Raw genomic sequence first — 1153433 nt, 5'->3', positions numbered from 1 at the left:
CTTCCTCCTCACATAAGAATACCAAAGGTCCATCAAGCCCAGCATCCTGTCTCTAACAATGACCAATCCAAATCACAAGTATCCAACAATATCCCAAAGAATAGAGCCAGTCCTTTTATCTTATAACTAGGGATAAGCAATAGCTTTCCCAAGTCTATATGGCTAATTATGGTTTATGGACTTTTCCTCCAGGAGCTTATCTAAACCTTTTTTAAACCCAGCTACACTAACTGCTTTCATCACCTCCTGTGGCAACACATTCCAGAGTTTAATTGTGCACTGAATGCAAAAATAATTTTTCTGATTTGTTTTAAATGTTCTATCTATTAACTTAATTTGTCTCCCAATTTCCGCTTCATCTGTCTCTCCCTTCATCTCTTCCTCCATGTTTTCCCTTTTTCTCTCCTCTCTGCCTCTCATCCCCCCAGCTCTCCCCATTGACACCATTTCCTACCATCATCTGTCTCTCTGTCTTTCCCCAGCTTCCCCCTAAGTGTTTCTGTTTCCCAAAGCTACCTCTCCCTCTCTTCCCACCCCCAGGTTCCTCTTCTCCCTAACATCTCCTGCACATATATCTCTTCCTTATTAGCTTCCCTTCCATCTGTCTCACCCTTATTCACCCTTTGTTGATCTCCCTTTGCAACTCCTTCCATCTCCATTACTTACTAAACTGCAGAGGCAGTAAGAGGTGCAGGCGTGTACAGGAGGAGCAGATCTCACTGTGCCTATGGAAAGAGAAGCAAACCCCACTCTGCTGACAGGAGGAAGGACAGAGCTAGTGTTACTGGCTGCAGAAGAGCAGGCTCCATGCTTCAAGCAGTGGGTGGAGCAGGCCTTGCTCTGCCAGCAGCTTGAGGAATAAACTACACATGCAGGCACTGTAAGGAGAGGGCAGGTGAGCTTAGGATCTTGGAAGGCTGCTGCTCTTACTCATCTTTCCATGCATTTCTGGTTTAGAAGAAGCATAGGTAGTAGAGAAGCAGGAGGGAAGATGGCTCAGGGACTTGCTGTCTGAACTCATTCTCCCTGTGGTGCCACAGCCTGAAATTGGAAAGAGACGAGAAAGGGAACGGCAGCAAAACTGTGGAGGGCAAAGCTGCCTGATCTGTGCAAAAAAAGAGTCTAGCTCTATCTGCACTGAAAAGCTTTTAAGGTTTCACAGCAGAGGATTCAGCATGCTAGACCTGCCCGTTGATTCCCTTAGAGTTGAGCTGCATAAGCGTTTTTAATCATAATTAAATGAAGCAGACTGAAGCATTTGACAAGTGTCTCTAGTTTCTTACCCATGGTGATAGTATGCTTAGAGCCCTTTTTCTATACAGTTCCAGATGTTGGTGATGTCAAGAGAATGTATATTAGGATAAGGATAATGGGGTTCATAAGTAAGATGATGCATTACACTACTCAGAGCAGGGTCCAATCTAAAAGACCATGCAAAGGGTGGTTTACATAATGTTTATGCACCTATATTGGGTATTTTGGTGTTTTTTTTAATATAGAATCCAATTATTTTTTCTTTCCATAGTCAAGTAAAAATCCCCCCCCCCCCCTAAATATTTCTAAAGTCCTGACTGTGGGTGAATCTAGCGCTTATAGAGAATTAATCAGCAAGCTATATACAGTAGCATTTCTTATTAGGGATAATGAGGTCAATATTGCATTCATTTGCTGAAAGGGCTAGATGATATTGTATAAAATTTCATATGTATGGATCAGTGAATTTCTGCACAAAAGTCTGGCACTTAGTGTTTTTGGATCCCAAATAGTTGTAAATATCTTCAAAAGATTTCTGCCTTGGGCAAAAATCCATAGCAAATACAGGCTCAGGTTTGTAGTGGAATTCTCTGATCTTTTTTCGCACCAACTATGCAACTATTGTTCATAGTTATTAAAGTATCTGGAGCAAAAATTGCACTGGGGTTTTCTCAGATGAAAATGATGGGATGTTTTTGTTGAGAAATTTAGTGCAGTTTTTTTACAGCACAGCAAAAGTGGGGCCAAACTTTAATAAATGAGCCCCCATGTCTTGTGTTTCTTGCATATAATGTTTCGTTCTGTGTTTTCACTACATCATACCTGAAACTTATTTGGTGACTCAATGCAATCAGATTTTAATATTTATTTTACCCATTAAGGGCTAAATAAATCAATTTTTCCCATGGATGAACATGTACTAAACTTCTTAGTACCTCTATCCCTAAGCTTGGACATTTAGATAATGCTTACAAAAAGAGTACATATATTTGTGGCTCTTCAGAACTCTCTGTAAATTTTAATCTCCCTTTGATTGCTACTTGGTTCTCTGTCCCTTCTTCTTTCCACTTTCCTATCTTCTATCTAGTGCAGGCCTGGATTTTTCAACAGGCACAGTAGGCCTGCACCTAGGGTGGCAGGTATCTGGGATGGGGAGCAGAAGGTAGATCAAACAATGTTCTGCCTCTTTTTGGGAAAAAAAAAAGGCTCTGTTGCCCCTTTGATGTTTGCGTGGCATAACTGAGAAAGAACCTCTGCCCTCCCAGCAGATGTGGGGGGAGGGACTGAAGGAGATCTTCAGCTGCCCACCACTTGCCTGATAGGGTCCACAGTAAAATAAGAACAGCCCTTGCCACCCTGTGCTCCCTATCCAATCCTCAAGCAGGGCCAAACAGAGCAGTTGGAGCGACAGTCAATACTGCTGTCCTCTCTTCTCTTCTTCCCTTCCCTCTCATCGCCTGGTGTAGTCCACAGTAGGTTCAGACAAAACTACTGGTTCCACCACCATCCACTCTGTCCACCTACCACTGTCTACTCCATTGCCCCTGTACCCCCCCCCCCCCCCCCATCATTTTGGGTGGGGAGGGGGTTAAACAAGGGAGATGGTTCTGCACCTACATTCAACCCCCTCCTCCCTGTGTGACCCAGTACAAAATTAAAATTTACTGCTGGTGCCTCTTTCCCTTCTCAGCCTGTCTGATTGGGTCCACAGCACTGCTGCTGCTGCTGCTTCTGTTGTACGCAGTCTGCTGGAGCCACCAGAGTGAGAGGCAGAATCACAGAGGAGATTTGGGGCTGATGATTAGGTCTTCTAGCTGGCTTCTGCCGTCATGGGCTTCTTTTCCTCCTGCCGCCAGTCAAACAGCCCGATCTTACCAGCATGAGAGGGAGAGGAGCCGGCAGCTTGCAGGAACGGCTAACATTCACCTGACCGCTGGCCCTGCTCTCCTCCTGTAGCTAGGGAAATGGGTGGGGGAGATGGGAGAGAAGCGCCCGGAAGGCTGGAGGAGCCGTCTTCAAGCTGAGGACGCAGGGGTGAGGGGAGGGGAAGGAGGAACCCAAGAGATTGAAGTGTTTTTGGTAGAGAGAGTGGGAACTGACAGAGGAGTGGGGACCGAGAAATAGGTTTGCGCCACCCTTAAGTGGTGGGTAATGGCGGGTATAGAAAATGCCACCAACAATGCCTAGGGGCGACAGAACCTAAATCCTTGCCCAGTCCACTGGCTAGGCTAGCTCTCTGGCTTGGGCCTGGCTCCACTTTCAGTCAGACATTCACAACCAAGAAAATAAACCTCCAGCACTAGAATAAAAGAGTACCCCCGGTGCCAGAGTGTGACATCAAGCTTATTATCTGGTATATTCGAGTCTTTGTTATGGGCATGGGGGTTGTAAAACTGAAATTGAGTATCTTTATGGCTTTCTGTATTTGTGAATGTATTTTCTTATTGTTCTGACTTGGAAGGTGGACCCTTGGTCCGGCGAGGAGTGAAGTCCTCTTGTCGAAAGGCGAGACCAATCACGAAATTCGTTGAAGGTAATTGATGACAATCTGGATGCAGGCGCCTCCTGCAGGTCGTTTAATCCAGATAGCTGGCGCCTCCAGCAGGTCGTGGAAACAGAAGAGGAAACGAAAGCCAGTCCTGGTAACAAGAGCCAGCACACTCCGCAGACAGTCCAAGGGTCGAGAGCCAGAATCCTCCGCAGCCAGTCCAGGGGTCGAGAGCCAGAATCCTCTGCAGCCAGTCCAGGGGTCGAGAGCCAGAATACTTCCGTAGCCAGTTCAAGAGCCAAGCAGGAACGACAGCCAATCCAGGGATCACACCACGGAGGAACAAGATCAGGAACCAATAGCAGGAAATCACCAGAGCCACGAAGCCAAGGCAAGGTCTGAAGGCTCAGACCTTGCCTTAAATAGATGATTGAAGATGGAGTCAAGCAGGAAGGAACACCCTACTTCCTGTAGGGGTTCCTTTAAGGCCAGGTTCTAGCTGCCCGCGCGGCCCTAGTAAAATTCAGGGGGCGTGGCTAACCAAGCCGAGGGAACGCCGCAGCCATCTTGAAGGCAGCAGCACCGCCGCTGAGGCGGGCTGCTGATGCCGACCCCGAAGTCGAGCCTGGCCCTGCCGCGCGGGTGAGTGTCCGGCAGCCGGCGGTCATAACACTTATGGTGTTAATAAAACTATTTCATATAAAAGAGACTGTCCTAAGGTCCCAGGTGGAAAGTTGAGGGACTGTCTTAAGCCTTTTCTTTGTATCCATGATGCTACAGGATTCAGCTTTCTTCTCCTGCCCAAGATTCTTCCCTGACCTCTTTTCTGTCCCTCTTCCTGGAGTGTGGTTCCTACAGGGAGGACTGGACCTCCCTTCTACTTCCTTCCTGGGCTCCTTTCTAGGAACATCTTATTTTTCTACTCTTTTTTTTTTTTTTTTTATAATTTTGTCACCTTTGTCTCTAGAGTTCTCTGTTTTAATGAGCGACTTCTTCCCCCTTCTTTTTCCATTTTGTCCATGCGATACCTAGACCCAGCAACAGAATTACTTTCGTCTATTCTGTCATATTTTGTTTTGGAAACACCCCCCCCCCCCCCAATTTGTGCTCTTTTTCTCTTCTAGGTGCACAAAATATTCTGGGTGGAGGAGAGCCCAGGACTTTGATTGGTTGCAGTTGCTCTAAAATGTTCTCTTCTTGTAGGTATGCAGTGTTCTTCATGGTGTGAGTGAGGGTGGTGTGTTGGTCCCCTTAAGGATATGGGTTCATATGATTGGTGGAAGAGGGTTTAGCAGGAGGCATGAGATGGAGTGGGTGTGAGAAGTACTTTCAGGACGTAGTGGCCTAGAGTAGTCAGCCTGTAGGCTGGTGGACCTAAAGAACACCCAAGGGTGGAGTGGGGCCCAGCAAGGGAAGAGGCCCAAGTCTATGGAGTGGAAAAGAATTTCCTCCCCTTGAGGAAAAACTAGGAGTTGAAGGCAGAGAATAGGGGATTCCTCCCCTAAGGAAATAACCTAGAGGAAGGGATAGGGGGGTTGTTCTGAGACGAGGAGGAGTGAAGAGCCCAGGAGTCTTGCACATTGCTGGCAAGAGGAAGAGTGAAGAAATAAGAGGGGGGAAATATCAAGCAAGAGGGAGTTCAGTGCATAAATCCTAAGGGCTGAACCTCATTTCCCACAAAGTTTCAGACAGTTGATTAAAATGAAGAGGGATCTGGGAGCGTGGTCCACGCCTTTAGTGGTTTTGAGTGGATTTGAGATATGAAAAAAGTACTTAATGATGTGATAATGGGAGAACTATAAAGTGGGGAATGTAATTGATATATTCCGAGGAAATGTTGGGAGTGTGGATGTCCATATTCAGTCATAGTCTGGATAGCAAAATTAGCCAGTTAAAGTTATCCGGCTAACTTTAGAGGCATATTCAAGAGTGCAGCTGAACCATTGATTGTAGCTGGCTATCTTAAAGTTAGCCAGCTAACCTTGACCAGTTAAGTGTAGGGCAGGTCCATAGGCCTACTAGACTTAGCCAGCTAAGTTATTCAGCTGACTCTGAATATCGAAATTAGCTGTTTAACTTAGCTGGCTAACTGAGCTCCTCCTAGTTACACCTCTGGAATGCCCCTAATATAGCTGGCTAAATTATAGAATTTAGCTGGATAAGTGCCCAAATATTAATTTAGCTGACTAACTTCTGAGTTATAAAAAATCAAAGCCACCTAACAGTGATATATAATTTATACTCTATCACAAAATGAACACACTGTTCAATCACTGTACGAAAGAGATTTCTTAAAAAAACTCCACTGTAATATATTTGCTATTAATACTAAATATGTGGTTTTTTTAAAAATATACTACTTTTTGGAACCTACACAACTGTGGTACAAAATGTAATTGTGAGTAGTGATATGATCATTAAATATATTTTTGAAATATTTATAGGACTTGGTTGAAGGTTTCATTTATTGTGTAGGCATCCCTGCACCATATATGCATGTTATAAGTCATTAACCTCCAACCTCCTCCTTATGTGAGCTTTTTATAAACAATCTTTTGTGCTTATATTTTAAAATGTTATTATATATGTGACATCCAATAAAGTTATTCTTGAAGGACTCCAAAACTTCTTATTCTTGAAGGACTCCAAAACTTTCAATATATTTTCCCACGGCGATGTATCACTCTAATAATGTAATGTGTGTTCAAATACATCTGCTATAAATCATAGATGCTTGAAAGTTCCGACACGTAATGTTTCAGATGCCATTGTCTTTCTTCAGGGGAATATACTATACAGCAGAAAATGCAAACAGATGATCATTACCACACAGTCCTTCTCAAACTCACTGTAACTTAACTTAAAAGTCTTCACCGCTTCCCTTAGATTCCACAAAGGTTCATTATTTCTAACCGATGTACTGATGTTGAGTCTCTCCCGCTTTCACTGCTTTCCTTAGATTCCACAAAGGTTCATTGTTTCTACGGATGTCCAGATCTTGAGTCTCTCCCGGTCTGGATGTCAACTGAACCAATAACCAGAGCATACTCCTTATAAACCCACACCTCGGCATGGAAGTTTAAACCAATCCAACGATTTTTAAGATCCAAAGAGCCAATGGAAATCCGCCATGTTAGGAATTTCTACTCTGCAAAGGGTTTTAACCATAAGGGCTTTTAAAATTAACCACGCCTCCTTGTTTACATAGCTATCAGATCCAACAGACCTAGATGGTAACACAGTCATTTATTTGTTTATAATGTCAGTCTCAGTGAGAACAAACTGCTCAGCTTCAAATGCAAACACTTGTATCCGAACGGACCTGATAGGAATGATATGGACCAGCTTGCGCTAAAGGTATTACAAACCAGCGGGAAATGCTGATGTTACAGAACTGTAGACAAGTTTAACTCTTCATTCATCCCCGCTGGATGTGATGACTGTAGTGTGTAAATCCAAAATGATTCACGATAGTTCAGTCGTATACTTAGGTCCCCACCACATGGGGAAACTTTAACTTGTTCCAATATGGTCCATTTTAAATCTGCTATACCATGTCCTGCTTCCTTCAAATGTTGCACCATAGGAGCCGTCATTTTAGCTGCAGTGTACCGTGACTTGTGTTAGCCAGCTAAATGCTTCTGAGTATGGACCTCATGATGTTTGGAAGTCTATTTGATGTCCAAGTGAAGGCTGAGTGACTGGTACACTTATTCTACTGAATACTATATGAAGTACTGTTCGTATTCCATGATCTCTAAGTAGTCAGTATTTACGCCTACCAACTATATTCCTGTATGTAGTGGCTTAAAAAAAAAAAACAGAAATAAAGTTAAGGGTTGTGTTATCTAAAATTGGTGTAACTTATTTAATGTCTTATGAGTGCTGGCACTATGGAATAGCTTTGGGGTTAGGGTTCATGGACGGGAGAATGGTGGTGGTCTCCCTATCCAGTCCAGAGAATTGTAAGCTGTCTCTGCTGTCTCCATCTGGGTGCATCTGCATGACCATAAATCAGAACCCACTAAATAAATGTGAGAGACAGACCCTTCTCTCAATAAGGGAAAAAACTCCTATCATTTTATGTACCCTAGGGTAGGACTACACATGTATTTACTATTTAAGTATTATTTGGTATTTATTAAGTAGTTATCTTTACAGTGTAGTACTATCAGGAAATAGGAGCCAAAACATACAGCTCTACTGAACAACAGGGAACATGTTTTACTGTAAAAAAAAAAAAAAAAAAAAAAGGGTTGTTCACTGGTCTCTTCTTCTTCCAACTAATCTTCTCATCTCTGCCAAATCCATTAGCATTTGGGGAGGTTGAGCTGCCTTCTAATTACACCTTCCTAGAAGAGGTGGGATCAAAATAGAAGTAGAAGAAGTGAAGAAATACAAGCCCCAGAGAAAGATGCATTTGGACTTTCTATAATGTTTCTTAGACTAGAAATGTATTAAATGCAAGTGCTGTAGGCAGAGCTGGATAGCACTCTGCCCAACAGAAATTGGTTAGAATAGACTTGTTTTACAAGTGCTGTTTCCAAGCGACAAGGTTGTAAATCACATTTTTGTCAAAAACAGGCATTTTGTTTTGTTTTGATAGAACTTTAGCTTTTTTATGCAAATTCAACTCAAATTGAACAGATGGGAGAAGGTGCTGAGAACTTGGGTACTGAGGCTAGCAGAAATATACAGAGTGGTAGAAGCAGGAAGTTGTGATGCCCCCACTGTCAAGTGCAGGAGGACCTGCTGTAGACTGTCTTCATACCTAAAATAAAATAACAGATGGTTAATGCACATAAATGTAAATCGTGAATTTTGGGATAGCAGCAACTGGAATTAAATAGGAAACATCTGCTGAATGCAAGTTATTTAGGACAAATTCCCCAAACTTGAGGAAGCATTCAGATATTAGGGATGTGTAGAGCAAACGTTTATGTTCATAAGTCCATAAGTTGAAAGGGGGGGGTCATTTGCGGTCAATATGGACATATGGAGAATTCCATAAGTTGAGTCTATGTCCATACGTGCAAATAAAAATTTAAACCCCTCACCCTCCTTAATCCCCCCCCCCCCCCAAAGACTTACCAAAACTCCCTGGTGGTCCAGCGGGGTCAGGACGCCATTTCTGAACTCCTTTGCAAGGAGCACGTGACGTCAGCGTCACGTCGGAGTGACGTGGCGTCACGTGATTCCCCACGGGTTCGCTCCGGGACCCTCGTTGGGCCCAAAAGGAACTTTTGGCCAGCTTGGGGGGGGCCTCCTGACCCCCCAAGCTGATTCCCGCGGGTTCGCTCCGGGACCCTCGTTGGGCCCAAAAGGAACTTTTGGCCAGCTTGGGGGGTCCTCCTGACCCCCCAAGCTTTTGGCCAGCTTGGGGGGTCAGGAGGCCCCCCCAAGCTGGCCAAAAGTTCCTTTTGGGGTGCAACGAGGGTCCCCCGGAGCGATCGCACGGGGGAATCACGTGACGCCGCGTCACTCCGACGTGGCACCGACGTCACGTGATTCCCCGCGGGTTCGCTCCGGGACCCTCGTTCGACCCAAAAGGAACTTTTGGCCAGCTTGGGGTGTCAGGAGGCCCCCCCAAGCTGGCCAAAAGTTCCTTTTGGGCCGAACGAGGGTCCCGGAGCGGACCCGCGGGGAATCACGTGACGCCGCGTCACTCCGACGTGGCGCCGACGTCACGTGCTCCTCGCAAAGGAGTTCAGAAATGGCGTCCTGACTCCTCGCTGGATCACCAGGGAGTTGTGGTAAGTCTTTGGGGGGGGATTAAGGAAGGTGAGGGGTTTAAATTTTTATTTTGGATCAACAATCGCGATTTCCAACGTATTCAACATAGCTATGTTGAATAAGTTGGAAATCCGATCGTTTTCGCCTCATCACTTTTTTAAGTTAAAAAAAAAAAGTAGCGTTTTACATTTAAGTTCAAAACGAATGCACACCCCTATCAGATATGTTAAAGCTAACAAATAATGTGATGGTTAAAAAACAAAACAAAACAAAGAGTAGCATTTATATATAGGCATAATCAATGTTAGATGTATGTTTGAGCTAAAACTCTGCCAAAACAGGAAAAAATAAATATTAGTAAATTTTTGGTGCTATAACTAAGAACTATTGCAGCTTTCCATAACATTTCTGAAACTGTTCAACAAAGCAAAATGTGCCTGATTCTGAAATGGTAAATGTGTATTATTTACACATATACTGCCAAACTGGTTTACATTTCACTGGCCTTTGTTTTTTGCTCGGCCATTTCACAGAAGCATAGTAGGCACATCTTCCTTTGCCCTAGGGGATAACTTTCATAGGCACATTTACAGCAACAGCAGGATGCAGTTGATAAGGATCCAGAAACTGCTACCTCCTAGCTGTGCTGGAATCTCACTTAGCAGAGAGCAATTCTCTGCTTCTGACTCCAGCCTCCCCTTCCAGGCAGCAAGCAGAGAAGTGTAGGAGAAGGGGATGAGGCTGGAGCAGAAAGCACAGAGCAAGGAAGCCACCCTGCTCCCTAATCCAGCTCCTCCCCTCCTGACCTATCACTTCAGTTTCTCTTCTTCTCTTGTAGTTCATACATAGTGACAGAGTATCAGCTGGGGATAGGAGGGGATCCTTGTGGGAGAAGGGAAGTGGAGAAACGAGTAGATTATTGTGGTAGGGAGGAGGTGTTCAAACAGAGATCATTGGTGGGGAATGTGAGAAGGAGAATCAGCTAGGGTGAGGAGGGACTGGGAGAGCAAAGGGGATTATTTTGGTGAGTTTAGGAAGCGCTAAGAGAGGAACAGTTGGGCGTTAGGACAGGGACTGGGTGGTGAGTAGAGATTAGCTGAGAGAGTGTGTCTGAGAGTGAGGGGATTGAGTGGAGTCAATGAGTGTATGCGTGAGAAAGAAAGAATCAATGCTGGGGGTGTGTGTGTGTGTGTCTGTGCGCCAGGCTGGATGGGGAATTTGAGAAGGGTTGGAGTTGTGGCTGCAAGGTGAGCAGGATGGGAGCAGGGTAGGAACACCTCCTTCCTCCCTCTATCCTCACTTGCAATTCATATCTTTTCTCCCTTCATTTCAGATTCTGTCCCCCAGACCTTGGAACCTCCCTGCCTTCTGACTGCTCCATTCACCCCAGATCCTGGAACCGCACCCCCAAAACCTTTTATCCCAGATCCTCTCTTCTCTGATCTGTCGCCAACATCCTCCTCCCCTTTCTCAATCCTAGATCTTCCTTCTCTCTCCCTCCTTTTCCCCATTCCAGATTCCTTATCCTCCCCCTCATCCCATGCTCAATTCAGCCTTCCCATGCTCAGTGAAGTTGGGTTTAACCATAGTCCCTTCAATTTGGTTCCCCAGCCTTCTTGGAGGCCCGGTGCAATTATACCACTGCTGTTTAGGATTGTAACTGCCACTTCATGTAGAATTTTTTTTTGTTGTTTGTTAGTTTGTTTCACTTGCCTCCATAGTTTATTTCAGTCGTTTCAAATTTAAAAAAGTTTTTTGTTTATTCATGTCATTTGTTACCCATTAAAGTCAATGAGGGAAGCAATGTATCCTATTTTGGGCTGCAAAATAGGGGTTTCCTATAGAAATTTAGAGCAACACGCAGGCAGACATCAGCAGCAGAGGGAAGAGCACTCCAAGACATCGAGACTGTGTCAAAGTGGCACCAAGAGCGACAAGACTCGCCCAAGGCATCATGATAGGGCAAAGTATCCCAAACAGAGGCATCAGCACCCCAAGGTTCCATGAGAGGAACAAAGCAGCACAAATAGTGTCAACGAATATCCCAAGGTTCCATGAGAGGAACAAGCAGCACAAATAGTGTCAATGAATATCCCAAGGTTCCATGAGGGGAACAAAGCAGCACAAATAGTGTCAAAGAATACCCCAAGGTTCCATGAGGGGAACAAAGCAGCACAAATAGTGTCAACGAATACCCCAAGGTTCCATGAGAGGAACAAAGCAGCACAAATAGTGTCAAAGAATACCCCAAGGTTCCATGAGAGGAACAAACAAATAGTGTCAATGAATACCCCAAGGTTCCATGAGAGGAACAAACAAATAGTGTCAACGAATACCCCAAGGTTCCATGAGAGGAACAAAGCAGCACAAATAGTGTCAACGAATACCCCAAGGTTCCATGAGAGGAACAAAGCAGCACAAATAGTGTCAACGAATACCCCAAGGTTCCATGAGAGGAACAAAGCAGCACAAATAGTGTCAAAGAATACCCCAAGGTTCCATGAGAGGAACAAAGCAGCACAAATAGTGTCAAAGAGTACCCCAAGGTTCCATGAGAGGAACAAAGCAGCACAAATAGTGTCAAAGAATACCCCAAGGTTCCATGAGAGGAACAAAGCAGCACAAATAGTGTCAAAGAATACCCCAAGGTTCCATGAGGGGAACAAAGCAGCACAAATAGTGTCAACGAATACCCCAAGGTTCCAGAGGAGGAGGAAAGGTGCCAACAACAGTGGTATGAAGACCTCAGTGCATCAAAAAAGGTGCAAAGAACAAATCAGCAGTAACGGTGGCATGAACAGCTAAAGGTCCCATGAAAGAGGGAAAGAAACTGCAAATACTTAAGACCTTTTTGTTCGGCCAAGCTTTCCCATAACCACTCCTTTCTGCCATGGTTTTAGTCCATATCATCAGTTTACTGTCTCCCTTATGAGAGGTTAGCATAGTCCTCCCATATGTAATTTCCCTGCTTTCGCCCAAGTTATTTCTACCCATGTTTCTATACCTGCTTTCACCCTAGTTATGTTATCCAGGTTTCTCTACCTCGTTCAATGTAAGACAAGACTTTGTCACTGTTGTTTTTTTGCTGGTTGTAATGTAATCCGAAGTGATAATTAATCCTGTTAATTGAACCTCGGTATATAAAAGTTATACATAAATAAATATGGTAGGAAATTCCCCAAGATCAAAGCAGCACAAGCAGTGGAATGAACATCCCAAAGCACCATGAAAGGGGCAAAGCAGCCATCCAGAGTGGCCAGAACACCTAATGGCATTGTGAGTGAGGCAAAGCATCCTGAACAGTTTCAACTATAGGTTGTGTCCTTTCAGTCTGTGTAGGTGCTGCGGCGCCAGGGGAGTATGGGTGTAGGAAATTACATCGCAGCCAAGTATACACAGGCCACTCATGTTCAGTGAACATTACTGCAGATAATGCTGAGGTAGCCATGTTTTATGATCTCATAGGAAATGATGTCTTTGGACATGCTCAGTCAATCGCTATGTTTTGTTTTCGGAGAAAGCATTATCTTGGAGCTGTTAGGGAAGATGGAGACCTTGAGCATGGGAAAGCTCAGAGGCCTTTGCAATCTGTTAGGGAGCGCTAGGAGGACGATCCCATTTCCAGGGAGATTGTGTGCCCTTGACCTCAGCACAACCCCAGAGGACTCCAAGGCAGAGGCTGGTGAGACATGTCCAAGCCTGGGCTGAGACCAAGCCCAGGCCCCTGCCAATCTGCACAGCCTGAGTGAGACCAACCATGCAAGGTTGGTCTCTGAGTGGTCCTCAGACTACTCCAAGCCCTTCAGACCTGCCACTGGGAACGGCAAAGGCAGCAGGCCGGACAGGAGACAAGGGCAGATGAAGGCTCTAGGACATGAAGACTCAAGACAAGGAACTTGGAGACGTGAAGACACCGACGAGGAGCTTGGGACGTGAAGGGTCAGACGAGAGGCTTGAGCATGAATACTGAGGATCAAGGTTCAGGAACAAAGTTAAGTACTGGGTTGAGGCTGCGACGCAGTGCACCCTACACAGCCCATCACAAGGCGGACCCACGGGACTGGTCGCAGACTATGCTTGAGTACGAAACAGACTCCAGACGAATACGTGGAAGTTGAAGCCGGAACATGGTGAAGATTCAGTAGAAGCCTGCACCGAGATGTGCCCTACACAGCTGCCCATGGTTGGTCATGGACCACGCTGGAATGGAGCGGGTTCAGTCAGAGACTTAGGCATGGACGGAGCAGCCACAAGAACATCCGAGGGCCGAGACGAGATTCAGGATAGGGGACCAAAACAAGACTTGGTTTCAAACATGAGACAGGGGAACAAGACGAGACTTGGCTTCAGCCATGAGACACGGGACCAAGGCGAGACTTGGCTTCAGCCATGAGACACGGGACCAAGGTGAGACTTGGCTTCAGGTGAAGATAACCCTCCAGAGGCTTGCGCTGCAGACGAGAAGACAGGCTCATGCCACGAGGTGACGAGACATGACATGGCATGCCAGAAGAAGTAGCAGAAGCGGAGATGAGGCATCAGGAAGGAACATCAGGAAGACCACGGAACATCAGGAGAAGACAAGGGATATCCAGAAGAGACCAGGAACATGAAGAACAATTAGGGATCCCACGAAGAACAGGAAATACCAGCAGAAGTGAAGACGAGAAGAGCTGGAGAAGGAACTAACTCCTTTCAAAGGCAACTAAGGACTGGAAACTGGGCCCTATATAGTAAACATGTGCATTTGTTTATAATGAATTAGGCAATTTCGTTGAAATTTTGTTGAAATTGCCTAATTTGTTGTGGTTCGGGGGGACCTGAACCACGAAATGGATTTTCCCTGAGCTTCGGGGAAAATTCGTTTTTCGGGTTAGTGCGGGGGGAGGGGCACATTTATTAAAAAAAAACAAACAAACAAACCCACCCCAACCCTTCAATTTTACTTTCTTACACCCCCCCCCCCCCCCCACCATCCCGATCCCTCCCCAAGACTTACTAAAAGTCCCTGGTGGTCCAGCGGGGTCCCACGAGCGATCTCTCCTTCCATGCCGTTGGGCTGTCAGGCCTGCTATGACTCAAAATGGCGCCGATGGCCTTGCCCTTACAATGTCACAGGGGCTACTGGTGCCATTGGTCAGCCCCTGTCACATGGTAGGAGCATTGTCACAGGGGCTGACCAATGGCACCGGTAGCCCCTGTGACATCGTAAGAGCAAGGCTATCGGTGCCATTTTGAATACTGGCAACCGATGACCCGAGTGCAGGAGATCGCTCTGGACCCCCTCTGGACCATCAGGGACATTAGGCAAGTCTTGGGGAGGTCAGGAGTCCCCCCAAGACTTGCCAAAAGTCCCTGGTGGTCCAGCAGTGTCCTGCAAATCTTTGGCTCCCATGTAGGGAAGAAGGGAGTGGTTTACACCCTCAGCCGTCACCAGCAGCAATGTCTTTTTATCTTTCTTTCTCCCATGCAACACCATATGTAAAACAGCATGAGCCATCTTTGGCTGCCGGATGTCAGACTAGATTGGACTTCAAATATTCTTCTCAGACTTTTACTATTTATAGGCAAAAATCAAACGAACAAGACCATGTTTTGTTTACCAAAGCAGTGCTGGAAACAAAAATGTAGTAGCCTTCAGATAATTTCCTTTAACAAAGCTCCTGCCTCCTTATCCTCATATCTAGGTCCTCCCTTTCCCTCTGGGCCCTGGAGTCTTATCCCTCTCCCCAGGGGAAGCACCCTACAGCCAGGATTCCCTCGTAGCTGTCTTAAGGTGGACTTTTATGGAGGGTCCCATGTACACTCCTATACAGTGTGGTTGAAGAAAGCATCCAAGAAAAAGAGTTGCCTCTAAGTCACAGAATAGCTGTTATCACACTATTGCCTAAGAAAAGAGATCTTATCAACTTTAACAACCGAATGCTTTTTTTTCAAAAGCTCTGGTAAACAGACTAACTTTGCTTTTGTACTAAAATAAATGTATTTTAAAAGTAAAAAATCCTTCTCTTCAGCTTTCCTGCCAACTTAAAATACCACACAACTTTCAGCCACTTTGATCCACACGGTGCCTGTACTCCCATGCTTCTTGGCAGTCATCTTGAGAACAGTGTGGGTACCATGCGGCTGAAACCTCATGAGAGCACGTTTGATTGGCACTTACTTCTATGTATAAGTACATGACTTTTAAATTGGATCAAGGCATGTCAGTGACAAGGGTCTTGGTTCAGTTCCCGCTACTGTGTACTTTCTGGAGACACAGTTGTGCTGCAGTCCCCGCTCCCTTTCCCACTCAGCTCCAGCAACAGCCCTGGTCCTCCCCCATGCCCCATGCTGAAAAACCCCAGTGTTGCCAAATTTAAAAAATCCAAGTCTCCCTTAGGCCTGCTCGCACCCCCATCTCTTCCCCTTCTCCCAGAAGCATCTTACTCCATTTGTTCGGGGGGGTCACCATGCCAATCAATCAAAGTTTTATTCACCACAGGGTAAATAATGGAATCATTTTTTGCTGACTTTCAAATCTTTAATGGCATTTGTCTATTGAGGGCATGAGCCAAAATTTTAGTTTTCTTTAACCTGAAAATCTACATAGCTTGCATTTTAGTAAGAACCCATATCTAGGTGTTTGCAGCTTTGTTTATTTTATGGTAATGCTGGACACTTTTCAATTTGTTTTTGGACTTTTTAAAAACCAGCTTTTGCAATGGACCAGAAAAAAAATATCAAATTCAAGATTGTGACATTAAAATATAACAAGTTTTTCTTTAAATATTTCTTATCTCAGGTAGCTAATTATTTTGTGCCAGAAAAAATCTACTTAATTCCTTCACTTATCAAGAACTCAGGCTCCTGTGCAAGATAAGACTGGAGACTCACAGAGAGTAGCAGACTGTAATGTCGGGTATAGAATGTCATTAATCAAAACAAAGATGATACCTATCTATTAATCAGTATAAAGTTCAGATTATGTAGGATTCACTAGTAAATTACTCTTGATTTTGAAAATGCTGCAAAATGCTATACTCACTCCAGGTAGTACAGCTATAGTGTTTTGCAGCTTTCAAGTCCCTTATGCCAGTTATTTAAAAAGATACAGAATTTTACTGTCTCATTGCATGATAACCTAAAAATCATGAGCAATGTACTATGTTAATAACATGGTATCACTTATGTAACTGTGTTCTTGTAAGAATAGGTATAAACTTCCAAAATTGCTTGCATGATGGCGAACCAACTGATTATCAAGGGATTGCTGGAAAATATGCTCAGAACATGCCATCCTCTCCTTCAATCATCCTTTGTCCAGCAGGACCCTGTCACGTGGCTCAGGTGGATATCTTCAGGGAAGTGAATGGGATTTAATTTCACCAAATTTTTCATCTAATCCTTTAGATCTTTATAAGAGATAAAATAATCATTTTGGCCTGAATTGTAGGGTAGTGTTTCTAGGGTCACAGTCTGACAAGATTTCTATTTAAAGCTTTGCCTTTAACTGGAATTTGGCTTCCGGTTGGCAGCCCCCATAGCGAGAGCCAGCATATACACAATTCAGGACAACCTGCATGCAGGTGGGAGGCTGGAGAAATGTAGGGCAAAAAGGAAGCAAGATTCAGACATATGGAAGCCAACGGCACCTGTCACTTGCTTAAAGTCTCAACCTAATGACTGGAAGTCCCGTACAGATAGCTATACAGTTTAGAGCCTGCTTACACGACATGCACAGTAAAAGCTGCTGTTCAGCTCCATTAGCAAAATAGACAAGCAGACAAAGAGATTAAGTGGCTCGAGCATGATATTTGATATCTAATCATAGATTGATGTCAAAGGAGTCAAACAATGAAGGGTTTGACAATTTAGCTTGTATGCTGTCTTTTATGGATGAGTCACACAATAGAAAATTGTGTTCTGTGGTTTTTACCTTTAAAAGTTAAAATATTAATGCCAGCAAAATAACATCTTTCTACTATGCTTTCCCCCTCCCCACTTCTATTTAGTATTGCTTGTTAATTAGTGTATTTTATACAGTTAGCATCTGGAAGAAGTTAGTCTTCTGGAGGTAACCATTATATTTATGTGAAGAAAGGGATACTTAATACCTGGCTGCTTAACCTCTACATACCTGTATTCAGATTATTCCAAACAGATTAACAATTGCCAATCATGCTCTTTCCTTGACTGATTTAAGGTGCCATAGAACAAAGATGTACAGATTAAGAATATGAACTTCAGATATATAAGATAACTCTACTATATCAATGTTGTTCTAATGGTTATGAGAAAGACCATTTTGTAGATTGCCAACTCAGGGGGGTCATTTTCTATTGCTTATCACATGCGATAGCTTGCTAGGGATGGAGAGGGGAGGAGTCGGGGCGTCATCAGGGTGGACTCCGTGATGTCTTCGCTGGCGGTGATAAGGTAAGACACGTTATCGTCACCAGTAGCACGCCGAATAACTACACCTTTTATGGTGTCGCTATTCAGTGCGAAAGCCGGCAGTTGGCGCACCGCAGTGGTGCGATGGCTGCCGGCTTTTGCAGGCCCGCCCCCGTTTTCGCTGGATTCACCATTCTGCATTTCCAAGAAAGTGTAACAAGAGCATTGCATGAAGGTTGCCATCTTGCTTATGGCCATTCTTCTTGCAATCACATCAGATGCCAGAACTTGGTTCCAAATTGTTGTACAATAATAATAAGCTATAATACATTAAACATTTAGTAACAATCAATGGCAACCTTCTATAGCGCATGCAGACCTTACCAGTTCATTATGTGTGACTATAAATGAATGCATTGTTAGCTCATTTGGCACCAAAATGACTGGTTGATATCTGTTCCTCTTTCTATTCTCTGGTGCTATTTTTTTTTCTTCTTTTTTCTTCTATAATTATTTTTTATTTGACAAGAATATCACTTCTAGTCATTCAGACATGAGAGATTATATGGGCTAATAATCGATTGAAGGAAATAATGCTAATAATGGTGTGAGGGAATTATTCATGAAGACACCATCTTGTGATCCTTGATATTTACTATTGAATATGAATAACTGAAAACAAATTGATATTCTTTCACTGACATATTCATGTCTATATACGTTCTTGTACTATTTGTAAAGGAAAATATTTTAACAAAGTATAAAGTGGACTTAAAAGCATTTTTTGTTTCTATCACATTTGAGGTAGTTTTACAAAAAAACAAAACTCAATGGCTTGTTTCTTAGATGGGATGCCTCATACATGGATTACTAATAATTACTCATTCTAGTTAAATCAGTGTCTATTAATCTGAGGACATTGTCACTTTACCTCCACATTTTAGTACTGAGTAGCTAACGATTAAATATTCAGTAGTGCACTCAGTGGATGAAAGCTCTCCCAGCAAAAGAGTTATCTCATAAAATAGTACTGTGGATTGTGCAGCAGAATGATTGAACAAATCATCATGTTACTACAGGGATGGGGCCACCCTACCTGACAGTTGGAAGACATCTAGAACTGTCTGTTTCCACCAGCAAATTCAGGTATTGACCCAAAACTGCGTGAGCGAGAGAAGTCTAAATGACAGTATAGAAAGAGAGATGATTTTGGAGGCTATGAATACATATTGTCATGTAGCTGGGTTCAGCAGCTTGACTTGTATCTCATTAGAGCCAGTGACTTGCCAGATGACTTTAGAATGTTCAAAAGATGACATGTAAAACATGGAGGGGGGTCCCTTCCATTTATAACACAGGGAATCCAGTAAAAATAGCAATGATTTGTTGGAAACAAAGGCATACATGAGTAAGAAATCATTTCAAAATTTTTTTGTGATGCATTTTAGGGATGTGCAATCGTTTTTCCCGAATTAGGCAATATCAATGAAATTGCCTAATTGGAATGGTTCAGGAGAACCGAAAAACGATTGAATTTTTCCAAAATTTCTGGAAAAATTCATTTTTGAGTTAGTGTGCACTAACCCGAAAATCGGGACCCCTGAAAAAAAAACCCCAAACCAATGGGAAAAACAAAATTCCCACAGGGGGGGCCCCGAAACAAAGCCTGACATGAAATTTTTACCTGAAGCACATCTCTAGTGCATATGGATTATTATTGCTAAAACTGTAAATATGTGAAATTTTTATTCTTCATAGTGGAATGGGAGGAATAGCTTAGTGGTTAGAGAAAGAAACTACACACCACAACAAGCAGTGTTCAAATCCTATTGGCATTCCCTCAGACTTTGAGCAAATCACTTTGCTCTCCATTGTTTTAGGCATAAAGACAGATTATAAACTCTTTGGGAATAGGAAAATCATACAATACTTGAATATAATCCACTTTGAAGTGTTCCAAAAGTTGGAATATATAACAAAAGTTAGAAATCTGTTTTTTGTCACTAAGGATATGATAAGATCTTTATTGGATTCAGTATAAAAAGATATAATTCATGTGGAACCTATAGAGCAGATATTTTTAACCTCAATTCAATTGCTGATTGGCTGTAATTAAAGAATTAAACTTAGGAATGCCATATGCTTTATCAATATGGCATATATGATGAAACAGAATCCAAGATTTTTGATAGTAAAGCAGATATTTTCTCATGCATAGAACCAGTGTGATCATCTTTAAACTTCTCTAGCAGATCAAGCAGCCTAATGTTTTTCCAATGAAGTTTTATCGCGTATTACTTAATTTTGATGCTATAAAATTGCTGTTTTTTAACTTAAAGATCCAATCATTGTCTTACTGGATTCAGACCATTGTATTCTGCTGCAGAAATTTCACATCATCTTGAAGACACTAAGGGGTCATTTATCAAAGTGCTATATGGTGTTTTTGCATGTGAAAGCACCATAATGTTTGGTGTGATGCAAATGAGAATGAGATATAAGAAAGAGAGAGAGGCTGAGGCTGCCTACCCAGCCAGCCGTAATGGTCTCACGCTTAGATAGGTATTTATATCTCTATGGGAAGCCCACCTAGTAACTCGAGGTGAGGTTTAGGTATTAGTGTAGGGGTTAGGAGCCACTTTGACATTCAAAGTGAGACGTACGAACAGAACAGTGCTCTCTTGTGAAGATTTGATGACCTTCGGAGTGAGGAAACTCACCCAAAGATGAGATTTGTGCAATGTTCTCTCAACCTAACTTGATGGACTCTCTACCTGGGTAACATCATATAGTTAAGAATCAAGACTCCAATAGTTCAAACTCAGAGTCACAGCTGCTTTACGTACCATCACAAGACCAATCCCTGACTGTCAAAAGTCAATGCTGATGTTCCCAACCCAGTCCAATTCTCAGTAACAGAATTTTCTGAGCAACTAAAAAAACTTCCAGAGGAAAACGTACATCTGCCAGGCTAGAAAAAGCAATTCTGGTAACCAACCATAGGGAGCTGATCTGGCATGTCAGTCTCAGCAGTAATGGATCTTCATAGTTCTGTTCTTTTTTAAGATCCCATGAGTTAAGAGGGAGATGTGGTAAAATAGAGATATCTAAATCATATAGAAATTTCCTTGTAAGTATCATATTTATTTCTCCTGCTTTCTAAAAGTAAAGGTTTATGAGATCAGTTCAGTATGCCTATGTGCTTGTGTGTCTGTCTGCCCCGCCCCCATCCTATGTTTGAGAGTCTATCCACATGAAATTTTTAGGACACATCAGGAGGGTCCCAAGGACACTGACAGGGGTAGGGTTTTTTGGAAACACTAATGTGTACAGATTGCAGATGCACGCATCCTGGAAAGTAAGTTCCTTTAGTTCTGGATGGAATATCTTGTTTCTTTCTTTCATTTCTTCAAGGCTACCAAATATGCTAATTCCTTGATTTATTCCAACAATCCTTTGTTGATTAAATTCCTCTACATATTAAAAGGATTATCAGACCAGGGGGCGATAAGCCTCATTTTATGATGGGTTACCACAGCAGTGCAATTAGCTCATTTGACTAAGCCACTTATAAAACTTGGAAAATGGGAGACATGCTGAAACTAAATGTATCAGACAGAGTACATAGGTAAGAGATAAATACACACAGGAAAGAGGGATAATTGATCAGTTGTTTTAATTTAATCAGAGAGCCCATGTAAATTGCTGGCAGGATGCCTTTCATCAGATTCAGTATGTAATAGATGTAGAATTATTATCAAAGAATCATAGATCTGTTGTACTGGCTGTGTACAGTATAACTTGCTTGAAAATCTGTCTTGATTCCCTGCTCGACCAACTTCCGGTTGGGCCCACTCAACTATTTGAAATCTGGCATGTTCCGGAATATCAGTCTTGCAGAAATTGTCTGTTTTGGACATGTAATCATTTCCATTTATACTGAAAATTCTGTTCCAACCTGTGTCCATGACATGCCTTGGATGTTGTGTGGCTGCGCTGTCTCCCTCTGTTGCTTGCTTTCACAGGATTTACAGGTATCACTTTACTCCAGAAATTTTTGAATTTTACTTTTCATCTTTGCTCAGTGTACGTGCTCTGGCCCTTCTGAGATACCTTTCCACTTTTAGAAGAGTAAGTTCTTTCCCCGGTATCTGTTTTCATGTGCTCACCTATCACAGATCTTTCTTTCTACAATTGTTCTACCTTTAGAGACGTGCTTACCATATGCTGGTAATTATTCGATTGACAAAATGCAAGAAACTCGTTTCTTGAGAGATTATGAACTACTCTAATCCCCCTTTTGAATGCATAAGTGAATGTAAACTGATGTCGGTATATGTAAACCGATGTGATATCTCAGATCGAATGTCGGTATATAAAAATAGTAAATAAATAAATAAGTGTTGATAAAAGCCTGAAGATCCAGACTGTCAGGCCAGGACAAATAATCTTAGCTGATACAAAAAGTAGTAAATGCTGTATGCTAATCTAAAAATTGCTGCTCTATCTTCCTATCTTAACATTTGTGACATAGTTACATATTGATTCTCCTGATTCCTACTGTCTTGTAAGAAAAAAAAGTTACTTTTCTACAGTTTCTTTTTCTCCTTGGCTCACAGTAGTGCTCAGAAAGCCACACTGTTTCTTTTTCTGGAATGGGATCCACATTTGCATCTTCCCTTTCGAATGTGGTCAGCATGTTTCCTCCTTTGTACCCTATCAGCTAATGAAAGAGTTCTGCTTACATGGCTCGTCCATGTCTGCCATATGAAACAGAACTCTTCTTTGCACAAGCTGCCATGCTTTGCAGGGTTCTAGGCATTCAAGCCAGCATTCCTGATGGTGTCAGATCTATTGTTTCTCCTTTGATTTCTTTTTCTCTTCCAGAGCACCGTGTTTTGTATTCTCTTTTCCCAAAAATGTTTTTCTTAATACCGGTGAAAGAGCGAGGAAAAGAGACCTTCATAGAAGCATAGCAGAGAAATCACATCAAAGCATCGCAACTTCAGCTTAGAAGTCACTTTTGCTCTGACATATTTAATCATCAGTCTCAACAATCTATTCTCCACTTTTTTGAAGACAATTTTTTGGTGCACGTGTTAAGCACGCAAACTAAGTGCAATAAATATAATAGCAGGTGGCAAACTTATCTTTAATGAAAATCTCACTTAGCAAATGTCACCCAACGTTCCTTTCATGTTCAGCCCGATGTAATTAGCATTTTGTTAGCCTTTTTCAGGGACAAAATACATCTTATGTTGTAGCAGTTTCTGGAATTACTGAAGTAGGTGAACAAAACGCAGATTGCATCGGGCTGAACATGACATTAATGTTGGTTGAAATTTTAGAGCCTCTTTAGCTTAATAATTTGGCTGTATGTTTTCATACTGTAAAGTTGCTTCCCTCTGATACTAATAGTCCTTATTGTGTTGGATCTATATCCATGGCACATTGCAAATAATTTGTAAAATGTTTTGCTTTAAAAATGTCCACAGTCTGTACTAATTTTCCAGCTGACTTAAGTCCTGCTCTCATTGATTTACCGATCAACCAACTTGGAATTTGTTCAAACCAGTTTCCACTGACACAGTTATTAACACCATTTCCAAAATGAATTCATCCTCATGACCTCTCAATTACTGTGCAACCTTCCTCTTGAAACTGGTCAAGTAAAACATTGCTACACCTATTGCAAACACAATCAATTTTCATTGTCCTTTGGGATGCTCCCAGCATCCCTGAAGCAAGCATCAGTGTTGTGAATCCTTAAGAAGAACAATAGTGATCTGGCCAAATTAGCAAATTATCATCCTATTTCATCTCTTCCTTTTCTAACAAGAGTGATTGACTCAATTGTTCTATCCTCCTTAATGACCTTCTGGACGAAAGTATCCTTATTCACCAGTTTCAATTTGGGTTTAGGAAAACTTTAGCAGTGTGACTTTGGTTATATTTATTTATTTAATCAAATTTTTAGCCTTGACAATGCAATGTATTTGGCAGGTTACATCAAGAACATACACAGTCATAATATTATAAATAAATATAATCCTAAAACAGATCAATACACTATCTAATACATAAAATAAAAACATAAAATAATACTATAACATAAAAAGATAAAAAATATAAAATCATTGTCACTCAGCATCTAAATCTTCAGGAGCCTTAGGCTACTGCTCCTTGATACATGTGAATGCCTAGTTAATATAGAAAGCTTTAACTTGCTTCCTAAGTATGGCATAACACTTTATTACACAAATCTCATCAAGCAAATTATTCCAACAATTTGGTCCAGCTTTGACACTATCTTCAGTCTTTTGATACTAGGACAGATTTTGTTATAATTCTTTGGATATGACTTCTATATTCAATTCACTGAAACAAACTATTTTTTTATGTTACCTTTGGTCTTTGAATATTTCTGGCACTATACTGAATTTGTTCTCCTCTTATCTAACCGTTTATTCCAACCAGATCTGAACATAAGAACATGCCATACTGGGTCAGACCAAGGGTCCATCAAGCCCAGCATCCTGTTTCCAACAGTGGCCAATCCAAGCCTTAAGAACCTGGCAAGTACCCAAAAACTAAGTCTATTTCATGTTACCATTGCTAGTAATAGCAGTGGCTATTTTCTAAGTCAACTTAATTAATAGTAGGTAATGGACTTCTCCTCCAAGAACTTATCCAATCCCTTTTTAAACACAGCTATACTAACTGAACTATCCACGTCCTCTGGCAACAAATTCCAGAGTTTAATTGTGCGTTGAGTGAAGAAGAACTTTCTCCGATTAGTTTTAAATGTGCCATATGCTAACTTCATGGAGTGCTCCCTAGTCTTTCTATTATGTAAAAGACTAAATTACCGATTCACATCTACCCGTTCTAGACCTCTCATGATTTTAAACACCTCTATCATATCCCCCCTCAGCCATCTCTTCTCCAAGCTGAACAGTCCTAACCTCTTCAGCCTTTCTTCATAGGGGAGCTGTTCCGTCCCCTTTATCATTTTGGTTGCCCTTCTCTGTACCTTCTCCATTGCAATTATATCTTTTTTGAGATGCGGCGATGCTGGCTTGGCAATCTTGTTTCAAACTGGAAAGTTGTAACCACCGGGGTACCACAAGGGTCTTTCCTTTTGGCAGCTTTATTCAACAACATATATCTTATTCCATTATGTAAAGTATTGGCAGGTCTCGGCATAAACTACTGAGTTTGCGCTGATGATATTCAATTTTTCATCCCATATCCATTCTCATGGTCACATACTTTCAAACAAATTGTGCTATATTCTGGCTATTTCACAATAAATTACTACTAAATGTGGAGAAGACTAAAATCATTATTCTTACTACCATGAAAACCCTTCCGTCTGATGCTTCCTCATCATTCCATTTTTGTGGTCACAGTATTCCAATAAGACAACATATAAAAATGCATGTGTGTTCATTAATACCAATCTATCAATGAAGAAGCATATCAATACCATAGCCAAAAATTCCTACCATAAGTTGTGCCTTCTCAGTCATTTAAAACCTTTTCTTGATCCTCAAGACTTTCGCTCGGTACTCCAAGCACTCTTCCTAGCAGGTCTTGATGATTTCAGTGCTCTGTTTGTTGGTATCTCTGCTAATACCATCTGTGTTCTTCAAATTGTTCAAAATGCTGTGGCTCAGCTGTTAATCGGTGCAAACATGCATGAACATATTACTCCGGTATTATCAGCCTTGCATTAGTTACCATTATACTGGAGAATTCAATACAAGATACTTTCATTAATACATAGATTATTGAATAAAGAATTTATACCATGCTTCAACTCTGTTCTATGTATTTATAAACCTGTCCATGCGTTAAAGTCTGCTATTAAGAACCTGTTGGAGATTCCTTCCCTTAAGACTAATCAAGTTAACAAGGAAGAGGTTCTTTTCAGTGGTTGGGCCTAAACTGTGGAACTGTCCTCCAGACCAACTTTATTTCATTACATGCGCCAGGAAGTTTAAGAAGATGCTAAAAACATACTTATTCTTGAAAGCTTTCAGTGATGCAGGACTTTGCTAATTTAATGTTAGACCATTTTTAGCAGGTATCTTTCATCAGATTAATTAGTAGTCACCATATGTTTTAATGAAGGCTTTATCCTGTTTTGGATTTTTATGTATTGCTTTTGTATGTGAGCCTGTAATCTGCCTTGAACATTGTTTGATGAAATCTTTTAAATGAATAAATACATAAAATAAATACAGGATCTGTTGTAGCTTCAGCTCTCCTGCTCCAGTGAGTTGTATATAATTTGCAGAAAATGTTTTTTAATTTCCTTCCACTTACTTTCTTCTGTATCCACTTATTATCTGCTTGTTTCATCGCATTAAGCAGACATGTTACTTTTGGCTAAATGGAGGATTAAAAGAGCTCTTTTGAATATATGCTGCATAAGCACCCTGTATTTACATACTTGCTATTTAATAAACATCAAACATTTGTGTGCTTTTTTGGTCTTGAATGCACATATAGCGTGCAGTCTAGGGGTGTTCTGGGACAGGGTAAACAGGTACATGCAGAAATTGTTATTTTATAAGAGATATTTATGTATAAATTATCTTAACGTATTTGTGAAATTTTAGACCTGCTAATTAACCAGCACAGTTTATATCAGAGTTATCTATGGTCTGCAGTTTTTGGGTGGGAGGTCTGGGTGACCTTGTAGGGGTTCATAATGAAGCACTAGAGGATCTAGGTGAACTGGAAATGGACTGGGTGAACTGGCAGAGGTATCAGCGAACTGGTGATGTCAAATACACGTGCAAAAAAGTATTTATATGCGCATATGTTATAAAATACCAGGTTTTAAAGTACATGCTCTATTTTATTATACACACCTAAAATATACACATGAATGTTTATAAACTAGGTAGGAAAAGTAAGTGTTTTTATTGCAGTAAAAATGCATGTGCTCTGAAACATATGTCATAATACCTCTGTATTGCTCCATGGTGAGACCGCAACTTCAGTTATGTGTTCAGTTCTGGTCACTGCATGTCAAAAAATATATGGTTGTACTACAAAAGGTACAGAGAAGAGTGACCAAAATGATAAAAGTGATGGAACAGCTCCTCTACGAGAAAAGGTTAAAGAGTTTAGGGCTGTTTAACTTGGAGAAGAGAATGAATGAGGGAGGATATGATAGAGGTCTGTAAAATCATGAGAGGACTAGAATGGGTAAATGTGAATCAGTTATTTACTCTTTCCTATAATACAAGGACCAGGAGACATGCCATGAAGTTAACAAATAGCACATTTAAAACAAATCAAAGCACATTCTTTTTCACTCAATGCACAATTAAGCTCTGGAATTCATTACCAGAGAATGTGGTAAAGGCAGTTAGCGTAGCTGGGTTTTAAAAAAAGTTTGGACAAGTTCCTGGAGGAGATGTTCATAAACTTCTATTAATCATGTTGACTTAGGGCCAGATCTTAAAAAATATGTGCAGACGTAGATCTGTTCGCGCAACCCGGCGCGAACAAACCTATGCCCGATTTTATAACATGCGAGCGCAGCCGCACGCATGTTATAAAATCCAGGGTCGGCGCGCGCAAGGGGGTGCACACTTGTGCACCGTGCGCGTGCCGAGCCCTAGGGTAGCCCTGATGTCTTTCCCCATTCCATCCGAGGTCACTCCGAAATCGGAGCGGCCTCGGAGGGAACTTTCCTTCTACTCCCCCCACCTCCCCCTCCCTTCCCCTATCTAACCCACCCCCCAGCCCTACGTATACCCCCTACTTTTGTTGCATTAGTTACACTTGCCCGAGGCAGGCGTAACTTGCACGCACCGGCTAGTTGCCGGCGTGCCATGCCCTAGCACAGGCCACTGTGCAGGAACACTCGGCCTCACCCCTGGACCGCCCCCGCACCACCACCATGCCCCCGGCCCCGCCCCCTGCCTCACCCCGGACCGCCCCTTTTTGAAGCCCCAGGACATACTCGCATCCCGGGGCTTGCGTGAGCCACCGAGCCTATGCAAAATAGGCTCGGCACATGCAGGGGCAGATTTTCTCAGGTTATGCGCATAGCCTTTGAAAATCTGCCCCTTAGGGAATAGTCACTGCTTTTACTAGCATTAGTAGCATAGGATTTATTTAATGTTTGGGTTGTTGCGGTCCTGGCCGCGAGCAATGCGGCCAGGCCCTTACCTCTTGATTCCCGGACCTGCTCCCACCTCCGGAGTCCTGGCTTGCGGCCTGATTGGTGGCATCCCCGCTGGGGCAGCACCGCCGTGAAGGTTCCGGTGGACACCCTGTCCCTAGGCGCGCGTTTCCCGCCAGTACTGACTCTGCCCAATTCCTGACGTCAGACGCCATGGCCTTGATAAGACGGTCGCGGCCATCCAGCCTTTGCCTTGCAATGGGTTAGCATTCTGGTTTCCTGTTGTGTTGCGCCCCAGAGTGACCTGCGTGGCTACGTCGCTCCGTTCCTGCTACAGTACCTGCTTGGTTCCTGCCTGCCTGCTACAGTACCTGCTTGGTTCCTGCCTGCTTGCTACAGTACCTGCTTGGTTTCTGCCTGGTTCCAGTACTCGAGCTTGCTACAGTTTCTGCCCGGTTCCAGTACCCGAGTCTTGCTACAGTTCCTGCCTGGTTCCAGTACCTGAGTCCTGCTACAGTTCCTGCCCGGTTCCAGAACCCGTTCCCAGTTACAGTATCACTACTGTCCTAGTCTGGTTCCAGTTACCTGTCCTGATCCACTACCCACCTAAGTCCCAGCGGCTGGGCCCCTATGGGCTCCTCCCGGGGAGGCTTCGGCTTCCAAGTGTGAAGCCACCTAAGTCTCAGCAGTTGGGCTCCTACGGGCTCCTCCCGGGGGAGCACCAGCTTCCAGGGTGAAGAGCATCTACGTCCCACCTGAACATCTGCCTCCCGGCCCGCTGTTCATCAGAGACATTGTCCATCTTTTTCTAGTCTCCAGCAGGTCGGCCCAAGGGTCCACTAAACTGAGACTCCCACAACAGATTGCAAGGCCATGGACTCGGCGGATGCACCCGCTCCCTCGGATATGTCCAGGGTGGCCCGGCAGATGCTACAGCACCAGAGCTGCATTGATAATTTGGCAGCCACGGTGGAACAGCTATCCTCGTGCCTGGAGTGCTTGCCTTCCTCTGGCAGGGCCCCCGAGGGTCACGGCTCTTCTGTGACTCAGTTACCAGCACCCTCCCACTACACTGGTGATTTAAGGACCTGCCGCGGCTTCCTGAACCAATGTTTTGTACGGTTCTCCTTGTGCCTCGGCAGTTTCCCTCGGATGCGGTGAAAGTGGCATACATCCTGTCCTTGCTAGATGGGAAAGCCTTGATATGGGCTTCTCCCCTTTGGGAAAACAGTGATTCTTCACTAACGGATTTACAATTGTTCATCACGAACTTTCGCCAGGCCTTTGATGAGGCCGCCGAGTAGCTACGGCTACGTCTGATCTGCTGCAACTTCGTCAGGGGGCTTGCTCCTTGGCAGACTATGCAATGGAGTTTCGGACTTTAGCCCAGGAAGTAGGTTGGCAGGATGGTAGTCTTAAGGCCATCTTCCTGGAAGGCCTTTCCGGACGCATTAAGGATGAGATTGCGGCTCGAGATTTGCCAGAAGACCTCAACGCCTTGATCGAGATGGCTGCTCGCATAGACCGCCGTCTACAACAATGGGCCAAGGAGCAGCGCTCTTCTCGCCATAGTCCGGCTCGTGGGCCAAGACCTGCGCCCTCTCCTAAGAGCTCTCATCCACACGTCCCCACCAGCGAATCCATGCAGCTGGGATGGGCCTCGCTTTCTCTTGAAGAAAGACAACATCGCCGTTCGTTGAAGTTGTGTTTATATTGTGGCCAGAAGGGCCACTTTTGGCACGCTGCTAGGAGCATGCGGAAAACGCCAAAGCCTAGGAGGTTGGGAGGAGCTCCTCCTAGGCTGTGCTACAGCTCCTCAATGCACTGTTCCTGTTACTCTGGAATACCCCGGAGGTTCCTTTGAGACGATGGCGTTCCTGGACTCTGGAGCCGGAGGTAAGTTCATCCTGCATGACTTAGTCTCCCAGTTGCGAATCCCTACACATAGAAGGGAGGTCCCATTACGAATTACCTCGATCCAGGGGACGCTGCTTCCTGGTCCCATCCAGCTGTCCATGGCGCCCATTACGGTCCACACCGGGGCGATCCATTCAGAGGAGATAGCCTTCCTAGTACTGGATAAGGCTGTCTACCCTGTGGTGCTAGGGTTGCCGTGGTTACAGAAACACTCGCCCACGATTCAGTGGGATACGCTACAGATTGTTAAATGGAGTCCCTTCTGGCTAGTTAATTGTATGAAGGTGCCTAGGACCCCCGCACTTCCATTGATGCACTCTGCTGTGGGTCCCCCTGCAACTTATGAGGACTTCACCGATGTATTCTCCAAGACCAAGGCGGAGATCCTTCCGCAGCACCGTCTGTATGACTGTGCTATTGACTTGCTACCTGGTACCATGCCCCCTCGAGGAAGGGTTTATCCCTTATCCATACCTTAGACCCGGGCCATGTGCGAGTACATTGCAGAGAATTTGGCCAACGGGTTTATCCGCCCATTCAAGTCACCTGCAGGGGCGGGCTTCTTTTTTGTCAGCAAGAAATACGGCTCACTGAGGCCGTGTATAGACTATCAAGGCCTAAATTCGATTACCAAGAGAGACCGCTACCCGCTCCCGTTAATCCCGGAGCTCCTTGATCGGCTTCAAGGAGCGAAGATTTTCACAAAGTTGGACTTACGAGGAGCCTATAATTTGGTCAGAATCCGTCCCGGAGATGAGTGGGAAATCGCGTTTAATACCCGAGACAGGCATTACGAGTACCTCGTGATGCCTTTCGGCTTATGTAATGCCCTGGCGGTGTTCCAGCACCTGATGAATGAGGTGTTGCGGGACCTTCTGAACACCTGTGTAATTGTTTACCTCGATGACATTAGTCTACTCCCAGGACATGCCGTCACATCGTCAACATGTCCGCCAAGTGCTCCAGATACTAAGGGAGCATGGTCTATACGCGAAACTGGAAAAGTGCAGTTTTGAGAAGACCTCCCTGCCGTTCCTAGGCTACATAGTCTCTGCAGCAGGCTTTCTAATGGATCCTGAGAAAGTGGCAGCTATTAAGAATTGGCCCCAGCCCAGGGGTCTTAAAGCATTGCAACGCTTCCTCGGCTTTTCTAATTTCTACCGTCACTTTATCCCCAACTACTCCCGTATTGTGGCTCCGTTAACTGCCCTTATCCGAAAGGGGGCTAACGCGGTGGATTGGCCTCCTTCTGCCTGCCAAGCTTTTGAGGCCCTCAAGGAAGCCTTCTTATTAGATACCTGCCTTCGTCACCCGGATCCCAGCTGGCCCTTCGTGGTGGAGGTTGATGCCTCCAATGTGGCCGTGGGGGCCGTACTGAGCCAGTACTCTGATTCTGGACAGCTGTTGCCCTGTTCTAATTTCTCAAAGAAATTCTGTCTGGCTGAGAGCAACTACTGTGTAGGTGGCAAAGAGTTGCAGGCCGTGAAACTTGCCCTGGAAGAATGGAGACAGTGGTTGGAGGGAGCCAACCACCCGGTCACGATTTACACCGATCACAAAAACCTACCATTCTTGAAGCAAGCCCAATGCCTGAATCCAAGACAAGCTTGATGGTTGCTGTTTTTTGATCGGTTTGACTTTACCTTACGCTACCGACCCGGCTCTAAGAATGTTCAAGCTGACGCACTCTCACACTCTTCTGAGGTCAAAGAGACCCCTGATACACCTCAGTATATCTTGAACCCTGAAAAAGTCAGCCTTGCTGCAACCTTGGTGTCCTCCCAAGGGAAGACCGTCGTTCCACGTCGCTCCAGGAGAGCAGTCCTCGCTTGGGCCCATGACTCCCTCACTGGGGCCATGCTGGTTGGAAAGGGACGTTAGATATGTTAAACCGTTTCTACTGGTGGCCAACGGTGAGACAAGATGTCCAAGCTTTTGTGGGCTCATGCCCTACTTGTGCGGTTCAAAAACCGCTCCTCGGGAAGCCCAGGGGCTTTTTGCAACCATTGCCCATCCCGGTGGAGCCTTGGACACATATCTCCACTGATTTCGTTGTGGATCTTCCTGTCTCAGGAGGTAATTCGGTCATCTGGGTAACTGTGGACCGATTTTCCAAGATGGCGCACTTCGTTCCCTTGCCAAAACTTCCTTCTGCCCCTGACCTAGCTGGTCTGTTCACTCAGCACATCTTTAGACTTCACGATCTTCCGCAGGATATCGTCTCCGATCGAGGACCACAGTTTACAGCCCGCTATTGGAAAGCCCTATGTAAGAGCTTTAATGTGCAACTTAGTCTTTCATCTGCATTCCATCCTCAGAGCAATGGGCAAATGGAACGAACCAATCGAACCCTGAAGACGTTTCTCCGTGATAATTGGGCCAAGCTACTCCCTTGGGTGAAGTTCTCGTATAACAATCACACGCATGCTGCTATGGGAAGTTCCCCGTTCCTCATTGTTTATGGGAAGCAACTTCGTCCGCCTCTACCTTCACCTGAACTTAGTGCACTTCCGGCAGTGCAACTCTCAGCTCGCCAGCTCCGTGCCTTGTGGAACTCTACCCAGGAAAAGATCCGTAAAGCCGCCCTGTCCGCCAAGAAGTGGGTGGATAGGCATCGTCAACCAGCACCTATCTTCCTCCCAGGAGACAGTGTCTGGTTTAGCACCAGAAATCTACAGATACGAATTCCCTCTCGAAGACTAGCCCCGAAATTCTGTGGGCCTTTCCGAATCGCCGAACGAGTGGGAGCGGTCTCATACTGTCTACGCCTACCCGCCTCCATGCGCATACATGATGTGTTCCACGTGTCATTGTTGAAGCCTCTTGTGTTGTCCAGATACCATTCCAGGGCTCCTGAACCCTCGGACCCTTCAGTACCGGACGAGGTTACGTATCAAGTACGTGAAGTTTTGGATGTCCGGTTCCATCAACGCTGATGGGAATACTTGCTTGCATGGGAGGGTTGCGGACCCGAGGACAACTCTTGGGAGCCGGCCTGTAATATCCTTGACAAGGACTTATTACGGCAGTTTCATTTGAACCACCCCAGTAAACCCAGACCGGCTAAGAGGGGGCGTAAGAGGGGAGGTACTGTTGCGGTCCTGGCCGCAAGCACCGCGGCCAGGCCCTTACCTCTTGATTCCCGGACCTGCTCCCGCCTCCAGAGTCCTGGCTTGCGGCCTGTTTGGCGGCGTCCCCGCTGGGGCAGCGCCGCCGTGAAGGTTCCGGTGGACGCCCTGTCTCTAGGCGTGTGCGCACGCCACTTGGGCACCTTTGTAGCCCGTTTGCTGCCAGTACTGACTCCGCCCAATTCCTGATGTCAGATGCCGCGGCCTTGATAAGCCAGCCGCAGCCATCCAGCCTTTGCCTTGCAACGGGTTAGCATTCTGGTTTCCTGTTGCGTTGCGCCCCGGAGTGACCTGCATGGCTATGTCGCTCCGTTCCTGCTACAGTACCTGCTTGGTTCCTGCCTGGTTCCAGTACCCGAGTCTTGCTACAGTTCCTACCTGGTTCCAGTACCCGAGTCCTGCTACAGTTCCTGCCCGTTTCCAGAACCCGTACCCAGTTACAGTATCTCTACTGTCCTAGTCTGGTTCCAGTTACCTGTCCTGATCCACTACCCGCCTAAGTCCCAGTGGCCGGGCCCCTACGGGCTCCTCCCGGGGGGGCTTCGGCTTCCAAGGGTGAAGCCACCTAAGTCCCAGTGGTTGGGCTCCTACGGGCTCCTCCCGGGGGAGCACCAGCTTCCAGGATGAAGAGCATCTACGTCCCGCCTGAACATCTGCCTCCCGGCCCGCTTTTCATCAGAGGCATTGTCCATCTTTTCCTAGTCTCCAGCAGGTCGGCCCAAGGGTCCACTAAACTGAGACTCCCACAACATGGGTACTTGCCAGGTACTTGTAACCTGAATTGGCCACTATTGGAAACAGGATGCTGGGCTTGATGGGCCCTTGGTCTGACCCAGTATGGTAACTTGTTATGTTCTTATGTTTTTACATGCCTGCTTTCAGAGCATAAATACCTAGTATTTTATAAAGTGCGCAGCTTCCAATACGCAGTTTATAAAATACTAGAATAAATCTCTGTGTGTCCACTTACATGCATACATGCAGTAACACAAATAGCTTTGAAAGTTATCTTCTTTGTTTGTTGTTTTTCAGTTTATTTTGTTCCTTATAACTTTGGCAATAAATTGTGAAGTAGTATTTTCTGGACCATTTTCTTTCTTCCAGTTTTAAGATGTTAGAAGGAAACAGGACCTGTCACAAATTAAATGACTTCACAATCCAAATTAAAATGGCCCCTTTTTCACAAATTTTATGCTATTTTTGCTAGGTAAATATGATGCTGTAGCCTTAAAACATACAAACAGTGTTTTGCCTTTCTTGTCTTTTTATCTTGGTTTGTCCTGATTGCACTAATGTGATGATATCGTCATGATCTCCAGCCATGAACTTCCTTTATAAGCATTCAGAGCCTCACTCTGGACAATGATCTTCTCCAGTAGGTGTGATGTGAGCTGTCATGAGTAATTTTTAATATGACTTATAATAAGTAGAATTTATATATGTCTTATGCCAATATTGTACACTGGCTGAGAAATTGATTGAGCAATGAAAATCAGATTGTGTAGTTAATAGTGTCCACTCTGGGGAAGGGAAAGTAACCAACAGTGTGCCAGAAAGAATTTTTTTTTTTTGTTTGCTTTGGTGCCATTGGTTTTTGTGTGTTTTGTTCTAGGATCTTTATGGAATCAGAATACATTTTAAAATGAATGGTGGAGCAAATCCAAAAGCAGCAGGAGATCACCCATACTATTATTCAACAGATGCTATCATAATAAACCCAGCAACAACAATCCCTGATAAGTCTTATTGAGGAACAAGCCATGGAAACTGGGGCATTGATAGCCCAGCAGAAGCAGCAGTGGCTTCATGGAGAAACTGAAACTTGGGGTCTAGTAATGACAGATGAGGGGGGTGGTAATGGAATTTTCAGGGTTAAACGATGACTAAGATGACAGAAGTGTTTGACCCAAAGCCGTCCTTACCACCTTTGAGTGAGTGGCAGAGGAGGTAGGTTGGCCCCAAGAATAATTGGTGCAGTAGGATTGGCTCCTTACTTATCCAGAGATGCTCATGTGGCATACTGAGCCTTAGGTAGAGAGGAAGCCCTGGACTGTGATATTTTAAAAGCCGCTTTTCAAGATCAGTTAGGCCTATCAGCTGAGTCCTATAGGCTAGTGTTTCTCAAACATCAGTCCATGGACTGACAGTGGTTCCAGCAGCCTTTCTGTAGTGGTGATTTCAGGAGGAGGAAAAGGACGCAAGACCTGCTCTGCAGCTGCACACTCTGCAGTACTACTCCCTGCACCATAGCCAGCAGAAACATTTCCTAACAGTCCCTTCCCTATACCGCCCTGCAGGTCTTTTTTTTTTCCCCAGTTGAGGCTAGTCCTGAGGCCCCATCCTGGGAGGGGGGGGGGGGGGCAGCTGAATGTTAATGAGCCAGCATGACAATGAGTCAGCATCTGTTCAGCTCTCAGGCCCCACCTCCCGAACAGAAGTCAGAAGGGGATGAGGCCCCTGAGAGTGGAGCAAACGCTGACTCAGTCTCACGCTGGCGCATTAACATAGAGCTGCAGGTGCTCTCCTCCTAGAGATCAGGCCTCGGGGCTGGACCCAACTGGGGGAAAAGTTCCACAGGGCATTGATATTAATTGTAGTAATGTTATTGGTTGGCAAGGGGAGAGAGAGGAGTTTCTTACCTTTTTTTTTTTTCATGATGAGCTGGTGGCTGACTGGATGGGGGAGGAAAAGAGAGAAGTGATCAACTGGTGGCTAACTAGAAGGGAGAGGGAAGTGTGTATTTTTTCTTTTCTGAGGAAGATATTGTTGTCTAACTGGGAGAGGAAAGGTGGGAGAGAGAGAGAGGGCTCTTTTGAATAAGCAACTTTACTTAAAAAAAAACTTCTTTTTTTTTTAAACTGGCTAGTTACTTTCTTAAAATGATGCAGACCAGCTGCAGGACTGACCCATGAGATTAGAGACCAGGTGGAGGAGGAAGTATAGCCTCCCTCCTCAATATCTTTATGAGCGATAGTGCAGATGACACTAAGATCTGCAACGAAGTAGACAAACCTGAAGGAGTAGAGAAAAGGAGAAATGATCTACGAAAACTCGAGGAATGGTCGAAGGTTTGGCAGCTCTGATTCAAGAAGTGCAGAGTCATGCATTTAGGAAACAGTAATCCAAAGGAGATGTACAAGATAGGGGGTGAAAGACTGATGTTCATGGACCAGGAGAGAGACCACAGGGGGATAGTGTCTGACAATCTGAAGGTAGCAATGCAATGTGACAAGGGGTGGAAGGGAAATAGAATAAAAAAAAGTTACTAAGAGCCAAGAGTAACAGATAGTATGAGAGAAAAAAAATGCGAAAGTTTGCTGGGCAGACTGGATGGGCCATTTGGTCTTCTTCTGCCGTCATTTCTATGTTTCTATGTAAGAGCTGAGGGATGCTGGAATGCACAGAGAGGAAAATAGAAGCGATAAGACCACTGAGCAGGTCATTAGTTTTGAAAGAGACAATATTGATGTGGTCCAGAGAAGGGAAACCAAAATGGTGTGGAAGACTTATGAGAGGAGACAGAAGGACCTAAATATGTATACCCTGGAGAAAAGGACAGACAGGGGAGTTATGATGCAGATTTTCAAATACCTGAAAGGAATTAATGATGTACAAAAATCAAACTTTTTCTGATGGAAAACTAGGAATTATGATATGCAATACCAAGTGGAAAGACTTAGAAACTATGGCCTAGAGGCACTAAGCTGCAATGTTTTATTGCAGGAAGGGTCCCATTATCATGGGAGAGGGGTATTGCTGTGATAGTAGGGCCCCTCCCCCCAAAAAGCATTGCTGCTGGATGGTGCGTTCTTTTGTCTCACAGCCAAATACCACAGGACAAAAGAATGCGTTGCTTGGCCCTTTAAAGTGATGGTGGCCCCAACCTCACAGGACTGCAATTGTCTTAAATGGCCACTGGCCCCCCCAAAAAATAAATTGTGACAAAAGGGGAGATTGAGCGGAAGTCAGTGCTGAACCCCCTTTTCAACCCCGAGCCACCAGTCAAGCCAGCCCCGACACCCTTCAAAACGTAAAAAAAAATATTAATGCATCTGTGCAGCAATGGTCCTCTCTCCTTCACCCCAGGTGATAAGCAAAGTCCCCCCACTCCCCTTCAAGTAAAAGATAAGTTCCCAGGCCCCCCCTTCCCACCACACATACTACCCTCACCCCCAGAAGCCAGAACATTTAAAAATAAGGGTGCAGGTCCCCACCTCCATTCTCTGACCCTACACCCCTCTCCCCCCCCCCCCCCCCCACACACTCCCAAACCTTCCAATGGATGCCACATCAGGGGCTGGGTGTACCCACGCATCCAGCCCGGTTGGCACCATTTTTCAAAATGGCACCAACCTGACTTTGCCCTAGCCATGTGACTGGGGTAAGGTCCAGGGATTGGACATTGCTGAGGTCTGATCTCTGGACCTTACCCCAGTCACATGGCCTGGGGTAGGGTCAGGTCAGCATGATTTTGAAAAATGGTTTTGACCCCCCTGAATGTGAGGGTACACATAGCCCCAATGTGGGATCCATTGGAAGGTTCAAAGGGGGGGGTGCATCAAGGGGATTGGGGGGGAAGTGTGGGGTCCTGAACCCTTATTTTTAAATGTTTATTTTATTTATTTTATTTATTTATTTTGTTTTATATACCGGCAACCGTTTGCACATCCTCCATGTTGTGGCTTCTGGGGGGAGAAAGTTGAGTACGGGCAGGTGAGACCAGAAATCTGTCTTTTATTGGTGGAGGGACTTTACCTATAACTTGGTGAGGTGGGGATGGCTGGACTTTGCCTATCACTTGTGAGAGTGGGTGAGCCGGGGCCTTTACCACACAGGTGAATTAATTTAATTTTTTACATTTTGAGAGGAGACAGGGCCTCCTTGACTGATGGCACTGGGTTGAGATGGGGGTTAGCACTGACCCCCCATTCAAGTTCCCTGTTTGCTGTGACTTTTTAAAAAAATTTTAGCTGGCTTTTTAAATATGAGGCAGGAGCCTCAGGACCCATGTTAGGGTCTCGCGCCTCCTGCCTAACATTTACTGCTTTTCAAAAAGATGTAACTATTTTATCGTGCTTCAGTCAGGAAGGAAGGGCAGTCAGAACTTCCTCCTGGATCTTGAAAAGCAAATCTTCCAAAAACTGTAAATAACACCGGAGTGTATCCTTACAGCAGGTCACTGGCACCTCCATCCTCATGGAGGGTACAGAGGGCAGGTCTTCCCTAACCTGCATAGCCCCAAACACAGGTTCCCCATTCCCTGGGCCCAGGAGCTGAACAGGCTCCAGTAATGCTCCTACCACTTAAAAGGCTAAATTCAATAAATGTACCCAGAGGAAAAAAATCCAAATCAGCCAGAGGGTGGACTAGAAAGAAAAAACCCTTTCCGACCCTGGTCAAGACCAGACCCAGTGCCACCAGGTGCGCAAAATGTGCAATTGCACGGGGCAGCATCAGCAGCAGGGACAGACCCTCGAGGCTGCCGGTGGACCCCATCTCACCAGCAGCCCGAAAAAGGAATCGGCCCTCGAGGCCGCTGGTGGACCCCATCTCGCCTGTGACGGCCGAAGAAATAAGAAGGAGCCCATTCTCCTACTTCTTCTTGGTGCCGGTGTTCACTGTCCAAAACATGTGCAGCTAGCATGTTTTCTTTGCTGATCTCACGATCATAGAGGAAGTGCTAGGCTTGTGCACACGGGCCAGCACATGAGGAGGAGCAGCAGAATGGCTCCCGTTGGTATGTGTGTGTGTGCGCGCGCGCGAATGAATGAATGAGAATCTTACTGGGATCTGGGGGTGTGGTGTATATGAATGAGAATCTTATTGTGGTGTGGGAATGTATTGTGTGTGAATGAGTCTTATTGGGGTGTGGGGATGTGGTGTGTGTGAATGGGAGCCTGATTGGGGGGTTGTGTGTGTGTATGAATAGAAGCCTGTCTGGGGTGTGTGTGTGTGTGAGTGAGTGAGTGAATGGGAACCTGTCTGGGGTGTGTGTGAATGAATGGGAACATGTCTGTGGGGGGGTATGGGAACCTGTCTGGGGTGTTTGTGTGTGTGTGTGAATGAATGGGAACATGTCTGGGGTGTGTGTGTGTGTATAGTAGCATGTTTGGGGTGTGTTTATGTGTATAATAGCATGTCTGGGGGGGGGGGGGGTGGGTGTGTGAATGGGAACCTGTCTGGAGTTGTTTGTGTGTGTGAATGGGAGCCTGCTTAGGGGGAGTGTGTGTGTGTGTAGAAAATTTGTGCTGCCTCACTAATCCATGTCTTACTCAGATGACTAGAAATAAAAAGTTTTCAGGTATGAAGAGCGGTAAATTTTCCATCCTTATTAGTTTTACTTATTGGATGTCTGTGATTGCCATTTTGAAATAATTTATTGTTTGGGAAACTTTTTAAATTTTGTATGAGCTCTTAATTATTGGATGTTATTTTATTCCTTAGATCATTATAAAAATAATATTTCCAAGTATAGTTTTACTAATATGATTGGTTTATATTCCTTGATTTTATTGTTTGATGAATGATTTACGAGGACTGGTGATGTTTCTGTTTCTCCAATTCTGCATTGCATACATAGTCTGGCTCATTACGGTTTGCGGTTTCTGGTTCAGTTTCTGTTTATAACCTCTTTATTCTGAATTTGGTGAGAGTGAGTTTGTGTTCTGCATGTTTAATTGAGGTGGGGTATTCTGTGTTAAAAAAATGAGGAGGGGGCAGCACAGTATTGTTCACACAGGGCAGCAAAAATGCTAGCACTGGCCCTGGTCTGGACCACCAAACAGGGCTTGCTTGGCTTCTCTGATCTGGACTGTAAAACAACAAAAGATAAGCTTCTATCTTCCTCTGAACTCTTGGTCAACCTAAAAGAACTGCCTCCCAATTTGTAGCAAGGGAGCAGCTATATATCCTACCCAGGGGGACAGCCATTCCAAACACCCCAGAAGGCGGGGCTACATCTAAAGGAAACCTTCCCATGAACCACCATTCACTAACTAGCTGACACTTAACACTCGGTACTTACTGGTAGCATGACAGATAGTATCCACTATATATCTAACAAAGCACCTCCTATAGGAACAGTGACAGGCCCATCTTCCAGATCGGGTGAGAATTCAGGAATCCCCACAAATGGGCCTTCTTATCCAATGAGGGCAGGTGTAGGTCCTGGAGCTTAACTGCTAAAAGTTCAACATCAACAGGATAAGACTTGACTAGGGTAGATTCAGGATCCAGCATGGAGTCTGGACAAGGAGCAGACCAAGTCAGGCTGGGTTATCTCAAGCAGAAAATCTGGTGCAGCTTCAGGTAGGCTACCACCGTTGGGCAGAGATTGCAGTGCAGCCTTGCGGAGAGCATCTTCCATGGAGTCAGGCATGATATCCTGAATAGCAGCTGAGATTACCTCTGGAGCTAAAAACCCAGACAGAAGAGCACCTCCTACAGGCACAAGTTCATCATAAGCATTGCTTCAGGTATTCAGCCATATGTTCATCTTTATTAAAGTCACAGTAACCTATTTGCTTAGGTACAGGCTGCAGACAACTATCTTTGGTGATTGAAGGTACCATAGGACTAGCTGCAGCAGGATTGGAAGTATAGATTCTGCCCAGGACAATCTGGACCTTTTGCATATTCTGTTTCACTTATGCAATAACCCCAGCAAGGTCGGAAGTGTCCCATTCTGGCACAGGGTTACAGATGGACTCCAAAATATCAGAAACAGGGTCCTGCTTATTCTCAAACAAGGAGCTTATCCTTTTTTTTTCTTTAATGGATGAATTTAACCAAACTGAAATTTTTTTTTTTTTTTTTTTAAGAATGAGTCGTGTTGCTAAGCATACAATTTAAGGACATGGGCTATAAAATCTACAATGACTTTTTTGGTTATGTTTAGGAAGCTGAGCTCTTCTATTTTGATTACATATTGATGGTTGAGAAAACACCAATGGTCTTGGGGTAGGAAAATGCCTCCTTGCCATGTTCCAAACGAATTGTTTCTGCAGTTAATTTACATTTATAGTCCAAACACCAACTCTGCAAGCTTTTTGCTAACCCAAAACTTTTCCCTGTTTTTAACTTTCTGTTGTGGCAATTTTCCCCTTTTTGTTGCTTGTTTAAACAAACCAAGGAACTGGGCATGTTTTCGTCACTGCAAACACATTTTTTTGTGTCCCTCCAATGGATGGCAGGGAGAGACAGACCATAGAGAATGGTCTGTCGGAGTCTGACAAACTGAACTGATTATGTGGCACTTGGAGGTGAACCCTTGTCCTGGAGCAGTGTAGAACGGCTCTCTGGTAGGGACCAGGAAGCACCTGCCCCCAGGGGGCGGAGCACAGGAGGAGACAGAGGCTAGGATGAGCTTCACCACTGGAAGCCCACAGCCCCCCGGGTGGAGCCCATAGGGACCCGGGCCGCTTGGACTTAGGTGGACTTCCCAGGGTCTCCTGGAGAGGTAGTAGAGAGGCGTGCCCACGAGCAGGCAAGGGAGCGAGGTCGGACTCTAGGCTGTAGGTCTAGAGGAGCGAGGAAGGCCATACAGCATAGGCGATGACAAGGCAAGGGACAAGCCAGAATCAGGAGACGTGGTCAATGGCAGCCGGCGTCAGAATCCGAGGATCGGTCCGAGGAGTAGTCAACGAAGCAGGGATCAGGCAGAGGTCAGGATCCAGGCAGTGAACAGAATGGTCAAGGAGCAGGCTGAGGATACTACCTGGGGAGACAGGACAGACAGATGCTGGAACAAAAGGATGCTGGAACAAGGCTGGAACAGTAGGACGCTGGAACAAAACTGTGAACACAGAGGCAAACTAGAACACTTACAGTGCCGACCCGATTGCCAAGGCAAGGAAGTGCAGGCAGGGACTTCCTTATATCGTACGTTCAATCAGGGCGCGCCTTGGAGCTTGGACCCACCATTGGCCCTACAAGAGGCCAGGCAGTCTTCTCACGCTCGTAGGGGCGTGGCCAACACCACTGGGGATGCCAAACTCCGGTGTGAGGCCTGGTGCGCAGTGGAAGGCCCAGTGACCGCCACCGCGGGACACCGAGGCCTGGAGGAGCTTGCGGCTGCCGCTGGGGAGGCCAACCCGTGACCTGCAGAGGAGCTAGCGAGGTAAGCAGGCCCGTGTGCGGGCCAGGCGTGGATGGGGCGCACAACAGATTATAGAGAATAAGTGATTTATGACTCACAATTTAGTCAGTTTAGGTAGATGTGAAGATTGTTGCGTTTAGCATCATTGAAATGAGAGCAATGAAATCCTTTGGAGGTCATAGAAAGTTAGGGGAGAGGTGAAAGGATCAATTGAAAGTCCTTGTTACAGTATGTATGTTTTGTCTGTTTTTCTTTTTTTTCAAGGTCCAATTTCCCTTCCTTCTATCATATCCTAACTCTGTGGTTAGCAAGATAAAAGCTCGAAATTATAGACATAACTCATAGATAGCCCTCCCCCCCCCCCCCCCACACACACACACAAAAAGTAAACCGGCAGACATTTTCAATAAGTTTATAAATCCGATTATTCCCTATTTGTATGCACTTCCTTCTCAGGTATTTGTGGTTTTATTGTTTGCTGCTATTACATTACTGGAATGTTTTGGGGTTTTTTTTTTTTTGCTGCATCCGCTCCCTATCAGTACATGTACATAGCATCCTGTGATAAGGAAGAAATCATTTATAGTATGAGGAGAGAGAGAATGTCACGAAAGATGATTTCAGCAGTTCTCAGACACAAAACCATTTTCAGAAGAAGATTTTTGTTGAAAGCATTATGCGAGGTGCTGGTATCCATTGACATGGAGTTTCCTGTGATATGACTCCTTTGTCAAGTCTTGATGTGAAATGGAGCTGAATTTTAATATAAGTAATACAGTATTCAAGATATTGACTCAAGCTTTGGGGACTGTGGGAAAATTCTAGCATTTTCAAGAGAATGTGACTTTTTGTTAGGTAATAGCATGACTGTTTTTCATTATAGATTTGATTAATGTAGTTAAATACATAAATTTTTATGCTTAAATATGTGTAAAACGTAACCACAGATGAGATGAAAAACTTAAAACATCCAAGGAATTAAGATTTGTACTTTGAGTGATAGATACTTCCTTCTGAAAGTTCCTCTATGGTATTTGGAGAAAATCTAGGATCAATTTGCACATTAAGTACTGTATTGTAGTTTTAGAATCAGGACAGTTTAGATGGTTAATTGAAAATTCTAATGTGTCATACTTTTTGTACTTTAATTCATATAATAAACTGATTTTTTTTTAATTTTTATTAAATGTACATGATTTCCAAAAATAAAATTTGTACAATTCAAATACATTACCCAAGGAATTCAATCAAAGGGAAAACAACATACCAAAATCCACCATAAACTGGGTGGAAGAGTACAAATAACATCAAGAATCACTTCAAAGGACATCATCAGACCTCTCTTCTAATTCAAAAGACTTAAAAAATGTGAAGATTTATCCCTAAAACTCAAGGTCCAGATAAAACAGAACCTGGAGACCCACACACTGGAGACTTGGTACTAAAAAAAAAAGTGAGTTGATTACGTTCAAAGAAAACCTGTTTACTATTCTCATACCTTATCAAACATTTAGCAGGATAGGTAAAGAAAACATAGCTCCCAAGTAAGTAAAAGTTGCTTCCTTCTCTTTTGAGTCATAGTCTCAACATCAGGATAAATCCTAATTTTACAATCATAAAACAACTCTGCAATGTTTAAAGAAAAGTCTCATAATAAGGTCACAATCAGTGTTATGTGTTTGGTATGTTGTGGGCCCTTGGTTGCTATATTGATGACTCCTCCCACGGGGAAAATATAGCAATAGGCTGACTCTTCAGTAACGACCACAGAGAGAATAGAAGCTTTATTATACAGCAGTTGGCAAGTCCCGAGGAGCGAGTTGCGTTCCTCAGTCAGTGAAGTAGGTCCTTGATGATGAAGCTTAGTCTAGGCACAGAGTTGTATCAAGTGCAGAGAAGGTCTCACCAGAAGCTGAAAGTGAGGGGTCCGGTAGTGGTGAGCGGGGTAGGCCGAGAACCCAGTCACTGATGATATAGACAGCTATGGTAGATCTGGTAGTGGTCCGTGAAGCGGGGTACGCCGAGAATCTATTCTGTGGTGAGATAAGACAGAGAGACTGAGAGAGAAGGTACTTACAAAGGCTGGTAGCTGTTAAAGAGATGGACTCCGTGGAATGGAGGTAGAGATGATGCAAGGCCCGGAACATCGGAGCTAAGGTATCCTCTGTAGATGCAGGTTCACCCAGGAAAAAGGCAGGCGAGTGCAAGGCCCCGGGGAGCGTGTACCTAGGATCCTGGTGAGCTGGGAACCAGGAGAGTAGATAGGAGCGAAGCAAGACCCCCGAGGAGAGGGTACCTTGAGCGTGCTTGCTGGAATCAGCGAAACCCCGGAGGGTAGGTAGGAGCAAATAAGGCCCCCAAGGAGCGGGTACCTAGAATGCCCAGGTGTAGCCAGCGTAACCCCGGAAGGTTAGTAGGAGCGAGTGTTCAGAGCAGAGTCTCTGAAGGAGTCGAAATTAGCTGGAGCGGAATCCTTGCTAATTCGTAGCTGGATCAGAGATCGGAGGCTAAGTACCTGGAGGTAGTGACGTCATGCAGTGGGGACGCCCCCGAGGTTCCCGCCATGACGTATTCAAAAGAGAGGGTGGAGCACGCACGCGCATTCCCTAAGTGACCTCAGTGAAAGAATGGGAAATGCAATCGGTCCGGGGATGCTGGAGAGGTCAGCGGAGAGAGGCAGAGGCAGCCATCTTGCCCAGAGGAGAGGAAAGAGAAAGAAAAGAGGTGAGATAGAGAGGGCGCAGCTGTCTGCAACCGACGGGCGCAACAGTCAGGCTCCAAAACTAACTGAGTACATGACAATTTCCACGTGCACTTCTCGAGAAGTCTCCAGAAAAGTTGTCAAATCAATACTATCAGAAGATATTGTTTATATTCCATCTTTGTCATCTTTTCTTGTAGCTTCTCTAGGCAATCTATATAAATAAAAATGTTAAATAGTTTGTACAAAATCGCTAATCTCAGAAACCACTGCACCGATTGCTTTCAAATTTGGACACAACCTTCCTTTCGCTTACGGGAAGGTTCTTCTGTACTTACATTACATATATGTCACACCTGTGACAGGTAAAAAAGGTTTAAAAATTGGTTCCACAAAACAGCGACATCTGGTGGATATCGGACGTCAGCACATCCTCTTACACCTTTCACAAACACTCACACACCCCACACACATGACAAATGTATTTAATTCACACACCCTCCGAACACACAGAAATCCACACTCCTCACACACACCCCTCCCCCCCCCCCCCCCCCACACACACACACATGCCAATTGGGCTTACTTCACATACCCTGCCAAAACACACCAAATTCCAGGCTGCTACACCGGGGGGCCACGCACATGTCACATGTTGGCAATTCCCACACCCTCCGAACTCACACTAAAACACCCTCCTCACACCCCCCACGCACATGCCTGTTCTACTTACTGCCCACACCCTCCGAACACACACAAAAGCGGAAACAGGTCCGCGCTGCTCCAGTGGGGGGGCCAAGAACGATCCGGGACACATCGCGTACACTACGGCCGTCGGCTGCCAACAATCAAAATGGCGCCGACAGCCCTTTCCCTTACTATGCCACTCGGAGACAACAATGGCGGCAGTAGCCCATGTGACATAGTAAGGGCGAGGGCCCGTGGACACCATTTTCAGGGCTGGCAGCCAGCGGACCTTTACCCTTACTATGTCAGGGAACCTAGCGCTCCCATTACTCCTCCACGGTGACATAGTCAGGTCAAAGGGCCGTCTGAGCCATTTTCATTGCTAGCAGCCGACGGCCCAAACCCAAGACTTCGATCCCGAACCGAACACCCGCTCCACCGACTGACTGTTTGCACAGGTATCCGGGGGGCTGCACGGTGGAGGGCCGTAGTTATTTTCTTGCGTGCGTGTTCAGGGGGGGGGAGGGGGTGTTTTGGTCATTATGCAACTCTCGCGGGGGGTGGGAGGGTGGGTTACTGTATTTCACCGGGGTGGGGGGTGCGTATTTAAACACTGCATTTATGGTGGGGTTCTTTTGGGGTGGAAAGACGGAGGGCATACACAATCACAAACACAAAACGTCCCTGATCTCGGAAAGGCACCTAATTAGCCCTCTACAAAACAATTAACTAAACAGAGAATGCTAACTTGGTTAGCCACTCCCCTATTTTGATACAGAACACGCACAACCTCCCACTGTCGGACCACGTTTACCACCACCAATTTCTATTTCAGTGTTTTTTTCTAAATCGGCATCCTAGCTGCTTCTTACAGACTGAAAGCATACATTTCAGGGGAGGGAGAGGTGAGTGTGAGGGGAGAGAGTTGGAATGGGGACAGGGGAGGGAAGGGGGGGTGAGTGACCAAGGGGGAGGAGGATTAGTGACTGAGGTAGATGAGCAAGGGGAAGGGGGAGGGAGGGAAAAGAACCTGACTCTGCCACTGCAACGCGTGGCTGGGTACTGCTAGTGGTAAATATTATGCCTTAGCTGTAGGGATAGGAGTCTCCATCAATACTTTGAGTACTTCCTACATATATTTCATGAACATTTCCTTAGGATATATCAATTCAATTGTTAAATTCTTGACAGCTGGTGGCGAGTGGAAAATTTGAGCAGAAAGATCTTCTCTAAATCTTTTATATAGATAGCCATATAGTTTCTAAAGAGAAGTCTTGAAGCTTATCCAAAGAAAACAGTACTTCATGTCACCAACTCCTTTTCCCACCAAGTCACCATGAGTGTCTCCAGTTGTTGCAGCCAGCACCCTCTAGGACTGTGCCACAGCTGAGCTCACTTCGGCTGCCAGCACAGATATTCTATTGCAGGGATCCTACCTGCAACTCAGGCTCTCCTGCTATCACACTGACTTCAACAGATGGGCACCACTCTAGCCAAAGCTCTTCTTTGCTTCCAGTTCATAGCTCCGCAAGGGTCCTTCTCATCTCCAAACTCAGCAAAACATCCAGGGCCATGGAGGCCATCAACGGAACTTCTCTCTCTATGCCTTATACAGTCCAGATCTGGAGTAAACAAACTGTCCACTGGCACAGCTCACAAATCAATCAATAGTTTCCAAGGAGCCAGCCACTGACGACTTAGAAGATAGAACCTTTTCGTTTCACTGAGGTGGATATTCAAACACTAGGCAGCAAACTTAGATTATTCAGCAGTGCAGTTGTGCTGCTGAATATACTCGGATAACTTTTAGTTAGCCAGATAAGTTTATCTAACTAACTTTAGACCTGATCAATATCAAATCTAACTTATGTGGCCAACTTAGCCAGATAGCCCTAAATATTGCTAAATTAGCCAAATAAGTATTTCCTCCCAGTTATACCCCCATTCCGCCCATCACTTAACTGACTAACTACTTAGCTGGGTAAGCAGCAGATGTATATTCAGATGATGCCACTTAGCTGGATAAGTCATAATTATTCTGTATAAGTGGCTCTGAATATCGACCTCACCATTACCACAAATAAAGACAGGAAAAGGTAATAAAAGAAACCAACCATGGGACTGATCAGCCCTACTTGACTAGGAGACATCTGCCATCTTGCTTCTCCCCTAAAAAACTGATTCGATTTTGTGAGAGTTGAAAATGAGGTCTCAAACATAAGAGACATTTTCAGCCTTCTTAAAAGGGAGGGCCTGCTCTGGCCTTTAGGAAAGAGCTTTTCTGTCATTTTCAGTTTCTTTAATCTGTTTTGACACTTTGTTTTGCCTTGTTCTTTCATAGTTTATTGAAAGAATTCAAAAAATGTAAAAGGGCATGGGATAAACATTGTGGATCTCTAAAGGCTAGAAGACAGAAATGAGATAAGCGTGCGGGGAGGGGGGGGGGGTAACTTTCTGGTACGACGGTTGCTACCCTTAGCAGAAGGCATAAGAACATAAGATATGCCATATTGGGTCAAACTAAGGGTCCACCAAGACCAGCATTCTATTTCGAAGTCACAAGTACCTGGCAAGTACCCAAATATTAAATAGATCTCAAGCTACTATTGCTTATTAATTAATAGCAGTTTATGGATTTTTCCTCTAGGAACGAATATCCAACACTTTTTAAACCCAGTTACACTAATTGCTGTAACTACATTCTCTGGCAATGAATTCCAGAGCTTAACTATGCGCTGAGTGAAAAATAATGTTCTTTGATTTGTTTTAAATAAGTTATTTGCTAACTTCATAGAGTACCCCCTAGTCCTTCTATTATCTGAGAGAGTAAATAACCAATTTACATTAACCTGTTAAGTCCTTTCATGATTTTGCAGACTTCTATCATATCCCCCCTCAGTCGTCTCTTCTCCAAACTGAAAAGCCCTAACTTCTTTAGCCTTTCCTCATAGAGGAGCCATTCCATGCTCCTTATCATTCTGGTCTCCCTTCTCTGACTTTCTCCACTTTTTTTGAGATGGGCAACCAGAATTGCACACAGTACTCAAGGTGCGGTCTCACCATGGAGCGATACAGAGGCATTATGACATCCACCATTTTATTTACCATTCCCTTCCTAATAATTCCTAACGTTCTGTTTGATTTTTTTGACCGCCACTGCATGCTGAGCCAATGATTTCAATGTATGATCCACTATGATGCCTAGATCTCTTTCCTGGGTGTAACTCCTTAGATAGAACCTAACACTGTGTAACTACAGCAAGGGGTTTTTTTTCCCTATATGCATCACCTTGCACTTGTCCACATTCAATTTCATCTGCCATTTGGAAGCTCAGTCTTCCAGTTTCACAAGGTCCTCCTGCAATTTATCACAATCCACTTGAGATTTAACTTCTCTGCATAATTTTGTGTCATGCACAAATTTGATCACCTCACTCATCGTAAATCATTTCAGATCATTTATAAATATATTAAAAAGCACCGGTCCTAGTACAGATCCCTGAGGCACCCCACTGTTTACCTTTCCACTGTGAAAACAGACCATTTAATCCTACTCTCTGTTTCCTGTCTTTTAACCAGTTTGCAATCCACAAAAGGACACCATCTCCTATTCCATGACTTTTTGGTTTTCTTAGAAGCTTCTCATGAGGAACTTTGTCAAACAGCTTCTGAAAATCCAAATACATCATATCTACCAATTCACCTTTCTCCACATATTTATGAACCCCTTCAAAAAAATGTAGGTTTGTGAGGCAAGTCTTCCCTTGGGTAAAACCATGCTGGCTGTGTCCCATTAAACCATGTCTATCTAAATGTTTTGTGATTTTATTCTTTCTAATAGTTTCCACAATTTTTCCCAGCACTGAAGACAGACTCACTAGTCTATAGTTTCCTGGATCATCCCTGAAGCCCTTTTTAAATATTGGGGTTACATTGGCCACCTTCCAGTCTTCAGGAATAATGGATGGTTTTAACGATAGGTTTCAAATTAATTGAAATAGGTCAGAACTTTGGGGTGTATACCATCTGGTCCAGGTAATTTAATACTCCTCAGCTGTCAATCTGGCCTACTACATCTTCCAGGTTCACCATGATTTGGTTCAGTTCATCTGAATCATCACCCTTGAAAACCATCTCTGGTATGGGTATCTCCCCAACTTCTTGTTCAGTAAAATCCGAAGCAAAGAATTTGTTTAGTTTTTCCGTGATGGTCTTATTTTCCCTAAGTCAAGCATCCTCATATAATAGAAAAATGGAGGAGAAATAAGAGAAAAAGAAGCGAATATATAGCACCATGAAATTTTTAAAAAAGCATAATGAGAAGACATACACCAGTATCACTTTATATGCCGATCTAAAGGAGTGGCTATTAAGCATGCAAATCTAAGAACGAACGGAACTGAGAAGGTTCAAAGAAAATATAATTAACATTAAGATGTCTAATAAGACACTTACAAGGATATCACAAGATATATTGACCTCCCTTGGATAAGACCTCAGAATGCATAGAAAAAATTTTTTTCCTGCGAAGTTGAGTAACTCTAGTGACGTCAGGGTATACCCATAATTTTTGCCCATAATACAACAGAGAAAGATTACGAAAGAAAAATCTGAGAACATTTTTTCAAATTCTCTCTTAGCCTGTCTTATCATTGTCTTACATTTAACATGCAACTGTTTATGCTTTATCCTATTTTCTTCTGATGGATCCTTCTTCCAATTTTTGAATGAAGATCTTTTGGCTAAAATAGCTTCTTTCACTCCCCTTTTAACCATGCCGGTAATCGTTTTGCCTGCTTCCCACCTTTCTTAATGTGTGGAATACATCTGGATTGTGCTTCTAGGATGGTATTTTTTAACAATGACCACACCTCTTGCACACTTTTTACTTTTGTAGCTGCTCCTTTCAGTTTTTTTCTAACTATTTTTCTCATTTTATCAAAGTTTCCCTTTTGAAAGTTTAGCACGAGAGCCGTGGATTTGCTTACTGTCCCCCTTCCAGTCATTAATTCAAATTTGATCATATTATGATCACTATTGCTAAGCGGCCCCACCACCGTTACCTCTCTCACCAAATCCTGTGCTCCACTCAGAATTAGGTCTAAAATTGCTCCCTCTCTCGTCGGTTCCTGAACTAATTGCTCCATAAAGCTATCATTTATTCCATCCAGGAACTTTATCTCTGTAGCGTGTCCCGATGATACATTTACCCAGTCAATATTGGGGTAATTGAAGTCTCCCATTATTACCGCACTACCAATTTGGTTACCTTCCCTAATTTCTCTTAGCATTTCACTGTCCGTCTCACCATCTTGACCAGGTTGACGGTAGTATACTCCTATCACTATAGTCCTCCCCGACACACAAGGGATTTCTACCCATAAAGATTCAATTGTGCATTCAGTCTCATGCAGGATGTTTATCCTGTTGGACTCTATGCCAACCCGGACATAAAGCGCCACACCACCTCCCGGGTGCTCCTCTCTATCATTGCGATATAATTTGTACCCCGGTATAGCACTGTCCCATTGGTTGTCCTCCTTCCACCATGTCTCTGAGATGCCAATTAAATCTATGTCATCATTCACTGCTATACACTCTAATTCTCCCATTTTACTTCTTAGACTTCTGGCATTAGCATATAAACATTTCAAAGTATGTTTTTTTGTTTGTATTTTCATTCTGCTTTTTAATTGATAGGGATAAGTTAGAATTTTTTTTGCTCAGGTGGGTTTTTAGTTACAGGCACTTGGACTACTTTTCTTATTATTGGAACCTCACTGTTGGGATGCCCTAATTCTAATGCATCATTAGTATCCTTTGAAGATACCTCTCTCTGAACCATGCGCTGCTGAGTGACTGTCGGCTTTCCCCTTTGTTCTTGTTTAAAAGCTGCTCTATCTCCTTTCTAAAGGTTAGCGCCAGCAGTCTGGTTCCACCCTGGTTAAGGTGGAGCCCATCCCTTCGGAAGAGACTCCCCCTTCCCCAAAAGGTTCTCCAGTTCCTAACAAAACTGAATCCCTCTTCCTTGCACCATCGTCTCATCCACGCATTGAGACTCCGGAGCTCTGCCTGCCTCTGATGACCTGCGTGTGGAACAGGGAGCATTTCAGAGAATGCTACCCTGGAGGTTCTGGATTTAAGTTTTCTACCTAAGAGTCTAAATTTGGCTTCCAGAACCTCCCTCCCACATTTTCCTATGTCGTTGGTGCCCACATGTACCACGACAGCCGGCTCCTCCCCAGCATTGTCTAAAATCCTATCTAGGTGATGCGTGAGGTCTGCCACCTTCGTACCAGGTAGGCATGTTACCAGGCGATCCTCACGCCCACCCAGCTGTCTACATTCCTAATAATTGAATCACCAACTATGACGGCCGACCTAACCCTTCCCTCCTGGGCAGTAGGCCTTGGGGAGATATCCCCGGTACGAAAGGATAGTGCATCACCTGAAGACCAGGTTCTTGCTACAGGATCCTTTCCTGCTGCACCAGGTTGATGCTCTCCAATCATGAGACCTTCTTCCTCCAAAGCAGCACCAGGGCTGCCAGTCTGAAGTTGGGACTTAGCTACTATGTCCCTGAAGGTCTCATCTATATACCTCTCTGTCTGCCTCAGCTCCTCCAGGTCTGCCACTCTAACCTCCAGAGATTGGACTCGTTCTATGAGAGCCAGGAGCTCTTTGCATCGCATGCACATGTACAACTTCTCACCGGTGGGTAAAAATTCATACATGTGACACTCGATGCAAAAGACTGGGAAGCCCCCCTCTTGCTGCTGGACTGCTGCCTTCATCTCAGTTTTAATCAGTTCCTAGTTAACTTTTAGGTTGCTATAGAAGTAGGAATGTGTCTAATTAACGTCCTTCAAATGTATTAGTGAATTCACTATATGTCTGGTAGTGGCCTTCAGGGGTCTGATCAAATTCTCAATAAAGTTTTTGTTGTTGTTGTTGGGTTGTTTTTTTTATGAAAGTGGCCCCTGCCTATAAATTAAAGGATGAGCTAGGGGTGGGTGGGTTGAGAAATACAAACAGTCTAACTTCAGTTAGTCAGCCAGAGTGACTCACTGCTCTCTTGATTAACAAATGTTAGTACCTATTCAAACCAAATCACACTACCTCAACATCTTTCAAAGGTGAGTAACTGGACTGAACTTTTCAACCTTTTTACTTAGGTATACACTGCTCCTGGCTACTTTTTTTTTTTTGGTTTTTTTTAAATACAAACACTCAGTTCTGCTTACTAGCTGCCTTACAGACTTTTAAAAATAAACACACTACCTACTGCTTTCTAGCTGCCTTATTGACTGACTATTTAAAAATACAAACAGTCTGACTTGTTTATTCACTGTCTTACTGACTATTAAAAGCACAAACTCACACACACACACACACACACACACACACTAAATAATATTCCCAAATAGTTAACTTTGCCCCAATACTATTAAGAAAGACAATGTCCCAAGCAAAAACTTACTGATTTCTTTCAGCCACCAGCTAGGTGATCCTCTCCTCTCAGTGTTCCCACTACAACATTGCTCTCTGCTTTGAAGGAAGGGGTAAGGGTAGAAAGGAAAAAGAAATTTGGATTCAGGGACAACCAACATGAGCCATGACGTTTTTACAGTCTGATGTAATGATGCTCAGACATTAAGAAAAAAAAAGCACAAAACTGCTTCTATGGAAAAAATCAATACGCAAAGCACTGACATGGGGGTAATGTGCACAGCATGGCGAACACTACCATGGGAAGCAGGGGTGGTTCTATAATGAGGCAGGGTGAGGCAGCTGCTTCATGCGGCAAAATTTGGAAGCTGCAAACCCCCCCCCCCCCCCCAAATTCCAAATTCCTCTAGCGGCCTCTTCACCCTGATGCCAAAACACTAAGGGACCCGCGCAGAAAATGGCATGATGTAGGAGACCCTGGCGTGCTGTGAGTGGTGTATGTCCCGCTCATGGTGAAAATGAAGGCTCCGGCACATCCCTCTTGCGGCGAAGATGAAGGCCTCGGTGAGAGTGAGTGTGTGTTGAGGGGTGTATTTGTGTGTGTAAGAGATTGCGAGCCTGGGGGGCAGGTGAGAAAGCATGTGTGAGGGTGCTTGGGGGGGGGGGGGGTGAGAGAGAGCATGTGTGAGGATGCTTGGGGGTGAGAGAGCATGTGTGAGGGCCCTTGAGTGTGGGTGCCAGAGAGAGGGAGCCTATGTGAGGAGATTGTCTATGTGCATGAGAGATTGGAAGCTGGTGTGTGTGAAAAAGGGATTGTGGGTATGAGAGAGTGCTTGTTTGTTTGTGAGAGAGGGAGCCTGTTTACACAGGCATGGCCGCCCCTGCCACGCCTGCCTCACACTCATACCTGGGAACTCTCCGGATTTGGCCCGGAGACTCCAAAATTCTGAACGAATTGCCGGGTCTCCGGGCCAACACCCGCAAACTCTGGGTGCCCTACAGCAGAAGGCTGGAAGAGAAAGGGCCTGGAGCAGTGTGCGCTCGAAGAAGGAGGAGCATCAGCACCCATGCCCCCGGAAGAAAACATGAAGCCCGATGCTCTGCGGCAAGAAAGAAGAGCAGGAGCATTGCCCTCCTCTGCGGGAAACAAGAAACTGAAGACACAGCAGGAGGAGCAACAGTGTTGGGCCACGTGCCGAAAATAAAACAAGGACAGAGCAGGCTGACACTTCTGGAGGAGGAGGAAGAAGTGGAGCACATGTCCCGCGAGCCTGGGGAAAGAGGAGGTTCCTGTGGTTAATGAGAATCGAGGTGAGAAGAGACAATGAGCGTGCATACGTGTATGGAAGAGGGAGAGAAGTGAATGAGTGTATGTGTGTGTGTGCATATATGGGTGTGTGTGGAAAAGGGAGGGGGGAGGGGCAGAGGGTTGGCACCATCTCATCCCTTGCCTCAGGCAGCAGATTGCCTTTGCCTCCCCTGATGGGAAGGTTGCTGGATAGACTGGATGGACCATCGGTCCTTTTCCGCTGTCAAGTCTGTGTTTCTGTTTTTCTTTGTTGCACCTTTTTTCAGTGACTGCCATTTATTAGTGGTCACTGAGGTTTTAGTAGCCACACCTTCAATTCCATTTTCACAGTTTTGTTTTTATATAGCTGTAGTTTTGCATTATTAATGGGCCTGTGTCCTTCACATTTTTTCCATTAAACATAAAATGCATCTTATCTGTGCCCTTCTCCTTCATCCCATTTCCCAACTCTGAGATTTCCACTTTGCTGTGTCATATGCCTGGAATAAACACTGAGTCAGTGCATCATCCTTTCTGGCCACATTCAAATCCAGTCTAAAAGCTCATCTTCTTGAGGCTGCTTTTAACATACAATCACTTCTCTACAATAAAGGCAGCTTCCTATTGACTTATGTTTGCCATGTAAGTTAGTCTTGACTAGATTGTTAGCTGCATAGAGCAGGGACTATATCTTATGTGTGTCTGTACAGCGTTATGTATATCTAGTAGAGTTTTAAAAATGATAAATAGTAGTTATAGAAGTAGCAGCATTGTGGAACACCTCCTATAGGTGCACTGGCATCATGCAAGCATAGAAACATAGTATTGATGGCAGAAAAGGACCAAACGATCCATCCAGTCTGCCCAGCAAGCTTATGCAGTAACTGCCACACCGTACAGATCACCCCCATTCTTATTTGTTTCCCAGACCATAAAAGTCAGGGCACTTGTTGGTTGCTGTCTGAGTCCATTTCCCCGTTACCTCTTGCCATTGAAGCAGAGAGCAATGTTGAAGTTGCATCAAAAGTATCAGGCTTATTTGTTAAGGGTATTAACAGCAGCATCAGCAAGTTACCACCATTTTTATTTGTTTTCCCAGACTGTAAAAGTCAGTTGGTTGCTGTCTGAATCTAATTCCCCTTTTCCCCCTGCCCTTGAAGCAGAGAGCAATGATGGAGTTCATGAAGGCTTATTGGTTAAGGGTAGTAACTGCCCCACCAGCAAGTTACCCCCATGCACTCATTTCTTCATTTCCATCCTCTAACCTTTAGGGATCCACAGTGTTTATCCCATGCCCCTTTGAATTCTTTCACTGTTTTTGTCTTCACCGCCTCCTCTGGAAGGGCATTCCAGGCATCCACCACCCTCTCCGTGAAGAAATATTTCCTAACATTTGTTCTGAGTCGTCCTCTCTGGAGTTTCATGTCATGACCCCTAGTTCTACTGATTTCCTTCCAATGGAAAAGGTTTATCGATTGTGCATCATTAAAGCCTTTCAAGTTTCTGAAGGTCTGTATGATATCTCCCCTGCACCTCCTTTCCTCACGGTACACATATTTAGATCCTTCAGCCTCTCCTCTTAAGTCATTTGATGGAGACTCCCCCCATTTTGGTTGCCCTTTTCTGGATTGCATCCATCCTATCTCTGACCCTTTTGAGAGACGGTCTCCAGAACTGAACACAGTACTCCAGGTGAGGCCTCACTAAGGACCTGTTCAAGGTGATTATCGCCTCCTTTTTCTTTCTGGTTATTCCTCTCTCTATGCAGCCCAGCATTGTTCTGGCTTTAGCTATTGCCTTGTCATTTTGCTTTGCCGTCTTCAGATCGCTAGAGACTATCACCCCGAGGTCCCTTTCTTGATCTGTGCACAACAGTCTTTCACCTCCCATTACATTCATTTCTTTTGGATTATCGCAACCCACATGCATGACTCTGCACTTCTTGGCATTGAATCCCAACTGCCATATCTTCAACCACTCTTCAAGCTTCCTTAAATCAGCTGTGGAATTGGCTGGAAAGATGGTGATCCCTAAGACAAAAGATTTAGGGACAGAACTAGAGGCACTTTTATCAGGCAGCGATTCTCCTGAAGTGGAGGCTGAGTCTGATGAGGGTTTAAGATCTCCAAATCTCTGCCCGAGGGCAGTCAAGAAAGATTTAGAATCCTTTTGGGATGTGGCCTGAAATCCTTCCTGAGCCCAAAATCTGCTGCTCCTATGATCTTCTTACGGATCATTTCCAATTTCAGTTCATCAGGACAAAGGAAATGGCAGTCTCCCTTCAAAATCCAGAAGTGGCATACATCAACAAACTCTTGCAGTTTCTCTCATGTGCATCAAACTCCTCAGGGTACTGGGGGAATCCCATGCTTGCAATTCAGGGTACAGTGTTTAAGCACAAAAAAAGTCTTTATACAGTCAGGTTATCAATGCATAAAGTTCCTTTAAGATAAGTTGTGTATATTCAATCTCTATGCAAAGTTCCCTTGCAAATACACATTCAGACTTCTGCTAATTAAAAAGAAAAAATATTAAGATAACTGTTAATTTTTGTATTTAAAAGCATATTTACTGCTGTATAGCTAAAAGATAGAAATTATGCATTTCAACACACTTGACTAAGCTGAAATGCCCACATTAAAAATGGCTTTCTAGACAAGGAAAAAATGCCTTGAAAATAGTGATAGATGAAGCTTGGCAGTCTGTAAACAGTGTAAACTGGGGGGATCAGTCAGAATGTGATCATTGTGCTCTTATTGTTGGATGTTTGGGTCTAAATGTCTAGGGCCAGAAAATTGTTTCATTCATAGTCCTGAAATGTGTCAGTCATACCTTGATTGGGTGAAACTGAAAAACTGCTAAAAATATATCAACACATTTGTGGTCTGTCCTTAACTTTAAATAATAGTAATTTAAAATAAACTAGGTTAGAAGAGATTTGTTTTCAAAAGTCACATTTTTGGAAAAACCGTGTTACCTTCAGAGGCTGACCTGATCACTCAGTATTGCACATTAGCTTGCAGAACACCTGGGTTCAGGTGCTGAACCAGATTTCTACTCCCTGGATCAGCCGGGTACTGGGGGATGCTGCAGAGGCAGCATTAACAGCCTCTGGGGTGGCAAAAGCAGAGGGAGTTTCGGCAATCACGCACCATCACCACTCAACAGCAACACCTCGGGGCCAGACTCAGGATGCAGGTTTACCAGGTTTCAGAAGGAACCACTGCTTGTGGCCCCTGGGCTGAGAACTGTTACTGCAATGCCTGGGATAAGCTGAGGAGGAGTCTAAAAATGAATAGGAGAAAGAAGCCCTGGTGGTTGCAAATGTTGGTATAACCTTGCCTTCTAAAAATTAATTGCAATTTCTACTCTAAATCAGAGATGGGACAGTCTATTCTTCTTCTATGCATTCCTCTTTCAGAGTGCATTATTGGTGCGTGCCATGCAGGGAGTATTGAGGGTGGATGTGTAGTTCGCCTCTGAGCAGGAGAGGAGCAAGGAATGTTTCCCAGGAGCTGCCTGGTGAAACCGAGACAAGGAAGAGTTAAATAAGTTTTTCTTAGCGAGAAATCTGGTTAATTAAGGACAAACTTAGTAACTTGGAATTATCTATACATCAAAGAGCAGATTCAGTGTTTCCCCTGGTGAAACTGAGGCGGCAAAGAGCTAAATCAACATGTCTCTTGAGAGGTTTGGATTCAATATTTCAAGGCTGCTCTGGAGTGTAAGTGTGCTGAACATGTAAAATAAGATATCCTGCCAAATACAAAAAGTGCATGGAAATGTATTTCATTCTTGGTGTTGTGATTTGCATGCAAAGCTGGAAGTGCAATGTGTCCATCGGTTGGGTCTCTGGACCTGCAGCTCCCTCCCTTTGGAAAGAACCCCCCAAAGAGCCCATCTCACGCCCCCATGGGAGCTACTGAACTGCTTGGGGTGCGGTTTCAGCTGTTGTGTGGCTCGGATCGTTAGCTGGATAAACATAGCTGGCTAACTAGCAGGGGGTGCGATCCGGCGGTACAGTCACACCACTGAATATAACCGTCTATCTTTTTTTTTTAATACTTTATTTTTCAAATACAATTTTTTTATATACATTGTATTAGGAAATACATAGTTTGGGATCAAGAATATTTTATACATAATTCTTTTAAGTAAACCAAAATAAAAACAAAAAATTCCAAACTATTCAGTGTCATTACAAAAGGGGAGATGCTTAATCTCCATCTATAACAAACGGGAGAAAAGAAGAAATTACTAATTTAATCCAAGACATACGTGGTAATAAACTATCTCTAATTTATATATTACCCTATTTGGTCTATAGGGGAAGATGCTGCAGGTTGTTGTCCCAACTTCTGATCAAGAAATAGTTTTAAATGTTCAGGGGTAAAAAAAATATATGACTCTTCCTCTTTACTAATATAACATTTACAGGGAAACCGCAATTTATATGAGTAAGCTAGTGACAACACATCTTGGCGAAAGACAAAAAAGTCTTTCGCCTTTGTTGTGTTGCGACTGCCAAGTCGGGAAAAATTTTAACTGGTTTCTCCATAAATGAAATGGGAAACTTATTAAAATACTTTTTCATGATCTTATTCAGATCATTTACAGTGAAAAAAGTAACTAGAAGAGTACCCCAGTCAATTACTCTTGCACTTGAGTCTTCAAGAAATCCAGTAAGATCTCCCTGAAACATTTCCTGGGAAATATTCCTATTCATAGTGGGCTTTGGAAGAAAATAACAATTGTTAACAACTGGTACTTCCCCAGGAACAATACCAAGCGCTTCTTGGAAAAAGTTTGTGAGAGTGATTAGGGGGGTTTCCCCTGTCACTCTGGGAAAATTTATAATACGCAAATTAAAGCGTTTGGTAGTGTTCTCAAGGGCCTCTAATCTCACTGCAATTTGTTCTCTATCCTTTGCCACGGCAATGTTGAATTCTTGATATTTCAAGCCATTATTTTCCAATTGGACAATCCTTTCATCAGATCTTTTTAAATGTTCTTGAGTTTGAGCCAAATCCTGGGTATATCTAGAGTTATACATGTCCATTTTCCCCTCTAGCACTTTAATATTGAGGGACATTGCTGCAACCATTTCCCAAATAGTATCCAAAGTCACCAGTTCAGGACGTTTAAGCAAGACAACTTCTTTGCTGCTTGATATCAAAGCAGCATCAGGAGTGGACCCTGAAACCTCCTGTACTGCAGCAGGAATTAAAGTATTTCCAGCTGTGTCCAGGGGGTCCCTGATTTCATTTGGGACCAAATCATTGCTTGTTTCAGATCTTCTTTGAACTGGAGGAAGTCCAACATTAGGACTTAAAGATGCCTCCTCTGTGGAATTGGGCAATCCTCCCACACTACCCAGCTCACCAGGTTCCTCGGCCTTCTGGGATTGAGAGATAGGTGAGACTAGGAAGTTAGTGATTGCCTGTTGGATGGGCGACGTTAAGGGGGCAGGTAGGGCGGGAAAAACCCTAACCCTGCCCTTTCTCTTAGCCGGCATGATTTATACTCATAGGCAGTCACTGTGTCTCAATATTACCACTCGATATAAAGATGGAGACAAGCGGGAGGGGGAGAGACAAGTCCATCAACTATTAATTCAATTCAAAGTAAAATACCTGGAGAGATGGCTGTGGCTGTATCCGGCGGAGTCCGGCAGAGTCCGATGAAGCGCGTGCCCCTTGAGCGCGTGCGGCTTCAGCGGCGCGCCGGCTCTGCTGCGCGCCGCTTGTTAGTTGGTCTTATAGGCAGCTGCTTCCTCCTTCCGGTCCGGGGCTCCGCCCACTGCCCTCGATGGTTACTCACTGCACCGTCAAGGTTTTTCAGACCCTCGGAAGCAGGGCTTACAGGCAAGCAGTTTTTATTTTCAGAGCGTGGTCTCCTCTCACCCTTCTCTCCCGCTTCTGAACGCTTGTTAGCTGGTCTTATAGGCAGCTGCTTCCTCCTTCCGGTCCGGGGCTCCGCCCACTGCCCTCGATGGTTACTCACTGCACCGTCAAGGTTTTTCAGACCCTCGGAAGCAGGGCTTACAGGCAAGCAGTTTTTATTTCAGAGCGTGGTCTCCTCTCACCCTTCTCTCCCGCTTCTGAACGCTTGTTAGCTGGTCTTATAGGCAGCTGCTTCCTCCTTCCGGTCCGGGGCTCCGCCCACTGCCCTCGATGGTTACTCACTGCACCGTCAAGGTTTTTCAGACCCTCGGAAGCAGGGCTTACAGGCAAGCAGTTTTTATTTTCAGAGCGTGGTCTCCTCTCACCCTTCTCTCCCGCTTCTGAACGCTTGTTAGCTGGTCTTATAGGCAGCTGCTTCCTCCTTCCGGTCCGGGGCTCCGCCCACTGCCCTCGATGGTTACTCACTGCACCGTCAAGGTTTTTCAGACCCTCGGAAGCAGGGCTTACAGGCAAGCAGTTTTTATTTTCAGAGCGTGGTCTCCTCTCACCCTTCTCTCCCCTCCGTCTATCTTAAAATTAGCCGATTATGTCTAACCAGCTAACGTTAGGACAGCCTTACGGCCCGACCAGAGTTAGCCGCATAAGTTATCTGGCAAGATACACGTTTTGTTTTTTTTTTTTACTTATAACCAGAGTTTTGAAAATCCATTTGCCTGGGGTGAATCAATTCCCATGACAGCTTTGGGAGCAGCAAGCCAGTGGCATCTTCTGGGCTGATTATTGAGGCTTTGGAACCATCGACATCATCTCTGGACCTTGATCAGGGCCTCGGTGGGGAAGGGGAAAGAAGGAAGCCTTTTTAACCTCGATCTTGTGCTTAGGAGGCAGAGGGGAGGGGAGGGAGGGCTGCAGCAGGAATGGGAGAAGGAGAAGGAGGGAAGGAGGCAGAGAAACAGGTTTGAGGGGAAGAGGCAGTGTATGGAGAAATAAAGTGGAAGGAAAGTGGGAAGGGGAAGGAGAAGAAAACATGAGGAGGTGAAAGGGCTGCACCTGGATAAGGGTGAGGGAGGAAAGTGAGAAGGCCAGACTGAGGCGGGGAAGAGATTGTGCACTTGCTAGGGAAGAAATGCACCCCCCCCCCCCCCCCCACTGCATCAAGACTAAGGGAAGGAGGAGAAGGACATAGTGAGAAGATTTTGTCCCCTGAGAGTAAATGAAAGAATTTTCAAATCCCTGATTATAGGAATAGTCATAAATTATGTGTGCTTTCAATGCATGTCAGGTTCCTTATCTGCTTCCCTAGCAGTTTGTTCCAGTGGAAATGAGGTTTACCAGCACTGAGATAAAGGATTGCTGAGCTCAGTTATGGGGAATAAGGAATGGGCATCACTGGGAAATTTAGGAAAAGGATTGCCTTGCCGATGTAAACTGGGTTTGGGGAGGCTGCCCAAATGTTCTGAAAATGCATTCTTCCCCTGTCATACAGAGGCAAAAGGGCAAAGGATTTAGCCATGAGGTGAACATGTGATCTCATGCTCTTGCCCTCTTATCAGTTGTGAGGTCTGAGACAATTCCTTTCACGTACCCCCTTCTAAATCCCAGGCATTGTAAAGCAGGGCGGCAGTACACAGCTCACAATGTTTAAAGGACTTCTCACCAGCAAGGGCCAGCTTGCACTTTAGAACAAAAATCTTTTCATACCTGAAGCTAGCTCTGTGGACCATTAAGTGAGCTGCGTCCCCCTCGCTGAGCTCGCCGTCAGTACAAAACGAGAATGCAAGAAGAACCAAGAGCCCCAAAAGCGTTAAACTGTGCACCAGGTTCCTTTTATTTTGAAAAGGGAAAGCACATCCTTTATTTTCTATTGTAAAAATACCTAAAATGAGATGTGTTGTACGAGGGGAAACAGACACAGAATACATCCATGCAACAGCAGGCTTGGGGTTAGAATGCATTTTTCTTTATGTATTGAGCAGCTATGAAATTAAATAATTTAATACATATAAGCTCCCCATTTTCCTCCGAGGTGTGATTGGTTCATCTGGACACTGTTCCTTACCTAGCAAGGGTCCGCATGAAAAATGAGTGCTGTCATTTCCTGTCTTGGTTGTACAAAATGCCAAGCCACAGTTCAGGATGCCAGACATACAGGTCCGGTGCTTCCGTCAGACAAAACTAGGCGGGGGCCTAGACTGCCAAAGTTTTGGGGGCAGCAAAATCCTGCAAGTGCAAGGCCCAGAGGTGAGCTGAACCAGAAGGGAGCGTTGCACTGGAGCCACTGTGACTGGTAGGAGGGTGCACTGTGCTGGAACTGCCACCAACAGGTAAATTGGGGGAGATGGGATACAAAACTGAAGGTTTTGCCTAGGCTCCAAATACCCTTGCACCAGCCTTGCAGACATAGGCATGTCGCGCATCATATTCGCTCCTTTCAAATTACAGTTTCTTCAAGGCTATTTGTTTTTTGCTGCCTTGCTTTTGGTAGGAAGGTAACTCTGTGAAAAATGTTATGAATTTCAGTGCATTAGAAAAAGTGTCTTTAGTCAGAGCAAAACTGGAAATATTGTCTAATATGTATGCAAATATTTCTCGATGTATGTAATATGCAAGTTTTTTCAGCTATAGCAGGCTGCAGTTTTGAGAAAAGATCTTACATATTTTGGAGACATAATGCTGTTTATCCAAGAGCAGCTGGCAATAATCAACTATTCCCGCTGCATATCAACAGTCAGGCCTCAGAAGGGCAATACACTTGTGTTCGTGTTTATTAGCTCGGATCTTCTTCTTCCTTTTTTTTTATAAGACCGACATATAATCCTGTATAGACACAGGCTTAGCAAAGATTCATTTCCTCAGAAACTCCCACTTCTTCTTTCCTGTGAGGAGAACCAACTGGCATTAAAAAGAGAGGAGGTTTGGACACTCCCTGAATACATGGGAACTGTGGGCAAATAAATGTATGACTCAGGCCTGACTGAAAATAACTGCACCACAGATCGAGCTCTGGTTTGGATTGATTTAACAATAATCAAAGGCATTATACAACCCTGCAAGGGTACAGCTATGCTTCTTCACTTATTTTGACAAGCATTGCTGTGATTGACTACTGGCTCCATTTTTAAGAGCTTTTCTTTTTCTTCTGGATTATCTATCACACTGTAATGTCCAGGGTTTAATGCACAGTGTAAAGCGGTGCTTCTCAGCTCCATCATCGAGAAACAACCAGGCAGTCTGGTTTTCAGGATGTGCACAATGCAGGAGAAAGAGTTCTATGCAATAGAGGCACTGCATGCAAATCTATCTCATCCATATTCATTATGAATATCCTGAAAACGTGACTGGCTAGGTCAATAAAACTGCAGAAAGACTGAAATATCCTAAGTGAACTGCATAGAAATACTAAGCAGGACGATATTCAACCACTGTGTGGCTCAGCTAATTAGCTGAATAAACTGATCTGGCTAACAGGGTCATTTATCAAATAGCGTGCAATGGCGTTTTCGCATGCGTTAAGCACATTTAATGCATTGAAAAAATGCCTTTAACGCATGCAATAGCACCATAACGTATGGTGTGATGCAAAACAGAAAAAGGGGAGGAGTTAGCATCTACTGTTTTGTGGAACCCTATTGCATGGTTTTAATGTAGATTTTCAGAGCATGAACCTAACCATAATGCCCTCACACTAGATAGGTATTTATATCTCTATGGGAGGCCCACCTAGTAACTCGAGGTGAGGTTTAAGTATTAGTGTAGGGGTTAGGGGCCACTTTGACATTCAAAGTGAGACGTACGAACAGAACAGTGCTCTCTGGTGAAGATTTGATGACCCTCGGAGTGAGGAAACTCACTCAAAGATGAGATTTGTGGAATGTTCCCTCAACCTAGCTTGATATTACCCAGGTAGAGAGTCCATCAGGCTAGGTTGAGAGAACACTGCACAAATCTCATCTTTGAGTGAGTTTCCTCACTCCGAGGGTCATCAAATCTTCACAAGAGAGCACTGTTCTGTTCGTACATCTCACTTTGAATGTCAAAGTGGCCCCTAACCCCTACACTAATACCTAAACCAAGTTACTAGTGGGCCTCCCATAGAGATATTAATACCTATCTAGTGTGAGGACATTATGGCTAGGTGCTCTCTCTCTCTCTCCGTGGTTGTAGTGTAAATTGCAATAAACTGTCTACCATAAAACACACCCCTTTTTCTATCACATGCAATATTTAGAGCATTTTGATAAATCCAGGCTTAAGTCGGCTCCTCCCCAGAATGCCCTTGCCCCATCCCACTGCTACTTAGCCCACTATTTAGCTGGATAACTATATCCAGCTAAGTGGTGGCCATTCAGCATGGCTGGATATTCAGCAACCTTTAGTTGTTTTTTTTTTATAATTTATATTTTATTAAATTTTATTTCAAAAATGCATAGCACAAAAATTAAGGAATATGAGGAAAAAACAAACAAAAAAAACCTGCCCCCTCTTCATATACAATCCTTTCAAATAATCTTAACAAGTCCACATTACATGTGTAAGCAAACGTTTTACAAGAAAAATCGAACCATAACAACCTCCCTGATAATTATATCTCTGAGACTTATCAGTAATAAAAGTTTGCCAATGTGTTGGATCTAAAAAGGCAAATGTATTTCCCTGAAATGTTATCAAACATTTACAGGGAAATTTTAGGGGAAAAGTTGCCCCTGAAGGAAGCACTTGTTATTTCAGTTGCAAAAAGACTTCCTTTCTCCTGTGTCTCCCTAGAAACATCAGGGAAGATAAGAACTTTTTGACCACAAAAAGATACTTTTCTGTATTTGAAATGCTGCTGAAATACAAGTTCTCTCCCTATTTCCTGGGAAAAAGAAACCACCAGAGTGGCCCTAGAAGTAATAGAATCATCCTGCAGAAACTGGGAAAAATCAGGGCTAGATAGGGGAGCAAATACCTCAGAAGCTCCCTCACTATCCCCAAGAACTCTCTCAAAATCAAAATTAGGTAAATAATAGCAGTTTGATAAAAGAAAAACTTTATCGGGCAAAAATTGAAGTACGTCAACAACATGATGTTTAAAGAGCTCATTCTCAGAACACAAGCTAGATTTATGAAAATTCAAAATTCTCAAATTTGTAAATCTCATTCAATTTTCCAACAGCTCAAGATGATAATGTAACTTCAAATTATCTTTAACTATAGCTGGGCATGCATTTTGCAATAAAGATATTGAGGACTGACTAGATGTTATAGTCCCTTGATTAAGAGATGATTGAGTTTCAAGATTTTCCATTCTGACAGCTAAATTAGATAACTTAGCAGCTGTTCCCTCTGAAAAAGTACAGAGATCGTTCACAGATTTTACTAAAGAGTTATCACTTCCCTTGACAGTCCTCCAAATATCCTTTAGGGTGATATCATCTGGTTCTCCAGCCAATGGATTACCAAACTCTAGATGTCCAGAAGAGTAAGGAGCTACAGAGCAGGGACAGCTATCACTAAATTTTGTGAATTAGTTAAAGAAGATTTATTAATATCATTTGTTGACAAAGAAGCTTCCAACAGTGGAGTACTCACTTTTTCAGGCGCAGTAATTGGTACAGCTGGTTCAAGTACACATGATGATGGTATAGATGGTCCGAGGCATCCTCTATTATTATGCCATCGTAATGCTGATTTATAGATGGCATCGATGATGGTGGTGATGGGGGATGTTGAGGTACCAGACTAAAGGAGGTATCCTCGCTCACGTTACACAAATTTGTTTGTAGTTGTGGGTGAGGGCTTCTAAAGTGAAAGTTTATGGGTCCTCTTGCCAGTGCTAATGTCACAGGAGTTGAAGAAAGGGGTTTCCCTTTCTTTTTTTTTCCCCCATTATGGTATAAAATCAAAACGTCTACAAGGGGCGTACCTCGGTGGCAGCTGCACATTGCCACACACTGGCTCTTATCCTTCTGGAGGGGGGACCTTGCAGCTGCACCCTCTGGGAGCGGGCTGTCCTCCACAATGCCTGCAGCATGCCTCCTTGCAGAGTCTCCAATTACCTGGTGGATGTTAGATGGTAAACCTCCCTGTCTAAGTCCTCACTTATCTTGCTCAGTAGTGATGAATATCATCCTCCATGAGTATACTGTTTATTAGTATAGACAAGAGTAATTTAAAAAAATACAGAATTTTTTAAAAATAATGGACTGTCTCTCAAAACAGCGAGAGGATATTTAGTGCTTATTTAACTTTCTTTTAATAGACTATGACTTTGTTTAACAAAGTGATTTAGAAGTAGGATGACTGAAGCAGAAAGTAAACTGGCGGCTTTCCATTTCCAGTAGCAGTATGAGCAACAGGCTGAGAGCAATGAAGCGGTTACAAAAGAGAGCTAGCTCCAGATTAGGTCAAATGGATAACAGATGAAGCATTAAAAACTTTTACTGGTATAAATGTCCTTGAAAGATGTTGTGCAAGACATGAATAGTTACTTTAAACACTAATAAGTATCTTTGCTGGGTGCGTGTGTTTTTCTAAATATGGCAGACCTTAAAGTTACAAGGCATTTCATGCTCATGGGATGAACTGAAAATCAAATTACATTCTTTTACCCTGCACAAATTCATTGTCTTTCTTCTTCAATGAAAAGATAGTGCTCTAACAAAGGTTCCATGTTATCAATGGCAATGTACTGCTTACTTATTTAATTTTTTATTTATTTTCTATCTTTTCTAACTGGTCAGCAACTTCAAAGTGGATTATGTTCAGGTACTGTAGATATTTCCTTGTCCCTATAGGGTTTACAATCTACATTTGTACCTGAAGCAATGGAGTGTGATGTGACTTGCCCAAGGTCAGAAAGAGTATCAGCTCTAACCAATTGGCACTACTCCACTCCTAATAACCTAAGTTGACAATTCTTTGAAAACAATAGCTTATGATGCAGAAAGTAAAGAAGATTAATTATGTTGTGTACTTGATGTGATCTGCCTTGAACTACTGGACATGAGTGGAATATAAATCTCATAAATAAATAAATAAATACATAAATACATAAATACATAAATAAATAAGAGGGTCCTGTCTTTGCCTTAGTTATTGAATTTTACAATGTCCTGAGCTCACGGGTGAGGCTTCTGCAATTACCTTTTATTTTAGGTTCTAATTTAACAGTGGAGTAGGGCATGTATCAAGGTGTGGTTACACCAAGAAAAAGTCAAAGTTGGCAGCTGACCATGTTTAATCTTTAGGATTAGCACAGATTTTGTTAAATCTTTCTTGCAACCATTCAGGGAAGTTTCAGTAGATGAGAAACTTTAATGGAATGCTGGGAAAATACAAAGCTCTTAAAAATAGGAGGAGACAGAAGGACTAGTGAGACAACTCAGGAAGAACCAAGGAATAAGTTCCATCTCGTCTGACTGAGCACCTGCTCTGAAACTACATGGGTAGCATTACCTAAGAACAGCAAATACAGAGAACTGAGAAATTTAGTGGATAAACTGTGATACAGCGATTAGCCCAGTGAGTTTTAAGTAATTTCAAACCAAATCTTCTGAAATTCTGCTCTCCCCAAGTCTCTGTATGATCTTAGGCAAATCACATTTTTCCCTGACAATATGATAATAATTAGATGAGAATGCTATTAGGCATTCTCCTCTCTTCCATTTGAAAATTGTAATGTATATCTGGCACCAGCACTGGTGGTCAAATTTGATCTGCTCGGGGTGAGCAAACCTCCACTAGTTCAATTCAGATCCAGGCTCATATCTTTGAATATCTGACATGAATTTACTCTGATAAGTTTGAGTACAACTCTACTTTTTTAAAATTTGGATTTATTTGTATCAGGTCACACTTATGGAAATAGTCTCAGAATGGAAGCATTAAAAATATTCAAAGGTGGTGTGAGTCTTTGACTAATATGATTATGTATAGCTATGAATATTCATATCTCAACTAGGTTAGCCAGTTTGCAATCCACGAAAGGACATCGCCACCTATCCCCTCCCCATCCCCCAGGCATGCACACATTCATTCTCACACACAGACCCCCAGACAGGCACCTATGCATTCACACACATACACCCCCAGGCAGAGTCCCATTCATACACATGCACACACTAAAGGCAGACCCCCTTCTCTTTCTTTTGCCAACAACCTCTCATTCCTCTGCTGCCACTGTCACTGCTGCCGCATGGCTATTGGGGAGGTGCCGATTGCTGCTACTGACACTGAAGCCCATTGTGCTGCCTCCTCTGTGCAGGCCCCGTGGGCTTCCACTTTCTCCATGCTGATCTCGTACATTTAGAGATCCGCATAGAAAGAGTGCTATTCTAGCACATCTCCAAAGATTACACGTGCCAATCACTAAAAAGTAATTTTTTTTTTTTACCTTTGCTGGCTGATCTTAGTTTTCTAATCAGTTGGTCACAGGCTTTTTTTTTTTCCACCTTCCCTTTCTTATTTTTTGCCAATTCCTTTTATATTGTCTTTTTTTCTATTTCTTTTCTCTCCATCTTCTTCCCTCAAACACACACTCAGGTTCTCATTCTCACATGATTTCTCTCTCTCTCTCTCTCACACACACACACACACACCCTCTCACTGTCACATGCTGTGTCTCATACAATCATTCATACACACAGGCTCTCACTGTCACATGCTGTGTCTCATACAATCATTCATACACACAGGCTCTCACTGTCACATGCTGTGTCTCATACAATCATTCATACACACAGGCTCTCACTCTCACATACTGTCTCTCATACAATCATTCATACACACAGGCTCTCACTCTCACATACTGTCTCTCATGCAATCATTCATACACACAGGCTCTCACTCTCACATGCTCTCTCTCATACAATCATTCATACACACAGGCTCTCACTGTCACATGCTCTCTCTCATACATACACTGGCACATGCTCTCTCTCATACAATCATTCATACACACAGGCTCTCACTCTCACATGCTGTCTCTGCAAACATTCAGATCCTCACTCACACACACAATTTCTCAACTCATCTCATACACGCACAGACACACACACTCTACAGACCCTCAGCCTCTCTCTCACCTCTGTGCCTCCTCTTCATGGGTCGCCGCAGGATGGGCTCTGCAGCGGCCCTAATCTTCTTGGGTCGCGGCGGCCCTGCTACCGGGCCTCTTCCTCTTCTCGGGCTGCGGGGGCCCTGTTACCGGGCCTCTTCCTCTTCTCGGGCTGCTGCTCCTCTTCTGCAGGTGCTGATGCTCCTCCTCCTTCCTGCCTATGCGGCTCCGGCAACGCTTACTTCCGGGGCCGCACAGGCAGGAAGGAGGAGGAGCATCGGCGCATTTAAACATGATCTTTTTCTTCGGGCTGTGGTGATGTGAGCCTCACCACGGCCCTGCCCATCTGTCTGTCGCTGCTCAGCGGCTGCATGAGCCTCCTTGCGCCCGGGGGCATTGGCTCCCCTCGAGATACCACTGCTCGCGGCGCCCCCTAATACTTTGGTTGGAAACTTTATAATACAAAAAAAAAAAATCACGTGACAGGAGTGACCAGCCCATCGGGGGAAGCCCGATCCCCCGATAGGTCAGTCCGCCCCTGGATACGGAGAAGTTCCATGAAGACCTACATTTTGAACTGCAAAAATATAGACTTTGTTGAAATGGGGAAGTACCTGGAGGTAGAACTAGAAGATTTGGGGAAAACGAGAGAGGTGGAACAACAGTGGGCGAAACTAAAAGGAGCAATTATGAAAGCAACTAATCTATATGCTAGAAAAGTAAACAAAAGCAAGAGAAATAAGAAACCTATAAAGTTCTCAAATGAGGTGGCTGATAAAATAAAAGCAAAAAGAACAGCGTTCAAGAAATATAAAGATCCCAAAAAGAGGAACACAAGGAAGAATATCTGGTGAAACTGAAGGAGATGAAGAAAGTAATCAAGAAAGCAAAAAGTCAAGCAGAAGAAAGGATTGCCAACGAGATGAAGAGAGGTGACAAAACATTTTTCAGATACATTAGAGAAAGAATAAAGGTTCAAAGTAGTATTCTGAAATTGAAAGGAGAAAAAGATCAATAAGTGGAGAGAGACGAAGAAAAAGCAGAAATATTAAACAAATACTTCAGTTCAGTATTCACTAAAGAAGGCCCTGGAGAAGTACCGTCACTGGTTAACAAGACACTGGTGAGGGTGGAGTAGACAAAACTTAGTTTACAGAAGAGAATATATGGGAAGAGCTAGGAAAACTGAAAGTGGATAAAGCCATGGGGCCTGATGTGGTTCATCCCAGAATACTGAGGGAGTTAGAGATATGCTGTGGGTCCATTGCACAACCTCTTCAATAGATCCCTGGAAAGAGGAGTGGTGCCGAGTGATTGGAGAAGAGTGGTGTTGGTCCCGCTTCACAAGAGTGGGAGGAGAGCGGAGGCTGAAAAACTACAGGCCGGTTAGCCTCACCTCGGTGGTGGGAAAAGTAATGGCGACTCTGCTGAAGGAAATGATAGTGAACTATCTAAAGTCAGGAGGATTGCTAGACCTGAGGCAGCATGGATTCACCAGGAGAAGGTCCTGTCAGACAAATCTGATTGATTTTTTTGATCGGGTGACTAAAGAATTGGATCAAGGAGGAGCGCTCTATGTGATCTACTTGGATTTCAGCAAAGCTTTTGATACGGTCCCGCAAAGGAGGCTTGTGAATAAAATGAGAAATGTGGGAGTGAGCATGGATTACAAACTGGTTGATGGATAGAAGACAGCATGTGGTGATAAATGGAACCTACTCTGAAGAGAGAACAATGTTAAGTGGAGTGCTGCAAGGATCGGTGTTGGAACCGATCCTGTTCAACATCTTTGTGAGCGACATTGCGGAAGGAATAGAAGGTAAAGTCTGTCTTTTTGCAGATGATACTAAGATCTGCAACAGAGTGGACACACCGGAATGAGTAGAGAGAATGAGACATGATTTAAGGAAGTTTGAATGGTTGTTGAAGATATGGCAGCTGGGATTCAATGCTAAGAAGTGTAGAGTCGTTCATCTGGGGTGTGGTAATCCAAAAGAGCTATATGTGTTGGGGGGTGAAGGGCTGTTGTGCATGGAGAAAGAGAGGGACCTTGGGGTGATAATGACTAGCGATCTGAAGATGACAAAGTATGTGACAAGGCGATAGCTAAAGCCAGAAGAATGCTGGGCTGCATAGAGAGAGGAATGACCAGTAAGAACAAGGAGGTGATAATCCCCTTGTACAGTTCTGGAGACTGTATCTCAAAAAGGACAAAGACAGGATGGAGGTGGTGCAGAAAAGGACAACAAAATGGTGGAGCGTCTCCATCAAATGACTTATGAGGAGAGGTTGAAGGATCTAAATATGTGTACCCTGGAGGAGAGGAGGTGCAGGGGAGATATGATACAGACCTTCAGATTTCTGAAACTTTTTAATGATGCACAATCGACAAACCTTTTCCATTGGAAAGAAAACAGTAGAACTAGGGGTCACGTAATGAAACTCCATGAAGGATAACTCAGAACCAACATCATGAAATATTTCTTCACGGAGAGGGCAGTGGATGCCTGGAATGCCCTTCCAGAGAAGATGGTGAAGACAAAAATGGTAAGAGATTGCAAAGGAACATGAGATAAACATTGTGGATCCCTAAAGGCTAGTGGATAGAAATGAGGAAAAGAGCACATGGGGGTAACTTGCTGGTGTGGCGGTTACTACTCTTAACCAACAAGTCTTCATACTGTTGATGCAACTCATTATTACTCTCTGCTTTAATGGCAGGGGGAAAAGAGGAAAAGGGAAATTCGTTTTGGACAACAAACAGCAAGGATATGAATTTTGCAGTCTGGGAAAACAACTAAGCATAGGGGTAATTTGCTGATGCAGCTGTTTCTACCCTTAACCAATAAGCCTTATACTTGTGATGTAACTCCAACATTACGCTCTGCTTCAACGGCAAGAGATAATGGGGAACTGGACTCAGACAGCAACCAACAAGGGCCCTGACCTTTACAGTTTGGTAAACTAAGAATGAGGATAACTTGTATGGCATGACAGTTGCCACCTGCTGGTGATGTCATTATGAGGGAGACCTGTATGGTGTGGTTGGTAATACCATAAGTTTCCTGGGCAGACAGGATGGACCATTTGGTCCTTTTCTGCTGTCATTTTTATATTTCTGTGTTCCTATGAATTTTATTGGTGTTCTAGAGCCTGGTGTAATATGTGCAGTGTTGCCTTTTCATAAATAAGTTTGTTAGGGTTGTTTTGGTAAGGGAGGTTTACTATATTGTAATGGTAATTCTATTTGTTCATTGCTTTCTGTGGGCCAAGCTCACACCCAATACACATTACAAAAGTCTAATTCCATAGGAGCTCCAAGTGTCTTTTTTGCAGAGTTTTCTGGTTGGCACCACAGGAGTGCATGTAAATATAATATGCATGTTGTAAGTGTTATTTAGCCCTAGCAAACTGTACTTTTGAATGTTCTTTTTCATGTAAAATTAATTATAAAAGCATAACTTAATTTTGCGTGTCTGTAAAGGATGTGGGGGTGTTTGGGATGGCATGTGTGCAAGGCTGTAAGGTTTGCCTAGGGTACATAATACCCTTCCCTATCCGTTGGTTCTGGGGTGTGTGGGAGTGTCTGTTTTTAAAAATATAGATTGTAGGATGGAGCTGTGCTTTATTTGATAGGCCTGGGACAGACACTGAATGAATGGGGAGGGCAGCACTGTTATTTTTTGCACAGGACAGCAAAAAAGCTAGCACTGGCCCTACTCACCACTGATGGCAGTGCTGGGTTTCTCATCCTTACCTTGTCAATATACCTCAGCCCAGCTCTGAGGAGACACTGTCTACTAGAGAAAGGGTAATTCAGAATCTATGTAAATTTTACAAAGGTCACAGTGTGACTTTTAGATGGAAGTAACTTTCTTTCATTACCAGTTTGAGCCTGACCCAAACCTGTGACCTGGAGGTAAATGTTTTTACTTAGAAACCTGTAGAAATCTACTGAGCCAACCAGCCTTCCTCTAATACTGTCTATAGTAGGGATGTGCATTTGTTTTGAACGAATGCGCAATCCGCAACGTATAGGTCCCTATTCGTTGCATTCGTGGGGTTCCAAAATGTGTGGCGAACCCCCACGAATTCAACGTATCATTAACGAATAAACCCCCCACCCTCCTGACCCCTTCAAGACTTGCCAAAAGTCCCTAGTGGTCCAGCGGGGGTCCTGGAGCGATCTCCTGCACTCAGGCTATCGGCGCCATTGTGAATACCGGCAGCCGACGGCCCGAGTGCAGGAGAATGCTCCAGGACCCCTGCTGGATCACCAGGGACTTTTGGCAAGTCTTGGGGGGGTCAGGAGGGTGGGCGGTTGTAGTTAATTAAGTTTAAAGGGTTGGGATGGGGTTTTTTTTTAACTTTAATGGGAAACGAATCCCATATGTAACTAATGGACGAATCTGGGTCCCCTGAAAACAGATGTAACTGATTTGGGTCCCAACAAATACAAATACCGAATCGCACGTATCCCTCCCTGCTGCACATCCCTAGTCTATAGTACTATTCAATGACCAGTTACGTCTGTTTTCCTAAAGTCTAACAAAAGAGTGTGATTTATGTCTGGAAGTTCAATTCTGTGTAACTAACATTGTGCATGTTGTCAGTTGTGATACCTTCCATTGGAACAAACTAAGAATTATCCAAAGATTTTGACATATAGGAACTTTGAAAATGGCATTGGTAAAACTGTTTTTTATTTTGTAGTAATTCTGGGTAATGGATAATGAAGAGAGCAGCGTACCAGCAATGGAATTTAAAAGTTCTTTATTATGAATTGACTGTGGCCACAAGAGGTTTGACTAGCAGACCAAGAGGTTTTATACCTCCCTATCTGTTGGCAGAAGCTTCATGGCTATATTAGAATAAAGATAGGGTTACTAGATGGCTCTTGGATATCAGGGACAGGCAGTGAGTGTATCTTGATTTTACCCCCATTACATGCTACTGTGATGTCTGTGTCTGACAGTTTTATCAGAAAAATATAAAATGAAGTCCTGTAATTCCTTTGCACGAAACATTTTAGGGGATTTCTTGTGAAATGTAATTGGCATGTGGAAAACATATTGTAGGAATCCACATATATGTGGAAAACTTGCAGATTTATGTTGATACTTATTTAACTTTAAGAGGATCATTTTCAATAGCATGCATAATCAGCACATACAAGCATAAGTAGGTGAACCTAAAGTTAAGCCTGGATTTTATAAACTGTGCAGTGTGAGCTGCACAGAATATAAAATACCACTTCTTATTGCCTCACTAGAATGCATGTACTTTTCAGTAAGTGCATGTTTTTGGAATCCAGGGATTCACATAGTTTATACTAGGGGTGGGAAGATGAAAAAATAGTTTCGCTTTTTATTTTGGTTTTGGGGGTTTGGTTTTCCACAAATTTTGTTTTCTCTAATGTTTATTTTGTTAAAAAAAACAAAATAAACATTAAAAAATGGGGCTTTCCAAGGCCTCCCATGCCCCCTACCCATCTATCCCACCCAAAAAAATGCCGGAGCCAGGATCTTCCCTGGCCCCCATTTACCTTGTCTGGGTGGGATCCGATGCTGAGGCCTAGGCCCTGGCTGAAGCCTGGGTATTGTGTACGGCCTTGGCCGAGATCACGGTGACCTATAGCGGCCTAGGCCTATGCAAGGTCGAGACATCAGCCTGGGACTAGGTATTGGGACCAAACTTCAAGGCCTGGTCCTGATGCCTAGGCCTAGACCGAAGACTCGGCCTTGCATAGGCATAAGCCGCAGTATGTTGCCAGGACTTCAGCTTAGGTCCTAAGCAAGGCCCAAGCTTTGAGGCCTGGGCCCGACACCTGGGCCCGACACCTAGGTCTCTGCCTAGCCCAGTGCCAGGGCTAGGTCCAGAAACTGGGTCCTGTTGCTGTGGCCTGGTTTGGAGACTGGGACCCAATGCTGGGACTTAGGCCTGGACCCAGGCCTGAAGCCAGGGTTTGGTCCGGAGGCTGGGTACCAACACTGGGACTGGCCCAGGTTTAGGCCCAGGCATAGGCCTCAGAGATCTTATGTCTTCTTTCTTCTTCGACGAAGTGATGCCATCCATTGGGGAAGGTGCCATTTTGATGTATGGCAGCTGAATTGTCCTGGCGTCGTGCTTGGGTCCAGGCTGAGGCCCCAGTGTCAGGAACCAGTCTCTGGACCAGGCTGCAGCATCAGACCTAGGCCCTAGCCTACGCCGAGGCCCAGGCATCAGGACCCAGCCTCCAGGTTAGGTCTTTGCATCGGGCCTGGGTCTGGGCCAAGGCTCTGGTGTCGGGACCTGGTCTCTGGACTGGGTCGCAGCATCAGGCCTGGGATTGGGCCCTGGCTTAGGTCAAGGCCCAGAAGTTGGGACTTGACCTCCCTGTTGGGTCCGGGCTAAAGCCCTGGCATCGGCATCTGACTCTGGACTGGGATGTGGCATCGGGCCTGGGCCCGGGTCTAGACTGCGATGCTGGATCCCCGATGGAATAGGTAAGATTTTAAATTTTTAGGGTCTTGGCCAAGGCCCCAGCGTTGGGCCTGGGGCTCAGCCAAGACCCCAGCATCGCACTCGGGCCTAAGCCATGTGGCGTATGCCTAGGCGAGGCTCCGGCCTAAGCTCAGACCCCGGTGTCGCACTCAGGCGAAGGCTGAAATCCCTCCTTTGGGACTCGACCTATTCCCTAGGCAAGGCTCCAGCTCCTGCCCTGGGCCTAGGCCCAATGGATCAAATTTTTGTTTTCAAAACGAAACATGATAACCAACAACATTTCTGCGGAATTTCAATGATTTTGCTTTGAGAAGGAAATGAAACAAAGTAGGAAATTTCATCTCATTTCCTATTTCGTTTCTCCCAAATGTCCATCCCTTGTTTATATACCTACTGTATAAAAATATATACTTATATGTTATGAGTTAATTGTACTATGTGCACATAATAACCCTCAGTTTATGTGCTGTTGCAGGTATTTTATAAAATTAGCTGATGTATGTCTGTATCTTGCTTATGAAAATGTATGTGAAATCCCCCTCCCGGGAGGAGGGGAAAGAAATTAACTGCAACTGGAAGAGGCAACGTAACATGAGCTACCAGCCTTGAAGTCAGAGAAAAACTGAAAACGTTATCAGACTCATACTGTGAAGGTAATTTAAATGACTACTGAAGAGCTGAGTCAGAGTATCAGATTAGCGGATTTGCATATGATAGTCTTCCTGTCTACTGGTGCTGATTTACAGTGAAATATCACTTCACAAAGAATAATGACAAACTCCTAAATTGTAAAACTTTGAGTTAAAAAGGGATTTGTATTAGCACTGTCTTTCAGTACATTTCCATCAAATGAAAGATCCTTACTCTGAGTACAAGGGGTTCAGAACCCTTGGGTACCTGATTTTCAGAGCAGTGGAGGAATAAAGGTCAGGCAGGACAGAAGAACTTGTAATTGTTCTTTTCCTATAATCCTCCCTGGATCTTGGCCTTGTAGCTGAGAGGTTGGGTAAAAGCTAATAACTGGTCATGGGCTTATCTGAACTACAATTACTAAGAGCTGTAATCAAAGCTGTTTCCTGTGGTAGATATTTCAAAATTATATGACCAATTTGCATAATTTTTCATATATTTACACTAAAATGAAATTTTGATTTACTTTATAAAAATAAAGTCTGGGGAGCACTTACAGCTGAGGAGGTGAGACTCTGTGGAGAGGACATCCTGATTTCCTGTTACTGCTGTCCCTTGCTCCTTCCTCGAGGCGCAGCTGACGTCATCGCTGTGAGAGAGACGTGCACTATTTTAATCCTGGGTCCACGGCATGCAACCAAGGCTGCACATCAAAGGGATGTGCCTATTAGAGGAGATTTTGTGGGATGTGAATATTTATGAAGCAGATTGGGAAGAAGAGGAATGGTAAGATATTTGTTTTGTTTCCCCGCCTATTGCTAATGGACTCTAATGTTCATCGGCCATTGGATCAAGCCTCTTTGGGCCAGATAAAGCTTTTTTTGTTCAAGGCACTAGTTTACCACATCTACAGCCCATGGCTTATTTATTTGAAGGGAATGTGACAAGTCCTATTCTATTAGGAACTGTTAGAGATACCCAATCAACGAGTTGGGAGGAACATTAGGGGAAACAATCTGGAACTCCCAAATGTAAAAGTGCCAGTGACGTGCCTTGGTGAAGCCCGTTATGGGAGTAGGTGCTTTGGAGAACCCTATAGTAAATGAAAGATTCTTTTGGACAGTGTGTGGTAGCTGCCCATTCTCCCAAGGCAATAACAATAACAAGATAGATGAGAGATATTAATTGAAGCATGAGGAAGAATGAAAGATCATAAGAATCTTTTTTTTTTTTTTTTAATATTTATGCATTTTACAAATTTGATAGCGAAAAGCATATCATTTCATGGGTCAGAAAAAGAAAAACAAATAAACTAAATACATCATGTATATATAGACAAATAAGAAATATAAACCAATCATCAACTTCAAAAGAAGAAAAAATCCTCAATAAATGAAAAAGAGTCATCTAATCTATACAATATATGTATTTAAGAATAATTTCAGTAATATCTTGACCTTTAAAAGAAAATCAGAAAGGAACCAAAAACTCATATAGGAGCTTAAGAGAGGCAATTTTCCAAAAGCACTTAAGGGTATCAACTTTTACCTATAGTGCCTATGATATATTGATAACATTCCTATTTACCTGGGGTAAATGTGAGTTCAAAAAGGATCATAATTGCATTGCTTCTAAGAACACATATCTCACATTTGCTAGCATTAATACACATTTACTAGGGTATCTGATAACAATTGATGCACCTAGTGCTCTAGCCTCTTGGCACATAGTTAGAAATTCTTTCCTACGCTGTTGAGTTATTCTTGCTATGTCTGGATAGATCCAGATCTTTTGAGCCATATATAACTTTTCTCTATTTCTAAGAAATAACCTCAAAATAGTATCTCTATCTGAGGAAAAAACAAATGTTACTGACAATGTTCCACGTGACTCTATCTGTTCTTCTATTGAATGTTCTATCAAATTTGTTAAATTCCCAATCTCTATATTTTTTCGTTGTTCGTTTTCTAATTCTTTTCTACTTTTATTCAAGAAATATATTTTGGCGATAGGTGGTAGCGCCTCTTTTGGAATATTAAGTATTTCCAACATATACTTCTTGAATTGTTCATGAGGTGAAATTAGTTTTATATATGGGAAATTTAAAACTCGAAGATTTTTATACCTTAGTTCATTTTCAATAAACTCTGTTTTCTTCAAACTAATTGATTCTCCCTGGAAAAGACTCACTTGCCCTTTCTGGATTTGTGTTACCTGATTTTCCAATTTATTTATTTTATCTGTATGAGTTACTAATATAGGATCTATTTGTTTAACATGTACTTGTGTTTCTGTCATTATATTAGATAGAGTCACAATAGTTGATTGTAAAGATGTAATTGCTTCCCAGACAGTCTCTAAAGTTATAGTCGGTAGTTTTTCCAGCAATATGACTGGAACATTACTGCTTATCAAATTACCCTGATGTTGATCTTTCCCCACTTCCACGTTCATAGTCATGTCATCTTGCCCACCAGATGTTATAGGACTCAGAGTGGAGTTTAGATGTTCTCCAACCCTCACTCCTCTTTGCTGTGGTGGAGTTAACATCGACACTCTGATATCTAAGTCATTTTCAGCTACACTCTGAGGTTTCACCTCAAAAGGGTCAATAACCAGTTGCGATATACGTCTCTTGTTTTGACCCGATACCAAGGGTTGCTCATGACATGGAGGGGAGGGTGTCAAAGGCGCCCCGGGGCTTAAGGATGTTATTAAGTCCGACGATACAGGTCTTTGCTCCTCACCTGTAATCGTAATGGACTGCTCAACCGGGGAATTTGTGTTGATTTGGCGCACGTGGCTTTGGCACGAGCCGGTGGCAGCCACTCGCCGCAAGGAGGGCGATTTTATGGCCATCTTCCTTCTCACCATGGTGATGTGTAAAGAAAGCAGCTGTAGCACACCGTCAGGGCCGGGTAATCACCTCACCCCCGGAAGTCCAAGAAAATAGCAGAGATCATCTCCCCTCGATCCTCCTCGGAGAGTTCAGGTAAGGAGGATGATTTTATGGCCATCTTCTGTCTCACCATGGTGACGTGTAAAGAAAGCAGCTGTAGCACACCGCCAGGGCCGGGTAATCACCTCACCCACGGAAGTCCAAGAAAATAGCAGAGATCCTCTCCCCTCAATCCTCCTCCAATCATAAGAATCTTAAAACAATATGCGGACTATTATGTGATATATGTTGTATTATTTTCCTGTATTAATTGCCTTAAATCTTAGATCTTTAGTAAGCAATTTAGTATGTATTAGATCATCTCATTTCACTTGAGATATGTTAGCTCTGCTTATGAATATTACCTATGTAAACCGTCAAGATTTGTTGATTAATAATTATGAATGCTACTTATGTAAACCGTTGTGATCATTACATGGAACAACAGTATACAAAATATCTAAATAATAAATAAATCACCTAAGGCAAGGATTCCTTTGGCATTTCCCATTAACTACTTGAATGCAGCATCTGGTGTAATTGAAGAGTCTGAGAATATATCTTTCGTGGATGTCTGGCAGGTGGCTACTAAAATGGGAAAAAAAAGTCTAATTTTTTTCTTCAAATATATAAATTCACAGAAGATACCAAGTTAAAATTGCAAGAGCATGAATTAACGTTGAATGATGTGGAGAGTGTGGTGTCCATAGTGAGATCCCAGGTGGCTTCATAGCAAGTCTCTGAAGCTGCTCATATTAAAGATAGCTTAATTCTTCATAGTCATTTAGAAGTCATGGACAATTTATAGCAAGTTAGGAACTTATGTTTTTTAAATTTCCTCATGAATAGACTTCTGTCGACTCATGAAATGTTTAAAAAATACCCTTGTGATATTTTGCACATACTGCTATATCTAAGGTTTATTATGTCCCAAAGCTAAGAAAGTGGCTAATGTGGAGTGAGGGATGTATTTATTGACTCCTAGTAGCTCTGATTTATCTGCTTTCTTGGAAGCCTCATTAAATAATATTCCAGTTAGGGCAACTCTTCTAAGTTTCTTTTTATACAGAACAAGATAAAGACATGGTATTTCTGAAGTATTTTTACAATAAAGACTTTTTATTTTGAGGGCAGAAAGTACAGATATTTCCTTATGCGACACAATGTTGAAGGAAACTATTTCTTGATTTGAAAATGAAACAGAGAGTTTTGTTCTTAGTTGCTATTTGTTTTCTTAAGTTTCCTTGCAAATGTTTCATTTCCTATCAGAATAGTAAATTTGTATATACTGACCCTTACATCTTGAAGTTTTTCTAACAGATAAATCTGTAGAATAATAAAGAGTTACCATGTAACCACTACCTTAGATGTTGTAATCTGGTGGATGGTTAATTGGATTTGAATTATCTGCCTCTGTATAGTATTTTCCTTAGTATATTTATTTTTCTTTTCTCTTTTGCTCCATCTTATTTTTGATGAGGACTAGATTGTGAATGTGTTTATCTGTGTTATTGTATTGTCCTTTTAATTTACCTGGTGTGTTCATAATTTTCTGTATTTATTTTATTTTAATTGTTTTAAATGTTTTAAATTAAGTAAAATATATTTAATAAAAAGTAAAGTCCTTTGCTGACATTTCTATATCCAGTTAATTTATTTGGTTCTTTATTTGAAGAAAAGGAATCTTAGTGATTGAAGCTGGGGAGGGAGATGTGGAAAGGATCTAAAAATGGGAAGAAAGGAGATCACAGAGGAAGGAAAGAAAGAAGGAGTCTTGGGCAATAGGGGAAATGGCTAAGGGATCGAGGAGGACAGAGAGGGGAGGGCGGGGGATTCATGGAGGATACGAAAAGGGAATGAGAGGTGAAGGGGAGGGAAGGGAATAGGAATCAGAAGAGGGGAGGTGGAAAGAAATAGAGTATTGGAGATGGAGTTGGAGTTGGAAGAGACAGAGGGAAGACTGAGATGACATGGAGGAGGAAAGAGAAAGGACTAGGGACAAGAGTGGAGGAAAAGAAGGAAGGAAGCCTCATGCCTCCCCCAAATCACACCCCATCCCCTTTTTCCTTTATCCCACCTTCCAAAATCTTTTGATCCCCTCACATTCCCTCTTTCACTTCCCTTCCTCACAATACCCTAATTCACTTTTTGCCCCTCCCTCTTCACCCCTCAAAACCTTGCCTTTCTCCCTCTACCCCATAAACCCCTCAACCCCTCACAAAACTTGGTTCACTCCATCCCACTGAGATCCCTTACAATCTCTGGTTCTCTCCCCACTCTCTCCCCATCTAACAAACCTTTCACTCATCCTGGTCTACTCCTTTCCTCAACCCTCAACCCCTGGTTCATTCACTCACTCCCCCATACCATGTAAGCCCGAGTTCATTCATTCACTCCCTCCCTTCCCCCCAAACAATGATCCTTAGTTCATTTACTCCTTCCTACCCCCCACTCCCAGTGATCCCTGGTTAATTCACTTCTCCCTCCCTACCTTCCCTCTGCCCCAGTGATCCCCAGTTCATTCACTCACTCCCCTCTGCCTCCCCAAAATCTCCTCACTCACCTGCTCCATTGGGAAAACAGGAAGAGGATGATGCCAGCAGCCTTGCACCTCATCTAATGTGCTTCCCTCCTTCCCTGCTGGGGTCCAGGTGTTATGCTTTGACCCACATGATTCAAAACACACCAGTCAGACCCCCTAGGGGAGGAAAGAGTACATGCCTGAGAAGGTGCAAGGCCACCATCTTATTCCTCCTCCTTCTGTTTTACCATTGGAAAAGGTGAGTGAATGGATCCATTGGGGATACAGAGGGGAAAGATTACACCATCCCATGCCAACAATGTTTTACTTCTGGGAAGGACCATTAGCCGAGACATGATGTACCATCTCACCACCACCAATGCTTCTCTTCCAAGAGAGTCCCCAGTTTCCTACAGCAATTTGGCCAAGATTGGCCAATTCCACAGCTAGGTCTAAATTTTGTGGCCTTTACAATGGCCACAAAGTTGTAGGAAACTCAAGGTCCCGGCTATAATCATTGAACAATGAGCAAGCCAGGAAACCAAGGAAAGGAAATCCCTTCTACCATGGAAGAAAGCTTCAGGGCATTGGCTGTGCAGAGGCGACATTGGGTCCCCCAGGAGGACATGTACTCCAGCAACTGATTGGGAGGAAATGTTGGGTCCCTCAGGAGGACGCAGACCTCAGTGGCAGATCTGAAGATGGCATCAGGTCCCCCAGGAGGACGCAGACTTTAGCAGTTAATCAGAAGGTATCATCAGCTCCCTCAGGAGGGCATGGACCTCAATGGCAGATCTTGAGTCAGTGCTTGGTCCACCAGACAGAGGGGGATCCCGGTGGATAATCAAGAGTGGCATTGGGTCTGCCAGGAGGGCACGAATCTGTCAGTAGAAGGAAGTGGAGCACAGGAGATGGCAGCAGCAGTAATCTGGACACTGCGGTCCTTCCCAGCTTATGACCAGCAGTACCCACTAGCCTAGTTACATTTCTTCACATGGGTGATATTTGGAGTATAGTAGGAAGGAAAAAAGGAGAAGGGTAACTATATCAGTTGAAGGGGAATGCAAGAGGTCCTTTCTTTTCTATATGGTGGTATTTCATGGGACTAACATCCTCAAATAGCTAAATGTGGCAGCTGATATTCTGTAGAAATGAATACAGTATATTTAGTCTGAGACTAATACCCATAAGTAGATAAATATGCTATTTGATATTAGAAATTTATTTAGTTGTTTATATGTTCAGTCATTTTGTTCTTTAGAATACTTTTATCCATTTTTTCAGCACTGATGTCAGGCCCACCAGTAGGGTCGGATTGGCCTATCGGGGTTTTGGGCATGCCCCAGTGGACTGATAATGTTGGCCATGTGGCCTCTGCTTGCACTGCAGTGTCCCACATTCTCCAGTGTGCATAGAAGGAAAGGGCCCAGAGGAGCCGCCAACAGAGCTCATCCCATTGGGGACCGAGAAAAGAGGAGAGGCTGCAGGCCACCAGCGCCAAAAAAAGAGAAGAGGGATTGCGGGCCACGGACTTGGTGTACTGTTTGTAGTTTTGCCTTTTCATCAGTAGTGTTATTGTTTGAATGTTGACAGTTAATGCTATTTTGGATGTAAGGTTTACTATATTATAATTGTAATTAAGTTTATTTATGGCTTTCTGAGGGCCAAGCCCACACCCGACGCATATTACAATAGCCATAATACTATATAAGGTCCAATCATTTTTACTGTTTTGCAGGGTTTTCTAGTTGGACCACAGCAGTGTATGTAAAGATAATATACATGTTGTGTTTATATTTACTTCATAAGCCTGAATGCCCTTTTTTCATGCAAAATCGTATTACAAATGCATAATTTTTAATTGGGGGGAGGTTCGGGGGTGCAAGGCTGTAAAGTTTGAATGCCTAATAGCCTTGCACCGGACCTGGCTGCACTGGTGCCAAGTAGGAAAGCAGAATTCCATCTGGAGCTATGCTATTATGGGCCAGGCTCTCCCCACTCTCGGCTGCAGCAATAATGCACATAGGCTTGGCCATGGCTTAATTTTCTTTTTCTTAAACCCTGGAGGAATCAGGCAGTAGGGATCACTTCTGGTTGCCCTTCCTCAGGAGTAGCGTAAGCAGAGCATAAAAGCAGCAGACTGTGTAGTACACAAGTCAATGAGGAAGTGCACTTAGAGAATAGCCACTGCCATTAGCAATGGTAACATGGAGTTGACTTAGGTTTTGGGTACTTGCCAGGTTCTTATGGCCTGGATTGGCCACTGTTGGAAACAGGATGCTGGGCTTGATGGACCCTTGGTCTAACCCAGTATGGCATTTTCTTATGTTCTTATGCTGGAGTGGAGGAGGCCTTGAGAAGTGGAGGCAAACTACTGTCATGGAAAGGGAGGGAGTAAGGCTTCTGTCTGACATGGCTGGGTTGAGATCTGAGAGGGGCATATTGAGCACCTGTTTTCCCATTCGTGCCCCATCACATCTCCTGTGCGCCTGATGCAATACTTAAATGGGAGAGAAAGAGGAGTGGCATACAAAAAGGGCACATGAAGGAGAAATGTGAATTCCTGGCACTCAAAAGTTTATTGCGTCGAGCAGCACACGGACATCTCAATTGTATGTTCCTAACAAAAGTGCATAGTTTAAATGAAATTGCAGAAATGAAATTGCAGAAATCCACAATGCGTGTTGTTTACCAAAAGGAAAGCAATCACCCATGATTTTTTTAAGATGTACTTTAGCTAATCATCATGCTCCACTCCACTACTCCCAGAATAACTAACTCTTATACTAAACTCTCTAAACAATCCTATCCTACAAGGGGCATATTTATCACAACACAGATGATCACATTTTTTATATTTCTAATGAGTTCTTGATTATGAGTAAACTTAACTCGACCTCCAGAGCTGGAGTTAATTTTCCAGCCTAAACAAATGTGCATTGTCGCCCAGCCGTTGGTCGCACTTTCCTGCATCGGGCAGTAATCGCTAATGTCTTCATTTACATGGAATTTAAATGCCATGGGCGCTATCTGATACGCTTTGGTTGGGGCATGCGTTTTAGATGCGCTAATCTCCTTTTTGCATTGCGCCCTCTACACATGGCCCAACAGTGCGCTAAGCTGGGCGCACCTTATTGCATCAACCTGTCAGTTTGTTAGGAAAAATATGAAATTTTATGTGGGAGATTTCCTTCTCAATTCTGCCTCACACCAGGTCACATATTGTACCTTTCAGTGATTAGCTCAGTTAAAGTACGTGCCACATAGAGCACAAGTAAGTCACAGATACCCTGTGGGGCCGGCTTTGGGAAAAATCCCCCAGGCTGATATTTGCCCGGAATCCGCTCCTGCTCATCAGTCTGTAGTTTCTCAAGTCACCCCTGGAACTCTATAAAAATCAATGTTATATTGGGCACCTTCCAATCTTCAGGTATCATATCTGATTTTACAGAATACCAGCAATAGGTCTATAATTTCATTTTTCAGTTCTATCAGCACTCTTTGATGTATACCATCTGGTCCAGGTGATTTGCTACTCTTCAGTTTGTCAATCTGCGCTAGTACTTCTTCCAGATTCACTGAGATTAGTTTCATTGCCTCTGAATCATCACATTTAAACATCACATCTGACATGGGTATCTAATTTACATCTTCCTCAATAAAGACTGAAGCAAAGAATGAATTCAGTCTCTCTACTATGGCGTTGTCCTCCCTTAGCACCCCTTTTATTCCCTCGATCCTCTAATGCAGTGGTTCTCAACCTTTTTTTGGCCGGGACACACCTGACAGATGGTTCTCACATGCATGACACACTGAACATGTGACTGTCATGGGGCTAAATGTAAATATACATTCTGCATCCTCAGGAACCTCCTCGACCCCCAAAAATGGGTACAGAGCAGAACTAGGGTATTATCCATACAACTCACCGTATAAAAAATAATATTCTAGTTCTGATGACATCTCAGTAAAAGCAAAACAAACTCCCTTTAATTGCAGGCACCATACCCCTCCTTATGAAAAGACAGTAATTTACCACTAATGCATGTCCTATTGAGAAAACACAACAAATAAGATTGATACAAATGCCTACATGCTAGTAAAATACCTCACCTTGGTCACACACCCAGAACTGACCTTCACCACAAATTATAAATATGGAGACAAACTGGAATGGAAAACCAAAACAACCACTCTGCATGCAGTGTAAACCTGGAGAAATGGAAAGAGAAATATAGCACCTAACATAGTCCCAGGATCTGCCATAATGCACAAAAACCCACCCGCACAAAGTTATACCTGTATTCTGGAATACACTCAGACAGTAACAAACCTACCTATGAAAAGGCAACACTACAAATATTTAACCAGGCCCTAAACACTAATACATCTCCTATTAGGAAAACAGAACAAGCCAAGCTGCTATAGATCCCCACACAGAAATAATTGTAAAACTATACTAATAAATGTTACAAAACAGCTGATGAACAGAATACCATCCACCAATTAAAAAGTCGTAAAAAGTATTAAAAATTGTCCAAATATCAATAAAATATTTTAAAAAAGCAGACACATCACACAATACCCAATAATTAAAATGGCAGTCAATCAAGAAAAATAAACTTAAAAAGCCACCTTTACTTACCCTCTCCAGCAACTCTCCTACTCTTTCCTTTGCAGGCCAATAGCACACACCAGAAGCAGCAGTGGCTGCTGAAGCTCTGTCCTCAAGGTCCTCTTCCTTAGGGCCCACAACCAGTCACTCATTCACAGTAACCTCCCTAACTAGTCTCTGTCTCACCCACACACACCAGTCACCCTCCCTGACCAGTCTCTGTCTCTCACACACAGACACCAGTCAACTTCCTGACCAGTCTCTGTCTCACATACGAGTCACCTCGCTGACCAGTCTGTCTCTCACACACAGACCCAATCATTTCCCTGACCGGTCTCTGTCTCAGAGACACACACCAGTCATCTTCCTGACCAGTCGCTGTCTCACACACTAGTCACCTCGCTGACCAGTCTGTCCCACACACAGACACGTCATCTTCCTGACCAGTCGCTGTCTCACACACACACACCACACATCACCTCCGACCATGGTCTCTCTCAATCACACACATGCTCTCTCACTTACATACAAGCTCTTAATCACACACAAATGATCTTACTCCCATTCTACCACACACACAAAACTGCCACTCACTACCACACACACACAAAGCTGCCACTCACGCACCCATTCTACCACACACACACAAAGCTGCCACTCACGCACCCATTCTACCACACACACACAAAGCTGCCACTCATGCACCTATCCTACCACACACACACAAAGCTGCCACTCACACACCTATTCTACCACACACACACACAAGCTCTCACGCACGCACCCAGGCACCCATTCTACAACAGGCACACAAAGCTGACACACACACACACACACACATACGCTCACGTGGAGCCTCTTCTCAATGCTTGGCCCAATAAGCCTGGCCTCTGCTCTTCAGCCGCCGCCGGCCCAGCCTCTAGCGGTGGCTCGCAGTATCTCTCCGCACTTTAGCTGCCTCCGGCCTGTCCTCCAATGGCAGCGCTCAGCGTATCTCCGCTTTTCAACCCGCCGGCCCGAACTCTGGTGGCAGCGCGCAGGGTCTCTCCGCTCTTCCGCCCAGCCTCCGGTGGTGGCACTCCCATATCAACTGCATTGCCAGTCCACCACTGGGGAGAAGGGAAGCACAAGTGGGGCAGTGGGACACCGGGAACCGCGACACACCTGCCGGTGCTTGGCAACACACCAGTTGAGAATCGCTGGCCCTTCCGCTGCCGAACTCAGTTCCTGTCAGGGAGTTCCCTAGCACGCATGCCTCTTCCTGAGATTTAAAGGGGCCGCGACGCACTAGGGATGCCGAGTCCCCTCTGCTGACGTCATTTCCAACGGGCTATTTAAGGTAAGCTCTGACAATCAGAGTTTACCTTTGCAACTGGTTCCCTCCCTAGTTGTCTTGGCTCCGTGGTAATTGTGTTCTATTTCCAGTTTGTTGACCGCTGCCGGAACCTGACCATTGCCTGTTCCTGACTCGTCTGCCTGCCTGCCGCCTGCCTTCGACCTCAGCTTGTTCCTGATTCGTCTGCCTGTCTGTCTGCTGCCTGCCTTCGACCTCAGCCCGTTCTTGACCTTGCCTGACCTTTGGATCTTGACCCTTGCTTCGTTGACCACTCCTCGGACTGATTCCTGGATTTTGACCTTGCCCGTCTGACCTTGCTTGATTCTGGCTCTGTCCCTAGCCTTGTCATCACCAACGGTCTTCTGGTTCACCTATCTCCAACCTGTTTCTAGCCTTGAACCGATAGCGCTCTTCCTGCCTGTGTGGGCATGCCGGACTCTGACACTCCCAGGAGACCCTGCGAGGCCCACCTAAGTCCCAGCGGCCCGGGTCCATACGGACTCCTCCCGGGGGGACTGCAGGCTTCCAGTGGTGAAGATCAACACTGCCTCTGTCTCCTCTTGTGCTCCTCCCCCTGTGGTTGGTTCCCGCACTGCCACAGGCCAGGGGTCCACCCCCGAGCGCAACAGTATGTTTTTATGTAACGCGCCCCAACCCTTGGAGGGTGCAGGACACGAGCACCTTTCTAAATATATAAATATAAATATTATTTGCTTGTTCACCTTTATTTCAACAGATCCAACATAACAGTTGTATTACTTAGACTATATAAAAGAAAGCAGTTACAGTTTCAATAAGACAGCTTCCAGATGAAAGAGCAAGTATAATCCATAGCCACTGAGGTAGTTTGAAAACATTTTCCCCTATTTATTATTTTCATATGTTACTTACTATAAATTACACACAGATGCCTGCACTCCAGAGACAGCACACATAGCTAAAAGATTTAAAAAAAAAAAAAAAATCAGCCAAAGACTCTCAAACCGCCTAACACCCCCAATAGCATTTCACACAAATGGTACCTTTTTAAGGGTCCACCGTTTCATCAGCCAATTTTTAGTGTCTATACCGCCTCTTGTGTATAGTTGTTTATGTAGTATTTCATCTTTGTAGTCTCTTTGTGTCAAATTTTGACCTCAGCAGTAGGGATGTGAATCAGGCTTCGGACGATTGAAAATATCGGATGATATTTTCAAAATCATCAGAAATCGGGGGCTCCCCCAAAACGATAGGAAAACCCCACGATATTGATCGTGGGGGTTCTCTTATCATTTGGGGGGAGGGCGGGAAAATCGGCACACAAAAATAAGCCCTAAACCCACCCCGACCCTTTAAAACTGTGCTCCTACCATGTGACAGGGGCTGACCAATGGCACCGGTAGCCCCTGTGACATAGTAAGGGGAAAGGCTATCGGCACCATTTTGAATACTGGCAGCCGATGGTCCGAGTGCAGGAGGTCGCTCCTGGACCCCTGCTGGACTTTTGGCAAGTCTTGTGGGGGTCAGGAGGGTCCCCCAAGATTTGCCAAAAGCCCCTGGTGGTCCAGCGGGGGTCCGGGACCGATCTCCTGCACTCGGGCCATCGGCTGCCAGTAATCAAAATGGCGCCGATAGCCTTTGCCCTTACTATGTCACAGGGGCTACCGGTGCCATTGGTCAGCCCCTGTCACATGGTAGGAGCACAAGATGGCACCAGCCATTCAGTGCTCCTACCATGTGACAGGGTCCGGCCAATGGCACGGATACCCTGTCACATGGTAAGGGCAAAGGGCCATCGGCGCCATTTTGATTAGTGGCAGCCGACGGCCCGGGAGCGGGAGATCACTCCAGGGACCCCCCACTGGACCACCAGGTACCTGTAAAATGTTTTTGGGGGGGTTGGGAGGGTGGGGGAAGCTAAGGTATTAGTTTTAAAGGGTCGGGGTGGGTTTTTTGTTTATCGGCTCAGGCACAGCCGATAAACAAAACCGCGATCGGGCCCGATGAAAAAAAACCCCACATGTGAATCCGAACCGGAATCCGAACCGATTCCGGTTCCGATTCACATCTCTACTCAGCAGTAGTATCATTTCAGTGCCTCTTGGTGCAGGTGTGTTTTTCTGGACATTTAATACTATAAAAATGGGATAACAAAAAAACCCCCCAAAAACTATAAATTTATGAATGAAATAAAGATAAAAGGTTAACATTACTTTATATGTCACCCACGTAAGGTTTTTTCTACTTTTGTTCACCTTATTTTCTTTGCTTCAAATATATCCTTGATAATTCATTTTTAAAATCAAAAGAGAATAAGAATAGGATTTTAATACTGCTAGATGTTTACCTTAGCTTGTAGTTTATGATCCCAGGACAGAGCATTTGATTAGTTATAATTTATTCTGTAATCTATATAAATAAAAATGTAAATGTTCGTTTGTTCAAAATCTTAAATCTCCAAAAGTTCTTCACCGATTGCTTTGAAATTTTAACACAACGTTGCATTCGAACACGCGCGTGTTTTTATATACCTATGTTATATAGATGTCACACCTGTGACAGGTAAAAACATGCTTTTTTGGGAAAAACAGCACCATCTGTTGGATGTAAAAGCAACACAAGCTATCTACAATATAAATGGGCTCTGACCGACGGACCGCAAATGCGCAGTAGAGAGCAGCTCTACCACGCATGTGCGGACCATAGAGCTCTGCGCTACGTGCTGGGTGTCACAGAGGGGAGGAGGAAAAGGCAGACGAGTCGCCGCTCCGAGAAACGGCTCAGCCCGTTCCTCCGCTGCTGGGGAAGGGGGGAGGGAGTAGGGACTGCCGGACAGTTACACACAGGAGGAGGAAAGGGTAAAAGAGTCGCCGAGCCAGTCCGTCTACCACCAGGGAAGGGGGAGGAGGGAGTTGGGAAGGCCAGAGCAGAGCTAATGCCCATTGTGAAATTAAACCAGACTGAGCCACGGCAATGTGTGGCCAGGTACAGCTAGTATTGTATAAACATTTTACATACAATTTCCTGTTACTGAATACTTCTTTCAACGTTTTCTTAGTGCACACCACTGATGTAAGGCTTACAACAACTCAGAAAACCATATGAGCAGATTGGTGACCAGTGCACAAAATGTGTCTCCATGTACATTTGCAGAGTGTAGTTTGAAGGGGTAGAGGAGCTTGGAAAAATAACCAATAAAATGGAACTCATTCCAGTGAGTTTAGCCCATGTATCATTCCTTCCACTGTGTTTTAACAAGCAGCTTATAACTTGATTCTTAGCATTGAAACAAGGTTTTGCCAGGGGAATTACACCAGTCCTAGACCTGGAACATTTGGGGACAGATCATTTACTTTAAACAATGTTGTCTTGTATGTCATAAGCAAGGTATTTTCCCACAGTTAATTAAGGGCTCTGTGCCATAAATAATTTCTTTTATATCTATGATAATAAAGAAAAACCCTGCAGCAAAGGAAAAATCTGGCACAGCTACCATGAATCAACATCCTAAACAGGTTTTTTGGTTTTAAATTATTTAGCTAAAAAAACTGGTAGAGCATTAACTTATTAATCAATGCAATAGAAACAAAGAGCATGACTGCAGATAAAGAGTATATAGTCCATCTAGTTTGCCCAACCACATCTCCTGCTCAGCTGTATAGTCCCCTCCTCTCCTTCAGAGATCCTCGGTTCTTGTTCCATGCTCTCTTGAATTTCAGTTCTCACCTTGTCTCCACCACCTCCCCATCAAGCCTGTTCCATGCATCTACCACCCTTTCTGTAAGATATATTTCCTCAGATTAGTCCTGAGTCTTCCTCCTTTCACCTTTATCCATGTTCCAGCACCTGCCTTCCATTAAAAGAGACCCACTTCTTTTGCATTTATTCCTTAGAGGTATTCAAATATTTTTATCATATCTCCCCTTTTCTGTATTTCCTTCAGAGTTTGCAGGTTTAGTTCTTTAAATCGGTCCACATATGCTTTATGATGACCGTTCGCCATTTTAGTACCCTTCCTCTGGACCGACTCTATTCGGTTTATATCTTTTTGAAGGTGCAGTCTCTAGAATTGTACACGGTACTCTAGATGGATTTTCACCAAAGACTTATACAGAGGCAGTAGCACCTCTCCATTCCTACTGCTTTTGTTTTGTGCACAGAATAACCTCATCCCCTATACTGTACTGCACCCTTGAGTTTCTGCAACCCAAATGTGTGTCCCCTTCATTTTTTAACATTTAATCTTAGCTGCCAGACTCTAGTCCATTCCTCAAGTTTCCTTAGATCCTTCTGTATATTTTTCACACCTTCCAGGTTGGCTAGCCTGTTTCAGATTTTGACATCATCCTCAAAAACGCAAACCTTTTGCGATAGCCCTTCTGCAATATTGAAAAATGTTAAAAAGAACTGGACCAAGGACCAATCCCTGCAGCACACCACTAATAAACTCCCTTTCCTTAGAGTGAACTCCATTTACTACTACCCTTTGTTGCTTCCCATTCAACCAGTTTTGAACCCAATCAGTTATTTTAGGGGCCATGCTTAGGGTACTCTGTTTATAAGTTGCCTATGTAGAACTGTCCCAAAGGCCCTGCTAAAATCTATGTATACTGTATCTAATGCTTACCTGATCTTACTTTCTGGTCACTTAGTCAAAGAAATAGATTTGATTCATCTGACAAGACCTACCTCTAGTAAAACCAAGCTGCCTCGGATCCTGTAATTCATTGGATTCCAGAAACTTCACTAACCTGTATTTTAGCAGTGGTTCCATTAATTTACTCATCACAAAGGTCAGATTAACCAGCCTGTAGTTTTCAGACTCATCCTTCCACATATGTGAAGAGGTCGCACCTCTTCCTGTCTCCACTTCTTTGGAACCATACCTGACATTGAAATGGTTGCTGCCTGAATTTCACTAAGATATCCTTAATATTCTCAGATGTATCCTGTCTGGTGCTATTGCTTTCTGTACTTTAAATTTTATGAGCTCTTTGCAAACACAATCTTCTGCAAATTGTCTGAGGACTTCCTTTCTTGCATTCCTGTTTATGATAACTTTTGTGGTAATTCTCCAAGTCCTTCCTCGGTGAACACTGAACAGAAATATTGAAGTCATTCTGCTTTCTCCTTGTCAGCCTCTTCACAGTTCTCCCCTTCATCTTTGAATTTGACAAATCCAGTTTTGCACTTCCTCCTGTCACTAACGTCTTAAAAAAAGTCTTGGCTCAACGGCCGGTGCAAGAGTCTTTGGCTCACCAGGCGAACATTTGGGCCATGCAACCCCCACCTTCAGCTTAGCTCTTGGCGAATGTTCTAGCACAGTGCTCCCTTGTTGGTAGTATTGGCTCTTCGCCTCTGAGCCTCATGCTGACAGGATTTTGCGGCCTCTAAACGTTTGGCATTCTAGGCGACCGCCCATTTCACCTAATGGAAGCCTCGTCCCTGCTTATCTCCCCGTATTACCGTACGAGTTATTTTTCCTTGCATATCCACCTTTGCTCTCTTGATTACTTTCCCAGCTTCTATTAGCTTTTCCAGATATATTTCCCTGTAATCCTCTTCCTGCAATCTCTTGTAGTTTATGAATGTTGACTCTTATTCCCCTAGCTTGTCAGTCACTTCTAAAGAAAAACTCAGTGGTCTCTGTTTCCTAACTTTTTTTTTTACTTTTCTAACGAAAAGGTTATTGTCATTACTATATCTTCTTTTAGTTTTGCTCTCTACTCTTCTACTTCATCTAGCTTATCTCTTACTGTTAATGCTTCCTTGAGATACTCCCCATTTTAACAAAGTGAATTTTTCTGATTTCTAGGGTCTTGAATTGAACACATCTGCCTGGGCTTTAATATTGAACCACACCATTCAGTGATTACTGGATCTCAAGTGATCCCTCACTATAACATCAGAAACATTCACATTTGTAAGCAGCATGTCCAGTATTGCTCCCTCCTGTGTTTTTTCTGTTACCAGTTGTTATTGTTATTGTATTTATATGTTAGCTATTTATTTATAAGTGTTTGATATATAGATATCAGGTAGATTGCAAGTAAATTGATAAGAAGTGAGGTACATTAGGTAGAAATACAAAAGTGGGTGCCTGGTGAAACCCTGTGCAGTACCCGGGCTCAGGGCATGGGGAACCCTGTGATTGGGGCTGCCCAGGTTAGAGAAGACCCTGCCCCATACACCCTCAACGAGCACAGAGGAAGTGGTGACTCGATGCCAAGACTTTCTGGTATTTATCTCAGATTTGGGGGAAAGAAAAGCTTTTGTAAGAAGATCTGGGAGGACGTTTTGGGTGCTCCTCTTCCTGCCCATCAGAAGGAACATCCCGAGCTGTTTGCTCCAGCCTGGATCCCTCCCATCAGGGACTCACCTAAAGCGAGAGAATGCTGACACCCTGCTAACTGTGGGTAAAGAAATAACTGAGAACACCAAGGGCACCCGTCTGGAATCCTACCCTGGGGAGAGGGAAGTTGGGAATCTCTCTGCAGAGACAGCATTTTTTTTTCCAGCTTTACCAATTTGGAAAGGAGTTGTACGTCCAGCTAAAGGATATCCTGCCTGCCTGAGTTTTCCCCTTAGCCAAACCCTGGAGGTGGCCGTTTCCCTTTCCCTGGTTTAAAGATTCCTGCACAGATTGAGGAAAGAGACTGTAACAGACAAAGAAATCCTGCGGCAGTGTGGATTGAGTTAAATTGTGTCATTCTCATTTGACTTTTTGCAGCAATAAAGACTTTTATTTTTGGACACTAACCAAGTCACTTCAGTGTGTTGATGGGCACATACAGTATCCACAGTGAGGAAAAGCGCCCCTCTCCCAGGGACCAGAATAACAGTGCAGAGGGTCACCCCTAGCACTCCGGGCCTTGAAGGTTTATCTTTCCCCCCGCTAAACAAAGTATCCTGAGCCTAGGAGAAAGAAACAACGTTAAAGTTAGCCAGGAGTGGTTCCAGCCCCATAGAGACTGTTAAGTCTTTTATGGCCCCACCGGAGTGTAGTAAGCTCCCAGAGGTGTGAGTTATACTTACATTACTCCTGAGTCTACCACTTTCACCCTCATCTCATGACCCCTCGTTTTAGAGCCTCCTTTCCATTCAAATAGGTCAGCCTCCTGTGCTTGGGAAACCTTTGAGACATTTAAATGTGTCTATCATATCTCGCCTTTCCTCTAGGATATACATGTCTAGATCTTTAAATCTATCCCCATATGCTTTAGAATAAAACCATTGACTATTGTAGTAGCCACCCTTTAGATTGACTCCAACTGGATTAAATCTTTTTGAAAGTGCAGTGTCCAGAATTTTAGACAGTATTCCAAATGAGATCTCACCAGGGACCTATACAGGGGCAATATCACCTCCCTTTTTCTGCTGAGTATTCCTCTCTCTATGCAGCCAAGCACCTTCCTGGCTTTTGCTGTTACTTTATCCACCTGCTTGCCCACCTTAAATCATCATATATGATACTGCTCATCTTTTGTGCTTAGAAGAATTTTCCTTCCAACATTGGACCTCTCCTTTGGGTTTTTGCATCCTAAATGCATTACTCTGCATTATCATTAAATCTTAGCTGCCAGATCCTAGACCATTCCTTGAGCTTTGCTAGATCCCTTCTCCTATTTTCCACACCTTTCAGGTTGTCTCACCTGTTGCAGATTTTGGTATCATTGGCAAAAGGACAAACCTTTCCTGACAATCCTTCTGCTAAGTCGCTCACAAAAATGTTGAAAAGAACCGGTTCAAAGACCAAAACCCTTAGGCACAATGCTTGTAACACCCACTCCTCAGAGTAAATTCCATTTACCACTACCCTTTGTCTCCTCCCACCACAGCCAGTTTCTAATCCAGGCAGTCACTCTAGGATGCATACCAAAGTAGCTGAATTTATTTATAAGTCGCCCATAGAATTGTGGCAAAGGAGATGTGAACTGGGTGCCAGAATCGGTTCTGGTTTCGGGATCGTGGACCTGCAGGAAATTCCATTTCCCGCGGTCCAGACAGTTTTTTTCTGGCTATCCAAAGCTGGAAAAAAAACAAACCACCCGACCCTTTAAATCTAATTATTTACAATCCCCCACTCTCCCATCTTAAAAAAATGGCGCGGGCCATCCATTGCTCCTACCATGTGATAGGGGCCGGCCAATGGCACCAATAGCCCCTGTCACATGGTAAGGGCAAAGGGCCATCAGCACCATTTTGATTAGTGGCAGCCGACGGCTCGAGAGCGGGAGATCGCTCCCTGGACCCCCGCTGGACCACCAGGATATAGGGATATCTGAGTCCTTCGTTCAATCCTGATCCTGAAGTACCATTAGTTCCTAGCTCCAGGTTCAGCTTTGCCTCGTGCCGGATAAAGTCTCCCGCTGACAAGGTCTGGCATGACCTTTCCTGGGAGTAAATCCGTATCGATCCGATGTCCATCTTTTGTGGCTGGAGCCCTCTTCCGGTTGGATTTGTCTTCAACCCTGCCCAGATTCCTCCTTCGTCCTGAGCCTCAGTCCTGTGTTTGTCCCACTCTCCGCGTGGTCCGCAACCAGCCTCTTTAGGTTGTATAGGGTGCGCAGTGGGACAGGGTGGTCCGCAACCAGCCCATGTCGGCTGTAAAGGGCGCCCTGAGGGTCAATGCCTGTTTAAGTCTCTGAGAATCCTGAGTCCTTGTCCAAGTTCCAAGTCTTCGTGTGAGCCTTTCCAAGTTCCAAGTCTTCATGTGAGCCATTCCAAGTTCCAAGTCCTTAGTCTTCATGTGAGCCATTCCAAGTTCCAAGTCCTCGTCCGAGTCCTTCCAAGTTCCAAGTCCTCGTCCGCGTCCTTCCAAGAGTTCTTGTCTGAGTAACCAGAATCCTCTCCTCAGTCTACGTCTGATTTCCTTCCATGTCTGAGCATCTTGCATCTGAGTTCCAAGTTCCAAGCGACCTTGTCTTGCATCTGAGTTCCAAGTTCCCAGCATCCTCATCTCTGAGTTCCAAGTTCCAAATATCCTCACCTTGTTCAGTTCTTCAAGCCTAGTCCAAGTCTAGGTCCCGTCTTGTTCCTAGTTCCAGTACCATCGTCTGTCCTCGACCTCTGTCCATCCTGCCGCATCTGCCGCTCCCTAGTGGCAGGTCCGAAAGGGCTATCGAGTGGCCGGAGGGCTATCCTAGAGACCAGCATTGCATTGCTAGGACTCTACCGGTGCGTGCAGGTTCGGTAGAGGTTAGGGCGGTGGTCAGTCTGCTCCTCCTATGCTTGGACACTTCTTGCCTGCCGTGGCGCTTCCATGGAGCTCCTCTCTGCAGTCCGTCATGGTCCAAGGGCACACATCTCCCCGGAATTGTGAGCAATCCCTAGCGCTCCCCCAACAGGGATGACCAAACCCCTCTGAAAACTAGGGAACTCTATTCTGATTTTATTTTTTATTTTATTTATTTTGGATTTAACTCATGCCTTTTTCTTTGGTATCTCAAGGCAAGTTACATATAGGTAAAGTAGGTATTTTTCTTCGTCCTAGAAGGCTCACAATCTAAAGGGGCCATTTATCAAGCTGCATTAGATCTTTATCACATGATAATTAGTGCTTAACACATGATATTTTGCCCTCAATAACACAAAAATGGTAATGCTGTTTTGCAGGCAAATGCTTTCCAGATGAATGTAGAGCAGCTCTTTTTCAGTCAATTTCATGAAAATAAAATAATGCACGTTGTCGTAAAAATCGTAAGCTGTGTTATTTTCTTGAAAGTTAGCTACAGCTCTGAGGTTGAGGCTAACTTTCCTCGGGAGCATCAGGACACTAACGCACATCCCAATGCTTCCAAGCTGCTAGTTAAAGAGCCTGAGCCTGAATGTCCCCTCCTAAGAAGTAGAAACCCCCCTAATGTCTTGTAAAACCTTATCCCAGCCACCCACCCCCACCTGCTGCCTCTAGAAGAAGCCCCCAGGCACTAAAATTTTAAAAAATACATATTAGAACTTGTGTGGCAAAGAACCGTCTTCCTTCCCAACCCTGCACCTTTGAAACAATAGAAGCCCACCCCTGACCTCCAGATCCTCCCCTTAGGTACCTGGACCCTCTTCTCCCTCTCTTAGTCATAACTTTAGCACGTCTGGTGGCCTAGTGAGTCCGGAGCACCCCTAGGCTCCAGGCCCTGTTCCATTTGACTTCAAATAACACCTCATGCCGCGATTCTTCTTATGCACCTAATATGTGATAGGGCATAAGTACATATGCAGCCTGCTGACACCATTTCAAGTCAGGTGGCACAAGGCCTAGAGGTTAGGGGCCACTTCAGACCCCATTAGGCCACCAGGAATATTAAATGTATGACAGGGAGAGCTGGAGAAGGTCGGGGTGATTAAAGGGGGATCGGAGGTGGGGGTGTCTCTTGTTTCAAAGGGGGCAGAACTGGAAAGGAGAGAGAGGCCTTTGCCACGTGAGTTGTAATATGTACCTTTTTAATTTTCATGCCTTGGGTCTGCCTCCAGAGACAAGGGGGGGGGGGGGAAGGGGGGGAACAAGAGCTTCAGTGCATTAGTGTGGATTCATTCAGGTCGCTAGGGCCCTTTAACCAGATGGCAGCACTAGGCAAAGGGGGCTTTATTAACCTGTCTTATTTTTCCCCACAGTATTTTTTCTGTGGGGAAAAATTCTGTGTGGTTTCCTAAACCGTGGTACTGAGTATAGTAGCTTAACAAACCCTATGGTATTTTCCCAGGGGGGGAAATATCCCCAGGGGGAAAATATCACAGCTTAATAATTGATCCCCTAAATTAATACCTGAAGCAATGAAGACTGAAGTAACTTGCCCAAGCTCACAAGGAGTGTTAGCAATGTTTGTTCCCTGGTTCCCCTAGGACGTAGCCTGCTGTTCTAACCACTAGGCTACTCCTCCATTCCAGAAGGAACAGATCAGGGCTTCCCAAACCTGACCAGGGGACTCCACAGCCCTCAGGATATCCACAATGAATATGCATGAGATAAATCTGCATACATTGAATCTCCATGATATGAAAATTTATCTCATGCATATTCATTATGGATATCCTGAAAACCCAACTGGCTGGGGGTCCCCAGGACAGGTTTCAGAAGCCCTGGAATAGCTACTACTTAAGAATAGTATTAGTATCGCATCAGGGAGCAGAGGATTGGTACAATGAACTCAGACATTCCAGGGCTTGGGGTTCTAACATCAAGTCAATTTATTTACAGGAAAGAGAATTATGTACAACAGTCCACTCACAGGCAGATATAGGTATTTCTTGAGCTATAGCATAAAGAGCAGCACTTTACCACAATGAAACTCTCCTTTCTGGGAATGCTGTATCCATTTAACTTTACAGTCTTCCAAGCACTTACCGAGCTACTATAGCTGGCTGCTGAGTCCCTGCTTACCTGAGCTGACTGGTAGCACCAAACATAGACAAAATCCAAGAAATGGCCAGGAAATTCCCATCTATAAGGTCCCGCCCCTTCAGACCCAAGGTTGGAAAAATAAGTTACTCTCAGTCACCAGATGCATGAAGAAAGAAAATATGCCAGCGGAAAGGGCATGCTTAAAAGGTTGATCTGCAGCTTCCGTCCAGAGACCATAGCACAGGGCAGCTGGAAACTTCCATGGTGTTACATGAGCAAATCACTGCAAACACATGTTGCTACCAAATCACTACACATTGCCAAAGGCTTCGCTGAAAAGAGCTTAAAGTCTTAAAAAGACCCAGATACATTTTCTCAAGACAGGTTTCCAGATTATTTAGGTGCACACAGAAATATTGCACCAATGCTACATTCTTATCAGGAATATCCCTCCTCCCATATACACTTCACTGGGAATTTACAGAGACATAAGTGCAATGACCTTGGCGACATTAAAAGCTTGAGACAAATTTGTTCAGGGTTATTACTTTACTCATACAGTACACTATTGCTTTTTATTGCTTAAAAATGACTTCAGTTATACTTTATAGTTAATAAAGTGCAGTAGCTTTATTGCTTTTACAATTTTCTTACTTGCTGGAGTTGCTCATTGGACAAGCAGAGTAAAATCAACTTTGTTTTCTATCATGTTTGAGGATTCAATTCACCCAAATTTGCAACTTAGAAAAATATATTTTAACAGCCCCTTGACCGCTTACCTCACAGGGCATTCCTGGGTCCAGGACCAACCTGGCAGGAGCCCCCTTAAGGCAGACTCTGTCTGTCCTCACGTTCTTGGTGTCTGGTACCTCCACCCAGGGCCGGTGCAAGGGGATTTGGCGCCCTAGGCGAGCCTTCTTCCTTGCGCCCCCCCCCGGTCTCGGCCCCGACTCCTACCTCATTCTCAATCACGCCCGCTGACTGGGGTTTTCTGGGTCGCGAGCAGATTGGGCACTGCTTGCGGCCCGCCAAATCTCCACTCCTCTTTGCCACCACTTGCGGCCCCATATGGCTCGCACCCAGTGGCGCACCAAGGGTCTCCGGCGCCCAGGAGCCAATGCATTTGTGTGCCACAGAAAATCAGTGGCATCTCTAGACAGAAGAATTTGTTTTGGGTGGGGGGGAGCCAAAATGACATTTCTTCATCACACCCACCTCTATAGCATGGATCCTGCTTTAAAATTGGTTATAAAAAAAAGTGTTCTTAAAAAAAGTCCAAAGGGTCCTCTGCATTATTTTAAAAAGCTGGCCAGTTTCACACTTCTAGTAAAACTACTATAAAATTATTTGATAGCCTCATTCAACTAATTCTATATGGATTATGAGAGTGAAGTCTGGAATATATAGGAAGGGACAGAATGTCAATACAAATCCTGCACCTCCAGTTCTGTATCTCTGTGCATCCACTGAAATTCCCCCAAACAATGGAGCTTGGATGTTTCCCTTACAGCTCATCATACTAAAAGATATTTTCAAATTCTGGTGTCACCTCACAGTAACAGCAGCACAAACACCTTCCACTGCCAGACACATTGTGAACTAACACAAAGCACCGCAAAAAAGACACCCAAAATCTATACTGCAATCCCATCATAACATAACAGTAATAACACCAAGACTCAAACAACAATAATCCTACCTTTGAAAAAACAAGGGTAAATATTACACTGGGTCCTAGAATACCAATACACCACCTACTGAGGAAACAAAACAAACCCAATTGCTATAGATCTCTATACAGACACTATATGATAGCAGAATCTCTCATCATGGTCACACACCCTCACCAAATACAGAATACAAAATAAAGGAGCACAAATTAGAAAAAACTGAAATGGAAACCCCAAGAAGCCAGACTCTGTGTATTAGCAATGGAAAAACAGAACAACCATTCCTCATAAAACAAATAAAATCAAGAAACAAAGCATCAGTTATAATAGTAAAACCATACTAATAAAATATTTTAAAACTACTGATAAATAGAATTTCTATTAATTAAAATCATATACATTTTTTACAATTTCCCAAACACCAATAAAATATTTCAAAACAGTACATATATCAAATAACACACAATAATTAAAATTAATAAGGATTTTAAAAAGCCCCTGCTGTCCATACATGGGAGCTCTTGATTTCCAGTCACCCTGATATTGTCGAGGATTAGGAGGTTATCCTCTCTCTCTCACACATACTCACATATCCATTCTCTCTCACACATACACTGTCACATACATACACATTCATGCTCTTATACCCAACCATAACCTCTCGCTCTCACAGACACTGACACACTCAGGCTCTAAGGCACTCTCTCCCCCTCCACACACACCTCCACACAAACTCTTACTCCCCTGGATTTTCTCATACACACTCATGCTCTCACTCTCACTGGCTCCCTCACATACACACAAACACACACTCCCAGGCAAGCTCCCACTCGTTCTCACACAGACACAGACACACACAGACAAGCTCCTAGTCATTCTCACACTGAACCCCAGGCAGGCTCCCATTCATTTTCACACCACTCCCTCCCCATCCCCCAGGCATGCACACATTCATTCTCACACACACAGACCCCCAGGCAGGCACCAATTTATTCTCACACACACCCATACACCACAAACAGGCAGGCACCTATTCTCACACATACAAACCCCAGGAAGACACCCATACATTCTCATTCACAGACACACCCTCAGGCAGGCACCCATGCATTCACACACATACACCCCCAGGCAGACTCCCATTCATACACATGCACACACTAAAGGCAGAGACCCCCTCTCTTTCTTTTGCCAGCAACCTCAGAGCCTCTCTCATTCTTCTGCTGCCACTGTCACTGCCGCTGTATGGCTATTGCGGAGGTGCTGGTTGCTGCTATTGGCACTGAAGCCCATTCTGCTGCCTCCTCTGTGCAGGCCCCATGGGCTTCCAGTTCCTCTATGCTGATCTCGTACATTGTGAGATCCGCATAGAGAAAGTGCTACTCTTGCACATTCCCAAAGATTACATGTTCCAATCAGTAAAAAGTAATTTATTTCTTTTTACATTTGCTGTCTGATCTTAGTTTTCTAATCGGTTGGTCACAGGCTTTTTTTTTTTCCACCTTCCCTTTCTTATTTTTTTGCCAATTCCTTTTATAACATATTTATTTTCTCTCCATCTGTCTGCTTCCCTCAAACACATGGTCAGGTTCTCATTCTCACATGCTTTCTCTCTCTCACATACACAGGCACTCATTCTCACATGCTGTCCCTCATACAATCATTTATACACAGTCTCTCTCTTGCACATGCTGTCTAACTCTCACTCCCACATGCTGTCTTGCTCAAGCACAGGTTCTCATTGTCACATGCTCTCTCTCATACAATCATTCCTACACACAGGCTCTCACTGTCACATGCTGACTCACACACACAGGCTCTCTCTCACTCCCACATGCTGTCCTGCTCAAGCACAGGCTCTCACTGTCACATGCTCTCTCTCATACAATCATTCCTACACACAGGCTCTCACTGTCACATGCTGACTCACACACACATACACACACACACAGGCTCTCTCTCACTCCCACATGCTGTCTTGCTCAAGCACAGGCTCTCACTACCACATGCTGTCTCTCACACACACAAAGGCTCTCCCATGCTGTCTCTGCAAACATTCAGGTCTTCACTCCCACACACACAGTCTCTCAACTCATCTCATACACGCACACATACACACTGTACAAACCCTTAGTCTCTCTCTCTCACCTCTGGGCCTCCTCTTCACGGGCCACTGCAGGATGGGCTCTGCAGCGGCCCTGGTCTTCTCGAGCCGCGCTGATCCTCTTCTGAACGTGGCAGATGCTCCTCCTCCTTCCGGCACGCGGCTGATGCTCCTCCTCTTTCCTGCCCGCGCGGCTCCGGCAACATTTTTCTTCCGGGGCCGCGCGGGCAGGAAGGAGGAGAAGTTCCTGCATTGGCTGATGCTCCTCCTCCTTCCTGCCCGCGCGGCTCCGGCAACATTTTTCTTCCGGGGTCGCGCGGGCAGGAAGGAGGAGAAGTTCCTGCATTGGCTGATGCTCCTCCTCCTTGCTTCTCCTCCTCCTGCCCGCGCGGCTCCGGCAACATTTTTCTTCTGGGGCCGCGCGGGCACCAGCATGTTTAGACGCGACTGTACCACGGCCCTGCGATCTTCTTGCTGTGTGTATCTGCCATTGGGATGACGTCCACCGGTGGCCATTGGCCGTCAGCGGCTCGGCGCCCCCTAATGCTCAGCGCCCTAGGCGATCGCCTAGTTCGCCTAGTGCAGGGGTCGGGAACCCATGGCTCGCGAGCCAGATATGGCTCTTTTGAGGGCTGCATCTGGCTCGCAGACAAGTGTCGCCATACTTCGCGGTTCCCCGCTGACCCAGCTGCTCCCCGGTCCTCCGCCGCCCGGGCTTAAAATGCTGTCAGCCCGGGCGGAACGCGGCAGGACAGCTGGAGTCAGCGGCACCGGCGTGCTCTCTTCTCCTCCCCCCCCCCCCCCCCGCGGCCCGGAAGAGGAAGTGGAGAGCATCGGGTGCCTGCGCGGGAAGAAGAGACCACACTAGCGTGGTCTCTTCTTCCGCGCAGGCACCCGATGCTCACCACTTCCTCTTCCGGGCTGCGGGGGGGAGGAGAAGAGAGCACGCCGACTGGAGTCATCCGGGTGCCTGCGCGGGAGTCATCGGGTGTCAGCCGGGTGCCAGCGCTGGAGTCATCGGGTGCCTGCGCGGGTCTTCCCGCACAGGCACCCGATGCTCTCCACTTCCTCTTCCGGGCCGTGGGAAGAAGAGAGCACGCCGGTGCTCTCTTCTTCCCGCGGCCCGGAAGAGGAAGTGGAGAGCATCGGGTGCCTGCGCGGGAAGACCCGCGCAGGCACGCTAGTGTCCGACGGGAAGAAGACTGCAGCGCGGCTCGGAGGAAAATGAAAATCTTCAACCGCGGCCGATGGGACTCCGCCTTCGCCTCCGCGAGGGCTGAAAATGAAGGTTAGCGTTGGGAGGTGGCTGCTGCTGCCGCGAGTTCCCGGGGGGGGGGGGGGGAGAGAGAGAGTGAATGAGCGAGCAAGCATGTGTGTTTGAGATCCTGTGTGTGTGAGTGAGAGATTGCATGTATGTGAATGATTGAGAGCCTGTATATGTGAAAGAGAGTATGTCTGTGATTGAGATCCTGCCTGTGAGAGAGAGAGCATGAATGTAAGTTTACCATTGGGAACCTGTATGTGTAAGTTTGTAATTGAAAACCTGTTTGTTTGAAAGAGTATGTGTGTATGATTGAGATCCTTTGTGTGTGAGAGAGATCATGTGTGTCTGTGTGTGATTGAGAGCTGATTTAGGTGAGGGAGCATGTGAGTATGTGATTGAGAGCCTGTGTGTAAATGAGAGAAAGAGAGGACATGTTTGTAAGCATGTGAATGAGAGTCTGTGTGTGAGAGAAAAAGACAGCATGTATTTATGTGATTGAAAGCCTGTGTGTGTGTAAGCGTGAAAAGATATACAGCATGTGTGTAAATGTGTAATTAAGAGCCTATATAAGTGAGAGAGAAAAAACATTTGTATATGTGAGTGACTGAGAGCATGTGTGTATAGGTGTGTCATTGAGAGCCAGTGTGAGAGAGAGCGCTGGTATGTGACTGAGAGAGGAGAAAGTTCCAAGCAAACCACTCCACCTCCTGCTAATTCAGAACAATCTCAGGACACCTGGATATCAAACGTTCCCAGGTATGGAGAGCAAAAAAATTTTTGTATCCTTATTATTTTTCATTACTGGATCTTTGTGTCTGCTATTTTGAAATATTTTGTTGGTATCTGGAAATGTTTTATATGAGTTTTTAATTATTGGATATTCCACTCATCAGCTGTTTCGAAATATGTTCTTTTTGTTAGTACAGTTTTACTGCTGATGATTTTATATTTCTTGATTTGTTTTATAAGGATGTGTGATGTTTCTTTTTTCCTTTGTTACACTGCATACAGAGACTCTGGCTTGTTGCAGTTTCCAATTCAGTTTTTGTCTGCATGCTTCTTGTTATGCGTTTTGGTCTCTTTATTCTATGTTAGGTGAGGGACAGCACGTGATTCAGGTGAGGTTTTCTGCTGGCGTGTAGTTTCTGTGTAGGACTCTATAGCAGCCTGACTTGGTCCGTTTTCCTAATAGGAGATGTATTGGTGTCTTAAGGCCTGGTGTAATATTTTCAGAGACTTATTGTACTTTAAAAGTGTGATCTTACATAAAATGCACACATTTACTTGTATTTAGTTTTAAACATATTGTATGGCTCTCATGGAATTATATTTTAAAATATGTGGCGTTTATGGCTCTCTCAGCCAAAAAGGTTCCTGACCCCTGGCCTAGTGCTTCCGCCGGCCCTGCCTCCACCTGGGGAAGAAGGTATTAGTGGGTGAGATTTCCCTCCTTTCACCCAGGAAAACAAATGGGACTGTGAACAAGGCTGGCAGTATGTACAAATATATACAGGATTATTAGACTATACAAGTATATCGATTTCTACATGACTATGTACATTGCTAATAGGATGTCAAGCAGCACACTTATCTACTCATGGTTAGTAGTCTCAGTCTACACAATTATACACATTTCTACAAGGTAGCAAGACATTTAATATTTGGCAATTTGAGATTGTTGGCCCCCACAGTACACCACCCTGTAGAATAGAAGGGACCTCTTATGTTCCCACTTACTCAAGTATTATTATCCTTCCCCCTTTATCCCAAGTTTCACCCATGTAAAAAGATGCAACTGGAATGTTGGGCAGTGTTGGCCTTGGGGGAGGTCCATTGTATCTAAACCATCTCCTGCTCCGCTGAGAGACCTGACTCTGCCTCCTGGTCGGTCACTGGGGTCCACGTACTTCTGGGGACACAACTTTCCCTCCTGGACTGCCACTAGGGTCCATTCGCTCCTGGGGGAGCCAACTCTGCCTCCTGGTCTGCTGCTGGGGTCCATGCCCTCCTGGGAGAACCAAATGTGCCTCCTGATCTGCCTGCTGTGGTCCTCGTCCTTCTGGGGGACCCAACTCCACCTCCCAATCTGCCACTGGGATAAACACCCTCCTAGGGGACCTGACTCTGCCTCCCATTCTGCCACTGGGGTCCACCCCCTCCTGGGGGACCTGACTCTGCCTCCAAGACTGCTGCTCGGGCCCATGCCCTCCTGGGGGACCCAACTCCACCTCCTTGACTGCTGCTGGGTTCCCCTTACTCAAGGGGGGGACGGGACCATGCCACCTCCAGACCTGTTGTTATCCTTTAGTTCTCCTCCCTCAGTAGGAATGTTTTCTGGCTTGGGTTTACAGCTCCACTAGGCTCATGGCTGTTTTAGTGTTCAGTGGTTCTGGCCCTCCGAAGTCTCAGCTTTCAGTGATTTTAGCTCTTTGAAGATCATGGCCAGTTATTTGCTGTTATCCAGCCTGGCTTTTGCTTTATCTGCCCTGTATGGGTCAGCTATTTGCTAAAAGGTGAAGAACTAGGCAGGACCACAGAAAAGAAACATGTGCACTCCCCTTTATCCTGCCTGGCATCCCCTTGTTGTTTGGGATCTCGGTACCCACGTGTCTGACTACCCTTGTTAGTCAGGGTGAAAATCTGTTTGCTTCCTAGGACTGTTTTCCAGTACATTTCTCTCCTAAATACCTTTCCCAGTCATAGTTCTGTAATTTAGGAGATTGAATCCCCTGATTTGTTAGTGATATTTCCTACAAAATTACCAGCAGAAGTCCAGGGGGCTGTGACATGCAAATCACCTACCTGAATATCTGACTAATCTGTTCAATGGTCAGTTAAGTACCTTCACACTAAGGGGTCTGACAAGCTTTTCAATTTCATTCTGTGTTTCCTGGGCTGGCAGCTCATGTCCTCCCCTTTTTTTCTCCTATAGTTCACTTAAATGGTAGCATGCTCAAACCTCCATCTCTTGTGTGTGTGTGGGCGGGGTGGGGGGAGTTCATTATAAAGAAAAGATACTCAGTGAATTTGGTGTAGAAACTTAATCACATTGTATAAGAATATAAGATATGCCAGGCTGGACCAGACCAAGGTCCATCAAACCTAATATCCTGTCTCCGATAGTAGCCAGACCAGTCACAAGTACTTGCCAGATCCCAAGGAACAAATCTAGTTGTTATTATTTCTTCCCAGGATTAGCAATGGCTTTCCTTAGTCTACATGTTTACTACATTTTTATGGACTTTTCCTCCAGGAACTTGGTCCAGACCTCTTTTAAGCCCTACCATGTTTATTGTCTTGACCACATCCTCTGGCAACAGATTCACAGCCTTATTGTGCATTAAGTGAAAAAGTACTTTCTATAATTTATGGTTGATAGTTTTGCTATTATTTGAAAAGGTAATTAAGCATCCTTTATTCAACCATTCCACTCCACTCATGATTTTGTCAGCCTCTATAATGTCCCCTCACAACCATCTCTTTTCCAAGCTAAAGAGAACTAATCTGTGCAACCTCTCTTCATAAGGATGCTTCACCTTCCTCAATAAAATTCTTATTGCCTTTCTCTGCACCTTTTCTAGTTCCTCTGTCTTTTTTAAAATGAGATGACTAAAACGGCACACAATGCTCAAGGTGTGGCCGAACCATGATTCAATACTGAGATACATATGATATTCTGTGCTTTATTATTACAAAATCTAAATGTTACACACTTTGAAGTATTGAAAAGTGGAATATAAAATAAATAATAATAATTCCTTTTCAGATCATTCCTAACATTCTATTTCCTTTTTTGTCTGCTGTCCCACATTGAATTGAGGATTTCAATGTATTGTTCACAAGAACTACAAGATGCTTTTCCTGGGTGGTGACTCCTAAAACTGAATCCAGCATCGTGTACCTGTAGTTCAGATTATTTTTTCCTATGGGCATCACTTTGCACCTTTCCACATTAAATTGTATCTGCTGTTTAGATGACCAGTATCTTAGTCTTACAAGGTCCTTCTGCAATTCCTCACAATCTGTTGCTGTTTTAACAAATTGGAATAATTTTAGATCATCTGCAGATTTGATAACCTCACTCGTTCCCTTTTTCAGATCATTTATGAATATGTTAAAAAACACAGTTCCTGCTCACATCCTTGGGACATTCCACTATTGACCTTTCTGTATTTGGAAAACTGACCATTTAGTCCTTTTAACCAGTTACCAATCCCCAATAGACATTGAGGATTTTGAAAGATTTTCTGCTCCATGGGGTCTTTAATATTTTCTAGAATTTATGACCATGACAAATTTTTATACCTTTTTGTTAGGTATGATTTAGGATTTATCTTTGTCTGATTACATTTGTATTATGTGTTTACATAATATTGTTGAGATTGTGGTTTCTATGAAACTTGATGATTTGTGTTTTTGATACGTTTGTCATGTTGTTGTTTTAATGATATTATGTATCTATGTTGTAAATCGCCTAGACCTTTTTGTGTTAGGCATTTAATAAGTTTTAAGAAATGGAAAATGGAAATTGCCTTCTGTCCCATGACTTCTTTTATTTCCTGAGTAGTCTCTCATGGGAGACTTTGTCAAATGCCTTCTGAAAATCCAAATATACTATATCAACTGGATGACCTTTATCCACATATCTGTTTACACCTTTGAAAAAAATCTAATAGATTGGTGAAGCAAGATTGCACCCAACAATGTCCTGAATTCAGACTGCAACCTCCCAGGACTTCCCACTTTCATCCCGCTAGAGCCTCTCCTCTCTACCCAATGGGGCAGATTTTCAAAGGGTACACGCGTAACATACGTGCGTAACCTGAGAAATCTGCCCCTGCGCGCGCCGAGCCTATTTTGCATAGGCTTGGTGGCGCGCACAAGCCCCGGGACGCGCATATGTCCCGGGGCTATGAAAAGGGGGCGGGTCCAGGGCGGGTCTGAGGGCGGTTTGGGGTGGGTCCGGGGGCAGGGCCGAATCCCCCAGCACAGCGGCCTGTCCTGGGGAATGGCGAGCCGGTGTGCTCAAGTTACACCTGCCTCGGGCAGGCATAACTTTTGAAATAAAGGTAGGGGGGATGATTTAGTTAGGGCTGGGGGGTGGGTTAGATAGGGGAAGGGAGGGGAAGGTGGGTGGGTGGCCGAAAAAAAGTTCCCTCTGAGGCTGCTCCGATTTCGGAGCGGCCTTGGAGGGAATGGGGAAAGCCATCTGGGCTCCCCTCGGGCTCGGCGCGCGCAAGGTGCCCGTGTGCACCCCCAAGGTGCCCGTGTGCACCCCCTTGTGTGCGCCGAGCCCAGATTTTATAACATGCGCATGGCAGCGCGCGCATGTTATAAAATCGGGCGTAGATTTTAAGATCTGGCCCAATATGCTCTGCCCTCCTCCAGATCCCAATGCATCTCTCCTCTTGTCCCTGATGTTCAGCCCTATCCCTCACCCCCAACCTCTGCAGCTGGCAGGAACAATTGTGCTTAATACCACATGAGCTTCCCTTGCCACATGGGATTAATCTTGCAGTTTGAGCCACGAGATCTACAGGGATCTGGGTGTGGTGCCTGGTCCCATGTGGCACAGGAAGCTTACACAATATTAAGTTCCCCTCCTACTGCGGGCAGAGGGGAGCACAGTGGTGAGGGAGGGAGGGAGGGAGGCAAGCCATAAAGAGGATTGGAGGAGGGTGAGGCAGAGCTCGGCATCTCAGTGGCAATTTTCAAATGTCTGCAGGTAGTTGCCGCATCTTTGGGTATTTTTACCCATGGACTTTGCACCAGTTCGCAAAGGGAAAGTATGCGTGTACTTTCCCTTTTAAATTATCTAGGGAGAAAATATCCCAGAGATTTGCACCTGTTTTTTCTATGGGTATCTTTTCCATCACCTCATCCCTGCCCTCCTTCTCCAGTCTCTCCTGCCCAGTATGTGTTTCTCTTTTCTCCGTCGTCCCCCCCCCCCCCCCCCACAGCTGGCTGTCAGCCCTTTTCCCAGCCTTTCGTCTCTGCCTGCGTTGCGCCACCTGTCCCCTGCCCCCTCCTTCTCTAACCTCTCCCTCCTCTGTGCCCCCTTCCTGTGCTGCCATCTTGTCTCTAGTCCCCTCCATCTTTACCCATGCCCTCATCTTCATTCCCCTCCCTGTGCCCTCCTTTCTCTGTCTCTCTTTTTTCCCTTTTGCCCTCTTCTTTTTCTCTCTCCTCTCTTCTTCCTCCCTTGTACCTCTTCTTTTCATCCACATGCCCTCTTTTTTTCTCTCCCTCTTGGTGCCCTCCTGTCTCTGTCTCCCTTTCCTCCAAGGTGCTCACCACTTTCTCTCCCCTTTCTCCCTCCTGTGTGCCCTCCCCTACTCTCTTCTCCCTCCTTTGTGCCTCTTTTGTCTCTCTCTTCCTTTCCCTGTTCTTCCTATCTCTCCCATCCTTACTTCCGTGTCACCTTGGTGTCTCTCTCTCATCCTGTTCCCCCATTCCCTCCTCCTTTCCCCTTTTGTCTATGTCGCCTCTATGTCTCTCTCCCCTCTCCCCACCCTGTTCCCCCTCTCTCTCTGTTTTCCCCCCTCCACTTCTTTGTGCCTGTGTGTCTCTCTCTCGCTCTCTCTCTCCCCCCAGGCTCACTGAAGCCGCTCTCTTGGGTCTTGGCCCAGGACACAGTGAGGGAAGGGGGCAGGATCCAGAGGGCTGTTACTGCAGAGATATGTGAAGCCACTGGGAGCTGAGGGCTGTGATGTGCCCTACCTTCTCTCCCCATGGCACCCAATTGTAGCATGGGAAAAGACATGGAGGCAGGGGCATAGTACAGTTCTTTGCTGAGAGGTGCTGGCTCTATCTCCGGCCCTGTAAACAAGAAACCCTACTGGGGAGAGAAGAAGCTGCCTGTACTAACTGTATTTTCAGTTTCTGGTCCAAAACTGGACAAGTGGCAATTCAACTTTTAGGCACTGTCCCAGGGAATCATATTTCACTCCATCTAAACTAATTCATACTGCAGCTCCAACTTGCCTCTACATCTTGGACACTGGGTCTTCTTTCTGGGTTCTGGTTGATACTAGGAAGGAACCACACTGATGATCCCATGCAGTGAATGTCCCACAGTGGTGATCATTAATCTTCTTTACAGCTCTCACAGGATCACATACAGCTCCAAACTACTCAAACTTGCCCATGCACAGCAGTAATTTAACTACGGATGGACAAGTTATCAGTCACCTGGAACTTTAGAAGAAGCTAGTCCTGTACTATATAATAAGCCTTCCAGTTACAGAAATGTAAATAGTGCTACTACAGGCTTTGGTCCAGATAGGCACCAAGATGCACATGAGGCCCAAATTGCTGCTAATTTGTCACCTCAGTCCAGGGCTGGTGCTAGTTTTTTTGCTGCCCTGTGCAAAAAATTACTGTGCTGCTCCCGCCCCCCGATTCAATCAGTGCCTGTCCCGGGCCTATCAAATAAAGCCCAGCTCTCCTGCAATCTAGATTTTTAAAAACTGACAAGCCCCCCTGCCCAGAACCCAAGGATAAGGAATTGTAATAGGTACCCTAGGCAAACCTTACAGCTGTGCACACACGCCCCCCCCCCCCCCGACACACACACACACTCCCACACCCTTTACAGAAACACACAATTAAGTTATGCATTTATAACAAATTTTACATGAAAAAGATCATTCAAGAGTACAGTCTTCTGAGGCAAAAATCTCACTTACAACATGCATATTAAATTTATATGCACTTCTGTGGTGCCAGCCAGAAATCTCTGCAAAAAAGACACTTTGAGCTCCTATGGAATTAAACCTTTTGTAATGCTGGGTGTGGGCTTGGCCCTCAGAAAGCTATGAACTAACAGAATTACCATTACAATATAGTAAACCTCCCATACCAAAACAACCCTAACAACCTTATCTAGGAAAAGACAACACCTCAAATATTACACCAGGCCCCAGAACACCAATAAAAGCTCTTATTAGGAAACCAGGCTGCTACACAGAAATTACATGCTAGCAAAATACCTCACCTCGGTCACATATGCAGAACACAGAGAGACCTTGACCAATTACAGAATAAAGAGATCAGAAAATATAAACAGAAATGTGCTGAGAAGAACTGAATTGGAACCCACAACAAGCTCTATGCAGAGCAACAAAGGAAAAACAGAAACATTACCATTCTTCATAAAACATTCAATAATAAAATCAAGAAATATAAAACATTAATCATAATAGTAAAGTCATATTCATAAAAAGAATATTTCAAACCAGTTAATGAGCAGAATATCGAAAATTTCCCAAACACAAAAAAAATTTCAAAAATCTGATGAATAAAAAATCCAATTAAAAAATGTTCTGTTCCTCCCCCCACCAAAAAAAATAATATTTCAAAAGAGCAAAATCATCAATTTAAATCCAATAATTAAAATTAATAAGAATTTAAAAATCTGCTCTCCATACCTAGGATCTGATTTCCAGTCACCCTGAGATTTTTGTGGATTGGGTGAGATAGGGCTGCACAAATTTTATCTTCCCTCTCACACACATGCACAATAACACATTCATTCTCTCACACTCCCTCTCTCTAACAATTACAGGCTGCCTCTCCCTCACCCTCACAGATAATTATGTATGTGTGAGCGCGAGCTTGCCTGTGAGAGCCTATATGTGACTCATAGGCTCTCACAGGCACAAAACATACACAAACACACAAGCTCTCACACAGACTCATTCACAGGAACACAGGTTCTCACACATACACACACTCACACACACACATAGGATCTGACACTAACACACACATATGGACACACAAACAGGCTGTCATATACAACACGGGGTCTCTGTCATTCACACATACAAACAAGCTCACACACATGGTCTCCTGATATTGGGCCATGGTGGGATGAGCTCCACCACGTTCCTGTGGGCTTCCTGCTGTCTTCGGGTTGTGGTGCGATGAGCTCCACCATGGCGCCACGGGCTTCCTGCTATCTTCGGGCTGTACGGCCCACCGATCTTCCTGCTTGGTGGGGGGAGGGAGTGGAAGCTGTGCGCAGGCATGCATGCATCCATGCTCAGGCACAGAAGACAGGCCTCTCCTTCTGTCACTGGCACTGTATCCTTCTTCGGCTGCCGGCTAGTTAGGCTCCGCTGGCGGCCCACTGCCTCTTCTGCTGCCGCCGGCCCGCCACCTCTCCGGGTATGTCACTCCGTGCAAATGCATGGTAAGCACACCCGGTGGCTCCGGGCCTGCCTTAATCTCCAGTATTAAACTAGTATAAGTAGGTCAGAGGGTATTGTGTCTATGTCTTGTCAGCTCACCATCTCCAACAAAAGACCAGAAAATAATCTTTTCTTTCTCTACCAGTCAACCTAGCTTTTCTAGTGGCTGGTCTGCCTCTGTCAATCACAGCCCATATTTATTTAACTCTTTGTACCAAGGAGCTAGTTATTTTAATATGTTGTGCCATTTACTTCTTTCACTGTAAAGTAGTTATCATATTCTTGCAGGGAGATATGTACAATTAACATTATCTAACAGGTATATAATAACTGTTTAACAATAAGTTATCATCTCAACTAGTTAGTAACAATTTCATGGGATATGTTCATCTCATCAGAGTTACTATACCGCAGATTCACTTACTTTCTGTGCAGCCATCTCCTTGCTCATCCTATAAGCACAGGAATGACAGATATACCAGCAAGTCTATTAGACCAAGCAATCCTCCAGGGGAGGTATCATCAAATTTGAGAAAAGAAATTGGTGATTTCATCTAACAAAGGAAAGGGGGACAAGTCAAGTGTACAGAAGGCTCAGGGCATGACACTAAATCAATGAAGAAAAATCTCCCAGGTAATTAACTTCCAGTATTGACACAAGCAAACGAAAAGGGATCCTTGTAGCCCACTGACTTCCTGTCAGTACTGCAAGTTGTTACCCGGGCTATTTTCATCATTGATTTCAACTAACCCAACATTATTTATCAAATAATTATCTACCTGTAAACATCAACAGTCAACAGGATTTTGAGGAAGCATGACAGCTATAGTGATCTATGAATTGAAGCATTTATAGGTCTGCTCCACTCAAATGTCTTGAACGGTGAGAACCTGAGAATCAGACAATCAAGCTCTGTTTGCCCAGCCCTAGTGCAGTATAAGATGGGTCAAGAATGGCAAAGTGACTTGAATTTGGACTAACTTAATACATTTCTCACTAGCTTTCAAGAGCTACGCTCTCCCCTTATAAGATGAAAGCACAAAAATGGGCAGGTTAATACAAAGTAGAGTGTAGTCCAAGTATAGAAGTCAATCCTAATTTTCATTAGATTGATAATATAAAATAGAAGAGGGAGGGGGAAGCAGCAGAAAGAGGAAGCAGAGCTGATGTTTTAGCAGTATGTTGAGAAAACTGCCTCCCGCTTCCCCTTACCACCACTCTCACACATATATGCCTACACATTTTGAATTCACAGCACTATTGTGATAGAGTGGATTCCATGGAATCCTTTTAAAGTTTTGCAAATCAGATTCCCTCTTCAGGAGATATACCTGCTGAGGGCCAGATTCCAAACCCAGTCCGTGGGTAGAATATCATTCACCAGTGGAAACTGGGGCGTTGACAATTATTTTTAACCGCAGTTTAAAAGGTGGTCCCAGGGGCAGGGAATTGAAACACCATGTAGTTTTGATTATACAAAGCCATGCATGTTATTTTGTACTGAAAAATCAAAAGCAGGTACAAATCTCTGGCGGTAACTTTTCTTTGGGCAATAATCAAAGCAGAAATACCCGTGCACTCTTGCTTTGATTATGGTGCAAGCCCGGTGGGTAAAAAGGACCCACAGAGTTTGCACATAGGCACCCAATTGTGATTATTTACTCCAAAATTAGAGGAGGAGATTTCAATCAACTACTAGAAGGGGGTGTTTAAATCTAAATGTAAAGGTAAACTAAACTTATTTAATCTTCAAGGTGATTATATCATGGAGGTGGGAAGAAAGGCATATACACTTACAAAGTATTTTTTTCTGTGCCCAGAAATCCACCTCTCTTTAGTATTTGATGTTTTAAAAAATCAATTTGCTTGCTCATTTTTTTAAAAACAAGATAGCCACTCTGTTTTTCTTCCCCAGCACTGGCAAAAAGGCATATTCCTTGGCCTATCCTCTTTCAGCTTTAAAGGTTGTTTATAAGAGAAATGCATTTCTTGTGATAATAGGCCGCATCATTAGACAATCAAACTTTATCTATCAATTCAATGCACATAACATACAAATTCACTGTACTTGAGGCCCTTCTCGTATAGAATACCTAGACAAACTGACCTCAATCCTATGAACAATTCAAAGTTCAATGTCAGAAAGGAAGCTATGCCTTAACCCAACCAAACAGCTGATCTGCAGATTCCCCTCCCTAAACTGTTGATGACAAGATACTACATAGCGCTAAAGAGGCCAGAATCCTAGGGGTGACTGCAGATTCCCATCTGACCATGTATGCACTAATATCCATAGTGGTCAAAGCTTTTCAGCATCTGAAACCTGAGACACCACCTACTGAGAAAAGAACTGGTAACAGTAGTACATTCCCTGGTCATCACTAGATTGGACTACTATAATTTGCTATACATAGACTTATTATATGCACAAATCCACTGCCTTCAACTTATTCAAAGCACTGCAACACTCTTGTTGTTGGGTTTGAAGCTATCAAACACATCATCCCCAATATAAACAGTCTACACTGGCTACCCATTACCAGGAGGGTCGGATTCAGTATCCTCTTAATAGTCTTCAAGGCACTCGATGACAAGAACCTATCATTAGGGGTGTGCATTTGTTTTCGCCGTATCGGCAATCCGCAACATATATGTCCCTATTCATTGTATTCATCGGGAGGCGAAACGTATTGCGCCTCCCCACGGATGTAACTTATCATCCGTTGCATTAGTTGGCCACCATTTTGAAGGGGCCGATTTTAATTTTAATTCCTATAGAAACATAGAAACATAGAAACATAGAAATGACGGCAGAAGAAGACCAACCGGTCCATCCAGTCTGCCCAGCAAGCTTCACACATTTGTTCTCATACTTAACTGTTTCTCTTGGCTCTTAGTAACCTTATGTTCTAATTCCCTTTTCACCCCCACCATTAATGTAGAGAGCAGTGCTGGAGCTGCTTCCAAGTGAAATATTAAGTTTGATTAGTTGGGTAAGCGGCAGCATAGCTCTCTGCCATGAAGAGAAAATAAAATCCGGGGTCTCTCTCTCTCTCTAGCTTAAACATGATCCCCCCAGTGGTTGTATGAAGGAAATACATCGTCTGGCACTTATTGCAAAAATATTATTGCAATTTGCACTAAGATAGTACTTCACATAGGTATTAGCACAAATTGCAATTAAACTGCCTATTACCATAAAACACACCCCTTTTCCTATCACATGCAATATTTAGTGCATTTTGATAAATCCAGACCTAAGTGCCTCAGTTATTAAGCATTTTTCCCATAGACATAGAATGGGAGAAAAGTCTTAGTAAATCAGGCCCTAACTCAGATAGCCAGAAATTTCTAAAAGTTGTACTTATCTAGCTATCGGAACTTATCCAGATAAGTGCTTCTACTTATCCAGATAAGTCTGAACTTGCACGGATTACAGTGTTTAAATATACAAGCAAGTTTGCAGGCATATGTATTTGTATTGTATTTTATTTATTTATTTATTTATTTTTAATTTTTATATACCGAAGTTCTAGTAGGGACTACAAATCACTCCGGTTTACATAAAACGAAGAACTGCTCAACAGATAGCGGAGCTTTACATGGAACCGTATAACATATGGAACTGTATAACTGGTTGACAATTTAACATAGTGCTAAATAAAGTGATAATATTTTAACTGGTAATAAATAAATAAATATAATATTTTATATAAGAAGTATAACTATTTAACGTAGCAATAAATATAAATATAAGCAATGCCTAATATATATATGAAATAAAGTGAATTTTTGAGCTCAAAGATAATTGTCCAGTTGCAGATTATTAAAAGTAGTACTTTATACAGTGTCCATAGTTAAGGGATGGAAGTCTGTCAGTCATAGTAAGATTAAGCGTCTGGGATAGCTTGATGGAAGAGAAAAGTTTTCAGTCTTTTTTTGAATTCTTGATAACTGGGTTCTAGTCTAAGATCTGGGGGAAGCGTGTTCCACTGGTGTGGGCCTGCTGAAGATAGCGCTCGTTTGCTCAATGATGATTTTATTTGCGGAGCATGCAGTGTTCCTCTGTATGCGCTTCTGATTGGTCTGGAGGAAGTGTGCGGTTGGAGTTGAGAGCTTAATGTGATGGGGGCTAGATTGTTTGTCACTTTGTGGATGATAGTGAGTACCTTATAGAGTATCCTTTGTTTAATGGGGAGCCAATGTAAGCTCCGAAGGATTGGGGTGATATGGTCTTTTTTGTTAGTGCTAGTTAGAATTCTAGCCGCTGAATTCTGAACCATCTGTAATGGCTTGATAGTGTTGGCGGGAATACCTAGTAGCAGGGAGTTGCAGTAGTCGAGCTTGGAAAGAATGATGGATTGCAGTACTAGCCTGAAGTCGGAGAAGTGAAGGAGGGGTTTAAGTTTTTTAAGGACTTGCAGTTTGTAAAAGCAGTCCTTTGTAGTATTGTTTACGAACTTTTTTAGGTTTAGATGATTATCTAGCCATGCTCCAAGGTCTCTGACGTCAGATGAGAACGAGTTGTTTGTGTTGGGTAGAGAAAGGCTGGAAGAGATTGTGCGTGGATCCTGGGAGACAATGAGCATTTCGGTTTTATTAGCATTTAATACTAAGTTAATACTAAGTTAACTTGCACATATCATTTGGGCATCAGTTATAAAATACTGTAGCAATTTTGCTCGCCCCTATGTTCATATGTATATGGGTCCACGCAAATAGCTTTAAAGTTATCCTTAAAAGTGATTTGTAGATATTTCCTGATTTTGTTTTATTTCAAGCTAGAATAGTTGTTTACTCACTATGCGTATCAGGATAATTTAGTTTCAGGGAATTTTTTTTTTAGAATAGAGACAGAATATTTCTTTTTGTGAGAATTTCTCCATGAGGCAAGTTGATTGCTGGATTGACTGGAATGTTGGAAACAGGTTTCCCCATGCATCAGCCACTGCTTCATCATCCATCTGGACTGCAATTTGTCTAAAGGATTCAAAAATCATGTGAGTTTTAACTAGAGCTTATACTAATATTCTGGCCAGAATTTAGGTGGGAATTTTGACATTTTTCTTGAACTAAACTGAGATATAGGGTGGGGTAGTGCTTTGCTGTTATAACTTACAAAAAGCAACTTTTTAAAAATTTTTCAATAGTAATACATTTTTCTTTTACTATAATACCATATTTTTCTGTGTCCAATATTATTTGACGGAGTGGCCAACTCTAGTCCTTGAGAGCCACAAATAGGCCAGGTTTTTAGGATATCCATAATGAATATGCATGAGATAGATTTGCATACAGTGGAGGCACTGCATGCAAATCTAATTATATTCATTGTGGATATCCTGAAAACCTGGCCTGTTTGTGGCTCTCAAAGACTGGAGTTGTCCACCCCAGGTGTATGAGAATCTAAATGTGTTATTTAAATGTGCATGCACTGATTTCTGCTATATTACTTGAAATAGTAATATTGTGCGTTTATTTTACTTTATGTTGTTTCTACTTTCTGCTAGAGCCTCTCCTCCACACCCTAGGGAAAATCTTTAGTTGTGTGAGCATGCTGCACATGCTCATTCTAAATCACAGAGTTGAGAGGTGGAGTTATTTTTATGTGGCCCCTCCCATTGTGGGGGTTTACACAATTATTTCTTGGACTGAATATTTGGAAGAAAGAGCAAGTTTGCTTGCAAGGTTTAGTGTGTTTTAGCTTGTTCCTCAGAAAGGAAATCTCTCACATGTCTATGCAGCACCAAACTGGCTAGATCCTCTCCAAGACATATTGTAGTATTGACTAATTTATGTACTGTATATCATGAGGCTGATATTCAAAACACGTTTAGCGCTAGATAGCCAGATAAGTAGGACTTATCCAGTTATATTCAGCGGCCGCTAGATAGCCAGATTAGTTGTGGGCAAGCAGGGGTGGATTGGGGCAGCGCTACATAGTCAGATAAATTATCTAGCTGAATAGTGATATTCAGCAGAAAACTTATCTGGGTAAGTTAGACCTGCTTAATAGAGCTTACTATGGGGATATTCAGCAGCATAGCCAAGTACTGAATATTCTGTATATGTTAGCTGGATATGTCTATCTGCCTAACTTAGAAATCCATCTAAATTTTGAATATCTACCTCCATATGTACAATTTATTTAAAACTTTTAAAAAATTATGCCTGTAACAACTGACAAGTGGCACTGCTCCCTCTTGCATTTTAAGAATCTATTTACTAAATTGCTTCAGAACCAGCTCGATATCACAGATTACCAGTCAGTTCTAAAGTATGTAGTAGATCAGACTTTAATGCCAGATCTACTAAGATAATGAGATATATAATGTGGTTATGTTACCATGGCCACATTAAAGACAAAACAGCAGGGTAAAGCTGCTATATTTGGCAACTCGGGTTTTTCTTTGCTAACCAGCACTCCTAAAACATAACAACCCCGCTGACTCTGTCTGCCCCCCTGCAGAATGCTAAATAGCTCTCTCCTCAGCAGACAGCTCCCCCAAGGCAGAGGAGCCACAGAGGCATTCACGGAGCAGGATGCCAGTGGCCAGTGGTTGGTGTTCCCCCTTCACGGAGCGGAAGGATGGAGGGCTGCCATCTCCAAATTATAAAAAACAAAACAAAAAAAAAAAAAAAACAGGGGTGGGTAAGAGTATGTAAAATTAACGGTGAGTTCATAGTCTATAGGTATTACCAATTATTAGGCTTGTTCAATATTTGTTGATAGTTAATGTGGCTTTCAATGCATAATTCATTTTCAATGCATATCCAGCATAGCTCTCTGCTTCAACGGCAGGGGAGAAGTAAAACTGATACTTCACGCATATCCAGCATAGCTCTCTGCTTCAACGGCAGGGGAGAAGAAAAACTGATACTTCACGCATATCCAGCATAGCTCTCTGCTTCAACGGCAGGGGAGAAGAAAAACTGATACTTCACGCATATCCAGCATAGCTCTCTGCTTCAACGGCAGGGGAGAAGAAAAACTGATATTTCACGCATATCCAGCATAGCTCTCTGCTTCAGCGGCAGAGGAGAAGAAAAACTAATACGCCATGCATATCCAGCATAGCTCTCTGCTTCAACGGCAGGGGAGAAGAAAAATAACCAATAAGGGCTGAATAACATAGTCTGGGTAAACATATAAGTATGGGTGTAGCTTGCTTATTGCAGCGGTTACTACCCCCTTAACTAATCAAGCTTGATAGTTCACTTGGATGCAGCTCCATCACTGCTCTCTACATTAATGGTGGGGGTAGAAGGGAAATAGAACCAAAGGTTACTAAAAGCCAAGAGAAACAGATAAGTATGAGAAAAAAAAGAAGTGTGAAGCTTTTGCTGGGCAGACTGGATGGGCCGTTTGGTCTTCTTCTGCCGTCATTTCTATGTTTCTATGAGTCCCACTCACCATGGCTCAAGACCTCCGCCCCTTTGAAGGACTCCTTAACCATCTCCAGAGGAATCTTTATCCTGCTGAATATATGGGGCATCTTAAAACCTACCATAATAGGCTACTTTAAACCCTGCCTCAAATGTCGATACAATCACCGTTTATTCATGACATAGGAAGTTTTTATGAAGTCAGTCTGTGTGCATGAACTTCTTTCTCCCTTGGACTTGTGAGGATGGATTTATCCTTGATGTGCTCATCTCTAGGTCTGAAAGTGACTTTCCTCACTGAAAGCTTGAGAATGCCTGTGCTCTCCTAGCCAGGCATACGGCAATTTCCCCAGTCCCCCCCCCCCTCAAACCCCAGTAATAGTTTATTCAGAATCCTCTTCTTAGGGATGCCAGCAATTTCTGTCATAGGAAGGGTGAATGAAGAATGGTTTCTGAAATAGGTAATGAAGACATGTGATGGTTGTGAATGAAGCTGTCATGTTTGATGAGCTTTCCCCTTCAGAAGTAAATCTGAAAGAGGCAAACTATAAGATGAACCAAAAACAATACATTTCTTATTTCCAGTAATATTTCTAATTCTCTGTCTTGAATTTCAGAATGGATTTGTGGTATGCAGAATAAAAGATCTCTGGTTTTCATTTTTAAAGACTTTTATTTCTCACCGGTTCCTATAGCTTTACATCGTCCAAACTGCATTAAAAAGGTAAATAAAGAGTGTGCTTAGGAGTTTGAGTAAGCATTTGACTTCATGCTCTTCTTTCTCCCTGGTATCTGCGAGGGAGCAAGAGCAGGGTGGTCCCTCCATCTCTAATCCAGATGTGCACCATGTCATTGCGATGGCACACATATCAGGGAAGGGGTTCCTGGGGCTCATGTGTAGTGAGATGAGGCTTCTGCCTATTAAAAAGAGGCTGGTAATATAGTGCACTGTTCAGAGTGGAGAGCAGCATAAACTGATGCATAAAGGGGGTTTATGCAACATTTCCAGGGTTTAAGATGAATTGCTTGTTGGAAAGCTAGAGACATAAGCAGCATATTTTGCTATTAAATTACTGAATTTTATTTTTCAAAATAGGAATTGTTCGCAAGGAAAATTTGTTTACTAGAACCATAACATTAGTTTATGAGAGCAATATTTAGTAAATATTCTTATGTATATATGGTCTTTCTGCTGAAAGTAAGCACCAAGAAGTAATCATATTTCTAATTTGCTATTTTTTTCTCCTAAATCCTTTCCATTCATATTCTACCATAGATAATCTGCAAACTTGCAGGAATGGTATAGAAATAATATATTGTTCCATGAATATTTCTTCATTGGATGTGACCCTCTCTCAATTCCTGTGCATAGAAGCGAGTCCAAATAATTTTCTCTTTGTTAATTTATAACTATAAAGCAGGTTTCCTACAGATTGGTAAGGATGATAAAGATAGCAGGACATGTGTGTGTTGCCATTTTCAAGGTCAACTTAATGGTTCCTGTGCAAAGTAATGCGCTCTATTGATTTTAAGCCAAAAGCACCTAGAAAATCCTGTTCTGTCTATAATTTTATGATGGCAGTGAAGTGATCTTGACACAGCCTTGTCAAGATCACTTTAATTGGTAGGGTTTTAATGTGCATTAAGGTTCTTTCTCATACCTGAGAAATAACTTGGATACAGATTGGGAATTTTGCATTTGTACAGAAAATGTATCTGAAATATGTGAATATAATTACAGACTTATGAATATCAGTTTGAAGTTTCAGTGCCAAATAAGGATTCTTCAGCATTAGGTTGTGAGTGAATGCAAATATGAAATGTAAAGCTCCCGCCTCCAAAATAAAGGCCATGCTGCAGAACAAGTCTTGAAAATGCGCTAGAACACAATTTATTTTCTTAGCTATTATACTATTTTGTGGGTCCTATGCAGTAAAAGTCATACTAAAAACATTTTCATATGCATATTGCTAATAATATTGGAGTTCCATATTTATTAAGCCGGCAAGTTAGCTGTCAACTTATTTCAAATATTTCGCATGATAAACATCCTTCTGAATATACTCACCTAAGGTTATCTGGTTACATGTAGCTGAATAACTTAATAACCTAACCGGCTATGTATGATTATGTATGAATATAATCAACTAGGATTTTTTTTTATGTTCAAAAATTTTTATTACCATATAAAGGTCAATACACTAAAAAATGAACAAAAGAAAACTGTGTACAATGTAAGCTATAACATAATTTAGAACATTCATCATATTAGAAAAATTTAAGGGAACGGAGAAGAGAAAATCCAAAAGTATCACAAGCATCAAAGGAAGAAAAAAGAAAAGGAAATAATAAAAATCATAAAAACCAAAGGAAAATTATGAGAAACACTGACATCTAATTGGTATTACCCGCATTGACAATTATTATGCACAGGTTTTTGTACAACTCAGGGGGTAGTATTACAAAATAAAGAATCTGAAGAGACAAAATACTCAGGCTTGAGACCACAAGACAAAATACTAAGGCTTGAGACCACAAGGCAAGTCTGATTAACACCAGAGACAGTAGGAGATATTTCAGAACAATATAACTCATGATAAAAGTTACGAGATTCTTGTATGATATCATTGTCAGATACTAACAGAGCTCCTGATGAGGATTTAAGGGTGAGAATATGCTTTTTCTTCCTCTTTTTTTTTTAAAAGATAATTTGCTAAATGGTGGCCACATTTATTATTTTCTGCATAATATTGCACTTTTTGTATATAGAGGGACTTCCCAGCTTGCAAACTTAATAACTTATTGTGCGCATAGCGTGCTAACAAAGTGGCAGGGGATGGTCAAGATATATGTGAATGCTCCAATTGGTCAACTTCTGTTTGCAATTTGGAGAGAGTGGCTTGCTGTTTCTTATGAGAGCTAATATTATAACTAATGATTTCCCCTCTAATAGTAGCTTTTAAAGCGGCCCAGAGCATGGGTGAGGTAACATCTGGAGTATCATTGAGAGAGAAGTATTCCTCAATTTTGGTGTGAAGAAATGTGGAAAAATTGGGATCTTCCAGCAAGGCTGGATTAAACTTCCAGGTATAATCATCCTGTGAGGGGAAGGTAAGGGAGATTTTAACAGAAATGGCTGCACGATTAGACACTAAGATGGGATAAATGCAAGCTTCTAGAATCTGAGGGATCAACCTGTTGGAGATCAAAAAACAATCGATTCGGGAGTATGTAGTGTGTGTGGGAGAAATAAAAGTGAAATCTTTGTCCGTGGGATGTAATAGCCACCAAGAGTCAATAAGGCCAGAAGCATCTATTAGGTTAAGTAATAGCTTATGAGCCCTATTATAAGATATCTGTCCAGGACTAAATCCAAAGACCGATTGAAGTCTCCTCCAAGTATCAAAGGGAATGAGGCAGCCTCTAATGATTGTGAGAGAATGTTTTGGAAAAACACCAGATCATCTGTATTGGGAGTTTATAGGTTAGAAAAAGTAAAGCTCTCAGATTTGACCCCTACCTGAGCATAGACCCAGTGCCCATCCAAATCAGAGGATTGACGATATATTTGAACATCAAATTTTTTATAGAATAATAGGGCCACCCCTCTTTTTTATGTACTGCTGGGCTAAAGATAACTTCCCCCACCCAAGCTTGCTTTATTTTAAGGAACTCTGAAGCCGATAAATGGGTCTCTTGGAGCACAGCAACATCAGCCTTCAGTGAATGAAGATAGGAGAGAATCTTTTTCCATTTAATGGGATGGGGAGACCATTAACATTTAAGGAAACCACCTGCAATGCCATTTTAGTTGTCATAATGATACAGAAATAGACCCAAAGAAATGTCCCGTCCCCTCCTGTAATTTGTGAAAAGCATCAACCTGTGAAAAAGAAAATAAAGAAGCAGCTTACTCAATATTGATAAAAAGACAAAAAATAAACGAAATACACAAAGAGAGTGAGAGCAATAATACAGAGACAAGGCCAAAAAACCTGGCAACACAAACCTAATGGGCCTCAGAAGTAGAGACCAATGGCTGAACAAGATCCAACAGTGAAATAGTGAGGAAAACTCGCTCCAAATTGTCTGAATTAAACGAAGTCAACACACCGGAAAAATAAAAATATCCGGTGCGTAGAGGGAGTCTGTCATCCAAAAGAGAGACAGAAAAAAAAAGAAATATACCAAACCTTTAAGTGAGAGTCCCACATCAATTTCAAGTGTTGTGGGAAAATCGTTGGGTGACATACTGAAAATGAGAGATATCACCGCAAGCAATTACCCATTGTCAGATACCAAAAAGGTCAGAAGTCTTCCAAGCTAGTAGCATAAGGAAACAAGAATTCAGGTCGCCATTTCCTGCGACTCTTCCAAAGATGAGAGAAAAGAGTCTAAATTCTCCAGTGTATCATAAGTCTTTGTTTGGTTATGGCATGTCACACGCATTCGAGCCGGGTATAGGAGGCCATAGCATACTCCTAAAGCTTGTTAGCGAGGGTGCAAGGCCAGGAAAACCTTCCTTTTAGCCACAGTTGTTTTGGCTAGGTCTGGAACAAAAAGAACTGTTGACCCTGATACATGATGGGTGACTTAGCTCGGGCAGCAGAGAGTATTTACAAAACCTGGGAGTAGTGAAACAGCTTAAAAATTATAGGCCGTGGAAATTTCAAATTTTTCAGAGCCCGGGAAGGAGTCCGATCTGCCCATTCGATCTCAAGCAGATATTGAAATTTCAACTGGAGGCATTTGGAGATCAATTTGGTTAAACATTTGAGTATGTCGGGGCCTTCCATGCCTTCAGGTAGGCCTAGAATGCATATATTACTGTGGCAATTGCAATTCGCTAAATTCTCCAAATCTTTTTGCAAACGGTCCAGTTTCTGGGCCATTTGCAGGAGCGGAGCAGTAGACAAAAGATGTGATTCCATTTGAGATTCACAAGCTTCCAGCCATATCTTGAAGGCAGAAAGTTGTTGAGTTATTCCGGAGATCTCAGAATGAATTGCCGACGTGTTCTCCACATTACCTTGCAGCATGTCCTTGAGTTGTTTCAACTCTGCCAGCACTAAGTTGGCCAATGCCATATTTTTAGCATGCGATTCCGTCTCTGGGGAAGGTGGATTTTGTTTCAGCTTTTTAGTACCGGTGCCTGCCACAAAGGCAGCCTCTAACCTACTTGGTTTCACACTAGACATTCCGGAGGTTGTTGTTGCGTTCGTGCCTGTTCTCGCCCTGGCTCCACCCTCTCTACCTTTGTGGTGACTCCCTTCAGCTCTGACGGACAGATGCTGCCGCGGTTTCTCCTCGCTGCTTCTCCCCGGAATCCCCGGGTTGGCCTGACGCTGCAGATCCGCCATGTTTCTGATGATTTAAGGGCGCGCGCTCCAGAATTTGTACCGGCAAGGGCGCGAACCTTGGGGTGTCCCCCCCATAGTGACGTCATCCACTTCCAATTAAAAGGTCTTCATTTGCTATTTCGAATCGAGTTAGCAAGGAGGAAACTTCTCTGCTGCTCTGCCTCCACAAACTCACCAAGGGGTACCCGCTCCTTGGGGGCCCCGCGCTCTCTTCTTGATTTCAGACTGCTAAGACGGGATCCGGTACTTGCACCTCGAGGGCCTACGTCCCTGAAAGCTCAGAAGACTCCTTACTGCCTGGAAGCGATCGCAGACGTGAACACTGTGAGTTCTATTACAGATAGGAATCGATACTCACTCCACGAGGGCCTATGTTCCTAATCTCTGAAGACTCCCTTCTGTCTAAGACGTTATCGCAGGTACAGAGATCGTGCGTTACTATTGCAGATTGCAGATAGGAACAGGTACTCGCTCCACGAGGGCTCAAGTTCCTAAAACCCTTCACAGACTCTCTTCTATCTCAGAAGCTATCACATACCTATTTCTGGTACATTACTATTTCATATTTCAGATAGGAACTGGTACTCGCTTCACGAGGGTCCATGTTCCTAAAACCCTTCACAGACTCTCTTCTATCTCAGAAGCTATCGCATACCTATATCTGGTACATTACTATTATAGATTACAGATAGGAACCTGTACTCGGTCCACAAGGGCCTATGTTCCTAAAACTCTCCAAAGACTTTCTTCTATTTCAGAAGCCATCTCATACACAGATATTGTGAGTTCTTATTCCAGACTGCATATAGGAACCAGTACTCACCTACGGCTCCTGTTCCTGAATATACTGAAGACTCTCTGTTGCATAGAAGCCATTACAGATATCTACAATTATGAGTGTATCATCTACTACTGGTTATGTATCCAGCATACCCTGTCTACTCACTACCTACAGTCTCTCTCTACAGCTCAGCAACCCAGAGATCGCAGTTCCAGTATCTGAGGGACTTCAGCTCTGCCGGGCATATCAACTCACTACTGCCACCTCTGGTGGTTCTACTTCCTATCTAATAAAGAACTATCTGTGTTTGTCTCCATACTCCAGCCTAGCCGGTGGTCCCTCTCAGGATATCCTCCTGGGGGCGCTGTCATCTGCCATCGGCCCAAGGATTCACCGATTTCCACTAAGTGTTTATTCCTTTCACTACTAGAGCGGTATCATACAGACTGCCACACTGTGGGAGCCAACCCACAACAGATCATTGACCCCGCCTATGGAGTATTACAGATTGCTAGCTCCTCCCCTTGAGGGAGCAGCCTTGATCAGATTACTCACTCCTCCCGTCTGGAGGAGGTGATCCATAACAGATTGCTAACTCCGCCCCCCTGGCGGTGTGATCAATAACAGATTGCTAACTCCGCCCCCCTGGCAGCATGATCATTAACAGTTGTAGCAATAAAATACCAAAAGCAGACTCACTGCAAGGGCGAGGAAATAGTGAGTAAACAGAGTGGATCCTGAAGAGCAGTTGAATCAGGCAACCATCTTGGTCACTGCTTAAGAGCACCCCTCTTCAACTAGGATTTTTAGCTATCCTACTTTATGTGGCCAAATAACTTGCTACTTAACTGAATATCTTTTGAAGATATTTGTTTAAGTAGCACTGAAAAAAAAAGAATTAAAGGGATGTTATGACCGCCAGCCTTGGCAGCCCGCGACCGGGGTCGACCAGCATGGCCGCCGGACGCAGCAGTCCGCGGCCGGGTCATATTGGTCACCGGTGGCGTCGCGTCCGGACTGAGGCTCCTGCTGGTACAGGCAGCCTTCCCCGGCGTTCTTCTCGCAGCCATGGCCACTGCTGAGGCCGGCCGCATGGTCCTGCACAGCCTGATGACTCGGCCCCCCCTGGGTTAGCTAGGGCCGTGAGCGCGGCTGAAGAAAATATTTAAAGGGGCCACGACAGGAAGTTGTTGTTGCTCCCTCCCAGGACTCCTCCCTCACCTTAGTATTTAAGGCAAGGTCTGACCCTGAGACCTTGCCTTGGTATTGAGGCTCTTGTGGGAGTTTGCCTGTACTCCATGTTCCTGGTTTCGGTCTCCGTTCTCTTCCTGCTTCCGATTAGACTGCTTCATTGGCTTTTGACCTTCGGACTGGCTGCGGTGATTTCTTGGTTTGACCCTAGACTGGCTTTGGACCTCTCTCTTGATTTGCTCTTAGACTGGCTTTGGACCTTTCTCCTGATTCACTCCTGGACTGGCTTCGGACCATTCTCCTGTCTTGCTTCTGGACCAGCTTACGACCCTTCTTTGGACTTCGACCCTGGAACCAGTTCTTGACTATTCTTCGACTCACGCTCCTGGATTGTCTACGACCTGCTGGAGGCACCAGCCATCCAGAATCCATGACCTGCAGGAGGCGCCTGTGTCCAGACCTATCTTCAGTCTGCAGTGAGTCTCCTAAGTCCCAGGGGCTGGGTTCCTACGGGCTCCTCCTGGGGGAACCACAAGCTTCCAGGGCGAAGTCGTCCGTCTACTACCGTATCTTCAAGCCTTGCCCTCTGATGGTAGGGACCAGAGAGGGTTGATTCTCTCTTTGGTAGCATTAACCTTACCTCGGATTAAGGGTCCACCTCCTGGTTCGTAACAGAATACCAAAGCCATGGCAGAGGCTTCAACTCGTCAGGCCATTCCTGGATTGGCCCAGAAAGTCATGGAGCAGTAACGGATATTGGAATCCCTGGAACGACTCAACGCCCGTCTAGATTCTCTGGCTGTGGTTCAAACAATGCCTCCACCAGTACCACTACCATCCAGGATGCAGAGTAACACCCATGCATTGATTCCGTTGCCTATTCCTTCACGTTACACTGGCGAACCCTGCTTATGTGAGGGATTTCTCGACCAATGCAGCATGCACTTTCATCTTCAAGCCTCACTCTTTCCGGATGATCTTACAAAAACTACATATATCCTGTCTCTGTTAGAGGGTAAAGTCCTGGCCTGGGCTTCTCCCTTCTGGCGATGGTCAGATCCAGTTCTACAAAATCTTCTCAAATTCTTGGAGTTGTTTCAAGCGGTGTTTAACGATCCAGGGAAACAGGTGGTTGCTGGTTCCAGGCTTCTACAGCTTCGGCAAGGAGGTTGGCTGACTACACCATTGAATTTAGGACCCTGGCATCGGAACTCCATTGGGAGGAGAACTGTCTCTGGTCCATATTCCTGGAGGGTCTATCACCCAGAATAAAGGATGAAATGGCAGCCTGGGAGTTGCCTCAATCATTGGACTCCATCGTGGACTTGGTAATCCGGATCGCCCGTCGGCTACAGGAAAGAGCTCGTGAGGGATCAAGCATGAGAAGGCACATGGCAGGTACTACTCCTTCCTGCTCAGTTCCCGGCTCATGAACTACATCTACCCCAAAAGGGACTATGGAAGAACCTATGCAATTGGTTCGGGGCCCTCTTTCTCCTGAAGAATGGCAAAGACGCTGCAAGACAGGTCTCTGCCTCTATTGAGGAGGAGCGGGTCATCGCATTGCTTGTTGCCCAACGCATCCGAGAAACTCCCAAAGCCTAGGCTCCATTGGGGGAGTAATCCTAGGCATCTCTTCTCCGGCTCCCCCACTAACTCTGCATGTCACCCTGTGTTTTGGAGATCATCAGTACTCTACTTTGGCCTTAGTAGACTCGGGAGCCAGGGGAAATTTTATTCTTCAAGATGTGGTTGAACAACTACATATTCCTACTTCCTTGTGTTCTAAACCGTTAATCATATCTTCCATTCATGGGGATCCCCTGCTGGGGAGGATAACTCATCATACTGTTCCGATGGAGTGCCATATTGCCCCGAACCACACCGAAAGTATTTCCTTCTATATCATCCAGAAAGCCATCCATCCTATAGTTCTTGGTATTCCATGGTTGCAACAGCACAACCTCCAGTTTGACTGGGCATCTTTAAAACTTATCCACTGGGGTCCAGCATGCCAAGAGACCTGCACTAATGGATCAAGCTCCTCCTGTAGTTTCATCTGCACTTCCCGTCTTGAGAGTCTACCGTCACAGTATAATCAGTTTTCGGACGTTTTTTCCAAAAAGTCTGCTGACATTTTGCCTCCATATCGAGAATTCGATTGTAGCATCAATCTGATTCCTGGCTCTACCCCGCCTCATGGTACAGTCTATCCGTTATCTGCCTTGGAGACCCGTGCTATGTTAGAATATATCCAAGACAACTTACAGAAAGGATTCATTAGGCGCTCTAAATCCCCAGCCGGGGCTTCTTCTTTGTTGGGAAAAAAGATAGGATCCGGCGTCCATGTATAGACTTCTGTGGGCTTAATGCCATTACTATCAAAGACCAGTACCCATTACCACTTATAGCTGAACTTTTCGACCGTCTACAGGGGGCCCAGGTATTCTCGAAGTTGGATCTTCGAGGAGCATATAATCTCATCAGGATTCGAGAGGGTGACGAGTGGAAGATGGCTTTCAACACCAGGGATGGACATTATGAATATGGGGCACAAACATATAATTGTCTCCATTTAAATAAAGGCTCAAATCTGGACTATCCTTGGTGTCTAATCTGCATATTTGCCATTATGAATATCTTGTCATGCCTTTTGGATTAACTAACACTCCGGCAGTATTTCAGCATTTCATTAATGAGAAATTCCGAGAACTGCTCTATGTCTGTGTTGTAGTCTATCTAGCTGACATTTTGATTTTTTTCTCTAATTTACAGACACATTGACAACACGTTTTTCTGGTATTACAACGTCTAAGAGAAAATCATCTCTATGCTAAGATTGAAAAGTGCATTTTCGAGCAAGAATCACTATCATTTTTGGGGTATATTATTTCTAAACAAGGCTTTCAGATGGATCCATCCAAATTAAAATATATCCAAGAATGGCCTCAACCTAACAGATTACGTGCAGTCCAACGCTTCCTTGGTTTTGCTAACTACTATCATAGTTTTATTCTGAATTTCTCCAAATTAGCGGCACCTCTCACGGCTCTTACTCGCAAAGGGGCTAATATTAAGGCTTGGCCGTTAGAGGCTAAAGAAGCGTTCCGGGCGCTCAAGAACTCGTTCCTCAAAAAACTTACTACCGTATCTTCAAGCCTTGCCCTCTGACGGTAGGGACCAGAGAGGGTTGATTCTCTCTTTGGTAGCATTAACCTTACCTCGGATTAAGGGTCCACCTCCTGGTTCATAACAAGGGACCTGGGTCTCAAATCATTCTTTCCTTCCCCCTCTCTCATCCCCCCCTAGATTTCATACATGGTCCTATCGGGTTGAGCACCCCCCACCCCATATCCCCTCCTAAATATAATAGAGATGTTCCAGGTGCATAGGTCCGGTAATCCCCAGCCCATTCATGCTGCCACTGGATCCTGCTGCCCACCTGCAGTCCAAATGTCCTGCGCCACGCCCCTCATCCAGAATCATAAAAATTCCTGTCAGGTGCATACTATGAACTTATTCAGTCCCCACACTCCATCACTCTTTCTGTCACAAGCAGCAGTGGAAATGTACATGATGTAATGAACGCTTCCAGTGCTTCTTGTGACAGAATCAGTGCTGAAGCGCCGGGAACAGGAAAGTGCATACCTCACTCCTGGCAGAGATTTTTATGACTCGGGGGAGGGGGATGAGGAGATGTGGGGAATGTCCATGGGACATTTGAACGATGGGTGGTTGGAAGGACCAGGCGGCATTGCAATTTAATTTTATTAATAGAACTAGAGAAGGGGCTGGAAAGGACCCGACCGGCGGACCCAAAACATCTTTGTTACATTTAGGAAGGGTTTAATGATTGGGGGGGTGGGCAGGGAAAGAATCGGACTAAGGATCCTATACTTTTTTTTTTTGTTTACATTGATACCAGATATGCTTTGAACATATCTGATTAGGTAGCTAATTATCCAGCCACAACAAGGCTGGATAACTTTAGATCTGGCTAAGACTGATATTTATCATTTTGCTATAAATTTCGCAAGAATAGCCCTCTTGATTTAAAAAAGGGGCGTGGTTTTGCAAATTTTTGAGATACCACAGCTATCAAGCTAGAGCGAGAGTACATTGTACAAATCTCATCTTTGTGCACCTTTCCTCACTCCAAATCACATCAAATCTTCCCTGATGAGTACTGTGCTGTTTGTACCTCTGACTCTGCATGTAAAACTGCCCTAAGACACTAGTTACTAATTGACCCTCCTACATTGGTATAAATAGTAGACTAGTACAGGTATTATCCCAGAGGTGCTTTCTCACTCCCTCTCCCTAAAATATGGTGTAGTTATTTATTTCAGCTTTATAACATCACACACAACATTAAACACCACTCATTTTCATAAACTCCTCCCTTTTGACTAAAATTTAAAAATTTGCATACACATCTCGCAATGTGTTTTTTAGCGCGAGTGTTATGGCGTTATTACGGGCATTAGGCCCCCAACACCCACGATGTCGCCCTAATGCGATTTGATGAATGACTCTATAATTTGTCCAGATAGAACTGATATTTGGCTAAGTTAGCCAGATAACTTAACTCCTCCCCGAAATGCCCCCAGCATGTCTCTTTTTTTAATTGGCTAGAATATAGCTGGATAATGACACAGTATACAAAAATTAGCCATTTAGATGGATGACTTGAGAGTTATCAGATATATGAATTAATTGGCTAAATGCTGACTTTTGAAGATCTAGGGAAAATCTGTTTAAATTTTAGCCAGATAAGGACTCCAGGAGTGATCTGAGAAACTATAGAGCCCTGAGTCTGAAATCAGTGCCAGGCAAAATAGTAGAAGCTATTCTTGAAAACAAAATAACTGACCATATAGATAGACATGGTTTAATGGAGGAGAATCAATATGCTTTTTGCAAAGGGAAGTCTTGAATTACAAATTTACTAGATTTTATGAAGGTGTAAGTAAACATCCAGATAAAAGTAAGATGGTTGATATAATGTATTTGGATTTTTAGAAGGCATTTGATAAAGGCCCCCAGGAGAGACTCCTCAGGAAATTGGGAGGTCATGGCATCAGAGGCAGTGTTCTATTATGGATTGGTAACTGGATAAAAGATAGGAAATAGAAGGTAAGATTAAATGATCCTTTTTCCAAATGGAGAAAGTTGGTTAGTGGAGTACCTCAGGAGTCTGTATTGGCACCTGTGCTTTTAAGTATATTCATAAATGATTTGGCGAAAGGAACAATGAGTGAGATGGGCAAATATGCATATGACACAAAATTATTTCAAGTAGTTAAAACAGCAGTGGATCATGAGCAATTGCAGAAAGTACCTTCTGTGTCTAGGAGCCTGGGCATTTAAATGGCAGAAGCAATTTAATGTAGACAAGGGCATAGTAATGAACTAAAGGGAAAATATAATCCCAACTACACAATATTGGATTCTGTATTAAGAGTTAGCACCCAGAAAAAGGACCCTCAGAGTCCTCGTGGACACTGAATAATACCTTGAAATCGTCTGCTCAGTGTGTGGCAGCAGTCAAAAAGGCAAATAGAATGTTGGGAATTATTTGGGAAGGACTAGAGAAGAAAACTGAGAATATCATAATGCCTTTGTGTAGATCCCTGGTGTGACTGTACCTTCAGTATTGTGTGCAGCTCTGGTCACCCCCATCTTAAAAAAGTCATAACAAATATAGAAAAGCTATAGAGAGGGGAGACAAAAATGATAAGGGGTTGGAAAAGCTCTCTTATGGAGAAAGGCTAAACAGGTTAGGGCTCTTTTGTTGCATCGGAGGTGGACCTTTGGGCCAAGGTGGGGTTGATGCAACCCGTAGGTGAGGACCTACGGGTCCCCACTGTCGGCAGGTGGAATGGGCTGAAGTTGGAGGCTGCTGGAGCTTCACCTATACCAGCCCTCGTTCTCCGCAGGTTGAGCCTTTGGGTGCCGGGGCCGGCAGGACCTAGGTGGGCCTCGAAGTTAGATAACAAGATAGGTTGGTTCAGCCCAGAGCCAGCAGCCGGTAGATGGCGTAGTCCATCCTGGACTGGGTGCGGTACTGGAACTCGAGCACCAATGGAATGGAGTTTAGCTGGGGGTGCTCGAGCAAAGATAGGCCGGAGCCTAATAAGTCCACGTCCAGGGAGTAGGCTAGAGGAGGCGTCAGTAACAGGCTTGGATCAGGGCCAGCGGCAAAGCGTAGCTCGTGGCAAGCAATGCTGAGTTCAGATCTCAGAGAAAGTCAATAGCATTAGTCAATCAAGGCAATGGTCTGATCATGGAGAAGTCAATTGCAAAAGTCAGTCAAGGCAATGGTCTGATTTCGGAGAAGTCAATAGCGAAAGTCAATCAAGGATATGGTCTGATCACGGAGAAGTCAATAGCAGTAGTCAGTTGTAGCAAAGGTCTGGGTCTGTTGAAACATAGTCAAACAAAGCAAGGTCGATATCCATAGAGTCAATCCAACACACAGACAAGGCAGGAACGAAGACAACAGGAACCGGGAACAACGGAGGTCAGGAACGAAGACAGAGAGGATTCTTTAGTAGCAACGAGTACTCGGATAGCGAGGAGTCCTGTTACAAAGGCAACGCTATGGAGCGATGCCTGAGCTTAAATACACTGAAGAAGTTAACGTCATTATCTGGGGTTGCGGCCAGGTTCCCGCCGCGGGCCCTTCATAAGGATCAGGGATGCACACGAGCTTAGGGAGAGGTGCAGCGCAGGTAGTGGCGTCTCTCTGCGGGCCATGCGGAGAGGCCCGACAAACAATGGCATCTTGAGCTGCAGTACTGGGGATCAAGGCAGAGCCACAGGCACTGGGGGCGGCCCGAAGTCGGAGTCGGCGGCCCTCTGCCGCTAGCGAGGAGGAACCAGGAGCTGGAGTCTGTGTGAGAAGGTGAGGGGGCCGCGCCATGGGTCTGCCGCAGACAGCATGCGGAATATCTTTAGCTTAGAGAAGAGGTAACTGAAAGGAAAGATGATAGTGGTTTATAAAATCATGAGTGGGATGGAATGGTAAATAGGGAACAGTTGTTTACCCTTCCAAATCACAATAGCACTAGGGGACACTCCTTGAAAGAAATTGAAGGAATTATTTTTTCACTCAGCACACAATCAAGCTATGGACTTTTCCTTCAGAAACTTGTCCAACTCTTTTTTGAATCTTACTATGTTAGCCGCCAGATGATATGGTCAAAGCAACTAAGTAAGGGGCTGATGCAATGTTTATGCGCAGAAAGCAGGCACTGAACAGTCAGCGCCCGCTTTCCTAACGCACTCCTAGGCGCCCCTCCTGGGGGGAGCGTCATGCAATATTTAAATTAGGGGTCATGTTATCAAGGAGGCGCTAGGGTCACTTGCGCACCCCTAGTGCCTCCTTGATAACGGGAGCCCGAGAATGTTGGCCATCCCCCTGTTAGGAAAACTGACGCCGAATCTATCGGCGTATGTTTTCCTAAACGGCATACAGCCAGGGGTTCAGGAAACAGACGCTTGTCAATTGAACATCCGTTTCCTGCACCCGACTGCTGGCGTTTTTTAAAAATCTTTTTTTAAAATTATATTATTAAAGATTTTTCCTCCTACTTAATATCGCAACAATATTAAGTAGGAGGCAGTACAGAGGTCTTTTTTATTTTTTTAAATGGCGCAAATACAAAAATACCTGAAAAGTTTTGGGTATTTTAGTAGGAGGATATTTTTGGTTCATTCCATTCAGAACGAACCAAAAATGGCCTAATTCATTGCATTTTTAGTATTCATTCAAAATGTATGCACATCCCTATTAAAAATCATGCTATTAGCATCACTGATAATCTATAAAACTGCAACTTCTATGAGCAAAACGGTCCTCTATTCCTCATCGCTCAGCCACCTTGCTGCAAACCTGTACAGAAGTAAATCTAGCAAATGGTGCTGATTGCTAATGCTGGGGGCAGAAGTGGGAGAGCATCTGGACGCCAGGAGAGAAGGTGAATGCAGAGAAGAGACTTCCGGGAGAGGAAACATCAGTCCCAAATCGCGTGCCTCAAATGTTCTGCCAAGGAGGAGAAGAACGGGCCCTAGAAGGTGTCTCATTCAGCCAGGTCTGGAGCATTCATCCCATTGACACCAGGAAAGAAAATGTCTTGGAATTCTTGCACTTATCAAATTTAAAATGTTTCTACTAAAATCTGTCTGTGCTTGTACTGAAATCTATTAAATACTCCACTAACTAGAAGCCTTTAAAATTGCAAATAACTTGAGTTTGAAGGGTCTATTTACTAAAGTAAATTAACGCACATTAAATACTTGTTTTAGCGCCAACGGCCCTAATACAACAAATATTTTAATGAACTGCCTGGCACGTAAATGCATTGAAGGTGGCTTATTAATATTAACATAGCATACTGGAACTCATGTTAAGCAACGCAATTTATGATAAGTCGAAAATGTTAACTAGGCCTTGAGGATATGGAGAGGAGGGACCCACAGTATGGCTCAGAGCAGCTGCTCGCATGGGGGGAGGAGGGAGATGTGTGCAAAATATGGCATTCGTAGAGAAAGCTTCTCTTGTGCATATATGCATGCACTGTATATCCCTTAGGCAAAGGTGTAGTACACAAGTGCAGATGGCATGGAGTGGCAAATAAGTAGAGCTAGAAATAAAAAAAAACATGGCAAAACAGCAGGAAAACAAAATTATCATTAGGTAATTAAATGCTGATTTCCACCAACAGATGTCTTTCTGGTTGCTATGCAACTATACAACCTAACTGTACTTGAGCCACAGTCCTGGGCTGCTTAATTGCTATAATTGCTTAAAAGCAATGAGATAAAAGCAAAAAGAAGATGTGGTCTGTTTTGATGAAGTTATTTATTTAGTGAATGCAGTTCCACGAAGCCAAGCAATAGCTTTCTTGTTAACTAAATTCCAAGTCATTTGCATTAATCTAACTCTTAGTTGGTAGAGGGGATACTCTTCTATAATGTACAGCAAGGCCTGATGTACAGATGCAAAGCAGGAAAAACCATTTAGCACATCCAGCCCATAATTTGCATCTCTCCACCGCGAGGGTCTGTAGACAGTTTTTGTCTATCTGCAGATGTCCTCAGTGGACCTTGGGGACTATCTGGTAGTTCTCCAGAACTGTGGCCTGCTGTTTCGACATTCTAGGTCCTCTAAGCTCTATACCTTGTTCATCCTGCTGGTGGCCATGTTTGTACTATTCTGTTTTTTGGGGGTTTTTATTTATGCGATTTACAAAACAAAACATGTTAACAACTTTTTTATGGAAATAAGAGGATGACATACATAAAAAAGAAGAAGAAGAAGCAAATCTCCATATCCAAGTACAGAGATATTTTACATTACAACCAAAATTACATATCTTTAATAATTAAGAATAATGTTATCCAGATGCTACTGAAGAAAAAAGAAATGAAAAGGGGGGGGGGGGGGGGTGAAATTTAAAGGGAGAAGATAAAAGAAAACAAATAACATAGAAAAAGCTATAGCAGGTAGAGGACCCCGAATAACTTTTACACTGTACTTATTGTAAATACTATTTATTTATTTATTTGTTGAGTCTATGTGTCCGTGGGGACTGGAGAGGACGTAATTAACTTTCTAGCATTCAAAAAAGATTGTAACTGCTCTGGAACAAAAAAGTCAAATGTCTCAGATCAAAATTTCACCAGGCATTTACAGGGATAATAACGTAATAAAAAAGTTGCACCTAATTCAAGAGTGTCCTTTCTAAGAGCTAAGAAGTCTTTATGCTGTTGCTGAGTTGACCTTGAAATATCTGGGAAAATTCTAAGAATCTGCCCATAAAATGGAGAATTCAAATTTAGGAAATATAAAGACATCATTTTAGATAAACCTGTATCGGAAGCAAAAGAAATTAACAAAGTGACTCAGTAAGATTCAAAGGTGGAAACTGTGTAGAAGAAGCACCATCAGATATTTGAGAAGATGAAGATAAGGTAATAATTTTACTAATCAGATGAAGTTCACCAGGGGGTATCCCAATAACTTGCAAGAAATAATTTTTTAAGGTAACCTCAGGGAGTTCACCCATAATTTTAGAAATATTAAGAATCCAAAGATTCAAGCAGCAAGAAAGGTTCTCCAAAGATTCAAGCCATTGAGAAAGCACTCCGCAGTCTTGTGCAAGCATGGGTTGAACCCCCCCTGAATTTTAACAATATCCTGGTGAACAGCAGATAACTGTCTAGAATGATCAGTTAAGGTATTTTCATGTTGATCCACAAGAGGATTCAAGTTTGAAACCACAGTATCCACTTTAGAAATAGAGAGGGACAAGTCTTAGAAAAATTTTACATAAGTTCCCACAGTGTTATAATCACTGGTTTCTTAGGCATCTGAAGGGACTCCAGCGAAGTGAAAGTAGCCAAAAAAAGAGTAGCTCAGTTTAAAGTCCCCATCCCCCCTTGCGATGTACCTCTGTCAGGGGGGAGAGGACCCTCAGATGCTGTCAAAGATGGAAGGAGAGATGCTCAATCCTCAGCAATTCCCGCCAGCAAGGACGCTAGAACCAACAATTCAGTCGGTGTCCCTGCTACTCCACTATAGGGAGGACACCTTTCCTGCGGCGAAGTGGTAGGCTCTCGGGGGCTGAGGGTGAACTAGCTTCTGAGAGAAACGGAGTCCACAGAAGCTGCAAAGACCAGGTAACAATGGGGGTTTGGCAGGAAATACCCTCATTTTCCCTTTCCTTTTCGGTGCCATAGCGGTGAAGGAGAAACAGAATAGGGAAAGTATCGGAGCTCAGCAGAAAGCGGCTATTGACCAGCAGCCATCTTGTCCCCGGCCCCTTTATTGTTCTGTTTTACATATAAGCCAGCCTCTCACTATGTACATTTGCCACAGCTTGCCTCCTAATGGCCTCACGTTGCTCTTCTTCTTGTTCTTAGACTTGACTCTAGTTCTTGTTCTTTGTCCTAGTTTTTGTCCTTGTTTCTAGTCTTTTGGTTCTTGTGTTTGTGTTCTGGCCCTAAATTGAGGCCTTACAAGGTCCTTTCTCTTGGGCTATGTATTCTACATTGCCTTATCCTGTTTCTGTTTCTGTGTCCTAGTCTGTTTTATCTTGTGGGAATTCTTCTGATCCTGTTCCTGCAGCAGGTTTATCCTGCTCCTGTGGGTTTTACAAGTGTAAATGCACTTTACGCATGTAAGTGGGCTTTTGAAAATTACTACAATATATTCTATTGAATTGTCAATATGTTTTATGCTCGAAAGTGCATTTTAATTGCATAAATGGGCTTTTGAAAATTCCTACGATAGTATGTACCATTCACACATGTAACTGCTTTCAAAAATTACCTCCATTGTGAGGAGAGGTGGTAATGTAAGTAAAGCGCATCACAAATGATTTCAGTCGGCTCAGGGGTCATCCTCAGCCAATGAATGTGTGAGGGAGTGATAATTGCAAAAACAGGAAGCCAAAGGAGGGAGGTTGAGTGGAGGGTTCCAGTTATGCACATTGTTGTGGTCAGCTGGATGTCAACAAGATATGTATGAGACCATCTTTGCCAGAAAGGTACACAGTACTCTTGTGCTGAACATGATAGTGCAAGAGCTAAGGTTCAAAGTATTAATTTCACATGATAATGCTTCCTTGTTAACATTTGTGCATTTTAGCCAGCTATTGATCTATATGTTCATAGGTAATGCGCTGATTTACATAATTATTTAGCTCATTACCTATTTTTACATTGATGTGCCAGTGTTAGCAATAACGTACTAGTTTACGCTAATACAGCAAAAAAGTGCAGATACTCTCAAATGGAATAGTGTTCCTTATTTGCCATTTTAGTGCTCATTAATGTGTTTCTGAAAGCTGGCACAGCATTGTAGACCAGTCTTCTAATCTGAATTTACACTTCTGCCTTAGCACAGGGAAAGAGGTGTGAGAAGAGATAAAGACAAGACTCCCTCTTAGCACCTTGAGGCTTACCCTCATCTTTTCTTTCTAGTTTTACATATTAGAAATTACAAACTAAGGGGCTGATGCAATACAGTGCGCTCAGCCTCGCGCACAACTTGACACGTGTTTGGATGCGCGTTTTGCATGCACTAGAATTGCTCCCAATGCAATAATGAGATTAGCACATACAAAATGCGTGTCCAAACCAGCGCGTAGCTAATAGTGCTCATCATGTGTAAATGCCATGTAGAAGAGGCTATTTTATTCCTGATGCAAAAACTCACCGTACACCCAATGGACACATTTTAAGTCTTCATGCACTCCAAGCCTCCACAAAAAAGCAAAAAATACTGCTTTTGTGCTGTTCCTCCTATTTAATATCGTCACAATACCAAGTAGGAGGAACCACAGAAGGCAGCATCAGGGGAAAAAAAGTCTTAACTTTGGTCAGGTTAGAAAAAAAAGGATGCTCAATTTACAAGCGTCCATTTTCCTAACCAGTGGTTGTGTGCAGGTTAGGAAAACTGATGCTCGTAAATTGAGCATCTGTTTTCCTAACCTGCACACAGCCACATCTCCTGGGTGCCCATTGCAGGAACGCACTAGGGACGCCCAATTGATCGCTAGCACGTCCTTTTTAGCGTGGCAGCTCTTTTACATATTAAATCGGGCGCCCAGGAGATGTGGCTGTACGCATGTTAAAAATTAAACACCCAGTTTGGATTCACGTTTTTATGTGCATTTTATTGCATCGGTCCCTAAGGTCTTCAGGAAATGGCTACCGTCAGAATCTATCCACTGCCATCATTGAACTTATACATTTTTCTGAGCTCCTGATCTTCATATATCCTATAGAACTGGTCAATTGGTATTCCTAATCAAAAAATTCTTGAGGATAACTGCAAAATAGCAGATTTCTGTGTTTATGAATCTTTACTTAAATTGTTCAAAAAACGCTTACTGGAGATGACCATTTAATCCTACTCTCTGTTTCCTGTCTTTTAACCAGTTTGTAATCCATGAAAGGACATCGCCTCCTATACCATGACTTTTTAGTTTTCTTAGAAGCCTCTCATGAGGGTTTTGTCAAACGCCTTCTGAAAATTCAAAAAACTACATCTACTGATTCACCTTTATCCACATGTTTATTAACCCCTTCAAAAAAATGAAACAGATTTGTTAGGCAAGACTTCCCTTGGGTAAATCCATGTTGAATGTTCCATTAAACCATGTCTTTCTATATGCTCTACAATTTTGATCTTGAGAATAGTTTCCACTATTTTTCCTGGCACTGAAGTCAGGCTCACTGGTCTATAGTTACCCGGTGTTGCTTTCGTGCCTGTTCTCGCTCTCGCTCCACCCTCTCTACCTTGGTGGCGACTCCCTTCGGGTCTAACGGACAGATGCTGCCGCGGCTTCTCCTCGCCGCTTCTCCCTGGAATCCACTGGCTGGCCTGACGCTGTGGATCCGCCATGTTCCTGATGATGTAAGGGTGCGCGCGTGCGCCAGAGTTTGTACCGGCAAGGGCGCGAACCTCGGGGCGTCCCCCATAGTGACGTCATCCACTTCCAACTTAAAAGGTCTTTGCTTGCAACTACGAATCGAGTTAACAAGGGGGGGAATCTTCTCTCTGCTACTCTGCCTCCACAAACTTACCTAGGGGTATCCGCTCCTCGGGGGCCCTGCTCTCTCTTCTTGATTTCAGATTGCTAAGACGGGATCCGGTACTCGCTTCTCGAGGGCCTACGTCCCTGAATGCTCAGAAGACTCCTTACTGCCTGGAAGCGATCACAGACGTGAACATTGTGAGTTCTGTTACAGATAGGAATCTGTACTCGCTCCACGAGGGCCTATGTTCCTAATCTCTGAAGACTCTCTTCTGTCTAAGACATTATCGCAGGTACGGAGATCGTGAGTTATTATTGCAGATTGCAGATAGGAACCGGTACTCGCTCCACGAGGGCCCATGTTCCTAAAACCCTTCAAAAACTCTCTTCTATCTCAGAAGCTATCACATACCTATATCTGGTGCATTACTATTTCATATTGCAGATAGGAAACGGTACTCGTTCCACGAGGGCCCATGTTCCTAAAACCCTTCACCGACTCTCTTCTATCTCAGAAGCTATTGCATACCTATATCTTGTGAATTATTATTAGAGATTGCAGATAGGAACTGGTACTCGCTCCATGAGGGCCTATGTTCCTAAAACCCTCCAAAGACTCTCTTCTATTCCAGAAGCCATCTCATACACAGATATTGTGAGTTCTTATTCCAGACTGCATATAGGAACCAGTGCTCGCCTACGGCTCCTGTTCCTGAATATACTGAAGACTCTCTGTTGCATAGAAGCCATTACAGATATCTACAATTGTGAGTGTATCATCTACTACTGGTTATGTATCCAGCATACCCTGTCTACTCACTACCTATAGTCTCTCTCTACAGCTCAGCAACCCAGAGATTGCAATTCCAGTTTCTGAGGGACTTCAGCCCTGCTGTGCACATCAGTTCACTACTGCCACCTCTGGTGGTTCTACTTCCTGTCTAATAAAGAACTATCTGTGTTTGTCTCCATACTCCAGTCTAGCCGGTGGTCCCTCTCATGATATTCTCCTGGGGGCGCTGCCATCGGCCCAAGGATTCACCAATTTACATTAAAGTGTTCATTCCTTACACTACTAAAGCGGTATCATAACAGACTGCCACTCTGTGGGGAGCCAACCCACAACACATCACTAACTCCATCTATGGAGTATAATGAACTGCTAGCTACTCTACTCGGGGGAGCAGATTCCATAACAGATTGCTACTCCTCCTCTCTGGAGGAACAGATCTACATCACATTGCTAACTCCTCTCCTCTGGAGGAGCTGATTACTAACAGTCTGCTAACTCCTCCCCTCTGGGGAAGCAGATCCATAACAGGTTGCTACTCCTCCCCTCTTTTTTAAATATTGGGGTTACATTGGCCACCCTCCAGTCTTCAGGTACAATGGATGATTTTAATGATAGATTACAAATTTTAACTAGTAGATCAGAAATTTCATTTTTGAGTTCCTTCTGTACCCTAGGATGCATACCATCTGGTCCAGGTGATTTGCTACTCTTTAGTTTGTCAATCTGGCCTACTACATCAAAGTACTCAAAGTAAAACCCATATTAAAGCAGCCACTGGGAAATCCTATAAGAAACACAATCAAGTCTGTTATACATGCAAAATTGAAAAGAAAAAACTTAAGAGAAATATTAAGCAGCTGGGAAAGAACATCTTTATTTGATAATTGTGATATAAGCCAGGGGTGCTCAAACCGGTCCTACAGGCCCTCCATCCTAGCTAGTCAGGTTTTCAGGATATCCCTAATGAATATGCATGAGGAATATTTTGCATAAACAGGAGGTAGTGCATGCAAATAAATCTCTTGCATACTAATTAGGATATCCTGAAAACCTGACTGGCTGGGGGACCTGTAGAACCGGTTTGAGCATCCCTGATATAAGCCTTAAAAACAATTCATGCATGTTTCAAAAACCAGTCAATGGTAGTACGAAAAGGAGATGTAAAATAGTATGCAGCACATTTGCAGCCATCTTCTATATAATCATTAATCAAGTGCACACCTTCACTGACTTACTATGATGCCTCCAAAATATACGAGATACAGTACTTGCGTATATCTAAAGCAGATTCTTGTTCCTTTGAGGGGTTCATGCTTCTCTCTCTCTGTCTCATCTCTTAATCAGGTCTCTCGGTGCTTATTCCTGGGCTCAGCACAAAAAGGTAGTGGGATTAGTAGAATAACGATAAAAGGCAATTGTTCATGCAGTGGACTTTCTCAGAATGAACTAGCACCAGGATTACCTTCTTGGTAGCATAGAAAAGGAGGAAAAGAGTCTCTCTCCATATATTTATAGTCATTTGCAAAGGAATGGTTTACTAACTGGGGCCAATGTTCTTATCTGCAACTTTCAATAGATGTTCCTTGAGGGAGCAATACTCAAAACCATACTGTTAGTTGAAAAGTCCATGGGTACTTTTTCCCGTAGACTTTGCACTAGTTCTGAAAGGAAAAGTATGCTTGTACTTTCTCTTTGAAAATTGCCAGAGAAAAAATACCCACAGACATTTGCACCTGCTTCTTCTGTAGTTACCTTTTTTCCTCTCCAAAGCTACACATGTGATTTTGAAAATGCAGCAATGCACACACACTGTTGCCTCCCCCGACCTGACCCCGCCTCTGAGCCCGCCTTCTTTTCCTGCAGGTAAAAGTTCATTTAATGTTGGTCCTTATGCATACTTTTACTCATATGCAGAGCGGATAATCTTCAGACCGTTTGGTTGTTATGCAGGTCAACAAGGGTTGAGACCTGGTTTCTGTGTCCCAGAAAGTGGAGAGACGAAACTTTACTGGAAGAAAAAGAAGAGGGATACCTTTAAAAGACTGTAAGGAAAACAAAGTTAGGAATCAGTGGTTCCCCTCTCTCTCTTTGCTTCCTTAACACAGAAGCTTCCTTCACATGGAGCTCAGACTCCAGAAGAATGTAAAGAGATGAGCACAGTTTGCATTCTGTTTGAATCTATGGTTCCTACTTTTTAATGTTATTTGATGTCATGTAAGCTCCTATTTGTAAGCCCCAATTCGGGAGCAACTGGGAGAGACTGATGATCCCATACAAAGAGAGCATAATATTCTTCAAATTTTGATTAATTTATATTGCACTTTACCAATTCACCCAATATGCATAAAATATACACTTTGATCAACCAAGATGAGAAACCTCATCCATCTTATAACTGTGGAAGTGTCATATTTATATCACATAATATCATACTATAATATTCCCCAGACATCTCACATCCCTATGCCTTTAATATCCCATGTCCACATTCACCTCTAAGAGGTTTAAATACGGGTGAACAGTGTTGGAATCGTGGGGATGGAATAGAGTAACATATGAAATGTTCAAAATAATGAGTGAATACTGAAATACTAATTGGATTTTATGGGTCGGTTTAGATGTTGTGGAGCGGATTTTCAGAGCCCTGCTCGCCTAAATCCGCCCAAAACCGGGCGGATTTAGGCGAGCAGGGCCCTGCGCACCGGTGAGCCTATTTTACATAGGCCTACCGGCGCGCGCAGAGCCCCGGGACTCGCGTAAGTCCCGGGGTTCTCCGAGGGGGACAGGTCGGGGGCGGGCCCGGTCGTCGCGGCGTTTAGGGGGCGGGTACGGGGCGTGTCTACGGTCCGGGGCGGTCCGGGGGGGTGGCCGCGCCCTCCGTACCTGCCCCCAGGTCGCGTCCCGGCGCGCAACAGGCCCGCTGGCGCGCGGGGATTTACTTCTCCCTCCGGGAGGCGTAAATCCCCGGAGAAAGGTAAGGGGGGGGTGTAGACAGGGCCGGGCGGGTGGGTTAGGTAGACGAAGAGAGGGGAAGGTGAGGGGAGGGCGTTAGAGGATTCCCTCCGAGGCCGCTCCGATTTCGGAGCGGCCTCGGAGGGAACGGGGGTAGGCTGCGCGGCTTGGCGCGCGCCGGCTATACAAAATCGATAGCCTTGCGCGCGCCGATCCCGGATTTTAGCAGATATGCGCGGCTCCACGCGTATCTACTAAAATCCAGCGTACTTTTGTTTGCGCCTGGAGCGCCAACAAAAGTACGCCTATTCACGGTATTTGAAAATCTACCCCTAAGTGTATGAATGAGTGTGAATGTGGACATGGGATATTAAAGGCATAGGGATATGAGATGTCTGGGGAATATTATAGTATGATATTATGTGATGTAAATATGACACTTCCACAGTTATAAAATGGATGAGGTTTCTCATCTTGGGTGATCAAAGTGTATATTTTATGCATATTGTGTGAATTGGTAAAGTGCAATATAAATTAATAAAAATTTGAAGAATATTATGCTCTCTTTGTATGGGATCATATACATGTTGTAATATATAATGAATTGTAGCATTATGTAAATGTATGATATTAATTATTGATCATTCTCCAAGTCCACATTATGGAGCAAAAGGCAAATATATATATATATATATATATATAAAAGAAAATAATACATATCACTGTCAGTTACAAAATCTATTAACAACCCCAATATCACATATACTACCTATTCAACAGAAAAGGATTACAGGTGAGAGGGATCGGTGAAGATGTATCTATTTCCCTGGTAGGTAATATGGCATTTACAAGGAAATTTTAAATAAAACAAACCCTCCATAGAATGACCCTTGTATTTCAGTGCCAAAAAGGATCTTCTCAACTGTGTCTCTTTAGAACATCTGGAAAGATCTGAACAGTATCTCCACAAAATGTCTCTATCATATACTTCAAGTACTGATGGAGAATCACATCTCTATCTATTTCAGCCACAAAGATTCAATCAGAATACTATTGTTGTAATAGTGTCCTGAGGACCCATAATAAAATCCAAAACATTTGAGCTATTGAATATTGTAAGAACATCTACCTCCTCTTCTTCATCCATCTGCTTCTTAACCTCTGGGTCATAAAAACATCTTGAGAGAGGAATTTCCCTGCACTGCTCTATCTGTAGGACATTTCTAGTAAATATTCCTAAATAATTCTAAAGATGACATAAATCTAGAATTTAGAATCTGAAGATTTTTAGCTCTCAAAATATTTTCAAAGGATTCAATCTTAAAATGAATATAAAGACAATCTTTCATATTAGCAGACATCAATTGATGTATATTAGAAATCGAGCCAGAAATAGATACATATAGGGCCGGATTTTAAAAAGGTTACGCACGTCGCCGGGCCTATTTTCAAAAGGCCCGGCGACGTGCGTAAAGCCCTGGGACGCGTGTAAGTCCCGGGACTTTACTACAGGGGTGGAAAGGGGGCAGGGTAGGGGCGGGGTGGGGTCAGAGGCTCCAGGCACAGCAGCCATTTGCCACTGTGCTTGGGATCGCGCATCGGCAGTCGGCCAGCTCCACGCAACTTACACCTGTCCAGAGGCAGGCGCAAAACGTAAATTAAAAATTTTGGGGGGGGGGGGGGGGGTTAGAGTAGGGCTAGGGGGAGGAAAGGTTAGGGGAAGGGGTGGGAAGGTCAGGTTAGGGGGAAGGGAAGTTCCCTTCCAGGCAACTCTGATTTTGGAGCGGCCTGGGAGGGAAGGAGGAATAGAAAAGATAGAAAAGATGGGGGGAAAATTCAGAAGATAGAAAAGATGGGGGGAAAATTCAGAAGGTCAGTTTCTATCCCACGGAAATAGAAGTCTTGGTGCATGATGTGGTCTCACATTTCCAGAAACTCTATAGGTAGCACTTCAGAAGTACTGACTGTGCTTCAAGGCAACATATTTAGTATCAAATCCAGACTGCTGTCAGTAACATAGAAGTGGTACACAGGGAGATGGAGTTGCTCACAATTGCAGAGATGTGAGATCACAGGTGGTCTGCAAGTTAACCAGAATAAAGCAGCAAGCCAAAGGCACTGGACAGGACAGGATCCCTTCTTGGAACAACTCTCACATCTGGAGAAGATTATTGCAGAGAGTTGTCAAGGATTAGTGCACTGCTCTATTACTTGTAAGGGTCTATGCAGTAGAAGCAAGCATGCACACACTAAGGCCATTTAGTTGCAAGTGGAATAACATGCCAGGTCACTAAAAGGTGAAATTTCAAATAGGGTTCCATGTGTAAAAATAACATATATGTGTGTATGTAGCAATGTTTAGGGGAAAAAGGGGGCAGTCTAGAGACCCATCAGGGCCAGGTTCAGCTCCTGTTTTGTAAGAGATACACTTTTACACCTGCTAATTTATTTGTGCAAGTCAAATTGGACTTCTCAGTTTGCTGCAGTTTTTGGGTGGGAGCTCCGGGTGAACAGTGGGGGTTCAGGTGGAGGTGCTAGAGGGTCTAGGTGAGCTGGTGGAGGTATCGGTGAACTGGTGATTCCAAATATGCACGCAAATATTTTCAAAACTGTATACTCATGTAATTTATAAGATATCTGCCTCTGCATGTAATTCTGAGTGTTTTTTTCATGCAGTGTCACAATTATTTCGGACATAAAATATGCGTGCATATGCTTATGAAATGGGTAGAGAAAGCAAGTGTTTTCTAGCATTGGAAATAGATGTGCATACTTTTAGAGCACAGATATGCAGTATTTTAGAAACTGTGCAGCTCCCATAGCCATTTACTTGTGCAAATGCTGTACTGTGGATAGGTTTGAAAGTTGGGCTCCTTGGCTCTCCAATATATGCTAAACCTATGTTGGAAGATTTTAATATGTTATGCACTAAAATTTGAGTATACACTCATGTAAATTAGGTCATGGCAGATACAAAGTATGCTTTAGTGGGTATGCATGAAAAAGCATGGCAGAACTTAACACCTGGCTTGGACCGGGTGCTAAATGTTAACATGTCTGCAGGACCGGCATGCTAACATTTAACACTGGGGGAAAGCCATGCCCTTGAGGCCTTGCCCCCTACCTTTCCTGAATGGCTGAACAAGAATCTCTCAGGGACATTCTATTCCAATTTCTCATTTCCTGCATGTGTGTGTGGCCGGGGCGGGGGGAGGGGGAGACTGAGAAATCGGCCGGGTTCAGTGGGACAGGAGACAGTCATGATTTTCCCTGCTGCCCCCCCCCCCCCCATATGCTCTTTCAGGACTATGGATGAGAAAGTTATAGTGGGGGGAGGGGATGCCTGTCAGAAGGAAGATGAGGGGGGTCCAGTAGTGTGAGAATTGAGGCACATCGGCCCTTCAGTCTTGTTCTTTGGGGGGAGTAGAAAAATAATGGGAATCTCCATAAGGTGATGTGCCCATATCACAAGCTTCTCTTGTTGAATATCCTGAGTAAATTCAAAAGGCAAGTGTAGGGCAGGAGAAGGTTGCAAAAAAGAGGCAACCCTTTTGTGTAATCTTCAGCAGCTATTTGTTGTTTTGGAACATTTCTAAGGTCACCAAGTTGAACTAGATCATGCTTGTTTGCCTGCTGAACAGTATCTACTGCCTCAGACAGCAGAGGCATATTCTAATTATTATTTGAATGTGTGAATGTTTGAGTGGCATGAGAGAAATGTGCCCAGAAATCCTGGCCTGCAAGTAACAGCAACAGGCTGCCTTTCTGCAGCTTGTTAGTTGAGCATTTGCATCCAATCAGCATTAGTGGAGTAGTACTATGGCCATGAAGTCCCTGTTTCCTACGAGGCGGATGCTTTAGGATTTGGGTGAAGCATTGTGGGTCATCATGAGATATCTGATTGTCGGATCACTCCTTCCACCCCATGGGTCCCATACTGCTGACCTGCCAGCTCCAGAAGCCAGGGGGTTCAGGCAGACCTCAGTGACATCGTGACTGGGCGGAGGAACAGTCTCTAGGGCATTCACTTCCCCTGTAGGCCCTTTTGACTCTTCACATTCTAGGTCCTCCATTCTTTTCTCTCTCTGTTGTTCCAGTACAAGTTCTTATCCTCTTTTTATGTGTCCATTTGAGACTAATTTGATTTTTAACCTTTGTAAGTAGTTGTGCATCACTAAAGAAGACCCAAGAATATAGAAGGTGGCAAGTGCAGTGTTTGGTGCTGAAGTGGTTTTAGTGGAGCATCTGTGCTAGTGGATCTCGTCTCCTCTGCATAACTTCTAGACTTTCTTGAGTAGGAAATTTTCTTGGGAGTTATTGTCAGATATTAATTATAGGTTCATGCAATGAGTAGGATGCTTTCTACAGCTGTTTGATATACTGCTTGGACATAAGTACTAGAAAAATTGATCATGTGGTGCTATTCTGACAGGATCAATGTACCAAATTGACAGCAACATGATTATGTATTTAAAAAAAATTCTGGCAAGTGTCAAAAATCAATATACTTCTGTTTTGTGTACAGTAAGAAAGTACTGAAATGGAGCATTGGTTTGTTGTATGAGAAAGAGGAATAGAGATTTGCAAATGTTTAAAAAATTCCTCATATATTATAATGGGAGATATGCAGGTATGGTTGCACTCCTGAAGAAATTACACTAGCCTCATGTTATCAATCTGCTGCCTGATGGGAGGAGCAATCAGATAGGAGTTAGCAATCTGTTCAGAATCTGCTAGGGAGTTAGCAATCTCTGTTATAGTTGTGGGTGGATCCTTGGGCCGGTGGCAGATGACCACGCCCCCGGGGGAAGATCCCAAGAGGGATCACCGGTCAGGCTCAGAGTTTGGAGACAGACACACACTAGTTCTTTTATGAAACAATATATTGAACTACCAGAGATGGCAGAGATGGCTGGAAAGCCCGGCTGGGCTGTAGTCCCTCAGATACTGGAACAGCAATCCCTGGAGGCTGAGCTGTAGATCAACTGAGATATAGTGAGTAGGCAGGGTATGCTGATGGTAACACTCACACAATGTCCCAATAGAAGCCCAGGAGCTGGAATGTATAGGCCCTCGAGGAGCGAGTACCTGGTTCCAGGGAAAGCTCAGAGAGAATGATGGTAACTCACTGATGTAGCTAATATAGTTGGTAGTGATGACTTTCAGGCAGAAGAGTATATGAAGCAAGTCTGGGAACAAGGGCCCTCGAGGAGCGAGTACCAGTTCCAGACTGTTACCTGAAAAACAAAGGAGAGAGCGAGGCCCCTGAAGAGCGGGTACCTCTGCTAAATCCGAGGAGGCAGAGTTGCTTAGAAAGACAAAGTGAGTCCGTTGTCAATCCTTGCTAACTCGATGTGTTAGCAAATACTGAGACCTTAAATATCCGTCGCGGGTGACGTCATCTTCGGGGGACGCCCCCGAGGTTCGCACCATTGCCAATACTTCAGTCGGGGCCGCGCGTGTGCCCCTAGGCCTCCAGGAACATGGCAGATAGCAGCGTCGAGCCAGTCCGGGAACGCCCGAAGACTTGCGGCATTAAAACGCTGCGGCAGCCAATCTTCCCGCGGTCAAAGAGGGAGGCGCCAGAGAGGTAAGGAGGGCAGAGAGAGGGCGTTGGGCACCGACGGACACAACACCTCAAATAAGAGGAAATATATTTGGGTCTGAGTCACAGTTAATTGAGGGGCATACTTGTTAGCAGGGCTCAGTCCCAACTTAGTCCTGCAAACTGGCATGGATGCTCCAAAAAGGGAGTGTGGATTAACCACTAGGTTTAAGAGACTTAGATGGTGTGACACAGAGATATGGTGTTCCAAAAAGAAAGTCTTTACTGGAAAATAGTGCAGATTGAAGCAAGTAGCAATGGCATGAGAAATCCATATATAGGCTCTCAGATATCAAGGGGGATACTGATCATTCTGGTGCACATTCTTGGGATCCCCTCGTTCTTTTCCCTCTGGGTTTAAGGACTCCCTTGGACAGATGTTGGGCTCACTGACTCTTCATGAGCCTGGTGTACTGAATCTCCAATGCTTGAAACTTTCCTGTGCACTTTTCTTCTGGACTCCTGGATCACTGGAACTGAGCACCAAATAGGCAGCTTCCTCCATCTCTCCTTCCATGCTGATGCTCACCTTCAAGTAGGTACCTGACACTCATTTCTTCCTGTCCCTGTATAGATATTTGTCCAGCATGAACTTGGATTAAGGTTTTCTTTCCCCCATAGAAAGACAGACCCAGGGTGAGAGGTTTACTTCGTCAGAGTAAGGATACTCTCCACTCCACTGCTGGATTGCCTCGGAACACTTACTTATAGTGCAGTATCAGAAATGCCTCTACCAGAACTGTCTGTGTGGCTCAAAAACGCCAAAGGCGGTTTTAACTCCTTCCCAAACTCCACACCTTCAAGGGAGATGAAAGACTGGACTGTTTTCCTCTCAACTCCTTCTTTCTGAAAAGAAACAGTTCTTGGGCAGCTCTAACCCAACCCAGGACTGAACCACTGTGGCCATTCCTAGTGGGAAGTGCAATAGCAAATGGTTTAATCCAAGAGGGTATTCTGCCACTTGGAGGAGCATAGGCCTATCAAGGAGACCATATGACACTTTACACACAGATTAGTAGATTATAAGTATCAGAGAGGATTTGCAACACTCCACTGAAGTGGTTTAAATTATTTTTGGAGCAAAGAAGTTACCGAGTAAATTGTCATTCGTCAATCTCTCTGTTTCATTAAATAAGTTGTGGCATACCACAAGGCTCAGCTTTTTATCCAATACTTTTTAATTTGTATCTTTTCCCATTTGCAGCCTTCATTCAGAGCCTAGGTTGCAGTACATATCTTTATGCAGATGATATTCAAATTCTAGCTAGCTAGTGATGTGAAGAATAGTTTTTCCTTCAACTAATCTTTCCAGTTCACTTATCAACTTCAATCATTGCTTAACTGAGGTGGCCACATGACTAAACTCTTCAAGTCTGAAAGTTAATCTTGCAAAGTCTGAAGTTATGTAGTTTACCAGGTGCATCAATATTTCAGATTTTCCTCCGCCTATACTGCTTGACCCTGCTTTAGACTTCACACAGCATGTTTCAAGTCTTGTTAAGCTTTTTTTATTTCATGTGGTTTATTAGGAGGCTATATCCTTTTTTACACTTTTGTGATCTCAAAACCTTGACTCATTCCCTCATTCTCAGTCGATTAGACTACTGCAATATCATTCTTCATAGCATTACCTAGATTGGTTGTTTGATATTCAAAGCTCTCTGGTGGGGCCTTGTACCCTATCTTTCTAATTTTATTATTCTTTATTCACCAGGATGGAATTTACATTCTTCACAGCAGGAACTTTTTGACTGTCCCTTCACCCAGGAAAATAAAGTTGGCACACACATGGGAAATTTGTTTTTCTTATCTTACCCCTAGTCTCTGAATTCTTTACCCTTGACTCTACGATTACAAAAGGATTATGGGAAATTTAAGAAATCTTTCAGAACACATTTGTTTACATTAGCTTTTCCTGAAGTTCCTTAGACCAGTTGAAGACTATGATGGTTGTTTGTTCTTTACTATTGTATCCTGTATTGTTTTTATCTATTTTAAATTTAGGTTATTGTCATTAGATTTTCTTATGTTACTTGATATATATTTTTATTATTTTGGTTATTAACCTTATGAATTTTCAAACCTTTAGATTTGTAGATAGTATCATAGTTAGCTTCTGTTTATTTACTACATTTTTAGTTCATTTATAATTTGAGCCAGTTCTGTTCTTAATTTATACTGTCAGTTTTATGTGTTTCCTTATTTAGCAATCATTTTTTATGTTTTATGTATTGTGTCACTTATTTGATGTGTTATATGATTTTTGCCTAGTGTATAGAAGATTTTTTGTAATTTAATAATTTTATGTAATCATAATGTACATTCCATTGATTTACATTGGTAAGAATTTTCCATTAATTAAGACAAACTAAACTAAACTAAGAAACATGTACATGCAGATTGTCTTGAAACTGTTTTTTTATTTTTGTTGAATAATCTTTAATTCTTCAAGTTTTGTGATAGACAATTAGAGTAAGCTGAGGCCTGTCATTCTTCCCAAATGTTTTGTGTCAACCAGCTCTTTCTTTCCATTTCTCTCATTGAGGTTGATGTATTAAGCTGCATTGCACTTCACAAAAGTGTTATTTTGCAGAAGGTGCCAAATCCTTGCAATTCCGCTTGCAATATTTTATGCACTCTAGTTGCCGGTTTTTTCCTAAGCATAATTTAACATTTACAAAGTGCAACAAAAAATCTATGCAAAATTGGTAATAAGCTGCATAATTATGAAAAGCAGCTCATTAGTTCTGTTTGTATAGCTACATTTCATGCTAAAAATGCACAAAACCAGAGTTTTGTGTGAAATGTAACTACCATGGGGAAGTATAGTAAAGCTTTTTTATGATAAAGTCTGTGATTTTGCACAGACTTTACTGCAAAAAACCCACAGTGAATTGCTTCTGAATAATATTTAAATGAGCCGGTACTGAAGAACAATTGTATGAGGTTCCAGCTCATTCCCATGAACCCACCTGCAGTTTGGTCCATTGGCTCCATTGTCTTTAAACTATTGTCGTCGCACTCTCGTCATCTCCTTTGTTTCCATCTCTCTTAGTTCTTATTCTTCCATATTTCAGTCTCTTTATTTAAAAATGTGTTTACTTTATTACATGAACATATGGAGAGAAAAAGAGATTTACTAGCTATTTTCTTGGGTAGATTCCCCTCAAAGCCGCTGAACGTTAGCACAGGCTTTCCCAGTGTACACAATTTTTGTTAGGTTAAAAAGAAGCAATCTGGAAGAGAGGGGAATAAGTCAGGAAAATAAACAGCACACATGTAGATTTTTAAATATATGTGCACTATTTTTTACTCCTATCTGCTGCCTATAGAAATAGCAGGATAGTTTCTAGAGGTGTGCATTTGTTTGCAACATATTGGCAATCCGCAACGTATATGCCATATTCGTTGTATTCATGGGGGTCACGAAACGTATGGCGAACCCCCACGAATTCAACATATCACTAACAAATAAACCCCCACCCTCCTGACCCCCCCAAGACTTGCCAAAAGTCCCTGGTGGTCCAGCGTGGGTCCTGGAGTGATCTCCTGCACTCGGGGTGTCGGCTGCCGGTATTCAAAATGGCGCCAATAGCCTTTGCCCTTACTATGTCACAGGGGCTACCGGTGCCATTGGTCGGCCCCTGTCACATGGTAGGAGCACAAGATAGCGCCGGCCGTCCATTGCTCCTACCATGTGACAGGGGCCGACCAATGGCACCGGTAGCCCCTGTGACATAGTAAGGGCAAAGGCTATAGGCGCCATTTTGAATACCGGCAGCCAATGGCCTGAATGCAGGAGATCGCTCCAGGACCCATGCTGGACCACCAGGGACTTTTGGCAAGTCTTGCGGGGGTCAGGAGGGTGTGGGGTTGTAGTAAATTAAATTTAAATGGTTGGGATGGGGTTTTTGGGGGGAAACGAATACATATGTAACTAATGAACGGATCGGGGTCCCCCGAGAACAGATGCAACGGATTTGAGTCCTGACGAATACGAATACCAAATGGGACGAATCTGTCCCTGCTGCACATCCCTAATAGTTTCCTTTTTGAAAATTAGCTTATAAGCATACCTTTGGGAGCAATTAGAGGAGTTAATTATTTGGGGGTACAGAGTGGGTTTATGATTATTAAAGGGTCATTTTTTGTTAATGTTTGAATGACTGAAGAAGCAGCTCTGTCTTGCCTCAATGAGAGTAAGGTAGGTTTGAGCTATGGCTCTCATTATTAATGTTTATTGTACTTTTTAATGCAATCTGAAAAATGTGCAAGACAAAATCACACCAAAGGATCACTTGATAACCAAGTGAAAAAATGTATCCCTTGAAAAATAAATAAACCAACTCTATGCCATTATTATATCACAAAAAAATACAAAATCTTTTATAATAACCATCATACTAGGTATCATCAGTAATCACAAATTCATTAAATGTCCATCTGCCTTATATATAATCTTAGATGACCTATATAAGACAGATGGACAGAGGAACAGTAACTTTAAAGCAAGCATATGGGCGCACAAGTGGACATACGCTGTAATTTTAAATCATGTGCAGACTTGCACACATATGATTTAAAATACACCTACCATGCATAGTATGCTCCTAATTTTAAGCCATTACTTGAGCTAAAGTACTTTGTATATCTTCCTTAGGACTTTTCTGGCATTAACGCGTATAGGTAAGCGGTTTTTAAAACATGCTTGCGCAAAGGACATTCCTAGTTTTTCCATTTAGTCCACCAGTTTGCCCAGTCAATCTCGAGGTCACCCAGACCCCTCTGACTCTTCATCCTGCACTCCCCACCTCTCCCTCCTGTTGATCCAGTCCTCTCACCCTGTCATGTTAGGCCTAGAACGTGATTTCTGCAAACTCACACCTCATCAGGAGCGGCATTAAATATACACAGCTAAGAAGCCACCGTGAGCTGCGGCCTCTCGTATTAAAATATGGATTTATGCATGTGTTGGCCCTGCCCTGGAATGCCCATATTCCCTTTTCAGCCACATGCTTTTTTAGCCCGCGCATGCGCATATACACACATAATTAACGGCTTTTAAAATCCACGTTGCTCATGCATGGCCCACATACTTACATATATGGCCTCTTGGCGTGAGCAATGCTTTTCAAATTTGACCCTTAATGCATTGGCAATTACTGATGATGCCTACTGTGATGGTCATTATAAAAGATTTCTAATTTTTTCTGTGATAGAGTAGCATAGAGCAGTTTTATTTATGTTTTCGACAGATATATATTTTTTCTTTTGGTTATTGTTTTTATGATGCATTTGTACTTTTGATGTAGTATTTTATTATATATATTGGCATTGAATGTATTTTGATATATAATATATTGCTTTTTATTATATTATTATTATGTTTTGTGAACTATTTTTGTTGGACTATGTTTAAGGAAGAAGTTATACTAGTATAACATGACATAACATAACCTTGCACAAGGGCAGGGTATATATAATTGCTCCCATTGTATTCGGCAATCCTGAATTTAAATACCTAATTCATATAAAATATACCAATGTGCAAGCTGCAAGTGTTCCATTGTTACTAAGTTTACTAGTAGAACTGTTGCATTAGGATTTTAAAATCGTGCTGGCTGACAGGATAAATCAGAATCTGTTTTTCAGCCAGTGTGTAGCATCTTCTGGAAGATATTGTATGCTCAGCAAAGTCTCTGGTTTCATGTAGAGAAGACTTAGAACAAAGGTAGTAGCAGGCTTATCAAAGAACAGAGTAAATGATCTTTCTGGATCATTTTAAACAGAAGGTTGCTGAATTTTCCAGAAGTTTATTTGCTGTGAATGGAGCTATAATATTTTCTTAGATGGAACACTTTCTTAAGTAGCTGAGGATGGGTACCTTTATGAACAAGCAGTCAGAGCAGAAGTGAAATATAGCTGCAAATTAATATTCAATATGCTATTTAATTGTCAGTATGTTTTAGCAAATTTAAAAGTGAAAGCTGCAGTCTGGATTCTGCCCTCTTCCCCAAGAGAACTAGCAGGGTACAGAAATTAACACTTATTTTACCTTTCTTATGAAATCCAGTCAGCCTAGGAACTCACACTCATTTGTCTCAGTATAAATTTATTATAAGGCATTAGGTAACCAGAACAAACACTAACAACTTAGCAATCTTACAGGATCATTCATCAAATTGCGTTATTGCGGGTGTTAAGCCCCAACTCCCACGATAATGCCATAATGCATGCAATAAAGATGCATATGCAAATTCTAAAAATTTAGTCAAAAGGGCGGAGTGTATGAAAATGAGGGGGGTTTAACATTGCATGCGATAACATAACACATGCTATAACTATCCCTTTTTTCCTGGCGATATGCTTAAAATGGGAATTGTAATATTTATTAGGGATGTGCATTTGTTTTGAACGAATGCGCAATCCGCAACGTATAGGTCCCTATTCCTTGCATTCTTGGGGTTCCGAAACGTATGGCAAACCCCCATGAATGCAACGTATAATTAACGAATAAAACCCCCACTCTCCTGACCCCCCCAAGACTTGCCAAAAGTCCCTGGTGGTCCAGCATGAGTCCTGGAGCGATCTCCTGCACTCGGGCTGTCGGCTGCCAGAATTCAAAATGGTGCCGATATGAGCTCCTACCATGTGACAGGGGCCAACCAATGGCAGCAGTAGCCCCTGTGACATAGTAAGGGCAAAGGCTATCAGCGCCATTTTGAATACCGGCAGCCGACAGCCCGAGTGCAGGAGAATGCGCCAGGACCCCCGCTGGACCACCAGGGACTTTTGGCAAGTCTTGGGGGGGTCAGGAGGGTGGGGGGTTGTAGTTAATTAAATTTAAAGGGTTGGGATGGGGTTTTTTTAACCTTAATGGGAAATGAATACCATATGTAACTAATGGATGAATCGGGGTTCCCCGAAAACGGATGTAACGGATTTGGTCCCGATGAATACGAATACTGAATCAAACGTATCCATCCCTGCTGCACATCCCTAATATTTATCACAAATCCCATTTCAAGGAGAGAGAGAGACTTTAGGGAGGCACGCATATTAGTCAACGTTTTATATCACTGTAAGAGGGGCCATTCCAGATTCGGGGTGATGTTTTGGTGGTGGCGTAGGTTTTGGGGGGCAGTTTTACATGCACAGTCAGAGGTACGAACAGCACAGTAGACATTAGTGAAGATTTTATGTGATTTGCAGTTATGAAAGGTACACAAAGATGAAATTTGTACAATGTAATCTCAACCTAGCTTGATGCACTCTCTACCTAGTTGCCCCTCTTAAAGAGTCTCTCTCTCTCTTTCTCTTTCTAGTAGCCCAAAATGCGGTCCTGTTGCTCCCGGGCCTCCCAGCATGGTTGGGGACAGTCCGCCGCTGTCTCCTGAAGTCTCCTGTCCTCAGGCGGCCATTGCCGTATGGAATACACCGCAGCCATCTTCCTTGGCCCCTGCCCCAAGGTGCGTGCGCACGCCTCCGTTAGGGATTTAAAGGGCCATGGCTAGAAAAGCTCCCACGGTTCCTACTGATGATGTCTGCGGCCCTGAGTATATAAGGCAAGCTCTGGCAGTCAGAGCTTGCCTTGACAACATGTCTCCTCGCTGTCTTCTGCCAGTATTCCTGAGTTGCTCTTCCTGATCCTGTTCCTGCGTTCCTGTACCAGTTTTCAGTTCTCGCTCCTGCTTCGGTATCCCAGCTCCAGTTCCTGTGTTCCAGTTCCTGTTCCCTGCTTCTCGCCCCTCAGACAAACCTTGGCTCTGGACCTGGATTGTTCCTGACCACATCTTCTGCCACCTGCCTCTGACCTCTAGACCAGACCTGACCACGTCTTCTGCCGCCTGCCTCAAACTCCTGGACTGGACCTGACTTTGAGACTCACTGCCAGCCTTGAACCTCCGGCAACTCTTTGCTGCTCTTCTCATCTGCCCATGCTACACAGGATCATCCATGCAGAGGCTTACCTAAGACCAGCTGGTCCCGGCACCCAAGGGCTCAACCTGTGGGGAACGAGGGCTGGTAGTGGCGAAGCTTCTGCTGGCCTCTGCTTCCCGTCTGGCCTCACCTCCCAATGGTTGGAACCTGTGGGGGTCTCTCATACAGGTATCGCCAACACCACCTCGAGCCAAGGGTCCACACTCGCAACAATCATGGTTACAATAAATTTAGCATGCATTGCAATAAAATAGCACATGGTGTGGCATCTGGAAAATTACCTTAATCATAGGTGCTACTCTCACAAAATGATGAATCTAGGTCTTAGAAACATGAGTATTTAGCAAAAAATGCACTTATGGTGAAGAGCTCAACAAATATGAATAAGTTAGCAGATGTATCCTCTTAGCTGGAACTTGCTTATTATTTATAAACAATTCTAATTGATTAGACCCCAAACATGAACAGGAACTAAACCACAGTCTCACCACTTTGAAGATTCATGTCACTTGAGGTGTGTGAAAAGCTGGCTGTGGGTCTCTGTACATGGATAAAGGGCAGAGAGCTTCCCTAGTTCCTTGAGGGGAACCAGGAAAATTCAACTCTGGCTAAAGTCGCAGGGCTTGAGATGCTCTTCCCAGCAATGTTACAGCACACTGAATCTTCTCTGGCAACTTGGTTGCAGGGCAGGGTGAGTAGTAATGACTTGGATGGCTTCTTCCTGGTTTCAATGAAATCTTCTTAGCCGATGGTTGAACCTCTCTTCCCAGCTGCTTTTAAGAGCATCATGCATATGAAAAACAGGGACATTCTGTCATTCTGTCATTCTGATTGGTTCTTCTTTACACTTCAACTACTTGACTGCCCTCCCCTCCCAGCCTGGTTTTCACCCCCTCCACACCAGGAGGATGGAAACCTTCTGCCATGTGGCAGCTGAGCTGGGAGTTGCCTTGGATCTGAAGATGTCTCCTCTCAGACCTGGATGCTGGGTTGTCAAGTACTTCTGAGTCTTGCTGAAGCTTTAGGTCTGTCACTTCTCAATACACACAGCAGGCCAGCATTGTCTTTTCTCTTCTCTGTTTGCTGAGAAAAGATTTCTTTCTTTAACAGAGGCATAGGCAAACAATGGCTTGGCATAAGAGATAAGTCAGTCACCTATTGCAGTTTTATCTAAAGTTCAGTATCTCTTTATTTCTGAAATATAGACCAGGGTCCAAATGTGAAGTAAAAGTTCATTTTGCTGTGTGGCACTGGTGAAACTTGTGGGTCAAACTCCTACAAAGTACTTGCTAGCCTTACATCTCTCTAGCAGAGACTTGCATGTGTACTGGCCAATGCTGTAAGGTGTGCTCGGCCGAGCACACTGTTTAACAGATGCTTGGATGCGTGTTTTTGAAGCGTGTCCACTACCCCATATACTGTAAGGGGTTTATTGCATCAAAAACACAAGGCAGGCATTAATTTCTGAGCAGCCCAAAAACGATTACAGAAAAGCAGAGAAAAACTGCTTTTCTGTACACCCTCCAACTTACTATCCTATCAATATTAAGTCAGAGGAACCAAAAATGTTAAAAAAAAAAAAAAAAAAATTAAATGTGCCAGCCAGTCAGGTTAGGAGAATGGATGCTCAATTTTACTGGTGACCATTTTCCTAATCTATGGCTGTCAGTGGGTTCAGGAAACCGATGCTTGTGCGTCAGTTTTCCAAACCCGCTGACAGCCACCTCTCTTGGGTTGCAGCTAATAAGGAGGTGCTAGGGATCCACATTCGTCCCTAGTGTCTCCTTATTGGGTGACCCCTCATTTAAATACAGGATTTCACGCCCAGGAGAGGTGACTGGCTGCGCCTTGGGAGAGCAGGTGCTCAACAGGGAGCTCCCATTCTCCCGCGCTTCTTATTGAATCACCCTGATAGAGTGCTAATGAGCTCTAACTTTCTCACTCACAGAATGGGAAATGGAGCCCAGATTTTTACCATATGGGTTTGCAGCAGCTCATGCTCTTTGGGGCTGGTCTGGAGGTCTCTCCCTTCACAAATCTTTGGCATGGAGACAGAGAGGACAATCACTGTCACCGAAACAACAGGACAGTTCAACTCTCCAGGATCTGCAAGTTGCTTCAGCTCAGGATGCAGGGAGGCAATGCAACACTCAGACAGGTTGTCTCTTCTTGGGATAGGCAACGAACTAGCAACAACAACCCTGTGAGCTTGTACCCTTGCCCTTTGAAGGGCTCACCTATGCATAATTCAGCAGCTTTATGCATAGTCAGGTGAATGCATAATTAGCAGATTTTCCTGCTCTTTTGCCAGTCCGTTATCTCTTCTCCAGGTTGATCAACCAGTCAGTGCTGATGACTGCCAGCTGTTCATCTCTGACAGGGCACTAATAAACTCTGATCTCAGATTGGGGATTAGGGCCATAAAGAGAGGCCCCAAATATTATTGTAGTACCAATTCAAACAGTAACATCTGTCATCTTGTTTCTTTTGGCCTTTTTTGGGTGCTGCTTAAGCTAGAAGAGGCTAATAAATCCATCGGGCTTAGTCATATACACAGCAATGCAGAGTCTCTTTTTTTTTTTCTGCATTTAGCAGTACATAGCCCACATAGGTCAATGTCCATTTTTACTGATGTCAGAGAGTCCATCTTAGCTGTTTGTCCTTGTTAGCATTAAATGGCATATTCCCTACATTTCCCCCCCTTTTTAAACAGCAAGCGACTGGCAAGGGAGAACTTCACTATTTAAAACCTAACTGCCAGGTTAACTGCGCAAGTCTCGACTGCATGAGATGAGCAAACAAGCCATAGCCTTGATGATAAGGCAATAATAAATGGAAAACAATAATGAATTAATAATGGTAAATAATAATAATGAAATGAGAACAATAATGACAATCTTAATCATAATAATAACAATAATAACAATGACAATAATAAAAGGAAGAGAGAAGAAAGGATAGTAATAGCAATGAGGAAGGAAAAGAAGAAAGGAAGTTAATAAGTCACACCATGTGTGTAAGGCCATGAGGTATTGAGGGTCTGCATAGATCTGGGGTATAGGTGTGCAAATAATATACTCACGTCAATCTAAGTGTGATGAAATAATCTAATGATTGTACATGGCTCATTCCTGAGTAACCCACATGACATGCACATGTGCCAAGCTAAACTACATTTCCAGGGACTCAGGTAGGAAGAGGTCATGCAAACATCTGATCTCAGTGGGGGAATCCCCTGCTTGGACCCTGACATTTGCAAAATATCCTCATATTGGGAATCATACTTGTAGTCTGCAATTTCTGCAGAGTCCTGGTCCACAGACAGCTCAACAGTGTGAGATTCTTTATAGCCTAGAAGATATGCGGTTTTCATCAAAGTTGATTTCATGTCCCTGAAATACATCTAGGATCTCTATCTCTGTGGGGATAGGTTCAGGTTCAAGGTAATATAATGACATCCCCCTACAGTGGCTATTGAGTTCTTTGGCATGGACATTAGGGGAACAATGCTGGGTAAGGGAACCTTGCTGGTAACATCATGTTTGTTAGAAATACTGATGTCCCGCAGTGGGGTGCTAACCAACCAAGCATTATCTACTACTGCACCCTTGGTCTCAGAGAATTCATCATACTTTGTCATGGTCATCTTACACTTCTCTCAGACATTGTCAAGGGACTAACCATATAGAACTTCAATTGTATCTTTCAGGTAAGCCTTACCAGGACATAGCCAGTATATGTCCTTTGTTTGCTGGCACAGGCCTAAGTTAGGGACTAGATACTGCTGGGGGTTATCACTTTGATAGGCTAAAAGGGCAGAGTGTCTACACACAGGTAGACTGTATACATTAACCATTCATTTCAACTGGTACACATTTTCAGGCAAAATGAAAGGTAAATTTAGTACATAGGCAACCTCCAAATTCTCTAAGTACACTTACAGAGGAATAGCAGTAATAAAAAATCTGCATCTGGATAGGTTCAATGCTATTTTGAGTAATATTCACAAAAGCCTATGTAATGACATCTGTGGAAATCAAATAGGAAGGGATCGGTCTGTTCATTAGATTGCTATTACTGTTGTCTGGTTCTCTAAACAAGTCATTGGTGTGTGTCTGGATGGGCTCTATAATGGACTGGATCTCCCCCTGCAGTGCTTTGGTGAGGGTGATTTCTTCTTGCTGCTTCTCAGTCTTTTGAGAATGTAAATTAACCAACATGAGTCTGTTGCTTAGGGTTCTATCCTGCGCATTTAATTGTTCTTGTTGCAGCTGTATCTGTTTAGAGATATTTTTCATGTCACCCTGCAACTCTGCTACAGTATTTCTCAAGTTCTTTGCAGAAACTGCATTGGTGATGGACATGGAGAAACCAAAGAGAAAACCCAGAGCTGAGAAGATAATGGGCCCAGCAATTAGTTCAATAAACCTTTTGGGTCTGTCAGGGTCCTTGGTAATGGGCTGGATCATTATGTTAGCTAATTGGCTCAGAATATTCCGAACATTTGGGGTGGCGTACTTTAAGTTGTTCTTCACCCACGTTCTGGTGGAAGGCATCTGGATGCTTATTAGGTTAATGTGTTTCCAGATCACTTGCTGGGGGTTGAGTGACACAAAGACCTTCTGGGTGACTATCTGCAGCTGGGTAATGAGGAAGCCGGGTGTATCTTGCATCACAATCTTGGAGGAAGGGCCTGGCTCGACCAGCTTGGCAGCTTCCATTTCAGTCAGCAGCAGCACTAGGAAAACCCCTCTCAGGGCTCAACTCTCCATCTGAAAAACAGGGCTACATAAAGAGAGGCCTCAAATGTTTTTGCAGTGCCAATTCACACAGAAACATCTATCCTCCTATTTCTTTTGGCCTCTTCTGGACACTCAAACAGAGTGTCCAGAAGAGGCGCCACTTAGACTAGAAGGGACCAATAAATCCATCGGGCTTAGTCATGTGCACAGCATTGCAGAGTCTCCTTTTTATTCTTTCTGTATTTAGCTGAACATAGCCCACATAGGACAATGTCCATTTTTACTGACGTCAGAGAGTTCATCTTAGCTGCTTGTCCTTGTTAACAAGAATTGAGATATTGGCTACACTGCACCTTGAGATGATTAGATATGGCCACCCTGAGATATCTCTTCTGTTTGGTGTACATCGGTATCTCAACCCCCAATCATATACTACACCCTTGGATTTCTGCTTCCCAAAAATATTATGTAACCCTGCTTATGGTGGCTACTATATACTACAGGGGCCATAAATGAATTTGTAAAATTCATGGAGCTAGATCTGCTCCGCACTAGCTCATTCACAAGTCTCTTTCCCCAGGGTCTGAGCTCTTTTTTTGATGGGGGGGAAGGAATTCTCTTTCTAGGCCCAGAGAGACAGGGGTGGTTTAGTAGTTCTGTTCCCTGGGAGAGGTACAACTCTTTCACTCTCTGCTGTGACTGATGTCAGTGCCAATAACATACAGAGACTCTGTTTGAGTGTCCAAAAGCAATAATTTACTGAGAATGAATCAAATATAGTAATGGCACAGTTCAAAACAGTTCTTAATCCCACAGCAGATCTCTTCCCAGTTACAGTCCTTCCTCTGTCTGTGCAAGGGTCTCTTAATACCAGGACATGGGAAACACTCACCCTCCAGGACATTGAAAAAAAATGAGGTTCCCAAGTGGGCAGGGTTTCCTTTTTTGGGTAGGAAGACCCCACGAAAATTGGCAAAAAAGGGTAACACATTCTCCACACAGAGTCCAAAATTCCTCTCTCCCAAGGGGTGAAGATTCAAATTGATCTTATTCACAGTTCTCCAATGCCTCTCAATCTCTCTCACTGTCTGGACTCCCATTATGGAAGGGATCCACACTGGAAGACGCAGCTCTCAATGTTCCTTTTTGGGCAAGAAGGGCACAGCAAACTCCTCCTCCCAGTTCTTCTAACAAAAACATCTCTTTCCCAAACCTAGTTCAGAAATCACCAGGTTGCCACAACTCCTCTGTCCTCCAGGTGCTTGCAAAGGGTCAGGTCTTTCCTATCCTTGGCCCCTCGGGGAAAGGATTCCCCATTACCTCTCTCCAGGCAACACCCAGGGGTCTCGCAGCTTCTTACAAAGAAAAATAGCAAAAGCCCAAAACAACCCTGGATACAAACCCCACCAGCCAGTGAGAAGACTGGAAGAGCAGATCCTCTACTCTCAGGAACACCAGGCAGGGTTTGCCCAATTCCTCCAAGAAGGCCCAAAAATCCAACACAGGAAAAAAACTCCCGCACCTCCTTTAACTTCAAAACCAAAACTGCACTGCCTCCACTTTATCAGTAGAGATCTGCTTTTATAATCTAACAAGGGGACGGCCATTCCAGCTCCCCGAAAGGGTGGGGCTGTGCCAAATGATGCCTTCCCACATTTACCAGCCTGTCTGTCCCTATCTAACAGGTCAATACAGTAAAGTGCAGCCACGGTTACCCCGCTCCTAACCCGCTTTCTACTCACTTTCCGGCCGCGTTAGCCCTTCCTGCGATACACAATCCCCTTTAACCTACTCTTATCGCCTCTTTAAATCACCGGGTAACCCCTTCCGCCCGCGGCATGTATATTACATATAAACGATCGAATTAGCTATTTCCCTCCCATACAGTAACGTGCGCCCCGACTATCGCTTTTTTACCCTGCCGTTTTCCGCGCGTTTAACCTGCTAACTTACCGCCTACCCTTACCCCTGCGTTAGAGGCAGGGGTAAGGGTAGGCGGTAAGGGTAGGCTCGGGATTGCCAGTCCTCTCTCCCCTCCTCCCGAAGCAAGGCTGCTTTTCGCGCCTTGCTTTGGGAGGAGGGGAGAGAGGACTGGCAATCTCGAGCGTAGGAGAACCGTCCACTTCCTGGTATCTGTCATTTCAAATGACATTTGAAATGACAGATACCAGCGTGTCCGTGAAGTGTTAGGCCAACGCACCCAGGATACTGTATAGCGCTCTATACAGTAAAATGGGTTGTGCAGGCCTAACGCTTCACGGACGCTTCTTGGACACGGCTTGCATTTGCAAGCAATTTAAATACAGTATCAAGCGGTAGGTGAGCTGCACTGTGCGTGCGGCAACCGCGGGTGCGCCCGGCACTAATGCAGCTCTTCCTATCGCTCCTTACTGTATCGGCCTGTAAAGGAGGTAAACTAAGGGCACTGTTAGTAATGAATCCCACTGGGTCATTACAGTTATCTGACATTTTATTGCATTGAATCATAGCCAGCACTTAATCACTCCTCAGGCTTTTTTAAAATCATGCTGCATTTTGTTTCCTCCATTAGGAATGTTCACCCTGTTTCAGATCTTAGTCTCATCTGTGTAGCTTCTCGAATCTGAGGGCGCCCTCTAAATGATGACAATAACAGAGAAGCACCCTCATCAGCCCAGAGGCTCTCCCAGACCTCACTGTTTCCTCTAAAGTATCAGAAGACCACCCTACTGGGTCTGCCTGACTCTTCCCACTTCATACATTTAGGGGTTCTAGGCCATAATAGTTTTCTAGCTTATAGAAGAATAAGGGCGCAGTTTAGGGATCCTGCCATTTATGTGAATATTGCAGTTAAATATAAGAGATAATGGACTGGAGCAGGGGGGTCCCCAACCTTTTCAATTTACCAAGCATTGAGCTACTTTCTGATAATCAAGCAAGTAGTAAGGACCGCTGTACATTTACAAAAATTAGGAATGATCAAACCAATGTCAGTTATTTCAAATGGGTTTTAATACTATGATGAGTAGATCGCAGTAGGCAACTGAAATATTTCTAGTATCAGATAACATAACAATATGTTAAATAAAAACTACTGAAATATTAGATTCCTTTTATTATACAATTCCAACTAATTTTTTTATAAAACTTGTGCATTTATTACATATCAATTTGTTTTCACAAATAATTTACGAGCAAAACATCACAATACTTCTATAAATCTAAAGCGTCCTTTTATCTAATTTTATTTAATTATATTCTGTCAGAGCCCTGGCTCTGACTTGCATTAGCCAGTTTATCCAACTTCATCTTTTCATTGTTTGCTAAATGTATTTATTTATTTTTAATTTTTTTATGAGAGAAAAAAATGCTTCCTCATACACATGTGGTTCCAAACAAACATAACCCTTCCGGGGCATGGATGACAAGAAATTTCATTATTTCAGAATTTCTTTCAGAAACGTTCACAACTTGATTTTGCCCAGAGAAGCTTTAGCTATGTGGATGACTGGATTTCGTACAGTTCCATTTCAGCAGCTGGAAGGTGTTGCTCGGAGAATATGTTCTTTAAATTCCTTTGATGGACATACATAGGAATGGCGCAAGCTGAAATTTGCCTATAATCTGGGCATGTAGCCTAGTGATATTCTTTAGTGTTTTCTCAAGTTCAGGAAAATGATGAAACAAGCCCTTGGCCAGCTCATAAATTTTATGCTCAGAAACATAATTTTGCCTCATGCAGATCTGTTATTGAGAGATCTCTTCCTTGTGTTTTCAAACTAAATAAAGTTAACAAGTCCCTAGCATGGGAAAATGTGATCTTGAATTCAAAAGGTTTTATTTCGTGAAGTTTCTCTGAAAGAAAGGCTTCTATTTCTTCAGATAGTTTTCTGGTTCAGGAAAGGACTTTTCCTTCGCTCACCCAGCAGGCATCAATATGCATTGCCAGCTCATTGTGAGGAGCTTACACTTCTTCAAGAAATATTCAGGGGTTTTGAAATTAGAAAGTTAATGAGTTTCACAGTAACTGGGAAAAAAAACAAAAAAAAACAAAACATTGACTTCTTTGACTTGAACTCAGCTGCAATGAACCTCACCATGAATAAAGCAGTGGTAATGAATATCAGGCACCTCTTTTGAAAGAAAAGAAATTAAACTTTTATGCATGCTGATCATAGCTGGGGGCTCCATCTGTAAGGACTGGTTTTAATTTCTTTAAACCCAATGCCTTTTCTTTGAAGAATTTTCTTCGATTCATTAAAAATGTCTTCACCAGTTGTGGTCCCGGGAAGAGGTAAAATACACAAGCTCCTCACTGACACTTCCACTATCATGAATAAGCTTAACATAACGGAGAAGTTGCACTGCAACCCTCAATATCAGTTGATTCATCAATTGCAAGTGACATCAAACAGCATACAGCCATTGCTTTTAGCAGGTTTGACTTTATTGTCTTGGCACTGTCTTCAACATGCCTAGTTACAGTATTAAAGCTGAGGGGAATGTTATTAGCAGCGGATGTGGACGTGTTCTTAAGTTTGTCAGGCAGGGTCTCGGAGAGGTCACGTTTACAGCAGAGACTACACGCTTTTTCATGATTACTGCATCAGAAAGTGGTTGTGAATGCTTTACTAAAATATGAGATATTTCAAAAGAAATTCTGGTTATAATTACATTTTCCTTAAGCTGCTTATTTGTGATGAATGCCCAGGTTTCTTCAAATTTGGCATCAAATCACATAGTTCAACTGAAGGAGCATCAGATCCTGGAGGCACTGTTCGTTGAATGATGCATGGTTAGTTTTGCAAAGCTCGTTTACTTCACCAGAAACCTGCCAAGTGGCTGACATGCAGTTAGCATGTAACACCAGTTTTGTTAGAATTTTCTACATTAAAATATGTAGCTTCCCACTCATTTTGGAAAGAATACAGCTCGTCTCTACTTGAAATTGGTACAGTCTATGATGTAGAAGGCCCATTGTCCTCACTTTGCGCTCTTCTTTGTTTTATAACAAAATGATGCGTATTACTAGAGGATTTGAAGGCAGGAAAAAGCTGTAGCTCCTCCACCCCTTCCTCTCCTCCAAGCTATTGATAGGTTTGTCAGAGACAGTGGGCATGACCGGCATCTTGACAGGGCACAAGGCCGGAGGGTGGGGGTGGGAGAGGCCACTCTGCCACTATCAATACAGCAACAGAAGTAAGTTCTCACGGTTGCTCTTGGTCATCTTCCCAATCAGCTGACCATGATATTGGAAGGGGACCACCCCTTCTCTGACTGTCCAAGCACCATTTAGTCCAGCGATGCTCCTATATATTGTACAGTTTTAGCCTTACCAGTTCCTATGGCTAGAATAAGTGAAAAGTGCATTTATTCAGGCTGCATAAGTTTAGACCCCGGCAGAGGGCACTTAGTTACCGATGGTGACACCATCAGCATCCAGGTAACTCCAGAACTTTTGATCTAATTGGAAGTGAGCTTTCATGTGAAGACTGAGAAGCGCATATTCAAAGGGCTTCCTCCCGCTATTCAGCTATTCATGTGGAGCGCAAACCTAAAGTTAGCCAGATAACTTTATCTTGGTATATTCAGTACAGCACTTAATCAACAGTGCTCTGGTGAATATCCTGGAAAGGTTATCTGGGTGCCAGCTTATTAAATATGAACCTCTGAGACACTGCTTCCTAAGCCAAACAGGAGAGATGGAACTAAAGGTTAACAAATAAAAACATATATATTATATATACATAGAAGGTGAAACCTTCTTATTGGACTACATTGATACATTTCTTGACTAGCTTTCAAAAGCTAAAACTCTCTTCCTCAGGTCAGAATAGAATGAACCAAAGATGATATTATCAGGAAATCTAAGAGAATCATAAAAGTGTGATGGGGAACAAGGGATGGTGGCTATTGGGGCTTGATAGGTGATCAGAAAGTGACAAGCAGTACAGTTTTATAGTTCATAATGCTCATAAAGCCCACACTATTTTATCCAAGAGAGATAGACTCAGAGGAGCCAGGGAGAGAACAGTAGCAAAACTGTACTGAGGAAGTAGAAGCTGGATTCTGCAAACAGATAAATCTAAAGTGAACTATTGGGAACTTGCCAGACGGGTAATCCTCTGTTTCTATTAGGCTATAGGCTGGGGAGCTATTATGGGCTTCCAGAGCATGTGTCAAACAGATGCCTCTGTTCTGTCCCTTGACACCTTGGGTTAAGCTAGAACTAGTGCTCACAAGCAGTTTTAAGCATTGCATATGAGTGCCGGCAGTCTGCCAGACAGGATAGCGGTGCTCATGAGTAACAGGTTGGGGACACCTGTAGTAGATCATGTGATTTTTTTTTTTTTTAAATCAAATTGATAAAGGGATACTATAAGGACAGCTGTCTGAAGAATAAAACACTTCATGGAATATTCCTTTTAAATGTGATTTACTTGAAGAGTTTTTAATATTTTATCTAGTTTGCTAACAAAGGAAAGAAAAGTTGGACTTTAAAATCCCTAGTAGGTAAGTTACTTTGAAAGCAACCTATAGGACATTAGATTATTGCAACTCAATGCAAAGGTCAATCTTGCCAGTATGTGTTATGACCGTCGGTAACAGATGGCTGCGACTGCATCTACTCAAGTCCTGCACCGTACTGCTTCCCTCTCCAGGCCTGCTTGCGGCGCAGGCTAGTCTCTGTCGCCGAGTACCCCATGGTTCCTCATGGCAATCGAGATGCCGCCGCCACCCAAGCCAACTCTGGGCCTTCCTGGGCGTGCGTACACGCCACCGGGCCCTCTTTTGAAGCCTCTACGATGGGAACCTCGGGGGCGTCCCTGATTGATGATGTCATTGGATCAGGGTTCTTAAGCTCCAACTTCGCCCCCAGCTAGCCGAATTGGCAATGAGTTCCTTCACTACTCTATGAGCTCCTGTCTCCATTGGACCTGTGGTGACGCTACCGGACCCTACTTGGACTCTGGACCCTGCCTGTTACCCGCTCCTCAGGGGCCAGCATACGCACTCTATGGGACTTTGTCTCCTGGCTTCCCCCGCTCCTTGGGCTGGCCCTGTGCCTTCCAGAAGTCCTATTTTACTGGCTTACCGCTCCTCGGGGCTGCCTCTGGGAACGCCTTCACCACTTGGGAGTTCTATCTCAGTGCTTCCCTGCTCCTCGGGGCAGTGCCTACGTTCTATACAGAGACTGTCAGTGCTTCCCTGCTCCTCGGGGTAGTGCCTACGTTCGATACCAGGGATCATTGTTCTTCCCCGCTCCTCAGGGCAGTACCCTTGATTCAACCACTGGTCTCGGCCGGCACCTCTCGCTCCTCGGGCTGGTCTATGTCATCATCTGGAGACCTGACTCGGGCTTCTTCGCTCCGCGGGTTGGCCTATGTCATCGCATCAGTACCTACTTCGCTGCACAGCTCCGCCCCTCGGGGTTGCCTCTCTGGAATACCTCCTACACGTCCTGACTCGCACTTCCCACTCCACGGGCCTGCCTAGCGCCATCCCCTTCAGAGGTCTCTGCTCAGGTACTGATCTCCAGCCTGCCTATTTACTGTGGGGATCCCTCCTTGCTGTGTCTCTTACCCCACTCCTCGGGACCTCTCCACAGTTTCACCCAGAGCTCCTCCCTGTGCCTGACCTCACCTCACCTCACCTCCCGACAGTTTGAACCTGTGGGGATCCTCCCCACAGCTGGTAACAACTCTCACCTCGGGCCAAGGGTCCACAAGCCATTACAGTATGGTAACATGATACTCTTTTTTTCCTCTTTATTAGAGCTTCCAATGTAGCATGTGGGACAATGTTTGAAGAATGGACACTGCAGATATTATGTATCGTCGTAGAATATTGTTGATATGATTGGTTGAAATTGATCATGAGGACAGTGTTATAGGAATGAATTTAAGCCCAGATGTCTGAATTGTTGTTGCAGGAACTTGTGATTGGTTATTATTATTATTATTATTTTTAATAACCTCTGGGTTGCTGAGGTAAATCATGGGGCTGGTACAGTGTAAATGAATCTGATCCTGTTTTTAATTGTTTAACCTCATCCCACCTACCATGTCCTCTTTACAGATTGGTAGTGAGGGGTGAAGTGGGTTACATCTATTGAATGAGAGCTATCTTCCCAAGGAAAAATGAAAGCCTTTCCACTCTTAATCAGGTCAAAGCTTCAAAATCAAAAGCCTTTCCACTCTTAATCAGATCAAAGCTTCAAAATCAAAAGCCTTTTCCTCTTAGGTAAGAGGTTTCCCAGAACTCCCCAGATAAACACACTGCTGATGCCTTTTCTTTTAGCACACTTCAAGAGGTGCGAGGGAGAAAAGCAGAGAGCACCTTCCTGCCTCTCTGACTCCTACTGATCACTCACCACACTTCCTGCTAGAACTCTCAGGTCTATCCAGTACCGAGCGGTAGGAAGAGCTGCGTTAGTGCCTACGGCACCCACGGTTGCCGCACGCACAGTGCAGCTCACCTACCGCTCGATCCTGAACACTAATTTTATTTAAATGTAAACCGCGTCCGAAAAGCCTTAGGCCCGCGCAACCCATTTTACTGGATAGAGCGCCTATACAGTATCCTGGGTGCGCGGGCCTAAGGCTTCACGCCACGCTGGTATCTGTCATTTCAAATGTCATTTGAAATGACAGATACCAGGAAGCGAAAAAACCAAAAGCAAAAAGTAAGTCGCTTCGCCGCTTCACTCTTCCCTCCTCCCGGAGCAGGGCGCGAAAAGCAGCCTTGCTCCGGGAGGAGGGAAGCGGTGAAGCGACTTACTTCTTGCTTTTGGTTTTTTTGCTTCGCCGCTGTCAGTGTCTTCCCTTCCTCTTGGAGCAGGGCGCAAAAAGCAGCCTTGCTCCGGGAGGAGGGGAGAATAGACACGGACAGCGGCGAAGCGAAAAAAAACCAAAAGCAATTTTGGTTTTTTTTCAAAAAGCTAAAGTAAGTTGCTTCGTGCTTTTCGCGCCCTGCTCCAGGAGGAGGGGAGAAGAGATGACAGCGGCGAAGCGAAAAAACCAAAAGGGGACCCGACCCAACCTGACCCGACTTACTTTTGCAGCCGTCCGGCATCGTTGCTCCCCTGCCTCGTCCGGGAAGATGGCTGCCAGCACAGGGGAAAGCGGCCCCTGTGCATTCAATTGGCTGCCGTGACGCCAAACGTCGTGACGTCACGTCTTGAGCAGCCAATTGAATGCACAGGGGCCGCTTTCCCCCATGCTGGCAGCCATCTTCCCGGACGAGGCAGGGGAGCAACGATGCCGGACGAGGCGGGGGAGCAACGACGCCGGACGGCTGCAAAAGTAAGTCGGGTCGGGTCCCCTTTTGGTTTTTTCGCTTCGCCGCTGTCATCTCTTCTCCCCTCCTCCTGGAGCAGGGCGCGAAAAGCAGCCTTGCTCCGGGAGGAGGGAGGACACTGACAGCGGCGAAGCAACTTACTTTTAGCTTTTTGAAAAAAAACCAAAATTGCTTTTGGTTTTTTTTTTTTCGCTTCGCCGCTGTCAGTGTCTATTCTCCCCTCCTCCCGGAGCAAGGCTGAAAAAGCAGCTCCGGGAGGAGGGAAGAACTGAAGCGGCGAAGCAACTTACTTGCACGGGGGAAAGCGGTCTCCGTGGCAGCCCCAGTCCTCTCCCCTCCTCCCGAAGCCAGGGAGCAGGGGAGAGGACTGGGGCTGCCACGGAGACCGGCACCCACGATCGCGGCTGGGGCAGGTGAGCGGGGGCTGGGGGAAAGCTTGCCATCTACCCTTACCCCTGCCTCTAACGCAGGGGTCAGGGTAGGCGGTAAGTTTGCAGGTTAAACGCGCGACAAAACGGCAGGGAAAACTAGCGATAGTCGAGGCGCGGGTTACGGGATGCTAGGGAATAGCTAATTCGCTCGTTTGCATGCAATATACATGCCGCGGGCGGAAGGGGTTGCCCGGGGAATTTAGGACGCGGTAGGAGTAGGTTAAAGGGGATTCGGGATCGCAGGAAGGGCTAACGCGGCCGGAACGTGAGTAAAAAGCGGCTTAGGAGCAGGGTAAACGCGGCCGCACTTAACAGGATAGGCCTGTAAGGCAGTAGTTCTTGACCCGGTTCTTAGGACACACCCAGTCTGGTTTTCAGGATATTCATGTTGAGTATGCATGAGATAGACTTGCTCTGCCTCCATTGTAGGCAAATCTCCTCAAGCATATTTAATATGGGTTTCTTGAAAACAAAAGTGGCTGGGTGTGTCCTAAGGACTGAGCTGAGAACCACTGCTCTAAGTGTCACTATATTAAACACCAGAATGAATTGGTATGGCACCTCCCATGGGTGCTTTATCACAATTCAGTCCACCTACCTACTCTCACTAACATGTCCTCTCTTTAAGAGATATATTTTCTAGCAAGGATCCTATGGTTCTTTGAAACTGGTTATTGAGGAATATGTGCTCTATATGTATCTAATGGGTGATCTATTTTTTATTCTTAGACTATTATGCTGTAAATAGTTTTGCAATTTTTAGAGACCAGGAGAAGACTTTTCAAAGTTATTTACTCAGGCAAACGGGCATTCCTAAAAGTGCACATTTACTTTTTGCTGGGTTATAAAGAGGAGTTACTAGGGCAGAGGTGGTGTTTTGGTTGGAGGAAATGAATAACGCCCCAACGTGGGATTTTCAAATATCCATGCACTTATTCCTCCTCCTCCCCAGGCTGCCCACACAAAGAGCACATGTTTAATGCCGGTGGTTAGTTTCAAAAAGAAGTTTCTAGGCTAGTGTCCCTTTGAAAGCAGCTACAAAGTGCACACGGTAAAAATACCCACTTAGAGGTAGATTTTAAAAGGGCCGCACATATGCCCATAAACACGCATATCTTGCTGCACACAAAAATATATGCTATTTTATAACCTCCACGCGTAGGTTATAACATACTCTTCACACATGTCTACAGCTCCCTGTTAGGCATCTGGTGAGAGAGAGAGAGAGATGAGTGATGAAAAGGAGTTGCTAGCAGAGATTGCAGTTTACAAATCAACTCCTCTTTTTAGAATTTTCATCACTGATATGGTCAAAAAAATCTTTAATGATGTGAATTTTATAATAGATACCTCCTGAATGTGTCTGCAACACCATCCCCTAACCCCCAGCCCACCTCCCGAAAACTCACTCCAAATGAAAGTGCCCCCTTACAATGGTGCGTATATTGAGTGTCAGGCTGAGCCCTATAAAGAGTCTCTCTCTCTCGTGCTCTTTCTCCAAAATGCCATGTGTAACATACGTGCGCCAGCTGAGATAAATTTGGAGTTACATATGTCAGTCCTGGCCCTGCTTATTTATTCTGGGCATGTACCTCATTGTATGCACGCCCTTCCCGGCTATTTAAAATTTGCGTAGCTCCAACTTGGGCCACTGACTTGCGTAAGTGCTATTTTTGCATGCACAAGGCTTTTAAAATCTACCTTCTACTTTGTAGTTTTGTAGGTTACTTGGACATTTCTTCTATTGGCTGCTGTATGAGAAAATGCATTAAATATTCACATGCCAAACTGTATATTATGTATCGCAGGCCCCATTACTTTCAATGGGGCCTATTCATTAATCACATTTAAAACAGCATTGTGAATAGGGGCCATAGTGTTTACACAAAAAGCGGTCAGAATGTGCCCTTGTTGGATAGGCAGTTAATGCGTTTGATAAAATAATAAATAAATGTTGAAAGAGAGTGTGACACGTGTGCTTCAGTGTATATCTGACATATACTTTATGGAGTAGAAGAAGCTAAATGGAAGTTAATTATAAGGTCTGTGAAATTTTATTGTTTAATGATAGTTGAATACTCATAGCATCATCGTGGTTAATATGTTTAAATCCTCTGCTCAGTGTTGAAGAAAGCAAATAGAATGTTAGGAGTTATTAGGAAAGGAATGGAGAATAAATCAGAGAATAACATAATACCTCTGTATCGCTCTGTGGTGTGACCGCACCTTGTGCAATTCTGGCCGCTGCATCTCAAAAAAGACATAGCAGAATTAGAAAAGATACAAAGAAAGGTGACCAAAATGAAAAGTGGATGGAACTAGTCCCCTATGAGGAAAGGCTAAAGTGGTTACAGTTGGAGAAGAGATGGCTGAGGGAAGATATGATAGAGGTCTATAAAATAATGTGAGGTAATCAAATTTGCAGATGATACAAAATTATTCAGAGTAGTTAAATCACAAGCGGATTGCGATAAATTGCAGGAGGACCTTGTGAGACTGGAAAATTGGGCAGCCAAATGGCAGATGAACTTTAATGTGGATAAGTGCAAGGTGTTGCATATAGGGAAAAGTAACCCATGTTGTAGTTACACGATGTTAGGTTCCATATTAGGAGCTACCACCCAGGAAAGAGATCTAGGCGTCATAGTGGATAATACATTGAAATCGTCGGCTCAGTGTGCTGTGGCAGTCAAAAAAGCAAACAGAATGTTAGAAATTAAGAAGGGAATGTGAATAAAACAGAAAATGTCATGATGCGTCTGTATCGCTCCATGGTGAGACCGCACCTTGAATACTATGTACAATTCTGGTCGCCGCATCTCAAAAAAGATATAGTTGCGATGGAGAAGGTACAGAGAAGGGCAACCAAAATGATAAAGTGGATGGAACAGCTCCCCTATGAGGAAAGACTAAAGAGGTTAGGACTGTTCAGCTTCGAGAAGAGACGGCTGAGGTGGGATATGATAGAGGTGTTTAAAATCATGAGAGGTCTAGAATGGGTAAATGTGAATCGGTTATTTACTCTTTCGGATAATAGAAGGACTAGGGGGCACTCCATGAAGTTAGCATGTAGCACATTTAAACATCTGAGAAAGATCTTTTTCACTCAACGCACAATTAAACACTAGAATTTGTTGCCAGGGAATGTGGTTAGTGCAGTTAGTTAGCTGGGTTTAAAAAAGGTTTGGATAAGTTCTTGGAGGAGAAGTCCATTACCTGCTATTAATCAAGTTGACTTAGAAAATAGCCACTGCTATTACTAGGATGCTGGGCTTGATGGACCCTTGGTCTGACCCAGTATGGCATGTTCTTATGTTTTTATGAGTGGAACAGGTAAATATGAATCGATTGTTTACTCTTTCAAAGAGTGCAAAGACTAAGGGACATGGAATTAAGTTATTAGTAATTCATTTAAGACAAATAGGAGAATTTTTTTTTTTTTTTTTACTAAACATATAATTAAACTCTGGAATTCGTTTCCAGAGGATGTGGTAAAATTTGTTAGTGTAGCTGGGTTTAAAAAAGGTTTGGACAAGTTCCTGGAAGTCCATAAACCTTTATTAAGTTGGACTTGGGGAAATCCACTGTGTATCCCTGGAATAAGCAGCATGTAATCTATCAACCAGATACTTGTGACCTGGATTTGCCGCCTTTGGAGACGAAATGTTGGGCTTGATGGAATTTCGTCTGACCCAATAATGTAAATCTTATGTTCTATTAATAAGTATGAAAACATGTAATAAATGTATTTAATTTATTAGGTATTAATCTAGTAGGTTAGAGATCTGTAGTAGAAGGAGTTGATTAGAAGGTCCATTTGAGCAAGCATTTCAAAGCAAGTGTAAGTTGTAAATTCTTAAATTCTTTTGGACAAGATACTTTGCAGCCCCTGCTTCAGGAGGGGAGAAAGAGTACTGGCATTGACAGAATATTGGGAAGGCTGACATATGCAACTATTCTACAGTAAAAGATGCATTCTGCTGCTGGATGCAGATTTTCTGGTGGCTATTGAGGTCACAGAATTAGAATAAACTGAGTGCCCTGATCTTAAATTACCCCTATGTAGTTTACATGTAGGGCTTTCTTCCCCATATTTCCACTTTTATAGCACCCCTCCAATGCACAAGAACATAAGAAGTGCCATGTGTAGAATGGTTAATCAAGCCTAGCATCCTGTCACCAGCAGTGGCCAATTTGGGTCACCTAGTAGCACCCAGCAGATCCATATGATAAGATTCCCTGATCCTCATACCTGCCTGGCTATTAATTTTTAAATAAATCATTTCTCCCGAAACCCGGCCAAACTTTTTATAAACCAAGCTATACTGTTAAGTACATAAGAAATAATATTGTCATACTGGGTCAGACCAAAGGTCAATCAATCCCAGTATCCTGTTTCCAACAGTGGCCAATCATAGGTACCTGGTAGTTCCTGCAGTGGCCCAACCCATAGGAAGCCCTATATGAGGAGGGATCTGGTCTACAGGAGAGCCTGTGAGCTTGCACTGATTCACAGGCCCCATGCTAACGTCCACTGCTAATGCTGCTGCTTGCAAATCACCATCAGGCTGGGGACCAAACAATGAGTGGAGGGGGAGGGCTGACTGTTCACATGCCAGTGAAGATTCCCACTGCTCCTCTCTCCTCACCCATCACTGAACCTACCCAAGAGACAAATGTTGCCTCTGTTATCAACTTATCCTCTCCTCCCATTAGTTGTCATCTACTTTTTATTTATTTTATTTAAACTTTTTTTTATACCGACCTTCATGAAAAATATCATATCAAATCGGTTTACAATGAACAGTGTGATAAGAAACTTTAACTTTAACCTTAACATAAATAAGCATAAACAAGTTGTAGGAAAGTTACAATAAAACAGGGGTAATGGGTAGAGGAGAAGAATGCGCTAGAGGCGGAAAATATAACTCCATAACAATAGCTGTACAGTAATAGTGACTTTGCTAAGGATTGTCTAGTTACATGACTGTTACCTTTGACCCAGGGCCCAAAGGAAAATGCTGTTGACCTTGGACAGGGAATGTTTGGAGAAATGGCTGTTTGAAGAGAGAGAGCAGATATAGGAGGGGCCTGAGGACTAGATCAGCTGGAGATACATTGGCTCTGGAGGATGAGAGAAGAGTATGACAGAAGATCGACTGGTAGATGTAAAAAAATAAAGCTGGGGGTGAAAGGAAATCAGCTGGAGTGTGTGAGGGAAGCACTGAAGGGGAGGGAGAAGGGGTGTGGGATAATCAGTTGAGGCTAAGAAGAAGTACTTGGGTGAAAGATGATCAGCTGGGGGTTGCAAAAAAGATAGAGGAGGTGAGGGAGAGATGATAGATTCAGGAAGTAAGAGTTGCTGTGGGATGTAAGATGGGAAAAGCTGGAGGGGCAGAGGTTGAGAGAATGGTGTCTTCTGGATGGAAGGAAGTTTAGAGAAGGTCCTCTAGAGAGTAGGAATATGCAGAAGGAAAAAATTTGTTTCCATTCTTATTCATTTTGCCAGGACCCAAATTCATTGCATTCATTTCATGGGGGAAAAACCAATTTGTTTAATTCGTTTTCCGTTTTCCCATTAAAATCAATGGGATAATTATTTGCAGCCTATTTTTGGCTGCAGAATTGGGGTTTTCTTATCAATTCTGAGGAAACTTCTGGGGAGCAATCATTAGAACGAGAAAAGAGCTCCAAGGTACTTAGACTGTGGCAAAGTGGCATGAATAGCCTAAGGCACTTTAAAGGGCAAAGGGGTACCAGGAGTAGCAAGAGTGCTTTAACAGAGGTGCAAAGCAGCAGCAAGAGTGTCAAAAACACACCACAGCTTCAAAAGAGAGCACCAATAACAGATGCATGAACCCTCGAAGGCAGCATGACAGGCAAAGTGGCAAGACAAGTGGCATCAACATCCTACAGCATATTGAAGGGAGAACATAGCAAGCAGAAAGACTAGCACCAACACACTGAGGAACCATGATAGTGGCAAGAACACCACAAGGAGTTGAGTGAGTCATCTGGTGTATGGCAGCAAGGCAGAGTGGCAGAAAGTTGATAAGGGCAACACAGTCTGGCAGAGCAGAGGTAGTCAGGTCGCTGGGATGTTGATAGGGGAAAGACAAGGAGGAAAGACAAGACGAGGCTCAGCATGCGGCACGGCTGTCAACCGGGGCGTACTGTCCACCCGACCCGTCTTGAAACCCATCTTGAAACACGGACCAAGGAGTCTAATACGCATGCTAGGACCTGAAACATGATGAACTATGCCTGGGTGGGGTGGAGCTTTGCTGCTGTGCACAGGGCCAGTGCAAGGGTATTAGGCACCCTAGACAAACCTTACAGCCTGGCGCGCTACCCCCCACCTCCCCATACACAATTTTAAATTATGCATTTAACACATATTTTACATGAAAAGTGACATTCTGAGGCAAAATTAATATATACGTTATTGTGATAATTTCATGCACTTTTGTGATGCCAACAAGAAACTTTGCATCTTGGAATTCATATGGCATCATACCTATTGTGATATATTTCGGCATGGTCCTCCCGTATCAACGCAGTACTATCTGCCAACCTCAAAGAATAACAACCCTACCTATGAAAAAGAATACCACAAATATTATACCAGAATCTAAGATATCAATACACCTCCTATCAGGAAAATAGAACAGGCCAAGCTAAAGCTATTACAGATCCCTACAGAGAAACCACAAATTAAAAGAATGCTTCATCTCAGTCTTTGCATGCAGAACACAAACCCTCACCAAATACAGAATAAAGCAATATAAAGTATAAATAGAAATGTGCAGACAACAACTGAACTGTAAAACGCATCACGCCAGACTCTAAACAGTGCTACAATGGAAAAACAAAAATGTCACCATTCCTCAATCAATAAAATCAAGATATATAAATCATTAATCATAATAGTAAAATCATACTAATAAAATAATTTCAAAACAGCTGATGAATAGCATATCTAATAATTAAAGACTCATGCAAATTTTGAAAGCTTTACCAAACACCAATAAAATATTTCAAACAGCAGACACATCACATACTACCCAATAATTAAAATGGTACTCAATCAAGAAAAATGAACTTAAAAAGCCACCTTTACTTACCGTATCCAGCAGTTCTCCTACTCCTTTCCCTTGCAGGCCACACCAGAAGCAGCAGTAGCTGCTGAAGCTGTCCTCACTGTCCTCTTCCTTAGGGACCACAACCAGTCTCTTCTGTCTCTCACGCACACACACCAGACATACCCTCAAGACCAGTTTCTGTCTCTCAAACACCAATCATCTCCCCAACTAGTCTCTCTCTCTCTCACACACACACACACCAGTCATCTCCCTGATCAATCTTTCTCACACATACACATGTCACCTCTCTGGCCAGACTCTCTGTTACGGATCTTGCTAAGGAGTTAGCAATCTGTTACGCTCTCCTCCACCAGGGGGGAAGATCTAGCAATCTGTTATCGCTCACCCCACCAGGAGGGGGGAGTTAGCAATCTGTTCTGCTTTCCTCTTGAAAGGAGGAGTAGTTAACAATTGGTCATGATCTGCTCCTCCAGAGGGGAGGAGTTAGCTATCTGTAGTGCTTAACCTCGCCAGGAGGGCGGAGTTAGTAATCTGTTAGCGAACTGCTGTTAGATGCTCCTGTAAGGAAGGAGGTAGCAATCTATTATGGATCAACTCCCCAGGAATAGGAGTTGGCAAACTGTTCAATGATACTCTTCTGAGGAGAGGAGCTAACAATAGGTATATTGTACTTCACTACTGAGATAGCAATCTATCATGCCTCCGCTACAGAGTAGCAATCTGTTATATATAGGCTGCTGGCAAGTCCCATAGAAAGAGAAGGTAGCTATCTATATAATACTTCCGTAAGTGGTATTAGTGGTCATTAGAGGTTGGCTCCCATAGAGTGATAGTAGTGTAAGGAATGACCACTTGAAGGAAATGCTGAATCCCTAGGCTGATGGCAGATGACAGCGCCCCCAGGAGGAGATCCTGAGAGGAACCACCGGCTAGGCTAGAATATGAAATAAACACAAATAGTTCTTTATTAGACTGGAAGCTGAACCATCAGAGGTGGAAATAGTGAGTCGATATGTCCGGCAGGGCTGAAGTCCTTCTGATACTGGAATATAATCTCTGGGTTGCTATAGAGAGAGACTAGAAGTAGTGAGTAGACAGGGTATACTGGATACAAGATGGTACACTCACAACAGTAGATGTCTGCAATGGTCTCTATGCCACAGAGAGTATATTCAGGAACAGGAGTCATAGGCGAGCACTGGTTCCTATAACCAGTCTGTAATAAGAACTCACAATAGCTGTATATGAAATGGCTTCTAGAGTATAAGAGTGTCTGTAAAGGATTCTAGGAACATGGGCCCTCGTGGAGCGAGTACCGGTTCCTATCTGCAATCTTGCCAATATAACTCTCGATCTCCATACCTGCGATAACGTCTTGGATGGAAGGGAGTCTTCAGAGCTATAGGAATGTAGGCCCTCATGGAGCGAGTACTGATTCCTAACTACAATAGAACTCACTGTGTTCATGTCTGCGATCACTTCCAGGCAATGAGGAGTCTTCCGAGTATTCAGGGACGTAGGCCCTCGAGGAGCGAGTACCGGATCCCGTCTTGGCAATCTGAATTCAAGAAGAGAGAGCGGAGACCCTGTGGAGCAGGTACTCCTGGTAAGTTGAAAAGGCCGAGCAGTGGAGAAGGATTCCCCTCGCTGACTCGGATCGTTGTTGCAAGTATTGTGGACTGCCGAAGCAAGTCCTGTTGGAGTTCCTTGCTAACTCGTTAGAGGTTAGCAAACAAAGACCTTTTAAGTGGAAATGGATGACGTCACTACGGGGGGACGCCCCCGAGGTTCGCGCCCTTGCTGATATAAGTCTGGAGCGCGCGTGCCCTTACATCATCAGGAACATGGCGGATCCGTAGCATCAAGCCAATCCAGGGACACCGGGACCAAGAGGCAGGGAGAAGCCGTGACTGCAACTGTCCGTCAGAGCCGAAGGGAGTTGCTCCCAAGGTCGAGAGGGTGGGGCGAGGGGCGAGAAGAGGCATGAACGCAACACTCTCTCAATCACACAATGCTCTCACTCTCTCTTACTTACACACAGGCTTAATCACACACATGCCCTCTCTCACAGCCGCAAGCCAGCCAAAAACATGCTTCATCTCTCTCTCGCACACACACATTGACACACACAAGCACCCTCCCTGACTCACATATACACCACACACATACAGAAGCACCCTCCCTATCTCACATACATGAAGCACCTTCCCTGTCTCACACACAGAAGCACCATTCCTTTCTCACATACACACCACATACAAACACACACAGAAGCACCATTCCTTTCTCACATATACACACACACAGAAGCACCATTTCTTTCTCACATACACACACACAGAAGCACCCTCCCTATCTCACATACATGAAGCACCTTCCCTGTCTCACACAGAAGCACAATTCCTTTCTCACATACACATACACAGAAGCACCCTTCCGATCTCAAATACATATACAAACAAAGGCCCCCAGCTGAACAGCTTATCTCCATTGCTGGCTGGCTGTGCCGGTCTTCATTTCTCCGGCGGCAGCTGGCAGCAGCCATCTTCATTTCATCGGCCTAGTCTCGGGCTGAGCCGGTCTTCATTTCTCCAGCGGCGGCTGGCAACGGCAATCTTATTTTCTTCGGCCTAGTCTCGGGCTGCCTATTTAACCCTGCCACAAGATCTGTGGCAAGGTTAAATAGGCAACTCCAGTCCTCAAGTGCCACAAACAGGTCTGGTTTTCAGGATTGACACAATGAAAATGTATGAGATAATATTGCATATGTAGCCCCTGTTCCAGTCAACTCTTGAGTACAGGGACACATGGGGAGGGTCACAGACCATGCAAGGCCCTATGACCTCCCAGGGTTCCTGCACGGGGAGGGGGGGGAATTACACTATTTTCAAGGCCCTTAGGGTTTTGTTCTCTCTCTGGGATTCCTCTGCACACCAGCCCAGTCACACCAAGAATCACTGTACATTCCAGTTCTGTTTTTCAAAACAAAAAATTTATACTGAACTGATGGCAAGAAAAATAAAGTCCAAACACAATACACCAATTGGTAGTGCAATCCAGTAAATAAAGTCCAAAAAACAAAACAAAAAAAAGATCAGTCTCTTTCACTTCTTCTTTACACACACTCCAAATAGATGAGCTGTTTAGGCAGGTACCCTTCCTCCCTTGGCCCTTTCAATGCCTTTTGGGTCTGTTGATCCTCTCAGTTCCTTTCTTTTCTCATGAGTGAACTTCTGGAAGATTCGCTTGATCAGCCAACACTGTTTTCCCTCTGGGCTCCTAGTAACCTCATCCAGCAGACTCTGTGGAATCATTTCCTTTAAGGGCCTCCTCAGACTCTGAATCTGCTCAGGAGCACTTCTTCCAAATTATCTCCAAATTCTCAGGAATTCCCCCTCCTAGAATCCTGAAATTCTTCTGCCTTTCTTCTCCAAAAACTTTCCCTGTGGTGGGATAAGACCTACCACACGTCTTCTGCAAGGAGAGACACCTGCACACCTTCAGCCCTGAGGTAAGGCTGACTATGACCCTTTAACTACATCACACAGGTGTAGACTTTTACACTAACACACCTCACTACACTGACCTCACACATAGGGGCAAGGTCTGTTGAGATCTGTGACACAGAAATCTCTGACAGAAAACTGGCAGAATGACCTGTTAAGGCCACAATTGCCATACCAATTGGAGCAAATATTGCTGGTAAGGGGCAGATTTTGGGGTCCCCTCACACATACAGTGGAGTCAGTACATGCAAATATTGTTAGGATTAGTGGGTGTGTGGGCCCTGGGCCGAGGTGAGAGATGGTACTGCCCATGGGGAGGAACCCCGTGAGCCTCACCATCAGGAGGCGAGGTCTCAGCTGATGTCAGATACAGTTCAAGTCTAGAATCTTTATTAAAGAGAGAGAGCAGCACTACCCGTGGAGCAGGGGATGCCAGAGAAAGTCTCACAGACACTGTAGCACTGGTCAGTGGAATGGGGGATACCCAAGGAGGGTACCTCAGGACAGATGGTAATGGTCCGCAGAGCAGGGTACACCGATGAAGTCCTCTGTAGTGGTGGTAATGGTCCGCCAAGCGGGGTACACCGATGAAGTCCTCTGTGGAGATGGTAATGGTCCGCAGAGCAGGGTACACCGGAGAGGATCCTCGGTAGAGATGGTAATGGTCCGCAGAGCGGGGTACACCGGAGAGATCCTCAGTAGATATGGTAATGGCCCACAGAGCTGGGTACACCGGAGAGGATCCTCGGTAGAGATGGTAATGGTCCGCATTATGGGGTACACTGGAGAGGTCCTCAGTAGAGAAGGTAATGGTCCACAGAGCAGAGTACTCACGGCTGGAATAGCAATGGTTCCAGGGAATCCCTGGGGAACGGGGCAGGCAGACGTCCAAGGCGTTAGGCCCTCCGAGGAGCAGATATGCAGAGACAAAGGAGAGGCCCCCAAGGAGCGGGTACCCTGGACACCTCATGCCACAGAAGTAGAAGCTGGAACAAAGGGTCCTTCAATGAGCGAAGCAGAATCTGCAAGAGGGAACTCGTTGCCAAGTCATAGGTAGGCAGGGCCAGCCTGCTTAAATGTGCAGGAGGATTGATGTCATCCGGAGGGGGCGCCCCCAAGGTTCCCGCCATGATGTGCTTAAAACTGGCCCATGCGCGCACACGCCCCTAAGGGATTCCAAAAGCAAGATGGCAGTCAGCGGCGTCTGTGCCACCCTGGGAGGCCTGGGAGCGGTAGGCAGGCCGGCAATGGCTGGCTGAGGCCGCAAGTCTTCCCAATGGAGTCAGGAATGTGAAGAAAGAGGTGATCAACAGCGGTCGCAGCCATCTGCGACTGAAGGGCATAACAAATATATCATATGCATATTCATTGTGGTTATCTTGTTTGCAGCATTTGAGAACCAGAGTTGCCTATCCCTGATCTATGGGATCCATATAGTTCATACCATAAGCCTGGACCCAAACAGCAGAGAAAGTTGATAACATTAAGCACTGCTCTTTCTGCCAAGCAAGCAGGAGGGAGGGTTGTGGATTCGGGAAGAGGCCAGGTTTCACTGGAGATCACAGGGTAGCAAGCACTGTTCCCTCTAAGTTGTGCACATATGCATGCGTACACAGTTTCAAAAATCCCCACACATAGCAAAACATATTGCGCACAAGAAATCCCAATATTATATATAACAAGCTACTGGCCCCCATAGGCTTATCATGTGTTGGAGCCTTACAATGTGGACCAAGCTGTGTCTAGATCTGAGTGATGGGTTTTGGACCTGTCAAAAAGGGGTTTTCAACCCTGCAGATACTGCAAGCCACTGCAGCCAAGGTGAAGGAATACAAAAATATATCAAAACTCTCTGTGTGCCCTCCTGTGAATGACAAACGTTCTGCAAGATCCAACATCCAGCACTCACAGTATTAACAAGTTGGGAAAATGGCTATACTGATTAGCCTATCCAGAGAACAGCACTACATAGCCAGCAGAGGGGGAAGCCAAAAGAATGCTTGGAGATCATTTAAGGTAGAAAAAGCACAATTTGGCTGGCTCTGTCTGTGTGTGCGGGGTGGGGATGGCCAGCAGTTAGAGCCAGGAGCCAGGAAGAGAGGAGTGCTTCTGGCAACCCTGCAATCAGTTCTTCTCCTGAAGAGCTAATTATTAAGAGGGAAAGACAGAAGTCTGTGCTCTGTGGAAACAGCAAGACAGACAGCTGTTCTTGCTTCATAGCCAAGCTACATATAAAATCCCAACAAGGAAGAGAGGCGCCAGGAGCTGAGATAATTCCTTTGCAGAGATATTCAGGACCAGGAGCTCATGGCTGGATCATCCTCTTAGGAAACTGAGTTAAATAATCTAAGCTTTGCACAGAGAGTATCTTAGCAGAGAAGGGAGAAGGTTTATTTGCTTGCCTTTTGTAACAAATTCAGTATCTCATCTTAACTGCTTCAGCCTTTCAGCCAAAGTCAAGCATAAACCCTTGTTGCAGGTACAGTCATGAGATAGCACTGGAAAAGAGAAGCTGTGGTCTTTCTATAAAAGATTGAAATCAGGCCAGCATTTTGTTTAGTACCAAGTAAACTATTTGGGCAAGCTCCCTAGGAGAGACAGAGAGACATTTCACACACTGCAGTGCTCATCTATTTGGTTTGTCATCTAGCCAGCTCCACCATCAAGAGGGACTTCTTCATTTTCTTGCTTTTTTTCAAACTGGTACATTGGGGTGGATCTGTTTCCCCTCTCCTTTTTTTGTGAATACTCAGGGGTAAAGACAATTTTTGAAAGCTGTGTACTTCACTGCTTTTCCCCCAAACCTTTCTTTTTTAACATTCCTTTTTTTTTTTTTTTACTATCCATATGAGTATGTTGGTTGTCCTGGCTAACTGGCCATATCCAGTGTTATGTTTGCATTGTTTAATTTAAAATAAGAAAATTGCAAGTTTATATTATACTTCACTCACTACTGTACTTTTCCCATGTAATGTTCTGGTTGGATTTACTGTCTACTTACACAATACTAGTAAAAGAGTTAATTAATGTTTTATTCTGGTGTGATGATTTTATCTGGTCTGTGGTGCCACAAGGTTGTTTGGGAAAGGGACAGAATTGTGGTATTGGGGTGACCAGGACCCTGTCTCATCCCCCATTCAGGATACAAATCCAAAGATAAATCATATTAGTAAATATAATTTCTCATGTGGTACTCCCCACCCCAAGCATAGGGGTAATTCATAGACCGGGGGGGGGAGAGGCACATTTATTTGCATTATAGTGGCTCATAGCTCACACACTTGAACTCAGCTTTATTTAAAAAAAACTGCACAAAAGAAAACGTTTGCCTATGTAGCCTTTCAAAAATTAGAGGTAGCATTGGCTACAAGGATCGGAGGAACTGGAGAAAGGATGTGTGAGAACTTTTGGGTGGGGATTAATGCAGGGAAAACTTTCAGGGGAAGGAAGTGAATGCAGGGAGAGCCTTCTAGGGGTAAATGGAGTCTTGAGGAAAGCTTTCCAGGGGTAGGAGGATGATGTGGGGAAACCTTTCCAGGGGTAGGGGAAGGATGTAAGGAGAGTTTTCCAAGGTTGGTAGGGAAGATGTGGGAAGAACTTTCTGGGAGTAAAGGTGAGAGAATGTGGGGAGAATATTCTGGGAATTGAGAGGAAGGAAGATTGAAAATGGGATGAGAGACAGAGAGATTGGGGGGGGGGGGGCATGGGGAGTAAGGTGAAGGAAAAAGGACCTAGGATTTGAACAGGAAAAAAAATCTATATAAATAAAAATATAAATGTTCGTTTGTTCAAAATCTTACATCTCCGAAAGTTCTTCAACGATTGCTTTGAAATTTTGACACAACATTGCATTCGAAATCGCGCGTTTTTATATACCTATATTATATAGATGTCACACCTGTGACAGGTAAAAACATGCTTTTTTGGAAAAACAGCGCCATCTGTTGGACATAAAAGCAACACATGCTATCTACAATATAAATGGGCTCTGACCGACGGACCGCAAATGCGCAGTAGAGAGCAGCTCTACTGCGCATGTGCGGACCATAGAGCTCTGCGCTATGTGCTGGGTGTCACAGAAGGGAGGAGGAAAGGGCAGACGAGTCGCCACTCCGAGAAACGGCTCAGCCCGTTCCTCCGCTGCTGGGGAAGGGGGGAGGGAGTAGGGACTGCCGGGCAGTTATACACAGGAGGAGGAAAGGGTAAAAGAGTCGCCGAGCCAGTCCATCCACCGCCGGGGAAGGGGCAGAGAGAGTTGGGACGGCCGGAGCAGAGGTAATGCGCATTGTAAAATTAAACCAGACTGAGCCACGGCAACACGCTCCGAGTAACGGCTCAGCCCGTTCCTCCGCTGCTGGGGAAGGTGGGAGGGAGTAGGGACTGCCGGGCAGTTACACACAGGAGGAGGAAAGGGTAAAAGAGTCGCCGAGCCAGTCCGTCCACCACCGGGGAAGGAGGGGAGGGAGTTGGGATGGCCGGAGCAGAGCTAATGCACATTGTGAAATTAAACCAGACTGAGCCACGGTAACGTGTGGCCGGGTACAGCTAGTTTTAAATAAAATTTACCTGTGCTGCAGAAAGCAGTGCTGGGCAGGGCTTGGCAGAAACAGCATGTTGCTCTTTTGGCAGTGCCTCTCCCTCAGTATCAGCTGTTTAAAGCCGAGAGATCAAACAGAGCTGCTGGTTAGTGTCTCCTTAGCAGCCCAACAATGATCATGCCATAGCCTGGACTCTTAAAGGTGCCAAATTATTTCAGCACCACAGGGACAGGTACAAAAGTAAAATAAGAGATATCAAAGTAAAACAAAATTAAGACAAAGTAAAATAAAGGCAAGGGGAAAGGACAAGCAGCAGAGGGCACTTACCAAGATCCTGAAGCATTGACAAGCTACCACAGCCCCTCCATGACAAGCTACTACAGCCCCCCTCCCTGGGAGTGATAGAGGCACATCGGAGCACATAGCACACCAGGGACAACAGCAAGGGATGCTGGAATAGCCTCTGCTGTTCGACTGTAGGAGAGAAGGTCCTGGAGGAAAGATGAATCCTAGTAAGTAATTCCATGTAGCTCCTGGGAAAAATAGGTTAAAAATAAATGTTTGGACCAAATTGAGTATTAGGCTGACCAGTGCTAGCCCCCATCACTTGTACAAGTCTGGTTTGGTGTGTTTATGTGGCCAGGGAAAGCCCCTGTGCTGGGACTCCAGTCTAAGCATAAATCCAGTTCAAATTTTCCTGCAGGCTCCTTGTATGTCTGTTGTACAGCTCAAAATCACAGGAGCTATTTCATGGCTTTTGTCAATAATTTGCCTAGCACAGGAGCACTAAAAAGTAAGGTGACTAGCCCCTAGAACCTTGTTTTGGGACAATGCAACTATTTTTAAAATATAAGGAAAATTAAATAGAAGTGGCTAACACCTCTACCCTGTCACCAGGAAGGCTGAGAGTGGCAGTTCCAAGGAAAGTAAAGATTTTTAAAAGTGGCAAAACTTTATAGTAACATCAGTGGAGCAAGGATTTGCTCTGAAAGAAAGAGATTTTCAATGTGGGGAATTAAGCAGAAGGCAGAAGAATTTAGCAGAGGGCGGGACTGCTGGTGGTCAGCTTCACCAAGCACAAAAAAAGTATTTGTGGTGAAGCTAGCCTGCACCCTAAGGGGAACAGCCGGAAATCAGTAACCCTGCTGTGGGAGATTTGAAAGACAGAGAAAAAGAAAGAAAAAGAAGATCTGATTCCAGATCCCAGAGAGATTCCTGTGCCCTGAAGTAAAAAAAGAAGGGACAGAGTAGTTAATAGTAGTAGCAATTTAACAAGAACACAGTAATTGTTTTTTGCCTGTTCTAATTAGAGGGGAGTGGGATTTAGTTTTGTGTGTACAGTAGTTGCTGTTCCCCTGAAATTAAAGAGAAGGACTTTCTGATTATCATTTACTTTCTTTAGCTAAATAAAACAGTTTCAACAAGCTGCTGGACACCTGCAGCAGAAATACTTTTAGCTTGTGGAAGATAACTCATAGCCAGGGAGGTGGTCCTTGTTTTTGATTTGGTATAGACAGGTAGTAGGTACCCCTTCTGGAGGTGGGCACCAATGGAGGACCAGATGCCAGTGATCTCAGGACCCATCACCTGGAGGAGACAGTTGCTGTGCCAGAGACCATCTCATCAGAGATTGCATCACAACTGACTGAGCTTGGATCCCAGATAAGTGTGTGCATACACCTACAAAAGGAAATCACACCTTAAGTCTGGCCAGACTAGCAAGCTAGCAGAATCTAATTGAGCTCAATAGGAAAGTAACACAAAGGGACAGACAACACTGAAAGTGGACTGTAAAGACAAAAGAGAAAATAAGGACTCTTGGTTTTTAGAAGAGCCTGGGAAAAGAGAAAAAGTACCCTCAAAGATTTAATTTCTTATGATACAGATCTGAATGTTAAACTAAGAAAATTGAAGACCAATATACAAAAAAATAAAAGTAATACTTATCTGACTTGGAGTTGAATCCAGCAGAAGGTTCCTGGAAACAAGAGAATACAATTGTTAATATTGTTTTTGCATTACTACTAGAAAAGAAAAATTTGGAAAGTATTTACAATTTCTAATTGTTGTTTACTTGTCTGTGGTTGACAAAAGGTTTATTTGAAGTATTATTCCAATGATACATGCTACAGAACTTGAATACTTTCATTGTTTACTACAAGATTGCTTCTAATCATTTTCTTTTTGTTAAAAATAAGCTTGTCAAACTTGTTTATCAGCAATTGTTTCTTTCCAAGGTTCTTCAGGTAACATCCTCCCTCAGGACAGTTATCCTAAATTTCTCCCTGTTTCCCCTCTTTTCCCTGGGAGACTTTGCTGGGTGGGTTCTGGACCCCATTCCTGGGCAGAATACCCAGTAGGGAAGAGGGCATCAAACAGCCAACAATGTGAAGTTCGATCTAGAGGCCTTGCAACGCAGCAACTTTTAGTATCCTTCCAGCCTCAGCCATGACAGTGGGAGAAGGTCTCTGCCACAGAGGGGAGAAAAAAAGAGAGAGGGGACTGAGTACTGGGGATGGGGGGGCAGGAGCCAGGGAGAACTGAGGACTAAGGAAGAAATTACCCTGGCTAGGGGGGAATGAGGGACAAAGGAATGAGGATGGAGGAAAGAGAAGGGGATTAGTTATTGGGTGGAAGGAGAGACATAGGGAGAAAGCACTCATGATAAGGGGAGGAGGGAAGGAGAGAAGACTGGGGATGGGTCTAATAGAGGAAGGACTCTAGATTGGATGCATGTGTGTTGGGGGAGGGGCTGTGGATCCAGGAAGAAAATGAGGGGAGAGGAATGGAGGAGACAGCATATGAAAATCAGGAGAAAGGAAAAGAGGAGAAATCGGAAGAGAAGAAAGGAGAGAGCAGAAAGAGAAGGAAAGGAAAGTATTAAAGTATCTACTTTAAAAGGAAAAGACAAATAAGACAAAGAACTTAGAAAAGAGGACACCAGAGAAAGAGAAGAAAGAAAGGGACTGATAGAGAATATTAATAGCATCAGTTTACATTATCCTGGGACTCAATTCAAATTCTTTAAATTGGATATGTCTCCCATACAGAATTTGGATTTTGTTGCCCGATTTTGATTTTCTGGTGCATAATTATTTCTCTTGTATACAGGACATACCCACCCGTCATTCAGTTTTTGTACTGGCTCTGAAATATTGTTAACAAAATTTAAAGTGTGCTTTTATGTATATTTTGAGAGTAGATTATTACAGTTTTTCATAGGGGAGGCCACAGACAACAATCCCCTCGTCCCCTACCCCCAAATGCTTGATCACTACTGGCACTTCAGAGAGCAAGTGTCCCAGATTCACCCACCAGAGATCTGGTAAGCTTACTTGAAGCCCAGTGCAACTATAAACGGTAAACTTTAGACCCTGATAAAGTTATTGCTGGAGAAAAACCCGAGAAGACCATGAATGGCTCCAGTAGACTTCACGGGGCTTTGGTGGATGGGAGGGGGGGGGCAGCATGGTAATTGCACAGGGGCAACAAACAGATGGCCCTGGGGCCTAGGGGAATGGGAAGAATGAGCTTGCTGGGGTTTAAGAAAGACAGGAGGGGGCTGTTAGGTGGGGAGGGGGAGAGAGAGGAAGGCTAATGGGGCTTTAGCCTGGGAGAGGAGGGGGGGGGGGGAATTGCTGTGTGACTCAGCTCCTCCAAGTCTGGCAGCACACTCGCTTCCAGAGACTGTACTCATTCCCTGAGAGGCAGGAGCTCTTTGTACCCCCTGCACACGCACACATAGGATTTCTCCCTGTCTTACTGCCAGCTGCATCTTTTTTTTTTTTAAGAGGATTGAAGTTTTGAAGTAATCAACCCAAAATGGTTAGTAGTGTTCTCTCTAAAATTCAGCAAACGCAGGAGATCTAACCAATTTCCAGAGAGGAAAAGCAAAATTATACACATGCACCACACTTTATTCAAAGAGAAATCACTTTGGACAGGAAAGTCCATCCTACACAAAATTGGGGGAATGTATATAAGAGAAAATGGAAGTGGAGCAGCTGGGAAAATAAACTAAAGGTTACATTTGAAAACAGCAGACTCTACAGAACCAAAAAAAAAAAAAAAAGGGAGCGTAAAAATGGATACAAGAAAGTAACACAAATAAATAAATAAATAAAAAAAAGGGCTAAGCAGGCTTTCCAGCAAGGGACTTTCGAAGGTATAATCAGAACACTCAGCAGACTGCAAGGCTTCATCGGGTCCCTCCGTAAGAGGCAGCTGACATGGGACCACGCGGCCTGCACCAGGCCTGCAAGGGCTGTCTTCTCTGAGACGAATCCTCGGTGCTGCTCTTGTGCCAGCAGGGGTCGCCTCCATAGCCGCAGCCACTTTGCCTCCTTCCCTGGAACCTGCCTGCGTCCCCTCCAAAGTGCGCCCAAGCTCAAACCCGGACACTGTGCGCTGCAGCACTGCATGTGAGCCACGCAGCCAGCCTGGTGCAGGTTTTAGCTTAATGCATTCTCTTGTGTTTATGTTATTAGTCCAAAAACAATATTGTCAGACTTACTGGGTAGTTTACGCTTCAGCGGGTAACTGCATATGCTAAATCAATCGAATTTCATTTTGACAGATAGAATTCTTTGTGTGCCTTCAGGCTTCATTCTTACCTCCTTTCCAATCTCCTGCTGCATATGCACTAATAATAATTATAACCACTCTATTAGTTTGTGTATAGGAATAGATTACGGCTGTCCAGGAGTAAGAAATTATTCATACTGACCTTTCTTTTCTTTGATGAAGTAGCAGGCATAGTGCACCATGAAAGCAGATACGAAATAAAGAACACATTCTAAATCTCACCACTATTACCATATCCGTCATGCTTAATTGCAGGATAAATAAATATTCTTGACATCAAAAGAATACCTAAACCCTGCCAAACTGATTGTTTGTAATTGTCTTCCTTTAAGGGAATGTGCTGAAACAGAGAGGGGTTTGTTGTTTTTTTTTTCTCTTCAAATGACATCTGGAAAGAGAATCTGAGAACAAACTTGTGCAAAAATGTGAACCTTGCATCTGGATTACTTTTTCTTTGCTTTACCTGAGTAGGTGGGGCACACAGGAATTCTTGCTCCCCCTTCTGTGTTGCCCACTGTCTAGTCTGTGCATGCCAACTGCTCTTGACGCTGCATCTGGTTTGTCAGTAGCAGTTTCAGAATTCCCACCCTGCAGAGCTGTCCCCTGCCTTACCCTGCCGCAGTCCACAGGTCTGATTCAACCTGGTGTCTGGTCACCCTAGCACTTCCAGAAAGTGAATCCAAACTGGTAGTGCAGGCTTCTCTGAGGCAGCCACACACCCGACAACAGCCTGCCTGCTGAGCCAGAACGCCGAGAAGAAATTTTAGGATTTGTTCTGGGCACAGAAAAATATTCCTGCTGAATCGAAATGTCCAAGCCGTCACGTCTGGCCAGACCTTTAGCAGTTAGCGCTGGGTCAAAACTACCTTCATCCAGGAAAGAGGATTGCAACAGCAGATCGAGAAAAGTCAAATCTGGGGAGAAGGTTCTGAGAGCTGGAAGTGAGGGGACCTTGGTGAAGAAGAAGCAGCAGGTGCAAAGAGTTTCTGATGCACACAAAGGTAACAGAGAAGTCTTCTGATTTTTCCAGAAATATAAACTCATCAGCTTTTTAGCTTGTAGTACTGTTTCTTGTGCAACATTTTGCCAGTGTTAAATTGGTATAGGATGCTTCTTCCAGATTCCTTTTTAAGAGAAAATAATTTCTCTATCTCTTACTAAGTAAAACAATGCTGTAATTGTGTTAAGACACATTCTATGGAATGAGAAGTTAGCCAGCAAGCTGCTTCATGAAGTAAGATAAAACAGTTTTGACTAGCTTTCAAGAGGTGCGCTCACGTCGTCAGGTCTATGGAGACCTGTATCTGGGGAAGCATACTATAGTACTGGCAGCGTTCAGGCTGAAAAAGAAAAAGAAAACATAGCTGCAGCTTAACAACGTGAGGAGAGAAATAAAATCCCCCCCCCCCCCCCCCAACCAAGGTACTACTCTGAATTTCTGTTGAGATGAAAGTCTCTTCAAACAGTAACAGGATTTTTTCCCGAATCCATCCTTAGCTGTACATTCCTGGAAAATGGATAACAAATAGTTAATTCTATATTTAAAAAAAAAAAAAAAAGGGAATAGCCTATAAGGAGCTTTAAAAGATACTTTATAATTTCTAAGACTCTCAAATGGATAGATAAATAAACAAGTAATTGTTTAAACAATGTTTATTTGTGAATTATAGTATTCACCTGGATAGACAGGAGTCGCATGCTGATGATTCTCATTTGTCCATTGAAAGTTAGGACAGAGATGCACGTCACTGCCTCTGGGAGAGTTTGAATAGTTTATTTTTATTTATATCAACACACTACTTTATTCCTATCATAAAAGAGTTTATTTAACTGGAAGTTCCATTATTCAAATATCAGTGTTCTTAATAAGAATATTAATTGCAGAGTCCTGTATAACAAAATCTGCTGTCCCCTGTCTTTCACAAACATGCAGTTAGAACAACAAAAAGTCCACCACAAGTTAGTAACTTGAAACTGCAGATTTTCACATCACACTTAGGCCTCCAGAGGTTAACATTCCTGTGCCCCTAGCCAAATACAGGTTTTTAAAGAATGCTCTCTGCCATGACTAATTGCACAAGGCAGAGGGAGAGGTGATAACATTTTATCTGATCTAATTTTATGGCGAGTGTTCTTTGTTCAGGGAAAGAAAACTTGGAATGAAGCTTGTAAGGCAGAAGTTGTCAGGTCTGAAAAACTCTCCTTGGGCAGGTTCAGCAGGCATTCCTCTGGGTCGGACATCTCCTGTTCAGGTTTCCTCATGAAGGAGCTTTCCTTTTACCTAAAGTCGTACACTAGTTGTTGAAAGCTGTGTCAGTGATATCATTTAGAATATTTTTCCTATTAGAAGTGAAGGGATAGTGTTTTGCTTTTTTTTAATATTGATGATTTATGAAGTTTAACAGCAAGAATGTACAAAGCTTCCGAGGCCCCTCACTTTCTCCTTGCTTTCGAGAGCAGTTTGGGGGTGTCAGATGTCCTCTTGTGCTGGGAACTTTGTGGCATTTGGCTCTGCATGCAGGACCCTGAAGGATCCCTTGGGAGGGGGCTTCTTGACTGCTGGCCATGTATCCATTGACCTCCAGCAGCCCTTACAGTTAGCTGAATCTGGAAGGATGTGTTCAGGAGCTCTTAGGACTGGGATTATGTACTTTGGTTGAAAGTAGGGATTAGTCCATCACGTTCAACCTTCTGTCGGAGAAGTGGGGCTGAGAGAGAGAATTGAGGAGGAGAGGAGAAAGTGGACTGCCTGAGCTGGGGAGGGTTGTCAGAGAGGATCAGGGCAGGAGGTCCTGGGAAGGATCGTGTGAGAGGGGCGGTGCACCCCGTAATAACTGAAAGTGCCCCCTTCATGTTGCAGCCAGCCCTGATCCAGAGACCTCGTGTCAAAAAAATGATTTTTTTTAGTGAAACCAGGAAGGATTATTTCTTATCAAACAGAACATCAAGAAGTCTGATTAAAAAGCATTGATGCCGCATATGAGACCTGTCATTCATTGTTTACTAAAATAGCTGGAAAACCTCACTCAGCATCCTATTCTGTCATGTAAACATTTGGGGGAGGGGGCAATTTTAAGACTGTCTGCATAAGTGCACGCGCTTCCACTGATTTTCAAAGCGAGTGTGTGCACATACTTTACCTAAAAAGTATCCCAGGCACTTTTCTGCACACGCACCTGCTAATGTGTGCCGGTGCTTCCCATGGCAAAAACTACAGGCGTACGTTTGAAAATGGAAAAGTATGAGCATAGTTCCACCCTGCTCCCCAGGGGAGCACCTTCCCTGACTGGGGGTAACGGTGTGGGCCTATAGGGCAGACAGTAAAAGCTCATTTCCATGGGTAAAGCACTGTTTTTTTACCCCCAAAAATGGCTTTTAAAATCACCTTCTTGCTTTGTAAGGTGCCCTTTGCAACTGAATGAGTGTAAAGTACATTTAATTTGCTGTTAATGAGTGACCGCTTGTTGTATTTGTAGTTCTGCTCCTGCTAAGGCCTTTTGATGTACTTAAATGGGGCGATCAGCTTTACCATCAGTCGTCAGGCTGTCCAGGGAGAGTAGTCCTCAAGGAAGGCAGCTTCTCCTCATAGGTTGATCCCACTGTCAGTTTTCTTACTTTGATTATTTTCTTTGTATATTTCCCAAACCTTTGATTTTTGTCTTTCCTCCTTGAATATGGGATCCAAATTTGTAAACGTTATTTTGAATGTGGCCTTATACGGTAGTAATGTGACTAGTGCCTCATGGCCTGTTCACTGCTCATCAGTGGATATCAGTTATTCATGGCAGAATGACATCTAACAAATCAGAAAAATGCATTTTTCTCAGTGTTGTAATGTACCTTTAACCTCATCTCACCCACTGATTAAAAACTTAAGAAGTGCCATGCTGGGTCAGACCAAAGGCCCACCGAGCTCAGCATCCTATCTCCAACAGAGGCCAACCCGGATCTCCTGGAAGTATCCGGCAGGTCTCAGAGTGGCTCCATTTCTGGTTTCTCACTCCCAGGGATAATTTGTGGTGGATTTCCCTAAGTCTACATGGATAGTAATTGTTTATGGACTTTTCTTTCAGGAACATGTCCAAACCCTTTTTAAACTCAGCTTTGCTAGATGCCTTGACCACATCCTTTGGGGGGAAAAAAAATTCCACAGTTTAATCGTGCAATGAGTGAAAGAATTACTTTCTCCAATTTGTTTTAAATCTGCTAGCTGTTAGTTTCATGGAGCGTCCTCTAATCCTTGCATTATCTGAAAGAGTAAAATAACCATCCCTACACACTTATTCCACCCCACTCACGATTTTGTAAATCTCTATCATATTTCCTCTCGGTCATCTCTTCTCCAGCCTGAAGACTCTGAACCTGTTTAGCCTTTCTTCTTCATAAGGGAGCCATTCCATCCTCTTTATCATTTCTCCAGCCCTTCTCTGACCTTTTTATAGTTACACTGTATCTTTATTGAAATGGGGCAACCAGAACTGAATGCAATGGGCAATAGAAACTATTACAAGTACAAGTTGATGCTCTGCTGGGTTCACTATCGCATTCAAGTTTGTATTGGCAACAAAACCAGAACCATTATTTTCTAGGCCTGCCTCCAAATCGTTCATTTTAGAGGTGAAATAATGGATCAAGTAGTGCAGCCTTAACGCCTGATTATTTTAGGCACAGGAATCTGTTAGTGCCATTGATTATTAAAAGCTGGAACTCGTCTTTAAACCACATCTTTCTGAAGGCATCAGTCCAACATTTTTCTATTGGTAAACATGCGTGTACCTGCGTAAAAATGATGTCTGATTATTGCTGTCTCCCTATGTGTGGGTAAAAGTAATGCTCGCTGTTTGCAGCATACATACTTTTAGTTGTGGGGTAAGGGCAGCGGAGGCAAAGTGCAGAGGGGGAGTGGCTATTTTTAAATCCCACTATGCGTATTGTGCACCTGTTTCAGTGTATCCTTATTCTATGCATTGGCAGGATATTCAAAAAGGAAACTCCGTAAGGAGTTTTCCTGTGAAAATGAGCTTGCAGTCCAGTTTGGGCGGTCCACATGGCCCCCTTCTCACCCCCCACCTCATGTTTTAATATTTTATTCCTCAGTTCTGTTTTCTTTTATTTATAAGCCTCTCTCTGTCTGCACATGTATTTGTTTTATCCAAGGCCACACTAGCCTTTTTGGGGTGAAACGAGAAGACTGTCAAGTGCTATAAAAGTTCGGGACTTCCTTATTTTCAAGCAGTACAACATTTAGGGCTCAGGGAACTAAGTGCATGGAATTTGGATTAACACTGTCATTAAATTTTTATTTTTTTTTACTTGTAGGAAAGGAATGTCGTGCACTTTCTTGATCCTGTGCTGTGTAGGAAAGTTAATCTAGCACTCACATGAATACAGTAACTGTTTCCTTACTAAGCTATGTTCGCAGGCATAAATGGGGATCATATGGCCTTAGGGGAAGAGGAGACCTCATTGCTGGGAGTCATCTCTTTAGTTCTGCAAAATCCCAAGGGCACACATGGAGAAGGAACGTTTGGCTTGCAAATTCGGCATCCTGGCAGATTTTCTGTTGAATCAGCAGATGCCCTGCAGAGCCCATACGTGCACTTTTATGTGACACTGATGCCGGGTGGTAGCTCACTGAATGTGCCCCACTGTGATTACTGTAAATGTTAAACAATGCACTCATTGTGTTTCTCCGGTGGGGATTACTGAGCTTGTTGCCCTTTTTAACCTGTGTTAAACAGTAACAAAATAAAACCAATGTTTTCTGAGCAGTAGTGCATATCTGCTTTTAGTTCCTGACTTCATTCTATTGATGCTTGCAGAGCGGAAGTTATGCAGACTTTTTTTTTTTTTTTTAAGAGGCTTTTAAATACTGTGACTCTCATGACAAGTATTTACTTGTTTTTTTGTTTTTTTTTAATATTTGCTAAGCTACATAATGCCCAATTATTCATAACAATGGTTGCATACATAACTTGGTATTTTAGGTGAGACGTTTAATACGTTCATAATGGAGAAAAAAACTGTTACTAAGAAGAAGTAATCTTAAATTGCTCAACGCACATACTGGTATTCTGATTTTTTTGTTATAGCAAGTTACAGTCGTGATTATTCTGTCCAATGACTGTGGCTTAGTGCATTATAAAAAATAAAAAAGGAATGCAGCGTGAGCTCGGTGTCTCAGCGGTGTCGCCCTGGGGGAGGCCTGGACCTGAGCCTTTAGCCCAGCTCCTGCTACTTGGGTCGGCAATGGAGCCTTGTGGAGAGAAAGTGTTGCCCGAGAGCTGGAACTGTGAAACTCTGCTGGCTGGTTCAAAAACGTACTTGTGCTTTATTCCAGAGAGCCGCAGTAGCCTTGGCTCACCCCGAGAGTTCACTACCTGTGTTCCTGCACCCGCTCTGCTGAACGACTCTGGCTAAAATCCCTTGCCCGTGCAGATTTCATGAATTTCAAATTTATGCTGGCAACCTTGTAGACAGCTATTGCACATGCAAAACAAGAGGACTACGTCCATCTGACAAACTCTTGCATCCACCACCACGCTCTCTTTGCCACACTCAGTTCCCTCCTCAAACTTCCTCACCTCCCCCCCCCCCCCCCCACCCACTTCAATCTCTGCCCAAACTATGGCTGACTGCCTCTATAACAAGATTCACAAAATTAGTCTTGAGTTCTCAATCAGGTCACTTTTACCTCCCTTTCCCCCACTTCTTTCCTCTACCCTTCTGTGGCAATGTGAGCAGTCTGAGATGGCCAGAGAATAGACTCAGGCTAGATTCTGGTAGATCTTTCATATATTTCTTTATAGTAAAAAAAAAAACAAAACCCAAAAAAACAAAATCAGCTCTGCTATTCTTCACAGTTCAGAAAACAAAGGCAGAAATACAAGTTACAGTTTGGTTTCTGGGCCTAAAGAAAGAGAATACTAGGCCTACTGTTCCCTCTTGGGCCGGGCTAATTGTACTCCTCTCCTAAGGAACTCTGCCCAGCTCTAGGATTCCCTGCTGTAGTAGGTTTAAGGTGGATTGGGCCAGTTCTCTGGAGCCAGTCTTTTAAAATGTTCTGGGATTTTCTCCTGTATACACCTTCACACCTTCCCCTGGCCTCCACCACTCTCTCCTCCTTTCCTGACGTCATAGTGAAGGAAACTTCCCCTCTTTTCTCTCTTCCTTCAGACTCACAACTTGTTCCTCTGATCCTATTCCCCCACCCAGTTCCTCAGTTCTATCTCCATCCACTGCAGTTATTCCTCCTATCTGTCACATCCATAATCTATCACTCTCCACTGCTACTGTTCCTTCTTCCTTCAAACATGCTATGGTTATGCCACGCCTTAAAAAGGCCTCACTGGATCCTACCTGTCCTGCCAACTATCATCCTATCTTCCTCTCCTTTTTGCTTCCAAACTACTTGAACATGCTGTTCACCGCCACTGTCTTGACTTTCTTGCATCTCAACCATACTTGATCTTCTCCAGTCTGGTTTTCGCCCTCTACATTCAAGTGAAACAGGCATTGCAAAAGCCTCAAATGACCTTTTTATGGCTAAAGCTAAAGGCCTTTACTCGGTCCTTATCCTCCTTGAATATCTGTGGCTTTAGACACTATTGATCACCACCTAATCCTTGAGACTCTTTCCTCACTTGGATTTCGGGATTATGTCCTGTCTTGGTTCTCTTCTTACCTCTCCCAACACGTTTTTTAGCAAACAGAATGTTCGAAATTATTAGGAAGGAAATGGTTAATAAAACAGAAAATGTCATAATGCCTCTATATCACTCTATGGTGAGACTACACCTTGAATACTGTGTACAATTCTGGTTGCCACATCTCAAAAAAGATATAGTTGCGATGGAGAAGGTACAGAGAAGAGCAACCAAAATAGTAAAGGGGATGGAACAGCTCCCCTATGAGGAAAAGCTGAAGAGGTTAGGGCTGTTCTGCTTGGAGAAGAGATGGCTGAGGGGGGATATGATAGAGGTCTTTAAAATCAAGAGAGGTCTTGAATGAGTAGATGTAAATCGGTTATTTACACTTTTGGATAATAGAAGGACGAGGGGGCACTCCATGAAGTTAGCAAGTAGCAGATTTAATATTAATTGGAGAACATTCTTTTTCTCTCAACGCACAATAAAGCTCTGGAATTTGTTGCCAGAGGATGTGGTTAGTGTAGTTAGCGTAGCTGGGTTCAAAAAAGGTTTGGATAAGTTCTTGGAGGAGAAGTCCATTAACTGCTATTAATCAAGCTGACTTAGGGAATAGCCACTGCTATTAATTGCATCAGTAGCATAGGATCTTCTTGGTGTTTGGGTAATTGCCAGGTTCTTGTGGCCTGGTTTGACCTATGCTGGAAACAGGATGCTGGGCTTGATGGAACCTTGGTCTATAGAGATGTGAATCGTGTGATCGATCGTCTTAACGATCGATTTCGGCTGGGGGTCGTGGTTTTGTTTTTGTAAATATCGTGTAAATCGTAAATCGTGGGAGGGCGGGAAAACCGGCACACTAAAAATCCCTAAAACCCACCCCGACCCTTTATAATAAATTCCCCACCCTCCCAAACCCTCCCAAAATGCCTTAAATTACATGGGGTCCAGAGCGGGGGTCCCGGTGTGATCTTTTACTCTCGGGCCTGCGGTGCATTGTAGAAATGGCGCCATTTTGCACAAAATGGCGCCGGCCGTACGGCAAAACGATTCGACTGCAGGAGGTCGTTCCCGGACCCCTGCTGGACTTTTGGCAAGTCTTGTGGGGGTCAGGAGGCCCCCCCAAGCTGGCCAAAAGTCCCTGGGGGTCCAGCGGGGGTCCGGGAGCGATCTCCTATGTTCCTGTCATCGGGGGACAAAAAACAAAATGGCGCCGGCGCTACCTTTGACCTGTCATATGACATATGTCATATGACATATGTCATATGACAGGGCAAAGGTAGCGCCGGCGCCATTTCTACAATGCACCGCAGGCCCGAGAGTAAAAGATCACACCGGGACCCCCGCTCTGGACCCCAGGTAATTTAAGGCATTTTGGGGGGGTTCGGGAGGGTGGAGGATTTATTTTAAAGGGTCGGGGTGGGTTTTAGGGTTGTTTTAGTGTGCCGGTTTTTCCGCCCTCCCCCTTCCCCTCCCCCTTCCCCCGATTTACGATTTTTGACGATAAATCAGGGGAATTCCTATTGTATTGCGCTTCTAACGATTTTTGACGATTTAAAATATATCGGACGATATTTTAAATCAAAAAATGATTCACATCCCTATTGGTCTGACAATTTCTTATGTTGTTATGATCCTCCTCTACTCCATACCACTATCAATTGATGTGCTTCAGGGTTCTGTCCCTAGCCCTCTTCTCCTTTCCCTGTATACTAATTCCCTTGGTATTCTGATTTCCTCTCATGGCTTTCAATATAATTTATATGCTGATAACTCTCAGATCTACCTCTCTACAACAAAAATCTCATCAGAAATCCAGTCCCAGATCTCAGTCTGCTTGTTTGACATTGTTGTTTGGATGTCCCACTTTCATCTTAATCTCAACATGGCTTAGACTGACTTATATTTTCCCCAAATCCACCACCCCTCCTTTCTCTATTACTGTGGATAATACAGTCATCCTCCCAATCCCCTCAACCCATAACCTAGGATTCATGTTTGACTCTCTCTCTCTCTCCTTCTCTTCACATATCCAAAACTCTACTAAAACATGCCATTTCTTTCTCTATAACTTCACCAAAATCTATCCCTTTCTTTTTTTCTGAACAGTTCTTATCCACGCTCTCATCTCTTCCTGCTTAGACTATTGCAATCTGCTCCTCACAGGTCTCCTGGTGAGCCATCTCTCTCCAATACAATCCATCCTAAATTTAGCTGTGTGACTTATCTTTTGTCAAAGTCACTACACCAATATAACCCTTCTACTGAAGTCACTGACTTGGCTCCCTATCCATTCCAGCATACAATTCAAGCTCCTCTTACTCACCTAAAAGTGCCTTCACTCTGCAGCTCCTCACTACCTCTCCTCTCTTATCTCTGTCTACAGCCCTCCTCATGCTGTTGCGATTCCGGGTCACCCCCAGAATCGCCACCCACCTTATCGGGAGTCCGCGCAGGTCCCGCGCTCCCCGGGCCTCCAGGGACCTCGGCTGCCGCAGGCCCGGCGTCTCCCCACCTTGCCCGGGCCTGCAGCTACTTCTCCTCCTGCCTCTTCGCCGCGCCGGAACAGCCGGCGCCTCGCGGCATTAGGCCCCGCCCCCTAGACGCGCGCGCGCGCGTGTGTCTCAGCCCAGAATTTAAAGGCGCCAGCGCGGGAACCTTCGGGGACGCCTCCTGATGACATCAGACGCTGCAGGGTACTTAAGCCCTGCAGCTGGACTAGGACTTTGCCTTGCAACGAGGTTCCCAGGTTTTCCTGTATCCAGTTGCTGCGTTCCTGCTTCCTTGTCTTCTACTTGGCTCCTGACCCCGGATTGGCTTACGGTAATTCTCTGGCTTCTGACCCCGGACCGGCTTACGTTGATTCTCTGGCTTCTGACCTTGGACTGGCTTACGGTGATTCATTGGTTCCCGACTCTGGACTGGCGAGCAACGACTCTTCGGCACTCAACTTTGGACTTCTTCCGACCAGGCCCCCGCGGGCCCTCCTATGTCCCAGCAGCCGGGTTCCTACGGGCTCCTCCTGGGGGGACTCCGGCTTCCAGGGTGAATCTCCTAAGTCCCAGCGGCCGAACTCCTACGAGCTCCTCTCGGGGGAGGATCGGCTTCCAGGGCGAAGATCTTCTCACCACAGTGCCAGTGCCACCATCTCCTGCTTCCTCGCCAAAGCCCTTGGTCGCATAGGGCTCCCAGGGTTCCACCTTCGGCCAGCCACCAGTCTGTCCTTGCCGCCTCCCGGCCGGGGCCACTGCTGCAACCATCTTCAGCAATCCATCCTCTGGCTCCGACTGGCCGAGGGTCCACGAATCCAACACATGCACTCTACTGACCAGATAAATCACTTCTATCTATGCCCTTCTCCTCTACCGCCATTTCCCAACTCCATTCTTCCCACTTGTCTGCACCATGTGCTTGGAATAGACTTCCTGAGCTGGTGCGTCATGCTCCCTCTCTTGTCTTCTTTAAATCCTAATCTAAACCCCACCTTTTTGAGGCTCTTGGTTTGCTCTCAGCCTCATTAACTAATTTTAACAATTGTCTGTTGACCTGTATGTTTGTCTTGATTAGATTGTAAGCTTTACTGAGCAGGGAATGTCTCTTGTGTGTTGTTGTTTGTGCAGTGCTGTGTAAGTCAGAGTAACACTATAGAAATGTTAAGTAGTAGCAGTAATCCAAGCTTTGCAGTCAGGGGGTTGTTACTGCAATAGCTGGGCTAGAAGGGAGGTTCAAAGAAAGCATACAAATTGATCCCCTCCCTCTCAGTTATCATGCAAGAAAGCTCATACCATTGTACTTTTAATGGGAACTGATTCCAGGTGAGCTGGAAGATCAAAAGAGCCATGCCAGCAATGCAAGGAATATGTAAGGAGAAAAGCATCAGAGCTTATTTGCTTTTATAATATTTTAATATTCAAGAATATTGATTATTATTTCAGAAGCTCTCATGGAATGGCAATTTCCAGTTCCAATACGTTCTGTATTTTTCTCAGGAAAATGCTACAATAGGCATGTAATCCCACATTTAAATTATGACTCAATTTCTACAGGCTGTAATAGCAGTAGATGGAAATTACTAGCAGCATAATGCATTTTGATATGTAATATGCACATATATGTTTTTACTGCCTGTAGGAGTATTAAAACTCCTAATAGTTCTAAAATATTGGATTCAAACTAATTAGAGTCAAAATCAGAGTGATGTGCTGTGAGGCACCAATCTGAAACCAGGGCTTTAAATTATAATTCCAACTGTTTGCTTTTTGACTGGCCATTTTCAATGAATGTCTTTCATTACTACTGATTGATCATAGCAATGCTGGTGTTAGATTTATGACTATCATACCTTAATACAGCAACTAAGAAAGCTGAGGATGTCCTTAAGGATTTAAAAGCTGCCAGTGTATTGACAGTTTAGATCATATATATTTGTCAGTCTTGTGAAGGCTAGGGGCATGGATTACAGATGCTGAGGAAAAACAATTATTGGGGAATACTGCAAGGAATAACTTGTGATTTTGTGGAATTCAGTGTCACCACGAGGGCCACATTTGACACATACTTTCAAACTGAGAGGGTCATTGTTCACATTGCGTTAGGGCCTTATCATGGGTGTTAGGGCCCTAATTCCCGCAATAATGCCATAATGCATGCGATAAATAACGCATTGCGAAATGCGTATGCAAATTTTTTACATTTTGTCAAATGGGAGGCATTTATGAAAATGAGGGACACTTAGTGTTGCATGTGATAGTATAATGCCTGCTATTGTGTGATTTAATGCTGAAAATAACCAGCTTTTTTCCCAGTGTTATGCTGAATGTTATGCCTGAAATGGGATTTGTGATAAATATGGTAAATGCTATTTTGGGTGGGGGGGAGAGGAGGAGAGAGAGAGAGGCTCTAGGGAGATGTACATATTAAGCAACCTTTTACACTACTGTAAGAGGGGCCATTCTGAACTCAGGGTGAGGTTTTGATAGTGAGCTAGGTTTTAGGCGGCAGTTTTACATGCACAGTCCAGAGGTACGAACAGCACAGTAGACCTCCATGAAGATTTTATGTGATTTGGAGTGATGAAAGGTATAAAATGATAAGATTTGTACATTGTACTCTCAACCTAGCTTGATGCTCTGTCTACCTAGTTGCTGTCAAGCTAGGTTGAGAGTACATTGTCAAATCTCATCTTTGTGTACCTTTAATCACTCCAAATGTGATAAAATTTTCACTGATGTCTACAGTGCTATTCATACCTCTGACTGTGCATGTAAAACTGTCCCCCAAAACCTAGGCCACCACCAAAACCTCATCCCAAGTTACTGGTTGCCCCTCTTATAATGGTATAAATAATTAACTTATATGAGACTCTTATAAAGAATCTCTCTCTCTCTCATAAAAGTTTCTCAGATTGTGATTTTTATAGCAAAATGATAAATCTAGGGGTGAGTTAGTTAGGCTGTCTGCACACTGGGATTCCAATAGGGTTCAGCCATGCATATTTTTCTGTCCTCACATCACAAAAGATAATTTTCAGCTAGCCCATGGTGCGTGCAGACCTGCTGCACTTTGTACCTACAGGCATTCTAGCCAATTTCCAAAGGGAAACTCCCATAGTGGCTGATGTTGCTGGGATTTTTTTTTTTTAACCCACCCACTTTGCAAGTGCAAAATATGCAAGTAAACAGTGTGCAGGGATTTTAAAATGAAATCCCTGCACGGAGCTCAGCTGGCCTGCTGCACTGAGCCAAGAACCTACTCCCTCCTTTTTCCCCTGCAGGGAAAGGTACATGCTTTGTTGACAATGTGCATACTTTTCCTTGCAGATGTAGGAAAGCAGTTTTCAAAGGGGCCTTCTCTTGGATAAACCATTGTTTACCTACAAAGAATCCTTTTAAAAATTGCTGTCATAAAAAGGGGGTCCCTAGATTGCAATAACGTCCTTGCCAATATTCTACACAGAAGACTGATGAAAAAGCTAGCCAGTCTGGAACTGGAAGGCAAATTATAAACTGGGTGAAAAGTTGGGTGAGCAACAGGGATTGGATTGTGGGGGTCCACTCTGGTGAAGGGAAAATAAATGATAGGAATATGCAAGGAGTTTTTATTATTATTTTGGTTCATTTTTATTTATTTTTGGCTCATTTTTTATTTTTTTGTTTTGTGGCCTTTTTTTTTTGCTTTTATTCATTTTGAAAAATAGCATGCACTATCTGCAAACAGTGTACACTATTTTCCAAAACTAATGAAGCCAAAGATTTTCAGGATTTTTTTGGTAGGAGGGAAGATTGCATATTTCCTTTATTATAAAATGAACCAGGGAGATTATGGGCCTCATTTTCTAAGAGGCTCGCACGCGATACCAGGATGGGGGCAGAGTCGGGGCGGAGTCAGCCCCGGAAGAGGAGGAGTCGGGGCATCACCGGGGCGGACTCTGCGCCGACACCGCAGACAGCGAAAAGGTAAGGCCCTTTTTGCGTCCTATTTCGCTCCCAATAGCTACACCTCCTATGGTGGCGCTATTGGGTGCGAAACCGGCAGCGATCGCACCGCGATGGTGCGATCGCTGCCAGCTAGCGCAGGCCCGCCCCCCATTTCAGCCCCCCCGCCCCTCATTTCCTAAAGTATCGCAGGCCTGCGATACTTTAGAAAATGAGGCCCTATTTGATGTGGTGAGCTGGACAAGATGTGAATTGAGTGAGCTCCGAGTGCCATCACCTCTTTTCTTTTGTTTTTCCTCATTTTTCAGTGCTGGGATCCCTTTTTTTGTCTCCGTGTGCTATATTGACCAATGAGCAACAACATTGTGCGATTACCCCAGGGAATGATTACGCAGATCAGACGGAAAGAGAAAGATAAATATAAGACTAAAAGTAACAAAATGGTAGACAAGGTTGCAAATATCTCACCACCAACTCAGGTGCATTTGATGATGAACATTACCAAGGCAGTAGTTACAGCCTTAGAAACTTAACTTACTACAATCAGTGAGGACATTAGTGATCCTAAAGCTTCTAGACTTGAAATTGGAAACCGTATTACTGCTACAGAAGACCAGATTACTCTGTTAGAGAATGACACTATGACTATTTGGCCAAGTTGGAGAAGCTGGTAATGGATTATGACAAAAAGATAGATGATCTTGAAAATAAATCCTGCAGAAATAATCTGCACTTTGTGGGCATTAGTGAATTGGTGGCAGACTCTAACTTATCAGTATTAATAGGAACTTGGCTTCCTCAAGAAATGGGCCTTCCCAACCTGATAAATACAATTATCATTGAACGAGCCCACAGAGTTATTGTTAGGCAAAATGGTGCGACATGGCCTTGAGTGGTCCTAGCTAAGTTTTTTAATTATACCCACAAGCAACAAATATTGCCTATAATAAAAGAAAGAAATCTTTCTCATCGGAAACAAAAGTTTTATATTTTCCAGGATTTCTCTACAATGGTGGTGGCTAAGCAGAGAGAATTTAATGCAGTGTGCACGGAACTGGTAAAGAAAAATATTTGGTCCATACTTCAATACCCAGCAAGACTGAGAATGTGGAATGCGGGGATGATGAATTTGTATGAGTCTGCTGTGGATACTAGGTGCAGTGTGGAGGCCTTACCACCCTCAAATCTGGAAACTGGAAATGGCTGATACAGGCACAGAGGTGTTTTTGTGAATTATAGTTCATGAGAGGAAATGTGCTTGGATACAGAGCTGCCTATGTATTTCTTGAATTTAAATGTTGGTCTGGTTGCTTATATACTTACACTTTTCCTTTCTTTTAGATCTGTTTTTTTTCCTTTTTTTTCTTATGTTCTGACTGCACCAGAGAGAGATGTGATGCAGAGAGAATTTGCTTTTCTTTATGGTTACTGCATATGACGGAAAGACTTTGAGCACCTTTGGACGTCTGTGGCTTTTTATTTTAAATATTTATGCTATAATAATTCCTTACGAAGTTATGCTTTGAAACTCAGCGGTTATGTTTGATGGAGCACAGGGGACCATTTTGTGATGCAGGAGTAATTACTGTGGCCAGATATTTCGAGAGGGAACTTTCTACTATTTAATTGGAAGAAGGATCCAACAGAAGAAAATAGGATAATGCATAGACGTTGGCAAGTTAAGTGTAAGACATTGATAAGTAGGGATGTGAATCGTTTTAGGACGATTAAAATTATCGTCCGATAATTTTAATATCGTCTTAAACCGTTATGGAACACAATACAATACAGATTCTAACGATTTATCATTATAAATCGTTAGAATCGTGAGCCGGCACACTAAAACCCCCTAAAACCCACCCCCGACCCTTTAAATTAAATCCCCCACCCTCCCGAACCCCCCCCCAATAACTTAAATAACCTGCGGGTCCAGCGGCGGTCCGGAACGGCAGCGGTCCGGAACGGGCTCCTGCTCCTGAATCTTGTCGTCTTCAGCCGGCGCCATTTTCCAAAATGGCGCCGAAAAATGGCGGCGGCCATAGACGAAAAAGATTGGACGGCAGGAGGTCCTTCCGGACCCCCGCTGGACTTTTGGCAAGTCTCGTGGGGGTCAGGAGGCCCCCCACAAGCTGGCCAAAAGTTCCTGGAGGTCCAGCGGGGGTCAGGGAGCGATTTCCCGCCGCGAATCGTTTTCGTACGGAAAATGGCGCCGGCCATACGCGTATGGCCGGTGCCATTTTCCGTACGGAAAATGGCACCGGCAGGAGATCGACTGCAGGAGGTCGTTCAGCGAGGCGCCGGAACCCTCGCTGAACGACCTCCTGCAGTCGATCTCCTGCCGGCGCCATTTTCCGTACGAAAATGATTCGCGGCGGGAAATCGCTCCCTGACCCCCGCTGGACCTCCAGGAACTTTTGGCCAGCTTGTGGGGGGCCTCCTGACCCCCACGAGACTTGCCAAAAGTCCAGCGGGGGTCCGGAAGGACCTCCTGCCGTCCAATGTTTTTCGTCTATGGCCGCCGCCATTTTTCGGCGCCATTTTGGAAAATGGCGCCGGCTGAAGACGACAAAATTCAGGAGCAGAAGCCCGTTCCGGACCGCTGCCGTTCCGGACCGCCGCTGGACCCGCAGGTTATTTAAGTTATTTGGGGGGGGGGTTCGGGAGGGTGGGGGATTTAATTTAAAGGGTCGGGGGTGGGTTTTAGGGGGTTTTAATGTGCCGGTTTTTCGATTTTTCGATTTTTCGATTTTTAATGATTTTTAACGATTTTTCAGATATTTTACCCCCCAAACGGCAACAATACGATTCCCTCCCCCTCCCAGCCGAAATCGATCGTTAAGACGATCGAGGACACGATTCACATCCCTATTGATAAGACAGGCTAAGAGAGAATTTGAAAAGAAGTTGGCTGTAGAGGCAAAAACTCACAGTAAAAACTTTTTAAAATATATCCGAAGCAGAAAGCCTGTGAGGGAGTCAGTTGGACCGTTAGATGATCGAGGGGCAAGTAGAGAAGATAAGGCCATCGCGGAAAGATTAAATGATTTTTTTGCTTCAGTGTTTACTGAAGAGGATGTTGGGGAGATACCCGTATCAGAGAAGATTTTCATGGGTAATGATTCAGATGGACTCAACCAAATCACGGTGAACCTATAAGATGTGGTAGGCCTGATTGACAAACTGAAGAGTAGTAAATCACCTGGACCAGATGGTATACACCCCAGGGTTCTGAAGGAACTAAAAAATGAAATTTTAGACCTATTAATAATTTGTAACCTATCATTAAAATTATCCATTGTACCTGAAGACTGGAGGGTGGCTAATGTAACTCCAATATTTAAAAAGGGCTCCAGGGGCGATCCGGGAAACTACAGACCAGTTAGCCTGACTTCAGTGCCAGGAAAAATAGTGGAAAGTGTTCTAAATATCAAAATCACAGAACATATAGAAAGATATGGTTTAATGGAACAAAGTCAGCATGGCTTTACCCAAGGCAAGTCTTGCCTCACAAATCTGCTTCACTTTTTTGAAGGAGTTAATAAACATGAAGATAAAGGTGAACTGGTAGATGTAGTATATTTGGATTTTCAGAAAGCGTTTGACAAAGTTCCTCATGAGAGGCTTCTAGGAAAAGAAAAAAGTCATGGGATAGGTGGCGATGTCTTTTCGTGGATTACAAACTGGCTAAAAGACAGGAATCAGAGCGTAGGATTAAATGGATATTTTCTTAGTGGAAGGGCGTGGGCAGTGGAGTGTCTCAGGGATCTGTATCGGGACCCGTACTTTTCAATATATTTATAAATGATCTGGAAAGAAATATGACAAGTGAGGTAATCAAATTTGCAGATGATACAAAATTGTTCAGAGTAGTTAAACCACAAGCAGATTGTGATAAATTGCAGGAAATCCTTCTGAGACTGGAGAATTGGGCATCCAAATGGCAGATGAAATTTAATGTGTATAAGTGCTAGGTGATGCATATAGGGAAAATAACCCATGCTATAGTTACACAATCAGGCCGATACTGTCATTGGACGCGTGTTTTCCCTTACCCCTTATTCAGTAAGGGGCGGAAATTGCGCGTCCAACCCGCCGAACCTAATAGCGCCCTCAACATGCAAATGCATGTCGATGGTCCTATTAGGTATGCTCACGCGATTCAGTAAGTAAAATGTGCAGCCAAGCCGCACATTTTACTTTCAGAAATTAGCGCCTACCCAAAGGTAGGCGCTAATTTCTTCGGGCACCGGGAAAGTGCACAGAAAAGCAGTAAAAACTGCTTTTCTGTGCACCCTCCGACTTAATATCATGGCGATATTAAGTCAGAGGTCCCGAAGGGTAAAAAAAGAAAAAAGAAAAAAAAATGTGAAGTCGGCCGGCGGCTGTCGGATCAAAAACCCATGACAAAGAGATCTGATTTGTGGAAGATGCCTCTCTTTTTATATCATGATAATACATTTCTGCATTTTCTGGTGGATAAATGGAAATTGTATTCTGAATATAATGTGGAACATAGATTAAATCCTCTTTTATTCTGTGAAACGGGCAAGGTGGTCTTATGAGGGCAAATTATAGGAAAGGAGGTTCTTAAAAAAAGATTTTGAATCACAATATTTTGAGACTAAGGAAAGAGTTAAAGGAACTCAAGAGAACCTGTTTACTTACTAAATCTCCAGCTGATCAAGATCAATTTAAACAAGTGCAAAGAACACTGAATGAGCCGTTACATGCTAGAGCTCATTGCACTATCCATGTTTTTAAGCATAATCTTTACTTATATGGAATAAAGCAGGGAAAATGTTAGCAAATTTACTTCATGGTCAAAGGACTTCAAACTTCATTCCCTCCTCAAATGATAGCAATGGGCAACTTTGGACACAGCCTCAGGATATTAGTAAAGTATTTAGTGAGTTTTATACCTCTTTGTCCTCTGGCTCTGCTCAGAGTAGAGAAAAATGTGAGGACTTTCTGAAGAATATCCATTTGCCTACACTATCTGACCAGATCAAATGACCCTGTTATGGAGTTTGAAGTCAATAGGGCAATAACAGATCTGGCGAATTTCAAAGCACTTGGGCCAGATGGCCTTGATTTTTGATTTTTCAAGACTTTAAAAGAGCACGTAGGGAAAGATCTGTGTGCATTGTTCAATATGTTACCTACATTACTATGTCTTCCTTCTACTTTAGGTGAAGCCATTATTACGCTGATTCACAAAAGTGGATCAGCTATCGACCTATCTCATTGATGAATTTGGATGTTAAGTTGAACGACAAAGTTATAGCTAACACGTTAAAATATATTGTTTCATCTCTGATTTCCAAAGATCAAGTGGGATTTGGGGGAGAAGGTCTATTATGAATATTAGGAAAGTCTTCTTAGCACTGGAGGCCTGTCATCACATAGCAGTCTTAGATCCTTTATTGATCAGATATGTTGTTAAAAAAGGCATTTGACAGGGTGTCCTGGGAGTTCTTGAAATCGGTTTTGCCTCAATTTGTTTTTCAAAGATGAATATTGGATGCTATTTCCATTTTGTATACTAACTCTACTGCAGGAGTCTTAACCAGTGGATATCTGTTGAGTGTTTTTCCCTTATTGCGAGGTACCAGACAGGGTTGCCTGTTGTCACCCCTTCTTTTCATTTTATCTCTGAAACCCTTGCTGTACCTGTTAAATGTTAATATAGGAGTTCAAGGCATCCGTATTGGGAAGGAGTGGTGAAGACTTTACTATTTGCTGATGACCTCTTATTATTACTCTCACATGCTCATACTTGTCTCCCATTGACCCTACATATTATAATCATATACAGATAGGTGTTGGGCTTTAAATTTAATTTAGGTAAGATTGAGGCCTGGATTCTCTAAGGTCGCAGACCTTAGAGAATCCGGTGGTAACGGGGGTGGGGGGGTGAAACGGGGGCAGTCCTGCAATAGCTGGCAACGATCGCACCTCTACGGTGCGATCGTTGCCTGGCGTCAATAAGGAATCGTACCTTTCGCCGTCAGCGATGTGTCCACAGAGTCGGCCCCAGTGCCGCCCCGACTCCTCCTCTTCCAGGGCCGACTCTGCCCCGAGCTAGTTATCGCACGCGAAAAGAGACTTTTTGCGTGCAATAGCATTAGAGAATGACTCCTGAGGCAATGGACATATTGGGCAAAAGGGAATTGGCTTTCCTGTACAAAGATAATTGGATACTCTTTGGTATTTGGGGATACAGATTCACAAACACCCTACCCAGTGGTATTCTTGCAATATATAATATGAGGGTGTCAGCATTGTTTAGAGAGCAGGATGACATTCCCGGTGTCTTTACAAGGTCGAGCAGCACTCATTAAAATGATAATATTGCCCAGACTACTTTATTTTATGCAGTTGCTTCCTTTTCATTGGCTAAAGGTGAATGTTAGGAAGACAGAAATATTTGCACGCATCTCCTTTGGCGAAACAGGAAAGCTAGGGTATCATTGTCAAGATTGATGATACCTAAAGAAGAGGGTGGGTTAGGGTTTCCCACTTTTAGGTACTATAATTGGGTGAGTAACATGAGGGTGCTGGGTGATTGGTTATTAGGAAATAGTGATTATGTGGATTTTTCACTTGAATATAAATACTTTCAACCATTTCATCTGAAGTTTCTGTTAGATGCCGAGAAGAAAGAGATTCCTTTATGTTTAGTGAGCCAGGATCTGTTGTACTCGATGCGCAAAATGTGGAAACTACTTAGGGGTAAACTTGGATTATCTACAACAGCATCTTTATTATTGCCTTTACATGGTAACCTCAATTTTGCCCTAGGTTTCAACAAACACCTTTTTTTCGGGAGGGGAAGGATATTCCCAGTGTATTGGGTGACTATATTGACAAAGAGTCACACAAAATGCACACACTTTTACATATGGTCAACAGACATTGGCTTTTATAGGGAAAGATTATTTTCTTTATTTGCAGATCCATAGCTATATCACAACTGTGATAAGTAAACAGAATTTTCCATTGTTGTCTCCTGCTTTTAATGCATATATGAGATTATGTTGTAAACATAGAAATTTATTATCAATTTTATACACATTTTTATGTAATCTAGACACATACACTACCTTAAGCACATTAGCAGCACCATGGAATGCTGATTTAAATACAGACCTCCATGATGGACACATGGGAGTTTGTGTTAACCTTATGTATAGATCGACTGAAACAGTGATTTCATCTGAATTGCAGTTTCGTATCATACATAGAATGATAATTTCCCCTGACCGAGCTAAACGTTTGAATATCATAGAGTCTGATCATTGTAAGAAGAGGTTTTCCCCAGCTGCTGCATTAGTTCATTGTCCCTGGGGATGCTGCAGATATAGTGTTTTTGGAATACATTTATTCATGAATTAGCTATGACCCGGAAACCGATCCCCATAGATGGAGGATTTGCTATTTTGCATCATATTATTCAGGGTGAGAGAATCAAGAAAACTCACAAATATTTGCTTATAAATGATTTCATGTTGGCAAAGAGATGTATTTTAATTCGTTGGCAGGACTCATTTCCACCCGATATACGGGCCAATACAGTACAGTGCGCTCCAACGGAACGCACTGTTAACCCACCATTGGACGCGTGTTTTCCCTTACCCCTTATTCAGTAAGGGGCCGAAAACGCGTATCCAACCTGCCGAACCTAATAGCGCCCTCAACATGCAAATGCATGTTGATGGCCCTATTAGGTATTCCCAAAGGTAGGCGCTAATTTCTTCGGGCACCGGGAAAGTGCACAGAAAAGCAGTAGAAACTTTCTTTGCACCCTCCGACTTAATATCATGGCGATATTAAGTCGGAGGTCCCGAAACTTTCCAAAAGTAAAAAAAAAAATTTGAAGACAGCCTGTGGCTGTCGGGTCAAAAACTGGACGCTCAATTTTGCCAGCGTCCGGTTTTCGAGTCCGTGGCTGTCAGCGGGCTCAAGACCCGACGCCGGCAAAATTGAGCATTGGCTGTCAAACCTGCTGACAGCCGCTGCTCCGGGCCAAAAGGAGGTGCTAGGGACGTGCTAGTGTCCCTAGCGCCTCCTTTTGCCCGTTTCTACCGCCGGGCCTCATTTAAATACAGAACCGTGCGCACAGGAGAGTGGCCTGTGCGCGGACTTTACTGAATCGGCCCGATAGTGATATGGAGAGCTCATTTGTTTGACTTGATGACTATGGAATAATGAACTGCAGACCTGAAAACAGAAAAAGCACAGAATTTTTATTTTTCTGTTTGGAAACCTTTTTTGCAGACTTTAGATCTATCTATGAGGGAACTGAATAGTTTCTCTTAAATCTTTTGAGTTTATCAGGAGTTATAGTACGGGGTTTCTCCTTTTATTATTTAATCCTGATTTGAGATTGTGTTTCTGTTAGCAATGTTTGTTTGGATGGTGGGTATTGGAGAGGAGGGGAAAAACAACAAAGGTGAAAATATTGTATATTTACTTGTTCATGATGTAATGGCATGCTCTATTGTTAATAAACGGTATATTAAAAAAATGAACCAAAATGAAGATATTATATTTTGGCTCACCCCTTTTCATTCAGCTTCCATAGGTATTTCCCTGTCCCTGTAAGGGATGAATTTTCAAGGCATTTACATGGGTAGCTTGTATTCGCATGCACGCTATTTTACAAACATCAAAAGTACGTGTGTATTTTTTATCTTGTCTGCACATTTACACATGCAAAACAAAAAGACAGTCTAGGGGCATACCAGGGAAGGGCCAAGATGCATGTCCACAGGTTTCTGTTTTATAAGAGATTTATGCATGTACATTTTGCAACTTATTAGCATAATTTTACGCCTGCTAATTATCGTGTGCAGTTTCTATCAGACTCATTTGTAGTCTGCTATTGGTTTGGTGGGAGGTGTGGACGAACTGCAGGGAATTCAGAGTGAAGAACCAGGAGAGTCTCGAAGACCCGGAGAAGGACTGGGTGAACTGACAGAAGTTTCCGCAAACTGGTGATTTCAGTTACACTTGCATGTTTTTAAAAACATTCCACACATAAACAGGGTTGTACATGAGGAAGTCACTATTTTTTTCACACATAAAATATGCGTGCATATGTTTTCTAAATGGGTAGGAAAATTACTTGCTTTTACTGCATTGCAGATATTCGCTAGTAAAGACATATATGCGTAAATGTTAGGAAGTAGACAAACGCGTATTTTATAATCTGCGCATACCTGATACTCACAGGTAATAAAATACTGTAGTAGATCTCTACACACAGCCATATACACATGTATGTGGGGTCATGTGGAGATGTCTGAAAGTTATCCTCTTGGTTTGTAACCTGAGGCAACAGAGGGTGAAGTCACTTGCTCAAAGTCATAAGGACCCCTGGCTTCCCTGGTTCTCTGCCTGCTGCTCCCTTGACCAGGCTACTTTTGATTCAGTTTGGATTACCCTTTGTTTTAAAATAATAATAAGTGGAGCGGAACAGAAGACTAATGCTAAGCTCAGGCCTCTTCACTTTCTTTTAAGTGACATTGGGGAAGGGCTAGAAGGGAAACCTCTTTTCAGATCATATGAAAATATACAATAGTGTATACATGGCAGGGGGAATGGAGAAGAAGAAAGATGACTTTAAAAAACTGAATTAATGGTCAATAATTTGTCAACTAGGTTTAGAAAAAAAGCAGCAAAATTATGCATTTGGGGTGCAGAAACCAAGTGTCTAATACTATTTTGGAGTGGCAGTAATAGCAGTAACCAAACAGGAAAAGGTCGGGGAAGGGGAGGTCATCTTTTCTGATTACCTCATTGTATCAGTATGACTATACCTAGGAACTCTCCGGATTTGACCCAGAGACTCCAGAATTCTGGAGGAATTGCCAGGTCTCTGGGCCTACATGCAAAACCTCTAGGTGCTCCTTCCTGCCCTCATGGCCCTTGAAGACTGCAGGAGCTGTGTGGGCAGGAAGGAGGCAGAGAATCAGACCTGCACTGAAAGGAAAGGCAGCTTCTGTGTAGCCACTCATGGCTTACCCAATTAGCAACCTTGTAGCAGGGCTGTCATGGATCCCATGACATGGTAGCCCGAAGTGATCAGAGCTGCCATGGACTCCATCCCATAATAGACCAAGTAGAGGAGGCCTAGCAGCAGGGCTGCCTTGGCAGCCCAAGGAGGAGGCCTAGAGACAAGGGGGAGTCCGGGGCCATGAGACCCTCTATAAGTGTGTAAGATGGAGACAGTGTGTTAGAAGGAGAGCATGTGTGTGTGTGTGTGGGGGGGGGGGGGGTGGAGACAGCATGTGAGAGTGAGAGCCTGTGTGTATGTTTTAGGGAGGGAGGAAGGGAAGAAGAGGACAGGAGGAGAGAGAAGAAATAGAAAGAAAAAAAAGAGACCCTAAAAAAGGAATTAGGAAAAGAATGAGAAGGGGAACATGGAAAAAAAGAGTCCAGGATCAAGCAATTAGAAAAAAAGATCAGACAACAAAGGTTAAAAAAAATATGCAATTTGATTTTTTAGTGATTGGCATACTTGTCTTTGGTAATGTTTTCAGTATTTCAGTGTTCAATATCTGTTTTTTTCGGGCTTTCAATTTCATTTTTGTTTGCATGTTTTCACTTCTAATTTGTAGTCCCTTATTCTGTATTAGGTAAGAATCTGTCTGTGTTCTGTATATGTAATTGAGGTGCAATATTTCTGCTAGCATGTAGTTTCTGTGCAGGGATTTGTAGCAGTACAGCTTGCACTGTTTTCCCAGCAGGTGGTATATTAGTGTTCTAGGGCCTGGTATAATATTGTATTGCTGCCTTTTCATAGAAAAGGTTGTTGCTTTTGTTATTTCTGAAATTTGTTGCTGTTTATGATATGGTTCGGCAAGGTTCTAGTTGTGTTTTTTTATTTGTTTGTTACTTCAGAAAGTGTTTGGCAGTGGAGGGTGTTTGGTTTGCTGTTACTGAGGTTAGTATGTGTGTGGAAGAGGAGGAGATTGAGTGAGTGTGCATGTGCGTGAGAGGAATGAGAGTGAGTCTGTGTTGTCAGAACGAGCATGTATGCATGTGGAAGAGAGTATGAGAGTGAACATGCAAGTTTGTTAGTGTGTGTGTATGTGAGAGAGTTCATGTGCACACTGCTACTGGTGCACACATGTCTCCCGCCACCCCCACTAATCCACAACAATCTCAGGGTGACTGGAAAGCAAACTTTCCCAAGTATGAGTGTGACACAGCAGTAGGGAATGCTGGTAATATAGTTGTGTGCATAAAGAGAGGTATCGCTAGTAGAAAAAAGAAAGTAGTATTACCCCTGTAAAAGTCTCAGATGAGGCTCCCACTTTCAGTGCTATGCGTGGTTCTGAAAACCACAGATAAATATATAAAAAATTAGAGGCAGTTTGGACTGGTGTACGGCCTGTACAATAAGCCATATAAAGAGACCGAAAGAGCTAAAGAAGTACTTTCTAGAAGAAAGACAGGAAAAGAGAAGAATGACACTAAGTTCTGAATATCTTGCAAGCTTTCGTATAGTACTAGAAAGCAGTATTTTCTATTGAAGGTGAAGCTGAAGGACAAGGAAGTCATCTTATGAAACTGAGGTAGGGATGCTCAAAAAGGAACACAGGAATATACTCTTTCAAAAGGGTGGTGAGTACCTGGAATGGACTTCCAGCGGAAAAGATAGGAGCCAAAAGAGGGGAGAACCCTAGCATGCTTGAGACAAAAAAAACCCAAAAGGATCTTAGTGGTGAAGGAGAATGTGGAGAAAGGGAAGGAGAAGATACAGATCAAGTAAGACCTGTGGCTGAACAGTAGACAGGCACAAAAGGGCAAACTGGGTGGAAAAAGTGGTCTTTTCTCTGGTGACATCTTTTTTTATGTTCTTGTGTGTTTTGTATGTCAATTAAGCACACCTCGAGTTCACAGACTCTTTCTTAATAAGGATGGATAGAAATGGTAGCTGGGCACAAAGGACAAAATGCCCTAGTTGTTGAGTCATGAAGGACCAAGTCACACCTTGCCAGACTGCACGTAGCATGAACTTAAGTTTGGGTGTTCTAGCGCATAAATCTCTTCGACAGCACATTAGAGGCACATGCCAGACAAGAAGAAACTGAATCCATTCCATTAAACTGCTCACATCACATAGGATTGCATCCTCAACAGTTGAAAATGCAGTAGCTGGCTTGAAATATTCATATCAAAAGAATCAGGAAAAATATTAAAATTTGATTTTAATCTGTTTAAATATTTTAGATGAGAGCAGTGCATTTTGCTTTTTTTTTTTAAGATCTATTTTCATTTTGTTGTATTCAGTATGATGTGGAGTACCCTTTATCCTTCCTACACTACACTAATGCACATACTGTAAAAATACTGGAGCAGAATAGCAGTCAAACGTGGAAATTCAGCTGTTGACATCTATGTGTGCAGCTATGGACTTACAGATCTTGAAAGCTGTACTGATTACTTTACTCACCATAAATGAGTCTCTCTGTTACTGGTGAATTTTTAAAAGCGTTGCTCGTTTTAAAAGGCTCGCATGCATGAGTATATGGGCCACGCGTGAAGATTGCATATTTTATAAGCCGCAAATTAAGCATCTTCCATGTGCGTGTGTGAGTTAAAAAAAAAAGGAATGGAGCTGAGGCATGTCAGGGCGTTCTGGGGTGGGGGCCACAATTTATCTGCGTAAATACATATTTTAAATCTGGTGGCTGCAGCACATTTACTTCTGTTCTTGATGAGATATAAGTCTGCAGAAATCTCTGTTTAGGCCTAAAATAACTGGGTGAGGGGTCAACTGGGGGGGGGGGGGAGTGCAGGGGTTTGGATGACCTCGAGATGGACTGGGCAAAATGGTGGATTTTAAAATCATGAGAGGTCTAGAAAGGTTAAATGTGAATCAGTTATTTACTCTTTCGGATAATAGAAGGACTAGGGGGCACTCCATGAAGTTAGCATGTAGCACATTTGAAACTAATCAGAGAAAATTCTTTTTCACTCCACGCACAATTAAATTCTGGAATTTGTTGCCAGAGGATGTGGTTAGTGCAGTTAGTGTAGCTGGGTTTAAAAAAGGTTTAGATAAGTTCTTGGAGGAGAAGTCCATTACCTGCTATTAATCAAGTTGACTTAGAAAATAGCCACTGCTATTACTAGCTTCAGTAGTATGGGATATATTTAGTGTTTGGATACTTGCTAGGTACTTGTAGCCTGGATTGACCACTGTTGGCAACAGGATGCTGGGCTTGATGGACCCTTGATCTGACTCAGTATGGCATTTCTTATATTCTTATGTTCTTATTCATTCAAGCATGTTTGAAAATCCATTTACCTGCACGCATTAAAGCAGACAAAGTGCTAAGGAAGATAAGCGAAATATGTTTGCTCGAATAACCGCTTAAAATTAGGAGCACATATGTGCGTTCTAGGAGTATTTTAAATCATACGCACACAACCGTGTGCACAATTTAAAATTCCAGCAAATGTATGCTTGCATATCCATACGTGCATGTTTTAAAGTTACCATCATTATGAGTAATAGGTGAATAATGATAATCAGTAACATTGACTTATATGTTTACCTAAAGCAAATACATTGCAAATGTAAACCTTAGGGGGGTTGTTAGTCCCAAGGCACACAAACTAATTTATTTCTCCTCAGGGGCTGCTCCGGCTAGCACTCAATTCCCATGCTTGACTCCTAATCCCTGGGAGAAATTCTTTTTATGGGGGTAAGTTCTTGCTTGTGGCCCAGACAATGTAGAAAAGCTCCCCGTGTGTGTATACTGCAGGTACTTCTCCTGAGGTGAGAGGTGTCAGTTTTTTGATTGGTAATCATAAATTAATGTCCAGTGTCCGGAAGTGTGAATTTACATCTGACTGATGGTGCTACATGTATGATTTTCCTCTGTAGGTAGGTGTCCTTTATTCAGACCTCTGGGTAGAGCCCATGGTGATATTTAATGCGCTATCTCTCCCAGCGGCTGATCAGGAATCCTAGAGGAGGGGGTCCCCAATTTCATCTTCTTCCTTGGACACCCAACCCATCCTGCTCCCTTGGTGTCGGTGTGTGGAGATCCGGTTGGGGGGTCTCCTGCGCTTGTTCTTCCTTCCTTAGTGGTTCTTCTTTCATCCTGTATTTACTGATATTTCTGGGGTCTTCTCTCGGGGGGAAAAGTCAATGGGATCAGGCTAGATCTCAGCTTTGCAATCCAATGGGGAAAGAGGATCCAAAACGTTAAAGATTAAACCGGCTCTATCTTCTGCCCTCACTGTCTCTCGCAGCAGGATCCATCACCGGTGCTTGCCCACTTAGGGTTTAGAGTAGACTCATACACAGGTCTTTAGTCCCCTAGTAAGAGCCCTTTTACCCCAAAGGGTAAAAGTAAAAATAGACCATGTTTCTATTTTGTAGTCAATCAGTTATATTACTCCATTTTTTTTTATTTTCAATGCCTCCTTTCATTCATTCAGTCCTCTTTGTACCTCAAACGGCACAGAAGACCACCGTGAGAGAGTGTTACTACTGCTGGACTGTGGTCTGCATGGTGCTGGTGTTATGACAGACAGCCTTCCGTCCACTGTGCATGCATACCGTACCACTTTCCACAAAGCTCCTTCTTTCTTAGATCTCTCCCTCTTTTGGAATATTTTTTTCTAAATACTCACCCATGCTAAAGCACTCAGGCTTTAGCTGTTACTGGCCTGGGCCAACTACCAACCAGGCCTGGTCTTAGCTTTAGAAAATTCACAGAATTATAATGTAATGTGGTGGAGCTGAATAATGGCATTACCTATTATAATGCATTTCAACAATTTCTTTTTATATCATAAAAATAATATAATGTGAGCCAATAAACCTATGAATTAAATGCCACTGAAAAGATGTATGAACTGTAATTCATAGTTTAAAACAGTTGAGTAAAGCTAAAGTCTGCATGCAGCCTTTGCATGCATACTTTAAATAGCATTTTCAAAGCAAACATCTGCATACATTTGCTTTGAAGATTCTCAAGTAATTGGACCAGTACATGCATTGATTAATTTGTGTAAAGTTATATCTCTTCTTCTCAAAGCATAACATAAGCAGGTCAGCTTAGTGCATGCTTTTTATTTGTTTTCAAAATCATTTTTACTGAATAAGACTAGAAATACATAATCCAAAATATGAAACAATCCAATCTGCAATGTATCTAAAATGTACAGTAGTCGACAACAGCAGGAACAATGTCTTAAACCAAATACCGTATATTCCCATCTTATAGTTTATTGCAACCCTCTACTTCCCTTCCCCTTTATTAACATAGGAAATTCCATCTCCACCTCAACAACATTGTATAAATCTCTGTAGTTTGCTTAAACGCATGCGCATAACTGACGCACTTTTACTGCACAAGGGCCCAGTCAGTCTTGTAAGATCCATGTATGTGCATTAAACCATATTTTTATGCACGAAAATGTCTTTGAAAATCAGACCCTAAATGAACATCGCGTTTAACACTATTATGGGGCACTTTGAGGGTTTTAATTAACTTGTTAGAATCAGGAAAACATTGTATGCCTATTATTAAACATAAAAATAGTTTTGAGTCCTCGTGCTCCAAATATAAGTGATGTAATTAAAGTACATAATTACATGCAAGTCAATTTTAAAAGCGTTGTTCACGCAAAAATGCCCACATACGCATATATGCGCGTGAGCAATTTAGTTTTTAAAAAGCCATAAAATACAAGTGTATTTACCCGTACACGCATAAGGAATAAGGGGGCAGAAAATGGGCGGGGCATGGGTGTTCTGGGGCAGGGTCGAGACTTATGCACATAACTCCAAATTTAAAACCAAAAACCTCAGCCCGCGTATGCTAGATATCCGCGTAACTTTACTGCTGCTCCTGTAGATTTTTATTTTATTTATTTATTAAGGCTTTTATATACCGACTTTCTTGATACAAATCAAATCAATTCGGTTTACAATGAACTAAGCAGATCTCGAGTTTTAGGGCTTATAGAACAGGGTGAGGGGTCTGGGTCAACTGGGCGGTGTGTTGGATGAAGAACTAGAGAGGTCTGAAAGACCTTGCTAGTAACTGGACAAACTGGTGGACTACCTACAAAACTGGGAATGTGCCTCGAATGAGCATGTTTAAAATTTGCTGACACATGCGCATAAAACCCAACAAAGTGCTATGGAAGATACATGTGTGCTAGCTGTACTCAAGTAACCTCTTAAAATTAGGAGCATACCTAAATGCAGTGGGTGCATTTTAAAACATATGTGGGTAAGTGCATGCACGATTAAACATTCCAGCATATCCTAAAATTTAAAAAAAAAAAAAAAAACATTCCAGCATATCCTTTCTCATGAACTTATATATGCATGTATGTGCACGTACACCAATTTTAAAATCGACCTCTTAGTTGGTTAGGTTAAAAGAACACACGTGATCCTTTGAGTCTAAACTTCTTCTGATAGATTTAACAGTCCTGTCTATGTGGTAATGCAGAGAAAGTAAAAAAAATTTAAAAAAAACCATTCTTCATCAATTCTACAACAATTTAAAAAAATTCTTCTCAACCCCAAATATTACCATCGATTCAGAACTGCTGTATTAGCATTTTTCCCTAGCATGTAGTTGTATGATAATACCCACCAATATCTTGTTCCTCTAAAAACTTATCCAATTCACATTTAAATTGATTTAGTGCTGTAGCCATAACTACTTCAAGTGATAAACTGGTGAACTGTCACAACCAGAAGCAACAAATCCTATAGATTTTCCTGATATATTGCCAGGCTATAAACACGATCCTGCAAATGAAACATCAAGGAGGATATTCCCTCAAGAACAGATCACGTGATCAGTGTGCTACTTCTAAAACTCAGCTGCTGCTCGGTTAGAGATGCTCCTAGCAAATGTTTTATTTGCTTCTGGTAGAGATTCTGTGGGGGTCTCTGGTCTCAGAACTGATCTCAGTCATAAGAACATAAGAACGTGGTGAAAAAGTATTTTCCCTGCAGGAACTGGGCCTTTAAAAAAGTTACCCAACCTGCCTGCAGATAAAGTATAAGGGTAGTTGAACAGCACGTGGACTTTTTACTCACAGAATGCAGAGGTGGCCTCAGGAGTAGGGAATTGAAGAACGCGCTTAGTTTCATGAATAAAAATCATGCACCAAGAAAACAGACGGAATCTCTGTGTACCTTTTTTTTTCCCTTGGGCAATGACTGAAGTAAAACTACCGGCACAGCTTTGCTTTGAATTTTGCTGCAAACCCTGCGGGTACAAGTATTCTGTGGGGTTTGCGCCAACATGCCCACTTTTGATCATTTACCCTTTAGTACAGTTGCTCTGTTAAAGAAAGAGCAGTATATGTAGTCAGAACCTGAAGTATACCAAGTAACAAATACAGGATCGTAAGGGAGCAGAAGCTTAGTGGAAGATAGTTTTATCACTTCAGCTCCTTTACTTTTTCTGTTTAAGTCACATGATGTTTAAATAGGACAAAAGTGATAACACTACCCACCATGCTAAGGCTTATAATATGTCCTATAGGTTATAACTAAACAAAAACAACATAGCTAAATATGTGCGAAACGACTTGTTAAATTGAATATCAAAATGTTATATAAACATGATAAATTGACATTTGATAAATGTTCCAGGACTGAGTTCTCAGATAAAAATATTGAGTCCAATCTTTAAATATTTGTTTTCCTGGGCTAAGAAGCCAACAGCAACCTTACTGGGTCATTTATCAATTTACGTCAGGGCCTTATCATGCGCTTTAATGCCTTAACACCCGCGATAAATATAACACAACACAAATGCATATGCTAATTCAAAATTGAATATTCCAGTGGGAGGAGTTTGGGTGGAGTTAATGGTAATGAGGGTCGGTAGCGTCCAATGCAATACAGCGATGCAGGATTTAGTACTGGGAATAACCGCCTATTTTTCAGTGGAGCCTCTGTATAGAGTCAATCTGACACTCACTATATATATGTAGCATTGTAGAGGGGCATTTTGAATCTTGAGGGTTTTGAAAGGTGGGGGGGGATATGGGAGGATGTTACAGAAATATTCACAGGTATTCATAATAAAATTCACATCATTAAACATTTGTAGTCATTATAATGGATGAAGAGTATAACTAGAGGAGTTGATTTGTGTTGTACAATGGGAGCTTTATTTTTATGTATATAACCAGTTAAGTGTCACGCTATCCTGCCATACAAGGCTGGACAACTTTAGGCCTCTCTGTAGCAGGTCTAAACTTATCCAGCTAACATTGCTGGGAATATGCGATATTCGGCTAAGTTAAGCTTAATAAGTCAAACCCTCTCTGGAACACCCCTAAAACATCCATTTTTAATCCAGCTAAATTATAGCCGAATAAATAGTTATCCAGCTATAATTTAGCCAGATAAGTGGCTGAATATGCCAATTATGACATTTAGTGTTATCCATTTAAATGGCTTTTGAATATGGACCTCTGTACTTTTTGAAAGAGTCAATAACTGTTTCACATTTACCAGTTAAAGTCCTTTCATGATTTTGTAGATCTCTATCCTAACCTCTTTAGCCTTTCTTCATAGGGGAATTGTTTCATCCCCTTTATCATTTTGGTCGCTGTTCTCTGTACTTTTTATAATTCTGCTGTTTTGAGATGCAGTGACCAGAACTGCGCACAATACTCGCACCATGGAGCAATTCAGAGGCATTATATTCTCTGTTTTATTCTCCATTCCTTTCTTACTAATTCTTAGCATTCTATTTGATTTCTTGGCCACTGCCGCACCCTGAGTCTTATTTGATATTTGATGATAGTGTTATAATTAGTGAGGTTTGAGTGGACCCTTGGACACTGTGGCAGCTGACCATGTCCATGGGGAGAAGTCCCGTGAGGGGCCACAGGTCAGGCTCAGCTTAGGACACACAAACACAGAGATTGATCTTTTATTAGACAATGTAATGAAGCCACCAGAGCTGGCAGTAGTGAGGAGCAGAAGTAGCCCGGCTGGACTAGTATCCCTCAAGCGCTGGAAAAGCGACTCCTCCGGTAGCAGTGCTGTAGTGGAAAGAACTGAGAATAATGAGTACAGTGTAATATGCACAAAGCCCCAAGTATGGAGAACCCCAGGATAGGGAGAGCAGGCCATCAAGGAGCGAGTACCTGATCCCTGAGAGCTGAGAGGCTTGTAAGCGATGTACTCACACAGCGGTTCCACGTAGGAGATGGCACTAGGGCTGAAACGGAGGCAGGCCCTCGAGGAGCGAGTACCTGATCCCTGAGAGCTGAGAGGCTTGAAGGTAATGTACTCACACAGCGGTTCCATGTAGGAGATGGCACTAGGGCTGAAACGGAGGCAGGCCCTCGAGGAGCGAGTACCTGGTTCCAGGGAACAGCTCTGAGGTGAAGATGGTAGTACTCATTGGTGTTGAAGATAGTGAATCCCTCCAGGCAGAAGAGAAGGTAGGAACAGGCAGCGAGTCAGGGAACATGGGCCCTCGAGGAGTGAGTACCGGTTTCCTGATAGTGACCTGAAAAGCAAGTGAGGCCCCCGAGGAGCGGGTACCCCGTTAGCATTAAGAGTCCAAAGGAAATTGGAAAGGCAGAGTAGCTGGGTATGGAAAGCGAATCCTGTCCATAAGAATCACCCTTGCTAACTCAAAGGCTAGCAAACATTGTAGGCTTTAAATATCCGAGCAGTGTGATGTCATCAAAGGGGACGCCCCTGAGGTTCGTGCCAAGTAGGAAATAAGAGTGAGGACCACGCGGCGCGCGCGCCCTAAGGTACCAGCGGAGCATGGCGGAAGACAGCGCCCAAGCCAGTCCGGGGACGCTGGAGAGGACGGCAGGCAGACACCGCGGCAGCCAGGCGTCCATCCATAGCGAGAGGAGTCGCAAAAAAGGAAAGGTAGGCGGAGTGAAGTCGTCGGGAAGGGACGGTTGCAATAGATAGTTTGATTATTTCCAATATTTTTGAATTATCAGATACAGCTTTGGCCAAACCCTTAACTCTCACTGTTTCTTTAGCCTTGTACCCTGACTGCAGTTGGCTTCTTGAACTTTTTTGTAGTCATCAAAATGAAGTTTTTCTTCAAGGTAAATAAAGATAAGGTCTTCTCCCATGTGGATAAAGTTACCCAGAAGAATCACAGGCAATTTTTATTGCTGAAAACTAAAGTTTTGCAGGTGGATGCCCAATTGTTTTTTTGAAATTTCCCTGTAAATGCTACATTAAATATAAAGAGGTTTACTGTTTTGTTTTTGAGCCATTTCAGCTAACACTTTTATGGATTAACAAAACTGTTCAGCAGAGCCAATTTGTATCCTTGGAATCTAACCCAGTCGTAACCCTTTGAATTGCGTAATGTTCTCTTAATATAATTTGATTTTTCTGCCTAGCATTGATTAATTTATAAGAACATAAGAACATTAGAAATTGCCATGCTGGGTCAGACCAAGGGTCCATCAAGCCCAGCATCCTGTTTCCAACAGAGGCCAAACCAGGCCACAAGAACCCGGCAATTACCCAAACACCTAGAAGATCCCATGCTACTGATGCAATTAATAGCAGTGGCTATTCCCTAAGTAAACTTGATTAATAGCAGTTAATGGACTTCTCTTCCAAGAACTTATCCAAACCTTTTTTGAACCCAGCTACACTAACTGCACTAACCACATCCTCTGGCAACAAATTCCAGAGCTTTATTGTGCGTTGAGTGAAAAAGAATTTTCTCCAATTAGTCTTAAATGTGCTACTTGCTAACTTCATGGAATGCCCCCTAGTCCTTCTATTATTATTTCTTTTGGGGTTGTGGTTTTGCAATTCCTCTTTTTTGTGGACTAGAATATAGTTACATTACACAGTTGTTGGCTTTTTCCTTTGACTTAGTCTTATAATGTATCCATTATTTCTTCTCAAGCTTATCCTAAAGACTGTCATTTTGAAAACTGATAAAATAAAAAATTTATATGTGTTTCAAATTAAATATTTTTTAAATGGAATGAGTAAAAAAAAAAACACTTTGGTAAGAATAAACAGATGACACAAAAATTACATACAACACTGCAGAGATATCACAAAAGGCAGTAGACCATGACATCCTTTCTGCTTTTAACAAATATAGGAAATAAATCAGGCCCAAATGAGCTAGCTCTGTGGCTCAGGCCCCAGCGTTTGCATTGTGATGCAAGGAATCATATAGAGGTGATATGCTCGGGCCTGGAAAAGCAGGGGAAACATGCCAGTATAGTAGTGGCCTCCCTTGCTAACCAACGAGAGAGGTACTGTGGGTGCAACTCAGAGAAAATGGTGAAGGACTCCCCCCAGCCCAACCAGATAAATAATTTGAGAAGGGTAAGAGGTGGGAGAGAAACCTGAGGAAAGATAAATAGGGGAACATGTTTTTAAAAAAAGCAATACATAAAAATATATGATATATATGTTGCCAAAAAAAAGAGGTGTAGACATACAATTCCTCAAATTTCAATACATAAAGGCATGCCACCGAAGGGGCCATGGTGGTCCCCATTGCTGTGCCTTTCATTTGATGGAATAAACTGTTCCTGAATTGAAAAAGGTTTTTTGTTAGAGCTATAGCCACCAAATTTGTCACAAATCGTTGATGACAACACATTAAGTTGTGGGTCAGATTCATCGATGACATTTTTTTCATTTGGATCTCTTTGTGTGAACATCTTCTAGAGTTTGAAAGGTGGCTGAACCAGCAGGATGTAAATCTGCAGTTTTCATTTTGCAAAAATCAGCAAGAAATTTCTTTTTTGGACATAATTATTTACAGTCAGGAAGACAAATTGCAAACTACTATCCACCACAAAGAAACAGACAGAAATCCACTTTCATCGTTTCAAAGCACCACCCTACACATTTGAAAGAGAACATCCCAATGGGCCAATTCCTCTGCCTCCAGTGGTTATGCTCCTCAAAAGAGGAATACATCACTGAAGCAGACAACATGAAGAACAGATTTTTACAGAGAGGTTACCCTCACTGAATTATCAAATGAGCATTCAAACGAGGATTACATGCCAATAGTGAGTGGCTACTACTACAACCATCACCAAAAGAACCCGCACATAGAATGGCATGTGTATTACCTTTTTCCACCCATACAAGTGAAGTCCAAAAAATCATTTAAAAAATTAGAATATACTATCTGACCTTACTCCTTTTCAGGAGAACCCTATTTTTGCAAATCTAAGAGGCCGGAATCTATGGGATATGCTTATATATACAACCAGAGAGAGACCCACATCCAGTTTGACACCTAAGGGTCAGGTCATATGTGGTAAATGTGCAGTCATGCAATGCAGATCCAACAATTTGCTCTACCCAGTAGCACCCAAGCCCATTATCTTCGTGGACATTATACGTGCAACTCCAAACAGGCAGTCTATGCAACAGTATGCCCCTGCAATAAAATTTACATTGGCCACACCAAGGGGGTTATATTCCAAGCCGTGTTATGGGCTTTTCACATGCAAAAAGCCCCATAACACATGGTGCAATACTAATTTGGAAAAGGGGTAGGATTTCTGTGTAAGTGGGCTTGCTTTGCAAATTGCACATATTTAACTACACCTTTTCCATTTGTGTTAAGCTGTGTAATATGGCTTTAATCACACTTTGTGATCTTTTGAAGGAGAGAGAGAGAGAGACTAGATTGAAGGCCCTTATAGTAGTTAGGTATTTATACCTCTATATGAGGCCCACGTAGTTACTTGAGGTGAGGTTTAGGTAGTAGTGTAGGGGTTAGGGGCCACTTTGACATTCAGAGTGAGACGTACGAACAGAACAGTGCTCTCTTGTGAAGATTTGATGACCTTTGGAGTGAGTAAACTCACACAAAGATCAGATTTGTACAATGTTCTCTCAACCTAGCTTGATGTTACCCAGGTTGAGAGTCCATCAAGCTAGGTTGAAAAAACATTGTACAAATCTCATCTTTGTGTGAGTTTCCTCATTCCGAAGGACATCAAGTCTTCACAAGAGTATACTGTTCTGTTCATACATCTCACTCTGAATGTCAAAGTAGCCCCTAACCCCTACACTACTACCTAAACCTCACCTCGAGTAACTAGGTGGGCCTCATATAGAGGTATAAATACCTAACTTCTATAAGAGCTTTATAGTTAGGTTCTTGTTCTTGTTCTCTCTCTCTCCAGTGGTTATAGGCAGGAATTGTGGCTCTTGAGGAGGCCTCACCTGGAGTACTGTGTTCCTTTCTGGAGCCCACATCTCAAAAAGGATAAGCTCAGGATGGAGACAGTCTAGAGAAGGGTGACAAAAATGGTATGGGTATCTGTATCAGAAGACTTATGAGGAGAGGCTGAAGGAGCTAAATATGTATACTCTAGAAGAAAGGTGAGGGAAGATATGATACAGACCTTCAAATAGCTGAAAGGTTTTAATGAGGCACAAACTTTGAACCTTTTCCATTGGAAAGTAAACAGTAGAACTAGGGGTCACAAAATGAAACTTCAGAGAGGACGACTCAGAACCAACATCAGAAATTATTTCTTCATGGAGAAAGGTGGTGGATACCTGGAATGCCCTTCCAGAGGAGGTGGTGAGAACAGAAACAGTACATGAATTCAAAAGAGCATGAGGTAAACACTGCGGATCCCTAAAGACTAGAGCAGAGCTTTCCAAAGTGTGTGTCGCGACACTTTGGTGTGTCGCCTGAGGTGTGCCGGTGTGTCGCGCAAGCCCGGTGCACGTGACACACCGGCAAGTGGGAGCCAATGCAGCCGCCAGTGGAGCTCATCCCACTGGCGGCTGAGCAGTAAAATATCGCTGGCAGGAAGATCGGCAAGGCCGTGGTTGAGCTCACCTCACCACGGCCCGAAGAAGAAAAAGGTCACGTCGAGACGTGCAGGTGCTCCTCCTCCTTCCTGCCCATGCGGCCCCGGAAGAAAAATGTTGCCGGAGCCGCACGGGCAGAAAGGGGGAGGAGCGTCAGCCGCGTCCAGAAGAGGAGCAGCAGCGGGGAGAGAAGAGGAGGGGCCTGGTAGCAGGGTCGCCGCCGCGATCGGCCCGAGAAGATCAGGGCCGCTGCAGAGCCCATCCTGCAGCGACCCGTGAAGAGGAGGCCCAGAGGTAAGAGAGCGGCTGAGGGCCCGTAGAGTGCGTGTGTGAGGTGAGTTGAGCGATTGTGTGCGTCTGTGAGCTGAGTTGAGCGATTGTGTGCGTGTGTGAGCTGAGTTGAGAGATTGTGTGCGTCTGTAAGCTGAGTTGAGCGATTGTGTGCATCTGTGAGCTGAGTTGAGAGATTGTGTGCGTCTGTGAGCTGAGTTGAGAGATTGTGTGCGTGAATGAGGTGAGTTGAGCGATTGTGTGCGTCTGTGAGCTGAGTTGAGAGATTGTGTGCGTCTGTGAGCCCAGTTGAGAGATTGTGTGTGTGTATGAGGTGAGTTGAGAGATTGTGTGTGGGAGTGAGGACCTGAATGTTTGCAGAGACAGCATGTGAGAGAGCCTGTGTGTGTGTGTGTGTGTGAGAGAGAGACAGCATGTGACAGTGAGAGCCTGTGTGTATGAATGATTGTATGAGAGAGAGCATGTGACAGTGAGAGCCTGTGCTTGAGCAAGACAACATGTGGGTGTGAGAGAGAGCCTGGGTGTGTGAGAGTCAGACAGCATGTGCAAGAGAGAGACTGTATGAATGATTGTATGAGAGAGAGCCTGTGAGTGTGTGAGAGAGAGAAAGTATGTGAGAATGAGAACCTGACTGAATGTTTGAGGGAAGAAGATAGATGGAGAGAAAAGAAATAGAAAAAAAGACAATATGAAAGGAATTGGCAAAAAAATAAGAAAGGGGAGGTGGAACAAAAAAGCCTGTGACCAACCGATTAGAAAACTAAGATCAGACAGCAAAGGTAAAAAAAAAAAGAAATAAATTACTTTTTACTGATTGGCACATGTAATCTTTGGTAATGTGCAAGAGTAGCACTTTCTCTATGCTGATTTCACAATGTACGAGATCAACATGGAGGAAGTGGAAACCCAAGGGTCCTGCACAGAGGAGGCAGCAGAATGGGCTTCAGTGCCAATAGCAGCAATCAGCGCCTCCCCAATAGCCATGCGGCAGCAGTGACAGTGGCAGCAGAGGAATGAGAGAGGCTCTGAGGTTGCTGGCAAAAGAAAGAGAGGGGGTTTGCCTTTAGTGTGTGCCTGCCTGAGGGTGTGTCTGTGTATGAGAATGTATGGGTGTCTTCCTGGGGTTTGTATGTGTGAGAATAGGTGCCGGCCTGTGTGTGGTGTATGTGTGTGTGAGAATGAATTGGTGCCTGCCTGGGGGTCTATGTGTGTGAGAATGAATGTGTGCATGCCTGAGGGAGTGGTGTGAAATTGAATGGAAGCCTGCCTGGGGGTCAGTTTCAGTGTGTGAGAATGACTGGGAGCTTGCCTGGGTGTGTGTGTTTGTGTGTATGTGAGGGAGCCAGACAGAGTATGTATGAGAAAATCCAGGGGAGTAAGAGTTTGTGTGGGGATGTGTGTGTGGAGGGAGAGAGAGTGTCTTAGAACTTGAGAGTGTGTCAGTGTCTGTGAGAGCGAGAGGTTATGGTGGGTATAAGAGCATGAATGTGTATGTATGTGACAGTATATGTGTGAGAGAGAATGGAAATGTGAGTATGTGTGAGAGAGAGAGGATAACCTCCTAATCCTTGACAATATCAGGGTGACTGGAAATCAAGAGCTCCCACGTATGGACAGCAGGGGCTTTTTAAAATCCTTATTAGTTTTAATTATTGGGTGTTATTTGATATATGGGCTGTTTTGAAATATTTTATTGGTGTTTAGGAAATTGTAAAAAATGTATATGATTTTAATGAATAGAAATTCTATTTATCAGTAGTTTTAAAATATTCTTTTATTAGTATGGTTTTACTATTATAACTGATGCTTTATGTTTCTTGATTTTATTTGTTTTATGAGGAATGATGGTTCTGTTTTTCCATTATTAATACACAGAGTCTGGCTTCTTGGGGTTTCCATTTCAGTTTTTGTCTAATTTGTGCTCCTTTATTTTGTATTCTGTATTTGGTGAGGGTCTGTCTCTGCTCTGTGTGTGTGACCATGATGAGAAATTCGCTAGCATAGGGATCTATAGCAATTGTTTCCTCAGTAGGTGGTGTATTGGTATTCTAGGACCCAGTATAATATTTACCCTTGCTTTTTCACAGGTAGGGTTATTGTTGTTAGAGTCCTTGGTGTTATTACTGTTATGTTATGATGGGATTGCAGTATAGATTTTGAGTGTCTTTTTTTTTTTGCGAGGTTTTATTTTCGTTCACAATGTGCCTGGCAGTGGAAGGTGTTTGTGCAGCTGTTACTGTGAGGTGACACCAGAATTTGAAAACATCTTTTAGTATGATGAGCTGTAAGGGAAACATTCAAGCTCATTGTTTGGGGGAATTTCAGTGGATGCACAGAGTTACAGAACTGGAGGTGCAGGATTATATTGACATTCTGTCCCTTCCTATAAATTCCAGTCTTCACTCTTATAGCCATATAGAATTAGTTGAATGAGGCTATCAAATAATTTTATAGTGTGAAACTGGCCAGCTTTTTAAAATTACGCAGAAGACCCTTTGGACTTTCTTATTATCACCAAATATTCAAATCTGTGTTCATCCCATCAAGCTCATATATCTCATTAAAGAGGTAAATTGAATAACACAATAACTTTGTTTTATTATTGTTACTCATAAATTATAACAATAACATTAATCTTGGAATATTATATATTTTTAATATAAATGAAAGATTTTCACAAGATAGGTTGTGTCGTGAAACATTTTATTATGTATATATTTAAGGAAACATACATAAATTGTCGAAATACATTTTGTTCGTTTAACCTTTAACCTCTGGTTTGCTAGTAGACTGAATTACTGTGTCCCGAAATTATGTTTGTCTAAAAAGTGTGTCACCAACATGAAAAGTTTGGAAAGCTCTGGACTAGAGGTTAGAAATGATGAAAAGGATGCATGTGGGTAAACTGCATGGAGAGACAGATACTACCTTTACCAGAAGGCATGTAGATTTACTACCCTTAATTAGCCTTGATGTTTTTGACGCAACTGCAACATTGTTCTCCGCTTCATTGATGGGGGCAGAAGGCAAAAAAAAAATTGGATTCAGGCAACATCCAACTCTGGGCCGTGACTTTTATGATCTGGGGTAAGGATATGCAAACATTAGGGCAAAAGTACAGGACTGCTTCTGTGACAAGTCCAAAAGCAAAACACATTCAAACAGCATAGTCTGAATTATCAAGAAAGCTGTTAACACTGTAAAAATGTTGCTAGCAGTAATTTTTTTATGGGTTTGACAGTTGCTTAGTGTTTGTAAATATTATTACCCTTAATATAAAGCTTGGGGGTAACCTGCATGGAGTGCAGTTACTACCATATGAAACTTGCTGGGCAGACTGGATGGACCATTTGGTCTTTATCTACCTTCCGATATTATGTAAAAGCCACAGCCAGCTTCCCAACCAAAACCTGGGACAGGGTTTTGACTGGATCGGGGGCAGCATAACTGAGATCTCGGCATCAGGAAATGCTACACTTACTGCAAAGTGTAAAAATGTTATTGCACTCTGTGGTAATACCCATGTAAAGTACTAAGATAGCACGCTTTGTGATAAATAGGCTATTACCATAAAACGCACTCCTCTTCCTATCACATGCAATAGTTTGATGAATCCTGGCCCAAGAGAGCTATAAAACCCAGAAAGATGTAAGTTGCATTCGTACCAGGAAAATGGAAGCCCCGGTAGTTCAATATTGGACTGAGCACAATCATTCTCTCCAAGACTTAACATTTTTTGTCATTCAGCAACTCAATTTGACAAGAGGGGGCAATATTTCCCTTCGGTTACAAAGAAGAGAACAAAGATACATCTACCAGTGGGACACAGTTTACCCTAAAGGTTTGAATAAAGCTATTGAATGGAAGGCATTTTCTTAAATAAGTCTGCTCCTTACAGTAAGCCTTAAGTAATAACAAAGTCCACATTCATCACCATTACACTTAAATTGCTAACTCATTTGCTGGGTCGTTCTCACCACATTTGAAACAGTATAGATGACTGGGGAAATATTTTTGCCTGCAGACAAGAAAAGTATCTTAGAACATAGGAAAACCAAATCAGCTTAATTACAGACGTACAATGGAAGGCAGCACTCTTAAGAATTTCTGTGTTGCAGCTCTCTACAGGGGTCAAGAAAGCTTTATACAAATTGATCTTGAGGAGCCCTGTGTCTGAAGCTCTCCACAGGGATCAATAAAGTTCTATATAAATGACCACCAGATACAAACAGCTAAGAGTCCAATGTGACACTAACATCACAGCATCTGTACTGCAAACAGGCATGGAAGTCTGCTGCAGATACAGTTCCAGCAAAGAGACTTGAAAAGGATTCCCACATGCTAAGAAGGTAACACAACTCTATGTAAAGAGTGAGGGACACAGCTTTATAACTCCTTGTTTAAACTGTAGCCATGCATCCAAGCTAGCTATAGCTTTGGTAAGCAGATGAAAAACAGTCTATTTAATGTACTGAGGAGTTAATGCAATACTGTGGTTACCAATAAGAAGTGAAAGGCATAGTGTACGGTCTTGTACTTTAAAGATTTAATGATTCTCATTAGTTAGAGTTCAAGCAGGAGTTTCAGAATTAACAAATAGATATACATTTTTGTTTTCAAACATTGGAAATTCACAGATGATTATCCTGCATTTAGCTAGGTGTTAACAACAGTTGAAGTCTTGAGGCACTGTACTGGAAAATCGACATATAAAGGTTAGACAAATGTTTGTTTAAAATGATTGGTTTAAACAATCTTTTATGCAACAATAACTGAATACAGGCATTAATACCAATATTGTGTACAACATTTAATTTTTCTAGTAGAATCAACAATAAGAGATCGAGTTCTCTTCACTAAATACAGTCCATGGTTTCAATGCAAGAATAGTTATGAACCATATTTTCCCCTGAGGAAGCCTGGATGGCGAAACAGAGGCCTTTGTAGGGACAGAGAGAATACAGGATACAGCAGAAGTAGAACAGAGACTACAGAAACATCATTGGATCAACAGTCCTGTGAAACAATTACAAAATATCCTTTCTTGTGGACTGTGATTCAACTGTATCCCCTTGTTAATGAAGGTATCCTCCAGGTGTCTCTTTGCAATTCACAAAGCATCTTTCTTGAAGTCCAGCTCTATTGCAAGTGTGTCATTGTTTCATTATAAGCACGCTGTATATATTTTGACAATGATTTATGTCAATATTTATACATGTTAAAAATGCATAACACTACTATCATTTTTATTTTATTTAAAGCCTAGATTCAATATACTATATATAGTATATCTATTGGTAGGCAATCACAAACAATGTATCAATTATTCAGAGGGTATGCAAATTAGAAAAGAATAAAAAAGAACACTAATACAAATATCTTTAGTATGGACAAAAACAGTACAATTCTTATTTATTTAAATCAGCTGAATATAAATATGTACAAACTGTTTATACAGACAAACAAAATCTAATATCTCCTAATATATACTAAAACCATGTGGTATACTATCAGTCTTAGCAGCTATTATCAGCTTGATTGCCTAGGTATGTTTTAAGTCTTAAAACGGACACTAGATGCCTCATGTTATAGAACATAAAAATATAACATATTCCTTACTGGGTCCGACCAAGGGTCCATCAAGTCCAGCATCCTGTTTCCAACAGTGGCTAATCTAAGTCACAAGTACTTAGCATGTACCCAAACATTAAATAGATCTCAAGGTACTATTCCCTACTGATTAATAGAAGTTTATGGATTTTTCCTCAAGGAACTTACGCACAACTTTTTAAAACTCTGTTTCACTAACTGTCATAACCGCATCCTCCGGCCTTGAATTCCAGAACTTAACTATACACTAAGGGGTACATTTTAAAAAACAGCGCAAGCGCGTACTTTTGTTCGCGCACCAGGCGCGAACAAAAGTACGCTGGATTTTATAAGCTACATGCGTAGCCACGCGTATCATATAAAATCCGGGGTCGGCGCGCGCAAGGGGGTGCACATTTGTGCAACTTGCGTGCGCCAAGCCCTGCGCGCGCTGCCCGTTCCCTCCGAGGCCGCTCCGAAATCGGAGCGGCCTCGGAGGGAACTTTCCTTCCCCCCTCTGCACCTTCCCCTCTCTTCCCCTACCTAACCCCCCCCCCCCCCCGGCCCTCCCTAAACCCACCTACCTTTATTCGAAAAGTTACTACTGCCTCCGGGCAGTAGTAACTTACGCGTGCCGGCTGTCAGGTGGCACGGCAGGCCCTGACACAGGCCGCTGTGTCGGGGCACTCGGCCACGCCCCTGGACCGCCCACACGCCCCCAAACATGCCCCCGAGCCGACACTATGCCCCTAGCCACGCCCCCGACCGCCCCTTTTTGCAAGCCCCGGGACTTACGTGCGTCCAGGGGTTTGCGCGCGCCGCCGAGCCTATGCAAAATAGGATCGGCGCCTGCATGGGGTTTTTTTTTAAGGGTTACGCGCTTAACTTAAAATCCGACCGCATGTGAAAAAAAATTTTCTCCAATTTGTTTTAAATGAGCTAATTACTAATTTCATGGAGTGCCCCCTAGTCTTTCTGTTATCCGAGAGAGTAAATAACTGATTTACATTAACCTGTTCAAGTCCCTTCACGATTTTGTAGCCCTCTATCATATCCCTCTTCAATTTTCTCATCTCCAAACTGAACAACCCTAACCTCTTTAGCCTTTCCTCATAGGGGAGCCATTTTGGTTGCCCTTCTCTGCTCTTTCTCCAGTGCACTTTATCTTTTTTGAGATGTGCTGACCAGAATTGTACACAGTATTCAAGGTGCGGTCTCACCATGGAGCGATACAGAGACATTATGACATTCACCATTTTATTTGTCATTCCCTTCCTAATTATTCCTAACATTGTTTGCTTTTTTGACCACCACAGCACACTGAACCGATGATTTCAATGTATTAACCACTATGACGCCTAGATCTCTTTCTTGGGTGGTAACTCCTAAGATAGAACCTAACATTGTGTAACTACAGCAAGGGGGTTTTTTTTCCCTGTATACGTCACCTTGCACTTGTCCATATTCAATTTCATCTGCCATTTGTAAGCCTAAACTTCCATTCTCACAAGGTCCTCCTACAATTTATCACAGTCTGCTTGAGATTTAACTACTCTGTCTAATTTTGTGTCATCTGCAAATTTGATCACTTCACTTGTCGTACCCCTTTCCAGATCATTTATAAATATATTAAAAAGCACAGATCCCTGAGGCACTCCACTGTTGACCGTTTTCCACTGTGAAAACAGACCATTTAATCCTACTCTCTGTTTCCTGATTTTTAACCAGTTTGCAATCCTGAAAAGGACATCGCCTCCTATCCCATGACTTTTTAGTTTTCTTAGAAGCCTCTCATGAGGGACTTTGTCGAATGCCTTCTGAAAATCCAAAGGTCTTACTAATTCAGTGTCTTGAAAGCTATATTTAGACAATCAGATACTCAAGCCAAGTGAGATGCAGAAATGAGTGCCTTATTCCCCTTTGACAAAGGGCCCTTTGTTTTCACCAATGCTGCCTTCCTCAGGGGGAAATCACAAGTTAATTGAGGACCCAAAACGCTAAAAATAAGAAATAATACGAGGTTGACTATACCAGTTAAAATCACATTTCCTCACAGGTATAACGATATAAAAAATACAGGTAACTTACAAAGCATTCACAAATGTATTTTAGCCTGGCAAACACATAAACTGATAAGTCTTTAGGAAGTGCTGGCAAACTCAATTTTCTTAACATGTGCTTCAAATCTAAAATTAAAAGTAAAAATTGGAACTGAGTTGTTCACTGGTTCAAGCTGGACTCGTCTTAGTATTTAAAGTTGAAAATACTGTGGCTTTTACTAGCAAAGCTAACCAAGTGGAACTTACCTCAGCCTTCCTTCTCACGTCTTTAACCCGCAAGAAGCCCAGAGTCAGGCTGGACACCATGATAATTCACCGGGCTTTTAAATGAGGCACTCATTTTTGCATCTCACTTGGCTTGAGTATTTGATTATCTAAATGTAGTTTTCTAGACATTGAGATAATGGGACTTTTCTATGTAACTGACAGCCAGTTTGTTACCATTAAGGCCTGGGTGTTCCATAATAAGCTGAGTAGAGATTCATGAATGAGGGAAGGATCCATTCAAATTCAGCCCCTCCCTTTGTGGGATATGGATTGGCCGCCCCTCGGAGAGGCTTTATAATAGCTTTCTCCTGAGAGTCTGTGGGCAGTCCTTTATAGGTTTAGGTGAGTTAGGAGGCAGTTAAGGAGATACACCTGATTTGTATTTTTCAGACCCTCTCATAGGAAGCAGGATAAGCCAGCCTGGGGATCCTGACCAGAGTCGGAGGGTTTTTTTCATCAAGTCTACTCACTAGCTGGTTGTAACATCAATCTGGGTTGTTTTTGGGTTTTAAGATTTTTCGTGGTAGGAGCCGTGTGAAAGCCTGTACACCACCTGGACTGTTTCTGGGGGCTGTGCAGGTTAGGGAAGACCTACCTCCAAACCCTGAATGAGGACGGGTGAGACAGTGGTTTGCTGCAAGGAGGAACGCCAGTGTTAATCTTGTTTCAAAGGGAAAAGGACATTAAGTTAAAGGATCCAGGTGGAAGATTGTTTTGGGCTGCCCCTTCCTTCTTGCATTGCAACATGGGAAGTCACCTACATCCAGAGATCCCTACTATCAGGGATCCAGAGGAGAACTGAACTGAGAGAGAATATAAAAGATCTTGAAGATCTGCTAACCATAATGTCATGGTTTCTGGAATCAGGGAAACCCACCTGGGGAGTGGCATTGGACAGCAAGGCAGGACTCTGTACTAGACAAGGGCTGGTCTTCCACCTAACCAGTCCCTTCTTCCATAGGTTGAGCCCTTGGGTTCTGGGGACCAGTAAGTCTTTGTGGTAGCAGTACATGGTGGTAAGTTCATACAGGCTAGAATCAGACTAGACAAGGCAAGGCTAGACAGGCAAGGCTGGACAAGGGAGGCAAGTCTGAAGGCATGGCTTGGACAAGATAAGGCTGAAGACAAGGCTCAGATGAGGCTTGATACACAGAAGCAAGACAAGACTGGATACTAGAGATGTGAATCGGGTGACGGTATCGGTTCCGGTTTCGGTATCGTGGACCCGCGGGAAATTCCGTTTCCCGCAGTCCGGATGGTTTTTTTTTTCGGTTGTCCTGAGCCGAAAAAAAATAAACCCACCCCAACCCTTTAGATCTAATTATTTACAATCCTCCACCCTCCCGACCCCCCCCCCCCCCCAAAAAAAAAAATTTGCCTAAAGTCCCTGGTGGTCCAGCGGGGGTCCCGGGAGCAATCTCCCACTCTCGGGCCATCGGCTGCCAGTAAACAAAATGGCGCCAGTAGCCCTTTGCCCTTACCATGTGACAGGGGCTATTGGTGCCATTGGCCGGCCCCTGTCACATGGTAGAAGCAATGGATGGCCGTCAAAAAAACGATGCACATCCCTACATTATATACACATATATAATATATGAAACACAATAAGAGCAAAAATCATGTCCATCAACAGTAGTATGCCAAATCAAAGTTCTTTCATCTGGTCACTGGATGTCAGCAGCAATACTGGCATTTTGCCTTGAAGCAGAGTCCTTTCCATATGAGTTGAGACTGCCTTTCTTTGAATTCCTTTCCCAAGCTATGCTGATTGGCTTCTGTCCACTGGCAGGATTCTGATTGGATGAGGGAGGCCATCAGCTTGCAGTACAGTATTGCTGCAGGATCCACAGGAGAGAGGAAGCAGCTGTTTTCAGTCAGTTGATAAATGTGTTTTTGTGGTGATATGCTGATTATGTGTCATCTCCAGTTGCTGCAGAATCATGAGGAAATTGGAGCTTTGGTTATAATGTTGCTGTCATGTTCCCCTCTCCCTCCAGTCCTCTGCTAGTGCTGTTTACATATTTAAGTCCTTACTTCTGAAATCATAGGGTTATGGTGCACACAGCCCCATTTTAGTAGAAAGTAAAGCTTAAAGACCTAAATATCTATATCCTGGTAGAAAAGGATTTGCAAAACATTCAGTTATCTTAAAGGTTTAAATAATGAGAGATAGCGTTTTCATTGGAAAGACATCTTTTTTGGAACAAGGAGGTAATGATTTGCGGCTAAAGGAAGTATTTCTGCACAAGAAGGGCTGTGAATGCATGCTGCAATCTCCCACTGGAAATGGTGATGACAAAAACTGACATTGGAAAACAAGAAGGTAGAATGTAGGGTAAAACTGGAGATTGAATAGCATTACAGTAGGTAAGAAAAATTGAGTAGACTAGCTGCTGACTAGATCCTGAGTGTTTGTATAGAATGCAGTTTTCCTGTGTGTTACAAGGCAATCTCAAACAAAATTTGCACAAATGTTAGTTCAGCCTTGCTTTTATTCCATATGTGACTGTAAGAATGACCATTTTGTCTTATTTTTATAGAGTTGTATTGCACATCAGTCAAGAACTAGTACTTCACGGTGTGACTTGACATGTATTTGCACACACATACACGCAGACACACACAATTATAGGCCTCAGACAAGTAACGAGGACAACAAATAACCTGATCCTTAAACATGCTTGTTATGTTTGTCTGCTGTCAGTAAGGGGGCAATTTTCAAAACTGAAGGGAGATGCAAAGTCCTGGGGTGCTTTTATCTGTGGATTTCCTAGCAGTTCTCAAAGGAAAGACATGTGCTTTTCCTCTAAAAATTGCCCAAAGAAAAAGATGCCGGCAGAAATTTGCTCCTGTTTTTTTGTGTGCAGATAGTTTTTTCCAGCCAAAACACTGTCCACAGTTTTGAAAATTTGAAACGACACGCATTGTTCCCTCCCTTGTTTAACCCCCTCACCAGAGCGCCTCATTGGGAGTGCGGATAAAAGTGGAGCAATGCGCATACCTTGAACCGCGTACAGCAGGGGCTCCCCAAACTTTTTAAAGGAAGGGCCATATAGCGCATTTAAGATAGCCAGGTTGGGGGGGGAGGGGGGAAGGGAGATTCCCCCTCAGAGTTTGATGAGGGTTGGGGAAGGGAAGTCCTCTCAGAGTCTGAAATCAAACGAATTACGAAAATTCCATTTTAGCAGAATTGTCTGCATTGTTAGTTTGTGTAAAACTTGTTTTAAAAGCTAACATTAAACGGCAATGAGAGACGTGCCTCAAATTACAGGCAAGAAGTGCAAGCACATATTCGGCCTTTAATTTGGGGCTTTATTGAGGTATGATACATGAATGAAGCGGAGGACAAGTCTCCCTATGTGCAGCACTCAAAAACCCCCGCACCCAGCCTGGGTACCCAAAAAGACAGGCTGGGGAAGCCCTGCCCTGGCCTAGGTGGTAGCTTGCAATATATTTCTTTCTGTTTATTTGTTTTAAAAGTGTCTGTTCCACACACATATCCGAAAAAGAAGGAGGCAGTGGAATGGGGCTGTGAGCATTGAGGAGAAGGCTGAATACTTTCTTCTCCTGGCCCAGTCTCTCATACTGCTGCTGCTTGGGCCTCCCGTGGTGAAAGGGGCTGTGAGTGGCAGCGGTGGGAAGGAGGCAGGCAATCTTCTTCTTCTCCTGGCCCAGCCTCTCCTCTTGCTGCTTCTCTTCAGGTCGCTGGAAGGGGGTTGTGAGCAGGGGGAGGGGGAAGGGGGGGAGGACACAAAGTGGCTGAAGGGGAGGTTTTATCCCTGACCCAGTTTCCGCTGCGGCTGCTCCTTCTCCCCACCCTGGCTGTGCGCATGTGCCGGACCTCCCTTCCTGTGCAAGAGTCAGAGGAGAAAGGAAGAGGGAGGAAAATGCCTCCACGGTGCTTTCTGAAGTGTTTTTAAATTCAAAATAAAAAAAAAAAGGTGAACCTGCAGGCCATAGTTTGGGAACCTCTGGAATGAATGAAGGATGGGCAATTTTCAAAATTATGGTTAAATAGCTTTTGAAAATTGCCCTCAGACTTATGGAAGTTGCCCACGAAAGGTGTGAAACTAGGCAAAAATGCCCCATTCTAATTTTAATTTAATCTGTATTCCTGTATTATATTTGTACAGTTTTTCTTAGAAAATTGACACCTAGCAACTTGATTAGTTACAAGACAGGATGCCATCAAAACACAATTTCTTTTTCAGTCAAGAGGCCACACTTTGCTTATACAATTTTAGGTTTATCCCAGCAATGCTAAGAGGCAAACATGAGTGAATTTAAATAGGGAAAGGAGCAGTTAGCCTGAACTGTGCCTGGAATTTTCCCAGGTAAGGTAATACTTTGGGAGTGGATTTAAAAAAATGATCAGACATTTGAACCTGTTAATATACTGTATAGTCAGTGTAGGTTTTCTAAATAGCAGACTGAGAAAAGCCTGGCTAAAGCAAACATATAACCCTGTGAATTCAAGCATGCGAGCTGTTTATGTAGGGCTCCCTGGGGAGCCTTACTAAGGAGTCTGCTTCTGCAGAAGAGCCATACTATCCCGTGTGGCGCAGAGGAATGTACCATCTGTTCACAGCACCCCCACTGGAGGTTGCTGGAGTGGTGCCTTCCGGCTTTCCTATTAGCAAATAAACCCCTAGTGGGTTTAGGGGTTTTTGAGGGAGTAGATGCTTTTTATCTCTTTTTAACCTGCGGGAGAACTGCAGGCTGCATTGAATACCTTGTTGTTTGATCTTTGGTGGCCTTCCAGTTGAATAGCTACTCACCCACAGCTAGTGGTTGCTGAGCTCGGCATCTATTTTAGTAATTTTGCTTCGGAAGGAAATTTGGTTTTCCTCTTCCTTCCTAGGGAAAGAGGTTGCCCAAGATCTGGCCGAAAGCCTCCATTTCTCGAGCTCCTTGTGCCTTGCAGGGAGGAGCCTGCTGGTCTTTTTTTTTTTTTAAAAAAGAAAGTGGATGCTTTTAGCCATGGAGGTAAGCGAGGAGAGGAATTTTCAAATCCCCCTACACTGTGGGTAAAATGCTGCTTTTATCCCTGGAAATGACTTTGAAAATTGTCCTCCTCCGTTTTACTTAAGAAATAGAGACTGAATTTTGATATCCACAATTTATTGCTGTTACTTTTTTATAAGTGTGGCAGTAGCGTTGCCCCTTACCCACATTTTCCCTTTTTCATCTGTTGGGAAATGTTTGCTTTTTTTGTGGCTCCTTCCCAGGTGGTGACCACACCCCTTGCTTTTGAGCTTGGTCAGTGCTGGCCTTTGTACTCTGGGGTTCAGCTTGCTCAGCTCTGTGCTCAGGTCTGGAGTTCTTCTAACTCGAGTGCTTGTTTGGTGGGATCGGAGCTGGAGTTGAGAGTTCTGGAGGCTTGGTGGGTTTTTTTGGAATTAATGATCCCAGTGGGGCCCTCTGCCTGCTGCAAGGGTGAAAAGAGAAAGATATCCTACCGCACGGTACCTTCCCAGTCCAGAAGGGGCTTCTCTGCGTGCAGAGGAGAAAAGAGATATCTTTGGGCTTTCGGAAAAAGGGCCCTGTTATTGGTGAGCTTGCCAGCCTTGAAGGGAAGCCCCCCTTCTCCCAATTCTTGGCAGAGCAATTTTGGAGTCTGCCTGCCAGCGGTGTGCGGTAACATTTATAGCAGGGGATTAAGACTCACTCCCTCAGCCCCCTTTTCCCCTCCCCCGACAATCTTGCTTCTTCCGTTCCCTCTACCACACCCCCCTCCCCAACCCTTCATCAGTCTTCATCCCTCTGCCCCCTTTCCCTAACATACAAATGACAGTTGGAATCTATATGGCATTGGGTGTGAGCTTGGCCCTCAGAAAGCCATGAACAGGGCCGGTGCAAGGGTATTAGGCGCCCTAGGCGAAACGTCAGCTATGCCGCCCCCCCCCCCCCCCCCCGCCTCCACACACAATTAACTTACATTGTGCATTAATGAAAATAACGAAGTCTGTATTTATAACAGAACACTTATTTGACATTTTTATGCCATGTAAACCATTGAGATGATTTGTCTTATCGACGGTATAGAAACTCTTTTATAAATAAATAAATAAATAAAAATAAATAAAATAAACATAAACCAAAGCTATACTTGTTGCTCAAACAAAAAAAGCAGACACATCACATAATATTAAATAATTAAAATGGCAGTCAATCAAGAAAAATAAACTTAAAAAGCCATCTTTACTTACCCCCTCCAGCAGCTCTCTTACTCCTCTTCCCTGCAGGCTGTAGTACACACCAGAAGCAGCAGTAGTGGCTAAGCTCTATACTCATAGTCCTCTTCCTTAAGGCCCATGTCTCTCACACACACACCATATCAGTCATGCCCCCATGACCAGTTTCTGTCTCTCACACACCAATCATCTCCCAAACAGTCTTTGACAAACACACCAGTCACCTTCCTGAACAGTTTCTCTCATGCCATACACACACACAGGCTTCCCACTCCCGTGTTCCACTTACATATATGGGCTTCTCACTCTCATAATCACTTTCTCTTTCTCACACACACTCACCAGTCTCTCACTCCCATGCTTGTTCTCTCCACATGCACAGGCTTCTCATTCCCATAATCACTTTCTTTCTCTCACACACATACACAAACACACACACCAGTCACCTGATCTCTCTCATGCATACACACACACAGGCTTCCCACTCCCATGCTCTCTCTCACATAATCAGGCTTCTCACTCCCATGCTTTCTTTCACATACCCAGAGTTCTCACTTCCATGCTTTTTCTCTCTTTCACACACACACACACATCAGTCACATCCCTGACTGTCTCATACTCTCACACATCAGTCATCTCCTTGAGCAGTCACTTTCATTGTCTCTCACATATACACATACATCAGCTCTCTGACCAGTTTCTCTCAATCACACACACATGATCTCGATCAAATACATTCTCTCACTTACACACAGGCTCTCAATCACACACACATTCTCTCACTTACACACAGGCTCTCAATCACACACAGGCAGGCTGGCTGCTTCTCTCTCTTTCTCTCACTCACTCACTCCCCCCCCCAGCACAAATGGTAGCTGCAGCAGCCCCCGCAGGCCAAAAAGGAAGAATCCCATCGGCCGCGGGAGGCTCGTGCTGCTGACTCCTTTCCCGATTATCAGCTGCTTCAATTGCTCGGGGGCCAATGCTGCTGTCGCCGCTATTTTTTCATGCGGCACTGCTCTTTCTCCTTCCCGCGCATCACTTCCTGTTCCGGGTCAGGGGGGGCGGGAGGATGAAAAGGGCAGCCGCGGATGCCACAGCTTTTTTTTTTTTTGCACCGCTGCCGTTCCCGCTGGGCTTGAACGTGCTGATAGCCCGGCGGCAACGGCAGCAGGGAAGGAAGAGCAGCAGGAGAGACCGGGAGCACGCGAACCGCTGGGGGAGGTCAGATGGGTCTTTTGGGGCGGGCTGCCGGCAGCGGCACTTTTATTTTTATCGGGGGGGGGGCGGCGGCTTAATGCAGCTTTTTTTATTTATTTTATTTTATTTATTTTTAATTTTTATATATCGAAGTTCTTGTAGGGACTACAAATCACTCCGGTTTACATAAAACAAAGAACTGCTCAACAATTTACCGGGGCAGCGGCTGAGCGCTGCTCTCTTAATTTTACCGGGGCAGTGCCGCCCCCGGGAAGCTGGCGCCCTAGGCGACCGCCTAGTTCGCCTAGTGCGACCGCCTAGTTCGCCTAGTGCTTCCGCCGGCCCTGGCCATGAATAAACAATTATAATATAGTAAACCTCCCGTACCGAAACAACACTAACTGCCAGCATTCAAAGAGTAAAAACCTTACCTTTAAAAAGGTAACAATGCAAATATTACATCAGGCCCTAAAATACCAATACACAACCTATTAGGTAAACAAAACAAGCCAGGCTGCCTAAAAATACTTGGAAAATAAATACCTTTACCTAAAAATATTGTACAGGAGCTTTTAGAATTACATAGGCTCCTTCTTCATACATCAGATCAGAGATATTCATATCTAAAGAAGGGTCCTATATTGTCTCAATAGCTCACGTACGGTATTTTGGGATAATACATAGCTCCAATGAAAGCTAACAGACTGCTAAGAATAGAGTTTACCCCAAGAGACAAATCTGCCATATCAAAACAACGCTAACTGCCAGGACTCGACAACCCTACCTAGAAAAGAGCACCACTGCAAATATTATGTCAATAAAACATTTAAAAACAGCAGACATATCAAACAACATCCAACAAGTAAAACTAAAAGGGCTAAAAAAAAATCATCTGCTCTCCATTTATTTATTTTATTTATTTAAATTCTTTTAATATACCGATGCTCAAGACCAGGTCTTATCGTAGCGGTTTACAATAAACTAGGGGGGTAAACCAGTTAACATTGAAAGCGACAGTTACATTACAACAGGGAGTGTGGAACTGGGCTGTTAGAAAAAAGGATAGGTTAACAATTTCTAACTGGAGAGCAGAGCATGTAAGCAGAGAGTAATTGCTTACATGGTAAGAATTATATACAGTTTACACAGTGTAGTTGATTAGGCAAGTTATATGAAAGCGCAGTTAGCAGAAAAAACAGTTCCTTTGTGTGGCAGAAAGAGGATGCAACTGTGGGGTGTAGGACCGTGTGGGTGACCATGAGGAAGTCAAGAGTTCCATACCTGGGAACTCTTGACTTCCAGTCACTTTGAGATTGTCCTGAGTTAGTTTGGGGGTATACAAATTTTATTCTCTTTCTCTCCTCCATACACACACTTTTAACTCACACACACATACTCAGTGGCCAGGGGCAGCTCAAGGCAACCTCCTGAGGCGAGGAGCAAGATGGCACCCCTCCCCCAACACCCAAAAGGCATACACTCACATGGGGGGAAATGTAATGAAGTCAGATGGTGGGAGGGCAGGAAAGAAAGGCAAACACCCTCCTCCCTCAAATTGATATGGATTAGCGGTGGTGGGCACACTTCTCACCCCCTGACCTCTGCACTCTTCCCCATTCCCTTCTGCCCACCACTTCCCCAGCATTAGCCTTAGAAATATAGAATTACACATTCTCTAGATATAGAAATGCTGTATCTCAAAATAAATACATTTTTCATTTTCTAACAAATAATGTATCCCTGAATCACACATCATTGAGCCAAAAAAATCTCCAACTCAGATTTCAAATTTGTATCTAAATAACCAAGTAGTGGAGCACATCCCTTGGCCTACCATTAACTGTATCTGGCAACCTGGCTATAAGCCATTACAAGAAAAAACCCCAAGGGCCCTGTATGCAATAAAGAAAGCCCTAGCCACCCTGCAAAACTATTTTTAAAATTGTTTTGATAACATTTTAGAAAGCGGATACAAGATCTTACTCATTCGGATGATATTTAACACCTCATAAATTACATAAAATATATCCATAGGTATCAGTTGGAGATGAATATAGAATAAAGAGACCATAAAGCATAAAATATACAGAAAGAAACTAAACTGGAAACCACAACAAGCCAGATGACATATGTATTGCGACATTACCATTCTTCTTAAAACATCAAACAATAAAATCAAGAAATATAAATCATGAATAATACTAGTAAAAACATACTAATAAAATAAAGACATATTTCAAAACATCTGATGACTAGAACATCCAATAATATAAAATGTTATAAATTTCTCAAAAACACCAATAAAATGTTTTACATCAGCAACAGAAATATATTTTACAACATCAAATAGCACCTATTAATTAAAACTAATAAGGATTTTAAAAAAATCCTCAGATTTCAATACCAGGAAGCTTTTGATTCCAGTCATCATGAGATTGTTGGGGATTAGTAAGTGGTAGAGAGGGGGAGGAGACACAGAAACTTTCTCCTCCCTCTCATGTGCTCACTCACAGATACACACATACAGACACATGCATGCTGACTCTCACGCTCATATTCATACACATTTGCTCACATGCTCTATCTCTCTCTCTCTCTCTCTCACACACACACACACACACACACACACACACACACACACACTTTCATGCTCCCACACATGCATGCTCTCCAACATATATCACTTTCTCAAGCTCTCACACATGCATGCTCCCAGACACACAATCTCTGAGATGCCGACACACACTCTCATACACATTGGCTCCCATGCACGCTGCACAGTGGATTACAATCTCGCATACTCACACAAATGCATGCTGGCTCACAGTCACTCTCACATGCTCACTCACACGCACTCTCACTCACTTTTCACCCTCTGGGCTTCTGAATTAAAAAGATAATGCTTATACTTACACTGAACGGGGTGGGGTTGGAATCCAGGCTGGGTTGCCCGTTGTGATCCTGGAAGTGGCCCTTCATGAGGACTGAAAGGCCCCAATGCTGGGAGGGATAAGAAGAGGAGGAGCAGGTGGGGAAAAGGGTTATTTTTTTGCCATGGCTAAGCATAACGGTGGCCGAGGAGCACGCAGCACTGGGAGACCTTCAGCTGGCAGTGAGCGAGAGATCTGCTGGCTGCCGCCCACTGGTAGAGGAAGAGACTATGGCAGATAAGCATGGGGAAGCCACAACAGTGCTTCCTGCCGCTGAGGTGAAGCAGGGGGAGGGGCACCTAAGAAGAGTAGGAAGCAGGAAGCACTGCCACGGCCGGTTAGAAAGGATAGCTGGTCACCCTGAGATTATCATGGAGTAGCAAGGTGACAGAGGGTATGCACACGAACTTTGTCAGACATACACACGGTAATATACACACTTGTTCACTCTCACGCATACATGCTCATGTTCATTCACTTCTCTCCCCCTCTATCACACATGATCACGCACACTCACGTCTCTCCTTTTCACAGCCCGATACACTCTCATTCATGCCTACCCCTGTTCTAGTCCTAGGCAAAGCCTCTATCATGAAAGTACTCCAGAGTATCGTGGGGACAAAGAAAAGGAAAATCCTCTGGTTGGAAGTGTGAATAGTTGTTTTAAAAAAGTAAATAAATAATAACAAAAATAAATATTACCTAGAAGCTTGCAAGATGCCCCTTGCAGTGGGTGATCGGGGGGGAATCATGGCAGTTCAAAAACAGAAAGAAGAGTACCGCCCATGGATCCCATCCCACCGGAGGCGAAGGCAAGAAGAGGCCCATGCATGGTCTGACCAAGAGCGGGAGGGAGCCCCGCTCAGCTGCTGCTCCTTCTCTTGAGCCCGTGCCTCGGTATTCAAAGATCGTGAAGCTATCACTTCCTTCATGCTGATCTCGCGAGATGGAGTCCACCGACGGCACTCGAGGGCCCTGCTTTCATCCTCCGCAGGCAGAGGTTTCGAGTGTTGGCCCAGCCATTCATTCAGAATTCTGGAGTCTCTGGGCCAAATCCGGAGCGTTCCCAGATACGGCCCCGTGCTGCCGCTACCACAAAAATGAAAAAGGCAGACAACAGCAAGCAAACAACTGCTACTGCGCAGCGGGTGTTGGTTGCAGTGGCTCCGCAAGCATGGAGCTACTGTGACCGGCTGTAATCCACGTGATAAGCCAATCTGCCCCTGGGGAAGGGTGAGTCTGATGCCATGGGGGGGGGCTTTTTTTGCTGCCTGAAAATTCTGCTGCTTGAGACGACCGCCTTACCTTGCCACATTTTATAACCGCCCCTTTAAGTGGCTCTCTCTTCTTCTCACACACACACACACACACACACATACCCATATACAAAAGCACTCTCTCACACTCAGTGATTCTCTCTTCTTCTCACACATATACACAAAGGCACACGCTCATGCTCAGTGGCTCTCTCCCCTCCTTATACACATACACACACGCAGTCTCATGCTCAGTGCCTCACTCTCCCTCACATGTACACAGGCATTCTCTCACACTCGGTGTCTCTTTCTCCATCACAAACAGACACACTCTCATACTCTAGCTCTTACACACACAGGCACTCTTTCACACACAAAAAGGCGCACTCTCACACTTAGTGGCTCTCTCCCTCCCACACACTCAGCCAAGGTACTCTCTCACACTCAATGGCTCTCTCATCGCTCCCCCAGGCGGTGACCCCTGTGTTAGGGACCGTGAAACCAAGAGGGGGGTTACATAACTGCAGTGTCAGTCTCCAAATTTATTGTGGCTTAAATGCTCTTTTGCAGCCTAAAAGCAATTAGTTCTCTGGATAATCCCGTGTTATTTTGAAATTTGGAATATTCAAAATAACTCTCACTCTCTCGCTGGTTTGCCTTGGTAACTTATTAGAAAATGAATTGAAAAAGTTTTTCTTTGCTGTTTTCTGCTCTCTTCCTTTTCTTCTATCACACTCTAATTAATATGAAAAAAGAATGGTATTGGAAGGAGAGGAAATGTGATTTAAAAAAAAAAAATTCCCTAGTGAAGATTTTTGTGAACCTACTGTGGGCAAAATCCAGTGCAAAACTATTTACAAATGCTTTGCGAATTTCATTCTGTTTGCGTGTCCGCTGGTGAAGTGCAACCAGATTTATATTCACAGCTACTGAGGCCATTCATTTCTGGATCCTCCCTCTTCCTAGATGTTTCCTGAACCTGGTAGAGGAAATCTTCCCACCCTGACCTGCCCTTTGATCAGGGCCTGATGGGGGGTCGGGATGCAGCCATGGTAAAGGAAAGATATTAGGAAGGATTACACCTGAAATTATTCTTTTAACTTACTTCAGTAGTTACAAAAAAAATAAAATCTGAAAATGCTTTGTGCATATACATATCCTTACATTGCTTTTTATATACACTAACTCCTGAGCCAGAGGGTGTGACATAATCAGAAGCTGCTTGATACTGAAATTTCAACAAAATAGGGCGTTTGCTCATGGACATAGTCATTTAGAACTGCATTTTTCAACAGATATTACCAGAGATTGTTAAAATTCAAGCATACATCATTATTCTTTTTTCTGCATCCTTTGTTAATGAGGAAAATTAAGCATTAAGGTAAGATGATGTCCGTCCATCTGTCCAGTACACACGTTAGCAGTAACATCTTTGCAGACAAGGAACAATGCAGATGGACTGTGGATGCATTTACACATGAAAGTCCATCCATCTGCACATATGTCTGTTAGCAGGGTGCAGGGCCCGCACAGATACAAGTTGGCGAGCAGAATGGTATGAATGGTTTTACTTGCAGAGAACACTTGGGGAGCTTCTGGGTGCTCTGAAGAGGGGTTGCCCTCTCCCACCTTGTTTACATTACCCACTGTCTCAGAGTTTCACAACCACTGTACCGCGGCACACACTGGTGTGCCATGGCAAGATCCGTGCTGTGCCACAATGGTCTCCCTTCACCCCTTCTTTCTGGTGTTGCACTGCAGCAGGAAGGTCGTTAGCAGCAGGCACATGGGGCTTGTGCACTGAAGCTCAGCGGGCCCACTATTTTTTTTTAATCCTGGCTGGGTCCGGGTCAAATAAAGAAGGCTGCTGAGTGGGCCTGGGCCCTGCGGCTGAAAACAGAAAATTGCTGCATCAGGCCCAGCTGTGTGGCCCAAGAGAAGGCTGCTGCATCAGGCCCGAGAGAAGCGGCTGAAGAAAGAAGATTCCTGATCGGGGCCGGACCGTGTGGCCAAAGAGAGAAGGTCAATCCACACAATGGAAGCGAGGTGGCTTCGGCATTGGAGGCAGGGCCAAACAGAAGATACTGCTGTACGTTCAGGGGAGAGAGAAAGAGAGTGTGAGAGCTTGTGTGAGTCAATGTGAACAATAACGTGTGCAAGAGGTTTTTGTGATCAATAGCATGTGTGAAATTTTGTGTGAGAGCAATAGTATGTGTGAGAGCTTATGTGTGCATGTATGTGACACTGCATTGGTCCAAGAAGGTAGCTGCTGCTGCCTGCACATCCCAGAGAGAGAGAGAGAGCATGCAAGAACATATAGGGAAGAGAGAGACCTTGTGTGTGAGCATGTCTGTGTGTGAGTATGAGAGGGAAAGAGTGGGATGGTGAGCCTGCTTGTATGTCTACCTATGTGAGAAAGATTAGGAGTCTACTGGTGTGTGTGTGTTTGTGAGAGAGAGAGATTGGGAGCCTGCTTGTATGTGCATTTGTGAGTGAGAGTAACAAAGATCAGGAGCCTGCTTGTGGGTGTAGGCTTGTGTATGAGAGAAAGAGATTGGGAGCCTGCCAATATGTGCGCCTGTGTGTGTGTGTGAGAGAGAATGGGAGCCTGCTTACGTGTGTGCCTGTGTGAGAGAGATTGGAAGCCTGGTTGTATGTGCCTGTGTGTGAGAGAGAGAGTGAGAACCTGCTTGTGTGTAAACCTGTGAGAGAGATGTTATGAGCCTGGTTGTGTATGTGCTTTTGAGAGAGAGAGATTGGAAGCCTGCTTGTGTGTGTGCCTGTGTGTGAGAGAGTGTTTGGGAACCTACTTGTGTGTGTGCTTGTGAGAGAGAGAATATAAAGTTTGTATGGCCCTCCCTCCTCCAATCTATGACAATCTCAGGGTTACTGAAAATCAAAAGATTCTAGATATGGAGAGGAGTTTTTAAAATCATTAATTTAATTATTTGGTGGTGTTTGTTTCTGCTGTTTTGAAATATTTAAGTTACAAATTTCAGAACCCCGGGGAACATACCATCTGGTCCAAGTGATTTCGTTTGTCAATCTGGCCTACTATATCTTCCAGGTTCACAGTGATTTGATTCAGTTCATTACCCTTGAAAACCATCTCTGGAACAAATATCTCCCCAACATCCTCATTAGTAAACACAGAGCAAAGAATTCATTTAGTCTTTTTGCAATGGCCTTATGTTCCCTAAGAGCCCCTTTAACCCCTCGGTCATCTAATCTGTTCTTTCTTCCAGCGTTAAGCTTCCAAGTTTTTTACTCCTTGTTAATTGTAACTTTGCCTTATTCACCTCTATTGTTATTATCCTCAGTTATTTGTCTTAGTTATCCCCTTGTTCTTTGTAAACCGATCCGATATGGTTTTACTATGAAGGTCGGTATAAAAAAGTGTTAAATAAATAAATAAATAAATCTAATGGTCCAACCGACTCCCTCACAGGTTTCTTGCTTCAAATATATTTTAATACGTTTTGTTTATGAGTTTTTGCCTCTACAGCCAACTTAATTTCAAAATTCTCTCTTAGCCTGCCTCATCAATGTTTTACATTTAACTTGACAATGCTTATGCTTCTTCCTATTTTCTTTAGATGGATCCTTCTTCCAATTTTTGAAGGATTTTTTTTTGGCTAAAATAGCCTCTTTCACCTCACCTTTTAACCATGACGGTAATCGTTTTGCCTTCCTTCCACCTTTCTTAATGAGTGGAATACATATGGACTGTGCCTCAAAGATTGTATTTTTAAACAATGTCCACGCCTGTGGAACACTTTTAACCTTTGCAGCTGCACCTTTCAGTTTTTTTTTAAATACTTTCCTCATTTTATCAAAGTTTCCCTTTTGAAGGTTTAGCACGAGAGCCGTGGATTTGCTTACTGTCCCCCTTCCAGTCATTAATTCAAATTTGATCATGTTATGATCACTATTGCCAGGTGGCCCCACCAAATCTCTCACCAAATCCTGCATTCCACTAAGAACTACATCGAAAATAGCACCCTCTCTCGTTGGTTCCTGAACCAATTGCTCTGTGAAGCAGTTGTTTATTCCATCTAGGAACTTTATGTCTCTAGCATGTCCTGATGTTACATTTACCCAGTCAATACTGGGGTAATTGAAATCTCCCATTATTATTGCATTGCTAAATTGGTTAGTTTCCCTGATCTGTCTTAGTATTTCATCATCTGTCTAACCATTTTGTCCAGGTGGACGGTAGTATACTCCTATCACTATACTCTTACCCAACACACATGGGATTTCTCCCCATATAGATTCTACTGAGCATTTAGTCTCTTGTATTATCTTTATCCTGTTGGACTCTATACCCTCCCAGACATAAAGTGCTAAACCCCTGCCAAGTTGATCCTCCCTATCATTGCGGTATAATTTGAACCCTCAAATAGCACTGTCCCATTGGTTATTTTCCTTCCACCAGGTCTCTGAGATGCCATTTATGTCTATCTCATGCTCTCATTCTAACTCTCCCATCTTACTTCTTAGACTTCTGGAATTGGCATACAGACATTTCAAAGTGCATTTTTTGTTTTATTAACAACCTTCTTTTCAGTTGATATGCATAATTTGGAATTCTTAAGCTCAGGTGATTCTTTACTTGTAGGCACATTAGCTACTTTTGCTTTTATTGGAACCTCTCTGTTGGGATGCCCTAACTCTCCTGTTTCATTAGTATCCTTCAAGGATACATTTCTCCAAACCATGCACTGCTGAGTGACTGTCGGCTTTCCCCTTTGTTCTAGTTTAAAAGCTATGCTGTCTCCTTTTTGAAAGTTAGTGCCAGCAGCCTGGTTCCATTCTGGTTAAGGTGGATCCCGTCCTTTCAGAAAAGTCTCCCCCTTCCCCAAATGTTGTCCAGCTCCTTACAAAATTGAATCCCTTTTCCCTGCACCATCGTCTCATCCACACATTGAGATTCCGGAGCTCTGCCTGCCTCTGGGGACCTGTGCGTGGAACAGGAAGCATTTCAGAGAATGCCAACCTGAAGTTTCTGGAATTCAGCCTTCTGCCTAAAATCCTAAATTTGGCTTCTAGAACCTCCCTCCTACATTTCCCTATGTCGTTGGTGCCCACAGGTACCACGATAGCCGGCTCCTCCCCAGCACTGTCTATAATTGAACTAGGTGAAGTGTGAGGTCCGCCACCTTCACACCAGGCAGGCAAGTTACCAGGTGGTCCTCATGTCCACCAGCCACCCAGCTATCTACATTTCTAATAATCGAATCACCATCTATTATGGTCAACCTAACCCATCCCTCCTGGACAGTAGCCCTGGGAGACTTGTCCTCAGTGCAGAGAGGACAATACATCACCTGAAGAGCAGGTCCTTGCTACAAGATCACTTCCTGCTACACCAGGGATAATGCTCTCCAACTGGGAGACCTTTATGATCCGAGGCAGCACTGGGGCTGCCAGACTGAATCTGGGACTGAGCTACGATGTCCCTGAAAGTCTTATCAATGTACCTCTGTTTCTGCCTCAGCTCTTCCAGGTCTGCCACTCTAGCCTCCAGAGATCAGACTTGTTCTCTGAGAGCCAGGAGCTCTTTGCACCGGAGTGGTTTTTTCATCTCTCCCTGCTGAGTTGGGCCCACTAACTCAGCTGGGTGTTTTTTGCATTCAGAGGAAGTTCCCTCCTCAGTACCCACCCTGTCTGAGAGGGTCTGCCCCCTTTTGTAGAGAGTGAAAGTTTTTGTAGATTTTGCCAGGTTTTGATAAACTTTCTTATTCTGGGGAACACCCTGTGCTTTGGAAAGGAGCATCCCCACCACTCCTGGGAGCAAGGGCTGGAGACCTCTGAGCAACCCCTCTACTCCCTAGAGGAAGCAAGTCCAATGACACCATTATCCAGCATGAGACTTTTTGGATAGAGACTTTGGATTTTTCCCCTTTTCTTAGTGTGGAGGCTTTTTTTCCCACAACCTGGTGAAGGAGCCAGAGAGCTGTGAGCTGAACTGGTACATCTAGCCATTCCCTGAGAGGTCCATCAAGTATGTGACCTCTAGCCTTGGGAGACTCCCAATCGGATCTCCACCCCAAAGGGACCAGGACCCAGGCAGTGGGCTTCAGATTGTACTTTGGACTCAGGTAGGATCTTTTTATGGTGTTGCCCCCCCCCCCCCCAGTAAGATTCTCCCTCTACTGGGCTATTGCACAGATGAGTAGGCATTGGCAAGCTCCCTCCCAGATGCTGGAGAGATGGACACCAGTACCCCAGCAGAGACACCGTGTAAAACGTTCAACTGTACAGTTTCATGTATTGAATTTTTGTGGGACAGTAATTGACCTTTTGGAAATAATCAGTAAATATGATTTGAACATCGAGTCTGAGGCCAGCCTGTCTTCCTTTGAAGTGAACATCTCACCAGAAAGACACACACACACACACACACACACACACACATCAGGAGGGACACACCATCACCCGGGCCACAGAGGATTTTCTTTTCCCCCACAGAAAAAGCTCACTCCCTGGGAAGTTCAGGAAGAAGGGGAAGGATGGCAAGAGAAGCCCCAACTAATAAATACTTTTATGGCCCTAGGGGAACCAATAACCCCCCCCCCCCCCCCGACTAAGGATTACACTTACACTGTATATTCAAAGCCATTGTTGTAGCACAAAGAAGACACATTTCCCAACTCCCACATAAGGCACTCTATTTAACATGGCCGTACTGCCTAGATTCCTCAGCTATCAACTTGTCTGCTTCTTGACCGTATTGCTTATGCCTATGGTTGTATTCTTTGGTCTACTTTCCTTTTTATTTGTGTTAATGTATTATACTTTTGTTATTTTAATACTTTTTTATGAAAAAAAAAGCAATACAGATTTCATTATGGCCCCATCTCCTGTTTTAAAAAAATTGCCTTCTCTGAGCTTCCCCTTTAGCTGTTCATGCAATATTCATGCTTTACCTAGACTATAGAAACATGAAAATTGACGGCATACTAAAGCTGCAAGCTTCATTGGGTCTATGAATTTTCCCTGCTTATTGCAATAGCACAGAGCCTATTTGATCCTCCAGCATTATCCATTTTTTTCTACTGTTAGGCATCCTCTGTGCTTACTTCATGCCTTCCTGAATTCCAATACCATTTTAGTTCCTATGATCATCACTGGAAGGCTATTCCGTGCATCTACTACTCTTTATGGGACAAAATGCTTTATTGTACTACTCCTGAGTTCATTTTTTTCAAACCTTATATCATGGAAATTCTCAAAGTCTCTTTTGCCCTATATGTTTGTCTTGATTACATTGCAAGCTTTATTGAGCTATAGAAGTGATTAGTAGTAATGGTAGTAGTAATGGCTTCTTGGGTGTTATAGATACTTGAGCACCTCCAATATCAATCAGCTATATGATCTTCCTCCCACATCACCTCTTCAACTTCTCCTCTCCTCTTGGCTGCTGCAGGTGAGAGAGATTGAAAAGGTTGATGTGGGAAGCAGATCAGACGGCTTTCTTGTAGAGAGGATGCTCAAGTACGAACTGAACTTCTCTGACCTTGAGGTATTTGACTGTCTCTCGATGTTATTCCTCTCTTCTTTCTCCTTTCTTAGCAGCTATGCTTATTTGGGTCATTCAGCTCACCTTGGAAGATCTACAGTACACTAATTTCGCTATTCTATGAGGAAGGACTCCCTCCCTGTGAAAGTGCTTAAATCAGTTTCTCCTTAGCTTGGGAAAATTAGCCTTTGTTATATATTTTTTTATCTCTAAGGGTAAAAAGATTCCCTTCAAGGGCTCAGTGATATGTTTATAGAGTGTGATTAAATCTCTACCCTTGCCACTAACCCAAAACTCCTGTTTTCAGTCTGGCCCAGTGAGGGCTTTATACAGTGGAGGAGGAGGGGATATTTTTATTTTGTCACCTGGCAGCAAATGTATTATTCAGACACTTCTGTGGCCTTGAACCTTTAGCAAAGTTTCAAAGGGGAGTTCCCAGGCAGCTTCCCTTTGAGAGCTTGTTACCAGGTACACAGGGGCAAAAGTAGCTATTTCTGTAGATGGGTGTTAGGCGGGGGAGACTGCACGTGTCTATTGAAATATTCAGTAGACGAGCATATGTTTCTCCTCCAGCCAAGTTATGCCTCATGAAACAAGGCAACTAGATATAACCTCTCTGCACAGAGAATTTTTCATGCAAGGGATTTAGCTGGCCACTTCCTTAGATAGCCAGCTAAGTCCCTTTGAAAATTACCCTCTGGGAGTATATCTTTGTCCTTTGTTCCACCCTACCTTGCCAATTTGATACACCGTTTATTATATTTAATTGGATGAAACACTCAACCGATTTTATTAAAATTAATGGCTGTTGTTTCTTGAAAAATAATAAAAGTAATATTTTATCACTGCTGTGTCCAATGCCATACTTGCTTGGGAGGTAATTTTCAAAAGGCTTTATGCAGATTAAAGTAGCATTTAACCCAGCAATTTTCAAAAGCCCATTTACGTGGATAAAGTCCATCTATGCATGTGAAACCTTTTAAAAATGTATTGAAATTTCAAAGGACTCACGTACTTAAAAGTAGCAATTTTTGAAAACTTCGGCACATAAGAACCCAGTTTAACACACATAAATCCTTTTGAAAATTACTCCGTATTTTTGCTTTTAGACCAGAAAAATCCTTTCAGAATGACTCAGAAGCACACGCATCAAGGTAGCACGCTGCTGGTGAGCTAATGCAGCTTCACCTGTATCATTGTGCCACCTTTTAACTTATCTGTTTCTTTAGTGTTGACATGTACTTGATAAAACTTGGAGCAAGGATTGCCAAAATTGCTTCCCTTGCCTATAATGGTGATAGAAGTGCAGAGCAAACTGCGTGAACCTTAACTGTATCCAATTATAGTTTGCTTTCTATTCTACATTTGTACTAAGTTTAGTGAATAAAACTTTTTGTTTAACATTTTATTTATGAATTGAAAAATATTAACATCTAGCAAAGAAACTTGGAAAAAGCAATAAGACGGCGATGCACAATATAAAACAAAGAAATCAATAAATGAATCCCAAGGGGTAGATTTTTAAAGAAGCGCGTGCGGGGTACATTTGTGCGTGCTACCTGGCGTGCACAAATGTACACCCCATTTTATAACATGCGCGCGCTGCCGTGCGCGCATGTTATAAAATCAGGGCTCGGCACGCATAAGGGAGTGCACACATGTGCACATTGCGCGCGCCGAGCCCTAGGGGAGGCCCGATGGCTTTCCCCATTCCCTCCAAGGCCGCTTCTTCCGAAGCCGCTCCGAAATTGGAGGAAACTTTTCTTCCGCTCCCCACCACCTTCCCCTCCCTTCCCCTATCTAACCCAACCCCCAGCCCTACCCTAAATCCCCCCCTTCCTTATTTCAAGTATTTACGCCTGCCTCTGGCAGGCGTATCTTGCACCATCCCCCGGCACAGCTGCTGTGCCGGAGGCCTCAGTCCCGCCCCTTTTTCAAAGGCCCGGGACATACGCGTGTCCCGGGGCTTGCATGCGCCGCCGAGCCTATACAAAATAGGCTCAGCACACGCAGGAGGGTTTTTAAAGGGTTACGCGCATATATTATGGGGCAGATCTTCAAACCTGCGCGCGGGCGTAGATTTGTTCGCTCAACCCGGAGCGAACAAATCTATACCCGATTTTATAACATGTGCACGCTGCGCTCCTTAAACCTCTCAGATCTAAAATTTTTAACTTTTTTAAACGTACATGTTGTCCCCATTAGAAGTAAAGTTACGCAGCAGGGTATCTCGGCACGCCGGGGCGTGTAAGTACTGAAATTGGCATACTGGGTCAGACCAAGAATCCATCAAGCCTAGTATCCTGTTTCCAACAGTGACCAGTCCAGGCCATAAGAACCTGGCAAGTACCCAAACACTAAATAGATCCCATGCTACTGGTGCTAGTAATAGCATTGGCTATTCCCTAAGTCAGCTTGATTAATACCAGTTAATGGACTTCTCCAAGAACTTATCCAAACCTTTTTTAAACCCAGCTACACTAACTGCACTAACCACATCCTCTGGCAACAAATTCCAGAGCTTTATTATGCGTTGAATGAAAAAGAATTTTCTCCGATTAGACTTAAATGTGCTACTTGCTAACTTCATAGAATGCCCCTTAGTCCTTCTATTATTCGAAAGTGTAAATAACCGAGTCACATCTACTCGTTCAAGACCTCTCATGATCTTTAAGACCTCTGTCATATCCCCCCTCAGCTGTCTCTTCTTCTAGCTGAACAGTCCTAACCTCTTTAGCCTTTCCTCATAGGGGAGCTGTTCCATACCCTTTATCATTTTGGTCGCCCTTCTCTGTACCTGCTCCAGTGCGACTATATCTTTTTTGAGATGTGGTGACCAGAATTGTACAAACACACATCTCTTGGCCAGGCCCCAAAACACCCATGACTCACCCTGACCACCCTGCTTTTGGAAACAAGTGAGATGTGCACGCCACGGATGCACGTGTATATTGGCAGCTTTTAAAATTTGCTTGGCGTGCACCAGCCTCTCATGTGCGTGCATCTCCCTAATTTGTCATGCACCGGGCTTTTAAAATTCACCTTAAAGAGTATAGGACTCATTTTAACTCTAAAAGTACAGAGTCAAACCAGGACTGCAACCAGTGGCTGGAGTATGGCCACTCATTATTCATGAACCCTTGTATGAAACTTGATACTGACTGTGAACACTGAGCACCAGAATGTTTGTAAATTGTGCCAAGGGAGCCAAACTTAATTGAAGGACTCAGAAATACCACTTCTTGCCCGGCTGAAAACCAAATGGCAGCTCACTCATGTGACCCTGCCCCATCACAGCCATAGCACCTCTCTCTTTTTCTGCAATTGATTCTCCTGTAATATCCGGTAGGTTCTCATTTGTTCTCCTACACATCAAAATATGAGGGTTATTTACTAAGCCACAATATTTTATTATGGGAGGGGCGAAATATCGCAGGAGGGGGTCGTTTCCAGGATATTTGGCCCCTCTCTGACAACGTATCGCGGCAGGTTCATGGTGATATTTTATATTGCGGAAAGAAATCTGCGCTAAAATATATCACCTTGTAACAGCCTGCGATAGCGGCACGCTTCACCCGGGACTGCCATCAGCTTAAAGGGCCATTTGGCCAAAAAATGACTTCCCAACTAAAAAAAAAAAAGTGAAAAAATCCCCCCAGGGATCTTGGCAGACCTCCCGCTGCCTGTTAAGGCAGCATCGTATTAAAATGTTTGTTTTTTTTAAACTCTTTGAATCCTGCATGGTGATGCCCTATTCTCCCTATCCAAACCCCTCTCCTTTGAATAAAAGATCTCCCTCCTCCCCTGCCCCCGGTTTACAACCCCTCCACTCATCCTAACCTCCCTGCCTTCAAACCCCCTACCCCTCCTCCAACAATTGAAATAGTCCTTGACCTACAAAGCCCCCCCTTCCCCCTCAACCCCAGATGCCCCCTATGGTAAAATTAAGTCCCTGGTAACCTAGTAACCCACCCCCAGCCTCGGGGACTGCCATACCTTTCAAAGACATCCCTGGTAGTCTAGAGAACCAGTCGATGCCTTTGCTTTTATCACGATGGGGGGGAGGTGCCATCACCTCCAGGGGGATTTTTTTTCACTTTGTAAAAGGTGGGTTCTGGGCTGCCGCGCCCCTAAGAAGCGTCCTGGGGCCATCGGGATGTACATTAGCATCTCGATGTCTCCAGGATATTTTATCTACAACTCCTGCAAAAGCAATAAAATAACAAGGCTAAATGTTTTGGAGGTCAGCAGTGTTATTGTATTTGCATAGGATTACCCATGCAAGAACTGCTTTGTATGCACTTGCAAACTTTATGCATGCACAGCAGCTCATTGTGGTGAGGAAGGTTTGAGGCCTAAATATCGCATGATATCGCCACAATACAGCAATATCGCACAATAAACAGTGTCTTATTTTCATTCAATGCAGCTTTTCATGCGTTATGCCCTTACCACAGTTATATTATATTAATGCACCAAAGGACATTCTGCACACCTGTATGTGAAGTGCAGGGTACTAATATTTTGTTCAGTGGGTCCAATGTGTTATGCTAAGGTGAGCGTGACTAGCAGTAATAGCTTTGAAGTTTGTTTGGACCTTTGCTATGCTGGGAAATAATGAGCGTGTTATTTCTTGTATGGTGCTAACCATCTTCCTGACCCAGGGGTCAAAACGGGGCACCTTATCTCTGAATTTTCAGCTTGGGGAATATGTTGATTTAAGGTTCACAGAAGCACGAGAAGGCGGGAAGAGCTATAGAATCAACTCTGACTGGTATGGGACAGCCAACCTATGGGTATTTTCTGTTAAATTCCTCTGGTTCTTTAGCATTTCTCCTTGTGTGGCTGATAGTGTGCTTTATCATGGTATCTGTCTCTGTCTTGCTTTCTGGAGTGGAAGATGCTGTAATCTTATTTTTTTTCTTCCTATCTGCCACCTATTTCAGCTTTAGCCCAGTGCATGAATACTGCCTATGTCTCTATTCTTTGTATTTGGTGTGTGAGTGTGAACTGTGATGTTTGTTTTTATTTCTGTACTTTTGGCACAATCCCTGTCAGAGAAAGGCTGCGTTCATTGAGTGGTGTTTGTCATATGAATACAATCCTTCCAGTCCTTTATTAATTTGCATTTCATTTCTCTTCTCTGCATTTTACTTAGCTAGTACATCTGTATGGTCATATGTATAACTGCTTCCCACTTGTGTGTTACTTTATGTTCTGTTCTTCTTTCTTCCTCTGCCTACATAGCTCATGCAGCAGTCTTTCTAAAAGGAATGAATCCTTCTACTCAAGGTTTTCACCAGTGCAAATATGTCCAGGCACAGAAAGGTGCAAAAATATGTGGTTTTGGTTTGTTCCTTCATTTCATAGGGCACCTATCTTTCCTCTAGATTCATCAAAAAGTGTTAATAACGCATGATAACACCCACATTAAGAAAAAGGGGAGTGTTTAGGGAAATTATAGAATTACCACAACTTAATGCTTCACATCAGTAGTATGGTAAACTTGAGAGAGAGGGAGACTATGTGCAAGGCCCTCATAGTAATTAAGTGTTTATATCTCTCTAGGAGGACCATCTAATAGGTTGAGGTGAGGTGTTGGTTGTTTAGGGTTTAGGGGCCAGTTTTGCATGTACAATGAGATGTATTGCATTTTGGCCATTTCTGGGTTTGAGGAGGGAGGGGAGATGAGATGGGAGAAGGGAGAGGAGTAGAGTGAAGTGGAGAGAGAGAGAGAGCCTCTGGGAAGGGCCTCACTGTGTGCACCTATTTATATATCTCTAGGAGGGTCATCTAATAGGTTGAGGTGAGGTGGTGATGATGGTTTAGGGGCCAGTTTCAAATGTAGAATGAGATGTACGAACAGAACAGTACACCTTGGTGAAGATTTGATGTCATTTGGAGTGAGGAAAGTCTAAAAAGATGGAATTTCTACTATGTTCTCTCAACCTAGCTTGATGGATTCTATATCAGGGTACCATCAAGCAAGGGTGAGAACAGAGGCTCTCTCTCTCTCCACACCTCACTCTACTCCTCTCCTCTCCCTTCTCCCCTCTCCCTCCTCAAGCCCAGAAATGGCCAAAATGCAATTCCAAAAATGTATCATGAATTGCATTATGGCCATTTCAGGCATATCACACAGCCTAATACCAGGGAAAAAGGTGTAGTTATCTCAAGCATTAAAACCGTGCAATAGCATGTGTTATGCTATCGCAAGGTGCAATATTGCCCCTCATTTAACTATATAGTGCCCAAACTCCTCCCCAATCCCGCTCCTGCCAAAAATTTGCATTTGCACCATGCGTTACAATTATCACATGCGTTTTGGTCTTAACGCACACAACAACATGTTGTCGCGTGCGTTAACACCATAATGCATTTTGATGAATGACCCGGTTTGTTTGGTTTGTAATAAACCCCCAAAAAGTTTCATTTATTTGTATCACTCATACCATTCGTTTTTTATTGAAGTCAATAGGGGAAGCAATCCTGAAGCTCCAATGACATCAATGTAAAAAAGAAAAAAAAATCAATCCGGAGCTGGAGCCCAGCCTAGGGGCCTGGCTCTGAGGCTGAGGCCCAGAACTGAGGCCTAGGCTGGACCCATAATCAAGGCTTAGGCCTGATGCTGGGCCCCAGTCCAAGGCTGGGTGCCATTTGCCTAGGCCTGGGCTTGACGCAAGGTCATGGATGAGACTGTTTTGGGCCAGGGGCAGGGGGAATTGGCTCAAAACTGTAAGGTTTGCCTTGGGCAGCTAATACCTTGACCCAAGCCTGAGGCCTAGGCTCAATACCAGTGCCAGGCTAAGACTGGGTCCCATTGCCGAGGGTGGGCATGGGGCATGAGGCCTGAGCCTAGGCTGGGCCAAATGCCAGGGCCTGGTCAAGTGAGTCCCATTGCCTATGCCAAGGCCAGTCCCAAGGCTTAGCCCACAGACTTAGGCCTGATGCCGGGACCCAGCCAAGGCCAGGTGCTGTTTCTGAAGTTAGGCCCAGGCCCAAGTATGATGCTCAGTCCCGTTGATGAGGCCCAGGCCCAATTCCTAAACCCAGGTCCAAGGCCAGAATCTGTTGTCCAGGCCAGGTCCCATTGTTGAGGCCCATGCCTAGGCTTAGGCAAGACCATGAGGTCTAGATTCAGGCCCAAGGCAGGGTCCTGTTGCCTAGGCCTAGATCTAGACACAAAACGTAGGCCCAGTCCCAGTCCCAGTCCTGACGCTGAGACCTTGTCGAGGCCAGGTCCTGTAGCATAGGTACAGGACTCTAGGCTCAGCTCAGAGCCTAGGGTCAGGCCTCATGATGTTCTCTTCTGTCCGATGTCTCTCCAAATTATGCCATCCGCTGGAAGGACTTGCCTCAGTGACATCATTGCAGTACCTTCCTCCCAAGCACATGGCACCATATTGATGTACGGCCATATATTTCAGTGGCCATACATCAATATGGCACCATCTGCTCTGGTAGAAAAAGTAAGTAAAACAGAATCTTAAGTTTTAAGAACCGATTCCACAATTTCTGACACTTTTCATACTTTCAATGGTAATTGTTAGCATAAAAGGAAACAAGTTGACAGCCCAATGCCATAATCTTTTTATAATACCCTCCCCATCAACAATAAGGTTAGAGCAGACCTGTAAAATGGTTTTTAGCTTCACTACTCCTTCTATATGGAGCACTCTGCCACTGACTCCTAGGAAAGAATCTAATTATCTGAAGTTTTGAAAACGTTTGAATGTTTTCTTGTTTACTCAAACATATGGTAAATATTTGTAATTGCTGAGCTAATATGGTTTATTCCTACATTATGGAACTTAAAGTTGTTATGAGTTGTATGATGTTTACTTTGATACTGTATATATTAAGCTACTAATTGTTTTGCTTATTTCTATTTTTTGTCAGCTACTTTGATAATAAATGCAGACTTGTAATATATGAAGTACAATAAAGAGTTGTAATACTAATTCCATGGGAGAAAAAGAAAATAAAGTTCTCATTTTTTCTCTCATAGAGCTACATGTTCAAAAGGGAGGACTAAAAAGTTATTGCTTGTCTGATGTAAATATATTGAGGGCTTGGGGAGGTGACAAAAGTGTAAGTGTGTGCGTGTGTGTGTGTATGTCAGTTCAAGAACTGAGGACAGTAACAGAGTGTCTATGGTGCCTTTGTTTCCTGCATGCCCTGTATTTCTATTTTTCTTGCTCTGCCGATTACATATTTGTTTGCTTTGAACATTCCACTAATAATCCCTTTTATGGTATTTGCTGTTCAGATAAAACATGAATAATTGACAATGTTCACTAAGAGGATGATATAGTGGGCTTTTTTTCCCCACCAAAACAGAATAGGAAATATGATCAATTATTTCACAAGTGAAAGCCAAAACTGAGGGGTGATTAAACCCAAACTTGTATCTTTTGAACTCTACACTCTTTCTAAAATATCATTTGTCTTCAGTTACTTCAGTGTAATTGCCCTTTCAGTTAAACATTTGTTGGGAAATTGCGCTTTGAGCCTTCATTTTTGACTACCCAGGCTTTTCTCCCTATGACTGTTATAACTCCTTGCTTGACCCAGACATTGCATTGATGACTCTTGGCCAGGGACCATAGATCATGGCTCCCTCAAGAGCCTGGTATGTGTGCATCCTGAGTCTGGCCACTAGGTGTTACCATTGAGCAATGGCTGAGACTCCCATCTCCCCAGGGTCTGGGAAATCCTGCCTTCTGTGGTACCCGAGAAACAAAAGATCTGATTTAAGATGGAAGCCAGGTCTTCTGCATGGCAGCACACAGCACCGTCACTGAGCTGCTGGGCCTTGAAAAAAAATCTCTTCTGCCAAAAAATCTAGAGAAAATCACTGTGGGAGCAATTCTGAATAGCCCGCATTGTTTGCAGTGTATATGGGCACTTATGCCTGTGTAAACTGCAGCACATTTTTAAAGGGAAACAACATATCTTGTATGCTGTGAAGATTATCAGCCACAAAATATGTACGCTACAGGCGGCCGAGCGGAGGTGATGGTAGGGGTTCAAAACAACACGAATTCTTTTTCAAAATGCCAAGTACATGTCTAGCTTTCTCTCCCCCAACCTTGCCCCAGAAATTTCTCTTTTTGTCCAAGCTGAAAGTACAAGTCCAGTACAAGCTTGTGTTTCATTTTAGCTAGGTGGAAGAGGGCAATTTTCACCCAAACCATTTTTATCTGGGTAAAATCGCAATTAACTTGGGTAAATGGCTTTGAAAAAATGTCCTCTGTAAGTATAAAGAGTCATGGAATGAAACATTTCCAAGAACCTGACTATGTGTCTGAATGCATATTATTTGCATGCTTGAATATTTAGTATGATTTGTATTATGCCTGCATTACAGCTTCTCCTGCTAATATCCTCGATAGTGTGCTAGACAAATCTGTGAAATTATTTATACCAGTACAGGTTTTTAAGATAATTTATCATCCATGTTGGAAGTGCGTTAAGATTTTTTAAATCATAGCATTGGTGTTGTTATCATAAAAGCAGCAACTAGAGGGTTTATTAAAGAAAAATTATTTAAAACTGTAATTTGTGCTTATAGAAGAATGACATTTTCATAGCCTGTTTCTCCTAGTGAGACATCATAAATATGAAGTTATGTAAAATTGCTTGCATATCTTTACATTATATTAATGCAGAAAAGGACACTCTGCATACCAAAATTATACTGAACTTCAGTTTACATAACAACAAATTATATTACAGTACACAAGAGTGAAAACCGAATATCCCCAAGCTGACCTAAACTCCTGTTTTTTAAGCATGAAAAAAATATTGCAGGCTGCCTGTTTCCAATCACTCAGGAATTTTGCAGAACTGAGGCCTATGTGAATGCTAGTATAATTTAGTACAGAGGTTCTCAACAGGTGTATCGGGACACACTGGTGTGTCATGAGGTCCTGGGAGGAGTGTCACAGAGCCAACAGAAGGCTGCTTTCTCATTAACCCAGGCAGGAGTTGGCCGATTTCTCCTTTATCAGGCATGCTGCACATAGGGAAAAATAACCCTTGCTGTAGTTACACAATGTTAGAATCCATATTAGGAACTACCTCCCAGGAAAAAGATCTAGACATCATAGTGGATAATACTTTAAAATCGTCGGCTCAGTGTGCTGCAGCAGTCAAAAAAGCAAACAGAATGTTAGGAATTATTAGAAAGGGAATGGTTAATAAAACGGAAAATGTCATAATGCCTCTGTATCGCTCCATGGTGAGACCGCACCATGAATACTGTGTACAATTCTGGTCGCCGCATCTCAAAAAAGATATAGTTGCAATGGAGAAGGTACAGAGAAGGGCAACCAAAATGATAAAGGGGATGGAACAGCTCCCCTATGAGGAAAGGCTTAAGAGGTTATGCCTGTTCAGCTTGGAGAAGAGACGGCTGAGGGGGGATATGATAGAGGTCTTTAAGATCATGAGAGATCTTGAACGAGTAGATGTAACTTGGTTATTTACACTTTTGGATAATAGAAGGACTAGGGGGCATTCCATGAAGTTAGCAAGTAGCACATTTAAGACTAATCGGAGAAAATTCTTTTTCACTCAATGCACAATAAAGCTCTGGAATTTGTTGCTAGAGGATGTGGTTAGTGTAGTTGGGTACAAAAAAGGTTTGGATAAGTTCCTGGAGAAGTCCATTAACTGCTATTAATCAAGTTTACTTAAGGAATAGCCACTGGTATTAATTGCATCAGTAGCATGGGATCTTTTTGGTGTTTGGATAATTGCCAGGTTCTTGTGGCCTGGTTTGGCCTCTGTTGGAAACAGGATGCTGGGCTTGATGGACCCTTGGTCTGACCCAGCATGGCAATTTCTTATGTTCTTATGTTCATGACTGAAGACTGCTCTCGCTTCCCTCTTGTCTTCCTGGCTTGTGGGAAGGCTGTTCCCTCCTTCTTCACCCAGATCAGAGAAGATATCGCCAGCTTCTGCTCTTCTGGACCCGGTGGAACACCAACTTTATCTTCTCTCGCTGAGCCTGCCAGTGATGCTGCTGATACTTCCTTCACCCCACGGGGCCCGGAGGTGATGCTCAGCAGGAGCATGAGGGAGAAAGATGTGTGCCAACTTCTGCTACCACCTCCCCCTCACCCCAAAGCTTCTTGTCCTCATCTGCTGCCAGTAAGGAGGGAAAGAGATTCTGGACTGGACGGGAGACTTTATTGCTAGCTGGGAGCCAGGAAGAGGGAGAAATGTGGGTGCTGCCAGGCAGAGTAACAAGGAGTGGGGGAAAGGAGGTTGTGGCTGCTGGGCAGGGAGAGGTAGAAAAGAGAGGGTGAAGACACAGGGGTGTGAGGGTTAGTGTGTGGGAGGCAGCCCTGGATTTGTCAATAGGCCCTCTGCTATCTTGTAACAGACCCTTACAGGAGATGGGGGAGTGAAAGCATCCTTGGTGGGTGGGGGACAGAGGAGGTCCAGGTGATGCTGAGCAGAATGGGGTGGGAAAGAGGTGGTCAGTGTTCAGCTGGGCTGGGAGGAGGAAAGGGGAGGAAGGGGCAGGGAGGGTTGAATAAGGGAAAGAGGGAGCATGAGAAAGAGGATGCAGGGAGGATGGGTTGTGAATGCTGGGCACAGATATGAGTGTGTGAGGGGATGATTGAAAGAGAGTATTGGTAGAAGCGAGTGATAATGGAAGAAATGAGTGGGAGTGATAGGGTGCAAGAACCATAATATGTGCATTTCTTCTATCCAGGGGTGGCTCAAGGCAATCTGCTGCCTAGGGCGAGGTTTCCCCCTCCCCCACCCCACCCCCACCAAAAGCACAGCACAGGTCAAATCACTGAGGAGTCCAAGGCAAAGTGGAGTCTGGCCCTTTCAGTGACTGGACGTGCTAAGAAGCGGGGACACAGAGGTCAGGATTCCCAGAGAAGTGGCAGATAAAATTCCTAGGAAGCTGACAACCCTGCCACACTCCTGGGAACCCTACCACCTGTCTTCCACCCTTCCCCAGCATCTGCTCCAGGGATGTGAGAGATGGGTGAATGATGGGGGTCTGCGTGCGATGTACTCTCTCAGGGCAGTGCAAAGGTATTAGCTGCCCAAGGCAAACCTTACAGTTTTGAGCTAGTTCCCCCTGCCCCTGGCCCTCCACACACAGAGTTAATTATTATGCATTTGAGCAGGTGTGGGTCTCCCATTTGTGTGATTAGCATCAACCAGAGGTGCCAAGGGTCTGGGTCCAAGTCTGTATGGAGGAAAGCTAAAAATGAGTAGAAAGGAAGAAATCAACCAGAGTCCGTCCATTCAGCCAGAACAACAGGCAAGAAAAAAAAAAAAAAAGAAAACAAATGGAGTCTAGAGTGGTGTTCAAAATAACCAGTTTACTGTAACTTAGCTAGGAGAATCCAGGTCAAAATCACAAAGATCAAAATTAATATAAAAAATATCAATACAATAAAAACAATGGTTTCCTTGTCCAGTTTTCATCTTCTCACCACTCTCTCTTCTCTTGCTCTACCTTCCATATAAAAAATATCATCCCTTTATAGGGTAGGATAATTAGAGTGACACTCCAACCTAAGCTGGTCAAGATGGAAAAATATCTTAAACAGGTCCCAACAAGTCAAAAAACTCCAGATGTAATCCAAATTCTTAGACTCTTGATTCTCCTCTTGGACCACAATTTCTTCTCACGCCATCTGCTAACATATAGCCTGGGCAAAAAGATCCTTCGATGCAGCTTTTTGGGATGCCAGTGGGGATGCCCTTCCCTCTGGACTGATCAGTCTTTCTCCAAAAAGTTTCTCAAATGCAATAGCACTCCTTCAAGTCACTGAATCCCCAGGGATGAGGCCAAGCCCCTCCAGAGTTCCTCTACTTCTCCAATCCCCTTCCACCCACTAAAGACTGAGCATGCTCAGGGGGATTCTTATATCCCACATAAGCCTTCCCTCCAAAAAGGTGTGGTTATGGCAAGGGGAGGAATTCTGAATATAAAAAACCCCTTCCTACTCCCCATTGCTGGAAAAAGTACATGGGAGCAAATATTAGTGACTAGCATAGCCCTGTCACAGTTTCATATTAACCACTTCCCCAACTCAGACAGGGAGATTTTACATGAAAAAGACATTCGAAATATAGTCTTCTGGGATAAAAACATCACTTAAAACATGTATATGATATTTACAAGCACTGCTGTGGGCCAGCTAGAAAGTCTTGCGAAGAAGACACTTGACCCATATGGTATTATGTCTGTTGTAAAGCACATTGGGTGTGGGCTTGGCCCTCAGAAAGCCATGAGTAATCCGAATTACAATATGGTCTTAGTGACGTAGCCAGAACTGATATTTTGGGTGGGCACAAGGTTAACATGCTTAGGCTATAGACATACAGGTCTGAGACCTACTAGTTGTACTCTTATTATTGATATGTAATGCCTTAGACTTCACTTTTACAATGGGTTTCTAAGTAGTCTATAGCAGCCATTATACATCATGAGTGAAACTTTAAAAGATTTTACCTCAGATATTTTAAGCACTTAACAGCATTTACATTTCCTTATTAATTTGTATTAATTTATATTTATTGCAGTTTATAAATACATAAGAATATAATGTAAAAAGCAAATAACACATAAACATCAGATCCAATCAATCATGTAATAAAACAAATATCAATGTATTAATTCATGAATCCTCAGTCCAGAAAGGCAGAGATCAACAAAAGAACAAGGGTCCATCAAGCCCAGTATCCTGTTTCCAACAGTGGCCAAGCCAGTTCACAAGTACCTGGCAGGATCCCAAGGGTTAGATAGATTCCAAGCTGCTTATCCCAAGAATAAGCAGTGGATTTCTGCAACTCTACCTTTAATAATTGTTAATAGGGATGTGAATTGGGCTTCGGACGATTGAAAATATCGTCGATATTTTCAAAATCGTCAGAAATCGGGGGCTCCCCCAAAACGATAGGAAAACCCCACAATATTGTTCGTGGGGGTTCTCTTATCATTTTGGGGGAGGGCGGGAAAAATGGCACACAAAAATAACCCCTAAACCCACCCCGACCCTTTAAAACTAATCCCTTAGCTTCCCCTACCCTCCCGACACCCCCAAAAACCTTTTACAGGTACCTGGTGGTCCAGTGGGGGTCCCGGGAGCAATCTCCCGCTCCCAGGCCGTCGGCTGCCACTAATCAAAATGGCGCCGATGGCCCTTTGCCCTTACCATGTGACAGGGTATCAGTGCCATTGGCCAGCCTTTGTCACATGGTAGGAGCACTGGATGGCCCGCGCCATTTTTAAAGATGGCGCCGGCCATCCTGTGCTCTTCAGTACCCTTCAAACAGAGAACGTGAAGGGGCCATGGAGCCTCTGGCCTGAATATGGAGGATGAAGTGGCGTAACTGCATATAAGGAAGAAATTCTGTAGACGGTAGATGGTAAGTCGCTTGTAACGTAGAGAAAGGGAGTAAAGATCCTTGTTGCATAATATGTGAAACACAGCTGATACCTCTCGATTTCCAAATAGCATACGCTGAATTAGGTAAGCCTGCAGGGAATCGGGTATTATGAAATAGAGAAGTCAGAGTAAAATAATCATATTGTCCTAACAACTTAAATTTCCATTGTTTCCATACGTTAATAGTTTGGCATGTACATGGCAGCAAGATGTATTCGCACGCCAAGTTTTACTAGGTTGCCAGAGAAGTGAGGTAAGAGGCATCAGGTTCAACCACTCCTGTTCCAGAGTCACCCATGGCTTGTGTACGTTGCTACGATGCCAATCAATTAAAGGTCGGAGCTGTGCAGCTGCATAGTACCAAATCAGGTTAGGGAGGCCCAAACCTCCCTCAGATTTATGCTGATAGAGAATCCTTTGTGCCACTCGTGGAGGTTGGTGATGCCAGAGAAAGCGAAGCAGCTTCCTTTGCCATTGCACCAGTATTGTTTTGCTAACCGAAACGGGCAGCGTTTGAAATAGGTAGAGGAGCCTAGGGAGTCTGTTCATCTTGATGGTCGCCAATCTGCCCAACCACGAGAGAGGAAGAGAGTTCCATTTATCTATGTCAGATTCTACTTTCCTTACAAGGGGGGTATAATTGAGCTGGAAGAGATCTGACATATTGTTACTAATATATACCCCAAGATACTTAAGTTTAGTGGACGCCCACTTAAAAGCATGAGATTTTTGAAGAATGAGAACCATATCCTGTGGACATGAGATATTCAAAATCTCCGACTTGTCCCAGTTATTCTTGAAACTGGACAGAACACTGAAATGCGCTAGGTCAGATTCAAGCGCTGGAAGGGATGTAGTAGGGTTACTTACTGTAAATATGATATCGTCTGCAAAAAGGGACAGTTTGGATTCAAATGAGTTTAAGGAAAAGCCTTGCACTTTTGACTTTGACCGGATAAGGGTTCAAGAAAAATCGCAAATAATAGGGGAGAAAGAGGACAACCCTGTCTAGTGCCTCGTCGTACTGGAAAGGATGTAGTGTATCTGCCATTAATTTTTAGACTAGCCGATGGGGAATTGTAAAGAGCCTGGATCCAGTTTGAAAAAAGGGCCCAAATTCCATCATTTGCAGGGTGTGAAATAAGAAAGGCCAATGAACCATATCGAAAGCCTTTTCAGCATCGATGGCTAGCAGTAGGTGCGCCTTCGTCTGCTGAGTGGTGCCCCATATAATGTTAATGAGTTTACGAACATTATCACTAGCCATACGAACAGGTATAAAACCTGCCTGATCAGGATGTATAACTTGAGCAATGAAACTATTCAATCTATCCGCTAGTATTTTGGCTAGTATTTTGAGGTCTAAGTTTATTAATGAGATTGGGTGGTAGGAAGCACATAGTGCTGGATCTCTACCTGATTTAGCTATAATGGTAATGCCGGCTGTGTTAGAATCTGGATTCCAGGCTCCTTCTGCCCTTAGGAAATTAAAGTGATTCTGTAAGTGCGTGACTAGATTGGGACTAAAGGATTTGTAAAATTTGGCTGTTAGACCATTGGGTCCTGGCGCCTTTCCCACCTTGAGATTTTTTATGACGTCGATAATCTCCAAAGTTGAAATTTCAGCTTTAAACGCTCCTGCATCTCTAAGGTGAGGCGAGGTAAATCGAGAGATTGGAGATATTTGATGATAGCTGGAGTTTGGATATGAGATTCAGCAGAATATAATTCTTGGTAGAATTTAAGGAATTGTTTGGTAATGGCCGAGTTAGTAGATTCGACTTGTCCCTTCTCATTTTTAATTTTAAGGATATGGTTCTGAAATGTCATCTTTTTTAATTGATGAGCTAAGATCCTGCCAGCTCTATTGCCCCCCTCGAAATGAACCTGTCTGGTTAATTGTAATACATGAGAGATATGATCCAAATTAAGCCTATGCAGATCATCCCTAGCTTTAGTGAGCTGGGCTAGGGTCTGTGGAGAATCAGTTTTGACATGTTGATGTGTGAGTTCCACAATCCTAGCCCTCAAATGAGAATAGGCCGCCTCCTTCTTTTTTTTAATATAGGAAGAATAAGATATAAAGTGGCCCCTAATGTATGATTTAAAGCAATCCCATACCATTATAGGAGAGTTAACTAATCCAATATTAATTTTAAAAAAGTCACCGATAACACGTGTTGTGGTCTGTACAAAGGAGGGATCCTGTAGCAAAGAATCATTAAGCCTCCAGTATTTACAACCATGATCTCTCTTGGGGAGTTGGAGTACTAATGAAATAGACGCATGGTCAGACCAAGAAATTATACCCACTTCTGGTTGACATATCATATGGAAAAGATTTTTGTCAACCATCAAGTAATCAATTCTCGAGTAAGAATCGTGTGGCTTAGAGTAAAAAGAGTAGGACCTTGAGTGGGGAAAAGTAGTTCTCCAAGAGTCCACTAAGTGGTGTTCAGTTAAGAGGTCTTAAGAGCTCTAATGTGAACCATGGCTGTATGGGAGTGCCCTTTGGAAGTATCCAGAGAGGGCGTCAATGGTACATTTAAGTCTCCCCCCAGAATTAAGTGCCCAGAAGCATGATGGGTGATGAGTTCCTGGAGGTGCCTAAAGAAAACAGCCTGTTCTCTGTTGGGGGCATACACAGCAAGAAACGTGAAATCAGAGTCATACATGGTGATACAAAGCAGTAAATAGCAACCCTGGGGGTCAACAATGCACTTCTTACACTCAAACACTAAGGGGTAGATTTTAAAAGAAGCGCGATCAGCCTACTTTTGCTTGCGCATCAGACTCAAGCAAAAGTACGCTGGATTTTAGTAGATACGCGCGGAGCCGCGCGTATCCACTAAAATCCTGGATCGGCGCGCGCAAGGCTATCGATTTTGTATAGCCTGCGCGCGCCGAGCCGCGCTGCCTCCCCCCGTTCCCTCCAAGGCCGCTCCGAAATCGGAGCGGCCTCGGAGGGAACTTTCCTTTGCCCTCCCCTCACCTTACCCTCCCTTCCCCTACCTAACCCACCCACCCGGCCCTGTCTACACCCCCCCCTTACCTTTGTCGGGGGATTTACGCCTCCCGGAGGGAGACGTAAATCCCCGCGCGCCAGCGGGCCTGCTGCGCGCCAGGCCGCAACCTGGGGGCGGGTACGGAGGGCGCGGCCACGCCCCCGGGCCGTAGCCACGCCCCCCGTACCTGCCCCCAAAACACTGCCGACACGCCCCCGGAACGCCGCGACGACCGGGCCCGCCCCCCGACACGCCCCCCTCCGAGAACCCCGGGACTTACGCGAGTCCCGGGGCTCTGCGCGCGCCGGGAGGCCTATGTAAAATAGGCTTCCCGGCGCGCAGGGCCCTGCTCGCGTAAATCCGCCCGGTTTTGGGCGGATTTACGCGAGCAGGGCTCTGAAAATCCGCCCCTAAGTGAGATGCAAACAAAATACCCACTCCTGCATATTTGGCAGACTTAGTAGCAGCAGAGTAAAACTGATTATGATATTTAGGTGATTTCATGAGAGATTCATATCTACGAGTGAGATGTGTCTCCTGCACAAATATTATGTCAGGTGTGGAGATCGCTAATTCCCTATAGAAAAGGGAGCTCTTTTGAGGGACATTAAGACCCTTGGTATTAATGGATAATATTTTTAACATAGCCATACTAACATTTAAGAATGGGATATGAGAGATATATGAAAGAGGCCTGGTCCTTGAATTGAGCAGAGGATACCAGATATGGTAACCTCAAAGGGCAGGAAGGCTTCAAAATCCTGGAATGTAGACCTGGGAGACATATTAAAGGGAATATGAAATGAGAGAAAAAGAAGGACCTGCCACTAGCAAAAAATATGCAGCGTGGAGACCAATCACATCTAGGACCAGTATAACAATAAAAATAGCATGAACCCTTGAAGGACTATAACAGCCCTGCATACCCAAACCATATAGTCTGCAACAACCTCCATGCAGACCGACTCCCATCTCAAAGCGGGGGAGTGAGTGTTGACACAAAAGAGAGAGACAGTACTCCACCAACCCCCACCAACCCACAGCATTATGAAACTAAACAGAGTTAAATATCAGTGACAAGTGTAACAGATGATAAATTCTTGAGTAAGAGAAGGCTCGCTAACATGAGTTCCAGCACTCCTGTTGCACTAATATATTACAAACCGATGTAGCTTTCAAGCAGGGCCTGGGCTGGATGAGGAACCCCCGGACTGCCTTTGTAGACGGCTGTTATGCTTTCCCACCCGCTGCCACGCTGGGTGGAGAGGGCGAGCAGTGGAGGGGCCGGATGATTTCTGGGAAGATTGCACTGCCGAGAAGCCGAGAGATATGAGACCAGGAGCAGCCTCCTCCGGGGTTTGATATTTATGTGTGGCACCATCAAGAAAGTAAGAGAGACCGAACGGGTGAGTCCATTGATATTTAATAGATTTGCTTCAGAGGAAAGAAGTAATTTCTCGAAATGACTGCCTATTCTGCAGAGTCGCCAGGGAAAGGTCCGGGAATACTGCAATATTGTTGTTGCTCCAGGACCACGTATTTTTCTCTCGCGCCGCATTGGCTATCTGTTCTTTAATTTTAAAGTCTGAAAAACAAACAATGATGTCACGCGGTCGAGAGGGCTGTGGAGATCGCAAAGCCCGATGTGCTCAGTCGAAATGAATTTCTGGAGGAACATACCCATCGGTTTTATGTGACTCCTGAAGCATAGAAAGGAAAAGGTGCGAACCAACTCGTGGCAGTCTTCTGGTGTCTGCGTCTCGGGAAACCCTCGAAAGCAAAGGTTGCTCCTACGAGCTCTATTTTCTAAATCAGCAAGTTTGGCAGTAAGTTGGGCATTTTCAGATCGGAGGGTATCACAGGTAGTTTTGTTGGCAGTAATTTGTTCCGCCTGACCATCCAGAAGCACGTCCATGTCATCTACCCGATGCCCTAAGTTTGTGAGGTCTTCTCGCATTTCCTCCACGTGCGCCAAAAGTTCCTGCCGATACGCTTTAATGTCTGCTCTTATACCGGCAAACCAGTCCCTGAATTCCTCCCGGGTCGGGTGTTCTGAGAGAGGTTCATCAGAATGCACGAAGGACGGGATACAGGGCTCAGGAGTTTCAGCGAGCGAATCGGCGCCATCTTGCTCATCGCCTGTACTCACAGTTATGCTGGCCTGATCTTTATGGCCTTCCTTCTGATATGAGAAGCGCTGGAGATCCAGGTTTTTCTTTTTGCTCAACATGTCTTTGCGATAAAGCAAACCCTCCGTAACAAAATTTGCTGTGTTCGGGTGAATAGAACACGGATGGCTGCAGATTAGTTGGGAGTCAGCGAGAGCTCTCAGATTAAGCTGCCATCCCGCAGCGTGACGTCACGTCCCCCCTTCACCTGGAATTTCTATCCATAAAGATTCAACTTTGCATTTTGTTTCCTGTAGAACTTTTATCCTATTTGACTCAATGATCTATTTAACATATAGTGCTACCCCTCCAGCAATTTGATCCATCCCATTATTTCTATATAATTTGTACCCTGGTATCACAGTGTCCCATTGGTTATCCTCAGGTCTCTGAGATGCCAATTATATCTACCTCTTCATCCAGTGCTATACACTCTAACTCTCCCATCTTATCTTTTAGACTTGTAGCATTTGTATATAGACATTTCACAGTATGTTTCTTGTTTGTATGAACAACCTGCTTATCAGTTGACGGGTAATTTGGAATCTTTCTGCACTTTACTTAAAGGCACCTGGTCTCCTTTGGCATTTATTGCAACCTCTCTATTGGGATGCCCTATTTTTCCTCTTCTCTTAGGGCCGGATTTTAAAAAGGTTGCGCGCGCCAGGCCTATTTTAAAAAGGCCTGGCGACGTGCGTAAAGCCCTGGGACACGTGTAAGACCTGGGGCTTGCAAAAAGGGGTGGGGAGGGGGCGGGGAATGGGCGGTCTGGGGCGGGGTGGGGTCAGGCTCCCGGCACAGCGGCCATATTTGCCGATGTGCCTGGGATTGCGCGCCAGCAGTTGACCGGCGCGCACAACTTACGCCTGCCCAGAGGCAGGCGCAAAAGGTAAAACAAAAATTTTGAGGGGGGTTAGAGTAGGGCTGGAGGAGGGAAAGGTTAGGGGAAAGGGTGGAAAGGTCAGGTTAGGGGGAAGGCAGCGCGGCTCAGTGTGCGCAAGGTGTACAATTGTGCACCCCCTTGCGCAAGCCGGCCTCTGATTTTATAATGCGTGCACCTGTGTGCGCAAGTTATAAAATCGGGTGTACATGTGCGCCCACGCGCAAACTTTAAAAATCTACCCCTTAGTATCCTTCAAAGATACATCATTCGAACCATACACTTCTGAGCGACTATTGACTTTCCCCCATTATCTAGTTTAAAGGCTGTGCTATCTCCTTTTTAAAGCTTAGTGCCAGCAGCCTAGTTCCACTCTGATTAAGGTGGAGGCCATCCTTTCATAAAAGAGCCCCCCTTCCCCAAAATGAAGCCCAGTTCTTAAGAAATCTAAAACCCTCTTCCTTGAACCATCATCTCATCCCCACATTGAGACTTTGGAGCTCTGCCTGCCTCTGGGATCCTGCACGTTGCAAGAGGGGTTTTTTTTGGCAGGGGAACAGACAATTGCAGCTGCTCCCAAAATTTTACCGTCTGAGGCAGCTGCCTCATCCTGCCTTATTATAGAATCGCCTCTGCTTCTATCTTTGTACTTTGCTTATTGTAGGAGGAAATGTATTTTTGCAGCAAGTTCTCCAGTTTTGCATTTTATACAGAGGGGCTTCTTTGGGATTCCATTCCAGTTTTTGTTACCACATTTGTAATTTGTGATCTTTTATTCTGTGTTTGGTGAAAGTTGGTTCTGTGTGTGTAATAGAGGTGAGGCATTTTACTAACATGTAGGGATTTGTATCAGTCTTATTTGTATTTGTTGTGATTTCTCAATTGGACATACATTGGTGGTGCACTGTTGGGGCTGTTGCCATTTGAGTCCTTGGAGTTAGTGCTGCTGTGGTATGGCAGGTTTACTACACATGTGCTGAGTTTTTTTATTTTCAAGTTTTGTATTTTACAATGCGCCTGGCAGTAGAGGGAGTTTGTGTTGCTGTTACTGAAATGACACCAGAATTAGAATATCTTTTTTTATATGGTGACTTGTATGGGGAAATATTTTAGTTCTGCTCTGCACCCATTGCTGGGGGTCGGGGGATTCCTGTGGATGCATTTACATTTAGCTCTGTGACGGTGATGTGTTCAGTATGTCCTACATGTGAGCATCATCTGTCAGGTGTATCCCAACAGAAAAAAGGTTGAAACCACTGATTTATTGTGGTATAGTTCAGTCAGGTTTTAAAATAGAGTACAGGACAGAAACAGCTTTATTGGCCAACCGATGATTTAAGGTGGAAAATGGACAATCGTACTATTACTATTTTTACTAGGGTTCTCTGCCATCTTTGACACAACTGATCACAATATTCTTGTAACCCACTTAATAGATTTGGGATTGGGTGGCACGCTTCTTAATGAAGGTAATTTTATAATAGGTTATGTAGGGCTGAAAACCATGTGTAGAAAGTACATGCAGACTATTAGCCCAAATTTCAAAGTGCATTTAGGCCCGTAAGCCCATGTTGAAAGTCAACAGGTATGTGCACCTCCTATGCAGCATACATATACACATTTACACTTGCTTGGGCGTGGGTATAGACGTGTACATGTGGCAATTTGCCTCCGAGAACACCTTTTCAAAGTAAATGTAAATTGCTTCTGCATGTACAACACCTGGGGAAATTTTCAAAAAACTCATTTAAATTTGTAAAACTACATTTTACACACGTAAATGCTTTTGAAAATTGCCAGAAATGGTTTTATTCATTTTTATAAGGAAGAAACTGTGTGGTCGTTGGAGAATCACTCTTAGGTAGCTGACACCTCATTTAGGAGTTCCACAGGGCTCAGTCCTATCTCCTCTGTTTTTGTAGCCTATATTTATATCCTCTAAGTGAGGTTTTCCAACAGTGTGGACTTAGGTATTACATTTATACCAATGATGCTAGTTTTAGTTTCCCAGTAGGGTCAGATTCTGAGGTTCGTTGACACAGTTATCTATCTTGATGCAATGGCTGGTTTGATTAAAATTAAACAAATTAAAACTTAACACAAATAAAACAGAGGTGCTATGGGTAGGTCACATGACCCTACAAAACGTAACTCCTCAACTGAAAGTGGATGTGGTTTCCCTTTTGGTTAAAAACCAAGTCTATAATCCAGGAGTAATTTTAGATAGAAACAAATGTGTAAACAGAAGCCCAAATGTCAGCAGTTGCTAAAAGTTATTTTTTTCACCTCTGATGAATACTTTAATTAAGGTCTTTTTATAGACAATTCTTGCTTGGTTACAGTAATCCATGCACTAATTGCCTTGCATATGGATTACTAGAGTGCACCATATAATAGTTTGCCTTAAAAGCTATTAAGAAATTTTAATTAATTCAAAACACTGCCACCTAAGTGCTGATTGGTACTCTCAGCAAAGTATCTGCCCAGTTTTGAAAGAACTTCATTGGCTATCAGTATGTTTTTAATTACAATTTAAAGCAATGACATTAGCACTTAGAGCTTTAACTGATTTTGGGTCAAAGTATCTAGAAGACTGTTAACTGCTATGTACACTAGGGTTGCCCCTATGCAACAAGAGATCCAATCTTAGGTCACCTGTAAGTCACCAAGCGACCTGTGGTTGCAGACTCCTACCTGCAACATGACAGGAAATGTACTTACTTTAAAAATAAAACAATATTCTTTTATTTATTTTATTTTAAAAATATTTGTTAATCTCTTTACGGATTATATCTCTCAAAGCGATTTACAGTATATTTATAACATTAAAAACAAAATTGTCACAGTAAAACAATAATCAAGTAAACAGCCACCACTCCAAATCCTATCAGTTAAACCTCAAAGCAGTTGACATGAGCCATGTTTTCAATTTCTTTTGAAACTGCAGTATCTCCTTTTCTTCCTTTGAATCTCGTTGGAGAGTATTCCTTATACCTGTAACAGAAGGTGAGCATGATCAATTTGCTAGCCACTGTTGTCAGAAAGTTTTTACCTTGGGGAGTTGTAAAAGATGTTTTTTCTTTAGTAATAGATGCTACTTTATAGAATTAATATCAGAAGAGTGACAAATTTTGTCTTTCAGAATGATGTTTTATTGTAATTTTGATTGAACCTTGATTGTAATCTGCTTTGGGCCTAAGTTACAGGCCGATGCAGTACAATGTGCTGGCCACAGTGCACAGTTCAACGCGCGATTGGACGCACGTTTTGGATGTGCGTCCATAAACTCCGAAGCAAAACGATTGTTAGTGCATCCAAAACGCGCATCCAGTCACGCACATAGGGGCGGATTTTCAGAGCCCTGCTCGCGTAAATCCGCCCAAAACCGGGCGGATTTACGCGAGCAGGGCCCTGCGCGCCGGGAAGCCTATTTTACATAGGCCTACCGGCGCGCGCAGAGCCCCGGGACTCGCGTAAGTCCCGGAGTTTTCGGAGGGGGGCGTGTCGGGGGCGCGGGCCCGGTCGTCGCGGCGTTTCGGGGGCGTGTCGGCAGCGTTTTGGGGGCGGGTACGGGGGCGTGGCTACAGCCCGGGGCGGTCCGGGGGCGTGGCCGCGCCCTCCATACCCGCCCCCAGGTCGTGGCCCGGCGCGCAGGAGGCCCGCTGGCGCGCGGGGATTTACGTCTCCCTCCGGGAGGCGTAAATCCCCCGACAAAGGTAAGGGGGGGGTTTAGACAGGGCTGGGCGGGTGGGTTAGGGAGGGGAAGGGAGGGGAAGGTGAGGGGAGGGCAAAGGAAAGTTCCCTCCGAGGCTGCTCCGATTTCGGAGCGGCCTTGGAGGGAACGGGGTAGGCAGCGCGGCTCGGCGCTCACCGGCTATACAAAATCAATAGCCTTGCGCGCGCCGATCCAGGGATTTTAGTGGATACGCGCGGCTCCGCGCGTATCTACTAAAATCAGGCGTACTTTTGCTTGAGTCTGATGCGCAAACAAAAGTAGGCCTATTCGCGCTTTTTGAAAATCTACCCCATAGGTAATAGCACTCATCACATGTAAATGCATGATGATGAGGCTATTATCTATTCCCCCCAATGCAAAAAAAATAAAAAATATGCATCCGAAACACACATTTTTACTCGCCAAAATTAATTTTGGAGGAGCCCAAAAAGTGTACTTCCTCTGATTTAATATCATGGTGATATTAAGTCGGAGGAACTAAAAAATGTGAAATGTCCCCCAAAAAAATAAAAAATAAAAAAAGGATGCCAGTGGTCAGGTTAGGAAAAGGGTCGTAAATTGAGTGTCCATTTTCCCAACCCGCTGATAGCCACCTCTCCTGGGCACCCGCTGCTGAAGAGGCGCTAGGGATGCACAAATTCCCCTAGCGCCTACTTATTACCACGGCAGTCCATTTGCATTTTGCATCGGGCGCCCCGGAGAAGTGGGTCAGCACGTGTTAAGGGAGCAGGCGCTCAATCATGAGCGCCCGTTTAACGCGCATGGGCCTATTCGAAAAAGGTCGAATAACAAATGTTTATACATAAATAAAATAAACGTCAATAAATGCATCGTGATTGGTCCAATCAGATTACATGATTGTTTGTCATGAATTCATTCAAAATTGTGAAAATTCATACCAGTCCTACTAGTTTGTCTCTCTAGATTGCAAATATTCTGTGTCAGAACTTTCAATATTTGTGCACCAGTTACCTGAGAGAGCCAACCAGCTGAGAGAAAAATAAACTCCCATTTTTTTTCATTCAAAGATTTGATGTACCCATTTTTCTAAGGGAGACAGCTTACCTGTCCGAATTTGTGAACTTCTTTCCCAGTGCATTGTGGCATTTGTAGAGATCCTATTTATCTGTAATCAGCACCACAAGCACCAGAGTGCATCAGAAAAGGACTGATTAAAGCTTCCCTCTAGAACCTGGGTGACATCACAGCCCTGCATGCTTAAGTCATAGAATCTTAGGCACATTTGATGCACTAAAACATACTTTACATCACTGAAATGATGATTATCATAATTTTTAGCGACAAAAGGCATATGTTAATATGACAAATAAGACCAGAGAAACCCTCATGTAGCAAATTGTAAGGGGATTAGAAGTTTTAAGTACTGAATTAAACAGCAGAGACTGTATTTTTTTTCTTTTCTCCCGTGTCTCCTGTGAGTGGAGCTTATAAATGTACTCATCTGGTTCAAATGTGGAGCTTAAAGCACAAAAGTCATGTTAGCACTTGAGAAATGTTTTACAGTTTTAATTATAAGATACAGTTGTAAGAATTACAAAAATGTTTTATTTGTTGCGGTCTACTCCGCTTCCCCTCTCTCCTTGTTGACCGGCGCTTACCTTCGGTCCATGGAACGCCGCGCTAACCACCCTCCGGCTCCCAGGGACGCGCATAGGCCCATGTGGCCTCCGCCATTTCCTTGCCCCGCTTGCAGTGGCCTCGCGCGCGCGTGAGTACGGACTCTTTGAGTGCCCAGAACCCGGAAGCCTGGCTCCGCCCGCAGTGATGATGTCACCCGCCACCCAGATATAACCGGCGCTCAGACTATTCCTCTTCGCCTTACAACGAGGTTCACTACAGTCCTGTAGCTCTGAGTTGCGTTCCTTGCTGTGTTCCCTGCCTGCCTTGACTTCGGTTCGTCCTGACTACGCCTTGCCTGCTGCCTGCCTTGACTTCGGTTCGTCCTGACTACGCCTTGCCTGCTGCCTGCCTTCACTTCAGTTCGTCCTGACTACACCTTGCCTGCTGCCTGCCTTGACTTCGGTTCGTCCTGACTACGCCTCACCTGCTGCCTGCCTTGACTTCGGTTCGTCCTGACTACGCCTTGCTCGCTGCCTGCTACCAGCCTTGTCCTCAGCGTGGCCTGCTCCAGCGCCTGCCGGCAGCCTTGCTTCGCCACGACTCCGGACCCCACGTCAGGCGCCCCTTGCAACTACGCCTGTGAGATAGAGTTGTCTCTGCTGTCTCCTAAGTCCCAAGGTGCTGGAACCCTACGGGCTCCTCCTGGAGGGTTCCCGGTGCCCGGGTGAAGTTCTTGTCTTGAACTCTGTTCTCCCTGAACTGTCTAGTTCCTTGCTGCTGCCTCTCTCACTAGCACCCAAGTCCCAAGGCGCCAGAACCCTACGGGCTCCTCCTGGGGGGTTGCTAGGTGTCCGGGTGAAGAGCTTGTGCTAGTCCTGTTACCACTGGTTGTACCTGCTTCTCTGTTGCTGGACTCTCTCTCTGGGGCCCAAGTCCCAAGGCGCCAGAACCCTACGGGCTCCTCCTGGGGGGTTCTGCGTACCCGGGTGAAGATCCTGTATCAGACTCTATTGCTACTAAACATCCTAGCCCTCTGAGTCTTGGCTCCGCCTCCCGACCTACTCCGCCCCTCGGGGTGGGTTGGCCCAAGGGTCCACTATTCAGCCGCAGAACCCGGCCGTAACATTATTTTTAAAATTACAGTCCACTTTATAAGCCAATCTGAAAACCTGGCTCTTTAAACAAGCTTTTTATAAAGATAAAGAGGAGAAATCCAGTTGATTGATAAGGACGCACCAAAGTAGAACTTATTACTTGTAACCTACAAATGCATATTAATGTTAAATTCAAACCTCCTAATATGTTCCCAACAGACAAGCTTAACTTACACACATAGAGGTAGATCTTTAAAAAGTACGCGCGCGCGTACTTTTGTTCGCGAAACCGATGCAAACAAAAGTACGCCAGATTTTATAAGATATGCGCGTAGCCACATGTATCTTATAAAATCCGGGGTTGGCGCATGCAAGGCTGCGCAAAATCGGCAGCCTGCGCGCGCCGAGCCGCTCAGCCTGCCTCCATTCCCTCCGAGGCCGTTCTGAAATCGGAGTGGCCTCGGAGGGAACTTTCCTTCCGCATCCCCCACCTTCCCCTCCCTTCCCCTATCTAACCCACCCCCCAGCCCTACCTAAATCCCCCCCCCCCACCTTTGCTGTACAAGTTACACCTGCTTGAGGCAGGCGTAACTTGTGCGCGCCGCCTCGGCATCCCCCGGCACAGGCCGCAGTGCCGGAGGACTCGGGACCGCCTTCCCGGCCCGCCCCTGAACCGTCGCCTCGGACCGCCCCTGACCCCGGACACGCCCCCAGACACACCCCCGGCCGGCCAACACACCCCCCAGATACGCTCCCTCCCGCCCCTTTTACGAAGCCCCGGGACTTACGCGCGTCCCAGGGCTTTGAGCGTGCAAGCGGCCTATGCAAAATAGGCGCGCCGTCATACGAGTGCCCTGCGCGCATAAATCCGGGAGGATTTACGCTCGCAGGGCTTTTAAGATCTACCCCATAGTTTTTTGTATTTAATTGTTACTGTACTTTGATGGCACATGTTTAATTTGTAATCTATACCACTCATATTTTCATTATCGTGCCTTGCTGTAAACCATTGTGATGGTTATCTAACTTAATGACGGTATAGAAAAGTTTTTAAATAAATAAATAAAATAAACAATAAGTCACTCATGCATGCACAATAAAATAGATATTATCACAATTCTGGTTGGTATAATGCATATGAAGTCACCTGGTACCTTGGTGAGATTAACAACTGACTCAGTTTTTCAGGACAGATTGATCCAGTTTTTGTTTACCCTATTTCATATATATGTGATCCAGGATCCAAATGGATATTTTTCTGTAGAATGCCTTCTTAGCCTCCACTGCTTAATCCCTGCCGTTTTATTCTATGGATAGAAAGTTATAACTGTAAGGTGTCTGCTTTAACAGAATGTGAGGGTTTAACCTCTTTTCCATAGTAAAATCAAAATGGTTTATAAAACAAAATAATTAAAACAATACTGCAAATTACAAAACAAAAATAATAAAAACAAGACAATTCTTGAAATTAATAAGCTAAACAATGAAAAAATTAAGGCATGCCCTAAAAAAAATATATGCACAGTATAAACAGTAGTGCCCTGGTAAATAGATTAATAATGCAAAGAAAGAAAACAAGAGAAAACAAGCAATCAGGATTGAACTGTCATGGCCCTCAAGCAAAAAGCATAAAAAAAAGAACAGAAAAAGTAAAAAATAGCCTAAAATACAATACAATACAATTTATGAACATGTGTTTCCTCTAGCAGAGCACAAGAGAGCAAAGAAAGGATCAAGAAACCAGTGTGCATGAGGCTAAGGTACCAGTGGAACTAGAATTTTCAGGTTCAGATGGGTCTCTTCCAGGCCAGGCTTTGCCTTCGGGTAGTTGCAACCCAGAAGTGATCTATGTTTAGGGAAATTCAATGTTAGAACAAAAAAGAAAACAGTAGAAAAATGACTTTCCACTTTCTTTTCTCTTGTTTGTTATATCAAAATCATTTTTCCACTTACATCTTTTGTTATAACATTGAAATTCCCAGGCAAAATAAAATAAAAACTGAAAATGAAAGTTCTTATCCTTGCTCTATCATGGGTCCTGTACTCCTAGGAGCTACTGCTAGTTTCTCCTCACTGGGCCCTAGGAGGAGCAATGGACTCAATATTTTGACTCATCTTGAGGAAGTTTCATCTTTCTGGGAGATTATGAGGGAGTACTGTTTTAGCAGTTTTTATACATCATTTGGGAAGTCTAGGATGCTTTTCCTTATATAGTTTTGAGCTGCTAAAAAGGACCGTATTGTGATTTTATTATGCTTGCTGTCTGCCTGTTGTGTTTATCACTGTTCTGGAGCTTGTGACTTCCATTTTTCCCTGATATCTCATAATGGATTGTATATTTTTCTCTTTTGATTGTAAATAAATATAAACTTGTTTGGACCCACAAATCTGTGTGAAGATGTCTCTCTCCTTAATCTCAGGGTTTGGGTTTGACTAACAGTGAGATCTGAATCCATATGAGGGCACACCAGAAAGAGTCACAGAAGAAGAGACCACCCTCACAGAAATTCTCTGAGCCAGGTCCATTTCAACACCTACTTGACCAGCTCGTTGAACCTACTCACCAGTGCTAAGGAAGGAGAATACCTCATTGTACTTGGTTTATTTTATGTGCTGTAGTTGAAGGTTACTAGGCATGTGCATGCATTACTCTATTCATTCCATTCGTTTTGGTGGTACATGCATATCTCATGAATGGATAGTAGGCGTGCAAAATCTATGGTGTGAGCGTATGTAGTTGGTAACAGACGTACGCGCAATCCATCCGTTTTGTGCCCAACTATCCATTTGTGAGATATGTGCGTACTGCTTAAATGAATGAAACAAATAGATTACAACCTTAGATTGTAAGCCCTCTGGGGATAGGGAAATACCTACAGTACCTGAATGTAATCCACTTTGAAGCGCTGAAAAAAAGTGTGAAAAGTGGAATATAAAAAAAAAAAAAATAGAGCAATGAATGCAGATCCCCAGAGATTACATATGTACTTGTCCTGTGCTCTGGTTACCCCCTTTCTCTATGGATTATGTTTTTAATTTCCACATTTTATTCTGCAAAGACAGTGGTATTTTTTTTATGATTAACAGTCATCAAATAACTGGCTTCTGTTTTAGTTTTGCTTAGGCCGAATTTTGGCTACCTAGATTTATGCACATATTCAGTCAAAAATCTAGGAGCCTGCTTATCCAGCTAAGTGGCACCGCTGAATATCTGGCTACAGTCTGCAGGCATCACTTAGCTAGATAAGTCAGAGGCAGAGCTGTCACAGATAAGTCACAGGGCTGACCTAAAGTTAGCCAGATAAACTTATCCAACTAACTTTAAGTTAGCCTGGTATATTCAGCAGTGCCTGCTGATTATCTCAGTTAAATTAGCCGGATAGGTTTATCCAGCTAACTTGCCAAGCCGCATAGCGGCTGAATATAGACTCCTAGGCCTCTAGGTTCTGCTGAAAATTCACATAAATCTAGGTCACCAAAATTTGATTAGGTGCTCAGCATTGGCTGAAATTTCACTTGAAAGTGTTTGTAGAGTGAAAATAAGTTCTAGATGAATTCCTTCATGAAATCATAAATATTGGTCTTCCCATATGATGTAATATGCTTCCTATATATAGATGACCATTTTCGCTCCCCCTTTTCAGTTTTCTCTTGTATTAAACTGTCATAAGTCTTCATAAAATAATAACAACAAATTATTTTGTTGTTCCCTTATTATATAAGCATCTGTGTAGAGTTTTTCAGTGGGGAACAAAATTGTCCACGGTGAGCATGCATGCAGCTGTAAACTTGTGTTCACCTTTTGAATGCATATTTTGGATGATTAGGAAGCAGTCAACCTTTAAAATAAATGTTTAGGAAGCTACCATATGAAGCCATTATATATGAGGAGATTCCACGAAAAAAAAAATCAATAAACATTTGACATGAACAGAATTACAAATAACCTATTTATGTATGCAACATTTCTCCAAACAGAATGGTACTGCCAGGGCTCTTTGTTGGAAATACCACATAATAATGGATGACAACCTCATTTTCATTACTTACACAGCAAACTATTAAGGGATCGATCCATCACTTAATTCAAGTACCTTATGCATGTGAAGAAATTGCAGTGCATTATATATAACAGACATAGAGGGAACTTGTGGTCAGAAATAACTGAGGGAGCGAATTTGCCTCTTCCCATACAAAAAGATTTGCTGTTTTTCCAAAGATGATTTGGATGTAATGCTGGGCCGGCCGTGGAGCTATCCTGAGGCCATCCTCACTCACCATCAATGCCGCCATGGCCAGATGCCACCGACGCTCAATGGGTTTCCCCTTAGGCGCACGTGCGAGTGCACACTCACAACTCTTAAAGACCATGTGGTGGGAAAAGGCCCATGGTGCCTTTTGATGATGTCAGCCATCCCTGCCTATTTAAAGTACCACCAGGCAGCCAGCAGACACCAGCAACAGGTCCTGCACTGCATGTTGCTACTTCTCGTCCTTGCCTTGCCTCCTGATCTGCTCTTCATTCCTTCCTTGCCTCCAGTCCAATCCCTCACCTGCTTCCAGGCCTGCTCCATGTCTTGCCTCATCTCTGTAGTACTCCTTGCACTGCCCTGATCCTGACCATGTCTTAGCTGTCCTTGTCTTGTTTCTCCCATTCTATGTCTTGCCTATCTTGCCCTTGTCTTTCCTGCCTGTAGCCTTCTGACTTATTCTTGGTACCTGAACCCGGCTCGGATTCTGATGCTGCCTGATCTCCACTTACTCCAACTTTGGCCTGCTTCCTGACTCTGTCTGACAGCCTAAGACCTGCTGGCCCCAGAACCCAACAGCTAAACCTGAGGGGAAAGGGGATGAAGCCCAGACCAGGTCACAGGCTGAGTGAGTCCACTTGCTATCAGTAGGAGCCTAGCTGGTTCACTAGCTGGGCTGTACCAATCCCACCACAGCCCAAAGGACTTTCGTTCCGTGACAGATTTATTTTATTTATTTATTTAAAAGTTTTTATATACCGCACCATGGGGTAGTAGTCTATCTGTCTAGGCGGTTTACAAAATAAAAACATACACAATATCTTAACTTCATTTAAAATACATTACATTTACAATACAATATTGAAATGTGCTAGTGGTATAAAGTTCGGAGTAGAAAGTTCCTTATTGTAGGTTATAAGCACGTGTGAAAAGGTAGGTTTTCAGTGCTTTTTTAAATTCATTGCAATTTGCTGTTAAGCGAATGTATTCTGGAAGTAAGTTCCATAATATAGGCGTGACAGATAACTAAGGCCATGAGTTTTGCGGACATGCTGTCGCTTCAAGCCATACCAGGATTGTTCCACAGGGTACAGCAGCAGAAAGAACAGTTGATGTAGCTTGCCGGGTTACTCCAAGGGCTGGCTGCATGCATAGATGTGCTCCATACCCAAGCCACTCAACCTGCACTACCAGTAATGGTCTCTCCTGTGCCAGCATATGTGCAAGCTTCTATACCCTATGTGGCACCCCTAGCCTGTTATGATAGAGATCCCATGACCTGCCATGGTTTCCTCAACCGGTCCTTGATGCATTTCGAGTTGCAAGCAACCAGCTTCCCAAATGACCATACAAAGATGACTTTCATCCTCCCACTGCTATCTGGGTCAGCCCTAGCCTGGGCTGGAGAGGAACAACCCCTGATGGGGAACCTCGAGGAGATTTTAATTCACTTTTGCAGGGTCTTTGACAAATCTGGACGCTCTTCCTCCATGGCTGCAAACCTGCTTTTGTTACGGCTCCGGCCGTGCCCCGGGTCCTCCATTTACCTCGAGGCTGGCCCGGGCCGACGAGATGCCGACAAGGCCTGTCCTGGCCTCGGCCGTGGCGCTCCCTCTTCGAGGGAGACGCCGGCGATCCGTCCCAGCTGGGCCCGCCCCCTAGGCGCTCGCGCGCGCAGGGGTTCAGAACTTAAAGGGGCCAGCGCGGGAAACTACAGGGCTGCCTTCTGATGATGTCAGACACTGCAGGCCTACATAAACCTTGCAGCTAGGCTCTTTCCCTGCCTTGCAACGAGGTTTACTCTTGTTAGAGTCTTGAGTTTCTGTTCCTGGTTCCTGACTGACATCTGACTTCTGGCTTTTGACCCTGCTTCGTCCACCGACTCCGGCTTCAGCTTCCGCTCCTGGCTTCGTCTTTGATATCTGACTTCTGGCTCTTGACCCTGCTTCATCCACCGACTCCGGCTTCAGTTTCCGCTCCTGACTTTGTCTTCGTCATCTGACTTCTGGTTTCCCACCTTGGTTCATCCCTGACTCCGGCTGCAGCCCTCTTCTTTTCGTCAGGTATCCTGCGTTTCACTCACCTGGAGGTTTCGCCTAAGTCCAAAGCCTATGGGCTCCTCCTGGGGGCATCTCGGGTTTCCAGTGGTGAACCCTTCTCAGGAATACTCTCCTCCGCCACCTCCTGGCTGCGACATCTACTGTGGGCAACCCGCAGTGCAAACACCATCTGTCTCAGCCAGCCCAAGGGTCCACCATCCTAACAGCTTTGCCTTTAGCAGGGAACTAAAACAATGGGTGAGTACACCATCCTGTTCAGAGTCTTAGCATTGGAATTGCACTGAATAAGGAAAGCCTGATGGTTGTCTTCTGGCAGGGTCTCACCAACTGTATCAAGCATGAGTTGGCTGGTAGGGATATGCCCTTGAGCTTGGATGACTTCATCACCCTTTGCATCTAGGTTGATGTGATGTTCCAGGAATGGAAGAGCCTGGGAGAAGGAGTTCTCTCGTGGACTTCCCTGCTTTCAAGGACTGCTTGTAATCCCGCCAGAGGAGGCAATACTACAATCTTTGATGGAGGAACCCATGCAATATGGTAGAGCCAAGATCTCCAAGGAGGAGAGGCACAGATGCCAACGCCTCCAGCTCTGCTTTTGCTGCACAGGATGGGGCCACTATGCCACACAGCCCCAGAGAAGTTAGGGAAACTCCCGGGTCTAATGCTGGTTGGGGAGGCAACTATAGATCGTCCATATCCACCTTGCTCCATGCAGATGCTGATCCAGTAATTCTGAAGAGGGGCTCAACAGAAATCCACACCAAGGCATTTCTGGAGTCAGGAGCGGCCAGGAATTTTATTGAGAAAGACCTGGTATGGAGATATAACATCCCAGTTGTACAATTGGTATCCCCAATCACAATTTCCTCAGTGTATGGGGAACCACTACCAGGGAAGCTACAGTTGACCACAACCCTTGTGACCCTCCAGACAGGAATCTTATACCTGGAACAAATCTTTCTCTTCCTGCCAAGTCTGTTATCCCCATTTTTTCCAGGCTGCCATGGCTCAAGGAGCATAACCTGAGAGCCGATTGCTCATTAGCCAAGATCAGTCAGTGGGGACCCAGGTGTTTCCAGAAGTGCTTAAAATCAGTCTCCCCATCTCTAATGCTCACCAGGTCCACGCTCCCACAAACCTATATGAATTACAAAAAGCGCATTAATAAGAAACAAGTAGAAATCTCATCGTTTCACTAGACCTACGATGGTGCCGTTGACATCTTTCATGGCAGAGCCCACCACGATCTGTCCTTGAGACACTGGCAATGTCTGATGATATAAAGAAGAACCTCAAACGTGGATCCTTCAAGCCTTCCACACCCCTGAGGATTTCCACCCAAGGACTCCTTCAACGAGGTTCGCCCCTCACCTCATCGGAGCCTTTCCAATACCCACCAGCGAGCCCCGGTCACATATCAGATTCTGCTAACTCCAACATTATAGAGGCACACTTCCTTCCATGTGTCCCTACTGAAGCCCTGGTAATCTCCTAGGAGCTGTGATGGGCATCCGTTCTGACACCGTACCAACAGATCTGGACAGGGATATGAAGTTCAAGAAATAATGGATGCTGAAAGGAAACAGGGAAAACTTTATTTGCTAATCTCTTGGGAAGGGATACCATCCTGAAGAAAATACCTGGGAAACTGCATCCAAAGTCCAACCTCCTCTTCTCACTCATGAGTCCATCAACTCAAGCCTAAACCTAGGGTCTTGAGGAGGGGGCTTAGAAGGGGGGTACTGTAACACAGAGCCATCCCACAGCCTGCCTCACTCACTTGCAGTGCTGCCATGGCCAGATGTTGCTGATGCGGCCAGGGTGCAAACATACTCCTCCTCAACAGGGTTCCCCTTAGGCGCACACAGTAATGGCTCTTAACCCCACAGTGGTAAAAGCACTGTGGCGCCTTTTGTTGATGTTAACGATCCATGCATATTTAAAGTGCTGCTGGGCAGCCAGCAGATGCCTCAGCAACAGGTGCTCCTGCCTAGCCTGCAGTGCATATTGCTACTTCTCGTCCTTGCCTTGCCTCCTGACCTGCTCTTCAATCCCTCCTTGACTCCAATCCAGTCTCTCGCCCTGCCTCGCCTGCCTCCATTCCTGCTTCCAGTCTTGCCTCATCTTGGCCCCACTCCCGCTTCATGCCGTGGTCTGTTCCTGACCGTGCCTTGCCTGTTCTTGTCTGTGTTTTGCCTGTTCTTGCCCTTATCTTCTCTGCCTGTAGCCCTCTGACTGATTCTTGGTACCTGACCTTGGCCCAGATTCTAATGTTGCTGAATCTCTGCCTGCCCTGACCTTGGCCTGCTTCCTGACTTCACCTGACCGCTCTCTATAGGACCATTGCTAAGTCCCCCAGAATCCAAGGGTTCAACCTGAGGGGGAAAGGATTGATACAGGTGAAGCCCACACCTGGTCCCAGTCTCACCGAGTTGGCCTGCTATCGGTGGAGGCCTAGTTGGTTCACAAGCTGTGCTGTACCAATTCCTTCAGAGCCCAAAGGACTCAAACTCCATTACAGTGATAGAGAATAACCATTTGTATAACTAAATGTATTGCACTCTCTACCCTGAAGAACTCTTTCCCAAGTATATCCCTATGACTGTCTTCTTGACTTCTTTTTAGAAATTATGAGGTCCATATTCAGAAACATTTAGACAGATAACTCAGAAGTTATCCTGCTAAATGAATATTTATTTGGGCACTTAGCTGACTATCTCATTATCCGTGTAAAATTTAGCTGGAAATCTTAGGTGTGTTCCAGTGATGTTTTGAAGAGGAATTATGTTAGCCAGCTAATTTATCTGGCTAACTCCAATATTCATAGTTAGATGGATAACTTATCCAGCTAAATCTGGTCAGGTCAAAGAGCTATTCTAAAGTTAGCCAACTATATTCAGTACTGCAGCCGCAATACTGAATATACCTCCAAAGTTAGTCGAAAAAGTTTATCTGGCTAACTTTGCTATCCGAACAGTGACGGAATATGGACCCGCTATGTGACCAGTTGTTCTGCAAAGATTTTACCCAAGTTTCCCTGGTTCACATTCAGTTCCTGTAAGAATATCTCTTTTACATCACTGAGATTACAAAAAGGCAGACTTGTAACAAAGGTTCTTCAACACCTACTATCAATTCCCTTCAATTTCCCAAGCCAGTACTGGCCTTCCCTCCAGTCTTGACTCCTCCTTCCACTCCATAATGATCTGAGGAGTAAGAAAGGGCCAATGAAAGGTGTACTGGTAAGTTTAAAAGGGAGATGAGTGGTGGTGTTTCCAGAAGAAGGTTGCACTGGATCAGAAAATCGGAGGGTGTAGCCACCTTGTTGCACTCTCTTGCTTCTCTCTTTCTCTCTTCCCCCACTGCATGATTCCTCCTCTTCACCTTTCTATCCTCTTTTGTCTCCCCCTCCATTTCTATCTCTCTTCTCTTGCTCTTCTCCTCTCTCTCCATTTTTTCTCCTTATTTGCTGCAGTATTTCCTCCTGTTGCAGCTAAAATGCTTCAATTTTCTTTCATAAAGTGCCTCCAGTGGCATATGACTTTTGTAGTATGTGGTCAGTGCCTAACATGGTCCAGAGTGGATGATACATTTTTGGCGACAGTGTACAGTCACACAATTAGTATATAGTTTAGTGAATTAGATGGTAGTTTATGGGCATTCAGTATGGCTTCATTTGGATCTCATTATGCTTGATGGCATGTATTGCAATGCTATGGTTTTACTGTCCATTCGCTGAAGCATTACCAGATGCTGTATGGAAGGAGATTACAAGTCTGCGAGGCTGTGATAACAGTTCAGACATTGAGAATTGCCTGGTGAATGGAAGAGAAATACATGTCTAGCGTCCTGTAAAGGCTATCCCTTTACGGAGAGGACTATTGTGAGGGAAGATGGAGAATTAAGATTGTGAAGATGGGAAAAGTGTTTTGTTTTTACATTTGTACACATGCTGACCATACATACCAGCAGTTAGTTATGCTCTCTAATTTATTGGCAATTTGTTTTCTGACTGTAATAAATATTTATTTCCATGTGAATGCTGGAGTTTTCTCCATTGATTCCTAGGGAGCAAGTGTTAATAAGAACTGGAAGAGGAAATGGGTTGTGTGCCCGCATGAGCAGGAAGAAGAATGACCAATCATTGTAGCTGGAAGGAATGGCCAGAAGAAAAGACTGAGAGGGTCAATTGCAGCATCACCTGCGCTGTGCAGCAGGAGAGAAGGGCGATCGGCCAGGCCACGCGGATGAACAGAAGCAGCGATCGGCAGGGTCATGCAGCAGGAGAGAGGCAGCAATCGGCTGGGCTGCACGGCAGGAGAGAGGCAGCGATCGGCCAGGCCGCGCGGCAGGAGAGAGGCAGCGATTGGCCGAGCCATGCGGCAGGAGAGAGGCAGCATTGGCTGGGCTGCGCGGCAGGAGAGAGGTAGCGATCAGCTGGGCCGCGCGGCAGGAGAGAGGCAACATATCTGCTGAATGAGGAAGACAGTGGAGGCCTCCTAATGCTGTGGAAGTCCAAGAAGAAAGCTGCTGCCTACACCTAGGAGGGAGAGTAAAAGAAAAGAGTACATGTGTGTGAGCATGTGTGAGTGCATGTGTATATGAGAGCATCTGGGAGAGAGAGCATGTGGGGAAAAAAGAGTATGTGTTTGTGAGAGAGAGCATGTGAGGAAGAGTGAGTGTGTGGGGGGAGACAGCATTTGTGTTTGAGAAAACATGGGGGGGGGAGAATGTGTGTGTGTGCATGTACGGGAGAGAGAGAAAGTGTATGTGAGAGCATATGGAGGAGAGAAAGTGTATGTGTATGTGAAAGCATGTGGGGAAGAGTGAGTGTGTGTATGAAATGTGTAAGTAAGCAAGTATGCCTGTGTTGCAGTGTGTGTATGTGAGAAAGAGGAGAAAGTCTTTCTATGGCAGCCACCACCTTCTCCCATTAATCCATGACAAGCTCAGACTGAAAATCAAAAGTTCCCAGGTATGAGTGTGGGAGATTTTTTATCCTTATTTTTAATTATAGGGTGATGTTTATGTGTTTGCTGTTTTGAAATATTTTATTGGTGTTTGGGAAAGATTTCAAAAGTTGCATGAGTCTTTATTTATTGGATATTCTATTCATCAGCTGTTTTGAAATTATTTTATTAGTATGATTTTACTATTATGATTAATGATTTATATATCTTGATTTTATTGTTTGTTTCATGAAGAATGGTGAAATGTTTGTTTTTCCATTGTTGCACTGTATATAATCTGGCGTGTTGTGTTTTACAATTCAGTTTTTGTCTGCACATTTCTATTTATACTTTATAGTGGCTTTATTCTGTATTTGGTGAGAGTTGTGTTCTGCATGCGAGACTGAGGTGAAGCATTCTGTTAGCATGTGGCTTCTCTGTAGGGATCTGTAGTAGCTTGGCCTGTTCTGTTTTCCTGATAGGTGTATTGATATTTTAGATTCTGGTGTAATATTTGTGGTATTCCTTTTCATAGGTAGGGTTGCTACTGTTTGAGTGTTGGCAAATGTTGATACGAGGGGACCATGCCAACACGAAACATGTTACAATAGGTGTGATGCCATATGAATTCCAAGTTGCAAAGTTTTCTTGTTGGCATTACAACAGTGCATGTAACTATCACAACAACGTGTATATTATTTTTACCTCAGAATGTCATTTTTCTTGTAAAGTCTATTGTTATAAATGCATAAAACTGTGTATGGGGAGGTGGGGGAAGGGAGCGCCAGGCTATAAGGTTTGCCTAAGGCGCATAATACCCTTGCACCGGCCCTGGTGATGGGTTCATGTGTTTCTCTGCTGCCCTCTCCCTTTGTTGAATAACTTGGAAGACTGACTGATGGGGCTTTCAATGCTTCCCTAGTTCTTCTTTTGGTTATAAGAGTCCTCTCTATGTCTACACTGCCAGCTCTGTGAAGATGGGTGTGGCATGCAACATTTTTATTAAAATAGGTGTTATGAACGTGGACCCTTGGACCGGCTGGAGTGCTGGAATGATCTGCTGGAGGAAGGCCTGCAGCGGGACTCGTAGCCGGCAGGCGGTACAGGACCAGGAGACCGGGCAGGACCTTCACCTATACTAGACCTCGTTCCCCACAGGTTGAGCCCTTGAGTGCCGGGGCAGGCAGGACTTAGGCGAGGGTCTCCTGGCAACGAAGAATCCAAAGAACAGTCCAGGTCGAGGCAGGCAGAAGTGTGGAAGAGACGGAGACGGTCCAGAGGTCATGGCAGGCGGCAGCAGTGTGAGACGGAGATCCAGGCCAGATGTCGGGGCAGGCTGAAGACTAGCGAAGTTGAAGGACGAGCCAAGGGTCAGGATGGGCAGCAGACAGAGAGAGAACCAGAAGCCAAGCCGAAGTCAAACCAGGGAAGCAAGCCGAAGCAGGAACAGGAGCAGGGCCAGGAACTCAGGAGCGGAGCAAGGCAGGAACACGGAGGCAGGAGCGGAGCTCGAACAGGAAAACAGAGGATGTAGGAACAGGAACACAGAAACTGTAGAAGGCAGGAACAGGAACACAGGAACTGAAGAATGCAGTAACTAAACACTCAGCGAGTCGACCTGTTGCCAAGGCAAGGAACAGAGATCCAAGCTGGGTTTAAATACACTGGGTGTCTGATGTCATCTTCAGGGGCCGGGCCGAGGTTTCCCGCCCGTTGCACGTGCGCGCCGAAGGGGCGGGGTTTGGAGGAGGAGATCAGTGGTGTCTCCCTCATGGGGAGAATACCGCGGGAAGGCCCATCCGCGGCCCGGTGCCACATGGAGAATGCCGCCAAGGATCGGAGAGGTGCAGCAGCTAAGGAGGGAACCCGGGCGTGGGCGCCTGCAGCCAGGGTTCACAAAAATAGGTGTGCCTTGGGATTGAAAAAGTTAACATAGTACATGATGGCAAAGACCCAAGAGGTCCATCCAGTCTGCACAACAAGCTTTTTTGTTTTGGGGAAGGGGAACTGTAGTAACTGCCACTCCTTGTAGGTTACCCCTGTGATTATTGTAAATAACCTAATACTAAAATTTATTTGAAAAAGTTATGCAGCACATGTATTTCTTATCGGCATGTGTACTTACGAAGTATTACACAGTGGATTGGTTAAATTCTCAGAGGCAAAACTTGTGAATATCAGAAGGAATTCAGACACAAATATATGCATATAAAATATTGGGAAGATTTTCAGTCTGTATCAGATGTTCGAAATTCCATCTGATTATTAGATTGGATGCCTGAATGGGATGAATAATTAGATGTCTAAATGCCTGATGCAGCAAAGTATGAACAATTAGATGTCTAATGTATTGAAAATGAGTCCAGCTGCATCTAAGTTGGAACCACATCTCCAACACTCCTATTCAGCTGGGCACCTAAACTTAGGGATCTAATAAACTTATAGGGTCATTCATCAAAATGCGTTATGGAGTTAATCATAAAAAAGTACCACTGTTTTAGCAGAATAAAATGTGGGAATTAAAAACATAATCCATAGAGAAAGGGGGAAACCAGAGCACAGGACAAGTGCATATGTAATCTCTAGGGATGTACATTCATTGTTCCATTTGTGTAATTAATTTCATCGGTACGCACATGTCTCTGAAATGGATAGTAGGCGCGCAAAACGGATGGTTGCCTGTTATAGAGTCCATCAAGCTAGGGTGAGAGAACTTTGTAGAAATCTCAACTTTGTGAGACTTTCCTCACTCCAAATGATGTCAAATTTTCACTGAGGTGTACTCTACCGTTCATATGTCTCACTCTGCATGTAAAACTGGCCCCTAAATCCTAAACTACCACCAACACCTCACCTCGAGCTAGTAGATGGCCCTCCTATAGTGATATAAATAGTTGAATATTATGATGGCCTTAGAAAGTCTCTCTCTCTTGCTCTCTCTCTCTCTCTCATCCACCAAGGTTTTACAAATAACCCTGCCCAGTTGAACCCCCTCACCCACCCTTCCTCTCCAAAGTGCCTAAAAATAAATATTGTTGGGTCCGCAGGTTGGCCCCTTCCCCCTTTTTATTTTAATTTGGCTTCCTCCTGCCCCCATCCCTCCCTCTATCCACTCATTGTCACCGTCACCCTCTCCCTCTCCCACTCCAGACCCTGCCCCCCCCCAATCTCTAAATCCCAGAACTTTCAACATTGCTCTGACAAAAAAACCACTGGAAGCGTAAGCTTATCTGCAATCTTAAAACTGCATTTCTTTGCCAGGTTTGCTGTGTGGTCCTTATGTGAGTGGCTTCCCCAGTGGAATGAATTAACGAGATTGTGTTTAACTGGGAACACTATAAAACACTAATGGGTAACAAGAAAAGAAAAAAGCGAATTATTTTGAATATAGTCATGGATTCTGTCAAGAAAATCCTTACAAATGATCCCAACTTTAGCAAAATTCATAAACAACAGACTGTACTTAACCTAATCTTGGCTACTTGAGACACTCAGCTTTTGGTCTTCTGTCTTGTGTCTTGGCGACTGCCAGGTAAACCACTCCTTGTAATGACTTAATTCTGTGCTGAACTGGCCTCCATGCTAATAGCATGAGTTACGGTCAGTTTCATGTCATCCCACAATTCACACTGGTTGTAAACAATTAATACATGATGCCCACTGTAACTTTATTGGGTATTTCTTTTTTTCTAAGACAAGAGTAGGCTGCTTGGTCTGTAAGTATTAGATTTTCACAATATCCAACGTGAATATGTTTGAAACAAATAGACCAGGGCTTCCCAAACCTGTCCCGAGAACCCCACAGTCAAGACAAGTTTTTCAAGATATCTGCAGTGAATATGCATAAGATTAATTTGCATACAATAGAGAGCCAGTGCATACACATTTATCTCACACACACATTCGTTGTGGATATCCTGAAAACCTGCCAGTTTTGGGGTCACCAGGACAGGTTTGAGAAGCCCTGGTAAAGATGCTGAATTTTGGAAGCCGAAACTGGGAAAGAGAGCTCAGCTGGGAGAGATTAGCATTAATGTAGAGGGGACCAGTGTATCAAAGCTTTGCTTCAAGAAGTCAGCACACTCCAAACTGATTGAAGAATACTATAATTTGTGTTTAAACCAAGTGCCATTTGTGCACTAATTATGATAAATTACCATCCATTAGTGTGAGTCAAGCATAAGATACAGAAACAAGCGCCTTTTCAAATAAGGCAAAGAAAAAAAAAAGGAAAGAAAATAGTTAGTTTGAGCAGTGTACAAGGCATTCTTTTGAGGCAAATTACAAAATCATGAATCATTCATGACCCAAACCTGAACTTTAGTTGTTATTATATGGGTTAGTGACTCAAAAAAAATCCCTTCTGTTCTTTTAATCTTTCTTTTGTAATGCTATCCAGTGTTCATTATACAAACATGATAAAGGAAGTTTTTGTCTTTTCTTTTTTCCTTTGACAAATGCAACATTTAAACTGGTGGCACAGACAAAAATTCACATTAATTATAAAACAGGTACAACAAGAGTATTGCAACCATTTCCTCCCTACATGTTCTAAGCAGGCCTGGAATTCCCAATGGGCATGCTAGGCCCGTGCCTAGGGCGGCCAAAATTAGTGGGGGGGGGGGGGGGAGAGAGCAGACACACATAAGATTTGCTGTCTCCCAGCTGTGTTGAATCTCACTCATCAGAGAAAAGCCGTCTGCTTCCTGCTGCAGCTTCCCCCCCCCCAGTGCAGAGAACTGGAGGGGATGGGTGAGGCTGGAAGAGACAGAGCAAAGACAAACCTCTCTATTCCCTATCCCATCCCATCCCAACTGGTCTCTACAGGGAACAGAAAGGGAAGGGTGATGCCACAGGTGACAGCAGCCACGCTGCTCCCTAATCCCGCGCCCCCCCCCCCCCCCTCCCATCTCTCCTCTTATTATTTAGGGACATAAAATATGTATATAGTTTTTATCCTTACTTGTCAACCCTTCATGCTACCAACCGCACTAAGTAAACATTTAAACTCTGTCTCTATGCTCTCGCCTTTTTAATTTGTCCATAGTTTTATTTTTATTCTCATACATATGTTAACCCTATATGCTACCAATTTGTTCTATGTAAATAGTTTAATTTTGTATCAGTTACGCCATACCTTATAATCACAGTGTTCCTTGTAAACCAATATTTTATAACCACAATGTTCCTTGTAACCAATACGATGTGCAAACGGTTATCGGTACATAAATACACTAAATAAATAAATGAAGGGAGGATGAGCCTGAAGCAGACAAGAGCAGAGCAAAATACCTGTGCCTTATACCTTCTGCTCTATTGTTCCTTGTCGGGGGGGGGAGGGGAGAGGCAAGCGCCATCAACATTAATAGAGCCTAGGGGCGTCAAAACCCTAAATCCATCACTGGTTCTAAGTATTATTTTATTTCTGAAATGCTGTTTGTATGTTAAGTTTTTTAAAGTTCCTCCTGTATATTCATATCCACCATGATGGATCTCAGTTAAAGTTAGATTTTGAAAGCTTTGCTCACGCAAAAATAACCACATACACACATATGCGGGCCGCACGTGAGCATCACAAATTTTAAGAAGCCGCGAAGTAAGCACATACACGCCCATGCGGGCGTCAAGTATAAGGGGTGGGAAGGGGGCGGAACATGGTCGTTCCGGGGTGGGGCTAAGACTTACGCGTGAAACTCCAGATTTTAGAAAAGCTGGCCATGGCGCGCGTCCACGTGTTATCCTCGTAACTTTACTGCAAGTCCTGATGAGGAGCAAGTCTGGAGATCTCTAGTTTTAGGGCTTTCAGCACAGCGTGAAGGCTGGGGGTCAAGTGGGGGGCTTACATGCTGAAGAACCAGAGGGGTCTTGAAGACCTCAATATCAACTGGACAAACTGGTGGACTACTTGGAAAAACTGGCTTTTCCCTCTTGCAAGCATGTTTTAAAATCCGCCTGCACATGCGTGTAAAAGCTGCTAAAGCCCGAGCGGAAATACGTGCGGGACATTTACTCGAGCTGCCTCTTAAGATCATGCGCACACATACGCATGGCAGGGGGATTTTAAATGATACACACGTACTTGCGTGTATGATATAAAATTGCAGCATGTTTCCGCTGGCGCTTTTATGGGTGCCTGCGCGTTCCTTTAAAAATTACCCAGTTAGTGAGGGGGCAGACGTTTTATGCAGGGGTCATATTGACACTTGTTAAGCAGGCGGAATATGGGTTGAACAGCTGAAGGGTGGATTTGGAGAAACAGATATTTAAAAATGGCAGGTGTGTATAATAGCTTATGCCCCTCAACTTTGGGTTGGTTAGCACAGGATTGCACTGCCAGCTCCTGAGATGAACAGCATCAGTCACTTTACAATCTTTTTAGTGCAGGCCATGATCTGCAAATAATAATTTTCATTTATAACACATTAAAGCGGGTCTTAACATACATTAACAATGATTTTTTAACCCAGTACAGTATACAGGCCCCATTACTATGTTACCTTGAGCAAAAATCTACCTTAATTAATTTAATACACATGCCCACTCACATCCAGTATCGTACTGCATGATAAACCCATACCGTAATTATTATTTTGTTGTTTTTAAGGAAAGGTTTAGTAAGTCTTCAGTGTACCTCAGGTACCAGTTTTAGGGATGTGCAGAGGGACTGCATATGTTACATTTGGTATTCGTATTCTTGGGGGGGCAGATACGTTGCATTCGGCAAGGGGGGCCCCGATCCGTTCATGCGTTCCATTCTTATTCGTTTCCCGGCTAAAATGTAATTAACTACAACCCCCCACCCTCCTGACCCACCCCCCAAGATTTGCCAAAACTCTGTGCTGGTCCAGCGGGGGTCCAGGAGCCATCTACTGCACTCACACCGTCGGCTGCCGGTATTCAAAATGGTGCCGATAGCCTTTGACCTTACTATGTCACAGGGGCTACCGGTGCCATTGGTCGGCCCCTGTCACACAGTAGGAGCACAAGATGGTGCCAACCAATGGCACCGGTAGCCCCTGTGACATAGTAAGGTCAAAGGCTATCGGTGCCATTTTGAATACCGGCAGCCGACGGCGTGAGTGCAGTAGATTGCTCCCGGACCTCTGCTCGACCACCAGTGAGTTTTGGCAAGTCTTGGGGGGGGGTCAGGAGGATGGGGGGGTTTGTTTAAATTCACTCCTTTAGAGGGCCAAATAATTCGGTGAAGATTTGTTGTATTCGTGGGAATCACGATATGTTTCACTTCCCCACGAATACAATGAGTATGGCCCTATACGTTGCGGATTGCCAATACGTTGCAAACGAATGCACACCCTTAAGGTCCACTTTATGGAACAATCTTAGGCCTCTCTGAGGTCCATAATGAATAAGCTGATAAGCATGAAAGTTATTTGGTTGGTTACCCAGATATAGTAACTTGAATAAGTGCTCTGCTGAATATACCCAGATACATTTATCCGGATAACTTTAGGACAGGTATTTGTCCAAATAGACTTATCTGGCTAACACTGTCCAGACAAAGTAAAACAGCACTCTGGGAATGTCCCATCACAGCCTCTTCTCGCCTGGGTAAATGTTCTGCAGGCAACAAGTTGCCAGGACAAACTTGAACCAGGGACCTGGGGAAAATATTAAACTCTTGAGCTTTGCTTGGCTGACTCCTGAAGTTAACCAGACAAACCATTTGAATATCATGCTCTCAGTATGTAGTGGTGTCAGACCCATTATAGAAGGGATGTTTCTGGCTTTAGGGTCAAGGCAGTCGTGCTGACTACTGGAGCAGTCTTGGAAGAGGTTTCTGATCTGCCATCATACATATCACCCCTGTAGCTTCGGTAGGAAGGGGAGAGAATTTGGCAAAACTGTGGGACCAAGTGGAGAAGGAGTAGGGAGATCCACAGAACCTTGCACAGGAGTATCTGCGTTCTGATGAAATAGAGAAACACAGAACCTGAAGGTAGGTGAACTTTGCAAGGCCCATTCTGTCTGCTTGTTTTCCCTCTAGAATGCAACACTACATAACCTATTTGATCTCCGGGCTTGCTCTAAATTACTGGCCATTATGGACTTTATATGCTTTTTGCATCCTTTCTTTAATTATATTATCATTGTTGTCCCCTCTACCTCTATAATGAGGCATCCATGAGTAAACTACACTTTCTATGGAGAAATGTTTCCTTATATTGCCCTTCAGTATAGTCTACCACCTTCCATTTTCTTCTCATGTTCATTTTTTTCTAGGATTTCCTCAGAAAAAAAGCTGCATTCTTATTTGAATCTTCATGGTATTTGATTGTCTAAAGCAGAGGTTCCCAAACCTGGAGGCAGTGCATGCAAATTTATCTCATGCATATTCGTTGTCGATATCTTGAAAACCTAACTGGCTGGGAGTTCTTCAGGGCAGGTTTGGGAACCACTGGTCTAAAGCATATTCCTTTCTCTTTCCTTTGTTCCAGAGTATGCATAGTTAGGCTTTTAAATTTGCCTTCATGCCTCCACACTGCTTTGGTATCCCTTTTCAGGATTGTCTCAACTCTGTCTATATCTTTCTGGAGATTCATCCTCCAAAACTGCACACTCCATGAAATGGAAACTCCATGAATTTAGTAAGCAGCACATTCAAAACAAATCAGAGACAATTCTTTTTCACTCAACACACAATTAAGCACTGAAATTCATTGTCAGAGGATGTGGTTAAGACAGTCATCATAATTGGCTTTAAAAATATTTGGACAAGTTCCTGGAGGAGAAGTCCATAAATTGTTATTAATTAAATAGACTTAGAGAACAGTCACTACCTATCACTGCGTGAAAGCAGCATGGGATCTGTTTACTGTATGGGGTCTTGCCTGGTCATTGTGACTTGGATTGGCTGTTACAGATTGTAACATAACATACAGGGTCATTTATCAAATCGCGTTAGGGTCTTATAACACCATAATGCCCGCGATAAATAACGCATTGCGAGATACGTATGCAAAATTTTTCATTTTTTCTGAATGGGAGGAGTAAATTAAAATGAGGGGTGCTTAGCTTTGAATAATGCATGTTATCGCAGGTTTTAGCACTGGAAATAACTATACCTTTTTTCCTGGCATTATGCTTAGCGATATGACCTAAAAATCACAAATCCCATTGAGAGGGAGGGAGGGAGAGAGAGAGAGTTTTGATCACTGTGGGAGGGTCAACTAGTAACTCGGAGTGAGGTTTTAGTGGTGGCCTAGGTTTTGGGGGCAGTTTTATATGCACAGTCAGAGATACGAACAGCACAGTAAACCTCAGTGAACATTTGAGGTGATTTGGAGTAATGAAAGGTACACAAAGATGGGATTTCTACATTGTATCTCCCTGGCCATAACCGCTACCTTGTCAAATTGCTTAACCACCTTCAGATCATTAGATACTATCACCCCAAAGTCTCTTTCCTAGCCCTTGTACATCAAACTTATACTCCCCCCATCACGTGCAGCTCTTTTGGATTTCTGTACCCCAAATGCACATCTTGCCATTGAATTTTAACTGCCAAACCTTCGACCATTATTCTAGTTTTCTTAGATCTATTTTCATTCTTTTTACTCCTACAGGTGTATTCATTCTGTTGTAGATCTTAGTGTCACACGCAAAATGGAAAATTTTTCCTTCTAACCCTCCTGCAATATCACTCATAAAGATATTGAATAGAACTGGTTCCAGAAGCAATCTCTGAGGCACTCCACGTATCACTCTTCCGAGAAGGTTCCATTTATGACTACTTATTGTCATTTGTCAGCCAACCAATATCTGATCCATTCCACCAACTTGGGATACATTCCCAAGCTTTTCAGTTTGTTCATGAGCCTTATATGTGGGAGAATATCAAAAACTTTGCTGAATTTCTGAGAAATTTTTGATCTAATTCTCTAGTCACCCAATCAAAAAAGTCAATCAGATTTGTCTTACCTGATTTTCCTCTGGTAAAAGCCATGTTGTCAGATCATGCAATCCACTGCATTGCAAATAGTTCATGATCCTTTCTTTCAGAATTGCCTCCATTAGCTTTCCCATCATTGAGGTAAGGCTAACTGGACCATAGTTTCCAAGCTCCTCCCTGCTTCCATTTTTGTGAAGCGGGACGGCACCTACCCTTCTCCAGCACCATCTGTCTCAGCAATGCTATTCTTGTGTTTTTCTTCTTCACCACCATATCTGGTTTTCTAGCATCAATCTTCCTGTCAGTAGGTATAGGAATGACCCAGGTGATCAAAACTCCTTTATTTTCTTGTATTCCTTTAGGATAGTGCGCTCAGTGTTTGGTACATTGATTAATAAGCCATGCCACCTTGTTGTGTCTTTCTGTATACAGGTCTTCTGACATCAGCACATCATATCTAGTGATGAGAGGTGGAACTGTTTCCAGTTCTGTTACACAGAATCTGCATTTATCCATTTTACTAGTCTTTTTTTATGCTGTCTGTGAACCATTGTTTCCATAGTCCATTATCCTTGGCTGCAGTTATCAGTCTCTCATAGGGATGTGCATTCGTTTGCAACGTATTGACAATCTGCAATGTATAGGGCCATATTTGTTGTATTCTTGGGGAAGTGAAACGTATCACGATTCCCACGAATACAACAAATCTTCACCGAATTATTTGGTTGTCTAAAGGAGCAAATTTAAACAAAACCCCCACCCTCCTGAACCCCCAAGACTTGCCAAAACTCCCTGGTGGACCAGCAGGGGTCCGGGAGCCATCTACTGCACTCACGCTGTCGGCTGCCAGTATTCAAAATGGCGCTGATAGCTCCTGTGACATAGTAAGGGCAAAGGCTATCGGCGCCATTTTGATTACTGGCAGCCGACGGACCCCCGCTGGACCACCAGGGACTTTTGGCAAGTCTTGGGGGACCTCCTGACTGGTGCCATTGGTCGGCCCCTGTCATTGGACGGCCGGTGCCATCTTGTGCTGGCAGCCGACAGCCCGAATGTAACGTATGCGGTCCCTCTGCACATCCCTAGTCTCTCATCTCTAGATTTGAGTTGACCTCTCCTTAAACATTGCTGTGTCAAATCTTGATCCATGTGGGATTTCTGAAGTAGTTCTCTGTATTTTCTACTGTATTTGTGCTTTTGCCAATTATCTTTCCTTGTTTGCTGGTCTAATTCTTTAAAAATATTTTTCTCTTGGTTTACTAATTCTGTAACTTCTTTCCCTTCATATGCTAGTGGATTTTCAGTCATTTCCTCCATTCGCTGGAAGGATTGTCCAATTTTAAGGATTGAGTCTGATGATGCTTGCTTGCTTTCATACTTCAGCACTGTTTGGGAATTTAGGTCCATTTGGTGCCATTAATTATGCCTGAGGGCTATTATGATAACTCTATATGTGTACTCAATTTCTATAAGACCCATACCACCTTCATCTCTAGGGATGTATAATCTCGACATACACTGGTTCGTATAGATTACCAGCTGGACACGGAGAGATTTTCTTATTTTTACATCCAATGCTTCAAGATATTTATGGGGCCAGTCTACTATTCTACAGCTGTATGATAGTGCCGGAATTGCATGCTAATAAATAGCTTGAATCTCATTCTGTTCTTCCTCTTTTTGTGTTCCTTTGTACTTTTCAACACTGATCTTTTTACCTTTCTTTTTTCATCCACTTCTTTAGAGAACCATATCGGTTTCCTTTTCCTCTTACTTTTATTCACTTTTCTTACATAAAGATTTGTTGCCTTTGTTATGGTTTCTTTTAATTTAGCCCACTGTTGTTCTACTTCTCCCATCTCCCCCAAGCTATCTAGCTCCTTCACAAGGTATTTCCCCATTTTAACAAAGTCTGTATTTCTGAAAACCATGATTTGATCTTATTTATTTATTTTTATTTATTAAAATATTTATTAGCCACCTATAGGAGACAGGTTTTGCTAGGCGAAGTACAATGCATGCAATGAAATAAAGCTGCAAAACAGAATACAATGTGCATAAAACAGATAAAATAAAACTAAACTAAACAATAAGCAGTGTAGCAATGGCTGAATCTTCAAATAACATGAAGTTGTAACAGCTGAGACCGAAAGCCTCATGGAAAAGGAGGGCCTTAAGATGCTTTCTAAATATTAGGATATCATCCATTTTCCACAGTGCCTCTGGAAGGGTATTTTAAACTACAGGACCCTCCAAGGAGAACATCCAACTTCTACTGACGGTCAGATAAGCTATCTTAACTGAAGGGCTCTCCAGTAGCTTAACCGTAACTCTACTTGGCACATAACAATGCAGTAAGTACTTAAGATACTGTGGACCATTGCCTTTTAATACCTTAAAGGCTAACAATAAAAACCTAAATTGTATGCACTATTTAATTGGCAGCCAGTGTAGTTGTATCAAAGATGGAGCAATATGATCATATCAGCAGACCCCGGTGATCAACCTCGCTGCCGAATTTTGTAAGATCTGTAAAATTTTCAGACTTGAGGCTGGCAGCCCAACATAAAGGGAATTACAGTAATTGGTTGAAGTTAAAATATATGCCTGTAAAACATTTCAGAAATTCCCATGGTCAAGTATGAATTTTAAATGGCGTAAAAGGCGCAGCTTGTAATATCCTATTTGCAGGACCTGTTACAACTGTTGTTTAAAAGACAGCTTCGTATCAAATAATGCCCTTAGGTTCTTCACCACATCTTTGAATGGAATCAACTCCCCTAAGACAACCAGGGAGAAAACATTTTGTTTAGCCAAAATATTATCGGTTCTAGCAAAGCATATGGCTTCAGTTTTTGAAAAATTCAGCATCAGATTGTTCTGACACATCCAAACATTTACAATCGTCAGAGTCTCGCTGATCTGTCCTAACACTGTCTGTAGATTGTTCTTGACCGGGAAAAAAAAGCTGAATGTCATCAGCATACATTTGAAATGTAACAGCCTGTCGATCTAATAAAAAACATAGGGGCCTTAAATATAGATTGAATAGGATTGCAGAAAGGACCGACCCCTGAGGGATTCCTTCAGATAGTGTATACCAGTCAGAGAGGTTATTGTCAATTGATACACACTGGTGTCTTAGATCAAAATAGGAGGAGAACCAGTTAAAAACTTGACCTTTGATCCCTATATACTCTAATCAATCCAAAAGGACACTGTGCAACAGTGACAAATGCGAATAATATGTCCAAAAATAAACCTATTACTGTCCCATCTCCATCTAATTCACAAAGTAAAAAAATCAAGCACTGATACCAGAAGGGTTTCAGTGCTATTAAATTTCTGAAATCCACATTGAAGTGGATACAATAGTGCATGATCATCAAGATAGTTTGATAACTGAATGTACATAACTTTCTCAATCAGTTTTCCAATAGTAGTTAGATTGGAAATTGAGCAAAAACTTGGTGGGTTTTCAAATGGCAAGTTCCCCTTTTTATAAACCAGGTGAATTAGGGTTTTTTTTCAAAATATTTGGAACAGACCTCTCTTGTAAGGAGAGATCAACAACAGATGTTATTACATTCAAAAATTCTTCCTTCGTAGTATACAAGAAGGCAAAAGTTTTTGTGTGACTTCTCTCCAACTTAGCCGCTATTTCAAACCATACCATCTAATCAGTGGTGCTCAGATGGGCACCTGCCCAGACATTAGAAATACTGTCTTCATTTGTGAGTAGCAGGTCCAGTATCGCGCTTCCCCTTGTGGGTTCCATCACCATTCATCTAAGCAGAGTCCCTTGAAGGGCATCCACTATCTCCCTACCCCTTTCAGATTCTGAGCAGAGATACTCCAAGCTACGTTTTATCATTTCCAACGAGCAACGCTTCTCCCTTCTTTCCCACCTTTTGGTTATCTTCAGCCAAATCTCTATCTAGTTCTGCTGTCTGATTCGAAGGCCTGTGTAAATAGAAGTGCCATCACATTTTGTTAAGACTGCTCACAGCACTTCTTCCTTTCCCCACATCCCCTGTATTTCGATTACTAAGATATTGTTTGTGACATAAAAAGCTACTCCTCCTCCTTTTTTTTTTGCCCTCTCTATCTTTCCTCAATAAGTTATCACCCACCTGGCATGGCTGTATCCCATTCATGAGACTCACTGAACCATGTCTCTGTGATAGCTACAATATCCAAGTCCGCCTCCACCATTAGGGCCTACAAATATGGAGTTTTCTTGCTCAGACTGTGAGCATCTGTGCACATAGCTTTTCAGCTTTTCTCCTTTGGCTTGCTGCTCTTCCCAGACACCTTTTCGTGCTTTTGCCTAAAACTAGACTAATATTTTTCTTCTGTTGGAAGTGACATTTCAATTCCATTGACTTCCTTCTGCCATCTCGGTCCTTTAGATTAAACACTTATGAAAACACTGACCAGAACAGAACCCTGCGGATCCCGCCCAGTCACCCTCCTCTCTTCAGTGTGATTTCTGTTTACCACCATGCTTTGCTTTCCAGTATGTTTTTAAGAAAGTTAGCGGCCTTAGAACTCAACCCCCAAAATGCCCACTTTGTTGATCACACTCTCATGGGGATCAGTGTCAAAGGCCTTGTAGAAATCCAAGCAGACAATATCCAATATTCTCCCTCATCTAATTTTTGAGTCATGCTGTCAAAGAAGTTGATCGCATTTGTTTGATGTGACCTGTCTCTGTACAACAATGCCGCTTCAGATTCTATAATCTGCTGATTTTCAGATATTCCGTAATCCTTTCCTTCAGCAGTGATTTCATTAATTTCCCTACCACTGAACTGAGACTAACTGCCAGTAATTGCCAGCTTCCTGACTGCTCTGACTTTTGTGGAGAGGAACTACAGCTGCCTATCTACAATACTCTAGAGCCACTCCTGTCTGCAGTAAGTGATTGAACAGTGTTGACACTGCTTCTGCAGGCACCTCTGTAAGAGATCCTTTAATGTGCTAGGATGCATCACATCTGGCCCTATTGCTTTATCTACCTTCCGTTTTGCCAGTTACACCAAAATTTCTCTTCTGTAAATAGATTGGGATCCACTGCTCTTTTGTTTTTACTCTGTCTCCTATCTGACACCAAACTTGCACCTTGATGTAATAAGACATGAGAAAATATTTATGTTATAAAACATGATTATGCATACAAACCAAATTTTTAGGAACACAAAACATGGTTTATGCACAAAAACAACGTTTTGCATGCCTAGGTCTTCATTAGTGTACACAAAACATGATTTAGGTGCATAAACCATGGTTTATGGTTTATGCCTATTGTATGGTTTATGCCCATTGTATGCAGAAAAATGGCCTGCACAACAATGAGAAATGGAACCAGTGGGGCAGAAGTGATTGAAGATTGCTCCTGCTCCTGGGAAGGACCCTAGGCTTTAGGATTTGGTAAGAGGGAGTTCAGGGGAGTTTGCAGAGGCCCAGAGAGTGGTGGGAAAAAGTCCAAGGGGACCATCATGGGGGAGGAGAAAGCCCAGGAGGGTTATTTAAAAATGGCTGCCTGTGTTGGTTTTAGTGTAAACTATTGCAAAATAGCATGCACTAAAACCAAGCAAAATGAAACAAAATTCTTTAAAAACGATAGGAGGATAAAACAAATTCACCCCCTTAAATGATACAAAACAAAACAAATCAAATCCTACATAGTAATTTAGTAACAGCCCACATAAATTTGATGGCAAACACTCACATAAGTTAAACCAGTTTTCAAAGAAAAGTATTTGCATACTTTCCCTTTTAAAAACTATCCCACCAAAACTAGCTGCACACAATTATACCTGCTAAACTATGCAAAGAAATTTTTCGAGAAATTATACATGCATACTTTTGAAAATAGAAAAATATGCATGTAAGTGTAACCCTCTCCCCCAGCTCTGCCACTGGTTAGAATTATGTGCAAACACATCACATGAGCATAAGTTTACTTGCAATATCGGGCAGGCCATTTCTGCATGTAAAATACTGTTTTATCCATGTAAGTCCCTATAAAAATTAACCTCCCTGAGGAGAGAGAGAGAGAGAGAGAGAGAGAGAGAGAGAGAGAGAGAGAGAGAGAGAGAGAGAGACTTCCTATAATGCCTATGCCCTAGACAAGTATTTGTATCCCTATGGGAGGGCCACCTAGTAACTCGAGGTGGGAATTAGGTATGAGCGTCGGGGGTTGGGGGCCACTTTCGCATTCCACATGAGACGTACGGAAAGAACAGTGGTCTCTAGTGAAGATTTGCTGGCCGTCGGAGTGAGGAAACTCACTCCAAGAGGAGATTTGGGCAACGTTCTCTCCACCTGGCTTGATGGACACTCTACCTGGGCAACAACAAGCTAGGTGGAGAGAATGTAGCCCAAATCTCTTCTTGGAGTGAGTTTCCTCACTCCGACGGCCAGCAAATCTTCACTAGAGACCACTGTTCTTTCCGTACGTCTCATGTGGAATGCGAAAGTGGCCCCCAACCCCCGACGCTCATAATTCAGCAGCAGCCTTCCCAGGCTAAGATTCACGGAATATCTGGGCGAAGTTACCTGGCTAGCTTTCTTGCTCTCCAGAATTCCTGACTAAATATGGAGAGAGCAATTTTCAGGAGCCATTTAGCTGAGTAAATTGTCTCTCTTAAAATTGCCCAGCCCTTATCCAGCTACAAGTATACATGGGGATCAATAGCAGATGGACTTTTAGCTCGGTAAAAGGTAGGCAGGCTTAGGGGCGCAATCAGGTCAGGTGAGGGAAACAACACAAGCAGATTACATTTTCTAGTCTATATGTGCTATTTTAAAGAGACAATGTCCCTGCAGGAATTGCAGGAGCAGATCTTGACAAGTATTTTTTTTTTCCCCAGGGCAGTTTGCAATGAGCAAGTGTGCACATGCTTTTCCTTTGAAAATTGGCCCAAAGCCTGCAGTTAAAAATACTATGTAGGCGCATTCGAATATTGCCCCTATGGTATGTTATCCGAGACATCACTATCATTTGAAAGTGAATACTATTTATTTGGTTTGGTTTGGTTTTGGGTTTTTTTTGTTTTTGCTTTCCCCACTACTTGGCTAAGATGTACGTTCTGTCACCCATGAATAATAATAACCATGTTTGTAAAGAATTCTTTCATTTCTGCCCTTTATAACAGAGACAAAAGAATACATCAGAATGTTGTGAATGCTTTCATGTGCTCTTAATCCCCAAAGCCCTTCTGCTGCCACAGTTCATTCATTTTCACACTGACTGTAGCATTTTTGAAATTCAGCAAATAATCCACAGAATTGTTCTTTTTTTTCTTCCTAGAATTATATTTAAAAAAGACTCCTGCCTTTGCTCTCAGCTCCACTCTTACTTGGATAATGACCCAAGCGTGCAGTAACCTAACGCTGTATAATGCAGGCAGTGTAACCCTTTATGCTCAAGGGAAAGCTAGAATTAATTCTGACAATAAAATGGAAAACACTTTGCCCTGTAAAAATAAAGGTGAAGTGTTGCCGCTGCTGTAAACTTCTAATAATGGCTTTGAATGAATTGGAGACAAGATATGGTGGGGCACCCCCTGCACTCAGTAAATACCACTTGCACCTATTACTTGGGCAATAAGAAGCTGCCAAGGAGCACATCACAACTATGTAACTTTGGTGCAGAGCTGGCTGGTGATTTATTCACAGATATTTTCATTTATAGCTCCTGATTCTTTAACCAGGCAACAAACACAAAATGCATGCTTGGCTCCACTTGGAGCCTGTCTCTGCATTATGGCTGGCTTTAACTCCGTAACTCCTGCCAGCTCTGGAGCTTCTCTGCAGGAGCACCATGCGTGGGGATCACCCTGGTCTTTTAAAACTTGGGTACAGAAGACCTTCTCCCAAGACAGCTCGCAGTGATGGCAGAAGCATCTACGCAAAAAATGTGGAAAGATGAGCGAACTCACTAGGCCTGGATAGCAAGGAACATGTGTTTTGCAATAGTGTTCACAAATGGTCCATCAACCTCAGAATGAATAAGCAATAAGTGCCTTCATGATTTGTACATAGAATCTGTGTGGCACCTTCTGCCTGCTCAGCAACTCTCGCCCCAGAGTTCACGTATTCCAATTGCAGCTTTCCCTTCTCTGCTTTGAAAGGTTTGTTATAAAGTCGTGATGCCACCCAGCAAGTAATCAGTTCCTCTCGGGGAAGGCAGGGCCGCTCTTGCATGTCCTGCAGAGCTGGAGACTCGGGGATCTGTGATTGGGGGGAGGGGGGAGCAGGATTCGACCTGCAGGGCCGCTGAGAGGTTCACGCTCACAGTCCATATCAGCTGACTGTGTTCCCAAGGGAACGTTTACTGGAAAATTCCATCATCTGCAGGTACAAAAATGACAAAAGTCTAAATCTGAAATTCAAAAAACAGAATGCAGTCCCCTCAAATCTCCTCAGAAAAATCACATAAGCAGGTACAGTGCCTGGGCTTCTAAAGGTCACTTAAACGCTGGAATTTCTAATCTTCTCTGAAAGCCTTTTATTTCTCAGCCCCAGGGCAAAGTATACAATCCCTCTTGTAATCCACCAATTTACTCCCAACTGGCTGGCTGCTGTCTCAAAACAAACCTTCCCCTGGTTTCTGAAATTCTTCAGTTGGCCCCTTTGCCACTGGCAGAAGAGAAAACCCCTCTCTTCCCCAGATCACACGGGAGAGCAGCCCCTCTGCTGCCTCTCCCCAATTCCTCCTCCAAGATGTCTTTCTTCTTCCAGATCTCTTAGTCTCCTTCTCGTGAAAGCACCGTATATATATCACCATCCGCCCTTCCCCTTTGGGGTTGGAGGGGGAGAACCCTCCTGTCACAGCAGTGGGAGGGGTCAGAAGATGTGCATCCCACTGCTGGAAACCTCTGCACTTAGCCAGATGGGTTACCTGATTAATAAAGATGCTGTCTGCGCGGGGAAAGCAGGACTCTACTCAGCTTGCATACTCTGCCAGAAGGGAAACTCACATTTAGGATAGGATACTATGGCCCGCTGTAATAAGGTGCGCTTAGCTGCAGCTGTGCACACAGTTTTGTGCATGAAGCTTTATTCCCGATTTAACAAAATGTGCGCACTAGTTTGTGCCCCTCCCTGCAAATTCCATGCTAATCAAGGCATTCGCTACAGCTACGACTCCCCAGTGCAAAGAGGTGTGGGTAGGCTTAACTCATGGTTTCCTAATGCTGGATCTTTAACTGCTGGTCCAAGGTGGAGTAAGGTTTCTGGGGCCGGTGTGAGTCTAGGAGGCTGAAGCCGGATGTAGGGATCCTGTTCTTGAGATTTATGCACATAGAACGTGTTTTGGACTCCTATATTTTAGGGGTTCCAATTCTGCACCAACTCCCCCCCCCCCTCCCCAAATGTCTGTCCCCCTGTTCATGTAAAAGAATGGATTATTCTTTTCTGCACATAGTGCCCCTGGCTGTGTAATGACAGCCATTTATGCATCTAAAACACTGTTTTACACAGATAAATGGCTTAGAAAATCAGATCTGTTATATATAGAATGTACTGCAGAATAGTGATCGGTGAATGCCAATGATTTATAAGTTATATAAAGTTATAACTCTTTGTAACATCAAATTTATCATTCCTCTGTTTATTAAATTTCATCTGACACCACAAAAATGCTCTTGCATGGAAAACAGCCCCAAGAAAAAGAAAAATATAGCAAGGAAAAAGAATTATTCATAGCCCAATCACTTTTTGCTACAACCAGGCCACAATTAAGGGGGGAGCATTCATTAAAAACAACACCATAGGAACCAAAAAGAAACCTGAAACGATGACTGAGGTCCTGGGACCCCTTACATATTTCTTCTGTGGGTTAATTACTATTCAGTAAAAACAGCTTAACTAGATGGGGACTTCATGGGAGAAGATAAAAGAGATAATTCACCAATGGGTCTGTAAGCTGAGGGGGGATCAAAAAAGACCTATCTTACTGCCTGATATTTAATAACACATTTAAAAGTGTAATTTAACCAGAGCAGACATCCAAGTTGTAACATTTGAGAATGCGTCAACAGAAACTGCTTCCTTTTTCTTTGTGTGGCTGCAGCCACATCTGGAAAAATACAAATTTTTAGAGTTCACTAAAAGGTCATCTTTATGCCAAAAAAGAGTTGCATTACCCAGTCCCTTTCAAGGTCTACAACAAATGTCACAATTCAGGTAGAAACTGACAAGTAAATTTTAAAAGAAGCATGGGCCCATAATCGTATGCTCAATTTTATATTGTGCATGCAACCACGTAACCTTTAAATATTCCTACTGTGTGAAGTGAGAGAGAAAGAGAAAGAGACTCTTTTAAAGACACAATCTGATGCTCCATATATCTCCCACTGTAAGAGCGGCACTTTCAACTCTGGGTGGGTTGGGGGGGGGGGGCAGTGTTACAAGGGTCTACAGACCCTTGCACCCTAGGCAGACCGATGTAACCCCCCCCCCCCCAAAAAAAAACAAAACCCTACCCTCAGTTGAAAGATAAATAGAGTGCCAGATTGTGTCTTTAAAGATCTCTCTCTCTCCCCCCTCTTCCGCAAATTGAAGCCCAGTTCCTCAGCTCTGCCTGCCTGTCCTGCACATGGAATGGGAAGCAATTCTGAGAATGCTTCCCTGCAGGTTCTGGATTTCAGCTTGGTACCTAAAACCCTAAATTTGGCTTCCCAGCACCTCCATCCTGCAGTTTCCTATGTCATTGGTATGTACCAAGACAGCCAGCACCATCTAAAATCCTGTTTAATGCATGAGGCCCACCACCTTTGCACCAGGCAGGCAAGTTTCCAAGCGATCCTCATGTCCATCAGCTATCTTCCTTCCTAATAATTGAATCACCAGCTATAATGGCCATCTTAACCTTTCCCTCCTGGAGACCTATCCTTGGTGCGAGAGGATACTTCTTCATCACCTTAAAGGCAGGACCTAGCTACAAGATTGCTTCCTGCCTCATAAAGCTGATGCTCTCCTTCAAAGGGACCTTTCTCCTCCAAAGCAGCACAGGGGTTATCAGATTGGAGGTGGGACTTCTCTGCTTTGTCACTGAAGGTCTCCTCTATATACCTTTCTGTCTCCCATAGCTCCTCCAGGTCTGCCACTCTAGCCTCCAGAGATCAGACTTGTTCTCTGAGGGCTAGGAGCTATTTGCACTTAGTGCACACATATGACCTCTCACCAGCTGGAATATAATCAGTGCATTATAATGTTGCTGATTTGTTATCGATTTAAAACTTCTAAGGGAGCAGGGATGTAAAGCTAATCCAAAGTACCTTTAGCCTATGGATGTATTTTATATGTCTGGCAATGACCCTCAATACACTACAATTAATCTACCTATATCTTCCTAGTTAACCAACTTATTGACACTTGTTTTGAATTAGTTTCCTTATGTATAAAACCTGCAACAAATTACTCCTACCAAACATAATTACCATGTAAATTCAAAACAAATAAAACTAAATAAAAACAGATAAGATCTAGTAAACAGATAAGGTATAGCAAGGCAAATGGATAGAGTATAGTAAGGAAATTTGAGGTCATGACATCCGCTTCCGCTCTTCTTCTTCTGCTGCAAGGGGTTCGGGGCCTCTGGAAGCTGGGGCTGTTGAGTTCAAAGCCTGGATCGCTTGCTGTGATCTCTGGAGTCCTCTGCCAGGGTAGATTCTGCCGCATCGTGCAGGTTACCCCCATGTATCAGTCATTTTTGCTTGATGTGCTTTGCTTATGGACTTTGCCGTGGAAGCAGTCCTGTGTTTTTCCTTAATGTCTGAGCATCAGTAACCCAGACTTTTAAAAAGTCATGGCTCATGTTGGTTGTCTCTGAATCCAAATTTCTCTTTCCTTTCAGCCTCCACCTCCCTCCTTCAAAGCAGAGAGTAATGTTGCAGTTGTATCAAAAGCATCAAGGCTTATTGGTTAAGGGTAGAAACCGCCACACCAGCAGGTTACCCCCCATGCATGGTTTCATTGTTCTCTTTAGGACTTGGCCATAGAAGCAGTCCTGTGCTTTTTCCCTTATGTCCACCTAACAGTATCCCAGACCATGGAAGTTGGGGCCCTCGGTTGTCATCTGAATCCAGTTCCTCTTAGCCCCCTGCTGTCTAAGCAGGGAGCAATGTTGTAGTTGCATTAAACACTTAAATACAAACATACAAAAATGTGTATTTAAGAATAACATAACACCTGTCTAGACAATTAAATACTAACTAGCCATTCATACAATCACAGCATTCATTCATTAAAATCAAAACGCAGTGCATCAAAAAATGGACCCAACTAGATTGCCCAACGTTTACAATATATAAGCAATTAATTTTACATCTTTACAGCAATACAAATGTATTTATCAGCTAAATACTGATTATAGTAAGCACTGGGTTTGAAGATCTCATATTTTTAACAAACTTCAACAATGATCACAATTATATAAGTATATTATAAATACACGCCGTTGAAATTTCTTCCACAATTTCTTCCACAAAGTGGACCCATTCCACTTCACCGGTCCATTTTAATGAATGAATGGTGTGATTGTATGAATGGCTAGTTATTATTTAATTGTCTAGACAGGTGTTGTGTTATTCTTAAATAAACAGTTTTGTATGTTTGTATTTAAGTGTTTTGTGATGTGATATGTAGGGTTCTCTAGTAATGTGGTCAAAACTATTGAATATAGAGAACCTATTTAACATTAGCCCTCTGTGTTTGTATAACCTTGGTAGTTGCATTAAAAGCATCAAAGCATATTGATTACGAGTAGTAATCTCCATACCTTCTGCTAAGGGTAGTAACCATCATACCGGTAAGTTACCCTACTGTACGCTTATCTCATGTCCGTTCTCTAGCCTTTAGAGATCCACAGTGTTTACCCCATGCCCCTTTGAATTTTTTGACTGTTTCTTCTTCACTGCCTCTTCCGGAAGGGCATTCCAGGCCTCCACCACCCTCTCTGTGAAGAAATATTTCCTGATGTTGGTTCTGAGTCATCCCCCTTGGAGTTTCATCTCGAGATCCCTAGTTCTATTGTTTTCTTTCCAATGGAAAAGGTCAGAATTCCATACATCATTGAAAACATTTAGGTATCTGAAGGTCTGTATCATATCTACCTTGTACCTCCTCTCTTCCAGGGTATACATATTCAGATCCTTCAGCCTCTCCTCATAGGTCTTCCAATACGGACCCCACACCATTTTTGTTATCTGCCTCCATCCTGTCTCTATCCTTTTGAGTTACAGGCTCCAGAACCAAACACAATACTCCAGGTGAGGCCTCACCAAGGATCTTTACAAAGGCATCATCACCTCCTTTTTTTTACTGGTTATTCCTCTCTGTTATGCTTGCCGCCCGCGGCAGCCCTGAGGTGTGGCTCTCTCACCTCTCTACTCAAGCTTAAGGCTCCAGCTCCTCATCGCTGGTGGCGGTGGGCTGCCAGTTCCAACTTTGGACTTCCACCAGCTCCTCTGGTCCTGCTCCACTTCCCGGGACTTCCAGCTAGGATGCCTCCATTCATCAGGCCTCTCCTTGGGGTTCACGGAAAGACGCCACCGGCAGCACCGCACCCCTCCCTAGGCGCACGCGCATGCACCAGTGAAACCTTTGAAGGGCCTGTGGCGGGAATCTGGCCATGGACCCGGATGTTGACGTCAGTTCCCTCAACTTATAAAAGCTCAGGCAGCGCTCCCCAGCGTTGCCTTTGCAACAGGTCACCTTGGTCTCCTGTTCCTGTTTCCGAGTTCTAGTTGCCTTGCGCTTGTCTTGTTCCTGTGATTCCTGGTTCCTGTTCCTTGTGTTCGTCTTGTCTGTCTACTGGATCGACTACCTGGTTCTGACCCCTGCTATGCCTGACGTCGCCTGCCTTTTCCAAGCCTGACCTCTGCTACGCCTGACCTCGTCTGCCTTTTCCAAGCCTGACCTCTGCTATGCCTGACTTCACCTGCCTTCTCCAAACCTGACCTCTGCTACTTCTGACCATGCCTGCCTTCTCTGTGCCTTGACCATTGCTACATCTGACCACGCCTTCCTTCTCCGTGCCTTGATCATTGCTACGTATGACTTCGCTTCAGACATTCTTGAGTCCAGAGTTCCACGTTGCTTGCTACACCTTCTAAGTGCCGCCAGCTTCCATTCAAGCTTGACAGTTACGCCTCTGTCCCTATCATCTGGACTATTAAGGCCTCGGCCTTCCTTTGCTCAGGCACCTTCAGTTCCTTCTTGTCCCTTGGTGCTTGAGTTCCTGTTCCCTGTCCCATCCAAGATAAGACCACGCCACCTGCTGGCTGCTGTCTCTGGGCTGAAGTATCTCTTACCTGTACTCAACCTTGAGGCCCGCCTAAGTCCTGCCGGCCCCAGTACCCGAAGGCTCAACCCGAGGGGAACGTGGGCTGGTATAGGTGAAGCTCCAGTGGCCTCCAGCTTCAGCCCACTCCACCTGCTGATGGTGGGGACCCATAGGCCCTCGCCTACGGGTTGCATCAACCCCACCTCAGCCCAAGGATCCACCTCTTACGCAACACTCTCTCTATGCAGCCCAGCATTCTTCTGGCTTTAGCTATCGCCTTGTCACATTGCTTCACCACCTTCAGATCCCTAGACACAATCAGTCCAAGATCCCTCTCTTGGTCCATGCACATCAGTCTTTCACCCCCCATAATATACAGTTCTTTTGTATTACCGCATCCCAGATGCAAGACTCTACACTTCTTGGCATTGAATCCCAGCTGCCAAATCTTTGACCACTCTTTCAGCTTTCCTATATGATTTTTCAATCTCACTTTGTTGCAGATCTTAGTATCATCCACAAATATACATACTTTATCTTTTCTGCCTTCTGAAATGTCACTCACAAAGTTATTGAACAGAACCAGTCACAACGCTGATCCCTGTGGCACTCTGCCTAACACGGCTTTCTCTTCAAAATAGGTTCCATTTACAATTACACACTGTCTCCTATCAGTCAACCAGTTTGTAATCCATGCCACCACCTTGGCGCTCACTCCCAAGCTTCTCACTTTATTCACCAGTCTCCTGTGCAGGACCATATCCAAAGCTTTGCTGAAATCCAAGTAGATCATATCAAGCACTTTTCCTCATTCCAATTCTGAGTTTCCCAATCAAAAAAAGTCAATCAGATTTGACTGACATGATCTTCCTCTAGTGAATCTATGCTTTCTCGGGTTCAGCAACCCACCAGATTGTACATAGTTCATTATCCTTTCCTTCAGTATCATCTCCATTCATTTTCTCACCGCTGATGAAGGCTAACCAGCCTTTAGTTTCCAGCTTCCTCTCTGCTACCACTCATGTGAAGTGGGGCCATGACTGCTCTTCTCCAATCTCATGGCACCATTCCTGTTTTTAGGAATCTATTGAAAAAGTCCTTCAGCGGACCCGCCAGCACATCTCTGAACTCCCTCAGTTTCCTAGGATGTACTTAATCCGGCCCCATGGCCTTGTCCACTTTCAGTTTGCCTAGCTCTTCCCATACATTCTGTTTCATAAACAGAGTTTTATTTATCCTATCCCCATCTATGATCTTGTTTACCAGCAGCAGTCCTTCTCCAGGGTCTTCTCTAGTGAACACCAAACTGAAGTATTTGTTTAATATTTCTGTCATGTCTGTGTTGTCATTATGGGCATTTACTCATACTAATTTAAAGCATCTTTATGTACTGCCAGGACAATTTACCTGCAGAACTTCAGGATTTAGGTTTGTGATAATATGTATAATGTGGTATCTCGCTGCTGTATTATAATTGAGAGATTATACTATAGAGTTGTGTATTAATGTTATTGAAGAAATTGAGAATGCTGCACTTTGTTGCATGACCTTATAATTAACTTGTGATTTACTATTTGGTAATATTTAAATATATTAAAATGATTTAAGATGTATGTGAATATTGTATTGTATGGTAGTATCCCATTCCTGAGACTCTCTGACCCATCTCTCCATAATATTTATTTATTTAAAACTTTCATAGGTCTCCTACAGCCACAGCTCTAAGCGGCTTACAAAAATAAAACATATATCATCAAAATAACAGAATAAAACAGAAAAAGAACAGATAAGTCAGAATAAATAATATCAGCTCATACTGAAACAAATATGTCTCCAGCATTTTTTTTTTTAACATTTTGGTGCAAGTAGTCAAACATAAAGCTTCTAGTAGTGAATTCCATAAAATTGAACCTCCCTACCAAGAAGACCCTGTCATGGGTTTTGGCTGATTGAACAAAATGAATTCAAGGAATATCAAAAAGCACTGTTTGTGACAAGCTTAAAGTTTGTGTTGCGTCATAGTGTTATGTTTGTGTGAACCCAATGATAGAAAGACAGCCTTATCTGAGCCCAAGCCGAGGTCAGATGCCAGCGAGGAGGGTAAGGATTCAAATCCAGTCCGGGTCAAAGGCAGGCAGCAGGCAAGAGGAATCCCAGGCAATTCAGGTCATGACAAAGGCAAATCCAACAGAGAGACAGCACCAGCACAAGCAAGCCTGTAGCTGAGGCAAGGTTTATGTCTGGAGGCCAGGTTTAAATAACCCCATTTCCCGAGCTACCGCAGGGACCGTCGGGAGGCGCACTGACGTGCTGAGGGGGGCGGAGCCAAGATGCCACATGGATCAGCCAGTGTTGCGTGATCGTGATGTTGCTGCTGCCTCGTGCCGATCCAGTGCTTAGAAGGGTAAGCCGATTCACAGTAGTAACAGTACCTCCCCCGCAAGGCCCTCTCCCCTGTCTTTTAGATCCAGGTTTAAGAGGGAAACGTAAATGAAAGTCACGGATTAGCTGGGGGGCCTGAATATTGCTGGCTGGTTCCCAGGAGTTCTCTTCTAGTCCATAGTTTTTCCATGCAATTAAATATTGAAATATCCGTCCCTTTCGTCTAATGTCCAGAATCTCCTAAACTTCATATTGTGTGTCCTCCTCCACTATCGTGGGTGACAGCTGCTTAGATTTCCTAGACGGACAAGACAAGACTGCTGGTTTGAGGAGAGAGATATGTGGGAAACATCATGAATTCACGGGGTTGGAGGTAATTGCAATTTATAGGTAACCTCCCCAATCTGTCTCTCCACTGGGAATGGTCCCATAAAACGAGGGGCAAATTTAAGGGAAGGCAAGTGTAGTCTGAGGTTACGAGTGCCAGTCAGACCAGTTCTCCTAGGTGCAACTGAGGGGCCGGTCTTCATTTCTTATCAGCTTGCGTTTGGCATTGCTTGCTGTTTGTTGCAATACGATCCACGTGTCTTCCCATAGCTTCTTTAAGTTTTGGGTAGCCAGATCTACCGCAGGGCAAGATGATGAAACAGCAAGGGGTAACGGTATCCGTGGATGCTGTCCAAAGACCAGATAGAAGGGGGACATGCCCATAGCCTGAGTGACATGGTTGTGAGATATTTCTGCCCAAGGAAGTAGCGAGGACCAGTCATCTTGCCGTTGATTGATGTAACAGCGCAGAAAAGTCTTGAATGACTGATTAGTGTGTTCCACCAGTCCATTGGTCTGAGGGTGGTAAGCGGAAGAAAAGTCAAGTTGTTTTCTGAATTTGCTTCAAAGATTCTTCCAGAAGTGAACAGTGAATTGGACTCCTCTATCCGATACAATATGCTGGGGAAGTCCGTGAATCCAAAAGATATGTTGGAGAAATAGACGAGCTAATTCAAGTGCTGTGGGTAAGCCAGGAAGCGGAATAAAATGGGCCATTTTAGAAAATCGGTCAACCACGACCCAGACAGTGTTGTTTCCATCAGATAGAGGTAGGTCTGTAATAAAATCGGTTGCAATGTGAGTCCATGGCTTGTCAGGTATGGGCAAGGGTTGTAACAAACCCCAGGGTCAAGTTTGGAGACTTTTGTGTGCAGCACACGTAGGGCAAGACTCTACAAATCTTTTGGAGTCTTCTTTCCATTGGGGCCACCAATAGTGACGATTGATGAGTTCTCTGGTATGTTGAAGTTCCGGGTGGACTGCCACATGGGAATCATGAGCCCAATGTAGAACTCTCCCCCTTAGGCTTTTGGGATCAACAGTCATGCCAATGGGAACAAGAAAGGTGGGGGTGATCATAATCTGGGCTGGATCAATAATATGCCGAGGAGGGTCTGGGGTTTCATCGGAGAGAAAACATCTTGGCAGGGCATCCACTCGCTGATTCTTCTCTGCTGGTCAAAAGAGTAGTTTAAAGTTAAACTGACTAAAAAATAAAGCTCATCGGGCTTGCCGGGGATTTAGGCGCTGAGCATGCAAGAGATAAGCTAAGTTCTTATGGTCTGTATAAATGGTAATCATATATTTCGCCCCCTCTAATAAATGTCACCACTCCTCGAGGGCTAACTTAATAGCCTAAAGCTCCCAATTATCAATGGCATAATTCTTTTGTGTCGAAGAAAATTTTCTAGAATAATATGCACAAGTAGCAAGGTTCCCTTCTTCCAGTCATAGAAAAATAGCGCCAACCCCAAGGGCGGATGCATCTACCTCTAAAATAAAGGGTCTTGTTGGGTCTGGCTGTCGTAGACAGGGATCTTTAATAAATTCCTCTTTTAGCTGTTGAAAGGCTTGGATGGCCTCTGGGCCCCAGTTACAAACATTGGCCCCTTTTTTGGTCATGGCAGTGAAGGGTGCTACTAAGGTTGAGTAGCTGGAGATAAATTGTTGATAATAATTTGAAAATCCCAAGAATCACTGTAAGGCCTTGAGACCTATTGGTTTAGGCCAGTCCAGGATTGCTTTGATCCTCTCTGGATCCATTTGTATCCCTGTCTGAGAAATAATGTAGCCCAGAAAGGGAAATTCTTGCTTATGAAACATACATTTTCCCAACTTGGCAAATAACTTATTCTCCCGGAGTCATTGAAGAACCTGTCGTAAATGGAGAAGGTGTTGGTCCATGGACATAGAAAAGATGAGAATGTCATCTAAATAGATGACAAAGTGTGAATAGAGAATGCCCTGAAAAATATCATTTACCATGGCCTGAAAAACTACAGGTGCATTACATAAGCCAAAAGGCATTACTAGATATTCGTAATGTCCATCATGGGTATTAAAGGATGTTTTCCACTCCCCCTTCTCGAATCTACACAAGGTTATAGGCACCTCGCAGATCTAACTTTGTAAAAATCTGTGCTCCTTTGAGTCTGTCAAACAACTCGGTAATAAGAGAAATGGGATAACGATTTTTCCAAGTGATGGCATTCAGACCACGAAAATCAATGCAGGGGCGTAGAGAGCCATCTTTTTTTTGACAAAAAAGAACCCAGCCCCTGCTGGAGAAGAAGATGGCCTGATAAAACCCTGATCCAGGTTTTCTTGAATATATTGGTTCATGCCCTGTGTTTCTGGTTCTGACAGTGTGTATACTCTGCCTGGACGGGGAATTTTCCCAGGAAGCAATTCAATATGGTAGGAGCATCTCTGCTTGTTGCTTGCAGAATACGTCTGCAAAATCAGTGTATTGACTCGGCAGTCTGGCCAGAGTGGGTTCCGTAACAGGGATTTTGCGAGGAAGGGGTTTCATGGAGAGTAAACAGCTGCAATGATACTTGTAACTCCACTTTGCCAGCTGCAGGGTATCCCAGTCTATTTGGGGTTGATGTGATCTTAACCATGGTAAGCTTAAGATGATTTGGTTTACTGATGATGGTAAAACATAAAAGCAGATAGCTTCTTGATGCAGGATTCTCATGGTCATGGTAATCGGTTCAGTGATACGCGAGATCCTGTCCAGTAGAGGTTGCCCAGAAACTGAGGAAATGGAAAGGAGAGTTCCGTAGGAATCTGGTAGCAATGAATTATCAAGCTAGGTTGAGAGTATAATGTGCATCAAACTAAATCGAGAGTACAATGAACAAATCTCATCTTTGTGTACCTTTCCTCACTCCAAATTACATCAAATCTTCACTGATGTGTACTGTGCTATTCATACCTCTGATTGTGCCTGTAAAACTGCCCCCATACTCTAGACCACCACCAAACTGCACCTTGAGTTATTAGTTGACCCTCTATAGAGATATAAATAGTTGACTAATATGAGAGTCTCTCTCTCTCTCTCAGGGTGAGATGTGCAATAAATTTAACTTGCATTGCAATAAAATAGCTATGCAATGCAGTATTAGGAAAATTTCACTAAACGCACCCCTTTTCCTTATCATGGGTGTTAGGATTGCAAAATGATGAATCTAGATCTCAGACAGCTAACTCAGTTTCTCCCAGTTATTTCCCCAGAATGCCCCTAATTTTTCCGATTAAATTCTAGCCAGATAACATATTAGCTAGAATTTACCCAGATAAGTGCCCAAATCTTCATTTAGCCAGATAACTTTTGAGTTATCCGGCTAAATGCTTTTGAATAAGGACCTCAAAGCACTTTAAAATTGAACCCTCCATTTAAATAAAAAGCAATGTAGCGCCTTCAAAACAGGAGTGCCGTGAACTCTTCTATCAAGTCCAGATATTAAAAGTGCAGCAGAATTCTGTAAAAACTGGAGTGCTCACAATGCAGTTGCCGTAAAGTCAATGAATAATGAGTTTCAATATGTATACTAGGTAGGATTAAGGCTTGTATAGCAGATCAACATTCTATCCTGCCAAGCAAGGACTTCAAAGGGCACAGCAGATGCAATTTATAGTAGCCATTTTTCACTATTGCCTTAATTTGATTATGCATCTGAAGATCCTCATCTAAATAACTCCTAAGTTTTTGGCATGTGATATCACAGGGATCTCCAGATTATCAGAACAGAAAGATGATGGAACATTGGTCTTACTAGATCTCTGCAGAACCATGACTTCATTTTTTTTTAATTTAGGGCCAATTTGTTGGCAGATGGATACCTGGTCTAAAATAGTAGGCCAGGATGAGGAAAAAGAAACAAAGAATTGAATATTGTCCACAAATAAACCTGAACCTGAACCTGGCACAGAGGCCAGCCAAGAGATTACAAATTGGTGCTATATAGAAGTTGAATAATGCAGCTGACAAGGCCTATCCCTGAGGAACATCAGTTACTACTTTTTGCCACCTAGAGTGGTTGGAATCAATAGTAATCCTGCAGGATCTATCTAACAGATATGATTTAAACCAATCAAGCACTGTTCCTGTAATCCCACATTCACTCACCCCATACAGCAGCATTTGATGATTTTTTTAGCATCAAATGTCACAGAAATATCCAGCGGGACAAGAAGCAACAGTATCCAAGTCCACCTCCACATTAGGGTCTGTAGATCTGGAATTTTTTTGCCTGGACTATGATCATTTGTGCTCAAAGCTTTGCTGCTCTTCCTGGCCACCCTTTTATTTGAAAATGGACTTTGAGCTGATTATTTTTAATAATTTCTTTACCCACTTCCTGTATTGTCAGGGGCAACATTCCAACTTCAGTCTGCCACCCCCATCCTCTAGTTTAAATGCTTTATCACATATTATCTGAATTTCTCACTTAGGATTCTTTTTCTGCCACAGACAGATGTAGAATATAAGCAAAAAGAGCACTGAATTGGTCCTGTATGTCAAAACTAATAGGCAAAAGGCACCACCTATGAATAATTTAACGTGGCTCTGCCAATACCAAACAATCCAAAGGATATAACGATCAATAGTATATGAATAAATATACTGTTTTTTAAGATGCCGCAACAGCAAGCCTGGCGACGTGTTCAACCATGCAGAGTTGAACCGTCCAGTCTGATAATCATCGGCGGCTCTTAATGGCTTCAAAGCCTGTGAAGGATGTTAAAAGGAACGAAATAGAAATATATTTGCAGTCCATCTGGAACAGCTAAAAAGCCTGTGAAAATATATTTATAGTCCGTCTGGAACGGCTCGAAAGCCTGTGAAATTGTTAAACAGGTGATTCGTCTGTCCCGACTATACAATGTCTGTCTCTAGACCCAACAGCGGCTAGTGTTTCGCTACAGGATTGTAGCTTCATCAGGGGCAAATAACCTCCTTCATTCAGACGCCAAGTCTCGCAAGATGAAGCTACAATCCTGTAGCGAAACACCGGCCGCTGTCGGGTCTAGAGACAGACACTGTTCAGTCGGGACAGACGAATCACCTGTTTAACAATTTCACAGGCTTTCGAGCCGTTCCAGATGGACCATAAATATATTTCTATTTCGTTCCTTTTAACATCCTTCACAGGCTTTGAAGCTGTTAAGAGCCACCGATGATTATCAGACTGGACAGTTCAACGCTGCATGGTTGAATACGTCGCCAGGCTTGCTGATACGGCATCTTAAAAAACAGTATATTTATTCATATACTATTGATCATTATATCCTTTGGATTGCTTGGTATTGATAGAGCCACGTTAAATTATTCATAGGTGGTGACAGACAGATGTAGACCATCTTTACCATGCAGCGTTTTAATCTTTCATATACAGTCGCAACCCCCAATATGTCCAAAATCCTTCTTCCTTACACCAGGTTTTGAGTCATGTATTGAAGTTGTCTATATTGGTTAGCCTTCTCTTACCCTTTCTGTGTACAGGTAGCACTTCTCACAAATCGAAATTCTTTGTCATGTGCCCAATCTGCTTTCCCGGAGTCTGGAAATCTCTCTGTACTGCTTGGATGGTTTGTTTTTTTGTGAAGTCATTGCTCTCCAAATGGATGATAACATCAATTTCAGAGACCTTACTTTCGCTTTCAATTGCATTGGTTTGCATTTCTATCAGCTGAGGACCCTGGAAGGCATTTAACTATTGTGTTCCCTTCAAAAAACAGAACAAACACTATACAGGACTGGCATCACACTCAGAACTCAGGACCTCACGTCCACCATCTTGAACAACTCCCCTCCATAATTCTCTTTCAAATTTGTTAGGGAAATAGCTCTGCAATTCATTTTAAAGTCATAAATCAAAGGTGACAATAAAAACACTTGGGAATAGAACATCTCACATGGGAAATATCCATCTACAGCTGGGGAAAAAGATCCACCAGCGTTCCCAAATATTAACACCATATGTTGTTTTTAACAGTCTTCTAATATCATTCTAGTTCCTTCAAACTAAACAATGAATTATTTCTTGGCGTATTTGAATGCAGCACTATAGTAGAGGGCAGGTATATGGTTCTTTATTATTCCAAACAATACCTTAAAATGCTTTTTGTGGAAGTCAACAGAGCCAATGATCCTTGGAAAAGCTTTCAATCAGGTTACATTTCTTTCCTCAGAGTTATTGTGCCCTTTGGACTGTATCCAGTCAGGCATGTAATCTGAGAGTAATAGCTATAAACATGTAAAGTAAGCATTGGTATATTTGTCTACGATGGAACTATGTACTGTTCTGGCCACCATGGCCTGCAGAATAATAACTCATGATTCTGGGGTGATATACTTGTAAAATGATCTGCAGTTCTCTCTGGATTAAAGAATTGTGCAAATCTAAATGTATTATTATTATTGTTGTTTTAATACTCACATAAACATTTCTTGGATTTGGCACTTCAGTTTCTGGATGCCAGCCTTTACATTCCAACTGCCTAAGAGAAAATAACCTACTAATATCATTACTGCATTCTGGCTTAACTGAAAGCATTGTTAATGGTATGCAGACTTCACAATGTACTAGAGAATCCAGTGGTTCAATGATTTCACTGGTACTGTTTGTTCTTAGCAGGCTATACTTTGTAAGACACTTATTGATGTGGACTCTTGTATATCTTTATTTGTTAATGCCCCAGTAAGAAAATCTGATGAGATTTCACACCAGAAAATGAATTGATCATAGTTAGTTGAGATCTAATATCTTCCAGGATAAGACCAAACTCCTTTGACCTTTTAGAATTTCTGATTGATGGGAAGCCAAAAAAAAAGATGTAACCTTCTTTTTCAGTTAGTCGGTGTGGCACCGTGAGCAGTTTTAGGGTAGCTTTATTAGTGACAAGAAAAAAAAACAAAAGCAGCACTGTTATCCTTCGCAGTTCAACAACATAAATGTAGTAACACAACTTGCAGTTGAGCAGTACTCTCTTTCTCATGGTTTCCTTCTCTCCCCTCGGCTTCCTGTTACCTCCTGGGCCTGGCTGTTTCTACCCCTTTTCAGGGACCTCCACCCAGGCCAGGATTCCCTGCTGTCTTAGTCTTAAGGTGGACCAGGTCAGATCTCTGGATCCGGTTTTTTAAAGTGTTTTGGGGTTTTATCCTTATATTCCTTCACATATCCTCTCCCTCTGCTCAAAATTCTTAAGTTGACTATTTGCTCTTATTAGGGGTTTACTCCTAAGAAATCCCTGATCCTCTCTGCCTTCCAAGCCCTATACTGGGGCTGTTTAACTTGTCTAAGTGTTCCCCCTCTCCTTCCCATATGGGAAACCGTTCAAGGGTTCGCGGGATGCCCACTGTTCCTCATTTTCCCAGTAAGTTCCTTTACTTTGTTATTGGGTATCTGAGATACTCCAATTCCCTTTGGCAACAGAGCCATTGGGTTCTTGATAACAAGCCAACTGGCCTGGCTTGGTTATTCATAAGCTGACCTCAAAGGTTTTTAAACTGGGGGCTGGAGGAAATTGAGCCCTAAAACCACCGGATATGGGAGCTTGGGAAGTGAAGGTGGTATTTGGAATTCAAGAACCTGTCTGCTACTGTGCACCTTGTTTTCCCCTCCCTCACACCTATCAAGGCCAGCAGTACTACAGACAGTTCTCTCTATTACCTCCTATACCTACACAATCCAAATAATTTAGAAAAGACCACATGTTTTATCCACAGAATTAGACTTTTATTTGTCAGTCTTTGCAGGATTAGCATTTAGCATTTAGAAGAAAATAAACAGTATCTCTAAAGTCCTTGCTAATTATTATTGGTTTATATTAAATAAAGCTCTGCATCATTAGTGGTTTGAAATGTGCCAGAAACCTTGGCCTGCTTAGGGTATTAATAAAGGTAACTCTCTGGCTAGCCCCACCCAACTTTGGGAGATTCCCTTCCTTTTACCTCTAGAGCAGTCTTTAGCTGGAGATCTCAGGGACAATCTTGAGGGAAAAAGCTTGCTTCCTTGGTCCTGGTACTGGCTGAGCTGAGGAGGCATCTCTCAAATCTGGAACCATCTCTGGCTTTGTGTCCAGTGGTCAGATATCAGGCAGGCTTTCCTTTCTCCAGTCTCCCTGGACACTCCCAGTCCTCTCCCTCCTTGACACAGGGAGGGGCAGAGTTGATACCTCCACATCTTCAGGTGTTCCTCCCTTTTTCTTGTTTGCCCTTTTTTATAACAGTCGGCTGATGACTATGCAAAATGTTCATGCATAGTGTTGCAGCGGGTGGATGATGTTGTCTATGCATTTCAGATTGCTGACCTTTCCCTTTTCCATGTGGGGGAGTCACTGCTCCTGCCGCATGGCAGCTCTGGACTGTGTCTGGGTACATCTTGACCAATGGTGTCTTTCCATATCAGCAGTTCTCTTCATTTGATTGCTGCCCCCTCTCTCCCATTTGGGGTCACTACTCCTGTCTCATGCTGACCTTGGATAGGCTGCTTTTCTGCTCTGGGGGATTCTTTTGTTTTTGAGTTTCTGCCCTGCCTGTCCTAGGGCTGCTTACCTTTTATTTAGAAAAGAGCTTATAGTCCTTAAATCAACAAGCTGATCTGATAAGCTGGGTAGCATTGTGCTGGTCAAAGTTCTTATCTTGTTTCTCTTTGCTGAGACAGTGTTTCTTTGCTGGAGCATACATGTCTGCATCCATCTTTTAAAGTCTGTGCCCTTCTGAGGTCAGTATTCATGGAATGTAGAACTCATTTTCTGTTGCATGCAGTGGTAGAACATCTAGTATCTCCCTTACAGAAACATTCCCATGTCCATAATACTTTGCCCCGCCGAGGTTGTCAACAAAACCTGACTAGTTGGATACTGCTGCTGGTCACCATGTACACAGGCGACTGTTACCTTCCTCTTGTAATTAATCCAACTTCTCGGTTCGAAGTCCTTATGTATGAGGATCTTTCCGCATTTTGAATCCACTTGGGGCCTAGGTGAGCACCTCATTCAGCTCCACCGAAATTATAATGTCTGAAAGCTTCCCATTTGGCCTATTTACCAAGTTACAGCTTTGCAGTTTTGCAAAACAGTCTTGTTCCCATTCTTCATTCTCCCATTGAGGATAGTTCTTCCTAATGTGTGTTTTTGCTCCACAATGGGAACATGCTTGTGGGACATGTTGTGCTTTGATTGCAAGAGTGTCTACAAAAGGTTCGGCATTCCTTCCTTTGCATGGCAGCTTTCTCTCTTGTGCCTCTCCAGTAACCTGCACTTCCATTCTGTGTCCTCCAACCATAGACAATCCATGTCAGCATGATTGTCCATGTTACAGAAGGAACTTGGTCACAACGCTTGTTCAGTTTTACGTTTACCCCTTCCTACTGAGGGTTCTTTGTTTTCTTCTTTGTAATAGGGGCAATACTCTTCCTCATGTCCATTCCTGGCACAAAGTAAGCAAAAGAAAAAAGTGTCCGGATTCCTGCTAGCCAGGAGTGTGAGTACATCCATGACACTCTTTTTCCTCCAACTCGTCAGTTGTCCCTGTTTTGAAGGTCCTCTCTTGTCAATGCACATATTAGCCTCTGGTGTTGGCAGAGTTACCAGGTTGACATCCATGGCCATCCTTGGTAACAGCAGTCTCTGGCCAAATGTCCTCGCTTCCCACAGTTAAAACAAGCAGAGTAGCCTTATGGCTGTTCTTTAAGGATGGAGGCAGAGTTGTCCTTTTCTGAAGACTGGTATTGGGGTCCTGTGTTCTCACTGCTACAGTAGGGAGCCTGTGCAGGTTGTCTCTCCAGTCTCCATATTACTTCTGGCATCAGCTGAGCCTGATGAAAGGTGTCTGCCAGTTCCAAAGCTTCCTCCAGAATGAGTCCTGGGTGTCAGCACACCTAATTCTGCATGGGTTGGTTCAGTCTGTCCAGGAACTGCTCCAAAAGAACCTGATTGGCTACCTCAAAGCTTTTCTTCACCTCAGGCTGCAGCTACTTCGATCCGGCATCTTTTAGCTGATGGAAAAAGCTTTGTGGGGTTTCCCCTGGCTGTAGCGTGCCCCCTTCATAGCTGCTTCTGCTAAGTCTCTGTAATGTTTGTTTATTTATTTAAATATTTTATAGGCTGCATCATCCTATTTTCTGGGCGGCTTGCACACAAAAAATGTACTATATAAAGTAAAAGAACAAGCAGATGGTTTTAACACAATAATCCGCTCTCCCATCGGGATTGGCCACTTGGAAGCTTGCTTGACTCTTGCTGGTGTATAGGTTTGTTAGATATGTAGTCCATCTGGCCTCTGGCCAGCCTATCAGGTGGACATTTCTTTCAAAATTCTTTAAAAACACCTCTGGATCTTCCCCCCACCTTCATCTTAAACAGAACAGAAGGTGGATAGCATGCTGCCTCACTGAGATTTGCATTGCTTGTGCCAACTAGGTCAGTACCATTTGCTGGTTGTTGACCAATGCCAGCTGCTGAGCTACTTGTTCAGTCAGGGTGGGGACCACCCCTCAGATTTTCTGCTGCCCTTTGGCAAGGATCTGCATGGTTTGTTCCATGCTAGCCCACTGGCTCTGACCTCCTGTTACCTTTGCCGCGCGCTGATGGCGGCGTTCCGGCTCCGGGGAGTGGCAGGGCGGTCCCGGCAGCGTCGGTAGCGCGAGCTAGCAGGGATCGGGGCGTTTCGGCTCAGCAGGCACAGCAGCGTCTCCGCGCAGCAAGGGGAGCCAATCACCGCGGGACTCATGCGTTGGCTCCGCCCCCTTGACGTCAGACGCCAGCAGAGGCTCCGTTTGCGCGGGAGAATGGTCTATTTAAAGGAAGCAGCTTCCCCAAATCGCTGCTTCGGCCACGATTGTTCTGTGGAGCTTTCGCCTGGGGATTTTGCCTCTACTCCTGATTGTCTTCTGCCTGTCTTGACCCGGACTGAGAATTGGATTTCGTTACCTGCCGCCTGCCTCTGGATTATCTGCTGCTTTGGTTCCTGATTGTCTGCTGCCTGCCCCGACCCGGACTGATTATTGGATTTTGCTACCTGCCGCCTGCCTCTGGATTATCTGCTGCTTGGTTCCTGATTGTCTGCTGCCTGCCCCGACCCGGACTGATTATTGGATTTCGCTACCTGCCGCCTGCCTCTGGATTATCTGCTGCTTTGGTTCCTGATTGTCTGCTGCCTGCCCCGACCCGGACTGATTATTGGATTTTGCTACCTGCCGCCTGCCTCTGGATTATCTGCTGCTTTGGTTCCTGATTGTCTGCTGCCTGCCCCGACCCGGACTGAGTATTGGACTTCGTTGTCTGCTGCCTGCCCTGACTCAGAGTGCCTTTGAGATTCCCGTCACAAGGTAAGCGGTCTAATCAGTGGTTCCACTACTATCTACCAGGGATCCTAACAGTTGGCCGAAGCCATGGAATCAGTTGATTTGACCGCTCTCCAAGCCATTCCTGGGATGGCTAATAAGATCCAACAACAGCAGGGGGTCTTAGACCAAGTCACGGGAGTTCTGGACCGATTGGTGGCACGAATGGACGCTCTGGCTCTTCTACCTACGGGACCAGCTCCCAGCCCAGTGGTCACTCCTGTCCCAGTCAGGGTGCCGCCTCCGCCTCGCTTTAATGGTAATGCTGCCTTATGTCGGGGATTCATCAACCAGTGTCGAATGCATTTTTCTCTACAACCCGCCGCCTTTCCTAATGATAAGACCAAGACTACCTTCCTATTGTCTTTACTCGAGGGTCCGGCATTGGCCTGGGCATCTCCCTTGTGGGAACGAGATGACCCTATCCTCAATTCATTGGACCGGTTTCTCAAAGAATTTCGGTTGATATTTGACGAACCAGGACGTTCATCCTCCGCGGCAAATGAATTGCTTCAGATAAGACAAGGGCCACGTACGGTGGGGAAGTATGCCATCCAATTTCGCACCTTAGCAGCTGAACTGGCGTGGGGAGAGGAGAGTCTCACGGCCATCTTCCGACAAGGCCTTGCAGAACACATTAAGGATCAATTGGCTGGCAGAGATCCTCCGGAGACATTAGAGGGCTTGATCCGGTTAGCCATCCGGTTGGACTTACGTGTTCAAGAAAGAATGCGAGAGAGAGCTGTTACCCGCAGAAATGTCCGATTGGCTCCAACGTTTCAACAACCTATGGTTACTCCTCCTACGGCTCAGGCTTCTGGAGACTCGGAGGAACCCATGCAAATTGATCGATTTCGCCTAACTCCTGAGGAACGGAATCGCAGACGAGCAAGGAATCTCTGTCTGTACTGCGCCGGAGCAGGGCATTTTCTCAATAAATGCCCCAACAAGTCGGGAAACTCTCGGACCTAGGCCGGGTAGGAGAGGCCTCCCTGGGTCCCACCATTCCCTCTCCCCAATTATTATTACCCACGACCATCTGTCTTAACACCGAATCAGTACACCTTCAAGCCTTCATAGACTCAGGAGCGGCAGGAAACTTCATCCAGGAACATTTGGTGCAGAAATACCGGATACCGATAGAATCATTACCCACTCCTCTGTCGGTAACCTCAGTTTCGGGGCAATCGGTGGGAATGCATATCGTCTATAGAACCAAACCCGTGTTGCTCCGTACCGGTATTTGTCATCTGGAACACATTCAGCTATTTGTTCTTCCATCATCAGTAAATCAGATCATATTGGGACTACCGTGGCTACGGATTCATCAGCCTCGCTTCGATTGGGCTTCCCTACAACTCGCTGCATGGAGCCCCTTCTGTTTCCAACATTGCCTTAAGAATCTGCCAGCCATCTCCATACGGTCCACGTCACTATCTTCGGGAATCCCACTTCCTTATCAAGACTTTCAGGACGTGTTTAGTAAGCGACACGCGGAATCCTTACCACCTCACCGCCAATATGACTGTGCCATTGATATCCTCCCCGGACAGACTCCACCCAAGGGACGAATTTACACCCTATCAGAACCTGAATCCACGGCATTACGTCAATATATTGCTGAGAATTTAGATCGGGGATTCATCCGACCTTCTACATCCCCGGCGGGAGCTGGATTTTTTTTTGTTAAGAAAAAGGATGGGTCTTTAAGGCCTTGTATTGATTATCGTGGTCTTAATTCCATCACCAGAAAGAACAAGTATCCTATTCCCCTCATCACGGAGTTATTTGATCGGATTAAGGGGGCGCAGATATTTACCAAATTGGACTTGCGGGGAGCCTACAATTTGATACGGATCCGAGAAGGGGATGAGTGGAAGACCGCATTCAATACCCATGACGGTCATTATGAATATCGGGTAATGCCCTTTGGGCTTTGCAACGCCCCGGCGGTTTTTCAGGACATGATAAATGACATCTTTCGTGATATTCTTTATTCCCACGTCATTGTCTATTTGGACGACATACTGATTTTTTCTCATTCTTTGTCTCAACATGTGCTCCATGTTCGGCAGGTTTTGCAACGCCTTCGGGAGCATAAATTGTTCGCCAAGCTGGAGAAGTGTATTTTTCATCAACAACAGTTACCTTTCCTTGGTTATATTGTTTCCAACAAGGGCTTATCCATGGACCCTGACAAACTCAATGCCATCCTCCATTGGCCTCAGCCTGTTGGATTACGTGCCTTGCAAAGATTTTTGGGTTTCTCGAACTATTATAGGCAATTTATTCCTCATTTTTCTTCTTTGGTGGCGCCGCTCACCGCCCTCACTAAGAAGGGAGCTTCCACACAGCACTGGCCGGAGGAAGCGGTAGGGGCCTTTCATCGATTAAAGAAGGCATTCACCACTGACTTATGTCTCCGCCGCCCTGATCCTGCCAGACCGTTTACCCTCGAAGTCGATGCCTCGGCTGTGGGTGTGGGGGCGGTTCTTCTTCAACACTCGACTGAGGAGCACTGGGTGACCTGTGCCTTCTTTTCTAAGAAGTTTACGTCGGCAGAACGCAACTATACCATTGGTGACCGGGAATTGTTGGCCATAAAATTGGCCTTTGAAGAGTGGCGTCATCTGTTGGAGGGTGCTCGTCATGTCATTACGGTCTATACCGACCATAAAAATCTCGAATACTTGGCGACTGCTCAACGACTGAATCCACGGCAGGCCCGATGGGCACTTTTCTTTAGCAGGTTCCAGTTTCTCGTCCGCTTCCGTCCCGCTCAAAAGAATGTTCGAGCTGACGCGCTCTCACGTAGCTTTGACGTACTGGATACTCCGGATCCTCCTCGCTTCCTCATTGATCCAGCCCAAATTCAACTGGCTGCCACCTTCACGGTGCCCATCGGGAAGACCGTTGTCCCAAAACGGTCGCGTCTGAGGGTTCTCCGGTGGTGCCACTCCGATCCGCTGGCGGGCCACCCGGGGGTTGCTCGTACCAAGGAACTTCTCTCTCGTCATTATTGGTGGCCAACCTGGGAGAGGGACGTCAAAGATTTTGTGGATTCTTGCCCGGTCTGTGCGGCTCACAAAACGCCTCGCCGGAGGCCCCTCGGGTTGTTGCATCCGCTTCCTCCTCCCACGTCTCCATGGACTCATATTGCCACCGACTTTATTACCGATCTTCCGTCCTCCGGGGGTCATACTGTCATCTGGGTGGTGGTGGATCGTTTTTCCCGGATGGCTCATTTCATTCCTCTTCCTGGCTTGCCTTCGGCCCCGGAACTGGCTCATCTTTTTCTGCACCACGTGTTTCGCCTCCATGGCCTTCCTCTTAGCATCGTATCCGATCGGGGTGTACAGTTTACGGCCCGCTTTTGGACTAACCTTTGTAAACTTCTACGAGTGAAGCTTGATTTTTCTTCTGCCTACCACCCTCAGTCCAACGGTCTCACTGAACGCACTAATCAATCTGTCAAGGCATTTCTTCGGGCATATGTCAATCAACGTCAGGATGATTGGGCTTCTCTACTGGTTTGGGCCGAGATCTCCCATAATAATCATGTTCGTCGGGCCACCGGAGGCTCCCCGTTCTTTTTGGTTTATGGCAGGCATCCGAACTTCCCTCTGCCGATCCGCACCGTCTCCACTTGTCCTGCGGTCAATGCCACGGTCGCCTCTATGTCCCGCCTGTGGTCCACCACACATGCCTTATTGGCCAAGAATGCTGCTGCCATGAAGCGTCAGGCGGATAAGACGCGGATTCCGGCTCCTAATCTTCGTTGTGGGGATCTCGTTTGGTTGAGCACCCGTCATCTTCGTTTACGTCTCCCATCTGCCAAGTTTGCGCCTCGTTTTATTGGGCCGTTCCCGGTTCAGCGACGGATCAACCCTGTCACCTATGGACTTTGCCTTCCCTCCTCCCTGCGTATTCACAACGCCTTCCATGTTTCCTTGCTGAAACCTGCTGTCCTGTCTTGGCCCCAGCGCCGGCGGCGGACCGCTGTACCCGTTCTTCCGGAGGACGGTCGTTACGAAGTGCGGGAGATTTTAGACTCCAGGCGCGTGCGGGGTCGGCTTCAATACCTGATTTCCTGGAAACACTTTGGCCCGGCGGACAATACCTGGGAACCTTCCTCTAATATTCAGGCTTCCCGTTTGCTGCGGGCCTTTCACCTTCGCTTTCCCTCCAAGCCTGGCCCGCAAGGTGGGAGGAGGGGGGCTTGCGGAGGGGGTACTGTTACCTTTGCCGCGCGGGCCGCGGCGAGGCAGCGCGCTGATGGCGGCGTTCCGGCTCCGGGGAGTGGCAGGGCGGTCCCGGCAGCGTCGGTAGCGCGAGCTAGCAGGGATCGGGGCGTTTCGGCTCAGCAGGCACAGCAGCGTCTCCGCGCAGCAAGGGGAGCCAATCACCGCGGGACTCATGCGTTGGCTCCGCCCCCTTGACGTCAGACGCCAGCAGAGGCTCCGTTTGCGCGGGAGAATGGTCTATTTAAAGGAAGCAGCTTCCCCAAATCGCTGCTTCGGCCACGATTGTTCTGTGGAGCTTTCGCCTGGGGATTTTGCCTCTACTCCTGATTGTCTTCTGCCTGTCTTGACCCGGACTGAGAATTGGATTTCGTTACCTGCCGCCTGCCTCTGGATTATCTGCTGCTTTGGTTCCTGATTGTCTGCTGCCTGCCCCGACCCGGACTGATTATTGGATTTTGCTACCTGCCGCCTGCCTCTGGATTATCTGCTGCTTGGTTCCTGATTGTCTGCTGCCTGCCCCGACCCGGACTGATTATTGGATTTCGCTACCTGCCGCCTGCCTCTGGATTATCTGCTGCTTTGGTTCCTGATTGTCTGCTGCCTGCCCCGACCCGGACTGATTATTGGATTTTGCTACCTGCCGCCTGCCTCTGGATTATCTGCTGCTTTGGTTCCTGATTGTCTGCTGCCTGCCCCGACCCGGACTGAGTATTGGACTTCGTTGTCTGCTGCCTGCCCTGACTCAGAGTGCCTTTGAGATTCCCGTCACAAGGTAAGCGGTCTAATCAGTGGTTCCACTACTATCTACCAGGGATCCTAACACCTCCACAAAAGTTTTCTTAATGGCTTTGCCATGTTCTGGAACACTCAACACAACTTCATTTCTTCTTACACTATAAATATAAGTCCCTAACTCCAGACAAAGCTATGCTTCTTAGCCTGTTTGTAAATTAAACTTTCAGCTGCATCTGCAGCAAGGCCCAAAAAAGCAGAAAGTAATGGAAGGAAAACAAAATTCCCCTTTTCCCTCTTCTTTTGATGTGTTTTCTCTGCATGTGCAAGACTTTAACAAAGAAATCCCACTTCAAACACCATGAGCATTTTCAGGGTAGCCAGAAGACAGATTCAGGCTGGACTCTTGCAGAAATCTTGTAGTGACAAGAAAACAAACAAAAACAGCTCTGCTATTCCTTGCAGTTGAAGAACACAACTGTAGTAACACAACTTACAGTTCCGCTTTTAAAGTAGAACAAGGGGGAAAGCCGAAAGTCACTCAGCAGTGCATGGTTCAGAGAAATGTATCCTTGAAGGATACTAATGAAACAGGAGAGTTAGGGCATCCCAACAGAGAGGTTCCAATAAAAGCAAACCTAGTCAATTTGTCTATATGTAAAAAATAACCGAAGCTAATGATTTCCGAATTATCCCTAACAACTGAAAAGCAGGTTGTTAATACAAATAAGAAACACACTTTGAAATGTCTGTATGCCATTGCCAGAAGTCCAAGAAGTAAGATGGGAGAGTTAGAGTGTATAGCAGCAAATGATGAGATTGACATAATTGGCATCACAGAGACTTGGTAGAAGGAGGATAACCACTGGGACAGTGCTATATCAGGGTACAAATTATATCGCAATGATAGGGAGGATCAACTTGGTGGCGGGGTGGCACTTTATGTCCAGGAGGGTATAGAGTCCAACAGGATTAAGATCATACAAGAGACTAAATGCCCAGTAGAATCTATATGGGTAGAAATCCCATGTGTGTTGGGTAAGAGTAGTATAGTGATAGGAGTATACTACCATCCACCTGGACAAAATGGTCAGACAGATGATGAAATACTAAGAGAAATCAGGGAAGCTAACCAATTTGGCAGTGCAATAATAATGGGAGATTTCAGTTACCCCAATATTGACTGGGTAGATGTAACATCAGGACTTGCTAGAGACATAAAGTTCCTGGATGTAATATATGAGTGCTTCATGGAGCAATTGGTTCAGGAACCAACAAGAGAGGGAACTATTTTAGATTTAATTCTTAGTGGAACACAGGATTTGGTGAGAGAGGTAACGGTTGTGGGACCACTTGGCAACAGTGATCATAACATGATCAAATTTAAACTAATAACTGGAAGGGGGACAATAAGTAAATCTGCAGCTCTAACACTAAACTTTCAAAAGGGAAACTTTGATAAAATGAGGAAAATAGTTAGAAACAAACTGAAAGGTACAGCTGCAAAGGTTAAAAGTGTTCAACAGGCATGGACATTGTTTAAAAATACAATCCTAGAGGCGCAGTCCATATGTATTCCACGCATTAAGAAAGGTGGAAGGAAGGCAAAACGATTACCGTCATGGTTAAAAGGTGAGGTGAAAGAGGCTATTTTAGCCAAAAAAAAAATCCTTCAAAAATTGGAAGAAGGATCCATCTGAAGAAAATAGGATAAAACATAAGCATTGTCAAGATAGTTATAAAACATTGATAAGACAGGTTAAGAGAGAATTTGAAATGAAGTTGGCCATAGAGGCAAAAACTCATAATAAAACTTTTTAAAATATATCCGAAGCAAGAAACCTGTGAGGGAGTCGGTTGGACCATTAGATGACCGAGGAGTTAAAGGGGCTCTTAGGAAAGATAAGGCCATTGCAGAAAGACTAAATTAATTCTTTGCTTCTGTATTTAATAATGAGGATGTTGGGAAGATACCAGTTCTGGAGATGGCTTTCAGGGGTGATGAGTCAGACAAACTGAACGAAATCACTGTGAACCTGGAAGATGTAATATGCCAGATTGACAAACTAAAGAGTAGCAAATCACCTGGACCGGATATTATGCATCCTAGGGTACTAAAGGAACTAAAAAATGAAATTTCTGATCTATTAGTTAAGATTTGTAACCTATCGTTAAAATCATCCATTGTACCTGAAGACTGGAGAGTGGCCAATGTAACCCCAATATTTAAAAAAGGATCCAGGGGTGATCCGAGTAACTAAAGACCAGTGAGCCTGACTTCAGTGCCGGGAAAAATAGTGGAAACTATTCTCAAGATCAAAATTGTAGAGCATATAGAAAGACATGGTTTAATGGAACATAGTCAACATGGATTTACCCAAGGGAAGTCTTGCCTAACAAATCTGCTTCATTTTTTTGAAGGGGTTAATAAACATGTGGATAAAAGTGAACTGGTAGATGTAGTGTATTTGGATTTTCAGAAGGCGTTTGACAAAGTCCCTCATGAGAGGCTTCTAAGAAAACTAAAAAGTCATGAGATAGGAGGTGATTTCCTTCCGTGGATTACAAACTGGTTAAAAGACGGGAAACAGAGAGTAGGATTAAATGGTCAATTTTCTCAGTGGAAAAGGGTAAACAGTGGAGTGACTCAGGGATCTGTATTGGGACCGGTGCTTTTCAATATGGGGCAGATTTTCAAAGGGTTACACACGTAACTTATGCACATAACCCCAAGAAAGTGCCCCTGCACGTGCCGAGCCTATTTTGCATAGGCTCGGCAACGCGCACAAGCCCCGGGATGCACGTATGTCCCGGGGCTTTGGAAAAGGGGCAGGGCATGGGTGGGGTGCCGGTCCTGGGGTGGGAAGGGGTGGGACCGAGGCCTCCAGCATGGCAGCTGTGCCGGGGGATCGCGCACCGGCAGCCGGCGCACGCAAGTTACGCCTGCCAGAGGCGAAAAAAGGACATCAAAGGTGGGGGGGGGGGGGATTTAGGTAGGGCTGGGGGGTGGTTTAGATAGGGGAAGGGAGGGGAAGGTGGGGGGAAGCAGAAGGAAAGTTCCCTCTGAGGCTGCTCTGATTTCAGAGTGGCCTCGGAGGGAACAGGGAAAGCCATTGGGGCTCCCCTAGGGCTCGGCACACGCAAGGGGGTGCACAAGTGTGCACCCCCTTGCGTGTGCCGACCCCAGGTTTTATAACATGCGTGCAGCTGTGCACGTATGTTATAAAATTGGGCGTATATTTGTGCGTGCCAGGTTGCGCGCACAAATCTACGCCCGCGCACATGTTATAAAATCTGGCCCTATATATATAAATGATCTGGAAAGGAATACGACGAATGAGGTTATCAAATTTGTGGATGATACAAAATTATTCAGAGTAGTTAAATCACAAGCAGATTGTGATACATTACAGGAGGACCTTTCAAGACTGGAAGATTGGGCATTCAAATGTCAGATGAAATTTAATGTGGACAAGTGTAAGGTGTTGCATATAGGGAAAAATAACCCTTGCTGTGGTTACACAATGTTAGGTTCCATATTAGGAGCTACCACCCAGGAAAAAGATCTAGGCATCATAGTGGATAATACTTTAAAATAGTCGGCTCAGTGTGCTGCAGCAGTCAAAAAAGCAAACAGAATGTTAGGAATTATTAGGAAGGGAAAGGTGAATAAAACGGAAAATGTCATAATGCCTCTATATTGCTCCATGGTGAGACCGCACCTTGAATTCTGTGTACAATTCTGGTCGCCACATCTCAAAAAAGATATAGTTGTGATGGAGAAGGTACAAAGAAGGGCAACCAAAATGATAAAGGGGATGGAATAGCTCCCCTATGAGGAAAGACTAAAGAGGTTAGGTTAGGGCTGTTCAGCTTGGAGAAGAGATGGCTGAGGGGGGATATGATAGAGGTCTTTAAGATCATGAGAGGTCTTGAACGAGTAGATGTGAATCAGTTATTTAGAAGGACTAGGGGACATTCCATGAAGTTAGCAAGTAGCACGTTTAAGACTAATCGGAGAAAATTATTTTTCACTCAACACACAATAAAGCTCTGGAATTTGTTGCCAGAGGATGTGGTTAGTGCAGTTAGTGTAGCTGGGTTCAAAAAAGTTTTAGTTAAGTTTTTGGAGGAGAAGTCCATTAACTGCTATTAATCAAGTTTACTTAGGAAATAGCCACTGCTATTAATTGCATCAGTAGCATGGGATCTTCTTAGTGTTTGGGTAATTGCCAGGTTCTTGTGGCATGGTTTGGCCTCTGTTGGAAACAGGATGCTGGGCTTGATGGACCCTTGGTCTGACCCAGCATGGCAATTTCTTATGCTCTTATGTTCTCGGGGCTTCCTTCTCTCCCGTGGGCCTGCTGTTCCTTCCTGGACTAGCTATTTATACACCTTCCCAGAGACCTCTGCCTTAACTAGGATTCCCTGCTGTTTAAGCTCAAGGTGTGCTGGCCAGATCTCTAGATCAGATCCTTTAAAGTGTTTTGGGGGGTTTTCCTTTATAATCCTTCCCAATCAGTATATGAAACTATTATAACATTCCAAAAATAAATGCAAAATATGAAAGCTATTGCATCTATTATTCATTGTATTACAATTTATAGAGGAAAGTAGATGGTGACCCATTGATAAAGAGATTCTAATGGCTTCAAGGGTTTCTATTGATGATTAGCAAGTGTGAAGTTCTAATGAATCACTTCATATTGCAGAGCCCTGAGGAACAATTACAATATATGAATCCAAATGATATCATCTTTTCATAACAAACTAAAACAAAAATCAGCTAAAATTTCTACTTCAAAAACTCCTTATTAGTGACTCAGCCTCCGGTAAGTAAGGTTATGTAAGCCAAAAAAATTGTTTCATTTCATCTTATGTTATTCAGGGAACAATGTTTGTGTCATTCAGTGTTTTTCCTGTTTATTTTTTAATTTTTTTTAGGTTTCAGAAAATAGTGCACGCTGTTTAGAAATAGTGCATGCTGTTATTTTAAACTTTAAAAAATGTTTAAATAATATGGGAAAAACCCAATTGTTCCTGACAAACATCCCACCCTGGCGGTCCTTTGAGACCTCCATCCCACCCCCACCACCCCTGGGGATGACCAAAATTCCCCCAATAAAGAAGATAACCGTGAGGAACTCTAGCGCAGGTCCCATCCCCAACCCCTTCCCTTTGTTGAAAAGCAGCCCCCAGGAGTCAAACTCCCACCCTTCTGATCCCCCTGAGACTTACCCAATCTGCCTTGGCAGTCTGTAGGGGGCTAGGAGAGACACCCCATGGTCTGTACCCAATGGCCACTGGCCTGCCCTTTGCCCCTATCATTTGACAGGGGCTGCTGGTGCCCGTTTGGGAAATGGCTGCTGTCAGTAGGGTTTCACTCCAGGCCCCTTTAGACCTCCAGGGCAGATTGGGCAAATCTAGGGAAGGGTTCATGAGGGTGGGCTAGGGTGGGGGGAATGGTGTCCAGGGAAACTGCTTTTCAACAAAGTAAAGGGCTTTGGAGGCCAGACCTGATCAGGTTTCCTCACAGCTATCTTAGGTCATCTCCAGGGCCAGCGGAGTGGGGATGAGGTCTCCAGAGATCCCCCCGGGCCTGCATGTCTGTCAGGGGAACTTGCGCACACTATCTGAAAATAGCACGCACTAAAATTGCTAGAATTTTGTTTTTAAAATGTCATGAAATGATATAGGCAATGTCATGAATGATATAGGCAATGTTCTTTCAAATGCAAGCACATTGCTACCAGTAAGTGGCTGAGGAGATGGTAAGAGAGCGTGGGAGCACTTTGTCAGAACTCAGATAATTAATTTCTTGGATTCTCTAGGGACCTTATGCAACAAAGTTTTTTTTTCCATAGGTACAGAATAGGAAAAAAAAACATTTTTGAATAAGGCTCTGTGGGATCTATTAACCAAATAAACCAATATGTTTATTGTATCAACCCACAAATATTAAGGCACTTTTCATGCAAAAGAGCACATTTTTAGGGACTAAGGCCCTGATTTACTATGGTTTTTTTTTCCATTCTGTGCCTAAAAGTATTTAGCTGTGATGAGACTAAAATATATTATTTTCTATACAAATTAGCACTTTTTGCAAAATTAGATTTCAAGCAGTGTTCACTAAAGTGTGTCAAATTACATCATGATTAAGTTGTTCTGATAGCAGCAAAATCCTTTTGCTGACTGAGGCATGGAAAAACAGCTGTTGAAACTGAGATGCCAAGGGCACAGCTTAAAGGACACTTTGTGGGGAACGTGGAGCTCTGGTGGCATGGTGGCTGCTGAGAAAGAGGCTGCCGTGACTGAGAGAGAGAGAGAAAAAAAAGCAACAATAGGGTTCCCTTATAGTGCTGGACAGCCTGGAAGAAAGGGATAGAGAGAAGGCTATGCAGTGGAGGAAGAGGCATAAGAAACTGAGGTTTGGGACCTTCACAAAGAAGGTAAATTACAATTTTAGAAACCTACAAAATAACATAGTAAAGGACATCAGAAAAAAACTATCACTGATTGGATCCAACCCACAGCTCCAGCTGCTGCAGCTATGGTAAGCTATCTATCCTTAGGGACCTTCATTCTCAGTTTTTATTTTATTTTTCCTGGGAATTTCAATATTATAAGAAATCAAATTCAGTGGAAAAATGAATCTGTCATAAACACACAGGAGAAAAATCAGTTGAAAACTACATTTTCCACTGACATTTTTTTTTGTTGTTGTTATAACATTGCTGTTCCCAGGAAAAATAAAATAAAAACTGAAAATGAAGATCCCTGGATATCCTCTAAGGAGCAGCAGTACCGGGCCTGGAAGATAGAGGCCCAAAGGTAAAAGCCCCAAGCCTCAGTGAAGGCTGAGCTGTGGAAGGTTGCAGGCAATAAATCAAGGTGGGAAGGTTTCCAACTCTTGATCCTGCAAGCACGGGAAGGTTCCCCCTCCCAACCTTGGAGCAACCTCCGAATCCACCTTAAATCAGAGGTTCAATGTGGTGCAAAAGGCTGTGGTGCTGGAGGAGGCACCGGGTAGAGCACTGAAGTGGCATGAGAGATTCTTTTGGAACGGTTCCCCTCACAGTCAACTAAGACATCAGCACCATTAGCACAATACCCTGCCAGAGTGGGATCGTGTGGAACTTGGCCTCATCAGTGCAGGTGCCATCTTCATTCATGGTGTGGAGGATTAAAAATATAAGAACATGCCATACTGGGTCAGACCAATGGTCCAACAGGCCCAGCATCCTGTTTCCAACAGTGGCCAATCCAGGCCATAAGAACCTGGCAAGTACCCAAAAACTAAGTCTATTCCATGCTACTGTTGCTAGTAATAGCAGTGGCTATTTTCTAAGTCAACTTAATTAATAGCAGGTAATGGACTTCTCCTCCAAGAACTTATCCACTGAGCCATTTTTTTTTATCCAGACCTAGGGTCAACCAGGGCACATCCCTGGAGCTTACATTCCAAAGTACAGTCAATATATGTGGCGATGTAGACCATAGCGCCATCAGTGGTGTTGAAGAGGAACGATTCAGTGCATATGTTCAAGAGGCCTGTAATAACTATGATGTAACGGAAGAACTAAGAACCCCATCTCTGGAGTGCGGTGTTAGTTGGAGTTGTTGATACAACCACCATGGAGCACTTCTGAGCTAGCCACCTCCATGCCAGAGGATGCTGCTGCTGTGGTGCCAGGTTCCTCTGCAGCTTTACTGGCAGCCCTGAGCGAGGCTGAGCTAATCTGGGTTTCTGAAGAGGATGTCTTTCCACCAGCTCAGGCTCAGAGGATTCCTCAACTAGTGGGAGACCAGTTATTAGGGATACTGAAAATTGTATTTGCCTCCTTAAGCCCTGAAGACTAAAGAGGGAGATTAGAAACTCTCTTGTCCAAGATGGAGTTTATTTTCCCACATAGTGGGGCTGCTTCAAGTTCTATGCCTGTACATACTTCACCACAAGAGCTTCCAGCTTTTGGGGTAAGCCCTAACTATGAAGTTATGGAACCTCCTTCTCCATGGGAGTCCTTTCATGAATCAGAGGGTGGCAAAGTGGGCTACGTCCAATCTGAGCTCCTTTTGGCCATTTCCCTGCCAGACCAGAAGTGTTCTCTGCCTCGGTTGCCACCTTCATCATTGGGATCATGGCTTCGTGTTCCCCCATGGTAAAGAGATGCGGAGGATTCCATCTAGATTCCATCTGATTCCCTTCTGGACTTGATACATAAGATCTCTGTTACTCCAGGTTCTTATATAAGCTGGTAAAGACTCTGTTTATCAGTGTAAGGAAAGAAAAGAACCCGAGAACAGACATCTGTGGGCTCCTTCAGTTTCTTCAGCCCTCAGCAGAGACTGTGGTTATCCCAGTTCACAAACGTCTCCAGGATCTGCAGATGAGGATATGGTAGATGCTTACATTCGGGCCGATACAGTAAACGTCGCGGGAGAGCCGGCGAGTGCCCACTCTCCCGACGCGCGCACAGGCTAGTGTCCTGGGCGCGTGATTCAGTATCGGCCCGTATGCAAATTAGGGCCCGTGGTAAAAGGAGGCGCTAGGGACATTAGCGTGTCCCTAGCGCCTCCTTTTTGACAGAAGCGGCGGATGGCAGTGGGTTTGACAGCTGACGCTCAATTTTACCGGCATCGGTTCTCGAACCCGCTGATGGCCACGGGTTCGTAAAATGGACGCCAGCAAAATTGAGCGTCCGTCTTCCAACCCATGGGCCACGGGCAGATTTTTAATTTTCTTTTTTTTTAATTTTTAATTTTTTTGTATTTTTTGGGTCTCCGACTTAATGATATTAAGTCGGAGGGTGTACAGAAAAGCAGTTTTTTCTGCTTTTCTGTACACTTTCCCAGTGCCGGCCAAAATTAACGCCTGCCTTTGGCAGGCGTTAATTTCTGAAAGTAAAATGTGCGGCTTCACTGCACATTTTACTTTCCGTATCGCGTGGGAATGACTAATAGGCCCATCAGCATGCATTTGCATGTTGTGGGCGCTATTAATTTCGGGGGGTTGGCTGCGCATTTTCCACGCGCTATTACCCCTTACCGTATAAGGGGTAAAAATAGCACGTCGAAAACATGCAGCCAAATGGAGGCTAACAGTGCGCTCAGCCTGAGCGCACTTTACTGCATCGGCCCGATTGTGCCTTCTGATAGCCCAGAAATATAGATTGTAGGACTCCCTGGGTTTTGGAGAGGCCCAATTGCTGCAACTTTCCGTGGTGAAAAAACTGTTATTGAAGCATGTTGAACAAACTTGTGATCACTCCAGCATGCCCCCAGGGAAGGATCTGAAGTACTGGATGTATTTGTAAGGTCTTCTATGCCGAGTGCCCAGAATGTGGATCATCAGCTCTATATAGTACAGTATTTGAACAAATGTGGTCTCTTGTGAAGATTTGCTGGCCTTCGGAGTGAGGAAACTCACTCCAAGATGAGATTTGGGCAAGGTTCTCTCAACCTAGCTTGATGGAACCTTGCCCAAATCTCATCTTGGAGTGAGTTTCCTCACTCCGAAGGCCAGCAAATCTTCACAAGAGACCACTGTTCTGTTCGTAGGTATCACTTAGAATGTCAAAGTGGCCCCTAACCCCCTACACTCTTACCTAATCCCCACCTCGAGTTACTAGGTGGGCCTACCATAGGGATACAAATACCTACCTATGGGCCATAATATTATGGCCAGTCTCTCTCTCTCTCTCTCTCTCTCTCTCTCTCTCTCTCTCCCCCCCCCCCCCCATGGTTGAATGCAGGAAATACAACAGGTCTGGCACTTATCACAGAATCTGAAATGGTATTGCACAGGTAATTAGTGATAAAACACACCCCTTTTGCTATCGCATGCGGTACTTACCGCATTTTGATAAATCCACCCCAGAGTTACCAATCAAGTCGATTTACATTACAACAATAACCATGACATGAGAATGTCTTACAATAAACAGGATGGTCAAACTTGGATACAACGAACTGGGTTAACAGCGTAAATAAGATAGGTAAGGAGACCAGCGAGCCTGATGTTAGCTGGTGTAAAGATCAGAAATTAATAGTAGGGCAAAAGGTATTGAGATTTAACTACATCGGGAAAAGTAGAGCGAGCAATGCAAGCTCTACTTTTCACTAATGCAAGCATACACACCACAGAATGGGTACATCACAGGAATATCCAATAATTAAAAACTCAAATAAAAATATTCTAGATATCTATAAAATATTTTAAAATTGCAGACACAAAGATCCAATAATGAAAAATAATAAGGATAAAAAAAATGCTTTGCTCTGCATACCTGGAAACATTTGATATCCAGGTGCCCTGAGATTGTTTTGAATTAGCAGGAGGAGGGATGGTTTGCTTGCAACTTTCTTCTCTCTCTCAGTCACACATAAGCTCTCTCTCTTTCACACACATATACACATGCTCTCACTTACATAGGCTCTCAATTGCTCACATATACACTTTCACTTATATAGGCTCTTAATTACACATTTACACACATGCTGTCTATCTTTTCACGCTTACACACACAGGCTTTCAATCACACACATACATGCTGTCTCTTTCTCTCACACAGACTCTCATTCACACACTTAAACACATGCTTTCTCTCTTTCTCATTTACACCCAGGCTCTCAATCACATACTCACATGCTCTCTCACATACACCAGCTCTCAATCACACACAGACACACATGCTTTCTCTTTTATTTATACACACAGGTTCTTAATCATACATACTTATGATCTCTCACACACACACACAAAGGATCTCAATCACACACACATACTCTTTCACACAAACAGGTTTTCAGTCACATACCAATATAGGTTCTCAGTCATACACTTACATTCATGCTATCTCTATCACACACAGGCTCTCAATCATACACACATACTCTCTTTCACAAACAGGTTCTCAATCACATACTTACACATATAGGCTTTTAATCACACACTTACATATACAGGCTCTCAATCACTCAGTTACATACATGCTGTCTCACACACACACACACACAGGATCTCAAACACATATGCTTGCTCACTCACTCACTGTCTCCCCCCACTGACCTAGCGGCAGCAGCACCTCCTACATTTCCAACCCTAACAGCAGCAGCAACTTCCTCCACTTTCAGCCCTCACAGCCTCGAGAAAGGAGTCCCACCAGCCACAGGGGCTGTCATTGCTTCTCTTTTGCTCTGCACCATGCTGCTCATTCTTCAGGCCACGCCTCTCTTCTCTTCTTCGGGCCAATGCTGCCTGCACTAGCATGGTCTCTTCTTCCTGCGTGCACGACTGCTGCATACCATTTCCTCTTCTGGGCCATGGGGGCGGGAAGAAGAGATCATGCTGATGCCGCTGACTCCAGCTCTCCTGCCGCGTTCCGCCCGGGCTATCAGTATTTGAAGCCCAGGCAGAGGACCTATTTCGTTGGGGCAGGGAGAGCAGCTGGGTCAGCGGGGGACCGAGAAGTGTGGCGACACACTGGTGTGTCACGACACACCGGTTGAGAACCGTTGGTCTACACTCTACTTGGTGGTGCTAGGTTTTCTTTAAGCAAGCGCTTCCACATTTCAACTCTCAGCTTAGGATTCTTTAGGCATAATGGTTAATTCATACCTGCTTGCCAATGGAGAAAGCAAGTTTCCTTACCTATAAACAAGGTTCTCCATCAAAAGCAGGATGAATTAACCATTCTTAATACCTACCCTCCTTCCTGGAGAGTCAACTACCTTGCTAAAGCTTAAACTTTGGAAAGAGACTGAGGGCCTCACAAGGCAGTGTGTGCACGTGGGTACTGCAGCCTATGCTCAGTTACTGAGCTCTGAGAACTGGCTCTGTGACTGTCCCTTCAGATGATGTCATCCACATATAATGCCTTAGTCATCCTGCTGTCTCCAGAGAACTTTGTTTACAGGTAAGCAAACTTAATTTATTCTGTACGCTTCCTAGAGTCTTGGTAGGCTAGGACATAAATTACCTCAGTATGTAATCATGACACTGATTTATACCTGTAAGTGTAGTGACAGCTCCACTTTTCTTACCAGATTCCTCTTTGGCGTCATGTGCGGCCATGGCCAGAGGAGCATTAGGCCCCTCTGTGGCCTCAGGTGGCAGGACCTGTGCAGACACTCCTCCATCTCACTCAGGTGCATTGGTAAGGCTGGTGCTCTGGTTATGGCAGTGGAGGTTCTCTGCCTTTTCTTTTGTGTAAAGCCCAGAGCATCCCTTTACAAGGGCTCACAATCATCTGAAACACCCCCAAGCTGCTCACATTTCTTGTTATGTTTGTCCGGTTCTGTTTTTCTGAAAGTCACTGATTTCTTTCTTGTCATTTCCCTGAACAGCACCTCTGAAGCTCCAGCACTTTCTTAATGAGCAGTGAATATGCTTACTAGTGTTCCCGATGTGTGTACATACAGTAAATATAGAGAAATAGGAACATCTTAGGGATTGGCACAAAAATAACAATAAGTCTATTTATTGATTTTTCATAATTATATAAAATAGTACAATATAGAAAAGGATTTGGCTAACGCCAGATGTTGGAAAGGGTAAAAGTCCAAAAATGTCTTTATGCAAAGATGTAGGTGATACAAAGTCTTTATAAATCCTGTGGGGGCAGGGATCTGCTCCGAATTATAGGAGAAACTGATGTTTGAAAATACATGCAGCACAAATGTTACTTAAGGATGCTGTTCCATTATAAACCTGTGTGAAATCAGCTGTTCACTGCGTAGGATATCCTATTAAAGAGAGTGTAGAGCATTCACTCATGCACTGGAAGTTCCCCACTGAACGTAGCGCGACAGACAGGCCTTCAGATGTTTCGCCAATGTCGACTTCCTAGGTAGGGGAATGCTGCCATAAACACTGTACAGGCACGCTGTGTTGCTACTTTGAAACAGCCTGAGTGGTGCTAGCTCAGTGTCATTCACTTTATCAAAGGAAAAGTATCAATAGCATTTGATCAGCTAATTTAAGGTCACGGCATTGAAACCTTTAGTGAGTGTCAGAGCAAGGCTGTCAAAACCCTGACACACACACACACACACATATATGTGTGGCCTTTTGTGCCACAGTATACTGGTGCCTTCTTCAGCTTAAAGATTAAGGTAACCCTTTTTTCAGGGATAAGCTATATCCCACAGGGCCATGAAAGATTGCACTGTATTTCTTGGGGCTACCTTCTCAGTCACTTTCCCCATCTTCATTTCCCAAAGGGTAGGTCCTTTCTTTGGAGGAGTGTAGGTGAACTGCCTTGTGTGTGTGTGTGTATTACCATAGCTCTTTGGGACAGGCACACTTACAAACCAGGCTGGACCCACTGGATGGGGGTTCAAAACAACATTTACTGTGATTGTTCTCAAAAGAATTCATATATGCAGAAAATAAAGTGCCCAAGTACATCCAGGTGCCTCAGATTTACATGAGTCAGATTTTAAATGGATCTCTACTTCTGTGGATGTGTACCTCCAGGCAGGGGCTGGTAACCTGCTTATCCTCCATGAGGTGGAATGATAATTGTCCCAAGTGAGCTGATGTGTCCTAACTGTGACTGAGTCTCCTACCACAGTACCTGAGGTCCACAGAGAATCCCAAACTCCAACCTGGCAGTGTCCTGTGCCCCGGGGTGGAAACTCTGCTGGGGATCTCCCAGTGACTTTCTCCTCTTTGCGCCTTTCAAGTCCACCTCAGAAGATAAACTCAGACCTTCCCCTTCTACCTAAGGGACTCCCTACTCCAGACAATCCCCCCTTTTCTCCTCAAGGGCTGGAAACTAGGAGACTACATATCTGAGGGGGTCAGGCTGCTTGATATTCCTGGCTGCTTCTTTACTCTCCTCTCCTCTGTTGGCCTTCTCTATTCCTCCATTCTTAAGCTCCTCCTTGATTGCATCCTTTCCTGACCCCTCTGAATGCTTAGGGCCGGATTTTAAAAGGGTTACACGCGTGAATCCGGAGGATTTACACGCGTAACCAGCCTTATGTGCACCGGGCCTATTTTAAAAAGGCCCGGCGACGTGCGTAAAGCCCTGGGACGCGTATAAGTCCCATCCCGGGGCTTTACAAAAGGTGTGGGGCAGGGGCGGGGCCAGAGGCATCCGACAGAGCGGCCATTGCTGCTGTGTCGGAGGATCATGTGCCGGAAGCCAGCCGGCACTCGCAACTTGCGCCTGCCCAGAGGCAGGCTCAAAAGGTAAGACAAAGGACGGGGGGGGGGGGGGGTTAGAGTAGGGCTGGGGGGGGAAAGGTTAGGGGAAGTGGTGGGAAGGTCAAGTTAGGGGGAGGGAACGGGGGAGGGCAGCGCAGCTCGGTGCACAATTGTGCACCCCCTTGTGCGCGCCGACCCCTGATTTTATAACTTGCGCTCGCCTGCGCACGCAAGTTATAAAATCGGGTGTACATGTGCAGACATACATGTGCGCTACCTGGCGCACGCACATGTATGCCCGCACGCACCTTTTTTAAATCTACCCCTTAATGCACACTTTCATGCTCCATGACTGTCATTCAATGTATACACACGCATGCTTTTAACAATGACAATACAGAGCACAGACTCTGCCAGACAAACACAGGTGCAGCTACTCACACCTGGGCAAACTGAGATCCGCAGGAAAGAGCACGACAAAAAGCAAAAATCATTCTGAATTCTGTTTTTTGACAACTAACTAAATGCATCCAACGCCTGGATCCAGATGTGGTTCCCCCTGCCTCCCCACCATAGCACTAACGCAGAAATTTGTTTTAAATAGCTTGTCATGTAGGGTTTACTTTGTGTGTTTTCACATGATAATTTCCAAATCTAACTTATCATACTTGGGGAAAAAACTCACCACAGTAAATCTTTAAATGTGAAAACTCTGTATAGAGCACTGAGTTGGTCAATAGTATCACATCTTGTTTTTACATACTTTAGTGAATGCCAAAAAGCATCAGATTTAAGGCACAGCATATTTCACTATTAAAATGGAAAAATTCACCAAAACGTATTGCACTGTAGGGAGTGGACCCCTGTGACGTCCATATTTGAAGGCATTCAGATGGATAGCTTGTGATTTATCTAGCTAAATGCCAACTTTTGAAACTATCGGGCACTTATCTGGCTACATTTTTACCAGATATCTCATAATCCAGCTAAAATGTAGCTGAATAACGTAGCATGGTGCATCTCTTTAGAATTTATTGGTTTATAACATTTGGTAAAAGACACTTCCTTCAATACCTTTTGTTTCAATTAGGCTGGGGCTACAAATTGCATTTGATGGTATTTTTTTTTATACACTGTTCATAGGTGCCAAGTAAAGCATTAACATGTAGCATGTTTATAAAAGTTATTATTTTGGTTGATTGGAGTAAAATCTATTTTAGTAGAATGCCATATTAGGACAGAGGAGGAGGGGAAGGTTTCCAGAACAGCAGAAGTAACATTGTATAGTCATCTTTGCATATGTGTGTTCATGTCTGGTTTTATTAGGGTAGATAAGATGATTCTTTCATAGCTTGGATAAAAGAATAACTATTTTAATGCAGTTTTCCAACAATGATGCCCCCATGGCAGCAAGCAGAATAAAGAAATTCTGTTAGAAATGGCTTTTGGCTCAGTAATTGAACCTTTTCTTCAATGAATATATAAAAAAAAAAATGTATTTGGTGCCTCCAGGGAAATTTCTTAATGATATCGTTGCTATGCAGGGATTTTTTTCCCCCCTAGGTTTATTTCAGCTATCAGGAGTTAAGTGCCATGGAGCCTGAAAAGGGACAAGTTTCTGACTATTCAATCTGCTCATTAATTTGTGATATGCAGTCTTAAAGAGGGTAATTTTATAACTCCCTGCATAGCGGTACACTCAGACTTTACTGAGGATTTTGAAAGCAAATGTATACGCATAAAAGTACTTTGAAAATTCAGGGGTAAGTGGCCCAGTACATGCAGAGATTCACTCGCGTACAGCAGTGTTTTCCATCCCTCTCCTGGAGACACACCTATCCAGCCAGATGAATATGGGTGGGATAGATTTATAATCACCGTGTCCAATGTATATAAATCATTTCCTGCATATTCATCATGGATATCCTGAAAACCCGAATGGTTTGGTGTGTGTCCAGGAAAGGGTTGGGGAACACTGGCATAAAATTACGCCTCCTTTTCAGAGGGCACGTACGCTTAATGTGCATACCTAAGTGCTGACTCCCTCCCCACTCACTACGCCACTCCTCAGTTCACATAAAAATACCCATGAAATTGGGTTATGCTCAAACTCTGACATGAACAGAGCCCTGGCTGATTTTGTAACAGCCACTTACATACATAAAACCAGGTTTTATGTGCATAAATGCTTTTGAAAATTACCCCCAAATGGAGTTTAAAAGAAACAGCTCGTTAGATTAGAGGACATGCCCATTTGATTTGTCATTGATTGTACTGAAAACCAAGTGAAAAACAATGCAGACACAGTGAAGCATTTAGAGCAAAAGAAAGTTAACTTATATAGTGTTCTCCAGTCTTTGCAAGCTAATTCATAGCAGTTTGATAGTTCATGGTTTTTCTTTTACAAAATAAAAACATTAAAGGGAATTTTTTAGGGTCTGATTGTTATGTTTTTTTCATCACAGAATGCTTCATATTAGCATATAATATTGGCGATGAATGGTGCTTGTTGTAGGGTCATAGCTATGAATGGGCATTAGATCTGTGCCCCCTCATATTTTGCCCAGGTCTCTACCCCTAGCAACAGAGTTATGTCACATCTGAGTCCTTCATTAATGCCTGAAGGCATTAGAATCAGATTCAGAAAACTATATTGGCATGACAATTTTGCATGTGCTGCCAAAGTAATATATAGAATGATTAAAATAAAAAGGTAAGAAATAAAAGGAAAATCATAAAATGATAATAAATCAAGTAAAAGGTTCAAGTTATGGAAAGTGCAGCATTGGGAAATGTCCCTGCTCAGGTTTCATTTCTGGCCTGGTGGCAAAAAAACACATATTTTATTGCTTTAAAGCAGTGGTCCCCAAACCTGTCCTGGAGGGCCACCAGCCAGTCGGGTTTTTGGGATATCCTCAATGAATATGCATGAGAGAAAATTTGCATGCACTGCCTCCATATCATGCAAATTTTCTCTCATGCATATTCATTGTGGATATCCCAAAAACCCGACTGGCTGGTGGCCCTCCAGGACAGGTTTGGGGATCACTGCTTTAAAGAATCACTGCCAGTTCATGATTCCCTGTGCCTTTAAGAAGGCTAACTTGAACAGAGAAACAACATTGCCCTTGGATTAGTCCTGAAAAAGATTTGAGTCCATCAAAGTCTTTCTATTTATTTATTTAATTTATTTTTAAAACTCTTGTATACGGCTATTCCAAAGCAGTTTACAACTAAACATACACAGTAAAGCAACATAAAAACAAATAGCTATCACAATATCATCATATCATAAACAAGTTAGAAAACAAGGAATTTAAAAAAAACCCAAATAAAATCATAATAAAATATAAAAAAAACTAAAACAATAAATAAAAAAACTAAATTTACACCCTGGGATATATAGCTATGTTTTGAGAGTTTAACCATATTCTTCTTTAAACAGCCATGTTTTGAGCCCTTTTCTGAACAGTTTTAAGTCAGTCATCCATATCAGGCAGTCAGGAAATGCATTCCAATATGCCGGTCTGGCAATAGAAAAGGCTTTCTCTCTTACTTCACCCTTATGAGCTATTCTAATAGATGAAATTTCGAGCAGACCTTTATTTTGGAATCTTAAGGAGCATGTTGGAGTATAAATATGTAATTTAGAACCAATCCATGGTGTACCTGATTGTTTACAAGTTTATATATTATTTATTTATTTAGGCAATTTGAATACCGAACATATCATATGCACTTCACGTCAGTTTACATAAAAGTTGGATAAGTCATTAACACTTTATTCCAAAAACTAGTGATAAAATGAAATTAAAAATGAATTAAAATGAAATTAAAATGAAACATAATTAAATTAAACACCATATAGCCAATAAATTAAATATATAGCTCTTAATAACAATCTTGATTAAAAACTCTTAACTAAAAAGTTACAAAATAATAAAATACAATTTAAATTTAATAAAACCATACCTGCTAATAATCTCTTATAAAAAATAAAATACTAAATATTCCTAAAATTAGAGCTATGAAATTCCCAGGGGGAGTCACTGTAGATGTTTTATCTATATTAATAAAAACTTGCTCAACAACCATGTTTTTACCTGTTTCTTAAATGTCTGAATGTTAACTTCTAATCGTATGTTGAATGGGAGGGAATTCCAAAGTTTTGGTCCAGCCAATGAGAGTGCCCTTTCTCTGACTGCGTTCAGATGAGCTAATTTAGGTGATGGAACTGTGAGTAAAGCCTTGCCTGAAGATCTCAGATTACGAGCGAGAGTGTGCATATGGAGAGATGCATTTAACCATTCTGTATTGTCGCCATAAACGGTTTTATGAATAAGAGTCAAGCATTTATGTTGGATTCTGGTCTGGACAGGGAGCCAATGTAACTCCTTCAAAATGGGAGTAATATGATCAAACTTCTTGACATTTGTCAATAGGCGCACAGCCACATTCTGCAGCAACTGCAGTGGGCTAATAGATGAAGCCGGAAGGCCCAAAACAAGGGCATTACAATAATCTAACTTAGACAAAAGCAGAGCTTGGAGAACTGTTCGAAAATCGCTATGATGTAAAAGAGGTTTCAGTTTCTTTAAAATCTGCAATTTATAAAAGCCATCTTTTACAATGGATTTTATATAAGCCTTTAAATTAAGTTTACTGTCATATATGATATTATTGTTAATATCTTATATTTATATTTACTTTTGGTGGGTGATTATTCCCCATTCTCTCAGCACTTTAAAAGTCAGGAATACCTGACCAGAGTGGAAGCCTATTTACATATTTGCTCTTCAGCAGCTTGTATAAAGGTAGCAAGGAGAGAGTGAATAAATAGAAGATACAGAATGCTGCCAGAAATGTAATGTTGCGTGTCCCGTCCGTGCTCGGCCCGCATATGGGCCTGCTCACCTCTCCAGCAACTCCGGGGGTCCCGGGTCATCTTCCCCTGCAATGGTGGCAAGCACGGCTAGGTCTCGGCGTCCCACGGTGGCGGTTGCCGGGCCTTCATCCTCCAGCCAGGCCTCACAGCGGGACTTGGCGTCCTCCATGGCATCAGCCCCGCCCCCAGGCGCATGCACGCGGACTGCCCGGCAACTCATAGGGCCAGGGGCGGGTCCCAGCTCCGTGGCACGGCCTGACTGAGGGACCTATATCAGGAAGCTCCTGCCCTGACTTCCTTGCCTTGGCAATAGGGTCGATCCTTGTGATTTCTAGTTTGCCTCTGCGTTCCAGTCTCATTCCAGCCTTTGTTCCAGTCTCGTTCCAGTCCTGTTCCAGTCTTGTTCCTTCTATTCCAGCATCCTTTTGGACTGTCTTCTCGGTACTGATCTCGGCTTCCCTTGACTATGTTTGACCACTGCCTGCCTCTGACCTTCTGCCTGCTTCTACGACCACATCTGCACGCCGCCTGGTTTGACCTCTGCCTGATTACCGACCATGTCTGCACGTTGCCTGGAACTGACCTCTGCCTGAACTCGACCACGTCTGACTGCCTCCTGGAACATGACCTCTGCTTTGGCTGACTATCCACCGACTGATTACTGGCTCTGACCCTTGCATTGGCTGACCATGCTTCCTTGAATCTGGCCTTGATCCTTGCTATACATTCAGAGACTCTCTTCTGGCCTTCTCAGGCACCTAGGACTTCCGGCCTAAGTATCAACCACGCACCCTTGATCATGGTGGGCACACCCCTGAACTTCCTATCAAGGAGATCCTGCAAGGCCCACCTAAGACCAGGCGGCCTGGGTACCCAAGGGCTCAATCCGTGGGTACCTAGTTTTGCTAGTGGCAAAGCTGCAGCTAGCCTCTGCCTCCTGGTGGCAGGCACTCTCTGGGTCCATCCAGGGAGCCTACCAATCCTGCACTAGGCCAAGGGTCCACCTCCTGGTGCAACAGGTTGCCAAGGCCATGGACTCGGCAGAGTCTCCCACCATACGGACCATCCCGGGTCTGGCCGCAACTGTTCAAGAACAACGAAGAGCCATAGAGACTCTAGCCTCCTCCGTAGAGGAACTCCACTCTCAAATGCAGGACACAGCAATGGCCAATCCAGTGGGCCTATTCTCTTCTCTGCTACTGAGAGCATCACTGGCACTGCCAGCACCTCCTCGCTTCAATGGGGTTCCACACCTCTGCCGAGGCTTCCTCAATCAGTGCTTCATGCAATTTGCTCTCCAACCCTTCTTTTTCCTGAAGGCGTCTACAAAGAATACCTTCATTCTCTCTCGCCTTGAGAGGAAGGCCCTGGCATGGGCTTCTCCACTTTGGGAGCGTTCTGCCCCTATCCTCACGCAACTGTCCCAGTTCATCATGGACCTTCAGACAGACCTTTGAAGATCCTGGTCATCAGGTGGTTGCTGGTCATCAACTACTCTACCTTCGTCAAGGCTCCAGTTCCCTTTCGGAGTTCACAGTGGAGTTCCGGACTTTGGCAACGGAACTGGGATGGCAAGAGGATTGCTTTTGGGCACTCTACCTCGAGGTCTATCACCTGCTCTTAAAGATGAACTTGCTGTCCATAAGATTCCCATATCTCTAGAGGACTTGATTTCCCTCGCTGGGAAAATTGACCATCGCCTCAGACAATGGCACCATGATATGAAGGCACCCCGGCCTCCTGCTCATGCCCAGCACTTGCACTTAGCCCTCAGCTGAAGGCTCTACTGACACCACCTTCCTCCAATAAAGAACCAATGCAAGTCAACTGTGGCCGGTTGGCTCCTGAGGAGCGTCTTCGGCTTAAGGAGCAGGGCCCATGCCTTTACTGCGGTGCCTCTGGACATCTGAGGTAATCCTGTCGGGTCTGTCTGGAAAACTTCAAGGCCTAAGCCCGGCGGGGGTCCCGAGCTTGGGCGCTACTGTCACCGGCCCCCAACTTCTACCACCTGTTACTCTATCCATGGAGACTTGATCCTTTGCCACCACTGCTCTCATTGATACCGGAGCCAGTGGCAGCTTCATAATGGATGACATAGTGAACTTTTAGAAAATTCCAGTACAACTCCTGGAAGTTCCTCTTCGCATAGCCTCTATTCAAGGGGAACATCTCCCCGGGCGTATCACACATCGCACAGTGGCTTTCTGTCTCACCATGGGAACTCTACATGAAGAAGAGATATCCCTATACATCCTAAAACATTCAACACACCCAGTTATACTGTGCCTCCCTTGGCTCCAGACTCATGGACCCCAATTTGACTGGCAATTTCCCAGCTAGTTCAGTGGGGCCCACAATGCCAAAAGAACTGCCTGAAGCAAGTATCTCCAACAATGACCGTCCTGAAGGCCACCACCCTCGCCAGCTTACCGGCTCAGTACTCTGACTTCGAGGACGTTTTTTCAAAACAGAAAGCAGACACATTACCTTGAACTTCTACCCAGTACTACATCTCCCAAGGGTAGAACCTATCCACTCTCGCTTCCCGAGATCCAGGCGAAGTCCAAATATATAAAGGAAAACCTCGAGAAAGGATTCATTAGGCCTTCTGATTTGCCAGCAGGAGCAGGCTTCTTCTTTGATAAGAAGAAGGATGGAGGACTTCGGCCTTGCATCGATTACCAAGGGCTAAATGCCATTACCCATAAAGATCGCTACCCACTACCTCTCATCAGCGAATTATTCAACTGTCTACAAAGAGCTCAGATCTTCACGAAGCTCAATCTATGAGGAGCATACAACCTTGTGCGCATCCAGCCCGAGGACATATGGAAAACCGCGTTTAACACCAGTCTCATTCCAGCCTTTGTTCCAGTCTTGTTCCTTCTGTTCCAGCATCCTCCTGTTCCAGGGTCCTTCTGTTCCAGCGTCCTTCTGTCTCCTCATCTCCCCAGGTAGTACCTTGCGGACTGTCTTCTCGGTACTGACCTCAGCTTCCCTTGACTACATTTGACCGCTGCCTGCCTCTGACCTTCTGCCTCCTTCTATGACCATGTCTGCTCGCTGCCGGGAACTGACCTCTGCCTGATCTCGACTACATCTGACTGCCTCCTGGAAATTGACTTCTGCTTTGGCTGACAACCCACGGACTGACTACTGGTAACTGACCTCTGCTTTGCCTGACTATCCATGGACTGATTACTGGCTCTGACCCTTGCATTGGCTGACCACGCTTCCTTGAATCTGGCCTTGATCCTTGCCATACATTCAGAGACTCTCTTCTGACCTTCTCAGGCACCTAGGACTTCTGGCTTGAGTATCGACCACGCACCCTTGATCGTGGTGGGCACACCCCTGAACTTCCTATCAAGGAGATCCTGCGAGGCCCACCTAAGACCAGGCGGCCCGGGTACCCAAGGTCTCAACCCTGGTGTACCTAGGGTTGCTAATGGCGAAGCTCCAGCTAGCCTCTATCTCCTCTTGTGCTCCGCCTCCTGGTGGCAGGCACTCTCTGGGTCCAACCAGGGAGCCTACCAATCCTGCACTAGGCCAAGGGTCCACTTCCTGGCACAACATGTAAAGGTTTTCTAGCCATACCATGAAAGACCCACATAAAATGGGATAAGAGTTGTGGACAGGGCAGGAGGCTAACACAATGTCCATCCATGTTAACCTTGCCCCCCCCCCCCCCCCCCCCCCCAAAAAAAAAAAAATACAATTAAGTTCTGGCTATTCTTCTGGTTACTCTTTTTCTTTGGTTTTGTTTTCACTATGGCAGAGGTGGGCAAACTTTAACTACCAGGCTTTGCATTTCTTTAAAAAATGCTAAAAACAAAAATAAACCCAGCAACAAAACATATATTTCAGACATATTTCACTCATATTTTACCCATAATGTTTTTCTGGCTGTTTGATAGCAGAAGCAGCTGCAACAGTCTCAGGCGTGCCCTGTTGGTGACAGGGATGTTTCAGGCTGGTGGTATCAAGAGTCTCAGGCTGGCCTAATTGACAGCAGAAGAGTAATAAGAGCAAGAAAACAAGGTTACCTTCGCACCAAAGCTGCTCCTGCTGATGTCATCATCCAAAGCCTGAAATGTCCGCTTTTTATGACGTGCTGAGTGCCATGTGACTTCGGGTCTTGGATGATGACATCATCAGGCAAAACCACAGAGCATCAGTGTCACCGGGCCAGTAACACTATTAATTTAATTAATCATTCCATAATGACCTGTGGACCAGATACAAAGCTCCTGTGGACTGGATATGGCATGCAGGGTATAGTTTGCCCATCCCTATTGTATTGCCTACTTCAGTGAAATTAGAGTTGTCTCTGGCAAAATTTACTCTGTTTTGTTGTTGGTTTTTTTTAGTTAATCGACCTGAGTGTTTTTCAAACAATCTTTGTGAATTATAATATTTATGATATTGTAATGTCAATATTCTCATGTGTTCTTATATAGTGTCTGAAATTGCTATGAGTAGGAAAATCAACCATTGTATGACAAAGAGTCACCAAATTAAAATGGGATCAAGTGATTATTATCTCTGTTGCGCTCGGGGGTGGACCCTTGTCCTGAGACAGTGGAGAACTGCCTCCTGGTTGGGACCAGGAAGCAATTGACCCCAGGGGGCAGAGCACTGGAGGAAACAGAGGCTAGGAAGAGCTTCACCACTCGAAGCCCGAGGTCCCCCCGGGAGGAGCCCGTAGGGACCCGGGCCGCTTGGACTTAGGTGGGCCTCGCAGGGTCTACTGGGAAGGTGAAAGTCCAGCGTGCCCAAGGGCAGAAGGGGAGCATGGTCAGGTTGGAAGCAGGAGGTCCGATGTAACAGGAGGACCATAAGAGCATGGGTGATGACAAGGCAAGGAACAGAGCCAGAATCTAGTGACGTGGTCAGGCAGACAGAGGTCAAAGTCCAGGAATCAGCCCAAGGAGTGGTCAGCAAGCAGAGGTCAGGTACCGGAGGTCAGACGAGGTCACAGGCAGGCCGAGGTCAGAAGGCAGGCAGCAGGCAGGCGAGTCGAGGGACAGACTGGAGTCAGGAGGCAGGCAGCAGACAGGCGAGCAGGTCAAAGAACAAGCCGAGGTCAGTACCAGTAAGACAGTCTGGGGTACTACCTGGGTAGACGAACAGACGAACAGGAACAGGAGGACGCTGGAGTACTAGGAAGCAGGAACAGAACTGGAACAGAAGGATCTTGGAACGAGACTTGGGACAAGACAGGAGCAAGCAACAAATGCAGTGACAATCTAGCACAAATCCCGACCCGATTGCCAAGGCAAGGAAGTTCAAGCAATGACTTCAATATAACGGGGAATCAATCAGGGCACGCCGCGGAGCTAGGACCCATCCTTGGCCCTACAAGAGGCTGGGTGGTCCTCGCTCATGTGCGTAGGGGCGTGGTCAACACAGCCGAGGACACCGGTCTCCGGCATGAGGCCTGGTGCGCAGTGGAAGGCCGGGCGACCAACGCTGTGGGACACCGGGGCTTGAAAGCGCTAGCCACAGCCGCTAGGGAGGCCAACCCAGGACCTGCCATGGAATCATGAAGGTGAGCAGGCCCATGTTCGGGCTGGGCGCGGATGGGATGCGTAACAATTAGTCAGTGTGACAAAGCAGTTGGGATAGCTAATAGTATACTTGGTCACATAAGAAGGCCAATGTGTGACCTGTTTCCGCAAAAGTTTACCAAGGATGCAAGTGGATTCAGATATTATTTGAATCCACAGCAAACTTTGCAAGAAAATTTTCACTCATTGTCATTGCCGGGAACGTCATGTGGTCCCAGTTGTGGCAAGGAATAATGGTAGCACCTGATCTTGGGGCCTGCTTGAATTAAAGGGACCACACAGCCCAATGCAAGTCCTCCCACCCTAGTGAATCAAATCCTTGGTACTCCATGGGGAAGCAGCAACTTTCCCCCCTTGGCAAGCCCAACTACTGTAGTCCCTGCCCCTCATACAAAAAAATGGGCCAAAACCCCATAGAGGTTCTCCTGGTACCCCTCTGAAAACTGAACCCATAATTGTGGGGTTCTTCCAGATTCAGGAACAATCTCCACTCACTCCTATCCCATTAGGGCCATCTTGAAAAATGGTGCTAACTGACCCCATGTGTTCCTTTACACTGAAGCCACCATTTCCCCTGAATCAGCCATGCTTAATGAGATGCAATTGGTAGAAATTGGAGGGAGGAGCCAACCAGCTTCAGATTGGTATCAAGATGGATTAATGGTACACTGCAGTAATGTTGGAGAGACTATTCTATGCTCTAGTGGTAAGAAGGAATGAGACTTTGTAGGAATTGGGGTAATGGGAGCCAAAACTCCATTGTAGAAGTCCTGGTGGTTAGACGTAAGGAATGGCAGATGAGTCCCCTTCCTCCACCTACTGTAAGAATCATCAGATCTTAAACCAGTAACCCCAGGAAGAGGAGGTAAAGTTATTTCCTATTAGAGCCACAAGAGCATCTATATAAGCAGAGGACAGAAATGATAACCTTGTCCTAAAAAAAGAAGGGGTAGACACTTCTAAAGGAGATTGTCTATTCACTCATGGAAGGCAATGCCCTAATTGCCCAAGGAATTTAAACTCTGAGACTTTCCAGACTTCTTGATGATTCAACAGGGATTTCTGCATGAACAAACCTGGATCTTGCTACCTGGATTATCCTGTGGATATCACTGCCTGGATTTACCTTGGAACTTGCTATCTGGACTTCACTTTGGATAGCTGCCTGTATGTTGTTATCTTGGGCCTTGTTACTTAACTTTGTTGTGGATTTTGTTACCTTGATCCTTGCTACCCGGACCATGACTTGAAGTGCTGCCTGAATTATTTTAGGACTTGTCACCAGGATTTAACTATTTGGCTCCAGTCTTCCTGAATTTTCTGCTACACTGAGGTCAGTCTGTCACCATTCAGGAACTGTCTGTTCCACAGTGGGAGCTTCCAATTTTCCTCTGGAATTCTGAGAAGTGATGGTAAGCTAGCTAGAAGGCTCATAGTATCAGGTAGTAGAATAAATATTTGTGTAGGGATATCCCTAAATACTGGTCTGAGTGCCGCACACTTCTCAACAAGGTCTCTTAAGTATTCCATAATTTTCAGAGATTTTGTTTGGCTTCCACTAGATGGCTGACTTTCACTTACTTTACTCCATTTATTTATTTATTTATTTGATTCTTTTTTATACCGACATTCATGACAGGTCATATCACATCGGTTTACATCGAACATTAGAAGATAAGAAAATTACATTTAACAGGGAGTAATAACTTGGCTGGAAACACGGGAGAGAACCCTGTTGAGAGCAGCCTAGAGCTGAACTACTTCGCACGAGGAGGTGCCAAGTAACTGAAATAGGGTGAAAAGAGAACGAGATTAAACCAGAACATCTACTGTTACTCATGCGTGAAGGGTGTGGAGGAGAAGAGGGATAGCTAGTTCAAGTGAGGACTGCTTGTAGATGGTCTTGTGTATAATGGTGAGGGCTTTGTGAAGGATTCTGAAGTTAATGGGAAGCCAGTGTAGATTCCTTAGAATGGGTGTGATATGGTCTCCTCGATTAGTGTTGGTTATAATCCTTGCGGCGGCATTCTGAAGCATCTGTAGCAGTCTGGTGGTAGTAGCGGGGAGGACTAGTAGTAGGGAATTGCAGTAATCGACTTTGGAGAATAAGGTACCTTGAAGAACTGTGAAGAAGTCGTGTAGGTGGAGGAGTGGTCTAAGCTTTTTAAGAACTTGTAGTTTGTGGAAGCATTCTTTAGTTGTATTGTTGACAAATTTTTTTAATGACAGACGATTGTCCAAAATGACGCCAAGGTCTCTCACTTGGGCCGTTGAGATCGTTGAGGAAATAGGGTGGTTGTTGATAGTGAGGTTGTTGTCCTCCAGCGCGATGAGGAGGAGCTCCGTTTTGGTTGTATTCAGGACTAAATTGAGACTGGCTAGGAGGAGATTAATGGAATGCAGGCAGCTGTTCCAGAAAGAGAGGGTTTTGGATATGAATTCTGTAATCAGAATGAGGATCTGTACGTCATCGGCATAGATAAAATGGGTTAACTTTAGATTGGCGAGGAGTTGGCATAGGGGTAGGAGATAAACGTTAAAGAGCGTCGAAGAGAGGGATGATCCCTGGGGAACTCCAAGCATGGTACTGATGGAGTGGGATTCTTTGTTACTTATTCTGACCTTGTAATTTCTGTTATTGAGGAAGGACTTGAAATTTAGCTGCCCCCCAGGAACTTTGGACTGAATTAAATTATCTATGCCTTAGAAAACTAGCTAAGACCTGGCATTTTGACCAAGTTTTTGAGAATGATGCTTGATTTTCTGAAAGCTTTTCCTCCAGGATAAAATGGAACTAGCGGGTGATTCAGTTTGGATTTATTTTATACATATATTTTTTTACTTTTTGAATTTCACATCAGTTATTTTTTAAATTGTTTTTTATAATGAATTTTAATTTATAATTCTTGTATAAGGTGGGGAATCAAATCTAAAAAAATGTAAATAGCTCATTATCACCAAGACTGCAGACAGGGAAGCTGCAAGTCACTGATACAAAGTCTGCTAGCCTTGAAAGAAGACTATTAATTTCCAAGGCAAGAAGCTTAGATATTTACAGAGAATACAATGAAAACAGTGGCCTATTGATACTCATCTACCACTGTACAACAAAAATCCCCCCCCCCCCCCCCCCCCCGGCTCATCTAACATCCTGATGCCAGCTAGAAGCAAAGTTGTTAGGACAGGATTTCATGATAGATTTCAAAGTGACAGTTGGATTAGGCACATCATCAGTAGCTTCTGGCCTTTATTTCATTATGGACCCCTATACATCTATCTCCTATAATTCAACCTACTGCACTGGCAGTGGATCCTCCTCAATTGTTTCACACTACTTAGAGCCACTGTGCTACAAATGAGTTTTAGTAGAGGCTCCAAGACAATCCAATCTGTAGCTATGGCCAACAGCAGTGACTTCTCCCTTTCCAGACACGTTGGAGTATCTGAGTGCCCTAGTGACTTGGACAGGGTAGCAATAGTCAACAAGTATCTGTTAAATAATTTTTAAAAAATCTATAACAAACCAAAATGAATACACAAACTCAAGCAATGGTGGAATTAAAACCACATAGCTCTTCTAGTCCTTGTAGATCTTTTATCAGCATTTGATCTAGTAGATCATGTTATCTTATAGTTTTGTGCAGAGACCTAGGGATCTGTGGGACCATGAAGAAATGGCTGGCCTCATTTTGGATGGTGAGGTAATTTATGGTGAAAACTATAGATCAGGTATCTACTCCACATAATAGGGTATGGGTTCTGTAGGATTCCTGACTTTTGCCTGTCCTATTAAATGTTTTCTTGCACCCACTCTGTGATATGTTTCAAAAATGTGGATTGTCATTTCACATCTATACAGAAGATATTCAGATCCGTCATCCATTGGGAAAAGATCTGACTGTCTCAATTCAGACCCTTAACCTGTGTTTGGCCTGGCAAGATTAGACTGAAGAGTTGGATGGACAAGAGTAGACTGAAGATAAAAAAATTTGAGGTACTGTGGATAGTTTCCTCAAAGACACCAAATTGGGTTGTGATTCCATTAATGAATGAGAAGGTATGCCCCCCTCAATGTATAGTAAAAAATCTAAGAGTAACCAATAGTCAGGCATTAATTTTGATTCGCATATTGCCTTGGTAGCAAAAAGAACATTTTGGAAACTGCAACTGGTTCTCTAGATGCACCCACTTTTTAGTCTAAATCATCTCAAAATAGTCATAAATGCCCTAGTACTTAGTTATATTACTGCAATGCCTTGTTCATGAAAGTCCCAAAGAGAGCAGTATCAAAATTGCAAATAATCTGCAATGCAGTTGCTAGGGCAATAAAGTACATCTCAGTTGCCAGAATGTATAAAGCATCCTGTCTCTGACAGTGTTAAGGGTAGTAACTGCCGCTCCGTGCAAGTTATCCCCATGTGTTCTGTTAAGGGTAGTAACCGCGCTGCTTAATGAAAAAAATACTTCCTACAATTTGTTTTAAATCTACAGATTGCTAATTTCAAGGAGTGTCCCTTGTCTTAATATTGTTTGAAAGGGTAAATAACCATTCCCTATTTACCTGTTCCACCCCATTCATAATTTTACAAATCTCAATCATATCCCTTCTCAGTCATCTCTTTTCCAAACTAAAGAGCCCTAATCTATTTAGCTTTTCTCCTATGGGAGCTTTTCTATCCTCTTTACCACTTATGTCACCCTTCTCTGTACCTTTTCATTATCCGCTATGTCTTTTATGAAATGAGGTAAACAAGAACTGCACACAGTACTCAGGGTGTGGTCACACCAAAGAGCTATATAAAGGCATTATGACATTCTCGGTTTAGTTTATTTAATTTATTTAAAAGAAATGTTCTGTGCCATATTGTTTTAAATGTTATTGTATTATGTATGTTGTATTATGTACCCTGCCCTGAATATTGGAGGGTACAGATAATAAATATTTTTAAATAAATAAAAAAAAATGTATTTATTACCTGGTTCTTTCCTACATTTTGGAGCAGGAAGCAATTAAAATTACAAGCAATTTCAAATCAAATAAAAATAGACAAGTTCTGAAATATAAAAACAGCCAAACATTACAACAGATTTTAACAGGACATTATCTAATCTACTATATTATTGCACTTCTGAAAGTGCAGTCTTTAACATCTTTTTAAAGACATTTGGATTAGTGGAATAGACCACTTAGCAATGAAGAAATTATGGTGGGAATCTAACAAGCAAAGTTACTGAAGGCACTGGAACCAGATGGGTTCAATGAAGAATTCTATAAAATTTTCATTGATCAGGTTATTGACCCACTTAGAGAAGTATATTCTGCTCTAATAAAGAGAGGAGAATTTCAGTTTGAACCCAATAAAGCATTAATTACAGTCATTCCTAAACCATATCCTTTGCTACCGGGCTCTTACCACCCAATTTCTTTGCTAAATTTTGATCATAAATTACTGGCAAAAATTATGGCTGACTGTTTAGCGGTGGTAATGCCTAATTTTATCTCTGAGGAATAAGTGGGTTTTGTGAGGAATTTTATCTCTGAGGAATAAGTGGGTTTTGTGAGGAGGTGAAGTGCACTTAAGAACATATGGGCGTTGCTGGCAACAATTTCTTTGTCAGAGGAGAGAAGAGCTTTTATTAGTTGTCAGCTTCGATGCCGAAAAGGCATTCAATAGAGTAGAATGGATATATTTATTTTGTGTTCTGGAAAAAAATGGGCCTAGAGGGTTTTTTCTTGAATGTAATCAAACTACTTTATAATAATCCAATGACTGCGATTATCGCAAATGGGGAAGATTCTTCTAATTTGGGGATTAATAGGGGTACACGACAAGGGTGTCCACTTTCCCACTTGCTGTTTTTGTTGACTTTAGAACCTCTGTTTATGAGGATTCAATGAGATGTGCATGTTATGGGAGTAAAAATGGGAGGAATGGAAATTAAATGTGCTGCATTTGCAGATGACATTTTAGTTTTATTGATAAACCTCCCAAATTCACTAAAGAGCCTTATAAGTTTTTTTGTGGTGTTTGGTGAGTTCTCGGGATTTAGGCTAAATACTGGCAAATCCAAAACTTTAGCATTTCTGGCGACAGTACAAATGCAATGGGAGGATCCATTCCCACTGCGGTGAGCAAATGGGTCCTTTAGAAATGTAGGTCTAGAGATATATATGGATTTGGGGCAGCTTTATCAGCTTAACATTTCCAAATTACTTTCAGTCACAAAAGATAAATTGGAAACTTGGTTTAATTTGCCTCTTTCCTTTCTTGGTCAAATAAATATCTTTAAGACCTAAATAGTTATGGGGTAGATTTTCAAAGGTACGCACGCGACCCGGCAGGCACACATGGACACCCGATTTTATAACATGCACGTGTTGGTTGAAAAGAGAGTGGGCTTTAGGAGGTGTGACTCTTCCAGACTTGGAGAAAAATAAACTTAGCTATATGGTGGATCTATTTATGTGTTGCAAGAGGGGAAAAAAGATTTAGCGGCTCCACTGGATGTGCAATATTTGTTGCATGCACCAACTTCTTTATTACCCAGGGGCGTAGCAGGTGACATGTTAATTTCACTGATTAGATAGGTATGGAAAAAATTAGCAAAGTTATGTAACTTCTCTCATGAAACATCTTGCTACATACTCATTAGGAGAAATGCCAGTTTTATCCCAGGTTCTCAAGGAGTTAATTTCTGTTTTTGGGAACAAAGTGGTCTATGTCAATTGCAGCATGTTTTTGATCAGGATGGCGTGATGCGCTCATTTCCTGATTTGTCTCTTCAGTATGGATTGAGGGATAAGGACTGGTTTGCTTATTTGCAGTTAAAGCATTATATCAGAACCCTACTGAGGGATAATCTATTGAAATCAATGATTTTTTTTTTGTATTGATGAATTATCGAAGTTATATCCCTCCAAATTAAAAAAGATGTTGGTTAAAATGGACAAGACAGATTTTGTGGGGTCTCTTGTGCTTAGCTGGATGAGAGAAGGCCTCACTTCCATCTCAGAAAGTGTTTTGACATCCTGTTTTAAATGTCTCAAAGAGACTTCCTCTAATATGTATCTGAGGGAAATGCAATATAATTTTTTGAGAAGAGCTTATGCCACTCCATCCTTAGCTTGTAAAACTAAGCTTACAGATACAGATCAGTGCCTGAAATGACATTTGGCAATGGGGGTCTTCCTTTCATATTTTGGTCATGTCCCAAAGTACAAATATTTTGGTCAAGAGTAACAAATTACCTGGAGAGTATCTTTGGTTACCCATTTCTATATACATCAGAACTTATCTTATTTGAATCCATACCTAAAAATTGTTTTTATTCTAAAGGGAAGACATTTTTTGCAAGGAAGCCTTTTGTATTGGGTAAGAAATCTATTTTATTGTACTGGAGAGAGGAGAAAACTTACTATTACGGGATGGAGGAATTCACTACATGATATGGCATTAATGAAAAGCCTGGCATTTAGGATGAGTATTGCTGGTCACAAACATTTTTTTAATATCTAGGAACTATATCTACAGAGATTATCAGCACGAGCTAGATATTTGCTGGTTAATTGTTAAGGTCACCGTTTGGGACCATGGTTGTGATGTAGAAGTCTGTTCTCCTTCACTTGGAGAGTTTTGAATTATTCATGGAAGCTCTTGGTAACAGGAGTGGGATAGGGTTAAAGATGGTTAAATTGAATGCTGTACTCCCAATCTTATTCTGGAACCTTCTGCTGTGAAGAAACAAGACACAGGGGGCTATTGGAAATATTCTATATATTTGGTGTTTAAGTATGTGGGTTTTGGGTAATATTCTAATACTGGAGCAAATAAACAGATTTATAACTTGTACATGTATATTATCATGTAAAAATGTCATTTGAGATGTAGTAGATACTTATGTACCTTCAGGCTTTGATTTGATTTCTTTGCTCAATAAAAATGTTTGAACTAAATGATAGGTTACAAATCACCAGAAATAGGGCTGTAATTTCATGTTTGAGTTCTTTCAGAATTCAAGGATGAATACCATCCAGCTCCAGTGATTTCTTATTCTTTAGTCTGTCAATCTGATTTATTATATCCTCCTGTTTCCATTTAATCACTCAGTCATCCCCTCAAAAAATGTTTTGAGTGTAGGAATGACCCTGACATCCTCAGTAAAGACAGAGGTAAAGAATTAATTTAATTTTTCTGTTATTTCCTTGTCTTCCCTGTCCACTCTTTGTAACCCTTGGTCATCTAGCAGTCCATCTTTCTTCCTCACAGGCTTTTTGCTTTGAGTGTACTTTAAACATTTTTATTACTTACTTTTACCTCTATAGCAAGCTTCTTTTCAAATTCTCTCATAGCCAGCTTAATTATTTTTCACATCTAACTTGCCAGTGTTTATGTCCTTTCCTATTTTCCTCATTTGGCTGTGCTTACTATTTTTTGAATGATTCTGTTGTGGTTGGTGGTCTGCAATCTTCTCCTGTGAACCGCATACTTACCCCATGGAGTGGGCCTCATCCTTTGCTCCCTGAGGTGGCCATCCTCCCGGAATCCTTGAGGCAGGACGCCACCAAATCCTCTGTGCTCGCTCCTAAGGCATGCGTGTCCAACGTCTCTAACTTTAAATGGCCCGCAGCGGGAAAGGGCTGAAGGTGCCTATAAAAGACCCCTGCTGACATTCCACTGATGCCTTGGCAACAGGTCCTACTGCCTAAGTAGCACAAGTTGCTTCAATATGTCTTCATTCTCCAATCCTTGTCTTCATATTTAGTCTCAATGGTTCCTAGGTCTTTGTTCTCCAGTCCTTGTCTTCATCTTCAGTTCCAGTGATTCTTGTCTTCCTCGTCAATCTCTGTGGCCAGTTATTTAGTTCTTCTACATCTCCTTGTCTACCCATCTGTTCTGCACATTGCCTTCCTGCCCTGCCTATCCATCCCGCCTTTCCCGTTGGACAGATTCCTGGTATTGTCCTCTTGAACATTCTTGAACATCGCCTGCCAGTGACCACTGCCTGACTCCTGGACATTTCTGGATGCTGCCTGCCACTGACCACTGCCTTCTTCTGGAGTCACCTGGCCTCCCTCTACTCCTACCCAGTGACCCCAACAAATCTCTTTATTGTCAGCAGAAGCCCCCATCTACGACCTCCCAGTTCCGGCATCCAAAGACTGGGGGGATGTGGGCTGCTAAAGGTAAAGCACCAGGTGGCAGGCCGGGGTTGTGGTCTAGGTGGGGAAGGGAGCGGGGTGAGACGGGACAGGATGGAGGCTGGCTAGGAGAGCAGCCATTAGCCCTTTTTTCTGGGGAAGCGCATGCCGGCAGGCGGCCGGCACGCGTAACTTGCTTTGGTTCCAGAGGAGCAATAAGTAATAAAATAAAAACTTTAGGGAAAGGTAGGTTAGGTTTAGGAGGCGGGGAGGAGAAGGGAAGAGAGAAGAAGTGTAGGTAGGGGGCTAGGGAAGTTCCCTCCCAGACCGCTCCTTAATTGGAGTGGACTGGGAGGAACTGGGGAAGGCCCGATTGCATTGCCGCACGTATTTCACGAAAATTTGCCACCCCCCCTGCACTGCTTTGAAAATCTACCCCTTAATATATCATTTATAAAATATTTCAGTAAGCACTTCCAATCAATAAGAAACCTACTAGTTTGATTATATTTTCTATTTTCAGTGGAAGAGCAGGTGGCAATATAATACTGCAGTGTTCCACAGTCACCAGCAGCTCGAGTTGACAGATTTAATGCCTGTCAGAAAAAGCTGCTGAACTAGGACATTTCCCCTTACCTCTCACCCTAGAAAAATAAAAATATTCAAATGCTGGTGTCACCTCAGTAACAGCAGCAGCAATTCTCTCCACTATCAGGAACATTTTATGATCCAAAATCCTGCAAAAAAAAGTACTCCTGCCATATGATAACACACTAACTGCCAGTCTCAAACAGTAACAGCCTTACCTATAAAAAGACATAACTGCAAATTTAACATCAGGCCCTAAAACATCAATGTACATCCTACTAGGAAAACAGAACAAGCCAGTCTGCTATAGATCCATACACAGAAACTACATTTTATCAGAATACTTCAACTTGGTCACACATGCAGAATACAAATAGGCTTTTATCAAATACAGAATAAAGAGACCATAAACTATAAATGGAAATGAGCAGATAAAAACTGAATTAGAAACTGCCAGATTCTGTATGCAGTGCAAGAATGGAAAACCAGAAATACTACCATTCCTCATAAAACATCAAACAATAAAATTAATTTAAAAAATCAGCATTAATAAAAAGAATAAATAATTCAAAATAGCAGACAATTAGAACATACAAAAATTTTTAAAGCTCATTAAAATGTTAAAAAATGTATCAAACATAACATATTTCAAAACAACAGACATCAAATACTATCCAATAATCAAAGCTAATAGGGATGAAAAAAAATCCTCTGTCATACCTAGGAATGTTTTGATTTCCAGTCATCCTGAAATTGTAGTGGATTAGTAGGGGAGGAAGAGAATGAACAAACTATCTTCTCTCACATACACATGTTCATTCTCTCAAACATAATCATACATATTCATTCTCAATGTCTCTCAAATACATACACAGGCTCTTGCCCTCTCATGCACACACACTAGCGATGTGCAGAGGGACGGCATACGTTGCATTAGGTATTCGTATTCGTCGTAGGGCAGATACGTTGCATTTGCCAAGGGGGGCCCCGATATGTTCATGCATTCATTCTTATTTGTTTTCTGGCTAAAATTGAATTAACTACAACCCCCCTCCTGACCCCCCAAGACTTGCCAAAAGTCCCTGGTGGTCCAGCGGGGGTCCGGGAGCGACCTCCTGCACTCGGGCCGTCGACTGCTGGTATTCAAAATGGCGCCGATAGCCTTTGCCCTCACTATGTCACAGGGGCCGACCAATGGCACCGGTAGCCCCTGTGACATAGTAAGGGCAAAGGCTATCGGCACTATTTTGAATACTGGCAGCTGATAGCCTTTGTCACATGGTAGGAGAACAAGATGGCGCCGACCATCCATTGCTCCTACCATGTGACAGGGGCCGACCAATGGCACCGATAGCCCCTGCGATATAGTAATCTCAAATTAACAAGTGACGATAAGCAAGGTTGAAAGCACTTGACAAATCTAAAACAACTGAAAAAGATGAATGACCATGATCTAACCATAACAGTAGATCATTGGTCAAAGATGGGCAGTAATATATGCCTGTTACTATATTCTTCCCTTTTACCCTGGGGATTTTTATCCATCAGGATGCCAAAGATTTTTCCTGTAAAACTTGTATCCTGCTTGACTCTATGCCATCCTTAACATATAGTGATACCCCTCTACGAATTGTATCTGCCCTGTCCATGTCAATATAATTTGTACCCTGGTATCACAGCATTGGAACCAGGGCATGAAAGTGTTATGATTAGTGGCTCACAGGTCAGCCCCTAGGCACATGTGCGCCCAACATTCCTGTTCTTAAAGGTGCCCTATGATGACATCACTGGCTTCTTGTATTTAAAGCTCCTCCTGAGGAGCAGAAGATGCCTCAGCAACAGGCCTCCTGAAGGGCCTTGGTCTTCAGTGCATTTTGCTTTTATTTCTGCGTTCCTGTGTCCTGCATTCCTTTATTCCAGTGTTCCTGTCTTGTTGTCCTGGTCTTCATCTTGCCTTCCCTTGGCTTGCTTCTCTGGATTCTGATCTCACCTTGGACACATATGCAGAACACAGAAAGACCCTGACCACAGAATAAAGAAATCAGAAAGTTAAACAGAACATGCTGAGAAGAACTGAACTGGAACCCACAACAAGCCAACCTCTATATGCAGAGCAACAATGGATAAATAGAAACATTACCATTCTTCATAAAACATTAAATAACATAAAAAAATATAAAACATCAATCATAATTTTAAAATCATATTAATAAAAAGAATATTTTAAACCAGTTAATGAATAAAATATTGAAAATTTCCCAAACACCAATAAAATATTTCAAAACATCTGATGAATAAAAATTCCAATAATTAAAAAATGTTCTATTCCCCTATAAAATTAAATATTTCAAAAGAGTAGAAACATCAAATTACATCCAATAAGCTTCACAGCCATACAGACCTAAAGGTCATCCTTCTGGGGTCAGGGTCACATTTATGTTACGTGCGCTGGCTGCGGCAACCCCACGGCATGGCCCTCTCACCTTCTCAGATGGATTTCTGGGCCTGGCTCCTCTTCTCTGGTGGCGAGGGGCCGCCAGCTCCAACCTCAGGTTCCCTCCAGTGCCTCCGGTCCTGCCTCGCTACCCAGTGTTGCCAGTCAAGATGTCCCTGCTCATCGGGCCTCTCCACGTGGCCCGCAGAGAGACGCTGCCATCAGCGCCACACCCCCTCCTAGGTGTGCGCACTCACATCCCTAGTTCTTTTAAAGAGCTCGCGGCGGGAACCTGGCCACAGACCTGGATGCTGACATCAGACTTTTCAGTGTATAAAAGCCCAGGCCTCGCTCCATAGCGTTGCCTTTGCAACAGGTCTCCTCATACTCCGAGTACTTGTTGCTGATCCTTGATTCGTCTCATCGTGTGTTCCTGTTTTCCTGTGGTTCCTTGTTACTGTTCTCCTAGTTCCTGTTTCGTCTATGTGTTGGACAGATTCATTGGATTTGACCTTCGCTACGCCTGAGTACTCTTCAGCTTCTCTCCAGCCCCAGATCTCTGCTACGCCTGGCTACTCTTCAGCTTCTCTTCAGCCCCGGACCTCCGCTACACCTGACCACTCTTCAGCTTCTCTCCAGCCCTGGACCTCCGCCACACATGACTACTCTTCAGCTTCTCTCCAGCCCCGGACCTCTACTACGCTTGACCATGCCTGCCTTCTCCGTGCCCTGACCTCTGCCTTGATTGACTACCCCTGCCTTCTCCGTGCCCTGACCACTGCCTTGATTGACTACACCTGCCTTTTTTGTGCCCTGACCCTTGCTTTGAACGACTATGCTGCAGACTATTCAGTGTCCAGAGTTCTACTTTGCTTGCTACAACTTCTACTCATCGCCTGCTCTAACCCTAGCTTGTCAGTGATGCCTCTTCTCGCCTATCCTCTGGACGTGGACTATCAAGGCCTCGGCCTCTCTTAGCTTAAGCGCCTTCAGTTCCTCACTGTTCCTTTGGCGCCTGAGTTCCAGTACCGAATCCAGTCTAGGATAGGACTGCGCCATCTACCGACTGCTGTCTCTGGGCTGAATCATCTTGCTTCTCTAGCTAACTTCAAGGCCCACCTAAGTCCTGCTGGCCCCGACACCCAAAGACTCAACCCGAGGGGAATGAGGGCTGGTATAGGTGAAGCTCCAGTGGCCTCTAGCTTCAGCCCACTCCACCTACTGACAGTGGGGACACATAGGTCCTCACCTATGGGTTGCGTCAACCCCACCTCAGCCCAAGGGTCCACCTCCGACGCAACAATTTACGTTTATTTATAGATTATAAATAATGAGGTCCATCTTCAAAAGACATTTAGAAGGATAACCTAACAGTTATCCATCTAAATGGCTTATCCATTTATATTCAGCCCTTATCTAGCTAAATTATAGCCAAGTAACTAGGCTATATTGCTTAGCCTTCCTTCCACCTTTTCTTTTTTTTTTTTTTTAATTTATTATTTATTGAGTTATAACATTTAAATACAAATGAAATAATCCAGGAATACAGAAAATATCAAAATCTTTCAGGTTATCATACACATTTAGCAAGTTATCTAGTCCACGTCAAGGGGGAATAAGGGGGTCAGACCCGCTGTGTGTCAATAACATTCTAATAGAATCTTTCTACCCCTTACCTAGCCTTAAGTAACAGGCAACTTCTGAGACTTATCCCTTAGAAAATGATCCAACTGCAAAGGATCTAAGGAAACAAATGTGTTGTTCTGATATGTTATTAAACACTTGCGTGGGAATTTAAGAAAGAAACTAGCTCCCAAATCTAAAGCTATTTGTTTGAAAGAAAGAAAATGTTTCCTTCGAGCTTGAGTTGCCCAGGAAACATCTGGAAAGACTTGAATCTTTTGTCCACAAAATGCCAATTCTTTACTTTGGAAATATTTCAAAAAGAACAAATCTTTATCCTGCTTTAAGGAAAAGGAAACTAACAAAGTAGCTCTGGTTGGAATATTATCTATGGAGTCCTCCAAAAAGGTAGAAACCCCAGGACTCTCCAAAATATCTATTTCCCCTTCCTGCACAGGGATCGTTCTCTTTTTTGGCAAATAATACATCTTAGATATAAGAGGGATTTTCTCCGGTTCACTAGCATACTTCTTAAATAATTCACTAGTTGAAAGCAATCTAGACATAGGAAAATTCAATAGGCGTAAGTTAAACGATCTTATTTCATTTTCTATAGCTTCTATCTGATTGTGAAGAATAAAATTATCCTTAATAAATGAAGTACCAGTAGCCTGTAATGTATTTACTTGAGAATTTAACATAGAAACAGAAAGTTCTACATTTTTAATCCTAACATCTTGATCTTCAAACTTTGCTTTAGTTTCTACTGAAAAGGTATTTATCTGAGATACTGACCTAGTCAGCTTATTATCTACTTTGGCGATTAATCTCCAAACATCTAATAGTGTGACACTCTCAGATTCTACAATGCTTCCAACCACTGCGTCAATTAATTCAGGAATTATCGAAGGGCATGGAACCATAGAGCTACTCTCTGTTCCCAGTTCCCCCAAAGATATATGTCTCATCGGAATATTTCCCTCTCCAGCATTCCCGTCTCTCAAGGGGGTTGGGATTGCTGAGGGAGGAGAATTTATAGCAACACTAGCTACAACAGATTTGCTGGTAAGTTGTTCTATAGCAGGTTGAAGGGGGGGGGGGGGGTGTTGTGTGGACCTGAGACTTAAGGATACCCCCGAAGGGGAATTTCCTTCCATATAGTCCCTTGAATAAGACTCACCCACATGTATTATGTGAACGTCCATAGGTCCACGTCTCATTGACGAAGAGGGAACTGGAGAGGAGGTCCAGCTCTTAGATTTTCTTTTCTTCCCCATTTCATATTCAGGGGCATACCCCTTTGGCGCGCGGATTCGGCTGCGTGCCACACGGCCCTTACTTTTAAGATGTCCTGGGGCTCCTGCTGATGACGTCACATGGGGGCCGTCTCCGGTGCCAGGCCTCTCTCTCTTCCTCGATAGCAGCGAGATCTCTCTCTCCCTCTCAGCACTCAGAGGCAACAGCAGCCTTCGAGGTCCTCCAAACACACAGGTCCTATCCTCCACTCCCCCCTTCCACCTTTTCTAATGCATGGAATACATCTGGTTTGGGCTTCCCTTTTCTCAGATGGTATTTTTAAACAATGTCCAGCCTGATCTAAACTGTTCATCTCTGCAGTGGCGCCTTTTGGTTTTTCCTAAACATTTTTCTCATTTTCTCATAGTCATTTTTTTTTAATGTTAAATGCTAGAGTAGATTTCTTTATTGTCCTCCCTTCAGTTATTTTTGTCAAATTTGATCATATTCAGGCGTGTTTGGACTCGTGTTTTCGACGCACTAGCTTTACCCCTTATTCAGTAAGGGGTAATAGCGCGTCGAAAACGCGTGGCCAACCCCCCAAAACTAATAGCACCCGCAACATGCAAATGCATGTTGATGACCCTATTAGTTATTCCCGCGCAATTCAGTAAGTAAAATGTGCAGCCAAGCCGCTCATTTTACTTTCAGAAATTAGTACCTACCCAAAGGTAGGCATTAATTTCTGCCGGCACCGGGAAAGTGCACAGAAAAGCAGTAAAAACTGCTTTTCTGTACACCCTCCGACTTAATATCATGGCGATATTAAGTCAGAGGTCCCAAAAGTTAAAATAATCAAAAATTTTAAATCGGCCCGCGGCTCGTGGGTTGAAAACCGGACGCTCAATTTTGCCGGCGTCCGGTTTCCGAACCCATGGCTGTCAGTGGGTTTGAGAACCGACGCCGGAAAAATTGAGCGTCGGCAGTCAAACCCGCTGACAGCTGCTGCTCCTATCCAAAAAGAGGCGCTAGGGACGCGCTAGTGTCCCTAGCGCCTCTTTTTACCGCGGGCCCTAATTTGAATAATTTTTTTTTCTGAATCGCCCGTACAGGAGAGTGGCCTGTGCGCGCGCCAGGATAGTGGGTGCTCGCCTGCTCTCCCACGATTTTTACTGTATCGGCCTGATTGTGATCACTATTGCCAAGTGGCTCCAACACTGTTCCCTCTCATACCAAATCCCTCAAAATGAATTCTCATGATGACAGTGTCTCTGAGCAGAAGGAGCTTTTTGTTATGTTTTGGGGGATTTGTACAATGGGTATCTTTCTTTTCAGATACCACTTCAGTTTCTCTGGAGCATCTTCATTTTCCAATGCAGAAAAGTTATTTTGTGTAGGCATTGTTTGAGATGCAGGGTGTCTCTGTGTCACAGGTATTACCCATCCAAAATCTACTAGGCTAGAGATTCCTATATTTGCCTGTTGCAGTTCACATTTCACATTTTGGTTACTCTCAATTAGTCTAATTCTAAAGCTCTAGACATTGTTCGGAGACTGAACTACTTCATGCAGAAGCCCTGACCCATTCGTCACAAATTTCTTGAATTTGTACTAGCACATTACTTGTGTTATAGCCTTTCAGCCCTACAACCTGCTCTAGCCCACACTTCGGGAAGTAAATTGGTTCCTGGTTTATGACTCTCCCATTTCCCAGCTGCTTTCAAATCCATTATTCACAACTTTCTTTCATGCCAAATTGGTCCATTCTATTATTACATGCACTGGGATGTTTGCATTAGGGATGTAATAATGATCCAGGAGTTTCCTCTAGCCATTCAGAATTTCTCTCGGTTTGCTTTCTGATCTTTTTGCCTTTATATCACCTTCCCATCCTCACCACATCCCTCTCTCCTTTCTTTTTCAAATCAAGCAGGCTGAAGTATGAAGAGAGAACATTTGTATTGATTTTCTTCTTTGCCTTTTACCTCTGTAGGAGACTTACATTTATAACAATATATCAAAGCCTTTAAACACTCCATGCCCTGTATAGCCAACCCGGGGACTGAAAGAAGGCAAAACTCATACTACACTCAAGCAAAGAAAGATTTATAAGGATTGTACAGAAAGCAAGGCAACATGAATTGCCCACCATTGTGTTGTGAGAGAGACAGAAAGTAATCTGAATCTAATTCTCCTAGACTTAACCATAGATTGCACTGCCAGCTACTTTGCTGCGACTTTTGTCCTGGCCCACAGATCAGTTTCATATGGTCATGCGGAGAGCTGTTTGTGACCTTAGATGTCTAGTTGATGCCAGGGAATCGGCAGCCACAGACCCACAGGGTGAGTCAGCATAAACTTTGAATTATCATTACTATTATTATCGTTCTTTTGATTTATAGAGTGCTATCCATAAGGTCCTGAGATGCCTTACAATGTAATAATTCAGGAACATCCCCATAACTATCTCTAGGATAGATTTATTTTCTTTTTTTATTTTACATGTACTGTGTGAGAATTTAAAAAATGGAAACTACTAGAAGGAACAACTGGGTTTCTTTACCTTCCTAATCTTTTGGGGCTCCATAGGTCAAATTTCTCTAAAAATTCAGGAATTACCAACAATAACAGTGATAAAAAAAAAAAAAAAAAAAAAGATCTTATTTGGGAAGATGGATAGTGGACAAAAGGTATTTGGCATGGCTCAAGAAAAGCTGATTTTAAAGACGGTGCCCACTTTCTCCCCAGCAGATTCTGGCTCTGATCTTTATTAAAGCGTTTTGGCAGACCTTGCTTCCTACACAACAAGGCTAAGACTTTTGGGCATAGGTGGAGGGAGGGGAGAGAAGGTCAGGGGTTGATCCAGCCCACTCTCCCCCTTGGCTACCATATACTGCTATTGCCCTCTCTAACCAAAAAGCCTGAATTCAACCCTTCTCTCAATCGCATCATCAGGCTGGCTTCTACTATCTCCTCCTTCTCCTGGACAGTTTTGTGTGGTAGAATAGGTAGGGATGTGCAAAAGCAAAAAATGTGTTTGTTCATTGGGACCCATATTTGTTTCATTAGTTTCAATATGAAAAAAAAAAGTTTCATTTATTTGTTTCATTTGTTTTCCATTTAAACCTATTGGGGAAGTATTGTAGCCTATTATGGGCTCCAGAATAGTGATGTTTTAATCAATTCTAATGAAACTTGTGAGAAGAAATCATCAGAAGGAGGAAAGAACTGCAAGGTATTTAGAGTGTGGTAAAGTGGCATAAACAGTAGCCTAAGACTCCACAGGATTACAGGATTGGCAGGAGTTCTCACAGGATTTAAACACTCGCCCGTTTAAATCAGTTTAAATCGCATTCACATCATGTCCAATTTGACGTTACACAAAGCTTTTGGATGTCACCTAATATTTATCACTTCAGTATCTTGTAAGCTATTTGAGTATACTGATTTGAGTATAACTGATGTTACTGTTTGGGAATTGTTCCCCATGGGACCCTCCCGACATAGCCCCTACAGCGAAACACGGCAATGTCAGGAGACTGCATTTCCATGATACCTCATTTTGACGCCTACATTAAAGGCTGTTTGTGAGACTTTTATTGGATTACCATTGTTTATTCAGAATAGCACAACTTATTGATCTCACACCTTGATTACTTCCTGTATAACTCAGACAGGACCAGATCTGGGTGTTAAAGTAATAATTTGCTAATTGGTAATCATAAATTAAAATCCACTGTCCAGAAGTGTGAATTTACATCTGACTGCTGGTGCTACATGTATGATTTTCCTCTGTAGGTAGGTGTCTTTTATTCAGTCCTCTCGGTAGAGCCCATGATGATATTTAATGCACAAACTCTCCCAGCGGCTGCCTGGGAATCCTAGTGGAGGGGACCCCAACTTAACTGCAAAAATCCTACCTTAGTTCATCTTCTTCTGCGGACACCCAACCTGTCCTGATCCCTTGCTATGGAGATCCGGTTGGCATCTCCCAATCTTGTTCTTCCATCCTTACTTTATCGATATTTTGGGGGGGGACGTTTCTTGGGGAAATGTCGATGAGATCAGGCTAGTTCTCTGCACTACAATCCCAGTGGGGAAGGGGAATCCAAAAGCCTCCCCACGCTTCTCAAATCCAAAAAATACCTTAAAGGTTAAACTGGCTATCTCTTCTGCCTTCACCGTCTCTCGCAGCAGGATCCCTCACTGGTGCTTGTCCACCTAGGGTTTAGAGTAGGCTCACAGGTCTTTGGTCCCCTGTAGAGAGTCCTTTCACCCCAAAAGGGTATCAGGCTTAAAAATCTATCCCTCTGTAAATTAGTAGGAGAAGGACCCTCCTCCTACTAATTTACAGATGAAGGACAATCTGTCATCTCATCGTGCACTCCCTGCCAGAGAACCCTCTGGCAGGGAGTGCACGATGAGGTGACACTTCTAAATGAAACTCCATTTGGGTGAAGCTGGGAGGCCTTACAAGAGTGTAAAAATCAGACATTCTTACTCTTAAACTGCTTCCTCAAACTAATCCCAAAATATCTTAAAATGGCTAGGCTAAATAGTGTTCAGACATCCAATCCAGACCCTCCAGGTGGGAGGGACTGAGTGGTATGGATGGCTTTTTACTAGAGTGTTCTAATACAGGGACAGTGACATCTGGTGGACAGACTAGGGGGGGAGGGTCTGCCACAGTTGGAACATGGCATGCCGGAGCTATAAGTATCAGGCCACAGTGATTATGATTTGAAAATGGCATGCTACAGCTGTGTGAGGCCATAGTGGTTATGGTTTGAAAATGGCATGCTGCAGCTGCAAGTGTCGGGCCACAATGGTTAGGGCTGGAATAAGACAGGCTGATAAAGGATAAATTATTCTTCAGTGGTGGCATATGGAAAAGAGGTAGAGGTGGTGGTATTGCAAACACCGCTCCCGAGAAATAACTCCACTGTCTTTCCCCTGCCTGCTTCTTCTCAACAACAGTTTGGAGTGAAGCTGGAAGGGGAAGTCATGATTCCAATGATATTATAAACTATTATCATAAAAAATAGGAGTATTTTTCTCTTTTTCTATTGTTATTAGGGCTCATGTGCAATATTTCTGCACATTGATTTTTTAATATGTGTGGGTGAGGTTGTTATAGTATGAATGTGTGTGAATATTGATTTATGTTTTTAACTTTTTGATATTTTGGAATTGTTTACGACATGATCCAGTGTTAATATTGTGTATGTGAATACCATTCTACTTTATTTGTAAAAGTCAGTGTTATAAATGTTTTTTGTATATTGATTAAAAATATTGTGGGAAACAATTTGTACACATTTGTCTTCTCTCTTATGTAGTATCCCATTTAGTTAGTGAGAGAAGGTAGTCTTTTCCTTTTTAGGTTTTTGGAGATGTCATTTTGTACTCTTCATTTTATGATTGTTTTATTGTAATCCATGCTGAACAGATTCTTGGAGGTGACAGAATATAATTATTAAAAAAAAAAAAAAAATGACTCCACCTCTGGTACTCTCATCCATCTACAGAGACCCCCTTCCAGATAAGTGCTCGGTCTACTATGCCCCTCACGCTAAGCATTGGCTCCTCACATACGGAGGTCATTAGCTTCCATGTCCTGTCCAGAGCTGTAAGTCTGGTTATACTAGGCCTGCCATGGCGCCGGTGACATCAGCCACAGTTTGACTGGTCCACATTGGAACTCCTCCATTGGGGACCAGGATGTACCGAGTCCTGTATGGAATCCAAAGGATCATCTCGCCCGTTGATTGTGGCTTCCATCCTTCCGAGACTGCCAATTCTCTATAGGGAATTCTGAGAAACTCAGACCGTATTGCAGCTTCCCCAGGAAAATACCCTTAAAATAGTCTATAAGCAATTACGAGAACAGCTGGAACAAGAGAGATCCGAATGAAAAAGTCTGGTAAAAGAAAACAACCTTGCCAAGAGAAAGTTTGAGTCACTTATCAACAGCAAAGATAAAGAGATATGAATCCTACATACCCAACTTCAGGAAGAAAGGAAAAGGAAAAGAAAGAGTGGAAGAAACCCTACAGCTCCACTAGTTCTACCAGTCCAGAGTCTGAAAAAGAGGACTCTACCTTCGTGGCAGGGGCTGTCCTCCACCAGCATAGTCCGGAAGAGACTGTCCCTTCACTTGTGGCTCAGCCTTCTTGCATGAAATATGGGAAAAATAGAAATTACTTGATTGAGAAGGGTACCACCCAAGCCAAGAAAACAACAGATAACCGAAGGAGGTTGGTACCTCAGTGCAAGATAAGGAAAACGGACTTTTGTCACGGTACACCTGAAAACACAAGGCCTCTGGAGGAGGGGGTAGTGTTATGATTGGGGGTTCTTGGGCTGCCCCTACGGACCGCCACTCTTACCTCCAAGCCTGGTCCAAAACATGAAAGAATATCGCCAACGACTCTAGCCCGAGTCAACCATCACTCCTCGATGCGGTGAGAAACTGATGCCAACACCTACGCGGCACACCCTCCTTAGGTGCATGCACGTGTTTTTTCTAAACATTTAAAGGGATCAAGGCAGGAAATCCCCCGCAGCCTCTATTGATGTCATCAGAACCAAAGCCCTATAAAAGGGAAATGCACCATTCTGTACTCACCTCAGCAACAGATCATACTATCGGCGCCATTTTGATTACCATCCTATCCCCCACAAGACTTGCCAAAAGTCCCTGGTGGTCTAGCGGGGATCCAGGAGTGATCTCCTGCACTCGGGCCGTCGGCTGCCAGTAATCAAAATGGCGCCAATAGTCTTTGCCCTTACTATGTCACAGGGGCTACCGGTGCCATTGGTCAGCCCCTGTCACATGGTAGGAGCACAAGATGGCGCTGATAGCCATATGACAGGGGCTGACCAAAGGCACCGGTAGCCCCTGTGACATAGTAGGTCAAAGGCTATCGGCGCCATTTTGATGCGAGGCAGGCCGGAAAGCCCGACGGCACGGAAGGAGAAATCCCTCACGGGACCCCGCTGGACCACCAGGGATGTTAGTAAGTCTTGGGGAGGGATCGGGATGGTGGGGGGGGGGGGGGGGGGGAGTTGTATTGCAGTAAATTGTAATGCTTGGGGTGGTTTTTTATTTAAAAAAAATAAAGTGTGCCCCTCTCCCTGTACAAACCCGAAAAACGAATTTTCCTCGTAATTAGGCAATTTTATTGAAATTGCCTAATTCGTGATAAATGAAGCACATCTCTAGTTCCTTCAGCATCTTGTCTTCAGCTTAGCCTTGTCTTCAGTTCAGCGTCTTGTCTTCAGCCCAGTTTTGTCTTCTTTTCAATGTCTGCCTTCACACAGGCTTGTCTTTAGTGTTCCTTGCCTACCTGTGCTTCTCCTCGCCTTCCTGCCTTGCCATCCCTCCTTTCTCTTTAGACAGATACCTGGTTTGACCTCCGCCTGATCTCAGATATGCTTGACCACTACCTGCCTCTGACCACTGCCTGCCATTGACCACTGGCTGCCTCCGGATAAGCCTGTCCTTCATCTGTTTTGACCCAGCTACCTTATGAAGAACCTTTCCTCCATCAGCAGAGGCCCCCACTTAAGGCCTGCTGGCCCCGGCACCCAAAGGCTCAACCCGAGGAAATAAGGGCTGGTATAAGCTAAGCTCCAGCTGGTCATCTGCCGACAGTGGGAACATTTAGGGCTCCTCCCTGCAGGTTGCGCCAATCCTGCCTCAGCCCAAGGGTCCATGAATGCAATAGTACATAGGGAATTAGGACCCAAACTGGGGAATCTACCAAGAGATCTAATTACTTGCTATCAAAGCTTCCAAGTGAAAGAAAAGGTGATCTGGGCAGCCAGGAAAGAACGGCATATGGCATGGAGGGGTCATAAAATTACCATATATAACGATCTTTCTCCTCAAACTTTACAGAAGAGGAAAGGCCTTAAAGAAATCACCAATATTCTTCAGAAAGAAAATATTAGATATCACTGGCTCTTTCGGGTTACCTTGAGGATCAAGTCAGTTTCTGATGCTCTACTCATTTTGCAAGCTGTAGGTTTATCGGTCCCGATAACTGCGACACCAACTCGAAGGAATATTCAGGATGGGTGCAGGAAACTTTGGAGACTGTCGGGAGGCTCTAACTCATCCAAGGTCTCTGAGACTTGAGAGTGATTGCATTTATTTTTAGTTAACTAGTATTCACGATTAAGCCATGCTGTTTTACTCATATCCTAGTGATAAGAATGATGGCAGGTATTCTGCCCTGTTGATGCACTTACAGTAGTATTATACTGAGTGGATTTTTGGCTAATATGTTTTATAAAGTTATACTTGATTATTTGTTCTGTGAGATGCTATATTTTATTTGGACTGGATCAATATTAGATGCTGGGCAGAGGTGGGGGTTTTCAATCATCCTCTAATATTTTGAACCTTATGAAGTTCTGTATGGACACAAATGGTAAGGAGGGAAGGAATGTGAGGATGGGTTTAAGTGGGGGAGGGATAAGGGTTTGATCATACCAATTTTTTTTTTTTTTTAAATGATGGGTAGATTTGGATACCATGAAATACTGAAATGTGAAGAGTCTTTGTGGTTTATGTTAGTTTGGTTTGTCTTTTTTTAGTTTTCTTGCCTTCATTTGATTGGAATATTTTTGGGGAAAAGAGCTCTCAGCTCTTAATGTTATGATATCTTTAAATCAGTGGTTATCAACAGGCGTGTTGCGAAGTCCCGGGAGATGTGTCGGGAGCCAGCAGAAGGCTGCTCTTTCCTCATCCGTCTGGGCAGGAGTTGGCTGACTTCTCTTTTATTGGATATGACAGGAAGCTGCTCTTGCTTCCTTCTCCTCTTCCTGGCCAGTGGGAGGTAGTTCCTTCCTCCTTCACCCAGATCAGAGCACGATATCACCAACTACTGTTCATATAGGCCCGGCAGGACACCAAAGTTATCTTCCTCTGCCTGGCCTGGCAGTGAGGCTGCTGCTGCTCTCTTCACCCCATGAGGCCTGGATGTGAAAGCAGGAGCATGAGGGAGAAGAAAGGTGCGTGCTCTGTAGATCCACTGCTGCTGCCTCCTCATCTTCCTCTCCTCAATGCTTCTTACCCTCATCTGCTGCTGTTAAAGAGGGAGGGAGATTCTGGATTGGACTGAAGTCTTTTCTGCTGGCTGGGAGCCAGGAGAGGGAGAAATGTAGTGGGCAGGAAGGTGTGGGAAGATAGGGAGTCAGGAGTCTGCTGGATAGGAAGGGGTGGGAGAAAGGAGTTTGTGGTTGCTGGATATGGAGGGAGGGGAGGGATTGGGGTCTGCTGGGTCGGGGGAGAGAGGAGCTGGGAATGGGGGACGCTGAGCAAGAAGGGGTAAGAAAGAGGTGGGTAGAGATATTCTGGGTAGGGAAGGGGAGCGGGAAAGGCAGAAAGAGTTGAGCAGGGGAGAGAGGGAGCATGGGGAAGAGGATGTGGGGTGGAGGGTGTGGGGAATGTTGGACAGGGATATGAGCAAGAGAAGGGATGATTGAGTATTTGGGAGAAGTGAGGGGTGATGGGGGCATGGAGGGGTGTGATTGGGTGCAAGGGCCATACTGTAGTCTCCAGTTTTGCAATGCATGCAGATACTATTGGGGTCCCATTCCAGGTTTTGTTTCCACATTTGTAATTTGTGGTCTTTTATTCTATATTTGGAGAAGGCAGGTCTGTCTGGGTTCTGTGTATATGTGACTCAGATGAGGAACTTTACTAGAGATTTGTATCAGTTTCATTTCTTGTATTTTCTCAATATTATATTGCACTGGTGGAGATCTGCTGCCTTTTCATGGGTAGGGCTATTGCTATTTCATTTCATGGAGTTAGTGCTGCTGAGGTATGGCAGGTTTGATAGACGTGTACAGAGTGGGGTTTGTTTGTATTATTTTACAATACACCTGGTGGTAGAGGGAATTTGTGATGCTGTTATTAAGATGACACCAGAATCAGAATAACTTTTTTGTATGGTGAGTTGTACAGGAAATATCTTAGTTCTGCTCTGCACCCGTTGTTAAGAAGCGAGGAACTCCTGTGGATGCAGGGCATATGCTTATATTTACTCCCATGATGGTCATGTGTTCAGTGTGTCACACATGTGAACATCATCTCTCAGGTGTGGACCAGCGAGGTGTGGACCAGCAAGGTGAAACCATCTCCTGGAAAGTCTGACCAGACGCTTCCGGGGGAACTCCGTTTTGTTAGTTTGCATTTAGTATAAACTTAGGATACTACTTATTTACTTTCTTAAGTAGGCTGAGAACTGATGCAATGAGTTCAAACCACTTCAGATAGTGTGGTTCCAAAAGCAGCTCAATTTATTTACATGATGAGGTTTATTAGAAATTCCATCCACAGACACAATCGGAGACAGATGAAATTACTTGAACTATGACTATGCGAGACACACAATACCACCCTTTTTGGCTCTTGTTTCTGGGTAGGCTAAGCCAGTTCACATTACAGGTTCAGAAGCACTTTAATAGCCACTATAGCTGCTTCTGAGTCCCTGTTTCCATGAGCTGACTGGTAGCACATTACTGACAACATCCCAGAAAGAATGAAAATTCTAGCTTGAGGAGCCCGATTCCTTGAGAAACCCAGTACAGAGGAAGTTAATTACAGTCATGAAATGTAAAATGGTAGAAAGAACTCCTGGAAAAAGGGAATTCTTAAGGGCTGGACTGCATTTTCCTCTTGGGGGCTTAAGCTGCTGGACGGCCTAAAAAGTGAGCTGGAACTCTGGAAGTTTCCATGAGGGAGTCGAGAGCTAGCATGCAAAGATGTCCAGCAGCTCCCTGCAGGTCTGAAACTGATGCTAAGTCTAAAACCTCTAGAGGGTTTAAACACACACTTTAATCAAATACAGGGTCCCTGAACCTAATTTACAGGAGTCTCCAGCACCCATAACTATTCAAGCCTATGGTGGGGGAAAAAAAGAAGGCATGGGGATGGAGGTGGGAAAGAGGAGAGAGGTGTTGCATCACCTACTTTTTAACCCACCAGCCACCATGGCTACTATAGCAATAAAGCATTGCAGACATGTTATGTCTTTAATATTTCTTCAGCTGTTATTTTAGTTCATAAACTAGAGAAATTGAAATACCAAGACGTTAGTGCAATACATCTTTAAAAAAATGGATGCAAAAGGGTTCTGAAAGAAATACTGCTGAAAACATAGAGACCGGGATGATACAGTAAGTTTCTGATAATCCATTTGCAAACTAATGACCAATCACATAAAGCACCTTTACCCTTCATTCCTATGAGTAGTGTTAGAATTCTGCTTTCTTGGATAAATGGTGCATGCAATCATCAAAGTTGTCCTCTCTGTTACTTACACAGAGAAGTGCACACATATGTATTGGACACATGGTAACACATGCAGAAAAAATATTTGACTTGGCACTGGTGTGAAACTTGTGCTAACTCATGTGCTAGTTGCAGTTAAATGCTCCCGTGTTCCATTCGTACTAACATCCTGGCATTTGAACTAAATGCTTGCAAATGAAAAGCAGAAAATAATCCTTCCAAGACTTGATTTTTCCAGATCATTCTTTCAGCACTCAAAAGCTGCTTGTGGCAGATAAAGGTGGCAGTGAACAGTTAAAAAAAAATAGCATTTAAAATTTACAAAAATGTTTGAGCTTGGAAGTAAAATGTGATTTAAAATAAATTGTAGAACTGGATGCTAGAAACACGAGGAAGGCTTGTTTCCTAGGGCAGGGATACTCAAACAGTGTCTTAGCCCCCCCCCCCCCCCCAAGCTAGTCAGGTTTTCAGGATGTCCCTAATGAATATACATAAAAAGTATCTGCATAGATAGGAGGCAGCACATGCAAATAAATCTCTTGAATATTCATTAGAGATATCCTGTAAACCTGACTGACTTGGGGGGGGGGGGGCAAAAGACTGGTTTAAGCACCCCTGTCCTAGGGATTGATGAATTAAGCAGCAAAGGTCTTTTGCCAGAATGAATTGGTACCATCAGAGCTTTTTCTCACCATACTGGCACATTTGGGTCTGCATTTTCCATGCCATTTATGCACCTAAATAGCTGTTAGAAAACAGCCTGGGGGCTCAGTGGGCGTAAATGCAAGTGCTTAACCTGTTGCAAGGGTCCTATTATGTACACTGGAGAGTGGCATTCTGGGGAGTGGAGTTGGGAGCTGCATGCACGCTTCTTGATTTTATAAAGTATATGTGAAAATTCCAGCCTCCGAAGAGAAGCTGTAACTTTGTGTGAGTTAATCTGTATGCGGACCAGGCTAAATTACCTGCAGATTTTCAAAGCAAACTTCTGAATAGTACATTGCTTTGAAAATTCAGGGTAAAATGCACAGTTATGAAATTACCCTCCCCAATATTATGCAAGTGACATTTGCTGTGATTTTTATTTCATTTTGTAGTAAAAATCCACATGAAATAGTAGCCTTCATCACAATTAAAACTTGCCAACACATCCCTGAAGTGTAGTTAATTTTGTGGAAAACTGCATGATTTTCTGCACAAAATTTAACTTTGTGAAAATCACAAATGAGCTGAATTGCACGCTTCTTCAGCTCCTTAGCAATTTTGCATATGGTTTGCTTTTGCAAACACAAAGGGGCCGATGTAATAAGAACTGTGGCAAAACAGGCGCTCACTATGTGCGCGGGTTTTGATCACCGCACGTGGCTGAATCTGACGCTTCCGCGGGATGTAAAAAAAATAAATTATGCAATGACTTGCACGCAGAAATCCGCGCACGTATGGAAAAAAGCGCGTACCTAAGCATGGTACAGGATCTACGTAATAAGCGGCCGCATCTGTGCTCAAACCTGTGCCAGTAATCCGTGCATAAAAACCGAGCGAACGGGTCTCCCTATTAAGTGAAAAAATGACCCTGGAAAGTATTTTTTATATTTCAATTAACTGTGCTGAGAAAACAGGGCAAATATTTTCCTGGGTGATAATTCAGAACAGTTTTGCTGCTCTTCTGGCCGTGTATCTGTCCGCCCAGGGACGCCTACCTCGGACACCATGAAAAGCCGGCCACTTGGAAGCTGAGATAAACGCGTAGCGCTTATCAGACCGCTCGTGCTCTGTTCGTGGCAGAAAAATCTGCACGATCAGGTGCCCAGAAAGGCGCCTAGCTACCACTGCTGCTCAGGTGCTGAGGTAGGTGCTTTCTTGGTTGCAAGTCTATATAATCAGGCGCCCAGAAAAGCGCCTAGCTAAGCTGGCCACTCGGACGCCGAGATAGGCGCTCAGCTGGGTGGTTTTCAGGACCCTCGGACGTCGACATAGCCCCCCCCCCCCCCCCCCCCCCCCCCCCGAGTCGGCGCTGACACTTAACTCGTGCCCTGCCCATGGCGATAAAAAACCTGCATTAAAAAAACCGCACTAGCACTGGCGCGGCTCCCTGCATTGCCTATGATTAGCTAATCGCCTCCTTAGCATGCTGTTAGCATGAATTCGCACAGGAAAATCCACGGGTCTGTGAGCGCGTTCGTACGTGCTTTTTTCCCCCGCGCTTTGCATCCCCTTATTACATCCCCCTATAACGCTTTGCACGGGAAAACGCGTGTACAAATGCACGGACACGCGCGCACAAACCCGCAGCAGCTTCAGTGCACCTTATTACATCGGCCCCAAAATTCGGTGTGGAAAAGCAGCTAATAACAGATGCAAGGATTTGCAAATGAGCTTATGCATGTGATTTGAATTTTCCACTCTTTATAACATTGGCAAAGGCCAACACACCTTACTTAGTACATCACCCTTCTGGTCTTCCGTTTTAGGCTCTGGTTGTCTTGTTCCCTTGCCATATCATGGGTTGCCCTGCTCTTCCAGTACATCTGTGGGGGTAGTGGAGGGGGCAGGGCTAGATTCAGGCTTTAGCAACGTAGGCAAATGCCTAGGGGGCCAAATCTTGAAGATGCTAAATACCCAGGTCAAAGAGGTCTGCAACTGTGCCAAAGAGGAGCCTGATCCTGCCTTCCAATGCAGAGGGATGCTGCTAATGCACTCTTGGGCGGGGGGTGATGACTACCTCCACCTTCTTAGCTCCAGGTTCTGCCATTCCCCAATTCTGCCTATGGTCATTAACATCTTAAATCCGGGGCTTTTTCCATTGATGGATTTGGCAGGATCCTTGGCACTTCGGCAAGTCGCTCTCCTGCCAAATCTGCCAAGGAGAGGGTCCCGGATGCATGACGGACAAACAAACAGACGCAGGGCCATCCGTAAGTGCTTTGCACGAGAAACGCGCCCAAAAAAAAAAAAAAAAAAAAAATCGACTTCACATTCAGTTGTAGTAGTGGCAGCTTTCTCGGCTCTCCGGGCTGGAAGGGATCATATGGCAGGCTCGCAGGGGGCCAGGCTGCAGGCCAGCCGTGAACTCGTGGTGGGGGCGAGAGAGGACGCTCCCCTCCTAGTAAACAAGAGAGCCCTCCGCCAGCCAACTGCACGCATCCCCCCACTCTCGCATCACTCGGGGCCTCGGCGGGGAGTCCTCCTCAGCAGGAAATCCTCCATGTGTTTTGCTTTTTTAGCCTGCGGCACTTCGGCGGCCTGGCGCGTCGCTCTTCAAACGTCCTCACGCTGCTGTAAAACAACAGGAGCTGGGTGACGGGAAGTGTCAGCGGCGAGCCGCGGCCCCCGGGGCGCTCCAGCCCAGCCTTCCCCCCACCCCCGGGCTTTGCCAAAATACTGGGACGCGACGTGCAAAGCTCTCCCGCCTGAAACTGTTTTATTAATCGGATGCCTGGCATTCTTTCACTGATCCGAATTACCGGAGTAATAGTAATCATGCCAGTAAGTAGATTTGATTTCCCTTTGGAGAACTAACATTTTATCCTTTTTAAAACAGTGCTAAGTGATTGATGTACTGATGTTATAATAAATCCGGTGCTTTTCAATAACAAAAAACGAGTTGCTTTGCATGCCTATAACTTCAGTGCTCCCTTTAACACTAAATACTGATGACCCTGGTCCGTCCCCCCCCCCAAAGGATTTCTCACATTCCGTGGCTTTTAGAAGCAGAGCTCTTAGTAGTTTACGAATCTGGCCGTCGCATGGTTTAATAGACATTAATGGGAAATGTGACTTTAGCTGCAATCACAGCCTCCAGCAAATCTAAAGTTAATGGCATTGTGTTGTGTCTTCTGACCTGTGTTGTTGCACGTACAATTTCTCAGTTCTTCTTTTGTATTAGCTTTTTTTTTTTTTTTAGAAGCTAATTTGCAGATCAGTGTTACTTACTGAAGTGGAAAATGAAATTCTGGGAACGAATGCTTACATGTGATTTGGGGGGAGTAAAGGCAGAGTTGTGCTGCAATAGCCGACACGCTTCTGAGCAGAGAGAAGTGGAGTCCTCCGGAGAGAGGAGAGGCCAGCAGTCCCGATACCACGGTGTGTGCGCGGCAGAGTAGTGTTAGGGGCTAAAAAGCAAAAATTCCTTCAAGATGATATGCCGTGGAACAGATTACATTTCCCAAGCTATATTCTTTGGTACTTTATAAAGAAAAATCAATCAAAAGAGACAAACTTAGAGCATGCTGTTTTCCATTATTTAATGCCTGTAGATTTTTGTCCGTCCGTGTAGCGCAGTCCTATTACAGAACACATTAATACTGTATCAGATTTATAGGAATGCTTGCATATAGCTTTTACGAGCAAATATGGACCTAATTTATCATGTTGCTATAAATTTCGCAAGAATAACACCCGCGATAAAAAAAAGGGGTGTGGCTGCATCGCATAGTTATTTTACCACAACTCACATTATATGCTAGAGAGCGAGGTCTCGAGTATAATGTACAAATCTCATTTTTTTGCACTTGTCAGCACTCCAACTCACATAAAATCTTCACTGATGCCTACTGTGCTGTTCCTACCTCTGTCTGTGCATGTAAAACTACCCCCCAAAACCAAGGCCACCACCAAAACCTCACCCTGAGTTAGTAGTTGCCCCTCTTAAATAGCTTATATGAGAGCCTTATAAAGAAGCTTTCTGGCTGTCTTTCCTCCTCTCCCCTCTCCTAGCACCCTAACACGATCTGATAAATGACCCTCATGATTTGCAAAATCAGTAAGCTCCAATGATAATAGTTGTTGCTGTAGTTTTTGTGCAGTTTGCTAGAGCACTAACCTCAGATTCAACTTTGCCTAGCTAACAAGAAAATAGCTCATGACAATAGCGGTCCTATCTTAGGGGATCAAGCTTAATGTGACGGCATGCTTTTTTTTTTTTCTTCTTTTTTAGAATAAAGCATGTGATTTATTTTACCCTGGCAAGAAGGAAGCTGTTATTAACATTTCAGTTGTTATGGATTCAAAACTATTGGTTAGTCAAAACCACTGACTTTAAAGTTCTTCTGCTTGTCTTGTTGATGCTAGCTGCTGATATGACCTCCTAATGTGATGCCCAGGGTTCCATACAGAGCTACTGATCCATATTATATGTGAAAGAGGCTTCCTAGGGTGTACATATGTTGTGTCACATTCCCCTGGTTTTCCAACAAAGGTTTTAATTGGTGTGCTGTGACTAATGAGCGTGAAATCCCAGAGGAAATGAAGCAGATTTTCCCATTATTCAACTGGGTGAGCCTTAAACCCATAGCTTATCAAGGTCTGAATTTTATGACACGCTAAGGCCTGATATAGTGAAATTTAATTTTCTACCCAGGCAAAACTCACTGTCTAGGGGAAAAAGTTAAAAGAATACATGTAGCTCTGTTTGTTGGCATACTAAACATCTGTGCTGTAAAATATATTTAGGGCAAAAATAATAATAAGAACTAGCTGTGAATAAGTAATTTAAGATCAAGAATGTTTTGTCCAGTAACTTATGTGTACATTTTCAAAGGGGTTCCACTCTGAAAAATGGCGTACATACGTGTAAATAGCAGGCATTCCCATATATGCTATTTTATAAACATTGAAAGTTACGTGCATATTTTCGGTTTTGTGTTCAGTCTAGGAGCATTCGGGGGCAGGATCAAAAAGTGTACACAAAAATTACTATTTTATAAGAGGTTTATGCGTATAAAATTATTGAACATATTCATGCATGTTTACACCTGATAATTGACCAATGCAAGTGAAATTAGACTCATTTGTTTTCTGCAATTTTTGGTTGTCAGGCCTGGGTGAACTGATGGGGGAAGGGGTTCAAGGTGATGTGCTACAGGGTCTAGGTGAAATGGAGATGGACTAGGTGAACTGGTGGGGGTCTCGGCGAACTGTTGATTTCAGGTATGCCCACAAAAGTATTTTCAGAACAGTATCCGTGCATACTTTATAAAATACCTGCCTCTGCGTATAAATCAGGGTTTTATGGGTGCATCTTCCTTTTTGCACCTAAAATACATGCACTTTTGTTTGAAAAATAGATAGTGAAAGCAAGAGCTTTCATATTATTGGAAATATTCATGCGTACTGAAACATAGGTGCGTACTTTCAGAGCTCCTGCTGCGAAGTTTATAAACCACTAGGATCAGGTCACGTGATGTCGTGCAGGAGCACAGGCGTGTCACCAGCTCTCTTCGGAGGCCTTCCCACTAATTGTTTAATACATTTGGGACTCTGACTCTTTTTTCATCACCGCCGGCTGCCGCAACATCCTTGCTTACCAGAGCACTGTTCCTTTATACATTCCGGGTGAAATTTTGCCGCTTCTGCCCGCACTATGACAATGCGAACAGCCAAGAAGGAAAAGGAGAAGCCCCCTAAGATGGCGCCCGGGGGAGAGGAGGACGTCACAGTAAACTTCATGCTGGAGCTGTCAGGCTCCCCTTCGGCAGTAGCGACTGCTGTAATAGCTAGGCTGGACGGCCGCTTTACTGCTCTCTCCCAGCAAATAGAAGGGCTGGAAAACAAGCTCACTCCCTATGGTCGGCAAATTCAAGATCAGAACAACGGATCTCTGATCTGGAAGATAAAGTGATGCAGTTAGAAACTGAATTGCAGGGCCTGCACAAAAGCTATAATCTTTTGCTAGCAAAAGCTGATGACCTGGAGAACTGCTCCTGGAGAAATTATCTTCATTTGGTGGGTATCCCTGAAGATGTTCCTGATCTGGAACCCTTTGGGGGCCCTCTTGGAAAAATGGCTTGTATTCTCCCTGGGCCTTACCGGGGCTATTGGGCCGCTGCATATAGAAAGAGCCCACAGGTTAGTCTCTCTGACCCAGAATCAGAACCGGCCACGAGTTGTCATCTTTTGAGTACCGAACTTCGCTCATAAAGTGGATATCTTGCAGGCTTACCGTAAAAGTTGCAGTCTCTTCTTTATGAAGGCCATAAGCTCTTACTACTCCAGGATTATTCTCAAGCAGTGGTGGAGAGGTGTAAATCTTTCTCCTCTGTGTGTGCACAGTTGATTCAGAAGAAATTACAGATCATGTTGCTATTCCCTGCTAAACTTCAGGTGATCCGCCAGGACAAGGCTCTATATTTTGAGGCAGCGGCGGCAGCAATGCAATTTTTGCAGTGTTTGGATATTCCTTGATGGTTATTCTCTTCTCGCTCTTTTTGGCGTTCTAGACAACTCTTTGACTAAGGGGGGGGGGGGCATGCACATGATGACCCATATCCCAGCTGGGCTTATAGGGCGGTGTGTGATTTACATTGAGACTTTGGGCTTGTTTACAATCTCTCATCGTTTTTCTTGTCCTCTCTGGGTTTTGGTAGGATGGATAGGAAGGAGGGGGTGGGGAAGGGGGGAGTCAGTTCTTTGGGTATTGTTCTGTGCTGCTTATTTGCTACTATGTTTGTCACTGAAGAGTGATCCGCTGTGGACAAATATTTTGAGTTCGTTACTAAACTCTTGGAGTTACTTGGGAGGGAGACCCAGGCTGGGAGGTCTCTTTCCCTTTGTGTTGATCTTATACATTCTTTTCCTGTTATTTCTAAAATATTTCATCTTGGGTAAAGAGCTGAAATGCATATCTTGGAGTTTGTGGTATAGGCTACGTAGTGAAAAGATATAAACTGTTGCAGGCCATGAATCATATGCATGCAGATATTGCAATGCTACAGGAACCGCATCTTATAGATTCTGAGCATGATAAACTAAAGAAAAATAGGGTGGGCAATGTTTTCTATGCCTTTGCTACCTCCCACGGAGCGGGAGTGGCTATTCACTTACATAAGTCTTTACGTTTTCAGTTACTTAAAACGATCAAAGATGATGACGGCAGATATATTTTTGTGGAAGGTCTATTATTTGGTAAAATATATTTACTAGGCAGTGTTTATGCCCCAAATAACTATTCCAAAAATGTTTTTGATAAAATTATTGATATTGTTTCTAAATATTCTCACGTCCTAATTCTGCTGGGGGTGATTTCAGTGTAGTAGTGGAGGATCCTTCCATAGATTGGATACCGACTAAGCCACTATCGAATCAGGATTTGAGGCGGGGCACACCTTATCTGCATGACCAGCCCTCTTTGGAAGATGTGTGGAGGTTTCTTCACCCTCTTGACTTAGATTTCACTCAGCTTTCTAGAGCACATGACACTAAATCTGTTGCGCTGCGATGGGCCGGAGAGCAACTGGGAGCTCTCCAGTGTGGGACGAGGAGAGTGTGTGCCCTTGAGGTGAAACCAGTCCAAGTCTGGGATGCTGGAACAGGCAAGGAAAGTCAGGAATGTCCTTGAAGACTTGGAGCAGACGTGAAGATTTGGAACAAGTGAGGAAAGTCCTTGAAGACTTGGAGCAGACATGAAGACTTGGAACAAGTGAGGAAAGTCCTTGAAGACTTGGAGCAGATGTGAAGACTTGGATATAGACAAGATGGAACGAGCAAGTCCCTCAGGCACCCTACACAGCCGGATGGCTGGTCGCGGACCACGTGGGGAGCAGGACAGGCTCGGGAGGTCTCATAGCACAGGAGTGAAGCAACCACTTGGATCCTCCAGAGTCAGGACTGGATTCAGGAGCAGATAAAACGTGAAACTTGGAACTTGGATTAAAAGCAAGGAATCTCCAGAGGCACGGGTTGTTCAGGACCTGGAGCATCAGGACCAGGACGAGACATCAGAACATCAGGACTGGAATGGAACATCAGGATTGGAGCAGATCATCCAAGAAGATCCATGGATGAAGATCAGAGATGCCAGGCAAGAGCTGGAGATGAGGAGTCCTAGGGAGGACTAAGCCCCTTGCCGAAGCAAGGACTGAATGACTGAAAGGCCCTTTTGAAGGGCTGGAAGAAGGCAACTCCCTGGGAGGAGTTCGGGTGGACCACACCTGGCTAGCCCTATAAGTAGGGGAGAGAGCCGCGGGCCTGCCCCCTAGGAGGAGCAGGAAGAGGAAGTCTGCAGGACCCTGGACAGCAGCCCTGCAGACACTGAAGCAGGGAGGAGCCGGAGCTGGACTGTGCGCCCCGACGTGGGAGGCGGAGCAAGGCAGCATCCCTGCTGCTGCAGAGCAGGCCTCCAGGCCTGTCGAGGGATGGCGTGGGTGGCGGCCCGAGTTGCTAAGAGGACACCGAAGTCCGTGGCTCCTGCCACGATGAAGAGGGCAAGATAGGCAGTCCAGGGGCGGCTCCAGGCCACGGAACGGCAGCTTGATGGCGTCAGGCTGGTCGGCAGGAAAGTCCCAGGCTGCTGCGGCTTTCAGGCCACGAAGGTAAGCGCTTCCCATGGTACCAGCCATGGGAGGAGCGCAACAAATCCTGGATAGACTATTTGCTTCTGTCTGAAACCTCCTTTTGTAAAGTTGTAAATGCCGGGATTGGCCCGTTTGAAATTTCTGACCATGCCCATGTGTGGCTCCAACTGGAGGGCTTCCTGGAAACTAATACACCTGGTTCCTGGAAATTTCCATCTTATCTGTATCATGATTCAGAATTCCATTTTACTTGATACGGAAGTGGAAGGAGCTTGACCGCTTTAATGAAGCGCACAAACAACACCCATTATTATTTTGGGAAACGGCGAAAACTATATTAAGGGGAGATGTTATTGTTTATACTGCCCGGAAGCGAAAGCTAAGACCAAGGAGATTTTTGGTTTGGAAAAACAGGTACAAATTGATAGGAGAAGGGTTGTTATTGATCCTACCCCCAACAATAAATTAAGGTTCCTTAACACACAGGCTGCTTTGAACATCTTGATACATCAACAAACAAAAAAAAAGCATGCTATATTAAAAATATAAATGTTTTCTTCATGGCAATAAAGTCAGGAGACTGTTGGCCAATGCGATGAAATGATGGCAAGGCAAAACCTATGTAGTAGTTATGAGAACAAGGGGTGGTGATATTGTTAAAGATACTACAGAGACTGGGAATCTCTTTGTAAAATTTTACAAGAACCATTATGCTAGGGAGCCTAATAATATGCAAGAAGTTAACAAATATTTGAGGGATATTCCTCTCCTCCAATTGAAGAAACAAGATTTAAACTTACTAAATGCCCCTCTTTCTCTGACAGAGTTTTACTCTCTTATTCGGAGTTTGCCATTACATAAGGTTCCTGGTCTCGATGGCATGACTGGTGTATTTTATAAACTTCTGATTGATCAGGTTTGTCTTCCTTTGGGAAAAAATGTTTGACACTGTTGAAAACAGGAGAGTTCTATCAGGGGACCAATCTAGCTAACATTGTGGTTTTACCCAAACCAGGCCAGGATCCCTTATTGCCTAGCTCGTATAGACCAATCTGTTTATTAAATTTTGATATAAAGTTATTAGCTAAGATCTTGGCTGACCATCTGTCCAAAATATTGTCAACTTTAGTATCCCAAGAACAAGTTGGTTTCACTAAAGGGCGGTATGCGGCTACAGATGTCCAGAAAGTGTTGGCTTCCATGCAACACTGTATACAACTTTGCATGAACTCCCTTTTCATTAGTTTTGTTTCCAAAAAAGTGTTTGATAGGCTCAACTGGGAGTATCTCTTTGCAGTTCTGCAGACATATAGCTTTCAGGGCCCATTTTTACAGTATATTCAAATATTGTACACAAATCCTAAGGCGAGAATATTGATTAATGAGGAATCTACTGAGATTTTTAGTTTACATTAGGGTACCCAGCAGGGCTGTCCCTTGTCTCTCCTACTTTTTGTGCTATCATTGGATCCCTTTATATGGAAGATTTTACGGGATGACCAGATTGAGAGTATTAGCATTGGGAAGCCCATTTTTAAAGTCGCTACCTTTGTGGATGACCTCCTCTTACTTATTGCTAGGCTGCAAATCACTCTGTCTGTTTTGTTATCTGAACTTGCTGTTTATGGAGAGCAAGCTAGTTTGCGGCTGATCTTAGATAAATTGGAAGCCATGGCAGTTGGCTCTTGGGGTCCAACTGATTGGAGGGGAGCCTTTCCTTTAGCATGGGCCCCTCATCATATGAAATACCTGGGTATATGGCTTATTAAAAACCTGCGTCTTCTACATTCTTTTAATATGGCTAAACTGCATATAGTAACAAACAACTCTTTGTGAAACTGGAACTCTTAATCTTTATCTTTGTGGGGGCAGGATCCATTTACTTAGGATGACCATCTTTCCCAAACGGCTGTATGTTTTGACTGTTCTCCCTCTGGTGTTAAGTTCCAAAGATGTGCAAGCTTTGCATAAAAAAAACTGTGTTTTTTGTCTCTGGAAAGGAGATAAAGCTAGAGTGCCTTTATCTCAGTTGATGGGTTTGGGGTGGCAAGGAAGAAAGGGTCTCCCAAACTTGAGAGTCTACAATCATTGTGCTAACTTAAAGCACCTGGGGGACTGGCTCATGGATGCTTCCTTTTATTGTGATATTCAATATGAATCTGCTATTACACATCCTCTACATCTTTGTTTCGCCGCCTCCCCCAATTGCTGCCCTATTTGAAGAAGCATGTTTTGATATCCCCAGCCTGTAAAACCTGGCAATGGATTACTTCTAAATTGCACTTAAATAAATCCATGTCTCCTTTTCTCCCAGTTGCAGGTAACCTTAACTGTCAATCTGGGGTAGATAGACGTATCTACTAGGGATGTGAATCGTTTTTCTAACAAATTTAGAAATATCGTACGATATTTCTAAATTCTTTAGAAATCTTTTAAAAGAAAGAAACGATCAATTTTACCCCCGATTTTTCACTAAAAAAAAAACAGGAGAAACACGAAAAAATGATTTTTTCCCGCGGCCAGACGATCCCGAAAGCGGGACCGATCGGGCACCCGATTCACATCCCTAGTATCTACAAGGATTGGGTCTCTAGAGGTTTTTCGGTTGTTTCCCACTTTGTAGATGATGAGGGGAAACTGTTGTCATATCACATTTTGCAACAAAAGGTGGGGGAATGCACAGTAGATGGTTTTAGCTACCGGTACTTTCAATTATGTCATTATGTAGCTATGCTTCCCTCAGAATTAATTTCTGATTTGGGATGGGTCTTACTACAGGATTGGTTTGATTTAGAGGACTCAGGCCGGCATACTTTATCCTTTTTTCATAAGTCTCTGCACCCTAAGCTTCCTGGGTACTCGTTCAAAGGATTATGGTCTAAATGGAACCAAGATCTAGACTTACAGATTTCTTTCTTCATGTTTATATCTTGTTTTAGTTTTATTTACAAAATCATACAGAACATGAAGTTGAGGGAAGTGCAATTTAAACTTCTTTCCAGAGCATACATTTCGCAGTGCCAAGCATATTTAGCTGGTTTAACTGATTCTGATTTATGCCTGAAAATTAAAGTCAAGGTTGGCTCATTGCGTCACTCTTTCTGGTCCTGTGTGAATATTCAGAAATTTTGGGAACAAGTGTATCATTATGTTGAAAATGTTCTCTCTGTAAACATAGTTTATTCTGCTCCAGTGGCTGTTTTTGGACTTTTGAATCTGGGAGACCAACATACGACAATACAAAAACAGTGGACTTCCAAGGTTTTCCTATTGGCCAGATCTACTATTCTTCATCATTGGAGAGAAGAATCTGATCCCCCTATTATGTTATGGAGGAGCACTATACATCAATTAATGTTGATGGAATTGATGATTGGAAAACAAAGCCTTCGCAAAACAAAACAGAAACAGTTGGACATTTGGCTGCCATTTATTTTCTCTGCCTTCTTGTGCTCGGAGTTTGCTGGTTCTCATATTTGCGACTTGTTCTTAATTTTGGGGCAGACATGTGGGATGGGGGTGGAGGGAGAGGTGTGAATTCTATGTTTACTCTTTGATGTTGTGTGTGCATATGCCCTGGGTACTCAGGAACCCGTACCCAGGCGTGTTTTGTTAATATGCTTTACTGTTCAGGAAATAGATTAAATATAAACCACTAGGATACTGTTGCCACTCGACGATCCTCAATGCTAAAGGCTCCCTGCAACGCCGCTGCTCAGTGGCATTTCCGGGCTGTAACATGGCCGAGCGCGAGTTGCGACCTGGTTCTGCCCTCCGCGGTGCGTCATCACCCTTCCCGGAAGTCCCCGCATTTACGCGGGAAATTCTGATATTTAAAGCCCCGGTTCCAGCATAGCATTGCCTCGGCTACAGGCTTACTTGTGCTGATGCTTTCATTGGATTCCCGTGATTCCTGTGTTCCTGACTCTGGACTGTGCCTGGATTATGCCTTCTTGCTGCCTGCCCCTGCCCCTGACTCGGATTGGATTTGGTTCTTCTTTTGCCTGCTGCCTGCCCTGACTCTGGACTGTGCCTGGATATTGCCTTCTTACTGCCTGCCCTTGACTTGGATTGGATTGTTTCTTCTCTTGCCTACTGCCTGCCTTGTCTCTGAACTGTACCTGGATATCGTCCTCCTCTGCCTGCCTTGGTATTGGCTTGGATTGGACCCTGTCGCCGGCTACCAGCCCTAGGATCGGTCTGGTATTGTCTCTAAGCTTGTCTGCTTCAGCCTAAGGTAAGACTGTTGTTCTACTAAGGGATTCACTATCAGTTCCGTAACAGATATATCTCTGCACATCCACTTAAGCACGCAAATGCAATACAGCAAATAGGTTAGAAGGTTAGGCTCCCAGTGTTTGTGAGCTGTACTTGTCTCACTGGTGTTGCAGATGATAGATAACTAGTAAATCTAATACATTGAAAATAAAATAATCACAGTAATAACTACTTCTGCAGTATATTGCACTAAATCTAGAGAGTCAGTCATTCTCTGTTTCGTAGCTTGTGCTGATTGTATAAGGTGGAGGCATCAGGGGTCAGAGATAATGACAGAGGCAAATAAAGGACTGGGAAATTTTCTTTGTTTTCTAACTTTTGAGGAAAGTTTAAATAAAGATTTATACACAATTATCTTTCATTAAATGTTGTATCTAATATAATAAAAAAGATAACTCATAGGTTAACACTGAACAGTAGGGTTAATGGTCTCAGTTTATTCTTGAATAATTCAGTTTTTAGTTCTTTGAACTTTATTGTGGCATTCAACATTTTAAGCTAAATGGAACAGTAGAAAAATCAAATATCACCTTGCCAAAAATGGTACTGATGTGTGGAAAATCCTACATAGCAGGACCCACCAGTGCTATCAATGTGAGTCACTTAGTAACTGACATGCTAATCAATACTTAAACTCTTTCTACGGCATAGGTTCACTCATGTTCAGTTATTCATGACATCCAAAACATGTCAGGTGAAAGAGGCTATTTTAACCAAAAAAACATTCTTCATAAATTGGAAGAAGGATCCATCTGAAGAAAACTGTAAAAAGCATAAGCATTGTCAAGTTAAGAGTAAAACATTGATAAGGCAGGCTAGACAGAATTTGAAATGAAGTTGGCCATAGAGGCAAAAATTCATAATAAAAACTTTAAAAAATATATTCGAAGCAAAAAAACTGTGAGGGAGTCGGTTGGACTGTTAGATGACCGAGGAGTTAAAGGGGTTTTTAGGGAAGATAAGGCCATTGCAGAAAAATTAAATGAATTATTTGCTTCTGTGTTTACTAATGAGGATTTTGGGGAAGATACCAGTTCTGGAGATGGTTTTCAAGGGTAATGAGTGAGATGAACTGAACAAATCACTGTGAACCTGGAAGATGTAATAGGCCAGATTGACAAACTAAAGAGTAGCAAATCATCTGGACCAGATGGTATGTATCCCAGGGTTCTAAAGGAACTAAAAATGAAATTTAAGATCTGTTAGTTAAAATTTGTAACCTATCATTAAAATCATCCATTGTACCTGAAGACTGGAGGGTGGCCAAAGTAACACCAAAATTTAAAAAGGTCTCCAGGGGTGATCCAGGAAACTATAGACCAGTGAGCCTGACTTCAGTGCCAGGAAAAATAATGGAAATTATTCTAAAGATCAAAATCACAGAACATATAGAAAGACATGGTTTAATGGAACGCAGTCAACATGGATTTACCCAAGGGAAGTCTTGCCTCACAAATCTGCTTCATTTTTTTTGAAGGGGTTAATAAACATGTGGATAAAGGTGAACCGGTAGATGTAGTGTATTTGGATTTTCAGAAGGCGTTTGACAAAGTTCCTCATGAGAGGCTTCTAAGAAAAGTAAAAAGTCATAGGATAGGTTGTGGTGTCCTTTCGTGGATTACAAACAGGTTAAAAGACAGGAAACAGAGAGTAAGATTAAATGGTCAATTTTCTCAGTGGAAAAGGGTAAACAGTGGAGTGCCTCAGGGATCTGTACTTAGACCAGTGCTTCTTAATATATATATAAATGATCTGGAAAGGAATATGACGAGTAAAGTAATCAAATTTGCAGATGATACAAAATTATTCAGAGTAGTTAAATCACAAGCGGATTGTGATAAATTGCAGGAGGACCTTGAGAGACTAGAAGATTGGGCATCCAAATGGCAGATGAAATTTAATGTGAACAAGTACAAGGTGATGCATATAGGGAAAAATAACCCATGCCTTAGTTACACGATCTTAGGTTCCATATTAGGAGCTACCACCCAGGAAAGAGATCTAGGCGTCATAGTGGATAATACATTTAAATCGTTGGCTCAGTGTGCTGCAGCAGACAAAAAAGCAAACAATGTTAGGGATTATTAGGAGGGGAATGGTGAATAAAATAGAAAATGTCATAATGCCTCTGTATCACTCCATGGTGAGACCGCACCTTGAGTACTGTGTACAATTCTGGTTGCTGCATCTCAAAAAAGATATAGTCGCAATGGAAAAGATATAGAGAAGGACGACCAGAATGATAAAGGGGATGGAACAGCTCCCCTATGAGGAAAGGCTAAAGAGCTTAGGGCTGTTTAGCTTGGAGAAGAGATGGCTGAGGGGGAATATGATAGAGTTCTTTAAAATCATGAGAGACCTAGAACAGGTAAATGTGAATCAGTTATTTACTCTTTCGGATAATAGAAGGACTAAGGGGCACTCCATCAAGTTAACAAGTAGCACATTTAAAAGTAATCAGAGAAAATTCTTTTTCACTCAACACACAATAAATCTCTGGAATTTGTTGCCAGAGGATGTGGTTAGTGCAGTTAGTGTAGCTGGGTTTAAAAAAGGTTTGGATTAGTTCTTGGAGGAGAAATCCATTAACTGCTATTAATCAAGTAGCACGGTATCTTCTTAGTAACCACTTAATACCAATGGGGCCACAAAAGTAATTTTTGTTGTTCTCTTGGAGCCACTGGCTAGATCAAACCTTTTCACACAGACTCTTTCTTTTACTGATGGGGTGGGAGCAGAGGGGAAGGATGGCTCCTCTAAGGCCCTAGGTGGCAGGAGTGAACTGTTTCTTTTCCCTGGGAGAGGTATGGTTTTTCGGTCCCTCCAATAGATGTGAGTGCCCCACAAATGACCCTGGAAACTTTGCATGAGTGTTCAAACCTAAACTTTACTGTAAGCATATTCTAAAAGGTGGCTGGCACAGTTGCCATGAATTCTTATCCCAATGGTTGCTGTTCCATGTTTTAATCTCTGTATCTGTGCAGGGGTCTTTCTATTTCTTCCAGGAGAAGGGATACCCTCCCCATTTAGAGCTTGGATAAATGAAAATCCCAAATGGGCAGGGTTTTCCTTGTTTGGTCAGGAAAAGAAACCCCTCCAACTGACTAGAAAAAAATAAATAAATTCTCTGCGCCGAATCCCACATTTCTCGCTCCTAGGGATTAAGACTGTAAGTGGGGGTCTTCAGCTGTCATTCGATATTGGTCTTACTCGGGGTTTTGCAATGTCTCTGATGATTTATTTTATTTTCTCGAATCCCACAGTGGAAGGGATCCATCTGGAACATGCTGTTCTCGATGGTCCTCCGGCAGGGCAGGAAGGGGGACTGCAAAACTCTTCCTCCCATTTCTTCTAACAAAATGTCCTTTGCCCCAAAAACTGATTCAAAACTCCAGAAGGTCCATACAGTGGGTCCCCACCATATCTCTGTCCTCCAGGAGCTTGCAGAGGGAACGGTCTTACTTATCCTGAGACACTCCCCCCCCCCCCCCCCGAGAGGGAGAGGGTTCCCTGTGACCTCCCTCCAGGCAAACACCCAGGGGTCTCTTAGACTTCCTACAAAACAAAAACTGCAAAAATCCTACCAAACAGCCAAGGAATGGACTGCCAGGCAGCTTTCCGAGTTTGCCCAGGCAGGTAGTACTTGATCCCAAGGGTAGGCCTCAAAAATCTAATGAATGAATAAACTCCAACCTCCTCCTAACTCCAACCAAACTGAACTGCCCCAGAGCTCTCCGGAGAGAGCTGCTTTTATCTTCCCAGGGAGAAGGCATTCCCTGCACCCTCAAAGGGAGGGACTGTAATCGAATGGTGTCTCCCCCTAATTACCGCCCTAATTGCACTAACTAAAGTTGTTCATCCAGGTATTACTGGTAATGAGCATATGATAGATATGCTTCAGGTCCTTATAGCTCGACCACTAGAATATATTAGGCTCTATGCAAGGACACTTGGACCAGTCTTATCAGCACTAAAAGCACCAACCCCAAAATGAGCATCTTTTTGTGCTGACACCTTGTCAAAACACAACAGTTGGCTGACGCTTTGTAAATTCAAATTCTTTCATCATATATATATATATACTCCTACTCCCTATTTGATTCTCCTGCCTCATATTCTCAGTGATTACTAATTAAAATTCCATCTTAATTTCAGGCTAGCAGTAGCACTGCACTCAACTCTCATCTCTTTTTGCCACTCCATTTTTAGAAAGGCCATTTCTTTGCCATCTCTCCTCCCACAAGTCTTTCAACCTCTTGTACACATGCATTTTCCCTTGTGACTCACTGTTTTTGTAATAAAGTTCCGTTCCGCATCCATTTGTATAAAAAGTGCTAGGAGAAATACAATAGCAGCAATAAGTATAATTAATACTTTTCTTTTTCATAGGACACATTTTAATTTCTCGATTAAAAATTGCAGTTAATAGAAATTGCTCATTATTGGAGAGTGTCACAACAAATTTCCACAGCTGCTTAAGCCTGGTACTTTATCAGTATACAGTTTAAGGAATTGTATTGGTTAATTACATTGACTTCTCATTTATTCACTGATTTCCAAACAGAAGCATAGAAACTTGATGGCAGAAAAAGACCGTATGGCCTATCTAGTCTGCCCATCTGTCCAACTAATTTAGCTTTGCTATTCCCATTGCTCCCTCAGATATCCCCTATATTTATCCCATGCTTTCTTGAAATCAGATACCATTTTTGTCTCCACTACCTCCACTGGGAGGCTGTTCTATGCATCCACTATCCTCTCTGTAAATAAATATTTCCTAAGATTTCTCCTGAGACTACCCCCTATCACTCTCATTCCATGATCCCCAATTCTAGAGCCTCCTTTCCTTTGAAAGAGACCCACCTTATGAGCATGGAAACCTTGGAGATATTTACTGTAAATTCTCTATCATATCTCCCCTATCTCACCTGTCCTCTAGCGATATACAAGTTTAGATCTTTAAGTCTGTCCTCATATGTCTTACAGTGAAGACTATTGACCAATGACCATTTTATTAGCCACTCAGGGGTGGGCAAGTCCGGTCCTCGAGGGCCGCAAACCAGTCGGGTTTTCAGGATACCCCGAATGAATATGCATGAAATAGATTTGCATACAACTGAGGCAGTGTGTTTGCAGGTCTCTCTCATGCATATTCATTAAGGATATCCTGAAAACCTGACTGGTTTGCAGCCCTCGAGGACCGGAATTGCCCACCCCCGCTCTAGACCATCTCCAGTCAGTTTATATCCTTTTGAAGGTACGGTCTCCAAAATTGTACACAGAAAGCTAAATGAGGTCTTACCAAGGACCTAAACAGGGGCAATATCACCTCCTTTTTTCTGCTGACCATTCCTCTCCCTGTGCAGCCAAGCAGCTTTCTGGCTTTTGATTTGCTTTATCCACCTGTTTGGCCACCTTAAGATCATCAGATCTCTCCCTCCCCTTTCATGCTTATAAGAATTTCATCCAATACTATAGCTGTCCCTTGGGTTTTTGTATCCTAAATTCATAGCTCTGCATTTTTTAGCATTAAATCTTAGCTGGCAGACCCTAGACCATTTCTCAAGCTTCACTAGATCCCTCCTAATCATTTCTGCACTTTTCTGGCTATTTATCCTGTTGGTAGATTTTTGTATCATGAGCAAAAACAGAAATCTTTCCTGACAATCCTTCTGTAAAGTTGCTGATGAAATTGTTGAAAAGAACTGGTCCAAGGATCAATCTCTGAGGCACACCACTAGTAACACCTCCTTCCTCAGAGTAAACTCCATTTCCCACTACCCTTTGTCGCCTCCCACTCAGCCAATTTCTAACCCAATTAGTCACTCTAGGGCCCATACCAAGGGAGTTCAATTTATTTATAAGTTTCCTGTGCAGAATCATATCAAAAGCCTTACTGAAATCCAAGTACAATGTGTTCAGCACTTTCCTTTGATCCAAATTTCTGGTCACCTAATCAAAGAAATTGGTCAGATCTGTCTGACAAAATTGACCTCTGGTAGAACTGTGCTGCCTTGGATCTTCAATCTGTTGGATTCCAGAAACTGTACTGTCCTCTGTTTTAGCAAGTGATTCCATTAATTCCTCACCACAGAGGTCAGACTAACCGGCCTGTAGTTCCTCACCACAGACTAACCGGCCCGTAGTTCCCAACCTCTTTTTTTTCTTCCACTTTTGTGAATAGGAACCATATCTGCCCATCTCAGTCCTCTGGAATGATTCCCGACTCTGACAAGCTAATGAGTTTTTAAAGTGATTGTAACGGCCACTCAGGCCAATTTTAGGTAATCCCCGGGGCAGGAGCAGCACAGGGCTCAGGAACAAGGCAGAGCAGGGTCTTCTACCTGACTAGCCATCTTCTCCTTTGATTGAGCCCGCAGGTTTTGGTGGCTGGCAGGATTTAGCTGGAGATACACTTGAGAGAGGAATACAGCAGGGCACCCACTAAGGCAGAGCTGGCTGAAGGGTACAGAAATGTGTCCACAAGACAAGGAACAAAGAACAGCAAGGACAGCCAGGCAAAGAAGTAGGCAGGACAAGAACCAGATGAAACAAAGCACAGGACAAGATAAGGACAGGACAAAGGTATGGACCAGACAAACAAGACAACAGAAGGCCATTACTAAGGCCAAACAGGCAGGACACAACACAACACACACAGACCAGGAGCAAGAAGGCCACTAGAAGGCCTCACAGGAAACAGTAGCAATTAACTAAGATCTATAGCAGGCGCGCTTGTTTTGTTTTCCTAATAGGAAGTCTATTGATGTTTTAGGGCCTAGTTTAATTTTTGCAGTGTTGTCTTGTCAAAGGTAGGGTTGTTACTGTCTGAGTGCTGGCATTTAGTGCTGTTTTGGTATGAGAGGTTTACTAAATTGTGTATGGCTTTCTGAGGGCCAAGCCCTCATCAAACACACTTTACAATAGGCCTTATACTACATGGCTTCAAATTATCTGTTTTGCAGTATTTTCTGATTGGCACATAGCAGTGCATGTTGTTGGGATATTTTTATCTCAGAAAGCTATGAATGTCCTTTTTCATGTAAAATCTGTTATAAACGCGTAACTTTTTAATTATGAATGGTGAGGGCTGGGAGGAAGGGGGTCACAAGGCAGTAAAGTTCATCTAGGATACCTAATACTCTTGCACCAATCTGGAGACTCTGCCACACACAGGGGAAAATGCGGGGGAAATGGAGGTAGCCCATAGGGTTCCTGGGAGTATGTGGCAAATTTGCCAGATTCCTAGAAATATTGGGGCCAATTTTTAAAGTGCTTAGGCTCCTAACTTTTAGAGATAGGCTCCTAAATTTACCCTTTTGAAAATTTACTAGGGCTGAGGGCCTAAATTTAAACTCCTAGATTTATTAGGCTCTTAAATTTAGGATCCTAAAAAATGGGTGGTTATAGGGACGGAGTTAGGGCGGGGAAACAAAGTTAGGAGCTTAGCACTGATTTTCAAAACTAGCCACCTAATTTAGGAACCTAAATCTAGGAAAATAAATAGCAGGCCTAAATTTAGTTGCCTAACTTTTAGGACCCTAAATTTGAATGAATTTTCAACAGAAAACTTAAGCACCTAAATTTTGCTGAAATTAGATAACTAACTTAGGCCTGGATTTTCTAAGTTTGCAGAACTTAGAAAATGTGGCGGTAACGGGGGCTGGGGAGGCGAAGTGGGGGGGGGGGGAGCGTGCCTGCGAAAGCCGGCAGCCATCGCACCTCCACGGTGCGATGGCTGCCGGCTTTCGCACCCAATAGCGCCACCGTGAAAGGTGGTGCTGTTGGGTGCGATGCTGGCAGCAATAAGGTGTCCTACCTTTTTGCTGTCAGCGAAGTTGTTGCGAAGTTGTTGCGGAGTCCGCCCTGAGGCCGCCCCCGACTCCTCCCCTTCCGGTGCAGACTCCGCCCTGACTCCGCCCCGATTTAGATATCGCACGCGAAAAGTCCCTTTTCGGGTGTGATATCGTTGGAAAATGACCCCCATAGTAAATAAATTTAGAGGCCAAATTGTAGGTGCTCAGCTTTTTTTTTTTTTATCTGCCCCATTATCACCATCTGCCAGTCCTCTGGGAACTCTAACCCCTGCTTTCCCCCTTCTGTAGCATTTCATATCATTGAAAGGGCCAGACTCCAAGGGGACCCCCCCTCCCTTGTCCCTCTCAATGATTTGACCTGTGCTGTAATTTGGGGGGGGCTGGGGGGAGAGCACCATCTCATTCCTCGCCTCAGGCAGCAGATTGCCTTAAGCTGCCCCTGGGTATGAGAGTGGTGTGTTTTTGCCGCTGGCTCCTCCTCATCTTCAATTGGCAAGGTCTGAGGAGCCCCGTTATTCCTGCTTCTTCTGCCAGTGGTGGCTCCTCATATGTGGCTGGTGAAGCCTGGAAAGCCCCACCAATTCCCTCCCTTATGCTGGTGGGCTGCCCTAGCAAAACTATGTCTTTGGTGGCCCGGCAGGGCTTGCACTGAGGCAGTCTTTCTCCCACCACTTATGGCCTTGCTTGATTCACTTGCCGCCACTACTCCCTGCCTTTGAGATCAGTGTCACAGACAGAAAAACCGAAAACATGAATTTTGCATTGCATAAAACTTAATAAAAGTAGTACCTGATTATGGGCCTCATTTTCTAAAGTATCGCAGGCCTGCGATACTTTAGAAAATTGCGCTACTCTGGGGCGGGGGGGTCGGTCCTGCGCTAGCCGGCAGCGATCGCACCGCCGCGGTGCGATCGCTGCCGGCATTGTGCCCAATAACTACACCATAGAAGGTGTAGTTATTGGACGCGAAATAGCGAGCGAAAAGGGCCTTACCTTTCCGCTCTGTGCGCCGTCCTCGCTGAGTCGGCCCCGGTGACGCCCCCGACTCCTCCTCTTCTGGGGCCGACTCCACCCCGATATCAGTAGTGCAGGCCTGCGATAGCTTTGGAAAATGAGGCCCTATGTTTGTTAAAAGTGATCACTCAACAAAATACAGTAGCACTGCTGCTTTAAGATCTAGAAGCAGTGCTATATACTATAATTCAGGGGACATGGGTTGAAGTCTGTGTCACATGGGATGAGATGGCTAGGCAGGACCATTGTTAAAGGTGTCAAATGCTATGACCTGGATGTATTAAAGGGTGAATTGGGGTGAATTTTAAAAGTCTGGCGTGCGCGAAAACCGGGAGATATTGTGCACACAGTCAGGCCAGCGGGTGCCGCCTGGATTTTAAAAGCCGCCTGAGAATGCGTATTTCTCCCGGTTTGCGCACTCTTAAGAAGTTGCAAAAAAAGGGGTGGGGCCTGGGCATTCCGGGACTTTTATAGGGAATGTGCGCGCGCTGGGGGTCCCCTGCTGCATAACCTGACTACTGCTGTGGATGGTGGGTGAGTAATAAAATAAAAAGTTCAAGGTTTGTCAGCAGGGTTTTAAGGGCCGGTGCTAACAGGGTAAATGGGAAGCTATTTGATTATGGGGGTTAGGAAGTCCTATCCCTTACCTGGGTGAGTGGGAGCAAACTGGGGAAACTGGTAATTGCTTCAGTGCGTGTGTCTCCTAAAATCTCCTCACTTTCGCGGTAGAGGTAGCATTTGCGTGCACATGTGCACATCCGTATAAAACAGTGCACACATGTATGCACATGCAGCCTATTTTATATCATGCGTGCATATACATGTGTATGTTATCAAATGGCTGCGTCCTTTGGCATAAGATGGCATGCGCGCCTACATATGTGCTCGCACGCCGATATCAAAGTTACTGTCTTTGTGCCTTTGGGAATCTGGCCCTATGTGTATTTTAAAATCTGCAATACTATCAGACGTCTTGTGAATGCCTGCTTGTAAATGTATTTGTAACTGGAGGCTGTCAGCTTTCACCTCCCGGAGTTGTTGATCGCTGACTGCATTCCTGTAAAGGGATTTACAGATTCATTTAACTATTTCAGCATTGCATATACATAATCAGTGGCATCTTAGCCATCTCTAAACCGATCTTATTCATAATGAGATTGTTTTACTGTGCACCGACAGCCACATCAGGGATGGTGGAAATGAAGCAGTAAGAAATGGAAGCAAGAAGAATAGCAAGAAAGACAGGCAGTATATTATAAAGCTGAGATCAAGGGAAGACAGAGAATTAATGAAAGTCTTCTGTATAGTTGTCCTTTGCGTGCACAGAACTCCTGGAGGTGAAAATTCATCCTCTGCGACAAAAGAATTGCTGAAATAACTTTTCATGCTGTACTCAGAACATGTCCCTACCCATATTTTATTTATATGTAGTAAAGTTTGAAATTGGTTAACTTATTTTAAGTGACTGGCTTTTGTTTGCATGTAACTGTGGCAGCCGAATGCCGCCTTGAAGAAAGTACTGCCTTTATCGAGCAAAGTAGTTAATGTCCGATAAGAAACATCACATATCTTCATGCCAGAGTCCTATTGATTGAGTTGGGCCTGAAGACAGAGAGAAAGGAACAGTGTTTTAAGATACAGAACTGGTGCATTTTTAAATTTAAGCTCCTGCAAGTGAACTGAGGCAAATATTTGTTTTTGACACCTAGTTGTTACTGCTAGCTTTTACCATGACACGTTTTTGATGCATTGATCATTTGGGTGCAAGCCCAACCCCCCAGAAGCACCACTGCCTCCTGTGTGTTTGAGATTGGTGTGATTTCACAAAGCAAAATTCATTTTAGCTTGCTACTAGCTTATTACAGGGTCGTTATAGTATGGCAGGACATTTAATACACTTCCTTGGTTGAAGAAATAGGAAGGAGATGATGTATTTGAACTTTATGCTTTGTAAATCTTAACTCCTGGCAGGATCTGAGTAAAATAACTGGTAAATCTCTTAAGGGGAAGCATTTTACTGGTGTCTATTTTTAGTTACTTTGTCATTTGTATTCTCTTCCTGGGTTATTCACTGCCCATATTTCATACCTTTCAGGTAAAATATATGAGCTAAATACATTTTTTGTGTTATGTTAATCTTAGTCTCTACCTTAGAAAGTCTACTCAATAGCATTGGTCTTCATTCTGCAAAATTTGGAGGTGTGTAAATCTTCATGCTTCACAGCTGAATATCCCCTCTCTGACCTGAATATCTTTATCTGTGGCACCAGAAAAAATGCCCTGGGCTGGATATCTCCAGATGTTTGGTCATTCTTGAAGTTCAGGGATTAGGTAGATATAGAAACCTTACCTGGATGAGCACTCATTTGATTTCTTTTCCACATGCAGCCTTGTTGAAGTTCACTGCTGCTGCTTACTCAAGAACTAGCAAAGTCTATTTTGTAAAGATAATACATTTAAAAAACAAAGATTTTGTTTAACATAGATACAAAGAAGAGAAATGCACTCTCGGACTTTAATTTGTTCCAGTTATTATGCACTCTACCAATTTGTTCTATGTAAATGGTTTAATCTTATTAACTACGCTATTCCTTTAATCACAATGTTCTTTGTAAACCTATACTATATAACCACTATGTTCCTTGTAAACCGATACGATGTGCAAACGGTAATCGGTATATAAAAAACACTAAATAAATAAATAAATAAATAAATAAATGTTCATGCTGAGGCATGCAACTCAATAAATATTTTAAGTGAAACATGAAAATGTCCTGCAGAAGAAACAACTACAGAACAGGTGGCAGAGCTACTGGAGGATAACACAGATAGCATCATAATTCCAGTTGCCTAATCTGAGATACTTGTGTATTTATTTCATTCTTTTATGGCTTAAAATTCAAATGCCATGCTAGTGACCAAAACTAGATACAAAGACTGGAGCAAGGGAAAGGTCATGCAGTATGCATTGTGATCTGCTTAATCCTCTGATCATTGTTGCAGTAATGCCCTTTAGGTAACAAGGGAAAATAATGCAAGTCAATTCTGAATGGCTTTTACAAGACGTAATACTTTAGTCTGAGTATATCACAATTGCTGAGTGAGTTGCAAGATTTTGAAAGTAGTGTTTAATTGGACCTGGAAACTGGCAGCCACAGTTGACTGTCATTCTTTTGACCTGAAGGTATTTTTAGCTGAAAGACTTCAGAGTGGTTTACAAAATTAGAAAGTCTATTGTGGGGGAGAGGAAGATATGTTTTATAAAGCCGGTAGTAAAGCAATGTTTCCCACACGTTATGGTTACTGAACGGACTTTATTTTATTTCATTTTTTTGTGGTACTGACAGCACATCCCTTCTCTAATGCTACTGCCCAGGAATTTACCGCATCTGCTAGACTCAGATATGTAATTTGTTAATATGATTATATGTTTTTGATTTTATATGTATTTTGCTGTGATGACCGAGGATTTTTCCCTTGACAGATTTTATATCGCTTTGAGAGTATATTTTTATAAGACAGTATGGTGTGGATATATTGATGAGGAGGATGGTAGATTTGGAAATGGGATGGACTGGGGGGGGGGGGGGGAGGGAGGGGAGTAGCACATTCCACCACTGATTGAGTAGTTGTTTTAGTGTAGGCTACAAGAAAAAAAGTTCCATCCACCTGTCCTCCCAAAAAAATTACAATCTAAGATTTAAACAATTGGTAATTCCTTTGGAGAGGTACTGGTAAATATGTTATCTCAGTAAAGGAACAACCTACCTGTCAGGCCTGGCCAGCCTCCATCCAGCAGCCTCAGTTCTGCTGAGGAGAGTCTGTTTGCTGATCCACAGCTTCAGATGGGTGGGAAGTCTTCCAAAAGCCTCTCTGTTTGTTCTGCCTCTGGCCAGCTGCCTATTTGACCAGCAGGGGCCAGACCCTGATTGTTTGCACAGTATGAAAGCTCTTTTGCAGCTGTGGCTCCCTGCTGCTGCAATGGATTTCCTGAATCTTGTTCCTGTCATACTTTGCCTGGCTTACTTCCAGCTTCCCTGTATTCTCATCTTTTCCTGACTTCCTGCCTGTCTGGATCCTCAGCTGTTGCTCTTCCTTCTAGACCTGCTTCTCCTGCTTCCAGGAGCTGACTACCCGGTATTGCCCTTGGCTCGGACCTGATCCTGCTACCACCTGCTGGACTGAACCTATGGCTAAGATAATACTTCCTGTTTGTTCAGTTTTCAGCTGCCAGTGTCCTGACCGTCACCAAACACTCACTGATATGTGTTTGTGAACACTGGATGATACCATAGACTGCCTTTCTGTTTGTAGCTGGCCCATCGTTTGCTAATGCCTACCCAGTGCAAAGGAACTGGACCCCACTTAGTTACATGTAAAAAATAAAATCAGTGAGAGGGTCATGTGATGTGGTATACTCAGTAGGTTGTGCTGCAGAGCTCCAGGTGTCACTCTCCTCATTTCCCTTATTTACTTTTCTTCTAATTGATGTACCGTTGGCCAAATTTCATTTCTTAACCAATTGCTGACACTATATGGACAGATTTGTTGAAAGAAATGGCGAAATAATGTCAGTATCGATGGTGAAAAAAAGACAAAGGAAAGTGCAAGACTGTGGAAGGTAAGATGGCTGACACTAAAGAAAATGGTGCGATGAACCAACTAGATGCAGCCTTGGTAGCTAAACTCACTGCGTCAGTGGTCGATGTGTTAGAAGCCAAGCTCAATCAAATTTCATCCTAAATCGCTGAAGTTAAAAATTTCGTGTAAGAAATAAGATGGCGCAGAGACTCGAATTTTGGCGGTGGAAGATGATACGCTGTGACAGAAAAGGTGGCACCTGCCTTGGAGAAAAGCATGGCCAAAAAAGATAAGATTGACAGCTTAGGAGATCGATCCTGCAAGAGTAACTTAGGGTTTGTAAATGTAGAAGAGTTTGTGCTGGATGCAGATTTACTCGCCTTACAGAGGAATGGTTTCTCCTTGAGTTAGGCCTCTTGGACCCGAGTGGCAAAATGATTTTGAACATGTGCATCGCATTGGGCCTAAGATGGCGAGTAGAATTGTCATAGTGAAAGTGCTACATTATTTACATAAAGGGCTCATTACTATAAAAAGAAGGATCTGCAGTATGAAAAAAAAAGATCCTCATTTTTCAAGATGTATCTAACCGAGTGATGCTTCAGTGCAGATAATTCCCCCCCTTATGTTCAGTGCTTGTGCAGAAAAATATAACATTTTCACTACAGTATTGTAAATAGATTGCAAATATGGCACAATATAGACTGGCACAATTTTCAGAGTGCGAACACTGTAAAGAGTTTTGTAACACACATAGCTGGAGAGCAAACCTAATCCAGTATTTTAAAAGATATGTTGCAGTTGTGCCTGTTTGTTAAAATGCAACACAGTGGAAGAATCGATGGTTTTGTTCATCAGCTTAAGTTGGATTTGATTCCTAAAGTTCATGGGTGCCTGCACTTCAGGGTTTTATTTTTACCGTTCCCATGGCTTAACTCACTGGAAAAGTGACTGGTTGTTCAGATGGGAAATATTTCCTGTAAGATTACATTATTTGGAACTGAAGTGCTTCTGGCAGCACTGGGAACTTTAGCGATTCTACAATAGTTTGTTTTTTTTTCTTCTCCTATTTTTTGGAAGAAGTACGACGACTCATGGCAGTGCGATTTTACAAGTGTGTGGTCTCTTATTTGAAATATAACTGTGACTCTCTTTGAGACTATGATCAAACTGAGTATGGAGACCTAAATGTTCTTTATTTTAATTTTGACTTCTCCGGACTAGAATTTATTTATTTTTTTTGATATGCGAGCTGTTGTGAGTCACAGACATCCTTTTTTTGTAATAGGGAAGGTGGCACCTTACACGTGGAACTGATCCTGGCCCTGTGTAGGGCGTTGCATTTGTTTAACTAGGGACAAGGTGAACGGAAGGGTGGAGGAGAGGGAGTTGGGGAGGAGAAAAGAAGGAAGGGTGGTAATTACTTTGCTCTGTTTATGATGTGCACAAGGGACAATTAAATCTTGCTTGTGTTTCCACATTTATATGGAGAGATAAACAATTTGACTGCCAGGCTCAAATTTTGCTTCTTTGTATAGTAATTAATACTCGCGGGCTGTAACTAAATTTATCACTAAATTTATCAGTTGGAATGTGGCAGGTATGAGAACACCAGTGAAACGTAAGACAGTCCTTTCTCACTTGAATAGATTAAATTACCAACTAGGTTTTATCCAAGAAACCAATATAACAAGTGCTGAACACCTTAAATTAATGAGGAAATAGGTCTCTTAAGTGTTTTCAGCCTATGGCATTTCTAAGCAAAGTTCGGTAGCCATCTTAATGAATAGAAATGTTTTGGGGTTTTTTTGCTCAGAGAAGATAATAGATTTGGAAGGGAGGTATGTGGTAATAAAATAGGCTTTATTTGGTAGGATTATTGTGTTGGCATCTGTTTATGTACCCAACCGATATGACCATTCTTTCTTTACAAAACTTACAACAATCTTTTCCTCATTGGGAGATGCGCCAATTGTTATAGATGGAGATTTTAATTCCATGCATAGTGGATAACTCTTTGGATAGACAGTCTCAAAGTCAATAAAAACCTTTGGGGACGAATAAAGGGATACCTTTCTTTGTGACAACTTATAGCTCTTGGACACATAAATAATCTTTCACCTAGGGGAGTTAGATTTTACCCACATAACTAGAGCTCATAATACTAAATTGAGAATAGACTATTTATTGGTATCTAAGGGTCTATTTTCAAACCTTCAATCTGCTACCAACGAGACTTTAATTATTTCAGTCCATTGCCCTGTTACTGTAAGGTAGATACCTTTCTTTGTCGTATTTGAATTTGAGAATGCTGTGATGGTTGTCTCAGAATAAAGACTTAGGCTCCTTTCTTGAACTTAAATGGCTGGAGTTTAATCATTTATTTATTTATTTATAGGCTTTTATATACCGGAGTTCATGTACTAGTACATACCACTTCGGTTTTCACAGAACCAATATTGGAAAATTACATCAAACAAGTGGGTATAAAATAACAAGGCTAACTTTGTAGGAACTTAGAACTTGAGGTAAAGGAGAGAACAGGACCAAGTGGTAACAGATCAATGTAAATAGCTAAATAATAAATACGAATTCTTACAATGAATACAAATGCTTACAGATTACAGTCTTCAAAATCTAAGTTTACATCTTCAGAATAATGTTTAAATCTACAAGAACTAACGGTTACATCTTCAAGGTTTGTAGACTTCAAAGCTGAGGTTACATCTGACTTAAAAGGTATTGGTGTAGCATGCTGTAAATTTAACGATTGGGAATATGAGACCAAGAAATACAATTAAGAGTTGCGGCATCAGACATCTGGTTAACGTGATTATGAAATGCGTGAATGAGTCTAGTTCTGGGACGTGGCTCTGAGCGAAAACTTTAAGTGAAGGCTTTTGTAAAGAGCCAGGTTTTGAGTTTCTTTTTGAATGTTCGAGTACAGGTTTCAAGACGAATGTCCGTGGGGAGGGCATTCCAATGGAGGGGGCTGGCAGTCGAGAATGCACGTTTCTTGAGTGAGGACTTGGCTGAAGGTACGTGTAAGGTGCCTAAGTAACTGGTTCTGATTGGTCTTGATGATGCATGTGGACGAAGTGGACAGCTTAGATCAAGCGATGTTTGGGAATGGATGGTCTTGTGTGTTATAGTTAGCACTTTGAAAATGATTCTGGATCTGATAGGGAGCCAGTGTAAGTTTTTTAGTATGGGTGTTATGTGTTCACCTCTGCTGGTGTTAGTAAGAATCCTGGCAGCGGAGTTCTGCAACATTTGTAGAGGTTTGGTGGTGATGGCTGGAAGGCCTATATGCAGAGAGTTGCAGTAATCGATTTTTGAAAATAGAATTGTTTGGAGGACTGTTCTAAAGTCCTGAAAATGTAGGAGAGGTTTCAACTTTTTCAGAATGTGTAGTTTGTAATAGCATTCTTTCGTTGTGTTCTTGACAAATTCTTTGAGGTTCAGCCTATTGCATAAGGTAACCCCAAGGTCTCTTACTTGAGTGGAATTGATCATGTAATGCTATATATGCTGATTCTCCCATTTTATTCTGGGAAATGGCCAAATGGTATTATGAGGGGACATTATTAGCTATGTTATTGGCAAAAATAAGAAATTAGACAGGGATATTTTTAAATTTACAGAGATGATCCGAGTGATGCAAAGATCACTCATACAGATATTGGATGCCAATGAAAGAGAACAATTCTGGACTATCCAACAATTACTTAATGATAAATTACATCAACATGCTAATTATTCCCGATCATCACTGAAACATACATTTTTCTTTTATGGTAATAAAGTGGGGGAAATATTAGTGACTGTAATGAAACAAAGATCTGCAGCTTCTTTCATTACTGTGATTACTGATGGACAGGGTACTTTATGTACTTCTTCCTCAACTATTTGTAATGTATTTAAAAACTAACAGTTTTTATATTCTGCGGATCAGAATAATGAGCAAGCATAGGAGGCATTTTAGAGAGATATTCTACCGCCATGCTTAACACCTATTCAATTAGCTAAATGAACCTATTCATAAGGAAGAAATAAAACAGGCCATATTATTTATTTATTTGTATATGTATTTATTTATTTAAAACTTTTTATATGCTGCTTATTCAATTTGGGTAGACCTAAGTGGTTTACAAAAAAACATACATAGTATATTAAAATGTACATAATAAAACAAGTAAAGATAAAAACAATTAAAATCATACATATTGAAAATGAGTTAGAGTAAATCTATGAGGAAAGAAAGGTGAGGAAAAAGAATTATTTATATACAAGTGTAATAAGTACGTTTTTAACTGTTGCTTAAACTCTTTAGAAGTAGATAGTGATCTGAGGTGGTCAGGAAGGGAGTTCCATAGTAAAGGGCCTGCAACGGAGAAGACTCGGCATTTATTCTTGCTTAAATCAACTGGACCGGATGGTTTGACAGGCCAGATTGTTAAAGGGTCATACAACAACTTGATCCCAAGTTTAAAAGCTTTATTTGAGGATATGGTTCATGAAGGGCAAATGCCTCCTTCTCCAAGATCTGCTAATATTATTTACCATTACAAGGGAATATTAGATTCCCTTCTGGAAATTTGTGTAGTAAATATAAAGCATTGGAGAGAGAACACAAGGATGAAGCACAATGCTTTATTGATTTACACAATAAAAAGGTACATTCGTTTCACTATTGTATTGAACATCTACATTTTTAACAAACAGACTATTTACTACATTTACAGATTCATAATTCTGTGAAGAAACTCTTTGATCTGAGCTCTTACCAATATACTTCAGGAGCTTTTCAGTACAGGGGAAATACTCCCTATCTATACTGTATAGATTTTTGTTCTCTATTCAGTCTTCACTTGTCGCAAAATGGAGCATTGGTTTCAGATTGCAGTTTGAGAAGATGATATCTACACCCATATTGAAAAAAATACATAAAAATATCAGTTCAGATACCATGAGAGAATTACAGTTACGAATATTACATAAAAACACTATCTCCCCTTCCCAGGCATATAAAATGGGTATTGCGAACCATGGGGATTGTTTAAAATTAGTAATATCTGATGCTGCGCTGATACATGGACAATGGCAATATTCATTTATTGCTGATTTCTGGAATGCTATAAGTGAAAAATTATCAGAGTGGTTGGACCATATTATACTTTTTTTGGGGGAGGTTTGTATTTTGGGATTCAATACTTCTCTATTAGTGAATACAATCAGGCCTTCCTTTACAAATGCTGTTTGATCGGGAAACAATGTATTCTGTTAAAATGGTTAATATGTGGCATACAAAACTGGTAGATCTATTATGTTTTGAAGCTAAATCTATCCCAGTGAAAACTAGTCTTTATGTTAAGACTTTTCAGAAAATTTGGGGACTGTTCCTGACCTTGGTGCGAATCGAAGACTCATACTTGCGAAGCTTGTCTGACAAGAGACAGTGTACCTCTTCTACTGTATAAAGGATTGATGATTTGATAATTGGGAATTGATTGGGTTACATAACTACATTTGTGCACTTTACTGTTTCTGTAGTGGGGGCATTAAAAGATGGCATATATTATTTGGTATTTCTATGCTAGCTTGTTATTGTGATACTGGTTGGTATTGTATTATTGTTCCATTTATCTTAATAAAATAATTATGTAAAAAAATAAAATCAGTAATTATCCACCTTCTGTCTATGAGGCTGATATAAAAAGCTGAGCGTTATAACAGTGCGCTGAAATTCAGCACACAGTTTCCTAATGCACAAGTTAAATTTTTTTTCAACTCCCAAAGCAATAAGCTAATGGTATGCTAATGCACTGGGAGTTTAAAAAAATGCACACAAACCAGAAAATATACACAAAGGAAGGCTTAATGCACAGCAAAACATGATTAATGTGCATAAATAATGTTTTATGCACAGAAAACATAATTTAGGCACATATTGTAAAACACTTTTACTGCACATAAAATATGAGTTGTTGTGCACACATTTTTTGTATGCAAATCTCCTTTTTGCATAGTTTGTGGACAAAAATCCCGATGTAATAAGGTATGTGTTAAAATTATGCACTGAAATTCAGCACACAGTTTCTTAATGCATAGGCTATAATTTTTTTTTAACTCCCAGTGGAGTAAGCTAGTTGTATCCTAATGCATCAGGAATTTAAAAAGTGCACTCACTTGAAAACAGCACAAACCCAAGTTAAAATGTGCGTTCCACACAGGCAGATCGCACATTTTAACTCAGTGGAGTGGGGGTCTGGGAGTCCCTCAGATATGATTTTTGCACATAGAAATCATGTTTTGGGTGCATAAGATTTTATGCACAAAAGAAAATGATTTGTGCTTGTTTATGTGCATAAAATATTATTTATGCAAACAAAAAATGCTTTTGGCGCAGAAAACATTTTTTTGTGCACATAAATCATATTTATGTGGAGAAAACATGTTTTGTGTGTGCAAAGCATGTTTTGTGCACATAAATCCCGATTTCAGGTCCTGGCACTGAAACTTCTGCTTCTGCCCAAAAACTGATCCTAGCACTGGTATCCTGACTTCACTTCTGACCAGGAGTAAAACTTCCAGGGTTAAGAAAACCTTAGGTAAGTCAGCACACCGCTCTCTTCTGGGAGGTAATAGTTAATGCCTTCATCAGCATGGAATTTCCATGTGAGGGCACTAAACAGAATGCACTTGTTTTATGCGTAAAACTCCTTGCTGCATCAGGAGTAACATTTGCACACAAAATATGTGCTTACGACAGCAGGTAACACTGTGAGCTCTGCTGAGTGCACCTTATGACAATGGCCTCTGAATTAGTAATCTTTCCTATTGCAAGATACAGGCAATCTGGCACAACTTGGTCTAAATCATCAAAGGTTTTCATGGTAGTTAGCTGTCAAAAATCAATACAGACATGCAAATGGATCAGATAAATGCCTAATACATTTACAAAGAAACAAGTTAGAGATCTATTTACTAACAGGCCGATACAGGCTGATACAGTTTTGGACGCGCTAGCTTTACCCCTTATTCAGTAAGGGGCAATTGCGAGTCGAAAACGCGCATCCAAACCCCCCTCCTCCCCCGAGACTAATAGTGCCCGCAACATGCAAATGCATGTTGATGGCCCTATTAGTCATTCCCGCGCGATACAGTAAGTAAAATGTGCATCCAAGCCGCACATTTTACTTTCAGAAATTAGCGCCTACCCAAAGGTAGGCGCTAATTTCTGCTGGCACCGGGAAAATGCACAGAAAAGCAGTAAAAACGGCTTTTCTGTGCACCCTCCGACTTAATATCATGGCGATATTAAGTCGGAGGTCCCAAAAGTTAAAAAAAAAAAATACATTTTAAATGGGCCCGCGGGTTGAAAACCGGACCCTCAATTTTGCTGGCGTCAGGTTTCCGAACTGGTGGCTGTCAGCGGGCTCGAGAACAGACGCTGGCAAAATTGAGCATCAGCTGTCAAACCCGCTGACAGCCACTGCTGTCAGCGGGTTTGACACTAGGCGAAAGGGACACTAGCGCTAGGGACGCGCTAGTGTCCCTTTCGCCTCTTTTTACCGCAGGCCCTAATTTAAATATTTTAGTTTACTGAATCACGTGCACATGCACTGGCCTGTGCACATGTGCACACGCCCGCTCTCCCGCGAACTTTACTGTATCGGCTTGTAAGCTGCAATAAAAAGTCTAACAAGAGGAGTAAATTTGTATACTGCAGTCTCTGCTAGCTGCATTGTACAAATCAATGCCTTTTCATTGCTTATAAGGATTAAAATTCTTTAGTCATGTCAATTTTACAATGAATACCCACCCACTCTAACCCCAACCTGCCTCCCGAAAATCTACCCCGATTCAAAGTGCCCCTCTACAGTGGTATGTATGTAAAGAGTGTCAGACTGACTCTATACAGAGTCATAATGCCTCTGTATCACTCCATGGTGAGACCGCACCTTGAATACTGTGTACAGTTCTGGTCGCCACATCTCCAAAAAGATATGGTTGTGATGGAAAAGGTACAGAGAAGGGCAACCAAAATGATAAAGGAGCTGGAACAACTCCCCTATGAGGAAAGGCTGAAGAGGTTAGGGCTGTTCATCTTGGAGAAGAGACAGCTGAGGGGGGATATGATAGAGGTGTTTAAAATCATGAGAGGTCTAGAACAGGTATAAGTGAATCGGTTATTTACTCTTTCGGATAATAGAAGGACTAGGAGGCACTCCATGAAGTTAGCATGTAGCACATTTAAAACTAATCAGAAAAAGTTCTTTTTCACTCAACGTACAATTAAACTCCGGAATTTGTTGCCAGAGGATGTGGTTAGTGCAGTTAGTGTAGCTGGGTTTAAAAAAGGTTTGGATAAGCTCTTGGAGGAGAAGTCCATTACCTGCTATTTATTTATTTATTTTAAAATATTTCTATACTGGACTTCATGAATGGGATTCATATCAGGCCGGTTTACATGGAACAAGGGATAAACGAAAGTAACCAAAAACAAGAAGGCTGAAAAATAGCAAAGTTACAAAATACAGAGGGATTAAACTTGGTAGCTATAGTAGCTAGGAATAAGAGAGATAGGAATAACTAAATATAAATCATATAAGATAGGTTGTGAAATTAGTAAACATTCGGTTCCTTGATCTGAGTCTGACGGATTATATTGAGTTAGGGGAAGGCTTGGAGGAAAAGCCACGTCTTAAGTTTCCTTCGAAAGGTGAGGAGGCAGGATTCCTCCTATTAATTAAAGGTGAGGAGGCAGGATTCCTCCTATTAATTAAGTTGACTTAGAAAATAGCCACTGCTTTTACTAGCAACAGTAGCATGGAATAGACTTAGTTTTTGGGTACTTGCCAGGTTCTTATGGCCTGGATTGGCCACTGTTGGAGATAGGATGCTGGGTTTGATGGACCCTTGGTCTGATCCAGTATGGAATGTTTTTATGTTCTCTCTCTCTCACAGCAAAGTTATTCATATTGCTTGTGCACAGTCCACATACATGTGTATGTGGCTGTTTTTGCACAAGCAATGTTTTTAAAATCTACCTCTTGGAGTTTTATAGCATGATCCCTAGTTTTACAGTTTCCTTTCCCTCAGAAAAGGTTTGATTTTGTGTATCATTAATTCCTTTCAGGTATTTGAAAGTCTGTATCATATCTTGCCTGTCTCTCCTCTCCTCCAGGCTGTACATATTTAGGTCCTCCAGTCTTCTCTCCTAAGTCTTTGAGTGCAGACTCCCTCCATTTTGATTGCCTTTCTCTAGCCTGCTTCCATCCTGTCCTTACCCTTTCTGAGATACAGTTTCCAGGAACTGAAAACGGTACTCCAGGTGAGACCTCACCAAAGACCTGTATAGGGGCATTAATATCTCCTTTTTCCTGCCAGTGATGCCTCTCTCTATGCAGCCCAGCATCTCTCTGGCCTTAGCCACCACCTTGTCACATTGTTTTGATACCTTCAGATCATTGGACACGATCACACTGAGATCTCTTTCCCAATCCACGCACATCAAAAGCGCTGCTAGGATCCAAGTAAATCACAGTGAGTACTCTATTTCTCTAGTCATCCAATCAAAAAAATCAATCAGATTAATTTGACAGGAACTTCCTTTAATGAAACCATGTTGCCTCAGATCCTGCAACCCATTGGATTGTAGATAGATCACTATCCTTTCCTTTAGCTGAGCCTCCATTAAGTTTGTCACCACTGAGGGAAGACTAACTGGCCTGTAGTTACCAGCCTCTTCCCTGCTACGACGTTTGTGAAGTGGGACCACAATTGCCCTTCTCCAATATTGTGGCACCACTCCCGTCTCCAAGGACCTATTGAACAGGTCCTTCAGCAGACCCACCAGCGCTTCTCTGAACTTCCTTAGTATCCTGGGATGCATCTCATCTGGTCCCATGGCCTTATCCACTTTTTGCTAGTTCCACCCAAACACTCTCTTTTGTTAATGAGATTAATCTTCCCCTCTCTGTCACCCTCCTCTACTGATAATACACGTGCCAGTCCACAACTGGTGATTACAGGACAACCCAAAGGCACAGATGAGCCTGTACTCAAGAGATCTCCAGTAGGCTGAGGTAGATGGTCCTGTCTTGCTCATCTTAGTGAAAGGGAACTGGAGTGCAGAGTGATACAACCTTGCCTGGGAAGTGAATGTACCAAACTGATGCAACCCTGCTTGGGGAGCCCTGGATGAAAAATCTGTGTGTAAAAGAAACGAGGCCTGCAGAGTTCACAGAAACAACAATGGCAGCTATGAGAGAACGGGTACAGTATACTGTTCGGACAAATTAGCAAGACTGGTTTGTAGGTATGCACTGTCTTTCTGACACCTCTTAGTGCTGTATTCCTGTATACCAGTGTTAGATACAGAATGCAAAGGACTCTGCCTACGTGCTGGAATGCAGCCAGCCAACACCCCAGACCCATTAGCTGATTGGTCTAATACATTCTCAAATGAAATGCACTGCACTTATCTAAGAATTACACTTTGAATGTACTCTGATTGGTCAGTATGAAAGGTATAAAAGATTATGCACGGTTTTACCATGCTATTTGAGGTTCAACAGAATGACAAGCAGGCAGAGGTATGGCTGATGGACTCAAATGCTGGGTGTGCTTTTGACTACAGCTGGGACATCCTTCTTAGTGTGCAACTCTTTGTGAAACTGGTGGTGGTGGTAGTGCAGTGTACAAAGTTCCTATCCTGCCTCTTGCCTGCTGCCTTCATTGGGGTACCTCTCCTTCATTGCCTTGCCATCTACTTGTGCTTCTACTGTCCTGTCATCTTGGCTGCTGTCCTTGCAATGAAAGTCCAACATTGCTGACATGTACAGATGTCCTCTTCTTCACCAGCTTTGATTTCTTGCTCTGCCTCTCTTCTCTCCCAATTCCATGGCCACATGCAGTGTTACGCAGCATCTACACAGACTAATGCAAATGGATTATAAATATATAGACTATACTTGACTTTGCTTAACTTTAATGCCTGCCTCAGGCCTATCACTATATTATGACAACTATTTGGAAGACATGGAATTCCAGATATTGTAGCAGATAAAATCACCAGGCAACTATTGCACGATTTCTTGCTGCATTAAATAGTCAGTGTGTGGCAGCGGAAAAAAAAAAAAAAAGCAAATAGGATGTTAGGAATGCTCTGAAAAGGAATGGAGAATAAAAAAGAAAATGTATTGCCTCTAAACTGATCCATGGTATGACCACACGTTGAGCACTGTATGCAGTTCTAGTTGGCCCATTTTTAGAAAGACATAGCAGAACAAGAAAAGGTGTGTAGAGGAGGGAAACAAAAACAATAACGGGGATGGAATGGCTCCCCTACACAGGTTAGGGCTCTTCAGCCTGTAAAGGACACGGGAAGCCTCATGACAGAAGACGATAAATTCAAGAGTGGGATGGAACAAGTAAACAAAAGACAGTTATGTACCTTTTTAAATAATACTAAAACTAGGAAACCCTCCATGAAACTAACAGCCAACCAATTTAAAACAAATTGGAGGAAGTACTTTTTCACTCAACACACAATCAAGTTCTGGAGTATGTAGTCAAGGCGACTAGTGTAGTAGGATTTAAAAGAAGTTTGGATAATTTCCTGGAAGAAAATATGTAAAGCATTTATTAGCCCAGTAGACTCGAGAAAGCCATTGCTATCCCTGGAAGTAACGAGCAATAGATCTACTTTGTGGGATCTATCGGGTACTTGTGACTGGCCTCTGTCGGAGATCAGATGCAGGGCCTGATGGACCTTGGTCTGACCCAGCCTGGAATTTCTTATGTTCTTATGTGATACCCTCTAATAGGTGGATTTCAAAAGCCGGCGCTCACCAAAACTGGGAGATACACGAGTCTGTCCGGCCGGCGCTCGCCAAGTGGATATTAAAAGCCGCCCGTGTACGTGCGTATCTCCTGGTACATGCACAGGTGAGAGAGCCCAAAAAAGGAGCAGGGCGTGGTCTGGGTGGGGCAAGGGCGGGGCATGGGTGTTTTGGGACTTTAATATGCAATGTGCTCGAAAGTGTTTACACGCAGAAGCGCGCGCCAGAGTCTCCTGAACTATAACTTTACTACTGCTACGGGTGGCGTGTAAGTAATAAAACAAAAACAACAAAAAAAACCCTAGGCTAGTCAGCAGGGTTTTAAGGGGTGGAGCTAACAGGGGGAAAGGGAGGCTAATAATCTAAAGGGGGCTGGGGGTCCTATCCCTTAACTGGGTGAACTGGGAACGAACTGGGAAAACTAGTAATGGCATCAGTGCACGTCCCTTATAAAATCCCCCCATTTACATGACAGAAGCGGCATTTGCACATCCATATAAAATTGTGCGTCCATGTACACGCTTTCAGCCTATTTTATACCATGTGCACATGCTCGCGGTCACGTTATAAAATGGCTGCATCCTTTGGTGCGAGCCGGCATACATGCGTACATGTGCACCCGCCCGCCGGTATCAAAGTTACTGTCTAAGTCTATTTGTATCTTACTTCCCCTGCTGTATATTGGTAAAAGGCTGTATTTCTGATTCTGAGAATCCCAAAGAAGCACTTTGCATATTTTGATATGCAGATTCATAAGGATAAGCACATTTATTTATTTATTTGTTTATGTACGTATGAACATTTAATATGCCGCCTATTCCCAAAGCCGGCCTCAAGGCGAATTACAGTTGTAGTCCACGTTTACTGGCTATAGTTTGCCCCCGGTATTTTATTTCGCACCAGGATTATAAAGTACAAACCATTTCAGGTACTGAATACAAGACAACATTTTAAATGCCATTTTTTATATTGCCCTGAAATTATATTGTCATTAATTGGGCTCCAGTATCTGTGATTGATTCAGTAAGTAAAATGTAAAACAGCTACAAGAATATAATGTAATAGCCGGCAGCAGAGATGGGGGTGGGAGTGGGGGATGTCTAGATTTAGGCCTGGAATGGTCTCCAAATAAATGTGAGGAAAGGCTTCTTTTGCTAATGCTTTACCAATCAATAGAATTTAGAAAGATACTTAAGTTCAATTAAATGCTAAACCATTTGTTTCAGTTACCTGCCCTGATAAAAGTGTAGCCAGGCAGATAGCTTTTAATCTAGTATTTCATTCACTGAGAACAATTTTCAAAAGGTGCAGGTACCTAAATGTGCGGCCTGTTTACTAAAATTCAGTGTTTGTATCGGGGGGGGGAACTGCCCTGGGATTTACTGAACTGCGGTACTGAGTATGGCAGTTCAGTGAATCCTGCGCTAGTTTTCTGCGCGTTGTGAGGGGCAGGAAATTCACGCATTCCTGACCATGGCAACATCCTGACTGCAAGGCCCCAGAAAAACTCTCCCAGAGTGTTTCAGGTATCCCTGGGGGTTTAGTAGGACCCCTCTCCCAACAACCCTTCCACACTTCAACCTGTTTAAAAAAAAAAAAAAAAATCAGTAAGAAGCCTCCTTATGAGCCCCCACCTCCAGTTAAAAAGCCCTGGCGTTTGACAAATAATTCCCACCTTCCCCCAGATTAGCTAAACCTTACTTGAAAATCCTAGTGGCCTAAAGGAGTGATCCCCCCACTTTCTCCTATCCCACAGCTCCATTTTTCAAAATGGCACTGGCTTACCTCAGGTGCTCCTTTGCCCCTCGGAAAAATGATGCTGGCGGAGCAAGTATGTTTAAGAGTTGCTTCTGCCCCCACCAAACCACCAGGATTTCAAGGAAGCTTTGATGGGGTCCAGGAGGATGCAAGGGCAGTTTTTGCCAAGGAGGCCGAGCTTCTTACCTGGGGGCTGAGCCCTAAGCTGGTTTCTTATTCATTTATAATTGTTTTAATGGTTCAAGGTGCAGGAGGGGGGGTCGGGATAGGGTTTTCACTAGAGCCCCTGGGATTTTTGGAATACCGACATGAAGTGAAAACCATGTCTACCTCTGACAGCTCCACCATCTCTGCCCCCTCCTGGATGACACTGCCTTTGTAACTGCTGCATGAGCCACTGTAACCTCCTGCCTAGGCCACTGCAACTCACTCTATGCTGGAATCACTAAAATTCTTGACCGCCACCTACAACTCATACAAAATGCCCCAGCCTGCCTGCCTGACAATGAATACAAACAAATTGATCACATAACACTTATTTTAAAAGCCCTAAACTGGATACTGCACAGGTTCAAACTCCTAACCCTTGCCTACAAAATTCTCAAAGGCCTGGAACCTACCTACCTCAATGAATCTGTAACCCCATACATATCCACTCACTCTTTTTTGGGTACTTGCCAGGTTCTTATGACCTGGATTGGTCACTGTTGGAAACAGGATGCTGGGCTTGATGGACCCTTGGTCTGACCCAGCATGGCAAGTTCTTATGCTCTTATGTTCGGTATATAAACATGCTAAATAAATAAATATTCCAATTGGGATGATTTTCTGAGGCCATGCATCCCCTTTAAATTCCAAGCTTGGGAGCATCGTAATGCATGTTAGCATTCTGATGCTCCCAGGGAAACGCTAACTACACCTCCTGAGGTATTGTTAACTTTCCTTGAATAATGTTACTTTATTCAATTAGCATAGTAATGAGACACTTTACATGTATTTGCATGCAATGCAGCTCATTACCATAGCTGCAGTTTGCAGCCGGTTTATGAGCCTGGGAATAATGCGCAGAAATTATAAATCCATGGGGTAATTTTCAAAAGGATTTACATGCTTGCAACTTGGTTTCACATGTGTAAATGTACTTTACCCATATAAGTGGGCTTTTGAAAATTGCTACAGTGCACGCCACTGAACTGTCAACAGGTTTTACACGTGTAAGTGCACTTTAAGCACATAAATGGGCTTTTGAAGATTGCTACGATAGTATGTTACATTTACGCAATTAACTGCTTTGAAATCTACCTCCTCAGTGCCCTACTTCTGCAATACCATTTTTGTTTAATGTGCAGTAAATGCTGTTTGCCATACCTGAGAACTTTTGCGTTGCGGTCACCCTGAGGGGGTGGAGGGGGAAGGAATGGAATAGTATGTATCAGCTTTCTGTCTTCCAGCGCCCCCCCACCTTCCACACCCAACTAATCCACACTTTCTTTTTCTCCCACCCATCACCTGTCCCCCTCCCGAGATGACCCAGCATTCTTCCCCTTCATCTCTCCCTAACCCCAGCATGCTTTTTGCTCTCACCCACTATAAGTCACAGCTCCATGTCTTATGCATTTTCACTCTGCCCTTAGCCAATTGATTCCCACGTCCTGGAATCACAGCTGCAGACTGAGTTTTGTGTGTGCTGCAGCCCCTTTCCAGTTTCTCCCCCATGCTGCTTGTAGTGTCTCCTCCAGGCTCACCCCACTTCTCCCGTTCTCTGAGAGTTTACTGAGGAAGGGGAGTGGCTGAGCCATAGACAGAGGCCCTGAGATTTCTGAGATCCTGCAATTGATGCAGATTCCCTGAGTCTCAGGGTGAAATCCTGAGAGCTCCCAGGAATGTGTTTACCATGTGTTAATGCATTAGCACAGCTTAATAAATTATTAACTTTCGGGCCGATACAGTAAAGTCTGCAGGACAGCGGATGAATGTCCACTCTCCCGGCGCGCGCGATTCACTATGCAAATTAGGCGGCGCAGTAGAAACGGGGAAAAGGAGGCGCTAGGGACACTATTGCGTCCGACAGCCGACGCTAAATTTTGCCGGCATCGGTTCTCGAGCCCGCTGACAGCTACGGGCTTGGAAACCGGACGCCGGCAAAATTGAGCGTCCGGTTTTCGGCCCAACAGCCGCGGGCCGAATTCAAAATTTATTTTATTTTTTTACTCTTCGGGACCTCCGACTTAATATCGCCATGATATTAAGTCAGAGGGTGCACAGAAAAGCAGTTTTTACTGCTTTTCTGTGCACTTTCCCGGTGCTGGAAGAAATTAGCGCTGGGCGCTAATTTCTGAAAGTAAAATGTGCGGCTTGGCTGCACATTTTGCTTTCTGTATCCCACGCGCATACCTAATAGGGCCCTCAACGTGCATTTGCATGTTGAGGGTGCTATTAGGTGCCGCGGGTTGGACGCGCGTTTTCCTCCCCTTATTGAATAAGGGGTAAGGGAAAACACGCGTCCAATAGCAGGCTAACAGTGCGCTCCAGCCACTGAGGTCCACAACTCAGTCGGGTTTTCAGATGCATGAGATCTAGTTGCATACAATGGAGGCATGCAAATAGATCTCATGCATATTCATTATGGAAATTCTGAAAACCCAACTGGGTTGCAGGCCTTGAGGATTAAGTTTGGGCTTCCCTGGTCTTGGAAAATGAATAGCAGGCTCCAAAGTTCAGCTAACATAGGAGCCTAAATTTAACAGCATAGCTTTTTTTGGCCTTCATGCGTTTTTTTTTTATTTCCAGTATTTGTGTTTACATTTTTCTGACAACCTATGAAGTTCTAAAATGTTGGCTATTATGCCATTACAGAAACGCTGAGGGAAAAATAATTATGGCAAAAATGATCAGGTACCTCCTTTGACATTATTATGTTGATATGCAATAGAAAGAAAGGGAAAAATCCAGCCATTGGTAGTAGGTCAGGCACAGTCTGTCTTTTATTTCTCTCAGTGACTGCGTACCAGCTCACATTCCTCTGGCTGCCTCAAGGAAGTTGCTGCATTTCAAAAAATCTTCCTAAATGCCTGTGTGGTTGATTTCTTACTTCTTCCTCTGTTTATCACCATAGAGTTACCTGAGTCAAACAGAGACATGATGGTCCAACCACCATAAAAATTAAAAAAAAAAAAAAACAGTTTAAGAGCAGGTGAAGTTCCCATAAACCGACTGCCAGGGTGTTGATCACGCTGTGATTGCCATTAGATGAGTATTGACATTTCCGGAGAAGGGCTTCATGCACTAGTATAGCTCTCACTGGAGTACTTCATCTTATCTTAAAAGCCTAGAAAAATGTCAGCTTTTGGTGATGCGGCATGTTTATTTTTATTGGAAACCGAAAGAGAGACAAATGGCAGAGTTTCAACTATATTGACTTCCACTCCTAGCTCTGCCATTTACTCTGTGTCAGCTGAGGACTTCACTTTAATTTCTTGCACATGGGTTTAGCCAACCGCAGTGTGCTAGAAATAAAATAATAAGCTTAAGGACAATAAAGAATTATTAGTGTGTGAGTTGGTAAAAATGTAACATGCACGATAAAACCCCACTTCACATGGTAGGCGAGAGGTTTTACTGGTTGCATGTAATATTTTGCCACATTTGCATGACCAGAGTAGCAGTGTAGATAACAAAAGAAATTATGCCATGCATGCTAGCTACTGGCAAGGCATGTGAAGATAAATATTTTATGTTTTGGCTCATTTTATTCATCTTAGGATCAATTTTATTTGTTGTTTTTTCCAATTATGAGGAGCTTTTGGTATTTTCATTTATTTTGCAAAATAGTGCACACTATTAAGCCAAAACTTTTAGAGATTTTTGGGAGGATTGTGTATCTATTTTGGGGTAAAACAAACCAAAACAAAAATACCCAGTTTGGTTCATATGACCATTCATTTTAAAATGAATACACATCCCTACTGCCAGCCAAAATTCCCCCAAGCAAAGTAGCCCATAATGAAAGGGATGGTTGGCACAGAGAATCAGCCCCGTGTAAGGGGTTTCTACGGCCCCATCTTCCTCCCCCCCGCCTGACACCAAAGAAAGGAGCCTCTGAGGCTCAGTTCCTCTCCGCTTTGCCTCCACAAACCACCAAACACCAAGAAGGGGCCTCTAAGCCATAACATCCCCCCACAGCCCTCCAGACACATGGAGAGGGCTCCAAAACTTGACATCTACTTCATGACCCCTTCCTTCCTCTGGAAGGTTCCTCCCAACATCCTACCCAGTCTAATGATGGCCAGGTGAAAATTGGGACAGAAAGAGCCTGGGCTCCCTTCCGCCCTGCTGCTAGTAATTTAAAAAAATGGTGCCTGCTGACCCCCTCATGCTACTTTGCCACCAGGGGGGAATGAGGTGAGGTTGAGACTCAGAGGCCTCCTCTTCTTAATACTGGGAGGAAGGGAGGAATCAGGGCTCAGAGGCACGATAATGGCATTATGAATAAAATGCAAATGAGGCACATATCACCATAGATGGCAATGCAAAATCTTAACTATACCTTACTGGTTCATAATTACATTTATTGCAATAAGGCATCTATGTCACATTTTGCGCATTCTAAAAAGTGTCTGTTTCGCTGTGCTAGTAGGAGATGAGCTATTTTACATACTTTTACATCTCATTACCTAGTTAGCATAGATTTTATTTTAGCACTAACACCAGCTAGTTTACTCATGTTAATAGCACTGTTAATACATGCTAACTTTTTGCGATAGATAGATTTGAGGAGTAGCTTAGTGGTTAGAGCAGCAGGCTGAGAACCTATGAAGCAGGGTTTTAATCTCAGGTCTTCTACTAATGCTCCTTGTGACCTTGAGCAAGTCACTTCCCCCATGCCTAGATTGTAAGCCTTCTTTGGACAGAAAAATACATGCTGTATCTGAATAGAACTCACCTTGAGCTACCAATGAGAAAGCATGAACTAAATCTATATAAACAAATAACACAGAGGTGAATATTCAAAGACTTACCTGAGGGGAGAGGGGAGTTTGCTTAAAATCAGCATTCAGGCATGTAAGTAGCCTTTGTGCAGACCAAGCAGATTTTCCGAGGGTCGTATTGCTGCTGTGCTGTAAAGGATGTGCGCTGAAAGAGGGTATTGTGTGGATGTTTCATGTCGAGGATGTAAAGTATGCACACATTCATGCGTTTTATAGGTGGAGTTCTTTCCTACATCATCAAGCATGTGTGCATGCTTTTATATCTGCTAATGAAATGTTGTATGTCTTTGCATATATTGCTTATGAAAATACTTACTTGCGCAAATACTTCTGTGCACACACTTCCAAGTACCAGTGTACCTAGGCCTTCGCCCAGACCCTACAACAGTTCAACATACCCTCCATCAGAACCCCCACCCAAAAACTGTAAAAAAAAAAAAAAAAAAAGTCAGATTTAATTTCTGCCATTTCATATAGAAACATAGAAATGACAGCAGAAGAAGACCAGACGGTCCATCCAGTCTGCCCAGCAAGCTTTCACACTTATTTTCTTTATACTTATCTGTTACTCTTGTCCCTTGTAAGTAACTTTTTGTTCTATTTCCCTTCCACCCCCGTCATTGATCTATTTCCCTTCCACCCCCATCATTGATGTAGTTAGCAGTGCTGGAGCTGCATCTAAGTGAAGTATCTAGCTAATTGGTTAGGGGTAGTAACCGCTGTCATAGCAAGCTACTCCCACGCATGTTTATCCAGCCTGTGCAATTCAGTTCTTGCTGGTTGTTGTCCAAATATAAATCATCTTTTCATCATTCCCCCTGCTGTTGAAGTAGAGAACTATGGCCTGGATTTATCAAAATGCGGTAAGTACTGCATGCAATAGCAAAAGGGGCGTGTTTTATGCTAATATAGCATTTATCGCAATTTGCGCTAATTACCTGTGCGAAGAGCTAAGTTAGCGCAAATTGCGATACCCTTTTCAGATTCTGCGATAAGTGCCAACCTGTTGTATTTCCTGCATTCAACCACTGGGGGACCATTGTTAATGGTCCCAGACACGGGGGAGAGAGAGAGAGAGAGAGAGCTCTGTGCAAATTAGCGTTGGTATCTTCCCTTTTTCACCCTCTTCTCTTTTGGGTAGATGAGTATATAGTTTTCTGTACTTAACCATGGACGCACCCCCCATCCCTAAAACACACACACTTTTCTTTTACCTACTGTTACCCATCCCTGTTCATACCACTGTTATCTGTTTAAATGTCAGGTGTGCTTCAATTCTGTCCCACTTTTGGTTACTGCTGCCTCTTCTGGTAGGCTGATCCAAACATCTATTGCCCATTCAGTAGAAAAGTATTCCCTCTGATCCTTTCTCTCACCAACTTTATATTCTGACTCTTTCTCCTTGAATTTCTTTTGTATGGACAATATCACTTTCCTGTACACTTTATTTATTTAAACTGTTTTAGATTCCACTTACTTTATTGAAGCCTGCTAAGCATTTGAATGTTTGTATCATGTCCCGTCTCTTTTCCACTGAGTTCATTTTGAGTTCCCCAAGCTTCTCCATGTAGGGGTTGTGTTGCAGGCTCTTTACCATTTTGGCAGCCCTTTTTTGAACTGCCTTCATCTTTTCAATGAGCCTCATGTCCTAAAGAGGTGTTCATTTGTTGAGGCCAGTATTCAGAAAAGCAGAGAACAGATAACTTATCCAGCTAAGTTTAGCCAGATAAGCTATCAGGTCTATGCAGTGGGATAAATGTCCAGGTAAAATCCTCCAGGTAATGTTTCCTGGATGGTTAGATTTAAAGCTATCCAGATACATGTTCTCAGATAACTTTACCTTAGCTGGTTATACTGAAATGATATAGTCATTAAGTGCTGAAAAAAGAAATTAAAAAAAAAAAAAGGTTTTCGAGCCTGCAGGTCAGATCCTCCACCGCCCCAAACCCACTAAATGTTGGAAAGCTATGTTGAGCATTGCGCTTAATCTCCTCATCCCCTGAGAGCTGCCCAGTGCCCAACACCCATCCCACACTTTTACAAAATATATGTGCCTACAGAGCCCCTCCACAACCGCACCCTCCTCCCCACGAGGCTAATTAACTTTAACCCTTCTCTGAGGCATGTCCAGGCTTGGCCGAATAACTTATTGACAGGCCGATACAGTACAGTGCGCTCCGATGGAGCGCACTGTTAACCCGCCACTGGACGCGCGTTTTCCCTTATCCCTTGTTCAGTAAGGGGCGGAAAACGTGCGTCCAATCCACGGAACCTAATAGCGCCCTCAACATGCAAATGCATGTTGATGGCCCTATTAGCTATGCCCGCGCGATTCACTAAGTAAAATGTGCAGCCAAGCCGCACATTTTAGTTTAAGAAATTAGCGCCTACCCAAAGGTAGGTGCTAATTTATTTGGGCACCGGGAAAGTGCACAGAAAAGCAGTAAAAACTGCTTTTCTGTGCACCCTCCGACTTAATATCATGGTGATATTAAGTCGGAGGTCCCGAAAGTTTCAAAAAGTAAAAAAATAAATAAATAAAAAATTTGAATTCAGCCCGCGGCTGTTGGGTCGAAAACCGGACGCTCAATTTTGCCGGCGTCCGGTTTCCGAGCCCATGGCTGTCAGCGGGCTCGAGAACCGACGCCGGCAAAATTGAGCGTCGGCTGTCAAACCCGCTGACAGCCGCCGCTCCTGTCAAAAAGGAGGTGCTAGGGACGCGCTAGTGTCCCTAGCGCCTCCTTTTGCCCGTTTTTACCGCTGGGCCTAATTTAAATACTGAATCGTGCGCACCGGCGAGTGGCCGGTGCGCGTGCCGGGAGTGCGGGCAAACGCGGACTTTACTGTATTGGCCTATGAGTAACTGAATATTGCCCTAGAACACCACCTCTTTATCTGGATAAATTTTATCTAGTTAATGACTTTACACAGATAAAATTGGGACCAGATAGTCAAAGTTTTGGATTTATCCAGCTAACTCAAAAGGTATCTGGACAAGACCCTTTGAATATCTATGGGAAAAATGCTTAATATACAGGCCCCAGTAATCTTTCAAAGGTATGGCATCCTGAACCGGGCACAGTACCTGGGGTTGGTCTCACTAAAGGCCTATAGCAGGGCAATATTACCTCCTCCTTCCTGCTGCTGATTCCTCTCTTGCACACCCAAGCATAAGAACATAAGAACATGGCATACTGGGTCAGACCAAGGGTCCATCAAGCCCAGCATCCTGTTTCCAACAGTGGCCAATCCAGGCCATAAGAACTTGGCAAGTACCCAAAAACTAAGTCTATTCCATGTTACCGTTGCTAGTAATAGCGGTGGTTATTATCTAAGTCAGCTTAATTAATAGCAGGTAATGGACTTCTCCTCCAAGAACTTATCCAATCCTTTTTTAAACACAGCTATACTAACTGCACTAACCACATCCTCTGGCGTTGAGTGAAAAAGAACTTTCTCCGATTAGTTTTAGCTTTTCCTGACTGCAGCCTTCAGGTCATACGTAATGATTACTCTTTGGTCTCTCTTTCCAGTTTGGCAATTGCCAGTTCTTATCCTGCTAATCAATAGGAGGCTAACGTATGCGGGCACCCCTAAATGCATGATTTTACACTCTTTTGGGCCTTGACCATTCTTCCAGTTTTTTCAAGTCCTGTATCATTTGTCCCACTCCTCTCAGAATGCCTAACCTGTTACAGAATTTTTATCACCTGCCGGTAGGCGTATTTTCCCCTCAGGGCCTTCTGCAATGTCACTAATAAACATAATGAAAAGAGCTGACTCTAAGGCCGAGGCCTGAGGCACCCTCCTGGTCACATTACCTCCACCAGAGCCAGCTCCATTGACAAACCCTGTCTGAACTCCATTGCTTGATCAGTTCCCCACCCCGTTAACTACTTTCTGTCCTACTCCTGTACCGGCTGGTTTGTTTCTCTTTCTTCTCCATGCAACAGTGTCACAGGCCTTACTGATGTCCAGGTAAGAGCACTACATCCACGGCTCCTCCCTATTTCATTACTTTTGTCACTCACCAGACTTTACCTTCCTTTCCCTGCCACTAATTCTCAGTCAGGTTTTATAATCACCCTTCACAACCCATCCCCCACAGGAAAAATAAAAACCATTAAAGAACATATGACTGGGAGGCATGAGAATTTGTGAGCACTGACCTTTCCTGAGTCTGCTTGAGCTTCCATGAATCATTTCATCCTCTGTGCCTTATTTCCTTTTTCCCCTTCTCCCTTTGGAAGGCTGTCAGACAGTCTGAGTCAACATTCATGGTTGAGGCGTTCGTCTGCATTATTGTCACATTAAAAGCACATCACAATCTTATTTGGATGAAAGGTGCTATATATTGATACAAACTGACTAGTCTGCATTTACATAAGCAGGAAGACTTTGCATTACTATAATATCGTTTTATACGGCATCTTATAAACGGATTCAGTCTTTTCTATGTCATTCCTAGCGCTGAGCTCTCACCACTGTTGAGTTCAGTTGTTCTGCTCTGTCCTTTGATCCATCCTGCACAGCTTCTGTCAATCCAAAGTACTTATCATGAACTTTTTATTACTTTGCACAACTTACGTTTTTCCTGAATCTAGCAGCAGTCTTTCATCAGTTGGTTTGAAGGAGAATGGAGCCTGCCAGTATGACCACATTGTTGGCGAGTTGGCTGAGATTTATTTTAAATTCATATTTTCCACTGAACTGGAGGGAGGATTCTGTCCAGTGTAAATTATTCAAGACACAGTTGGCCAAGGCCAGCTGCAACATGACAACTTTGAGGTGAGGGGGAGGCATCCAATTATTATGGGAGGGGCTCTCCCTCTTCCTTATCCTTCCCCTCCACCCGTATACGCCTCTCTAATTTATTTATAAAACATTTATAGAATGCCTTCCAGGTTCATGAATTGCCCAAACTGAATTACAGTCGACATATGTAATCTAATCATAAAAATAAATAACACCATTTAATAGACCCACTACAATAACTGACCTAAAACTATCACATCATGCTTTTATCCTATGAAAGCTGAACACCAGTCCAGTTACTCAAACATTGCAGCAGCTTCCCAAACTAGGGATCAAAAGAAAAAAATCCGGGGTTTTTTTTTTCCTTTTTCTTAAAAGATAGTAAATTAATTTCCTGTCTGATCTCAGGCAAAAGGCTATTTCACTGTATAGGTGAAGCAATAGAAAATATTGAAAGACGCTGCACCTCTTCTTTGACAGGTGGATCCCATCTCTCCTCCACAGTCCTTTGTTGCACGTCCCGGCCGCGCTGATGCCGTAGCCGGGCCTGCTCACCTCGGGCTGCCCTCCGCGGGCTCCATTCTGTCCTCCCTAGCTGCAGCAGCCAGCTCTCGGCGTCCGCAACGCTCGTCCCGAACGCCTCCGGCTTCACAGGCCTCACAACAGAGCTCCCGCAGGGGCTCTGCGTCCTCGGCCCCGCCCTAGGCACGCACGCGGCCAATGCTCCCTTATTTAAAGGGCCCAGGGCGGGAACCTCGGCTCAGATGCCTCCCAATGACATCACGTAGGCACAGTATATAAGGCGAGGCCCTTCCCTCAGTTCCTCGCCTTGGCAAACGGGTCGTCACACTTGTGTGAAGCTAGTTGCCGTCCTGTGTTCCTGCGTTCCTTGTTCCTGTGCTTGTTCCAGTGTTACTGCGTTCCCGTGTTCCCGTGGTTCCTCCTGTGTCCCAGCGTCTGTTCCTGATTCCTGTTCCACGTTCTGCTACCCAGGTTGTACCTCCTCGGACTGATACCCGGTACTGACCTCTGCTTGCCTCTGACTATGTTTGGACCGCTGCCTGGAACTGACCTCTGCTTGCCACTGACCACACTCGATCTGAAACCTGGAACTGACCCTTGCTTTGGCTGACCATCCTCGGACAGATACCCTGGCTTTGACCCTTGTGCTCCATTCAGACACTCTCTTTGCTACTCCTGTGACCACCAGGCCTGCCTGCTCTGACGCTGCCTGCGGCCTTCCTCGAGCTAGACCACTAGGCGCTGCCTATCCTACCCAGAGGACCTTCAGTTCCTGCCTTGTACCCGTGGTCTCCGGTACTCTTGGTTCCAGTCTAGCTCGCCTATTCTCCGACAGCCGCTCACCTCTTCTCTTGGTGGGCACACCTCTCTGTCATCTCTCCAGGAGACCCCCAGAGGCCCACCTAAGTCCAGGCAGTGTGGGAATCCAAGGGCTCAACCCACGGAGCCCCTGGACCGTTATTGATGAAACTCCAGTCAGCCTCTGTCTCCTCCTGTGCTCCGCCTCCTGGCGGCAGGCGCCCTCTGGGATCCCTCAGAGGGCCTTACCAATCCTGCGCCAGGCCAAGGGTCCACCTCCAGTGCAACATCCTTGAAACATCATCCCATGGTCCAGGAAGCTGAAATGCTCTCGTTGACGCCATGTCCGCAACTATTCGTTCATCTCCCGAATGCAAGCTTCCCTGCCTAGGCTTTTATCCTTGACTGGGAGGATGGAGGATAATATCACTTGTGCACCTATTTGCTTTATCCTATCTCCCAGAGCCATGAAGCCACTTTCGATATGATTTGTGTGGTACCTATCAGTGTCATTTCAAAATGTCAGTGTGAGAAGCTTAAACCTAATTCACTCCTTGATTGGCAACTAGTGTAATCTTCAAAGAGCAGCTGAAGCGCACACTCTCCTAGGCCATCCCCAAAACCATTTGGACATCCAGATTTGGAATACATTTCAGCCTGTGTACCACTTTTATCGGTTAACCAAGGTATAATATGTTCCAGTAATCAAGCTGGGCAATGATAAGTGAATACATCACAGATTTAAATGCAGTTGCCTCCATAAATGGATGCGGTTGCCTCACCAACCTTAGCTACAGATTAGCAGCATGAGAGACCATGGCAGTGTTTGGTTCCATAACGTAGAATCTAGTCTGACTTCTAGAGCTTTTACTCTTCTTCCTCACACTGTGAAGCTAAATCTGAATGGATACCTGTGTGCAGATACCAGAAAAACAGAATGATAAAACGACGACAGCAGAGGAATATTAAGTACCAATAATATGCTTTTATTATCTGTCTTACAAAAGATGTACAAATAAAGCAGTCATGGAGCCTTAAGCAGTACGTGTGGAAACCTCCTCACTGACCTTTGAATGGCCAAGTTCTCCAATACCATGGTTAGCATGCGATGATTTATTTCTAGTTCTTTTTATCAGTTAGTCCAAAAGGGTTTTTTTGGGTTTTTTTCACTTTCTCAGATTCTTGTTCTCTTACATTTTATATCCAATTTCATGCCTGAGGTTTCAGTCTCTGGGTCCATGCATAATTACAAAGGGATGTTAATTAATGCTAGATGATCTTCTCTCAGCCCTAGAAAAACCAATGTCCTACTTTTCTGCCTTATTGGACTGTCTCTGTGCTTTATGCTCAGTGCTTCTGTGAACAGCTTATCACTAACTGGCCCTCTTGACTGATTCCCTCCTGTCACACAGTCAGCAGTATACACTACGTCTCCGTACAAAATGTATCTTTATGTTTTTTGATGCTGGACCAAAGTGAATTTATGTTGCAGTTACTTTGTTTTAAGCAATTTTCCAAGACTATCCAAGGTCTGAGGCTGCCTGACCAGCTTTTGTTTTCCCAAATGCCTTTGCTGCCTCTTAGGTTGGTGCCATAATGTTGCTCATATGGCTGCAAAGCTGTCAGGCTATTAGCAGAGTCCAGTAATAGTGTTTCTCCAAGGGTGGATTCTACCTAAATAATTATTGGTCGGCGAGGGAGGCGATCTGAAGAGTGTGAGGATCCCCCAAGGTGCTGAAAACACCTTCTGTGTCTCACTGTCACCAGGTCCCCTGTTTGTACCGTAGCAATGCAATCTTTCTGTGTTTCACTGTCACCAGGACCCCTGTTTGTACCGTAGCAATGCAATCTTTCTGTGTCTCACTGTTGTCACCAGGACCCCTGTTTGTACCGTAGCAATGCAATCTTTCTGTGTCTCACTGTTGTCACCAGGACTCCTGTTTGTACTGTAGCAATGCAATTTCTGGATGCCACCAGCAGGTACCCTAGCTTTGTCTGGCTTTCTCCCCCTTTCTCCCCTTCATTCTCTCCATCTTTCTCTTCTCAGCTTCCATTGCCATCTCTTCTTATATATGTTTTCTCACTTCTTTCAGCTTTCTCACCCTACACTGCCATTCCTTTTCTTTGTCTCCCTTACCCTCCACTCCCTTTTCCTGTTTCTCCCCTCTCCGCCTCATCTCCGTTTCTATCCTCCACATTTCTTACTCCTTGTCTCCACCCACCCTACATTTCTCTCGCCCACTCTTCCTAGCATCTTCCCCCTTCCTTATATCCCCCATCCCCTTCCCCTACGTCTTCCTTCCCCGGATCTGCTCCATCTCTTCCCCCCACTTTGCCAGCCTCAGAATCTCCATCTCTTTCCCTCATTCAGCTGCCCTAACAGAGCGGCAGTAACATACCCCGTCACTGCCGACCACAACTGCTCTATATTGGCACCAAGAGCATGTTAAAAGCTCATGGGCCAGCACTTCCTGCCTGCTGATCTCATGGCACAAGAGATTAGCGGGCGGGAAGTGCTGGCTGGCAGGTTTTGACAATGTGATCATGGTACCAGCACACACAGAGCAGAGCAGAGCTATTGGCAGCGGCAGGCTGAGCTGCTACTGCTTCTCCTTCCAGGTGGCGATGGTGTAGTGGTACAGGCACAAATAGTGACATGCCCAAAATCCTGATATGGCATGGCAATCTGCCCTTAGCTCTCAGCACCCTGCATGATCTTCTCACCCAATCCATCCCCCCCTCCCCCCCCCCCCCACACACACACCCTGAATGATTCTCTCTTACCCCTGCACCTGTGCAGTCCTCTGTCCTGCCCCCATCCTGCAGTCCTCCGTCCCCCACTCTCTTTGATCCTGCACCTCCTTCTGGCCATCAGAAGCAGAGTGGTGCTTCGCCCTGTGTCTTCATCCTCTGCCAGCTGGATACCCTTTGCATTCTGAATGCTTGTGGCCATCAAATTCCCAAGACTATGGGGCCATGTGTCTTCAGTCTTGTGATCGTACCTATCCATCAGAAGAGGCAGATGTAGCATGAAGTGCTGTTCACCTCTTGCAAGCTGAAAGGGGAGAGAGGATTTTGTCGGGGGGGGGGGGGGGGTTGCATAGAGTAAATATTGGGGGAGAGCCAAGCCTCTCAATGGACCAGAGCCTGCAGTTGATCCGCTCACTGAATCGTGTCCTGCATTGGCCTAGATTTTGGCATAAGCAATGTAAGAAACCGCCTATGACACCAAATTCTGAAGATGCCATGCTACCAGGCTGCCATCTGTGCCTGCTGCTGGCACCCAGCAAAAAAACCAGTACCCACAGGAGCAGCAACAATGGTAAACCATGAGGTCCACCAGAGGTCCACCAGAGCCACCACCTGAAGACTCCTTCCTCTGCATTACTCCGGCTCAGAGGGTCCAGAGGGAAAACCTGCTGAGCATGCTCAGTAAGCACTTATCTACCTACTGAGCCCATCCCAAGAAAGGGAAGGTCAAAAGCTAGGGGGAGTGTCCTTAAAATGCAAAACCAACCAAAATGTTGCAAAAAGATTGCAAAGTCCCAGCACAACTGGTAGCTCAGAGCGGGTTATAATCAGATGCGGTAGGTATTTCCCTGTCCCCAGAGACCTTACAATATAATCAGTCTATTTACTAAGATGCAGTATTTTCCCAGAGTGTAAAATATCATCAGGAACAATACTGCAGCTTAACTGCCAGGGGAAATTTCCTGTGAGGGCAGCCCCACAGCCCAGGGTCACCATCTTGTTAAAGAGCCTGAGTTGCCTGAATATATGACCCCTCCCCCCAAGGAGAGAAAACCCCCCAGGAGTCAGTGAGACCCACTTTCTCATCCTCCCCCCAGTGCCCCTTGAGGTATCTACAGTGGATGAAAATTTTAAAACAAAATTAGCAATGCAGGCCCCTCCCACCCTTCTAAATCTTGTCCCTTTTTCAAATATTTCCCCCTTACTCTACCTTTAAAACCCTGGTGGACTAGGGGGACCTGAAGTGAACCTCAGGCTCCAGGCCCCATGTCAGCACTGTCAAAATGGCACTGGCTGGCCTGTTTTAGGGGCATAAGAAGAAACCAGGCCGTCTGGCACCATTCAAACAGTAATGGCACAAGGCCTGGAGCCCAGGGGTTGCTCTGGGCCCTAGTAGCCTGCCAGGGATTTAAGTAAATGGCAAAGGGGGAGCTGATAAAGGTGAGGGCAGTGCCCTTTTTAAAAAAGATCCGGGTATGGGAGGGATCGGTAGTGCCTGTGCCACTATTCTTTGTGATTTCTTTTTACTTTTTATGCACTGGAGCCGCCTCAAGGGGCGATGGTGGGGTGGGGTGGGACAGAGCATCTCAGTCGATTTCTGGAGGGTTTTCTCTATGTAACCCCTTTATTGGAAGATTGTTCCTCCTAAGGGCACATAACTAATTCATTTTTTCAGGGGCTGCTCCGGGTAACCATTCCATCCCATGCCGACTCTTAATCTCTGAGGGGGGGGGGGGGGGGGAGGGGGACTTTTTTTTTTAAGGAGGGAAGCTCTTGCATATGACCCAGATGATGAGAAAAGGTCGCCAGTGTGTGTGTAGCGATTTGGTGCTTCCCATGAGGTGAGAGGCTGTAATAGGACCAGGTCTGGGTGTTAAAATAAGGTTTACTGATTAATACTCATGTGAATTTACATCAGACTGATGGTACAGGTATAATTCTGGGTGTCCTTTTACCAGATCTCTGGGTAGAGCCCATGGTGTTTTTAAATGCAGTAAACTCTCCCAGCGGCTGTGCGGGAATCCTACTGGAGGTGCCCCCAACTTTACTGCAAAATCCTACCTTTGAACATCTTCTTCTCTGACACCCAGCCTGTCCTGGTCCTATAGTTCTAGAGATCTGGATGGGGTCTCCTGCTCTTATTCTTCCTTCTTTAAAGATTCTTTCATCCTTATTCTCTAATCTTTCTGGGGAACTTCTCTTGGGGAAAAGTCAGTGGGATCAAGCAAGTTCTCTGCTCTGAAACCCCAATGTCCAAAAAATACTTTAAAGCTTAAACTGGATATCTCTTCAGCCTTCACTGTCTCTCACAGCAGGATCCCTCACTGGTGCTTGCCTACCTAGGGTTTAGAGAAGTCTCACAGGTTGGTTCCCCTGGAGATAGCCTTTTTGCCCTTAAAGGGTACCAGGCTTAAAAGTCTCTCTCTCTGTATATTATAAGAAGGACCCTCAGGCAGGGAGTGCACTGGGAGATATTACTTCTAAAATAAACTCCTTTGGGTGATGCTGGGAGGCCCCACCAGAGTATGGAAAAAATACATCTTTACTCCTCGACTGCTTCCTCAAACTGAAACCCATTGTGTCTTAAAATGGCTGGGCTAAATAATCTTCAGACATCCAATCCAGACTCTCCATGTGAGAGGGACTGAGGGGTATGGATGGCTTATGAGAGTGTTATAATCCAGGGACAGTGACATCTAGTGGCCAGACCAGGAGGGCCTGCCACATCTACTTGGGATAACCACATATTCTGTCCGCTTAGGTATTTTAAGGACAGGTCCAGAAGCATCGGCACATGCGTTTGTGTCCCGTTACTCCCAGGGAAGGTTAACTACAATGCCAAAGTTGTAGCTAACTTTCCTGAAAACAATGTGGCTTGCGATTTTTCAGGTAAGTCATGTTATTTTTCAGGTAAGTCATGTTATTTTATTTACATAAAATTACCTAGTAATGAGCTGCTTTGCCTAGTTTTCAGGATATCCATAATGAATAAGCATGAGACACATTTGCATGTACTGCCTCCATTGTATGCAAATATATCTTATGCAAATTCATTGTGTATATCCTGAAAACCAGACCTGTTGTGGTTCTTGAGGATTGGAGTTGGCCTCTCCTGAACTAAGCTACTCCTCCACTCTGACTACAAATCTCAGAAATACCTGGTTTGACTCCAGCACCACAGTGTGCTCCAGGCAAGGAAGGCTAAAAAACAGAGAAGAATGACTAAAATTCAAATAAACCAATCAGCTACATGGGCCTGAGTCTCTAGGCCTACATCTTCCTCCAGTCCCTAGTAATGCCATATTTAGGAGTCAGAGTTGCATCTGACAGCCAAAATGGGAGCTAGAATACACTTCCAAACAATTAAGAGGCAACAGACACGTAGCCTGACACTGTTAATCTGCAGCTGTTTAATTTACCCAGCTTGCAGTATGTGTCACTCCAGAATTAATGTTCCACGCTATCTTGCTTTCTAATCAGGATCTCCCTTTAATGCTTTGGAATAATGACCGATGGGCAGTATATTTTCACTTCTCCTGCTGCATTTCATTCTCCTGACCCATCCTGAAAGACAGCTCAGGCTTTCTTGTTGCAGTGCATGGAATGTAAAAGAGTAATTAAAGATCGGAGGGGTGGGCAGCAGCAGCTAGCTCTGCAAACTTATTTTCAAAGGCAGACCTTGATGGGAATGGCTAATGAGTTGAAAAAAAAAAATTAAGCCCAAAGAAGAGCAGCTTTATAGCAGGAGCTGGTGTAGTTCGGAGAACTCAAAATTCCCCACAGACATAAACACACACTGCTAAATTTCAGAATTTTCTAGTACAATTCCTTTATGTTAGCCTGGCTTCTACTGGCTTCTTCTTCTATGTTATCCTGGCTTATGAAACTGTGCATCACACCAAGGCACGCTGTTTCTAGTAATCCTAGATGCTCTGGAATAGGCAAACTTCCATTCCCCTTATTTCCAAATTAATATATTAGAGGCATCTATTGTCAAATTTCACCATAGAAACAAAATGGAAAAAAAAAAGAACACTGAGCCCTGACCGGTAATGTTCAGAGAGAAGTCTGTATGTGTGTTTAAAGTGGAGATGTATTTATTTATTTATTTGATTTATATTCCGCCTTTCATGAGGACATCAGGACCATCACATGGCAAGGATGTTGTTTAAAGATTTCGTTTTTATGCAAAACACCAGCAGAGAGAAGCAGAGAGCTTTTAATGTGCCAATAAAATTAAAGGTGAACCAGGACCATGCAATAAAATTGTGAGAGGCTTTCTCAAATGAAGAATGAATAAAGAAGGGAAAATGTTTCTCTGACATCAAAGTCAGTGTTTGACTGTGAGATATTAAGTCTGAGCTTCAGTAATTGAAATGTACTGATCCATATCAACAGAGGATAAATCCTTAGAGAACATCTGGGTGTTAAGCACTGGTCAAATATCGAATAAAGTTTTGATAATCAAAGCAGAGTGCAAATACTGTTGGATTAGTGTCTGCATGAAGTGGGGGCCACATGGTGAAGATAAGACTAGGCATTGTATTTCTTTTACAAAGAAGCAAGGTTATTTTTCACACAGGTTGATTTCTGGTAAATTATTCTGCCATTATAATAGAACGCTAACAAATCCCAGTGAAAGCATGTATGCTGCCGTTCCAGTTGTTTGCATCCATCATGTAGCTGTCTCTCGCATATGACTTTACAAGAGGCTTTCTTAAAATGCAAGGGAAAAAAACCCCATTTAGTTCGTGGGAAATCCCTTCCCTTTATATTCCTGACATATTTGCACTAGGAATTTTTAAAACGAATTAAAAAAAAAAAGATACTTTCAGCACAGATCTTTTTCTTTGTCAAGGAGTGAGGTGCGGCATTGGAGAGTAAATATTGTAAGAAGATAAACATTTTCAATGTGACAAATAGCTTTGAGAATATTTTGCAAATGCATATACTGCATTTAACAGAACAATTTCCATGTTTAAAGAAGGAAGAGTGGCAGCAAGAAAAGAATTCATAGTAGTAGACATTTCTTAAAAATTCTACCAAAAGTGAAAAGCTTACTAGAATGATATACTTCTGAGAGCATGCTCAGTAGCCGTTAGGGAAAACTTCCATTTATATAAACATCAAATAAAGGTGATGAAGTTCTCTCATTCACAGCGCACATGTAGCCTTTCCATCACTCCCTTATCAGCAGCATTGCACATCAAATGGACCGTCTTTTCACAAATATTTATTGACTTTGCACAACTCTGCACCAGCCATCCTGGCACAACCGGCACTCTCACCTACACACTGCATAATTCCAAGTAGGGTGCGCAGCCCAAAGATTTTTACTATTTCATTTTAGTAAACATAAAATCCACTGTACGCATTTAAGTATACATCTAGTGTGAAGCGAAAAAAATGATAGCACATCCTTAATGCTGAGTAGCTATCTAAAGAGAGGGTTAGGGCTAGGGGAATTGAAAGAGAGTTGCCATGTGGATGAGGCTCCACCGTCATCCTCAGGCTCACTTCTCTTGAGGTAGTAACTTATCTAATAGAAGCACAGTGGCACCTCTTCACTGTCATGTACAGTAATGGGGCATGTACTGGGGGATAACTCCTTTTAACTCCTTTGGCGATGCCATTGTTGACTGTCACAATGGTGGAGAACAGACTAATGCCAGGTGTGTCTCACATCACTTTTCATTAAAAATCAAATGGAAGACAGGCCTACAAACACTGGTTTTGCACATGTACAGTAGCATTAAATATTCTCCAACTTAATGACAGATATCAACAAGATGGTCAGACACACACTTGGACAGCCAACGCAATTCTCTGTTTGATCAGCCAAGTAGCTAGGAAGTCAGACCATTCATCCTATCCTTGTCTTGGCATCGCTTTACTGAAATCTTTAACTTACCTGCATTAAGTATTTGTGATCACATAGAAGGCACTCCTGTTATGTGATTTTCTTCATTCCACAGAGTCCTGCTCAAATAGGACAGGTCATTTTATAACTGTGCTGGTTGGGGGTAAAGTTTGCATGTCCCTTTACTGTGCAGAATTTACCCAGATGTTCAAAGCAAACCTATGCACATGAGTTCGCTTTGAAAATTCATTGGCTAAGTGCAGTGAACCTGCACAAAGGTGCGCCTGTTCTTCCAAGGGTGTGACTTGTGCAGGTGAGTCTGTATACATACTTTATAAAACTGAAAATGTATGTGTAAGTTCAACTCTGCCTGAACTCTGTGCACCCCAGCCCCCCCAAAACGCCTCTCTCCATTTCACGTAAAAATACAAATGAAACCGAGTTACGTGCATAATTGTATGTGCACTGGCAGTTTTGAAACAGTCACTTATGGGCATAAAACTGGGTTTTTGTGGCTTGAACTTTCAGTCCACAAGGGCCAGAGTTCCCCACTCCCGATTTGCAGCTGGTGTTCTGGAAACATTACAGAGACCCACAAAGGGTACTCCGGAGCTTCCCTCTGCCCGCCCTGGTGACCACGTGTCATCGTATTCTTATGTGACAGGGCTTTGGAGGAGTAGCCTAGTGGTTAGAGTAGCAAGTTACGAACCAGGGAAGCCCCACTGTTGCTCTTTCTGACCTTGGGCAAATCACTTTATCCTCTGTTGCCTCAGCTACAAAATAAGATTATAAGCCCTCTGGGGATAGGGAAATAACTATCAGCTCGATCCAGTAAAGTCCGTGGGAGAGCGGACTAACGCCCGCTCTCCCGGCGCGCGCACCGGCCCCTCGCCGGTGCGCGCGATCCAGTATTTAAATTAGGCGACGCGGTGCAAACGAGGAAAAAGAGGCGCTAGGGACACTAGCGCGTCCCTAGCGCCTCCTTTTGGCCTGGAGCGGCGGCTGTCAGCGGGTTTGACAGCCGACGCTCAATTTTGCCGGCGTCGGTTCTCGAGCCCGCTGACAGCCACGGGCTCGGAAACCGGACGCCGGCAAAATTGAGCGTCCGGTTTTCGGCCCGACAGCCGCAGGCCGAATTCAAAATTTTTTTATTTTTTTTTTTTACTTTTTTTTTACTTTTGGGGACCTCCAACTTAATATCGCTATGATATTAAGTCGGAGGGTGCACAGAAAAGCAGTTTTTACTGCTTTTCTGTGCACTTCCCTGGCGCCGGAAGAAATTAGCGCCGACCTTTGGGCGGCGCTAATTTCTTAGAGTAAAATGTGCGGCTTGGCTGCACATTTTACTTACTGGATCGCTCGGGAATACCTAATAGGGCCATCAACATGCATTTGCATGTTGAGGGCGCTATTAGGTGCCGCGGGTGGGCCGCGTGTTTTTCTCCCCTTACTGAATAAGGGGTAAGGGAAAACACGCGTCCAGAGCAGGGTGACAGTGCGCTCCGACGGAGCACACTTTACTGGATCGACCTGTATATTAGCTGATTGTAATCCACTTTGAAGGGCCGAAAAGCAGAATATAAAATGCTAATACATAAAGAAAGAAAGAATATTATTCTCAGGTATTTTGCCAGCAATGGGCAATTAGGAGGGGGTTTTGACAATTTTGGTTCCTCTCCTAACCATAACCCCACTTTTTTGGGGGGAAAGAATTCAGTGGCATCTAAAGTCCCCTGGAGCCTGCTCAGTGATTCGGGGGAAGGCAGCTGGAGAGTGAGTAAGCAGTGGATATAGAGATTCCCTCAGGATCTCAAGACGAGGAGTGAGTGAGAGAGTTGGATAGTAGGTCCAGAGATTCCCCCAGGAACTTCAGTAAGGGTTTTGCAGGAAAGAGACTTAAAGAACATTTTAGCTGAAGATTAATTGACCAGTACCAGAGGGAAGGGCATATCCCTGGTATCCCAAAGGACCGGGTCAAAGGTCTTTTTCACAATGCAACTAGTGAATAGTGTGGCTGGGGAGAAGGATTAAGACTTTTGAGCCAAGAACTCAAGAGATTTGAAGAACTTTGAGAGTTAGATTAAAGTTGAGAGTTTTGATGCACGTTGGGAATTTGCCATTTTTTTCTGTAGTGTTTTTTGAGCTTGGGATACTTTTTCCACTGGACCAGTTTTTTTGCTGGAGCTACTCGCTGGTTATCCCACCCTCACTGGTAAGGTTATGTTATCTATGTATGAAAGTGCAAGAGATAGGAGAGAGGCAAGAAGAACTAAAATAAACAAGGAAACCATTTGTTTTGTTTTGCTGATCTGTTGGATGCTGATTTTGATTTGTGTAATTTTGGCTTGGATCCTTTTCTTTAAGTTGAACACCACTTTTGGACTCTGTTTGGTTTTGTTCTTTTCACCCCCATTGCATTTGCGGAATGGATGGACACTGGTTTGAATTCTGGTTTTTGTTCCTATTTTGCTAATTCTGACTTCCTTGCTCCTATTCTGGACAGTGTGGCATCTCCTGGAGATTTTTGAGCTAGAGTGTGAACTGGAGACTGTGATAGTGATTGACACAGCAAGGGCCCTGAAGGATAATTCTTTCTCCCCATCCGGCCTTGAATCCGGATCCGTAGCACCCTTGGTTGATGATAATCGCACAAACGTTGACTAGCTACACTTATATTGGATCTAATGGTGAGCAAAATGTACGACAGAGGGAGTTAGTCTATAATTGATGTGTGCTTCTTGTGCATGCTTGTATTTCTAGTCTGTGGTTAGAGATTGTAGTAAATGAATATTCATGTTTGTTGAATGCAAGGATGCACTTCCTTGCTGTATTTAAGACTGGTGCATGATGGGCTAGAACCTTTTGGGGGGAATCAAGCAAAAGCTCTTTGCTCCATGGGACATCCTCCTCCCTACAGAATGACCCAAGGGAATACATCCCACATGAACAGCAGCTATAGCACATCCTATACTGTTGAACAGTGAACACTTTATTATTTTTTCTGTTTTCAGAAGCTAGCATGGCCTTATGTGTGTTTCTGGCTGCAAGTGTGAACTTGTGTGTCATGTGTAGGGGGACCTTCATTTTCAGTTTTTATTTTGTTTTATTTTCTGGGAATTTTAATGTTATAACAAAAAAATCAGTAGGGAAAATTGCTTTTCCACTGATTTCTCTCCTGTGTGTTATAACAAAGTCATTTTTCCATTGATATTTTTGTTATGATGTTTAAATTCCCAGGAAAAAATAAACACTGAAAACGAAAATCTCTGGTTATGTGTCAGTAGCACCTGCATCTATTACAGCATCATCGCTTTGTCCATTGCATACATCTGAGATAAACCGAGTTGGCTTACGTTCCCGGTGTACATTGGGCTGATTGTGATGCATACATGTGGCAGTAATTGTTGGTGGCTTAGTGTTTGCCATTTTTTGAGGTTGGGGGGGGGGGGGTGAGTTCATCATTTATTCAAGGTTTTTCTCATACTTGTCTTCATTGAGATATTACTATCTTTCCTTTCCCCATTTGCAAAAGTCTGATGTCATTGCTTACAGAGTTATTTCTTTTATTAACGTTGTAGTTTCTTCTATCCTTTGGTTAAGAGTTAGTTTGTATCTGGTCCTCCTTTTGTCATCCCCTTTCACTGGGTGGAAGCAATGACTATGGGGGCTCCTCCTACACACTCTAATACCTTTTTTGGGTGGTACCAAATATCTTGTGACTATTTGCTTTTGTGACATTTGCCATCCATGGATTTTGCATTATTCACCAACTAGAAATCAGAATTCATTTCGGAAGATCTTTGCTTTCGCCTATGCCACTCCACGTGCGCTGACTGAAATGTACTGAAGTTTAATTGCACTCACTTTGTGCAGTTTATTCCAGCTACCTCTCTCCCTCTTCTCTGCAAGAGCTGCACAGTCTTCTGTAATCCCGCATCAGCCCCGTTGCTCACCCACCTTTGTCTACCACCAGTTCTCAGGTCAGCTCCTTCCCTTGTTCTCTTCAGTGAGAAACCAGTGCCAAACCAGTACCACACCCTTCATTCCAACCTCAACTTCGTTTTCTAGGCATCCTTGCAGCAAGCTCCATCAGCCTCCCCATTCCTTCCTCAAACAGACTACAGAGCCTCCAATAGAGTTAGCTTTTTTCTCACAAGTCTTGTTTGTTTCTTTAACTCCCCTATCAACCTTCATGGTGACATGATGGTGTCTGACATCACTCCCATTGTTAATTATCTGATTCTGGCCCAGGAAACTGTCAGTTCCGTTTGGTATGGGACAAGATGAGTAACTTCCCTATGATTTTAACTTTCTGTTTCTACAGAGTGGTTTTCAAAGGAGCCACACCAAGCTGGCAATTTTCCAGTAGTAGAATCAGAGTGGTCAGCGTAGTGGCAGAGTGGATTGTCTCTGTACTGTTGCTGCAGATAAACCAAGGGCATCTGAGTTGCTCATGGATCTTCATTCTCACGCTCTGGCTTGTCACTCAGATTAATAGATGTTTAGAAAAGGATATGTCTGAGCATTATTTCTGTTGCTGAAGTGTATCAAATTGCAGCAAGTGCAGCGTATTTTCAGGGAAGCCTAATCACGCCCTCTTTTTCTCTTTGTATTGACTTTGTGTCGTTTGTGCTCCGGGCCAGAGACCTGTCTTACTTTCTCACAAATTTGTTGCACTGTAGGGTTCCCTGTCAAACCATGTTCTAGGACTAGATTTGAGAACCCTCCTAAAGAAACACAGAGAGAGAATATTAAGCAACTGTGAAGAGAGAATGACAAAACTAGAGATCCACGTTCACATAGAGCACAAGTCAAAATGTTATGTTTCCTTAGGTGAGGTCGTTTTACATAAAAGGCACTGATCTTGGCTACTCATTGGGGTACATTTTTAATAGGACAACTGTCAATGTACACATCTACTTTTCAGCCCCCACAAATCCAGTTAAGTTTCAAACACAAATTATCTGCATATTTTGGGTTTCTTTTGTATCTAACACTTACATGGTATTAAAGGATGGCATACAAAATGCATGTTAGCGTCATTCCTACTGTGTATGTGCATTTTTAAAACTGGAATGTATGCAGCTAGTTCCCAAACCTGCCTCTGAAAACCCCTCCCCTGGAATGCCTCTTTTCTAAGCGGCCAGAGGTGTGCGCATTATGAAAGTATGCTCCTGTTTTCTGCCAGCTAAAAATCCATTTAGCTAAATATGGTTGATTTACGAGAGTTAAGTCTTTACTTCCAATGTGTCTGAGGCATCTAGTCTATGAAATTTTACTCTGTGTCTTCCTCCCTTTAACCTTCAGAAGCTGTCATGCTGTGGCCATGCAATGAAAAAACCTCAGTGGGTTTTCATCCCAGAGGTGGCAGTATATATCTCCTTTTTTTCTTTAAACGACGACTCTAGGATGTTTGGGGTCATGGCTGGAATGAATTATATCCAAAATCTGTTCCGGGGGTCAGCAACCTCTGCACCCTTGGCACACTAATACACAAAATCCTCTCGGCCAGCAAGCTTCTGTACCCTGAATGCCAGCATCCTGAGCAGTTTCAGGACTGACTCCGCTGGGGTCTGAGGCTCTTCACAGGGCTGGCTTTCAGGAGAGAGCAGTGTGTCAGGAAGGAGCAGGTTAGAGGACACTTCTCTTTGCGAGCATTCCCATTCGGTGTGGCTGACTCACTTCGGGGGGTACTCGACCTGGTTGTTTTTTGGGTTTTTTTTTTTGGGGGGGGGGGCATGCTCAACTCAATTACTTTCTTTTAATTATGATTTCAAAATTGTGTTTTATTCCTTTTTTTTGTGTGAGTTTCCTCCTACTCTTTCAGGCTTTCAGCTCAGTTTGAATCAGCCTTCATCCAGAACTACCTGGGGATTTCTTTCCCCTCTCCCAACTTATTTACTTATTTATATTTATTTAAAATTTTGGGTATATCACCTATAATGGTATTTACATTTACACAATATGTAAAATGACATTTCAAAACATAAAACATAACAATAAAATTAACATAAGACAATAACATCCTCCTCAAGATAGCTAAAAAGCAATCATAAAATCAATCAAATGCCATTCTAAAGAAGAAGGAAAGCTTTAACTTTATTTGTTTATTTGCTTGTTTATTTATTTATTTATTGTGAAAGACCATACAGTCATTGCGCTCACAAAACTCCTTGGAAATGCCCCGTGGCGAGTAGATTGAAGACGCAGTTCTTTAAACGATGGAACTATGAGCAAACGTCTATCGGCAAATTGCAGGGGATGGAGAAGAGAATATTTCACAATTTGATCCATTAAATAGGATGGAGCCTCACCATGGTATGCTTTAAAAACCAAAACTAATCATTGAAAATGAATTTGCTCAATAACAGGTAGCTACTGAAGCCGTTTTAGAACCGGCATAATGTGATCATGAACTGGGCAAGCCATTCTTAAGCAGATGGCGGAATTTTGTAACATTTGTAAAGCCCTATGACAATATTTTTGCAAGCCCACATGCAGTAATCAATTGTGGTCATAATGAAGGCCTGAGCAATCATACAAAAGTCCCCTGCTGGTACTAAAATCTGCAGTCATCACAGTGAGTGACAGTATTTGAACTGAGCCACCATGTGTAATGGCTGTACCAGTGCCTCCAGCCCCACCCCCTGGACCGCCCTTTATCTGGGCCCAGCACTTCAGCGCGTAATGGGGGTTACGCACGTGGCCGGGCCCCTTTGATGATGTGCGTGGCGCGTGCAAGGCCCGGCCACATGCGTAACCCCCATTTTTTACGCACGCAGGAGATTTAAAATTTGGCCGTAAGGGAACAGAGGCAGACATAGCCTCTACATGTTACAAAGTTAAACATGTTCTCTTTCAGCAGATTTCAATGCAGAATTATTATTTGCTTGCAATATTTTACACATTCAAAACAAGAAAACAGGGAATATGGCATGTGCAAAAGTTTGTGCATCCTTTTAGTCGCTAGTCAGTATTCTGTAACACCTTCTTTGGCAGAAATAGCAACTTCCCATTTTCTGTAGCCAGCTAATAATCTTTCTGTTCTTGCTTTTGGAATGTATTCCCACTTTTCTTTGCTTGTAATCTCTGCTTGTTTATTTATTTATTAATTTACAAGAATTTGATTTTCCACCTTTTTCAAGGCAAATTACAATCACATTTAAATTAGACTTACATGTACAATAACAATAATATTCATTGCAAGTTTTGAGATCTCCCCACAGATATTCAATAATTCTTAAGTCTGCAGACTGTGGAGTCCATTCCAAAACCTTCATCTTTCTCTCCCGTGAGTACTTCCTAGTTGATTTTGAAGCAGAGTATAAATAAATATAAAGGGCCGGATTTTAAAACATCTACGCGTGCCGGGCCTATTTTATAAAGGCCCGGCATCGCGGGCAAAGCCCTGGGACGCATCTTATTCCCTGGGCTTTACAAAAGGGGCGGTCTGGGGGCAGGGCCAGAGGCCTCCGGCACAGCGGCATTTGCTGCTGTGTTGGAGGATCGCGTGCCGGCAGGCTGCTGGCGTGTGCAACTTGCACCTGCCCAGAGGCAGGCGCAAAAGGTAAGACAGAGATTGGGGGGGGTTAGAATAGTACTAGGTGGGGGGAAAGGTTAGGGGAAGGGGTGGGAAGGTTAAAATAGGGGGAAGGGAACGGGGGAAGGACGCGGGTGTCGATGCACGCAAGATGCACTAGTGTGCACCCCCTTGTGCGCGCCAAACCACGATTTTATAACATGCGCGCGCCTGTGCACGTATGTTATAAAATCGGGCGTACATGTGTGCGCACCAGGTAGCGTGCGCCTATGTATACCCGCACGTATGTCTTAAAATTTACCCCAAAATGCTTTGGATCATTGCCTTGCTGAAATATACAGTCTGTTTTAAGCTTCGGTTTCTTCGCTGACTGTGGGTCATTAGCATCTAGGATTTGTTATGTAGTTGAATCCATGCTTCCTTCCACCTGCAAAATTTTTCCTGTGCCATTGGCTGTCGCGCAGTCTCAAAGTGCAATAGATTCAGCTCCATGCTTAACGGTTGGTCTGGTGTACTTTTCTTCAAATGCTTCACCCTTTTTTCTCCAATTGTATCTTGTGTGGTTGTGACTGAACAGATCACTTTTCATTTTGTCATTCCAAAAGATTTATTCAAAATGGTTTCAGGCTTATCAAGGTTTTTGTTTTGCATACTTTAGATGATGACTTTTGTGATTTTGTTGAAAAGTTTCCTTCTAACAACTCTCCCATGCAATAAATTGTTCTATATGCAATTCTGTACTGTGGACCTGTGAATAACTACTTCAGTGGCAGCTAAACTTTTCAGCAGATCATTTGCAGTGATCTGTGGTTTCTGTTTTGCAGATCTGAACAGTTTATAGACAGTTCCATTAGAGATTTTTCTTTATTTTCCAGATCTTGCCCTGACCTCAACAGTTCCATGTAACTTCCATTTCTTAACAAAGTTGAAATTGCTAGCTGGAAGCATATAGATAGCTTTTTATAGCTTTACCCTGCTTTGTAAAAGTGAATTATCTTCATTTTCAAAGCTCAGACAGCTGTTTATAGGAGCCTATGGGAGTCATTTATCAAATTGTGTTATGGTGTTTTTGCATGTGTTAAGCACCTTTAACGCATGTGATAGCATCATAATGCATGATGCGACGCAAATTTGAAAAAGTAGGGCTCAGTTTTGCAAAGCCCTATTGCATGGCTTTAACTATACCTTTTTCATTAGTGTTAGGCTGTGTGAGAGAGCTTTATTGTGATGTTTTGCCCATACTGGTTTTAGTAGTTTAGAGATGAGATCTGTGCAATGTTCTCTCAACCTAGCTTGATGGACGCTCTACCTGGGTAACATCAAGCTAGGTTGAGAGAACATTGCACAGATCTCATCTTTGGCTGAGTTTCCTCACTCCGAAGGTCCTCAAAATCTTCACAAGAGAGCACTGTGCTGTTCGTACATCTCACTTTGAATGCCAAAGTGGCCCCTAATCCTACACTAATACCTAAACCTCACCTCAAGTTACTAGGTGGGCTTCCCATACAGATATAAATACCAATCTAGTGTGAGGCTACCATGGCTAGTTTCTCTCTCTCCTTCTCACACTCACTCTCACATCATGACAAAGTGTGAAAAGGTTAGCATTTCATATAGGTATTAGCGCAAATTCCAATAAACTGCTTATTACCATAAAACACACCCCTTTTCCTATCGCATGCAATATTTTTCACATTTTGAATAATCCAGGCCTATATTTATTGAAAGTAGATAGAACAACAATCAGATGGTCATTTATCAAATTGTGTTATGGCATTTTTGCATGTGTTAATGCATTTTTGCAAGTGAAAAACTCCTTAACGTGTGTGAAAATGCCTTAACGCACGCGATAAGCGCCATAACACATGGTACGATACAAATATTTTAAAGAGGAGGGTTTGGGGAGGAGTCCAGGGTGGGATTTCCAAAAAAGTGGGCTGGCTTCGCACTTTGCAAAGCCATAACGCACAATATCACACAGTTTTAATGCCAAAAATAACTACATTTTTTTCAATTGCATTAAGCTGTGTGAAATGCCCATAATGCAATTTTTTCACAAATTCCATTTTGGGCAATTTTGGAAAGACAGAGAGAGAACCTCTGGGGTGGCATCATAGAAAGCAGCTATTTATGTAACTATAGGAGGCCCACCTAGTAAGTCGAGGTGAGGTTTAGGTAGTAGTGTAGGAGTTAGGGGCCACTTTTACATGCAGAGTGAGACATACGAACAGAACAGTACACTCTTGTGATGATTTGATGTCATTCGGAGAGAGGAAACTCTCACAAAAATGAGATTTGTACACTGTTCTTTCAACCTACCTTGTTGTTACTCAGGTAGAGAGTCCATCAAGCTAGGGTGAGAGAACATTGTACAAATCTCATCTTTATGTGAGTTTCCTTACTCCAAAGGACATCAAATCTTCACAAGAGTGCACTGTTTCGTTCGTACGTCTCACTCTGCATGTAAAAGTGGCCCCTACAAGGGCCTTGTAGATAGTATCTCTCTCTCTCTCTCTCTCTCTCTCTCAGTATTTACAGCAACTTGATAAATCCAGCTAAGAGTATTAGTTAAGCTAAACCATGGAAATGTCTTCACCAGACCAATAAAATCTAATGAGTCAATCAATGTTTTGGGTCTTATTAATTTTTTTTTAAGGATTAATGCATCAACTGGAAGAGTGTACAATCTTTTGCACATACCATATTTAATGTCATATTACTTTTAATCTGTTAAAATCAGCAAACAAATAATAATTTTGCATTAAATATTGTAGAAAGATGTTGGGTTTAACTTTGTATCATGTAGAGGTTGCGTCAGTTTCTGTTCATGGAGAGATTCATTGAAACACAATTTGATCAGGGGTGCCTAAACTTTTGTACATAACTATACTGTGAAATGATTATTGGTTATTGTAAATAATATATTTCCCTCTGGTTGTGTTTGTAAGTAATAATGTCAGTTTGGACTGATAACTCTGTTGCTGTATGCAGCTAGTAGCTTTGAATAGCTGTAAAACAATGCCTGCTGAACTACCAGGGCAGTTATGATGTGCATGTACAGTATCCTAAAAACATGTTTTCACTGTGTGGATTATATTGGAGGATTTTTATTTACCATTGAATTCCGGACAGGATTGCAAAGTGTTCATAATATGTTGCATGCCTAACACTATGCATATCTCTGCCATTATCTGTCTTGACAGAAGGAAAAGCCAAAGGTGGCTGAGATGTGGCATCTGAGAAAAGTAGGTGGATCCTCGGGTGATATGAGGATATTTTAGAGAAATTGTCTAGTATAGTGGTAGCCAATTCTGGTCCTCAGGAGCCATAATCAGGCCTAGTTTTCAGTAGGTCCACAAAAAATATGCATAACATAGATTTGCATATCATAGTGGCAATGCATGCAAATGTATCTTGTGCATTCTCATTAGTGATAGTTTGTAGCCCTTGAAGTTCAGTTGGCCATACTGGGTCTAATAGCTCAATTTAGGTAAGTCCTTGAAGGTATGTATGAAACAGTGCAAAGTGGAAGATGTGAACTTAGTTAACTGGATTGGATATGGTGTGTATATGTGTGGTCATCTTTGACTGTTTTGTAATATGCTTCTTTTATGAAATTCTGGGTTTCAGGTCAAGGTCTGTTTGAGGTTGAGGTTACCTCTGTTGTGAGAGGCAGATGAGGATCCTTTTCCCCAACTTTCTAACCTTCTTGTGCTATATGGCTCTGTAGTTTGCAGTTTTGAAATGTCAGTACTAGGAGAAATAGAATTCAGAAGATTATTGAGAGCTGTGGTATGCATATATATGTGTGATAAGAAAAATCACCCTTGATGTGCTCTGCTGCTCAGATGTGAATCAGGGTCAGGTAGAATGTGCATTGACGATGAGGCATTACAAATACAAAAATGTATTTTTTACTTTATTTTTTAATCATTTTATAATTTTCTTCCAAAATATCAACATTATTGGAATAACACAAATAACAATATAACACCACCAAGGAGGAAATCCAATAGTCTCAACAGAAGCAGCCTCAACAAACCATATACAAGCGATGGTTCCAATAAAGTCAACAAATAAGTGCACCAGAAGAGCCAAGCATGAGAGCATACATTCCACTGCTATGATCAAACTAAAATATTTAATCAAACTGCCAGACTCATTTCCATCTTAGAATGTACCTTAAGGAAAGTGGATAACTGTTCAAGGTCACTGAAAAAAAATGTATATTATTAATATATCTAACAGCACATTTAAAAGGGTATTTCAAAATAAATTGAGTCTCTTGTCATAATGCAATATCTCTCAGATTCAAAAACTCTTTCATACACATTTGAGTAGTGCAGGTAACGAGCGGGACCTTTTCACGTTACCTGTTTAGGAACTCTGTCATGATCCAGTAGTAAAACAAAGATACACTCCATTTAGCCTTCCCACATACCTGATCTTCAAAGTCCCCTATTATTTCAATCACATCCAAATTGTCCTTTGAAGAATGTTTATCTCTAGCCCCCATTCAGATACTTGAGGTGTTCTGTCTCCGAGTCAGCACTGGCAGCTTCACAGAAACCATGGCCCTCAGAGTGAGGATAATTGAATCCCAGAAAGCTGCACGAATCCCTGGAAAAATTGTACTATTGGTGATTTAGCCAAAAACAGGGAGATGTATGCCAAAGAATAGTCTGCGGGTGGCATAGGGTTCAATAAGGCAAAAATGAATGTGTACCCACAGGTAAATAAAGGAACGCAATGAGAATTAGGATTCAGTGGGTGTGTGGGAAATATTGTGGTATGTTTTTCTCTCTGTGCAATTTAGTGCACTCATACTAAGGCCTAAAATTTATCAAATCTTGTGTTAACTTTTTTTTTTTTGTATTTAAACTGTTTTTATTTGCAAGCCAAAAGAAAACATTTAGTACAATAAACACTAAACTGGTAAGCGACAGGCCGCAACCATTATACAGCAAGTACTGTTTGTGTAATACTTAGACAACGTTACGTATATGTTGTGTTAACTTTTTAACTTGCATGCAGTTTCATCTCGGCTAAGAAGATGCATTGGGGTAACTAATGGAGGAAATGGAGCTGTTAGCACAGGAGATGTTGTAGAAGTTATGGAATTGTGGATGAGAGAGAAATAGAGAAGCGTCATCAATACACACTTAAGCACTGAAAGAACAAATTTCCACATTTATTTTGACAAAAAATTATTTTAAAGCAAAAGGTTCACCAGTGAAACCTAGCTTTTAAACATGGTTGTACACTGCTCAGCGTATAAGGCACAGTGTTGTAACTACTGCATATTTCTCACAAGTTCCAGTTGAATGCCATGAATGCACTGCATATTTCACATGTTCTGCATGGTCTTAGAGGGTATGAAAAGTCTGCATCACAAGTGTTGGAGCAGAGACAAGGCTGCAACAGCTGAGAAGTAAATCCTTCATGGAAGGCCACCACTTTCCACCCAAGTTTGGATATTCATCTCCAGCCTTTACAACCCTCTGCTCCATGGCCCATTGAGTAGGCTGCTCCTGGGCGGTTTGGATGGTGTGAAAAGACAGGAATAGCTTTGGGGGACAAGGCACACAGCGATGGCGGTTGCTTGAACTCACTTTGTTGGTCATTTTGTCCAAAGACATCTGCAGGTATCATAAGACTTCCGAAGGAACAGCTATCATTGTGCCATTTTTGCCCCAACTACAGAGTGCTCATAGATAAGGGATGATCAGATGCCAGTGTCCCTCTGATTCAGGGCTGGCAGGTTTCTCTCCCTGTCAACAGGATGGATGTGTCAGGGCTGCCTGAGGCACCTTCTGATCCTAAGTTTTTTCCTCCTTGGCAGACAGAAATGCATATGCTCTTGGTCTGGATCTTCACTCTCCTGGTAGTCTATTCTTTCCTTCACCTCCACTCCCAGTTTCCAGATGCCCTCTCTCACTTCTGCCGTCGGCACTGAGAACCAACCCTACGTGCCAGGCTAACTCTTACAAGATTTGTAGCAAAAGGGCAGAGCCATGAGGAAATGACGACTATACATATTCAGTTTGGCATTTAAATGCTTTTTTTGTCACATCATCCTGTCTTGTAGCACACAGACACTATTATCACATAGAAGATACAGTTTTTGGGGGTTAACATGTACATTAATAGTGCCCATGTGCTTTTGAAACTTAATTTTTAGCACAAATGCTAGGGCATCATATGTTAGTTGATGTTTTAACATGCATGTTAGATTTTTAGCACTAGCTCATTTCTTTTTTGTGTTAATTTTAGTGTATAAGTCCCCTGAATTTGAAAGAAAGCACATCCAGAAAGGAGGTAGAGGAGAGGCAGAAAGTGAATAGGCTTCTAGGAAAAGTAAAAAATCATGGGATAGGTGGCGATGTCCTTTCGTGGATCACAAATTGGCTAAAAGACAGGAAATAGAGAGTAGGATTAAATGGACAATTTTCTCAGTGGAAGGGAGTGGGCAGTGGAGTGCCTCAGGGATCTGTATCAGGACCCTTACTTTTCAATATATTTATAAATGATCTGGAAAGGAATATGACAAGTGAGGTAATCAAATTTGCAGATGATAAAAAATTTGCAGATGATACGAAATTGTTCAGAGTAGTTAAATCACAAGCAGATTGTGATAAATTACAGGAGGACCGTGTGAGACTGGAAAATTGGACATCGAAATGGCAGATGAAATTTAATGTGCATAAGTGCAAGGTGATGCATATAGGGAAAAATAACCCATGCTATAGTTACACAATGTTAGGTTCCATATTAGGTGCTACCACCCAAGAAAGAGATCTAGGCCTCATAGTGGATAACACATTGAAATCATCTGTTCAGTGTGCTGCGGCAGTCAAAAAAGCAAACAATGTTGGGAATTATTAGAAAGGGAATGGTGAATAAAACGGAAAATGTCATAATGCCTCTGTATCGCTCCATGGTGAGACCACACCTTGAATACTGTGTACAATTCTGGTCGCCGCATCTCAAAAAAGACATAATTGCAATGGAGAAGGTACAGAGAAGGGCGACCAAAATGATAAGGGGAATGGAACAGCTTCCCTATGAGGAAAGACTAAAGAGGTTAGGACTTTTCAGCTTGGAGAAGAGACAGTTGAGGGGGGATATGATAGAGGTGTTTAAAATCATGAGAGGTCTAGAACGGGTAGATGTGAATCAGTTATTTACTCTTTCGGATAATAGAAAGACTAGGGGGCAATCCATGAAGTTAGCATGTGGCACATTTAAAACTAATCGGAGAAAGTTCTTTTTCACTCCGCACAATTAAACTCTGGAATTTGTTGCCAGAGGATGTGGTTAGTGCAGTTAGTGTAACTGTGTTTAAAAAAGGATTGGATAAGTTCTTGGAGGAGAAGTCCATTACCTGCTATTAAGTTGACTTAGATAATAACCACCGCTATTACTAGCAACAGAAACATGGAATAGACTTAGTTTTGGGTACTTGCCAGGTTCTTGTGGCCTGGTTTTGGCCTCTGTTGGAAACAGGATGCTGGGCTTGATGGACCCTTGGTCTGACCCTGCCTGGCATGTTCTTATATTCTTAAGAGACAGAGGAAGATATGGAAGAAAATCAGATATAGACTTGCATAGCAGTGCTACCAGAACTTGTGGGTGGAGATGAGGGCCGAGGCCATGAAGGTATATAGTAAAGACCAAGGGACCCAGGACAGAATCTTGGAACAAATGAGGAATTTGTAACAAAAATGCTGAGGAATCAATTTGACCAGTAGGAAGAAAACCATCCAAGGCCAGACCAGAAATATAAAGAGAATATTTTTTTTAGAAGGGTAGAATGATCCACTGTGTCAAAGGCATGTCTTTTACATTGATATTGAAGATTTGACCTAACAATCTGCTAAATGCAGAGACATATATGCAAGGTCTCTGAGCCCATGTTTTTTTAACACAGGATTTGACTATTTTTGTTCATGAAAGTTACTAAATAGTACCTTTCTGCCAGGAATTTTTCAAAGTTATCACTTTGGGTGAATTGAGTCCACTGTGCTTATGTCCAGATGTGAAGGCTTAACAAGAAAACCGACTTGCCTTGCAATCAGTGTCTAAAAACCTCATGCTTAGTCAGATAATTATATAGTTTTACCACATATTGCTGTTATCTGAAAACTATCCACACAATCTGCCTTATTTGCTAAAATCAAATAAGCTGGGGGCTAGAGAGAAGAAAAATGTTCATTTCGTCTCTCTGATGTACTGTGGTATGCACTATCTCAGGTTATTAATCTAAAAAAAAAAATGGTTCTCTTCCTTAGGTACTGAGAGCAGCATTTCACTTTCAAGAACAGTAATCAGAAACACAGTTTGCAAAAGTAGAAGGCTGCAAGACAGAGCCTTCATGCTGTGTTGCTTAAGCCGAACCGTATGCTGATTGATTAAAAAGATGTCAGCATGTTAGAAAAAGATCTTGGCTGCTTGCAAGGAGCAAAGTTTTGGGATTTTGTATTCTGTACTTAATTTGAGCGCTGGCTCTCCCGAGGGTAGGCATGTTTCTGCATCTCAGGCACAGCGTTCCACGGATAGCGCTTTAATGGGCTGGTGGGATTTAAGCATAGATTTATCTTGGCATGACAGAGAAACACTGAAGTGCGAAAGAAAAATGTTTGTGAAAATGTTTGTTTTTAGACATTGTGTCTTCGCTTTTGCTCTTTAGTTTTTACTGTGGATTTTTTTTTTCCTCAAAAACTGTTCTGGTCTAATGAGGAACCATTGAACCCAAAACAATAAAAATAGTGGGTATTCTCCTTTAGGACACGTTTCCGCATTCTGTCTTGGGGGATTAAAGCTGTATTTTGAACTGGATAATACTTAGCTCTTCAAAGGGAAAATCAAGCAATCTCTAGCCTTTTATGTGCAAAAACCTGAATGGATTCAGTATTTATTTTTCTACTCTGCTGCCCCAGATTCCATCATTTACACTATTGCTATTAATGGCTGCCACCTGGTGGGGATTTGTTTTTTCACATTTCCCTGTGGTGAGGAGCAGTGCTCTTGACTTTGCCCACATGGGCTTTGCTATCCTCTTCCTTTGCTGCTGTTCCTGTTTGGCCATATGGCTAGTTATCTCTTTTGGCCCTAACCCCCATCCTCTGATAACATCATTTCCAGGCCGATGGATTGCTGTTGGCAGGTTATCACTGAAGGAGAGACCCATAGTGGTTGCTCTTTGAGGCTGTCAAGGTACATATGATTTTGTAGTATTTCTTGTGCTTTATTTCTCTTGTATGATTTTATTGGGGGTTCTTTTTAACATCTTGGGGTGCTTGATGAACATTTAACTATGTTGCTTCAAATAAGATCTATTTGCAAGACATCTTTTGCTTGCCAAAGATGCATGCCTACATTACATAATTGCTTGATTACTGCAACCCTTTGTTGATGGGTCCGAAGCCAATCCAGGAGCAACACAGGAGAAGGGTCTAAAGCCAGTCCAGGTCAACACCAGAAAATCACCACCGCCGGTCAGAAGCCAAAGAATCAATCCAACGAGGTGGAGAAGCAGAAGCGGAACGAAGAGCAGATCCAGGAACACGGAACACAGGAACCAAGCACAGAGCCTCAATACCAAGGCAAGGTCTGAGTATCAGACCTTGCCTAAAATACAGGAACTGGAGGGAGGAGTCCCAGGAGGAGCCATGATAATTTCCTGTCATGGCTCCTTTGAATTTTCTCTTCAGCCGCGCGAGGGGCTCTTAGCAGAGGCAGAGGCGGAGGGGGAGGAGTCAGCCGAGAGGAACCATGCGGCCGGGCTTGGCAGCGGCCACGAAGAAAGCAAAAGAGAAGGCTGCCTGCCACAGCAGGAGCCTCTGACCAGCCCGACACCTCGGGTAAGATTTTAATGTCGCCGCTGCCGCTGGCCCGACCCTGGTCATGGCCCGCCGCAGCCGGCGGCCATGACACCCGGCCCCGGACGCGGCGGTCCTAACACCCTTCTGGCATCAGCAGCACCTTCTCTTCCTCTCTCCTGTCACCATCACCATTTCCTTTCCATTTTCTTTCCCTTCTTCCCCTTGGAATCATCACCACTTTTTCTTCCCTCCCCTCTCCCTCTATCCATCTAGCACCGTCCAACATCTTAATTTTCCCTTTCCCCTGGCATCATCACCTTCTTCCCTTTCCTCTCCCCCCCCCCCCCCCCCCCGGTATATCAACACCTTTCTGTCCCTCTACTCAGCCCCTCTTGCCCTTGTCATCATCATCACCTTCCCTCTCTCCCACCCTCTGACATCATCACTTAACTCTTCCTTCTTCCCCCAACACTCTGTGGCACATTCATATCCACCCCCCCCCCCCCCTCCGGGGAGGGAAGGGATAGGAAGAAGCTGTTGCTTCTTCCTATCCCTTCCCTCCCCGGAGCCGGCAGAAGAAGGAGCAGCACTTACCTGCTGCTGCTGCTGCTGCTTCCTCCTCTGCAGTCTGCAATGATAACAGCACGAGGCCAGCATGTCCGGCCAAAGAGAGCTAACAGAGAGGCAAGCAGCAGCAGCAGAAGTAGATAGACGCTGCTGGCAGGAGGACATTCTGCAGGCAGGAAGGAAAGAAACAACTCAGACTGGCGGCAGCTCAACTTTTCGTACTCGGCTCTTCTCAAGGCACACCTGCAGGTCAGCCACGGCACAGTAGTGTGCAGCGGCACGCTGGTTGGGAAACATTGCTTTAGTAGTGCAGAATGCTACTTCATGTATTGCAAACTGGTTGTAATGATCTTGACAGAATGTTCCCTGTGCTAAAAAAAATTAGATTGGCTCTCAGTTGAACTTGATTTGCTGTATTTACATCTTTGTGTGGTACTGATAAGCAGACCTACTGCAATCTCACACTTTCTTTGTGACCATCCCATCTCTGAAATCTGCCCATTTGACTGGTACAAGAAAACATGCTTTCGGTATTGTGGTCTAGCTTTGTGGAATAACTTGCCAATTGAGGCTGGAGAAGCAACCAATTATTTATCCTTCAGAAAGATTGCAAAGACACATTTATTTTTGCAAACCTTCCTTTGATTTTATTCGGGGGGTTTTTAATATATTATTATCAGAATGTATTTTTGCAGCTGAGCATTATTTAATTTATTTTTGTGTACATTGTTTCATATGTAAGCAGACCCCCTAATTTGCTGCTTGCTAGTAGAGTTGCCCCAGATAGTGTAGAGTTGGTGTTATCAACGGACCCCCCCCCCCCCTGCCCCTGTGAGTGATGTCAGAATAAAATAGATGTGTTTGGGGAGGTTGGACACTCCCCAGTGGGGGAGTGCCTTTCTTTAAGCAAGTTCACAAGAAAAAGAAAATTATATTTTATCCAAATTGAGAGATAACGGAGTATAGACCTATCCTTTCCCACCCAGGAGCTATACCTGGCACCTCTCTGTTGAGAAAGGGCCTACTCCTGACCCTTTCCCTGTGGAGGGAAAGACCTCCATAACAGCACCACTCTGTGACCAGATGGTACCCTCAGACTGTAGACTGACTTCTCAAGACTCCCTGTGCCCTCACCTGTCTAGGATAGGATAGGACCCAGACATTAGACCCAGAGGAACATAGAAATAAAATAGACCCTATTTGCTAGCAATTCTCCACAGATAGCTTTTGCTTCTGAGAAGTCCAGGGCTCCCCATGGGGGGGGGGGGGGGGGGGAGTGTAGTATTAACCAAAGTATACAACCCTTTTCCAGTCCCTGTAAACAGCACTCATAATCCCCATGGTCTTTAGAGCAGTAATCACACCAAGAAGCAATGTGGTTTCCAACTCCTTGATGAACAACAATGAAGAAGAAAGATTAATAAATTTGTGACTTCGCTGTTCTTGTAAAGTCTTTGAATTTATGGAAGGCAATTCCTTCTCCTTTTCAGTTACTCAGGCTGAAGAAAGTGTAATCCTTGAAGCTTCTCCTGCTGTAGACTAATTAGAATATAGTCCCAATTACTTATCAGGCTACAAGAAGTCCCAGTTCTCATAGCTCCTGTAGGACACTTGGGTCAGCAATAAGTCTTGAGCCATACCTTCAACTCTTTTCCTCTGTTAATGAACTGGAATCCATTTCTTTCTGATGAAACTTCAACTCCTCAGGTGAAAGACATCTCTTCTTCCCAAAGATTTGGGAAACGGGGTCCCTGGAATAAAGGACACTCAGTAGCTACAGGAAGAAAAATAGACCCTAACTCAAAAGGGGAAAAAACACAATAAGAGACAGGAAGGGTATAAAAATGTCCTTGTCTCCCAAATGAAAAGATGGTCATTGAGATAAAACAACTCAAAGAGGAACTTCTCTGCAACAAGTCACTGACTGATCCAGCCAGGTGAGGTGAGATAGCGAGCAGCAGAATTTCCCCTACCCCTTAGTCTAACCTTATACAGGGACTCCCCATACCCTCTGTGAAGGGGAACCAAGGCTATCACAAGGAAGGTTTCCAAAAAGTGGAACTAAATGGCACAACCCAGCAAAAATGGGTCAGATGGTTGACTCAAGAAGAGCAACTCAGGAGAATCCTCTTAAACAGTTTAACCAAAATTAATACTAGGAGACAAAGACATCCTGCCTTCTGAAAGGTTAACCAAAAATCCAAATCAGAATCCACACCCTAACATGGTGACAGGAGTTTCTGTATTATCAGAAGACACCATCTCCTTCTCCCACATGGGTGGAGTCAGAACCCCCAACCTTTGGGGTACATTTTAAAAGACAGTGCGCGCGCGTACTTTTGTTCACGCATCAGGCGCGAACAAAAGTACGCTGGATTTTATAAGATACGTGCATAGCCGGAGGGAACGCATAGGCCTCGGAGGGAACTTGCCTTCTGCCTCCTCCCACCTTCCCCAGCCGGGCGCTCAGGTCACGGCGTGCGTTCATGCACCTTCGCTGCCATGAGCGCACGCCGTGACCTTGGACGTCCAGCCGGGTGCTCAGGTCACGGCGTGCGTTTATGCACCCTCGCAGGCAGGGGCTGCTGGAAGCCACCTCGCATGGGGAGCGCCCAATCCGCCCGGGGCTGCTGAAGCCGCTCTCGCTCTCGCCGCCGGCTGCCCCCGGGAGGAGGGGAGAGAGAACTGGGGCTGCTCTGGAGACCAGCACCCATGGACGCGGCCAGGGCAGGTGAGCGGGGCTGGGGGAAAGTTTGCCCGATCCTGTTGAGTGCAGGTTTTATCAAGCACAACAATGCTCCACCACCCTGGGTTTGAAAGTTATTTTTCAGAATACTGTTCGCATTGCAGTGGAAAGGAGAATGCATTGATATAGCGGAGAGAGGAACTGGGACGCTTAAAAAAATCTTTTGTCCTTCCAGTGATGGGATTAGTCGCGATCTGAAGAGTGGCTTTCCCAGTGCATTGGATTTTAGGTTGGGCAGGCAAGAGTTTAGGTTATGCTTGGAGACAACAGATCCTTTCTTCCTGCTCCGGAGCTGTCAGCGTGCCCGCACGGGAGACCGGCACCCATGGACGCGACCAGGGCAGGTGAGCGGGGGCTGGGGGAAAGTTTGCCCGATCCTGGTCCTCTAAAGGTCTTGTCCCGGGGGGTGAGGGGGTCGTTTGCCCGTGAAATTTCGTCTCTCTGACCTGACGCTCCACACTAACACAGGGGTAAGGGTAGGCGGTAAATTAGCAGGTTAAACACGCGGCAAAACTGCAGGTTAAAAAGGCGATATTCGGGGCGCACGTTACTGTATGGGAGGGAATAGCTAATCCGATCGTTTACATCTCATATGCATGCTGCGGGCGGAAAGGGTTACCCGTTGATTTAAAGAAGCGGTAAGGATGGGTTAAAAGGGATAGTGAATCGCGGGTTGGACTTATGCGGCCAAATTGTGGGTACAAAACGGGTTAGAAGCAGGGTAACCGCGGCCGCGCTTTACTGTATCGGCCTGACAGAGGTACGGGGTCTTTCATTTTTATTTATTTATTTATTTTTTGTAATTTATATTTTATGAGGTTTTTAAACAAATTTACATTTGCATAAATTCAGGAATTAGTTTTTGTTACAGAAAAAATAAAAAGATAACGAACATTTATAACACCATTTATCTTAATTACAAACAATAAACCATTAGTCCACATTATGGGAGGATATTTCAAAGCAATAAATCAGGTAACCTGTAATTATACTTATTACAGAAATAAGGAGAAAAAAAAATACTTTTATTTTGCAAAAAATTTACCTCAACCTTGCGCTTTATCCACTAGGAAGGATTCTAGGTGAGAAGGTTCTTGAAATATGAATTTATTCTTTTGGAGGACAATAGAACATTTACAAGGAAACTTTAAAAAGAATGTTGCCCCCAACTCCTTGTTGAACAACAAAACCAAAATTGTTTCCTCCTTAATTATGTTACACGAGACACATCAGGGAATATTTGAATCCTTTGACCACAGAATATGTAGTCTTTATTTAAGAAATACTTTTGTAGGATCTGATTTTTGTCCCTTTCTCTACAAAATGTGACTATAAGAGTTGCCCTTTGTGGAATGTCATCCAAGGATGATTCCAGAAATGAAGTCAGATTTGGGGACTGTTGAACCAGATCCATTCCCTCCTCACCTTCTTGAATCCTTAACCTAGTTCTTGGAATGTAATAAATCTTAGAAATACTAGTCTCATCAATTGTTGAGATAGCCAAAATCTCTACTAGATATTTTTAAGTAGTTCAATATGTGATATCAATCCGGTTTCAGGAAAATTAAAAAATCTCAAATTTCTATTGTGATTCAAATTTTCCAGATTCTCTATCTGCCTATGAATCACTAATCCATCTTTTATAAAAGAGTTATTAACCTCCTGTAGTACATTTAATTGAGCTACAACTGTTTTTCCTTGCTCTTCTAATTGATTCAATCGGGTATTATGTACTTCAATCACATTTTTTAGCTCAATGGTTGTTTTATTATTTTGAACAATTGAACTAGACATAGTCTTCTGTAAACCAACTAAAACTCTCCAAACATCTCCCAGCATTATATTTTGGGGGTCAATAGGCTCTGTGACCAACTCCTGGGGTACAGAGCTCTCATGAACCCCTCCACCCTCTATATTCCCCCTCACTACAAGCTGTTCACATTCAAAATGTACTGTTTCCCTTAATCCCATAGATAAAATCTGTGCTGTGGGGTATGGTTCTTCCATCGAGGTTAAAGGTTGCTGCTGTGGCCCAGGACTGTCTGTGCTTCCAGATGAAAAAGAAATTTCAGGGATAGGCTCTCTAACAGCATTACTTACCCCTCTTGCAACATGAGAGTCCATAGGTCCCCTCAAAACAGGCATCATTGGCGAAGAAGTCCAGGTTTTAACCTTTCTTTTCCTTCCCATAAGAGTATGATAGAATAAGTCAAGAGGAGAACATCTTGATAAGGAGCATGCGGCACGCGGCACGCGGCTTCAGCTGCGTGCCGGCGACTGCGCGCCGCACCTTCCCCGAATTTATACCTGAAGCAGTCCGTCCCCGTTTGGTGCCATCATGGGGGACGTGGCTTCAGCTGTTCCAGCGTTCTTCCTGGTTCCAGCAGATGCAAAGAAGCTGGAACCCCAGGCGCAGTTTTATGGCCAATATCTCTCCTTAAAGAGATTTCTCCCTCAGGCTCCTCCGGTTAGGGTTTCCGCCTTCCCCAAATTTATACCTGAAGCAGTCCGTCCCCATTTGGTGACGTCACAGGGGTCGTGGCTTCAGCTGTTCCAGCATTCTTCCTGGTTCCAGCAGATGCAAAAAAGCTGGAACCCCAGGCACAGTCTTATGGCCAATATCTCTTCTTAGAGAGATTTCTCCCTCAGGCTCCTCCGGTTAGGGTTTCCACCTTCCCTGAATTTATACCTGAAGCAGTCCGTCCCCGTTTGGTGATGTCATGGGGGTCGTGGCTTCAGCTGTTCCGACGTTCTTCCTGGTTCCACCAGATGCAAAAAAGCTGGAACCCCAGGAGTTAATATCGGAGAGCAAAATGTGCATCTGAGACGCACACTTTTTTTTTCGAATGCGGAGTGAATGAATAATAGCCTCAGTCACATGCATTTGCATGTGATGAGCGCTATTGCATTCACTCCACATCAGACGCGCATTAAATAGGCGCTAATCCCCCTATTGCATTAGGGGGTGGATTAGCGCCTATTTAACCCACGTCCGAGTGTGGGTTATACAGTGCGCTTGGCTGAGTGCACTGTATTGCATTGGCCTCTTAAATAGTAAACCCTCTGGGGATAGAGAAATACCTTCAGTACCTGAATATAATCCACTTTGAAGTGTTTAAAAAAGTGAGAAAAGCAGAATGTAAAAAAACCCTGGGACTTTCCACACGGCAGTGTCTAGCGCTTCTACTCAGCCTCTGGGCCAGCCTGTTTGCAAATTCCAATTGAAATACAAGAGAGTTATTTTCTTTTTTTTTTTTCGTAGTACAACTTCAGTGATTGAGTTTACTTTGTTTTATTTTGGAATGTGGCCAGAGCAGTACAATTAACATCTACATGGGAAAAAATTGTGAAGTTTTCAGCTTTTGAGCGATTTAGCTCTGTGGGTCTAGCAATTACATGCACTTTAGTGTATTATACAGTTACGGTACAAGTCCAACCTCAGCTAAGGGTCTTCAAAAGTGAATCAAATAATCAGGCATAGTGAGTGGTAATTCTGTTTGCAAATTCCTGTGTTTTGGAGAAGATACCACATCAAAGAAGCATCAAGGACATCCTGCTGCAGTAGCTCTTTTTTGTTTCTGACAAAAACTGTGGTGTTTTTGTTTTGACTTGTTTTGTTTTTTTTAAATCAAAGTCTAATCCCTTTGTTTAGCTAATTTCCCCTCCAACCCATACATGGACTGTAATCAAAAGCCTTGTAGGAAGTTTTCAGCCAGAAAAAGGGTGGAGGCTGACATGTTTTCTTTTGGACTGTTCTGGGACTTTCCATGCTAAGATAGTTCTTGCAAGGAAATGTATTTCATATACAGGACGTAAAAGAGCACCACTGGGAACTCGAGCCACATAATGGGTTCTGCTTCATAAATAGCTCTGTTTGCTGTGGGAAGGGAGAGGAGATGGTGTTCACGTCAATTGAGCAATGAGATGGTATTCCATGGGATGAAACACTGCCCTTTTTGTTCGTCTGATGTGAGGCATAGGGAGGGTAATAGTCAAAGGCTTACCATGGGTGTAAGCGTTTTTTTACGTGCAGAAAATGGCCTTTAACTAAATCGCCTACCCAATATGCGGGTAAATTTATGAGCGTATGTCATGTTTGTATGTAACTTTACCCGGAATGAGCGGAGGAATTCCTGTTGGGGAGGGGTTTGGACTTCTGCTCACACTTCTGGATTTCCAAAAGTACGCATGTACATTTTCATGAGAAATTTGTACGGCAGTTTTAGCAGGTGTAACTTGTGTGGGTAGATTTGGTGGGCTCATTTTCAAAGAGGCCCTAAGCATGGTGTAGCGTATGCGCATATTTGCCAGTTAGCTCATGCCCTGTGTTACATAATTACCTCCATAGTCAACTCCTGTCTATTTCCAGAAGAGCTCTAAGACCAGGAAAATGCATACCAGCTAATGAGGTTACATGCTATGAAAATACATCGAAAACAATTTATAACGGCTAAAGATGTATTTGTAATGTAAGAACGTTAACTTTACCCAAAACAAGCAAAGTGTTTTCAGACTTCAACCTAGTTTTAAAAGTAAAATGCATTCAGCAATGACTCCATATGATTATAGTACAGTATTTAGTGCATTTGTCATTAAATAATCTGAAAAGCAGGCACAGACGATTGGGCTGACCAAATGTTTCTGTCCTAGTTTGCATAAAAAAACCCCTCATCTAAGGCAAGAAGAGGTGGTGAAGACAAGAGTGATAATGGAATTCCAAAGTACATGGAATAACGCAGAGGATCTCTAGTGGCAAGAGAATGGAAATGAAGAAATGGGGCAACCTCTGTTAACTTTAGGTGTATATTTCTGCATGGGAATAACCTGTATGGAGTGTCAGTTACTACCCTTAACAGAACACATGGGGGTAACCAGCATGGAGCAGCAGATACCACCCTTAACAGAACGCATGGGGGTAACCAGCATGGAGCGGCAGATACCACCCTTAACAGAACACATGGGGGTAACCAGCATGGAGCGGCAGATACCACCCTTAACAGAACGCATGGGGTAACCAGCATGGAGCGGCAGATACCACCCTTAACAGAACGCATGGGGGTAACCAGCATGGAGCGGCAGATACCACCCTTAACAGAACGCATGGGGGTAACCAGCATGGAGCGGCAGATACCACCCTTAACAGAACACATGGGGGTAACCAGCATGGAGCGGCAGATACCACCCTTAACAGAACACATGGGGGCAACCAGCATGGAGCGGCAGGTACCACCCTTAACAGAACACATGGGGGTAACCAGCATGGAGTGTCAGTTACTACCCTTAACAGAACACATGGGGGCAACCAGCATGGAGCGGCAGGTACCACCCTTAACAGAACACATGGGGGCAACCAGCATGGAGCGGCAGATACCACCCTTAACAGAACACATGGGGGTAACCAGCATGGAGCGGCAGATACCACCCTTAACAGAACACATGGGGGCAACCAGCATGGAGCGGCAGGTACCACCCTTAACAGAACACATGGGGGTAACCAGCATGGAGCGGCAGGTACCACCCTTAACAGAACACATGGGGGTAAGCAGCATGGAGCGGCAGGTACCACCCTTAACAGAACACATGGGGGCAACCAGCATGGAGCGGCAGGTACCACCCTTAACAGAACACATGGGGGTAACCAGCATGGAGCGGCAGGTACCACCCTTAACAGAACACATGGGGGTAACCAGCATGGAGCGGCAGGTACCACCCTTAACAGAACACATGGGGGTAACCAGCATGGAGCGGCAGATACCACCCTTAACAGAACACATGGGGGCAACCAGCATGGAGCGGCAGATGCCACCCTTAACAGAACACATGGGGTAACCAGCATGGAGCAGCAGATACCACCCTTAACAGAACACATGGGGTAACCAGCATGGAGCAGCAGATACCACCCTTAACAGAACGCATGGGGGCAACCAGCATGGAGCAGCAGATACCACCCTTAACAGAACGCATGGGGGTAACCAGCATGGAGCAGCAGATACCACCCTTAACAGAACACATGGGGTAACCAGCATGGAGCAGCAGATACCACCCTTAACAGAACGCATGGGGGTAACCAGCATGAAGCGGCAGATACCACCCTTAACAGAACACATGGGGTAACCAGCATGGAGCAGCAGATACCACCCTTAACAGAACGCATGGGGGTAACCAGCATGAAGCGGCAGATACCACCCTTAACAGAACACATGGGGTAACCAGCATGGAGCAGCAGATACCACCCTTAACAGAACACATGGGGGCAACCAGCATGGAGCGGCAGATGCCACCCTTAACAGAACACATGGGGTAACCAGCATGGAGCAGCAGATACCACCCTTAACAGAACACATGGGGGTAACCAGCATGGAGCGGCAGATACCACCCTTAACAGAACACATGGGGTAACCAGCATGGAGCAGCAGATACCACCCTTAACAGAACACATGGGGGTAACCAGCATGAAGCGGCAGATACCACCCTTAACAGAACACATGGGGTAACCAGCATGGTGCGGCAGATACCACCCTTAACAGAACGCATGGGGGTAACCAGCATGGAGCGGCAGATACCACCCTTAACAGAACGCATGCGGGTAACCAGCATGGAGCGGCAGATACCACCCTTAACAGAACACATGGGGGCAACCAGCATGGAGCGGCAGATACCACCCTTAACAGAACACATGGGGTAACCAGCATGGAGCGGCAGATACCACCCTTAACAGAACGCATGGGGGTAACCAGCATGGAGCGGCAGATACCACCCTTAACAGAACACATGGGGGCAACCAGCATGGAGCGGCAGATACCACCCTTAACAGAACACATGGGGTAACCAGCATGGAGCGGCAGATACCACCCTTAACAGAACACATGGGGTAACCAGCATGGAGTGGCAGATACCACCCTTAACAGAACACATGGGGGCAACCAGCATGGAGCGGCAGATACCACCCTTAACAGAACACATGGGGTAACCAGCATGGTGCGGCAGATACCACCCTTAACAGAACACATGGGGGTCACCAGCATGGAGTGTCAGTTACTACCCTTAACAGAACACATGGGGGCAACCAGCATGGAGCAGCAGATACCACCCTTAACAGAACACATGGGGGTCACCAGCATGGAGCGGCAGATACCACCCTTAACAGAATTGGGGGTAACCTGCATGGGGCGGCAGTTACTACCCTTAACAGAACTCTAGAGCACTGGAGTTTCATATGCACCACATAGTTCCCATAGGAACTGCAGTAAAATGTGTTATCTGCTAATTTCTACAGCGGAGCCCTGCTAGCCCAATCGGTCCTGCCAAAAACTGGATTCTTTGTAAGTTGTGTTAGCTTTTTATTGCACCAGCATACAAAGTAGCTAAAGATATGTCTTTCAGTACCACAAAGATGCCTTCTTCAGATGTCAGGAAGTAGTTTTGTTCAGTATGAGTTAACAGGAAACCATTATCTTGAAAACATGAACAGATTGTGTCATTTGCATGAGAGCAAGTCTTTGGTTTAGTGGTAAAAACATACACCACATGTGAAATCCAAACAGGGACCCAAGCCACCTTCCCACAGTTTTTTTTACTCTTTTCTCAACTGTTCTGAACATCAGAGTTTTGCTAATGTCAAAGCACAAATTGTATATTGCATTGCTTATGCCTCAAAATTTCAAGATCAGGACAGTATGAGGCGGGTGGAAGGGAGGTCAGGTAGCCTCCATATAGGCTTTTCCTGTTTTGGGGGTGGGTGGGGGACAAACCACTGGGCTCCAAGGGGCTATGATGGTTTTGGAGAGGAAGGGTAAGCATCATAGGGTCTGCTTGCTTGCTGGAATGGGAATATAGAGGTGTTGAGTCCCTTAGGAAATAACCTACCTCATGGGTTTAAATGTTAACCTTGTGAAATTTATTAACAAGTAGGCTGGACACTGACTGTGCAGCCTTTTATTGCCAAGTGAAGACCTGACAATTTAATCAAATATAATGAAAAATGTTTTTTTAATGTTTTATAGCCCTGTTTTTGATGTTCTGATTTATGTGATTTCAATGTATTAGTGTGTTGGCTTTCTGGAGTTTATGATCTATTGACTCATATATCAGGGATTTTAAATTGCTTTGTAAGGATGAAGACTTTTGAATATAGAGCTTTCCATGGGGAAGGTTTTTTCTTTTCTAGGGAATGCATGGTAGACTAGGATCAGTAGCTTTAGTCCAGATCAAAATTTATGAATTATATGGATTGGTGGGTAATTTTTAGTGGTTTTATGGTGGTAATCTTCTACTCTGATGCTTTAAATTAATATCTAAACCTATCCTCTTGGTTATCCGCTTGGAGTTCCATACAATCTATGGTTTCACTGCCATATATGTGTTTTATGAATGTTTATTTTTTAAAACTTCTATGTTATTTGTGAATTTGTTGAGGAATAATATTCAATAAGCTACTTAGTAGACAAGTAGTCTGGCTAAAATTAACCAGATAAGTTGTCCTATATATTCAGCGGGATGACTCCCAGACTCTTCACTTCCTGTTTTGGATATAGGGTTATACTGTCCATGACAAGTTGGAAGGGTGGGGACGTTGTTGGGTCCTGGCAAATTGCTCACCTATAGGATTTGTGCTTTGTACATAAGAACATAAGAAATTGCCATGCTGGGTCAGACCAAGGGTCCATCAAGCCCAGCATCCTGTTTCCAACAGAGGCCAAAACCAAGCCACAAGAACCTGGCAATTACCCAAACACTAAGAAGATCCCATGCTACTGATGCAATTAATAGCAGTGGCTATTCCCTAAGTAAACTTGATTAATAGCCATTAATGGACTTCTCCTCCAAGAACTTATCCAAACCTTTTTTGAACCCAGCCACACTAACTGCACTAACCACATCCTCTGGCAACAAATTCCAGAGTTTATTGTGCATTGAGTGAAAAAGAATTTTCTCTGATTAGTCTTAAATGTGCTACTTGCTAACTTCATGGAATGCCCCCTGGTCCTTCTATTATTCGAAAGTGTAAATAACCGATTCGCATCTACCCGTTCTAGACCTCTCATGATCTTAAAGACCTCTATCATAACCCCCCTCAGCCATCTCTTCTCCAAGCTGAACAGACCTAACCTCTTCAGCCTTTCCTCATAGGGGAGCTGTTCCATCCCCTTTATCATTTTGGTTGCCCTTCTCTGTACCTTCTCCATCCCAACTATATCTTTTTTGAGATGCGGCGACCAGAATTGTACACAGAATTCAAGCGATATAGAGGCATTATGACATTTTACATTTTATTAACCATTCCCTTCCTAATAATACCTAACATTCTGTTTGCTTTTTTGACTGTTGCAGCACACTGAGCCGATGATTTTAAAGTATTATCCACTATGATGCCTAGAATCTTTTCCTGGGTGGAACCTAACATCGTGTAACTACAGCAAGGGTTATTTTTCCCTATATGCAACACCTTGCACATGTCCACATTAAGTTTCATCTGCCATTTGGGTGCCCAATCTTCCAGTCTTGCAAGGTCCTCCTGTAATGTATCACAATCCACTTGTGATTTGACTACTCTGAATAATTTTGTATGATCTGCAAATTTGATAACCTCACTCATTGTATTCCTTTCCAGATCATTTATATATATACAAGCCGTTAAGCCCGTTAAAACGGGCTACATCCCTCTGTCTCTCACCTCCCCCTCATTCTCTCTCCCCTCACTCTTCACCACCCCCTACCTCCCTCCCTCACACTCACCCACTCCTCCCCACCCTCCCTCTCCTCTCACTCAGTCCCTCCCCCCTCTCTCCCTCCCTCACACTCAGTCCCACTCCCTCCCTCCCTCTCCCTCAGTCCCACTCACTCCCTCCCCCCTGTCCCTCCCCCTCACTCAGTCCCTCCCCCAGTCCCTCCCCCTCACTCAGTCCCTCCCCCCAGTCCCTCCCCCTCACTCAGTCCCTCCCCCCCCAGTCCCTCCCCCTCACTCAATCCCTCCCTCCCTCTCACTCAGTCACTCCCTCCCACTCAGTCCGTCCCTCCCTCTCTCTCTCTCCTCCCTCCCTTGCTACTGGCCGCTGCCGCCGCCCGCTGCCGCTACCGCCACCCGCTGCCGCTACCGCCGCCGCCACCGCCCACCACCGCCGCCCGCTGCCACCACCGCTGCCGCCCGCTACCGCCGCCGCTACCGCCCGCTACCGCTGCCGCCCGCTACCGCCGCCGCTACCGCTGCTACCACCGCCGCCCGCTGCCGCCATGTTTTGTTTTTTTTTTTATGCTTTCTAAGACCGACGTGCTTGCCCGCACATGCGCAGTAGAGCTGCTCTCTACTGCGCATTTGCGGCACGTCGGTCAAGCGTCGTTTATCTAGTTAGATTGAAAAGCACCGGTCCAAGTACAGATCCCTGAGGCACTCCACTGTTTACCCTTTTCCACTGAGAAAATTGACCACTTAATCCTACTCTCTGTTTCCTGTCTTTTAACCAGTTTGTAATCTATGAAAGGGCATCGCCTCCTATCCCATGACTTTTTAGTTTTCTTAGAAGCTTCTCATGAGGGACTTTGTAAAATGCCTTCTGAAAATCCAAATACACTACATCTACCAGTTCACTTTTATCCTCATGTTTATTAAACCCATCAAAAAAATGAAGCAGATTTGTTAGGTAAGACTTCCCTTGGGTAAATCCATGTTGACTGTGTTCCATTAAACCATGTCTTTCTATATGCTCTACGATTTTGATCTTGAGAATAGTTTTCACTATTTTTCCCGGCACTGAAGTCAGGCTCACTGGTCTATAGTTACCCGAATCACCCTGGCGCCTTTCCTAAATATTGAGGTTACATTGGCCACTCTCCAGTCTTCAGGTACAATGGATGATTTTAATGATAGGTTACAAATTTTAACTAATAGATCAGAAATTTCATTTTTGAGTTCCTTCAGTACCCTAGGATGCATTCCATCCGGTCCAGGTGATTTGCTACTCTAGTTTGTCAATCTGGCCTACTACATCTTCCAGGTTCACAGTGATTTCATTCAGTTCGTCTGACTCAACACCCCTGAAAACCATCTCCGGAACTGGTATCTCCCCAACATCCTCATTAGTAAACACAGAAGGAAAAATTCATTTAGTCTTTCTGCAATGGCCTTATCTTCCCTAAGAGCCCCTTTAACCCCCAGGTCATCTAATGGTCCAACCGACTCCCTCACAGGTTTCTTGCTTCGGATATATTTTAAAAAGTTTTTATTGCGAGTTTTTGCCTCTATGGCCAACTTCATTTCAAATTCTCTCTTCGCCTGTCTTATCAGTGTTTTACACTTAACTTGACAATGCTTATGCTTTTTCCTATTTTCTTCAGGTGGATCCTTCTTCCAATTTTTGAAGGATGTTTTTTTGGCTAAAATAGCCTCTTTCACCATGACTGTAATCGTTTTGCCTTCCTTCTACCTTTCTTAATGTGTGGAATACATATGGACTGCGCCTCTAGGATTGTATTTTAAACAATGTCCATGCCTGTTGAACACTTTTAACCTTTGCAGCTGTACTTTCAATTTTTTTCTAACTATTTTCCTCATTTTATCAAAGTTTCCCTTTTGAAAGTTTAGTATTAGAGCTGTAGATTGTCCCTACTTATCAGAGCCAGTTGTTAGTCATCTCCATGTTACCTCCTTTACACATTTTAGTAGGATTACTGTAAGTTCTTCAAGCTTTGAATTCAAGGATTTGAATGTTGTCTGCATAGATGGATTGGATGCTGTATGTTCACATCTCCTTACAGTGGTCATGAGTGGCTTGAAGTATTATATTGAACAAAATGGGTGTTAGATGCCAGCCTTAGGGCGCACCCTGTTTCAGAGACCAGGGTTTAGATAGTTGGTTCTACTAGTAAGGAAGGATTCAGTACAGCTTCTTTTGGAAGTAAAATCCCTCTTAATTGAGATTCATTGAAACCTTGCGTGCAAAAATAGCTTTATCCTCTTGAAAGCTAGGCTCTTCTTTGTTGTTGGTTTTTTGGTTTTTTTTTGCAGTCAGAACAATGCATTTATTTTGCCTTCTGTTTTCATAAGTGGTACGGAGTGAGCACTCAAGACAACCATGAACATTTTTTCTTACTCTTCCCTTCATCTCCATCCTCCCTCCCAGGAGGGCCGAAGCTGTCTAAGGAATGGAAGGGAAGACTCCTTCAATGCTGAGCCCATTTATGCTACTTTTATATATGCAGGGGGCAGCAGTTCCTGGAGCCCAGGAATTTAATGTTTCCTAACTTTGCCCAAACCCCTCTTCAAATAAGAGACCCAATTTGAGGTCTCTCAGTGCCAGAGCACAGCTCTAGAGTCTACGCAGCAGTCTGTAGGGTCAACCTCCTGTGTCTCTTTTATGAAATGATTTTGATTTTATTCCTAATGTAGGCCAGTTATAGAAAAATGTATACCCAAGGCTAGCAAGACAGTTGTTTATTTTTGTTTTTTATGTAGTATATTGCTGGGGTTTTCTAGCATGCACTCAACATGCTGAGGCAAAGCTTTTAGGTAATGCTGGATGATAGACATGTGTAATCACTACTGTTAGGCTACATTACTTTTCTAGTATGAATTGCTATATTTGACAGAACATGTACATACAGTAGGAATGCAAATCCCTTCAAGCACACTGCCCTCATCCATACAGAAAAAAAAGTGTCAGTTTCAGGAAAATTCGGTTTTCGGGTCAGTGTGCACTAACTCCCGTTAGTGCACACTGACCCGAAATTCTGGTCCCCCGAATTACAAAGGCCTGAACCGCGAGAAATACGAAATTTCCTGCGGCGGGCCAAAATGAAGCCCAAACCAAAAGGTTCGGGCTTTGTACATCTCTAATGTTTTCAAATACACCGATTTACGCATGTAAATCCTGACTCAGGCTGAGTAAATCCTACTTTATTTTCGCATGTAAAGTATTTGCTTGCACATTTTTAAAACAGGTGAATAAAGTGCACGCATTCAGTGCATTGAAATACGTGGTTTCAGTAAATTGCATGTACTCACACCTTGGCCTCCATGCACTCGTATGCTGTGGGGTAGACATTTGCATATGTTATAATATGCGTGTCTGTGATACGCACATGTTATAAAATACTACGGTAAAACTATGTGCAGCACATACATGTGTATGTGCCACCATGCGCAGTTGTTTGAAAGTAAGCCTCCCTGATTGTAAGCTCATTTCAGCAGGGACTTATTCTGCATGAAACAAAAATGTTGTAAACCACCCTGAGCTAAAATTGGAAAGACAGTCTAGAAAAAAAAAGTACGAACACTAGTTTTTTTGCCTTTGGGAAAAAAATTTGTGAAATAGACAAATAATAGGCAATACTGAGCTTTTAGTTGCTTTCAAAATCGCTCACAGTAGAACCTTTGAATGTCACTACTTTCAGCTTTTAGGATAGAAATTCTGGGGCAGATTTTCAAAGGGTACGCGCGTAAGATACGCGCGTCCCCCCCCCCCTGAAAACCTGCCCCATGCTCCCCCTGCGCACGTTGAGCCTATGTTGCATAGGCTGCCAGCGTGCGCAAAGCCCCGGGACGCGCGTAAGTCCCGGGGCTTTCCTGGGGCCTGGGGGGGGGAGGGCGTGTCGGGGGCATGTCGCGGCCGGCATGTCATCAGGGGCATTCTGGGGGCAGGGCCGCGGGCATGGTTCCGGCCCGGGGGCATGGCCGCGGCCTCCAGACCAGCCCCCGGACCGGAACATGGCGCGCCGGCCCGGCGTGCGCAAGTTATGCCTGCCTCGGGCAGGTGTAACTTTTCCAACAAAGGTAGGGGGGGTTTAGATAGGGCTGGGGGTGGGTTAGGTAGGGGAAGGGAGGGGAAGGTGCGGGGTTGTGTGGAAGGAAAGTTCCCTCTGTGGCCGCTCCGATTTCGGATCGGCCTCGGAGGGAACGGAGGCAGCCTGCGCGGCTCAGTGCGCGCAGGCTGCCGATTTTACGCAGCCTTGCGCGCGCCGACCCCGGATTTTAAAGGATACGCGCGTATCTATTAAAATCCGGCGTACATTTGTTTGCGCCGATCACGTGAACAAAAGTACGCGCGGGCGCAGTTTTTTAAAATCTACCCCTCTGCTTTTAACTCCTTCCCTGCCCATGGGCGCGTGCTGTCGTGTATCATAATGATGGCATTGGTATCTTGTGGCTTGTAATGCATGCCCTCATTTGGACAACTTTGCTACTTGAAAGACCAAGGAGGAGCAATTTCCTATGGTCCATCACATCTTTAGAATATTGTATTTATTACTCACCTTTCCAACTGAGAATGCCCAAGGCAAGTTAGCAACAAAGAGCAAAATAGAAAAGCATATCAAACGAGAGCTTGACAGAAATAAAAATTATAAACATTTAATTAGAAAGCAGATTACACCAGCTTCTTATCTGTTCTTAGTTTTTCACATCCTGCAGTACTATGGGAGAAATATAAGGCTCCGTGCACTGCTTTGTTAAATGAGGTGAAAAAGAAGGTCATTTTCAGTAATGGGTGACATTACTTTCCTGTGTGAAGTTTTATTTCACATCCCTCTTGAACTGAAGTATTACAATAAGATGTACTAAATTACAGTACATTTGCTCCAGCTCAAGGTCAGTTACAGCTGAGAAAATTTTATGCAAACGTGTTGGAGAAGTTTATGCTTGTAGCATAATGCAAAGAAGACGCACGCCATGGTCTCCTTGTATGTTAAGCGTTGACTCTCGACGTATCTATCAGGGGACTTCTCCTTCACCCGATCTTGCTGAAAGTTTGGATGCAGTGTTGGGACTTCATGTAAGAGACTCTCTGACCAAACTTCAGCCAAGGCTGACCACAGGGAGAGCTCCAGACACAGCAGTAGGCTCTCGGCACAATGAGACACACACATTAGAGTCCGCCATTCCTGAACATGCCCATTTTGTCTCTTTTCAGAGAGGGGAATTGTTTAGACACCGAGTTCATAGGAAAATTGACCATGAGTCCATCATGCAGCTTGTGACCCATTCCCTCTGTTTTCCTGTGAAAGCAGTATCTCAGCAAGAAGTCAATCTGCCACAGGCTATATTTCCGGGAGCCAGACAAAATGTGCTTTTGCTTGTTTGTTTATTTAGTGGGTCTTGATCTCCCACTCTTACAAATTAAGCCCAAAGCAGGTTACAACAATAAAATTCAATACAGATGCCTACATTCTTATTATTAACAACACATTACATGGGGACACACAAGCATGAAATAGTAAAACAGGCCAAAGTCAATATTGACCCTCTAATCCCAATAATAAGTCTCAGAGCTCCACTCAGCTATTCCTAAAATGATTGACTAAAGAGCCAGGTCTTAACCATTTTCCTGAAGGAGAAATAACTCACTTCCTGTATTACCTGTTATGGCATCAAATTCCATAAGGGTGGGCCAAAAAAACCCCAACCCATTTCAACTATACATTTCAGGAGGGTGTACAGGGAAGAAAACCGAGGAGGATGTTTTCTTGTTTCTGATTTCCTCATTTTGTGCAGTTGCAGAAAATATAACTTGCGTTTGTACACGCCTGCAATATTTTACAGGGGTAAAAGGGAGGGCTGGGGGGGGGGGGTGTGTCCCAAAAACAGCGATTCACTCACCATCCTCAAATACCCTGGGGTTATTCCCTTTTTCCCTCTGTGAAAAGACTGCCTGCATAATAAATAATCCTGACACAACTTCAGTTTCCTGAAAGTAGACGAAATAACTTCTCGCCATGGATACTAATTCTTTCTCTTACAAAGACATTTTACCACATAATCCCCCCACAATTACTGCAAAGTGGGAAAGTTGAAGCAAGTTATTTCCATTCAGGTAGGTCTGTGGGCAAGAAAAGTATGGAATGGAAAATATTTTGCTAACTTTTGAACTCCTCGTGCCATACAGTTTCAAAATATGTAAGTTGTGCTTGGCTGCTTTATTGTTTAGACATGGGATTCACAGAAAAAAAGAAAGGGTAAGTAGTCCCCTGCCTTGACCTGCTGCCTGTTTTGCCTACGACTACAGCGAGTGCATGGCTCAGTATCCCGCCACATGTTAGATTTTCCAATACTAAAGAAAACTGAAGCTTTCACGGATAGATGCCAATTTTTTTACCCTGTAACTAACAATATGTTATCAATAATTCCCCTTGCAAGTGAACATTAAAGGGAAACTGTGGTACATTCTGTACATTTTTTTTGTTGTTGTTAAGAATGCTACCATAAATGAATCTTGTAATCACTTACTATGGGAGGCCCTGATATTTCAAACTGCATCTGTTATAAAAATCAGTCCTTCCTTATTTTTCTTTTTTACTTTTTTAACACAACACTTGTAATTGAGCCAAAGAATCCTGTGTCTGATAGTGGTAGAAAGTCATGGGATAGGTGGCAGTGACCTATTCTGGAATGCCAACTAGTTGAAAGATAGAAAACAGAGAGTGGGGCTAAATGGTAAATTTTCTCAATGGAAAAAGGTGAATAGTGGAGTGCCCTGGGGACCTGTTCTGGGGCACTCCACCTGGAAATGGGGACAACAAGTGAGGTGATCAAATTTGCCGATGATGCAAAATTATTCAAAGTTGTCAAATCACAAGAGGAATGTGAGAATTTGGAAGAGGACATTCAAAACTGGGGGACTGGGCATGCAAATGGCAAATGAAATTTAATGTAGACAAGTGCAAAAATCATGCACTTAGGGAAGAGTAGCCCAAATTATAGCTACACAATGCAAGGTTCCACATTTGTAGTCACCACTCAGGAAAAGGATTTAGGTGTCATCATTGAAAATACATTGAAATCTTCTGCTCAGTGTGCAGCAGCAGCCAAGGAAGCAAATAGAATGCTAGGGATTATTAGGAAAGGAATGGAGAATAAAACAGAGAAGATCATAATACCTCTGTATCGCTCCATGGTGTGAACTCATCTTGAGTATTGTGTGCAGTTCTGGCTACCACATCTCAAAAAAGATATAGCAGAATTAGAAAAGGTACAGAGAAGGGCGACCAAAATGATAAAGGGAATGGAACAATTCCCCTAGGAAGAAAGGCTAAAGAGGTTAGGACTCTTCAGCTTGGAGAAGAGAAGGCTGAGAGGAGATGTTGCGATTCCGGGTCGGCCCCGGAATCGCCACCCACCTGCTCGCTGGTTGGCGCGGGTCTCGCGCTCCCCAGGCCTCCAGGGACGCCGGCGGCCGCAGGCCCGGCGTCTCCCCAGCTCGCCCGGGCCCACAGCTGATTCTGCTCCCGCTCCCCTGCCTCGCCGGAGCAGCCGGCGCCTCGCGGCGCTAAGCCCCACCCCCTAGACGCGCGCGTCTCACTCAAATATTTAAAGGGGCCAGCGCGGGAAACCTTGGGGACGCCCCCTGATGACATCAGACGCCTCCAGGGTACTTAAGCCCTGCAGCTGGACCAGAACGTCGCCTTGCAACGAGGTTCCCAGGTGTTCCCTGCCTCCAGTTGCTGTCTTCCTGTTCCGTCTGATTTCCGGTGTTTCCTGATCCTGGTCTGGCTTACGGCGATTCTCGGCTTCTGACTCTGGACCGGCTTACGACTACTCTTGGCTTCTGATCCTGGTACGGCTTTCGGTGTTCCCTCTGGCTCTGGACCTCGGACTGGCTTACGACGTCTCCTGGCTCTCGGACCCCGGTTTGGCTGACAACGATCCTTTGGCTTCTGATCCCGGACTGGCAAGCGACGATCCCCTGGTACACGACTCCGGCCTGGTGAGCAACAACCTTGGACTCCGTCTGACTCCGCCCCCGCGGGCTCTCCTAAGTCCCAGCGGCCGGGCCCCTACGGGCTCCTCCTGGGGGGGCGCCGGCTTCCAGGGTGAATCTCCTAAGTCCCAGCGGCCGAACTCCTACGAGCTCCTCTCGGGGGAGGCTCGGCTTCCAGGGCGAAGACCACCTCACCACTGTACCAGCTCCACAGTTTCTTCTTTCCTTGCCACGGCCCTTGGTCGCATAGGGCCTTCCAGGATCGTCTTCCAGCCACCCACAGCTCCGTCCTTGCCGCCTTCCGATCGGGACCTCCACTATCACCCTACTCAGCGGCTCACCATCTGGTTCCGATCGGTCCAAGGGTCCACGAATTCTACAGGAGATATGATAGAGGTCTATAAAATAATGAGTAGAATGGAACGAGTAAACGTTAATTAGTTGTTTACTCTTTTGAAAAGTACAAAGACCAGGGGACACACAATGAAGTTACTGGGTAATACATTTAAAACTAATAAGAGAAAATATATTTTTACTCAACACATAATTAAGCTCTGGAATTCATTGCCAGAGGATGTGGTGAAACCTTTTAGTATAGCTGCGTTTTAAAAAGGTTTGGACAAGTTCCTGGAGGAAAAGTCCGTTAATAATTATTAAGGTAGAGTTGCAGAAATCCACTGTTTATTCTTGGGATAAGCAGCTTGGACTCTATGTACCCCTTGGGATCCTGCCAGGAACTTTTGAACTGGATTGGCCACTGTTGGAAACAGGATGCTGGGCTTGATGGACCCTTGGTCTGACTCAGTATGGCAAGTTATGTTCTTTTGTAACCAGGCTTGTGATGTGACTGCTTCAGCTTCAGATATGTGTAAACGTATCCTCTACACCCTAAATGGGTACATAAAATGATAGAATGAGACTTCCTTGTTGTGTAGGGCTGGTCCCTTCCACATTTTATTTTGTGAGCTCTTAATATTGGTCATACAGATGGTTAAGTGGACCTTTATGGTGACAGCCAGGAAAGGGTCAGCTCCTTCTTCTTCTTTCACTGACTGGAAAGGAAAGAAACCGCTCACTCCCCTCCATGAAACTTGCTTCATCCAAAAGCTGGATGGAGAAATAATTGTGACAGACGCCGAGTTCCAAAATGAAAAACACTTAACTTTATTATCTGGAGTAAACCAGCCAGCACAGCTGTTTACAGGGATGAGAAGCAGGACTACAGTACAGCACTGAATATATCAGAATTTATGTGTGTCAGTCACAACAGTCAGCATTAAACACAGCACATCCCTCTTAGCAGGATAGTGAAAAAGTATCCACCTCCTTTCCCATACCTTTACCTAGACCAAACTGGAAGGCTGGAATACATCCGCACCATTTCTCATATCACCCTATATACCTTAGTGAGGACTGTTGGGAACATGCACCTCTCCTTTTACATTCCCATATCAAAACTCACATCCAATGAGGGCCAAATGTATACTGGTCTACTCACTCATCCTCAGACCTCCAGTCCTCCCGGTCCTTCCAGTGTGGGTTTCCCTGGACAGCTGCACTTCCTGGACCCTCTGGCCCACTCCTTCCAGCTCTAGACATCTTCTCCTGGACTCCTGGTTAATTCCCCTGGAGGGAGAAAGAAACCCATTCCAAGTACCTCCCTGGCCATCAGACTCTCCTTTGACTTCTCTTTGGCTGACTCCTCTGGAAGAAGAAATGACCTCCACTCCTTCAGAACCTTTGGCCTTTCCCTTCGAGGGGGAGAGCCCCTGCAGTCTTCAGCTCACCTTGGAGGATCCCTGGACCTCTCAGCCCGCAGACTGAGTATTCAAGATGATCACATTTCTCTGGAGATTCCCAGACCCCACCCCACATTGCAAAGGGCAGAGGAAGAAAAGGCAAAACCCTGTCATACCTCCCACTTCAGCCTTGGGCACCCAATCAGAAAGCCAAAATACTTTAAGGAAACAGACATACATTTCCCCATATGCACATTATTAGATGTTAATATAATGCTCACACATCTGAAATGCCATCCAGTGGTCAACTATCGTTGTTACATGAACAAACATTTAACACTTTCCAAAACAAGGCACTTTGATAACTCCCGGGATCTCTCCCACCCAGAGCCTTCTGTACACCCACCAGGCTAAAAAAAAAAAAGAGTACAACAAGAATTTGGGGGGCTCCCTATATATGGAACTGTGCAGTGATGTGATATCATCAGTCATATTAAAAGACAAGTTTTCAGCATCAGGGTAGTATGAGAAAAATATTTTTAAGAGGACTAGACTTTTTTCAAACACAAAAGTAAATGGGTAAAGAGGCTGATTCAGTTCTCAAAAGAGGTGGCTGAGAAAGGGCAAAAGGATTTGCATTCCGAGCGTGCATGGGATCTCAGAGGGAAGCACAGGAAAGGATATAAAATCAGTCTGAAAGAAGTGGGGAAGGTGGTCAGGAAGGCAAAGGCATGATTGGACGGGGAAAGAGCTAAAGAGTTAAAGCAAGAAGACAAAGTATTTCTCAGGTACTCAATGAAGAGAGGAAAAGCAGAGATGGAATTGCAAGGCTTAAGAGACGCGAAGACAATATGGGAGAGACAAAGGGAAAAAAGCAGAAATGTCAAACAAATACTTCTGCTTGGTATTCACTGAAAAAAAATTTGGAAAAGGACCGTCAGTTGTTGGAAAGGGTACGTCTAGTAGTGGGATTGTAGCTAGGCCATTGACAGAAGAGCTTGCTTGTGTGTTAGTAGAAAAACTGAAAGTGATGACGCCATGGGACCAGGCACGATACATCCCAGGATATTAAGGGAGCTAAGAGACATTCCGGCGCGTCCAGTGAAGGGCCTGCTTAGTAAACCTTTGCAGATGGATGTGGTGGCATGGGAGTGGAAAAGAGTGCATGTTGCCCCATCTTTATAAAAGTGGTGCTAGGGAGGAGGTTTGAAATCGCAGGCCCATTAGTCTGACTTTAATGGTAGGAAAATTAATGAAGACTCTCCTGAAGGAAAGGAATGTGAAGCAGCTTGAATCCAGTGGGTTGCAAAATCCAAAGCTGCATGGTTATACCAGAGGGAGATCATGTCAGATGAATCTGATTGAGTTCTTTCATTGCATGATCAGGAAATTGAACTGGGGTGAGTTCTGTAAATGGTGTACTTGGATTTCAGCAAAACTCATAAATAAACTTCAGCAGCCTGAGGATGGGCCCCAAGGAGTTGAACTGATGGTGGTAAAGGGCCTTCACCCTGAAGAAAAAAAGTGGAATGCCTCAAGAATCAGTCCTGGGGCCCAACCAGCTCAGTAGTTTTGAGATCGATATTGCACAGTGATTAGGAGGAAAATGTTTCTTTTTACATATGACTCAAAGATCTGCAACATGGTAGACATGAGTGAGGGTGCAGATGGTCATGAGAAAGATTTATGAAAGCTTAAGTAATGGTCTACTACTTGTCAGCTAAGTTACAATAGCAAAAAAATGCATTTGTACATTTTAGAAGCAGAAATCCAAGGGCGTGGAATATGGTGAGGGGTAAGGCACTGATTTCCACAAAGTAAGAAAGAGACAGTGGCCAGTGCCAGAAGGATGCTTGGGTGCTTAGGGAGAGGTATAACTAGAAGAAAAGAGAGGCGCGATTATGCCATTTCACAGATGGTAAGTGAGATCTCACTTGCAGGCCAAAGCAATATAGTGTGCTTGGCTGAGTGTATGGCTTTACACATGCTTGGACGCACCTCCATAATCCCTCATGCAATAAGGGGATTAGTGTTGCGACAGCCGGTTGCAGGACTCGCGAGCGGCCCCTCTTACCTGCCTTCCTGTGCCATCCTGGAGCTAGCCCTGTTCCAGGGGAGGCTTTCCGGAGATTGTCAGCACACTTCCGGCCTGCCCTCCCGCTGCAGGTCTTTGCTTCGCGGCAAGGTCGCCGCCGCTGATTTCTCCTGTGCAGGCCCTTAGCCGCACGCGCGCGCTCCTCCCCCTTTATTAAAGGGTCCGCGGTGTGCCAGGACTGCCGGCTCCTCCAAATGACATCACTCCCGGAGAACTACATAAGGCGGCTCCCTACACTCAGGGGTCGCCTTAGCAACTTTTCCCTTCCTCGGGTTAGTTGCTCCTCGGTTCTTCTGTCCGCTGACCACGTTTTACCACTGTTCACTGACCATGTTTGACCGCTACCTGGAACTGACTTCTGCCTGTCCACTGTCCATGTCTGACCACTGCTTGGAACTTGACCTTTGCCTGACCTGACTACTCCTGGACTGACTACAGGTACTGACCCCTGCTTTGGCTGACCATTCTAGACTGATACTCTGGCCTTGATCCTCGCTATCCTCTCAGATACTCTCTTCTGGCCTCCTGTGATTCCTGAACCTGCTTGCTTGAACATTGACTGCGCACCCTTGTTCATGGTGGGCACTTCCTCTCTGGGAGACTCTATGAGGCCCACCTAAGACCAGGCGGCCTGGGTACCCAAGGGCTCAACCTTTGGAAACCCCGGGTTGCTATTGGTGAAGCTCCAACTAGCCTCTGTCTCCTCCTGTGCTCCACCTCCTGGTGGCAGATGCTCTCCGGTTCCGACCAGAGGGCCGTAGCAACCCTGCACCAGCCAAGGGTCCACCTCTAGCGCAGCAATTAGCATGTCCAAAACATGTGTCCAAATCAGCATGTAGCTAATAGCACTCATCACATGTAATTTCATGTTGATGACGCAATTAGCTATTACCGTCTGATGCTAAAAAAAAATTTGCGCCCAGTGCGCCCATTTTTACTCTAAAAAATTAACACCTGCCCCAGAGCAGGCATTAATTCTTGAGGACCCCCAAAAGTTAACATTAAAGTAGAAAATACTGCTTTTCTGTAGTTCCTCCAACTTAATACCGTGGTGATATTAAGTCAGAGGAACCAAAAAAAGGAGAATAGGGAAAAAAATATATCGCCAGTGGTCAGGTTAGGAAAACTGATGCTCATAAAATTGAACATCCGTTTTCCTCACCTGCACTGACAGCCACCTCTCCTGGACGTCCGATGCCGAGGAGGCGCTAGGGATGCACATTTTCCCCTGGTGCCTCCTTTTTACTGCTGCAGTCCATTTAAATATTAAATTGGGCACCTGGGAGAGGTAGATCGGTGCATATTAAGAGAGCGGGTGCTCAATCATGAGCGCCCATTTTACGTGCACCGATATTGCATCGGCCCGTTGGAGTATTGTGTTCATTTCTTGAGGCATTGCCTCCAGATGGATATAGACAGATAGAAGGTGGTGCAGAGACAGGCCACAACAATGGTGTGGGGTCTCCTAGCAGAGGCCCTTGAGATAAGATTTAGAAATCTAAACACGTCTACCCTAGACAAGAGGAGACACAGGGGAGATATGATAGAGACATTTAAATACCTGAAAGGTATAAAATGTGCACAAGAAGCAAACATGTTTCAAGGGAAAGGAAATTAGAGAACAAGAGGACATGATATGATGCTCCATGGTGGAAGATTGAAGAGCAATGTCAGGAAACATTTTTTTCATGGAAAGAGTGGTGGATGTGTGGGACACTCTCCCAGGGTTAGTAGAGACAGCTAAAACAGAGTTTAAGAAGGAAAGGGGTAAGCACAGAGGATCTTTGTTTTCTAAAAGTGAAGAGATAGGAAAAAATGTGACCTAGAAACACATTTTTAAGTGTTTTTATTTATTTTTTTTTATTTAAAATATTTCTAGCCTGCACAATTTTTAATCCTAGGTGGGTTACAATAAATACACGAACCAAATTAACATAAACAACTAAGATATTTTGTCATCTAATCCTAACATTTTAAAATCCTAGTGTCACAGTTGTGAGCCCTTGTGCCGTGGCATAGTTGATGTAGCCTAGTAAGAAAACTTACCAGGCCAATGGCGGCAGCTGGCAGATGAGCCTTTGCTGGGACTGAACGGGAGCTTCGCCTATACCAGCCCCATTCCCCGCAGGATCAACTCTTGGGTTCCAAGGGCTGGCAGGAGTTAGGTGAGTGTCCCTTAAGAGCAGTCGGAGAGAAAGAGCCTAGGTAAGGGCTGAGTTGAGGGCTGGCAGGGTTCAAACAATAATTGAGACCAGGCCAAGAGTCAGGAAGGCAGTGACCAAAGATTGGTCAGTGTCTTTAGCACAGGTCAATACTAGGCGGCAGGCAGGAGAGTGGTCCAGAACCAACGCAGAGGTCAATACCAGGCAAGCAACAAACAAGGACAGGATGGACAAGGAGGGTTAAGACAAAGGTGGACCAGGACAAGGCAAAGAGAGGCAGAGAGACAAGGAGCAGAGCAGAAGGCACAAGACAGCATGGCAAAGGAAGGAAAGTCAAGGCAAGGCTCAGCAAGGAGACATAGCAAGCAAGACAAGCACAGGAACAATAGCAATACATACTGCGGGCAAGGCAGGAGACCTATTGCTAGGGCTGGGGCTGGATCTGGGAGCATGGCTGAGGTTTAAATCCCAAGCCCTTGTTGATGACATCCTTCTGAGATGACGCTGGTTTCCTGCCATGGGACCTATTAAAGCCGGCCAGTGGTGCGCGTGCATGTGCACCCTAGGGATCAGCACAGCTCAGCAAGAGGAGGCATGATGGCAGCTTTCATACCAAATGGAGGGAGTGTCAGTGTTGGGCAGTGTCCAGGATAAGTGTGGCTGGTCGCGGGGATGTCCCACAACTGGCCAAATATTACACCTAGTCTTTGGACAACAGGATTCTTGGTTGCTAAAAGCAAAGAGATAGGAGAAAATGTAACGTAAAGGTATTTATAGTGCCATACTAGGACTCATTCAATGATGAGTGCTGAAGCTGCCAGAATCAATGGCAAAGTGCTTAATATGAAAGGTTAGAAGTCGTAGTAGAAGCACATGCAATTGCATGGCTGGGTTTCTCTTGAGACAGTAGAATCAACTTGAAACTGGTTCTGCCTGGAAGGCTGTACGTACTGTAATAACTAGAAGACCCACTGAAAACACACATGCACACGTAGTCAGGTTTGTTTGGCGGAATACACAGGTGACCTAGGTTGCTGATGGTTTGGGCAACGAGCATGCTAGGATTGCTGGCTAATTAGATTATTACAGAGACTTGTGGTTATTCATGAGAAAGATGGGGTATGTGTAGAAACTAAGGGGGGATCTTGTATGCTCATTTTCCAAAGATGGTGGCATAGGAAGAAGAAAGACAAAAAAAAATGCCCCGGATAGGGAGAGATCTCGCAGTTGGCTAGCAGCTGGGATGTATCCAGGCAGACTGGATGGGACCGTTGGTCTTTTTCTGCTGTCACCTACTGAATTATTGTGTGGTTTCCAAAATTATAGGCTCTCTCGGGGTAATGTCTCCAAATGGGTTTGTTTTGCAAATACTAATACAGAAATCAATCTCGTGTAAGGACAGGCTATTTTGGGTATGATTGCCATCTCTCAAATTTACTGCTAATGCTCTCATTAGTACTTGTGTTATGCCACAGACAGCTTCCTCCTGGTGTTCATAGGTTGTACCGTGAGCAGGCAGCATATCAAAGTGTGCGTGGAAGTTCATTTTAATCAGGCCGATGGTGCCCAGCAATTGGGATAATTTCTGTATCTTTCTGCCACATTTTCTTGGTCTCTGATTGCATCTCTTGGTATTGACATTTCTGTTATCAGTACCATTCTCGTATTTTTCCTCCTTTACCACAATATCTTTTTCTTGCATTGAGCTCTCCTATGGCAGTTTTCATTTCATCCTTAAAAAAAAAAATCCATGGTATTACTCCTTTTAATACTGAAAACATTTTTCCCCCACACATTTGCTCAAGTTAGGAACATATTTTGGGTAAATTTGACAAGCTTAGCCCCAATGGGAAGCCCATTGTATGCTAAAAAATATATTATAGATGGTTTTCTTAATTACACTTATTTATTTATTTATTTATTTATTTATTTAGCATTTTTTTCTATACCGAACTTCATGGTTAAATACCATATCAGATCGGTTTACATCGAACGGGGGATAGAGAAACTTGTAACAGAAAATGGAACAGTACAAAATAATCAGAAGAGAGCAGTAAGTTACATTAAACAAGGACAATAAACTTGGAGGCTTTACAGCTTAGAAGTAAGAAGAATAAAAGGCCCAAGAAGGGCAATAACTTAAACACAAAAGTTGTAATGGATTCAGATTAAACAGGAAACAATATTATCTGAGGAGTTAGGATAATCATAATAATAGGCAACAGAAATAGTAGCATGGTTCCGAAGCTCGAGAATAGGTTGTTTGTCTATTGTGAGTCTGAAGGATCCGAGAAGGCTTGTTGGAACAGCCAAGTCTTAAGTTTTTTTTTGAATGTTAGTAGGCATGGTTCCAGCCTGAGGTCTGCGGGGAGGCTATTCCAGATGTTTGGACCTGCGAAAGAAAAAGCTCGGACTCTAGTCGAGACGAGGCGAATAGCTTTGGTTGGAGGGGGTTGTAGCGTTCCTTTATGGATTTCTCTAATTGGTCTGATGGAAGTATGGAGTTTGAGAGGGAATTCAAGGTCAAGATGAAAATAGTTATGGATGGACTTATGTATCAGGGTGAGAGATTTGTGAAGGATTCTGTGGTAGATTGGTAACCAGTGTAGGTTTCGGAGAGTGGGAGTAATATGTTCTCTTCGGTTGGTGTTGGTTAAAATTCTGGCCGCAGCATTTTGTATAATTTGAAGTGGTTTGATGGATGAGTTGGGAAGGCCAGTGAGAAGAGCACTGCAGTAATCTATTTTTGCAAATATTAAGGATTGGAGAACAGTCCTAAAGTCGTGTAAATAAAGGAGGGGTTTGAGTCTTTTCAACACCTGTAGTCTGTGGAAGCAATCTTTGGTAGTTGTATTGATCATGGTCTTTAAGTTAAGGCGGTTGTCAAGGATTACTCCCAGATCTCTCACTTGAGTGAGGGTGAGATTATAACTGTGGTGTGTTTGTGGAGGGTGGTTGTCTGGGTTGGAGGAGATAAATAGTAGTTCAGTCTTAGCGGAGTTGAGGACCAGATTTAGGTTGTTGAGGAGATTGTTGATAGATTGAAGACAATTTTTCCAAAGCGAGAGAGTTTTGGTGATGGATTCTGTTATGGGAATCAGAATCTGAACATCGTCAGCGTAGATGTAATGAATGAGGTTGAGACTTGTTAACAGATGGCAAAGGGGAAGGAGGTAGATATTGAAAAGGGTGGGAGAAAGGGAGGATCCTTGGGGGACGCCAAGAGAAGAATTTGTCAATGGCGATTCTTTGTTATTGATCCTGACCCTGAAGTTTCTGTTATCAAGGAAGGACTTGAACCAGCTGTAGACTAATCCGGTTATGCCAATGTCTGACAAGCGATCTAGGAGGATGGAGTGGTTGACTGTGTCGAAGGCTGCTGAGATGTCTAGAAGGATTAGAAGAAATGAGTGTCCTTTGTCCAGTCCCATAATAATATGGTCTGTTAGTGAGATGAGCAGGGTTTCTGTGTTGCGTGATTTGCGGAAACCATATTGGGAAGAGGAAAGGATATTGTTTTCTTCTAAGTAATCTGATAACTGGGAGTTAACTACTTTCTCTGTAATTTTGGCTAGGAAAGGAAGATTAGAGATTGGACGAAAATTAGCTAGAATGCTGGAGTCTAGATTGTGTTTTTTCAAGAGGGGTTTAAGGGAAGCATTTTTTAGACTATCTGGGTACAGACCTTGTGTTAGGCAGCAATTTATGATGTTGGTCAGAGGTCCCGCGATTGAGTCTGGGATGAGTAGCAGTAATTTGGAGGGAATGTTGTCTGTTGGGTGGCTGGATGGTTTCTGCCTCTTTAGGATGGATTCGATCTCTTTTGTGGAGGTTAGTTCAAAGTTGTCGAATTTAGCTTCCTTGAGTGTGTGGTTAGAGATGTATGAGGCTGAGGGGTTTGTCTTGGTTGGAAGAAGTGCGATAGTGTTTGAAATCTTCTGTTGAAAGAACAAGGCTAGCTCATTTGCCTTGAGTTGAGCCTGTTCGTCTGGTATTGATGGAGGAATTGGTTTTGTGATTTGTGATACATATGAAAATAAAGCTTTTGCATCATATAGGAGGTCATGGATTTTATTGGCATAGTATTGTTTTTTTGCTTTTAGGATGGATGTTCTGTAAAAATGTAAGGTTCCTTTGTATGATGATAGCGTAGATGGTGAAGGGGCTTTGCGCCATCTGTTTTCTTTTTGGCGTAGTTCTTGCTTTATCCGTGTGAGTTCACTGGTGAACCAAGGTTGGTTTCCTTTTTTTGCTGGATTAATTAATTTTGAGGTTGAAGGGCACAGATTGTTTGCTACCTTTTCCGTGATCTTATGCCAGGAAAGCACGGCAGAGTTGGGGTTGGATATATCTAGGTTTGTGAGTTCCTTGGTGAGCTGCTCGCTGAGAATGTCTGAAGCGCAAGATTTTCTGAAGTGAATAGTGGAGAGATGCTGAGTGGTGATAGATTTATTCTTGGAGGAGAGGGTCGTTGTTATCAGGAAATGGTCCGACCAGGGGATGGGGGTACATGTAGGTTCCCTAGAGCAGAGGAAATTAGCATTGATGAAAATAAGATCCAATGTATGTCCTGCTTTGTGGGTTGGATTATTGATAATCTGAGTGAATCCCATAGCGCTAAGAGAAGTGAGGAGGGCTTCACAATTGGCTGAGAGTGGGGAAGAATCAAGGTGTAAGTTAAAATCTCCCATAATTATGGTAGGGGAATCTGTGTTAATATGTTTTACAATAGTTTCTATAAGGGGGGAGGCGTCAGCATCAAGGGTTCCTGGGGGGGCATAAACTAGCAGAATTTGAAGGAGGTTCGATTTGAATAAACCAATTTCTATTGAAGATTTCAACTTAATAGGATATGATGTTAGTCTGAATTCTTTCTTCGTGGCTAATAGCAAGCCACCCCCTCATTTTTTAAGTCTGGGAATTGAGAAAAAGTCGTATTTGTGATTGGGTAGTTGGTTAATTAGTGCTATGTCCGAGTTTTTTAGCCAGGTTTCTGTGATGGCACATATATCAGGGTTACTGTCTAGAAGATAGTCGTTGAGGATATGAGTCTTTTTGGTCAAAGATTGTGCATTGACTAGAGTTACTGAGAGCAGAGTTAGTCCTAGGAACTGTGTTAGGGGAGAGATCATGATTGGAATGAGAGATCTGGGATTTCTAATTGGTAGTTCTTGAACAGGTGACATGTTGTGAAGGAGACGATGGTGTCTGATAGGGATATGTTGGTTTAGCATTTTTTAGGGTTAATTGACAGAGTTGCAAGTGAAAAAGGTTCTTAGAAACTCTAGCTAGGTCCCGTGGATAACTATATTGAGATTGATGAAAAATGGATTAATGAAATTAGATTGTGAGGGAAGAAAGTCTATAGGTTATTGTAACTGCAGTAAGAAGTGGCGCTGTGTGTTCAGTGGAGGCAGGGTTCGATTGGTTATTTAGGTTTGAAATAAAGAGAGACAGAGATAATGGAATCTGTACAATGATTGGTCTTATTCTTACTGTTAGTTCGAGTTCCAGAAGCGATTTGTTTTGATGAACGCTGTCTCGCAATTGTCTGCAGTTGACAAACGTGAAGTGAGCCGTGTATACCGTGTATTGAAGGTTAATGTGGCTGTGTTTTGATGTTTGAGCTCTGAGGCTTTGTACAGATGCTGGAGCCGCTGTAATGCTGAAGGGGTTGCAGTAGGTAGCCTGCTGAGGAGGAACCGAAGACCCTAGGGTGGATTCGGGGCTCCCTAGGGGCTGAGCCGAAGGGGCGAGACAAAGGGGCAGGCCCCTTTGTTGCGCTCCTTTGGCGCGCGACGCTGGCGCGCGGCGCCTGAGGAAGGAAAATTTAAAGTCCTTCTCTGCTCCCTAATTGGCTGGTGAGGCTAGTGGGCGGGTCTTCTGGCCGCGAGTCGGGGTGGTGTGGTGGTGCTCTGCCTGCCCGATCGCTGCTCAGGCTCGCCGTGGGGAAGAAAGAAACTTGAAGAAAGAGTTCAGTTATTATGGTTGAAAAATGTTATAGTGAGATTCACAAAATCCCTGTGATCACAGACATGCAAACACCATTGTAGAAGTTAAATTCATGTGCGGCTGCTTCATGAATGTGCAGATTTTGCAAAGTTTGTGAAACTAGTAGTAAAATCTAAAATGTACTGTTTGCATATCCTTACTATAACCCTCTTGCCCCACCTTCTGTTTCTGTCTCTTTCTCTTATATCTGCTATCCTCTTCATTTTCCTCAGTATCTCCTTGCCACATGCATTTTCTGTGTAACCCCTGTTGTGTATGTGTGTGTATGTATATACATGTATGTTGGGGGTGAAAAAACCTATCTAAATACCATCGTTGTGGTAGAAGATCTACCTAATGACAACAGTGAGGTAGAAGACAGCCTTAGAAGACTGTGTTTTTGAAAACTTTGAAAAATGTTGTTGTCATGAGACTCTGGGATACTATTTATTTATTTATTTTTATTTTAAAGGTCTTTGTATACCGATTGCCGTTTGCACATCATATCGGTTTACAAAGAAACATTGTTCAAATAAAGGATTTGCATAGAAAACAGTACAATTGGAGGGTAAACAATGAAACCGTGCAAATAGAAAGGAGCATTACAGATACAAGCATCATATCAGTTAATAATTAACTTAGCAATTATAATATGGGGCATAAATTTATATGGACAAATTGATATATACCTAAAGAAGTGATATTATTAGCCTTTGTGACTGAATTTATTTGGAGAACTTATACCTTAGTAAAAGAGTTATTTGTTTCAAAAATATTGTAAGCAGAAGAGTGGGTTATTTCTTGGATTTTAATCCATAGAAAATGGATATTTAAAAATTTGAAATTTTTTAATGTATTTTTTATGGAAAGACATGTTCTTATTATGCTTGAATATTGTGTTATTATACAATTAAAAAAAAGATAATTTTAAAAGTTTTTCTGGGTTCCTACAATAGAGATATTATATATATTTATATATATATATATATATATAGGTGTACAGTATATTTATATACTGCATATTTTTTATTATAAGTGACTTTTTTTTAGTAAAGTGATATATATTTTTACTATGCAGTGAAAATCTTAAGCCTTGTTCTTGCTCTTTAAGACCAATGTGGTATGGTAGCATCTTTACATAAACTGTTGCTTGATGTTCAAGTGCATGAGCTCTTTCGGATTAGAGCTACCTGATCTTGGCCAAGTCAGTGAAAACTCTTGGATTTCACAAACAAATATAAATAATAGAGGGTTATCAGGTCAAGTGGAATGGATAAAATGTACTTTTACTGTTGCCATCTCATGTAAAAGGTTTTATATTCCACTCTATATAATAGATAGTTCATTTCTTCAGCTGTTGACTCCCTGCCACCAACTATGCATGTGCAGGAGGCACGCAGCACTGTGTGCCAGCCACCAGCAGTTCACAGCAACACAGATACTGGGAAGCCTTTGCCCAGTGAGAGAAGCAGACTATAGAATCCAAGGAATGCAGCTGTGTGACTGATGGGGTATCCAAGACCCACCAGCAGAAAAGACAGAGGCACCAGATAAGAAGAGTCATGCTAGTGGGGAAGGCAGGCCTCCCTAACGGACAGAGAGGTTCAGCTACTGTCTCTGTGGTAGGAGCTGGGGCATAGGTGGCTGGTGACCCACTTGTTTGAGAAAGCTGAAATAAAGGAGCAGGGCTGAGGCTGCACAGACTTTCTCTCTCCCTCTAGTCCCCACCCTCAAAGAATGTCTTTCTTTGTAATTAATATTCTTTATCAAATAATAAAATTATTTGTAACCTATAGTGTCTCTGGCATTTTTTTTTTGTCTTGCATCACTCTCTTTTCTCCCATTCTCTATTGTTGTCTATTCCTGTTTTGTGTTTTTTTGTTTATCTGGTGTCTTCCTTCCTTTTCCTTCAGACTTTTCCTTCTAGGTTTTCTGGAGAAGGCAGGGGTTACACTCAATCCTAGGGCTAAGTCCTGACCAAGTCTCTCAGAGCCCCAGTGTGAATTCTCCAAAAGAGAGGAAAGATATACCTCTAGTTTTTCTGTGGATGATAGCCTCAGTTACAGGTGATTTTCAAAGGAGTTACACGTATAAATGTAACATATTATCGTAGCAATTTTCAAAAGCCATTTAACCACATAAAGTGCACTTACACAGGTAAATCCTCTGGAGAATTCAATGGCATATATTGTAGCAATTTTCAAAAGCCCACATACATGGGTAAAGTGTATTTACACATGTAAAAACCATTTTTAAACATGTAAATGTAGATGTAGATGCCAGATAAGCCAGCTGAACACATAAGTGGGTAAAAAATTAAATTTACTGTTGTAGATCTTCAGGTGAAATTAACTGGCACCATACATAGTTGTTTCTTGTCATATCCAAGTCACCACTCAGTTTTCCAAATTTTCTCTATCTGTGCAAGTGTCACTCAGTACTGAGGTCCTAAAATGGTCTCACCTTCCATGTTATGTAATGCTACGCATTACATAGGGGGGTGTTCATTTGCATGAAATGAATAGGTAAAATGTAACAGATTAGTTCATTTTTGGTTCATTTATGGACCCGCAAAACAAATAAAAGGTGTTTACAAATTAGAACAAAAATTTTCATCTCATTTGTTTATGTTTCCCATTCAAGGCTATGGCCCATTCAAGTTTATGGCTATGCTGAGCAAACAAACAGCTGGTAATTATAGCAACTATCTCTTCCCTGTGTGACATCACAGCATCCTGAGAGTTGAGGCAGGACAAGCTGGCAAGGAGACCAAACAGAGGACAAAGCATAGTGAAGCATCTTCTTAACTAGCCTATAGCTGCCATTTGGATCAAGTGACACTGATGTCCTCCCACTGAAGGGTCTAAGCATGTGCAAGAAACTCTGTTTCTGATGGTTGACAGAGAAATATCTCTTTGCAGAAGTTTTTTCAGATTTGAAATTTCTTTTTTAAAAAGTAGGTTTTGGCACTGGTAAAGAGCTTTTCTGATCTTTTCTGCTGCAGTGGTCTCTCAATGTATCATAAACAGGCAGTAGCACTGATTTCTTTGTTCACTGGGTGGAGGATAGAAGTGGAGTGAAGATTGAAGCAGTGCCAGTGATTTTTTTGTCTCTGTCTGACATAGCACAGCGCAGTGCAGTGAGGTGAGTAAACACTGCCAGAGTAAAATGAAGAAGAGCTTTGTCAGGGTGCCAGCCTTCTTGGTTCTGTTTTTCAAATCTTTTGGTATGTGGTAAAGAAGTCGATCAGCAGGGCTCACAAATACATTGTATATGTTTGTGTGTGTGTGCAACAGGCAGTTTTGCATGTATTAGAGTGGTACTGTGAGTGGTGGTACGGTATCAAATTCCTTTGTGATATTAAGAAGCCCAGTAGGCACTTCAAATTATCTTATGCCACTTTGAGGAAAGGGCAGACGATTTGCTGCAGTGCCAGCCTAGTAGTAAGGGCAAGAAAAAAGGCAGGCCTGCTCCTAAACTGAAAAGATAATTTTTTAGACACAGAATGCAAGCTGTGGAAACTAGCTAAAGCCAGAAAACGTTGAAATTTGGAGAGCATGTGCCACTGCCCTTTGTTCCTCACCCTCTTGTTTTGGAGCAGGGCAAAAGATGAGAGATCCATCCAAGGCTGGTATTAGCAGGGCAGGGGCACAGACTGAGGCAGCAGAAGTATAACAAGCAAGCCAGCAGCACATTCCTCTATGGTTATTTCTTCTTAGGCAATGGAGGTAGCATTTTCAACAACTGATTCTGAGGAATAATCTTGTCTGGGATTCTCTGAATCAGAAATTGAAGAGCTAGTCGCAGATGAAAATTTGGGAGCTTTAGTCAGTATTTATTTATTTCTAAATTTTTATATACTATCATTCGGTGGGTTCCATCACAGCGGTTTACAACATTTGTATAAAAGTATCTAATCCAAATTCAGATTTCTATTATAATACATTTCATACATAAAAGTACTAGATGCATAAAAGTACACAAAATTAAAGTATACATAAAATGTTAAGTATTAAGTACAAATAAAACAATTCAAAGTTGTAATGATAATTGGATGATATATATTAGGTATTATTGGTGTTATAGGATCACATAATAGTTCTGCATAAAATAATGGTACATAGTGTGTCTAAGGGTATTTATCAGTGTGTATCAGAGTATGCCTTCATGAATAGCCATGTTTTAATCTCCTTCTTAAAGCATTTTGTTTTGTTGTAGTCGAGTTTCAGCAGGTAGTAAGTTCCATAATTTTGAATTGGCTAACGAGATTGCTCTATCTCTTACTTGTATTAGTTAAGCAGTGAGGTGATGGGGGAGATAGGTAATATTGACAGTGTTGAGAGCAACCCCCAGGAAGAGCAGGCAATGCAGGTAAAGAGCATAAGTGATGCCCCTGGCCTTTTCCCTCATCCTCAACTCCACATCCAGCATCAGCCCCAAGGATGCAGAAAAGTGATCATGCAAAACATCCTTGATCTGGAATCACCTTAAACTGGTGGAGGACATATGTTTTCCTCAGTGTGTTCACTGCAAGCAGGAGATCAGTTGAGAGAAGATACTGGAGCATTTGACAAATGCTGGTATGCAGCTTCACCTGTGAAAACATCACCAGTTAGCATTGGCATCAGGGAAGGGTAGCAGTATTAGTCTGGGGACCCCTCTGCCACTCAACACAAACGTGAGAGGAAAGGGGTTGAAAAGGAGAAGACTTTTCTCCAAGCCGATCCCATAGCCCCATCCAGTCAGGTGGCAGTCAAGCAACCCCCTGCTTTATGTCTGCAGTGGCAGCACACAATAGAGGAAATGGGATGGTGTTCTGTATCACTGCCTCAGGGCAAAAAGCAAGCAGCATCAAAAGGAGGAATGAGGTTCATCGGGGAAATGCTTGCCCTGGATGACCAGCCCCTTAGGTAGTGGAGAATTTGGGCTTTAAGCATCTGCTGCATGTGTTGACCCCCAATTAAAAAGTGCCCTCCAGGACTATATTTAGTAGACCGGGTTTTCCCCACTCTTTGCAACAGTGCCATAGTCGTATACAGGCACAGCTGGCTAAGGCACAGGGGAGCAGCTCTATCAGGGACCGGGCATCGGGGTGCAGGTGGGCTGCACTGCCCAACCAGGAGATAGATAGCTATCTTACTTCATGCAATATTCTGTCAGCCATAAGAAAAATGTTGGAGGGTTGGCAGCTAGACTGCAGAGGCAGGGGTCTTCAGGCAGGTTTCTTTTGTGACAGACAATTGAAAAAATACGATAAGGGCAATGGAAGATGGAGGCTTGCAGGGGATCATTGCTTTGCGGGCAGTGAGGGATGCCCTGATGTTGGGACCCAAGGACCTTGGGAATCTGTTCCTGAAGGAGCTGATAGAGAGATGCAAGAATATAGTGGGGCATTTCCATCAAAGTCTGAAGGGTAGGCAGTTTCTCCATGAGAATCAGGAAGAAGGCAGGATGCTTCATAAGTGTCTGAATCAAGATGTTGGCACCCACTGGAATTCCTCTTTCATGGTGCCGCAGAGGTCAGTGGAGCAGCAGACACCCCTTCATGATCTGTCTCTGGAAAAAGAGATAAGTTGGGCTGCCCTCTAGGGCATCAGGATTGGGTAATGATCAGGCAGCCGATACAAATCCCAAAGCCCTTCAAGGATGCCATGGAGGATCTGAGCTCCAGAAGCACCATCCTGGGCAAGGTCCACCTTATATTAAATAGTCTGGAGGAAAAGAGACACATTTTCTGTGAGCAAGAGGAAATGGAAGCAGAAGTGCTGCAGTTTGTGAACTCCTTGCAGCAGCAGGTACAAGTGAGACTGAAGTGTCTGACACAAAAGAAGGAATACGTGCCTGTCACGCTTTCTGATCCATGGGTGAAAAGGAGTCTTGCCCTCCAGGCCCAGAGCCTCACATACATGAAAGAGATATTGGTAGATAGGGTGCGTGAACAGGAGTATCAGAGTCAGAGGCATAGTGTGGAGATGTAGCGCAGAAAAGAGTGGTCACCCCAGAAAATAGTGCAGGCTTGAGCAGGACCCTATCAGCTAGCACTTCCTCTCTCACCTCAAACTGCCAAAGCCATGTTGCCCGCACAGAACCATCTCTCCTGACCCATAGCTAGCGGCTGCCAATTGAGATTCTGCGGTGATTCCGGATCACAAGCTATTTCTGTATTTTTAGATAAGGATGTGGCAGTCTCCCCACCTGTAACCGTAAGCTTGACCTGAAGTATAGGGGGCAAGCTGCCCCTAGTTTTGGAGTCATTCAGCTTCCTCACCATTCGGAGGTGGCAGAGTCAGCTCTCAAGCGGGCCCAGAGGGCTCAGGACTACTCTAATACACTCCCAGGACATGTGAGGAGTTGGGGGGGGGGGGGGGGGGGTCCCACATGGTCTCTTTAGTGGAAGGGGTTAGTAAGGGAAGGGATGGAACTGGAGAGTGAGTTCACACCCTGACATTTAGGTTTCCTGTCATTTTGTGATAGGTTTCCTTACTAGCACTAGACTATTTTTGTGTGAAATATTCAGTAAATTTATTAAGAAAAACACTGGGTGACATGGCAGGGAGATAAATATATAGGGGCGGATTTTCAGAGCCCTGCTCGCGTAAATCCGCCCAAAACCGGGCGGATTTACGCGAGCAGGGCCTTGCGCGCCGGGAAGCCTATTTTACATAGGCCTCCCGGCGCGCGCAGAGCCCCGGGACTCGCGTAAGTCCCGGGGTTCTCGGAGGGGGGCGTGTCGGGGGCGTGTCGGGGGCGGGCCCGGTCGTCGCGGCGTTCCGGGGGCGTGTCGGCAGCGTTTTGGGGGCGGGTACGGGGGCGTGGCTACGGCCCGGGGGCGTGGCCGCGCCCTCCGTACCCGCCCCCAGGTGGCGGCCCGGCGCGCAGCAGGCTCGCTGGCGCGCGGGGATTTACGTCTCCCTCCGGGAGGCGTAAATCCCCCGACAAAGGTAAGGGGGGGTGTAGACAGGGCCGGGTGGGTGGGTTAGGTAGGGGAAGGGAGGGTAAGGTGAGGGGAGGGCAAAGGAAAGTTCCCTCCGAGGCCGCTCCGATTTCGGAGCGGCCTTGGAGGGAACGGGGGGAGGCAGTGCGGCTCGGCGCGCGCAGGCTATACAAAATCGATAGCCTTGCGCGCGCCGATCCAGGATTTTAGTGGATACGCGCGGCTCCGCGCGTATCTACTAAAATCCAGCGTACTTTTGCTTGAGTCTGATGCGCAAGCAAAAGTAGGCTGATCGCGCTTCTTTTAAAATCTACCCCTTAGAGAACAGAAGTAAGGAGCTCTCTCTACTGAGCAGCAGATGAAATGGCACAACAGAAAACATACTTATGATTGAAAAATAGCCCAGTAGGGGGCAACAGCTGTGCTACCTATGAATTGGAAAAAAAAAATGGCAAAAGCCATTCCATTTTTTTAAAGAGATATAAATTGACAACTAAAGCCTTATAGGGAGTAGCAGAGCGATGTCAATATTTACTGGCTAACTTAAGGACCTTCTTCATGATTAGATTTAAGTTGTTTGGAGAAAAGACATTTACTTGTTGGGAGAATCCAGTTAGGTTCTGAGAATTATTTTATCATGTATATGTATCCCTTTATCAACTTCACCGTACATTGCTTGGTATGGCAAAACTGTAGAGAAGCATGTTAATAATAAAGCTGCTGCATTTCAAATTGAAAGGAAAATAAGAATACGTACACCCAGGCTTCAGAGAAAAATGTGCACATTTCTCCAAAATGCAGGTGATAAAAATATCTATTTTGGGGATAATGGTTCAGTGTAATGTTGGAACAGTATAGACGTGATTAAAGGGCCTTTGAAAATATGTCTGCTCACCCTGTTAAATGAGAGGTCCTCTCTCCAGGTTAGTTTCTTCAGCAGCTTCATGGACAGGCCTCTGCATCCAGCAGGCTTTTTTCCTACTTACCTCAAGTTACACAACCTTAAGTTATTTCAATGTGTGAATCCGTGTGTCAGGGGTACAGCAACGCTTCTGTTTGCTTATCCTAGGAATTCAATTAAGTGTACATTTTTGAGAAATCCAAATATTTTTATTTGTCATAATTTCTTGTAGGAGCTGTTACTCTGTGTACGCCACGTGTTCACAAGTGCTGTGTGTGATAGAGAAGGTATAAGTAGTAAACTATACATTTCTGTGTATGTTGTGCAAATGAAGGGAGTGAGCAATACCTTTGTAAATTCATTTGTGTAGTCAGTGTGTGAGATTCATCAAATACAGATAACTTTTATTAACATAACAATTTGACATGGTTTCCAAAAGTAGTGTATGAATGATTCAAATAAAAAGAGGAAGGAAAAAATTGCAAAATAAAAACAGTAAAGTAAAATTATAAGAGGCATGCTGGCTAATCGTCTTCCTTTGGTGAAGACGATTGAGACGTGGAGTCCTGGATAAAGGGTATTTTTTGCCAGCGGAAAGATAAGTACCTTCAGGAGGGTGTGATAAGATATTTCTAATGACTGTTGTTTAATTTTTATTTTTAGAGCATTGTTGATGACAGGGATAACTATTTGTAAATGACTTTGCGGCTCCTGAAGAAGCAGTTTATGCGAAACATTGCCCGTTGTAGAGCCACAGTCATTTTTCTGAAAGCTACATGTTTGTGAAGTTATATTTTAATTGCAAAAACAAAAAAATATATAAAAAATTGGAACTGATACAGCAAATGATTGAGTCATCCGGACGGCCTTTTGAGTTAAAGAAGGCACATCGTCAGGCTTGCTGATGCAGTTAAAGATAGATATGTAAATGGATGTGTATTTAAGTTGAGTGAAGTAGATCCAGAAGATTGGTATGAATACTGAAAAACTTTTTTTGATGATTCCCTTTTATATGTGATTGTTTAGTATGGGAATCTTTTTGGCTCTTTTTGTTTGATTTGTAATGCGTTGGAATCCCTCCAAGGACGACAAGGGCCAGCAAAACCCAGAAGCTGATGGGGGGCAGCAAAATCTCGAAGCCGACAGGTGGAGGACACTTTGGCAGCAGCAGTGGAACAGACAGACATGGAACAGCTGTTAACAGAGATCCGGGAACAAGCAACGGCCCATGGGACTGATTGGGTCAGGCAGCGCATGGCGAGAGTAAAACCCCCGACATCCCACAAGAAAACCATAGGTTCCTCCAAGAAGGCATCAGACCCTGCTCGCTTCTCGAGGGCAACCTTGGAACAAAGAAGCTTGGCGGTTCATGACACTGCGGCAGCATCTGATTCTCAACGGCGGCAAACAATAGCTTTGCGTCAAAAAATCGTGAGGCCCCAGCAGCTGACCCAGACGATGACACTTTGCCAAGGAATTTCAAGAGTACCTCGAGTTCGGCAAGGAGTGGGCTGAGCCGTCAGGACTTAAGAAGAGGTAAGCCCATGGTCTTACCGACCGACTCTGACACAGGTTCGTCATCAAACTGCAGTGATGATGAGATGGCTCTGGCTAGGGCTATACACACCGCTTTTAAGTCTTACAAAAGGAAGCGGTCATCTGGGTGCAGAGGTTCAGGTTCGGCTGCAACGGTTTGGAACGCTAACCCTGTAATCGACTCTGCAGGTGACGTTGCATCTCCTAATGCAGACACACTACCTGAGCTAGTTCATCCAAGGGTGGACACGCTCCCTCCAACCGTCCCGTTGCCAGTGCCCCCCATTGCAGCCATCCCCGCCCCAGTTGCGGGGTCTCAAGTCACGGCGTCCCGGTTGTGGGGTCTCAAGTCACAGTTGCGGGGTCCCAAATCACGGTACCCCTGGTTGCGGAAGAAGTCTTGTGCAGTGTCACTTCTTTGGCGCACAGTGTCCCTCTGCCAACAAAAAATAAAATATGGAATCACGAATTCATTGACATATATTCCCTACTAATAACAGATTTGGACGCTGAGCCAGAAAAAGGGGGGTTGGGCGAATTAAGAGATAAGCGACTCAAAATTGCCAAGAATATCCATAATTGGATCAAGGCGTCCCACATTTTTATGAGCGTCATTGTAGAGCGTGAGCCTGAGCAGTCCCCTTTTCTCATTAGATATATCGAACCATAATGAAAGCCCAGAAGTGAGGCGGATGGGCCTGGTTAAATTATGACATCAGATTCAGGAAAAGTATGGTGCAGGATCGCTCAATTTCTTGGAAACATAAATTATTAGACCTATGGTTGGACGAAATGACGTTACATAAGTCCACTTGGCAGGATAGATCCCTTCCCGGAACTGCTCGAGATAAGTATACTTTTCAAGGTAACGGAAGGCATGACATGTGCAGGCAGTTCAACGCTGGCCTCTGCACATGGACAAGCTGAAAATTCAAACACCTCTGCTCCACCGGTGGTCTTGGGTCTCACCCCGCTACTCAATGCCGGAAAGCTAGAGAATGCAGACCAATGCACCAGACTCCCAGTGGCCGCCCAGCTGTGTTCGCTTGCCCCAACCCCGGTCAGCGTTAGTGCTATGCGCCCCTGGCTTCAAGGCTACCCATTCCTCGATAAAGCTGAAAACATTTCTAATGGCTTTATTTACGGCTTTGGAAATCCCTGTCAATAAGTTGCCCCGTCCCCCAACTCGCAACGCGCATTCCCTATCCCTACACGAGGAGGAAGCAGCGAAGAAAATTCACTCTGAATTGGTTTTAGGGCGAGTAGCGGGCCCATTCACCTACACACCCGCCCCCCCCCCCCCCCGCTTTTCAAATATGGTGATTTCCCCTTGAGCATGGTTCCCAAAAAAGAGCCGAGCCACTACTGGCTCATACACAACCTTTCCTTCCCACCCACCCCCCCCCGGTAATTCTGTCAGTGATCAGATAGACCCACACCTATGCTCGGTGTCTTACACCTCTTTGGACTCTGCCATACGTATCATAAAAAAAGCGGGTTCCCGTGTGCAAATGGCAAAAGTTGACATAGAGTCCGCGTTCCGCCTGTTACCAGTGCACCCGGAGTCCTTCCACTTACTTGGGTTTCATTTCAGAGGGCTATTCTATTACGACTGATACATCCCCATGAGCTGCTCGATTTCCTGCACAGCTGGTTCACTACATGGACAACGTCTTACTGGTAGGGCGAGACAATGCCGATTGTATCAACTTGCTAGTCACAACAAAAGCGGTCGCGAGTCACTTTGGTGTCCCACTAGCAGAAGAGAAAACTGAAGGGCCAGCTAGAAAACTTACATTCCTAGGGATAGAGTTAGATGTGGAGGCACAGATCTCTCAACTCCCCACGGATAAACTATGCAAGCTACGCGGTGCTATTAGTGAAATAAGCTGTTTAGAAAAGGCCACTTTACGTCAATTTCAATCCCTTATTGGTTTGCTCTGTTTTGCATCCAGAGTCATACCGATGGGCAGAGCCTTCCTCCACAGGCTTTCCTTGGCAACCGCAGGGCTGCACAAGAAACATCATCGCATACGGGTTTCTAATGCAATAAGGGAGGATTTGATTGTTTGAGAAATATTCTTGAAAGATTTTAATGGTGTCACGTTTTGGCAGGATCCACCTAGGCACAATAATGAGCTGGAGCTATTTACGGATGCGGCAGGAGGCGTTGGCTTCAGCATCTATTTGCAAGGGGCTTGGTGTGCTGAATGCTGGCCGCCCCATTGGTTACAACACAAGATCGCCAAGGACCTAATTTTCATTGAATTGTTTCCAATCATAGTCGCACTCAATATATTTATTTATTTGTTTATCAAGTTTTTTATACCGTCGTTCAGTTTCGCCATCACAACGGTTTACAAAGTTTCGATGTTTAACAGAGTGTTCCAAAATTCATACGCTTGTTAACATAGTTGTCTTAGTCGTTATAAATTGTATAGGTTAAATTATGTGCTTTTATGTTATAAATTGTACAGGTTAAATTACGTGCTTTGGATTGGTTCTGCATGTTTATATGGGCTGATAGGGAGGGAAATTGTAGCATAGAGTCATAAGGCGTTTTGTAGGCTTTGATGAACATCCAAGTTTTTAGTTCTTTTTTGAATGTTTTTAAATTTTGTTGTGTTCTCAGTTCGATTGGGAGGGAGTTCCATAGTTCGGGGCTTCCTAGTTATATGGTTCTCTTCCAAGTTGAGGTAAGTTTGTGACGAGCGGGTGGAATTTTTAATAGACCTTTGTTAGCTGAATGGAGATTTCGTTTTGGTGAGTGAAGTTTTATGGATGCACTTAGCCAATTTGTTTGTTTTTCATATATTATTTTGTGTATTATGGATAGTATTTTGTAGTCTATCCTGTATTTTATTGGGAGCCAGTGTAGTGAAATGAGAGTTGGAGTAATGTGATCGTATTTTTTCGTTCCTGTGAGTATTCTGGCAGCTGTGTTTTGCAGGATTTGGAGAGGTCGGATGGTGGTGAGAGGTAAGTTGAATAGCAGGGACTTGCAGTAATCCAGGTTGGAGAAGATGAGTAGTTGGAGGACTGTTCTGAAGTCATTGGGGGAAAGGAAAGATTTTAGGTGTCGTAGGTTTAAGACTTTGTGATATCCGTCTTTGATTTTTGTGGAGATGTGATTCTTGAAGGCTAGTTCCTTGTCAATTATGACTCCTAAGTTGCGGGCATGGGTGACAGGAGAGATTGCTGACTTTTGATTCATTATGTTGAGTGGTGGTATGTGCATAGGGTTATTCTTTCTATCCAGCATGATTATTTCTGTCTTATCAATCTTTAGGATAAGTCTCATGTTGGTTAGTAGTTGCTTTATTTTGGTGAGGTAGGTGGCTGTTTTTTTGTAGGTGTCATCCAGAGAGTTTTGTATTGGAATAAGTATTTGGATATCATCAGCATATATAAAATGAGTCAGTTTAAGGTTTGAGAGGAAATGGCATATTGGGAGAAGATAAATGTTGAAGAGTGTCGCCAATAGTGCGGAGCCTTGGGGAACTCCAGTGTCAAGGTTTATTTTCTTTGAGAGGGTGTCATTGATTGAAACCTGTTAGGTCCTTTGTGATAGATAGGATGAGAACCAATGTAGGATTTTTTCTTTTACACCGATTTCGGAGAGACAGTCAATCAGTAATAAATGGTTTGCCGTGTCGAAGGCTGCTGGTAAGTCTAGTAGGACTAGAGGTAGCTGTGGCCATTGTCGAATCCTTTGAGCACGGTGTCTTTTAATGGTAGGAGTAGTGATTCAGTGTTTAGTTGTTTCCTGAAGCCGAATTGCGTGGAAAGTAGAATGTTGTTCCTTTCCAGGTGGTCACTAGTCAGGTCTCACATTGTTTTTAGATCTGACAATTTGGTGATTGTTCAGGTTATTAATGCCTTGTCCGCTCACACTTTTCAGTCAAATGCACTCATTAGGCAATTGGTTCTCACTTGTTTGCGTTTTAATATTACCTGCCACGCTGCGCACATCCCCAGTGTACATAATTACATTGCAGATTCTGTCTCTCGATTCCAGTTGACAGCGTTCCGATCCCACACCCCGACAGCAGATCATCTACCTACCCCCATACCCGAGAAGGTCTGGCATCTTGGCCCCCCAAATTTTGGGACTTAATGTTGGGATCCCTATCCGAAAATACACGACGGAGTTATAGGCAAGCATTGCTAGAATTCCGCAGCTTCCTGGGAACTAACTCAGATGAAATCGACATGTGGCCTATCTCGGTTACCTCCCTATTACGCTACATATTACACTACAAGAGTCAGGGAAAATCCAGAACGGCAGTAGCGAGCTGCCTGGCTGTCCTTTCATTCTTTTCCAGAGTATTAGGATTCCCCAGCTGCGCCTCACTATTCCCGATAAAAAGGGCTATGTTAGGTTGGCATAGGGAGGCGGCTAAGACAAAGGATACTAGGAGGCCCATAACTTTGGATATTCTGAGACAAATCTTTGTGTCCTTGGAAGTCATCTGCTCGGATACCTTTGAGTGTAATTTATTTAAATGCGCTTTTTCCCTGTCATTTTATGCGGCCCTGCGCGTTAACAAGCTGACTGCACATTCTGCTAATAGGCCTTCCTCTGCATGTTTACAGAGGGAAGATACGGTATTCGAATATAAAAAACTCACCATATGCATCCTCAGGTCAAAGACCGACCAATTGGGCATCGGTTCCAATATCATCCTCCAGGAATGGTCTTGGGAGGCCACTTGCCCAGTGCGATGCACCAAGATCTATTTAATTCACTGTCCGCCTGGCGGAGGCCAATTGCTGGTACACGCGGGAAGTAGCTCACTAACCCAATACCAGTTCATTCGGGTTCTCCACAAGGCTCTGCAATCAGCAGGAGTCAGAGTAGCAGGTTACTCCTCTCACTCCTTCCGTATAGGGGCTGCAACCACGACTGCAAGCTTAAGTTAGAAGGACAAGGAGATAATGGCAATAGGCAGATCGGGGCGGATTCCCGATGACGGACTGGCCCAGGGATTTGCCGCTCCAGCTGGCCCCGGAGATACCACGTGGTCTGCCGAGTGCGGCTCTGTCAAAGCCGCGCTCGGTAGACCACGTGACTAGAGCGACCGGCCCACTGGGGGATGCCCGATTCCCCGATAGGCCAATCCGCCCCTGAGGCAGATGGTGCTCAGGAAGGTTTAGCCATTATGTAAGACCACTCGAATATTTTACCAACTGTATATAACCTAACTCATTTTACATGCCTTTTATCTGTCAACAGATCAGGGACCGCGAATGTGCATTGCATGGATTATAGGGCACTCTTATGTGCGTTGGGCACATAGGAGGGCCTTTGAACGGCCGGAGGGAGAACACCTCGGCATGGCGGCGCATCGGGTATCGTTGCTATGGAAAGGTATCTCGGGGATGAGGTGAGACCAGTTGATGCCGACTATCATGGAACTAATAAAAGTCTACACCCCCCCCCCCCCCCCCCCCCCCCCCCCCCGCCATCAGCTATAATCATACATCTGGGAGGTCAAACTCACACAAAAAATACAGAGAGATTTGGTGACACTTTACAATATGTTCCCACAATCGGTAATCGTCTGGTCCTACATTACCCCCTGTAGGATCTGGAGAGGTGAGCGTTCACATCATGCTATGGAGAAAGTTAGAAGAAAAATTAATAAATGGATTGTAAAATTCATGCCCACAATTAATGGTTTATGTATTAAGTACGAGTTACTGGATGAAAACCCAGGTTTATTCAGGCCAGATGGTACACACCTCTCCGATATAGGGTGGGATATTTTCAATTCGCATATCCAAGATGGACTTGAGGCTGTCTTACCGCTAATGGCCACAGCCTAGGGCGTGGCTAGGGGGTTTCCTAGTAAGCAGATTCGCTACCCGGGAACCGTGGCGCGGTGACCAGCCAAGTGACACCTCCGCATATAGGTTACGTAGGGCACGGCCCTGGGGGCCAGCGGCCCCCGTCGCACTGAAGCAGGCGGCCCTGACTGGGCCAGCGGCCCAACAGGTCCAACACAGACCCCCGATGCTTCGACGGCCAAGAAGATGAGGGTGAGGGAGCACTGAGGCACTTAGACCAAACGACCCTGACTTTTACGGTCGGGTTACTAGCAATGACGCTGTGGCTTCGACGGCTAGGTGTCAGTGGTAGCTGCCCGGCTTCTACGGCCAGAGGGTGGTGCACAAGCCTCAGCGGAATTATGAGCTTAGCATAAGCTCATAAAAAAACATCCCTCATCACATGTTAAAACAATATTACTGAATATTTTGAGAAACAATTGTGTACTTAATAGAAATCGTATATACTACTTTTCTCTGTATATTACTTGTATTCTCTATACAGTAATATTGTTTTAACATGTGATGGGGATATTTTTGGTTTCAGATGAAGGTGAAGTGTGAGTGGTATGTGAGTTATAAGGTATGTTTGGTATGAATGGAGGGTAAGCTATGGATGTATATGAGAGTTTAATGGGTAAAGCATTTTGCACTTACAATGTGTATGATTTATGGAATTATGTTAATATTATATAGCCATATGTATACAGATTGATTGTCTATAAGGTCCGTTAGAGGTCCGTATGCTATGTAAAATATTCTTTCTTTAACATATCCCTAATGAGAAAACAATGACACTGGCCATTCTATGGCTACACTTGCACGGAAAACTTTAGACAGTGTTTAAAAATAAGAAACTGTAGTTAAAATGGTGTTTTGATGCTATCTGTTAGCGTTAAAGAAGAGTGCTTTGTTACAGTTAGGTTTCTTGGTTTTGAAAAATGGGAAACAAGTTCCAGGCATGTCAGATTTGCCTCCATATGAACTTCTGGACGCTGCCCGGCTGCAGGGGCACTCGGTTTCACTCCTTCCTTGAGAGGACACAAGCTGGTGTCGGAGGGTGAACATGTGGACATGCGTTGATGCAGAAGAGAGAGTGTCAATGGGTGGGTCCTTCTCCTGCACACAGCAAACCTCTTTTGCTCAGGCCATGACAAATATTTCCTTTCTGCAATCTCCTTGAGCAGCAATTACTATTCAGCAAAATCCAAATAGTCCCCACACTTCATCCTCCAAAGGGTGAAAAACAATTTGAGTGAATTCAGCCTTCTTACCAATGCTTTCTGATGAGGAGAACATGAAAGAAAAGAGCAGGGCATCCGCTCCTCTTAAATTATACATATATTATGAATAAAATTCTAAAATATGTGTTGCAGCTAGTAGAAATATTGCTGTGCTACATTGCAGCCCTCAGGTACATAAATCATTGTAGGATGTTTTATTAGGTTTTCGTTCCCTTTTTGAAATTAGATATGTACCGTACAGCCGCCTGGCCTCAACAGACAATTCCCAAAACAAACCTTTGCAGGATGCAGATCTGAAATATTTTGCTTGGCTGGTTTCGGGGGTATACATTTTCTACTTGAAAGGAGACCCAGTGAGGCCTGCACTGGGGTGGGGGGGAGGGGGTCTTCTTTTTAATGTAAAAAATATATATTTTTATAAAAGATGTCTTACAAAGGCACTCATTAATGCTTTGCTGAGGACTCCTGTGAGCGGCCCTTAAAATGTGCAGGCATGCTATCTTCCTGACAATCTCCTAACCCCTGAATGTTGTGGGTAAGAACTGCATTAAAACGAGCCTGTGGTCGGCCCTGGCTTTGTAGCGTAATAACTCAAAGCGATGCCCTGCCTTTGATCATTTGAGCACATCCAGGAGCACCTCTGCAAATAACCCGTACAACTAACAAGCCGGAGATAAAGCAGAGAATCTAAGTCATCATTTCAGAAAGCAAAACACCGGTACTTTACCCATTATTAAAACCAAAGGGTCAGCAAACAAGACCATATTACTACATTTAAAAGCCCAGGTGATTTTCAGTGTTACACATCATAAAACTTCTTAATCCTAGGATTTTCCCCGAGGATGCATCAAAATCAGCACACCTTGTCAGAAAAAGAAATAACCGTAAAGCTTGCTAAAAGCAGAATATTCAGCTAAACTTAAATATGTTCATGCGAAAATGGTACAACTGTCAGCTCTCGTCACATTTTCAAATGGACCCACATTCAGAACCTGCCACTCATTGCCTTGAAATTTGGCCTTGATTTTACTGGTTAGTGACTTGCTCTCTGCAAGTCTTCTGACACCTACTTTTGTGTTCTCATCCTGCATGCACCAAAATCCAAAACATAAGTGTAATACTAAATTACAGGCCGATACAGAAAGAAACGTGGGAGAACGGACGAGCGCCCACTCTCCCGACACGCGCACAGGCCATTCTCCTGTGCGCGCGATTCAGTAAAAAAAAATATTCAAATTAGGGCCTGCAGTAAAAAGAGGCGCTAGGGACACAGCCAATGCGTAATTTTGCCGGCGTCGGTTCTCAAACCCGCTGGCAGCCATGGGTTCGGAAACCGGACACCGGCAAAATTGAGCGTTTGGTTTTCAACCCGCAAGCCGCGGGCTGATTTTAATTTTTTTTTTTAATTTTTAGTTATTTTTTTTACTTTTGGGACCTCCGACTTAATATCACCATGATATTAAGTTGGAGGGTGTAGAGAAAAGCAGTTTTTACTGCTTTTCTGTACACTTTCCCAGTGCCGGCAAAAATTTGGGTAGGCGCTAATTTCTGAAAGTAAAATATGCGGCTTGGCTGCACATTTTACTTACTGAATCGCGCGGGAATAACTAATAGGGCCAACAACATGCATTTGCATGTTGTGGGCGCTATTAGTTTCGGGGGGGTTGGCCGCGCGTTTTCGATGCGCTATTACCCCTTACTGAATAAGGGGTAAAGCTAGCGCGATGAAAACGCACGTCCAAACGAGGGTCAACAGAATGCTCCGGTACTGAATCGGCCTATTAGTGAGCTAACACATCAATCATAAAATGAATGAATGTTGAAATACAGGCATCAAACATGGAACTTCACCATCAATTTCCACAGTAAAGACCTCCACCCCATGTCAACATATGCCACCCTGAAAACTTGTAAGGCCTTTAAAATTTACAAAAGAAAGTTTGGGAGGGAATTTTTATATATATATAATGCCTGATGTGTCACTCAAAGATCATATTGCATTTAGAAACAAAAGTACTTAGCTTCTTGAAATTGTCACCCTAAAGGAACTTAATCCAACTATGATCCTACGTTACATGTGTGTACATGGCACAGAATCCATTTACTTCTGAAAGTGTTTTTAAAAAATGTGATCAACTTTTTTCATGCAATTTTGATACCATTCCTCTACTGTATCCCTCCTCCTTCAGCTGCCCTCTTCCAGCAGTTTTAGTTTGTAATGTAACAGCTAAAATGAGAGTTCTATACCCCTATCCCCCACTCTCCCTCATCCCAAGACTAATTTTTACCATCTATAGTACTTCCCTTGATGCTAAATTTAAGTATCGGTAACAAAATGTGCGATGCGGGGAGAAGTAGGATGTGACCTCCCACAATGCACTGGGATGTAATTTTGAAAACATGACTTCATGACCTGGAACTTGTTAGCAAGTATAGGACCTTATTTACTAAACTTTTTTTCCTCATATAAACACAAAATTTCAACTCATCTAAATTTTGAAAATCTTAGTATACCTATAACACTTAAAGCTCAGAATTTAGGAATAATTCTTGATTCCTCACTATCTATGCAACTTATATTTTATCAGTTGTGAAATCATTTTACAAAATGCAACTATTAAAAGATTTAAAGCCTCTGCTTGAGACCCATGATTTCCTGTGGTTTTACAAACACTAATACTCACAAAATTGGACTATTGCAGTTCTCTATACTTAAGTTTACCAGCTAATGTCACACGTCCATTACAATTAATCCAAAATTCATCTGCCCACATCTTAACAAAAACCCGTTTAAGAGACCACATAACACTCGTACTTTCTTCCTTACATTGGCTCCTAATTGTGTTTGGGGTTCAATATAAAGAATGAACTATAATGTTCAATCTGTTATGCAAAGACTCCACTCACAAGCCAGCAAGACAACTGTGTTCCGCAAATAAATTCCTACTCAAAATTCCTGTACTTAAGGTAGCGAGACTGGACATTACCAGAAGCGGTGCTTTCTCAATCACTGGACCCAAATTATGGAACTCACTTCCAGAAGCCTTAAGAGTGGCTACAGATGTTAAAGAATTTAAAAGGAACTTAAAAACTTTCCTGTTCAAACCGGCCTTCTGTTTAGTCGCTTCGACATAACAGGATATATATATATATGACTCTCAATCTAATTCTTCATGGCACAATGACATCTCATGTTTTTCTTTTTCTATGCAGAATGATTGGTTTGTTACTAGTCCTTTTACTTTTGTTTTATTTGTGTTTTTGAGTGTTGATGATTTCCTTGTGCATGTTAATTTGTAAACTGCATCATCCGTTCCCTGTAGACTACGGTATATAAGACTTCTTAAGAAAGAAAGAAAAAAAGAAAGAAGATAGGGGAAAAGCCTTAGTAAAGCACGCCCATAGTATGCAGCCCAGCGAATACCAAATGAGTGCAAATCTGATGAGGTAGCTCTCTTTATAATGTTAAAATCACTTTAAAAAATGTACTTTCGTCAGTCTTGGCCCATCAAGAATCTTCAGTAATGACGTCTAAAACATTTCACGCAAATCATAATTTTTAATCACTGGTCCTCGCTAATCTAAAAGCCGATGTTATGCCCCAGGTCTTTGTATTGCGTTTAGCTATATGAAGTGACAGAGCTCATGGTGTTCAGGTTGCCTTTCCCTTCCGTAGCCTGCAGACATTGTTTGCTGCATTCATTGTCTGGGCACTTTGCCAGTTTTCTGTGAATGAGTACAAATCATTGGTAAGTTGCAACATAAATATTTGCAGGTATTTTTTATTTTTTATTTTAGGAGAGAATGCAATTGTTTGCTCCAAGGCAGTGAAGAATCCTTTCCGATTTTTTAAAATGGTGACAAACTTGAAAGATATATAATCCCATTTTATTTTTCCTCAATGTGGTAACTTGAGGGGAAATTAGCATTCTCGTAGTTGCCATTTGCTAAATATCCTAAACTCCAAGAATAATTAGACAGCTGCTCTATTGAAGAAGTTGTGAATACTGTGTGCACATGTATCATCATTAGAAAGCATTATATGCACAATTCTAAATGTCTCTGCAGCTGAGTACATTTATCCAAGAAGGGTTTCACATCATCTTTTCATTTAAACTCTACACAGGGTTGGGTTTTTTTTTTTTTTCCAAAATGGCAATTGTGCAGTTTTCTAGAAATCTCTACAGGCACAGCAGGGTTCTGTGTTTACAATGTTCAAGTTTGGTCCCATGTTAGATATTTTAAAAAAAGTAATAATAACTTGAGGATTGAGATTCCAGCCGAGATGCATGCCTTTCAATCATGTGTGAAATGTTTTCCTTTCATAGTGCCACCGTGCTTAGCTATATTTGTAATTGGGATCAGTGGAAAACACGCAGGCTAGGCTCTTAGCCACAGCACAGACCGTCACCTGTTGGGGCCCTGACTGAAAGCAGCTTTACAGGCTATTCCCCAGTAGCAGCACTGGCAGGAGCAGACCATGAGCCTCGCTCAGCACGGGATATAATCACGCCCCTGGAATGCAGCTTACTTTCTGAAAGAGACTTGGCATTTTAGAGCACCAGGGTACTGTTCTCTTCTCTGTGGGCTTTTCCTTGTACTTTTTTTTTCTCCCCCCCCCCCAAATTTGTGTGTGTGAAACCTCTGTTGAAGTTTACTGAGCGAAACTTGTTCTGCAGTCAGGGACAATGGAGGAAAATGGACTCCAGAAATCTGAGCTGGAGTGCCTGGCTAGTTCAGAGAGCAGACATATGAAGGGTAAGTAACCAAGTCACTGAAAGGTGGAATTACAGTACATTATATAAAATAGTCACTGACTGCTTCTATAACTTGAATGGCAAACTATTTTGTTTTTATAACCTGAAAGCTCAGAAAAATGAAGACAGCTGTCAAAAACTTATTTAATGGATTGCTTTCTCATGTTTGTCTTAGTTTTAGAAAGTTCTTTTTGTTTGTGTCTAAATGCTTGAAGCCGAGAAGAGTGCTGTTTGTTGATATCACTTTCAGTGACACACTAAAACACGATGCCTTAGATGTTACCCGATAGCACAGGAAGGATATCTGGTGTCATTGGCAGTTCTGGTAACTAACGCTGTACTCCGTGGCAACTCCTGGAGCAAAATAACTTTCTACAGAGCAAAACAGAATGCAGTTTAATGATCAACCGGAGTTTATAGCAGAAGGCTTGTCTGCAGAGTTATTTTGGAATAATGCCCAAAAGTGTATTGGCCTGGTTTGCATGTCAAGGCAGCAGAGGTGTGCTTGCTGTTCTGAACTTTAGCTTTTGGGTAAACACAATATCAGCTGAATCCTGAGATAACATATTTGCTTACAACCAAGAAAATAATGCAGGCTGCAGTTGCTGAATAACACAGCCACTTAAATTCAGCAAATATGCAGATTTTAGCAAAGCGCCTGCTTCTTGCTCTTTGAAATGCCTTAAAATATATATTTCTAACTGAATGACAAAATGCTTTGCTGGATGTCATTGTTAGCTTGTAATACTGATATATATCACATAGGTGGCAATAATGGAAAAAAAAAAGCAAACTATTAGAGTATGAAAGCACTTTAAGGGTTAATAGAGTTTATTTGGGTGCCATGATTGGTCATATTGCAGTGTTGTGTTTGTGTAATATGTCTCCTGTGTATGAGACTCTGCACTGGGGAGTGAACTGGCTTTCTGTCCTTCTACCTGTCTTAACTTCCCTAGTGCAACTGAAATCCCCAAAATGCTTACTGCTGAAACCTGTTATTCTGTAGTCCAACTAATAATGGTAAAAAGCTGTTTCAACTATTCAGACTTCAAATATAGTGTTAAAATTGTATCCTTAAGAGAGGATTATTAACCAGTATCTTGATGCAGAAGCAGATTTCTTATTCTTTAAACTGTCATGACATTGTATAATAGCTAATGGTGTTAAAATACTTTTTTTAAAAGTTGACTTTTATATATTGTTTTATATATTCAGCCTGATGTACACTGCTTTCACTCTGCCTTTATAATTAAACAAATGAGAATGTCAGAGCATTAGGAAGATACCATTTGGAACAAAAGTAAAAGCCCGGGGAGATCCATGAAGTCTGCAGAAGGAAAAATGATTTTCTTCTGTTGATTTTGCATAAAACCCCTAAGCGGATGAAACTCAGGTTCAGGTCTAATTTGCAGAAGACATTGGAAAACATATTGGAAAATAGGTCCCCCTCACAGCAGCTAGAAGTAATGTAGGCTTTCACAACAATCCTGCTTTAAACCATATTTAAGAGAGGTGTTCTGGGGAGTGAACCTTATGCACAGATTTTAAGATTCTCAAACAGGTGCCCGGTATCTTTCCCACTTTCCCCTATTTGGGTGCAAAGAATACAGGTGCATTGTATCCGCACATCTGGTAGGATGCTCTCAAGGGGAAATTACAAGATCCGCCAGGATAAAAGCGCCCGCTTACATAGCAAAAACATGGCCTACTGAAAATGGCCGCCGCCTTCCCCTTTTATTTGAGCAGTATTCATCAACATTAATTCCTCACTAACCTCTGCTCCAGACTAAATTTTTTAAGTGGTGAGCACATTATTAAGGAGCCCTTTGTACTAAGCATTTTTTATCATAGAGCCAAAATAGGAAAACCCCTCTCGTAGATCAGGCCCGAAGACACAGAATAGGAGAGAGGCCTTAATGAATCAGGCACTATATCTGTTTCTTGCTCTGGTGGATGCAGTGGAGTAGATTTTCAAAGGGGTACGCGCGTATCCCCCAAAAACCTACCCCAAACCCCCCCTGCGCGCGCCGAGTCTATTTTGCATAGGCTCGGCGGCACGCGCAAGCCCCGGGACACGCGTAAGTCCCGGGGCTTGCATGGAGAGGCGTGCTGGGGGCGTTTCAGGGGCGTGGCGCGGGTGACGCGACGTTTCGGGGGCGGCGCCGTGGGCGTGGTTTCGGCCCAGGGGCATTCTGGGGGTGTGGCCACGCCTTCCGGAACAGCCCCGGGGTCGGGTGATGGCGCGCCAGGAGCCCGCTGGCGCGCGCAGATTTACGTCTGCCTCCGGCAGGCGTAAATCTGGCGATAAAGGTAGGGGGGGTTTTAGATAGGGCCGGGGGGGTGGGTTAGGTAGGGGAAGGGAGGGGAAGGTGAGGGGAGGGCGAAAGAGAGTTCCCTCCGAGGCCGCTCTGATTTTGGAGCGGCCTCGGAGGGAATGGAGGCAGGCTGTGTGGCTCGGCGCGCGCAGACTGCCTAAAATCGGCAGCCTTGCACGCGCCGATCCCGGATTTTAATGGATATGCGCGTATCTATTGAAATCCCACATACTCTTGTTCGCGCCTGGTGCACGAACAAAAGTACGCGCTCGCACAAAATTATAAAATCTACCCCACTGTGAATTGTAGGAGAAAGATGTTGTGTGGGCTTATGTGTCTCTTGGGCTACCATTTAGGACTGCTGACTGATTTAACAAGGGTTTGGTTTCAAAAGAGGAATGTATTTTGCAATATGATGGTAGTGTTTGTTGCCTCTTATGTTAATATTTTTTGTTCATGATAAAAAGATGTCATACTGTAGTATCCTCTCTGAATATTACAAACCAATAAGGGTTCATGTTATTCAAGGTTGCCAAAATTGCAGCAGATTGTGAGGAATTGCAGAAGGACCTTGCGAGACTAGGAGCCTGGCATCTGAATGGCAGATGAAATTTAATGTGGGCAAGTGCAAAGAGATGCATTTAGGGAAACGTAATCCCAACTACAGTTACATAAAACTGGCTTCATTATTAGGAATCACCACCAAGTAAAAGGATTTTGGAGTCTTTGTGGACAATACATTGAAATCCTCAGCGCAGTGTGTGGTGGTGGTAAAACAAACAAACAAACAACCAAATAGAATGTTAGGAATTATTTGGAAAGGAATAGAGAATAAAACTGTGAATATCATAATGCCTCTGTATAGATCTATGGTGTTACCGCACCTTGAGTACTGTGTGCAGTTCTGAGCACCCCATCTGAAGAAAGATATAGCAGAACTAGAAAAGGTACAGAGAAGAGCAGCAAAAATGATAAAAAAAAGGATGGAATGGCTCCCTTATGAAGAAAGGCAAAATAGGTTAGTGCTATTTAGCCTGGAGAAGAGACAACTGAAGAGACATCATAGATGTTTTTAAAATCATGAGTGGGGTGGAGCAGATAAATAAAAAATAGTTATTTACTCTTTAAAATAGTACTAAGAATAGAGGACATGCCATGAAACTGGAAATTAGCAGATTTAGCAAATTGGAGAAACTACTTTTTCACTAAACACACAATTAAGCTATGGAATGTGTTGCTGTAGGACATAGTGAAGACTTCTAGCTGAGCTGACTTTAAAATGGGTTTGGACAAGTTGCTGAAGGAAAAGCCTACAATAAATTATTAGCCAGGTAGACTTAGAGAAACTAACCACTTAAAAAATATAAAAACCGCCACACTGGGTCACACCAAGAGTCCATGAAGCCCAGTATCTTATTTTCAACAATGGCCAATCCAAGTCAAAAGTACATGGCAAGATCCCATATAGTAAATAGATTCTATGCTGCTTATGCCAGGGATAAACACTGATTTTCCTCAAATCTACCTAGTTAATAACAGTTTAACCTGGTTAAGAAAAGTTATGGACTTTTCTTCCAGGAAATTGTCCAAACCTTTTTTAAACCTAGCTATGCTAATTGCCTTTATCACATCCTCCAGCAATGAATTCCAGAGCTTAATTGTGGGTTGAATTAAAAAATATTTTCTCCAATTTGTTTTAAATTGCTGCTTAGTAACTTCATGGAGTATCCCCTAGTTTTTTAGTTTTTAAAAGATTAAGAAACTGATTTCGAATAATAGAAGGACTAGAGGGCATTCCATGAAGTTAGCAAGTAGCACATTTGGGACTAATCGGAGAAACTTCTTTTTCACTCAACGCACAATAAAGCTCTGGAATTTGTTTCCAGAGAATGTGATTAGTGCAGTTAGTGTAGCTGGGTTCAAAAAAGGTTTGGATAAGTTCTTGGAGGAGAAGTCCATTAACAGCTATTAATCAAGTTTTCTTAGGGAATAGCCACTGCTATTAATTGCATCAGTAGCATGGGATCTTCTTAGTGTTTGGGTAATTGCCAGGTTCTTGTGGCCTGGTTTGGCCTCTGTTGGAAACAGGATGCTGGGCTTGATGGACCCTTGGTCTGACCCAGCATGGCAATTTCTTATGTCTTATGTTCTTATGATTTGCATTTAACAGTTCCACTGCACTCATGATTTCATAGACCTCTATCATATTTCCCTTCAGCTGTCTCTTCTCCAAGCTGAAGAGCCCTAACCTCTTTAACCCTTCTTTATAGGGGAGCTGTTCCATCCCCTTTATAATTTTGGTATTCCTTCTCTGTACCTTTTCTAGTTCCACTATATCTTCTTTGAGATACGGCAACCAGAATTGCACACAGTACTCATAGGGGCAGTCAAACCATGGAATGATACAGAAGATTTATATTTTCTGTTTTATTCTCCATTCCTTTCCTAATAATTCCTAACAATCTGGGAATGAGCAACAAGGAATTATATCTACTCTTTGGATCTGTCAGATACTGCTTAACTGTTCAAACTGGTCACTGTCAGAAACAGGATGCTGGGCTCGATGTGCATTTGGACTGGCCCAACATAGTACATCTTATTTTCTAAACTTCTAAAGTTCTCTTTTGGTTTTTAAACTTTTAATATGGAACAATAGATCTAACTCAATAGCAGGTAGACTTAACATTTGTCAATGACTTGATTGAGCAAAGCTAGCAAAACTTTACAGACAAACCTGCGCAAACCATTATTATCATATAAGTCCTGCCTATGGTGTTACAATTTATTGTATTGGTACAATTACAAATATTTTCTTCTAAAAGCTGAAATTGTAGATATCAAGTTCTCATCATGCACTTTATGTTTTCAGACCAAGGGAAAAAGAATACCCATATAACATCTTTTGAAGATGCTGAATGTCACCGAGCTAAAGAACATCTTGCTAATGGAAGCAATCACCATCCCAATCCGAAGTCCACTCGCAGTATTCCTCGAAGACATACAGTAGGTGGGCCGCGTAGTTCCAAAGAAATCCTGGGAATGCAGACGTCAGAGATGGACAAAAAGAGAGAGGCTTTCCTGGAGCATCTTAAGCAGAAATACCCTCACCATGCAAATGCAATAATGGGTCACCAGGAACGACTGAGAGATCAGGTATGAAATGCAAACTGCTCAAGTGGAATTAACTGGGTGGCAGGTTGTAGGTTTTTATGGGGGAAGGGATACCCGTGTGCTATCATTATTAGATTTCTGTGCATTTAAATAGTCTACATGTAATCAAGGAACTCGACAACTGGAAGGCAGAATTTAAGGTTTTTAATGTATAGGTTTTTATCCTTTTTGAAGCAAGTGCTTCAAAGGATTTGTAAGAGACTTTATGGGTTTCTGCAGTAATATGAGGTGGTTGATTGTATTCAGAAGTTGAAGAGGTGTATGCTGGAGGCCACTGCAGATTAGCTTCAGAGACCCTGTATGTGATTAGTATGTATTAAGAAGTTCCCTAGTGATTTCAGACTTAAGAATCACAGATTGAGATTGGCAGGGAGAAGCTGAAGAACGAACATCTTTGAATGCTAGCACATGGCTCCCTCATAAATGTTTCTAGCTCACTCCTAAGCTGGCCAACTGTTTAAACCATAGGAGGAAGACTCAGTTCAACCCTTTAAGCATTTCCTCTTTCCAGGAGTTATTCTTACCATCTTGCATCTGGTGGCTTTCAGTAATTAACTTCCTCTGTAATTGGTTTCTGAAAGAATCAGGCTTCTCAGCTGGGAACTCCATCTTTTCTGAGATGTAATCGGTTATGTGCCACCACTCAGGTCATGGAAACAGGGACTCAGAAACAACTGTAGTAGCTCTTGAAATGTTTGTGAACCTGTAATTTAAACTGGTTTAGCCTACCCAGAAAGAAGAGCTAAAATGGATGATAATGTTCATGCTACTCTGATAGTCTTAGCAAAGAAGTATTTTTATATGATTGTGTTTGTGGATAGGACTTGTAAATTTCTTCATGCAAATGAATTGACTTACTTTTAGAATCACAATACCTGGAGTGGTTTGAACTCATCAAGTTGTTCACACCCTGCATAAGAGAGTAAAGAAGTGATAGCCCAAGTAATTCGTTACCTATAACATCCAGAAAAATGTTCCCTGTCCTCAGAGGGGTCTGATCAGCCCATTCAGGAGACTGGCTCACCCTGTTGGTCTACCACACCCTCTGACTATTAAAGAACCCTAAGGCTTGTGTCAGGATTAATACCCTTTTCATAGGAGTTACAAATAGTTATCCAAATAGTTATGCAGCTATACTATGAAATTTGAGTGACTGCTAACTGTACGAAATTTCCAAAGATGAGCTCACTTGTTGATTCTTGCCAGCTTTTCAACTTGAGGTGTCCTCTGGCCTGAAACAAAAATTACATCTTATTTCATTTATCCTGGCGATTTGCCTTTTTCAAAAAGCATCAAAGCGAGAAACAATATAAATAAGAAAATATATCGCAAACCACAATTGTAATTAAAACAAAAAAAGAATATCAAAATACAGTAGCAATACAGTACCAAGTTCTAGTCACAATCTGCCTAGCAGTTAAAATGGATAATTTGGAATCTGAGTTTCATATAGGCAGAAGCAGCCTGAAGAGACAGGACAGTTAGATTCTCCAGAAAACAAAGGGACTCTAAAGGGAATTCCAGGGGGAAACACTGCCTTAAGGCAGAAAGAAAAAAGGGGAAGGCAGCTGGTATAGGTGAAGCTCCAGCCTGTCCCGCTAAAGGGTGCATCCACCAGCAGACAGGGTTGGCCTAACGGAGTTGCATGCTAGGCTGTGCCAATCACCCCTTGGCACCAAGGGTTGACCAATACCTGTTCCCATGCCGGCATTACAGTTTGCTGAGGTCATAGACCCGGCGGACTTAGCCTCCCTATAGGCCATTCCAGGCATAGCTCATCGGATACAGCAGTAGCAGCAGGATATCCTGGATCAGATCACTGGGGTTTTGGAGAAACTTGCTTCTCACCTGGAGGATCTACCAGTGGTACCTCTGGCTCCTGACCCTCCCGTAATCCAGCTACAGCCAGTCCTGACACCAGCCCCTAGGCCTGTGCCACAGCTTCCACCTCCACCTCAGTTTCATGGCAAGCCTTTGGAGTGCAGGGGTTTCCTTAATCAATGCAGCATGCATGTTGACCTTCAGGCAGTCCTCTTTTCTACAGCAAAACTAAGGTGACATACATTTTGTCTCAGTTGCGGGGTTCATTGTGGCTTGGGCCTCTCTCCTCTGGGAAAGGGATGATCCTCTCCTATCCAACCTGGACCAGTTCCTTTCAGAGTGCATCTGTCATGCAGGCCAGGGGCACTTTGCAGCATGCTGCCCTGCTAAGATGGGAAACACTAGGACCTAGGGATAGCAGAAGAGGCCAACCTAGGTCAACCCAGCTCCTCTCCTAGTTCCTATTTGCCTCTTCTATGAGTGGACCCACATCCAGGTGCAAGCCTTTCTGGATACAGGCATGGCAGAAAACTTAATTGCAGAGGACCTAGTGAGTTGACATGGGATCCATACAGAGTTGTTGGAAATGGCGCTCATCATTTCGTCTGTCACAGGAGAGCCCCTGTCTAGCCACGTTACCCTGTCTATTGGGCCTTTACAGGTGCAAGCTGGCCTGCTTCACCAGGAGCAGATCCATCTATATGTTCTGCTGGAGGCTATCAATGATGTCATCGTGGACCTCTTTGGATAATGTAGCACCAGCCCTATATTGACTGAAATACCCTGAAGATCCCCAGATAGCAAGCCACCTGTCAGACACGCTGCCTATCCCAAGTTCAACCAAGAACCTCCTTGCCCAGGTGGCTGTTACTCAACTATTCAGTTTACCCCTACAATATTTAGACTGTTCAGATGTGTTCAGCAGACAGCCAGCGGAGACTTTGTCACCCATCACTCCTATGATTGTGCCATAGAAACATATAGAAACATAGAAATGACGGCAGAAGAAGACCAAATGGCCCATCCAGTCTGCCCAGCAAGCTTCACACATTTTTTCTCTCATACTTATCTGTTTCTCTTAGCACTTGGTTCTATTTCCCTTCCACCCCCACCTTTAATGTAGAGAGCAGTGATGGAGCTGCATCCAAGTGAAATATCTAGCTTGATTAGTTAGGGGTAGTAGCCGCCGCAATAAGCAAGCTACACCCATGCTTATTTGTTTTACCCAGACTATGTTGTACAGCCCTTATCGGTTGTTTTTCTTCTCCCCTGCCAATAAGCAAGCTTCTCCCCTGCCAATAAGCAAGCTACACCCATGCTTATTTGTTTTACCCAGACTATGTTATACAGCCCTTATTGGTTGTTTTTCTTCTCCCCTGCCGTTGAAGCAGGGAGCTATGCTGGATATGCGTGAAGTATCAGTTTTCTTTTTTTCTCCCCTGCCGTTGAAGCAGAGAGCTATGCTGGATATGCGTGAAGTATCAGTCTTCTCCCATGCTGTTGAAGCAGAGAGCCCTGCTGGATATGCATCGAAAGTGAAGTATCAGGCACATTTGGTTTGGGGTAGTAACCGCCGTAACAAGCCAGCTATTCCCCGCTTTGTGAGTGCGAACCCTCTTTTCTTCTCCCCTGCCGTTGAAGCAGAGAACTATGCTGTATATGCATTGAAAGTGAAGTATCAGGCTTATTTGATTTGGGGTAGTAACCGCCGTAACAAGCCAGCTACTCCCCTCTTTGTGAGTGTGAATCCTTTTTTCCACATTTCCTCTTCTTGCTGAAGCTTAGAGCGATGTTGGAGTCACAGTAAGCATGTGTATGTTTATTTAATAAGAGTATTGTCTCCAGGCAGTAGCCATCATTCTGGCGAGTCACCCACTCTTCATTGGCGGCCTCTTGACCGCTTCAATCAACCCTCCTCCTCACCTGCTGGAGCCAGATTCTTCTTCATGGGGAAGAAGGATGGGTTGTTACATTCCTGCATAGACTATCATGGTCTTAATTCTGTCACTAAGAAAGATTGCTATCCCCTTCTTCTAATCTCTGAGCTCTTTGACCACCTTCAGGGCGCTCAGTTCTTTACCAAGCTGGACCTTCGGGGAGGTGGGGGGGGCTTATAATCTGATCAGAATCTGTGAAAGCGACAAGTGGAAAACCACCTTTAATACTCGTGATGGTTACTATGAACACTTAGAGATGCCCTTCGGGTTGTGCAATGCCCCGCAGTTTTCCAATTTATGGTCATTGAGATCTTCCAAAATCTTTTCTATTCCAATGTGGTAGTCTGCCTGGATGACATCTTGATCTTCTCCAAGTCCATGACTGAGCATCACCGCCATGTGAAACAGGTCCTCCAGAGATTGTGGAGCACCATCTCTATGCAAATTGGAGAAGTGTACAATTGAACAAGAAGAGCTTCCCTTTCTGGGTTTTTATTATTTCTCATCAAGGTCTACGAATGGACCCAGTCAAGTTAAAGGCCATACTGGAGTGGCCCCAGCTGATGACCCTTAAAGTGATACAATAGTTCCTGAGGTTCGCCAACTACTATAGATAATTTATCCATGGTTACTCCTTCATAGTGACCCCCTTTAAGGCCATGATCAAAAGGGGCTCCAAGAATTGGACTCAGGAAGCTGTCCAGGCCTTTGAACATCTCATAAAAGAATTTACCCTTAACATGTTCCTTCATCATCCAGATCCATCTGGGCCATTCATCTTGGAGGTAGCTGTGTCTGCCCTTGGGGTATGTTTTGTCCTCCTACAACAGAACAGACTACAACAGAACAGACTACAACAGAACTACATCATTGAAGATTGCGAGTTACTAGCAGTCAAATTGGCCTTCGAAGAATGGCAACACCTGCTGGAAGAAACTAAGCACCCTGTAAACATCTATATGAATCATAAAAATCTTGAAGTTTAAACCCTAGGCAAGCCTGCTTGTCATTGTTTTTTAATCAATTTGACTTCAAGTTATGGTATCGACCTGCAGAGAAGAATTGATGGGCTCTCTTGATCTTTTGATAGCAAAGAAACTCTGGAAGTCTCATAGCACATCAGAGACCCCACTAAAATTGTTGTAGCAGCCACATTCACAATTCCTCCGAGGAAGACTGTGGTGCCCTGACATCTACAACAAAACGTTCTGCAATGGAATCATGATTCCCCACCTATTTGGTTATCCTGGCATCACTCGGACATTAGAATTAATCATGCAACACTACTAGTGGCCCCAGATAAAAACCAATGTGAAGCATTACATTGAGTCATGCCCTACATGTGCAATGAATAAAAGTGTCAGAGCATGACCAAGGGGGTTATTACAACCGCTGCCAGTCCTCAAGGAATCCTGGACCCACTTGGCCACTGACTTTGTCACTGACCTTCCCCTCTCTGGCACCAACACCACCATATGGGTGGAAGTGGACAGAATTTTCGAAGATGTTGCATTTCATACCCCTTCCAGAGCTTACATCAGTGCCTGAATTGGCTAAACTTTTTGTCTGACACATTTTCCGCTAACATGGCCTGCCACCTCATATTCTCTCAGATTGCGGTTTCAATCCACAGCTCATTACTGGAAAGGCTTGTGCAAAAAGCTTGGAATTTCATTGGACTTCATCTCAGCTTACCACTCCCAAAGAATGGAGAAACCAAATAGGTGAATTAAAGTCTCAAGGCTTTTCTGCATGCCTATGTAACCCAACACCAAGATAACTCGCTCGGCCCGGACCTCGTCTTCAGCTGACCTTCCTGGGAGTAAATCCATTTCTATCTGGTGTCTGAGTTTGGTGACTGGAGCCCTCTTCTGGCAGGATCTGTCTTGGAGCACTACCCGGATTCCTCCTAGTTCCTAAGCCTCTATCTTTGTCTGAGTATCCCGAGTCCTTATCCTCGCCTGAGTCTTTCCAAGTTCCAAATCCTCATTGGAGTATCCGGAATCTTCTCCTGACTCTCTGAATCCACTTCTGATCTCCACCTACATCTGAGCGTCTTGCGTCTGAGTTCTAAGCCACCTCACGTCCTCGTCACGTCTGAGTTCCAAGTCACCCCACGTCTTCGTCTCATCTGAATCTCTAAGTACCAAGCGTCCTCGTCTCGGCTGAGTCTCCAAGCATCTTTGTCTTGTGTGAGTCTTCATGTATTCTCTTCTCTTCTGAGTCCCAAGCTTCACGTGTCTTCATTTCATCTGAGCCTCCGAACTTCCTCGCCTTCTTCAAGCCGTCAGCCTAGTCTAAGGCCAAGGTCTCGTCTTGTTCCAGGTACCAGTACCATCACCTGTCCTCGACCTCTGTCCATCCTACCCAGTGGTAGGCCCGAAAGGGCGATTGAGTGGCCGGAGGGCTACCTCAGAAACCAGCATTGCATTGTTGGGTCTCTACCGGTGCGTGCAGGTTTGGCAGGGCGGAGGTCAGTCTGCTCCTCCCATGCTGGGACACATTTTGCCTGCCGTGGTACTTCCACGGAGCTCCTCTCTGCAGTCGCGTCGTGGTCCATGGGTACACACACCCCCGGAATTGGGAGCGCTCCTTCCCACAGATTCCAACAGACACAGCTCTTCCAGAGTAGGTGGAAGTGCCCCTCTTTCAGTAATTGATCCAAAATCCAAAAATAGCCAAAACTCTAATCCTCAAAATCTTCCAAAATTATTCTCTCCTCAAAACACCCCACTCTTCAACTTTCCAGCTACTCCTGGGTCACTTTACACTTAGCTTTATCTCCTAATCCTCTCCAGTAGCTCCTAACCCTTTAACTCTGAGCCAATTTATACCCCTAGGCCACAGCCCACAAAAAGGTGGGGACAGCAGGGGGAGGACCCCAAAAATGCAAAAACCCTAATAATTTCTGAAAAACAGGGTAAAATATTAGTGGCGAGCAAAGCCTGGCCACACCCGTTATGCCAATATCCTTTGAAGATACCTCTCTCTGAACGATGTTCTCCTGTTTTAGTGTCGGCTTTCCCACATGATCTAGTCGCCGGGAGCCAAGTTCCACCCTGGTTTAGGTGGAGCCAATCCTTTCAGAATAGGTTGCTCCTTCCCCAAAATGTTGCTGAGGTCCTAAAAAATCTAAAGTCCTCTTCCTTGCACCATTACTTTATCCATGTATTGAGACTCCAGGGTTCTGTCTGCCTCTGGTGCCTGGTGTGTGGAATGGGGACATTTCTGGGAATGCAGCAACCAAGAAGAAATGATCGGACTATTTCCAGAGTATCCGTGCGAAAACTCTAGACGTGTTCACTCCGGAGTCTAACAAAGCTTGTATTAAAGTTTCAGGATACATAAGGACAAGTAAAAACAGGAAGCAGAGTTCAAAAGACAGTCTCCGGTTTATCTGCATGGAAACGCCGGATGCACTGACTTCGGCGACCAACAGAGCTGATATATTTTATAACAACATTGTTTCGTGGTAACAAAGGAGGATTGAATGTGATATTTTAAAGGACCATTGAGAGTACTTTGCAGCCCCTGAGGCAGCTCGTTCAAATGAGCAAAACTCGGCCAGAGTCGGGCTTTCACCTTTACTAAACCACATAATATACGAATCCTGTTTTTACCGATCATTTCTTCTTGGTTGCTACTTTGCCACTTTGGATTGCCTTCTGTCTTGTTTCCTGGGACCATTTCTGGGAATGCTACCCTGAAGGTTCTGGATTTTAACATTCTACCTAAATGCTTAAATTGGCTTCCAGAAACTCGCTCCTGCATATTCCTGTGTTGTTGATGCTCACATGTATCATACCAGCTGGGTCCACCCCAGCATTGTCTAAAATCCTTTCTGGGTGATGTGTGAAGTTTGCCCCTTTTGTACTAGCCAGGAAAGTAACCAAGTGATCCTCATGCCCACCATTCACCCAGCTATCTACATCCTAATGATTGAATCACCAACTACAGTAGTCATCCTCACCCTTCCTTTCTGGGCACTTGTCCCTGGAGACATATCCTTGGTGTGATTTTATACTGCGTCAACTGGAGGGCAGGTCTTAGCTACAGGATCATTTCCTGCAACACTGGAGTAATGCTTTCCTTCCAGGAGACCAGGCTCCTCCAGGGCAGCACAAAGGCTGCCATACTAGAAATGGGCCCACTCTGCTATGTTCCCGAAGGTCTTCTCAGCTCCTCCAGGTCTGCCACTCTAATCATCAGAGGCATATGTGTTCTCTGAGTGCCAAGTTCTCTTTGCACTAGATGCACATATACAGCCTCTCACCAGCTAGTAGATAATCAAACTTGTAGCACTCGGTTCAAAACATTAGATAGCCCCCAACTGCATCTTAATATTACTGAGTTATTATTTAAGATTGCCAAGGGAGTAGGGATGCTTAATCTAATGTAAAGTCCCTTAAATTTATTTGGTGTATTGTATGTAAGTTTGCCAATGATCATTAAGAAGACAATCAGTTAATCTGTTTAATAGGGCAGGATTACTCTCTTGTTTTATCTAAATCCCTGAGTCTTGTTGTGAAAAATTTCCCTCTTGTCCTTTTAATTGGGATAACAGTCTGTGAATCAGAGAATGTGGTTTGGATGGACAGGAGCTGGGGAGGCGTGATGGGCAAAAAGATAGAGGAATAACTAATTTAGCCCACAATTTATCTTCTCTACCAAGTGTTAAGTCACAAAAATTGCTCAGCAAAGCAATGTTTGTAGATGCTCAGCAAAGCAGTGTTTGTAGATGCTGTCAGTTCACCGGCACAGACAGCTTCTGTTCTCAGTAATCCCTCAGGATGGAAGGTAACTGAGCTCTTGCCTTGCTAAATATCTGTGCCACTAAGAGAAAATCCCTTCTATCCTGCCACACCAAAATGAGCATCCTCTTCTAGGTGACCTTGCTTTTCAAAACATCACAGGGGCTGCCAGACTGAAGGTAGAACCACGCCACCATGTTCTTGATTGTCTCCTCTGTATACCTTTCCATCTGCCTCTGCTTTTCCAGGTCTGCCACTCTAGTCTCCAGAGATCAGACTTGTTCACTGAGAGCCAGGTGCTCTTTGCCCTGGGTGCACGCATACAACCTGTCTGTCATTAACAGGTAAATAATCATACATGTGGCACTGGATAGCTGCCATCCCACTGCTGGACTGTTGTCTGCATCTTAAGAAGTGGGGATTCTTTATCTAATTTAAAGCCCCTTAAATGTATGAGAGATATTTTATGTTAGTTTGTCACTGACCTGCAATAGAACTATAATTAGTTAATTGCAAAGGTCAAGTTATTTACTTGTTGATGTGAAAAGTTTGCCTCCAATACATATCAGTGGATTGATGGGAAGAAACAGCTCTCTCCCCTTCACACAGCAAAATAACACCCTTTAGCAAAACTCTTTTGTCCAAACACGCTATTAATTCAACTCGGCAAACACTTTATTTTGCAAAATATTTTTATCTAAGCACAATGTTAATTCAACCCAGCGAACACTTTCTTTTGCAAAACTTTAAACACTCACTTTCCCCCAGCAAAACCAATATTCATGCCTCTATAAACCAATACTACAAGCTTAATATTGAAAAAAAAAAAAACAAGCTTTAACCCATTTCAAGTTGTCACACGCCAGCAGATGCAGCCTCTGCCATCAGCCCTCCCTCAGGATCTTGAGCTTTGAAAATAAACATCATGGCATTTTACAGCAAAAAAAGAAAAAGAAATAGAGTCACCTGAAGGGGGAGCCGAAAGTAAAGTGAAGCCGTCTCAGAACCTGTGCAGGCAAACCTTTAAATAAAGGTCCAAAAGTAGCCCCCTGCTGGTGGATATTAAAAATCAGTTTCCAGTGTAATCTTAGATGGCAGTCGGAGACACATGTGGCACACTAGGTTTTCGGTTAACTGATAAGTACATTTTCAGACAGGGAGGGGCAGCCAATGAAAACCTGTGATTCCCAAGGCCGAGACTGGTCTTTTAAGAGCATGCCAGGCTTTTATTTTCTGTTGTTCTTTCTTTCACAAACGAACAAATACAGCTCAGTTCCTTGTTCTGTGTTGGCACAAGTTGCGCTGTGTGATCTTTAACATTTTTTTTGCTTCTGTTGTACATATGAATTCTTCAAACCCCCTCCCCCCCCCCCTGTAAAAGTCCGAGTGGGTTGTCAGGTCTGACAAGCAACGCTGGCATGTCAGCAGGTGGGGTTAATGTAACCATAGAGATTTTATGATGTCATGGTTGAAAGAGCATGTTAAGGCAACCAATTCAACAGGTAGCTGCATAAAAAAAAAAAAAAAGAAAGAAATGTCCTGTAGGCTGGGAGTAGCTTTTATGCAAATGACGCAGCCTTGCTGGAAAAGCAAAGGAAAAGCAGGGCAGAGAGATGGAAGGTTTCTTACCTGACAGCTCTAAAGGATTACAGCTGGGCTCATTGTGAACTGAAACTTTTCCCGTGGTTGGTTCTTGTTGTGGGTGAACAGCGGTTGGATCACATAACTTCCCTTGTGCATCACCTGTGAGACCCCCAGGTATGGATACACCTGAGAGAGATTTTTAAAAGTACTTTTGCATAGGTTTTTTCTAGGCCACTTTTCTTTTGGCGAGTTAGAAGAAGGTTCTTGCTTGAGTACAATCGAGCTTTTTTTGGCATGGAGTAATTCTTTTCCAAATGTAAAGGGCGGTGAGTCTGAGAAATGAGGTGATAGGATGTACATTCTCAGGATGTGGCAGTGTGTCATCCGGGGATGTGAATAATGCTGAGCAAAAACGCCTCAGGTATGGTATTTGCAGAAGGAACAAAGGACAAAGATGTGTCCTCGGCAGAATGCAGTCCTTTGACTGAATGTTGCTCTGCTTTGTTTTGTTTTGTTTTTTTCCTTTCATTTAATCCAGGACTTTACTTATTGAAACGTATAATTAAACCTTTCACGTTTCACTTTTTAAATAACATTTTAAAATGTCGCATTCATTTGTGCCGTTTTAAGTTGCCTAGCATGTGCCCGTGCTACTTGGCTGTGATCGTCTTCTGTGATAATGTAGGGGGGCAAAATAATGGGGGGAAAAAAGATAATGGGGGAAAAATGGGGGAAAAAAAATAATGGGGGGAAAAAAGAAACTGATCCAGTACTGATGTGCACAAACGCACATCCTGAAGTAATTTCCTCTACCTAAGAGGTGGTTCTGAGCAACCCTATGCCTACGTCACACTCCAGCTTCATCTTTTGCTTCCAGTTGGTGTGGATGGTCCCATCAGTCGCATTTGTAAATAAGGCTAGCTACAGAAACAGGGTGCTTTGTTCTGGCCACCTTTCTGCTTACATCCATCATTAAGTGAAATTGTGTGAGCAGGTATCAAATTCTCCTTCGTTGGCTGGCTGTGGCCATGGAGAAATGGCTTGGGGTAGGGCCCGAGATCTGCAAAGTTTAGTTTAAAGGGTTAGCCTGGGGACAGAAAGGTGGGGTTTTACTGCTCAGCGTCCACAAGCGTAGAAAGCTGAAACCAGAGAACTCTGAATTGGTCGAAAGACACCTGCGAACTGTAAGCTGGCGACAGAAACCTGATCGGCTTGCATGTAAATCTTCAGCAGGAAGGAGTTAGTTCGCAGGCCTTAAAAAATGTTTTAAGCACGTTGCCTAAATCTGACTGAAAAGCAAATGTCTGAAGGCCTTTTGGCCTCTTGCGTTCCATGGTGGGCTCTATGACAAATGAAATACCTGGCAAAATGACAATGGTTCAGGCAGCAGCTGGACCAGTAACGTAGGGGTCAGTGTGTGATATTGCTAACTAGGCTTTCATATTTCCTGTAAGTATATTTTGTCTTTTTATTTGTGTAGAGATAACGCATCCTTTGTAGTAATTAATTATTGTTTTTACCGTCAAGCAAATTAGCTGATCCTGATAAAACACCTATAATTTGCAATTTGAATATTTAGAAAAAACTGAAAAAGAGTAACTTTAAAACAAAATATTTCCAAGGGACAAACACCCTTGCCATTAACTTTCCCACTCAGACCCTGAATAAAGGTAGATGAAGTATTCTGATCCTGGAGTGCGTGAAATTGCTAAAGGAAGTGACATCAGTGAGTGAAAACAGCAGAGTAAACTAAATAAGGTGAAAGAAATGTTGAACAAGATTGCATGTGATGTAAACTACAACTGCAGAAAAGGTCCTTCTCTATGATTTGTGCCATTTCTTCAGATGGCCACACAGAGACGGTAACTTTAAAATGAGAGTGCGGGCACACATGTACATGTGTATACGGGTGTGTGGGTAGGGATGTGAATCGTTTTTATAACGAATTAAAATATCGTACGATATTTCTTAATTCGTTATATATCGTTAAATCGGAAAACGATCACATTTTCCCCGATTTTTTGTGAAAGATAGTTTTTCGGGTTAGTGCGCGCCAACTCCCATTAGCGTGCACTAACAAAAAAAAACGTTTATTTTTGTTATTTTGTGTTACTTTTTGTTATTTTTTGTTAGTGCGCGCTCTTTTTACTAAAAAAAAAAAATGATGATCCGCGGGAAAACGAGATTTTCCCACGGCCACAGGAATCTGAAAGCGCAAACAATCGGGCACCCGAGGCACATCCCTAGTGGCTATATATGTGGAAATTTTATATCCTGCGCGCGTGTTATAAAATAGCCCTAGCATGCGTATGTGTGCATCCACGTCGTGACCAGTTTCACCAGTTCCTCCACCAGTTTGCCCAGTCTAGAGCTAGGTCCTCCAAAAAGCCCCCTGGTCCTCCAAAAAGCCCCCCTGGTTCTTTGGCCTGTACTCCCCCGGTTAACCCAGAGCCCTAAACACTTCATAGATGCCTGGAAATAATTGTATTAAGACTTACACCTCATCCATAGCAGAAGTGACTTTGCGCTAAAATATACCTGGGCGCACAGCCAGGCACGAAGCTACTTGTGTGCACGTCTCTTGGCCCCATCCCGGAATACCCATGCCCCGCCCATAATCCCCCCCCCCCCTTTTCTCAATTCACACATCAGTACCTGTATATGCATGTGGGCAGCTTAGGAAATCAGATGGACATTTGCATGTATTAGTTGCGTGCACATCTCCTGGTTTTGGCATGCGCCTGCCTTTTAAAATTCACCCTTAAGACAGTACATGGCACTTAATTATTTACCCTAATGATGGTTTTAAAGGGAGACATTTTCAAAATCTCTGTAGACTTGCAAGCTCATTTTCAAAGGGAAATGCCCCAATGAGTTTCACTTTGAAAATGGGACCTACAAAGACATATCCATGAACTTTGCACCTGCTGTTTGAGTGGGTCAGCTCTGTGGGGAAAAGTACTCAGCCCTGCCCCTGGAAATGCCCCTTTTCCTACGAATCAAAGTATCCGCATCGTTTCACAGGCGGCACACTTTTATCTACTGTAGTGCTGGGCAATTTTCAAAAGCCTGTTTTGCACGGGTAAACACAAGTTTACCCTCATAGAACATTTTGGGAATTGACCTCCCCACATAGAGAGGATACGGGGATGTGAACTCAGGAACGGCACGGAGTACAAACATGAAGTTAGTCCATACACCCTTTTAATCCTACAAGTTAAAGAGCATTTTTTTCCATTCCGTTCCATCCCAGCCAAATAATATAAACATATTTATTTTTGTGCAGATTAGTAAATCATTCCTGTATCAGAGAAGAAAGGTGACTCATATATATGAAGTATTTTACTAATCAGTCACGACATGGAAGTTCCCATATTTCTAGTGTTTTTGTAGCAGTCTCCGGTAGGAAATCATTTACAAATGAAAGGTCAAAGAGCAGTGTAGGAGCAATTGACAGAAGCACTAAGTATAATTGTAATGCAAGATTTCGATATTCTTTTCTAGTTTTTGTGTATTGATAAAATATATTAGTAAAGCATGGACCTAGTGTCTTGCAATGGGGCAGCAGTGCTGTTCTTAAATAATACTGACTTTTGTAACTTGGCGTTTTAAGTCACTTCACTGCACTTTCTGGATCATGAAAACATATTTCATCCTGAAGTGTTTTATTAATTAATGGAATAAATTAAACGTGTCTTCCTTTATTTAGTGGGCAGTTTGCTTTTGAAGTGCCTAGCACTGAATGAAATTCTGAATATTTACCTGGGAAAGTACTTAGCTCCCATGAGCATTAGTTTATACCAATATTAATCTTCTCCCAAGGGATACCAGTGTGCAGCTTGTGTGGCGGCACAGGGTGTCCTGCTCAAGGGGGCACTGTTACCTTCTCCCTCCCGCAGCTTTCCATTCCATATCTCCAAGCAGGAGACCTGGGAACACTGTGCAGGAGAAAGGACGCATCTGTGCTGAAGGTAAAGGGAGGACGGAGGGTGAGGAAAAAGAGGGGGATGCTACTAGGCAGGAAAAGGGAAAGAGAGAGAGAAGAGGATGCTAGTGAGAGAGAGGGGGGGGGATGTTGGGCACTGTGAGCTGGAATAAAGAGGGCAGGGCAGAGGGGATACTGGTGCTGGGAAGAGGGGAAGGGAAGTGTGTGGAGGAGAGAGATGGGTAAATCAGTGCCAAAGGAGGCAAAGCTGCACCAGAGCCAAGGGGGGAGGGCGTCAATTTCACCTTTCACAAAGGGCACCGGTTACCCTTGAGCCAATCCTGATCTTCTCAAAATCATAACTGTGTAAGTAGTTGATAATAAATTCAAGATTCTGACTTTCATTATGCACTATTAAAATATTGAAGAGTATTGCCAGAAACCCGACTGCAGATTGTTTAGTGATCTTGGATCGAAGGATTTTAGCGATACCAGAGTGGTGAGTGGCTCCTTCATGATGGTGTTTTATGATTAAGGATGTTTCTTTCATTTGATTTCAGCTGTGTGCTGTGATAATATGACTCATGCTTTCAAGCTGCAAGAAGGCATTCGTAAAGTCAATTTTAAAAAAAGTCATACTGAATGATGGTAGCCTAGCAAATGCTTTACTTGCTTGCTAGATTTTGCATGGCAGTTGAAGACTAGGTCTTAAGGAAGGACAAACACATTTATAGGCTGGTGGAAGTGAGTCTGGAACTTTGCAAGCAGTGGGACCAAAGCATTTACACCGGCCATGTGCACCCTTGGTACAGGCTTCTTCCAATACTGCTGCTACAGTTTGAGTGTCACAAGGAGGGGGACTATAATTTGGTGCTAAATATCTATCGGTTACCCAAGCATTGATGCATTTCAGAAAGAATAGCAAAAGGAACATTTCTGCTGTGAACATAGAGCAAATGCAGGCATGGTAAATTTAGCGTTTTTGCATATAGTACTTTTACACTGACGTTGAGCTGATTACTAGTCTAGTGTTATAGTGAATGCACTGTAATGTAGTTTTATTTTAAGTCAGTATTTAGTTTAGAATTAGCTATTGGAATTTCCGTCTACTTTATATGCTTATTTATTAAAAACATATATTCCACTGATCTTAATTTTACTTATTCTCAGCGGATTACAGGAATAAAAACATATAGCAAAATTAAATAATGACAAAACCACATAAATCACATACAGTCAGAAACAAGCATACATAACATAGAACTAGGGCATATTCAGTTAAAGCTCACCTAAATAATTAGCTGATTCTCTTTTCCAAGCCTTAAAAATCAAAGTAACTGTCTTAAACTTTATGCGCCAGGCAATAGGCAGCCAATGTAGATCTAGCAAGACAGCAGTCACAGGTTCGTGCTATGAACAGCCAGCAACTAGGCAGGCAGGAGCATTCTGAATTAGCTGCAGCACTCATCAGATAGGCTGGAAGGCCTAGATAAAGGAAGTTGCAGTAATCCATATAAGTCAGTGCCATTGCCTGCAACACCATTCTAAAATCATCATGAAACAAGATAGGCCTTAATCTGCCAACTAGCTTCAAGTTGAAAAATGCAGTCTTTGCAATTGCTTTAATCTGAGCTGTCAAAGATTACTGGGTGTCAAATATGACTCCTAGATTCTGCACCTGTTCTAACCAAGGAAGCACAATGTTTTTTAACTAACGTTGTAATGGCAGAAGGGGTGAGTTATGACTCATCCATAATATCTTGGTCTTCTTTAAATTCAGTGACAAATGGTTTGTTGACATCCGGCTGTTTACTACTTTAGTACAGTTAGCAATGTTTGACAATGCTGCTTCATAGTTGGGATGTAATGGCACAAACAGCTGGATGTCATGAGTATAAATGCAATATTGAATGTCAGTTTGCTGACAGTTTGCAAAATGGCAACAAATACATTTTCAATAGGAATGCTGAACGTGCTGGGCTTTGCTGAACTTCACAATCAAGGGGCTTCCACAATGAACAAGCAGACATTATTCTCCTTTAAAGACTCAGACCACTGTACAATACTCAGACAAAGCCCCAGGTCTTTATTTTATTTTATTTATTTTAAAAATCTAATATTCCACAGCTTCCAAAAATATTTTCTGTCCAGGGCGGATTACAGACAAAAATCCGTAAAAAACATTTTAAAAAGTCATATATAATTAAAACATTCATATACATAATAAATATTTTAAAACAAAAAATTACAGTAAATCATAAAGTTTCAATATAAATTGCCTTTCAGAAAAATAACGCTTTACCCTGCTTCCGAAATACATTCAGGTTTTTCTCTTCCCTTAGAGCTGCCAGTAAAATATGCTACAATAGCAGAATTATTTGGTGAAATGTATCAAACACAGAAGAAATATCTACAAAGACCAACCCCCCTTATTCAGATCCTGTTGAAGAGTATCAAGGGTGGATGTCAATAGTGTTTCAGTGCGATAATACTTTCTGAAACTAAACTGGTATGGATCCAATAGTTCATGCTCAGCTTAAAGATCTTGGAGCTGGATTAAAACTGAATTTTCAAGAAATGTTCCTAAAAATGGCAAGTTTGAGATTGGCCTCATAGCCAATGGAGTCCTGCTACTATTTTTTGTCCCTATTTTTCCAGCTTAGGGGTTTTGCATTTTCGGGGTCCTCTCCTTGCCTGTGCCCCACCATTTTGTGGGATGTGTGTTGGGGTATAAATGTCCCCCTTGAGGGGCAGTCTTATATGTGGTACAGAGGAGTGATCAAGTTCTTTCTGCTTCCCTAGTGAAGTGACTTGAAAGAGAAAGCAAGTAAGAAGAATTTTTGATAGGTGTTGAGAAGGTTTTGGAGAAGTGAAGAGTCTGTTTATTGTTTCCTGTGGACCAGTTCCTGCTATAAGGACAAACCCCCATCTCTGGATGGACTGAGTCTTGGGGTTCTTCCCTTTTTGTGCCTAGTTAATAGCAAAGGAGAAGACCTGGGACTGGAGTTTTTTGGCAAGCAGTACTTTTGAACCAACAAGAGGTTTTTTAAAAAAAAATAATTTTAGGGTTACTCCAGCTTTTATGATTGTTAATGAAGACAGTCATCCCATCTTCTGTGAGGAAGGGATATTGGAGACTGGGTGGGCTGGAGTAAGGAGAAGAGTGGCCAGAAGATGCACCAAGGACAAAGAAACCATTTCATTCCTAGTGATGATTTTTATTTTGTTATTCATGACTTTTGCAATACTGTCTTGGATCATCTTATTTAAGTTAAAGGAACATTTTTTATTTTAACACCAACATTGGTTTCCAACCTTTATTTCAAGAGTTCATTGTCCTTCCACACAGATCAGCCACTGCGAATACCCACTGACCCATAAGAGTGAACATTGGACTGAGTGCGTAGTCCCATTTCTGCAACAGGGGGCCCCAAAGGTGTAAACTTCATCCCCACTGGAAGAACACCAGTGAGAGAAAAGATAGACCCTGGGGTTTTTGTAGCGCCCCAGATTTAGCCCTCCAGTGATCTGGGGGGGTCTTGCTACACCATCATTTTATTTATTTATTTATTTGTTTGTTTGTTTGTTTTTTTATACCGATATTCGAAACGAGTATCACATCGGTTTACATGGTAATTTGAGGGATAAATTGACAACAGGTCATATTATCCTTTTACATTGGAACATTGTAGAAAACAGGTAACGACTTATCATAACAGTGTAACATGAATTTTAGCTAGTTGATTTAACAGTATAACGTGATTTTAACTAGTTGTCTTCACAGCATAACATGACATTTTGCAGACTATCTGAACAGTATAGCATGACAATTAATGAATTATCTTAATATAGTAGTGTGACTTTTAAGGAATTTTCTAACAGTACATCATTGCATTTAGTGCTACAACATTATGAAGTGGGCTTGATTGTAACAGATTGGATATTTGCATGGAGTGTTAGGCTTTGTCGGGTTCGGTGTGGTGATGAGTTGTATCTGAATTGGTGGGATGATTGTTTGTTGTGTAGGCTTTTTGGAATAGCCAGGTTTTAAGTGATTTCTTACAGATCTGTGAAGATGCTTCTGTTCTGAGGTTTGGTGGTAGTTTGTTCCACAGGGCGGGGCCTGCTATTGAGGTTGTGCGTTCTCGAGTTGAGGTGAGATGGGCATGTTTATTGGAGGGGATGGTAAGTAGGCCAGTGTTTTTTGATCGCAGGTTTCTTAGGGTGGTGTGTGGGATAAGGCTGTCTTTTAGCCAGTCTGTCGTGTTGTCGTGTATAGATTTGTGCATGAGGGTAAGGGCTTTGTATTGAATTCTGTGGGTTATCGGGAGCCAGTGGAGGTCTTTTAATATGGGGGTGATGTGTGTGGATCGTTTGCTGTTTGTGATGGATCTGGCTGCCGCATTTTGCAGTAGTTGGAGGGGTTTCAGGGTGGAGGATGGGAGCCCAAGGAGTATGGAGTTACAGTAGTCGAGTTTGAAGAATATGAGGATTTGGAGTACTGACCGATAATCTTGGAAGAGTAGTAGGTATTTGATCTTCTTGAGGACTTGAAGTTTGAAGTATCCTTCTTTTATTATCGTGTTGATGTATGTTTTCAGATTGAGGTCGGAGTCAAGGATGACGCCTAGGTCTCTTGTAGTTGAAACGAGTTGGCTCTTGATTGTAGTGAAGGAGGGGTCTTGAGTGTTCCATGCTGGGGGTTTGTTAGAAATGTATAAGATTTCTGTTTTTGTGTGATTAAGAGTGAGCGATATTTGGGATAGAAGTTTTTGAATTTGGGTTAAGATGGAGTTCCATTGTTGCAGGGTGTTCTGTGTGTTTTCTTTGGTGGGTAGGAAGATCTGGACATCATCGGTGTAGAGGAAGAATTGGAGTTTTAGGTCAGATAGGAGTTTGCATAGTGGGAGCATGTAAATGTTGAACAGAGTGGAGGATAGTGCAGATCCTTGGGGGACGCCGTGTGATTGGGGGAATTGCTTAGATTCATTGTTGTTGAGTGATATGTTCTGTTGGATAGATAGGAACTGAACCATTTTATTGTGGTGCCGTCTAGTCCAATCTCATTCAGTCTGGTTATCAGGGTGTTGTGGTTGACGGTGTCAAATGCGGCAGATATGTCTAGCAGTATTAGAAGGTAGGTTTTGCCGGCATCTAGACCTCTGAGTGCTGAGTTGGTTAGGGTTAGTAGTAGGGTCTCCGTGCTTAGAGTTTTCCTGAATCCGTGTTGTGATGGGTATAGAATTTTTTGAGATTCCAGGTGTTTGGAGAGTTGGGCGTTTACAGTTTTTTCAAGAATTTTAGATATGAAAAGGGAGGTTTGATATAGGTCTGAAGTTGGTTGGGTCAGTGGTGTCTAGTTGCGGCTTTTTGAGTATAGGTTTGATGATGGCACATTTCAGAGCTTCAGGGAAGATTCCTTGTTCTAGTGATATGTTGATGATATCCGCTATAGGTTTGGCGATGGTTTCTTTTATAAGCTTTAGGGTTTTGATTGGTATGGGGTCGAGGGGGTGGGTGGCTGGGTTTATCTTTTGTATGATGTTTTTTATCTCTGTGGATGCAGTTGGTTCGAAGGAGGTCCAAATGGTGACTGTCCTGGGTTGGGGGGTCAGTGTTTCCTTGGTTACTTGGGGGGTCACATTTAATATCTAAGTTCCATTTTTTTTTTTTTTAAATCAGGTGTACTCTTGCTGTCTTTAGAGCCTTTGGTAAACACATCTTACGTATAGATGCATTAATGATAAAAATCAATGTATCATTTAATGCTTCCTTAAGCCTTTTATTAGCCCAGTTGACCACAGTTCTAAGTAAGATGAAACACAATTCAGCTAACCTATTAATTTGACAACTTCTGACCTTATTACCAAATGGAACCTTTCTCATAATACTTTGAACAACCCTTATTTGAAACACAGGGTGAGTTAGATGGATTCAAAGAAGTCTATAATTTAATAATCTTTGACCTAGATTTATAATTTTGCTGTAAATTTTGCAAAAATGGTGCCTGTGATAAAAAAAGGGGTGTGGTTAGGGTAATTTTCGAGATACCTCAACGTATGCTATTTTACCACATTGTGTGTTAAATTTATTGCACCTCTGGTGTTATAACCCATGATAATGTGTGTTACACTATCACACACAATGCTAAGCACCCTTCATTTTAATTTATTCCACCCAAACTCCTCCCATTCGGGAAACATTTTAAAATTTGCATACACATCTCGCAATGCGTTATTTATCACGGGCATTATGGTGTTATCACGGGCAATAGGGCCCTACGCCTGCAATAAGGCCCTAACACGATTTGAAAAATGACCGAGTTTGTGACAAAATTCTTAGCCAATTCCTCACAATAAGTGTCTCCATCAGGAAAATTAACCCTGACAAGATATAGTTTCTTTTCTTCAGCAAACAGATTCTTAGGAAGATTCAATACTGATTGAATCTTATTTGAAAAATAATTATTTTGGCTGCCATCACAAACAATGTATAGAAATATGATGGCAGAAAAAGAGCATTATGTCCTATCCTTGCCCTGCTGAGATTCATTTTTCTACCATTTACGCTCAATTTGCCTTAACTTTCTTTTTTTCTGCCAATATCTCAGCAGAAAACCAAGGAAACATATTTTCCCTGCTATTCTTAGAAAATTTCAGGGGGGCCACTACAGTAGGGGTTTGAGTAATTGACAAGTCCCATGAAGTAATCATATTCATATTATCTAAAGTAGTGAAATCCATTTCATCAGTGACTTGTTTCCAGTTCTTCAAAAGCTCATCTGGATCATTAGGCCCCCTACATTGCTGTTGTGGCATACCAGGTTTGTTGATTACATTTCTATTCCAGCTAAAACACAGTGAAAGTTTAAAAAATGATCTGACCAAAGTGTTTTGGTATTGGATGATTATTCACTTGCTCATTCCTCATGAAATTGTATTTTGCAAAAATCATATTCAATATATGCTTAGTAATATGTGAAGGTACATTAACAATTTGTTAGAAACCAAATGAAGATACAGCTGCTAAAAAAAACCTCTCACACATTGGAGAATCTGGCTGGTCCATATGCAGATTAAGATCACCTATTATAAGTAAATTCTGCAAGCCATTAGTTATCTTTGAAAACTTCAACATGTGGAAGACCTTAGGGGCAATTCTTGTAGTTAATAACATGACTTCACAGCCTAAGACCATTATCAACTCAACTCAGTTTGGGTGTTTTGTTGGACTTTAATTTGACAATGGAAAAACTGATTTCCCAGGTGGCCAAGAGAACGTTCTTGAGCTTACAATTGGTATAACAGCTGAAACCCTTGAAGAAGGCTACATATGTTCTGGTATTGTTACAGCTTGACTATTGTAATGTTCTGTATCAGGGCATTCCTATGAAATCTATTTGTCACTTGCATAGTATTCAGAATATAGCAATGCCAAATTTGACTGGTGGTACCTGGTGTACTCTGTATATGAAGCCTTATTTGTGTGCACATAGTGCAAAGAGCTCCTGACTCTTATAGATAGAGTATAGTCTCTGGAGGCTAGAGACTGCGACCTGGGGAAGCTGAGGCAGACAGAGAGATGTATAGAGGAGACCTTCCGGGACATAGTAGAGCAGTCCCAACTTCAGTCAAGCAGCACTTGTGCTGCTTTGGAGGAGCAAGGTCACTCTTAGGAGACTATTACCTTAGTATGGCAGGAAGTGATCCTGTATCTAGGACCTGCTCTGTAGGTGTTGCCTTATCCTCCCACCCCAAGTTTGTCGCTTCAGGGCCATATGCACAGGAGGGAAGTGTTAGTATGGCTGTTATAGTGGGTGATTCGATCATTAGAACTGTAGATAGCTGGGTGACTGGTGGGCATGAGGATCGCTTGGTATCTTGCCTGACTGGTGTGAAGGTAGCCCACCATACGTGCCACCTAGATAAGATTTTAGAGAGTGCTGGGGAGGAGCTATCATTAACATGTGGGTACCTTGACATAGGAATATGCAAGAGGGAGGTTTTGGAAGCAAAACTTAGGCTCTTAGGTAGGAAACTGAAATCCGGACCCTCCAGGGTTGCATTCTCAGAAATGCTCCCTGTTCCACATGCAGGATCTCAAAGACAGACTGAGTTCTAGAGTTTCAATGCACAGATGAAACAGTGGTGCAGGGAAGAGGGTTTTAGCTTTCTTAGGAATTGGGGAACATTCTGGGGAAAGAGGAGCCTATTCCAAGGGGATGGGTTCCACCTTAACCAGAGTGCAACCAGGTTGTTGGCATTAACCTTTAAAAGGAGATAGCTTTTAAACTAGATGGGTGAAAGCTGACCATTGCTCAGAAGTGCATGGTTCAGAATTATGTATCTTTGAATGATACTAACAAAATAGGGAAATTAGGGCATCCTGACAGAAGTTGCAATAAATGCTGAGTAATCCAGATCCCTTTAAGCAAACAGCAGACCGAGCAAAACGATCCCAAGTTACCCGTCAACTGATAAGCAGATTGTTAATACAAACAAAACCCAAACTTTGAAATGTCTGTATCCAGATGCTAGAAGTCAGAAAAATAAGATGGGATAATTAGAACACATAGCATTGAATGAAGACGTTGATATAATTGGCATTTCAGAGACTTAGTGGAAGAAAGATAACCAATGGGACACTATGATACCGGGATATAAATTACATTGCAATGATAGGATGGTTCAAATTGGGGGAGGTGTGGCACTATATGTTAAAGAGGGCATAGAGTCAAACAGGATAAAAGTTCTGCAAGAACCAAAATGTAGTTTGGAATCTTTATGGATTGAAGCTCTATATGAAAAGGGAATAAAATAGCAGTGTGAGAGTACTACCGAGCACCAGAGCAGAATAAACAGACAATGAAGTGCTAACAAAATTAGCAACACTGTAATAATGGGTAATTTCAATTACCCTAGCATTGACTGGGTAAATGTTATATCAGGATATGCTAAGGAAGTAAAGTTCCTAGATGAAATAAATGACAGCTTTATGGGCAGCTGGTCCAAGAACCGACAAGAGAGGGAGCTATTTTAGATCTAATCCCTACTGGAACACATGATTTGCTGCAAGATGTAGTAATGTTGGGGCCACCTGGCAATAGTGATCATAACATAATCAAATTTGACTTGGTAACTGGAGGGAGGACATTAAGGAAATCTACTGCAACAACATATCATTTTCAGAAGGGAAATGATATGAGAAAATGAGAAAAATGATTAGGAAAAACCTGAAAGGAGCAAAAGTTAAGACTTTACATCAGGCATGGATTCTGTTCAAGAGTACCACCTTGGAAGCCCAGATTAAATGTATTCTGCGCATTATAAAAATTGGAAGAAAGGCCAAACGACTGCTGGAATAGTTCAAAAGTGAGAAGCTATTATAGCAAAAAATATATCTTTCAAAAGAATGGAAAAGGGATCCAAATGAAGAAAACAAGAAACAGCATAAGCAGTGGCAAGTTAGATGCAAAGCATTGATAAGGATGGCTAAGACAGAATTTCAAAAGAAACTTGCTGAAGAAGCAAAGAGTCATAAAAATTTGTTCAGGTTCATTTGAAGCAAAAAGCCTGCGAGTCAGTCGTTTGGACAATTAGATAATCGAGGGGTAAAGGTGCACTAATGGAGGACAAGGCTATAGCAGAGAGATTAAATTCATTTTTGCTTCAGTTTTTACTGAGGAGGATGTAAGGCAGATACCCATGCCAGAAGTGATAGTTAAAGGTGGTGGTTTAGAGCAGTGGTTCCCAACCCTGTCCTGGGGACCCCCAGCCAGTCGGGTTTTCAGGATATCCACAATGAATATGCATGAGAGAAAATTTGCAGTGCATCAGGGTTGGGAACCACTGATTTAGAGGAAATGAAACAAATCTCAGTGAACCTGGAACTTATAATAGGGCAAATTGACAAATTAAATGTAGCAAATCACTAGACAAGATGGTATACACCCCAGAGTACTGAAAGAACTGAAAAATGAAATTGCAGACCAATTATTATTAATCTATAATCTATCATTAAAATCAGCTATGGTATCTGCAGATTGGAGGGTGGCCAGTTTTTAAAAAGGATTTCAGAGGTGATCCAGGAAACTACAGACAGGTAAGTCTGATGTCAGTGCCAGGAAAAATGATTGAAACTATTATAAAGAACAAAATTGCTGAACATATAGATAGTCACAGTTTAAAGGGACAAGCCTGACATGGGCTTAGCTAAGGGAAGTCTTTCCTCACTAATCTGCTACAGTTTTTTGAAGGTGTGAATAAACATGTGGATAAAAGTGAGCCAGTTGATATAGTGTATCTGTACTTTCAAAAAGCATTTGACAAAATACCTCATGAGGAAATTAAAAAGTCATGGAATAGGAGGCAATAGTCTATTGTGATTTGCGAACTGGTTAAAAGATAAAAAACTGAGAGTGGGCTAAATGGTAATTTTTCTCATTGGAAAAAGGTGAATTGTGGAATGCCCCAGGGATCTGTACTGGGACCATTGCTGTTTAATATATTTACAAATGACATAGGGATGAGAATAATAAGGGAGATAGTCAAATTTGCTGATGATACAAAATTACTCAGTTTTTAAATCACAAGAGGAGTGTGAGAAATTGCAAGAGGACCTTGCAAACTGGGACACTGGGCATCTAAATGGCAGACGACATTTAATGTGGACAAGTGCAAAGTAATACAGATAGGAAAGAGGGACCCAAATTATAGCTATACAATGCAAGGCTCCACATTGGCAGTCACCAGCCAGGAAAAAGATCTAGGTGTCATCATGGATAATATGTTGAAATCCTCTGCCCAGTGTGCGATGGCCATGAAAGCAAATAGAATACTAAGGATTAATAGGAAAGGAATGGAGAATAAAATAGAGACACCCATAATGCCTCAGTATCACGCCATGCTGTGACAGAACCTTGAATACTGTGTGTGCGGTTCTGGTCAGTGCCTGTCTTGGAGGCTTTACTGCCACATTTTCTGCTTTGTCCACCTTCACGCTGCCTTATGATGCACTAATGCACTTTTGCTGCCAGTTTGCCACATGAGATGTCATCAAGAGTTTATGGTACTGTTGCTGGTGCCCTATTTTGGAGCTTTAAGGTGTTCTTCCCACTTTTTCTGCTTCTTTGATCTTCTTGCAGTGGCTTGGTGAAATCCTGTCAGTGCTGGTACCCCTTTGCCCCTTTATGGAGTCGTAGGCTATTCATGCCACGTTTGCTGCCATTTCCAGTCTCCTCAATCTTTCTACGTACCTTGGAGTTCTTTCCCCCTTCTGTTGATTTCTTCCCACAAGTTTTAAGACAATACATTAGAACAGTGGTTCTCAACCTTTTTCCCATCGTGACACACCTGACAGGCCACGCTCACATGTGTGACACAATTCACGGCGGAAATAAAAAGTAAATTTTATTGTTTAAAATGATAAGGAAAAGATACGCATTCTGTCTGAACAGAAACTGCATGAATAGTAAACATCCCACACCAAAACAGCACCAATTTCCAGCACGTAAACAGTAACCACCTTACCTAAGAAAAGGCAACACTGAAAATATTACACCAGACCTTAAGACACCAATACATCTCCTATTAGGAAAACGGACCAAGTCAGGCTGCTATAGAGCCCTACACAGAAACTACACGCCAGCAGAATACCTCACCTCAGTCACATATGCTGACCCTCACCTAACAAGGAATAAAGAGACCAAAACGCATAACTAGAAGCATGCAGAAAAAACTGAATTGGAAACTGCAACAAGCCAGAGTCTCTGTATGCAGTGCAACAAAAGAAAAAAAGAAACATCACCCATCCTTATAAAACAAATCAAGAAATATAAAATCAGTAGCAGTAAAACCATACTAACAAAAAGAACAGATTATTTCGAAACAGCTGAATAGTGGAATATCCAATAATTAAAAACTCATATAAAAAATTTCTAGATACCAATAAAATATTTCAAAATAGCAGACACAAAGATCAAGTAATGAAAAATAAGGATACAAATTTTTTTTTTCCTCTGCATACCTGGGAATGTTTGATATCCAGGTCTCCTGAGATTGTTTTGAATTTGCAGGAGGAGAGGTGGTTTGCTTGAAACTTTCTCCTCTCTCTCAGTCACATACCAGCGCTCTCTCTCACACTGGCTCTTAATTACATACCTATACACACATGCTCTCAGTACTCACATATACACAAGCTTTTTCTCTCACTTATATAGGATCTTAATTACACATTTACACACATGCTGTCTATCTTTTCAGGCTTACACACACAGGCTTTCAATCACACACATACATGCTATCTTTTTCACTCACACACAGATTCTCATTCACATGCTTACAAACATGTCCTCTCTTTCTCTCATTTACACACAGGCTCTCAATCACATACTCACATGCTCCCTCACCTAAATCAGCTCTCAATCACACAGACACACATGGTCTCTCTCTCTCATTTAAACACAGGCTCTCAATCACATACTCACATGCTCCATCACCTAAACCAGCTCTCAATCACACACAGACACACATGATCTCTCTCTTACTTATACACACAGGCTCTTAATCATACATACACATGATTTCTCTCACACACAAAGGATCTCAATCATACACACATACTCTTTCACACAAACAGGTTTTCAATCACAAACTTACACATACAAGTTCCCAATGGTAAACTTACATTCATGCTCTCTCTCTCACAGACATACTCTCTTTCACATATACAGGCTCTCAATCATTCACATACATGCAATCTCTCACTCACACACAGGATCTCAAACACACATGCTTGCTTGCTCATTCACTCACTCTCCCTCCCCGGAACTAGCAGCAGCCTCTTCCCAACCCTAACCTCCTTTGTTTTCAGCCCTGGCGGAGCAAGGAGACCCATCGGACGCGGGGGTTGACGTTCTTCTTCATTTTTCTGCGCGCCGCGCTGCTCATTCCTCAGGCAGCGCCTCTCTTCTGTTCTTCGGGCCGACGCTAACTACACTAGCATGGTCTCTTCTTCCCGCACACGCACCCGATGCTCACCACTTCCTCTTCCGGGCCGGTGGGGGTGGGGGCGGGAAGAAGAGACCATGCCGATGCCGCTGGCTCCAACTGTCCTGCCGCGTTCCGCCCGGGCTGACAGCATTTTAAGCCCGGGCGGAGGAGGACCAGGGAGCAGCTTGGTCAGCAGGGGACCGGGAAGTGTGGCGACACACCTGCGTGTTCTTGGCAACACACTGGTGTGTTGCGACACACCGGTTGAGAACCACTGCATTAGAAAACCTCCTTTCTGACGCCCAATATAGGCTAAAAATTACCTGTAATGCTTTCCCTGTTGACTGTAATGGCAAATGAAAACAAATCAAACTAAAAAATGATTTTTGAAACTAAAGAAATGAATTAGGGTCCCCATGATATGAATTTTAAAACAAAACAAATTTTTTTCCTGCTGCACATGCCTAATAAATGCGAAGCGGTTGTTTATGCTTTCAAAAGTACAAAGATCAGGGGGCATGCAATGAAGTTACCAGGTGATCACATTTAAGACAAGTAGGAGAAAATACTGTTTTACTCAGCACATAATTAAACTCTGGAATTCTTTGCTGGAGGGTGTGGTAAAAGCTGTCAGTGTAGCTGGGCTTAAAAAAAGGTTTGGACAAGTTTCTGGAGGAAAAGTCCATAAACCATCATTAAGGTGGACTTGGGGAAATCCACTGCTTGTCCCTGGGATACGTAGGCAGCCTGGAATCTCTCTACCTCATGGGATCCTGCCAGGTATTTGTGATCTGGATTGAGCACTGTTGGAAGCAGGATGCTGGGCTCGATGAACCCTTGGTCTGACCCAGCATGGAAAACTTGTGTTCTTGTGTGCTTGATGAGCTGGCTCTATTTACTGTAGCTTCAGAAATTCAGTACCTTTTCATAGCTTGTCTAAAGCAGCAAAGAAAAAGAGACACACCCTGTAAAAGAAAGATAGTCTGTTTCCTTTCTGATGAAACTCACCTTTTTGTGAAACATTGTCTTCCCTGCAGAGTGGCGGTATATTAGCTACAAACTGCAAACTGCCCATAAACTGAGGTTGTACATATTAGGGTGTGCAGCTAAGAAAATGTTGTTTTCTTTTGCCTTTCATTTTGCTTAGGGATTTTGTCTTATATTTTTCCCCAGCTCATTTTTGTAATATTTTGTTTCTTTATCGGCCATCAACCATGAGAAGCTGTTTTCCCTCCCTCTGCGCCCCCCCCCCCCCCCAGTCCCCTTTCCCAACTATCTCCCCAACACATCAACAATTTCTAACCCTCTTCAACCCTCTCCCCTCACCGCCGGCCAACATATTTTTTGGGTGGAGGCATCAGCGGGCAAGGAGCGCCTGGGGATCGCTCATGTCCCATTAGGACCCACGGGCATAGAGCAAATGATGGTAACTATAGTGTGCGGTTCAGAGATATATGAGAGTCTGGGGGCCCTGCACATGGAGGGGATAGGTGGTGCTAGCAGCAGGGAGAGCTGTGGCTTCCTTGCAGCAGTGGAGGGGGGAGGGGTTGTGAGGCCAGAACCGGATTAAAACATGAGGACAAAAACTCAATGAAAGTTTGTTGGGTTGTATATCATTTTGGATTGGAAACAACAGAGAACTATCCAGGAAATGTCATTGATTTTTCCCTGTCGTTTTGAAAATGACATCACATTCCTAATACATACAGTGTATAGCATGTCTTGCTTGATCTTACCTGTGGAAGACATCTGCTTCTCAATGCACCAACCAACCCAAGGAGAAGGTTTCCAATATTGTTTGCACGGCATATTGGTGCCATACTCCTCCATTCTTGCTGACCCGTTAAAGGAGCACCAATTGTAATGGTGGTGCGTGTGCTATATGGAAGCCCTTAGTGATGCCACTTTTGCCGACCTACTCATGGAGCATGGCACACTGCAGCACCTCAGCAACGGAATGAGTTTAGTGGCATTCCTGGTGACGTTTTTAATTATGCCGGCGGCATGTTTTGGTGGCAGACTGGGCTTTCTCTTCAAAGAAGACTGTCATTTTAGGCTCTGTTGAAGAAGCAGACCAAAATAGAAGAAATCACAATGGAGGGGAAAAAAAAAATCGGGAGAAGAAAAAAGCATGCGCCACCTTTTATCTTTCCCTGCATTTTGGTTGCTCTACAAATTGTAGGAGCACCAACAAGAGCAACAAGCAAAAACTGTTCCATGTCTGTGACAATAGTCTGCTCATCACGCAGAAAGTTTAGCAAATCTTTGAATGACATTGTAGTCTCATAATAAAGTGACAGCATATTGCTATGTAGTAGGGCTGTGGGCACAGTCACCTTTATACTGTGGATGCCGTTCTTTCTGCTGATGTGAACCGATCCTGCCCTTGTGCTGGTAGGAGATGTGTTTAGCAGAACTGGGGAGGCCTAGTTATTTAGTACGCAGATCTTCTCCCTGGCACACAGGGTTCTGCATTAAACAGAAGGAAATTCCATACCTCTATGTCCTGGCTGCTCTTGTGTTGCTGTGAGCTCCAGGTGATGCTCTTAAAAAACAAAAAAGAAAGCAAGAACATTCTCCACTCCCCCATCCCCCCATTCCCTCCTTCCCTTTTTGTCTTTGTAGCACAATCAAACACAAGGAAACTGGCACCTAATCTGCACATAAGCCATCCTGTTTTTATTTGAATGGACTATAAAATTGAACTGCAAAAGGGTTCAGCCCTAGCCTGGACGTCAGAAGCCGAACATCTAGGGTAGCTCAGCTCTGGGTGACGGGTTCACCTTGGCTAGATCTGTGCTCTGGCCGCTTTGCACGTTGTTTGCTTCTCAGATCACTAATAGCTTTCAGAAAAGAGTGGAGAGCCATGTGAAGCAGCAAAGCCTTAATGCACCTTTGGCAAACCCAGGACAGAATTATAGTTACAAAAATGATTACTAAGTAGAGGAATGTGAAGAGTGATGGGGGCAATTATATGTTTTTGGTGAAGATGACTAATTGATATAGAGATTGATCCACCTGATCACGGTGGTTTTGCTGCAGCTGTGGGTTAAACAAATTGTATAGGTGTAAGTCTATTTGTACCAAATAATAGTGCTGTGAAAAAGTATAGCTAGTACTGAAGCACGGCTTTGGTGCATTAAGAAAATGACCAGAATGGAAGGTGTATAATCTATTGGAGCCTTGGAAGAAGGGGAAAAAAACCTCTCAGTGCTACATGTTACCTGAGATTTAAAAATCAATTTTCACTCTGTGATTAGGTTAAAAGAAATAAAAGTCATATCGAGGCATCACAGAAGAAAACATTGGATAAATGGAGCTCTCAGTAAACTCAAAGTTTAAAATCTCAGAGCAGGAGATGCACAGACAGAGCTACAGTATATTTCAGTGATAGTAGTACTGCATATTTAGAAACAATTTCTGTAAGAATTTAATTTGTTAAAGTTCCACATATGGCTAGAATTTTCTAGAATAACAAGCCAACACATCATAGTCGCTCTCTTACAGTTATGTAATCCATTTCTTGTGAATCTTACATGACTGATCATGAAATTAAATTAAATTAAAGGAAGGCTGCTGTCTGTGCCTCTCTTGCTTCATGGGCTTGGCTTTAGTAGAGAACCACAATCCACTTCACCATTTCCTTGCTTTTTGCGCTGCTGAGTACTGTTCTGCCTGTGATGTTTTCCCACATAAATACCCACTCTCTCTCTCAGGGAACTCCTTCTCCCTCTGCCTGAGTGCCATACAGTCTGGTGACCCTTCTGCTAATAATTCATAGAAATAGAATATGATGGCTGATAAGGACAATAAGGCTTCTTTAGTTTGCCTGATTTAATTGTGTGATGCTGTAGGCCCCAACTGACCTCTGGCTTATCCCTAGGGTCCTTTGTTTTCAGTTTAAACTGATTTTCGCCCATAATTTCCAGAGGTTTTGCAAAAGTGAAAATTGGTTGAAATCCATTTTTACCCTAATTCAGCAGTTCCCCCACGGCACACTTTCGTGTGCCGTGGGGAAAAAAGGGTGCAGGCAAGTGCTACCATTACCCACAGTAGAGTCCGTTTTCCCTCATTCCCACCCCCTAAATCAGCCAGCCACTGTCAAAGAGAAGAGGGGGCTGGGTCAGCATTTCAGCTGCCAGATAAGAAGGGGCATTCCTCACGCCTTGCTTTACCTCCTCCAGCCAGCAGGAGGCATCAGCAAGCAGAGCTTCATACTTGCTGCTGCTGCTGCTGCTGCTGACTCCTTCTTTTTGGACTTTCCTTTTGCTGCTGGAAATGTGGGGCCCTTCGGTCTCATAAGACCCATTTGGCCCCGTATGGTTCTAACTGCAGGGGGGGAACCCGAAGAAAAGGAGTCAGCAGCAGCCTGTAAGAAGCGCCACTCATTCAACTCCTGCTGGCTGCACACTGAAGGAAGTCTCACAGGGAAGATGGGTGGGCTGGGGACAAGGAAGTCACATGGAGGTTATGGGGGAGAACAAATGATTGCGTCAGAAGCCAAAGGGGTAGGAGGGAGGGAAGATGATTGTACCAGAGGGGATGAACAAAAGATGATTATTGGGCCAAGAAGCCGAATGGGTGGGAGAGAGATTATTTCACCAGGGGAGAGGAGGGAGGGAAGAAAGATGATTGTTCAAAGGGATGTGAAGGAGAGATGATGCTTGTGCTGGGTGGGTTGAGAGAGATTATTGTTCCGGGGGAGTAGGAGAGAGGGTGGCGGGAAGATGATTGCACAAAGGGGGTGAGATTGAGATGACTGTGCTGGGAGGAGGTGAAGGAAAGATGATGTAATGGGGCTAGGGGGGGGGAGGGATGATGATTGTGCCATGGGGGTGAGGGATAGATGATTGCAGCCAGGGGCCAGGGTCTGGGAGATGCGTAAGAGATGGTGGGGCACCCAGGTCACCAAGTGTGCTGGGAGGGAAGAGGGAAAGAGAGACAATGTGCTTGGGGGGGGGGGGGGAGGAAGGAGAAGAGAAATCCTGACCCTGGAGGAAATGCAAAAAGCAGGAAAAGGTGGGGATTGTGCCTGGAAGGAAAGAAGAGAGAAAAACAAAAATAAAAAAAAAGTAAAAGGAGCCCTAGCTTGATGGTACCCTGTTATAGAGTCCATCAAGCTAGGGTGAGAGAACATTATAGAAATATCATCTTTATGAGACTTTACTAACTCCAAATGATGCCACATCTTCACCTAGGTGTACTGTGCAGTTTGTACATGAGAAACTGGCCCCTAAACCCTAAACCATCACCAACACCTCACCTCGAGCTATTAGCTCGTCCTCCTATAGAGATATAAATAGTTGAATACTATGACGGCCTTATAATTAGGCTCTCTCTCTTGCTCTCTCAATGAATCTAGGGGGTTAGGTAGCTAATGTTGTGATCCTGGTTGCGGGATCCGCGACCGGGCCCTTACCTCCCTCAAGTCCGCTCCGAGTTGCTGCTGTGATACCCGTGCTTTCGGGCCTGCCCGACCCTTCTCCGTGACAGTGTCTCCATGAGGGAGATGCTGCCGAGCTCTTCTCTTGACTCCACCCCCTTAGGCACACGCGTGTGCAAGGGAGTGGAATTTAAAGGCACAGTGGCAGAAACTGTGGCCGGCCCCCGAGATGACGTCAGACACCGGAAGGATATTTAAACCTGGCATCTGCCTGAAGACTTTGCCTTGCAACGAGGTTCACTCCTGGGAGTCGTCTAGTTGCAGTTCCTGATCCAGCCTTTGTTCCTGTTCCAACCTTGCCTTGACCCTTCGGACTGAATTCCTGGTTTCTGACTCCGGTACGTCTTCTGATATCCCTGTCTGCTGCCAGCCCTGACCTTCAGACCGTCCACTCTTCCTGCTCGCCGACCACTCCGGGAGACCTCTCCTAAGTCCCAGCGGTCCGGGTCCTCACGGGCTCCTCCTGGGGGGACCTCGGGCTTCCAGTGGCAAAGCTCCTCTCTGGTCTCCTTGCTCCGTTCCGCCTCCCGGCTAACTCATCTCTGCAGAGTCCTATTCAAACTTCTCTTCATCATCCGCACGGCCAGCCCAAAGGTCCACAAACCACAGCAGTAACAGCTAAGTCATCCAGTCAACTGAACTCCTCCCCGTTACACCCCTATCTTAGCAGGCTAAATTCTAGCCAGTTAGAATTTAGCCGGATAATTACTCAAATATTCATGTAGCCCGCTAACTTCTGAGTTAGCCGGCTAAATGCTTTTGAATATGGAGCTCAGTGTGGTATATTTGTCTGACAAAATCACCCTTTGGTAAACCCATGCTGCTTTATGAAGAGAGACAATATCACTCTTCTCCAGTTCTGTGGCGCTACTCCCATCTTCAAAGATGGATTGAATAGATTCTTTAGCAGACTCACCAGTGTTTCGCTGCGCATTCTTAGAAACCTTGGATGTATCCCAACCGGAACTATAGCTTTGTCCACTTTTTATTTTGCTAGCTCCATGTAGGATTGTTCCTGCCCGATCTATGTTTTTTTCCTTGGGGTTCCCCCCCCCCCCCCCCCATTTCAGTATTAATCATGTGTAGTTCTTTCATTCCATCATATCCTGGCCTCTTATCCATTTTAGTCAGCATAATTCGCACTGAGAACATCTAACTTGGAGCTGTTAACAAGACTGAACAAGAAAACGGGGAATGACAAAAGGCTTGGGAGAATGTTTCACTTTCCAGTTCCCCTGTTAAATCCACTGTAATACATTCTGATTAACTTCTCTAAAGCTGATTTATATTTTTCTGAATAGGTTTGTTGTTTTTTGTTTTTTTTTTTTAAAAAGGATCTTCAGAAAGTCCAGCAGAGATCTGTTCTTTTACAAGCGAAAGAAATATTTCCAGTTGTTTGGGTTTTATGAGCTCACTTAAATCCCACCCACATACTGGTATGCACCCGTGAAAAACCAGTATTTATATAGACAGAGTACACACTGGAGTTCTACACCCTGATGTGTGCTAACTCTTTCACATGTTGTGTATATAAGAAATATCTTTCAGTGAGGCATAGGGCTGCTAGAGAGAGCCAGGAAAGATTCTCCATGGGCAGTGTTAGCGTCTAAACCCAGATCTCAAGGTCTGGGCATGGAGCAGGAAATTCATTTGCCAGTCAAGAAAGCGACGACGGGAACAAACTTGTCATGTTTCTGCTGTACGGGCTTACATCAAGCATCAGGCTCTAGCGAGGTATGACTTTGAAAACGTTTGCTTTCCTGGGAAGTGCAAGGCTAAAGTACAGTAAAAGGCTAAAACCAGCTAAATCTATTTAATCTGCTATGAGCTGGTGGAAGAGATTGAAGGAATAGGGCTCTGAAGACTGTAGGTGGTATTATTGTCTCTGCTATTAAAATGGCATTTTCTTTTCAGTGAGTTTATTGTCTGTAATAATGAACCTTTCTTGAACCTTATTTTTGCAATGATTAAATTCCATTTCCATTTTCTGCTGAGAGACCCAGCAGCTTTCATTCTTGATTATACTTCATGTTTTCTTTCAGAGAACATAATCTGTTTATTGGGACTATTTTCATGACTGAGAAGTAATTGTTAGCCTTCCCATTTGCCTTTGATTTGCAGGTGTCATTCAGTGAATAGGTTATATAATTGTAGAAGTAAAATGTGAGGTCCTTATTCAGCAGCGCCGGAGTGGGAATTTACCTGGGTAAATCTGCTGCAGAATAAACTCCTCTAAATTGATCCGGATTATTTGAGGATGGTGTTTCTTCCAACCAGACTTACCCAAGTAAGATTATATGGAGGGCGCTTAATATTAGCACTACCCAATGAAACGTAACTCCCTACCCTGTAACACCCCCTCCCTCCAGCGTCATACCTTGCTAAATTGTACTCAGTGAAGAGAGGAAGTGTTCAGTTATAGGTTTTTGTCCAGATAAGTGAGAAATTACCCAGACAAACCCCTTGGAATGTGGATCTCAAAATGTATTGTTGTAGTTCTAGGGAAAAGAGAATTGGTTTAAATCCAAACCAGCATGGCAAAGGGGGGAATCAAGCAAATTAGGGAGGTGCGGGAGAGAGCTCTTGGGGTTCCCTCAGTGAATTTATTTTATGGGAACAAAGAGAATATCTTACTGTATGGAGCAGAGCTGTTGGGAGCCTCTTGATAAGAAATTGGTAGCGCATTACAGAGTCTGATAATTTTAAGATGAACCCAAACTGGATATAAATCAACTCAGATGAATCCAAGCCATTTACGGTTTGACTCAAATATCCACAGTTGCTTTGTTCAGTACTTTTCAATCTGGTTCAGATGTGAAAAAAATATAGAGAGAAATATGTGTATATGTCTATATCTACATACACTCTGGGGTAGATTTTAAAAGGAGCGCGCGGGCGTACATGTGCTCGCTCTACCCGGCGCGCGCACACGTGCGCCCGATTTTATAACTTGCGCGCGCAGATGATAGGTCATCTAACATATCCCTTTCAGATGTCCACATTGTGTACATCAGTATACTGCCTACGTACTTTCACTCTCAAAATTCTGTAATCTCCTGAGACAGAGAGAGATCAACATCTTTATTATTTAAAATGGATAGATTCTGACACCAACTGTATAATTAGGACAGGAGATTCTGCCACTCCTCACAGTTCTGTTCAACTTATCTTTAGAGCCTGTAGGAAAGCAGATGTAGTCCCATTTGAAAAAAAAAATGGGAATAAGAAAGAAGACATGTAACTACTGATCTGTCAGTCTAACTTCAGTAGTAGGCAAAGCTATGGAAGCACAGAGTAATGCAATGCTTTGAAAGAAGCAGATTTCAAGCTTCACGACAACGTAGAGGGAAATCCTGTCATATAGACTTGTTTGAGCTCTTTGATAAAGTGACAAAAGCAGTAGATCAGAGATGCATGGATGGGGTTCTTGTCCTAGAGCGACTTGAGGATTAATGAGCAAGTAGGGGTGGGGGGTGAGGTGGTTGCAAGTACACCAGGATGTAATCTTTGTGACCATCAAACAGTTGTTTAGCTAGTGTGCAGGGCAGGCTGGGAGCAAGACAGCAGTTCCTGTATGAGCAAACATTCTGCTTGTTATCCGCTGACCCCTAGATTCATCAAAATGCTATAATTTTCACATGGATAGCGCCCGCGATAACAAAAAGAGGTGTGGCTGTGATAATTTTAGAATTACCGCACAGGGTTAAAAGTTTTCACACCCCGCGATACTTGTACTTCACTACTTGCAAAGTGCCCAGACAGGCGAGAGAGAGAGCGTCTCTTTATAAGTCAACTGTTTATATCACTATAGGAAGGCCAGCTAGTAACTTGAGGTGAGATTTTGGTTGTAGTGTAGGGTTTTGTGGCCAGTTTTACATGCAGAGTGAGACGAATGAACAACACAGCAGACCTCACTGAAGATTTGACAAGATTTGGAATGAGGAAAGTCAGACTAAGATGAGATTACTTCAGTGTTCTCTCACCCTAGCTTGCTAGTATCCTGGTAGAGAGCCCATCAAGCTAGAGCGAGAGAACATTGTAGAAATCTCATCTTTGTGTGACTTTCCTCAATCCAAATGATGTCAAATCTTCACTGAGGTCTACTGTGCCTTTTCTACGTCTCACTCTGCATGTAAAACTGGCCCCAAAACCCTACACCACTACCAAAACCTCATCTTGAGTTACTAGCTGGTCCTCCTATAACAGTATAAATAGTTGACTACTTTGTGTGCAACCCTAGAGGATCTCTTTTTCTCTTTCTCTGCTCCATTCCACTCCACTCCACTCCCTCTCCCCATGCCCAAAAATACCTGAAACGGAATTTGCAATATTTATCGCAAATTGTGTTATGGCCATTTCGGGCATATCGCATAGCTTAACACCAGGAAAAAAGGTGTAGTTATTTCCCACGTTACAAGCATGCAATAACGTAACACACAGTGCGATATTGCCCCTCATTTTCATTAATCTCACCCAAACCCCTCCCCAATCCCACCCCTTTGAATAAATTTGACAAATTTGCATTTGTGCTGCGCTATCGCGGGCGTTAACGCTTTAACACACTTTGATGAATGATCCTGATAGTTGGCCTTACAGGGAAGAGCAGTAGTTGTTGCCTATTTGGATTTCAGTAAGGCTTTGTCAGTGTTCCATATACAAGACTAGTGAGCAACCTAGGCAGCATGGGAGTGGAACAGAAAGTTGATAAAAAGATAATGAACTTGGAAAACAACAACTTAGAGACTGGTGGTTAACAGAGGCTACTCTGGTGAAGGTAAACAATGGGATTCCTAAGGACTCAGCCCTAGGACCATTTCATTACAATATCTTCATTAACAAAATTATAGTGAAACTTGAAGGAAAAATATGCTTGTTTATGGATGACTCAAATTTTGTAACAGGGTAAGCACAGTAGGAGTGGAGGGAAAAACAAATGAACCTGAAAATATTGTCAAGGTCTTTTTATCCAACCTTCCAACCCTGTTCCTAGCACTGCCCTATATAGCTTTCCCAAGCATGTTTACATTTCTAGTACAGTGCTGGCTGCCACCACCTCCACTGGTAGGCCACTCCAGGCATTGCCATATTTCCCTTTTCTTCTTACAAGTCCCATTCTTAATTCAACGTGCAGGACCTCTCCCATGTGTTACCACCAAGCTTTGTAATAATGTAAACAGCTTCTGAAATTAGTCAGGTGGTAGGCTGAACAACAAGCTGTGCTGTGCTTGTTGATGTTAGGGTTGAAACCTTGACCACTCCACCCAGGTTGCTCCCAACCTTCTTGGAAGCCTAATGCAACCATACCGCTGATGTTAGGGTCATAATCATGGCTATTCTGTGCAGGTTACCCCAGCCTTTTTTTGAAATCTGATGGATAAGTACTGACACTATCTGCACATTGGCTTGCATTCTCCTCTCTTTGGTTCTCTAAAGTTTCATTTGATTGTTGGACCCTCTTTATGGCTCCAACAGAGGAATGCATTGTATTCTATTTCATTGCTACTTTGGATAATTTCATTTAAAAGAAACTGAAGTAACTTGTTCAGTCTTGTTTCCATGTCACTTAAACTTGCCACACAAGAGATGTTAGTTTGCCCAGGATGACTGTACACTGTTTATGTCTGGCAGTGTAAGAAGTGATGTCTGGCATATGTGTATAGCCCTGTGACTGCAGCAGTGTGATAAACACAGACCTTTTGTGGATATTATATAAACCCATTTATGGCTCTTGAAATTATTAAAAGTATTGCATGAACTCTTGTACTGGCTATACCTACAGTGTGGACTTCAGGAACATGCACAGCCAGTGCTTTGCTTGTGGAAGTCCCCAAATTGTTAACTTATTTATGGTGAGTTAGCAGTTCCTTGGTTATATCAAGAGATATTGCATGCCCTCAGTGCTATAACGATAAATTTTAATTTTTCTCTTTAAAATTGACGGCATTTCCCTCGGTAACATCAGAATTAGTTTATTTTAACAAAAATCCAATGTTATTCCTGAAAAAAATAATGAAAAAAATCTTACATTAATGTCCAAAAATTACATTTATAAAATTGTGCGCTTTCTGGGAAAAATAGTTCTTAGTGTAAGAATCTCCTCAATTCCCTTAGAAAATCATTCCATAGAAATTACCTGCATAAGTTCACCACCTGTTTGGTGCACCCCAGATTTAGCTTGAAAATGTATACACGTGCTTTTCAGAATTGAAAAGTATGTCTATAAACGCTAGCCCTGCCCAGCCTTCAGTATATTTCGCTCCTAGTTTTACCCCCACAGGCCACAAGCAATTTTGTGACAAGCCAATTATGCACATAAACCACGGTTTTATGCTTTTAAAATTAGCCCCCCAAATTACCCCAGAGATGTACACTTTGAAGCCAATGTTTTGCCTCTCCACAGTGCTTGATTTTCAAAGAGAAACTCCCTGTAGAGTTTAATTTTAAAAAATCCTATGGTGGTCTTTGCTGCAGGGATGTTTATTATTATTATTATTATTATTATGGATATATTCTTTGCCAAGAGAGAAGGGCTGCTAAAAAAATAATAAAAATTGAGAATATTTGCTCTTATCATACAGCAAAGATTTGAGATGCAAGATCCCCATAATAGAAGGAAAATCACAAATTCATTGCAATCTCAACAGTACAAGCTTCCTCTGGCACAGCGCCAAGTCTGTGACAGTGCCAAGTGATCAACCACCAGTAGGAAACACAGTAGCTGATTCACTAAGGGGTAGATTTTTAAAGACACGCGCACGCGTCCATGTGCATGCGGGACCTGGCATGTGAATATGACAAGCGTATTTTATAACATATGCGCGTGGCTGCGTGCATGTTATAAAATACGAGTGGCACGCGCACATGCGTGGCGGATTTTGTAATCTGTGTGCGCATGTGCATGCGGCATGCGCAAGAGGGGGAGAGAATTACAATTTCAGGGCCTCGATGCATCGAGGCCTTCGCCAGTTCTCTCCCAGTCCGCTCCTTAATTGGAGCGGACTGGGAAGGAACTTCCCTACCCCCTACCCCAACTTCCTTTCCCCTTCCCCTCTCATTCCCACCCTCTAAATCCTTTCTCCTACCTATGAATGCTTTTATTTTGTTGCTGACTGCTCCTGATTAGTTGGTGGTGCTATCCACCTCTTTATCATTTTGGTCGCCCTTCTCTGTACCTTCTCCATTGCAACTATATCTTTTTTGAGATGCAGCGACCAGAATTGTGCACAGTACTCAAAGTGCGGTCTCACCATGGAGCGATACAGAGGCATTATGACATTTTCCGTTTTATTCACCATTCCCTTCCTAATTATTCCTAACATTTTGTTGGCTTTTTTGACTGCCGCAGCACACTGAACCGATGATTTCAATGTGTTATCCACTATGACGCCTAGATCTCTTTCTAGGGTGGTAGCTCCTAATATGGAACCTAACATCGTGTAATTATAGCATGGGTTATTTTTCCCTATATGCAACACCTTGCACTTATCCACATTAAATTTCATCTGCCATTTGGATGCCCAATTTTCCAGTCTCACAAGGTCCTCCTGCAATTTATCACAATCTGCTTGTGATTTAACTACTCTAAACAATTTTGTATCATCTGCAAATTTGATTACCTCGTCGTATTTCTTTCCAGATCATTTATAAATATATTGAAAAGCACTGGTCCCAATACAGATCCCTGAGGCACTCCACTGCCCACCCCCCTCCACTGAGAAAATTGTCCATTTAATCCTACTCTCTGTTTCCTGTATTTTAGCCAGTTTGTAATCCACGAAAGGACATCGCCGTGACTTTTTACTTTTCCTAGAAGCCTCTCATGAAGAGCTTTGTCAAATGCCTTCTGAAAATCAAAATACTGGTTCACCTTTATCCACATGTTTATTAACTCCTTCAAAAACGTGAAGCAGATTTGTGAGGCAAGACTTGCCTTGGGTAAAGCCATGCTGACTTTGTTCCATTAAACCATGTCTTTCTATATGTTCTGTGATTTTGATATTTAGAACACTTTCCACTATCTTTCCTGGCACTGAAGCGAGGCTAACTGGTCTGTAGTTTCCCGGATTGCCCCTGGAGCCCTTTTTAAATGTTGGGTTACATTAGACATCCTCCAGTCTTCAGATACAGTGGATGATTTTAATGCTAGGTTACAAATTTTTACTAATAGAGCTGAAATTTCATTTTTTAGTACCTTCAGAACCCTGGGGTGTATACCATCCAATCCAGGTGATTTACTACTCTTCAGTTTGTCAATCAGGCCTACCATATCTTCTAGGTTTACCGTGATTTGGTTCAGTCAGTCTGAATCATTACCCATAAAAACCTTCTCCGGAACTGGTATCACCCCAACATCCTCTTCAGTAAATGCAGAAGCAAAGAAATCATTTAATCTTTCAGCAATGGCCTTATCTTCTCTAAGTGCCCTTTTAACCCCTTGATCATCTAATGGTCCAACTGACTCCCTCGCAGGCTTTCTACTTCGGATATATTTTTTAAAGTTTTTACTGTGAGTTTTTGCCTCTACGGCCAACTTCTTTTCAAATTCTCTCTTAGCCTGTCTTATCAATGTCTTACATTTAAATTGCCAACATTTATGCATTATCCTATTTTCTTCAGTTGGATCCTTCTTCAGATCTTTTGACTAAAATAGCCTCTTTCACCTCACCTTTTAACCATGCTGGTAATCATTTTGCCTTCCTTCCACCTTTCTTAATTAATTAATTAATTAGAAACATTTATATACCGGTATTAGTAGTGGACAAAACACCGGTTTACATTCGAACAATTAGGCTTGGAAATTACATGTTAACAGGGAATATGAACTGGGAGGGGGGTAACAAAGAGCAGCTATGAAGAAAAGATTAACAAAACAACTGGATCCTTAATATAAGGAATGCATAAACACATGTAGTGACACAGGGGGTGACAGATTTGGGGGACAGTCTAATCTGGATAGGCTTGTTTAAATAAAGTTTTTAATTTCTTTTTAAATGTGTGGAATACATCTGGACTGTGCTTCTAGAATGGTATTTTTAACAATGACCACACCTCTTGGACATTTTTTACTTTTGCAGCTGCTCCTTTCAGTTTTTTTCTAACTATTTTTCCCATTTTATCAAAGTTTCCCTTTTGAAAGTTTAGCATGAGAGCCATGGATTTGCTTACTGTCCCCCTTCCAGTCATTAATTCAAATTTGATCATATTATGATCACTATTGCCAAGCGGCCCCATCACCGTTATATCTCTCACCAAATCCTGTGCTCCACTGAGAATTAGATCTAAAATTGCTCCCTCTCTCGTCGGTTCCTGAACCAATTGCTTCATAAAACTGACATTTATTCCATCCAGGAACTTTTATCTCTCTAGCATGTCCTGATGTTACATTTACCCAGTCCATATTGGGGTAAATCTCCCATTATTACTGCACTACCAATTTGGTTAGTTTCCCTAATTTCTCTTAGCATTTCACTATCTGTCTCACCATCTTGGCCAGGTGGAAGATGGTATACTCCTAGCTAGGGATGTGAATCGTTTTTCTGAGATTGAAAATATCGGAAGATATTTTCAAACTCGTCAGAATTTGGGGGGCTCCCGAACCCGATAGGAAAACCCCACAAAATTTTTCATGGGGTTCTCTTATCGTTTTTTTTGGGGGGGGGGGGGGGCGTGGGAAGAAAGGGCACTTAAAAATAAACCCCAAACCCACCCTGACCCTCTAAATTTAATTTTTTCGCATCCCCCACCCTCCTGACCTCCCTCCCCCAACATTTTTAAAGTACCTGGTGATCCAGCAGGGGTCCCGGGAGCGATCTCCTGCTCTCAGGCCATCGGCTGCCACTAATCAAAATGGCACCGATGGCCCTTTGCCCTTAGCATGTGACAGGGTATCCGTGCCATTGGCCGGCCCCTGTCACATGGAGGGAGCAATGGATGACCATTTACATTCTTTAAGATTTAATTTAAATAAATTTCAACAAACAAATAATGAAGCTGATGTAATACAGTATATGCTTTTATTCGCATAGCGCCTCTGAAAATTCACTCCAGTAGGTTGAATTTTCAAAAGGTTTTACACATGAAATGGACTTTTCAAAATTACTGTAATATGTAGGGACCTTCATTTTCGGTTTTGTTTTTTTATTTTTCCTGTAAATTTATTATGATAAGAACAATAACAGAAAAAAATCAATGGAAAAAAATGACTGATTATTTTTCTGAATAAATAGCAGAGTTTATTTTGTTGGATAGAAACCAGGACAGTAAAACAATATCAAGCAGATTCTCCTACCCACCCGCTCAGCACCAGATCCCTGTCTGCCCCCATCCCTTGCCGAGCATGTCCCTCTATCTCCCTGACCTCACCAAGAATCTCCCTCTCTTCCCTCCCTCCTCCCCACTGCAGCAGCATTCATGCTCACTGGAAGTGGCTCTAGGCTCCTCTCCCCTCCTTTTTCAGCAGCAGGTTGCTGTGTCTCCTGAGCTCTGCAGCTCTGCACTTCTGCTTTTTGTATGGGCCAGGGAGCTTGCTGGGAAGGTGTCCTGGGTGGGGGGAGGGGGCCAGCAGAGATGGTTTTTTTTCACTTTTAAAAAAGTACAGAAAAGCAGTTTTTTCTGCTTTTCTGTACTTTTTTTTCAGTGCGCTCAGGCGTTAATAGCTGAGCGATAAATGTGTGTCTGAGACGCACATTTATCTTTTTGCATTGGGAGTGAATGAGTAATAGCCTCATTCACATGCATTTGCATGTGATGAGCGCTAACTCATTCACTCCGCATCGGACGCGCGTTAAATAGGCGCTAATCCCCCTATTGCATCAGGGGCTGGATTAGCGCCTATTTAACCCGCGTCCGACAGCGGGTTAAACAGTGCGCTCGGCTGAGCGCACTGTATTATATCAGCCCCTAAGAGTGAGACCAGATGGTAGTGAGATAAGGAGAGACATACAAAGAGAGAAAGAAACGTGGATAGACAAAGATCAGGGAAACGGAGGCAAAAGAGGAAAAGCGAGGTAAGCCAGAAAAAGGGGAAGAGGAGAAAGAGAGAACACAACACAAGAATATTTGGCCTGGAACATATGTGTGGGAGTAACTGGTTTCCCACCGGTGAGGCTGCAGGATGCCATCTCCTCCCTCCTGTCAGAGTGGACATGCTGTCCTAGCTGACTCATGGAAAGATTCGTTCTGGCTGCAAGATGCTGAAATTCCTGCAGGTCTCATCAATGAAGATGAGACTTGAAGATGTATTACTACATCGGCTTCAGAAATGTCAGAGAGCAGAAGGGATTACAGGAACAGACACATGCTCAGTATCATTGTGAGACCGTGGAAGTGTGTCCAGAAAGATTTTCGGCACGGATAGATGGATCTGGATTTTAGATTTAATGACTCACATTTCCAACCCTAAGTTCAAGTTTCAGGTGCAGTAGGCGTTTCTCTGCTCCAGAGATTTGCGATCTAAAAGGTGAATTTTTAAAAGAGATGCACGTGCACAAAATAGCAAATGCATGCTGCAAATAGCGGATATTTGTGCAAGTTCAATTATATAAACCTTGCACATACACAAGTGCCGGTGCGCAAATAAATTTGCGCACATATAAAAGGGGCAGGCTAGGGGTGGGTCGGGGGCTTTCCAGGACAGGGCCAACATTTACGCATATAAGTTGAGATTTTATAACTGGCTCAGGCGGTGCATGCATGGCTGTTATTTATTTACTTCTGCTGTTTATCGGCTGTAAATCAGAATAGAATTCTTTAGAGCCAAATACTGACTGAGTTGAAGGGTCAAGGTAAAAAGGGGGGAGTGCAGGGGGGAGGGTCTAGATGACCTAGAGATAGATTGGGCAAACTGGTGGACTAATTGATAAAACTGGTCATTTCTTCACGCCTGCATGTTACAAAATGAGCTAACTTGCGCGTGTAACAGCTGACAGGTGCTAAGAAAAATACACAAATTACATGTCCTCGTGTAAATGCTTAGAATTAGGCATATTTTATATAATGTGCATGCACGAAATGTAACTCATGTGCATTCACCCGCTTCTTTTAAAGGTGCCCTCCCTGTTTGTACATATTGAATGGAGGGTGATGTGACTTTCCAAAGTCCCAAGAACCATCAGTGTGGGAAGTGACTTCCCTGGTTCTGAACCTACTGCTGTAACCCCTGGGCTGCTACTCCACATGTCTACTAAGATGTTGACGGTAGGGTGTCCAAATAAGTGTGTTTAGATGGACTTAAGGGGCAATAATGCGCCCAAAAGGGTTGTAGAGAAGGAGTGTACCCAAAATGATGATGAAGCAGGTACTTGTATAGAATGAGCTCCAATAAAGGGGAGGACTAGGAGGGAACTTCCCTACCCTCCTAACTAACCTTCCTTCCCCTTGCCCCTCTCCTCTCCTCCCCACCCCCTAAACCCTTTCTCCTACCATTTTATTTTTTTATTTTGTTGCTTACTGCTCCATTGGAGCAGAAGCCACTTGTGTGCACCGGCAGTCCCTTTCCTGGCACAGTGGCAAATGGCCGCTGTACTGGCCTCCTCCAGCCCCGCCTCTCCCCGCCTCCCTCCCCGCCCCTTTCCTTCGGCCTGGCGCTTCTGCACGTAATGGGAATTTCGTGCGTGGCCGGGCCCCTTTGAAAATGCGCGCGGCACGCACAAGGCCCGGCCACACACATAACCTCCGTTTTGTACACATATGGCCCATTTACAATTTACCTGTATATTTTTTGACAAAGGAAATCCAAAAGCTAAATATTTGTTTTTGGAGTGTGGGGGAAGGTAAAGAAGCTTTCCACACCACATACAGTGTATATAATAACTTAGCTTTCATTTCATTGCACTCTTTTTATTAATTTTTAAGATATGTTCTTATTCTCTTAGCAACTGTACTCATTTATTTTTTGTTATTTTATTTATCTTGTTTTATGTTTTTGTATTTACTATATATTCAGCTTTTGTATATTTTCCTTTTATTATTTAATATAGTTTTAATTGTACATCACCTTAACTTGCTGAAAAGAAAGGCGATTTATCAAATCTAATAAAGTAAAGTATCTATCTATATATAGCTATAGATAGCGCTAGCTCTCTCTTTGTCTATGTGTATATATATACAGTATATATAAAATTGTACTTCACTGTATGAAATAGAAACCATTACAGGCAAGGACCCAGCAATGTCTAGTTACAGGATACTATAAACACTTCTCTGGTTGCTTATTGTACTATGAGGAAATAGGTACTGTTAGAAGAAGGGTAAATCTGCTGTCTTGATTTAATTTCCAGTAAAATGTTGGACTCTGCTTAGAGAAATTCAGAGTTTTGGAAAATATAATGCACAGGAGAGAGCCTCTATGGCCAGAACAAAATCTTATCAAACTAGTCCAATCCAAGTGTCCTTTGTGCAGCGTGTGAAAGATATTTGATCTTTTATCATAGGCTAAGAATTTTCTAGAATAATAGCTGCCATGTTTTTGTTTCATTGTTGAATTTAGATCACTTCTTTTTGGCACTCATTGAGTAAAGTTAGCAAGCACAGCCATACATTAAAATGTTCAGAAGGTGTTAAAACCCTCTCTTTTTACCAAGGCTTTCAATATAAAGAACTGATTGCTTCAGCACATTTGAGTATTTGCTCTGTTTTTGTATGTTGCTCCAGCACATTGAGCATTTGCTGCCCTGCCGTATTTTTCACATCATTTTGTTTTGTTTGTTTATAAAAGTTTTTGAATGTTTGTTGCCAAGATATTTTATGATATTTTATTATGAATGTTTTAATTTTGTAAGCCACCTCTTGGAAAAATTGTAGAGTGCGCGTTAAAAATAGTCATAAATAAATAAGAGGTCAAGATCAAGTTGAGGGAAGAGACTGGGCACAGGGAGAGAGATAGATGAGGTACGTCTGACTGAAAAAGGTATGGAATGGTAGCAAACTGGGGGCCTTGATTCAGGCATGTGTGAACCTCACTGGCCTTTCAGATACTCCTATCCCCAAATCAGTTTGAGAGCTCGCTTTCTTTTCAGACTTGCTTTTGCCCCCAAATCCTTTTGGGGACATTTCTACTTCTCAGTCTTTTCAGGCATATTCCTGCCCCTACTTCTTCCAAACAAAACTGGAACTAAATCTCTCTACCTTCCTTTACTATTTACTGAACATAAATCAGCTTTCCTTCATTTCCTATTCCCTCCACTTGGGTCCAGTGCACTTTTATGGGGATGAGATTGATTTCTTCTGTGTTCTCTCTCTCCCTTCCTCTATTTTCCTCTGTCCATTTTTTCCTTCCATGTTTACTTCTCCCTTGTGTCTCACCATCTTGTCTTTCTTTTAACCTTCTCCCTATGCTTCTTGCCACCCTTTTCATACTTTGCTCCTCTTTTGCCTCTCTTCATTTGCTTTTGTACCCCTCCCCTTTGCCTCTCACTAGTTGCTTCTCTCCATCCTTTTAGTATTTTGGCCAAACTTGAGTCCAGCCCACCACATGATATTAAACCTAGATTGTCCAAATCTACTGCTCACTGATTAGACTAGGTTTAAAATAAATGTACAGAGCCCCAAATTCAGATTCAGGGCCCTGTTTACTAAGCATTTTTCCCATAAAAGTGCACGCGCATATGCAGGCTCACACCGATGTGCGTATGTTATAAAATCGGCTCTACGCACGTGCGTGTGTGCGTAACTTTATATAGACACGCGCATGTGCACGCATAAGTGGGGGGAATTTTATAGGGGGTGCGTGCCAAGGTCACTTACCCTTTTCCTAGTTCGTTCCCAGTTCGCCCAGAGTACGTATAGGGACTTCCTAAACCCCCTAGTTTTAAAGGCTCCCTTCTCCCCTCTTAGACCCGACCCTTAAAATGCCACTGACTAGCCCTGATTTTTTTGTTTTTTGGCTTCAACGCCAGCAGTACCAGAAGGAAAGTTACGCAGTGAGGACCCCACATAAGGGTAGGAGTGATCCCTAGTCTATTTGCCCTGCTAATTCCATACTTCATAATAGCATCAGCTGACTTGAGGCCAACGTCATTTTGAAATGTGGACATACTTCAAATTGACACCAGATCGGGTCGCCAGAGCCATTTGGAAAGATGGAACTGATGGCGGGCGGGAACGACTCAGTGTAATCTAGCAAATAGCACATCACTGGACTCAAGCCTTGTTGTGACACAAAGTTGTCCCAAGGACATCAAGGACGTGAGTAAGTGTGAGATACCGTTCTCTTGACTTTCAAACAATAGTGAGTTTGCTAAAATTAGAACGTAGCTGCATGTAAATTGAGTAATGTCACATGCCAAGTAGGTTTCGGTCAACATGCCCAAAATAGTGCAAAATGCTGTTTTCCGCATGCTATTTCACGTGAGACTTCTAAGGCCAACATTGTAACACCTGCTTTGGTTCAAGTGTTAAACGTTTTATGTGCAAGCTGCCGCTTGCAATCCCTCTTACTAACTGCCCCAAAGTGAAATGCCTGGTAAAAATGAAAGATTTTTTCCCCAATGCCCCATCAAGGTTAGACTCCCTATTCCCCCACAGAGCACTGGATTACCCTTTTGAACATCAAAACACTGACACCCCCCTTCAATGCCGCATCCATCAAGCCTCCCCCATAGAGGATGGACCCTATCCCAAGCATCAAGTTCACTCCCTGAAGGCACCCACCCTCAGAAGGCCAACTCCCACCTCAAGCCCCCAAATAAAGGGAAGACCCTCTTTATGAACAAGGCAAATATTTCTTTTCCCCTGATCTCCTCCCACCCCACCAGTATGATGCCTTACTATTTTGGAGGGTCCCAAGTCCTGATCTTCTCTTGCAGAAAGGATAGGAGAACCTTGTTGCTGGCACTACAGCAGACCTCTGAAGGCTGCCAGCTGCTGGCATTTTAAATGATGAAGCTCCGCTTAGCAGTGCCATTCGTAGGTCTGCCATGGCTCCAGCAGAAGGATTCTCCTATTCGTCCTGCTGAAGATCAGGAATCGGAACTGTCTGGAATAGTAAAGCATCCTGGTGGGGTAAGGGGCTCCTGCCTCATTGCAAGGGTCGGAGGTTGCCTTCATTGGGGTAGCTGATCTTCTGAGGAGGGTACCTTCGTTGGGAGCTTAATGTTCATGGAGAGCTCCTTAATAGGTGTGTGGGAAGGGGGGGTCGGAGATTTTAGGTCTTTAATTGGGGCATGATGGAGGCAGCAGGTTGGGGTTTGACGAAGCACTGGGGTTGTGGGGTGATGTTCTGCATGGGGTGCAACCATGATATGAAGGTTGGGGGGTAAAATCTCCTATCAACTGGCCTTTTCACTTCTGGCCAGTTAGCTTAGGGGATTTTGAGAGGCAGCTAGCATGCACAGTAAACTTTTTGGGGTTAATGGGCACCTTACCAGCATTTACACACTGTTGAGAATATTTTTTAACTTGTACATACTAAAATGCAGTTCATAGACCATTAAGAGACCTTTTAATGTACATGTTAAAATTTGTAGGGAGGAAACGCTGCAAAAATTGTGTTTTAATACATAGGCCCTTAGTGGGTTGGCTGTGTTATTTGGGTTGGATTTTATCTCCTTGTATAAGGTTCCTTTCCCTGACATCTTGCTGTTATAATGTTTCTGAATGGGTCTAGATTTCCCTTGTGTGAATCTACTCTAGGTCTTCTCACTACATTTAGCTCATCTTGGGTGTACTCATAAAAGAGCCTTTTCAGTAGCGGGACTGATCTTCTGGAACTCGTTGCCAGATTAATTTAGAGAAATTCCTTGTGTTTTAGCTTTAAGAAGGCTTTGAAGACTTTATCTGTTTAGACAAACATTCCCCGCTAACGGTACAGACTAGATTGCAGATGGACTCTCCAAGACTGATATACTGTATTACATTTGTTTGCAACTAGCATGTATTACGGCTCAATTTGAGGTGAACATATGTGTTTTTGTATGATTTATGTACATTTAAAATTTTTTAATCTTCCATAAACAACAACTACTGCGATATGTGTGGATAAAAAAATCTTTTAACTGAATACATATTTACAGGTGAGTTCGTTGATGGCGGTTAAATTCACATTTTACCCAGTTTGACAGTGTCCCTTTAAATTTGATCCAGTCTGTTACGTGACTCCATTGGTTTCTCTTTTAGTCTTATTCTATATCATCCTCTTTGTCTCAGTTTTTAAACAGCCCTATGTACAAGGTATCTGCAGGCCTGAAAGCTTTGAAAATTCAGGCCCGCAACTGCTTTGAAAGCACTTTGCACCTGCTTTAAAATCTCTGTACTTTTCCACCCAACTTGTCTCCTTTTTCTACCCATGGGAAACTATACATGCTATAAACAGCATGTGCACTTTCCCCTGCCTGGGATAGGGGAAGCAACTTTCAAAACAAAAAGCATTCATCAAAATTATTCTCAAACTTTCAAATACTGGCAATATCGTGCTAATAATACATAGTTTTTACCTAAGAACCATCAAATAGGGAGCCAAAGGGTATCAACTTCTCACTCAATCCAGGCTAAATATTTTAATCATAGGTCCAATCATACATACAAAATGTTTTTGAGATTTTCATTAATTTTGCATTTAAAAAACAGAAAATAATCAAGAGGAGCTTCAACTTCCCTTCAGATAACCAAAATGTGCCCGCTGAGATTTGCACCTGCTTTATTTGCAGATATTTTTTCGCTGAAAAACAACGTTCATAGTTTTGAAAATGCAAAACTATGTGCATTGTTGTCTCCCCTAATTATACCTCTGATCTCACCTGATTTTCCCTCAGGTGAAAGCAGATGAGTTGTTGATCCCCCATGTGTACAGGGTAGACAATTTTCAGACAGCCAATTTACCTACAGGCAAATGAGTTTTTAAAAATTGCCCTTGGAATGAGTATTTCTTACATAATAATAATAGTAATATTTATTTGTTACTCATCCCAAAAAAGGAATATGTACTACAGCCACAGAGTATATTAGTTGAAGGGCCAGGGATGCAAGGAGTGCAAAGCTGTAGAATTAGGGAAAGGTTATTTTGAAAAGATGTGTTTTGAGCCTCACCTCTGTTATTAAAAAAATCTCTTAAGTTATTCAGGTATTAGACCTGTCAGTGTGATGCCTTCATGAGATTCTGATAAGGCTTAGTCTTGAAATAGACTCTTAAGATTTGTTTAGATTTATATTAATGGGCATGGCTAACTAGGACCTTTCAAAAATTTTGAACACTTTTATACAATATTATAAAGAATAGAATAAATAATTAAAATGGAGATTTTGGCCTACCTAGTGGCTCGCTGGAGGCATTGTGTGCTGCTGTATTGGAAAACCCTGTTGTGACTTCCAACCCCAGTCCCTGTTCTTCAGGCTGTCAAGGTCTGCAGATACTGCAGAAGTAGCATTCAGGCCCCTACCATGCTTTGAGCTTTCACTCGCACCTACCTCGGGTTTTCATCTGTTTTTTAATAACACACCAAGCCCAACTATTACTGTGACAGTTCTTGGGCAGGTGCCACAAACCATGACTCCCTCTGGAAACCGGCCAACAAAATTTAAAAAAAAACGGGACTGAGCTGGAGCTGTGAATATTGTGACAACAGTGTGTGCAGTCCATGAGAGACCCAGCCATTGCATAATATCCACACCTGCTACTGGCCAAATTCAGGTAGGGGAGCCAGTGTGTATGGCCCCTGGCTGAGGATTGTTGCTGCGATTGCTGGGCTCGATTGGAAATTGTTAAAGATGGGGTTAAAACCCCTGGGTAGTTGCGAATGAAGACGCATCATGATGTGCCCCAGTATGGGCTGATTCTGATTCATCTGGAAGGCCAAAGGTGCAGGTAGAAGCTGTGGGCCTGAAACAAAATAATGCGAAAAAATAATACTAGGTGAGAGAAATAATTTCCAAAAGACAAATAAATAGACAGAAAATGGGCATGTTACTCATGGTACTTTTTTTTTTTTTTCAAGAATTGCAGGTTTTTGTGAATGAAATATGGAATTGTTCCCATGTCCCTGCAGTACAACTTAAAATCTTCATAGCGCTTTTATTCTCCCCGGCTATTAAAATGTGTGTAGTGCAAGGGGAAAGCATGCAGATCACAAAATACTTTTGAATGCAGTTTTTCCGTCTTGTTTACTGAAGAGCAGAGAAGAACATGGAAGATGGATGACAGCTTTAATAGTGTTTACTGAGAACTCTCGTTCTGCATCTTGCAGTTATTTCACTAAGCTGGTAGAAAGTGAATTACAGCACGAGGAAAATATGAAGAGAGCTCTTTTAGAGATGTGTAGTAACTGGCAAATGCCCAACTGGCAAATTCACATGGAAGCATTGAAATAAAAATAGACAAGTATACATTTGCAGTAGAGACATAAAGATTATGACTGAAGATTAAAGCTGAAGTTAAGATAATGGAATGTCAAACTAACATGACCAGTTTTGCAGGAAGAGGACATGGAAGGGATTACTCAGGACATACCTTGAAGCTGTTCAACCATGTGTGCAAGGCCTTTAGCTAACCTTTCTTGATTATGAGTGTTTGGCAGTTTTACCTTCAGAGCTGCCACCCTCTTCTTTTCCTCATTACAGTGATTTACAAAAATATCAACATGCTTCTAAACTTTTGAAAATGAGAAAGCTTGATCTCCCAAATCCAGAAACTGACTGAAGCCTTGCATATGGTCCATGACTTTCCTTTAGTGATCGTGTTGGTTATGTCCTGGTGCAACAAACACACCACACTGAAAAGAAAAAAGAAGGCAATGTGTAAGGCAGTGGTTCTCAATCTTTTTTCGGCTGGGACACACCTGACAGATGGTTCTCACATGCGTGACACACTGAACATGTGACCGTCAAGGGGAAAAATGTAAATATACATTCTGCATCCTCAGGAACTTCCTTGACCCCCCAAAATGGGTGCAGAGCAGAACTAGGGTATTACCTGTACAACTCACCATATAAAAAAAGATATTCTGGTTCTGATGACCTCTCAGTAAAGGCAAAACAAACTCCCTTTACTGGCAGGCACAATACCCCTCCTTATGAAAAGACAGTAATTTACCACTACAAATATTAAACCAGGCCCTAAACACTAATACACCTCCTATTAGGAAAACAGAGCAAGCCAAGCTGCTATAGATAGATACCCACTTAGAAATAATTGCAAAGCTATACTAATAAATGTTACAAAACAGCTGAGGAACAGAATAACATTCAACAATTAAAAACTCATAAAAATTATTAAAAATTGTCCAAATATCAATAAAATATTTCAAAACAGCAGACTCATCACATAATACCCAATAATTAAAATGGCAGTCAATCAAGAAAAATAAACTTAAAAAGCTACCTTTACTTACCCTCTCCAGCAACTCTCTTACTCCTTTCCCTTGCAGGCCATTAGCACTCACCAGGGCTGCTGAAGCTCTGTCCTCACAGTCCTCTTCCTTAGGGCCCACAACCAGTCACAACCTGTCTCTGTCTCACACAGACCAGTAACCTCCCTAACTAGTATCTCTTCCTCACACACACACACAAGTCACCTCCCTAACCAGTCTCTGTCTCTCTCTCTCTCTCTCTCACACACACACACACACACACACACACACACGTCACCTCCCTGACCAGTCTCTGTCTCTCTCTCACACACAAACCAGTCACCTCCCTGACCACTCTCTGTCTCTCTCTCTCTCACACACACACACCAGTCACCTCCCTGACCAATCTTTGTCTCTCACACACACACTAGTCACCTCCCCAACCAGTCTGTCTCTCTCTCACATACACACACACACACGCCAGTCATCTTCCTGACCAGTCTGTCTCTCTCTCTCACAGAAACACATCACCTCTGACCAGTCTCTCTCTCAATCACACACGTGCTGTCACTTACATACAAGCTCATACATACTCTGTCACAACCACACACACACACTTCCACTCATGCACCCATTGTACCACACACACACACACAAGCTCTCACTCATGCACCCCAGCACCCATTCTACCCCCCCCCCTCCACACACACACACACACTGCCACTCATGCACCCATTGTACCACACACACACAAGCTCTCTCTCATGCAGCCAGGCACCCATTCTACCATACACACACAAAGCTGCCACTCACGCACCCAGACACCCATTCTAACACACACACATAAATCTGCCACTCACACACCCAGGCATGCATTCTACCACACACACACACACACACACACAAAGCTGCCACTCACGCACCCAGGCACCCATTCTACCACACACTCACACACAAAGCTGCCACTCATGTACCCAGGCACCCATTCTACCACACACACAAGCTCTCACTAATGCACCCTGGCACCCATTCTACCACACACACACAAGGTCACATGGAACCTCTTCTCATTATTTGGCCCAATAAGCCTGGCCTCCGCTTATCAGCCGCTTCTGGCCTGACCTCCGGCGGTGCGCAGTGTATCTCTGCTCTTCGGCCCAGCCGGCCTGGCCTCCAGCAGTGGTGCACAGGTCTCTCCACTCTTCAGCCAGCGGCGTGCTGGTCTCTCAACTCTTCAGCCACTGGCAGCGGCACACAGCGTCTCACCATTCTTCGGCCCTGCCGGCGGCGGCATGCAGCGTCTCATCATTCTTCGACCCCGCCGGCGGCAGCACGCAGCATCTCACCATTTTTTAGCCCCACCAGCGGTGGTGCACAGTGTCTCACCATTCAGCCCCACTGGTGGTGACGCACAGGTCTCTCTGCTCTTCAGCCCCACCGTCCTGGCCTCCGGCGGTGGCACGCAGTGTCTCTCCATTCTTCGGCCCCACCAGCCTGGCCTCCGGCGGTAGCACACAGATCTCTCCACTCTTCAGCCCCGCCCCTAGGGAGAAGGGAAGCACAAGCGGGGCAGTGGAGCACCGGGAGTCGCGACACACCCGCCAGTGCTTGGCGACACACTGCTGTGTTGCAGCACACCGATTGAGAATTGCTGGTGTAAGGTTACATTCAGCTGTAGTGAATCCATGGTGCAAAATGTTAGCTTGCAAAATCCAGTATAGAAAAGCATATTTTATTATAACAAAACAAAAATGTAGAAATAGGAGAGGGCACATATTTTAGGAATGTGCATGAAAAAAATGTTTGCTTCGTTCATTGGGTTTGTTTGGATCAGTGATTCGTTTCCTTTGGTTTGAGTCTCAAAATTTCATTCATTTGGTCATTCATTGTGCATTAAAGTCAGTGGGGGAAGCAATATACCCTATTTTGGGCTGTAAAAGTGGAGTTTTCTGTCCAAATTTAATTACATTTGCAGGCAGGCATCAGCAAGTTCAACAGAGGGAAGAACACTCCAAGACTCAGGTAACTTTAAAACGAGAACGCGCGTGCCCCCCATTCAGTATCTCAGCCATCCCGCCCAAACAGCTATACAACAAAAACAACTTGAAACTTAGCAATCATTCATAATCAGGCTTCTAGCCCAAGGGGACAGAGACTGTAAATATACATTCCAAATAAGCAAAAAGATCTTTCTTTTCCTAGTCCAATCAATTTTTTCAGCATATTTCTCATTAATACACATGAGATGGATTTGATTTCTGCAGTAACGTCAAATTTGGGGGATCTTTCCCCACCCAATTCAGCAGGATGGATTTTTTTTTTTTTGCAAGCAGCAATACCTTCCTTAACCAAAACCGGGTAAATCTTTGCCCCAGAGCTATCTCCTGCATATTATCGAATAACAATACCATCGTATCGCGTGACAACTGTATGCCTGTAATCTGACAAATATGTTAACTACAGATTTCCAAAAAGAAGCAATTACTGGACACCCCCAAAACTGATGTCCCAAAGTGCCAGGCATTAGGTTACATTTTTCACAAACTGCGGATGGAGCAATGTTCATATGGAAGGCTTGTGTTTGAGAATAGTAGTATCTCATAAGAAACTTGTACTGAACCTCCCTTAAAGCAACATTACAGGTTAAAGATTTTAAACATGTAAAGCAAAGAGCATATTGGGGCTCAGTAAGATCTAAAACCATCTCATTCTTCCAATTAGACAACATGGGTCCAAAATCAATCGGAGGCTTTAAGCCTAAAAGTCATTGATAAAAATAAGAAATGGAATGGTAGGATGGGTCCTTTGTATCAAATATACCTGATAACAATACTCTATTTTCCGCAGCCCAATCAAGTACCTTAAGGGATCTAATATAGCTAATAACTTGCAAATGAGCAAAATAATGATTGTTTTCTCGCCCAAATTTGTCAACTAGGGTCTGAAATATTTTGATACCCCCTTCTTCTTCTAAGAATTGTACAATCACACGTAGTCCTTTAGTGGCCCAAGCCTTGAAAGTCACATTATACACACCCGGTAGAAACTTCGCATTGCCAAGCAAAGGTAGAAATTGGGAAATATTACTCTTGAGCTTTAAAGAGATACAGAAATAGCGCCAAGATAAGATCAAAGGAGTGTCCAAAAAGCCCTCTTGTAAGTACTTTGGAGTTGCTATCAAAGAGTCTTGTAAGAGGTAACCCAAGTTCAAGCATGAAAAAAGCTCCTGCTCAAACTCGAGGGGAGTATAAAAATTAGTCCCCAGTAACCAGTTTGCCACATGGCGTGGATTGCATGCCACATTGTATAATTTTAAATACTTTAAATCGATTCCCCCCTGTTCCCACTTACATATCAATTTGACCCAGGCTACCCAGGGCTTCTTATTTTTCCAGAGATAAATCCATACCAAATGTTCCAATTGAGACATCTCTTGTTTTGACTGAGGACAGGGAATAGTTTGGATCAAGTGCAGCCACTTTGGGAAAAGAATCATTTGGAATAAATTAATCCTACTTGACAGGGAAAGAGGGAAATCCCTCCAGGTCTGTAGTAAAGTGTTTGTTTGTTTATTTATTTATTTATTTATTTATTTATTTATTTCAAAACTCTTCTATACCGTCGTTAAGTTAATTCACCATCACAACGGTTTACAGAAAGGCACAATAAGAAAATAATATAATTGGTATAGATTACAAATTAAACATGTGCCAACATAGAACGGTAACATATTTTAATAATAGAGACTATGTGTTGAATAAAGGTTAAATGTCGGTTAGGAAACTGTAAAGCGGTTCAAATCTACATTAATATGTATTGGGAGATATAAGAGAAAAAGCTGATTGCTCGGTGCGTCCTTATCTATCGACTGTTTTCCTCCTTCTCTTTGTTTTTCAAGAAAGCTTGTTTAAAAAGCCATGTTTTCAGCTTAGTTTTCAATAGTTTCAAATTTGTTTGCAGCCTTATTTCGAGGGGCATGGAGTTCCATAGTACAGGTCCAGCCAGTGATAGTGTTCTCTCCCTTACTTGAGTGAGGCGTGCTGATTTAACAGAAGGAACAGTTAGTGGGGCCTTATTAGCAGATCTCAGGTTTCTGTGTGGAACATGTACGCGCAGTGCAGTGTTAAGCGAGTCGGCCTTTTCATCATGGATTAGTTTGTGAATTATACACAGTGCCTTGTATTGTATTCTTTGTTCGATTGGAAGCCAGTATAGTTCCTCAAGTGTTCCTGGATTGTGGTCTCTTCTCTTTTTGCCTGTCAAAATTCTAGCTGCAGAATTTTGCAATATTTGGAGTGGTCTAATGGTAACTTGAGGTAGTCCGAATAGGAGAGAGTTACAGTAATCTGTGCTCACGAATATCATTGCCTGTAGCACTGTGCAAAAATTGTTCAGCGTTAGCAGGGGTTTTAGTCTTCTGAGTACCATTAGTTTGGCGTAACTTTCTTTTAATTTCTGTGAAATGTGTTTCATGTTTAGCTCTGGGTCAATTATTACCCCTAGATTTCGTACTTTTGTTGCCAACTCTATGGTTAGATTATTTTGTATTGCAATTGTAGGTTGTATAGGGTGTATATTTTTTTGTTCTAGGTGTAAGAATTCAGTTTTTCAATGTTTATTACGAGTTCCATTTGATTTAGGAGTTGTTTGATTATTTCAAGATACATATTGTCTAGCTTCATTGTTTCCTCAATCTTGTTTATGATGGGTAACAGTAGTTGTATATCATCTGCATATATGTACTGTATTATTCCAAGTCCTGCGAGTAGGTGACATACTGGGAGGAGGTAAATATTGAATAGTGTTGCGGACAGGGCTGAACCATGCGGGACTCCAGTTTGTAGTTTGATTTTGTCTGATAGTGAGTTTTTGATTTGTACTTGGAAACATCTATTACTTAAGTATGACTCGAACCAGTTTATTGTTTTGTTATTGAGTCCTAGTTCTATTAGTCTATTGATTAGTATTTTGTGGTTTACAGTGTCAAAAGCTGCAGAGATCCAATAGTACCAGAATGTAATATGTACTAGTGAACTGGAGCATGTTCTGAAAGTTGACCCAACAGAGGTATGTCAAATCAGTCATTAAAGTGATTCCCAGGAATGTAAAAGAGTTGTTGGCTCACCTCATTGGAAAGTGCCCTCTCCAATCTTGCCTGATATTCTGATCTGTTGGGAGGGCCTAACATTTGTCCAAATTCAATTTAACCCCCATGCCGCCCATAGACCTCCACCTCGTAGAGAAAGGCTGCCAGAGATACTTGCGGGTTAGCAATATGAGAAGAATATTATCTGCAGATACAGACAACTTAAACCATACTCCCCAATAGGAATACCAACAATGGCTCTATTGTTCCAAACCCTGCACAATAAAGGTTCCAAAGAAAGAATGAATAACAACAGAGATAACGGGCACCCCTGCTGTGTCCCCCTGCCTAAGCAGAATTCCTCCGAATTGTAAACATTATTGGACATGTAGGCCTAGGGTTCGTGATATAAAGTATGCATCACCTGCAGGAAATACCTTGGGATCCCAAAAGACTCCAAAGCCGTAAACATAAAATTCCAATCTAATGCCACTCAAGTACCTATGTCCTTCAGACTGAGGCTTGAACCTTGGATGGTGTTAGACTGGTTATTGATCATGGTTCACTGGGATCAGGCCTTCTCCTAGTTGGTTTGCTTGGGAATGAATCCTAAAATGGGTGATATAATCCATCAAAGGCTCTCTACTGAGCAAGACTAATAGTTAGTAAGTACTGTTAATTTGAAAAGAACTTTGAAGAAAACAGTAGATATAAATGAGTGTTGCGACCGTCGCTGTTCGACGCCCTCACTCCGCCCTCTTACCTCTGTGGCGACTCCCTCCGGGTCTGATGGACGGCTGGCTGCCACGGCTTCTCCATGCCATCTCCCTCCGGTGTCCCCGGATTGGCTCGACGTTGCAGTTCCGCCATGTTGCCTGAAGATCTAGGGTGCACGCACGCGCGCGCTCTGATTAAAGTACCAGCATGAGCGCGAACCTCAGGGGTGTCCCCCTGAGATGACGTCATCCGCTTCAAATATTTAAAGGTCTCTATTTCACTAACAAACTGAGTTAGCAAGGACTCGCTTTGGCTGTCCAAGCTACTCTGCCAGGGGGATTGCTTCGGCTACACCTCCCAAGCTACTCTGCCTCCTCAGACTTACCAGAGGTACCTGCTCCTCGGGGGCCTCGCTCTTTTTCTTTCTTTCAGATTACAGATAGGAACCGGTACTCGCTCCTCGAGGGCCCATGTTCCTGGACATTCTGAAGATTCGCTACTGCTTGGAAGCTATCGCTGCTACAAACAATTGTGAGTTACCATCACTCTCAGAGCTTTCCCTGGAACTGGGTACTCGCTCCTCGAGGGCCTAAACCTTTCCAGCTCCTGAGCTTCCTTGAGACCTTATGTGGGTTTTGTCATCTAGTTCTGTTCATGAACTCAGCCTACTCTGCCTACTCACTTTCTACGGTTTCTCAACAGCTCAGCCATCCTGGATCGCTGTTCCAGTACCTGAGGGACAACAGCCCTGCCGGGCATATCAGCTCACTACTTCCACCTCTGGTGGTTTCAAAACCCTGTTTAATAAAAGAACTAATGTGTGTCTGTCTCCATACTCAAGCCTAGCCGGTGGTCCCTCTCGGGATATCCTCCCGGGGGCTTGGTCATCTGCCACCGGCCCAGGGATCCACCTACAACTATATCAGATTCATTACAGATTGCTACTCCTTAGCAAGACGATATTTGAGACACTACAAGATTGCTGACTCCTCCTCCTTTAGGAGCCATTAACATCATATTGCTAACTCACAGCTCTATCACAGAGCTTTCCTAATAGATTGTTAACTCCTATCTGATTGCTCCTCCCATCAGGCAGTGGAATACAACAGATTGCTAACTCCGCACGGAGATTCCTAACAATGGGTAAGGTCCCTGCAATATGCCCAGAGGATTCAAACTGATAGTATGGTTGGTCTGATTGGGATGGTAGATCTGTGTCATGTGTAAACAATCCTGACACCCAAGCAATAGAAGTAGAGTCAAAAACATTGCAAAGTACCAAGAGAGGGACAAAATACTAGGACCACTGGTGTTAAAACTCCAAACCATAGGAGCAGAGTAAAGCAGCAAAAAGAGTGGTATCCAAATCACTAGCCATAAAGTGCAGAGTAATGCAATAAGCTCAGTGGCATGAAGATCCCAATGGACTGTTAGAGGTGCAGCACGTGAGTAAAGCATCAGATCAGCTTGTTAATGTTATTGCCATGATTGCCATTATCTTTACAATGTTTGGTCAAGCTAAAGTGCATTGTAGGCATTCAGAGACTTGCTTACGAATGGCTTTATTTGAATGCATCCATATATTGGATGAGACCAATATTCATTAAGTATCATAAAGGAATTTGAAGTAGAAGTAGAGACAAAGTCGCCCCAAAACACCAAGAAAAGCACAAAGTGATTGCAGAGTAAGACAGCAAGAAGAATGACATCAATACCCAAAGTTACTGACTGAGGAGTAAGGGTGGAAGAAGAGTGCAATCAAACCCCCTCCAAAGCTTGGAGTTCAAAGTGAGAAAGCAAGTACAGTGATACCAATGAAGGATAAGGCAGAAAGAAGAGTGGCATCAAAACCCCAAAACACCAGGAGAGGAGAAATGTGTACCAGCAACAGTGACATTTACACTCCATGGCACCAAGGGAGGGGCAAAGCAGCACAAACCCAAAGGAATCAAAAAAGGGGCACAAGTGAGCATGAACTCCCCAAGGTACCAAGAAATGGCAAAGGATACCAACAGCAACGGCATCAACATCCCAAGATACTGTGAGAGGGCCAAAGCGATGCCAACAATGGCAGAAGTTCCCCAAGGCACCAGGAGAGGGGCAGGAGCAAGCCAGGTAGTAACTGTGGCAGAGAACAAAACAGCAAGGTGAGAGGAGAGAACAGGCTGGGAGGAGATTGGGGTTTGGGGGATTTTTCTAACTTTTTTTTATTTTTATTTTTTGCTTTTTGGGGAGAGAAGAAGCTAGGAGAGACGTAGGAAACAAGGAGCAGGCTAGGCAGTAACAGTGGCAGAAAAATACAACAAGCTACTGAATCAGGAGAGAGGCAGGGATGGGAAGAGGAACCAAGATATAACAACACAGTAAGGCACTGAACCAGGAGCAAGTCAGGGCATGAGAAGCAGGGCGGGCAGCAGTAGTAACAGGACTCTAGGATCCTAAGACATTCAGAGAGGGAGAGAGGGGCAGGGGAGGAGACAGGGTTGGGTTTTTTTTTCTTTTTTTTATGTTTATGTTTTGAGCCCAAAACACCCCAGTACCACCAAGAGAGAGACAGAGCAGGAGGAGTAGGCCGGACATCTTGGTGATGAGCAGTGGCCAGGAGTGGCAAATAGCAACAACAACACAGCAGCAGGGCACTGGCTCCCTGTAGCTTTGTGCTCAGTCCTCCTGCCAGTTGGATGGAAATTCAGGGAAACCCAGCAAAGGAAGGTTTATTTTAATGAAAACCAACTTTTCTATCAACTCTGGTGCCAGTGATGAATGATGTGGACTCATGATGTCTTCTGCCATTGAGAGTATCCATTTACTAGGCACACTGGCTGTTAGGTAGAAAAGGCTTGGCCACCGTGTCCAGGTCTGGCCAGATCATGGCCTTGTGTGCCCGATATTTTAATGGATCTGTGACCATGTCCTCAATGGGCTCTACGAGCTAGTGTGTGACTGAAATACATACATAGAACTCTTATGCTGGGGGGATACTGGTCTCTGCGGTTAACTGCTGTATAAGGACAACCCATTCGGCAGTGACCAAGCAGGAGTGGCAAATAAAGATGGGGAAGAGAGTGGTAGCTAACGGTTTTGTATGTGATGCTCACCCTTTCCTCTACTGCAGCCCCACTGACCCTTTTAATCTGGCAGTCCCATTCCCACACTCTTGCCAACAATGACGCCTTCCAGTGAATTAGACTTTTGGACACTCCCTTTCACTGGTGGGACACACAGCATGGCTAGCATGAAAGGATCCCACTGGATGAGGTGTTTCAATCTATTTTCCAGTTGCAGCCACAAAGAGTCCATGATCAGCAACGCTTCAGCTTTCAGTCTCTGTTCCTGCCGGAGACCCTCTAACTGCTCCAGGATATTGCCTGGGTAGGGGATGAACTCACCCAGGGTGACTCTTGTTGAACTGAGATCCTCCCTGGCATCTTTGAAGTGCTTCAGGACTCTTATCATCTCCATCATGTGTAACCATTCATGATGCCCCGGGGGGAGATCTACGCCCATCTCAGTTTCCAGAGACAACCCATGAAGGGTTGACTGTTGCACCACTAATTTCTGCAGTACATAAGAACATAAGAAAATGCCATACTGGGTCAGACCAAGGGTCCATCAAGCCCAGCATCCTGTTTCCAACAGTGGCCAATCCAGGCCATAAGATCCTGGCAAGTACCCAAAAACTAAGTCTATTCCATGTAACCATTGCTAATGGCAGTGGCTATTCTCTTAGAGGCAGATTTTATAAATTTGCGCGAGCGCGTACTTTTGTTCGCGCCTGGTGCGCGAACAAAAGTACCCTGGATTATATAAGATACACGCATAGCTGTGCGTATCTTATAAAATCCTGGGTCGGCGCGCGCTGCCTGTTCCCTCTGAGGCCGCTCCGAAATCGGAGCGGCCTCGGAGGGAACTTTCTTTCCACCCCACCCCCCTGCACCTTCCCCTCCCTTCCCCTACTTAACCCACCCTCCCTGCCCTATCTAACCCCCCCCCCTACCTTTTGTTGGCAGATTTACGCCTGCTGAAAGCAGGCGTAAATCTGCGCGTGCCAGCGGGCTGCTGGCGCACCATCACCTGACCCGGGGGCTGGTCCGGAGACCTCGACCATGCCCCCGGGCCCGTCCCGAACCGCCCCCTGACCCCGGACACGCCCCCGGACATGCCCCCTCCCCGCCCCTTTTACGAAGCCCCGGGACTTATGTGCGTCCCAGGGCTGTGCGCGCGCCAGCGGCCTGTGCAAAATAGGCGCGCCGGCGCGTGCATGGCCTTAAAAATCCGGCCCTAAGTGAACTTAATAGCAGTTAATGGACTTCTCCTCCAAGAACTTATCCAATCCTTTTTTAAACACAGCTATACTAACTGCACTAACCACATCCTCTGGCAACAAATTCCAGAGTTTAATTCCAGTATCAGATAGATGGTATTCCATTTTGTTCCTACATCCTGAATAAGCCAGAACAGAGGCATCCTCACTGATTCCTACTTCTTATACAGTTGCTTCCCACCCTTCACGCTCTGGTGAAAATGCCCTGCTATATTTCTGCACCTCTCTATCAGTTCCTTCCAGACTAAATTGCCACATTCCTTGGCCCCTGGCCTCAGAGTATCATTTACTGTCAGTGCAGCAAGTATGCAAAGCATAGGATTCCCACATAACTTCTATCTTCCACTGTCCTTCTCATGTTACTGCCACCATCTGTAACAAAAAACCCCCAGGCAACAGTCATGTGTTTCCGGCCTAGCTGCCAGCCCTCCATCACCCCCCCCCCCCCCCCCCCTTATCGCTGTTAAGATTAGGGGCAAAGTTTTGCTTTCCTCAGTTATTTTGGTGTGCAGCGCAGCCCATCTGTTAGCCTGTAACCTCTGGTCCATACCCACTAGAGCTGCTGCTGGCCCTGCCTCATCCATTTACCATCAGCATGCCAACAGGAAAAGGTAGTTACATACACATAAAGAGAATAATTTATGCATATAATATGTCAATACAATAACTTTATTGATATCACAAAATATATATAATATCACAAAATATATATCATTTTTTATAAAAGCGATTTTGAGAAGAGCCCGATTGGATCGGGAGGTACCGTGGTGTGCCAAGGAATTATTGAGAAAGAACTTGTATGTTTTTGTGATTATAAAACATATATTTCAAACACGTTTGATGAGATCATCAGTTTAAGGCTTGTGGATCTACTGGGTAATAGATAATCAAGAATCAGTAATAAATAGTGGAGTATATCTTGCACACATGGATAAAAATATGTAATAAAAAAAGTATTGATAAAAGTATGTAATGTCACTACGTTTCAGGTGTTAGCTTTTTAATAGTACGAATGGAAGGTGTGTATGTGATGGTTAGTGAGTTTTAACATTGTCTAGTAAGAGATGTGATTTTATATTTTGTGATATCAATAAAGTTATTGTATTGACATATTATATGCATAAATTATTCTCTTTATGTGCATGTAACTATTAGATGGACAGAGAATTATTTTGAAATATCCCTGTGTATTGTTTACCAACAGGGAAAGGTAGGGCATCTCTAGCATTCAGGCTGTTCAGATGTCACTGGTGAAATGGATGGTAATTCCCTTCCTCTTGGGTTAACTGTGACTGCCTCCAGGTATGGCACTGAGTGTACAGGGTGGGGGTCAGCTGTCGATTGATTGTTGTCCTGCAGGACGCTTTGAAGTTGGGGCCTGAGAGGTGCAGCAGGCGTTTTAAATCTCATATTCTCCACCACCTACGGGGGGCTGGTGATCGCACAGGCAAATCATTTCCCGGATGCACCGTGTTTACCACCTTCTGCGCCACCCTGTCTGCTGCACAGCTGCTTGCTGCTGATGTGAGTGTGGGGGGGCTGCTTGCCTGCCACCTCACTAGGGGGAGGAATCGTGGAGGGAGAGAGAGAGGGGTTGGCTTGAGAGATTGCGTCCCCTTTTCTGTGGCTTTCCTGCACCTGTTGCTTCTTTGATTGGAAGATTGGGGCCCCCAGACTAGAGCCGGTAGCCTCCCTCTGAAACCAACACTAACAGCTTTTGTTTTCTCAAATGATGCTGCATAATCGCTATTTGAAAGATGGCCCCATGAATCGGAACCTGGTTTCTAGTTTTGTACCTTAGACCCAGAACTGCTGTTACTTTGTGCCTGGTATCCATGTGAGTACCGTGCTTTTTACTGTGGAAAACTTTGCATTTACAGGGTGGCCCATGGGAAAAGTAGTCCGCCTCCAACACCAGTGTATTGGAGGCAGGCTACTTTTCCATGGGCCACCCTGTAGTTATCTAGTACTGCAGGCCTTTGGTAGCCGCTTATATTGTATTTTGTGTTCGATTTACATGGTGCAGTAACTTTTGAGTTCAAGAATACATTTGAGTTAAACCTGCCTTGAAACTGACCATACCTTGCTATGTCCAAGCCTGACTGGTTCAAATGTAGTGCATTGAAACTTATACTCAGAAAAAATACTGTAATAAATATACTGTCATCAAGACTTTTTTTTTTTTTTGTCTGCAGTTTCCTCAGTTGCAGATCTGTTGACATTTCAGCTTTCTTCAACTGTATGCGCTCCTCGCGAAAGAGAAGTTCCCACCTTCTCCATGATTGTTGTGTAACTCCTTCACTGGAGTTTAAATCTTTGTAACATCTCTTTAACCAACTGCAAGGGACGGCTCCCCTGTAAGCAATACGTCTGAGGCAGGGAGAAGTGAGGAAGGGAAGGAGAACAGGAAAAGATTCAGACCAAAGTTTTAAAAGCGCCTGCTATAAGGGCACGGTGAAGAGGTGATCCTGTAGGCAGGGTTTGGGATGGCATGGGTTGCACACTATGGGTAAAAATGCGCCAATACAGGCCTTCCACAGGCAGGCAGGCGGTCAGGTTGTGAAAAAGCCCCACTACTTCTTCAGGCAAAACTGTTCTACCCTTGGAAATGGATTTGAAAATCACGCTGTGTATCAAATAACTGGCTGCTGTTTGTGGGACAATATAACTTTTCAGAATGGTTGATTTTAAATGGTATGATATGTGCAGCACACTTTTCAGGAGCTTTTTCTGTTTATATGAATTGTCTACTAATGGATGAGTTGAATTCATTTTCCTTTATTTTTCTCATAATTATAGCATCCTTAATCATTAGAACCTTAAAGAAGAGCAGTAGGAATGTGTAAAATGCTTTTGTCTCAATATTTACAGATAGTTTATATGTTAGAATATAAATTCTGCCCAAATTCTCTGGATAGCTCTATTTACCAGCAACTTTGTTGTAATTACATTTGTTCCACACTGGAAATTACAAATGTAAAAATATTTTATTGCTGCTATGAGGCCAAGTTTAAGGAAAAAAGTAAACTTACAGTACTGTTCAGGAAGCAAGTATGGACTGTGGTACTTTTTAATAGCTCAGTAAGCTGACCCAGGAAGCTTCCTCTGCCAAGCTTAGTGATGTCTAAGAATTACCCAAAACCTTTTTTGACCTCTGGAGGGCAAATATTGTGGGGGGAAAAAAATCCAGCTATAATAAAATATGAAAGATATTTGGTTAATAAAAGCAGAGAAAATATTTGTTTCAGCTAGAAAAAAAACAGATCATATGGAATAAGCAGGAGGAGAAGCCACCATAGACTCTTCCCTCTGTTGTGTCGGTAGAGACAGATTATCTCAGATAGATAATGTACCTTTTATTTGCCTCACGCCTGAATTGTTGAAGCCTATTTAAGGCTGGCATGAATTTGGGGCAAGACGTTGCTGCACCCATGCAGCTTTAATTACTTCCAATGAGATGAATTTTGATACCCCACGGTTATTTTTTTTTTTTATTTTGTGAAAAAGAAGAAAATAAACTGTAACAAACCCTGTTCTATTACAGATGATAGGGGAGAAATTATTTAAAGAAACATCCTTTACTTTTGTTTTTTTTTCCAAAATCATTTTTATTACGAGGAGAACAACTTACATACTCAGGGATTTGAGGCAATACAGCAAGATAGCAACTATCTTGTAAAACATGCTCAACATTGTGAATACAAAGCAACAAAAGATCCCTCAGCTGGCGCGCTCCTCCACCAGTTTGCCATTTACTTTCCTCCCCCCACCCCCCCATACCACTTTCTAATTAGCCTTGACCTCAACCAAACTCTACTTCTATTCGCTTGCATACCTCAGTCACACCCCAGACATGCTCCAGTCATAACACTCTCCATGCTTTCTTCATCTAAAAGCTGCTTTTGGACAGCCAAAGAGACACTTTTCTCACCAAGGATCACAGTGCTTGCTTTTTGACTTTAAGACTTAGAGCTGGATTTTCTAAGGTCACAGACCTTAAAAAATCCGGCGATAACAGGGGGCGGGGGGGTGAAGCGGGGGGCGGGCCTGCGAAAGCCGGCAGCCATCGCACCACTGAGGTGCGCTGGCTGCTGGCTTTCACGCCGAATAACTACACCATAAAAGGTGTAGTTATTCGGTGCGAAACTGGCGGAGATAAAGGTCCTTACCTTTCGCCGCCAGCGATGTCTGCACAGCGTTGGCCCCGGTGCCGCCCCGACTCCTTCTCTTCCTGGGCGAATGATTTTGAAAATGACCCCCTCAGATTCTCTCTTATAACATATATAATTTCTTATCCACTCTAAACCACTGTTTCCTTTCACCCGCTTTCTTATTTTTACTTAAGGTGAGATGAAACACAAATGGCTTTAGCAGGTCTTGTGCTTGTAGATGTTTCCACTGCGTTGTGGATGCAATGGCTGCCTACGTTCTTAGTATATGAGAGAAGAGGTGTCAATGAACTTCTGTGACATAGACATGACATATTCTTTCATGAAATAGGAGCCCCATTAAGATGGCTATTCATTCCCCAAGCCCCTAGTCTTAATTCCCATTCATAGGGCTGTCATTAATAGGGGATGGATCAGGGTGAGTGCATCTCCATGGTACAGTCCCATCACCAACATCACTTCCTGTTCCTGAGCACCACAGCGGTGTGCACGGTGGTGGTTGAGACTTCAGGTACAGTTGCAGATGGTCTGGAGATGGGCCTCTCATTTTTCAATGTCCAGGGGAAATTCTGGCTTCTGTCTTGAGTGTTCTGGCAGATTTGCCCATGGGCCTGCACCCTGCTAGGGTCAGTCCTGACCATCCCTTTGGACAATTTTCCGTTTATTATACATTGCAATAATATGAGTGCATGGTACCCTAGGTGAGGTGGAGAGTGGACAATGAAGCCTGTTTGTTCTAAAAAGCAATGATGTGCTACTTGTGAAGGGAATGGGTTTTCTTTGATGTGCACTGCAGTTGATAAGAGTTTGAAGGCCTAGCTAAGTGTGCATTTCCAACAGCAAATGATATATTTGCATTTTTCCTTTCAATCTCCTTTTTCTCCATTGATTGCTATGGATTAAGGGCCATGTAAGTAGTATTACATGATCAGATTTTATATATATGTTAGACTGTAAACCGCTTTGGGTGACATATGAACTGGGAAGGCAGTCTAGAAATGATTAATAAATACATAATGAATATAGTAACATAGTTAATGACAGCAGATAAAGACCCAAATGGTCCATCCATTCTGCCCAGCAAATTCCTTAGGGTAGGAACTACCACTTCATGCAGTTACTCCCATGCAGAAATGTTAACTTTTAAACATACAATTATACAATTTCCTTTCCATCAGAAAAGGTCTGATTTTTATGCATCATTAATTCCTTTAGTTATTTGAAAGTGTATCTGATTGGACCATACAGGCATGAGTGTGTTGCAGAACCTGAAAAAAATGGTGGGTCCGATATTCAGATCTTCCCAGATATGTAACTTAGCCGGATATGACTTATCTGGCACAGCTATATCACTGAATGTGAATATCCACTTATAAGCCACTAATTAGCTGGATAAGTTATATCTATCTAAGTTAAACTCAATATTCAGTGGCCTGCTAGATAGCCAGATAAGTCTTATTTTTTCAGCTATTGAGCGCTGAACACACTCTGACTATCAGGCCCATAGAGTATAGCATAAGCTAAGTCCAAGCCAAAGTAAAAAGATTTGAGGTCAGTCCTGAGAAACAGGGGCAAGGCAGAAATTCATGAAGGCCTTAACTCACCTGGAACAAGGCAGGAATCTGAAAGCAGTCCAAAAACACTCTAGGAACCAGCTAGTACACAAGAAAGATTGTGGAGTAAATATTCCAGAGTTCGATTGTGCCAGCAGGAACTGGTTTCTAGAATGGTTGTTAAGTCCTAACCCCAAAGAAGGTATTTTCTCTGCTATACTAACTGGAAACCGCTTAGGATGTGCTACTTCTTGGCTACTGCAAAGGGAAATATGAGTTAATGTTGATCTGTTTCTCAAGACTCTTGTGGCTCCTGTGGAGAGTTTTCAGTCTTTTTCCTACAGGGTCATCAGTTCAAGACCCACTAGTTCCTGACAGTGTAGCTCCTCCTCAAAGCTTTGGACCAAACATTTGAAGGGTTGTTCATTTAGGTCTCTAACCAGATCTTCCACATGTACATAAGGAGGTCAATACTGAAAAGAAAACAGGCTAAATAAGTTAGCTGGATAAAACTTATACAGCTAAATTACATGGAATAGTTGCAAATTTGGGGCTACTTAACTGGATAAGTTGCATCTGGCTAAGTTAAAGCTGCTCTATGGCAGGTCAAATATATCTGGCTAACTTACCCCAGGATTCATCATTCCACTAAAAATATAGCGGAACGATGATTTGCAAAAAAAAAAAAAAAAAGGAGCGGGGGCAATAGTGAGCTGGGGGCCGCATCGCGCTGGTGTGTTACTTGTTGCCTGCCGCAATTGCGGCCGCGCTGCACATAATCGCCCCCATAGCACTAACGGGAAATGTGTAGTTTAATTCCAGTGCTACTGCTGGCTTCATTCACACACTTACACATCCATCCCACCCCGAGGCAGGCTTCATTCACGTACATACACACCCAACGTATATGCAGGCGGGGTCCACGGGTCTCTCTTGCTGCTGCTGCCACCCGTTGCCTCATTCCTTGGGAGAGTGCAGGATTCGTTGCATTGCTGTAGGCATCCTTCCTGCGGCATCTCCTCGTGCGCAGGCCGGCCCGCGGCACTCACACTGTTAGCACTTCCTGTACGCTCATCTCGTGGCATCGCAAGGTGACCATACAAGAAGTATTTAGTACCACGGGACTGGCAGCACACAAGGAGGAATCACAGAAGGAGCTCCCGTTTTCTTCTGATGCTTCCGGTGACTGCACGGGCCTCTGCATTCTTCCACCCCGGGTGGGATGGGGTCTGCCGGCAGCTCCACGGGCTTCTCGCTGCTCCCTGTTTTGGGCCTCCTTCCATCACAGCTGCCACCTTCCCAGGTGTGCTGCCCTGTGCAACTGCATAGTTTGCACACACGGTGTAGCGCCGAGCCTGGTCCCAACGGCCACGGGGGATGACGTTGTTCCTCTTTTTTGCTCCGGCCTGATGCTGACCGCACTTGTAAATTACCAGGGTCTCTTCTTCCCGCGCGTGCGGCGGCTGCACACCACTTCCTCTTCCGGGCCTGTGGGGGGGGCGGGAAGAGGAGACCCTGCTGCTAGTGCCACTGACTCCAGCTATCCTGCCGTGTTCTGCCTGGGCTATCAGAATTTCAAGCCCGGGCGGAAGAAGAGTTTGCACCTCACTGGGGTAAAGGGGAGCAGCTGGACCAGCGGGGGTCCGGGAAATGTGGCGACCCACCAGTTGCGAACCACTGCTCTGGCATTTCATTGAAAATGGGAGATTTTATAAAAATGCATTCCATTCAGTTTCTTGATTAAGAATATGAATACCTTTTCTTCCTATAGGAAGCAATGTTTTATTTATTTTAAATTTGACGCAGGGGGGGGGGGGGGGGGGGGGGGGACAGATAGGATGAAAAGGGAGTGAGAGATGTAGTAAGATTCCAGGAGGTGAAGGGGGAAGGAAAAAAGAATGGCGAGTGGTGAGCTATGGAAACTTTGCAGGCAAAAAAGCATTTTGCCCGGGTTTATTCCTGCTCTGACCTGGAGTAATTATATTCGGTGATTCAATATGTTTAGTTTTATAGAATCACTTTAAATATATTCAGGACAGAAACATAGAAACTTGATGGCACAAAAAGACCACTAAGGCCTATCTAGTCTGCCCATCCACACCAACTATTCAGTTTTATGATCCCAAGCACGCCCTTGAGAGATCCTCTCTTTTTATCTCATGCTTTTTGAATTCAGATAATGCCCTTGTCTCCACCACCTCTATGAGGGGGCTGTTCCATGCATCCACTACCCTCTGTAAAGAAATATGTCCTTAGATTACTCCTCAGTCTGCCTCCTTTCACTCTCATCCCATGACCCCTCGTCCTAGTGCCTTCCTTCCTTTGAAAGAGACTCGCTTCCTTGGAGGTATTTAAGTGTCTCTTATCTAATCTCCCCTAGCCTGTTTTTCGTCTAGAGTATACATGTTTAGATTTTTAAGTTTGTCCCCATATGCTGACCATTTTAGTAGCCTCCCTCTGGACCAACTCCAACTGGTTTATCTCCTTTTGAAGATGCGGTCTCCAGAACTGTACACAGTATTTCAAATGAAGTTTCACAGGGACTTATACAGGGACAACGTCATCTCCTTTTTTCTGCTAATATTTCCTTTCCCTATGCATCTTTTTGGCTTTTGCTGTCCCTTATCCACTTGTTTGGTCACTTTAAGATCAACAGATATGATCATCCCCAGATCCTGCTCTTCTTTAGAAAATCTCACCACTAGACTGTACCTACCTAGCCCTTGGCATTTTGCTCCCTAAATGCAAAACTCTGCATTTTTTAGAATAAAATCTGAGCCGCCAGACACTAGACCATTCCTTGAGCTTCACTAGATTCCTCGTCATTTTTTTCATACCTTCCTGGGTGTCTACTCTGTTGCAGATTTTGGTATCATCAGCAAAAATCTGCCACAGGAACAGAGATCTTGGAGAGGTGAATAAAAGTTGCATATGTAGGTAGGTGAATAACCTTTTATGGATGGGAGTGGAAGCATAGAGGAGGCTGATAATGGAAAGTACAGATGGGATCCATGTCCTGCATGCTCTGATTATCTTTATTTCGGTTCATGTGAATAACTTTTGGAGTGTTTGAAAACAGACTGTAAAATAGCCAAATATCCCCTTGTGTGATAGTAGATATTTGGGAAAACTCCGAATTTGCTTGCTCTTTACTTCCTGGAGGCCACACACTGGGGCTAAATCAATCACTGAGAGGTTTGTAACCTTCCCAGCATCTCCCATCTCGCTCCCTGCTTATTCTATTCCTCCCACCATTTCCTGCCTCTCTCCTCTCAGCTTTTTCCCCTTCCATTTGTCCCCACTCCCTCACTTGTCCCCCTCCTTCTCTTACCTCTCCATTTCTCTCATCTCTGACATCCCCTCTGCCTCTTCCTCTCTATTTCTCACCCTGTGTTCTCTCTCATACTTCTTGCCCTCTCTGTTTCTCCCCACTTATCTCCTCCTTCTGTATTTCATCCTCTCTGCTTCTCAGTCTCCATCTCTTCCTTGTGTGTCTCCTCTCTCATCTTGTGTTCCTCCGTTGCCTATCACTTCTCCCTCTTTGTTCCTTCACCCTTCATCTCCCAGAATCTTACTCGATATCTCGCCTTCATTCTTTCTATTTGCCTCTCTCTCCCCTTCGCTTTCTCTTCTTCCTTTGTACTTCCCTCCCTCATGAGTCTTACCTCAGGTCAGCTTTCCCACATAGTGGCATAGTAATGACGGCAGATAAAAGACCAGATGGTCCATCCAGGCTGCCCAGCAGTTTGCTTCTGGTAGTAAGTGCCATGCTGTGCAGGTTACCCCTGTGTGTTCTGCCTACTTCTGCTCCTCCCCGCCAGCACTATTTCCCTTCTTCTTCAGCCAGTGGGGCTTGGAGAACCCTTCCTATTTCAACTCTTTAGCTAGTGAGGCTGAAGGAACCCTTCCGTTGCTGGCCTGCTTTGTCTTTGGCTGGCAGTGCTGAGGGAGCTCAGTTAGCACCACTCCTGCTGGTCACACCAGAGCATGGATTCATTGAATTTCTCAGCTCCTTCTTTGTGTATGAGATTATTTGGGGTGTGTGCGTGCATATGTGTGCGTGTGCATGTGTGTGTGTGTGTGCATGTGTGTGTGTGTGCGCATGCGTGTGTGTGCGTGCATGTGTGTGTGTGTGCACATGCGTGTGTGTGTGTGCATGTATGTGTGTGTGTGTGTGTGCATGCATGCGCGCATGAGGAGGCTTAAAGTGCAAGATGTAAGGTGCCTGTGGTGGCCACTCATTTTGAATTATATTGATGAAGATAAATAAACTAAAGAAGAGGGTAGATCAATACTTTTGGGAGGCAAAGAAAAAAGTAGAAAGGAGAACAACACAGAAATGGCTGTGTCCTGGGTGTGTAAGCTGGGCTTGATTTAAATAAATTATCTGGGCTACTTTTGCACTGATTTTGGAACTGGAAATGAAACATATTACCAGACTTCAGCTGTTCTGGAATACAGCTGCAAGGATACAAATGGGTTCGAAGTACTCTGATCATATTTCCCCTGCTTTGGAGACCCTTCACTGGCTCCCAATAATCTAAAGAATTTCCTTTAAAGTGCTCTCCTTGTTACTTAAGACTCACTTTAGTTCTGGTCCGCAATACTTTAAAGATAAAGTGAAGCTATAAACTCCATGCAGAACGCTAGGATTGTCTCAGGATGCAACTTTGATCCTTCTATTTTCTCAGAGGACATGCTGCAGCTCGGAAGCAATCCTTTTTTCTTTTTTTTTCCAGCCCCCTCCCTTTGGAATGTTCTAACCAAGAAGATGAGACTTACCAAGGATTATGTGCACTTTAGAAAGTGATGTAAAACCTGTTTGGTTTTTTTTAACATATTTTTTAATAACCAATAATCGAGATGCAGTCAGTGGATGGTTGTTTCCATTTCAATCTGAACTGTACGTTCAGAGATAAGAACCAAAAATGTGCAAGGTAAGACCTATGTTTGGACTAACTTAGTACGTTTCTTGACTAGCTTTTGAGAGCTAATTCTCTCACCCTAATGTCAGAATAGAATGAGCAAAATGCGACATGACCGAATCATGAAAGGCATTCCAGTAATAGGGCGATGGGAAAAGGGGGGAATTCTAACCTGGAAAAGAGAATATTAATGCCTGAGAGCTAGTCAAGAAATAATAGTCTAATAAAAAGGAATCGCCTTACATATTTTCTTTTTTTTTTTTTTGTAACTTTTTTCTTTGTACATTCAAGTGGACTAACTCGGCAACCACACTACTTTTTTATGTTGTCATGACTGGTTTTTAAGCTCATTTTCAGTTTCTATTTTTACTTCTTGATTTTTAAACTGTTTATAGGGAGTATTGTATGCCACCCAGGGTTTCTTAGAAAATTAAGTGACATATAAATTGAAGCAAATAAATAAATCTCTGCAGCAACATTTTTGGCTAGCGAGGGTAGCTGACTTGTTTGTTTCATGTTTCTATTAGAAGGGACCACAACATATTTTTCTCACATTTTTACCACCCCTGTCTATTTTTTATAAGGAATTTATTGTTGACAGTGATTTCCTTATGAAACTGAACTTAATCTGCTGAGAAGTCAAAAAAAAAAAAAAAAGGATGCCATGCTTTTGGCACTTCTGGGATAAAAACAGTGCCCATCTCACCCTCCTCAACTAAATTGATTAAAGGACTTTGCACTTACAGGACGACTGGCCAAATTCCCAATGTAGCTTTTCTCCTGCACCATTATTCATTTTATGTGAGAGTTGCCATAGAGATGAGAGGGGGGAACGTGATCAGTGCCAGACCTGAGCAGGCATTTCGTGCAATCACTCCTCCGTTAAGTTGGTTAATGTATTGTCATCCAGGTTTATGGTTGACGTTTACCATTGGGGATCCAAAGCATCAACTGTTAACTGAGAGACAAGGATTTTTGCACACATTTGATTGTTGATAAGTGGTTGAAAAAAAACAAACCAACAACAAAAATAGCATAAATTGCTCCACTATTACCTGAGCTGAGATTGTGTGTGTGCGTGTGTGTTCAGATTTTTCACAGATGTTAAAGATACTGCAGTGCGCTTAGCAAAATGTCTGGAATAGTTTTTTTCCGAGGTATGGCTCTGAGGGGAAAAACCAGTAGAAAAGAATAAAATGCAGAACCTAGAAAAATATGGTAAAGCCAACACAAACTGATGGAATGAGGGGGTTTTATCATAGGAGTTTAGCATTACCGTGCCTCACAGCAGCTGGATCAAGCGTTGACCTTTATTGTTCTAAAAATTCCGAAGGAGGAAATTAAACTTCCTGTAGAAAACAAAACTGGGAGAGGGGTTTGCTTCAGATTGTTTACTCCACTGAAAGCGTAGAGGGCACAGAAGTTTTCAGTCAGGTTGCACGGCACAGTACAGTGATGAGAAAGTGGTTTTAAGTATCGGTTTATTAGCTACTGATTCTGTCTCTTAAGGACCATTGTTCACAAGGCCATCTTGGAAGGTGCTTTCAAAATAGGTGTGATGGTAAATAAATATTGCAGAGGATCAGCATAGAGTGGGAAGCAAGATGGCCTGGAAAATGTAGATAAATGACCAAATTAAGTTTAGCATGCAACACAGGTAACTGTATGATGATATCTTTGGAGGGGAAAAAAAAAAAGACCTAGTGTGATGTACTGCATGGAAAGGTTAAGTAATCAAAAGTTACAAGAAAGAAAGGGGCCTTAGGGTTCTCATTAACAAGTAACTAAAAGGACTTTTTCAGTGCCAGGCAAGTGCGGGCGTAGCATCTGGGATTCTGTCATGCTGAAAATTGTGCTTAACTTGCAAGGGAAAGAGGTGCTTGTGCTACTCCGCAGGGTTTTTTTGTTAAGGCCATTCAGGGAGTCTGGGGATACCTTTATGGATCGCACATTATTAAAATGACACCAGTGACTTGGAAGGCAACAAAATGAATGGGAAACGCTGAACATCTTTCATTTATTTTATTTATTTATTTAGAACTTTTTTATACCGACTTTCCAGTAACAGAATTACTGATCAATTCGGTTTACATTTTGAACAATAACAGTGACAAGAAAATGTCTTACAAAGAACAGGTATAAATAACTTGGAAATAAATATATGGGGTTAATAACAAAGAGATATAATATACATTGCCTAAGTAGGCAGAGTTTTGGACTGCCAAGGAGTTGAAGTTGAATTGCATAATTCTTAAGAGAATTCTTTGTGTTGTTCTTAGGGTATTCATACAGGGAAAACCTGAGCAGGCCGGGGTAGCTCTGGCCTGTGAAATGTTTGACCTTGAGGGAAGACAGCAATGCCGCACAAGTGTAAGGCTGGTCCCATACCTCGCTGTTCTTTAGAGAGGGGACACCTCCGGCCACGGGAGGCTCCATGGGAGACGTTCTATTCTGAGGGACGATAAGGGTCCTTCTCCTATAGGGTGGGTCAGCACTCATGGGTCACCTAAGGGGGTTTCTGTGAGGCACAGGAGGAGACGGAAAGGAGATGCCTTCCAGGAAGTGTAAGAGAGGTGGCCAAGGGGCTCCAAGGAGGGAAAAGACAGCTGCCTTTCTCATCCATCATAGCTGGGCTAGTTCTCATCACCTTTTGAGTACTTTCAAGGGGGGCCATTCAGAGCCGTTCCAGGAGGGTTACTATCCCTAGGTCTGTGGAACAAGAAGCTTGGCCAGGAGGCAGCTCTCACCAACAAAAGTATTTAAGAATGTCTTTCCAAGGGGGCGAGAAGAACTTGAGTTCTGTGGGTCAGAGCAGGTTTCTGAAGAGGAAGGGGCCTGCGTGTCCCTTGAGAAATCCATGTCTCACATATTTCACTCAGCCAGTGTGGGGGATCTAATTTGATGATTTATTTCTGCTCACGCTACTTGGGACTTTGTGAGAATTACCTTTGGAAAAGAATTGTTTTCTACATTTTTGTACCGCTGGGCAGGTTATTTTTGCCTTCAGTAAAATGCCGTTTTGATTGGGAAAACAACTCATAGTGTGTGCACTGTTGTTGTTTTTTGTTTTTGTTTTCAAGAGCCTGAGTGTGATCCCCTTGGGTCTTACGTCTTAACCTGCCACCCCCCCCCCCCCCCCACAACAGATTCCGGATTCCAGAGCTGCACTGAGTTGGAGAGTGCTCTGCAGCACCCGATGGCGGCCTCGGGTAAAAGGGGGTTACATAAGTAAACAAGGATATTATAAGCACATGACTGCAGTTTGTTGAATTAAAATAGGCAGACTAGAATTAGACACAACCTGAAACTAGAGAAAGGCAGCTTTAGCTTCATGCTGAGATCATCGTTTTTACATAAAGGATAATGATGTAGAATGAGTTGCAACTGGACTTTGGCAAACACAGTAATAGCATTAAAAAGGGGATTTGCTAGAGGTTTTGACTGACAACAATAGCAAGAAATATAAAGATATATGAGCAAGAGGAAACTGTGGCATTGACTTAATTGGAATTCAAGCTCTGAATCTTAGCAGTAGGGCAGTAATAGTGGAGAGAGCTCGAACCTGATGGATCATGTATCCGTTTTCTGCCCTAAAATTCTATGGTACCTTGTAGCTGTTACCCCCCATGCCTGCAGATAGTGACTGACTACATCACTTTTTAATTCCACGGGGCAATAGTTTCTGCCTATATCATTCCAACCTCTAGCCTAGAATTAAATCTGTGGTTCAGAGAACTGCATTGCAAACTGTGAAAAGTCATGCGATGCGCACGTGAATCCCCCCTCTCTTATTCATTAATTTTACCCCCTTCTGCTTCAACATTTGCTCTTTCTCTGCTCAACTTCGGAAGCAGAAGTGCAGTCGAAGCACCAGAAATATACTGCCAGAGTATCTCATGTCTGATTCTGAAAGGTTAGTAGTTGCAAAGTAAGCAAGTATCATGTTTGGATGAAAGCTGCTATGCAAGTCCAGATTATTTTAGTACAATAATTATATTTTTTTTAGGAGGAATGAAAAATAACCTCAAAATTCAAGGCAAAGCAACAGGTGGAGTCAGAACAATAACTGCGCTAGTCACCTTGAGTTTAGCCATTATCAAGAAATATTTAGATTTTCAAACTGATGAACTGTGCCTAGTGATACAGTAAATTTCATGAGGAAAAAATAATAAGAAATGGGGACCTCGCTGAGCAAATTAATCTATGCGAGGCTGCCACAACCAACCAGGCAGCACAACTGAAAGAATTTCTAAAAACCGGCCTTGTCCTACTATTTCTCCATAGGCCACAAAGGTGAAAAAAAACCTCCCAGCAGCAGCGGCCCAAGGTGAAAAGAGCTGCCCAAACAGCGTCCCACAGGGGATCATAGCTCACTTGTCCTGCTGTGGTTATTCCTTCCCCTGCACTGTTCGCCAAGCCTCCAACCCCACACACCCCTCTCCCTCAGCCTCTCCCACTACCAACTGCTAGGCCTTCTCTCCCGTACTCCAACTCATCACCTCCCACAGGAAGGGGGCAGACTTTTATGTAAAGATGCTCTCAATGTATGATTTAACAGAAATTTGATATCCTTAAACTTACCATAATATTAGCCTTTGCCTATTGCTAAAAGGCACCCCAATGACGTATTTCACATGTACAGAGAAGATTTAGGGGTAAGTGTTTCAATAGGGTGCCTAACTGGCAATGTATGTACATACCTTTCAGCTCGTACGATCCCTGACAGATTCAAACTACAAGGCCCCTTCATATATGGTGTTTTAATATTTGCTTGTTCTGTGGCTAAGTGATGGCGTAAAGTATAGGCATTAGTGGCATATCTGCTTCACATGTACAGTTTTTTTTTTTTAATTGGCACGTATGCATGTACTTTCCAGCCACACATCCAAAATGCCCCTCCGCCCCTGGGGTGCCTCTTCTCGGTGCGGATATAAGTCTGCACGTTACGAAAAGTGCATGGCGCACTCTCAGGCAACTGAAAACCCACCTCACGCAGGTTCGGCCAATCTGTTATTTATTTATTTTAAAGTATTTAAATCCCACACCCTCCAAAAGTCGGGGCAGGGTACGTAAAATAACATGCATATAACCAAAGTCAAGCTATTCTACAAAGAGAAGCAAAACAAAGCTTAGATGGCGACTCCTGTTGTTTCATTAGTGTTATTTTAAAATTTGTATGTATGTGCTAATAGGCTTGTGGACCGCATTGACCTCTTTGCGATAATGCGGCATGAGAATGATCGTTAGGTAAATAAATAATGAATGTGTCCATACAACCTGCGACAAAATTAAACATTCAGTGAGAGACACTCAGCAAAAGGCAGCGGTCATGGTGGAGGTTGCCGCTGGAAAGGCTACTTAAAAAGACAATGTTTCAGCTTTTTTTTTTTTTTCAAAATTCCTTAGAGTCTTGCGAGGAACGTATGGCAAGCAGAAGGGGATTCCAGAGTATTGGTCCTGCTATTGAGAGAGTCCGGAGGGATCGCCTTATTCTTACATGCATAGATTCCGAGTCGGCCTTTGAAAATGTACCCCCTTACAGTCTTAAACATCTTCAATTTAACAGCCCCCCCCCCCCCCCCGAGAAGCAGAGCATTACCCACTTCTGCCAGTTACTCCTCCTGGCTGCTCCTAGGTTTGACAGTCTTCACGGTTTCCTTTCATTACCGAGTGGCAAGCTGGGGAGCCATCAATCCAGAGAGCAGCCGCACGAGAGGCAGAGAAGAACTTCAGAAATGAAGCTAGGTCTTGGTAAAATGGCAATTTAATGCCCTGGCCCCTGAATGTTTTCCTGGGCGTGAATGCCTTTGCCGGTCAGAAAGGCACATAAAACTTTCCTTTTGAATGTTTAAAGGATTTCATAAGAGAAGTTTGTAAAGTCTTCCAACTGCCTGCAGCACTGCCCTGCCGCTCCTTTCCCTGACTGACGGCTCACAGCTTGCCTCCCCGAAATGTTGCGTGGTGAGGACTGTTCGCAGCTGCCAGAGGCTCAGAGATTCCCTGCTCTTTGCTCCAGTTCAATGGAAGGCAACAAGTTTGATAGGGAAACCGTCTTTGATTCTCCCAGGGAGCCACAAGTCCACTTTTGATGTGATTATCTTAACACAGGAGCTCCTTCTTATCTGCAGTGTTGCAAATGTTCTTTTGGTGAAACATATGATCATTATTTCATTTTTCTGAGCGTTCCTTTGCTACTCTCTTCCTGGGATTATTTTATTTGGACAGGAGCAGAATGCTGATCGCATGCATCCGATTCTGCATTAAAGAGTCAGCTACCTCGTGCGTAAGGGGGCGATCGGTGTAGTCTGGTATGAGCAGGCTTTTGGGATTTTTGCTACAAGCAAAACGTGGAAGAAGCCCTTTATAATAGACCCCCCCTCCCTTCCCATGCACTGCAAAAAGAAAAGAGAAAGGGTGTCTAAGCTTCCATGTAAACAAAGAAGTGTCCCACCATCTTGTTGGTTCTCCTGGGTATTTTAGTTTAGTGTTTGGCAGGGTTAGAGGCCGATGCAATATTGGCACACCAATCCACCTGGGAGCTTAGGAAAAGGGATGCTCGTAAACAAAACAAAAACCTCCATGCATTTTCTCTGTTAGGAAACAGTCTGGGAAAATGTCCCCTGTAAATAAATTCAGCTGTGATCACATTTCACGTAGGCCAATGCAGTACCGTGTGCTGGCCGCTCAACAGCCATTGGACAAGCATCCATAACCCCCAATGCAAATCAGGGGCTTAGCGCATCCAAATCGCGCGTCCAATCGTGCACATAGGTAATAGCACTCATCATATGTAAACGCATGTTGATGAGGCCATTATCTATTCTCCCGATGCAAAAAAAAAAAAAGTGCGCCCGATGTGCACATTTTTACTCACCAAAATTAACGCCTGCCCAAAAAGTGCAGGAAAGCAGAAAAATATTGCTTTTCTGTACTTCCTCCGACTTGATATCATGGTGATATCAAGTCGGAGGATATCAAGTCGGTGATGTCAGGTTAGGAAAACAGATGCTCAATTTACTCGTATTAACTCTGTTCTAAATGCAGATTCTGTTTCACCACTTGGTCATTTGCATAGCAAATGTTCATATGAATCACACGGTCTTTGCCACTTAAGATGGCTTTAAAACATGTGTATGCCTTCTATAGCATCTCTTGCACCCTGGAGATCCTTTCCTTGCACCAGTCAGAGAGAACTTTGGCTCTCCCCTTTACGACTTCATGTAGAAAAGACGTTTGACTGAGAGAGGGTTTTATGCTGGATATTTTGAGATACTTTAACTTTGGAGATGACCGATGCAAACGTGTAAGGGCTCTATATTTATGTGTAGCCCGCTGACCCATGGCTACCTGCTGGTTGATAAGATCACCACTTTATTGTGAGACCACAAAATTCATCTGCAACACAAAAGCAGTAGAAGGGAAGCAGGGGGAAACCTTGTTGTTGCAGCAGCTCAGAAGATGCTCTACGTTCTTCTTGAGTCTGAGCTCCCTGTGAAGGAAGCTTCCATGTAAAGGAGCAGAGAGATGGAAGGAGAACCACTGAGAACTCTGCTTTTTTTTTCTTCTAGTGGAGGCTTCCACTCTCAGTTCCCTGGGACACAGAAACCAGAACTTAACCTTTGTTGTCCTGTAGAACATCCAAGCATTTAATCACATAGTGCAGTCAGTAGGTTTCGGTGGACTTCTGTTTTTCACACATTGTAACATATGACTGTATCAAAGTGCTGAGCAATGAGCCAGAATCCCAGAAATTTGCACTGAGTAGGTGAACCAGGCAGGGTACCCATTATCTCTCCCTTATCAAATTAGATGATCAAACTTTAGGGGATTAGTATAGCAAAAGGAAGGGCTCAAAAGCAGGCTTTGTGTGGATGTATGGTCTCCACTGAAACCTCAAGCTACACTTCGTTTGAGTTTGTTTAATATTTCCTGAAGAAGAGACTGGAAAAGGACTACAGAAAGATGGCAGGAGTACATATGGGAGAGGGGTAGGCCATTTTGTTTACAATTGAAAGGGAACTAGCTAAACTGAAAATGGAGAAGGTGATTGGGCCCAACAGGATACATCATACAATATTAAAATATGAGGGAAAATCAATACATTAGGTAAAAGTAAGTTGGGTTGATGTTATGCTTAAATTCACCTCATTTATTAACACATAACATAGAAAGGTTCTGGCAGCTCCTCTGACAGTCCTACTCAACCATGTTGTTGGAGACAGAAGTGGTTCTGGGGTTGGAAACAGGCAGACATTGTCCCTCTTCATGAAACTGGTGTTATGTTTGGCAATCCGCAGGCTGCTCCCATGACCCGCCACACTCACCTCCCCGGCTGTACCACCTCCACTGGCTCCTGAAGCATCCAAACACCACTGGCCCTTCATGTTGTGGTGCGCCACCAGCATCTAGTCGCGCTTCTCCTTAGGTGCGAGCGCATGCTTGATCTCACACTATTTAAAGGGCCTGTGGTGGGAAAAGCCCCACAGTGCCTACTGATGACCAAACACATCAAGCCCTATCTAGGCTCTCTCAGTCCTTTCCTCACTGCCTCAGCAACAGGTATAGCTACTCCATAGTAGTGCGCATTGGTTTTCAGCATTCCAGTCTTCGTCCAGCTTGTCTTCTTTTGAGTCTGGTCATTCCTCCATTGCCAGCTTGTTCCAGCCTTTGCCTGATTGCCTAAGCCCTATCCGTCTCTCTCCCTCTCTTTTGGATGCATACCCGGTTGACCCCTGCCTGGACTTCAGATACGCCTGACCGCCGCCTGCCTCTAACCCCTGCCTAGATTTCAGATATGCCTGCTTGCTGCCTTGCCCATGATCCTAGCTGGCTTCAGACCTTCTCTTCTCTCATCTGCCCCATTACTATGCATGCTGCTCTATCTGAATCAGTTGGAGTTTATGGATGGTTTTTGTTGTATACCCTGATAAAGTGCATCACAATAATTTATGCCTAATAGTATTAAAAAATAGGTTACAGCTTTCAAAACTTGAAAATCTACATACAAAAGGAGTTGTATAATCATTTTAAGTTTCCAATCAGTATAAAGAGCCACATTTGCTATCTGTTTTTCCATAGACAAATTTCCATCGAAGATAACTCCCAAAGATCTTACCTCTGTTTTGGGGGACAAGAATATTCCCTCCAATATTCGTCCTTTCAATAACTTAGCAGGGCCCAACTACAATAATTCTGTTTTAGAACAGTTTAATACCATCTTATTTTCATGTAACCAACACAGCTTGCAAACAAAGGTTCAAGTTTGAGACTTCTTCATCCTGATTGTTCCCTAGTGGCACCAGCATCTGTATGTCAAGAGCATAAATATATATCTCAAGCCCAAATTGTCACACCAACCTCCCCAAAGGAGCCAGGAAAATGTTAAATAAGATTGGTGATAGAGAAGAGCCCTGGAGAACCCCTGAGTGGATGTCTCTATACTAACAAATAAAATGCAAACTGATTTCTATGTTTTAAAAAAGCTAGAAAGCCATCTTAGGACCATCCCTCCCAAGCCAGCATCCTTACACCATTGTATCAAAATGTCATGATTGTCTAAATCAAAGGTATTTGAGAGGTTCAACAATACTAATAATACAATCTCGTTCTTAATCAAAACTAGGTAATACCTCATCCACCTTATCAGTTAACTGTCTCAGTGCTACATCCTCATCAAAATCCTTCCTGAGCTATATGAAGGGAAGATATTTCTTCAATAAAATCAGTCACTTGAGGGTACCCCGAATGAAACGAACCTCACTTGTTGCATTCATTTAAAACGAATGTATTGGGCCTAGGTCCAAGTCCAGGGACTTGCCTAGGGCATAGGCCGAGGCCCAAAGCATGGATTGTGGCCTACACCTGAGCACGACACTGAGGTATCCCCTAAATCCAGGCCGATGCCGGGGCCTTGGCCAAGAATCAAGTCCCCAAACAATTTCACTTACCTGATCCATCGGGTATCCAAAGAAGCTGCCAGGCTGGATCCCAATGCCTTGGCTTCGGCCCATACCCAGGCCGGATGCCAGAGCCCAGCCAGGAGACCGAGTCCCGATACCTGGGCCTGGGCCTCAGCTTACAGTTAGGTCTAGGCCCGGTGCCCAGGCCTCAAAGCAGTGATGACAGCATCCTTTTCTTTCTTCTTTTTTCATTAACTGAGACCATCAGCTGGGGTCAAGCCAGAGTTTTTTTTCTTCGTAAACTGATGCTATTCGCTTGGGTCATGCCTGATTTAATTAACTCCGGTGTCACCCCAGTGAACAGCATTTGTTTAAGAAGAAAGAAGAGGATGCCGTCATCACTTCTTCGAGGCCTGGGCCTAACCCTAGGCTGAGGCCCAGGCATCAGGACCCGGTCTCCAGGCCGGGACTTGATGTCTGGCCTGGCTCTGGGCCGAGGTCTTAGCATTGGGCTTAGGCCTCCGGGCCAGGCTGCGGCATTGCGCCTGGGCCCGGGATCCAGCCAAGGCCAAGGTGTCGGCTGAGACTGAGGTCGCAGCAACCTACTGTATTCTCAGCCTATGCAAGGCTAAGGCTTTGGCCTAGTCCTAGGCCTCGCAGTTGTATCCCCATGAGACAAGGTAAGCGGGGGTTGTGGGGATCTTGGTCCCAGCATTTTCCAGGTGGGAAGGATGTTTGTTGGGGATAGGAGACCTTGGATGGCCCAGCTTTCTTTTTTTTGATTCATTTTTGTTTTTGTTTTTTTAACATTTGATTCATTCTTTTCTCATTAATGAAACAAATCAAACATTCCATAGACTGGAATTCATGGGGAAAAAAAACCTCCCGAAATGAACCAAAAAACAAAAATGATTTTTTTTATCCCTGCACACGCCTATTTAGTATATCTACAGTCTAGCAAATAAAATGCTATACAGTTTCAAGCATTTAAAGATAAAAGCTTCAGAAGAGATCACTATAGGCCTTACTCAATAAAGATTTTTTTCACAGAATAGAGAAAAGTTCGTTTTGAATGAGGCTCTATATACTGTGTATATACACATTAATGATGAGTGGGTTTTAGAGGGAAGTTGAAAATGAAAGGAATGCTCATGCAAGCCAAAATTCTAATAAGTAGGCAACGTCCATACAAGACTGTAAATTGTAACATGGTGAAACGGGTGTTCTGTAGCTTAATTATTCATAAGTGTAGTCTTCTTTATGGCATCCCATGACTGCTATTTTCTAGCCTTCTGCAAGAATACAGAGCAGTAAATTTTATTTACAGGCCTCATAACAATTGTAAATATGCTGATGTGCATTTGTGCTAAACCAGTAGTAGTGTAAGAATGTGAAAGCTGTAACTAGCAGCAGAATCTGGCGTTGCACTGAGGAGCCCATTCTTTTAAAAGCTCAGTGTAGATATGATTTGAGGCTTATGCATATTTTACATACCGTTTGCAACTCGGTATTTCTGGCCTGAGAGGGCCCTAACCGTGCTCTTCTATTCTTTGCCCCTGACAAAAAGTTCTTCTTGCACAGGGACCCCCTGCTGATACATTGTGCAGAACGTTAGTTCAGAGTCCAGTTTCTTTTGTTAGATGACAGTATTATTACATGTGCCACACAAAACCACGCCAGTTGCAGGAAGGATTTTAAGGTGGACGTGCTAATCATTCCTTTCATTAGCAGACCGTCGGCAAAGAGCTGAGCCCAAGGTAGACTTCAGGATTGCAGCAGGAAATAGATCTCCCTGTTAGGATCCCCATATTAATTCGTTTGAAAAAAAAAAGTAGGAGAAGCACATTTTTTACATTTTGGGAAAATCAGTAGGGCTAAAATAAGAAAATAATTTTGTCCTGCTGATACAAAATAGCACGTTTTGGAAATACCTTATGCATATCTGAGAATGTTTGAGTCCCAATAACCCTGAGATTGGTATGAATTAGTGGGATAGCTGGTGGAAAGATGTGCCTGAACTTTTTCTCTCTTCCCTGCTAATTCATATCAGTCTCAGGGTAACAAGAATTCAAAAGTCCCCAGATCCCCCTCCATGTCCGACCCCAGCATTTTACCTCTTCCTGCTTTAAGGCCTGAACTCATCAGCTTTTATCCCTCCCACCTCTTAAGCTGTTGCTATCCCTTCCCTATTCCTCTGAGCCTTACAGGCCACTTCAGTTTCCATCGCTGCTTTCTCCAGCTTGCATGAGCAAATTTAACCAATGCTTCGTATAGTCAGGGCTGGTGCAAGGGTATTAGGTGCTCTAAGCGACCCTTCTGCCTTGCGCCCTTCCCCCCCCCGGGTCTTGGCCCCGACTCCTACCTTATTCACGCCTGCCGAGTGGGTGCTTCTCTGGGTGGCGAGTAGGTTGGGCGCCGAATCTCTGCTCCACTTGGCCATGAGCGGGATAGGCTCTGATCCCGGCCCCACATGGCTGTTCTTCAGCGCCCCCTAGGCGAGCGCCTAGTCCGCCTAATGGGACGCAACGGCCCTGCATATCCTGCCTTCTTCCAGACCATGCAGTCCAGTGCCTTCGTCCTTTTCTGGCCCACAAGAGCTGCTACTTGAGCTTTCTTCTGACTTTGTGGGCCAATGCCCCACCTCCTTTCACCCCATGCTGCCGATTCAGCTGCAGGCTTCCCCATCCAGCCTGACATGGGACACCAAAATGGGATTTCCCTGGGGGTTTCTGGAGACTCAGTGACTAATTTCAAATGCCAGAGTCTCTGGGTGAAAATCCAGAGAGTTACCACATCTGTAGATAGAACCTAAATCGCCTTCATTAGAATTTTAGTATTTTTAATTAATAGAGACTAAACAGAAACTCATGTTTTGAATTGTCACTGTAATGGGAAAGGATTCCTTTTTAATTTAATGTTCCCAGTTCTGAACTATATAGACCAAATTAATGGGGGGGGGGGGAATAAATCATGTTTGAAAATGGGGGGAAAAGTGGGTGGAGAAGCGGGGGAGCCTCATAATTTAACTCTAGCTGCTGTATTCATATTATTCACAACTTAATCCTGTTTAACAATTAAGGACTGTGCTCTCATCTAAAAATCCCCTAACATGGCACGCTTTCTCTACCAAGCTCTATGAAGAATAATTCTAGAACATTTCTTAATGCCATACTTGTTCAGACCTAAGGTCAGTGAAGCCCAGCAACCGTCTCCGACAGTGGCCAATCCAGGTCCCAAGAACCTGGCAGAATCCCAAAGAGTGGATCTAATCCTTCTTGCACGTAACCAGGGATAAGCAGTGGCTTTCCCAAGTTTACAAGGTTTTTGGTGTAAAGGTTATTGAGTTTCCTCCAGGAAACCCTTTTTGGACCCAGCTATGTTAACTGCTTTTACCACATCCTTTGGCAACAAATTCCATAGTTTTAACTGTGTGCTGAATGAAAAAATACTTTCTCTGATTTGTTTTAAATATGCTACCTATTAGCTTCATGAAGAGAGCCCTAGGCCTAGCACTATTTGAAAGGGTAAAGAACAGTTCCCTGTTTACTCATGATTTATAGACCTCTGTCATATCTCTTTTCAGTCATTTCTTCTCCAGGCTGAAGAGCCCTATCCTGTTTAGCCTCACCTCACAGGGAAGCCGTTCCATTTCTTTTATCATTTTGGTTGCCCTTCCCTATACCTTTTCACTTTATCTTTTTTGAGATGGGGTTCGGTCGCGCCATAGATTGATACAGAGGCATTATAATATTCTGATTTATTTTCCATTCCTTTGCTAATAATGCCTAACATTCTGTTTGCTTTTTTTTGATCACTGCCGCACACTGAGTCAAGGATTTCAAAGGATTGTCCACAGGGTTCCAAAATCCTTTCCCCGAGTGCTAATGGCTAATTCAGAACCCAGCATTGTGTGCCTGTAGTTTGGATTCTTCCTCCATGTATGCATCATTTTGCACTTGTCGACATTAAATTTAATTTGCCATTAGAAGCCCATTCTCCCAAGTCACACTTGCAGTTCCTTACAACTGGCTTGCGATTTAACTGTTTTGAATAATTTTGTGTTATCTATGAATATGATCACCTCACTCATCAATCCTTTTTTGAGATCAATCATAAATATATTAGAAAGCATCAGTCCTAATACAATTCTCTGGGTACTCCACTGTTTACTTTTCTCCATTAAAAGAAATAAGTATTCAGTCCTATCTGTCCCTTATCCTTTATTTACTAAATCCACGTTGATTCTGCCCCATTAGTGCATGTCTCTCTAAATGGTCGCTAATTTAGTTTTTCAGAATAGCTTCTACCATTTTTTTTTTGGTACAGACATCAGGCTCTCTAGTCTGTAGTTTCCCGGATCACCTCTGGAACCCTTTTTAAAAATGGAGTGTTACCTTGCCTACCCTCCAATCCTCAAGTACTGATTGGAATAGGAAGTTAGAGATTACTAGTAATATGTCCACAATTTCATTTTTGAGTTATTTCAGAATTCTGGAGTATATACCATCCAGTCCTGGCAATTTATTATTCTTTAATTTGTCAATTTCTTCTATTACTGTTGTGTTCGGCAGTCTGCAGGACAGGTCCAAGGACTGCTGCACTTACCTCCAGTCCTGAGCTTGGTGAAAGCAGCACCAATAGTAGGGAAGGTCCTGAAAGAACAGCAGGCCACTGTGCTCAACTTGCCCTCTGATGTTGTCCCATGCATGCAGCGCCAGTCCTAGGCACTTAAAGGGGGCACTTAAAGGGGCCGCAGTGGGACAGTCTCCATTGCTCCTGCTGATGACAACACCGAGGCTGCTTTATTTAAGGGCAGCTCACCTACAACAAGACACCTCGGCAATAGGTCCACTACTGCAAGTAAAACAAGTTGCCTCAGAGTATTCCTGGTCTTCTTTCCTGTGTTCCTCATCTATGTTCCTGGTATTTGTTTCTGCATTCATGATCTTCTTCTCTTCTGTTCCTGGTCTTCATTCTTCAGCTCCTGATCTTCATCTTCATCTTTATCTTTGTCCTGTGGACAGTCTTCAGTTCTTCATCAGTTCCTCGTCTTGTGGTCAGTCTTTAGTTCTTCAGTGTCTTCTGTGTCATTATCTGCCCGCCTGTGCTGTCCTTCACCTCCCTGCCTGCCTATCCATCCCGCCTTCTCTCAGAAGGATTTCTGGTTCTGACTTTTGCCTGCTTGACACACGACTCCCCTTGAACTCTGCCTGCCATTGACCACTGTCTAATTCATGACTATGCCTGAATTGTGCCTGCCTCTGATCACTGCCTGACTCATGAACACATCTGAATGCTGCTCAACTTGACCATCACCTGCCTTCAACTACGCCTGATCCCAGCCTGCCTCAGACCCTGGCCTGTGACCCGACTATCTTTCCAGACATTCAGCTTATCAGCAGAGGCCCAAGGCTAAGACCTGCTGGTCCCAGCACTCAAGGGCTCAACGTAAGGGAACCAGGGCTGGTATAGATAAAGCTCCAGTTGGGCCTCTGCCACCAGATCCACCAGCTGATGGTGTGGACTTCTGGGGCTCCTTCCTGAATGTTGTGCCAACTCCACCTTGGCCCAAGGCTCCACGCCCTCAATAATTCTATCTTCATGGTTTACAATGATTTGATTGAGTATCTCTGAATCATCATGCTCAAAGAACGTTAGTAGAATAGGTATCTCTCTGATACCCTCCTGAATAAATGCCAAAGTAAAGAAGTCATTTAGTTTTTCTGTTATGGCCTTAACTTCCCTGAGATCTCTTTTACCCCTCCATCATATAGTGGTGCAACCAACTCCCTCACTGGCTTCTTGCTTCAAATATAGCTGAAGATGTTTTTTTAAAGTTTTTGCCTCTCTAGCAAGTTTCTTTTTGAATTATTTTTGTCCTGCCTTATTAATGCTTTACATCTAACTTTCCAGTGCTTGTGCTCTTTCCTGTTTTCTTCATTTGGATCTACCTTCTAGTTTTTGAAGGACATCCTTTAGGCTTTAATAGCCTGTTTCACTCTCCCATGTAACCATGCTGGCAGTCGTTCTGTCTTCTTTTTACCTTTTTTAATGCATGAAAAACATTTAGTCTGGACTTCCAAAATGGTGATTTTAAACAGTATCTATTCCACATGCAAACTTTTAAATTTGCTACCGCTCCTTTTTGTTTTTTTCTAATTAGTTTTTTCAATTTATCATAGTCTCCTTTTTTCAAAAGGTAAAAGCTGCTGCTATACTTTTCCTTAATGTCCTCCCTTCAGTGATTATGTTAAATTTAATTGTGTTATGTTCATTATTGCCAAGCAGCCCCCCACGGCTATTACCTCTTGCACCAGGACCTCCCTTTCAATGAGAATTAGATCTAGAGATGTCCCCCACTTGTCAGTTCAAGGACTAGCTGCACCAAGAAGCAGTCATTTCTGGCAACAATAAACGTAACCTTCCTAGCATATTCTGATGAGATATTTACCTAATCAATACTGAGGTAATTGAAATCTCCCATTATTATTGGGTTTCCTAATTTGTTAGATTTTCTACTTTCTGTTAACATTTCACTGTCTGTCTCTTCATTCTAGCCTGGTGAACATTAGTGTATCTCCATCACTAAACTCTTTATGTAGTTCAAGACTTTTCAAGACCTCACAGAAGTCGTCTGAAAATGGTCCTGAAACTTCGTGCATAACAACAGCTTTTTGATGTGTCAAGAGCAAGACTGGACCAAAACATGTGGGTGCCCCTGGCAGACTAATAATTTGGTGCCCCATCAAACTAATATTCAGCACTCCTTACAGATTGATGCCTTGGGCAGTTGCCTGACTGGCCTGCTCCTTAATCTGGCTCTGGTCAAGATCAACTAAGACTCCAGTTTTCTTCGGGACCAATATGGCCACGAGAACTCTGCATTCTGTCTCTCTCAGTTTAGGAAATGAAAGAGGGACATGTGCACTATATAAATATTTTATTAATATAGTAGTTTGTGTTGTAGCTGTTAAAATGACTTGGAACTGCTGTGCTATTTTTCTTGCCAAATTTTTTTTTTACAGTCAATGCAATTTCTGAAGAACAATTAAAAATTTAAATTAAGGAAAATAATACAGACACTCAAGTGCTGAATATGGTTTTGTTGGCCAAAACAAATCTTAAACTGTAGCTGAAATTGATAGATTTCAATCTGTAGCTATATTCTTCTGATATTATTTAGTCCAGTACATCACAAGAAACTGTTACCCCAATGGTATTATGCCATTCAATTTTTTCTGGATCCATGAATGAAATTATTCAATTGTTCTATGAATAAAATATAAAACAAAGGCAACAAATGATTATCTTGAAATCCCTTTGATAATAGCTGAGGATTGTAATTTATCCACTGCATCTTTTTACTGCTAGGAGAATTCTGCACAACAGCACAACACAGAATTTGTTCAGAATTCCCCTTCTATGAAGAATTTAATATCTGTGGTGAAGAGTTTCACACAGGGACCATGAAGCTGTAGTATTAATGCCAGCCTCCCATTGTCTAGAAGAGGAGGGATGTGGCAGCCAGCCCTGAACAGGTCAGAGGAGGAGAGGCACGGCTGTCGGCCTTGAGCCCGGAAGAAGATACAGCTCATAGGATGGGGGGGAGGGGAGGTCAAAACCCCAGGCAAAGGAGAAGGAGAGAGAGAGAGAGGGCTGCAGGTGGCATAGTTAGGGATTGAGCCCATGGGAGAGGAAGCGAAAAAGAGGTGAGGATAGGATCAAGCCTAGAGTGGGTGGAGAAGGAAAGAAAGAACTGAGAGAAAGGAATAGAGAGCAAGAGCTGAGGATGTGGGGGAGAGAGTGAGAAAATTGGGAAGGGTAAGAATCTGCTGGGGAGGAAGAAAGTTATCTATTAAAAGAGGTTATTAAAGCTGGATAAAACATTAACAAGGCAAGCCAAGAGAGAATTTGAAAAGGGGCTAGGCGGAGTAGCAAAAACTCAAAATAAAAACTTATTCAAGTATATTTGAAGCAAGAAGCTAGTGAGGGAGTCTGTTGCACCACTAGATGATGGAGGAGTAAAGGGAGCACTCAGGATAGACAAGGGCATAGCAGAAAAACTAAATTAATTCTTTGCTTTGGTTTTACTCAGGAGGCTGTCAGAATTTCAGAAACGTATCTTCACCAGTAACATTCTTTGAGGGTGATGATTTAGAGGAACTGAATCAAATCACAGTGAACCAGATAGATGTAATAGAGCAAACTGATAAACTCAAGAATAACAGATCACCAGGGTGGTATACACCCCAGAATTCTGAAAGATCTGAAAAATGAAATAGCAAACTTAGGCCTAGATTCATTATTTTGCGATAAATATAGCAAGAATAACACCTGTGATTAAGGTAATTTTCCTTGTAACACTTGTTCCTGGACAAGCTTTTATTGCATTCTGGGCTGCTGCTGGGGGGAGAGAGAGAGAGGCGCACCAAAAAGTTAACTATTTATACCACTGTAAAAAGGGGCACTATTAACTCGGGGTGAGGTTCATGCGGTGAGTTAGGTTTTGGGGGCACAGTTTAACATGCACAGTCATACATATGTATGAACAGCATAGTTACCATCAGTGAAGATTTAATGAGATTTGGAGTGGTGAAAGGTGAAAGAAGAGTAGATTTGTACCATGTCCTCTCTACCTTGCTTGATGCACTCTCTACCTAGCTGCAATCAAGCTAGATAGAGAGAACATGGAGCAAATCTACTCTTCTTTCACCTTTCATCACTCCAAATCACATTAAATCTTCATTGATAGAAACTGTGCTGTTGTACATATGCATGTAAAACTATCCCCTAAACCCCAACTCACCCCAGAAATCTCACCCCAAGTTCATAATGCCCCCTTTTAGAGAGATATAAAAATTTTAAAAAATCAGTGGGCCTCCTCAGAGGCTCTCTCTCCCTCCTCATCCTCTCTTGAAATGGGATTTCTGATAAATCCTGTTTTGGCTGTAATGCACAGCTATCACAGCCATAACGCTCAGGAAAAAGGTGTAGTTATTTCTGGTGTTAAATCCTGCGATAATTTGGTTCAGTACTCATTCCACACACTTAGTAATTCTCTCCATTCACCACTGAAACCTTCAAAAGTTCTTCTGCCTCATCTAAGCAAAATCATAAGACTTCCCAGGAATCCCCAGGTCTCACCCTTCTGTGGCTTCTTCACTGTACACTCTTCCCACCAACTGTGGGATCTCCAATTCCCCTACACCTCCAGGACTCAGGTCAGGTGCCTTAGTTGATTCCCCTTGAAGAGAAATATCTATCCCACCTCATACTTTTTCTTTTGATGGGGAAAGCCCTGCAGGGTCCTCTCCAAAGAGAAACAGCCCTGGACAATGTAGTCCCTGACTGGGTTTTGCAATGCCCATTTTACAATGCCCCTTACTTCCAAGGCTTCTGGCAGAGCTTCCCAAACCTGCTGCATCCAAGGGCCCCATATAGCAGTTCCTGTTTCCCTTGAGCTACTCTTATAGGCCTGGCAGCTGGGACTTCCTGGGCTGCTGGCTGATGATATCACATCTGGCCAGGTGTATAAGGAAGTCCTTTCCAATCAGCAAAGGCCAAAGCAGCAGATCCTCATGCCGTGCCTTGCTGCCCGCAGTGTGTGTTGCTTCTCCATTCCAGATCTGCTTCTGCCTGCCTTGCTCCACTCCTGCTCCTCGCTTTGTCCTGTTCTTGTCCTTGTCTTGCCTGTCCGTGCCTTGTCTCTTCCAGTCCTTGCCTTGCCTTGTCCCAGTTCTTCGGCTCCCCCTTTCTGTTGCATCCGTCGGTCTCAGACGGCTTCGACCTCTGTGCCTCACCTTTCTTCCTCCTCTCTCCTCAAGCCTTGGGAAGAAGGCTGCTGCCACGTCTTCATGCCGCTCTCTCCGGTGTCCCCGGATCGGCAACGGCGATGGTGTTCGCCATGACTTTCCTGAGGGCCTCCTAGACTGCGCGTGCGCACGCCACCCACGTCTTTTTTCACGTCATGGCGGGAACCTCGGGGGCATCCCCTCCGCGTGACGTCATCACATCCTGGTATTTAGCCTGCCCTTCGTTTGCTAACAAACTGAGTTAGCAAGGATTGGATTGCTCTGCCGCTTCCCAGCTGCCACAGGAAGCTCTCTCTGCCCTTCGGGGTATTTCTCCACTAACCTGGGTACCCGCTCCTCGGGGGCCCTTCTGCTCTATTTCAGGTACCTATCTGGGATACCAGGTACTCGCTCCTTGAGGGCCTGCTCTCCCTATCTTCCTCGCCCTCCTTGCTTCTGTCTCTCAGCTTGTCTTCTGGTTACCTGACCCCTGCCTGGATTCTGACTTCGTCTGTTCTCCACCTGCCCTGACACTGTCCTGGATCTTGACCCAGCCTGACCACTCTTCTCGGGACTCTTGCCTCAGTCCTGCTGGCCTCAGAAACCAAGGGCTCAACCAGCGGTGGAAGAGGTTGGTACAGTTTAAGCCTAATCCTTGTCCCGCCTTGAGCTTGTCTGTCTACTGTCAGCGGGAGGCCTGCTGGTTCGCTATCTGGTTAGTACCAATCTCACCACAGCTAAAGGACTCGCACATGGTGACACATTTATATTGGATGAACACTCTTTCTATGGGACCTTGCCCCCCATCCTTCTTAAAGGGGAACATTCTCATATAAACCATTAACCACTCTTCCGCATTAACAAAGGGCAGATGCATCATGGAGATTTATTAGAAAGGATGCCATCTAGTGACCATTTGGAATACCGCACCTTCCACAGGAAATTAGCAGTATTCAACAGCTTCTTCTATCCTACAGTATCTCCACACTCCCCAACAATTTTCCTTAGTTTAGCCTAGCACTCAAGTGGAAGCTAAGTAGTCCCCCCACCCAAAATCCTTTCCAAGAGTTTCTTTATGATGAAAAAGGACTCTTTGTTGGGAGACACCCCCCCCCCCTCACATATTATTAACCATGTAGACATGTGAAAGCTACTGCTTATCCCTGGTTACCAGCAAAAATGTTTGGATCTACTCTTTGGGATCCTGTCAGGTACTTGTGACCAGGCTTGACTGCCGTCAGAGACAGGATGCTGGGCTTGATGGACTTTTGGTCTGATCCAGTATGGCATTTCATAATTTCTTATGAACTGGGAGAGGAGGGGAGTTAAGCCTGGGGAGAAGGAATGCGAGCTGTGGGGGGTGCAAAATGCTTTGAAAGCAGTCTGAGGTTTGAGGCGGGGGAGAGGGAAAGCTGAGGGTCTTTCAAGCCTGGGGGGTTTGGGGTCAAGCCTTATGATGTACTTTTACAGATATGATATTGTGTGCAGATGTGGATGTGTATTTGCTAGAGAGGGGCACCTTAAAGATTATACTACCACATGTTGGAGGGTGACTGGAAATTTTGTAAGGGAAAGTTTGAGATCGTTCAGATTACTGAAGTCTCAGTACCGACAAGTGGTATTGGTTTGCTGTGGAGAGATTTAGATCACATTGCTATCATATTTTTCCTTAGAAATATCCTAGAGCCTAGCTATATCAACATCTATGGTCTCCATGGTGGGAAAAACAACAGTAAAGAAGTGTTTTTAGTGACATCAGTTCTATAGCCATAATGAATCAGAATATTTCTAACTTGAAAGCTAGCTACAGCCCAAGTTAAAATACAATTCTCCAAATGTTCTTATTTTACCAATCTAGTGTTGCAGAGATAGCTATACTAAAAATGAATTCCCTATTACCTACAGGGTTTCTTTCATTCAGGTGCCCTGTGGCAAATATATTTGCAGTAATGCCTAGGTCAGGCATACTTGCCTGGTATTGCACCATGGTAGCTTGCTGACATCACACTCCTGCCATCATTAACCTCTGACATAGTATAGGAGCTATCTCTCCTTTTGAAAAAAAAATAAAGGTGATATTTTTACTAGAGGCATTTGGTTAAGAGAAAAGAGAAAGGATGTGCTTAATGAACCTCCTATTTGGAGAGTACTATGTAAGGAATTGTAATCTTTTTTTTTACCAAGTGGCTTAGATCCATGGATCAGTATTTTTTAACTTGTCCCTGTTTTTTTGCTTTTCATCTAATCGTGCCTGATTTAATTTTTTACTTTGCTGTAATCTGCCAAGGGAAAGATACTTTTGGAGGGGCAGAATATAAAAATTTGCTGAATAATTATTCTATGACCTGTGATGCTGTATTGCCACACACTACTACTGACTGATACAGTGGAAATGTTTGAGTTATCAAATCTAAGGTGCATTAGATGTTACAAGTTATCTATTAAGCTTGCAAAGCTGTGAATTAAAGTTGCTAAGCATGAGGCCAGAGGCCAGCCAGATAAGCGAAATGAAGAAAATACAGTACTGTGGTTGAACTAGATTTTGAGTGGACTTTTTTGTTTTATATTATTTTTCTAAAACAAGTTTTCGAGACCTGTGCAACAGTTTGATAGTGGGTGAAGTGCACTGACATATTGATGCACTAATGCACTAAAGCCATTCAAGGGACTTCTTTGTTGGATTTATACCTGATTGTCTATTCCAGGGCTCTTAAGTTAATGCTGCTTTTAAAACCAGCATTGTAGGCATATAATTATCTTTAATTCTCATTTAAGTAATGCACAAAATGCCTTGCCTCTGCATTTTAATTTATCAAACATTTTGCTTCATTGTTTATATCAGCTTCAGAATCCCTAATATTTAATTAAGAAAACGTACTTGAGAGAAAATATATGTCAGGAAAGATTGTGATGATTCTTAAAAGACTGTTGTCCTTCCTAGCAAAGTTTTAATTGCAGTACATTATTGCAAACTGCTGTTTTATTTATGAAGAGACTGCTTTCTTTAGAGAAATTGCCTAGATTATAAATGCAGGATTTTTAAAATCATTTTCAATGACTATTGGAGAACATGCACTACTGGATTTACATACATTTCATAGAAAAACTGTCCAGAGGGCTGCCAATATGGTACAGAGCACGGTGACAATCGGAGACAATATGTATACCTTAAGCAACAGGAGAGAGATCAAGGGTTTGAAAGAGACATATTTCAAGGATCAAGCTAATACACAAGATGCAAGCATTTTTTGGTGGCAAGTAAGTTTTAGAATAACTGGTCATGATATGAGACTGGAGAAGGGTACGACCCGGAGTAACAGAAAAAAGTACTTTTTTCACAGACAGTTTTGCAGATACATAGAACCAGGGATGTGTAGCTAAAAAATTTGTTTTGCTATGTTTTTTTATCCATTTCGTATGTGTTTTCTTGTTTTGTTTCATTTAATGCATAAAAAGAGATAATTTTCAAAGGAGTTACATGTGCACAGTTGGTATATACGTGCATGAGTAGCAGGGATGTGCAGCCTTGAAAAATATATTCTGGTTCGTTAGTTCGTTTCATGGGTGCCTCGATTAATTTCATGAGTTTTGAAATGGAAAAAAAATATTCGTTTTTTTTCCCCATTCATTTTTTGTATTACAATGAAGTCAGTGGGGGAAGGCCCAGTTGTTCACTGTAAAAGAAAAAACAGAGGCCCAGGCGCAAGGCCTAGATCCGGGTCAGAAGCTAAAGCCTGCCAAGACTGGCCAAAGCCGATTTACAGATGCTATTGATTTCTAAAAAAATTTTTCCTGGTCCACATCTGGCTGCAGATGTTGCTAGTCAATTGTCAGTGAGCCTCAGTCAGGTTAATTTTCATTAAACTGTCTAGCAGCAGAAAGTACCTGTGTACATTTTGGCAATTTATCAGGTAGCTTCTCTTTGAAAATTCACTACACAGGTACAGCAGTTCTTGTGTATCTTGTACCTGCTACATCTGCAATGGATTACGCACTGCAAAATACATAAATATATATTTTAAACTTTAACATGTACATATTCCCCCTTCTTCCCCCCACCCTCACAACTCAGCTATGTCTCCCAGAATGCCCCTTTTTTGAGTGGTCAACTGTTACTGCTTAGTGGAACTGTATTAGGGGCTAATCTAGCTGTCTACCTCCTGAAATTAGGCAGCCGGACCATTTGAAAATCTACCTCACTGTGTATAATTTTATAATACTTTTAAGGGGTAATTCTCTAACCATGCACAAGGAAGGATGATTTTGTATCAGCCTGCATAGGGCTAAAATCTGCACGTAGAAAATACGGAAAGACTTCAGACCGAATTTTCAAGGCAGATTTGCGGTACGCGCATAAGTCTGCTTTGAAAATTAGCAGGTATACGCAGACCCCTGTATGGCATGCACACGCGCATTTACAACTTCTTGGGAAGAATGGAGGAATAACTGCCACTTCTCAGGCAAGTCACTTCACCTCCTATTACCTCAGGTACAAACTAACAGGCCGATTCAGTAAAAGTCGCGGGAGAGTGGGCGAGCACGTGATTCAGTATTTAAATGAAGGCCCACGGTAAAAAGAGGCGCTAGGGACACTAGCGCATCCCTAGCGCCTCTTTTTTGACAGGAGCAGCAGCTGTCAGCGGATTTGACAGCCGACACTCAATTTTGCCGGCGTCGGTTCTCAAACCCGCTGACAGCCACGGGTTCGGAGAACGGATGCCAGCAAAATTGAGCAACCCGCGAGCCGTGGGCCAATTTTAAATTTTTTTATTTTTAATTATTTTTTACTTTGGGACCTCCGACTTAATATCGCCATGATATTAAGTCAGAGGGTGCACAGAAAAGCAGTTTTTACTGCTTTTCTGTACACTTTCCCGGTGCCGGCAGAAATTAACGCCTACCTTTTGGTAGATGCTAATTTCTGAAAGTAAAATGTGCGGCTTGGCTGCACATTTTACTTAGTGAATTGCACGGGAATAACTAATAAGACCATCAACATGCATTTGCATGTTGCAGGCGCTATTAGTTTCGGGGGGGGTTGGACGCGCATTTTCAATGCGCTATTGCCCCTTACTGAATAAGGGGTAAAGCTAGCGCGTCGAAAACACGCGTCCAAACGCGGGTTAACAGTGCGCTCCACCGGACCGCACTGTACTGTATCGGCCTGTTAGAGCCTGATTTACTAAGGCTTTTCTCCCATTCTGTGTCTATGAGGAAAAATGCTTAGCAAATGAGGTCCTTGAATTGTGAATTCCTTCATGAACAGAGAAATACTTCTATACCTGAATGTAATTTGCCATGAGCTACCAATGAAAAGGCATAAGCTAAATATACATTGAGTACATTTAAAACAATAAAAAACACGCATACTATTGAAAGTCTGTATGTAAATGGTTTCTCCCCCTTTGGGAATGCCTCTTTCAAGTCCATGTGAAACTCTTTCTGCACATACTTTTCTGTGCACAACCCCCAGGGTAATCTGCAAAAAAAACCCATTCACGCACATAAATGCTTTAAAAAGATTACTCCCCACAAAGTCAGCAAATACATACATAAGTTACATCAATTTTCAAAGCACACTTATGCGCGTAAGACCACCTTGAAAATCATTCCACCAAATATATCTGCATAGACTACACATTTTGAAACGTTCACACGCCTTTTTTTGTGAAAATGCATGTGTCTGCTTTTTAAACCCAAAAGTACGCATATAAGTTCAAACCCCTCCCCAGTTCCACCATCATGAATACTTCTGTGCTGTCCAGGAAATCTTGAACATGACATGCACACATACATTTCCCTGCAGCTCTCTAAAAGGCTGTTATGGTTTTGAGGTGTTTGGTGGATTCTTAGGTGCTGCAGTGATGGCCACTCCCATGGGGAGGAGCCCTGCGGGGAACTGCAGTACCAGGCTAGATTCAGATGCACAAACACAGAGATAGGTTTTATTGTACAGCTTGTAGAGTTGACCAGAGGTGGCAGTAGTGAGGATTCCTGCAGCAACAGTCTTGGGTCCTCGGCTGAGGAGACCCGTCCCACAATGGTGGTATAGGCAGCTCCGATGCAGATTTCCAATGAGGAGCTGTAAGTGAGACAGACTGGTAGATGTTAGATTACTCACACTCTTGTAGCTGTAATGGTGGAGTTCCCAGCAGGTAAAGTATTGGTAGCAGGCACCAAGGTAGACAACTCAGGCCCTCGAGGAACGAGTATCTAGACACTGGATAGGCACCTGGAAAGAAGCATAGGGCCCCCGAGGAGCAGGTACCCAAGTTAGTAGAACCCCAGAGGGTAGAGAGAGCTTCCAGCAGCAGCAAGAAGCAGCAGAGCAGCTTAGACCGGACAAATCCAATCCTTGCTAACTCAAAGTCAGTCAGCAAATGGGCAACCTAAATACCCGGAAGTTGTGACGTCACTCGAGGGGGATGCCCCTGAGGTTCGCGCCAATGTTGGAATAAAGACATGGTAGCATGCGCACACGCAGCCTAGGAGGCCCTCAGGTGAATCATGGCGGATTGCCTTGTCATAGCCGTTCCGGGGACGCCGCAAGAGTGCGGCAAGCAGACGCGGCGGTTGCCATTTTCCCAAGGCTGGTGGAGAAAGCAAATATTGAGGTGAGGCATGTGGGACGAAGCCGTCTGAGTCCGACAGACGCAACAAAGGCTATTTCTACATGTAAAACACTGTTACCTGCAGAAATCCCTTTGAAAATTATCCTCATAAGGGCAGTCATATAGGTCTTAGCTACAATCTGAACCTCCCGGCTGATCCTTAAACACAGGGCTCTGTTTCATAAGGGTTTTACCATTCTGTACTCAAAAGTAATTGATTATATGGCTGGGGGAGGGTGATTTTCAAAAGCCCTGTGCTCCAGTAAATAGGCCGTCTGAAACCTCCCCACTCTGTTTCACGCACACAGGGATCAACAATTTTCCTACTCTTACCCTCTGTGGGATCAGAGAGGCAGGGTCAGATCGGGGAAGGCAGCAACGCAAATAGTTTTACATCTTCAAACCCTGTGCACGTTCTGGTCAATTTCAAAAGCCTTGCGCGCATGGTCCAGGTGGCATTTGCGTACACATGTGCGGGTGCCTATAAACTTGGGTGCACATGTATGCGTGTCCAGGCTATTTTATAACATGCACGCATATACGGCCATTGCTGTGCATTGGCAAATGTGCGCACATGTGTGCCCACATGTCACTCTTAAAATTGACTTCATTATTTTTCTGGTCAAAAAAGATCCTCGGGAAAAGGAGGTGTAAATCCCTGCAGATATTGTTTTTCCTGGGCAGATTTCAAAGGGAAAATATGCACATGCTTTCCGTGGAATTTGCAAAAATCTGCATAGTTTTGAAAATTGCCCCAGTATGCCTGAGCTTATAGCTTGCACCATAGTTCAAGTCTGCCTCCACAGCACAAAAGTGTTAAGTGGCAGAACAAGAAAATCTTCTTGTACAATTAGAGCCTAACTTTCAAACCTGTCCGCGGAACATCATTCACGCATGTAAGCGGACATGTGGAGATTAATGCTAGTATTTTATAAACTGTGTAGCAGGAGCATATTTCTGCTCCAAAAGTACACATGTATGTTTCAGCTTGCACAAATCCTTCCAATGTAAGAAAACGTACACTTTTCTGTACCCATTTTATAAAAATATGTATGAGAAAAAACATGCACGCATAAGTCCAATTTATATGTGGAGACAGGCATTTCATAAAGTGTGTGCATATTTTGCGTGCACACTTGAAATCACCAGTTTGCCGATACCACTGCCATTTCACCCAGTCGTCTCCAGTTCACCTAGACCCTCTAGCACATCACCCTGAATCTCCACCAATTCACCCAGACCCCCCCCACCCAAAAACTACAGACAACAGACAAGTCCAATTTCATGTGCACGAGCCAATGAGCAGGTTTAAAAGTGTGTGAACAAGTTTGGTAGTGTGTATGTGTATAACTCTTCCAAATTAAACTACTGTGTGTATGTCTGACCTCCTCTTTGGAAGGCCCTTAGCCTGCCCCCTTTTCCCCAGGTAAAATGTATGCATGAAATAGAAAATGTGCATATACTCTCGATGAATACAAAATAGCATATGTGCATGTATATGCTATTTTTTATATATAAACCTCCTTGGAAAATTGTAAAAATACTAAGTAGTGAAAAAATTGGGTCAGTCTTATATATAGCCAATTTCATATAGGCACCTTCCGGTGTACAAAAGCCCAGAGACTTATCATGCCCCCCCCCCCCCACTCCCAACCTCCAAATAAATACTGCAGTGTAAACCCATTATAAAAGAGCCTAATTCCCTCCAGTTCTCAACTGGTATAAGCTCCAGTAGTTGGCTATCTCTTACAAAGGAATTTTGATAAGCTTTCACAATACATGGCCAGAACACACCTTGCATTCAGATCTTCCATCTTTGTTTATTGCCACTGGATATTCTGCCTTTTCCTAGGCAAGGCACAAGGTTGATTACAAAGGGGCAAGGTGGATCACCGCACTGATGATTCATATTGATTTGTAATATGTTAAGTCTAAGAAAGAAAGATGTGAATTGCAGTACATAAGTCTGCGGAAGGGATGTAAGGAAGTAAATCTGGGAACTAAACATTGCAAAACTGTATAGGTAGCAAAGTGGGGAAATGGGCTGATGGGAGGAACTTCCCAAACCAGTATGTATACATTTCAGTCATATTCACTTATTCAACACACGTGTCTAACCGAGCTGTCAAGAAAAATGCATCTTCTACCGTTAAGCATCTCATTATTAAACTACCATGAAACAAAGTGGCCAAGGATGGCCAGACTCCTAACAAGGAGGACAGGCCCCCCTTGTCATTATAAGAGGACTGAGAGCATTCCTCAGTCTTCATCCTTCCTGCCAAACGTGTAAGAAATCTAGAGAATCACCCCCACCTCTCAGTGGGTGAACGCAACTCCCAAAGCCCGACGCTAGTACAAATGCTAAAGGTGACCCCTTATCACCAGGGAGCACTTTGGCCAGCAGCCATGCCAGAGCACAGTGTGACTGGTATTTATTCTGTGGGTTACAGAGAGACAACGAAACCAAGTAGAATAGTCAGCTTTGCCAAAATGTAATTATCTCAGAGCGCTTTTCGATATTTTGGTAGGCCTTTGTGCTACTTTTTATGCCTCTGAATAAATTTAGAAGGTTTTTTTTTAATGCTGCTTGCTCTAATAGCTTTATAAAATGTCACAGAGAACTTTGTAAGCATCCTACTGCTAGAGAAACTGATATTTTTGAAAATATCTGGAAGGGTTTGGTGAGTTTTTCTTCCAATATCACCTTTATTGATATTAGAGAGAGGAGGAAGAAAGAAGAGAACTATTTTTGTGTATGCCAGTGGGTGTATGTGTTTGCACATGAACATTGCTTTCTTGAATGTAAATGCATTATGCATATCTACATATACAAATAAATAGTGCTCGGTTGCTCCTCTTAATCTTCCCATAAGCCAAACTAGTTGCTGAAAGTTCCACTGCTTCACTTTGATAAGGGAAGGAGTGTTGAAGTGACGCTTTTGATTGCATTGGTTGCTTTCCCTTTTCCTAGTGATCTTGGGAGACTCATTACCGAGACGAGCATGTCATCGAACACACCTGAGTAGATCGCACACTGTGCCGTACCCTCTTGCTTACATACGGTACAGTGCAAAGCCGTTTGCTTTCAGTTTGTGCGACCCGATGAAAGGTTTCCCAGATGTGAATATGTCATACCTTATCGCATATCATCTTCATTCTGCTCTGACATTTCCTGCATTGATGAAATGTCACTGGGCAGAATGCAGCTGCTCTGCCCGCTTGGCACTCAGCTCACCCGGTGCAGGAAAGTATGACAGACATGAGCAAACTCCTGCTGGAACTCAAAGACAGAGCCTGGAATGTTCTCTTTTTATATGATTCTGTCATCAGGAACCAAGGCAAAAGCCCCCATGCCAAATGGTCCGGCTCAGAAAAAAAAAATAATTCTACAAAGCAAACCTACAGACAGCCCCCTGGAACGTGGTACCGAGTCAGGTGGTGATCAGTGGAAAATGATGCTTTACAGTAATGACAATATTTTTCATCTGTCAAAGCCATGTCTAAAAATAGAAGGGAAATGCTTACTGATTAGGTAAGGAAGCCGGGGCTTTAAACATTTTCTTTTCCCTTTTGTTCTCAACTGTACCCAAACAGCTGTTTCCTTTTGCAGAGACAGGGCCTTATTCAGAGCCTCTGGAAAAAGTCTTTGTTGGTTAAGACCCCTTAGTTCTTTACAGCTGTTTGTTGCTTACCTCTAGGCATCCATGACTAATCCAGTTATCCCCCGTCCACTCCTCCTCTCTCTTGGGATATGAGTGAGTGCTCCGTGTACCCGCTAACAGGATCGCTATTCCTTAATGCTTACCGCTATGCATTGGGTTAGGTATTTCCATTGCCAAACGAAAATCATTAACATCACACCTTTCTGCTCTGTAAATGTTATTCCCAAAGAAATGTGATTCTTGAAAGATTTTCAGAGCTCACTCTGCTTAACCCTTCCTGTCAGTATGGACCTGTATAATTGGACGTGCCATTGCGGTGATCCTTTTTCAGAACTCCTGGCCAGCGTGTGATGATATATATAGACCTTGCATTAGTACAGTGTTCATGGATAGAGAATGGACTCAAGGAAATAGATCATTTTTTAAAACTACAGTTTGGCTATAAGAAGTGCTTAGGGTGTTTTTGCAAAAAAGAAAACAAAGCAGGTTACAAATAAATAAAATAAATAAGAGACTCATATCATTTATTCCAATAGTGTGAAAATATAAGAAAGAAACTATTAGGATAATAAAAAGAAAGGAGGTGTAGGAATAAGACCTAAAGAGGAGGCCATAGAGCCAAGTAAGTGGCAATGGATAGTTTGGGGAATGTAGCTCATTTTGCTGCTTTCGCTGGCTGTACTAGAATGTTTGAAAGGGAATGAGCTAGAAGACGCTCTTTATCTAGTCTCTGAATGCCTTTCTGTCTGTTGGATCATAGGATCTGTCGTAAATCCAAAGGCTCCTGTGACTGGTGGTCATATGCTGGTTGCCTCACTGCTGCTGTCCTTCTAACAGTAGCTGCTAGCTCTGCTGTATGCCCCCGAGTTTTGGTTCTAGGAGATGTTTTTGTTGGTTTTTGCTCTTTCATGTTGTCTGTTTGATAAAACCCCTGTGCTAAATGGCTTTCATTTTCCCACGCCATGAAACAGGATTATGTTAAAATTGCTTTTTCGTTTTTTTTCTTTTTTGGCTTCCAGAGTCTGCAGCACATGATTCTTTATACTTTATACTTTACAGAACAATGCTAGAGAGTTGTTCCTCAAACATTACAAAACATTTATGCAGCCTGCGCTGGGTCAGTGACCAGGTGGTACATTTCTTGCCCAGGCTGCGTGAAAGCTTCAGAAGGGTAGAGAGGTCATTAATCAAAAGACATAGGAGCCTAACTTTAAGCGGTAGATGCCTATACTTGTGAATTTAAAAATTTTCATGGGCTTTCTGCCTAAATGTAGGTGCCTTAAACCACAAGTCTCCCAAATTAAGATCACTTAAAAAGTGGCTGGGACTAAGGGTGGGAAATGGGCAAGTAACAAATTTAGGTGATAAATGATGTTAGTCAGCTCTTATTACGTAAATAATAATTTAGGTTGCCCCAGTACCTTTACTGACTTTATGTGCCTCAAGTTAATGCACCTGAGATTACATTTAGACACCGATCTTCACCTACTTAATTAATGAGCTTTTAAATGGCTGAATATAATAGGCACCTTAATTGGGCCCCTAATTACCACGCTTCAAATCAGGTGCTGAGCCCCCTTTTGAAAATCAGGCTCGTTATCCATTTTCAGTTGTGTCCAGTGAGGCACTGAATGATAAAGGGCTAAATTTCAAGAGCGGACTTTCAGTAAAGGTTTTTTGTTTTTGCAATTGTTTGTGGAATTTTTCTTCCTTCAGAAGCTGTAGGCAAAAGATGTGCTCTTTCAAACTTGTACAAGCATACCTGCAAGCTTACTTTTCTTTCCCACTGATTTTGCCTTATCCTCAATTTATCCCAAAATATCTTGCCTGAGTTCACAGAGTCAATAGCAAAGCAAGTGTCAAATGTCTATCCCAGGAGTTCTGACTTGCAGTTTTCTTCTTTAGCTATTAGGGTTAAGGACTTTTTCATTTCATTATTACTCCAATTTAGTAAGTTTGTGTTATGACTATCAAAGCGTTAGTCAAGCAAATCCTGCTTTTGGGAAAATACCGGGATTGGAAGCAGAGTTTATAATCTTGGGGGTAGATTTTCAGACGAGCGCGAACAGCCTACTTTTGTTTGCGCTCCAGGTGCAAACAAAAGTACGCTGGATTTTAGTAGATACGCGCGTATCGGCTAAAATCCTGGATCGGCGCGCGCAAGGCTATCGATTTCGTATAGCCTGCGCGCGCCGAGCCGCGCAGCCTACCCCCGTTCCCTCCTAGGCCGCTCCGAAATCGGAGCGGCCTAGAAGGGAACTTTCCTTTGCCCTCCCCTCACCTTCCCCTCCCTTCCCCTACCTAACCCATCCGCCCGGCCCTGTCTAAACCCCCATCCTACCTTTGTCGGGGGATTTACGCCTCCCAGAGGGAGGCGTAAATCCCCGCGCGCCAGCGGGCCTCCTGCGCGCCGGGCCGCGACCTGGGGGCGGGTACGGAGGGCGCGGCCACGCCCCCGGGCCGTAGCCACGCCCCCGTACCCGCCCCCAAAACGCTGCCGACACGCCCCCGCAACGCCGCACGCTCCGGCCCCGCCCCCGACACGCCTCCCGACACGCCCACTCCGAAAACCCCGGGACTTACGCGAGTCCCGGGGTTCTGCGCGCGCCGGTGAGCCTATGTAAAATAGGCTCACCGGCGAGCAGGGCTCTGAAAATCCGCCCCTTGATGAAGAATCACGTTGGTTTTGCCCATCTATGATTCAGAATCTTGGTGGGCATGCAGATTTGTTGCTGCGGTGCCTGTGTGATGTAGCCGTTGGCCTCATGCATGTGCTCATGAAGCCACAAGTGAAACTGGAAGGAAGAGGAAGCGGTAAAAATCCCTGAAATGGAGGCTTTACTCTGCAAATTGATTTTATACAGTAGTACATTACTACCATTTACTAATTACTTTGCTTTATACTTAGGAAACATTTTTAAAGATTCCCACTTTGCAAAAGTTTATAAATAACTAATTTATTATTCACTGACTCTTACTAAAGGTTATTGCTAATCGAATTAAATCTGCCGTTGTTAATCTTCCCTGCCAAGCTTCACAATTGCATTCTGTCAAGGATCTCGCAGTGGAGTTAAAGTAGTAAGGTAAATCCCCTTGCTGGAAAATATTATTTCTTTTCAGTGAAGTAGGTGAATATGATCGTTGGCTAATTATCTTCTGTACATTAGCAGTTGACATCTGTTTGAGATTGGTTCTGACATGTGGGAACTTGCAGGTACTCACAGAGAGGATTCCGAGGCCCACATCAAATGTCCTCCCAGGCTCAGGAAAGGGGATTGTCAGCTGGTGACAACACCTCTCTTCTTTCCTCTTCTGTTATCTTCTCCAGGCCAAGGGGAAGCCAGCCCCAGCCATTGTGGAAGGACTTCAGCATGATAGCCTTTTTCTCAGCATTGTTTGTAACAGCTACCCTAAATACTCTTATGTCGTCCTTTTTTTGAATAAACACCATAGTTTTATGGAAAATTCTGACTTTTTAACAAAAGTATGGTATTTATTCCTTCAAATGGCACCTTAACTGTGTTTCTAGAAGAACAGGAAGTTTGTGCACATTGTATGGAGACTACATATGCACTTGAACTGTAAGTTTGCGATCACTGTGTGGATCATGAAGTCTCCATTGCATAGTGATAACAGTTTAGAAAGGAAAAAGGGGGCAAACATTTTTTAGTGTAGGTTAGGATTTACTAGACCTGATATTCCCTTGCATGTGACATTTATCCCATCAATATTCAGATAATTGAAATCTCCCATTATTATTCTGTTGCCCATTTTACTAGCCAGTTTAATCTCTATTAGCATTTTACAGTGTTTCCTCCTCCTGGCCAGGAGGTGGTAATGTATCCCCAGTACTATACTCTTCCCTTTTACCCTTGAAATTTCTATCCATATGGATTCCAGAATGCAGCTTGCTTCCTGCAAAACTTTTATCATGTTTGTCTCTATGCTGTCTTTAACATATAGTACTACATCTTCACCAGTTTTATCTACCTTGTCATGTCAACAATTTGTACCCTGGTATCATAGGGTCTCATTGTTTATTGTCCTTCCATCAGGTCTCTGAGATGCCTATCATGTTTATACCTTTCTTGAATGCCATACATTCAAACTTTCCAGTCTTATTTTTCAGACTTTTGGGACAGTTGCATAAAGGCATTTTAAAGTAGGCTTATTTGTATTTGTATTTTTATATGTATCTACAACCTGCTTATTTTCAGATGATACAAGCAGTTTGAAGTCATTTTATCTGTGTGCTCTATATTTAAATACATCTGGACCTTTTTCAGTTTCTACACGCACCTCTCTGTTGGGGCATTCTAACTTACTTGGTTTGCCAGTATTCCTAGAAGATACCTCCCTCCAAACTATATACTGCTGAGCAAACTGTCAGCTTTTCCTCCACATACCTAGTTTAAAAGCTGCTCAGTCTCCTTTTTAAAAGATAGTGCCAGCAGACTGGTTCCACTCTGGTTAAGGTGGCACCTATCTTGTCAGAAAAGGCTCCCCATTCCCCAGTTCCTAATAGATCTAAATATCTCTTTCCTGCACCATCGTCTCATCCATACATGGAGAGCCTGGAACTCGGCCTGCCTTTGTGGTCCTGTGCGTGGAACAGGGAACATTTTTGACAATGCAGTCCTGGAGGTTCGGGATATCAATTTCCTTCCTAAGAACCTAAATTTAGCCTCCAGAACCTCCTTACTGCACCTTTCTATGTAATTGGTATCTAATTGAACCATGACAGCCTGCTCTTCCCCAGTACTGTCTAAAATTGTATCTAGGCAAAGCATAAGGTCTCCTACCTTCGCACCAGGCAGGCAAGTCACCATGCATTCTGCACATGTACCAGCCACTCAGCTAACTACTTTTCTAATGATTGAATTACCAGCTATAACAGCAGCCTTAATCCTTCCCTCCTGGGCACAGACCCATGGAGACACATTCTCAGTGCAAAAGGATAAAGAATCACCTGAAGGGTAGGTCTTAGAAACAAGATCACTTCCTGCCACTCCAGGCTGATGGTCTTCTGCCAAGTGACCAAGTTGTTACTCCTAGGCAGCACAAAGACTGCTAGACTGGAATTGAGACTGTTCTGTTATAACCCTGAAGGTCTCCTCTATAACCCTATTTGCCTCACCTCCTCCAGGTCTGCCACTCTGACCTTCAGAGATTGAACGCATTCTCTGAGAGCCAAAAGCTTTTTGCACTGGGGTCACTAACAGACTAGATAGCCCAATCTTGCTGCTGGGCTTCTGTCTGCATCCTAATTTATGCTGTCTTAAAAGTTGATTAAGGAGTGGGTATGTCTCAGTTTAAGGGTTGTTAAATTTGACAAGGCTTTATTTATTAAATTTCTTTTAAATCTATGGATTTTAAATGTGATTACTAGGTGATTAATGTTAGTGAATGACTAGCAACAGGAGTAAAATTAGTCACTAAAATTAGGGTTATTTGAATGTTCTTCTAAATTACTAATTGATTCATATTTTGAAAATGTTCCTTCTAGTGGGAGTAATAATGTATACATCAAAAATGTGACTGGGATGGGTAGGAATCAAATCAGGTCTCTCACCTTCTCAGATCAAATAAATGACTTTTGCAAATTCACAGTTCTATCACTGGCAAACAAATACAGATTTATACTAGCTCTCAGAATTGATCAGAGTCTATTTTCCCAGTACAAACACTATTCTAACACTGGCAAACAAATCCACCTTAATAATGGTTTATGGACCTTTTCCCTCCAGGAACTTCTCCAAACCTCTTCCAAAACCAGCTACATTAATGAATTCTAGAGTTTAATTATGCATTGAGTAAAAAATATATTTTCCCCTATTTATCTTAAATGTATGTAACCCCTGTGATGGTTGAACCCAGAGAATAGTTCCAGAGGCCATATCTCACATTTCTGTTTATGGTGGATACTGTTATTATGCCTTTTAATGTATTTCCAGGGTTTCCTGTATGTGTGGTGGTGGTGGGGAGTTTCCTTTCAAGGACCTCACATTGCATTTTAGGTTCCCACTTTTCATTCCTTGTACACAGCACTAATAACCAAAACTTAGTTCATGAGTAAAGTCACTACTCAGTAAGACACATGAGATGATATTTGGTGGTTTCCAACATTTCTCGTTTACTGATAAGTTGCAAATGATGATTTAAAGTTTTTACAGCTGTGTACTTCATTTTCAAAATGATACAAATGGTTTTAGTAAGTTTATGACTTCTTACAGTCTATTTTCTCACTTCAGATATTAATGCCAATTCTTTCAGCTGTTATTGACTTCTCATAGTCTTTCTTAAATTCAGGATGTTAAAGCAAGTTGTTTTACTTCTCAAGTTGATTTATATATTCCCTCCCATTGGATATAGGACAAGTTTTGGCTTCCCTCCCAATGTAGTTTGAAGTAGCAAAGATGTATATTAAAGTTTTAGACTTGTATCTCCTACCTCCTCTTGTAGTTTCAAGGATGATACCTTTCTCTCCTCATCTACCAAACTTTATGGGCCATTGATATGTTCTGTATTCTTTCTTTTCTCCCATTTCTCCTTCTTCCTCTTATACAGGACGGCTGGAAGTCATCCTCTCCTTGAATTTTGGTGATCTCAGATTCCTCTTGCTGGAAGAGAACCCCTCCCAGATGATAGATGAGAAAAATTAAGTAAATTTAACTGATTCCCAAAAGATTTGGCACTCCAATCTTGAATAAATTAGTTAAAGACTTACGGGTGGATTGGGAGGGTGGAAGGAAACTCCCAGCATGGCAATTTCTTATTTTGTTCTTATGTTGCTCTTATCCAGATCAAATGCTCCATGGAGATAGAGTTAACAAATAGAAAAATTAGAGCACAGTACAGGACAAGCTGCCTCATCCAACTCAAAAGGAGAATCCGCAAGGCAAAATGGTGTACTTGCTCTAAATGCTAGAGGGTCATACCATTCACCAGTTTCCACCTGAGGGAGCTGTAAACCCTCAATGTTAAACCTCGTTCTCTCCTTGCATCTTTTGGTATATTCTTTTACCTAACTCTAGTAGGGGACTAACAGGATCCCGACATTGTGTTCTGCTGAGCACCTGCCCTTCAGGCAGTCTGCAGGGAAGGGGAGAGGAGAGGGTGAGACTGAAGCAGATAGAACAGAGAACAGCCACTCTGTACCCTTATCCACACCTTTCCCTCCTGCTTCCCCTCCCTCCTCTTCTACAGGGAATGGGAGGAGAAAGGGTAATACTGAAGCAGGTGCTGCAGAGCAAAAAAAAACAGATGTAAAAAGAGGCTGAATTAGCCATTTGCCAAGATTTTAACACTGGCCTTGAAAAGCCCTACAGGTCACAAGTTTCAAACCTGTGCTAGTTCAGTCAATTTTTGTTTTGTCACCCAAGGCTTCATTTCTGGTGGACCAACTCAGAATGGCATTCTGCCACCTGTTTTCCAGGATACGAGGAGGTAGAGTAGAGCTGGCGGAATAAATTAGTTCTGGCTTCCCCAAGGAAATGGAGCACAGAGCTGGGGGTGTAAATCAGTTCCAGTTTCTGCAGAAATGGAGCAGAGCTGCTGATGGCATGATTATTTCTGGCACCCGAGGCCCCAGAGGAAACAGATCAGAGTGTGTTGGAGTTGCAAGAGCAGCCACATGGCCTTGATTTTTGTTCACAATTGAAAAGCCATGAGAGAGGATGGGAAACGGCTGAGAGACAGGAGGTGAATGTCTGCCAGCCCCACTCCCACTCTCTCCCACTTTGCCCCCATTCTTTCCCACTCAACTCTACAGTTCCACTTCCTTTTTGTCTACAAATTAAGCTCTGCCTAGCAACTTCATTGTGTGTTCCCTAATCTTTGTACTTTTTCAAAACGCAAACAACTGATTCGGGTGCAAATGAAGGGCCTGATTTACTAAGGCTTTTCTCTCATTCTCTGTCTTTGGGGGAAAATGCTTCGTAAATGAGGTCCCTAGATTGTAAACCCTTTGGGGATAGGGAAATACCTACCAAAGAGTGGACTACAAATTAAATAAATAAATTACATAAATACCCGTTCCACTCCACTCATTATGTTGTAGACCTCTCTCCAAGCTGAAGAGCCCTAAGCTCTTTAGCCTTTCGTCATAGGAGAATCTTTCCATCCTCTTCATCATTTTTGAAGCCCTTCTCTGTACCTTTTCTAATTCCTCTATATTCTTTTGAGATGCGGCGACCAGAATTGCAAACAGTACTCAAGATGCGGTCTCATTGAGCGATATAGAGGCATTATGACATCCTCTGTTTTATTCTCCATTCCATCCGTAATAGTTCAGATTCCTAGCATTCTATTTACTTTATTGGCTGCCACCACACACTGAGCAGAGGATTTCAACATATTATCCACAATGTCGCCTTGTGTAGCTATGAGTTGTGTTGTTCTTCCCTATGTGTGTCACTTGTCCACATTAAATGTCATCTTCCATTTGGATACCCAGTCTCCCAGTCTTGCATGGTCCTTTTGCAAGTTGTCACAATCATTATGTGATTCAATAACTTTGAATAATTTTGTATCATCAGGAAATGTGATCACCTCACTTGTTCCCATCTCTAGATCATTTATAAATATGTTAAATTTACATTTCTCCATGGAGAAAAATGACTATTTAGCCCTACTTTCTGTTTTCTATCTTTTAACCAGTTCTCAATCCACAAGCTTTCTATCCCATTGCTTTTAATTTCCTCAAATGTCTTTCATGAGATACTTTATCAAACACCATCTGAAAGTCCAAATACACTATATGCACCTGCTCACCATTATCCACATGTTTCTTGACTCCTTCAAAAATTGTAGCAGATTAATGAGGCAATATTTCCCTTCTGTAAATCCATGCTGGCTGTGTTCCATTAAACCATGTCTTTCTATATGTTCAGTGATTTTGTTCTTCAGAATAATTTCCATGATTTTTCCCAGTGCTGACATCAGACTCACTGGTCTTTAGTTTCCTGGATCACCCCTGGAGCTCTTTTTAAAGATCAGGATTATATTGGCCACCCTCCAATCATCAGGTGTAATGGTTGGCTAGTTATGGGATGGCACTGCAATCGGTCCCACTCAACCCTGATAGCCTCAGACTCTGCCCGTCCCTGCTTCATGGCTAGGGCACCGCCATTGCATCTTCTCCTCTGGCTTCCTTAGGCACGCACTCGCCAACAGATAAAGGCCCCATGACAAGAGAGTGGCACAAGCGCCTGGATATGACATCAGCATTGGCTGGGGATTTAAACCCCAATCACACTTCCAGCTTTTCAGCAAGGCATGTTGCTTCTCCAGCGTTCCTGCCCATGCCTTGCTCCAGACTTGTTCCTGATCCAGCCTGCCTTGCCTCGTCCAGTCTGCCTTGCACTTCCAGTCCTCCTTGCCTTGCCCTGTCTTCAGCCTTACTTCATCCTGGTCCTACCTTTGCCTACCTGGTACTGATCTCTGCTATGCGCCTGGACTACTCTCTTGCTTGCCTCCTGCCACTGACTTTTGCTACATACCTGACTGTACCCGGACTACTTCATGTCTGCTGTCTGCCACTGACCTCTGCCTTGGATCTCATGTGCACCTTGCATGCTTCCTGCCCTGGACTCAGACTCTCTCTTCTTTGGGGCTGCTACCTAAGTCTTGCCAACTCCTGGAACCCAAAGGCTCAACCTGCACGGAACAAGGCTAATATAGGTGAAGGTCCAGCTCTGTTCCAGTCTAGGGCGCATCCAGCAGCTGTGATGTGGGCCTAGTAGTTTTGCCTACTAAGCTGTGTCAACCATGCTGCAGCATATTACATCAGGTACAATAGTTTATTTGAATGATTGATTACAAATTACTAGTAATAGGTTTGCAATTTCAATTTTGAGTTCTTTCAGAACTCTGGAGATATATACCATCTGGTCTGAGCAATTTGCTACTCTTGAGTAGGTTAGTCTGCTCTCTTTCATCTTCTAGCTTTATGGTGATTTGTTTCAGTTCTTCTGAATCATTGCCATTGAACACCATTTCTGGTACTGGTATCTCCCAACAACCTCTTCAATAAACACCGAAGCAAAGAATTCATTTAGTCTTTCAGCATCGGCCTTATCTTCCCTAAGTGCCCCTTTAACCAGTGGATCATCTAACGGTCCAACCAACTCTTTCACAGATTTCCTGCTTTGAATATATTTTAAAAAGCTTTTATTATGAGGTTTTGCCTCCAAGGCCAGCTTCTTTTCAAATTCTCTTTTAGCCAGCTTTATCAATGTTTTACATCTAACTTGCCAGTGCTTATGCTTTTACCTGTTTTCTTCGGGTGGATCCTTTTTTTCCAATTTTGAAAGAAGTTCTTTTGGCTAAAATAGCCTTTTTCACTTCACATTTTAACCATGCCAGCAGTCATCCTCTATACTGTTTCCTTTCCCTTGGATTTTTGCAGCATAACTCTGCATTTATTAGCATAAATCTTAGCTGCCAAACCCTAAACTATTCCTCGACGTTCTCTAGATCCCATCTTATGATTTCTATACCTTCATGGCTGTCTTCCCTGTTGCAGATTTTAGTATCATCAGCAACTAGACAAACATTTCCCAATAATCCTCCTGCAATGTTTCTCACAAAAATGTTGAAAAGAATCGCTCCAAAGACCAATCCCTGTGGCACACTGCTAGTAACGTCTCTTTCCTCAGCACGAACACCATTTGTCAGTACCCTTTGTCACCTATCACACAAACAGTTTGTAACCCAATCAGTCATTTAGGGCCAATACCAAGGGATCAGGATTTATTTATAAATTGCCTTATAGAACCGGCTCAAAAGGCCTTACTGAAAACCAAGTACAATACATATAATGCTCTCCCCTGATTCTGACTCTCGGTCATCCAATCAAAGAAATTGATCAGATTCTTCTTCAAGACCTACTTCTTGGTAAATCCATGATGCTTCAGACCTTGTAATCCATTGGATTCCAGAAACTGCACCATCCTCTGTTTCAGCAGTGATTCCATTAATTTGGTCAACCCAGAGGTCAAACTAACCAGCCTGTAGTTCCCAGCCTCCTCCTTACTTCCACTTTTGTGAATAAGAACCACATCTTCTCCGCCTATCTTTAGTCCTCTGGAACGAATTTCAACTCTAAAGAAGCCTTGAAAAGGTCAGCCAGAGAAGCTTCCAGAACTTCTCTAAGTTCCCTTAAAACCCTCAGATATATCCCATTTGGCCCCATTGCTTTTCTGTAAGTTTAGCTACCTTCTCACCAACACCCTTTTCTGCATATATTTGTTCACAGACATTAATTTAGTTGACTAAGCAAGGGGGTTGGCATGGGGTGAATTTCTTTGACTGCTGTGTCCCATAGTCCAGTGAATTAGCCTTTGTAAGGGCTCACTGCATTCAAGAATACTATTTTATTATAATTTAATGGACCGTTGTCACCTACTGGCATCTGAAATATTGAGGGAATTATGTTTCTAAGTAGAATTGCATCATTCACTGTAAACTCAATATATATGCTATGTGATGCTATAAAAAGAAAACACACAATTCCTTGAAGGACAATCATTTTAAGTTCTTGCTATTTCAATCTCTTTAAGATACTAACTTCATTGTTTGCTTCAACACTATTTGTCTGGAATTAATATAATGTGAATATGTGAAGTATATGTTTCTTGTTGAAAATTGTGGGTTAAGCATGTCTGGTTCTATTATCACAGCACCCAGAGTGAAGTTAATGTTTACAGACAATAATGAAGAAGTTGATACCTGTGTTTTAGGGTCTGTTGTTTAACTTAGTTTTATAAATTACATATTCACAGTCTTTTTTTTTTCAGTGATCTAACAGCCACTTTCAAAGCTGTTGTTCCAAAGATAAATAAATTAATGTCCACCAAAAACTGTTAAAACACAGATAATTTCATAGCTCGGTCTTGAAAATAAATCTAAAATTTACCTCCCTGACCTGCTAACTTCAGACCAAGTCCTAATAAAGTCAAGCTGTGGATCGCCTTGAGCTCTGTTTACATAGAGGCCCGTGCTCATGGCACAAACTCAAAGGAAAACAGAGTGAGAATGGGACAAAAAGAAATAGCTATTTATCTCCACTTCAACACTCCCAGCTATGGCTGAACCCTGGAGTGCCCTCACTGCATACAACTTGAGGCCCACCAAATAAATTCTGAGTTATACAGGAGTCCACAGGCTGCATGCAGCACGGGCCCTTCGTCCTCTGTATCCTGCTAGGGGATTGGCATGTTTACACAAATGCCTCAAGTAACACAAGAAGAATTGATTTAAAGGAAGAGGTCAACAGTGAGTTAAGTTTCAAATAGCCAGTTTTCAAACTCTTAAGACCCCACAGGTTGCATGAAGTGCATGTTATATACAGGGCACACTGTTAAATCAAGGAAGTCTTCCACCGTCTTCCTCACAAAAAAAAAAAAACAAAAAACAGGAGTGGGGAAGAAAGAAAAAGTCCCTTAATTAATCAGAGCAGATAAGCATGTCTCAGTTATTTTTTCAAAGAGGAATAGTCTTAAGACCAGCTTGAAAGGTGGGTTGTTGTTTTTTTTTCTTGTTTTAAATGTATGCTTACATCCCAACGTGTAGTTTTAATTATATGCCAAATGTTTCAGTGGAAATAATGCTAAAGCAGTTGGCAAGTGAAACCGGAAAGGAGGCCTTCAGCAGATGGTTCCAAATAACATCAATAATTACCCACAAGTGTGCAATTTAACCTTGTGGAGCATGAAAGCCTCCTCACCTGTCAAAAAATAGCTACCCTGAAAATCAAACAGAACAGATGATGCCAGCTGTGCACAACTGTCAGAGTCTTAGAAAAATGCAGTTCTTTGAAAAAAAAAAAGCTTGTAATCCAGGGCCCGCCTCGTAGACTAACCCTGGCCATCTAGAGTATCAGGAACTTCTGAAGGGAACGAGAATACATTTTATTCCTGGAGAGGCAAGCACAGCTTTACCCTAGAAAGGCTAAACTGTGAAAAGGGAGATGTATTTGTTAAAAAGTTAAAGCAAGTAGTGATCCTTGCAAAACTCACTCCCATGATTTCACATCTCATCAGTTCTGGGGAGGGGGCATGGTGGAATTTAGAAATCTGCTTTGTTTTACAGAAGATTTAGTAACTGAGCCATAATGAATATACATAACTATATATATATACTGTATATATATAAACATACTGTATTGCCTAGTAGAAGTCATGCCTCTGACTGTGTGGTCTTTTCTTTTGGCGAAGACCTTCTGACTCACAATGTCAACTGAGTTATTTTTAAACCTTTAAGACCTAGGTATCTGCCAGTGCATTTGAATGATCATAATTGTATAGTCTAAAATTATTAAACTATAAGCTATTATAAACTAAGCCCATGTGCTGTAGATGTTTTGTCTAATTTACCTCAGTGCTCAGATTGTAAACTTTCTCAGAAAAAAAAAAAAATCACAAGTTCACTAATCAACTGAAAAGATGTTGAAATATTTCTTTTTGATGTATGGTTTTCTAATTAGAACTCTCACTTGCCATAATGTTTCCATTTTACAGGGTCATTCCTTAAAACGCGATGGGCCGTTATCGTATGCGTTGGGGGGGGAGCGTTATTCCATCTCAACGTTAAGATTTAAATGAGGGAAAGGGGAGGGGTTAAGGCGGAGTTTGGGCGGGGTTAATAAAATGTCGATGCCGGTACCGCTGCGGGCGATAATGGTTTGACACATTATCGCCGGCAGTAGCGCAGGAAATAACAACACCTTTTGCAGTGGCGCTGTGGGGGCGATAGTACACATGCCGCAATGCGGCCGCCGGCTCAGTATCGCTACCCGCCCCCCATCCCTTTTTTTTTTCACGACTCATCATTCTGGGGTTAATTTGCGCTGAACCATAATGTGTAAGGCTTTCAACTAATAAACCTGGTGATAAACTTTGAATGTATATGTTGTAACAGCTCACCGTGTTTATTGTGGTCATTTGTTGACGGCGCTTTATTTCTTTTATTCTTATTGGAACAAGCCGATTCTTGCTGCATCAGATAGGAAGCATAATGCCTTCTGCCTTTTATTCTGGAGTCTGTGGCCCTAGGTTTTCTGGGTGTTAAAGAGTTATGTGGTTGATAATGTGGGATGATATGCTTGCACATTGAATATGGTAGAAAATGCAGCACATGGGCCTAATTTGATTTTGCCCAGTCTAATATTTTCTCCTAAGTAAACCCTTTTATGTGAGTGAACTGTGCCCAATTAACAGTTATGAATAGTATCCCCAGTGTCTTGAAACATATTTTCCTCAGACATCTTCATGCATGAATTTCTGTTAATTTTTTAAGACTGAGCTCTATGGTAGGGTAATATAGATTTTTGTCACAAAACTTTTCATGAAGGCTAAAAGTGCTTTTAGATTGTAATGTTTCCTTTCAAGCAATGAACGATGCCTGTGCCAGTACTGCTGCAGATGGTCCAATGCCCCAGATCCTAGCAGTAATAATTAGCCAACCACTACAAAACTTGTAAGGCTATGAGATCAGTCTGTGAATTTAATGACAGAATGTAAGTTCTTAATCTTGTTCCAGGACCCCAAATATTCTGGTTGCAGCCCTGCTCAGATAATTGATGAAATATGCCTCTGAAGTGCTCACACTCATGTTTGTCAGTGGCTAAAATCTTTAATTGAAGGGTTTCATGTTTGTTGCAAACATTGACAAGGCAAGTCTAAAACTTTAGACTCTTGTGTACCAGGTTCTCAAGACATATGTGGAAATTAGACTGCAAGATAGTGGATTTTGTGAAAACATGAGTAGAAAAGCACAGCAGGATCTGGTGTAATGAGATGGAAACATTTTTTAAAAGGTGGCCCTTTGCAGCCTAATTTTTGTTAAGTGTATATTTTAGCGATGCCCTCTGATTTTTTTGCAGATTATTGCTGGGAGTGGAGGAATGAGTTCCATTATTTTTAGCATAACTTTAATAGAGGGACTGTAGCATTGTAATTTGAGACTGCGATAAAGCAAACTCAGCCCATAATCTAGGGATTAACGAATGGGCATGGCTTTTTAGGCTGCAATCCCTAAGCACAGAAAGAGGGTCCAGGATGATAGAGCTAAAACAACAGAGTACCCAGTATACTGTACAGTCTTTGATCTTCTTCTTTTAGATTTGTTATGGGGTATGTGAGGGTTTACTTTGCAAGCTTTAGTGTATCACACTGCAACGATTAACATTTGTTTAATGGAGCCCTGCGGGATCAGCCAATCAATTGCATTGCTTCAAACCAGAAAAGCAGATTGCAGCAACTGCTAAGGCCTATCTTTAGACATCAGATCCTGATAAGCTACAGATAAATTGCTGTTGCCTGTCCAATAACTGGATACACGTTAGCCATTCCCACTCTTACCAGTCATGGCTGCCTCTTTAACAGACTGCTTATCACTGCTTATTTGTTGCTTATTATTATGTATACTAAGATCTGACACAAATCTACCAAAACCCTCCAACTTTTGAACCTTTCTTTTTGATAGCCCAGATGTCATCCGTTTAATCACATTCTCAATACACAGCTAAGCTCCAGTGATTGCAGTTTAATTGCAGCGCTGAGGAATGTTTTCCTTGCGCAAACAACCACTCCCCTTCCCTTCCTGCTGGCGGGGATGCAGACCTGGTCCAGAGCTCTGCACTGACAGCCACCAGCACAGCTTTAATAACACACTGGCTTCCACCCCAGCTTCTTCATCTCTGGCTCTCAAATCCACTTCCATTACTTCAAGCAGCTGATCTCATTCAGATGAGATCCTGCAGCAAATTTACTAACTGCAATTAAGTGTTGTGGTCTGAGTGTAATTCTATACTACAAAGTAAAAATATGGTTTGCTTTAATTACCGAGGGGAGGGTGGAGGGATGCTCTTAAAAAGGATATACGTGTCTCTTCCCGTCTCTTGGTAGCACAGTGAAAGGCAGCAAGTTTTAAGGGCAATTGATCTGTGTAATGTGCATTATTCTTTTTATCCCCCATCCTTATGGCGTTACTGTATTTTGTGTTGTGTGATAGATATGCTGTGTATACTTTTGGTTGTATCCTGTAATTATCCCGTGCCAAGGAATGGCAAATGTGTCTCTTCGTCCAGGATATAGTTTAGGATGCACTTAAGTGGTTGATTGCAGGCCATTGTTGCAGACTACAGTCACCCCTCCCTAAAATTACAGTGAGCGCGATTCACGGATCAAAAAGGTTTAGTCACGAAAGGTTCCCCTGGGTCCGCACACACTATGGAGAAATGCTCCCCCACTCCCCCTCGTAGTCTCTTTCCAGAGAAGAGTATGTGTTTGGATCAGGAAGGAGACGATTGTTTTCCCTTACCTGTCTTAAAGAAACAAATATGTTCGGCCAGGGAAAGTAGGGATGTGCCCAGAAAAAACATGTTTCCTTCATGTTACTTCATTTTCTTTGACATTTTTGTGTCATTTCCTTTGTTTTATATTTCATTTCCATTACAGTTTTTTGGTTTGTTTTTTTTTTTTGGGGGGGGGGGAGCGATGCATCCTATTTTTGACTTTCACACTGGGGTTTTCCATCCGGGTTTTATCGGACTTGCAGGCAGGCATCAGCAGAGCAGCAAGCAGCTCCCCGAGATACCAGGACTGGGGCAAAGGAGCACAAAGAGCAGCAGGAACACTTCATGGCACTGCGAGAGGGCAAGATGCTTGCGTGAACAGTGGAACAAACACCTCAAGGCCCTGTAAAAGCAGTGCAAACAGTGGCATAAAAAGCCCAAGGCGTCTAAAGAGGGGCAAAGGGAACCAACGTCTGGGACTAGCCATCCAAAGCAATCATTTCCCCAATGTGCTGTGGAGGACCATACCTGTCCTAATATTTAAATTGATCATCTTACCTGGATATAAGGGTGAAAGACTAATCAAACTATCAAGTAGCCCTAGGTAGGGTGGAGCTAGAAGAGACTCAGAAGGAGGTCTGTAGTGGTTCTGATAAAGTGTCCCTATGGCATTGATGGGAGAAGAGATGATCTGGAAACTGACTTCTTCTTTGCCGCTTCGGTGCTGATGATGCTGATGCTTGTAGTGGGAGATGAGGTTCCCTGCATGCCAGCCTTTCCTGGAAGCATCAAGAGAGGAGTTAGGTAGCAGAAACATGCCAGCGACACGCCAAGGCAAGGATGGCAAAGCACCGAGCATCAACATTCCAAGGCACTGGGTGAAGATGAGGGGAGCAAGAGCAGAGATAAAAACAGCACCCAAAGGCACTACAAGAGGGAGCAAACAGTGCAAAGAACGGCATGAAGACTCTAGGGCAGTATGAGAAAAACAAAGATACCAACAACAGTGGCATGAACACCTCAAAACACAGCAAAAAACAAGGGGGGGGAAGGGGAGGGACAAGGCAGCACAAAGAGTAGCAAAAACGGCCCAAGATACCAAGAGAGGAGCAAGGTGCCATGAACAGCCCAAGGCACCAGAAGAGGGGCAAAGGACATTAACAGCAATGCCATAAAGATCCCAAGCCATCAAAAGACAAACAAAATTGCACAAACCGAAGCATAAACATTCCCAGACACAGTGGGAGAGGCAAAATAGCAAAGAAACGTGGCATGAACAGCCAATGCACCAAAAGACAAGCAAAGGGCATCGCAACAGTGGCACGAAGACCCCCAAGGCATAGTAAGGGGGACAAAGCAGCACACACAGTGACATGAACAGTCCAAGGCGCCAAGTGAGAGAGGCACAGGATCATGAACAGTGGCACAAACACCTGAGGACACCGTGAGAGGGGCAAAGCATAGCAAACAATGATATGAAGCCAGAGGAAATTCCGGAGAAGATCCATAGTAGTCCTGTAGACCTAATCAAATTATGTATAAACAAAACCCACAAGCGAATGTACAAAATAACTCCAAAATGTAGCATCCACAATAACATCTTTCAAACTTTTTCCAATATCAGGCAATAACAGGCGAACTTTTTTTTGAGGCTCTTCATGTAATTTCTACCCAAAGGTATCTTTCATTCCCCATTGTGTTCAGTTATAATCATCAGTCGTCACCACCTCCTTTTTTTCTTATGTGTTTTTTTAGCATTTAAAGTTGAAAACGTAAATCACTTCCCTTTCATTTATGTAGCGCAACAGAACACCATATTTCGAGACTCCATTTCTGTGTCAGGGGAGTATTCCAGTCACCAGCTTTACTTCTCTTGGAACACTGATCTCAGCATTTTTTTAAATGAAAGTAACATATACATCAGAGAATGTCATCACTTACCAGTTAATCATTTATCACTTGTTTTCAGACCTCATTGGGTACATATAAATTCTTGAATTACACAATCAAAACTTCACTGGCTTATAAAAATCCTACAAAAATTCACACCATGAAAAAGTGAAAAAATCCTTAAGGGCTGAAACATTTTTAAGGTTTGAAAAGGTTTTTTAGGAACTTATCGAAAAAAAAAACACACTCCAGTGGATGTCCTTGTTTGGTGTCCAGCTGGGTGTATGGTTTGCAATCGAAAAATCCACTCTTGTTCCATGCACTCTGATACTCTCAGTGTCACAATTATTTTGGGTTCAAAGGAGAATTTTATCTTCAGAATCATGGAACAGCAAAAGAGGAAAGCATGGCCCCTGACATTACAGATTTATATGTTGCATCATTTGAAGAGAAGTTCCAGTATCCCAGAGAATGGATGGAGTGTTGGAAAACATATAAGGATGATATATTTCTCAGGTGGAAGGGGCTACCATCATTGCTACTAGAATTCTAACAGCAGCTTCATAGCCAGGACCCTCATTTGAAATTTGTAATTATAATTGTAGCACGGTTTTATTTTTGGATATCAGCATTAGTTTATACAGGATTAGTACATTAATGTTTCATAAAACAATTGATAGGATCAGATCACGATAGCTTTCATCCTAAGAATTTTAAAAAAGATTTACCTATTAGCTAGGTCTTCCATTTAAGGCATTTATGTACAGATGTTCAGGAATTTAAAGATCAAGCAAGAGAGATGGGACAGTGGTTTCTACAAAAGGGTTATCTATGTACATATGTCAAACAAATGTTTAAAATATGCCAATCCGGACTTCCTCCTTCAGCATCATGAAATAGAATCCAGTTCAGGATCACATGCATTCTGCCACACTCTACTGTGTGACCACAAATATATGCCAAGGCATTAGGGGAAAGTGTTGGGACTGTGTGAACCCTATATGGAAACAACACATTTAGCTTTCTCTCAGGAAAGAAACTTCAAGGAACAATTTGTGCAATCAGACCTGGAGATTATACCCAGGCAGAGCCTTAAGAGTCACTTTCCCCTGTGGACATTGCAGCATGTGCCAAATCTCTGTGCAGGGTGCGCTCTTTATTACTAAAAAAAAAAAAAAACGGTTGCGTTATAAAGCTTTCACATTTTACCATTTCTAGATGTACCCATGTCATTTACTTAATAGTGTCCATGCGAGAAGTACTACATTGGGAAAACCAAATGAACAGTATGTGTTAGATTGGCAGAGCATAAAAACTGTATTCAGACTCAGAGGATGAAGGCTTTGCTGATAAAACAATCCCATCGCTTTAAACATTCTTTTGAAGAAATTTGGTGGGTTCTTTTGGACCAAGTATTGTTGAATTGGCAGGGGGGTGATCGTGCGAAGATTTTGGATCGCAAGGAACAAGAGTGGATTTTTCTATTGCAAACCGTACACCCAGCTGGACTCAACATGGACATTTAGTGGAGTGTTTTCTTTTGATAAGTCCCTAAAAAAATGTTTTTAAGCCTTAAAAATGTGTTAAGACTTAAGGCTTTTTTGAGGGTAAAGCAACTGCTACAGACACTGTTTTTTCTTACTTTTCTATACAATTAACACAACCCTAGCTCCTGTATAAAAGTATTTGTTACTTCATTATAAATACAAAATATGGTACTTTCTCACCATACGTGATACAGCTCTGTTTTCAGTTTCATTCTTCTTTGTCCCTTTCCACAAAGTAAGTACTTTTGGCCATATTGAAATGAGACAGTGTGACTGAAATGTGGGAAAGGTTTTGGATTAGTGCAAGTTGACATAAGGGTTGGCATATTTCATTATGTTCTTTCTCTGCCCGCTTCCAGATGTAGGTGATATTAGGAGAGCAGCTTTGCTATGAAGGAGAGTTAATTAAGGTCCTGCATGTTATGGTGACGCTGATATTCAGTTATTCTATTCCACAGCATGGGCCAGTCCAAAAAGGCATAGACGGAGTTCCCTGATTTTTCCAAGATATATGTGTTTTTTCAAATCATTTTTTAACCAAGGATAAGATTATTTTTATTCATGAAATGCAGCAAATAACTTGTACCCAGGCAATTTTTTTTGAAATTCTTAATTAGTGGGACGTCATGCCCTAATTGCATGGTTTCATTCTTACCCTTGTCAGGCTCTTCCTGAAAGTTGTGGGGTTTGCTGCTATTCTTGAAATTTGTAGAACTGAAATTGTCTTTTAGTTATTGAAAAATGCAGTGGGCTCTGCGTGACATCATATGGCTTGTACATGTTTAAAGGGCTTGTGTAGCAAGCAGACTCAGAACTGCTCATCTCTAGGCTTGGGTCTCTCATATTCCAGCTGCCGCCTTGAGCCTTTAACCTTCAAATGCACGATCTTTGGGAGCCTGAGAGAAAGAAAGAAAGAAAGAAAGAAAGAAAGAAAGAAATCTGGTGCAAAACGAGCCAGTTCTGTGGTGTAATGACACAGAAATGTTTGGAATTTTTTTGGTGGAAGGACAGATGTGCAAATATTTACAACATGGCTTTCACTAGAGAAGCAGTGCAGTGGGGTCTGCTGTGCCACACAATTTAAAAACCATCAATTAGACTTGGAGCTTTCAAATAATTCAGTTCATAAAGCGTGACAACAGGTAGACTTGCTTTGTCTGGCTCTTTGTAAGAAACGTGTTAGGTTTTAAGTCGATAGGGCTGACATAGTCTAACAAGTTTGGATGTGTTCTTGAGAGTGCTTGATAGAGCTCCAGGCGAAAGATCAGCACTCTAACTGTACCCTCAAAGGCTTAATGCGAATATGGCATGACAAACAATTAGCACGTCTGCCATCATCACTCCACAGATGCTTACCCTGATGTCCCGCTGCACTTCCGAGTTCAGTCTGCTATAGATATTCTTAAACAAGAGCGTTGCTGCTCTTCTTGCAAAATATGAACCTTTTTTTCATGTTTTTAAGAGAGTATTTCATCACTGTATCAGCTAAAGTAGCAATTCAGCATTGCCAAAAAAAATGCTTAAATTATCCTTGCTGCCTCGGGAGAAGAAATGCACTAAATACAATGAGAGCAAAGATCGTAAATTGAAAACGCTTTCTCAGAATCCTTTTTCTCCTCAAGACTTGTTCACAAGTTCCTGCTGTGAGCTGTTCTCTGATTTGACTTTGGCCCTCTTTCCTCCCTACCACAGAGAGCAATGGAGAACAGAACTACGGAAACCTTTCACGTTAAAAACAGAGAGGATGCTGACAGATAGGAAACACTTGCTCTGCTGTTTGTGCCTGCCTATTGTTCTGCTGCAGATCTGATTTAGCTGTAATTTCTCCCTCCCCCTCCTGCTCCTGGGGTCCTTTTCTTTCTCTCTCAAATGTGCTTGAATTCGGCCAGCATTTCGGGTCCTGCTATCTATGCTGAAAGTCCATTCCTAGTGTCAACCCCCTCCTGGTAAAAAAAAACAACAAAAAACTGATTTTCTCACATTCCTTTTGAGTCTTCCTCTTTTTGGCTTCGTATGATGACCCCTTTGCCCTTGTGTTTCTTATTCTGTGTGTAGAGAGCGCTGGGTTTTCTCCATAGACCGCTATTAGGAAAATCCCAGCCATGGGAGGTTCCCAAGGAGCACTAGTCAATGTGACTGACAGCTGGGTTCATCTCTTAAGTTTGGGTCTATGATGTTGGCGTACAAATAGTGACTGCAGGCGTTAGTGGGGAGAGCAATAGAGAGTTGCTGTTGAACAAGGCTTAAGGGCCAGTGCTACCTATTCTGCTGCCCTGTGCAAAACATTACCTCCCCTTCCTTCTCCCCCCCAGACACAGATTCTAATGGAGCCCTTCCTGGGCTTCTGGTTTTTCCCCAACACTAATTTTTTTATGAGTGTCTGAACACCGTTTATAAGTTGCATTGGAATTAGAGTAAGGTTGCCAGATTTCTGGTGGGTGAATCCAGAAATCTGGCAACCTTCATGCAGTTCATTTGGGGATGAGGGAGTTGTTGTTGTCTGGACTGTCCCTGTGAAAGATTTTAGCAGTCTGCTCTCAAAGTATATACCTAAAAGCACACTGTTTAAATTTTGTCACCACAAAATATTTCAAACCCAGTACAAAAGCCTCAGGGCTGATGGATATATCCTGTATATAAGAGACTTAATTATGCACCAGATAAAAAAAAAAAGTCAAATCAGGCAACAAAATCCAGCTGCTATCAATATTAAAATTCTGCGCGAGAGACATGTTCAGGTCAGAGAATCTTTGAACTGGGTCCCAGGATATTTTAAACTGATGTTATTAATATTCTCTATCACATAATAAAATAGTTTCCAATCTGTGTTGTCTCTGGCTTACATTTTCTGCTCACCGTGTCTCTTTTTTTTAAAATGCTCTGTTCTAGTTTCTTTTCCATTTTTTTCACTCTGGGGTCCTTTTTTCTTTTCTAAATTCTCCCCCTGCTATGTCTTTTTCCTTCAAAGTGGATATTTTAATACTTTTTCTTTTTTCTCTTTCTGCTCTCTTCTCTTCTTTAATTTTTTTCTTCTTGTCACCTTCACATTTTTCCTGCCTGCTTGTATTTCTCCTTGCTTTCTCCTTTCTCTCCTCTTTTTCATATGCTGTCTCCTCCAGTGCTTTCCCTTCATTATCTAACTGGATGTAACCCATCACCCATCAAATCCAGAATCTTCTCTCTATCAGCCCCATCCACATCCTCTCTCCTCTCCTGCCCCATTGTGATTCATTCCTCCCAGTGGCCAGTCTCCTTGCCCTCTCCCTCCATCCTCATTCCTCTCTTCCTCACACACCCCCCCCCCATCCAAGGCACTTTCTTCCTCAATCCCCAGTTGTCTTTGGCCCCTTCCCCCTATCCCCAGTCTTCTCTCCCTCAGGCTCTAGTCCTCTCTCTCTCTCCTTCCCTCCATCCTGGGTCCTTTTTCCTTTTTCTTAATCTCCATGTCCTTTCTCTCTTCCCCTCATCCTAGCTTCAACTTTTGCTTTCCTCAATCCCTAGAATGCTCTCCTCACATTCCCTCCCCTTGACCCACAGAAAGCTCTTCCCAAATCTCCCTTCCAGCCGAAAACTCTCCCCATCTCCTCATCCCATCCCTAGAAGGGTCTCCTCGCACCCTCTTTCTTCCCTTGAAAGCTCCCCTCACATTCCACCCCTCAAAAGCTCTCCATATCCCCTTCCCTGTTCTCCTAATCCTCTCTGCCCTGCAATCTCCAGTGCAGCCTGTCCTCCCAATCCTCTTCACTCAGCAGAAGGAACGGTGTTTAACTTCCTGTGCGGGGTGGATCCAGTCTCATGGTATGAGCCGCATAAATCCCATAGATCTTGTGTTTCATACCATGAGACTCCCTCTTCAGCCCAGGAAGTTGATGCTATATTAAGCTCCACTCCCAACAGCTTACACTCCATGGGAAGGCTGAACTGTGTGATGCCGTCTTCTTGGAGCTGCTGCCCTGTGCAAGTGCACAGTTTTCACAGTGGGTCATACCAACTCTGAGAAGGTTTGAAGAGACATCTTGGAAGAATCCATTGAGAGGCAACTAAGGGGTTGTGTCCTGCCTTGGGCTCTATTGGCTTTGCAGGAGCAGAGGGCAACCTGGGAGGATCCAGCCCATAGAAAACAGGCAGAGGATTTGGTCTGGTCAAGCCTGCCATCTGTGAGTAAGTTTGTGAAACCTATCATGACTTGGGCTTGGAGCTATTGCAGTGGCATACCTAAAATATTTGGCACCTGGGTTGATACCTCTTTTGGCACCCCCCCAACAAATATTCACTTCTCCGTTCCCTCCGCCCCATCTCATGATCTCCGGTTCCCTTCTCCCTCACACAGGCTCCCTATCTCTCTTGCACACAATTTCACACACCCTTGCATACAGGCTCCCTCCATTTGTCTCTCCCTCACACATACACACCCCTTCTCACATACTCCCTCTCTCTCTCACACACACACACACACATCCCCTCGCATATACACACCCACTCACACAGGCTCCCTGTGCCTTATGCATGGAATAGTCTTCCAGAGTTACTGCTTCATGCTGCCTTTCTGGTCCAATTCAAATCTCACCAAAAAAAAGAAAATTTGAGGTTACTTTTAAATCTTTAACCCTAATTCTTCCTCAGGCTAGCCTTATTCATTTTATTAATAAATTACTAATAAAAAAAAATTTGCTGAAGTTTCTGATTTGCCTTGTACATGTGTCTTGACTAGGGGTGGGCAAACTGCGGCCTGCATGCTAAATCAGGCCGGTCATTGACCTTTTATCCAGCCCGGTAAACTTTTTAAAATTAACATTAGATGTGGCTTGTGATGTTTGCCAAGTGCCAACTTATTCAGCAAAGGCTTATGCAGTCCACTTTAAATGACTTGCTGATTTGCATGATGCTAGGTCCCGGCATTTGCTGATGGATGTAGGCACCCAAAAAAGGAAGTGGTGAGCACCAAAACTGTGAAGGATTTCAAAGGGGCGTAGGATAAACATTATGGATCCATAAAATCTAGAGGATGTGAATGAGGAGAAGAGGCATGGGGGTGGCTTGCAGGAATGATGGCTACAACCTGGTGATTAATACCCTTATTCAATAAACATACACATGGTTAATGCGACTCCAACATTGCTCTATGCTTCAACGGCAAGAGGAAATGTGGAAAAAAGCATTCACATTCACAAATAAGCGGGGGGAGTAGCTTGCTTGTTGCGGCGGTTACTACCCCAAACAAAATAAGCCTGATACTTCTCTTGGAATACATATCCAGTGCAGCTCTCTGCTTCAACGACAGGGGGGAATGAAGATAAGAGGATTTACTCTTCACTCCTATAGAAATAACCGCCAGTTCTTATTTACTTAACCCTATTCTGTAGACGTAAACTTTTCATGAAGACTGTAATCTGTAAACACCTGTATTTATTATAAGAATTTGTATTTACTATTTATATTTATTATTTAGCTATTAACATTGTTCTGTTACCACTTGGTACTATTTCTCTCCTTTACCTCAAACTCTAAGTTCCTACTAAGTTAGCCATGTTATTTATACCCAATTGTTGGATGTAATTGTATATATTTGTTTAATTGTTCAATCTGTTTGATGTAATTTTCTGTTCCTTGTTCTGTGTAAACCGAAGTGGTATGCACAAGTGCATGAACTCCGGTATATAAAAGCCTTTAAATAAATAAAAATAAATAAATTTACATTGACAACAACCAACAAGGACTGAATTGCAAAGTCTGGGCAAACAAACAGGAGTAGGAGTAGCTTAATTGTTGCGGCGGTTAATACCCCGAATCAATTAAGCCTGATACTTCACTTGGAATACATATCCAGCGCAGCTCACTGCTTCAGTGGCAGGGGGAATGAAGAAAAGAGGATTTATATCCAGACAACAACCAACAAGGACTGAATTGCACAGATTGGGTAAACAAATAGGAGTCGGAGTAGCTTGCTTATTGCGGTGGTTACAACCCCTAACCAATTAAGCTGGATACTTTACTTTGATGCAGCTCCAGCACTGCTCTCTGCATCAATGGCAGGCAAGAAGGAAATTAGAGCCAAAAAGTTACCAATAAGAGCCAAGAGTAACAGATAAGTATGATAAAAATAAGAGTGAAAGCTTGCTGGGCAGACTGGATGGGCCATTTGGTCTTCTTCTGCCATCATTTCTATATTTCTATGTTTCAGTGTTTATACAGTAAAGAGTTTAATTTTTGGATACTAAACAAATGACTCCTGAGTGGTTTTTGGCACGTATATTATACATTGAAGACACATATCCCCCTATATGAGGACACAGAGACAGGGAAGTGAGACCCCTCTCCCAAGGACAGTCAAAGGAAAGTCACCCATAGCACTCAGGGTCCTGAAAGTCAACTCTTTCACTGTCCGTCCCCCCAAAAAAAAAAAAGAATCCACACTCTGGAAAGAGACTGCAGGACCAGCTAGCCAGGGTTCTAGCTCCCAAGATGGGGGTTACATTACTTTCAAGGCAACCAACCATAATATAAATAGAAACTATTCCTTGGCTTCAGCTGTGGAGATGACTCCTTAACAATAATACAAAAAAAATCTCCAAACAATTTTTAAGCAAGAATGCAGTCCTTGGTTTGTCCCTGGGGCCCTTCTATGACCAGGCCACACCTTGCTGGTGAATAACTGAATGGAATCGCTGCTAAAACAGATGATAGCGCAGTTTCTAGAATCCAGTGGATTACAGGATTTGAGACAACATGATTTCACCAGATGTAGTCTTGTCGGTCAAATCTAATCAGTTTCTTTGACTGGGTGACCGGAGAGTTAGACTGGGGATTATGCTAGATGAAGTAGTATTTGGATTTCAGCAGCTTATAATCAAATTGAGTGCCCTAGGTATGGGTGCTAAAGTGATGGACTGGATTAGAATCTGTTTGAATGGGAGGTAACAAAGGGTAGTGGTAAACTGATTTCACTGGTGTGCCGGAGAGATCAGCGCTCTCTCCAGTTCTCTTCAACATTTTCATCAGTGATATTACGGAAGGTCTATTGGGAAGAGTTTGCCTTTTTGCAGATGATATCAAAATCTGCAACAGGATAGACATCCTGGAAGATGTGGAAAGCAGGAGGAGGTATCTCGTGAAGCTTGAGGAAAAAAATGCAGTTACAAAAGCCCTAAGGATCTTCAATGTAGGGTGTGAAATTCTAAGCAGGAAAGAAGACTGGGATCTGGGGGTGATTGTATCTAATTATCTTAAGGTGGTCAAACAGGTAGACTAGGCCATGGCGAAAGACAGAAAATGCTTGGATACTTAGGGAGAGGAATAGCCTATAGGATAAAAGGTGATAATTCCTCTGTTTAAGTCTCTGATGAGACCTCATTTGGAATACTGTGTACAATTTTGGAGACTGCACTTTCAATAGGATACAGTATAAAGCAGATGGAGACAGACCAGATAGCAGCAACTTTCTTCATCATTAAAGCATATGGAGACAAACTTACAGATCTCGACATATTTATCTGGAGGAAAGGAGGGAAAGGGAAGATATGATAGAGTCCTTTAAATACCTCCTAGGAATAAATGTACAGTATGTGGGTCTCTCTCAATGGAAAGGAGGCTATGGAACAAGGTGCCATTGAATATGGGTGAAAGGGGGTAGACTCGGGAGTATTCTAAGGAAATATTTCTTTACAGAAAGGATAGTAGATGCATGGAACAGCCTCCCTGTGGAGGTGTAGAGACGAGGACCATACTGGAATTCAGGAAAACTTGGGACAAGCACAGAGGATCCCAGAGGGATAGGAAGGGATGATAGAGCTGAGCAGGAAATGTGGATAGGCAGACTGGATAGGCCATATGGTCTTTATCTGCCATCATATGCTATGTTTTTAAAGTGATTGGGAACAGGCAAACCCTGCTTCTTACTCCCAGATTCCCTACAAGCAGACCTTCCTTTTCAAACCTGCTGTTTCTGGCTTCTGGGAGATTCTTGTGCTCGCCAACTTCTCTTCAAAGTTGCTGACTTTGTTCAACTGTTACCCATTGGTTGCAGTTAATCCCCAGGATGGGAAGAGAGCAGAATGAGTGACAAAGGACATTTGTTTTCTCCACCTGTCTTTCATGATTACACTGGCTACAGCACCAACGAGCCTGAAACCTCTTAACCCTTGTGTGCTGTTACTCCTGGTATTAGCTATATCCATCCTGTCACACAAGGAGGTTAGAGATTTTTTTCAAGGTACACAGGTCTCTGAATCTGTGGATTTTTTTTAATTATTGATTGTATTTATTCTGCAAAGCTGGCAAATAATTTTCTGCCAGAAATGTTTCTAAGCTCCATTATAGGTATATTGAGATCTTAATGATTTTCAAATAAAAAGAAACCAATCCATTTCTGTATCTCCCAGCTCCCAGTAAATCACTGGCGAAAAATGTATTGTAAATCTTCTGTTCCAGCACTGAAAAGTGGAAATGTCAATTGCCCATAAGCAGTTTCTATGCTTAGATGGATTACACCCGGTCCTAAAAACAAGCACATAAAAATGAAGGCCATAAGGAAAGCTAAAATTGGAAATGGCAGTTTGTTGATAAGGCAGGAGCAGGAAACATGAAACATTTGACAGGGTGATACATAACAATTTGAACCATCTAAAGTGCTAAAGCCACAAACTGCGGCTACTCTTTTCATGACAGTGCTTCATCATTCTTTATTTTTTACTTCTTACGCAGCCAAACCTATACCTTTTCTCTGGCAAACTTTCGTTATTTATTTAATTAATTAATTAAAACTTCAACTAACCTTTAATCTTTTCATTAACGTATCCTGAAAATTCTGTCATTGTTGAGTCCCTATAAAACTCTGTAGATGGTGTTAAATTCGCTGGACAAAGCTATCTTCAGACTCTGTCTGAATTTACCTTTACCAATTCCAGTTTTATCTGATTAAAGTGTGTTCTGTATATGAGGTCATTCCCTTTAATGCAGGTCAAGTGTATTTAGTTCAAATACCTTTTCAAACTAGGTTGATCCCAGGGTTCCAATGAAATTGTCAGGGCGTATCTTAATGAATTTAAAAAATGACTTGAAAATAACATCTTTAATCAGTATGTAGTGCATATTTCCACTTGATAAATCAGAATGTTAAAAAACCCAATCTTTCCACCTAACTCTAAGAATAGTAATAAACACTGTGGACTATGACTATATTTATTGGGACCAAAATATTTAAAAAATATATAAGTATGGAATGGTCTGTATATTACAGCATCTTAAATAGCAGCTACAATACTTTTGCTGCTTTCTTATAATCATTTCCCATGTCTTAAACAAGTCTGTTTTTAATATATTTCCTTTTGCACATAGAATATATTAAGTATACTTTCGCTACACCAGACTAACACGGCCATCCTTCTGAAGATTTTAATTAAACCTGACACTTTTCTGTAGATGTCAAATATTGTAATTTACATTTTAATGTGGCGAGGTCATCCGATGTTCAGTTCACTACCACTACTACTTATTTCTATAGTGCTTCTTGACATACATAGCACTGTACAAAAACAAACAAAAGATAGTCCCTGCTCAGCAGAGCTTACTGTCTTAATCAAGACAAACATACAAGGCAAAGGAGACTTTGGGAATTTCATTTGTTAAGAAAATGGTTAAAAATTAATGAACCTGGAAGTGGGACAATCAGGGATTAAGATTTAACAGCAGCCTTGAAAAGGTTTTTTTAGACAGGATTTAAACAAGGCAAGAGAGGGAGAATGAAGCACCAGCTCAGAAAATCTATTCCAAGCATATGGTACAGCCAGGTGCAAAGCACAAAGTCAGGAATTGGTGGTAGAGGAGAAGGGCATATGTAAGAATGACTTGCCTGATGAGCAGAGTGCATGAGGAGGGGTGTAGAAAGAGATGAGAGAGGAGAGGTAGTGAGGAGTTAGTGAGGGCTCTTGCAGGTGAGTAAGAGGAGCTTGAACTGTTTCTGGGAATGGATAGGGACGCAATGTATTGACTTGAGAAGAGGGGTTATATGAGTGTAGTAACTTTGGCAAAAGGTAAGTCACACAGCTGGACTCTGGATGGATTGTAGTGGAGAGAGATGGCTCACTGGAAGACCTGTGAGGAGGAGGTTGCAATAGTCTAAATGGCAGGTGGTGAGAGAGTGGATAAGGGTTATGGTAGTGTGTTCAGAAAGAAAGGGACACATTTTGGTGGTGTTACAGAGAAAGAAATGGTACATTTTAGCAATGTTTTGGATATCTATACAGGAGAGAGAGGAGTCAAAGATGACTCTAAGGTTATGAGCTGAGGGGACTGGGAGGATTACAGTGTTATCCAAAAATAGAGAAAGGAGGGTGAGGGGAAGGGGTTTGGGATGGGGGAGTGGGGGAGATAAGAAGTTCTGTCTTGGTCATCTTAAGTTTAAGGTAGTGATGGGACATCCAGGCAGAAATATCAGACAAACAGGGACTGGATTCCTGATGAAATTTCTGGTGTAGAGAGGTAAATCTGAGACTTGTCAGCATAAAGATGGAATTGAAAGCTATGAGAGGAAATCCGGGCACCAAGGGAATTAGTATATAGAGAGAAGAGAAGCGAGCCCGAGACAGAATCATAAAACAAACCAATTGATAGGATGGCAGTAGAGGAAGATTTGCCAGAGTAAACACTCAAAGTGTGATGGGAGCGGTAAGAAGAGAACCAAGACAGGACAGAGTCCCAAGATCAAAGTGATGGCAAAGTATCAAGGAATAGGTGGTGATCAAGTGTCAAAAGTAGCAGATTGTTTAAGGAGGATAAGGTCAGACTAAAAGTCCGAGGGAGTGATTTTCAAATGGATTTACATGCTTAAATCTGGGTTTTACATGTGTAAATGCACTTTCCACATATAAGTAGGCTTTTGAAAATTGCTCCAATATATTCTACAAGATATGCCATTGAATGGTCAATAGGTTTTACAAACATAAGGGGCTTTTAGGGAAGATAAGGCCATTGCACAAAGACTAAATTAATTCTTTGCTTCTATATTTATTAATAAGAATGTTAGTGAGATACCAGTTCCGGAGATGGTTTTCAAGGGCGATGATTCAGATGAACTGAACCAAATCACCGTGAAGCTGGAAGATGTAGTAGGCTAGATTGACAAACTAAAGAGTATCAAATCATCTGGACCGGATGGTATACACCCCAGGGTTCTGAAGGAACTAAAAAATGAAATTTCAGATCTATTAATTAAAATTTGTAACCCATCATTAAAATCATCCATTGTAACTGAAGACTGGAGGGTGGCCAATGTAACCCCAATATTTAAAAAGGGTTCCAGGGGCAATTAAGGAAACTATAAACCAGTGATCCTGACTTCAGTGCTGGGAAAAATATTGGAAACTATTCTAAACATCAAAATCACAGAGCATATAGAAAGACATGGTTGAATGGAACACAGTCAGCATGGCTTTGCTCAAGGCAAGCCTTGCTTACAAATCTGCTTCATTTTTTGAAAGGGTTAATAAACATGTGGATAAAGGTGAGCCAGTAGATGTAGTATATTTGGATTTTTAGAAGACGTTTGACAAAGCCCATCATGAGAGGCTTCTAAGGAAACTAAAATGTCATGGGATAGGAGGCGGTATCCTTTCATGGATTACAAACTGATTAAAAAACAGGAAACAGAGAGTAGGATTTAATGGTCAATTTTCTCAGTGGAAAAGAGTAAATAAACAGTGGAGTGCCTCAGGGTTCTGTACTTGATCTGGTGCTGTTCAATATATTTATAAATGATCTGAAAAGGAATACGACGAGTGAGGTAATCAGATTTGCAGATGATACAAAATTATTCAGAGTAGTTAAATCACAAGCAGATTGTGATAAATTGCAGAAGGGCCTTGCGAAACTGGAAGATAAGGCATCCAAATGGCAGATGAAATTTAATGTGGACAAGAGCAAGGTGATACATATAGGGAAAAATAATCCATGCTGTAGTTACACGATGTTAGGTTCCATCTTAGGAGCTACCACCCAAGAAAAAGATCTAGGCATCATAGTAGATAATACATTCAAATCCTCGGCTCAGTGTGCTGTGGCAGTCAAAAAAGCAAACAGAATATTAGGAATTATTAGGAAGAGAACAGTGAATAAAATGGAAAATGTCATAATGCCTGTGTATCGCTCCATGGTGAGACTGCACCTTGAGTACTGTGTACAATTCTGGTTGCCACAACTCAAAGAAGATATTGTTGCGATGGAGAAGGTACAGAGAAGGGCGACCAAAATGATAATGGGGATGGAACAGCTCCCCTATGAGGAAAGGCTAAAGAGGTTAGGGCTGATCAGTTTGGAGAAGAGACGGCTGAGGGGTATGATAGACATCTTTTAAATCATGAGACATCTTTTAAATCATGAGAGGTCTTGCTTCTCCGGCGCTTCAGAGGGAACCCAGCGGTGAACTTGGCCTGCGCAACCGGCGCTGGAGCCCGTCGGGGTAAGGCCTCCTGTTCCGCTCACCCCGATCGTGCTCCCTCGCCGATCGCCGGCCCTCTCACCGTCGTCCAGCAGCTCCTCTTACCTGCAACGCCGCGAACCTCCTCCTCCTGCCGACCACAAGCAGGGCCACGAGCCCTTGCCTACAGCATCCAGCCGACCTCGATCCGGGCCTTCGATCCTCCTCCAGCCGGCCTCGATCCCGGCCACGAGCCCTCGCCTGCACCGCCAGCAACACAAAAAAGAACCGCCCACCAAGACGGCGCAGCGGTGACGTCAGAGGCGCAACCGGCGGGGTTTTTAAACCGCCGCTCTCCCCGACTCACTCCTCTTGCTTCTCCGGCGCTTCAGAGGGAACCCAGCGGTGAACTTGGCCTGCGCAACCGGCGCTGGAGCCCGTCGGGGTAAGGCCTCCTGTTCCGCTCACCCCGATCGTGCTCCCTCGCCGATCGCCGGCCCTCTCACCGTCGTCCAGCAGCTCCTCTTACCTGCAACGCCGCGAACCTCCTCCTCCTGCCGACCACAAGCAGGGCCACGAGCCCTTGCCTACAGCATCCAGCCGACCTCGATCCGGGCCTTCGATCCTCCTCCAGCCGGCCTCGATCCCGGCCACGAGCCCTCGCCTGCACCGCCAGCAACACAAAAAAGAACCGCCCACCAAGACGGCGCAGCGGTGACGTCAGAGGCGCAACCGGCGGGGTTTTTAAACCGCCGCTCTCCCCGACTCACTCCTCTTGCTTCTCCGGCGCTTCAGAGGGAACCCAGCGGTGAACTTGGCCTGCGCAACCGGCGCTGGAGCCCGTCGGGGTAAGGCCTCCTGTTCCGCTCACCCCGATCGTGCTCCCTCGCCGATCGCCGGCCCTCTCACCGTCGTCCAGCAGCTCCTCTTACCTGCAACGCCGCGAACCTCCTCCTCCTGCCGACCACAAGCAGGGCCACGAGCCCTTGCCTACAGCATCCAGCCGGCCTCGATCCCGGCCACGAGCCCTCGCCTGCACCGCCAGCAACACAAAAAAGAACCGCCCACCAAGACGGCGCAGCGGTGACGTCAGAGGCGCGACCGGCGGGGTTTTTAAACCACCCCCCTCCCAGGCGTCGCGCGCCGGGCGTCGCGCGCACGAAGGAGCGCGACAAAGGGGCCTGCCCCTTTGTTTCGCCCCTTCGTTTCACCTCGAGCAGCACCCCAATATACCTCCCAATTGGTACCCAGCAAATGAACTAATACCAAGAGTGCCTTGCCAGGAGCCCCTCCACCTGCCTTCTCGGAGACAAGAACCTGCCCCAGGAATACCACGCTCACGAAATGCACCACATGGACTGTTGGCAAATCTCCTCCCTCCTCTAGATAATTCATCCAGAACACTATACTTTCTCACCAAGCCTATCATACGTAAGTGTGTGTCTCTCACATTACTGTCTCAGTGTATAATACTGTACAATATATACATCTCATAACCTAATCTACCTAAATGCCAGCCTACTCTATACAATTGCATTACTTTGTCAATGTACATTACTCTTTTCAACTGCATTAACCTGATATAATAGCATTAACCTCTTCAACTGCTTCTCGGTATCTACTTCTCACAATTTGCCACCCTCCCCAACAATGCCTCCACACGCTAGCCCCTGCCCCCCCAATTATCTATACAGACACCCCTCAAAAATATTCCTCCCCTCATACAGTCCCCACAACACCCAAAAAAGACGCCTGACCCCCATCCCCATATCCCCCACCTCGCAAGCCCTCACCCTCTCACTCATCTCTCTTCTACTCATTAACGCCCAATCACTGAAACAAAAAACGCACCTTCTCCACGATATTTTAACTGAGTCCAAACCAGAAATTTTCGCATTAACTGAAACCTGGTTTAAACCCTGTGACACCCCCCTCATTAACCAACTTCCTGCGGAAACCTATGACATTTTCTCTATCCCCCGTAAAAAGAAAAGAGGTGGCGGCCTACTCCTCATAGCCAAAAAAGAATTCAAGCTCACATCACAAACCTGCAATATTCCCAATCAATACGAAGTAGGTTTTTTCAAATCTCAATCCCTACAAATCTGCCTTATCTATACCCCTCCTGGTCTACTAGAAAAAGACCCCTCCCCCCTCATCGAATTCCTCACCATCTCCCTCTCCCCCGACATCCCCACAATACTCCTTGGCGACTTTAACCTCCACGTCGACTCCTCTCCACAATCCCCTACATGCGAAGCCTTCATCTCATCCCTAGATGCAATGGGCTTCACCCAACTGATTCACTCCCCAACCCACAAAGCAGGTCACACCCTTGACCTTATTTTCACTAACTCACTCATCAATGTCATCCACACCCCCACATGCCTCCCAGTTCCCTGGTCTGACCACTCCATCATCAGTACTACCCTCTCTCTACCACCCCCACCCACCCCCTCTCCTCCTCAACCCAAATCCTTCCAACTTCGTAAAACCTGCCCCATAGACACTCTTGAAATGGCGTGCTCCAACATTCCAAATCACATTGACCTGGAGACAGCAGATAGTGCTATATCCTCCTGGGCAGAAACCACCCAAAACATAGCCAACAACTTATGCCCTATCATCCAAAAAACAATCACACAAACCACTTCATCCAAAAAACCCTGGTACACCCAAACACTCAAAACCCAAAAAATCCAACTTAGAGCAGCTGAAAGACACTGGCGTAAACACCCCTCCCCTGCCACAAAGACCGTTTATTACCAACTCATGCATGCATACAGAAACGCCATTCAAACAACCAAAAAAGAATACTATGCCAAGAAAATTCACCACCTCCAATTCAACCCGAAAGCACTATTCACCCTAGTCTCAAATCTGACCAAACCCAACGTGTCTTCACCCCAAGTCCCTATCACACAGACCCGATGTAATGAAATCGCCCTCTTCTTTAAAAACAAAATATCCAACATCACTGCCAAGTTTACCCCCAATACCAAAAATTCCCACAACACCAACAACATAATCCCTCCTACCCCTCCTACACACACCCTCCTCTCTTCCTTTGAACCCTCCTCATCTCTAGAAATAGAGAACATCTTAAAAAAGATGAGACCTTCCTCCCACCCCTCGGAAACCATACCTACTAAACTACTACTCGCTATCCCTAAAACAATAGCCACTCCACTCTCCAAAATCGTGAACTGTTCCCTGGAACATGGCCTGGTCCCGAACTCCCTCAAACAAGCTGTGGTCAAACCCATTCTAAAAAAACCCTCCCTTGATCCCTCCAACCTATCCAACCTCCGTCCTATCTCCAATCTCCCTTTCCTCTCCAAAGTCATGGAGAAATTAGTAAACCACCGTCTCTCTGACCACCTAGAACAATCCAACATTCTCCCACCTACACAATATGGATTCCGAAAACACCTCAGTACTGAATCCCTACTTCTTTCCCTTACTGATACCCTCATCAAAGGAATGGATGCCGGCAACTCCTATCTCATTGCCATGCTGGACATCTCCGCTGCCTTTGACACCGTAAATCATAACATCCTCATCAACACCCTCATTAGTATAGGAATCTCAGGTACTGCTCTTTCTTGGATTAAGTCCTTCCTCCAAAACCGTACCTACACAGTCCTCACTGACAACTTTACATCCCCCCCTGTCAATCTCGACTGTGGCGTTCCTCAAGGTTCCTCCCTTTCCTCCACCTTATTTAACATTTACATGCTCCCCCTTACAAACCTCCTCTCCAACCTTGGTATTACACACTTCATCTACGCGGATGATGTGCAAATCCTCATCCCCTTCACAAACTCTGTACTCATCGCAATCCAAAAATGGAACACTATTCTCACCTCCATAAACCAGCTCCTCACTGACATGCACCTAGCCCTCAACCCACAAAAAACCGAACTCCTCCTCATCTCCTCTAAACATGCATCCATACCCATTCCCTCCACTCTCCATTCCCCCAATTTGCTTTCTAACACAAGAAACCTTGGTATCATACTTGATAACCAACTTACCTTCAAACCATACATCAAATCCATCCTTAGCAGTTGCTATTTCAAACTTCAAACCCTCAAAAAACTCAAACCCCTTCTCTACTTCTCTGACTTCCGTACTGTACTCCAATCCTTAATTTTCTCTAAAATTGACTACTGTAACTCTCTCCTTCTTGGACTCCCTGCCACCCACATCAAACCTCTCCAACTCCTCCAAAACGCTACCGCTCGTATCCTCACTAATGTAAAAAAAAAAGACCACATTACCCCCACCCTCATTGATCTCCACTGGCTTCCCATTCACTCACGAATTATTTACAAGACGCTTACCCTCATCCACAAAAGTATCACCAACGAGCATTACAACTGGCTAAACCCACCTTTCCTTCCTCGTACCTCCACTAGACCTACCCGTTCATCACTCCAAGCAACCCTTATTCCTCCTCCCATAAAATCCACAAGACTTATTTCCACCACCAATAGAGCCCTTTCCCTTGCAGGCCCCTCCCTTTGGAATTCAATGCCTCTTCACCTACGCACAGAAACCTCCACTCCCACTTTCAAAAAGAATCTCAAAACCTGGCTCTTCCTCCAAGCATACCCCCAATCCTTTTCACCACCTACTAACACTCTCACCCAACCCTCATCTCTCACCAATACCCCCCTAAAATCCTTTAATCCCCTCCAGGATCCACACCCTACACTTAACCCCCTTTCCCTCTAAGAACTTCAAACACTTCATTCAACCCTTACTTTAAAATAATGTGTCTGTTTTTATCTGCACTTATATAACTCCATATATAACCAGTGTACATACCATCTGCTCCTCAAATCCATGTATATATCTTATCCTTATGTATCTGTTCTCTCCCTCCCCCACCCCCCCTTGTTGTATCTATCCCTCCTTCCCCAAGTTATTTAGTTATCTGCTTTGTTACTGTGTTACATATTGTTCTTTGTAAAGGCCTCGCCTATATATTCCTTGTTATAAGTTACTTGTAAACCGGCACGATGTGCAAACGGTTGCCGGTATATAAAATAAAATAAATAAATAAATAAATAAAAATAAATAGAATGGGTAAATGTGAATCGGTTATTTACCCTTTCAGATAGAAGGACTAGAGTGCACTCCATAAAGTTAGCAAGTAGCACATTTAAAACTAATCGGAGAAAATTCTTTTTCACTCAACGCACAATTAAGCTCTAGAATTTGTTGCCAGAAGATATGGTTAGTGCAGTTAGTGTAGTTGGGTTTAAAAAAGGTTTGGATAAGTTCTTGGAGGAGAAGTCAATTAAATGCTATTAATCAAGTTGTCTTAGAGAATAGCCACTGCTATTACTGGCATCAGTAGCATGGGATCTAATTAGTGTTTTGGTACTTGCCAGGTAATTGTAGCCTGGATTGACCACTGTTGGAAACAGGATGCTGGGCTTGATGGAGCCTTGGCCTGACCCAGTATGGCAATTTCTTATATTCTTATGATACAAAGTATGTTACATTTCACTTGCAACTTCTTTGAAAATGACCTGGTTTTAATCATAAACAGGTAATTGGAGACTTGGAAAGAGCTGTTTCTGCAGAATGTTGAGACTGAAAACCAGACTAGAGTGGATTAAGAATGGCTTGAAATAAAATAAAGTCAATAGAGTGGCAGTGAACATCACATTCAAGTAATTTAGAAGCAAAAGGGAGGAGGAAGATGGGACTATAGCTGGCAGGACAGTTAGGGTCCAGTGAAGATTTTTTTGAGGAATGTTGTGATTACAGCATGTTTGAAGGAGGCAGGAACAGTAGCAGTGGAAAGTGATAGATTGAGGATGTGACAGATGGAAAGAAAGACTGCAATGGAAATAGAGCTGAGTTATTGGGTGGGAATGGAGTAGAGGAAGAAGTGAGTTTGGAGGAGGAGAGAAGATGGGCATTTTACTCCTCTATGACTTCAGGAAGGGATAAGAGAATGGCAGAGGCCAAGGGAAGAGTAGACGAAAGAAGTGGGGGAGAGGGAAGTAGATGTGACCTGGTTGAGAACTCAAGACTAATTTTAGGAATTTTGTAATGGAAGTAGTCAGCCATAGTCTGGACAAAGAGTGAAACAGGGGAGGGAGGTAAAGGAAGTTTGAGGAGGGAACTGAGTGTGACAAAAAGACAATGAGAGATGGATGAAAGAGAGTTTGTTAGATGGATGTAGTAGTCTTGCTTGGTAAATACAAAAGCAGAATGGAAGGAGGTCAGCATGAATTTGAAATGTATGAAGTCTATATGGACATGAGATTTTAGATAAAGACATTCTGCAGAGTTGGCACAGGAATGCAGGAAGCAAATTCTATGGGTATGTGAAGGCTGGAGTTTGCTGCTCTTTACAGGATGGGTAAGGAGTGGGACAAGAGAGTCTAAAGTAGAGGAAAGTTTGGTGTTATAAAAAGAAAACTACAGACCAGTAAGCCTGACATGGGTGTTGGAAAAAATGATTGAAACTATTATATAGAAGAAAATCGCTGAACATATAAATAGTCAGTTTAATGGGACAAGGCCAACATAGGTTTAACCAAGGGAAGACTTGCCATACTAATCTGCTACATTTTTTTGAAAGTGTGAATAACGTGGATAAAAGTGAGCCAGTTGTTATAGTGTATCTGGACTTTCAGAAAGCATTTGACAAAGTACCTCATGAAAAACTGTTGAGGAAATTGAAAAGTCATGGGATAGGAGACAATGTTATATTTTGGATTGAGAAGTGATTAAAAGATAGAAAATAGAGAATAGGGCTCAATGGTCAATTTACTCATTGGAGAAAGGTGACTAGCAGAATTCCCCAAAGATCTCTGCTGGGACTGCTGCTGTTTAAAACATTTGTAAATGACCTAGAGATAGGAATACCGAGTGAGATGGTCAAATCTGCTGATGATACAAAATCATTCAAAATTGTTAAATCACAAAAGTACTATGAGAAATTGCAAGAAGATCTTAAAAGACTGGGAGATTGGGTATCCAAATGGCGGATGGCATTCAATGTGGATAAGTTTAAAGTGATACACATAGGGAAGAGGAACCCAAATTATAACTACATGATGTAAGGTTTCACACTGGCGTTATCACCCAGGAAAAAGATCTAGGTGTCATCGTGGATAATATGTTGAAGTCCTCTGTCCAGTGTGTAGCAGCCAAGAAAGCAAATAGAATGCTAGGAATTAATAGGAAAGGAATGGAGAATAAAACAGAGTATATCATATTGCCTTTGCATTGCTCCATGATTCAACCACACCTTGAATACTGTATGAGTTCTAATCACTGCATCTCAAAGAAAGATAAAGTGGAATTAGAAAAGGTACAGAAAAGGGCAATCCAAATGATAAAGGGCATAGAACAGTTCCCCTATGAGGAAAGGCTAAAGAGGTTAGAGCTCTTCAGCTTGGAGAAGAGATGACTGAGGGGAGATGTGATAGAGTTCTATAAAATAATAACATGATAACTTTTAAACAGCCGTGCGGGCATATATGTATGTGCGTATGCTGGCTCACGTGAATGGACGCAATCATTTTTTAATATATGTGTGATTATGCGTGCATGTTATAAAATCAGCTGTATGTGTGTACATGTGCGCACAATTATATATGAACGCTCACATATGCACGCAAGTGCCGGCTCTACCGTGTAAATGGGGAGATTTAAAAACAACTCACACCGATGCAATAGTCCTTTTTCCCAGTTTGTTCTGAATTCGCCCAGTTAACGGATTAGACTTCCTAACCCTCCCTGTTATGTAGTCTCCCTTTTACCCTTTTAACCCTGGCCCTTAAAACCCCGCTGATTCACCTAGTTTTTTTATTTTAATACATGCCGTCCATAACAGAAGTAAAGTTACTTAGTTGGGGATCCCAGCGCACGCTTGTCAATGTAAATACTTACATGCACATTTCAAGGCAACTTCCCAGAATGCTCATGTCCCACCCAAGCTCCGCCTAGACCATGCCTGTCCCCTTTTTTAATTTTCTGAGTTGTACGCATGCTGGGAGATATGCACATACTCACGCGCTTCTTAAAATCTGTGTGGCATGCACTGGCCCGAGATACTCATATGTCTCCCAGTTACGGCACATTTAAGGCTTTTAAAATTCACCTTTAAGTTACTTGGACTGAGTAAGCACGAATCGTTGCCAGATAATGTAATAAAAGCTGTTAGTGTAACTGGGTTTAAAAAAGGTATGGACGAGTTCCTGGAAGAAAAATCCATAAACCATTAGGGATGTGCAGAGGGACGCCATACGTTGCATTCGGGATTCGGATTCGTCGGGGGACAGATACGTTGCATTCAGCCGTATGGCGCCCTGATACGTTAATACGTTGATTTCTATTCATTTCCCCGCTAAAATTAAAATTAACTACAACCCCCCACCCTCCTGACCCCCCCAAGACTTACCAAAACTCCCTGGTGGTCCAGCGGGGGGTCCGGGAGCCATCCCCTGCACTCACACCCTTGGTGCTGGTTTCAAAATGGCGCCGATAGCCTTTGACCTACTATGTCACAGGGGCTACCGGTGCCATTGGTCAGCCCCTGTCACATGGCCATCGGAGCCATCTTGTGCTCCTACCATGTGACAGGGGCTGACCAATGGCACCGGTAGCCCCTGTGACATAGTATGGGCAAAGGCTATTGGCGCCATTTTGATTACTGGCAGCCGACGGTCCAAATGCAGGAGGTCACTCCCGGACTCCCACTGGACCACCAGGGACTTTTGGCATGTCTTCGGGGACCCTCCTGACCCCCACAAGACTTGCCAAAAGTCTAGCGGGGGTCCGGGAGCGACCTCCTGCACCCAGCCGTCGGATGCCAGTACTCAAAATGTGCTCCTACCATGTGACCATCGGCCCCTGTGACATAGTGAGGGCAAAGGCGATCGGTGGCCGAATAATTCGGGGGAATCACGATATGTTTCGCTTCCCGATGAATACAACGAATATGGCCACATCCGTTGTGGATTGCCAATACGTAGGGACCAAATGCAGACCCCTATAAACCATTATTAAGTGGACAAGAAATCCACTGCTTGTCCCTGTGATCAGCAGCATGGAATCTATTGAACTTAGGAATCTTATCAGAAATGTGTCACCTGGATTGGCTACTGTTGAAAACAGGATGCTGGGCTTGATGGACCTTTAGTCTACCCCAGCATGGCAAAACTTACGTTCTTATGTTCTAAACTGCTTTATCAACTGACTCAGACAATGTAGTGGAAGAAAGAAGAGATGAAACAGTAATGGAGAGGATACAAGCAAGGGCAAAGAGCCTGGAGATTCCTGAAGGTGTTAGTGGTGACTGGACAAGGCCATGGGGGAGGGTGGTTTAGTGGGAAAGCTATCAAATTATGGATGGAGAGAGGAAGAACTGAGGTAGAAAAGTCTGAGAGACAGTAGTTGGAGGAAAGGACTCAGTCAAGGCAGTGGCCATGCTTTTGAGTAGGGGCAGTAGAATAAAGTTGGAGATCAAATGAGGAGGTTAAGGAAAGGAATTTTGAGGCATAATTGTCAGAGGGGTCATTAACATGGAATTAAAGTCACCAAGAATAAGGGAAGGGGAAGAAGGTTGGAGGAAGAAGGAAGAAGGAAAGCCCAGAATCAAAGTCAGTGAAAAAGGAAGAGGGGTCTTATCAGTGGGTCAATAATAGACAATTGCCAGGAAAGGTAGTGGGATGCAAAGGTGGATGGAGTGAGCCTCACAGGAAGAAAAAGAGTAGGATTGAGATGGAAGAAGAGATTTAAACCCACAGAAGGAGGAGATGAGCAGTTCAACACCACCACCAAGGCCTAATTTGCAAAGCATATGGGAGAAAAGATCATCTCCATGACAGAGGGCAGCAACTGAAGCAGAGTCCTCGAGAGACAGCCAGGACACAGTCAAGGAGATGAAGATTATGAGAGATCAAGAGGTCATAAATATAAGCAAGCTTCTTAGAAATAGAATGGAAAATGTATATATTACCTGACTGTGTAAACAGCGCTTTTCTGCTACAGGACACACAAGGATATCTGCATTCCAAAGGAAGCATGAGAAAGGAAAAGAAGAGGGAGGGAGAAGGGGAACAGTGATAAGATTGGAGGGGTAATGGTTTGATATGAATCAATGACATAAAAGTTGCCTTGGAGGGCCAGCAATGGGATTGCTTTCCCCAGCTGAGAGTAGGAATAGGAGAAAGGGAAATACGTAGTAGAGAGTTGGAAGTGTGACGACAGCAACAAGGATGAGATGCTATCAGGAAGAGTGGAGATGGCTGAATGAGAGGAACAAACCTTTGAAGTTCAAGAGAAGTGGACTGTGCAGATGACAGAATGACAGGTGAGATAAAGAATACAGGGAATGGAGAATGTTAGTAGTGGTTTAAAGCAGGGAATAAGACTAGGGAGGATTAACATCAGGAAGAGAAAATGTAGTGCAGCTATAGAAAATAGTACCTGGCTAGCTGCTCAAGGAATACAGGGTGGGACCAGCTCAGTCCCAAGGAGTGTTGTGGTGACTTTCAGAGTCAACCACCAAGGCAGTGTCTTTTCAGCTTTTTTTGTCCATCTATCCTTTACCAGCCCTATGTAGCCATGTATCAGTTCTGATTTCATAATGGTGGAATGCTCTACCATTAGAAATGCAGGAGCAGTGTGAACTTGTAAAATTTCAAAAGAAGTTGAAAACTTGGCATATGTTATCAGGGGAATAAGGCTATTGATGATTTTGAGGGGCGGGCATGATATTCAGTATAGAGTGGGCAGTATGTGGGTTGTTTGTGATTTTTGTTTTATTTGTGTGTTTAGTTTTTCTTTTGTGTTTTATATATTGCATTTTATTCTTGACTTTAATTGTACATTGCTTTGGGTGTTTAAAAAAGTTTGACCAGAAAGTGATTTATAAATGTGTTTCAATATATATATATATATATAAATAAATAAAATGTTTTGGGGTAGTATACACCTGTTTCAGGAGCTCAAATGCTGGCCCCAACTTTTACGGTCTGCGGTACTGATTACACAGACATTTGAGAATAAGCATTATATAGGACAGGACTGCTTCTGTGGCCAAGTCTAAAAGTAAAGTATGTTCAAGCAGCATTGTTTGAATTATCAAGAAGGTTGCTCACCCCATAAAAATATTGCTAGCAGTAATTTTGTTTTGGGTTTGATTGTAAATATTACTACCCTTAACATAAGACATGGGGGTAACCAACATGGAGCGGCCATTACTACCTTAACTTGAGGCTTGGGGAAACCTGTTTAGAGTGTCCATTACTATCCTTAACATAACATTTCGGGAAACCTACATGGAGCGGCAGTTACTACCCTTAACATAAGGCTTGGGAAAAACTGCATAGAATAGCAGTTACCACCCTTAACATAGGACTAGGGGGCATTCCATGAAGTTAGCAAGTAGCACATTTAAGACTAATCCGAGAAAATTCTTTTTCACTCAACGCACAATAAAGCTCTGGAATTTGTTGCCAGAGGATGTGGTTAGTGCAGTAGTGTAGCTGGGTTCAAAAAAGGTTTGGATAAGTTCTTGGAGGAGAAGTCCATTAACGACTATTAATCAAGTTTACTTAGGGAATAGCCACTGCTATTAATTGCATCAGTAGCATGGGATCTTCTTAGTGTTTGGGTAATTGCCAGCTTCTTGTGGCCTGGATTGGCTACTGTTGGAAACAGGATGCTGGGCTTGATGGACCCTTGGTCTGACCCAGCAAGGCAATTTCTTATGTTCTTATGTGCATAAAGTGGCAGTTACCACCCTTAACATAAGGCTTGGGGGGCTGTGTGGGAATCAAACTTGGTGCCAAATGCTTTCTGAACAATGGAGTGCCTAAGAATTTAAAAGAAGAAATAATTGACACCTCCGACGAGGCCAGTGTCACTGATAAAATAAGTAAACCCAAATGGTTTGATGGTAATTCTATTTCCAAAAGATAAAAATTGAAAAAGAATAGCAATGGTATTGGGACCTATGATTAAAGAAAAAGCAACGAAGGTTGAATAACCAGTTGTGCTTATTGTGATGGTCTGTTAATGCAAAATAATTTATTCATTTATCCCATTCTAGATATTTTGCATCCTTTAAATTATACTACATAAGACCAGTTATTAAGATGTTCCTAAAGGATGAGTGCATTAAAAATTCTACCTGCCAAATTTTTCATTAAAGGCACAATCCATTTTAACGGAGTTATTTAATGTTGTTTTGTGTTAGTATAAACCTTATTAAAGTTTTAAGAGGTCAACAGATCCTCATGTTTCCATGTTTTAGATAAAAAGAAGCTAGCTCTAGATGGCTTGCATTATTTATGAAGTATTTAACAAGGCATAATGAGTTGCTCATGTCAATAGCTGCTTTGTTTTGTCCTTTTGTCCCATCAGACAACTATAAAAACCATACAAATGTGTTATTAACTGGATGCATTATAACATATAATATTGCTAAAAGAAACATATTTTTGTACCACATTGAATTTCCATATAAAATACATTCAAAATAGCCTACGGCTGCCTTGCTTTTCTGTTAACTAGTATCCACACAAAAAGTGCTCGTTGTTTACTACAGATGGAAAATAAAATTGTTCATGTTTAACAGTGAGAAAAACATTGTTTTAAGCATTTAAAAATTCACAAACATCTTGGGTCTCTGCAACATTTTAAGTACAATTCTGGAAAAATCAAAGTAAAAGAATGTTATTTTGTGGAAAGAGTTCTTATTCCTTTTAGAGCTGATGCAAACTTACTTTTTTTAATTTGACAAGAGTACCTGTTATTTTATAAAATTATATTTTGAAGTCCTTTGCCATTGTTCTAGAACCTAATTAAAAGGATTCAATAGGCATCATTTTCATTAATGAATTTTCAGCTTACCTAAACATTGTAACTTAGCATTTTTATATAATATATATAGATTTAGCCCCCACAGGGTAGATTTTGTGGCAAGAGTTAAATGTTTCTGTGTCAAAATTCTTGAAATTCTATGGCACATTTTCATAAATTTGTATGGTATTTACATTATTTAATATGGAAAACAGTTTTCATTGGGAGGTAATATTCATTCATTGGACAGCTTGCAAAGTTAGCACGATAATCTTATCCAGCTAACTAACCTCATCATTAATCAAAAACAGTTGATAATGCATGTGTTATGAAAAAGGGGCATGTTTATGTAAATTTGGAAGTTACTGCTTCACATAGGTATTATTTCGTAATATGGTAAACGTATCATGCACTGTGAAAATCCCTATTTTTGAGAGAGAGAAAATGAGTGCAAGAGAGAGCGAGCCTATCTGCAAGGCCCACAGAGTAGTTAACTATTTATAAATCTATAGGAGGGCCCCCTGATAGGTCGAGGTGAGGTGTTAATGGTGGTTTAAGGTTTAGGGGCCAGTTTCACATGTAGAATGAGATGTACGAACAGAACAGTACACTTTAGTGAAAATTTGACATCATGTGGAGTGAGGAAAGTCTCCAAAAGATGAAATTTTGTACTATGTTCTCTCACCGTAGCTTGATGGTACTAGAATCCACTAGAGTGCACACAGTGTGATCCTCCCCAGAGGCTCTTTATCTTTCTCTTTCTCCATCTCTCTCTCCCCCCACACTTCTTCTTCCTCCTCTCCCTCCCCAAGCCCAGAAATTGCCAAAATGCAATTCCAAAAATTTATCATGAATTGCGTTATGGCCATTTTGGACATATCGCACAGCTTAACGCTAGGGAAAAAGGTGAGGTTAAAACCGTGCGGTATGGCCCCTAATTTAAGTAAAACCCACCCAATCCCAACCTCTCAAAAATGTGCATTTGTGCTACTTTACTTTTTGCGCACGTTAATGCCATAACTCATTTTGATAAACGATCCTATGAAATTGAGAAAGCCATAGATAACAAATCCTTCTGGGACATTTGGAAGGGTCTTAAACTCCAAACCTCATTTAGCAATCCAGAATGTTAAAATGTGAACTGAACACTTCCAGAAACTCTATAAAGTGTTTAAAGTGTTAGGATAAGTAAGTGAGTGGACCCTTTGGCCAAGGTGAGAGGTGGAACCACCCAGGGGGAGGAGCCCTGCTGGGTCTCACCGTCGGGAGGCGGAGCCTCGGCTGTGGGATGGGGATACAGCAGACATAGAGATGGAGACGTAGAGGGTGACCCCTGGAGGTGGGTAACAGAACGGCAGCACAATGCTGATGTCAGTCTTGCTTGAGGCAAGAATCAAAGGAGTGTTGCGACCGTCACTCTCGACGGCTTCACTCTGCCTACCTTTCCTTTTTTGCAACTCCTCCTGCTCTTCATGGATACCTGGCTGCTGCAGTGTCCACTTGCCGTCCTCTCCGGCGTCCCCGGACCGGCTTCGGCGCTGCCTCCCGCCATGCTCTTGAGGTATCTTAGGGCGCGCGTGCCGCACAGCCCTCATTCTTATTTCCTCATTGGCGAGTTCCTCAGGGGCGTCCCCTGTGATGACGTCACGCTGCCTGGATATTTAAGCCTACGGTTTATTGCTAGCCGTTGAGTTAGCAAGGGGATTCTTACGGATGGGATTCGCTCTCCGTACCCAGCTACTCTGCCTCTCCAACTTCCATTGGACTCTTTCTGCTAATGGGGTACCCGCTCCTTGGGGGCCTCTTCTGCTTCTTTCAGGTCGCTATCAGGTAACTGGTACCCGCTCCTTGAGGGCCCATGTTCCCTGACTCGCTGCCTGCATCTATCTCCTCTTCTACTTGGAAGAATTCACTACAGATATCATCAGTGAGTATTACTACCATCCACTCCTCAGAGCTGTCTCCCTGGAACCAGGTACTTGCTCCTCGAGGGCCTGCCTCCGTTCCAGCGCCAGTGCCATCTCCTACGTGGAACCGCTGTGTGAGTACTTTGCCAACAAGTCTGTCTACCTCCAGGGATTTGGTACTCGCTCCTCGAGGGCCAGCTCTCCCTATCTCGGGGCTTCTCCATATTTGGGACTCTGTGAATGTTCTATTGTACTCATTTTCTCAGTTCTCTCCACTACAGCACTGCTACTGGAAGAACCGCTGTTCCAGCATCCTGGGGAATACTAGCCCAGCCGGGCTACATCTTCTACTCACTACTGCCACCTCTGGTGGCTTCTCAAACTGTCTAAATAAAGAACTATCTGTGTTTGTGTGTCTAGAGCTGAGCCTGACCTGTGGCCCCTCACAGGACTTCCCCCGTGGGCGTGGTCAGCTGCCACAATGTTCAAGGGTCCACCCACACCTCGCTAACTATAACAAGGAGGAAGCAGCACCTCCCAAGGAGCAGGGGTGCCGGGAAATACAGTCACCGTAACACACTGAATCAGTATGGAGAAATGCAGGGAAGTTCCTTGGTGGGAGAACACGGTAGTGATCCACGGAGCGGGGTACACCGGCAAGGGTTCCTCAGATGATAACATGGCTAGGTCCGCAGAGCAGGGGGGGAACCCAGAAGTGAGCTCTCATGGCAATGGTCCGCAGGGCGGGGTACACCGGTGAGGATTCCGATGTAGCAATCAGAACAGTGATCCAGAAATGGTACTCACAGCGACAGGAAGTAAGCAGAAGTCCAGAGGAAGACCTTTTGGTGAAAGGCAGGCTGGAGTCCGGGTGAGAGGCCCTCCGAGGAGCGGATAGCCAAGAGACGAGGGGGGCCACCGAGGAGTGGGTACCCAGTAGTCTCACACCACGGAAGCAAACCCGGAACAAGCTGAGTAGAAGCTGGAAGAACAGCAAGTGAACTTGTTGCCAAGTTGCCGGCTATCTGGGCAGGCCGGTTTAAATATTAGAGCAGAGTGACATCATCTGGTAGGGACGCCCCCGAGGTTCCCACCATGACGTGGTTAAAGCTGGTCAGGAAGCACGCGCACGCGCCTAAGGAATAGGGATGTGAATCGTTTTTGAATGATTAAAATTATCATCAGATAATTTTAAAATCGTCAGAGTGCACGATACAATACTAATGCCCCCGATTTATCGTCATAAATCATCCTAAATCGTTAAATAGGGCATGGGAATTATTTGGGGGAGGGCAGGAAAACTGGCACACCAAAACAACCCCTAAACCCACCCCGACCCTTTAAAACCTATTCCTTACCCTCCCCCACCCTCCCGAACCCCCCCAAAATGTTAAATTACCTGGTGGTCCAATGGGGGGGGGTCCCAGCGCAATCTCCCGCTCTCAGGCCATCGGCGCCATTTTGGCTGCCACTAATTAAAATGGCGCTGATGGCCCAATAAAAAAAAAACCCACCCGACCCTTTAAATCGACCCCCCTTAGCCTCCCCCACCCCCCCCACCCCCCCAAAACCTTTTAAAATTACCTGGTGGTCCAGGGGGGCCTCGGGGAGCGATTTCCCGTTCCTAGGCATCAGCTGCGCTAAAAAAAAATGGCGCCGATGCCCCTTTGCCCTTACCATGTGACAGGGTATCCGTGCCATTGGCCGGCCCCTGTCACATGGTAGGAGCACTGGCCGGCGCCATCTTTAAAGATGGCGCCGGCCATCTTTACTCATCAGCCCCTATTATAGAGTATAGTATAATGGGGCTGATGAGTAAAGATGGCCGGCGCCATCTTTAAAGATGGCACCGGCCATCCAGTGCTCCTACCATGTGACAGGGGCCGGCCAATGGCACGGATACCCTGTCACATGGTAAGGGCAAAGGGGCATCGGCGCCATTTTATTTTAGTGCAGCTGATGCCTGGGAACGTGAAATCGCTCCCCGAGGCCCCCCTGGACCACCAGGTAATTTTAAAAGGTTTTGGGGGGGTCGGGAGGGTGGGGGAGGCTAAGGGGGTCGATTTAAAGGGTCGGGTGGGTTTTTTTTTTAGCGGCGCGGGCCTCCCTAAAAAAAAAATTAGCGATGTGAATTGGAATCGGAAACGATTCCAATTCACATATCTTAATGATCAGATTTCCCCCCCCCCCCCCCCCAGCCGAACCTGATCGTTAAGACGATCTGGCACACGATTCACATCTCTACTAAGGAACCCCACAGGTAAGATGGCCGTCGGGAGCCTCCATGCTGCTCGGATAGGCCCGGGAACGGAGGCCAGAAGGCCAGTGGTAGATGGCCGAAGCCGTGAGTTCGCCCAACGGAGCCAAAGTTGTGAAAAGGGAGGTGAGCAATGGAGGCCGCAGCCGTCTGTGGCTGCGGAGCATAACATAAAGAGAGCAAACCTGAAGATCTAACACAATATCAAGAGAACCTAAACCTGCTCGAAAGTATAATCAAAAATTATCAAACAGCATTAAACCCTAATACTTACCCATAAAATCTGAGGCTTTCTCCCTTTTTATTGTATTAAACACTGATCAATTTTCAGGAAAAATTAAAAAAAAACTGTTTTTACCTTAGGGGCGGATTTTCAGACTCCGCGAATAGGCCTACTTTTGTTTGCGCTCCAGGCGCAAACAAAAGTACGCTGGATTTTAGTAGATACGCGCGGAGCCGTGCGTATCTGCTAAAAACCTGGATCGGCGCGCGCAAGGCTATCGATTTTGTATAGCCGGCGCGCACCGAGCCGCGCAGCCTACCCCCGTTCCCTCCAAGGCCGCTCCGAAATCGGAGCGGCCTTGGAGGGAATCCTCTAACGCCCTCCCCTCACCTTCCCCTCCCTTCCTCTACCTAACCCACCCGCCCGGCCCTGTCTACACCCCCCCTTACCTTTCTCCGGGGATTTACGCCTCCCGGAGGGAGAAGTAAATCCCCGTGCGCGAGCGGGCCTCCTGCGCGCCGGGCCGTGACCTGGGGGCGGGTACAGAGGGCGCGGCCACGCCACCAGACCGCCCCGGCCCATAGCCACGCCCCCGTACCCGCCCCCAAAACGCTGCCGACACGCCCCCAAAACGCCGCAACGACCGGGCCCGCCCCCCGACACGCCCCCCTCAGAGAACCCCGGGACTTACGCGAGTCCCGGGGCTCTGCGCGCGCCGGTAGGCCTATGTAAAATAGGCTCACCAGCGCGCAGGGCCCTTCTTGCCTAAATCCGCCCGGTTTTGGGCGGATTTAGGCGAGCATGGCTCTGAAAATCCACCCCTTAATGTATTACAGATACAATTTTTAAAGAGATGACGATTAAGTAAATGAATTGCCCATGTACTATTTTATTGTGCCAGGCACTCTTATCCAGGCAAAAGTTTGGCTAGTAATGTTTATAAAATATTCTGAGCAGTAAAAAAAAAAAGTGTTAATTTGTAAAGTGAATTTATTGTTTGTGAAAGGTGCCAGATTCACAGCACTGAAAACAAAGCCCTCATATTATCTACAAAACATGTAGGCAGCAGCCTTGCCAGTTTCCCCACTTAGCTCTGCCAACATGCTTCAGCCCTGCTATGGAGGGACTATCTCTAGGAGTGAGAAGGTTATTCCACTTGTGCAGTCTTTCATCTCTCTGCTGAGACTGTTAACCTTGCTGCCAATTAATATTGAATTGTGAAAAAAACATTTAACTACATTATGAATCTCAGCAATATATTTACATGACTTATGGTCCTAATAAACACTTATGAGTTAATTTTCAAAGGAGTTGAAGTATGTAAAATGAGCATATAGGTGCATAAGTAGCTTGCACTTGCATGCATGCTATTTTATAAACATCAAAATTGCTTGCGCATTTTCTGTTTCGTGCACCATTTATCTGCATGAAAAAAGGGGCGGTCTGGGGCGTTCCAAGATGGGGCCAAGAGGAATGGGCATAAATTGCTATTTTATAAAAGACATATGTGAATATATTAGGCAGCTTATTTGCATAATTTTAAACTTGCTAATTATGTTTCAAATTGATATCGGACTCATCTGTTGTCTGCTATTGGTTGGGAGGGAGATGTGGGTGAACTGGCAGAAGTTCAGGATGAAAAACTAAAAAGGTATTGATGAACTAGAGAAAAACTGGGTGAACTGGTAGAGGTATCAGCAAACTAGTGATTTCAATTACACATGCATGTTTTAAAATATACCGACTTCTGCATACAGTTTTATGCCAGCAAATTATATTTTTTTGTGTGTAAAATAGGTAGAAAACAAATACATTTTCAATGCTTTGCAGGTTTTTGTACGTAACCAAACATACACGTGTGTGTTGAGGGGGTAGGCATACATGTGTTTTATAACTGCTTGTACCTGATCTGCATAGGTTATAAAATACTGTAGTAGATCTCTATGCGGCCATATACGTGCATATCTAGAATCGCATGGAGTTGTTTGAAGGTTTTCCTCTTTAGATGTTTTCCTTAGAATAGATGGATAAACATTGATAGGTGGCTCTTTATTTTAATCATCCTGATCAACTATTGATTTGTGATCATACAGATAGATAAGTAAGTCATATAAGTGACAGGAATCTTAGGGAACCACTAGAAAGGCAGGAGGATCTAGATGAAACAGACAGATACGCTCCCTCTGCTGATCTCTCCTCTTGTTCTCCCAAACTGTGCCAATAATGGAACCAGTCAGCTCTTTTCTGTAGTCAAGGATATGGTGTTGCCTGCTACTTACCGTTTGTGACTTCAGTACTGGGGAAAAATCGTGGAAACTGTTATAAAGAATAAAATCACAGAACATTACAGATAGACATCATTTAATGGGACACAGTCAGCATGGAATTACTCAAGGGAAGTCTTGCCTCACAAATATGTTCCATTTTTTGAAAGGGTTAATAAACATGTGGATAAAGGTGAACTGGTAGATGTGGTGTATTTGGATTTTCAGAAGGCATTTGACAAAGTCCCTCACGAGAGGATTCTAAGAAAACTAAAATGTCATGGGATAGGAGGAGATGTCCTTTGTGGATTGTAAACTGGTTAAAAGACAGGAAACAGAGAGTAGGATTAAATGGTCAGTTTTCACAGTGGAAAAAGGTAAACAGTAGAGTGCCTCAGGGATATGTAATTAGACCAGTGCTTTTTAATATATTTATACATGATTTAGAAAGGAATACAATGAGTGAGGTGATTAAATTTGCAGATGACACCAAATTATTCAGAGCAGTTAAATCACAAATGGATTGTGATAAATTGCAGGAGGACCTTGCAAGCCTGGCAGATTGGGTGTCCATATGGCAGATGAAATATAATGTGGGCAAATGCAAGGTGATGCATATAAGGAAAAATAACCCATGCTGTAGCCACATGATGTCGGGTTGCATTTTAGGAGTTACCACCCAGGAAAAAGATCTGGGTGTCATATTTGATATTACATTGAAATTGTCAGCTCAGTGTGCTATGGCAGTCAAAACAGCAAACAGAATGTAAGGAATTATTAGGAATGGAATGGCAAATAAAACAGAAGATGTCATAATGCCTCTGTATCACTCCATGGTGAGACCGCATATTTAATACTGTGTGCAGTTCTGGTCGTTGCATCTCAAAAAAGATATATTTGCACTGAGGAAAGTACAGAGAACGACAACCAAAATGATAAAGGGCACAGAACAGCTCCCCTATGAGGAAAGGTTAAAGAGTTAGGGCTTTTCAGCTTGGAGAAGAGATGGCTGTGGGGGAAATGATAGAGGTCTACAAAATCATGAAAGGACTTAAATGGGTAAATGTGAAACGGTTATTTACTCTTTCAGATAATACAAGGACTAGGGGGCACTCCATGAAGTTAGCAAGTAGCACATTTAAAACAAATCAATGCTTGGGCACTTACCAGGTACTTGTGACTTGGATTCACCACTGTTGGAGCAGGACACTGGGTTTGATGGACCCTTGTTCTGACCCACTATGGCATATCTTATGTTCTTATTCTTTTTAAAATGTGAAGATTTTGCTAATTTTTTTTGAACAATAATATTTACAGACTATGGGCCAAATTTATTAAGGCTTTTCTCCCTTTTTGTGTCTCTGGGAAAACAACTTAGTAAATAAGGCCCTATGTCAGGCACAATCCATTTATCTCCTGTGCTAGGCTTCCAACGAGTGCAAACTCTAGAACACCTAGGGGTCTTGGTTGGAATTTCATCCAGTTAGTAACAAGGAAGTCCTAATGCTACCTGGTAAAGCACAAGCTTCTACATATGTACTGGACTCAAGTCCATCAGTTTTCTTTAAGGCCATTGGATGGCGATATTGGATGGAGTCCTCTTAGATATAATCAATCTGCCCTGTTGTGAAGCTTCCACCCATGATTCACTGAAACACAGAGTGGTAAAATCGCAGCTAAAGAAACTGTCTCAGAATGTTAATTGCATTAGCAACTAGTGACTAGTTTCAAATCTTTCCTTTCTTTCTAAACTAACTGAATGATCCCATGTTGGTACAATTAGTTTCTTTTCTGAAATACATTACTTTTTAGACATTATCAATCTGGCTTTTTGTAAGGGTTATATCTCAGAGTCCATTCTGGTCTCTATGGAAGATGATCTGAAAAGGGGCTTGGATTCATGGAAACAGTTCTTCCTGATCTTGTTAGATCTTAATAGCTGCTTTCAACATGGTTGAGCATGTGATCCTTTTAAAGTGACTCAAAGATCTCAGAGTTTAGATAGTTTATTAATTTTGTGTAGCATAATATAAATATCAATACATCTTCAATATAATAATCAAAGTAGACAGCATAAAAACACAAAAACAAAACCAATCAGACAATATAAAATTAAAACAGAATACAATTTAGACAGTAAGATAAACAATCAATAGACAATAATAAAAGCCAGCTTCCCATCCTAATTACAAGCTTCAGCTGAAGGCCTGACTAAAAACACTGCCTTTAATGCATTATGAAATCTAAGGTAATCTAGTTCCATGTGAGTCTCAAGACCCCATGGGAATTTCCAGAGAGAAGGCCCTTGATAGTTGAAAGCTGATTATCTCAAACATTCAAATATTTAATTTGTTTGTGTTCTGTGCTTTTAGATATTGTGTTCATTGTTGGTATTTTGCTAATTTTATTATATGTGTTTATTGTTATCTACTAAGATTTTTGGATTAGGGTACTACAAATTTTTTAAACAAATAAATACGTAGGACAATTTTGTGTGCAAGGCCTTAAAAACTAAGCAAAATATCTTAAAACTGACCCTGTACAAATCTTGTAGCCAATGAAGTTCTCTCAAAGAAGGAGTAATATGGTCATATATTTTTAAACCAAAAATAATCTTAGCCACTTTATTTTGAATTATTTGTAGTTTTCTCATTAAAGTGAATGGAAAACCAATATGCTAAGGTATCCAATTTTGCCTTTTACTAGACGTGATTACCCATAAATGGTATAGCATTCTTGGCCTTAGCAGATCTGCTTGCCAGCAATGTGTGTCAAAGGTCTCCATCTAGACCCTGCCCCTATATGTGAGGTCATTGAAATGAGGTGTTAATGTAGTGTACTATTTCACCTTTAGGAAGGGTTGTGAGTGTGTATAAAAAGGCTGCACCCATATGATGTAGTTAGAGAGTCTGGGAGTCTAGACTTAGCCTTCGCACAAGGCTGATGGAGCAGGTGGGCTGTCCTTGTGGATGGTGCGGTCTTATCCCTTTACAGGGAAGGGCTGGGGAGTCCAAAATACTGGAAGAAGTGTTACTGAAAAAATATCAGATTCTGAGGAGACCCAAAGAGAAGAGAATTCTGCAGAGTCATGGAAGAGAGTATCAAGGAGTTTTAATAGAGAATGGTCTGACTGAGAAAATTCAGAGTTAGACTGATCAAGCAATTCATTTAAAAGGCTCTACAGAGGAACCAAAGAGAGAAGAACAGAGAAGAGAAGAAGATTCATCTACCTAGAAGGTACGAGGAGGGCCCAGGTGGAAGAATACCTGTCCTAGGAGATGGCCAGTTTGGTAGAGATTGTGTTTAGTTTTTATGCTTTGTTGCTAGAATGTACCATCTGGTATATTATATTAGACTTTGTATTTTTCCTGCCACCAGTTTCAGCAAAGATTTTTATTTTGAATAACAGCTTTGGAGTGAAGAGTAATTTTTTGGGAGTGACTGACTGGTATGCAGAAGAGCCTCAAAGTGAAGAAAAACCCTAAGGGCCTTGAGAAGACGGTGTTATGCGTGCTGGCCACGGCAAAACCACGGCTCGGCCCCCTCACCTCTCTCAAAGTGATCTAGCACATGGTCCCTCGTCTCTGGCGGCTGTTGGTCGTTGGCTTCGTCCTCGGGCCACCCCTGGGGCCTCCGTCTCTGCTACAGTTCCTGATGCTCTGCGTCCCGACCAATGCCGCGCCCCTCCCTAGGCGTGTGCTCGCACACAGCTGATCCTTTAATAGGGCCCATGGCGGGAACCTGGCTGCGGCCCCGGATGATGACGTTGGCTAAGCTCCGGTGTATAAGGCCAGGCTCCGCTCTCTCAAATTGCCTTTGTAACAGGTCCCCTCGCTAGTCGAGTGCTCGTTGCTTCTTCTGTTCCTCGTTCCTGATCCTGATTGACTTCGTTCCCGTTTCCTTGTTCCTGAGTTCCTGTTCCTTCGTCTCTCCTTTAGATTGCTAACCTGGTTTGACCTCTGCATTGCCTGACTACTCCGTTGCCTCTGTCCAGCCCCAGACCTCTGCATCGCCTGACTACTCCGTTGCCTCTCTCAAATCCCGGAGCTCTGCATTGCCTGACTACTCTGTTGCCTCTCTCCAGCCCCAGACTTCTGCATCGCCTGACCACGCCATTGCTTCTCTCCAGCCCTGGACTTCTGCTTCGTCTGACCATCCTTTGACTCTCTCCTCGTCTAGACCTCAGCCTTGCTTGCCACTGCTTCCAGAATGCCACCAGCCCTGATCCCAGCTTGCTTAAAGACGCCTCTTCAGCTTTTGTCCTGGACGTGGTTCATTCAGGCTTCGGCCTGCTCTTGCTCAGGCACCCTCTGTCAGACTGTGTTCCTATTGGCGCCCGGGTCTCCGGGACTCCCCCTCGTCTAGTACAGACTGATACCTACACTGGTTGCTGCCTCTGGGCTGACCTCGATCCACCCATCGACAACCACTGACGGAGGCCACCTAAGTCCAGCCGGCCCTGGCACCCAAGGGCTCAACCTGCGGGGAACGAGGGCTGGTATTGGTGAAGCGCCAGCTGGCCTTCGTTCATCAGCCCTCTCTGCCTGCCGACGGTAGGGACCCGTAGGATCCCTCCTACAGGTAGCGTCAACCCCACCTCAGCCCAGGGGTCCTCCTCCGGCGCAACAGACGGTCCGTGCCCCCCCCCCCCCCGTGCGGAAACCCTGGGAGGTCATGGGGCCTTGCATGGTCCATGACTCTCCCTGTTTGCTCCCATGCCCAAGAGCTGGTCGGGAGAATAAGAACATGAGTAATGATTTGTAAATTATATCTCTTTAAGAATCGTCAGAGCCTTCTGATATAGCTTAACTAGTAAAAAGAGTAAGGGACAATGGCTGAAATGCGGTCAGATATGGAAGACTCACTGTCAAGTTTAACACTTGAGATTTTGATCACGTCCTTTATAGGGATTTCAACACCTGCCTTTGTAGGAGAAATCTTATGAGAATTATTTCTCCTACAAATTCATAACACCTCAGAATTTTGCATGTTAACCTTTGTGCTCTGCAAACCATATGGTTATCTGCTCTAAACAGTAATTAATCCTCAGCAAAATTTCCTGTGAACTTAGACAACCTGTATATACGTCTGCATAAATGTAGCAACTGAAACCCAGACCCTGTATAATAGTTGCTAAAGGATCCCTGAAAATATTTAAAAGAATCAGAGTCAATAAGGATCCCTGAGGGACACCCCTAGATAGAACTTTAATTTCGGATACCTCTGAGTTCCAATTAACTTGAGATGTCCAGTTTGACAAGTATTACTTATACCAATTAAATGCAATCTAATTTCAGACAACCTTTTAAGTAAAAGCTGATAATTAATTACCTCAAATGCTGCACTCATATCTATTGAGATAAGAAGTGCAGCCTTACTTCCATTTGTTTTCATCTTAATTTCATTAAGAGGTGCCACCACTAATGAAGATTCTGTACAATCACCAGGCCCAAATCCTGACTGCCTCAGATGCAGCAGATTAGTATCTTCAATAAACTCAAGACAGTTGATAAGCTAACACTTTTCCAGTAACCTTTGAAATAAATGGAAGATTAGAGAAACTGGTCTAAAATTGTTAGTATTGGTTGGGTCAAATGTATTTGTGTTCATCTGAGGATGAATGATCGTAGGTTTCAAATCTGATGCCAATAGGCCGAGATCCATACTCTTATTAACCACAACCGTTAAAAACGTAGATAAGCCTAACTCAGTTTTCTTGACAAATTTAGATAGAAGGGGATCTAAATCAGAAGTGGCTGCCCTCATGGCAGCAAAGATGTTTTCGATGCCTACTATAGAAATTTTGATAAAGGTCTTAAGCTGACTTAACCTAACCACAGTTCTGCTATCTTTGGTAACACTGTTCTCATTAACTAATGAAGTTGTATCATTGACTAGCGGCGAAACAGGTTCCAACTCTTGCTGAATCTTACGTTTCCTATAAAAGAAGAGGCAAAAATATCTGCCTTAACCTACATCAATAAACTGTTTGATAACCTGAAATAATCACTTTAGATGATTTTCGTTCTGCCTAGTTTAATTGTTTAGAGATAAAATCCATTTTTGCTTTTTTTATCTCTGCTTTTTAGAATTAGATTTCTTATGCTGATCTGAGTCTTTTGTCAATAGAACCTATTTTGTGGTCTGGAAGGGGAACTCTTTTTCTGTAAGTTATTTAGAACGTGGGGTCACAATGGACTATCTTTCACTCATGCTATTTTATGTTTACCTATGCCCCCTTTAGTGTATCATTAGACCATCTGGTCTTAATTTTCACTGCTATGCAGCTGATCTGCAAAGTTATTATTCTTTTGATCATTCTGTGGAAAACTTCATTTTTAAAATAAACGACTGCCTTAGTGTCATTTCAAACTGGATAAGAACTAACGGGTTAATTCTTAATACCTCTAAGACAAAAATTCTTTTCTTTAATCAGTCAGAAGTAACTATGGCAATTCCCCAGTTTAGGCTGGGGAAGTCCTTAATGTTAAACCTTACGTTAATAACTTAGAAGCGATCTTGAATTCTCTGCTGGAACTTTATTTACTTATTTAAAAATGTAATATTCAGCGCTATACAACTATAGCTGTTCTAAGTAGATTACAAAGTTAAAAACATACAAAGTTAAAAACATAGAACAACTTCCATAAAATATAAATATTAAACATCATAAATACACAATAAAAATCATACATCACAAATCAAACAATTCAGCATTAAAACAATGACTTTACTAACATCGCCAATACAAGATCTTAAAAAATATATTTCATTGATTTGTCAAAAGCTTAGTTCTGCTTTGAGTGTTACATGCCCGAAGCATTTTATGTCCAACACCTAACTTAAGTCTGTCTTACATATTTTAGTGATGTCAGCTATTGATTATTGTAACTTTTTTTTTTCTGGGTTTGCCCTTGAAAATCATGCATAACAATACTGTTGGTACAAAACACAGCCGAAAGGATGGTTTCAAGCAGTAGTGTGAGAGACTGTTATCACTCTAATCCTTTCAGATTTACATTGGCTGCCAGTTTTATTTAGGTCACAATTTAAGGTCATCTTTTTAACTTTTACAGCCTTGCAAGAGTAGGTCCATATTATTTATCCAGGAAGATCAAACGATCTGTTCCTGGATGTGACTTGCAGTCCTGTACTAATGTGTTGCTTTGTATCCTCTTGGTTAGGTCCTGCTGATGGGTGGGGAGCCAAAAACGAGCCTTTTATTGTGCTGTGCCGGTCCTTTGGAAGTTCAGGTTTAGGTGCTTATTAAAGACTCATTTGTTCATGAAGCCTTTTCACAGAACTTTTACTATGCTGTTTGGTATTTCTAGTTTAATACATTTTCACTCAAATTTTGGTTATTGGAGAGTAAGGTGTCTACAGTTTCTTCTGTATACTGAGATTATTTGATATTTCAGAGGTTGGGCTGGGGTGGGTTGCTTGGGATAATTTTGCTTCCGGCTTACTCTGGCTTAGGTAGAGTTTTGTTTAATTTGCATTGCTTAATAATTGTTTGATATGGGTTATAACTCCAATAGGAGAATTTTATGTAGTGTAAGTTGTATGATAATATATATATATATATATATATATATATATATATATATATATATATATATATTGTATGCCTGTTAATTTTGTATTTCTGCTTTTTGTAATTTTGATGTAATTCTTCTTAGGGACGGTAACTTTCAAATGGGCACACATGTACACGTCCGTGTTGGCGTGCACACAGAGACTTGGCAATTTTCTCACATACGTGCATGTTATAAAGTAGCCTAGGCATGTTGGCGTGCACAGCCAACCGTACAAGTGGGGGAATTTTATAACAGGCACGCGTCTACGCCATGGCCAGTTTCACCAGTTCGCCCAGTCCAGAAGCTGGTCCTTGAAGCCCATCTGGTTGCTTAGCCTGCACCCCCCCCCCCCCCAGTTACCCTTAAACCCCTCACAGATGCCTGTTTATATATTTTTTTATTTACACCTCCTACTTAGCACAAGTAAATTTAAGTGGCATTGCACCTGGACGCACACCCAGGCGTGTAGGAACCTGCGTGCACATCTTTTGGCCTCACCCCAAAGCGCCCATGCCAGACCCACACCAGGCCCCTTTTTTTGTTCCAAGTGAGATATCCGTGTATCGGGAGATGTGCGTGCATGTAAGCAGCTTTTAAAATCGGGTGGACGAGCATGTCTAACATGTGCTCACATCTCCCGATTTCGGTGCACACCCGGCTTTTAACATTCACCTCTTATTGTATACATTGCCTTGAGCATGCAGGAAAGGTAATAAAGTTAAATCAATACATTTATTTTTCCCTACCCCAAGATTTCCAAAAAGATCCACATAAATTGTACAGATGCACAAATAATGTTGTGTTATTACTTCATTTTTATAATGTAAAATAAAATGTAAAATATTTAGGGACAGATTTTTAAAAAGTACGCACGCGCGTACTGATTTAAAAAGGGCTCAAGGGGCGATCTGGGAAACTACAGACCGGTTAGCCTGACTTCAGTGCCAGGAAAAATAATGGAAAGTGTTCTAAACATCAAAATCACAGAACATATAGAAAGACATGGTTTAATGGAACAAAGTCAGCATGGCTTTACCCAGGGCAAGTCTTGCCTCACAAATCTGCTCCACTTTTTTAAAGGAGTTAATAAACATGTGGATAAGGGTGAACCGGTAGATATATTATACTTGGATTTTCAGAAGGCGTTTGACAAAGTTCCTCATGAGAGGCTTCTAGGAAAAGTAAAAAGTCATGGGATAGGTGGCGATGTCCTTTCGTGGATTGCAAACTGGCTAAAAGACAGGAAACAGAGAGTAGGATTAAATGGGCAATTTTCTCAGTGGAAGGGAGTGGACAGTGGAGTGCCTCGGGGATCTGTATTGGGACCCTTACTGTTCAATATATTTATAAATGATTTGGAAAGAAATACGACGAGTGAGATAATCAAATTTGCAGATGACACAAAATTATTCAGAGTAGTTAAATCACAAGCAGAATGTGATAAATTGCAGGAAGACCTTGTGAGACTGGAAAATTGGGCATCCAAATGGCAGATGAAATTTAATGTGGATAAGTGCAAGGTGATGCATATAGGGAAAAATAACCCGTGCTATAATTACACAATGTTGGGTTCCATATTAGGTGCTACAACCCAAGAAAGAGATCTAGGTGTCATAGTGGATAACACACTGAAATCGTCGGTGCAGTGTGCTGCGGCAGTCAAAAAAGCAAACAGAATGTTGGGAATTATTAGAAAAGGAATGGTGAATAAAACGGAAAATGTCATAATGCCTCTGTATCGCTCCATGGTGAGACCGCACCTTGAATACTGTGTACAATTCTGGTCACCGCATCTCAAAAAAGATATAATTGCGATGGAGAAGGTACAGAGAAGGGCTACCAAAATGATAAGGGGAATGGAACAACTCCCCTATGAAGAAAGACTAAAAAGTTTAGGACTTTTCAGCTTGGAGAAGAGACGACTGAGGGGGGATATGATAGAGGTGTTTAAAATCATGAGAGGTCTAGAACGGGTAGATGTGAATCGGTTATTTACTCTTTCGGATAATAGAAAGACTAGGGGGCACTCCATGAAGTTAGCATGTGGCACATTTAAAACTAATCGGAGAAAGTTCTTTTTTACTCAACGCACAATTAAACTCTGGAATTTGTTGCCAGAGAATGTGGTTAGTGCAGTTAGTATAGCTGTGTTTAAAAAAGGATTGGATAAGTTCTTGGAGGAGAAGTCCATTACCTGCTATTAAGTTCACTTAGAGAATAGCCACTGCCATTAGCAATGGTTACATGGAATGGACTTAGTTTTTGGGTACTTGCCAGGTTCTTATGGCCTGGATTGGCCACTGTTGGAAACAGGATGCTGGGCTTGATGGACCCTTGGTCTGACCCAGTATGGCATTTTCTTATGTTCTTATGTACTTTTGCTCGCGCAACCGGCGCAAACAAAAGTACGCCGGATTTTAAAAGATACGTGCATAGCCGCGCGTATCTTTTAAAATCCTCCGTTCCCTCTGAGGCCTCTGGCAGGCGTAACCTGGCGCACATCGCCGGCTCCCTGCCCCGGACACGCCCCCGAACGCCGTGCCGCCCCCGACACGCCCCCCCGACATGCCCCCAAGCAAAGCCCTGGGACTTACCCGCGTCCCGGGGCTTTGCACGCACCGGTGGCCTATGCAAAATAGGCGCACCGGCGCACAAGTGCCCTGTGCGCTTAAATCTGGCAGGATTTATGAGCGCAGGGCTTTTAAAATCTACCCCTTAATGTGCAAAATGATGCAAATGTATGCAGATATGCCCCAGACCTGCCACGTAAATATCTAATGCTTGTTGCAGATTCCACTCCTGAACTGAAACAGGGAACTGGGGGGTGGTATTCAGCATGCTCAATTATCACTATATTCTGTCGTACACTCTGCTCCTCAAGAAGGAAACAGCATTCAGGGCCGGTGCTAGCATTTTTGCTGCCCTGTGCAGACAATCACTGTGCTGCCCCCTCCTCTTTTTTTTTTTTAACAGAGAATACCCCACCTAAATTAAACATGCAGAACACAGACTCACTCTCACCAAATTCAGAATAAAGAGACTATAAACTATAAACAGAAACCAAACCAGAAATCGCAAACCGAAACAAGCCAGACTCTGTATGCAGTGCAGTAATGTAGAAACAGAAACATCACCAGTGCTCATAAATCATTCATCAAACAATAAAATCAAGGAATATAAATCAATCATATTAGTAAAACCATACTTGGAAATATTCTTTGTATAATGATCAATACATAACATACAATAATTAAGAGCTCATACAAAATTTTAAAAATTTCCCAAAACACAATAAATTATTTCAAAATGGCAGACACAGACATCCAATAAATAAAACTAATAAGGATGGAAAATTCACAGCTCTCCATACCTGAAAATCTTTTAGTTCCAGTCATCCTGAGTAAGGCATGGATTAGTGAGGCAGCACAATTTTCTTCACACACACACACACTCACCCAGGCAGGAGTCCATTCACACACACAAACAACCCCAGACAGGTTCCCATTTACACACACACACACACACACACACACACACAGGCAGGAGTCCATTCACACTCACAAACAGCCCCAGACAGGTTCCCATACACAAGCACTCACATACACCCCCAAATAGGTTCCAATACATATACATACACACACACACACCAGACAGGTTCCCATACACACACACACACACACACACACATACCCCCCCCCCCACATGCACATCCCAGACAGGTTCTCATTCACACACACACACACTCCCAGACAGGTTCCCATACACGCACACTCACACCCCAACCCCAAATAGTTTCCAATATGTACACACACACACCCACACCCCAGACAGGTTCTCATTCACACACACACTCACACACACCCCCAAATAGGTTCCAATATGTACACACACACACACAGCAGACAGGTTCCCATATATAACAAACACACACATACCCCCCCCAGACAGATTCCCCCCCCACACACACACACACCCCAGACAGGTTCCTACCCGCCCCTCCCCCCCCAACACACACACACACACACACACACATCCCAGTCAGGTTTTCATGCGCTCACAGAAATACACACACACAGACCCAAGACAGATTCCTATTCACACACACCCAAGACAGGTTCCTATTCACACACACCCGAGACAGGTTCCTAATCACATAGACTTAGTTTTTCGGTACTTGCCAGGTTCTTATGGCCTGGATTGGCCACTGTTAGAAACAGGATGCTGGGCTTGATGGACCCTTGGTCTGACCCAGTAGGGCATGTTCTTATGTTCTTACACACAACCCTCCAGTCAGGCTCCCATTCACATACACCCCACCCCCACCCCCCAGTCAGGCTCCCAATCACACACACCACATCCCCATACCCCAATAAGACTCATTCATACACACCACACCCCAGTAAGACCCTCACTCATACACACCACACCACACCCCCACACCCCAGAAAGGCTCTCATTCATTCACACACACACATACCACATACCACACTGCTGCTCCTCCTCGAGGGCTGGCCTGTCGTGCAAGTCTAGCACTTCCTCTATGCTGATCTCGTACATCGTGAGATCAGCAAAGAAAACATGCTAGCTGAACGTGTTTTGGACAGCGACCGAAGGCACTGAGAAGGTATAGGAGAACGGGCTCCTTCTTCTTTCTTCGGCTGCCGGTGGGTTGGGGGTCTTCCAGCGGCCTCACAGGCCTCTTCTTCTTCTTGGCTTACGGTGAGATGGGGTTCACCAGCAGCCTCACGGGCCTCTTCCTCTTCCGGGCCACCGGTGAGATGGGTTCACCAGTGGACTCATGGGCCAATTCCTGCTCCTGATGCTGCCCCACCGGGTGTGCCGCCCTGTGCAATTGCACGGTTTGCACACCCGGTGGCGCCGGGGCTGACAGCATTCCCTACATTTTTTCACCCTATGTTACCACCATATATGAGGACTTCCTTCTTACTGCAGCCCCTGAGAATTTCACAGCCCTTTTTGCTAACCACAGATCTCAAGATTTATACTTGTAACACTTCTGTTCACATGAGGAACTTTACTGCTCAGATAAAGGAGCAAATAGATACAAGGAAAACCATATCTACATCAGCCTGGTTGCTCATGGCTTTCCCCTTATCACTTTGCCCACCTGCACCCGTGAAGAGATTGAGTTCATTCTGACAAGCACTTTCCAATAGATCTTCCAGAACCTGTACAGGTTGGTTATTGATCATCCACAAAATATCCAGAATAGGTACAGAGGACTTGGGGGTGAAAAGTAAATATGGGTTCTAAAAAAATTGATACCAAACAAATTAACTATGAATTTTTAAAGGGCATGGACTTTCTAACCTCTCACATTACAGTCAAATGTTTAAAGGGAGTGGAGTTGTTTTTTTAATCACATACATGCACATAGTATGATTGATTCTTTCTGTATAATTTTCTTATTTGATGCTGTGATCTTTTTTCAAATGTTGCTTTTTTAATATAATTGTTCATGAGTTTGTAAACTAAAATCATTTGTAAGTTATAAAAATGATATTTCAGGTTTGGTGACCCAGAGAAAAGCAAAATCATGTATGGAAAGATAGAAATCAGAGAAAAAAAATATTACAGATGAGCAGGAGCCATTAGCTGCTAACAGTGCTAGGAAATTAAATTTAGAGGGCCCTGGGGGTGGTGGTATTCAACGTTTTTACGAGCCATATTGCAGAGAGCTCAATCCGAAAGCTTTGTCAGTTTGTAGATGTCACTAAGATCTGCAAGAGCAGCTTTCCCCAAGGGAATTAGAGTAGCCTATGTGCAAGGTCCTTTCCTTCAGCTTACAATCACAGCCTCTGTATACGGTAACTAGCATGTTTGATATCCCAAAGCTTTGCTGATAAAATGGACATGGTAATCCAGTGAAGTTTAGATTTACAAAAAGTACATTTTTGGTGAAAACTTGCTACAACTTTCTACTACTTACCCCTGAAGCAGGCATGAATGTGTCGAAGCACATCCAGTGCTGGGCCATCTTTTTGGTGACGTATTAATGAGAACAATGTTATACTGCGTGAGATTTTTCTATAATAAAGTTGGCACTTGGGTATATATTTATGAAGTGCTTATGCACTTGAATTTCCATAGCGCTGTCAATTTATGTTTGTATGGTGCCCCACTAAATCAATTGTGCTGTAATTATACTTCGTTTTTTATTTGCACCTTTCTTATATGCAATGAATTATTTCTATTGATTCGTGCATATGTTTTTTTGGGTTTTGTTTTGGTTTTTTTACCAAAAATACTAGGACCTTTTTGCATTTCTGTAAGATTTTCATTAGATTTCACTTTCAGTGTCTTTCCAAAATCACTATATAAATGTTAGATTTTTACAATAAAATCAGTGTGAAATATGTCTGTTTATTGTGTAGATGTCTGATGATAACTCCAGGGATACCTGGTAGCAAAGACTTGCTAGTTTTATTGATCTTTGCTAAATAATTAATAGAGTTGATTATTCACTCAAGCATTGGCACTAGAATACTGGAAATATGGTTGCTATGCACTTTCACAATTTATTTTCCCTTCAAGTAGCATATGTTCCCCTTTTCTTTATTATAATTCTCTGCCACAGAACCGTATTGCCTGTGTTTAAAGTGGGAAATATATCTCCAGGCATCCACCAATTCTATTCAATCATGCAAAAGAGGTAATGAAATTTACTTTCTGCGTGTCCAGAAAGTTTGCTGTTAAAACAAATGTGAGATGCAAGAAGTACTACATTGAAGCTTCAACTTAAATCCTTGCTAATCAAATGTAAAAGGAGGGGGAAGAGGGTTATGAAAGCAGGCTGAGACAAATGAAATGTGATTTGGAGCTTTAAAACTACTTCACGTTAAAAAGACAGAGAAGCAGAATTATGAACTGCAGTTTCTTGAACTCCTTCATCCTCCCAAATTTAAAATTGGTGACTGATTACTTTATGCACTCTTTTGCTCCTCCTCATAATCTGTACTTGGATAGTTTTAATTCTAGAAACCTCCATAATAAAAGAGGTGAGGCACTTGACTGCCAAAAATCTATTTTATTTCCCTTTAAAAATGAGATTATTGACTTCCACAAATATTAAACATCCTAGCAGGGACACATAAAGAAGTCAATATTTAATAGGCCGGTGAGTGGCAAGTTAGCCAGTTAAAGTTAACCTGGTAATTTTAGCTGATATGTTCAGTGAGATACATTTCCCACTGAATATACTCAGTTAAAGTTATCTGGGTAACTTTGATGATTACCAGCTTATTGAAAATGGATTTTAAAAAAATAGTGGCTGAGAAGCATCCATCCCCTCAGTCTCTTAAAATAATTTGCAGCCCCAGCAGAGCCAATCTCACCCTCAGTCCCTAACATTATATTTGTGAAAATCCCCACCTCTACTCTGAAAAACCCCAAAGGCTCCCAATGTAGAGTAGGAGGAGTAGAGTCATTTACCTTTCCTCCGAGGATAAGCAGGATGGTAGTCCTCACACATGGGTGACATCATTGGATGGAGCCTGGCACGGAACTTTGATTTCAAAGAATCTAGAACGTTCAAACATGTCCTATTGGGCATGTGCAGCTGTAGTCATCACACACAATCTCTTTTTTCCACAGAGCCTGTGGTCACGGGAGCAGTGGGTCTCACTGTATTCTACTTTGCTCTCTCCTCATAGTTTTTGTAAGTGATTTTTTCTGGAGCTGCAACTGTTTTCTTCCCTTTATCTTATGGTAGTTTTATTTCTTTTCCTTTTCTTCTTCTTTCCTCTGTCTGCCTGTCGCATGGCGGGCCTTAGCCACTGTGCAGTCTAGCAGAGTCTATTTCTATCCCTTAAAAAAAAAAAAATAATGCACCTGCCCGCCACCGCCACAGGAGTTGACTCCATCGGTGCTTGCGCCTTTGTTGGAGCGGCTGGACTTGCTACGCGTTACCTTACCAACGCAGTCTGCCCCGCGCCCCTTCATTATCGAAAGGAGGATCGATGCAGACTCCACAGATGGCTGTCCCGGTGAGTGACTCCTCTGATGAGGAAGGGTCGTTGGGGTCAATGGCACCATTGCCGCGCAAGGCACCCCAACCAGTGCTAGCCCTCCCAGGAGATTTGGGGTCGATGCCTTCAGAGCCACCAATTCCCCTGGTGCTCCCGATGCCTATGGGACTTCCATGCTGATGCACCCACTGGTCCTACCAGAGTCTTTGGTACCTACACCGGTGCCCCTGGTGCCACGGAAGCCATTGGGCATTCGGCACAAAACCCCACATGGGGCTCCGCCTCAAAGTGTTGTCGGGTGCACAGAGTGAGGACGATGCCCCCTACCATCCTTGGGAGGGGGAGGGGTCCTTGTCCTCAACGGAGGACTCTGAGGACTTGCCTTCCAAACCCTATCCCCCATAAGTCCCCACTAGAGGGCTTGACCTTTGTGGGGTTTGTAAAGGCAATAGCAGAGTAAGTGCCTTTCCAGCTCTTAACAAAGCAGGATTCCAGGCATAAAATGTTGGAGGTCTTACAATTTGTTGATGCCCCTAAAGAAGTGGTGGCTGTGCCAGTGCACAACATATTCAAGGAATTCGTCTTCCAGCTCTGGAAACACCCCATCTCCATCCCTCCAGTGAACAGGAAGACTAATGCAGTCTAGTCCAACCCACCACAGGTCTGGCGTGGAATAAACTCATATTTCTGGTGACCAAAGTTATTCTACTGCTGTGCCCAGTGTGGTAGAAACAGCTAGACACTACCACATTAGTACAGCAATAGAGTATCATGGCCACCAGAAATGTGAGTTATCCTTCTTCCACCTCAGGCCAAGGAGTTAACAAAGCAGAGGAGTCAAAAGGTTGGAAGGAATGAGACCAAAATGACATTGATACAAGATTTGCACTGGGCAACCCAACAAGAGCACAATCTTACATGCAAGGCTCCCTGGTTCTGTCTACAAAATCCTGCATTGCGTTTAGCACATGTATATCTCTCCAACCACACATACCTTGAAATGCAGTTCCACCAGCAAAAAGACTGCATTATCCCGTGTTCTAAGAAACATCAAAGATCATTTGCTATTTGTACTCTCATACAAAATGTACTAGCTGTAAGCTATCAGGGACTACTTGGTGTTTTTCTGACTTCACGCCTTAACCCACCTCCACCACCAGTAATCCTTAAACACGCTCATACCAAATATATTTCAGTCAGTCATCATAGATTGTCTACCACCCGAAGCTGATTCAGATCTGTTAATTTCATTGGCTGTTTTACCCGACAAAGGGTTGGTAGAATAGAAGAAGCTACAGCGAACCATTAGAAACTTTTGGTCTGATATATGGTAAGATATAGCACATATAGAAATTTCTTTTTTATAATTTAATATTTATTACATTTCTAAATTCAAAAACAAAATTCAAGGAAAATATAGGAATGTACAAACAGTACTCAAGGAATCATACTTCTTCCATTGTATCTCCAATCAAAGAACAAGTCCACATTTTCAATGGGACTTGTTAATATGGGGAAATAAACATCCATCATGACACATGGGAACAGAATTTTAACATCCAGCAGTTCCCATATCACCAAAGCTCTTCTCCAGACCATTACTAACTCTTATCAGAGAGAAATGCTTCCAAATGAAGTGGATCATAAAATACAAATGTAGTATTCTGAAAAGAAACGACACATATACATGGGAACTTGAGGACGAAGGTGGCTCCAATATTACCACCCTCTGTTTCAAGGAAAGAAATTGCTTCCTTTTCATTTGTGACTCGGAGAGACATCAGGAAAAACTGGTATTTTATTTCCACAAAAAGAAAAATGTTTATACTGACAATACTTGTAGAAAACAGCATACTTAACTTTTCTTAAACTAAAGGATACAATTAAGATAACCCTGGTAGGTATTATATCCATAGAGGCTTCTAAGAAAGTTGTTATATTAGGGCTCCCTTGCCCTGGTGATGATGTTGCCTCATCTTCCCTATTTAACCTTCTTTGCCTAGGCAAATACTATATTTTTTAAACAATAGATATTTGATCTTCTGAATAAGCTAAAATAGCTATAAGATTTTTTTTTAACATTTCCATAGGTGATAATAATCTTGTAATAGGAAAGTTTAATTACCATTGGTTCCTAGCACACAGAATTTTCTAAGGCTTCCGAATGATTATGTATAATCAAACTATCTTTCATGGAAGAAACCACAACATTTTGCACAGATGTTATAGCAACACTGAGATTCAAATTGGAATTACCCAAGTAATTTAAATGACTATCCTGTTCCTCATGTTTTGACCTTGTTTCCATGGAGATATTTGAACCAAACATTTAGCTAAATCCAATGATGATGGAAACAAGGGGCTTATTTTCCAACTCGCGTTATGGCCTTTGCGCACACGCGTCAAGGCGTTTTCGCATGCGAAAAACACCTTAAAGCATGGTGCGATGCTAATTTGGAAAAGAGGGAGGAGTTAGGGACGGGACATCTGTCAAAGTGGGCTGGCTTCGCAGTTTGCAAAAAAGTTAGCGCACTCTGCGGTAATACCTATGCAAAGTGCTAACATAGCCTATTTATCGCAATGTGCGCTATTACCCTAAAACACACCCTTCTTCCTACCACATGCGATAGTTTGATGAATCTAGCCCCCAAAGGTGAATTTTCAAAGGCTTTCTTGCATAATAAAAGGCCATAGATAATGCATGTGGCCCGATCACGTGTAATATGCATTTTAAAAGGGTTCACATGCGCATTTAATGTATATAGGCATAAGTGAGCAAAAGCACACACACAAAAAATGGCATGATGGGGCTGGGTTTGCAAGTAATGAGGTATTTTAAAATCTAGCTGGATAAAAAAGTGGCATTCTGGTGAGGAGTTAAGATATCTGGCCAACTTAGTGTGCTATCAGGCTAATAGCTGGATTTATCAAATTGCTGTAAATATTGCATGTGTACTACATTTATTTTATTTATTTATTTATTTATTTATTTATTTAAAAACTTTTTTATACCAGCATTCGTAGGACACATCATGTTGGTTTACAAAAAACTGAGAAGGAAAGGAAATTACAATGAACAGGGGAGGGGGTAACTGGGTGAATACACAAGTATAAGAGAGTATAGTTAAAAAGCAGCGATACAACTATTTGCATTCGATTAGGATTAGATATGCAAATGAACTAATATACAATGTTACATGGCATGTGCATTTGATACATTTAGCATATGGAACTTATTTACAGTGCAACATGGCATGTGCACTTGATATACAGGGATGGTTGCGGGGTGGGGGGTGAGGGGGTAGGGGTATTATTACTGAATAAGGGGTAAAGCTAGCGCGTCGAAAACGCACATCCAATCGCGGGTTAACAGTGCGCTCCGCCGGAGCGCACTGTACTGTATCGGCCTGATAGCTGGGTAACTTTAGGCTAGTATAGTCAGTGGGATGTTTATCCAGCTGAATATATGGAACAAGTTATTTGCTTAACTTTAGCTGGATAACTTGTCCACTGACTGCCTTTACCCAGTTCCACGCCTTTTTAAAATTAAATCCCCTTTCCCTCCAGCATCTAAAGCCTCCCACTGCCTCACAGCCATCCCCCCTCCCCCCCCCCGGACCCTCCCTGCAGTTGAGCCATACCTTCAGTCCCTGGTGGTTAATGGGGCTGAGAGTGCCCCTAGACTCTGGACCGTGCACCATCTGAAGCAACATGGTGTCAGCCGGCCGCCATTCCTCTAATGCCCCATCACGTGGTGATACCGATTACCCTCCAGCTATGGCTTAGTAAATGACCTCCTTAGTATACAAGTAAGTGGCAAAGTTTATTCAGTATTTTCAGAGGGAAACCTAACTGCTTAGGTCCCGCTGAGTATACCAGCTAAAGTTTCCTCTTTAACTGTAGCCAGGTAACTTGCTGCTCTCCGGCCTACTGAATATGGCCCAGTATTGTAAAGGATGAGGAGGTAGTTTTGAGAGAAATCATAAAGAAACGAATGCAGTAGCTTAAAGTGTAAGAAGGTAGCTGTGTGAGATGAATCAGCAAGAGGAGACACAGAGAGAGTCTGTTTCAGAGCATCAAGACTGAGCTGAAACCTGTGAAAGATTCCCGGAGCAGCAGCAGCTTGTGATGCCCCATGAAAGACAAAACAGTTGGCGGAGACCCAGAGGCTACATACCGATGGATCAGATGAGAACTGTGAACGAGAGTATTTCCAAGGGGTGCTGTGACATACAGCTGCGTGGAGCAACACGAGACAATTGGTAAAAGATTGCTAGTAAAGAGCCAGTAATGAGCAGCAAGGGAAAAGTAATCAGGAGCCGTGTGAGGCTTCAATGAGAGAACGTGTTGCAACAAGTGGGAATGGAGGAATCTGTAAATGCCCCAGATATGGTTCTGAATGAGGAATGATTGCGTGGGGGGGGGGTTGGGTTGCACTGGAAAACTTTATTTGTCTCATTACAGCTTTCATTTTGGTGGGTTTAATTTGTTTTGTGTTTCACGTGTTCTGTTTTCCCAGCCACCATTTTTTAAATGCCCTCCCCACCTGGGCTTTCTCTCACCTCCTGTGGGTCTCCCCCGCACATTCTTCCTCCCCCTCTCCCTCCCTCCCCTTACCACACCAGCAACTGCTAAACTCTCCTGGGGGGGGGGGGGGCAGGAGCGCTCACCAGTCATTCCTGCCTCTCAGGAGCCATTGCTCATAATGGTGCTGGGGTGGCAGGCAGGCCAGGCGGACATCCATGGGTAAAGGGGGAGAAAGGCCTGGGGTTTCTTTTTTATTTAAATATAGCGGCTGGGTACAAAAATGAAACAAAAAAGCAAAGAACCTTCAGTTGTTGTTTTCTTTTGTTTTGTTTCAAGAAATGCTGTTAAAATTTCCCATTTTGCTTCAAACGACAGTACCTCCCTAGGAACGAGAGAGGCAAAATGCAGGGAGAGGGATGAGAAGCTAAACAGTTCACCACTCCTCAAAAGTCAAGCGTGCTGTCCTGCTGCCATCTTTGATTTTTTTTTTATTTCTGGCTCCTGTTTTCCCAAGGAGTGACAGCTTGCTTGCAGCTCTTCTTGTCTTTGCTGTTAACAGCAGGAATCCATTCCAAGCCCCTAATATTCTGACAAAGCATCCCCTTTCTTTAATTCAAAACACTATTGTGCCTCGTTCTGTTAACAGTTTGGCTATTTGAAATTCATATCCAAGGACTCAAAAACAGAAGAATATTACTAGCCCACCTTTCCAAGTTAAAAAAAAAACAAACCAAACTTGCTTAAAGCAAGATTAAAATAAGAAGCAAAACAGTACAAAATAGAGTTATAACTTTAAAATATGAACCATTTAAAAACTACAGAAAATGTCTGTCAAAAAAATAAAAGACTGGAGCAGAAATTCTAAAATAGGGATGTGGATTTCTTTTAACCAAATTTGCAAAACTCAACAAATAAGGGTAAAATCGTTCAGGGGGCCGTTTAATTCAGTTAAAACTTCTGGTTGGGCCTAGACCCGAGGTCAGGGCCTCACCTAGGACATAGGCCAAGGCCCAAAGCAGGGGCCTCGGCCTAGGCCTGAGCACAACATCAGGGTCTCAGCCTAGACCCAGGTCGATGCTGGGGCCTTTGGCCAAGACCCAAGCAAAGGCCCAGGCTGCCCCAAAAAATGTTGCTGAGGCTGGGAAATTTCCCAGCCACTACTTGCCTGATATGTTGGGTATCTGACGCCACAGCCAGGCTGGGTCCCGAGGTCTGGGTGGTGGGGACGGGAGACCTTTGGAGGTCCCATTTCTTTTTTTTTTTTTTGTTTCATTTGTTTTCTTAAAATTAAAGAAATGAATTAAACATTAAATGAAATGAAATTCATGGAGGAAAACCCTCTAGAAAAGGAAAAATGAAACACATTTTTTATCCCTGCACACCCCTATTCTAAAGATTACAAATAGCCAGTACTAAAATAAACTACCAAAAAAGGAAAAAAAAATCATAAAAACTTCATAAGGTTAAAAATAACTAAAAAATCCCCAAGTACCAAATCCTCAATCAATAAAAACTTGCTTGAAAATTAGTCCTTGTTCAAATGTTTACAGGTCAGCTAATCTGTTTCTAACTGAGGGGGTTATTTTCTAAGCCTATCGCACGTGAAAAGTCCCTTTCTGCGTGCGATAGCTTGCCGGGGGCGGAGTCAGGGCGGGCAGAGGAGGAGTCGGGGCGGCGAGGAGATGGACGCAGCACTATCTTCGCTGGCGGCAACAAGGTAAGCACCGTTATCGCCGCCAGTAGCGCTTCCAATAGCACCACCTTTCACGTTGGCGCTATTGGGTGCGAAAGCAGGAAGCGATAACACCGTGGTGGTGCGATCGCTGCCGGCTTTCGCAGGCCCGCCCCCCACCCCCGTTAATGCTGGGATTCACCATTCTCTGTGAGAATGGAAAATCTAGCCCTGAATTTCTTTCAGGAGTAAATTTAATAGAGGGGGGGGGCAAGTTATCATCATCAATTTTTTTTTGTAAAACCACCTTTCTACATATATAATAGTCAAGGTGGGGATACAACCAATAAATGCTTGCAAAAAAAATGTGGCATCATAATAATATACAAAATAAAATAAATAAAATTAAATGAACAAATTAAAAAATAAAACAGTAAATATTCAGCACAGATCAAGTTTACACAATAATAATGAAGCATAAAAAGGAATGAAATATTGGATAAACATGAGATATAAGAAGGCCAAAAAATCCTTTAAATGCAGGAATTATAATACTCAGTTAAAAGCTTCTGAAAGAGCCATGTCTTGAGAGATTTTCTTAAAGCAAAAGATGATTATATTTCTTTAGGCAACTGATTGCATAATAAAGGGCTAATATTTGCAAATGTATGGTTTTCTAGTGCCTGTTAACCTTGTTTCTGATATATAATTGTGGTTACATTGTTATCCGTATTTGGATTTTGTTGAATATAAATGCACCAAATAACATAAATAAATGGAGCTGGACGTTTCCGCTGAAAGAAGAAAACACAAAAGAATGCTTTCTCAGGTCCTCAGAAAACAGGATATATTACTATTTATTTATTTTATTTATTACTACTGTTATATTTAGATTCTTGCAATAAGCATTGCACTGGTAACTGATATGAAATCAAGGTGGTGGTTAGTGAAATATAGAGACTCTGGCAGTTTTCTGTTTTCAGAACAATTTCTTGGACTTCATGGCACAATATGTACTGAACAATGCATTACAAACTGCTTCTCGTTGTACTTAGGTTATACTTCATAAATTCTCCCTTTTTTTTTCATTTTTGAAGTCCCATGGTTTATACATGCATTTTGTTTAGAAAATATTTTCACTATGGAGTTGATTCATGCAGTTTGTGGCCAGAAAGAAGGTTTTAGCAAACATGCGTTTTAGAAAGGGCCAGCAAATTAAAAAAGAGCCACTATTCAAAGCTTGACAGAGGCTGCACAGCAGGGCAAATAACTGCAAATTGGGTGATAATGAGCATTTGGGCTATGGAATGGCTTGTCAGCCTCTTTCCAGCATGCATGACCCTCATTACTCCTTGTCCAGCAAGCAGGGTCTTTCAAGTAAGGGCAGTCTGCCATCTGGAAAGGTGGAGTAACCATATTAAGCACACTCATGCTGACCTTCAGTGTAAAATAAGCTGAAGCAGCCAAAAATGCCCGTTCACACTTTTGTCGTTGCCACACTGCCTCATTTGCATATTTTCTGAAATACTCATGTAAGAGAGTCTCAAAACTGCCTCCCCAGCGGGAGGTGTCATGAGTTTAACAGAACTGCTATGCCCCTCGTGGTACAGGGATACCTCGTTCAAGAGAGAGGTGCTGGTAGAAGGTGGTCTCTCCAAGGCGAAAAAGGACTGCTAGGCCCTCTTCCTATCCTGGGAAGATGGCTGGGGCACAAGGTCAGGGGGATCAGGCCTTCAGGATGAGGGGACTTGTGGCTTGGGGGTCCCTGAGTGATTTCTGATTTTTGCTGAGGGTTTCTAAATCTGCTGAAGAATTGTTTCAGAGGTTAGAGAAAGAGGTTTGGCCTACGTGGGAGCTCAGAGAGAAAACTCCTTAACAAGTGACGGCCCTGGGAGTTGCTGACTGAATAAAAAAAAAAAAAAAATTCAGCCAGGCTCATCTATTTTGAATATTGGAAGAGACAGAGAATTAAAGAGAAATAGAAAGGAGAGTTACCTTCAAAGAAGCAAGTACCAAGGGAAATGCCTAGAATGAGAGGGTGCCTGACCCAGAGAGCTTACCTGATCATGCGTGCTGAAATTGCTATTATGTGAGTCTGTGTTTCGCTTTTCAGCTATTGGACTTTATTTGTTTCTGTACTCACTGGGTACTGGCTGTGGATTTAGGTTTACTACAATCAGTGACCAGTAAAGAATTTTAATTTTTTGAACAAAAGAGGCATTATGGCGTGTGTCTTTTGCTTTTTACTGGACTGATTTCAAGGAGCTTCCGGTGAAAAAACTCTTCAGGGCCCTAAAATACAAAGACATCCCCCTGTGCAGGAAGAGCCCTGGGAGCGTGAGGATTGTTCTGGCCCATCACTTTCCCCCATCAGCCCCACCACTCACCCAAGATTTTAAAAAACAAGTGATACACGGCAAACGTTACCGTCAGTGGCTTTGGAAAATTCAAATTTTCATGCGCTGGTATTGGTTTTTTTTTTTTTTTAAATATTCCTTAACCACCTTTCCAAAGAATTATCCAAAGCAAAGTTCAAACAAATAGGTACACAGACCCCCAACTCTGCCATCACTGTATTTTATAAAGAGCTGCCTTGGACATAATCGGGGTAGTAGAGCCAACGCGGATGGCTAAACACATCGTTCTGGTCTTTGGAGGAAGTATCTCTCCACTTGTTCAATTAGTGCAAAGAAGTATGGGAAGATTGTGGGTGCCGTGGGACACCTTCCATAGAAATATTGCTGAACAAGAGAACGACAAAGCATTGTCACACAGCAGGAGGTCTGCGGCAGTGTTGGCGATTGGCAATCGCTTTGCATTTCCAAGAGGAAGAGAACAGAGCACATTTCTCTTGCCGAGTGCCTTCGCCTGGTGACCTGGTTGTATAACATCTAGGCCAAATCGCAACAAAGCAAGCAACTACTACTCAAGTATCAAAGGAAAGGAAAAGAAAAATTCACATTGGCTCCCCATGACCTCGGGCAAGTCACTTTGCCCTCCATGGCCTCAGGTACAAATCTATAAGTACATTTTTGAAGAGGGTTTGCCCAGAAAAAGAGCATGCATGTAGACTAGTAGCATATATTTGCGTGTATGCTATTTTATAAACTTCGTAAATAAGCGCGTATTTTTTGTTTCATGCGCACTTTTTACCAGCGCAAAAAAAAAAGGGGGTGGTCTAAGGGTGTTCCAGGATGGCGACAAGAGGTTATGCGCAGAAGTTGCTATTCTATAAGAGAGATACGTGTATAAATTATCAATCTTAATCCTACAGTTTTACACCTGCTAATTGAGTAGCGCAAGTACAATTGGACTCATCTGTTGCCTTCAGTTTTGGGGTGGGAGGCCTGGGTGAACTGGGGAGGGTTCAGGGTGAAATGCCAGAGGGTCCAGGTGAACTGGAGATGGAGTGGGTGAATTGGCAGAGACGTCGGCGGACTGGTAATTTCAAGTGTGCAAACACAAGTATTTTCAAAATGGTATATGCACATGCTTTAAAAAATACCTGCCTCCATGTATAAATTGGGGTTATTATGTGTACATGCTTCATTTTTTGGAGGGGGGGGCCTAAAATATACGCACGTATGTTTATAAAATTGGTAGAGAAAGTAATTGCTTTCTTTGCATTGGAAATATTTGCACGTACTGAAACATAGGTGTGGACATTCAGAGGAGAACTATGTGACATTTTATAAACTGTGCAGCTCCCGCTAACCAGTTTATAAAATACTAGGATTGGCTCCTAATTCTAAGCTCTCAGAGACAGGGAGATCCATATAGTAGCTGCATGGAATCGCTCTGAAGTGCCTGAAAGGTGGAATATAAATCAAATAAATAAATAAATAAACAAATTTGCCCAGGATAAAAGGTGCCCGTCTTTAGCTTCAGCACTAGGGCTAATGATGGTGGTAACAATAGTGTAGACCAGCGGTTCTCAACCGGTGTGTCGCCAAGCACCGGCAGGTGTGTCGCGCACTTCCTGGTCTCCCGCTCTTCCCTCCTTCTCCTCACCCCGCACACAGTTCTTCAACGAACACTGCTGCTGTTCCTGCCCGTGCTATCGGCACTTTCAAGTCCAGATGTGAAACGGCAGCAGTGTATGTGGAAGCCAGCAACAGCAGCATGGCCCGGAAGAGGAAGTGACGTTTACCAGGCACGCGGGAAGAAGAAAGGGCCATGCTGCCGCTGTCAAATTCATGTCCCAAGGCTCCCAAGGTTTGCCCCCAGCCCCGCAGTGGTAAGAAGGCAGCAATCAGCTGTTTGCCTGTGCTGTGATCATCACGGCGCAGTACAGTCAGCTGAGAATGTGGCCGTGGCAATTTCCTGCCGCGCAGCTGTCTGGTGTGCGTGTGTGTGAGAGAAAGATTGGTCAGGGACTTGACTGGTGTGTGTGTGTGTAGAGAGGTCAGGGAGGTGACTTTGTGTGTGTGTGTGTGTGTGTGTGTGTGAATGACAGAAAGTGTGTATGTCTCTATGTGTGTGTGTGAGAGACAGACTAGACATGGACCCTAAGGAAGAGGAGTGACAGAACAGAGCTTCAGCAGCCATTGCTGCTTCTGGTGTGTGCTAAGGCCTACAAGGGAAAGGAGTAGGAGAGTTGCTGGATAGGGTAAGTAAACACCAATCCCCCGCAACCAAAACTCTCTACTATCAACATATGCACGAATATAGAAATTCCATCCTACAATCTAAACGGGAATACTACGCCAAAAAAATAAATGGTCTGCAATATAACCCCAAGGCTCTTTTCGCTATGGTTGCTGACCTGACTTCTCCCACACACACGCAACAACCGGCTAACTCCTCTAAAAATCGTTGCAACGAGTTAGCACAATTTTTTAAAAACAAGGTATCTTCCATCACGGCACAATTCTCACACAACATCCTCAATATCTGTCTTCCCAATATCAACTCTCCAGTCTCCCTCTTCTCTTTTGAATCCTCATCCTCCCTAGAAGTAGAGAACATACTAAAGAAAACGAAACCCTCAACACATCCTTCTGAAACCATCCCTTCCAAACTCCTACTATCTATACACAATGTGATCGCCAAACCTCTTTCAAATATTCTCAACTGTTCTCTAGAGCATGGCATTGTCCCTAATTTTCTTAAACAAGCAATAGTGAAACCGCTACTCAAAAAACCGAATCTTGACCCCGCCACCCTTTCTAATTACAGACCGGTGTCCAACCTACCCCTCCTAGCTAAAGTTCTTGAAAACCTAGTTAATTCACGCCTCTCCGATCACCTTGAACAAAACAACATCCTCCCTTCCACCCAATATGGTTTCAGGAAGCATTTAAGTACTGAAACATTGCTCCTCTCCCTACACGATACTCTTATCAGAGGAATCGACTCAGGATCCTCCTATCTGATCGCCATGCTTGACATCTCGGCTGCGTTCGACACAGTCAATCACGATGTCCTACTCAATATCCTCAGAAGTATTGGGATCACTGGCAATGCCTTCGCCTGGATTCAATCGTATCTCCAAAATCGCTTTTTTACTGTCCTAGTGGACAACTATGAATCTGATCCCATCAGTCTTCCCCAAGGTGTGCCCCAAGGTTCTTCACTCTCCTCAACGCTATTTAATATATACATGATTCCCCTTACCACGCTTCTCACTAACCTGCACATCAAGCATTTTATTTATGCTGACGATGTGCAACTCATCTTCCCTTTCTCTGACTCTATCCAAACTGCTTTACAAAACTGGGAATCCTGTCTTTCCTCCATCAACCAACTCCTAAAGGACATGCACCTAGCTCTAAATTCCAACAAGACTGAGCTATTAATCATATCTAATAGGCAACCGCTCCCAGACATCCCACTTGCTTACTCATCCACCAATTTCCCATCACACACTCGTAATTTAGGAGTCATTATTGATAATCACCTTTCTTTTAAACCATTCATTAAATCCATCATAAAGAATTGATATTTTAAGCTACAAACGATAAAGAAACTCAGACCCCTACTACACTTCACTGATTTCCGTACAGTACTCCAGTCTATTATTTTATCGAAAATTGACTATTGCAATGCACTCTTCCTTGGCATTCCCGCAACACACACTAAGCCATTACAACTCCTACAAAATGCCGCCGCTCGGATACTGTCAAATACAAAGAAAAGAGATCACATCACTCCCACACTTATCGAACTACACTGGCTCCCTATACAGTCACGAATTCTATATAAAACACTATCTATCATACACAAGAGTCTATTAAATTCCAACCTCAACTGGCTTAATCCCCCCCCTCCTACCTCGCACCTCCAAGAGACCTACCCGCCCAGCCCTCCAAGGAACACTTCGTGCCCAATCTATCAAATCTTTTAAACTCTCCTCTACAATAAACAGAGCCTTTTCTCTTGCTGGCCCCACCATATGGAACTCCCTGCCCCATGATATTCGCATGGAGACATATACCCCCACTTTCAAAAAGAAACTTAAAACCTGGCTCTTTCAACAAGCCTACCCCATGTCACCCCCTATTACATAAAACCCCTCTGTGAATTTTACAATGTTATTTTGTTATGAACGCCTTATGTCCGCTGATTTTGTACTGTGCACTCTCATGTATATAGTTATAGTTACAGTTCTATTGCATTGCATCTACCCATTGATGTTTGTTATATGTAAGGGCTCCTCCCAAAAGTTAATTGTATTTTTCCTAGTTCACTAAGTTATCTGTTACATGTAAGGGCCCCGCCCAAAAGTTTTTGTTTATTGTGAACCGATGCGATGTGCGAACGGATATCGGTATAAAAGAGATGTTAAATAAATAAATAAATAAATAAATAAAATAAAGGTGGCTTTTTAAGTTTATCTTTCTTGATTGACTGCCCTTTTAATTATTGGGTATTATGTAATGTGCTGTTTGAAATATTTTATTGGTGTTTAGGGAATTTTTAATAATTTTGTAAGTTTTTAATGATCGGATGTTATTCTATTTATCAGCTGTTTTGAAACATTTATTATATTTATTATTCTAGTTTTAGAATTATTATTTTATATTACTTGAGAAATGTATAAATAGAAATGTGGAGACAAAAACTGAACTGGAAACAGCAAGAAGCCAGACTGAGTGTATGCAGTGCAACAATGGAAAAACAAAATCATTAACTCGATGGTCACTTTATTCTGTATTTGGTGAGGGTCTATCTGTGTTCTGCATGTGTGACCCAGGTAAAGGTAATCTGCAAGCTTGTAGTTTCTGTGTAGAGATCTATAGCAGCTTGGCTTGTTCTGTTTTCCTCATAGGAGGTGTATTGTTGTTTAGGGCCTGGTTAAATATTTGCAGTGTTGCCTTTTCATAGGTAGGGTTGTTACTGTTTGAATAAGTTTCATAATGCAGGTGTAACTTTTTGCGCATTAGTTTGTGCACATTATTGTAGATCCTGGGAATCTATTAGGTGCTATATTTCTGTTTCCATTTACTGCATGCAGAGTGGCTTTTTTGGATCTCCATTCCAGTTTGTCTCCATATTTGTAATTTGCGGTCTTTCTGCCCTTGGTGAAGGTCGATTCTATGTGTGTGACCGATGTGAAGTATTTTACTAGCACGTAGGCCTTTATATCAATGTTATTAGTTGTGTTTTCTCAATAGGACATGTATTAGTGGTAAAGTACTGTTTTTTCATAAGGAGGGCTATTACGCATAAAAACTGTTTATGTTGCTGTTACTGAGAAGCCACCAGAAATATCTTTTTTGCATGGTAAATTGAAAGGAGAATGTCCTAGTTCTGTTCTGCACCTATTTTTGGGGGGTCAGGGTGGATCCCGTAGATACAGAGTATATGCTTACATTTTGCCCCGCGATGGTTATGTGTTCAGTGTGTCACGCATGTGAGAACCATCTGTCAGGTGTGTCCTGACAGAAAAAAGGTTGAGAACAACTGGTGTAGACCCTTCAGGTAAGAATTATATAGACCCCTGGTGCAATTATAGGCCATGGTAAACCATTCCTGGACCCACTGCAGCAAGAGACAGACTACAGAAATTAATGAAAAAATGAAGAGGATGAGATACACTTATGTAGAGCCCTGAAGATGAAAAGGAGATAATGTACTGCTATTTTTATGCCACAAACCCTGCATTTAAATTGAGGGTTAACAAAGAGAGTGTGTCCTTGATCAGAGTATGTTTTCGGACTCATGACAGGCTACATGTTTTTCTGCTCTAGCTGCGATTTCTTCCGTTTCCCCGGGATTATACAGAGTGTAAGAATTCATTCTTTATGGAAATACTTTTATTCAGTTTAATGCAATAGATTGTATCCCTTGAAAGATTATCTTTTGCAAAGCTGTGAAGTGTTTTACAAAACCTAAAATGTTCTTCAGAGCACCTAGAAGTTTTCTAAAAACTCCAGAGGATGTCCAGATCCCACTTTTACCCTAACACATTGATTGTGAACTCCAGTCCCACAAACAGGCCAGGTTTACAGGATATCCACAATGAATATCCATAAGAAAGAGTTGCATGCACTGCCTCCATTGTATGCAAATCTATCTCATGCATATTCATTGTGGATATCCTGAAAACCTGGCCTGTTTGTGGCACTCGAGGACTGGAGTTCGCCATCACTGCCCTAACATGATTCCTTCAGTAAATATGATTATTCTATACTGCTAACAAATGGCCAGACCATTGGCTCATATATTTCAGAAGTGGCAGGATCCTCATAGTGAAAGTTTTATTTATAACTCGCATTAATAAAATTGTCCTTTCTTGCAAAAGCTCCAGGCGATGTACAATTTCACAAAACCAAATGTACACATATAATTCAAATAATAAAAAATAAAAAGCAGCAATTAAAAGCAAACAATTTTAAGGTAAAAATGTCAACATAAAAATAACTTTAGCAATGTTTTCTAGAGAGGGACAACATACTGTAAACCTTGGCAGCCTTGTCTCCCCTTTCTTGTTCTGTCTTCTCAGTGTTGTAATGAAATCAGCTATGCCCCTGAGAACTGAAAAGCTAATGTTTTCGAATCAAGTGAGATGTTGGTTTAAAAAATAAAAGTGACTCTGGTCATTAGACTCCCTTAAGCTCCTTTGCCTCTCTTCATAAAGTGGCCAAGGAATTTCAGGGGTCAACCAGTACCATTTTGAAAAATGGCACTGATGGGGTAGGAGTGAGTGAGTGTTGCTGCTGTGTTCTCTTGATCCCAGTGACAAAGTAATCTTAGGGGGGGTTTCCGAGGGTGCACTAGGGCGGGGAGGAAGGTTCCAGAGTGGTAACTTCTGTTTAAAGGGGTCGGGATTCTTCTCTGGGGAGCAGACCCTAAGGGACCTGGAACCTTTCACATTTTTTTGGCCACAAGCGCCAAGATAGAGGTGGCAGGGGGTTTACTGGACACTAGGGGTTAAATATTCAGCTTCTAAGCAGCTGGCTAAGGGTATCATTTTTTAAATCACATTAGGGCATTACCGCGGGCGTTAGGGCCCTAACACCCGCTATAATGCCATAAACCATGCGTTATTTATCACATTGTAAAATGCTTATGCACATTTTTTAAATTGTAGTCAAAAGAGAACCTCTGGGGTGGCACACCTGTTAGTCATCTATTTATACCACTGTAGGAGGGTCAACTGGTAACCGGAGGTGAGGTTTTGGTGGTGGTCTAGGGTTTGGGGGCCACTTTTACATGCACAATCAGAGGTACAAATAGTACAGTACACATCAGTGAAGATTTGATGTGATTTGGAATGAGGAAAGGTACACAAAGATGAGATTTCTACAATGTACTTTTGTCCTAGCAGCAATAAATGACCTTTCTGCTTTGTGATTCCTATGGTTTTTTTCCCCATTGGGAAAACACCATGACCTGTGGTTAAATACCTCATCTGTGGTATTTTCCATAAACAATGCGCGATGGTGGTCCTGGGACTGTGGGGCTGTTATCATTTAAAGGGCTGCTTGGCCCCAAGTAAGTCCCCTCCTCCACCAAAATAATAAAAAAAAAACCCTGCATGGACCCCCTATCCTACACCACCTGCCCCAGCCCCTGGAGGTTGGGACACCTATCCTAGCCCACCCCCAAACCCCTTCCGTACTTGAAAAAGTGGCATTGGTGGTCTAGTGGGAGTCTAGAATATCCTCCGCCTCTGGGCGCAACGGTGGCCATTTCCTAAAATAGCTGTCATCCGGCCTTTGCCCTGTCATGTGATGGGGCAAAGGCCGGATGACAGCTATTTTGGAAAATGGCTGCCGTCGGGTTCAGAGGCTGGGGTGCACTCTGGGTCCCCACTGGGCTGCCAATGCCACTTTTTCAACTATAGGGGGTTCCAGGGATGGGCCAGGGGATTTCCTCTAGAGCACCAGGGAGTATTTTGTGTGTGAAAGGAGGGAACCGGGGATGGGGTCTCAGCCTCTTGGGGCCAGATATTTTAGTAAAGGGGAGGGCTTGGGGGACAGAGCTGCAGTGGCCAATTCCAGGGGCAGCAGTGGAGGGGGGTGGACGAGTGTCCATTCAAACCCCTGGTGAGTTTTACTACTTTTGGGGGCTTACTCAGGGCTGAGTGGCCCCTTTATAACAGGGCCCTGGGTGCATTGGGACTTGCGTTAACGCCCTGATGGGCCTGCATGATAATGAGCTCATTATAGACGTGTTGTGCTGGGGTTCATTTAATGTGAGATATTTCAAATATCTCATGTTATCCCTTCGTCAGGCTACTTACTACATGAAAAACTATGTTTTTTGCATGATAAATTGCCTAATGCGACTTAGTGAATGAGGCCTTTTGTTTTTCCAATCTATCTCTGCCCTCATAGCCATTCACTTTTTTAGCTCCTAACTTTAGATCCTAGTGAAACTAGGATCCTAAATTAATGAACTCAGCCCTAGTAAATTTTCAAAAGGGACAATTTAGAAGCCTGTCCAGTTAGAAACCTAAATCCTTTGAACATCAGCCTCAGTAGAAAACAACTACAAAATTTATTTATTTATTTTTATTTATTAAGGCTTTTATATACCGAATTTCTTGATACAAATCAAATCAATTCGGTTTACAATGAACTAAGTAGAATATACAATTAACCAATCAACAAGAGATACAGAGCATACAGTTACATTATAACAAGGAAGCCTTAACTTGGAGTGGAAAATAAAGAAGGGGTGAACGGAGCAATAAATATATAAAGTGCAATAAAATAGAATAAATACTATATACAGTGGAGGGGGCTAGGAGCCAACCTCTCTTTAATGGATATTAGGCATGAAAAATTTGGAAAAGTTTTGTTTACAGAGATGTGTGGTGAACAATTCTAGATCAGGCAATGGAGTTTGTGGTGGGGAAGGCTTGGCTGAACAGCCATGTCTTTAGTTTCTTTTTAAAAGTTGTTAGACAAGTCTCCAGTCTGAGGTCCGGAGGCATGGCGTTCCACATGGAAGGGCCTGCGGTAGAGAGTGACCGGTCTCTGATGTTTGCGTGGTGCACTAATTTGATTGTAGGAACGTGTAAAGATCCCTTGTAAGCATCCCTTAAAGGCCTGGCTGTCGAGTGCAGTCTGAGAGGATGAGACAGATCAAGCGGGGTTTGATGGTGGATATTTTTATGAATGATTGTGAGAGATTTATGGAGGATCCGGAAGTTTACTGGGAGCCAGTGGAGATCTTTTAGAATAGGAGAAATATGCTCTCTCCGATTGGTATTTGTCAAAATCCTTGCCGCTGCATTTGTAGCAGCTGGAGCGGTTTAATGGTAGAGGCTGGAAGACCATGCAGGATGGAGTTGCAATAGTCGATCTTAGAGAACAGAATGGCTTGGAGGACGGATCTGAAATCGTAGTGGAATAGGAGCGGTTTGAGTTTTTTGAGTACTTGTAACTTGTAAAAGCACTCCTTAGTAGTGTGTTTTATAAAATGCTTTAGGTTAAGGTGACTGTCGATTAGGACTCCAAGATCTCTGGCGTGTGATATATGTGGAATATTTTGTGATTGGAGAAGTATGGGACTACCTTCTGGAGTAATTAGTAAGAGTTCGGTTTTAGAAGTGTTGAGCACAAGGTTGAGGCTGGATAAGTAGTGGTTTATAGTTTGTAGATGAGCGTTCCATAACTTGAGTGTTGAGTCCAACACTCAAGTATAAAATAAAAGTACAAAATAAAAGAACAAAGTTGCTAATGCATGTAAAATTTATCTTAGAACATTCTGTGTTCTAGTTACCAATGATTTTCTTTGTACTTATAAAATTGGAGTCTATCTTTACTAAACGTGCCTCCAAGTGAATCAGGTTGAGGCTGGCACAAGAAGGAGCAAGCAGTGAGACAATATTAAAACCCAGGGATGCAAACAGGAGAAAGTAAGAGAGAGAATCCTGGGCAAAGTTTCTGAAGAGGGATGGATCAAAGCTTTAGCACCTTACCAGCCCCTAAGTGGAGGAACTATAAGAGGCAGAAGGGATAGAGAAGAGGGTTGTGCCAGGATCCAGAAATACAGGCCGGAGAACTGTAAAGGAACTGGAGAAGTCTAGGATGGACTGGAAACAAACTGAGGAGGTGAGACTCCACCGAGGTGAACATCTGAATAGGAAGAGCTGACTTCACATCTATCTGAAAGGGCCCAGGGAAGTAACCAGAGGGCCACCACAAGAAGACCAGCATTGTACGGTGGCGTCCACAGCATTTGCTGTGATACCCAGAGAACGTTTGGCTCAGTGGATCTACTCTTGAGTCAGCAGCCCTAGAGATATACGAGGATGAATTTTCAAAATGTTATGTGTGTAAAAATGAGCATATATGCATGTAAGTAGCCTCTAGTTGCAAATTCTGTATTTTATAAAAATCCAAAGTATGCGCATATTTTCACTTTTGCATGTACTTATACACGTGTAAGAAAGGGGCGGTCTAAGGGCATTCCAGGACGGATTTACACCCGTAAGTTGCCATTTTAAAAGACCCTTAGGCACGTAGATTTGCCAACTTACTCGAATAAAGGTTAATTTTAAAAGCCTGATCCGTGGCAAAACCGGGAGACACGTGAATATGTCGAGCTGGTGCACGCTGAGCGGATTTTAAAAGCTTCCCGAGTACGCGCGTATCTCCCGCTACGTGCAAAAATCAAAAGTTTCAGAAAGGGGCGGGGTGTTGGCAAGGTCTGGGCGGGGCATGGGCGTCCCTGGATTCCATCATGAAACCAGAGCGAAAATACTTACGCGCCCAAGTGAGCCCCGGGGTCCCCTGCCGTGTCAATTTATTTCTATTATGGATGGCGTGTAAGTAATAAAGTAAAAAACTATAGGCATGTCAGTGAGGTTTTAAGGGTTGGTGCTAACAGGGCAAAAGGAAGGCTATTAAACTATGGGAGCTTGGAAGTCCTGTGCCTTACCTGGCTGAGCTGGGAATGAAATCGGAAAACTGGTAATGGCGTCGATGCGCCTGTGTATTAAAATCCCCCCACTTACATTGCAGTAGTGGTATTTGTGCGCATAGGCGCACACCCACTTAAAATTGTGTGCATATGTGCGCACATACGCGCATATGTTATAAAACAGCCGCCTCCCTGGCCAGGAACCACGAAATGCACGCACGTGTAAATGATATTATTGCTGTGTCAGGAAACAGAATAGCTGGACACATTCTCACCATCGCCCAGCAATAACATTGTCTATAGAGTAATGACACGAAGCCCCCATTTCCTTCCTTCAGCTCCAGCAGTAGTGCCCCTCCCTAGCAAAGCAGCCTTCTCTGCCGGAAAGATCCAGCACATCTGTCGTCTCGCTCTTGTTTGTTTGTGTCTGAGTACTGCTGCACCAGCACTGACCTCGTGTACTATACTTGATTTTCTGTGTGTTTAACAGAAAGAATGATGAGAGTGCAGACAATAATTTTCACCTTTGCTGTCTAATTCTGTAGCAGTTTCATTACAGCTTTTGATCAGGCTTTGGAGAGTAGATAGGAGCCAACCTCAGCCAGTTGAAGATGGATGGAAGCCCCTACAGAAATACATACACACCACATGCATGTAGTAGTCACGCTGCACGCATGACTACTACATGCATGTGCCATGGGCCAGATTAGCCTATGCTTGAGAAACGCAAGGCTAGCATACACGGAGGCCGAGATTAACTTAATTGGAGGGAGCTTTCTCCATGCTCTGGAAGAAGCCACATAACCTCCGTCTCTTTATCCTATGCTACTCTCATGTTGCTTTCAATTTTCAACAAAAATTAAACAACTGAAAAAAAAAAAGGTTGTTTCTTTTAAATTAGCTATATTTAATTCGGAAGATTATTGATAGTTTGTAGTGAATGGCAGCCAGCATAGTTTAGGGAGCACATTCTTTTGGTCATAAAATAAAAGATCTTTATTACGGAAAAAAAGACCTCCACACTCAGTCCCTACAGGACGTAAGCCCGGATTTTAAAAGGGCTGTGCGCGTAGATTTCGGGGTTTACGCGCGTGGCCGAGCCTTGCACTCGCCGCACGCATTTTACAACAGGCCCGGCCACGCGCGTAAACCCTGCTACGCGCAGAAGTGTCGGCCGAGGGAAAAGGGGCGGCCTTGGGGGTGTGGTCTGTGCGGGGAGAGGCAGGGGGGCGGACTGGAATAGCGCCATTAGCTACTATCCCGGGGAAGCATGTGCCAGCAGCCGGCCAGCGAAAGATAGAAGTGAGTGGGGTCGGGGTAGACTATTTTAAGGGGTGGATTAATAAAGGCAAGGAGAAAGAAAATGCAAAAAATAAAATTTCACTTTTAAAATTTGAAAAATGATTAATAATTTTATGTTTTTCTGTAAACATAAATACAATAGCTTGTACCTGAGTAATTTAGACAGAAGGATTTTATTTATTTTTATTTAAAGGATTTATATACCGCAAAATTGGGCAGAGACCTGTCCGGCTAAGCGGTTTACAAAGATAAAAACATACATAATTAAAATGTGAGCAATATAAACAGAACAATGTACATCATTAAAATTACACTTCAAAAGCACTAAAAACATATAAAATTACTCTTCAAGAACACTAAAAACAAATGGCAGTCCTTTTGGTGATATTGTTATCGAGGCTGTCAACACTTATGAAGGATTTGTTAAGTGATATTATAGGCTGCGGTAAAAAGATATGTTTTTAAAGCCTTTTTGAATTCTTTAGTATTTGCCATTAAGCGAATTTCTTCTGGAAATGTTTTGTAGTCACTGGCGTGAAGCATTAGGGTTGGAGGTGAGGGGCTAGCACAGTGCTAATTCATGTTAACTCTCAAAAAATTCAGTGCTAGCTATGCCTCTGAATGATGGACAGCAGTGGTGGTCAAAGTGTCCCTGGCAGTAAAATCTCTTGGCATGCTAAAAGCGGAAATGCAATCTTGCAGTGCTGACGGAATACCATAACGTGATAAATCTAATTTTATCCCTTTTTGGCAGCACAACTTTAAAAAAAGAAAGGAATTAATAAGCTTGTAGTTGGCCCTGTGGTAATAGCAATCCATATATCCCTGCCTGTTTCTGAGATCATAAACCTACAGGGTCTTCTGTAGAGCTTGCCCTGGGGTTTCAGATCTAAGTTTGATCTTCTGTTTGGTGAGATATAGACATGCCACGGTAATGCACTTAGGTACTAAAGGCAGGGAGGATGATAACCACTACAGAAGTGGTGCTATGAGGAGTGTTGAAGGAATTTTTTAGGTGGGGTGGGTGGTGCTCTGCAGTTTCCCTTTGCTTTTATGGGTTTCTAGCTCAACTGATGCTGCTCTCTATTGAGGTTGCATGAACCTTCGATACAGGTACCCAAATTATCCCCTCCCCCTGACGCTTAATCCCCTCCAGTCTAGTCTAGACCAGTGGTTCTCAACCTTTTTTCTGTCGGGACACACCTGACAGATGGTTCTCACATGCATGACACACTGACCCATGATCATCACGGGGCTAGATATAAAAGTACAGTTTGCATCCAAGGGAACCCCCTGACCCACAATAATGGATGTAAAGCAGAATTATGACATTCCCCATACAACTCACCCTACAAAAAAGATATTCTGGTTCTGGTATCATCTCAGTAACAACAACTCAAACTCCTTCTACTTCCAGGCTCAATAGCCCTACTTATGAAAAGACAGCAGTTTACCACCAATGCATGTCCTCTTGAGAAAACACAACAAATAAGACTGATACAAACGCTTACATGCTAGTAAAATATCTCATCTCGGTAACAGACACAGAACCTATCTAACATACTCCCAGGATCTGTAGTAATGCACATAAACTAATCCGCACACAGTTACACCTGTATTATGGAATACACTCAAACAGGAGCAACCCTATCTATGAAAAGGCAACACTACAAATATTAAATCAGGCCCTAAAAACCAATACACCTCTTATTAGGAAAACAGAACTAGCAAGCAGCTATAGATCCCCACACATAAATAATTGTAAAACTATACTAATAAGCAGAATAAATGTTACAAAACAGCTATGAACAGAATAATATCCAACAATTAAAAACTCATAAAAACTATTACAAATTCTCCAAACACCAATAAAATATTTCAAAAAAGCAGACATCACATAATATTAAATAATTTAAATGGCAGTCAATCAAGAAAAATAAACTTAAAAAGCCACCTTTACTTACCCCCTCCAGCAGCTCTCCTACTCCCCGTCCATGCAGGCCGTAGCACACAGCAGAAGCAGCAGTAGAGGCTAAGCTCTATACTCATGGTCCTCTTCCTTAGTGCCCATGTCTCTCACACACACACCATACCAGTCATGCCCCCATGACCAGTTTCTGTCTCTCACACACCAATCATCTCCCAGTCTTTGACACACACCAGTCACCTTCCTGAACAGTTTCTCTCATGCCATACACACACACAGGCTTCCCACTCACATGTTCTACTTACATATACGGGCTTCTCACTCTCATAATCACTTTCTCTGTCTCACACACACTCACCAGTCTCTCACTCCCATGCTTGTTCTCTCCACATGCACAGGCTTCTCATTCCCATAATCACTTTCTTTCTCTCTCACACACACACACAAACACACACCAGTCACCTGATCTCTCTCATGCATAGACACACACCACAGGCTTCCCACTTCCATGTTTTGTCTTACATATACAGGCTTCTCCCTCCCATGCTGTGTCTCACACACACCCAGGTTTCTCACTCCCATGCTCACTCTCTTCACATGCACAGGCTTCTCATTCCCATAATCACTTTCTCTCTGTTATATATACACACACACACACACACACACCAGTCTCTCTCTCATTTCCATGTCGCTCTCCACGTGCACATTCCCTAAATAACATTCTTTCTCTCACATTCACACACATCAGTCTCTTTCTCTCACACACACCATCACCTTACCAACCAGTCTCTCTCTCATGCATGCACACACACACACAGGATTCCCACTCCCATGCTCTCTCTCACATAATCAGGCTTCTCACTCCCATGCTTTCTTTCACACACACCCCCACAACACCAGGCTTCTTACTCCCATGCTTTCTCACATACCCAGATTTCTCACTTCCATGCTTTTTCTCTCTCTCTCACACACACATCAGTCATCTCCCTGACTAATGTCTCACACTCTCAAATACACATCAGTCATCTCCCTGAGCAGTCACTTTTATTGTCTCTCACATATATACACACATCAGCTCTCTGACCAGTTTCTCTCAATCACACACAGGCTCTCAATCACACACACATTCTCTCACTTACACAAAGGCTGGCTGGTTGCTTCTCTCTCTTTCTCCCACTCACTTTCTCTCCCCCCTCCCCCGAGCACAAATGGTAGCTGCAGCAGCCTCCTTCTCCAGCTCCCGCAGGCCAAGAAAGAAGAATCCCATCGGCCGCGGGAGGCTCATGTTGCTGTCTCCTTTCCCGATTACCGGCTGCTTCGATTGCTCGGGGGCCGAAGCTGCTGCCGCCGCTGCTACTTTTCCACGCGGCACGGCTCTTTCTCCTTCCCGCACACAGCACTATCTATCACTTCCTGTTCTGGGTCACGGGGGGGGGGGGCAGGCGCAGGAAGAAGAAAAGGCCAGCCACGGGTGCCACAGCTTCTTCTAGCACTGCTGCCGTTCCCACTGGGCTTGAACGTGCTGATAGCCCGGCGGCAACGGCAGCGTTGAAGGAAGAGCAGCGGGAGAGACCGGGAGCACGCGACACACCTGCCGGTGCTTGGCGACACACTGGTATGTCGCGACACACTGGTTGAGAAGCGCTGGTCTAGACATTGTAATGACAAGTATTGGCCAGGGCCCAAAACCCCATTTCCTTCCAGAGCCTGATACGTGTGCACCTTGAGTTCAGTTTGTTTACTTTATTCAATTTGTTATATCGCCTTTCTCAATAATCAAAGCGGTTGACATTCAGTTTAGAAAACATCATTATGAAATTAACATACACATATCCTAGAGCAATATAATAATAATTAATAAATAAATAAATAAATAAATAAAATGAAATAATTCCATTATTGTCATAGAGAAACATACTCCATTTGTATAAAACAATTAGAACATCAAATCTAAAAATCTAACCCTTAAAAGCTTGGGTTAAAACCTATGTTTTAATTACCTATCTAAATTTCATATAATTTGACTTACCCAGTAGGAATGACCGTGACTCTCATTGCATGGGGGTATGAGCAAGGCCTCTGTAGCGTCCTCAGCTCCCTCCAGCCTGAAGACTAGAAGCTGGGCTGTAGACTGGATCCAGCTTTCCCAGATGGCTTGAACTGCATTGCCAGCGACCCATTGGACCAGCCCCTCATCGAAGGGTTTACCATCATAGGAGGTCTCCCTTTCGTCCCTTAGCTGAACAGTGAACCCTTCCTGGAGATGTGGAAGGGAAAAGGAAAGGAGAAAAACAAGATAAAATAGCCAAGGTATATTATACTCAGTGATACACAATGACACATTACAAAACCGCCCTGGGCCATCTAGAAAGGTAAATAAGTAAATAAGAAGCTCAGCAGTGCTCTTGAGACTAATGGGGGTTTCTGAAGAATGGGATGGAGAGGGCCAGGAATCAAAGCTCTGGGGACAGTATTGTACACAAAGAATTTTAGCTTCTTTGATGCTATGGATGCAATAACGAATACATGTGAAGGATGAGGAGATTCATAGCCATGACAGTCAAAACCAGTTAAGAAATGAATGAAGGCATCCGTCTTTTCTTTCCTAATGACTGTTGAGGACATGGCACAATGTAATGGGAGTATATTGCATGCCCACATTTGAGTACATTGCTCAGCTTCTCTACCACAATCACAACAGTAATGAGAACTCTCTGCCGTGCCCCTGTTTTGAGGTTGCATTGTGCAGATTACACACCCAGGAAGCAGGCTCCTTTGATTCTCCTTGCTCAGTTATAGAGAAACATGGGAAGGCTTGCGTGCTCCCAAACCTTCTGGTCTTCCCTGAAATATGGGATGAGGATGAATCACTCTGGCTGTCCTGCAACACAGGTCTCACTGAAGGACCTGGCCAGGATTACGGGCAAGATTTCATCTGAGCACTACCCTCTCCCATCATAAATATGAAGATCAGTATCAGCATTTCCCCAAGATTTCAGGCTTTGGAACATGAAGTAGTGCCTGCTGCATCTCTGGATGGGCAGTGGCCCCAGTGCCTTCCTTGAAGTCTGTGCTTCATACTTTCCTTGGAAAATTAATTTCTCTCTATATCCATTTGGTTTTCATCTTTCCTTTCAGCAGTTTCTTTGCAGTAGAGTTTCTTAAGCAACACCTAGGCCATTCTGTTTATTGCTTTCTTTTTAACAATTTCTTCCTTCTTTTTTTTTCTCCGTGTTTGTCTCTCTTTCTGTCTCTCTGTTCCACAGGCTGTGCAGTGTATGTTGACCTCCCTTCATTCAGAGCTTGACATTCAAAGGTACTTGATGAAAATTGAATCCTCTCACAGAGTTAGTATTTTTCTTTCTTTCTTCTGCATCCATTCCAGGAGTGAGAGCCTTTTGCTTCTAACTTGGCCTTCTTTGCATCTTAACAAATGCCTCTTAGTCAGCTTCCCTAATGAATTTGCTTTTCGTGTTTGTGATTAGTGATAGAGCCGTACTGAGCAAAATGTGTTTAGCGAGCACATGCAGCAGTTCATTGCAAGCATGAATTTTAGCCTGATGGCATGCGAGAGAGGAAATTCTTTAATAATGTCTGCTAAGTTAGCGAATGTGAAGACTATTAACTGTGTGATGTGCATTACATATGTATAATGTTGCTTTTGAAGTGATCCGGTGATTTACTGAACCAGCAGCCCTATTCATAGTGGCACTGGTTTAAACCCCAGTTGTTCTGAGGCGGTTTCATATTATGGAACTGAGTTTCATTTGTCACTGGCACAATCACAAGAGGAAGGTTTCTGTGTCAAGGAAGGGGAGAAAAATAGTTCCCTGCCAGGCCTCAAGTTTCTACCATTATCTCACTGCAAAAAAATGGAGAGGATTAAGGGACATTTCTGTGTTTGAATTTATCAGTCGGAAAGCCTGCAGCTGCCCACCAGCCAGAGCTGACCATGCAGTCTGAAAGCACTGTGGATAATTTGTATGCGAGTCTGTCCTAAGGTGACCAACTTTTCCACAGACCTGAACTGAGCACTTGAGGACTGGTGGGGGGGGGGGGGGGGGGGAGGAGGGGATCAGAAAGTGCCCCTACCTCTCATTTGCATAAATGTGTTCCCATTACCCCTGAACCATACGGAGGGCCCCCCAGTTCCTGTAATTCATGCTCTCTCCGTCACTTGTGCATTTTCTTTTTCTCTCATATACACATACACATGCTCTCTCTCTCTCCTACACATAGACTTCTTTCTCTTCCACTCACATACATGCTCCCTCACACACAAACATGCTCATGCTCTCTCTTACCCAGTCTCTCCCATTCACATACATACTCTTTCTCTCTCACATGCACACACAGCCCGCCCGCCTGCCCTCATATTTTTCCTAACTGGGGCACTGCCTGTGCCCCAACAAAAAGAAATAGGGAGAGGAAGCTGAAGAACAGAAGCATTAGAAATGCTCCTCCCCAGCAATAGCAACTGGGCAACTTTACCTGGAGGGAGACTGGAGCTGGATAGGAGGACAGCAGCACACAGACCGACTGCAGCACATAAAGGCAGCGTGTGTAGCTAGCAGGTAATAGCACAGAAAACCAAAGCTGCGGTACCAGCACCACCAGCGAGGACTCACGTGGCCAGAGGGGATGTCTCTATCTGTCATGTTTCCCACTCTCTCCTGTCCTGGCCCAGCTGAGCATGATGGTGAGCCAGCAGTGCGCCCCAGTCAGGTAAAAAAAATGAGGCAAGCAAGTGAGCCATAGCTGGAGTCTAAGGAGCCATTGCGATAAAGCCAGGCAAGCCACCGGCCAGGGCGGAGGTAGAATGCAGCAGGGTTGGTGAGTAAAGGAATGGAGCTGTGGCAGGACAGCAGCAGAGGTTGAGTTGAACTGAGAGAGGAGAAAAAATTGGAAAATGTATGCACTTAGGGCAGGCAAGGCATGGACCTCGCCCCTCTCTTCTGCAACCGTGCCAGCGCCACAAGGTAAACAGAAGGCAGCCGATTGGTATTATGCTGGTAAGGCAGCCTGCTTTCACTACTGATTGGCTACTGGACCGGCTGAATACAGACTGGGCCTTGCTGACTGGGCTTTACAATGTCCGGTTACTGTTGAAACCAGACACTGTACAACAAGCTGTAAAACTGGGCTGTCTGGTTCAAAACCAGTCAGTTGGTCATCCTAGTCTGCCATAAAAATATAAACAGTAACACCGAAATTAAAGTGCTCCTTTTCACAAATATTGCAGTTTGACTTTGCCTTATAAGATATTACTGATAGTTGCTACCCAGTGATAACTGTCAATTTAAATTATAACTTGCTTTTTTAAAAAGCTTGCATGTGGCAGCTAAAAGGACTGTGGCACTCAACTGACTTTGGTCAAGTATGCAGCTAATTAGGGTGGCCAACTGGCTTTAGATTTTCAGGACAGGTAGATCCATGCCTGGGTTTATCCTGTTGCATGTTGGGACTTGTTGCTCTGACTTCCCTACTGCAGTCCCTTGGAAAAGCAAGGGAACGAGTCCCTGCATGCAGTGAGGTAAAACCAGGACTAGATCAGCTAATCCTGAAGATCTGGAGCCAGTTGGTAACCCCACAGTACCCTAGGTTCCAGCATCATACATCAGCTTCCTCTCTTCTTTGTTACTGATAGGAGAGCATTAGAAGGAAAGAGGAGGGCTGATGCATAATGTTGGAAGCAGGCTGGGTGTGGCTGAAAGTGACAGCTAGGCTTCAAAGAGATGTTAGCCATTATGTGCTGTCTTTCTGAAAAATTATTTTTAGCTGAAATTGGCAATTTTCACTGTGTAGTATCCAGTTGGCTTTTCCCGTTTTAGATTTGAATGTAATAGGTTTTATTGTTTTAACAATTTTATTGATTTTTTTTGTATTTGAAAATTATGTAATGTGTTTTTTTTAAGGTTGGTTGTATTGTTAGGCTTTTGACACACTGCTCTGATCAGGGTTTCTCTGCATGAGCAGTCTATAAGAATGATTGAATGAATGAATAAATAAAACAAATTATCAATAACAACTTATAAAAGTGTGTGCGGAAGGGAATAGAGTGCCCCTTTAAGCCTCCAGAAGTGAGAAAACTATTTTTGTGAAATGTCTTCAACCTTGGCCATTCTCCCCCACAGCCTCCTCAACAGTGCTGGGAAATTGCACAAAAAGCAAGGCCATGAGACTTCCCCTGCTCTGCTGCCCCCTGAGGCTGGGGGGCCAGAAATGATCTGTGCCGCTACAGGCACTGACCTCATTTCCACAGGGGAGCCAGAACTGAAGTACACTGCCAGCTCGACTCTGCTTCCTTGGGTGCTGGAAAAAAGATGGCAGAATGTTGTTCTGGGATATTCCCACCAGAAATTAAGCCCTAGGTAACGGATATGAAAGGAGCCTGAAAAAATTTGGCACTAGTTGAAGGCTTGACAGTTGGTCCTGCTGCTCACAAGTTTCAATCTTGGGCTAAATCAACCTCTTTTTGTGTCCATTCTCTGCAGGTGGCTGATTCAGGCTCAGCCACTCCCTCCTGTTCCTTACAGAACAAGAGGGGAGGGGGTGAACAAAATTGTGGTGGCTAGGAGGAAGGGGGATTAAGGGATTAAGGAACAGAATGACTGTTTTCTGCTCTGTTTGCTGCAGGTTCACCCCCTCCCCTTCTTTGCATGTTGTGTGGATGGGAGGGGCTGAAGCTGAACACCCCTGCTGCTCTGCCTCTTAAATCAGAAAAGAAGTGCTGGAACTCTGTTCGGAGGCCATTCCCCCACCAAATTAAGCCCTGTGTGAAAAAAGGTTGAGAAGTATAGCATCCCATTTGGAAGGTATGCCTCTCCAGGAGAAGAAGAGGATTGCATATAAGAGTTGTTCCTGTTGATCTCATTTGAGTTGTCCTTCTGGAGTTGGCATTGGGCGTTTGATCTTTGCTGTGAACCAGGACCCTCTTTAGGCTGGTGAGATAGAGCCACCATACCAGGCCTCATAACTTGAGGTATCCCTGCAGCAGTTGCACCTGCAAGCACAGAGTCAGCTTCCACACAGGACTGATAAAAAGAAGAGGGGATGAACCAGCTATTGCATTGGGTCCCCAAGCAGGAGAATCCAGAATCACTTCCTCTCTCTCTCTCCTCTGGGGCTGCAGCTCCTCCTGCCTCTTGCAGCTTATCGGTTCACAGAAAACAATGACTCGGTCAACTGTTGGAGAATTGGAATCAGCAGCTGTTCAGTTTAGGGTTGCCAACTCACAGGGGACAAAAACTCTACATTATGCACATTTCCATAGCCAACTCCTTCTTGCCCACACAACCCCTCCCCCACTCCCCAGCCGCCAGCATTCACTTTATCTCATGTACCCTCCAGTTGTCACCTTCTCCTCACCTCAGCCCTAGTATTCACTCCAAGTCATTACCCCAGCATTCACCCCCCCCTCATGACTCATCACATCCCAAAATTCCCCCTCCCTCTCACATGTCCTTCAGCCTCCATCTCATAACTCATCAGCCCCCAACATTCATCCCTCACCATTCCCCCTCCCCCTCCCCAGCATTCACCCCACCTCATACTTCCCCAATTTTTACCTGTTACATGCTTCTCCCTCAGTATTGACCCTTTCCATAAACCCTTCCTCTCCCCGCATTCACCCCCTCTTCACGCTCCCCTAAGCCTTCCGATCCTTTGCTTATCGCTCCTTCGTGTAATTATCGATTGTTTAATATGTATTTCTAATATTGTTTCACACTTTTGTTACTCAGAAACAGAACAGAATATAAATAAAACAATACAATGTAATTCACCCCTTTCTCGTTTCCCCACAAATCACTCAGTGCTCACCTAGTGGTTTCCCCCCTCTCACTGCCAACTGACTGCCTGGACTTCGATCCCTGAGCAGACAAAGGTACTGTGCACGTCTGCCACAGCCCATCCCCTCTCAACAGGCAGAACATGTGGAGAGAAGGGACAGAGCCGGAGCAGAGAGAGGGACAGCTGTTCAGTGCCCCCCTTTGTCACCATGGAGAAGGAGGAGGTGCTGGGAGGATTGGCAGGTTACTCCTAGCTCCCATCTGACCACTACTGTCCTCCTGCTCGCTGGCTACATTACAGCGCTGTACAAAAACTCAGGTCAAAAGAGACTTTGGGAGCTTCATGTATTAAAGAAATCGTTAACATCGATAAGGTTGTGAGTGGGACAATCAGGGGTTAAGACTTTGAAAGCAGCATAAAAAATGGTGGCTTTTTCAAACTGGATTTGAATAAGGCCAGAGAGGGGAGCGGGACGCAACAACTCCGGAAATTATTTATTTAAATTTATTATTCCATCTTTCTTGACACTTCAAACCAGATTACATTCAAGCACTATCGGTGTTTTCCCCATCCCAAGAGGGTTTATGATCCAAATTTCTACCTGAGGCAACAAGAGTAAAGTAGGGGTTGACCGAGGTTCCAAGGAGTGTCGGCAGGATTGGAGTGCTGACTTTCCTGGTTCATAGCCTGCTGCGCTAACCACTAGGCTGTTTCTTGAGTCTACTCTTGTATGCCACAGCAAGCAAAGTGAAAAAAAACAGCAGAGTTTGGCATTGGCAGTGGAGGAGAAGGGCATAAGTAAAACTGGATTGCCTAATGAGCAGAGTTATAGGCAGAGATAAGAGAGGAGTGGTAGGGAGGAGCAGCTGCAAAGTGAAGGCTCTTGTAGATGAGTAAGAAAAGTTTGAACTACATGCGGAAATGGATTGGGTGCCAATGTAGCACCTGGGGAAAAGATATAGCAGCCCTGGCGAAAGATAAGTCAGGCAGCTGAATTTTGGATGGATTGTAGTGGAGAGAGATGGTTCACTGGGAGACCTGTGAGGAGCAGGATGCGTTAATCTAAGCAGGAGGTGATGAGAGAGTGGATTACAGTTCTGCTGGTGTGTTCAGAAAGAAAGGGACAGAGCTGGTGATATTAGAGACGGAAACAACACATTTTAGCAGTGTTTTGGCCATGTGTAGAGAAGGAAAGAGAGGAGTCGAAGATGACCCCAAGGTTACGTGCTGAGGAGACTGGGAGGATGACGGTGTTATCCACAGGCATAGAAAAATGGGAAATGGGGAAGGGGGTTTGGGGGGAAAAGATAAGCAATTCTGTCTCGGCCATGGTCAGTTTAAGGTAGTAGTGTGACATCAGGACTCTGAGACATTCAGGTTAAAGCACCGTCCTTAAGTTTTTAACTTGTACACTCTATGGTAAAATTTTTTACCGGCCTATCTTCTTTCCAGCTTGTTACAAGCTTCCAAGTTCTCTCCCCCTGTTGATTGTAACTTTGACTTATTCCTACTTATTGTTATTCTTTCGTTTACGTGAATCTGTTACTCTAGTTTTTCCCTTTGTTAAATTGTAAACCGATCTGATATGGTAAATTTACTATGAAGGTCGGTATAAAAAAACTGTTAAATAAATAAATAAATCAGGCAGTAATGCCAAACCGGCAGGCTGAGATTTGGAACTGGAATCCCGATTAAATTTCTGGTGTAGAGAGGTAGACCTGGGAGGCATCAGCATAACAGTGGTCCTGGAAGCCATGGGAAGAGATTAGATCACGAAGGGAATTAGAATAGAGAGAGAAGAGAAGAGGGTCCCAGGACAGAGCCCTAAGGAACACCAATTAAAAGTGGGATGGCGGTATTTATTATTTATTCATTTTCCATATTTATAACTCGCCTGTAATGAGAGCTTGCTCGGTGGGGCACAGAGTATATAATATAATACTGCATAATTTACTTAAAAACACAATTACTTTCACATAAGGTAACGACAAAAACATATATATATATATATTAATGCTAACACACATAACTAAAACATTACAATTAAAACATTAAAATCAGTAAAACAAAATAAAACAAGTGCGATGGGAGAGGTAAGAAGAGAACCAAGACAGGACTAAGTCCCAAAATCCAAGTGGAGACAGAGTATCAAGGATCAAGGTGATCAACAGTGTCAAACGCAATAGATAGGTCAAGGAGGATAAGGATTCAGTAAAGGCCTTTGCTTTTAGTCATAAATAGTTCATTGTAGACTTTGGCAAAGGCTGTTTCTGTGGAGTGTAAAGGGAAAAAAATCAGACTGGATTGGATCAAGAATGGCTTGAGATGAAAGACTCAAAACAACAGAGGTGAAAGCATGTTTGAGTAATTTCAGTGTGAAAGGGAGGAAGGATATGGGATGATAACAGGCCAGCTAGGATTCAGTGAGGTGTTTCTGAAGATTGGTGAACAGGAGAACATAGGAACATAGCAATGATGGCAGATAAAAAAAACAATGGTTTGCCCAGCAAGTAGCTTATGGTAGCAATTGCTGAGCCATGCAGGTCACCCCAATATGTTTTGTTAAGGGTAATAACTACTGCCCCATGCAGAGTACCCCATTGTTCTGTTAAGGGTAATAACTACTGTCCCATGCAAAGTACCCCATTGTTCTGTTAAGGGTAATAACTACTGTCCCATGCAGAGTACCCCATTGTTCTGTTAAAGGGTAATAACTACTGCCCCATGCAGAGTACCCCTTTGTTCTGTTAAGGGTAATAACTACTGCCCCATGCAGAGTACCCCATTGTTCTGTTAAGGGTAATAACTACTGTCCCATGCAGAGTACCCCATTGTTCTGTTAAGGGTAATAACTACTGCACCATGCAGAGTACCCCATTGTTCTGTTAAGGGTAATAACTACTGTCCCATGCAGAGTACCCCATTGTTCTGTTAAGAGTAATAACTACTGCCCCATGCAGAGTACCCCATTGTTCTGTTAAGAGTAATAACTACTGCCCCATGCAGAGTACCCCATTGTTCTGTTAAGGGTAATAACTACTGCCCCATGCAGAGTACTCCATTGTTCTGTTAAGGGTAATAACTACTGCCCCATGCAGAGTACCCCATTGTTCTGTTAAGGGAAATAACTACTGCCCCATGCAGAGTACCCCATTGTTCTGTTAAGGGTAATAACTACTGCCCCATGCAGAGTACCCCATTGTTCTGTTAAGGGTAATAACTACTGCCCCATGCAGAGTACCCCATTGTTCTGTTAAGGGTAATAACTACTCTCCCATGCAGAGTACCCCATTGTTCTGTTAAGGGTAATAACTATTGCCCCATGCAGAGTACCCCATTGTTCTGTTAAGGGTAATAACTACTGCCCCATGCAGAGTACCCCATTGTTCTGTTAAGGGTAATAACTATTGCCCCATGCAGAGTACCCCATTGTTCTGTTAAGGGTAATAACTATTGCCCCATGCAGACTATCCCATTGTTCTGTTAAGGGTAGCATCTGTCATGCTGATCAGGTTATTCCCCATGCAGAAATGTTGCATCTAAAGTTAACATAGGTTACCTCTTTTCTCATTACCAATCTCAAGCCTTTAGGGATCCGCAATGTTTATCCCATGCTCTTTTAAATTCATTTACTGTTCACGTCTACACCACCTCCTTAGGGACAGCATTCCAAGCATCCACCACCCTCTCCGTGAAGAAATATTTCCTGGCAATGTTTCTGAGTATTCCCCCTGGAGTTTCATATTGTGACCTCTAATCGTACAGTTTCCCTTAAAAACAGAAAAGTATTGATGATTGTACATCATTAATACCTTTCAGGTCTGTATCATATCTTCCCTGCTCCTTCTCTCCTCCAGGGTATACATAATTAGGTCCTTCATAGATCTTATGAAACAGACCTCACACCATTTTGGTTACCTTGTTCTGGACCCTTTACAACCTGCTTCTAGCCCCTTTGAGATACGGTCACCAGAACTGAACACAGTACTCCAGGTGAGGCTTCACCAAGGACCTGTTCAAGGGCATTATCATCTCCTTTTTTCTTCTGGTTATTCCTCTCTCTACGCAAAACAACATCATAGAAACATAGAAACATAGAAGTGACGGCAGAAGAAGACCATATGGCCCATCCAGTCTGCCCAGCAAGCTTTCACAGTTATTTTTCCCATACTTATCTGTTACTCTGACCGCTGAGGTCAGGGCCCTTATTGGTAACTTTTTGGTTCTAATTTCCTTCCACCCCCGCCATTGATGTAGAGAGCAGTGCTGGAGCTGCATAAAAGTGAAGTATCAAGCCTAATTGGTTAGGGGTAGTAATCGCCGCAGTAAGCAAGCTACTTTCATGCTTATTTGTTTATCCAGCCTGTGCAATTTAGTTCTTGTTGGTTGTCTTAATATAAATCCTCTTTTCTTCATTCCCCCCCTGCCGTTGAAGCAGTGAGCTGCGCTGTATATGTTTTCAAAGTAAAGTATTGATTCAGAGTAGTAACCTTCTGGCTTTAGCTACTGCCTTGTCATATTGCTTCGCTGCCTTCAGATCACCAGACACAATCGCCTAAGATCCCTTTCCCGGACCATGCACATTAGTCTTTCACTCCCCATCACTTACATCTCTTTTGGATTACCACACCCCAGGTGCATGACTGCATTCTCAGAATTGAATCTCAGCTGCCAAATCTTCAACCACTCTTAAAGTTTACTTAACTCATTTTTCATTCACTCTACTCCTTTATATGTACCCACTCTGTTGTAGATCATAGTATCATCTGCAAAAAGACAAACTTTTCCTTCTAGCCCCTCCGCAATCTCGTTCACAGAGATACTGAACAGCAACTCATTCAGCATGCAGCAGCACGAATACTGTCTGGAGTGTCAACTGGGGATCATATATCCCAGGGGTGGGCAATTCCAGTCCTCGAGGGCCACAAACCTGTCGAGGTTTTAGGATATCCTAATGAATATGCATGACATAGATTTGCATACAACTGAGGCAGAGTGCATGCAAATCTCTCTCATGCATATTCATTAGGGATATCCTGAAAACTAGACTGGTTTGTGGCCCTCGAGGACCGGAACTGCCCACCCCTGATATATCCCCTATTCTTCATGAGCTGCATTGGTTTCCAGTTAATTATAGAGCCCAATTTAAACTGGCAGTTATAATTTTTAAACTTATACATATGGAAAAGCCATGCTCAGTTGATCCTATATCATGATATATACCAGTAAGGTCATTGTGTTCTCAAGAAGCAAATTTATTGAGTATACTGTCTGTGCAGTCTTGTAAACTGGTAAGAATGGATACTAAAGCATTTCATCAGCTAGCTCCAACACTCTGGAATGTTAAGCCTTTGGAAGTACGTAGTATGTCGGAGGTGACGTTTTTTAGAAAACAATTGAAGACTTATCTTTTTAAATGTGCTTTTAATTCTTGATTTGTGAATCTGTATTATTGTTTGTTTTTATTGAAGGCTGTGAATGTTTTTTGTAATTCGCAGTGAATATAGTTTAGAGCTGCAGAATATAAGTATGGCTAAATAAATAAATTGAACAGAATCGTCCCCAAAATCGATCCTTGAGACACTCTATTTAACACTGTTCTCTTTTCAGAGCAGGTTCCATTTACCATTGCACATTGCCTCCTGACAGTCAATAATGGGCCGATACAGTAAGACGCGCGGGAGAGCCGGCGAGCACCTGCTCTCCAAATGCGCGCACAGGCCAGTGTCCTGGCCATGCGATTCAGTATCAGCCTGCATGCAAATGAGGGCCCATGGTAAAAGGAGGCGCTAGGGACACTAGCGCGTCCCTAGCGCCTCCTTTTTGACAGAAATGGCAGCTGTCAGCGGGTTTGACAGCCGACGCTCAATTTACCGGCGTCGGTTTTCAAACCCACTGACAGCCCCGGGTTCGGAAGACGGACACCGGCTAAATTGAGCGTCCGTCTTCTAACCCGCGGACCACGGGCAGATTTTTAATTTTTAGTCGGAGGGTGTACAGAAAAGCAGTTTTTTTCTGCTTTTCTGTACACTTTCCTGGTGCCGGCCGAAATTAATGCCAGCCTTTGGCAGGCGTTAATTTCTGAAAGTAAAATGTGCGGCTTCACTGCACATTTTGCTTTGTGTATCGCGCGGGAATGACTAATAGGCCCATCAACATGCATTTTCATGTTGCGGATGCTATTAGTTTCAGGGGGGGGTGGTTTGGCCGCACATTTTCGATGCACTATTATCCCTTTCTGTATAAGGGGTAAAAATAGCGCATCGAAAACGTGCGGGCTAACAGTGCGCTCCGCCAGAGCACACTTTACTGTATCGGCCCGTAAGTTTGTAATCCACTCCACCACCTTGGCATTCACACCCAAACTTCTCAGTTTATTCTCGAACCTCCTGTGTGGGACCATATCAAAAGCTTTGCGGAAACCCAAATAAATCACAATTGCTCTTCCTTGATCCAATTCTCTAGGCACCTAATCAAAATATTCAATCAGATTTGTCTGACAAGACCTTCCCCTGGTGAATTTATGCTGCTTCAGGTCCAGCAGCCCACTGGATTGTAGATAGTTCACTACCCTCTCCTTCAGCAGAGTCTCCATTAATTTTCTCACTACTGAGGTGAGGCTAACCATTCTGTAGTTTCCAGACTCCTCTCCCTACTGCCCTTGTGAAGCAGGACCACAACTACTCTTCTCCAATCTTGTGGAACTACTCCCGTTTCCAGTGACCTATAGAATAGGTCTTTCTGCAGATCCATAAGCTCATCTCTGAGCTCTCTTAGTATTCTGGGATGTTCCCCATCCAGTCCCATGGTCTTGTCCACTTTCAGTTTTTTCAGCTCTTCCCATACATTCTCATCTGTAAAAGGGATTGTGTCTACCCCACTCCCATCCCTGCCCTTGTCAACCAGCAATGGTTCTTCTCCAGGGTCTTCTTTACTGAAAACCGAACTGAAGTATTTAATATTTCTGCTATTTCTCATCTTTCTCCATATATTGCTCCTTGTCTCCTTTCAATTTTACTGTACCACCTTGAATCTTTCTCCTATCACTAATATATCTGAAAAATATTTTGTCACCTTGCTTTACCACTTTGAAAATGCTTTCTTCCGTTTGACCTTTTGCCTTCCCAATTTCCTTCCTCGTCTCCCTCAGCTTTGTCAGATAGTCTTCCCTGTGCTCCTCTTTTTAGGCTAGGGCTCTTTAGCTTGTAAAACAGACGGATGAGAGAGAACATGATAGAAGTTTATAAAATCATGAGTGGGGTGGAATAGGTAAATAAAAGATGGTCATTTACTCTTTCATATAATACTAAAACAAGGGGACACTCCATGAATCTAACAACCAGCAGATTCAAAACCGATCGTAGAAAGTACCTTTTCACTCAGTGCAGTGAGCGCACTATCAAGCTGTGGAGTCTTTTGCCTGAGGATGTTGTCAAGGCGATGAGCATAGCAGGATTTAAAAGATATTTGGACAAGTTCCTGGAGAAAAAGTCTCTAATACATTATTAGCCAGGTAGACTACAAATAGCTATTGCCATCCCTGGAAGTGAGTAAGAGGAATTAGATCTACTTTATGGGATCAGCCAGGTACTTGCGACCTGGATTGACCACTGTCAGAGAGAAGATGCTGGGCTTGATAGGCCTTGATCTGACCCAGCATGGCAATTCTTATATTCTTAGAAGGAAAGACAATTTCCATTACTCATAATGAAAAACTAGAAGGCCCTCTTCGTTATATTAAAAGTTCCAAATCCCAAAAACGCATACTGTATGAGGGTGATGTAATCCAGTGGCTATGGCTCTGAGTTAAATGCCAGAAAAAGTACTAGAATATGAGTCGGAGTATTTACTCCCTTTCCCACTATCCTTGGGAAATCATGTTGCATTGTTTTCCTTTCCTCTCCTTTAGACATTTGCAAGTATTCCTGGTACCAGAAATTCTGCAGGTTTCTCTGCATGTATTTTCTTTCTGAAGTACTGTAATACCAAAATATAAAATTTTAACAGGAACTGGGATACTGTTCAGATGAAAATCATTGTACAAATTCAAATTGGCATCATTAGTTTTTTTGGGGAGGTTTTCTGCAAGACAAATAATGCAAATTTAATAAGGGGCCTACTAACCTGGACAAACAAATAGCTTCCATGCACATCGGTTACAATTTGATTGTACTCTGTAGCCTGTAGCAAGCACATTCTTATTGAGAACTTGCTCCTAATCTCAGGCACTTTAGTTCTTTACCTGAAAGGCTTTCCTTAATGCCTTCCTATAATAAAAAGTCATGTGCAAAACAATTAAAGAAGCAGTACAAGGTGCTATATCCTAATGTGCTTGTGTGGCCTGCTACTCTAAAGAAAATGTCTACTTTTTCCTGACGCCAAGCTGCTTATCTTTATTTCATCTCCAGCACATTACGTCTGTGTTGTCTGTGCAGCTGGATCAGGAATGTGGTGATTTTTGTGGTGCCAATGTCCATAGATTGCCATCTTAGGGCAAAGGAATCAACGCACACAGATGAAAAGTACTGAAACAATTCACACAGCTGCTGAATTACTAGATTTTATTCCAAACCTGCATGTGTTTCTGATTTTTGATTTTTTTTTCAGGTTGAAAGCCTGTTCAAATCCAAGCACGATTTGGTAGTCTCTGCTAAACTAGAGTTTTCAAAGAGCATATACATCCATTAAGACTTCTAAGTAGTTTTGCAAACTGTTCCATATATTTGCTATGTTAATTATATTCAAGAGAGTGGATTCAAACATTCTTTTGCAAGTGATGTACAGCAGTATAATTAGTATTTCTTTATCCGCCACAAAAGACTACCACATCTTTCACTTAAAAAGTTTGACTCCGCCTAGCCTAGCAAGTAGTCTGCGTAAAGCAGTTACGTAAAAAAAATAAAATAATAATAATATCCAATCACCACCGCACAAGAGGGCAAAAATATATATTCAAAACCGAATGTCACAAAATCTTTTATCAGATACTGTCTTCCTTAATTTAAAAAAAAATGTTGATAAAAGATTTTGTGACATTCTTGTGTGGTGGTGATTGGATATTATTATTGAGAGGAGGGAGCTTCTGCCTTTTGTGATTGTGTAAAAAAAAAATATTTGGCAGGTGGTGTGCACCAAAATTGTAGCTTCGAGCTGCAGTATAAATACTGAAGCTAAGGAAAAGGCTGGTACAGAAAATAAACATTCAACCACACCTTGTCACACCAACAATATTTTTCCTGTGAAATGATTAGCGAGCAAATAAAGCAAACATCATTAAATCCAATAAAACCACTATATTTGCAAGAAGGTCAGTTTGAAAAGCTCTACTGTGGTATGCTTGTGCTCGAAATGATATTCTTGCTAACTCCAAACACAATACATGTTTGCACTTCCTCCATTCTAAGCGAATCATGCATATTCAGTGTGAACATCCGGAAAAGCAGGCCTGTTTGTGACTCCCTTGAGGACCGGAGCTGGCCACCCCCTCACTATGCCGCAGTGGAGAGTACAGATTTTTTCCTGTTTTCTTAGGTCTTCCTTACCCAGCTCAATTTCGCTACTTGACACCAGGCAGTAAAGTGTTTCTCTCTCTCCTCCCAGCCCTTCTCCCCAACCCCCACCATTTCCCTTTCAAAGATAAGTCATGAGGAAAGCTCCGGATGGACTATCTGCTCGCTTTTATTCTCTTTAAAAGGTTAGTTTATTTTACCTGGGTTTGCAACAGCAGGTTTGTTTATAATCCGTCTCCAAAGTCAGACACACTAAACCAAGAGAGGAGGGGGGGTTTTTTTTGTTTTTTTTTACAACTATTCTTTTTGGCAAAGGACCAATGTAATTATTTCAGTTTTAGTTGAAGGTCGTACACATTCTCCTCCACATTAAAAAGTAGGAAATGTCACAGGTAGTAGGAGTACAACAGTTTCCTGCAAACCCCCACTCTCCTCTTGCTGATCCTTCAGTATTTTTTGACCTAGCCCATCCACCTCTTCTGTGCTAGGAGCTAGAAACAAGTTACAGCTTGTGACACCCACTCCCCCTCCACACATACACATATATATATATATATATATATATATATATATATACACACACACATATATATATACACACATATATATATATATATATATATATACACACACACATATATATATATATATATATATATATATATATGTGTGTGTGTGGGTGTGTCCGTCTGTCTATTGCACCCATTTCCCAGCCTCCAACTCTCTGCCATATACATATTTCCAAAATTGCCAAATAGTGCAAAAGATGGAGCTAACAAGAATAGAACAGAGGTATACATTAGTTATTATAATTAAAAATTAAAAAATGAAATACAGTATCAATAAATACATTATTCAGGAGTCTTTTTTCATGTTACTCAGCTGATAGGATCTGTCTTAACAACATAAGAACAACATGCCATACTGAGTCAGACCAAGGGTCCATCAAGCCCAGCATCCTGTTTCCAACAGTGGCCAATCCAGGCCATAAGAACATGGCAAGTACCCAAAAACTACGGTAAGTCTATTCCATGTTACCGTTGCTAGTAATGGCAGTGGCTATTTTCTAAGTCAACTTAATTAATAGCAGGTAATGGACTTCTCCTCCAACAACTTATCCAATCCTTTTTTAAACACAGCTATACTAACTGCACTAACCACATCCTCTGGCGTTGAGTGAAAAAGAACTTTCTCAGATTAGTTTTAAATGTGCCACATGCTAACTTCATGGAGTGCCCCCTAGTCTTTCTATTATCTGAAAGAGTAAATAACCAATTCACATCTACCCGTTCTAGACCTCTCATGATTTTAAACACCCCTATCATATCCCCCCTCAGCCATCTCTTCTCCAAGCTGAAAAGTCCTAACCATTTTAGTCTTTCCTCATAGGGGAGCTGTTCCATTCCCCTTATCATTTTGGTCGCCCTTCTCTGTACCTTCTCCATCGTAATTATATCTTTTTTGAGATGCGGTGACCAGAATTGTACACAGTATTCAAGGTGTGCTCTCACCATGGAGCGATACAGAGGCATTATGACATTTTCTGTTTTATTCACCATTCCCTTCCTAATAATTCCCAACATTCTGTTTGCTTTTTTACTGCCGCAGCACACTGAACCGGCGATTTCAATGTGTTATCTTGGGTGGTAGCACCTAATATGGAACCTAATATTTTGTAACTATAGCATGGGTTATTTTTCCCTATATGCATCACCTTGCACTTATCCACATTAAATTTCATCTGCATTTCGATGCCCAATTTTCCAGTCTCACAAGGTCTTCCTGCAATTTATCACAATCTGCTTGTGATTTAACTACTCTAAACAATTTTGTATCATCTGCAAATTTGATTACCTCACTTGTCATATTTCTTTCCAGATCATTTATAAATATATTGAAAAGTAAGGGGCCCAATACAGATCCCTGAGGCACTCCACTGCCCACTCCCTTCCACTGAGAAAATTGTCCATTTAATCCTACTCTCTGTTTCCTGTCTTTTAGCCAGTATGTAATCCACAAAAGGACATCGCCACCTCTCCCATGACTTTTTACTTTTCCTAGAAGCCTCTCATGAGGAACTTTATCAAACGCCTTCTGAAAATCCAGGTACACTACATCTACCAGTTCACCTTTATCCACATGTTTATTAACTCCTTCAAAAAAGTGAAGCAGATTTGTGAGGCAAGACTTGCCTTGGGTAAAGCCATGCTGACTTTGTTCCATTAAACCATGTCTTTCTATATGTTCTGTGATTTTGATGTTTAGAACACTTTCCACTATTTTTCCTGGCACTGAAGTCAGGCTAACCGGTTTGTAGTTTCCCGGATCGCCCCTGGAGCCCTTTTTAAATATTGGGGTTACATTAGCTATCCTCCAGTCTTTAGGTATAATGATGATTTTAATGATAGGTTACAAATTTTTACTAATAGGTCTCAAATTTCATTTTTTAGTTCCTTCAGAACTCTATGTATATCATCTGGTCCAGGTGAGTTACTACTCTTCAGTTTGTCAGTCAGGCCTACCATATCTTCTAGGTTCACCGTGATTTGGTTGAGTCCATCTGAATCATTACCCATGAAAACCTTCTCCAGTATGGGTACCTCCACAACATCTTCTTCAGTAAACACCGAAGCAAAGAAATCATTTAATCTTTCCGCAATGGCCTTATCTTCTCTAAGTGCCCCTTTAACCCCTCCATCATGTAATGGTCCAACTGACTCCCTCACAGGCTTTCTGCTTCGGATATATTTTAAAAAGTTTTTACTGTGAGTTTTTGCCTCTATAGCCAACTTCTTTTCAAATTCTCTCTTAGCCTGTCTTATCAATGTCTTACATTTAACTTGCCAACGCTTATGCATTATCCTATTTTCTTCTGTTGGATCCTTCTTCCAATTTTTGAATGAAGATCTTTTGGCTAAAATAGCTTCTTTCACCTCCCCTTTTAACCATGCTGGTAATCGTTTTGCCTTCCTTCCACCTTTCTTAATGTTTGGAATACATCTAGACTGTGCTTCTAGGATGGTATTTTTTAACAATGACCATGCCTCTTGCACACTTTTTACCTTTGTAACTATTTTTCTCATTTTATCAGTTTCCTTTTTGGAAGTTTATCACGAGAGCCGTGGATTTGCTTACTGTCCCCTTTCCAGTCATTAATTCAAATTTGATCATATTATGATCACTATTGCCAAGCGGCCCCACCACCGTTACCTCTCTCACCAAATCCTGTGCTCCACTGAGAATTAGATCTAAAATTGCTCCCTCTCTTGTCAGTTCCTGAACCAATTGCTCCATACAAATGTCATTTATTCCATCCAGGAACTTTATCTCTCTAGCATGTCCCGATAGTACATTTACCCAGTCAATATTGGGGTAATTGAAGTCTCCCATTATTACCGCACTACCAGTTTGGTTAGCTTCCCTAATTTCTCTTAGCATTTCACTGTCAGTCTCACCATCTTGACCAGGTGGACGGTAGTATACCCCTATCACTATAGTCTTCCCCGATACACAAGGGATTTCTACCCATAAAGATTCAATTGTGCATTTGGTCTCATGCAGAGTGTTTATCCTGTTGGACTCTATGCCATCCCAGACATAAAGTGCCACACCACCTCCCGGGTGCTCCTCTCTGCCATTGCGATATAATTTGTACCCCAGTATAGCACTGTTCCATTGGTTGTTCTCCTTCTACCATGTCTCTGAGATGCCAATTAAGTCTATGTCATCATTCACTGCTATACATTCTATTCTCCCATCTTACTTCTTAGACTTCTGGCATTAGCATACAAACATTTCAAAGTTTGTTTTTTGTTTGTATTTTCATTCTGCTTTTTAATTGATAGGGATAAGTTAGAATTTTTTAGCTCAGGTGAGTTTTAGTTACAGGCACTTGGACTACTTTTCTTATTATTGGAACCTCACTGTTGGGATGCCCTAATTCTGCTGAACGACTGTCGGCTTTCCCCTTTGTTCTAGTTTAAAAGCTGCTCTATCTCCTTTTTAAAGGCTAGCGCCAGCAGTCTGGTTCCACCCTGGTTAAGGTGGAGCCCATCTCTTCGTAACAGACTCTCCCTTCCCCAAAAAGTTCCCCAGTTCCTAACTAAACTGAATCCCTCTTCCTTGCACCATCGTCTCATCCACGCATTGAGACTCCAGAGCACTGCCTGCCTCTGGTGACCTGCACGTGGAACAGGGAGCATTTCAGAGAATGCTACCCTGGAGGTTCTGGATTTAAGCTTTCTACCTAACAGGACGATTCAGAAAAACACACAGGAGAGCGGGCGAGCACCCGCTCTCCCAGCGCGCGCACAGGCCACTCTGCTGGCGCGTGATTCAGGAGGGTGGCCTATGCAAATTAGGGCATAGGCCACCCTCCTGAGGGTGGCTTATGCCCTATGCCCTATGCCCTAAAAAGGGCATAGGGCATAGGCCTATGCCCTATGCCCTAAAAAGGAGGCGCTAGGGACACTAGCGCGTCCCTAGCGCCTCCTTTTTGGACAGTAGCGACGGCTGTCAGCGGGTTTGACAGCCGACGCTCAATTTTGCCGGTGTCGGTTCTCCAACCCGCTGACAACCACGGGTTCGTAAAACGGACATCGGCATAACTGAGCGTCCGTCTTCCGACCCACGGGCCGATTTAAAAAATATTTTTTTTAATTTTTACTTTTTTTTTACTTTTGGGGCCTCCGACTTAATATCGCCATGATATTAAGTTGTAGGGTGCACAGAAAAGCAGTTTTTTACTGCTTTTCTGTGCACTTCCCTTGTGCTGGCAGAAATTAACGCCAGCCTTTGGGCAGGCGTTAATTTCTGAAAGTAAAATGCGCGGCTTGGCTGCACATTTTACTTTCTGTACCACGTGGGAATAACTAATAGGGTCATCAACATGCATTTGCATGTTGCGGGCGCTATTAGTTTCGGGGGGGGGGTTGGACGCGCGTTTTCGACGCGCTATTACCCCTTACTGAATAAGGGGTAAAGCTAGCACATCGAAAACGCGCGTCCAAATGCGGGTTAACAGTGCGCTCCACTGGAGCTCCTAGCTTATTTCTAGCTTTAGGCTACTTTTTTTTTTTAATATACAAACACACTAACTACTGCTTACTAGCTGCCTTACTGACTGACTATTTAAAAATACAAACAGTCTAACTTCTGTTTATTCGCTGCCTTACTGACTATTAAAAGCACAAACATACTAAATAATATTCCCAAATAGTTAACTTTGCCCCAATACTTTTGAAAAAGGCAATGTCCCAAGCAAAAACTTACTGATTCCTTTCAGCCACCAGCAAGGTGATCCTTTCCTCTCAGTGTTTCTCTGCCTGTAGGTTTATTCATTGAGGATGTCCACAGAAAACATTTTGACTTGGTTTGGTTTTTTTGTTTGTCTGTTTTGTTTCTGCTTCATTAAAGTCATTGCTTTACTTCCACCGTAGAACCGAATTTGTCATGTTTACCCACAAGGTTTGAAACAAATGCAGATCCCTACTATCCATTCATTGTTCCTGTTCACCCCCACCTTATAGAGTGTATTTTATTGAGTTTATGGACGTAAAGAGACCTGACCGCAGAGGACTAAAACTATGAGTCACTGCCAGCCAGGTAAATGTTTTCAGTTGCCTGATTGGAAAAGTAGCTCCTGCCCCAGTCACCCCAAGGAGTACAGTACAGCCAAAAGCCTTGTATATGTTGGCCTTGAACTGCAGTGTGGTGTCATAGTAAAATAAATAAATTCTGAATGGGTATGAATAATAATTATTCAATCTATCTAAATAGGATTTTGGATTATTTTGTTTAATTAATTGCAAGTAGTCTGTTTTGAGGGTTACGTAGATGATGAAGAAATTATCCCTGTAATCCAGAAAAGATGCATATTGCATCCCATTGGCAGGGTTAAATCTGCTTCTCAGAAAGTCTAGCTATTTTTTTATCTCTCACTGTATCTCTTTGACCAATAACCTAATGCAGTGACTTTAACAATCTCTCTTTTATATTAGATGCAGGTTTGTTTACTTTCTGTTACATAAGAACTTGGGTATTCCTGCACCTTTCATGTTCCTAAGATGCCCTTGTTGCAAATTTGCTAAGATATATTCCATTGTGATCCATAATAGATAAAAATTAGTGCCCTATGTTCTTCCTCCTAAAGTAGCTGAAAGAAAAATAGAACATCTATCCATCACTTCAAAATACTCTCATGCGGGTAGTTATCTATTGTGATCAAATGAAGGCTGAAAGCACTGTGGAGTTTTAGCCAATAATTTTCCTCTAATGTGAAGAATATTAATTATACAGTGTACATCCCAAGCTCCTCAGACATCAACAATTTCTTTCAAAGGAAGGTAGTCATATTAATACTATAGAAACATTTTTTTCCCTTTCATGCAGAACTTTAAAGAGATAAGTGAGAATTTGCATTCTATCTGGGGAATTAAATAATGAACAAGAAAAAAAGGGTTAGACAAAATACTATTGAGAGTGCTGAAAATCAAATAGAATATTTTGTCTAACTTTTGATTTTTTTTTTTTTTGTTTTATATGAACCCTTAGCATGGAATACAAGTTCTCACTGTTTGCTCTATGTGTTTGTTTTTGCTCACGCAGGCTGGATGGTACAAGGAAAAGGGCACTGTGTTATAGAGCCTTTTACCCGTAGCCCACTGGTTCAAATCCCTGCCCAGGTGGCCTAAGTTAAGAAAGAGCCAACAAGTCTCAGTCCATTTCCAGGAGCCATAACAGAAGTGTTTGCACCATGGCGCTTGCCAGATATCTGTGAATTCTGCTGCACATCTTGTCACTGAATTGTGAGGAGAACATAACAAGAGAGATTTGTCACTTGCGCTTCTGCCTCTGACTCCAATGCCCTTTCTCTTTCATTGCCTTCTGTGGGCATAAGGAGCCTCTTCCATCAATTCTTAGACTGTTCTGACATCCTTACAAAAACTACAGTAGAGATAAGGATGTTGGAGTCTTCATGAAATTCGGGACTCTGGTGTTATTATTCTGCTTGTACAATACTGGCAGCAGCCCTGGTGCCAAGTTATTCACCTTGGAATGCCACAACATAGGCTTAGGTGCTAGCCATATTGAGTGTTAAGACACAGAGTGCTGTTTGTTTGACTGTTGCTTATAAATGTATCCAAAAATTAATTAGAAACTACAACAGTACAAAACCAGAAATGGCCTAAAGCTATAAAAGCATATACCTGCAAATCCTGTTTCAGCACAGTTCACAAATTAATGAGAGGACTAATAATGATTGAAGTAAGCTTCACATTGCAGGCAAGTACGTTTGTAACTATGAGCTGGTCATTCCCTGCTTGACATTAATTCTAATGGGCACCCCGGATAATTATAATACATTAAACTGACAGTTACACGTATAAAAATTGTATATTTAATTAGTATTAGCAAACGGTGCAAAGACAGCATCATTTCCTAGTTGGCTTTAAACCCAGGTGAATTTGTAAGTAAGAGAGAGAAAAACAGCATAACAAAAGAACAATTTTACAGAAGCCATAAAACACACAGTTAAATTAAGACCAGCATAGATTGTAACCTGTGAAGTGATGTTTATGCAATGGTAACTGATAAAGCTGGCATAACTAATCAGAAAAGTTATGCCTCTTGTCGGGGCTACTGGCTCCAGCAGATTCCTGTCACAGTGCGAGTGGATGCGGCGGTAACCTGCACGGAGCGGTCACAGCTCCGTTCTAACGCCGGATGGCTTGGGTCACAGCCTAACTTGTTTGCTGGCTGTGTGGATACGAAACTTGATAGTATGACATCGGAGGGGGCCTGATCGATGGATTAAGTAGGGGACTTGTACGAACCAAAGAGGAAGATGTTGAAGGAGGGGCATGGCAGCTTCCAGAACAGAACTGGGAAAACATACTCAGGAGGGCCATAAACTAGGTTGGTGGGGGATGAGTAAACAAAGCTCTAAAGCAAGTAAAAGTACTCTGGTAAATTAAATCTTTTTAAATACTTACAGAGAGATGGGGATAAAAGAGCAAAATCTGGAAACTATGTACATCAGTGCTCATATTTATTTATTTATTTATTTAGAATTTTTATATACCGACATTCTCGATACACATATCAAATCAGGTCGGTTTCCATTGAACAAAACAGTCGCGGTTAAGGCGTTACATTAAACAGAGTTTCTGAACATAAGAACGTAAATATTAAATAGACATCAATAACACGTCAAACAGCGTTCAAAAGACGTAAAAAAAACCCCAAAAATATCTACAATAAATAGGAAAATAAATTGAGTGTAGCAGGTAGAATAGAATGAAAAATAGAATAGAATGAAAAATAAAGTCCCGGATCTAGAGGCAGTCACGGAAGAGGTGATTTGGGTTTAGTGGCTGTCATGAAAAACCAGGATTACAGACTAATCAGGAAGGACAGGGTAGGAAGGAAGGGAGAAGTGGCACTTTATATAAAAAATAATATTAAAGCAAGAGAATTGCAGGGCTTGCAAGGTAAGGAGGAGCACTGTAGGTTAATCTGGAAAGAGGGAATGGAACATCTATTTCTATTATACGGGTCTCCATCACAGACAGAAACAATGAATAGCGATTTAATGGAGGATATTTACAAATCTGCTATGAAAGGGGAGGTGTTATTAATAGGGGATTTCAATCTGCAGGAAGTTGATTGGGACATTCCAGTTGCAGTGTCATCTAGATTCTGGATTCTCTGCAGGGAGAACTGCTTTGTCATGTGGGAATGAAACCCAGACAGGAAGGAGTGAAACTGGACCTGGTGCTTACCAATGAGGAGAGTGTTTCTGGGATCCATTGATCATCGGATGGTGTGGTTCAGAGATGGAAGGCAGGCAGTGAAGGTTCATTCAAAGGCAAGGGTCCTAGATATCAGGAAAGCTAACTGTTAAAACGGGGGAGTGCTTCAAGGAGTCAGCTGGATGGGACAATCTAGGGGAAGTGGAAGAGCAGTGGGCCAAATTAAAAGGAGATATTATATGGGCAATTAACATTTTTGTTAGGAAAGTAAATAAAGGTAAGAGGAAAAAGAGGCTGCTATGATTTTCTTAAAAAAGTAGCTGTAAAGGAAAGGATAAAAGTTGGCATTCGTAAAATACAAGAGATAAAACAAATAGAAAATTACCTGAATGCCTGAGCAAAGAAATATCTTTTCAACAATTTTCTGAAGGTTTTAAGAGCAACCCTAGTTGTCAGCCTTTCAGGCAAAGAATTCCATAGCTTGGGCCAGCAATCAAGAACATTCTTGAATGTGTCTCAGCAAGATGGGCTATGCCCACTTAGGGCACATCAACTAAATTACCTCATAAAGGCCTTAATAGTCGAGAAGGTGTTAAGTTTACCAGCTCGCGGGCTGTCCCCACAAGCAAGCTCATTCACCTGACACCACCGAATCAGCTCACTTCCGCCACCCTGCATGGCCTTGAATGGCTAGGGACTGATGCATGCTGAACCTGGCTCCCTAGGCACGCGCACCTAAGGCCTCCTTTTAAAGGGCCCATGGCGGGAACGTAGCCGCGGTGCCCCTGGATGATGTCAGCTGCTTCAGCCCCTACAAGAGCCCTACTCCCTACCAGATGCCACCTCAGCAACAGGTCAACTCTGCCTAGAGCAGGGGTGGGCAGTTCCGGTCCTCGAGGGCCACAAACCAGTCTGGTTTTCAGGATATCCCTAATGAATATGCATGAGAGAGATTTGCATGCACTCTGCCTCAGTTGTATGCAAATCTATGTCATGCATATTCATTAGGGATATCCTGAAAACCAGACTGGTTTGTGGCCCTCAAGGACCGGAACTGCCCACCCCTGGCCTAGAGTGTTAGTTGCTGCCTTTTGTGTTTTTAGCCTTGTCTAGCCTTGCGTGTCTTCAGCCTTGCCTTGCCTTTGTCTTCAGTTTCACCCAGCCTTTCATGTCTTCAGCCTTGCCTTGCCTTTGTCTTCAGTCTCACCCAGCCTTCCATTTCTTCAGCCTTGCCTTGCCTTTGTCTTCAGACTCACCCAGCCTTCCCTGTCTTCAGCTTTGCCTTGGCCCTCATGGACTGACTTCTGGTACTGACCCTAGCCCGTGACCTGACTATCCTTGCTGCCGCCCACCTTGTCTGCTGCCTGCCTTGACCACAGCCTGACCATGGAACCTCTCTTAGCCTTCACCAGAGACACTCACCTAAGTCCTGCCAGCCCCCAGAACCCAAAGGCTCAACCCACAGGGAAAGGTGCTGGTATAGGCAAAGCACCGGCTCAATCTCTGCATTGACTTTCGCCAGTTGGCAATGAGGACCTACTGGGGCCTCCCAGTAGGTGGCGTCAACCTCACAACATAAGGGTCCACAATTCTAACAGAAGGTTTATCTTACTTCCAATTCTATATATATCTATTTTCTATGGTCCTACTCCTGGCCCTTCCTCAGTGAACACCAAACAGAAATATTTGTTAAGCAATTCTGCTTTCTCTTCATCAGCCTCTACATATTCTTCCCTTTCACCTTACAGGGAAGTCAGTAAGTAAGCCTGCTGAGACAGATATAGAGGGTAGTGGAAGGAACAGGATTGAGAGTTTGGAAAACAATGGGGCGGTGGAAACAGGTAGGACCGATGTTGGCTGAAGAACTGGAATTTATATCCTTATGTATCCAAAGTGGTAGAGAGCAAGAGAGGAAATATTTCAAGTGGGCAGATTAGATGGGTCAATTGGACTTGTTCTGCATCATATACTATGTTATAGTAGCATGGGTCCATTTTCTAAGCTATGCTAACAGGTTGACATGCATTATTTATTTATTTTATTTATTTGAAGTTTTTTATATACCGACATTCGTTTAGTAACATCACATCGGTTTACATTCAACAATATATTGCAGCAGCGCTAAATAAACATAGCGATTAGCAGCAGTGCTTTACAAATAATATTCCAACTGAAGAGCATGACAAAGCAATATAGAATAAATGTCTAACATGGTAGAAGATTACATAATAAGAGAGAGTTAAATAATTAGTTACATTGGTTAATTAAAATCAGAGGAAAAATCTCAAGTATCTCTATTTAATGAAACTGTACAAAAGGCATCATATCTATATGGGTATTATTGGATGCACTTTAGAGAACGCAGAGGCATATAACATACAAAACAGATCTTAATCAAGTGATAAATGCATAGGGGAGGGCAAGTAAAAATGAAAAATACGCATAGTGGATTGCAGAAATAACAACTCTGTAGAAGAGAACATCTCTAGAGAGGAACATGTCGGAGGAGCGAAGATATGTCATGTAATACATTGGAAAGGGCGGTGATAAAAAGTAAAAGTGAGGGGCAAGAGTTGCAGTTATAAGTTCTGATATTCAAGTTAAACGCCGGTGGATTTATAAGGCTAGAGGGGTGCTTAAATGTTAAAAACACTTTAATGTCTTCTGTCAGTAATGATCTTGTGAAGGTTACCAATAAACACTTTCAAAAATTGTTGGAAAGCACTGCAAACATTAATGAGCTATTTTGCATGCAATTTTAATATTTAAAGGGTTTATTGCGTATCACGATAAACCTTACAATCCAATTTAAGCCCCAGAAAGTTGACTACGCTTCAACAGGTGTAGTTAATTTTCCCCAAGAACATTGGCAAGCTAATGGAAAAAGTGTTTTGAAAGCTAAGATTGTCCATTAACTTTAGAAAAAGAGAGAAAATAGATTGGACCTTCATTTGTAGGGAGAAGAGGAAAGAAAAGGAAAGGATAAGGTGAACAATTGTCCATTTCAAAATGTCAGGTAAGTGCCAGTAGATGGAGAGAAATTTAGAATATAGGTGAGTCATGGAAGCAGAAATGAGAGGTTTAGAATAAAGAAAGCAGAGAGCGTAGGATCAAGTGGACCCATGGGGCTTACATATAAGACTGGAAATGAATGGGAAATTACTGAAGGATGGAGTAAAAATAAGAGCTCTCTGCAGTAAAGTGAAAGCCAGCAGACAGAGAAGGAGTTCATGGAGGTGATGGCGTATCAAGGAAGAAATTGAAGATGTTGCAAAATACATTGAGAGGAAGAGTTAAGGTAAATTCTGGGCAGTTGATGGCATTTTTCTGTGATCAGACCAACACAGAAAAAATTGTAAACTGATAGGCAAGACTAGCCAGGAGGAGTGATTGGAATGTTAAAATTGGTACTTTCGGCTCATGGCATGATTTGAGCCTGGCACAAGAATGGCATTAACTACACTCTGGGGATTCAGTAAATGAACATTTTTGTCACCCATCCCCAGATGGTGTGGTCAAAAAATGATATGTTTGATGAGGACAATCTTCAAAGACATTTTCCGAGATAAATATGTATTTAGCTGGGTAGACTGGCCTGGCTGAGATCCGCCCTCCTCTGCCCAGTTAGAAGTATGCTTGGGTTTTCATGCCATGCAGATTTTTAGCTGCAATAAAAACAGAGGAGTTTCTGAGGATTAGGGATGTTAAGGTTGGGGCAGTGAAACCACCCTGCATGCATTTGCTTTTCAAATTTATGCTTGCCATTTTACCCCTGCTGGCTGTCCACACAAACCAGAGGTGCCAATGTATGTGGTCACTTTTAGCACATAATCATGGTAGAGGATTTTCAAAGGAAACCCTCCTCTTCGAAAATTGTCCACATTACATATGCGCTAAAATTGATCACGCGTGTCGGCAGTACCACGAGCTATTGAAAATTGTCTTGTCAGTTACATTTTTCAAGGGTGCAATTGCAATCCCAACTTGAGTAGCATCATAGAAAAGACTGTGCTTCACTTACTGCCAATGAGCACCATTACTGTGACTTTAACTTCTGGAACCGGTCAGCACTCGCAAATAATTTTCCAGCAGGAAGCAGGATAATGCCTCCAATTTTAATACTGAAAATATCATAGAAGTGGCCTCCCCATGGTCTAGCACTAGCTTTCATTATTTCTAACATGTAATTATAATTTGTGAGCAACAGGTAAAGCCGGCAATTATCTGAAAGTCCGCACAGGAAGGCAGCAAGATTTAATGAAAGTTAATCTTGCATCTAAATCCAGAATCATACATAGAAGAAGTATTACCAGCATCAATGCAGCCAGTTCATCTCCTTTCTCTGCCAAGAGCTTAGGAAGGAGCTAGATGTGTTTGGGGCAGTTGCCACTGCTTTTCTGCTGGTTTATTTTTAGCATATTTTCAGGGTATTTTTGAAACCTTTTTGTTTTGTAGTGTTGTTTTTTGTTTTTTTTTAATTATTTCATGAAAATCATTTTGAATGTGGTATGTGGAAGAGCCTGACACAGGAGCACAAAGAAGCGGCCTGCAGCTGCCATTTTATACCTGCGCGATATATATCACAGATGCACATAGAAGAACTCTGGCTAATTACTGGTTTGTGCACTCATCTAGCGCCAGTTTCTGCAGCAAAATAAAATGCATTCCTAGAGTATGTTTGATATTTATTTTGGTGCAGCAGAACACTTTTAATTTGAAGTTCCGATATCCAAAACCTCCCATTATCTGTAAAACAAAACCATAAATAAATAAAATCATGGGCTTTAGCCCACATTCTGTTATCCATAAAAATGTCTGTTATCCAAAAATATTTAAGTACTCAATAAGCAATTCCATTCCCTTCCGTTATTCAGAAAAGCATCTATTAGCTAAAAAATATGCAAGTACTCATACGGGAGAACATCTACAGTCCGGAAATATCCATGGTCCGAAACAGCCATGGTCCCTATCCCTTTCAGCTAAAAGGTGCTCTACTATGTTCACTCCCACTCTCGATCTTTAAAATCACTAAAATTCATTTTTTCAACATTACTTTAATTCAACAATAAAACTCTTCCTACCTTTAGCCTTTTCTTTCTCTTGCTGTTTGCTTATAGGGTCATTCATCATTTTGCAATATGCCGTTATCGCAAATCACGTATGCAAATTAAAAATGTATTATTAAACAGGGAGGAGTTTGGGTAGGATTTAGGGAAATTAGAGGCTGCCAGCACTGTGCACGATAAGCTATCGCACACCAACGCGGGCAGTTCCGCGGGAAATAACCACCTTTTCCCGGGACACTATGGGCGCGACAATGACTAGTGCGGCAGATTTCGCCGCGTACTTTACCATTCGCTGTGTTGCGGCCAGCTGTGCATTTGCCTCCCCACGCTCCTTTTTTCTTCCACGGGCGATCATTTCGCTATAATTGTAGCAAAATGATGAATCTAGGCCTTAGTTTGCGGACTGTTATTTTGTAAGGCACTCAGATTAAAGGTGTCAGTTAAATACCATAATTTTAGTCAAATAAATACACTGCTTTTAATATTTTACATGCAAAAAATGATGTTCTTTCTTGTACTCACCTTTTGGTTTCATTAAAAACATTAATAGCATAGTATATATATAGATGAGTGAAGATTTGTTTCCTTCTTTATTTGCAGACCAGAAGTCCAAAGCCACCTGCAAGCCCACAGCCCAGCCTGGGAGATCAGGCAGAACATCTGTCTGGGGCATCTGCTGACTCTTTGGAAGCCATGTCTGAGGGTGATTCCCCGACTCCTTTCTCACGGGGCAGCCGCACGCGAGCAAGCCTTCCTGTGGTGAGATCAGCAAACCAGACAAAGGAAAGATCTTTAGGTGAGGTTCCACTGAGCTGTACGGTACATGAAATATCAAGCTGGTCTAATCACTTATTTTATTTTATTTTTTTTTATTTGAATGTTTTTTTATACCGAAGTTTGGTGTCAGCCTTCACTCCGGTTTACAATTATAACAACGATTTACATTAAAACATCAGAGAAACAATTTACATGAAATAACATTGGAAATTGCTTGTTAACATTGCTAACAGAAGAACATTGAGTAACATTAAATGTTGCTTGATAAGTTTGGTAGTATTTTATGGGCAGTTTAGTTATAAGCGATAGTTATCAAGTAGGTTTTTCCGGACAGGTTTAGGAATACATTGAGGGTGATATGCAGGTGGTGGGTTACTGGTTACAATGAGGATGGAATGTTATAATGGTAGGGTTGAAGTGTAGGGAGAGTTATTAGGTGACTGGTTGTCTAGCGGAGCTTATTGTCTTTACGAGGGTATTGTCATCTTGATTGGTTTATCCTATCCCATCCTTGTAGGCTTGTTTGAAAAGCCAGGTTTTGAGTAGCTTTTTGAACATTTTTGTGTTGCTTTGTAGTCTTAGACTGTCAGATAGGGTGTTCCAGAGATGTGGTCCAGCTATTGAGAATGCTCATTTTCTTACAGTGGAAAGTTTGGCGGTTGTGACTGATGGGATCTCTAGTCGTGCTTTGTTTGTTGATCTGGTATTACGTTGGGTGTAGACTTTTTGTATTAGGGTGCTAAGGCAGTCATAGTCATTGTTGTGACTTGAGTTGTGAATGATTGATAGTACTTTGAATTCAATTCTTTTTTCTATGGGGAGCCAGTGTAGTTCTTTTAAGACAGGGGAGATATGGTCTGTTTTTTTATGACCGGTGAGGATTCAGGCAGTGGCATTTTGTAGTATTTATAGGGGACGTAAGGTTGCTCTGGGAAGTCCTATCATGAGCAAGTTGCAATAGTCGATGCTTGAAAATATCAGGATTTCAGAATGGTTCTGAATTCTGGTTGGTTTAGTAGTGGTCTCAGGTGTTTGAGAATTGATAGCTTGTGGAAGCCTTCTTTTATTTTCATTGCAATGTGTTTTTTAAGGTTGAGTTTCTTTTAGCTTGATGAGGTTGTTGTCTATGAGTATGGAATGATTCCGGTGCTCTCCAGTGTTGTTTCTTTCAATTAGCATACATTCCTTTTTATCCGTATTAAGGCATAATTTCATTTGATTTAGAAGGTTTTTTATTTCATTAATGAGCATGGCTGCGAGTTTCAATGTGTTCTCTATGGTGTTTGTTACTGGAATGATCAGCTGTATGTCGTCTATGTACAAGAAATAAGTGACACTGAGATTTGAAAGAAGTTGACATAGTGGTAGTAGGTATATGTTGAATAGGATTGCCGATAGCGCGGATCCTTGAGGGACTCTGGTTTCTAGTGGGATGGCTTCGGAGGTGTGGTTGTTGATGTGTACTTTGTATGCTCTGTTTTGGAGGAAGGAAGTGAACCAATCTAGAGTTTTCCCGGTTAGGCCGATTTCAGATAATCTGGAGATTAGGTTTTTGTGTTCGACCGTGTCAGATAGATCAAGTAGGATGAGGATGTATCGTTGACCATTGTCAAACCCCTTAAGATAGTGTTTGATAGATTGAAGAGTAAGGTTTCGGTACTGTAATTGTTTCTGAATCCGTGTTGGGGGGTATAGGATGTTGTTTGCGTCAAGATGATCGTTGAGTTGTTTAAGGGCGGCCTTTTCTGTTAACTTAGCGAGGAATGATAGCTTTGATATTGGGCGGTAGTTGTTTAGCTCATTAGGATCGAGGTTCTTTTTTTATGATGGGTTTTATGGTGGCGATTTTTAGTTTGTCTGGTAATTCCCCTTCTTCTAGTGATTTGTTTATGATTGCCATGATGGTTGGCGTGATGGTTTGGGATATTTCTTTTAGTGATCATGTTGGTATGGTGTCAAGTTCATGACGGGCTTGGTTTAGTGATTTGATTAGTTTCTCCGTTTTAGTAGTTGATATAGTTTTGAAGGTGGCCCATGGCGTGATATCTTTGAGGTTTAGTTGTGTATTGTTGCTTGGGGTTTTGTTTACTTTTTCCGTTATTTTGCTGATTTTGTTTTTAAAGAAGATTGCAAGTTCTTGGCTTAGGTTTTTATTTGGAAGAGTGTTGTTGTTATTCTCTGAGATTAGGTTGTTTACTATGTTGAAAAGAGATTTTGGGTTATTTGAGGAGTTTAGGATTTTTTTGCTGTAGTATTCTCTCTTTGTCTTGTTTATCATGCTTTTGTAGAAAGCAAGGTAAGTGCGATATCTTTCTAGCATTAGTGGGCATTTGTTTTTTCGCCAGTCTTTTTCTTTTTGTCTTAAGGTGGATTTGGTATCCTTTAGTTGAGAGTTGAACCATGGGTTGGTGTTTTTTCTTTTTGATTTGATCAATTTCGTTCTTTCAGGATTTATGGTGTTGGCAGTTTCTGTTGTAATTTGATGCCATGAGTGGATGGCATTGTTTATGTTTGAGAGATCTATGTTCGACAATTGTTTTTCAAGCTCATGTTGGAATAGATCAGGTGTAAATGGAGGTCTGTACTTGAATGAGTATGTTTTGTTGGTTTCATTTTTGGTGTTGGTGTTGGTGTGGGTCTTACATTGTAGTAGAAAGTGGTCCGATCATGGGACTTATGAGTAGGATACAGTTGAGTTTGAGAAGAAATTGTCATTTGTGAAGATAAGGTCTAGGGTGTGACCTGCTTTGTGTGTTGGGTTGTTCACGTGTTGAGTAAATTTGAAGGTGGATAGGACATCCATCAAGGTTTGGCAGGGTTAAGATAGTGGGGTGATATCAGTGTGGATGTTAAAATCTCCGAGGATGATTGTAAGTTTTTTGTAGTTAATGTTTGTTATGAAAAATTCGATAAGAGGGGATATGTCTTTGTCAAGGAGTTTGGGAGGGCAGTAGACTAGGCAGATCTGGAGGTTGTCTGAATCGAAGAGGGCTATTTCAAATTGCTGAGGGAGTGAGTGTGGGATTAGTTTTATGTTGAAATGTTTTTTGATGATTAGTAATAATCCACCTCCTCTTCGAGTTTTCCTCGGTATTGAGAATAGATCATATGAGCTATTGGTTATTTGGTTTGTTATTACGTGATCAGTGTTTTTGAACCAAGTTTCGGTCACTGCGATGAAGTCTGGGTTTTGGTCTTGAAGGATGTCTGAGATTAGTATGAATTTCTTCGTGAGGGCTTGTGCGTTTATGAGGATGAAGGTTAAGTAAATGAGGTTTTTTATAGACTTATTTAGGCGAATCTTTACTAGGTTTCGATGCCTTACAGTTGGTTTGTTGGCGAACGTGTTATGCATCTTGGACTATTGGATGGGATTAGTAGAGGGGTTTTGTGGTTTGTTTTTTTTTACTTGACTTGACTACACTTGACTAGAAGATAACTTACTAGTTAATTATGTCATTGAGTCACAATGGTTTGTTCCGTGGCAAAGCTATCAAGATTGTTGGGAAAGAGCTGCATGATATATCAACATGGTTTTAGCAACAGTTTTCACTGTTTATTGTAAGTTTTCGTTAGCTAGGTATGGAGTTTTTTTTACTCATAAGGGACCTGATTTTAAAAAGCATTTCTAGAGTAAAACTGCAGGAGAAGATGCTTAGAAGTGCACCTCTTTGTCTACCAAATCATGCAATCTTTCAATTATAAAACATTCATTGGTTAGATTAGCAGTAAAGCACTGTCCTAATACAAACCTTGGCTGTGAAACCACTCCTCAGTATTGTGAATGAAAGCTGCAGATACAGATTTGGAAATATTTTCAATATTTTAAAGTGCAGTAGAAGAAAAGAGGAATTTGGAAACCAACAATTCAGAATTAATTGGTAGGATTGGCTAGGTGAAACTTAAGGGATAGCATGATAGCTAGGAATGCATTCAATGCCTATCAAAAGATTAGCTTTCTCATTAGGTGCAGTTGCTCTCAGTTAACTCTTCCAGCTTTGGCAGCAAGGAAAAGATAACATGATTATAGCTGATACCGTGTAATAGATTTTTTTATGTGTTTGTTCTGGAGATGTTCTCTTTACAATTATTCAGTACCACAGATAGATATTGGCTTGTTTGAACAGCAATGCCATAGGGCATGTAAGCTGCTATTAAAATGGAAAATACTGTATATAATCACTGCTGGAAAAAGCATGTCTTTGAAAGTATTTTGCTTAAATATTTTGTGAGAAACAGTTCTGCTAAATATATGCATGTCAGAAAGAGAGAACATATGTGCAAATTTCATGATTTCAAAGCAACAGTGCCTCCTAGAGACATTCCCAAGATTTTTGCTAAAATGGCTTCCCTTATCTCCTAAAAATGTTTTCTGTATTTCTTTCTTCTATGCTTTTTTTTTTGTCTGATTTTAAGGAGGTTATTTTTTTCTTGGTTGTTAAACTCAAGGACTTTGTTTCTGGCCAAGGCATGTGTAATGTTCCTAGGGCTGTCAGCTCATCCTCACTGTTTATCCAATACAGGCTTATATTTCATAATACAAATGAAAGGTTTCATTCAAAACAATTTTAAAACATGTATAAAAAAGTGTTTTGCAGAGCACTGGCAGTTGTATTTAAATTTAATCCTAAAAAATAATCTTGAGAGGAATTTTCAACTAACTTATGAATATCACGGGAGTAAAAGAATTACCTGAATTCCTTTCTCAAAGGGGATGGTGATTAGAGTATACCTCACTGAAAACTGACTACTTAATGATTTGTATGTGTTAGCTGTTTGTTTGAATTACCTTATTAATAGCACTATTAGTATCCATGTCAGTCTGATCGTCCTTTTGTATGAATTACTACTTACATATCAGAAAATCTACAACATGGAAAAAATAACTTTGATTTGGGAGTCCCTTTGCTTTTGTAACTAAGGCCTAGTTTCTTGGTGGCAGTGTACTGTATTGCATAGAAAACCGAGCTGAGATCCTGGCTTGACTTTCCAGTCCTCTTTGTTGTGACTTGAGCAAATAATGTAATCTCCCTGTTCTCCTACTTCACTTGTACACTCTTCAGGAAGGTGCCCTTTGCCAGTATCATTAATATTGAAAAGAAAACGTCCACAAACTGGTTGGAATGATGCTGTGATTTCTGCCACTTCTGGTTTGCACTTTGCCTATTCCCAGTGCCTGGCATGGTTATGCATGACAGTACCAAGATGGGGGAAACAGCAGCAGAACTTTTACCCATGGGGTTTGCACCAGTAATGAAAGCAAAAAAAAAATTGGCCCAGGGGCTTTTGGCTTTCAGTATTGCCCCCAGAAAAATTACCTGCAGAAATTGCAGCTGTTTTCTCTGTAGATAGTTTTTCTGTCAGAAACTACACGGGTAGGTTTGAATAATTGAACCTACTGTACATGCGTAATTCTTCTCCCTGCCCCAGGAATACCTCCAGAATCCATGGGTGAAAGCACGTGTCTTGATGAACATACATTTACCCACAGACAGGTCGGGCAATACTCATCCCCCACTTCCTTGGGGAAAAAGCATTTTTACCTGCAAAAGGACTTTGAATATTGCCCTGTCTGAGACTTTGTGACATTGCCCTAACATAATCTTGGTCTCAGAGGATCTGAGTGACATGGCATTATGCTATATACATTCATATCCTGAACTGAGTTTAGTTTGTCCTGTTTATATTTTATGTCTTCCAATTGGTAATTTATGCTGTTTTCTTGTATTTTAAATTTGAGTTTAATACGTTTTAACTGTATTTTATGTTACATGTTATTTTCTCGCCCAGAGCTCTTGTTGGAAGAGGCAGTTTTATAAATATCAGTAATAATTATTAGATACAGCCTCCCTCCTCACCCCCCCCCCCCCCCCAAAATATTGTTCAGGGTCTCAATCTAGCCGAAAAGCCAGGAAGGGTCTATCCTTGCTCAGTTCCCCAGAATTTGGAAGCACAGGGCTAAACCTGAGAAAGACATAGGCTTATACATTTCTATGTATTTATTTATTTATGGGTCCAAAATCAGTTAGACACTGAGCAGATAAGTTATCCAGCTAAAGTTAGCTGGATAACTTGCCCCGCATATTCAGTGGGATAAATGTTCCACTGAAAATCCCTAATTAAAGTTATCCAGCCAACTTTAACTAGGTAACTTTAAACCCTAACCAGACAGATTTTGAATATCGCTGGTTTAGACTTAAGCAGCTATATTCAAAAGATTATAGACATTTAAGTGGCGAATAGAGGATTAAAAAAAAAACCAACTTGATGGCCTTTTGGGCTTAATACATCCCCCCTCCTCTCTCACACCCGGGGGTAGATTTTCAAAAGCCATTTAAATGGATAACTGAAAAGTTATCCATTTAAATGGATCCCTGCTATATTCTACCCTGCTATATTGTATATAGCCAGTTAAGTTGGGGGCGTTCTGGAGGTAGGCAATAGGCATTAGATTAGCTGGTTAACTTAACCGACTAACTCTGACCGTGCTGTTGGGCAGGTCTGTCTGGCTAACTTCAAGATAGCTGGGTATATTCAGCAGCACAGCTGCGCCACTGAATATCCCTGTTAAGGTAGCCGGATAGGCCAGGTCTGTAGCATTAATCCAGTGCGTAAGTATTTACATGTACAAGTGTCTGTCGGGATCTCCTACCGTGTAACTTTACTTCTGCTATGGATGGTGTGTAAGTGATAAAATAAAAAACAGAGGCTAGTTAGCGAGGTTTAAGGGGGTCTGGGCTAATAGGGTGAAAGGTAGGCAAACTAACGGGGGGGAGGGTAGGAAGACCAGTTGGCTAATTGGGTGACGTGGGAACGAACTGGGAAAATGGGCTTTGGCATCGGCACGCGTATCTATTGAAATCCCCCCACTTAGTCCAGGTGGCATTTATGCACACATGTGAGTGTCCAAATAAACTGGGGCGCACATGTATGCGCGTCCAGGCTATTTTATAACATGCACGCATATATGCGCGAATGTTATAAAATGGTCACATCCATTAGCTCGTGTCGGCAAACATGCCAGCTCTTAAAATTTACCTCTAAATGTATTTTTTCTGACTGGGGCTGCCTGTTAAATTCATTTCCCGAGTTATCTGTTTATGCTGATGTAGAACAGCCATGTGATTAAGCCTGGCTTGCCCCATGCTTGATCACAGAAAGGTCATTATTCTATGAAAGCATGAGAATTCCTTTCTGATGTACATGCTGAAGCAGGTACAGTAGGGCTGATTTTAATTAGCTTTGTCAGTTCGGGTAGTAGCTGTCATAGATGTTTGCCTTGCATTCCAATCAGATGATCAACCACATCATGAAGAGCTGAAAGTTTAACTGTCTGCGCCCTTGCAATATCCAACAACATATCACAATGAAGCTATAACTGAGAAGCATCCATGTCAGTTGCGTAAAGTACTGCAGTTGATGTGCTATCAATCTCGCCAATGGCAAACTTTTCAGTGTTGCTCTTGTGCATACATCTGAAGAAAAGTAATTATGTACACTGCTGCTGCTAATATCAACCTCATTATAAAGAATTTCTTGCAGAATTCCTCAGGAGACTCAACATGGTCAAGCTTGCACCCAGCTTGAATGTGTCATGGAGGCTTTCTAAATCTAGTTGTTTTGCTATTATAGTACTCAATGATTGGAAGGCTTCAAACTTTGTACTCTCCTTGATGGACACCAAAAGACGTTCTGCTTGATGATATTGTAGGTAACTTTTTTGAACCGCTGTATTTAGTGTGAGCAAATTACCAAAGGTAAGCATCAGCAGTTGCAGCGTAAAGAAAGAATCAAACTTCTGCAAGCTTCGTGCATCTCCGTCTGTTTTTCCCTAACATCTCCACTCTCAAAGAGCTCAATCAGCTCGCTATAGTTAGGAGCAACTGACTGTAAGGAAGCTCTAAAATTCCATCTTGTGGAGCAGAATTGTTTCAGGCATATGCAGTTCTCTCCACCTGGAAAGTATTTAAACCAGGTAAGATGCTTGGGTGAACTTCTGAAACAAGTGATAAAGTCAACTATTTCACTCAAAAAATATCTACACGTATTAACATGCCCTGCTATATTTTACCCTATCAAGTCCTCAACATGGGCTACACAGGGCACAGAGAGGGCACTGGATTCCTCAGGCTTCACAAGAGCCTGCAGTCCACTAATGCAGCTAGCTACATCTGAGGCGTCATCATGGCACTGGGCATCTATCAGAAGGGGGATTCAGGTGGCAGAGTACCTTATGGCATCAGTTTCATTAAAGTAGAAAAAACTTAATTCCACCACAGCAAAATGAAACTTGCTGCTTTGTGGTCTCTCTCTCCCTAGTGAACATGCCAGTCATGATTTAAGTATCTAATTTACAAGAAAAGACGAAATCCGTTTGTAATTTCTACAATTCTTCCATGATCTCAGCTGGGGGGACATCATCAGCATGAAGTAGCAGGAGCTGAGTAAAATCTGACCCTTCCTCAACATGACCAGAAACAGCCAGACTCTGACCGGCACGGTACCATACAGACGTTAAAACTGTCAGCAGTGGCCTTCTAGCTTCTTCCATCTGCATTTGTTTGTCTTCTGAGCAAGTGGAATGCATAATTTACCGCACTTTCAACAGTAGTAACAGCCTAACAGCTGCACTATGAGTCTTTGAATTTTGATGACTGCGAAATCTTTCTAATGCTTTCTGCTAGTTTGAGATCTGCCTTATGCAGCTCTGTCTTTGGAGCTTTTTGGAAGAGGAGCTTTCATTTCATTAGCTGTGTAACAGATGCTGCACGATGCTTTGCCTGTTTCATAACACGGCCACTCCTAGGTTCTCATTCAAGTGTCCTTGTTCTGGTAGCCTGGGTGGCTTTCTTTTCACATCAGGAACAAAATGAATGCATCTTAACCTGGTCCTTGTTTTTCTGTAGTGGAGATGGCAGCGCAACTTTCACCAGTGGTATTAGCAGCACAAACCATTATTTGCTGCTCTTTTGTTAAAAAAAAAATCTTTCCATAGTGGCAGTGATGGTCTGAATCTCAATCAAAGAAACCGGACTCTGTAGGAGGAAAGAAAAGATGTTATGTACTCATTCACTGAGAGCATATAAGAATAAATATTTTCTTTGTGACAATACAGGATTGTTAGCTCCCCTACAATCCTACATACATGGGAGTATTTGTTTGGTTGAAGCAGGGCTCAGGACAAAATAATTCACTTACTTTCCTACTTTGGAAAACCAGTTTCTTTCCCCCGGCCCCTCCTTCCCCCACCTCAACTCACATACAGACACTAACACAGAGATGTCTGAATACAAAATGGAGATGGGGGGGGCATTTGTTTCTCTAAAAGAGGGCCCAGGGCAACAGAATCCTCTTACTTTTAAACTTTTTAAACATGACTAAATGTAACATGGAGATGGGAGCATTTCTCTGGCTAAAGTAGAGCCCAAGGACCCAGGAATGCTGCAATTATTACTATCCCAGTTGTGAAGGAAAATCATAGGGATGTGCATTCATTGAAAGTGAATAAGGAATCAGAACTGAATCGGGCATATTTGTTTTGGTTCATTTAAAACAAAAACAAATGGCCAGTGCCCCCAAAGATCACAGATATTTTTGTTTGCATTTGTTTTTGGATCCTATTAAGGTATATGGAGTAAACAAGACAGCTGTTTTTTGTTTTTTCTCTCCTCAAGGCACGCTAGCAACCAGTAATGTCATCCTAAACTGACCGGAGTCAGGGTAGAAAGGGACAGGGAAGAAGCCAAGAAGTGGGATCAATCAAGGTCAAACATTTTTTTTAACCAGCCTATCCTAGCTGGCATCCGTGTGGACTGATATCAATTTCCACTTTTTTTTAGTCAAAAGTGACAGAAACTTTGAGCAGACAAGATTTTAGTTTACTTGTCTTTGGGCTGTAGGTCAGAGATGTTGTGGTCTTCTAGGTCTTAGAGCTGAAGAAAAGTTGCAAAAAGAGTGAGAAAAAAGGGAGTAGGAGAAGTTCAAATTGAGGTAGGCTCTAGCTCTGCTGTTTCCTCTTGTCGCACAGTGTTAATATGTATAAAAAGTCTCTCTGTTCTGTTCAGTGTGTTACTCAGTTACACTGTGGTGTATCACTCACTAAACAAGCAAAAGGAAACGTTTACGATCTCTGTGTGCACTGGGGAGTTTAATTTTTTCCACTCATGTGCAGACAGAAAGATTTGATTTATTGTAAGATCTGAACTGGCACTAGCAGTGTGTTTGTCGCTCTGAAACAATGAGAGATCCATATTCAGCTCAGCAAGTTAGCTGGATAAACTTATCAGGCTGCCTTTGCCTATATATTCAGCGATGTGGCTGGGCCAATGAATATATCCAGCTATCCTAAAGTTAGCCAGATAAGTTTATCTATCTAACTTTAGGATAGATGTACAGGACAACCAGACTTAGCTGGATAACTTATCCTGCTAATCTTGAATATTGGAGTTAGCCGGGTAACATATCCAGCTAACTCTGCTCCTCCCAGTTATGCACCCGGAGTGACTCTAATGTTTCCTGCCAAATTTTAGCCGGATAAAATCTTATCTGGCTAGAATTTAGCTAGATAAGTGCCCAAAAACTCATTTATCCAGATAACTTCTGAGTTGTCCAGCTAGATGCTTCTGAATATGAGTCTCTCAGTGACCAGAGAAAACAGCAGAGTGAGCATGACTTCAATTTTTGTTTCCCTTCGGGTTTCTTGTTATAGTGGGAAAAGGAGTCACAGAACATGTGCTCTTTTTCTATATACTGTCATCTGTGTAAAATAGTACCAGGCAGCAGGTGGGTATTAGGCAGTGCATCTGTGAGGCATGCTCTCCCAGAGGCTCAGTTCACTCTGGTACACAAGAGTGTGTGTCTGTGGGAACTGAATCTCTGCCTGTTTACTATTTGACCTTTTCTTCACTCTGAACAGTTTCCACACTGGGGGGTATGTGTGTGGGTGTCTGTGTGTGTGTGTGTGTGTGTGTGTGTGTGTGTGTGTGTGTGTGTGTGTATGTGAGTACTGAATATTATGCAAAATGTTTAGGTACCCCTTAGCAAATTGTATGTTTCAATGAATCTGTAAGTGAACAGAAGCTGACACCACTGCTACATGGTACAAAGTTAAATACAACATCTGTCTGCAATGTTTAATGCAAAATTGGTATTTCTTTAATGTGTCAGCACTTAACCAGTTATATTCTTTTGAATATAGCCAATTAAGCTTAAAGTTATCCAGAAACACATTCCCACATAACATTAGACCTCCCTCCCTGGGGATGACTAGAGTTAGCCAAGAAAATAATAAGTTTCCTGGCTAACTCATCTCAACCCAGAATACCCCCAAACTTATCTGGCTAAAATTTAGGGGGATAAGTACCTAAAATATTGAAAAGTCAGCAGTTAGCCAGATAAGTCACAAGTTTTCTGGCTAAATGTCTTTGAAGATCGGCCTCTGAAATGATTGGATAAATGTGTATATAATGATAGTGTACGGTTCTATTGTCTTTTAAAAATCTTGCTCGGGGAATGGTAGTGCATCTCTCTGGTCTCCCAACCAGTGTACCTGTCCACTGGGGAGCACAGTTGGATCGTCTGGGAAGTTTGCACAGAGTGACAGAGATTGGAATAGCAATAGATGCTGCACAGTCTATCTGGTTCTATCACAGGCCCCGGAGTATCTCACTCATCTTCTTGCCTTCTATACCTCAGCTAAAGAGCTCCGATCCTCACAAAAGGCCTTTCTTTCCTCCCCACCCTTGACTTCTGCCAAATTGAACTAAGAGCCTTCAGCTGCTATACTCCCAAGATCTGGCATGAGGTTTCTTTACCCGTCCACCAGGAACAAACTACCTCGCTTTCTGGAAAAAAGCCGAGGCATGACTATTCAACCAGGTCTTTCCCCCAGAAGACACATTTAAGTAAGTTCAAGTTTTTCCCATACTTTGTCCTTATGTCATTCAATCGCACTCAGTGTTGACTGCATTTAACCGTGTTAAAACCTTCTAATTCTTAATATCTGTAATCCACTTTGAGACCAAACCTTGCAAAAACCAGCGTAAATAAACAAATAATACCAGAGAAATCTGGAGGGAGTCTAGGAAATCTGAGAGTCCCACTCTTCTGGTGTATTCAGTGGTACTTCCCAGAGAGGAATGGCCCTCATGTGCAGGATTATCCTATGGATCCATGCTGACAGACACAGCCACATGGTGTAGCACATTCCTTGGTGGCTGCGTCGATGGGCCATGTGAGTAGAAGGCAGTTGTGTCGTGATCATTCTAAATTGCCAGTTAGAGTTCTGACCTGGGACAGTAGCAACAGCCCAACTGCCTCTGGACCTCAACAAGTGGGCCAGTGCCCCTTGGGACCTCTACTACTCTACCCTAGGGATATTCCCTGTGGTCTGGGGAGAAACCTGCAAATCTAACCATGAGAAGCTGGTACCCCACAAAGAGAGACCAACCCAGGAGGGGGGGGGGGTGTACTTGCCAGGGTATTCAGAAGCACTACCAAGTGTAACACAGACTGTGAACCGCTCAGTTTCTTCTGTACAACATTCAGCTCATTCTACCTCAGAAAATGAAAGCAAGGTTTGGAGAACCACAACCCAGTTATTAGAGTGCATTTGGAGTCAAACTCAGCATTTCACCAACTATACCCTCTCCCCCTACCCCTAGCCACACCTATATTTGGTGCAGGGGTGGGTTGGGAAACCTTTCTTCCTGAGGATATTCCTGTTTTTTGCAAGGTTTGGTCTCAAAGTAGATTACAGATAATAAAGAAAAAGTCTGTTTTTTCTTTTCTAAATTTTCGTTATTAAATTTAGCTTTTGGGTAAGAGCAGAAAAGCTGAGGTGGTGGAGATCACATACCGGCCAATGAGCCATCACGTTTGCTGACAATGGACTGTATAAGGCAGAGTCTTCTTCCCCTCCCCCTCCCCAGCCTGAGCTGATGTCATCAATCATCGTCTTCCTCGGTTACTAAATCCAGGGCCCTTCAGCACGCAGCTGGGGAAGAGCAGAGAAGTTGAGGTGGTGGAAATCACATACTGGCCAAGGGACCACCGTGTTTTCTGGCAATGGACTGTGTAAGGCAGTGTCTTCCTCCCCTACCCCCTCCGATCTGAGATGATGTCATCAATCAGTGTCTTCCTCAGCTATTAAATCCGGGGCTTTGTGGTACGCAGCCACTGGCGTGCTGCCGAAGCCACACACCAAAGGGCGCACCCCTAGGCACTGAAATGGAAAGGAAGAGGAAAACCAAACCGTGGGTATCTTCACCATCTCCCATAGCAGCTGCTGCTCCTTCAGCGATGTGTGGCCCCATGGACGAACATGTTCTTCGTTTGGTTGAGTCATTCAGCAGGGACTTACAGAATGAGAGTTCCATTTCAGGGATCTCATTAAGTCCAGGGGAAAATCTGCCACCCTCCCAACTGGCAGCTGCGTCATTTATTGAAGGTCTTATGCCCATTGGTAACTTTGTGACTGCATCTTTAGGTTTCACACCTACACAGCAGGCTTTGAACTCTTCCTTAAATGCTAATATGGGGCTAATATAATCAAGTCCAGAGACTCAGGGAGAGAGTCTATGAGTGGTTCATCTCCCCTCAATTATCCCTCAGATGAGTAACTCTATGGAGGGTATTGAGCAACCTGCTATTGCGACCTTATTGGATGTGTGGAAACTAGTTGCCAAGTTGGATAAAAACCTATCTCATTCAGCTTCTCAGATGCATGTATTTTCTTCACAGGTTAGGTCCAAGATGGAAGACCAGGAGAAGAAGCTCCATGGTGTAGAAAGATCAGTGTTAGAGATGAACTCTCAAATGGTTTCTGTTCAGGCATCTTGTGCCTCCTTTATATAGGATAATTGAATAACCTATAATCATTTTGAAATGTTGAGAATAATTTGAGATCTCTCAATTTACATGTTTTAAATTTTCCCATTACTAGGCTTTTATCGCCTATGGAATTATTTAAAAAGTACATGTGTAAGATGTTGTCATTTGATGAGGATACGTCTAAGTTATATTATCTACCAAAAGAGGAAAGTCCTCACTGCAGGGGAAGGGAAAATTGATTTGTTATTGAGTCCTTTAAGTCTCTACTTTTCTAGAGGCCTCAACAGATGATATCCCAAACAGAGCTACTATTTTAGTTACTTTAGATTTGCATAAGGATAAAGATTTAATGTTCTTTAAATATTTTCAGTGTAAAGAATTTCTTTTATGTGGACAGAAATACAGATATTTCCAGATGTTTCTCAGGCTACTCAGTCCTGTAGGAAATTATTTATTTCCTATAAGCAAAGAGTGCAGCAAGTTTCTATCTGAAATTTCCATGTAAATGTTTAGTCCCTTATCATGGCAACAAGTTTGTTTTCTCCGAACCACTCCACTTGGAGCATTTCTTAACAGAGAAGGTTAGGGAAACCTCTGAGAGTCTAAAGCAAACTAATATTGAAGTATGGTGACAGATAAATTGGTTTAAGATGTTCTCGTCAACTTAATTTGAGATTATTATTTCTATATTGGTATTTATTTCTTTTTTAGATTTCTGCTCTTCCCTCATCTTACATGGGCTATGCAAAGTCGAGTATTATTCTTCATCTCTCTGTCTTGCTGTTATTGTTGTATCTGTGGAACTTTGGGCTGAGGTTAGATTGGCTCTACCTGCAGGGAGGAGCCCTGCAAGTTCTCACTGTCGGCAGGCAGACCCAGGCGAGGCAAAGACCGGTCAGGACCTTCACCAAACCAGCCCACGATCCCCTCAGGTTGAGCCTTTGGGTGCTGGGGCTGGAAGGACTTAGGTGGGGTCTTTGCTGATGAGAGAAGGGAAGGTCTGAAGCCAGCTAGGTTTGGAGGGCAGTGATGTCATCACTAGGTGCCGTGGGAACTTTTCCGTTGCGGACCCTTTAAATGCCGGCAAGAGGCATGTGCATGCACCTAGGGGGGGGGCAGTGTCATGTTACTGGCAGCGGTGTTCACTCCACCGGGAGGCGGCATGCTGTGTTGGTGGCGTTTTGCCGCATTGGGACATGGCGCAGCTGGCCCGGGCCTGGAGGTGAGAGCAGTGGTTTGCAGGGTTAGCCTGCGGACCGCCAAATGCCACAGTTATTTCTTGCAGTTTCAATTACACGTAATGTTAATGATATAATAAGTTTTTCAACATTCTTAAAAGCCTCTGCAATTGCAAACTGTGCAGATGGTTTCAATTTGCGCACTTTTCCCTCATTTTCAAAGGGGCCCTCATGCAGCACAGGTACTTTCCTTTTGAAAAGTTGTGTAAAATGTATGCATTAAAACCACCTGTGTTGTTTGTCCCTGCTTTCTTCTGCGGCAGGAGGGAGAAAATTGTACACAAACGATTAGAAGCATCCTGCGTGTTTTCCTCTCCTCCCCCCCATGCAAACATGTTCAAGAGACCGTCCTCTTTTTCAGTGCGGGTAAAAGCCCATTCTTTGTGACTTCCATGCGTTCTTTTGGCCATGTTTGAGGAGGGCGATGTTTAGTCAGAACCAGGTAAATGGCTTCAAAAATTACCCTCTATCAGGCCGATACAGTAAAAATCACGGGAGAGCGGGCGAGCGCACAGGCCACTCTCCTGTGTGCGCGATTCAGTAAATAAAAATATTCAAATTAGGGCCCGCGGTAAAAAGAGGTGCTAGGGATACTAGCGCGCCCCTCGTGCCTTTTTTTTTGACAGGAGCGGCGGCTGCCAGTGAGTTTGACAGCCGATGCTCAATTTTGCCGGCGTCGGTTCTCAAACCCGCTGACAGCCACGGGTTCGGAAACCGGTCCGGTCCGGTTTTCAAGCCGCAGGCCGATTTAAAATTTTTTTTTTTAAATTTTTAATTATTTTTAACTTTTGGGACCTCCGACTTAATATCGTCTTGATATTAAGTCAGAGGGTGCACAGAAAAGCAGTTTTTACTGCTTTTCTGTGCACTTTCCCGGTGTCGAGAGAAATTAACGCCTACCTTTGGGTAGGCGCTAATTTCTGAAAGTAAAATGTGCGGCTTGGCTACACATTTTACTTACTGAATCGTCCGGGAATAACTAATAGGGCCAGCAACATGCATTTGCATGTTGCGGGCCCTATTAGTTTCGGGAGGGGTGTACGCGCGTTTTCGACGGGCTATTACTCCTTACTGAATAAGGGCTAAAGCTAGCGCGTCGAAAACGCGTGTCGAAACGCGGGTTAACAGTGCGGAGTGCACTGTACTGTATCGGCCTGTAAGTGATTAGGGCAGATCGCTAGTACCGTGCAGACTTTCTTGTCTCTGCTGGCCCTAACCAGTTGTGTATAAATGCATTTCACAAAATTCTTTCAGACCCTTCTTCAAAGATCCCTGAAGATACTTGGTACTCCCTGCTGCCGCTATGCTGAAATTTACGGTTTGGAGACGCAGTGAAACGCTTTGCCTCAGTTTGTCTAAATTATTTATTACAATCCATTAATCCTCGTTGCCAGCTGAACCAGTTAATGGATAATTAAAACAGGTTTAGGTGTGAAATACTTTATTTTGCAGTTCTGTCTTGCAGGTCCGGCCACAGTCTTGAATTGTAGCCACTGCACATTCCCACTACATGTGCCTGGAAATAAACATTATACAAAGATCAATCTATTGAATAATCATGCAAAAATACAGGGCTTTACACCTTGCCTCAGACACTGCTGATGAGATTCAGATTCATTGAGGGCAAAGAATGATTAACTGCAACTTCCTCCGATATTTGTGACTCTGTTGTAATGGTTGACTGAAGAATATCCATTTTCACATTGATAGCAGTCCAATTCTGTAGTTATTCATAAATACACAAACATTATTGATGTGGCCAGAAAGAAAAATGTAGCTGCAAAGTGAATTATTAGTCCATGAGAGAAAATTAAGTATGTTCTCAATATAAACATAAATACTTATTTCATAATGCATGCTAATAACATTTTTCAAGAACCATGCTACAGCAAAATCAACCTAGCACGAAGCTTTCCTCAGGCTTTATTTACAATATGGCCAATGCAAACAGCTGTGCATGCAGTTCCAGCTTTTCTCTTGAGGGCGGCAGCAGTTTTCCTGCTGCTCCTCAATTGGAAGCAGCCTCTCTATTCAGGTACGGCGCGATCAGCCTGCATTCCCAACCACCCAGCGTCTCCCAGTTCCAGCCTGCTCAGGGAGTGGGAGACCTCAAGCAGGATTTGAACCCGGCTTCTCTGCATGGTAGCACACAACCAAAGAGGATGTTGGTGGTTGGGGTTTTTGTTTTGTCGTGCAGTATATCAGGAGATGGTCACTCTTTCGCACTATCACAAGTGATGGCAGGATCCAGCAGTATCTCAGACTACATACTGACAGATAGCTGTACAAACGGAGAAGGATGGAGTCCTCCTAAATCCATTTACCTCTTCTGTTTGCTCCGTACAAGCTGAGTGCATGGCAAACAAATACATAAATACATGTTGTCATTCAATCAAGTTTTCTGACAGCTCTAAAGAGAATAGGAAAAAAAAAAAAGAATGCCTTAAGCTAGTTTAATGTAGAGTTGCCAACTTGCCCAGGGTGGCTTGCAGGATTTTACTTCTGGGTTAATCATTAAACTAGGGTTCCCAACTCACCCCAGGTTGACTGAGCAGGCTAATCCAGTCCTGATTTTGGTCCATTGCATACTTGGAGTCTAATTTATGTCCCATAGATAATCAGAACTACAACTCCATGCATGCAATGGGGCAAAACCAGGACTGGATCAGCCTGTTCAGTCAACCTGTAGTGAATTGGTAACCTAGTTTATTGATTAACCCAGAAGTAAACTCCTGCAAGCAGCTATGCTTAAACCTATATTCTCAGGTTACAATGACGTTTAGGATCTATGGTCCTAGCCTCTCAAAAAAATGTCATCTGACTTAGATTTGGCTTCTGTGGTTGTGCTCTGGGTGCATAGTCTGTGTACGCCATTGAACTAAGAAAAGCAGTTAGGAAAGCTGTTGGCTCTTTCATGCTGCTGTGCTATTCTTTGTTCCCTTGCACCTGCATGTCCTGTAATTCAAGGAAACAAAGCTCTGGGATTGACTCTGCAAGGAGGTTAAAGATCTGCTTGAGAGAATGCGATTCATCACACACAAACACACAAATCTGAAGCACATCTTATGAATCTCAGCATTTCTCTCCAGTTTCCAAAAGATGTGCAATGCTGCATATGGTGTAGGCAGAATGCTCTTCCAGTCTGTTGAAGTGCTGCCTAGTGGTTAGAGCAGTGGGCTGTGAATCAGGGAAACCAGGGTTCAACTCCCACTGCTGCTCTTTTTTTTGACCTTGGGCAAGTCACTTCACCTTCCATTGCCGTGGGTATAAATAGATAGGGAGATTTATTGAGCTGTGTTAGAGCTATAATGCACATTAAACAACATATATCACAAGATATAGCCCTTTCGTGGCGATATTTGCAATATCACATGTGTATTGGCATAACACCCACCCTCCTATTACAAATAACTGCTTTGCACTCATCTGCATAATGAAATCACGTAATGCATGCAAAGCAGCTAATGCATAGTAAGTTCTGTGTAAATGAAATTACGCGACTCACTTAGAAACTTTTCAACCACGTTATATTATCCACGGCTTTGCTGAGAATGGTGTTCTAGCATGAGTCCGGATGCTCCCATGCTAGAATTAAAAGGCCATGTGAAGCCCTTTGAACATGATTCCCCCCCACAAAACCAAAGTATAAAAAAAAGCTTCTGGGTGTCTTACTAGACCCCCCCCCCCCCCACCCACCTCAGGGCCGCCAATTGATGCGACCCCACAAAAATTAAAGTATAAAAAGGAGAAATGGGTATGCTTGCCAAGTGTGTTTGTGTGCATGGTTATTAGGTGGGAACTATGGGAAATAATCACCGAGTCTACTTCAGTTTTCTTTTGTATCACTGATATGGAGTACATTTTGCTTCATTTCTGTTTGTTCAAATGTTGTTATAATTATGTCTTTTGTACTGCATTGCTTTATTTTGTTTTTTGCTGAGACTCTCAATAAATAGAGCATTTAAAACAAAAACGGCATTGGTGGACAGTTGGAGGGCCTGGGATGCCTCCTATCCCTATACCCAGTCGGTGCCATTTGGGAAAATGATGCCAACTGGCCTTTGCCCCTACCTCGTGGTGCTATTCAGGGCAGCCCCGGGGTGGTCTAGTAAGACCCCCGGAGGCTTTTTTTTTATATTTTTTTTTTTTTGTGGGGGAGGGTCATGTTGGGTTTTATGGCCCTTTAAAGCGATGGCAACCCATGCTTTGTTGGCTGCCATTGCTATTTTCTGTGAGACAAAAGAATGTGTCGATACTGCCTCAATAATATGTCAAGGAGGGGCACAATATCGCATGACCGTCCTCTCCTCCACCGCGATATTGGACTTCTCTCACGTTAACAAATCGCAGCCTAGTGAATCTAAGCCTTATGTTTTGAGCCCTCTGTGGATAGGGAAATACCTACAGTACTTGAATATAATCTGCTTTAAATCAAATAAGTCCTACTTAGCATTTTTATAATGCGGCTGGATGTACGCAGCATTGTATAGTGGCGCTAAGTATTCAGAAATGATAAGTTCCTGCCGCATAGAGTTTACAATCTAAGTGGCTACCTGAGGTAATAAGGGATAAAGTGACTTACCCCAGCTGCGTCAGTGGAAGGAGCAGGAATTGAATGCTGGCTTCCCTGGTTCTCATTCCATTGTGCTAACAACGAGACTACTTTTGCCTCCTGACTTATCTAAACAAGATGAAATTAAGAGAAAACCAAGGATTTAAAAAAAGCACACTGAGTGCAACACAGCTCACAAGTATGAGGAAGCAAAACTTCACAAATCCGGGAACAATTTTAAAGAAGAGAAAAATCACTACTGTAAATTATAATAGAATATATTACAGAGAAGGAAAGGCCTGCAACTAACAATTTATGCAAATTAAGGACCAGCAGCACAATAGGGAAGGAAGCAATGGGAGTTTCTTGCACCCTTATGGAGCTCAAGAAGGCACTTAAATAAGAGGGTGCATAGAAAATGCATTTGTTGAACTGCTATTTGATATGCTCAGAAGGAAAAGGCAGTCAGAATAATACACCAATCTGCCATGCTCTAGTTCTCAATGACTAAAATTGCTTACGTTTTTTTTCTGAGTTGCCTTAGCTACATCTGCAAAAGCACAAATGTTATAGTTTGGGGAAAGGGTCCTGATACTTCAAAACAGTGCTTCAAAACAACCGGTTCCTCTCTGCCTCACGAACAAAACAGGCAAAGTGAGTGGCTTCTCAGAATCCTCCTCTAGGCCTGAGCTTAGGTTCAAAAAGCCAAAGGATAATTCATTGGTAAGAGGCTGAACCGAAACCACCTCCCCCTTGACAAAAGGAGGCAAATAGGAGGGCAAGATTACGCTGGGATTAGAAGTACTTCAGGCATTAAGCTCTGAAACATAGTAACAGGCGTAGACAAGGAATTAAAATGCAGTATGCAATACCTAACTAATTTTTTTTTTTCAATCTCTCCAGTTTACAATGAAGAAGTTGGTTTCTCTTGCCAAGCAGTAATATGATATAATTCCTTTAATTTTATTTATTTAATATGATATGTTTTCTTTTAATTGAGTTTCCATAGCAGGGAAATGCTGACAGCAGTCTTGAGATTTTAGTCTCCAAAATTTGAAAATGTTCTATGAAGCCATGCAGCTGGTTACAGACTGACTGAATGTGAGAGGGAAAGGAAGTTTCAAGTCCAGCAATTGTATCCTAGAGAACTTAAAGGCTAACCACTTGAGGTTTCACCGGGAATAACTAAAGAAGCTGCAACCTTAGGAGAGCCTGTCAGACCCAGCAAAGCTCCAGTCTGGGATGACAGCTTTGGTGCTGTTCCAAAAGTCACTCAGCTCCAAGTCTCCCCATTCTGCCTCTCTACCTCGGAGGCCTTCCTCCTACGTAGCACCAGCATGGTTCCCCGACTCTGTCAATTGCACGAGTCCCTTCATCGCCTCACGTGACCCTAATGACTGCAGTGGAGGCGCCGATGTTATTGGCAGTCGCCTGAAGCACTGGGTCGAAAGACTTATCCCATGGGGAATTCGCAAGCGGGAACTCAACACCAGGTCACCTTCTGAGAGGGCCAGCAGTGATCCTTCCCCCGCTGTAAACACCAGTGGGACGCCTCTGGGCTTCGACTGCGGCAGCGGCCCAGCACCCAAGCATCTTCATGGGTCCGGCTGCCACAGAGAAGTCAGGAACTGCGGGGAACCTTTGCATCTTAACCTTGTGTTTTACCATAGCAGGTAAGTGGAAAATGCCTTTAAGGAAGAAAACATTGTGGGTCGGGGATAGTACAGGGTGTGTTTTCTAGGCATCCACCTTCTTGTCTCCTTCGTCTAAGTCCCCCCGTAAATGGTTTTAATAGCTAGGTTGTATCTGGGAACTCATATGCGTATCTACCCAAGTGCATGAAAATCAAATCTTTGTCTGCTGTCATTCACTATGTTACTATAGATCAGTAGTTTGATGGACATATTTTAATATGATATCCCAGGTTATATTTTCATTTTCTGGGCTCAGAATTTTTTTTTCCTTATGCTTTGAGCGGTCCAATAATATTCTGGAGGGGATGCCCAGAAACCTCTTGCTTAATTAATGTTACGATAACAAAAAGGATAAAGTTCAAACAACCACACACGACGGCACATATGCGCGTATATGGCTGCACACAGATTTACGATAGTATTTTGCTGCGAATAGCAGGTACATGTGTATTATGAAATATGCATATCTTTGCTCCACAACGTACACTCGTAGTTATATGCTTACGCGCAAATGCATTCAATATGCTGAAAGCGAGTATTTCAATGCATTAAACGCACGTACTTTTCCTGCCTATTTTTTAAATATATGCGTGAAAATAAAGTGGGACTTACATAAATCGGTTTATTTTAAAACAAGCGCTTGTGATTGAAATGACCAGTTCTCCCAGTCCTGCTCCAGGTCAAAGAGACCCTCCTGGTTCTTCAGCCTGAACTCCCCACAATTCACTCAGACCTCCCACCCGGTCAATAGTACACAATAAAAACGTTTAATATCGCTTGCACCAGATAATTAGCAGGTATAAAATTACATGAGTAACCTGGCAAATCTAGGCATGTATGGGTCTTTTAAAACAGAAACCTATGTGCGTGAGAGTTGGCCTTGCCTCAGAATGCCGCTAGACCACCCCCTTTTCTGCTCAAGATCAAAAGTGCGCACTTGAGTTTGATGTTTATAAAATAGCTACGTACACGAGTACATCTCATTTTTGCATTCACTTAAAGTGTCTCACTAAGTGGAACAGAGCTGGGAGTTAGCGAGGGCCCCTTGATATGAAATTGGCAGCGTGTCACCCAATCAATCAAAGTTTTCCTACATTTGTGGAACCACCTTAGGTAGTAAAAAAGAAATGGTTTTTTTGTCTTTACTGAAATGTCATGTGGCAGAGAGTATCCATGTGTAACAATTCGTATGGGTAAAAGCATTGCTTTTTCTAAACGTAAAAATGTCAGCACTTTTGCTCAGTACCTCTCCATTTTCCTTTGCTGTGTGTGCTAATGCAGGTGAAAATCTCACATATGCATTTGTTTAGGGAGGAGAAGCAGCCAAAATCACTCTTGCCTCTCAGAAAAATGTAAATTATGCTTTTAAGGGGAAAGTTTGCAGACATTCCCCACAAGAAAAATGCATATGGTGAACCTGTTTGGAATCAGGTTTGGCTGGATATGTAGCTACACTGTCAAACTCCATTTCACAGCTTTTGTGCTTTTCAGATAACTTGAACAGGTTATGATCGTATGCCAAAGAAATACACACAAAAACATATGCTAAGAACATCATTTTTATATCTTGGAATGAACAGTTGTCAATAAGCAACATTTCAGAGAGTACCCTGTTAGCCCATCAATAACGGAATCAATTCAAAGAAAATAGGTAGAGATGTTACCTTTATAAGGCTAATGAGTGTTTAACATTGCAGGCCTTTGGGACAGCTGTCATCACTTACTGACATTGCCCAAGAAAGTGGCTTTATTAGTCTGGATAGCTTGCAACTACAACCATTTGGAAGCCTGATAAAATTATCTCTACCCAGCTACTTTTAGTATTCTTATAATTAATAAACTATCAAATTTAGCTTTCAATTTAATGCTGTTCTGTTCTATGTAAACACAGTATTACAACATAATTTTTCTTGTACTTCCTTTGCTGCTCTGACTTCCAGAGCCCTCCAAACAAATGACACGGTATAGAAAAATACATCAGGAATAATAAAGTGAGTATGATAAAATAAAAGTAGTGCATGAAAGGGGTAAAGGGAGCATGATATGTGTACATTGGATAAATCACCCACATGGGAGAAATCATTCAACATGTTCCTCCTCTAGTGTACTGTATATTATTCAATGCAGAAAATGTGAAAAATGGCGCTACATTGGTGAGACAGGCCAAACATTAAAGGCAAGCGTCAATTCACCCAGACAAAAGATCAATCACCACAAGGAAGACCTGTGTGACAGCTCCGAGGGAGAGCACTTTTCAGAACCAGGCCACTGCATCAATGACCAATAATCAGGATAATCAAAGGAAAATTTAAAATAATCCAGGAACGCATAACCTTTGAAGTTAAAATGATCTGACATTTTGGAACTAACAAAAAAGGACTCAACAGAGGCCTAGTCTCCTATCAGGGAGAACAAGGAAATAGCAGCAAAACTAAATTTATTTTTTGCCTTTATCTTTACTGAGGAAGATGTTGGGATCATACCCACACCAGAAACATTTTTTGATGGTGATGACTCTTAACTAAATAATATCATTGTGAAATGGGAGAATGTAATAAATCAGATTGACAGACTAAAGAATAACATATCATCAGGACTGGATGGTATTCACCCCAGAGCTCTGAAGGAACTCAAACCTATCATTTAAAAGAGCCATGGTACCTGAAGACTGGAGTGGCCAATGTGATGCCAATTTTTTAAAAAGGCTCCAGACGTGATCCAGGAAACTATGGACTGGTGAGCCTTACATCGATGTTGGGCAAAATGGTAGAAGCTATTCTTAAAAACAAAATTACTGTCCATGGGGGAGAGTCAACATGGTTTTTGCAAAGGGAAGACTTGCATTAGCAATGTACTAGATTTTTTGGAAGGTATAAATAAACATGGATAAAGGTGAGCTGGTTGATATTGTGTATTTGGAGTTTTAGAAGTCAATTGACAAAGTCCTTCATGAGAGACTCTTCAGGAAATTGAGAGGTCATAGGATTGAAGGCAGTGTCCTATTGTGGATTGGTAAGTAGATCAAAGACAGGAAACAAGAGGGTAGGATTAACCTGGCTTAAAGAAACAGATTTAGTCCTCTTAAACCAACTCCCCATGCACATATATGACATCTTTTCTATACCAAGGCCAAAAAAAGAGAAGGAGGTCTCCTACTCGCAGCTAAGAAAGATCTCAAACTAACATCCCAATCTATCAACACCACACCCAAATTTGAAATAGGTCTCTTCAAATCTCCACAACTACAATTATGCTTAGTCTACATCCCCCCCCCCCCCCCCCAAAGGTCTCCTTGAAAACAATTCCTCCCTCCTTATCGAATTTATAACCGAACACATAGACATGGACATTCCTGCGATCATTCTCGGGGATTTCAACCTCCACGTAGACGCCATCCCCATCTCCCCCTCCTGCGAAGCCTTCCTAGCCTCCTTCAATGCTATGGGTTTCAAGCAAATTGTATCCGGACCCACTCACAAAGCAGGTCATTACCTAGATTTAATCTTTATAAACTCTCACATCCTCTCCACCGATGCTCCCTCCTGCACCCCTGTCCCTTGGTCTGACCATTCACTCATAAAAACCAATCTATCGATAAAGAAAAAACCTATCCCCCTTCTCACAAACAATAATACTATCCACTTCAGAAAACCCTGCATCAAAGATGACCTAATCAATTCCCTCACTAATGCCCTAGACAACCTTGATCTAAGCACAACCGAAACTGACTCGCTTCTTGGAATAATCTCACTACCAACATTGCCGACGCTATCCTCCCTTTATCCTCTAAGGAACTTAACCCTTCTCGCAACACAAAAAAAACATGGTACTCACATGAACTAAAAAAACTTAAACACGACCTAAGACGCAACAATGATGATTTTATGTTTTTAATGTTATATATGATGTGTTTTATGATTTATGAATGCTTGTTTATTGTGATCTGCACTGAACTCTTGTTGTGGAAGTAGCATAATATAAGTTTATTTAAATAAACAAATAACTAAATAACTAAATAAAAGTTCAAAAACAGTTATTAGTCGGTAGACTTGGGAAAGTCAGCGCTTATCCCTGGGAGTAAGATACAAGGTCAACTCTTGGGGATTTGTAGGGTACTTGCGATTCAGACTGGCCACTGTCAGAGACAGAATCTTGGGCTTGATGGACATTGCACTGACATAACATGGCACTTCTTATGTTCTTTATCACATTATGAGGCATAAAATTATACTGCTTGTTACCTTCTGATCACCCATTAACCCCCCCCCCACACACACACACTCCCTCCCCTCTACCCCTTCTCCTTCACCCTATCATTGGAATGCATTTTGGGATTCACTTCCATCAGGCACAATATGTTCTGGTAATGTCATCATTTGCCCCTTTGGATTCTGACCTTAACAAGAAGTATTAGCTCTCAAAAGCTAATTAAGAAATGTATTAAGTTAGACCAATAAGAGGGTTTCACTTTACATATGTGTGTGTGTGTATATATCTATATATATATCTCTATATATATATATATATGTTGTTTGTTAATGTTTATTTCCGTGCATGTGTACATTGTTAGGATTATTTGTTCCCCTCATTTATGGGGCTGATGTTTTTAGGCCCTGCTCACTAAAGAATCTATTCTGCCTAAATATACACACTTGTGCACTTTGGAAATGTGAAGTATTTTAAAAGCATCTAACATATGAACTTCAGGTCTCTATTTATAGTATAAAAAGCTCCTGATTTCTATAGGAGTTTCAAGCAGGAAACTCCATGTTAAATAATAGTACTTCCCATGGATACTTAGAAATTTCCTGCAGAAATGTGTTACTTGAAACATATTTCTTGTCTCACTTCTCTTGGAAACACTACATATAGGCACTTTGAGAGCAAAGGGCCAATAGTGAGTGGACACATTGTTTGCAGGAGCCCAAGCAGCAAAATCAAAACCATGGAATGACTTCAAGTATTTATTTAATTTTTATTTAATTTATTTATATATTTAGATTTAGATTCTGCCTTTCAGCCACTTCAAAGCAGATTACATTCAAATAATGTAGGTATTTCCCAGTCCCTAGAGGGCTTACAATCTAAGTAATTCCACCATTAACATTGTAACACAAGTCCGCAACCTAGGCATCATATTAGACCCAAAACTTGACCTTAACACACACATAGGATGATTTTAGCAGTGCTCTTATCATAAGCTACGCCTCCTCAGACATATAAAACCATTATTCAATCCTACTCACTTCTGTACAATACTTCAAGCTATAATCTTATCCAGCGTAGACTATTGCAGTTCCTTATATCTAGGCCTCCCACAAGTCACCATCTGACCTCTTCAATTGTTACAAAATTCTGCAGCCCGTCTTCTCCTCAACAGCACGCTCCATCAACTACATTGACTTCCGGTAAAATGGCGTATTCATTGCAAAACCCTCACAATTATTCATAACCTGATTTACAATAATAACTCTACTTGGTTACCTGCAACACTACACATCTACACTCCATGTAGGAATCTTAGGTCCAAAAACAAGCTTCTACTGTAAATTCCTTCACCTAAAACCACACATCTAACCACAACAAGAGAGCGAGCATTCTCTATTGCAGGCCTCATCCTTGGGAATAGATTACCCCCTGAAATAAGATTAATTTCCAATAAGAAAGACTTTAAAAAAGCTCTTAAACATCACCTTTTCTTGCAGGCTTTTCCAGACTTATGAACAACTTATTCACTTCACTATTCCTCCTCCTCCAGAGCTTCCTACCATAATAGACCTACTTTTGCTTATCCTGATTTGATTTTTTGATTTCTTTTAATTATGTCTATTTTATCAAATTAATGTTTATGTTATATCATTATGTATGTTATGTTGTAACCCGCCCCGAACTTTGGAGGGCATGGGAAATAAGCACGTTTAAATAAATAAATAACAGCAAAAAAGCTGGAAATCAGGTTAAGAGCCCCAAATTGAAAGGGCTGATGGCATGCCCTCAAAAGTTCCTGGGCAAGTACCCAAAATTTAAATAAATCCCCCATGCTACTAATGCTGTCAACAAGCAGTGACTATTCCCTGTTCATTAATAAAAGTTTATGGACTTCTCTTCCAGGAACTTATCCAACCCTTCTTTAAACCTATCTACACTAGTTGCCTTAACCACATCCTCTGGCAATTAATTCCAGAGCTTAATTGTGTGTTGAGGGAAAAAGAATGTTCTCCGATTTGTTTTAAATGTGCTGTTTTCTAACTTCATGGTTTTACCCCTAGTCCTTGTATTATCCGATAGAGTAAATAACCAATTTTACATTTACCCGTTCAAGTCCTTTCATGATTTTGTAGACCTGTATCATATTCCCCTTCAGCCGTCTCTTCTGCAAGCTGAACATCCCTTACCTCTTTAGACTTTTCTCATAGGAGAGTCGTTCCATACCCTTTAACATTTTGGTCGCCCTTCTCTGTACTTTTTCCAGTGCAACTATATCTTTTTTAAGATGCGGTGACACAATTGCACACAGTATTCAAGGTCATGATGACAGAAGGGAAGAAAACTGGTTAAAAGACAGGAAACATAGGGGTAGATTTTCAGAGCCCTGCTCGCCTAAATCCGCCCAAAACCGGGCGGATTTAGGCGAGCAGGGCCCTGCGCGCCGGGAAGCCTATTTTACATAGGCCTCCCGGCGCGCGCAGAGCCCCGGGACTCGCGTAAGTCCCGGGGTTCTCGGAGGGGGGGCGTGTCGGGGGCGTGTCGGGGGGCGGGCCCGGTCGTCGCGGCGTTCCGGGGGCGTGTCGGCAGCGTTTTGGGGGCGGGTACGGGGCGTGGCTACGGCCCGGGGGCGTGGCCGCGCCCTCCGTACCCGCCCCCAGGTCGCGGCCCGGCGCGCAGCAGGCCCGCTGGCGCGCGGGGATTTACGTCTCCCTCCGGGAGGCGTAAATCCCCCGACAAAGGTAAGGGGGGGGTGTAAACAGGGCCGGGGGGGTGGGTTTAGGTAGGGGAAGGGAGGGGAAGGTGAGGGGAGGGCAAAGGAAAGTTCCCTCCAAGGCCGCTCCGATTTCGGAGCGGCCTTGGAGGGAACGGGGGGAGGCAGCGCGGCTCGGCGCGCGCAGGCTATACAAAATCGATAGCCTTGCGCGCGCCGATCCAGGATTTTAGTGGATACGCGCGGCTCCGCGCGTATCTACTAAAATCCAGCGTACTTTTGCTTGAGTCTGATGCGCAAGCAAAAGTAGGCTGATCGCGCTTCTTTTAAAATCTACCCCATAGAGTAGGATTAAATGGTCTGTTTTCACAGTGGAAGAAGGTAAACAGTGGAGAGCCTTAGAGATCTGTACTTGGACTGGTGCTTTTTAATATATTTATAAATGATCTGGAAAGGGGTACGATGAGTGAGGTGATCAAATTTGCAGATGACACAAAATTATTCAGGGTTGTTACATCACAAGCAGATTGTGATAAAATGCAGGAGGACCTTGCAAGACTGGAAGATTGGAGGTCCAAATGGCAAATTAAATTTAATATAGACAAATAAAAAGTGAACCATATAGGGAAAAATAACCCATGCTGTAGTTACATGATGTTAGGTTCTATATTAGGAGTTACAAGCCAGGAAAAGGATCTGAGGATCATCATGTACAATACCTTGAAATCCTTAGCTCAGTGTGCGGTGGTGGTCAAAAAAGGAAACAGAATTTTAGAAATTATTAGGAAAGTAATGGAGAATAAACTGGAGAATGTCATAATACCTTTGTATCGCTCCATGGTGAGACTGCACCTAGAGTACTGTATGCAATTTTGGTTGCCACATCTCAAAAAAGATATAGCTGAACTGGAAAAAGTATGACCAAAATGATAAAGGGCAACCAAAATGTTAAAGGGGATGAAATGGCTCCCCTATGAGGAAAGACTAAAGAGGTTAGGGTATTCAGCTTGAAGAAGAGATAGCAAAGAAGGGATATGATAGAGGTCTATAAAATCATAAGTGGATTGGACTTTATAAAAGTTTTAATTTTTTTTCTATTACAGCTGCCTCCAAGGGCAGCAGGGGGGATGAGACAGGGGGTCTGTGCAGAATCCGGGAATGTTTTTGTAGATTTCAGGGGAGGAGATAATCGGGACCAAGCAGCCCTTTAAGCAATGATGGCCACACAGTCCCAGAGGCACGATAATGCATTCGCTATGGCCATTTACCACTGCCATATTTTTCCCGGCAGTAAAATACTGCCGGGAAAAATATGGCAGGAGTCTCAAGTGAATGAATCCCTAAGGCCTGGATTTATCAAAATGCGGTAAGTACCGCATGTGATAGCAAAAGGGGTGTGTCTTTTTGCTAATTACCTGTATGAAGAGCTAAGTTAGTGCAAATTGTGATACTATTACCTGTGGGGTAGATTTTAAGAAAGTGCGCCTTCGCGTACTTTTGTTGGCTCACCAGGCGCCAACAAAAGTACGCTTGATTTTAGTAGATATGCGCATATCAGCTAAAATCCAGGATCGGCGCGCGCAAGGCTGCCGATGTCGTGTAGCCGGCATGCGCCGAGCCGCGCAGCCTGCCGCCGTTACCTCCAAGGCCGCTCCGAAATCGGAGCGGCCTCGGAGGGAACTCGCTTTCGCCCTCCCCTTCCCCTCCCTTCCTCTATCTAACACCCCCCCCCACCTTTGTCGGGGGATTTACGCCTCCCGGAGGGAGAAGTAAATCCCCGCGCACCAGCGGGCCGCGACGCGACCTGGGGGCGGTTCCGGAGGGTGCGGCCATGCCCCCGGACCGCCCCGGGCCGAAACCATGCCCCCGGGCCCGCCCCCGAAATGCCGCATCCCGCCCCCAAAACGCCATGCCGATCCAACATGCCCCCCTCGAAAAACCCCGGGACTTATGCGAGTCCTGGGGCTCTGCGCGCGCCGGTAGGCCTATGGAACATAGGCGCACCGGCGCGCAAGGCCCTGCTCGCGTAAATCCACCCGGATTTACGCGAGCAGGGCTTTTAAAATCCGCCCCTGTATGAAGAGCTAAGTTAGTGCAAATTGTGATACCATTTTCAGATTCTGCAATAAGGAGAGAGAGAGAGAGAGAGAGAGAGAGAGAGAGAGAGAGAGAGAGAGAGAGAGAGAGAGAGAGAGAGAGAGAGAGAGAGAGAGAGAGAGAGAGAGACTGGCCATAATATCATGGCCCATAGGTAGGTATTTGTATCCCTATAGTAGGCCCACCTAGTAACTCAAGGTGGGGTTTAGGTAAGAGTGTAGGGGGTTAGGGGCCACGTTGACATTTTACGTGACACCTACGAACAGAACAGTGGTCTCTTGTGAAGATATGATGGCCTTCGGAGTGAGGAAACTCACTCCAAGATGAGATTTGGGCAAGGTTCTCTCAACCTAGCTTGATGTTACCCAGGTAGAGAGTCCATCAAGCTAGGTTGAGAGAACCTTGCCCAAATCTCATCTTGGAGTGAGGTTCCTCACTCTGAAGGTCATCAAATCTTCATGAGACCACTGTTCTGTTCGTAGGTGTCACGTAGAATGTCAAAGTGGTCCCTAACCCCTACACTCTTACCTAAACCCCACCTCGAGTTACTAGGTGGGCCTACTATAGGGATACAAATACCTACCTATGGGCCATGATACTATGGCCAGTCTCTCTCTCTCTCTCTCTCTCTCTCTCTCTCTCTCTCACACTCACTCACTCACTCCCTGAAATAGGCCTTACAGGAGACATCACAAAGGGCAAGGAAACCTTACCACACAGCCTAACACAATTCAAAGAGGTGTAGTTTAAATCAGCATTACAGCCATGTGATTAGCTCTTCACAGACAAGCTAACTCCTCCTATTTTCTGAATTTGCATCACACCATACGATATGGTGCTATCGCATGCGTTAAACACTTTTTCGCATGCGGTAAGGGCTTTTCACATGCAATAAGCCCTTAACGCATGCAAAAACGCCTTATCACATTTTGATAAATGACCCCCTTAGTTTGTTCCTGAAGCAATAGAAGGCAAAGGGACTTGCCCAAGGTCACAAGAGGTGTCAGAGAACTTGACCCTGGCTTTACTGGTTTGTAGCTTTCTGCTCTAACCACTTAGCCAGGGCTTCCTAAACCGTGGGTTGGGTCACCAGATGGAGGTCACAAGTTTCTCAAATAACAGCATTCTTCAGGTGCCAGCAGCAGCAGCAGCATTAGTAGTGGAAATCAGCATGGGACCTGTGAGCCAGCTCATGCTCACAGGCTCTGTTGTGGCACTGCCTTTGAGTGAGCTTCTGTGGTGACAGGATGCCCTGCATTAGGAGGAATCAGGGCTACTGCAGGGCCCATGAGCTTGCACTAACCCACAGGCCCCGGGTTGACTCTTATTAAGTCAATAAAATACAAATTACAAAAAAAAAAAAAAAGAAATGCTGCTACCACTTGCAGATCACTGTCAGAATTGGGACCCGCTTTGAGGGGAGGAGAGAGTTGATTGTGCATGGGTCAGTGGAGATTGCCACTGCTCTTCTCTTCTCACCTACCATTGAACCTACCCAAGAGAAAAAATGTTGCCCCTGTTATCAGGCTGCCCTGTCTTCCCACAAGCTGTCATCCACCATTGGCCAGACCTCAAAGAAAAATGTTGTCACTGACCCTGGGGATGGGGATGTTTGGAGGAGGGACTATTTGAGATAAGGGATGAGATGCAGGAGGGATTTCAGGGTTGGATAAGGTAGCAAGAGATTGGATGCAGAGGGTGAGAGAGAGAGGGGGAGAATGACAGAAGATCAACTGTAAGAGGAGGTGGAGGTGAAAGGGTATAAGCTGGGGAGAACGTAAAAGAAAGGTTGGAGGGGCAGGAGGTGGGGTTGGAGGAAGAGAAAGGGATGGGAGATGAGCGAGAAAGGATTGGGGATGGGATGAGAAGAGGGGATGACAGAAGATCTGTTAGGGATTGTAAGGAGAGCTTGGAGGTGAGAAAGGATCAGCTGGGGGATGCAAAAAATGGCTGAAGGAGGGGAAATGAATTGAGATTGTGAGAGGGGTCCACTGGAAGGGAGAAGTTTAAGAGAGGAGGTCTTCTGGAGAAAGTGAAAGTTGAGGGAGTGGATTAGCTGGAGTGCGGAGAGGGTGAGATGGAGTACTTGTTGGAGGGGGACCACACCCCTGGCAATTTGTTTAGGTCATCTTCTGGAGTCATATGAATTTTCAAGTGCTAAAATGGGTTCACATTGGCTAAACGTTTGGAAAGCCCTGCACTAGACTACTCCCCCATGCACCCGGATAACTTTTAACCTAACCAGTTACATTCAAACATAGCCAATTAGGTTTAAAATTATCTGACCAAAGGTTCCCAGATAAGTTTAGGCAAGTTTATTCAGCAAGATGTTTATCCCATTGAATATCCGCGACAAGCTATCTGTCTAAATTTAGTCAAATAACTCGTCTGCTCTCTAGCTTACTGAATATGGACATCTAAATATATTGAGAGTTGAAACGAGTTAATTAAAAAATGCTATGCATGTTAATGAATATGTAACCTCCCTTCCATACCTGGTCTGGGCAAGAGGGCACATCTGGAAGCTTCTGGGCCATCATACAACCTATGAGGCTCCCTGAAGTTCCTGTGGCAGGGGGAAGACTTGCTTCAGGGCATTTAGGGCTAGGGACTCTCTCTTGTGGCTTACAAGTATAGACATTCACTCCAGGTTGAGTTGTTCCAAAGATAAATGTGTTCATTGAAAACTTGTTGAATTGTAATTAACAGACAAAATATTATATATCCCTTTTGAGTAAAATCCATGAAATAAACAGTGACATAAACAGTTTACAAGCATAGGGGACTTTCTTGAATCAAAGTACCCCTTTCAAGCTGCTCCCAAGGGATTTCCTAGATTTTGGGGAATCCCTTTGTTGGTACCTGAGTTAGTCTTGTGACCTTCCCCCTTTCCTGAAAACTCTGAATGGGCATCATTAGCATGGGATCTATCTACTATTTGGGATCATGCCAAGTACTTGTGACCTGGATTGGGTACTGTTGGAAACAGATTACTGGGTTTGATGAACCCTTGGTTTGACCCAGATTGGCAATTCCTATGTTCTTATAAGACAGGGCACCCTGGACAGAAATATATCCCTTTCAGACTTATGGCTCTCGTCTGAATTCCCACTGGTATTTCTCTTCTGATGAAGCTCCTGCTGATCACTTTCCAGGGTAAACAGAACCTCTGCTGATGGAAAAACCTTGGAAACTGTCATGCTCCATGGTGTCTTTTCACTTCTTTGAACACAATACTGAGAAAAACTCCCACTAGAGCAAGTAGTATGGAGAATACCTCCCCTCAACAGCTTCCTGCTTAGAGCCCGTCTCGGCTGCTCCAGACGTGCTCCTTCTTTTTAGCCCCAAGGACTCTGACCCAGAATTTCTTTTGCTCTTGCTTTTATTGCAGTTATTCCCACACCCACTGGGGTGCGGCTATCACCACGCTCCTCCTATGACCTCATACATACGGTATGTGTCCCCGTGCAGCATTGCATGTACATCATAATATTCTAAATAATATCCATAGCAAATTGTGCAACATGCCTTGTCTGTAATTTTTCAATTAAAAAAAACAAACTTTTGAAACCAAAGAAAATTAGACTTGATTGGATTGTGTCCTGCAGATTAAATAGATGAAGGGGTAATGCAACTTCTGACTCTCATCTTGTTATCCAGAAAGAAAGAAATGTTGCACTGCTGTAGAAAGCAAAGACGACACTTATGCTAAGGAGGAAGACTGAATGAACAAAGCAAAAGAAACAGCTCACAACTTTTAAAAAAGGAGAATTTGTTCATTTAAAACAGCCCATAAACAAGTTAAGATTCATTCCGAAGAAGCGGTAACATGAAACAACGTCAGGCTGTGGTTCTTTCTGCTGTAGTAGGACATTTACAAGGATGTTGCAAAATTGCTTTTAAATTTAATATTTTTGGAACTCGTGAGAAGCTTCATTTCTTTTCCTTGGGAAGAATATTGCTTCCTTAATGGCTGTATACTGTTGGCGGTGACTGATGAGGGCAGGGGTATGCAGCAGACAGAGATCCATATTGTTATTTCTCTTACATTGTATCCACTGAAAGATGGGCTGGAAGTTTATTGACAGAGCATGTGTATGCAAATCCATCAGTGCTGGGCACGTAACTGGTCCACACACAGGAAGGGGGCCCTGAGTTTCTTTTTTTTTTTGGCGCACGTTGAGCCTACAGGAGCACGGCAGTTGGCCGTGTCGCGATTCGGGAGGGTCTGCCACGGTTTCGGGGCTGGAGGTTAAGTGCAGCGGTCTGCGGCCTTGCCTTGCAGAATGCAACATACTAGGCGTGTTCTTTTAAAATCAGCTATCAAGTTACGTGCCCTTTAAGTTTGCCAGTGAATAATCAGGTGAAGGGTTTAAAAACTGTACAGTAAAATTATATGAGCCTATGCTTGGGTTGGTTTTTCTCTGTTCCTAAGGACTGTATGACACAGTAACACAAATCACTCTACACTATTCTGTTCTAGCTTCATATTCATTCCTCGCTCCTATGATTCTGTGGCCGCATAATTAGACTGTTGCCACATAATTCGCAACCTGCCAGCACAATCAACAAACATGAAGCTTCTACTTCAATCATCTGAAGGAAGCTTCAGAGTGTTTGCCTTGAGTCTCGGCTCCCTGCCTCCTGTCCAGCCTCTCCCATCATAAGCAGCCTGCAGGAGGGGAAAGGAGTGAGGCTGAGGCTGGAGCAGAGAAGAGGCACCTCCCCTCCTGTTGCTCCTCCCTCTCGTCCTTGCCTGAAAGGAACAGGCGAGAAGAGGTGAGGCTGGATATGACAGAGAAAGCAGTCAGAATATTTGATCCCTCAAAGACCTCTTCAGTCCATCCAAAGATGATTTTGATATCATTCTTGGATAGTGTGATGAATTCTTCTAAAAGGACATCTTTAGGCAAAGATTCTTGCACCTGTAGATGTGGTCAGCCATATACTACCTACAAATACCTGGTTGTGTTTTGTATGTCTGCAACAGCTGGTGTCCCACAGTTGGCAGAGAAAGTGTTAATTTCAATTCAAAGAAGTCTTGAAAACTGGCACTACAGCTCACAAGTTTCAAACAACTTGGCTACAAAAACCTCTTTACCCATGTATATCTACAAGAAGCCTCCGTTCATCAGACACTGGTTTGCTGACAACTCCTTCCAATAAAGAAGTTCACCGAGTATCCACAAGGGCTCGAGCTGATTCTTCTCTGAGAACTGACCCCTCCATATCTTCTTTCAGACAAAGCCTCAAAACTTGTTTTTTTTGGAAAGCTTTCCCCTCACAAAGTTAATTGTTTTTAACAATACCACGCTACAACTTCCTTCTTTCATTAGAAACGCAATATCTCATTTCACTATAGGTTTTCCTATTAATTTAATTTTGATATTTTTAATTTACTATTGAGCTTTTAATTATTTATATTTACTCTGTTTAACTGTTTTACTGTATTTTGTCTTCAATAGTTTACCTGAAGACAGTTCTGTTATATGTAAACCCATGTGAAAGTTTGAATAGAATGCCAGTATAGAAAAACAAACAAATACATAAATAAAATAATTCATCCCCTTATTGTGTCTGTTAACAGTCTTGGTCTTTGAACAGGCCTTTCCACTTTAATATTCTGTGTGGACCACAGGATTATCATGAAATATTGTTTTAAATTATGATTTTTAAATTCTGATTAACTCCACTATTCTATTAAGGATTGTTATGAATGATTGGGGTAGTATACTGTCTGCTCCCAGATATGTCTGATCGCTGCCTGCCTCTGACCACTGCCTGAGCACAGACATGACTGACCACTACGTCCCTATGCTTCAAGCAACCCTAGGACCTCCCGTTCTGCCATCAACAGAGGCCACTCCTAAGTCCTGCCACCCCCGACACATAAGGGCTCAACACACGTAAAGGCGAAGCTTCCATCAGGACTCTGCCTCGCCTGGGTCCTCCTGCCGATGGTAGGAACCTGCAGGGATAGCGCCAATCCTGCCTCAGTCCAAGGGTCCACCAATGCATCATTATTTGTGTTTTTCTGATAAACATTTCAGGTTATTTTTGCTAATGTTGTATTGTAACCACTTTGCGAATGTTTCTGCAAAGTGGATAATCAAATTGAAATAAATAGATAAATGATTGTTAGTGTAACCCCCATCTTTGGGTGCTTACTAACCACTTATGGGGGCCATAAAAATCTTAGGGCCTGATTTTAAAAAGCATTTACTCGAGCAAAACTGGTTTTTGCTCGAGTAAATACACTTTACTCAAGTAAGTGGGCTTTTCAAAATTGCTACAATATATGCCATTGAATTGTCCATAGGATTTACTCAAGTAAGTGCACTTTACTCGAGTAAATAGCTTTTGAAAATTGCTACGATAGTATGTCACATTTACATGCGTAACTCCTTTGAAAATTACCCCCTTAATGTCTCTTTGGGGCTGGAACAGCTCCTGAATAGCTCGTTAATGTCTCTTTTCTCCAGGTTCTGGATTGTTTGCTGGTGGGGGGAAAGGCTTATCTTTCAGGGCCCGGAGTGCCAGGGGGGACTCTTTACAATTTTTCTCTGCCTGGAAGAGGGGTACCACAAAAATACACCGGAGACGTGGGTTTTAGTGTCCAAAGTTAAAATCTTTACTAATGGGTAATCAGATGAAATTATGGCACAAATTTACTGAATTGTTTGTAATAACAACTCTGATTGTTTGCAAATAAACAACTCTGACCAAGTCTTAAATCACACAATAATATATTTATTATACTGAGTATAAGCAATGGTATACGCAGGAAGCAAAGGTATACTTACAACAATGTACATAGCACATCTATGGTCTGGAACATTTGCTTAATTTTTTCTTTTTGCAAGCTCTTTTTATATACATTTTCAGTAAGCTAATTGATAACTACTATTTACTCCAAACCACAAGATTTCAGTTAACCTTGCTGCAAATACAGCTGTTCTTTGTTCCCGTTTGATCTTATCTTACTTCGTATGCACAAACTTTCTTCACAGATACCCTTTTTCAGATCTGTTATCTTCACAGATACCCTTTCTCAGACCTGTCATCTTCTTATCTTATGCTCATCCTGTGACTTCACTTGTTGACGTTTCACCTGGATTCTGCTAATGTGTGTTTTGCTTTGCAAAACTAGGCCATAGTTCATATGTTGCTTTGCAGAACTAGGCCATAGTTCACCATAGCTTCTTCTTCTTTCTTCAGAGCCTTAATTCATTTTGAGGCCTCTGGTATTTTTTCCTTCAGGATATTCTACAATCCTCCCTTGAGCCAGATTGACTCTGGCTCACATTAGGTGTCTTCATTCTTCACACAGGGGAACAGCATAGAGACTAGGGTTTTCTTCTTTGTGTTTTCTTCTTTGTATCTGTGGACACCTCCCTAGGACCTCCCTTTTTTAACTGCTCTCACTTTCCGTTTCCCAGCTATCATCTGTACTGATTGTGGTTTGGACCATTCTAGTAGTTCTCAAGTTTATATTGCTATACGCTATCATATTGGTTACTGGTTTTGGTGTTGGCATCTTTGGTCGACAATATTGTAATACTGAACAAATACATGGAATACAAAAACATAACATTATACCTAAAACTAGTAATCCAAGAAAAACTCCTACTATCCCCTTCAAATGACTAGATAAGTTAGAAAACCAGGAGGTTATGGAATCCCACCAAGTTACTGAGATTCCTCCCTCAAAATCGCTAACTTGAAGTCTAGCCAGTTCTTGTATCTTTTGCATTGCGTTGTAAACTATATGAGAGCGATTAACCACTACTGTACAACATTCAGAGCTATTAAGTACTGTACACAATCCGCCTTGGGCAGCCAATATATAGTCCAGACCATGTCGATTATATGTAGAAACAGTAGTTAATTCATCTACCGTGTCTTGAAGGGCTTTAAGGGCGATTTCTAATTCATGCGTGACTACATGGAGAACAGATTGTAGTCGCCGAATGGCCATTCCCAATTCAGCTGCAACTGCAGGTTGGGCAAATGGTAACCATGAGGTATAGCTTAATGCATCTAATCTAGTTTTAGTTAAAGGGTAGGTTGTGTTAATATAATCCAATGAGAGTTGGATTGCTTGATCTTCAGGGACAGCTGAGGGAACACTCCTTCGGGAGCGGGTATGCATAGGGTGATTTAATGGAATAATTCGAGAAAAATAGTTAAATGTAACTAACACACAAAATTCATAGTATGTAGGGAGTTTGAGGAAAACTATTCCATCACACAACCAATAATGTCCAACATAAAGATTTGCAAAGTTTTGTATTACGGTATCATTGCTATTGTCATAAGGGCCATAAACAAAAGGAGATTTATATTTTCCTAATACACTACAAGGAACCAAAGATAAGTCATTTTCAGATGAACAGTTATTGTCTGCTATGTTGAAGAGGTCACACAGACGTGGACAGACAGTGTATGTGGAATTGAAAGTGCGTATATATTGGGTGTCGGTGGCTACATGTACAATCTTGGACAGATTTGCTATACATGGGAGGCAACCTGGTGGAGGAGATGCAGTAATTTGTGAAAATGTGCAATTACAGCTTATTACAATGTCAGTGAAAGGGGTGCTGGGTAAGATGGTTCCCTTACGAATAATCCATGTTGTATTGTATGTGGAATAAGTATAGTTGCAAGGAATAGGGTTCGGGGAAGTAACATTACTAAGGCAAAGAAAACCATTTTTTGGTAAATCAGCTGTAAGTGGGGGAGGTTTGGCATTACCCAAATATTGTGTCCATGTTTGTCCTGCTAATGGATCTATGGTCATATTGTGTGGTCCATTATCTTTAAATCCTAAAATATGGTGTAATGGAACTGGAAAGGAAATGGCTGGGACATGTGAATGGGCTTTTTGATGTGGAGTACAGACGATACAATCAGTAACATCTGCTGGAAGAGTCTTTACTAATTCTTGTATTGTCTGTACCCACAAATTTGTTAAACCTGAAACAGGGGCCTGTTGGAGAGGGAAAGAAGTAACAAGTGGCCATGTATACGTTAGTACATATAAACAGGTTAGTAAACATAACATTTTCTTTTCCTGCAGTCGTCAGTCTACTTCAGAGAGAAAAGATAATGCAACAGTCCAATTATAGTATCGGATTAAATGTCCGTATATCCGACAAATGTACCCAAGTGGAATGTTCAGATAGTTTAGCAGCAGTATGGCTGAGGTCTGTGATAGTGAAAGGTCCAACGTATATCGGATCCTTCCAAGTCTTGTGGGTGTAATTCTTTCGTAGTACTTGATCACCTACTGAAAAGGAAGCGCAAAAAGATTGTTTAGGAACCTTCTTCGATTCAGTCTGTATGAGATCTGCTGCCATGGCTACTAGGGGCTGAACTTTTTTCCAATACTCTACTTGAGTATCAGTTTGTCTTATTCTCACCTGATTCATAATCCGTCCTGTCTGTAATTGAAATGGAGTGATCTCATGGATTGTACCTGGCGTATTCCGTATATTCATTAAGGCCAATGGTAATACATCCAACCAGGTATATAATTTGTTTGTTTTGTTTTTATTTAATGCTGCTAGTAATACCCTCAATTTGGTTTTCAATATTCCGTTATATCGTTCTACCAAACCATTCGAGGTTGGCTTATAGACTGACACACGTCGATGGATAATATTACAGATCTCTTGTAATTCATTCATAATTTGATTATTAAAGTGTGTCCCATTATCAGATACAATTTTGATCGGACATCCATGGGCTGGTAAAATTCTATGTAAAAAGGTATCAATAACTACATGAGCTGTTTCTTTTGTACATGGGAAAGCTTCTATCCAATGTGAAAAGCTATCCACCCATACCAATACATACCGTTTTCCTTTAACTGCTTCAATCATATCAGTGTAATCAATGTGCCATTCCAAACCTGGTCCCTGGGGGATAGGCAAGTTCCCAGGACTCACAGCTGGGCCTCGACGAGCTATATGAGTAGAACAGACTAAACAGTTATGAATTATCTGTACAGCTAAAGCATAAAGATTCTGGTTCCAATGATTACTTTGTATGCCTGCTAATAGTGCAGTGGCAGACAGATGCATGGTTGCATGCCATGCCAAGAAGTATCGCAACACTTCTGATGTTGTCAAACATTTTTTTCCATTAGGGTGGAGCCATTCTTTCCCTTTTTTATAACATCCAATTGTCACCCACTTCTGTAATTCCTCACCACTAGGTTGTTCATGGAGTATGTCAAGTGGCATGGGATATGGAGTATGCAATCAAAAATTGCATTGGAACCTGCTGAGGACCTACTAATAGTTGAATAAATGGCTCTGAATTATGTAAGAATACAGTATCTCCCTGGATCATTCCTCTATTCCCTGCAGTCTGTCAATAATTACCTTGGTCCCACACAGGGAATTGTGAGGGCTGTTGGCCAGCCTGTAACTGAGCTGGTGCTGATAACGGCGATGTCTGCAATGTTTGGTTAAGCGGCGGCGGTGTCTGTAAAAATGTTTGTTGATCAGGGACTCCTGATCGCCTGCATTCAGTTGCATAGTGTCCAAATGACTGGCAATTCCAGCACTGCACATGAGCTCTTCTATCAGGGGACGGTCTATTCATTATCCCTTGTGCAAAACCTCTTCCTCCCCTTCCCCTTCTCATCCCTCGACCTCGGGGGATATAGGAGGGATATGCTCCCTGATATATTCCTGCATACGGGGTACGCGGAGGACCCTGTATCACATAACAATCCTGTATATCACTGCCTTGTAGGTTTACTGTATCCTGATTTCTTTGTGTTTTCATAGTCTTTTTCTCTTCTAAGTCCGCTATCTGTAATGTCATTAATTTGCTAGCCATTTTCTGTTGCTCTTTATTAGAAGTTCTTATCATTTTGCAATGCACTGAGGCGAAATGCATTAAAGTGTTTCTCACCTCTGGCCATGTTTTTGTTGAAAGTGCCACAACATTATTCAAATTAGTCTGCATATTTGTAGGCAAAGTAGCATAGAATAAATGTAAAAATACAGGGATGTTTGGCTGTATATCAGCATCCTGCCCAGTTTGTGCCTTATACATGTCCATACATTTTGTCAAGTGCATTGCAAAATCAGTTAAGCCATCCCACTTGGCTGCAGTGATAGCTGTAAAATCTATGCTTGTAGGATACAGGACATTTAAAGCATTTACCAAATCTATCCTATCTTGGCCTTGGAAAGGAATTCCGTCAGCAATATGGGTGATAAGTCTCGGACGTGCGCTTACTGCTGAGAGTTGTGGTAAACTAATGCCGCAAGCTGCACATAGCGCCTTAAAATCCCCTATGGCTAAATGTGTTCCGGCCGTATTAGTATCTATTGCCTCGAGCCAGAGCCTTGCTCCTTTATGTATACTAGGCAATTTTTGTATAATCGTACTAATATCTACTGGTGTATATGGTTTATAAGCTGCAATGGGTGGCTGTTGCCCATTATCTCTTAGGAAGATAGGAAATTCTTTCAATTCCACATTATCTTTCTTGTTTCTTGTTCCCTTAAAGGGTGGCGAGTTTAAATCTTGTATACATTTTAACCATATGTCTAGACCTTTCTGGATAAATTCCAAATCTTCTGACTCCGTACAATATTTGTTGATTAATTCCCTTATTTCTGCAAGCTGTGCTTCATTTACTGGCCCTTCTGGGTGGCAAGGAATGTTTATATTTGCATTGCTTAATCCTGTCTTAACAGTGGTCCACCATGGAGCCCCATATGAACCTTCCTCATTCGTTTTAATCCTTTCTTTAATCATCTCTGGTGTCAAGGATGACCCTTGAGCCGTTTCTGTTGACCGACTCTGTGGGGTTTCTGATAACACATTAACCCGTAATTGCTGACAGTCCTTGCCATCGGCAGGTGTCAGGTGCACTAATCCCTTAATTTTAAAGTTATCTGTTCCAGGGAAAAGCTCAGCAGCTTCCCGTTCAAATTTAGCTGCTTGTTCTAAGTCCGGATATAAGGGTTTAGGCTTTTGTACAGGACCTTTCAACGGACCATAGCCTGCTGGTATAGGCATTAAAATTTCGTGATCACTGTCTTCCAGCAGGGGACATGTAGTCACATATGGGGGCGGATTTAGGGTTTTTGGTCCTATCTCACCTATAACCTTGTTTTTCTTTTTTATTTCTTTATCAGCTGTATATAAGTCACCTGTCACTGAAAATAAATTCCACACATGCAGGTGTTTCTTTAGACTATTTTTCTTTTTATTATCTTGTAGGAATGTTAACAATGGCAATAAATAACTAAGTTTCAAAGATCCTTCCATGGGCCAGGAAAAGGAATCTTTAGCAGAGTATTTACCCCATTTGTCATTTGTTTTCTTAATAAGGTCTTTTTCAAATGGAAATAAATTAATTACATGCTGGACAGCCGTACATGTATCATCACTGTTAACATATAATGTACGTACCGTGTTAGGCTTTCCTAATTGTCCTTCTGGGACCCTTTTAGGGGTGGGGTGTGTTTTAACCATTTTAAACTGTCGTTTACTTAGTCTACGCACATATAACTGTATATAGTAACCAAAACAAAATAAGAACACAAAATATATACACGCTAATATTAACCCACACAGTAAATACAAGAAAAACAACAATTGCTGCAGCGTTAAAACCTCAGGCGCCTTTTCTCAAAACTATCACCACGATTTACACAGGACTCTTGGCTTTTAATTACGATTACTCCTGGGCCCAGTTGATCAATCTGGGCCCTAGGGAATCAAACCAAAAGAACGTAAATCTTCTACTCTTCCCAAGAAATAATCAGAGTTGCTTCCGCAAACATGTGACGAATGCCCGCATTCAATCCACCAATTGTTTGTAATAACAACTCTGATTGTTTGCAAATAAACAACTCTGACCAAGTCTTAAATCACACAATAATATATTTATTATACTGAGTATAAGCAATGGTATACGCAGGAAGCAAAGGTATACTTACAACAATGTACATAGCACATCTATGGTCTGGAACATTTGCTTAATTTTTTCTTTTTGCAAGCTCTTTTTATATACATTTTCAGTAAGCTAATTGATAACTACTATTTACTCCAAACCACAAGATTTCAGTTAACCTTGCTGCAAATACAGCTGTTCTTTGTTCCCGTTTGATCTTATCTTACTTCGTATGCACAAACTTTCTTCACAGATACCCTTTTTCAGATCTGTTATCTTCACAGATACCCTTTCTCAGACCTGTCATCTTCTTATCTTATGCTCATCCTGTGACTTCACTTGTTGACGTTTCACCTGGATTCTGCTAATGTGTGTTTTGCTTTGCAAAACTAGGCCATAGTTCATATGTTGCTTTGCAGAACTAGGCCATAGTTCACCATAGCTTCTTCTTCTTTCTTCAGAGCCTTAATTCATTTTGAGGCCTCTGGTATTTTTTCCTTCAGGATATTCTACAGAATCCTCAGTACCCCAGGGTTTTTTCTCTCTTCTTACAGTCTCTTTTATCTTCTAGCTGTGTATGGGTCTCGATTACCAGGGCACGGGGAAATATCCACCCTCCAGGGCTTGGTTAAATGGAGTTTCCAGGTGGGCAGGGTATCCTTTGGTTGGGCAGAACAACCTCTTCCAAAAAATTGGTAAAAAATTGCAACCCAGTCTCAGCAGTGCGCATCTAAATCCCCTCTCTCCCCAGGGGCGAAGACTCCAAGCGGGTGTCCTCGAAGATCTCAACAGATGTTTACTCACAGTTAGGTGATGGTTCAGTTAAGAACATAAGAACATAAGAACATGCCATACTGGGTCAGACCAAGGGTCCATCAAGCCCAGCATCCTGTTTCCAACAGTGGCCAATCCAGGCCATAAGAACCTGGCAAGTACCCAAAAACTAAGTCTATTCCATGTTCTTTCTCCTCTCTCATGGACCCCACGATGGGAAGGACCCTGTTTGCAACTGGCAGCTCCCATTGTTCTGAAACAGGAAGGAAGGGGCAGCTAAAACTCTTCCTAGTGTCTCTTACAACCAAAGTCTTTTTCCATCAACCAAAGATAACGCCGTAATTCCTCCCTGCTGCGGGTCACCACCTTGCCTTCTTCCTCCTTGAGGGTATGGAGGGACAGGTCTTCCCTGTTGTGAATAAAGGGCAGCTGGAGAGGGGGTGTTGTAGTCACCACCTCCTGGAGTGTCACAGGACTGCAACGGAGTGTGGATGAACTGGTGAGGCTGGAGGGAAGGAACAAGGTGCTGGCTGGGCTGGAGCACTGGGACGCTGGGACTGAGTGCTAGTAAGGGGGGAGCTGGAACCACAGGGTAAGCGTGGAGCTGGAACACTGGAGCTGAGTTCTGGTATGGGTGGAACTGGAATGCAGGCACAGAGTGAGGGTAAGCGTGGAGCTGGGTGCAGGTAAGCGTGGAACTGGAACAGCAGGAACAGACTGGATCTGGGTGCAGGTAAAAGTGGAGTGAATTCTGGTATATGTGGAACTGGAACAGACAGGGGCTGAGTGTAAGCAAGTGTAGAACTGGAGTCAGGGATTAAGACAAGACAGAACAGACCAGGACAAGGACAAGGACTACATGCAACATGGAACATAGAGGGCCCGAAGGCAGCATAGCAAGAGAGGCCCCGAGGGGCAAGACAGAGAAAGGTCTACAAGCAGGGAAAGACCTGGGGATCTCAGGGCTATGCCAGGGGTCAGGAAACAGGGAGGCCAAGGGCAGGCCACAGAGTAAGGCATGGAACAGAAAGCCGGATGGCCACAAGGCAAGCTGCATACAGAAGGCCCAGAGACCAGGAATAAGGAAAAACAAGGATGGAGTCAAAAGGCCTGGAGGCTGCGAGACAAAGCAAGGAATAGCTTGAGAAATCTGCAAAGCAGAGATAGGGCTAGAGCAGGGAGCCAAGAAGGAATCAATGCCAAAGCACTGAATCATGGGAGAGATTGAGTTAAGTAGGGCCGGAGTCTGGGTATGGCACAGGCAGGAGAGAAGGGGTTGATCAGTTAGGAGAATGAACTTTGGAGGTCCCTTGCTGGCATGGAGGCAGAAGCACAGGCTGAGGACAGAAGCCAGAGAATGCGGGAAAACAGTTCAGAGCTGGGCTCAGTGGGGTCCTCTGGTGGAGAGGAGGCCACACAGCGGTCAGAATCACAACATTCCCTACCCAGGGCACCTCAGATACAGGGTTCCCCAAGTTATACCCAGGGTTCTTGCAAGGCTCCTACCACAAAAATGTAAAAATCAAGAAAAATAACCTGGAGGAAAGCCCCAACCAGCTAGTTAGCAGAGTAGTAGGAGCCCCCTTCTGATCTAGCTTAGGATCCCCAGGCAGGGTTTGCCTGACTCCTCCAAGAAGGCCTGAAAATATAAGGAAAAGCAAGCTCCTCACTGCCACCTAACCTCCAGAACCTAAACGTACTGCCCACAATTCTCAGTAGAGAGCTGCTTTTAAATCCTATCCTGGGGATGTCCATCTCAGCACCCTCAAAGGGAGGGGCTGCATATGAATGGTGCCTCCCCTACCTCTCAAACCTACACTTTCCCTAGCTAAATGAGTAGAGTAGGGACACTAATGGTAATGAGACTGGAGGGTCCATTACATCAGCATGATGAACAGCTGAAACTGAGGGCTTTTTCAGCATAAATAAGCTCGAATATTAGAAAGACAAGGACTTTCTCCAGAAAATATAAAAAGAAGGTTGCACTGTATTTCAATTCAAAACAAAAAGTTCATAACTTACATGCCTATGAGGGAGTGTACAGAAAACTCCCTCAGACTACCTTAAAGGACCGGACCCAACTGAATCGCCTGGTCATCCTTAAGATTGAGACCCACAGGGAATCCTGGGTGAAGAGAGGAACCCTTCGCCAGAGTATAAGACCTCAGGGCCTAGAAGGATTAAGTGGGCCCTGGAGAGCAGGCAGAGACTTACCACATGCTAAGACCTGTTATTGTCTAAAGACTGTGTATTATCTGAAGCTAAGCTAAGCTACATTGTTTGTTTTTTAATTCCCTTTTTTCACTGCAAATAAAGTGCACCTAAGGAATAGCCAGTCTGCCTCCTTTTCCTCTGGCTGTGTCCAAGCCGCTGCTGCTCAAATTACCACAATGCTTTTACTTGATAAACAGTTGATTTATGTACTTGATAAATGTTGCACTTTTATATAGTTTAAATATTGTTTAAAAATAATATGAAAGCTTTTCAATAAAATTTGACTTTTTGCATGAGATGTAAATCTTTATGCAAAATTATGCAAATTTCCACATAATGGCTGCAGAACTTTGAAAAATATGCCACAGAAATTGTTAAATCTTAATGCAGAATCTTGAAAAATCTGCTGTAGGAAATGAAGACGATGCGCACATTATTCTCATACTTCCAAATATACCGTCCTTATCCATAGTAGTTTACTTAAGATCAACATGGAAATATAGAGAAAACATCCCTAACACCAAATCCTCCCCTGTATCCCAGTCTCATGGGGTATGGCAGGAAATGCAGTCAATAACTAGACAAGAAAAAATGCTCTCCCTCCCCCAGCTAAAACTCAATAATAGTAACAAAAATACTGCATAATAAAATATTAAAAAAAAATATAAAAAATTATCAGTATAACAATAAAATCATCAAATAAAAATTACTAACCTGCTCCATTCTCACCATCCCCTTCTCCCAGAGTAAAGCCAGCCCAGTCATATCCCATACCCAACAGATTCCATCACCTACCACAAGCTAAAAAAAACTTCCCAATAATCCAAATAGTACTGAGTGGTCCCAAGGGGCCTGCAGAGGGGCACTCTATATTTCTCTGTAAATGAATTCCCATCTGCTCATCTCACATAAAGTTGTAAAATCATTCTTTGATTGTTTTACTTAGTAATATGGTATCATCATCATATTCTAATTCCCAAATAAGGAATGAGCTGTCAGACAAGGCTACCGTTGTTTATTTGAGTGAATATATTAAAGCAAAAAAAAGGAAAACCCAACTGGGATGGCATTAGCTATTTAGCACTTTATTCTGCCTTGGTAGATCAACAGTTCAACTGTACATAAATTTTCTGGTAAAATACAAGTACATGAAAAAGTACAATCAATCGGTTTTTTTTTAACACTCCATGTCAGAGTTCTCTACGATGCTTTGTCAGAGACCTGCAAGAATATCAACAATCTTTATACTTTTTTTCTTGCGTAGATAATATCAGTGGAAAGTTTTTAATGAAACCAAATGCTTTGCGCTTCAGGCAAGAAATACCAAAAAGGTTTAATATTGGAAGTGATATTAGGAGCAGCTCTGAAAGTATGTGCTGTAAAGCCTGTTTTAAGCAAAGAATTACCGTATTTCAGGGCAGAGCAGCAATTGCAAATGGTGGAGCTTCTGTTAGGCTATCAGATGCGTGCTTGCTGCTAGTTATGTTTGTACCTGTACGAGGGGATAAATAATGAGAGCACCACTTTGTTTTTGTTTTTGTTTTTTTTATATTTCTTTGAGCTGTTACTACTGTCCCCCAAAAATGTGGCAAAGACAGTACAAAGGGTCAGATACCTGTCATCTGCCACACTGATGACTTTGTAGTACAATTTCATAGAATCGAGATAGAAGGGATTTCACCAGGTCATTCTAGTCCATCCCTCCTGCCTCCAGGCAATAGTCGTTGTACCTTTAATCATCCTAGGCAAATGGAGGGCACTTTTCAAAAGCCATTTCCCTGGGTAAGTACCAATTTACCCGGGTGAGAGGGATGTCTGATAAATGCCCACCCTTATCTGGCTAAACATGTGGGGTTCCACAATGCATGTACTTTCATCCACGTTAGGGGGGATCTGTTTAGGGAATGTGTTTAGGTCAGAGGGAAAAAAAAAAGAATTTACTTTAGAATGAATTTTAAAGGCCCGGCATGCTCCAAAAACAGGAGATACGCGAGTGTGTTTGGTTGGCGCGCACTACATGGATTTTAAAAGGGGCCCGAGCACGTGCATATCTCTCTGTGCGCACACACAAGTAAGAAGTTGCAAAAAGCGGCGAGGGATGGGCATGGTCTGGCCTGGACATGGGCGGTCTGTGACTTTAACATGAAATGTGCGCATGAGTATTTACGTGCACAAGCGCACGCTGGGGTCCCGGGACCCCGATGTGCACTCGTGTGCGTAAATACCATCATAGGTTGCATTTTCATATCTATGTGGGTTATTTTTCATTGAAAAAGTACCGTCAGAAAATGTAGGTAAAAATATCCCCATGCCTCATATACTTTCCCTTTGAAACCTGATGCAAAATACCCATGGACTTTGCAGCAGTATGGGTAGTTTGAAACATTTCCCCCAAGATTCTCTAACCTGCTCTTAAAACCATCTAATGAAGAAGATTTCAGCACCTACCTAGGTAATATGCTGCAGTATATGACTACCCTTACTGTTAAAAAATATTTCTAATACAACTACAATGTTATTGGGAAGAATAACAGGAAATTACTGGTGTTTTAGGTATCATCACTGGCTCCGATGTGAAGTGTATACGATATGTTCGGTATATTAAAAAAATGCCTAAATAAATAAATAACAATACTACTATGGCTCATTTAATTACTATAAATGATTTGATCTCTGCACTTGAAAAACTGGCAGAATACAAATGGACCCCTAAAAGGAGTCATCTGAATGAGTTTTTCCCATAAGAGATTAACTTACATAATAACTAGTATTCCTATTAAACGTATGCTTCTGAGCCCAAAGATGATTGGGCATGCTTTTTTGTGGGTGGTCTCTGGATCAGAGTATGTTCAAAGTTCACCATAACCTCAGTTTCATTATATTTTGCTTAAAAGCAAAGTGCCTTTTTGTAGAAAAAAAAAAACCCTTGCCCTTTCTGCCTGTATAATCAGCTATTAATCTCATCTGAATCCTCTGTCATGTCTGCCCTAATACATTTTCATTATCACCTCTTCTTGAATGTTTGAACAACTTGGAAGATATCAACAATAAGCCAACAGAATGTTAGGAATTACTAGGAAGGGAATGGCAAATAAAAGGATGGATGTCATAATGCCTCTCTATCACTCCATGGTGAGACTGTATCTTGAATACTGTGTGCAATTCTGGTCACTGAATCTAAAAAAATATATAGTTGCACTGAAAAAAGTGCAGAGAAGGGCGACCAAAATGAAAAGGGGCATGGAACGGCTGGCTTATAAGGAAAGGCTAAAGAATTTAGGGCTGTTCAGTTTGGAAAAGAGTCGACTGAAAGGGGATAGGATAGAGGTCTACAAAATCATGAAAGGACTTGAACAAGTTAATGTAAATTGGTTATTTACTTTCTCAGATAGTAGAAGGACTAGGGGGCACTCCATGAAGTTAGCAAGTGGCTCATTGAAAACAAATTGAAGAAAATTCTTTTTCACTCAGCACATAGTTAAGCTCTGGAATTCATTGCCAGAGGATGTGGTTATGGCAGTTAGTGTAAATAGATTTTAAAAAGGTTTAGATAAGTTCCTAGAGGAAAAATCCATAAACTGCTATTAATTAATAAGCAATAGTAGCTTGAGATTTATTTAATGTTTGGGTACTTGAATTGACCACTGTTGGAAACAGGATGCTGGGCTTGATGCACCCTTGGTCTGACCCACTATGGCATATTTTGTATTCTTATGCCTTCACTTTCCATGGGATGGGTGAGAATCTTGTTCTATTTCTGACTTGGCAAAGCTGTGCCATGCCTGGTGTTTTTCACTGTAGGGAGGGTGAGTGATTTCCTATTTCTTACATTTCGTTCTGCCATGTTTCCTTCTATAGTCAAGAGAGTCAAGGAAGTGGCGCTGCATGTCTGAAGAAATTATCAGACTATTTTTCATGGATGATAGCAGTGATTCATCATTTGAAAGATATTCCATTGATGACAATCCAAACGTTCTTCTAGTATGTGATAACTACTCCGAACTTGGAAGATCACATTTCCAGGAAAGTTAATCCAGCAATCACAGGGAGCAGTTATAAGTGCCAGCAGTCAAGATGCTAAATCCATCAGTGGTATGGTGAAGATGGCTATCCCATGGCCAGTGCAGTAGAGGTAGGCTTGGGGCTTCACAATCCAGGGAGCCATAACCACCACCTGTTGAGAACATCCCAGATGTGGCCACTAGGAGAAGCAAAAATACCAAGTTGTGGCAAAATGCTCCACATCAGTTGAATAGCAAAATGGCAACCAAAGACATTGTGAATGTCTTTGGGCGAATACGAGCAGGCTGGAGGGACAATATTTCAGAAACTTTTGCCCTATTTATGTTTGACAATATTTCTCTATAACTGTGTGCAAAAACAAAAAGGGAGGCTGTATGAAAATCGTCCTGATAACATAAAAACATGGAGGCAGCTGGATGATACTAAACGGAAGCTATACTTAGGCCCCCTCGTTTTGAGTGGCTTCTTCCGTAGAGGCCACAAGGTTCTAAAAGAGTTGTGGTCTCCACACACAGGGTATCCTTGTTTTGATGCCACAGTGAGGAGGACAAGAGACTGTGGATATGTTTGCTGCTTTCTGGGATGTGTGTCGAGGGCTTTCAAATATGGTATATGCCTGGGTACACCTGATTGTGGATGAGCAGCTGGTATCTTACAGGAGCAATTGTTTTGTTTTTGTTTTTTTTTGAGACAGTAAGGGGGTAATTTTCAAAATGTGGTTTCTGCACACAAATCGCTGTTTGAAAATCAGTTTGATGTGCATGTTTGTAAAAGTACATGCACAGCATGATTTCCCACCTACTTTTATTGTGCATAGCAAATATGCATTCTATGGGGCAGAACTGTGGTAGGGAAAGGATTTTCTAAAGTGCGCGTGTAAATCCACATGCATAAAGTTACATCTCCTTTTATACAGGTGTAACTTTCTGTGTGTACACCTCAGGGGATGCTGTACACACCCACAAACTTTCAAAACAGAATCTGCTTTCAAAATTCTGGCTAAAGCCTGTGGCTGAAATGTCCATGCAGATATTAGCCTATGGTGAGTGTTTGAAAATTACCACCTACCCTCAGAATATGGCATTAAGATTTGGTGGTGCTGTAGTGAGGCAACATTGTACCCCCCCGAATGGGAGTTAAACATTCATTAAAATCACAATAGAATTTAAATTGTTAAAAAAAAATGTACAAGATCCAAATGCTGTTTCCATTTTTAGTGAAAAAAATATATTCATGACTGAAATGCCTGGGCAAAGTAATAGGCTTTAACTTGTTTCCTAAAAGTCTTAAAAATTTTATAGGTACATTTTAAAAAGCCAAGCGCGCGCCAAAACCAGGGGATGGGCGCGCATGTACCACATGCATGTGTCCGCCCGATTCTGTAAGCCGCCCACACACGCGCACAAGTCCCAATGCGTGAATATCTTGTATCGGGGGGGATAAGAGGCGGAATGTGGGCGGGGAATGGGCATTCCAGGGCAGGGCCAAGAGATATGCGCGCATCTGGCCATGAGCGTAAAGTCACTTCTGCTATGGAAGAAGCGTAAGTCTCAATAAAACTATTTCCAGGCATCTCTGAGGTGTTTTGAGGGGTCTGAGTTAACTGGGGTGGGTGCAGGCTAAAGAACCAGGGGGGGGGTTTGGAGGACCTAGCTATAGACTGGGCAAACTGGTGGACGGAACTGGTGAAACTGGTCACGGCGTGGTCGCACGCCTGCTATAAAATTCTCTCACTTACACTGCTCAAAGCTGACATTATGCGGCTGGGCGCGCACACTTGTAAAATTAGGATCACGCGTACGCGTGCCAGGGCTACTTTGTAACATGCACGCCTACGTACGTGCAGGATATAAAATTGCCGTATATCTGGCCGCTGGAAAGTTACTGTCACATTGTACATAAACTCGTTCGGCCCCGGTGCAAATCAGGAAAAAATGTTGTAGGTGATAACTTTTTCGTCAGTACAGAACTAGCAGAAATGAAAACCTGGCCTACCTGGCCACCATCAGGAGAAACAAGGCTAATATTCCAAATTAAATATAATCTGATCCCAAAAGAGAGAAATTCTTCTTTATCTTTGCTTTTGCTTTTCATGGGGATCTCACCTTAATTTCACATGTGCCCAGGAAGTCTAAAGAAATGATGTTGCCATCAGGAATGTACTAAGACAAGAGTGTAGTTGGAGGGGAAACCCCCACACTTATCATTATGGATCATAACAAAACAAAATGTGGCGTGGACAACTGGATCACTTGAATCATACGACTACTTGCAGACACAAAGCAAACAGGCAATCAAGAACAACGTTTTTCAATTTGATTGATGGTGCAATCGCCAGCTTTGTTCTTTGAATAAGAAATCCTGCTTGGAATAGTGGATTACCTTGAGAAAGATGGCGCTTCCTCCTTTCTCAGCTAGGACAACAGTTGATTGATGGGCTGGTCAAATGAAGACTACAAAATACCAATAATCTGACCGAAGCAATCACATCTGCATTGATTGTACTTGACCACAAAATCCCGGTATCGATCACTCTACTCGCTGAGGAAAAAAGGGCACGATGTGCTATCTGTCCCAGAACAACAGACTGTAAATCTTGAAGTTCTATGGACCGGAAAAGGTTTGTGTGTAGAGAGCACATACAGTAACTTCCTTACAAATATGTTCTGATTGTGTTCAGTGAAAAAATGTTGATGTGTATACTTTATTGCTGAATACTTTCTATCCTAGGCCTTGATTCACCATTCTATCGCAGAATGGTGAATCCAACGAAAACAGGGGGCGGGGAGTGGGCCTGCGAAAACCGGCAGCCTTCGCACCACCGCGGTGTTTTCGCTGCCGGCTTTCACACCCAATAGCACCACCGTGAAAGATGGTGCTATTGGGCACGCTACTGGCGACGATAACGTTCCTTACCTTATCGCCACCAGCGAAGACACCGCGGAGTCCGCCTCCTCGCCGCCCCGACTCCTCCCCTCACCGCCCCGACTCCGCCCCCAGCATGCTATCGCGCGCAATAAGCGTTTGAAAATGACCCCCTTAGTCACTGAAAAAAAGTTTTCTTCCCTGAATTTATAAAAATAAAGATATGTTTTCATGGGAAATAAAGGGTATTTTTAAATTACGGTAAGGAAAATATTTAATTAATGTTAACAAAATAAATATTTTTTTCCCAGAGTTTCTCTGCACTATTTACCGGGTATTTGGGACAGGATTCAAAAAGACCACAGAACTGCACCAGGATCCAAAGGGAGCTCAGAATGTTGATTTATGGGGTCTGAATGCCCCCCAAACAATGTAAATGGTTATTTTCATGACAGGCAGTGAGGGGTTTTGTACTTGAAAAAGTGGTCATGCATTAGAAATTTGTGGTCTTTTTTCTCTCACCCAAAAGTGAACCTGAATGTACACTCAAAACTGTGCATGCAACAAATTTTTGGCCCCATAAACTGTGCAGAATAGATGCCTTTGGTAGCCTCTACATCAGGGCCGGTGCTAGATTTTTTTTCTGCCCTGTGTGAAAAATGACTGTAATGCGCCCCCCCCCCCCCCCCACACACACACCTGATTCATTCAGTGTCTGTCCTGGGCCCATCAAGTAAAGCCCAGCCTCGTCCTGCAATCTATGGGGGTCATTTATCAAAGGCTTATCGCATGCGATAGAATGCAAATTAGGGGAGGGGCGGAGTCGGCGGTGTCTTTGCTGCTGGCGATAATGTTACTAACACCTTTCACGGTGGCGCTATTTGGTGCGAAAGCCGGCAGCTGGCCCACCGCCGTGGTGCAAAGGCTGCGGGCTTTCGCAGGCCCGCCCCCCGTTTTCACAGGATTCATCATTCTGCAATCTGCGAGGAATGATGAATCCAGGCCTATATTTGTAAAAACTGACACACACTCTCGCCACCCCAGAACCCATGGATAGGGAAGTGTATGAGCTACCCTAGGCAAACCTTACAGCTTTACACTCATGCCATCTCCTCCCCCACACACACCCTTTACAGACACACACAATTAAATTATGAATTTATATCAAATTTTACAAAAAGAACATTCAAAAGTACAGTCTTCTGAGGCAATAATAACACTTCCAACATGCATATTATATTTACATGCACTCCTGGGTACGAGCCAGAAAACTCCACAAAAAAAGACACTTGGAGCTCCTATGGAATTAAACTTTTTGTTCTGAATATTGGGTGTGAGTTTGGCCCTCAGAAAGCCATGAACAAACAGAATTACCATTACAATATAGTAAACCTCCCATACAGAAACAACCCTAACAATCTTATCTATGAAAATTCAACACTCACATATTACACCAGGGCCCATAACACCAATAAAACTCTTATTAGGAAACCAGAATGCTATAGATCCCTACACAGAAATTACATGCCAGCAAAATAACTCATCTAAATACCTCATCTTGGTCACAAATGCAGAAAACAGACAGAACCTCACCAAATACAGAATAAAGAGATGAGAAAGTATGGTATAAACAGAAACGTGCTGAGAAGAACTGAACTGGAACCCACAAAAAGGCAGCCTCTACATGCAGAGCAGCAATGAAAAAACACAAACATTACCATTCTTCATAAAACATTTAATAATAAAATTAAGAAATATAAAACATCAATCATAATAGTAAAATCATAGTCATAAAAAGAATATTTCAAATAGAGCATCCAAAATTTCCCAAATACCAATAAAACGTTTCAAAACATGATGAATAAAAAATCCAATAATTAAAAAATGTTCTATTCCCCCCCCCCAAAAAAAATAAATATTTTGAAAGAGCAAAATCATCAAATTACACCCAATAATTAGAACTAATAAGGATTAAAAAATCTTCTGCTCTCCCTACCTGTGTGCTTATTTCTAGTCACCCTGAGATTGTCGTGGACTGGGGGAGGTAGGCCCGCACAAATTTGATCTTCTCTCTCACCACACACACGCACAATAATACATTCATTCCCTCACACACTCCTTCTCTCTAACATACACAGGCTTCCTGTCCCTCACAGATACAGTAAGTGTGTGTGTCTGTGAGAGTCTATATGTGACACATGAGGTCTCACAGGCACACAAACAGAGACAAACACACAAGCATACAGGCTGTCACACAGACACATAGCCTCTCACACACACACATACAGACACAGCTGTTATTAAAGCTCTGTGTTAGAGCTGGGAGTTAGCAATCTATTATTAGTTTGCTGTCTGATGGGAGGAGCAAACAGATAGTAGTTAGCAAACTGTTCAGAAACTATTAGGGGTTAGCAGTCTCTGTTATAGTTGTGGGTGGATCCCTGGGTCGGTGGCAGATGACCACACCCCTGGGTGTGGTCATCTGCCACCCATGGGCCCTCGAGGAGCGAGTACCAGTTCCTATCTGTAATCTGAAAGTAAAGAAAAAGAGCGAGGCCCCCAAGGAACGGCTACCTCTGGTAAGTCCGAGGAGGCAGAGTAGCTTGGATAGCTGAAGCGAGTCCTTGCTAACTCAGTTTGTTAGCAAAATAGAGACCTTTAAATATTGGAAGCGGATGATGTCATCTCAGGGGGACGCCCCTGAGGTTCGCGCCCTTGCTGGTCCTTCAATCAGAGCACGCGCCCTAGATCTTCAGGCATCATAGCGGATCTGCAATGTCGAGCCGGTCCAGGGATGCCGGAGGGAGACGGTATGGAGACGCCGCAGCAGCCAGCCGTCCATCAGACCCGGAGGGAGTCGTCACAGAGGTAGTGAGGATGTTGAGCAGCGATGGTTGCAACAATATGCACCCAAATCCAAGCTCTCAGACACACATTGTCTCTCATTCACTCACAATCACATACAAGCTCATGCACATACACAAATGGCCTCCTATTGTCTTCATGCCGTGGTGGGATGAGCTCCACCATGGCCCCCTGGGCCTCTTGTGGTCTTTGGCCCGTGGTGGATGAGCTCCACCATGACCTACTGACCTTCCTGCTTCGCAGGGTCGGGGAGTGGAAGCTGTGCAAGGGTGCGCGCACAACAGAAGACCCGTGTCTCTCACTTTCAGCTGCCAGGGTATTGAGCACCGGCGGCCTGCAGCGTTGTTCTTTCTTTGGCCACCGGCGGGTTGAGCGCTGGCGGCCAGCAGCCTCTCTCCTTTGGCCACCAGTGGTTTAGGCTCCACCGGCGGCCCTGCGGCCTCTCTTGCTGCTGTCGGCCCCCTGCCCTCCCCCCCCCCCCAGTTGTGCTACCCTGTGCAACTGCACAGCATGCACACCCGGTTGCGCCGGGCCTACTCTACATATTGGGGTCTTTAGGGTTAGCCGGCATTTATATTTACTACTTGCTTTTTTATGCAACTCATTTAGCTTTAATGGGAATGAGGAATATATTTCTTTTTTCACTTTTATCCTGGCATTTATTGATTTTTTAATATGATAGTTGCACTTCCTATACCGCATCCACATCAAGCAGCCAACTGTGGCAAGGATGGGCTGAGAACAGCATTTGAACAAGCAATCTGTGGTAGATAGCTTAGTCCCACCCTTGGTGTGATGCCAGGTCATATGGGAACATTTTTATTATGCATGAAGAAATAAGGTTTGCCATTCAACATCTATTTCATTTTATTTTGCTGTATAAGCCTCCCTCTTATTGAACTATACAATAAATTACATCAAGGGGAATACCTTTTTTTTTTTTTAATTTATTTTGTGTGAGCCGAAAGTATGCCATTTCCACAAAGCCAACAATAATTGTCATGTCTTCATTGAACTCAGAAGACTACAAATATAGCTCTGCATGATAGGCATAAGGGAATGCCTCTTACCGGCCCTGGTTTTAAACTAAATGCTCACTTTAAAATACATATTTAATTAATAATAACTCAAGTACATAGATGTGATTTGGACTTACTTAGCAGAGCCAAGACTCTGAGTCCTTGGCTTATTCAAATGCCGCTAATTAGATGTTTCTTTTAAAGTAAGTATTTATTTAAAAACCATGTACTTGTTACTCAGTATGTTTAATATACAATGCATTTCAGACTTTTGGCCAGACTCTAATAGTTGAAAAGAGTGCAATGTTTCATCGTGCTAAGCAATTTTTTTGTAAAGTTTCCTGACATTGTCAGCCCTCTGTATCTAAAGGTCAGATTCTGTCCTCATTAAGTATGAGAGGAAAAATATTCTGCTTTCAGCTTTTTTCATTCATCCGTATAGTAGTTATGAGCAATGTAGTGTAAGATATTGGAGAGAGGAATTTAAAAAAAGACTAATTTCCAATTCCTATTTGTTTTCCTAAATTTATTTAGTCTTCCATGTTTTGCCCTTGGTCAGTGCTCCTGGAAGATTCCCTTCTTACGCAGAGCAAATAGCACAGACACTTAATTGGATCTGTCGTCCCGGAAATTTACAGGAAGACTTAGCAAGCTCTCTGCATAAGCCTTTCGTGAGCCGTTTCGCTGATACTTGCAATTATACAGAGCGGCTTCCGAAACCATTTACGAGAATACGAAATGTTGACCTGCTGTCTAAAAATGTTCCTCCGCATTTGGTTTTCAGCTGCATTAAGAAGGGGTGTTCAGGTCAGTACAGGAAAATAACACGCCCAGATTGCACTGTCCAATCTGCCTGCGTTAATTTCATGAAAAAAAGAGACCCCCGGAAAAGGCAGGGGCAAATATCTGCAGGCACTTTATATGCACGGAAAGTTTCAAAGCCAAACTGTGCGTGGACTTTCACTTTGAAAGTTGGTGTGAAGTCCAGGGACTTTTTCCTGTTGTGGACATTTTGAAATTGCCCCCATAATATCTGAAGATTTCTGTCTGGGAAGACTGCAAATATCATGATGCAGCATCCCAAGATAACAACCCAGGAGTAGATTCACCACTATTGACTTTGGTTGCCAGGAGGTGAATAATGGCAGTATATTGGATTTTCCTGATTATCTACCGTTGTAACATGGATGATGTGGCTGCTGTCCGGTGGGTTCTCAAGCTCTGTTGCCTTCTAATCTACCTGTTCCACTGTAGTGCAACTGGGACAATATCTCAGGAAAAGTTACAAAAAAAAGATTACATTTGAAGGCAATTCTTGCTGCTTTTGAAGAGACTGCAACAATGGCCACAGAATATCACTGCTGTTGTCAGTTAGAAAGCAGCATTGCTACTGCACAAAAATCTTAACACACGCTCCACATGTCTCCCACAATACACACACACACACACACACATTTATACCTCTTTCTTACAGTCACTCTCACAATTATACACTATGAGACCCTACCCTGTAAAGTTTCACTCATACTCCTGCACTCGGACCTGTTATTCATTTACACAAACCATTAAGCCTAGAAAAAAAAAAAAACAACCCACAAAGGATATCAGACGTTAAACAAAAAGAACATAATTCATTTACTAAGCATTTTTCCCATCAACAAAGAATGGAAGAAAAACTATAGTAAATCAGGCCCAAAAATAGTTATAATGTTTCTCCCTTCCTAGGGGGTCAGGCAGAAAAGAGGGGTTTGAGAGCCTCTGAAAGGGATGAGGTTCCTCTCTTCACATCTGGGGAGCCTCATCCTGGTGCTCCCGGAGGCAGAGTGTGAGCATGTCTAGGTTTGCCTGAAAGAGAAAAAAAGGGACAGGTTGTCTCCCGGCGAGCGCAAAACAGGAAAGAAGATTGCACTAACAGGTATTCCTCCAGTAAAGAGGCGTCTTTCTCCCTCCCGTGCAATCCCCATTCATTGGTGGCACGCCCATGCTGGAGGACACTAGCCCATTGGAGAGGCTATTGCATGTTTTGGGTAGCCAGGAAATCAGAAACAAGAGTTACACTGAAGAGCACGGGTAAAGAATGCAAAGGCAGGATGCACTGAAGAGACTTACACGGTGTAACCAAGAAAGACAGAGGCAAACAACATGACAAGATACAATTCAGGGAAGACAGAAACAGCACGCGCCTTTCCACTAAATGCAGCAGATGACCATACCCGCAGCAGAGAGAGCACAGCACACAAGCACAAGAGAGAGGGATAGAAGGAGGTCGCGTGCAGTTGGTTGGAGCAATGGTTTAAAGAAGAGCACAGCATTGCCATGCAGACAACCTGGGCTCAACTCTCGGGCCATGACTCTGCTTCTCAAGCCAGCCGGATGCCGTGGAGGCAGTTATTCACAGCACCCACTGGTAGGGAGGCCCCAGCCATGGCTCATCATTAACTCCCAGCAGCCGGACCCGTGGTCCCACATCACCACATTTAGGAGGGAACTGCAGGCTGTGGCCCCTGACTGAGGACTGTCACTGCAGTGGCTGGGCTAAATGAATTGTTAGAGGATATTAAATAGGAGGAAACCCTGAGTAGTTACAAATGAAAATGTAGGGAACTGTAGCCCAGTGGAGCCCAGTATCTGTTGAACTGGAAGGCCATCAGAGCAGCAGAAAAGCTGACAAACTAAAAAACACAAAACGTTGGACCAAACGGCACAGATAAATAAGACCGGAAACATGGCAGATATCACAGCACCATACAAGTCAGAGACAGACACCGCATGAAAATACTTGCAGACTGGGGGAATTATGCGCAAAAAAAAAATAAATAAAAGAATTCTGTATTAAAAACAAAAATTCTGGGCACAATATTTTAAAATGTGCATACTTTAAATTTGTCAAAATAGCACAATATAAATAACTGCCTTTGAGTAATTTAATTTAAAATGCAATACAATAAAACAGAGGTTCTCAACCCACTCCTCCGGGCACACCTGGCCAGTCAGATTTTCAGGATATCCAACATGAATATCCATGAGACAGGTTTGCAAACAGTGGAGGCAGTGCATGCAAATCTATATCTTGCATATTCATTATGGATATTCTGAAAACCTGACTGGTGTGTCTCAAGGACTGAGCTGAACATAACAGCACTAAAAGGTTATTACTCACAGAATGCAGAATTTTAAATACCTGGGTGTGGAATTCCTCTAAGAGTGCTATAAGACTACATCAGTAAGGTGCCCCTTCCATTCTCTCTTCACTTCCTGACCTAAAACCCTCCCCTCAGGCTAGACGCCCTCTACCCTCTCCCTCTCTCCCAGACCAGACTCCCTCAGGTCTCTCTCTCCCTTACCTTCCCTCTCCTTTACCTCCTTCCCTGCCTCCCCCAGGCCCAATCCATCTGCCCTCTCTTTCCCCCACCTCTCTGCTGCACTCTCCCCTGCCCACTCTTTTCCCACCACCACTTTGCACTCTCATTCTTCTCCCCACTCCTTTGCACTCTTCCCCCCACCTCTCCACACTCTCTGTCTCCCCTTCCCCACTCTTGGCCCATCCCAGCCACACACCTGGAGTCAGCCTGAGTGCTTCTAGGCTCCTCGTTTATCTGCTGTTCTTCCTATGCTTGCTGGCTGGAGGAGCCGTCTCTTCTGAAGTCACTCCGCTGTATTGGCTCCTCCTCCTCCTCCCACTTGTTTGACTTTGAATTCAAAATCCATGAGGAAATTTGGTTACCCTTCCTTCTTGTTTGAATCTAGGAGAGCCGCATGCTTCAAGGGGATTTCTCCTATCAGGGAACCAAAGAGAAGAAAGAAAGAGACTGTGTAAGAACTACAGAGATCCTGAAGATCTGCGAACCATGAGCAAGGGAAATCAAACATCACTTTGGACACCCATCCGGTGTTTTCACTAATTTGGGGAGAGAAAGAGAAGATTTACTCTCTGTGCCATAGACGTTTACCAATTTTATCAGAGTGGAAAGGGTTTTTGACCAGTCTAAAGAGATCCTGCCCACCTGGGAGCCCCACTTTATCTAATCCAAGAGAGTGAATGTTTCCCTGGCCCTGATTTGTGAGTCCTGCACAGATAAAAGGAAGAGACATTAGAAGAAGAAAACAAGAGAATTCTGAGGTGCTGCAGTTTGAGTTATTGTGCCATGCATTGCCGTTGTTGGAACAGTAAAGACTTTAATTTTGAACACTAACCCAGCGACTCCAGAGTATTTCTTTTGCACTCACCTCACCCACCATTCGATTTAGTACCCTCTCCCAAAGAATCACACAGAAAAAGGAAATAAGTAGAAAGGACACCCCTGTCACATTGGGCCCTGGAAGTAAATCTTCCCCTCACCTATAAAGAATCCGGCCCTGGGAGTAAGAGAGATTGTGAGAGAGCTTGCCGGTGACTGGGTCCAGCCCCAAAGAGAAAACATTATTTTATGGCCCCCTCCCGTGCAGGATAGGCACGCCGGGGTGGGGTTACACGTGTAAAACCCAATTTTAAGCATGTAAATGCTTTTGAAAATCAGGCCTGGCGCAGGCAATGCCATCTCTTTTTATTGCTGACTTGCATCAGTGGCTGAATATTTTCAAATGAAAGAGAAATATCCTAGCAGGACTAGTTAGTTATTCTGATTCTCCATTCTAGATTTATGTACGCTGTGATAATAAAATATTGTTTCTTTAGGTGCAGATTGCTGACCAAGCAGAGCTATAGGGCAAACTGGATTAACTAAATATTGCTAAATACCAGGAATTCTGTGAATTAATACTGGATCATACATTTTTGGCAGAGTATTCAATAATCAGATTTCACATCCACAGAATATATGTGATGAAAAAAATCTACTGATGCAGACAAGAGGCAGGCTCGGTAGTTGAAGTACCTTTTACTTAATTAGTGGTCTTAAGAATGTTTCACAGTAAACCTTTGGCTTCTTCAGTACATGTGTAGATATTACAAAAAGTAGAACTCAGGGAAACAGGATGTGCCGAGGCTTTATTTTTGTTTGAGATAATATATTCTTTAGTTATGTGTTCCTTGTTGGCTTGATAAAAACAGGTAAAGCTGACCCCTGTCTCAGTTACAGAGTTGGAGGAGGTATGAAGATGTTGAATAGGACTCACGATGGAGGAGAAACCCAAGCTTTTAGAAGAACCCATGATGGACATTGGTTTAGGGGTTCCCAGTTTCCAATCACTTACATTTATTTGGTAGACAGGCTATAGTCTATTCTCCTATAAGAGCTGAGCAGGAAGATGCACAGAGCTCACTGCTTCCTTCTAAGATAAGTGAGGACAGCTCAGACTCCTCTGTCACTTAATGACATCTGTACATTAGTCTCCCACCTCCACAGAGGGGTCCTTTGCAGTGCTCCCAAAATCCTCCATATCCACACAGTTAAGACAACAACAACAATTTTATTTTATAAAATGGTTTTCTACAGAAAACAATCAAACCAGTGTACAATTAATTAAACAACATAACATCAGATAAAATTGCATAACTATAATATATAAATAAAATTAAATCAGCAAAAATAGATACAATAAAAACAAGGCAGTAAAAATAAATAAAAATTTAGTCATCAAATATCTGGGAGAATAAGTAGGCTTTTATCAATTTCCTAAATTTCAAATACTTTTTCTCCATGTGTAAGTCCATTAGAAGTGCACTCCATAACAGAAGAGGCTGATATTGAAAGGATGTTATATAATTTTCTGTGTGGAAGACAATTTCAGCAATTTCAAAATTCTGCTCGGTTTATAAGGTACTAATAGATTGCTTAGACTTGCACTTGTCTATAAACTGCCTTATAGGTGACAAAGAGGAGCATGAATGCTACTTTGGCTTTAAAAGAGTGCCCATGCAGCTCCTTAAATAAAGGCATCACATATTGAAATTTAGGGGCTCTGAAAATTAACAACAGTATTTTACTAGATGGCCACCATGCCATCTATAGGTGCATCCCCAATATTGTCTCCTTTACTCCTGTAAATTGGGAGCTGAGAGCTCGCAATTCACAGCACTGGGAGGAAGGACAGTAAGGAAGTCCTTCTGTCTCCTTGTTACTGCTCATGCTTTCCCCTGCAGCCCATTGGCTGGCTGTGAAATGTCTGACCAATGAGCTGCAAGGGAGGGCAGGCAAGACGTTCTGTGCCCCCTTTGATCCTGCTCCTGCCTTCCTGTGCAGCCTGTTGGCTGGCTGTGGAATGTCTGATGAATGGGCTGCAGGGGAGGGCAGGCACTGTACTTCTATCTCCCACTTACTACCCCCATTTCCCCCTGCAATCTAATGGCTGGGTGTAAAATGTCTGACCAATGGGCTGAAGGGAGACGAGAGAGAAGCAGAACTGTAGGACAGACAGTTTACCTGAGGTGCAGTAGAGATAGCGAGGGCTGCCGATAAAGGGTCTGGGAAAGGTAAGGAGCGACAGAAGAGTTATAAGGAAAGTGAGAGTGGGGTTGAGAGAGAGAGCTGCTGGGAAGTGGTTTAAAAGAGGATCCTGGCTGAGAGAGAGGCTACTGCTGTGGGGGTCTGGGAGAGGAACTGAAAGAAAGAATTCTGGCTGAGAGAGGAGGAGGCTGTGAGGAGAAGAGGGACTGTAACTGGGAGAGGAGCTGTGGGAGAGGGAGAGGAGTAGAAACAGGCCGTGATGCCAGAGAAGGCTGAGAGAGGGGATCAGTAGCGGAGACAAGGGAAATGGGATACAAGCTGGAAGAGAGAATATGGGCTGTAAGAAGAGGAGCAAGGGGTGAATGGTTAGGTGAAGGGAATTTAAGAGGGAGAGAGAGGTGAAGGTGACTGGAAAAGGAGCTGTGTGGACAGGTGAGGGGGGGGCGCTGATAGGGGAGGTAAATCAAGAGAAGGGTTGTAAGAAAAGGGTATCATGGTCGAGGGAAGAGACAAGAAGAGATGAGGAGGGAGATGGATGTGGCAGGAGGGGGAGACTAAGAGGATGTGAGAGAAAATCATGGGCTGTGGATAGAAAGAGATATACACATGGAGGAAAAAATAACAAATGATAAAGAAATGAAAGGAAGATCAGAAACTAAGCTGTAAAAGAAAAAAAAGCAGTGAAAAGGCAGAAAGGAATGTAAAAGCCAAGTACAAGCAGAAGATAGATTCAAACTATAGTCACAAAGGTTGGAAAATTGTTTATTTAAGGGTTGGTGAAGATTTTTGGCCAGCTGGGCAGGTTCATGGGAGGGGGCAGGTGATATCTGCCCTTTTCTTCCAGCCCTGTTGTCACTAGGGTAAATAAAGTGTTTTACTGAAAGGTTAGGGGGGAGAGGAGGGAAGCAGTATCATAGAATCGCAGAATCTCGCTTAAAAATTGGCAGCTCCAGTATTGTGAGGGGCTGCAGTCAGAGCCTGAACTGAGGGGATTTAGGTGAATATTGTTCCCCTTGTTCACGAGAATAAATAAAACATCCCCCCCCCCCCCCCCGTTATATATCCCATAAGGCAGCAGTTATCTCTGGGGTTTCCAAATTGAGGACAGGAAGCAGCGCATGCTGGGAAAAATGCTGACTGCCATCTGCCAGGGCTCAGGACATGCAGGTGGTGGAGTGTCTTACGTGGACTCTGCAAGCCTGGGCTTGCTTCTGGCCTGGAGTCTGTGAGGGTCGGGAGAAAGTGCTGCAGGGACTGGGGAGGCAGGAGAAATCCCTGAAGAAAAGTGCAGAGCTGGGAAATGATCCAAGCCCGTTGAGAAGGGGGAATCCCAAAATTGAAAGGTGAGCTGTGCCTGCCACTGAAGGGAAGCCTAGCACAGCGTTTCCCAAGAACTGATCAGGTGAGCCATGGAAGAGTCACCACTTCCTGATGCTGAGGTCCAGGCCAGCAGCCCGGGCTCTGCTCTCAGCACCTCGCAGTGGCTCTTGGACCTGTCGGAGCGCCTTACTGAGAACGTGCATAATCGTGCACGCCTCTTCTTCCTCGCGACAGCATCAGCCCCAGAGTGTGGTGTTCAATAGGCAGCATGCAGGGCATGGATAGCTGAGCCCGTATTGTGTGATGCACACATTGCACATAGCACCTCCTCATTTTCCCCATCCCTAGCCTCCTCTTTGAGTCCTTCCAGCCTCTGTCCTTTCCCAGGCTGGGTGAGATGGGGGAGAGAGTGCACTGAGCACTGGAGGTGACTTACTTTGAGGGTTGGGTGCAGCAGTAGCAGTGAAAGAGCTCTGGTGCCACATGCAGCAGCCAAGACAACACCACACTGACTTCTCCCTTCTCCTGCACTTATATATAGAGGGAGCTGGTTCATCATGGCAGGTTCATGGGCGTCTGCGACCTCTCTCGCCCTTTGCTTTAAGTTTTGGAAGAAAGCCTGGTGGGACAATCAGTGCTCCGCTAGTTCTTACAGGAGTCAGCACTGCCATGCTCCGTGGAGGCTGATGTGCCTCATCAGATTTCTGTTAATGAAGGTGCACCTTGTGCCTGAACAGCTCGGGGAAGCACTGGCCTAACATGTTGATGAGGGGTGGGAATCAGTGAAGGGATGGACGAACCAAGCCTGCAGAGGAGGGCAGCTGATTAAGGAGGGGTGAGGAGGACCTTGCTGAGGAATGGAGGGATGGGAAGAGGAACTGGGATGGGAGCAGAGAAGGACAGGTCAGTGGGAAATGGGGGGGGGGGGGGGGGGGGGCCAGAGCCGGCTAAGGGGATGTAGGGAGTGGAGCTGAAGGAGGGGTATTAAACTCCCCTCCCCCCAGATTTAAAATTCAGAGGGACCGATGCAATACAGTGCGCTCAGCCGAGCGCACTGTATAACCCGCAGTCGGAGGCGGGTTGCATGGGCATTACTCAATCCCCCAGTGCAATAAGGGGATTAGCGCCTATTCAACACGCGTCCAACACGGAGTGAATGTAAATAGCAAATGCATGTGAATGAGGCTATTAGACTTTCACTCCGATGCAAAAAAAAAAAAAAATGTGCATCTCGGGGCAGGCGTTAATAGCTGAGCGCTCCTTAAAAATGCTTTTCTGTACTTGTTTTAAATGCTTAAAGAAACTGTACTTAAAAGAAACACATTTTAAAAACAAAACCCAAAACTTGACAGTTGGGTGCAGGAAACGGACGCTCAACTGACAGGCGTCCGTTTCCTGAACCCCTGGCGTCGGTTTTCCTAACCGGCAGATGGCCGAGTTGGGAAAACCGATCGGGTTCTCGTTAGCAAGGAGGCGCTCGGGGCGCGCAAACAACCCTAGCGCCTCCTTGCTAACGCGACCCCCTAATTTAAATATTGCATGGCTCCCCCCTTGGGGGCGCCTGGGGTGCGTTAATAAAGCGGATGCTGACTGTTCAGCGCCCGCTTTCTAGGCACATTTATTGCATCGGCCCCAAAGTATGCCCCTGTGGGAGGAGGACATGCAGATCTAAGGAAATGGGGAAAAGAGGAAAAGCTAGGGAGAGAAGGAATAGGAGAATGAGAGATATACTGTTAGGGGGGACTAGAGCAGGAGGGAGGGAACTGGTGGGGATGAGCCGAGTTAAGGCAAAGGGGCCATACATTAGACAGGTTTAAACTTGGATGCATGGAGTCATCCGTCCTTACCGGTAACAGCTGTAATGCAATGAGTAAAATGAGGTTTGTCCCAGAGAAAGAACAAAACGTGGGATAGTGTAGGATAATGATAAAAAATGAAAACAAGGTAACTCATTTTTCCCCTCCAGCCATCTACAGTAATGCACTTGCTTCTTAGTGCTGTAGATAAACAGAATATCAGCTGGCAATGAATCCGAAAGAGGAGTGAAAGAAGAGAGAAAGGTATAGGATGGATTTTGTGATAAATCCCATTAGGCCTGAGTTATGTTTTGCTTTACCAGTAGCCATTTAGATGAAAACAAAAAATGAACTCATTATGTTTTAACAACCAATCTATTTTCTGTTATCCTGTTGACTGACGCATTCTGCCTTTCCGCACTAGTACCTTCTTACATAAAGCACTTTGACATATCGGTTCCAGGTATCCGCCTGGATTTAGCAGTATGTACAGCGGGAGCACTGGGAGAAAGGCTTATCCTAGTTGATGGAGTACAAGGAAAGTGATAGATCAGGCTTTGCTCCTGCTAGTGTACTGTTATTTTGATAAAGAGTTCACTGTTGATGCTTCTGCTGATGACAACATCTTAAAATCTATCAGGAGATCCATGAATGAAGGATAGAGAACACCTGGAGGAAAGCCCAACAGTAACGCCAGGGCAAAAATAAAGAAAACAAGAAAGTGATCTTCTGGTTGCTGGAAAATTGTTTGAGCGCCTCTCAGGAACCTCTGTTGATCGCAGTGCTTCCTGCATGACCGGGTTTAGGGCAGAGGTTCAAAGCAGGAAAACCTATACAGCAACATCCTTGTGCAGTACTTGCAGAGAGTTCATGCTGGTCAAAGAAAAACATTTGGAAGCTATGACATCCTTGCTGCAAGAGAGTAGGCCAGGTCAGGGGCAGGGGGAAGCAGAACTGGCAGACAATGTGCAGGGATCGTCCCTTTGTAAATGTATTTCCTAGGGGTGTGCAGTCTTGAAAAAGTTGATTCAGTCCATTGATTTTTTTACGTGGATACCTCGATTTGTTTCATTACTTTTGGAACAAAATAAAATATTTGCTCATTCCTTCCATTCGTTTTTCATTTTACGTTGCCGTTAATGAGGGAAGGCCCCACTGGCTTCAGTGTAAAAGATGAATGGGCCAACACCGAGACCTGCCCTGAAGCCAGGTCCAGTCGCTGAGGCCCAGACCAGATGTCGGGGCCTGACTGAGACCAGGTTCCGTCACCAAGGCCTGGGCCTGATGCAGGGGCCCGGCACAAGGCCATGTCCTGATTACTGAGGTCTAGTCCTAGACCTGGGCCCAAAAGTGGATTCCAGCCGAAGCCGGGTCCCATTATCCCCAGCCCAGGTCCAATAGCTGGGCTATCTTTGGCAGGATATCCAGTGGTGCCTCCACACCATTGAACATGCCTGACTATTTTAAAGATAGCTGGATATTCTGACTAACTTGAGGATTATTCTATGGCACAACCAGAATTAGCCATATAAGTTATCCGGCTAGCTCTGAATATCGGAGTTAGCCGGATGACTTCTCTGACTAACCTTACTCCACCCAGAAACACTCCCGGAATGCCCCTATGTTATTGACTAAATTTTAGCCGGCTAATGAGATATCCAGCTAAAACTTATCCCAATAAGTGCCACTCTGGACTGGGTCCTGCACATACTTTAGGGAGCACTCAGGGCTGCCACCTGCCTGACTCCCAGTTGGATGGAAGTTTCCTGCTCTTGCACAGGAGAGTGGGCTCCCGAAAGCCATAGACTCCCCCCCCAAAGCAGAAGACTTGGCAAGTCTCTAGCGGTTGGGACCCCAATTGCTTGAGAAACACCAATGCCAGCTTCTCCTATCTTCATTTATTTCAGCAGTTTTTCACTTCAAACGGTGCACAGAGATCAAGTGCTTGTTCATTTTTCTTACACATCTGTGCCCTATCCCCCTAAGTCTCCTCACGTTAAAACCCCCAGCCCCAGAGAGCATCCCATGGTTATACAGTATCTCCTTGGTGCCACCATCTTCCTTTCCTGTTCCTCAAGTACTTGTACCCAAGCTTTGCCCGCCCAGTCAGGTATTGGGTCCCTCTGATCCCCAGATGAGGGCAGAAAAATCCCATCTGGCCCATGCGGTCTGCCCAGTTATTCTGTCCACACTGCTAAGGCTGCAGTCCAGCTTCCAGCCATAGAATGAATACTTGCAAGATTTCCCTGTATTCAGGACAGTCTTTTTGTCTTCCTCCTTTGTTCTCCATCATTTTGGGTTGACTGGTACACAAGATCTCCACTTCTTTCCCTCCAGCGCCTACCTTTTTCTTGCTTAACCAGAAAGCTCTGTAATAACTTATTTATTTATTTAGTAACTTATAACCTACTCTGATCCAAGGTTCTTGGCAGGGTACAAAGTACATCCATATTAATAATATACATAAAACAAAATTAAGCCAAACCAATACATAATGAATACATAAAATACAATAATACCGATTAAAACATAAATAATCTAATCCGGTCTCCTAGGTGGTCCGTATAGCCTGCCAGATAAACCTGGCTACGTGAGTGTCTGCATTTCCAATAGGATTTCTAGTTATTACAGAACGGATGGTTAATGCTGGGGAAAGTGTGAGGTTCCGTTTTCCTAGTACCCCAATCCTTCATCCTTCCCCCCCCCCCCCCCCCCACAAAAATACAAAAAAAAAATCCCCTCCCCCACTTCCGGCCCCCCTTTTGCAATTCATGTGAAAGATCTCCTCACCTGCCTTTCTCTGGACGACCTCCCCCCCCACCCCCCATTCCTCCCCAGCAGGACCTCTGCCTGGCCAGCTAGTGCCCCAGGTAGTCTGAGTGGCAGGACCAGCCATCAGGGCTGATGTGACGTCAAACTAGCTCCATCGCCCGAGAAGTGTGCTGACACCCCTGACCCTGACCCTGGCACTATAAGCAGTTTCTTTTCTCGCCTGCCCCTTTTGATGTCCCAGCTCCCCATTTTCCCCAAATTGATCCCCACTCTCTTGTGCTATATTCATGTACAGTAGAAATGGAGGGGTCCAAATTCAGTAGGCTGGCTAGCAGCAGGTTACCCGGTGAGAGTTAAATGGGAACATTTAGCCGGTAGATTCACTGGATCACGTCGCCCACTGAATAAACTCGGTCAAACTGATCTGGGTGTTTCCCTGGATAACTTGAAATCCTACTCTGAAATATTCAGAATCTATCTCTCCAGCCGGCCTTGAAGGTTTAGGGGGATTCCGAGGTGGAGGGGAGTTTCGGAGGACAGCAGTGAGGATTGTCAGGTTATTGGAAGGGTGGGATTGGGGAAGGAGGAGGAGGAGCCCAGAGCCTGGTTTTATTTCGGATAGCTTGGAGGAGGAACTATGGCCTGCTAGGTTTTTGTTCTTAAGATGTAGTATATTTGGATTTCGGTAAAGCCTTTGACACAGTTTTGCACAGAAGGTCTTAAATAAATTGAATGCCCTTGGTATAGTCCCTAAAATGACTGACTGAGTTAGAAACTGGCTGAGTGGGAGGCAACAAAGGGTAGTACATAAGAACATAAGAAATTGCCATGCTGGGTCAGACCAAGGGTCCATCAAGCCCAGCATCCTGTTTCCAACAGTGGCCAATCCAGGCCATAAGAACCTGGCAATTACCTAAACACTAAGAAGATCCCATGCTACTGATGCAATTAATAGCAGTGGCTATTCCCTAAATAAACTTGATTAAAGCCGTTAATGGACTTCTCCTCCAAGAACTTATCCAAACCTTTTTGAACCCAGCCACACTAACTGCACTAACCACATCCTCTGGCAACAAATTCCAGAGTTTAATTGTGTGTTGAGTGAAAAAGAATTTTCTCCGATTAGTATTAAATGTTCTACTTGCTAACTTGGAATTCCCCCTAGTCCTTTTATTATCTGAAAGTGTAAATAACCGAGTCACATCTACTCGTTCAAGACCTCTCATGAGCTTAAAGACCTCTATCATATCCCCCCTCAGCCGTTTCTTCTCTAAGCTGAACAGCCCTAACTTCTTCAGCCTTTCCTCATAGGGGAGCTGTTCCATCCCCTTTATAGTTTTGGTTGCCCTTCTCTGTACCTTCTCCATGGCAACTATATCTTTTTTGAGATGCAGCGACCAGAATTGAACACAGTATTCAAGGTGTGGTCTCACCATGGAGCGATACAGAGGCATTATGACATTTTCCATTTTATTCACCATTCCCTTCCTAATAATTCCTAACATTCTGTTGCTTATTGACTGCTGCAGCTCACTGAGCCGACGATTTTAAAGTATTATCCACTATGATGCCTAGATCTTTTTCCTGGGTGGTAGCTCCTAATATGGAACCTAACATCGTGTAACTACAGCAAGGGTTATTTTTCCCTATATGCAACACCTTGCACTTGTCCACATTAAATTTCATCTGCCATTTGGATGCCCAATCTTCCATTCTTGCAAGGTACTCCTGTAATGTATCACAATCCGCTTGTGATTTAACTACTCTGAATAATTTTCTATCATCCGCAAATTTGATAATTATAATTTGATACTAATAAATGGAGTTCACTCTGAGGACAGGGATTTTAATAGCAGTGTGCCACAGGGAACAGTCCTTGGACCAATTCTTTTCAATATTTTCGTGAGCAACAATGTGGAAGGATTATCAGAAACGATTTGTCAATTTGCTGATAATACCAAAATCTGCAACAGAGTTGTCAGCCAGGAAGGTGTGAAAAACATGTGAAGGGATCTGGTAAAACTCAAGGAATAATCTAGGGTCTGACAGCTAAGATTTAATGCTAAAAAATGCAGAATTATACATTTCTGGCCGAATTTTAAGAGGCCCGTGTGGGCAAATACCAGCGGTTACGCACCTGGCTGGGCCCTGCGTGCATGGCACACATTTTCTAAAGGGCAAGTGCCGGGCCTAAAGAAAGGAGTGGGCCGAGAGGTGGGAAGGGGTGGGGGCGAGCCAGGACAGTGCCATTAGCCGCTGTCCCAGGGATGCGCGCACTGGCAGCCAGCCGGCTCGTGGGGTTTACTTCTGCTCCCGAGGAGCAGTAAGTACAAAAATAAAAGAATTGGGGATAGGTAGGGGTTGGGGAGGAGAGGGGAAAAGGGAGGAAGGATAGGGTTAGGGGTAGGGAAGTTCCCTCCCAGTCCGCTCCTTAATTGCACTTAATTAACATCATTGCACTTATTTTGGGAGATGGGTGTTAAGGGATCGCCCTGGTTGCTAGATTTGTGTTTATTTATTTTTACTTAACTGACTATATTTGGAATATGGCGGGTTAAGATTAAAGTTATCTGGGTAAAAGTACCTAAACAACTTTATGATTGCTCCTTAATTGGAGCGGACTAGGAGGGAATTGGGGAAGGCCCTGTTGTGTCAGCGCGTGTTTCTTTCTAATATTCCCCCTCATTGTGCGCGTTAGAGGAAACCCGCCCAAGCATGTGCATGTGGGAATTGTATTTTATAACATGCATATGCCGTCGGGCGCATGTTATAAAATAGCCGTGTCCATGTGCGTGTGCCGGGAACTTCGGGCACATGGACGCACACGTGTACAATAAAGGAGATGAAAATCTTCTAAGCATGAAAAATGAGCGGGATCTGGGGGTGATCATAGATGATGATCTTAAAGTGGCCAAATAGGTGTATAAGATGACAGCAAAAGCCAGAAAACTGCTTGGTTGCCTAGGGAGAGTGATCAGCAGAAAAAGGAGATGACATCTCCCATATATAAGACCCTAGTGAGACCTAATTTGGAATACTGGAGTTTGCATCTTCCAAATGATTATAAACCAGTTAGAGCCGGTCCAGAGAATGGCTACTAAAATGGTCAGTGGTCTTCGCTCTAAAACATATGGGGACAGATTTAAACATCTAGACATGTATACTCTAGAGGAAAAGATGGACGCGATAGAGACATTTAAAGAGCTCCAAGGTTTCCATGCAGAAAAGACAGGCCTCTTTCAAAGGAAGGAGGCTTTGGAACGAGGAAGGGTCATGGGATATGGGTGAAAGAGGGTAGATGCAGAAGTAATCCTAAGAAATATTTCTTTCCAGGAAGGGTTGTGGAATGCATGGAACAGCCTTCTCGTAGAAGTGTTAGAGAAAAGGACAGTATCTGAATTTGAGAAAGCATGAGATAAACATAGAGGATATCTGAGGGTGTGATAAGGATTATAAACCTAAAGAGTTGGTGTGGATGGGCAAACTAGATAGACTGCAATGATCTTTTTCTGCCATTATTTCCTATTTTCGCTTACAAAACTTTGTAGAAAGTTGTGATGGTCCTCGAATGACGGTATATAAAATTATTAAATAAATAAATAAATAAAACTGTTAAATAAATAAATAAATAAATAAATAATGTTTCTGTGTTCCTTTGTAGGTTGGGGGTTGGGAGGATTGGGTACCAGTGCTAATATCATTGCACTTATTTTGGGAGATGTGTTAAGGGATCACCCTGGTTGCTAGATTTGTGTTTATTTATTTTTACTTAACTGACTATATTTGGAATATGGCTGGTTAAGATTAAAGTTATCTGGGTAAAAGTACCTAAACAACTTTATGATTGCTCTGAGGCAGTCCTAAGTTTATTCCGATAACACTTAAAATTGACATTATCTGGCTAACTTATCTTGACAAATTTGACCTGTCCTGAAACGCCCCTGGAACACCCCTAAGTTATCCAGATAAATTTTATCCAGCTAATCACTTAGCTGGATAACTTGAGGGTGGTTCAGGCCTGTGGGAAATTTAAAACCCAGGGGTTTGTTCTTCTAAGTTCCAACTTAGCCGGATAAATCCCTTTCAAGATGGACTTCTTAGTGACTAAAGTATATTTCTTGCAAATTGAATCGCCTTTATCCAGACAGACAACATTCTATTCTCAGCCATCAGAGGTGTTTTCGGAAAATGGGAAAGATACGCAAGGTCAATTCATGCGTCAGAACTGCGCATTTTGAACTAAATTTTGACTGCTGTAGTAGAAATGAGGATTTTACAGATGCTTTAGTCCAAAAGACAATTATTCTGCTGTAGGTGCCTTCCTTAATATTTTTGCAAACCTAGGAGAAAACTAAAGCTTGATGCCCCTTGACTTAAACATTTTCAGACAAAACATATGAATACTTTTATTTTCCTAGTTTTGAATGTAATTACTTGCCTTTCCAAATCTGAGCTAAATGCAAGTTTTCAGTTCAAGTACAGCATTTCCTTGTTCCAGAGGGCTTGTACCAGGGGTGACTAATTCCAGTCCTCAAGAGTCACAGACAAGTCTGGTTTTCAAGATATCCAGTCTGAATATGTATGAAATAGGTTTGCATACATTGGAGGCAAAGGATACATATTCATTGTGGCTATACTGAAAACCAGGCCTGTTTGAGGAATGAAGTTGGCCACCCCTGGCTTATACTCTAACAGGTGAATTTTAAAAGGCCTACGCGTATCTTCCGGTACACACACAAGAACATTTTCACAAATAAAGGGGCAGGACAAGGGATTTATGGGTCTGTAATATGACGTACGCACAAGTGCGTGTTGGGGTCCCCTACCATGTAACTTTACTTCTGCTATGGATACCATGTACGTTTTAAAATAAAAAAATCAGGGCTAGCCAGTGGGGTTTGAAGGTTCGGGACTAATAGAGTAAAAGGGAGGAAGGTTAATTGGGGGGGGTTAAGGAAGTCAGGAGTCTTTACCTGGGTTAACTGGGAGCGGACTGGGGAAACTGGTAATTGCATTGGTGTACATATCTAATAAAATCCCCCCACTTAAGCATCAGAGCCGACATTTGCGTGCACAGGTGCACATCTACAAAATTGTGCGCAAATGTACGTGCAACCGATTTTATATCATACTCGCATATACGCGCTTACGTTATAAAATGGCCATGTCCATTCGCGCAAGCCGCCATATGCACGTATATGTACGCCCAATCAACAGTTTAAAAGTTACCGTCCCCGTTGGTTCTTCAGGCAGTGGAGGATGAAGTGACTTGCCCATGGTCACAAGGAGTGGCAGTGGAAGCAGGGTTTGATCCTTGGCTTACTTACGTTAGTCCACTGCTGAAACCACTAGGCCATTCTTTTACTCCAGTTTTCATATTGACATCTTTATTGTCATAAAGCTTTCTGGAGATATCTGGGTAACTTTATTTACATGGATATTCCTTTTAATTATTATTCTATCACTTTATCATTTTCTTTTCTAAATATATTATTTTAATGTGGGGGTCCCCATGAGCTTGGAGCCCTCTTACAACTGTATCCTATACAGTAGAATTGTCTCTGTAATCTCGGACACAGGGGCAGTGCAAAGTGCTGATTTTGTAAGGTCTAACATCAGTGTTTGTGGGTCATAGAAAAAAAGAGGGTTCTACTATTTGTCTTCAATAGTTGAGGCATACGGTACTAGATTTTTCCTGTATTTCTGGTAAACTGAATCACCTTTCTGCAGATAGATGTTATGAAGTACATATTCACTGCCACTCAACTAGATAAGTCGAAACTTATCCAACTAAGTGGCAGCGGCAAGGGGTGTGCAGGGAAAAAAAATCATTTTTGTTTTTCGGTTCATTTTCGGGAGTTTTTTACCCACAAATTTCGGTTCGTGGAATGTTTGATTCATTTCATTTGTGTGAAAAAAATGAATCAAACATTTAAAAGAAAACCCCCAAAAATGGACAAAAAAATGAAAACGGGGCCTCCCAAGGTCTCCTGTCCTTTCTTACCATCCACCCAGAAAAATACCAGGGCCAGGATCCCCCCTGGCCCCCCCTTTCCCGGTCTGGTGGGGATCCGCGCGTGAGGCCTCAGCCCAGGATGAAGCCTCATCCTTGCATAGGTCGAGGACGCGGTAGGTGGTAGATCAGGTAAGTGATTGTTTGGGGGGGGGGGGGGGGATGCTAGGGTCTCTGCTGAGGCCAGTTTTCAAGCCAGGCCTAAGCCAAGTCCTCGGCATCAGGCCAGGCCTAGGCTGCAGCCCCTGCTTTGTGCCTCAGCCTATGCCCTAGACGAGGACCCAGCCTCGGATCTAGGTGTAGGCCCAATGCATTTATTTAAAATGAATGGAACAAATAAGGTTTTTTTCGTTTTGGGGTCCCCGAATGAAATGAATTGCCCTTATTTCTTTGCATTTTGCGCATTTGTTTTAAACGAATGCACATCCTTAGCAGCAGCTGAATATCTGCCTGGCATCAGCAGCCATCACTTAGCTGGATAACTACTTATCCAACTAAACAGCTAGCCGGCTAAGCGACAGATGGGACATGAGCATAACTAGGAGAAGTGTAGTTAGCTGGATACGTTGTCTGCCTTACTCTGATATTCAGTGATAGCCAGATAACTTATCTGGGTAACTCTGTTCAGGCCATAGAACCGTCCTAGATAGACTTATCTGGCTAACGTTTAGATAGCTCGGTATATTCACTGGCGCATCCGCACTGCCGAGTATCCAGGCTAAATTAGCAGGCTAGGTTTACCGGCTAACTAGCTCAGCCGCATATCAGCTGAATATGGACCTCTACGTCTGTTCACAGCCAACAGCGGTGTTTTGGTAAAGTGGGGAAGATATGCAAGGACAATACATGCACATCAGAACTGTGCATTTTGAACTAAAATAAATAGACAGTGGATTTATTTGACATGACTCAATGGAAATCAATTTTAGTTCATGGCTAGACTCTGCCCATGCAGATTTGCAGATGCTCTTGTAATTATTTGTCTTGATTGATCACAAGTCTCTTACATTTATAAATGAATGCAATGTACAATGGAAATCAAATTCAATCTCAATAATAAAACCATTTTAAAACATGGACTAAGAAGCAGGGCCGGCTTTTGGGGTGTGCAGCTACACAGGGCGCCATGCTTGAGAGGGTGCAGGACAGGGATTGTGGCATCTAGTGGCCACTCCAGAAGGGTCTGCCACACATGTATTTTATTTTTATTGTTTGTTTTTTTTGGGGGGACGGACAGTTTCAGGGTAGCACAGAATGCTGATAAGCCTAGAGCTGACCTTGGAAGGCTGCAGTGGCAGAGAGGTTTAACAAAACAGCATCTGTAGACATACTTTTGAGAAACAACTGGTATGTATTAACATTCCTCTGTTTGAGGTGGGGTCTTCTGGCCTTCCGTGAGGAGAGGAATATTTTACTAACGTACTAAAATAGGTCAGCATGCTGCCCTGATAGTTTGGAAGTTTTGGGACGCATCCCTTTTGATCCATAACTGAACGCTATGTTGTGTTTGCTTGCAGGTGTCCTTTACTTGCAGTATGGGGATGAGACAAAACAGTTAAGGATGCCAAATGAGATCACAAGCACAGACACAATCCGTGCCCTCTTTGTAAGTGCCTTCCCCCAGCAGCTGACAATGAAAATGCTGGAGTCCCCCAGCGTGGCCATTTACATCAAGGATGAAAGCCGAAACATTTATTACGAGTTAAATGATGTAAGGTAAGTTAACGGTCTAATTACTTCTCCCCCTTCAAGTATTAAAAATTCTGCTTCATTGGAAGTAGAAGACACTTAAAATAAGTCTGATGTAGGATATGTTTATACATGTGCAATGGTACCTGATTTATTTTATCTGTTGCATGGTATTATATTTTGCTGGGCAATTATTCACGCAATACAGAAAATACTTTTTTTTTTTATAACCAAATTCACCACTTCCAAGGGTTTGATGCACAGTGGGGTTAAGAAATTATATTTGCCTTTTTTCTGATCTGTGGCACTGTAACTTTCCTGTTTCATGTTGCTCACAATTTATGTTCCCAAAGGACCTCAGTACAGATCTTTAAACTCAATGGGTTGATCGCCCTAATAGCCCTGTAATTTCAGTTGTTGGTCCTGAAAACCTCCTCCCTCCCTTTATTAAATGTTCTTTAAATTGAAATTTGATCTTTTTTTATAATTTTTTTAAATACTTTAAATTTTAGACCTTATTTTAAAATGCACATCTTGTCCGTGTCCATCCTCAAACGTGAATGAAGCGTCTTAATATTTCAAACTTAATTAAAAAACAAGGCCATGTTAGAGTAAACTTACCTTCTCGGCACTGCCAGGGCTACTTCGATGGAAGTACGCCTCCATCCTAGCAGCCGAGCAGCGGCAGAAGCGCCGGGTCCCGGATCGCAGTAGGAGGCCTAACACGATCCGGCAGACCCAACCACAAGGAAAGGTACCGGGCAGGGGACGTAGAAGGGAAAGGGTTGGAGGGCTCTGGATCTCGTGAGACAATGCTGAAAAACAGAAAAGGGGAAGTGGGAGGAGGGAGTGAGGGAACCAATAATTTTATTTTAAACATGAAATGGGCCGTTTTGGGGAGAAGGTGTCAGGTTCGGCCCCATAGAGCCTTTGCAGCTTGGGTGGGAGGGAGGCGGGGGACAGGCCCCGATGTTATTTGTTTATTTTATTTTAACTGGAATGTAACAACGGGCTTAGACTGTTCCAAGCAAGACAAGTAAGTGACCCCCTTAGCTGGATACACCCATAGCCAGATAACAACATACCCGGCTGTAATCTAGCCGGAGAAGAGGCTCAATATGCCGTATAACCCTTATAGACGGACAACTTGTGGGTTATCCGTCTAAATGGCTTTTGAACATCTACCCCATGTGACTAGCTCTCGAGAATTGTGCCCCTTTCATCAGGTCAGTGAAGGCACTAAGGATGCTGTTGCCCAAATGTCCAAGTGAATTAGAAGATGCGTTGCCACGGTACTGTGCTGCTGTCATTGTCTTTTGCCTGAGAGCTGCGTGCATCAATAATAAAGGCAGCAAGTAAAATTAAAAAAAAAAAAAAAATGCAGCTGCAATGAATGAATGGACTTGTAGCATTGTTTGCAGGCTTGTGAGTTCTTTGTATCTGTGGACACCAATCAAAATTTCAAGGGGAAACTTCCCCTTTGGAAAACTGGGGGACCAGCAGGCATCATGGGCACTTCCGCACCCCCTACTATTATAGCAAGTGCAAATCTGGTGCTATGAAGTGAGCCTGAAGATTTCAAAATGAGCATCCCCACTTTATCCCGCGCAAGCCCCGGGACTTACGCGCGTCCCGGGGCTTTGCGCGCGCCGGCAGCCTATGCAACATAGGCGCACTGGCGGGCAAGTCCCCTGCGCGCGTAAATCCTAATCTGCAAAACATGAATTAGGAACATAAAGGTTGTACTCTTAAGCTAGAAGCACAAGTTATGTTCCTAGGATAGGAGCATAAAACATGAGTCACGAGTACAACTTTTAGATTCCTGAAAGCTGCGTGCACCAAACATGACTTAGGATCATAAGTTAAACTCCAAAAGGTTTTGCACATAAAAATGAGTTATGAGCATAAAATATGTGCTCATGGGCTGTGCGCACAAAAGTTGAATAAATCATGATTTATGCACAGAAAGTCACAAGTACAGGACCCTAGCACCATGAATTCCAGATTCAGTGCCAGAAATGTTCCTCCACTTCTGCCCCGTGTTAAGAAAACATGAGTTAAGAGCCTGCACACCTCCCTTTATCAGGGAGTAATGCCTTGATTAAACTGGGATTTGCATGGAGAAGCCCTGAGCTGTGAGCACATTTTTACTCACATTTGTATGCACATTTTTCCTTGCTACATCAGGAGTTCAGTTCTACACACAGAAATGTGTGCAGCACCACACACTGACATGCGCACCTTATTACATCATTGCCAGAGGAGCAGATCTCAGCCCAGTGATTTTACCCAAGTAACCAATAGTTACCCAGGCAAATTCCTGCTAAACTTTCCCTCCCTGCGGAGTAGCCTGGTGTTTAAAGTAGTGGGCTACAAGCCAGGGAAACCAGGGTTCAAATACCACTATTGTCCCTTGTGACCTTGGGCAAGTCACTTCATCCTGAGTTGCGGATCCATGTAAAGCACAACTAACATTGCAGTTCCCAGTTTCACCTGGCAGTTCAGAGATAGATTCGACTGCAAGAGTTAGAAAATTCTGCAGTAAAGTTTCTGAAATTCTGTTGCATATTAGGCATCATTACAAGTGCTATACAGAATATAAGGTGACTTGTAAAGCCCGATGCACACTGAAGTCAGAGGAGGTGCAAATTCCTGGTTCCGCGCACTGAGTGGATTTTAAAAGCTGCCCTGATGCACACGTAAATGCCGCTGCGTGCCCATACCGGATCTTCTCAAAGGGGCGGGGAATGGGTGTTGTGGGACTTTAAGTAGAAATTTGCACGTAAATACTTAGGCGCTGCGGCGCGCACGGAGGCCCCCTGTAGAGTAACTTTACTTATGCTATGGATGGAGTATAAGTGATAAAATAAAGCAAACTAGGCAGACCAGTGGGGTTTTAAGGATCGGGACTAACTGAGGGGAAAGAAGGCTATTAAAGTAAGGGGGTTTGGAAAACTTATTGCTTAACTGGGCGAACTGGGGACGAACTGGTAAAACAGCCAGTGGCATCGGCGCGCGTCCCTTTTGCGCACACAGGCACGCGTTCACTTAAAATTGGATGCACTTGTAGGTGTGGCCAGACTATTTTGTAACATGTGCGCGCATATAAGCACGCATGTTATAAATAGCTGTGTCCCTGGGCGCAGGATGACGAACGTACACACGTGTGCCCACGCGCCTATTTATAAGTTACCATCCCTATATATTTCAGCCTTATATATAATCATTGGTCAAATTATACATATCAGACTCCTAACAGATATATTTCTAAATGTCTTTATTTTCTTTTTTTGAAAAATGTTCTATGCAAATAAACATAGAAAGTTCAGTACTTATCTTTCTTCTTAATTTGAAAACGATGTATCTCTTGTAAGCTCCTCTCATTGCCATGAAAGCTTTCTGATTAGTTCACCATATTTAAATCAGAGAATGCCCGATGCCTGTGTACCCAGCTCGTATTGTTGCGTCCTTACCTCCAGTCTCGGGACGGCAGCCGGCAAAGCCGGCTTTGGCCTCTCGGGGGGTCCGCAGCGGGTTGTGCGCCTTGTCGGTCCTGCCCAGGCCTTCTCCCTTGTGGAGACGCCGCTGAGCTCCGGAACGTGAGCCCTCCCCTTTGGGGCACACGTGCGGGGAAGCCCAATTTAAAGGGCATTTCCCGCCAGACCACGGCCTGCCCCTAAAATGACGTCAGACGCCGGCTTGTATTTAGCCGGTGTCTGCTCTGAAAGAATTGCCTTGCAACAGGTTTTGCTTGCTGCAGTGCTTGGATCTTCGGCTCCTGTCTGAATCTTCAGCTCCTGTCTGGATCTTCGGCCCCTGTTTGGCTCTTCAGTCCTGCTTGGACTTGCGGTACCTGTCCCGGAGTGGGCCTGTGCCTTCAGTCCCGGGAGGGGACCCTCGGTCCACTTCCTGTTCCGGATTCTCGAATCTGGGGCTTCTGTTCGTCTCACCAGATCCTGACCTCTGCTTGTTTCTGACCTCTGTTCTTGCCGCCTGCCTCTACCTCAGACCGTCTCTTCCTCGCTTCTCCAGTGATCTCCTAAGTCCCAGCGGCCTGGGACCTCACGAGCTCCTCTCAGGGGGTCCGCAGGCTTCCAGGGCAAAGACTCACCTCCACGTCCGGCTTGACGCTGCCTCCCGGCCTACTGCCTCTCAGCGGAGTGCCCACATCTTCCATCTACTCACTCCCCTAGGCCGGCCCAAGGGTCCACCGCTACGACCGCAACACGTATGCCCTATGCCCAACACAGATCTGTTTCGACCATAGTGTTATTCCTTAAGGGAATGGTCACTGTTTGAATCCTGCAAGGTGGACAGTACTTGTAAAGATTTATGATTTTTTTTCTTTTTCTTACCACCTAAACAAACCAGACTGGAAAAAAGAAAAGAGAAAACATAGCATAGCATTTTTCAGCCGTCATTTTTTCCATTGTCAGAATACAGGAAATGATGTAACGCTGCACTGTCACTGCCACAACCTAGCTTAACGGCTAACTCTAGCCATGCAACAGGGCTGGTCTAAAGTTAGCTGGCTAACTTACAGCTCGATACTGTAAGGTGCGGTTGGAGATTAACTCGCTGTGGGCGCACAATTGGGACGCGTAAGGCGATCCTGCGATACAGTCTCCAGTTTCACGCATCCTTAGCGCTTCTTGAAACCGACCCGTAACCTTTTCCGCACGCAGCATGTATATGATATGTAAATGAACGAATTAGCTATTTAATGAACGAATTAGCTATTCCCCTCCGATATTGTGACGCGCGCTCCGATTATCTCCTTTGTAACCCGCTATTTTGCCGCGTCCTTAACCTGTTAGTTTACCGCCTACACTCTACTTGGTGTTAGTGTGGTGTTCGAACAGCTACGTACCGGACTGCACCATGGACGACCTCCATATATACTAACATTTGCAGCGTAAAGTTGTTACATATATATATATATATATATATATATATATATATATATATATAAATACCTTGTCACTTTCCGAATCCCCCATCTCCACATGGGCGGGCGGGCGTTCGGTCATCGAGCCGGCGGGCGGGTGGGTGTCCGTTCATCCAGGCGTTTGATCCAGGCGGCGGCGGGAGCCGGCGGGCGCGAGTTTGATCCAGGCGGCGGGAGCCGGTGGGCGGGTGGGCGCGCGTTTGATCCAGGAGGCGGCGGGAGCCGGCGGGCAGGTGGGCGCGCGTTTGATCCAGGCGGCAGCGGGAGCCGGCGGGCGGGTGGGCACCTGTTTGATCCAGGCGGCGGCAGGAGCCAGCAGGCGTGCATTCATCCAGGCGGAGGGAGCCGGCGGCGAAAGCGGCCTCCGGCAGCCCCCGCCAGCAGTGAATGAATGCACGCCTGTGTAGCCAGTGCGATTTCGGCGCTCAAGGCAGTCACATGCCGTGACGTCAAGCGTCGTGACGTCACGCCTTGAGCGCCGAAATCGCACAGGCGTGCATTCATTCACTTCCGGCGGGGGCTGCCGAAGGCCGCTTTTGCCGCCGGCTCCCTCCGCCTGGATGAATGCACGCCTGCCGGCTCCCGCCGCCGCCTGGATCAAACACGCGCCCACCCGCCCGCTCCCGCCGTGGATCAAACGCGCGCCCACCCGCCCGCCGGCTCCCGCCGCCGCCTGGATCAAACAGGCGCCCACCTGCCCGCCGGCTCCCGCCTGGATGAACGGGTGCCCACCCGCCCGCCCCTGTGGAGATGAGGGATTCGGAAAGTGACAAGGTATTTATATATATATATAACACTTTATTCCCTTTTGTTTTAATTTTCGCCCTGCGCCTTGCTCTATTGTGGGTGGGGGGGGGGGGGGAACCATCCACTTCCTGGTGCCTGTCATTTCAAATGACATTTGAAATGACAGGTACCAGCGCACCCAGGATACTGTATAGGCGCTGTATTATGCGCCTATACAGTAAAATGGGTTGCACGGGCCTAACCTTCGCCTAACGCTTCGCAGCCGCGGCTTGCATTTGCATGCAATTTGAAGAGAGTATCGAGCGCTAGGTGAAGAGAACTGTGCGTGCGGGGAACGAGGGTGCGCCCGGCACTGCCGCACTCTTTCTACCGCGGCCTTAGAGTATCGACCTGTTAACTAGCTGCTCAGCGGCTGAATACAGACCCCAGGGTGTATAGCACTTTTGATGATGCTTAGTATGATGGTCATTTGCAGTGGTTCATGTTGATTGATCTTTTTTCCAGTTATTAGATTAAGTTATGTATTCTTCCCATCGATTTAAAAATAAATATGGAACAGTTAGTGCTCATAATAAATAATGTAGATTTTATTTTCCTTTATAAATATAAAGTCATTTTCAACCTTTCTTAAAGGTTTATATTTATTAAAGAAAATTCATGGCATTCTATATTTTATGGGTTTGTTTTTTTTGGGGGGTAGGGAAAAGGGACCTTAGTGATTGGAGTGAAAAGGGAAGAAATGAGGAAAGAGGATGGGTATGCGATTGGCGTCTCAGGAATGAAGGAGAGGGAAGAGGCAGGATTGGACTTAGAGGAAAGATTAGGGATGGACATGAAATCGGGGGTGGAGGGAGAAGTAGGGGGTCAGTAATGGAGAAAGGAGAAGGGATGATGATAGAGAAGGGATGATGATAGAGGATAGGGGAATCGGGGATCCCTTCTCAAATTCCCCCTCCCCACCTGGCACAGATCCCCTCTCTCACACACACACACACTCTGCCCCCTCTCTCTCCAGTGCTGAGCCTCTCTCACACACACACACACACACTCTGCCCCCTCTCTCTCCAGTGCTAAGCCTCTCTCACACATACACACACTCTGCCCCCTCTCTCTCCAGTGCTGAGCCTCTCTCACACATACACACAGTCTGCCCCCTCTCTCTCCAGTGCTGAGCCTCTCTCACACATACACACACTCTGCCCCCTCTCTCTCCAGTGCTGAGCCTCTCTCACACATACACACACTCTGCCCCCTCTCTCTCCAGTGCTGAGCCTCTCTCACACATACACACACTCTGCCCCCTCTCTCTCCAGTGCTGAGCCTCTCTCACACATATACACACTCTGCCCCCTCTCTCTCCAGTACTGAGCCTCTCTCACACATATACACACTCTGCCCCCTCTCTCTCCAGTGCTAAGCCTCTCTCACACATACACACACTCTGCCCCCTCTCTCTCCAGTGCTGAGCCTCTCTCACACATATACACACTCTGCCCCCTCTCTCTCCAGTGCTGATCCTCTCTCACACATACACACACTCTGCCCCCCTCTCTCTCCAGTGCTGAGCCTCTCTCACACATACACACACTCTGCCCCCTCTCTCTCCAGTGCTGAGCCTCTCTCACACATACACACACTCTGCCCCCTCTCTCTCCAGTGCTGAGCCTCTCTCACACATACACACACTCTGCCCCCTCTCTCTCCAGTGCTGAGCCTCTCTCACACATACACACACTCTGCCCCCTCTCTCTCCAGTGCTGAGCCTCTCTCACACATATACACACTCTGCCCCCTCTCTCTCCAGTGCTGAGCCTCTCTCACACATACCCACACTCTGCTCCCTCTCTCTCCAGTGCTGAGCCTCTCTCACACATACACACACTCTGCCTCCTCTCTCTCCAGTGCTGAGCCTCCCTCACACATTCACACACTCTGCCCCCTCTCTCTCTCCAGTGCTGAGCCTCACACTCACACTGCCCCCTCTCTCTCCAGTGCTGAGCCTCTGTCACACATACACACACTCTGCCCCCTCTCTCTCCAGTGCTGAGCCTCTCTCACACATACACACACTCTGCCTCCTCTCTCTCCAGTGCTGAGCCTCCCTCACACATACACACACTTTGCCCCCTTTCTATAGTGCTGAGCCTCTCTCACACATACACACACTCTGCCCCCTCTCTCTCCAGTGCTGAGCCTCTCTCACACATACACACACTCTGCCTCCTCTCTCTCCAGTGCTGAGCCTCCCTCACACATACACACACTTTGCCCCCTTTCTCTAGTGCTGAGCCTCTCTCACACATACACACACTCTGCCCCCTCTCTCTCCAGTGCTGAGCCTCCCTCACACATACACACACTTTGCCCCCTTTCTCTAGTGCTGAGCCTCTCTCACACATACACACACTCTGCCCCCTCTCTCTCCAGTGCTGAGCCTCTCTCACACATACACACACTCTGCCCCCTCTCTCCAGTGCTGAGCCTCTCTCACACATACACACACTCTGCCTCCTCTCTCTCCAGTGCTGAGCCTCCCTCACACATACACACACTTTGCCCCCTTTCTCCAGTGCTGAGCCTCTCTCACACATACACACACTCTGCCCCCTCTCACTCTCCAGTGCTGAGCCTCTCTCACACATACACACACTCTGCCCCCTCTCTCTCCAGTGCTGAGCCTCTCACACACACACACACACATACTCTCTCTCTCTACCCCCTTTCTCCAGTGCTGAGCCTCTCTCACACATACACACACTCTGCCCCCTCTCTCCAGTGCTGAGCCTCTCTCTCTCTCACACACACACACACACAAACTCTCTCTCTCTCTACCCCCTTTCTCCAGTGCTGAGTCTCTCTCACACATACACACACTCTGCCCCCTCTCTCTCCAGTGCTGAGCCTCTCTCACACACACACACACACACACTCTGCCCCTCTCTCTCCAGTGCTGAGCCTCTCTCACGCATACACACACTCTGCCCCCTCTCACTCTCACACACCTGACACCAATTCCCTCTCTCTGCTCTCATGCCACTCCCAGGCTGAACCCCTCACTCAGACACCCCACCCACCCTTATCCCCTCCCTCAGCTGTTCCCCTGTGCCAATTCTCCCTCGTTCCCTCTGCATCTGAACTCCTTCTTCCAGACAATTTCCCCTCTCCCTCGGCCAATTCCCCTCCTTCTCACCTGCCAGCCCATCTGGCCTCACCCTCCAAATCTACCCCTCTCCCCACTGACCCTGACACTGAAAAAATAACGTCATATATTTTTCAAATTCTTTTTTCACTTATCCAGCTACAGTGATATCAAACTATGGGCCAAGGTACTGTGGTGGGAAATGGTTATTCTTTTCTGAGGTTTCACGACTTTTACACTGCAATGGGTAGTGCCAAGTATGATACCTACCTGACACATAGGAACGCATTATTTATACGTCTGAAGAATTTATTTTGTAGAGAAAACTTTTTGAAATTTAAAATTTGAGCAAAAAATGTTGCAACAAAAATAATGGAAATCTAGGAAAAGATCTAAAATTAGGAAGCAAGAGAACTGTGAGGCACGCCCAGTGGCTTTTTTATTAGTGATTTCCAACATTAAACCAAACAAGCATATACTTGTCATCAGGAACATAATACATTATCAAGAACAAGATCAAGCACAAGAAATAATAAATCAAAATGAATACCTCATTGCATAAGATGTATCCCACTTAAACTTCAGTCCAAGAGGAGGAGAAGATAAATATAATAAACATAGAAATGATGGCAGATAAAGACCAAATGGTCCATTCAGTCTGCCCAGCAAGTTGCTTATAGTTATAAGTGCCACTTTGTGCAGGTTACCCCCATGCACTTCTAGCCTCTAGGGATCTGCAGTGTTTTTATCATGCCCTTTGAATTTATTTACTGTTTTCAATGAAAGAAAGAACAAAAAGTAAGGCTATAGTGGGTCCTACTACAGTCTGGCCTTGGAAGCTCCTAAATCTTCTTTGAGGACAGAAAGAATCTGTGCTGCTCAAAAATAAAGAAGACATGCTTCACATTAGAATATTGCACCATACATTTACAGGGATAATATAAACAAAACGAAGCCCCAAGAGAATGCAACTCTAAGAATAATTTTCTTCTTTCCTGTATGGAGTGTGCCACATCAGGGAAGAGCCATACCCGCTGACCTAAAAAAAAGGCTTGGCGTCTTCTTAAACTATAATCATATGCGTATACTCAAGTTCTGATTGAGAACAAAGGAGACAAGGAATGTAGCCCTCTCCTGCTCAGATGCTATTGTATTCTCCAGTGAAGGCGAGATGTCCAACCTGTCCTCCGTGATCTGAGCTTCACCTTGGTTTGCTGCCAAGGCATCTCATTGGCTCATAGATGGTATACAGAAGACCTTGTTCACTGGGAGTACTGACTCTACAGGTATACCCAGTGGGGCGGATTTTAAAAGGCGCGCGAATAGCCTACTTTTGTTTGCGCTCCAGGCGCAAACAAAAGTACGCTGGATTTTAGCAGATACGCGCGGAGCCGCGCGTATCTGCTAAAAACCTGGATCGGCGCGCGCAAGGCTATCGATTTTGTATAGCCGGCGCGCGCCGAGCCGCGCAGCTTACCCTGTTCCCTCCAAGGCCGCTCCGAAATCGGAGCGGCCTCGGAGGGAACTTTCCTTTGCCCTCCCCTCCCCCTCCCCCTCCCTTCCCCTACCTAACCCACCCACCCGGCCCTGTCTAAAACCCCCCCTTACCTTTGTCGGGGGATTTACGCCTCCCGGAGGGAGGCGTAAATCCCCGCGCGCGCGCCGGGCCGCGACCTGGGGGCGGGTACGGAGGGCGCGGCCACGCCCCCGGACCGCCCTGGGCCGTAGCCACGCCCCCGTACCCACCCCCAAAATGCTGCCGACACGCCCCCGAAACGCCGCGACGACCGGGCCCGCCCCCGACACGCCCCCCCTCGGAGAACCCCGGGACTTACGCGAGTCCCGGGGCTCTGCGCGCGCCGGGAGGCCTATGTAAAATAGGCTTCCCGGCGCGCAGGGCCCTGCTCGCGTAAATCCGCCCGGTTTTGGGCGGATTTACGCGAGCAGGGCTCTGAAAATCCGCCCCAGTATCTCTGTCATATATATCTCTTAACTAATTCTCTGAATGATGCCCCAAACACCTTCAGGAAGTTCAAGAAACGAAGATTCAAACATCCTGTAAAGTTCTCAGATTGCTCTACTTTACTATAAAGCAAAGTCTTGTCTTGAGTCAACTTAGCATTCGCTTACTTTAGTTGATCTTTTGAAGAATCTGATTAACATGCTGCTTTCAAGAGAAGTCTCATCCTCTCATATGATCGGGGTTTTTTTTCTAAAATAGAATTTTACAGGAAAAAAACCAAACATAAGTAAATCATATTATCATGAAAAATGAGTCATGAAATAGGAAATAAAAAAAAAAAAGATAAAGCAATAGCAAGATGGAAGTCAAAAATATATATTCATCAAATAACAGAGAAAATTAGATGCAAAAAAAACAGTATAAGGATGGCTAAAGACACAATTAAAATTCCAAGGTATGGAACACAAAGAGGCCGATGTGCTGAACAGAGATACAGTTTGCATGGTATTTTGGTTTTAATGCATGCTATTTTGATACAGACTTTTATTGCAAAAAGTGTAGTTAAAATTTATAGGTACAAAAGTTTGCAAAGCTATTTTCTTGCATTATTTAACATTATATTCATAACTAAAGAACTGCTTTGCATAATTTTGCAATGCAGGCAATCCTTAGCAATGAATTTGCGAAAACAAGATCAAGAAATGGAGCGACAGCTCCCATTTTTGTCTCCCTCTTCAGAGCTTTTTCATTTCTTCCTAAATATTGTCACATGCGTACCAAATACTGGGAAAGAAAAAAAATACCAAAGAAAAAGACGCTAAAAACTTTAAAACTGTTACTTCTTCAAACATGTAAAAACAAAATCATTTAAAGGCATTTAAACGCATGCATTCTCTATCTAGCACTAGTATATGTGCCTAAGTTTAATCAAATACCAGCCCCTGTTACATGTCTCAAGGAGAGGTTCTTCCCAAGGTTAATAAATCTAGAGGTAGCTATAACTTATTGCACCAAGCATGTGAATATGGAACAATGGAACTGCAATGCTCTAGAGCAGGGGTGGGCAATTCCACTCCTCGAGGGCCACAAACCTGTCGAGGTTTTAGGATATCCTAATGAATATGCATGACATAGATTTGCATACAACTGAGGCAGAGTACATGCAAATCTCTCTCATGCATATTCATTAGGGATATCCTGAAAACCAGACTGGTTTGTGGCCCTCGAGGACCGGAAGTGCCCACCCCTGCTCTAGATCCTCTCAAAGTTCCTACTCTACTTTACATAAACAAAATAAGCACAAACACTAAATAACTTAAACAAAATCTAAACCCCAAAACAGACATTTCTTTCACTTAACGGTGTGTTGTAGTAAATGTCCAAATCCGAGTGGGGTCCCCTATGTGGGGGAATGCCTGGAAGGAGGGAAGGAGGGAAGCAAGATAGGGAATGCCACTCTGCACCTCCAACCCCCCTCAGTCTGCATCCCATCTGGGTCACCAAAATTGTTATGAGCTCTAAATAAATGTTTAACACCAGCAGCTAAAAGAGAAAGATCTTTATTGAGATAAATGGAATATTCCAGGAGAGTACAAAGGCAATTCAGGAGCAGTTGCAGAGAACATTGTTATTATTATTATTGATACAGTGGGTTAAATATGTCACCATCTCTAATTTACACACCAGTGAGTTAATTTGTTTCTTTGCATTTGGTTGGCATTATAATTCAATGAGATTCAATTCTTCCACTGCTCAAGTATATAAAAAGTCTTTGCAGTTGGGGGAAACAGACCCTTCAGGAAGTGTAAGTAGTACTTCCAACAAATATCAGCAAAATAGGTCAGCAGGGGCAATAGAGGCTGTTTTAGGAAAATTGATGAGTCTCCAGTTCTTCTTAAATCGATTTTCAAAATTCTAAGATTCACACCGCAAGGCATCATTGTCCTTTCTTGAACAGTCACTCAAATTTTGAAGTCAAAACATTTACTCTTTCACTTTTGCCATTCTTCTAGCTGCAGAATCTGTTATTGTGTCCTCTTGTAATATTTCCATTTTTAATCTCTGAGATGTCCTGCCAAGAAGCCTTCATCCCAGCTATGACTGTGACATTCAGATTGATTATTGCAAACCACAAAGTATCTATGGTGATTTCCTTAGGGAAGGAGAGCTCAGCGAAATAAAAAAAATCTAGCCGATGCAAAAGGAGATTTAATTATAGTTATATCTCCACAGACTCCAAGAGGGGCCAGCTTCAAAGCTTCAGCAGAACTCTGGGGCACCGGCCCCCTATTAGCACTCACCAAGCCTTCCAAATGCCCCTTCAGGGCAGTGGGCCTTTCCATCTCCGATATCTCCACCTCCTGTGATCCTTGCAGGTTCCTCCACTTCACCAGCTTCAGCCGCTCCATGTACGCAGGACAGCAGAAGATCAACAGGCAAAGCACTGGCCGGAGACTCCAGCAAGAAGGGTAGGTAAGGCGGGAGACAGAGCTGATTTGAAACACCAGAGGCAAAACAAACTAGCAAACACCTCCGGATCAGGCACAGGAGAGACTGCTGGTGTTAAAATTCCCAGCTAACCTACATCACCTCCACCGTGGACCGCAAAGCCATCCATGGAGCCAACAACAGCCAAGTGAAGCAAAGAGTAAGAAGGTTTTTCCCCTTGTGTTTCCGCATGAACAACGAAAGAATTGAAGAAGTTAACTAATTACCAAGATACCCTGGAACAGCAAAAAGTGAGTGTCTGAACAGCTGACACCAGCTTTACCCTGGCTATTATCAGTTCACACACTTTTAGTAAAACTAGATTTTTTTTTTTTTTTTTTTAAGAATTTAGCTCACATCTTTTCATGGTCTTTTCCCTCTCCCCATGCCCTGTTTCCCACCCTAACCACATGCCCTCCTCAATCACCTTCTTCACCTTACATGCCCCCCCTTCCCTTATGATATTAATTAGCTTTAAATAACAGAAATATCCTCGGTACAATATAGTAGTTGTATCCATTCTTAGAACCTGTTTTGTATTAGATACTGGGGTAGATTTTAAAAGAAGCGCGATCAGCCTACTTTTGCTTGCGCATCAGACTCAAGCAAAAGTACGCTGGATTTTAGTAGATACGCACGGAGCCGCGCGTATCCACTAAAATCCTGGGTCGGCGCGCGCAAGGCTATCGATTTTGTATAGCCTGCGCGCGCCGAGCCGCGCTGCCTCCCCCCGTTCCCTCCAAGGCCGCTCCGAAATCGGAGCGGCCTCGGAGGGAACTTTCCTTTGCCCTCCCCTCACCTTACCCTCCCTTCCCCTACCTAACCCACCCACCCGGCCCTGTCTACACCCCCCCCTTACCTTTGTCGGGGATTTACGCCTCCCGGAGGGAGACGTAAATCCCCGCGCGCCAGCGGGCCTGCTGCACGCCGGGCCGCGACCTGGGGGCGGGTACGGAGGGCGCGGCCACGCCCCCCGGGCCGTAGCCACGCCCCGTACCCGCCCCCAAAACGCTGCCGACACGCCCCTGCAACGCCGCACGCTCCGGCCCCGCCCCCCCCGACACGCCCCCCTCCGAGAACCCCGGGACGTACGCGAGTCCCGGGGCTCTGCGCGCGCCGGGAGGCCTATGTAAAATAGGCTTCCCGGCGCGCAGGGCCCTGCTCGCGTAAATCCGCCCGGTTTTGGGCGGATTTACGCGAGCAGGGCTCTGAAAATCCGCCCCACTATTTAGTTTTTTTTTTGTTTTTTTTTTTTTAAAGTTTAATAATTACATCAATATTTTAATTGCATGTTATACATTATTGGATGGTCCACAGTCTGTCCAGCCTGTTTTCTGTCAAAACTGTTATATCGATTTTAGTATATGTAATACCTATTAATAATGTCAATGTAAAGCCTGTTGCTAAGTTATTGTTAAATGTAAACCGCGGTGATGTATCTCTTTACGTACTGCGGTATATAAAAACCCTTAAATAAATAAATAAATAAATGGTTAGCTTAAGGTGAGTTGCATTCAGGTGCATATTGGTTCCTAGAGGGCTTACAATCTAAGGGGCCTATTTACTAAAGATTTACTCCCAATTTGTATCAATGAGAAAATTGCCTAGTAAATAGGGTTCTCAGGGCCTGATTTACTAAACATCAGGCCTTAAGTTTGTACTTGAGGCAGTGGAAGGTGAAGAGCTTGCTTAAAGTCACAAGGAGCACCAGTGAATTTGACCCTGGCTCTCAGCCTGTTGTGCTAACCAAAAGGCTGTTTCTCCACTCTTACTTTTAGTTTTGGGGTTTATAATGTCCACCTTCATACAGCTGGCACTAGAACACCAATACACTTCCTATGGGAAGTGCAGATTAGAAAACAGAACAAGTTTGACTGCTGTCGAGCTCTGCACAGATACTACACACTAACAAAATACCGCTCCTCAATCATACATATAGAACACAGACAAACCCTCACACAGTACAGAATAAGGGACCACAAATTAGAAATAGAAATGTGCAGACAACTGAAATGGATTGCCCAGGAATCCACACTTTGGATACAGTGCAACAGTGGAGAAACAGAAGTGCATTTCCTCCTGCACTGTGCAAAATACAATGATATCAGAGATGCACATTCCCCAAAGCTGACAGAGAAAATAAAATACTTCCTGTGAAAGAATGGGTATCATTCTCAAGGAAAGAGGAGAACCAGCAGCTATAGCAGCAGAATATGCCATATCCTGCCACCAGGCCAGAAATGTAATTAGACTAGTAAATATCACCAGATTCCCAAAATTGTAGTTATTGTCCTTTCTGTACTTTGTAATATTATTTTACTGTTGTTACTATTCTACTAGCTGTCACCCAGTGAAACATTCCTCTACCACACTGGGCCTCCCTCCGGCATGAGGCCATCTTGCAGCCTGCACGACCGCTGGATTCATGCAGGCGCGCACATCGCTGGCCCTAACAGACAGACATTACTGTTGAGAACTTGAGCATCTTATATGTAACCCGTTTCTATGGAGGGGCATATTCTCCAAGGGCACATAACAGAATTTATAATAGGCTTCTCATCCCCCTTTCCTGTATCCCCAAGGTGTGGGTCCTCTCTGTGGGGGTGAAGGCTAACCTTTCTTGGCTCAGGCAATAATGTTATTCCCTGTGTGTGTTACCATAGCTCTTTGGGATAGCTACACTTACAAACCAGGCAGAACTCACTGGATGGGTATTCAAATTGAAATGTATTTATTTAAACAATTTTATATTCCGCCTCTTCAACATCCAGTGTATGGGACGGATTTACTGTAATTCCACGTAAAAGAATCAATAGAAGTAAAACATAAAGGGGCAAATCTTTAAACTTTCGCGAGGGCGCAGATTTGTTCACGCAACCCGGCGCGAACAAATCTATGCCCGATTTTATAACATGCGCGTGCATGTTATAAAATCCAGGGTTGGCGCACGGGGGGGAGGGGGGGGTGTGTGCACAATTGAGCAGCCTGCCTCCGTTCCCTCAGAGGCCGTTCCGAAATCGAAGCAGCCTTGGAGGGATTTTTTTTTTGGGTCCCCCCACCTTTCTCTCCCTTCCCCTATCTAACCCACCCCCCAGCCCTAACTAAATCCCCCCTACCTTATTTTGTGGAGTCACGCCTGCCTCTGGCAGGAGTAACTTGCGCGCGCCGCCGGCTCCCTGCCCCGGCACAGGCTGCTGTGCTGGAGCACTCGGCCCCGCCCCGGATCGCAGTCACACCTCCGTCCCCACCCCCGGCCCGCTGCCACGCCCCCAGCCCACCGTCATGCCGCACATACGTGCGTCCCGGGCTTACGCGGCCACCGAGCCTATGCAAGATAGGCTCGGCGCGCTCAGGGGGAGCTTGGGGGCAGGTTTTCGGGGGTTACCTTTAAAAATCTGCCCAAAGGGTCCAGATACTTCCAGCATTCCCAGATTGACATGAGAATCCAATGAAAAAAATTAAAAATGCGTTTTAAACAGTTTTTAGGCACTAATTTTTCTCTTTTTCTTGATTTTGGTAAAAGATTAAAAACTACTTTTAATGTATTTATTTTATATTAATCAATTTTATGTAATTTTTCTTCTATTTTTATGTTTTTATATTTATATTTTTTTTCCTATTTTGTAAACCGTTTTGATCAACTTGCTTGTAAAGGTGGTATATAAACATTTTTAAATAAAATAAATAAATAAGATCTGGATGCTCTGCAGCTCTGTGGAAATGTCCATCCAGGCAGGGGCCTGGAACCTGCTTATCCTCCATGATAGGGAAAGATAATTGTCCCAAGGGACTTGGGGTATCGTAACAGTGAGCCTTTCCCTGGTACCTGAGGTCCACGCTGAATCCCGAACTTCACCTGGCAGTGACCTGTATCCTGGGGTGGAAACCTCCCTAGGGTGTCCCCAGATGTTGCTCCCTTGATGAGTCCTCTTCAAAAGATAGAAGCTTGGCCTCCCAGGAGGAAAGGCCTGTGCTGGAAACCGTTACCAACAGTCTCCAGTTCAGAGGAAAAGAAGGGGGCAGAAAAATTCTCCCTTTCCCCAAAGGTGGAAACATATAAAACCTTGCAAAATCTTAAATCGGGATCTCTTCTCACACTGGGTGCAGAAGCCTCTTATGCTGGTCGAAAAGGTGCACAGTCCCTCCTGACCCCCCCTGAGCAGGGGGTACAGCCTGCCAGGAATGGAACAGATCGAAAGGGTAGAAACCAGAAAAAGCTGTAAAAACGTCTTTAATATCCCTCTTCCTTCCAGCTCTGTTACAGGAGCTAGCAAGGCATGTCCCTCTTTTCTCCTTTGTTAGACCAGTGGGGCCTAACTCACAGGCCTGTCGTTGGACGCGCGTTTTCCCGTACCCCTTATTCAGTAAGGGGCGGAAAACGAGCGTCCAACCCACGGCACCTAATAGCGCCCTCAACATGCAAATGCATGTTGAGGGCGCTATTAGGTATTCGTGCGCGATTCAGAAAGTAAAATGTGCAGCCAAGCACAGACCCCAGGAGGTCTCTATAAGTATATCTATATCTATAGATATATACATCATTTTTTTCCCTTCTTTTATTTTTTTACCACTTTGGGGGGGGGGGTAATTTTGTAACTGCCTGTATTGGTACAGAATTCACTTGCACTCATTTTCAAAGTGAAATTACGTGCCTGTGCTAAAAATTATCTCATATAAACTACCAGCACACATTTGCACATGTCCTGATTTCCAGAGAAAATTCAAGTCTGTGTACAACGGCAAACCCCTTCCCAGCCCCGTGCCAGGGAATGCCTCTTCACAGAGTGGGTGAAGTTGTACATACACGTGCACAAGTTTACCAGCACACAAGGGGAGCGGTTTGCTAAAATCTCTTTTCCGCGGGTAAAGCACTGCGGAAATGTCTTTGAAAGTGGCTCTTTTCTTGGTATTGTTCTGTGAACACATGCAGAGTTTCCTGAATTTGAATGGCATGGCTTTATTGCCCCCAGCTTGCTGTGTTCTTCTCCCGACCTCCTTCTGTTCTCAGTCTGCCTGGGCCTGCACGTCTGAGCAGTTGTGGTCTGGCCTGGTCTGGACATTGTGCAGAGCTAAGATCAGCAGAGAGCCAAGTAACCTTGGAAGGGAAAGGGAAAGGCTGTCTGGCTGAACTGTATTCTCTTTGTTGTTTGGGCATGTCCTTGGCAAAATAGCCTTTTCATTCCCTGCCAGACCTTTTCTCTGATTTTTGCCTCTGTTGTGGGACCTGTAGTGGGCAGTTGAAAACAAAGATTAGTAAATCTTAATTAAAGGGAGGCATGAGTGTGCCTGCAATAAAAAAACAAAACAAAAAAAAACCAAGAGCAGCTAAATTAGAAATTATTCCACTAACGATAGTGCTTATCGGATTTTCTTTTTGAATAACAATTGAGAGAATTTACCTTTTAAAAAGACGATAAAAAAAAACCAAGAAAGAATACAGTGGAATATTAAATGATAATGTCTGTCAAAATAACAAAAAGTCTTATACTGACCCTATAGTCATGTTTATTTAAATGTGGTGGCCAGTTACAGCGCACTCCCTCTTCTCTAACATCCATCCGGTGTAGGAAAACAGTTTCTATTTATTAAAACAATATTTTCACAGCAGTCTTGGATCCAGAGCACTGCTATGTATTTTTAATAAAAGGTATCTGGTTGGGGCCAGCCTCCACTTTTCACTATTTCCTAATAGGGAAAAAGGAAGCAAGTTCAAAAACAGTCCAGGCCAGCCACCTGGCCTACCCTGGCAGAAAATCATTAGCTCCGCCGTCATCCGTAATTCTGCACAGGGATCTTGCACACATCTTACTGCATTAAGCCCAGGAAAAGCATGAAACTTAGCCTCTGCCCTCATCCTTCAGTGCAGCAGCCCTCGCCGCCTTGGGCTGCACAACTGCAGACGCCGACGGCCTGATGCCGCCGCCGCACGTTCCGCCCTGGAAAGGACACGCTGTATGCAAATATTCATCTCATGCATATTCATTTGGGGTATTATGACAGCTTAATCAGTCTGCAGTGGCGGGGAACCGCACTTGCATGCGCCTTTTATGCAAACATTGTCAGTTTGGTGTTTTGTTTTGTTTTTTTTTGTGCGAGTCGAAGGCTTGGGTAGTATTTTATGTTGTACACAGAAAGGGTACTTCTTCTACCAAAATGGCTTTTCTGACAGTATTACATTACCATGGGTGGGCTTTTTTTTTCTCTCTCTCTTTTTGTTTCCTTGAGTTCTACAGTTGTTAGCTAAAATGCCCTTTCTGCCAGCATGAATAAAATATGATCAACCGAAAATGCTAAATTGCTTCCAGCTACAGATGAATAAAGGGGAGCGCTGGAGCCTCTCGTGTCGTGCGGCTGCTTGGGCTGCAAGTTGTGACGAGCACCGACGGCACTATGCCTTTAAAAAGAAAGTAAGACCAGCCCAAGAATCCTCCTTTGCAGGGTTTTTTTTTTCCCCTAATGTTAATCTCACGCAGGGTAAGATCGGCCCACTTAAAAAAAAAAAAAAAAAAAAAGTTTGCAGCTGCACCTGGAGGAGAGGAATTTAGTCTCCTCCGACAGCGCTCGTGAAATCCCGGCTGTGAAACCGAAAAAAGTCCGTAGGTTTTCGGAGGGCAGGGGGGGGGTCTCCCCTGTCACTCACAGCACCGTTGCCTGTAAGATTGTCCTAAGGTAAGTTTATCCTGCTTTGTTTTTTGCTCAGCTGCCCTTGCCCTTGTGCAATGCCGTCTGGAGCTAGAGGGTCCGGCCTGGGTAAAAAGCCCTGCCCTGCCGATTCTAAAAAAAAACAAAAACAAAAAACCCCGAGGATCTGAGGTGCTTTCTGCGCGATAAATTTGCAAAAAAGACGTCGGCAGAGTACAAACTGCTCCCGTGTGCACTGCCTGCCGTACTCCTCCAAAGCCAAATAAACTGGGGAGGAGGGGGAACCGAAGGCGACGTGCGGGTCTTTGAAGTGCTCTTGCTTGTGTCGTGCTGGCAACTTTGATTTGTCTGGCAGAGGCTGCCGAACAAAAGGGAGTCTGTTCGTCAGCTTAGATAAGTGACAGCTTACCTACAGTAAGCAATAAAGCATTTCAATAAAGAGTAACCCGGACCCTTTGAATTTTCGGTAAGCTTGCTAGCTCTCTTGGGTAGCTCACAGTCGCTGCCTCTGGCACCCCCCTTATTTTCCGAGGAGTAACGTGATGCCACGGGGAGGGGGGGGAATGAAACTTGGCCAGAGTACAGCAAAAAGCGGGTCTGTTTATGTCCATCACCTCCGCCTATTTGAGAGCAGCAGTGTTTCTCTCTCCCCCAGTTTAAGCCCCCCCCCCCCCTTGCACTGGGAGGAGTCGCTGCTTGAAATTTGACCTCCAGGGGCAAGGTCAACAAAATGACTTCAAGGAAAAGCTCCTTTCATCTGCTCTAGTAATTTGCTGCTTTTCATTCCAGGAACATTCAGGACCGATCTCTGCTCAAAGTTTACAATAAGGATCCTGCCCACGTGTTTAATCACACTCCCAGAACTGTGAATGGAGACGTAAGGGTAAGTGCTTGGCAGTTCTCCTCCTTCTCTTTTATCTCCTGCTGTGCATGGCATCAGCGCCGCTGAAGGTTGAGGATCAGGCACAGAGAAAAGTAGAAGAGGGGGGGAGAGACTTCTTCTACTTGTTGGTTTTGTGAATCGTTTGTTGACTTATTGCCTCGGTTAAGTATCGCAGCACCCTCCACAGCCTGCTGACTTCCTGGTTACTTGTTCTGCCCTGCTCCCACCACATCCACATTTCCAGATGTACTAATAATGATCGGGCTGCCAGATCTGTATTTACAGCCCTCCAGCTTAGACTGTATACTAAATGAGTTATACTTTTATGTAAAGGTGTTTTGTTCAGGTAAAAAAAATTGTTGCGGTGGAGTCCATGAAAATGTGCTGGGGCAGGACACTTTTGTTGCTTGTTGTTTTTGGCTTGTGAGCGGGATTAACCCCACAGCGCGTGTACCCTAAACTGTGACGAGGGAATGGGAATATTATGCACCTTAATCCTCCCTAGCTCCCTCCACTCCATGTACCACCACTTCCATTTCTTTTTCTCCCTTTTCAGTATAGTAAGCTGGAGCAGCTGGATGTCATGGCCCAGTATAGTGCTGACCTTGTTGAAAAGACACTCATCCGAGGAGTGCTGAGTAGGTTTAGAAATGAAAGCATGACATTGCTAGCAGAGATGGTGAAATTGCTGGAGTCTGTTAAGTTGCAGGCTTTGAAATTCCATTTACCAAACCGGGCGTTGTGCTGAGCATCTGTAAGAATGCAAGGTTGTGCGTAGGGTTTTCAAATTACATGCATATTTCTTGGCGAAAGCTCACAGAAATGAACCGATGCCTTGCTAAGAAAACCCTGGTTTAAGATCTGAGATATTAGAGAAAAGAGAGGCTAGCCTCTTTACAGCATGATGAAGCTTTCTTGGCTGCCTTGAATCCTGCCATGCACTTGCAATTTCACAATCAGCATGATTGTGTGACACGGTGGTTCCCAGATCTATTAACAGAAAAATGCTAGAAAAGAACCACTTTCGTCTACATCTGAATTTTTATAAGGGGTTTGAGTCTTCAGTAGCTAGTAGTATTGAAAAAAGTTGCCAGCACCCGTGAGTGGTGGATGAAGAGGGTCAACTGGACCCGCTCCACTGATGCTAAGCAACTTTTCTGTGGTTTGACAGTCATTCTCTCCAACATTTTGGAAATTGCTTTCACACTGAATACCCATATTAATTTATGAATATTACATATGGCCTTCCTGAAAGGTGATCAGAAAGATGGGGTGAGGTTTTGATGGGGGATGTTTTACCCCTCCCAAAAAAAAAAAAACCCCAATATGTTGAAAATGACATTTTGGGGCATTTAAATTATAGAGCAGTGTACTTGTCGGTTATTACATGTCTAATTTTAAACAAAAATTGCTTCAGAATTCTCTATATGATTTGCAGTGTTTATGGGTTGGTCACTCTCTCGTTCACGCTCCAAAAAGCATATTTGCACTGTCTTTTTGGGTCACTTAATGGTTGATTTTGTTTCCCTAGGGTATACTTTGGTTATACCAATGAAAATTGTCCACAACTCATAAGTAAATAAGAAATACAATTAAGATTTTATTTTGCCTGCCATGCATTTCCCACGGGGTGCGCATGGGTGTATACACACGTAAACTGTGCCTTTGAACACTGGAAGAACGTGCGCACTCTTACAGCACGCTTATTTTTACCCCCGTCAGGAGGGCCCACGTTGTCTGTGATCAGCAGAGCCCAGAGATGTTGCCAGGGTTGGGGGGAGGTGAGAAGGTGGGTCTGCGTGCATGGATCTAATTTTTAATGGGCCTTCACACTAGTGTATGATTGTTTAGTACTGCAGAGTGTTATATATTGCAGTAACCATGCTGAAAATAAGATATGTCTTCTACCTTTTATAGTCTGAGTAGGGTTTACATCCTAGGGCTTGCAGTCTTTCCTCTTAGCCTTCTTCTGAATTCATTTTCTGGTTTTCTTTCCATTTCATGTCTCCATTCTCCCCTTCCACCTCTTTTGCCAATCACATCTCATTTTCCTCTTCTCCACCTCTATCTTTCTGCTCTCCAACTCCCCTTCATTTCTCCCTTAGTTCACCCTTTTTTTTTTTTCTGCATCTCTCATCCTTCCACCTCCCCTCTCAGTTTCAATCTTCATCCCTTATCTCCCCCTCCTACCCCTTCTCTTCTCCCTTCACTTTCTTTGTCACTCACAACCTCCTTGCTTGCTTTTCCCGCCCTTCCTCGTCCCTCCCCATCTCTTAAGTCCTTTTACCTTCCTGCCTCGGATTTTTAGCCCCCCCCCCTCCACCTTCCCAGACTCCATTTCCCCTTCTCATTCCCTCTTTTTCCCACTCTCGTTGCCCCACCCTCACTACCACTTCCTTCTCACAGTGCCCCCAGCCTCTGGCTCCCTCTCTGCGTGCCCTCCACTTCTCATCTCCCTCGTCAAGCCCGGGTTTGTCAGTAGGCGCACTAGGGCCTATGCCGAGGGCAACAGAGCTCAGGGGGCAGCAGGCTGGCGGCAGAACTGCTGCCTTCCCTCACCCCCCCCCCCCCCCCCCCGCAGAGAACAGCCCTCTGCTTCCTGATCCAGCCGCGGGGAGCAGGAGGGGAAGGAGTGAACCTGGAGAAGATAGCAAAGGGGGATCATTTTGGAGAGGTTAAGCTGTGCTGAGTAAGGGGATCATTGGAGGGGTGAAGAGAAGGGCTGGGAGATAGGAGGGGATCGGCTAGAGGGCTTGTGTTTGTGTGTGAGAGAAAGGGGCAGTTTTTTTTCTGTGCATGTGAGAGAGAGAGAGAGAAGGGAGTGGTGCTGGGTGTCCATGTGAATATGTGCCCGAGTAGGAGTTTTAGAGAGGGGATGCAAAGGCGAGGAGGACCAGAGCATGCCAGGGTCATCTGACTCCTCGCACAGCCGCAGTTCAGATCTTCTTCCCTTGATCTCGGATTCTGTCCCCCAGATCCAGGAATTTCCCTTCCTTCCTCCCTCCTCTGATCCCCCTCCCCCCCCCATTTTCATTCTTCACAATCCTCCCCCTCTGTTCTTTACCCTTTTTCCTCGATCCTTTATCTCCCGTCCTTCCTTTCCACAATCCTCTCTGTCTTTCTTTCCCCCTATCCCCAGGCCTCTCTTCTTCTCACTCTCACTCTCCCCATTTCCCAGGCCTCCCTCTTCTTTCCTCATCCACAGCCCTCACCCCCTCTCTCCCTTTCCTCCTCTCCCCATCCCTGAGCGCTCCTCCTGTATAAAAACAAAATAAATTATACAGACACAAGCAAAGTTGGAAAATTATATTTTGCAAAGTAATATTAAAGATGGGAATATTTGCCAATGTGCTTCAGAATTTTCTAACTCCTGCCACAGGAAACTATGGAGCGGTGCCTTAGACCTTCTACTTCCTGTTGTCTGACCTTCTGGGGGTGGGGTGTGAGGGAGAGAGGCAGGCGACAAGAACAACAGTGCCTAGGGGCTGTGTCCTGCATGTGTGACTGAGGTGAGGTATTCTGTTAGGGTGTACTTTCTGTGTAGCAATTTGGCTTGCTCTAGTTTCCTAATAGGAGGTGTATTGGTGTTTTAAGGCCTGGTGTAATATTTGCAGTGCTGCATTTTCATAGGTAAGATTGTTACTGTTTCAGTGCTGGCAATTAGTGCTGTTTTGGTATGAGAGGTTTTCTATATTGCAATTGTAATTAAATACATGCATGGCTTTCTGAGGGCCAAGCCCACAACCAATGCATTTTACAATAGGATTAATACCATATGGGTTCCAAGTGCATTTTTTTGCAGGGTTTTCTGGTTGACACCACAGCCGTGCATGTAAATATAGTATATATGTTGTTGTAAGTGATATTTTAACCTCAATACTGTACTTTCAATGTCCTTTTTCATGTAAAATCTGTTATTTTAAATGAATTATTTTAATTGTATGTGATGCAGGCTGGGGGGGTGGGGGCAGGAGAGGGTGCACATGGCTGTAAGTTTCACATATGGTAACTAATACTCTTGCATTGGCCCTGAGAGAGTGCACCATACACGGCGTCGCTCAACATCGATATTATCTCAGTGCCGGCATCACCAATGCCTTCTCTGTGCCGCAGCCTCCTTCTCTGTAGGGGTGGTAGCAAAGTATCCCCCTTACTGAATGCATCAGAGTCTCCACAGATGTGGAACGTGTGACATCAGAGAGAGCGGGAGCGTGCATAGTGTTCCCTAATAGGAGGGAGTGTGTTTAACAATATTCATGAGCTCTCTTTGGCTCTCGTTCTTTCAATCGGTTTTCCATCCTGTGAATGTGAAGTTCAAGTTGGGAGCTCTTGGGCCTTCCAGGAGCTAGGGAGGAGATTTTGATGGGGGGGGGGGGGGGGTCAAAGGAGGATCCTGAGATTGAGAGAACTAAAGAGGTGAAGAATAGAGAAAGGGGAGTTAGCCCCATGTTCCTTGCATGTCACTGAAGGTTTTCAGTATGGATTTCTGATTGGAGTCAGTGTAATGGCTGTCAGACTGGGAGATTTGCTTTCGGAGTTGCTGCTTGGAAAGAGTCAGCTGAAGCTCATCTGTCCATGTTACTGGACTGCAGAGATCTGCATAGAAAGCAGGAACGAAAAAGGGGGAGAGGCCAGGGTGGATCCCCTACTCCAAGGAGCGCCTACTTGCTAGGGAACGGTTGGTGGAGAAGATTCCTCGTGTGAGAAGATTTTGCCATGACTGTCACTGTCTTTTTTTTGTTTGTTTGTTTGTTTTTGCTATGTGGATTGCGCTAATCGCCGGAGTGCACGCTACTGATTTTATTCAGCTGCCCCAGTTACGCCAGTGAAGGATCTATTTTCTGGTTTGACTGTGTGGCAGTGTTTTATTTTTACTGGAAGGCGTCAGAAGAGTACCCCTAAATCCCATCTCCCCTCAAAAAAGCCTAAGGGCCTTGAAAGATTGTTACTTTTCTCCTGTCAGGAAGAACCCACGGAAGCTTGGGGGGGCATCTGCTTGCCCTACCGATCCTGAACGTGCCCCACCTCAGCCCCCAAAGTACAAGCTAAAGGCCCATATCCCACTCCCCCATCCAATCCTGGCCTGTCCTCAGCGGAAGGAGTAGTTTTTACCTGGGGTAAAACAGCTGAGCCCGGAAATGTGGTTCCTTTACTGCCACCCAGCGGTTGCAGTTCAGATTGTGGAGCCGATGGGAAGAGTGACTGTGGTGTTGGCCAGAGGCAGGAAGCAGATTGGAGATGTCTGGTGCTCTGGGTAATCTTGTAGGCCCTCTTGTGTTTCTGCATGAGCCACATTGTTCATAGCAGCCCTGCAGCCTGAAGCAAAGCTGCAGCAAATACGTGGCAAGTGTTGTCTTCAGTGGAGGGGGATAGGACCACTCATCTTGCTTGTGGGGAGGGCTGATGAGTCCTAATCACGTTCAGGTGGGGAGTCTATTTCGGGGCGCTGGGTCCCAAGCTTGTGTATATGTAACACCCGTATATTACTAAAACACATAGTTTTCCTTTTACAGAGAAAAAAAACATTGATTTGGGGGGGTATGGTTTAAAAGTGTGCTACTGTGTCTTACATCTTGTCATCTGCTGTATGCCCTGTGTGCAGGAAATGAGACCTCTAGTGAGCAGAGACAAAGTCTGTGAGAAAGGCAGCTGAGAGAAGGTTCTGGTGAGAGCCGCTCAGCTGCTGAGCTGGGAGTCCAGGAGTTTCACCTGATTGAGCACGTATAGGTTACAGTTGCCAGGAACATGTCTGAGAGCTCAGGGCGTCTGCAGGTGGAGTGTTATCTGTTTTTATGTGTTCTGCAGTTACAGGTTTTCTGTGCTGCTGAGTCCAGGTCTCTGTGAGTATTGGACTGGAAATGTCCTCACTTGGGAGTTGTGGTTTTGCCTTTTGCAAATAAAGCAAAAAATCTGTTGGAATACCATCCAGCGTGGGAGTCCTGTTTCTGTGAGAGAGCGTGCTGCCCTGCAGAGTGCTGCTCCCCAAGTTAAAAAAACAAAAAACTAAACTAAACTAAAGATAAATTGAATTTGTGCACCTGCAAGTGAATCCTGTGATTCAATATCTGAAAGCTATCCAAGACCAAGCTGTTATATCTACAAAGAGGTTAGGAGGCAAGGGGTCAACAAGAGGACCATTTTTTTTTTCCTGTTAACAAGGGGAAACAGCATTTCATCTCCTTCCCTCTCACCTTATCTGGTTCATATTCTCTGTTTCTGTGACCACAGAGGTTAATCTGTCCCTTTTCCGAGGCAGATAAACATCTCGTGTTGCTGCACCTCTCACAGAATTCCACACTGCTCAGTCCCTGATGTGCAGTGATTTGTAAGAGGTATTTGTGGGGGAATATTGATTGCGGACTAAAAGCCTTTCATCTATAACTCTCATCTAGCAAAGTCAAACTAGAGAAAGGGGAGAGATTTTCTTGAAAATTGCTGCTGTGAAGGGGCAGTGAGACTTCTCAAGAGAGGCAAGAAATATGGAATTAGGAGCAGAGAAACGTGGAAAAGAACCAAGGTGCAAAAGAAATGAAGGATGCATTTATATTTTAAGAGGCGCTGACGGGGCTAGAACAATCTCAGGAGCCAGGTTGTCTGGGCCCTTAAAATTTGGGTCCTGGCATCTGACGGTGCAAGGAGCTTGAGATGAACTGTCCAGGCCCTCCATGGCCTGGTAAAAGATGGTAATGCAGCTGCTGCTGCCGCCACCAGCCCGAGCCCAGCGAAAGGCAAGGCCACAGGCTCAGGCCCTGAGGGAAAGTTGTGGAGAGGCTGGAAAGAGCTATGGGATGAGAATGGGCCTTGGAGGGCCGGGACAGAGAGAGAGAGGGAGAGGAGAGGAGCGGGTGGTGGAGCGAGGCTGGAAGGAGAACAAAAGCAAAATGTGAAAAAAGTATAATAATAAAAAAAAAAATTAGACAAAACCCAAAAAAACTGAAAACTTATCAGGGGGAAAAAATATCCCCCTGGTTCCTAAAAAAAAAAAAAGTGGTTGGCCTCCAAAGTTTCCCAAAATGTTTTCACCCCTGGGTGGTAATCTGCACATCGACTTTATGTAAGCAGAATTAAAAAATTCCCAGACACAAGGATCAATCAATACAAGAGGGTTCTCCCTTCGGCCAAAGAGAGGACATGGGAGGAGAAGCCCAACCACAGAAAAGAAATGAAAGCTCTGGCATGGCCTGCAGCAGGTGGAGAAGGCAGTCTTGTTGTACCTGTGTCTGGAGGTGGCCATCTTTGGTGCAGGACGGAACAAGAGCGTTGTGGCCTTCTGAACAGCCTGGGGGCGGCCTCAGGGGAAGAGGAGCTGGAGGGAACAGAGGGCTTGGGTAAAGAGAGAGTTTCAGGCCTTATACTTACACAAGAGATCAGTTCTTCAGTGGATCTCGTCTTAATCTGTGATCTGCGTTCATACGCTTCTGCTTATAAAAAGAGAGTCACTTAAAATAGGTGACTTGTACAAAGCATAAATCTTCCCTCTGTGTTGGGTGTGTGACGAGAAGACAATTTAGTGAAGCTTTTCTCATTTGTGTAACGTTAGGAATCTCGTAAAAGCAATGTATATTTAATATTAGAGTTGTATTGTCTGCCTAGATGGAAAATAACATTTTCTCTCCACATGGAGAAGTTTGTTTTATATGTTTGATTGTATTGTATGATGTAAACTGCTAAGAGCAGTTTCGCAACCATCACAAGTGGCAATCCTTGGGTTTTGTATCACTGGATAGAAACAACTGTGCTGAACCCCCAGGTCGGAAGTTGGATAGCAGGAGAGGCTTCTGGACTTAGGTGGGTGACTTCTGACCTCCCCTGAGAGTCAGGATGCCGAGGAGCTGGCTTTTCAGTGATGGTCACTCCCCGCAGGCCACCAGGCACCACTTGCACTAAGAGCTGCATTTGGGTCGATGCATTATGTTTGGCAGTAAGAGATGGGATTGCACCCTTAAGCATTAACAACATGCAGAAAAGAACATGAAAGCAAACGTCAGCTATTTCTTCAGAATCCCTTCTTTTAATTGGGCTAATCCATTCATTTCTTATGGTCATTGTCATGCTTGCTGTATATTTTTTTATTTACTTGAGGTATTTTTACATAACAGTCACACCATCGCTTTTTGCAGTTCTTCCCTCTTCCTGTGGGGTATCTCAAGCTGCTGCCTCCTTATACTGCCTCTCGCGAGTAATTTGCAGCAAGAGCAAGGCGTTCCTCAAAGTTTGCATCCGTGTTAGTGTTGCCCCATTCTGTCTGTAGTAAAGCATGACATTGTCATACTATAAATCAGAGATTTGCTCCTTTCGATCACTTCTAGAGCCTTAAGTGTTGCTCTAAAATAGAAATGTCATGACGACAGCCCATCTCTGTCCAGTCAGAGATGTATTTCAATAGTGTATGCTTGTGATAAATAACCCTGATGAAGGTTTCAAAATAGAATTGGAACATTCATTATAAACACAAACTATGCAATTAAAATGCACTCATTTTAATATTTTGGCATGTCGTACTTTTTGTTTTGATATTGTTATAATTATGTAACCTGCTTACATTTTGCCATGCTCAGCCAATCAGTCATAAACGTGACCTAGTTAAAATATATATATATATATATAGTTGGGCAACAGGGCTGGTCTGTTTTTATATTACATCATAAATGACATCACAGATGTTTTCCTGTGTCATTGTCCCATGACTGTGTGAAACACGGAAGGGTAGAATTTTTGTGTACAGAGAAACGCAACCTCAGAGGATTCCAGACCTCCCCTATCACTGGAAGCATTCTCTTGTAAGGGATTGTGAAATACGAACATTTTCCCCAGCTCTGTCCTTTCCTCTCAGTGCTTATAGAATGCAGGTCCAGTATTTCTTGCCTTCAGCAGTGAGTAGTTTGAATAGTGGAATGGTTCCTATATAGAACATAGCGTGCTCAGTGTGTTTACATGTATGGACATCCTGTCTCATGTGGTTACCATCGAATGCCATCTAACAAGTCCTGTGGAAGCCAGTACGGCTAAGCACGTCAGAGCCTTTGGGGGCCAGAACTGCTCAATCCTCGAGTGTCCATACACACACATTCCTAATAGCTAAGAACAGTTCTTCCATACTTGGAAAATGTGGGTCTGTCTTCGCGATTCTTTTCTGCGATCTACATAGGTTTTGGTTATCCCACCTGGCTGTTTTTTGGTTTTGTTTTTTTTTATGACCTTATGGTGTTTTGAAGATTTCTTTAGGGGGAATTATTTCGGGGAGATATAAGGTCAACAATTTAAAATCAAACTAAAGATGCCTTATATGTCTCTGTGAAATAATCCCCTGAAAGAACTCCAGATACTGACAGCTTCAAAGGTTGTTTTCATCGCTCAGACACTGTTCTGTAGTTTTAATAAACAAACATGTAGCTTCATGTTTTCAAGGGTGGTTTACCCCAGGCGCAGAACAGGAGAGACTCGTTTGAAAGCTGGTTCCGTCCTTCGGTTGCCATTCAGCAGACTTATGCAGCTTGATCTTGTGCTTCTGCTGTGCTCTTGATTGACAGAAAGTGGTCCAGGTAAAGAAAAGACTAAGCAAACGGAGAGTTCTCGTAAACATGTTTTTTGGATAGTAGGGTTTGGTTTTGGTATTCTAGTAATGAGATTCAGCATTGCTGTGCCACAAAACTCTTCGAAGTCCTTATGTAAGAGCCTGATTTACTAAAGCTTTTCTCCTATCCTGTGTGTCTGGGTGGAAAAAAGCTTACTAGGAATGCCAAAACGTTTTGCTCAAGTTAAGAGGTTGAAAATAGTGCAGGTAGCAAACGTTTGGCGACTATTACCTTCCCTTTATGATTATTTCTTATTGGCAAGACCGAGCTCATTAACTGGGATTGTGTTCATTCTCAAGAGAGAAAGCAGACCTGTTGTGCTGACTGACTGACCGGCTCGGTGCAGATATGCCACTGCACAGCTGCTAACATGCTGCTGCTGCCTGTTGCGTGATTTTATGTTCCCGTACCGTGATTGTGATAGGACAGTGAAAGCTTTCCCAGTAAAGAAAAACTTAGCATTTATTCATACTCAACATAGAATATCTAAACTCTAAAAATGCAGTCTGACCTATTGAGCTGCTTTCTGTTTTGGTTTTTGTTTTTTGTTTTTTTTTCGTGTGCTCTTTTGTCATTTAGAGGTTACAGGAACATGAGCTATATTGTATTTATAAATATCACGTGTTTCCCTGGCAGGGCTTTGCAGCGTCTGCCAAAGAGAACACATGGAAGACGCATTTCTCATTAGCTCAGCATTGGTTTTAGTTAAGGCTGATTTCCGGGACAGGAAAATGCCTTCCTACTCAGATTGAACTTTCATGTACTGGAAGCCGAGCGCCGGAATGGTCATGAAATCACTTGCAGAGGGGAGGATGCACCGCCAGCCTAGACCACGTATTATTTAAAGTCAGACCTTCCTGCAAGCTGAACAAAGAGCCCTGTGCTGAAACTTAAAGCAGCAGATGGAACGCATGGGTTTTGTCGTGCCAGCGATATTATAAATCACCTTGTTTACAGTTTTTTAAAAAACCCTGTACCATAAGATGTAAGGTAAGTCGAGTACGATTCCTAGCTGAATTAAAAGGCATCAAAGATCTCTTTCCTGCTGAAATGTGTTCTCAGATCAGATGGAGACTTTACACCAGAAAGGCAATGGCATGTATTTGTGGATATATATGTAACCTTCCACGTTTGTTAGAGGGAAAGCTGTTTGTAATAGATGTTAGCTGACACCAGCCGCTTGAAACTAAAAGTGAATTGGCTACTCCGTTCTGGGTTTTAGATTACTTTGCTGCAGGTAAATCCTAGTAAGGGGGAGCGATGCGCTAAAGATAGCTCGTTCTGTAAGATTCTTCAAGGGATGAAATGCAGAAGAGGTGTGAAAGGGAGGGTCCTCTCCTGCCCCGGATAGTTAGCCTGCACAGCTGGGTGGAGATGTGAACTGCAGACAATGCTGTGATTTGAACTAAGAAAACATCTCCTGCAGGTAATGCTAGTCATGCTCTAATGCATTCCATACTCCGGTAATACAAAGCATGTTTTGACTCGGTCGCTTATAGTACTTCAAATGTACGAGCTTTTATGGGGGGGGGGGGGGGGGGGGGGGTTCCTCTAAGTGGGACCAAAGGTCATGTTTTCAATTCATTTCTTGTTTAATCAGAAGAAGCTGCTCGAGCTCGTTTCGCTTTCAAAGCGCAGGAGGAGCTGCAAAATGAAAACCAAAACACAATAACTCTTCTAGAAGGGCAAATGTGTCACTCTGCACTGATTTAGCTGGCAAGGAGGAGAGGCTAGCTTGAGTTTGACCTGCCCTTCAGAGCCAGCGGATCTCTGAAAGCTCCTTAGAAGTGTTGTGTAATTACAGACTGATAAATCTTTTAGCAGGCACCAAAGGGTTAAAATGGGAAATAGATATATGAATCAACACGCAAAAGAAAATAGCAGACCTTTCTCTCAGCCAAATATACTTTTCAAAACTAGTTCTTGTGGGTGGGTGTGTGTGTGTGTAGATATGTAAAGTTTGGCGGCTGGATCAAGTCTTGAAGGCACAGCACTGTTACCACACACGAGAGAGGTTCAACGTTCAGGGCAGCGGACTTCCAACCTAGGTTTGTGGCCAAGGATAGGACTGGTGTCTGGAAGGGAGGAGGAGAGGAGCAAGCTGTAAACTGGTCTTATGACTGCAGGGCTCCAGACCTTGCATGTGGCCAGTTCTTATGCCTATCATAAAAATCCCATCTAAAAATACATTTCCTAGCACCTGCGTAGAAATGAAATAAAAGAAGCTGTCTTCATGGCACCAGAATTAAGTTGCTAGAGATAGCTCAGCCTCGAGGCCCCATGCCTCAGAGGTAGGGGATAATGACTTCCAACGTTTTTGAGGTCACCCTGAAGACTTGAAAAGCTTAAAGACTGAGTGGACCACAGCACTCACAGAGATAACTGCAGTTATTGGCAAGCGAATCATGTAATTATGTAACTCCTGCAGTCTTAGGAGTTGCAAACATGATATTTGCAAACTGTGCTATAATTTTGTAATTCATAATTATCATCCCAAACATTGTGGGCAGGGAGCCGAATAGGTTTCCCAGATTTTAGCTCTGGACATTCATTTCTGCATGGGGGAGGAGGCAAAAGGAATGGTGTGTGTGTGTGAGAGAGAGAGAGAGAGAGAGAGTCCCATCCATGTTACCACTCTCAGTAGCAGCAAGCAAACCTTGCCCCGGGAGCTATGCACTCTCTACAAAAATATATTTAAATATTCCCTCTCCCCTGCCTTTTTTTTTTAAAGAAAAAGAAGAGAGGCTTTCAGGTCTTTGTATTAACTTTGATTTGCAAAGAGTGGCTGACATGACAAATTTTGGCGTAAACTCAATATACAAAGGGAGATGGTAAAGTGATGGCCTCTTAAAGTCTTCTTAAATATACCCAGCTCATAAAAAAGATGTTCCATGTCTGGATACATTTTAATTTTCTAGTTCTGAAAGTCTGATAGGAGCTAAGGAGAAAGCTAACTTTAGGGCCTCACCCTTTCTTCCACTAGAGACCCTTATTTTGCGCAGACAGTGGATTTTGCTAAACTGAAGGCCACAGAAATTCAAGTCATTGCTGATATGACCAATAGACTAAGAACTGGATTAAGGATTTTCTTCCATTTTGTATGTATGGGGAGGATGAGAAGCTTAGTGAAAATTACATCATTTGATCTAATTAAGGATGAATTTAGTGTTCCTAACAAAGATTTCTTTTTATACTTAAGAGCATGGAGAAGTAAAGGGCCATGTCCAAGATCTTTGTCACAGTAACATGGGAGAGTTATAGATTGTATAGTACTGAATGAAGAGGTAGACATAATTGGCATCTCAGAGACCTGGTGGAAAGAGGATAACCAATGGACAGTGCTATACCAGGGTGCAAATTATATCACAATGATAGGATGGATCAAATTGGTGGGGAGGGAGCTTTATGTTAGGGATGGCATAGAGTCCGGCAGGAGACTAAATGCACAGCAGAATCTTTATGGGTAGAAATTCAATGTGTGATGGAGAAGAGTATATTGGTGGGAGTATATACCATCCACTTGGCCAAAATGAATAGATAAACAATGAAATGCTAATAGAGATTAGAAAAGCTAACAAATTTGGCAGCACAGTAATAATGGGAGATTCTAATTACCCCAACATAGACTGGGTAAATAGCATCAGGACATGTTAAGGAGGTAAAGTTTCTGAATGAAATAAGTGACTGCTTCTTGGAACAGACTTGAGGGGGAGCCATTTTAGACCTAATTCTTATTGTAATGCAGGATTTGGTGCCAGAGATAATGGTGGTGGGGCTGCTCGGCAGTAGTGATGACAGTGCAATCAACTTTGACTTAATGACTGGAGGGAGGACATTAAGTAAATATATAGCTCTAGCATTAAACTTTCAAAAGGGAGACTTTGCTAAAATGAGGAAAATAGAAAAAACTGAAAGGTCCAATTAAAAACGTTAAGGGCTTACATCAGGCATGTCCATTATTTAAAAATACCATTGTGGAAGCCCAGTTCAGGTGTATTCCACACATTAAAAAAAAGTGGAAGGAAGACCAAATGACTTCCAGCATGGTGAAAAGGTAAGGTAAAAGAGGCTATTTTAGCCAAAAGAACTTCTTCAAAAATTGGAAAAATAATCCATCTAAAGAAAATAGAAAAAGCATAAGCATTGTCAAGTTAGATGTAAAACATTGCTAAGACAGGCTAAAAGAGAATTTGAAAAGAAGTTGGCCATAGAGGCAAAAACTCATAATAAAAACTTTAAAAAATATATTTGAATCAGGAAGCCTGTGAGGGAGTCAGTTGGATTGTTAGATGATCGAGGGGTTAAAGGAGCACTTAGAGAAGATAAGGCCATCATGGAAAGACTACATTAATTATTTGTTTTGGTGTTTACTGAAGAGAATGTTGAAGACATACCCATGCTGGAAACTTTATTCATTGGTGATGATTCAGAAGAACTGAAACAAATCACAGTGAAGATAAAAGATGTAATAAGGCAGATTGACAAGCTAAAGAACAATAAATTACTTGGATCAGATGGTATACAACCCAGAGTTCTGCAAGAACTAAAAAATGAAATTGCAGATGTTTTACTAGTAATTTGTAATCTGTCATTAAAATTGCCCATTGTACTAAAAAATTGGAGGGTGACCAATGTAATCTCTATCTTTAAATAGGGCTCCAGCAGTGATCCAGGAAATTATAGTCTGGTGAGTCTGATTTCAGTGTATGGAAAGATCATGGAAATTATTCTAAAGAACAAAATCACAGAACATATAGAAAGACATGATTTAATGGGACACAGCCAGCATGGATTTATATAAGGGAAATCTTGCCTCACTAATGTGCTACATTTGTGGAAGGGGTTAATAAACATGTATATAATGGTAAGCCAGTGGATGTATTGTATTTAGATTTTCAGAAAGTGTTTGACAAATTGCTCCTTGATAGACTACTGAGAAAATTAAAAAGTCATGGGATAGGTGTTATTATTTGTGATAATTGTGGGTGGATCCTTGGGCGGGTGGCAGATGACCACGCCCACGAGGGAAGATCCCGAGAGGAGCCACCGGTCAGGCTCAGAGTTGGGAGACAGACACACACTAGATCTTTTATTAAACTGTATAATGAACCACCAGAGGTGGCAGTAGTGAGCTGGAAGAGCCCGGCTGGGCTGTAGTCCCTCAGGCACTGGAACAGCGATTCCAGGATGGCTGAGCTGTAGTGAAACTGAATATAGTGAGTAGGCAGAGTATGCAGAGTTCAGGAACAGAACCTTGATGGTAACACTCACATAATAGTCTCTTGAAGCACCCCAGGGGCTGAAATGAAGTAGGCCCTCGAGGAGCGAGTATCTGGTTCCAGGGAAAGCTCTGAGAGAGAGATGGTAACTCACTGGTGTTGTAGGCAGCGGTGACTCCCTGGCAGAAGTTGTATTCGGTAGCAGATCCAGGAACGTGGGCCCTCGAGGAGCGAGTTCCAGATTGCGACCTGAAAAGTAAGAGAGAGAGCGAGGCCCCCGAGGAGCGGGTATCAGTGGTAAAGTCCGAGGAGACAGAGTAGCAAGGTATGCGGAGAGCAAATCCCATCCACCGATACCTGGAGGAAGCTAGGTAAAGGTAACCTTTGCTAACTCGAATAGCCAGCAAAACGAAAGACCTTAAGTATCCGGTGAGGATGACATCATCTCTGGGGGACGCCCCTGAGGTTCGCGCCACAGCTGGTACTTGAGTCGGGGCCGCGCTGCGCGCGCGCCCTTAGGCTTCAGGAGAACATGGCGGAAGGCAGCGTCTAGCCGGTCCTGGGACGCTGGAGGAGAACGGCAAGATGATGCCGCGGCAGTCAAACGTCCATCAACCAAAGAGTGAGTCGCAAAAGAGGTAAGGTGGGGGGGAGTGGAGACGTCGGGCAGCGACAGTCGCAACAATAGGAGGCAATGTCCTATTGTGGATTGCAAGCTGGTTAAAAAATAAGAAACTGAGAGTAGGACTAAATGGTCAGTTTTCTCAGTAAAGAAGGGTAAACTGTGGAGCGCCTCAAGGATCTGAACAGGTATTGTTGATTTTTAATAATATATTTATAAATGATCTGGAGAGGGGAGCAATGAGTGAGGAGAACAGATTTGCAGAAGATACAAAATTGTTCCGAGTTATTTAATCACAAACAGATTATGAAAAAAAAATTGCAAGAGGACTGTGCGAGACTGGAAAAATGGGCATTCAAGTGGCAGATGAAATTTAATGTGAAGAAGTGCAAAGTGATGCGCATGGGGGAAAAGTAATCCACGTTGTAGTTAAATGATCTGGGCATCATACTTTGAAATTCTCGATTCAGCATGCAGCCACAGTCAAAAAAAAGCAAACAGAATGTAGGAATTTTTTAGGAAAGGAATGGAAAATAAAATGGAGAATGCCATAATGTCTCTGTATTGCCTCATGATGAGGCCACACCTGGAGTACAGTGTGCAGTTCTGATCGCTGCATCTTAAAAAAGATATAGTTGCATTGGAAAAGGTACCGAAAAAAATGACCACAGTGATCCCCTGTGCAGAAAGGCTAAACAGGTTAGGGCTGTTCAGCCTGGAGAAAAGATGGTTTGGGGGGGGGGGGGGGAGAGAGATAGGAAAGAGATCTATATATTCATGAGTGAAAAAGAATGGGTAAATGTAAATCAGTTGTTTACTCGTTCAAAAAATACAAAGGCCAGGACACACTCCATGAATTAGTAAGTAGCACATTCAAAATAAATCGGAGAAAATGCTTTTTCACTCAACACACAATTAAGCTCTGGACTTCATTGCCAGAGAATGTAGTTAAGGCAGATAGCATAGCTGGGTGTAAAAAAGGTTTGGACAAGTTCCTGGAGAGGAAGTCCATAAACCATTGTTAACCAAGTAGATTTAGGGAATAGCCACTACTGAATCACTGCACTATAGCAGCATGGGATCTATTTACTGTTTGGGATTTTGCCACTATTGGAAACAGGATACTGGTTTTTGATAGATCCTTGGTCTGACCCAGTACGGCAATGTTCTTATGGTTTCAGTCAGAAATAAAGGGGGTAATTTTCAAAAGGAGTTATGCGCATAAATGTAACTACTATTGTAGCAATTTTCAAATGCTATTTACTCACGTAAAGTGCATTTATGTGAGTAAATCCTATGGACAATTCAATGGCATATGTTGTAGCAATTTTCAAAAACCCACTTACTCGAGTAAAGTGCATTTACTCGAATAAAGCCCAGTTTTACTCAAGTAAATGCTTTTAAAAATCAGGCCCAAAATGTAGATAGCTTGATTCACTAATAAATGCAACAAAAATTACTGGTAACGCACCCTCTTTTGCAGCTTATATATTTATATTGTAAAAGGCCAGGCACAAAAACAACTTTATAACAAAGCTAAAGTATGGTCCAGAATTATACTTGAAAGTACCCAGTCAGAGGCTCAACAAAAGAGTCTGGGAACATTTAGCAAAATCTTAAAGCTAATACACACCAAAGCAGTCTCACTTTAAGCTGCTTCAGAGATGGTATTAGTTGACTGCAAGGAGGTCGGTCATAAGACCAGCACCATGAATCTGATCATTGCTGAAAATGTAAATCTGAAGTGGCAGCGTCCTGTACTCTTTTCAGTATTGTTGCTTGGCATAGAGGTTCTTGGCATCCATGTTTCTATTTTTATGTTAAGTGTTATATTAAACTTCCTTTGGCAAAAACATGCACCCTTTTGGGTGATGAAACTGGCATTGAACACCTGTGAAATTCCTAGTGATCAAAAAAATGCAGACTTGTTAGGTGGAAAGGAACAGGCCTGCCAAGTTGACATAAGTAGACTTTTAAAGGCTCAAAACCATGGAGATGGATAAGACTGCAGTGAGACTGAGGATGGATGCAATAGCTGATCACTTCTTTCAGAAGTGGCTGAATTGTGCCAGCTGAGGGGGAAATAGCCAGTCTGCAATATTTGTGAATGTTCCTCTTGGCATGACAAGGCAGACACTTTAAAAATCCAGATGTGTAGGAGATAGCCTACAAAATTGCAGCTTAGTATTTTGTGAACCTTGATATTTGACACTTAGAGCAAGTACTGTTTGAAGTTATGAGTCTGTGGATAAGTTGTTAAGAATGACATGCTATTTGCCTCCTTTTTAAAATAATTTCTTTGTTTTGATTTGTTTTTCTAAATGGCATGAAATAGTTGCTTGTCAGGTTGTAGGTAAGTTAGCCTCAAATCTCCTGCTTCTTCTATTTTATGCCAATAGAAAGTTTATTAAAAAAAATAAAAGGAAGACACTTCTCTAAAACACCCAAGAGGGACCTATTTTTCATGTCTCCCTTATTTACACAAAAACAGTTCCTTAAATTTGCAGTGGCAACTATTTGTTCAGTTTGGTTCAGGGTTAAACTTCACAGCACTGCTTAAGTAATGCACAACCAGTTCTTCCATCCAAAGCCTCTGTTTCTCAAATTTTAGTGGAAAAAAAGAATTCTAATAATCATTCTTAGCCTACGTTCGGAAGGGAAGAAAGCTTATGAGATCACCGTGTCCCGAGTATCACTCCCAGTAACCTTTTCAGTGCTTGTCAGGGGCTCCAAGGGGATCCTAGCTTTGTTTTTTGTTTTATTTATTTATTTATTTATTTACTTTTATTTACCGACATTCGTGAAGCACATCATGCCGGTTTACAAAGAACTCAGGCGGGAAATACAATGAAACAATATAACAATATAACAATAACACATTAACAGAACCAAAAATCTGAATACAAAGAGAACCAAAGGATCAATGATAACGGGGGGAGGAAGGGGGAGGGAGCGATGGAGGAGGATAGGCAGGGTATGGGGAGGGAGGGAGGGTATTCACTAGGATATAGTTTATTTAAGGGGAAACTGGAGGTGCAAAAGAGAGAGAGGTGTTTTGTTTTGTTTTGTTTTTTGATCCATTTATATGCAGCACACACATTCCTGGAAAGTCGGCTCCATTAGTCCCGCGCAGAGCTTCTTGTTTAATCAAGGATCCAGTTTAAATATGAAGGAGCGTGCATGAGACATGTTATTGCAGTTTTTAGTCCTAGATAAAGATAATGTGTGTTTGCAATGACTGAGCAACGAGGATGGGGACAGAGCTCTAGGGATCTCAAATAATATGTGTGTGTGTGTGTGGCCCTTATAGAGAAAAAAGGCGCAGTGCGCAAGAAACTTGCTTTGAAAAAAATCAAAAGCCAGAAATCTAGGAAAGTTCTTTGCAGGGTGAGAAGAGTCATTTCAACAACTTTTTGGATTTGTATTTAGGAGGCGATGGTGCCCTGATCCATAGCGGTTATACGCACAAGTCTCTGAGATGTGCAAGACATTACCAAGGAGACAAGTGGGTCGGGTGCAGGCCGGCATGGACTTCATGGAGGGGCCCCAGAACTGCACGCAGGGGGGAGGTGCTGGGGCTTGCGGAGGAGATGCTGCATCACAAGTAAAATAAAGCCAGGCCAGGCAGGGTGGCTGGCGTAGCTCTTACCCCCGTCGCGGCATGCAGCGCTCCCCCCATACTGCAGCAGATGGAAGTGTAAAATGGGGGACAGACGGCACCTGGCCACGCGGAGTTCTTTTTTTTTCTTTCAGGAAAGAACATCTAAAAAGGAGATCTCTGAATAGGACCCAGAAAAGACGCAGTACAGCCAAATATTGTGAGGAATCTTCTATAACCGCTGTTTTAAAACAGCTACGTACAATCTTCAAACTCCAGATTCTTTCTTTTTTGGGGGGGTTTTTCGCAGTGCTCCTCTCTCTGTTATCTTGTTCCTCAGACTCCCTTCTGTTTTTTTTCAACGATATTTTATTTCTTAATTCAGGCTATGGCTCCTCTATTAAAAATTCATCTCCCTTGAGGTCACCTGTGACTGGTTATTTAAGTATTGGTGATGGTATTAGGGACGGGTTCATGATGGCAGACAGCACAGATGCACCCGGATTCATGAAGGTCTGAAGTGGTGGGAAAGGCTAAATAGGAGGCACTGCCATAAACTTACAAAATGATTTGTCCTCGGCAGCAAAATAAACACGACAGCAGCAGGATGGGAGCAGTCGTCGCTACTGCTTCCCTGGCCAGCCGAGGGGGGGGGGCTTTCTGTGCAGCACAAGAAGGAATGAGTAAACAAAGTCGGAAGGGGTGGAGGTCTGGCCATCTCCTGCTTGTATGGCTCAGATGGGGCCGCCTTACTCTTAGTATGTGTACAGGCAAAAAGTTGAAAAGGGGGGGGGGGTCTGGCCATTACTTGCCTTTACAGTTTGGATGGGCCATTCTTACCCTTTAGGTTGCCTGCATTGCAGCAGTTACAATCCTTGCTGGGCAGACTAGATGGACCATTTTGGTCTTTATCTGCTGACATTTACTATGTTGCTATGTATGTAAGGGATTTTTTTTTTTTCAGCACACTGATTTCTTGGGAACTTGTGTCATCCATCTGCCTGTGCAGGTTGAAGTACTCACTATGGCCACAAGGTGTCTTGTATCGTTGATTCTAATAATATGCTGCCACCTTTTGGCAGCTTCAGTATTGCAGTGAAAAAGTGATATTTTTCACTTTTTGACTAGATCCTTAACTTTTCTGGGAAAGCGTTACTCCAATGTCTAACTTTTATGTAGAACTACCTATCTGAAACTTCGGCGGCGGTAGGTTGAATGGCTTGGGAGATAAATTGCATACAGACAGATAAAGCGAAAACAAAACTTTTTTTTTTTTTTTTTAAAGAACAAAGCACCACAAAAAGTAGAATCTTGATAATTTTTTTTAGCCTTGTGATATTTAAAAGTTACTTACCACTAGCATGTTGCTGTGCACGCAATCTTAAATTGATGCAGTATTCTATTTTGACCAAACAGGCAAAAGCTTCACACTGAGAAGCACTGGGAACTTCAATGCCCTAGGTCTTTTATTTTCCTTTTGCTAGTTAATATAAAACTGAGCCAGATAAGCACTGGCATGTTTGCATTAAACACAGGTGCCCAGGCTTAGCAGGACAGCCTTTTTTTCCATTGTTTCCAGATTTGCAAAGTTTCACTTTAACATCTTTTTGTTTTGCAAAAACAAATCGGTGGTAAAAACATTTTGTAGAACTCTGCTGTCAAGGAATCTGAAAGTACAGTGGATCTCACATGATCTGTCTTGGAACAATACCCTTATGACTCTTGTCTGAATGCTCAGGGCTTGATGGGAATTTTGTGTGCTTTGATGTCAACTTTTCAATGTCACTCCATGATCAATGTAAAGTACTGGAAAAAGCTGATTGCTCATATTTGAATTTAAAGCACATTTTAACATAACCCCCAAAAGACAAAAATCCCCTCATTAGTTCTGTAATGTTAGTTCAGATGCCTTCAGATAATCTCTCTGGTGATTTTCTAATCCCTGCTAGGTCCTATCAGAGAGAAGAGATGTGCATTCATTAAACACCATTCGCCCACTACAGATGCTACAGAACGCAGCTGCAAGAATCCTCACTGGATCCAAAAATCGCAACCACATCACTCCAATACTTATCTCACTACACTGGCTACCAATAAGATTCAGAACTGAATACAAAGTCCTATCCATCCTCCATAAAATTATATATGAAAAACAAGAAAATTGGTTAAGCTCCTCTATAAAACTACATACCCCAAACAGAAACCTCAGATCAGCAAACAAGGGACTTCTAAAAACACCACCTACGCATTCCAATCAACTCACCTCAACCCAAAAGAGAGCAATATTTCTAGGTAGCCCAAAACTCTGGAACTCCCTACCAACTCAGAACTCAAGAAAACCTAAAAACATTAAAAAAAAATCTAAAAACATGGTTGTTCAACAAAGCATACCAACTCACCCAGTGAACAACACAACAACATCACCCTCCACTCCAACCTGAAGATTAAATGAATATATGAACTTATCTCAACTATGGACTATAACTATGAAGTTAAACATAAACCAGAACAGTAATTAACTAACATTTGTTTCCCCTATGTTTAACAACAGTTTGAACCTTTTGAAACTCTGTTTATCCCTTAACATGTAACCTTCATATTTTGTAAACCGTTATGATGGATTCATAATGATGAATTCGAATGATGGTATATAAAACCCGATAAATAAATTAAGTAGGAAATGTTTTCACAGTTCAAAACAAAATTGATTTTCATTTTATTTTGTTTTGAATACACATGTAAAAAAAATGCTCTGCCACCGATCCGAGGCTCCCGAAGACCTCCCAGGGGCCTCTGCATGGCCGCTTCCAATAACTCTGAGCCCAGGTCTTCCCCAGCCGAGCTGAACCAAGCCCAGCCGGGGCTTCCCTAGGACTCTCCAACCTCCTTCCCGGAAATATCTGCAAGGGTCATGGATCTCCCTGGCCCCATTTACCGCTTTCATGGGGCTTCTAGAACGTGAAAGTTGCAAGAGGGTAACCAACTCACCTTCTACCCCTCTGGTGTCCCTTTAAAAATGGTGCCAGCTGTCCCCAAGACCAGTGCCATGGGGACATCAAAATGGCACTGGTCTCGGAGCTGGCTGGTTCCATTCTGACATCATTAAGGCACCAGTTTCAGGGCCATTTTGAAAAGACACTGGTGGGGCAAGAGTCGAGTGGGCATTCCTTCTCCTTTCACGATCCAGAGCCCTCATTGAAGGAATAAATGGGGGATGGGGAGGTTCCTGGCTCAAACATCTTTTTTTTTTGGAGGGCGGGTGGTATGAATTCAGAGGGGTCTGGGGAGGCTCTGTTTTTTGTTTGTTTGTTTTTTAGGGGGGGGTTATGTTTATTTTGGTTCCGCAAATTAAACCAAAGTAAACCTTAAATGAAACCTGGATACCGCCCCCCCCTAAAAAAAAACCCCACAAAGAAATAAAATTATAAGAGCTGCATATCCCTATCCAAAAGCTACCACTTTTATAAGTATCTTGTTTCAGATCCGAGGCCAATGGAAAGCAGAGAAACTAGAACTTCAACGGAAGATTATGAAATTGTTATGATTGATTCTTTGAAGAGCTTAGAGGTCCTATCATACACTCTCGACAAGGCCCCCCCCAGTTTTCTGGACAGATTCTGTAACACAGTCTTCTAGAACCGGGCTCCCCAAACCTGGCCTGAGGACCCCACAACCAGTCGGGTTTTCAGGATGTCCACAATGAATATGCATGAGATAAATTTGCATACCACGGAGACTCAGTAGATGCAAATTTATCTCATGCATATTCATTGTGGATTCTCTGAAAACCTGACTGGCTGTAGAGTCTTCAAGGACAGATTTAGATTCTGCAGTAGCTCTATGTCACATAGGCATAAATTAGCAAATAGTTTGTATTGCTTAACAGTGTCAGTTTTCCAAAACTTAGTTGGGATCTACACATGTAAACTAAGGGACTATGCAAATTGGTGGAATCTGCATAAGTGGATTTTTCAGTTGCCTGAAAGTACTGCATTAAAAAAGGGACGGGGAGATGTGAAAACTCCACGCATGCGCTGAAGTTTAAAAAACGATGCTCGTGCTTTGCACTATCGCTGCACAACATGCAAGGGCCCATGCAGACGTTTACCGGCTCTAACACAGCAGCGTGCCTAGGCAGGTGGCTGATGTGGGCTTAAACATGCACATGTAGCGTTACAGTTCGGCACCCTATTGAAAATGACCCCAAATATGCACACACATTTTGTGGCAAAACACTTTTCAAGTTTTAAAGATTATTTATTAAAAAAAACAAAATTAATAGTTTAAAAACATTTTTTTTTTGTGTCTGGGCCTGGATGTTTTTTTTCCTGTTGCCATTTGATTTTTCTCTTTTTAGCTTACTTTTCTTTTTTTTCCTTCTCTCTGTTCTTCCCTGGCATCTCACTAGTACCTGTCTCTGCCCTCCCAAAGGGACTGCTGTTCATTTCTTGCCTCTTCTGCTCATCCCCTCTGTTCTCTCATCTTTCCCTCTTTTCTCCCCTGCAATCCCTCCTTCCCTTGAGTTTCGGCTTTTCTCCCTTCCCTGCAGTTTCTCCTCCTTTCTTTTTTTTTTTTTTCTTCATGAACCTTCAATTTCCTCTTCTCCCAACTTTACTATTGCCTCTCCAGACTCCTCTCTCTTCCATGATGTCCCCCCGTCTTCCTCCCCCTTCCCATCACGCCTCCTCTCTCCCCAGACTGCCTCGCCTGCAGTCTCTGCTATAGATTTTCCCTCTGGCATTCAGGCACTGAGGACTGGGAGAGACAGAGTCACTGGCAAGGGGGGGCGGGGTAGGGGGAGTGACTTCAGAGGCAAGAGAATGGGGTGGAGGAGAGATTGTCAGTGGTGGCAAGGGAGTGGGGCAAGAAGAGTAAGTGGTGGTTGTGGCAAGGAAGCGGGGCAAAGAAAGTCACTGCCAGCACCAGAGGTAAAAGAACACGGGGACTACAAAAGTGTCTGTGGGGGAGGGGGGCCCGAAAAGAGGAATTGGCAGAAGGATCTACTGATTCTACAATTCTTGTCCATCATTAATGATCGTGGGCGTCATCAGTTGTACATAATTTCTCTAACCATTGGGTATTGTTTATGCAGAGAATTTAATAGAAGGTTTTTTGCATCAGTTGTCTTTTGAGGGGCTTGTGTCAGCTAAAATTCAGTAGTATGTGGCTACAAAAGAAAGGGATTAATGAGGTATTTAGAGATTCTTTTGTATATGCTGGGTTTTGAGGGGGTTTTTTTGTGCTTCAGAAAGCCTCATTTCAGCTACCTCCAACACAGCCTCAGAAGTGCTAGCCAAACAGTTTTTCTAATCTTGGCCTCTGTTAACTGTTTAGCATAGTTAGCCCATGGTTTCCATGCTAAAGTTTATAATATATGATCGGTGGCTTATCAATTTGCTTTTTAATAATTAAACCGAAAGATTGAACTACTTGGGTGTTCTGGCATCTCCCATGATACCTTACCTCACAGTTTAGGCCCCGCCTATCATGTAACTGCTACTGACCTCAGCTTGGCTAACTGCAGTTTGCCAATTTCTATCCGTGGTCAGCGCACAGGGTTTATTTCTTTAATAGTGTAACTAGTAATACCATAGAGACAGAGGATGCCTGAAAACTGGCCTCATGCTGGGTGCTAAGTTTCAGAATCAACCCAACTAAATTGCTGTTGTAGAAGAAATGCAGAGATCTCTCACAGGATAAAATGTTATTAAATATTAGAAAAGAAAATGGCTGCTTCATATACCCACTTAAGAAATGGCATTTTTGCCTGGGTAAGGACCATATTTTTACTTTTCTATAATTCAGTCCTTTTCCCGTAGAATAGTACGTACTTGGTCTTGGTCAATTAATAAACCTTCACCTTTGGCAGTCCCTCATGGTCAAGGATAGCTGTCTTCCATGATGGTTCATGAGGTCAGACCAGGATCAATTGACTGTCACAACTTGGGCATGCCTTTCCAAGTGAAGTGGGACGGACCTAAAAATGTATAAACCATCTATCTTTTGGAAAAAGTGCTGAATATGAATATGTGCAGTTCAAACAGTATCACATCAAAATTTGAGGGTTTCATGTATTTCTTGTTGGGAACATGGACCCTTGAGCAGAGACGAGGTTGTTGCTATCCCCAGGGGGTGGGCCCTGCTGATCCTCATTGTCGGGCGGCAGTTCTGGGAAAGAAGACCCAACAGGACCTTCACCTATACCAGCCCTCGTTCCCCGCAGGTTGAGCCCTTGGGTACTGGGGCTGGCAGGTCTTAGGCGCGGGTCTTCCCAGGCATAGAACCAGTAGGCGAGAATAGAGGCCGCGTCGGGGGAATCCAGGTGTAGAGGCCGGCGGCAATCAAGCAGCATCGAGTACCAGGCAAGGAGTCAGGGCAGGCGGAGATCAAGCAGGGTCAAGCACCGGGCAAGGAGTCAGGGCAGGCGGAGATCAAGCAGAGTCAAGTACCGGGCAAGGAGTCAGGGCAGGCGGAGATCAAGCAGAGTCAAGCACCGGGCAAGGAGTCAGGGCAGGCGGAGATCAAGCAGAGTCAAGTACCGGGCAAGGAGTCAGAACCGAGAAAGCAATCCAAGGGACGAGGAGCAAGGCAGGAACCAGAATCAACGAACAGGAATGCTGGAACCTGGGATCAGGAACAAAGCAAGGCAGAGTCAAGAACGCAGGGATCAGGAATGCAGAAAACTCACTCTCAGGAGAGCAGGACCCATTGCTGAGGCGAATTGGAAGCAGAGAGGCAGGGTTTAAATACCCACCTAGCATGACATCATCAGCCCAGGCTGCGGGGAACTTTCCCGCCGCTGGCCCTTTAAGTCCTGTGACTTGGCGCGTGCGTGTGCCTAGAGGGGAGACCACAAGGAGCTGGAGTCGGCGGCGTTCAGGGTGCCACAAAAGCAGGCCGCGGCAGAGTCGGCGACTGGGAGTGGCGGCAGTAGAGCTGGGCCTCCGGCTGGTGCAGGTGATGGGACCTGGTCGTGGGCCAGCGCAGCCGGGGTTCCTAACTTTTCTGCTCCCCACCTAGAGGTGTGGTATTGGCTAGTCACATGCAGGCACATTTTTCATTTTTCAAGTTAAGCATTTTGTCCTCTGAAGAGTGTTGTGCACACTAAGTTTCAGTATTCTGATAGTTGTGTATGGTTGATTGGTACATGACTTGTAGATATTGTGAAATCCCGTGTTTGTCGTAACCTTGCCAAATGCCAAAAAGCTGCTCATGTCCCATAGAACAAGAGGCATAAAAGCAGATGTGGCGGTTCAGTCAGAAGATTCCACAGCCTACAGCCATGCCACTAAGGTCAAGTCTAATCATGTTAAATAAACACCTGTCCGTATCAATATCTGATTAAGCAACGGGGAAGGAGCTGGAAGGGTTTGAACTGGCAAAAACTGGGAGATAAAGGACCAGCAGGGAACTGGAAGCAAACGGGGCCAGGAGCCATAAGAGACCAAGAAGGAAGAAGATGGGGACAGGATTGGCCAATTCAGGCTATAGGGGCTTTGGCCAATCCGGAGTTGCTGGGAACAGGAAGTTGTTCACAGCAAGCTGAAGACTGCCCAAGCTCTCTGATAAGTGAACTCCTTTCTTCCATGGCAAAGCTCTGCTACTTTCTCGAGGTTCTGGCTCCTGCTTTTTTTCAGCTTTTTCTTGAAGCTCCAGCTTCATTTTCAGTCTCTGTGCTCAGTTCCAGCTCCACTGCCCATGTCAAGCTCCAATTCCGGTTTCCTGTACCGGCGAGTCCAGCTACAGTTCTCAGTACCAAGTCCCCAAGGTCTGCTCCAAGCCCCCAGTTTCAGTCACTGCTTCATGCTCCCAGCTCCAATCCTAACTCTGCTTTCCAGCTCAGGGAGTTCCTGCTCTTGAGTTCTGTTTCCAGCTTCAACACACGGAGTCTCTTCCCACTGCCTAACCATGAGCACTCGCATGTCTAGGGAAGCTGTCCCCAAGAAGATGGGGGAGAAGGGTTCATTACCATGGGATTGTCAACATTTGCAGTTGATATTGTTGGTGGGATTTAAAGGAATAATCTAGACCCTATTTCATTCAGGGATTTTAAGTTTTCATGGACAATTTATGAAGAACCTTAAATCAATTCACAGCCTATCACTTTTCTGGGAGAGAGAAATGTCTTCATTTCTGTACATCTTTATGATATAGCTTTAGCAGGGGTGACCAACTCAGTTCCTCGAGAACCACAAACAGGCCAGGTTTTCAGGATATCCACAATGAATATGCATGAGAGATATCTGCATACAATGGAGGCAGTGCATGCAAATCTATCTCATGCATATTTATTGTGGATACCCTGAAAACCTGGCCTGTTTGTGGCTCTCGAGGTACTGAGTTGGCCACCCGTGAGCTATAGGATTAGGATATTCTATAATTCATTATTTATGCAAAGCAAATGCACTTCCCCTCTCTACCTCTTACTGCCCCAGGTGTTGCTCCCTCCCCTCCCCTCCCCCCCCCCAATACCTGCTATCTCCTAAATGCCCTAAGTTCTGCTCTCCCTCCCCATGGCCCAGCCAAAGTTGGAAGAAGAGGGGGAGCTGGTGCCATTCCTTTACTACTGCATGGTTCATAGTCTGAGAAGCCGTTTGAACCATGAGGTGAATCGTACATATCTAGTGAACTACACATGGTTCAAATGATAACTTAGACTCTGAAGTGGACAGAGGGGAGAGAAAAGTGCCAGCTGCACTCTTATGGCTTATACTGAACCATGGGAAGGAGATCCACATATTTTGCTCTGGCAGTGGCTGAAGATTTCTCAGTCCTACATGAACTGGCTCAGGAGAGTGGGGCGGTGGCAAGAGCGATTTGTTTTTGGCCCCGCGGGTCGCATCTGGGTTTGGGGCAGTACCCTGATGATGCCCATAGAGGTGCTGTGCCCGAGCAAGTGCTCTTCTCTCCTCCACTGCCATAGGCAGTGGAATGGGGTAGGCTACCTGCCCTAGCCAGAGTTTTGCCTCTTACAGCATCAGCAACTGGGTATTGAGCACAGTCGATAGGATCAGCTGGGCAGATTTGATGGAGTAAAACTGTCCTTATCTGTGGACATATCATTAGTTTGAAAAAAACGACCTAATTGTTTCGGAGACACAAGAGTGACTTTGGATAACAGAGTTTGTCTTTCTCTCATCCAAGTTGTGGGTTTTGGCTACAGATGGACCCAGCTGTGATAAGTAGCCGAGAAGAGTGCACAATTCAGATAGTGGGGCCTAATGGTTTCACTGGTCCAGCCTTTGTGATACTGCCTATTTAAATACTGCTTTCCACTTCTCGAGAGTGGTGTTGGCACTGTTCAGTTTGAGAGAAGCCCCCATAATTTGACACCTGCGCACTCAGAGAAAACAATTACCTGAATAGTAAAAGGCAAAAACATTGCCGAATTCAGAGACATCATTTAGTTAAAGCCATACTGAATCTGGTGCTATGAAAAATGACTGTATTTGAGATATCAGAATTTACTGTAGGTCCTCAGTGTGAAGATGATATTCCAGGTCAGGCAGTAGCACGAAGGACAAAACCAGAGAGCAGTAAATCCAGTAGAGTTTATGATTCCGGTGAGGCACTTGCTGCAAGCAAGGTCTGGCATCTGAGCACCACTTGAGCAGTGCTGAAAATTCTTGGCGCTCGCAGAGGGATTAGGCTTCATAGCAGATGAGCAGTGTGAGTTCTGTGGAGGCTTTTGGGCTAAAACTATGGAAATAGATTTTCAATATGAATATAACTCTCTGAAAGTATCTGATTGTTTTTTAAATCTGACTGGGCTATACATTTTATATAGTATATAAAAAAAAATACCCAAACCTGTTTGTTTCCCATCAAGGAAACATTTTTATAGTGCAGAAAGCAAAACCTTATCTGAAGAACCATTTCCCAGCCAAAGAGAAAAATTGGAAGTCACAGCTTCTCCCCGTTCAAACTACTTTTGTCACTCTTTTAGGTGTGGCTAGAAAGGGGGTCACACTCAATACCAGGGCTTAGTCCATGCAAAGTCTCCCCAAAACCTGGCATGGATTTTCTGAATGTGGGGAAAAAATATACCCCAAGGCCCAAGGTATTGTGCAAAAGTCTTTATATAGGGGCTGTAATCTCAGTCCCTTACATCTTTTAAGATTACCTGTGCCAAATAAGCAGACTGGACAGTTGAGTGGGGTCTTCCAAAATATTAAAGTTTACTGCCTGACTTGGTCATTGGTACTCAGTTGGTACCACAGATAAATGTGGAGAGAAGCACAAAACACACTTCAATATCAAAGAAGGAGGCGAGTGTGCTGTGAAATATTCTTGCTGGTCTGAGAAAACTGAACCAAGTGAATAAATGCAGTATTTTTCAGTCTAACTCTGTCCCCCGACATGGGACTGTGTTTCACCCAGGCTGCGTGGGGAGGGGCAGCTTACAGCATATTGAACAGGTGTCTGAAACAAAATAAGGGAGACCATTCCTAAAGTTACAAATATAGACCTACAAAAGGCATACGGCAGGCGAATTGTACGCACCCAAACAGCTTCGTACAGAGCAGCTTTAGAATTTAAAGCCAGGAAATAGATAAGAAGAGAGTGAGAACAAAAATTGCAATAAATATAGTCATAAAGTAAGTCATAAATCAGCGGCTTAAGGGCCAGAGAAATCCAAATGCAAAGCAAGTAAATGATTGCCTTAAAAGCAAAATAAAATGAACCGGTAGGTATTTTAAATACAAGGACAGGAAAAGCTCCCTTTCTTAGTTTCAGACACCCGTTTAATATGCTGGAAGCCGTCCCTCCCGATGCAGCCTGGGCGAAACACAGTCCTGTGCCGGGGACAGACTTAGACTTAAACTGCTGCTTTGCTTCATCCCTATTAAAAATACTGCATTTATTCACTTGCGAAGACTTGGGTTCTGCTTTCTCAGACCAGCAAGAATATTTCACAGTGCGCTCACTTCCTTCTTTGATCATTTGGCACCATGCACATTTTCTTCTGGTTACATCCATGCTGAATCCAAAACTTCAACTCCAAGCTTAATCTGTGCATGTGGCACCTTGGTATTTTTCACAGTGGTCCCTTCTCTTCCTGAGAGTGGAAAAATGAGGCTGTCCAGGGTGGCATAGATCTCCTATCGCTGGTGGCTCTCCCTTTCCAAAATATCTGTGGTCCGCTACTTGGACTTCACAATCTCCAAACCTCTCTGTCCCGTCCTCCAGGGTAGTAGAGACCCCTGCAAAGGGCCTGGGATGGTGTCCTTTCCACACCCAGATCTCTTCTCAGATGTTGTTTGGATCTGTCAGGCCCAGATTTAGACATAGGTTACTGTCTAGGGCGCCAGATTTTGAATGCCACAAATATCCAGGCCAGAGAGGAGCCTGCTTCGTGCTTTAAAGCCCATGTGCCGGCAGATCTTCAAAGAGACACCCCAAAGCACTCTGCCTATGAGGGCCAAAATCTTAAATCCTGTCCTGGGCTGAAGGATCCAAAAATCACAACAGCGGGGAAAGCAAAGCCCGAATCTTTTCCCACGCCTTTCTTGGGCAGGAATGGTGGGCAACAAAACTTCCCTCCAATAATAAAAAATCACCACATAACTTAAAACACTGAGATCCATAATCTGAGCACTGAGTGTGGGTTACAAACTGCATTTTCCTCACTTCCTAACCTACTTAGCACAGGTTTGTAGCCAATGCTGAATATGAATAGGGAAATGAACAAAAAAATCATCCTTTTCAAAACTCCATTACTGACTCCAGGAGTCTCCTGTTCTTAAACAAGCAGGATACTACCACTGCTGCAGCCTGCAGGGGGATCTTGAGGCAAAATGGTATGCTCCGTGGTGAGACCGCACCTTGAATACTGTGTACAATTCTGGTCGCCTCATCTCAAAAAAGATATAATTGCGATGGAGAAGGTACAGAGAAGGGCAACCAAAATGATAAAGGGAATGGAACAGCTCCCCTATGAGGAAAGACTAAAGAGGTTAGGACTTTTCAGCTTGGAGAAGAAATGACTGAGGGGGGATATGATAGAGGTGTTTAAAATCATGAGAGGTCTAGAACGGGTAAATGTGAATCGGTTATTTACTCTTTCGGATAATAGAAAGACTAGGGGGCACTCCATGAAGTTAGCATGTGGCACATTTAAAACTAATTGGAGAAAATTCTTTTCACTCAACGCACAATTAAACTCTGGAATTTGTTGCCAGAGGATGTGGTTAGTGCAGTTAGTATAGCTGTGTTTAAAAAGTATTGGATAAGTTCTTGGAGGAGAAGTCCATTACCTGCTATTAATTAAGTTGACTTAGAAAATAACCACTGCTATTACTAGCAACAGTAACATGGAATAGACTTAATTTTTGGGTACTTGCCAGGTTCCTACGGCCTGGATTGGCCACTGTTGGAAACAGGATGCTGGGCTTGATGGACCCTTGGTCTGACCCAGTATGGCATGTTCTTATGTTCTCTTCTCATAGCTATGCTGATGGGTCCTAACACTGGGCCATCTACTAGCAGGGATCCTCCCCGGCGTCTCTGCACATACATACTATGCCTCAGTCGAGTGTTTTACAGTTTGAACCTTATTATTGAGTTTTTATACATTTTTATTTTATTTAGATTTATATTTCACTTTTCACAGAGCTTCAAGTGGATTACATTCAGGTACTGTAGGTATTTCCCTATCCCCAGAGGGCTTGCAATCTAAGTTTGTATCTGAGGCAATGGAGGGTAAAGTGACTTGCCAAAGGTCACAAGGAGCAACAGCAGGACTCAAAACCTGGTTTCCTGGTTTATAGCCCACTGCTCTAACCACTAGACTACACTCCAGCACAAGGGGAATGGCACCCGACAATCCCCCAATCAATTGAAGCAAATCCTGGGTGGAACATCACATACTCACACCTATGCCAGCTCCTTAGCTTGTCGCAGGTCACATCCTCCCTCTGACTCTATCCTCTCCTCTCTTCTGTTCTCGCAGCCAATGTCCCCTTTCTCAATCCATCTCATTCCCCCAGTTTCTCTCCTCCTCTCCTAGCCAGAATTCCTTCTTTCAGTTCCTCTCCCAGACCTTCCTTTTACATCTATTTCCAATTGCCAGCTAGCTTTCTCTGTCCTGCATTCTCAGCCTTTCTCTCAGCCCATCTCCCTCCAGCCCCATCGCTCCTCTCTCTCTCTCTCTCTCTCTGTCCCTTTCCCTGTCCCCCTCACCTCTTTTGTTCCTAGGAAAAGGCCAAAGGCAGGCAGTCTGCCTGTCCTAAAGGACACCTGCTCTCAGGGCCCCCTGCAGTCCATTTGTTGATCCACGGGCATTAAGCCCCTGTGTCGTCTATCTATCCTCACCAACTATTAAGCAACCCTCTCATACAAAAATTAGGTTACGATGAAGTGGAAATCCTGAAAACCTGGCGGGCTAGGTGTGCCTCTAGGACAGGGTTGAGAAACGCTGCCCTAAAAAGTAGTTCTTCCTCTTAACAAAAATGGCAGCAGTGGCTACAGCTGGTCTGAGTGCCCTCGGTGTGTGCCAGCGGCCTCATCTGGACCCCGCCCCTGTAGTGATCTCAGTGCAGCGTGGGTGTTTTAGAGAGACGTACCATGCCCCATCAGGAGAAGTGGTGAGTCTGTTATAAAGTATTGCGCCAAAGTGATGCAAAAGTGGAGAGATTCCAAGATCTGAAAGAGATCTACAGGTTGTCCATCTGCCCACGGCGTGGTGCCAGTGGGCCTTATCCCCCCACAGGGAAAATGCCAGAGGAGAAGAAATGTTCCTGCCCAGGGTAGGAGCTGGGATCCTGGGGTGAGGTTGGCCAGGCCTTACTGAGAGGAAAGGTGAAAGACGTCTGGGAGAGGAGAGAGTCTGGGTTTGCAAGGTATGCCGAGGGAAGTGTTCCTGTGGAGCCCATGCTAAAAGGGAATTCTTCTGAGTTTGATGGACGAGTGTGTTTGGGGAGGTGTAAGGAAGAACCAGCCCGCCATGAGAAAGTTCACAGAGTTGCTGGCTGACCCAGCAAATCAGCCAGAGGCTCAACTAAGAGAAAGAAGTTAGAGAGGAAGGAAGAGAAATGAAGATCTACTTACCCCAAAGGAACTAGGAGGGCCCAGGGAGGAAGGGTACCTGTCCTCAAGAGCTGACCTGTTTGGGAAGTGTGTGGAGAGAGTGGAAAGAAACTGACCGACTGTGCTTTCTGTGTCATCTTGGACTTTGAGTTACAGCATTGAAGCATTGCCACTGGCGTTTCCAGATTTTTATGGATTTTGTTTCCCGCTTAATAGTTTCAGTAAAGACTTTATTTTTCTAAAGCAGCTTTTGGAGTGAAATGTGTTGTTTTATTTTTGTGGGTGTGTGTCTGGGCTGGCGAGCAGAGGAGCCCCAGAGGGAAAACAAAACCCTGAGGGCCTTAAAAAGTCTGTCTATTCCCCTATGCGGTAAGCTTGGGGGTGGAGTTGGGGGAGAATGGGGCCTTGTATGGTCCGTGAGGACTCTCCCCGTGTACCCCTGTGCCTGACAGCTGACCGGGACGGGGACTGCATTAGCTGGCTTTGATAAGGACAATTCTGTGTGGCATCACCTAAGCCTGGACAACATGTGACGCTCAGGAAAGTGTTCACTCCAGGCTTAAATTTGTTGACATTACAAAAATGAAGAGTAAATGTTGATAATGGGCCTGTGTTACTAAGCTGTTTACCCATAGACACAGGATGAGGGGGGAGGGGGGGGAAAGGCCTTTGTGAACCAGGCTGAATGTTTACTTTTCAGTGCAGATTTCTCAGTGAGGTGTGATAAATGACTCAGAAACCCTGCCCCCGCACTGACTCTTTCTACCCAGGTACATTTTTTCTGGGTAGTAATTTGTCTGGACAGACTTTTAACTGGGGGGGAAAGGAGAAAAATCTCAAACCTCAGTGTTTGTGCAGCTAGTTATAAAAGCTACAGGTGGACAAATCCTTTGAATATTGCTCTTATGGGTATTTTAACTGTGTTTACGATTCTTCCTATGATTCACTTCTGCTTACATTATTAACTTCTCCATCATAGTTAAATCCAACAATTTATATTCCCATTCATGGCAAATGTGATTTTGATTTTGGTCATCTGAAGTTGCCAGATATAAACCAGATGTCTCTGGCACACAGCGTGTATTTTCTACACTTCCCTCAGAAGTAATGTGACCTGACTGATTGCATTCAGGGCCCACTACGTTTCTCCACATTCCTGATACTTTATTGCATTCCTGTGTTAATACAGCTACTGTATTGTTCCCTTTAAATCAAACTTTGCTTTTTATATTATCTTTAATGAATCTGGTGATAATAATCATTTAGTCCTACTTCTGCCTGAAAAGTTAATCTGGTTACCAGATTGTGTAACCCCCATCTCCAGGGACAGGCTACACACCGAGAGGGCCAGAAAAGAATTTCGGTCTCTTTTCGGGGGCCGGGTCGCACACGCTAGCTCTTTACACAAGCCTCTGTTTCCCAAGGCCTGAATTCTTTGTTGGTGGGGGGGGAGGGAATTATTCCTTCAGGGCCCCCAGTGACAGGGCTGCCTTGATACCCTCTTTCCCTGGGAGAGATATTCCTGTTTACTGCTGTGAGGGCTGCTAGTGCCAAATAAATCACCGGAGACTCTGAGTGTCCAAAATAAAATATTTTACCGAAGGTGAATCAGATGAAAACTTTGGCACAATTAACATAGTCCTCAGCACCACGGACGATGTTTTTCCCAGTTACACTCTCTCCTCTGTCTGTGCATGGGGGTCTCAACACCAGGGCAGGGAAGCACTCATCCTGCAGGGCTTGGATAAAATGAGGCTCCCAAATGGACAGCGTATACCTTTGTGTGGGCAGAAACCCCTCCCCCCCCCAAAAAAAATTTGGCAATAATGGATAACACAGTCTCTGCACAGAGAGTCCAAATTTTCCTCTCTTCCCCAGGGGGTGAAGACTCTCTAATTGGGAGACCTCGATAGCTCTCAGTTTGATCTTACTCATTTCTCCTCTCCAACTGCCTCTCTCGCTCTCTCTCTTCTCTTGAATCCCGCGATGGCAGGGATCCACTCTGGAGTACATCTGGGCAGGAAGGGGGGGAAACATTAATTCTTCTTCCTGGTTCTTCCAACCACAAAGTCCCTTTCCCCAAAAACTGATCCAAGACTCCAGAAGACCCTTGTGTCAGGTCACCACCATTCCTCTGTCCTCACGGGGGTTGCCGAGAGGCGGGTCTTCCTTATCCAGGCCCCCCTGTCCCCCCCAGGGAAAGAGTTCCCCATGTCCTTTCCCCAGGCGGCACCCAGGGGTCTCATAAGGCTTCCTAGCACGAGAATGTATTTGCAGAATGAAAATACAAACAAAAAACACCCTTTGAAATGTCTGTATGCTAATGCCAGAAGTCTAAGAAGTAAGATGGGAGAATTAGAATGTATAGCAGTGAATGTTGACATAGACTTAATTGGCATCTCAGAGACATGGTGGAAGGAGGATAACCAATGGGATAGTGCTATACTGGGGTACAAATTATATCGCAATGACAGAGAGGAGCACCTGGAAGGCGGTGTGGAGCTTTATGTCCAGGATGGCATAGAGTCCAACAGGATAAACATCCTACAAGAGACTAAGTGCACAATTGAATCTTTATGGGTAGAAATCCCTTGTGTGTCGGGGAAGACTATAGTGATAGGAGTATACTACCGTCCACCTGGTCAAGATGGTGAGACGGACAGTGAAATGCTAAGAGAAATTAGGGAAGCTAACCAAATTGGTAGTGCGGTAATAATGGGAGATTTCAATTACCCCAATATTGACTGGGTAAATGTATCATCGGGACATGCTAGAGATGTAACGTTCCTGGATGGAATAAATGACATTTTTATGGAGCAATTGGTTCAGGAACCAACAAGAGAGGGAGCAATTTTAGATCTAATTCTCAGTGGAGCACTGGATTTGGTGAGAGAGGTAACGGTGGTGGGGCCGCATGGCAAGAATGATCATAATATGATCAAATTTGAATTAATGATTGGAAGGGGGACAGTAAGCAAATCCATGGCTCTCATGCTTTCAAAAGAGAAACTTTGATAAAATGAGAAAAATAGAAAAAAACTGAAAGGAGCAGCTACAAAGGTAAAAAGTATGCAAGAGAAGTGGTCATTGTTAAAAAATACCATCCTAGAAGCACAGTCCAGATGTATTTCACACATTAAGAAAGGTGGAAAGAAGGCAAAACAATTACTGGCATGGTTTAAAAGGTGAGGTGAAAGAAGCTATTTTAGCCAAAAGATCTTCATTCAAAAATTGGAAGAAGGATCCAACAGAAGAAAATAGGATAATGCATAAGCATTGGCAAGTTAAATGTAAGACATTGATTAGACAGGCTAAGAGAGAATTTGAAAAGAAGTTGGTGTTAGGACCGCTGACCCCGGCGGACCGGGGCCAGGTGTCATGGCCGCCGGCCGCGGCAGGTCGCAACCCGGGTCGGGCCGACAACCACGGCAATAGCTGCTTACCCTGACCGTAGGACCTTGCCGGAGGCTCCTGCTGTAGCAGGCAGCCTTCTTTTGCCTTTCTCCGGACTACTGCCTAAGCTCGGCCGCATGGTTCCTCTCGGCCGGGCTGGCTCCTCCCCCCCCTCCCCCGTTTCAGCTAAGAGCCATGCGCATGGCTGAAGAAGAGATTTAAAGGAGCCATGACCGGAAATTGTCATCGCTCCCCCCTGAAACTCTGCCTCCTGGTTCCTGTACTTAAGGCAAGGTCTAACACCCAGACCTTGCCTTGGAATTGAGGCTCTTGCTTGGTTCCTGGGTCTGTGTTCCGGATCCGCCTTTCGTCCCGCTTCTGCTCTTCTCCTCGTTGGACTGACTCTTTGGCTCCTGACCCTTGGACCGGTGGTGGTGATCTGGTATTGACTTGGATTGGCTCTGGACCCTTCTCCTTCTTTGCTCCTGGATCGGCTTCGGACCATTCTCCCGTCTGCTCCTGGACCAGCTCTTGACCTCTCTCTGGACTTCGACCCTTGGACTGGACTTGGACTATCTTTTGACGTATACTCCCGGAGGCGCCAGCCGTCTGGAACCCATGGCCTGCAGGAGGCGCCTGCATCCAGACCATCTTCACTCTTCAGGGAGTCTCCTAAGTCCCAGCGGCCGTGTCCCTACGGGCTCCTCCTGGGGGGATGACAAGCTTCCAGGGTGAAGCCTTCATCTGAACATCTTCTACAGGCCTTGCCATCTGACAGTAGAGACTGAAGAGGGTTGATTTCTTTTTCAGTAGCGCTGACTCTACTTTGGAACAGGGGTCCACTTTCCGATTCATAACAGTTGGCCATAGAGGCAAAAACTCACAGTAAAAACTTTTTAAAATATATCCGAAGCAGAAAGCCTGTGAGGGAGTCAGTTGGACTGTTAGATGATCGAAGGGTTAAAGGGGCACTTAGAGAAGATAAGGCCATCGCAGAAATATTAAATGATTTATTTGCTTCGTTGTTTACTGAAGAGCATGTTGGGGAGGTACCCATACCAGAGAAGGTTTTCATGGCTAATGATCCAGATGGACTGAACCAAATCACGGTGAACCTAGAAGATGTGGTAGGCCTGATTGACAAACTGAAGAGTAGTAAATCACCTGGACCGGATGGTATACACCCCAGGGTTCTGAAGGAATTCAAAAATGAAATTTCAGACCTATTAATAAAAATTTGTAACCTATCTTTAAAATCATCCATTGTTCCTGAAGACTGGATGGTGGCTAATGTAACCCCAATATTTAAAAAGGGCTCCAGGGGCGATCCAGGAAACTACAGACCAGTTAGCCTGACTTCAGTGCCAGGAAAAAATAGTGGAAATTGTTCTAAATATCAAAATCACAGAACATATAGAAAGACATGGTTTAATGGAACAAAGTCAGCATGGCTTTACCAAAGGCAAGTCTTGCTTCACTTTTTTGAAGGAATTAATAAACATGTAGATAAAGGTGAACCAGCAGATGTAGTGTATTTGGATTTTCAGAAGGCGTTTGACAAAGTTCCTCATGAGAGGCTTCTAGGAAAAGTAAAAAAGTAATGGGATAGGTGGCGATCTCCTTTCATGGATTACAAACTGGCTAAAAGACAGGAAACAGAGAGTAGGATTAAATGGACAGTTTTCTCAGTGGCAGGGAGTGGGCAGTGGAGTGCCTCAGGGATCTGTATTGGGACCCGTACTTTTCAATATATTTATAAATGATCTGGAAAGAAATACGACTAGTGAGATAATCAAATTTGCAGGTGATGCAAAATTGTTCAGAGTAGTTAAATCACAAGCAGATTGTGATAAATTGGAGGAAGACCTTGTGAGACTGGAAAATTGAGCATCGAAATGGCAGATGAAATTTAATGTGGATAAGTGCAAGGTGATGCATATAGGAAAAAATAACCCATGCTATAGTTACACAATGTTAGGTTCCATATTAGGAGCTACTACCCAAGAAAGAGATAGTGGATAACACATTGAAATCATTGGTTCAGTGTGCTGCGGGAGAATGTTGGGAATTATTAGAAAGGGAAAGGTGAATAAAACGGAAAATGTCATAATGCCTCTGTATCACTTCATGGTGAGACCGCACCTTGAATACTGTGTACAATTCTGGTCACCGTATTTAAAAAAAGATATAGTTGCGATGGATAAGGTACAGAGAAGGGCAACCAAAATGATAAAGGGAATGGAACAGCTCCCCTGTGAGGAAAGACTAAAGAGGTTAGGACTTTTCAGCTTGGAGAAGGATGGCTGAGGGGGGATATGATAGAGGTGTTTAAAATCACGAGAGGTCTAGACGGGTAGATGTGAATCTGTTATTTACTCTTTCGGATAGTAAAAAGACTATGGGGCACTCCATGAAGTTAGCATGTGGCACATTTAAAACTAATCGGAGAAAGTTCTTTTTAACTCAACGCACAATTAAACTCTGGAATTTGTTGCCAGAGGATGTGGTTAGTGCAGTTAGTGTAACTGTGTTTAAAAAAAGGATTGGATAAGTTCTTGGAGGAGAAGTCCATTACCTGCTATTAAGTTCACTTAGAGAATAGCCACTGCCATTAGCAATGGTAACATGGAATAGACTTAGTGTTTGGGTACTTGCCAGGTTCTTATGGCCTGGATTGGCCACTGTTGGAAACAGGATGCTGGGCTTGATGGACCCTTGGTCTGACCCAGTATGGCATGTTCTTATGATCTTAAAATCAGAAAACAACTTGGAGGTAAGCCCCATCAGCCAGTTGGTGGGGATTCCTGACCTTGCTCAGGATCCCCAGGCAAGGCTTGCCTGGATCCTCTAGGCCAAGAATCCAAATCAGAAAAACGCTCCTGCACTGCTACCTGACTCTGAAACAAGTGCAGCCTCCAGTCTCTCAGCAGAGAGCTGCCTGTATTGCTTCACCGGGGGGGGGGGCATCCCAGCTTCTTCAAGGGAGGGGATGCTTATGAATGGTGCCTCCCTCCAATTACCAGCCTATACTGCACTAGCTGAAAGGAGTTAACTAGGGCCTTAATGCTAGTGAGCCCAGAGGGACTTTACAGTTGCCAGTGACAAAGGTTGAGCACCCTTGACTGGGTGTTGAATATTTCCCTGGTAAAAAGTAATATATTTCAGGTCTCTGGTCTAATGGAGCTTATCCTACATTTTCCTAACTCTGTGGTTTGCTGGACCTTGATACTTTTTTTCCCAGTGGCAAGAACACACAGGTAGCTGCCTTTCTTCCAGTGCTGTTCTCTTTTTCAGATGGTAGAGGAGGGGGCTGCCACAGTATCTAGGCTTACCCTGGGAAGATTAAGAAAATCTTCTAAATAACTCCCTCTCCCTCCTGTACAAGACACCCTTTTTAGCACATTTGGTCTTCATAGCAAACTGAAATCTTATATAAAATTCTTGAATTGTATTTTTTGTGGCAGTCTGTTTCTCTTCCCTTTGTGTTGGTCCCCATCCCATTTGTCTTGAAGAGGACCCACTGTAATAATAGTAAGAATAATAATGATTGTCGTCATATATTCAGAGCGGGGGGGGGGGGGGGGGGATTGGATGGCTCAATTCGGTTTTGTAATTATATATGCATAAAGAATTGAATGACATGGATATATTTGACCCAACAATCGAGGCTCTATTTCAGATTGCTAAGTGACCAAAAACGACTGTCATCTATAAGCGGTATGGTGACGCAGTGAACTCAGCTCAGTGTTCAGTAGGCAGATGCCTATTATCACAGTTGCTAATAATTGGTACCCTTTTTGACTGCATCAAAAGAGATGCCAGGGTTTATTTCTGTTAGTTTTGTTTCCACGCCCTGTAACCAAAATAAAAAAAAAAATCTTATTATCCGTGGAAGTGGGTTGAAGCTACACACTGACGCAGGGGCTCACTGCCATGTTTTGCTTGTTGTTCAAGTAAATGAAACTCTTCGAATCAACATCTTTCATGAACATTTAAATTTAGTGAAAATATGAAGGGGGAAAAAAAATCATATGATCAGGGTGGAAAATTTCCAGGCGCAGGGTAATTCAGATGCCTAACAATTTGTTTCTTGATGCCTTCTGCTGGCATGGGAGAAGCAGCCTCCTCTGTGGTTGGGCTCGGATTGGAACAGGATCCGCGTCTGCTGCCGTGGACCTTCGCCGAGAAGGAGCTGCTACTGCCGTCGGTCTGGGCCTAGGGAGAGAGACGGCTGCAGATGCCGGTCCGGGAGAAAAGCTGTGGGTGAAGAATAGGAGGGGGGGGGGGGGGGGCGGGCAGAGAAGCCAGAGAGAGAGGGAAGGATGACGTGGAAGGGAAGGAAGGGAAGAGGATGGAGGCAGAAAGTGAAATAAGCAAAAGAAACAATGACAAGCCAAAAAATTAGCAAAATAACAAAAATATGAAAATGAAGTGAAAAATAAGAAATCAATGGCATGAACAATACAAAAGTTGGGTGGGACAGAGTTTGCCCCAGATCTTAAAAACATTTTGGCTGAAGCCCAGATTTTTAGAAATGTTATCCCTCCCTGATGTGGCTATTATAAATGTAGTGCTGTGAGCTGTAAAGTTGCGTTTCCAGAAGGTCATGAAAGATGGCCTGAGGGGTTTGATGAAGTATTGGTCTTTATAAGAATTAAAGAGGAAAACAATGCCCGAGAGAGCCTCCCAGTGCAGGCCAGCACCGTAACATAATTTGGGACAGAGATGGAGCGCGGTGGCAGAAACAGGGTTGAGATATTGCAGAAAAGCCCAGGGAGGGAGCTGGTGTTGGTTTAAGCATGGGAATTGATATATTCAGCTAATCAAAGTGATAGAAATTCAGAGAGGAGGAATCCCGGCTGGGCAGACAGGTCTTTATTTGCCACCGTTTACTTTGTCCGTCACAAAGTACGACTAAAAATTTAAGGGGTTGAGGAACCCCCTCTGTTTTTTGAGCTCTGAGGACAAATATCTGGGGAAACCTGCACATTTTTAAAGCAGACTTAAGTCTGCTTTGAAAATTCAAGCTGTTGTAAAATTGCCCTCTTACATTCACAGCCCCCTGATTTTCAATGCGCTTTTATGCACATAAGTCACTTTGAAAGTCAAGGCCATCATGTGGGGCAAAAATAAAATATTTACTGAAAACACACCAAAAGAAAGGAAATACTAATTTTTTTTGTCTCTTGTTTTTCCATCCCCATTCTCCCTCCCCCTGGACTCAGGTTAGAGAATCCATGTGACAGTTGGAGGGTCCCTCTGTCTCTGTTGGGCAGGTCAGGGGCATCCTTTTTCTCCTAAAGACTCTGCTTTTCCTTCTGTGGATGGTAAAGAGGTTTAATTGGAATTTTTCTGTTGTTGTGTGAGGCCTTTCAGCAGGATACAACTATTTGTATTTACTCAAACAAGTGACATTTTTTTTTAAATATAAGTTTTATAAATACGAGGGGCTAACAATTAAGTTCATGAACTCATCCTAGAAAAAGTGCTACATTCCTCATTGCTGAATATCACGACGGTCACCTTTGAAGTACTTCCCTTGGGAAGCTATGCACCGACGTCAACGCCTAGTCCACACCACCCTTTGGAATTATTTTTCTGGAATCGCCAATCAGAGCTGTCGTCGTATTACCCTTGATGTCTTGAAGGTCATTAAAATGTCTTCCTTTCAATATTTCCTTTATTTTCGGATAAAGAAAAAAGTCATTGGGGGCCAGATCAGATGAGTAGGGAGGGTATTCCAATACAGGGTGTTTACTAGCTAAAAACTCCCTCACAGACAGTGCCGTGTGAGCTGGTGCATTGTCGTGATGCAAGAGCCATGAGTTGCTGGCGAAAAGTTCAGGTCTTTTTCGTCTAACTTTTTCACGCAGCCTTTTCAGCACTTCCAAATAGTAAACTTGGTTAACAGTTTGACCAGTTGGTACAAATTCATAATGAATAATCCCCTCCAATATCAAAAAAGGTTAGCAACATCGCTTTGACTCTTGATTTGGACTGACGGAGCCTTTTGGTTGTGGAGAATTGGCTGTCTTCCATTTTGCACTTTGACGCTTTGTTTCAGGGTCGTATTTGTACACCCATGTTTCATCACCAGTGATAACACGGCCCAAAACATCGTCTTGCCTCTCCAAAAGGTCTTGGCAAACTTTGACTCTCCTTTGCTTTTGTTCATCGGTGAGCTCCTTTGGAACCGTTTTTGCACACACCTTTCTCATGCCAAGATTTTCAGTTAAGATTTTCCTGTTTCTATATCGATGTTTTCTTGGTCTGCTATGTTTCTCACAGTCAGCCAACGATTTTGACAATTTGACAAATTTTTGCAATGTGGTCGTCAGTTCTGCTCGTTATTGGCCACCCTGACCTCTCTTCATCAGTGACGCTTTCTCTCCCCTCAGAAAAACGTTTAATCCATTTGACCACTGCTGTTTTCTTCATGGCATTATCCCCATAAACTTGGACTAACATGTCTCTGCTTTCACTTGCCAAGTTTAACAAGAAATTTAATGTTTGTTCATTGCTCTAATTCAAACTCCGATCATGTTCGCGACAGCACACAAAAACATACAACAACAATAATGAATGCCACTCAGCAAGACAGCACCACACATCGACACGAACACAGCTGTGAGACACTGATTATGAAAACTTACCGAGCTGTTGTACAGTGCTGTTAATGTAAGCGCACGGTAGCAAGTTTGCGAACTTAATTGTCAGACCTCATATATATCATATAAAAAAAATGTGCAACCCATAAACTAAGGGGCAGAAAACAGAAAATAAGAAATAAAAGATCATCTCTTGTAAATGTTCACACATTTATGAAAGAACGTATTCTCTTCCTGGTTAAGTTTAAGTCCTCAATGAGTAGAGGAAACCAATACTTTGAGGATCTATTGCTGAATTTATCTTTGGCCTACAGGTGGTGCTGTGAGCTGCTTGGATTATCTATTCAGTCCTTTCCAGCTCTGTGCCCCTCACTTTCTCCTAGTGGCCATCTTGTTTCCTACCTAACAGGTGAATATTTAAAGGAGATATGCGCATAAATGTAACATACTATCGTAGCAATTTTCAAAAGCCATTTACTCACATATGTGATAAATTCCTGTGGACAATTCAATGGCCTATATTGTAGCAATTTTCTAAAACCCACTTACTCAAGTAAAGTGCATTTACACATGTAAAACAGAGTTTTAAGAGAGTAAATGCTTTTTAAAATCAGGCCCTAAGTATATGTATTTTTACTTGGGGTTTTGGTCAGCCAGTTGCCAGAGTTTGTTCTACTTCCTGGCCCTCTTACTCTGTCTTCATTCCTGTTACCTGGACCCAGAAGACTTCATCGCCTCTGATTCTTCCCTTCAGCTTTCCTCTTTAACCTTTTTCATGTTCCTGGTTTCCTGATGTACTCCGGCCTTTTGCTGTGTTCCAGGCTTCTAGCACCTTGTTTGGATCAGGGGTTACCCCAGCTACCCATGCCTTGCGCCCCTAATACTTGAGGGCTCACCTTGAGGGGAAGGCGGTTGATTCAAGTGGAAGACACTTAACTTCTCTTCTCTCACCGTTTGTCTGTCTGAGCTTGCCTGCCCAGACATCTAGCTGCTGGTTCCTGGGGCCTCTCACCAATGACGGATCCTCACAAATACCACAAATTAATTATCGCAGAGTTTTCAGAATAAAAGAAATATTTGCCAGATGGACATTTATGATATTACTCGCTGAGCTCAGAAACTGCTCTCCTCTTCCCCCACAAGAATCGTTAATTAAGAAAACGGAAGTGATGAAGAATCCTGCTCTAAACTTGTATCATGGGTCTGGGCAGATTGACCTGGATCCAAAAACAGGAACATTTCTGGTTAAATGCAACCTTGTACTTCCAGGGGTAATGCAAGGATATTGTTACGGCTCAATTTTGATAATCTCCTGGTGAAGGCAAAAAAACCCAAAACCCTTTGTTCTCCTGCTTTCTTGAAACAGTGGGGAAAATTCTGACATTGTAAATGAGAAATTTTGTGGCCTTCTTCAGGAAAATAAAACATTCCTAAAGACCAATCCATGTTGGTCTGTACTGGTAAGTAACTAGAAGCACAGCTGTCCATGTCATTAGATGCAAAGAAGCAGATAACAGGGGTGAGCAGAGCAAAAATTGTTTCGCTTAGAATTTTGTTTTGTTTGAAACTTTTTTTTGTTTTGTGTTTTTTTTGTTTTGGAAGATACTGTGCACTATTTGCAAATACTGCATGCTGTTTCCAGATACCTAAAAAAATGAAAAGACCCCAGGGGTCTCTGGAGAGACCCCACCCCCATTGCTCCTGGAGGCAGCCAGAGTTCCCCTGGAAAGATGATACTTGGTAGAAAACCCAGATTCACATGACCCACCCACTGCCCCACCATTTTGTTTAAAAAAAATAGCCCCACCCTTGCTGCTAGCCCTCCTGTGACCCACACTCCCAGCCCCCTTCCCATATGTTTCACATTCATCCTGCTGGTCTGATGGGGGCCTGAGAGTGACCCCTCTGCTCCCAGACCCGGTGGCTGCCATTTTAAAAAATGGCACTGACCCTTTGCCCCCGGCTTGTGACAGGACTACCCAGAGGCAGTGGTGGCCTTTGTCACATGATAGGGACAAAGGGCCGGGGCCATTTTTTAAAATGGTAGCCGCCGGGTCTGGGAACAGAGGGGTCACTCCCGGGTCCCCACTAAGCCACCAGGAGGAATTTGGTGAGTCTGGGGGGCAGTCCGGAGAGTGGGCTATGTTGGGCAATGGGGCGGCAAGGAGCCAGGGATGTTACTTTTTAAACAAAAAAAGAGGGGTTGAGGTGAGACTTGCAAACGGGAGTTTTTCACCAAATGTTACCTTTCCAAGTGGTGAGGGGGGGGGGTGGGGGTGGGGATGGAGTTTCCGGAGATCTCCGGGTTATGAGGTTTCATGGGGAAACCTGTGCGCACTCTTTGCAATCAATTTCCAGAGCATTTCCACGGTGACATTAAGCTTAGAACTCTCTGGAACTAGAGCTATAATGATCTTCACTGAAACACGGGGGTCCCATGGCAAGAGAAGAAAGCTGCATGGAGGCAAGAACTCTATTCTGTTTGATTGCTAGAGAAAAGGGCAGCATTTTCTCCCTTTGCCATTCTGGCTCCCTACACCAACCTCTGCTTGCACAGAAGCCACAGCCAGTGTCCCAGAAGCTTGAGACCCTCCCCACCTCACCCCCAATCCACTGGCAATGTTGCATCTTCAGTCCTGCCTACAGCCAAGGCAGCAGCAGATGCTTCCTCCATGAATGGGAACCACCGCGGAGTTTGGTTTGGCTTAGCAGCTCTGGCAGTCCTTCTAGCAGACCTCACCATGGGTTTGTTTGATTGAATCATCTGTGGGCTGAAGGACTGATTTCTCTGATGATGACTTTGAAAAACTTCACCTGGAGATTCGGCAGCTAACTTCTTCCGAGCACGCGCCGGGTATTCTAGCATAACGCAGCTTGGGGATCCTCCTCTGAAGGAAAATCCCTTACTTTACGCACCCCCAGGCACCCTCCCCCCCCCCCCCCCCCCCCGGGGGCGCCATGAAATATTTAAATTAGGGGGTCACGTTAGCAAGGAGAGCCCGAAGTGCGTCGGCCGTCCACCGGTTAGGAAAACTGACGCCGAGTTTATTGGCGTCGGTTTCTCTAAACGTCGCACAGCCAGGGGTGGGTTCAGGAAACGGACGCTTCTCAAATGAGCATCCGTTTCTTGTACCCGACTGCCTGCTCTTTTTTTTTTTTTGTTAAATTGCTTTAGTTTTTCCTCTTACTTAATATCACAATGATATTAAGTAGGAGGCAGTACAGAAAAGTAGTTTTTTTTCTGCTTTTCTGTACTGGTTTAAGGAAGGCTCAGCTATTAACGCCTGCTCCAGGAAGTGCTGATAAAAAGGCCCAGATACATCCATGAATAATTTTTTGACAGAAATATTTCCAAGTCCCAAGTGGGAGTGTATCGGTCATTAAGCCTGGATAGAAGGAGATGAAGTAGTTTGTCCTTTGTACTGTTGTGAAGGGTGATGAGCCTGGTGGTTCTTTCAGTGTACAAAGTTTTCATAACTCTAATCGCTAGACAGAATTCCTTATCACACACACCTAGTGTAGCCTGGAATTTTGCGTAGAATTCCTTGCAGTGCTCCTGAACATAGTTTACAAATTGTTCTGAACCATTTCTACTCGTCCCTGTTGTTTTTCAAGAGATCTCACTTGTGCAATGTTATGATAAGACAGCTATGGCGTTGATTTAGGAGTGCTGCCAGAGTTCAGTATGATAATTTGCAGCTGTTGGTTAATCAATACCTATTCTCTTTTTCTCAGCTCTTTGTCTTCTTCCTGTTAGTGTTAGTGTGTTAAAAGTTTGCAGGGTTTACTTTAAGATATCGGTGTGGGATTTCTTGAAAATCTTTTACCAAGATATTAGAAATGGTCCATTTCTGGCTTTTCTCAATGGAATTCCGTTGAATCTTGATAGAGGTATATGCTTCTGCTGGTGAGAAACCAGCCCGTGTTTCTTTTAGTGTTTTATTTTTAGACAATAAAATGCCTAGTTCCACTATAAAAATAAAATCAACTTGTGATCTTTTGTTTTCTGTGGTAGTCTCACTTAGAAGAGTCGTTTTGATTCTTCAGTGTGGATCTTCTGTTTGCAAAGAGAAAAAAAAAATTGTTCAGGGGTTGAGTCATCTGCTGTGATGCAGTCTGTGGTTGAGCATCAAACCAATGAGGTTAGGTAGTAACTGAATTCCAAAGGGAGGAGAAACTGGCTTCTTGTCTGGAAAACTGCATCAACTTATTATTAAAGCAGTCTAACCCGGAGCGCTGAGCAAAAGAAAATGCTGTTGCCTTGCCTTCAGCCAGCAGAGAGGAAACTCTTCGGCTTTTTCCCGTCGTCCATCTAGGGAGCAGGACGAATCGGTGCGAAATACAAAGGTTTAGCCCAGGCTTCTATTTTGAAAGCTGAGGACGGCGCTCACTTGGATCAGACTCGATGTCTCTCTTGCGACTGAGGCAGTGCAGGTGACTTCTTGGAGAGGGCGTGAAAGCAAAGTAAGTTGCTGTCTTTTCCTTAAAAGCTAGGGAAGGAGATGTCACTCCTGCCTTCAGCTTGGACAAGCTCATGCTAACGTGGGAGCAGAGCACCTTCTTAAAGCCACACATTTCCAAAGAAAGCAGTGGCTCCAAATCTGCATTCAGGAGTTTTGCTTTTCATTTGCAGGCTGTTTCAAACATTAATGCTGGGCATTAAAATCCTCTCTGTAACCTGAGCTGGACCTGATTTGGCAAAGCCTTTCCTCATAGGAACATACTGGGAGAAAAACCTTTCTGAAAAAGAAATAATCAGACCCTTAATGCCTGGAGAATTTTCCCCCAACTGTGTTAAGCTGCTGTGTTAATTCTCACGCTGTTGCCTCTATCTAGCAGAATAGTTAACTGGCAATTTTGGTTTCTCCAAACAACCTTTGTGACAAACTTTCACTTAGGGGTTGAAATGAGGTGCATTTTGCCAGTGGAAGTAGATATGGCTACCGCACTAAATCAGTACAAAAGTAAAGAGACACGATTTGATTTTAGATGAGAACAGATAGTGGTGCATATTATATAGTAACCACATTCTAGGAAAAAGTGTTAGTCCAGCAATTTCTGATCCAATCTCTGTATCTGACATTGGGGAAGAATTGGGTTCCTTCCTGCAGAACTAGCTACAGAGGCACGTTTTTTCCCTTCCTTCCCCTGGATTACTCCGTAGGAAGAGGTGTCAGGCGGTCAGAAGTTTGGATTGGATGTGGACTTTCAGTCTTTGGAATTTGTTGTGAGGATGACATGTCATCAAAATAGCATATGCCTGGCGAGAGGAATGTTGAGCCATAATCATAAGCCCAAGCACAGAGAACACCGTTATTAGTTGTGTACCAGAGAGTTCTTGCAGAAGCTACTAGGAATATGTTTGCTGTCTTGTTTACAGTGAGGGGGAGTTTATGCACTTTGAAAGCATTATTCCACCAAAACCAGAGAGATTTAACTGCACGGCATGGTAGGCCATGCATTTCTTAGACATAGTATCAAAATCTAAAAAAGCCACTGATTCCCGTACCAGCCATAGGTTTACTATGATTGGACTATAGCTCACCCTCAAGAATCCACAACTGTATTCAACACCAAAGACGTTTTGGGGGATCATAATCTATGAACTGATTGAAGACTTTGAGGTCTTACTAAAGTGTGTTAATGCAGATTAAATGTCTGCTTTAGTTAACACAATAATTTAATGTGCATTAACTCGGTGTTAATGCGCTTGTGTGAACCCTAGTGCCGAATAACCAAGAATATAATGTGAAAAAAATTTAAATGAGCTGCATAACATGCAAATGCATGCTAAGCAGAGTAGCTCATTGAAGTTCATTTGCAGTCAGTGCATATTGCCTTAGGTTAAACACAAATGACATTCCTTATCAAGAATGCTAAAACTTAACTACACCTTCTCAGTTGTCCTTAAATCTTGAGTGGCTATACAGACTCTGATGAGGGCTGTGGTTTCCTCTCCCCTCCCCTCCCTCTTGGCCTGCATGAAGAAGGGCACCGGGCAACATTTTACTCGTGGAGTAGGCAGGGCAAAAAATGAATCTTGCTCTCTCTCTAGCCCTTTGGATGTGGTAGGCAGGGAGAGGGTTCCCTGGCTTGGGGCGATGAAGAGGGCAGGGCTGAGAGATTGCTTTTTGGTGGGCCCTTGATTTTGACTCTGGGGTTTGGGGATTATGTCAGATCAAGCAGACTCTTGATCTGGATGTCAGCACGGTAGTTACTTTGAGTCATTTTGGTCTCTTGATCTGGATGTCAAGGAAGGTGGATGGGTGGCGGGGGGCAGTTAGCCTTTGTTCTGGATGTGGGGTGGGATGGGTTCCTTTGGACATGGTAAGCCTTCTTCACTTTGGGGGGGGGGGGGGGGGGTGAGTGGAATTGAAGCTCCCACAGGGGCTTGAAGCACTGGTTTTGATGCCAATTTTCCTAAAAGCTTTATTCAGCACTCCATCCCTGGTATAGTAGCCAGCATGCAGTGACAGTCTTCCCAGTGTCCCCCACCTCCCCTCATGCTGGCTTCCTAGTGGCTAAACTCGAGATCCCCATTAGCCTGGTTATGGAGGGAGCTGTGCTTTGTGGTCCCAGGCCAAGGGCCGTCACGGCACTGGCTGGGCTGAGTTGGGTGGCAGATAAAAAAAAACAGGGAAAATGCCCCAATAGTTTCAAATAATGGCTCAATTGGAACTGTAACCAGTTCCAGTTGAGCTTGAATCCCAAAAGGAGGAATAGGAAATTGTATGGGATCACTAACTTAAGCAAACATCCTCAGTGAGTAGAAAGCATTCATTAATATTGGCAAATAGATGTGTTTAGTAACTCAGCTATAAACATTGCTGCTGTAAGTGACATGGAAAGTGAATTTGGAAGACATTTGACGAGTGCAATTTTCATTTGGAGGGTCAAAGAATAAAATAAAGGCTGGCGTCCTCATTCAGCAGAGGCTCTTAGACCCCCTTGCATTGCGTTACAAATATCTCCTCATTAGATATATATTGCTAGCTCTGGTTGTTTTCTAGGTACAGCATGTCCTAATTCAGGGCACATTAACTTCATATTACAATGCCTCATTGTGTGACTAACCTCAGTACACAATTTATGCTATATTTAAATCAAAAGACTACACTCCAGAGCGGCAGCTGATAGACTGGCGGGTAACACTTCCTACAGTTCTGTCAGAGTCCTGGATCCTATCACTGTCTCTGGCAATAGTTTCCCTTTCTCTCCAGCGTTGAGAGTCCTTCTGAAAGAATGCACCTCTCTGAAGCAAAAACAGCTGCTGCCTTCCTGCCAGCGTCCTCTGGCCAGTAATGGGAAAAGCAGGGAAATTGCCCCAGGAAGTAGCTGCAACCTGCTCTTCAGAACACCAGAGCTTTGTGCACCGCTGTTCATACGGAGAGGAGGCAGATGTGGGAATAATCGGAGAAAAGGCAAGTGCTGACCTCTTGGTGTACAAGCTGAATGGGAAACGTGAAAGGCCTGTCCAGGGAGGATAAATGGGGGCAAAAAAAAAAACCTTAACAGCATCTTTTAAAGTCCACAAAATTAGACTGAGATTTTCTTCCATTAAGACTGATGCAGGCTGTCCTTGTTAAAAGGAAAACAATCTGGTCATTTACAGTAGACAGCAGGGTTTTGTTCTTTATATAAGAAAACATCTACTGTGTATGTGCTGTGTGAATAAGTAAAGTCAATTAAATGCCGTGCCCTCTGTGCATAAAATATTCATAGTCGCAAGCAGATGGAAAAGTATCGTCCAAGAGAGCACAACAGTAATTTCTGTAAGATCGTAACGCTTTTTGGTGTTCATATATTTTATGTTTGAAGTCACAATTTTTTTAATACGCAGTTTGAACCAAACAATATTCACTTGTCTGGGATAAGAATGTGCCCCCCCCAAAAAATTGGTTTGGTTCCTTATTTCGGTTCATTTGCCATTTTCTGTCATTTTTTGCTTGTTTCACTTCCAAAGTTATTTTATTCATTTGTTGTGAACCGCCTTGACTGAATACAGAGTGACGGTACACAAACAAGTAAATAAATAACAATTACATTTCATTATTTTGTTTAATTTGTTTCTATTGAAATCAATGGAAGCAATGCATTTTATTTTGGACTCTAAAACTGTTTCTAAAACTGAGATATTTTAATCCAAGTTTAATGAAACTTGCAGGCAGGCATCAGCAGCAGCAGAGGGAAGAGCACTCCCAAGACACCAAGAGTGAGGCAAAGTAACAGCAACACTGGCAGGAACACCTCCAAGGCACCGTGAGAGGGGCAGAGCAGCCAGAACAGAGGCTTGAACACCCCAGATCACCAACAGAGGTGCAAAGTGCACTAACAGTGACACGAACACCCCAGTAGTCCATAAGAGGGGCATAAACACCCCAAGGCACCGTGAGAGGCAAAGCATCATGATCAAGGGGATGAAGCCAGAGCAAACTGTGACGGAGTTTTGTAGTGGTCCTGCCATGCAAATTGGTCATTGAGCCTCGGTATAGGGGCAGAAGGCTAATGGAACTATCTAGTAGGAGAAAGATGGTGAACGTACTGTCCCTGGGGAGAAATGAGTAGTCCACAGCAGCCCTGGTATGAAAGTTGGTCCTCAGACCTGTATGTAGGGGTGAAAGACCAATTGAACCTTCTAGACTGCTGGCTGAAAGACGATGAATTATGCCTGTTTAGGGTAAAGCCAGGGGGAAACACTGGAGCAGGTCTGTAGTGGTCCTGATGTAGCTTCTTTATGGCATCAGAAAGGGGAAGAGGTCAGAAAGTCAGATTGGAAGATTGACTTCCCCTATGCTGTGCCTTTCCTGATGCTGATTCTTGTGATGGCGGAGAGGGTCCCTAGCATACCAGACTTTCCTGAAAGCACCGAGGGAGGAGCAGAATAACAGGAGAAATGGCAAACACACGCCAAAGCACTGAGCGAGGATAAAGGACACAGTAGCTGTAACATTACCATTCTAAAACACTGATTTAGGAGAATACCAAGGGATCAAGAGCAGAGGTGTGAACAGTTCTCCAAGGCACCAAGAGAGGAACAAGAGAGTGGCACCTGAGGCAATGACACTGTAAGGCCAGGGGTAGGTAGCTCCAGTCCAGTTTTCATGATATCTACACTGAATATGCATGAGATGCAGTGCATACAAATCTATCTTATGCATGTTCAATGTGAATGTCCCGACATGAAAAGCCCAAGGCACTAAAAGAGTGGCAAAGGGCACCAACAGCAGCAGCATCCGCATCCCAAGACACCAAAAGAGTGGCAAGTGGCATCGAAACATCAAGCCTCAGAGTGAGGCAGGAAGAAGAGTATCATCAGCACCTCAAATCACTGAATAAGGGGTAAAGCACAAAGAAGATACTAGATTTGGATTTTAAAGCCATTAAAACTGGAAGGCCAGAGTTAATTGAAAGAGCCGTTTATGCATTATTCTACCTCTCACTTTTTTGTGCTCTATTGGTAAGATACTTCTGGTGGTCCCTTCTCTTAAAATGGCTCATTTGACTGAGACCCAACCAAAGACAAAACTGCTGCCAGAATCATTAAATGGTGGCGTGAAAGAGGCTTTTAAAATCGGAAGGACATCCTTTAAAAACTGGAAGGTGGATTCGAACGAAGAAAACAGGATAGAGTATAACCACTGGCAAGTTAGATGTAAAGCATTAATAAGGCAGGCCAAAGGAGAACTTGAAAGGAAACTTACCAGAGAGGCAAAAACTTGAAATATATTTTTTTTTCACATATATTCAAAGCAAGAAGCAAGTGAGGGAATTAGTTGGCCCACCAGATGATCTAGGGGTACAAAGGGGCACTCAGGGAAGACAAGGCCATAGCAGAAAAACGAAATGAATTCTTTCATTTGGTCTTTACTCAGGAGGATGGTCGGAGAGAGACCTAACCCGGTAACATTCTTTGAGGCTGGTAATTCAGAGGAACTGGATCAAATAACAGTGAACGGGGAAGATGCAATAGAGCTAATTGACAAACTAAAGACTAACAAATCACTGGGACTAGATGGTATGCACCCCAGAGTTCTGACATATAACTAAAAAATGAAATTGTAGACATATTGCTAATAATCTCTAACTTCTGAGCCTCGCCCTGGAATGCTCCTAGAAAGCCCATTTTTACCTCCAGTAAAATAAATGTGCAATACCTGCAAGTACACACACACTCTTGAACTTTATCAAATGGCATACACATACATACATGCTACTGTCACACATATATGCTATTTTTACACATGAAACCCGTTTGAAAATTCACTTCTCAATGTGGACAAGTGCAAAGTGATACATAAAGAGAAGAATAATGCAAAACAGGTACATGATGCTGGGCTTCACATTCAGCGTGGATATATGTCAGGAGATCTCTGTGCTGGGAATGGCTTGTCTCAGGCGATCCTGTTCTGTGGTGGCCACAGGATTGAGGGAGGAAGTGGTGGCTGAGAGGGTGCTGCTGATGCTCATAATACTTCATGGGGAGCACCACCCTTTCCCTTGCTGCATCCCTACTGCCCTTCTTCCTCCGGTGCTCCCGTTCCCGCACCCTAATCCCTAGCTTCTCCTTCCAGTAAGCCAGAATTCCAAACTGGAGGGCCATGTTCCCTTTCGGGTATGGGTCACACGGGAGGCCAATATGTAAGGATCCAACTAGGTGAGGGTCTGAGCCAATTTTGCACTTGCAGCTGCAAGGAGGCCACGAGCACTCACACTTCTTGTGCCAGTCCCCGTTCCTGTTGGAAACTCTGTAACTTTGCCTCCAGTGTATTGACTATGAGGATGACCTCACCCAGGGTGGCTGCTTTTGAACTCAGATCCTCCATAGTAACTTTGAAGGGCTTCAGGACTTTGTGTCACCTGCATGATTTACAAGCAATCCTGACACCCCAGTGAGTGAGTCACACCAATTTCAGCATCCACCCAACAACATAGTACAAAACAACATAGTAAATGATGGCAGATTGTCATGGATGTGAGCCCTTGGGCTGTGGCATGGTTGATGCAGCTAGCAGGCTAACCTACTCAGCCCACACTGACAGCAGGTGGACTCGCACAAACAAGGACTAGGTCTAGGATTTCACCTATACCAGCCTCATTCTCCTCAGGTTTAGCCCTTAAGTTGCAGGGGCTGACAGGTAAGAAGCGGTCAGATGAAATTGAGTAGTGGGCTGAGGTCCAGGCGGACAATGAGCAAATGGTGTCGAGGTCCAGGCCAAGGTCTAAGCAGGTGGAGATCAAGCAGTGTCGAGGTCCAGGCTGAGGTCAGGGCAAACAACAGTCCAAGGGCATAATCAGGGTCCAAAGCTGGGATCAAAACCAGGAGTCAGGCAGAGACGGACAAATAGACGGATAAAGATAGGGGATTAAAACACGGATGAAACAAATTAGTGAAGGCACAACAAGAATGGGCAAGGAAACAGCATGGCAAGGCAAAGAAAACCACGAGACAAGGCAAAGCAAGCACAAGACAGCAATAGCAGCATGCACTACAGGAGCAGGAAGACATGTGCTGAGGTATCAGTTCATAGCATGGTGGGGGTTTAAATACCTCGCCGCATGACATCATCAGAGTGTGCCAACTGAGGGTTCTCCCACTGCAGGGCTTTTAAGAGGAGGCATGCCGCACACACCTAGAAGACCCCAGGCTGATGTGGTAGGACAGCATCTCGGTGGTGTGTGAGCCGTGAAAATGGGGGTGAATGCGGCTGGTCACAGGACATCCCACGGCCAGCGTTACACAGATAAAGACCAAAATGATCCATGCTGGCTACCTATTTAGGGTTGTACCTACTGCTTCATGCAGGGTTATCCCCATATCTTCTCTTTATGGTTATAACTGCCACTCCAAGTGAATTACCCTCATACCGAAATGATACAGCAAAGGTTACTACAGGTTACCCCGTTTCTTTGATTCCATCTTCTAGCCATTAGGGATACTGTGTGCTTATCCCATGTCCTTTTGAATTCCATAACTGTTCTTGTCTTCACCATCTCTTCCATGAGGGCATCCCATGCATCCACCACCCTTTCTGTGAAAAAATATTTCCTGATTTTGCTCCTAAGTCTGTCCCCTTGGAGTTTCATTTCATATGACCTATAGTTCTGCTTCCTTTCCATTGGAAAAGGTTGAGTCCTGTGCATTATTTATATCTTTCAGGTATTTAAAAGTTTGTATCATGTCCCCTCTGTCTCTCCTCTTCTCTAAAGTATACGTATTTAGGTTCTGAAATCTCTTTTCATATGTCTTTTCGTGCAGACCCTACAGCATTTGGGTTGCCTTTTTTTCTGGATCGCTTCCATCGTAAATGTTTCCTTCTTGAGATACAGGCTCCAGAACTGAGCGCAGTACTCCAGGTGAGGTCTCACCAATGTCCTATATAGGGGGCGTTACTTCCTCCTTTTTCCTGCTGGTTATGCCTCTCTCAGTGCAGGACAGCATCTCTCTGGCTCGAGTCACCATCTTGTCATATTGCTTTGCTATCTTCAGATCATCAGATATTATCACCCAAGGTCTCTCTCCCAATCTGTGCACATTAGTCTCTTGCCCCCCCCCCCCCCAATATGTACAGCTCTTTTGGATTACAACAAAAATGCCTTGCTGAAATCCAAGTAAATCACAACAAGTGCTCATCTTCAATCTAATTCTCAAATTGCCCAATCAAAAAAAAATCATTAATTTGGCACAATCTTACTCTTGTAAAACCATGTTGCTCCAGATCCTGCATCCCATTGGATTGTAGATTTTCTTTCAGCAGGGTCTCCATTAATTTTCCTACCACTGAAACAAGGCTACCCGGGCTAGAGTTTCCAACCTTCTCTCTGCTACCACTTTTGTGAAGTGGGACTACAACCAGCCTTCTCTAGTCTTGTGGCACCACTCCTGTCTCCAGGGATCAATTGAACAGGCCCTTCAACGGATCCACCAGCATCCCTCCTAGCTCCCTTAGTACCTTGGGATGTATCTCATCCAGCCCCATCTGGCTCCATTAGCCTCTGCATCCTCAAAAAGGTGGCATTCTACCTTGTGCTTATATGTTGAGTAACCTGGTACAGAGTTGCCCCCACTGCTTCCTGCTTCTCATAGAGCTGCTGCTCATCTTTCACAGTCTGCCTAAAATTTCCCAGTTTTTCTGCAATGCTCAATCAGTTCCTGGAGCACAGAGCTACCACAGTCCTTGGCCCCCAGCCCCAGAATATCTGTTTCTGCCAGATGCAGCAAGAGTGCAAAGCATTGTATTCCTTTATAGCACCCATCACTCACTGCCCTGATAATGGTCCTGTCACCATCTGTAACAAAAAAAAAAAAAAAAAGGAACAGTCAGCTATCTACTAGCTCTCTATCATCTCCCTTATCACTGCTAAAATATGGAGTGAGGTATGGTTCTTGTCCATCACCTAAGTATGCAGCATAGCCCCCTCTGAACCCTATTGGTGCTTCCCCTTGCTAGAGTTGCTGCTTGACCCTACCTTGTCCAGTCACCAGTGTGCCATCAGGGAGAGGCAGGAATGTATAGCATTCTGACTGATCCAGATGTCACTAGTAAAATGGATGCTGCTCCCTTCTGCCATCGCCAGTTGTGCCTGCATCTGAGTACAGCACTGGGTTTACAGGGTGGGATCACCTGCCTACTAAATGTTGTTCTGGAGAGAACTTTGTAATTGGGGGCTAAGAGGTGTAGCAGCCTCTTAAATCCCACGTTCTCAACCACTTTCAGGCATTGATCATCCAGGGCAGTCATTTCCCTGACACACTGTGCTACTACATTTGATTCTTCCTGCCTCTTGCCCCAGGACAGTGATACAGAAGACTACCCCATCTGCTGTATGGTGGCATGCTGCTACTAATGCATGAGTGGGGACTTCTGGTTTCTACCTCACTAGGGGAAGTTGCCAGGAGGTTAGCTTGGGAGATGGACTTCCCCTTTGCTATGGCTTTCCTGCCGCTGCCAATGGTTTGAGTGGCGAACAGGATCCCCAGACTAATGTCATCCTCCCCTGAAACCAACATTATTGGCTGTTGATTTTGCAAATGATACTGCATACAATTATTTGAAAGATGACTGAGTACCTTTCGTCTACTGATGGCCTTCCAACAGTGAATGCATTCTACAAAATGCTGATTCTCCTTAATTCTAAAGTGCCTCCACGCCTTCATTGTTGTGCAGGATCCACTCTCTGGATCCTTGAGTGTGCTACAGGAGCTGGAGTTTAGGCTGGACCAGGAGGCATAAGGCCAGGGTCATTTTCTCATGCTCTTGACTATCTGCTCTACCTGGGGGCTACTCTTGGCCCTGGCACTATCATTTACTGCTTTTATGGCTATGCTCTTCACCTGCGGCTGCTCACCAGATATGCCAGTAACTAGATTCTCCAAACCCTTCTAAGCTACTAAAATTTCAATATCCCCATCCTCTAATTCTTCAAATCCTTCACATGTTTAACCTGAATCAGTATGTTCTTCAAAGATCTAGTATAGACACTGGTCAGAACAAAACAAGCAGCACAGTGCTGACTTTAACTGATGTCGTCCTGGTCCTCCCCCACTGCTGCTGCCAGTTTTGTTACAAACCAAGCACAGTGTACTAGTGATGCTTGCTTACTATGCACACGATGTTAAACTTAGTGCACGAGTCACACATACAAGAGTTAGCATTCTGTCACTGACTATTTTACACAAAGAAAGCTGCCCCTATGACTGTAACTATACATTCTGCGCAGGTAAAAAGTACCCACAGACCTTTGCCTGTGCGGGCTATTGGAAAAGTATCTTTTAAAAACAAAATGTGTATTAACTAATAGCTGCTCACAAACGTTGCTCTTCCACGCTTGCTGCATTTCCCAGCAACTATCTGGAGACATTTACACTTTGCAAAGGAGCCACCTTAGACCTTTTTTTTTTCTTACTTTTACAGTTAAGTTCACATACACAAACGTTTTCAGATCCAGACACAGTTTCGCTAACAGATCGTATGATCATCGCATGCACATGATTTGCAGCAGTTCTTCTGATGACTCTTGTACCATGCAGAATGCATTGTATCTCTCTGGAATTCTTTGATAGCCTTTTTTTTTTCCCCTGTGCATGTAAAACACTGCGCTTCCATAATGGATGACCCCTTCATTAAGATTTTTCACTTTTAGGTCAGTGAATATGCTATCACTTCCCTTATAAGGCAAAACAGATTCCCATAAATGATCTCTGTTACTTCATACGTATTCATGTCTTACATCTCCATATTTTCTATTTAAGTCATAGGTTGTTGGCAAAACTCCCTGGTTCATGTTCAGTGTTAAATGATGTTTTAGCTCATCTTCGTCACATTATTATTCATTTAGAAAGTACTGCAAGGTGCACGCAGAACTGTACAGACACATACGAGACACAGCACCTGCTTTATGGTACTTACAATCTAGTCCAGGCGCAGAGACAAGACAAATGAGAGTTTTTGGGAGGTTCGGGAGCTTGATTATTATAGAAACTGGTTAAAAACAAGGCTATGTACAGGGAGAAGAACCAGTTGTAGGATTTAGAAGCTGTCTCAAACATGCGTTCTTTAGGCAAGATTTGAGTGGATCACTTTAACTGAGGCAAAAGGTCTCTGCTTTCTCTAGGCAATGGGGCAGGATGGACAGCGTAGTTGGCAAGTGCTGTACGCTGCTATATGGAAGCTTCCCCAGTTCAATCGAGTTGAGTCTTCCGCTCCCTAGGCCAGCCAGCCGAGGCTGGGGATGCCGCAGAGGCAATGATTGCAGCCCCTTGGGGGAGGGAGACTTGGTCACTCCTAAAAGGTGACACCTGGTGGCTGGTTTCAGGGCCCATGATTAGAAGGTTCTAGAAGGAGCCTCGGTGCATGCCCCCCCCCCCCCCCCCCCCCGAACCGTGACTGCAATGAGCAGCCTAGAAATGTAAAAGGCGTGGCAGGTATAAAATAGGGGAAAATCCTTGGGTAGTTGTGAATGAAGGCTCATGCCACCAGATCTCAGCCAAGGTTTCCGTTGAACTGGAAGTGAAAAAAGACCAGGAAGAAACTGCAGAGGGGAAAAAAAATCCAAACAGGCAGTGGGACTAAGTAGGAGAAATTAGCATTTCAAAGCCTGCTTTAATTACTCTACCAACTGAGGTAAGAAGCTATAAACAGTAGGGAAAAACAGTCAAACCATTAGCACAATTATAAAGCAATGATTCTTCTTCTCATCTTATATTAGGTAGTTAAGTTCAGTGCTGATTATCCAGTAGAACCAAGGGCAAGATATAAAGCAGTCTCAAAAGGAGGATTTATAGATCACTTATTTAATTGGTTAAAGCTGCAAGAATCAGGCCTCTTTCCCACTAACAATCTGTATAAGAATAGCAGGAAGTGGGCTGGGTGGGTAAGGGCTCTCAGGGTTAATGTTTCCTCCGGTCTTGGAGCCAAGGCATTTCAGTGCTCTATGTTAAGGCACTTAAGAACCGAATTTCAAGCAAAAGGTAGACAAGAATTGAAAGCACACAATACCAAAGCAGAAATCAGTAAATCTTGCTGTCTGGGACAGACTGGAAGATGTATTGAGTTTTCCTGACAATAAGTAGGCAGGATCATACCTGGATTACTGTGGTGCATTCTTTGCATGTCCATTACATTTCACAGGCAGCCTCTGAAATATTATTCACATTCAGGTCAATTTTCAAAGGAGTTACATGTGTAAATTTAGCATATACATGCGTAAGTAACTTGTACATGCTATTTTACAAACATCAAAAATACATGCATATTTTCAGTTTCGTGAGCACATTTTTATTTTTTTAACTCTTTATTTATAAACCCAAGAGCAGTTCAACACTCCAAATACAATGAAGAACAATTCCATAGTTCATAGCCAAAGAACGTAAGGACAAGAAAAAGAATAACACATTCCAATTATATATAAGCAGAATTGTAAAATTCCCAATACCTGTCCCATACTTTATCATACAAAACCAAATTATTCCTCAACATAGGGACATTCTGGGTCAGAGGCAAGGAGAACACGGATAAATTGCTGTTTTATGAGGTTTACGCAAATACAGTAGGCAACGTATTCACACTGTTTTCACCTGCTAATTATCCAGCGCAAATGATATCAGACTCGTCTGCTATCTGCTGTTGTTGGGTTGGAAGCCTGGGTGAACTGGGGGAGTTGAAAGTGAAGTAGTAGGATGGTATCAAGGAACTGGTTACCAACTGGGTGAACTGGTGGCATTATCAGGAAACTGGTGTTTTCGATTACGGGTGCATGTTTTAAAATGTGCCAACTTCTGCATAGAAATTGAGGTTTTTACGCAGTCAAGTTGTATTTTTTGTGTGCATAAAATGTGCGCGTATACGTTTATAAAATATAAGTAGAGAAAGTATGAAAGTAGGCGCGTTCATTGCATTGCAGATATTGGTGCACAACGGAATATACACACTTATGTTGGGGAAAACACACACGTATTTTATAATTTGCGCATACCTGACGCGCACAGATTATAATATACTGTAATACATCTCCACACGACCATATATTCGTGTATATAAGGCTACATGGAGTTGCTTGCAAGTTATCCTCCCTGTGTAGAAGCTCTCCAGGACTCCATTTTGTTGTTACCATAAATTCTTGCACACAGTTAGAATTAACAGTCCCCAATTACAAATCTTCCTGTAGACCCAAAGCTCGCCCCTTCTTCCCTACCACTAAAAACATTTCTTTATTTCCTATAGCACAGATACCCACACCTTTAATTTTTGCAGGGATCTCATTAGTTGAGAATGTATCAAGAAACCAATCACCATTGGTCTCAGAAATTGTTTGTTGCTGGTTTAATGGGAATGTAATTTATGCGCTCTTTGTCTCAAAGTCCTTCATAAACTGAATTTCCAGTAGCTTTGGCAAGAATATCTCCATAAATTTCACTGGATCATTTCCTTCCATTCTCTGTGGAATTCCCCAAATTCTCAGCTTGTTTCTCTATTATTTGCATCTTGCATCTCCCCTTTCAGTTCAGTAGTGATGTGATTTTGGCCTCCAGTTCATCCACTGTCTTATAAAATAAAGAGAATTGTGCTGTAAGGGATGCCTCCTCTGTTTTAATTTCTTTAGTTGCACCTTGATTTTCTATAATTAGCAGAAGGGAAGTTTGTCACTTTGCCAGCAGCCGTTTTTCTGTGGTGATGGAGTGTCCTGATTGGTCTGTTTGACACCATGTGATGCCACTTGCCCGCTTTACCCCTGGCCATGATGGTTATCTGATGATCAGAGGATAATTCTTGAAAGCTTGTCACAGATGTGCTGTTAGTCTAAAAAGAAGCTATCACTTATAGCTGGATTGTTGAACCGTAACCCCATGTATCCAAGTGGACTAACATGGCAACCAGAATTCTTTGCTGGAAGAGAGAGCAATTTTACTTGCAGGGTTTACTGATACTTTAGCTTGTTCCTCACAGAAATCTTTTGCACTTACAGTATATCTGGCAGAAAAGTCTTTAGTGCCTCTGCCTGATTTGAGAGGGAGCTCACACATTTTACATGGGAAACGTTTGATGTGGATAGACATTAAGTAGTTCCATGCAAAGTACTATTTATATCTTTTTAATTGAAACGCCTGAAAGAAGCTGAAAGACGCAAGACTACATCTGGTATTTTTACTTCTTAAGAGCTCTCTTTCCATACCTTCTCTTCTTTTACAGATGTACGGTTGCAAATTCTGTACTCAGAAAAACTCCAGCAGAGAATCTGGAAAACTGAAATGTGCTCTCCATGGGAAAAGAAATCTAAGGCCACAAATAGGATCCAACTGCCTGAGCATTAGGCTAATAAAAGAGAGCTCTATAATTAACTTTGGACCTCAGATTACTTGATATCTGCAAGTAGCTTAACTACACATAAAATACTGGGAGGAGTGGAAGGAGGCTAAAACCAATACTCATTTTTTAGGGGTATAATCTTTTCATCTTCCCCTTTACCTCCTGCGTCGTATATAGTTGTGCCTTGTGCTTTTGGTGAAACACTCGTGCCCTTTCCTGTTCTCTCCTTTCCCCTCCCTTGTCACGTGACACCTTCTCAAATGATCTAATAAAGAACATAACGTAGTTTCTTTCCAAACTATGCAATTTTTTAGGGGTGAGTTTTCAAAATCTTAGGTGGAGTTTTATGCATGTAAAATCAGTTAGTACGCACAGGAGCGACCTTTTTGCTGGTCAAGTGAATTTTCATATTATTATCTGGGTTTATTAACGGCTTTATTGAAATAAAACTTTCATCTGGTGCTGTGCGCAAGTGTCTGTATGCAAAGAGAGGGTGTTCCAGGACAGGGTTTACATATTTGATAAACGGAATATGCGCATACGTCATCAAACATGTGTGTGCACGTTTACACCTGCTGTTTAATCTGTGGAATGTAAACCTCCCTTACCTTTTGGCACCTGGTGGTTGGATTCGTGGTTAGTCCTGGAGATTGTGGTAAGGAGTTTGTTGTGGAATCATTTTCAGTGCTTGTAATTATCTGTTTGGTTGCTCTTTTTTTTCATTTATTCTGTGTGTGCCAGCTGTGTGTGCCTGCTGCTTGAGAATTTGTGTGCCTACTGTTTGGGTGATGGGTCTGGGTGTACTGGTGGTGGCTCTAATTGTAGTAGTGGTAGCGAGTCTGGGTGCACTGGTGGTGGTGAATAATAAGGCTAAAATGATTGCTGTAAATGTTTGCATTCTGTGGAATCTGCATCAGCAGAGGGAGAGGCAACAGAGAAGGAGGAAGTACCTCCTGGAGAGGATATAGCCGAGTTGATTACTGTAACAGGTGTTTTCTGAGGACAGCAGGATGTTAGTTCTCACACATGGGTGACATCATCATATGGAGCTCAATGCGGAAAACTTATGCCAAAGTTTCTAGAAACTTTGACTAGGCACACTGAGCATGCCCAGCATGCCCTTTACCACGTGTCCACGCGAGATCCCTCTTCAGTCTTGTAACATAGAATTACGATAAAATAAAACAATAAAAAAATAGGAGAAACCCAACTCCGTGGGGTGGCGAGCGGGTTTCATGAGGACTAACATTCTGCTGTCTTCAAAGAACACCTGTTACAGGTAAGCAACTCTGCTTTCTCCGAGGACAAACAGGATGGTAGTCCTCACACATGGGTGAATCCCTAGCTACAGGCTGCTCCCCAACACAAAAGGGGACCAACAGACACCTAATCGGGTGCCAGTGGGCACAACAACACTGGTGCTATTGGTAACAGAGGGGAAGACAGCCTGAACCCAAACAACGGGCCCTAGTTGGGGAGAGCTGGATTCTATATGTCAAAAAGGTTCCGAAGGACAAACTGGCCAAACCTACTGTCGCATTGGCCATCCCTGTCCTGACAGTAGTGGGACATGAATGTGTAGAGAGAACTCCCATGTTGCAGCCTTGCAGATCTCCATGAGAACTGCTTGCAAGAGGGCCACAGACGCTGCCATGGCTCTGACAAAATGAGCCTTGACCTGACCCCCAAGATGCAGTCCTGTCTGGGCATAACATAAGGAGATGCAATCTGCTAGCCAATTAGAAATAGTCTGTTTGGCAATGGTCAGACCACAAACTCATATCCACTTCTTTCCTTAACCAACTCTCTACACCTTCTCCCACACAGAAAGCCACAATACAACTCAGAAAATTATGCAATCAGGAGACCCTAATCTCTCACCTCTCTCCAGAGCTCAATCTTTTAGACTTCACAGACGCAGACACCGCCTTATCCTCATGGGCCAAAATCACAAGTAAAGTGGCAGACTTGACCTGCCCCCTTAAAACCAAGGTCATCCTCTCTAGCAAGGACAAGAAAAAACCCTGGTTCTCTCTAGAACTGAAATCCATGAAACGCGAACTAAGAAAAAGGGAACAGAACTGGCGCAGGAATCCTTCTTCCTCAAACCTAGCATCTTTCAAATCGCTCATGCACCATTACAGGATCACAATTCTTCAGACAAAAAAAGACTTCTATTCCCAGAAAATCCACAATTTCATCTTCGATCCAAAAGCTCTTTTCACCTTGGTTTCTTCTCTCACCAAACCACCTGTGCCTGCCATCCCAGATGACAAAGCAGCTATCAAATCCATAGAACTGGCTAACTACTTTAAAGACAAAATAGCTAACTTACTGGCCTCCCGCAAAACTGTAACTTCTCCGGGCCAGTCATGCCCTCTCCTCGCTACAGTGCCTCTTAGCTATAAGTCGAATCAACCCCTCACTGCCTCCTCACCTTTCAAGACATACCTGGAAGAATTTGAATCCACTTCCTCTCTAGAAATAGAATCACTACTGAGGAAACTAAAAACAGCCTCTCACCCTTTCGATGCGATCCCAGCCAACCTCCTTATAACTTGTGCCACCGAAGTTTCCAAGCCTATCTCTCAGATTATAAATGCCTCACTAGCACAAGGCCATGTCCCTGACCCTCTCAAACTGGCTATCTTAAAACCCCTCCTAAAAAAACCAAACCTCTCCACAGACAACCCAGCAAACTTTCGACCGATTGCAAACCTCCCTATCATCGCCAAGGTTCTGGAGAGAGTAGTCAACAAACAACTTTCCGATTTCCTGGACATCAACAATATCCTCTCTCCCGCACAACTCGGTTTTCATAAAGCCAGAAATATGGAATCCCTCCTCATTTCTCTTTCAGACAATATCCTCATGAACCTAGAAATGAAACAGCCCTGCCTGCTTATACTCCTAGACCTATCGGCCGCATTCGACACAGTGAACCACCAGTGTCTCATTGAAAGGCTCTCTGAAATCGGCATCAAAAACACTGTCCTAAACTGGTTCATTTCCTTCCTGCAGAATAGGCATTATAAAGTCAAAATTAACAACAAAGAATCCCCGCCTTTCATCTCTACCCTAGGAGTTCCACAAGGATCATCGTTACCCCCGACTCTTTCTAACATCTATCTTCTCCCGCTTTGCAAACTTCTATCTGAGCTCAAACTTACCCATTACCTTTATGCGGACGATGTACAAATACTGATACCGATCACCGAATCGCTGCAAAAAACTATTCTCCATTGGAAAACCTGTTTCACCTGCATTAACAACTTCCTCTCAAAGCTCAACTTATTACTCAACGCAGACAAGACAGAGCTCCTACTAATCACACAAGATGGTAACATACAGCTAAACAACCCTCAACATCCAATGCTCCCTGCATTCTCACCCAAGGTTAGAAACCTCGGGGTTATCATGGATTTCAGATCAGTCTTACAATCTATCATATTCTCCAAAATTGACTATTGCAATGCACTTCTGCACGGCCTGCCAGACATCTCACTCAAGCCCCTACAGTTGCTTCAGAACGCAACTGCAAGGATTCTCACAAAATCAAACAAGAGGGACCATATTACTCCTATTTTAAAGAAATTACATTGGCTCCCAATTAAGTTCAGAATACTTCACAAGTTGTTAACAGTCACTCACAAGGCCATACACAACATCACTCCTCTGGATCTTACAATACCATTACAACTCCACGCCTCCGCCCGTCCTCTAAGACTAGCCCAGAGAGGCACACTTCAAGCACCTATCATCAAGCCCTCCTTCAGAAAAAGAGCTCTATCCGCTTCGGGTTCCAAACAATGGAATCTGCTCCCTCCTGATCTTAGGCTGGAACAATGTCCTCTCTCCTTCAAGAAAAGACTTGACTTTTTGTTATTTGAACAAGCTTTCTCATAAACTCTACTTTCCGCCATGGTCTTAGTCCGCACTGTTTGGTTATCTCTCCCTTATGAGGTTCTCAGAGTCCTCCTCAACTAAGTTCCCGACGTTCGCCCAAGCCATGATTACCCATTGATCCTTCACCTGCTTTCACCCAAAATACCATGTTTCCATTCACCCGAGTTTTGTTATCCATGTTCTTTTCTACCTTGTTAAATGTAAGACAAGACTTTGTCACTGTTTGTTTTGCAAGTTATAATGTAAACCGAAGTGATAATTAATCCTGTTAATTGAACCTCGGTATATAAAAAGTTATAAATAAATAAATAAATAAATGGTAATGCCCAACCTGTCAAAAGAAATAAAATGTTGGGTGGACTGTCCATGGGATTCTATTCACTCCAGGTAGAAGGCTAAGTCCAAACTGTGCAGTGCTCGTTCGCCTTGGTGTGAATGGGGCCTGGAAAAGAAAATTGGCAGAATGATTGACTGGTAAGATGGAAATCCGTCACCACCTTAGGCGGGAACCTAGGGTGTGTACACAAGACCACCCTGTCATGATAGAATTTAGTATAAGGTGGATAAGTCACTAAGGCCTGGAGCTCACTGACTCTGCACACTGAAGTGACCGTCACCAAAAATATGAACTTCCAGATCAGGTACTTCAGGTCACAAGTGCGCAGGGGTTCAAAACAAGCTTTCATCAGCTAAGCCAACACCACGTTGAGGTGCCAAGACATAGCGGGAGGCTTTAGGGAGGCTTCAGTTGAAACAGGTTCTGCATGAAGCATACAACTATAGCTTGTACAGAGATGGGCGTACCATCTACACCGTGGTGGTATGCGCCAGTCGCACTAAAATGAACTCCGATGTAGTTGGTTTTTAAGCCAGACTCTGAAAGGTGCAGAAGGTAGTCAAGCAGTTTTTGTATGGGCAGGAGAATGGTTCTAGAGCCTTCTGCTCACACACACGGAAAACCTTCTCCACTTTAGTTTGTAGGACTGTAAGCCACCAGGACCCAAGATACATCCTCAGAAAGATCAAGTGGCTGGAGGATTAACCTTTCAACATCCAGGCTTTGAGTGACAGGGCCTGGAGGTTGGGATGCTGCAGCCTGCCCTGATCTTGCATGATAAGATCTGGGGAAGTCCCCAGACTGATCGGTTTCCAAATGGACTACTCTCGCAGGAGTGGAAACCAGACCTGTCTAGGCCAATGATGGCAACCTGATATGGTAATAACATAAAGAGAGAACACAGATCCCCTAATACTTTACCAAACACACAAATATATAGGGAATCTATATAATAGTTATGAATGCTTTAATATATATATTCATTCCAGCATAAACAATATTTTCTTCAGTAACAAACTTACATGATAAATAGTATATTGTTTTATTCACAAATACAGTATCACAAAAGCATTTATTAGTCAATGATACAACATCAATACAAACGTGCAAAATAGCATAACCCAAGCAGAAATATTTCATAATCAATGATACCACAAAATAGCACCAAAAATTGTTATCCAGAATCAAAATAATAAAATATCCCTTCTACAGACTTACTCATTCATACCTCACACACTCGCCACCCAATATAAAATCTAAACATATCAACCTTCTGAACAGATCTAAAGGCTATACCCCATCATATTAATATTAAATGTCTATCTTTTTAATTCATCTCAGCATGATCCTACTTAATCCCACACTGATTACATACCACCACCCCTTTTCTTTAAAACTTTATCCAAATCCCCTATTATGTCTTCTCATATATCTGCACAAAAACACTCCACTGCGCCCCACTATATTCTATCATACAGAATCTTCTCCTGTATCTGCACAGGAATACTCCACTACGCCCCAAAATCTTCTCTTGTATCTGCACAGGAACACTCCTCTGCGCCCCAACAAGGATCCTTGTTTCGCCTCAGCTTCTTCAGGGGACGACTCAATCCCAAACCAGAAAGTGAATCAGCGCCTCCTTCCTCCCACTTCTTCAAGGGAAGGTTCAAAAAATAAGCCAAAGACTCATTTCTTTCCAAGAACCTCAATTGCAGAGACAAAATTAAAAATCAATTAACAGACAATCCCTCCCAAAATTATCACAATAGCCTTATTCAATTCACAACTCACTTCCTCCAAAATTCTTATAACAGCAGCGATTATTCACCCATTTAACTGCGACTCAACCTAAAATAGATACAGATTATTAAAGTTCTTTAAGCAAATACCACAACTCGCAATTGTTTGTATATAATAAATTCTAACCTTCCATAAGCTTTTAACATGCTGAAACAATCTTGAAATAACCACTCCATGTCTTCCGTTTTGTTATCCAACTCACGTGTACCTATTCAAAAACAAAGTACACAAGATAACACCCGCTCCAAAGACTTCCCAACACGCTCAAGTTGACAAATAATACTACAAACCAATCTTACCTTCACGATTTTCCCGAAATCACTTTTCAATATGCCTTCACAACTTCACCAAACACTTCTCAGTATACCAACCACTATCTCACTGTTGGGTCCGTCGCTGTCCGACGTCTCTGCTCCGCCCACCTTACCTCATTGGCGACTCCCTTCGGGGTTAATGGAAGGCTAGCTGCTGCGGTGTCTCCTGGCCGTCCTCCTCCAGCGTTCCCGAACCGGCTCAACGCTGCAAGCCACCATGCTAACCAGATGCCTAAGGTGCGCGCGGCCCGACTAATGTACCAGCGTTGGCGCGAATCTCAGGGGCAGCCCCCTGAGATGACGTCACCAGCTCCAGATATTTAAGGTCTCAGTTTTCGCTAACAAGACGAGTTAGCAAGGGATTGGTTACCTAGCTTCCTCCTGGTCACTGCGGATGGGATTCGCTCTCTGCACCCCTAGCTACTCTGCCTCCTCGGACTTCACTAGAGGTACCTGCTCCTCGGGGGGCCTCGTTTTCTCTTTTTCTTTGCAGGTCGCAATCCAGAACCGGTACTCACTCCTTGAGGACCCATGTCCCAGGTTTGCTCCTGCATACCACTTCTGCTAAGAAGTCATCGCTGCTTACAACATTGTGAGTTTCCATCTATCTCTTGGAGCTTTCCCTGGGTACAGGGACTCGCTCCTCGAGGGCCTAATGTATACCATCTCCTGGGCTGCTTTAAGAGACTATTGTGTGAGTGTTACCATTAAGGACTTGTTCCAGAACTCTGCATGTACTGCCTACTCACTGTCTTAGTTTCTCTACAGCTCAGCCACCCTGGGATCGTTGTTCCAATACCTGAGGGACTACAGCCCAGTCAGGCACTTCCAGCTCACTACTGCCACCTCTGGTGGTTTACCATCTTGTCTAATAAAAGAACTAGTGTCTGTCTCCTATACTAAGCCTGTCCAGTGGTCCCTCTCAGGATTTCCCCCGAGGGCATGGTCACCTGCCACTGGTCCAGGGATCCACCCACAACTATTCTAAATAACTACAGATTGCTCAAAACCAGCTTTAACTACAGAGCTTTGACAACAGATTGCTATCTCCGCACGGAGAACACATCAGAATGCTATCTGCTCGCGGAGATCATAGCAGATTCACATCACTCACTCTGACCAGAACCTGTCTCTCAATGTAGCAAATCGGAACAGTAGAGCGTTGGTAACCAAATGGCATCTTACTGACCGTTATAAGGAAGCATTCATCAACCACACTCAATTACTCCGCCCCACAGCCAACACACACAAGCAACCAATGAGGACAAAACCATCTCTACTACCTCATAACGTACAACAACGTACCCATTCACAACAACAACCACACATAACCCATAACCAATGACTCCACCCCACAGCCGACACGCACACAATCAACCACTGGAAACGGAACCGTCACTACTACCTCATCCCTTATGGCAGTGCACCCGTTCACAATACATAACGTATATCAGAATGGTCATTCAAAACATAACTTCAACACAACCATCCCAACTCACCCACACCATACAGGAACACTCAATAGCAACATTCATCCGACACACACCAGAACCACTATCTCAAAAATTATATTAACATACCCATTCACGCATAACCACAACAAACCATTGCTCAAATACCCTGACCACACTGTGGAAACATACCAATTCTCAACGGAACACAATAACATACCAGTCTACTCAAACATTCCTCAAATACCCCAACCACACAAAGCAAGCCAATTCTCAACAAAGCACAACAACCATACACAGTCATAAATACACACACGCACCTCACACATATATAACCACTTCCAAACCCCACATAATAATGGGAAAACCATTCAAAACACCTAACAAGCACACCAATACATAGCCATTCACCACACAATTAAACCAACTCCAAAGGCAATCAAACTATTTATAGAATGCTTCCCAATCAATCCCCTCATTCAAGCCATAAGGTTGAACCAATCGCCACCAAAATATAAACTTTTGCTCAAGCTTCCACAACATACTTGTAACATCTCCTTGGGCATTGGTCTGTAGTTGAGTGATCACAAAAAATTGAAGTTGATCAACCTCATGCTTCAATTAATTCTAGTGTGCCACCAATGGTGCCCCTTCTCTTTTAATCCTCAAGTTACTCTTATGCTCAATAATGCGTGATCTAATCTGACGCTTGGTGTGTCCGATATACAACAATTGACAAGGGCATACAATACCATAAACAACCCTCCTTGCTGTACAGGAGTAATCCTCTTTAAATATGTAAGGTTCACAATTCTCATCAAATTGATAACTACCCAACTTCAACCTATTCGGGCACACTGAACACCCGGAGCATATATCCTGTTTCCACAATCCGAAGCTGTCTGTCATCCATCTTAGTCATTCTAGCCCTTAAATTTTGACCCTTAGAAAAAGCAAACACCGGACGTTCCTCACACCCTGGAATAGAACTAAGCAAACGCCAATGTTTATTGATAATTCTTCGAATAGACACACATCTCACAGAATACGGTAAACATACAATCCTATCCAATGCCGATGCTTCTTGGTCTTCCCACGATGCTCAGCCCAGTCTTTCCCCAGTGCCGAGGTTGAGGAAGATGAACCCAACATCCTCGGCCTGGAGGAGATTGACAATGGTCAGTCTCTGGTGCCCCTAACCACCGGCAACCTCGATGGAACCGATGGTCCCACCAATATTGATGGCGTGGTATCCATCGGTGCAGCTCCCAGGTTCTCCAATGTCAATGCCACTGATGCCAATGGCTCAGACTTCCTTGACCTGAAAGGGTTGTCCCTCTTGTCGAGTCGAAGCTGACGTCCCTTCGGGGTCATCTGAGTGCACAGAAGGCAACCCCAAACATCATGGTTGCCCCCAGTCAGAGGATGCAAACCTCATGAGGATCAGTAATTGACATGGTACTCTGGCACTGGGAGCATCGTCAGAAGCCAGACGTGGCCATGACGGGATGAAATAAACGGGAAAAAGATGGAACGATGGTGGTGAGCATCAATGGAAGACAGGCACCGAGGTGCCACCACAACGGGGGGGGGGGGGGGGAACCGACCACGAAAGGAAACTTACCCGAATGCCGAAAACCCTGACTGGGGACACTACGGGGAGGCACCGAAATGAACCCGGCGACGGACTTTAGAAGAGATAAGCGAAAAACTGCAAAAAGAGAAGTTTTCCATGAGGCAAAAAGCCAAAGGTTTTAGAGCTCAATCCAACCGCGATGCTGACAGCTCCGTGGAAAAAATGAGACTAAAGAGGGTCCCTGTGAGGACGCATGGTATCTGGAATGCTGGGCAGTTTTCCACAAGAGGTGACATCTGATGATGTCACTCATATATGAGGACTATCATCCTGCTTGTCTTCTGAGAAAGTGTATGGCCCAGGACCTAATTTTTGGACTTCTCAGAGGAGTAAATGATACACAGGTTGTGCTTCAAGTTCTATCAGGAACTCATTTTATACCTCTACTAACATTTGGAGGGGTGTTTGCAGCCTTTCACATAGAGGATAGTGCCACCCTTTGAAGCCTTCAGAGAACTATGCTTAGCAAGTTAGGATGCATCATACTGCCAAGAGATCCATATGACACAGGGGCATCCAATCAAAATACAGTCAGTTCTTTGCAATGACGAGAAAATATTTTGGACTTCATCAGGGCCTGCCTCTAATCTGGTAGGAGGCCAAGCCAACTTGCCAAGATAACTAATTGTGAGAGAAACGCTGTGGTCAGTTCTGGTTTTTAATTTACATCCCTCCCAATGTGTTCTGGTTTTTGAACTCCCTGATTCAGCCCATGCATATTCCTGCTGCAACTACTATAGTATATCAGGAGGGTGGTGTCAGAACCAGGACTGGCCTTTAATTCCCTCCCACCACTGGTCCTTCCCCCCTTGCCTTATTTTCTTCCTGCTTCTCCCTTCTCCTCCTTCCAGCTGCTCCCCCTCCTTTCCCCCCACCCTTGTTTTATGTATTTTCCGCCTTTCTGTTACATTGTAAACCGGCATGATGTACCCACGAATGTCGGTATATTTAAAAGCTTATAAATTAATACATAAATAAATAAATTCCTCACTCCAGATGCTGCAAAACTTGCCAGCTCTGCCACCGACTATAATAGCCAAGCCTTTGATGTCCGTAGAAAGGAACCTTCTTACTTGTGTCAGGAAAACTATTCATGGATACCGCTTAGACATACACAAACAAGGCAGGCATGCACAAAGAGGAAACTTATTTTGTATGACTTCAAAGTGGGAGCTATCACACTGACTGACCACAGAGAGTGAACAGCACCTTGCAATTGAAAGCAAACAGAATCAGATGAGGAAAATGACTTTTCTGTCATGCCGTGGCCTATTTGGCCTTCACCTTCTTACAAAGGTTCCTCCACTTTTAACGCAGGTCCTCGATATCTCTATGGTTGTGGAAGAAGGCACTGAGGCTGTTAGTCGTAGCTTGCCCAGTTTCTGCTTTTGATAAGCATTCGTGTTTATGGATGTGGGCCCAAAATGATGGTTTTGTACCTTTTTAGCCCCTCATTTACAAGCATGTATGGCTCTTCTGGTGAGAAATTAGACTTCCTGAGCTGGGTACCCGTCTTGGCAGCCATTGTATGAGTAGTGAAGAGAGGAAATGTGCAAAGAGACAAAATAGTTGCCTTTGCATGTAAATCTAGGGTAATTACATGCACATGTTTACATTTGTTTGACTTGGTAATTATATGCTTATACTTTTATAAAATAGGTGAATAATCTATGTATAATGCCTGAAGGTATGTACTTTTCATAAATTTGTGCATGAACGTTAGAAGGTGAATTTCAAAAACCCAAAGCACGCATTAATTAGGTGCGGGTGCACATGTGCGCGCGCTTGCCGCTTTGAAAGTTACTGTCCCTGAGTGTATCTTCCTTGGTGTTCTTCAATGTCCTTTGCAGTTATTTGGACAGAGTTACTTATCGATTTAATATGATGTACGCCGTCTTCCTTTCACTAATATTAATAGTTTTAAGTTGTTTTAGTTTGTCTCCATTCCCTTTGTTCCTGGCTCAATGTTATCCTGGGGGGTGGGGGACGCATTCATTACCAAGATTTAGTCTCAACTCACTTCTGCATTGAGCACTCAGGTGTGGATTCCTCGAAAGGTGTGAAGGATTTCCCTCTAAGGCCCAAGGCCTATTTCAGGTGAAATACCAAAAAGAGACACTGGACAAAAGTATGAGGTTCCAAAATTTAAAGACTTTACTGAAAATGTATGGAAAAATTGGCAGTTTCTGCAATCTTTGCTTGGCAAGTCTTAATATAAATACAAAAATACAGTGACTTGCAAACGTATTCAACCCCCCTAAAAAGTCAGCAGATTTGTGTGGATTACAAATGACACTTACACAGATTGTTTCAGACATTATGTTTATTGCAAATCAGTATGCTCTTAAAGTAAATTTTCAAAGTCACAATTCATTATTTCTCTGCATTTTTTGTAAAATAAAATTAAAAATGGAAAAATGCCGCTTGCATAAGTATTCAATCCCTGTGCTGTCGAAGCTCCAGGTTTACACAGATGAAAGATATTGCTGAAACAATTGGCATACAATTGGTCTCTACGTATAAATCATTAAAAAAGGTCATCTTTTCTCAATAAAAGACCCTCTAATTCCAGTACTATTGGTCAGTTTGTGAATCTCAAGGAAAGCTGTGAAAATGAAGACCAAAGAGCATTCTACGGAAATTAAAGATAGGAAAAGGCTACAAAATAGTATCCAAGTGCTTGGATATCCCAGTGAGCACTGTTGGATCAATTGTGAGGAAATGAAAACTGCATCATACCACCCAGACACTGCTTAGACAAGGCATCCCTCAAAAGTCAATGACAGAGCAAGAAGGAAACTTGTGAGGGAAGCCACAGAGAGGCCAACAATCACTTTGAAAGAGCTACAGAGTTCAGTGGCTGAGACTGGAGTGGAGGTGAACCAGTCAACCATATCAAGAGCTCTGCATGTAAGAGGCTTGCATGGGAGGGTGGCTGGAAAGAAGCCATTACTGAAGAAAAACCACATCAGAGCACCACTGGAGTTTGCCAGAAAGCATCTGAGTGACCCAGCTAAAACTTAGACTAAGGTTTTGTGGTCAGATGAGACATAAATGGAGCTTTTTGGCCAAAATTTCAAAACTCTGTGAAATGCCACAGTGCCCACATCTCAAAAGTTTTACAAAAGGGGTAGGGCATGAACCTGAGATGTGCACATAAATATTAAAACCTTTACTCTCCTTTAACGATTTCAGAATTGTACTTCAATTGTTAATTTTTGCCAATACAGATTACTGCAATTCTATGCTACTCGGCTTGCCCGTTACCACATTATGCCCATTACAGGTTTTACAGAACTCTGCAGCAAGTTTATTGACAAGGAAAAGAAGTTTGACCATATCACACCTGTGCTGATTTCCCTACATTGGCTTCCAATAAAACAACATATCAAATTTAAGGTACTCTGTCTATTACATAAAATCGTTAATGGTGAGCAAACCGATTGGCTGAATGCTACAATTAGGCTTCACATTCCTGGAAGAAATCTTCGCTCTGCCGGCAAAGGTCTTCTAACAATTCCCTCCATTAGAATAGCCCACCTATGTGACATCCAAAGTAGAGCAATCTCCCTTGCAGGCCCAAAATTTGGAATTCACTACCATTATGTCTCCGTACTCAACCCAATTCCAAACTATTCAGATCAAATCTAAAAACTTGGCTGTTCACTAAAGCCTTTCAGGAATCACTACACGATGAAAATTAACTCTTTTAACCATCCTTCTTTTTAACTGATTCTTTTTAGTCTTATTCTAATTCAGTTCAAATGTTTGTCTTTGCCATTTTAATGTTTTATGAATGTAACTATTTTCATTATTTTATTACCATTTATGAATGTATCTTTTAGCACTCTTAAATTTGTAAACCGTTGTGATGGTTCAACCGATTGACGGTATATAAAATCAATAAATAATAATAATACTTACACAACCCAGCAAGTGTGAGATCCCCTGCCGCGTAATTTTAATTCTGCAGTGGATGCCCTGTAAATTAAAATTTAAAGAAAATTAGGCAGATCTGCATGGTTTTAAGGGTCGGGGCCAATTGGGGTGAGTGAAAGCTATCGAACCAGGGGAGAGTTGGAGGGCATCTCTTAACTGGGCGAACAGGGGACAAACTGCTAAAACTGGGAATGGCGTTGGCAGGCACCCCTTTTAAAAATTCTACGACTTACGCGGTAGAAGTGGGGTTTGCGCACGCATGCCTGCACTCACTTAAAATTTGGAGCACATGTGCATGCAGCGCATGTATATGGGCGCGGGCTGATATATGCGCATAAATGTGCACATGTGCGCTGGTTTGAAAGTTGCCATAAAAGTGTGGTGCAAACCTAAAACTGCCCATTCCTTATTAAACACCACCCCAACAGAAAAGCATGGGGGTGTCAGCATCATATTGTGAGGATGCTTTTCCTCAGCAGGGACTGGGCATCTTTTTAAAATGGAAGGATAAATAGATGGTGCAATGTACAGGGAAATTGTTGTATCCGTCGCTGTCCGACGTCTCTGCTCTGCCCACCTTACCTCGTTGGCGACTCCCTTCGGGGTTGAAGGCTAGCTGCTGCGGTGTCTCCTGGCCGTCCTCCTCCGGCGTTCCCGGACCGGCACGACGCTGCAAGCCGCCATGTTGACCAGATGCCTAAGGGCGCGTGCGTGCGGCCCGACTGATGTACCAGCGTTGGCGCGAACCTCAGGGGCGTCCCCCTGAGATGATGTTACCAGCTCCAGATATTTAAGGTCTCAGTTTTCACTAACAAGACGAGTTAGCAAGGGATTGGTTACCTAGCTTCCTCCTGGTCGCTGCGGATGGGATTTGCTCTCTGCAACCCTAGCTACTCTGCCTCCTCGGACTTCACAAGAGGTACCCGCTCCTCGGGGGCCTCGTTTTCTCTTTTTCTTTGCAGGTCGCAATCCAGAACCGGTACTCGCTCCTCGAGGGCCCACGTCCCAGATTTGCTCCTGCATACCATGTCTGCTAAGAAGGGTTTGCTGCTTACAACATTGTGAGTTTCCATCTATCTCTCGGAGCTTTCCCTGGGTACAGGTACTCGCTCCTCGAGGGTCTAATATACACCATCTCCTGGGCTGCCTTAAGAGACTATTGTGTGAGTGTTACTATTAAGGACTTATTCCAGAACTCTGCATGTACTGCCTACTCACTGTCTTAGATTCTCTACAGCTCAGCCACCCTGGGATCGCTGTTCCAATACCTGAGGGACTACAGCCCAGCCGGGCACTTCCAGCTCACTACTGCCACTTCTGGTGGTTTACCATCTTGCCTAATAAAAGAACTAGTGTGTGTCTGTCTCCTATACTAAGCCTGACCAGTGGTCCCTCTCAGGATTTCCCTGAGCGTGTGGTCACCTGCCACTGGTCCAGGGATCCACCCACAACTATTCTAAATAACTACAGATTGCTCAATACCATCTCTCACGGAGATCATAGCAGATTCTCATCAGAGATACTGCAAGACAACCTGCTTCAGTCTGCTAAAAAAACTAAAACTTGGGAGAAAGTTCACCTTTCAGCAGGACAATGATCCCAAGCACAAGGCCAAAACAACCCAGGAATGGTTGAACAATAAAAGGTGAATGTTCTCCAATGACCAAGTCAAAGTCCAGATCTCAATCCAGTTGAGAATCTATGGCACTATTTGAGAATTGCAGGCCATAAGTATCAACCAACCAACCTGAAAAACCTGGAGCAAATCTGCTAGGAAGAATGGGCAAAAATCATTCTCAGTTTGCCATGCTGATAGAAACTTACCCCAATAGACTTAAAGCTGTTATTGCAGCAAAAGATGGTTCTACCAAGTACTGATCTGAAGGGATTGTATACTTACACAAGCAGCATTTTTTTAGTTTTTAATTTTATTTTACAAAAAATGCAGAGAAATAATGAATTGTGAATTTGAAAATTTACTTTACGAGCATACTGGTTTGCAATAAACATACTGTCTGGAACAATCTTCTGACTTTTTAGGGGGGGGGGTGGTCAAATACTTTTGCAAGCCACTGTATGTAGAAGGTTTCGGATCCTTACTAATTTGCCTTCCTGAGTTCCCCTCATTTCTTTGTTTGGAGTTTAAGGATGCCCCTGCCTCCCAATGACTCTCATATCTGATTTCTCTAGTGCTTTAATGTCTTCTGTACCTCTTCTCCTCTCCTCCTCCTAGACTCGTTGGTCTTCCAGATCTCTGGAAATAGAACACTGGAATGGGTGGCTCACTCCTTCTCCCACAAGTCTGGTCTCTTTGGTCATGCACCTGACAATTCTCGTTTCATTGGTTTCTGTGGATATTCTTCTTTACCATGAACTCAGATTAGGGTCTTCTTCCAGCCATAGAAAGACTGGACCAGGGTGAGAGGTTTACTCCCTCAGAGTACATATACTCTCTTCCCCACTGGTTAAAATAATAGAAACTATTATTTTTGGAAAGATATCAGAAGCCCCACCATAGGGAACTATCTGTGTGGCCTTCTTTTCTTACAAAAGACTATGGAGCAAACTGGGATACAGGCAGGATTTACTCCTCCCCAAACTCCAAACTACTACAGAAACCTGAAGGCTTGCTTCTTCTTAGTCTCTTACTCCTATCCCTTCCCTAAGAGAGATGAGAGACTGGGCTTGTTTTTTTCCCCCTGCTTCTAGCCTTCTAAATAGAAAATTCTTAGAATACTCTAACCCAACCTAGGAAGGCACCACAGTGGTTACTCTTAGAGGGGTGTAATATAACAAGTAATGTAGTCCAATGCACTACTCTGACATCCTCAATATGTCCTCTTCTGGGAGGAGCAAAGACCTTCAGGCAGATGCAATATAGTGTGCTCAGGCTAGTGCATCGGATAACACTCTACTGGACATATGTTTTGGACATGCTAAAATAACCCCCAATGCAAAACGGGGATTAGCACATCCAAAATGCACGGCCAGTCGAGTGCATAGATAATAGGGCTTATCACATGCAAATTCCAAGTAGATGACGCTATTAGTTATTACCCCACAATGCCAAAAATTCCTATGCAGCCAAGGAAGCTATTTTAATGTGGCAAATTTAACACTTGTCCAGGAGCTAGCGATAAAGCATGCCGTGCTCAAGGGCTCACCAAAAAAAAAAAATAAATAAAATTCTGCTTTCTGTGATTCCTCCTATTAGTATGATCATGGCAACTATGATCAAGGCAACTAATGATCAAGGCAACTAATCTATATGTTAGAAAAGTAAAGAAAAGCAAAAGAAAAATGAAACCTATCTGGTTCTCAAAGGAGGTGGCTGACAAAATAAAGGCTAAAAGAACAGCGTTCAAGAAATATAAAAGATCACAAAAGGAGGAACACAAAGAAGAATATCTGGTAGAACTGAGGGAGATGAAGAAATTAATCAAGATGGCAAAAAGTCAAGCGGAAGAGAGGATTGCCAAAGAGGTAAAGAGTGGTAACAAAACATTTTTCAGATACATCAGTGAAAAGAGAAAAGTTCAAAGTGGTATAGTGAAATTGAAAGGTGGAAAGGATCAATGTGTGGAGAGAGACGAAGAAATGGCAGAAATATTAAATGAATACTTCAGTTCTGTGTTCACTAAAGAGGACCCTGGAGAAGGACCGACACTAGTTAACAAGAAACTGGAGGGGAATGGAGTAGATGTAACTCCATTTACAGTAGAAAATGTATGGGAAGAGCTGGTGAAACTGAAAGTGGACAAAGCCATGGGGCCTGATGAAGTTCATCCCAGAATACTGAGGGAGCTCAGAGATGTGCTGGCAGGTCCGCTGTGTGACCTATTCAATAGATCCCTAGAAACGGGAGTGGTGCCGAATGATTGGAGGAGAGCGGTGGTGGTCCCGCTTCACAAGAGTAGGAACAGAGAAGAGGCTCGTAACTACAGACCGGTTAGCCTCACTTCGGTGGTGGGAAAAGTAATGGAGTCACTGTTGAAAGAGAGAATAGTGAACTATCTACAGTCGGGAGAATTGCTGGACCAGAGGCAGCATGGATTCACCATTGGAAGATCCTGTCAGACAAATCTGATTGACATTTTTGACTGGGTAACCAAGGAATTGGATCGAGGAAGAGCACTCGATGTCATCTACTTGGATTTCAGCAAAGCTTTTGACACTGTCCCGCACAGGAGACTGGTGAATAAAATGAGAAGCTTAGGAGTGAGTGCCGAGGTGGTGGCCTGGATTGCAAACTGGTTGACGGACAGAAGACAATGTGTGATGGTAAATGGAACTCTCTCTGAAGAGAGAGCGGTTTTAAGCGGTGTACCGCAGGGATCGGTGTTGGGACCGGTCCTTTTCAATATCTTTGTGAGCGACATTGCGGAAGGGATAGAAGGTAAGGTATGTCTTTTTGCGGATGACACTAAGATCTGCAACAGAGTGGACACGCCGGAAGGAGTGGAGAGAATGAGACGGGATTTAAGGAAGATGGAAGAGTGGTCGAAGACATGGCAGCTGACATTCAATGCCAAGAAGTGCAAAGTCATGCATATGGGGAGTGGAAATCCGAATGAACTGTATTCGATGGGGGGAGAAAGGCTGATGTGCACGGAGCAGGAGAGAGACCTTGGGGTGATGGTGTCTGATGATCTGAAGTCGGTGAAACAATGTGACAAGGCGATAGCTAAAGCCAGAAGAATGCTGGGCTGCATAGAGAGAGGAATATCGAGTAAGAAAAGGGAAGTGATTATCCCCTTGTACAGGTCCTTGGTGAGACCTCACCTGGAGTATTGTGTTCAGTTCTGGAGACCGTATCTCCGAAGAGACAAAGACAAGATGGAGGCGGTCCAGAGAAGGGTGACCAAAAAGGTGGAAGGTCTTCATCAAATGACTTATGAGGAGAGATTGAAGAATCTAAATATGTACACCCTGGAGGAAAGGAGGAGCAGAGGTGATATGATACAGACTTTCAGATACTTGAAAGGTTTTAATGATCCAAAGACAATGACAAACCTTTTCCATAGGAAAAAAATCAGCAGAACCAGGGGTCACGATTTGAAGCTCCAGGGAGGAAGATTCAGAACCAATGTCAGGAAGTATTTCTTCATGGAGAGGGTGGTGGATGCCTGGAATGCCCTTCCGAAGGAAGTGGTGAAGACCAGAACTGTGAAGGACTTCAAAGGGGCGTGGGATAAACACTGTGGATCCATAAAATCAAGAGGCCGTCAATAAAGAGTGGGTGGCTCGCCAGAATGACGGCTACTGCCTGGAGATAATACCCTTATTCAATAAACATACACATGGTTACTGTGACTCCAACATTGCTCTAAGCTACAACAGTAAGAGGAAATGTGGAAAAAAGGATTCGCACTCACAAAGTGGGGAGTAGCTGGCTTGTTACGGCGGTTACTACCCCAAACCAAATAAGCCTGATACTTCACTTTCAATGCATATCCAGCATAGCTCTCTGCTTCAACGGCAGGGGAGAAGAAAAACTGATACTTCACGCATATCCAGCATAGCTCTCTGCTTCAACGGCAGAGGAGAAGAAAAAAGGATTCGCACTCACAAAGCGGGGAGTAGCTGGCTTGTTACGGCGGTTACTACCCCAAACCAAATAAGCCTGATACTTCACTTTCAATGCATATCCTGCTTCAACGGCAGGGGAGAAGAAAAACTGATACTTCACGCATATCCAGCATAGCTCTCTGCTTCAACGGCAGGGGAGAAGAAAAACTGATACTACACGCATATCCAGCATAGCTCCCTGCTTCAACGGCAGGGGAGAAGAAAAACAACCAATAAGGGCTGAATAACACAGTCTGGGTAAAACAAATAAGCATGGGTGTAGCTTGCTTATTGCAGCGGTTACTTCCCCTACTACCCGTAACTAATCAAGCTTGATATTTCACTTGGTTGCAGCTCCATCACTGCTCTCTACATTAATGGTGGGGGTGGAAGGGAAATAGAACCAAAGAGCTAAGAGAAACAGATAAGTTTGAGAAAAAAAAATGTGAAGCTTGCTGGGCAGACTGGATGGGCCGTTTGGTCTTCTTCTGCAGTCATTTCTATGTTTCTATGATTCTAAGTAGGAGGAACCACAGAAAGCAGAATAATGTTGCACTCAAGGGCTCAACAAAATAAAAAAAAAAAACCTGCTTTCTGTGGTTCCTCATGTGGGTACCACAGAAAGCAGCATCCCCAAAGTCTGTCCCAATTGGCCAAGTGATCCGTGTTGGACCCGGGTGTCCTGTACCTGAAATGGTGTATCTGTGGTCCCTGTGGCAAAACAGCCTTTGCCAGAATCTAAATCCCCCCTCCAGGCCAGGAACCCCTGCCGATTGGTCCATTCACTGTCACATGTCAGTGAAAAGGACCATTCTGGAACAGCCCTTCCAGAGGTGGGATGGAGCGCTGGCCAGGCTGCTGTGGACGCACAACCATGTCTCCTGGGCGCCCGATGTAGAGTGCTAGGGATGCACAAATTGGGGTAGATTTTAAGAGGTACGCGCGGGCGTACACGTGCGCTCGCTACCCAGCGCACACACATGTACGCCCAATTTTATAACATGCACGCATAACAATTGTGCACCTTGCGCACGCCGAGCCGTGCTGCCTTCCCCTATTCCCTACCCCTCCCCACCCCACCTTCCCTTCCCCTACCGCCCTCGCCCTTTCCCACCTACCATTTTCTTTTTTTTTTTATTGTTGTTGTAAAACTTACTTCATCCCTGGGGCTGAAGTAATTTGCACGCACTTGCCAACTGCCGGTGCGCAATGCCTGCTGTGCCGGGAGCCTCTGACTCTGCCCCGCCCCCTGGACCGCCCCACCCCCTCCCCGCCCCTTTTTGCAATCCCGGGACTTACACGCGTCCCGGGGCTTTACGCGTGTCACCGGGCCTTTTGAAAATAGGCCTGGCGCGTGTAAGACTATTTACGCGCGTACCCTTTTGAAAATCCGGCCCATTATGCATTGCCTGTCCCTTTTTAGCGCAGCAGTTCAATTGCCTATTGCATTGAGCGCCCAGGAGAGGTGGTTGTGCTCCCAGTTTGGACGCATGTTTTTTACGCGCTGATATAGCATCAGCCCACTAGTGAGGGAACCATAGGCCCCTTTACTTTGAGAATTTTAAGCTTTTCCCACAGTGGACTATTTTTAAGAGTGTAAATTGTGTGTGACATATTTTAAACTCCTCGCCTGTCATTTTGAGCTTAGATCTTTAGAAGAAATACAAATGCAGATGAAAACTGCTATATTGATGTGTTCATTTTAGAAGCTGTATTAAAGTATAATGTTTGTGATGCTAATACCTGCCGGAATATATCTGGGGTATTGTAATGTGCTTCATAGACATGTGTGTGTTTGACTGTTTACACACTGACTTTTAATGTGTAAACAGTCAAATGTTAATGTCGTAGTCCGCACCTGACCCTTTGTACCTTCACAATGCATGGCAATAAATGGCCTGCGTGAGGGTGGATGTGAGGCAGTTAGATGTAAATAGCAAGTGAACTTAATCTTAACCTGTAGTTAACCTTTAAGGCTAATGAGCAATCAGTTGTAGCTGCTAATTAATAATCAATGAAGATGGACTAAGGGGTTGGATCACTTTAAGGCCTGGTTATGTCCACAGGGACTTGGAGTGCATACAAATGGGAGGACTCATGTGGGGTGGGTGCTTTTTGGGTTTTGTCTCTTGCTAAAGATCTTCTGGGAGACCAGGATATCTGCACTGTAGTAAGAAGTAAGCCCCTGTGAAACGGACAATGCTGGGAGCAAAGACAACCTTTTACTCCTCCTCCTCTCCATTAATATGTGTATAAAATAAATATTTTCAAATTTTGTTGTAATTCTGATGTGGGGGTCTTTTGGTTAGGAACATGGGGCCATGCGATTCCTCACTTAGCCTGCGGACAGTTTAGGGTAGGGAAACAAATCTAAAGAAAGGAGTTGTACAAAGAAGGGAGGAGAGCGACCTAAAGCAGGAGGTGTCAGGAAAGATAAAAGTTTGGTGCCCCTTTCTCCCCAAGGGTGGTGCCAACTTTGCATGTCAGTAATCCCAGAAGCTATGCATGGAGTCTTAAGTCGGTATCGACATTCAAACCCCCTCTGTGGGCAGCACATCTCCCGTCTCTCATCTCTTACAGGCTCTCTCATTCAAGCAGGCACTGAAAGAGTTAACAGAAAATGCACCAGCTTTCTTCCTGGAAACAGTCAGGACAACTTTATTAAGAACAATCAAACCTCAAAATATGGGATAAACCGCTCACACGTCCCATTACTCTCATAGTGCCTGTTGGTAGCAGCAGAAAATGCTATCTGCTCCTCACACACAAGTCATGTTCTGTCAAACCCAGCTTCAGCGTTCATCATGGAGAATAAGTCAACACTTGTTGGCTGATGCAGAGAAACAGAAGCGAGACTGCAAGCAAGCATGGTGTTCTCACTTGACCCCTTTTTTCCTGCTAGTAACCATAACCCAAAGAAGTAGTAACTCAAAATATTGTTTTGTAGAAAGCATGGTGGACCCACAGAAGAGTCTCTCAGTGAAGGCAAAACCTAATGAAATCCAAGGAAGCTTGGAATAAGCCTGGGGGATCCTTAATTGTGAAGCAGATTCACGTGGGGTCTATGGTACTGTAACTGGGAATGGGCAGACTAGATGGGCTTTCTAGTCCTTATTCATTGTGATATTCTAGACTTCCATGTTACCAGGAAATCACACCTTCAGAGAAAAAAAAGTAGCTAGTGCAATGAGAAATGTGACCGTCATTCCATTATTTATTTCTTTTCTGTGAACATTGGTTCATTTGAGATATAAACTGGCAGTCAGATGATGGAGGATAAGAAATAAAAAAAAAAAGTCCAGGATTTCAAAATTTACAGTGTATGGAAATGCAGTCTGCTCTTGTTGCTTAATTAGCACAAGATAGGGTAAAAGCCAACTCTGCAGGCCAAGAATTTGTTTTGCACTGTACTCCTAAGTAAATCATGCTGTCAATTATGTACCAGCAACTGTTCTCTGACATGCAAACATAGCCCCACACATACTGATGAGGTTCAGGGATTTGATGTTTTCCAATCTGCATTTTGCAGGCAAACCCACATATTTTTAAACTACCTTTTCTGCGGTTTTTCTTCTCAGACTTCTCTTTCCCCAACGTTTATAACTGTAAGATTTGTATATCTTGTGTAAGAAGCCAGAAATTGCCCATTGCCAAAGTCACCCCCTGCTTTTCAGTGAACTACCTGAAGCATGAGGTCTTTCAGCATGTGTGTCAGCAGGCAAGGCCCAATCAAAAAAACAAAGTGATACTGACAAAAAGAAAGTATAGCACATAGAAATCAGTTTTCAAAGGGATCTAGCCTGCTACCCTTAATGAAAAATGCACCCTCTTGGGGCAGCTAAATCATGTCAACCAAATCTAACTAAATCCCGAGAAAAATTAGCTGCATACATGGGCCCTCTGATTTTCCCTCCACAAGGGAAATACCGAAATTGGTAGAAACTTCTTACAAGTATCGTAAAAGATTGCACAATCATCCGAATCAACCTTTCCTACAAATAAAAAAAAATCATCTAAGTAATGAACAATATTCACTGACCCAGATTTCTGCTCAACCATCCAGTGCAGAAAGGTACTGAAAGCCTCAAAATATGCACATGCACTAGAACACCCCATGGGCATGCATTTATCGAAATAAAAAGACTTGTTAGAATGAAAACCCAGCAAATGAAAACTATCCGGGTGAACCAGCAAAAGCCTGAAAGCTGACTCTATGTCAACCTTGGCCATCAAGGTCTCACAACCATTATGCCAAAATCAAATCGCCAAATCAAATGACGCATAATGCACCACACAAAGGTCACAAAGAATAAAATCATTCTCTGAATTACCCTCAGGAAAAGAAAAATTATAATTCAATCTGTATTTGCCAGGCTCCTTCTTAGGAATCACTGTCAGAGACCACAACACCATCTCTTGAAATGGAGGATCTTCAAAAGGCCCTGCAATTCTACCAATTCAGTCTCGCACCATAGCTTATCCCTGACAAATTTAACCATCTTCCATACAGAAGGACAATTCTCACCACCCCCCACAGATACTGGCCCAGAAAAGGGAATACAAAAACCAAACTCGAACCCCTGACACAAAAGAATTGCCCTCTCAACTCTGAGGTGAACCTCAAGCCAAGGCAACAATGCACTCACCCGAATTGGAGTAGGTGCCAGCTCAAAGAACTCATTTAGCGGGTCCTTTGGCAGAGGACCCACTCACAGCTCCGTCTCATGTCCGCTTAATGCATTTGGATGCTGGGTGACTTGCCCTATAGCCAGAACAGACATGTCTGAATTTGCAGTCCAGGAAAATGCACACAGAACAGTTGAATCATAAGCGCCAACAGACATCACAAACACCCAATCCGGTTCTTTCCGCATCACTCGACGCGGGTCCTGTCCGAAAGGGCCGATTACCAACATTACATGAACTGCCAGCATTCCCTGCTGCAGAAGAAGAAACCTTATTCATCTGCATCAGCCACAGACCCACATCCTGAGTACCCCAGGACATGAGCTTTTCTCCTCCATACGGTCCCAGAAATGCTCGTCATAATTAAGCCAGGACCAATCTCCTTACTGGTGGCCAAAATCGCATTCACGTAAGCCAATAAAGGCCCATATTGTGAAGAGTCATGATGACTGATGACACTCACTAACTAGAGAAAATTAAGGATATTACAAGACACCTTTTTCTGAGTCCCCAGAAAATGCTCAACGCTCCCCTTCTCTTTTTCTCCTTCCTCTTTCCTCTGCAACCCTCCAATAACTGAAAAATATTAATATACTTCCGATACCTAATCTTCTTCCTAAGGGACCTGGACACATCTCCCACAATTCCAAAAACGTCACTAATGCAGGAGCTTGCCTGTTGGCACACTTATCCTTGACCCTGTACTGGCTGAAGACGAGGCATGCTAAGAACCAGAAGAGGACAATGAGGAAGAAGACAACGAAGAATCAGACGAACTGGACCTATCCCGCTTCTTCTTATGCTTTGACCTATCAGGCCTCTTAGCTCTCGTAGAGTCCCCAGTCTTATCCACCTTAGCCAAGGGCTCACTATAAACTGACACACCTACCAACTGACTCCCCGCCGACACAGAAGGAACCACCTGGCCAGCTGCATCCACAGTCCCAGATAAATCCACATCAGCTAACTCACCCTGCTGCGCTGCACTAGATTTCACCTCTCCAGAATCCTGCATCCGAGGACCAGGTGCATGGGCTGCCACCACCGCTGGGTCATTGCACCAACCTTCTTGACGTGATGGACCTGGACCAACCGCCATGTCACGTGATGAATGAGCCTGTGAAGGAGCAAAAGGAGCCGAAGCAACAGGCCAACAAACCCTACCATTCCCAGATCCCTGTCCGCCACCCTGGTTGCTTCTGCTGGAAAACCCCAATCCGGACAGCACCCAGGAGCAGGACACCACCCACCCAGGCTTGTGATACCAAATGAAAAACTCCCGAAATAAGGCCCAGCTGGCCAGAAGAAAGGGGGGGGGGGGCCACCCCAACTACCCCCACCCTGCCCAGAAAATTTCCTTTGGAAGTTCGGGCTCAAACGCTGTGCCATAGGACCCTTCCCCATTGTTGCAAATTGAGAACTTGAACTCTCCCATAATCCTCTCCCATTAGAAGCCTGCCCCCCAAATCCCGTTCCCCAATCTGATGAAAAGGGAGTGCTGTCGAAGCCCATGGAGCGCCCCTCCCCCAGCAACCCGTCAGCACTAGGACGAGAAATCCCACAAACATTACCACCCCACCACTCAGGCCACCAACTGCTAGGCCCTGCTGTTCATGGATCCATTTCCTGAATTCACATTACAGTCCGTGGGGCGTCCTGCTGAAGGAGCGGGGAATGAGCGTCCTGGGACATTAACATATGTAGCAGTCGAGCCACTGCAAGATGCTGCGAGGAAGCTGCTGGGATTGCCGGCACAGGGTCTGAAGCTCCACCCAAGCTGCCTGAAAGGGAAGAACGCCCCGGTAAGGGGAACATAGCATCCACTGCCAACCTCTCTCCCCGCGCAAAGCCCCCAAAACCAGCCCAGCTACGTGAACGACCATGCATGCCCCGGCCTCCTGCCCCTCCCCACCCGACAACACACTCCACAAAAGACTGAGAGAGGAACAGCCTTTACCTCTCTGCCGGCAGAATGGGGCCATGCACCGTGAGGGGCACTTACCAAGAGAAGGCCCGGCCCCATAGCAGAGTCCGATGGGCTGCTCATCTCTGCCTGGCTCACCACCCCCACAGGAACAAAATTACCCGCCTCACCAATGTCCTCCGCTACAATGGCCGCTTCCTCTGAATCCATGGCAACAAACCAAGTAATCCGTGCAGGAAGAACCACTGACGCAACCGCGACTGCGACAGACAGCAAGTAAGCATTGCCTCCCACCTCGCACACCCTTGGAACCGAAAACTCCTCCCCTTACCCTATTGGCATAGTGCCCAGGAGCCATATTAGCTCTAAGCTCACCAAGGTTTAAATCTAAACCAAGAAACGGATCTACCCTACCTGACTGGAGATCCAGTCAACCTGCTCCCTCCCCCATCTCACCCCACAGCCCTGCGGCCTGCTCACAAAGTGAGCCTGGCATCGTATTACTATGGTAGCCGGGCACAAGACCTGTCTGCCTTCTCAAATTCACAACACACCTGCTTTTTGCCACATTAAAAAGAGATGATCCCGGGAAGGGGATGGGTGCATTCAAGACAGAGGAGTAAATTACACAGGTGAAATTTCTATTTTCAAATGTTTGTACATAACTTTGCCCGTTCTTCCACCTGCACAGACAGAAGGAGCTACATACCTGGTCTCATTCGTACCCAAGAAAGAGATCGTGCGTATTCCATAGCAGGTCCAAAGCTTTGGAATTCTCTACCTGAGATGTTACATTTGATATCAGATAGAAAGAGATTTAAGTGTGAGCTAAAAACATGGCTATTCAAAATTGCTTATAACCTAACTTGAAAAAAATAGAATGTAAGAGATCCACAATATCAAGATGTGAGATATTAATTGAAGTGTGAAAAAATAAAATATAATGAGAGAATGTAAGAATCTCAATACAGTGTACTGACTATTATGTGATATCTATTATATTATTTTCCTGTACTACTTACCTTATGTCTTAGAACTTTAGTAAGCAGTTTAATATGTTGTGGAACATTTCATTTGATCTATGCTAATTCCGGTTTATGAATTACCTCTGTAACCATTAGTATTTGGTGATTTATAGTTATGAATGTTGCTTCTGTAAATCGTTGTGATCTTGTTATGGAACGACGGTATACAAAATGTCGAAACAAATAAATAAGTGGAAAATACCCTCAAAAGCCTTAAGCAAATTTTGAAGGCCTTTTGTAAACCTTAAACACATTTTCAAAAAAAGAAACTACCTGCATGGGTTTTTTTTTTAATGCGCTGCATCTTCCACAATATCAAAAGTACACCTTAACTTTGCACCTAGCTGGCTCAATGAAAAGTGTTCCATCTCCCTCTCCTCAATCTCAGGGGCCGATGTAATATGATGCACGAAAAAATGTGCGGCCAAACTGAGCACCCGTTTTTTTCATCGTATGCACATCCACCTCTCCTGGGCGCCTGTTGCAATAATCAAATGAGCTGTCACACTAAAAAGGACACGCTAGGGATAAATTGTGCATTCCTAGCGCATCCTTGGCATCGGGCGCCCTGGAGACGCGTGCTGTGTGCGGGTTATGAAAACGGATGCTCAGTACGAGTGTCCATTTTATCCCGCGGCAGCTAATTTACCGGCAAAACACACGCGCACAGTATACATGGCCTGGAACGTGTGTATTATGGGTGTAAATTGTGCACCCAGAAATTTTTTTTTCCATCAAAGGTTTTTTATTTTTTCAAAATGCTGCTTTCTGTGGACCCACAGAAAAACAGTATTTTTGGTTTTTTTAGTCGAGCCCTTGACACATGGCAAGACTTAACGCCAGTTCTGAGGCTGACATTAAATTTTCTGTGTTAAAAAGTGTGCATCGGGCGCACAGCAATTTTTTGCATCAGTGGTAATGGCTAATAGCCTCATCTACATGGCATTTACATATGATGAGCTCTATTAGCTACTCGCTTGTTTAAACATGCGTTTTGGACACGTAATTGCCATTACTGCAATGGGAGTTATTCTAGTGCGTCCAAAACATGTGTCCAACCGCACTGTGCTCAGTGTACAAATAAGCAATGAAAATAAGTGATGGAAAGTATGCATATAAATCCAGAGTCCTTACCCTGTGCCTCCAAAAGGAACCTGAGTGGTCTATAATGCTCTTGCAGATCATCATATATGACTAATTGTTATGATGTCCCAATAAACAATGATTTCACAGGCTCCAGAGATTGTATTTTACTCCAAGACCCATATGCCTATTAGAATTCTGTAGTTCCATGCAAGGGGAAGAAATGTTTACCAATGGGATCTACAATCCTGAATGTCACTTTTTCTTTTACAAATGTGTAATGTTAAATCTGTCCTGGAGCTGTTTTATTGCCTTTTACTTCTACTACTACTACTTTTTATTTCTAAAGTGCTGGTAAACAAATGTAGTGCGCTACAGATATATACACAAGAGACAGTCCCTGCTCATGAGAACATAAGAAGTTGCCATACTGGTTAGACTGAGGGTCCATTAAGCCCAGCATCCTGTTTCCAACAGTGGCCAATCCAGGATACAAGTACCTGGCAAGTACCCAAACATTAAATAGATCCCATGCTACTAATGCCTACAGTACCTGAATGTAATCCGCTTTGAAGTGCTGAAAAAAGTTTGAAAAGCATAATATAAAAAAAAAAATCGAATGGCGGTAATAAGCAGTGGCTATTCCCTCAGTCAACTTGAAGTCATGGAAGCTCCATGGAGCTTCCTTGCTACTCAAGACAAATGTAGATGACAGAAAATAGGCCATTATTCAGAAGGTTTGTTTGGCTAAGTTTGGGACAAACCACTGTATTTGGATATCCCATTGACTGCCCCCAACTTATCCGGATAAAAGCTTAGCTGGATAAATTGGGGCATTTTTGGTGGGGATGACTTATCCACATAACTTAGCCAGATAACTTCATCTGGTGATGCTGAATATCAGTGTTATCTGGATAAAATTATCCAGATAATTTTGAATTATCTGGGTATGTTGAGTGGCACAGCCACACTGTTGAATATCCTTTCTAAGTAATTCAGATAACTTACCCAAATTTCCCACAGGTGAATATCAACCTCCAAGAGTCAACAGGAAATGCATTTATTATGGAGAAGTGGTTAAAATTACAATGAGAGTTTTTAGACTGTGTTTGAAATGGTTAGAGAGGAAGCATAATGTACCGATGCAGGACGTCTGTTCCAGGCACATGGCGCAAAAAGGTGGAGAGTGCGGAGACGGGAGCTGGCAGTGAGAGGCGTAGGGCACTGATAAGAGTGACTTATCAGATTGGAGTTCATGAGGAAGAATGTAGGGAGATGGAAGAGAAGATGGGTAACAAGGAGCTGCAGAGTGAATGCACTTGTAGGTGAGCAAAAGAAACTTGAATTGCATGAAGAAGTGGATGGGGAGCCATTGTAGTTACTTGAGAAGAGGGCTTACATGGTCATAACAACATTGAAGGAACCTGAGTTGTGCAGATGAATTTTGAAGAGATTGCTGGACAGAAAGATGGTTCAGTGGGAGGCCTGCAAATAGCAAGTAGTCTAAGCGTTACATGACTCTTTTGTTTCTAGTAGTTGGGTGACTGCCATCTTTTCTCTCAAATAGCTTCTAAAAAGTGAACACCAGATAATACTTTTCCCATCCTGGGCCTTCTCCATTCTTACAGTCTTCCAGACATATTCGGAACTGAGCTAGACCCAGACTCCTCAGCATTCCCTTCCTTTACTGCATTCCCTATGCAGTTACATTACCCTACCATTCCTGCACCAGGCTAGCTGTATGAGTGGAAAGGGACCAGTTCAGCCAACAGTTCTATGGAATCTTTAACTGCAACTCAGGCACTATGTGCTCAAAAAGATGTAAAAAATGTCTCCCCATCTAGTCCAGGCACCACGGCAACCTTATGCGACTGAGAAAACAAGACTCGCCTCCCTGTCCCTTCACTCCACTTCCACCCCTAACCTTGGAATTAGTCCAGTTCTGATTTAGGAGCTGCCAGCAGGGTTTGTCATTGCAACGCCGCCTCACTTTACCCTTCGCCCCACGAGCTGGGAATTAGTTGAGTTTATTGATTTAATATACTGCCTTTCCACAGAAATCAAAGCGGTACCTTCTACATTGTTCCTAGTCCCAGACGGCCTGAGGAGCAGGAATAAAAACTGATCATTGAACCTCCCACTTGTCACTTCATTGTGCTTTTTACTGGGCTGGCACTGATAAATTAATTGCATTTCAAAGAATTAACTCAGCATTTAGAACATTAAAAAAAGTGAATAGAAGCAATTAGGATGGCTCTACATTTAAATCGACATTTCTCTGTTTCAAAGGGCCACTATGGTCCTATGTCTTAGAGTCAGCAGAGATAAATTTTGATTGGCAGATGCAAAAACACAAATGATGTGAAAAAAGTAATAGGTTACAATTTGATCCCCCTGTGACTGGCTAAATTTTATCTGGGTAACCTGGCTAACAGGGTCATTCATCAGAATGTGTTAGGCCATTATCATGGGCATTAGGACCCTAAAGCCCACGATAACGCCATAATGCATGTGCTACTTATTCCGTTGCGTGACGCAAATGCAAATTTTGAAAATGTATTTAAAGGGGAGGAGTTATGCAAATTAAGTGCATTAATGCAGTGTGTGATAGCATAATGCATGTTGTTAATACCTACACCTTTTTTCCTGGTGTTAAGCCTGAAATGGAATTTGTGATAAATATTGGGGAGAGAGAGAGAAAGAGAGAGAGACTGACTGACTCCAGAGTGGTATGTATAATTGTCATCTATATATACCACTATAGAAGGCTGATCTAGGAACTCGAGGTAGGTTTTGGTGGTGGACTAGGGTTTCGGGGCCAGTTGTTCAGGCACAGTCAGATGTACAAACAGCACAGAACACATCAGTGAAGATTGGATGTGATTTGGAATGAGGAAAGATGTACAAAGATGAGATTTCTACAGTGTTCTCGCGCCCTAGCTTGATGCATCTCTACCTGGGTACTATCAAGCTAGGGCGTGAGAACACTGTAGAAATCTCATCTTTGTGTGACATTCCTCATTCCAAATCACATCCAATCTTCACTGTGCTGTTCGTACATCTGACTGTGCCTGTACAACTGGCCCCGAAACCCTAGTCCACCACCAAAACCTCACCTCGAGTTACTAAATCAGCCTTCTTTAGTGGTATAAATAGTTGACTACTAAGTTGGTCAGAAAATACCTGTTGTAAACTTAACAGATGTTTTCAGTGGAACACTTACCCAGCTAAGTTCTGTTTAATATCTAGGTAGTTACCTGAGTAACTTTCCTGCTCTCTGGCCTGCAGAATATCAACCTCCTAGTTATTTATATTAGATCAGTGTTTCCAAACCTTTTATCACCCAAGGCACACCTGCATTAACAAAAATGTTGTGTGGCACATCAGCATCCACAGAGCAGGCAGTGTGGACATGGAGAGGACTCATATGGTCAAAAGAAAGCTACGAAAACACTAAAAGCCCCACCAGCCTCTCTTCTAAATTCTAAAACAAAGAGAGAGAAAGCAAATTCACACATAAACACATCACTGTGGACCAGTTCCTTCTACAAAACAAGTGTAAGAGACTGGACCAACTCCCTCTACATACAAGTGTAAGAGACTGGAGACATTGATATGGTGCCAGCAGCTGGCTCACTTAGTTAATTTGGCTTCTATATGCTGGTGCCAGAGCTCCTTCACTGTTCCTGCTTCCAGCCCTCGGAGTGAGTTACATTCAGTGCTCAGTGCCTGTTCTCCTTGTCTCATTCTACTTGGGGTTAAGACAGAAGCTAGAAGGACCCAAAGTTGGGGAAGATGAGAAGGTGTTTGCAATGTGTGTAGGAGTTTCTACAAGTTTAAGAGCCACCGCTGGTGTCAGGGCCGGTGTAAAAACTGGGCAATTATATAGAGTGCCACATATTGGATGGGGTCGGCAAAATCCCCCAATAGAGCCCATCCTGTTGGCAATCAAAGCATGGGAGAGGGCCCCAGGACTGGCGTGAGGGAGAGGGAGAGAGAGTCTCTGTATAGAGTTAATATGATATACTGTAAGAGGGGACACTTTCAGAACATGCTGTATAGAGGGGGCACTTTCAGGACATGCTATGTATATACCACTGTAAGAGGGGATACTTTCAGAACATGCTGTATAGAGGAGGCACTTTCAGGACATGCTATATAGATACCACTGTAAGAGGGGACACTTTCAGCTTGGAGCGAGTTTGGGGGCAGGTTTTACAAATACAGTCAGAGTAATTAACTGCAAATTTGATATGACTGATGAATTTCTATCATTTGAATCAATGAAAGGTACCAACAAGAGGAGTTGATTTGTACAAAGCAGTCTCTACCTAGCTTGCTGGAATATATCTGGCTAACTCTAAGTTATCCGGATATGTTCAGTGGCACGGCCAGATAATTTGTGAATATGGCCTTAGGAGAAAGTTTGTGCTCTCCCTCCACCCGTTCCACTAATCTTTGACAATCTCAGGGTGACTGGAAATTAAACGTTCCCAGGTATGGAAAGCAGGGTATTTTTTAAATCTTTATTAGCTTTAATCATTGCATATTATTTGATGTGAGTGCTGTTTGAAATGTTTCATTGATGTTTGGGATATTTTTTAATATTTTTATATGTTTTTAATTATTGGATGATCTATTTGTCAACTATTTTAAAATATTTATTTTTATTATTTTAGTATTACTGTTATGATTGATGCTTTATATTTCTTGATTTTATTGTTTGATATTTTGTGAGGAATGGTGATGTTTCTATTTTTCCTTTGTTGCACTGCATAGAGAGGCTGGCTTTTTGCGGTTTCCAGTTCAGTTTTTATCTGCACATTCTTATTTATGATCTCTTTATTCTGTATTTGGTGAGGGTCTGTCTGCACTCTGCATCTGTGACCAAGGTGAGGTATTCCGCTACTATGTAGTTTCTGTGTAAGGATCTATAGCAGCCTAGTATGCTCTGTTTTCCTAATAGGAGATATGTTGGTGTTTTAGTGGCCCAGTGTACTATTTGCAGTGAGGACTTTCATAGGTGGGGTTGTTGGTGTTTGAGTGTTAGCAGTTAGTGCTGTTTTGGTATGGGAGGTTTATTATATTATAATTGTAGTTCAGGTTATTCCTTGGTTTCTGAGGGCTAAGCCCACACCCAACATTTGGTTACAATAGGCCTAATACATACAGGAGTTATGTGGGTAAAAATAGCATATATCATATCAATTTTCAGAATTCCATTTACGCATGTAAAACCTTTTGAAAATTCGGTGAAAATTCAAAGGAGTTGTGTGTAAAAATAGCAGCTTTCAAAAATGCATTTATGCATGTAAAAACCTAGTTTTACATATGTAAATCCTTTTGAAAATGACCTCTGTGGGATCCAGGTGTCTTTATTGTTGGCACCACAACAGTGCATGTAAATACAATATACATGGTGTTTTAAGTGATATATTTTCCTTTTTCATGTAAAATCTGCTATTATAAATGCATAACTTTTAATTGTATGTGGAGAGGACCAGAGGTGGGGGCTAAAGGCTGCAGTGTTCACCTAGGATGCCTAATACCCTTGCAGTGGTCCTCACTGGCGTCACTTGTTGCTGTGAAATGCCAAGAACAGAGCCCGGGTGCTGGCCTGGATCTAAGCATCAGGCAATGGTAAATTTTCCTTGGCACACCTGATCAGCTTTGAAGGCACACTGATTGGAAAACACTGCATTAGATTGCACATGCAAGTTGCAAAATGCATCAGTTTAGATATTTCTATTGCCAAAATAGAAAAAAAAAATATAAAAATAGAAACTGGGGTTAGGGGTTTCTTTTTCTGTGTTTTGTAGTAGATCTCACCTACTTCAGTGGGGTGGGAAACCACCGACATGACCAGTCTTAATCCATCCCATTGCAATCAGTGGGAGTTCCCATGTCTGCTGCACCTATATTCTCATGCCTGTGCTACACTTTTAAATGGATGGGTGAATCATCTCTTTTCATAAACGTGCCCCCAGAAATCACAGGTTCTACAGCTTTAATTGCGATGGTAATAAAAGATGGAAATGTGTTCCCTGAAAACTAGAAATCATGCAAGAAAAAATGAAAATAGACTCCTATAAATTATTTTTAATACATATCACATAAAAGTTAGCTGAGATTGCTGTCTTTATGACAAGGCGCCGTAGGTGTCAGCCGCAATTTATTATTACTTGTTCTGTCGTTATCAACAATTGGGAATCTTTTGTATGTCCTGTTTGTCATTTATGTGTACCCATTATGAATGTTCATATGTACAGTGGATAGCATGGGCTGAACATCTTGGAAGTAGATGAATGCAGGACACCCAGTTTTGCATCTCCTGTTTGCCAGGATCATTTATACTCAGAAATATCCTGGAGGTGATGAGCATGAGCTCCCGGAGAGGGGGGAGATGCTTGCCTGCTGTGCATTGTTGAAAATGATCATTCCAGCTGTTAGCTAGAAAGGCAATATCAGTCCGCCTCCAAAGATACCCTGGGAGGGAAGGAGAAGACCAGCTGTGGTTTTGTTCTTCTCCTTGAGCCAGCCACAGGTTATCTGAGATGTGCATCCAAAAAGGATGCAGGCAGTATCTTATAAATTGGATGTCCTCAAAGACTACAGTTAAAAGATAAATAAAAGCATAATTTCTAAATTAAAATCTGAGATTAAGCACTTAGATTCATTTTCTGTAAGCTAGGACAATTTACATCATTTTATTAAAAATAAAAATGTCTGAGTTTGGTGCACTTTCAAATATATTTGAAATAATGAAAGACTTTGCCTTGAAAATGAGCATTAATATGAGAGAGTGTACCTAGCAGAACTGGTAGAATACGCTGACAAAATGCATTCAACTTAAAGTGTCTGTTTTTATATTTTCAGATGCAAAGAGAAAATTCTTACACAGGGAGAGAAGGCCCAATTACAATTACCCATCGCCCGGGCTCTGCCACACATCCCTCTCATGGAGGGCCAAACTCACCGCCTCCCACGCCCGTGCCTCATTCCATGCCCGCTTCCCCATCTAGAATTCCTTACGGAGGACCTCGGCCCATGGGAGTGCCGGGCAATGCAACAATCCCAAGAGACAGGCTTTCGAGTGTGCCTCCGTCTAGATCCATCTCTCCGAGCCCCAGCGCCATTTTGGAAAGAAGGGATGTCAAACCAGATGAGGACATGAGCAACAAAAATCTAGCGTTGTTGAGAAATGAGGGCCTGTATGCTGATCCTTACTTGTATCATGAGGGACGGATGAGTGTGGCATCTTCACATACTGGACATCCTCTTGACATTCCTGATCACATTCTAGCCTACCATCGTGGTGCGGTGAGATCCGCAAGCGCGTACTCGAACCCTTCTGTGCAGGCTGAGATGATGGAGCAATCAATGTACAGACAAAAACCAAGAAAGTACACAGACAGTCACCTGCCAACTTTGGGTTCCAAAACGCCACCTTCCTCTCCGCACAGAGTAACAGACATCAGGATGATAGATCTTCATTCTCATAATACTCATGTGCCGCCTCACGCCATTCAGCCAGACAGGTCTTCCCCTGTCCGTCAGTCATTTAAGAAGGAACCAGGAGCCTCTGTTTTTGTGGACACAACAATAAGTAAAGTCCGCAATGTTAGTGGATTACCTGGCATGGCTGATATGGGTCCACCTCTGGCCGACAAGCAGACATTGGGAGTTTATGGGACTTCAGGAGCGCCAAAAGATGCGTATACCAGGTAAGGTTAAACTGCTGTATGTTCCTAGTTTTTAGGGAACCATTCTTAATGCACACATGTGCTCCCCCTGGGGATGAAGGTTAATGCACCTAGTTAATTAATGGGCATTTTATACTAGTATCTCTTTTATTCCTGAAACTTCTGCTTGAAGTTCCAGCAGTCTTCTAATGTCAGATATTCCCTTCTAAAATGTGTAGCTTATTTGCTAGCATGACTGTTCCATTTATTAAATGAAAGCACTTCTAAGTGTAATAAGGGATTGTAATTTATGCAGTTTCTGTTGTGAAAATGAGCTGCCAATGTGCTCCTGCCCCAGGGCCACAGGCAGGTATTTACTAGTGAGGAAAGGACTTTTTTTCTGGTCGACATTGTATCACAGCTTCTGAAGAGGAGAGGGTAAAATATTGTCGGAACAAGCTAAATATAGCTGAGTAAAGGCAGGTATATTTATGCAAAAGTTACACACAGAGGGCCAGATTTTCAAAGGGGTACGCGCGTACCCCCCAAAAACCTGGCCCAAACACCCCCTGCGCACGCCGAGCCTATGTTGCATAGGCTTCCGGCGAGCGCAAAGCCTCGGGAGGCGCGTAAGTCCCAGGGCTTTTCGGGGGGGGGGGGGCATGTCGCGATCCGCGCGTTATCGGGGGCGTGTCGGGGCGTGACGCGGCCGGCGCGTCATCCAGGGGTGACGCCGCAGGCGTGGTTTCGGCCCGGGGTGTTCCAGGGGCGTGGCCGCGGCCTCCGGACCAGCCCCCGGACCGGAACATGGCGCGCGGCAGCCGGCCTGGTGCGCGCAAAGTTACGCCTGCCTCGAGCAGGCGTAACTTTCACGACAGAGGTAAGGGGGGGTTTAGATAGGGTCGGGGGGGGGTGGGTTAGGTAGGGGAAGGGAGGGGAAGGTGGGGGGAGGCGGAAGGAAAGTTCCCTCCGAGGTCGCTCCGATTTTGGAGCGGCGGCTCGGCGTGCGCAGGCTGCCGATTTTGGGCAGACTTGTGCGCGCCGACCCCGAATTTTAATGGATACGCGCGGCTACGCACGTAGCTATTGAAATCCCGCGTACTCTTGTTCGCGCCTGGTGTGCGAACAAAAGTATGCATTTACGCAAGTTTATGAAATCTACCCCAGAGTAAACAGCAGAGGCAGGGTTAGAACCTATTTATAATGAGCCATGCTAATGCTCTGGGTACCAGATTGCTCTCTCTCTTTCATGAGAGCTTTCCGAGGAAATTAAAATGATATGGGCTAGGACACAATGCGAACTGGTTACTGGTTAAAGAACAGGAAGCAAAGAGTACAACTGAATGGTCCGTTTTTCTCAGTGGAGAGAGATGAATAGTGACAACTGTACTGTGATCGGTTATCTAACATAGCCTAATGATCTGCAGTAGGGAGCAAGGGTCACGGCGATCGGATTTGCAGATGACACAAAACTATTCAGGGAGTAACTCAGGAACATCGCACATAAGTCCACTTGGAAAATGATGCCATCGTATCTACCTGCATACACACTGATGCCTGCTAAAGCGTCTGCCAGATGTTTTCTGGAAAATGTATGTGCATAAATTTGGAGATCCAAAAGTATGTGGGCAAGTCTAGACTCCTTCCCAGCTCCAGCCCCAGGAATGCCTCTGCTCAGTCTGGGGAATTTTGCAAAAACTATTCCTGTGCATAAAACACTGTTTTACCCACAAAGATTCCTTTGAAAGTTACCCTTCCCTCAGTAATTAAAATACAAGCAGCGTGTGAGCAATTGCAAGAAGACTTTGGGAGACTCAGGAACTCGGCATCTAAATGGCAGATGAAATGTAATGTGGACAAATACAAAGTGATGCACACAGGGAAAGGCAATCTAGGTATATATACACACAACTAGCTTTTTACACTAAGAGCTGCCAGTCAGGGAAAGGATCTTGGTGCCATTGTGGGCAAAACATTGCAATCTTCAGCTCACTGTGCAGCAGTCAAAAAGCAAACATAATGTCAGGAATTATATGGAAAGGAAAGGTAAACAAAACTGTGAATATTATCATGCCTCTGTTTTCAAGGGTGGCCAATTCTGGTCCTTAAGAACCACAAACAGGTCAGGTTTTCGGGATATCCACAACGAATATTCACGAGATAGATCTGCGGGCACTGCCTGCTTATCATGCATATTCGTTGTGGATAACCTGAAAATCAGGGCTGCTTGTGGTTCTTGAGGACTAGAGTTGGCCACCCTTGCGCTATATGGATCCACACCTTGGCGACTGTGCAGATCTGGTCACCCCCGTCTCCAAAAAAAAGCAATCAAGCAGTACTAGAAAAGGGCAACAAAAATGATAAAGGGGATGGACCAGCGAGGAAAGGCTACACAGTCTAAGACTCTCCAGCTGAGAGGAGAGGGGATGTCATAGAGGTTTATAAAATTCTTTAGGGTGTGGAATAAGTTAATTGGGAGTGGTTATTTACTTTTTAAATAGTTTAAGGACTGGTGGGTACTTCATGAATCTATTAGGGATGTGAATCGTTTTTTGACGATTTAAAACAATCGTCAGATATATTTTAAATCGTTAAGAGTCACGATACAATAGAAATTCCCCCGATTTATCGTGAAAAATCATAAATCGGGGGAGGGCGGGGAAAACCGGCACACCAAAAAAACCCCTAAACCCACCCCGACCCTATAAAACGAATCCCTTACCTTCCCTCAACCTCTCGAACACCCCCAAAACTTTTTACGAGTACCTGGTGGTCCAGTGGGGGCGCAGGGACCGATCTCCCGCTCTCGGGCCATCGGCGCCATTTTGGCTGCCACTCAAAAATGGCGCCGATGGCCCGATAAAAAAAACCCCCACCTGACCCTTTAAAAACGACCCTTTAGCTTCCCCCACCCTCCCGAGCCCCCCAAAACATACCTGGTGGTTTAGTGGTGGTCTCGGGAGTGATCTCCCGTTCTCAGGCCGTCGGCTGCCACTCATAAAGATGGCGCCGATGGCCCTTTGCCCTTACCATATGACAGGGTATCCGTGCCATTGGCCGGCCCCTGTCACATGGTAGGGCACTGGCTGGCCGCCACCATCTTTAAAGATGGCGCCAGCCATCCAGTGCTCCTACCATGTGACAGGAGCCGGCTAATGGCACGGATACCCTGTCATATGGTAAGGGCAAAGGGCCATCGGCGCCATCTTTATGAGTGGCAGCCGACAGCCTGAGAATGGGAGATCACTCCTAGGACCACCACTAGACCACCAGGTATGTTTTGGGGGGCTCGGGAGGGTGGGGGAAGCTAAGGGATCGTTTTTAAAGGGTCGGGTGGGTTTTTGTTTTATCGGGCCATCGGCGCCATTTTTGAGTGGCAGCCAAAATAGCGCCGATGGCCTGAGAGCGGGAGATCGGTCCCCGCGCCCCCACTGGACCACCAGGTAATCGTAAAAAGTTTTTGGGGGGGTTCGGGAGGGTCGGGGAAGGTAAGGGGTTAATTTTAAAAGGTCGGGCCTCACTACAAAAAAAATAACGATGTGAATCGGAACCAATTCCGATTCACATCACCCACATCACCCACGATCAGATTTTTTCCCCCCTCTAGCCGAACCCGATCCACATCTCTAGAATCTAATGGGTAGCAGGTTTAAAACACATTTATTTAAGTTTTTTGTTTTTTTTTTTAGGCAATAGCATAGTTAAGCTGTGGAATATGCCCCTGGAGGATATAGTCAAGGCTGGATTTAAAAAAACAAAATCTGGATATGTCCTTAGAGGACGGGTCTTTTAACAGTTCTCACCCAGGTAGATTTGGGGATCGCTACCTCTTCTGGGCATGAGTAACAGGGCATGGATCTCCTTATTAAGATCTATTTCTACCATTAATCATTTCTATAGCACTACCTCTCATACACAGCAATATGAAGATGCATATAAGAGGCAGTCACTGCTCCCTGGAACTTGCAATGTAATCCCGACACACAGACAAAACAAATAGGAGGCTTCTGGTTAAAATCAACAAGACCTTGAACCAGGATCTGCTGAGTACTTCCACGGGACTTGGATTGGCCACTGCCAGAGACCAGGTGCTGGGCTCAGTGGACCATTAATCTGACCCAGCCTGGCACTTACGTTCTCTGTAAGGTCAGTAAGACGCTGAAAGCGTAAAACATAGCTGAGCATCAATGTTATGCATACTTACAATACTTCAATCTGCCACGACATTGCATGGTGATATCTCCGTAACTGCTGTTTTACATTTTTAATGTTGAAATTGGAAAGGAAGGTGGATGAAATATAGACTCCTCATCTTAACACAACAAACAGTATTTTGCTCAGAAAATCAATACTCGCCAGAGAGCCTGCACTAATCTTGTTTAAGTCTGCATTGTTAATTAGAGTTGCACAAAATTAATTACTTCTTATTTGTCACTCTGTAGATTAACTATGGAATGTAACTAATTACTTTGTTGTGTAGGTAACTTCTTTTGTTAGAGAGAGATTTTTTTTTTTTTCTAAACATACAAACTTGCCCTGAATCTCTTCTTTTTACAAATTCCACTACTGCGTCTGCAAACTTCAAAGCTGTTTCTGATATAAAAGCTGGAAATGGAGTGGAGGGAGTAGGGCTGTGTCTCAGGGAAAAGAGCATTCAAACCCTGCTGCTGACCTTTTTGACCTTGGTTGGGCAAGCCACTTTACCCTCCATTGCCTCAAGTACAAACGTGCCGATGCAATTCCACAGCTCTCGGCCTAGCGCACAGGTTAATCTGCGGTTGGACGTGCGTCCATAACCCCTGATGCAATAAGGGGAGTAGAACATCCAAACCAGCGCTTAGCTAATAGCGCTCATCACGTGTAAATGCCATATTGATGTAAAAAGCATGCACCCGACGCACACATTTTTTCCCTCAAAAGTTTCCGTCAGCCCCTGGAGCTGGTGTTAAGTCTTGAGGAGCCCCAAAAGTTAACAGAAAAGTATAAAATACTAGGGATGTGCATTCGTTTGCAACGAAATAGGAAATAAAGACGAAGTTTACTATTTCATTGCGTTTCGGGGGGCCAACGAAACGATAGGAAAACCCATGAAATTTTGTGTGGTTTTCTTATCGTTTTTTTTTGGGGGGGGGGGAGAAAAGGCACATAAAAAAACCAACCCCCAAACCCACCCCAACCCTTCAAATTTAATTAATTGCAATCCACCCCAACCCTTCAAATTTAACTAATTACAACGCCCCCCCAAAACTTGCCAAAAATCCCTGGTCGTCCAGCGGGGTCCTGGGAGCGATCTCCCCCTCTCGAGCCGTCGGCTGCCACTAATCAAAATGACGCCGATGGTCCTTTGCCCTTACCATGTGACAGGGGCTACTGGTGCCATTGGTCGGCCCCTGTCACATGGTAGGAGCAATGGATGGCCCGCACCATTTTTTAAGATGGCGCCGGCCGTCCATTGCTCCTACCATGTGACAGGGGCCGGCCAATGGCACCGATAGCCCCATCACATGGTAAGGGAAAGAGCCATCGGCGCCATTTTGATTACTGGCAGCCAACGGCCTGAGAGCGGGAGATCGCTCCCGGGACCCCCCGCTGGACCACCAGGGATTTTTGGCAAGTTTTGGGGGGTTGGGAGGGTTGCAATTAATTAAATTTGAAGGATTGGAGTAGGTTTGGGTTTTTTGTTTCGGGGCAGCCGAAAAAAAAATCGGCCCGAACTGCGGGAAAATGAAATTTCCTGCGGTGGGCCGATAACAAAGGACGAACCGACAGGTTTGGCCGAATCACATCTCTAGAAAATACTGCTTTTCAATAGTTCCTCTGACTTAATATTGTGGCAATATTAAGTTGGAGGAACCGAAAAAAGGAGTAACATAAAAAATAAGAATAATTTTTAAAAAATGTCTTGCTTGGAGGTAAGATTAGGAAACGGATGCTTAATTAACAAGCGTTCATTTTCCTAACCCATGGCTGTGCACAGGTTAGGGAAACGGACGCTCGTAAAATTGAGCGTGTTTCCCTAACCTGCGCAAAGCCATTTCTCCTGGGCGCCCGATGCCATGGATGCTTCAGGAACGCACAATTTATTTGTGGCACGTCCTTTTTAGTGAGGCGACTCATTGCCTATTGCATCGAGCGCCCAGGAGAGGTGATGGTGCGCATGTTAAAAAAGCGCGTCCAGTCTGGACGCCCGTTTTTAGCGCGTCTGTATTGCATCAGCCAGCTTGATTGTGAGGCCACTAGGAATACTGAAATGCCTGCACTACCTGTATATAATCCAGTTTGAAGTGCCTGAAAAGCAGAATATAAATAGATAATACTGCAGTTTTCTATTTGCATATATATATGTAGAGCTACATGGGGCAGAGTACTTGTATTTTTTTCTTGTAAACTGTGTTCAGGATAAAGCTGTATTCTGGATGTGTATTTGTTTTGATTGAGGGTGTAGCACTGGGTCTGTGGTCTCTGTAACCTGAGACGTGCATACCAGAACAGCTGTACAGAACAAAGTCCCAGTACTGAGATGTTAGGCCCCACGCTGCCCACTGCCAGAAAGTGCAGGGCCAGACGCTCACGTAAAGGTAACGCTTCCTGTCACAACGCAGAGGTGCATGGCACCTGTAGAAATCAACAGGAAAATGTGGCCATCTTGCACACACAGGAAAGCCCAAGAAAAAAGTAGCCGGAAAAAAAGAGAATTTGACATGTGTGTCCCCCAGGTCACATTAAATCTAAACTTCCATCTAATCCAGTGGTTTAACATGGTCAGACTGCAGTCTGAGAATGTTTTCCTCCTGTTGAGTACACAGCTGGAAAAAATATTGCCTTTGCTATTTTTCAGGAGGCTTATATCTAGAATAAATAAAGAGCAAAAATTAGGTTTAAAAAAAATGTGCTGTGGTTTAGAACATAAAATTCTGACTGTTTTTCATGGCTCTTTTCCTCTAATTAAATGTTGCTGTAGTATTATTGTAAAATAGCAAGGCAAGTCTATCTAGAGTGTCACAAACAGGCCAGCTTTTCAGGATATCCACAATGAATATGCATGAGATAGATTTGCATGCACTGCCTCCACTGGATGCAGATATATATCATGCATATTCATTGTGGATATCCTGAAAATCAGACCTGTAGGGCAGATAACACTCACACATATATTTAGATGAGATTGTTTGTATCCCAGCCAATAAAATAATCTAGGTTCACCAGGGACTGAATTATATTACACCTTTTTTTTTGTTTCTAATATGGATTTTTATTGTGACATGCTATAATTCACAATGAATGATAGTTATGTGAGATCTGGCATAGATTTGTTAGGCAGCAGCTACCAATCGTTCTGGATTTGGGAGATTCCTATGTTACTGGTATCAGAATAAGGAACAAACCTCACTTAACACTTACAATGCAAAGCTAACTGCCAAGCATAAAAGTAATAACTGACCCACGCCTTACGTATGCATCCAGGAAAGGGCGTGCAGCGTCTGACAGTCTCTCAGCAGCAGTCTGGCTGTCTGGTCCAAGGTCTGCTCGCTGGGGCTGGCAGCACAGGCAGGAAGTTAACTGCCCTCCACGGCTTAGCTGGAAGCAGTTCCACAAATGTACATAAAGATGGGATGTGTGTTTTATCAGTCCTGGGAAAGGCTGGCAGGCGTAAGACTTGAGTGGCTAGTCTTGCTTGCAACACGTGCAGGCAGGCAGAGAGCATAGGAGGTGCACCACTATGGCATTCAGGAACCGTGTAGTAGCATGGACCAGGGTTTAAAGAAAAAGCCAACTTTAGGTCTCCTCTTCTTCCTCTTAGCTCCTTTTGCCCCTAGACCAGGGGTGGGAAATTCCGGTCCTTGAGGGCCGCAAACCAGTCAGGTTTTCAGGATATCCCTAATGAATATTCAAGAGAGATTTGCATGCACTTGCCTCGGTTGTATTCAAATCTGTCTCATGTATATTCATTAGAGATATCCTGAAAACCTGACGGGTTTGCCAGCCTCGAGGACCGGAATTGCCCACCCGTGCCTTAGACTGTCATGGCACACGCGTCGTAGATGAATGCCCACTGTCTCTCAAAAGGAGCATGGATTGGAAATGCCACCATCCATGGGTACATCATTGGTGAGTGATTCATACTGGTTTTTTTTTTTTCCCTAGCAGCAGATTCAAGTGATGGTGGATGTGCTGGGAAGCAGCCCGTCGCTCAGTGTATGCTGCTTCCACCACTGCAGCCTCAACAAATTCATGCCTGGCTAGCCATATCGGCTAGTTCAAACAATGTCCTGTTTTTTCAAACAAGCAGTTCTTTGTCCTTGCACTGCCATAGCATCCATGTTTGATTTGGAACCATTTCATTGGTTCAGTGACCCACAGCTCCTTTAAGGTTGACCTGTTTGTGGAACTCGGGGACTGGAGTTGCCTGCCCCTGATGTGGAAACCACAAGGTCCATATTCAGAGAGAAAGTGGCAGCGCATTTATCCAGGGAAAATTATGCACAAGTCTTATGCTGAATATACTCGGATAAAGTCATAGACTGTGAGTTTTCTGACTTGTTTGTGGAGCTTTACTTGGATACCGCTATATATATATGTGTGTGCTCACTGACTAAAGTTTAGCTCCCACCCCTGAAATGCCTCCATTGATACAAAAGGGCAGGGAAAGGGATTGCCCAGGCAGCCCTATATCTTTATTTGGACAGGCAGGAGGCAGGGGATCCCAGAACAACACTGCAGGCTTTTTTGTTTTTCTGCAGGGATGTGCATTCTTCAGGTTATTCGTTTCATTTGTTTCGGGATGTGCATACTCAGGTGGACACCTACATGCATGCATACCATCAGTTTTGTGCTCATACTTGCCGATCAGGAGATATGTGTACATGCCCAAAACAAATGAAACGAGTGACCCAACAAATGCACAGCCCTAATTTCTGACAGGAGGAGAGATGGGGAGGTTATAGCAGGGTGACAGTTCTTTTTTTTTTTTTTTTTTAAACATTGGGGATATCCTGCGATGGTGCTGCTAATAATTTTAAAAACAATTTTTTACAGCACATTGGGAAGGAGGGCAGGAGGGGGGGATAGGACCACAGGACGTGAGTTAAATAGATAATAAATATGATAATAAGTATGGATCTGCGGGGAACTTTTTAAAAAAAAATCATCTCAGGAGGGAAGAAAGGAAGGGGATGGAGCTGATTCTAACTTCTTAAGACTTTTATATGGGGGCAGGAAGTTGGTTGGCCAAATTTAAATCTAGTCTTGCAGCACCTAGATTTAGTCAAATTAGGTTCCAGTGCTGAAGATCAATGCTAGCTGCCTAACTGTCTCTCCCCTGCCCTAATTCTGCACTCAGGCCTCCCCAGAAATTGCTCTGCTAAATTTAGACACCTAGTGAAATTTAGGAGGGTAATATTCATTGCCGCTTAGACAGATTATACAAGGACTTATCCGGCTACAGTAGGTGGCGACGGCTAGATATCTAGCCGCGTTTAGCGACCACCACTTTTCCAGATAAGTACTTATTCAACTTAGTACTTATCTGGCTAAGTGGTGGGTGGGAAATGGGTGTTTCAGGGAGGAGTGACTTATCTGGTTAACTTAGCTAAATAAATTAACCAGATAAGTTAGTCCTGCTCAATAGCGATTTTTTTTTCAGGGATATTCAGCTGCTGAATGTTCCTTGTTAGCTGGATAAGTCTTATCTGGCTAACTTACTAGACATTCATTTTTTAATATCTACCTCTAGGTGGATAAATGTTGCCAGTTAGCCTTACCAGTTTTCAAAAACTGTTCTTGCCAGCTAAGTCCTTACTTAGCCAGCTAGTTGCTTTTGAATATTGAGAACAACATATTTCAGCATCTATTTGAATGTGCGCAAAGGAGAGAGAGGAGTTAAAAATGACCCCAGAGTTGTAGGCAGAGGGGACAGGAAGAACAACAAATGCTATCCACTGAGATAGAAAAGGGGGAAGGGGGGGTGGGTTTGGGAGAAAGATAAGAAGTTCAGTCTTATCTGTGTTAACTTTAAGCTAGCGATGGGACTTCCAGGCACTTACTATATGTCACTTATAAATAAGCCAAGATCTGAGACTGGATTCCAGATGAAAGTTCTGGTGCAGAGAGAGAGAGATCTGGGAGTCATCAGCATAAGGATAGTATTGAAAGTAATTTGGAGAGATCAGAGCAAGAATGAGATGAGTGTAAAGAGAGAAAAGAAGAAGACCTAGAACAGAGCCTCTATGGACTTTTCACTTGCCATTTTCCCCTATATTTCTCATTGTAACTCAGCCATGCCCACCCCCAGTAAGTCTTCTGTTCACAAATTATTGTGTCAGATTATTTCAGCAATCTGGCATACAAATGTGGCCTTTTATCCCCAATAATCTTTGCTAACACATGGAAACCCAAATTCCAGTTATCACTGAATTTCACTACATGGTTTCTTTTTTTCTACTCACCCTTTTTCTGGTCTTCTCCCTTTTCCCCTGCCTTGACAGGGTCCTTCAGCAGTAATGAAAATATGTGGGTCTGTTTCCCCTCCAAAATCTTTGCTTTATCTTACTAGGTACATGCAGTTCCAGTGGACCTATTGCTTACCATGTTGCCTCGCTGATAGCCAGCCCTGGCATTGTATCTCATCTGTATTCATTGCCTAGCTTTCCTGCTTCACCTAGCTCCACTCCATCTTTGTTCTCATGTCACCTCCATCATTACCACACAAAAACATGGAGTCTTTCTGTTAGCTGAACTCTGTCCATCTTGGATCTCTTGTAGGTAAGTTTTAGGGGTGCAGGAACCTGTCTGCTACAGGACACTTTCGGTTCCCCTCCCACCTCATCTCACAGGAAAAGACAACGTTTTCTCCACAGAATTAGACTTTTATTTATCAGATTTGGCAGTTTTGGCATTTAGAAGAAAATAATAACACGTCTCTGACATCCTTGCTACTGAGCCCATTTACCTTAAAGAAATCTTTTATACCATAGGTGGCTTAAAACATGCCATAAACCTTTGCCTGCCTAATATATTAATACTTAGGGCTAACTTACTTACCCCTGGACCCCTGGACCCAACGATTTCCCAGTTTACCTCTGAAGCAGGCTCTGGAGGTCTGGAGATTGTGGACAGGGGAGGAGGCTTGTTTCTGGGTCTGGTACTGGCAGAGCTGCTGGGCTTTTCTCAGCTTCTCACTGCCTCAGACTTTGCGCCACTGTCCGACCCCAGGCAGGGCGTTTCCTCTCTCTAGTCTCCTGGCCACACCTAGTCTTCTCCCTTCTTGATAGCATGGGGTGTTGGGGCTGCTTTGGGTCTGCCCCCTTTCTCCTTATTTGCTGCCGTTTTCCAGCTGATAAATATGCATAAGATTGTGCATGATCATGTAGTGGGTGGAGGGTCTTTGCCACATTGCAGATCTTTTCCCCCTCCTCTTTTCTTCGAGGGGGGGTCCTGCGACATCTGGACCAAGGCTGTCTGCCACTGTCAGCGTTTTCTCCATTTCAGAGTGCTTCCCCTTCATCCAAGGGTGGGGGCCCCTGTGATCTCTGGACTTCCCTTAGCCGGTTAGTGACTTCTGCTTTTGAGCCAGAGTTGCTGCATTGTCCCTCTGTCTTGGTTTTATTTACACAGGAGTTTTACAACCAGCAGATCTTGATAACTTTAACTAGAACTGAAGGATACTTTTCAGCTGGGCAAAGTTTCTTCTTTTTCCACTGTGACAGTGATTTTTTTGGCATGTCAGTATACTAGTCAGCATCCCTCTTTGGCTATTATGGTTCATATTGGGTGCTTTCAGTGGTTAAACATGGGATATCTCCCTACATTCTCACCTCCAATACTGCAACTCCCAGTATGTTACCATCTGAGGAGGATTTATTTGTTTCAGTAGTTCCACATGCAGTGGGTCCTCCGCAGCTTGTATCCTTGATCAATCAATCTTCCTGCTGCTTCCCTTCTGTCCACCAATCATGCCACACTTCTACTTCTGAAATTGTTCCTCTGAGGCTGGCTCACAAAGCTTTCTGCCCACTGATTTCTTCCTTCTTCCACTGGGAGCTAGTGTGCTCTAGCTGACCTCCACAAGCTTCTACTTCTGTTATCTTCTGCAGCAAAAGAGGCGGGGGCCAGTCAGTGTGCCACTTTTGTCCTTCCTTCCTCAGAGGTTCTCCCTCCCTCCATGGATTCCTTGAGCGTGACCCTGTTCCTACCCCCCATTTCCCTAGTCCTACTCTTCCTTTGTTTCTGAGCTAACTGGCCTTTGCCATGTGGCGCTGTTATGGCCTTCCTTCTGATAGTAAGGGCTTCCTTCCATCCCCTCAGCATTACTTTGTTCTAAAGTGGAGAATTTGAATTTCTGTAGGGTGCTGTTGCATGTTGGGTGAAACAAAAGGAGAGAAGTTGTTGCATTCTGAGTGAGGGAGGAAAGCCTTTGAAGTCATGAATGAAAAGTTCTTATACAGTGGATTGAACCTGAAGTGAAGGGCTTTTTCACAAAAAATCTCAGTAGATTTTCCAGTTTAGAAATATATATCGCACATGCTGGTTTTATGTATATTTGTTTCTTCCACTTTTAATGCAAATGATATTTTAACGTGTTTCTAATGTCCAAGGAAAAATGTGTTGATGAAACGAGGAAGCCTGTGTTAGTCAAACTTTCATGGGTTTTTAAATGCACAGATTCCAATTATTTTAGCGTAAGATCCAAAAAAAATTTTAATCCAGTGTCCAACAAAAACGAAAGTAAGCAGCCATCTCTCACAGACATGCATGTTTTAGCTTAGCATTACCTGTCAAAAGGAAAAATGCACTTCATTTAGAGCATATAAAGCTGCTGTACTCCCAAATACAAACTAGAAGCATACGATGAAGTTATCCTGAGTAATGACTGCTCGATTTGTTTCACTTGTCTTGAAGATGAAATAAGCATTTTTTTCAGTGAAGTGTGACCAGCTCAGTATATGCCAGTTATGGGGCTTTCCAAACCCTGTCCTGCTAACCCCTTAACCAATTGAAGTTTCAGGATATCCACAATGAATGTGTATGAGATAAATATGCATACAAGTGATCTCCAGTGCATGCAGAGTTATCTCGTGCATATTTATGGTAGGTACTCTGAAAACCCGATTGGCTGTGCAGCACTCAGGACAGGTTTGGAAAACCCTGTATTAAAAGCATATTTGAGTGTTTATGTACACACTAACAGCAATTAGCACATATATCCAATATTTATGAAGCTCCAAATGCAGGGCAAAATGGCATGTATTTAGAATATATGCATGCATGTTTAAAAAAAAATGTTTTTTTTAACTTTATATTAAATTTTAAGTAGGATTTTTATATACAAACGTATTCAAGTAATGATAATTTACAAGAGAAAAATAAACAGATAACCCAAATACATTAGGTCCGATATTGAAAGTGTGTTCAGCATTCAATTGCAGACCACTAGATTGCCAGATAAGTCCTACTTATCTGGCTATCTCTTAGCCATAGTAGTAGTGGGCAGGGAGTAGGCGGATCTGGGCGGTAGTACTTAGGTTATCCGGCTATCAGGCTAAGTAGCGATATTTAGCCTTAGCTGAAAAAGTTGAGTTATACCTGCCAATGAGCAGGTTTAACATAGCAGGGTATTACTTATCTGGCTAAGTGTTGCCATGCTGCTGAATATCCTTTGCAACTTAGCCAGATAAGTCATATCTGGTTAAGTTACTTAACCGGCCAGTGCTCAATATCAGGCCTATAGTGTACCCCATGAATGTAATATCATTACATTAAGAATTCCACAAATAAAAGGGGAGGCAAGACGCCAAAACAAGACATTCTAAAATCCAATGCCTATTAAATTTTTACATGCCTGCCCTGTATATCCAGTATATTAAAATGAAATTTGCTTGGGTCCTGATACCAAGAACTAAATTTAACATATACTTTTAAAACTAGAAATTTAGCTCCAGAGCTGTAGTAAACTAATATGCTGACCCTAGGACATTCTGACTTATGCACTGTTTTCAGCACTATTGATCACTACCCAATCCTTGATACTCTATTCTCACTTGGATTTCAAGACTTTATTCTGTCTTGGTTCTCTTTTTTACCCCTCCCATTAAACTTTGAGTATATGCTTGATTGGATCCTTCTCCACCACTACCTCACTATCAGTCGCTGTGCTTCAGAGCTCTGTCTTGGGACCTCTTCTCTTCTACCTCTCTACTTGTTCCGCTATTCTCTGATCTCCTTCCATCTTTATGCTGATAATGCCTAGATCTACCTCTCTGCACCAGAAATTTCTTCAGGAATCTAGTCCCAAATCTCAGCCTGCGTGTTTGACATTGTTGACTGAATGTTCCACCATCAACATAAATTCAACATGGCCAAGGCAGAGCTTCTTATCTTTCCCCCGAAACCTACTTCTCTCCTCCCCCTTTCTCTATTTTTGTGGATAATACTGTCATCCTCCTAGTTCCCTCAGCCTGTATTGGAGTTATCTTTGTTTCTTCTCTTTGTCATCCAAAACACTACCAAATTGTGTTATTTCTTTCTGTGTACCTTCACAAAATTCCTTTCTTTCCTTTCTGAACATGTTACCAAAGCCCTTATCCACTTTTTCATCACCTGCCGCTTAGACTATTGCAACCTGCTCCTCACAGGTCTCTCATAAAATCCCTCTCCTCAAGTCACTACATTGGCTCCCTATCTCTTCCTATTTTGAGTTCAGAATTCTCACACTTACCTATGAATGCTCCTCATTACCCTTTTTCTCTTCTCCCTAAACCCAACTCTGCTCATTGGTCAATCCACTTTAATCCAGTGTTTCCCAGCCTTCTTTTGGAAGCACACCTAACTGGTCTTGTTTTCAGGATGTCCATAATGAATATGCTTGAATTAGATTTGTATACACTGGAGACCTAGTGAATACAAAATTATCACATGTATATTCATTTTAGCAATCCTGAAAACCTAACAGGCTAGGTGTGCCTCCAGCAGAGGGTTGGAAAATATTGTACTTATCTATGTCCTTCTCATCCATCGCCAGCTCCAGACGTCATGCTTTCCAAGGTGCTGCTCCACATACCTGGAATAAACTTGCTGAGTGTTTGCATCATGTTCCCTCTCAGGCCTTTTTTAAATCGAGCCTAAAAACCCCCACCTTTCTGAGGCTGCTTTTAAAACTTAACCTCTGGTTCTCCTGACCAGTCCCTTGTTGATTTAACTATTTTCCATAATAAATGACGCTCACTAACTCTCTTATTTGTCCTATTTATCAGTCTTGAATAGATTGTAAGCTCTAATTAAGAGGAACTGTCTCTTATGTGTATTGGTACAGCACGGCATAAGTCTAGTAGCGCTATAGAAATGCCAAATACTAGTAGTTTTCCAGTTATGGAAAAAAAGTGTCCCAGGCCTTTCCCCATTAACAGAAGCTAGCCCTTCTCTTGCCACTGTACCTCTCCCTGAAACTGCTATTACTGGCATTAGAAGCATGGGATCATAAAAATAAAATAAAAAAAAAAGAAGCATGGGATCTACTTAATGTTTTAGGTACTTGCCAGGTACTTGTAGCCTGGATTGGCCACTGTTGGAAACAGGATGCTGGGCTTGATGGACCCTTGGTCTGACCCAGTATGGCAACTTCTTATGTTCTTATGTTCATGCACAACCTTGCAGTTTCAATCCTCCTCCTGAAACAAAACCTGCCTTCTCCACTGGACCTCGCCTTGTTCCAAACTCCTCCCAAAAAAAAAAGCATTCCCCAGGATCTCTCAAGATAGAGCCGGGAGAAGGAGAGTCTTCCATCCAACTGACTCAGCTTCTAGTGTCAATGTGACCCTAAAACTGTTGTAGCCTTTTTAATGCTTTAATTTAACAGCCAAGATCTTCCTTTTTTTGCGTATAGCTTTCTTGGAACTGTCTTCTTCATGCTTGCATTGTTCAGTTCAAAAACAACATTAATCCATCAGGTCCTGTCCTCATACAGACCTATCCATTTCAGAGCAATTATTTGCTTGCAGTGATCCTGAGGTAGGCGGAGATCGTGATTTCTGTAGGGTGTTTTTCCATAAACAACACTAGGGTAGGAAGTTGTCTATCTTTGTTGCTGATGGATAAAAAGCTTTGGAAGCCACAATATGTGCAAGCAGAACTGTTTCTCATTGTTCAATAGGTACTGAAGCACGACGCTGTGAAACCTCAGACCCTTCAGAAATGCCTGCTCTGTCAGTAGCTCATTGCATGACCTTGCAAAAGTAAATTAAAATTCCAGGATTCAAACTCTGGGGCGGCCAGATTGGAAGCAGTATGAGCACATCATAGCAAATAATAAAATAAGAATTAAATTTAGACGGTCATCCAAGAAGTTCTGCTGAAGCCGAAAACAAGGAAATTAATTATGTTCTTGTCTTCAGTCCCTTTTTCTCCTGCACTCACTTTGCTTTTAGTTAAGATCGATCCTTGTCTCTCTCTGTTCTCAAACAAACGTCATTTTCAAAACCTGTAGCGCTGGACTCATATGACTTGACGTCACTGAATTCTGCACTGGTTTAAATCTCTTTATGCAAACAAAAGACCTCTTACTTTTCCTGTTATACATGGGAGTGGCATGGTATCCTTGAAGAGAAAACATCCAGTCACTGCAGTTGATAGAAAAAGTAGGAGATTCCATTGGGTATATCGTTAAATACAGGTCGGTTCTAAATTTCCATTATGATTTGTCACTACAATGGAGAACTGTTGTTGGTACAAATTGAAAGTTATATAAGAATTTTTCCCGGCAAAACACATGTATTATATCTTATGAGATTTGATTCTTATCATAGAAATATGCACAGGGAGGGTAATTCTCAAAAATGGCCTTTTACGAAATTGCTTGCCTGATATGCAGGTAGACTTGCACGTACATCATGCTCGCAGATAAGTTTACCCGGGCTAAGCGGAGTTGTTCATGGGGGCGGAGTTGGGAAGGGGAGGGTTGTCCTTACAGTACAATCACACTTTTGGATTTTCCAGAATTATGCTTGTTAATTTTCCCAAAGATTTTCCATGCACAGAACAGTAGATGCAATGTGGGTAAATTGAGTGGGATAGTTTTCAAAGTGGAATTATGCATATAAATTCACTTTGAAAAATTGTTTTTGCTGACTTTCTTATGTGGGCTGTTTGCAAATTACCTCCTTAAGTGGCAGGCAGAAAATACCACAGGAAGAAGCCGTTCGTCCCATGAGCGAGAATGATTGAAGAAGGCCTTTTCCCAAGTGCCACTCGCCTCTAGATCAAAGATGGTGGCTTTGGAGGAGTAACATAGTTCTTGATGAGTGTAGGAGATAGGAGAAGTCCATGTACATCAGCAAATATTGAAATAATGAGAAGAAAAGCTGCTTCACCTCCAATGGTCATAAACCAGCATCATGTGTAGTTATGGCAACAGAATGTGATGTGCATGTTCCAAATGACAGGGACTCGAATTAACACTTGGATTTAAAAAATGACAAGCAAACACCCAATAAAACGGGAAGTATTGTTCAGAACACTGATATTTTTCCCCCACTATGCCAAATTAAAAGCTTGCAGAAAAACCCTGCACTGAAAAAATAAGAAGAGAATGGGGAGGGCAATCTTGAAATTGACTGTGGAACTGCCAGCTTATTCTCAAATAGAAACTCCACCCAACGTGCAAAATGAGGGTACAGATGGGTATCCTCCAATAAGAGTGAGCAGTAAAGGGCGACGGACAAAAAGGCGTGCCAAAAAAGGCTCGCCTTAATAGAGGCGAGGATTGATAAGGGCGCACCCGTCGCCCTTTACTACTCGCCGCTGTTCCCAACACTCCCCACGCACCCCCCCACTTGGCAATCCAGGATCCCCTCCCCATACCCCCTGAACCCTCCGCACCCCCCACTCAACGATCAAGGACACCCCCTGCACCCCCCCGCTTGGTGATCCAGGAGGACTGAGTGGGGGTGGGGGGTGTGCCGTGGAGCCGCTAGAGGGAGCTCTGTGGTACTACATTAACAGCTGTCCGTGGGGGGAGTGCTGTGGAGCCGCTAGAGGGAGGTCCGCGGTGCTACATTAACAGCAGACATAGCGGAGGACAGCTGTTAATGTAGCGCCACAGAGCTCCCTCTAGCGGCTGCACGGCACTCCCCCCACGGACAGCTGTTAATGTAGTGCCACAGAGCTCCCTCTAGCGGCTGCACGGCACTCCCCCCACGGACAGCTGTTAATGTAGTGCCACAGAGCTCCCTCTAGCGGCTGCACGGCACTCCCCCCACGGACAGCTGTTAATGTAGTGCCACAGAGCTCCCTCTAGCGGCTGCACGGCACTCCCCCCATGGACAGCTGTTAATGTAGTGCCACAGAGCTCCCTCTAGCGGCTCCACGGCACTCCCCCCACTTGGCCGTCCTGGATCACTGAGTGGGGGAGTACGGGGTGTGCGGGGACACCTGGAACGCTGAGTGGGGGGGGGTGCGAGGGGGGTTTCCTGGATCACCAAGTGGGCGGGTGCGGGTGGGTGTCGGGATCGGCGGCGAGCAGGAAATGGCAACGGGCGTCCCCTTATCAATCCTTGCCTCTATTAAGGCCAGCCTTTTTGTGGCGCGCCCTCATAAATCGCGCCCTTTATTCGCGGCGCCTTTTTTGGCACGCTTTTTTGCCCACCGCCCTTTACTGCTCACCCTTATTGAAGAAACCGTACAGATGTACCCAAGTACCTTGAACAAGGGCAGGAGCAAGAAGGCGGACTTTAAAAGCCCTACGTGCACCAAAGACGGGAGATATGTGAGTATCTAGGGCCAGCACACGTGCGCATTTTAAGAGGCACCCGAGTATACGTGTATCTCCCGGCACACGCACAAATCAGGAAGTAAAAAAAATGGGTGGGGAGTAGGTGGAATCTGGGCTTGGCAGGGGAGGGACCTGGGCGTTCCGGGTCTGTAACATGAAGTCTGCGTGTAAGTAATTACACACACAAGCGTGCACTGGGGTCCCCTATCATGTAACTTTACTTCTGCTATGGATGGCATATACTTTTTAAACTAAAAAAAAATCAGGACTAGTCAGTGGGCTTTAGAGGGTCAGGGCTAATAGGGTTAAAAGGGAGGCTAATAGGGTTAAAAGGAAGTCCTATCCTTTACTGGGGCAAACTGGGAACGAACTGGGGAATTGGGTATTTGTGTGGGCGAGCATGCCTAGCAAAATCTCCCCACTTACGTGGTAGAAGCAGCATTTGCACGCACGTGCACACGTCCATATAAAACTTTGCGCACATGTACGTGTGTACAGCCGATTTTATAACGTGCACATATAAAATGGCTGCGTCTATTTGCACAAGCTGGCATATGCGTGTACATATATGCCCGCGCGACTGTTTAAAAGTTACTGTCAACACGCACATGGAGATTTCAGATTCACTGCCCCGACCTGTCTCTGCCCCCTTTTTTCATGCGGGTAAAGTTATGCACGCTGTTCAAGGGGTGTTTTGCTACATGGGTAGTCCCTTTTTGAACATAAGCTACAAGATTTCACGATATTACATTTTGCACGGGGTTTTTTTTTTTGGGCAGGAGGTTATTGTTGATTTTTATAACATTTGGTTAGGCTTTTATTTATTTTTTAAATAAACTTTTATCCACTGATTTTTTTTTTCCTTGTTGTTGCTGTGTTAACCTTTAAGTCCCACGCAAGCAATGTTCTTTTGTAAATTTGAAATTGTCAGAAATTTTGGCCAGTAACATTAGAAAATAATGCATGAAGCATTTTTTTTTAACAGAAGTCCAGCAAAAATGTGCATTTTCTGTTTTTATTCTGAACATTTTATTTTTCTAGAGGGGATATTGTTTTTCCATGTTTGATAAGCTGCTCCTCCGTAAATAATCCCCTGAACAGTAATGTACTGAAACGCAGGTATCTTTTTTCCCTTTCAGTAAGCCAGCGAGCAGTAAAGTTTATCTGGGTAGAATGACCCGGATAGCTTTACCAGTTAATCAACTGAACTTATTCAGATAACTTTAGCTAGATATTCAGGGGAAAAATCTTATCCAGGTAACTTTTGCTGGTTAACTTTAGGACAGCTATTTGTGCTGTCACATGATAGGGGCATACGTGGCAGGAAAGCCAGCCAGCGCTATTTTGGCCTGAGAGAGTGGCTGGCCCAGAACTTAGGGGGCGCTCTGGGCCTCACTTGACCACTAGGCATGCCTGGGGGGGGGGGTAGACTAGGGTGGACCAGAAGTTCGGGGGGGGGGGGGGGGGGCCGGTATTTGGATCCGGTAGGGCCTTTTATAAAGGAGGGGAGGGGGAGGGTTGTTGCTGCACGACTTCTGAGTTTATTTTTCATAGTTTAATCACTTGAGGGCCATCTTTAGAGGTGACTAGAGAGTGGGTGGGGGTCTCTCAGGAACTCCCAGGGGAGGTGTTTCACATACTGGGGGGGGGGGTCTTTAAGGCCGTCATGGCCCTTAAAGAAGATGACGGCCCCAGGTGAAGGAAATCGCCACCATGTGAATGTTGTGTCCTTGCCTTGCAATATATTTTTCCCTTGATATTTTTCCTCAGTAGCTGGTACCGCAGATTTGGAAGCCCCTGCCTTATTCCACTCCACGGAAAGGTACTGAGGGGTTAGTAAATGACCCCCTAAGTTTGCACCTGAGCCAATAGCGGGCGAAGAGAGTGGCAGTGGGATTTTAGCCCTGGCTTCTCACACCCTGCTTTAACCACTAGACTACTCCACATGCCACACCTGTGTAAATTAACCCAAATGTTGGGCAGGCCATTTTATTAAAAAAAAACAAACATTTCTACAGGTAAAGACCCATTTTACCCGTGGGAATGCCTTTGAAAATTGCCCTCTCTCTAAAATCTGTTTCGTTTCGTTAGGGCCTACGCTCAGTGTCCTGTCAAAAAGGCCCCTTAACAGCCTTAACTGCACACAAAGTACAAGTAAAATGATTTTCTTAGGGCACACAAAGGCAGCAATTCTCTGCACATTTCATGCAGGTAAAACCCTGTTCATACATGCAAACAGTCCTCCGAACACTGCCCAGCCGCAGCTGGCATAAAATGATGCACCCTGTGCATACACTGGGAGGAATGGACACACTACTTCACAGCACGCAGACTTCATTATTTTCAGGCTGATGTCAAAAGCTGAAATTCAGCTAATTTATTTTAACTCCTGACGCAAATGGGAGTTAAAAAAAAATGCATGCAGACCAGAAAATGGGCACAAAGAAAAGACAGCGCACAGCAACATAGGACTTCTGTTCATAACTCTTATTTTATGCACAGAAAGCCTGGCTTATTTGCACAGATCATGTTCTCCACTTATAAAGTATGATTTAAGTGCAAAAAAAATACTTTCTACATAGAAAGCATTTTCTGGGCATATAAATCAAGTTTTATATGCTTTTTCTGCAGAAATCATGTTTTCTGTGCATAAAATATTAACTACAGGTCCTGGCACCAGAACTCCAGGGTCTTCCCCCTAGACTGACATTAACCCTGGAAACCTTACTCCACCTCGGACTAGGAGTTAAGTTTCCAGGGCTAAGAAAACACGAGGTAAGCCAGCGCACTTCTCTGCATTGAGGGGCGGGGCAATAGCCAATGCCATCGTTAGCCTGGAACTTACATGCAAGTGCGCTGTGCGCACATTTTTTGTATGCAAAACTCCATGCTGTATCAACAGTAAAGTCTACGTACAAAAAATGGGCATACAAGTGTGGGTTAAACTGTGCGCTCTGCCGAGTGCACCTTATTACAGCGGCCTTTGACGTTCCATGATAAAATCAAAGTGGTTAACAATTAAAATATTAACCACTTAAAAACCACTGAAAAAAGGGGTGTACTAGGGGCAGGAAAAGCTTGTGGGAGTGGATGTACGCAAGTAAATACCATTTTTCTAGTCGTTTTTTATGGGTTCTGTATACTATTAAGGAACTCATTCTCGGGCCGATACAGTAAAGTGCGGCCGTGGTTACCCTGCTTCTAACCCGCTTTCTACTCACAATTTGGCTGCGTTAGTCCAACCCGCGATTCACTATCCCTTTTAACCATCGTTACCGCCTCTTTAAATCAACGGGTAACCCTTTCCGCCCGCGGCATGTATATGAGATGTAAACGATCGGATTAGCTATTCCCTCCCATACAGTAACGCGCGCCCCGATTATCGCTTTTTTAACCTGCAGTTTTGCCGCATGTTTAACCTGCTAATTTACTGCCTACCCCTACCCCTGCATTAGTGTGGAGCGTCAGGCAAGCCGAGATGAAATTTCACAGGCCACGGAGCAGCCCCAGCCAGCCCCGCTTCACTGCCTGACCCCCTCACTCCCCGGGACAAGACCAAAGTGAATCGGGCAAACTTTCCGCCAGCCCCCGCTCACCTGTCCTGGCCGCGTCCATCTCCCGCGCTGACAGCTCCGGAGCAGCCCCAGTCCTCTCTCCCCTCCTCCCGGGGACAGCTGGCGGCGAGAGCGGCTTCAGCAGCCCGGGGCAGATCGGGTGCTCCCCATGGCTCCCTATTCTCTAAAAGGTAATGAGCGCACGCCGTGACAGGTACCAGCGCACCCAGGATACTGTATAGGCGCTGTATAGCGCCTATACAGTAAAATGGATTGCGCTTCATGGACGCTTCTTGGACGCGCTTTGGATGCGGCTGGCATTTGCATGCCATTTAAATACTGAATCGAGCGGTATGTGATCCGGACTGTGCGTGCGGCAAGCGCAGGTGCGCCCGGCACTGCCGCACTCTTTCTACCGCGTCCGTACTGTATCGGCCTGTCTATTTGATCAGACACTCCATTAAAGCACCTCCTGTTGCCTGATACATGAGTGAATAGTCTTTTGTACTATTTATTATTTATTTATGTTCCATTTAAGCCCAGACTAACTTCTTCTGTTTCTTCACTGACCTGATGAAAAGAGCTAGTCACAGATGTATTAAGTTAGTCCAATAAAAAGGTATCACCTATAACTGGTTTGTTGACCCCTAATTCCAGCTATCTATCTGTGAACTAACACGGCAACCACCAATCATTTGAAAGAATAAAAGCCAGAGTCTTCCTGTAAAACTTCTGTTTTTAATTTTTTTTTTTTAGGTGTTGGGTGTTCTCCCCTTTCCTGGGCCCTCCACACTCCATATCCTCATGCGATTCCAAAATAAAATCACGGAATTCACTCTATTTGAGACCGTCTCGTCTATTTTCTTGCACACGTATAGCACAGCAAACTAACAGGGTCATTCATCATTTTGCCATAAGGGCTTAATACATGTCGGGCTGATACAGTATAGTGCGCTCTGGTGGAGCGCACTCTTAACCTGGGTTTGGACGCGCGTTTTCGACACGCTAGCTTTACCCCTTATACAGTAAGGGGTAATAGCGCGTCGAAAATGTGCATCCAACCCCCCCGAACCTAATAGCGCCCGCAACATGCAAATGCATGTTGATGGCCCTATTAGTTATTCCAGAGTTCAAAGTTCCCCCTATTACACTGATATAAATAGTAAACTGACCCATTCATCCACCTTGATGCTGTCTCTCTCTCTCTCTCTTTCTCTCTCTCTCACTCTCAAAACCAGTCCGGGCAGTATCACACATCACTGGATAGTTATGCTGTCTGATGCAGTTTGATAATCCACATCAGGCAATGCTGCTTATACCGCTGAGATATCACTAACAGTGAAACTACTGTAACCCTACGGTACTTGCGCCATGATGATTTGCCCAGGCTTCGGCAAGAGGAGTCCCTATAAATTAGTCGACATTTCCCTCCCTGGAGCTTCCAGATACTCTACAGGGAGCTGGGTCCTCTAGGGGCAGCATCCTGGAGAAAGATGTTGCCTCTTCCAGGGCTCTCCAAGGAGTGATGCAACTAAAATTCGAGCATGCACAGATTGAACAACACAAAAACATTAGAAATTCCACAAGAGGCGCTTGAATACCATTTTACCTAGCAACCGTGGGTTACACTAGGAAACACGATGTCCAGGAGAGATTATTGCCCAGCAAGTATCAATAGAACATGTTCACTTAGCGCCTAATTTTTTATCTGCCTATCACTCTTTTAAAGAAGCTGCATATCAGGTAGCATAGAAATGCATTCTATGTTTTTTTGTAGATCATGGTACCTTTTATTGAACCAGGAAGAAAATTATACGGAGATGTACATGGGCATGCAAAGAGTGGGAGAAACCTTTTTTTTTTTCAGCTAAAATAAAATGTGAAGTCTGAGTCATTTTGGCTTTTTAGTTGAGACTGAGAGCTTGTACAATAAAGGGTGGGGAGAGGGGGTAGGGGGGTTATTGCCCTGCCTCCCGACCTGTCCCTCCCCGTTTGGAAACACGATTAGCAGAAAGATTAAAATGAAGTGAAAATAAATAAATTTAAGGCTACATCAGAGGTAGGCAACCCTGGTCCTGAAGTGCCTAATAAATCTGGTTTTCAGGATATCCACAATGAATATGCATGAGAAGTCATTTGCATACTATGGAGGCAGTGCATGCAAATCTACTTCATATTTATTGTGGATATCCAGAAAACCACGCCTGTTTGTGGGTTACATAGACAGGAAGCATATATACCCGCAGAGGGGTACAGGACTTAGAATGACAATAGTAGGAGTTCTGTAGCTCGTTTTCTGTCATGACTCAATAATCCTCATAGAACAACATTAATTAAGCAGTTGGTAATGGAAGCAGTATTTGTACGATTTTCTTTTCTTTTTTGAGGGTTGACACTGTTCTAGCATTGAAACACAGTGATGCAACCGATCACCTCTGGCAGTTCAGATGTAATTGATATCATAGAGTCAATAACTTTCATATCACGGTGACATCACACGCTGACAGTTATCTCGCCCTGCAGCTAATGGGCAAACTGGATGTGGAGAGTTGGTTCCGTAATTAGCTTGTGATTTTACCACTCATGATTACGGAAAGTCCCCTCCTTAACCATAATAGCACAATAGTAAACTCATCATAAGGGAAATGGCCAGTAAGCCCAAATCAGAATGTATTTCTAAAAACAAGTCAGCAGTACCATGGCGTTCTGCCGATTTGTTCAAACAAGCAACTGCAATGAGTTTTGATGGTGCCGCTGACTTGTTTTTAGAAATACATTCTGATTTGGGTCTGCAATTTTTGAGAAGCGCATCTACACTGAATCAGCTAGATTGATGTCACTTGTTTTGAATACATATGACCTCTGCAGCGAATGCAAAGCCAATGAATTAAGGCATTTGCACTTCTAAGGGAAAGATCATTGTCATTATATTACAATCAAATATTACTAAAAGCCCCTGATGCAGCCATAAATTTAGGCGAAACTCGGCTAGAGTTGGACAATTTGGACCTTTTATACTTTGAGTTGTGGAACTTTTTGTTTTCCATAATAAAATAACCCCTGCAACTAAGACAACTGGTCTATCTTCGTTTCATCTGCTTCCTGGCTTTACTAGAGAGTCTACCGCATTGCTTTTTGGGACCTCGTTATAGGTTGGGGCAACAAAACAGCACATGTACATGCTACTTTCAAAAGTGCATGTGCCATTTTAACCCCTTCCCTTTGGCCACCACCAAAAATATACTCTCTTGAATTCTGTAGCAATACCAAAGGCTCTGGGTGCTGGAGACCGGGAGTTATCATGTTTGCCTTGTTTGGAAGAATGTTAAATATTTCGTATACGTAGTAATAACAAATGTCCACTGGATGGCATTTTAAAATAGTGAGCCGTGGCTTTTTGGAGTGACAGTGTTTTGTTGGGGGGGGGGGGGTCCCTTAAATATCTGGGTTTTTCTAATTGGGTGACTAAGGTTTTGGCAGGTTTGCCCTTTTTGGTTCCTGTCTTTTGCAGAGTGGGGTATGTGAAAGGGACCTCCACAGAAGTAGCTGGTTGGAGTGTCAGCCTGCAGACGCTCCCATTTTGGAGTGGGGCACTGCAGGGACACATCCCCTCTACGTGAGAGGTCTGAGGCCGAGGAGTGGAATGGATTGTTCCTCCTCCTGAGGAATCAACCAGAAGCTTGATGCAAGAAGAGGTCATTTCTCCCTCTGAGGAAGTGGGTCAGGAGAGCAAGGAGGAGAGGAGAATGTTCTAAGAATGTTCCCCGAGTGCAATAGACTGGGGAAACCTGCACTTGAAGGAGAGTGGTGTGGAATTATGTGGAAGGTTAAAGACCAGTGGAGTGTGAGTAGACCCTGTGAAATGGGAAAATTGATTTGATCCCCTTTGGATGTGAATTTTGATATGAGTATGGTAAGATCAGAACCCCATTCCTTAAACGGGGTTGGGACAGAGGTATAATTTAAGAGAGAACTGAGAGCTCAGACTGACCCTTAGGGTTGGTCGAGGTAAAAAGTGGTCATAATTGAAAGAGATGGAGATACATTTTATGTTCCATAAATGTTTTGTTTTTCTTTTTTAATTTTATATGAGTCTGACTGTTGGAAGCCAATGGATTTCTGATGTATTCAGTGTCTAAAATTTGTACCTGCTTCACATCCATGTACATAGTCGCAGGCTGCAGGGCCGGATTTCCATTGCCGGCACCAGAGGGTGGAGGGCACCCCCTTTCCATCCCCTCTTCTGAGATGTGAGTGGGGGGTTTCAACTCCTACCACTTACCTAAAGCAGTGCCGTCCTGATCCTGCGGTGGCAGCAACAGCAACCTAGAAGAAATTCAGTGCAGGGCCTGTGGCCTCATGCTCAACACTTCCCCTTCCTCTCCCATGAGCTTTCTGTTACTATGGAAACCCATGCGAGAGGCAGGGCCTTGAGAGTGCAGCCAGACCCCGCACTGAATTTCTTCTAAGTTGCTGCTGCTGCTGCTGCTGCCATCGCAGGATCAGGACAGCGCTGCTTTTGGTAAGCGGCTGGGAGGCAGGCCAGCCCCGGTGAACGCTGGCGCCGGATGAACTTGCCTAAGTTGCCTGTGCCTAAATCTGAGTCTGGCTGGCAGGTTCATCTAGAAATAAAGTCAATGGTTGGAATTTGAAACCTTGAGTCTGCTACAATTTATTTGGCCACACTAGCGGAAAAGCAGGGGCAGAATTCATGGAGGGGAGTCTATGAATTCTCGCTGTGCAGCCAGAGGAAAACTTGGTGAATGGAAACTCCCGCTGTCTCTGCATAGGTTCACTTTACCATCTGCATGACCTATGCTAGGAACCCACCAAACAAATTTGGGAGGACCCTTACCAAATAGAGAAACCCTTTCCATTATTTTATGTACCCCAAGCAGGGGCTGCAGATGCAAAGTACCCACATGTATTCTAAAGGTATCTATAGAGTCTGCATTGTAAAAGTACCTGTGTACCATGCAGCTACATGGGTGCTTTTGAAAATTGTCCTCTTGATTTGCAAACTTCTTAGTTGAAATTTAGGGTGTGAGTGTACATGACTAAATGAATTTCTGCTTCATGCATGAAAAGTTGCCCTTACTCATGGGAAGCAGAAAAAAATAAAACCTCATGTAACTCTTGGTCCATTCCCAGTGAGAGATGCATGGTATTGTGCAATATTTTGCACAGTAATGCCAGCTTGCAGTGGAACGAATGTATTGCTATAAAGCCAACCACAGCACAAAGCACAGAAGGTGCCTGGTGGAGGCCTCGGGCAGAATGAGGTCCTGGGTTGGGTTACATCCGCTAAGAAATCTCGGGTTATAGGAAGTGTGAGAGTGCAGAAATCTGTAAGAGCAGGTAAGGGGTTTTGTTTCGGACTCTGCTGGTTGGCTTAGATAAGCTAGCCTGGCTGTCTTGCTAGTCTGCTGAGATACATAAAGGTCAACAATTAGGTCGTAGGTGCTACCTTGTTATTAAACTAACTTCCTATATTTTTCTGACTAGCTTTTGAGGGCTATACCCACTTCCGCGTCGATCTCATGCAGCTAGTCACATAGACATTAAGCTAGTTTGATAAAAAGGTACTGTCTACAACCCATTCACTGACCTTTATTTCTACTGACTATCAGAAAGAAAATGGCATGACGGTAAGTTGTCTGCTCTTAAATAAAATAGTGTAATTACAGCTTTGTTTAAGGATTGCTTACTAAGCCAAACATCACATGGTAGGAGGGGTGTTTTGTTTGGAGAAAGAAAAAGGGAGAAGGACTGAGATAAAGAAACTGAGAGCCTTATTTTCCAAACGGATCGCACGCGATACCAAAATGGGGGTGGAGTCGGCCCCGGAAGAGGAGGAGTCGGGGCGTCACCGGGGCGGACGACGAAAAGGTAAGGCCCTTTTCGCGTCCGAGTTCGCGCCCAATAGCTACACCTTCTATGGTGGCGCTATTGGGTGCGAAACCGGTAGCGATCGCACCGTGACGGTGCGATCGCTGCCGGCTAGCGCAGGCCCGCCCCCCGTTTCAGCCCCCCCCCCCGCCCCTCATTCCCTAAAGTATCACAGGCCTGCGATACTTTAGAAAATGAGGCCCTTAGGAAGATAATGTAACAGCTGAAACCTTCCAGGAAAATGAAATTCATAAGGAGCCCGGGAAACAAAAGGAAAAGATTTTGTAATGATTCACATTTTATTTAGAAGAGTTTTGCTTCCAAAGAGAAATTTGAAGATATATTCAACGTTTACAGCATTTCCAGTTTATTAAAAGGTGTTGAACTAGGGCATAAGTCTGGTACGTGTGATCAGTTGCACCGATCCGTCAAGGCTTCAAGCCTAGCTCCAGTCACGGTCCACCCGCGCATATGAAAGATGCAGAAACGAAGCCTGGGTGAAACCTTGACCACTGGCTCTACTGCTCACAGGTTCCAAACTTATGCTAATTTATCGTTATCTATTTAAACATTTATATTCTGCCTGGCGCATTAATACTTCTGAGTTGGATGACAACGGAAACGTCAGTGAAACTTTATTATTGTCATATGAACTGCGCTGCCAGGTGTATGCAAAGCTTTCCAGGCACAAACAAAGCCTGCCCCTGCTTTGTGATGGAGTGGAGCCTGACTGAAGACAGGGCCGCGTTACCTAACTGGGTCAGACAGCAGGAGAATCTTTGTCCTAGAAGCAAGTTATGGGGGCAGCTTTCAGACTGTGTGCTGAACTGTTAAATCTGCGGTTACTTTCCTCCCTCACAATTTATGCCAGCTTTCAAAAGGGAAAAAGTTCTTTTTCAAAACCGACTCAGAAAAAGAACGCGCGCAGACCTGCACTGACTCTGCACGCAGGTGCCTTTTCCAGGAAAATGCACTTCCATGATTTGAAACTTCAAAAGTACTCACATCAGCACTGTATAGCCTGCAGTGCTAACTACTCCCCAGCGCCACTCCCAGGAATGCACCTCCTGTAGTAACATAGTAAATGTCGGCAGAAATAGACTCAAGTGGTTCATCCAGTCTGCCTAGCAAGTGTTTTGTTTTTTTTTGGCTTTTTTTTATGAGTACTAACTGCCACTCCACACAGGTTATCCCTATGCTTTCTGTTAAGGATAGTAACTGTCGCTCTGTGCAGGTTACCTCCAAGCCTTCTGTTATCTGTAGTAACTGCCACTCCATTCAGGTTATCCCATGCCTTCTGTTATTGATAGTAACTGCCGCTCTGTGAAGGTTACCCCCATGACTTCTGTTATTGGTAGTATCTGCCGCTCTGTGCAGGTTACCCCCATTCCTTCTGTTATTGCTAGTAACTGCCACTCTATGTGGGTTACCCCATCCCTTCTGGGGTAGTAATTGCCGCTCTGTGTAGGTTACCCCTATGCCTTCAGGGGTAGTAACTGCTGCTCTGTACAGGTTATCTCCAAGCTGTATGTTATCAGTAGTAACTGCTGCTCCATGCAGGTTACCCCCATGCCTTCTGTTATTAGTAGTAACTGCCGTTCTATGTGGGTTACCCCATCCCTTCTGGGGTAGTAATTACTGCTCTGTGCAGGTTACCCCTATGCCTTCTGGGGTAGTAACTGCTGCTCTGTACAGGTTATCTCCAAGCTGTATGTCATTAGTAGTAACTGCTGCTCCATGCAGGTTACCCCCATGCCTTCTGTTATTAGTAGTAACTGCCGTTCTATGTGGGTTACCCATCCCTTCTGGGGTAGTAATTACCGCTCTGTGCAGGTTACCCCTATGCCTTCTGGGGTAGTAACTGCTGCTCTGTACAGGTTATCTCCAAGCTGTATGTTATTGGTAGTAACTGCCGCTCTGTGCAGGTTACTCCCATGCCTTCCGTTATCGGTAGTAACTGCCGCTCTGTGTGGGTTACCCCCAAGCCGTCTGTTATCAAACTTCCGCTCTGTGCAGATTTACTCCAATGCCTTCTGTTATCGGTAGCAACTGCTGCGCTGTGCAGGTTATCACAGTTAATCTGCATGTAAAGTTACGCGCAGATCGCATAGGCAATTTTAAAAGACCCCTTTTCCACACCTAAAACACCATTCTGTTCCCAGAAACAACTTTGAAAATTACCCTGTATATAAAAAAGTAGAACAGGTGAGTGGGAGAGGGCAAGGAAAATAAGGTTATAAAAGTTTCTTAACTACCCTGCACTTGAGGCAAGGCACCTGCAAAGGAGGGTTTAGGTAGCACACCCTTTGTGTACCGTGTGTCCATGATTTTTCTGTGCAGCTGACTGGAAAAGGTCAGTGCTTACAAGGAAGCATTTCTAAAATCTGAAACATACTACATACCTATAAAATAGATGAATCCTATAAAAGGAACTGGTTCTATTCCTGAGTATCGGGCCGATACAGTAAAGTGTGCTCCGGCGGAGTGCACTGTTAGCCTGCGTTTGGCCGCGCGTTTTCGACGCACTATTTTTACCCCTGTTACAGTAAGGGGTAATAGCACGTCGAAAATGCGCAGCCAACCCCCCCCCGAAACTAATAGCGCCCACAACATGCAAATGCATGTTGATGGGCCTATTAGTCATTCCCGCACGATACAGAAAGCAAAATGTGCAGCCAAGCCGCACATTTTACTTTCAGAAATTAACGCTTGCCAAAGGCTGGCATTAATTTCGGCCGGCCCTGGGAAAGTGTACAGAAAAGCAGAAAAAACTGCTTTTCTGTACACCCTCCGACTTAATATCATGGTGATATTAAGTCGGAGGCCCCAAAAATTAAAAAAAATTTTAAATTAAAAAAAAAAAATTTTAAATCTGTCTGAGGCCCACGGTTTGGAAGACGGACACTCAATTTAGCCGGTGTCCAATTTCCGAACCCATGCCTGTTGGCGGGTTCGAGAACCAACACCGGTAAAATTGAGCGTCAGCTGTCAAACCCGCTGACAGCCGCCACTTCTGTCAAAAAGGAGGCGCTAGGGACGCGCTAGTGTCCCTAGCGCCTCCTTTTACCACGGGCCCTCATTTGCATGCGGGCCGATACTGAATCGCGTGCCCAGGACACTGGCCAGTGTACGCGTTGGGAGAGCGGGTGCTCGCCAGCTCTCCCACGCTTCTTTCTGTATCGGCCCGTATGATAGCAGAGTTTGTAAAAAGCCCTCAAAATTAAAAGCCATTCTTGCAATTTTATAGGATTAACTAACTCTATAATTAGAGAGAGAATAATTGTTTGGATCATTTTGAAAAACTTAAACCGCAATAGCTATGAGAAGTGGAACTTATGCATGAGAACACCAAGCAGATTTGCCAGGCAGCTGAAAATAGCTTGGATTCAGATTAAAACCATGAAGAAAGACAAAAGGCTAAGAAAAAATGCTACGTAAGAAATATGAGAAAAGACCATTACCCAAGAGAGTGAGTTCAAAGTAGGGTGTTCTCCATAGATGTGCAGAATCAGTCAGCCACACAAGCGGGGTGACATCACCCAGTGGCGTGGGCCTAGAAAGATTTTGATGACTTTACTGAACTTCCCACTCTGCTGCTATCATGCAAGGTCCCTGCAAGTCCTTTTATGTCTGCAAACATTGCACAGTTTCATTCTCTGTCTTTCAGAGAAGCTTGGGTTGCAATTTGGATCTCTTCAGCCACTCTCCTCCTTGCTTCCTCTTCTTCTTAATCCTTAGGAGAGATTTTCAGCAATTAAGTAGGCTTATTTTCTTCTTTGACAATACGTTCTGGGCCCAAGGAATTTTTCCTGGTTAGGCTTATTCAGCCAGTTCAGTCAGCTTTCGTGTATCTGTGACAGATCCGCCAACTACGTAATTTCCCTCGATAAATGCGTACTTGCTACTGTAATGCATGCATTAATCACCAGCCAAATCGATTACTGCAATTCCTGATACAACGGCATCTCACAATACAGTTTGACGCACCTCCAGCTCCTACAAAGTACTGCCACAAGAATTATGGTAGGTGCAAGAGCAACTGATCCTATCAAGCCTGTTCTACATCATCTTCTCTGACTCCCAGTAGAAAGCAGGATACAATTTAAAACTCTGCTTTGTCTACAAATGCTTGAATAAACAGGTCCCTGAATACCTTGTTCAACGTCTCTATCCTTATACGCCCTCAAGGGAACTCCAGTCCACCAAAATGGCTCTTCTTTCCTCTATTCCTGTGACCTCTGCCAGATTGTCCTGCAAGAGACTCTGTGCTTTCAGCTGTTACGCACCACTGATCATGGCCTGGAGCCATGCAACATTAAGTCCAGGAAAAAAACTACAAGGATAACTTTAAAACATGTGCAAGTGCACCCATATAGACAGCTATATGGACATGTACATCTACCCAACAGAATGCTCACATATCAAAAACTATGCGGTATGCATTTTAATCATAGCTGCGTAAGTTTTGACTTATCCAGCTCAGTGGCAACAAATATCCAGCTAAGTAGCACTGTAGTGACTTCTCCGGTAAAGTAGAGCTGTTTTAGACTTATCTGGCTAAGTAAGTGTTATAATTAGTGAGGTTTGGGTGGACCCTTGGACACTGTGGCAGCTGACCACGGCCACGGGGGGAAGTCCTGTGAGGGGCCACAGGTCAGGCTCAGCTCTGGACACACAAACACAGATATTTCTTTATTTAGACAGTTTGAGAAGCCACCAGAGGTGGCAGTAGTGAGTAGAAGATGTAGCCCGGCTGGGCTAGTATTCCCCAGGGCGCTGGAACAGCGGTTCCTCCGGTAGCAGTGCTGTAGTGGAGAGAACTGAGAGAATGAGTACAATAGAACATTCACAGAGTCCCAAGTATGGAGAAGCCCCGAGATAGGGAGAGCTGGCCCTCGAGGAGCGAGTTCCAGATACCTGGGAGCAGAGAGACTCGTTGGCAAAGTAATCACACAGCGGTTCCACATAGGAGATGGCACTGGTGCTGGAACGGAGGCAGGCCCTCGAGGAGCGAGTTCCTGGTTCCAGGGAGACAGCTCTGAGGAGTGGATGATAGTAGTACTCACTGATGGTGTCTGTAGCGAATTCTTCCAAGTAGAAGAGGAGATAGATGCGGGCAGCGGGTCAGGGAACACGGGCCCTGAAGGAGCGAGTACTGGTTACCTGATAGCGACCTGAAAGAAGCAAAAGAGGCACCCGAGGAGCGGGTACCCCGTTAGCAGAAAGAGTCCAATAGAAGTTGGAGAGGCAGAGTAGCTGGGTACGGAGAGCGAATCCCATCTGTAAGAATCCCCTTGCTAACTCAACGGCTAGCAATAAACTGTAGGCTTAAATATCCAGGCAGCGTGACGTCATCAAGGGGGACGCCCCAGAGGAATGCGCCAATGAGGAAATAAGAATAAGGATGCCGCGGCAGCCAGGCATCCGTGAAGAGCAGGAGGAGCCGCAAAAAAGGAAAGGTAGGCGGAGTGAAGCCGTCGGGAAGTGACGGTCGCAACAGTAAGATAGATGGATAAGTAAAAGAAAAAGTGCTACATCCGGTTCACTGATGGGATGGAGATGGGATGTTCCCAGATCTGGACAACTAGCTCCTTAAAAATGTTCCTTAGGTGCATTAATAAATTGTAGGATCTCTAACATTTTATGCCTAGAATCCTGCTCTGTTAAGAGCTGGAAAGGCAAGGACTCCACCATGACCTTTACAAATCCAGCAAATGTCAGATCCTCTAGTAGGGACTTACACCTCTCCTCTGGTGGAGAGGGTTCAGAAGGCAAGTCCCAAGATTCATTTGTGGAAGAAACTGATGCCTCTCCTTCCCATGGGAACAAGTAGATTAGACGCCAAGTGATGTCCAATTAGAAATTTTTATTGATGGAGACGCATTCTTTATAAAATGAGCCCAACTCAGGCCGAGTTTCACCCCCACAATGGGGCTGCCTCAGGGGCTGTATGTAGTAAATCTGTCATGTGTACGAGTACAACCTCATATCAATTGTACTCATACGGTACATGAGGTTTCTTTGCACATAAAACATTTTCAGGAAACAATTGATATGAGGTTGTACTCATAAACATGACAGATTTACTAAATACAGCCCCTGAGGCAGCCCCATTGTGGGGGTGAAACTCGGCCTGAGTTGGGCTCATTTTATAAAGAATATGTCTTCATCAATAAAAATTTCTAATTGGACATCACTTGGCGTCTAATCTACTTTGTTGCCATGGGAAGGAGAGGCATCAGTTTCTTACACAGATGAATCTTAGGACTTGCCTTCCGAACCCTCTCCACCAGAGGAGAGGTGTAAGTCCCTACTATGTTCTTATGACAGTCATTTCGATCAGTTGGTCCTCCGTAATTTCAGCCATGAAAACCCAACTCTTCCTACCTTGGGCCCTTTCTTTAGGTGCAGGCTTGCTCCCCATGTTCTGGCAGCTCAAGTTGTTGTGCACATTTGCACCTGTTAAAGGCTGGATATATTGGGAGCAGCCTGTAGCTACATATTCACCCATGTATGAGGACTACCATCCTGCTTGTCCTTGGAGAAAGCAGAGTTGCTTACCTGTAACGGGTGTTCTCCAAGGACAGCAGGATGTTAGTCCTCACGAAACCCGCCCCCCACCCTGTGGAGTCGGGTTTCTTTTGATTTGTTGTTTTATTTTTGTGAACTCGATGTTATAAGACTGAAGAGGGACCCCATGTGGAAGCGTGGATAGTGGCATGCTGGGCATGCTCAGTGAGTCAGTCAATGTTTTCCATGCTGGGCTCCATCTAATGATATCACTCATTTGTGAGGACTAACATTCTGCAGTCCTTGGAGAACACCTGTAACAGGTAAGCAATTCTGCTACACAGTATGCGAACATGATCAGAACTCACAGGCCGGTATTTCTGCTACACAGTATCCCTGGGCTTTTTTATGGGATGGGAAAATTACCTGTCTCACATCAAAATGCCGTTCTAATGCCTTCAGCCAACAAAGTGCAATCCCACCAAAAGGTAGGCTTAAACAAGAAGTAGATCAGTTCATGAATCTGGGAAGCACTGCAGGGCCCAGTAAATGAGTTCATACTATACATAGCAGAAAAAATGTGATAAAATGATCCAGTTCTGCGTCAAGCCTACAAAACTGAATTCATATGCATTAGGAGAAAGAACTCCTTCTGCCAAAAGTCGGGGACCCTTTTTGTGAAAAGGCTGCAGTGACATGCATGTAAGAAAGATGCAACCAGACAAAGCTCACCTTTTACACTCTAGTTGGGTATCATTAGTTTCTAAAGGGTTCATATTCAGTAGGACATTTAGAGGACAAGTTATCCGGCTAAAGCATGGATAGTGGCATGTTGTCCCATATATTGAGTGAGATAAAGGTCTCACTGAATATTCCCGATTAAAGTTATCTGTCTAACCATAGCTGGATAACTTTAAAAATAACCAGATAATCTTTTAAATATCAGGTTATATATACAATTAATTCGCTGTGGTTAGCCATATAAATTTACACTTAACTGTGAATAGATTCAAAAAAGAATCTATCTGGTTAAGTTAGATTCCTTTTATAAAAAAAACACCCCACATTGTGGCCTGTCCCATACCTCCCTCCCACCTGAGTTGCAAAGGCCCTATGGGGACGAATGTGCCACCCCCAAAGCGGCCATTTGTTGTTAAAAAAAATACATTTTTGTGTGCCGGGAGAACCCCCATCGTTGTAGCCTAGCAACGGCAGAGGCGTCATTGGGAGCGCCGGGCCCTGATCACGGTAGCCTCCTATCACGAACCTGGTCAGCAGCTTTAAATAAAGGTACGGAGTGGAGGAGGGCAGGGGGAGAAGGGAAAAGGTTCGGGTGGGCATTGGGGGCGGGAATCGTGCCCGCTGTATGGCAATTTTTACATCTAAAGGGAATTTGGAGCAGGGGGAGAGGTTCTCCTGGCACCTGAAAATTTCTTCTATAACAATAAATGGTCCATTATGGGGGGGTGGCACATTCGGGCCCCTTGGGCCTTGCAACTCGGGTGGGAGGGAGGTGGGGGACAGGCCGTGATGTGTGTGTTTTTTTTTATTTTTTGTTTTAAAGGAAACCTAATTTAATTGGATAGATTCTTTTTTGAATATATCCAGTTAAGTATAACGTTATATGGTCCCAGTGTTTGGCTAAGTTAGCCAGATAATGGGTCCCCTCCCCAGAACGCGCTCAAAACGTGTTCCGGGGAGGGGCTTTAATTTAGCCGGATAAGAGGCTCAATATGCCATTTAAGCCATTTAGATGGATAACTTGTGAGTTACTCGTCTAAAAGGCTTTTAAATATCTACCCCTGAGTCCCACTGGAGATTTTTTTTCAAACCAGAAGTATTCCACAGCAAATTGCTGAAATAATTCCAGGTGCAAAAAGTTGGACATTCTTTTGTTCGGCTGACTAAGCTGCCAAGTCACATGGTAAGTTGCAGTACAATACCTTCTATTCTGTAGTGACAACTTCTAGCAACAGTAGTGGTCCTGGGGAGATAAATATGATTCTTTCTAGGTTAGGATCCTTTTGATTGGACTAATGTAAGAAATAATCCAAAGAGGATAATGATGTAAATGAGCATTTCAAGATCACACTGAACCCTTCTTAAAAGCTCACCATCTTTGGATAATTCTTTGGTTAAAAGGGAGGTATCACAACCTGCAAAGAATTCTGTTTCATACCTTTTGAGGTATTGCAATGTCTGTATCCATCATGTTCTCCTCTCCTGTTTAAATCCCAACTCTTCAGACTTATGCTGCAGACGATCACTGGAAGAGAAATAGTGCTGTTTGTATCGCAGTACAAGATTCTCAAAGTCAAAGCCAAAATATTTGTCTCTTCCTCAAAATACTAATTATGGTAATTAAAGAAAACGAATTAGAAGCCACTCAGGTGCGAACAGTCAGAAAAAAAAATCCACAACTTTATTTTCACAGTTGTATTGGATTAGAATGAGGCTTGGAGAAGGCTGCTCAGCCCTTCAATAGAATCCCTGTACGACGGTGCGTTTGTAACATAAGGTAATTTTTCAGAAGCTTAGCCAGGACTGATTCATGTACAAATAAGGAGCTGTGTCTGTAAATTGGCACCATGTGCTTAAGTGGATTTTCAGCCACCTAAAATACACGAATAAGCTCTTAAGGCGTGTAAATGTAGCTTCATTTTTAACAAAGGCATTTTGTGGGGCCCATTATGAATTTACATTTGTAACTTACATTTTCAAACTTTACGCAGATAAATGACACGGTGTATATAAGCATGACTTTATGCTCCATTTTGCAAAAGGTAAAGTTACATGCATATATTCATTTATTATTTAGCATGTCTTTCTCGCCTAAATGAAATATGCCTGAGGCAGATTGCAACATATAAAACAATACAACTGGCAATAAATAAATACACACAAAATATACAACACAAACCGATGCATTAAAAGGTAATAGCATAAAATAATCTAGTCCCACAGCCTCAGCTGCACCATCTCTACCCACCCTGTGCCACCAAAGGCCTGATTGAAAAGCCAACCCTATTTAGATGCCAAGAGCCTAAGTTCTCTTCAGTAAGGTCGCTGATGTTTTCTCCCCCTTTTCCAGAGATGAGGAATGAGATGCTGGTACACTTTATCTCTTTTGTTTCATTTAGAAGCTTATTCGTAGGACACAACTCAATTTTACAGACATGCATTCCAGGCATGTATATGGGATGGCCAACTGATCGGTATTTCACTACCTGGATGGTTTTAATTAAGGGGGGGATCAACAGAGACTTTAATCAGTGGTGTAAGTGCCAGTATTTTGCCTCTTCAGGAGTATGGCCTCCTCCTTTCCCTCTCCACAAACCATCCTTCCACCCTACAGAATTCCTCTCATCCTCTCCAAACGGCTGCTACTGCTCTTTCCTTCTTATGGACCTATTCTTTTCCACAAATTACCTGCTCTTCCGCTCCCCCATGGACCTTCTCTTCTGAAGCGGGGACTGATTCTAGGCACATCTGTGGAGGCTCCCTCAGCAGCAGCAGCAAGCTGTGAAGGTGCATGGGTTGGGGACTAAAGCCATCGTGCACTCCCCTTCCAGACCATGCTTTTTGTACTGAAGCCAGGAGGGACTGAGGCCTCCACAGGGCTTGAGGGTGGCTCAGTCCCAGAGCTGCATGACTTTACAACCTGCCATTGCTCACTGCTGCAGCCCCCACCTCAGTTGGGCCTAGCATTGGTCCCTGCTTCAGATGAAAAGGCCTGTGGGGAAGGGGACGGTTGCTGGAGAAGGAAATACGATAAAGCATAAGCATAAACTTTTAAAAATATATCATAAGCAGAAAGCCTGCAAGGGAGTCGGTTGGACCATTAGATGATCGAGGGGTTAAATGGGCATTTAGGGAAGATAAGGCCATCACGGAAAGACTAAACAAATCCTTTGCTTCGGTGTTTACTGAAGAGGATGTTGGGGGGATACCTGTTCCAGAGATGGTTTTCAAAGGTGACAATTCAGTTGAACTGAGCCAAATCATAGTGAACCTGGAAGATGTGGTAGGCCAGATTGACAAAATGAAGAGTAGTAAATCGCCTGGATAGGATGGTATACACCCCAGAGTTCTGAAAGAACTCAAAAATGAAATTTCAGATTTATTACAATTAATTTGTAACTATCATTAAAACCATCCATTGTACCTGAAGGGCTACAAGGTTGATCCAGGAAACTACAGACCAGTGAGCCTGACTTCAGTGCCGGGAAAAATCGTGGAAACTGTTATAAAGAATGAAATCACAAAACATTTAGATAGACATGGTTTAATGGGACACAGCCAGCATGGATTTAGGAAAGTCTTGCCTTACAAATCTGCTTCATTTTTTTTGAAAGGGTTAATAAACATGTGGATAAAAGTGAACCGGTAGATGTAGTGTATTTGGATTTTCAGAAGGCATTTGACAAAGTCCCTCATGAGAGGCTTCTAGGAAAAGCCATGGGATAGGAGGTGATGTCCTTTTGTAGATTGCAAACTGGCTAAAAGACAGGAAACAGAGAGTAGGATTAAATGGTCAGTTTTCTCAGTGGAAAAAAGACAAACAGTGATGTGCCTCAGAAATCTGTACTTGGACCGGTGCTTTTTAAAATATTTATAAATGATCTGAAAAGGGCTACATCAAGTGTTCAAATTTGCGGAGGACACAAAATTATGCAGAGTTGTTAAATCTCAAGCAGATTGTGATAAATTGCAGGAGGACCTTGTCAGACTGGAAGATTGGGCTTCCAAATGACAGATGAAATTTAGTATGGACAACTGCAAGGTGATGCATATAGGGAAAAATAACCTTTGCTGTAGTTACACGATGTTAGGTTCTATCTTAGGAATTAACACACAGGAAAAAGTTCTAGGCGTCATAGTGGATAATACATTGAAATCGTCAGTTCAGTGTGCTGTGGCAGTCAAAAAAGCAAACAAAACGTTAGAAATTATTAGGAAGGGAAGGACAAATAAAACGGTGGATGTCATAATGCCTCTGTATCACTCCATGGTGAGACTGCACCTTGAAATTGTGCGCAGTTCTGGTCATCATATCTCAAAAAAGATATAGTTGCACTGGAGAAAGTGCAGAAAAGGGCAACCAAAATAAGGGGCATGGAAAGGCTCCCTTATGAAGAAACGCTAAAGAAGTTAGGGCTGTTCAGTTTGGAGAAGAGATGACTGAAGTGGGATATGATAGAGGTCAACAAAATTATGAAAGGATTTGAACAGGTTAATGTAAACCGGTTATTTACTCTCTCGGATAGGGGGCACTCCATGAGGTTAGCAAGTAGCTCATTTAAAACAAATTGAAGAAAATTATTTTCCACTCAGCGCATAGTTAAGCTCTGGAATGCATTGCCAGAGGATGTGGTTATGGCAGTTAGAGTAACTGGGTTTAGAAAAGGTTGGATAAGTTCCTAGAGGAAAAATCCATAAACTTCTATTAATCAATAAGCAATAGTAGCTTGAGATCCATTTAATGTTTGGGTACTTGCCAGGTACTAGTGGCTTGGATTGGCCACTGTTGGAAACAGGATACTGGGCTTGATGGACCCTTGGTCTGACCCAGTATGGCATATCTTATGTTCCAGGATCCATAGGAAGGGGAGATTGTAGAGGGGATAAGGTCCAGGAGGGAAGAAGAAGGTCTGGGGATAAAGCAGGGGGTTGTTCTGGAGAATAGGGAGATGGAGGTCGTGGGGAGGAGTGGCTGACCATTTTTTTATCTTTCAAAGTCAGTAATCGTAAATATATGTGAGGTGTTAAATACAAGACAGAATAACTTCATGAAACAAAAAAGCAACCTCGTCTATAAACTGGCAAACTGCTAACTGCCCTAGGCATTAGCTGTCCCAGATTTCTCAGCTTGGAACTTCCCTGCCCAGTGTATTTGGCTATCTTGGCCCCATCTGTTAGACCCACAGCCAGGAGTGACTTGGCTGATCTGGGCTTCGGACATGCCCAGTTTGGCCAGTCACATGGTCAGTATTGGTCACAATGGCTCCATGCCCAAGGAGCTGCTGTCACCAGCCCCAGGCCAGCAGTAGTTCTACAGCTGGAGACTTCCCCGAGGTTCCCTGCTCACTTCTGCTGCCTCTAAATTTTACCCGCGGTCTCAGTTGTGGTTCCCTGGCCTGCTATTTTTAACTCCACCCCCTCCACCCATTATGACCGCGGAGGTGGGAAACACTCCCATTGCCTCTACCCACAGCCATCCTGGCTGCAGGCTGGGTTCGTTCATTATAGCACTCTCTGTTCCTGATTGCTTTCTTATCTCTTGTCGCCTTTTTGTCTGTCTCCCTCTGTTTCCTAATTACCTCCATCTGGCCTCCCAGGACAGACACATTTGGAACTTCCCAGCTAGCTTTGCCCAAGAGTGACATTTTCTACTCTCTGGCTTCCAATGTCTCATCTAGATCCCCCTCTAGTGGTCAGCTGCCCAAATTTCAATAAGGCACATATGCTTGCTTTCAGATGTATAATGACTCAGTATTCATACCCAATTTATGTGGGTACCTTATGTGTGAAAATCAGACTGTTTTGTATGTTCTTAAAGTTACATGCGTGATGTTCAGTTTAGGCACACTACTCATAATGTGACCTTATAGTTTCCAGAATGTAATTAATTCCAAAGCGCCCTTAGACTGATGATCTCCTGTATTGTTCCCTGTTTCAACTCTTCCTCCTTCAGCCACTCGCTGCCAGCACAGCCCCCAATCATTCTTTCTGTTATTATTAGTGTCATTCAGGGGTTGCCAGTAATCCTGTTATTCACACTTCTTTTTGAATGTTAAGCATCTTCTTTTTATTCTGTTTTCAGCATGAGAAGGGAGTAAATTATTCATGTTACCTTCATGCCGTTCTGCACTGTAATGCCTATAAGTACAAATCTTGAGGGATGTGGTCGGAATTCCGAAACGGGGTTTCCCGTGTTCCGATTGGCTGAGTGTTTTAGAACTCAATGGCTAGGAAATGCTTTTTTTTTTTTTTCTCTCAAAGAAGCAGGACCTGTCTGTAAGAAAGATAACTGAGCTACTCGTGTCCTGGCGGGCATGAAGAGATCTCTAGGTGCGCACATGGACCTTCCTCATCTTCACAAGGATGCTGTACAGCAGGGGTGGCTCAAGACAAACTGCTGCCTGAGGCGAAGCATGAGATGGTGCTCTCCCCCGCCCCTCCCCCTCAGAAAAGGCACGGCTCAGCTCAAATCATCAAGAAGGCCAAGGGTGGGGGGGAGGGGTGTCTCTTTGTAGTTTGGCTCTTTTGATGATTTGAAACGCCTCAGAAGGCAGAAAGTAAGGGTTCCAGAGGAGTTCCCGGAGGCGCAGCAGATGGCGTGTCAGTGATAATATTTCTAAGGAGCTGGTAACTCTGCCACACTCCCAGGAGCCCTGAGACCTGCCTCCCACCTTTCCCCCAGCATTTGCCCCCCTGGAGGAGATGGGTGAGTGGTGAGGGACTGTGTGTGGTGCCATTTTCTGGGCAGTCCAAGGGTATTAGGTGCCCTGGACGATCCTTACAGTCTTGCAACTCCCCTCCTCCTGGCCCTCACTACACACAATTGCAAATTGTGCATTTTATAACAGATTTTACATGAAAAAGGACCTTCAAAGCATAGTTTTCTGAAGTAAAAATGTCACAACAACATGTATATTATTTTTTACATGCACTGCTATGGTACCAGCCACTGTAGTGCATGCAGAAAAGACACTTGGAGCCCATATGGTGTTTGTCATATTGTAAAGCATGTTGGGTGTGGGCTTGGCCCTCAGAAAGTCATGAGTAAACAATTATCATATAGTAAAGCTCTCATACCAAAACAGCACTAACTGCCAGCATGCACACAGAAACAATCCTACCTATGAAAAGGCAACACTGTACATATTACACCAGGCCCTCAAACTCCAGTACACCTCCCATTAGGAAAACAGAACAAGCTAAACTGCTATAGATCCTTACACAGAAACTACACACATCTAAAGAAACTACGCAGAAACCTTACCTCGGTCACACATGCAGAATACAGACATTCATCAAATATACAATACAGTGATCATAAAGTATAGACAGACACGTGCAGACAAAAACTGAACTGGAAACCACAAGAAGCCAGACTGTATGCAGTGCAAGAATGGAAAAACAGAAACAATACTCTTCCTCATAAAACATAATAATAAAATAAAGAAATATAACACGGCAATCATAATAGTAAAAACATACTACTAAAAAAGAATACATATTTTAAAACAGCTGACAAATAGATCATCATTCAATAAACTCATAAAACGTTTTTAAAAGTTCTGAAAAACCAATAAAATTTTTCAAAACATCAGACATTTCAACCACCCCCTAATAATTAAAAGCAATAAAAATAAAAACTTGCATGCTCTCCATACCTGGGAACTTTGATTTCCAGTCACCCCAAGATTATTGTGTTAGTGGGGGAAGAGAGCTGCACATAAACTTTGTGCCCTTTTAAATACCATATTCTCTAACACACTTAAATATATTCTCACACACACACACAGGCTTGCACTCTCTCAGATGTTTCCTCACACACACACACACACTCACGCTCTCTTCTCATCCTCTGTAGCTTACAAGCAGCAGCAGCAGTTTCCACCTTCTGCCCACATAACCGATAAGACTCCTCTTTTTTCCTGAGGCGTGGGCTGATGCAGGTCCTGCTCCTTTCTTCTGGCCACGCATGCCAGCTCTACTCCTACCACTTATGGCTGCAATGGTTGTGCTTCCTTCTTTCCACCTGAGCAAGCCCATACAATATAATTTCCTTTAACAGGCCCACGCAGGCAGGGAGAACAAGGAGGCACAATTATCACAGTCCTGACACAACAGTGCTGCCCCTTAAACTACACCAGCCTAGGCAGCCCTGTACGCTATCCCATGAAAACAACTCCATACATTCTTGCTCCCTCTCTAATTCCCACCCTTTCCCATCTTTCCTTCTCACTCACCTCTTCTCACGCACATCCCTTTCTCTTTCTTCCCCTCTTACTCATCTCTTTACCTTCTTTTTTTCACTCAGCCCCTTTTCCCCATGGGGGGAGGAGGACAGGAAAAACCTGCGGCACATCATCGAGCTGCACCATGCTCATCTCAAGGCCCACGAGTGCTTCATTAGCTGTGCTGAGTGAGGCTCCTCTGCGAGTACATCACTGAGCTGCTCACCATGAGGCTCATCTGTAGGCCCGCGGGAAGTGTGAACTTGCTCCGTCTGCGTCACCCTCAGGGCTCTTCCAGGCTGCGGCATCTGACCCTGGCAGGTTCTTGTCTGGTACAAGGTGAGGTGGTCGCCACAGGAGCATTTTGGGGGGCACGTTTTGCCGCTCCCAAAATGTTGCCGCCTGAGGCGGTCGCCTCACCCTGCCTCATGATAGAACCGCCCTTGCTATACAGTGTCAGACCTTTTTGCCCAACAAGAACCCTTCCAGCAACAATAGCCCTATGGGTTGTAGGGCTGTGTATAAAGATGTACATTTATAAAACTGTGAATCTGTAATCACCATTGTTAAGGCCTACATTTCTTGGTAATTAGAAGGTGGAATTATTATTGTAGTCAAGCTAGTATAAACTGTTTGTGTCATTTCTGCAACAAAAAAGGCTTTTTCTCAGCTAACTTGTAATATATTGCAAGCACTGCAGACAGAAGCCAAGATTAGCTCTATGTAACCATAATTTAGTTACACTATAAAATTGTTTCCAGATTATAAACCGTGAAATGGAAAGACAGTCTTATTTATGAATTTATAAAGCAGATAATCTATTTGAAAGACTGCGCTGATGAATAAAGAACTGCTTTATTACTGAATGTTGGAGAAACTGATTTTAAGTTTCTGAAGTGGGGGGAGGGTTCTCTGGTACACGGGGAGCACACTATGAAAAATGGCTTTAGAGGTCAGTGAGAATGTACCACATCTCTCATCCTTTGTGACGTACAGCTCTGCCATCCTATTTGCTCTGCCTCTCGATTTCCTCAGCCCCGGTCCAGATTCATGAACCTGAAACACTCATTAATTCCTGCATTTTAACAGACATTGCTCCTTCCTATTACCTTATCTTCCGTCTCGCAGCCTTAAAGCCTCGACTTATCATCGTACGTCCGGTGGCCTAGAGATCCGGAGGACCTCCAGCAGGCATTGCATTATGCGCGCAGGCGAGGGCTGTGCGGGATTGCTGAAGCGACCGGACGCGGCGCACCCCGAGGCAGCACAGACCCAGGCCCTGGCGGCAGAGCGAGAGGAACAGTGGGAGCCTCTGCTTGCCGCCCCTTCCCCGTCTGGGCTGGCCATGCGAACATGATCGGAACTCACGGGCCTGTACTTGGGGGGGGTGAGACGTGAAGACGCGGCAGCGTTACGGGCTCTGCCGCAGAGCAGGTATAGCCCAGGTGAAGCAAGGGGAACATCGAGGAGGAAGGAGGGCAAAGAAGGAAGTGGGAGGAGAAAGGGGGAGGCCGATGCAAGTGATGGAGGGGGTTAAGAGGTAGAGGATGAGGGGGGGGGAGAGGAGGCAAGGGAGAGGATGCTGGGGGAGCGGGGGAAGGAGGCGGGGGGCAGATGCTGGTGAAGGGGGTCCACTTGTTCGTGTCCCTGATAAAAATGAGAGGGAACACTGTGTGGTAGCAATCTTATTTATCTTGGGTATTGTACTAGTGTTTTTGTACATCCAAACAAACTTGTGGTGTGTGGCTAGGAAGGTCATCAAGAGTTTGTTTGGATGCACGTGCTGTCCTGTTACAGCTACACAAGACCAAATACAATACGAATGATAAATTAGACAGTTACTGTGTCATAGTGCAACACTTAGTAAGGTATTTTGGATCTCAGCGCCACGAGATTTATAATAGGCGATGAGGTAATGGCTTTGAGGATGTGAGACTCGAGGAAGCAGGAAAGAGGGATCTGTTAAATACAAGTAGCTATGTAAATTTAAATACGTTTCTAATAAAGGCTCCAACACCCTGCCCTGAAGATCTCTGTGACAGTCCTTTTCCAGTTAAGAAATTCCCTGGCAGTCACAGAAAGGTGTGTGAGACTGACCTGTCCTTCCCCTCTGTCCTCGCTTCCCTTTGCCCCTGAGCAGGTTAGACATTTCCAATGATCCTGTGCAACACTGGAGGTTTTGTAAGTCCGGTGTTAGTAAAATGTGCACTTGTTCATTTTTTGGCTCAGTGGAAACTGCCCGGTGATACTGGAGCACGTGCAATTCTTTCTTGCTCCTAAGTGTTTCAATAACGTTCTGATAAACTTGTCATTCTCAGCGATGGGACTAGGGCAGCTGTAATAATTAAGCATGCGATTCCCTGAAGACTACGGAAGGGACTCGCATCTTCCTACGAGTGAGTTGCCTTCTCAGTGAGAGTCAGTTGAGAGGTATTGCCAAGGAAACACTCCAGAGATTACATAGAAATAGAGCTCAACAAAATAAAAAGTTGCATGTGATCATCTTTTGAATGGAATAGTGTAGCCCCATTTGTAAACTAGCATTGAAGAGCTATGCTCGCATCACCGGGTCATTGCAGAACCTGACTAGGCGAAGGGAGCATAGCGCTAAAAAGCTAGTTACAAATGTATTAAGTCAGTCCAATGAAAAAAAGGCATTACCAACAGCTTATTTGCCGAGCTTTGTTTTTGTGGATCCAAGTAGACTAACACAGTAACCAAGATGCTATTTAGAAAGGTTGTAATAATTACAGATGCAGAGTTCTGTATATCATTAACAATCAACTCAATTTGAGCTAGACACAAATAACAGAGGGCTGTTTTCAGAAGCCATTTCTCCGCCTGAAAATGACCCGGCCCTTATTTGGACTACAACTATGTGCAGGGATCAACGCTGCACATGCATTTAGCTGGGTAAAAAGTACTTGGACCTTGGGGGGGATGGAAGGTAGTGTTTAGGTTGAAATAAGGGAACTAACATGCGCAGCTTATATTTCAAATCCACACACATTATTTTGTACGGAAGAAGTGCCCACAGAAAAAGCAGGTGCAAATCTCCTTGGGCCCTATTTTCTGGGGAAATTTTAAAAGGGAACGCAAGCTCATACGTTCCACTTGTAACTGGTTGAGAGCTCGCAGGTAAAAGTATCGGCGGACATTGCACATCTCTATGGGCAGATATGAAGATCCCCTCCCCCCCATCCCCAAATATTTTATTTTGCTGCACTAGGAGATTCAGTTTCAGCTCATCTCAGTACTTTACGTGTTATCTTCATAGTGTCAGGGATAGTCACACAACTATGAAAACAATTCTGAAAACAAACATATCTGCCTTCAACAATCTGTTCTCTTGTTTTACAGAGAGAGAATGCAAGCCATGGAGAAACAGATTGCCAGTTTAACTGGTCTCGTTCAGTCTGCTCTTTTCAAAGGGCCAAATCCAAGCAATACTAAGGATGCTTCTAGGTAAATCCAACAAAGAAATGTGTTTCATGTGTGTTTGTATCTCATCTGCAATTTCAGATTGCTTTGCCATAATACTCTTTGTGCTGCTGTCTGTTGGCACTGGGAGATGGCTCTGTTGTCAGGCACCCAGTAGATGGGTGCCAGAGGAGTGGAGAAATGAATAAAATAAACCTGCAGAGTTGTTGAAGTAGGCGTTGTGTACAAGGTGTAGACGTAACATAGTTTTGTCCTTTTGATTCTTTAATGGGTATTGGCAAATCATCTACTGATCAAACTTTTCAGTCTGTCACCAGAGTTTGGGTTATAGGTTATAAGCCCTCCAAATGAACTCTCAAACTGTAGCACTTTCCTTCCAAAACCCTTGCATGTAACATTTCTGTGACAAGAAGCTTTGGAAGCTGGAACTCTAAATTGAAAGGCCTGTTCCTAGCTTACGTACAGCAGTGTTTTCTGATTGAATTTCTCTTCCAGTGATGGGCTGGGTAATGTGAAACCTACAGTGTAAATTCAGTAATCCCAACAAATATTTCAAAGGTGGTAACCTTGATTAACCATGTGCGATTCATGCCCCCTGCCAATTGCACGGTGCTCCGGGTGAAGGCACGGCCATTTTGAATGGTAGGATGTGTTCAGGATCTAGGGGTTTACATCACTTTCACGTGCTGTCTGCAACATCATTTCTTTCCCCATGCAAAGTCTGTATTAGTGGGGACAATTTTCAAAACTATGCAGATACTTGGAAAGCCCAGGGGTGCTTTAATCAGCGGACTTTGCACCGGTTCTCAAAGGGCAAGTATCTGCCTACTTTCCCTTTAGCTATTGCCCACAGAGATTTGCAGCTGCTTTTTCTGAAGATACATTTTCCCCTCCAAAACAGTCCATGTAGTTTTGAAAATGCAACACTTCGCTTGCTCTTGTCCTCCCCCCCCCCCCCCCCCCCCAGCCTACCCCCGTCTCTGAGCCTGCCTGCTTTTCCCAACGTGCGTTGTTGATCCTGTGCATGCTCTGACCGGGTACAAAGCAGTCAAATTTCAGTCAAGCTGTTAACCCAGGGAAATGCTTTTGTAAATCGCCACATCCTGTAATATTACTATCTGGTTTTAGTTGCTGAAAAATGGAAAATCCTATCTACTAAGGACATTTATAATTAGAAATGTTATACGAAGATGATCTTCTAAGTGATCAAGAATGTCTTTCTTTTTGGTAAAATGTATTTATTTTTTTTATACTCAGTGAGAAGATGATAAAACCTGCATCAAATGTCATTATCAGTAGTGAGAGTGGAGGTAAGACTTACTTTTTGTAAGCCGTATTGGCTTCACTGTTGTCTGAACTTATTTGCAGTTGCTGGGGAATTTGCAGACAAGTGAGAATTCAACCAATGTTCATGAACAGTGGGGGTCAATACTGAAAAGCGTTTGTCCAGGTAAACTTTGAAGTTAATGGATCTGTCCACCAGAAACCTGTGCAAACCTTTTTTTTTTTGTATACCCAGCTTTGCTATTAAGCTTGACCATATCTACAGGCAATAGCTTCCACAGCTTAATTATTTGTTGACTGAAAAAAGTACATTCTTAAATTTGTTCTAAATCTGCTACCAGTCAGTTTCATGGTGTGTCCCCCATGTCCTAGCACTGTTTGAAAGGGTAAACAACTCTTCCCTATTAACCTGTTCCACACAGCGCATAATTCTATCAAGCAGTCAAACAATACTCACTGCCATCAGTCACCCAGTTATCTACATTCCTAGTGGTCAAATTGCCAATAAGAACAATAGTCCTTCCACTCTAATCTTCCCTATCACCATTTACATTTTTGTTTTACTGCTTTAGTACTGGAAAATGTCAGAAACGGTCATAATCTTTGCTTATTGTACATATTTGGAAGCTGAAATGTGTGTACTTTACTGACCGCACTGGGTCATTTCTTCATATCATATTCTGAGAGTTATTATTTGGTTCTCTGCAACAGTCTTTGAACTCTGTCCTGGAAAAGTGTGTCCTAAATAAACAATGACTTAACAGTCCTGTCCCTGCCGTCCTGGGCACACACCCCTGAGAGAATTGGGCCTTGCCCGGAATGCAGGTCCCAGCTGCGGAACTGCTGCCTTTCCCTCCAGGTTGATGCCTGCCTCCCCGGTGATCTTGGTTCTCCAAAGCAGCACAGCAGGGGGACCGCCAGGGTGGAGACGGGACCTGCACTGTCCCTCGAGGTTCTCCTTTTTATACCTCTCTCCCTGCCTCAGCTTCTCCAGGGCTGCCAGGGCTTCAGCCTCTCCCTGCATCCGCTCTTTTTTTTCAGCAGTTTCCGCACAACCCCACAAACACATAGAGAACACCCGCTTGGAGTCAAATAGGCCGCAGCTTTATTACTGCTCGTAACAAGGACATAATCACATGGGGCACTAGGCGCAAAAGATGGGATTAGCCCCGTCCCACCACTGGACTGCTGCCTGCATCTTGTTTGCTTTTTTATTAGTTGTTAACCACATTTAAGTTTCATAAACTGCTGAGCCATGTGGCCTTAGAGGTTAAGTTTGGAACTCATTATTAGGGATTCAGTGCAACTAGCTTCTCAAGGGTTTGATACCGTTTAGGTTTAATACCTTAGAGCTTAGTCTCCCAATAGTCCAGCTCTCGGAAGCTGGAAGCTGTCTCCACACGAGTAGGGGGAGTAGAATACATGCCTATATAATTGTATTTTCAAATATGCAAGCGCATTCTCGCTCCTGTTACCCGCCTGCAGAAACAGCAGGTGCAAAGTATGCAGATGCTTTTGTACTTTGGTGGTTTCTCCTTGAAAACTGACTGCAGATTATTTGGGTGCAAAAATGCCCATGTACTGTGCACTGGTGAGGGTTACTTGAGATTGCCTGATATTTTTTTGCAACAGACGTGTAAACCTCTCCTGCCAGCAGGCCGCCCCAGTCCAGTGCATTGCATTAAACGTAAGGGCAAAGCCATTTCTGCACCGTTCACGGCAGTCATTACTGGACTTCTGTCCTTATCAAAGTGAAAGTTATTGGGGGGTAGTATAAATTTTAATTAAGTACTTCAATTAAATTGGTAGCAAAACAGCTGCTGATCAGTGGAGCGCCTCTGAAACACATACCCAGGCGGAACAGGAGAAAGATCTGCCCGCGATGTGACAGCAATTTGCAAGGTTTCCTGTCTAATTCCTTACAGCTGCAACTACTCCAGTTGGTGCTGCAATAAACGAAGGAGGAATAATAAAATTAAATGAGTTATTTTATTTCCTTGAGCATCATGTGACTGTGCAGTGTAGTGTGAACAGGGATGCAGTGGCTGAGTACCAGACCTCAGCCCTAGCTCTGGAGAGAGAGCGAGAGAGACCGTACGTTTCCTCATTTGGCAGAAATCTGCTACCGTCAAAGTAGCAATACACCACGTAAAAAATCCACATATACAGGAAATAACTAGTAAAAACTACGTAAATGAAAATCCTGAAATGATATAATGAGTGGATAAGCTCAAAGAGACCTCATATTTAAATGCCGGCAGGCTAAGCTAATGTAAGCTTTTTAATAGCATTCAATCAATTTTTAATCATTGGTCTCAAAGGGCTGGATTTGAGGGGCGCGGAAAGCTGCCCGTTTATGCACATTGAAAACTGAAAGTACTTGTGAACCGGATTGCTATCGCTTAAATCCGAAAATGTACTTATCTTGCCTTATCCGTCAGTGAGCATGGAGATGACAAACTTGGTGGACTCCGACGTTGCCCCGACACTGTGTGTTTCGGAGTGGACCTCCTTCTTCAGGGGGCCGGGTGCCACTGGGAACGGCTCTGTTGATGTTCGGAGAACCTTAACAGACTAAGGATGAAGTAAATGCAAGAGACAATGTGCATAAATAATACCACTCAATTTAAAGGAATGGCGCCGAAATGTTGGAGAACACTTACTGGTGCAAGATTGATTATTGGTGCAGCAGTATCGGTAGCGTTTCTATTTCGCTCTGCAAACATAACATAATGCCGTCTATAAGAGATAAAGTTCAAAGTGTGAACTTATATTGTAAATAAATACCTGTTCTTCTTATGATACTGACTTGTGCAATACTGGACTGGAGGTAATGCGCTCGGCCGTGATCCTTCTATCGGCGGCGGCAGACAGAAAGAGAACGCTGACCTTTAAAGAGGCAAAAAAGGCGCCAAGTCAAAGTATGTGTCCATAAATGGGTATCTACGTCATGGGGAGCGCCATATAAGGGAAATGACGTTTGTCAGACGCCATGTTGAATTACTCTCTTGTTCAAGGGCGGACCCGAGGATAGTCAAAAAAGGACACCTACGTCACTGACAACATATCGAAGATATGTGCATAAACGGGCAGCTTTCCGCGCCCCTCAAATCCAGCCCTTTGAGACCAATGATTAAAAATTGATTGAATGCTATTAAAAAGCTTACATTAGCTTAGCCTGCCGGCATTTAAATATGAGGTCTCTTTGAGCTTATCCACTCATTATATCATTTCAGGATTTTCATTTACGTAGTTTTTACCGTCAAAGTAGCACCAGTTTGAAACTTGTGAGCAGAGCAGCAGCACCAGTCGTCAAACCTCTGGCTCCTGCCCATTCGCGCGTCTTTCACATACATTAATAATTCAGTCATTTTAAAAAATCTTTTTTTCTAAAACGGAGAGGATATAGGGTTTTTTTTATTATGGATTTCAGTTTTAATTGTTACTCAGTTGATTCCTTTATAAGCAGTTTATCAAATTTAATAAATAATGATGATAATATCATCTCACATTTACATTCCGCATGCTTGGATCTGAAATGGCTGAACTGCATTTAGGCTGCGACTCTTGAGGAGTTGCCTTGCAAAATGTAAATATTATTAGGTGAGCGAGGGGGAAAAAAGCACATTTTTATTTAGAAGTAACTGAGATGTAGCCTAGGGGAATGGTCATGGCTGGCTCTAGGGCAAATGGCGCCCCTGCTCCCCATACTTTTCACCTCCTTCTCCTTGCCTTCATCCTTGTGCTCCCTCTTATCTCCTCTCCCAGCAGACATTTTCCCCCTTCCCCCTTCCTGCATCCATTCTCTTCTTCCTCCAGACATTCTCTTTCTGTGCTCCCTCCTCCACACTCCATCCATTCTCTCCTTCCTCCAGACATTCTCTTTCTGTGCTCCCTCCTCCACACTCCATCCATTCTCTCCCTTCCTCCAGACATTCTCTTTCTGTGCTCCCTCCTCCACACTCCATCCATTCTCTCCCTTCCTCCAGACATTCTTTCTGTGCTCACTCTTCCACACTCCATCCATTCTCTCCCTTCTCCTCCTCCAAGCACTCCCTCCCCCTTTCCACTCCTCCCCTTCCTCACAGCTCCCCCTCCATCCAGGCTTTCTTTCCTTCTTCACCCCTTCTCTCTAGGCATTCTCTCCCTCCTTCCCCACCTTCTCTTCCTTCAGACATTCCCATCTCCTCCTTTTTCCTCACTTTAGGAATTCTCCTCCTTTCACCCTCCCGCTACCTCCAGGCAGTTTCTCACCACTCAGTCTTCCCTCCAGCTAGTCTCTCACCCTTTCCCCCTCCCCTCCATCCAGGCTTTCTATCCTCTCCTCCCCCCTCCCTTTAGACATTCTTTCAATATACATAATATACACATTCTCTGATCACTTGATAAAAGCAACACAAACTGCAATGCCAGACACTTAGAAATAACATAAAACCCAATGAAAAAAACACTTTCTAAATCTAGATAACAAAAATACTATACCAAAACAGCAGTAACTCCCAGGATTCAACAGCAGAAATCCTAGCTATGAAAACGCACCACTGCAAATATTACACCAGGCCCTAGAATGCCAATACGTTTGCTACGGGGGAAATACTGTAGAATACATCAGAGTGCTACAAATCCCTTCTCAGACACTAAGCATTTATAAAATGCCTCACCTCTGTTACACATGCAGAAATAGACAAAGCCTCACCAATAAGGGACCACAGTATTCTCCAGTAGGGATGTACATTTGTGAGAAACGAAATAGGAAATAAACAATGAAATTTCTATTTCGTTTCGGGTCGTTTTCAAAATGAAACAATTTAAATTCTGATGAAATTTTGTCAGAATCTCACTTAGATTTGAAAATCCCCCCCCCCCCCCCCCCAAAAAAAAAAAAAGTTATCTGTTGGGCCCTAGGCCTGGGATCTCGCTTAGGGAATAGGCCAAGACCTAAAGCAGGGTCCGTGGGCTTCTCCTGAGTGCGACTCCGGCACCTCATCTTAGACCTCGCTGAGGCATAAGCTGCAGCCTGATGCAGGGGCCGCAGTCTATGCCCCAGTGCGACGCCAGGCTCAATGCCAGGGCTGTGGCCAAGCCCCAAGTAAAGGCCCAGGCCTGAAAGAATTTGCAGGGGTCGGGAAATTTCCCAACCCCCATTTAGCTTCTTCCTCAGAGATTCAATGCTACAACCAGATGCTGAGGCCCAGTCCGGAGGCCGTGTCCTGTTGCCTGGATCTCGGCTTGGGCCAAGGCCTGGGCCTAGACCCAATGCCAGTGCCCAGTGTGGAGACTGGGGTCCCGACGCCTAGAACTAATACCTGAGGCCCAGCCTAGAAAGCCAGTCCCAATGCCTGGGCCTTGGCCCAAGCTCAGGCCAGATGCCAGAACCCAGTCTAGAGGCCGGATCCCGATGCCTTGGCCTAGGTTTAGACCCAGGCCTCGGAGGTCCTCTTTCAATGTCTTCTTGCAGTTTAATTAGCTGCTGTACTTCAAAAGTGCACCCTTTGCTGGGGAGGATGCGCCAGATTTAATTTACTATGGTGCATCCCAAGCTGACTCTGTAATTTCAAGAGTGAAGAAAGAAGATGTTGAAAGAGGACCTTTCGGGCCAGAGTCTGATCCTGGGCTAAGGCCCTGGCATCTGGCCTGGGCTTGGGCCAAGGCTCAGGCATCGAAACCCAGCCTCCGGGCTACGCCACAGCATCGGTCCTGGGTTTGGGTCAACATCCTGACATTGGAACCGGGCCTCCAGGCCGGGCCTTGGCATTGGGCATGGGCCTTGGCCTTCGCCTTGGCCTAGGCTGAGGCCTAGGTATCAGGACTAGGCCTCCAAGGCCGGGCCTTGCATAGGGCCTAGGCCGAGGTTGTGGTGACCTACTGCAGCCTAGGCCAGTGCAAGGCTGAGGCTTGTCCTGGTCTTAGGCCTTGTCTGTGCATCCCCCCTGGTCCCAGTAAGTGGAGGCCGGGGTGGATCATGGCTCTGCATTTTTCCTTCTGGGAGGCCTGCGTGTTCGGCACAGGAGGCCTCGGGAGGCCCCATTTCTTTTTTTCCCATTTTTTTTGAGGGGGTAAACTAAAGAAACAAAATAAACATTAAATAGCACGAAATTCATAGGGAAACCCTGCCTCCTAAAATTGAAAGAAAATGTTTACCCCTGTACACCTCTATTCTCCAGTTGGATGCTGTCCGTGTCTCTGTGAATTTTGTTGTTTGCTGTTTTTATTATATGTGTATGATTTTTGTTAACTGCTCTGAAATACCCATGATTGATGCAGTATATACATTTTTAATAAAGCTAAAACGACATATATATATATATATATATTTATATATACTGAATATAGATAGATATAGATATAGTAAAAAAGTGGGTTGGAACCCAAAACACAATTCTATTGTTCCATATTTTGAAAATAGGACTTGAAGATATTCTTTTTCCAAATCAATACCTATTTTATTGAAAACACTCCAAACTCACAAGGTTATTCAAAAGACGTACAGTCCCCCGACACGGCCGTGTTTCTCTGGGGGAGGCTGCGTCTGGAGGGATGAGAGAGGATATATCTTAACGTCAGTCAAAGGAGCAGATACATTTCCAACACAGTATTGCAAGGCTCAATCAGGATTCACTCTGTGACATTTAAAAACCGGGAACGTTGCCCTCACAGCTGTACAGTCATAGTAAATTTTGTAGCAGTTAGAAAATCGAAGGAATTTCCTTCATATATATATATATATATATATATATATATATATATATATATATAATACACTTCCTCCGGTGCTGTGCAAAATAAAAAGACATCTGATTCTGACACTGCTCTTTTCCTTTCCTCTCATTCCTCTGCCTGTATATTCAATCATAGCTAGAATTCACCCTCTCCTTCTTTCCCTCCAGTTCTCTTCCATTGCCCACTTTCAACCCTACATCACCAGTCTCTAGATATCTTGTTCCCAACTGCTACCTCCTTCTCTACCATCTCCAGCCATCCCCTTTCAGGCACTTCTGTTCTCATCTCTTTATCTCTCTCTCTCTCCTTGCCATTTCTCCACATCTTTCATTGTTTTGCATCTTCCCTCATTGTCCTTTTCCAGTCCTTACAGTCTTCCTGTTTTCATCTCTTGCCTACCTTACTGCTTCCTATCTCTCAATCTCACCCCTTCCCAGCTTTTCCTCCCCTCTCTCACCTCCTTCCCATTTCTCCATTCTCACTCCTTGCCCATCTGTCTTTCACTCATTCCCCCTAGTGCGCCATTCCCAATCCCCGTACTTACCCCATCCCTAGCCCTTGTCTACTTTCTTCTGCCTTTCATCCTCTCGCCAGCTCAAGCCCCTTCCCTGTTGCTTACTCTCTCCTCTGGCTCTCATCCCTAATCCCCTCTCCATCTCCGTCAATCTTCATGTCCTTGCCCCATCCCCAATCCCCTATATACTTTCAGTCTTCCCAGCACCCAAGTCCCTTCCTTTCCTTCTCCATCCTGGGTCCTGTCCATCTATCCTGGATCCTTTTTTCTACTTCATGCCCTCCTCCTGTCTCCCTTCCCTTGTTATCTCCACTGCAACCTCATATAAGTCTCACTCTCCCTGTTCCCACCCTCCCACCATCACGTAGGTCTCTCTGTCCCTCCCTCCCCCACAACTCCAAGTACAGTCTCCCTCCCCTATTACCCGATATGATGTACGTATCCCACTCTTTGCCTCCAATTCCTGTCACTTTTGATATCTCTGCCCCTCCCCATGTGGCTGTATCCCCAGCTCCCCTTTGCGCCCCCTGTGGCCAGCAGGAGCAGTGCTTAATAGCTTATCAACTTCCTCTGACCTTCAGTCCAGTTTCACAGTTTGAGCTGCAGGATCCCTTAATGGCTCGTACCACAAGACTGGCCCAGTGCAGCACGGGAAGCTAATGTGCTATTAAGCGCTGATTCTCTTGGTAGCTGCACACATGGGGCTGAGGGTGTGTGGCGGCATTCCTGACCCACCAGGCCTTGAGAAGGCTTAGCTTCTTCAACCTTCATCTTACCCCATGTACCTAAGATCACTGCTGCTGCCCAGCCCACCGGTTGATCAGTTCAATGGGTGATGCTGGCAGTGCCCGAGGCGCCCCTTATCTTTCGCCACCTCGGGCAACTGCCCAGCTCGCCCTATCCAAAGGCCAGCCCTGGGGAGTGGAGTTAAAGTTACAAAAAATGTAGCAAGAACCTGCCACAGTTCTCATCCTCCTACTTACTGTACACATTTCAAAGCTTGTTTAATTCTTTTAAGGATTTTAGACTGTCCAATTTAATTAAAAATACTCCTGATACACTCACAGTCAAGTGACGATTTCAGCCACACAGTGGATCCGTTTCCTTGGATCTGTAGAGGGAGTATCCTTGGTGCATATGCAGATTTTTCTCTAACTTTAATTACACAGAAGAATATGTGTGCATATATTGGATGCATGGTAACAGTGTCCATTTTGACAGAGACAAAAGGCAAAATCTAAGTGTTCTCAAGCATGCTTTTTACAGTCTCTTGAGCACATATTTACATTACTAGCAAGCTATGCATGATGTCTCTAGCAACACAATTTAATTTGCTTCAGGCATTTCCTACAGTGCTCTTCGTGGAATTTAGGGTTTTTGGGATGCTTATGATTTTGTAGTGTAACAGTCACAGAGTTTATTGTAGGTTCCAAAAAGCTGCTTAGGCTGCTGTGGAAATCTGCCTTGTGTTTCCGTTTTGCCTCTGAACTGCATGCAATCATTCAGCCGTTTTCAGTTTCCTTGATTCTATATAACATGGGTCCACAAACTGTGACCCATGGAGCTAATTTTTCTGGCCCGCCACACTTTTTTCATGCCCATAGCTGGATTTGGCTTGCATAGCAAATCTTAGTTTTCTTTTTTTTTTTACACCTGGCAACAATAAAGCCAGCAAGACTGGCAGGGGTCGCAGGTCACACACCAGCTGAAGATGACAGTGCATGGTGGTGACAAAGACAACAAGACTGGTGGGGTTCCAGGCCCCTGCCAGCCTAAAAGCAAGAAGTGCAAGCTAGGAAGGGGGGAGGGAGGGGACAAGATGGACTGAAGGAAGGGCAGGGAGAGGGTAAGAGAGGGGAGTGAAAGGGAAAGAGAGTGAGGTGGACTGAGGAGGGGAGAGGGGAGACAGTGTGCCACACACACAAACACCCCACCCCGTATACCCCCCCCTCCCAAAACCCAGGGAAGGGGAAGGCCGAGGCCAGGGCTCCTAGGGATGTGGCAAGGTTGCCAGCTTCCGAGATGCTGACTATCTGCCTCAGCCCTGGAAGTCTGACCCCCTGCCTCCCTCCTCCAGCATTTCAAATTATTACATGTGCCATACAGGCTCCAGGTGAGAATCCCCCCTGCTCAGCAGACTCTGAGGGGAATATATCACCCCCCCGGTCCTCTCCGTGAAATGGAACATCCTGATGCACAAAACACTGTGATGTAGCACTCGGAATTTTCAGAACAAACATTGACTTTTTCTGTCAGCTGAGAGATGAGGTTGGAATTTGGGTATTTTCTTGTGACTAAAGGTAAACAAGAGCTATTTATTTTTTAATTTATATTCTGCCTTTGAGGTACTTCAGAGCGGATTACATTCAGGTACTGCATGTATTTCTGTAACCCCAGAGGGCTCACAATCTAAGGACCTGGATTTACGAAGGCTTTTCTCCCATTCTGTTTCTATCGAGAAATGCTTAGTAAATGAGGCCCTAAGTTTGTACATAGTATCAATTTCTATATCAGCACCAGTACTTTGGCAATGATGTGTTAATGTGGACAGAAGACAGAGCATGTTTTGTATCAAAAACTGAAGAGTGTAGTTACTCAGAACACTGGAACAGAAGATAAAGCAGTGAGTGTCTGCAGTGTCTGAAATGCCCTGATGGACGAACAAGGAACCAGAATTAAGTCTGCATGCTAAAGTTTCAAGATTTGGACCTTGACAAGGAAATTTCAGGCTTCAATAGATAGATTTATCCAAATTTTGAAGTTCTTTGGCATTTGAAACCTGCAAGTTGTGGCGAGTACAGCAGCATGAGAAGAAGAACAATATAGAACGTAAAGCACCTCGGTGTTTTTGGAAGAAGATAATGGCACTAATGGAGTACCATCTATAACCCCAGAATCAGGAAGCGAAGGAGGATCTGGCTTTAGGTCTGAAGCCACTTTGGGTTTTTTAAAATTTATACTCCGCCGTTCATGACTGGTCAGCCACTTCAGAGTGGGTTACAACCCGGTGTCTTAGGTATTTCCTTGTCCCTAGAGGTCTTACAATCTTAGGGGGGGGGGGGTCATTTACTAAGCCAGGGTATTTTTTTTTTTTTTTACCAGAAAGGAAAAATACTGCAGGAGCTTCGGGAAACCACGCAGTATTTTCCTCCAGTGGTCAAATACAGAGGAGTAAATTACCATAGGTAAAAAAAAAAAAAAACCCCCAAACAAAGCGCATGATGGAAGCCTCTTCATCCAGGGCCACCATCTTCCTAAAGGGCCATCATGGTCAGAGATAGACCCACTCTCCTAAACATGTATAATGCCCCTCCAGGGGGCTTGTGTGATCCTCGCCGTCTGCAGAGTAACCAAAAAAAACAACTTTAACTCTCGCGCAGTGATTCCCACCCTCCAGCCCCCCTCCCCGGTTTCTTTGGCAGTAGCATTCATTCCTCCCCACCCTCTGACCCCCCAACCCACCCTACCCTACACCTTGGGTATACCTGATGGTTTAGTGGGGCCATGGAGTGCCCCCTAGGCTCCAGACCTGGTACTTGCTCTCTTGAAAATGGTACTGGCCAGTTGAATACAAGAGATACCCCACAGGAATTGGGCAGGGGTCGCACAAGAACTCTGGGGGAGATTACATGAGGGGTGGGTCTTTTGAGCCATGATGACCCTTTAAGACAGGGCTTCCCAAACCTATCCTGGGGACCCCACAGCCAATCAGATTTTCAGGATATTCACTATGAATATGCATGAGATAAATTTGCATATACGGAGACTCCATGATATGCAAATTTATCTCATGAGTATTCATTATGGATGTCCCGAAAACCTGACTGGCTGTGAGGCCCCCAGGACAGGTTTGGGAAGCCCTGCTTTAAGAACTAGACCAGGAGCATCAGGATGTGCTTTAGCATTTCAATGCTTCTGGGAAAAACTTGCTACAACTCCTCAGTTGTAGCTAATGTTCTGGAAAATAACATAGCTTGCATTTTTTGAGGCAAGGTACATTATTATATTAATATAAAATTATCTAATAATGAGCTGCTTTGCATGTATTTGTAATGCTTATGCATGCAAAACAGCTTATTACCATACCTGCATTATTTTGGGTTAATGTTATAAATGTGGACCCTTGGACCGGCTAGAGTGCAAGGGTCAGGACAGGCAGCAGACAGAGAGAGAACCAGAAGCCAAGTCAAAGTCAAAACCAGGGAGTCAAGCCGAAGCAGGGCCAGGAACTCGGGAGCAGGAGCAGAGCAAAGCAAGAACACGGAGTCAGGAAAGGAACTGGAACAGGAACACAGAGTCAGAGAACAGGAACACAGGAACTGGAGAACTCAGGGACAGCAAATAGTTTCTCAGAGAGTCGACCTGTTGCCATGGCAGGGAACAGAGATCCAAGCTGGGCTTAAATAGCCCGGGCGTCTGACGTCATCTTCGGGTGCCGGGCCAAGGTTTCCCACCACGGCCCCTTTAAATTCCTGCCCGGTGTGCACTCATGCGCCTGAGGGGCGGGGCCTGGAGCAGGAAGTCGGTGGCGTCACCCTCGTGGGGAGATCGCCGTGAGAAGGCCCTGCTGCGGCCCGGAGCCGCACAGAGAATGCTGCGGTGAGAACCGGAGAGAGGCAGCAGGTAAGGGGGACCCGGCCGTGGCCACCCGCAGCCGGGGTTCACAGCAGTACCCCCCCTCCTCTTTCGCCCCCTCCCTGAAGGTCTTGGTTTACCAGGATAGTCTTGATGGAATTGATGGAGGAGAGACTTGTCCAGGATGTTGGAGGCAGGCTCCCACGTGTTCTCCTCTGGGCCACATCCCTCCCATGATATTAAACACTCCCATCATCGATGGTAGAACCGTACATCCAAAACTTCACGTACTTGGTATATGGTCTCTTCCTCTGCTACTGTCTTTGAAGGTTCAGGTGGTCTGCGGTGGAAAGTTGAAAGTATCAATGGTTTAAGCAGAGAAACATGGAATACATTGTATATGCTTAACGTAGGCGGTAGGAGACGGCACCCACTCGTTCCGTGACCACAAAGGGACCAATGTATTTAGGAGCCAGGCGCATGGAGGGAATCTGGAGACGAATATGCCGGGTGCTTACCCAAACCCTATCTCCAGGGTTGAAAACTGGAGCTCTGCGACGATGTTTATCAGTGTTCTTATTCGCGATGGCAGCCGCCTGCTGCAATTTAGTTTGAGTAGAATCCCAGAGAGAGCGAAGCTGCTGGGCCGTGAGTTGAGTTGCAGGCAAAGGCACTGTTAGAGGGAGAGGCAAGGAAGGTTTGAGTTGTTTACCATAGACAGATTGGAAGGGCGAAGCTCCAGTTGCAGAGTGAATGTGGTGGTTATAAGAGAACTTGGCCCAGGATATTAGGGGAACCCAGTCGTCTTGTTTATCCCCCACGAAGGAACAGAGGAAAGCCTTCAGAGACGGTTGGTCTATTCCGCTTGCCCATTGCCTTGCGGATGGAAAGCTGACGTGAAATCCAAGCGAATCCTAAACTTTTTACAAAGTGCTTTCCAGTATTTGGCTGTAAATTGTGAGCCACGATCAGAGGCAATGTGTAGTGGTAGCCCATGTGCGAGGAAAATGTGCTGTTTAAAGAGCTGCGCAAGTTCTGGTGCAGTAGGAAGCTTAGAGAGTGGCACAAAGTGAGCCATCTTTGAGAACCTGTCTACAGTGACCCAGATGACTTTTCCCCTCAGACGGAGTGAGATCTACTATAAAGTCTGTAGAGAGATGAGTCCAAGGTTCCGCAGGTATAGGAAGAGGTTGCAGAAGGCCCCAAGGGCTACCCGATAAGGGCTTTTGCCTAGCACAGGTGGGGCAGGAGCTGACGTAGGCCTGGACGTCTCGGTTGATGTGTGGCCACCAATAGTAACGCGTTAAAAGTTCAAAGGTTCGGGCCTTGCCCATATGCCCCACCGTTAGGGAGTCGTGTGCCCAGGAGAGGACTTCCTTCCGCAAACAGATGGGCACACCCTTCTTGCCAGGGAGGACCACTTCAGAGGCAGCAATGACAACCTTAGCAGGGTCTAGGATGTACTGAGGAGAGATGGGTGTGTCCTCTGTCTCAGTAATACGGGAGAGTGCATCCGCACGAAGATTCTTAGATGCTGGCCGGTACCGAAGGGAGAAATTGAAACGCTAAAAAACAAGGACCAACGAGTTTGTCTGGGATTCAGGTGTTGGGCTCGACATTGAAATTACAGATTTTTGTGGTCCGTATATACTACAATTGGATGTTGGGCTCCCTCCAGCCACTGACGTCACTCTTCAAAGGCCAGTTTTATGGCTAAGAGTTCCTTTTCACTTATGCAGTAATTCTTTTCAGCGGCTGAGAACTTCCGGGAGAAGTAGGAACAGGGAAGTAATTTGCCTTTGCTAGACACTTGGCTGAGGACAGCCCCCACGGCTAGGTCTGAAGCATTTATCTCCACAACAAAAGGGTGTTGAGGATCTGGGTGGTGTAGGCAAGAGTCTAAGAGGAAGGCCTGAAGTGCTGCTGGCAGCCAATCCTTAGCATTCACTCCCTTTTTCGTGAGGGCAGTGAGTGGAGCTACCTTTTGCGAGTAGTGGGGTATGAATTGTCAGTAGAAGTTTGCAAATCCGAGGAAGTGTTGAAGAGCCTTGATCCCAACTGGATGGGGCCAATCTTTGATGGCCAATACTTTCTCAGGGTCCTTGTGGAATCCGGTAGAAGATACGATGTATCCCAAGAACGGTAGAGATTCTTGTTCAAACAAACATTTCTCCAACTTGTCAAACAAGCGGTTGTCTCGGAGTCATTGCAATACTTGCTTCACTTGTCGTCGATGAGTAATGAGGTCTTTGGAGTATAAAAGTACGTCATCGAGATAGACGATTACTGATGAGTGAAGCATATCACGTAGGACCTCATTCATAAGGTTTTGAAAAACCGCTGGGGCATTATGCAACCTGAAGGGCATGACAAGATACTCGTAATGCCCATCACGAGTATTGAAAGCGGGTTTCCACTCATTACCTGGGCGGATTCGTACCAGGTTGTAAGCTCCATGGAGGTCGAGCTTGGTAAAGATCTTAGCCCCTTGTAGGTGGTCTAAGAGTTCTGGGATGAGTGGAAGGGGATATCGGTCCCAGTGGGTGATGGCGTTGAGACCATGATAATCTATACAGGATCAACAAAACATGATAATCTATACAGGATCAACAAAAAACAAAAAAGAAGCTGGCTCCCGCCGGGGAGGTCAAGGGTCAAATAAAGCCACGATCCAAATTTTCCCGGATACAGTGGGACATGGCTTGGTCTCTGGAAGGGACAGAGGTATTGAGAAAGTGACATAATGAGCAATGTGTGTTTTCCTTGAGAGAAAATGTGCTCTGGTATACAAAAACTGCATATATGAAGGCCCATTAAAACGTAACCCCTGACATTCTCTTTATAACATCTGACCCATAGTGGTATTCCCTAAAACCAGGCCAAAATGGGTCAGTAAACCTAGTTGTGAAGTTAAAATCCTGAATAGCCTGTTCCCAGCAATTAGGTACTGTATGACTTTTTCAAGGGAGGCTAACCGCTGACTTAAAAGAAGCAGGAAAGACCCCTATTGTGGTTCAAGAATTAAAGATGTGAAAGCTAAATTAGAAAGTAAAAGATTCAGTGAGAGAGCAGACAAGAAAGCCAAGGAACTGAGGAGATCAAGTGACCCACAAGAAGGAGATAAACACCCAGTATCCTAACAGGACTAATTTTGACAACTAATGAGGATAGATTCGTGCATCTGAGAGAAGTGGTTAAAGCCAGATCATTGATCACTTAAAATTAGACTAAATTGTAATATACCTTAACTGTAAAAAAAGATTGGTTAGCAGATTTTTTTTTCATGCAGAATTTAGCAAAAACAGAGGGATCTAGAAAGAAAGTAATAAAAAAAATGGTAGAATTAAAAACATGGAATTTAAAATTTTAAACTATTTCCTTGTTTCTACAGCTAGAGAAATTAAGACAGTTGACAATGAGTTAGAATAGAGAATCATAAGAGAAGATTTAAAAACTCAGCAACAGGATGCAATTTGTTGTTTTGCAGTTTTTTTATTTTCACCAGGTAAAATGTTGCTTCCAGTCACTTGATAGCCAAGGCTAAGGACTGGAAGCTATCATGATTTTGCCCAACACAGTGTTTAAAGTAATGACAAATGTTCTGGATAGTGAATCACTCGCATATGGTTTTTCCCACCAGTGGCAGAATTGGATTGACTTTGCTGGGTGTGCCCAGGGATTTCATTCACATCAATATGCAGTGGGAATCTTATCAACAGATCTATAGTAGAGTATGCTAAAATCATAATAGTTTGGTTAAAAGCAAACACATGCAAACTGAATATAATGTGTGTTATCCAAAAGAAAAAAAAATTAAGAAAATACTAAGTTAAAAATTATTTGTGTTTTGTTATTTTTCCATCAGCAAGGCAAAAGTACCCAAACCAATGGTTTGTAATTATGTTTTTTGTTTTGCTCCCCTACAGAATGATTCACAGGACATTTTTGTCTCTCTTGAATCTGATTCAAGTGATTTAGGTGCTGAGAAACAATAATGTGCGTGATCTATCTGCATTTGTTATGTTCTTCATGGAAAACATTTGCAAAGTTCTGACCAAACCTCCTGCTAGCCAACTTGGCCAAATGTGGATCCTCAACTACCTATATGCTCACTCACTGTCATCACACAGCACCTTTAAGCCATAAACAGCTTCAGCTTATGCCACTAGGCCAGGACCGTAGCGTGCCTTTAGCCGATATGGCCATGGCCATAGGTGCTGCTACCAAAAGGTGCCAAAGAGAGCAGTGCGGCTAGTGGGTCCTCAGCAAAAGAAAAAAGCAGCGCGGTCCAGTTAAAAATGACAGCGTGGTCGGCTCGGTCTTAGTAAGTGGAAAAGCAGCGCAATCCCACTGGCAACGCTGCTGATTCTGGCGGGGCTGCACTGCTTTTTTCGCTTACTAGTTCTGCACTTACCAAACCTTCGATTTCAGCAGGGCTATGCTACTTTGGAGGAAGAGGAGGGGCTGAAGAAGGAGACTGTTGCTGCCTGCTAAGTCAAGGAGGAAGTGAGTAAGAGAGAGCATGTGTGTTTGTGTATGGGAGAGTGAGAGGGAGCATGTATGCTTGTGTGTGAGAGAGTGAGAGCATGTATGAGTGAGAGGGAGCATGTTTGCTTTTCTGTGGGACAGTGAGAGAGAGCATGTATGTGGGAGAGTGAGAGATGTGTGCTTGTGTGTGGGAACAAGAGAGTGCATGTATGTATGTGGGGGAGTGAAAGAAAGCATTTTTGTGTATGAGAGGGAGCATGTGTGTGCACAATTACTCCAGTTACTCTCTGCCTGCTAATCCATGACAGTTTCAGGGCATCTGGAAATCAAAAGTTCCAGGGATAACAGGAAGGGTTTTTTTAATCCTTATTTTATTTGTTGGTATTATTTGATGTGTCTGTTTTGAAATATTTTATTGATGTTTGGAAGATTTTTATATGAGTTTTTAATTATTGAATGTTATTCTGTTCATTAATTGTTTTGAATTATTCTTGTTATTGGTATGTTTTATTAATTTTGTTTTATGAGAAATGGTAATGTTTCTGTTTTTAACATTGTTGCAGTGCATACAGAATTTGGCTTGTTGCGGTTTCCAGTTCAGTTTTTGTCTGTACATTTCTATTTATATTGTATGGTCTCTTTATTATGTATTTGAGGGTTTAACTGTGTTTTGCATGTGTGACTGAAGTGAGTTATTCCACAATGTGGGCAGTGTAAAGGCTGCATCTAACCCCCACCCACCTACCCTTTCCAAATTATCGCAGACTCACACAACTCCATCCGATAACAGATTTATTGTTGGACAATAAATGGCCGCAGCCCATTAAAATGAATAACCAGCAATAAATAACATAGCAATAACATTAACATAACTAGTAAAACAGCATAACAACTTAATAACTAACTTTATGTGACCAGCGAACAGCCCCCGCTTCTAAGTGCCAAGCATGTAAGTCTGCTGAGGCGTGCGCTTAACCCCTGGCTGTATAAGCCAGGGAGCTGTCACTGACTCCTGGCCATTAAAGCCATAGCGGCACTGCTGGCGACCCGACCGTGGAAGTTGGGTTGTTTGTTCTAAGTGCCTCAGCATTTCCCTCTTCTTCCCTCTTGGCCGTTGAAGCGTCGAGGGACTGCGCCGGATCTGTTATACCACTTGCTCAGTCCGATCCGCCTGGTCGATCCTCCTAAATGCGGGGGGGGTGGGTCACTTCCGCCAGTCATCACGCCATGGTTCCTCGGTCGAATCCGCTTACCAGGGATCCCCCAACTCTCAAGCGTGCTGCGGCCATTAGGTGCAACACTGCCTATATGCCATCTTGTAGATCGGAATTAAAGATATCCCAGCCGATGTCCAATAGATGCACCCCATCTGGTCGGAATAACCCAGGGCTCTCATCTATTAAATTGTGTGCAATAGATAAACCATCAATAGAGTGCATGAATTTTCCCACCCATTTATTAATTTTCTTTCTGACTTTCTCCATCGCTGGATGAGAACGCTCACCTCTCCAGATTCTGCAAAGGGTGATGCAGGACCAGACTATCACAGACTGTGGAAACATATTATGTAATGCCAGTAAATCTTTCTGAATATTTTGAGAGAGAGCCATGCTCTTGGTAAGGGGATGTCATTACCTCTGAGATGTATGACGAGGGCCGCAGGGGGGTGGGGTTGTGTTTGCTTAGCTCCAAAGCAGTCGGTAATAAGTGGTCCCACATCATACCTGGAATCCCTTTACAAATCAAAGACACTTGTTGCGCCGCCATACCTAGGTGCTCCCCCGAAGGACGTTGGCGGGCCCTCTTTTGTGCCCATCGCACATAAGAGTGCCCAATAATCCACGCGAATGACATCCTCGGCCACCGATCTGTGCAAAATAAAGGCAAAACAACATGAAGCAGAGGTGAACATAACAAAAAAGGAGGCTACAAACCACCGGCAAAATATTCTGGTGGCCTCACATACTGCCTGAACCTTCCCGAACACCATCTGCCAATCACCATGACCTCACTATCAGGTCGATACAGTAAAGTGTGCTCCGTCGGAGCGCACTGACAGCCTGCTCTGGACGCGTGTTTTCCCTTACCCCTTATTCAGTAAGGGGAGGAAAACACGCGGCCCACCCGCGGCACCTAATAGGGCCCTCAACATGCAAATGCATGTTGATGGCCCTATTAGGTATGCACGCGGGATCCAGTAAGTAAAATGTGCAGCCAAGCTGCACATTTTACTCTAAGAAATTAGCGCTGACCCAAAGGTCGGCGCTAATTTCTTCCGGCACCAGGAAAGTGCACAGAAAAGCAGTAAAAACTGCTTTTCTGTGCACCCTCCGACTTAATATCATAGCGATATTAAGTCGGAGGTCCCCAAAAGTAAAAAAAAGTAAAAAAAAAAAAAAAAAAAAAAAAAAAATTTGAATTCGGCCCGCGGCTGTCGGGACGAAAACCAGACGCTCAATTTTGCCGGCGTCCGGTTTCCGAGCCCGTGGCTGTCAGCGGGCTCGAGAACCGACGCCGGCAAAATTGAGCGTCGGCTGTCAAACCCGCTGACAGCCACCGCTCCAGGCCAAAAGGAGGCGCTAGGGACGTGCTAGTGTCCCTAGCGCCTCCTTTCCCTCGTTTGCACTGCGTCGCCTAATTTGCATGCTGGAGCATACTGGATAGCTCGCACCGGCGAAGGGCCGGTGCGTGCGCCGGGAGAGCGGGCGTTCGTCCGCTCTCCCGCGGTTTTACAGTATCGGGCTGTATCTTGTAAACTTAAGTTTCTGCCGCTGTTGCTGCCCCTATATGGAAAGAATGCGACGAATAGCCTGATATTCCTAAACCCAGGGTTTGTAAAGCTTTTTGCAAGACACGACTAAACTGGTATCTTGTTAACGGGACCTCAGTCGAGTGCACCAACAGCGGTCCGTCGCATGTTGTGCGCCGCATCCGCAAATATGCTTCCGTGCAACGCACCGTTCATGTGGATTCCCCATACCATTCGCGGAGGATGACATTTACTCCTGAACCCAATTGGTCGGTTTTAGACTTGCGAATGCGAAGGGCAAGTTTGCCATCCTCAAGCCTTGCATCCACCAATTGCAAGCAATCATCTGAAGGCCCATGCCTAGAATGAGCCGTCAGCTCGCTAATGTGCAGAGCTGCATAAAAGGCCAGGGAGAACGCACATTTAAATAAAATAGATTCAGTGATATTAAAACATACAGTCTCCAAGCACCCAAATATGTTTCTGAGGATCTCAATAGTTATGGGTTTTCTCATATCCTTTATCTTGTCGCTATCCCTGGCCCATCCCAGCATAGCCCTCTTTATCGGGAACAACGCTGAACAGCGGGGGAACACACCTGCAGACTGGAAAAGAAGGAAATTCCCGCTAAGCAATTCGCCACCGCCGCTCTCGACTTTCCTTGGCTCTTGCAGTGCAGTACATATCTCAACAGTGAGGTCACTGAGAATGGCCAATCAACTCCCTCATGTGGCTCCTTCCTCAAGAAGCTCTGGAAATCAAGCAGTGCGTGGCGGTAACTCTTCCACCTGTTCGCCAACAATGATCTCAAAATCAGGTCCCAAAGTTCGGAGGGCCAAGTTGCCATACCACCCCGGGTATGGGGGTTGGTAAACGGTCTGCCATTGGGGTGAGGCTTCGGAACGTTGTGAATTGTAATCGGGAGAGAGAGTCTGCAATGTTATTGTGCCTACCAGGAATGTGGGCCGCTCGGCAAGTAATATTGAAGTGCAAGCAAGTTAGCACCAAATGCCTGATGAGAGCATTAGACTCAAAAGTGTGTGCGGACAGCACATTAATCACTTGAACAGCAGCCATGTTGTCAGATCTGAACACAATGTGGGACCCGACAAGTGACTCTCCTCATATATGACCACAGCTCGATCTCTCAGATGCCAACACAGCCATCAACTCATGGCACTCCATCACCAATAAAGTCGCAGACCAAACCTGCCCTCTAACCACCAAGGTGCTTCACAAGGCCCCGGACAACAGAAAACCTTGGTTCACATCTGAACTGAAGGCCATCAAGCTTGACCTCAGAAACAAAGAACATATTTGGTGCAGAAATTCTTCACCCACAACTCTATCAAGCTACAAAGCCACCCTCAACAACTACAGGAACACCATCTTCAAAACAAAGAAAGACTTCTTCGCCAAAAAAATTCACCATTTCAGCTTCGACTCCAAAGCTCCTTTCACCTACATCTCTGCTCTTACTAAACCCTCTCCACCGTCCATTCCGGACGACCAAGCTCTCACCAAAGCTACAGAACTGGCCACCTTAGAGAACAAAATTATCAATCTCACCAGACCGTTTGCCACCCCCAACCCCCCTATCCCCCTTTCGATGGCCCCATTATCTCCACAGGTCGCAGGGTTAGAATCCTTCGAAACTATCTCATCACTCGAAGTTGAAAATATCCTAAAGAAACTCAAACCCTCATCCCATCCACTAGACACCATCCCATTAAACCTCCTCATCTCAATCCCAAAGACAATTGTGAATCCCATCGCTAAAATTATCAACTGTTCGTTAACCGAAGGACTAGGAGCGGATTCACTAAAGCAGGCCATCTTGAAACCTCTCCTAAAAAAAAACCCAATTTATCAACCTCAGACCCGGCTAACTTCCGACCCATAGCCAACCTACCCATCATTGCCAAGATTATGGAGAAATCAGTTAATAAACAACTCACAGAATACCTGGAAGAACACAAGATCCTGGCACCTTCACAATATGGATTTCGCAAATCCTTAAACACGGAATCACTTCTGATCTCTCTCACAGACTCCATCATCTTGAACATGGACAAAAGACAATCTCACCTACTCATTCTCCTTGACCTTTCTGCAGCCTTCGATACGGTCAACCATGCAATCCTTCTAGAACATCTCGCAGACATTGGTATCGCTGGTACCGCTCTCGCCTGGTTCCGCTCATTTCTTAGCAACAGATCATTCAAGGTAAAAATCAATAACAAAGAATCACACCCAATCAGCTCTAACCTGGGAGTCCCTCAAGGCTCTTCCCTCTCACCTACCCTCTTCAACATATATCTTCTCCCGCTTTGCCGCCTCCTGTCCAAGCTGAAAATCAAGCATTACATATACGCGGATGATGTTCAAATTATCATCCCGATTAAGGAGTCACTACAAAAATCCCTAAAATTCTGGGACAGTTGCTTCCAGGAAATCAGCGCTCTCCTCTCGAAACTTAACCTAGTCATCAACAAAGACAAGATCGAATTCCTCATCATCTCCCATGAAGACAACCTCTTTACTAAAGAGACAACCACTCTCCCAGTGGGTCAACCACAGGAAGACAGCCACTCGATCACCAACTCCACCTCAACAATTCCGGACAACCTCAAAAACATGTCTTATGTTAGAGATCTAGGTGTGCTCCTGGACAACCAGCTTAACCTCAAAAGATTTGTAAACAACACAACTAAGGAGGGCTTTTTCAAATTACAAGTTCTCAAAAAGCTAAAACCCCTTCTGCACTTTTATGATTTCTGCCTGGTTCTTCAATCAATCATACTCACCAAAGTTGACTACTGTAACTCACTGCTTCTCGGACTCCCTGCGGTCACCATCAAGCCACTACAGATGTTACAGAACGCAGCCGCCAGGATCTTGACGAACTCAAAAAAAAAGGGACCACATCATGCCCATCCTTTACAACCTCCACTGGCTCCCTATTAAATATAGAGTTCTCTACAAAGTCCTAACCATCATGCACAAAAACCTAAACAACCTAGCACCATTGGACCTCACCTTCCAGTTCCGCACTAACAACTCCTCCAGACCGATAAGAAGAGCATACCAAGGCACCCTTTTCATCCCACAATCTAGAACTTCTCTAAGGAATAGGGCTCTTTCCACAGCAGGTCCTACTCAATGGAACTCTCTCCCACCGGATCTCCGTCCAATCTATTTCAAGAAAAAACTCAAAACATGGTTATTCAGCCTAGCATTCCCAGAACCCACATGTTAACCAATACATTCTCACCTTAGCCTCAACATTCCCTTTCTAATTTCTCCTTTCAAGTATATCATGTTTTAATTCGCTCTCAAATTCACTCTCATAGTCTCTATTCACCCGTTATCCCTCGATAAGGGCCATTGATCCCCTCTGGTCTTGCCTTTTTCATGTCTCCTCTTTCTTTCAAGCTCTTTCACTTCATCGATCGTTCCGATCACCCCCTCTGCAACCTGCCCTAACTGTTTTAGGCAATCTAACGCCTATTTTTATCTTTATTGCTATGGTACGCTAATTGTTTATGATATTATTTAACTCTCATACCATGTTACTCAAAGTTTTTTAGATGTTTTTTTGTTCTATGTAATTGCTCAAGGGCAAGTTTTGTTTGTTTCACTGTAAACCGGTTTGATTTGTATCCAATGCAAGAAGATCGGTATATAAAAGCAAAAAATAAATAAATAAATAAATAAATATATGCAGGGCAACAACAATAGGGAATAACTCAAGGAAGGTTAAGTCCTTGGTGACCTTATGCTGTCACCAAACAGGTGGCCACCGCTCTGCACACCAAGCCCCTTGAAAATAAATTCCGAAGCCAACGCCTCCCACCACATCCGTTAATAATTCCAGTTCACTATTCTGTCTGGGTGGATCCTGCCAAAACGATATGCCATTGAAATCCCTTAAAAAGATTTCCCACACAACCAAATCCTGTTTGATTGCACTGGAAACACGTATTTGGTGGTTTTTTTGCGCACCCCAGCCATAGCTAATGATAACCTGCCTAGGAAAGCCCTGCCCATAGGAATTACTCTGGAAGCAAAGGTAAGTAACCCAATCATGGACTGGAACTGCCTCAAGGTGGCCTTCCTAATGCGGCGCATTTCAGAGATTGCCTCGCAAAATTGCACACTTTTTCTTTAGGAAGTCTCGACAACTGGGCCACTGCATCCAGCTCAATCCCGAGGAAGGTAATTTGTCTGGCCGGTCCTTCCGTTTTATCTCCTGCTAAAGGGACACCAAATTGTCTAGCTACCTCCTTTGTAGTGACAAGTAGGTTATGGCAGTCAGCGCCATCCCTCCCCACCAAAAGGAAATCATCGAGGTAGTGGACCACCTGCCTCGCGTCCGATTGCTTTTCAATTACCCACTGTAAAAATGAACTGAACAATTCGAACAATGCACAGGAAATCGAACAGCCCTTCGGTATGCAGCGGTCAAAAGAAAACTGCCCTTTAAAATGAAAACCCAGCAAGTGGAAGGACTCTGGGTGCACCGGCAGAAGGCGAAACGCCGACTCTGTGTCTACTTTAGCCATGTGCACGCAGGGTCCTGCATCCTTGATCATCTGAATAGCAGAGTCGAACGAAGAGGGAGCGTGCGCGGGGGTCACTTCAGAGAGGATGACCGCTGTCAAGAAAAGGAGCAGCAATCCGACTACTAGAAAGCAGACTATGCTGAAGTCCAGGCACAGGAAGCAGGAGGGAGCCAAAAATACAGCACCTGCAATAAGCAATATCGATCAGCATAGATGAGGATCTATTTGGTCATTGACCGAATTACCAGGAGGGAAGGAAAGGTTAAGTATAAGATGGTAGTGCCCCGGCTCTTTTTTGGGAACCATGCCCAGTGGGGATAATACTAAATTCGGAAAGGGTGGAGAAGGAAAGGGACCCGCTATCCTGCCTAAAGACAATTCCGATAGAATTTTCTTCTCAGCCTCCTCCTCATGCATAGATAGTGATCGAGCGTTGCCAGGTGGGGGGTCTGGCATCAGAGGGGCCATAATTTGACTCGGAATCTGGAAACCGTCAGCGAAACCAGTACAAATCTGCTCTGTCCTTTCAGGGAAAGGGTAGCGGTCAAGCCAGGGGTGTATCGCATCAACGCTGACCAGGGTTGGGGCTCGTGAACTCAGCCGGGCGTCCCCCATGTGGCTGCTGTAGCTGTCTGTGATCCCTGGCAATGCAGCAATGTATGGCAGGGTGAGAACCAAAACCGCAGGACGAGCAAGTGTGTTTAAACTTGCAATTCACCCATGTGCAGTGGCCAGCGCTGAACAGCTTGCACACGTCATGCCTCCCTGAGGCTTGAAATGTACTCCTGTCTCTAGTATATCCGGAGAATGAAACAGCTCTATCCATCCATGAGGACTTCTGAAAAGTCATCTCATCCAACCATAGGTCTATTAGTCTATGTTTCCAAGAAACATAGACTAATTGGGGGGATTGTGGGACGTGCTTTTCTGAAAGCGAATGTCGTAGTTCAGCCAAGCCCATCCCCCCCGCCTCTGCACTGTCATAATGGTGTCAAGATACCTAATAAGGAAAGGGAACTGCTCAGGCTCGCGCTCCACAATGACACTCATGAAAATGTGGAATGCCATAATCCAATTATGAATGTGTTTGGCCACTTTGGATCATTTTTCTTTAACTTCGCCCGTTCCCCCTTTTTCTGGCTTATCTTACAAATCAGTAATCAGAAGAGAAAATATATCAATAAATTCACGCTTCCATATTTTCTCCTTAATTGTAGCTGGAACGCTATGAGCCAGAGATGTGACCCCGCATAAAACCTCTTCTGCTACCTGGGGAGCTGAGGTTTGGGAGACTGTAATGGGGATGTGGGTCATAGGAGGAGGAATGTCAACCAGCGACTGTGAGGTATGAACCGGCAACTGTGATACTGGAAGTGGGGGTGGGGTTGACAGGGGGTGCAAGGCACGGGGCGACCTTGGGAAGAGGGACCATTCCTGCCTCCGCCAATACGGTCGCATTAGCCAGCGCACTAGTGCCCCCCAACTCATTCAAGGAGTGAGCATCCCACACCGCTGCTGCCGAACCCTTGCACCCCGTATTCCTCTTTCTCTTGTAGGTATGCAACACGGAGCGAAGCGCCTTGGCCAACTCCCTCTCGGTGTCACTTCCTTCAGAAGACGAGAAAGTATCAAAATTTGAGGGCTTACCTCGTTTTAGCTCAAGGGTAGTAGCATCCAAACTAGGAGCCGTAGAAGCTCCAGCTGATGCACATGGGGCCGTCAAAGTTCCCTATGCGCTGATGCTGCCGGCACCACCACAGAATACTGGGGCCTATCAGTTTCTTGGCTGGGGCCCACAGAATGCCTTTTCTTTTCCGCCAACGCTGATGGCTGATGTGTTTTGGTGCTTCTTTTGCGTGGCGCTGTTGACCGACCTCGTTGAGATGAAGAAGGTGCTATCGCTTCTTGAACGGATGGATATTCCTGTGTGAACATTTGTTCCCCTATCAGAGGTCCCTTGGCCATCCTGTGAGGCAAAAGGAAAGGAGTCCCTGACATGCGCTGCCTTACCTATTCAGTCCCATGCGTAGCTGCGTGCTCCTTAACCTCCAATAGCAGCTGATCGATATCGTTTATTGCAGGTGCTGTATTTTTGGCTCCCTCCTGCTTCCTGTGCCTGGACTTCAGCGTAGTCTACTTTCTAGTAGTCGGATTGCTGCTCCTTTTCTTGACCGCGGTCGTCCTCTCTGAAGTGACCCCCCGCGCTCGCTCCCTCTTGGGGAACCTGAGGCCTTGCCAATATACCAAATGTACCCTCGTCCAGCTGTACTGGAACTCTTTTGGGAGACGCCATCCCAAAATAGGAAATACTGAAAAAGGTGCCGCGGAAAAGAAACCATCAATAAATAAGCAATAACACCAGAAACAAGCTACCCTCTTTTTTTTTTTCTTTTTTTTAATATACTGCATAAGATGGCTACCGCCATTTGTACCCCAGCAGTAATGGTAGCCACCATGAGGTCCCAGGAACAATGGCTGCCGCCCTTTAGCCCCTCAAGCAAATTGACTGTGGGCAACGATTAATATGGCTGCAGCTATGTGAATTATTCTTGTTATTGGTATGTTTTACTAATTTTGTTTTATGAAAAATGGTAATGTTTCTGTTTTTACGTTTGAAAAGTGCTGATCGTTATATGGTCGGGGATCGCTGCTTACATTCAATCTTTAACAATACCAACTAACTCCCCCAATTATAAGTCCTTTTAGATGCCTCAATTGACCGTCATAATAGGCTTCATTGTACAATAAAGGTTCACTTCATTGCCCTGCCTTATATTTAATCATAGGTCAATTTTAATTGTTAACTTTTTGTTTTTTTGATATTACTTGCTGTATATACCTCCACCATTAAAAATTCAAACATTGATCCAATGCATCATAAATCAAAATCTCTATGAGACTTATCTTGTCTGAGATGCAAACATGTTAATGCCGCCCATCCTGCTGATCAACGGTGCCAATGCCCGACACGGGGCCATGTTTCAGACAACGGAGTCCTTTTACGAGGGCTATTTTACTTTGGCAGTCTCTACTTTTATGGAATTCCACGGCCAACCAGAAAACCCTGCAAAAAATTAAGATACTTGGAACCTATATGGTATTAGGCCTACTGTAATGCATCTTGGGCATGACCCCAGAGAGCCACTCAAACAGCAACAACTCTACCTATGAAAATTAATACTGTAAATATTACACCAGGCCTAAAATAGTAATAAACCCCTTATTAGGAAAACAGAACAATCCAAGCTGCTATAAATACTTATATAGAAACTACACACTAATGGAATAATTCACTTCAGGTCACACATACAAAATACAATTAAACCCTCAAATACATAATAAAGAGACCATACAATATAGAATAGAAATGTACAGACAAAAACTAAACTGGAAACCACAACAAGCCAAATTCTGTATGCACTGCAGCAATGTTAAAAACAGAAACATTCAATCTTTAACAATACCAACTAACTCCCCCAATTACAAGTCCTTTTAGACGCCTCAATTGACCATCATAATAGGCTTCATTGTGGAATTCCATAAAAGTAGAGGCTGCCAAAGTAGATAGTAGATAGTAGATTTAGTAGATACGCGCGGAGCCGCACGTATCTGCTAAAATCCTGGATCGGCGTGCGCAAGGCTATCGATTTTGTATAGCCGGCGCGCGCCGAGCCGCGCAGCCTACCCCCATTCCCTCCAAGGCCGCTCTGAAATCGGAGCGGCCTTGGAGGGAATCCTCTAACGCCCTCCCCTCACCTTCCCCTCCCTTCCTCTACCTAACCCACCCCCCCGGCCCTGTCTACACCCCCCCCCTTACCTTTCTCCGGGGATTTACGCCTCCCGGAGGGAGAAGTAAATCCCCGCGCACGAGCGGGCCTCCTGCGCGCCGGGCCGCAACCTGGGGGCGGGTACGGAGGGCGTGGCCACGCCCCCGGATCGCCCCGGGCCGTAGCCACGTTCCCGTACCCGCCCCCAAAACGCTGCCGACACGCCCCCGAAACGCCGCGACGACCGGGCCCGCCCCCCAACACGCCCCCCTCGGAGAACCCCGGGACTTACGCGAGTCCCGGGGCTCTGCGCGCGCCGGGAGGCCTATGTAAAATAGGCTTCCCGGCGCGCAGGGCCCTGCTCGCGTAAATCCGCCCGGTTTTGGGCGGATTTACGCGAGCAGGGCTCTGAAAATCCGCCCCTAAGTGAACTTAATAGCAGGTAATGGACTTCTCCTCCAAGAACGTATCCAATCCTTTTTTAAACAAAGCTATATTAACTGCACTAACCACATCCTCTGGCAACAAATTCCAGAGTTTAATTGTGCATTGGGTAAAAAAGAACTTTCTCCGATTAGTTTTAAATGTGCCCCATGCTGACTTCATGGAGTGCCCCCTAGTCTTTTTACTATCCGAAAGAGTAAATAACCGATTCACATCTACCCGTTCTAGACCTCTCATGATTTTAAACACCTCTATCATATCCCCCCTCAGTCGTCTCTTCTCCAAGCTGAAAAGTCCTAACCTCTTTAGTCTTTCCTCATAGGGGAGTTGTTCCATTCCCCTTATCATTTTGGTAGCCCTTCTCTGTACCTTCTCCATCGCAATTATATATTTTTTGAGATGCGGCGACCAGAATTGTACACAGTATTCAAGGTGCGGTCTCACCATGGAGCGATACAGAGGCATTATGACATTTTCCGTTTTATTCACCATTCCCTTTCTAATAATTCCCAACATTCTGTTTGCTTTTTTGACTGCCGCAGCACACTATACCGACGATTTCAATATGTTATCCACTATGACACCTAGATCTCTTTCTTGGGTTGTAGCACCTAATATGGAACCCAATATTGTGTAATTATAGCATGGGTTATTTTTCCCTATATGCATCACCTTGCACTTATCCACATTAAAGTTCATCTGCCATTTGGATGCCCAATTTTCCAGTCTCACAAGGTCTTCCTGCAATTTATCACAATCTGCTTGTGATTTAATTACTCTGAACAATTTTTGTGTCATCTGCAAATTTGATTATCTCACTCGTCGTATTTCTTTTCAGATCATTTATAAATATATTGAAAAGTAAGGGTCCCAATACAGATCCCTGAGGCACTCCACTGTCCACTATTAACAATAGTGTTAATTAACAATTAAAATTGACCTATGATTAAATATAAGGCAGAGCAATGAAATGAACCTTTATTGTACAATGAAGCCTATTATGACGGTCAATTGAGGCGTCTAAAAGGACTTGTAATTGGGGGAGTTAGTTGGTATTGTTAAAGATTGAATGTTTCTGTTTTTAACATTGCTGCAGTGCATACAGAATTTGGCTTGTTGTGGTTTCCAGTTTAGTTTTTGTCTGTACATTTCTATTCTATATTGTCTGGTCTCTTTATTATGTATTAGAGGGTTTAATTGTATTTTGCATGTGTGACCTGAAGTGAGTTATTCCATTAGTGTGTAGTTTCTATATAAGGATCTATAGCAGCTTGGATTGTTCTGTTTTCCTAATAAGGGGTTTATTACTATTTTAGGCCTGGTGTAATATTTACAGTATTAATTTTCATAGGTAGAGTTATTGCTGTTTGAGTGGCTCTCTGGGGTCATGCCCAAGATGCATTACATTAGGCCTAATACCATATAGGTTCCAAGTATCTCTTATTTTTTTGCAGGGTTTTCTGGTTGGCTCTTCAGCACTGCATGTAAATATAATATACATATTGTAAGTGATATTTTTACCTCAGAAAACTGTGCTTTGAATGTTCTTTTACATGTAAAATCTGTTATTATAAATGCATCATTTTTAATTGTGTGTGAGGAAGGTTTGATGGTGTGGGGGGTGCAAGGCTGTAAAGTTTAGTATCCTAGCACTAGCCATGGGCGTTGCTGTACAAACATTGAACAAAATCTCCCAACTCGTGGTGTCATGTGTTGTGTAATGGGTGAGGGCGCAGTTTTTCGCTTGGCTATAGGCGCCAAATTGCCTGGCTACGGCTCTACACTAAGGCCATGGCAATTAGTCATACCTTTGTTTTCGCATTGCTTGTATGGCAGACATATCTTCCTCCTGGAGATTACACAGTTTCCGTTATTTCCGTCTACTTAGAACTATTTTATGTTGTAACACAACATGAGCAGACTTTGGCTTGCTGGAGGACAGAATACATGGACTCCGGTTATCCTTGCATCACAGGCAAAAATGAAACACGGAGAACCTGCTTACCAAACATACAGCAACAGGGCAATCATTTACATAGGAGCTGCCTTCTCCTCATTCCCCGGGGCCTCTCTGTCCCTCCTCTGAGCCTAAACTTTATTTCCCTACTCGGTGATGTACCCCGCTCAGGGAGATTCACCTGGAGCTGGTCCTTTAAGATGTTCTGAAGGTTTCTGTTCTACATTCCTATGAATACCTATTTTAAAATTATTTCTTAAACTTAGCAAGGAAATTCTCTGCGATTGTTTTGTAAAATTATATATTAAATTTATAAATCCATTATCTTAGACTCGCAAAAAGAAATTTTCTTTCTTTTTTTATGTAGACAGTATTAGCCCACTAATGTACTGTTAACTGATGTACTGTAAGCTGCACCCACACAACGTTTAGTTACTATGGCAATGGAGAAAAGCTTTCTGGTATGTCTGTCGCTCGGACTACTGACTTTTCAGCAAAAGGTGTTTCTGTTGATGTTTGCAGTTCAGTGGCTGTGAAGATTTCAGAACACTGATTGCAGGAAAAGGGATTGTCTGTAACTCTGCCAGGAGGAGAAACAAGTACACCCAGGCACAAGTAGAATACCCCTCCCTCCCTCCCTCACTCAAACATAGCTCAAAAGTTATCTGGGAAGGTTTTACCTGGATAATTTTATTTGAGGATACTCAGCAGGACATTTATCCTGCTGGAATATCCCTGATAACTTCTCTGGCTAATTTTAGCTGGATAAGGTATCTGTGTTATGGCTTTTTGAAAACTGACCACACAGATAGCAGAGACGCACATCCCATAGCTGACATAATCCAGTCCTTAAACTGAAAATAAAATGCTTTTCTTGACCATTGTTGTCTGGACATTTTAAGTCACTATTCAAAACCATTTTAGATGGCTAGCTTACAAGTTAGAGCGCCGCTCTGTCGCTAAGCTCTTCAATAAACTTTTGAAGGAATAATGTATGTATTGGAATTATTTTTAATAAAGTAAATGCCTACACTACCAATGTGGAGAAAATTTTTTTATCATGTGTGTAGATTTGAAAATGTTAAATGGAGTCAGAGAAAGGTTTCATACATAGTGTAGGTGCCCCGCACCTCCGTAAGGTGAACTTATAATCATCAACCTTCCTCCTCCTCCTAGATGAACTTTTAACAATTATTTTTTGAAAATTTTCTATGTGAACTTGTGTTGTCCCTAACAACACATGAAGGACTCTTCCGTGGCAATAAAATTTTAAATGCGTGACCGCAAGGATTACTCCATTATACTCAATGAGAATGTCAATAAAGGGTAAAAAACAGACTTCCCCGATTTAGGTTGGTGTGTCCATCTTCTTCTCCGTTATCCCAACATGTTTCAGACAAAAGTGCCTTTCCTCAGGGGATTCGTTGTTTGCGGAAACCAACTTCACGGAGTCTGCAGCCCTCTCCTCGACGGTTTCTCCTGAGCTCTAGACGTTGTGCCACAAGGCTCTCTGTCGACAGAGCGGCGCTCTTGATTGTTTTTGTTTAGTATAGCAGGTCGCGGCAAAGGTGTATTTTTTGATATAGATTAGCTTACAAGTTAGCCATCTAAATGGCAAGATTTGGGATATTCAGCCATTTAACCAGCTAAATTATAGCCGGATAAACATTGTTACTAGAACTTCGGTATATAAAAAATGCTAAATAAATAAAAAAAATAAATAATGGCTTATCCGGCTATAATTTAGTTGGATAAAAAAGAGGCATTCTGGCAGCGTTCCAGAATGTGCTAAACTTATCTGGCTAACATAGCCAAATTTCAGTTATATCCCGCTAACTTATCCGGATAACTTTAGGCTTGAAGCGCTAGCGTTACCCCTTATTCAGTAAGGGGCCGAAAACGCGCGTCCAACCCCCCCCCCCCCCCCACAAACCTAATAGGGCCCGCAACATGCAAATGCATGTTGCGGGCCCTATTAGGTATTCCCGCGCGATTCAGAAAGGAAAATGTGCAGCCAAGCCGCACATTTTACTTTCAGAAATTAGCACCGACCCAAAGGTCGGTGCTAATTTCTCCGGGCACCGGGAAAGTGCACAGAAAAGCAGTAAAAAATGCTTTTCTGTGCACCCTCTGACTTAATATCATGGCGATATTAAGTCGGAGGTCCCGAAAGTTACCAAAAGTAAAAAAAAAAAAAAAAATTTGAAGTCGGCTCGCGGGTCGAAAACCGGACGCTCAATTTTACCGGCATCCGGTTTCCGAACCCGTGGCTGTCAGCAGGCTCGAGAACCGACGCCGGCAAAATTGAGCGTCGGCAGTCAAACCCGCTGACAGCCGCCGCTCCTTTTACCTGTTTTTACCGCCGGGCCTAATTTGCATACTGAATCGCGCGCAGAGAAGAGTGGCCTGTGCGCGCGCCGGGAAAGCGGGCGTTCGCCCGCTCTCCCACGGACTTTACTGTAGCAGCCCGCTTGTGTGGCTGGATAACTTTTCACTTGGGTATCTTCAAAAGATATCCAGTTAAGTAGCAGTCCTTTAAAAAAAAAAAAAAAGAAAGAAAGAAACTTCACCATGGGTTTCAGGCCCAATTCCCACCCTTACCATCATAAATAGCAAAACCTCTGGCTGGGCAGGAACCTCCTCAAAACCCTTACAAAAAAAAGCATTTATAGCCACTTCTGCCTATGCTGAGCATTTACGCCGATAGCATATGCTTCTAGTGACTTACGCGAGTCCCGGGGTTTTCTGAGGGGGGCGTGTCGGGGGGCGGGCCCGAACCGCGTGGCGTTTTCGGGGAGTGTCGGGAGCGTTCCGGGGGCGGGCCCGGGGGCGTGGCTACGGCCTGGGGGCGTGGCCGCGCCCTCCGGACCCGCCCCCAGGTCGCGTCCCGGCGCGCTAGCGGCCCACTGGCGCGCGGGGATTTACGTCTCCCTCCGGGAGGCGTAAATCCCCCGACAAAGGTAAGGGGGGGGGTTTAGACAGGGCCGGGCGGGTGGGTTAGGTAGGGGAAGGGAGGGGAAGGTGAGGGGAGGGCAAAAGGAAGTTCCCTCCGAGGCCGCTCCGATTTCGGAGCGGCCTCGGAGGGAACGGGGGTAGGCTGCGGGGGGGTAGGCTGCGGGGGTAGGCTGCGCGGCTCGGCGCACGCCGGCTATACCGAATTGATAGCCTTGCGTGCGCCGATCCAGGATTTTAGCAGATACGCGCGGCTACGCGCGTATCTACTAAAATCCCGCGTACTTTTGCTTGCGCCTGATGCGCCAGCAAAAGTACGCCAAATCGCGCGGTTTGAAAATCTACCCCTGTGGCAGCTGACCACAACCACAGTGGGCAGTGCTGTGAGGGACCACAGTGTCAGGCTAGACTCTGGACACAGAAACACAGATTTGAATCTTTTATTAAACAGTTTTGGAAACCACCAGAGGTGGCAGTAGTGAGTAGTAGATGTTGAGCCCGACTGGGTACGTCTCCCACAGGACGCTGGAACAGCGAATCCTCTGCTAGGCTGTGCTGTAGTGGAAAGAGACTGAGAGTTATGAGTACACAATGAGAAGCATTCAGAGTCCCAGGTAGAATTAGGAGAAGCTCCGAGACAGGGAGAGCAGGCCCTCGAGGAGCGAGTACCTGATCCCTTAGAGCAGAGAGACTCAGTTGTATTGTACTCATGTAGCAGTAACAGAGATTCCACTAGAGAGGTCTGGCACTGGAGCAGAGGGCAGGACCTCGAGGAGCGAGTACCTGGTTCCAGGGAAGCAGTATTGTGGAATAGATGGTAGTTGTACTCACAGATGGAAACTGTTAGTGAAGTCTTCCAAGTAGAAAGGTTTGAAGATGCAGGCAGCGACTCAGGGAACATGGGCCCTCGAGGAGCGAGTATCAGTTTCCTGATAGCACCTGAAAGAAGCAGAAGAGGCCCCCGAGGAGCGGGTACCCCGTTAGCAACCCCGAAGGGTGCAAGAGTTCCAGATAATGCTGGAGTGGCAGAGCAGCTTCGGTACGGAGAGCGAATCCCATTCGTGGAGTTTCCGTTGCTAACTCGATGAGCTAGCAAATACTGTAGGCTTAAATATCCAGGCAGCGTGACGTCATATCAGGGGTCGCCCCTGAGGTTCGTTCCAACGTGGAAATAAAGATGAGGGTGGCATGCGCGTGCTAAGGTACCTTGGAGGAGCATGGCGGGAAGCAGCACCAAAGCCGGTCTGGGGACGCCGGAGAGGACGGCAAACAGACGCCGCGGCAGCCAGTAGTCCGAGGTGAGAGGGAGGAGCCGCAAGTAGTGAGAGGTAGGCGGGGCGAAGCCTTCGAAGACCAACGGTCGCAACACCTATGAGGAAAGACTATGAGAAAGCTCTTCAGCTTGGAGAAGAGATGACTGAGAGGGGATATGATGGAGGTCTACAAAATCATGAAAGGACTTGAATGGGTAAATGTGAATCAGTTATTTACTCTTTCAGATAACTCAAGGATTAGGGGGCACTCCATGAAGTTAGCAAGTATCTCATTTAAAACAAATCAGAGAAAATTCTTTTTCACTCAACACATAGTTAAGTTCTGGAATTCATTGCCAGATGATGTGGTTACAGTAATTAGTATAGCTGGGTTTAAAAATGGTTTGGATAAGTTCCTAGAGCAGAAGTCCATAGTTAGCAGGGGGGAATTTGAGGAGCAGCAAACATTGAAAGTTAATACCTGGTCTGAGGCAGGGGTTAAATTTTAGTCTTTATCAGGTGCATGGTAAACAGTAGGTGGAGGAAAGTATACCATGGAAAAGTCTAGTTTGAACACAGCATTCCCTCATCTATACATTGGTATGCACTAATTTTAGCATGTACCTGATAATGTTCTCTGATCCCAGTCTAACATGCACACTAGCTGGTAGATTTTAAAACCCCTATATGTGCCAAAGCCGAGAGATACACACGTGACTCGGCGCGCTGCACAGATTTTAAAACCCGCGTTGGTACGGCTGTATCTCCTTGTATGTGCAGAAAAAAAAAATCACCAAACGGGGTGGGGTGAGGGCATGGTCTGGGCAGGGCATGGGCGGGACATGGGGGGCTAGAACTGCACCATGAAGTCTGCGAGTAAATCTTTATGCGCACAAGCACGCGCCGGGGTCCCCTACTGCGTAACTTTACTTCTGCTATGGACGGCGTGTAAGTTGTAAAATAAAGAAAAATAGGGTAAGTCAATGGGGTCTTATGGCTTGGGGCTAATAGGATAAAAGGGAGGTGAGTTAGCTAAAGGGGTTAGGAAATCCTCTCCTTTACTGGAACAAACTGGGAAAAGAGGTAATTGCATTGGCGCGTGCTTCTAGTAAAATCTCCCCCTCTTACGTGAGCAGGGCGGCATTTGCGCATACATGCGTGTGTCAAAATGAAATCGTGCGAAGATGTACACATGAATAGCAGAGTTTAAAATACGCACATATACACGTATATGTTTTAAAATCACCACATCCATGCGCGTGTGCCGGCAAACGTGTGAACCTGTGCGCCTGCACACGGCTCTTAAAATATACTTCTAGGGGCTTAGCGCATAGCATACTATTTGCTGTGCACAGGCCCTATAGCGTAGAATCCAGCTGTGGTGTTATATAAGAAAGAGTGGTCTTTGAACAGCAGTCAGCATGGAAATTTCTGGGAATCTCTCTTGGTGATATATAGCGCACACAGGACTCCTTTCTCACACATCTGCATGCTTCACCACACTCCTCCTGCATGTGTTAGAGTTTGTTTTGGAATTATGCTTGTGCAATCTGACAGGTTCCTGGAAAAAAGTCCATAAACAATTATTAGCCAGGTAGACTTGGGGAAAGCCAATGCTTATCCCTGGGAGTGGGCAACAAGAAATGGAGAATGTCATTTAGCAAGCTGGATTTACAAAACGTTTGGACAAATTCATGGAGGGAGAAGTTCATAAACTGTTATTAACCAAGTTGACTTAGGGAATAGCCACTACTTATTACCGGCATTAGTAGCATGGGATTTACTTACTGTCTGGGTACTTACCAGATACTTGTTACCTGGATTGGCCACTGTTGGAAACAGGATGCTGGGCTTTATGGACCCTCAGTCTGACCCAATATGGCAATTTCTTATGTTCTTATGTACTATTTGGGAAATGCCAAGTGCTTCCAAGAAATCCGAATTGGCCCCTGTCGGAAATAAGATACTTGACTCAATGGACCCTTGGTCTGACCCAGCATGGCACTTCTTGTGTTCTTATAATACTCAAAAGTGAGGACATCTAGCTTAATCAAATTCCTGTGCACTGGAAGATCTCTGAGGAAGAAGGCTCTTTCTCACCCATTTGCCTTGTGCTGTTTTATTAAACTGTGTCCCCATATTGACCTGTTTGTGCAGAACCTACACAGCACTCTGTACCCTGTCAGTTCTATGTAGAAGAGAGGGGAGTACAGTAAGTGAAGACCGTGCTTATTCATTGATTTTTTATTTTTTTTTTTACCACTTTTCTACTTTTACCCTATTAAAATGACCTCATCCATATAAGTTCAAGGACATTTTCAATAAGATTGGGGCCAGGCCCATACATTTTCTACCGTCCCACTAAGTTTGACCCAGGATCAGAGCATTTTCATGGAAGTTACTGTGCCTCTAGTCAGGTAGATTGATTGAAGCTCTTTCAGCCCCTAATTGAAAAGCATTTGTAGAGCTGTCTTGGTGGCAGTGCTGTGCACTGCAATATGGAGGAACTGAGTTTGATTCCTGGCTCAGATCTTCTACTCCCCTGGACAACTGGGGCTGTGAAGGTGGGAGTCCCAGTCATCATTCAACAGCGACACCATGCTGGGCTCTAACTCTGGGCTAATTGAGCAGGGAGGAGATATAAAATAAGGGGAAAATCTTTAGTTTGTTTTAAATGAAGGTTCATGGTGCTGGATCCCGTTAAGGAAATTACAAGATCAGAAAAAAAAAAAAATCTAATAAAGACATGGCAGACCTGTGTAATGCTTATTAGAGATGTGGTTTGTTTATCACGAATTAGGCAATTTCAACGAAATTGCCTAATTCGTCAGGGGGCCCCGAACCCCGAAACATTTTTTTTTTCGGGTTTGTACGGGGAGAGGGGCACATTTTATTTTTTTAAATTAAAAACCACCCCAAGCATTACAATTAAATATAATACAAACCACCCCCCCCACATCCTGATCCCTCCCCAAGACTTACTAACATTCCTGGTTGTCCAGTGGGGTCCCGCGAACGATTTGTTCCTCCATGCCCGGCGTGCCTGCCTCGCTCAGAATGGCGCCGATAGTCTCTGAATTACTATGTCACAGGGGTTACCGGTGCCATTGGTCAACCCCTGTCACATGGCCATCAGCGCCATCTTGTGCTCTTACCATGTGACAGGGGCTGACCAAAGGCGCTGGTAGCCCCTGTGACATAGTATGGGCAAAGGCTATCGGCGTCATTTTGATTACTGGCAGCCGACAGCCCGAGGGCAGGAGATCGCTCCGAAACCCCCGCTGGACCCCCAGGGACTTTTGGCCAGCTTGGGGGGGCCTCCTGACCCCCCCCCCAAGACTTGCCAAAAGTCCCTGGGGGTCCAGCGGGTGTCCGGGAGCGATCTCGTCGTCGGCTGCCAGCAATCAAAATGACGCTGATAGCCTTTGCCCATACTATGTCACAGGGGCTACCAGCGCCTTTGGTCAGCCCCTGTCACATGGTAAGAGCACAAGATGGCGCCTATGACCATGTGACAGGGGCTGACCAATGGCGCCGGTAGCCCCTGTGACATTGTAATTCAGAGGCTATCGGCGCCATTCTGAGCGAGGCAGGCATGCCGGGACAAATCGCTCGCGGGACCCCACTGGACCACCAGGGATGATGGTAAGTCTTGGGGAGGGATCGGGATGGGGGGGGGGGGGCGTTGTATTTAATGTTTTATAGTAAGTTTTAATGCTTGGAGTGGGTTTTTTTAGCTTCGTTTTCCCGCTTCGTTTTTTGAGCCGGTTTCGTTTTTCTCTCTTAGTTTTTTATTCGTTTGTCAAAAAAACTAACCGAGGAAAACCGAACTTTACCCCAAAGTGTCCGACTCAAAAAACGAAGCACATCTCTGATGCTTATCACACACAAGTTGATAGGCAAAAAAATATATTACTGGGCTCTTCCTTATTCCTAACCCAAGGCTTCCTCTTGGCTTTCTCTTACAGGAATTGTTCATATGCCTGGTGGAAAGAATTCATTAAATGCTGTTGAGTCTACCACTGTCCTCAGTCACCTTCCTCCACCTGTTGGTGCCACCACAATGCAAGTCAGCCTGCACGAACTGAAACACAATGTCTCTGATCTCCGTCTGCAGTTGCATAAGATGAGACAGCTACAGGTAAATGGGGTCGTGCGGAACTCGTGCTCTTAGCCTCTCATGAGGCCATTCCCAGCTGAGAGGTTCTTCTGTGCCTAAAGGTGCAGAGCATGATCCACCACTCCCTAAGCAAGCACTGCTCTTTTACTACCAGACACAGATGGAGCATTAATATTGCAGTTGGCCATCCTCAAACATTAAAACATTAAAAAAGGAATAATTTGCATCCTTATTTTAAACATTCTTATTGAACCAATATTTATAAAGCACTAAATATATTTCCAAGGCAACAAAATGGGTTAGGATTTTAAAGCAGCATTCAAGCTTTGCCAGTGTGAAAGCAGACTAGGCTGTGAAGCTCCCTCACAGTTGTGTACTGTATAATATGTGGTATAGTAATATGCATCGTGCCATGGAGACAATTTGATTTTTTGTTTTAAACAAAATTGCAAGGCTATCATGCACCAGGAACGCTCAAACTTATGGGAGAATGCTCACTAAGCAGCTCTTCATAGGGCAAAAAGGGAGTTAGAAGGAAAGCAGGAGAGAAGCAACTGCAAGCAACCTCTAAACCTATAGAAAAAGTAACTTATTATTAAAATAATTTTCTCCATGGAACAGTATAGAGTGCTATACTATTATGCTTTAATTAGGGCTTCTGATTTTTAGTTAGAACTGAAAAATCCAAATAAAACTTTGCTGATAGGGAAATTGGGTTTTTCAGTTCAGGGGACTCTAGTGGATATCATCTGGCCGCTGTCCTCAATAGGAATATGCATTCGTGTGTCCATTCGTTTCATTTGTTTGGATGCTTATTGCATATTTAAAGAATGAACAAATGTACACACAACGATTGGTGTGCACCTGATGGACGCACGTTAGATGGCTGCGTATACCAAAAACTAACAAATGCACATCCCTAGCCCTCAAGTGGGTCAAGAAGATACACAAGAGCAGTGTCTGAATGATGACATAGCAGCAAGGCCAGCAGGGGAATCCAAACCCTGGTGGCCAATGAAGAGACACCATGGGGAGCAGCGAATGTCAGGCTTCACCAGCCAAAGAAAAAACACCATGGGAGAAGTGGGCCAGTGGGAAGCTCAAGTTCACGGGAGGAGCCAACAGGAAAAGTGAGTGCAAGAGGAAAGGGAAGGGGAAATGAAGAAGGAAAGGGAGAGAGGAAGGAAAAGAGCAATAGGGAAGGGGGAGGGAAGAGGGGACGGGGACAATTCAGCCTCCTACACCCACACACCAGCCATCCTACCAATCACACACACACCCACCATCCCCAAGCCACACCCACCCACTCTTATCTCACTTCACTGCCTCTGGCTACACACTTTCTGCCCCCTCCCAGCCACACACACCCTGCTCCGCAACACTGCATTGTAAAGTTGCATTTTGCAATTGTAACTTAAATAATAAGATGTAAACATTTGAAGATAAATTGATTTGCACCTTAGTAAATTCAATCAACATAAAAATATGCCTAAAATTGTATTTTGTGCCATGAAAACACAGATAAGCACATATTTATAGTATTCTCCCAAAACACCTAATTGTCTGAAAAATAAGCAGTTTTATTAATACCTAGGATCAGAAGTCCTAATTAGAATATGTATAGAATCACATCATATATATTCTAATGTATACACCATTGGGAGAAATTCACAGGCTGTCTTTTGAGTCAGGTAGATTTAAAAACTGCTTTAAAATGCTGGTTTATTTTATCTTAAGTGATTTTCTCCATGGAAAGGTGCTGAATGGCACTGAATTATAGAGGTAGAGATTCTGCTTTAAGTCCGCCGTGGAGGATATTTCCTGTTTGTTTTTCTTATAATACTGCATGTTTAAATTCATCCAACACTGATAAATATTGAAGAAAATGTTCTTTTGTCTCATATGAAGAAAATCTGACTTGGTATTGTAGGTTGATTCTATCCCATTCTTCCATGAGCTCCCACATTCCCCGTGTGCCCATGCACCACTTTCACTGATTAATTTGATTTAAGCATTTCTAATTCACCTTTCTGAGCTAAATGTAGCCCTTCCAAAGCAGTGTACAGCAATAAGGCAGTCTAATCACATTAAAGTACATTTCATACACAGTAATAACAAGAAATATGTCATTTTTTGCTCATATGAATTCTGACCTGAAGAAAAGAGTACTAGCTCTCGAAAGCTAGTCAAGAAATGTATTAGCAGTCCAATAAAAAGGTATCACCTGATATATATCTAGATATCTATATCTGTATATAATTTTAATTAACCTTTTATTTCTGTGCAAGTAATGTCTAAAAATAGCGTATTTAAAAATGTCAGATTACATCATACAATCTTAAAAATACAACAGAAAATAAAAATAAGAACATGTCCCCTATCTCTTTAGAAACAAATCATGCATAATAAAGTGCTATCTATAATGTACAAGTCACAAAAAATACTATGGAGAAAATCACTTAAGATAAAATAAACTAGCATTTTAAAGCAGTTTTTTAATCTACCTGACGCAAAAGACAGCCTGTGAATTTCTCCCAATGGTGTATACATTAGAATATATATGATGTGATGTTATACATATTCTAATTAGGACTTCTGATCCTAGGTATTAATAAAACTGCCTATTTTTCAGACAATTAGGTGCCTCTCTATTTCTCAAAATAATCTGCCCCCTTTCCCCCACTCTAATACTAAAACAGTAAAATCAATGAGACCCTCCAACCTTTTCTTTCTCTCATGAAAACCCCCCTCATGGTAACCCAAAAGATTTCAAAGATTTCATCCACAGAAACTAAAAAGAAGCCGTCTTACAATCCACATATCCTCAATTATCAGGCCGATCCAATAAAGCGGCGTGGAAAACGGGCACTCGGTGTTGAGCTCCTGCTTTCCTAATGTGGGCCCAGCAGCTCTCCTGGGCGCGCGATTGAATATTTAAATGAGGGGACGTGCTGCCAAGGAGGCGCTAGGGACAAATGTGCGGCTGTCAGTGAGGCAGGAAAACAGATGCTCAATTTTACGAGCGACCGTTTTTCTAACCTGTGTGCACAGCACACGTTTTGTTCCTCCGACTTAATATCGGGGGAACCAAAAAGCGTCGGGCGCACATTTTTTTGGAGTGGGGAAGAATAGCTAATAGCCTCATCAACTTGCATTTGCATGTGATGAGCGCTATTGGTGTTGCAGGAGGGTTGGACGCGCTAATCCCCTTATAGAATAAGGGATTGTGGGCGCGCGACCAAAACCCACTTCCAGCCACGGGTTAAACGGTGCACTCGGCCGAGCGCACTGTATTGCATCGGCCTGTAAGGCAGGATACAGCAGTCATCTATTAAAGTGATGGATACTGGAAGGTTTTTAATTTATTATGAAAAATTAAATAATAGCCTCATGACTGGCTATTATGAAAAATGAAGTAAGTTCACAGGGAAAACTATTTCATAAAACCGTAGCAGCCACTAAGAAGGCTCAGAGCTCTTGGTTGTGTTAAATGGCATTTCTCGAATGGGTGACATCTTTAGCAATGCCCCCTGGAGAGACCCTTATGTTCTGTACCGGAAATATATGTTGAGTATCTTAGAAAGATAAACTGGCACTTGACCCCTCAGACAGGAGATGCAAAAATATGGGGTGAATTTTCAAAGAGTTATGTGCAGAAAAATTAGCATATATGAACGTAAGAAGCCTGTACTCTTGTAAGCGGTATTTTATAAAAAGTCAAAAGAATGCACGTACTTTGGAGGTAATTTTCAAAGGAGTTCCGCGCATAAATGTAACATTCTATCGTAGCAATTTTCAAAAGCCCATTTACCCATTTAAAACCCATTGACAATTCAATAGCATATATCGCAGTAACTTGCAAAAGCCCACTTATCCCTTTCAGGTTAATTTTCAAAGGAGTTACTCGTGTAAATGTAAATTACTATCATAGTCATTTTCAAAAGCCATTTATGCACATAAAGTGCACTTACGCTTGAATATCCTATGAACAATTCAATGGCATATATTACAGCAATTCTCAAAAGCCCACTTAATGGGTAAAATGCATTTCACATGTAAAACCCAGTTTTGTGCATGTAAATCCTTTTTAAAATTACCCCCATAATGTTTCATGTGCACATATATGCATGTAAAAAATGGGAGGTCTGGGGGCATTCTGGGGCAGGCCAAAGGTTATGGGGCGGATTTTAAAAGGATTACGCGTGTAACCCTTAAAAAAAAAACCCCTGCACACGCCGAGCCTATTTTGCATAGGCTCGGCGGCGCGCGCAAGCCCCGGGATGCGCGTAAGTCCCGGGGCTTTGCTAGGGGGGCGGCGCGACGTTCGGGGCATTCCGGGGGGCGTGGTGCCAGCCTGGGGGCATTCTGGGGGCGTGGCCAAGGCCACTGGACCAGCCCCCGGGTCGGGTGATTATGCCTCGAGCAGGCGTAACTTTTGCGATAAAGGGAGGGGGGGAGTTTAGATAGGGCTGGGGGGGGTTAGGGAGGGAAGGTGGGGGGAGGCGGAAGGGAAGTTCTCTCCGAGGCTGCTCCGATTTCGGAGCGGCCTTGGAGTGAACGGGCAGCGCGCGCAGGGCTCGGCACGCGCAAGGTGCACAAATGTGCACCCCCTTGCGCACTCCGACCCCGGATTTTAAAAGAGATGCTCAGATACACGCGTATCTATTGAAATCCGGCGTACGTTTGTTTGCGCCTGGTGAGTGAACAAAAGTACGTGCTCGCACTTTTTTTGAAAATGTACCCCTATGTGTGTAAGTTGCTATTTTAAAAGCCACTTATGCACATACATTTGCCAACTTACTCACATAATTTAACTCCTGCTTATTATCTGGCATAATATTAGATTTGTTTGTTATATATAATTGACTGGGTGAGACGTCTGGGTGCACCTGGGGGGAGTTCAAGCTGAAGAACCAGGGGGATCTTGATAATCTGGGGAAGGACTGGGCAAACTGGTGGAGTAATTAGTAAACTGGGTAATTTCAATTACGCACACACAGGTCGATTTTAAAACGAGCGCACTTGCGCCCATATATGTGCTTAACGGCGCACGAGAGGGGATATCCTAGAATAATTAATTGTGCACGTACTTGGGCACATATGTTTTAAAATGCACCAACCATGTCTAATTATGCTCCTAATTTTAAGAGGTTACTCGAACACAGCTAGCATGCTTGTGACTTAAATAGAACCAGGTCGGCTTTTACGCACGTACGTCAGCGAATTCTAAAGCATGCTTGTGCGAGGCACATTTCCAGTTTTCCAATTAGTCCACCAGTTTCTCTAGTTAATAGCGGGGGCTTTCAGACTCCTGTCTTTCGTTAATCCTGCACACCGCCCAGTTGACCCGGACCTCTCACTCTGTCCTTTAAGCTCTAAAACTCGAGCTCTCCACACCTGCTCCTCATCAGGAGCAGCAGTAAAGTTAGGCGGATATCTAAGTGCGCGTGCACTGCGGGTTCCATTTTTAGAATTCAGAGTTAGGCGCGCAAGTCTTGGCCCTGCCCCAGAATTCCCATGCCCTGCCTGAGCCCCACCCCTTTTCCGCCCTCTTACTCCTCACGCGCACGCAGATACAAAAGCTCGCGTATTGTGTGACTTTTTAAAATCCACATTGCTCACGTGTGGACCACTTACATGTATATATGATGGGCATTTTTTTTGCACGAGCAATGCTTTTAAAATCAATTTGACATGTTTAAAATTTGCTGAATTACACGTTTATTTTTACAATATTTAGGAAAGCGAGTATTTCAGTGCTTTGAAGTACTCGCTTTCAGTGCATTGCATGTATTCATGCATTAGCATCCATATGCGCATATGTTCCAGGATAAAGATGCACATATTTTATAGTACGCACGTCTATGATACACACGGGTTATAAAATACTATCATAGATCTACATGCGGCCATAATCATGTGTATGTGCCTCTGCATGCATTTCTTTGAAAATTATCCTCACTGGGCACAGAGCCGGTGCTTCCATTAGGCAAACTAGTTTGTTGCCTAGAACGCCAATGTTTTGGGCAGCAGCAAAATATTGCCAGACGAGGCAGAGAGGGGTGCTGTCCCAGAGTTAATTCTTCCCAAAAAAGGGAGAATTAATCAGGAGCCACAGCCGCCAGTGGAGGGAGCACTGTGCTAGAAGTAAGATGTGGGGGGGATGTGTGTGAATTCCAAAAGATTCACTTAGGGCACCAAATATTCTTCTACCGGCCCTGCCTGCGCACATAGATTGGGTACATAGTAACAGACACAAAAAGGGGTTGAATTAGTACAAATTTGAAATTTATAGGCAGTAGCACCAATCAACACGACTTTAACCCTGGCTACTGTCCATTCATGCATCTTTTCATATACATTCATAACTCAATTATCTTAACATCTATCTAAAGTTGAGAGTATATATATATACATATCGCCTTTTATTTACCTCATGTTTGGATCAGAAATGCCTCGCACTCAGGCCGTTAACTCTTACCAAATATCAATAGGGGAATAGGTCTCTGGCTGAGTGTATGTCAGGAGCACTTTTGATTAAACTGGACAATCTAAAAGCTTGAAAAAAAATTAAACCAGCTTTGAAATGTATCTAGGAAGAGCATGAGGTTCCTGGTAGGATGTATGACTCTTCCTATACATTTTCTGATTGTAACCTCAATCTCCATGACAGCCTCCCAGCTACTTTTTTTTTTTTAAGTGCTCCTTTCCCAGCTCCCTGGAAAATCACATCCATCTACAAACCTCTTCCCCTACTGCTATTTAAATTTCCCAGCAAAACACCTTAAATTTGCAGCATTGAATGCTCAGCCATTTCTGATCCAAGCATGAGGTTAGTAAATGTCAAATATATTGTCCACTTTAGATATATATATTTTTTTTTAAATGATTGAATTAAAAGCATATATGAAAGATGTGCACATGGACAGTAGCCTGGGTTGAAACCTTGATGATTAGTGCCACTGCTTACAAGTTTCAAACTTGGACTGAATAAAAGGAAACAGTCCTAAGATAAGGGCACATGCAAAAGCATGAATAGCATGAGAAGTGTTTCAGCAATTTAAAACAATTGAAAAAGCCAAAAATATACTTCCTGTTGGATTGAGACATAGGAGCCTATGTAGTAAAGTGCGCTAACATGGTTTTTATTATGCTTGCTAACAGCCAAAGTTAATGACAGGTAAATGAGAGAGAGACAATAAAGCATCTGTGCACTTTACCTACGGAGCTTATTGCAAAACGTAACTATACCTTCTTGAGGTGTAGTTTTTTACGTTAATGTGTCTGCAAAGCAATTAGCACACTTAGGAGCAGAGGGGTACATTTCTGCGCGCTACCTGGCGCGCAGAAATGTACACCCGATTTTATAACATGCGTGCGCTGCCGCGCGCATGTTATAAAATCCAGGTTCGGCGGGCGCAAGGGGGTGCACACTTGTGCCCCATGCGTGCGCCGAGCCCTAGGGGAGCCCCGATGGCTTTCCCTGTTCCCTCCAAGGCCGCTCCGAAATCGGAGCAGCCTTGCAGGGAACTTTTCTTCTGCTCCCCCCCCCCACCTTCCCCTCCCTCCCCCTATCTAACCCACTCCCCGGCCCTACCTAAATCCCCCCCCCAACCTTGTTTCAATTCTTTACGCCTACCTCTGGCAAGCTTATCTTGCGCGCGCCGTCAGCTGCCGGCGCACCATCCCCCAGCACAGCCGCTGTGCCGGAGGCCTCAGTACCACCCCCAGACTGGCGCTACGCCCACGACCCCCGCCCCTTTTTCAAAGCCCTGGGACATACGCGTGTCCCGGGGCTTATGCGCACCGCCGAGCCTATGCAAAATAGACTCGGCGCGCGCGGGAGCAGGTTTTCGGGTTACACGCGTAAGTTATGCGCATAACCCTTTGAAAATCTGCCCCTTACTTTTCCACTCTGCTAATAGGTAATGGGCTGCTTTAGATAGTTCTGCTTTTCATCATTATATTAACATAGTTTTTCCATTAAAACTTCTGCAAGCTAATTTATGCATGTTAAAAGGACTGTTAATGCTTGTAAACTAGATTGCATATATTTAGAAGGTAATTTTATAATACGCAAACGTCAGACCGAATTTTCAAAGTGAACCCAGCATGGTATACATGGCATATATTCATGCCTGCTTGGGAGTACATGTAAATGTCTGTGTACATGTTTTGTGCATGTAAATGGTTTCCCCCAACTCCGCCCCTGGGAACGCCTCTTTCTAGTAGATCTATGAGTACATATGAAATCACTTCCATGTGTTCTTTTACACGTACAAGCCCCAGAGCAAATTTCTAAACACCCATTTACACACTTAAAACTGTGTTTTATCAGTGCAAATGATTATGAAATCAAGCCCTTAAAGCACATTAACTTTAAACTGTTAGAGGTGAATTTTAAAAGCCCAATGTGCACCAAAATTAGAGGATGTGCGAATATGTCGGGCTGGCGCACGCTGAGCGAATTTTAAAAGCCGACCGGATACGTGCATACATGCCGCTGCGTGGGGGTGGTCTGGCGGGGCATGGGAGGGCTGGGATTTAACCATGAAATTTGTGCATACATACTTATGTGCACTGGCTCATGCCAGGGGTCCCTGCCGCATAACTTTACATCTGCTATGGCTGAAGTATAACTAAGAGAACAAAAAAAATGTAGACTGTTCAGCGGAGTTTTAAATGTCGGGGCTAATGGGAGGAATGGAGGGTAATAAACTAGGAGGGTTTGAAGTCCTATCACATAACTGGACAAACTGGTGAAAGTGGCAATTGCGTTGGCGCATGTCCCTTTCAAAATTCCCCCACTTACGCAGTAGAAGTGGCATTTGCGTACACAGGTGTGAGTCCCCTTAAAATTGAGCGCACATGTGCCCACGCTGAGGCTATTTTATAACGTACACGCATATACTCGCGATTGTTCTAAAAGGGCCGAGTCTCTGGGTGAGGCCCGACGAATGTGCACACATATGCACCCGCTCACCACTCTGAAAGTTACCATCTTAGGAAGTAATTTTCAAAAGGTTCTACGCGCATAAATAGACTTTACACATGCAAATGGGCTTTTCAGAATTGCTATGATAAGGCTGAATTTTCAAAATGCATTTATGTAAATGGATTTATCGAAGATAACTTTCAAACAACTGTGTGTAGCAGCATGTATATGTGGCCACGCACATATTTGCTATAGTATTTTATTATGTGCGCGTTTTATAAAATATGCGTAATTCTACGATGCAATACACGCACCTAAATAGGCTTGCGCACAAATACATGCAATGCATTGAAAGCAATGGATGGAACACGTGCTCTTTACCCACCTGTTGTAAATATACACGTGCATATATTTTACACGTGAAAATAAACTAGGATTTACTTGCATAAGTCCCGCTTTAAATGCGAAAAAAACATGCCCACGTGGAAGAAATTCTAAGTTTAATAATTAGTCCACCAGTAGGCCCAGGCCTTCTCCAGGTCATCGCAACCTTCCTGTTTCTTCAGCCTCAACTCCCCTAGGCCAGACCTCCCTCTCAGTCAAGGTCTACACACTACACTTGTTTGCTATCACTTGCACCAGATAAGTAGCAGGTGTAAAAATACTCGCGTAAGCTGGATAATGTACAAGTCGTGTGGTTTAAAATAACAACTTACATGCGTAACTGCTAGCCCTAGAATGCTCCTACACGTCCCCTTTTTTATATGAGTACCGTATTTTTCGCTCCATAAGACGCACTTTTTTTTCCCCCAAAAGTGGGGGGAAAATATCTGTGCGTCTTATGGAGCAAATGTAGCGTCTCTCCCTCTCGCGCGCCATCCCCCTCTTCCTCCTCCCAACTCAGCCCAATCAGTATGGCACAGTTCAAACATCAGCTGTTTGAAATGCGTGCGCTACGGAGGCCCCTCCAGTTCAAACAGTTCCCTACCGGTCTGCTGTTCCCGGGGTGCCACTGACCTTCACAGTAAGATGCACCCCGCAGCACTCCAGGAACAGCAGACCGGCAGGGAGTTGTTTGAACTGGAGGGGCTTCCGTAGCACACGCGGTTCAAACAGCTGATGTTTGACCTGCGCCTCTCCGAGCTTCGCAGTAAGATGCAGCCCGGGAACAGCAGACCGGCAGGGAGCTGAAGCTCTGCTGGCAGAAGACAATACATGGCATCAAAGTTAGTGCAGGCCATTTCCTTCTCATTTATTTAGATATGTTAGATGTTTCGTGCATTTGACTGATTGGGCTGAGTTGGGAGGAGAGGGACGGCGCGTGAGAGGGAGAGACGCTACATTCGTTCCAGGGGGAGTTCCGTACAGAGCCCGTCATGGGAACAGAATTTTTTTTTTCTTATTTTCCTCCTCTAAATCCTAGGTGCATCTTTTGGTCAGGGGCGTCTTTTGGACCACAAAATGCGGTATATGTGCACGCAAAAGTGTATCCATGCATATATTTTTTACTTTTATAAAATAGGGATTACCCAAGCTTAGGCTACTTTTGCACATACATGCTATATATTATATATGTAATGTTTTGAAAATTCACCTTTAAGAGCATAAAGAGCTTCTGAAAATTGCCACCAAATGTTCTACTTTTATGCATGTAACTCCTTTGAAAATTCACTCCTTTATGTACCTTAATTTCAGCGTCCCACAGTAGAATCTGGGTAAAACGTATGACAAAGAGACAACTACAATCTCAGGTCAGAGAGAGAGAGGCATCGCTAATGCCTGAGGCCTGATTGACAATAAGAGTTTTCAAAAGTATTTTTGTATTATTTCCAAAGTTTTCTTGTGATTGCTTCTTGGTCTCTTTTCTGTTAAGATCAAATGTGAGGCCTGAGTCACAAGATGAGGGTGGTTCCTACTTGGCTGAGTCTGAACAGTTTCAGATCTACTGGTAAATTTTCAAAGAAACACGTGTGCACCCATAAGCATGCATATTGCAATGTTAACAAACATACGCCTCTTTTTATAAAGAACGCTCATGGCATTTAAAATACTCATGGCTCACATATGCCAACAGCGAGAGAGAGAGACAGACAGACCCACAGAGACTCTATATAGGGCCACTCTGCTACTCTTTATATACGTACCACTGTAGAGGGGCACTTTGAATCGGCGTGGGATTTCGGGAGGTGGGTTGGGGTTAGGGTGGGTGGTGTTTCAGACACATTCAGAGGTATTCATTGTAAATTTGACATCACTAAAGAATTGTAGTCCTTATACGTAACGAAAAGGAGACTGCAGTGTACAAATCTACTCCTCTTGTTAGACTAAGCAGCTATCAGGCCGATACAGTACAGTGCGCTCCAGTGGTGCGGTCTCACCATGGAGCGATACAGAGGCATTATGACATTTTCCGTTTTATTCATCATTCCTTTTCTAATAATTCCCAACATTCTGTTTGCTTTTTTGACTGCCGCAGCACACTGAAACGACGATTTCAATGTGTTATCCACTATGACACCTAGATCTCTTTCTTGGGTTGTAGCACCTAATATGGAACCCAACATCGTGTAATTATAGCATGGGTTATTTTTCCCTATATGCATCACCTTGCACTTATCCACATTAAATTTCATCTGCCATTTGGATGCCCAGTTTTCCAGTCTCACAAGGTCTTCCTGCAATTTATCACAATCTGCTTGTGATTTAACTACTCTGAACAATTTTGTGTCATCTGCAAATTTGATTATTTCACTCGTCGTATTTCTTTCCAGATCATTTATAAATATATTGAACAGTAAGGGTCCCAATACAGATCCCTGAGGCACTCCACTGTCCACTCCCTTCCACTGAGAAAATTGCCCATTTAATCCTACTCTCTGTTTCCTGTCTTTTAGCCAGTTTGCAATCCACGAAAGGACATCGCCACCTATCCCATGACTTTTTACTTTTCCTAGAAGCCTCTCATGAGGAACTTTGTCAAACGCCTTCTGAAAATCCAAGTATACTATATCTACCGGTTCACCTTTATCCACATGTTTATTAACTCCTTCAAAAAAGTGAAGCAGATTTGTGAGGCAAGACTTGCCTTGGGAAAAGTCATGCTGACTTTGTTCCATTAAACCATGTCTTTCTATATGTTCTGTGATTTTGATGTTTAGAACACTTTCCACTATTTTTCCTGGCACTGAAGTCAGGCTAACCGGTCTGTAGTTTCCCGGATCGCCCCTGGAGCCCTTTTTAAATATAAGGTGGGGAAGGATGACATTTCTTGGGGTTTTTTGGTGCTACTGACAGTGCTACTTAACCAGTTATCTTTGAAGACCTTCTCAAAAGCAGGTGTAAAGTTATCCATCTAACCTAGCCAGATATACCCGATATTTGACTAGCTTAGGCAGATATCTCAGTCCCTGCCTGGAACGCCCCCAAAATGCTCCTTTTTTATCTGGCTAAATTATAACGGATTACTACTTATCCAGCTATAATTTAGATAGATAAATGGCTGAATATACCAGTTATGCCATCTTTTGAATATTGGCCTTGAAGAAATGTTTGTTTCTTTTAATTGGGTGAGGAAAAGAAATCGCAAGCATCAGTAAAGAAGGAGGTGGTGAGAGAAGGGAGGAGGACCAGGAATGGGGTGAGGAGAAAGTGAGAGGACTGGAGATGGTAGGAGGAGCGGGAGAAAGAGCAGGAGATGGATAGGATGGTAGATAAGGAAGACCGAGGAAGGGAGAAGATTGGGAATCTGGGATAGGAGAAGAGTAGGAGGAGGGAGGAGTGTTCTGAGATTGAGGAAGGGGAGGAAGGAGTAGGAGGGGTTGGGGGTCTAGGTTCCAGGATTGGGGAAGAAGAGAGAGGTAGGAAGAAAGGGAGATTCAAGGAGATCCGGGGGAAAGAACCCCAGGGTCTAAATTGCATTGGTGGGGAGGAAGAGGCAGGTGCCCCTACTATGCGTCGTTCCTGCTCCCCCTCGTGTCCTCTCTCTGATCTCCAACTCAGTCTGGCATGTACAGACCCACACCCACGCACCTCGAACACCAGTCCATTCTCCTAAACGCTGCCCCTCCCCTGTTCCTTCCTCTCACACACAGGCATCCCCCAGCCTCTCTCTCCTCACCCCTAAATGATCTCCCTTTGCTCTGTCTGCTCCAGGATCAAGCCCCTCCCACCCTGTTCCCTGAATCCTGCCTGGGAAGGGAGGGGCCGGATCAGGAAGCAGGGGGGGGGTCCTTCTCTGCTGACTGAGATTCAGCCCAGCTGGAAGGCAGCAGATCTTCAGCCGGCCTGCTGCCCCCCCCCCCCCCCCCCCCCCCCCCCCCGGCACAGGACTGGTGTGCTTATTGTCAAATCCAGGTCCGCTGTGAGCCTGTACAACCCAGGCCAGAGGAGGTTTAACGTCCGACCCCATAAACTCTTTGAATTCTCATCAAACTGAAAGGACTAAACCTTCCATTAAAATAAAATGATGTGCATTTATCAGAATGGTATTTTTATAGTAGACAGTTCACATAGTTCCTCTTTTCCTCGCAGCTCTTGCCTCTCCTCTACTCATTTTGACATGCACAGTAGCACACAGCTGCATATTTATGAACAGGCCACCATAGGGCTCAGACTTCGGTTGAATCCGGAGAAAGCAGATGATGAGTTAGTTTAGGGCAGGATGATAGTGTAGATGCAAGGAAATCCGGAGCTCAGGATTAAAGCGAGATACAGTAAAATTCTCCTGATTTCACAATCCCTCTCGCCTGTGATGTCTTCCGTCAGGTACAAGTCTGTTTAGTGTTAGGATTGAACCCCTGCTGCTAGAATTATAAAGAAGGGAATCCAAAGTATTACGAGACCGGTGTTACTTACACTGAATTTCAAAAGAGGCTGACATAAAGAATATAGTCATCAGTTTTCCGTTTTGTTCTGGGGGAATTTCATATGTGCAGTGTGTGACGTGACTTCTCAGCCTTTCGAGTCCTCATCAGCAGACTTATAGCCAGTTAAAATGTAGGGGTCTCATCTTTTCATTCCCAGCCATGTCCCTTAGGTATAATAATAACAGTTGAGGAGAGAAATTTCTATATGGAACGCTGAAAGGATAATTGTAAACAATTGCGTGCGGTGGCGTGTATGTGCAGTTATGGCCGCACATTTTTTGCCTTAGCATTTTGTAATTCGCGTGTGCGATTTATAAAATACGCAGTTCGCTCGCCACCCCGGAACGTGCGCGCGTGTGAGTTTCAGTGCATACACAGGCAGTGCACTGAAACAACATCTTATCAATGCAGTGACCGCGCGTACTCTTCCTACCTGTTTTTAAAATACACAGGTGTATAGTTTATGCTGGAAAGTGAAGTAGGATGTGCTCGCGTACGTCCCAGCTTTAAAACATGAGCGGGAAAATGACAGTAACCATTTTTACCAATTGGTTCACCGGTTTTCCCAGGCCTTCTCCAGATCGAGATCTTCCTGGTTCAACGGCTGGAAATTCCACCCCCCCCCCCCCCCCCCCAGTTCACCCTGACCTCCCACCCAGTCAGTGCTACACAGTAAACACGTTTAATATCACTTGCGCCAGAAAATTAACCGTTGTAGCAATACGCGAGGAAGCTGGAAAATGTAAGTGTCTTTTTTAAAAGAGCGTCTTGCCCATGTAAGTACTGGCCCCTCTGGGACCGCCCCTCTTTCTACACGGGAAAGTCCGTATGAAAGCGAATATACGCGCTTATTTCTGACTTCTATAAAATATGGAGTGTGCGGGTATAGGCTACTTACATGCATTTGTGCTGATTTGTATGCACGTAACATTTTGAAAATTTATCTTTCTATGATTACATCAGGAACAGGGTAGCATTTCTTTAGTGGGTATGTTATATAAATGATGTAGTTCAAATACCTCTTTACACAGATAGTAAGCTTAGTAATCCTGCTGTCATTGATGTGTTTTATCTTACTTATTATAATTAGTGTAAAAATATATATATATTTAATGCATTAGAAATTCTGTTCCACTCTGCCCTGTGATAGAATAGCAAATCTGCATGAAATTTTCTCTGTTTGCCAGTAAATGGGAATAATTATGCAATTAAATCACATGAAAATGCCAAGCTGTAGACTGAATTCATGTTTGTGGATGTGCATTTCATTTCTGGAGCTGACACCAAGGAAATGAACTGCCTGCAGCTGTCCTTGTCCTGTTCCTCCACACTGTTGCAGGATTCTTCCATTAAAAGCTTTCCCATGTGGCATTGGACAGGGGCACTTCCTGCCAGGGCTTTTGACATTGTACCTGTGTATGCGGAATAAAAAGAGCCGTCATGGGTGGCTGATAGTTAAGTATCAAGATTCAGTGCAAAAAGCCATAGGGGTAATTTTCAAACCGCTCCGCGCGTGCAAATTAGCATGTATGCACATAAATAGCATGTACTCGTTTTATTCTTTATTTTATAGAAATCAAAAGTACACATACGCATTACATTTCTTGCTCACATATACGCACTTAAGAAAGGGGCGACGTAGGGGATGTACCGGCATGGGGCCAACAGTTACCCACCTAGGTTGCTGTTTGAAAAAACATGCACGTGTACATCTGGCACCTTATCCGCTGAATCTTACGCCTGCCGATTACCGTACATAAGTGATAGTAAACGTGTTTGTTGTGTAGTATTGGCTGGATGAGTGGTCTGGGTGAACTAGGGGAGTTCAGGCTGAAGGGCCAGGAAGGTCTCGATGACCTGGAGAAGGACTGGGCAAACTGGTGGGGGAATTGGTAAAACTGGTCCTTACAATTACGCATGCATGTTTTAAAATATACCGACTTGCATGCGTAAATCAGGTTCTATGCGAGGAAGGCCTGCTTTATTTTGGTGCGTAAAATATATGTACGTATATTTTTAAAATAGGTAGGAAAAGTTTGCATGGTCAATGCATTGAAATACTCACGTGGACGCGAATATATGCACTGATGCTGTGGGGTAGACAACGCATATTTTATAACCACGCGGGTTATAACATAGTATTGTACAGCTGCGCATAGCCATATATGCCAGGAAAAAACGTTACAGAGTACAGCAAGCAAAGTAATACATCAAAATACATTCTCAAAAACTTGTAGTACATCAATAAATCATTGCAAATCTTCTCTCGGATAGCTTAAGGTGGATGCGGTGAACAGGAGCTTGGCTTCCAAACCAAGAGATTGATTTTAAAACCCTGTACATTTTAATGGGTGATAATGAACTTTCTTTCCCCTGCACATTTTCATGGCATCTTTGTTCGTTCTGAAAACCTCTTGCCATTAATAATTATAAATGTAATGCTTTGTGAGAGTGTTTTTCTAATTATAGGCATTTATTTTCATTCGTTTCATGCATAAGCCCATTACCCCCACATTACCACATAAATGATGATTATTATAAAGTTTGACACTTAATAGATTGTACGGCTAATTATATTTTAGCTCCAGAATTAATTATATTAATGGAATGATTAGCCACTTGTATATTAATGTAACCCTGCCTTTCTTTTCTTTCCATCGGTACCTACGGGAGTCCTGCCCATACTTCAGGCCCTTGACCGTGTAGGAGCCTGGGAAAGGGACAGGACAGAACAGTATTCACCCCTTACCCAGGGAGAAGGGCTAGAACTGCATTGACACTGTTAATCAGTAGATGTTGTAAACTAATGGAACCGGATCTGCATTGCCAGTTTGATTAGAGCCGTTTTAGCCTGTTTACACAATATAAAGAGCAATTGGATTACAAAAGCACCCAGCCTTTGTTAATCCATTTCACAGTTTTGTGATTTACCTTTTCAGGGTAAGGTTTTAATTTAAAGAGTCCTTCTTTGCTAGAAAAAAAAGAAAGAGAAGCCCTTAAGAGAACAAAACCAGCCTTTTCTCACCAACCTAATGGCTGCCATCTCCAGTAACTTCCTGCCCAGTATCTAGCGTTAGCTTTCAGAGAGCGCCCTCTGCCTGGCTTGGTGGACTAAACATTTCTAAAGGCTTTTCCGAGGATATTTTCTTTTTAGGAAGTCTAAAAATTACCGTTTCGTTCTGCCTCTTGAGTAGGATTTTATTTGGAAGTCTCATGAAAACAGGATTTTTGTTACTGCTGATTGCATATTGACCAGAGCCATCGTCCATTAGGCGGGGGGAGACTTTTCATGAGACAAGGCGACCTGGAGTAGCAGGCCAGTAGTGCTCACGCTTTATTAAACACTTTCACGGTGAACCAAATCCTAAAATGCCTTGCTCAGCTGCCCTCCTCAGTCTGTCCTTCAGTTTTCACTACAGTTCCATTGGATTCTGTGCCCAAAAAGATATCAAAGCCTAAAAGAGCCACCTTGAGGACCCTGAACAGCCACCTGAGGCTCACAGACAGCAGGCTGAGGGTTCCTGGTGCAAGCAGTGGTTAGTAAGTCATAAAAAGGACCAGCATTTTCACCTTCTTAGACTCTGTTTTACTTTAGTCACCAGCATGTGACCAGCGGCCTCCTCAGTTTCACATAATTGTCACTTGTCAGTCCATAGGGCAATCCTTCCACTGCTTTGACCTTTTTTTTCCCACAAGTGAGGGTTGGTTTGTGTTAAGGCAAACCCCTTGCAGCAAAACACATATGGAGTTTGAACACCTAAGTACTCAGAGTCATTGTGCTTGGCAAGGCAAGACACGAACAAGACTGAAAGAAAGCTTGTGATGCTTAGCGTGTTCTCTTGTTCTCCTTTTTTTTTTTGAGGAATCGTAAACTAAAATTCGTAGGGCCTGATCTATATAAAAAGGTTACTGTTATATACTTGTGTATAATTCTATCTCATGTCTTTTGCATCGAGTGTCACATGTATGATTTTTTACCCACCGGTGAGAAGTTATATATGTGCATGCGATGCAAAGAGCTCCTGGCTCTCAGAGAACGAGTCCGATCTCTGGAGGCTAGAGTGGCAGACCTGGAGGAGCTGAGGCAGACAGAGAGGTATATAGATGAGACCTTCAGGGACATAGTAGTCAAGTCCCAACTTCAGACTGGCAGCCCTGGTGCTGCCTTGGAGGAAGAAGGTCTCATGATGGGAGAGCACCAACCAGGTACAGCAGGAAAGGATCCTGTAGCAAGGACCTGCTCTCCAGGTGATGCATTGTCCTTTCGCACTGAGGATATCTCCCCAAGGCCTACTGCCCAGGAGGGAAGGGTTAGGTCGGCCGTCATAGTTGGTGATTCGATTATTAGGAATGTAGATAGCTGGGTGGCTGGTGGGCGTGAGGATCGCCTGGTAACATGCCTACCTGGTGCGAAGGTGGCGGACCTCACGCGTCACCTAGATAGGATTTTAGACAGTGCTGGGGAGGAGCCGGCTGTCGTGGTACATGTGGGCACCAACGACATAGGAAAATGTGGGAGGGAGGTTCTGGAAGCCAAATTTAGGCTCTTAGGTAGAAAGCTTAAATCCAGAACCTCCAGGGTAGCATTCTCTGAAATGCTCCCTGTTCCACGCGCAGGTCACCAGAGGCAGGCAGAGCTCCGGAGTCTCAATGCTTGGATGAGACGATGGTGCAAGGAAGAGGGATTCAGTTTTGTTAGGAACTGGGGAACCTTTTGGGGAAGGGGGAGTCTCTTCCGAAGGGATGGGCTCCACCTTAACCAGGGTGGAACCAGACTGCTGGTGCTAACCTTTAAAAAGAAGATAGAGCAGCTTTTAAACTAGAACAAAGGGGAAAGCCGACAGTCACTCAGCAGCGCATGGTTCGGAGAGAGGTATCTTTAAAGGATACTAATGATGCATTAGAATTAGGGCATCCTGACAGTGAGGTTCCAATAATTAGAAAAGCAGTCCAAGTGCCTGTAACTAAAAACTCACCTGAGCTACAAAATTCAAACTTATCCCTATCAATTAAAAAGCAGAATGATAATACAAACAAAAAACAAACTTTGAAATGTTTGTATGCTAATGCCAGAAGTCTAAGAAGTAAGATGGGAGAATTAGAATGTATAGCAGTAAATGATGACATAGACTTAATTGGCATCTCAGAGACATGGTGGAAAGAGGATAACCAATGGGACAGTGCTATACCGGGGTACAAATTATATCGCAATGACAGAGAGGAGCACTCGGGAGGAGCTGTGGCACTTTATGTCCGGGATGGCATAGAGTCCAACAGGATAAACATCCTGCATGAGACTAAATACAAAATTGAATCTTTATGGGTAGAAATCCCTTGTTTGTCAGTGAAGACTATAGTGATAGGGGTATACTACCGCCCACCTGGTCAAGATGGTGAGACGGACAGTGAAATGGTAAGAGAAATTAGGGAAGCTAACCAAATTGGTAGTGCAGTAATAATGGGAGACTTCAATTACCCCAATATTGACTGGGTAAATGTATCATCGGGTCACGCTAGAGAGATAACGTTCCTGGATGGAATAAACGATAGCTTTATGGAACAATTGGTTCAGGAACCAACGAGAGAGGGAGCAATTTTAGATCTAATTCTCAGTGGAGCACAGGACTTGGTGAGAGAGGTAACGGTGGTGGGGCCGCTTGGCAATAGTGATCATAATATGATCAAATTTGATTTAATGACTGGAAGAGGAACAGTGTGCAAATCCACAGCTCTCGTGCTAAACTTTCAAAAGGGAAACTTTGATAAAATGAGAAAAATTGTTAGAAAAAAACTGAAAGGAGCAGCTACAAAAGTAAAAAATGTCCAAGAGGCGTGGTCATTGTTAAAAAATACCATCCTAGAAGCACAGTCCAGATGTATTCCACACATTAAGAAAGGTGGAAAAAAGGCAAAACGATTACCGGCATGGTTAAAAGGGGAGGTGAAAGAAGCTATTCTAGCCAAAAGATCTTCATTCAAAAATTGGAAGAAGGATCCAACAGAAGAAAATAGGATAAAGCATAAACATTGGCAAGTTAAATGTAAAACATTGATAAGACAGGCTAGGAGAGAATTTGAAAAGAAGTTGGCAGTAGAGGCAAAAACTCACAGTAAAAACTTTTTTAAATATATCCGAAGCAGAAAGCCTGTGAGGGAGTCAGTTGGACCGTTAGATGATCGAGGGGTTAAAGGGGCACTTAGGGAAGATAAGGCTATCGCGGAAAGATTAAATGATTTCTTTGCTTCGGTGTTTACTGAAGAGGATGTTGGGGAGGTACCCGTAATGGAGAAGGTTTTCATGGGTAAAGATTCAGATGGACTGAATCAAATCACGGTGAACCTAGAAGATGTGGTAGGCCTGATTGACAAACTGAAGAGTAGTAAATCAACTGGACCGGATGGTATACACCCCAGAGTTCTGAAGGAACTAAAAAATGAAATTTCAGACCTATTAGTAAAAATTTGTAACTTATCATTAAAATCATCCATTGTACCTGAAGACTGGAGGATAGCAAATGTAACCCCAATATTTAAAAAGGGCTCCAGGGGTGATCCGGGAAACTACAGACCGGTTAGCCTCACTTCAGTGCCAGGAAAAATAGTGGAAAGTGTTCTAAACATCAAAATCACAGAACATATAGAAAGACATGGTTTAATGAAACAAAGTCAGCATGGCTTTACCCAAGGCAAGTCTTGCCTCACAAATCTGCTTCACTTTTTTGAAGGAGTTAATAAACATGTGGATAAAGGTGAACCGGTAGATATAGTATACTTGGATTTTCAGAAGGCATTTGACAAAGTTCCTCATGAGAGGCTTCTAGGAAAAATAAAAAGTCATGGGATAGGTGGCGATGTCCTTTCGTGGATTGCAAACTGGCTAAAAGACAGGAAACAGAGAGTAGGATGAAATGGACAATTTTCTCAGTGGAAGGGAGTGGACAGTGGAGTGCCTCAGGGATCTGTATTGGGACCCTTACTTTTCAATATATTTATAAATGATCTGGAAAGAAATACGACGAGTGAGATAATCAAATTTGCAGATGACACAAAATTGTTCAGAGTAGTTAAAGCACAAGCAGATTGTGATAAATTGCAGGAAGACCTTGTGAGGCTGGAAAATTTGGCATCCAAATGGCAGATGAAATTTAATGTGGATAAGTGCAAGGTAATGCATATAGAGAAAAATAACCCATGCTATAATTACACAATGTTAGGTTCCATATTAGGTGCTACAACCCAAGAAAGAGATCTAGATGTCATAGTGGATAACACATTGAAATCGTCGGTTCAGTGTGCTGCGGCAGTCAAAAAAGCAAACAGAATGTTGGGAATTATTAGAAAGGGAATGGTGAATAAAACGGAAAATGTCATAATGCCTCTGTATCGCTCCATGGTGAGACCGCACCTTGAATACTGTGTACAGTTCTGGTCGCCGCATCTCAAAAAAGATATAATTGCGATGGAGAAGGTACAGAGAAGGGCTACCAAAATGATAAGGGGAATGGAACAGCTTCCCTACGAGGAAAGACTAAAGAGGTTAGGACTTTTCAGCTTGGAGAAGAGACGACTGAGGGGGGATATGATAGAGGTGTTTAAAATCATGAGAGGTCTAGAACGGGTAGATGTGAATCGGTTATTTACTCTTTCGGATAGTAGAAAGACTAGGGGGCACTCCATGAAGTTAGCATGGGGCACATTTAAAACTAATCAGAGAAAGTTCTTTTTTACTCAACGCACAATTAAACTCTGGAATTTGTTACCAGGGGATGTGGTCAGTGCAGTTAGTATAGCTGTGTTTAAAAAAGGATTGGATAAGTTCTTGGAGGAGAAGTCCATTACCTGCTATTAAGTTCACTTAGAGAATAGCCACTGCCATTAGCAATGGTTACATGGAATAGACTTAGTTTTTGGGTACTTGCCAGGTTCCTATGACCTGGATTGGCCACTGTTGGAAACAGGATGCTGGGCTTGATGGACCCTTGGTCTGACCCAGTATGGCATTTTCTTATGTTCTTATAAGTCGATAGGTGATTTTGAGACCAAAATCCATTGAAATGCATTGACCCATGTTTAAGTCGAAGTTTAAAATGAGTGATCTATCAGGAAGTTAAGAATTCAAGAAAAGCCATGGTCGAATTAAAAAAAAAACATCTCGCGTCGCACTAACTTTAGGTCAGATCAGAGGCATAACCAGAGTTAGCTGCATAAGTTAAGCGGCTAACCCCGAATGTTAGAGTTAGCCACTTAACCTATGTAGCTAACTCTGCTCCATTCCGGCAGTTCATGCGTACTTATGCGCATACTTCAGGGACTTTATAGTATATATGGAAAAACGAATAGTATGCGTGCATAAGTCAAACCGGCTTTTTGGGGCCTATTTTCCAGCATAAATTTCTCGTTTTATACATGAATATATATGGTATTCCCTAAAGGACTCAATACAAAAAAGGAGGATGTATTATGTTCTTTTTTATAATTTTTAAAGTGCTCAATAAATTATCCTTATAAACTAATTACATAGGAACGAATACCATCAGTATTAGTGCAAATGGAATTTAATCCATCGCCTCTCGCCACGCAATGGGCCTCAGGCAAATTCAGCGTTTATTCAAGCACTAGATGTATAATCATTTGGTATCGTTCCTCTGTTTATTCAAAAACATTTTTTAATTTTAATCCACTAAAAATTTTTTTATATTATTTTCAAAATTCGTTTTATCCCAAAACCCAAAAGCTCATTTATTTGTGTATTTCTAAGATGTCTTATACTTATTTTATCCTTACACAATTTAAATGTCCACCGTCATTTGATTTGTTTAATCATTGAAATCCTAGAATGAAATCCTAGAATAAATTATACTTAGCCCCACTGTAGATGTAGATGTATTATTTCTCAAATTGAGAAATAATACATCTACAGTGGGGCTAAGTATAATTTATTCTAGGATTTCATTCTAGGATTTCAATGATTAAACAAATCAAATGACGGTGGACATTTAAATTGTGTAAGGATAAAATAAGTATAAGACATCTTAGAAATACACAAATAAATGAGCTTTTGGGTTTTGGGATAAAACGAATTTTGAAAATAATATAAAAAAAAATTTTAGTGGATTAAAATTAAAAAATGTTTTTGAATAAACAGAGGAACGATACCAAATGATTATACATCTAGTGCTTGAATAAACGCTGAATTTGCCTGAGGCCCATTGCGTGGCGAGAGGCGATGGATTAAATTCCATTTTTACTAATACTGATGGTATTCGTTCCTATGTAATTAGTTTATAAGGATAATTTATTGAGCACTTTAAAAATTATAAAAAAGAACATAATACATCCTCCTTTTTTGTATTGAGTGAATTAGTAGGTGAGGATATTTAGCTTCTGTTGATTGATTGGATTCCCTAAAGGACAACATCTAGCAAAACCTTTATAAATAAACTGTATGGTTTCTATTAATGCCAGATTCTTGTGCTCACCCTTTGGTCACAGGGCATCCTCGGGGAATAACCAGCCTTATGTTTGTGGCTGCATGGCACAACGAGATTGTGATGAGTTAATGTGCTGTAACAAGGACTTACATCTTGCCAAATGCAGGGATGACCCACAGAAAACATTTAAAGGTCCAGCACATTCCAGCCATTTGCTCTGCTGGACCTTTACTGTTAAGTTTACATTTCTTTTGCTGTTTTTCAGCAGTGTTTCCAGTGAAATGTTTTCACCATCCCAGTGGGGTTTTGCTCCTCTGCTCTCCCTCTGCACTGTGTGCTGCACTTTCTCAGTGCTTCTGAACAAGAAGCCGTGGCACCCTTGAGCAGCCTCTGTAGTGGATCTATAGGATCTAAACACTGCATGCAGGAAATCTAACAGAAGAGAGACAGGCTGAAAGGCATCAGAAAGTAAAAACTATGATTAGCAATGCAACAGATTGCAGACCAGGACATCCATTCCCTTATCACAGAGCACACGGCAGGGAGCTCATCATTGATATTCTCCACAGGACGTCACTTACTGTCTTGAACATAATAGAAAGTCTTCCATTTCTGTGGCAGGACACAGCCAAAGCCACCGCTGGCCAAGAAGCTGCAGCATAATGAAGTCAAACCCATTTTGTCTGTCAGCTTCTTGCTGGAAGTCAGGTGCACTGTTTCGAAGTTAATGGAATCTGTGCCGATTCTGCCCTTTCTCCTGGAAGTAACATTTATGGATGAAATAATATAAAACAAAAAATGCATTTAGCTCAAGGGCTGTTTGTTTATTTTTATTTTGCAGGCTGACTTCTGAGTGCTACCACGACACGTTGCATTGCCGGGGACATTAGTCAGGCCAGGGAGACTGAGGTTGATTTTCATTTTTTTCTTTTCTTTTTCGTGCGACAGCTGCAGAACCAGGAACTGCTGCGGGCGATGGTAAAGAAAGCAGAGCTGGAAATCAATAGCAAAGTGATTGAAGGCATGAAGAGGATGGAAGACCCCGTGCAGCGACAGCGCGTCCTAGTGGAACAGGAACGGCAGCGGTACCTTCACGAGGAGGAGAGAATCGTGAAGAAGCTGTGGTAGGTGAACTGAGGGACATTGATGCCGCACTGTCTCACCTTTATTTATTTCTACCCTGATTTTCCAGAAGGCAAGGAACGAGACCAAGCAACACAATCAAGTAAAATACAATATATTACTGTAAAATGGCATAACATTAAGTATGACAAAACAGAACCCAAAATATTTATAAAATTATAATTTCATAGCACTAACACTAATAATAAAAATCAAATGCACTATGACTCATATTTAACTTAAATCTCATTTAAAAAAATGAAACAGTATCACAACACCTTAGCTCTATAGAAGTAAAAGTTTTAGAATGACACAGAACCTGCAGAGACACTGACAGTATAAATGAAGTGTTAATCTGAGACCCTTTCCTTCTGCACCCACTCCCTCTCCCTCCACTGCAGCAATGTGAAGAATAGCAAAGAGACTATGAGCGGGCACATGCTCACAGGTCCTGCAACAGCCCTGCAGAAGTTTCCTGTTACTAAGGGGAACCCAAGCAAGGGGGGTGAGCCAGCTCACAGGCCCCACACTACAGGCCAGAAGGGAAGGGGGGAGGGCGTGCTGTCGTCTGGATCCCCGCAGGCATGCTTTAAGCTTTGGGACGATGATATCTTCAAAAATTTGGCCCCTGAGTCTACTGCCCTCCTTGCATATGGGTAAAATGTGGACCTGGTCTCTTATAGCAAGTCTGAACCCAGAACGATCCAAATTTAAACGAACCTCTTCTGGAACTTTGTTCCCTAAACACAAGGCAGCAGCTGAAAAAGCTTCTTTTTTTTTTTTTTTACTAACCTTGCTTCTTTAAGTGAAGGAATCTGCAGCATGGCCTTTTATGCAGATCTCAGATGTCGACTCAGAGTACAAGGTATAAATGGATCTTTAAGGTTAGCAGCACCCAGTCCACGTTAGTAATGACATTTAAATTGCACACAAAAAGCAACTGGAAGTCAGTGTGGACTTTTCCAAGTAGGTGTGATACTATCCCATGATCTAATGCCTGTCAGCAGGCGGATCGCAGCATTTTGCACCTGCTGTCATTTCCTGATGCTGTTCTTCCGTACACCAATGTAGAGCGCATTGCAGTAATCAGTACAGGATGTTATTACTTCATGAATTCAGGAGCCAAGTCTTCTTGACTCAGAAGAGGGTGAAGTCTATGTAGCTCGTTAAGACCAGATGTAGTCCTTGAAATGGCTGAAATCTGAGCACCCACTATTAGAATAGCATATAATATAATCCCTGAAATCTGAGCACTGCACTGGATCAGCATAAGAATTATTCAGCTCCAGAGATGTACATGAGTTTTCAAGACCACGTGGCGCCCCATTTTCAGATTTTCCTGGACATTGGTAGATTAATTTTTGACACGCACTGATGTATTTTGGACATGCTTATTTATTTATTTCATAGCATTTATATTCCCCACATTCCAAACCATCGCGGCCGATTCCATGAGCAACATTCATAAAAACTGGACAGAGTATGTTTTACTTGCAACATAGTAAATTATGGCAGATACAGACCAAAATGCTCCATCCACTCTACTCAGCAGATGCTCCGCTCCGTGCAGGTCACCCCACCAAAAATGACCACGGAGTATCCCGGTTCTTAATTTCCTTCCTCCAGCCACCAGGGATCCTCTGTGTTTGTCCCGCATCCGTTTGAATTCTGTCAGGGTCCTTGTTTTCACTGCCTCTTTCAGGAGAGCGTTCCAGGCGCTCCCCAGCCCTGCTGCTTATCGTGGAGTTATACATGGAGAGGGGTTTAGATCCCCCTCCCATAGATGTAATGAATATTCTTGTAGGGTTATTTCCATGGGGGCGGGTCAAAGAGATGAGAGTATAAAAAGGGGGAGGACTCCGTGAGTCCTGAGAGGTCGACAACCTGGAGAGAGCGTGGAAGAGGCAGGCTATGGAGCTGTGCGCTACCTTGGGCTTCTTCGCATTGGAGCCAGAGAGAGGGGCATTCTCCATGTTGCCTGGTGGGATGGATAACCCAGGAAGACCCAAACTTCAGACATCAAGGAGAGGATTGTTCTTTCCAAGCCTGTTATCGGCGAGCACCTTCGGGAACAAGAGGAGGATTGTTTAGATTTCATTGGGGGTTTGAAGAAATAGAAACCTTGTTTGGAAATACCCAAGGCTGTCCTGTGTTGGTGAAGTTGACTTAAGCAGCGTAAGGAACTATACTTGCATTCTAGTCGCTTGTGGACTTGAATGGACCGTTTTATCCTGCTTTGGCTTTTGTATTTATTTTTGTGTCATTTTTGGATCAGGACATTTCTGGTTTGAAACAAACTCTGGGAGGGTGCACCGTTTCTATTTTTGGAGAGTGATCCTCTTTAGAGCCCTGCGTTCATCACAGAACGCCTGCCCCCAACACGACACTTTGTTAGTCAGTGCTCAGCCAGGGGGGATGTTACTTTCATAAATACAGAGACAGGCTTTCCTTTAAAATGAAGTAGGAATTGTCCATGACATTTCTTATTTCATTTTTGTATTTGAAACAAAAAGAGAAATGAACCCTTACCCCTCCCCCCCACCCACCCTGCTGACTAAATGCGGTGAAAAAAGCCCCCCCCCCCCCCACCTTCCCTGAAAATTACCCCAGAACTGAAGTTCTCATGGAGCAGTTCTGAACCCTATTTGCTCCTGCCCTGCAAGTGCTAGACTTCAAAATGTTGCCAGTTGATCTAAAGTCAGCACCATTTTGGCGTTATGGCCATGCTCCCTGCAACCCAGGGAAGCCAGGGTTCAAATCCCATTGCCACACCTTGTGGCCTTGGGCAAATTACTTCACCCTCCATTACCTCAAGCACAAACTTATGAGTTAATTTTCAAAGGATTAAATGCGTACAATTAGCAAATACATACATAAGTAGCTTCAGGGCCGGTGCAAGGATATTAGGCCCTAGGCAAACCCCACCTGCCTTGCGCCCACTCTCCCTCCCCAGCTCTGGCCCCGACCTCGTTCACTCAGATGGGCCCCCTCTCTTACACACACTCTTAGGGGTAGATTTTCAAAGATACGTGCGCAACCCCCGAAAACCTACCCCTGCCTGCATCCTCGCGTAAGTTCCTTGTCTCATTCACACACGCACCCTTACACCCTAGGCTCCCTCCCTCTCTCTCACTGACACCATTGCTCTCTCATACACACACAATCCCTCTCACACAAACAGAGACGCTGCTTGAGGCCTGCTGAGACTCTGCTTCTCTCAGCCGCTGCTGGGTGTCTGCTTTTCTCGGCTGCAAGCAGGATGGGTGCTGCTCACTGCCCGCAAAGTCTCTGCTTTTCTCTGCCGCGAGCAAGATGGGTGCTGCTCACGGTCTGCCGAGTCTCTACTCCTTTTGGCCGTGAGTGGGATGGGCTCCTCTCACGGCCCCGCATGGCTGCTCTTTGTCGCCCTCTAATGGCTGGCACCCTAGGCAACCGCCTAGTTCACCTATTGAGACGCGCTGGCCCTGATTCGCTTGTACTTATTTTATAAACATCAAATGTGCAAGCGCATATTCATTTTCTTGCACACATTTACCTGCTTTAAAAAGAGGCAGTCTGTGGGTGTTCTGGGGCGGTGCCAGGAAGAAGGCACACAAGTTGCTTTTTCATAACAGCACATTAGGCAACTTACTTCTGCAATTTTACACCTGTTAATTATCTAGCACAATTGATATCAGACGCCTGTTGTCTGCTATGGTTGGTGAGCAATCTGGATGAACTGGGCTGGAGTTTAGGGTGACATACTAGGAGACTCTCAATGAACTGGAGATAGACTGGGTGAACTGGTGGAGGTATCAGCTAACTGGTGATTTCAGTTCCGCACATGTTATATAAACTATGCCTACTTCCACATATACATCGGAGTTTTACATTAGCAAGTTCTAATTTTTTTTCATGGAAAATATATATGCGTGTGTTTATAAAATAGGTAGAAAAAGTGTGCATTTTTCAGTGCCTTGCTGATATTCGTGCATAATGAAACATGCATGCATATGCAGAGGGGTGGACATGCATATATTTTATAATCTGTTTGGACCAGATACATGCAGGTTATATAATACTGTAGATTTCTCTGTGCCCATATATGTGCATATATGGAACCACATGCATCTTCCATGGCACGCACAGCTCAAGTTGGATTCAAAAAGGGGCGTGGTCTGGATGAGGCATGGGCATTTCGGGGCAGAGCCAAGAGATGTGCTCGTAAATACTCACGCACCCGGGCGCTTGCCAGGCCCAGTGCTGTGTAACTTTACTTCGTGTAAGTCCAGTTGCAAGCTTCCCAGAAACGTTTGAAGGGTTTGGCTTTACTGGAGGGATGTCAGGCTATTAAAACAGGGGGGTCTTGAGGAAGTGGCACTCCACTGGGCAAACTGATGGACGAACTGGAGAAACTGGTAGTGGCGTGGATGCACACAGATTTTAAAATTCCCTGATTTACACAGCTGAATCCCGATTTATGTGGCTGGGTGTGCACAAGCTTAAAATTGGGCGCACTTGTGCTCGCCCCCAAGCTATTTTATAACATGCTCACGTATGCATGTGCAAGTTATAAAATCCCCACGTCCCTGGGCGTACGCCAACATATGTGCACATAAGTGTGCCTGCGCGCCTGTTTGAAAGTTACCCTCCCTGACTGTAAGCCCTCTGGGGTTATGGAAATACTGTGCCTGAATGTAATCTGCTTTGAATTGTCACGACAGACGGAATATAACTAAGATTACTCTAAAATGTCAGCCAGCACCAATTTTAAAGTACAACATTGATGGGGCAGGAGCTACTAGGGATTGTGTCTGTCCTGTTTGTACCCTGGCTGCGGAGTAAGATGGGTGGGGGGATGTTCAGTGCATTTAGTCAGCAAGGGAAGGGCCTGGACCTGTCACCATTTTCTGGTTGTTGGGTTTTCCTGTTTTTAAATTTTATTTCTAATAAAATAAAACTCAAATGAAGTGAAAAAAACAAACCCCTCTGCCCCCCAAAAAAGTAAAGCAATAAACAAAAAGGACTGTTTTTTAATCATTTATATGATTAATTTTTTAATTTATTCCATGGTGTCCATAACTATGCACAAAGCAATTTTACCAACTATACATCAGTATAAATAAAAATACAACAAATAAATAACAGTTAAGATGAACAGATACATTAAAACTAAAACAAAATAAACATCAACAATGAATGAATAAGTAAAAATGCCCTTTGTGCAAAGGCTCATTATATAAGTCTTCGGACTCTGGCCAGGAAAATCGGAGGTAACCAAGAGCTATACATTTCTTTATTTATGTGCTTGGATATTTATCCCATCCTTAAGAAACTGCCCAAGGTGGATTAAAGTTGCAGTATAAACATTACAGCAAATACAAAAAGAATAAAGCATATAATAATAAAAATACATAGCAGCAATGCAGTGCATAATAAAATTAAAGAAATAGAATATTAACGAGGAGAGCTTTATCACAAAATGTCCCCTAACCTGGGTTAAATAAAAAGCTTTTCAAATCCTTTCTTAAAGTTAACAGCTCCAGTAGCAAATGCAACACATTCCCTCCTCCCTGCCCGTCTCCCTGACAGGCCGATACAGTACAGTGCGCTCCAACGGAGCGCATGCACTGTTAGCCTGCTATTGGACGCGCATTTTCCCTTACCCCTTATTCAGTAAGGGGAGGAAAACGCGCGTCCAACCCGCGGCACCTAATAGCACCCTCAACATGCAAATGCATGTTGATGGCCCTATTAGGTATGCGCACGGGATACAGAAAGTAAAATGTGCAGCCAAGCCGCACATTTTACTTTCAGAAATTAACTAATTTCTTCCGGCGCCGGGAAAGTGCACAGAAAAGCAGTAAAAACTGCTTTTCTGTGCACCCTCTGACTTAATATCATGGCGATATTAAGTCGGAGGTCCCGAAGAGTAAAAAAAGTAAAAAAAAAATCAATTTGAATTCGGCCCGCGGCTGTCGGGCCGAAAACCGGACGCTCAATTTTGCTGGCATCCGGTTTCCGAGCCCGTGGCTGTCAGCGGGCTCGAGAACCAACACCGGCAAAATTGAACGTCGGCTATCAAACCCACTGACAGCCGCCGCTCCTGTCAAAAAGGAGGCGCTAGGGACGCGCTAGTGTCCCTAGCACCTCCTATTCCCTGTTTCTACCGCGCCACCTAATTTGAATACTGCATCGCGTGCACCGGCAAGGGGCCGGTGCGCGCGCCGGGAGAGCGGGCGTTCGTCCGCTCTCCCGCGGACTTTACTGAATCGGCCTGTGAGGGATTGCACAAGAAAACGCCTGATGTAAGAGTGTAGTCAAATGCACAGATCACAGTATAAAAGCCCGTTTTCTTGTGTAATGTAAATACATTTAAAAGAGACATGACTTAAGCAGCTTCCAGAAATCTAACAGGTTCCCAACCAACCAAATGTTAATAGAGGGAGTTCTAGAGCCTTGGTGCTACTCAAGAAAAGGCTTGATCCCTCATGCCTGTCAGTCTCATTCCCTTTAGTGAGGGAATCTCCAACAAAGTTTGCGCCGCTGAACGAAAGTGGTAAGACTGCATATAAGGTTTCAGATAGCGGCTGAGATATGAAGGAGCATAATCCTTTAGCCCCTTGAGCACAAAGGGCACTTTTATTTATTCATTTATTGTTACTGATGTTTATTTTGTTTTAGTTTTAATGCATATGTTCATTTTAATAGTTATTTATTTGATATATTTTTATTTATTCTGATGTACAGTTGTAAACTTGCTTTGTGTATAGTTATGGACATCATGGGACCGGTACTAAACCTGAAACCAATGTAGATATTTTTAGCAAGGGAGCATTCTGGATCAGCTGAAGGCATCGAAATGGTTAATTTGGCGTATGAAGAGTTGCAGTAATTGAAGCATGAGAGCACAGATGCTTCAACAGCTGAGGCAAAAGCTGGCTCATCAAAATATGGTTGAAGATGACAAAAAGCAGCCTTTGCCACAGCTGAAATTTTGGCTTCAAAACTAAGCTTAGAGTTTAGCAAAACTCCTAAACTGAGATCTTAGCAGTGGATAGGGAGGACCATCCCCTCAAGGATCACATCTGATATAAGGTAACTAGGATCTTCTCCCATCCAGAGAACTTCTGTTTTACCTGGGGTTTGCTTTAATTTGATAATCTGCAGCCAATAAAAAATCTTTTCTAGGCATGCATTCAGGTTAGACACTGCCTGACAAGGATCTGCTCCTGGTGTTAACAAATAACTGGGTGTCATCCACATAGCAGCAATAAGAGATATGGAAATCACTTAGAATGTTAACCAGCAGGGATATGCAAATATTGAATACATTCAGGGAGAAATTGGAGCCCTGTAATATTCCATATAATAACGGATGAGGATGTGAAAGTATCTGATAATGATTCTGCAAAAATGTCAAAAAGCAAACAAATAGTTAGTCTCAGATGATAGAAACATAGAAATGATGGCAGAAAAGGACCAAATGGTCACAGTAAATCAGTATCTTCTCTTTCCAATTCGCGGAGAATTCCCTTGAGACCTTCCGCGATCGTTACACCACAAACAGGGCTGTGTGTCTATTCATATTGGGGTCGATATTCAGAAGATTTATTCAGCTAACTTTCTTGATGCTTCAGTCTCTTCCCTTCCACGCCCCCTGCCGACCAAATAAAGTTGGTCCAGGCAAATCATACGCCACACAAAATTTAGCTGAACAAAAAGGGGGCATTAAACCTTGGCCGGCCAGTGCTGATATTCTGAAGTTACCTGGTTAATTCTGGTTGGCCAAATAACAGACCGGACGTTAACTGGGCAACCTTCCTGGTTTAAAATAAGAGAGATTATCCTAGGGGGGGGCCAAATGTCCCATTCCTCCCACCTGCTGTCTCAGATCTCCAAAATTACCCCCATCTTCCGCCTAACTCTGTAAAAGATTTTCACAACAAAAAGCCCACCAGCAGAGGGATTCTACCTCCCTCTGTAATCTCATGAAAAAAAAGTAACCCAAGCTCATCCCCTTCCTGCCTCCGACACTTCTCATTCCCCTCCCTCCCTGCTGTCCAAAAAAGGACTTTAGCTCTCATGATTCTGGTTGTTCTACCTTGAAGAAAACTTCATTTCACTGTAAAGCAAATTTTCTACGCCGTCATTGCTAATTCTGAAAGATCTAAGTAAGGGACCTGGAACCATCCTAAATTTTTTTTATATTTTTCTCTCTCCTAATTCCTCTGCTGTCGTCACAGACCCCATTGTAGCTTTCTCTTAGGGGTTTATTTTCCAGCAGGACGGTGGCCATGGAAGTCGGAATCCGCTAAGGAGTGTGTAACAACTCACCTGCCGAATCAACTAGCCCTGAAAATGGATGGCGCTAGAGCGTCGGGCCCATACCCAGCCGTCGCCGGCCGCGAGAGCCGCGGGGGCTAAGCCGCGACGAGTAGGAGGGCCGCCGCGGTGGGCACGGAAGCCCGGGGCGAGGGCCCAGGAGGAGCCACCGCGAGTGAAGATCTTGGTGGTAGTAGCAAATATTCAAACGAGAACTTTGAAGGCCGAAGTGGAGAAGGGTTCCATGTGAACAGCAGTTGAATATGGGTTGGTTGGTCCTAAGAGATAGGCGAGCGCCGTTCAGAAGGGACTGGTGATGCCCCTGTTGCCTTCGGCCGATGGAAAGGGAGTCTTGTTCACATCCCTGAACCCGGAGTGGTGGAGACGGGCGCCACGAGGTAATGCAACCGATCCCGGAGAAGCCGGCGGGAGCCCCGGGAAGAGTTCTCTTTTCTTTGTGAAGGGCAGGGGGCCCTGGAATGGGTTCGCCCTGAGAGAGGGGCCCGAGCCTTGGAAAACATCGTGGTTCCGGCAGCATTATTAGGTCAGGATGGGGTTTTTTTAGGAGGCTAAAAATAAGTGTTTTTTTGCCTTGCAGGCAAGATCATTGGGTAAATTTTTTCAGTAAATTTTTATTATAGTTTTCTAATTTTTAACATTTCTTGTAAAATAGATTATTCTAAAATTAGAATAACATCCATTTCTGTTGAAGCTCTCACAATCCCCCTTTCCCCCAGCCCAGCACAGCAATGTACAAGAAACACGCACAATGCTCAGCTCCAGCAATCAGTCGTTGATTTTATATCATATTCCATCTTTAACCAAGAATAGCCTCAAGGCAGATTACAATTAAATTTAGGAACAAATCATTTACAAACAAATTTAGGAACAGACAAATTGCAATTGAAATATATTATGGTGATGTTCAGTTTGCAGTTGGAAAACAAGAGAGTGCAAGTTCCCAGTTTGGACTCTGAAGAAGGAGTGAGAACAGGTTGGTCAGGGGTTTCTGCAGGGAATGCCTGTCTGAAGAGCTGTGCCTTGACTTTTTTTTTTCTGAAAGTGAGGTAGCAAGGCTCAAGTCATAGGGGTTATTGGTGTCCTGTACCAAATTGTTTGGTGCATAATTGCTGAAAGCCCCACTCATGGCTGGCCGCCTGCCCTATGGCATGTGAACAGCCGTCTGCCTGCTCTTCCCCTGCCCTGCCAGAAGATAGCACGGCACCGCAGCTGGTAATGTAAAACATAGTAATGACGGCAGAAAAAGACCAACATGGTCCATCTAGTCTGCCCTGCAAGCTTCCCAAGGTAATAACTGCCGCTCAGTGCAGGTTACCCCCACGTTTCTGTTAAGGGTAGTAACTGCCGCTCCGTGCCGGTTTAGCTTTTTTATTTATTCTCAACCTCTAGCCTTTTAGGGATCCACAGTATTTATCCCATGCCCCTTTGAAATCCTTCACAGTTTTAGTCTTCACCACTTCCTCCGGAAGGGCATTTCAGGCATCCACCACTCTCTCAGTGAAAAAATATTTCCTGACATTGGTTCTAAGTCTTCCTCCCTGGAGTTTCAAATCGTGACCCCTAGTTCTACTAAATTGTTCCCAATGGAAAAGGTTTGACGACCAAGGATCATTAAAACCTTTCAAGTATCTGAAGGTCTGTATCATATTAGCCCTGCTCTCCTCTCCTCCAGGGTATACATATTCAGGTTCCTCAACCTCTCCTCATAAGTCATTCTATCGAGACTCCCACCATTTTTGGTCGCCCTTTTCTGAACCGCCTCCATCCTGACCCTGTCTCCTTTGAGATACGGTCTTCAGAACTGAACACAGTACTCCAGGTGAGGTCTCACCAAAGACATGTACAAGGGGATTATCACTTCCCTATTCTTACTAGATATTCCTTTCTCTATGCAGCCTATCATTCTTCTGGCTTTGGCTATCGCCGTGTCACACTGCTTCGTCGACTTCAGATCGTTAGACACTATCACCCCTAGGTCTCTCTCCTGTTCCGTGCACATCAGCCCTTCACCCCCCAATGCATATAGTTCTTTTGGATTATCAGGCCCCAGATGCATGGCTCTGTATTTTTTGGCATTGAATCCCAGCTGCCATATGTTCGACCACTCTTCCAGCTTCCTTAAATCCCGTCTCATTCTCTGTACGCCTTCCGGCGTGTCCATTCTGTTGTAGATCTTACTATCATCCACAAATAGACAAACTTTACCTTCTAACCCTTCCACAATGTCATTCATGAAGATGTTAAACAGTACCGGTCCCAACACCGATCCTTGTGGCACTCCACTTAACACCATTCTCTCTTCAGAGTAGGTTCCATTTACCATCACCCGTTGTCTTCTATCCGTCAACCAGTTTGTAATCCACACCAACACTTTGGAGCTGACTTCCAAGCTTCTCATTTTGTTGTTGAGTCTTCTGTGTGGGACCGTATAAAAAGATTTACTAAAATCCAAGTAAATTGCATCGAGCGCTCTTCCCTGATCCACTTCTCTAGTCACCCCATCAAAGAAATCAATTAGATTCGTCTGACAGGACCTTTCCCTGGTGAATCCATGCTGCTTCTGATCGAGCAACCCACCGAATTGTAGATAGTTCACTATCCTTTCTTTCAGCAGAGTCTCCATTAATTTTCCCACCACCGAGGTGATGCTAACCGGCCTGTACTTTCCAGCCTCTTCTCTGCTCCCACTCTTGTGAAACGGGACCACCACCGCTCTTCTCCAGTCACTAGGCACTACACTTTTTTCCAAAGATCTATTGAACAGGTCACACAGTGGACCCGCCAGCACATCTCTGAGTTCCCTCACTATTCTGGGGTGAACCTCATCAGGCCCCATGGCTTTATCCACTTTCAGTTTTCTTAGCTCTTCCCATACATTCTCTTCCATAAATGGAGTTTCATCTACTCCACCCCCTTCTACAGTCTTGATAAAAAGTGACGGTCCTTCTCCAGGGTCTTCTTTTGTGAACACTGAATTGAAGTATTTGTTTAATATTTCTGCTAATTCATCATCTCTCTCCACCCACTGATCCTTGTCCCCTTTCAATTTCACTATACCACTATGTACCTTTCTCTTTTCTCTGATATATCTGAAAAATGTTTTGTCACCTCGCTTAATCTCCTTGCCAATCCTTTCCTCTGCCTGACATTTTGCTTTCTTGATTACTTTTTTCATCTCCCTCAGTTTCACCAGATAATCCTCCCTGTGTTCCACTTTTTGGGATTCTTTATATTTCTTAAAAGCTGTTTTAGTTTTTTTTTGCTTTTATTAAATCAGCCACCTCCTTTGTGAATCAGAATGGATTTTTATTTCTCTTACTTTTGTTTACTTTTCTAACATACAAATTTGTTGCTTTTGTAATTGGTCCTTTTAGTTTGGCCCACTGTTGTTCGACTTCTCCCATTTTCTCCCAGTCTTCAAGTTATGCCTCCAGATATTTCCCCATTTCGACAAAGTCTGTTTTTTTGAAGTTCAAAACTCGGGTCACTTCTCCGGATCCTATTTGCAATATCAAACCATACTGTTTGATGATCACTAGTCCTGAGGTGGGCACCCATCCAGACGTTAGAGACATTCTCCCCATTAGTGAGCACTAGGTCAAGTAAAACTCCCTCAGTCGTGGGCTCCATTACCATTAGTTTGAATAGAGCCCCTTGCAGGGCATCCACTGTCTCTCTACTTCTGTTAGATTCTGCAGAAGGGATTCTCCAATCCACGTCTGGCAGATTAAAATCACCAACAATCAACACTTTCCCCTTCTTTCCCACCTTTATAATGCCTTTGATCAGATCTCTGTCTAGTTCTTCCGTTTGAGTTGGAGGCCTGTACACCACTCCAGTAAAGATGGATGTACCGTCATCTTTTTTTAGGACGACCCAAAATGCTTCTTCTCCACCCCCCTTTCCTTGCAGTTCATTTGCTTGGATATTATTTTTTACATAAAGTGCTACTCCCCCTTTTTTGTCCTTTCTGTCATTCCTTAACAAGTTATAGCCCGATATGGCCGTATCCCAGTCATGAGAATCCGTGAGCCATGTCTCCGTGACAGCAACAACGTCCAAGTCTGCCTCCACCATTAAGGCCTGTGACTCACTCATCTGGGGGCTGCCTGTAGGCACATGCCTATTCTGCCTACTGGTAAATCCACTCCGCCTCACAATACGCCCCAGCCTAGCCTTCATAATCTGAACCCCAGCACACCACTCACTTGCCACTGCTCCACTGCCGTCGCCTCCTCACATTCAAGGCTGCAGCTGCTGATAATATGGGGACAGAGTGAGACCAACACTGAATTTGAGCCCCCGCGATTCCTGTACTTTAGGACTGTTCTGCTATGTATTGAAACTACGGGAGCTCCAGTTCACTGTGAACCCCCCAGTTCTGCAATATTAACCCTGAATGGGAGGAACAGCGCACAGGGACACATGCAGTAAAGAGTCTATGAAGAAGAGAGGCACCACAGCTCTGCACCAACGAGGGGGGAGAGGCAGCAGAGCCCAGATTACAGTGCTTATCGATAAACCCATATTTCATGTTGCTGGTGGATGGGGGTGTTTATTGAGTTTATCCATTTAATCCAATAAGCAGAAGCCCTAATTGTGTGCCTGCAGGCACAAGGCTGTTACCATCACTGAAGGAATTGCTCAGAAGGAAGAGGCTGACCAAGTAGGGGGTACTTTCTCTTACATGAAATCCCCCTTTTCCTTAGTGTCACCTTTAGATGCTGCAGAGGAGGTGAGTTACACTGCTGCAGCCCTGGGAACAGTTAAGGTCCTGCAGGAATCGCCAGCAGGGACCAGATCAGTCTCTGGGAGGTCCAAGGGAAGAGCTTGAAGGACTTAAATATGCATACCCTGGAGGAAAGGAGGTGCAGGGGAGATATGATACAGACCTTCAGATACCTGAAAGGTTTGAATGATGCATAATCGACAACATTTTCCATTGGAAAGAAATCAGTAGAACTCAGGGTCACAAAATGAAACTCCAGGGAGGACGACTCAGAACCAATGTCAGGAAATATTTCTTCACGGACAGGGTGGTGGATACCCCTTTCGTAGTAGGGGGTGAAGTCAAAAACAGTGAAAGGATTCAAAGAGGTATGGGATAAACACTGTGGAGCCCTAAAGGCTAGAGGATGGAAATGAAGAATGGGGGTAATTTGCTGGTTTGGCGGTTATTACCCTTAATCAATAAGCCTTCATACTGTTGATAAAACTCCACTATTGCTTTCTGCTTCAATGGCAGGGAGAAACGAGGAAAAGGGGAATTAGATTCAGACAGCAACCAACAAGTACATAAATTTATAGTCTCGGAAAAATAAACCTAGGGGTAACTTGCTGATGCGGCTCTTACTATCCTTAACCAATAAGCCTGAAACTCCTGATGCAACGCCAACATTACTATCAACTCCAACATTACTCTCTGCTTCTACGGCAGAAGATAACAGAGAACAAGGGCCCTGACTTTGATGGTCTGGGAAACTGATAAGAATGGGGGGGGGGGGGGGGGGGACTTGTATGGCTCAACAGAAACTTCCATAAACTTGCTGGGCAGACTGGATGGTCCATTGTTCCTTTTCTGCCGTCATTTCTATTTTACAAAGTCCAAGGGCCATATTAGTTCTTATTTCCAAAAAGCTGACGTTTATTAGAAAAATCCAAAAAGCAGGTAGCAAATCAGAAGAATCGGGCAGTATGTGTCAGGATACAGTACAACAAGTAAATTCTCTCTCTTCTCAAGCAGGAGGGATCCCACTCACCCAGAGCTTCAACCCCAAAGCCAACGGGGCAGTATCAATCCAAAAAAATAGTTCAACGTACTGGAGCTTTCCCAGACAAGGACTTTACCCCTTTATTTGATAAGGTGTCTTCCCTCTAGTAGGCTGCCAAACACTTTTTCCTCGGCGTGGAATCTCTTCCTAATCCTGGCTTCAGAAATCTCTGGATGCCTCACAAGTGCTGTTTCTTCCCAGGACTCACAAGACAACAACCAAATGATTTCTGTGTGTGTGGGGGGGGGGAGGGGGGTATCTTATTTAGACTCTCACTAACCACAACCCATTCCCCGTGGAGGGAACACACTTCCCACATTACCTCATCCTTTACAGCAAACTATCACATCCCCCTATCGCACCCTCCCCTAAACAGAAAGGATGATTGCAAAGCACACAGCCCTGCAGTTTGCATGAGCTGTACAGTAGCAGAACTCTCTGCCCTCTAAATGAAATCTAAGAGAACAGGAACCCTCTGGAACACACTTCTGACTTGCCCTGGAGAGTTGGAAACCTCTAGAAATCTCCTGCACACTTCTTGGTAACCGGTTACGTACACATACAAAGCAACATATAGGGAAAAATAACCCTTGCTGTATTACACAATATTAAGTTCTGTCGTAGGAGTTACCACCCAGGAAAGAGATTTAGACGTCATAGTGGATAATACTTTGAAATCGTCGGCTCAGTGTGCTGTGGCGATCAAAAAAGCAAACAGAATGTTAGGAATTATTAAGAAGGGAATGGTAAATAAAACGATGGAATGTCATAATGCCTCTGTACCGCTCCATGGTGGGGCCGCACCTTGAATACTGTGTACAATTCTGATCGCCGCATCTCCAAAAACATATAGTTGCAATGGAGAAAGTGCAGAGAAGGGCAACCAAAATCACATTGGCGTGGAATGGCTGCCCTATGAGGTAAGCTAAGGAAGTTAGAGCTGTTCAGTTTGGAGAAGAGACAACTGAGGAGGGTATGATAGAGTTCTACAAAATCATGAACGGACTTGAACAGGTTAATGTAAATCGGTTATTTACTCTCTCAGACAATAGAAGGACTAGGAGGCCCTCCATGAAGTTAGCAAGTAGCTCATTTAAAACAAATCAAAGAAAATTATTTTTCACTCAGCGCATAGTTAAGCTCTGGAATGCATTGCCAGAGGATGTGGTTACAGCAGTTAGTGTAACTGGGTTTAAAAAAGGTTGGATAAGTTCTAGAGGAAAAATCCATAAACTGCTATTAATTAATAAGCAATAGTAGCTTGAGATTTATTTAATGTTTGGGTACTTGTGAATTGGATTGGCCACTGTTGGAAACAGGATATTGGGCTTGATGGACCATTGGTCTGACCCAGTATGGCATGTTCTTATGTTCTTACATTCTAACAATCAGTTGTGGTGAGAAAGAACAAAGTATATGGACTGGACAGTTAAAACTAGGTTTCAGTCAATGTATTGGAGTCCCACAGAGGTGTTAATGTTTCCATGTTTTAAAGGAGTTCCTATATAGCCAATCCCACCATTATAGAGCCTGGTAAATTAATTTGTTACTGGGTTGTTACCCAATCCTCATGCAGAAGTCAGACTCCTGTAAAATATGGATATAACTCAAATAACTGAAAAATGGATAAAGGGAAGGTGAGTTTTTAAAAACAGGGGGCATTGCCTTAATAGCACACACAAAACAAGGTGAAAATATAAGAAATTGCATATAGTAGGTAAAACAGATTTGAGAGGCCTAGAAAGAAGGCCTCAAAAGAAACAATATGACCAGGAAGAGGGAACAGGCCCGTTTATATTCTGATCTAGCTAACACTGCTGCTTTAAATCAAACTTAGAAATAGCACAATTAATACTTTCACATTTTCAGCTTAAACTGCTGTAACACTTATATATATATATATATATATATATATATATATATATACTGAGAATCCAGCATTGTGCCTGGCGCAGTCTGATAAAATGTTTACTCGGCTGTGGAGGAACGTTTGACTCTAATCCCCAACAATTTCCACAGTGCAGTCATTTTACTGCTGAAAGTAAGCATTGGAACAGGTGTGCACGGTGCTGATAAATAAAATCCTCTCTTACCTGCCTACCGGAAAAACCTGGCATCAGAGCCTCCTCAAGCAGGCAGTCGCATCATTTACAACCCATTAATCTACAACACCTCCTATTAGAGTTGGTGAATCTTTGACAGCTCTTGAGCCATAAAAAAATATGATGGCTGCCAGGGCCCGTGGAGCTGTTTGCATTTGTAATTGATAAGTTGTTTCATGAATACCTGTAGACTGTGTCACCTGGGACAGTGGTGCCACGTGTTCCCCATCGGTGCCTCAATCAATCAGAAGTTTCACAACAAACAAGGGAGACTGGCTGCTCGCCATCCTTCTGTTATCGTCTTTCGTCCAGCATGTTTGCTGGGTAGGTTCTGAATACAGTGTGTTCCCCTTTATGATAAATGGTCTGCAAGCCAACGAGCCTGAAAGGCAAAATAATGACAACGTGGAATTGCAATCCCTAAACCTTGGCCATGATCCTGCTTTTACTCATTGGACAAGGTGTAACGGTTTGTGATACCGGATCTCACTAACTGATCTGCAAAACTGAGGGAACCAGTAACGAACTGTTGCAGACTTTGCTATATTTCCTTTGGTTTTCATAGATTGTTTCTTTGCAGGCTACAGTCACAATTCACTAATCCCTGCCTGACAGAAAATGTGCAGAAAAATGTGTCTGCATATATTGGACACTTACTTGGTAACAGAGACAAAGTACCATAAGTTTGAAACTTGGGAGAAGTAGCGCCAGTCATCAAGGCTTCAGCCCTGGCTTACCCTCCATTCGTGCATCTGTCACATGCATTCATAATTCAATCATCTTTAAAAAAAAAAAAAAATGTTGTCTAAAGTGGAGAGTATTTCTCACATTTACTTCCCTCGTGCTTGGATCTGAAATGGCTGAACGGCATTTAGACTGTAATTCTTAAGGAGTTTCCTTGGGAAATTTAAATATCAATAGGTAAACACTTTCAGGTAAATTTTAAAAAGAGCACGCGTGCGCCCATAAACGCACTGTATTGGGCACGTGAGCAAAAATACACGTAATTTTATATCGTGCATGCAAGTACACACGTATCATTTAAAATATCCCAACTGCGAGAATGTGTGGAGCCTTTACTCACACGAGAGAGAGACAATCTGATGCTCTATTTATCTCCCACTGTAAGAGGGACACTTTCAACTCAGCATGGGTTTTGGGGGGATGGGGATGTTACAAGGGTCTACAGACCCTTGCGCCTTAGGCAGACCAATGTAACACCATCACCCCCACATCCCCGCAAAACCCACCCTGAGTTGAAAGTGCCCCTCTTACAGTGAGAGATATATAGAGCGTCAGATTCTCTCTCTCTCGCTCTCGCTCTCTCGCTCTCTCTCTCGCTCGCTCTCTCTCTCTCTCTCCTCACTCACCCACCCATTGTGCAGGATCCCTCTGGCCCAAAATCTCCAGACTTTCTGTGCACACTGGTAAGTATGCGTGTACTTCCCCGCTTCTTAAAATTCGTGAAGCATGCCACTGATCCTGCCATGATCCTCAACCTTTTGCTATATAAATTCCAAAGCTTGTGTAATTCATTTTGGGTTTTTAGATTGTCCAATTTAATTTAAAGTACTTCTGGTACACTCACAGCCAAGTGACCACGTCAGTCACACAGGGGATCCATTTCCTTGGCTCTGTAAAGAGAGTATCCTTGGTAAGTATACAAAGTCTGCTTAATTGTAACTACACAGAAAAATACATATGCACACATTGGACACAAGATAACATACAAAAAGGGGTTGAATTAACACAGGTTTGAAACTTGGGAGCAGTTGCACCAACTGTCAAAACTTCCACTTTGGTTACCGTCCATTCATGCATATTTTGCCTGCATTCAGGAAATACATAATGATAGGTAGGCTTTAGGGTCACAATCCTAAAGCAGAATTATTTTGTACATCTGTAGTGATAAGGATGATTTATGAAAGTATACTTTGATTCCCTTAACAAATACTGCTCAATTATTTTGTTGTTATGAAGATTTTCTGTATTAGGTAGAGGGGGGTTGCCTTATGCCCTTTTATTGTCCTCCATCATCAGCCTCCCCACCTCACCCCTATCAGGATAGCATGCCCAGGTGCACCAAAAAATCTTTGATGGTCCAAGGTCTAGAAAGGCCCCTGACAAGGATGTGTTACCAAAATATTATCCAGGGACTCTTGCCAGCTGTGCGTCACCTTGGAGAGACATTATCTGTGTTCGTTAAATCATTTAACAAGGGAAACACAACACTGGAAGCTCCTCCAAGGCATGGAGGGCCTCATTTTCCACAAATGCTCTCATGCAGTTGTATCACCCATTAACTTTTAAATTTTGCATTCAGTGCACACTGGATTTTCTAAAACATGTCAGGGTGTGTTTGAGGATCATGAAAGGGGTCTTTTCTGATTGAATTCACGTATTCCATGAATGTGTGCAAGCAGTTATGTCACCCACTAACTTTTATGTTTTGCTTCTAATGCATGCCAAGTTATCAGGAGATGTTAGGTCAGAGCACAAGTTTCCATGTAGGCATGCACATACATTCCAGAAATCAGGCTTCAGTAATTCTGTGTGAGACTTCTAGGTTGTCATAACCATTGTTTTGCATCCTGAACAGTATGTAAAGTAATACCTTTCATTTACTACAAAACTAAAGCTAATCTGCAAAACTTATGAGAGATCTTTTCCGTTGAGGTGTTTTATATAGAGTTTAACAAAATGATCAAGAATGAAGAAGTTTATTATTTATTTATTTATTTTATTTATTTTTGGTTTTTTATATTCCGGAAGTTCCTGTATAAAATACATATCACTCCGGTTCACAGGTAACTGAAATAACTACCGCCGTGTGGCGGTTTACATGGAACATATCAAACGATTTACATAGAACATATCAAACGATTGCTTTATAATAAGTAGAAAAAAACAAACTAACTATTATGCATTGTGCCCCTTTGAAGTATTGATTCATTATTAAAGTATTTAATAACATTATTTAAGTTATTAATTATTAAACATTATTTAAGTATTAAAGTATTGATTCAACGAAACACACACACACACACACACACACCTGTCCTTCCTACACATGCACATAGCAGTAGTCAGGGTTTGGTTACGGTTAAAAAACGAGAGAACATTTGCTGACCTGTTTGGGGTTTTTGCTAATGATTTTGGAACATTAAGCTTTCATTGAATAAAATGGCTTGGTGACAGTGCTGTGCACTGCCACGCAGACAAAGCTGGGTTTGATATCTAGAGCCTGCTGGCTAACATTTTGCCATGCCCCCATCACCTCCTCTTATTATCCAGATAAAATGTTACTCAGAGAAAATCTAGCCGGGGAGCAGGGGGAAACTTCAGTTTTCATTTTTTGTCCAGGTAACTCGAAAAGTTACCCAGAGCCTTCAAATATGGACCTCCCTAATTTATATGATTATTTTTTGACTACTCCCATAAGACTTGGGCCAAAGAAAATTAATATAGAGGTGCAGTGATTTGTATCCATTATCAGTTCAGACATTTCAAAATGACAGAAACCTTTTTGTGATTATCCATGGAGAAAATCCCAAAATTTCTAAAAGTACAGCTATCACAAGACGGACATCAGAAATGCACAACTGTAATGGTTACAGGCAGGACCAGCCTTATCCTCAGCAGAGTTCTGTGCAGGCAGGGGGGATGATGCCTTTTCTGGCTTGGAGGGGTAGAGGGAGATAGTGGTTGGTCTTCCTGAGATTTGAAGAACAAGGAAAGGAGGGCGGTATCCCTGGCGCTCTGTGGCAGAGCTCTTACCATGGCAGCACCCTGTGCGGCTTCATCAGTCACACAGCTCTAGTTAAGGGAATCTCTTAAAAATACATCCAGTGTTCTGGTGATTGGCATAAAATGAGTTCTGTGCTGGTATAACATCAAGAAATGCTATAGAGAGTTATTAGACCTGATAAAGAGTTACTAAGGGGGTCATTTTTCAAATCGCGTTAGGGCCTTATCATGGGCATTAGGGCCTAAATGCCCACGATAATGCATGTGATAAACAGCGGATCGCGAGATACGTATGCAAATTTGAAAAATGTAGTCAAGGGGGAGGAGTAAATGAGGGGTGCTTAATATTGCGTGCGATAATGTAACGCACGCTATCATGGGATTTAATGCTAGAAATAACTACACCTTTTTTCCTGGCGTTATGCCTGCAATAGCTATGTGTTATGGCTGAACCAGGATTTGTGATATTTATTACAAATCCCATTTCAGGCAGGGAGAAGGGAGAGAGAGAGCGAGCGAGCGCCTCTGGGGAGGCACACATATTAGTCAACTTTTTATACCATTGTACGAGGAGTCATTCTGACTCCTCTTACAATGTGCTAGATTTTGGGGGTCAGTTTTACTTGCACAGTCAGAGGTAGAAACAGCACAGTTACCATCCGTAAAGATTGTATGTGATTTGGAGTGATAAAAGGTATAAAAAGATGAGATTTGTACTATGTACTCTTGACCTAGCTTGATGCACTCTTTGGATAGCTGCTATCAAGCTAGGTCAAGAGTACAATGTACAAATCTCATCTTTGTGTACATTTCATCACTCCAAATCACATATAACCTTCACTGATGTCTACTGTGCTGTTTGTACCTCTGACTGTGCATGTAAAACTGCCCCCCCCCCAAATATTTTGGCCACCACCAAAACCTCACCCCGAGTTACAAGTTGCCCCTCTTACAGTGGTAGTTTCCTTATATGAGAGACTTATAAAGAGTCTCTCTCTCTCTCTCTCGACCACACCCCTTTTTTATCACAGGTGCTATTTTTTGCAAATTTTATAGGAAAATGATAAATCTAGGCCTAAATTTGTGATCTTTGTTGCCATCTGGAACATGACAAGCAAATGCAGTTGGAAAGTAAGAGAAACAGAAATCATCATACTTATCGACAAGGATTTTTTTCAAGCCGATTACAGATATTACTTTGAACCTGCCACACTTGTAAAAACATTGCGTATGGGTCAGTCTTCTGTTTAGGTTGTGTGCCTAATCAAACTCAATGTAAAAGGCAACACGGTGAAAGCTGCCACATAGTTAAGTCTTAAACTATTACCTGTCCTGCACGAACACATCTACGGTATTGCATAACTAAAGCAGTGATATAGACTTTCCAATGCAAAGGAGTTGTGTCTTCTTCCAGTGGCAGAGTCAGCGCTGCAGATCTCAGCAAGAAAAGAAAAGCCTCTTTCTTGCATGCATGGTCCACAGTGTTCAGGCTGACAAGGAAGGAGATGAGTGTCCTCACAGCAGCATGTGCAGCAGAGAGACAGCTTCCTCTTCTCTGGACCATCTCAAGCTCCTATCGTTTTGGATCTTTTCCTTTTTTTAAAGTTTGGGGCTCCAAAGAACCTGGGAACTTTCCCAAAGTCTAGAGCTTGGGTTCAGAACATGGAAAATTTCCAAATATGGTTTAATGATGAGCTAAGGCAGGGCTTTCCCAACCTGTTCTAGTGACCCCTCAGCCAGTTGGGTTTTCAGGGTATCTTCAACGAGTATGCATGAGAAAAATGTGCATATGCAGGGTCTCCAACGCATGCTTATTTAATTCATGCACATTCATTGTGAATATCCTCAGAACGCCAACTGGCTGTTGGGTCCCCAGGGCAGGCTTGGGCTGCCCCTCGCTATATGAGGTGTCTTTTTTTTTCCAACCTTCATGCCCATCAGAAAAATGCGTATTTCCTGGCGTGTAGCCAGATGGACTCAGTACAAATGGGGATACTATCCCCATTTGTACTGAGTCCATCTGTCTACACTAAGGAAAAGGAGATTATCAGGTAGTAATCTCAACAGTACATCTGTCCGTAATCTAAACAGACGTCTTCATGGAGCGATACATTACGCTCCTGCGCCACCTGCTGGTAAGTTTTTTTTTATCTCTGAGGGGGCCTTCACCACTGCTTTCTTGAAGCATCTCGCAAGGCAGCTCTGGTTCCCATCGATCGGTCCATTTCTATACCGCATGCTCACTGGAGAGGTTGCAGCGGTTTACAGTTCAAAGGGGCACAATGCATAATGGGAAAACACGTAACTGCAATGTTTAGTTTGTGCTGTTTCTCTGCTTTTTTCATTTAGTGACCTGGAAGGTTTTGTTGAGGAACTCAAAAAGAACTCCACGGCCTTTAACAGAGTGGTTACACTGAAAGATGTTGAAGATGGGGCGTTTCTTCTGCGGCAAATAGGCGAATCGGTAGCGAGCCTGAAAGGTACATTTCCCCCTCTTCATCTCGCCTCCTGTGGCTTTGTTCTCGGTTGATGCAGGTTCTCTTCCCAGCTGTAAAGGAGGAATTAACAGTTTTTAAAAAATACAGACATCAAACCTTTTTTTTTAGAGGATTGAAGATGAGAGCATTTTGCTCTCCAGTTGTTTTCTGCATGGAGGTTTTTGACATTTATAAATCTGACTGCATGATGAGAGGCTGTTCTGGAAGCTTTTCAAGGCCGAGCTGTAAATTGACTTGCATAACTTGTATTTTGGAACGTCCTGCGTGCCGTTGCCATGCCGATATGTACACCCCACTTTGCAGCGGGGAGTTGCACCTGTGTGTTTATAGCTGCGTAACAACCCGGCCCAGTTAACGCGGATGCCTTGACATTGAAAATGGAAGTTTGTTGGTGTGCTTCAAAGGCCAGGCCTGGCTTTGCAGTTGGGGGTGACAAATGTATTCCTTGTTGTTCTCTTGCCTTTAGGAGAGTTTCCACCTTTACAGAATAAAATGCGGGCAGTCCTCCGTGTTGAAGTGGAAGCGGTGAAGTTTCTTAAAGAGGAGCCTCATAAGCTGGACTGCTTGCTGAAGAGAATTCGGAGCATGACAGATGTCCTTACCACCTTAAGAAGGTGATTGATTCCCTGAACCTTTGAGCAGCTCTTGAAAATAAGGGGCATCTAGAAAACGTTTTTCATACAGAGCCAATCTATTTTTTACACACCAGAAATGTACTCCCTTACGGCATTTGATAGATTGCTCTGAAAATGGGAGGTTGAAGTGATAGTGTTCATAGCAGTTGTCTTCACAGAAGTTAGAAGTCGCAAACCTTTTTGAGATAGTTGGTCTGGTCCACATTAAAATTTTTCTAGTGTTCAGACATGATTTCAAATGTTTCCCTGATAAAGGATTCATGATGATGAAACTTGTCAAGGTATAATTGTTTTCTTTTTAACCTGAAGCCCTTTAGCTTTTGGTCTATTTTTTGAAGGGAAAGAAGAATTAGGAAAATCACTGTGTGTGTTCTCTAATTTCTCTTTGATGTCATATCCATAACAAGGGGGGGGAGGGGGGTGGATATGAGGACCCCGACAGGTTGGGGGTTTTCGGGAGGAGGAGGGTGGTAGGGGGCTCAGATCTGCGCACATCCCAGAACGTAATCTCCGTTAGCGCTGGGTGAAAATGCTTGTTACAGTTTCCTTTAGTGGTTCCCTAAATTCAGAAACATTTTGGGAGTCATTTCACAGTTGTTGAGAGGTTAGCACTGTGTTAAGACTTTTCTTGAGAAAATTGTATTGCCTTTACCACTGTGCAGTTATTCACTGTGAATGTTTTTTGCTTTTAGCGTACTTTCCAAAGGAAGGAAAGCAGGCTTATACAATCACCATGCCTGGGTATCCTCCCTCTCCTCCCTCTCCTCCCCCACCACCACTCCCACTAATAGCTATTTTGTGCGGTGTCCTATCTACACAAGATTTTCAAGACATGCTAGGGGGTCCAAGAGGATCCTGACCAGGTTAAGTTTGGGGGATTCAATCATGTCTGTGCCCGAATCCAGACAAGCAGGCTCTGTTAGTTCTGCGTGGAACTTGTTTAATAAAAAAAAAAAAAAAAAAAGATAAAAATTTGCCACAGCTCTTGTTTTCCATTTCATCAAATCTCTCACTTTAGGAGATTTTTGTGCAAGTGGCTTTCAGTAGGTTATGAAGTGCAGCCGAATTGTGATTTAATAATAATTGCTCATACTGAGCAGTCTGTAGTTATCATTCTCTCCTTGACAAAGCCAAATGCAATGGTAGTGCTCACTCATTTTTCATGTCCAAAATAGTCTGCTCCAGGGGATCATTATAACATGATTCTTTTAGTATGTTTTGATTTTGATATGTTTCAGTTGGACACGCTAAAAATATCGTATTGCTGTTTTTTTTGCCTCTGGCTATTTTCTCCTGCACCTCTGAGTTTCCAGCTCAGTCTGAGCCGGCCCTGTACTGGGGCTACAGCGTCATAAGCCTTCATTCTCAGCTACCTGATACATTCCCCCCATATTTATGAATTCCCCTGCCCGATCATAATGGCATTCTTTGGCCCAGGGTCCCAGACCACAGCCTCCTTCTGGAACCCAGGGAATACACCCTGAGTCTGGCCAGCAGGTGGCGCCCATGTGCAGTGGCTGGGACTCCCCGCCCTGGGGGTGCTGGGAATTCTGACTCCACATCACTCCCTGCCCAGGGTCAGAAGCCGGGCCCGGGAATCGAGTCTACTTTCCACTTGGCAGTGCACAGCACTGTCACCCCGAGTCACTGGATGTGCCCTAGGTGCGTTCTTTTAACATATTCTTTTCCACTGTATTTCATGGTCTGATCATTGGAAGTTAATTTCTTTTAAGATGACATGCTTAGTAAAGATTGATTCTCCTAAAAAATTAGACCAGATCTTAATTCAAGAAAATAGCAATATTAATGAAGAGGAAAAAAGACCTTCCAATATAACTTTGGACACTTTGTGGACATATATGTCTAAGTTGGATAATTCAATTAAGAATTTAACTAAAGTTATGAATGAGATCAATATAGCGGTAAAAAATAATGCAGAGATGACGCTTAATCAACAAAAGCAAACTAAAGAGATTGTTAATCGGTTATCTCTGGTAGAGAAAATTCAAGTAAACCAGATAAAAAGTGAAAATGAGATTCAAAGAAAGATAGAAAATATTGAAAATTATTCAAGAAATTTAAATTTGCGAATTATAAATTTCCCAATTATTAGTAAAATGAATCCCATTGATCTATTTAGGTCCTATATAATACAAGTGCTTCAAATACCGGACCAATGTATGCCAACGATAGTAAAAGCTTTTTATATAAATACCTTGAAAGGAAAGGAAGACCAAGCTCAAGCTCAAGATGGAAAACAAATCAAAGAATTAGTAGATCAAAAAAAGGATGAACTTTCACTTGAATTATCTGATTTGCTTGAAAAATCTCAAAGTGAACTAATTGTTGAAAAAAGAGGAAATTTATTAGTTACATTAGCATTTATCTCTGACAAGGATAATATATTCAGATTCTTTTTTCGCAATAGAATGAAGACCTTTTATGGCTATAAAATCTGGATATATCCGGATTTGGTAAAAACTACCCAACTTAGGAGAAAGAAATTTCTCACTTTAAGACAACTTGTAATAGATAAGGGTGGTCAGTTTTTATTAAGATACCCCTGTAAATGCATGATAACATTGAATGAACAAAAATATCAATTCACCGACCCTGAACAACTCAGAGTACTTTTAGGGGTAGAAAAACAGGTATAAATAAGATAGAAGTTGGAGAATAATTTAACTTACTTTTTTTCCTTAGTTAATTATAAAATTGCAATAAAAATGCTCTAAAATTGATAAACTTTCTCTTTTTACTTTAAATAATACAGAAAGTGTAATATTCATGGTATTATTTGTAAGGATTATACAATATTTTCTGATTCTGTAAATGCAATATTGCAAGTGGATACTTGTATAATATAAGAAAATGATAAATAAAGAATTAAAAAAAAAAAAAAGATGACATGCTTATGCTTTTAACTCGAGATATACTGTATATATAGTGAATACTTACCCCCCCCTACGGTTGTTTAAAAAAAAAAGCCATTGTTTTTAAAAATAATAAAACTGCACTATTTAACCAAAATTGTCCTTGGGCTCCGGTCTAGTGTGATTTTGTTGCTGAGGCACATTGTAAGCAACTAGATTTTAATTTTCAGTAACTTTGACTGACCCTTATCAGAATATTAAAACCCTCGTTAGAAGGTAATCACCCAGCCATAAGTCACTTCTATAAATTGAATGGAATCACTCTCCTAAAAATCCGAATAGCTGTCATAGGTTTGGAGAGTCAGAAAACCCCATTGCATGACTTCCTATAACCTGCCCTTTGTTTTATAGACAGGTTACTGAGGGGCTCCTAAAGGACTCCAGTTCTACCCACACCGTGCATTACTCTACCACCGAAAGGGCCACCGAAGCTCTGTATAACCAGAACGAGGTGGCTCTGGGCCAGGGTCACTCCCAGCACGGCGCCGAGTCACAGACTTCCTCTGTCAAGTCAGAAGTGGTGCCCTTTCCTACAATGACAGTTCACCATGCGCAGAGCTCTCCGGTCGTCATCCATCAGTCCCAGCACTCCTCAGCACTGGTGAACAACCCTCCGCAATCCCCCTCACTGGCCAGCCATTCGGTTGGTGTACTGATGGGAGGCCATCAAACCTCAAACTCTGCAGCCACCTCACAGGAGACGGCGGTCCTTTCCCAGCCAATGCAGAGCCCCCAGTCACCTACGGCAGCTGTAAATGGGTCCACCATGCAAAGCCTTTTCATTGAGGAAATTCACCACGTGGGTTACCGGAACAGAGCTGTGTCAATTGAGGTACGGTGTTTTCTCGTTGTTGTTCTTAAGTCAGTCCACACCCAGCTTGCTCCCCGTAATTCATTTATGTCTAAGTTGTGGTGAAATCTAGATGCCATTTGTATGTATCAGGGAAAGGCAATGCCGGTTCTGAGGTGCCACAAACAGGTCTGGTTCTCAGGATATCTATGTTGAATATGTATAAGGTAAAGTTAAATTCTCTGCTTCCATTGTATGCAAATCTGTCTCATGCATATTCATTGTGGATATCCTGGAATCCAGGCCTGTTTGTGGCTCTCAAGGATTGGAGTTGCCTTTTCTTGATATACATGATACAGGAAACAAATAGGTTTTTTAAATTATTTCTTGTCACTATTATCTATCAAGAGTACAAAATTGACATTAATCATATCTATTGTTAATATGTAACTGGGAGCCACCTTGATTGGTTTCAGAAAGACGGCATATAAAGACTAATAAATAAAAAATAAATAGGTGTAACTACACACATGACGCTTAAAAACATAAAAATACAAGATATGCCATACTGGGTCAGACCAGGGGTCCATCAAGCCCAGCATCCTGTTTCCAACAGTGGCCAATCCAAGCCACTAGTACCTGGCAAGTACCCAAACATTAAATGGATCTCAAGCTACTATTGCTTATTAATTAATTGCAGTTTATGGATTTTTCCTCTAGGAACTTATCCAAACCTTTTTTAAACCCAGTTACACTAAATGCTGTAACCACATCTTCTGGCAATGAATTCCAGAACTTAACTATGCGTTGAGTGAAAAAGAATTTTCTTTGATTTGTTTTAAATGAGCTGCTTGCTAACTTCATGGAGTGCCCCCTGGTCCTTCTATTATCTGAGAGAGTAAATAACCAGTTTACATTAACCTGTTCAAGTCCTTTCATGATTTGTAGACTTCTGTCATATCCCCGCTTCAGTCATCTCTTCTCCAAACTGAACAGCCCTAACCACTTTAGCCTTTCCTCATAGAGGAACTGTTCCATGACCTTATCATTTTGGTCGCCCTTCTCTGCACTTTCCAGTGCAATGATATATTTTTTGAGATGCGACAACCAGAATTGCATATAGTATTCAAGGTGTGGTCTCACCGTGGAGCGATATAGAGACATTATGATATCCACCATTTTATTTGCCATTCCCTTCCTAATAATTCCCAACATTCTGTTTGCTTTTTTGATCGCCACAGCACACTGAGCTGATGATTTCAATGTATTATCCAGTATGATGCCTAGATCTCTTTCCTGGGTGATAACTCCTAAGACAAATTTGATCACCTCACTTGTTTTACCCCTTTCCAGATCATTTATACATATATTAAAAAGCACCGGTTCAAGTACAGATCCTTGAGACACTCAACTATTTGGGCCGGATTTTCAAAGGGTTACGTGCCCCGGGCATTGCTGCTGTGTCGGTCGGCACGCACAATTTGCGCCTGCCCAGAGGCAGGCACAAAAGATAAGACAAAGGACAGGAGGGTTAGAGTAGGGCTAGGGGGAGGAAAGGTTAGGGGACAGGGTGGGAAGGTCAGGCTAGGGGGAAGGGAACGGGGGAAGGCAGCGTGGCTCGGCGCACGCAAGGGGCACAATTGTGCACCCCATTGCACACGCTGACCCCCGATTTTATAACATGTGCGTGCCTACGCGAGCATGTTATAAAATCGGGCGTACATGTGCGTGTGACGGGTAGCGTGCGCACATGCACACCCACGCGCACCTTTTAAAATCTACCCCTGTATCTTTTCCCACTGTTATAACAGACCATCTAATTCTACTCTCTGTTTCCTGTCTTTTAGCCAGTTTGCAATCCACAAAAGGACATCGCCTCCTATCCCATGACTTTTTAGTTTTCTTAGAAGCCTCTCATGAGGGACTTGAAAATCCAAATACTCCTTCTGAAAATCCAAATACTCCACATCTACCAGTTCACCTTAGTCCATATGTTTATTCACCCAGACAAGAGTTCCCTTGGGTAAATCCATGCTGGCTGAGTCCCATTAAACCACGTCTATCTAAATGTTTGGTGATTTCAGTCTTTATAACAGTTTCCACAATTTTTCCCGGATCACCCCTGGAGCCCTTGTTAAATATCGGGGTTACATTGGCCACCTTCCAATGTTCAGGTACAATGGATGATTTTAACAATAGCTTACAAATTCATTGAAAATTTCATATTTTAGTCTTTCAGAACCCTGGGGTGTATACTGTTTGGTCCAGGTGATTTACTACTCTTCAGTTTATCAATCAGGTCTACCACATCTTCAAGGGTCATCATGATTTGGCTCAGTCCATCTGAATCATCACCCTTGAAAACCGTCTCCGGAACGGGTATCTCCCCAACATCCTCTTCAGTAAACACTGAAGCAAAAATTTTGTTTAATTTTTCCACGATGGCCTTATCTTTCTTAAGGGCCCCCTTAACCCCTCGATTATCTAACGGTCCAACTGACTCCCTCGCAGGCTTTCTGCGTTGGATATATTTTGAAAAGTTTTTATTATTAGTTTTTGCCTAACTTCTTTTCAGATTCTCTCTTCGCCTGTCTTATCAATGTCTTTCATTTAACTTGCCAAAGCTTATATTTTATCCTATTTTCTTCTGCTGGATCCTTCTTCTAATTTTTGAATGAAGATCTTTTGGCTAAAAGATGTTTGGTGTTGCTTATAAAACGAATTTAAGCAGTCATCTCTAACTTGCCCTGGTGTGCAGAGGAGTAAATATCTCCTGCACTCAGATAGAACAAAGGAAATCTGAAATTTAAATGAAAAATGTGCGCTCCTGAGCTCAGTTATAATATTAGAACAAATTAAACATTAGAACAAAAAAAGGAAAGGAAGGAGAAAAGCTTCTTCAGGACACCCACACTTTTCTTTCCTCACTGGTAGGGAGAGAGGGGTAAGGAGGGTTTGTGGCCTCAAGGGTAAGGCCTTTCTGACTTGTGCCCTTTCTTGGGGCCCAGTCAGGAATTTCCAGAACCTGGGGCCACAAAATGACTAGCGGCCAGGAAATGGCACTCGCTCAGATTTCTCCTCCCTCCGCACCACCTTCTCCCAATTCCCTTCTTCCTCCCTTGTGCAACTTCTTTTACTTTCCTTAGGGCTGTTTTTGCTCCTCTTTCCTCTGTCCAAGGTCTTACATTTCCCTCATTTTACCTTCTCTCCTCATTTCCTGTATCTTTCTATCCTTCTCCCCTTGCTCCCCAGGGCTCCTCTGTCTTTCTCCCTTCCCTCCCTTGTGCCCTTCTCCCTTTATCTTCTTCCTATCCTGTGTCCATCCCCCGGGTGCTCCTCTGTCCATTTCCCCAGCCTCCATCCTTCTGTGCTGCCTTCTCTCTGTGATGCTGTCCCTTTCCCCTTCCTTCCCTCTGGCCCTTTTTTGCCTTCCTCCTTTGCTTTTGCATCCTTCGTCCATCCTTTCTGCTCCTCTGTCCTCATTTCTTCTGTTCCCATACCCCTGTGTCTTTCACTCTTCTCTCCCTTGAGTCCCCTGGCCGCCTTTCCCCCCTCCCCTTGTCCTTGTATTTCTCTTTTCTCCTCTCTCTTTTGAGCCCCTCCCATACAAAAAAGAAAAAGGTCACAGAAACCTACAACCTGGTGAAAGTGGCCCAGGTGAAGGCAGTATCTCTGCTTTATGTGCACTGTCGTCGTGAGACTCAGGCTGAGAGGGAGGGAGCAGAACAGGAGGTGCGTCCAGGGTGCACTCGTGCGAGACAGGCAGTTTCCTCCACCATTTCAGTTTTAGGATGGTATTCCTAAAAAGTATCCTGCCTATTTTTCTTTTCTTTAAGTCCCTGGGCCCTAGAACCCCACAGCTTGGGTTGAAAACCCAGAATTTCTAGGTCAAGTCCAAGGAACAGGGGGTAAGTTAGGCCCTTGGTTAATATCTTTGCAAAGAGAGTGGTAGTGAGCAGGGGGAACACATGCGAGTCGTGCCCTTTGTTAATATTGTTGCCTGACTTGCACCTTTTTCCTAATTACTCTCTTTTTGTGTCTGGTGAGGGCAAACCACACACAGTGTTTTGTTTTAAAAAATAACCCCACACGCCTCATTGCTGTAGTGCTGTGATCAACAATCAGTGAAGCATGCTGAACTGAGTTTACTGACCTTTTTTTTTTTTTAATGTGGAAAATGAACTGTGAAGATCTAATTTAAAACTAAGCAGCAAAGCACAAGCATCGACTTGTCCTTTGTGCTCATCTGAGAGCGATTACTGCTCCTTGCTGAGATCAGTGCAGTTGCGCGTAACCTAATGCAGGAAGGATGGAATGGAATCGTGACTCAGAAATGCCATTAAACTATCCAGAAGCGTACAACTGAACGACTCCTGTTTTGCCTCAGGAAGCGGAAAAGAAATGGGAAGAAAAAAGACAAAACCTGGACCAGTACAATGGAAAGGAGTTTGAGAAGCTCTTGGAAGAAGCACAGGCCAACATAATGAAGTCAATCCCCAGTCTGGAAGTGCCTCCTCAGCCTTCAAAGAGGGATGTTGTGGACAGATTGGAAGTTGTAGGTAAGACTGCACTCTCGTAAGATGGGGGTTTTTTTTGCTTTAAAAAGACTTGGGATAGATTGTAATGCCTTCTTGTAGGTGATCAAAACCCATCACCCAGAAACCATGCCAGCAATACAGTACCCAGCCAAATGAAAGCGGACATTGCTGCTTGCGTGTATAAGGTGATACTGCCTCTTACCAGCTTTGTTTTGGCCAAACTTTAGTGAGGAATGCCCTGATCTATATTGTATGATAGATAATCCATCCGATTCTTGCACTTCCGTTTTCTTGGAATTAGTCGAAAAATAGATTGAGGGATACTTATGCGAATCCAGCTTTTAAGTCGGGCTGCCAAGGCACATGTCAGAAACTTTCCGGTTTGTAGTCGTACCCTCCTTCTCCTGCATTATGGGAGATGGGTTCATATTAGCCACGCAACAAAGACGAGGAGAGAAGGCTGGAGAATGTAGTGAGTGGGGAAAAATAGCACAGCATTTCCAGACCTTCCAGAGACTGACAAGAGAAATAAAACTGTCTAAACGATACTATAGAAAAGAAATATAAAAACTTTTGTATTTGAGTCAGAAGAGACTCTTATTGGTTCTTTTGGATGAGTTGTTAGAAGGCACTGTTGCTTTGCTCTTTTTATAGAATCAAGGAGCCCATGTATTAAGAGTGTACATTATTTATTTTATATTCTGCTTTTCGGCCCTTCAAAGTGGATTACATTCAGGTACTGTAGGTATTTCCCTATCCCCAGAAGGCTTATAATCTAAGTTTGTACCTGAAGCAATGGAGAGTAAAGAGACTTGCCCAAGGTCACAAGGAATGGCAGTTGGATTTGAAGCCTAGTTTCTCTGGTTCATAGCCCACAGTTTGAACCACTAGGCTACTCCCCCACTAAAAATGAACTTGCATAGTTTAGCATGTGCATTAAATTATTTTAACACCTAAAGCCCAGAAAAGTAAGTCCTTGCCTTCCATCCTAGGACCCCAAAAGTGATCCCCTAGTCTCCAGCTCTCTCAAAAAGGATCTTTGCCAGTCTGGGAGGAGTGCAATTCCTAACCTCCTACCGGCCTAGCATTCGATGTTCATCTGGCCTCAGTTCAAACTTTGAACCACACCAGATGAGAGGATGCTTAACACTCCAGAGAGTCAGGAAGAGGATGGTCTGCAGTTGGGGAAATTGCTGTTTTTTGATCAGGAGGATGGGAGATGACTAGAAAGGTAGATATGTTAATGGGGAGAAGGCCAAGGACACAGCATCCTCCCAATATTAAACTCTCTCCCAGTATTAAATCAGTGCACTAATGGTTTACTGAGTCCCTTGACAGAATCTAAATTTTCCACAATAAACTGTGAATTTTCAAAGCACGGCATGCACCAAAACTTGGCACATGAGTTGGGCAAGTTGATTTTATAAGCCTCCCATGGACTGGAGTATCTCCCGCTGTGCACACAAGTGAAATTATTCTGTAAAGGGGTAGAGCATGGGCAGGGAGTGGGCATGTCGGGGCCTAGCCAAGACATGTGCGTGTAAATACTTATGTGCACCGGCACGCGCTGGGGTCCCCTGCCATGTAAATATACTTCTGTTATGGATGGTGGGTAAGTATTAAACAAAGCAAATCTAGGCTAATCAGACAGATTTTAAAAGTTGGGGCTAATAGGAGGGAAAGGAGGCTATTAAATAGGTCAGTTTGGAAGTCCTAAACCTTAACTGGGAAAACTGGGAATGAACCGGGAAAACTAGCTATGGCATCATTGCACATCCCTTATAAAATTTCCCCACACACATGGTAGATGCGGCATTTGCGCATCCAGGCTATTTTATAACATGCGTGCATATACGCGTCTCTGTTATAAAATGAACGAGTCTCTGGACGCGAGCCAACAAACGAATGCACATGTGCGCCTGCGAGCCAATATAAAAGTTACCGTATAAGAGGGTGCATTAAATTTAGCGTCCGCTGTAAGGTCTTAGTACATAGTGACGATTTAAAGAGTCTGCATATGAGGTAAACAGCACACCTTTTTCTTTGAATCAGGACCTTTCAACTTATTGTATCAGCATACCCCCTCATAGTGGTTAGTACATACATTAATTTTAACATAGTTTTGGTACAAAAGCCCCTCAATGAGGATTTTCAATATCTAGTATTCTCGATGTATATTTTGCCATTCCTGTTTCTGAGGAAAGATTCAAATGCACCAGTACAGTGCTCCCAACCCTCTCCTGGACGTACTCCTATCCAGTCAGGTTTTCAGGCTTGCCATCAGTGAATATGGATGAGACAGATTTGTATGCACGGAGTTCCCAATGTATGTAGATCTATCTCATGCCTGTTCATTATGGACTGGTTAGGTGTGCCTGCAGGAGAGGGTTGGAAAAACACTGCACGAGTCTACCTTCAAGAATTGCCTGACACAAAAATAGGAGAGCACATAATTTAGCAATATATTTGCCTACGCAGAGGCACTACCTACCAATTTACAAGTTATCTGCACATACTGTAAAGCCAGTGACTCACTCAGCAATCAGTTTCTTATTGTAACATTTATTCCACATCACTGCACTTGTTTAATAAAACATGGTTCCTTTTAAATTGATTTATTTGCAAGGAGATTCATATTTAGAAAGCCAGAGAGCTGGTTATTCGGATAAAGTTATGCATACAAGTTTGTCGGGATATTCAGTGGGGCTTACGGCTCCATCTGCACCACAAGCCTGGCATTAGATTTTCTCTTTATTTTTCTTATTGAGATATTTTTCTGCACCCTGTTTTACAGAGGAGACTTCTGCTGCAGAACAAGATAACAATAAGGTTGGGAAGTCTCCGCCTCCACCTCCTCCACGTCGCATCTACCCGCCGGGATCTGGCCCCACTCCACCGAGAACGGGCGATGTCATATACGCACTAAAAAAGGAGAATTCAAAGGTTGGATGATGCAGCAATAGTTCACTGGAAAACTGGCCGAGAACTATGGTCCGATTCGTTCCCAGACAAGATTTGTGTTTATACCATAAAAATAGTGAGGAGGGGATGCAATTCGGAAAGCCCTCAGGAAGTGTTTTCACCTGTGGAGAAATGCTTTCCAGCCAGCTTTAAGGACTGGGTAAAAGTAAGGGGGTTGTAGCCAGCAAATCAGATTGCTTGCATAATTTTGAAATTGGGTGTCTTTTGCCCAAAGATTTACATTACTGCAACATTTGGAAGGGGAAAAAAATTCCATAAAAAAAAAAAAAAAAAACTAGCAAGCAAAAATTCTGCTTTTTCCCAAATGTGCTAAATTTAAGAGTCGGACAAAAGTTGCACACGTGTTATTTTGCACAAAGCTTTGCACAGGTGTTTGCTTTGATTTTTTTTTTTCACAAGTTGCAGGAAATCAAAGCCTTGACCCGAAGATGTGCTATTTTAGAGCTTTGCGCACACACTGATCATCAGGCTTTTGGCACTTTTTTTTTTTTTATTACTAGATGCTTAAATCAGACTTTTAAAGATTTCTAGGGCCTTATTCAAAAGGACTTTTTCTCATTTTGTACCTATGGAAAAAATCTTTGTTGTATGAAATTCATAAGAAATAAAATATCTCCAATCCTGGTTTTACAGCATATTTCCCAATAATAATAAACAAAAGACTCCAAAACGCATAGTAACACAATATCTCCGTGACTGATGGCAGATAAAGACCAATTGGCCCATTTAGTCTGCCCAGATGAGATACTTCCTTTCTGGTTGTCTTTCTCTTTGGCTAGATGAGCATATAACTTCCCATACAGCATCCAGCAGAAGCTCCATACACCACTCCCTCCCCCATATCACAGCTGATCTCTCAACCTTTTCCCTGTCACTGGTCTCCATACTGGATCTGTCCCACATGCAGCTGCCAGACACTGCTGGACCAATAATGGAAAACAAGGTGCAGCGTAATAATCACGGGTCTCTCATGGGCGGATATTGTCAAACAACGAGATAGCATTGTTCAGTAATGTCATCTTTGCTAGAATTGTATCAAATCCTAATGCGTTTCTGCTGTGCAGCGACTGAGGTTGCCAAAATGTCATTCTCACCCAATCAGAGCCCTTAGGACACAGTAGGCACATAACCCAAAGGTCTCATTTTTAAACTCTTCTTTAAGAAGTTACCAATAAACCAAGATGGCTGCTAAACCCAGTGCTCTCCTTGGTCCTCAGAAAAGAATGCTAAATACATTTCCTTGTCACGTAAGCTATCTGTGGAAAAGTCCCTCTCTATCTGAAACAAAAGGCAAAGAGGAACGGTAGAGTTACAGCCTTCCACTTCAGAACACATTGCAGGAATAAAGAGAGAAATGACGAGCAGCGTGCCGCTTGTGGCCTTCTTCTTACATTTCCTTTTAATTTATTACATTTCTACATACATCTTTCTATTCCAAGAAAGCGTAGCTTTCATTTTGGATGCTCTGCACTCTCTGAGTCCATTCTTTAAGCCGTGCATGCTGCACTCATTCTTTGCATGGATCAGTGTGATGCCTGCACAGGTTCGTGACTTGGCACAATTTACAGACATCCGTAGTGCTGGGAGGGACTGAGGAGGAAAAGCTTTTTTTTTTTTTTTTTTTTTTAAATAAGTACTTTAACTAGAAAACATTTTTTTAAAATAGTTTTGGCTACTACTGTTGCTTCAGGTATTTTAAATATCAGCAGAACAGTAGTAATACATACTGAAAAGGAAACCACCAAATAGAACGATGGCCAATTTGAAAGTGCCTCTAGAGTGGTGAGAGTGCTTCTGTAAAAGAGACATGATGGCCTGCTTCTATCTGTGTAGGTGTCCTGAGAGTACATCCGCTCATTTGCTCAGTTTCTGACTAAAATTTCTTGGTTACACACTAGTTAATGCACAAAGGAAATGAGGTATGATGCCCAGGAGGTACTTATTCTTTAAGTGAAATCCTTACAGGCCAATGAAAATCAAATGTATGCACGTAAATGGTTTCCCTGCCCCCAGCTTGCCCCTGAGAACGCCTCTTTCAAGTGCACATAAAAGTAGGCATGAAATCGCATCTGTGCGTACTCTTACATGCACCAGTCCTGGGATAATTAAAAAAAAAAAAAAAACCATTTACTTGCATAAAATCCTGTTTTGCACATGTAACTGCTTTTGAAAATTGCTCTCATAAAGCATCAAAATGAAACTCAAAAAGAGCAACAAAAACGACCCTGAAATGAATGAAACAATCTGAGCAAAATTTTGCCCGTTCAACCCCTATTAGGTATGCACTGTGTATGCCCAGTAAAGCTATAGAAATGCTAAGCAGTAGAAATAATGAGATAGTTCGATCCAGTGCACATACACACTGCTCTGCATTTTCTGACTCTCCAGGAATCTAACGAGGAGGCTGGCCTTGTTCTGCAGACAAAGGTAACAAGGTCTCAAACAGAGGATCAAGCCTTACCCCCAAAATCTCCTCCAGTTGCAGCCTCGGCTGTAAAGGATGAAGACGAAGAAGGAGAGCGGATAATGGCAGAATTGCAGGTAATTATTCATTGATCTCTGCTCTGTCTTCACTGTGCCACTTCTAAGGATCCTCTGCACGTGTCCCGTACGTTCATAAACTGCATAACCTTTTTTTTTTTGGGCCCTTCTTCTTCCTTGGAAGACTGTCCCATGCACCCACCACCTTTTCTGTTGGAATTATTTAAAACAGTTACCTTTTAAAATGATTGCAAAGGCAATACATGGGGAATGCTTTCTTACTGCCATCCTTTGCTAGTTCAAATATGCTCTTATTACACTAATGAAAGACAAGTCAGTATGCATTTCACAGAACTGTCGGTGGGTTTCCATCTCCTCAGTGGGGGGGGGGGGGGAGGAAAAGTTATCTCAGAAGAAAGTTTAGAATGATCAGACTAGGAAATGTACTGCTGAAGCTTGCCCAAAGGGTGAGTAGTAATCGCAGGAAATTGACATTGGTAAAAAGATATTTAACACACTAGTTTATATATTTTCAGATAGTTAGGCTTCTGAACTATAAAAAAAAAAAAAAAAAAATTCATGAAGCGCAAAGAGTATTACAGAGGGTACAGTATGCACTTAGAGAACTGGTCAGTCATGCACATCTGCAGACGTAGATACCTCCACCAGTCCTTAGCTGCGCACAAAGGCCAGTCTCTTGAGTAATGTTAGTGACTGTGTGTAACAAGGGAGGTGCTGTGGATAAGAGAGCAGGTCTAAGAATTCCAGAACTGCTGACTCCTAGGAAAGATAGCATCACGCTATTGTTGCTGCTGAATAACAGCTGTACCCAGAACAGCCTAATATGCTGAGTACATGGCAGGTTAGGATCCACTTGGTGCATGCCCTATGATCACAGTGAAGTGGCTGAGCTCTCTAATCAGCTGTCTGAATCCATTACAAAGAAAACAGGACAACACGCCACACTGCATGTAAACCCTCCTGCACTCAAAATAAGATATCGTAACTTTCTTCAAAATTACAGTTCATTGGCAACAACTTACAAATTGGGATGGTAACTTTCAAACCAGGATGCGGGCGCACATGTGCATGCATTCGTCGGCGTATATGTGCACATGTTATCAAATAGCCTGGCCACGCGCACGTGGGCACCACATTTTAAGGGGGCGTGCATAAGTGCACACTTAAATGCTGCTTCTAGCACGTAAATCGGGGGATTTTAGAAGGGGCGCGCCCCGACACCTTTTCCAGTTTTACCAGTTTGCCCAGGTAAGAGAGAGGTCTTCCAAACTCCCCCAGTTTAATAGCGTTCACTCCCCCAGTTATCCTCAGCCCTTAAAACCCCATCAGTCTGCCTGTTTATTTTTATTTTATAACTTACATGGCATCCATTGCAGAAGTAAAGTTACGCAGCAGGGGGGGCATCGGCGCGCGCCAGAGCGCGTATTTAAACGCACATCTCAGCGTCATGCCCTGAAACGCCCATGCCCCGCCCCTATTTGAAAACTTCCGAGATATGCACGCTGTGGCATTTAAGCGCATATCCTACGGCTTATAAAATCCGCTCAACACGCACAAGCCCAGCATATTCGCATATTCCCTAATTAATGTATGCATCGGGCTTTTAAAATTCACCTTTACTTTTTTAAATTATATCCTATCTGCACCAGGGAAATTAGGTAACTTCAACTGGGGATAGCATAACTTGGGCCCTGGTTATTTTAAGACCTCAGTTCTTAGCTTGTTGTATAAGTTATTGTATGCACTACAATTACACACTAATAACTAATAAAAGCCGACTGAGGGGAGATATGATAGAAATCTATAAAATCATGAGAGGACTAGAACAGGTAAATGTAAATCAGTTATTTACTCTTTTAGATAATAGAAGAACTAGGGGGCATTCCATGAAGTTAGAAAGTAGCACATTTAAAACAAATCAGAGAAAATTATTTAAAACTCAACCCACAATTAAACTCTGGAATTCATTGCCGGAGGATGTGGTTAGGGCAGTTAGAGTAGCTGGGTTTAAAATAGATTTCGATAAGTCCTGGAAGAAGAGTCCATTAAGTGCAGTTAATCATGTTGGCTTAGCCACTAGATAATGCCAGTAATAGCCACTGTTATTACTGGCATTATCTAGCATGGGATCTATTTAATGTTTGGGTACTTGCCAGGTACTTGTAACCTGGATTGGCCACTGTTGGAAACAGGATGCTGAGCTTGATGGATTCTCAGTCTGACCCAGTATGGCAACTTGTTATGTTCTTAAGGTATCCAGAAATAGAAACTGAGAAAATTTCCTTTCAGAAACTAAACCAGACATCTGTGCAATCACAGAAACCTGGTTAAAAACCACAGACACAGTATTAATAAATCATCTCCCCACTCAGGCCTACGACCTGTTCTCTATTACCAGGCTCAAAAAAAGAAGAGGAGGGCTGCTGCTGGCAGCCAAAAAAGGGCTAGGCCTAACCCTACAGTTCACAAATGTCTCAACCAACCTGGAATTTGCCCTCTTCAAATCAAAATACCTCCAAAATCGGACTAATTTACGCCCCTCCAGGAATTCTTGAAGCAGACCCCTCCCCCATCATCGAACTCACCGCAAAACACCATAATGCCGAAAAACCAGCCATCCTGATGGGAGACTTTAACCTACATGTTGACGCTCAACCACACTCCACAAATTGCGAAACCCTATTCACCACACTCAGCCATATGGGATTCAGACAAATTGTCAACAATCCTACTCACAAAGCAGGACACACTTTAGACCTTATTTTCATAAATGAGGGAATATCGCCCCATACCATCCCAACATGCTCACCAGTCCCATGGACGGACCAAGGCATCTCCACTGTTCTAGAGATCAAGGAGCACCCTCCCCAAGCAACCCATTTAACTTCAGTAACTGTCAGGAAACCCTGCTCCGGAGAACTCCTCAGCTCGCATCTTTCCAAGGAATTAGATCACCTCGACCTCTCTGATGCCAACACTGCCACTACATCTTGGATTAACATCACCAACAAAGTAGCAGATCAAGTGTGCCCCATGACCACAAAAACACTTCATCCGGATAAGACAACAGGAAACCCTGGTTCACCCCTGAACTGAAGTCGCTCAAACAGGAGCTTAGATGTAAAGAACACAGGTGGCGTAAAAACCTTTCCACAACAACCCTCTCTGCCTACAAATCCTGCCTAAACTCCTACAGAAATGTCATCAACAGAACTAAGAATTCTTCTCTAAAAAGATCCACCACTTTATCCTTGACTCCAGAACATTGTTTTCCTATGTATCAGCCCTCACAAAACCAGCTACACCCCTCATCCCAGACGACCAAGCTACCAACAAGGCCAATGAACTGGCGGACTACTTTGAGAGAAAAATCTCCACCCTCGTCGCACCCCTCACGGGGCCCTCTCCTCCGCCTATTTCCTCATTCCCCACCGGTTCTCAACTCTCGCACTCAACCCTCCAGCAACAAAATTCAACCCTAGCTACCCTTGCTACCTTCGAACTGACATTCTCATTAGAAATAGAAAACATCCTTAAGAAGCTGAAACCCGCGTCTCATCCTTCAGATCACATCCCGTCCAACCTGCTTTTCTCCATGCCAAACATCATCACCAAGCCAGTAGCAGACATCATAAACTGCTCACTGTCTCAAGGTCATGTCCCAGACCAACTCAAGCTTGCAGTGCTTAAGCCTCTCCTAAAAAAACCCAACTTCCACCCTATAGCTAACCTGCCTATGATCGCCAAACTCATGGAGAAGATAGTAAACAGACAACTATCTGAATACCTCGAAGAAAATGATATCCTCACCCCAACTCAATTCGGATTCCGGAAGGCCCTGAACACCGAATCATTACTAGCCTCTCTCTCGGACACCATCCTCCTAAACCTGGTAAAAGGTCAACCATTCCTACTTGCACTTCTGGATCTATCCGCAGCGTTCGATACCGTGAACCACACGACCCTACTACAGTGACTAGCAGACTTCGGCATCACAGGATCTGCGTTCAACTGGTTCAAATCCTTCCTTGAAAACAGGTTTTACAAGGTAAGGATCAACATCAAAGAATCACACCCAATCAGATCTAATTTGGGGGTACCCCAAGGATCATCTCTGTCACCCACCCTATTCAATATTTACCTCCTTCCACTCTGCCATCTACTCACCAACCTCAAGCTAACGCACTTCCTATACGCGGATGACATACAGATCCTCATCCCCATCTCTGAATCACTCCACAAAACATGGTCCTATTGGAATATCTGCCTTATAGCAATCAACAACCTACTCACCAGCCTCAACCTCGTCCTTAACACCAACAAAACTGAAATCCTCCTAATAGCTCCGGACAACTGTATTCCGCTCAACCCCCCAATTTCTTCCCAACTCTCCACAACATCTATTGACCACACACCGCATGTAAGAGACCTTGGAGTGCTGCTCAACAATCAACTCAACCTAAACAAATTCGTAAACACCACCACCAAGGAATGCTTTTTCAGATTGCAAGTATTAAAAAAACTTAAACCACTCCTGCACCTCTGAGATTTCCGCCTGGTACTACAATCTATCATCCTCCCGAAACTGGATTACTGCAACGCACTCCTTCTGGGCCTACCCGCTAACACAATCAAACCACTTCAGATGGTCCAGAACGCGACGGCCAGGATCCTCACAAACACCAACAAAAGGGAACACATCACCCCTATCCTTCAGAACCTTCACTGGCTGCCAGTCAAATTCAGGATACTCTTTAAAGCCCTCATGATGATCCACAAGGCTTTACACGACATCTCCCCCCTCAACCTAACCTTCCAACTTCAGCCGCACACTTCCAATAGACCCATCAGAAGAGCATACAAGGACATGCTATACACCCAGCCGGCCAAAACCTCACTAAGGAAATGTGCCCTCTCCACAGCTGGTCCTCTACTTTGGAACTCGCTCCCACTGGACCTCCGCCAAGAACCCTGCCCTTTGGTATTCAAAAAGAAGCTAAAAACATGGCTATTCAGCCAAGCGTTCCCTGAGAGCTAAGATCCGATGATTGGCGTGTCATAGACATTGCTCCACTTATGCCACTGTATATATGTTTTGAATTGTACTAACTATGTTAGCTAATCATGTTTTTAATTGCTTTTCCACTTGTTCACTGTAAGTTCACTTCAACCTTGTTCCAATGTATCCGCCCCTGAGGCGACAGTTCAGTTCTCTGTAAACCGGTGCGATATGTATTCTATACAGGAACATCGGTATATAAAAATTAAAAATAAATAAATAAATAAATAAATAACGGTGGATAAGGTCAGCAAAGCCTGTCCACTTCTGATGTAATACTGCAGAGCCTATCCTGTTTCGGGCTTTATCCTCACATCCTCATATCTAAGGATCCTCTGTGCCTACCCCATGCTTTCTTGAATTCCGTTATAATGCTGGTCTCCATCTCCTCCACAGAGAGGCTGTTCCAAATATCTACCACTCTTTCTGTAAAGAAATATTTCTATGTCACTCTCGTGTCTGTCCTCCTCTGAGCTCATATTATGACCTGTTCTAAAACTTTCTTTCTACTAGAAAATGTTTGCTTCTTGCATATTAATATCTTTAAGGTATTTGAATATCTCTGTCATACGCCCCTCCCTTCTTGGGTACACTTATTTAGGTCCTTAAGTTTCATTTCATAGGGATTATAGTGCAGAATCCTCATTCTGTTGGTAGCCTGTCTCTGAACTGCCTGTACTCTGTCTATATGCTTTTGGAGATATGGCCTCCAATGACATGTACTGCGGCATTATCACCTCCTTTTTCACGCTGGTAATACCTCTCAACACATTAAAAAAGGTTGCAAGCCTGCGACTGAGAAACCTGAAGCAGCTTTTTGGAATGAAGTGACAAGATTGTGCTACAGACACTGAAGTATTGAGAAGAGCTCGCATGCTGAATGTTGAGGTACTTATAACCAGAGCCTCCGGTTTCCTGTGGCAGATTTTTCAAGATTCAGTGGCTAGGGTTAGCAAATTTTGTGGCCGATTTTTCAAAATTCTGCAGCAATTATGTGGTAGATCTGCATAATTTTGCATAAAGATTCACAGTTCTGACTATGCAAAAAAGTCAAGATTTTATTGAAAACATTCATATTTTTAAACAATATTTAAACTATATACAAATAAAAAAGCTCATCTTTTACAAAAATCAACTATTCATAAGTTCTAAACTTAACTGTGCACCATCACTTTTGTTTTGAATTGAAGTACAGTGCAACCACTCTTTTTATATTTTCCTGAGAAAGTCCTCATTGTCTTTCTGAATATATAAGCTTATGTATGCGAAGCCACGCTCCGCATCTGCGGCATTCTTCATGCTACATGATATTGTATTATTTTTATTGCTGTTTATATAATTATTTACATAAGAATTGCCATACTGGGTCAGACTGAGGGTCCATCAAAGCCAATCCAGGTCACAAGTAGCTGGCAGGATCCTGAACAGTAGATAGATCCCATGCTGCTAACACCCAGGGATAAGTATAGTGGATTTCCCCTGGTTATTAACAGTTTCTTCTTCAGGAAATTGTCTGAACCTTTTTTAAAACCCAGCTACTTTAACTGCCTTTTATATTGTATGCCATTTGAATTGCACTTGAAAATTGCCCTAGTGACAGTGAACAACTTGCTGTCTATGCTGATTGGCTGGTAGAGAGAGCCAATCAGCATATAGCTTTGTCTTGCATGCTGAAACAGGATGGCCTTGAAGCAGCCCTGCAGGCACTATGGGGCTTTGTTTAGGTAATTCAGTCACAGCAGGGGATCTTGGAAGTTTATTGAATGTGTGGAGGGGCTATCAGATATGTGGCAGCAACTAGATCACGGGAGCTTAGGGGTTCTGCTTAAAACAGGCTGTGTTATCCATGGTTCTAAACATTTGTACACAAAAAGATTCTCCTTTATGGTGAACTTAAGGGAAACCTGACTTAGGAGGTTAAAAGCTGCGATGTAAGGCCATTTTGAAAAGGAACCTGAAGAAGGCAAATATCCACATAGAGAACTGGGAAGAGTTTACCAGAGACAGATATAAATAGAAATCTTTATGGTTGATTCTGTTCACAAGAGTTGATATGCATAGGGAGACAGTGTATCACAGTGACACAATATCAAGCAGTCTTTCAGTTTCTTCTACCAAAATTGTCACAGAGGCATCATTTCAAATGCTGAATTAAAAGGTGTTAAATTTCCTTCTCCAATAATTATCATCAGGAGGTGAGGGGAAATGGGTGACTGCGCTGTGTGACCATGCCCCTCCCCCGACGTCAACTCTTTGTGTTTCATTTACTATTTTTTCTTTTACGTTTTCTGTTAAGTAACCTTTTTTCAAGTTCCTACCTTATGCCTTTGTTAACAATTTTATTATAAATGTTCTCTGTATTTGACTATGGAAATATTTTTTCCTGCTTTTTCTGTTTTATGTAAACCGGTATGATTTGCATTTTAATGTAAGAATGTCGGTATATAAAAATTATAAATAAATAAATAAATTATTGTCCTATGACAGAGTCAAAAAACGTCTCTCCCTGCTTCCGACTTTTAGCACTGCATTATTGCATTGTTTTGTTACCTTGAGGTCATCAGATATGATTACCCTAAGATCTTTATCGTTATTGGTGCACATTAATATCTTGACCCCATCATGCATTGCTCTCATGGATTCCTGTGCCCCCAAATACATGACTCTGCACTTTTGTGCATTTAATCTTAGTTATCAAACTCGTAACCGCTTCGTGAGCTTTCTTAGATAATTTGTATATTTTTTATTTCATCAATGCTACATTTGTTAACAAGCAGACCACAGCATTAAATGTCCCTTTAATTTAGTTTGTTATAAAAGTATCAGAAATATGAAAACCGATTTGTTTCCTTTTTCAGTAAAATGTGTAGATGTGCAAATTATTATAAAAAAGACAAAATATTTTATTCATCAGAGATGTCACATGAAAGTATAATGGTGAATATACGTAGTGCAAAGCAGTACCCAGCTTAGCTGGCTTTAGGTTTGCAAAGTGAATATCCTACTGTACGTTTACTGAAAGCAACAAACAATTGTGCTAACTACAAATTTCTTAATTTCTTAGGCTTTTCAGAAGTGTTCTTTTGTGGATGCAAATTCAAAAACTGATGTTGAACAATCCAGAGCTGATACTCACGACAAAGATATAAGGCCCGGGCCCCTAGTTCATCCCAAAGAAAAGAAGGTAATGGTGGCAAGAATAAATAAATATGCCATAACCTTCTTTCCTCGCTTAATCACTAACTCTATCCCCTCTCTCTACTTCCTTAAAAACTTCAGCATGTGCTGCTTAGCTGCTTGGCTTCTTTACTCACGCCCAGGTCTGCAGGATCTTACTCGGTGCTCAGCACGATGAGCAGCAACACCTAACATGAGAGGCAGGGCCCCTGCTGATTTTGCTTGAATGTAGAAAGATTGCCCTGAGAATGTACCGGGTACATGGCAGCACTCGGAAAAATGGACAGATTAGCACAGATTTGACTTGTGAGGACCAGCACCACTCTCAAGGCTGCCCGGTTGTTAGATTCAGTTCCACAATCGGTTCTCGGACATAGGTAAGATGATTTAAAGAAAGAGCTCCTTGTTCTAGCCCCTAGAATTATTATAATTTTTCCATTGGGGGGGCCATTGCCTTCTGGTTGTGGAATGGAGGAAGATGATTACTGCACAGGGAAGATAATTTTGAAACCTGAACGCGCATGTCCATATGTACATGTATATGGGCGTGCACAATTTTACTGCTCTGTTTTATTGCCTGCACATATATGATTTGTGCAGGTTATAAAATATGCACAAAAATGTGCTTAAACATGCATGCGCATATAAACACCATGGGCCGCACAAGTTTGGATTTATCCGGATAAGTTCTGCTTTTACCGACTAAGCATTTCCAAGGCTGCTACTAAGCCTGATAAGTCTAATAAGTGCTACCTGCTTTCTAAGTCGTACTTTTCAGACTTATCTGGCTAAGTAGCGGCTTTGGCACTGCTTAGTCCAGAGCTTTCCAAAGTGTGTGTCGCGACACTTTAGTGTGTCGCGCAAGCCCGGTGCACGTGACACACCGGCAAGTGGGAGCCAATGCGGCCGCCGGTGGACCTCATCCCTCTGGCGGCTGAGCAGTGAAGTTTTGCTGGGCTGTGCTGTGTGCCGGAGACACACAGCAGGAAGATCGGCAGGGCCGTGGTGGAGCTTACGTCACCACGGCCCGAAGAAAAAGGTCACGCAGGTGCTCCTCCTCCTTCCTGCCCACGCGGCCCCGGAAGAAAAATGTTGCCGGAGCCGCACGGGCAGGAAGGAGGAGGAGCATCAGCCACGTGCAGAAGAGGAGCAGCGGGCTGAGAAGAGGAGGCCCGGTAGCAGGGTCACCACCGCGGATCGGCCCGCGAAGATCAGGGACGCCGCTGCTGCGGATCGGCCCGCGAAGATCAGGGACGCCGCTGCCGTGGATCAGCCCGCAAAGATCAGGGACGCTGCAGAGCCCCTCCTGCAGCGACCCGTGAAGAGGAGCCCAGAGGTAAGAGAGAGGCAGAGGGCCCGTAGAGTGTGTGTATGAGATGAGTTGAGAGACTGTGTGCGGGAGTGAGGACCTGAATGTTTGCAGAGACAGCATGTGAGAGCCTGTGTGTGTGAGAGAGAGACAGCATGTGCCAGTGAGAGCCTGTGTGTATGAATGATTGTATGAGAGAGCATGTGACAGTGAGAGTCTGTACTTGAACAAGACAGCATGTGGGAGTGAGAGAGAGCCTGGGTGTGTGAGAGAGAGACAGCATGTGCCAGTGAGAGCCTGTGTGTATGAATGATTGTATGAGAGAGCATGTGACAGTGAGAGTCTGTACTTGAACAAGACAGCATGTGGGAGTGAGAGAGAGCCTGGGTGTGAGAGTCAGACAGCATGTGCAAGAGAGAGACTGTGTATGAGAGTCAGACAGCATGTACAAGAGAGAGACTGTGTATGAATGATTGTATGAGAGAGAGCATGTGACAGTGAGAGTCTGTGCTTGAGCAAGACAGCATGTGGGAGTGAGAGAGAGCCTGGGTGTGTGAGAGTCAGACAGCATGTGCAAGAGAGAGACTGAGTATAAATGATTGTATGAGAGAGAGCATGTGAGAGTGAGAGCCTGTGTGTGTGTGTGAGAGAGAGAAAGCATGTGAGAATGAGAACCTGACTGTATGTTTGAGGGAAGAAGATAGATGGAGAGAAAAGAAATAGAAAACAAAGACAAAATGAAATGAATTGGTAAAAAAATAAGAAAGGGGAGGTGGAACAAAAAAGCCTGTGACCAACCGATTAGAAAACAGATCAGACAGCAAAGGTGATTGGCACATGTAATCTTTGGTAATGTGCAAGAGCAGCATTTTCTCCATGCGGATCTCACAATGTACGAGATCAACATGGAGGAAGTGGAAACCCACGGGGCCTGCACAGAGGAGGCAGCAGAATGGGCTTCAGTGCCAATAGCAGCAATCTGCGCCTCCCCAATAGCCATGCGGCATCAGTGACAGTGGCAGCAGAGGAATGAGAGAGGCTCCGAGGTTGCTGGCAAAAGAAAGAGAGGGGGTCTGCCTTTAGTGTGTGCATGTGTATGAATGGGAGTCTGCCTGGGGGTGTATGTGTGTGAATGCATGGGTGCCTGCCTGAGGGTGTGTCTGTGTATGAGAATGTATGGGTGTCTTCCTAGGGTTTGTATGTGTGAGAATAGGTGCCTGCCTGTGTGTGGTATATGTATGTGTGTGTGAGAATGAATTGGTGCCTGCCTGGGGGTCTGTTTGTGTGAGAATGAATGTGTGCATGCCTGGGGGATGGTGAGGGAGTGGTGTGAAAATGAATGGGAGCCTGCCTGGGGGTCAGTTTCAGTGTGTGAGAATGACTGGGAGCTTGCCTGGGTGTGTGTGTTTGTGTGAGAATGATTGGGAACTTGCCTGGGTGTGTGTGTTTGTGTGTATGTGAGGGAGCCAGAGAGAGTGAGAGCATGAGTGTATATGAGAAAATCCAGGGGAGTAAGAGTTTGTGTGTGTGGGGTGGGGGGGTGTGTGGAGGGGGAGAAAGTGTCTTAAAGCCTGAGAGTGTGTCAGTGTCTGTGAGAGCGAGAGGTTATGGTGGGTATAACAGCATGAATATGTATGTATGTGACAGTATATGTGTGAGAGAGAATGGACATGGGAGTATGTGTGAGAGAGAGGATAACCTCCTAATTCTCGACAATATCAGGGTGACTGGAAATCAAGAGCTCCCACGTATGGACAGCAGAGGCTTTTTAAAATCCTTATTAGTTTTAATCATTGGGTGTTATTTGATATATGTGCTGTTTTTAAACATTTTATTGGTATTTGGGAAATTGTAAAAAATGTATATGATTTTAATTAATAGAAATTCTATTTATCAGTAGTTTTAAAATATTATTTTATTAGTATGGTTTTACTATTATAACTGATGCCTTATGTTTCTTGATTTTATTTGTTTTATAATGCATGGTGGTTCTGTTTTTCCATTGTTAATACACAGAGTCTGGCTTCTTGGGGTTTCCATTTCAGTTTTTGTCTAATTTGTGCTCCTTTATTTTGTATTCTGTATTTGGTGAGGGTCTGTCTCTGCTCTGTGTGTGTGACCACGATGAGAGATTCTGCTAGCATGTAGTGTCTGTATAGGGATCTATAGCAATCGGGTTTGTTTTGTTTCCTCAGTAGGTGGTGTATTGGTATTCTAGGACCGAGTGTAATATTTACCCTTGCTTTTTCACAGGTAGGGTTATTGTTCTTTGAGTCCTTGGTGTTATTACTGTTGTGTTACTATGGGATTGCAGTATAGATTTTGAGTGTCTTTTTTGCGAGGTTTTGTGTTAGTTCACAATGGGGTAGATTTTAAAAGAAGCGCGATCAGCCTACTTTTGCTTGCGCATTAGACTCAAGCAAAAGTACGCTGGATTTTAGTAGATACGCGCGGAGCCGCGCGTATCCACTAAAATCCTGGATCGGCGCGCGCAAGGCTATCGATTTTGTATAGCCTGCGCGCGCCGAGCCGCGCTGCCTCCCCCCGTTCCCTCCAAGGCCGCTCCGAAATCGGAGCGGCCTCGGAGGGAACTTTCCTTTGCCCTCCCCTCACCTTACCCTCCCTTCCCCTACCTAACCCACCCACCCGGCCCTGTCTACACACCCCCCCTTACCTTTGTCGGGGGATTTACGCCTCCCGGAGGGAGACGTAAATCCCCGCGCGCCAGCGGGCCTGCTACGCGCCGGGCCGCGACCTGGGGGCGGGTACGGAGGGCGCGGCCACGCCCCCGGGCCGTAGCCACGCCCCCGTACCCGCCCCCAAAACGCTGCCGACACGCCCCCGGAACGCCGCGACGACCGGGCCCGCCCCCCGACACGCCCCCCTCCGAGAACCCCGGGACTTACGCGAGTCCCGGGGCTCTGCGCGCGCCGGGAGGCCTATGTAAAATAGGCTTCCCGGCGCGCAGGGCCCTGCTCGCGTAAATCCGCCCGGTTTTGGGCGGATTTACGCGAGCAGGGCTCTGAAAATCCGCCCCATAGTGCCTGGCAGTGGAAGGTGTTTGTGCTGCTGTTACTGTGAGGTGACACCAGAATTTGAAAATATCTTTTAGTATGATGAGCTGTAAGGGAAACATCCAAGCTCCATTGTTTGGGGGAATTTCAGTGGATGCACAGAGTTACAGAACTGGAGGTGCAGGATTTATATTGACATTCTGTCCCTTCCTATAAATTCCAGTCTTCACTCTTATAGCCATATAGAATTAGTTGAATGAGGCTATCAAATAATTATATAGTGTGAAACTGGCCAGCTTTTTAAAATTACGCAGAAGACCCTTTGGACTTTCTTATTAACACCAAATATTCAAACGCTGTGTTCATCGCATCAAGCTCATATATCTCATTAAAGAGGTAAACTGAATAACACAATAACTTTGTTTTATTATTGTTATTCATAAATTAGAACAATAACATTAATCTTGGAATATTATATATTTTTAATATAAATGAGAGGTTTTCACAAGATAAAATGTTTCACGACACAACCTATTATGTATATATTTAAGGAAACATACATAAATTGTCGAAATACATTTCGTTCGTTTAACCTTTAACCTCTGGTTTGCTAGTAGACTGAATTACTGTGTCCCGAAATTATGTTTGTCTAAAAAGTGTGTCACCAACATGAAAAGTTTGGAAAGCTCTGGCTTAGTCGGTTAAATCAGAACTTATCAGACATGTTAAAAAAAAAACAAAAAAAAAAACCTTAAATTTATTTATCCAGATAAGTGTGGCTACATCTCTGGATAACTCCAGACTTGTCCACCTAAGTAGTGGCGAGGTGCTACTTAATCGGAGAAATTGAAATTTGGCGAGATAAGTGTGCGCAAATGGTATACCTGTGTATTTTTATTTCACATTTTAAAGTGATAAGCGAGTAGATTTTATGCACATGGAATTCAGTGGAGTTTCTAACATGCATGCAATTGACAGCTTTACCAAATAGTTTACCCGTTCGCCCAGTTCATCTGCAGGTCAAAGAGACGCCCCTGGCTCTTCAGCCTGAAGTCCCTCCATTTCACCCAGCGCCCCCCATCCAGTCATTTTTTCACTTCCAAGACATTGATGATCGTTTACTCCAGACATTGAGCAGGAGCAAATATATGCAAGTAAGCTGCCACAGTTACAGCGTAAATTGCTTATAAAATGGCAACTTATTTTGTGTAAATGTTGGGCCTGCCCTGGAACCCCTCCTCCCCTTTTTTTTTTTTACACATGCAGATTTGCTCACAGGCCCTGCTGTACGCGTGTATGTTGAGGTTTCTAAAATAACATTTACTCCCGTACGTGCTGTCTTACACGCGTAACTATTAATTTTTACACGAGCAACTTTTGAAAGTTCACCGTATATTGTGGGAGATGAAGAGGGGGGGGAAAGAATGGTTGGAAACAAGGGTCAGAGCCCAGTTAGAATGATTATAACACTTTATTGCAGAAGCAGACAATCTATGGCCCGTGGGAGGTTTTAGTCCGGCTTATGACAGTGAGCCTTGTCCTGGCCTGCAGCGGCCATAGCACCTCACATTCAGCAGGGAGTGCCATTCCCTAGATGGATAAGATGGGGCTGCCGGCCCATCAGGCTTCTGCAAGGGTCCTCCCTGCCTCTTCCTCAGACTCATTGCCATCATCAAACCTCCGAGAGGGGACACCCCATTAAACTCTGAGACTCCGCTCCCTCATGTGGCCTTCCAGCCCAAAAGTCTGGCCCAACCCCTTCTTTATGCATTCAGTCCTGGTTTACAGTAGAAAGACCTCTCGGAGGCGGAAGGAACATGGGAAGTGCTTACTATCCAATCTCATGTGATCATGCATTCTTGGTAGGGGCAATATCTAACTATGTGGATGTTTCATCTAAATGCTGGATCAGAAATTAAATCGCGACTCAAAATATTCACACAAGACAGGTCACGATTTTAACCTAAATGAAGCAGACTTTTTGTAACCACTTCTAAACTAACCATGGCATTCCTTGTTAGCTTCTTCTCCTGCTGACTGCCACAGCTTAGGTTCTGTAAACACAATTTTATTGTGGTCTGTTAATAAAAGGTTTGCTTGCTTTCCTAAATACACAAACATTAAATTAGTACGTCTTAAGCACTATAGCCCTTCCTCTCTAGATAACTCCACCGCCACTTTTTTTTTTCTGGCTTTCTTTCTTGAGCTTAAATCTTGTGGCATGAGAGCCACTTTAGCTTTTAGGGGAGAGCTTATGCAAACACGTTTCTTTACGCAGCAGTCCTTCAGCACATATTCTTTTCATTCTGGAATACTGGAACCATTTTCAGAGTCTTCTACAGGTCTCCTAGTGAACCAGGATCTTACAGACAGTGTAGTGGAAAGTTAAGCGTGTTCCTCTTCTCTCGGCCCACCTTACCACCTTTTCACCATGGCGGGTGACTGCTGGGAGAACCAGAGAAGGCAGCGATAGTAAGCGGGTGCTGCAGGAGAATCTGATAACCTGCCCCAGAATTACTGGATTTACTGATACACTATTTACAAACTTCAGCGACTCTCACCGACACAGGATACCTGGTCTTAAAACGGAGTCCTAAAAATTCCAGTTTAAACATTTTGAATTATTTTCGCTAGGCACTTAAGTCATTCTGACTGGCAAGGGAATGTCATTCTCTGGCATGTATCAAGAATGTAAAAGGCTTTAACAGAGAGCTTAGACTCTATATAAAAAAGAGTGAAATGCACAGCGTAACAGAGCATTTCAAGTTTGTCTTTTTTTTTTCTTTTTGTGTTTAACATAAATTTGGGGGGTTTGGCTCTTCCATGCCTGATTCAAGTATACCTATTTAGGACACATTAAAAAATAGATTGGTTAAGTTGCAGGGCTAAGCCTCCGCAAAAGCAAAAATGGGCTAGGTTACTTATTGTACTTAGCTTAGCAATAAAGGGCACTTTTATGAAAGCTGCAAGATTTTGGTCTTCAGTGCTCTTAAAGATGGTCCAGAGCAGGGACTGGGATGATACATGCCAGGACACCATGCTAGCGCAAAAGCAGCAGCAGCACAGAATACAGTGAATGCACCCTGCTGGGCCCAGCGGCTACTCCTCCCCTACACCCACGCCTTTCTCTGCTGGGGGGGAACGGCGGGAGGAAAAGTGGAAGGTGTGGAAAGCACACGCATTGCCTACTTGTGCTGCTGGCCTCCTGGCACTGCTTTTACTGGCAAGGCCTGTGGGAGAGAATCAGGGCAGGAACTTGAAAAGGGAAAAAGGAGTAGGCGAGGAATCTGGTGAAGGAAGGAGGAGGTGAGGAAAGAGGGGAGCGACTGGAAAGAAATCTGGAAGGCTAGGGCGAGGAATGTGAAGTGGTGTGTGTGTGTGTGGTGGGGGGGGGGGGGGGATGCCATCCTGTCACTGCTTATTTCTATAGCACCAGCAGATGTGTGCAGCACCTTACAGCCTGAAAGAGGAAGGGGGAGGAGGAGAGGAAGAAAGGATGGGAAGGAATCCGATGACAGGGGAGAGAAGAAGATAGCAGGGGAGACTGAGGAGGCAAAAGGAACGGAAGGTAAAGTGGGAGACGGGGAAGAGAAAGGTGGATGGGAGCAAAGGGGGGAGAAAGCTAAGCGAGTGGCTATTCATTTATTTCCACTTCATTACCCGCTTGGCGCAGTAAGACTCCAAGCGGGGAGCCATGAAAACAAAATAAAATGATACTCTGGTAAAATGGAGGGAAGAGAGGAAGGCGATGGGGAGGAGAACAAACTGGATGTAGCAGAGGGTAGTAAAGAGGAAGAGAATCCCCGCTTTATATTCTCCTCATCAGCTGCGAGACGGCCTCATAGGTGGTGCCATAAAACTGAATATTCTTTCTGCTGTGGGAGGGGGAGGGGGTGCCTTTTAGGGCTTGATTTTCCAAGCCCATACGGCCCTGCTTTTTGCGCGTAAGTGGCACTTTGAAAATCAGTTAGAGGGGTTTGTGCCTTCCAGGGGGCAGAATTGAGGCAAAGAAAGCAGTTCTGTGCATGGTTTTGATTTTTGAAAATATGCACATAAATATACAAGCAGAAAGCTGCACCCGCTGAGAAGCAGGGGTACGTGTTTCCTAGAGCAACCTGCAAATTTTGCAAAAGGACTGATGCTTCCTAGGACCACTCTCTTTGGGCACTTTTTTTTGGGTTTGCTTAGAAATACTTCATCGTGTGAATCCAATCTTACACTCTGTTTTCAAATTTTAGATAATAATGACCTTAATCTACTGTGGTTTAAAGCAGCAGCACTTATTAAATTAACATTTTCCAGCTGCCAGAGCATTAAGTTTTCTCCTAGGATAAACAAGATGATAGTTCTCACATGTGGGTGACATCATCCGATGGAGCCCGGCACGGAAAACTTATGTCAAAGTTTCTAGAACATTTGACTGGCACACTGAGCATGCCCAGCATGCACCTATCCATGCATCCACATGGGGTCTCTCTTTAGTCCTTTCTTTTCTGCAGAGCTGTCGTCTCGTGGAGGTGGAGCTCGTGCTCGTTTTTTTTTCTCGGGAAACTTCCTAAAAGTGAGTTTTTTCGTTTTCTTCTTCCTGCGCTGGGTCTCTCTCCGGTTCCCACTTCTTTCTTGATTGGTGAGTATTTTTTCACACTTCTCCCGTACCCACTGGTCTTCATGCCTTTTGCGGTCCCTGGTGAGCCTCATGGCGGCCTTGGGCTTCCGGCGGTGCCCCCAGTGCCCTCGGATTATGTCCCTGACAGAGTCACATGAAGTGTGCATACTGTGCCTGGGGGTGTTCGGGGTTGCGAATTGTGTGCTCAAATGACCCCAAAGGGCCGTTGGGCTAGGTTGGACAAGATGGAGAAGGTTTTTGGTTCAGGGAAATCCGAACCTTCCACTTTGGCATTGATGTCATCGATGCCTAAAGACCGAGGGAACCGTTCGTCCTCGATCCCTCGATGATACTCCTCCCCCGAGGCTTGTGGGGGAAAAAGGCTCTGGGGATCGCCCAATCTCTGTCTCCTCCAAGTCGCAAACTTCAGGATCATCTTCTTCATCCTTGGCACCAGGGAAGGACCGGGCTGAACACCGTGGGAGGTCTCGGAAGCACTGTCACCGGTCCCCGTCTACACACGGTACAGAGCTCGGGCTGGCTATAGCGCTTATCGCCTTGCCCCCAAAGCAGCCATGGCAAGAGGAAGCACCATCCTCCCTCGATGCCATTGGCCTGAGGCAGTCCACACCAGTCCCGGTGCTGTAAGTCTATCCTCCTCTGGGCTCCAAGGAGGAGTTAGCCTCGTCCCTTCCCTTTCATCGGAGGCTTTTGCGGCAGAGTTGGAATGTTGGGTGTGCCTGGCGGTGGAACGTGCTTTGTGCGACAGGGAGCCGGTGCTCCTGCCACTTGGGCTGGTGCCTTCCCCAACACCAGTGCTGTCACCAACACCCTCGTGTCCAGTGCCTGCACAGATGCCAGTGCCTGCACCGATGCTGGCGCCTGCGCCGATGCCGCATAAGGTACTGGGGTTGGAACTGTTGTTGGACCGTCTTGACGTCCTCCTTGGTTTCTAGAAACGTTGACATATGTTTTCTGTGCCGGGCTCCATCTGATGATGTCACCCACATGTGAAGACTAACATCCTGCTGTGCTAGGAGAACACCTGTTACAGGTAAGAAACTTCGCTTTCCAATAGGTGATTATAGTGCTACTTAGTACTTATTACATGCTCACAGTAACCATTTCAGCTAGTTCAGAGAGATGTCCTGCTGGTGTGAATTACTGCTTTAACATGTCTAGCATTGGTGCTATGGCAGCAAGCTCTAACTGCATGGATATGTCCAAGGAATCACTTAAACAAAGATGATGTCATGCATGTATTTTAATTGCATCACCATCATGGGAAATTATAACATACTGATTTCTGATTTTATGAAAATGAAATGTATTTGATAAATATATTTTTTGCAAATTGGTAAAGAATTATGCCTTTCTTTTGTTCCGATTAGCTTTGTTTTATTGTCAGCAGTAGCTGAATACTGAGGATTGAGGCTGAGTAGAGCTGAAACAACACTGGCAGGAATTCCTGTTCAGCTAGAGTCTTTCTTATTAGGCGTATGGGTTACACAGAGCATTCAGAATGGATGTGTTCTGCTGAACCAAAAAAAAAAATCAATGAAACTCTGATGTACTGATAACTAAATTTCTTTTGTAAATGATTCTTGTTTCAATCTGGGCAAATGAGATGCCACCACTTGGGATGAGGTTGCCATTCCCTGGGCATCAATCAGTTGCACCACTGAGATTCACTTTAGAGAGGGCTAAATGGGTGACTGAGAGGGCATGATGAAATCGCTGGGACAGGAACAGGAGCCTGCCACCAGCTGCCACACATCCTGCAGATCAGTAGGAACATATTTATGATGGAAACTGTCATTACAAAATCAACAGCAAGATAAGCGATTCAGTAATATACACACTAATAAGCTCTCTACACTTTTATATATTCTTCAGTGAGTTGATGGGGCTGCTGCTTTAACTAGAAAAAAATAACCCATCTAGTGGAGACAAATGTATCTAATCTGATATCAGTGTTATCTGATAATATATGGCATACTGCATAGACAGCATATTGCATGCCTCTGTCCTAAGTACAATAAAGTTACTCATGTTGTAAAGATGCTTTTGCACAGCCTGCTATGAAAACATTATGAATTGACTGATCATTTTGTATCAATAGCAATCCATTATTAGCCTGCATATAGTTTTGTGCAGTAATGTATCATGCACTGTCCTACTAGAAATTGGAATTTTTCTATGAAGATACAGAGAAATCAGATGATGGCTACAGAAATAATGTCACAGCAGAGCATAAGAGGGTAAGTTTACCTGTCTGTATGATATTGTGACAATTAAAAACAAAAACTACCCTTCTTTTTAAAAATCAGTACTCAGTTTATAATTCACCAGATTTTTTCTTCCCCCTAGGTTGTTTACTGTGTCACAATGGGGTCATCACGTGAACAGCGTACAAAGCCCATAGAAAGTCCACAAGATGATGGGAAAGAAAAATCTGATGTTTCAGATGCTTCTACAATTTCAGCAAGGGAAGATCACTGTTCAGAGAATGGAAATTCTGCATTTAGTATGCGCCTGGAGAATGAAGAATATCCCAAGAACATGGCTGAAAACAAGGAAAGTTTCACAAGTTCATCAGAAGAATGTATGAAAAGTAAAGATTCACATGTTGGCTTCAGAGTTCATTATCCAGTTGGTGAAACAGAGACACAGAACATCAGTTTTGTGATGTCAGAAGGAGGAGAACAAAGAATACCTCATAATGAACTGGAAAATCAGGAAAAATTGATTCCAGCTAGCAGTGTTGCATCTGATGATAAAGAGTCTGAAGATTCCAAAATTTGTGATCTCTTGTTAGCTTCCAAATTACTACGGGAACGAGAATTGCCCTTTCTAGACATTGATCAACAGGTTGTTCTAAGGCCTAAAGCATCTAGAAATGTGAATGTTAATTATATGGAGCTTACAGATTCAGCATGTTCATCTCCAAGTGAAGAAAATTCACCAACAGACAACATTGCTTTTATGATTACAAAAACAAAGGTGCAGGTCTTGTCTAGCGGAGAAGTGCATGATATAGTGAAAAGAAAGGGAGACGATGTACAGACAGTTAACATTGATGGTAGAAGTGATGTGGTGGCGCAGCAAGATGCATTGGAAAGTGCAGGAACTGAAGACCCAGTAGTCTGCATGGACAAAAAACCAGTCATCATTATATTTGACGAACCAATGGATATTCGATCAGCATACAAGAGACTTTCAACAATATTTGAGGAATGTGAAGAGGAGTTAGAGAGAATGATGACAGAAAGTAAAATAGTGGAGGAGGAAGAGGAAGAAGAAGAAGCACAAGGATCTACTACCCATACTTCTGAAATGCATAATGAAGATGACATTTCAAACTATTCCTCTGATCTTCGATCAGATAAGCAACACAGTTTTAAATGTCAGTCTTTCTCCAATCCTATGGAAATCAAAATTCCTGATGAGGAAACCAGCAAGACGAATTTCACATTTGAAGAAAAGATCAATTCGGAAGTCAAGTCTGATTCTACAGATTACCACTTTGGAAGTCGGCAAGATACTAAGAAAAAATTCAAATTTAAGTTCCCCAAAAAACAGCTAGCAGCCTTAACTCAAGCAATTCGTACAGGGACCAAAACTGGAAAGAAGACTTTACAAGTGGTGGTCTATGAAGAGGAGGAAGAATCAGATGGAACTGTAAAACAACACAAGGAAGCAAAGAGATTTGAAATTGCAAGGTCCAAACCACAAGAGGATCTCACCAAAATTACCTCAGAAAAACAGCAGGAGCAACACAGTTCTGAGAATGTCACCCAGGTCTCCAGAACGGATGAGATCAGGAAAAACACATACAGAACACTGGACAGTCTTGAGCAAACTATTAAACAACTGGAAAATACTATAAGTGAAATGAGTCCAAAAGCTACACCTGAAACAGTGGCTACCACTGAAGTAGATAATGTATCATACTCTTCTTTTGTAACTCAGCCTTCAGCCAAGGAACTTACCACAGTAGATGAAACTAAAGCTTTTCTAGATACCTCTTCATCAATACCTTCTATTCCACGTAAGGTACCTCAATATCAAAAATCAATATTCTAAATCCTCAATTACTCTGGAATCACAGGTGTTTCTTACAATTTATATGCTTACTGTCAGGTGGCTTGTTTTGTTTTTTTTTTTATCCCAATGTCTAACAACTGATTGCAGATGGTTTCATTTGGTGTTATTTTTACTATGGATTGGTGGTGGGAAAATCTGGGTCAATAATCTGCTGTGTGAAATGATTGCTTCTGGCATTTTCATTAAATTCAGTTTGATTAGCTGCTGAGTAGTTTCCACTTTTTGCTTCTTGAAATTAACACGGTTGGTGTGCCTGGTAAACGTCGTCCTTCTTTTGCATGTAGGCCCACAGCTTCTTGACCAAAGGATGGTGGAGCATGGTGTGTAGAATGCCCTTATGTTCACTACTTAAAGCTTTCTTTTACTCTTGTCTCTTCCCTTCCCCTGATAACTGCAGGGCTCCAGTGGATCTTCACAAACCAGCAGAATGCCAATCCCTGTAGCTTCAAAAAGTAGACAACAAGGAAGCATGGATAAGCCAGGCAAGCAGGCAAAGCTGCAGGATTCACAACGCCAATATCGACAGGTAGTTTTACCATAAACCAAATCTTTGGATGGACATTAAAGCTGTGAAAAAAAAAATAAAGCAAGCCAAGGAACTGAAATAGTTTATACCAAATACTTGAGTCAGTCTCTAAAATGTTGCCTAACAAAACATTCTGGATCTGGTGGCATGAAAACTTTTAATGACTTTTCTTACCCTTTCACAGCGCTTGTGCATGCCAGCAATAAAACACCTTTGGTTCTGTTGAAGCCAACAGTCAACTGTAATGTAAAATATCACACTACTGTTTCTTTGGCGAAATAGTGGTGCAGGAGGACCCTTGAAAATACACTGTTAAATGAATACAAAAATCACAATACTAACTGATGTGTGTGTGTTTGTTGCAGTGCATTAGAAGCTTATTAACTGTTCATCAAAATGTTTCCTCTCTCTTCTTGTAATAATTGAAGAGCATGGCTAACATACTAAACAGATGGGTTGATGTGACTTTCGCAATCTTTGTATATTTCTTTTTTCGTTTTCTTTCTCTTCTGTGTTGTGCGTCTTGCAGATTCTGCCAGGTCCAGTGTACATCTGCAAGACATGGTTAAAGTCTTGAAGTGTTACATTTCTAATCCTTTTGGGCTACTCCCAGGCCCTGTTGGTTTACCATGTTGTTAGCAATCTGACAGAATGTCTCCTGACATCTTTATTTGCAGGCTAATGGAGGGACTAAGAAACCTGGTGGGGACTGTAAGGTTACTTCCCCTAACTTACCTACTTCTAAGATTCCAGCCTTTTCTCCCACCTCTGGGAAAAGCAGCTCTTTGCCTGCCTATAGTGGTGACAGCTCTAACCCCCATAGTCCACCTCCTAAATCACCCGTTTCTTCTAACTTGCTCAGTCCTCAAACAGGTCGCTCTATTAACTCTTCATCCCTCATTCCTTCTGTTCCTAATGGCTCTTTGAAGCTTCAAAACCCCACTCACACAGGTAAAGGTCACCATCTTTCATTCTCACTGCAGACTTCAAATGGCCGATCATCCTCCTCTTCTTCTTCCTCCCCTTCCTCTCCTTCCCCTACCTCCCCCACCTCACTGAATCAAGGTATGAAGAGCATCCGGACCATCCACACACCTAGCTTCACCAGCTACAAAGCACAGAATGGAAACGCAAGCAAATCCACCACAGCCACAGCAAAAGAAACATCTTGAAGGCTAAACACTAATCTGTGCGGTCAGCCAGGCTTATAGTAGTTATCAATCTGCTACAGGGGAAAATAACATTTTGCTGTATTGTTTGAAGCTTCATAAATACATGCTACATACTGAATTAATAGAGTTCAGTAAATCTGGATTGTGAAATAGTTTCTGTTGTAATTACATAGCCTGTTTTCCCCCTGTATTTAGTATCTAGTAACTAAAATTGCAGTGTATACGTGAACAGCTAGTGAGTGTGTCCGGAAATATAGCAAACATGATTTGGAAAAAAAAAAAAAAAACCTCTTAAAATGCCACAATTTTAATAAGTTCTTTTGTATAAAAGTATTTTTCCGTAAGGAGTCTGGAACTGAACAGAGATATACTAAAATATGATTATACAAACTTGTAAAACTGATAGCTAAAATATTTTTTCTTTTATTTTTGTGTTTAGCTTTGTTACAGATTTCTATTTTTGTCAACAATACTTCATTGTTCCTTTCAAGATCTTTTGCCAAAATATTTTGATACTGATATGTTCATTTCAAAAGTGGATGCTAGACAATGACCTCCACATCATAAACAGAGTAGAACTGGTCTAAATATGTATAAAAGTCAACTTAACATACTACACTGCCATTCAGGCTTTATATATATATATATATATATATATATATATATATATATATATATATATATATATATATATAATCATGGGCATGTCGTCAATCAAAGAAAATAAACTATTTGTTCTTAACACTGACATTTCTTAATTATAAAGGTGTTTCATTTTACTGAGATACATCCAACTGCCTCCTCCCTACTTAGTTTTACTGTGCTACATTATGAATTGTAAAATGTACTCCTCTGTGCTGTTCCTTATATTGGCAAACTTTGTGTTTGTGTATGTGGCTAGGTACACACAAGGATGTGTGCAAATGGGCAAAATGATACCTCTGCCATGCCAACATGAATTCTTACAAATGCTTTAAAAATAAAGTCAGTGTGGGGGAAAAAAAACAATAGAAACAAGTGAATTGAAATACAAAGAAAATATGTTTGCACAGCTATAGTTTCTTTGTAAATAGTGTATTTGTATAACATCCTAATGTAATATACAGAACTATGATAAGCAGAGAACTTTTCAAAAAATAAAGGGCTGCATGCTTACAGTTGTGTGTTTTAGTTCCATTTTCTTTAGTTTTTTTTGGAGGGGAGGGAGTTATAAAAACTACATTGTCACTTGTCTGTGTTGGGCTTTTTTAGGCTTCTGAGAACCATTACACATGAATATTTTTACTCCTCTTCCAGACAACAATTATTGTATTTTATTTTTATATCATGCCTCACCACCACTGATGCTCAAATTGCATTACAGTACAAATACTGAAACACTATGATCAATAATATACGGTAATAACCACATAAATGAAATCACCAAAACAATAAAACAAAACAGTATCTCAAACACTCTACCCCCCTCCCCAAACAGTAGATCAAGAGTAACTCAGACACTTCCCCCCTTAAAAATCCTCTAAATGGGTAAAACGTCTTCAAATTCTCTGTACATGAGAATCCCATCCCAATAACAGCAGAGATAACGTGAACTGCCCAAATCTCAATCCCAACAATTACAGTCTACTAAATGCCTGTGTGAATAATCAAGTCTTTAGGTCCCAACGGAAAACCCAAGGGTCAACCTGCAGTCAAACAGTTCTGGGCAGCAAGTTCCATCTAAAAGGTCTTATGCAGGGAAAAACCTTCCTTTCCTGGCTGCAACCAGGGGGATAGCTTTCACAGACCAAGCCCAAAGTTCAAACAGGAGTGTCTAACCAGCAGCTTTTGCAAATACTTGGGACTCGATTTTACAGAGCATTTTATGTTATCCAAACAGCTTTAAAGATAATCCTAAACTCAACAGGTAGCCAGTGCAGCTGTTTCAGTACTGGGCGGATGTGGTCATGATGTCTGCAGCTGCAATGTTCTGAATAAGCTGAAGTTTTCCGATAGGTTTTCTTTTTTAGAAGGCCCAAATACAAGTTTTTACAATAGTCTACTCTAAACATGATGAATGCCCAGATTAAAGTCGCCAAATGATGTTCATCAAAAAAAGCGCCGAGTTGGCAATCAACCAAAGATGAAAAAATACTGTTCTAGCCATGGCTAAAATCTAGTAGTTCATAGTGAGATGAAAATCTAAATGAACCCCTGTATTTTCTTCAGATTTTTTTATATCTAAAGAAACACCATCCAACACCAGAAACAAACTCTGTAGAGAGGATGGAAGATTCCTTAGCACAACACCTCTATATTTTATGTGTTCAATAAAACTTTGTTCTCAAGTATCCATCGCCTTAACCATTTATAGAAAATCATTCATTCTCTTTATACTCTGATCCACATCCTGCCCCAGCACTAGAAATAACTGCAGATCATTGGCTGAGATGGGTGCTGTCTCCAAGGCAGTTTCTCTCATGTCAGTGAGAGTAGGTCCAAGTTTTCTCCCTGAAGATTTCTTTTGTCCATCATTATCAATTGCTCTCAATTTACATCTAATTATTGATCTTAAGATTTCTATAGTCCACAGTATACAAGAAACTTGTTCTAGATTTTTCATACCTATGGATTTAGGGCCAGCCCAGTGGCAGTCCTGTGCACTACTGTGCAGAAGTCCTGATTTCGATTCCCAGGGCACGTCTTTCTCTCTGTGGGCTGGCCAGTTATTGTGCATTGGCAACACCTAGTGGCTGAATTTAGGGTCCATGATTGCAGAATTCCAGGAAAACTTGGTGCACAGCATCCAGCTAAGGATTATCATTGTGACAACTGGGCTAGGGAGTTGGAAGGGGTAAAAAAGGTAGTGGAGACTGAAATATTCTAGTGACAGATCCCAGCACCTGTTGCAGTTGAACTTGATGGCAAAAGGAGTAAGAGGAAACTTCTGCTCTTCCCACCCCCAAGCAAAAATGAAATGTCCACTTTAGGTACGTCTCCTGTACAATTCTAGCTCTTACTAGACCATATCACTTGCATCTCTTAGGATCATAGAGATGTGCATGGTCATTTTTATTTTGTTTCATTTTTAGTTCATTTGTATTTGTTTTTTCAGTTTTGTTATTTTGTGATGTTTTGTTTTTGATGTGCAATTTTATTTACTGTAAGTTCATTTACAAAATGGCATGAAGCAATATAGATAATATCATTTCCATTGTCTATGTTGTTTCAGATGAAAGCACAACCCTACAAAATAATAGCATTCTTATTCATATGAAGTCCAAACATGGTTACTCTTTAATGTACCGTTCTCCAAATTCATTTCATATGTTGGCTACAGATCCTAAAACAAATTGCACATGTGCCTCAAGGAAGACCAGAGATATCCCCAGTATGCTGTGAACACAAAACAACACTACACAAACAGGTGCCTATACAGGCAGAATATTGCTGCACACCCAATGTTTTATGTTTGTTGTCATCTATTGACTTCACATGAAAATGTCGAACTAATAAAGATGGCTCCAGTATAAAACAGAGTCAAGGGTATTAATTTAGGAAGCTAATTACTATATGACACTTAATAGAGAAAGGGAGAAGAAATAAGGGACATAGGAGAAGATATTTGAAAAAAAGTGTAAGGAGAAGAATTAGAGCTGTTGACAAGGGACCTAACCCCTCCTACAACTATCATCACCTGAGACACTCCAGGCTGCAGTTGCATGTGACCTTGAGTGCACTTAAGGAGACAGAAGAGCCCCAAACTCTGCTGGTGCACCTCTGGTAGGGATATGCAGGGGAAAAAATGTTTTGTTTTTTTGTTGTAGAGGACTCCTCCCCCCCCCCCCCCCCCCAGTATCATTTTGTTTAATGTTTATTTAATTTCTGTAGTTTGCAAAAATAAACATTTTTTAAAAACCCAAAAACAAAATGAAACAGGGCCCCCCGCAGGCAATCCTGCTCTCCAGGTCTCTCACCCCCAAAAAATTGCCAGGGAAAGGAACCTCCCCAGCCCCCACTTTCCCTATCCATCAAGAGTCATGTCAACACAGCCAGCCTGAAACCCGAAGCTGGGTCCTGAGGCTGAGACCTAGGTCCAGGCCTGAAGGCCAGGACCAGCCCTCCAGACATAATCTTCCATCAACGTCCTCTCCAAAATTATGCTCTCCATTTGGAGAACGTGCTGGAGTGATATCCTTCTAGCACCTTCCTCCTGAGCACCATTATGATGTATGGACGTTCATTCTGGAGATATGAAAAATACCCCACACAATTTTCTCATAAGATGACTGGATACCAAAAGAATGATACTGAAAAAATGTGGCACTATTAAATATTTATTATAGCAAGATGAGACACACGGACCATGTTAAATTATTTAGGAAAAATATTTCCAGATACCCATTAGGTTTATTTAGCAGCATTTTAAATGTATAATGTGAAAGTTATATCAATGGCTAGGTACATGTGAATTATCCTGATGCAGCTATGTGAAACATGTCGACTTATTGAATTCGTTTGTGGAAACAGTATATTAAGAGAGATCATCTAAAGGATTCTAGGTTATCATATTCAGTGTTTTCTTAATTGTTATAAAAGTGCCCAGCTATTGAACTTTTTTGAAAGATTATTGATGTTTTATATCAGAGTGTGTCTCATCTTGCTATAATAAATATTTGATAGTGCCACATTTTTTCAGTATCATTCTTTAGGTATCCAGTCACCTTTTGAGAAAATTGTGTGGGGTATTTTTCATATCTTTAGATAATTTATTACTCCATTGGTCTCCAGTTTTTGTTTGGGTGGTCCAGATTTTGTTTGACCATGTCACAGAGTAAATGGAAAAGTGCCTTTAGTTATACTCAAGAACAGGTTTCATCTTTGTTGCAAGAACCTTCTCCTTTTTGTGAAAGCTCTAATGTGGATATTCCTACTAAATGGAATTACATCTCCAGTTTATATAGGAGACTCATTTGTACAGATCTACATGGTAGCACATTGATTGAATATTGCAAACATGAGAAAATTCCTGTGGATTAAGAATCTTTAAAGAGCCCAACCTTTTTTTGGAAGATAAGAGTTCCTTAGAGAAATGGAACTCTATATTGAACAAATGCTCACTGGATCTGATGATATTAATTATTGAGACCACAAAGAATTTAACCATTTCTTTAAAAAATTAGATCAAGAATTGGTAACTTTAAAAGCCACTACTGCAGTGGATTTGTTTGATCATCAATATCAAGATTTACAAAAAATGATCGATCAATTTTGTAGTTATTTTAAAAAGTTTAAATATAATAAGATCCAGCGAGATGAAAATGATTACAGCAAGGGTTCGATTTATCCATGGATGTATAAAAAAAGTTGCTAAAAATTTTACGTTTGGTTCTTCTTCTGAATCTGGCTCCAGTAGTGATGAGAATGATACAATGGTCAATACACATTTTTCGGAGCCAGGAAAAGAAAAATTCAAAAGCAAAAAGAAATGGCATGATTGGAGGAATCAAGAACAACCACCAGGGTGGATGAGGTTGAACACAAGTTTAATGAGAAAGAATCAGTTATAATTAATCTTTCCAAATGTATACTTACAATAGATGAAAATAGATTGCTTTCAAGAGGTTTATCAATCAATATTTCATCTGATATAAAAGCTGCTTTTTATAAAATGTGCTTATTAAAAAAACTAAAACTCCTTTTTCCAAATGACTTTCATTCTGTGCTTCAAGCTTTAATTCTAGCTAGTTTAGATTACTGTAACACACTTTATTTAGGTCTTCCTGACTATATCCTACAACCTCTTCAACTAATCCAAAGAACATATCACTCCAGTTTTGAAACAATTGTACTGGCTACCAATTCGTCAACGCATTCAGTACAAAACCTTAACCATTATTCACAGCTTAATACATAGTGCATCATCTACATAGCTGTGTTCATCCTTATGTCTCTACCAACCCCCACGCCATTTACGTTCAATTGATAAAAATGACTTACAAGTGCCAAACATCAAATCTGCTAGATTAGACTTAACTCGGAAACGTGCCTTCTCTGTAGCAGGACCCACACTCTAGAATTCACTACCCAATTTCATCCAACAACTTACGACAAAAAACGACTTCAAAAAAACTGTCAAAACTTATCTATACTCACTAGCATTTCCTGATTCCCAAACATGAATCCCTTTCCCTCCATTTTTACAAAGCAATGTAACAATCTTTCCTTGCTTAATTCTATCTAACCTCTTATGTTTTACTGTATTGTTATATGTTTTATACTGGTTGTGGATGTTTTTATTTGTAAACCGGTTAGATCTGCTACAGTTTGTATAGGTGGTATAGAAAATACTTATAAATAAATAAATAAATATTTTGTCCTCAAAATCACTATGAATCTTTTCAATTTAGAAATATATTTATTAGGACAATCACCTTGAAATCTTTTTTGCTGAGAATCCTGCTGAGATTGGTGAGACCACATTCCACATGGATACCACCCGGACCTTTAAATCCTGCCTTAGTTACGTTCCAATCCATGGTATTAAAAGAGGTTGAGTAAATGGAGAAGATCATTTTTTCTATGACAATTTGAGTAAAGGAGAGAGATCTACCCTTCTAAATTTAATTAAAGATAAAAAATTATTCATCAAACAAGCGGACAAGGGAGGGACCATTGTAATTTTAAATCATAGTGACTATATAAGTGAAGTTACGAGACACTTGAATGATGTTAACACCTACAAACATCTGACATCTGATCCTACCAAGACACTTAAAAATCAGATCAGGGGCATTACTATGGAGGGATTACAAAGTGGGTTTCTCAAATGGAATTAGTTTAGGTTTCTAAACAAAGATTATCCCAGAATACCTACTATTTAGATGCTCCCCAAGATTCATAAACCATTATGTAATCTATCCGGGAGATCTATAGTGTCAGGCAATGATTCAATATTGGAACTGCTTTCTATTTATGTAGGCAAATTTCTGAAACTTTATGTGGAGTGGATTCCATCATATATAAAAGACACTCTCTATTTAATCAATGAAATGAAATGTTTGAGTGATGATCTGGAGGAATATTTGTTAGCAACAATGGATATAAATTCACTATACAAAGTATTCCTCAAGTGGAAGCACTCACCATAATTGAACAAATACTTGAATTTAGACCTAGACCACATAAGGTACCCACCACTTTTGTTCTTCGTTTGGCATCCATTGTTTTAAAAAGAAATTATTTTATTTTTTATAACAAATTTTACCAACAGATATTTGGAACTACAATGGGTGCCACTATGTCCCCTTCCCTCGCGAACCTCTACAAGACAGATTTTGAGAAATCATGGATTTATTATTCTCCATTCTTGACCAATTTCAAGGTTTGGACAAGGTATACAGATGACATATTCATGTTATAGAAAGGTACCATTGAAGTGGATAAACAGTTGTAATGATCACATTCAGTTTATCCTACAGTTTGATTTGTTAAGTATCAATATTTTGGACGTGGTCATATATAAAATCAGTGAAGGGGGTTTGAGCACTAGATTGTATAGAAAGATGTATGATCGCAGTAGTTTGTTGAAATATGATAGTGCTTACCATAAAAATATGAAGGACAATTTACCTGTATCACAATTTCTTAGGATTAGAAGTAACTGTTGTTGCGTGTCCTGTCCTCGCTCGGCCTGCACCCAGGCCTGCTCACCTCGTCCCTGCGCCGGCGGGTCCCAGGTCATCCTCACCCGCTGCTGCTGCCAGCTCTGCTCGTCCTCGGCATCCCACGGTGGAGTCCGCTGGGCCTTCCACCGCTCACCAGGCCTCACAGCAGGGCTCGGCGTCCTCCATAGCATTGGCCCCGCCCCTAGGTGTGCGCGCGGACCGCCTGGCCTCTTAAAGGGCCAAGGGCAGCTCCCAGCTCCGCGGCACACCCTGATTGACAGCTGGATAAAAGGAAGTGGTCAGACACCACTTCCTTGCCTTGGAATCGGGTCGTTCCATACCTGCCTGTCCAGTGGCTCGTCGAGACCCTCTCCCGGTTAACCGCATCCTGGGACCACTGTTCCATCCGGCATCCGTTTCCACAGTGGCCGGGGCCCAGGTCCAACAAGCAACTCGTTCGGGTTGTAAACTCCGGTGTTCTCTAGTTTGCCTGTTCCAGCGTCTTTTGTTCCTTCGTCTCTCCATCCCTGGTAGTACCCTTCGGACTAATCTCACGGTACTGACCTTTGCTTGCTCCTGACCTCGTCTGCCTGCTGCTTGGATCTGACCTCTGCCTGTTCTCTGACTACTCCTGCTCGCTGCCTGGTACTGACCTCTGCCTGACCACTGACTTCTCCTGATCACTACCTGGAATTTGACCTCTGCCTGGCCTGACTACTCCCGGACTGACTACAGATATCTATTTGTGCTATCTATTTATATCTATGCAGTCAAATCTTATAAACCTTGTCCTACTCTTAACATGTCTTAACTACAGCCTACATTATGCTCCTTAATTATTTTATTCTATGTTGTTATTCCCAGTTATTTGTATCCAAGTTCGAATCATCCTGTTTCTTGTAAGACAACTCCTTGTCATGGTTATTGTTTTGAATGTAAACCGACTTGATTAGTAATTCTGTTACTGGAAAATCGGTATCTAAAAATGCTAAATAAATAAATAAATAAATACAGATACTGACCCCTGCTTCAGCTGACCATTCTGGACTGATACTCTGGCCTTGATCCTCGCTATCCATTTGGACACTCTTCTGGCCTCCTGCGACCTCTGGACATTCTTGCCTGAACATTGATCGCACATCCTTGTTTGTGGTGGGCACTCCCCTGCGCTTCCTCTCTAGGAGACCCTGCGAGGCCCACCTAAGACCAGGCGGCCCGGGTAACCAAGGGCCCAACCTGAGGGAACCCCGGGTTGCTATTGGTGAAGCTCTAGCTAGCCTCTGTCTCCTCCTGTGCTCCGCCTCCTGGTGGTAGGTGCTCTCCGGGTCCGACCGGAGGGCCATATCAATCCTGCACCAGGCCAAGGGTCCACCTCCAGCGCAACAACTGTAGTGACATCCGTGATTATAAGAGGGAATCCAGGATTTTGAGTGCAAAACTCAGTGAAAGGGAATATCCCTATAAATGTATTAGGCAAGCTTATAAAAGAGGATTATTCAGTAACCGAGACCTTTTCTTGAACATCAAGTCTAAGAAAGAAACAGAGTGTGATGGGATTACTTGTGTATTGCGCCATTCTACTGTTTCTAAAAAATTATCCAAAATATTAAAAAAGAACAAATGTGTCTGGAGTTCCCTGTATGGAAAATCAAAGGATTAGGTTTGCCTATACTAGGGATTCTAATTTGAGAGAGAAAATTTGCCCTGCCATGTTACCAATAATCTTAACAGATCGGTTAGATAAGCATCCGAATAAAGTAGAGGGCAATTTCAAGTGTGGACATTGTCTCTGCTGTACGATCATGCAAAAAACATTTTTTTTATTAACCCTTTTTGACAACAAGAAATATTACATTAAAAAGTTTTTTAATTGTAATACCAATGTTTTAATATATTCCATTACATGTCCGTGTCCAAAAGTTTATATAGGGAAAACTATAAAATCTGTTAAAATTAGAATATCTGAACATCGTAGTTGCCTTATGCTTAATAAGACAACAGCACTAATGGTTTCCCATTGTTTGCAATACAATCATAAATTTGAAGAATTGAATTGCATTGTTTTAGATGGAGTAGCTCCTCATCTTAGAGTAGGTAATCGCAATCTGGAATTATGTCATTTGGAACAGAGATGGATTTATAAATTGAATAGTACTGAACCAAATGGTTTGAACAGTAACAGCACATGAAACCTGTTTTTGTGAATGACAAATTTTACAGAACACTCTGGAGGAGTCACGTGATGTGGTGAGCCAGAGTGGATGCTTTCCTTGAGGTTCCGGATGCCACTATTGCACGTCCCGGCCACATTGGTGCCACGATCGGGCCTGCTCACCTTGCGCTGCCCTCCACCAGTTCCGGCCTTGCCGCAGCCACCAGCTCCCGACGTCCCTGATGCTCTCTTCAGGCATCCTCGGCCTCTTCCATGCCACAGGCCTCTCAGCGGAGCTCCCATAGGGACTCCGCGTCTTCCATCTCCTCAGCCCCGCCCCTAGGTGCGCGAGCAGCCGACGTCTACTTTTAAAGGGCCAAGCGTGGGAAACCCAGCTCGGACACACCTCGATGACATCACACGACTACAGTATATAAGGCGAGGCTCTGTCCCCAGAGCCTCGCCTTGGCAATCGGGTCAACACCTTGGTGTTTCTAGTTTGCCTGTTCCTTGCTCCTGTGCCTGATCCTCTGTTTCAGTGTCTCCTTCTTCCAGCCTCTCTGTGTCTTCCAGCATCTGTCTTGTTCCTGCTCCACGTTCCCAGGTAGTACCCTTCGGATTGACTCTTGGTACTGGCCTCTGCTTGCCTGACTACGACTGACCGCTGCCTGGACCTAATCTTTGCCTGCCTTCTGACCATGTTGACTGCTGCCTGGAACTGACCTATGCCTGCCTGACCACGTTGACCTCCGCCTGGAACTGTCCCTCGCTTGCCTTGACTACACTCAGACTGACCTTGGATTTGACACCTGCTTTGGCTGACCACTTCTGAACGGATACCCTGGCTTTGACCCTTGCGCTTCACTCGGATACTCTCTTCTTGCCTCCTGTGACTCCAGACTGACCTACTTGGACTCTGACCGCGGCCTCCATCTGACCAGACCCACAGGCGCTGCCTGTTCCGCCCAGAGAGTCTTCCTGAACTGTTACCTCCCTGAGGTCTCCGGAGTCTCCAGTTCAGGTCTGGTCCATCCTCTCTGCATCAGCCGTGCACCCTTACTCGTGGTGAGCACACCTCTCCGCTACCTCTCTGGGAGACCCTCTGAGGCTCACCTAAGTCCAGATGGTCCGGGTACCCAAGGGCTCAACCTGTGGAAACCCCGGACTGTTATTGGTGAAGCTCCAGCTAGCCTCTGTCTCCTCGTGTGCTCCGCCTCCTGGTGGCAGGCACTCTCTGGGTCCGACCAAAGGGCCATACCAATCCTGCACCAGGCCAAGGATCCACCTCCAGCGCAACAGCCACACTCTCACCATCCACCAAAAGCTATTTATAATCAGCTCTCCACCAATCATCTACCCGATTGTTTTGGTGCATATGTCAATTGTGAATTATATGCAATGATCCCCGCAAATGATGGCCACTAAGGGCAGAAAAAAGGAGAGAGAAAAATCTCGGAGGCTAAAATAGCAGCAGGGAGTGAGATGCAAAGTGACAGTGCAACCGGCTATCACAGTCGTCAAAATCAAAGCAGCAGTGATGAGAAGTTGGTTGGGATCTCTTCTCAGTTATTGGAAGTAACAGCTGGGTTTACCAAGCTAGGCCCGCAGCTTAACCACACAGAAGGCCATATCTCTGTCCTGGAGGATGACTCGTTGGCAATCATAGCAAAAATGGCAGCACAGGAGAAAACCCTAACTGAGTGCATCGCCAAACTTGATGACCTGGAGAATCGGGCCCGCAGGTCTAATTTGAGCTTTCTAGGGCTTCTGGAGTCCATAGAGGACAGAAAGTTGGGAGGTTTTCTAGTGTCTTGGCTCCCAACGGCGCTCGATCTGCTGGATTTAACAGCAAAGCTATGCATAGAATGGGCCCATTGCATCGGGGCCAGGAAAGAATCGGATGCAAGGCCACACGTTGACACTGCAAAGATTCTAAATTTTGCTCACAAATAGGCGATTTGGCAAGCATATTGGAAAAGAGCAGAGGTTCTTTACAACTCCCAACGTATCTGCATTTTTCAAGATTATTCAACCTGCGTTTCGGCACTCCGATGAAGTTTTTCGCTGATTTGCTCCTCTCTATTCAACAAACAGATCAAATTCTCACTGCAGTACCCGGCCAGTCTTAAAGTCTGGCATGAGAGTCATATAACATTTTTTGATTCGCCAGCGTCAGCACAAAAATTTGTGAAAGCCCTAAGTGAGGCAAAGCACGCTCCTCAAGTCTGTGACCTACATTTTGTAAGTTTCTCCGACACAGCGATGGACTTTGTTATTGGTAAGACATGGAGCAGTTCGCCCTGGACTTCTTTTTTTTCTCTCTCTCCCTAATTTTTTTTCCCTGTGTTGAGTCATGGGAAATCTCATTGCTCGTTCAAACTGCACTGGATTCTTACACTATGTTACATTTTTGTGAATTCTGGATCTGCATTGATCCAACCTGAGTGGGTTTTAGTTTCTTTGAAGATAACCATGGACTGGGGATTTTTCTTTCTTTTCCTCTTTGCTTTCACTAAATTCAGTGGTATTTGTGAAGAGAAAAGTTTTCTTCCCTTTTTGTTTACACAAAGAGTTACCTGTCCCGAAAGGCATATTTGAGAGAGTGGCACACATCCACATTTAAGCATGACTCCTTTCCTCATTTTATGAGGGGAGAGATTTGGACTAGGAGTGTGGGGGATAGGGGGGTAGAGGGCTGGGAGGGAGGTTGGGAAGGGTTATGGGGATTAATGTGTTTGTTCATCTAGTGTCCTATTCTTGAAGAAGGGGATTGAGAGGGTTGTGGGAGGGACAAAATATGGGAGGCTGTATGGTGCAATGCTTTTTTCTATAGCGGCCCATATGTCCGATTTATATATTTGAGATTTTTTTCTAGGCAGTGAGAGGCTGGGCTGGGGGCCTCCTATTGTACCCATGAGATGCATAATCGATTCTGGGTAATCCATAGCTGTGGGGAGACAAATTAATTTCATGGAATGTTAATGATTTAGGCTTACCCATTAAGAGGAAAAAGGTTTTACAACATTTGAAGAGATCCTATCATTGCTTGCTTACAAGAAATGTATTTATCTGAGCAATTGGGAGAGCTCGTGTTTTTTCGGCAGCACAGGGTGAAAAAGCAGGAGTCGCTATTTTGAATAGTAAAACAACTAATCTCTGGGTCTTTAAGACCATCTCAGACCCAGAAGATAGATTTGTTGTTCTCCTAGGAGATTGGAATGGAATGGAGATTATGATCTGCAATATTTATGCCCCGAATGAATACCCACATGCTTTGTTAACATCTTGAACATACTGTTGACTTATATGCAAGGTACTGTGTTCCTCATGGGGGATTTTAACTGTCCTCATGACCCTTTTATTGATAAGTGCCCTCCAAATGTAAAAAGGGGAGGTTTCAAAGAGAGAGGAGTGGCTTTTCTATGTCATCATTTAGATTTATTGGATGTTTGGAGAACTCTACATCCAGAGGAGAGGGATTACATGCACATTTCCAGATCCCATATGTCCCTCTCCCGTATTGATTACATACTAATTTCTCAATCCCATTTTCACTCAGTTTCTAGGGCACACATAGAATCTTGGGCAATTTCAGATCACTCGCCAATCTCAATCACGGTTACCTTTGTTAATGGTAGCCTGGGAGAGAGGATTTGGTGTTTCCCCAATTACTTAAAAGACGATTCAGATTTTCAAAAATTTCTCAGGGAAAAGTGACTGGCTTTTACAACTCATAATCAACAACATGCTGACACTCCCCAATTATTTTGGGAAACTGGCATGGGGGTACTTAGGGAGGAAATTGCTCATTTAATTTCTAGAAACCAATGTCTGAAACTTATAGCTAATTTAGGCCTGGATTTATCAAAATGCACTAAATATCGCCTGCGATAGAAAAAGGGACGAGTTTTATGGTAATAGGCACTTTATCGCAATTTGCACTAATACCTATGCAAAGAGCTAAGTTACCTGCAAATTGCGATAACTTTTTCGCACTTTCAGATAAGTGCCAGAATGTGGTATTTCCTACATACAACCACTGGGGGGACGAGAGAGAGAGAGAGCCCTTAACGCATGCGAAAACGCCTTAGCGCATTTGGATAAATGAGGGGGTTAGTCTGTTCTGCTAAAAGGAAGACCTTTGTTAACCATATGAAAAACCATCACAGAGAGTTGGTTTCCCAACTGTGGTTTTTAGGCTATTTTACGAGTCACTGTATAAGGCAGATCTTATGACAGAGACTGAAAAGGAAGAGGGTTTTTTTGATAAACTTTCACTCCTAAAACTTTCGGAAACCCAGCTGGAATTTCTTAATCGGTTAGTCCAAACTTCTGTGGTTTTACAAGCTATTAAATCTGTTAAATCAGGTAAATCTCCAGGACTGGATGGTTTTTCATACGATTTCTATAAGATTTTACAATCACACCTGCTGTTCCACTAACCAATTTTTATTTAGATGCTTTGCATAAAGATTCTTTTCCGGCGGATTTTAATAAAGCTCATATCATCGTTTTGCCGAAACTGGGCAAAGATTTACTCTTTCCCTCTTCTTACCACCCAATTTCTCTATTGAACTGCGATTTGACAATTCTAGCAAAAGTCTTTGCAGATAGGCTTACATTTTTATTACCAACGCTAATATAACCAAGTAGGTTTTGTCAAAGGATGGAAATCCATTTATCATATTATTAAATTCCTTACAGCCATGAAACTTTGTCAATCTCAGGGAACCCCTGCTTTAGCTTTTTTTATTTGATTCAGAGAAGACGTTTGACCAGGTGTCTTAGCCTTAACTTTTTTCGGTCCTCCACAGATATGGTTTTTGGGGTGATTTTCTTCGGTTTATTTCACTGTTCTATGCAGACTCAGTCTCTCACATCATCGTCAATGGGTGTCTGTCGGGAGATATGCTACAGCATGGTGTACGATAGAGCCATCCTCTCTCACCTCTTTTATATATTTTATCTATTGATCCTCTTCTATGAAAAATTCAGCTGGACCCGACTATTAAGGGTTTTGAAGGCTCCACCAGTGGGTTAAAGTAGCCGTGTTTGCAGACGATGTACTCATCTTTCTCACTCAGCCTATTCAATCTTTACAGATGCTGCTAAATCTTCAGTTGCGGTTTGGGCAGCTTGCAGGGCTAAAGATTAACCAAGATAAATCAGAAGCCACGGCAGCAATAATGTTAGGTCCCATGGCCGGGAACCTCCCCTCTGAAGTGGGTGACCAAAGAAATTAAGTATCTTGGCATAAAAATACCGGTTGATATAGATTCCATCTATAAGGCAAATATATAACCCCTACCAGTACGATTGACTCTCTTGAACGGTGGAAAACCTTGCCCTTATCTTTGATGGGCAGAATACATATTTTCAAAATGGTTATTCTCCCTAAGTGGCTTTACATTCTCCAGATGGTAACCCTTTGGATAACTAAACAGGATCATAAGGTGTTCAGTCGCGCTCTTAGACTTTTTCTTTGGCGCAGTAAAAAGGCCAGGATACCCATGACAGTGCTGATGAAGCCTCTGGATGGGGTGGTTTGGGTTGCCTGAATTTATTGTTATACAATCTAGCATGTAACTTGCGATATCTGGGCAATTGGGTGCTTGCTACATCCTATTTCACGCCTTATGAGTATCTTCTAGATTGGTATCAGACCCTTCCTTAAACTTTCTTCTCCAACTGGAACCCAAATGTGTTCCTCCCCACTTACTCTGTCATATGCTTTTTTGTACTTGCTGGAAAACTTGGCTACAGATGTGTAGGGTAACTCGGCAGCCGAGCAGACTGACATCCCTATTAAGCATAGTTGACAATGGAATATTTCAGCTAAGAATGGGGGAATCGGTCTTTAAAAGAGGTGGCACAGGCAGGGTCTCACTTATATTTATCAACTTTTTGATGCATTGTCAAGACTTTTTTTTAGTTTTCAGGAACTAGAACAACAATTTTGTCTTCCCCAACATGACGTTTTTGCTTTTCTGCATGTACGTCATTTTGCTCATAGTAGGCTACCTTTCTTTCAAGAGACCACTTCTTCTAAAAAGATACAACAGACAATACAACTGGGGGAAAAGCAACGTCCCTCAGTGTCCCTCTTTTCTAGGATGCTGGTTTCTATGGATGGGATGGATTCACTTCAGAGCTTATATAGGAAGTGGACGGACTGGTCTGCATTCCATCTTTCTTTTTCTGATTTTAAGAATAGCTTGCCCAGAATAAATTACATTACGGATAAAGTATTCTTGCATGAAACCCAATATAAATGTTTGTGGCAGATTTATCTAACCCCCTTGATAGCATTTCAGACTAGGCTGAGTATTTCCATGTTATGTTCAAAATCCCAAGGAGGTGTCGGTACCTACTATCATTGTTTTTGGGAATGCCCGGTAATCTCAGCATTTTGGGGGAGCGTCAGGCGAAAGGGCACAATTTTTTTAAAGAGAAAGATGCCATACGACCCGAATCTTTGGCTATTTGGGTCTCTGATTTTGTTAAAAACTGGTTTAGAAGATGAGACTCTTGCATTCATTACAGAAGCCAGGTTAGCGGACAAGAAATTGATCCTCGCAGGTTGGATGGGGCAACAAGGGCCTAATACAAGGCATTGGTTTAAAAAAATGATAAATCTTTGTATGCATGAATATGTGTCTCCCTGTGTCAGTTCTAAGAGAAGAGCCAACATGCTAAGAATTTGGTCTGGTTTTTTTAGATTATATCTCTTCAACAATGAGGAATGTTATTGGTACTCTGTAACCTCAAATTTGTCTCACTTCAGGGCTCTACATCTGAAGTAATCGCCTCTTATTTGCCATGTACATGTACATTGGGTTTGTTCATTGGAGTACCTCAGGGATCTGTATTGGGACTCGTACTTTTCAATATATTTATAAATGATCTGGAAAGAAATACAATGAGTGAGGTAATCAAATTTGCAGATGATACAAAATTATTCAGAGTAGTTAAATCACAAGCAGATTGTGATAAATTACAGGAAGACCTTGTGAGACTGGAAAATTGTGCATCCAAATGGCAGATGAAATTTAATATGGATAAGTGCAAGGTGATGCATATAGGGAAAAATAACCCATGCTATAGTTACACAATGTTAGGTTCCATATTAGGAGCTAACACCCAAGAAAGAGATCTAGGCGTCATAGTGGATAACACATTGAAATCGTCGGGTCAGTGTGCTGCAGCAGTCAAAAAAGCAAACAGAATGTTGGGAATTATTAGAAAAGGAATGGTGAATAAAATGGAAAATATCATAATGCCTCTGTATCACTCCATGGTGAGACCGCACCTTGAATACTGTGTGCAATTCTGGTCGCCGCATCTAAAAAAAGATATAGTTGCGATGGACAAGGTACAGAGAAGGGCTACCAAAATGATAAAGGGAATGGAACAGTTCCCCTATGAGGAAAGACTAAAGAGGTTAGGACTTTTCAGCTTGGAGAAGAGACAGCTGAGGGGGGATATGATAGAGGTGTTTAAAATCATGAGAGTTCTAGAACAAGTAAATGTGAATCGGTTATTTACTCTTTCAGATAATAGAAAGACTAGGGGGCACTCCATGAAGTTAGCATGTGGCACATTTATAACTAATCGGAGAAAGTTCTTTTTCACTCAATGCACAATTAAACTCTGGAATTTGTTGCCAGAGGATGTGGTTAGTGCAGTTAAGAACATGCCATACTGGGTTAGATCAAGGGTCCATCAAGCCCAGCATCCTGTTTCCAACAGTGGCCAATCCAGGTCATAAGAACCTGGCAAGTACCCAAAAACTAAGTCTATTCCATGTTACCATTGCTAGTAATAGCAGTGGCTATTTTCTAAGTCAACTCAATTAATAGAAGGTAATGGACTTCTCCTCCAAGAACTTATCCAATCCTTTTTTAAACACAGCTATACTAACTGCACTAACCACATCCTCTGGCAACAAATTCCAGAGTTTAATTGTGCGTTGAGTGAAAAAGAACTTTCTCCGATTAGTTGGTTTTTTATTTAATTCTTTATTTTCAAAACATTTTTTAACATTTATTCCAGGAAAATTCCTTACAGAAAATTCAATGTCCTAACAAAGTATAATATTCTCAAATATACATATTTAACATCATATATATATTTCGGACATTTAAATTATAAGAAAAAAAATGTAATTAAGAGGCAGAAGGAGCAATCTCATCAGAAAAACTTTAACATAATGTCACTAAAAATAGACACGCCTAGAGTACTGCTTCATTTTACTTTAAACCGGATCTGTTGGAGTAACCATGGGGGATCTTCCAGCCAAGAACAACTTCAGTTGATCTGGTTCTAGGAATATATAATTCACATTTAGATATCTGATGCATGCTTTGCAGGGATATTTTAATGTAAACTTCGCTCCTAGTTTCAAGACATCTGATTGCATAGGGGTAGATCTTTAAAAAATACGCGATCGCGTACTTTTGTTCGCGCACCAGGCGCGAACAAAAGTACGCTGGATTTTATAAGATATGCGCGTAGCCGCGCGTATCTTATAAAATCCGGGGTCGGCGTGCGCAAGGGGGTGCACATTTGTGCAACCTGCGCGCGCCGAGCCCAGCGTGCGCTGCCTGTTCCCTCCGAGGCCGCTCCGATTTCGGAGCGGCCTCGGCGGGAACTTTCCTTCGCCCTCCCTTCCCCTACCTAAACCCCCCCCCTAACTTTGTGCACGCCGGCCGGCAGCCCCACTCTGTCCTCCGGTCCCGGGGGCTGGTCCGGAGGCCTCGACCACGCCCCCGGGCTGGCGCCACGCCCCCGAAACGCCACGGCACACCCCCGAAACGCCGCGTCATTTCGGGAACGCCCCATACACGCCCCCTCCCACCCCTTTTCGAAAGCCCCGGGACTTACGCGCTTCCTGGGGCTTTACGCGCCGGCGCACGCGGGCCTTTTAAAATCCGCTTCATAGAGAGGAATTCCTTCCTATGGGTCTGAGTAGTTTTAATCACGTCGGGATAGATCCAAATAGGACTGCCATAAAAAGGAATTTGATGATTTCTGAAGAATAGGCGCATTCTCAGACAGGAGCCTTGCCTATTAACCTTTAGAAAAAGACTCAAGACTTGGCTGTTTATGCAAGCTTTCCCGGACTTAAATTAATGCACCTTGCCATCAACATATCCAACACAGCAGCTGTACCTCATCTCCTTGTATATAATTTAGTCTCTGCTAAACTATCTTTATTTCCTCTGATCCCAGTTCAATAGTCCTTATTAATTGTAACTGCTTTTCTTAGACACGTTATTTCTCTTTTGATGTATTTATTGCACCCCTGTTTTTTTGTAAACCAGCATGATGTGATCGTTTCATGAATGCCGGTATAGAAAAACCTTAAATAAATAAATAACGTGATTTCTCTCCGTAAGGAATGCAAACGACACCAGTAGGGGTCTCCTCTGATTAACCTCATAATCAGTAGACATTTCCAAAATATCTGTTAGATTTAAAGAAGGAATTTGTTCTTGATCTTGATTAAATTTTTGTTGTAGATAAAAGGCTTTTGTAACCACTGGCAAAGCTTGATCAGGAATTTTCAAGTTCTTTTTCATATAGACTTTAAATAACTCAAGTGGAGAGAGAGAATTTATTACTGGAAAACTTAATATACAGAGATTATGTGCTCTTAATGCATTTTCAACTGTCTCTAATCTTTTTGAGGTTATTTGTTCAGAATCCATTAGTTTTTCTTGTTTTACTTCAGCTGTAACCATTCTTCTTTCCAATTCTTCTGTTCTATTTGAAAAACTTGTAATCAGGTTGTTATTCTTTACAGACTGATTTTGTATCTCCACTGTTACTTTAGACAAAGATTTAATGGAGCTGTCAATATAACTTAACATAGTCCATATTCCCTCCAGAGACATTACATCAGGCTTTTTTGTAAGAGGACACACTGAAAGTTCTTTAAGTTGTTTTAATGCCCCAACTTCAACAGTCCCTTCACTTTCCCCGATACCTTGAACTGCAAGTAGTCTGGCTTCCTCCCGTGCAAGCGGAGTAGAAGCCCTCAGAGGTCCTTCCATTCCACCTGGAATTCCTTCTTCCGTCTGATTTCCACTCTTTCCCCTTCCAAGGCTTCAGCTCGCCATGCTCCGGTGCCTCCATTCCTGGCCATAGCCATGGCCGCTCCAACTTCCTCAGAAGTCGGGCAAGGTCTCGCGAAGTTACTGGGGATGACGAGTTTACACAGCGATCTGGGGCTCAGCGTTGTCTCAAGGGGGGCAGCTCCTGGTCCTGAGTCGTTCCTCCAGTGACCAGGCTCTCCAGAACAGAAGAAGCAGTAATACCCGCCAATATGCCGGGGATTGTAAGCTGTCGGGGGTCAACAGAAGGTGAGTTAATATTCTCACCTCTAAGTCACCCCTTTCATTTTGTGTGAGGCATTTTTTGCTCCGTAGTAACAGAAGAAAAGGACAGCTTTCTTCCTCCAGTGTCTTACATGGGGCTACATCTAGGCGGCCATCTTGCCTCCCTCTGATTAGTTAACTTTATGCTAACTTTATGGAGTGCCCCCTAGTCTTTCTATTATCCGAAAGAGTAAATAACCAATTCACATCTACCCGTTCTAGACCTCTCATGATTTTAAACACCTCTATCACATCCCCCCTCAGCCGTCTCTTCTCCAAGCTGAAAAGTCCTAACCTCGTTAGTCTTTCCTCATAGGGGAGCTGTTCCATTCCCCTTATCATTTTGGTAGCCCTTCTCTGTACCTTCTCCATCGCCATTATATCTTTTTTGAGATTTGGCGACTAGAATTGTACACAGTATTAAAGGTGCGGTCTCACCATGGAGCAATACAGAGGCATTATGACATTTTCTGTTTTATTCACCATTCCCTTTCTAATAATTCCCAACATTCTGTTTGCTTTTTTGACTGCCGCAGCATACTGAACTGATGATTTCAATGTGTTATCCACTATGACGCTTAGATCTCTTTCTTGGGTTGTAGTACCTAATATGGTGCTACAACACCTAATATGGTGCCCCACCCTTGTTCCCTTCCCGCCCCACCCCTGTTCTCTACCCTTCCTCCGCCCTTCACCCTCAGTTTGATGTTTAATGTAAAGCCAGTTGCTAATTTTTGTTTCTTGTTAACCGATGAGATGTTCCCAATGTTCATCGGTATATAAAAACTGTTAAATAAATAAATAAATAAAAATATGGAACCTAACATTGTGTAATTATAGCATGGGTTATTTTTCCCTATATGCATCACCTTGCACTTATCCACATTAAATTTCATCTGCCATTTTGATGCCCAATTTTCTAGTCTCACAAGGTCTTCCTGCAATTTATCACAATCTGATTGTGATTTAACTACTCTGAACAATTTTGTATCATCTACAAATTTGATTATCTCACTCGTCGTATTTCTTTCCAGATCATTTATAAATATATTGAAAAGTAAGAGTCCCAATACAGATCCCTGAGGCACTCCACTGCCCACTCTCTTCCACTGAGAAAATTGTCCATTTAATCCTACCCTCTGTTTCCTGTTTTTTAGTCAGTTTGTAATCCACGAAAGGACATCGACACTTATCCCATGACTTTTTACTTTTCCTAGAAGCCTCTCATAAGGAACTTTGTCAAACGCCTTCTGAAAATCCAGTGTGTGTTTAAAAAATGATTGGATAAGTTCTTGGAGGAGAAGTCCATTACCTGCTATTAATTAAGTTGACTTAGAAAATAGCCACTGCTATTACTAGCATCAGTAGCATGCGATAGACTTAGTTTTTGGGTAATTGCCAGGTTCTTATGGCCTGGATTGGCCACTCTTGGAACCAGGATGCTGGGCTTGATGGACCCTTGGTCTGTCCTAGTATGGCAACTTCTTATGTTCTTAAGGGGGGAAAGGAGGGATAGGGGAGGGATTGTTGGTTGGGGCGGGATTCACCAAAACACATGTCTGTATGTTGTTACAGTTGCCTGGTCTGATTGTGTTACTGTTTTTGAAAATCCTAATAAAAACAGTTTGGGGGAAGAAAAAAAAAAAGGAACACTCTGAATAGAGGTATATGAGATGAAATAATAAGAAATGTGTTTAAAATATTGTTATAATCTGTCATTTTTGTTACTTTAGTAGTCATAGTATTAACATGTTTGAGTAATAAATATGAGCCTTTAAAAAAAAAAAAAAAGCTACAACTGACTGGTTGCCTATTGCATAACGTGTTTACGATACACGGACGTCATCATGTTACACGGAGGCTTTTTTGTATAAGAATAGAATAAAATTGCAATGCATCACGGCGCATGTTTAAAGAGGTCGGACGTTTGCTGCTTGTGCGGCGAGAAAATATTTACCAACAGCGAAAGCAGCTTTGTGCGAGATTAAACTGATGCTGGATTTATAAGAAGCCTGGCTGAAGACGCCGGATTTTGCTGCTACAGAACGGTGTTCTGGGAAATGTTTGGTGGTGATTTATATTATGTTTACATCTTCAAGAAGTTCGATCTACAATCGGGGAGAAGTTGGTAATGAGAAGTATTGCACTCGCACTTGTGTGAAGCATTGACTCTTGTAAGCTGGAAATGGCATCTGCCGCATTCCACTGGGGGGGGGGGGGGGGGGGGGGGGGGAAACATGTACCCCATACAACAGAGTGAGTGACGTTTTGATTGTGAAGGACATTGCCATTCAATTCTCCCTTGGAAGATATCGTTGATTTCTTCCGCTTATACAGTGGTTACGTGGAGGACATTGCAGAAGCTTCGGTGAAAATTTGTTTATAATGCCAGAGGATGTTGTAAAAATTATTTATGAAAAATACGTCCAGGTACCCATTAGGTTTATTTAGCAGCATTTTAAATGTATAATGTGAAAGTCATATCAATGGCTAGGTACACGTGAATTATCCTGAAGCAGATAAGCGAAACATGTAGATTATTGAATTTGTTTGTGGAAACAGTATATTAAGAGAGATCGTCTAAAGGATCCTAGGTTATCATATTCAGTGTTTTCATAATTATTATAAAAGTATGCAGCCATTGAACTTTTTTGAAAGATTTTATTGATGTTTTATATCAGACTGTGTCTCCTCTTGCTATAATAAGTATTTGATAGTGCCACGTTTTTCCAGTATCATTCTTTTGGTATCCAGTCAGCTTATGAGAAAATTGTGTGGGGTATTTTTCATATCTTTAGATAATGTATTACTTCATTGTTCATTCTGGAGGCCTGGGCCATAGCCTATGGAGCTGGGTCTAGGTTTGGGCCAAGGCCGAGGTGTCAAGCTTGCGCTGAGGCCAAGGCATTAGGAGTCGGCCTCTGGAACAGACCCCAGCATCTGCCCAGGGTCTAGGTCGAGGCCCTGGCAATGGGATCCTACCTCTGGCCTGGGCCCTGACATCAGACCTAGACCCATGGGCGCAGGCCGTGACCTCTGACGTCCAGCCGGGCGCTCAGGTCATGGCATGCGTGCGTTCATGCACCTTTGCTGCCATGGGCGCACGCCGTGACCTCGGACGTCCAGCCGGGCGCTCAGGTCACGGCGTGCGTTCATGCACCCTCGCCGGCGGGGGCTGCTGGAAGCCGCCTCGCGATCCACCCCGGGCTGCTCTCGCTCTCGCCGCCGGCTGCCCCCGGGAGGATGGGAGAGAGAACTGGGGCTGCCCCGGAGACCAGCACCCATGGACGCAGCCAGGGCAGGTGAGCGGGGGCTGGGATTAGTCGCGATCTGAAGAGTGGCTTTCCTGGCGCGTTGGATTTTAGGTTGGGCAGGCAAGAGTTTAGGTTATGCTTGGAAACAACAGGTCCTTCCTTCCTGCTCCGGAGCTGTCAGCGCGCCCACACGGGAGACCGGCACCATGGACGCGACCAGGGCAGGTGAGCGGGGGCTGGGGGAAAGTTTGCCTGATCCTGGTTCTTGTCCTGGGGGTGAGGGGGGTCGTTTGCCCGTGAAATTTCGTCTCTCTGACCTGACGCTCCACACTAACGCAGGGGTAAGGGTAGGCGGTAAAATAGCAGGTCGAACATGCGGCAAAACTGTAGGTTAAAAAAGCGATAATCGGGGCGCACGTTACTGTATGGGAGGGACTAGCTAATCCGATCGTTTACATATCATATACATGCCGCGGGCGGAAAGGGTTTCCCGTTGATTTAAAGAAGCGGTAAGGATGGGTTAAAGGGGATAGTGGATTGCGGGTTGGACTAACGTGGCCAAATTGTGAGTAGAGAGCGGGTTAGAAGCAGGGTAACCACAGCCACACTTTACTGTATCGGCCTGTAGGTTAGCCGAACACATGAGTGCGCCCTCTCCCGGGCCAGCCCCAGGCTCTGGCCCTCTCCCAACAGAGCCAGATTGGCCACCCATAGATTAGCATTCTGCTGTTATGGTAAAAACCTGGTTCTTATGCCAAGCCTATTCTTAGCTGCTGACATCCCCAGAGCTCCACTTTCAGGAAACTAAAAACCATAACCCACCTCTGACACCCCCACCCCATCATTCTTCCTCCAGTCTCTTCCATCATCAGCACTGGTTTCCTGGCATGCTTGGATGGATGCTTTTGGCCCTGGATATTAGATGTCATTACATCATGTACAGTTTCTGTAATCTTTCATGACTTTTTCTCTCTCTTATTATTGACATGAGCCTTCATTTTCAATTTAAACTGATTGTTACCCCTGAATTCCCAGATTTTTGCAAAGGTGGATCTAAGATAGCAGTTCCCAAAGGAGTTCCACAGAGAAAAGCAGCAGTGGGCCATTGTGTTACCGCCACCTACAGAAAAGTTATCTTTTCCTTCATTCCTGCTGACAGCGAGAAGAAGAGCTAGGCCAGCGATGCAGCTGTCAGAGAGAAAGGAGCTTTTTTTCCCATCCCCTGCTTTACCTCCTCCAGCCAGCAGGCGGCATCAGCAAACGGTGCTTCTTACTTGCTGCGGCTGAATCCTCCATTTCGCGCTTCCCTGTGCAGCTGGAACCATGGAGGCTTTAGGGTCTCGCGAGACCCGCCACCAGCCCAGCCCAGCCCCCCCCCCCCCTCCGTTATAAGAGCAGAGAGGGAAGGCGAAAGAGAAGAAAACCAGCCGCCACCTGTAAGAAACGCTGCTCGCCCAGCCCCTGCCTGCTGAAGAAAATCGCACAAGGAGGCAGCGGATCGTGTGGAGATGGAAGATCACATGGGAATTATGGGGGAGGAGGGTCACATTTGGGTGGGGGGGGGGAAAGATGATTATTCCGTGAAGGGGGGGGGGGGGGTAGGAGAAAGGTTTTTTTTTGTGCCGGAATGGCTGGGAGTGATGTGGGGGAGAGATGATTATTGCGCCAGGGGAGGCGAGACAAGAGGCTGATGGTGCTACGGGGGGAACAAGTAGAAAAACGTGGGCGTGCAGGTTGCTACGTGCGGCAGGAGGGACTCGGAAAGAGGGAGAGCATTGCTGAGAGAAAGAAGTGGTGCCCAGAGGGAGGGATAGGGAAGGAGCAGAAAGTGACCGACCCTAGAGGGAATGCAGGAAGCAGGGAAAGGTGGGGATAGTGCTTGGAAGGAGAGAGGAGAGAAAAATAAAGGAAAAGGAGCCAAAAGTAAACCCTGGAAACAAAAAAAAAAAAGAGAAAAAGACCAAATTTTTTTAAAAATATATTTACCCAGAAAAATGTCATGTCAGCTACATTTTCTTCTGTTTTTGTTCTTGTTATAATAAAATTTGATACATTCTGGGAAAAATAAAAACCAGTCAAGGTCCCTAATTATTTATTAAAGTTTTTCATATTTTATCTTCTGGATAATTCGGTATCTGGCTCTGAATACTCCAGCAGCATAGCAAGCAATAAATCCTGGTAATCATCCTAATAATTGAAGGTTGACCGACGTGCCGCAAATGCGCAGTAGAGACCAGCTCTACCGCGCATGTGCGGGCGAGCACGTCGGTCTCAGCCAGCGTCAGAAAAAAAAACATGGCGTCGAGTGGCGGCAGCGGCGGGTGGCAGCGGCGGCAGCCAGTATCGAGGGAGGGAGGGACGGAGTGGGAGGGATTGAGTGAGGGGGAGGACTGAGTGGGAGGGAGGGACTGAGTGAGAGGGAGGGAGGGAGGAGTGGGTGAGTGTGTGGGAGGGAGGTAGGGGGTGGGGAAGAGTGAGGGGAGGGAGAATGAGGGAGAGGTGAGAGAAGGATGTGAGTAAGTGGAAGGGGGAGAGGGAGAATGAGGGAGAGGTGAGAGACAGGGATGTGAGTAAGTGGAAGGGTAAGACGTTGTGGAGCAGAGAAAAAGGGAGTGGAGGAGGGCTGAGGGGGAGGGGATGGGATTGAGAGAGGGTGGGGAGTGACTGAGGGAAGGGGAGGGAGGTGAGAGACAGGGTGAGTAAGACTGAGTGGAGAAAAGGGGAGGAGTGAACGAGGGGAAGGGGGAGAGAGGGAGAAAAAGTGTAGAAGGTTGCTGTGTTAGAAAATGGACTGAAAAAAAAATGTAATGTAGCCCGTTTTAACGGGCTTAACGGCTTGTAATCCAATAAATGGCAGACTGGGTGCACCATGTGGGTTCTTTTTGGTCAATACCTTCTATACACATGGAAACCGTTTCATATCTAAATGCCTGTAACAGCGATTCATAAATATGAACTACTTGTCAGGCTGGGACTGCAGACCCTCTTCCATGGCAATGATATATTCTGGAATTCTACCCTTCTGAGCTGAGACTTGCTCCCGGAGTTCACCATCCCCTCTAGAGAGCTCTGGCTTAATACCTTATCCTGCTTAACTTACACATCGAGTTCCTGTTTTTTTGGGGTTTTTTTTTTTAATAAGTTAAGACGGGGGATAAAAATTGGTGTTATAAGAAAACCCAAGAACTGAGCTGGGTAGAGATAACTTAAATACAGGGCTTCAAAAGTGCATGCAAATCTCTCTCATGCATATTTCTTGGGGAGATACTGAAAACGAGACCTATTTGTGGCACATGAGGAAGGAGTTGGCCACCCCTGCTGTAGCAGACTAATAAATGTTTTGAAATGCAAGCTTTGAAACCTACCGAGGATATTATCTAAGAAAGGCACTGTTTGGCTTTTATTATTATTATTATTATTATGCATGAATACTGCAGTAGGCACAGTGGTCCCTGCAGGAAGCCAGGTTCTTTGCTGATTGTGGTAACTTTGATTGTTCAAACACATAAATCACTTACTGGAAGTAGGTAATTCTGGTCCTCAAGTGCAGCCAGCCGGTCGGGTTCTCAGGGTATCCACAGTGAACACGCATGAGATGCATTTGAAGGCGGTGAAAGAAGTGCATGCTAATGAATTTCAGTGTGGCTAGCGTGAAAACCCCGACTGGCTTGTAGCTCTTGAGGACCAGAGTTGCCTTCACCTGTGATACACTGTTAGCTGGGTTCCTTTTTTTTTTTTTTTTTTTAATAGTGTTGCATAATCTTTTTGCTGCAAAATTGCTGGAAAGCAGGGGCCCTACCACTACCATCACCAGCCTTCTAACTCTGGCTGCTATCCGCAGCAACTCCTGCCTCCCCCAAGAGTTGCCATACTGTTTCCTCCCTCCCCCTTAGTTGCCACACTCTTCCCCCTCCGTCTGCCAAGCCACTCTTGCGGGCCGATGCTATATCATGCTGCAGCAGACGGTTACCCCCGCCAATGGACAAGCATCCATATCCCCCCCCCCCCCCCCATGCAAAACAGGGGTTAGTGCAAGCAAAACTCACGTCCTATGACGCACGTAGCTAATAGTGCTCATCACATGCAAATGGATGTTGATGAGGCTATTATCGATTCTCCCTCCATGCAAATAAAAAAATGTGCACCTCCAGCCGCACATGGATCTAATGGCAATTTACTGAAATGCCAAGGCCCCGTGGTTCTTCAGTCAAAGAAGGGAATGAGGAGCAGAAGGGGGGGGTCGATGCTTTAGTTCTGCCTTGGCTGAGGGACATTCTTCTGTATGTATTCCCACCATGGCCAGTGGTGGGCAAAATCTTGCAATGGATAGAGATCCATCTGGGTGAAGGGGTTTTGGTAGCACCGGAGTGGCCGAGGTGGCCTTGGTTTGCGGATCTGATTTATCTAGCGGTGGACGTCTTGTGAGGCTCGCTCATCTGCCAAAGCTTCTGCATCAAGGCTCCATATTTTCAGAGCAGACAGCTCGCTACTGTCTCTTGTCTTGGCTTTTGAGAGGCAGCACTTAAGGGAGAAAGGATATTCGGAGGATGTCATTTCTACTGTTCTGCAAGCTAGACACATTTCCACCTCCTTGGCGTATGTGACGGTCTGGAGAGTTTTTGAGGTTTGGTGCATGGAGCAAGGGGTCAGATCTTATGCGAGCGTCTGTGGTGCATATTCTGGCCTTTCTGCAAAGAGGGTTGGTGAAGGGTTTGTTGTTTAACTCTCTCAGAGTTGAAGTGGCAGCTTTGGGCTGTCTTCCCGGCAAGGTGCAGGGAGTGGCTCCAGAGGCGCATCCGGAGGTGGTGCATTTTCTCTGAGGGGGGGGCGAAGCATTTATGCCCTTCCATTCAGAAGCTGTGCGCCTCTTGGAGCCTTGACTTAGTCCTTAAAGGCATGTGTGCGGCGCTCTTTGAGCCTCTTCAAAGGACTACTATAAAAGATCTCGCTTCGAAGGTGGCTTTCTTGGTAGTGATTTGTTCCGCTGGAAGGATCTCGGAATTTCAAGCCTGGTCACGGAGAGATCCTTTCTTGAGAATTTCAGATTCAGGGTCTCCTTGCGGATGGGTCCGACCTTTCTGCCAAAAGTGGAAACATCATTCCACTTAAGTCAGTCTGTGGAGCTCCCAGCGCTTCATGTGAAAGAGTTGCGGCTTTTGGATGTCAAGCACACATTTATTTATTTATTTACTTATTTATTTAGATTCTTTTATATACCGAAGTATAGCAGGCTGCCTTCACTCCGGTTTACATTGTAACCAACATCATACATAAAACGCATTCATAACGAACATATTGAAACGTGTATAGACAACTAGTAACAATTCGGCATATGTCAGAAGTGTGAGGATAGGTATAAGAGAGTAAGACTTACAAATTGGGCTTGCAGTGGACCATTGTTGCAGCATCTTAAAGTTACTAACAGCTTCCGTTGTTAGAGCACCTTTTTGTGCTGTGGAGTGATGTGAAAAAGGATCATAAAGCGTCAAAAGCCATGATTGCACGGTGGTTGAAGGCAGCCATTGGCTTCGTGTATGTCTGTCAAGGTCGTCCGGTCCCGGAGGGCTTAAGGGCTCAGTCTACCTGTTCCCAGGCGGCCTCCTGGGCCAATTTCAACAAGTGTCACCACAAGAGATTTGCAGGGCGGCTTCTTGGAAGTCATTGCACACTTTCACTAGGCATTGTTTGGATGTCCAGGCCCCAGAAGCTATAGGCTTTGGGGAGAGTGTACTCCGAGCTGGACTCTCTCAGTCCCATCCTGGTTAGAGAAGCTTTGGTACATCCCAGGAGTCTGGACTAATCTGGGCACGTACAGGGAAAGGAAAATTGGGTCTTACCTGCTAATTTTCATTCCTGTAGTACCTCAGATCAGTCTAAAGTCCCGCACAGTTGAGGAAGGAAGATTTGGAGAGTTTGCTTGATCTGTCATTGTAATTAATCTAAAGACAGACACTGATTTATTGTTAGTCCTGTATGTTTTTAGGGTGGGCAAGCTTACCTGTTATCACTTTCCTCTTCCCACTGCTCCTTCAGGGGATAATTATTTCATTGGTGTTGGTATTTTAGCTATCTTGGCTTTGATACTTATCAACAGTGAGGGACTGCAGTTATGTGGCAGGGAAGGGAGGCAAAACGCAGGAGTCTGGACTGATCTGAAGTGCTACAGGAACAAAAATTAGCAGGTAAGAACCAATTTTCCTATTCCTGTATAATGCTTGGACTATGGAGTCGGAAGATCTGGCTGATGTTCATGTGCAGGCTGAGTGACTAGTATACTTATTCAATGGAAAAATTGACTGTATCCCATAGATTCTGAGTATTCAGTATTTATAGGTGCACCCAAAACTATTCCTGTGTATTGTGGCGGGATTAAAATAGAAATAAAGTTAAGAGTTTGTGTTTATCTATAAGCAGTGTGAGTCTGTTTAATGCTTTACTGCTGCCAGCACCATGGGATAATTAAGAGCCAGAATTCATGGTGGGGACTCTTCCTGACAAGTCCAGACATTTTGTAAGCTACGCCTAATGTCTCCATCCAGGTCCACTTCACCCTCTGCATGACCCATAAATTGGAACCCACTAAAAAAAATTTGGGAAACAGTTCTTTAACGGGGAAAACCCTCCCATTATTTTATATGCCCTAAGACAGAGTTACAAGTGTTGAAATGCTGCTTTAAGACATTTCTTAAGGGTGAAGAAATCCTTATACATAATTGAAAATAAGCCTGAAGGCTTTCCCTGTGCGTGTGTATTATTATTATTATTTAAATTTTAGCCCGACCTACTCCCAGCAGACAAACTACATTTCTCCAATTGCTTTATTTCGCTTTTGGGGACAGAATGCCTGAAATCTAATCCAATAAACTCTTAGCAAGGGCATTCTGTGCCCTGGCATCCTGCTTTGTAAATCCTCCTCACATTCACCCACTCCTGCCCACTTTCCCCTTACCTTAAAATGATAGCACCAAGCGGACTCTTAGTTTTGCTCAGGTCCCTGCCTGCTACTTCCACCTAAGCCGGCCCCCTCTCTAACGGCATCCGAGAGCGGTATTCAAGATGGGTTCCGCTTTCCATCTGAGGCACCACAGCTGTGATAAGAACAGTGCTGCCCTTTTCCCTCCCTCTGGCCCCTCTCACTGCAGAGTGGGCTTTAGGCTGAAAGCTTGTTGGATGGTGGATCCATTACCGTGGCTGGACTGCTCCAGGGCGGTGCTGCCATCTTGCCTTGTTGGGGATACTCCCCTTCGTCCCTTGTTCTCTGCCAGATCTGAGAGAGAACGTAGCCTGCAGCTTTCCCCAACTCCCATTTTTTTGGACTGCCAAAAAGCATTCAAACAAAAACTTAAGACATGGCTTTTCACAAAAGCATACACCTAGTACCACTCAGCCCACCCTCCAGCCCCCCAGCCCTTTCCACTTCTCCTCCCCCTACCAGCTCTCCTCCTGACTAAATCCCTCCTCCACAGCTTACTCAGCTAACTACTTCTATTCTTCTTTTATGACAAACCCTCTGGAATGTACTCAATATTTATCATTTGCCTTTCCCCAGTGCCCCTTCTGAAACCTTTTTAGCTGCACTAACATATACATTTTACAGTGCTATTCAGCTGTTTATAATTTTTATAATGTATATAATTTTACAGTTCTATTCTTATAATCCCTGTAAATAGCTTTCCCCCTCCCTCAGTTGCCATTTTCGATGTCTATTTACCCATTACTGTTCGATGTCAAATGCTCTCCAAGCATATGTTTTTGTTGCACTGTAAACCGATGTGATATCACTGATGAATGTTAGTATATAAAATCCAATAAATAAATAAATTTCCCCACCTCAATTTTAAATCACAGGTATGCACCAGAGAGCAGCCTCATTCCTTAATCAGAGAAGGGCTACCAAAATGATAAGGGGAATGGAACAGCTCCCCTATGAGGAAAGACTAAAGAGGTTAGGACTTTTCAGCTTGGAGAAGAGACGGCTGAGGGGGGATATGATAGAGATGTTTAAAATCATGAGAGGTCTAGAACGGGTAGATGTGAATCAGTTATTTACTCTTTCGGATAGTAGAAGGACTAGGGGACACTCCATGAAGTTAGCATGGGGCACATTTAAAACTAATCGGAGAAAGTTCTTTTTTACTCAACGCACAATTAAACTCTGGAATTTGTTGCCAGAGGATGTGGTTAGTGCAGTTAGTGTAGCTGTGTTTAAAAAAGGATTGGATAAGTTCTTGGAGGAGAAGTCCATTACCTGCTATTAAGTTCACTTAGAGCATAGCCACTGCCATTAGCAATGGTAACATCCCCTCATACAGGGCCCTCTCTCATGCATACACACCCACACAAGCTCCCTTTCTCACACATACATCCTCACATAGACTATCTATGTCTCTCTCTCACACACCCCTTCAACACAGGCTCTGTCTCACACATACACAATCCCTTCACACAGGCTAGCACCCTCACATACACACAATCTCTTTTTCATACACACCAGCTCCCAATCTCTCACATATATACACACTCCTTCACAATCTCCTCATATAGGCTCCTTCTCTCTGAAACCCACTCAAGTATCCCCCCCTCTTATCTCCCATACTCTCACCCTCCCCTTACACCCCTCTTCCTGCTCTCACCCTTCCCTCTCCCATGCACACACACATTCTCTCTCACCGGGGCCTTTATCTTCGCCATGAGCGGTGCACACTCTGTTCTGGCACACGGGGGCCTTCCATTTAGGCCGCGAGCGGAGCGCACTCCGTTCGTGGCACACGGGAGCCTTCCCTTTTCGCCGCGAACAGTGTGTCTGGGCCTTCATCTTCACCGTGAGCAGAGCGCACCTTGTGGCACACTCGGGACTTAGTCTTCACGCACTCCGTTCGCGGCAAGCCGGGGTCTCCTCTGCTATTTTCTGTGCAGAAAATGGCAATTCTGCGCTCTGCTGCAGCACAGAATTCCCCCAGGACTATAGAGTGCTCCTCACTATTGCTTAAAGTCATGGACACTCTTTTGGACACTGACCCTGATAAAACTAGGAAAACCAAGGAGCCCCAAACATTCATCTTCTGATAGATCCAATGCAGGAAATCCCTGCTTACAGCCACCTAACTTATAGTGCCTGATTTATTAAGCTTGCAACCCATAGGCAAAGACTGGGGAAAAGGCTTAGTTTAGGTTAGTGCTGAAAATTAGCATTGATTTGCAAAATTAGACCATGCCAAAATAGACCATGCCACCTGGGCTATTTAGAGTTTGAGCTGCCAACAGAACCACCTAACTTTTGTGTGCTTTGAAAAGCTACCAAATAGTTGCTGCGTTTATATCAATTATACAAAACAAGCTGCGCAGTAGCACAACATACTGCAGCATTGTTACACACCATCACCACCCCGCTTGTCAGTCTTGCTTAGCTCTGGGGGCTGCCATGCTTCTTCCTCCATTTTTGGACAGTGCACCAGCAGAACAACTAAACCTATTTCCTTATTCGTGCTGATTTGCTAATAGAAAGTCATGATCCCTAACCCAAGGGAAATGTTTGCACACGCTGTAGTCCAATTTAATACGTTTTTTGCTTGGCTCATATTTCTATGATGTAATTAATCCACTTTTCTGTTGAAGTTATGAGGAAAGGCACAAACTGTATGAAAGTAAAGCGAGGGGCGTTGTATACCTACCGAGGTACATATTCAGCCACCGCGCGCCTCTGCTAGTTAGCTGGTTATACATAACCAGCTAACTAGTGCTGCACACTCAGCAGCGCAGCTGCACCACTAAATATAACCAGCTGTCTTACAGGTAGCCAGCTATACAGCTCTTTGGTCTGACCAGAGTTGGCCGGATAAATCAGCCAGTGACTTTGATCAAGGCAAAGGGCTGTCCTAAAGTTAGCCAGCAGAGGGGAGTAGTAACCTAGTGGTTAGAGCAGCGGGCTGAGAATCAGGAAGCCAGGGTTCAAATCCCACTGCCTCTCCTTGTTACCTTGGGCAAGTCACTTCACAAACAGACTGTGTCCCCTCTAGGGATAGGGAAAATACCTACTGCAACCAAATGCAACTTGCCTTGAGCTACAATGAAAAGGCATGAGCTAAATGCACTAAGTAAATAAAACTCTGAATACTGAGTTAGCTGGTTAATTTATTCTTTCAACCCAACCCCCTCCCCAATTCACCATTCCCCACCCCTGACATGACGGCTGAATGGCGCTTACTAATCAGAGATGCCACTTAGCTGGCTAAGTGCCGTTTTGAATATTAGGCTCTCTGGAAATAGTTCATTGAATATGGCACTTTGTCAGACAGGTAAAAATCTAATTTCCAAGAATAAACTATAACATGAAAAAAACATTAGGGATGCCACTACTGTAATTATTTCTGCTTAATTTTTAATGTAAAACTATAGCTTTACACACACAGGACACACGATGACTGAACACAGAGGAGAGACACAGCAACCTAAAAGTAAGTAAGAGTGTGTGTGTGTGTGAGAGAGAGAGTGTGAGAGTGTGTGTGTGTGTGTGTGTGAGTGTGTGTGTCCCTGCAGTCCGGCTACGCATCAGCCAGGACGGGCATGCAGCTATTACCCTGCACACCCGCCCTGGTTGATGCCTTCCCAGAGACTGGCCTCACTGGTGCTGCAGACTTTAAATAGAGCTCCGGCACTGGGGCAGGTCATCCCTTCCCATGTGATGCAGGGGAGCAAGCATTGTTGCTCTGCATGCGATCAGGTAGGCATTCTCTGGTTTTGAAGTGAGGGGATTAGATTTGCTGGGGTTTTGGTGGTTTACTCTAGTGTACTTCAGTATTTAGATGGGCAGATGTGAGTGGGGTATCATGGGTTTGTTTGGATTGGCTGTTTCTATTTTAATTTTGTACTGCAAGGCTGGCCTACCCTTCAGTGAGAGCGGGAGATGGCGCTATACTGTGCATTAGGGACTGTTGTACTTTTATTGCGTTAACCTGTAATATACTCCGTTTGGGTTCACATTTGTGGACTGGGAATAGAAAGATATAATGTAATTACCCTGGAATCTCCTCCCACTTACTTTAGTCCAGTCGATGCAATGACAATCCTCAGCTGGGAGCCGTACACCAAGAATCCTCTGGAACCCTGCAACCACGGGCCCTAAATCCAGCCCCTAAGTGTCCCCCCAATGCGCCAACACTGGGATTTCCTCTC

At 43.6% G+C, this 1153433-nt stretch overlaps 1 protein-coding gene and 1 long non-coding RNA gene across 21 annotated transcripts; one reads left to right on the top strand and one right to left on the bottom strand.

Moving 5' to 3' along the window:
* The first annotated feature begins 193673 nt into the window (after positions 1-193673).
* Positions 193674-1119168, top strand: KIAA1217 (KIAA1217 ortholog). Of its 20 annotated transcripts, none has more exons than XR_003854495.1 (22): positions 193674-194018; positions 527569-527852; positions 724550-724630; positions 753003-753198; positions 829999-830197; positions 850886-850979; positions 947371-948218; positions 995216-995320; positions 996554-996606; positions 1034533-1034705; positions 1058864-1059039; positions 1081332-1081462; positions 1081947-1082094; positions 1085400-1085880; positions 1090226-1090397; positions 1093171-1093319; positions 1095747-1095899; positions 1103984-1104103; positions 1115209-1115286; positions 1115396-1117076; positions 1117530-1117658; positions 1118724-1119168. XR_003854495.1 is itself a non-coding variant. In XM_029588689.1 (22 exons), the coding sequence occupies exons 1-22, from the start codon at positions 193826-193828 to the stop codon at positions 1118727-1118729; spliced, it is 5655 nt and encodes a 1884-aa protein (XP_029444549.1). In that variant the 5' UTR covers positions 193674-193825; the 3' UTR covers positions 1118730-1119168. The 20 variants fall into 20 exon arrangements, 17 of the variants coding, with proteins under 17 accessions (XP_029444549.1, XP_029444550.1, XP_029444544.1 ...); XR_003854494.1 differs by having other exon boundaries at positions 1118642-1118777; XR_003854493.1 differs by lacking the exon at positions 1118724-1119168 and adding an exon at positions 1118336-1118471.
* LOC115084179 lies at positions 528446-529107 on the bottom strand. The gene is made up of 3 exons (XR_003854496.1): positions 529060-529107; positions 528746-528780; positions 528446-528573 (listed from the first exon to the last, which is right to left on the bottom strand). It is a non-coding gene; the product is annotated as an uncharacterized LOC115084179 (long non-coding RNA).
* Positions 1119169-1153433: the final 34265 nt, after the last annotated feature.

This window comes from Rhinatrema bivittatum, chromosome 2 (genome assembly GCF_901001135.1).
Source record: "Rhinatrema bivittatum chromosome 2, aRhiBiv1.1, whole genome shotgun sequence".
Classification (NCBI taxonomy): domain Eukaryota; kingdom Metazoa; phylum Chordata; class Amphibia; order Gymnophiona; family Rhinatrematidae; genus Rhinatrema; species Rhinatrema bivittatum.
The sequence above is the reverse complement of the archived record's forward strand: the minus strand, read 5'-3'. Positions and strand labels throughout refer to the sequence as shown.

What these genes read in the sequence shown, in the direction of transcription:
- KIAA1217 (XM_029588680.1), top strand. Translation starts at nt 193,826, where the DNA reads ATGTCCAAGCCGTCACGTCTGGCCAGACCTTTAGCAGTTAGCGCTGGG. An exon ending in TACGAGTTAAATGATGTAAG is followed by an intron (nt 830,198 to 850,885) that starts GTAAGTTAACGG and finishes TTTTCATTCCAG; the next exon opens with GAACATTCAGGACCGATCTC. An exon ending in CACAACGCCAATATCGACAG is followed by an intron (nt 1,117,659 to 1,118,335) that starts GTAGTTTTACCA and finishes CTTTATTTGCAG; the next exon opens with GCTAATGGAGGGACTAAGAA.